This window comes from Staurois parvus, unplaced genomic scaffold (assembly GCF_062004578.1).
Source record: "Staurois parvus isolate SC_StPar_1 unplaced genomic scaffold, SC_StPar_1.0 ptg000081l, whole genome shotgun sequence".
NCBI lineage: Eukaryota > Metazoa > Chordata > Amphibia > Anura > Ranidae > Staurois > Staurois parvus.
The window spans coordinates 4,871,530-6,024,962 of record NW_028317877.1 but is presented as its reverse complement, the minus strand read 5'-3'; the positions used below and the strand labels follow the sequence as shown (position 1 = coordinate 6,024,962).

The following is a 1,153,433-nucleotide window of genomic DNA, read 5'->3' as shown; positions in this document are numbered from 1 at the left end:
TGTACGGCCTCCCATTGCTTCCACTCTGCCATGTGCCACTTTGAAATCTCCTCACACTCCTGCGGTTGTCCATTTTGTCATAGGTTGCTGGCAGATTACAGGCCTTCCATAGGTGCCACCAAGCCCCATATCGGCCATGGGCCCCCGTACCGCCTGGTCACGCTGCTGCTGGGCCCATAGTGTGACCTGGGTCCCTGTACCGCCTCCCATTGCTCCCACTCTGCCATGTGCCACTTTCAGGTCTCCTCACGCTCCTGCTGGTTTCCATTTTGTCATAGGTTGCTGTATGGCCTCCCATTGCTGCTGCCTCCACCGCCACACTGTGGCTCCAAACACTGGTTTTGGCCCCGTGACTGGCCAAAGGAGTGAAGTGTGCAGTGATTCTAAGATCGACGGCACTCATCTGCATGTCATACTGACAGACAGTATTATTTCTCTTCCCCAGCAGACTCCAAGGGCATTTAAATTAAAGGTACAGTGTTCTGCACTAATATTAAGTCTCTCTGAAGCCTAGAAACACCCTTTTTTAAGTTAAATTCACAGCGAATTTATTCGACTCGAATCGAATATTGTCCACGAATTCGCCGAATCAGTCGAATCGAATTTTTCATTTCTTCGCTCATCTCTAATTAGTAAGTTCAAACTGATGTTCATTCTTACCGAGAAAATTTGAAGGAGCAGGATAGAAAGTGTTTCTTGAACAAAACAGTGAATGTGGTTTTCACTGAGAAAATCCATTCACTCCAAAACTGAATGTTAAAAGCACATTTTGAACTACTTTTGAAAGATATTCGTAATGCCATCGAATGTACTGATGAGATGTGTAATATGAATTTTCATATGAATTTTGCACAAATGTTCATCCAAGCGTTTATTCGAATATCTACTAGTGTATGACCATTCCTAGTGAGTCATTATGCAGGTCTATTATATTGCAACACTCCTTGTACAGATAAATATTAAATAGATGAAAGCATATTCACAATATTTTAAATGGGGACTACTGTGAAACAGTAGGTGGCATACACTACAAATACTAATAGACTGCATATGCATTTGGAATCTACATGGTTAAATGCTATAATTTTACCTCTAGCTCATCAAAATTGAAGGGAAGGTTAAACCCAAGCCTGAAATGTATCCCCTAAGTGTGCTTATTTCATACCATTTGTAGACTTGCTGGAGTGGTTCTATACTTAGGCTCACAATTTGTATAGAATTAATAATTCGCCATCTGGAGATATCTCATATTCCCAATTTTGTATGATGAATGATCCAGATCTCCAAACTGTACAAGTCAACAGTATTCCTTAAGAAAGTCCAGTTTTGTGGACATATTGGAGTTTATTTATGAAAGCTGGATAGTGCAGAATCAGGCTCACATCTGCATAGAAACCAATCAGCTTCTAACCTCTGTTTGTTCAATTAAGCATTGGTGATACAACCTGGAAGATGGTTTCCAATCAGAAGAGAGCCTGATTTTGCACTCCCCAGCTTTAGTAAATAAACCCCATTGTTTTGTTATAAGTAATATAAGAGTTTAGGCTGCAGAATTAACTAATCTAAGATGTTGGATATTTATTGAGTATGGTAGGTTAGGTGCCATGTCCCATTTGCTCTTTAGTTTACAAAATCATAAATGACATAAATGATAGTCAGCCAATAGCATTAACACAGCAGTGTTTGTTTGTCTGCAGGCATGTACAATGAGAAGGTACCTTAGATATCTAATTCCCATTATGTATCAGTGACTGTTGGTCCCAATAAGTATCTCTAGACAGGCCCACCACCCAAACACATTTTATTGTAACTGCAATGCCCCCGGTCCTATTGACATGTTAGGGAATCTCAGTATCTTGAGGGACTTATCTTGGAGTTAAAGTAAAATTACATTGAAATGGACCATCTGCAACTAGATTTGCCTTGGTATATATAGACCAGGCTTTTCCACCAGGGTGCCCAAGCAACTTCAGGTGCCTTGAGGTTTCTTCAGAGTTGCCTTAGCAAAATGCCTAAAAGTTGGCCAAAATTATATACAAGCCATAGGTGGATCAGGTGGATGCCTTTTAGTTACACAAAGTTTTCATTGCGCACCATTACGACCTTCTAGTCGCTGGCATCTCAACAACCAATGACGTCATCAGTTGATAAGGAGGATGTTGGTTGTTTGCACAGCATTCTTGTTTGATCCTCTCCTGCCCCTCCCTGTCAGCACTGGGGTCACATTAGTGAAATAGAAACACTGAAATACTAGTCTGTACCAGTGTGCAAAAGTATATTTGATTTGGAAGAATAACTCACCTCTAATGTTGGGTGTTCTAGGTGTGTGGATGTTGACGCATTATCTAAAACTATTAGAATAGTTTTTGTACATTTTAGAATGGGGTGCCTCGAAGCTGTCCATAATTTTAAAGGGTGCCTTGCTTAAAAAAATGTTGAGAAACACTGATTCAGACAACCAAAAGTAAGAAGGTTAATGTAAATTAACTTATTGAATTCACAACACAAATAAATTAGTGGTGTAGCCACTATATTGACACATCATTCAAAGATAGTGTCTGACTATCTCCTACTCTGTCCACTTTGATCACTGAAAACTCATCTCTTCAGAGAGGACTATCCTGCCCCCAGCTAAAAACTGTACATGTATTTTCTCAATCAGCCCATCCCCCACAGTTAATTCCTTTGGTATCTCTTGACCCTCCCTCTTAGATTGTAAGCTCTAACAAGCCGGACCCTCTGATTCCTCCTGTATTAATTTGTATTGTAATAGTACCATCTGCCCTTATGTTGTAAAGCACTGTGTAAACTGTTGGCGCTATATAAGTCCTGTATAATAATAAACATATTAATCATTCTGCATCACTGACTGTATCAGCTGCTACAGCCATGACTTTAATTATTAGAAAAAATGCAAGAAGTCTACCAAACCAAGTGGTGGAAGAGTCTAATGTAACTCTAATAGTTCATAATACAGTCACACAGGGCAGCCAACTCCTTTTGGGTGCCAATGCTCTCCCCCTTAATCAGGGTTAAATAGATTCAGTGGGAAAAATTACCAAAAGAAATACGTGGCTTCGCATCTGCCTTTGCTCAGTGTGTGAGAGACCTCATGATAGATTGGACCCAGAAGAGCAGTGAACCTATAGGCACAGCTGCCAGCTCCAAATATCTGTGGAGCTGGCAGCAGTGCCTGTAGGCTCACTGACATTAAGACGCTCATATATTTGGGAATAAAATAGACTAAAAAATCTTAAAGAAATAATGGAACATTACCCTCAGTGATTATTTTGAAAATGCTTCTATTCTGATTTAAATTCATGATGTACAACTGGGTGAATTAAATAATTGCAAATAAATTACAGAGCATATAACATCACTAGACAGTTGTCTTGGTAGCAAAGTGAGAAGGTTTCGTCTGATAAGTCTGCAATTCTTTTAATTTAAGTGACTGCCTAGGAGAATGACCCCTGGTAAGATTCAGTTCATCTCTCTGTAAAGAGCTGAATAATGGAGGCTGTTAATTTACATTCACATATGAACAGTGTGCCAAATCCAGTGTAGGTGGTATATTTGTAACACTTTGTACCCATACAATTCTAATGTGTCTTAAATCTCCAATTTGACTTAGCGCCAAGACAAACAGCTGCTCATTGTTTTGTTCTATACATGTGAAAGCACATTTCTTAAGAATATTTTACATTTACTTTGGGAAAAAATATTTTTTTCACAGTAGTTAAAATAGAAATAAAATTATTTCCATATTGTACCTTTCTTTAAAAAAAAAAATCTAGAGATCGTATTGCACATGATGCTTTTAATAACTGGAAGCATTTTAAGGGTGCAAATTGAAAACATCAGACATCTAACTTTTGCAGCATCTCAGTAGTAAAATGTTAATTTCACTTTCTAACTCCACTCTTTATTGCTCAGCTTGCCCAAGGATTGAGAAGAGTTTATTCCATGCTCTCAACCTCCATTGTATGTTTTGTGTGTGATATGTTTAAGATTTTAAAGATAAGTCAAAAGTCATCAGAAAACTTATATAATGTCATATTATGCTCACTTGATATTTTTGTTAAGCATTTTATGGCATTTTTTTCTTAAATGAAAGTGACTGTCAAAAAACATCCCCAAAAAATTAAAAAGAAAAAAAAACATAAATAATACTTACCAGTCCCTTTATTAGTCACTCTAATCCTCAGTCTGTAGCAGAGCTAGGGTCTTTAGCACACAACACTTCCAGGGACTGTCATTTGTCTATGCTCTTGTTCTAGGTGGTTCCAAATGCTAGCTCTTACTTCACTAGCATATTCCAAAAGCTACTAAACAAGTCTTTGTGTAATAAAATTATTTTTTTTACAGACATAGAAACAGCACTAGCTTACAAAACCCACACTTCCTACCAATCTACTCAAATTTTCACACTGCTGTTGCCTGATGTTTGCACAAAGTTTAAAGTGTATCTAAACCCAAAAACAAACATTTAATATATTGCAGCATACCAATTCTTAACTGTATTAACTGCAATAATTTTCTGTTTTTATTTTTTTTCTCCTGTATTTTCACCTGGCGATCTAAACAGCAATACATTTACCATCTAAGGCAGGCCATAGATCATGTGATTTTCTTTCCTGCAACCACAGGTTGCAGGAAAGAAAATCACTAAATTCCCCAATCAACATAGTCATTGTTGATGGGGGAATCCCTCCCTTGGAGCTATTGTGTTCTGCCAGAGGGGGTGTGTGGGGAGCAGTCACTGCCAGGAAAACACAATGATTACTGCTAGCGGCTATAGCCACTGGCAATAATCACATGCTAAAAATACAACATACTGGTTGTACCTTGGGTACCATAGTGACACTGTACTACTTGTGGGGGTGATGAAGATTTTTTTTTTTTTACACTGATTGCTTTTACACCTATAAAGGCTGTAAAAGCATTCATTCTTGCAGCCATTGAGAAATACTGTGTGAGCTGTGATTGGTCACAGCTTGTCACGTGGTACAAGGCTGCTGTGAATAGCCTTGTACCATGTGACCTCTGTGATCAATCGCAGATTTCACATGTAGTAAGCAATGATGTCAGAAGTGACATCTTGCTTACCACTCTTCATGTGATCACTGACTGGCCAATCAGTGATCAGGACCTCACACAGAGGTCCAATGCAACGATTGGTGTTCCACTGTGTCTGGAGGACACAGCGGGCACCAGATCATGGTGCTGCACGCTGCCAGGGAGCCCGCACAAGCAGGGAGCGGGGAGGCTGTTTATAAACGGCCACCCGCCCTTTCATTGCTCCCGTCTGGCCGTTTATATACATGGGCCGGACGGGAAGTGGTTAAAAGCCTTTACGCTTGTAGTGATACCTCACATGCATGGTGCAATCTCTGTTTACATACTGACACAGGACTGTTGCTTTGCATTTGGCTTTGTGTATGAGCACCGGGAGGGGGGGGGGCTTTGGTTCAGGGTTGATTTTAAAAAATTATTTATTTTGCTATTTACTTATTTTTACACTGTCCCATTAATTTTTTTTTATTATCACTTTTACTGTTATCACAGGGAATGTAAATATCCTCCTGGGGTCTATTAGACTCTAGATCTCTCCTCTGCCCTTAAAGCATCTGATCACACCAAGATCAATGCGATCAGTTGCTTTCCCATTTTCCAATTTTAAAATGGCACTGTTTTTTATCCAGTGAAACAGAAATGATGAAATACTCGTTGTTTCCAGTTTCTTACACCATAGAGATGATTGGAGCCATTCCGGTCTCGGGAGACGGGAGAGCACAAGAAAGCCATGAAAGACAGCAAGAGGAGGGGGATCTTCCCTTCCTGCTGCTTGTAAAAGCATTCCAGCGGCTAAGTAGCCACTAGGATTGCTTTTACATGAAAGCTGACCACCAGCTGTAAAAACCAGCACATTACTGGTCCTTTTTGGGCATATATGTAACAGCAGAGAACATGGGCATATGATGAATTGAGTCTGTGGACCAATATGATTGCAATTCATTCTTTTTTGTAATGCCCATGTTGAGGGTAGTGTCAGAATCATACACACAGGGAGAGGTGCAGTTCTCCATTTTGCTCCAAACATCTGCATTTTGGTATTTCTTTTAAACTCCTATGCTATCACTTGAGGAGGGGAGGTGTAGCAGCTGTGGACACTAGAGCCAGGCACGGCTCTCACTGTGTTAAGTCTTAATGTTATCCCCTCATTCCCCCTCCCTCAGGAATGCAATCAGTGAATGATGCTGAGTCCCTGCCTAACAGTTCTCTGCCCAAACAAGGCTTGGCTTGTCCATTGTAGGAAGATACCAGTTGATTTTGGGTATAAAAAAGAAGCTGTTATGCTTTGTGTGTAGACAGAGAAGTGAGGACCGTCTGTGTTTTAACATCTAGCAGACAGAGAGAAAGCAAAGTCTCCTGCGATGAACCAACTAAACTAGCAGTCGAGACCAGAAATCCCTTTTAAGCTCATCAGACTTGAAACTGCTTAACCCCAGGCATCTTTCTGGGCAAGTACTTATTTACCTAAACTTCTTTCTGTTATCTGTTTGCTGTGCTGTTGTGCTCTGTATATTTATATATATATATATATATATATATATATATATATATATACAGTGGGGATCGAAAGTTTGGGCACCCCAGCTAAAAATTTGTAATAATGGGCATAAAGAAGCCAAGGAAAGATGGAAAAATCTCCAAAAGGCATCAAATTACAGATTAGACATTCTTATAATATGTCAACAAAAGTTAGATTTTATTTCCATCATTTACACTTTCAAAATAACAGAAAACAAAAAAATGGCATCTGCAAATGTTTGGGCACCCTGCAGAATTTAAAGCATGCACTGCCCCCTTTGCAAAGCTGAGACCTGCCAGTGTCATGGATTGTTCTCAATCATCATCTGGGAAGACCAGGTTATGTCAACCTCAAAGGTTTTAAATGCCCAGACTCATCTGACCTTGCCCCAACAATCAGCACCATGGGTTCTTCTAAGCAGTTGTCTAGAAAACTGAAACTGAAAATAGTTGACGCTCACAAAGCTGGAGAAGGCTATAAGAAGATAGCAAAGCGTTTTCAGATGTCAATATCCTCTGTTCGGAATGTAATTAAGAAATGGCAGTCATCAGGAACAGTGGAAGTTAAAGCAAGATCTGGAAGACCAAGAAAAATATCAGACAGAACAGCTCGCAGGATTGTGAGAAAAACAATTCAAAACTCACGTTTGACTGCACGATCCCTCCAGAAAGAACTGGCAGACACTGGAGTTGTGGTACACTATTCCACTATAAAGAGATACTTGTACAAATATGGTCTTCATGGAAGAGTCATCAGAAGAAAACCTCTTCTACGTCCTCACCACAAAAATCATCGTTTGAACTTTGCAAATGAACATATAGACAAGCCTGATGCATTTTGGAAACAAGTTCTGTGGACCGATGAGGTTAAAATTGAACTTTTTGGCCGGAATGAGCAAAGGTACGTTTGGAGAAGAAGGGGCACAGAATTTAATGAAAAGAACCTCTGTCCAACTGTTAAGCATGGGGTTGGATCAATCATGCTCTGGGGTTGTGTTGCAGCCAGTGGTACAGGGAACATCTCACGAGTAGAAGGAAAAATGGATTCAATAAAATTTCAGCACATTTTGGATGGTAACTTGATGCCATCTGTGAAAAAGCTGAGGTTAAAGAGAGGATGGCTTCTACAAATGGATAATGATCCTAAACACACCTCGAAATCCACGGGGATCACATCAAGAGGCGTAAACTGAAGGTTTTGCCATGGCCTTCACAATCTCCTGACCTCAACATAATTGAAAATCTATGGATAGACCTTAAAAGAGCAGTGCGTGACAGACAGCCCAGAAATCTCAAAGAACTGGAAGACGTTTGTAAGGAAGAATGGGCAAAGATACCTCAAACAAGAATTGAAATACTCTTGGCTGGCTACAAAAAGCGTTTACAAGCTGTGATACTTGCCAAAGGGGGCAGTACAAGATATTAACTCTGCAGGGTGCCCAAACTTTTGCAGCCACCATTTTTTTGTTTTCTGTTATTTCGAAAGTGTAAATGATGGAAATAAAATCAAACTTTTGTTGACATATTATAAGAATGTCTAATCTGTAATTTGATGCCTTTTGGAGATTTTTCTATCTTTCCTTGGCTTCTTTATGCACATTAATACAAATTTTTAGCTGGGGTGCCCAAACTTTCGATCCCCACTGTATATATATATATATATTGGTTACATCTTTTTTCTGTAAATATTTCTGCTGCACCCTTTTGACCTTTTAGTAATAAATCTTACTTTCTGAAAGTGTTGAACTGTTTCTATAGCCCTTTAATGTGACTTAAGACTCCCTGTCGCTGAAGAGGGCTACTATGAGTGTTTAACCCTCTGTATAACCTATCTGTGGAGATAGCGGAATACCAACGATTAATCAATCATCCTAGTGTATTGCTGAGTTTCCTCTTTCTCTGTAGAAAAAGGGGGTGGTGGCAGTGTGAAGGGTTAATTGCGTAATTAACCGGACCCAGTAACAAATGCTCCCAGGCTGCAGGTACACTGATTGTGGTCCAATTAGCTGGAAAATCGTTGTGCAGGGTGCAGCTGGGCGTGGCATTGTTACGCACGTTTTTTTTTAATTTGCTAGAAAATAGATTTTTTTAAAATGTTAGAAGAATTTTTCAAGTCTCAGGGATTTGAGTGAATGAGTATAAGCATATGAATATACAGTGTTTTTCTTCAATTAATAAAAAAAAGTCTTAAGCAAAAAGTGTACAAAAATCCAGTGTTTTTTTTCTTTTATTGTGGACATAGTAGGGCATGGTAAAGACCCCTGTTGGGTTTATTTTAGCTGCCCTTGTCTGAATAGTTTTACCCTGTACTCTCTGCCCCAGAGACACAACAGACGTTAAGGTAATCCCTACTTAGAAAGTTGTCATGAAATAAGTGTCTCCACTAGAAGATTTCCCCTCACCTTCTGTTCTGTAAAAATCCTAAAATTCTAAATTTCCCATTTTCTGTATCATGTCCATGGTCACCGAGTCAAACAGTGAGGGGAATTTCCCAACAGGGAAATTAGCAGCAATCTTTTTAGTGACAAGGCTCTGAATGGCTTTCTCGTTTCATTGCATTTTTCTTTCTCATTTCAGAGCAGCCTCCCCGATGACTGCTGATCTGATGACTGATGGAGGAATATTCAAAGAACAATATATAAATAAACACAAAAGATTCCAGAGCAATTATATTGGGTACATGTACCAAAAAAATCCCTGGCAAAATCCAGATACACCACATCCACCGCCCTTCCTTTATCTTGATGGCTGCTCACTTCCTCATAGAATGTTAACAGATTGGTTTGGTAAGAACAACCTTTTAAGAATCCATGCTGATTACTACTAATTATACTTTTTTCTTTAAAAAATTATTGGATATAGTCCCTTATCATCCCCTAAATTAGTTTACATACTATTGATGTTAGACTTACTGGTCTGTAGTTCCCAGATATTTGTCTCTGCTCTTTTTTGAATAGTGGTACCACACTGGCCCTTCATCAATCAGTTGGTACTATTTCTGTTAGTATGCTGTCCATAAAAATTAGGTATAGTGTTCTGGCTATAATCTGACTGAGTTCTTTGAGGACTCTTAGGTGTAAGCCATCTGGTCCTGGTGATTTATTTGTGTTGAGATTTTATAGTCTTTTTTGGACATTGTCTTCTGTTAGCCACAAGGGTGCATTCTGTGGTGTGCTACTAATGATACGGTCCTGTTTACTATACCTCTCCTTTTCCTTTGTAAAAACTGAAGAGAAGAATGTATTCAATACAGTTGACTTCTTGTCATTTTTAAACAGCTTCCCTTCATTATTCTATATGGAGACAATATTTTCAGACCTTGCTTTTTTACTATGAATATATTTTTACATTTCTTGGGATTTTTACTTTCCTTTGCTATGTGTCTCTCATGGTCTATTTTAGCCGCCCTGATTGCTCTCTTACACTTTTCATTGCATTCCTGGTAGTGTTGGAATGCTGACAATGACCTCTCTGCCTTATATTCCTTGAAGACCATTCTTTTCTCCTTGATTTGTCCTTTTACGTTAAAGTGTAGCCAGGTTTAACCTACACTCTTTTATATGTATTGCCCATTGGAATACACTGGATAATACCTTTATCTGGTATGTTCCTAATGTATTACTATTTTTCCTCAGTGTTCAATGTTTTTAGGATTTGGTCCCATTTAATCTCTTGTAGTATTGAGTGTAGTTTAGAAAAGTTGGCTCTTTTGACGTTTAGTGTGTTTGTACTACCCCTGTGCCTCCCTATCCTTTGATTTATGCTGAATGTAATTATCCTATGACCGCTGCTTTCCAAGGTGTCCTGTACTTCCACATATGTGACCAGATCTGTATTATTTATAATTAATAGATCTAGCAATGCATTCTTTCTAGTCGGGGAATCCACCAACTGGCTCATGAAGGTGTCCTATAAGACATTTAAGAAATGTCATGCCTTATATAAGTGAGCTGTTCCTTCCACCCAGTCAATATCTGGGTAGTTAAAGCCCCACATTGTGATGACATTGCCCTGCCTTGCTGCCATTTCTAACTGTGATTGGAGATCCAACTCCTCCTCATCCTTCAGGTTAGGAGGCCTGTACCAAATCCCCACTATTATTTTACTGCATGTCTCTTCCCTTTGGAGTTCCACTCACAGGGATTCCACCTCACCCTACACCCCATTTGCAATGTTGTTCTTCACGTTTACTAGATATTATTTTTTGATATACAGGCAAACCCCTCCTCCTCTTCTACCCCCTCTGTCCCTCCAATGCAATGAATACCCCTGGATAGATGCTGACCAATCATGTGAGCTATCAAACCAAGTTTATGATTTTCCTACAAAGTCAAAATCCTCCTCATGTATCAGCAGCTCCAGTTCCTCCATTTTGTTAGCTAAACGTCTAGCATTTGTGTACATCTTAATTTTGTACCAGCACAGATTATTTCCTTCTTAGTTTTTTGTGGCTGTGATTATGCTTTGCCAACCCATTCACCCCAGGTTTATGTATTATGGTTATAGCATCCTCTGACCTTCACTTGCTGATGGTTATTGCTGTCTCTGATTCCTCCCCCCCACCACCTAGTTTAAAAGCCCCTCCAATGTTTTGTCCATCATCTCCCCCAACAGAGCTGCATTCTCTCCATTGAGGTGCAGTCCATGCCTACTATAGAGCTGATATCTGACTTAAAAGTCAGCCCAGTTCTCCAGGAACCCGAAAACCCTCTTTCCTGCACCAATTCCTCAACCACTTCTTAAGTTCTCTTAGCTTAATTCTCTTAACTTACTAAAGCACTCTCTTGGTTGATAAATGTAACGTTCAAGACGTAGGGTATCAGCCAACTGAGTTACCCTTTCTTTCAGGGTGGGAAGATGAGAAGATTTCCAGTGCATTGGAATCATTTTACGTGCCTGGAAAATAGCCCTGGCTATAATTTGTTTTGGGTGTTCTTTGACCTGAATGTTGTTCAAAATACACAGGAGACATTTTTGGGATCCTCACGAATTTTAATCTGAAAGACACATTGACACTATTAAGGGTACCAATAACTCCTAGCCAATAAAGATGCAGTTTTGGACATCTCCATAAAAGGTGTATCAGATCACCATGCTCTCTACAACACCTTTGTCAATGAGGTAAATTGAACTCTAAGGAGAATATAAATTTGTGAGAGGTGCTGAGTAAAGTTGAGAGAGCACTGTTGCACCGCATGCATAGCCTGCTTCCACTGTTCCTCCTCAAAATTACATCTACATCCTTCTCCCTTCTCGCTGCTGCTTTAAATGGATAATCTTTCAAGAAAATGGTTAACTGCATAGATTAACATCTGGATAAAAATCCCTTGTAAGATGCTGTATCATATAATAAATTATACAATAAATATATAGATAAATATCTGGGTAGGGGACTGTATCAGTCCCCTGGTTGTGTCCTAATGGCATAATGCAATTGCAAGTAGTGGAAAGACATGGATTGTAGAAGGTGAAATTTAGCCTGTAGATTTGAGGAGGGACATAAAGTACCAACATGTGATTTAAATGGGTAATACCATATTGTTTCCACTTAGCATCATATTGTAGATTTTACAACGCTGATTAACTTCTATTACCCCAAATAGGACTAAATCTAGTATAGCCTGAAACTTCTTGCATTTGCCTCTCTTTATTCCATGTCTTTTGCCTACATAGGTAGGACATAGGTAAGGTAAGTTTATTGGACTTGACAAAAAACAATGCCTCTAGACCTGATGCTACATCACCCGTCCCAACCACATGTCTAAGAAGCAAAGTAGTGGGGTCAGCCCTGTTGCCCTCCTTCCTTTCCACTGGAGCCAAAGCTCTAGCTATATATTGTAGCTGAGCCGCTAGGTAGTAGGTTCAAGGACTGGGTAAAGCCAAACCGCCGGCATCTTTAGGCCTTTGCAGTTGTTCTAATTTCACCCTAGGCGCTTTAATATGCCATAAAAGGGGTCTGAAGATAGGATTGATTAGACTAAACATTTTCAGAGGGATAACCATCTGAGAGTACAATTAACATTTCTAAATGTTTCCTATAACACAGAAAAACTTCACTAATTGAGTTCAGGTGCATTTTAAGAATACAATAGTGAAGGAAAATTCTACATATTATGAGATTGGAGAATTTCTATCTATTATCGATTTGTTTATGTGAAGCTACTCATTCCCTGGAAGCACTTCCAGAGTTTAATTTGGTCTCAGAGTTCAAGATATTAATAAAACATTCCCATGTTTCAAAGAATGTTTTATTCTTTTTCTCTTTGTTCAGTGATGTTTCTATCCTATTCGTTTTAAAGATAAATTGTAGTTTTTCTGAAAACTGTTTCAGACAAGGAAGGTAGGGATGAATTGATTGTTGTAAGATCGATTTGTGCCCTACCGCTAACAGAATAAGTGCTAACTTTCTACCACCTTTTGTTACAATGGGAATTGTTGTATCACGTATACCACAAACTGCCTAGTCAGGGTTTACAGGCATGCTGTTTAAAAGTTTCCAATGGGGTGAAGAAGGCCACTTGTTGCTAGACTTGAGTTATATATTTAAATTCCCAGTAACAGTGGAGTTTGAACATATTTTGTACATTTATGGGAATCAGACTGTTTCATTTAAAATGACATTAGGAATGAAGTATAGACCCTGTGGAATCATTTAAAACCATTTTCTATCTGAAAATGAAAAATATTTGCCAGGAGCATTAATATTCTTACTTTATATCATCTGTACCTTTTGTTATAATTATTATTTTATTATATACAGAGATACTATAGAGAGGACCTGTTCCCTGAGGATGCCCAATGGGAGTCGAAAAATGTATTGGGCAGGGTTTCTGGTGACATAATTTGCGGCCTGTGGAGCGCACTCCAGAGCTGCATTTCTGGGTTTAAATGCGAACATAAGAATTTTATATGTGAGTGTGATACTGAACAATAGTTTTTTAAATTTACTATACTATGGCAGCCTTTTCCCCCTTCTTTCCTTATGATTGTCTGAGTACTGAGTTTCAAGTATAGTTGGTGGTACTGATTCATGTGGGAAGCAAGGAAGGGGCTAGGATTGCAACACCGAATGAGTACCGGAGTCCAGAGGAGATCAGGGTTACTAACCGTCAGTAAATATACGGAGCACCAGAGGTTGGGCTAGGAGGAGAAGACTCTGTCCAGTGCCTGTTTCCTCTTCTGGATCCTGCTCCAGTAGATGACGCCTGGCACCACATCCTCTATGCTGGGCCCAACCTGCAAGGACTTCCATGACTCACCAGCAAAGCCGGGGCCCCCTTTGAAACTCCCCAGGACTGCAAAGTGCGAGCAGGGGGTAGTTATGTAAGACTCACCCTATAGCATTACCAACCTGTGCATAGCAAATAAACAGGCATCTAATGTCCCTGTAAGGTGGATCAGAGACATGGACCCCCTGGGTGCAGGTGACATGCAACTATCCCCTTACTCCAAGCCCTGTCCTTGCTGAAAGTGTTCCGATCCCAGATCCTGGTCAGATCTGGGTGCTGTTATTTAATATTTGACTTGTCAGAGCCAGAGAAGCTCTACATACTTGGTAATGACATCACCAATACCCAATGTCTCTTTGTTTACAGCAAGACCAGGGAATCTCATGGCTGACATCTGAATGGCAACAGGGATAGAGCCCTCTGTGTGACAGCCTCTAAGTTTAGACATGTCCCACTCTGAGCACTGGTGCACAGAGCTGGTCTTAATTACCATCAGTTAACCAATCTGCCAACTGGCGATAATTCTTTAGGAATCTGTCCTTACCAAATTTATGTTTAAATTATGAGCAGGCAGTTTTAAAGAGAAGCAAAGACAGAAAGGTGTTGTTAATGTTCTATTGAATTCCTAGATAAAGTTTTAGTACTGCTTATTGATGACTATTTACTTCAAACCAATTTCTTTTTACATGTTTAGCTATAATCTATTTGAAAAGACTACACATTCATGTTAACTATTTACTGCAACCTAAAAGCTAATAATAGGTTACATTTAATTGTTAAAAGGTGTTATTGTCTCTCACTCTAGTATTTTGCTGTTGTAGCTCTACCTGTCAGTTTATAGCACTAATGATAGTGATACAATGTCAGGGGAAATCAGCACAGAAAAAGTGCTATCGCTGTTGAAACAGGCCAAGACAGAAATACAATGGTATTGGTGGGCAGAGAAAGAGAACGCAAATTGCATGGTGCCATTGCATTCAAAGATTAGGAAAGACTTTTGTCCTTTTCTAACCCAACTGTCTATCTATTCCAACACATACATAAATCAGAAACTCTGGGTTATTCTGTAGTAGGTGTTCTGCTGCTGTTTTCCATTGTGTGCTACAAAAGATAACACTTCCTTCCTCTTCTTCTTCTCCTATTTTGTCTTCTACAGAAACACTTTTCTATGAAGCCAAAAAATTAGAATGTCAGATATGAATAGGATATTGTATTTAATACAAACATTTCATTTCTACCACAATTGCTTTGCAATGCAGTATGGATTTTTTATTAAGAAAAGCAAATATTTAGAAACTACAGTAGATGGGCTTTTTATATTTTTTTTTCTATAGGTAATAAGATATGTTATCCACAGGTATGGGAATGTTGATTGTTTCTTCTATAGTAAAAATTTGCTTGAAAACTGCACTTCTGTTCTAGAAATCTCAGATAAGGTAGCCCTCAAAATAATTCCCTATATCAAAAATATACATTGCTAAATTTAGTCAAAGAAAAATACCCTGTATATAAATTATAGAATGCAAATAATATACAAGAAGCAATAGAGAATTTGTACTATTTGTTTTATGGTCTGTAGCGATGTGGGCAGTTAGGTGTGGCTATTCACCAATATATCTAAAGACACTTATAGATTTTTGTACAAATGATCATGCAAAAAAAACTCATCACTACATATTAAAAAATGCCATCAGAAGCTTGATGAATCTTATTCAGAAGTACTTCAAAAATGTGTTAGAATTTAACATTCCATTTTCTTGAACAAAAACCACATTCACTGTTAGAATTTTATTTTATTTTTTTTAGAATAAAGATCCATCCTACTCTGATTTTTTTTTGTCACTACAGATCATCGATGTGAACCCATCACGAGACAAAAGCAGAGGGCGCAGGTTCAGCTGTAGTATAAGAAGCTAAACAGAAGAACAGCCAAATTGCCACTCACGTGATGAGGCACTAAGTCAAGCATGTCAGCCATAACATTCCAGGAAGCCTGTCTTGTCTTGTCATCCAGATCTTACACACTGAACTGCATTGTATGCTACTGGGAAGCCAGGCTATTTTGGGGCACAGGAGCATCTGAGCCCACTCAGTGGGAATAGATTGATGTTGTTCTTGACAGACTTGAATTCCTGCTTTATCATGTGAGTGCCCCTTTGGCTGTTTTTTATTATACTAAAGAGTCTCATATATGGATAGTTTATTTGTATAGTTAGAGGTTTGCTAGAAGCCTGGGTGTGTGTCAGCCTGGGAGTGAGTCAGCAACGTTACTTCAGGTTAATGCTGGAGGGCTCTGCAGGTCAGTTCTCTGATACCTCCCCCTGCTCTAGAGACTTGGAGAAGTTTCTGGAAGTCAGTAGGTGGGGGTGAGGAGGGGCTGATCTGCAAAATTAGGGGAATCTGGCCAATCCCCCAGGCAGGAGGCCTCATATGGTGGCTAGGTCAGTCCTTAAATGTGAAAGAGCCTGGCCAGCAGGAGAGTCGGGTGCACGATGGAGTAAGGAAGTGTTGCTGGTGTGGAGTCTGGGAGGGGGCCCCAGAGGAGGAGGGTCTATCACAGGCTGGGAGCTGGAAAGAGGGACCTCCACTGCTTCACAGTCTACAAAGAAAGACAGCTTGGCAGCAGGGGAAGAAGCCAGTCCTGCGAAGGCCTGAAAGCAGCTTCACCTTAACAGCTATAGAAGCAGGACAGTGTGAGTACTTCTACAGCCCCAGAGCCTACAAGGGAGAGGGCAGTCAGGTGTAATACCCAACTCACTGGGACTGCATTCTTTCAGTGTCTCGGAATCCTTTGCCCTGGGATACTCTCATGACAGCCAGGTAGATGAGAAGATTTTCATATGGGGTCTGAAGAGATTGATTTAAGGGGACCTGGCACTCCTAATAAAGACTGTGTAATAATTTCTTCAAAAGACAAGAGCCACTAATAAAGGAATAGAGGGTTCAGTATCCATTTTTCTGTGCTTTTTGCTGGATTTTTGCCTTTTCATACATAAGACGTTGTTCTCCAAAGCTGTTCCAGTTCGATTGGGCAGTCCATATACCCCCAGACCCTATCAAAGTTGTTATCCCCTAATAAAACAACAAAAAAACAAGCTCCTGGACTGTTTACTGACTGTGGAATTAAGAGTGGAAACTGTGTGTTGCCTGGCTGTGCACATCTTAGGGGGATCCAAAAACTCTCAAAAAGCTACAAATACTACATTTGAATCTGCCCCCTCAGTTTTTGTTTCATGTGCTGTCAGTTAGAGGTTATCCCATATCTCTCAGAGGAGCTTCGGTGAAGGTGTTCTGTGAAAGATGTCAGTTTAACCCTGTTTAACCCAGACCTATGATTTTGGATATCCGCATCTTTAATTCATTTATATGGACCACAAATTATTTGCCAGTTTTTAACTTACAAATTAGAGTGATGCTAACTGATAGTGTTTTACAGTTTGTGCCATCTAGTACTTTTCTTTTGTCTGTTAATTTGACCCCATCAGCTATTAGAAAATCAAATGAATATTGCTAAATCAAATTTTTTTTAACAAAATTTTACCAGCTCAAGAATGGTACCAACTTCAAGTATTGTACAACAGCTGCAAGGGTAACAAAGAGTGATTAGGACATGCTGTTAGGTTAATTGGATCCTGTCTAAATTGGTCCTAGTATGTATATGTATGAATGTAGGTTAGGGACCCTAGATTGTACGTCCCTTGAGGGTTAGGGACTGATGTGAATGTACAATATATATATGTAAAGCACTGCGTAAATTGACGGCGCTATATAAGTACCTGAAATAAATAAAATTACACTGCAGAAAGGGGAGCACTGTCACCTAATAAAAACAATGGTTCTACTGGCTGGATCAGGTAATTACAAATGTTCAAGGAGAATACTTTCAAAAAGTCCTGCAGGTTCAAGATCCATGGCCCCTAGAAATGTAAGTGCAGATTCACAAGGGAGAGTTTTTTTTTAATCATAACGCAATGCATGAACTTTGAACTATGGCTAGTGAGTTTAGAAAGGCTTAAAAGGGGTCTTGTGGATGAGCCTCATTTTAAAAAGGAGGAGGACACAGGGCAGCCATAATGTCAGTGTGTTGGACTCTAGGGAAAGCTGACAAACTGCCTAGGGAAAAAATTAGGGTCACTTAGGAAACTGTACTTTCATTCTGATTGCTAGTGCTTTGGGCAATCAACTCCTTTGCTAATTTTTTTTATTAATATTGGTACCTTTTTGTATTTAATTTTATTTTGTGGTTTATTTGAGATCAACGGTCGCTTGCTGTCCTGTCCAAAACAAACTTTTTATCTGCTTTTATCTTTTCCTATAAAAAATAGACTTTCGTTCAAGGGGGGATTATTTTAGAGTTTTAATTTATTTAGATTTTAATCAGTATATTGTTTTTTTATTTAGGGTGGATAGGGTATTTTCAGGGTAATTTTGTTTTTTGCAAGGCCTAAGGGGCATTTGATTTAGGGGTCTTTTTTTTTGGTTTATTTTGTTTTTACGTTCATAAGGCCTGATAGGGAGAAGTAGCTGTTTGTTTTATATGCACTATATTGCCAAAAATATTTATAGTTGGGAATATACTGGAGATTTTAATAAAAGATGAGTTCTTGCTGGAAAAAAATATTTTAGGCAACAGACAGCACGGATTCATGAAAGACAGAGGTTGTCAGACAAATCTGATTTCTTTTTAAGAGGAGGTGAGCAAAACCTTGGACAGAGGGGTGGTGGTGGACATGGTATACTTTCATTTTGCAAAAGCGTATGACACAGTTCCCCACACACTGCTAATGTATAAGGTAAAGTCTACGGGCTTGGAAAAATCTGTATCTAAATGGATAGAAAACTTGTTAAAAGATCGTATTCAGAGAGTAGTGGTTAATGATTCATACTCTGAATGGTCTAGGGTTGTTAGTGGTGTACCCCAAGGTTCAGTGTTGGGACTCTTACTTTTGAATATATTTATAAACTATATAGGGTCTGGGATTACAAATCCCATTTCAGTCTTTGCAGATGACACCAAGCTGTGCAGTGGAATAACGTCCTTACAGGATGTCTCCAACTTACAAGCCGACCTTAATGCACTGTTTAATTGGGCAACTACAGTTAGGTCCATATAAATTTGGACACAGGCACAATTTTAGTTTTTTTTTCAGGTATTGACTAAAATATATTCAAGCTATAGTTATATAATGGATATGGGCTGAAAGTGCACACTTTCGGGTTTGATTTGAGGGTATGTACATCTAAATTGGAGGAAGGGTTTAGGAATTACAGCTCTTAAGAGCTGGATTGCACAGGTGGCAACTTATCACAGTACCACGCTTGAATTCACTGAGCTCTTGGGAGAGACCCATTCTTTCACAAATGTAGAAGCAGTCTGCATGTCTAGGTGCTTGATTCTATACACTTGTGGCCATGGAGGTGATTGGAACAACTGAATCTAATGATTTGGAGGGCTGTCCCAGTACTTTTGGCAGTATAGTGTGTTTTATATATATACTTATACTGAATACATACATACTGTGTTGTTAATATGTTGTTAGAAATGAAGCCACAATATATTAGGGCTGTTTTAAATGAGAGAAACAGGAGTGCAAAAACTGAATTGTTGACTATAGTTTCCAACCTTGTTTAATATTTTCTAAAATGAAATGTGAAACTTGATTAGTTTCTGTAAGCAATAATTTTGTCCTAATTTTTGCTTGTCTAGTTTAAATTTATTAGTCCCATTGTGTTTAAATCTTTTGTATATATGTTAAATGTCAAACAGAAGCCATTATGCCTCTACAAGCTTTCATTTATATTTATTATAAGCAATGGTTACAATTTCTACTGTCAGAAAGTAGAGCAAACTCAGTTCTTTCATAGAAACTGTAACATATCAGAATTTATTACATGTTACATATATCGCCATCTGGTGTTGAATTCATTGAACTGAGATTTTAGCTCATAATTTTCTTATATTATGAGCTTCAAAGGAAAGTGATTACATAACTTCCACATATTATAGTAGCAACTGTATATTGTAAACTGTTTATTAATGCTAATTAGTAAACCACAACATATCCACAGATAATTAAGTACTCAAATACACATCGTTTGAACTGCTTAACCCCTTCACGCCTAAGGGTAAAACAAATCTTAATGTCCAAGCACAATTTTGCAACGTTGACATGTGTTAGCAAAACTGTACATATCATCACAACTACTTTGTACTTTCAGGTGAATTATACTTTTTTTTTTTCAGGACAAATTGGGCTTTCATTTGGTGGTAAATGGTAATGGATTTCTCCTGATTTTTTATTTATTTTCAAAGGAAAGCTGGCCCAAAATAGTAAAAAAAAAATATTTTTTCTTAAATTTAGCTGTGTGCTTCTTGTTACTACCATAACCTACCACCAAAGAACAACCCAAAATAAAATTTTCAGCTCTTGACGATCGCAGCGATACCATATATGTGTATTTGTTGTTTGTACCCGTAGTACAGCCCAGAAACAATAGTGCGCATTTTGTTTTTGGGTTTTTTTTTTACCTAAAACACGCTGACACTAACCACTCTGGTCACATTGGGTGCAACTTGGCATGCAATTTGCATGCCATGCGACTTGCAAATCGTATGCCAAGTTGCACCATATTGTCTGCTTTTAGAGCGGTCATATCAGTGCGGTTTTGACTTAGTTGAAGCCGCACCAACTTCCAAAGTAGAGCATGCACTACTTTTGTTGCAATTTCAATCTGTTTCAGATGTCTTGCAAATCACAACTGAAATAGGCAAGTCGCCCGATTTTGAAATCGTGTGACTTCACCGTAAGAGGCACAATTTCAAAATAGGCTTTGATGTTACCGGGGCTTACTGACACTGATACAAATTTAAAAAATTCTTGACCTTTGACCTTGACCTTTGACCCTGACGTTGACCCAAACACTAATCCTGGCACTGAACTAGATCAAACCTTGATCTAGGTATTTTTTCTTTATTTTTTATTTTATTTTTTAATATTTTTTTTATTTATCTTTTTTTTAACAAACATTTTTTTTTCTCTATGCAAGGAGTTAGAGAGATACAATGTATCTCTCTCCTCCATTCACAAAGAAAAAAAACAAACAAACAAGGGGGGCAGGCCAATCAGAGGCTATCACAGCGATCATGTGACCCGGAATCCGGAGTCCCAGGTCCCAATCGTTAGAACGGGACCCGAGGCCCTCAGTGACATCCTGGTCTGTGAGGCGCCCTCCCAGCAGAAAGGCAGTGTCACATACCTGGTTGGGGAGCCTGATGTGGAGAGAGGGGGTCCTCTGACAACCCCCGCTCGGAACCCCTGGAAGTGGGAACAGGGGCGCAGAGCCAGGAGTGGCAGGAGTGCCGTGTGGATCCTGAAAACTGTTAACAGGTAGCTGGGGACCCAGGCAATCCGGACACAAGCGAGGTGTGAGTGCAGGAACATAGGTGCAGGAGCCAGCAGGTGTGGCGGCAGTCTGAGTGCGGGTTTTGAAACTGCGCAGCGGTGCGTGGATGCGGTGGCTGACAGGTATGGCGGTGATCCGGATGTAGGCCAGATGCAGAGCCGTGGGTACAGCAGCAGATGGTTATGGTAGCCGACCAGATGCAGGTCAGGTGCAGGCAGAATAATATAACGGAGTCAGGCAAGCCGGGTCAATATCAAGTGGGCAGCGAAGTACAGGAGGAGCAGACAAGAGAATGGTCAGGGATAGCCGGGGTCAGTGCAGGCAGTGCAGTATGCAGAATACAGATATCAGGATCAGAAATGTATGCAGGGACGTTGTAGACCAGAAGGCAGTGATTTTACATTGAAGCAGGTTTAAATAGCCCGCCTGACGTGGGCACTTACTGCGCATGCGCGAGCTTTCCGCGCTACCGTGCATGCACAGCTGCATGCTCCCGCGCCTGCGCACTTATACCGCCGCGACTCGAGGGGACCCGTCGCACCACTGCACGGCGACAAGATCCCTGACAGGCAGGTATGCATATATGTGGCCCCACAGGAAAATGGCCAGTTCTGTGAGGCTGCATATTTGGGTGACGTGGGTGCAAAGGGGTTACGTTCATACAATTAACCCCTTGTTGATAATTGACACATTTAAATGCTTTTAAATTAATGTATTGCAAAAAAGTTTGATTCCAGCTTACCCTTTTTTTACAGTTGGCATTATTTATGTTTGTGGAACAAGACAGTTTTCAGTAAAATAGTTTCCAGGCCTTTAGTGACAAAGCAGCTTAATTTTACTTCACAGTAAGGTTATTAGATTTTCAAAATAAAATCTGACCACAACTGACCACGCCCCTTTTAAAGAACAATCACAAAACCCTCACTTGTGAACCAATAACCAAGTTGTCACACCCTACTTATGCATGCCAAAGTCCCTATATCTTTTTACCTCTTCCTGCCAGCGCCTCCCGGCCCTTTAGGAGGATTCAGTCAGCGGGAGGTAGGGGCAGGCATTTTGGTCACGTGACCACCGTGATTGGGTGTCACAGCAGTCACATGATCGGAAAGCTCCCAGTTGCAAGTAGTAATTGGGAGCTTTCTGTTACCCACTGGTAACTGTGCCAGGAGCATGCAGGGAATGTGGTCTTGGCACAGCATCGTTTACATTTTAGTACTGTACTCATATTGGGCCTCTCGGCGTTAAGGCCAACCTGCCAAGAGTACTGCCGGCGGGAAGAGGATAATTATGCAATTCCATATTTGAGCGGGACTTTGCAGGTAGGTATTCTACATACAGGTGAAACTTGAAAAATTAGAATATCGTGCAAAAGTTAATTTATTTCAGTAATGCAACTTAAAAGGTGAAACTATTATATGAGATAGACTCTGACTTCATTTTCCAGCAGGACTTGGCACCTTCCCACACTGCCAAAAGCACCAAAATCTGGTTCAATGACCGTGGGATTACTGTGCTTGATTGGCCAGCAAACTCGCCTGACCTGAACCCCATAGAGAATCTATGGGGCATTGCCAAGGGAAAGATGAGAGACATGAGACCGAACAATGCAGAAGAGCTGAAGGCCGCTATTGAAGCATCCTGGTCTTCCATAACACCTCAGCAGTGCCACAGGCTGATAGCTTCCATGCCACATCGCATTGAGGCAGTAATTGCTGCAAAAGGGGCCCAAACCAAGTACTGAGTACATATGCATGCTTATACTTTTCAGAGGTCCGATATTGTTCTATGTACAATCCTTGTTTTATTGATTGCATGTAATATTCTAATTTCCTGAGATTGTGGATTTGGGGTTTTCATGAGCTGTAAGCCATAATCATCACCATTATGACAAATCATGGCTTGAACTATCTTGCTTTGCATGCAATGAGTCTATCTCATATATTAGTTTCACCTTTTAAGTTGCATTACTGAAATAAATGAACTTTTACACGATATTCTAATTTTTCGAGTTTCACCTGCACACACATATATCCCTGGAGAACCTTCCAGTAGGAAGGTAATTACCCGGAGCACCTTCCTGAATCACCTCATCAGGGAGGTAATTACATGGAGCATGCAGGTAATTACCCCCCTGATGACGGCATCAACCATCCACCAGGCCTCTGATAATCTGGCTATTGTTTGGAGCTAGGGGATGGTCATCATTTTGAGACTATGCATTATCCCAAGTAATGTTTATATAAAGGAGGTGGCGCGTTGGCATTGGATCCTGCTTGCACCGTGTCACTTCAGCTGGAGTCTGTACACTGCAATTGTTGTTATACGGTACCCAGTTCCCAGGGACAAATCTGAGGGTGCTTCCTGGAACAGATGCCCCAATATGAGAAACGGGGTGGAATAGTAACTTGACTTCAAGGCCTGATACATTAAAAGTATAACGAAAGGCAAACCTTTTTTTTTGGATAGAGTAGAGAGGAATTAGAACCCCTGTCAGTTTTTATTGCTGTCTTTGCCCCCATTAGGGAGATCCACTCTCTCTATTTTTCCTGTTTACCATTATCATCAAAAGTGGAAGTAAACGAAATCCCACATTTTGAGTTGTCTCTAGGAAGATAATAGGGGGAAATCTACTAATGGGGACACTAGTTCTGGTGACTTGGAGTAGCAAGTGAGTGCGCAAAGGCAAATGAGAATGTTGCATAGGCAATGGAAGCTGATGTGAGTGTGACTTATATAATGAAGGAGAACGGGAGCCCTGACAGGGAGCCAAGAAGCAAGGTATCTGAATCAGCAGGTGAAGTGCTGTTTTCCATAGCTGCTAGTTGTGTGCAGCAAGGAAGCAAGAACAGAAAACATGATTGTAAAACCAAAAGTGCTTCTGGGTCCACAAAAGCAGGGAGATAAGAACAAAGTGCAAGCTTTTGGAACCACAGGTGACAGATCAGCTCTGCAGATGATCTGTAACACGCATCCTATGTCTCCTGTTCCTAGGCACTCCTGTGCCTTGAGCCTCATAACTCTCACATGAGAAAGTACAGCTCTCATCCTTTATCAGAGACATGCACTTAATGGACAATGAAGCTTTTGTGAAGCAGGCAGGCACATTTTAGAGGAAAATGACTCCTAAGCATTATGAATGTCCCATTTACTTAGCAAACAAATGTCCCAGGCACATTCCTCTCTGGTTAGTATGATACTAGTCACTTTGCTTTGAGTTTTAAAAGGTTTATTTTACATGTGTATAAAGAGCAAGGAAGGAGAATTTAGGGAGCATTGTATACTTATATGTTTCTTCTCAAAACACTGTATCTGGTCTTCACAGTCTTTGGTCTTCTGTCTTCTCTTTTTAAATTTCTGTTTTCCATCCTGATTAGCTTAAATTGGCTGGACAATGAACCTGGTTGGCTCCTTGACACCTCAGGTTCTTTTGGTATCTCAGACTTGAGGACAGTACCGCAATGGAGCAGTTTCTATGTTACTCTCCTACTCAGAAGTCTCTCACCACCTCTGTGTGAAGAACTTTGCAGTCTGCATCCTCACTTTCTAAACAAAGGGACAGTTTGCTGCCCTTCAAACTTTAGGGGGGTCAGACTGTGGTCAGTGGAAGTAGAAAATGTCCTGGTGTCGGTGGGAGTAAACAATGCCCCATCATTGGTATCAATGGGAGGAATAGTACCCCATCATTGGCATTAGTGGGAGAAACAATGCCCTATCAATGGTATCAATTGGAGGAACCGTGTCCTATCATCCCCATTATTGGTATCAATGGAAGGAATAGTGCCCCATTATTGGTATCAATACGAGGAATAGTGCCCCATTATAGTGCCGCATCTGGCCCTCAGGCTACCGTTTAGTGACCACTGCTCTAGGCCAATGTAGCACACAACAGCAAGGAGGCCTCCCAAGAGGGAAGAGCACCGCACACCCTTAAGCCTCAAGGGCTAAACTGATGTAACAACACAAGTGGTACCCTGGAGGAGATCTTGTGTCCAGAAGTGCCTCAGATACTTAACAGATCTCCCAGCATGCACATCAGCCCCCCCCCAACCCAAGCCTGCTGGTTGGCAAGGTATCAAATATTCTTAATGAAGAATTTTACCTCTAGCACACCCTGCTGAAAAGGGCTCAACACAACATGTGACTGAGTTAATCCACTCTGTGGAATTGATTTACCAAAGGCAAATAGACTGTTCACTTTGCAAGGGAAGCTGTACCTTGTAAGGGAATTTGCACCAAAACTTGAATGAATGTTTTAAAGTTTCTCTTTGCAAAAAATAGCCAATTTTGTGCAAGGAAAATAAAGGAAACTGCATTTTGCTTGCACATGATTGAATGATGGAAGTCAGCAGAGCTTCACCCTCTCACCACTAAGCTCTGGTGCATATTCCCATACAAAGTGAAACTTCTCTTGCAAAGTTAACATCCTCTTTGCTTTTAGTAAATCAACCCCTAAACAAGAAAATGGAAAAATACCACATCCCTACATGTGCAAAAGCACCAAATTTAGTAACACATTCTTAAAAAATCTATAAGAAAACTTCCATAGGCTAACCAGGTTGGGAAACTTCACATTTACACCAATCAGCCATAACTTTATGACCACCCACATAATACTGAGTAGGTCCTCCTTTTGCTGCCAAAACAGTCCTAACCTATCAAGGCATGTACTCCACTTGACCTGTAAAGGTATGATGTGGTATCTCACACCAAACTGTCAGTTACAGATCCTTTAGGTACTGTAAGTTGGGAGGTGGGACCTTCATGGATCGGACTTGTTTTTCCAGCTCATCCCACAGATGCTTGATTGGACTGAGATCTGAAGAATTTGGAGGCCAAACCAAGCTCATTGTTGTGTTTTTCAAATAATCCTTGAATTCATCAGAACCGGCCACTTTCTTCTCTTGCTCCGTGGTCCAATTTTGATCCTCATGTGCTTTTGGCTGTGGACATGGGTCAGCAAGGACACTCTAACCAGTCTGTGGCTACATAGCCTTATAAGCAACAAGCTGTGATGCATTCTGTGTTCTGACATCTTTCTATCTGAACCAGAATTAACCATTTCAGCAATTTGAACTACAGTAAATCTTCTATTGGATCAGACTACACAGGCCAACCTTCACTTCCCAAGTGCATTATTTAACCTTGGCCACCTATGACCCTGTTACAGGTTTGCCAGTTTTCCTTCCTTGGACCACTTTTGGAAGTTCCTGACCCCTGCAGACCAGGAACATCCCTCAAGAGCTGCAGTTCTAGAGTTCTTGTAACTCACTCATCTATTCACTACTATTTGTCAAAGACGCTCAAATGCCCTTTTTTCTACTTTCAACACATCAACTTCAGAGACAACATGTTCACTTGCTGCTTAACATATTCCACCTGCTTTCAGATGCCATTGTAATGAAATAATAAATGTTATTTACTTTAATTGTCAGTGGTCATAAATTTATGGCTGATCTGTGATATATACTATAATTACTGTGTAGGAATGGGGTTGAGGGTGTGGTTGGAAAAGAGTTTTATTACATGTATGTGTGTCTTCTTACTTTTGCTACTATAAAATAAGGGATCAAAAACAAATTAGCAGCATAACTCACACCCAGCTATGAATTTGTTTTCCGTAATTGCTGATTAAACAGCAGTTTTTCAATGGATTAAGCAAATGTCACTGTGTACAGAAAATTGAAGTAGTTCAGAAGGACCTTTTGTCCCTCAAGCTTTGGAACAGAGAATGATTGAGCTGATACTACTGTAAATACTAAAACCAAATGTCTTTAACAGGTAGTGATTGGATAGGCTTATGATGTAGCAGCTGCTATGAGGGGATAGGTAAATGGGTCTCTAGCTGTAATCAGAAGAGAATATCCTTTCAATATTTTTATACAGGCAAGCACATATACTGTACCATATTTTGGCTTCATTAAAGTGACCCTGTCATCAATTTGAAAAGAAAAAACTGCAAAAGAAGACCATGTTTTACCTTCCTCTCCTGCTGTCTTGTTCACTTCCTCAGATCTTTGCTCTGTTCAAGGGCTATGGCCAGGGCCAAAACTAGGAAGGGGGCGAGGGGGGCACTTGCCCCGGGCATTGGGTACTGCTGCTTCAAGTGCCACCACCAGCCGATCAAGTCTAAAGGACAAGCAGTGACCGCTGCAAATACCAGAGAAACAAGTAGGAGGGAGACGGCACTGTGCACCAGTGATGAATCACTCCACCCGACCGCCCCATAGAAAAGAATTCTTGAGCGACGCTTCAGCTACTTTTGCTTAGCAACATAGCAACAATAGCTGAAGCATCGCTCAGGAATGCTTTGATATGGGGCGGCGGGTGGAGTGATTCAGCACTGGTACACTGAGCAGACTCCCTCCTACTTGTTACTCAGGTATTTGCAGCGGGCTCTACATGCCCTTTGGACTTATTGCAGCGGTACTCAGTTCAGGCGAGGTTGGCACACCTGTCAGCAAGAGGAGATGAGGGATTCAGCATTGTGAGGTTCCCTCCTAGTCCTGTTCAGTGCACAAACAGCCTATGCCTTTTCTGAGTGAGACAGCCAAGCTGTAGACTGCAGTAAAAATTTTCATGGGTGAGCCTGCCTCAAACTGGAAGGTTTTTATTAGGAGAAGGGGTTTGTGTACAGAAGGCCCTGGACTAGGAAGGTGGGGGGAGCAAAGAAGGAACTGGATGAGAGGGTACAGAGGATGCTCTGGCTTAGGAGTTGAGGTGCAGAGGAAGCCCTGGACTGGGAGAGGAGTGCAGTGGAGGTTCTGGTCTGAAGGGGGTGCAGAGGAGATCCTGGACTGTGGGGGAAGGGTGGTGCAGAGGAGGCCCTGGACTAGAAAAGGGGATAGTTGGTGTGGCCAAGACCCTGGCTTAGGAGTTGGGGTGCAGAGGAGGCCCTGGACTGAGAGGGGAGTGCAGAGGAGGCCATAGACTAGGAGGGAAATGCAGATGAGGCCATGGACCGAAGGGTACAGAGGAGGCCCTGGACTTGAAAAGGGTGACTGACATGGCAAAGAACCTGGATTTGGAGGCAAAGGAGGCCCTGAACCTTGGGGGGGCTGCAGAGAAAGTTGTGGACTTGAAGGGGGGTGCAGAGGAGGCCCTGAACTTGAAGGGGGGGTGCAGAGGAGTCCCTAAACTTGGGGGGGGGGGGTGAGGAGGCCTTGGACTAGGAAAAGTGGGTTGGTGTGGCAAAGGCCTTGGATTGGGGGGGACAAAGGAGACTCTGAACTAGGTGAGGGGTGTCTGGAGGTCCCAGACTAGAAAAGGGGGTGTCTGGAGGCCTAGGACAGCAGGTGTCTGGAGATCCTGGACTAGAAGAGGGGAAGCATGGAGGCCTTGAACCAGGAAATAGATCTGACAACACCCACAGTTTTGGCACAGAGCACAAAGCGCACCAATATATTACAACATGCCATTTTTTTTTTTTGGGGGGGGGGGGTTGCAAAAAGAAATGACCAACCCTGGGTGCCAGATGGACTAACTATGTCCCTGGCTATGGCCTCCAGCAGAATCTTTACATATAATATACTTTGTGTTGGGTAAAATGCTTGGTTTTCCACTGCATGCTGTAGTTCCATCCACCAGCCCTTACATCACTACAGGATAAAATGACAATGAGGCTAGCAGATAGAATGATAGTGCACAGTTAGGGATGCTTGCGTCTGATACTGCTGGAAGTGCTGGTTGTGAAGGTTCTTCCAGGTGCCATAGCTTTTGAACAGAACAAACATCTGAAGAACAAGACAGGTGCATATTTGATGAAGTCAAACAAGTAGAGTAACATTTTGAAGATTTATATTAAGAATTACTTCACAGCCTTATAATGCACACTACCACAGCATGCTACTACATGCATGCATTAGTGCGTTGGGGTGCCATTCATTCAGTGCAGGCAACTATTGCAGCTCTCTTCAACATGTGGCAATGTGCTACCAATCGTTGTGGTGTGCTGTTTGTCCTTCAAGGGTCAGGTCCCATTTAAGGTGTTCTGACAGCCTTTTTAAAATGAATGGGCTCCCTTAATTCAGCGCAAGTTAACATGCTTGCAGTAAAGCTGGCCATAGATGAATTGAACTTCGGCTGGTTCAGCAGGACTGGCCGAGATGCGATCCATGTATGGACAGGCTGGTGATACTAAAGTTGATCCATCGATCAACTTCAGTACAACCAGCCTGTTGGATTTTTTGCATGTGATTACTGCTGGTATTTATAACTATCGCTAACAGTAATAGTTGTGTTCTGCTGGCAGGGAAGGCTCCCTGCCGGCAGAACACAATAGCAGTGCAGGAGGGATTCCCTCATCAACACTGACTGTGTTGATGGGTGAATAAAGTGATTTTCTTTCCTGCAACCTGAAGTTTCAGGAAAGAAAATCAAATAATCTCTGGCTTGCTTAACACACCACAGATCACCTCAACATTTAAAAGGTGTTAAAGGGGCCATTAAACTGCATACCTGCATATTAATACTTGGTGTTAATAACTATGTGTAAACACTGCTGCCTGAGCAGTTATTGGCTGTAGACACAAATGTTTTGACCCCTGCTTCAGCCTAATGCCTAGTACACGTGATCAGAAAATTGGACAAAAATACCACTTTTAAAGTGATCGTTCGATAATCTGATCACTAATACACAGCTTTCGAGAGCTGATCATGACAGCTGATGCAAAATTATTCAAAGGGACAAATATGAAAAATTTGCTTGTTCAATACTAGAACATCCTATTTTTGTTTGATCAGTACAGTATTCATCCGAAAAAAATCATCAGACCAAGACCACGCATGCTTAGAAACGAAAGAACACATTACAATACAATACAATATATTGCATTACTTCCGAACCTGTATTCTGTCGTGTGAGAATTTTCGTAACTTCAGTAACCTCTTCATTTTCGCTACGAGACTAGCATACAAAAAAAATGGATGATCATTCGGCTGTTATTCTTACTGCGTATACGAGGCTTATGACTTGCTATAAAGTTACAATGTTGCAGTCTGATCACTGGGGGTAAGGAAAGTGAAGAAATGCTTACTACTACTTGCATCTCAGCCTAGACTTGGGTGTCCGTTTATGACACAGAGAATAGCTGTGATTCAGAGGATCGCAGCCAGGGGCGGACTGACAACTCATGGGGCCCCCGGGCAATAGGGGATCATTTGGCCTCTGTGTCCTTGCCCAAACTCAAAAAAGCCTATGAAAAAGGTACCAGGGGCATCTCATGGGGCCCCCTACTGACCCCGGGCCCTCGGGCAGTGCCCAAGTTTGCAAATGGTCAGTCCGCCCCTGATCGCAGCTATTCTCTGGTCATTCACAGTTTATGACACTCTAGAGATCACCGGAGAACATGTTCACCCTTCACTGGAGATCTGTGTTCTCCCTCCAGATTCTCGGAGGAACCAAAAACTACGCAGCGATAATTTACCTCTGCTTAATAAACTGATCTTTTACTGTAATCTCGCGAGATTATAGTAAAAGCAGCCGTTTTCCAGCGTTTGTAGACCGCTCTCCCTTCGTTCGGAGAGCTGATCTACACTGCTTCATAAACGGCATTCACAGGAGAACTGTGTTCTCCGAGAATTCCGGAGAACTGAGCAGCGATCATTTACTGCTGGTTCATAAACAGACACCATAGTCACTTTACTGGAGCTCAAGAGAGTGTTTTTTTAATGTTTTAAAAACTACAGCTTAAAAGAAAATGATACTACTACTGTAAAGCTACTGAAAGGGCCACTGTAAAAAATATTGGAGAATGCACATCAAATACTTAATACTGTACTACAGTTACTGCAGCATTTCCAGGTTGCACAATTCCTCTCAAGCATCTCCAGCAGGTAGCCTGAGATCTCCCAGCAGTTTGTGGCCATTTCCTATTATGCTCCTGAGGAGTATGAAAGGAATATATATCCCTTTGCCTGATTATATCAGTACATTTTTTAGATGATCTCATTGACCACAGAGAAATGATAACCTCCCTCTGCTGAACAGATCTCACTGGATGCTTAAACTGGTATGATACTATTTTTTTCTGATGTGGGTACTTTACCTATGCATGGGTGTAAGTTCCAATGTCAGAATGGCCAGCTGATGTCCTTCTGACATTTTCTATATGTGTATTCAAACACTTCCTTAAAGTGTTACTAAATCCATGGCCCTGCAATCACTATATCTGGTCTCCAACAGTACACAGAACATGGAAATGCAATTACTGTAGTAAATGTAAACTGCTAAATACCTTTTCTCATCAGCAGTCTTGTGACTTCTATCAGTGCCCAGATGAGCACTGGTCAAAACTTGTAGGAGGAGTTTTCATTCTGCTCTGACTGTCCCATGAGGCTGCATGACCCCTGACCCTATGTCTGGACAGTGCTGATTTGCCCTGTGCATCCTCCCAAAAGAACTGAACTGAATATACACTAAACGTAACATGTGCAGAGTGATTCCTAGGGCTCTGTACTATCAGAAGATGTATTGGGGACAGTAGAAGAAGGGGAGGATCAGAGAAGACAGGCTTTAACAGCATTTTTACACAATGCAGAGGATTAACCCCTTAGGTTCCACAGTGAGTATAACAAGCATGCTTTACTGCATATACAGACTGATTTTACTGTTGTGGGTTTTGTAACACTTTAACACTGATATTCTACTTGAAATGTTTAGCACATAACCTGAGCTATATTTCCTACAGGAAGTCATAAAATGTCTGTATAAGGAGAGATTGAGACACCCCTTACCCCATATGAAATTAAGCCTATGCTACCAGTCCTATGTTTTGGCCTGGAACCTGGATAGAGTTATATAGGCTACACTGTGTTTTCCAGGTACTGAGGCTGTGTGCCTTGTAGTTATGCTTCAGGAATATTTTTTTCTTTTTTACTATTTCTATTAACAAAATAGTCCAAAGTTTAAAACTGGTAGTGAAAAAACAAGAGAAAATTACAGTGTATACTGGTTAACCGTACATTACTAGTATATTTTAACATGGCATAGTGAAAGACATTGGGGCAAATCAGTATTGTACAGCTCCCTTCCAAAGTTAGGAGGAAAATAAGAGTAATAGGAGTAAAGCAGAGAAAAAACGTTTTCCTTGGGAAGCTGGAACCAAGTGATATGGTTGGAGTAGGGGTAGGGAGGGGTAGGGGGCACCCTGGAATTGTGGCGAGAGACCTAGGTCTCTTTGGCATAGAACATTTATGGGGTTCATAAGTCAGTTAAGCAACAATCAAAGCCACATGGCAAGAAGTGGGTTATCTATGGGTCTCAATTATATCTATACGTTTGAGCGCAATGTCCAAAAGGATTTGCTGTTAGTTTTTCATTGGAAAATATCCAGTGAGTTTGGGATTTGACTTCACCTAGTGCAAGAGTGTTAGAAAGCCATGCTTTGCTATGGCTTAGTTAGTTTCCATCAAAACTAGAGTAAATTGATGTTTTGTAAGGCCCGTGGGTTTCAAATTAAGGCGTACCTCATATGGATTCAAGACAACTGTGAGTTGCAGGAGCTTATGAAGCATTGCCCAGACCTTTTATTCCCAGGGCATTTTGGGAAAAGATTTTGGTAGTGCTCCATATTTGGGACCATGTTTTGGTCTTTTTTAGTGGTATTTAGTTCAGTTGTCCATTTTTGCATTTAGTTTTAACTGGGCAGTAAGTATGTGTGGAGTAGTTGGCTGTATAGCAAGGAGATCAAGCCTGGAGGATGAGGATCATCTGTTCAAGGGATGTGAAAGCTATTCTTGAAGTTGGGGTCTGGAAAGTGAAGGCAACAAAATGTTAGATAAATACCTAAATAGTTCCAAACTTGGTAGTTTGTAGGCTTCCCGTAAATTCTCCTAATTTTTAGGAGTATAGTGGTGGATGGCCTACAATATAAATAGGTAAAAGTCATCAATCTTACTTAATCATAGAATACTGAGAGACGGGGGGAAGGGTAGTGGTGGAGATGAATGAGGCTACGAGAAGAAAGGATAGAAAGATCAAGAAAGAACATGATTGCCCAGGAAAAAAAACACATTTTCATGGAAACAGACTATTCACAATATGTAAGTCTAGACTTCCTTGGATGAAACTTAAAAAAAATGTGTTTAGTATTATTTTAAGACCTAAACCTAAAATGTATTTCAGAGCAAACAAAACAAAACAGATTTTCAATCCATGTATGGGCAGCTTTAGAGTGATCATCACTGGGTCAGTTAACTCAACAGTTAACCCTTTACATATACAATCAACAACTACCCCCACACATTTTAATGGAAGCTTGTATGGCTCACAGTATCTGCTATAGCAAGCAGACTATTAAATGTTTGCCACATCACTGATACACCAGCCAAGGATGAAACAAGGTTCAGTGTATAGTAGCTTTCTTCAAGAGGCAAGAATTCTTTAAATTCTGAGATTAAGTTTAACGGTTTCTAAATACTGTTTACAGAAAATACGAGAAAAAAGGTGCAAGACAAATATTTACAGCAAAAAATAGACAATGGCAAAACAAAATAAATTGGATTAAAAACACAAAAGTACTTAATAAGGTTTGCATGGTTTTTGGGTTCCAGCAGGGTCCAATTCAATGCAGCGTAAATCCAATCCTCACAGAGTCATTGGCCCTCAGAATGATTCTCAACATACATCATTTCAAAGGAAAATTGAGAGCTCGTAGCTGCATGTTGCAGCAGTTTTACTGGTCTCTGAGGAGGGCATGACACAACCAATAACAGGAATTAAAAGATGGGAGGTAGAAGTGCAAAAACATGACAGTACTCTTTGCTGGTTCTCATCCTACCTATCCCACCGAACCTTCAGTGTCACACACAACTCTACTTCCTCTTCTCTTCTTCCTTCCCCTGTCAGGGTTCCCCAAGGTTCTGTTTTTGGACCTCTCCTATTCTTGACCTACACTTCCTCCCGGAGTCAGTTAATAGCTTCCCATGGCTTCCAATACCATTTCTATGCTGAAGACACTCAAATCTATCTCTCTACCCCTCAGCTCACATTAGTCTCCACATGCATTACTAACACACAGACAGATCATACTGGTTGTCACACCACTTCCTTAAACTCCTTAAACTCAGTCTACCCAAAACCAAGCTCATAATATTTCCTCCCCCATTTGCCCCTTTCCTTGACTTCTCTGTCAGGGTCAACGGCTTGCCAAGGTGCTAGGTGTAATTCTGGACTCTGAACTATCCTTTCTGCCCCACATCCAATCAATGTCCAAAGCCTATCACCTCAACCTCTGCATCTCGACCTCAACCAGCTCTAAAATACGCCTCATCCTAACTAAAGACACCAGAAATGTCCTAGTCCACTCCCTGGTCATCTCTTGCCTTGACTACTGCAACTCCCTTCTCACTGGCTTATATTTACATAGGTAATCCCCCCTCACATCAATCATGAATTATACTGCCAGACTTATCCATCTTATCAAGTTCTCAGTGTCTGCTACCCCTCTCTTCACTAGCTTCTGCTCACCCAACAAATTACATTCAAAATACCAACAATTCAAAATACTAACAACAACTTACAAAGCCATCCAACACTAAGTCCACAGCTACATCACTAAGCTAGTCTCAAAATACCAACCTAATCGTTCTCTTCGTTCCTCCCAAGACCTCCTGCTTTCTAGCTTCCTTCTCACCTCCCCCCATGCTCACCTCCATGACTTCTCCTACGCCTCTCCCATAGTCTGGAACTCTGTTCAACTATCTCCTACTATGTCCATTTTTAGACAAACCCTGAAAACCCTCCTCTTCAGACTCTTCAGAGAAGCCTATCCTGCCTCCACCTAACTGTAATTTTATTTTCTGCAGTCGCTCATCCCCCACAGTTATTACCTTTTGTATGTCTTGACCCTCCCTCTTAGACAGCAATCTCTATCCAGCAGGGCCATCTGATTTCTACTGTATTGAATTGTATTGAAATTGTACTGTCTGCCCTTATGTTGTACAGTGCTGTGTAAACTGCTGGTGCTATATACGGTAAATCCTGTATAATAATAATTTATGTTCATTTCAGCAGACCTTCCTTCCAGTCCAGATTTATAAATCATATGACCACATGTTACAGCCTGACAACATATATATTTGCATAACAAGTAATCATAGTTAGAGAAACTAAACATGCCAAAACACGGTGTACCCTTTACATGGCTTCCTCAGAAAATGTCTTATTCCCCATCAGTTCTCTGCACCCTGTGATACAGAGGTGTTTTCTATCTAATTACTAGTTATTTTCTTATACATTTGTATGAACGCTTATAATAATAAAGCTTAGACTATATATAGCTCAGATTTTGACCCTTGCAGTTCTACCTCAGGTTAAAAAAAAGAGAAAGCTGGACTCAGAGAGTGCATTGTTCTAAACTGTTCTGCTAAGGTACTTATGAAAGCTTTAGAAATGTCTTGCAATTTGGTTTCATGAACTAGGTCTTTGCCTTGGCAAAACATTATTTGACAGAAATATTGTAATGTGAAGTGGGATCGGCGTCCGTAAAAGTCTCAGGTTATCAGCGTCCACCCAGTGCTTATGTTAAGGGCCATTGTTGCAACTCTCATTAGCAGGCTTGCCTAAATGACACTGGGCTGACCAGAATATATTATAGACTGCTTTTTGTCTGAAACTGAACTTTTAACCTTACAATTTAGTTGTGGAATTATGAATCTTGATTATGGAACCATATTCCCTACTCAGTTTGGGGTCCTCAGACCTTGTTATCTTCACAGGGATTGCAAGCTTTCACATATGTGTACAGGAGGGACAATATAAATGGAGCGAAAATTATCAGAATGTTTTATTATTATTATTATACAGTATTTATAAAGCGCCGATAGTTCGCTCAGCGCTGTACATTACAAATGTATTATAGTTTAAAGTATGTGTTTTGACCTATACTAAAGAAATAAAGTATTGCACTACAATGCTTACTGTAAACATAAGAAATTAAAAATAAACTGTTGTTTTAGCAGTACCTTTGAGTTTTTGATTCTGTAATGGGTGATCATTTATGGGTGACCTCAGCATAGGTCTATGTTAAAATGCTAAGAGCACCCATGCACATTTGCCTGCTTTGATTCAACATTCTGGCCAGTGAATGCAAAGGGTAAATGCCTGCAAATATAGGAACTGGGCAGATACTTTGGCAAATCTGCTGAAAATGTGGGCTCTGTGGAACAGCTGTTCAGGCCACTGGACATGCCATTTAAATCATAGAATTTGCCAGGTCACAAAGGCAAATTTTTTGCAGGGGAGTCTTATAATATTTGACACGTTATATATATAAGAAATGTTGCTGAAAACTAGAATTTAACAATAAAAGAAGAAATCCATCTGCTGGATTTTTTAAAGGGGTGAATGTGTTGGTAAATAATGATGGTAAACATGCTATATAAATAAGCCACATATTAAGATCAATAAATGGTTTAATCTTGGATGAATATGGCATTTAACCCTTTTGAAGAACCCTATAGCCTTCCTATGCATACAACCACTCATATGGCTACAAACTTATTCTCCACAGTTATATTATATACAAAATTTAAATATATCTCAAAGTTTCTAAAAATAATCCTTGGTGTCTTCACCTTCCAGTGAATATGAAAATCTTCAAAACCCAAGAAAGTGTCCACAAAGTGAGGTTGATTTCTAACTCACCAGAGTTGTTTGACCCTACTATTATTTAACATCATATGTGCTTTTTTGGAGATAGTAATCCCTACATGTTTCTACTCCACCCCCAGCTCTGAACTGCATTACCACATCATATAATTTCTGGAAAACATATGGGGGTTCTTTTACTAAAAATGTAGAGTGCAAAACCTAGTGCAGCTGTGCATGGTAGCCAATCATCTTCTAACTTCAGCTTGTTTAATTAAGCTTTTCTTGTTTAATTAAGCTGATTGGTTTCTATGCAGAGCTGCACCAGATTTTGCTCTATCCAGTTTTAGTAAATCAACCCTATAATGTTCCCGTATAGTGTTTTATTGCTTTTAACCACTTTTTATTTAAAACCATAATTATAAGTCATTGACAAATGCACTCACATGTTATGGTGCAACAATCTGTACTGATATAACAAGACTTATTAGATGCAACTCCTCTGCTGTTGTATAATTAAGTTTACTATGTTGCTCTGAGCCTCTCTCTTACCCGCCTGGTGTATCCAACTCTGCAGCACCTACAGCCATCTCTAGTGAGTTCCTCCAATGTGGCTCTCAGAGATACCTCCAGTATGGAGGACCACACCTTCGATGCGTTTTGTCATAATGGACTTTATTCAAGGCAAGGCAACCAGGGCACGTCACATTCTTTATAGTGTTGGAGGACACAGTTTCCTTTTTCTTTAGCCCTCTGTATATTTCATGTGCTATCATCATACAATGCACCTCCACACATAACTTAAACTCTTCTACATGTAAGGTAAGCCAGTGTCCACCTACAGTATGTAAACTGGTATGATAATACATTGTCTACTCGGTTTGCTTGGTGTTCCTAATTCAATTCCATTTGTTTCTCCACCATAACCTGAACATGAATCGCAAGGGTATGATGTGGTAAACTGGAGGTGGAGCAGAATCATCTAGGGATTACTAAAATCCCCCAAAAAAGTGCACATGACCTGAAATACTAGTAGGGCCATACAACTGTGGTGGGTTTAAAATCAAGCTGAGGTGGTGGACACTTCCTTGGGTTTTGAAGATTTTCATGATCACTTGAAAGTGAAAATAACAAGGATTGTTTATGGACATTTTGGTAATTTGCATAATATTATACAAGGTTGAGATATTTATATGAATTTGTTTTCAGATATGTGAGTATTGTGCTGTCAATTTATGTATATAATATAACTTTAGACAGCTGTTGAAGCACTTTATTGGTGATCTGCAGTACAGGAATTCTCACATTTGACTAGATAGATTCCTTTTTTATACACATCATTCTCCACAGTGACAAGTAAGTTCATATTTTGAATGAAGTACATGCAGAAGTCAGCATGCTGTCTCTTTTTTTCTTGTTTGTTTAATTGGATCTGTTTGGCAATTCAAATGTAAATAGTCTGAATTGTGACTTATTTGGAAACAAAATTTCAGTTTCAGTTGTGCTATATAACACTTTAAGACCAATTTAATAGCTGATAACTGATTGTCCTTGAGGCAGTATGTAGTCATTTGCTGCTGCCATTAGTGGTGTTACTATCTACTGAAAAAAACCTTATAAACCTTCAGCAGAATGCATAGTGGGGTTGTAGTTACATACTGGTTCAGGGCTCATTTAGGGGACTGGACAGCGGTCATGCTGTCAATCAACTGTTCTCATTTATCCTTAACCAGATTGCCACAAAGATGCCGTTAAAACAATAGTCTTGCCAGAATCCACATTGGAGGTAGGGACTCCAGCAAAGTGAAATGTTTGCAAATAATTCAATAATAATACAATTAAACAATACAATGGTACAATAGCAACACTACACTTGCTATTAAGATCCAATTCACACTGCAATACATGACAAAGGAAACCATATTATCTACGGTTCCGTTTCACATCAATGCAACATGGTGCAGGATGATTTTTGAAAAGGTGCAGGTGCTTCTTTTGGTGCAGCATAGTATGATTTTGGCCAATGAGAGTGCATGAAAAGAGCATGAAAAATGCACTTGCATTCATTTATGGAAAGGTTTTGTGTTTTACAACCAGTATATAAAAATGTTCTACAAAAATGCACTGAAAAACACTTGATCATGCAGCGGCACTAGTGTAAACGTAAGTAAAGTAAAATAATAAAACTCAAATTTACCATTTCTAAAGAGGGGAAAAAACAAGGTACCAAGTCATTTTTATTTTGGGTCTTGTATTGGGTTGTAAAAGCTGTAACCACACAAGGGTACAATTAGCAGAAAGTTGGTTTTCCCCATATAGGATACTTTGTGATATTATGATGTTTTGCTAGTCAACTGCTCCCATGCTCTAAATGATATTCATTGAGTTATTCATGGTTAGCCTTGAGCTGCGCAGGTATATTGTATATCATAAATCTGTTTTATCCAGTAATAAGAGAATAGCAATGTGGAAAACCCTGAACCTGTTACCTGGTATGCAAAGCACAATGAGGCTGATTTACAAAAGGAGTTAGGAATCTGAGCTCAATAAATCCAATGAATATTCATTTAAATTATCCAATTACATAAAAAGCAAATTCCTGTTTACTTATTTTATCTGTACAAGACTTGGTATTCAAAGTGAACAGGAATTTGCTTTTCCCATCATCTGATAATTCAAGTGAATATTCACTCAATGTATTAAAGTGGTTGTAAAGGCAGAAGGTTTTTTACCTTCATGCATTAAGATTCTAAGCATGAAGGTAAAAAGCCTTTTGAGTGCAGATTCCCCCAGTCCCCTCCCCCTAATAATTACCTGAACCTGATCTCGATCCAGCCACCAGTTGGTGATGAGAGGGAGAAGTGCCTTTTTACATTATGTGTCAATGGGAAGAATGCCTGGTTTCATTATGGGGCAGTTGAAAGGACACCTCTTACATTGCAATCAGTGGTTGGAATATCCCCCTTTACAGACAACTAATAAGATCATTAGTGTCAGCGATTATACTTTGAGCATCAAAAACAGAGCCTGCACTAGTCCCACATTGTTAGCTCTGCTGCGTAAGACCTGCCCAGGAACTATTGAATGCAAGCCACTGTCATTGCTTACGAGACCCCTAGCAACCTTTGAAGAAACTCTAAGGTTCCACAGAATTTGAATTGCACTTGTTATTTTGAAAAAGCAATGAAAATATATGAAGTGGGAATAAAGGCAAAGGTGGGTTTAACTAATTATTTTTTTTTTTATTAAATCTTTGAGTACTGTGTAACAAAGACCTTGGCTGGAGTGTGTCTTTCCTTGTCTATATACTTTGTCCTCATCTCAGGAATTTAGGAATATGTACTGTATATAGTAAGATGATAAGAATGGGTGCTTTGACAACAGGCTCTTGCCCAAAGGTTTTAGGAGAGTATAGGCTGATATATTGCTGGCTTTTTAAGACTTCACAACCTTTAATGGAATGTTCCACTCTATCGAAATATAGTATAAGTAAAATAAATTGTAACATATTGCTAATATGAGTGGGGCTGGTCAGTTGATATTCTGGCTGCTGTTTGCCTAACATTAGGTGGTAGAAAGTTTTGTCTGGGTGGATTGTTTTAAGGGCATATTAGTTCCAGGTTCATTGATTTTGACACTGAGATTTGAGCGCACATTGATTTTGAGTTTATTTTAACAGATGCCCTGTAACAGTTATAGGTAATATCAAGGCAAGCATGGACTGGAAGTATTAGATTAGTTATAGAGCTTAGGTAAGGTTAGGAATAGGGCAAATAGTTACAGCTATAGGAATCCTGACGGATTGATCACTGTATAGTGCACCTGCACCCCTGAAATGCAAACCCATGCACCCATGCAAATAATGACCAAATTCCTGGTATGCTGGTGCTGATCTCCACTTTCCCTCTGACACACATACTATGAGCCCTACTATGGGCCCTGTGAGGGAGCAAGTCAAATCCAAACAGCTAATCTCCACTAGCACCTGTGATTTTAGAAGTGCAGTAATACACGGATTAACTGGATTAGCTATGGAATAAGGAGTTTAAAAATATATTCTTCATAGGCACACTACTGCATGTTTAACTTAAGATATAGGCCCCAATAACACCTAGGCTTGCACATTATGTCATTGCTGTGCAATTTGCATGCATTTTTGTTTGCATTTTTTGCTTTCAGCAGGTGTTTAATGTGTTGTTTAATGTGTTAAAAAAATGTTCACTTATTTTTTAATTACACTGCAAGTATCTGATCTGACACCATTTGAAACAATGCAACACATTCCCAAGCAATATAACTCAGAATTAATATAACACTGTGTCAAGGGGCCTCAGAGGGTTACATTAGCACCAAAATTTAATTAACTTTAAAGGGTTAGAAAAAGATTAGGATAAGGTCAAAGTGAATCTAAAGCCAAAGGTTTTTATTAGTTTTGGATGAAGTGATACAGGGCTTTCAGGTTTTTTTTCATTATCTGTGTACCCACTGGCTAGATTCTCCCTTGATATAAGTCCTGTAATTAAAAGAATGTGTTAGGACATTCAAAATGTGTCACCAGAACAAAGGTTAAGGGAGGATTCTGTTATGATAAAAAATCTTAAGTAGGCCACACATCCAGTGGGTTGAATGAAAAAAAAATGAACCAAATAATCCATCCACACGTTGAATGTGGATGGTGGAATCACTCCTGCTGAACTATTGTATTCTATGTCCCCTCCAGCAGAATACAGTGATCAATGTTGCTGGCTATAGCTGACAGCACTGATTATTTGGGAAAAACACAACAGGTGGGTTGTACACAAGTCAATCAATATATCGACCAGCTATCCCATACATGGATTAAATTTCAGCCAGTCCCTGCTGAACTGGCCCGCATTTCAATCCATGTACTGTATGGTTAACTTTAAATTGGACTTCCTTTTTTGGAGAGTTCATAGCCTGCTTCCTGTTCTGTATATGGGATGGGAAGTAAAAGTAATTTTCCCCAATGGGACACAGACAGAAAAAACTGATGGGGAAATTGTATATTTTATATTTCCTTATTAATGTTGGCCTCACAAATGTTTAAGAATGACTCCAAGCCTTGGTTAAAGAGCTATACAAGGACAAGGTCTGATTACCTTAAATAACAAAGGAATATGACTATTTGGACAGGCCAAGCCAGACCACTGCTCTTTTTTTTGTTTGCATGGGGGTGGGTTGTCGATTGCTTTTACACAAGTACAGTATATAACACACAGCTAGACTGGAAATATTTGTCTCGACCCAGGGCTTGCATTAAGCATGCATCTGTTCTGATCATTGGCCACGACATAAAATGGAGGGACCCATGGCGGAAACAGCATCTTTAGTTAAGTATTCTTGTTATATCTGCTTTTTCTTTTTTTATATCTGTCATTACTTGTAATAAATGGTTTACTTATAAGTATTTCTCTCTTTGCACATATCGAATACAACCCCAAAACCCTAACAAAACGAAAACTGACAAAGGTTTTAACCATTTCACAGTAAGAATTGTTCCTGTGTAGCAATAAATTGTGTAATGGCAAACCATCAGGGGTGTATCCATGACAGTTTGGACTCACAGAAACTGGGATTAATAACACAGGGCATCATTCAACACATACTGTATATACAGTATATATATATATATATACATATATATATATATAGAGAGAGAGAGAGACACTTGTTGTTTTATCAGAATCTTAATAAGTCCTTTTATGGGTCATAGAACCCAGAGGCTTTGTAGAGATTTAGGTGGGAATATGCCTTCTAGGCTCAAATCTTACCTGATAGGCAGACCTCGGTATTAGTCTCAGTTTTGCATTGTAATGAGTTTTGGCAAACCCCAGCTGGGGAGAATGAGGAAGTGATAGTCATTTTGCCAAAATCCAGAAGCTACAAAAGAAAAACAAATTTAAATATTATGTTCGAGGTAGACAGGCAGGGAAGGTGAGACAATTTGTACAACCCTCCAGCTCAGCTTCAGAACACATTGACACAACAGAAAAGAGGAAAATGTTAACAAGCCACAGACCAGATTGAAACACCCTTGAAAAACAACACAACAAGCTTAAAACAAATTTAACAAAAAACATTTAACAAGAGACATCATAAATCTCATTAAATCATTCCAAGCTACAAACAAAGCAGGATGCAGTAAACTTTCATTATGCCAGATTCTACTAATGGCTGTCCTAAACCTATTGTAAAAAAATAAAAATCTATGAATCTGGTTTTTGACCTGAGATTGGAATACCAGAACCAAACTGTATACATAATCCATAATTTCCACTGTGATGGAACCACATTGATAACACATGTGGTACACTAAAGTATAAGGAAATAACAAACCATTAGATATCAAACATGCCTATGGTACTGTAGCACCCTCCTAGATATGTGCTAGGATAAGTAGATTATGGTTGGTTCCTCTGCTAAACAGGAGAACTGTTAAGAAAATCTAATGGGATTAACAGAGGGCTGTGATTGACATATTTGGAAGCCAATGACAGTGTGGGTAGGGGCGTGTGCTCATCTTGCTGAGCATGCGTTGGCGTTGGGCGCCATATTTATACCCCTTATTTTCTATTGTACAGTGCATTATCTATTGGCATCACTTGAATGAACAAGGGGTTATTTTCTCTCCAAAAACGAAAGGCTTTTTTATACCAAATCAAAGCCTTCATTAAGACACCAGCTACTGTGACTATATCCATTCAAACTTGTTTATTTGATTTCACTCGTAGAATATTTTTTTGCACTTTTATACAATTTTTACCCTTTTGTCATATTGGGTGTTTTTTCTTCCTTCCCTTCTTATAGTGTACTAATTGACTTTATTGCATGAGATAATGGTTCTCATTCACAGCAGCCCACCATTCATTTTTTAGTATATTTAGACAATGATCTGTGTTTCTCAATCCTTCCCCCTATGTTCCTAGGATTTTCTCTTAGCTATTATCAAGTAATATAGGCAGTGACGATTTGTTATTTTAGTGAGGTTGTGATGAACTTAAGTTTATGTGTAAAAAATCTGTTTTTTTTTCATTGGGTATTATAATATACAAAAATATAACTTATTTTTTGAGGTGATGTCTTTGGCGTGATTAGGCCAGATTCTTCTAATGTCTATCCTAAACCTATTGTAAAAAAATAAAACTCTATGAATATGGTTTTTGACCTGAGATTGGAATACCAGAACCAAACTATATACATAATCCATAATTTCTACTGTGATGGAACCACATTGATAACACATGTGTTACACTAAAGTATAAGGAAATAACAAACCATTAGATATCAAACATGCCTATAGTACTGTAGCACCCTCCTAGATAGGTGCTAGGATAAGTAGATTATAGTTTGTTCCTCTGCTAAACAGGAGAACTGTAAGGAAAATATAATTGGCTTTCTGCTTAACAGAGAGGTGTGATTGACATCTTCAGGAGCCAATGACAGTGTGGGCAGGGCGGGCAACGCCCCCTACCAAGGAAATGCAAAATCGTGTATATTTGCGTGATTTTGCGCAGAGCGGCTGCCCTGTAGCAGTAAAATTATATGCTGCTATTGGGTGGCCGGGAAGTAGTTAATGTCACTCCAGCCAATCCGAAGGAGTGTAGCCCTGAGGAATGCTGGGAGAGGGTATTTATTCTTTGGGCATACTGAGCTCTGGGTCTTTCCTGGAGATAATTGCACTAGTCTGGAGAAAGGCACACTGTCTCCCAAGCACCTGCTGCCATGCAGCCTCAGGTGGGTGACCTGAGGGCCTGAAGTAAGAGAGAGAGTGCCCCTGATTCTTCAGAAAGCTGACTGAGGGGAACTGTCTGCTAAAGGTCTGTCTGGTATCATCGGAGGGCATAATTTGGAAGATTGGAAGGAGGCTACCATTTTGTCCTTGGGCCTTGTGGGTTCAGACACTTGGGGAATCTGTGTGCTTTGCTACCAGTCTGGTGCTGTATAGTCAGTGTGGGTCTGAAACAAGGGGATACCAGTTGGTGTCCTGAAGAGCACTGTCCATTTAACCCCTCTCTGACATTGGAACTTTGCTCAAGGCTGCAACTTAAGGAAATACTGTCCTCAACTGTAATTGGTTCTATTCCTGGAGTATCCTACTAAATTCCCCATCCCTATGCAAGTTCTCCAATAATAAATCTACAAAAAGACCTAGACTGAACATTGGAGCCAACAGGCGAAAGTGTGTGTGTACCTGGCTGTAAAACTACCTTGTGCCTGGCTATGGGGTGAAGTTAGTGAAAACCTGGACAATAACTACAGCAACTCCTATGGGGGTAGCACTACAGTACAATGTGCAGCAACTGAATTTGAACACAATACATTTCCTAAAGGATATATTCATAACATTCATATCATATTTCAATAATATGTTGGTTCTTGGACTGTAAAACATGGTCATATGGAAATTTAGATATAGATAGAATAATTGGCATTAAAATAATATCTGCTGGAGCATCATAAAACACTTCAACAACCCTTCAACACACCCATCAGACCCTTAGATTGGTTGTGTCAATTCTGTAATTGTACTCTTCGTGGACCTGATAAGAAAGCTGCAATTGGAGCTCGAAACCATGAAGCAATGCTGAGGTTCACTTTTGAGTCATTTATGAGAGTCGGTAACTCCAATGTATCATATTGTACTACGCCGTAAGTGTATTGTGCTATGCATTAAATTAAACCAAATCCCAAGGCAAACTTTGTTAATATTTTTTCACTTTGACTCATTAAGCTGATTCTCTGAATGCTCTGAATCACAGATGAAAGAATCTTTGCTTCTTTTATAGCTATCACATTTCAAAACATTGTTACAGTCCTGTCTAGGCATGGCAGCATGTATTACAGACGTTTCCTAAAGGTCAGAGTTGGTGCAACAGATGCTGTGAGCAGTGTGTGTTTCCAATAAAACACATGGTTGCTACTGTTTTGTGTTTGTTTTTAACAAGAAGTACTTTGACTAACAAGAGGTACTATTTACACCTTTCTCATTCACGTAGGGGGCCGGATAGCTTGTGGGACTCATTATCTGTGCATCAGTACGCTGTGTAACAAGAGTGTGTAAGCGGAATTCCAGATTCTGATAAGGCTCCCCACCCAATTAATGGAAACCACCAGGCTAGGATTGTAGGGATAAAACCTTTGTCCCCATCAACATGGGGGAAAGATACCCTGCTGGGGAAGAGGCTCTTGTCCTTATCAACATGGGTCAAGGGTCTTCCTTGCAAGCCCCCCCCCCCCCATGTTGAGGACATGCGACCTGGTATGGTTTGGAGGGGGGCATGCTTGTACCACTCTTTCCTGGCTTGCTGGGTTACATGCTCTCATAAGGGTCTGATATAGATTTTTCATACCTTAAGGACCTGGTATTAGTTAAGGGGTAACCCCATGCCGTTTTTGTGTGTGTGTAACATCACGTCTATGCCAAACCCTCATCTAGGATAAGGGTCTGGTGTAGATGAAGGGAATCCCTAGCCATTTCTTAACCAACATAACAAAGCCACTAGGAGCTTATCACTAATTATTAGTCTTAGCTTTTCACAGACTCCTATATATATAACCTGAATGATGCTCAGGGGATTCTCCCTTGCTGTCTCTGCTGTGGAAATCTGCTGCTGAGAGAAAAGGCTGGCTTCTGACAGAACACTAAAAAAGTATATGTGCCATCTGTTATTTGTTTGTTGCCTTATTAGAAAGAAAATGGAGAACAAACATGCTTGGACTGTTCCTGGGTGTTAATGTCTCATCAGCATATTATTATTTATTTATTACAGGTACTTATATAGTACCATCAATTTACACAGCGCTTTACATATACAGTCAGGTCCATAAATATTGGGACATGGACACAATTCTAACATTTTTGGCTCTATACACCACCACAATGGATTTGAAATGAAACGAACAAGATGTGCTTTACTGCAGACTGTCAGCTTTAATTTGAGGGTATTTACATCCAAATCAGGTGAACGGTGTAGGAATTACAACAGTTTGCATATGTGCCTCCCACTTGTTAAGGGACCAAAAGTAATGGGACAATTGGCTTCTCAGCTGTTCCATGGCCAGGTGTATGTTATTCCCTCATTATCCCAATTACAACGAGCAGATAAAAGGTCCAGAGTTCAATTCAAGTGTGCTATTTGCATTTGGAATCTGTTGCTGTCAACTCTCAAGATGAGATCCAAAGAGCTGTCACTATCAGTGAAGCAAGCCATCATTAGGCTGAAAAAACAAACCCATCAGAGAGATAGCAAAAATATTATCCGTGGCCAAAACAATTGCTTGGAACATTCTTAAAAAGAAGGAACGCACCGGTGAGCTCAGCAACACCAAAAGACCCGGAAGACCACGGAAAACAACTGTGGTGGATGACCGAAGAATTCTTTCCCTGGTGAAGAAAACGCCCTTCACAACAGTTGGCCAGATCAAGAACACTCTCCAGGAGGTAGGTGTTTGTGTGTCAAAGTCAACAATCAAGAGAAGACTTCACCAGAGTGAACACAGAGGGTTCACCACAAGATGTAAACCATTGGTGAGCCTCAAAAACAGGAAGGCCAGATTAGAGTTTGCCAAACGACATCTAAAAAAGCCTTCACAGTTCTGGAACAACATCCTATGGACAGATGAGACCAAGATCAACTTGTACCAGAGTGATGGGAAGAGAAGAGTATGGAGAAGGAAAGGAACTGCTCATGATCCTAAGCATACCACCTCATCAGTGAAGCATGGTGGTGGTAGTGTCATGGTGTGGGCATGTATGGCTGCCAATGGAACCGGTTCTCTTGTATTTATTGATGATGTGACTGCTGACAAAAGCAGCAGGATGAATTCTGAAGTGTTTCGGAAATATTATCTGCTCATATTCAGCCAAATGCTTCACAACTCATTGGACGGCGCTTCACAGTGCAGATGGACAATGACCCAAAGCATACTGCAAAAGCAACCAAAGAGTTTTTTAAGGGAAAGAAGTGGAATGTTATGCAATGGCCAAGTCAATCACCTGACCTGAATCCGATTGAGCATGCATTTCACTTGCTGAAGACAAAACTGAAGGGAAAATGCCCCAAGAACAAGCAGGAACTGAAGACAGTTGCAGTAGAGGCCTGGCAGAGCATCACCAGGGATGAAACCCAGCGTCTGGTGATGTCTATGCGTTCCAGACTTCAGGCTGTAATTGACTGCAAAGGATTTGCAACCAAGTATTAAAAAGTGAAAGTTTGATTTATGATTATTATTCTGTCCCATTACTTTTGGTCCCTTAACAAGTGGGAGACACATATGCAAACTGTTGTAATTCCTACACCGTTCACCTGATTTGGATGTAAATACCCTCAAATTAAAGCTGTCAGTCTGCAGTTAAAGCACATCTTGTTTGTTTCATTTCAAATCCATTGTGGTGGTGTATAGATCCAAAAATGTTAGAATTGTGTCGATGTCCCAATATTTATGGACCAGACTGTATATTATACATTCACATTAGTCCCTGACCCTCAAGGGGTGTACAACCTAAGGTCCCTAACTTACATTCATACATACTAGGGCCAATTTAGATAGGATCCAATTAACCTACCAGCATGTCTTTGGAGTGTGCGAGGAAACAAGTGTACCCGGAGGAAACCCACACAGGCACAGGGAGAACATGCAAACTACAGGCAGGTGGAGCCGTGGTTGGGATTCGAACCAACAACCCTAGCACTGCCAGGTGGAAATGCTAACCATTTAGCCACTGTGCTGCTCATATGGTTTATTGTTGCCACTACAATTTTTGAGCTTATATATACACATTCATCGCCCACTTTATTAGGTACACCTGTTCAATTGCTTGCTAGCACAAATTGTTAATCAGCCAATTACATGGCAGCAACTCGATGCATTTAAACATGTAGACGTGGTGAAGACAACTTGCTGAAGTTCAAACCGAGCATCAGAATGGGGAATGAGAGGGGATTTAAGTGACTTTGAATGTGGCATGGTTGTTGGTTCCAGACTGGCTAGTCTCAGTATTTTAAAATTGCTGACCTACTGGGATTTTCATGCACAACCATCTCTAGGGTTTACAGAGAATGATCCGAAAAAGAGAAAATATCCAGTGAGCAGTAGTTGTGTGGATGAAAACGCTTTGTTGATGTCAGAGGTCAGAGGAGAATGGGCAGACTGGTTGCTGAGACATTCAGAGCATGGATCCATCCTGCTTTGTATCATCTGTTCATATATATGACATCTTTATGTAAAGAATTCTCATCTCATAGTTACATAGTTAGCAAGGTTTTATTAATACAATTTTCATGTATGCCATGTCTGAAAATGGAAAAATATTCAGTTAGCAAAGTTTTATCATTTTGATTTATTATTGTATAATCTTTTTCATTTAAAATATGTTTGGAAAAGTATATTTCTCTCATCTAGAAGAATCAGGAAAACGTTTTCTTGCACTTGTAGCAGCTGTGTAGCAGATACTTGGTAAATGCTGCAGAGTAGAACTGCTTCATATCTAGTTTTGTCGCAGAAGCCAAAACATTTATTGCCATAGTGGAGACAGAGCTGCGGTTTCTGGTGCAACCTAATGCTAAGGGTTTGTTTTTAGCTACCTAGCATTTCAGAAGTGAAAGTTAACTGCTCAAGCAACTCCTAGGTCAAATTGGGAAACAGAGTATTGTCATTTTTGTATCTCACAATCCCAGACATTACCAATAGGTAGGAACAGGGGCAGACTGACCATTTGGAAACTAGGGCACTGTCCGAGGGCCCGGGGTCAGTAGGGGGCCCCATAAGATGCCCGTGGTAACTTTTTCATAGGCTTTTTTGAGTTTGGGCAAGGACACAGGGGCCCCATGATCCCCTATTGCCCGGGAGCCCCATGAGTTGTCAGTCCGCCCCTGGGTAGGAATATGCTAATTTTTACATTTACTCATGTAAAGCTATCAGTGCAAAGTGAACTGGTGGTACTGCCCCATGTCCAGATGTGAAAGAGAAAAAGCCATCAAAATACTCAGCTCCATTGCTAACCGAAACAAAATCAAATTAATTTTTTTAACACAATTGCACTACATTAGTTACAATGTTGCTTAGCTTTTGGTATTATGGGATAATGAAAAATTACATTAGAACATAAGAACACCGAGTTTGTTCTGTGCAATATGCCACCACAAAGAGGTACAGCAAATACACTATATTGCCAAAAGAATTAGGACACCCCTCCAAATCATTGGATTCAGGTGTTCCAATCATTTCCATGACCACAGGTGTATAAAATCAAGCACCTAGGCATGCAGACTGCTTCTACAAACATTGGTGAAAGAATGGGTCATTCTCAGGAGCTCAGTGAATTTCAGTGAGGTACCATGATAGGTTGTCACCTATGCAATAAGTCCATCTGCACAATTTCCTTGCTACTAAATATTCCACGGTCAACTGTTAGTGGTATTATAACAAAGTGGAAGCAACTTGGAACAACAACAACTCATTCATGAATTGGTACTCCATATAAAATGACAGAGCGGGGTCAGCGCATGCTGAAGTGCACAGTGCGCAGAAGTCGCCAACTGTCTGCAGAGTCGATAGCTAAAGCACTCAAATCTTCATGTGGCCTTCAGATTAGCACAACAGAGCGTAGAGAGCTTCATGGAATGGGTTTCCATGGCCAAGCAGCTGCATCCAAGCCTTACATCACCAAGGGAAATGCAAAGCGTCGGATGCAGTGGTGTAAAGCACACCACCACTGGACTCTTGTCTTGTACTTGTCTGACTGCATTGTGCCAAGTATAAAGTTTGGTGGAGGGGGATTATGGTGTGGGGTTGTTTTTCAGGGGTTGGGCTTGGCGCCTTAGTTCCAGTGAAGGGAACTCTTAAAGTGTCAGCAAACCCAGACATTCTGAACAATTCCCTGCTCCCAACTTTGTGGGAACAGTTTGGGGATGGCCCCTTTCTGTTCCAACATGACTGCGCACCAGTGCACAAAGGAAGGTCCATAAAGACATGGATGAGCAAGTTTGGGGTGGAGGAACTTGACTGGCCTGTACAGAGTCCTGACCTCAACCTGATAGAACACCTTTGGGATGAATTAGAGCTCAGACTGCAAGCCAGGCCTTCTTGTCTGACATCAATGCTTGACCTCACAAATGTTCTTCTGGAAGTATGGTCAAACATTCCTATGGACACATTCCTAAACCATGTGGACAGCCTTCCCAGAAGAGTTGAAGCTGTTATAGCTGCAAATGGTGGACCAACTCAATATTGAACCCTATGGACTATAACTGGGATGCCATTAAAGTTCATGTGCATGTAAAGGCAGATGTCCCAATACTTTAGGCAATATAGTGCATGATTATTCTGCATATGTATTTCATATATTCTACCTACTTTATGGAACTACAAGGTCCAGACTAGTTTCACAGGTAGAAATGATATATGCACATACTTAAATATATTAGACACCAGGAAGATGGACACAGAAAATTACGCTCAACCCTATATAAACACTAGATGCCAGTAGGACAAAAGCATAAGAAATACTAGGCTTTCCAGAAAAATTGGGACAAAAATGCTAGACATTAGGAGAATGGGCACAGAAACTTCAAGACGCCAGTGGAATGGAGGCATAAAAGCTGCTACAAACCACACCCAGGCATAACAATCACTGAACACCAGACGCCATAGGACAGTGAGTCGGATTCTCTTGCCAGTGCTCACTGGAGGTATAATGGGGAACATCTAAACTGTGTGTTGATGTTGGGATCAACTGAATTGAATAAAATGTCAAAAGTTGTCTACAGCAAGTGACACCCTAGGGATAATTTGTGTAATCTTGCAGGGGAATCATATATTAATCTGCCTAAGTATTGGTACCATGCTGTGTTGAATTATTTTTCGTTAGTAGGATCACTATTTGATGTTTTATTGTGGGTGTCAGACTTATATTATACATCTATTTCTGTATATCGTACCAGCCAGTTATACTGTAGATATAGAAAATAACTTAGCCAGAGCATGCTTCTTTAGCAGCCAGGTATGCACTTTTTTCTGTTTTAACTGGCCGGTTGTTAACTTGCTGGCCTCAATGCCCATGAACAGGGATAAGCTAAACTGAGACAAAGGTAATCACCTGGACCTGACAGGCACTTAGAAAGAAATAGCAATATTGTATCCAGAAATGGGTCATGATAATTATATAGCTTCAAATTCCCACTGGACTCTTGGGAATGGCAATAATAATAGAAACAAAGTCTACAAAGGTCCAACCATGATATTAGTTCATCAGATTAGACTTCTGCTATAAAACACAAATAAAAATCACAAAACACAATAGCATAGTGTAGTATCTTCTATGTTAGAATTGTTAGGGGCGCATTTTAAAGCCATTCCATTTTTCTTAACCTTAAGAAGGGGAATGTCCTGGAAACCAGGCATACGCAGTGGTGGGTGGAGTCATTTGACAGTTGTCATGTGAGTGACGAGCGGAGGCACATGAGAGGCGAATTTGCCAGACCCAACATTTCTACCCTGCTTGATCCCAGCAGTGGTGGTGGTGAGCAGCTTAGACAGGAGTCAGAACATCTTGCCTATATTCCCCTATGTACAAGTTTTTCCATACGTTGGTGCAATTCTGTGAGTTTTAATCTCTAAAACAGAAAATGCTGTTGAGGTGAGTCTATAAAGAAGGAAAAAAATTTTTTTAGATTTTCCTTAGGACCCATTCACAATTTTGCACTGTGGCAACACAGGCATTCCATACAAAGGCAAGATGCTGGGGGGAGCATACTAGAATTTTAAATTCTACTAAGACAGAAGGTACACCAGTGGGGTGCACTATAATGTGTAATTAAAACATGATTAGAAAGCCCAGGGTGGTCTCTGAGCTTTTTAAAGTGGTGATTTCTGAGCTTTTTAAAGCGGACCTATCTTCTAAGTTTTCCCTGTCAGTAGAACAGAATAAAGGTTATTTTGAGCAAAAACATGCCAAGAATAAAATATCGCCATTTCCAAACTTCATCATAAGACCTAAAGCCTTTAGAAGCCTCAATAAGGTTGTCTCTGGCCAGGAAAATTTGGTGTATTGCACATTTTTAGAGGATATAGATATTCTACTACTTTAAGCATGAGCTACACCACAGTTCTCAATATTTTAAAAACATTAAATTTGCTATATACCACATACTACAAAAAAAAAGAAGAAAAAACAACCTTTATGTCATCCTCTGCATTCATCTTGTATATTACACACAGCTGAATAGTCAATTTCAATACTTGCAACATATAGCAGTATGTGCAATCACCTCATCCTTTATCAGTAAATTTCCACACATGTGCAAGCTGGCAGAACCTGCTAGAGGCTGCTGAATTTCAAGGCTGCTTCTTGAAGTAGATATGCAGCCAAGCTGTAGACATTCACATATTTACTTATTCTTAAAGTGGCTCACTTAAAGCTGAAGTGTAGTATATATATCATACATTTCCTTGTACCCCCTCCCCCCCTATCAACATTCTAATAAAATGTTTCACTTAAATCACTTTGTTTTTCAAAATATACCTCTTTTGAGACTCTATGGGGTTGATTTGCTAAAGGCAAACAGACTGTGCACTTTGTTGGTGCAGTTGCTCCAGAGCTTAGTAAATGAGGTAAAGCTTTGCTGTACAAGAAATACCCAATCACATGCAAGGAAAATTAAAAAAAAACAGCATTTTTGCTTGCACATGATCGGATGATGAAAGTAGGCAGAGCTGCTGCTCATTTACCAAGCTCTGGAGCAACTGTTTTTGCAGAGTGAAAATGCACTTTGCAAAGTGAACAGTCTATTTGCCTTTAGTAAACCAACCCCAATGACATCATCACTGGGTGTTTCTGCTGCTCTTTACTTCAAGGTTAGTAGAAGGGACCGATGGGCTCCAGCAAAGTCAAAATTATTATATAAAAGAACATATTCCTGGGATCCCTTTTCATGTGCCTGCTCCTCTCTGCTGGCTATTGGCCGCAGCAGACATTAGCTGTGCATTCTGCCGATTGGTTGCTTGATCATGCACATCAAAAAATATGCCAGACATGTGTTCTTTCATATAATGATTTGATGAGCTAATTTTATGAGTGTTTCATATAAAAAATGGGAAAAAATGATCGATGCCAGGGAAAGCTAATAACTGTGAGAATGGGGAGGTGGTGAGGAAGGAACTGACTGCACAGATCAGGGGTAGAAGTAATTGATTAATGACTAAAGTCGTTCAGACAAGAGATGAAGGTGGGTACAAGATAATTGCTGCAACTTCAAAAGGCTATTTTGTAGAGATTTTGTGAATATGCCAGTTTGCAGGGAACTGGGAGTAATCCGTAGAAGACTTATTAGAAGTGTGGGTAAAAAGGCAAGACTGGAGCTCAGCTTTGAATAGAAGTGAAAATGAAAGCTTTACCTGGAAAGAACAATTCAAATACCTACCTACCTGTTTTTATTCTTCGTCCTCAACTCCATAAAGAGTGTCACTGGATTGCATCTAATAATTCTCACTAAACTAGAGTAAAGATCTGATGGAATGGCCAGGTTTTTTTCTCCTGTCCAAAGTTTGCGTCATGGAGGCTTCTAAAATGTACCTGGATTGGGAAACTCCTTTGCTGGTTAAAGGCCGAGTTCACATTAGTTCACGCAAGGAAAAGGTGCATGCACCTTTTCTGAAATGCATCCACACAGAAACTGCATGGTCTTTTTGACTATGCGATTTTGTGTGGTTCCATGATTGTGCCGCGATCACGCTGCGGGATGAGACGCATGAGAATGGCACTCGTCCCGCAAGAGAAGCACAATGCAGCTATGGGTGGTTGCAGGTGCAGGAATTGCATAAGGCCCTGTTCACACTAGTGCGGGCCGTGCATCCCGCGTTTGCATGGGCACAGCAGCCCATGCATTTGAATAAGCTGCAGTGCCCAAGTGTCATGCAAGGAAAAGGTGCATCAGGGGCGGACTGACAATTCATGGGGCCCCTGGGCAATAGGGGATCATGGGGCCCCTGTGTCCTTGCCCAAACTCAAAAAAGCCTATGAAAAAGGTACCAAGGGCATCTCATGGGGTCCCCTACTGACCCCGGACCCTCGGGCAGAGCCCGAGTTTCCAAATGGTTAGTCCGCCCCTGGGTGCATTTCTGAAATGCATCCACATGGAAACCACACGGTCTTTTTGACCATGCCATTTTGTGTGGTTCCAAATGGTCAGTCCGCCCCTGGGTGCATTTTCTGAAATGCATCCACACGGAAACCACATGGTCTTTTTGACCATGCCATTTTGTGTGGTTCCCGTGATCATGCTGTGATCTCGCTGCGGGATGAGACGCATGAGAATGGCACTCCCGCATGTCCCGCAAGAGAAGCACAATGCAGTTATGGGTTGTCCCAGGTGCCGGAATTGCATAATGCCCTATTCACACTAGTACAGGTCGTGCGTCCCACATTAGCATGGGCACAGCAGCCCATGCATTTGAATAAGCTGCTGTGCCCGAGTTTTACGGAAGGAAAGGTGCATGCACTTTTTCTGAAATACATCCACACGGAAACCACATGGTCTTTTTGACCATGTGGTGTCCGTGTGGTTACCTCACGATTGCACTGTGGGATGAGATGCGTAGCGGTGCCATTTTGGAATGAATGGCACCCCCCTGTATTTCGCAAGAGAAGCGCAATGCAGCCGTGGGTGGTTGCGGGTTTGGGAATTGCATCTAAGGCTAGGTTCACACTAGCCCGCACGCTGAGGGCTTGTTGCAGGTGTTGGAATCGATGTGATTCCTGCAACCACAACCACCGGCAGCTGCATCGCGCTTCTCTTGCGAGACACAGGGGTTGCCATTCAATATGAATGGCACCCCCACACATCTCATCCTGTATCGCGATGGCGACACAATCATGGGTGCAGAAACCACATGGTCAAAAAGACCATGCGGTTTCCATGCGAATGTGTTTCAGAAAAGGTGCATGCATGAAATGCGGACACAGATGCCCATTCAAATCAATGGGCGTGTGGCCCATGCAAACACAGAACGCATGCCCTGCACTAGTGTAAATCATTGATGGGGTGTTTGATATGTAAGCTAAATGTCATACAGGGGCACTTGATTGACTGCATTCCATTTTTTATTACATACTTTTTTCTGCTTTACTGTTACTCTGCCGTCCAGGTCTTGCTCACTACTTATCACTTTGTGCAATGTGTTTCACAAGTGTCCCATAGCCTCTTGCCCTGCTGTGCATATGCAATGCAATAACTGCCATTGTAACTAGGAACAGAAGCAATCATGCACATTGATCCTAGGTTCACACTTTTTCAGTGTGTTTTTCAGTCTGCAGAAATGCACTACAGTCAATTTAACATTTTGAGGCAGTGCATTTTTTGGAAAGGGTCAGGGACTTTCTTTCCCGCAGCAGATTGCCTTTTGCGTGTAATGGACTTCAATGGACACACACCAAAAACACAAGTGTTGCATTTTTTAATCGTTTTTACAGTGCCTTGAAAAAGTATTCATACCCCTTGAAAGTTTCCACATTTTGCCATGTTACAACCAAAAATGTAAATTTATTTTACTGGGATTTTATGTGATAGACAAACACAAAGTGGCACATAATTGTGAAGTGGAAGGAAAATGATAAATGGTTTTCAAAATTTTTTGCAAATAAATAAATAAAATTGTAGCGTGCATTTGTATTCAGCCCCCCGAGTCAGTACTTTGTAGAACCACCTATCGCTGCAATTACAGATGTAAGTCTTTTTGGGGATGTCTCTACCAGCTTTGCACATCTAGAGAGTGACATTTTTGCCCATTCTTCTTTGCAGAATAGCTCAAGCTCTGTCAGATTGGATGGAGAGTGTCTGTGAACAGCAATTTTCAAGTCTTGCCACAGATTCTCAATTGGATTTAGATCTGGAATTTGACTGGGCCATTTTAACACATGAATATGTTTTGATCTAAACCATTCCATTGTAGCTCTGGCTGTATGTTTTGGGTCGTTGTCCTGCTGGAAGGTGAACTTCCGTCTCAGTCTCAAGTCTTTGCAGACTCTAACAGGTTTTCTTCTAATATTGCCCTGTCTTTTGCTCCATCCATCTTCCCATCAACTCTGACCAGCTTCCCTGCCCTTACTGAAGAAAAGCATCCCCACAACATGATGCTGCCACCACCCTGCTTCACAGTGGGGATGGTGTGTTCAGGGTGATGTGCAGTGTTAGTTTTCCGCCACACATAGCGTTCTGCTTTTAGGCCACAAAGCTAAATTTTGGTCTCATCTGACCAGAGCACCTTCTTCCATATGTTTGCTGTGTCCCCTACATGGATTCTCAAAAACTGCAAATAAGACTTCTTATGGTTTTCTTTCAACAATGGCTTTCTTCTTGCCACTCCTCCATAAAGGCCAGATTTGTGGAATGTATGACTAATAGTTGTCCTGTGGACAGATTCTCCCACCTGAGCTGTGGATCTCTGCAGCTCCTCCAGAATTACCATGGGCCTCTTGGCTGCTTCTCTGATTAATGCTCTCCTTGCCCAGCCTGCTAGTTTAGGTGGATGGCCATGTCTTGGTAGGTTTCCAGTTGTAGTAGAGAGCAAAAAAAAAAAGAGCACCAACCATGTGCATTACCTCAGTAGGCAATTAATAATTTTATTGATAAAAATTATACTCACAAGAGTAACAGAGCAGTATAAAAGGCATATAACATCCAAAACCAAAACACTGAGTTAGGAGACACCTGCAAATCCCATCAAGAAAGGAGATATTCTCTTGGTCAAACTGCCACGTTTTGAAGAAAAGCTCAGAGCTCTGAAGAAGAAGGGACACCCCTTTGAAATGTGCCAGCTTGACCAAGAGATTATCTCCCTTCTTGATGGGATTTGCATGCGTCCCCTAACCCAGGGTTTTGGTTTTGGATGTTATATGCCTTTTATACTGCTACTCTTGTGAGTATAATTTTTATCAATAACATTATTAACTGCCTACTAAGGTAATGTGCAAGCTTGGTGCGCTTTGCTTTTTTGTTCTCTACTACAGTCTTTATCGAGCTTCCCCAGCTTCGTGTTAGAGCAGCACAACCTTTGATCAGTGTTGGATGAACATTCATTATACTGGTAGGTTTGCAGTTTTGACATACTCTTTCCATTTTTGGATGATGGATTGAACAGTCCCCCGGATGTTCAAAGCTTGGGATATTTTTTTATAACCTAACCCTGCTTTACATTTCTCCAAAATGTTATCCCTGACCTGTCTGGTGTGTTCCTTGGCCTTCATGATACTGTTTGCTCACTAATGCTCTCTAACAAACCTTCACGAAACAGATTTATTGATACTGAGATTAAATTACACACAGGTGGACTCTATTTACTAATTAGGTGACTTCTGAAGGCAATTGGTTCCACTAGATTTCAGTTAGGGGTACAAGAGTAAAGGGGGATGAATACAAATGCACACAACACTTTTTCAGATATTTATTTGCACGCCTCAATTTTATTTATTTATTTGCAAAAAATTTTGAAAACCATTTATCATTTTCCTTCCACTTCACAATTATCTGCCACTTTGTGTTGGTCTATCACATAAAATCCCAATAAAATACATTTATGTTTTTGATTGTAACATGACAAAATGTGGATAATTTCAAGGGGTATGAGTACTTTTTCAAGGCACTGTATGTGGTTTGCATGGTTTTTTGCTAAATCATGTATTGCAACTTTGATGTGACTTTGATTCTAGTTGCATCAAAGTAGTGCAGGAACCTTTATGTGTCCAAAGTCGCATTTTTTTGGCTAATAGGAAAATATGACAGTTCTGTTTATGTAGTATGACTTTGATGCGACTTTGATGCTACTTGAGTGCCAGCGTATGTAAAGTCACATCAAAGTTGCACTACGTGAACAGACCTCTCATACTTTCCAATTAGCTATAAAAAAAGCAAAACGCATCAAAAACACTTGTTCAAAGATGCAAAACGCACCACAAAACGTGGTGGAACCGGAAGCTGCACAGATGTGAAGCTAGCCTAAGTCATCAACCCAGAAATCAGTCCAGAAACTTTTTCAAAGAATTGCTTCTCTGAAGGATGGGTGGGCTGCTGCATTTGATGAATTTTCAAGAATGGGAAGACTTAGTAGAACAATCAAATAACAAAAATACTACAAACATCTTCAAAAAATAAATTCTTATCTTCCACTACATAGAAAAAAAACTAAAGAAACATTTGTAGTGGCAGAAAACAGACCAAATGTCAATCAACTTGCCAAGTTCTACTTACTAAAGAATGATGCTGTAGGAAAGGATTACTCCCCCCTTATGTGTAAATCTGCCCCTTACACCCCGTTCACACAGATCCCAACTTTGAAATTGTGCAACTTACAGTGAAGTTGCAAGATTTCAAAGTTGGATGACATGCCGATCTGAGGTGCGATTTGCAAGACATCTGACACAGATTTGGAAATGTAGTCTGTTTACCCATTTTCTGAGCACAAAGATCCTGCTACAGCATACAAGTTTAACAAGGCTTTTCTTCAGCAGAGTCTGCATAGCTGAACCGCAGAACACTGCCATCTTTTGTTAACTTAACAATCTGCAACCAGTATTAATGCAGGGTGTTACGCCCACTATTGTAGAATGTTTACATTTACTGTATTTAAAGTAAAGAAGATTAAAATGCAACAAGCAGCCTCTCTATGGTGTACTGAAAGATTAGAAGTGTGATTCAGTGTGCACAGCTAATACCTGGGGAGAAGAGTAAATGTGAATATTTGTGAAAACCTGTTTCAGGAGCTGGTCTTGATTAGGGGTAAGGAGCCACCCTCCTGACAGTGAGAATAACCCACTCATGGAACACGTGCCAGGTAACCCAGACCCTATGTTCAATGGATCCCAGGTGTTTAGTTGAACATCCAGAGCCCTAATTTGGACCATGGTAAGTCTCAGGCCAGCATGAGAGGTGCTCCGAGCATTTGGGGCTGCTATGAACTTAGATCAGAAAAATGGGTTGAGCTGGTCTCATGCCAGCATCCATGCACGTGTTGTAGACAATTAAGTCTATATGAAATTGGGGTGGTTACAAAATACAGTGTGCCCCAGATAGCCCTGTTTATCAGTGAGGCACCAGATGCAGGGTTCAGCCACATTAAACGGTGATAGAGGACTTGCATGACTAATTAATATGCCCTAAACATTGGATGACTTAACATAAAAAATGGAATACCCACCATACCTTGTGCCAAGGCTCAGCAAACCTATCAGAATAACCCATTTCAAGACTGAACCATTACATTTAATAATCCATTTGATCTGTCCAGAAGACTGGATGCTGTTGATCAAATTAAAGCAGTGCTTCCCAACCTCAGTTCTTCAGAACCCCCAACAAGTCATGTTTTCAGGATACTCTTTACCTTGCACAAGTGCTTTAAATCAGTGTCAGTGGCTTGGTACTTATTACAGCTATTTTATCTAAGGGAAATGACTTAAACATCCCCTCTTGAGAGTACTTGAGGACTGGGCTTGGGAATCACTGATCTGAAGGTTGCATATCTTATTTACTCATTTATCTGTCCTTTCACCATTTTTCTTGCTTCACAATAGGAGGCTGGCACATCCAAGTCTTGTGACTACCATTTGGCCTCTGGCAGCAATCACCTTAATTTGGCGAAAACAAGCTTTTAGTATTGCACTACCTAGATAACATCCTTTCAACGCAGGAAAAATACTCTCTTATCTCACATCCAGGGATGGCCCTGAGGACTCTAGAAGTGTTTGATTGAAAAACCATTTATAACCATAATTACAGAACAGGTAGGCTTGTGCTCAGATAAATTTATCTAGGGACTGGTTGTATGGGACTGAAGAGGTGGATCCGTACCCGTGTGTATGCTGCCAGGGCTGCTGTTAGAAACCATGGGGTCCCATACAGCCAACCTGACAAGGCCTCCCCCTCAAAAAAACAAACAAAAAAAACACAGTTTACTAAGCTTCAGTTATGAATGAACACCATGAGTGATCGGTACCACTCACTTATTGTGTTCATTCAGAAAAGGAAGGGGCTGGTAAATGTGGCATATTTAGAGTACCCTTCCCCAAGTCTCCATCCTGAAGGATCCTATTATGCACTTGCAGCTGCTGGTGGAAAGAAGGGGAGGGAAGCCGGTAGCACTGTGGGGGTGGGGGCATACAGGGGGGCCTGGGCAGCAGGGAGAAATGTATGATGCACAGGGAGGGTGATAGGTGCACCAGGCAATTACTGGAACCGGTCCCTTGTATGGCTCCAGCTACAGCAGCTGAAAGCCAGCAAGAGGGAGAGGAGAAGAAGCCAGCTTTCAGCTGCTGCAGAGGAAGCCATGCAGGGGTTGGTTCCAGTAATTGCCCCCCCCACCATGCTGATCACCTTCCCTGCCCACATCCAATTCACTCAGCTGCCTGGGCCCCCCTGCTGGCCTGGGCCCAGTACAGGAGGACTGGTGGTACCACAGCCCTGTATGTTGCTATGCAGTTTTGCCAGGAAAGGCAAATCACAGATTTGATTTTGACACATTTTTTTTATTTACATGTTGATACACTTACTTTTGCACTTAGAGGTTGTACTCACTTTATATAGAATATACTGTATATTTATTACTTTTTTTGCTTCTTTTGAGTACACCTTGTGATGTGATATACTCACTTCACCTGTGTGTCCAATAAATCACGCCTTTAATTTGGCTAACTTAACCACCTTAAGCACTGTCACACTTTGAATGACAATTACGCAGTCATGCAACACTGTACAAAAATTCATTTTATATCATTTTTTGAGACAGATAGAACTTTCTTTTTGTGGTATTAAATCACCACTGAGTTTTTTACTTAGTACTATATAAAAGAAAAAAGGTGTGTAGGCAGGTGCAGTTAAGCACCCCTGAGGCCCCCATAGTTGTCATCAGGAGAGCAGCTGTCTGATTGGATGCTGCTGCCCTGGATGAGCTTGGCAGCTATCTTTAGTGTGGGCAGTGCTAATAAATAGCACTGTCGTGCTATAGTTGGCGCTCATTTACAAAGTGGTTAGGTCAAGGATAGCACACCTCTAGATAAGGGCAGTTTGTCTAGCACAGGGAAAGATTCCAGAGGAGGAGGGATGGAGTAGGGACCGCACATCTGTGTTGTCATCCAAGAACTCTCCCACCTACTAGTGCCTTGTTGCCAGACTGCCTTCCAGCCACCTCCTTCATCAGATGTTACCAGGCACTGTAAGCTGTTTAAAGTATTTTCTCTAATACTGAGACTGTGTTTTTTACGAGACCTTCTGTGAAGTACTGTTGTATCGGGTCTGGCCGTGTTTAAAAGACCCTGTTGCCAGCTTGTTGGACCTTTTGTATTATTACACTTTGATGCATTCCTTGCTCTCAATATGCCCTCTCCCCACTTCTGGTACCAAACACCTGGTTCCATCTACAAGTGGTTAACCAACCTTTGGTAAAATTCCAAACCACTGCAAAGAAGCTATACAAGATCGGCATCACTAGGATATAAGGGATGAAAAAAAGAAAAAAGTATTTTATTAAAGAAAAAACAGAGAATTTCAATTGTTTATGATACACAGTTACATAGTCTGGCTGAAAAAAGACAAAAGTCCATCCAGTTCAACCATAGAAAAAAAAAGTTATAATCCTATACCCACAATTGATCCAGAGGAAGGCAAAAAAACCCAGCAAAGCATGATCCAATTTGCTCCTGCTGGGAAAAACATTCCTTCCTGATCCACCGAGAGGCAATCGGATATTCCCTGGATCAACTTTACCTATAAATGTTAGTATCCAGTTACCGTATATTCTGTGTATCTAAGAAACAATCCAGGCCTTTTTTGAAGCAATCCACTGAGCTGGCCAAAACCAACTCTTTAAGTAGTGATGGGAGTGTGTGCTTTGGTTTGATTCACAGGAACGTATCATAAAATTTGCTAATTGTGAACATTAATGTGAACCCCACAGAAGTCAAATCAGTTCTGGTCATTTTCAAGGATATTAGGCAGATGGTGCAAAAAAAAAAAAAGGATACGAGTAGCTGGGTATTGCCATAGGGTAAATATATCATTGCAAAAAAAAATAAAAACAGTTTGTCAGTGAGCTAGTTTTTTAATAAAAGGATACGAGTAGCTGGGCACTGCCATAGGGCAAGTGTATCAATGCAAACAAAAAGTAAAAACCCTAAAAATAAATAAATAAAAACAGTTTGTCAGTGAGCTAGTTTTTTAATAAAAGGATACGAGAAGCTGGGTACTGCCATAGGGCAAATGTATCAATGCAAAAAAAAACAACCCCTAAAAAATAAATGAATAAAAACAGTTTATCAGTGAGCTAGTTTTTTAATAAAAGGATACAAGTAGCTGGGCACTGCCATAAGGCAAATGTATCAATGCAAAAAAAAAAAACCCTAAAAAATAAATAAATAAAAACAGTTTGTCAGTGAGATAGTTTTTTAAAAAAAAGGATACAAGTAGCTGGGCACTGCCATAGGGCAAATGTATCAATGCAAAAAAAAAAGCCTAAAAAAAAAAAAACACTTTGTCAGTGAGCTAGTTTTTTAATAAGAGGATATGAGTAGCTGGGCACTACCATAGGGCAAATGTATCAATGAAAAAAAAAAACCCTAAAAAATAAGTAAATAAATACAGTTTGTCAGTGAACTAGTTTTTTTAATAACAGGATACAAGTAGCTGGGCACTGCCATAAGGCAAATGTATCAATGTAAACAAAAAAAAAAACCCTAAAAAATAAATAAATAAAAACAGTTTGTCAGTGAGCTAGTTTTTTTAATAAAAGGATACAAGTAGATGGGCACTGCCATAGGGCAAATGTATCAATGCAAAAAAAAAAAAGCCTAAAAAAAACAAACAAAAAAAAAAAACACTTTGTCAGTAAGCTAGTTTTTTAATAAAAGGATATGAGTAGCTGGGCACTGCCATAGGGCAAATGTATCAATGCAAAATAAAAACCTAAAAAAAAAAAATTTAAACAGTTTGTCAGTGAGCTAGTTTTTGAATAAAATCATAAAAGTAGCCGGGCATTGCCATAGGGCAAATGTATCAATGCAAAAAAAAAAACCCTAAAAAAAAAAATAAAATCAGTTTGTTAGTGAGCTGGTTTTTTTTAATAAAGCTTAAGATGAAAGACTAATGTAGCGCTTACCTCTGAAGATCCGCTGAAGGTTGGATCCCCTGATTCAAGATATCATCAACCTTCCTGGCAATGTCACACCTTTAGACACTTCATGGCTCAAGGGGACATATTTATTTGTGTAACCTACACAGTAAATTAATAAACAAAATGCCAAAAGTAGTGAACAAGTGCACAAAAACAGATATCAATAATGTTTCAATACTCAATAACTGTAGGACCAAATGCCTTTGCCCATAATTGCTAAAGCCAGGGACATCCTAACTAAAGGGGGCACTGGGAACTTAAAGTCTGTTCCCCAAAAGGGGGAAGCTCTGCTTGTCTCTTTTGACACCTTTTGGGGGGAAGGGGGGAAGGGAGGAGCGAATACTTGGTTTTGACAGGCACCTGCTCCCACTTCTAGTTCAGTTTGCTGCAGCACCTCCTCCTTCCCCCTGCAGGCTTCTGAAACACTTCACAGGGCCAAGAAGACTGCGGCCCATTCACGAAACACAGCGTAATTCAGGCATGCGCTGTAGGTTTCCCTTAGTCAAGATGGTGGTGCCAGCACCTGATAGCTGATTGAAGAATGTGCTCAAGTGAGGACACCGCTTAATGCCTGGACAGGTAAGTGCCCTAATATTAAAAGTCAGCAGCTACACCATTTGTTTTCTTTGGGGGGGGGGGGACTCTTCAAACCCTTCCTACATGCCAGTGTGTTGGTAATCGCTGAGGCCCAAAGTTCCAGCATTGGAGTGCTCAGAATTGAGGTGATCCCAAAATACCGGGTGTAATTTCCTAAGTTGTATCCTAAAAACACTGTAGGTGACACTACGCTTTTTGGCAGTTGACAGAAAGTTGTGAAAGTTGTTCTCACCACCGAATAATCTGTGATTTTATCTCCTCCCACTCTCTGTCGGGCCTGGGTGACTCTGTTGCCACTCAGGATTCAGCAATGGCAATCTCTCACAGAACTGGTGATGTCAGTGGTGACAGAGGACTCAATGGTAACAATCTCCCACAGCTGTGACCTCTGCTTTGAGCCTTGTCTTGCTGGAACTTGTAGTCCATTCAGTCCATGGTTTAATAGAAAAATGTCTCTGGAGCAGGGGCGTATATGCCGCAAAGCAAACAAGGCGTTCGCCTTAGGCAGCATTTTTCAGGGGGGCAGAGCCGTCCCAAGACAGACGGGACATACAATCTGATGCCCCAAAAAAAGGCCACCACAGTGCTGCTTTATTTACAGACAGTAATCAAGTATTAGTGCCCCGGCTGGCCAAGACTTATTTTCTCTTGTTCCACTACTGGCACTACTGCCCCCTGGTTGCTAGGACCGCCTGGTGTCTAGCAACCAGTGATATCACATCACGTAATGCAGAGTGAGTCCGAGGCCCCACCATTCATAGTGGAGGAGGATTTTACTTCCCTCTCCTCCGCTCTTAGTGGTTAGCTCTGCCCACTTCCTCCAGCATCTGCGGCGACATGCTCAGAGTGAAGGGAACCGCATTTGAGTCTCAACTCTGAGACTCTGAGGTGAGGCTGGGTGCCAGGGATGGAACCAATAGTGGAGCCAGGCAGAGACCTATACAAAGAGGATGGCAGATGAGATGACAGCAGAGGACAGATGACACCTTTGGAGGGATGGGAGGAGGAGGTCACATCCTTAGATCTCAGGGATTTCATGCTGGGACTTGTAGTCCTTCACTTTTGGGGGATGTGATCCCCCCAAAAGTGAAGGACTACAGGTCCCAGCATGAACCCCTCCGAGCTGAGGATATGACACCCCCCCAACTGATGAAGGACTACAAGTCCCAGCATGAACCCGTGAAATCTAAGGGGTTGCATCCTTAAATTTCAGGGGTTCATGTTGGGGCTTGTAGTCCTTCAATTTGGGGGGGTCATATTCATAGATCTCAGAGGTTCATGCTGGGACTTGTAGACTTGTAGATCCATCCCTCTGCCACTACTGGCTCCAATTTAGATGGGGGGCCTCCGATTTTAGTCTTGCCTCGGGTAACACAAAACCAAAATACACCACTGCTCTGGAGACTACATTTCCCATAATCCCTGGCAGTTCCTTTCTTCCCAGGCTGTACAGCAGCCAATCAATGTCCTTTGATGTCCTTGGAAGGTGGGCAAGCTCTCCTCCAGTGCACAGCCTTACATGTGTCTTCTCTTCTCTCTCTCCTCCTTTCTTTACTGCCAGCAAAAGAGGGAGAACAACGGCAGCACCCATGTGTGACCAGCTGTAGCACATGTAACCATGTCAGTGACAGACCGGGCAATGCGGCAACATGCTTCATTGAAGATGTACAGCTCCTATAAATAACATTCTTGAGGATGCCTTAAACCTGGCAGTGAATTGGCATACCTTTAGGACATACTAAAGAAAAAGTAAGATTTCAAAAGAAAAAAAAAGCCACCATTAATAATAATTCTGATCCCTGGCCTGCTTCTTTTGTAAGCAAAAAAAAAAAAATTGCGTAGTCTCCCTCCGCTCCCCCCAAAAATGCACACCTGACCTAAACAATCTGGTATGGATGTAAGAGAAGCCCCTTGTAAAAAAAATAAAGAAAAATGTAGCAGGGTCCCCCCAAATCCATACCAGACCCTTATCTGGCATGCAGCCACGTAGCTGGCATGTGCCCCCCCTCCTGAACCATATTGAAGCTGGGTATACACTCAGAGTTTTTTTTTTTCTTTATTCAACCAAGGTTGAATGAAAAAAAAAATCTCACACATCCCTGCATCCACACAAGCAGTGTTGATGCAGGGATCTCCCCAACTACACTATTGTATTCTGACAGCGGGGACCCTCTGAAATCAGAATACACAGATCAGCGGTGCAACAATTGGCTACAAGCACTGATGGAATGCAGTTTTTCCAGCATGATCATCAGCTGCTGTTGAACAGACAGGGCTATGCACATGCCGAATTTTGACTGGCTCCTGCTGAACCAGCCAAATTTGATATTTGTATACCCAGCTTTAAGCTGGCCATAGATGAGTCAGTTTTTTTTGTTCAACCAGTGGGTCAAATAAAACAACTGACTTGATTCTCCCTGGTGTGTTTTTGTATTCTGACAGAGGGGAGACTCCCCCTCCATCAAAATACGCAGTCTATAGCTTGCAGTGCTGATCGAGTGGAAATTTTCCAACAAGGTGGTTGAACAGAAGTCAATAAGTACTGTAGACCAACAACTGTTCACCCACAGTGACTATAAAAGGATCAAAATTTAGCTGGTTCTGGACAAATTTTGATCCATTTATGGCCACATTAAGCCACATGCTCCCCACATTAAAAGGCCATCTTGTAGGGGCAATTCAAAGGCCCCAGTGAGGCAACTTGTTCCTTGGTGGAATCAATCACCCTGACCCTTTGGTTTGTGAGGGACTGTGGGGGGATTATTGGAATCTGGAAGACCCCTTTAAAATTAGGGGCCCTCATAAATCTGGATCCCCCATATGAATGAGTAAAAGGTAGTACCCTATTCCCATAGTACATTTGCAAATGATGCAGTTGAGGTATGCAGGATATCCCCACCAAAAAAACAGGCGTTCTGGAGACATATCACCTTGAGCCACCTGTCATCTGGCTTCAAAATGTGATCCTCAGTGGACCATTTTGTGGTGCTTGTAAAAATTGGCCACCCACATGAACAAAGCCTCAATGCCTTCTCACACCAATGCATTGCGCTAATGTACGTTAAAATGCACATTATCACAATGCATGTTAATGCACTTAACTAAGCTCACTGCAGTACCATTCATGGTAAACAGAAATGAGGTTGGTTGTCCTCCAAACTCATCTCTAATCCCTTTTTCTGTATACCAGTGAGCTGCAGGCTGCGTTATTCCCTGCCCTGCAGCTCACGTGAGCTGCAGGGGAGGAAATGACCAAGCACGCAACTTACTTGTGAACAAAAAAATGGGAGCTCAGGTTAGAGATGAGTTCAGAGGATGCCCAAGCTCATCTCTAACTGTGTCTTGTGCTGTGACCAAAAAAATCATGTGTGGCTATGTTTTTTCTTGTAAAATAGAGTATCTACTGTTTGTAAGATATTTAAGGTCACCAGATTCTAATGGTATAATATCATAAAGAGAGAGAAATTAGATGGCTTTTAGAGGACTAAGACACTGGAGGCCTTATTTAAAACATTCACAGCTTAATTACAACATACAGTATATGTTAAAACAGCAAAAAAAAAAAGAAATCACAATTAACATGCAATGCCTCCCTTTACTAAATTGCCAGTGGGAACAGCATCCTCATATATTGGAAGAATACTACAATTCATGGTGGTTTATCCAGACAATTTTATACTTGCAGGGGATGTTTTCAACCGCGGGACAATATGCCTCAACACGTTTCAAGGGATACCCGCTTCTTCAGAGGGAGTCAGGGAGCACTTTAAAAACTGAAATTGAACGCAAAGCATAATTTATATATTGTACATTGAAAATACAAATTCAGCACAATAAAATCATTAGTATGAAGCTCGCCAGTCACTCTAGGGCTCCACACAACATAGGGGACAGGAGTTATTTAACACAGCATGTAATTATTTTCACAGCGAAAATTGTTATCACAGCGGAAAATGAACTATCACGCTGATAACATCACCAAAATTGTACTGAAAATCTTTTTTTTTTTTGCGCCTAAGGACAGTGCGCAAAAAAACCCTGCACCCAAATTCTACTATTATTATTATACAGCATTAATATAATACGTTGCTCAGAAAATAAAGGGACACTTTTTAATCAGAGTATAGCATCAAGTCAACTGAACTCCTGGGATATTGATCTGGTCAGTTAAATAGCAGCAGGGGTTGTTAATATATTTCATCTGCTTTGGTGTTAATGAAATTAAAAACAGGTGTAGTAGATGGGCAACAATGAGACAACTCCCAACACAGGAATGGTTTTACAGGTGGAGGCCACTGACATTTTTTTTTCCCTACTCATCTGTTTTTCACTAGTTTTGCATTTGGCTAGGGTCAGTGTCACTACGGGCAGGATGAGGTGATACCTGGACCCCACAGAGGTTGCACAGGCAGTCCAGCTCCTCCAGGATGGCACATCAATACGTGCCATTGCCAGAAGGTTTGCTGTGTCTTCAAGCACAGTCTCAAGAGCATGGAGGAAATTCCAGGGGACAGGCAGTTACTCTAGGAGAGCTGAACAGGGCTGTAGAAGGTCCTTAACCCATCAGCAGGACTTGTATCTGCTCCTTTGGTCAAGGAGAAACAGGATGAGCACTGCCACAGCCCTACAAAATGACCTCCAGCAGGCCACTGGTGTGAATGTCTCTGACCAAACAATCAGAAACAGACTTCATGAGGGTGGCCTGAGGGCCTGATGTCCTCTAGAGGGCCCTATGCTCACTGGCCGGCACTTAGAGCTTGATTGGCATTTGCCATTGAACACCAGAATTGGCAGGTCTGCCACTGGCACCCTGTGCTTTTTACAGATGAGAGCAGGTTCACCCTGAGCACATGTGACAAACGTGAAAAGATCTGGAGAAGCCTTGGAGAACATTATTCTGCCTGTAACATCGTTCAGCATGACTGTTTTGGTGGTGGATCAGTGATGGTCTGGGGAGGCACATCCATGGAGGGACACAAAGATCTCTACAGGCTAGGCAATAGCACCCTGACTGCCATTAGGTATCGGGATGAAATCCTTGGACCCATTGTCGGACCCTACGCTGATGCAGTGGGTCCTGGGTTCCTCCTGATATACAACAATGCTCTGCCTCATGTGGCAGGAGTATGCAGGTAGTTCCTGGAGGATGAAGGAATTGATACCATTGAATGGCCCCTACGCTCGCCTCACCTAAATCCAATAGAACACCTCTGGGATATCATGTTTTGGTCCATCCAACAGTTGCCCCTCAGACTGTCCAGGAGCTCAGTGATGCCCTGGTCCAGATCTGGGAGGTACAATACAAGAGGGATAGGATCGCCCTGCTAATGAAAGCTTACAATCTAACAGGGTGGGGCTAGTGACCACCAAAAGCATAGTACCAAAACTAATGATGAAACAGTTTAACCACTTGCACGTACAGCAGCAGAGCTACAGCAACAGAGCTCTTCTGGCTATGGAGCTTATGTGATCAGCATCGGTGATTGAGGGCTAGGACCCGCTGATCAATGAAGAGGAAGACAGGACAGAGCTCTGTGAATGCAAACAACACATAGCTCTGTCCTGTCAGCAGAGATGTGCCGGTTTTTGTTTGCCTGCACAGCAGGGGATAAGAACCGACACATCCTTTAGTAAAACAGCACACAGTGAATGCACCAAGCACTGTTAGGCACACAGTTAACCCTTGGATTGCCCCTTGATGTTAACCCCTTTCCAACCACTGCCATTAGTACAGTGTATATTATTAGCACTGATCACTGTATTAGTGTCACTGGTTCCCACAAAGTGTCAGAAGTGTCAGTTGGTGTCAGATTGCCCTCCATACTATCACAGTCCCGCTATAAGTCGCTGGTCACTGTCACTACTAGTATGAAAATTAATAAATATTCCAGTATATATCTCATAGTTTGTAGACACTATAATTTTCACACACAGCAATCAATATACTATACTGAAATGTATTGTAATTGTACTTTCTCCCTTATATTGTAAAGCGCTGCAACTGTTGGCGCTATATAAATCCTGTATAATAATAATAATATACACTTACTGGGATTTTTTTTTACCGAAAATATGCAGAATACATTTTGGCCTAAATTTATGGAGAAGTTTTTTTTTTTTTTAATTCGGATACGTTTTATAAAAATATTGTTTTTCCGGATGTTTTTTGTTTATATCGCAAAAAATTAAAAACCCAGTGGAGATCAAATACCACCAAAAGAAAGCTCTATTGGCGTGAAAAAAAAAAAATAGAAATTTCATGTGGGTACATGATCGCGCAATTGTCAGCTAAAGTAACGCAGTGCCACAGCAACAAATGGCCTAGTCATGAAGGGGGTAAAATCTTCTGGAGGGAAAGTGGTTAAAGTGACTGTAAACATTAAAAAAAAAAAATTTATACTCACCTGCTCTGTGTAATGATTTTACACAAAGCAGCTCTGATTCTCCTCTTCTGGGGTCCCCCGCTGGTGCTCCGGGCTTCTCCCCCTGCCAAGTGACCACCATAGCAAGTCATAGCTAGGGGGGCACTCAGGTGGGCTTGACCCAAAGCTACACTATGTGTGTCTATTAACAAAAAGAGTGAGGCTCTGCCCCGCCCTCCACCCCGCTTTCTGATCACTGACTGTGATTGACAGCAGCAGTCTCTGAGCCAATGTGGAGGGAGAGAGCGGAGAGAGCCTCTGCTCTCTGGCACAATGCTGGATCAAGATTGGGCTCAGGAAAATAAAAGTGGGGGGGGGGGCTGGAGATACACACAGAAAGTTTTTTACGTTATTGCAATAAGGTATAAAATGTTCAGGCTGCATTCACTGTTTCACGTAGTGGGAACAAGCGTTCAATTTGCACGCAATTTTGCCTGTTGCATAGAGCCAGTCCATTCACTTGGGTTTCCTATGCACACTTGTTACCTGAGAAGAAGCTTCTGTTCCTTTTTGGGGTGACAAGCTTCATACAATTTTTTAAAGGCGCAGTTAGCTGCATGTCAATCAGAAGTCTCCCCATACTATCTGTCAGATTTGTAAACAGCGCGGCCGTGCTCCGCCCATATGACCGCATCATTTATTCATGGACTTCTGTGAATTAATGAACTGCAAGTCCCGAAAGCCTTAGCGGCTGTGGGCTTGTAGTGTTCAATGAACTATCACGGCGCTATGGAGCACCGTGGTAGTTCATCAAAGCTTCCTGTCAGCATATCTGCTTGGTTGAACATCCCGTATGGAAAGCAGATATTCTGGCAGGTCTGCAGGAGACCTGCATGGTATCAGCCAGGGGTGGACTGACCATTTGGAAACTTGGGCACTGCCCGAGGGCCCAGGGCCAGTAGGGGGCCACATGAGATGCCCATGGTACCTTTTTCATAGGCTTTTTTGAGTTTGGGCAAGGACACAGGAGCCCCATGAGTTGTCAGCCCGCCTCTGGTATCAGCGATCTACTGATCACTGGTGCAATGTTTTCCAGGCTACTTGGGACAAAAATACAAAATGCACATTTTTTTACCTGCAAACTACTTTTTTTTTTTCTGCATCAAAAACGCATGGAAAGTAGGTTATATAGTTTTCAATGGCATAGTTCACACCAGTGCAGTCAGTTCCAGGGCATCCCAGTTTCAGAAAAAAAAAATAGATGTTGCGTTTTTCCTGCACTGGACTGTACTGGAACGTGGCAAGATGCTTCAAAAATACACCGGAATGTACCGAAACTCATCAAAACGCACCAGACCCTAGTACAGTGAAAAAAAGAAGACAAGCATCTAGAATGCATCTGGAAATTATTATTATTATTATACAGGATTTATATAGCGCCATCAGTTTGCGCAGCGCTTTACAAAATGAAGGTAGCCATTTCAGTTACAATACAATTTGGTACAAGAGGAAACAGAGGGCCCTGCTCGTTAGAGCTTACAATATAAGAGATGCATCAAAAACGCTTTAAAAACGCACATGCAGAAACGCATCAGGAATGGCAGAGCCATACAAAGCAGTGTGCTTACAGTGAAGCACACACACAGCCCAAGTAGTGAAACAGCACACAGTTAACCCTTTGATCACCCCAGACGTTAACCCCTTCCTGCCCAGTGCCATTAGTACAGTGTCAGTGCTTTTTATTAGCACTGATCACTGTATTGGTGTCACTGGGGATGTCAGTGACACCAAGTCAGTTCCCCCCAAGTGTCAGAATGGCCACTATAAGTCGCTAATTGCCGCCATTACTAGTAAAAAAAAAGAAAAAAATCCAGTATCTATACCGCCATTTATAGACGCTATAACTTTCATGTAAACCAATTAATTTACATGTATTGAGATTTTTTTTTAGCAAAGGCATGTAGCAGAATACATTTTGGCCTAAATTTATGATGAAATTTGATTTTTAAAATTTTTTTTGGACATATTTTATAGCAAAAAGTCAATAATATTGTTTTTTTGCTCAAAATTGTCTGTCTTTTTTTGCTTATCGCGCCAAAAAAAAAATCAAAAACGCACAGGCGATCAAATACCACTGAAAGAAAGCTCTATTTGTGGGAAAAAAATTCATATGGGTGCAGCATTGCATGACATATGAAATTTTTTCACGGGTTCTTTAGTTGTCGTAGAACAAAAAAAAAAAAAAACCTGGCAGATAGCAGTCAGTTTAACCATGTGCTCTCCAGAGGATTTACCCCCCCCCCCCCTTCCTGACCATGCCATTTTGTGCGATACGGCACAGTAATGGCCTGGTCAGGAAGAGGGGGTAAACAGAGGCGTAGCTAGGGGGGGGAATGGGGGTACATATGTACCCGGGCGCCAAGGTACAGGGGCGCCAAAATGAGGCTTACAACCAGGGGCGTATTTGCCGCGAGGCAAACAAGGCTTTTGCCTAGGGTTCCGCCGCCCCCCCCTTCCAATGGAAGGGACACTTAGTACAGGGGTGGGCAGCAGGCTGCTGTGTCTTACCTAGCTCCGTGTCCCAGTCCCACGACGATCCAGTCCAGGAGGCGCTGCTGGAGGAGGGGTAGAGAGGTACGCAGGTCCAGTGCAGGGGCGGACTGACCATTTGGAAACTCGGGCACTGCCCGAGGGCCCAGGGTCAGTAGGGGGGCCCATGAGATGCCTCTGGTACATTTCATAGGCTTTTTTGGGTGTGGTTTGAGTGTGGGCGAGGACACAGGGGCCCCATGATCCCCTATTGCCCGGGGGCCCCATGAGTTGTCAGTCCGCCCCTGGTCCAGTGTCTTCTTTTCCCTGGACGCGATGTGTGGGCGGGATGACTGTCATCTGGCCACACCCTCGGGATCACTAGACAGCCTATGGCAGCTTGTACCTCCCTGTGCAAGCTCCGCCTGCTCACCGGTGATTGGGCGCCAAACCTGTAGCTCAGGAAAGGCACAATCACCTGCGAGGAGGCGGAGCTTGGAGAGGAGGAGCCGAGCGGCAGCACGAAAATCGAGTGAGGGAGCGGCTGGAGCAAGGGAAGAAGACAGCTGACCAGTAAGTATGCCGTGCAGATGGTGCTGCTGCAACCAGGTATGCTGGCTGTGGATGGGAGAGGGAAGGAGCCTAGGCTGGAGCAGGGGTCAGCAAGGTAAGTGTCATTGGTGTCAGTCGGAGGAATAGCGCCCTATCATTGGTGTCACTGATGTGATTAAATGGGGAGGGGGGCTGGGGTGCCAATTTTATAGTTCATCCCCGGGTGCAAAATATCCTAGCCATGCCTCTGGCGGTAAATCCTCTGGAGGGCAAGTGGTTAAACTGACTGCTATCTGCCAGTTTTTTGTTCTACGACAGCTAAAGAACCCGTGTTATTTACAGCAGACTGAGAGCCCCAAGTAAAATCTCACACATCCGTAGCAGTTTACGAAATCGCACGCCATGTGTTACAGCCTTTCCAGCAGCGAGGGGTTAACATATTCATCTATTTACTACTTGCAAAGTGTTGCAAACTTGCTGGCGCTGTGCAGATCAGCGCTGATAAATAAGTGTACACTCTGCAGCCGGAGACACACGCAGCCCACTGCTGTGCTGTTGATTGCATCTCGGCTCCTCTTTTAAACCAACACAAAATAGCTTGCCAAGTCTTTTGTGGTTCCTGTTTTTCGCCTTCCTGTGTGGGGTGTGGAAGGATTGTGAACACAGCACATTTGATGAAGGTTCTGCCTGCTCTGAAAATCACTGTTTCTTCTGACAAGCCTTCCTAGCCAGCTTTTTTTTTTTTTTTTTTTCACATTGATTTTTTTTTTCCTCTCCTGTTCAAATGCTTCCTCTGCCCCCTCTACTGATCGAATTTCGGATCAGCCAGGATTTGCAACTAACCTTCAGGGCAGCTACAACTGAACCTCACTGACTCGCAAAGATCAAAAGGCTCTCATGCATTCATTAAAACCTTTTTTTTTTTTTTTGTAACAACATTGGCAGGAATTCATCGACAGATATAGCTACCCCATCACTATTTTTTTCTTTAATCAGGTTTTTTTTTTTCTGCAACTACAAAGACGTGCCTAACCCTCGGTTGGGGTTTAGTCATTAGCACTTCTTCGCAGGACGCTATCTGCATGGTGTTTGCATGTTGTCCCTCACACACTCCAAAGCCATGCTGTTGGGTTAATTCGCTCCTAAATTGTGCTCTTGAAGCAGCAACTCTTTAACCACCTAGATTGTAAGCTCCGAGGAACAGGGCCCTCCTATCCCTCTTGTATTGAACTGTATTGTTGCTTATATTGTAAAGCGCTGAGCAAACTGTTGGCGCTATATAAATCCTGTATAATAATAATAACAAGGGACAATAGAGAGGATTTATTTTTTTAAAAACCGATGACGTCAAATTGGTTAACCCCTCCTTTTCCTACATCTGACCAATTCCCTTCATTGGAAACTTTGTTTTAAAACATTTTAACTTTGCTAGAAACCAAACTGCGGCCTTTTTTTTTTTTTTGTGATGCAACAAATCAAGCGAAATTAAAGTGGAGCTTCGTAATATCCTCCTGCAAAGCTTTTTTTTTTTTTTTTTTTTTAACTGTGTGGGAAGAAAAACAAGTGGGGGGGTTGGAAAGCACTTTGAACAGCTCATCGCAGAGCAGGGAGAGGACATGCTCAAAGCACAAGAATGCTGAGCATTAGCAGAGAAGGTCACATTCACTGCAAGTAGTCCCCAGAGTTTGGGTTTCTGGAAGACTGGGTTCGCCGAGATAAAGAATTTCCCATCGACGTTCGCTCAGTGGCAACGTCCGCCGCATTTATGCGACAGCAGCGAGTTAATTTTCCCTCGGCATTTACAAATCTGACTTTGCAGTAAACTAGAGAGCGGATGGATATGCTGTGGTTGGACTTTAAATCATTGCGCTGTGCTATTGTAAGAGAAGGGAGCAGAGTGGAAATCCTGGCGTGGAGTGGCAGGGAGGAATGAAGGAGCAGGGAAGCTGAGAGCACATGAAATAAACAGCCTCTGGCATTTGCTAAAAATCTTTATGCGTGGAAAGCTGATCCATGTCCTACATTTTCTGATTAAATTACTTTAGCGGCGATAACAGCGAAGCCAGGGTTTTGTTTTTTTTTTACGGTTCAATTGGAAAGTAAGGTTTGAGGGACAATATTTTATTTGACAGTCTGCAGATTTACTGCACCATCATATTTATATTATATATTTAAAAAAATGATATATATAGGTTTTCTGAAGTATTAGCTGAGTTATCGTTTTTATCAAAACTTTATGAGAAATAAAATATCACTCATGGTAAAACAGGGATATTGTTCAATACAATACAACTTGGGGCGGCACAGTGGCTTAGTGGTTACCACAGCTGCCTTGCAGTAAATGGGTCATGGGTTCAATTCCCAACCATGGTGCCTCCTGCATGGAGTTTGCATGTTCTCCCTGTGCTTGCGTTGGTTTCCTTCGGGTACTCTGGTTTCCTCCCACACTCCAAAGACGTGCTGGTAGGTGAATTGGCTCCTGTCTAAATTGGCCCTAGTATGTGTGAATTAGGGACTTTAGATTGTACACCCCTTGAGGGTTAGGGACTGATGTGAATGTACAATATATATATATGTAAAAGCACTGTATAAATTGATGGTGCTATATAAGTACCTGAAATAAATAAATACTATAAAAAGCAAAATGATAGCTAAGGCTGGCCATACACTATTCAATTTTCTGCCCAATTTCCTTTAGATTTATCTTCAACTATGTAGTGCAAGAGCCTGCTTAATTGGATACAATTGAAAGTGTTGTTCGGTTTGACCTCCTATTATATGGTGTTTGGTAAATCTAAAGCAAAAATCTCAAGAAAATTGTATAATGTATGGCCAGCCTAAGCCTGGCCATACACTATACCATTTTCTGTCCAATACCTGTCCAATGTCCTTTAGATTTACCTTCAGCTACGTAGTGCAAGTGCCTGCCTTATTGGATACAATGGAAAGTGTTGTTAGGTTTGACCTCCTATTATATGGTTTTTGGTAAATCTAAACCAAAAATCTCAAGAAAATTGTATAATCTTTGGCCAGCCTAATTCAAAGTGGTATTAAAGTAGACGTAAACCCTAAGGCTGGCCATACATTATACACTTTTCTTGAGATTTTTGGTTTAGATTTACCAAAAACCATATAATAGGAGGTCAAAACTAACAACACTTTCAATTGTATCCAATTAGGCAGGCTCTCGCACCACATAGTTGAAGGTAAATCTAAAGTAAATTGGACAGAAAATTGTATAGTGTATGGCCAGCCTTACTGAATGACATTGAGTTTGCAAAAGCAGTATGTATTAAAAGCAATCGTCATGATTTTTAATACTGCTTGAACCCTTTTTCTCTTTTGTTGCATCTTAATGTTGCGGATCTCCTGCAGCTTCTTTGTAGCCACTTCTTGCATAAATGCATACATTACAGTGATGGATGCATGGCATCTCAAGGTGCGTTTCCTGATGGTGACAAAAGTGGACCATGCCTGTTTACAAGTACACAAAAAAGAAAAAAAAAAGGTCACACTGAATATATAAAATCTGGAAAATTTTGTAGGAAATTACTGATATACCCAAGGGCCAGTTTTTTTTTTTTTGCCAAAGTGATCACTTCTAGGCAGGCCATAGATGATGCAATTTTCTTTACTGCAACCACAGAGAGAAAGAACATCCCTCCCATGGAGCTATTGTGATTTTTTGGTGGGGGGGGGCGTAGGGAGAACCTAATGATTATTGCGGCTACAGTCTTTGGCAATACTCACATGCTGACATACTGTTTGTACCCAAGTCGATCGATGGATGGACTTGGGTACAATCAACCTACCCATACATGGACTGAATCTCAGCCGATCCCTGCTAAACCGGCCTAGATTCTAACCATCTATGGCCAGATTACCAGTGGAGAGGACAATTTTAACCACAGGGCACTTATACCCCCTTCCTGCCCAGGCCAATTTTCAGCTTTCAGCGCTGTCCCACTTTGAATGACAATTGCGCGATCATGCAACACTTTACCCATATGAAATTTTTAGCATTTTTTTGAGACAGATAGATCTTTCTTTTGGGGGTATTTAATGACCTCTGTTTTTTTTTTATTTTTTTGCTAAACAAACCAAAAACCACTGAAAATTTTGAAAAAAAAAAAGTTTTTTTTGTAAATAAGTGATTTATTTTCCTTCACTGATGTGCGCTAATGAGGCTGCAGTGATGGCCACTGATAGGCTGCACTGATGGACACTGATAGGTGGCACTGATGAGGAGGCACTGGTAGGTGGCACTGATGGGCATTGACAGGCATCACTGATGGGCACTGAAAGGCAGCACTCATATATGGCACTGATTGGCGGCACTGATAGGCAGCACTGACTGGCACTGATAGGCGGCACTGATAGGCAGCACTGATGCACACTGATAGATGGCACTGACTTGCACAGATAGGTGGCACTGACTGGCACTGATGGGCGGCACTGATTGGCATCACTGATAGGTGGCACTGACTGGCATTGATAGGTGGCACTGACTGGCATTGATAGGTACCACTGAAAGGCAGCTTAGATGGGAACTGATATGTGGCATTGATGTGCACTAGTAGGCACTGATATATAGCATTGATGAGGCACTGATGGGCACTGGCACGTGGCATTGATGTGCACTAGTAGGCACTGATATGTGGCATTGATGAGGCACTGATGGGCACTGGCACGTGGCATTGATGGGCACTGACAGCTGGCACTGAAGGACACTGACAGGTGGCACTGCTGGGGCTATACTGATCATCAGGGCACACTGATCATCAGTGCCCTGATGATCAGTGTAGATGTCCCTTCTGAGGAATGCCGATACCAGCTCTCCTCTCGAGCTGTCAGAGTGACAGCTCGGGAGGAGAGAAATGCCGATAACTGGCATTTCCCAATTTACATGTGATCAGCTGTGATTGGACAAAGCTGATCACATCTTCGGCTCTTTCCGTGGATCGGTGATCCGCTGTGTCGGAGGGACACAGCGCACCACCGATTGCCGCGCTGCGCGCCCCTGGAGCTGCGCATGCGTGGTTGGAATGGGAGGATGTCATATGACGTCCTCCCAGAACGAGAGAACCGACTTGCGCCCGTCATTACCTTATATCGCGGACGGGAGGCGGTTAATACAAACTATTAGGTGGCAATAGGTGGATGGAAATTTGGCTGGTTCAACAGGGACCGGACAAATTTCGATCCATGTGGGGCCACTGCACTTGAACAGAAGTGTATATATACGGAACCTCCCTTCATATAAAAGCCACTCAATCAGCAGTTGTAGCACTGATTTATTGTATCTGACAGCAGGGCAGTCTCCCCTCTGTCAAACTACAATTGCCCAGTGAGGAGGAATCCCCTCATCTATCTCGTATGGGTGGATAAGGGACCCAATTCCGTTTTTGTTTCTGTTTTGTTCAGCCCACTGGCTGAGCAAAAAAATTAAACCATGTGTGACTAGCTATAGCTTGCTGTAACCCTTTCATGGTCATGAGATTTACCATCACCCTTAAAAGAGAAGTTCAGGAATAAAAAAAAATAAACATTCGTACTTACCTAGATGGCTGCAGTACCGATCCCAGCAGTAGCTGTCCTCTAAGACCGAGAACTGAGTGATCAAACATTGCTGACCGATCAGCTCTCGGTCTTCAGCCCACAGAAAGCTGGTGACCATCAGTCACTGGATCTCTGCTCTGCCTCTCCAATGCTCACTGGAGCACTTGGCTGTGGAGGGCGTGGGAGTGGCTGGCTCAGGCTTTCAGTGGCTTTCTGAGAGGCTGAGCCAGCTGCCAGTCCAGGCATCTGGGCGGATCCCCACTGTGAGGGAGGGTAGGCAGGACAGAACACAAAAGGCGGATGGCAAACACACAAAGTGTCAGGGATCCCCTCGATCCCTGCCGCGATGGTCCCGGCGCAGGCGCACTGCTCCGCCCTGTACACAGGCACTAGGTCCGGGCCAGCCGCGGCATTCGAGTTCACGCATGCGCAGTAGAAGCCGCGGCCGCCCGCTGGGCACCAATGGCAGCGCAGGGCGGGATATTTAAAGGTCCCTGAGCTGTCATTTCGTTGCCTTCTGGTCTTACCTGCTTCCTGTGATTCTGTACCTGTGCCTTGTAAGTTTATTGACCCAGATTGTTCTTGACCTGCTGATTTCTCCTGCCCAGACCCTTGCTTTGCCTGACCTCTCTCCCTGGATGCCCCTCATTAGATCTGACCTACTGCTGCTGACCTGGCGTGTGACCCGACGATTCTCTGCCTGCTCCCTTGTACCTTACCGTCCTCTACGTTACCAACTCGGCCTGTCTGACTTCTCACTTGCTCAGCCATCCATCCATCCCATCGGGGTCACCCGACCTCCTCACATCTGGCTCTCCCTGGTTGGAGCCCCTGGCGAAAACCCCTACCACTGACAGGTGTGCTCAGTAGTGGCAACCTGGTCTCGGGGTACTACAAGTCCATCCCCACCATCAGGGGCCCTGGTGAACAAGTACCCTGGGGCTTAGACTCCGCGCTCTGGGCACGCCTGACCAGTGGAGTGCTAGTGGTGCTGCTCGGCGGTCCCTCACAGTACCAGAAGGCCATGACTGAGCCTCGAGGAGGACCCTCCCCGATGGAGGAGGTTTGCAGGCACCTGGCTACCCTGACGCAAGCAGTAAACTCTTTGCAGGACAGATGTTTGCAGATTGAGAATCGGTTTCAGGCCTGCACCATTCACAGGCCCCGGCTCCTGCACCTCCGGTCGCAGCAGCCCACGAGCCGGCTCCTGGGCCTTCTGCATCACTCCCTATGGCGGAACCCCGAGTACCCTTACCCGAGCGCTTCCACGGGGATCGCACACGCTTTCGGTCATTCCGTGACTCCTGTCTGCTCTACTTTGAACTGCAACCATGGACCTTTTTGACAGAATCGGTGAAAGTGGGGTTTGTTATCTCCCTGTTGCAGGGTAAACCCCAAGACTGGGCCCACCGACTAAGGGGAAATAATGATCCCCATCTGGTTACGGTTGACAACTTCTTTAACGCTATGGCCATCTTATACGATGACCAACAACGGGCGGCCTCGGCCGAGGCCACATTATACGCACTCCGACAAGGTCGGCGAGCGGCTGAGGAATACGCCTCTGACTTTAGGCGCTGGATGGGAGACACTCGCTGGAATGAGTTCGCACTTTTGCACCAGTTCCGTATGGGCCTATCTGAGGCTCTGAAAGACGAGCTCGCCCGGGTGGAGGTGCCCGAGACATTAGAGGACTTGATTGCACTCACCATTAAAATTGACCGTAGGCTACGGGAGCGCAGATTGGAGAGGTCTGGTCAGGGTCGCGGAAATACCTGGGGGTCATTCCAAGGATCCAGTCAACATACTAGGCCAAACATCCAGAACCTGCCGTCTGAAGATGCTCCCGAACCCATGCAGCTAGGCCTGGCACGGCCTAAACTACCGCCAGAGGAACGCCAGCGCAGACGCTCCCAGAATCTGTGTCTCTACTGCGGTGAAGCTGGTCACATGGTACGTTCCTGCCCGCAGAAACTGAGTAAGTTCACCTCATCTTCTTTATCTATTGGCAATATGAATCCGTCCCAATACTTAGTTGTCCCCCTCTCCTTTCAGCTTTCAGAAAGGACCGTGGAGGTGACGGCCATAGTTGATTCGGGGGCATGCAGCTGTTTTGTGGATATCAATTTTGCTCACCAGCAGGGTATCCCCCTCCGTCCAAAGGAGAAGGGGTTTCACATCTTTTTGGCTGATGGGTCCCGGATAAAGTCAGGGGTGGTTAACCAGGAGACCCCTTCCATTGTGACTTCCATTGCCGGTCAGCACCGGGAACTCCTCCGCCTGGATGCTATTGCATCACCCCTTTTCCCAGTCATTCTGGGGCTCCCATGGTTGCGGGCCCATAACCCCCAAATTGACTGGGAAACTGGGGTTGTCTCGTTCCCTTCCCCATACTGTCGGGAACTGTGCCGAACTTCGGGCCCGGAGGTCCCTCAGGTCCTCCTGTGCTCTGAAGGGGATGCCAGCCTAAAACAAGTGATTCCTGCAGCCTATCATAAGTTTTTTGATGTGTTCAGTGAACGGGGAGCAGATACTCTACCCCCCCACCGCCCATATGACTGTCCTATTGATCTGTTACCCGGTTCTGAAATTCCCTTCGGGCGAAGTTTTCCCCTTTCTGAGCTAGAATTAGGGGCCCTGAAGGCTTATATTGAGGACAGCCTCCGGAAGGGATTCATCCGTCCCTCCACTTCCCCAGCAGGTGCAGGGATCTTCTTTGTAGAAAAGAAAGACAAGACTTTGAGGCCATGTATTGACTATCGGGAGCTGAATAGGGTCACAATCAAAAATCGTTACCCATTACCACTGGTACCAGAATTATTCCAGAGCTTAAAAGCTGCAGGAGTATTTACCAAGCTGGACTTAAGGGGAGCCTACAACTTGGTTCGCATAAGGGAGGGGGATGAGTGGAAAACGGCCTTCCGCACCCGTTTCGGCCATTTCGAATACCTGGTCATGCCTTTCGGGTTGTGCAATGCGTCGGCCACCTTCCAGCACTTGGTAAACGACATCTTTAGGGACTTCCTGGACATCTTTGTCATCGTCTACTTAGATGACATTTTGATTTTCTCATCCTCCCTGGGGGAGCACAGGGTACATGTAACAAAGGTGTTGGGGCGGTTGCGGCAGCACGGGTTGTACGCTAAAGCAGAGAAATGTTGCTTTGAACAGGCTAGCGTTACATTTCTGGGTCTGATTATCTCCACCACGGGGGTCGCAATGGACCCTCAGAAGGTCTCTGTGATCCTAGATTGGCCTGAACCCACGGACAGGAAAAGCGTCCAACGTTTTATCGGGTTCGCAAACTTCTACCGGAAGTTCATCAAGAACTTCTCGGGTCTGGTCTCCCCCATCACTCAGTTAACCAAGCTTGGGACACGATTCAGATGGACGCCAGAGGCACAGGAAGCTTTTGAAGCACTAAAGAAGTTATTTACCTCGGCACCCATTTTGGGTCATCCCGACGCCTCCCTGCCCTACATCTTAGAAGTAGATGCGTCAGAAAACGCGGTTGGCTCCATCCTTTCCCAGCGGAAGGGCGCCAAGGAATTACTTCACCCAGTAGCATTCTTCTCACGGAAACTTACCCCTGCGGATAAGAACTACGACATTGGGGATCGAGAACTACTGGCTATCAAGACCGCATTAGAAGAATGGAGGTACCTGCTGGAAGGTGCCTCACATCCCATCCTGATATTCACAGACCACAAGAACCTGGAATATCTGAGGACGGCCAAACGTCTGCGCCCACGACAAGCAAGATGGGCATTGTTTTTCTCGAGGTTCCAGTTCCATATCACATACAGGCCGGGATCAAAAAACACGAAGCCAGACGCGTTGTCACGTATGTACGAGGACGCCAAGGAGATCCCAGTGCCTGACACTATTCTGCCTGCGGGGAACTTCTTGGCCCTCCAGACGAACCTTCGCTCCGAGATCCTGAGAGCGTCCACAGCGATGTCTACCTCCGATGGGGCGCCCCTCCAGAACAAGGGGGGACTCCTATGGAGGGAGGACCGGATTGTGGTGCCGGAGGATGCCCGAACCTTAGTCTTGGGACATTGCCATGACCACCCGATGGCAGGACATTTTGGCCCGGTCAAGACCCTGGAACTTCTCCGACGTTCCTTCTGGTGGCCGGACATGGCCAAGGATTGTAAAAGTTACGTGGGCTCCTGTGCCATCTGCCAGCGGAACAAGCCTTCAAGAAATAAGGCGTGGGGCCTGCTACGTCCATTACCCATCCCTGAATGGCCCTGGCAGAAAATCTCTATGGACTTCATAGTCGAGCTTCCACCTTCACTGGACCACACAGCAATTCTCGTGGTCGTGGACCGCTTATCCAAGATGGCCCATTTCATTCCTTTACGGAAGACTCCATCAGCAGCCGAGACGGCGCAAGTTTTTATTCGAGAGGTCGTTAGACTGCATGGGGTTCCCGAAGACATCGTCTCGGACCGAGGGGTGCAGTTTACCTCGAGATTTTGGAGGGCATTGTGCAAAGCCCTGGATATCAAGCTATCCCTTTCCTCGGCATTTCACCCTCAGACCAATGGTCAGACCGAAAGGACCAATCAGACCCTAGAGCAATACCTGCGATGCTACACTTCATTCTCTCAGGACGACTGGGTGCCAATTCTCCCTTTGGCGGAATTCGCGTACAACAACGCTTGCCATTCAGCAACAGGGCAGTCCCCGTTCTTCTCCAACTATGGGTTTCACCCTGTCTTCCTCCCGGATTTAGTCCCGGAATGCCCAATTCCAGCGACACAGGATGCACTAACCTTTTTCACTTCAAACAATAAAAAACTACAGGAAGCCATCCGTCAAGCCCAAGAAGACTACAGGAGGGCTTTTAATAGGAAGCGAAGAGGGGATCTGGTGTTGCGGCCCGGAGAGAAGGTTTGGCTGGCTACATCGAACTTGAGGATGCTCTGCCCGTCAAAAAAGTTGGGACCTAAATTTATAGGCTCTTTTTGCATCAAACGGATGGTCAATGAAGTGGCCTATGAACTTGTTCTCCCTGAGACACTCAAGATCCACCCTGTCTTCCACGTGTCCCTGTTGAAGCCGGTAGTCCCTGATGCCTTCCCGGATCGAGAATCCAGGCCCCCGGAGGCCATAACAGTTGAAGAGGAAGAAGAATTCGAGGTGGAGGCAATCCTGAAGTGCCGACGAAGGGGGGGCCAGACCCAATTTCTCATCAAGTGGAAGGGCTATGGCCCTGAGGACAATTCGTGGGAACCAGCCCATAATGTCCATGCACCTAGACTTGTCCGGAGGTTTCTTTGTGATCACCCGTGGTGGAGAGATCGGGTGGGCATCCGGAGGTTGCCCGTAGGGGGGGGGGGCAATGTCAGGGATCCCCTCGATCCCTGCCGCAATGGTCCCGGCGCAGGCGCACTGCTCCGCCCTGTACACGGGCACTAGGTCCGGGCCGGCCACGGCGTTCGAGTTCGCGCATGCGCAGTAGGAGCCGCGGCCGCCCGCTGGGCACCAATGGCAGCGCAGGGCGGGATATTTAAAGGTCCCTGAGCTGTCATTTCGTTGCCTTCTGGTCTTACCTGCTTCCTGTGATTCTGAACCTGTGCCTTGTAAGTTTATTGACCCGGATTGTTCTTGACCTGCTGATTTCTTTTGCCCAGACCCTTGCTTTGCCTGACCTCTCTCCCTGGATGCCCCTCATTAGATCTGACCTACTGTTGCTGACCTGGCGTGTGACCCGACGATTCTCTGCCTGCTCCCTTGTACCTTACCGTCCTCTACGTTACCAACTCGGCCTGTCTGACTTCTCACTTGCTCAGCCATCCATCCATCCCATCGGGGTCACCCGACCTCCTCACATCTGGCTCTCCCTGGTTGGAGCCCCTGGCGAACACCCCTACCACTGACAGGTGTGCTCAGTAGTGGCGACCTGGTCTCGGGGTACTACAAGTCCATCCCCACCATCAGGGGCCCTGGTGAACAAGTACCCTGGGGCTTAGACTCCGCGCTCTGGGCACGCCTGACCAGTGGAGTGCTAGTGGTGCCGCTCGGCGGTCCCTCACACAAAGCTTTATTGAGACAAATGACAGTCAATCAATAGGGAAATTGCAGGGAGTGGGACAGGACCCACTATGGAAATAGCAAGGAGAGGGCCCAAACACTTGTAGTGCAGCCCCAGGGGCAAAGTTAAAGTCTCTACAGCAGTTTGTAATCCAAACAGAGAGGGGGAGGGGGAGTACAAGAACAGTTCAGGGGAAACAGTGGGGCATACACTCATGGATCCGACAGGGCGCCCGGGTCCACAGGGAGGCAAAATAGTATGGCACAAGTACCTGGCCGGAGTCCGGAGTATGCGTGGCGTAGTCCGTGGTAGTATTCCCCCCGAGTCCTGGGTGCCTGCAATGGGCAGCTGGTGTGGTTCTCCCCCTTAGCTTGGGCTGCGCAGAGCGGCAGCTTGCGGAGGCTCTCCCCCCTTTCCTTGGGGTCTCAGGGCTTTGGCAGCTTGCGGAGGCTCTCCCCCTATCCTTGGGGGTCTCAGGGCTTTGGCAGCTTGCAGAGGCTCTCTCCCTATCCTTGGGGGTCTCAGGGCTTTGGCAGCTTGCTCCCTTTGGCAGCTTGCAGAGGCTCTCCCCCTATCCTTGGTGGTCTCAGGGCTCTGGGGCAGCTTGCTGTGCTCCCCCCCTTATCCTTGGGGTCTCAGGGCTCTGGGGCAGCTTGCTGTGCTCTCCCCCTTATCCTTGGGGTCTCAGGGCTTGCAGAGTGGGCCACAAGGGTCCCGCCGCAGGTGGGATCCCTCAGTGGCTCAGCAGCGGAAGAGAATGAATGGGAAGAGCCCAGCATCTGTCTCTTAAGACGATGCAGGACACTTCCCAGTCATCCTGGCAATGGTGGGCAGGCTGTGGGTGGCGTGCCTCATTGCTCCGCAAGCGCGGGAACTCCTCGTGCCAGCGCTGCGGATGCCGGGATCGTAAGGCGTCAGCCTGATGCTGTGGCCTGGATTGTCTCTGCAGGAGGTTCGCACCTCTCTGCAGAGAGGTGTGAACCTCGCTAGCTTGTCCCCTCCAGCCTTGCAGAGGTGGCAGAGGTGAGAGGAGCCGCGGCAGGACGAGAGACAGCAGAGGGTCATTCCAGATGTGGGCAAGCGGAGGGGGAAGAGCGCCAACTGTGACACCCAGTATAAATTTGGGATCTTTCTAGAGTCTGGACTGGCTCTCTGATGCAAGTCAACAGCAGGCTTTAGCCTGTCGGCTGAAAACAGGTCACAGGAGTGCAGAATGAAGTGCATTCCTGTGATCCATAGGAGAAATATGGCCAAAGAGCTCTGGCCATACGTCTCCTTTAACTATCTAGAATGGTTACAGCCATAACACATAGTAAACATCCTTGGCAGGATGGTAGAGATTTTTGGAAAAAATTATACTGTTGCTGAGTACCAGATTGTCCCTTGATTCACCATGCTCAGGTGCAGGAGCGGATTTCTTTAACTGGTTTTCCACAATCCCTTTGGTTCTCACAATCCCCCGGGCTTTTGGATATGCCCCAGAAATATGTTTGCCTCTTTCCTGCCCTCTGCAGCTCAGAGTGACCACACCTAATAAGGCACAGGTGGCTGGACATGTGATATGTAGCCAGATGTACTGTCCAATAGCTGCCCAATCGCTGTCATCTTCCATGGAAGATCCAACCATTGCGAGGAGGCACTGATCTAATTGCTACCAATGTACTACCAAAGTTCCAAAGTTCAAGTACTACTACTACCAAAGTTAAAGTAGGTTTATTCTGCAACTCCAACTGCCCACCTGTGCTATTAGCTCTGGGACTCCTCTAGCTACTCACCTGTGGTGCCTGTCCAGAGATCCCTCAAGCTGTTTCATGCGTACCCAGACCTATCCTGGAATTCACCATGAGAGATGCTGTCCCAGAGGACAAATAGCCATTTATGTACTTTACTGTTTGGTAAAATAGTGGTTGTTCTCTAGTATCCATGGCTACAGAGCCTTATAGAGACTGTGCAGTACTGCCTAATGACTGAATAGCAGAGACATTGCTCCTTTCAGCAACTGTTTGTACGGATTAATAATTCACCAAACAATGTTCTATATTGTATGAACACCGTTTTGTCATGTTGGGCCAGTTTGCCTTGTTAAAGCAGAGTTCCACCCAAAAGTGGAAGTTCCACTCTTCTGCCTCTTACCCCCGTCTGCTGCTACATTTGGCACCTTTTGGGACGGAGGGGGGAACAGGTACCTGGTGTTGACGGTGAACTGAGCCGGAAGTACAACCAACCCCCCCATAGCCCTCTGGGACACTTCCAAGGTCCCGGGGAACTGCGGCCCATTCACAAATCGCAGCACACTTCCCTTGGTCAAGATGGCAGCACTCAACGGCCGATTGAAGAATTGACTCAGGGTGAGAACACCGCTGGATCCCTGAACAGGTAAGTGCCCTAATATTAAAAGTCAGCAGCTACAGTATTTGTAGCTGCTGACGTTTAATTTTTTTTTGGGGGGGTGGCTGGGTGTCGGAACTCCGCTTTAATTCTCCACTGCACCTGTTTAGGTTTACGGTAAAGCTATCCTCTGTCCACAAGCATCACCAGGAGGGGGATAGGGTTGGGAGTGCACCTCCCAAAATATTTTTAACACCCCCCCATAGCATCTCCATCTTTGTCAACAGGGGGCCCTGCAAGGGTTGCCTTCGGTTTTCTACCCAGTAGCAGTATACCCCTAGTGCCCCACACCAGCAGGGCCTCTCTCACAGTTGTGCAGCTTTTCCTTGGGTGGGTAGGGCAGGGCTGTGGCTGTACTCTCACTCATGCAGAGGTGGCTGCCCTGGCTGATCTAGCAGCTGAAAATGGGAATGAAGAGGAGCAGAGATGGTAATCTGGAAGTCTTCTACCTCCAGCCATGCAGTATGTGGCTGATGGGGAGAGGTTTTCCTTTTCCCCTGCAGAAATTCCCTCTGCTTTTGGCTTCCTGCCCAGCTGCAGTATACCTTACTGTGAACCTATTCTGTGAAATAGTGGTTGTTCTCTAGCATCTGTGGCTACAAAGCCTCATAGAGACTGAGCTGCACTGCCTAATTGCAAACTGACCCCCAGTATACAGGGGGACGTATTCACCAATGTACCAGTATACCACCAGTATACAGGGGGCACCTTGATCCTCAGTATACAGCGGACACACTGACCACCAGAGGGACCACAGGGTACACAATGACTACAATAGTACAGGGGGCACACTGACCATTAATGTACAAGGTCCATACTAAATACCAGTGCTTAGCGAGCACACTGACCTCCAGGGTAAAGGGGGGCACACTGACGACCATTGTACAAAGTGACACACTGATTGTCATTGATCACCTGTATACAAGGGGCACACTGCCCACCATAGTACAAGGGGCAAATGGACCACCAGTATCCTGGGGGCAAACTTACCACCAGTATATAGAGGGAACACTGACCACCATTTTACAAAGGGCACACTAACCACCAGTGTACAGGGGGCACATTGACCACCACTGTACAGGAGGCACACTGGCACCAGTATAAAAGTGGCATATTGACCACCATTGTACAGAGGCACACTGACCACCAGTATATCACTAGTATACAAGGGGCATACTGACCACCATAGTGCAGGGGGAACACTTGCCACCACTGAACAGGGGACACACTGACCACCATGGCTTAGGGGAAACAATTTGAACTCATTGTGAAGAATAGCTGGTTATTAAGGAGCTGCTTGCCGGCTTTACATTTTTTTTTTTTTAAAAAAAAACAGCGTGCCCCCACCCTATGCCACCAGGAGTATGGACTTTGAGGGGAACCCCGTGCCAAAATTTAAAAAAAAATAAATGTGTGGGTTCCCCCCCAAAAGATTTTAAGGGGAACCCATACCAAAATTAAAAAAATGGCATGGGGTTCCCCCAAAATCCATACCCTTATCTGAGCATGCAGCCCAAGAAAATGGGGACGAGCGAGCGCAACCCATCCTGAACCATATCAGGCCTTATGCCCTCAACATGGGGGGTGCTTTGGGGCAGCGGGGCTCCCCCCCAAAGTACCTTGTCCCCACGTTGATGTGCACAAGGACCTCTTCATTACAACCCTGGGTTGTGATTGTTGGGGTCTGTGGGCAGGGGGTTTATCAGAATATGGAATCCTCCTTTAGCAAGGCGGCTCTCAGATTCTGATCCCCCTTATATGAATGAGTAAGGGGTACATAATAACCCTACTCAATAACATAAAACAGTGTCAAAACTAAATAAAAACACAATTTTGACAAGTCCTTTATTAAAAAAAATAAAATAAAAACAAAGTCCCCCAAAGTAAATCCAACATCAATCACGAGGTGCGAACATGACGCTTGCCTCCCAGTGACCGAGAGCTCTGATTCCCACCGAAAAATAAACAAAGGGTTGAAGTCATCCAATGCCAGGTGACTCTGCCCCTTTGTTTATTTACTGAAGGCACATGGAACAGGAGCTGTCAGTTGGCGGGAGGCAAGCATCATGTGCACACCTCTCTTTTTGTTTGCTTGTTTGTTTTTTGGGATTGGAGGCCAGCATTCACCGTGATTGATGCTGGATTTACTTCGTGGGAAATTGTGTTTTTTTTCAATAAAGGACTTGTCAAAACTGTCTTTGTGTTTTTAATTATTGTTGACAGTTTTTTTTGGTGAATGAGTAGGGCTACTATGTACACCATACCCATTCACGTGGGGGAAACCCTTGTTAAAGGAGGATTCCAGATTCCAATAAGTCCCCCCACCCACAGACCCCCACAACCACCACTTAGGGTTGGGGAGAAGAGGATCTTATCCCAATCAACATGGGGACAAGGTGCTTTGGGAGTTAACCTCATGACGTAAAGCACCCCCTCATGTTGAGGGCATGTGGCCTGGTATGGTTGAGCTGCATGCTCAGATAAGGGTCTGAGATGGATATAGGGGGGGACTCCACGCCATTTATTTTTTAAATTTTGGTGTGGGGTTCCCCTTAAAATCCATGCCAGACATTAGAGTCTGGAATGAATTTTGGGGGGCCCAAGCTGTTTGTTTCTTATCCTCAGCATTCATATATTCAGAATATGCTTCAAACATCTAAATTAAACAAATTAATTTTGTTGTTTCATTATAATTTATTTCAGATTTGTTGATATTTTTTACTGTTGTAAGTTGAAAATTCAGATACATTCAAATCTCTGAACAACAAAAATTTTGTCTGAATTTCCATTCAGAGCAAAATAGACCGCTCATGTCTAGTCTGAGCACCAGCTGGTTTTCACCAGAGCTCTCTAAGGTGAATTTTGCAGCATGCTGGTGATAGGTCACATTCCTCAGGTTCTTCCTGCACACAGTATGAAAAATAAGCTATGCCAGCCTGAATGGAAGTGATGCAGGAGTATTGGTGAGTCTGAGATGGACAGAAAAAGAGGCCAAGGTCAGGGTAGGCACAGACAAGTGAATCCGATAGATATAGTTTGGGTCGGTACACCAAAGATCAATCCAAGTCAGCAACAGACAGGAAAAGTAGTAGTGAAGAAAAATAAGTAAAGTTTTTGAGGGGCAAAATAACGTGTTTATGGCCACATATACTTTAATGAGAGTGTCTGAAAATGCATGAACATTTTATGAACAAATTCTATTTAAAAGTGCTCCTATTTAAAAATGGGGCCAAAAATATGAGATTCTGCTCCTGTACTACAAGTCCCATATAAAAACATGAAAACAAAGAGTATACATACAATAAGAAAAAACTCTAAATCATTTAACTACATTCAATGTAAGTGTGAATGGGGCTTGGAGTTGAGTTTTAAGCCTTTTGCAGCCAGGTCTTGCTCTCCATTTTTAACTGTAGTTGGCCAGACTGTTTTTGCCATTTTTAATTTTTTTATGTTTCCCTATTTTTAATTCACAGCTTTAAAAGTTTGCAAAACATCCCCCAAACCATACATTTTCTGAAAGCACAGGATTCGTAGAATAAAAAGATGGTGCTACACAAATATTAATCTGAGTAATATTTTCTATAAAAACACACTAATTCATTATTAGCGTACACAAACACAACATGACTTACTAAATTCCTACTGAATCTAAAAGATAAATCTGTATTGCATTAATAAATAGAAATTATATGTAAATTTTAAATTGTGGCTTTTTGTGAAACATTGAAAATTGAGAGTACACAAAGCTGTAAATAATCAACTAATGCAAGCCATACATGCCTTGAATTTTGACTGACTCCAGCTGAATCGGTTGAAATGCAAGCCATAGATGGCCTTGTTGGCGCTGCCTGGCTTGTTTATCCTCAACTGAAAAGTCAAAGGAACTGGGTGAAAAATTTGTTGAATGAACAGTGACTGTATCCAATCCTATGCAGTCACTTTTCCTGTGTTCACACAGCTGATGGCACTGCATGTGTGTTTCATGTGCATTTCAATGTACCACAGCGCACAGATTAGAACCATTGTGTAGAAAAAATGGTTCACATAATTTTTGTTCAAAAAGCAAGGTAAAGTGTCATTGTCACCTTGCCCATTCAAAGCAAAGTGTCAGGGTCTGTAAAAAGTCTCCCTTCTCTCTAGCCTACTAATACTTATCTTTCCAATGATCCTCCACTGGTCCCTAATGGCACACAAATGTAGGAAAGCAGGGGGGATCAGAGGGCACATAAGTGGCAGAGATGGCAGGTTGTTTGCAAAATATCCCCCAAACCATACATTTTCTGAAAGCACAGGACTCATAGAATAACAAGATGGTGCTACACAAATATTTATCAGAGCAATATTTTCTATAAAAAATACACTAAATTCATTATTAGTGTACACAAATACAACATGACTTATGAAATTCTTTCTAAATCTAAAAAGATAAATCTGCATTGCATTAATAAACAGAAAATATATGTACATTTTAAATTGTGGCTTTTTGGAAAGCCACAGGTTTTTCTTCTTGGGAGGGGGGGCACAGCTTCCAGAGTTCAGTTTCTCTTTAACCCCCCGATCACATCAAGCCAAACTTTGACCAGGGACGGACTGACAACTCATGGGGCTCCCTGGCAATAGGGAATCATGGGGCCCCTGTGTCCTTGCCCAAACCCAAAAAAGCCTATGAAAAAGCCAATGAAAGGTACCAGGGGCATCTCATGGGGCCCCCTACTGACCCCGGGCCCTCAGGCAGTGCCCGAGCGCTTGAATGGTCAGTCCGCCCCTGCGTGTGACTTACAGTGCAGTTGCATGATTTCAAAGTTGGGTGAGATGCTGATTTCAGGTGCGATTTGCAAGACATCTGACATAGATTTCTATGCAAATCGGACCAAAAGTAATACATGTACTACTTTAGGAATCGGTGTGGCTCCGACCAAGTCACAACCACACCAATCTGACCTCTCTAATTGTGGACAATAGGGTGTGACTTGGCATGCGATTTGCAAGTCGCATGGCATGCAAATGGCATGGCAGGTCGCACCCAATGTGACCGGGGTGTAAGCCTTGGTTCACATCAGTGAGGTTTGGAAGTTGCGCTACTTAGCGCAACTTCAAAGCTTACTATTCAGTTTGATTTCATTGCGGCTTGCTGACATTCTGTGGACTGGTCACAGTGTATATACTGTCACCAGTGGACTTGTCATCCCTGGAGGCAGTACTGGTGACAGTACTTAATTTTAAGGAAATCGTTTTAAAAAAACAAAAAACAGTACTCCCTCCTCCAACACATGCAATTCACACAACATGCAATGACTACTCTCTGGTTCTGTTTAATCATCTCTCACTGTTAGGTGCAATCTGGCCATGTCCACCATTTGCCATGCCATTTGCCATGTTGAGAAGACTTCCTCTTTTCTTCCATCCCTGGGTTCCCCTAGTCTTGCATAGTCCTACTTATTGCTCACGTTTTGTCACACTGTTTTGACATTTTCATTGTAAAGCCAGGCAGATTACTTGTTATGGGTATTTTTAATGTTTGCATATTGTTTATCTCATTTAAATATTAATTATTGTAGTTTCTAGTAGGAGTTTGTCATACATAAGGTTATCAGTAAAAAAAAATGCGCTATGCTAGAAAATTTTCCAGATTTTTCATAAAATAAAATTTGTGATGTTGGCAACCCTGGCCAGCACAAATAAAACATACAAATAAAGTTTATTTTTTGCAACACTTACCATCAATCTCATGCTGTCCTCCTACTAGATGGCAGACACCTTTTTGGATGGAATGGTAGCCAGTGTCATTCAACCTACATTCTCCAAGTCTAGAGGAGATGGGATTTATTCATATTCAGACATCGATAGTTGAAAATGCTGTGAGATAGAATGTTACAGCAAAAGCAAAACCATAGTAAAGTAATGTAAATAAAATTATATAAATACCTGTAATAATGATGTATCACCTGTCTGTAAACTTTTCTCAATAAAAACTTATTCTGCAACATAATACATTCAGTTATAAATATTAACAATATCCTATGTACAGAAGATTAGTATGTTAATAACATCTTGCATATAAAATCATATGAGGCAAAGGAAAGCAAGTGTTATGAGCAAATATCAAAACGTATTTACAGCCCATGGGATGATTACATCTGTAGGGAAATATCAATGGAATTTTCCTCAAGTGTGGTAGTTCTGGCTCTAGGTCAAATTATCATCATAAAACAGTCTTATCTCTAAACCTTGGGTTTCATAAAAGGAAAATGTAATTGGGTGAGATTCAACTGACAGAAATGAACGATAATCAATTAGCAGATAAGAGTGCTGTCAGAGCGAGACTCCCAATGCAAACAGAATAAACAGGAGCAAGCTTTGATGAGGAGTCAGTAAGATTTAGGTGACATTTTTTCATATTGGATATATTTAATTTCTCATCCATGAGTTTTATTACTTTATGTTCTTTATATACAGTATATTTACCAGTTCATTGGAGAATTAAAGCGATGGTAAACTGCAGCAAAAAATGTATACTAGTATATTGTGACAGACTTACCTGAAAACAAAGTCACCACTGTAGGCGCCTCCATCTTCACCTGGTCTTCCTTCCGAGTTCGTAGGCTTTTGCAGTATAAATGGCCGAGCCACGATGACGTCCCTCCCATGCATACGCGCGGGAATCACTCTTTACGGCACAGGGTTCTGAAGGAACGACACGGGTATGCCGTTCCTTCAGAGCGTATGCGCCAGAGAAATCACTGACTGTTTCCAGAGTAAATATCTCCTAAACGTTTACCGTACCTATAGGTAAGCCTTATTATAGGCTTACCTATAGGTAAAATTCAACCAAGGGGGCAGGGGCGGATTGACAACTCATGGGGCCCCCGGGCAATAGGGGATCATGGGGCCCCTGTGTCCTTGCCCACACTCAAAGCGCACCCAAAAAAGCCTATAAAAAAGATACCAGGGAATTTCATGGGGCCCCCTACTGACCCCGGGCCCTTGGGCAGTGGGGGCTTACTCCCACTTTAATAGGTGTTTTCTCAGAATTTGGAAAGCAATGAAAACATTTCCCAACTGTAAGATAATTTGTTGGCACACATTATTGGAAACAAGCATGTGTGCTGATTTGCATCTCTGTGCCTTGATTTGGATGCAGTGATGTTCAGCAGGTGTTGAAGCTTGTAGACAGCTGTAGTAAAAGTCTACAGACACGTTTCTGAAACATTTCACAAGTAGGTAACAAATACTTTACATGCTCTGGGAGGGTTTGAGAAGTTTGGTTTTGATTTTCTACAATTCTATAGAAATATCAGTTATCTGCTTATAGGTGTCAAAAAAAGCCTGTTGTGCACTTGCTGAACACATTGAAAATGCATGTCGATGCTTGATAAACACATGAGTCTTGGGTAGGCTGTGATAGCAGCATTGATACTAAATGCCCATGAACTAACCTTTACAAGGAGAAAAAGAATCATACTATAGATTAGATAGATAGATCTGCTAAAGTTATAGCATTTTTTTGTATATTAACAGAATATGCATTTGCTAGCGTTTAACCAAGCCAAGGTACAAGTATGTAAACAACAAACATCTGGTGGGTTATATATGACAGTATGACAACACAATGTCTTGTTAGAAGGGTTAAGTGGCACCCAGGGATCTCATTCATCCATGTTGAGGAGCTCCACATTACAGATTTGGTACAGAGCAATTTGGTTGTTCAGTGTCCTCTGGGAATAGTAAATCCTTGAATGGATTCTGAGACCTAGAGGCTTTGTAGAGACTTAGAAGGGATGAGATCTCCAATCCTTGGCTCATGTTTAGCCAGCAACCAGCATCCAATTTTGGATAGGTTTGGAAAACAATGAAAATGTTTCCCAACTGTAAGATAATTTGTTAGCATGCATTAATGTTTAAAACAAGCATTTATGCTGATTTTCATTGCTGTTCACTGATTTTAATACAGTAATGTTCAGCAGCTGTTGAAGCCTGTAGACACCTGTAATAAAAGGCTGCAGAAACAGTTCTGAAACACTTCTTAAGTGGTAACAAATACTATACAGGATTTGGGAAGTGTTTGAGAAGTTTGTTTTTGATTTTCTATAATTCTATAGAAATTACACAGCTGAAATAGCACTGGGATTCCCAAACAGCCTAGGTTCAGACCGACATTAAGCTCTTCCCTACTCTTGGCAAATAACAAAAAGCCTTTAATGCAGCCATGAAGTCATTAATTAAATGTATCTTTATAAATTCTGTATTTCAACCTCCAACAGAGGGGAACAAACAGGACAATGAACATATGACTTACAAGTAAATATATAAAAAATGAGCCATGCTAGAATAGCCTGTATAAAGTCCCAGCTGACCCCATTGAAGGATTTTTTGTGGAGATGAGAACAAAAGGAATATATTTGGTTTGAGCTAGATAGATCATGTTAAGGTGCAGGTAAGTCACTGGTCATTAAGTGGATATTGCAGCCAAAGCTTTTATGTTATTTTATCTTTTAATTGGCAATTCATTTGTATATTGTATTCCAGGCTGGGCTTTTACTTGGGGTATTTATTATTTAAGGTACTTATATAGTGCCGTCAATTTACACAGCGCTTTACACATATATATTGTACATTCACATCAGTCCCTAACCCTCAAGGGGTGTACAATCTAAGGTCCCTAACTCACATTCATACATACACATACTCGGACCCACGCAAGCACAGGGAGAACATGCAAACTCCATGCAGGAGGTGCCATGGTCAGGAATCGAACCCATGACCCATTTACTGTAAGGCAGACATGCTAACCACTAAGCCACTGTGCCTTATAAGTCCCATCCTTTTTTTTTCTAATTTTAGACATAGTATTAGCTGTTTGTGTTTCCATTAAGGGGATTTTTCTTCACTTCCCATCTCAAGACACTACAGGATGTAAGAGGAAAGCTCTGCAAAACATAAAAAATCCTCTTATTACTAATTTTCCTCACATTTAGTCCCAGTGACAACAGTCTCCAGACAATAAATCAGTGTGAATCTCCTGACTTGGGATGCCGAGAGCAAAAAAAAACCTGACAGAAGCTCCCAAAACATCATAGAAACAAGTGTATCCACTCACCTGACTTCTCCATCAAGATCAAGGGCATAACTATGAGTCCTCCCGCCATGCCAGGGTGCTAAGTGTAATTCTGAACTCTGAACTCTCCTTTCACCCCACATTCAATCACAGTCTAAATCTTGTCACTGGTACCTCTGTAACATCTCCAAAATACTCCCCTTCTTAACAGCTACTAATTCACTCCTTGGTTATCTCTCTCTCAACTATTGCAACTCCCTCCTCATTGGCTTACCTGTACATAGGCTATCCCCATTCAGCATGAATGCTGCTACTAGACTCATCTACCTTATCAACCATTTGGTGTCCTCTACGCCCTCTGCCAATCCCTCCATTGGCTTCAACTCACCCAAACAATTAAATTCAAAATACTAACAACAAATTTTAAAGCCATCCACAACTCTTTCCCCAGCCTATATCATTAACCTCATCTCAATATACCAACCAAACTGTTCTCTTTTGCTCTTCTCAAGACCTCCTGATCTCTAGCTCCCTTATCTCCTCCTCCTATGCTTGCCTCCAAGACTTCTCCTGCGCCTCACCCATCCTCTGGAACTCCTTAATCCAATATGTATGACTATCGCCGACTCAATTTATCTTTAGGTGATCCCTGAGAACCAATCTTTTCAGAGAGGCCTATTCTGCCTCTAATAAAATGTACTCTTAATTTCCCCTTAAAGCGATATTAAAGGTTCATATTTTTTTTCTAAAATAACAAACATGTTATACTTACCTGCTGTGTGCAGTGGTTTTGCACAGAGTAGTTCGGATTCTCCTCTTCTTGGGTCCCCTGCAGGCTCTCCTAGCTCCTCCTTACTGTTGGGTGCCCCCACAGCAAGCAGCTTGCTATGGGGGCACCCGCTGCTCTGTGTGTCCATTCACACACGGAGACATGGCTTGGCCCCTCCCCCTTCTCTCTCCTCATTGGCCGACTGGAAGTGATTGACAGCAGCAGGAGCCAATGGATCCTGTTTGCTGTCTCAGCCAATGAGGAGGCAGAAACCCGGGACAGCCGAGGCCATTGTGCACATCAATGGATCACGATGGGGCTCAGGTAAGTATTTTGAATATTGCCTTTTCTTTTTTTCTTCTTTCCTCAAAGGTATAGCTGGTAGCCCAAAAGATACTAAGAACCCGCACTGCTTGAAGGGACAAACCACTCTTCATATCTAAAGAGCAAGCTGGGGGAAGTCAAGTTAGTTGATAGTTGGGTGTACTCAAAGTTCACAGTTACCTTTTCTCATGCTTTAAGGAGGATGCATGGCTTATTATTTAAAAATGGAAACTAAATAATACATTACAGGCAATCTTTAGAGCTAAGCTCCTTGGACTAGTGGTCCTATGCACCTGATACAGATTAATATGATTCTCAAAAGGTTTGTTCCAATAAGGAACTAAAAATAGCACTTATTGTGGCCTCAAATTTTTATTAGGGATAATTGAAATGAAGAGTTTTTGCTTTCTGAAAATTTCTGCGAAAATTGTGTCATATGGTCACAATTTAGCTTTTTGTGCAAAAAGCATTGAAGTCAATGAGAAGGATCAGCTTTTTTTTTCATTTAATTTTTCCATTTTTTTAATTTTTATCTTATTTACAACTTTCAGGGGAAAAAAAATATTTCTAGGTGCACATCAAATGCAACCAGAAAGAAATACAGTGGCAGCTGTCAATGGCATGGCCCTTTTTGATAAACAAAGCCATATCTCTGACATGCATTTGTTTTTTAACATAGCCATGTGCTCAGTACGTCAGTGCTGACATATTTATCACGTGGTTTTGCTAATAAACAAAGCCATTCATATGTGGTAAACATCTCTTTACTGAGGAGGTGATTGCTGGAAACCATGAACAGACAATTGCTATTTGTTATAGTAGCCACACCAAGGAATTTGCTGAGAAGCCTGTTGAGTCCATGGAAGATTTTATTTATTGTCACAAAGTTTTGGAAAATGACAAAATTTTTTAACCCAAAGTTGTCACTTAAATGATATATTGCTCATGCATGAAATGGGTATATGTGGAATAACACCCCAAAACACATTCTGCTACTTCTCCTGATACCACAAGTGAGAGACTTTTTGTCAGCCTAGCTATATACAGGTCCTGAAAATCCAATGACCACCTCCAGGCTTTCAAAGGGCTTATTTCCTCATGTCACTTCCTCACTATCTAACACAGGTAGTATCACAGGCCTTAAACTGCTAGGATAGTACAAACACCCCCCCCCCTTCCTCAATGACCCCTTTTAGGAAAGTAGACAACCCAAGGAATTTGATAAGAGGCATGGTGAGTATTTTGCACATATCATTTTTGTCAGAGGGTTTTTTGAAAAAGAAAAAAAATTGTTTTGTTTTCTTTCTTTGCTTTACAAAAACTTGTAGCAACTAATTAGATCTGCAAAATACTCACCATACCCCTTAGCAAATATCTTGGAGTGTCTACTTTCCAAAAAGGGGTCATTTGTGGGGGTGTTTCTGCTATCCTGGAATTTCAGGGCCAACACTAGAAGCTTATAGCACACATCACTCACTCTTTTAACAGCTTGAAGACCAAGCATTTTCTGACACTTTTTGTTTACATGAAAAAACTTTTTTTTTGCTAGAAAATTACTTTGAACCCCCAAACATTATATATATTTTTAAAGCAGAGTTCCTATAGAATGGTGCATGTTGCATTTTTTTATGGCACACAGTATTTGTGCAGCGATTTTTCAAATTAATTTTTTTTTTTAAAAATACACTTTTTTTAATTTTATTGCACAAAAACACAATATATTGCCCAATTTTTTGATAAATTATAAAATATTTTACGCCGAGTAAATGGATAACAAACATGACATGCTTTAAGATTATACACGCCCATGCAATGGCCACAAACTACATACATTTTTAATATCCATAGGCGACGCTTTTAAAGTCTTTACAGGTTACCACATTTACACAGGAGGTCTAGTGCTAGAATTACTGCCCTCGCTCTGACCTCCGCAGTAATACCTCACATGCATGGTGCAATCTCTGTTTACATGCACACAGGACCATCGATTGCATTTGCTTTTTTGCATGAGCACAGGGATGGGGGTGAGGGTACATTTTATTTTTTTTTCACTGTAAATATCCCCTGTGATAGCAATAGGCAGTGACAGGTACTCATTTCTGAGAAATCTGGGGTATGTTAGGCTCTAGATCTCCCCTCTGCCCTTAACACGTATCTGATCACACCAAGATCAGTCTGATCAGATGCTTTTCCAATTTTAAAATGGCGTTGTTTATATCTGACGACACGGAAATGATGAAATGATCTTAGCTTTTGGTTTCTTAGACCATAGAGATGTTTGGAGGCATTCCGTTCTCCGATCAGCTCTATGGTCAGCCAACTACTCGCTGCATTCTCGGGTTGCCCTGTGGGACAGGAAAGCCCAAGAAAACCATGGAAAGCAGCAAGAGGGCGGGGGGGGGGGTGAAACGTCCCTTCCCGCTGCTTGTAAAAGCATTCCAGCAGCTAATTAGCCACTAGGAATATTTTTACATGAAAGCGGCCCACCAGCTGAAAAAAACAATACCACGATAATGCCTGTAGCTGCAGGCATAATCCTAGTATAACCACTCAAAGTCCAGTGACATACCAGTACATTGCTGGTCCTTGTTGGGCATATGCTGTATGTAACAGCAGAGAATATAGGCATATGATGAATCGGGTCTGTGGACCAATATGGCCGCAATTCATTATTTTTGTAATACCCATGTTGAGGGTCAGGCCCAAAAAATTTTTACTTTCGGAAACCGTGATAGGTTTCCATTCAAATTGTCTGGCAAGAGCTAAATTTAGGGGGGCAGCCTTGTATTGTTGTGGTGGTAAAAGAGGGAGAATGGAGGTCAGGCACAGTGGTGAGAATGGGGGTTGGTGCGTAGGTGTGATGGAAGGGAAGGATGATGGGGGTCAGTTACAATGAGGAGAAGGTGAAGAAGTTGATGTAAAGGCACAGCGGGAGATCTGGTTTAGGACTGGTGGTGAGAAAGAGGGTGCAGGCATAATGATGACAGGGTGTGCTAATGTAGTGGTTGTGAATCGGGTGGTTTCGAGTACAGTAGCAAATTTGGCCTCAGCGAGAAGCTGTCAGTTGTAGCTCTAGATGCTGGCAGCAGTCCTTCCAACGAGTAGCAGAGGGAAAGATGGTTGAAGGAGTGAGTTGCCAGGCCAAAGATTACAGTGCCTTTGTTAGCTGCAGTAAAAGCCAGGGGTGAGGTTAAGGATGTGGTGTCAGCTCACAAACCAAAAAATTAGAAGGCCATGCCCTCTGGATGTGCTTCTTAATTGATAGTGCTGGTCTACATTTAAATGTATATACCACTGCACGTACAGTACATAGTAGCAATACTATTAAATATTATTCATTTCCTGACGCTACTGCATACGCATATTTTGTTTTTTTCCTAATGATGCCACACTTCTCCAAAAGTGGAACTGGCATTTAGTGACAGTGCTGCTCCTCTATCCCTCAGTAATCTTTGCAGATACCAGCAATCACCCCCCCAGGGAGTCTCGCTTATTTGTGGTGCCTACATGTAACTTGAGGTTAGGGGAGAACAGCAGCAGTCACTAAATACCAGGCCAAGGTCCCGCCTCCTTCACACGCACACAGTAGAACCTCATAGACTCCTAGGGGGCCAAGAGACATATACCAGTCTCCTGAACCCATATAATTCTATAGGGTTTTACTGTGCACATGCAAAATGCAGTGGAGGAAGAGCAGGGTGGGTTAGATCAGCACATGGTGCACTGAAGCGTCAGTACATTGGCATCTACTGTTCTTCTGCATTGGGGAATCATTCTAAATGAATGGTACTAAAATGTTTTGCATTACCATTGTGGTAAAATATATAAACCGAATATTCACTGTGCAAGTGTGATATGAAAATATAAAAGACCTGACACCTGAAAAAGTACACAATATATCACTCACCTAAATAAATGAGTACATAAAATGTGTAAACATGTAGCTGCCCTAATAGTGAATAATCCAATAATCAGCTCATGAAATAATGACATATAAAAACAGCGCAAAAAAAAACTAGGAGGATGTTACATGTATTCATAATGGTAATTTCTGATTTTTTTTTTCTCATTCTAATTGTGATTATGCATAAATTAATACAGGACATTTTTGAACACCGCATTCCATTTGACCTTTTCCATTCCTATGTATTACTAGTATTACTTACTTTTTGGTTAAGAATTACATGTATGCCACTCATTTTGGTCACTATGAGGTATATCCACTGTACACAGGAGGCCATTTTATCCTATTTGTCTGAATGTAAAAACTACCTGCTTGTAAGCCTGTAGGGAGGTTTCTTTGGGTTCTTGATATAAAGTCAGGTGACGAGATACGTGTCAGGGTCAGGCCGCATGACGTACTCTGGAATGAGACATCCACCTTACACCCCCCGCCGGAAGTGACGTATCACTCGTGTGCAGCGAAGAGGATCGGGTGAGACGCTCGCTCCATGTGATATGCAGATACCCTTAACGGTTATTGTGGATATTTTGGCATGCTTTCATTTGTTTTATGTGAGTGCAATACTTTCTATCCAATAAATGGTTTTTAATAGATTCACTCTATGAGTTTCCTTTTACATCTTTCCCTGATTACGGAGTGTAATAGTTTGGAGGATGTCCCGCCATCATATCAGTCTCTAATTGATGAAGGGCTTGTTGATTGATGATCTGTACTGCGCTGACACTCACCACAAGCGCTATTGCCTATCAGGTTTGGATGGGCCACGATGTCTGGTGAGTTCCACTGAATTGGGGGAGGTTTTCCACGTGGTGATATCTGAGTGCACTTTATTCAATCATCGATATGTTGTTCACGTGGTGATCTCGGTGGATGAATAAGGACTTTGCACTTCATCACAATTTTCATTTTTCAGTTGGTGGACTTATGTCAAATGATTTAAATATTTGTGTATATTTTTTGAAGTGTTATATTTTGTATCATATTCCCACTTTTCTATTGTGTTTTACATCTTTTGTGCCCTGCTTTTATTTGTCATTGTCACATTGTGGTGAAATGCACATTACTGCAATGCAGTGGTCTGGAAGGCTTATAGGTTAACTATACTTTGAAATAATTTAATTTTATTGACCCATCTCCCTATGATAACTAAACCCTTAGCTTAGCATGCAATTTGATCTAGAAGAGTACACCACAGCTCAGTCAAAGAAGACTCCCTACAGCCTCCCTACAGGCTTACAAGCAGATAGTTTTTACATTCAGACAAATAAATAGGATAAAATGGCCTCCTGTGTATAGTGGATATACCTCACAGTGACTAAAATGAATGGCATACATGCAATTCTTAACCAAAAAGTAAGTAATACTAGTAATACATAGGAATGGAAAAAGGAAAGCAGTGTTCAGAAATGTCCTGTGTTATTTTATGCATAATCACAATTAGAATGAAAAAAAGAATCTGAAATTCCCATTATGATAACATGTAACATCCTCCTAGTTAGGAACTAGGATTTGCATAGTTTGGATGAGTATCGCTGTGTTTCTCTGCATAACAGAGAGACTGTTAGGAAAAACTAATTGGGCTGCTCATGATGCTCTGGTGTTGTTTGAGTTTGTTCTGCCCACCTTCAGGAAACTATGAGAGCCTTCCAGAACATGGGTAGGGGCTAGGAAAATGAACAGCATGAATATGGATACAGCCCTTGCCAATTGCAGGGGAAAGTAGCTCCATTGCATGCTGGGAGTGGTATTTATGTTCTGAGAACACATTAGTTCAGCATCTTTCTCAGAAGAGGATTGAACCAAGCCAGGCTGGAGGCAGGCTTGCCTCACCTGGCACTTGCTGCTATGCGGGCCTCAGGAGGATGACCTGAGGGCCTGAAGTTAGGAAGAGTGACCCTGGTTCTACAGTAAGCTGACTGAGGGGAGCTGTCTACCAAAGATCTATCTGGTATCAATAGAGAGAGAGTTGCTTGGAAGATTGGAAGGTGGTTGCCATTCTGTCCTTGGACTTGTGAGTGCAGACATTGAGAGATCTTGGGGGCTCTGTGTGCTGTGCTACTCCTCTGATACTTTATAGTCAGCAGGAGTCTGCGAAAATGGAACACGGGCTAGTGTTCTGAAGAGCTTGTCTAACTGTTGTTACTGCAAAGGACTTTTCTCTGTTCTATCACTTTGGACTGCCACAGTCTACCATAACAAGCCTGAGCCTGAGGAGCTCAGCCCTGCACCTACTACTACTGCAAAAGGGACTTTGCTCACTCCTAAATTACTTGTTACTACAATTTAAACAGAAGTCTGCTATCTGCTTTCAGCTAGGACTTAAAAACTGCCCAATTAAGAGATCAGCTAGATGTCCTCAGTGTGAATAGTTCTAAATTTGGAATATCCTACTGAATTCCCCATCCCTATGCCCAGTTCTACAATAAAACTCCAAAAACACACATCCCCTAGACTGGTCATTGAAGACAACGCGCAAAAGAGTGTGTGTACCTGGCTGTGGAAAATACTTAGTGCCTGGCTGAAGGGGGAAACCTGGATAAAAGTACAAGCAGCTTCTCCAGGGGTAGCCCTACATACATAAAACAGGTGACAATGTCAGAGAACCACCAGCCATTCACCTATGCTAACATCAATCAAAAAGTCTTAGGTATCAGGACCAAAATTTGAGGTGCTAATGCTATAGTAAACTGCATGTCCTGTAATTTCCTCTGCTATATCTAGCTGCTAAAGTGGGAATATGTACTCATGTGCAAACATTCGTTCAAAAATTCTCAGCACATTCAATGACTTGGTAAATGTCATACTTCAAAATTTTGTTTGCTTTTAATATTAATATTTAATTTTGGAATGAATGGACTTTATTGAAACCACATAGACTGTTAGAAATCTGTTTGTTCAAGAAAATTTTTAAATACTGCTGACTCAAGTTTCTCGTTACTGCAGTCAAAAACAAAATTCAATTTGACCCCACTGACAATTAGAAAATCAGGCCAATGTTCTTAAAAGGAAACATTTCTAAATAAATTCTACTAGTGTATGGCCAGCTTAACAGCCACAGATAAATGAAGCAATCAAACCCCAATATGCCTTTGTCAATAGCCCACTGCTGCTATTCCGCCAGACACAACTTTACAAATTATAGCTGACTCTTTGGTAGCAGGAACGCATGGAGCTCATCCTGCCACAGGTAAGAATCCAGCAGGCAGACAGCTTCTTCTCCTTGCTATCGTCAACACATTCACCTAAGCCACCAAATGGGTCACTTTCATTCATCAGGTGGGAAGCTCAGATCAGGGTGATGTCATAGATCCCAGGTAATGCCAGGATATAGGAGAATGAGACCTCGGGTCATTTCTTACGCAAGCACATTTTGTCTGCAGCTACATGGACTTTTTCAAGGTGTAACTTTCTTTACAGTGTAGAAAACATTGAGAGTCGCACTACATCTTAAATTCCCTGTAAACAAGTCCTTAGCGGTAAAATGTGTCTGGGAAGTGTGGTATGTTGAGTGAAGATAGAATGTATGCATTTACTTTGACTTTCATGGAATAAAATAATATGAAGAATTTAGGGTGGAGTGCAACTCTCAATTTTTTCTACACTTCAGTGGAAGCAGAGACAGGCTATAGGATCCAGCACCTTAACAACTCTTAGGATTCATGTACACTGCAACTGATAAACTCATGTTTAGGAGCTGTTCTCTGTTATTTTTCAGTAGCCCCTGAACTCTCCCTAATGTTTTCCTATGTGTCCATGTACACATCTTCGTTTACAGTCGTTTACAGGTATTTGAATTTACAGTCGTTTTTTTGAACGCAGAAAATTTGCGTTCATCAGTCGATTTTATCAGCGTTTCAATCGCAAAATGCTTGTAAACGCGGCTAAATGGGGCTAAACACGGCAAATCGCGTTTATAAAGCATTTACAGTTGAATTTTTTTTTTAACTCTTCCAGTTAACAAAGCTGTCCAGAGCCTTTTTTCATCATGAAAAATGCAGGCAAAGCATTTTCAAGGTACTCAAATGGACAAAACACTGAATACAGTATGTTCCTACCAAGCTTGTTACTCATTGTAATGACCAATTCACACCTCAGACCTCTCCCACCCTTGGAAACAAAAGATATGTTAATGACCATTCACACCTCAAATTCCTCAGGAAGACCTCCTGCCAGGTGACCTTAATGACTCACTCCACTAGACACCTTTCCCACTATTGGAAACAAAAGAAATGTTTATGAGCAACTCACGCCTAAGCTAATCTCAACACGTACTTCTTTCTCTGCTTCTACTCTCTGTATTCCTCTGAAACAGTCTGAAATTATTAATAATTTACCACTTTTCAGTGTATTCTCAGCATTTGGGAGGTTCTTCTGTGCTTATCTTTAAAAAAACGCTGCTAAACGCAAACACACATAAACGCGCATAAACGCTTTATGCAAACGTGGCTAAACAGATGGTTTTTAACCTACATTTTCCAGCAGTCAGTTTCCATCGTTCAGAAGTGTCCTGTGTACATGGAGCCCAATGGTGCAAAGAGGTGGTTTAGAGCAGTGCTGCAGAATTGGGTATGTGTTTACTGTAACGTCCTTTATTTCCATGTGTTCTAACAGGCCAATAGGGAGAGCAGAGGGGCTACCCATTCTTAAAAAGATAAACTTATATACAAACTTTTCTTGCTACAATGCCTTATTAGCTTCAATCATTCATCTCACCACCATAGCACATTTCTGTACATGCATGTAATAGTGCATCTAGGGTAGCCACTTATGTTCTTCATGTATTCAGAGTGGGATTTTGTGTCTTTTTTCAGTTAAATTGTGATTATGTACAAATTAAAATACTTTATCTTTGATTCAGGCTGTAGAGACCTGTCAGTCCTCCAGTCTCTAGGAGAGCTATGTACTTTATGTATATTCCCAAGGAAAGGGAAAGGAGGTGCACACTAAAGAGCAGAAGGAAGTCAAACGGTGAACCTAACCTCCATCTATATTGCTATGCAACCTTTACAATGTGGCAACCATTTCCAGAAGTTCAATATCCAAATGTATTCTTTATTTCTTTTATTTGAAATATGACACTGCTATTTATCACTCCTTTCTCCTAAAATTCTTTGATATTATTATTTTGAACATCCAGTCTCTATATCAGACTGAAATTAGGGTGTAATTAAACTCTATCTCATTTCCTGTAATTTTCGTTCACAATAAGTACAGGATAATTGTGGTTGCCATTCATATTAGGAAAATCATGCAGTCTGTTTTCTTTAAGTCCCATTATTGATTTAGCATAACAGCCTAATGTGGTAGGGAAATCCACAACTTAACCACTTCCTAACTGTAAAATATTCTTTCTTCCGTAGAAACCTAGGGCATCCTTGTCATTTGTCATTGACTTTTGTATAAAAAGTTAATTTGCTGTATCTATACATATAACTTCCTTGATGATTGTGGAATTCATTCTACCAAAACGTCAGTTTAAATAAAGCTGGAATCATTTTTATTTCCTATGCAAGTCCCGTGAGAGCTTCTTTCCTTGGTTTATACAATGACCTTGAATATCTGTTTGCATATTTAATTCATTCATTCATTAAAGGAAACCTGTCATGAGGTTGCCAGACTCTCATTCTGAAAAGGCTAGATGCTGTCATGCTGACCATTTTGCTTCAAAACCTTGAGCCAGTGTCCTGGAAGATAAGAAAGTCTAACTTTCTCTGACCTCCATGATCTGCATTCTTGTTCCAGTTCATTGACTTACCAAAGAAGTATGGTTGCCAGAGATCCAGAATAAAAGCCAGTCATGTAGAATTTTGTTGAAGGTCAGGAAAAAAATGCCCCCTAGTTCTCTCATGATGTTTGCTGCAAACCACAACTCCAGCTAAACTTTTTTGGCTAGTTTTAGAACAGAGAAAGGTTAGAGCTTCTGTCATTTGTTAATTATAGTCTGTCCTGCCTGTCAGGGCAGGAAGCATAGGGAAATCTCTTCAATAGGCACACAGATAAAACAAAAACACATCTTTATTAGAATGGGGAAGGGTTAGAGCTTCTGATAATTAATATTGTCTTTCCCACATAAGTGTCTTTCCCACTCGAATATTAACATGGCAAATATGTTCTCTCTATCCAAAAAATAAAAAACATGTTTAAAGTTAGACTTTAAGGCCTACTAAACTGAAATATGACTGCTTGTTTCAGCTGATTACTAGAAGATCTTCCAGCCAGCCATGATCCAAGATTAAAGAAAGCTCCACTAAAAAGGAGAAGTTCCGCTTTAAAGCTTTGTCTTCGTTAAGGATTTGCACCTTTGGGGAGTGGAGGGGTGGGTACCCAAATTTGACAGGTACCCGCGTCCACTTCCGGTGCGATCGCCTAAGGCGATCGGAAGCGGAGGTTGTCCTCCCCCCTCCGTCCCTGTAGTCTTCTGGGACATGTGACAGGTCCCAGAAGAGTACGAGACCATTCACAAAGCTCAGCACTACTCAAGCATGCGCACTGGGCACCCGACTGTGAAGTCGCAAGCTGTCACAGCCAGATGCCCACATTAAGGATGCCAGCACCGAGGAGAGAAGACAGCCTGTGAATCCAGCCATGGTGAGGACACCGCTGGACGGAGGGACAGGTAAGTGTCTGTATTTTAAAAGTTAGCAGGTACAGTCTTTGTAGTTGCTGACTGTTATTTTTTTTTATTCAACTGGAACTCCGCTTTAAGAACACAGGGACATGACCTCAAACTAGCAGAAGGAAAGTTCAAAACTAATCTTAGAATGTATTATTTTACCGAAAGGGCAGTTGATGCTGAGAATAGACTTCCAGCAGAGGTAGTGAGTCAGTCAACAGTAAGTGGATTCAAACATTCTTGGGACAAACATAGATCTATTAAAAAAAAGAACAAAAACAAAAAAAAGGCAGGCTCAATGGACCACTAAGTCTTATTTCTGCCATCACTTTTCTACATTTCCAGCCATTTTATCAGCTGACAAATGGAACTAAAGTGCAAAGGGGGAGGGCCAGTATGGGAAACACATGTAAGTGTGTTGGATCCTGCAGATCTCGTTGGTAGCTTGGATTTGTAAGAGAACAAAGATTCTAGGAACAGGTAGAAGAATAGGTTTCATAGTTAGTCTGGCTGAAAAAAAGACAAAAGTCCATCCAGTTTAACCATAAAAAAAAATAATCCTACATCCACAGTTGATCCAGAGGAAGGCAAAAAAAAACAGCAAAGCATGATTCAATTTGCTCCTGCAGGGGAAAAAATTCCTTTCTGACCCCCCAAGTGCCAATCGGATATTCCCTGGATCAAATTTACCTATAAATAGTAACCAGTTATATTCTGTGTATCCAAGAAATAATTCAGGCCTTGTTTAAAGCAATCCACTGAGCTGGTCAGAACCAACTCTTGAGGGGGTCTATTCCACATTTTCACAGCTCTCACTGTGAAGAAACCTTTCCGTGTTTGGAGATTAAATTTCTTTTCCTCCAGACGTAAAGAGTGCCCCATTGTCCTCTGTGATGACCTCAGGGTGAATAGCTCTACACAGAGTTCACTATATGAACCACTGATGTATTTATACATGTTGATCATATCCCCCCTTAATCTCCCCTTCTCAAGAGAGAATAAATTCAGTTCCTCTAATCTTTCCTCATAGCTGAGCTCCTCCATGCCTCTTATCAGTTTGTTTGCCCTTCTCTGTACTTTCTCCAGTTCCCCTGTGTTCTTTTATGTGAATTGGTGCCCAAACTTGAACTGCATATTCCAGATGAGGTATTTCTAATGATACCAGGTAAGTATAAAAAGTGGGCTATTTTATTCATTTTAATTATATTTAACTGATGGCAGATTCAGTTTAATTGCTCACCTTTGAACCAAAACTCATTTGTCTTTTTATAATTTTACTTTCATTTTCATGGGTGACAATATTCCCTATCTGGGAATGCATGATATGTACCTTTGAATCTTCATATAGAGCTATCCATCCAGAATTTTCAGAAAGCAAATAGGTAACTTGATATCATTACAGGCTTTTCCATTTCTTGGGTGGAGAGCATCCATGCAATTAAAAATGACACATATTCCCCATATACTTTACTACTTCTGCATCCTCCTTATTAAGGCTCTTAATATTTTGTGGAATAAATAAAGAACAGGGCTAAAATTTATCTAAGGCCCCACCAAACCCATCATTGTTTTTTCCACAAGCTACTAGGATGTGTGAGGGATTTCTACCTTCACTTAATATCATTTAGATTTGCAATCACTGCCCTGGCATTTTACATGCCACCTTGGATTTTCTATTGTCTGTGTCTTGACAGAGAGAATCTGTAATTTGGATGCTACACTCTGACATGTCTTTAAAAAATTGGTTGCTGATTGGTTGCTGTAAAGTATTTGAGCAGATTTATTTCCCATCTCCTGCTCCTCATGAAAAACCTCTATCCTGACCCCTATTTACCCTGCTTGAATGACTGTCAAGTTTTCTGATGATGGTTCTTAAAATGAGTCAAGTATGTTTTTTTCTCTTCTCATCCAGCAGAACTATGTCAATCCAGAATTTTAAGAACTCTTGGAATATTCCCAATTGGTAGCCCTTCCACTACTTGCAAATCAAACTTTATATTTATTCACTCATCCAGAATAGTACATCACCAAATGTCCAAAAGTGTTTTAAATGTCCTTGACTGGTTTAAAACACCAGTGCATGAATAAACCACATTCTGGTGGACTTGTGTACATGTTCTGTATTTCTCCAATTTTGTCTCACCAAACTCTATTTTATTTCTAGATGGCAGAAGGACCCATGAGAAATACAAGCTGGCAGAAAATCTTGGCTGCTGCAGCCAGTTCTTTTCCACTATTCCTGCATTGTAAAATATCTGAAAAAGTAATGTTTAGGTGGTAATTAACCCGTGTTCTTGTTGTAAAACATATCACATTCCACTTACCAATTAATTCATCAAAGTTTCAGTATAGATGAGAAAATGCTTTTTATCCTTGACCATTGCCTGAAGGTACAGGGAATCTGGATACAGTTATATACCTTAGTGCAGCCTTTCTCAACCAGGGTGCCCAGGCACCCTGGCGTGCCTTGAGGTTTCTTCAGGGGTGCCTTGGCAAAATGTCTAAAAATTGCCCAAAAGTTGTATACAAGCCAGCGGGTGGAACAAGCTATATATCTAGCACTTTATATATCCTTGAGATTATACAGTCATTTACGCACATCCATTTTATAAATCCATATTTTATAAATATGTATATTTATATGTTAAAATGACTGTTTTATATGTTTAAAAAAATTTGAAGAATATATTTAAAAAGAATATATTTTTAAAAATATTTTTCATACAATTTGTAATATATAAAAAATGCATTGCAACATACAGTATATATATATATATATATATATATATATGTGTGTGTGTGTATATAATATATATATATATATATATATATATATATATACATAATTTTTTTTTTTAAATATATTGAGTATGGCCAAAATTGTAGTGTTTCAAATATATGTCATAATATTTGAAAGATTATTTTAAAAATATATTTAAAATATATTTTTCTTCCATGTGGGCAGGAACGTATACTCAGATAGGAGTGTTGCTATACACATACAAGAAATGTATTACACATGAAAATTATATTATTCCAGAGTACAGTGTTGATCAGGCTACCCTGGAGCATCACTCCTCTATAATACCACATATAGCTTAAAGACATATAGCATGTAATTTAAAGAATTTGTGTTTTCCCCATATCACCCTTAAGATCACAAGAAGTGGAGGGCCCTCTGCCTCCTGAAATATATTTCTTAGGTTTGTTTTTTTCAATGGTAGATGCTCCCCCAGACAGTACCCAACCCCTTATGCCCTTTTTCTACAATCCTTTGCCTGTTAACTTTGAAAAAGGCCAAATTGAATTCTAAGATTTGTCTCCCATTGACTTCATTTGGTTCAAATTAAAGTTCTCGATTTATTGATTTTACAATGAATGGCCCACAAATCGAACCGTTTTCTCATCAGAAGACAGGAAGTCAGGGAGAGATACAGGCCATAAAAAACTTGGCAGCCCAAATATTCCCCTACTCTAGCCAAACTACCCACACCCCCAAAACAAAAAAGTTTAAAAATGTAATTGAAAATAAAATGAATAAAAAGAATAGTAGATTTTTAAATGCCTCTGTTAGCAGGAAATATAATTTCCTATTTTTGCTCCACATTAAAAAAAATATTTTTTACAGTACAATAAGACTGCCGCATTATAAAATGTTGTCAAGCATTTCAGATGTACTTTGTAATGTGGTCTAATTGTAAGAGGCTTTTTTTTGGCACAGTGTAAGAGAGCAAAGGACTGACATGAATAAACTGTCATGCAATTCTCCATTTATGTCTATGTTAGCAGGTCCGCTGTGTACTGAAACTACAGGTTGCAAGATCCAACACATTTATACAAGAAAGCCATAAAGCTTGAATTCCAAAATGTGATTTAATGTTTTATGTCCTGCATGATCACAGCAGTTTTCTCTGTACCAAGAATATTTTAAAAATGCCCACTTTAGCTAAGTGCATGGTCATACAGAGTCAACATGCTTGTACAATAAGAACAGCTTTTATAATAATTGTGTAGTTTATATGATGGAAATGACTGATGACAAGTTGGAGAAAAAATTGCAAAAGTGAAAAACTGCAATTAAAAAGTGACTACAGTGGAGGCTTTTGGAGGTCTCCAGTTAGATGTTATGAAAGGTCTATACAAGCCCTCAGTAACAAAAGGAATAAGCATTCAGTAACAAAAATATTTTTTTTTTATTTACAATAAGTTAGCTCTTCATAGCATTTTGATCAAGTACAGAGTAGAGATGAGCGAATCGAACTAGGCGAACCGGAATTCGAGTCGAATTTCAGGAAATATTCGATTCGTGTCGAAACCGAAATTTTGCCTACTTCGGGTGCGCGAATCGAACATTTCCCGATCAGCCGGCAAAAGTGTCCCTGCAGTGAGCTCCGCTATTTCTGACAGTTCTCTGACAGAAGGAACACATGTTTAGCGGTTGAAACATTGTATCTATTAGTTTACATTTAGGATACAGATGTTTCAACCACTGTACATGTGAAGAAGTTGTGAGAGAACTGTCAGAAATAGAGGAACTCTGCACATACACTTTTTGCCGGCTTGGAATTATTCTTCTTTTCATCCTACTTCTTCTTCTTCTTCATCCTCAGAAGAAGAGGATGAGGATGAGGATGAAGAAGAAGAAGAAGAAGAAGAAGAAGAAGCAGAAGTAGGATGAAAAGAAGAATAATTCCAAGCCGGCAAAAAGTGTATGTGCAGAGTTCCTCTATTTCTGACAGTTCTCTCACAGCTTCTTCACATGTACAGCGGTTGAAACATCTGTATCCTAAATGGAAACTAATAGATACAATTTGTATCTATTAGTTTCCATTTAGGATACAGATATTTCAACCGCTGTACATGTGAAGAAGCTGTGAGAGAACTGTCAGAAATAGAGGAACTCTGCACATACACTTTTTGCCGGCTTGGAATTATTCTTCTTTTCATTCTTCTTCTTCTTCCTCATCCTCATCCTCATCCTCATCCTCTTCTTCTGAGGATGAGGATGAAGAAGAAGAAGAAGAAGAAGTAGGATGAAAAGAAGAATAATTCCAAGCCGGCAAAAAGTGTATGTGCAGAGTTCCTCTATTCTGCAGATACACTTAGAGGAGCTCTGCAGATACACTTAGAGGAGCTCTGCACATACACTTTTTGCCGGCTTGGAATTAATCTTATTTTCATCCTACTTCTTCTTCTTCTTCTTCTTCTTCTTCATCCTCATCCTCAGAAGAAGAAGAGGATGAGGATGAGGATGAAGAAGAAGAAGAAGAAGTAGGATGAAAATAAGAATAATTCCAAACCGGAAAAAAGTGTATGTGCAGAGCTCCTCTAAGTGTATCTGCAGAGCTCCTCTAAGTGTATCTGCAGAATAGAGGAACTCTGCACATACACTTTTTGCCGGAAACCGCTGTATGGAGTGAATGTCCCAGAACTGTCAGAAATAGACTATTTATGACAGTTCTGGGACATTCACTGCATACAGCTGTTTTAACCGCTGTATGGAGGGAATGTCATGGAACTGTCAGAAATAGACTATTAATGACAGTTCTGGGACTGTCCTTCAATGCAGCGGTTGAAACATTGTATGTATTTGTTTCCATAAATGGATCCATTTATGGAAACAAATACATACAATGTTTCAACCGCTGTATGGAAGGACAGTCCCACAACTGTCATTAATAGTCTATTTCTGACAGTTCCATGACATTCCCTCCATACAGCGGTTAAAACAGCTGTATGGAGTGAATGTCCCAGATCTATCAGAAATAGACTATTTATGACAGTTCTGGGACATTCACTGCATACAGCTGTTTTAACCGCTGTATGGAGGGAATGTCATGGAACTGTCAGAAATAGACTATTAATGACAGTTCTGGGACTGTCCTTCCATGCAGCGGTTGAAACATTGTATGTATTTGTTTCCATAAATGGATCCATTTATGGAAACAAATACATACAATGTTTCAACCGCTGTATGGAAGGACAGTCCCACAACTGTCATTAATAGTCTATTTCTGACAGTTCCATGACATTCCCTCCATACAGCGGTTAAAACAGCTGTATGGAGTGAATGTCCCAGATCTATCAGAAATAGACTATTTATGACAGTTCTGGGACATTCACTGCATACAGCTGTTTTAACCGCTGTATGGAGGGAATGTCATGGAACTGTCAGAAATAGACTATTAATGACAGTTCTGGGACTGTCCTTCAATGCAGCGGTTGAAACATTGTATGTATTTGTTTCCATAAATGGATCCATTTATGGAAACAAATACATACAATGTTTCAACCGCTGCATGGAAGGACAGTCCCAGAACTGTCATTAATAGTCTATTTCTGACAGTTCCATGACATTCCCTCCATACAGCGGTTAAAACAGCTGTATGGAGTGAATGTCCCAGATCTATCAGAAATAGACTATTTATGACAGTTCTGGGACATTCACTGCATACAGCTGTTTTAACCGCTGTATGGAGGGAATGTCATGGAACTGTCAGAAATAGACTATTAATGACAGTTCTGGGACTGTCCTTCCATGCAGCGGTTGAAACATTGTATGTATTTGTTTCCATAAATGGATCCATTTATGGAAACAAATACATACAATGTTTCAACCGCTGTATGGAAGGACAGTCCCACAACTGTCATTAATAGTCTATTTCTGACAGTTCCATGACATTCCCTCCATACAGCGGTTAAAACAGCTGTATGGAGTGAATGTCCCAGATCTATCAGAAATAGACTATTTATGACAGTTCTGGGACATTCACTGCATACAGCTGTTTTAACCGCTGTATGGAGGGAATGTCATGGAACTGTCAGAAATAGACTATTAATGACAGTTCTGGGACTGTCCTTCAATGCAGCGGTTGAAACATTGTATGTATTTGTTTCCATAAATGGATCCATTTATGGAAACAAATACATACAATGTTTCAACCGCTGCATGGAAGGACAGTCCCAGAACTGTCATTAATAGTCTATTTCTGACAGTTCTATGACATTCCCTCCATACAGCGGTTGAAACCGCTGTATGGAGTGAATGTCCCAGAACTGTCAGAAATAGACAGAAACTGTCACAGAACTGTCCTTCTTCTCATCCTTCTCCTTCTTCTCATCCTTCTTCTCATCCTTCTTCTCATCCTTCTCCTTCTTCTCATCCTTCTCCTTCTTCTCATCCTTCTCCTTCTGCTCATCCTTCTTCTCATCCTTCTCCTTCTTCTCATCCTTCTCCTTCTCCTTCTTCTCATCCTTCTCCTTCTCCTTCTTCTCATCCTTCTCCTTCTCATCCTTCTCCTTCTCCTTCTCATCCTTCTCCTTCTTCTCATCCTTCTCCTTCTTCTCATCCTTCTCCTTCTCCTTCTTCTCATCCTTCTCCTTCTCCTTCTCATCCTTCTCCTTCTTCTCATCCTTCTCCTTCTCCTCATCCTTTTTCTTCTCATCCTTCTCCTTCTCCTTCTTCTCATCCTTCTCCTTCTTCTCATCCTTCTCCTTCTTCTCATCCTTCTCCTTCTTCTCCTTCTTCTCATCATTCTCCTTCTTCTCATCCTTCTCCTTCTTCTCATCCTTCTCATCCTTCTTCTCATCCTTCTTCTTCTCATCCTTCTCCTTCTTCTCATCCTTCTCCTTCTCCTTCTTCTCATCCTTCTCCTTCTTCTCATCCTTCTCCTTCTCATCCTTCTCCTTCTCCTTCTTCTCTTCCTTCTCCTTCTTCTCATCCTTCTCCTTCTTCTCATCCTTCTTCTTCTCATCCTTCTCCTCCTTCTTCTCATCCTTCTTCTCATCCTTCTTCTTCTCATCCTTCTCCTTCTTCTCATCCTTCTCCTTCTCCTTCTTCTCATCCTTCTCCTTCTTCTCATCCTTCTCCTTCTTCTCATCCTTCTCCTTCTTCTCATCCTTCTCCTTCTTCTCATCCTTCTCCTTCTTCTCATCCTTCTCCTTCTCCTTCTTCTCTTCCTTCTCCTTCTTATCATCCTTCTCCTTCTTCTCATCATTCTCCTTCTTCTCATCCTTCTCCTTCTTCTCATCCTTCTTCTTCTCATCCTTTTCCTTCTTCTCATCCTTCTTCTTCTCATCCTTCTTCTTCTCATCCTTCTCCTTCTCATCCTTCTCTTTCTTCTCATCCTTCTCCTTCTCCTTCTTCTCATCCTTCTCCTTCTTCTCATCCTTCTCCTTCTCCTTCTTCTCATCCTTCTCCTTATTCTCAGCCTTCTTCTTCTCATCCTTCTCCTTCTCATCCTTCTCCTTCTCATCCTTCTCCTTCTTCTCATCCTTCTCCTTCTTCTCATCCTTCTCCTTCTCCTTCTTCTCATCCTTCTCCTTCTCCTTCTTCTCATCCTTCTCCTTCTCCTTCTTCTCATCCTTCTCCTTCTTCTCATCCTTCTCCTTCTCCTTCTTCTCATCCTTCTCCTTCTCCTTCTTCTCATCCTTCTCCTTCTCCTTCTCCTTCCTCATCTCCAATGGCATTTAAATTAAAGGTACAGTGTTCTGCACTAATTTAAAGGCTCTCTGAAGCCTAGAAACCCTTTAAATAAGTCATCTTCGTAGCGGAGAAATTCGCATCGAATCGAATTTCACACTGGAATTCGCCGAATCAGCCGAATCGAATTTTTCATTTCTTCGCTCATCTCTAGTACAGAGTACTAGCACAAAAAAGGAAAACAAAAAAAAGATGTGTAGCACCATCCTAGTATTGAGCAGGCTGCTAGGAAAATTTGATTTTGCTCCCCTGTAATTAGAGGAGTGGGAAATTGATTGGTTAGGGCTGCTCAGTGTTTCAGGATTCTGTCCTTTTACTCTCTCTTGTTTTCTAGAGGATTACAAAAACATAGTGGGAGGAAGGACAGAGTAGGCAGCCTGAATATTTATGGGACTCTATCCAATCCCTGGAGAGGTGTGCCTAGAAAGTGCAAACAGAGCCCATAAATAGACTTAGGCCTGAGCAACAGAGTGCAATGTTCCAGGGTTCAGTCCTGCAGGAGGAGATCCTTTGCATGGGCTCTGACCCCTGCGGCAGGAGTGTTGGTGAAACATGTATGTATCAAGGTCCCAGCTAGGCCTAGCTTGGGGACCTATTTGCAAGTTTCTGGGGTCCTGGGGTCAAGTTAAAGCCTGCGTAAAGACATTGAGGTCCCAGCTAGGATTAGCTGGGGGGCCTAGTAGCAAGTTCAAGTGCAGGGATCCATTTGGGTCCAGAAAAGCTCACGGGAGAGCCAGGAGGAAGTTGGTGGGAAAGAGTCCAGCTGTCTTGTGGTGTCATGAGTCTACATCTCCCTTTCTAAGAAGAGCCTGAGGATATCTTCAGTAGGCACCTGATCAGCCTTTGGCTATGTGATTAGCTGGAGATAAAATGACTGTGTAGCTTTTTTTTTAACTCTGGAAGGAGTACAGATCAACTACAGCATAAAAGATCCTGTGGGACATTCAGTTGTTTGGGCAGTGCAGCCATAGGTTATTGAGGTGCAGCCAGAAGTTCTGTGAAGTGCAGCCAGAAACTGAGAAGTCCTCAACCTATCCAGTTTTACAGTTCTATGGTATCCAATGCTCCATTCACTGTATGACAGTTCACCGTTCTAAAAAAAAAAAAACACTAAAAAGAACCCCTAGACTGTTTTCTGAGCCAGTAGAAGAACAAAGAAAATGCTGTGTGCCTGACTGTGTGTGCATTAAGTGGGGAAATAGTACCAACTTTTTCAGCAGCTCTTTGGAGGGTGCATTACAGATGCAAAACTAGAAGTACTGAGTTTTATAAATGTTCAACTATTAACTGGTTAAAAGTAGGGATGAGCCCACCATTCTTTAGTGACTACTGGAAATTTTACTTTCTGATATGAAGTCCAACTTTCTTTAGCACACATGTGAGTGGTCTTGTGAACTGCCTCTTGGGATTTCTACATTACACATCGTAGGAGACAGCATGCATGATCTTACGCATGCGCAGAAATAGTGCAGGGTCTCTGTCAGTTTACTGGCAGGGCCAGTAGCATGCGTGTGCATGCGCAGGCTTGGTCCAGTGCATTTGGAGACATGCCACAAGGATCTGCCAGGTCCTGTAGACCTTGCAAAGACCGCTTCAGTGTGACTGTGCACACGCCAAATCTCAAATCAAGATGGTGGCTCCAGAGAGGGGCGGTGTGTTTCCCTACTGGCAAGACAACACTGGTCTTCATGAGTTAAGTATCTTTTTTCTTACTTTTATAAAAGAACACGTTTCAGGATTTAAAAATGTTATTTTGATAGAAAGGATGGAGTTCCTTTTTAAGGAATAAAAATATTTTATGTATATGTTCTATATCTTGTAGATTTTCTTATGAGTTTCGAAAGCAAAGTGCTGTCTTATATAGATAAAAAATTTAACTTCAGGCAGCGCTCACACTTAACACAAATTGGATAAAAGTATCAAAAAAAATAATCATAAACAATGTAACTCATGCACACTGGACATTTTTAGCATGGCTGTTGGGGGCGCCTGGCATTTTTTTTCTGCCTCACAAATGCCCCTGCATGTTAGCCTGTGTCCATGCACACATACAGTAAGTGTTTTGAGGAGTTTAGAGGCAGAAAAAAAGACCAGTCAGTGTATCTAGAAGCACAGGCATTTTATAGAAAAAACTCTTGACATGTGTAAGCGCACATTAACGCTGGGCATGCTTATTGAGTGCTAATTCATTTCAATGGCCAGAATAAATTATATTTTTGGCCAATGAAATTAATTAACGTCCAAGTGCTTGACATACCTAAACATGCCTAAAAGTATTACATGTGTTTACAATCATCAGGCGTTATTTTCTGCCAGGAGGTAGGGTGTCTAGGAGAGATTAGCAAAATGTCAAGTGTGCATCAGGCCATAAAGTGAAATAAAAACAATGATTTACACAGGTCACCGGCTTCAAAGCACCTAGATGCTGTGCTCTGTAGTCCCACAGAGCACACAGTCAGGGAAATGTAAAAAAATATAAAAATCCCCCGCCTCCTCCTCCCAGTACAAATCTTCCCTTCCAAATTCCCCCACCCAGCATAAATCTTCTCGCTTAGCACAACTCATTCCCCAGCTCCCTTCCTATCACAAATCCCCCCCCCCAAAATTACCCTTCCTAGTACATATCCTCCCTCTCATCCAAATCACCCCTCTATCACAAATCCCCCCACCCCCTTCCTAGCACTAATCTTCAACCCCTCTCCACATTTCTCCTTGTAGCACATATCCACCCCCATGCTCCCTCCCAGCACAACACCTACCCCCAGCCCAAATCCAAATCCCCCTTCCTAGCACAAATTCTCTCCCCTCCTTAAATCCCCTCTCTCAGCACAAAATTCCCCCTCTTGGCACAAATCTTCTCATCCACAAACCAATAATTGTTAGCCACCCCCCCCCCCCCCATTGTGTCCCCAGTACAATTACCTAATCCATCCCTGAAATTTACAGACCTCAGATGTTACAGCGGCAGGAACTCACTACAGGAGTAGTGAAAGCAGCAGAAGGGAGGAGGAGCCGGTAGGATGTGCTGCCTGTGCTCTCCTTCCTCCAGCTACTCCCTCCTGCCAGTGTACAGGAGTTGATATAGGACTGTGCAGGGTTTGATTACCTGTCCCACCTACATTTTCTGCTGTTGGGAGAGGAGCAGTCTGGGGAGGAGATGAGGTAATCAAACGCTGCGAGAGAAGCTGAAACACAATCTGAACCCTCTCCAGGCTTTCTCCTCTCTGCTGCTGTCACTACTCCTGTAGCTACAGTGGCAGGAGTAGACATGGGTAGTTCCTAAGGGAATTACCAACAGAAAAGTGTTCCTGGGGCTGTTTTGAATTTCCCTGAAAGTTTGCAAAGTGGCTCAACTGTGGGCAACTGTGGGCAGTGAATGTGCATTGGAATGCTAAGGAGAGGGCGTAAGAGCATTGGACCATCATTAGGGTCCTGGCTGTGGGCACGTCAGTGGATCATAGTAGAGCCGTAAGAAGAAAAAAAACGAAAGCAGCTTTTCTCCTAACCTGGTGACTTCTCCTGTAGCTTAATTCAGACACATTTTGATTGACTTCAATCTTTATCAAGGAAGGTTTCCTGATAAAGATTGGCATCCAACAGTTGAGACAAGATGCTTTGCCAGACATGGGGGCAAGGTGCATTCTTCCTGGCAAGGTACTCCCTCCATTTTTAGAACGTAGGTGTCATGCACCGCCTGGTGGTGTCTCTAGCAGCCCACAGCACGGGGTTCCTCAGGGTGTGGGGTCTAAGTCCCAATCTGCTTGTTCACCAGGGCCCCTGATGGTGGGGATGGACTTAGAGCAGACTGAGACCAGGTCGCGACCCCTGAGTATGTCCGGCAATGGTAGAGAGCGCCGTCAGGGGTGTGCGGGGAATGGATCCTGACGTGAAGAGGCTGGCAAGCCTGGTAACAGGGACAGATCCGTGCGGGATGGATGGTCAGGGTAATGTAAGGCGTAGTCAGGCAGGCCAGGTCAGCAACGTGCGGGCAGCGAGGTACCGGAGGAGCAGGCAGAGAATGGTCAGGGTCACAAGCCGGGTTCAGCAACTAACGGGCAGCGCGGTACAGAGGATCAGGCAGAAGGATGGTCAGGTAAGCCAGGGGTCAAGCAGGAGACAATCAGCAGGGTCAGGAACGATGCAGAGGTCGGCATCAGAAACTTCACAGGATCAGATAACAGGAACAGAACAATAAAGACCAAACGGCAATTGACATACCTCCTGTCCCATTTAAATAGCGCACCCTGCGCTGTCATTGGTGCCATGCGCGGCCGTCATGGTTTTCCAAGGTCCCGCTGCTCGTAGGCTAGAGTGTATAGGTGTTCTGTGCATGCGCCGCCCGGCGCATCGCGGCAGAGCCACCGATCCCTGACAGTACGGTCTGGTATGATTCAGGTGGGGGGGCACATGTTAGTTCACCCCTTCCCTGCCTGGCCAGGCTGCATACCCTGAATAGGCCTGATATGATTTTTTGCATAGGGTCCCCCTTGATATCCATACCAGACCAGTCTTAAGAATAAAAGTGGGGTATGCATTTTTAGGAGGAACCCCATTCCAATTTTTTTTTGTAGGGGGGGTCCCTAATAACATCTGTATCAGACACTCATCTAGGATAAGGGTCTAGTTAGGTGAATAGAATCCATGTCAAAACACAACAAACAAAACAGCTCACGTACCAGCCAGCCTGCAACAAACAGAATTGTCCTGTCTAACAATTCACGTTAAAACCAGGGGTTTAGTTTGCACATATTTGCAAATATATGCGTGAGCTGTAGGTCCACTTCACAGCAATCTACTGTACAGCAGTCCTAACTCTATCAATTTTGAGAGTTTCCAAAGTTGGAGCATATACAGTATAGTAACAGAGAGATTAAAGACGGGTATGCCTGGAGGGCTCCCACTCCTCCATAAAAGTATAGGGATGTACTGGACACCCAGCAATAGCACAATGGAAGCAAAGCAAGTCCAGTGTGTCCCCTAACCAATTGACCAACAGTACAAAAAAATGGAAACCACCCCAATCTATACCTGGCCTTTGCAGCAAGCAGCACATGGAATGGAATCTATGGTCTTTTATTTAGAAACAGAAGTAAAGCAGAAAAAGCTGTCATTTACAGGTAATTTCAATTGAAATGTTTTGTAAATATCGTTTTTTCTGTAATAGATTGTATACATCATACAGATACACACTTCACGGGCAGGATAAAGGCATTCCATAGGCATATTATTTAAATGCATTTTGATAATTTTGCCCCTAAAGCATTACTAAAATTGCTGCTCCCTACCAAACAGAATAAAAAAAAATGTCCTATTCTATATGTCCCGAATGTCAATATCCCCCCCCCCCATGCCATTCCCATGTTGGGAAATAGCCGTTAAGTTTTTTATCATTTGGCTCTCATTGACTCGGTAGAGTTCAGATTCTGCACCCAAATGTTAGCAATGTTCGCCAAACCTGCCTCAAACCAAACCCTTTCAGCCTCAAATCAGAGAGCTCACATTCAGTTGAAACTGTCTGCTTGCTACTCTCTCCTGCCAAAAGCAGTAATGCTGGAGGAGCATCAATAGAAGGAAGGAAAAATAGGCATTATCAAACAACACAAATTCTAACCCGCAAACAAACAGGTAGAGGATGCTTGATTACAGCATGTCAAATGACCATGATTTCCTAGTTCACAAGCCATACATCACTTTTAAGTCAAAATTGGTCCAACCCAGGTGAATAATTTGAAATTTAAGGTAGGCAAATATCTGGAAACATTAAACTAATTTCAATTGAATCTATATTCCATGAGTGATAGGTTGAATGAATCTATCCTGAGAATAGTATGAATGGTTGAATTATACAGTAAAGCAGTTTTCGCATTGCAAAACAGATGTCTGTAATTCTTGTTTCATGCAATTTTCAAATTGCCAAATCTTGTTTAAGGAAAAGTTTGATAAATCGTTTTTGAAAAAAGGAGTGAAAACTACAGTGATAAATAAAGTTAATGTGGAAAATCAAATCTTAAAATTAAAAAGGAGACTCAAGTGAAAGTTGGGTGAATCATGGACAAAACAATGGTAAATAGACCTCACAGTAAACCAGTAGAATAGTAGAATGCTTGAAATTATCATAAGTCATTTTGAGTGGCAGTAAAATAAGTATCTAAATATTTGTTTTAATTAATTAAAATAATCCAGTGAAGTAAAAGACATAGCTTTAAATACCATGGACATTGTCACAATGGCAGTTATTTACTAAAACTGGAACGTGCCAAATCTGGTACAGATCTGCATAGTGAGTGACCAATCAGCTTCTAGGTTTTATTGACAAAGCTTAATTGAACAAGCTGTAGTTAGAAGCCAATCGGCTACCATGCATGACTGCACCAGATTCTGAGTGCTCCAGTTTTAGTAAATCTACCCAGTGTTTCTGCAACACAAAGTGATAGTATCTCTACAGGGCTCCCCCACTGACATTTCTATATTCACCATACCAGCAATCCCTTGTCATTCCTTCCTTCTTCTGGCTGCCAGCTTTAAAGTGGTTGTAAAGGTAAAAGGGTTTGTTTGTTTTTTTTACCTTAATGCATTCTCTGCATTAACCACTTCCAGACCGGACACTTTTACCCCCTTCCTGACCAGGGCAATTTTCAGCTTTCATCGCTATCACACTTTGAATGACAATTGCGCGGTCATGCAACACGGTACCCAAATGAATTTTTTACTATTTTTTTGAGACAGATAAAGCTTTACTTTGGTGCTATTTATTCACCGCTGGGATTTTTATTTTTTTTGCTATGTAAATGAAAGTGTCCAACAATTTTGAAAAAAAGTGTTTTTTTAATAAAATTTTGCAAATAAATAATATTTCATCATAAATCTTGACCAAAATTTATTCTATTATCTTTTTAGTAAAAAAAAAATCCAAATTAGTTTATAACCAAAAAATATAATTTTTAAACATTTTTTTTACATTTTTATTTTTTTTTTTATATTATTATTTTTTATTTTTTTACATACTGTCACCCTAGCAGTACAGTGTCACCATAATGACACTGTACTACTTGTGGGGGGTGATGAAGCGCAGATTTTTTTTTTTTTTTTTACACTGATTGCTTTTACACCCATATAGGATGTAAAAGCAATCATTTCTCTTTCTGTCTGCATTCTTGCAGTCATTGAGAAGTACTGAGTGAGCTGTGATTGGTCACAGCTTGTCACATGGTATAAGGCTGTTGTGAATTTCCTTGTACCATGTGACCTCTGTGATCATTCACAGATTCTGCACTTTCCCTTGATAAAGCCACAAATGTGGCAAAACATGTTGGAATGGTGAGCTTTGGGAGAACAAGCACTTTAAAAGATTAGGTGGTATTCAGGAAATTTACTGATTAAGAGAGAGAACTAGTGGAATAAGGGGTGAGATTGAAAGAAGAAAAATGTCATAAGACAGATAGAAAATAAAACAGACTTGGTAAAAGCAAGAGAAATATTTGAGATAGAACATCTACTCTTGTAGACAAGTCTGTGAAATTTTCCAACTTTAAAAAAAGACATTAAAGGATGTGAAATATTTGGGCTGATATACAAATTTAGAAGGCCAGTAAATATTTGAAGAAAATAACAGATACTTTTAGGCATGGAGAAGCATGTGACTCATTTCATTTGACAGCACTGGGCTGTCACATCCTTACACAGGAGGACATCTCCTGCTCCCAGGCAGAAGCAGAGGAGCCCCAGAAAGTTAGTATGTGCCAGTGGGGAGGGGAAAGTGTTCTATTGCTCTGCATGGAGTCAGGAACAGCATGTCAGCCATCCAAGAGATTGTGCCAGCCATAAAGCCTGTGCTTATGTCAATGTACGTGTGTATAAAAGTGTACATGTATTCTTGCATGCGAGCCTAACTCATCATGCAGGAACGCCCATGGGCACAGCATGCACGTGGACACATGGGCACATTTACCACATATACTGGTGCCTAGTGTCCTATTTAAACTTGAGCCTTGTATGGGATCATTGCTGGATGGTCTTTCAGCTTGTTATCTGTTATCTTTCATCCTGAATCTGCTTGACTCTGTTAATGACTTCCTTCTAACCTGCCTCTGGATTATGCCTGCCTCTTTATGTCTTTTACCTACCTGTGTTTCCAACCTCAGCCTGGACTCTTGTCCAAGATTTTGCCTATCAATTATGTACCGCATTGCCTGCAGGATGCAAACCTCTGCTCATTTCAGACCTTGATTTTGCTCATGATTTGGTGCCTACTTGCTTGGTTGTTACCAAACTCGGCCTGTGACCAACTCTGCCCTGTACTGGTCTGGAGGAGGTCATGCTGTCATTATCATTGTGCTTCTGCTTACCTGACACTAGCACTCCCAAGTTCAAGTCTGTGGCTCTGGATTCCTGGCACCTGTGCCCTTCCATTGCCCTAGAAGTCCCTGTATCAATCTCCAGGGGTGCTTGGACAGGAATTATTCAAGACTCCATCCTCATAATATAGAGCCCCTCATACAGATATATGACACAGAGGCAAAGCATGGGTTTACTTTACAGTGGATTTAAAATGTGGGAGTAAAGTTCATTTGTTGCAAATTGTAGGCATAGTAAAAATTATTTTGTGGTTTAATGGGGTATAGTTACTGTACATATTTCAGCCTCTAAATGCTAATTACCAACATAACACTCCCTGAAATAAGCAATATAACCCTCAAAAACTGAAGTAAATAACCATATATCACAGTTCGCAATTGAGAAAATGAGTCTAAGTTACTAAAGAAGTTGAGGCTCTTCACTCAAATTGTGGGAATATTCACTTCAATTATCCAATACTTTGAAAAGCCAATTCCTGTACAGTTTGAATACCCAATCATGTCAAGATGTTTTTTATACTGTATGATTGGACAATTGAAGTGAATATTTACAGAATTTTTGGAGTAACAATTCCCAGCTTCATCAGTAAATAACCTGAGAGAACAGTTTACTGGATGAAAATGTGTAGGACTAGATAGGTATGTTGTCACTGGTGAGGTTAAATCATAATAGCTATGGTAAAACATGGAGGTGTTATCAAATATAATTTATCACTTCCAACAATGTCTACCAATGTTGTCAGTCTCATATTCGTCTGCCTTGCAGTAAATGGGTCATGGGCTCGATTCCCGACCATGGCGCCTCCTGCATGGAGTTTGCATGTTCTGCCTGTGCTTGCGTGGGTTTCCTCCGGGTTTCCTCCCACACTCCAAAGACATGCTGGTAGGTTAATTGGATCCAAATTGGCCCTAATATGTGTATGTATGAATGTAAGTTAGGGACCTTAGATTGTACACCCCTTGAGGGTTAGGGACTGATGTGAATGTTCAATATATATATATGTGTGTGTGTGTGTGTGTGTGTGTGTGTGTGTGTGTGTGTGTGTAAAGCGCTGCGTAAATTGACAGCGCTATATAGGTACCTGAAATAAATAAATAAATAATTACAGGCTAAAATCTACAAAATAATATAATTGAAAAAAACCTGCATTGCTTATATTCATTCTCAGCCCTTTTACTTACGTGAATACTGGTCTTCTTGATACAACTGACAGGTATGTATTTTTGGTAAAGGAAAAATACTTTTTGCTTTCATTTTTGTTTTAAAAGAAAACAAAAATGAAGAGATGTGATATCCTGACTCAACAAAACAGATCATGGCAGTAGAACTCAAAAGCTGACAGCAAAGCAGATTTTCTTATTATTTCAGTAATTTCATTCATCCCTAGTCTTGCTGTTCTGGCACACAGTTATGTTGCCCAGCACTTTGCACAGGGCAATAAAACACCTCTGTTCATGCACTAATAATCTTGTTTTTGTATATCAAGCAACTGTTGACATACCAGTAGAAGCACTATGATGGTTATACTCAATTAGCTTAAAATAGAACACAAATGTATTGACTTTAATTATAATAAGTAGTACACCCTGCATCCTCAGAACCCCCAAAGGGTACACTCAGACCTTTGCTGTGTGTTACTGTGAGCACATTAATATGTGTTATTGTGAACTTAAAGTATGTTGCAATAAAGCATCCACTTTAATATCTTCCAAGCCACCACAATGGACCTTTTAATGCATCTGCACATTTTGTTTTTCAGCGCATCACAACTCACAGATGGTTCACTTTTATACATTGTGGTACACTAAATCAAGTCTGTTGTGGCACATTGAGAATGTACGTTGAGTATATGTTACATTTGTGTTAACGAAATTTGAGAATCCAGCCAAACCCCTTACTGTGTAGAATAAATGACAATATACTGCAACACTAATGGATTTAAGAACAAGTTACTGTAATGCAAAAGTTTCAATTTTTTTTTTCTGTTTACAAACTGTTTATTTAGAAGGTTAATATAAGAAAAATATACATGACAATATATGGACAATTACATAACTCATACGCATTGTAGTTTACAAAAAGCATAACAAAATATCATTGTACAAAGAGGTATAATGTATATTTTGTATCACAAAATCACTGAATGCAGTTTAAGGCATTTATATTGTATATGATGTTAAACTGTTTTGGTGAATTACTGAACTACATAATAAACTTTACTCAAAACTAAATTTAAAAAAACATGAAGAAATTAACAATTTGAGATTCTAGTTTTAAACAATTTTTTTTATAGAGAGTCCCATTTTGCATTGAAAATGTGTATGGTTTCAGAGATCATATGGAAAATTATATTAGTCAACATAATACAGTCCACTCTATCCATGATATGTGAAAGGGGAACAAAAGGATTTTTCCAGTTGAAGACAATAGACCACTGTGGCCACACATATAGTATGAATTAGTTGTATTGCAAGGGGAGACAGGCCGGAATTGGTGCAAATAGTAAACATATTGATGGAGAAAGGATGATAGGGCTAGTTGCTATTTGAGAAGCAAAGGAAGATACCCTAAGCCATAATGGCTTCAATACTTCACAATCCCAAAACATATGTAGGAAAGATCCTTCCGCTGGGCAGCCTCTAAAACAAATCTCTGAAGAATCCACATACATATTATGAATTCTAGAGGGAGTATAATACCAACGAGTTATTACTTTCATAGCTATTTCCCTTACACAGGTGAAACTCTAAAAATTAGAATATCTTGCAAAAGTTCATTTATTTTAGTAATGCAACTTAAAAGGTGAAACTAATATATGAGATAGACTCATTATATGCAAAGCAAGATAGTTCAAGCCGTGATTTGTCATAATTGTGATGATTATGGCTTACAGCTCATGAAAACCCAAATCCACAATCTCAGAAAATTAGAATATTGTGAAAAGGTGCAATATTCTAGGCTCAAAGTGTCCCGCTCTAATCAGCTAATTAAGCCATAACACCTGCAAAGGGTTTCTGAGCCTTTAAATGGTCTCTCAGTCTGGTTCAGTAGGAATCACAATCATGGGAAAGACTGCTGACCTGACACCATAATTGACACCCTCCATAAGGAGGGAAAGCCTCAAAAGGTAATTGCAAAAGAAGTTGGATGTTCCCAAAGTGCTGTATCAAAGCACATTAATAGAAAGTTATGTGGAAGAATAAAGTGTGAAAGAAAAAGGTGCACAAGCAGCAGGGATGACCACAGCCTGGAGAGGATTGTTAGGAAAAGGCCATTCAAAAGTGTTGGGGACTTTCACAAGGAGTGGACTGAGGCTGGAGTCAGTACATCAAGAGCCACCACACACAGACGGATCCTGTACATGGGCTTCAAATGTCGTATTTCTCTTGTCAAGCTGCTCCTGAACAACAAACAACGTCAGAAGAGTCTTACTGGGGCTAAAGAAAAACAGACCTGGTCTGTTGCTCAGTGGTCCAAAGTCCTATTTTCTGATGAGAGTAACTTTTGCATCTCATTTGGAAACCAAGGACCCAGAGTATGGAGGAAGAATGGAGAGGAACACACGGCAAGATGCTTGAAGTCCAGTGTGAAGTTTCCACAGTCTGTGTTGATTTGGAGAACCATGTCATCTGCTGGTGTTGGTCCACTGTGTTTCATTAAGTCCAGGGTCAACGCAGCCGTCTACCAGGAGATTTTGGAGCACTTCATGCTTCCTTCCACAGATGAGCTTTATGGGGATGCTGACTTCATTTTCCAGCAGGACTTGGCACCTGCCCACACTGCCAAAAGCACCAAAACCTGGTTCAATGACCGTGGGATTACTGTGCTTGATTGGCCAGCAAACTCGCCTGACTTGAACCCGATAGAGAATCTATGGGGCATTGCCAAGAGAAAGATGAGAGACATGAGACCGAACAATGCAGAAGAGCTGAAGGCTGCTATTGAAGCATCCTGGTCTTCCATAACACCTCAGCAGTGCCACAGGCTGATAGCTTCCATGCCATGCCGCACTAAGGCAGTAATTGCTGCAAAAGGGGTCCAAACCAAGTACTGAGTACATATGCATGCTTATACTTTTCAGAGGTCCGATATTGTTCTATGTGCAATCCTTGTTTTATTGATTGCATGTAATATTCTAATTTTCTGAGATTGTGGATTTGGGGTTTTCATGAGCTGTAAGCCATAATCATCACAATTATGACAAATCACGGCTTGAACTATCTTGCTTTGCATGTAATGAGTCTATCTCATATATTAGTTTCACCTTTTAAGTTGCATTACTGAAATAAATGAACTTTTGCACGATATTCTACTTTTTCGAGTTTCAGCTGTAGATATGGAACAAGTACATTTACAGTATTCAGTAACCTGCTAGACCATTCTTCTAAAGGGTATTGGGCACCGCATTCCTGTTCCCACTTTAGCATGTATGGTAGTTTATCTGGATTAGCTGATGTCTGTATAACCTTATAGATAGTCCATATAATTCCTTACTTCTAGGAGAAGATTTGCATATCTTTTCAAAAATAGTTAAATCCTTTGAGAGTGATAGGGGATAATTTGTGGCAAAAATTTGTCTGATTTGATAATATCTATGTAGTTCTCTATAAGGGTTATTTTTAAGAGAATGAAGATTTGAAAATGAAATAAAACCTGAGCTAGCCTGCAATGAATATAATGTAGTCAATTTATTAATTTCCCACCATGTAAAATTTTTTGGTGATGAGAATGCAGTACCCAATTTAGGATCTCCCAAAAAGGGAAATCTTAGAGATCAGATTAAATTTGTTTTTATATAAGTTCCATAATTGTATGGATTGTGCAACCAGGGAGTTATATGGGGCAATCATTGTATAAGTAATACTAGATGACCAAAGTAAACCCGGGAGATAGTATGGGTAAATTGAACCTGACTCAAATTTAATCCAAGGGATCTTAGAATGGAGGATATTCCACTGTGCCAATTGAGCAAATCTGATGGCAAGATAATATGATCAAAAGTGTGGAACACCTAAATCTCTCAAGGGTTGTGAGTTATAAAGTACTGGCTTAGAAAATCTTGGACGTTTGCCTAGCCATATAAAGTTATCAATCTCCGTTTGGATACCATCTAGAAATGTTTTAGAGATTTTTATTGGAAGGGCCCTAAATAAGTATAGTAGTTTAGGGAGTATACGCATTTTAATTGCTGTCACTCTGCCCAAAAATGATACAGGGAATGTTCTCCAGAGTTCAAGAACATCTGTAATTTTAGTATGAATAGTACTATAATTGTATAGGAATAGGTCATGGAAAGAGTGGGTCAAATCAATTCCTAAATAAGGAACTGAATCTTTAAACCATTGAAATGGAAAAGAAATTTTAAGTAAATTTTAAGGGTGGAGGTGTATTAATTGGTAACGCATTAGATTTAGAAAGCTTGATTTGTAAACCTGAAAGGGAGGAGAATTTTTTAAGAATAGAGAGAAGGTTTGGTAAAGAGAGTAACGGCTTAGTGATAAATAGTAAGGCATCATCTGCATACAAACAAAGTTTAAATTCTTGGAAACCATTAGAGTATCCCGAAATGTCAGGATGCTTATTGATCGCTTTAGCAAGGGGTTTCAACGCCAATGCAAAAATTAGCGGTGATAGGGAACAGCCCTGACGAGTGCCTCTACCCACAGAAAAGAATTCCGAGTCACAGCCTGGGATTTTATTTGTTGTTTTGGGAGAGTGGTATAACGCTTGGATGCCTTGATTACATTTTCCATCTATTCCAAAGCGTTGGAGTAGAATGTTGAGATAAGACCACGTCACACTATCAAAACCTTTGTGCATGTCTAAACTTAATATAACCACCTCTTTAGATTGTAGATTGGTGTTGACCAAATCTATGGAATATGAAATATAATATTTCTCTGATATGATTTGATTAACATTAATGAGAGTTCTTTGACCAAGAGTGAAAGGTTTAACACAACAACCAAAATTTATTGGTGAATAGTAGGGAGGTCTAAACTAACATACCACAATCTATCTATTTAACAATAAGAAAAAGAGAAACAAAATGTATATGATTCACCCAATGAATTAAAGCATATACTATTCATACCCTAAACCCACAAACAGCAAGACAGACAACACATACAACAATCATGTATACATATAAGTGCCAGAGAAATGTCCTGATATTTACCAATGGTGTAGCATGGGGGCCCCCAGGATCGGTGTATCTTCTCTCCTGTCTTCCTCCAAACCTACCCTGATATACACTTATCTCCCATAGACTTGCATGGGGCCATCCTGATTGGTAGAACTATCCAATCCATCTTCCATATCTGACGCATCTCATCCAGGATTGGACAGTTTCCCCATCCTATATTGCTTACATAACTCAGCCCCATCCCAGAACCTCCCCTTTTAGTGATAAAATTACATATGCCAGGTCATGGCACCGAGGCGTCTGGATCCAGGCTTTCTCATCAAAATTCCCTCCATCCTTGAGAGTTTGGAGGGAACCTTAGGTCATAGCCTGGTAAAACTGCATTCCCCAGATAGCCATCACCATTGCATATCTAAAGAGAGGGTACTTTGAAGTGGCCCTCATATAAACAAAGAGATTTAAATGGCCTGGCCTAGATCGTTATGTGGGCCCCATAAAGTCTGAGATAAGGTAGTTAATTTAGTGGTTGCCCCCTCTCACACAATAGAACATTCCTTGTGGCATGCACCTGTTTACACACCAAACATTCCTCCAATACAATACAAAGCTATCTCTACAACTTGATCACTTGTTTCAATGTCTATGTACCACACACCGCTATCAAACCAAGCTGATATTTCCAGCTTTGTAACTTGGTTATATAGTTAGAAAAATATCTATTTACAGTTGCTGATGACGATTATACATAAACCCCTCATAAGTCAACAGATCCCCCCTTGTGGCCAGTGAGGCTAGGCCACACTCACGCTATTCAAGTAACTGTTTATGTCTAATCTCCATTAGCAATTTGAGTTTCTCCCTCTGCCATCTTAAACGTCTACTCAGATATATTACCATAACCATCATGATGAACAGTAACCCACCCTGTAACACAAGGAGACCTTTTATTCCTATCTCCACCCAGGTCCTAGTGGTAACTAAGCTAAAATCCCCATCATGTAAAAGTTCATTTAACTGTTTTCCCGTCTTTACCATATTGTTACTAATTTGTATTATATGTGTATCCTTCCTTGCAAGTAGATTGTGAAGGTTTACTGACAGTTTATCAATTTTAATATCAAAATAGGGTATGTATGGTGTAGGATCTGGGACATCGGGGGCACTATCTACAACATAATCTTTATTCAGCTGTGGTATTGGAGTTACTACGGTTTCCCCAATAATAGTGTACTCGTGTGGAACGAAGCAAAAGTTTGGATAGGGTATTGGACATGACTGACCCCCATAGAGGAATGTCTTATGATTGGTAACAACACAATACAGTCCATCCATGTTGTAGGTGACCTTTGTTCTTGGTGCTCTCCATTTCGTCAACTTCACCGGACAGTTGGCTTCCATCTCACTGGGACTAGTTTCTTGGTTGGCTTGGCGTGGGCTTTGTAAATGAGGCTCCCTGGATTCTTCTGTTGTGGGATCCTGGTCATTGCTCAGACCACAGACCGGAGTGTCGATTTCAAACACATCACAACGACATAGGTACCTATTCTCTTTGACAGTGCAGCAGGCAGTGTGAGGTGCTTTCCATCCCTCTTGGATGTGAATGAGCATTTCGGGGAGGTGCAACCTTTCTTTGTACACGTCATTCTCGAGGTACCCAAGGGAGTGTACCGACGCCATCTTGTCGAAGTAGTCATCTTGAGGATGGAACACTGGCAGCGACATGGTGAAGGATATATATAGGAGGTCACGGTAGGCACACGGTGACTGGCTCTTCAGGCAATCCAACGGACCTCTATTTGGGTGTGATGTCACTAACCCTAGATTCCTAATTGTGGAGACGGGCAAAGGTTTGCATCTATCTCCTGGATGTACATTCATTCCTCCACTAATATTAGTGTGAGTACAGTACCATTGGGTAAGATCTTTATCTCTTAAAATGTCAGGGATTTTGCCAACTTGGATGTCTCTTATAACATTGGTGACTTTCGTTAAAACAAAGTTCCCATATGCAGTACATATTACCTCTTTGCCCATATTGTTCTCCCTGGCCCTTTGATTATTTATTGTTATGATTTCATTGATTTTCTGCTGAGTCCGTTCAAACAACTGGGCAATGTCATTCATATTATAAACTGTAAACCTTTCTTCCTCTGCCAGCCCCTAATTACCGATATGTCTGCGAATCGCAGCTAAATCGGCTCGGTTCCAAATTGACATACCCGATCCAAAAAGTCGTGGGATGGACCCAATTAGACTGTCCAAGCCATTTAACTTTCTTGATCGGAAAATGCCCCTTTGGGGAGAGATATCTGGTTCTGCAAAAGGATCCTGAGTTCGGCTGGCATGGGAGGCAATCAAATCTACCAGCAAGGAAGAATAAAATAGTGACACATTTGTCCGGGCACATGAGCCGAATTCGGCCATGTTCCACTTGGACAAATTAAGCACAACGGGCACATGAATGAACTTAACATTATTAAAGAGTGTTCCGGGGATTGATGTCGCAGTTAGGCCACTAGGGGGTCCCTCTTGCAGTGATGGGCAGTCCAAGGATGTTAGTTCTGAGGAAAAAGGGATTGCAGCTGAGCTTTTTGTCAAGGTTGTAAAAGCAGGGGTTCTGGCCTTTGGGGACACATACAAGGTAACTTTTCCTGGGACATATTGAAGAGTGGATAGTTGAGTGTTGCTGGACAAAGGGACTGAAATGACAAAGGAGTATTTCCACTCTCCAGCATCACTTAACTGTGTATCTCGAATCAACAATGAACCATTAGAAAAACCCATTATCCTATCCCAGTAGTCCATAACATTCCCAGCAACGCCCTTGACTCAGATTAGGTGATTATTGATGGGACTCCACCAGGACACTTGTTTCCCCTTAGTCCCTTTAATTGCCACTGGCAGCAACACAGTTTTCCCCCTCTTGACAGTGGACTGGATTTTCGTCAACGATCACACTAATAAGTGGTCCATTCTCCTCTTCCATGGTGTGTCTGAACAGAAGGAGCATGAGAATAATCCATATCGACTTCATGGCTCTAAAAGGAAAGAAAACGCAACAATTTAGTTGATGTCCTTGACTACATGGAATAGCTTTAGTTGGTTCACATGAACCCATTTATCTCTTGTCTTTTTGCCCTCATCTATTCTGATTTTATACACTGAAGGACTTAATTTGTCAATAATGGGAAATGGCCCTTTCCATTTTTGGCTTAAGCAGTTGTCCAGCGGACGGAGTTCTAAGAACATGACTCTATCTCCTACTGCCCAAGTACATTCTCGAATCCCTTTGTCAAAATACGCCTTTGCTTTCTTTTGCATTCTTACCCATGTGTGCTGCTGCAAACACATGGGTCTCCTTTACCGCTTTTTCTAGTTTTAAGAGGTATTGATCCACAGAAAGTCTGTCTATGGTAGGGTCATGCATTTCTAGCCAAAGATGTTCTGGGAGTCTCATCTGCCTGCCCGTCAACACTTCAAAGGGTGTCAACCGGGTAGCGGATGAGGGTATTGCTTGAATGGCCATGGCCAGTAAAGGCAATAGATTATCCCAATTTTTACTGTTTATGTGGACAAATTTCTTTAGCATCGTTTTAATCTGCCAATTGGCTCTTTCGACCTGACCTGAAGATTCTGGGTGATATGGGATGTGAAATTTTTGCTCCACTCCCAACGTCTCTAGGTACGCTTTCATCACTTTTCCCATGAATTACCCCCTGGACTATCAATAAATACTTCTTGTATGGTCAAATCACATATACAATGTACCCTTTGGACCAAGTTCTTTTGATGTGTATATGTAGTATATTGTGTGCAACACACATACACATACCAACACACATACACATACACATATATATACCACACACAACACACCACACACTCCCCCACTTGAATCTGTTTTTTTTTGTTTACTCAAAAATTGATTCACAAATAGTGCACATATAATCAACTATCAGGGTTGCATTGTGATTGGAGGTATTGAATGCTTCATAATGGCTCATATAAAATTGAAACTGGTTACATCTCTCTTCGCCAGCCTCTAAAATATCTCTGTTATTTAATAATTCAATAATTTGACTGGAGTGATAACTTTCACTCAACCCTCTTATAATTTTAAAGAGAGTAATATATTACTCCTAATAAGTTATGCAATGCCAAGCCATTTTGCAGCATCTCACCTCAAGAGTTACATATATATAGATGGTTTTAAAATAATTGTCAGGTTTTAAAGGCCTCTCTCCCTGGTTTTAAAACAAAGATAATGAAACTAAGGAAAAAAAAAAAATGACATTGATAAGTCCATTAGTTTAAAGTCTTTGTAATTCGTGTAAGTTGGTATCAACACAACAGAGCTTTTCATGGCATCCTGTTCTTCACTTGCAAATGAGAACTTCCAGTGACATGTCTCCAACATCTGAAAGACAAAAACTTTTCAAAAGTTCATTAACCCAGTCCTTTAAACATTGTGTTGAAGATAAAACAAAGTCTTCTAACTTTAAAAACAAAAACATGCAGTATGTTAAACATAATAAATCTATGTTGCTACTTTGACATGATAACAATTAAAAAAAAAAATCACAAAAAAAAAACACAAGAGCAATCCCAAACACTGTATGAACCATACATACACACAATGTTGAAAAACGTTTTTTTTTTTCTTTCACATATGGATGGAGCTGCTAACAGCCTCCCTCCCTTTTCATTATCATGTCAATGGCATAGAGTTGCTAACTTGAGGGTTTACCTTGCAACTATCTTTCAGGTGGCTAAAACTATACACACCACAAAAACAATTTGGAATTTATTTCCCACCTGACTTTAAAAAAAACTAAATCATGAAGGCTTTTCCTTGGAAACACAAAAATATGCCAAGGTCCTTCATTAATGTTCCAAATACTGAGGCCAAATCTCTGAGAGCAGTAGCTAAATCTTAATGCATGCCAAAGAATTTTAATTGGAAAAACTCATACCACACGTCCAACTGTCTATGGACTATCAACAAAATGGTTGTTCATCCCAGTGTAGTATCTTTGTGTAAATGAAGACATCTCCATTTTCAGCTCTTTCAGTTGCTCCATAAACTGACGTCTTTCTTGCTTTAGCTGACTATTCTCAGATTGTAACCTTGTTATTTGGGTTTTAAAAGAGATGTGGTTTTGTCTACTATAGCCTACATGCCTGGGAGAATTGCCCCACCTTGCAGAGTAAACTTCTTTGTGTCTTGGTGCAGTTTTGGGGTACCAAGATTTCTTTTCCTTACTACTACTACCATTAAAACAATATCGTGCAATGTGCCCCAACCTTTTACAAGCAAAACATCTCAGAACTGGCTTCCCTGAATAAGCCCTTCTTTGAGCACTTGATGACTGAGACACATTACAATGGCTGGAGTCCTGAGACTTTACACTCTCATTGTCTGAGGAACATTCACCCACAACAGACTCATCTGATGTGCTCACTGCTATTGCATTACTATTATCCTCAGACCCATTCTCTATTTCCAAGCCAGAGTCAGTCTCAACAGCTGCTACAAAACAATTGTCTAAACACCCATCATAGACCTTACTTGCAGCAACAAAACTCTGCTTCTTTAGAGACATTATCTCTGCTAAACATTGAGAATGGTCAACCTTTGCACGTTCAGTACATATCTCCCGTATAGCAAACTGGGCATTCTCTAAACATTCTTTAACAAACGTAATCTCATTGCGTAATTTTGTATTTTCATTAGTAATAAGCTTACTGTCTACATTAAATACAGAAGCCTGCTGGGCAAGAAATTTCACATTTTCAATTTCAGCCTTTAAAAACTCCACCTCATCTTCCAATTTTTGCTTCTGCTGAAAAACAGATTTGTATTGCTCTGCTATCCAGCCAGCAGCAGAAATGAGTACATACTTCGCCTTATGTGCATTTAGCTTTTTTCCACAAATCTTTTCATCCACCCAATTTTGTGCCTGCAACCATGGGTCAGCAGATCCTTGTATAGCATGAACAATAGCCTCATTGTCCTTTATGTGTGCCACCTTTTTCAAAATTCCCTCCATTATTGAGATACACAAGTACTGTATACTTAGCACAAAAAGCAAGATTAATCCTACCAAACAGTGCTGTTTGTTGCACAATACACTTTAACAAGCAGTACAAAAAAAATTTATACTCTCAACAAATGTATTGACTATCCATAGAACCATTACAAAAAACAAAATACCCAACGATAATTCAAGAGAAGTAAAGCTTGGTAAGCCCAAAAGAAACAATCAAATAAAAACAATATGGTCCCATCAGTATATCCTCCCCATTAAATTGACCGGTTTTTAATGGTTCTTCTAATATACTATTTCAGTATAATTGCGGGACATTTATGAAGAGATAAAAAACATAAATTCTGTGGAGTATCCTCCCTCTTTTTAGAGTTCTTCTAATACCCACTTAAAAATGTAAAAGGTACATTTTTTTTTTTTTTTAACTAGATAGGGCTGCTGTGACCTTCCAAATTACCGGCAAACTGACTCAGTTTAAAGCCACCCCAATAACCTTAACTTGCATTACGCAAATCTCGGGGTTGTTGTATTAAATACTCTCAGTCTCGGGTCCTGCCGCAGTGGTCGCCAATTATGTTGACCAAATCTATGGAATATGAAATATAATATTTCTCTGATATGATTTGATTAACATTAATGAGAGTTCTTTGACCAAGAGTGAAAGGTTTAACACAACAACCAAAATTTATTGGTGAATAGTAGGGAGGTCTAAACTAACATACCACAATCTATCTATTTAACAATAAGAAAAAGAGAAACAAAATGTATATGATTCACCCAATGAATTAAAGCATATACTATTCATACCCTAAACCCACAAACAGCAAGACAGACAACACATACAACAATCATGTATACATATAAGTGCCAGAGAAATGTCCTGATATTTACCAATGGTGTAGCATGGGGGCCCCCAGGATCGGTGTATCTTCTCTCCTGTCTTCCTCCAAACCTACCCTGATATACACTTATCTCCCATAGACTTGCATGGGGCCATCCTGATTGGTAGAACTATCCAATCCATCTTCCATATCTGACGCATCTCATCCAGGATTGGACAGTTTCCCCATCCTATATTGCTTACATAACTCAGCCCCATCCCAGAACCTCCCCTTTTAGTGATAAAATTACATATGCCAGGTCATGGCACCGAGGCGTCTGGATCCAGGCTTTCTCATCAAAATTCCCTCCATCCTTGAGAGTTTGGAGGGAACCTTAGGTCATAGCCTGGTAAAACTGCATTCCCCAGATAGCCATCACCATTGCATATCTAAAGAGAGGGTACTTTGAAGTGGCCCTCATATAAACAAAGAGATTTAAATGGCCTGGCCTAGATCGTTATGTGGGCCCCATAAAGTCTGAGATAAGGTAGTTAATTTAGTGGTTGCCCCCTCTCACACAATAGAACATTCCTTGTGGCATGCACCTGTTTACACACCAAACATTCCTCCAATACAATACAAAGCTATCTCTACAACTTGATCACTTGTTTCAATGTCTATGTACCACACACCGCTATCAAACCAAGCTGATATTTCCAGCTTTGTAACTTGGTTATATAGTTAGAAAAATATCTATTTACAGTTGCTGATGACGATTATACATAAACCCCTCATAAGTCAACAATTGGCATCTTGTATAACATTGGTAGCGAGCTTCATATTGTCTGTAATTAACCTGTTTGGAATAAATCCTGATTGATCTGGAAAAATAATAAATGGAATAATAAAGGCTAATCTGTCAGCTAGAATTCTACTAAATATTTTTAGATCATTATTAATCACCGAAATAGGTCTGTAGTTTTGAGGGTAAAATTATCCTTTTTAGGTTTAGGTAACAATGACATGCTCGCCAATAACATTTCATCTGGGAGATGATGACCTTGGAGAATAAAATTGAAAAGAGATGACAATTTAGGGGCTAAATTTGTGGCAAAATGCTTATAATAGGCTGAGGTGTACCCATCTGGACCTGGGGCTGTAGAATGTTTTAAAGATTTAATGACTTTGAGTATTTCTACTTCTGTACAGGGTGAATTTAACATATCTTTTTGGGAATTTGTGAATGAAGGGAGGGGGATATTTTTAAACTAATCCAGTGTTGATTCTGGCATTTCATCGATAGGGGGGCAAGCAGGCCCTTATAAACCTTTTCGAAAATGTGTGAGACTTCTTTAGGTAACGAAGAGATATTTCCATATGTAGATTTAAGTTTGTATACGTGCGTTGGGCTTATTGTTTGTTTCAGTTTACGAGCAAACATAGTTGATGCTGAATTGCTGTAAAGTAAAATGTTTTTTCTATTTTTGCAGTTAAGAGGGTGTCCAATTCTTGTCTCTTAGCTGATATGGCTTGAGAAATATCATTAGTAGGAGTTTGGGCTTGTGTGTTATATATATTAGTTTGAGTTCCTTGGTAAGAGAATGGATTTTTAGCCAGTTTTCTTTATTGCGTGCTGCTGCAATACTAATTAAATGGCCTCACAGGACTACTTTATGAGCAGCCCATACAAAAGGGATAGATGATTCGGGTGTAGAGTTTAAAGTAAAATACTCTTCAAGAGCCGAAGTGATTTCAGTTTAGGAAGATCAAAAAGTAAGGAATCATTTAGACGCCATGCGTATGGAGTATCAGGCAGTCCAATATATGAAATGGCTAATAAAATCATATGGTGGTCTGACCAAGCACATGGATGTATATCACCTAAAAGAAAATTAGCCAAAATAACTTGGGTACAAAAATATATAGCCGATCCTGGCTTGAGTTTGATGAAGGTGTGAAAAGAAGGAAAATCCTTAGCACCAGTGTTGTGGGCTCTTCAAGAGTCAATTAATTGAATATTATTGAGGAATGTCACAAGAGTTTTAGGGAATGCTTTTGAATTGGTGGTTGGGTTACTTCTATCAAGGGAAGGCTGAAACACTAGATTAAAATCTCCACCTACAAACATATGAGAAGAGTGATATCCCTCTAAAATATCATAAAAGTCTCTAAAAAAACACTGTGTTGGCACTATTAGGGGCATAGACATTTGCAATAGTAGGCTCCCTACCTGCTATGGATCCTTTAATGATTAAAAATCTGCTTTCAGGATCTCAATATCAAATACCAGATAATTGTATATACAAATAGCAACACTTCTACGTTTAGAGGAGCATGTTGTATAGAACACATGAGAAAATGTTTTATGAAAATACTTTGGATGCTTATCACTTTGGAAATGTGTCTCCTGAATCACAATGCTTTTAGCACCAATTTTTTTTATATTTTATAAAAGTTTTTCTGTGTTTGGAAGGGGAATTAAACCCCTGTACATTGTGTGAAATTATTTTAATTCCCATAATGTGGAGTCTAAGAAACTATAAGACAAAATATTAATTTTGCATAAGTATAAAAGTCTTGGGATTCTGCACATATTATTCTATGATGAAACAGCAAAAGCTCTTAAATTATAGACTTGTATTTGCTTATGTTGAATTGAGAAAATACTGTACAAAATAGGGATCTTGAAGCCTAAGTTCACACTAACTTTGTTAGCAGGCATTAGACAGGCGTTTGTGAAGCATTTTTAATGCTCCTCAAATGCCTATTAAAATTCTACACATGGCAGCACACAGTGCTGTTCACATTGAAGTGTTAGCATCACAGCAAAATTGACGCCTCATGTAGAGTCAGTAGGAGTTGAAGCCTCCCATTCAAGTCTATGGTGATGCTCTTCAAACACTTGGCAGGCGTTTGTGGGGTAAAATCAAGGCAGAAAAGCGAGAGCTGAAACCAAAAAGCAGCTGATGCACCAAAAAGGTAACCAAAAACAACCTCCAAGCAAATACAATACAAATGGGTGCAGCGCTTGAGATATGCAGAAACCAAATATTCCAATGCAATATGTTCAAATAAATAGATATGTGCAAAATCAATAATCAATAATCAAATAAATATGTGAAAAATCAGTATTTCAGATATAAAGTGACAAAGTGCAAATAAAGTGCTGCAAGATCATATTCATAATAATGTGCTAGTATAGTGATGGTCATGGGCACATAAAAGTGCTATAATATCAAGTTCAATAGCATATCAATGTTCATAAAGTGCTAATAGTGGAGATCCATCCATGAATGATCTCATAATAGGTGCTTCAAATACTAAAACGGTATTTGGTGAGGTGCCAGGAACATGTTGAGATTACGCACTCACCAGATGCGTAATCATATTACGCATTTGTATATATGTTGTCAGCCGGAGGTCCCCTTAAGGATATATACAGCCAGGTCTGGTCAGAGAGATCCCCTTTCCCTGGGTTATCCGCAGCACCTCAGCTTTCCTCCAGAATGGGCTCTGTGGATTTGCTGCCTTCTCCAGCCATCCAGGAGGTGCTGTGACCGAACCTCTCGGACTATTCCTCCGCACCGTCTCTTCTTCCAGATATGGGAAGTCAACAGACAGATCTCCCATCCCCCCTACAGCCTGACACACTGACTACACAGCCTCAGCATACACAGTACACACAGGTGTTTGTGGGGTGTTTGCGCATATGTTAATACCATTAAACTTGATTATAGGTGTTTGTGGTGCGGTTTTAACACTTGCAAAATGCCTATCAAATGCCTCAAAAATGTGCATAGGGCGTTTGGGGAGCATTTCAGGAGCGTTAAAAATGCTTCCCAAATGCCTGTCTAATGCCTGTCAAACACTATAAGGGCATTTGGCAAGAGTTAGAAATTAGTAAAGTGTGAACGAACCCTAAGTCATTTACAATACCCAGAACTCTCAACAATGTGTGAATTAACTTGAAAATCTCATAAAAATAGCTAGCGTGGAACAAAAAGCTAGCAATCATAAAAAGTAACCAATAGTATACAAAAGTAATAATGGATCAGGGAGCACATCAACACCTGATAACAAACTATTACTTGTGGGACTGTTAAGTCCCAAATTCAAATTCGGCAAGACTCTGGAGAGAGAAGGTGCCGACTTTGAATAGGGTTGCATTGCGACGAAATGGATGGGCAGTGCCATGGAAAGCAAAATTGTTATATAACATATTAGTGCAATGCCTTGAATATAATCCAATACCCAGTAAAGTTAAAGAGCATAATTTTACGGAAAAAGGACATCACTAAACGTCAAGGTTTTAATCAGAAGAATTATATCTAGAGGGATAAATTGTATTCACCAGGGGCGGACTGACCATTCGAGCACTCGGGCACTGCCCGAGGGCCCGGGGACAGTAGGGGGCCCCATGAGATGCTCCTGGTACCTTTCATTGGATTTTTCATAGGCTTTTTTTGGGTGTGAGCGAGGACACAGGGGCCCCATGATCCCCTATTGCCCAGGGGCCCCATGAATTGTCAGTCTGCCCCTGGTATTCACTCATATATGGAGTGAAATAGAAAATATTGTGCAAAAGTTATTTTATTTCAGTAATGTGACTTAAAAGGTTAAACTAAGATATGAGATAGACTCATTACATGCAAAGCAAGATAGTTCAAGCCGTGATTTGTCATAATTGTGATGATTATGGCTTACAGCTCATGAAAACCCCAAATCCACAATCTCAGAAAATTAGAATATTACATGCAATCAATAAAACAAGGATTGTACATAGAACAATATCGGACCTCTGAAAAGTATAAGCATGCATATGTACTCAGTACTTGGTTTGGGCCCCTTTTGCAACAATTACTGCCTCAAGGCATGGAAGCTCTCAGCCTGTGTCACTGCTGAGGTGTTATGGAAGACCAGGATGCTTCAATAGCGGCCTTCAGCTCTTCTGCATTGTTCGGTCTCATGTCTCTCATCTTTCTCTTGCCAATGCCCCATAGATTCTGGGGTTCAGGTCAGGCAAGTTTGCTGGCCAATCAAGCACAGTAATCCCACGGTCATTGAACCAGGTTTTGGTGCTTTTGGCAGTGTGGGCAGGTGCCAAGTCCTGCTGGAAAATGAAGTCAGCATCCCCATAAAGCTCGTCTGTGGAAGGAAGCATGAAGTGCTCCAAAATCTCCTGGTAGACGGCTGCGTTGACCCTGGACTTAATGAAGCACAGTGGACCAATACCAGCAGATGACGTGGCTCCCCAAATCAACACAGACTGTGGAAACTTCACACTGGACTTCAAGCATCTTGCCGTGTGTTCCTCTCCATTCTTCCTCCATACTCGGGGTCATTGGTTTCCAAATGAGATACAAAAGTTTCTCTCATCGGAAAAGAGGACTTTGGACCACTGAGCAATAGACCAGATCTGTTTTTCTTTAGCTCAGGTAAGACGCTTCTGACGTTGTTTGTTGTTCAGGAGCGGCTTGACAAGAGGAATACGACATTTGAAGCCCATGTCCAGGATCTGTGTGTGTGGTGGCTCTTGATGCACTGACTCCAGCCTCTGTCCACTCCTTGTGAAAGTCCCCAACACTTTTGAATGGCCTTTTCCTGACAATCCTCTCCAGGCTGCAGTCATCCCTGCTGCTTGTGCACCTTTTTCTTCCACACTTTTCCCTTCCACATAACTTTCTATTAATGTGCTTTGATACAGCACTTTGGGAACATCCAACTTCTTTTGCAATTACCTTTTGAGGCTTTCCCTCCTTATGGAGGGTGTCAATGATGGTTTTCTACACAATTGTCAGGTCAGCAGTCTTTCCCATGATTGTGATTCCTACTGAACCAGACTGAGAGACCATTTAAAGGCTCAGGAACCCTTTGCAGGTGTTATGGCTTAATTAGCTGATTAGAGTGGGACACTTTGAGCCGAGAATATTGCACCTTTTCACAATATTCTAATTTTCTGAGATTGTGGATTTGGGGTTTTCATGAGCTGTAAGCCATAATCATCACAATTATGACAAATTACAGCTTGAACTATCTTGCTTTGCATGTAATGAGTCTATCTCATATATTAGTTGCACCTTTTTAGTTGCTTTACTGAAATAAATGAATGTTTGCACGATATTCTAATTTTTTGAGTTTCACCTGTATATCCTCTTTAATTAGAAAGTTCTTCGTACAAAGAACCAGATCCCCTAGGAGGTTTATCTGGTGGCAGTTTAGAGCGAAAAGCCCTGTGAATGCGATCACATGTGAAGGAAGTACTGTAGGTTCCTGTTCAGGTAATAGTGATTTGAATAATTTAATGGCAACTGGCATTAAATCTGTAACCGTTTCCGGGATCCCACAAATTCTTAGATTATTTCTCCGGTTCCCATTATCAAGATCTTCAACTTGCACTTATACTAAAGAAAAAGCCTGTGAAAGGGATTCATGTTCTCTACTGAGATCTGTATATGCCAAGTTGAGTTCATCATGCTTTTTTTTTTATATTAACAATTTTTGTTGGTTTTCAAGTAAGTATACAAACAACATGTTTGAAAAAGAAAGAAAAACATAACAGAAAGGTACATCGATGGGTTCATCATGCTTTATCTCTAGCCTGCCAGTATGGCCCCCTAAAGTCGCCAACTCCTGTGAGAGAGTGGTAGAGGTCTTATGCAGCTCTGATTGAAATGTAGCTGGTACTGTATGGTACATATTCTCTAAACTCTTGTCTAGATCGTCTTTAGTGAGAGAGTAAGAGTACTCTCAATCCTGTAGAGTGGTTGTTGTTTCATGTTATGATGTAGGCAGTATAGGTGAAGCTGAGAGATCACTGGCACCATCTTGAGCCATGTGTTATTTTTCCTTCTCCTGCAAAAGGTATTGAGTTAGGGATTTCTGGGCACTCTTGTGCTGTTTTTTCCTTGAGGCAAGCAAGCACAGGGTCTGAAAATCGAGGGGGTCGATCGATAGAAGATGTGGAGTTATCGATCTTTAGCCTCTCCATCTGAGCGAGAATCCCAGCCGGTGGGCAGAGCTGAGCCAACTAGCTGCTGCTCCATTCCATGCCACGCATGCGCCCTCACAAAAGTGTGAATTTAGCCTTATTTTTAACCACTTCAGCTCCTCCCTTCCTGACCAGGCCATTTTTTGCTATTTAGCACTGCGCTACTTTAACTGATAATTATGCGGTCATGCAACACTGTACCCAAATGAAATATAAACATTTTTTTTCACACAAATAGAGCTTTCTTTTGGTGACATTTGATCACCACTGGGGTTTTTTTTTTATTATATATGAAAACAAAATGAAATAAAAAAACAAACAAACAATATTGTTAGTTTATGCTATAAAACTTATGAAATAAAAAATGAAAAAAATACAAATTTCTTCATAAATATAGGCTGAAATGTATTTTGCTACATGTTTCTGGTAAAAAAAAATTACAATAAGGCCCCATGCACACGGGGCGTTTTGATAACGCTGGTAACGTTAGCTGTGTAAAGTGACGTTAAAAATGTGTTTTTTTTTTCAGCTTTTTTTAGCATTTATGTATTAGCATTTAGCAGCGTTTTGCCATGTTTAGCGGTGTTTTCATGTGTTTTTGTTTTTTTTAGCTGTTTTTTTCACAAAAAAATACATTTTTTTTTGGTCCAAAATAATGTCCAGAAATGCTGGTTTGCTGCGGTTTCCCACGTTTTACTGTATTTTTCAGCTTTTTTTCAGCGTTAGAGCATTTTCACAGCTACAAAACTCCTCTAGAAACCCACTAGTTCTGGGGGTTTTTTCCAGCCAAAAAACATCCCTACCAAAAAACGTTGATTACAGTCTATGTGTGCATGGACACATAGGATAACATGCTGGGAAGTTTACTGGCTGATAAAAAAAAACGTCAAAAGCCAAAAACAGCAGCTGTAAAAATGTCCAGTGTGCATGAGGACTAAGTGTATATTTATTTGTTGTTTATGAAAGTTACAGTGTCTATAGATGATGGTATATGTACTGGAATTTTATTTTTTTTTTTTTATAGCACTAATGGCGGTGATGAGTGACTTATACTGGGACTGCGATAGTGCGGAGTGCAATCTGACACTAGTTGACACTGGGTGGGAACTGACTACATGACAGACATAATCAGTGACACTAATACAGCGATCAGTGATTATACTATACACTGTCACTGCATAAATTACACTGGCTGGGAAGGGGTTAACATCTAGGGTGATCAAAGGGTTAAATGTATACCTAACAATGTGTAATGTGTGCTGTTTTTGCACATGCGCTTGCCCTAAGCCCGGAAACAGGCAACAACGTACCTGTACATCTCTGTGCCTGTATGTCCGCAGTATATTGCAGTGCGTGGTCCAGAAGTGATTAAATTACAGCCATCCTATGAAGAAAACAACCTTGCACTGAGTTTGTATGGCCAATTTATATAAATGTATTTCTACGGTGAGAAGAGACATTCACATTGAGTGCCATGGAGTTTCTTTTACTTTTACCTAAAAATAGTTTTTAAAATAATCATAATCATCAAATCACTATAATCTAAGGATTATAATTAGAGATGAGCGAAGAAATGAAAAATTCGATTCGGCTGATTCGGCGAATTCCAGTGTGAAATTCGATTCGATGCGAATTTCTCCGCTACGAAGATGACTTATTTAAAGGGTTTCTAGGCTTCAGAGAGCCTTTAAATTAGTGCAGAACACTGTACCTTTAATTTAAATGCCCTTGGAGATGAGGAAGGAGAAGGAGAAGGAGAAGGATGAGAAGAAGGAGAAGGAGAAGGATGAGAAGAAGGAGAAGGAGAAGGATGAGGAGAAGGATGAGAAGAAGGAGAAGGATGAGAAGAAGGAGAAGGAGAAGGATGAGAAGAAGGAGAAGGAGAAGGATGAGAAGAAGGAGAAGGAGAAGGATGAGAAGAAGGAGAAGGATGAGAAGAAGGAGAAGGATGAGAAGGAGAAGGATGAGAAGGAGAAGGATGAGAAGAAGAAGGCTGAGAATAAGGAGAAGGATGAGAAGAAGGAGAAGGAGAAGGATGAGAAGAAGGAGAAGGATGAGAAGAAGGAGAAGGAGAAGGATGAGAAGAAAGAGAAGGATGAGAAGGAGAAGGATGAGAAGAAGAAGGATGAGAAGAAGAAGGATGAGAAGAAGGAAAAGGATGAGAAGAAGAAGGATGAGAAGAAGGAGAAGGATGAGAAGAAGGAGAATGATGAGAAGAAGGAGAAGGATGATAAGAAGGAGAAGGAAGAGAAGAAGGAGAAGGAGAAGGATGAGAAGAAGGAGAAGGATGAGAAGAAGGAGAAGGATGAGAAGAAGGAGAAGGATGAGAAGAAGGAGAAGGATGAGAAGAAGGAGAAGGATGAGAAGAAGGAGAAGGAGAAGGATGAGAAGAAGGAGAAGGATGAGAAGAAGAAGGATGAGAAGAAGGATGAGAAGAAGGAGGAGAAGGATGAGAAGAAGGAGGAGAAGGATGAGAAGAAGAAGGATGAGAAGAAGGAGAAGGATGAGAAGAAGGAGAAGGAAGAGAAGAAGGAGAAGGAGAAGGATGAGAAGGAGAAGGATGAGAAGAAGGAGAAGGATGAGAAGAAGGAGAAGGATGAGAAGAAGGAGAAGGAGAAGGATGAGAAGAAGGAGAAGGATGAGAAGAAGAAGGATGAGAAGAAGGATGAGAAGGATGAGAAGAAGGAGAAGGATGAGAAGAAGGAGAATGATGAGAAGAAGGAGAAGAAGGAGAAGGATGAGAAGAAGGAGAAGGATGAGAAGAAGGAGAAGGATGAGAAGAAGGAGAAGGATGAGAAGAAGGAGAAGGAGAAGGATGAGAAGAAAAAGGATGAGGAGAAGGAGAAGGATGAGAAGAAGGAGAAGGATGAGAAGGAGAAGGAGAAGGATGAGAAGAAGGAGAAGGAGAAGGATGAGAAGAAGGAGAAGGATGAGAAGAAGTAGAAGGATGAGAAGGAGAAGGAGAAGGATGAGAAGGAGAAGGATGAGAAGAAGGAGAAGGAGAAGGATGAGAAGAAGGAGAAGGAGAAGGATGAGAAGAAGGAGAAGGATGAGAAGAAGGATGAGCAGAAGGAGAAGGATGAGAAGAAGGAGAAGGATGAGAAGAAGGAGAAGGATGAGAAGAAGGATGAGAAGAAGGATGAGAAGAAGGAGAAGGATGAGAAGAAGGACAGTTCTGTGACAGTTTCTGTCTATTTCTGACAGTTCTGGGACATTCACTCCATACAGCGGTTTCAACCGCTGTATGGAGGGAATGTCATAGAACTGTCAGAAATAGACTATTAATGACAGTTCTGGGACTGTCCTTCCATGCAGCGGTTGAAACATTGTATGTATTTGTTTCCATAAATGGATCCATTTATGGAAACAAATACATACAATGTTTCAACCGCTGCATGGAAGGACAGTCCCAGAACTGTCATTAATAGTCTATTTCTGACAGTTCCATGACATTCCCTCCATACAGCGGTTAAAACAGCTGTATGCAGTGAATGTCCCAGAACTGTCATAAATAGTCTATTTCTGATAGATCTGGGACATTCACTCCATACAGCTGTTTTAACCGCTGTATGGAGGGAATGTCATGGAACTGTCAGAAATAGACTATTAATGACAGTTCTGGGACTGTCCTTCCATGCAGCGGTTGAAACATTGTATGTATTTGTTTCCATAAATGGATCCATTTATGGAAACAAATACATACAATGTTTCAACCGCTGCATTGAAGGACAGTCCCAGAACTGTCATTAATAGTCTATTTCTGACAGTTCCATGACATTCCCTCCATACAGCGGTTAAAACAGCTGTATGCAGTGAATGTCCCAGAACTGTCATAAATAGTCTATTTCTGATATATCTGGGACATTCACTCCATACAGCTGTTTTAACCGCTGTATGGAGGGAATGTCATGGAACTGTCAGAAATAGACTATTAATGACAGTTCTGGGACTGTCCTTCCATGCAGCGGTTGAAACATTGTATGTATTTGTTTCCATAAATGGATCCATTTATGGAAACAAATACATACAATGTTTCAACCGCTGCATTGAAGGACAGTCCCAGAACTGTCATTAATAGTCTATTTCTGACAGTTCCATGACATTCCCTCCATACAGCGGTTAAAACAGCTGTATGCAGTGAATGTCCCAGAACTGTCATAAATAGTCTATTTCTGATAGATCTGGGACATTCACTCCATACAGCTGTTTTAACCGCTGTATGGAGGGAATGTCATGGAACTGTCAGAAATAGACTATTAATGACAGTTGTGGGACTGTCCTTCCATACAGCGGTTGAAACATTGTATGTATTTGTTTCCATAAATGGATCCATTTATGGAAACAAATACATACAATGTTTCAACCGCTGCATGGAAGGACAGTCCCAGAACTGTCATTAATAGTCTATTTCTGACAGTTCCATGACATTCCCTCCATACAGCGGTTAAAACAGCTGTATGCAGTGAATGTCCCAGAACTGTCATAAATAGTCTATTTCTGATAGATCTGGGACATTCACTCCATACAGCTGTTTTAACCGCTGTATGGAGGGAATGTCATGGAACTGTCAGAAATAGACTATTAATGACAGTTCTGGGACTGTCCTTCCATGCAGCGGTTGAAACATTGTATGTATTTGTTTCCATAAATGGATCCATTTATGGAAACAAATACATACAATGTTTCAACCGCTGCATTGAAGGACAGTCCCAGAACTGTCATTAATAGTCTATTTCTGACAGTTCCATGACATTCCCTCCATACAGCGGTTAAAACAGCTGTATGCAGTGAATGTCCCAGAACTGTCATAAATAGTCTATTTCTGATAGATCTGGGACATTCACTCCATACAGCTGTTTTAACCGCTGTATGGAGGGAATGTCATGGAACTGTCAGAAATAGACTATTAATGACAGTTGTGGGACTGTCCTTCCATACAGCGGTTGAAACATTGTATGTATTTGTTTCCATAAATGGATCCATTTATGGAAACAAATACATACAATGTTTCAACCGCTGCATGGAAGGACAGTCCCAGAACTGTCATTAATAGTCTATTTCTGACAGTTCCATGACATTCCCTCCATACAGCGGTTAAAACAGCTGTATGCAGTGAATGTCCCAGAACTGTCATAAATAGTCTATTTCTGATAGATCTGGGACATTCACTCCATACAGCTGTTTTAACCGCTGTATGGAGGGAATGTCATGGAACTGTCAGAAATAGACTATTAATGACAGTTGTGGGACTGTCCTTCCATACAGCGGTTGAAACATTGTATGTATTTGTTTCCATAAATGGATCCATTTATGGAAACAAATACATACAATGTTTCAACCGCTGCATTGAAGGACAGTCCCAGAACTGTCATTAATAGTCTATTTCTGACAGTTCCATGACATTCCCTCCATACAGCGGTTAAAACAGCTGTATGCAGTGAATGTCCCAGAACTGTCATAAATAGTCTATTTCTGACAGTTCTGGGACATTCACTCCATACAGCGGTTTCCGGCAAAAAGTGTATGTGCAGAGTTCCTCTATTCTGCAGATACACTTAGAGGAGCTCTGCAGATACACTTAGAGGAGCTCTGCACATACACTTTTTTCCGGTTTGGAATTATTCTTATTTTCATCCTACTTCTTCTTCTTCTTCTTCATCCTCATCCTCATCCTCTTCTTCTTCTGAGGATGAGGATGAAGAAGAAGAAGAAGAAGAAGTAGGATGAAAATAAGATTAATTCCAAGCCGGCAAAAAGTGTATGTGCAGAGCTCCTCTAAGTGTATCTGCAGAGCTCCTCTAAGTGTATCTGCAGAATAGAGGAACTCTGCACATACACTTTTTGCCGGCTTGGAATTATTCTTCTTTTCATCCTACTTCTTCTTCTTCTTCTTCTTCATCCTCATCCTCAGAAGAAGAGGATGAGGATGAGGATGAGGATGAGGAAGAAGAAGAAGAATGAAAAGAAGAATAATTCCAAGCCGGCAAAAAGTGTATGTGCAGAGTTCCTCTATTTCTGACAGTTCTCTCACAGCTTCTTCACATGTACAGCGGTTGAAATATCTGTATCCTAAATGGAAACTAATAGATACAAATTGTATCTATTAGTTTCCATTTAGGATACAGATGTTTCAACCGCTGTACATGTGAAGAAGCTGTGAGAGAACTGTCAGAAATAGAGGAACTCTGCACATACACTTTTTGCCGGCTTGGAATTATTCTTCTTTTCATCCTACTTCTTCTTCTTCTTCTTCTTCTTCTTCTTCTTCTTCTTCTTCTTCTTCTTCATCCTCATCCTCATCCTCTTCTTCTGAGGATGAAGAAGAAGAAGAAGTAGGATGAAAAGAAGAATAATTCCAAGCCGGCAAAAAGTGTATGTGCAGAGTTCCTCTATTTCTGACAGTTCTCTCACAACTTCTTCACATGTACAGTGGTTGAAACATCTGTATCCTAAATGTAAACTAATAGATACAATGTTTCAACCGCTAAACATGTGTTCCTTCTGTCAGAGAACTGTCAGAAATAGCGGAGCTCACTGCAGGGACACTTTTGCCGGCTGATCGGGAAATGTTCGATTCGCGCACCCGAAGTAGGCAAAATTTCGGTTTCGACACGAATCGAATATTTCCTGAAATTCGACTCGAATTCCGGTTCGCCTAGTTCGATTCGCTCATCTCTAATTATAATATTGACATAATGATAATAAAGTGCAGCTCTCCCTAGGATATTTTATTAGGTAAAATCACTATACAATATGGAAGCAAAGCTAACATTTTTTGAGCTATATAGGATCCAGACTCTACTGCCATGAAATTGAAGCCCTGTACACATCCTGTGCTTGGATACATAGTCCACCCCTGGATATTTTAAAATTGGTAAGTTACAGTGGTGCATCATTAGCCAAGAGCAGCTCTGATTGCAATCAATTCAGCCCATTACTTATAGTCCCAGAACTCAAAACCAAATAAGTAAAGGCCATAATTTATTGGGTGGGAAGGGAAGCCAGGTACCTGTAATTTACATAGCTGAAATTTACCTGTGAGTTTATAATATATACTGTATATGAAGTATTAACACAGCCCCGCCTGGCTGGTAACCTGACTTTTTGCCAAAATTTACGTTGTCAAAAAATACACAATTATGTGAACATGCTTGCATATGAGTAACCCTTTCACTGTTAGAGTTGTTCTTGCATTTTCTTTTTTGCACACAAGAAATCGTGTTAGGCCCGAAGACTAGTTAAAGCCCTCAGACATTATATATTGTCTGTAAGCACAAACCCTGGAGAATAAAATGGTTGCCTTTTGAAATATGGGCCCTAGGATTATTATTCTCATTGTTCTGACTCTGGGTGTGCACAGTGATACGTAACATATGTAGCGCATTCAACATTTTCATGCATGGTCGCTGCTCTATGTGAGCGTTTATCTTCATATGTAAGTGTCATAGGCAGTTGTTTTAAGGACCTGGGTGTGACTTTAATTTTGTACACTTTTTTCACTTAAAGTATTTGTAAAGGCTAAAGGTTTTTCACTTTAATGCATTCTATGCATGGAGGTAAAAAAAACCTTCAGTGTGTAGCATCCCCCCACAGTCCTCCTAATACTCACTCCCTCTCGATCCAGTGATGTGCACGGGAGCCTCGGCTGTCCCAGGTCTCTCTCTCCTCATTGGCTCCCACTGCTGTCAATCACAACTAGTGAGCCAATGAAGAGACAGCAGGGGTGGGGCCCGGGTCCAAGATGCAGCTCTATGTGTCTTATGGGTACAGGGAGCAAGGATGCACCAATGCCTCCATAGCAAGTGGCTTGCTATTGGGGGCATTGGTCAAGAAGGAAGAGCAAGGAGAACCAACAAGGAACCTGAGAAGAGGAGGATCCAGGCTGCTCTGTGAAAAACCTTTGCACAGAGCAGATAAGTATGACATGTTTGTTATTTATTTAAAAAAAAAAAAAAAACTTTAATGTCACTTTAATTTGAACCAAATGTGTTTTGTTTGGACAGATTTTCTGTAACCGCCTCCCACCTGCCATATAAGGAGATGATGGGCAGGCGGTGGCTCTCTCATTCTGGGAGGACGTCATGTGACGTCCTCTAACTCTAGCTGCGCATGCGCACCCCCGGTGCTCTGTATCCCTGGAACACTGCAGATCACCGATCGCAGTAAGGAGCCGATGACACAGGCTCTATCATGTGATCAGCTGTGTCCAATCACAGCTAATCACATGTAAATAGGAAATGCCGGTTATTACCTCTCCTTTCCTCATGCTGAGAGTGTGTGAGGAGAGGAGAGCTGGAATGTGGCATTCCTCAGAGGGGACATCTACACTGATAATCAGGGCACTGATCACCAGTACCCTGATTATCAGTGCAGCCCCATCAGTGCTGCCTTTCAGTGCCCAGAATTTCCACCAGTCAGTGCCTATCAATGCAACATACCAGAGCACATCAATGCCACATATCAGTGCACATCAATGCAACATATCAGTGCCCATCAGAGCTGCCTTTCAATGACAACTATCAGTGCCACCTATAAGTGCCCATCAGTGCCGCCAATCAGTGTCAGTTATCAGTGGCAGTCAGTGCTGCCTATCAGTGCCCGTAAGTGACGCCTATCAGTGCCCATCAGTGCCACCTATCAGTGCCTATAAATGCCATCTAACAGTTCCAATCAGTGCAAGTCAGTGCCACCTAATAGTGCCATATATTAGTGCTGCCTTTCAGTGCCCATCAGTGATGCCTGTCAATGCCCATCAGTGCCGCCTATCAGGGCCTGCTCATCAGGGCCATTTATCAGTGCCGATCAGTGCCACATATCAGTGCCATCATTCTGTGCTGTCTATCAGTGCCACCCTTCAGTGCCTATCAGTGCCGCCTATCAGTAATCATCAGTGCGGCCTGTCAGTGTCTATCACTGCAGCCTCATTAGTGCATATCAGTGAAGGAGAAAAGTTACTTATTTACAAAATATTCAGTCTTTTTTAGTTTGTTTAGCAAAAAATAAAAAAACCAGTGGTGATTACATTTCACCAAAAGAAAGCTTTATCTGTCTCAAAAAAATTTATAAAAATTTGTTTGGGTACAGTGTTGCATGACTGTGCGATTGTCACTCAAAGTGCTAAAGCGCTGAAAGCTGAAATTTGGCCTGGGCAGGAAGGGGGTAAAAGTGCCCGGTAGGCAAGTGGTTAATGAGCCATCAGAGGACTGTTTGACCCCTGACATCTCACCTACCTTCAACTGAATCCACTGAATAATGTCTTCTTTGTCGCAGACTATCATTACAACTTGCCTAATAAACACAATCAGGCAAATATGAATGTAAATCCAAAATTACATTTTGATAAATTTTACAATAACTTTTTTTTTTAGGAAAACTTTCTGTAATGTTTCTTGCTTGATCTTGTCCATGTGTGATCTTCCTTTACCCTAGGTTCACACCTAAGCGTTTTTTGTAGTGTTTTACAGAAACGCAGTACAGTCCATTTAACATGATTTCCTTGAGACATGTTCACATCTGCGCGTTTTCACCCACTGTGTTTTTCGGAAATGGTCAGGGACCTTTTTGAACGCAAAAAGTTGTGTTTTTGGTTCTATAGATTTCAATGGAAAAGCTGCAGAAAAGCATGTAGTGCATTTTTGCTGCGTTATTGATGCGTTTTGCATTTTAAATTTGCCTAGCAACAAGAAAAATGTAAAAAAATTAAAAACAAAATGTAAAACGTATCAGAACATGGGAAAATCGCAATGCAGAAACGGCTCAAACGCAACCTGCATAGGTGTGAACCTAGCCTAACTCAAGCGTATATTTGTATGGGATTTTTAAAAAGAGTTATGTGACATAATTACACTTTTAACAGTTTACATTACAATCTTTACATCACTAAAATATAAATTGTGATGATTCGTTATACACAGTATGTATATGTTACATATATGTATGTTATAAAAAAAAAAAAATATATATATATATATTATACAGTATATACTACAATATAATTTATATAATTTGTTTTGTAAAGTGAAATATTTGTGTAATATTTGTGCCATTAAAATTCCGTAAAAATCAGCTTCTATGAATTATTCTTTGCAAAAGTCTTTTACAGCTTGATTGTTTCATTTCAATTGTTTATTGCCCCCAAAAAATAACAATGACTGGGATATTGGTGAAACAATTTTAAGTTTAGCATGCTGGGAACAGCGAAGCAATAATGGTGTGCTATAAAAAGTTTCCTGTCAATTATTGTTAGGCCACCAGGGTGGGCTGTCCCTATGTCGATGAATGTAAATCCACCTCAAAGCTTTGTGTAAGCTGGTCAGCGTTCCTAGTCGTACGTATTGAAGGCTTTAATACACATGTTGTTGAATTACAGTCAACGTAAAACTAACAATTACTTGCTGCATGTAGATTGGTATAATTATTGCTTTTTTATGCTTTTTAGATGTCAGTGTTCTAGCATTTTGTTCACCATTTTTCCGTGCACTTTTTAAGTAAAATGCGCATTTGTTATATGAATTTAATTGATACAGGATCACGCAGGCTCATGATTGAGGCGAATGCCCCCTCCTCCACCACAAAAAAAAATGTAAAAGTCTAAGCTGTAGAAAGACTTGTACTAACAAGTTATTATAGGAGTCACATTAGGTAGAAAACCCCTTCAGAGTTTCTGCACACCGTGTGTTAAGCCTTCACTGTTACTAATATGATTTTTAGAAATTATAGCTCCTGTATGTAATTGGATGAGGTGCTTCAAAAAAAATTGTTTGCAATGAAAAACTCCTGTGTGGTTATGCTGTGATAATACCACATTTCCCATACTACATCCAGGACAGTTATGCTAAATTTGGATTCACTGACCCATAGATAATATTGTGGAACTTTAAAAGAAAAACTGCTTCCATCAGAGCTTGTTTACTCCAGTGTTTTTTTTTTTCTTTTTTATTGACAGATTTCTTTTAAAACTTGGATTTAAAACATGGCTGAGAATATGTACAGTATCCCCATCATGAGTTGACAATGATGAATACCTATTACTGCATTGGTTTACTTAAAAAGAAAAGAAAATGCTTGATGGGCGATAGGCAGAGGTTTGGATGGATACTGTACAAATATTTTTATGATCAAACAAAATAATTTCTTAATGGATCTCAGTAAAGATAAACAGCATCGATAATCAGTTCATGTTGCTTTATTTTTACCTTCAAAGTCCAATTTTGTTTTTTTTGGTTTGCTATTCTACCCAAGGGATTTAGTATAGTAAACTTCCTCTCTAGCTCCCTCATCACCTCCTCCCACGCTTGCCTCCAGGACTTCTCCAGAGCCTCTCCCATTCTCTAGAACTCCCTACCACAGTATGTCTGGTCAGTTCTCACCCTGTCTGCCTTTAGGCGATCTTTGAAAACTCACTTATTCAGGGAAGCCTACCCCACCTCCACCTAAGAACTGTACTTGAATCACCTCCACCAGATCATCCCCCGCAGCTATCACCTTTTATATCACCTCCCCCTTCCTTTAGATTGTAAGCTCCACAAGCAAGGCCCTCCTATTCCTTCTGTACTAAAATGTATTGTAATTGTACTGTCTCCCTTATATTGTAAAGCGCTGCTCAAACAGTTGGCGCTATATAAATCCTGTATAATAATAATAATTTTACATCCAGTTTCAATTTCTCTATAAATTGTAAGTCCTTTTAAAACATGTATTGTGTAATAATCATGCTTTCAATTGTTTGTCTATTCAATTGATATACTATATAGAACACAACGTCAGGGCCGGTGCTTCTACTAGGCAAACTAGGCAACCAGCTAGGGGCTCCTGGGCACAGCACAAGCTGACACTCTCTCTGTGTGACCTATGGACCTCTTGTATGAATTCTTCATTTCTCTGCAGAGTCCCCCTCGCCTCATACACAGGGAATGATGAGGGAATGATGGTGTCTTTACTCTGCACAATTGTCTCACAGCCTGTCCACACACACACATATTTATATATATATATATAGATATAAAACAGTATTCCATGTAGCAGTGAAGTGTTGACTCCCCCTAGGATGGGAAGTGATGACATTAGCCCAGGACCGGTTAGCAGTCTCTGATCAGAGGATCGGTTCGTACATCTCCACTACACACACTGGCACAAACGATCCTCCAGCTGAAACAGGGAGCCAGCTAAAGACTGAATGGGGGGTACAGCGCTGGATCTGCCTTCTTCTACACAATTTGAGCCAATCAATAGGCGGGGGTATGCTCTGGTTGTAGGGTTAACCCTATATGAGTAGGATGGTCGGGGCCCGATGTGTATGAGAGGGAAGCGGTGTAGTGCTGGGAGGCTGCCTGTCCTCACCGAGAGCTACATCCCGGACTCCAGAAGGAGCCATCAGAGGAGAGCCTAGGAGGATGGTGGGTCATGGAGGTGACAGGAGGAGGGGGACGGACAATGGACAGGGTGAGGGGAGCGGATGCTGATTGATCGTGTGGGATGTCGGCACATCGTGAATGATCCTTCAGCTGAGGGTAGTGGTGGCAGAGGGAGAGGAAGAAAGGACAGAGGAAGATGCTGGATGTCTGTGGCTAGCGTAACAGCTGAGCTGCTGCTCCTTCCAGTGTTCCTCTCAAATTCAGTCCCTTACTGCAAGCCAGCTGGTGGCTGCTGATCACTGTGGAGTTTTGTTACTCTGTCTCTCTTTTTTTTTGTTGTTTCTCTGTCTGATTGGGTAATACAGTCAATTTATATTTGGTTACTATATATTTTGTATTTAATATTGGTGCTGGTGGCCACTTATTTTTGCAAATTGAAAGAAATTTTGCAGTTTCCTGTTTTGTTGATTTAATGTTTTCTACTGTTTTTAAAAATTCTAATTAATCATTTGGGGTTTTTTTTTTTGGGGGGAGCGAGTTGCTGGTCTTGCCTAGGGCACAAAATAGTCCAGCACTGGCCCTGCACGACATGCCTGATGAACTGGTGTTTATTAAAAAGCCTTGTTGACTAGAATAAACCATTTAAAATAAATAAAATTTAGATTTAGGCCTCGTTCACACCATGGTGCAGTGATGTCAATTTTTTTGCACGCGTTCTGCAAGGGCACAAAAAAAACATTTGTTTACTATATGTCCTGTTCACACCACAACACAACACTGGTATCACGTGCAGATTTTTTTCTGTGCAGCAATCTACAACATAAAACTCGCTGAAGCTCGTATGAAAACTGATGTAAACCCATGTCTCTGCAAGTGAAATACAAATACTGTAGCTGCTGACTTTGAATAATAGGACACTCACCTGTCCAGAGATCCAGCACTGTTCTCACCTGAATGGGTTCTTCAGCGGTCTTCAGGTCCTCAGCACCACCATATGTACTGTGGGAAGCTGGCTGTGAATCCATTATTCATGAGCAAGCTGCGCTGCTCTGTATGAATGGTCCTTCAGCCTTCTGTGACCTATGATGTGTCCCAGAAGGTTTCAGGTGGGGGAATAACTTCTGGTGAGACAGCGATCCCACTGTATACCCACCTCTGTGTTCACAGTTCATAGACCCAACCAGGGGCGGACTGGCAACTCATGGGGCCCCTGGGCAATAGGAGATCATGGGGCCCCTGTGTCCTTGCCCAAACTCAAAAAAGCCCATGAAAAAGGAACCAGGGGCATCTCATGGGGCCCCCTACTGACCACGGGCCCTCAGACAGTGCCCGAGTTTCCAAATGATCAGTCCGCTCCTGGACCCAACAGTCTTTTTTAAGCTACCTTTTCTGAATGTCAACAACAACTACTGAGCGCCCTTATAGTTTTTTAGGTTCTTTTGCTTGTTTTTTTTTTGAGGCGGGGCTGTTGTTTTAAATTTTTGTATTTATTTTAATCTTTTCCTTAGCTTAAGAAAAACCTGCAAAATATAGGGTTGGAGATTGAGGTCTTAGGGTTAGAATTATTTAGTAGCTGTTGCTCACAAAACCTTTTATTAGTTCTATAGTGATTGTTATCTGCTGATTTCATCAATTATGGGGGTGTGGTCAGGTGCAGTTTAGCCTCCCTGCACAGGTGGTGCTGTTTGGCTGCCAAACTGCAGAGAGAGTGGAGGACAGGGGGAACTCATGTTCCTCTGGGCCTCTGTAGGTGTCATCTGGACAGCAGCTTTCAGATTGGACATTGCTACTGTGGGTGACCTGAGTAGCCATCTTTAGTGTAGGCAGTGCTAATAAATAGCACTACAAAAGGAGAGAGCAGCGCTAAAAAAAATATAATAATATGATTCTAATATAAAGGTGTAAAGTTCATATAATGAATAAAAACGAGTAAAAATGACATAAAAGGTATACATGGTTAGCAGTTCAAAGGTGACTTTCAGTGCTCCTAAAATTCCAGTTTCCTTGATAAGTCAGTGCTTGTGCATTTAATAACGGAAGAAATGCGCACTCACCGGACACGCAGTGTAAATGCGCATATAGGTATATATCCAAATGTCATCAAGGGATCATCAGGAACAGGTTAAGTGTAGGAGTAACTTCCCTCTAAAGGTGGATGGATCCTGGGGCTTTAAATGATGATCCAGGGACAGCTAGAGCTCCCCTTAAGGGATGGATGGGTGCAGCTCAAGGGGTGTATAGGAGGCTCCCTCTCTGGATACTGGAAACTTGGGTAGTTCTGGGCGTCTGAAAATCAATACTCCTCGAGGAAGTTTAAAACAGAGAAATGCCCATAGTGTAGTATTTTTAAAATGTAATTTATTGGGGGGTTAACGAGTAAAAGATGCATCAAAGTAATGGTGTAAAACAAGCAGAGTCTGGACTAACTGTCCACAACTAAAGATGGCCGCCAGAGCTCCACCATGCTCCGGTGGCGTGACGTCACCGTGTAATTGGCTCCTCCTTGCGCGTTTCGTGCGCACGCACATCTTCAGAGGGGATTGCCCTGAGGAGGAGTGACAGTCTAGGGACTGTTCAACAATGTCCCAGCAGGAGGTTTTCTGCAGACAGCCAACGCTGGCTCCCGGACATCTGACTGCTCTGCTGGCTTGACAGTTCTTGAATACGTAAAGGGCGGGGCCACCCAGTGACATTGTGTGTGGCCCCACCTCCTTGTGACATCATTTACCCAAGGGGCGGGGTCACACCTGTGATGTCCCCAGGTGGCCCCACCCATTACATATTTAACCTCCCTGGCAGTATGATTATTTCAGATTTTTGGTGCTGAAAGCGGTACCATTTTTTTGCATGGAAATATGTATTTTTTTAATTGTAGGCCTGTAATTTTTAGGAAAAACTCACTGAAATCTGTCCGAACAAGAGTCTAGTAAACATCCCGGGTATGATAAAATTTTAAACACAAAATCATAAATTATAATTTAATAAATAATCATAAAAATAATATAAAAATAATAAAAAATTTAATTCAATAATATAATCAAACCAAAAACACTGAAATTTGAAATATAGCGCCAAGTTCGCACATTGCTGAGCTCAGTCGCAAAATCGTTTTCAGTGTCTGATGACGAATTTCCCCCACGAATCATTATCACTCAATTCTGCAAGTAGTTCTGATTTACTATCGCTGTTCTCTAGCTGATCTAAACCGCTTTTGACCTAAAGGGACACTTTTTGGATGCCATGGACATTTCTCAGTTTCCAGGCAGAAAGAACAGACAAAATGCAGGCAGGGCGCCGGACAAAGCACTCGGGACAAAATGTATGTGAAATTGGTTGAGACAGCAATGTTTTACTATGTAAAATGTAAAAAAAAAAAAAAGACATTTTTTAAAAATTTTTAAATTTCCCGCCGGCGGCGGCGGCGGCGCCCGTACGTCCCGACGTCACAGGGACAGGACACAGAAGCCGGATGCCGGCATCAGCCGGAGGAGATGGCCGGGGACGCTGCAGGGGACACATCGCGGGAGCGCAGGGTAAGGTAAGTGAAGAACACATGCCGGAGCAGTGCCACATGGTATTCCCGAGTGTAGCTCGGGGTTACCGCTCTTGGTACTGAAATGTTACCCCGAGCTACACTCGGGAATACCGCTAAGGAGGTTAAGAACTGTGAAGTCAGCGGAACAGTCAGAGGGCAGGGAGCCAGCTTCGTCAGCGGAGCCTTTTTTTTTCTTTTTTTGGGTGCATCGTGATTGACGTTGGATTTTTTTTTTTCGGGAATGGGTAGCGGTACCATGTACCCCATACTCATTCACATGGGGGGAATGGGATCTGGGGGCCCCCTTGCTAAAGGTGTTTTCCATATTCCGATAAGCCCCCCACCCGCAGACTCCCACAACCACCAGCCAGGGTTGTGGGGAAGAGGCCCTTGATGGGGACAAGGTGCTTTGGGGGGGGAACCCCCTTCGCCCCAAAGCACCCCCCCCATGTTGAGGGCATGTGGCCTGGTGTGGTTCAGAAGGGGGTGTGCTTGCTCATCCCCCCCCCTTTCCTGAGCTGCTGGGCTGCATGCTCAGATAAGGGTCTGGTATGGATTTTGGGGGGGGACCCCCACGCCATTTTTTTAATTACTTTTTTAATTGCCAGCAATTCTTTCTTTTACATTCAGCTATCAGTGGGGAACCCCACTAACAGCTGAAACATTAACTCATGGTTTTCATTACTAAAATACTGCATAATTTGATAAAATAGCTCATGCGGTATTTTAGTAGCATTTTTTGGTGAACTCAAACTTTTTTTTAAAAAAAATGCTATGCAGTATCCTACAGCATACTTGGAATGCGGTAAGATACCGCTTAGTGAATTGTGCCCAGGGAGCCTCCCACTGGGCCCCCTACTCACCCTGGGCCCTCGGGCAATGCCCGAATGGTCAGTCCTCCCCTGTGTATGTATTAGTTTAATGAGACTAACTGATTCCAATGTAACAAACTTCAATACAATCTGCATTTTTCCCCTAATACTTGATCTATATATTTTTGGACAATGATACCAATATTGTTTATTCCATGCAACAGTGTCGGCCTTATTGGTTTATAACACACAAACATAGGTTAATGGGCACATTATATTTGTTTTCAAATACTTCAAAAGTACAGAACACAACCTCTGCAGTATTAATATGTAAGTTAAAAAATATATTTGTTCAAATGATATATATAGAATATATAAGCATTACTGTGTAACTACTGTATGTTGCCTTATACAGTACAAGGCATAATAACCAACTAAGAATATTGCTTCACCTATTCCTAGTGTTTGTTTAGTATGTTATTCAAATTGGTAAGTCTGGATTGTGTTTATAATGACAACTATACATGTTAAGTGGAATTATTGCTTCTAATCTGAATGTGCAATTTTTCTGATAATTTGAATGTTATTGAGTATATTTGGATGATGCTGGCAATAAATGAATATGGTTTATTGCAGGAATATTGTTGTACAGTACATCCAATAGTCAAATGTCAAGTACTTTACACAGAGTACAGAGCACAACTGCTTCAGTGGTACATAGTGAAAAAAAACACACATAATTTCTTCTGTAAAATGTTGCAGAGTGGGGTCATCTGGGAAAGCAGAACTGTATGGGCTGCAGTTCTTGTTCAGAAAAAAGATTGGAGCCTATACTTCTGTGTAGATTATCACAAGCTAAACACATGCACCTATCAGGATGCTTATTCAGTGCTGCCAGTGGAGGCCTTGATGGCCCTAGGACACGCATGCTACTTTTCAACATTGGTCTTAGCTAGTGGCTACTGGCCTGAAAGGGAGGAAGATTGAGCAAAAACAGCTTTTATCATTCCTCTGGGACTGTACAAGTTTAATTGAATGCCCTTTGGCCTAACTAATGCTCCTAGTACTTTCCAGAGACTCATGGAATGATGTTTGGAGGACCTTAACTTTGAGACTGTACTCATTTATCATTGTTATCTCATATATGATTAATATTGACATTATTATCTTTTACAAAACCTTCAAAGATCATATCCATCATCTTGACCAGGTCTTCACCAGGTTGACACAGTATGGGCCTAACCTGAAAAACCCAGCAAATGTTATATGATGAAAAACTGGAGGGGTGTCCCCTGATTCAACTAAGATCCAGGCACTATGGGATTGGCCAGTTCCAAAAACATTGACTGAACTGTGCTCTTTCTTGGGGCTTGTAGGGTATTAACTGTGTTTCATCCCCAAGTTCACTCAGATTGCAGCTCCTCTCACATAGCTGTTATATGAACAGTCCAGTCAACAAAATGGCAAGATGTATCCTTCCATCCAGTCTGAATTGCAAGTTGCTCAAGGGGAAGTTTGTGAGGGTGTGTGCTGCTGGAAGGCATCAAACAGGCTGCTCATCATTTGCTGGACTGTCTTGTTTAACCCTTAAGGTTCCTCCCGCTGTTCATGTTGTTGAAACCGCTCCATCTCCATGTGTGCCTTCATTTAGTAATCGAGCATCTCCCAGGGGCGGACTGACAACTCATGGGGCCCCTGGGCAATAGAGGATAATGGGGCCCCTGTATCCTTGCCCAAACTCAAAAAAGCCTATGAAAAAGGTACCAGCGGCATCTCATGGCCCCGGCTCACTGACCCCGGGCCCTCGGGCAGTGCCCAAGTTTCCAAATGGTCAGTCCGCCCCTGGCATCTCCTTTTCTTTCTGGTGATGCAGCGTGAATTCATCATGCTGCTTCTTCCATCATTCTGGTTTCTGTCTAAAAAGGATGCAATCATATCACTCCATGGTGTGACCCAGTGTGATTGGGTGATGTCATCACCATTGTGTGACTGTTCTGAAGTGCATGATGTTACTCTCAAAATAAAAGCACGATAAAATTTTAAATACAAATAGGAATACCAGCTCATCTTGATGATGATAAAAATAATCTAAACATGTGTATCGTCAGTATAACCCAGGGCTAGGCAACCTTCTAAGAGTAGTCTAGCAAATCATTTTTGTCAAAAAGTGTGCTTGCCGTACATAAAAAAAAAGTCTAATTCTCCTTTCTATAAATGTAAAGAAATACTGTATATACGCTTATTAAGGATCAGATTCTGCAATAATAACCCCCAACATTGATGTCATTGACTGCAGTAACATAGCTTGCAATTTTAGCCTTTCCTAAAAGTGGACAGCCTGGATAGCAGATCATGAAAGTAAAGGGTGAAAAGTGAGCATTGTTATAGTAAATAAAATAATTTCCATATAGGACTAGCCAAGGTTAACTTCTTGGCACAGTATATCACAGATTTTTATAAATGTCAGCTGGATGGTAACATGGACTAACATTACGTATTGCTGAGATCTGTCCAGTGTCCTCTGTAATGTTATCAGATAGAGTTGATGCCACAATGTTATCAGATGGCGTAGATGCCATAATGCTATAAGATAGTGTTGATGGTGTTCCTGAATGTAACTCCAAAACATTAGGTTTACTATTACTATTACTAAAGCTGCCAGATTAATAGAGTGCATCTGACACCTTCAGATACTGAACTTGTTATTTTTTTCAGCTTCACACAACTTTTTTTTATTATTCTTTGATATCCGCAAGTGTGCAGAGTCTCCCATTTTACCAAATATCTTAGAGTACAGCTGGACAAACACTATACAATTTTCTGTCCAATTTCTGCCCCATTTACCTTCAACTATGTAGTGCAAGGGCCTGCCTAATTGGATACAACTAGAGATGAGCGAATCGAAGTAGCCGAAGTGGAATTCGAGTCGAATATCGGAAAAATTTTGATTCGCGCCGAATCCGAAAAATAGCCTAATTCGGACGCGCGAATCGAAATTTTTCCGAAAATGGCGGCTGACATGTGCGGCGACGGAGCGGGGATGTCTGGGAAGGCGCGCAGACAAGGCGCGCTGACCCATAATGCATTCCTCAACGACATGTGATCGCATCAGCCAATCAGCAGCCAGCCAGCTAGCACTGTGTAATGGTCGAGCTATAAATAGCGGCCATTTTGGAATTCTTCATTTGCCTGCAGTCATTGAACAGAGGCAGACCGCTCTGTATTAGGGACAGGGACAGAGTTAGGGCCACAGAAACGATACTTGGGGACAGAGAAACGATACTTAGGGACAGAGAACTATTACTCAGGGACACAGAATTGTTAATTAGGGCCACAGAATCGTTACTTAGGGACAAAGAAACGCTAGTTAGGGCCACAGAATTCATACTCAGGGACAGACAGAATTGTTACTGAGTGCCAGAGAATTGTTACTTAGGGCCACAGAAACGTTATTAGGGCCACAGAATTGTTACTCAGGGACAGACAGAATTGTTACTGAGTGCCAGAGAATTGTTACTTAGGGCCACAGAAACGTTATTAGGGCCACAGAATTGTTACTCAGGGACAGACAGAATTGTTACTGAGTGCCAGAGAATTGTTACTTAGGGCCACAGAAACTTTAGTTAGGGCCACAGAATTGTTACTCAGGGACAGACACAGAATTGTTACTGAGGGCCACAGAACTGTTACTTAGGGCCACAGAATTGTTACTCGCACAGACACAGAATTGTTACTCGCACAGACACAGAATTGTTACTGAGGGCCACAGAACTGTTACTTAGGGCCACAGAATTGTTACTCGCACAGACACAGAATTGTTACACAGGGACACAGAACTGTTACTTAGGGCCACAGAATTGTTACTCGCACAGACACAGAATTGTTACTCGCACAGACACAGAATTGTTACTGAGGGCCACAGAACTGTTACTTAGGGCCACAGAATTGTTACTCGCACAGACACAGAATTGTTACACAGGGACACAGAACTGTTACTTAGGGCCACAGAATTGTTACTCGCACAGACACAGAATTGTTACTCAGGGACACAGAATTGTTACTGAGGGCCACAGAACCGTTACTTAGGGCCACAGAATTGTTACTCGCACAGACACAGAATTGTTACTCGCACAGACACAGAATTGTTACTGAGGGCCACAGAACTGTTACTTAGGGCCACAGAATTGTTACTCGCACAGACACAGAATTGTTACACAGGGACACAGAATTGTTACTGAGGGCCACAGAACCGTTACTTAGGGCCACAGAATTGTTACTCGCACAGACACAGAATTGTTACTCGCACAGACACAGAATTGTTACTGAGGGCCACAGAACTGTTACTTAGGGCCACAGAATTGTTACTCGCACAGACACAGAATTGTTACACAGGGACACAGAACTGTTACTTAGGGCCACAGAATTGTTACTCGCACAGACACAGAATTGTTACTCGCACAGACACAGAATTGTTACTGAGGGCCACAGAACTGTTACTTAGGGCCACAGAATTGTTACTCGCACAGACACAGAATTGTTACTCGCACAGACACAGAATTGTTACTGAGGGCCACAGAACTGTTACTTAGGGCCACAGAATTGTTACTCGCACAGACACAGAATTGTTACTCAGGGACACAGAATTGTTACTGAGGGCCACAGAACTGTTACTTAGGGCCACAGAATTGTTACTCGCACAGACACAGAATTGTTACTCAGGGACACAGAATTGTTACTGAGGGCCACAGAACTGTTACTTAGGGCCACAGAATTGTTACTCGCACAGACACAGAATTGTTACACAGGGACACAGAACTGTTACTTAGGGCCACAGAATTGTTACTCGCACAGACACAGAATTGTTACTCAGGGACACAGAATTGTTACTGAGGGCCACAGAACTGTTACTTAGGGCCACAGAATTGTTACTCGCACAGACACAGAATTGTTACTCGCACAGACACAGAATTGTTACTGAGGGCCACAGAAACGTTACTTAGGGCCACAGAATTGTTACTCGCACAGACACAGAATTGTTACACAGGGACACAGAATTGTTACTGAGGGCCACAGAACCGTTACTTAGGGCCACATAAACGTTAATCAGGGACACATAATTGTTACTAAGGGCCACAGAACCGTTACTTGGGGCCACAGAAACGTTAATCAGGGACACAGAATTGTTACTGAGGGCCACAGAACCGTTACTTGGGGCCACAGAAACGTTAATCAGGGACACAGAATTGTTACTGAGGGCCACAGAACTGTTACTTAGGGCCACAGAATTGTTACTCGCACAGACACAGAATTGTTACTCAGGGACACAGAACTGTTACTGAGGGCCACAGAACTGTTACTTAGGGCCACAGAATTGTTACTCGCACAGACACAGAATTGTTACTCGCACAGACACAGAATTGTTACTGAGGGCCACAGAACTGTTACTTAGGGCCACAGAATTGTTACTCGCACAGACACAGAATTGTTACACAGGGACACAGAATTGTTACTGAGGGCCACAGAACCGTTACTTAGGGCCACAGAATTGTTACTCGCACAGACACAGAATTGTTACTCGCACAGACACAGAATTGTTACTGAGGGCCACAGAACTGTTACTTAGGGCCACAGAATTGTTACTCGCACAGACACAGAATTGTTACTCAGGGACACAGAATTGTTACTGAGGGCCACAGAACCGTTACTTAGGGCCACATAAACGTTAATCAGGGACACATAATTGTTACTGAGGGCCACAGAACCGTTACTTGGGGCCACAGAAACGTTAATCAGGGACACAGAATTGTTACTGAGGGCCACAGAACTGTTACTTAGGGCCACAGAATTGTTACTCGCACAGACACAGAATTGTTACTCAGGGACACAGAACTGTTACTGAGGGCCACAGAACTGTTACTTAGGGCCACAGAATTGTTACTCACACAGACACAGAATTGTTACTCGCACAGACACAGAATTGTTACTGAGGGCCACAGAACTGTTACTTAGGGCCACAGAATTGTTACTCGCACAGACACAGAATTGTTACTCGCACAGACACAGAATTGTTACTGAGGGCCACAGAACTGTTACTTAGGGCCACAGAATTGTTACTCGCACAGACACAGAATTGTTACACAGGGACACAGAATTGTTACTGAGGGCCACAGAACCGTTACTTAGGGCCACAGAATTGTTACTGAGGGCCACAGAACTGTTACTTAGGGCCACAGAATTGTTACTCGCACAGACACAGAATTGTTACTCAGGGACACAGAACTGTTACTGAGGGCCACAGAACTGTTACTTAGGGCCACAGAATTGTTACTCGCACAGACACAGAATTGTTACTGAGGGACACAGAATTTTTACTGAGGGACACAGAATTGTTACTGAGGGACACAGAATTGTTACTCAGGGACAGACACAGAATTGTTACTCAGGGACAGACAGAATTGTTACTGAGGGCCACAGAAATGTTACTTAGGGCCACAGAAACGTTACTCAGGGACACAGAATTGTTACTCAGGGACACAGAATCGTTTAATTAAAGAGTATGTCAGACAACATGCAGAGGAGTGGCAGAGGAGGCAATGTTTTAAAAGCGAGCAGACGTGGCAGCAGAGGAAGGGGTCGAGGCAGCACTATTCGCAGCCAGAGGCTAGTGCTCCCGGTGTCATCCAGTACAGTGAGGAAGAGCTAACAGAGGGCGGTCAGGAACGGGGGGAGACATCCGCCTCTTCAGCAGCCAGGCGAAGAAGTAGTGGCGAGGAGAGTGGCTCGTTAGCCGGTCTAGAGACAGGTCTGTCTCCTGACCCACACGCAGCCGAGGGGGCTAGTAGTGAGGCGGAGACCCTAATTGATGATGATGAGGCTGATCGCACTTGGCAGCCTCGTCGTCATCAGGCTATTGCTTCCGCATCATCAGGAGAAGAGGGTGGCAGCTTGGCAGCGAGCAAAACAGTCGATGGGTTGTCTCCATCGCCACACTCTGCCATGTGCCACTTTCAGGTCTCCTCACACACTGCTGGTGTGTTGAATTTTTTGACATAGGGTGCTGGCAGATTACGGGCCTCCCATAGCTGCTGCCAGGCCCCTAATCTGCCATGGGCCCCTATATACCGCCTCCTCATGCTGCTGCCAGGTCCAGAGTCTGTCATGGGTCCCTGTACGGCCTCCCATTGCTGCTGTCTCCATCGCCACACTCTGCCATGTGCCACTTTCAGGTCTCCTCACACACTGCTGGTGTGTTGAATTTTTTGACATAGGGTGCTGGCAGATTACGGGCCTCCCATAGATGCTGCCAGGCCCCTAATCTGCCATGGGCCCCTATATACCGCCTCCTCATGCTGCTGCCAGGTCCAGAGTCTGTCATGGGTCCCTGTACGGCCTCCCATTGCTGCTGTCTCCATCGCCACACTCTGCCATGTGCCACTTTCAGGTCTCCTCACACACTGCTGGTGTGTTGAATTTTTTGACATAGGGTGCTGGCAGATTACGGGCCTCCCATAGATGCTGCCAGGCCCCTAATCTGCCATGGGCCCCTATATACCGCCTCCTCATGCTGCTGCCAGGTCCACAGTGTCTCATGCCATGTGCCACTTTCAGGTCTCCTCACACTGCTGGTGTGTTGAATTTTTTGACATAGGGTGCTGGCAGATTATGGGCCTCCTATAGCTGCTGCCAGGCCCCTAATCTGCCATGGGCCCCTATACCGCCTCCTCATGCTGCTGCCAGGTCCAGGCGAACGTAGTCACACAGGGGAGGAACTTATCAGTGTAATGAACAGAGAAATCGACAGATGGCTGTCTCCGCGCAAACTGAAAATCGGAACCATGTTGACCGACAACGGAAAGAACATGGTGTCTGCTCTGCGTCAAGTAAGGTTGTGCCATGCGCCATGCATGGCTCACGTGTTCAATCTGGTTGTCAAGCGGTTCCTAAAATCCACCATCCCACTGCAAGACATCCTTAAAATGTCACGTAAACTTTGCATGCATTTCAGCCATTCCTACACCGCAAAGCACACCCTCCTTGAGCTGCAGCGGCAGAACGGAATTCCACAGCATCGCCTGATCTGCGACGTTGCAACAAGGTGGAATTCAACCCTACACATGGTAGACCGCCTTTACGAACAGCGAAAGGCCATCACCGATTTCCTGATGTTACAAGCGGATAAAGGTACTCCCCTGTGTAACTTCGATGTCAGCCATTGGCAGCTCATGCGTGACACCTGCCGCTTGCTCAGGCCCTTTGAGGAGGCCACGCTATTCGTGAGTCGGCAGGACTATGGGATGAACGACATCATTCCTCTGTTGCACGTCCTGGAACAAATGCTGTTAACAATGGCTGGTCAGGGTGCGGTAGACGTGGCGCACCGATCTCAACGCCACATGACCCCTGTGGGGGCAGGACAGGAAGAAGAGGAGGAGGTAGAGGAGGACATTTGTGCTCAGGAATTATTGAGTGAAATGGGTGGTTTTTCCACTCAGCGGACAGGAGTGGAGGAGCAGGAGCATCTGGTAGAGGAGGAGCAGGAGGAGACAGAGGACCCAGACGCACCGTGGCAGTATGCTGTGGAGATGGAGGCAGGGAGTCCCTCGCATTCCTTGGCACAAATGGCCCATAGCATGCTCGCTTGCTTGCGTAGCGACAGCCGAATAATAACCATCAGACAGAGGGATGACTTTTGGCTGTCCACCTTGTTGGACCCTCGCTACCGTTCAAAAATGGTGGCCTTTTTCACACCTGCTGAGAGGGAGGCCAAAATAACGTACTATAAAAACCACCTATGTAGTCAGCTGGTCTCTGCCTTTCTGCGCCAACGTCCATCCTCAGACACTGTGGGCCCTGTGCGCTCGCGTTCCGCTGCCATGGCAGCAGGGGAGGGGTGGGGTGGTAGGAGCAGTGGCAGCTCCACCAGCAGCGGCTGCCTCAGTCTGCAGTCGATGATGAGTAGCTTTCTTCACCAGCGCAGTGAGGAAACTACTAACCAGCCGCAGCAGCAGCAGCATCAGGTGGACCTGGAGCAGGACCTCAAACAACAGGCTTAGGCCTACTTGGACAGCACCCTGCCAACCGAGGTAGACAATCCCCTTGACTACTGGGCAACGAAACTTGACCTTTGGCCCCAACTAGCTGAATTTGCCCTTGAAAGGCTGTCATGCCCGGCCAGTAGCGTGGCATCGGAGCGCGTGTTTAGTGCGGCAGGAGGTATTGTAACTCCGCGGAGGACACGACTGTCCACCCAAAGTGTGGAGAGACTCACGTTTGTGAAAATGAATCAGGCGTGGATTAGTCTGGATTTCAAACCACCAGTTCCTGACACAACTGACTAAATCCGCCATGAATCATGCCCCAAACATGTGCCACTTTCAGGTCTCCTCACACTGCTGGTGTGTTCCATTTTTTGTCATAGGGTGCTGGCAGATTACGGGCCTCCCATAGCTGCTGCCAGGCCCCTAATCTGCCATGGGCCCCTATACCGCCTCCTCATGCTGCTGCCAGGTCCACAGTCTCTCATGCCATGTGCCACTTTCAGGTCTCCTCACACTGCTGGTGTGTTCAATTTTTTGACATAGGGTGCTGGCAGATTACGGGCCTCCAATAGCTGCTGCCAGGCCCCTAATCTGCCATGGGCCCCTATACCGCCTCCTCATGCTGCTGCCAGGTCCAGAGTCTGTCATGGGTCCCTGTACGGCCTCCCATTGCTGCTGTCTCCATCGCCACACTCTGCCATGTGCCACTTTCAGGTCTCCTCACACTGCTGGTGTGTTACATTTTTTGTCATAGGGTGCTGGCAGATTACGGGCCTCACATAGCTGCTGCCAGGCCCCTAATCTGCCATGGGCCCCTATACCGCCTCCTCATGCTGCTGCCAAGTCCAGAGTGTGTCATGGGTCCCTGTACGGCCTCCCATTGCTGCTGTCTCCATCGCCACACTCTGCCATGTGCCACTTTCAGGTCTCCTCACACTGCTGGTGTGTAGAATTTTTTGACATAGGGTGCTGGCAGATTACGGGCCTCCTATAGCTGCTGCCAGGCCCCTAATCTGCCATAGGCCCCTATATACCGCCTCCTCATGCTGCTGCCAGGTCCAGAGTCTCTCATGGGTCCCTGTACGGCCTCCCATTGCTGCTGTCTCCATCGCCACACTCTGCCATGTGCCACTTTCAGGTCTCCTCACACACTGCTGGTGTGTTGAATTTTTTGACATAGGGTGCTGGCAGATTACGGGCCTCCCATAGCTGCTGCCAGGCCCCTAATCTGCCATGGGCCCCTATACCGCCTCCTCATGCTGCTGCCAGGTCCACAGTCTCTCATGCCATGTGCCACTTTCAGGTCTCCTCACACTGCTGGTGTGTTCAATTTTTTGACATAGGGTGCTGGCAGATCACGGGCCTCCAATAGCTGCTGCCAGGCCCCTAATCTGCCATGGGCCCCTATACCGCCTCCTCATGCTGCTGCCAGGTCCAGAGTCTGTCATGGGTCCCTGTACGGCCTCCCATTGCTGCTGTCTCCATCGCCACACTCTGCCATGTGCCACTTTCAGGTCTCCTCACACTGCTGGTGTGTTCAATTTTTTGACATAGGGTGCTGGCAGATTACGGGCCTCCCATAGCTGCTGCCAGGCCCCTAATCTGCCATGGGCCCCTATACCGCCTCCTCATGCTGCTGCCAAGTCCAGAGTGTGTCATGGGTCCCTGTACGGCCTCCCATTGCTGCTATCTCCATCGCCACACTCTGCCATGTGCCACTTTCAGGTCTCCTCACACTGCTGGTGTGTAGAATTTTTTGACATAGGGTGCTGGCAGATTACGGGCCTCCTATAGCTGCTGCCAGGCCCCTAATCTGCCATAGGCCCCTATATACCGCCTCCTCATGCTGCTGCCAGGTCCAGAGTCTCTCATGGGTCCCTGTACGGCCTCCCATTGCTGCTGTCTCCATCGCCACACTCTGCCATGTGCCACTTTCAGGTCTCCTCACACACTGCTGGTGTGTTCAATTTTTTGACATAGGGTGCTGGCAGATTACGGGCCTCCCATAGCTGCTGCCAGGCCCCTAATCTGCCATGGGCCCCTATACCGCCTCCTCATGCTGCTGCCAGGTCCACAGTCTCTCATGCCATGTGCCACTTTCAGGTCTCCTCACACTGCTGGTGTGTTCAATTTTTTGACATAGGGTGCTGGCAGATTACGGGCCTCCAATAGCTGCTGCCAGGCCCCTAATCTGCCATGGGCCCCTATACCGCCTCCTCATGCTGCTGCCAGGTCCAGAGTCTGTCATGGGTCCCTGTACGGCCTCCCATTGCTGCTGTCTCCATCGCCACACTCTGCCATGTGCCACTTTCAGGTCTCCTCACACTGCTGGTGTGTTACATTTTTTGTCATAGGGTGCTGGCAGATTACGGGCCTCACATAGCTGCTGCCAGGCCCCTAATCTGCCATGGGCCCCTATACCGCCTCCTCATGCTGCTGCCAAGTCCAGAGTGTGTCATGGGTCCCTGTACGGCCTCCCATTGCTGCTGTCTCCATCGCCACACTCTGCCATGTGCCACATTCAGGTCTCTTCACACTGCTTGTGTGTTCAATTTTTTGACATAGGGTGCTGGCAGATTACGGGCCTCCCATAGCTGCTGCCAGGCCCCTAATCTGCCATGGGCCCCTATATACCGCCTCCTCATGCTGCTGCCAGGTCCAGAGTCTCTCATGCCATGTGCCACTTTCAGGTCTCCTCACACACTGCTGGTGTGTTCAATTTTTTGTCATAGGGTGCTGGCAGATTACGGGCCTCACATAGCTGCTGCCAGGCCCCTAATCTGCCATGGGCCCCTATACCGCCTCCTCATGCTGCTGCCAGGTCCAGAGTCTCTCATGGGTCCCTGTACGGCCTCCCATTGCTGCTGTCTCCATCGCCACACTCTGCCATGTGCCACTTTCAGGTCTCCTCACACACTGCTGGTGTGTTCAATTTTTTGTCATAGGGTGCTGGCAGATTACGGGCCTCCTATAGCTGCTGCCAGGCCCCTAATCTGCCATGGGCCCCTATACCGCCTCCTCATGCTGCTGCCAGGTCCAGAGTCTCTCATGGGTCCCTGTACGGCCTCCCATTGCTGCTGTCTCCATCGCCACACTCTGCCATGTGCCACTTTCAGGTCTCCTCACACACTGCTGGTGTGTTACATTTTTTGTCATAGGGTGCTGGCAGATTACGGGCCTCCCATTGCTGCTGCCAGGCCTGTAATCTGCCATGGGCCCCCGTACCGCCTGGTCACGCTGCTGCTGGGTCCACAGTGTGACATGGGTCCTTGTACCGCCTCCCATTGCTCCCACTCTGCCATGTGCCACTTTCAGGTCTCCTCACACTCCTGCTGGTTTCCATTTTGTCATAGGTTGCTGTATGGCCTCCCATTGCTGCTGCCTCCACCGCCACACTGTGGCTCCAAACACTGGTTTTGGCCCCGTGACTGGCCAAATGAGTGAAGTGTGCGGTGATTCTAAGATCGACGGCACTCATCTGCATGTCATACTGAGTGACAGTATTATTTCTCTTCCCCAGCAGACTCCAAGGGCATTTAAATTAAAGGTACAGTGTTCTGCACTAATATTAAGTCTCTCTGAAGCCTAGAAACACCCTTTTTTAAGTTAAATTCACAGCGAATTTATTCGACTCGAATCGAATATTGTCCACGAATTCGCCGAATCAGTCGAATCGAATTTTTCATTTCTTCGCTCATCTCTAGATACAACTGAAAGTGTTGTTTAGGTTTGACCTCATATTATATGGTTTTTGATAAATCTAAAGCAAAATTCTCCAGAACATTGTATAATGTATGGCCAGCCTTATCGAGTGTTTTGTCCAGTTGTTTCTACATGCTCTCACCTGCCCAAATTTCCAGTAAACACTCTATCTCTGCCATAGACCACAGGGATCCCTTTGTTACCATGCTTTCCTACTGTGACAGTCTCATAACTGACATCATAGCTCTCGACTTCCAAACATGGACATGGTTTAGCGATCACACACATAAGCATACCATGCCTTAGTCCAAGTGAACCGTGCCACAGACCACATCTTTTACGTCGGCTAGGGCATAGTATACTTAACCATGTCCAAACATGGTATGGAGCTACCACACTAGTTAAACAATATGGGGGGGGGGTCAAATTTGTTTGGGCTTGGTACTAATGTGAGTACACCTTTGGTAATCACACATAAGCATATCATGTCTGAGTCCAAGTGAACTTTGCCCTAAATCACCTCTTTCAAGTGGGCCGGGACACAGTACACTTAATTGTGTTTGAGCACAGTACAGACTGATCACACTAGTCAAACTGAACTTCGGGGCTCAAAATGCGCAGGCACAGTGGATACACCCTGTTGTGTGTACACCCTAACTTTACAAGGGTCTTTTTTTTGGCAGATGTCTCTTTCCCAGCTTCTGGAGCAGGAGAATAAATTGGTACTCAACCATACATTCCCACTGTCTCAGTGCAGGCTGGGCAAAATTGCTGTTCACACAGCTACTCCCATTCTAGCTGGCGGTTTCTTCCCCTTTCCATGACTTTGTTGTATGTGTTGAACCAAAGTAGTGGTGACTCCTCACAACCACCAAACCCCCAAGCCACCTAAAGCCTATATAAACCCCATGCTTGCAGGAATTAGCAACACAACCCCCCTAAAGTACCTGCATCAACACGCACTATGATTGCCTGGGTACTGGAAGCTCAACAGCAGAAGGAAGAGAAGAACTTCTTGCTGTTGCAGGACAAGCAGAAATCTTTGCTTTCTTCATGCATCTCTATTAGAAAGATGGGTAGGGGTGCTGGAGGTAAGAAGGACATAGGGCAGGCTTCCAGGGGTGTGATTTGCACCAGTCAAACCCCAGAAGATATAGAAGACAACAAGATAGCTAAAGCACAGGAATTAATAAAAACAAAGTGTTGTTTATTAAACAAACAAATATTCAAACTTACATTCAAGTAAGAGAACTGCTGCTTGGACATAGAGGAAAATGACAGTATGTGTGAGAATGATGAGCCCTGTCTACAGGTCTAAAGACCAGCTACAGCTGTCATCCACAGGCCTCCGGACGCACCATGTAAGATAGGAAAGCAGCAACATCAACGGCCGTCCTCAACAAACCTGGCATACACTGGAAAATGTGAAGGGGTGTGTACAATGTGTTTCGGAGGCCCAACCTCCTTTGCCAAGTACAAAGGGCAGGAGTGTTTTTATATCGGTGGCTGAAATCCGGTAAACAGGAGGAGAAAACAAGCAGGAGATGAAAGTGAGGTGATAGCTTTCAAATGACCAGTCGGCAGGCTAATGTCAAAGAACTGAGGCTCAAAACAGAAAAAACAGCTTTATGCAAGATGCTTTCTAGAGGAAAGAGAAATGGATGTGGGAAAAGTAACACATGTACAACGTTTTAAAATGTATAAAATAATGGCAGAATGTATTCTGTCTCGGCTTCTAAAACATGTTGTAGCTGCTGTGTAGACCAGACTCATCATTCTCTCACACATACTGTCATTTCCCTCTACATCCAAGCAGCACTTCTCTTACTTGAATATAAGTTTGGATATTTGTTTATTTAATAAATGACACATTGTTTCTACTAATTCCTGCACTTTGGCTACCGTGCTTTCTTCTATATGCCATTGAAGATTCCTCCCAGATCTGATGTGCCAAGCAGCTGAATTTCATTAGAGCTCTCCATCCATCCATCCTCTCATCCATCCATCCCTGGTCTTCATTCAATATGAATCATCATTAAAGTGTTACAATACCCACAACAGTAAAATCAGTCTGTATATGCAGTAAAGCATGCTTGTTATACTCACTGTGGAACCTAAGGGGTTAATCCTCTGAATTGTGTAAAAAGGCTGCTTGATCCTTTCTTCTCTGTTTCTCCCCATTTTCAAGCGACCACCACATATCTCCAGACTGAACCGTAGGCATGCACATGCTCAGTTTGGTGTATATTGCTAGAGAGGTTTTTTTTTTTGTTCTTGGGAGAGTGCATGAGTGTCAGGGAGCGAGGAGCCAGACACACAAGGAGGTGCAATTAAAGGTAGGTTTATTTACACAGAAACAAGGCAAGAGTCTATGCAAGTCCGACAGCAACAGCGGATGACTTAGTAGGACAGAAGTTCTCCTGCCGAGGTCTTCTTCCAGGATAATCAAGTCAAGAACCAGCGGGAATCGTAGCCAAAGCCGGGGTCAGAAGCCAGGAAGATTGTCGCCAGAGCCAGGGTAAGAAGTCAGGAAGAATGGTCGCCAGAGCCAGGGTCAGAAGCCAGGAAGAATGGTCGCCAGAGCCGGGGTTAGAAGCCAGGAAGAATGGTCGCCAGAGCCGGGGTCAGAATCCAGGAAGAATGGTCGCCAGAGCCGGGGTCAGAAGCCAGGAGGAGTCTTAGCCAAAGCCAAGTCGGTATCCAGGAGAGCAAAGAGTTAACTAAACAGGAGCTTGCTGCTGTGCAACAGACAGGACACGAATGCAATGGACAGCTGCAAACAGCAGACTTAAATGTGATAAGCCGCCACCTCCTGGGAGGAGCCGCAGAGGGCTGAAAGCATAAAGGATCCCACAATGCTTTGCAGACCTAAGATGGATGCCAGCACATGGAGCAGCACAAGCCCTGAGGAAAGGTAGGACCTTGATAATGTGATCAGCACAGGCCAATAAGCACTGTCCAGGCAGAGGTCAGGGGATTTCCATCCTCCTAGAGCACAAAGGAAACTCCTCTTCAAGCTTTAGCTAGTGCTGGGCTGGACACAGAAGCACAAGACTGCTCTAACTGCTGATGGGAAAAGGTATTTAGCAGTTTATATTTACTAAAATAATTGCACTTCTATGTTCTGTGTACTGTGGGAGACCAGATATAGTGGATGCAGGGTCCTGGGTTTAGTAACACTTTAAGGCTGCTGAAAAACTGCACCCACCATCCTGAGCCAGGTCTTCGTTATATCATCAACTCTGGAGATTCTACCAATAGAAATTGGGAATATGTCGTTTTTAATTTTTATTTGACTGTTGTTCATGTACTAAGCTGAGAGCGCTGAAAGACTTTTTTTTCTTCTTAAACCTCAGGAGTTGTGCAAGCATGGAGTTAGATTGTTGAGGGCACTGTTGTTCTCAGCAACAGCAAGTATTTGAGTTCCCCTGCTGCAGGAAGTCTGAGGTGAATGGGCTCATTCATGCTGAAATGCCTGTGCAAGCACCCCAGGATGTGGACCTTGAAGACGTGGGAACATTACTGGTTGGCCACCCTTTTGGATCTCTGCTACAAAGGAAAAATGACAGATCTCATCCAAGGGGAAACTAAAAATGCACCACCTCGAAGATCTCATCCAAGGGGAAGCTAAAAATGCACCACCTCGAAGATGGTACACTTTTCCACATCTCCTTTCATGTGCAACATGCCTCTGATCCTCAGACCACTGAAGCACCAGTGACTGCCTCACTGACTCTTTTAAGTCTATTTTTAGGACATATCTGGCATGCCTGGCTGTTGGCAGCAGTCATGTGAAATAGCTACACCATATGATCTCAAATTACTTAGGGTCCAGGGCAGGTGTAGACAACCTTCGAACCAAGGACCCGATGGACTTCTGGATGTCCATGCTGGACCAGTGGCTGGAGCTAGCATAGTACATGAAGGAGTTGGTCTGCCCTGATGTCGGGGTGTTGTCAAAGAGGGCATTTAGTGCAAAAATCTACCTGTCTCCTGACATAGTTGACTAGCTCACTTTTATAGAAAAAAAAAATCAGTCCTGAAGCAGAAAGACTTACAAAACCCCATGCAGCTGATGCTGACATAACTTTTGTCTGGAATCTGGTCACAAAAAAATCTCATACTTACCATCACCAGCTCCTTCCACTGCTGCTGGCCTGCCACCATTGCCAGTTTCTTTTATCCTTGCTGGCCAGCCACCATTACCATCTACTGACACCTGGCATAAGTTGCCACATGTATTGTTCCCGCAAATTCAAGGGGTTCAAATGCAAACGTTTTAATGTTTGCTGCAGGCTAAATCTTGTTCCGTGACTCCTAGTTTGTAGCCCATTCCACTCGAATGGTGATTTATTGATTAAGACCTGTCTGGTTGCTCCCTGAGAAACTGCAGCCCAGTAAAAGTGCTTATACAATGTTTATGGAATCAGTATTTTGGATTTTTCTGTGAAAAAAACACACTCTAATGTGTATATATTGATAAGAGGCTGCCTTGTATCTGCTTTTTGTAGTTTGCTGTCTTTTTAGTGAAATAAATGTAGTCTAATATTCATTTTTGGTCTAAAAACTGGTTGTTGTCCCTCCTGCTGATAATGTAGCCACGTAAAAGTGCTCAAATACTGTGTATGCACTCACTACAATATTTTGCTGACTTTGTTTCAGTGAAATAAATGGACTATAATTTTTTTTTTCATAAAAGCTGACTATTGCCTATCCTTTACAAAATGCATCCTAATAAAAGTTCATGCAATCATTATAATATTTAGCTGTTTTTTTAAAGCAAACTTTGGTCAAAACATGACCACCAACCCCTCCTCAAACTGCGTGCATGAAAAAAGTTGTAAGTGTCCTACATAATGATTTGGTCATGCAACACTCCAGTCTTGAGTCTTATATAGTCTTTGTTCACATGAGGCATGGTTTCTTTTCAGCTGTCCATGGCACTTCATATTGGCTATCTAGATTAGCAGTCCCAGCACCCAGAAAGAAGTGATAGAGGATGTAACCACTGTTTGGTCCTTGGAAAGATGTGAAAAATTGGCTTAAGGGGTGTAACTGGGGGATTTTTAACTGAATTATAGATAACACATTTTTATTTTTTTTTATTGGTCTAAACATTTACACGTGAATTCATTGCTTGGGGAATCATACAATCCATGAATTAAAATTCTATTGATTCCTAAATTGTGCAGTCCTATGTTAATCCAACAGATGTGCATGCAAATGTTTAAAAATGTAAGTTGCTGATTCTCTTAATTTAATCACCGTTACTTATATTTTGCAATTTGATGAGGATGGCAAGGGCTGCGTGTGAAATTATGTTTTCTGAGTTACTGACCTCGAATAACTATGCATATCACAAAAGCCAGAGCAAATTCAGAAATTTTTAACTGCATGTGTTTTAGTTAGTTCAAAAAAATTATTGATGCAAGAGGGTTGCCAAGCAACTAGCAGAATGGGAAGTCTGAAATGGTAGCCTCCATGTCTTTTCAAGAAAGGTTTCCTTTACCTGGACTAACAAATTCAGAGGAGACAGTGTGGATAAGGGACTGGAATGTGTTCATTTTTGTATATGGCAATTAGCTTGTTTCAGAGTCCTAAAGCAAACCGAGAATGTTGTCCATTTGTAAAGCACATCTCTGTGAGTTTTTCTAAGCAGCAGTATGGCCCCAGTAAGGCGATGCTGCTGCTTTATACAAGGGGCGTTCAAGTCAAACTGGGATTTTGAGTTCTTGTAATAAAAGAAAACATTTTGAGGATTGGAAACTGAATTTGTTCTTCAACATACTCCCCTGCTACATTTATACACTTATCCCGGCATTTAACTAATGCCTGGAAAGCTTCGCCATAGAAAGATTTGTCAGTACGCCTGAACCATCCTAGGACAGCCTGCTTCAGTTCGTCATCATTGTGTTCAGCGTTCCCAGAGAGAGATTTGTCTCTTGTGCAAGTTCATGACAGGGTATGCATCGATTAGCCAGGATCAGGCGTTCCACATGCTGAATGTTCACAGGAATGACTGCTGTGAACTGGGAACCACCACAGCCAGGATCGTCACTGATAGACGTGCGGCCATCTTTGAAATGTTTACTCCATTCAAATATCTTACTGCGGCTGAGCGTCTCATCACTGTACTGAGCTTGAAGTCTTCTGTAGATATCTGCGGGTTTTATACCTTCTTTCACAAGAAACTTCATCACCAAACGCTGTTCCATGCACTAACACTGTTGTCTGCCATCTTGATTAACAGTCGCTGGACTAGCCCGCAACATGTGTGCCACCTATCAGCAATAAGACACACTTGCTACTTACTACTGCCTGTAGTATCGCCACGCTAGCATCCCTTTTTATACATGTAAAATTAAAAGTCCTGGTTTGACTTGAATGCCCCTCGTAAAAGGAGGGCTAAATGTTCTACCCCCACCTTGTGTCTACAGTTCTCTAGTTCAATGTGTTTTCCCTTTCACTCACTGTATGTGAATATTGCATTTGCTACCCCAATGTTGACCTATGGGTAAAGCAAGGGCCTATACTGTAATTGTGTTATTGTGTTACTTTTGCTCATTACCTTAAGGCAAGCATGTCACTCCATTGTAGCCTTCAGTGTCTTAAGAATTTAAATTACATGGGGCCCCAAGTCCTTCTTCAGCCATAAAGGCTACACATCGTAGCATTATTTTGCAGCAGAATACTCCAGGAAATGATTAATAACCCTTTTCTTTGAGATAAAGTGTTATACATAGCAAATATTACTAAAATGTTAAGTAGAAAATTGCTATATATTATTATAGAATTAAAGTAAATAAGTATCTAAAATCAAGAGCAAAAATTTAATATTTTGCAACTTAACTGTCCTTAGATGTAGTAGCTGCATTAGTTCTTTTGTTAGGCTTTCTCCGTGGTCCAGCCAGTAGCACACCTTCTGCTTTAGGGTGGCTACTGTATCTTTGGAGGACTAATAGATATAGCTGGACTTAACATAAGTGACTAACAAATTAAAACCTAACATGTTTTAAGCAGTTATAGTAATAGTTTTTTTTTTCCTTTTGGGATAAAAGTTTTAACTTTTTGAAGAAACTCTGACCATTGTGAGCACAACTGTTGGTGTGAAGTCATTTGTCTCAACCCTCTAATTGCCACTTTTCCTGTACAAACTTGATTTGTTAAAGAAAGTTGAAAAATAACAGATGTACTGGCTTGAACTGGTAATAAAATTGTGTTATGAGAGGACTCATAAAAACAAACACTGTAATGCATGTCACTTTGCAAAGTGAAATTCTATATAACTTAGTGAATAAAGTAAAGCTCACTGAAAATGTACCATGCAAAGAATACCCAACCATGTCCAAGGAAAATTACATAAAATGAATTTTGGCTTGCACGATACTGGGTCAGAGAAGTTATAAAAGTTCCACTTTCACTTTCCAAAGGAAAAATTCACTTAGAAAAGAAAACATACTCTATTCTTTTACTAAATCATCACCTATCTGTCATGAGAAAAAAATGCTGCAGGTAGAAAGGGCAGGCACACAGAAGTTGTCGCCTACAGCAACATCCAAATTGGCCTTTCTGATAGAGCTAAACTTTTGCCTGCCCCTTCCTACCTCCTGTACATTCCTATTGGTCAAAGGGACGGCATATTACAGTGATGAGCCGATTGGAATATGGTGGGGAGGACATCGTGGCAAGCTTTGGCCCTGCCTGTAAGCAGAACAGCATGAAATTTGGTTATAAATTTCTGAACGGCTGTGGGTATGTGCACACATTTTTAGGTGCCTGTACTTTATACATGCATCAGTTTTGGTTTCTTTTTTCCCCAACAACAGACTCTCTTTAATCTCAAACAATGTGAAATTTAAAACAAATGTTCATATTAAGGAAATTGAGCTCGACAGTCACAAAGGCCTATTTTATTTGAGTTATAAAAAAAACAGTACATGGTGAAGTGCAAGTTTTCCCATGGATAAGGTTCATGCTTCAACACATAGTCAAGAAGGAAATATTTAAAAAAAAAAAAGACAAAACATAAGACAGAATGTTTCATAGCACCCTATTGAATGCATTATGCAATTTATATGGACATCAAGTATTCAAGAAAAAAATAAACTTATCTGGCTTTCTTCTAATGTAAAAAGTCAATAAATGATAAGAAAAAGGCATTCAACGATATAATTCTTTGGGGACACTTTCATTGTCTGAGCGTACTGAAGAATACAATAAGAGCTGCATAAATGAATTCAGCTTAGTAAAATACTTTATGAAAGACAGGATCCTAAAGAAAGAAAGAAAGAAAGACACAGCCTAAAAATCTTTTAATATATAGATAACAAGAAGATAAACTCTGAGCATGTAAGCCCCATAAATAATGACAACATTGAGCTGGTTCCAGGGCACAAAGAGAATACAAATGTATTCAAAGTCTTTTTCTAACTTTATATACAAAGGAACATGATGCTGCTTATGTGAAGTTCAATTATACTGATACTTTTACAAAATGCACTAAAGTGGGTTTATTTGTATATAGTCCAAAATAATTCAATTAAATGAATATTAAAAAGAAGCTGGGTATACCCAAGAGTCTTCCAATAACTAAATGTAGTTATTTCTAAATCATCAATTATAATTTCTATAAACTCTTATATTGGCATAATGGTAATTACCACAAATGGGGAAAATGGGGAACAGGGACTTTAAGGTACCAAAGCACATAACAAATAAAATGTCATAAAAGTATAAAAATGGAAAATGGAAAAAAGTTAAAAAAGCCTCCAAGAGCTAGACATACCCCAACATATACATGATATATTAACACATATGAAAGAAGATGTTACATGCTGTATGCACAGTATTGGGGTCTCAAACAAGAGTTGCTTCAATATTCAAAGAAAAACTCCAACGCGTTTCAACTTCTAAGTCTTCCTCAGGGAATTATCAATTAATTCTGTGAACTGAAACCTGAAATACATACACGTATCAGAATATCACACAATGAAGCAGTGCAGACACAAATTACAATTATCCAAGAAAAATGGTATATCATTACTATCTCAATTTCCCAAAACATCTTATACATAGACCAAGAGGTAACAAATATGGTTGGATTAGCTGGATATCCTCAGGGGGCACTCCTCCAAACGTCCAGAGAAAGCACAAGGGGTAACTGAAATCCTTCAAGGAGTATATCAGATCTAATTCAAAGATACCAAGAAAAATTTAAAAAACATAAATGCACATCAAAATAAATAAATAAATAAAATGAAAAAAGTATACATAATATAATATAGAACACCTGAGTCAGCCCCAAAGCAAAAATAAAAAACAAAAGGCGTCTCCTTTTGCCTTAAATATATGTGGCATCACTCATAAAGAGTAGATGTCAGTATTGGCAAAGTGCACACCTGTCAGGGATCTCCTCGATCCCCGCCGCGATGGTCCCGGCGCAGGCGCAGTGCACCGCCCTGTGCAGGGACACGGGCACTAGGTCCGGGCCGGCCGCGGCGTTCGAGTTCGCGCATGCGCAGTAGAAGCCGCGGCCGCCCGCTGGGCACCAATGGCGGCGCAGGGCGGGATATTTAAATGGCCCTGAGCTGTCATTCAATGCCTTCTGGTCTTTCCTGCATCCTGTGATTCTGCGAACCTATACCCTGTAAGTTATTGACCTGGATTGTACCTGACCTTGCTGTTTTCTCCTATCCTGACCCTTGCTTTGCCTGACCTCTCTCCTGGATGCCCCCTATTGGATTTGACCTGCTGTTGCTGACCTGGCGTGTGACCCGACCATTCTCTGCCCGCTGCCTTGTACCTTAACATCCTCTCTGTTACCGACCCGGCCCGTCTGACCTTGCTCATCCATCCATCCACCCATCCCTCGCAGTGGGGTCTTCTGACCTCCTCATATCAGACTCTTTCCCGTGGGAGCCCTTGGCGCATACCACTACCACTGACGGACGCACCCAGTAGCCACGACCTGGTCTCGGGGGGCTCCAAGTCCATCCCCACCATCAGGGGCCCTGGTGAACAAGCACCCTGGGATTTAGACTCCGTGCGCTGGGGACGCCTATTCAGTGGAGTGCTAGTGGTCCCTTGCAACACCACTATGCATAATATCCTGGTTTCAGGATAATACGAAGGTCAGGAACAGATTCTATTTCTTATAATGGGATGCTACCACTGGTACCAATGTGGTACTAATTCTCTCCATCTGATTCACTTGAATAGTGCAAAAATTTACGGACTAAGGCTTCTTTTCTACTTTCAACATTTTGCACTCCCTTTGGACTTGTAAATGTGTGCTGATAAAAGGTGGTGGGTTAAAAAAATGCTTTCTGCTATGGTTATACTTACTTTTAGGAAAATCATCCATGTTATAATAATGTATTAGTTTTGACATTATTATGTTCTATGGTAGGCCATGCCACAGTTTAACCTCTTCTATTTAAGAACCCTTTCATGTACAGATGTTAAAATCCCTGATGTCCCCTTGCTCTTTGTTCAGTCCTTAGGATAACAAGCTTAATTTGCTTATTTCATAATTTGCCTTTGATATAGTTATGTATATTCAAGCTTAACTCTGGGATAAACAAATAATGCCTAACTACTAATGGGTACTTTGGAGGATCTGGCAACAATACCTCCTTCAGATGTTACTCTCAGAGAAATCCCTAAAATTCCCATAAGATCTCTCCCTCTCTCTCTGGAATGGGTCTGTACTTCCCATAGCTTCTGTCCAACCTGCCATACAATCCATCCAGGGATTTATTAAATAATAATCCATTCCATAAACTCTAGCAATATAATCCTTACAATTACTACGAGCCTATTAGAAATAAATGGCCGAGCAGGAGTTTTGTTATGACATCCTCTAGGTGTACACTTCTGCATACTCTAGCGGCTGTTCTGTTGCTTGATCTCTCACCTACTGTGTCCACTGGACACAGCAGATGACAGATTGTTGTACTGGGCCAGCCTAGTACCATGTGATCACTGTGACCAATCAATGTGTCAGTTGTGCACAATTCATTCATAACCGTTCATTGTGTACTATTTTGATGTTCTCTGTGATTGGTCACAGCAATCACATGGTACAGACAGGGCCAATCACAGTGCATCTGTACCATGTGATTAGATGTGAGCAATCATAGCTAACACAATAGAACACACTGGCATTAAATGGATGCCATTCATAAAAAATGATTGCTTATAACAATGAGCTTTACTGTTCTAAGTATTCATAGTGTTAAAAAAAAAATTCTGATCACCTTCTCAGAGTAGTACCATGTCACTATGGTAACACTGCACTGCTCTCGTCACAATATGTAAATTAAAAAAAAGAAATAAAAAAATTAAAAAAAAAAGATGAATTAGTTGCTTCATTTTCCAAAAAACTGTGACACAAAAATTACAACTTCAAACAACTCATCATGCCTCTTACTAAATACCTTGGACTGTCTACTTTCCAAAAGGGGTCATTTGGGGGGTATTTGTATTGTCCTGGCATTTTAGGGCCTCAAGAAATGAGAGAAGCAGTCAGTACATCAGGATTGATCAATTTTCAGATATATACTGTATACCATGTAGACTCTGTAACTTTTACAAAGACTAAATAATATACACTGATTTAGGTAATTTTTACCAAGGAAATGTAGCAGAATAAATTTCAGCTTAAATTTATGAAGAAAGATTACTTATTCGCAAAATTGTATAATAGAAACTAAGAAAACCATGTTGTTGTTTTTTTCCCCCCAAATTTTCAGCATTTTTTAGCTTATATAGCATGCAATAAAAAACACAGTGTTGATTAAATACCACCAAAAGAAAGCTCTATTTGTGTGAAAAAAATGACAAGAATTTCTTAGGGGTACAGTGTTGCATGACTGAGTAATTGTCATTCAAAGTGTGAAAGAGCTGAAATCTGAAATTGGCCTAGGAAGGAAGGGGGTAAATGTGTCCAGTATTGAGGTGGTTAAATACAAGAGGCCTTGTACTCTTACTTGAATATTGTTTGCATTCTGGTTTTTTATCATGATCTGTGCTGTAATCTAATATGAAACAGTTCCTTTTTGCAGAAACTTCACGGAACTCTGCTCTCTCTTCTTCAGAAAGGGTGTTTTGGTTATGTCTCCACCCCCTCCTGTAGTTTTCTCCAGGCAGCCTGTAGTGGGTAGACTTCTTGGACCCATCCACAGCCTAGGGCCCATTCACAGGTTTTGTACAGCACAGTGATGATGCAACTGCTACTTTTGTATAGTAATATCTGGGATTGCACAATCATTTTTTGTGCACATAAAGTGAATGTATATCCTTTGTGGCTATTAAAGTGGTAGTAAACTCTCATATTTTATGTTTACCTACAGGTAAGCTTATAATAAAGCTTACCTGTAGGTAAAATGAATATCTCCTAAATGTGCACCGTTTAGGAGATATTCTGGTGACATCACCGGTGTATACGCTCTGAAGGAACAGCATACCCATGCCATTGCTTCAGAGTTTTGTTCCACGACTGAGACTCCCACACGCGGGGGTGACGTCATCGTGGCTTGGCCACCCAAGTGGCCTCAGCCCTTTAACCCGGAAGGAAGACCGGGTGATGATGGAGTAGATGAAAGCCTCTGCAGTGGTGGAGGGCTTATTTAAGGTGGGTTCTTCATAATGTGCTAGTATGCGATGTATGCTAGCACCTAATGTCTTTGCCTTGCAGGGGAAAACTTTTTTTATAGATTTTATTACCGCTTTAAGGAATATATTTAAATTCATTTTTAATTACATCACTAGTACAGCACTTAAAGTAGAACTATAGGCAAAACTTTTTTTTTCACTTTGGAAAAAGCAAGGGAGGGTATAATCCCTGTCAGGTTTTTGCCATCTGTGTCCCATTGGGAAGAGTTGCCTTCACTTTCTGTCCCATAGCCAAAAGTGAAAGGAAATCCCTGCAAATCAAGGGAATCCTCTGAGGCTTTCCAGGTCACCAGAACTCGTGTCCCCATTGGAAGATTTCCCCTCCATTATTTTTCTGGTGATAACCAAAAATCTGAGATGTTCTTTTACTTTCACTTTGTTGATAACAGTAAACAGGACACATAGAGAGGGTAAATCTCCCTAATGGGGGCACAGACAGAAAGAAAAACCCATCAGGGGTTCTGATCCTCCTCTACTCTATCCAAAACTTTAAAATACGTTTTGCTTTTAGTTATACTTAAATAAACTTTTTTTAACCTTTTAATATAAGTGAACTCTCTCATACCCCTAATCTGGTCATCTGATCTTGTACCTCTCTAAATCATCAATATCTTTCTTAAGGCTAGGTTCAGACTGTAGTGTGTGATGTGGCTCATGTTGCCACAAGGAAAAGGTCCTTGACGCTGCATGGAAAGAACCTAAAAACGTGCCACGTTTTCTGATGCATGGGGATGTCATTAAGAATTTTTGCGTCCCCCATGCTGCCTGCAGGTGCAGGAAAGCATGTACAGTTGCAAGAAAAAGTATGTGAACCCCTTGGGATTACGTGGAGTTTTGCATGAATTGGGCATAAAATGTGCAACAAGTAATTCAACAAAACAATGGCTGCAACAGCACAGAATACGCCTTCTGGAGTGGCCCAGTCAGAATCCTGACCTCAACCCGATTGAAATGCTGTGGCATGACCTTAAGAGAGCGATTCACACCAGACATTCCAAGAATATTGCTACACTGAAACAGTTTTGTGAAGAGGAGTGGTCCAAAATTACTCCAGATCGTTGTGCAGGTCTGATCTGCAACTACAGGAAACGTTTGGTTGAGGTTATTGCTGCCAAAGGAGGGTCAACCAGTTATTAAGTCCAAAGGTTCACATACTTTTTCCTCCCTGCACTGTGAATGTTTACATGTTATGTGCAATTAAATCATGGCAACATCTAATGTTTGTGTAGTATTATGTTCAGCAGACTGTGTTCTTCTATTGTTGTGACTTAGATGACGTTCAGAGCACATTTTATGCCCAATTCATGCAAAACTCCACGTAATCCCAAGGGGTTCACATACTTTTTCTTGCAACTGTAAACCTAGGCTTAGGTAGGGTGCCATAAACTGCACTCTATATTCAAATTATGGCCATACAAGTGATATTTACAGGAACAATACTGTACTCACCTAATATACTATTATTTCCCCTTTTCATGACAAGATGTTTTGTTTTATACCTGCCATTTGGCATATGCTGGTGTTGTTTAGGTTATTGTATGACATTTCTATGTATTGCACAAGTGTATTCCATTAACCTCTTGACGCCAACCGCATGCAAATTAGCGGCCTCACAGAACTGTTTTTTTTTTCATGTGGCCGCTAATTTACGTACCTGTCTGTCTGCTGGGAGCACGCAACATGGCGCACACCCAGCACAAATACTGTGGTGTCACTGAGAGCCCCAGGTCCTGTTCTAACATGTGTATAAAAAATAAATGAATTAAATTAATTAATTAATACATAAAAATAATAAAAAAAATAAACAAAAATACCTAGATCAATGTTTGTGCTAGGTATGTACCAGAGTTAGTGTTTTGGTCAAGGTCAAGGTCAAAGGTCAAGGCCAGGGTAAGTTTTTGGGGGGTTTTTTTGGGTCATGGTTTTTTTCTTAATTTTTAAGTTAGTTTCAGTGTCAGTGGCAGAATAAAAAAAAAAAAAAGGAAATTGCGCACTATGGTTTCTGGGCTGTACTACAGGCACAAACAACAACTAACATACACACATGTGGTATCGTTGCGCTCATTAGGTGCAGAAGAAATTATTTTGGGTTGCTTTTTGGTGGTAGGTTATGGTAGTAGCTAGAAATATACAGCTAAATTTAAAAATAGGTTGTTTTTTTTTACTATTTTGGGCCAGTTTTCCTTTGGTTATAAAAAAAAATCAGGAGATATCCACTACCATTTTACCACTAAGTGAAAGCCCAATTTGTCCTGAAAAAAACAAGGTATAACCTACCTGGATGCACAATGTAGTTGTTATGATATGTGATGATATGTTAACACATGTCAAAGTTGCTAAATTGTGCTTAGGTGTTAAGATTTGTTTTACCCTTAGGCGTGAAGGGGTAAATAACTAAGGGGCTAATTCCTACAGCATTATCAACATTATATTCAATCTGCCTTTCAACTGGCTGCAGGTTAGATTGATTGGTTCGATTGATTCCCCCTGTGTTCTAGAGGATTCTAGAATCAAAGTGAGCTGGAAAGTCAAATAAGCAGTCTGAATAGTTATAGGACTCCCCAATCCTTCGGGAGGTGTGTCCAATAGGTGGCTGAAGAGCACATAAATAGTCTGGGGCCAGAAGCAGCTGGATGCTAAGTCCTGGTTCTAAGCCCTGGGTCTAGTCCTGGAGGAGCAGTCCACAGCCTGAGGGGCCCTGCACATCTAGGTAGATGTTGGAGTTTGCTGCATGATCATTGAGTTCCCAGCTGTGGCATAGCAGGGGGGCCTATATATAAAATCCTTTTCTAGAGCTAATCAAAGGATTTCACCTAAGGATCTGGTCTGGAGAGCTCCATGAAGAATGCCCGGTGGATCTGATTGTCCTGTGGCATTGTGAGTATTAACCTCTCCATCACTGTAGAGTGTCCAGTGGATACTGGATTCTGTGAAATTGTGACATTGTGAATACTTACCTGTACTCAGGGTTCTAGTGACTGTGTTCTGCTTGCCTTTTGGGTGGATAAACCAGTAGTAGATCTCTGTGGGATAGCTGTTAACAAGGGACTCAGTTCTTCCATCTGTATTTGCTCCTGCTTTGGGAAGTGGAGTGTCCTCCTGAAAATATTCAGTCATTAGGAGTATCCATATCACCCTACATCCCACCCAAGTTCTGCAGCAATAAAATTATACAAAAAACACCCCCTAATCTGTTTAATGAGCCAGAGAGAATGAACTATTGCTGTATGCCTGGTGGCTCCTTTGGGGACAGTGCTTCAATAGAAATAAACAGAACAAAACTGAAAATAACTCCTCGCCATCTAGGCACTAACTAAACAGGACAGATATCTCTCTAACAGGTGATGAGCTTCTCACAGTCACCTACCAAAGAAGGTTTTTGGAAACTTTTTTTGTTCTCTTACACAGCAGTTTCCAGATGCAGCTCTGTCAGGTGACTTTCTGAGTCCTAGGCCAGAGCGCAGTCTTGCTCCAGCCCTCCCTTCTTTATCCCACCCACTGCTGATCAAGTGAGAAGTACAGATACTACACTGCCAAGGAGGCCCAGATAATCTGGACCAAATTCCACCTTAGTTTCCTACATATGAAAGAATGTTAGGTAAAACATACACTCAGCCACCTCACCTTTCAATATGTCACACCTTGTTTTGAAAATGTTTGTTTCACCAACCCTACTATCGATCCTTCTTACAAAAATTTAATATATAACATTCATAAACAGCAGCATTTTGACCGTGTATGTACAGTATATTTTTCCCTAATCCTTGCATATGCAAATTCTGTACGAAGCTGTTATGACCAAAAGTATCAATTTTTTTTACAGGATTAAAAAATATCAACATCATTCAACATCCAGATTTGAGCTTAGAGTACCTCCACCATTAAAAAGGGGATCATGTTAGTTTAAAACTAATCAAAGAAAGTATTATTTGACTGAAAGGGTAGTCCATGCTTGGAATAGACTTCCAACAGAGATAGTGAGTCAGTCAACAATATGTGCATTCAAACGTGTCTGGGATAAACATAAATCTATACTCAGACAAAACAAGTTAACATAAGAAATATACAATAACATACATAGATTAAAAAATAATAAATAAGTTAAACACAACAGAAGTTACACTTACAGTATTTGTGAAACCATTCCCAGATCAATTTTTTTAATACTTTTAAATAATGGTATTACATGATTAACCCCTTGGCGCGGTTGCCTCATGGCCCTTTAAGAGATTTGTGACTCCGGGAGGCGGGGTTTAGGGTCACAAGCAATCACAACCCCCTGATGAAGCCACGTGACCTGTGGCGTAATGCGTAGGGGAGGGACTACGACATCACTACACATCCGTGGACGGCGAGTATACTATGTGTGCGGCCCACACAGTAATCTGCAGTTGTTTTTAAACAAAGCGGTTTCTTATCATACTTAATGTGAGTGCATTATTTTTTATTGTTTATGTTTTAATATTTATTTATTTGTCATTTATATTTGTTTGTTATGAATTTGCTCTAAATCACATATTTTGATATTTGTTCAATCACTATATTGGTAATAAGTGATAATAATTAGCGCGACATTTATTGAAAAATATGTTTTGGTATGCACACATGATATGAGGATGTGTTTTATGTCAGCGATCCTTATTTGATTACATTAAGTGGCTCACAAGTAATATTTAAATCTAAAAGGGGTTTAGGGTTATGTGACTGACATGATCGGAAAGGTCCCAATTGTAAGTAGAGATCGGGACCTTTCCATGCGGCGCCGGTAAATGTGCCGACAGTGTGCAGGGCGATTGCCCTCAGCACATGCTTGTTTACTTTGGGTACGCAAATAAGCGGCCTTTCGGTGTCAATGCCCAGCTGCCGAGAGGCCACATATTTGCGTACTGTCGGCATCAACAGGTTAAAAATTTAAATATAGAGGACTGTCAATAAATGGTCTTAGGTCTCAAGGTTGGATAATTCCTATGGTTTTGTACATTAAATTTTTTTAAATTATGTACTAGCCTTTCATTCTATTGCATGTATTACTATGCCATAAAATTTAAATATGCACTTTTCTACTGCAGATGGATCTTGATGTGCCAAGGGGATTTTTGTATATTATTTATTCTTTCCGAATCTTCTCCCTTGCACACAAGTTAATAGCTTTATTCAACACATATTAGGCTATACTGGAAAAAAAATTCTTGCAGTGTCTCAATCATAATTGCAATCTCCTGTACTAATATATGTATTAATATACCAAAAATCCAAGTGGCAAGGGACATGACAGTAAAGCAGCCTATTGATTATACATACATAATTAGTCACATAGTTAGTCTGGCTGAAAAAAGACAAAGGTCCATCCAGTTCAACAATAGAAAAAAAAGGTGGAAGGAAAGAAAATTGCTCAATTCTCCCATCAACATTGCTGTGTTCTGCCAATGGGGAGCCTTCCCTGTTGGCAGAATGCAATGATCATTGCTGGTGGCTATAACCACTGGAAGTGATTGCATGAAAAAAGTCCAACAGGCTGATTGTACTGATCGATGGATCCACTTCAGTACAACCAGCCTGCTCATAGATGGTTCTAATCCATCTATGCCTGGCCTAAGAAACAATAGTATAGTGTCTGATCATCTCATGTCATCCATTGTAGAAAGATAATAATTCACTGAAATGGTTGGTTGGTAGCAATAAATAAATAAAATAATGTGGTTGCATAGGTGTACACACCCTCTTATAATTAGGTTCAGAATTAACTAATCACATTCAAACTGATGTTAAATAGTAGTGAGTACATGTGTGAATCAGTGAAATTGACTCTTATTAAGCCTATATAAAGTTCAGCTGTTCTAGTAGAATTTTTCTGACATTCACTCAGTTGCCTCTTACAACAAAAGCCATGCTCTGCAAAGAGCTTACAAAGCATCAAAGGGATCTCATTGCTGGAGGGTATCAGCCAGGAGAAAGTACAAAAAAATTCCAAGGCATTGGATATACCATGGAACACAGTGAAGAAGGTCTTCAACAAGTGGAGAACATATCGCACAACAGTGACATTACCAAAAACTGAACGTTCCTAGAAAAATTATTAAAAAACAAAATGCAAACTGGTCCAGGAGTCTACAAAAATGTCTATGTCAACATTAAAGGAACTTCAGGAATTTTTTGTACTTTTTGTGTACTACATCTGACAACAATCTCCTGCATTCTTCAAATGTCAAGGCTGTGGGGTAGGGTGGCTGAACGAAAGCCTTTTCTTACTAAGAAAAGCATCCAAGCCTAGTATAATTTTGAAAACCTACATCAAGTCTAGCAAAAGCATGAGGGAAAATGTGATATGGTCTGATGAGACCAAGATTGTACTTTTTGACAGTAATTCTAAAAAGTGTATTTGGCACTAAACCAACATTGAACATCACCAAAAAACAGCATACCCAGAGTGAAGCATGATAGTGGGAAACATTATGCTTTGGGGCTAAATTTCTTCAGTTCGATCTGGGGTTATAGTCATGGTGGAGGGACTTATGAACAGTTTCAAATATCAGTCGATTTTGGCACAAAGCCTTCAGGCCTCTGCTAAAAAGTTGAAGATGAGGGTGAATTTTACCTTTTTAATGTTCAATAAGTTTTTATTGGAGTTTTAATTCAACATATAGAAAAAGAAAACATCATCAAAGAAATTTCATTGGAGCAAAAATTAGTAGTGTACATCATATGGTAGTATCGTAACTGTACAGTCTGTACAGGAGAAAATCATAAGGGTCATTTACTTCGCCAGCAGGGGAGGACTGACCATTTGGAAACTCGGGCACTGCCTGAGGGCCCGTGGTCAGTAGGGGGCCCCATGAGATGCCCCTGGTACCTTTTTCATAGGCTTTTTTGAGTTTGGGCAAGGACACAGGGGCCCCATGGTCCCCTATTGCCCGGGGGCCCCATGAGTTGTCAGTCCGTCCCTGTTCGCCAGTATATAAAAGGGGTAGCGTCAGTGAGGCAAAGCAGTAAAATCTGAAATGATCAAGAAGAGAAAAGGGAGGGGAGCAATGGGAGGAGGAGGGTAAACAAACAGTGAAGGGTAGAAGTAAAGGGGACATCTAGACACAATAGCAACAGTGAGAGTAAGTAGAACAAACACCTTTAATCAGTAATCACAATTTAGGGATATAGTGTATAGAAATTAAGGTATCAACCGAAACAGAATCTGAATCTAGAATTAAACCCTATAGCATAAAATTACACCTTCACCCCTGAAAGTGTATCAATATGTAAATTTAGGGATATACTAGGTCAGGAAGAGGGGACTGTGCATTGAGGATGGTTCAGACACAGTGACCATAAGACAAAAAACGTTTTAAGCTGTACATTTTTACGTGCAAGCATTTTTTTCATTTTGCATTGGTTATTCAGGTCAGTAATCGTGTTAGCCACAGAAGGTGGGTTGGGGGTGTTCCAAAGTCTTGTGATGTTTAATTTAGCTGCGAACAATAGGTGTATAAGGATTGTTCTAGAGCTGGGTGGTAGTTTCTCAAACCCTACGTGAAATAGTGCAAGGGCAGGGTTAGGTGTGACCTGCACTGCAGGAATGATAAAAATCAAGACAAAAATTGTGTGCCAATATAAGCAAAGAGTTTTACAACACCAAAGAATATGGGCAATAGATCCTTTATCACAGAATTGGTCTCCAACAGTTTGGAGAGCGGTCAGGGTACATTTTTGCTCATTTGCGAGGGGGAATTTTACCTTTTAGCATTACCTAATGAATGGCTTTACTGGAAGAAGATCAAGGTTTTGGAATGGCCCAGACAGAGCCCACACATGATACAAAATGAAAATATGTAGAGTGACCTGAAGAAGGTGATTCCCTCACAAGCTGATAGATTTGGAGCACTTTTGCAAGGAAGAGTGGGCAAAGATTGCCAAATCAATATGTTCCATGCTGATAGACTCCTACCCCTAAAGACTGAATACTGTAATAAAATAAAAAAATGCTTCAGTAAAGTATTAGTTTAAGGGTGTGCATATTTGTGCAGGCTCTTTCCACTTTCTGAAAAACTCAATTTCTGGGTCTACACTGTACGGTTTAAACATCCTCTTTTACTGCCATTCAAAATTTCCAGAGAAGATAACAAAAAGTGCACAAAAGATCACTAAACTTATTTCTGGAAAATAAATGCAGCAACCACATTTCCTAATCTATCAAACAGTGTCTATTAACAATTCCATAAATGGAGTGGTTAGTAATTCAGAGGATAGCAACTATACAGAGCTGGAGAAGGCTCTTAATAATTGGCCTGTGAAGGGCTTTTGCAAAATGGTATTAATGAATCTGCAGTCCTCATATCAGGGCTGGTCAAGTCATGCAGCAAGTTATAGGTAATGAACAGCTTTCAAACTAATATCCTTTGTCACACTGACAACAATTCAGATACTCTAGGGATAATAAAGGATACAAACAGAAAAACGATAGAATAATAGAAATAACTTCCAACTGACCTGTCCAAGGTTTTTGAGATAGTTTAGAGCAGAGAGGACGAATAAGAGAGACAGCAGGTGCTATATGAGATACAACGGTCTTTCCTAGCATGGCCCAAGGTCTTTGTATCCAAACCTTCCTTCAAGGTACAGCTACAGTCATGATAGTCCTTAGATATTACATTGTCACTCCAAAGAACACAGTTTGAATGGCAGTTTCATACAATTTTCAGATACAGAAAAATATAATAGGTTATTGACTAACTGATGTGGCAGGATTAAATAAAACTAAAAACCCTGTGCTACCTTCCACTCTTCAGTTCCCACTTGTGATAAATGCAGAGCAGATAACACTTTTGTGTACTACCACACCACAATTAAGCAAATAATATCTCTTTAAAATTGTGCAGTACTCTGTTAACCACTTCAGCTCCCTCTTCATGACCAGGCCATTTTTTGCTATTCAGCACTGCACTACTTTAACTAGCAATTGTGCAGTCATGCAACACTGTACGCAAATTAATTTTCTATCATTTGTTTTCACAAAAATAGAGCTTTGTTTTGGTGTTATTTTATATAAAGGGGAAAAAAATTCTTTCTACTTTCTGTTATAAAACATATCCAGTAAAAATAAGGATATATTAATTGGTTTGTGTGAAAGTTATAGTGTCTTCAAACCATGATATATACAGCATATTTGAAATTTGATCAGTTCTGATGTACTGACTGTCTCAATTCTTGAGGCCTTAAAACGCCAGGAAAATAAAAATGCCCCAACATTACCCCTTTTTGGAAAGTAGAAAGTATGGGGTGTTTAGAAAGAGGTATAACAAGTTTTTAAAGTTGTAATTTTTTCTGTCACCATTTTTTTTGAAAATGAAGAAATTAAATTCATTTTTTTTCCACATTTTTCTTTACATACTGCCACCAGTACAGTACAGCATCATCATATGACTGGTGTGGTGGTGATCGGGCATACTGACTGATGACAGAATGTAAAAATATAATAATAATAATTTTAATTCAGTTTTTGAAAATTTTACTATATATTTCTTTACATCCTGTCATCAGAGTAGCTCAGTGTCACCATAGTGGCACTGTTCTAATCTGGGGGGGGGGGGGGATCAGATATTTTTTTTTACACTGCTATTGGTTATACAGTGATGATCACTGTATAAGCAATAATTTTAGCTGCCATTAATGGGTTTCCCATTGATGAACAGCTTGCTTATGGTTGTGATTCAATAAATACATCACATGTAGCAAGCCACTAAAGGAGCCGCCGGTGCAATATGTCATGTAAATGCTGAGACCCCTACCACTCTGATACACCCAGTTAAATTCACACTCCTAAAGACTTGAAACCAACTCTGTCTCAAGAAACTGGTCAAACCATAGTTGGAGAGCAAATTCATATATATATATATATATATATATATATATATATATATATGTAGCACCCTCCTATTTTAGTAAGGGGGAGCTAGATCCAAATGGTTAGACAGCAGCTGAATAGCAGCTCAGGTGTAACAGCCCGAGGGGTCAAATTGTGGTCATGGTTGAGAGGTTCTGCAGGCCAGCCCCTCTGGAAATTTCTCCTGCTCTGGGGCTTATGGAGGAGGGCCTTGGAGGCAGTAGTTGGATCTGAGGAGTGGTTGGCTGCACTTTTGAGGGACCTCAGCCAATCCCCATCAGCATGCTTGGCAAGGGCTGGACTCCCTTAAAAAGTGTTGGAGCCTGCTCAGTAGGAGGAGTGTGTTGGTGGGAGAGGAGTGAGAAGCAGGAAGATGTGAGGCTGGAGGAGGAAGGCTGCCAGGAGGCCTAATGGAATAGGGCCTGCCTGCGATCCTGGAGCTGTAAAAGTGGAAAACTCAGGACTCACCAGTCCCCTGAGAGAGGACCACCTATATGGCAGGGAAAGAGAAGTCCAACTGATAGGCCTTGTAGCAGCAGCCAACCCGCAAGTGGTGCAAGAGAGGAGTTGAGTGAGTACACCTGCACACCCTGGCTGGATAGGGGAAGGAGCACCAGAGCACCATAGGTGGAAAACCAGATTAGCACCCTACTAGTGACTGATCATCTATTTAAAGGGACAGGATCCAGATCCCCTGTTCAGGAAAAGGCCTCCAGATTGCTGGGTGAAGAGGATAATTTCATCTAGGGTCTGAGGTGGTACATCGTGGAGATGCTGGCTAGCTCTCCAATAGGGACCGTGCTGCAAAGAAGCCTGTGAATAGTTTCAGGAGGTTTGTCCTAAGTTGTCGGTTCCCATTGGCATCCTATACCCCACTTACCCTATCCCAGTTCTAAATCCCCTCAATAAACAACAAAACAAAAGATCAAGGACTGATTTCTGACTTTGAATGCAAGCTTGTGTGGAGAATGCAGATTTCCTGGCTGTGCAGGGCTATAGGGGGACCCAAATCAACAGCAACCCCCAAGGGGGTAGTGCTACATATATATAAAAGTTGGAAAATTAAAGTTAAATTAAAGTTGGACCTGCACCATACATTCACCAGCAAACTAACATAGTATAAGGCAGATCAGTTGGTAAAAACAGAGTAGTATACTATTTACTATAAAGGTACAAAATCGCACATATGCAGCAACCAGAAACAATGCTAGGGCCTACTCCCTGACTATTTATGCCAGCCAGCTTAAACAATAACAGGGTCGCCAAAGGTGCATGGAGAGCAGCTTAAACAATGGATATGTCTTACCCCCTGGAGCTATTCTGTCTACTAGTGCACACGGGTGACCATGCTAGGTCAAAGTCTGCCTGCAAGACTTTCTAAGGGCCTGAAAGTACCAAAATAGATCACAGATGGCGAAATCTATACAATTTGTGGAAGATAAGATGGGCAATCTTTGGAATATTTCTTCTGCTAGTGTTCAATGGAGCCTTTTAACAGTGGTACACTAATGGTGAAGATTAGAAGTCACAACCTGCATTCAGGTGCAAGTACAACTTATTGCAGGCTTGTATTGTAGTGGTGAATTGAAGAAGAAGGCAAACAATAAGGGAAGGTGATAGAGAATCAAAAGTAAAGTCAGTTCTGAAGTGGTAGGACAATCCTCAGTAAATGGCATGATGTCAGTCTAGAATGAGTCGTGTACTGGAAATGAACCCAGTAAACATAGGGTCTATGTGAGGCAACTAGAAGGCTCAGTTCCTGCCATACAGCGTATGCAATGGGTTAGGAACTCTCTCATCTACATTTCAGTCAGGAGTGCTGATGGCGGAGGGGCTTCTCTTGGAGTGATGGCTTGAACTCCAGCAGACCCACTTAAGGAAACTCTGGAGGTGCTATGACACGCTTGCTTCCTTCAGCATATGCTAGAATCGATGAGCTATAGATGTCTCTATGGTCTCACACAGCTGGTGGGGCTATTGCACAGGCCACACTGCTAGCATAGACCCTGGTCAGCTGAGCATGCTATCCTGGATGTCTGTACTCCTCCCCGTCCTGGCACTAACCGTCCCAACCTATCTAGGCAGTGTACTATGAGTCTCTCCACTCCTCCGTTCTGCATCATAGCTTCCTGGGAATTCTAGTCTTTTTCAGCACTAGAGCAGTACCACCACATATATTGGAACTACATCTTCCACAATACTCCCCAGCGCATCTCCTTCTCCATAAACCTGATACTGCCCAATCAGTGGATTATAACACTCATAGAGATGTAACAGTTAGATATGCCGGGACCTGTTGTTCTTACATTAACAGTCTTAGATATTTTCTCTCTTAAAAGGGCCAATTGCCAGCACCTGGCTATACATATAACAGTATTTTTTACTATTATTCCCTCCACATAAGCCTTTCATTTATAACCTACTATACATATAAATATTTTATTCCCAAATAGATTTATTATTAGCGAATATTCATGAAAAATGTTTGACACGTTGCATGAGTTCAAAAGCATTAAAAGTGTTTTCCTGCTGATTTTCGTTTGTATGCAGTATCCAGGGCATCTCACTGCACTGTCCAACGATAGTCAGCCAGAATTGATAGAATACAGTTACCCTCAATATTTTGGTGAAAACTTTAATCATGTTCGTCACTGACTGCACCTAGATTTTTTTGTAGTCTTCTATGCTGTAAGATGTTCCAGCTGAATGTAGTTTGGGGCTCTGAAGACGCTAAGAAAATTAACCATATCATCCTTGAATACTTTCCAGGCAATTTTGTCTGACCTCACTAACAGATCTTCCAAACGTTTGGTATTGATGATGTATCTGATCTATGAACCAACAAAAATGGTTTCCTTAATCTCTCAGAAATGTCATGAAATTTTTTATCGGTCCAAGTTTTATGTGGGAAATGGTTAAAAAATATTTGTCAACTAATGGTTCATGTGCCACATCTTTCTGTCCTTGAACCAAATTTGTTTTGGGTGGCCTTTACTTTTTAACCACTGTTTCACCCCCTTCCAGTCCAGGCCATTTTTCAGTTTACCTTTCTCCACAGCCAGGCACATAGCCTCATTCACACGTTTCTCCAATAATCAGTCTAGGAGTGTTGTTTTTGTTGTTGTTTTTTTTGAATGGAGATAGGGATAAGGGAGATGAGTGGGATACCTCAGATTAGGAAGTATGTAAACTTAGGTTCATCAAATGTGAACTTCAGCTTTAAGCAGAAGCAACAAGTAGTAACTTTTTTAGAGCCCAGAGCAGTGTAAGTTTAAGTAGTAGTGGGCAGATGGGCAAAGCTCTTCGGAACACCAGCCAGTATTCCCTTTGCTAAACCCTCAGCTGACTTCCTAGCACCAGAGGGGGTTAACCTCTTCATGCTGGCGCCTCCCGGCCCTTTAAGGGGTTTCAGATGCCGGGAGGCAGTGTGGTTTTTAGGGTCATGTGACTGCCTTGATTTGCTGTCATGGCAGTCACATGATCGTAAATGGTCCCAATTGCAAGGGGAGATCGTGACCTTTCCATGAGACACCGACATATGTGGTGAGAGTGCGCATGATGCGCGCTCTCAGCACATATATGGTTTCAAATGGTACGCAAATATGCAGCCTGTCGGCTTCAAGGCCCAGCTGCCAAGAGGCCACATATTTGCATACGGTCCGTGTCAAGGTGTTAAACAACACAAAGTCTCTGACATACTTAGGGATGTCTGTACTCACAAGGCCCAAGAGCAGCTGCATAGCAGAGCCATTCAAAGCAGTGTGCTTACAGTTGAAAGCACAGACACAGCTTACTGTGAAACAGCACACAGTTAACCCTTTGATCACTCCACATGTTAACCCCTTCATACCCAGTGCCATTAGTACAGTTTCAGTGCTTTTTATTAGCACTGATCACTGTATTGGTGACACTGGGGATGTCAGTGACACCAAGCCAGTTCCCCCCAATGTCAGAGTGCCTTCCGCAGTCCCACAGTCCCACTATAAGTCACTGATCGTCACCATTACTAGTAAAAAAAAAAAAACGCTATATGCTACAACTTTCACGTAAACCAATTAATTTACACGTATTGGGATTTTTTTTTAGCAAAGACATTATACATTTTTTTAGCAAAGACAAATACATTTATAAGCAAAGACAAATACATTTTTGCCTAAATTTATGATGAGATTTGATCTTTTAAAAATTTTTTACTGGATATGTTTAATAGCAAAAAGTCAAAAATATTATTTTTCCTCTCAAAATTGTCAGACTTTTTTTTTATAGCGCAAAAATTAAAAAACACACAGGTAATCAAATACCACCAAAAGAAAGCTTTATTCATGGGAAAAAAGGATGTAAATTTCATTTGGGTGCAGTGTTGCATGACCGTGCAAATGTCTACTAAAGTAACGCAGCGCCGTAACGCAAAAAATGGCCTGGTTATAAAGGGGGGTAAATCCTCTGGAGTGCAAGTGGTTAATACTGCTTTAAACCATCTGCTAAAGATGCCTAAAAACAGAAGGTTTAATATCACTTTAACTTCCAAAGTGCTAAGAGACAATAGCATACAATAAAACATATTCCATCTAAAAATCCAGATAAAAGAACAGTTTAGTGAAGTCACTAGCATACCGTTATTGAATTTTAAACCTTTATATTAGTTGAGCACGATTTGTTTAGAATACATTTCTCATTGCATGTGTTAATACTAAATGACATGTATCCTTGATAGAAAGAAGCTTACCAGTGTGGAAATTGCTAGTGGATTCATTGCCCACTTGGGACTTATCCTCCTATGAATTATAGACCGCATAGTCAATAGGGGAAGTCATTCTCCACGGATCCCTTTCTGTAAGTACATTTCTCAGATCTTTCTCAGCACAGTGACCACATTTTTAATTATTTTTATATACTCATTAAGCTTTACTCATTATGGTTTCCTTTTTTTTCTTTGCTGTGATAGCCCCTTTCTGTCCCACTTTTGTAATGGATGGGGTTATTTTGCTATTAGGTTGAAGGCTAGCTTGGCATATAGAGGAAAGTTTATACTGCAGTATAGGCACATGCCCTTGGTGAGAAGCATTAATCATGAAATGGACTGGGAACTGAAGTTTTTATTGGCTGACATTATTTTTCTTGCTGTAATAACTTATAGTTATTAAAGAAAAGCATTAAAAGGGGGAAAACATAAAGTAATCCAAATTTGTATCCTTTTTTATGTTTTTTTTTATCACAGTGTTTTATCACAAGTGATTTATAAAGGTAGCATTCATCATAGTCTGCAGCTCTGCATACTGAGATTATGACTAAATGTTGTGGAAAAAAAAGTCTTGCCTAAATAAAAATACTACATATGGGTACACAATGCATGCATTGTACATTATGCTATATCTACAAATAATAAAACAAATAATTGACAAAAAAAATTGTAAAAAATTAAAAAGACGAAAATCGATGTACCTTTGTATTTATTCACACATCAATAAATGGATATTTAAGTATGTGAATTTGACCTGGTGTGAGCTGTTAAAAGCCCTGTGTAGCAGAGCTTAGACTGAAAAAGGGAGAAGCAGTTCAAGGAGCCAATCAGCTATGCTACAGAGCTCCTCTGCTAACAGAAACATGCTAATAGAAGGAGTGAGCTGAGTGCCAAACAGATGAACCAATCAGTCTATTGCTTCTATTTTTACTGCCCATATCAGGTCTTCTGCCAGCAAGGGCTTTGTGGTATGGTGGAGCTGTGTTAATCACAGAGACTAATTTATGAGTTTAGATTTTTGTCTGCAATTCAGCATGCATAACAATGTAGCATAAAAACTAAAAAGGACAAATTACATTTCAGCAGCAAACTGACCCAATTATTAAAAACGATGCTACCACTATTAACATTCAATCTCCTTCTAAGGCTGGAAATACATTATACAATTTTCTTTCCTTCAGCTAGGGGTTGAAGGAAAGAAATTGGCCAATTATACCATCAACACAGTCTGTGTTCAAGGGGAAATCCCTCCTGCTATGCTATTCTATTCTGACAACAGGAGGTTTCCCCACTTTCATGATACAATGATCATACAGCCAGCCGCAGTGATCGTATACAAAAAAGAAAAAAATCCAACAGGCTGTTTGTACTAAAGTCAATCGATAGATCAACTTCAGTGCAACAAGCCTGCCCATAGATGGTTCCTGCTAAACTGGCCAAATTTTGATCTGTCTATGGCCAACTGAAGCCTGTTGTTGATAATCTGGTAGTAACCAAAATGGTTGTGGGTCACAGACAGCACAGTAGCTTAGGGGTTAATACTTCTGTCTCACAGTCCCTGTTTGAATTCATTGCATGGAGTTGGCATGTTCTCGCAGTTGTTGGGTGGGTTCCTCTTGCTACTCTGTGTTTTCTCCCACATCTCAAAGACATGCCGGTAAGGTTAATTTTGTGAAATATTTTCAATAAATGCTGCTTGCATTGCATTAACTCTCAATGAATATTACTGGTCCATACTGTCTAACAGTATAATTGTGCTGCACACATTATATTGCTGGTTAACACTTTTCTGGTGCTTTGACCCTTTAAAATGGCCTGCACCATTTTTTTTGGGTTGTCTAACAGTATAATTGTGCTGCACACACTATATTGCTGGTTAACACTTTTCTGGTGCTTTGACCCTTTAAAATGGCCTGCACCATTTTTTTGGGGTTCCAGCCTGCGACCTGGTTGTGGTTGACATGTTTAGGAATTTCAGATTTGTATAGACCAGGCTGCAAAAGTACCTCATACCTCAAATATCATATAAAGAACCACAAAAAAAAAACAAATGGGGACTTTACTGGTACAGAAAATGGACAACCTAATTTTACTGCATAAAACATGTTTATTGAAACATATCTTCCAAAAATTTAAAATAAAAACAGTATTTTAGCTAATCAGCCCAATAATTTACAGCATTGTGTGTAATGACTTCAAAGTCCTCCAGAGGTCGACGCGTTTCGCTTATTAGTTTCCTCAGGACCCCGAAAGAGTTGGAGGCAAAGAAGTTCAATACCCTAGATGTCAACATGAGTGGCAATAAAGGGTTGTAGCAGCCACACAATGGTTACAATGGTCATAGATGAACATCCGCACACACGGCCACCTCCCCTCGTACCCCACACAGCAAGGCCACTAGGTAACTCACTGACAAAAGAGGCAGACAGCAAATCTAGCCACATGCAGATGTCAATCATATGCGATAAATCCTGTACATATTCTCCACATAGCAATCTGGTAGTCCCAACATCAAGGTAGAGATAGGAAAAGTCCACCCATGAGTAATAATTCTGCAGAATCATTAATTGCTTCTCCAGCACCTCTCCAGTGTCAATCACCAGGATCATCCATGTATGGCTCCTCCAATACACCTTGTAACGGCAGTCGTTCTGTGTGTGTGTCTTTCCCCGATGACGATTACAGAGTAACCTTGCGCTCTATGTCCTGGATAACTCCACCTGTCTTGTTATATCATTTTTTCCTCCTTTTATTTTCTTTCTTTTTCTTTATTTCTTGTCAAGGTCCAACGCTAGCTACACTTGGCCTCACCTGTGTCATATGTGGGCCCATTTTCCACCTGCTGGGCCACTGCCCATGAGTGTCCTGATTGCTCCAGACTGTCACACATGGTCTACTTGCATGGGTAGTCGACCTGGCTGGGACCAACAGAGACCTTCTTAAACTAACCTAGGTTGCAGGTCTCATATATGTACTTTTGATAATGTTTGTGCTTTTTTTTACTCATCTGTATTGTCCTAGGTTAGCTCATCATTCTTCTTGCTCTTATTTTATGATGTAGATGGTGTATGTATACCATGACTGAGTGTCAGCAGCACTGGAAGTTTTGTACTTGCCTTGAAACTCTGTAAACATTGGATGAGACATGTTCTTCTACACTATTTGTATTGTTTAAATCTCAAATAAAGGTTAAACACTGCTCCAAAAAATTAAAGGAATACTTTTTAATAAGAGTATAGCATCAAGTCAATTAAACTCCTGGGATATTGATCTGGTCAGTTAAGTAGCAGAGGGGGTTGTTAATCAGTTTCAGCTGCTTTGGTGTTAATGTAATAAATAGATGGTGCACTAGATGGGCAACAATGAGACAACCCCCAAAACAGGAAAGGTTTTACAGGTGAAGACCACTGACATTTTTTTCCCTACTCATCTTTTCTGATTGTTTTTCACTAGTTTTGCATTTAGCTAGGGTCAGTGTCACTACCGGTAGCATAAGGCGATACCTGGACCCTACAGAGGTTGCACAGGCAGTCCAACTCCTCCAGAATGGCACATCAATATGTGCCATTGCCAGAAGGTTTGCTGTGTCTCCAAGCACAGTCTCAAGAGCATGGAGGAGATTCCAGGAGACAGCTAGTTACTCCAGGAGATCTATAAAGGGCCATAGAAGGTCCTTAACCCATCAGCAGGACCGGTATCTGCTCCTTTGTGCAAGGAGGAACAGGATGAGCACTGCCAGAGCCCGACAAAATGACCTCCAGCAGGCCACTGGCATGAATGTCTCTGACCAAACAATCAGAAGCAGACTTCATGAGAGTGGCCTGAGGTTTTTACGTCCTCTGGTGGGCCCTGTGCTCACTGCCTGGCCCCATAGAGCTTGATTGGCATTTGCCATTGAACACCAGAATTGGCAGGTCCACCACTGGCCCAGGTTCACCCTGAGCACATGTAACAGACGTGAAAGGGTCTGGAGAAGCGATGGACTTTATGTTGCCTGTAACATTGTTCAGCATGACCGTTTTGGTGGTGGGTCAGTGATGGTTTGGGGAGGCATATCCATGGAGGGACGCACAGACCTCTACAAGCTAGACAATGGCACCCTGACTGCCGTTAGATATTGGGATGAAATCCTTGGACCCACTGTCAGACCCTACGTTGATACAGTGGGTCCTGAGTTCCCCCTTGGTGCACGACAATGCCTGGCCTCATGTGGCGAGAGTATGCAGGCAGTTCCTGGAGGATGAAGGAATTGATACCATTGAATGGCCCCCACGCTCACCTGATATGTAAAGTTCTGCATTGCAGTACTGTGTCTGATGAAACTAGGGGGATAAAACATACAGTGCATTATTAGTATGTTTCCACCATAAAATCAGCATCTGCTATTCCCCTTGCCATGTTAGTAATCAAAGCAAACCTTCCCATCCATGTCTCCACGCTTTACTTTGCTGAGAAATCACTTTGAAAAACACCCCCCTGGCATTCCAGACTGTGGACATCTTGAGTAAGGGCAGAGGATTAAATGAGCATTACATTTCTGGAATCCATCTGCCCTTAGCTCAGGCATGTAGGCAGAAGGGTGTGCTTAGCGAAGAAAGCCCCTCCTAAAGACTCCTGGGATGTATGACATAATTTACTTAGACCTGGAAACTAGGAAGTAACTGAAGAAATACAAAACAAAGATAAAATAAGTAAATATGGTATACTTTCCTGTCTACTTACTAATGCTAGCAGCATAATGATTAAAAAATTGTAAATTTTGATTGATAGAATGAAGTTACACCTTAAGCCAGCTAGTAAAAGCGATAATTTCAAGCGAGATGTGGGTGAACTAGTGCAGACAGGGCTGGAACCAGAAAGTACACCTCTCAATCCATGACAATGCACATCTGTCAGGAACGTACCTGTGTTCTACTCCCAATGTCTGCCTCTTTCGTTTGCTGCTGTTCCTGTCCTCCAAGGATCCTTATGCCTGCCTGTGTCATATTTGGATCACTGCATTCCAGGTCTTTTTCTTATGTTCTTATGCAAGTGTGCCTGGCCTATTTATCAATTTAGGTGGGCTGTATGCCTGCAAGAGTGAGACTAAGGGCATGTCCCCCTATTTCTCTGTACTCCCTTTAATAGGGCACTGTTATCCATGTTCCAATTCCCCATTATATCATTAAACTAGTGTGTAATCCTGCTACCTATCTGACAGCCTGTATTTTTGTCTCAGTCTCACTCTTTACTTTTGTTACCCTGCCCCTGAAATGTTCCAAGTTCCAGCACCTTTACTCTTGCCTCCCAGTTTGTTTTTACTCCTGACTCATGCCTAGTTCTAGTCTTTGTTTCCTGCCTTGCCTGTTATCCCTGAACTGCTGGACTTCCTGTATTTGACCACCTGTGCGACCTGACCATGCTAATACATCTCCTATCTTGATCTTCACTTTGTTAATGACTACATCCTTGTGTAGTGCTCTCTAGTGCAGCGTTTTTCAACCACTGTGCCGCGGCACACTAGTGTGCCGTGAGATATTGTCTGGTGTGCCGTGGGAAAAATTCCAATTTCATCTGTAACATGTGGCTTCGGCTCACAAATAGACCAATCATTAGAATCTAATGATTCAGTGGTCGGCAAGCCGCGGCTCGCGAGCCACATGCGGCTCTTTACCCAGTCTAATGCGGCTCTTCTGTGTGCCGGGCGCCTGCTCCCCTCCCTCCTCTCGGTCGGCCGCTCCCCTGCCTCCTCTCGGTTGGCAGCCCCAAAAGTCCGCGCGGACCTTTTAATCCGGCTTGCGGATGTGGCTGTCAGGATGTGTGTAGGCGGGGCAGCGTGCCGAACGTGAGGGGAGGGGAGCTAGGCTCCTCTCACAGTCCGCCCTGAAGACCCGAACGGCGCGGGAAGACAGCGAGAGGAACGCAAAAGGTAAGTGAATTGACACGGGGGACTTGGCTTACTAGAAGGGGGGGGGGGGGAATAGTACTGTGGGGGATGAAATACTATATGAGGGATGAATTACTTTATGAGGGATGAAATACTATATGGGGGGATGAAATACTATATGGGGGATGAATTACTATATCAGGGATGAATTACTATATGAGGGATGAAATACTATATGGGGGGATGAAATACTATATGGGGGGATGAAATACTATATGGGGGGATGAATTACTATATGAGGGATGAAATACTATATGGGGGGATGAAATACTATATGAGGGATGAAATACTATATGGGGGATGAATTACTATATGAGGGATGAATTACTGTATGAGGGATGAAATACTATATGGGGGGATGAAATACTATATGAGGGATGAAATACTATATGAGGGGATGAAATACTATATGGGGGGATGAAATACTATATGGGGGATGAAATACTATATGAGGGATGAAATACTATATGAGGGATGAAATACTATATGAGGGATGAATTACTATATGAGGGATGAAATACTATATGGGGGGATGAAATACTATATGGGGGGATGAAATACTATATGGGGGGATGAAATACTATATGAGGGATGAATTACTATGGGGGATGAATTACTATATGGAGGATGAATTACTATATGGGGGATTAATTACTATGCTTACTATGGGGGAATATTACTATACTTACTATGGATGACACATACACATCATTCATCTACTCTTGGTCCGGCCCCCGGGTCCAATTATAAAATACTTTATTATTTCATAATAAAGTAATTATAAAATAATTTCTTTGTGTTTGATTCCTATTCAAGAGAATTACTTTATATATAGTCAATATAGGCACAGAGGTAAATTTTTTTAACATTTTCTAATGGTGGTGTGCCTCGTGATTTTTTTCATGAAAAAAGTGTGCCTTTGCACAAAAAAGGTTGAAAAACACTGCTCTAGTGTATATAGTTTATTGAGTGTAGTTAGAGGCTTGCTAGAAACCTGGGTTTAGACAGAAGGTTACTTCAGGTTAAGCTGGAGGGCTCTAGGATCAGTCCTTTCGTACCTCCCCCTGCTCTAGAGGCTTTCAGAAGCTTCTAGAAGTCAGTAGGCGGAGGTGAGGAGGGGCTAATCTGCATATTTATGAGAGTCTGCCACACTGCTAGGCCTCCTGCCTGGGATTGGTCAGACTCCCAAAAATATGACAGAGCCTGGCCAGCAGGGGAGTCAGGTGGAAGATGGATGGCTGAGGTGTTGCTGTATAGCCTGAGAGGGGGCTCCAGAGAAGGGGGGTTCTGCCTCCAGGCTGGAAATCTGGAGGAGAGAGCTCTGCTGCTCTGATGTCCACTGGGGAAGGACAGAATGCATAGTCTGAAAAAAAAACTGCTCAAAGGAAAGCCTGAAAGCAGTTCTATCCACAGCTGCAGGACAAGGACAAGTCTGCTAGATGTAAGTTCTTGGTAAGTCTTCAGGGGACAGTTTATAGCTTACCCAATCCCTTGTCCTGGGATCAGATACCATAGTCAGGTGGGCTGGTATTTTGTTCACAAAGGGAACCCAGAGCTCTTACAAGTTGTCAATTTGCTGAAAACCAACTCACAGGGCACTGAATTCCTAAGAGGGGATTATTTTGCTAATGACTGTTGTGGTTACGGCTGGAATGCAGTAAAACGTCTGTCATTTAGCAGTATTTTAGAGAAGGAAACGGTCCTCATTTTGTTGTTCTCCAGTCAAGTTAGGTATTCCATAACCCTTTTACCCTATCCAAGTTAAATTCCCAAATAAATTCTAAAAAATCAAGCCCATGGGCTGTGTGTCTTTGTGTCCGGATACAAGTTGGAAAATGCATATTGCCTGGCTGTGCAGGAAATAAGGGGGACCCAAAACCAGCAGCTCTCAAGAAGGTAGCACTACACTCAGTTTTCAGATTTGGTTCTTGTCATGTGAAGCAATGGCCTTGGCTACCCACTTTGACTTCTCCATTCCTTATCTTACCATTACTGATGAAAGACCTTCTGTAAGGAGCTTTGATTCTGGCGCTTAAGGCAGAACTAAACACTCCTGCCCATTACAAGAAGGAAGCTGCCATCGTAGCCTCTGTTTGATCTGAAGTTGCAATTGACAACAGCCATTTGATGGCTTGACAATTTGGTCAAAAGCACAAGCAACAGCAATAGTCATCATTCATGGCATGCCTGTTTGTAAAGCAGTTAAATCTAAAGGTTTAGTTCCACCTTAAGTTCTGAGGATATCAAGTGTCATTGAACAACGACTATCAAAGGAGAAGCCTACAGCACCTATGATCAACAGGCCTCAAGAGACCCCACACTTAACACATTTCTGAAGAAGCAAGAAGCACACCCCACCATGCATCACCTTGCACTTAGCTAACCACAGTATACCCACAATACTCAAAAGACTACACTTTGGGGTTGTCATTGCTACAACTGTGTACATTTAAACTCTGCATATTTCTTGCACCAGTTGGAGCACATCATGCTGCTCACTCTAAAGCAGTGGTTCTTAACCTTGTTGGAGGTACTGAACCCCACCAGTTTCATATGCGCATTCACCGAACCCTTCTTAATTGGAAAAATAAAATATGATTTTTAAAAATCAAAACATAGGTATATATTTAGGTATATATTTATACATAGGTGCACAAAATGAACAAAACCGTTAAGAACAAAGAACAAAACCATTAAAACATGATTTTCACACAAAAACAAAAACATAATAATGAATATTTACTGCACGAATCATATGAGTCGGGTGTGGGTCTTCACCTCCGCCAAACCCGCGAGACTGACTCACCGAACCCCTGGGGTTCGATCGAACCCAGGTTAAGAACCACTGCTCTAAAGAGAAGTAAAGGGATTATGATTTGGCATTTTGGACTTTGTATTCTTGAACATTCAGTGCAGCACACTGCACTTTCCAATTCTTATATCAGATTCTAAAATATATTCAAAAAAGCTAATTTCTTCAGACAAAAAAAATGCGGCACCCTCCTAGAGTATTAGGATGATAGGTAAATTTAGTTTGGCTCCTCTGTAATCAGTGCAGGAGTGGTTGATTGCTTTAGGCTGTACAGTGATTCACAAGCTGCTGGTCTGATTATTTCCCCCTGCATGCTGGAGGGTTCCAGAATCACAGTGGGTGGAAAAGTAGATGGGTAGTCTGAATATTTAAGGGGTTTCAGCCAATCCCTGAGAAGGTGTACACAGTAGGTAGCTGAAAAGCCCTTAAATAGTCTGAGGCCTTGAGCAGTGGAGGCTTTTAGGCCCTGGGTCCAGTCCTACTGCAGAAGTCCCTAGCCTATGAGGGGCTCTGCCCCTATAGACAGATTGCTGGAATGTCACAGTGTGCTGAACAAGGTCCCAGCTTCAACTTAGCTCAGGGCTCTATTCAAAGAGTTTTGGCTGGGGATCTGGTCTAAAGAGTTTGCTGAAGAATGTCCGGTGAAATTTAGAAGGGGGTGTCCAGCTTTCCTGTGACATTGTGAGCCTTATTTCTCTCTCACTGAAGAGTGCCCAGTGGATATTGAAAGGAGGCACCTGGTGATACTGTGGCCACCCTATGGGGGTGCGGGGGGTGTTGTGTACTGCACCCAGGTGACACCTGCCAGAGAGGTGACATCAGGGCCGCCAATAGGGGGGTGCCACTGGGCCTTCTGAAGAGGGCCCAGGCACACAAGTGGGCTTGAACAGCAGGGGGATTGGTGTGGTGGGATGGGAGGACAATTACAGAACGATGAACTGTGTCTGTGTCTCTCCTTACAGCAGCTGAAAACCGGTTTCTCCCCCTCTCCTTCCCGCCAGCTTTCAGTTGTTGGAGGGAGAGACACAGTGCATTTGCCAGATTTCCACTCCCGCTGCTGCGGGTACCCAGGCAGATGGACACTGGGGAAAGGGTCTGGCAAATATGTAATTTACCGGCCACTTCCTTTTCTGAACTGGACAGTGAGTGATCAGTACCGATCACCCTTGTGTCCATTGATAAATGAGCATAGTAAACTACATTATATTGCTAAAAGTATTGGGCACCTGCCTTTACACACACATGAACTATAATGGCACTACAGTCTTAGTTTGTAGGGTTCAATATTGAGTTGGCCCACCCTTTGCACCTATAACAGCTTCAACTCTTCTGGGGAGACTGTCCACAAGATTTAGGAGTGTGTCCATGGGAATGTTTGACCAGTCTTCCAGAAGCGCATTTGCGAGGTTAGCCACTGATGTCGGACGAGAAGGCCTGGCTTTCAGTCTCTGCTCTAATTCATCCCAAAGGTGTTCTATCGTGTTGAGGTCAGGACTCTGTTCAGACCAGTCAAGTTCTTCCACTTCAAACTCGCTCCGCCATATCTTTGCGGACCTTGCATTGTGCACTGGTGTGCAGTTATGCTAGAACAGAGAGAGGCCATCCTCAAACTGTTCTCACAAAGTTGGGAGCATGAAATTGTCAAAAATGTTTTGGTTTACTGATGCCTAGGTTCTGCCTGAGTTCTCTTCACTGGAACTAATGGGCCAAGCCCAAGCCCTGAAAAACAACCCGATACCATAACTCCCCCCCCCCCACCAAACTTTAAACTTAGCACAATGCAGTCAGACAAGTTCTCCTAGCAACCGCCAAACCCAGACACGTCCATTGGATTGTCAGACAGAGAAGCGTGATTCATCACTCTAGAGAACACATCTCCACTGCTCTAGAGTCCAGTGGCAGCATGCTTTACACCACAACATCCAATAATTTGCATTGCACTTGGTTTAAGGCTTGGATGCAGCTGCTTAGCCATAGAAACCCATTCCATAAAGCTCTCTACGCACTGTTGTTATGCTAATCTGAAGGCTACATGAAGTTTGGAGGTCTTTAGCTATTGACTCTGCAGACAGTTGGTGACTTCTGCTCACTGTGCACTTCAGCATGCGCTGACCCAGCTCTGTAATTTTACGTAGCCTACCACTTCATGAGTTGCTGTTGTTCCCAGTTGCTTCCACTTTGTTATAAAACCACTAACAGTTGACTGTGGAATAGCAGTAGTAGCAAGGAAATTTCACTGAGGGACTTATTGCACAGGTGGAAATCTATCACGGTAACACTCTTGAATTCATTTAGCACCTGAGAGCGACCCATTCTTACTGCATGCCTAGGTGCCTCCCTGAATTGCAAAAATCACAATTTAAAAAATATATTTAAAAATGTCTTTTATCAATTTATTTTTTACATTTTCAAAATTATTTTGTACAATTTTTTTTACAATGTTGTTGGGGGGGTTGCTTGGATGAAATATTAGAGGTCTAAACAGACCCCTGGCATCTCACCTTTGAGACAGAGAAAGGAAATGTGAACACAGATTCTTCATATGGTGATCTTCTTTCTGTGTACATTGCAGCTGCACTGAAGATGACTCAACAGCCGGCAGAAGCTACTGTTCATTCATAAACTGAAGCATAGTAAACATAAACTATATTGCCAAAAGTATTGGGACACCTCTCCAAATCATTGGATTCAGGTGTTCCAATCACCTCCATGGCCACAGGTGTATAAAATCAAGCATTTAGGCTTGCAGACTGTTTCTATAAACATTTGTGAAAGAATGGGTCGCTCTCAGGAGCTCAGTGAATTCAAGCGTGGTACCGTGATAGGTTGCCACCTGTGCAATAAGTCCATCAGTGAAATTTCCTTGTTACTACTTCTATTCCACGGTCATAGTGGTATTATAACAAAGTGGAAGTAACTGAAAACAACAGCAACTCAGCCACGAAGTGGTAGGCTCTATAAAATGACAGAGCTGGTTCAGCGCATGCTGAAACGCACAGTGCGCAGAAGTTGCCAACTGTCTGCAGAGTCAATAGCTAAAGACCTCCAAACTTCCTGTGGCCTTCAGATTAGCACAACAGTGCATAGAGAGCTTCATGGAATTGGTTTCCATAGCTGAGCAGCTGCATTCAAGACTTACATCACCAAGTGCAATGCAAAGTGTCGGATGCAGTGGTGTGAAGCACACGGTCACTGGACTCTAGGACAGTGGAGACGTGTTCTCTGGAGTGACGAATTGTGCTTCTCAGTCTGGCAATCCGATAGATGTTTCTGGGTTTGGCAGTTGCCAGGAGAACGGTACTTGCCTGGCTCCATTGTGCCAAGTGTAATGTTGGATGGAGGGGGAAGTCAGGTGTCGGGTTGTTTTTCAGGGGTTGGGCTTGGCCCCTTAGTTCCAGTGAAGAGAATTCTTAAGGCGTTACCATACCAAGACATTTTGGACAATTTCATGCTCCAACTTTGTGGGAAAAGTTTGGGGATGGTCCCTCCCTGTTCCAATATGACTGTGCACCAATTCACATAGCAAGGTCCATAAAGACATGGATGAGCGAATTTGGGGAGGAGGAGTCCTGACCTCAACCTGATAGAACACTTTTGGGATGAATTAGAGCGGAGACTGCAAGTCAGACCTTCTCACCTGACATCAGTGCCTGACCTCACAAATGCGCTTCTGAAAGAATGGTCAAACATTCCCATAGACACACTCCTAAACCTTGTGGACCTCCTTCCCAGAAGAGATGAAGCTTTAAAAAAAAATTGCATCATTGCTGCAATATGGTATACCTTTGCTGTTATACTGCATTTCAAATGTTTACGTTTTCTTTTTGCTTTTTTGAAAGACCCATTGTCTTCCTGCCTGTTCACATCAGCAATAGAAGTGTTTTGCCTAGGCTGGTCAATGCTAGCCAGAAATTGTCATAAATTGTTTTGTTACTGTTATGAGAGGGGAATGCCCCTTACCCCTGTTTCCCATTAGTGCGGACCGTGTCATTTGAATGGGCTGCTGTACCCGCGTTTCATGCAGGGAAAAGGTGCACCTTTTCCAAAACACATCCGCAAGGAAACAGCATAGTCTTTTTGACCATGCGGTTTTCATGTGGTTCCCGCACCCACGTTCACGCCACGATCGCCCCGCGATCATGCTTCAGATTGAGATGAGTGGCGGTTCCATTCTGGATGAAACGTGTTGCAGGTGCACAGCATGCGGGCTAGTGTGAACCTAACCTAATAGTCCCTATACTTCTTCAGGCCTTTGTCCTAACCTACTACATATGGAAAAACTATAATGATATTTGCTAGCAAGGATTGAGAAATAAAAATATGGTTGATTCTGCATAAAATGGTATCCCAGTAAAATTGTGCCAGGTGTCACATTGTAACTTCAATGTAATATGTTCTATTTTCAATAAAAGAATCCCAAAAGCTTACTGACATTTAAAATCCACCCATGCGTCCCTTATATTACAACCGCTATCACAAAAAATGTTCAGTGACAATTTTTATCCCAGTACACCCATTGCCAAAAAAGTTTACATTATTCATTTTAACACTCAGTCTATTTAAAGCCTTAGGACACAAAGACCTTTATAACAGTTCACTAGACTCTGGCTAACGCTGAATAACATTTGTATTTTTCCAAGTATGAGAGAATAAGTCCAATAAAGAGACTCTTGTGAAGTCAGTCAAACAGCACTTCAAATTTTAAAACTGAAAATAAAACCTTGTGCTTGAAACAGCAATAACTTACATACTGACTGTATTCTCACCAGGGGAGTATATTAAAGCAATAAATTCAGAAATTCTCTATGGTGATCATTTGCCACAGCATCACTTGTGAAGAAGCATCATACTTGTAATACTTGAGATGTCTGTATCTTGATATTGTGTAATACTAAAAAAGATGAATGGTAATATGTGGATGTTGTTTTGTCTCAGTGGTGACATTTGTGCTGGGCTAAAACATAGAGAGTAATGAGACACATACATGCTAACATTTTACAAATGTGAATACTTTGATTTAAAGACAGTCTAAATAAATATATACTGAATTTTGAGCACAGAGATAATTGGTATTTTGCTGTTTTTGAAGATGAACTCCTGCATAGAAGCCATTAAGCATATTAAAATATGGCGTCATATACAGTAATAATTGGTACAGCTTACCTGGAAGATCACAGGATCTAAGAAGAAACAGCATGCTAAAAGCCAAATATCCTTTCAATCCAGTGTCTGTGAGTTAGGTGCCCACTCTTTGGTGAAGGGCTGATAAGCTCACCCAGCATGGTCACTGCTCTGCTCCGTTATGTAAGTTACATTTGTTGGCAGGTGCAGTTCGGCCTCCCTACACATGTACTGCTGTTTGGCAGCCGCCATGCAGAGAGAGCAGAGGAAAGGAGGAGCTCGTGTTCCTCTGAGACCTCCATAGCTGTCAACAGGAGAGCAGCGGTGTTACATACCTTGGTTGGAGGCTGAGTTGACGAGAGGGCTTCCATTTCGGCACTCTTGAATGTGGGGACAGAGGTACAAGGCTCAAGGAAACACGGGTGCTGATAGCTTGGCAGGTAGGGGACTTGGTAGGCAGGTGACTGCAACAGTCAGGGACATAATCAAAGTAAATCAAGGTCATACACAGTGAGGCAGCAGCATGGTCAGGAAGCAGGCTAGTTAGTACCAGGTTAGTACCAGGGAAGCAGGCAGAGCAAGGTCCAGTAGTAGGCCGAGGTCAGTACCAGGGAAGCAATCAGAGAATAGTCAGAGGCAAGTTGAAGTCTGTATCCAAAATCCACAGAGCAAGGTTAGGAACAAGCTGGGTAAGCAATGAAAGATCAGTCAGCAAAAGCAGGAACATACGAACATGGATCACGTGGAAGCTGAAGAACATCCAGCGATGAGCAAACACCAGGGTCTCCTTTAAATAGGCAGCTTGGTGCCAATCCCAGATGTGCATTCTGATACACATTGGCTTACATAGATGTGCCTACGTGTTAGTGCATGCTGGTTACAAGCCTTGGCTCATCTGTGTGCTGGTACATGTACATAAGTGTTAGCTGCATGGAAGTGAGCTATAGCTTTATTAGTTTCCTGACAGTGCCCTCCTCCCAATGGGCAGCCTGTTGGCAAAGTCCTGAAGTAGCTCAGAAGCATGAATATACTCTTCTGGCTCGCAGGAATTATCTTCGGGGGGTAACCCTTCCATTTAATAAGATGCTTCTGCAGTTCAGGATGGATTCAACTTCAAACTCCAATTCTTCACCTACAGTTATAGGTGGAGGGGGCAGAAAACTTCTTCCAGGCTTAAGCAATGACACCTGAAACACTGAGTGAATTTTGTAAGTACTGGGTAACACCAGCTTGTAAGCCACAAAATTGATTTTCATTTTATCATAAAGGACCCATTATATCTTGAACCCAAATTCTGTGAAGGGCATGCAAGCTTCAGGTTAGCTGCGTATAGCCAGACTTTGTCTCCTTCTTTTAGAACCAACTTCCCTCTCTACTTCCTGTCGTAGTATCTTTTACTATCTTCCTGAGCTTTCTTCATGACTTCTTGGAATAGCTGAGAGTTAGACTGAAGAAAGGCTAGCTTATGATGGACAGTGGGCAACTCTGTTTCTGGCAGGATATCTGGTAGGAAGGTAGGGTGGAACCCATATATAGTCCAAAACAGAGCCTGATTTGTGGAAGAATGGACTGCATTGTTATTTGAAAATTCTACAAGAGGCAGCAGGGCAGCCCAATCGTGCTGTGAAAAGGACAAAAAACATCTGAGATACTGCTCTAGGGTTTGATTAGTACTCTCTATCTGGCCAGTACTCTGAGGATGGTATGCGGAGGATAAGCAGATCTCAATCTTCAGGGCCTTGCAGAGAGACTTCCAAAATCTAGAAGTGAACTGCACACCCTGTCAAACACAATGTCCCTTGGTACCCCATGTAGCCACACTACTTCTTTAAAGAAGGCATGTACCGTCTCTGAAGCTGTAGGAATGCCAATTATAGGAATAAAGTGGGACATCTTGTGGTCTATGACCACAACGATGGAAGTAAACCCTTCAGAAGGAGAGAGGTCCATGAAAAAGTCCATGGCCCTACAATTTAGACTGATTCTTTATGTTGCAAATACCTCACATAATCCTTACAATCCATTCAAGTGAATGAGCAGCCCTATGAGACACGTGGAATTGCATGAAAATTGTGTTGTCCAATACATGTAATAGAAACACTCGTTCCCACTATGAGATAATGTGAATGGGGTCCTACATGTTAAAGCGGTAGTAAACTCTCCCACTCTGATGCTGCTTTTCATCTAGTCCATTATATTAGGTGATTATCAATCCATTGTAATTCAGCCCCTATCGCATATTACTTACTTTTTTACATCTTTTAAAAATCGTGCCTCCATGGATAAGCTGGCGCCATCTTATGTATGGTTTTCCGAGTCCATATTACAGAGTACATCCGTTCTTTCATGTAGCCCTTGCTGTAATCTCGCACATGCACGATCGTTTCTTAGCCAAGCCTCATTTTTGTTCCATTTTCCCTTTGGCAACCATGCTCCGTCGATCATAGCCGACCTGTTTACACCCCATGTGATGTCACACGGTCGCATGGGTAAATGAAACTGTAGTCTGGTGGTTTTTTAGTGCAGTGCCGCAGGGAGCGGAAATCACAGACACGGCATACTTCTCAATGGAGAGACGCACACAGAGCGTGCCGTGAATCAGGGAAGAGATGCGGATGCGCTGATGACGTCATTACAAAGAACAGGACAAATTACAAGAAACAGAGCAAGTAAGAGGACATCTAAATGCAGCAATCATTAATGTTTTTTATGCTGATTTAAATGTGATAAAGTTGTGGGGGAGAGTTTACTACCACTTTAAAGCTTTTAGGAGATTGTAGTGATTGGCTTTATATACAGGATACTTTAGGCCTCATGTACACCTAGTTGTTAAACTTTCCTAGCAGTAGAAAACCGCTAACCTTGGCAATAACTCATGTAAACGCAGTACCGCATTTACCCATGTTTAGTGCTTGGACATTTATTCATTTGATTGGCCAGAGTATTTTCCATTGACATGGATAAACGCCCAAGCGCTAAACTGGCTAGCACTGCAAGAATGTTCATTAACACTGTTACTTTATTGAGTATACACAAATGTGCAGCAATTAGTAAAAACATCTGCAGAGAGTGTAGTCCCCCAATGGGATGGTCCACTCTGTGCAATTACAAATCTCATAGATACATACAGTTTTAATGCATACAAATATACTGTATCTCGGTAAAGGTATAAGGAGACATAGTCTGATGTCGATGACTATAGTGACTCAACATGTTTCGCAAAGATATCACTTCTTCAGGAGTTACTTAATCCACAGGCATCATAGCAGGGGTTGGGGATGGGGGTCTGAGCCCTCACAGCCAGGGCCAGTCAACAGGGGGACCCCAATAGGCCGGAAGGACAGTCGATAGCCCCTCATAGGGCTTCCTCCATACAAATGGAGGTACAATAGCGTCACCAATTCCAGACCAGTTGGACCACATATAGAAGCATTCAGTCGTATAGAATATATCAGGGATATAATATGTAAGGAGATCCCTTCCTATATGCAAGAAAGGTGAACCGTATAGGGCGCGATTTGTCAGTATGTTGGTACTAAAGTTGTATTATTATTTATTAATTTCAGGTATTTATATAGTGCCATCAATTACGCAGCGCTTTACACATATATATTGTACATTCACATCAGTCCCTAATCCTTACGGGGTGTACAATCTAAGGTCCCTAACTCACATTCATACATACACATACTAGGGCCAATTTAGACAGGAGCCAATTCACCTACCACCATGTCTTTGGAGTGTGGGAGGAAACCGGAGTACACGGAAGAAACCCATGCAGGCACAGGGAGAACATGCAAACTCTAGGCAGGTGGTGCCATGGCTGCGATTTGAACCAACGACCCTAGTACTGCCAGGCAGATTGGCCAGAGTATTTTCCATTGACATGAATAAATGCACAACCGCTAAATATGGCTAGCGTTTACCCGCGTTTAGCGCTTGGACGTTTATTCATTTGATTGGCCAGAGTATTCTCCATAGACATGGATAAACGCCCAAGCGCTAAACATGGCTAGCGTATAGCCGTGTTTAGCGCTTGGATGTTTATTCATTTGATTGGCCAGAGTGTTTTCCATTGACATGGATAAACTCCCAAGCGCTAAACATGGCTAGCGTATAGCCGTGTTTAGCCGCATTTACCCGTGTTTAGTGCTTGGACGTTTATTCATTTGATTGGCCAGAGTATTTTCCATTGACATGGATAAACGCCCAAGCGCTAAACATGGCTAGCGTATAGCCGTGTTTAGCTGCGTTTACCCATGTTTAGCGCTTGGACAATTATTTATTTGATTGGACAGAGTATTTTCCATTGACATGGATAAATGCCCAAGTGCTAAACATGGCTAGAGTTTAGCCATGTTTAGCCGCGTGTACACAAGTTTTTGCCGTGTTTAGCTTTTTTGGCCAAAACATCCCTCTCCTGAATGTGATTATTCTGCGTTCAGAAGAGGAACATTTAACTGCCCCTGCGCTTTGCTGCTCCTAAACTCTGGTAAAAGCCTACGTGTACATGGACACATAGGCTTTTATTGAGTTGAGTTCAGGGGCTGTGGCAAAAAACCGCCAAAAGCTCCTAAACTCACATTTAGGAGCAGCAGTGTACAAGAGGCCTTTTCAAATAGAAAACTAAGTGCAAAAAATGCATCAGAAAGAAAGGTTTACACTGCATTCTACAATGTATCTGTCAGGTGTACAGGTCATGCAATCCTTTCTCTGCCATACAGGTTCATCCACAGACTATTCACTACCAAATGATAAAAGATGTGTTTATTAATCCTTTAATTATTACAAATCTCAAATCAAATGAATAGTATTATTGGATTCAAACTTTTTCTATACATTATTAGTGCACAGATCTTTCTTTTGGGTTCATAAATCATAGTGCTAATTGACTGATTTAGGTTTGTGGTCAGATAAATATTGTAAAATAAAGGCTAGAATTATAATGTGATGAACAAACCATTATGTATCCCATATATCATCGTTGCATACTAAATGTCTTTCCAACCATTGACCTGATGTATGCAAATTGATACTATGACAACAGTCTGTTCTGATTCACTGCCTGAGACTTATTTATAATCTAATGACACTCATGTCTGCAACTCTCCCTCCGGTGGCCAATCAGGGGAATTAGCACTGTTTCAACCATTTCATTTCTCGCAGTCATTGACTTGCAATCTTAAAGTGACAATTCCGTTTTGTGGATTAAACAAACAAACCTCTTCAAGTCAACTGTACACATTGCAAGGATATTAGAACATTTTTACTGCAGACTCTTGCATGTTTCTGTTCAGTGGGTACTGAGACAGCCAATTCCAGTGGGCTAAATGCTCAGAAAGCCACGGGCAGTGACAATGTTTGTTAAAAAAACAACGGGGCTCACATGGTTTAATCTAAATAACAAAACCATGTTGGTCAGTGATCAGGGGTTTTTATTTGTTACATGTGCATAGCTTCGAATCGCAACCATTTTTTGGGGGCAAGGACAAAGCCCCAAAGTGTGTATCTTTAATAAAAGTCAGCAATGGTAGCTCCCATATTTTTTGTCCTGGCAGGTTCCCATTAATAGCATTAAATAACAAGTTGCCTTATGTGTCAGTTGTATGTGTTATATGAATTAAAGTGTTACTAAACCCAGGACCCTGCATTCACAATATCCGCTCTTCCTGGACCCTGCATGCACTAAATATGGTCTCCCAGGAACCTGCATTCACTATATCCGCTCTCCCCAGACCCTGCATTCCTTATATCTGCTCTCCCTGGACCCTGCATTCACTATATCCGCTCTCCCCGGACCATGCATTCAATATATCCACTCTCCCCAGACCCTGCATCCACTATATCTGGTCTCCCAGGACCCTGCATTCACTATATCCGCTCTCCCCGGACCCTGCATTCGCTATATTCGCTCTCCCCGGACCCTGCATTCACTATATCTGGTCTCCCCACACCCTGTTTTCACTATATCCGCTCTCCCTGGACCCTGCATCCACTATATCTGGTCTCCCCGGACCCTGCATTCACAATATCTGCTTTCCCCGGACCCTGCATTCACTATTTCCGGTCTCCCAGGACCCTGCATTCACTATATCCAGTCTCCCAGGACCCTGCATTCACTATATCTGGTCTTTCACAGTACACACAACATGGAAATGCAATTATTTTAGTAAATATAAACTGCTAAATACCCTTTCTCATCAGCAGTATATAGCATTCTTGTGACTTCTATCAGTGTCCAGCTGAGCACTGGTTAATCTTGTAGGAGGAGATTTCATTCTGCTCTGACTGTCCTATGAGGCTGCATAACCCCTGACCCTATGTCTGGACAGCGTTGATTGACCCTGTTCTGATCACATGCACTCTCCATAAGAAAAGAAAAAAGCTCTCTAGCCATACACACTAAACTGAACATGTGCAGAGTGACTCCTAGAGCTCTGTACTATCAGCAGTTGGAATGGGGACAGTAGAAGAAGTGGAGGATCAGAGAAGACAGGATCAAACAACCTTTTTACACAATGCAGAGGTGTCACGGATCCAACCCACATGCCACGCCCACAGCGACTAGCTAACCGAGGCGTAAGGGGTAAGAGGGAATAAGAGAGACTTAATCTGAATATATATATACGTATATAAGACCAGCCATGATATACTTTCACAGCCCACACTACCTCTTGGCCACCACTGGAGGGAGACTCCACTAAAATCCAGCTGGCTGACCACACACACAGGTAGACACAAATCTTACATACAATCTGGTGCACTAATTAGGGTTGAGGAGCAGCCTAGCGATCGACACACCCTTCTAGGATTCCTCCAGCTATCCTGCAAGCTAAAACCCCCCTGTTAATCACTCTTCCACTGTCCACACCCCCCCCCCCCCACACCAGACATACCACAAACGGTAGCTTGCCACTACCCAACAGTTTATCCGCAGAGCGGTCTGCTGGGGCACCACACAGACACAGATCTCTGTCTGGCAGACATGTCACCCTTACAATCTGCACGCAATCTGCCAACACGCAGTGCAATTGCATACAGATTGGCAATGACCTTGACCAAGCAAATAAAGGCACTAAAATACAATACAATCTAATCTCTCCGGAGATATGAGCCCACTTAAGTACCCAGAAGTCACTTATTAATTTTATGATTTAATATCCTGAAAATGGGCAGTGCATAAAATATGTACAAAGTATAAAAAGTTACAGAAAATACAAGAAATACAAGAAGACACACAACTGACTATTCACTATAAAATAAAAGGGAATAAAAAACAGAAATAAAACTTTTACCAAGATTTATCCTGCAACTGGAGCAAGTCAGAGAATGTCTGCGATCCGTCAATCAATAGGGCGGGCTCCATACGAATCACCACGTCCATACCTCAAGTCCTCAATTTATGGGAATATGGACATGGGCTGGACATTAGTCCTTGGCCAACCAACCCTGGGGGTGTTACTGTACCAGCCCACAGGATGTTCTGGGTGCTGAAATGCACAAAGTCGATTGGACCAGGAACGGTTTGAATCACCAAGTCAGTCATGTCTCTGAATACCCATGACTGAATAATTCTTTAATAACAAGGAATGAAAATAAATTTACAATTACATATTGCTACTGATCACATCTCAGTCCAATCACTTGAATCCCACATCTACGTTACAAGAGGATTAACCCCTTAGGTTCCACAGTGAGTATAACAAGTATGCTTTACTAAATACAGACTGGTTTTATTCTTGTGGGTTTAGAATACTTTAACCACTTTCCCACCGCCCTATAGCAGAAATACTGCTACAGGGAGGCAGGGGTGCTCAAAATCACGTATACAGTATATATACATGATTGTACATTTCTGGGTAGGGGGCACGGGCAAGCCGCATGCGCGCCCTACCATTGGCGGCCTCACCTGTCAATCACTGGGTCCTGGCCTGTGATTCTCTGTCGGCACCCGGCAATCGCCGTGTATTACCGGTGGGGGAGAGACCTGTATGTAAACAATACAGATCTCTCCCCTCTCAGCTCCTGCACACAGAGCCATACAAAGCAGTGTGCTTACAGTGTAAAGCACGCACACAGCACACAGTAAAACAGCACACAGTTAACCCTTTGATCGACCCACATTAACCCCTTCCTGCCCATGTCAGTGACAGTTAGTCCTCCCCCCCCCCCCCCCCAGTGTCAGAATGCCTGCCGCAGTCCAGCTATAAGTTGCTGATCACCGTCATTACTAGTATAAAAAAAAAAAATTCCAGCATATATACCGCCATTTGTAAATGCTATAACTTTCATGTAAACCAATTAATTAAACCGTATTGGGATTTGTTTTAGCAAAGATGTAGTAGAATACATTTTGACCTAAATTTATGATGAAATTTGATTTTTAAAATATTTTTTACTGGACATGTTTAATAGCAAAAGGTCAAAAACATTGCTTGTTTCTCAAAATTGTCTGTCTTTTTTTTATAGGGCAAAAAATTTAAAATGCAGAGATGATCAAATACCACCAAAAGAAAGTTCTATTTGTGGGAAAAAAGGGACATAAATTTCATTTGGGTGCAGCGTTGCATGTCCACGCAATTGTCAGTTAAAGTAACGCAGTGCCATATCGCAAAAAATGACCTGGTCAGGAAGGGGGGTAAATCCTCTGGAGGGCAAGTGGTTAAAGGTGTATGCATAGCCATTGTTACATAGATTTGGATAGAGCAGGGAAGATTTAAAACACTTTTCAATTTATTTTATGTTTTCTGCTTTGTTGGTTCTGGTTTTCCTTTCAATGGAGACAGAACAAAAAGTGACAGAAAATCTCTTCAAAATGAGGGGAATTCCCCTCTGAGACAGCCGTTACCTGAACAGATGTCCCCATTGGACGACTTTCTCCTAATTCTTTGTTCTGGTGACAGCTGTAATATTTTTGATTTCCTGTCACTGTGTCTTGGTAACCAGACCTTCCTACTTTATTCCTTAAAAAAGAGGGTCAGCCTAAAGAAGGGATTTGGGATGCTCTGCTTGCTCTGTGGTAGAAAGTGGGTATGACTATATGGCTCTGAAAATTGCCAAACTGAGTCTACTCACAGTATGCATTATATGTGTGTCACTGGCCTTGTAGCCACACAATACTCAGATCACAGAATACGGAAGTAACCCATCGCCCCTTATATTGCCAGTGGTAGAAAAAACACCTGGCATCATGGGAAGAAAAATGTCTAGTGTTATTGGTCAGTGGGAGGAAAAATGTCTAGAGTTATTGGTAAGTGGGAGGAAAGCCCCTGGTGTTATTGGTCAGTGGGAGGAAAGTCCCTGGTGTTATTGGTCAGTGGGAGGAAAGTCCCTGGTGTTATTGGTCAGTGGGAGGAAAGTCCCTGGTGTTATTGGTCAGTGGGAGGAAAGTCCCTGGTGTTATTGGTCAGTGGGAGGAAAAATGTCCAGTGTTATTGGTCAGTGGGAGGAAAATCCCTGGTGTTATTGGTCAGTGGGAGGAAAGTCCCTGGTGTTATTGGTCAGTGGGAGGAAAAATGTCCAGTGTTATTGGTCAGTGGGAGGAAAGTCCCTGGTGTTATTAGTCAGTGGCAGGAAAGTCCCTGGTGTTATTGGTCAGTGGTAGGAAAGTCCCTGGTGTTATTGGTCAGTGGGAGGAAAGTCCCTGCTGTTAGTGGTCAGTGGGAGGAAAGTCCCTGGTGTTACTGGTCAGTGGGAGGAAAGTTCCTGGTGTTTTTGGTCAGTTGTTATTGGTCAGTGGGAGGAAAGTCCCTTGTGTTATTGGTCGGTGGGAGGAAAGACCCTGGTGTTAGTGGTCAGTGGGAGGAATAATGTCTGTGTTATTGGTCAGTGGGAGGAAAGTGCCTGGTGTTATTGGTCACTAGAAAAATTCCCAGTGTTATTGGTCAGTGAAGAAAAATACCCAGCATCATTTGTCAAAGGGAGAAAAAGCCCAGTGTTATTGGTCAGTAAAGGAAAATACCCAGCATTATTTGTCAAAGGGAGAAAAAACCCAGTGTTATTGGTCAGTGGGACAAAAATGCCCAGTGTTATTTCATCAGTGGGAGAAAATTGTACGGTGTTTGTTGGTCTATGGGAGAGAAATACCCAGTGTTATTGGTCAGTGGGAGAGAAGTGCTTGGTTTTATTAGTCACTAGTAGAAAAATGTCCAGTGTTATTGGTCAGTGGGAGGAAAAATGGCAGATGTTATTGGTCAGCAGGATAGAAATGTCTGGTGTTATTGGTTAGTCAGAAAAAAATACTCGGTGTTATTGGTTCATTTGTATCATCATTCAATAACCTTTCTAACAGCAATTCCAGTAAAGCAGTAATAATGTACTAACAATTAGCTAATGATGTCATAAGAACTTTTTAGTTCAGAATGATCTCGTAAACACATGGCTAATTTCTTTGATTTCTTTGACTGTGGTTTCTCCTGAGTGATATAATATTTCACATGTGAGTCATTGTAGGAATGAGCTGTGCTGTGTCTTAATGGGAAGCACAGCTCGCATCTGCCATAAGAAAATGTACACAAGGGGACCTGCTGATGCTATTATGTGGGGTGATGAGGATTCAGAGTGAGGTTACGGGTCCTTAACGTAGAAGAAAGGAAAGCTAGATCTTTCTGAGGGATGTTGTTTTGAGCTGCAGCTTCCTGCACTCCTGCTATTGGTGGTGTGTGATAAGAGGTGTAGTGTACATGTTCTGCACTGCTAGGTACTATGCCTTACCCCAGCACTGTCTATGCACTTCTCCCATTACTTCATTCCAGCCATTGACACTAAGCCTCATCTTAGCCACTCATCTCCAGGTTTGCATAGAATGGAAGAGTTATGTACAAGGATTATTCTCACCTAAGTAGGTGAGAGCATGTACAACCATAGGGGATATCAAAAAGTCTGGAACAATCAGTGTAGCGTGTACAAGGGGCCATATTGTGTAAACGAGGGATGCCTATGGGCAGGATGTTGCTCCTCCATTGGTTTCGGAATCAGCACAGTTGGTAGGTACAGTGTGTTGGTGGCAGTAATCACCAGGACAAATAGAAAAGACAAATCTCCACAGTGAGGGGCATGGATGGCAGTAAAATCCTACCTTAGGTTTTAATTCTTCCTTACTTTATCCAGAGCTAGAAAAAAAATTGGCAATACTTGAATGCAAAGTTTACCAGGTAACAGAAAAACATCAATGCATCATATGGTTGCTGCACATACTACTTCCCCCCTCCAAAAACACCTCAGCAAACATGCATTTTATAACTGTAGAGCAGACTACATCCCCTCCCTACATCCTACATTGCAGTGTTTTTTCTTAAGCCTGAATGGCCTATAGGGTTAGGTTTTAAAGGGGACTTCCAGATTCCAATATGTCTCCCTTCTGCTGACCCCCACATTCATCGGGCCAGAGATGTGGGGATGAGGCCCTTGTCCTCATCAATACAGGGAAAAGATGCCTTGCCAGCCTCCCTGTAGAGTGCATGCTTGCTGCCTTCCACATTTCCTGGCCAGCCAGACTGCATGCTCATATAAAGGCCAGGTATACATTTTTGGGGGCTGATCATTCTGCATAGAAACATAGAAAAATTACAGTTGAAAAAATACAGAGTGGTGAATTGGGTCTGTCCATTTTTTTTATACATGTATTTGGGTTTGTTTTTTTTTTGTTACCTTGTTTGTCTGAGTATAGATCTATGTTTGTCCCAAGCATATCTGAAGCCTTTTATTGTTGACTTGCTCACTACCTTTGCTGGAAGTTTATTGCAAACATCAACTACTCTTTCAGTAAAATAGTACTTTCTAACATTAGTTTTGAACTTTCCTCCCATTAGTTTGAGGTCATGTCCTCCATGTTCTTGATTTTGGTTTCATATTGAAAATACTGCCCTTCTTATTCACCCTCTTGATGTATTTAAAGGTTTCAATCATCTCTCCCCTTTCTCTTCATTCCTTCAGACTGTACATATTAAGTTCTGTTTTGTTTGTGTGGTGTATCCCCTTAAAATCCAATACCAATACCAATACTTAAGAGTCTGGTATGCATGTATGGGGGGTGAACCCTATGTCTTCTTTTTATGTTTTTGTTTTTTTGTATGGGGTCCCCCTGATAGCTCATATTAAATCCTTAACCTTGATAAGGTTTTGGTATAGCTGTTCCTACAGATTATCCCCCCCCCCCCCAGACTTTTCTCAACAAACAAAATTAAACAACTGGGAACTGTCATTTACCAGCAATTTTACTTTGTAAATGTCACCCTTTTTTTAGTACCTTTGCCTTAAAATTTCATCCTGCATATACTTTATTGGGGCTCTCGCTGCTGTGTTTGAGCCAATGAGAAAGCTATGCTCTCATGCACATCGTTGGATCGAGATCAGGCTCAGGTAAGCTTTGGTGGGGGAGCTGGTGGCGGTACTGCACACAGAAGGTTTTTTACTTTTATGCATAGAGTGCATGAATGTAAAAAAAAATATTTGGCCATTAGAAACACTTTAAACTTATTTTTCAGATAAAGTTGATTAGGATTAGCATAACTGTCAGGTTTCAATGGTTTTCATGGCATAGAGAACATGTACCAATGCAAAAAAAATGAAAAAAACATTCAGAGAGATTGGGCCCTCCATTTTTTAATGTGACTTTACATAGCTAACGTAACCAGCGTTATCAAAACGTCCAGTGTGCATGAGGACTTAAATCAGAACAGTAATGAGCCAGAAATAAACAGTGGAAGTAGCATTCACAAGAGACCTAAAAGCTAACAGAAGGTTTATATTAAAAAAAAAAAATAAAGCTAAAGCCTTCAACTTTTTATGAAAATGTATAAAAGGTATACCAAAAGGTTTCATAGTATAGCTTGTGATTTTTTTTTTATGGTACCACACTATATTATCTAAAAGGTTTAATAAAATATAAAAACAAAGTGCACAAAAATATTTAAAACAATCCCTCATTCCAGAGAAAGGCAGTTGTGTGCTGAAAAAAATTACAGTGCCATGTTTCAGAAACAGTAGCCAGACATACAGTATAGCCCTGTGTCTGGAAAGTAGGTAAGAAGCTTGATTAGGCTGTGGTGTAAGAGGAAGAAACAAGGAAGGTTTATTGTGAAATACAATTTACAGTATAATATATAGGTCATAAATATGTGTACACTATGTCACCTTTTTTACTAGGCTGCAATTTCAGAAACAGAGACTGGACAGGTTTTATCATGAAATGAAAACTAGAATGTATTATTCCAGAAACAACACTTTTTACACGTCAAATGCAAGAAATATTGTGCACACTGCATAGGCATTATTTCAACAATCTTTTGAAGGCCTAATTTGCTAAACCACATTTAGCTTGCAGGACAAAAATATTTAAATACTCTATTTTTCCACAATAAAATTGAAGGAATAAGGTACACACTATATAGCCATTTCAACAATTATTTCAACAATTGTATTCCTCGTTTTGTAAACCACATCTATAATTTATCTTTTGAGAACAAAAAAAATATTGTTTATATTTTATTAATTAAAATAGAAAGAATAATGTGCACACTGCATATGCAGTATTTCAGTAATTTCTTGCAGGCCTCATTTCTCAGCTTTGAAGGACAAAAAGAAATTAAAGTCTATAATTTTCACAACAGAATAAAGGAATATGGTAGACACTTCACATGCAGTAGCTCAATAATCTCTTGAATGCCTCAATGTCTAAACCACATTCCTTATTTAGCTTTGGAAAACACAATTTAAACTTTATTTTTTCACAAAAAAACTAGAAAGCATATTGTACACACTACTATTTTATTATTTCAACAATATATTTAGGCCTTATATGCTAAAACACATCCCTCATTTAGTTTTGAAGGACACAAAAATGTAAAGCTTATATTTTTCATATTAAAATAGGAGTAAATTATATAATGTATATGCAGTATTTTGTAGGCTTAATTTTCTTATCGCATCCCTAATGTAGTTTTATAGGACAAAAGAACAATTTAAAGTATAATATTTTCACATTAAGAAGTAGAAGTAATATGGTACACACAGCGTAGGCATAATTTCAACAATTTCTAGTGGGCCTCATTTGCTTAAATGAATGCCTCATGCATTTAAAAAACCTGCGTGCAGTTTTAAAACCCAAAAATAAGCAAGAAAGTGCATATATTTCACATAAAAAAGAAAGACACGTTTTAGTGATTTCATAGACAGTATTAGCTCACTCTTGTATGCTGGATTTTGAGCAGGAGAGACAACAGTCAACCTTTAATCCAAAAATCAAGTACAGTTTATTATTTATTTTTTTTAAAAAAGTACACTAAAATATTGTAGGGGTCCATGCACAGTATTTGTGCACTTGTACTTGGCTGCAAGTTAAACAGGAGAGGCAACGGCCAGTTTTTCATGTTAGAGCAAAGGATTCTACTGACTTTATACAGAGTATTGTAGCCCTTTAGAAAACGTTTTAATAGGGAAACACCAGGCAGCTTTTAAAAGAACATAACAGTAAATTGAATTTATTTCACAGAATAAAATCCAGGAAAATATTATGCTGACTCCATACACAATATTTACACAACTTTTTTTTAGTCGCATTTTGAAATGGAGGGACAGCAGTCAGCTTTTAATCTAAAAATCATCTTGAAAGTTTACTTTTTTCACAGAAAATGGAAAGCCTAATATTGTACTGACTCCATATATAGTATTTAAATATTTTCATTTGGCCACATTCTGATCAGGAAAGACACCTGGCATCTTTTAATAAAAAAATGAACATTAGAGTATAACATTTCACAGAAAAATGTCAGAAGAATATTTTGCTCACTCCATATAGAATACATAAGTGCTTTTACTAGGCCATAGTTTAACAGGGAAAACCAGACAGGTTTTAATAAAGAAGTCACAGTTAAAGTATACTATTTCAGAGACAATATCCAAAAATATTTGTGATTGTGGGAGCAGTGGAATAGGCCACAACCTAGGAGACACAGAGTATGATGGGCCCTGCAGCAAACAAATGTTGCAAATGAGGACCGGCTGCACCGTGTCACACATTGACAGTGCCTGATCACCAGAATAGCCTGCAAACTTTACCAAACAACACAGGACTGACCCTGCAGAAAAAAATATACCAATTTTTGTAGCTCGGGCCCATGTACGGAAAAAAGATGTGTAACATCTTTGCAGTACCAGAGGAATGGAATAGGGCAATAGAGGCAGAGGAAAATGGTAATGGTGGCAGGCCAGCAGCAGTTAGAGGAGATGGTAATGGTGGCAGGAAAGCAGGGGTGGAAGGAACAGGTAATAGTGGCATGACATGGTAATAGTGGGAGGCCAGCAGTATTAGCAGGAGAAGATTATGTTGTCAGGCCAGCAGCTGTAGAAGAAGCTAATAATGATGGCAGGACCTAATAGCAGGTCCACAAGTGCTAGAATTAGCTGGTAAAGGTGCCAGAGGCTGGTAATGGTGTCAGGCAAGCAGTGGTGGCAGGAGATGGTTATGAGTCAGGCCAACAGCAGGACAAGAAGCTAGTAATGGTGGCAGAAGCTGTTAATGGTGCAGGAGATGGTAATAATGGCAGGACATGGTAATGTTATAAGGTATAATAATGTTTTTGAGGCAAGACTCCAAGAAAACAAAATATTACTATCAACTGCAGGTGTTTTGTACTAATTACTGACCCAGGACTGGTTCACTTTTATAAAAGTGAGCCAGACAACTGTGTCAGGAGATAGGTGTATTCATTTAGCTGAAAATCCTCTCTGACAGTAGACTGACCACAGAACAGGCCAACAGCTCAGTTGCATACTGGGCAAGCTCTAACCAGTGGTTTAGATGCATTCTGAAGAAAAGATCTAACCACTTTATTACTGCTGTACATAAAATTAAAATCTAAAGTTTAGTTAGGATTTTTTCCTACTGCAGTCATATTACTTAACTGTAATGAAGACTATCCTATATCCATCAGGCTAAAGGTTCTTGAACAGATCTTCTGCTGTGTTGTACAAAGGCTTAACCCTATTTAACCCATAAATATCCCTTTACTTCAGATGATGGCCTGCCTGCTCCCCCCTACCCCCCACCCCTCACCTTTACAGACAAAAGTCCATTCATTGATTTCACTAAATGCAGCAGTCTGTGAATGGAGGAAAATATTCTGTCTTTTATCTATCCTCCATCACTTACATTCTGTGTTACATTAAGTAAAATGAATGAATGGAGGACAGGAGGGGGTGAGCCCCTGTCAGGAACTTCTGAAATGCATTTCAATGTTAAACCTCAATCTAGTAACCCCTGCAGAGCTGTAAGAAGGACTGAGCAACAGAGGACAGAAGATTTCTTAAGGAACCATTAGCAAGCAGGATTTTGGAAATAATTTATTACAGGTAAGTTATGAGGCAGCAGCTGTAGGGAAAAAATGTTTGACTAAACTGCAGCTTTAACAAAAGTTGAGAGGTAGACTTTTATTTCTGATGTGCTGTATAGAAACAGCACTTTGGAAAACACACACAAACAGCTCAGATCACAGACACAATAAACAGAGCTGATCAGAGTGGCTCCAATGACCAATCACAGTGATCATAAATGTAAACACTCCCTGACCTTACATCTCAGAGCCTTCCCCTTCCTGTCAACAAAGAAATGAGAGGAAGGATGATTTGTGAAAGAAGATTTATGAATTAAGGATTCATATGATTTATAATGAGGGTTCTTAATAGAGTATAGGCTCATTTTTTAACCCTTTCACTCCCTCCTCCTATTCTGAGCATCTTAACTTCATATCCCTTATCTGCACATTAACCCCCATAATCTCCATCCCCCCATGCTTTAAATAGTTTTTTTCTCAGCCTTCCTCTGGATTAACTGCATTTTTTCTCTCTTTTGTGTCTTTTTTAACTGTGTAACTAAAACCCCAAGTTATATTCTTTTTGCTTTTTATTTACTTTTTTTTACTTTCAGAAACCTAAAAAATATAAAAAATTGTGTAAGAGATGAAAATGAAAAAAAAACTACAATTAAACACTAAAAGAACACAAAGAACACTAAAAGAGGCCTCCGTAGCTTAACGACAACAGAAGCTGTTGCTGACACACAAAAGAACTGTTGTGTCTATTTGCTGTGAATGGAGAATGTGGTGAACAATAATATGTAACCCATCAGAACGCAATTCACAGCTATGCAGTACAATATGGTGGAGTAAATATGGGTGGGAGATACGCCACAAACTACAAAGCCCACACCACTGCAACTCATTGTAATGTAGTATGATGTGCAATACTTTTATAGGGACTCATTTCCAAGCCACTTGACCACAGTTCAAAGGCCAAAAATTGCATGATTAGCAATTTTGCTATGGCAGTGAATGATAACATTAGTTTCAGTTTTTCCAAACTGCGAATGGCTAGAGTTCAGGTCAAACTCATGATCAGCCCAAACCTGAAGCTCATCCCTACTGGTAAGTTTTACCTATTATCATTATAAGTCTTTCTGTCTTTTCTCAATAGTCTGCTGACTCCTTGTAAGCTGTAAATAACTTGACAAATATTAAATTTATAGCCCTTAACAGAATAATTTATGGACATGATCGAACAGTACCACAAATATTTACCTTATAAACTGACAGCACACAGATTTTGTTTTTTCCTTGGTAACAAGACATATATCAGATTACGAGACTTGCTGAACATTGGTTTAAATATGTAATATATTCACATACACATCTGTATTGTCAACTGAACTGTGCATTTCTCTGTTTTTTGTCACAGACAGCAACTATTCTACCAGGAATCCTCTTGAGTATTATAGGTTTTGCTGTGTAAGGCTCCAAGATAGCTGCCCTTCTACTTGTCTCTGTTGACAGCTGACCAAAATATAAAGCAAAATATGAAGCTGATGGAGTAGTGCATGGTTAGTAAATGAACACAGACCAGTTACTAATGTGGTAGTAAAAAAAGTCATAAGACAGGTACAGGGCTAATAACAAACAAAAAATAGAATCCAGAAGAAGATAGCCAAGGTTGGTAACCAGGAAAACAGAAGAGTTTGACATTAAAGAATTGCTTTGGCATGCCTGCACTGCAATACATTTAATTTTGTAAATTTTGAGGAAGTACTCTATACATCATGGCAATCAAGAGCATAAAACAAGCCCATGGCCGCAAAAACAGACGTTCCTCATCTTCACTGATTTTTTTTTTTTCTTAATGTACTAAATCGACTATGTTTTACGGTGTTACATGCTCAAACTTTGTCTTTTTGCTGTTAATTTATTTAAAGAATGTCATAATATTAATCGGTTTGATGGCTTTGAATTTCTTTTTGTAGCTCTTACTGTGCTCTAATTCTTAGACAAAAAGTGCCCCTCTAGATTTAAATTTTTTAATGCCTATCATTTACTAATTTTAATGCTAAAAGTAAGTTACAGAGTTTTCTATACTGAGGTATAAATATGTAATGCAATTGCATCATACAATGGACCCCAGTATCTCTGGATCTTTCAGTAACTGCTTGGGATTTCTGTGGGAGCATCACTCAGCAATGCATCAGTCATCTTTATGTGCACAACAGCAAACCCAAAGCTGCCCTTGTTAAAGAATATATAGCACAAGACCTCCATATCTTTCTGTGTCCAAATCCACTCTGCTGGGGCATTGTCGGGATTCTACTTGCTAATTTAGAAGGATGGAGGATGCATCTGACTCTAGTATGCTGCTTGGGACCAGCCTGCAACTGCTACAAAGAAGTATGATCTATGAAGTAGTTTCAGTTAAATGTGTCAACACTGTATTTGTCTAGGGATCTGTCAAAATGACTTTGCTTCTGATCAAGATCAGATTTTCCAGCCAAAGTTACAGTGAATGGTCTCTACCCAAACTCCTAGACATAATAAGCAGTCTTGCTTCTTTTTACGTCACAGGTAGTCCAGAAAGTGTATCTCCTTTTGAAAATGTAGCACCCTCCTAGGTAGTTTTCTAGAAAGGTTAGGTACATTTAGTTCTTTTGGGCTCCCCTGTAAACAGTGGAGCAGCTTGTGGGCTGTTCTGGGCTTCACTGGCTACAGGTTTGAGCATTTCCATTTGCCTCCTGGAGGATTCTAGAATGCAGTGAGCTGGAGAGAGGCAAATCAGCAGTGTGAATATTTATGTTGCCTTAGCCAATACCTGTGGGAGGGTGCCCAGTAGGCAACTGGGAAGTGCATAAATAGTTTGGGGTCTGGGGTCTGGGGCAGCCCTGTTCTGGTGCAGTGGGAAATGTTCCCATACAAAAGGGCTGCTGTCCTTCTACACAGCCCAACTAAAGTTTTACATCTGCTCATTGAGGTCCCAGCTATGCTAGAGCTGTGGCGCCTGTATTGCTGAAAATCTCTGGAACTAATTAAGGGATTTCAGTGAGGATCTGGTCTAGAGAGCTCACGGGAGAAATGTCTGTCTGATATTGGCAGGAGGAATCCAAGTAACCAGGGACATTGTGAGTACAGACCTGAGTGTAGGATCCTAGTGGCTGTTTGCTGCTACTTCCCCATGTGCATCAGTGCCAGTGCTTGCTTGGACTGGGACATTTCTTATGATGTCTAAGTGTTGTCCATTCCCTTGGCTTCTACAAGAGGAACTGTTCTAAGAAGTACTGACAAAGTGAAGAGTGTCCCCACGTTACTGTACAGTGCTAATGGAGTATCCCACACAGTGTTGCCAACCTCCTGTAGCATTTTTTACTGACAAAACATGGACAATTTACTGACTGAGGACATTTTTTACTGACAACCTGAAAAATGAGACCTGGCACCTGAAAAATGACAACTAAGACAATCAATATTTAAACAGTATAAACACAAAAAGGAAACACTGATAATAACCATACCAAGTAATTTGACTGGTTTACACTTACAAAAGCCAACACAGCATGACAAATTATCAGCCCCTGGTATTTACAGACAGTTGTAAAAATCACTGATTTTACAAACTATCTCTAAATTTACTGACGATCAACATCCCTGATCCCACAGCTCCCTGTATCCCATCCAAGTGTATTCATCAATTAATCTAAAAAAAGACAACCCCTAGACTGTTCATTGAGCCAGAAAGAGTGACTGTTGCTGTGTGTATGGCTGCCACTGCACTAACATGGGAGGGGAACTTGTGGCAAATCAGCTGGCCCTTTCGGGGGTGAGAGCTACATAGGTAGCAAGAAGAAGTTCAATTGGTCACCCACTGCTCTCCCAAAACTCCATATAATTAGGAGAATATCCTGTACTAGTACAAGGAATATGTACAACCACACCAGTGCTGGTACATAAGCCGTCTTTTACATCTGCTTCTACAGTTTAACATCCTTAGTAGCTGAATTATGATAGGCGAGAGTTGATCACACACTCTGTTTCTTTGTGGATGACACAAGTTTTTTATACCTTTTGTATCTTATATAAGAAGCACAGTTTTTGAATACGTAGGACTTTAAAAGCAAGACCCTTAATCCAAATGCAACATTATGGGAAAATTGATAAGGACCTCCTGCGCTACTTAAAATGGTCTAATGACAATTATGGGGAGGGGGCTGCTAACACCCAACCATATACCAAATGGATATTGTGTAAAATATAAAGCGAATTGGTGCAGCGCTACCCCAATACTACACTACTCCTACACTAGTTTATCCCAAAAAAATTATCAGATGAATAAACCAATAAATGATGTAACATACCAATAGACAATAAGTGGGTAAAATAGAATGCACATAAAAACTGTTTGAATCATCCAAAATGGCTCGTACCAAACTTATAAGTGACTAATGTATGCCACCAATGCAATTCAGTGAATACAACAAACCAATCACTCACAGATCATAAAGTGAACTGATCCACTAGGGTCCATAGTGAGACAAAAATAGTGAATTGATTAAGAAACGCCAGTGAAAGAAGCAAACAAGAATATAAGTCAAAAAGTCCTAATGGGACTCCAAAAATTATGAACTATAATAATCAACATAAAAGGTGAATCCCTGAAATATGGGATTAATTATCACACTGATGTGACCACAAAGGCTATAAATTAGCCAAAAATTTGTGAAAGATGGTGAAAATAGATCCGTGAATGTGGGATTAAATATATCACACAATAGTGACAAGTGCAGTGATTAGGAGACAAAAAATTATTAATAAATAAAATCAAACATTATTAAGTGATCTCACAACAAAAGTGATATTCAAAAAAACACTTATAAAGTGTTGTATAAAAAAATGTCCAGAAAAATAAAGTTTAAAGGTGCGTATAAAACACCAAATAATCCAACAACTCAGAAAGTGCAGGTGATATAGTTAAATTCGCATAACAACCAGAAGGAAATAACCCATAAATGGCTGACTTGCCTCCTCACCTCCTTGAAGTGACCCAAAGGGCCAAAACGCCTGTTAGAAAAGAAGAATCACCCACGGCCATGTCCCCCCTTCTAGCATAATATAGGTCCGTAGCGGTGATATCCCCTTCGCAGGTTAGTGGAAAAAGCAGCAGGATCCCCCTCAGGGACGATTTAGTATGATTCCATCAGCTCACATCAAAAGGTCAGGATAGAAACAGAAAGAGATCTCCCATAGTGTAAAACTTCTTGATGTCAGGTGGCCATTGTATCATACACGAGCAGAATGTGAGGATATACCCTCCAACACAACCAGCATGTGAGGAGCCACCCTCCAACACTGATCTGCTGGTTACAGGACAGCCATGAACTTAATGTGCCTAATCCAAAACCTAACAGCCTAGCTAGGAGAGTACTACATCATATAGTTGGTTAATGTGCTTAGAAATACGTTTTATTTCTCCAGGACAAACCCTTCCATTCATTTATGAATTGCTATATAAGTGCCTATATGATATACCAAACTTAGGACCGCACTATGCAGAGGGGCATTGATAAGGTAGTGTGGCCTAAACATATATCTGCAAATGTTGTGTAGCACTACCCCCTTAGGAGTCGCTAGAGATTTGGGTCCCCCTATAGTCACTCACAGCCAGGCAACACGCATTTCCATAATAACTTGCATCCAGGAGTCAGTAACCAGTCTTTGAGCTTTGTTTTGAAGTTTTATTAGGGCATTTGAGCTGGGATAGGATTAGGGGTGTACAGGATGCCCAATGAAACTGTGACACCGAGGACAACTTCCTGGAACTATATACAAGTTTTTACAGCAAAATCGTCTTCTGGAGAGCTAGCCAGCATCTCCGATTGTACCACCCCAAACCTAGATTAACCTAATCCAACAAATTCAGATGAGTCCCTGAGCAGGGGATCCAGTGCCTGTTACTTCAAAGTAAGACAGTCCTGGGTAAGTCGCTAATCTGGTTAGCGTGCTCCTTCCCCTATCTGGCCCAGGGGGTGCAGGTTGACTCACTTAGTCCTTCTGTGCTGATTGTGGGTCGGTGGCTGCTACCAGGCCTTCCAGCTGGACAGCTCCTTCCCTGCCACACAGGTGGTCCTCTCTTAGGGGGTCAGTGAAGTTCCAAGCTTTCCTCCTTCCAAGCTTCCTCCTGCCTGGAGGTGAGCCCCCTTAACAGTTGGGCCCCCTCCCAGGCGCTTGCTCTCCAGTCTCGCTTTCTCATCTTCCACCCAAACTCTCTTACAACTCTCCTGCTGCTGAGCAGGCTCATTTACTCTTAAAGGCTATTCACACCCTTTGCCAAGCCCAGTGGTGTATTTTTGTTTTGTGCCACCCTAGGCAAGAGTAGAATCGCACCCCCCCCCCATTTGGGTGGTGGGGTTGGGAGAGAAGGAAAGATAGAAAGAGAGAGAGATTAATTCCAGCACTCATCTGCCAGCCACCCTGTGAGCCATAATCAAGAAAGCTCTTCCTTCTATGCTGACCTCTGACAATGATCCGAGTCAGACACCCTCCAGCAGCCCACAGCAGCCCGCACTGCTGTGCCTCCCCTGCTCCCCATCCTCAGTCACCAGCTTCCACTTGTGTCACTTCTGCTGGGGGGTCAATGGCACCCCCTGAAAAATGCCACCTAAGGTAAATGACTTGTTTGCCTATGCGTAAATTCACCCCTGGCCAAGCCTTCTGTTGGGGATTGACCAGGATTCTCTAAGAGTACAGACCAGCCACTCCTCAGCTCCGCTTCTAGATCTTTCTTCAAAGTTCTAGAGCAGGGGGAAATCCCAGAGAGCTGGTCTGCAGAGCCTCTCAGTTCAAACCTGAATTTGACCCACCTGGCTATTACACTCCTAGCTAACTAAGAGGGTGCTACAGTTGTGCAACTAAACCTTTGTTTTTAACTCAAATTGGTAGACAGCATAATTTTTGTTCTTTCTGGTTAGCTAGTAAATGTGCTGGTAAATACATTTTTCTTTGTTTTCTCTGTGCTAAGCCCTTTCATGTATACCTTACTCTAAAAACAAGTTATAAATTGGGGTGGTTGCCATTTTTGTTTAGCTTGCAATAATATCACAGGAGTTGTAACCCTTCATCATTCTATCCAAAACATGAGGAAGAAGAGCTTAAGATGAACCTATAATATATTCCTAATTTCATCAATGACGCTTACATTTGCTGATTTGTGGTGTCGGTGTGGGTCATACTATTACAAACAACTTTTCCTATTTGCTATGATTATGAAACAGAATGAATGAATGCACTTATACCATCCCCCCCCCCCTCACAATTCAAATCAGCAATTTCACTTCAAAATCTTGTTTAGCTGGAATACTGCTGATATAATAAAGAAAACCATGCATGAGAACATGAGAATTTGGAAACAACTGAGAAACAGCATGATTGCTTAACTTCATTTAGAAATATCTTACTACAGTGTAAATGACATCAAATTTCAAATGCCAGCTGCAAGCATATTGAAGCTTGTTTCTCTTAGTTTACTGTAGAGAGAAGAAAATAAAGCTCTCTGCGTATCCTGTTTTGTGAGTATTACAGTTCTTCCAATGTTTTCTCATGGTTTATGCAATGACAGCCTCATAATTTAGTAGTCCTGGGATCAAAACTATGTTAGCTGGAAAGTTCAAGCATTAGTCAGAGAGTACAGGAAACTGATGCTATTTTAAATCTCTCATTATTTTGCTCTTAGGAGGTAAATTGCCATGATATCCATTTACTAAAGATGTGAATCAGTCACTACAGAATGAAGACAGTGGGTTATTTTTGCCATACAGATGTTAGCATGAAATACTGTATGTTAACTTAGCAATGTTATATTTTGATAAATAGTTATGGGTTAAGTGCATGCTCGATAAATTTATCCTTAGCAGTAGGTAAGATATGGTTGTCAGTGGGAGGCCTCAATGTCAAATAAAAGGGGCACCCACACACCTCCATAACATAGATTCCTTAAAGCCAACCTAAAATTTCTCTCTTGCAGTGGTGCTGCTCCTGCACTGCTAAGGTTTCATTGCTAGTTTAGATCTAGGGGGGGAGTAAAAGTACTTTTACTGGCCCAATCCTTTGCTACACCAGCATAAGGCACTCCGTCAAGCTCCAGTGGTGGATTTTCCCTTGCAGCCCTCAAGTCCAATGGAGGGCTATAGACCTTGCATAAATATTTTCTAAAATAATAAAATAAACATATTCTTTATTGAAGTCATAGTGGACGTACAATGAGTTAAGAACAATAACATCACTATAAGATGGTCAAGGCCAAGAAACACGCCGTCAAACAACGGAGCATGAAAAATACTAGGATAGCAGACATTATGCAGAAATAAACATAATTGAACAGTGGCTCACTAAAATAAATTGCAACAGATAATGTATCAATATCATACCATTCCTAGCCACTCATATAGGGGTCAAGCAGACCCTATGTAAAGCATGTAATTGCATTAGGCAGTCCGACAATTTAGAGGACACCAATTTACAATTATCCAGAACTTCCTCCCAGTCTCCATCCTCTATGCTTCCAATATCTTGCGCCCAGTGCAGTTTAAGTTGCTAGGCAAGCCTGGAAATAGGGGGCATAAGGAGGTCACTATAAAAGGTGGAAATTATCCTTTTTGGAGTCGGAACCGAACAACACCTCCAGGGTAGGAAGGATAGTCAATTATGAAGGGGGCCTTGGGAATTGACAACACAGGGCATGCCAAAATTGTAAACAGCGAAAGAACATGTGGTTTGAGAGGCAAAACGTTTGCTGAAGTACCTGAAAAGGTCTGGGACCAGTTACAGTAAGGAGCTGGTGCAAATACGATATAGTATGAGACATCCATAGGGAGCAATCAGGTATTATTAGAAGCTATGTTAATTGGGCATTACACCAGAGACGTGTGTGGGCATGGGAGGTGGAAGCTCCTTTAATATGCATAATGAGGTCCAAGATTCTCTGGTGATATTCTACCATACTATTACAATCATAAGTTTCACAGACACATAGCACTTCCAGTATAGCCCATAATGCGTGGGCAGCAAAGTGAGCTGCATGTGAACATGCTAGGGCCGAGTATCGCTGTTTGTCTGATTAACCTATGTGAAAAAAGTGGGAGAGTTGGGAAGCCAAATGATAAATACAGTAGGGCAAAAAAGTATTTAGTCAGCCACCAATTGTGCAAGTTCTCCCACTTAAAAAGATGAGAGAGGCCTGTAATTGGCATCATAGGTAGACCTCAACTATGAGAGACAAAATGAGAAAGAAAATGCAGACAATCACATTGGCTGATTTGGAAAGAATTTATTTGCAAATTATGGTGGAAAATAAGTATTTGGTCACCTACAAACAAGCAAGATTTCTGGCTCTCACAGACCTGTACCTTCTTCTTTAAGATGCTCCTCTGTCCTGCACTCATGACCTGTATCAATGGCACCTGTTTGAACTTGTCAGTATAAAAGACACCTGTCCACAACCTCAAACAGTCACACTCCAAACTCCACTATGGTGAAGACCAAAGAGCTGTCGAAGGACACCAGAAACAAAATTGTAGACCTGCACCAGGCTGGGAAGACTGAATCTGCAATAGGCAAGCAGCTTGCTGTGAACAAATCAACTGTGGGAGCAATAATTAGAAAATGGAAGACATACAAGACCACTGATAATCTCCCTCAATCTGGGGCTCCACGCAAGATCTCACCCCGTGGGGTCGAAATGATCACAAGAACAGTGAGCAAAAATCCCAGGACCACATGGGGGGACCTAGTGAATTACTTGCAGAGAGCTGGGACCAACGTAACAAAGGCTTCCATCAGTAACACACTATGACGCCAGGGACTCAGATCCTGCAGTGCCAGACGTGTCCCCCTGCTTAAGCCAGTACATGTCTGGGCCCGTCTGAAGTTTGCTAGAGAGCATTTGGATGATCCAGAAGAGGATTGGGAGAATGTCATATGGTCAGATGAAACCAAAATAGAACTGTTTGGTAGAAACACAACTCGTCGTGTTTGGAGGAGAGAGAATGCTGAGTTGCATCCAAAGAACACCATACCTACTGTGAAGCATGGGGGTGGCAACATCATGCTTTGGGGCTGTTTATCCGCAAAGGGACCAGGACGACTGATCCATGTACAGGACAGAATGAATGGGGCCATGTATTGTGAGATTTTGAGTGCAAACCTCCTTCCATCAGCAAGGGCATTGAAGATGAAACGTGGCTGGGTCTTCCAACATGAAAATGATCCCAAACATACCGCCCGGGCAACGAAGGAGTGGCTTCGTAAGAAGCATTTCACAGTCCTGGAGTGGCCTAGCCAGTCTCCAGATCTCAACCCCATAGAAAACCTTTGGAGGGAGTTGAAAGTCCGTGTTGCCCAGCGACAGCCCCAAAACATCACTGCTCTAGAGGAGATCTGCATGGAGGAATGGGCCAACATACCAGCAACAGTGTGTGCCAACCTTGTGAAGACTTACAGGAAACGTTTGACCTCTGTCATTGCCAACAAAGGATATATAACAAAGTATTGAGATGAACTTTTGATATTGACCAAATACTTATTTTCCACCAAAATTTGCAAATAAATTCTTTCCAAATCAGCCAATGTGATTGTCTGGATTTTTTTTCTCATTTTGTCTCTCATAGTTGAGATCTAACTATGATGCCAATTACAGGCCTCTCTCATCTTTTTAAGTGGGAGAAGTTGCACAATTGGTGGCTGACTAAATACTTTTTTGCCCCACTGTATCAGGCAGGGCCATACCACCCAGGATCGTGGGTTTTTTTTAAAGTCAGCCAGAGTAACTTATGATGACCCATACCCCATACATAAGTGTTAAAAGATAGAAACCATAGGTCTACCATGCATAAGTTTTGATGATGTCAGGACCTTAGACTGCTGGAGCATGTGGGAGAAGACACTGCAGGGACCCGTTCAGCAGCTGGAGAATCAGGTAAGTAGATCTATTTTTCTATGCCCCCTAGACCCAAGCAAGCAGTTAACCCTTACAGAAATTTCAAACTTCCTGGAGTTGGACTTCCTGGAGCTGTACAATCTCTGAATGAAACATTTTAAAGGCCTTCATGCTATACTGAAGCATGCACATTTAATTGCAATAGAATAAATTCAGACCATCAGAAATATAAATCCTTAGGCAGTGCCAAGTTCCTGGTTGGAGGCTAAAGTGATGAGAGGGCTTCTGTTGCAGTTCTGGTCCAAACACACCTGGAATGCACAAAGTAGTATGGGTGCCAAGGATCCAGGTGGTTGATAGTTGCCTGTGAAGTTGGTCGCAAGGATGATAATCTGACAGCAGACAGAAGTCTCAGGAATACCCAGGGAAAAAATGGTAGCTGGCAATCCATGCACTTGTGGTACTGTGATGCAAGGCAGGTCCTTAAAGGCAGATCTGGAAGGATAGAATACTTAGACTATGTATAGATAAGTAAAAGAGATGTTATTTTGAAGCCGAGTTGGGGTCATACATAGGTGGAAGAGGTGTTGTGTTCTAGAGCCAGGCCAGGGTCATATACAGGTAAGAAGCCAAGAAGAGAGGCGAAGTCTGGAGCCAAGCTGGGGTCATACAAGGAAGATCAGATGAAAATGTTGTCAATCAATAAGTCAAGGTCACAATCAGAAATCAAACAAAAAGAAGTCCAGGAACAAGTCCATTCAGCAAAGGGTATTTAAGAAGAAGGTAATCAGAAAGAACAGAACAAGGATAATGGATAGCTAAAGATCATCCAGCAATTACTAGTCACATCTCCTTTCCTTAAATATGGTTGTGACAGACCCAACCAGGACAGGAACATTTGGAGGGGACTAGGGGCTAGCGTTCTACCCACTGGGGAGAGCAGATCATTCCCTAATGATGGACAACAACATGATGAACACTGAGAGCGAAGCTTGGATTAATTGGAGTAAAGACAATACAGCTACCCTTCTGCAGTGGATGGAAAGGTGTAATATTAATCCTATACAGGTTAATGGTCAGAGGAAATATAGGGTACTCCTGCAGACTGGATTGGAGAAGCTCCTCTACTTATGACCGAAAAATTTATCAAAAATCTCCCTCAAGAAATCTATGACGATAGATGAATTCCACTTTTTCAGACAGAATATTGTATGAGATTTGTCTTATGATGGACAGATTATACAAGTGAAAGAAAACACCTAAAAGACAGCATATACTTTTGGTATTCAGGGCTGGAGGTGCCAGACTGTCTGGGGTGGGCTCCCTGGCTTGTCTGGGTGCTTAGCTGTTGATTAGCTTACTGTTAAGTCGATCACTTTTACATGTTAGTTGCTAGCTGTTGATTAGCTTTCTGTTAGTTAAATCACTGTTAGCTGTTGGCTGTACTGTTTACCGTTTGCACTGATTAGGGTATGTGATCAAGCTCATACCTAATCAGTGTGGGATGTTTATCCCAATGTGTAATATTTGTTTTTTTGTTTGTTCATGTGGGGACTTCCCCTATTTCTGAAGTGTATAAAAACCTGTATTTCTGTTGAATACAGTAGTTCCAGTTTGCATCTAAGCTAGTGTCGTCTAGTCTTGGGAGCAATGCCCAGCTATAATACCTTGGTCCTGTTTCCAGTGGCGAGGAAGCAGTTCTCTGATGAAGGCACTCAAGAAAGGTGCCATGTGGTCTGTCACAATGATGGTCGGTGCCAATTTTGAGATTGGACATGTGCAAATGTGTATCTTGATGTTCCTGCAACGTGAGTATGTACGTTGATATTCAAATGTGCATACCTATGCAGGTTAATGTCAGGAATTCTTTGCCTGCATATTTGCGCATGTGCACCTCTGTCCTTGTTAGGGTCCTGACAGTGCCCCCTCCCCCTCCCAACAGTCAACCTCCAGATGGACATATGGACCATCTATTCTGGAAATCTGTTGGCAAAATCCCAGAGTAGTTCAGGAGCATGCATGATATCTTCCGATTCCCAAGTTTTCTTCGGGGGAATACCCTTTGCATTTGATAAGGTAAGGAACAAGCAGAAACCTAGTAGATGAATTAACCAAGGTCAGTAATGAATAGTAGCTGGATGGGTTCAGATGGAAGTGTAGTCGATAAACAAGCCAAGGCTGATAACAAATGGTATGGGATATAAGACCAGCTGCAGGTATGCTGTGGATGCAAAGGGGCAAGATATAGGCTGGAGAGAGCACAATAATCTGGCAAACAGCTAGTGAAGAGACATGGCTTAAATCAGGAAGTTCATGGGAGGAGCAAAGAGCTAAAGGTTCACCAGAAACAACATACTAGGCAAAGGTCATCCAAGGGATTGGACAGGGAGCTGTCCAGCATCTTATGCGGTACAACGAGAAGGGCTACAGCCAGACATCGCATAGGTCCCAGTTTCAGATCCGAACTCAGACATCCACTGACTTACGAGTTCAAAAGTGTCCTGCTAACAGATGATCATGTAAAGTCTTGAGGGCATGTGGCCAAATACCAAACCATGAATAGATAGGCGCTTGCTCAATAAATTACTTATACTGTGACATTATGTGAAATCACAAAATTAAATATATAGTGCTCTCCCAACACCACGTGTATCAATAATATAAATACAAGGTATGATAGAGTCCATAAACTCATATATTAAGGTCCAAAAAAACTTGTAACTGAATGAGAGTCCCATAGGAGGGTAATACATGGATCCAATAAATTCTTCTCCTCTACTCGTGAGTAATAATTGAATTTTCCACTCACCCATTTTTGGTAGTCAAATCATGCTAGATAATCAAATAGTTTATGGATTCCCAACTGCAGGCTTGCATGCGATGGATCTCCATACTCCCCTTCTGTTAGTAGCTCTCAAGGAAACTCAAATAAAAATGAGTTACATAAAATTGTTCTATGTATAGTGTTTATTAATAACCATGGTTCAAATAATTAATAAATCTGTACAGCCAATATAAGAATAACAATACAACTGTAGATAGCCGGCGTGCGCTCCAATCCTCGCTTTAGCAGACCAGACGTGACGTCATATGGCACCCGGGAGTGACGGGATCACGCTTTGCAATATGTTGACCCCCTGCATGTAGGTAGGGCAAGAGCGCTTGATTAGGTGAGTTTTGAAGTCAAATGTCTTGAAGGACGAAGATCCTATTATTGTACCACCTAACACCCCCTTGCTTCTTACAGGCTGTGTTCAAGGATTCTGGGTAGAGATGAGCGAATCGAACCAGGTGAACCGGAATTCGATACGAATTTCAGGAAAAATTCGATTCGCGTCGAATCCGAATATTTGCCTACTTCGGGTGCGCGAATCGGATTTTTCCCAATCAGCCGGCAAAAGTGTCCCTGCAGAGAGCTCCGCTATTTCTGACATTTCTCTGACAGTTCCTTCACATGTACAGCGGTTGAAACATTGTATCTATTAGTTTCCATTTAGGATACAGATGTTTCAACCGCTGTACATGTGAAGAAGCTGTCAGAGAACTGTCAGAAATAGAGGAACTCTGCACATACACTTTTTGCCGGTTTGGAATTCTTATTTTCATCCTACTTCTTCTTCTTCTTCTTCATCCTCATCCTCAGAAGAAGAAGAAGAGGATGAGGATGAGGATGAAGAAGAAGAAGAAGTAGGATGAAAATAAGAAGAATTCCAAGCCGGCAAAAAGTGTATCTGCAGAGCTCCTCTATTCTGCAGATACACTTAGAGGAGCTCTGCAGATACACTTAGAGGAGCTCTGCAGATACACTTTTTGCCGGCTTGGAATTAATCTTATTTTCATCCTACTTCTTCTTCTTCTTCTTCTTCATCCTCATCCTCAGAAGAAGAAGAAGAGGATGAGGATGAAGAAGAAGAAGAAGAAGTAGGATGAAAATAAGAATAATTCCAAGCCGGCAAAAAGTGTATCTGCAGAGCTCCTCTATTCTGCAGATACACTTAGAGGAGCTCTGCAGATACACTTAGAGGAGCTCTGCAGATACACTTTTTGCCGGCTTGGAATTAATCTTATTTTCATCCTACTTCTTCTTCTTCTTCTTCATCCTCATCCTCATCCTCAGAAGAAGAAGAAGAGGATGAGGATGAAGAAGAAGAAGAAGAAGAAGAAGTAGGATGAAAATAAGAATAATTCCAAGCCGGCAAAAAGTGTATCTGCAGAGCTCCTCTATTCTGCAGATAGACTTAGAGGAGCTCTACAGATACACTTAGAGGAGCTCTGCAGATACACTTTTTGCCGGCTTGGAATTAATCTTATTTTCATCCTACTTCTTCTTCTTCTTCTTCATCCTCATCCTCATCCTCAGAAGAAGAAGAAGAGGATGAGGATGAGGATGAAGAAGAAGGAGAAGAAGTATGATGAAAATAAGAATAATTCCAAGCCGGCAAAAAGTGTATCTGCAGAGCTCCTCTAAGTGTATCTGCAGAGCTCATCTAAGTGTATCTGCAGAATAGAGGAGCTCTGCAGATACACTTTTTGCCGGCTTGGAATTCTTCTTATTTTCATCCTACTTCTTCTTCTTCTTCCTCTTCATCCTCATCCTCTTCTTCTTCTTCTGAGGATGAGGATGAAGAAGAAGAAGAAGTAGGATGAAAATAAGAATAATTCCAAGCCGGCAAGAAGTGTATCTGCAGAGCTCCTCTATTCTGCAGATACACTTAGAGGAGCTCTGCAGATACACTTAGAGGAGCTCTGCAGATACACTTTTTGCCGGCTTGGAATTAATCCTATTTTCATCCTACTTCTTCTTCTTCTTCTTCTTCTTCATCCTCATCCTCAGAAGAAGAAGAAGAGGATGAGGATGAGGATGAAGAAGAAGAAGAAGAAGTAGGATGAAAATAGGATTAATTCCAAGCCGGCAAAAAGTGTATCTGCAGAGCTCCTCTAAGTGTATCTGCAGAGCTCCTCTAAGTGTATCTGCAGAATAGAGGAGCTCTGCAGATACACTTTTTTTTAAACCGCTGTATGGAGTGAATGTCCCAGAACTGTCAGAAATAGGCTATTTCTGACAGTTCTGTGACATTCACTCCATACAGCGGTTGAAACCGCTGTATGGAGTGAATGTCCCAGAACTGTCAGAAATAGGCTATTTCTGACAGTTCTGGGACACTCACTCCATACAGCGGTTGAAACATTGTATCTATTTGTTTCCATAAATGGATCCATTTATGGAAACAAATAGATACAATGTTTCAACCGCTGTATGGAGTGAATGTCACAGAACTGTCAGAAATAGCCTATTTCTGACAGTTCTGTGACATTCACTCCATACAGCGGTTGAAACCGCTGTATGGAGTGAATGTCACAGAACTGTCAGAAATAGACAGAAACTGTCACAGAACTGTCCTTCTTCTCATCCTTCTCCTTCTTCTCATCCTTCTTCTCATCCTTCTCCTTCTTCTCATCCTTCTCCTTCTTCTCATCCTTCTCCTTCTCCTTCTTCTCATCCTTCTTCTTCTCATCCTTCTCCTTCTTCTCATCCTTCTTCTCATCCTTCTCCTTCTCCTTCTTCTCATCCTTCTCCTTCTTCTCATCCTTCTCCTTCTTCTCATCCTTCTCCTTCTCCTTCTTCTCATCCTTCTCCTTCTTCTCATCCTTCTCCTTCTCCTTCTTCTCATCCTTCTCCTTCTCCTTCTTCTCATCCTTCTCCTTCTTCTCATCCTTCTTCTCATCCTTCTCCTTCTTCTCATCCTTCTCCTTCTCCTTCTTCTCATCCTTCTCCTTCTTCTCATCCTTCTTCTCATCCTTCTTCTCATCCTTCTCCTTCTTCTCATCCTTCTCCTTCTTCTCATCCTTCTCCTTCTTCTCATCCTTCTCCTTCTCCTTCTTCTCATCCTTCTCCTTCTCCTTCTTCTCATCCTTCTCCATCTTCTCATCCTTCTCCTTCTTCTCATCCTTCTCCTTCTCCTTCTTCTCATCCTTCTCCTTCTTCTCATCCTTCTCCTTCTTCTCATCCTTCTCCTTCTCCTTCTTCTCATCCTTCTCCTTCTTCTCATCCTTCTCCTTCTCCTTCTTCTCATCCTTCTCCTTCTCCTTCTCCTTCTCCTTCCTCATCTCCAAGGGCATTTAAATTAAAGGTACAGTGTTCTGCACTAATTTAAAGGCTCTCTGAAGCCTAGAAACCCTTTTTATAAGTTAACTTCGTAGCGAATTAATTCGCATCGAATCAAATTTCTTCCTGAAATTCGGCGAATCAGCCGAATCGAATTTTTGAATAATTCGCTCATCTCTAATTCTGGGCTTGGTGCAGAGGCTTGTTGAATGGATAGCATTCGATCAGGCTTTTTCTGTAAGAAATTCTGAGAAGACCCAATGGTATTTGAGGAGGAAGATTTAGGATTATGACAGAACATGTGGGATAAGGCATTTGCTTTTTCAATGTTGGAATCTGGGTGGAAATAAAATGAATCAAGAATCTTGAAAAAAAACAAAGCCCACCTGGCAAGGTCTCAGACATTTAGTAGTCCTGAGGTAGATTTTTATGGTCAGTGAAGATTAGGACAGGATGTGCCACGGCTTCCAGTACATATCTTCATTCTCTGAATGCTGACTCAGTTGTCACCCTCATCATCATTCCTTCTAGCTTGGCTCAGTTTCCCGGGAAAAAAGGCCACAGGATGCAGTAATGCCTTTGGACCCTTACTCTGTGACAGAAAAGCTCCTGGTGCTGTTTCTGACGTGTCTACCTCAAGTACATGGGGCAAAACTGAATCAGGATGCTGCAAAACCAGGGCTGAAGTGAAGAGTCTTTATCTTATCAAAGACAGAATGGGCCTCCAGGGACCAGTGAAATGATATGTGTTGATGGGTAAGTTGCAAGATTGGGGTAATAATGGCAGAGAATCCTTTTATGAATGTGTGGTAAAAGTTAGAAAACCCCATGAATCTTTTTTTTTTAATCAGATCTTTTTTATTTGATTTTTTTTCACACAAAGAAATACAGTGACAAAGCAGCAATCAGTAAATAAGACATAAATCCCAGTATATAAGTATACGGGCAGTGCCACAATATAATTTCCAGAAACAATCATCAGTATTCCTGCCATTGCCTTTCAGTAGGCCTTGCATATAAAATATAAGGTAACTTTCCAATCAAAAATATACACCATATAAAGATATATTCTAAGACAATAAAACTACTAAGCTAGCACAAGTTGGCCTGAGTCTGTTACCTCTTCCAATAACGTCAAGCTGCATGTGTCTATCTGCATATGTGTAAAATTCAGCTGCTATAATATAGAACACCCCCACATTTATAGCAGACTACCTGCAATCATATGGAATGGAGAACCCCATAAATCTTGGAACACCCTTCCTATCAGCAGACGCTGGCCAATCAAGAATGGCTGATACCTTCTGAGGATCCATGGCAAACCCTTCCATAGAAATCACTAACCCCAGGAACTGGATGGAATGCTTCATGAACTTGCATTTCTCTGCTATTGCATAAAGTCTGTGCTCCCTGAAGGTAGTCAGTGCTCTGTTCACATGAGAAGAATGTATCTCCAGGGAAAGTGAGAAAATCAGACTGTAGTCAAGGTGCACGATTAGGAAGAGGTCTAGATATTAGAAGGTCTAGATATTACAAGGTTAAATAGGCAAATAAGAAGTCTCCTTGTCCTGTCTCTACTTAAATGCTGCCATGTGTTTACCATTACATTTTGTAGACAATCCTAAATTTGTTCTTATATGGACCATTTTCTTTTCCCATGCAGGGCAATGTAACAGGCCACTTAATTTTGCTACTCCTCAGTTGCATACATTTATATTTTCTTTGCTTTTCCGCTGCCCATTTAGCCTCCAGGTGTGAACTGAAATACCCTACAGGCATTGATGAACATGTATTCCTCTTCTGATATGCAATTGGCCAAGTGTTGTCACATGGGGAAGTGGAAGGAACCTATAGCCCTGCATATACTCCAACAAACTGGTTTGAAGCCTAAACGGACTCCCCAATCTCAGTGGCAGAAAGTGTTCAGATGCAGAAAGATAGGAATATGCTGTTGGGGGTTGGGTAGATTAAGTGATCCTTTTACTTTTCACTGCATAGGTAAAGGAAATGGTCACTTTGAAGGGTCAGTCCTTAGCTTTTTTTTTATATATATCCAACAGTATGATCCCCTGTCATAATTCTCAACTTTTTTCCTGCCCACTGCATATTTCAACATCCTTTTTGCTTCATCCAGAATATAAAATAAATAAATATAAAATCCAAATCAGAGAATGGAAATTCCTTATAATGCCCAAGTGTATATACCCAGATACTTAAACACAGGGATCACTCTCTGGAGTCCCCCAGGAGATACTACAAATTGTCAGATGTCAGATCTCTTCAGCATTCACCAAACACTAAATTGTTAGTTTTTGTGGATTAAATTTTTAAGTGCATTAAGTCTTCATTGAGTTGCATTACTTGCTGCCAAGTAGCAAATGTTTTCATCTGGAAAGGCAAAGATAAAAGGTAAATTGCAAGTCTCCAAACACCTGTGAATTAGTGGTTTAAGCAGACAGATATTCTACTGGTGGAGTAATGGAATGCTCATAATACTCTGTAGATAAGAAATTAGTTTAAATTAAACCCTTCAAAACATGTAGATTCATATTTCATAGAATTGTGATACATAATTAACACCTTCATTTTACATAAATTTCCAGAGCTTGCATGGTATCAGGTCTGTCGTTATTCTCTGGCAATTGGTAGCAAAACTTAGCTACTATGCTCTGCTATTTTAGCAGAGATAAAAAAAAAACCTAGATACTAAGCATGACTATTGTGTAAATGTGATATTTACAAACATTTTTACAGATGTTCTTCAGTATAACGGAAAATGGCCACATTTAACCAGAGACATTGTGACCATATATGGAAGAAATGTGCATGATGGTAAAAATAGTTTTATTGCATTTCAGATTCATTTGTTTATTAAATCATGTCATTTCGTTTTAACTGTTATGTTAGAATGATTCGTTTTCGGAATTTGTTTTGTATATTTGGATTCATTTTGTATATTTGTTGTTCCAATTTGATTCATATTATTCTATAGGTAATTTGGAAGATTGGCAATATTCATTTTAACATGTTAGTTCGTTATTTTGGGAGATCACGTTTGCACTGTGAATAAGCCGATTAGATGATATCGACTGGAGCATCCAAAAGAAATAATAGAACAAAATTAATTTCAGATTCATTCATTATGTTTTGATTCAGAGCTACTGATTGATCCATATCCATCCAAACCAAACACAATAAGTGAGAATCATCATCTTACTGTATTTCACTTTTATAACTTACTGTATTTATTGAACTATATTTCCATTTCATATTTAGTGAATTTTTTATAATAATGAAAAATGTAAATACAAAATAAAAACAAAATGGATCCAAAAGAATGAATGAAACTAAATTAATTTTGTATTCATTCGTTATGTCTTTTCTTTATTTTGGATGCTTCAAACAGTATCAAAAGACCCAAATTATCACATTATGTCATCCAAATGAAACAAATTAATACAAATTAATTTGTTGTTTCATTATAATTTATTTCCGATTAGCTGAAATTTATTACTATTGTGATTCGGATTTCAAAACATACTCCAAAAAACTAAAATTGTGTTCAAATTTTGATTCATAACAATATGAATGTCTAATATTTGGTCAGCAACTTCTTCTGGGATCACTGGCGCTGTGTTTAGAATATTGTAGCCTTGGGTTGAGAAAATGGCCACAATATTTCAGCAGGTTCATAAATGGTGAACAGGTTGTGTTTGCCTTGAACCAAGGTCCAACCCAAACCCTGATCTCATCTCTAGTTGTCCAATGGCATTTTTTACTTTTTGAATCACTAACTGGAATAAATCTGTGGATCAGGATTTCTGACTTCACGTTACATACTTGTTCCAGGTGATTCAGAAAGTAATGAAGCCACAGACAGTCAAGAAATTTGTTCTCTTATAAGTAGGTCAGCAATGGTAAAGTCTGTATTTTCCACAGAACAGGCTTACTTCAAGGGCATTTAACATCTTCTAAATGAGGATACCTCCATGGATGAAAAATGTATTGCTGAATGTAGGTTAGCCGCAGTGATGCATGTGTGCCCATGTTCAAGTGTTGCTTTTGGTCCCGGTTGTTGTGTGTTGAGATGACTATGTTTGATTATAAAGGATGCACTGCTAAGTAATTCATCATGACTGACAACAAGAGGAAGATTAATTCAATGTATCCTTATTAAGAGAAGTGACAGCTCTGCTGAAGGCAGCTATTTCCCCTGTCTCTCTTTGGCCCAGACCTAACTGGAAATTTCTCATTATAAATTAGAAGAGAAAAGATAGCACATAGCCAACTTATAAATGTTCTATTTTTTCTTCACCAGTGGCTAAATGCAGAGGCATTTTGATAGGATTCTGTTGGCAAACATGTGTTCATCAAAAACATGCAACCTCATTAAAAAGTAGCACAGTTTTAGCTGTGTTTTTTTTTCATTTGTCTTAGAAACAGACAGAGGAACAGGAAAATAAAATGCAGTATCATTACTGGTCCAGTTTATGTCTACTGTGGCTTCTGAAGTTTAAAATTAAACAAACAGATAGGACAACATTTTTGTTGGAAATCACTGTAAAGAAAACATGTAACTTTGGGCATGTGTACACAAAGGAAAATGCTGCTTTTACATTACTGGCCAACAATATCCCATAAACAAAGAATTAGGCATCTCAATTTGGTAAGTAAGTAAAAGCTGAGCTTTCCATTATTTTTCAGTATTTGTAATGATACTTAGACCCTGAATTCTGTATGTGCATGGTGTAGAATGGGAACAAGCCCACGGTAGGACCCAAAAAATAGGGTGGCATTTTATGCCCTAATTGGCTTGGAATTCTGAAGAAATGGCCCTGAATTTGAATATTTGTGGTTCTTTATTATAAAATCATCCCTATTTTCAATTAAGGCCCATTCACAGCTTTGCGATTTGGTGGGTTTTTTTTTTTTGCTGGATTTGTGTGATGTGTTACCATTAGAGATGAGCGAATCGAACTAGGCGAACCGGAATTCGAGTCGAATTTCAGGAAATATTCGATTCGTGTCGAAACCGAAATTTTGCCTACTTCGGGTGCGCGAATCGAACATTTCCCGATCAGCCGGCAAAAGTGTCCCTGCAGTGAGCTCCGCTATTTCTGACAGTTCTCTGACAGAAGGAACACATGTTTAGCGGTTGAAACATTGTATCTATTAGTTTACATTTAGGATACAGATGTTTCAACCACTGTACATGTGAAGAAGTTGTGAGAGAACTGTCAGAAATAGAGGAACTCTGCACATACACTTTTTGCCGGCTTGGAATTATTCTTCTTTTCATCCTACTTCTTCTTCTTCTTCATCCTCAGAAGAAGAGGATGAGGATGAGGATGAAGAAGAAGAAGAAGAAGAAGAAGAAGAAGAAGAAGAAGAAGTAGGATGAAAAGAAGAATAATTCCAAGCCGGCAAAAAGTGTATGTGCAGAGTTCCTCTATTTCTGACAGTTCTCTCACAGCTTCTTCACATGTACAGCGGTTGAAACATCTGTATCCTAAATGGAAACTAATAGATACAATTTGTATCTATTAGTTTCCATTTAGGATACAGATATTTCAACCGCTGTACATGTGAAGAAGCTGTGAGAGAACTGTCAGAAATAGAGGAACTCTGCACATACACTTTTTGCCGGCATGGAATTATTCTTCTTTTCATTATACTTCTTCTTCTTCTTCTTCTTCTTCTTCTTCTTCTTCTTCTTCTTCTTCTTCTTCTTCCTCATCCTCATCTTCTGAGGATGAGGATGAAGAAAAAGAAGAAGAAGAAGTAGGATGAAAAGAAGAATAATTCCAAGCCGGCAAAAAGTGTATGTGCAGAGTTCCTCTATTCTGCAGATACACTTAGAGGAGCTCTGCAGATACACTTAGAGGAGCTCTGCACATACACTTTTTGCCGGCTTGGAATTAATCTTATTTTCATCCTACTTCTTCTTCTTCTTCTTCTTCTTCATCCTCATCCTCATCCTCAGAAGAAGAAGAGGATGAGGATGAGGATGAAGAAGAAGAAGAAGAAGTAGGATGAAAATAAGAATAATTCCAAACCGGAAAAAAGTGTATGTGCAGAGCTCCTCTAAGTGTATCTGCAGAGCTCCTCTAAGTGTATCTGCAGAATAGAGGAACTCTGCACATACACTTTTTGCCGGAAACCGCTGTATGGAGTGAATGTCCCAGAACTGTCAGAAATAGACTATTTATGACAGTTCTGGGACATTCACTGCATACAGCTGTTTTAACCGCTGTATGGAGGGAATGTCATGGAACTGTCAGAAATAGACTATTAATGACAGTTGTGGGACTGTCCTTCCATACAGCGGTTGAAACATTGTATGTATTTGTTTCCATAAATGGATCCATTTATGGAAACAAATACATACAATGTTTCAACCGCTGCATGGAAGGACAGTCCCACAACTGTCATTAATAGTCTATTTCTGACAGTTCCATGACATTCCCTCCATACAGCGGTTAAAACAGCTGTATGGAGTGAATGTCCCAGATCTATCAGAAATAGACTATTTATGACAGTTCTGGGACATTCACTGCATACAGCTGTTTTAACCGCTGTATGGAGGGAATGTCATGGAACTGTCAGAAATAGACTATTAATGACAGTTGTGGGACTGTCCTTCCATACAGCGGTTGAAACATTGTATGTATTTGTTTCCGTATGTATTTGTTTCCATAAATGGATCCATTTATGGAAACAAATACATACAATGTTTCAACCGCTGTATGGAAGGACAGTCCCACAACTGTCATTAATAGTCTATTTCTGACAGTTCCATGACATTCCCTCCATACAGCGGTTAAAACAGCTGTATGGAGTGAATGTCCCAGATCTGTCAGAAATAGACTATTTATGACAGTTCTGGGACATTCACTGCATACAGCTGTTTTAACCGCTGTATGGAGGGAATGTCATGGAACTGTCAGAAATAGACTATTAATGACAGTTGTGGGACTGTCCTTCCATACAGCGGTTGAAACATTGTATGTATTTGTTTCCATAAATGGATCCATTTATGGAAACAAATACATACAATGTTTCAACCGCTGCATGGAAGGACAGTCCCAGAACTGTCATTAATAGTCTATTTCTGACAGTTCCATGACATTCCCTCCATACAGCGGTTAAAACAGCTGTATGGAGTGAATGTCCCAGATCTGTCAGAAATAGACTATTTATGACAGTTCTGGGACATTCACTGCATACAGCTGTTTTAACCGCTGTATGGAGGGAATGTCATGGAACTGTCAGAAATAGACTATTAATGACAGTTGTGGGACTGTCCTTCCATACAGCGGTTGAAACATTGTATGTATTTGTTTCCATAAATGGATCCATTTATGGAAACAAATACATACAATGTTTCAACCGCTGCATGGAAGGACAGTCCCACAACTGTCATTAATAGTCTATTTCTGACAGTTCCATGACATTCCCTCCATACAGCGGTTAAAACAGCTGTATGGAGTGAATGTCCCAGATCTATCAGAAATAGACTATTTATGACAGTTCTGGGACATTCACTGCATACAGCTGTTTTAACCGCTGTATGGAGGGAATGTCATGGAACTGTCAGAAATAGACTATTAATGACAGTTGTGGGACTGTCCTTCCATACAGCGGTTGAAACATTGTATGTATTTGTTTCCGTATGTATTTGTTTCCATAAATGGATCCATTTATGGAAACAAATACATACAATGTTTCAACCGCTGTATGGAAGGACAGTCCCACAACTGTCATTAATAGTCTATTTCTGACAGTTCCATGACATTCCCTCCGTACAGCGGTTAAAACAGCTGTATGGAGTGAATGTCCCAGATCTGTCAGAAATAGACTATTTATGACAGTTCTGGGACATTCACTGCATACAGCTGTTTTAACCGCTGTATGGAGGGAATGTCATGGAACTGTCAGAAATAGACTATTAATGACAGTTGTGGGACTGTCCTTCCATACAGCGGTTGAAACATTGTATGTATTTGTTTCCATAAATGGATCCATTTATGGAAACAAATACATACAATGTTTCAACCGCTGCATGGAAGGACAGTCCCAGAACTGTCATTAATAGTCTATTTCTGACAGTTCCATGACATTCCCTCCATACAGCGGTTAAAACAGCTGTATGGAGTGAATGTCCCAGATCTGTCAGAAATAGACTATTTATGACAGTTCTGGGACATTCACTGCATACAGCTGTTTTAACCGCTGTATGGAGGGAATGTCATGGAACTGTCAGAAATAGACTATTAATGACAGTTGTGGGACTGTCCTTCCATACAGCGGTTGAAACATTGTATGTATTTGTTTCCATAAATGGATCCATTTATGGAAACAAATACATACAATGTTTCAACCGCTGCATGGAAGGACAGTCCCAGAACTGTCATTAATAGTCTATTTCTGACAGTTCCATGACATTCCCTCCATACAGCGGTTAAAACAGCTGTATGGAGTGAATGTCCCAGATCTGTCAGAAATAGACTATTTATGACAGTTCTGGGACATTCACTGCATACAGCTGTTTTAACCGCTGTATGGAGGGAATGTCATGGAACTGTCAGAAATAGACTATTAATGACAGTTGTGGGACTGTCCTTCCATACAGCGGTTGAAACATTGTATGTATTTGTTTCCATAAATGGATCCATTTATGGAAACAAATACATACAATGTTTCAACCGCTGCATGGAAGGACAGTCCCAGAACTGTCATTAATAGTCTATTTCTGACAGTTCCATGACATTCCCTCCATACAGCGGTTAAAACAGCTGTATGGAGTGAATGTCCCAGATCTGTCAGAAATAGACTATTTATGACAGTTCTGGGACATTCACTGCATACAGCTGTTTTAACCGCTGTATGGAGGGAATGTCATGGAACTGTCAGAAATAGACTATTAATGACAGTTCTGGGACTGTCCTTCAATGCAGCGGTTGAAACATTGTATGTATTTGTTTCCATAAATGGATCCATTTATGGAAACAAATACATACAATGTTTCAACCGCTGTATGGAAGGACAGTCCCACAACTGTCATTAATAGTCTATTTCTGACAGTTCCATGACATTCCCTCCATACAGCGGTTAAAACAGCTGTATGGAGTGAATGTCCCAGATCTGTCAGAAATAGACTATTTATGACAGTTCTGGGACATTCACTCCATACAGCTGTTTTAACCGCTGTATGGAGGGAATGTCATGGAACTGTCAGAAATAGACTATTAATGACAGTTCTGGGACTGTCCTTCCATGCAGCGGTTGAAACATTGTATGTATTTGTTTCCATAAATGGATCCATTTATGGAAACAAATACATACAATGTTTCAACCGCTGCATGGAAGGACAGTCCCAGAACTGTCATTAATAGTCTATTTCTGACAGTTCTATGACATTCCCTCCATACAGCGGTTGAAACCGCTGTATGGAGTGAATGTCCCAGAACTGTCAGAAATAGACAGAAACTGTCACAGAACTGTCCTTCTTCTCATCCTTCTCCTTCTTCTCATCCTTCTTCTCATCCTTCTTCTCATCCTTCTCCTTCTTCTCATCCTTCTCCTTCTTCTCATCCTTCTCCTTCTGCTCATCCTTCTTCTCATCCTTCTCCTTCTTCTCATCCTTCTCCTTCTCCTTCTTCTCATCCTTCTCCTTCTCCTTCTTCTCATCCTTCTTCTTCTGCTTCTCCTTCTCCTTCTTCTCATCCTTCTCCTTCTTCTCATCCTTCTCCTTCTTCTCATCCTTCTCCTTCTCCTTCTTCTCATCCTTCTCCTTCTCCTTCTCATCCTTCTCCTTCTTCTCATCCTTCTCCTTCTCCTTCTTCTCATCCTTTTTCTTCTCATCCTTCTCCTTCTCCTTCTTCTCATCCTTCTCCTTCTTCTCATCCTTCTCCTTCTTCTCATCCTTCTCCTTCTTCTCATCCTTCTCCTTCTTCTCATCATTCTCCTTCTTCTCATCCTTCTCCTTCTTCTCATCCTTCTTCTTCTCATCCTTCTCCTCCTTCTTCTCATCCTTCTTCTCATCCTTCTTCTTCTCATCCTTCTCCTTCTTCTCATCCTTCTCCTTCTCCTTCTTCTCATCCTTCTCCTTCTTCTCATCCTTCTCCTTCTTCTCATCCTTCTCCTTCTCCTTCTTCTCTTCCTTCTCCTTCTTATCATCCTTCTCCTTCTTCTCATCATTCTCCTTCTTCTCATCCTTCTCCTTCTTCTCATCCTTCTTCTTCTCATCCTTTTCCTTCTTCTCATCCTTCTTCTTCTCATCCTTCTCCTTCTTCTCATCCTTCTTCTTCTCATCCTTCTCTTTCTTCTCATCCTTCTCCTTCTCCTTCTTCTCATCCTTCTCCTTCTCCTTCTTCTCATCCTTCTCCTTCTTCTCATCCTTCTTCTTCTCATCCTTCTCCTTCTCATCCTTCTCCTTCTTCTCATCCTTCTCCTTCTCCTTCTTCTCATCCTTCTCCTTCTCCTTCTTCTCATCCTTCTCCTTCTCCTTCTCCTTCTTCTCATCCTTCTCCTTCTTCTCATCCTTCTCCTTCTTCTCATCCTTCTCCTTCTCCTTCTTCTCATCCTTCTCCTTCTCCTTCGTCTCATCCTTCTCCTTCTCCTTCTCCTTCCTCATCTCCAAGGGCATTTAAATTAAAGGTACAGTGTTCTGCACTAATTTAAAGGCTCTCTGAAGCCTAGAAACTAGAGATGAGCGAATCGAAGTATCCGAAGTGGAATTCGAGTCGAATATCGGAAAAATTTCGATTCGTGCCGAATCCGAAAAACAGCCTAATTCGGACGCGCGAATCGAAATTTTTCCGAAAATGGCGGCTGACATGTGCGGCGACGGAGCGGGGATGTCGGGGAAGGCGCGCAGACAAGGCGCGCTGCCCCATAATGCATTCCTCAACGACATGTGATCGCATCAGCCAATCAGCAGCCAGCCAGCCAGCACTGTGTAATGGTCGAGGTATATATAGCGGCCATTTTGGAAATCTTCATTTGCCTGCAGTCATTGAACAGAGGCAGACCGCTCTGTACTAGGGACAGGGACAGAGTTAGGGCCACAGAAACGAGAATTGGGGACAGAGAGAAGTTACTTAGGGACAGAGAACCATTACTCAGGGACACAGACTTGTTAATGAGGGCCACAGAATCGTTATTTAGGGACAAAGAAACGCTAGTTAGGGCCACAGAATTCATACTCAGGGACAGACAGAATTGTTACTCAGTGCCAGAGAATTGTTACTTAGGGCCACAGAAACGTTATTAGGGCCACAGAATTTTTACTCAGGGACAGACAGAATTGTTACTGAGTGCCAGAGAATTGTTACTCAGGGACAGACAGAATTGTTACTGAGTGCCAGAGAATTCTTACTCAGGGCCACAGAATTCATTCTCAGGGACAGACAGAATTGTTACTCAGGGACAGACAGAATTGTTACTGAGTGCCAGAGAATTGTTACTCAGGGACAGACAGAATTGTTACTGAGTGCCAGAGAATTGTTACTCAGGGACAGACAGAATTGTTACTGAGTGCCAGAGAATTGTTACTCAGGGACAGACAGAATTGTTACTGAGTGCCAGAGAATTGTTACTCTCACAGACACAAAATTGTTACTTGCACAGACACAGAATTGTTACTTGCACAGACACACAATTGTTACTCAGGGCCACAGAATTCATACTCAGGGACAGACAGAATTGTTACTGAGTGCCAGAGAATTCTTACTCAGGGCCACAGAATTCATACTCAGGGACAGACAGAATTGTTACTCAGGGACAGACAGAATTGTTACTGAGTGCCAGAGAATTGTTACTCAGGGACAGACAGAATTGTTACTGAGTGCCAGAGAATTCTTACTCAGGGACAGACAGAATTGTTACTGAGTGCCAGAGAATTGTTACTCTCACAGACACAAAATTGTTACTTGCACAGACACAGAATTGTTACTCGCACAGAGACAGAATTGTTACTCAGGGCCACAGAATTCATACTCAGGGACAGACAGAATTGTTACTGAGTGCCAGAGAATTGTTACTCAGGGACAGACAGAATTGTTACTGAGTGCCAGAGAATTGTTACTCTCACAGACACAAAATTGTTACTTGCACAGACACAGAATTGTTACTTGCACAGACACACAATTGTTACTCAGGGCCACAGAATTCATACTCAGGGACAGACAGAATTGTTACTGAGTGCCAGAGAATTCTTACTCAGGGCCACAGAATTCATACTCAGGGACAGACAGAATTGTTACTCAGGGACAGACAGAATTGTTACTGAGTGCCAGAGAATTGTTACTCAGGGACAGACAGAATTGTTACTGAGTGCCAGAGAATTGTTACTCTCACAGACACAAAATTGTTACTTGCACAGACACAGAATTGTTACTTGCACAGACACACAATTGTTACTCAGGGCCACAGAATTCATACTCAGGGACAGACAGAATTGTTACTGAGTGCCAGAGAATTGTTACTCAGGGACAGACAGAATTGTTACTGAGTGCCAGAGAATTCTTACTCAGGGCCACAGAATTCATTCTCAGGGACAGACAGAATTGTTACTCAGGGACAGACAGAATTGTTACTGAGTGCCAGAGAATTGTTACTCAGGGACAGACAGAATTGTTACTGAGTGCCAGAGAATTGTTACTCAGGGACAGACAGAATTGTTACTGAGTGCCAGAGAATTGTTACTCAGGGACAGACAGAATTGTTACTGAGTGCCAGAGAATTGTTACTCTCACAGACACAAAATTGTTACTTGCACAGACACAGAATTGTTACTTGCACAGACACACAATTGTTACTCAGGGCCACAGAATTCATACTCAGGGACAGACAGAATTGTTACTGAGTGCCAGAGAATTCTTACTCAGGGCCACAGAATTCATACTCAGGGACAGACAGAATTGTTACTCAGGGACAGACAGAATTGTTACTGAGTGCCAGAGAATTGTTACTCAGGGACAGACAGAATTGTTACTGAGTGCCAGAGAATTCTTACTCAGGGACAGACAGAATTGTTACTGAGTGCCAGAGAATTGTTACTCTCACAGACACAAAATTGTTACTTGCACAGACACAGAATTGTTACTCGCACAGAGACAGAATTGTTACTCAGGGCCACAGAATTCATACTCAGGGACAGACAGAATTGTTACTGAGTGCCAGAGAATTGTTACTCAGGGACAGACAGAATTGTTACTGAGTGCCAGAGAATTGTTACTCTCACAGACACAAAATTGTTACTTGCACAGACACAGAATTGTTACTTGCACAGACACACAATTGTTACTCAGGGCCACAGAATTCATACTCAGGGACAGACAGAATTGTTACTGAGTGCCAGAGAATTCTTACTCAGGGCCACAGAATTCATACTCAGGGACAGACAGAATTGTTACTCAGGGACAGACAGAATTGTTACTGAGTGCCAGAGAATTGTTACTCAGGGACAGACAGAATTGTTACTGAGTGCCAGAGAATTGTTACTCTCACAGACACAAAATTGTTACTTGCACAGACACAGAATTGTTACTTGCACAGACACACAATTGTTACTCAGGGCCACAGAATTCATACTCAGGGACAGACAGAATTGTTACTGAGTGCCAGAGAATTGTTACTCAGGGACAGACAGAATTGTTACTGAGTGCCAGAGAATTGTTACTCTCACAGACACAAAATTGTTACTTGCACAGACACAGAATTGTTACTCGCACAGAGACAGAATTGTTACTCAGGGCCACAGAATTCATACTCAGGGACAGACAGAATTGTTACTGAGTGCCAGAGAATTGTTACTCAGGGAAGACAGAATTGTTACTGAGTGCCAGAGAATTGTTACTCAGGGACAGACAGAATTGTTACTGAGTGCCAGAGAATTGTTACTCTCACAGACACAAAATTGTTACTTGCACAGACACAGAATTGTTACTCGCACAGAGACAGAATTGTTACTCAGGGCCACAGAATTCATACTCAGGGACAGACAGAATTGTTACTGAGTGCCAGAGAATTGTTACTCAGGGACAGACAGAATTGTTACTGAGTGCCAGAGAATTGTTACTCTCACAGACACAAAATTGTTACTTGCACAGACACAGAATTGTTACTTGCACAGACACACAATTGTTACTGAGTGCCAGAGAATTGTTACTCAGGGACAGACAGAATTGTTACTGAGTGCCAGAGAATTGTTACTCAGGGACAGACAGAATTGTTACTGAGTGCCAGAGAATTGTTACTCAGGGACAGACAGAATTGTTACTGAGTGCCAGAGAATTGTTACTCGCACAGACACAAAATTGTTACTTGCACAGACACAAAATTGTTACTTGCACAGACACAGAATTGTTACTCGCGCAGACACAGAATTGTTACTCAGGGCCACAGAATTCATACTCAGGGACAGACAGAATTGTTACTGAGTGCCAGAGAATTGTTACTCAGGGACAGACAGAATTGTTACTGAGTGCCAGAGAATTGTTACTCAGGGACAGACAGAATTGTTACTGAGTGCCAGAGAATTGTTACTCAGGGACAGACAGAATTGTTACTGAGTGCCAGAGAATTGTTACTCGCACAGACACAAAATTGTTACTTGCACAGACACAGAATTGTTACTCGCACAGACACAGAATTGTTACTCGCACAGACACAGAATTGTTACTCAGGGCCACAGAATTCATACTCAGGGACAGACAGAATTGTTACTGAGTGCCAGAGAATTGTTACTCAGGGACACCTAATCGTTGAATTAAATAGTATGTCAGACAACATGCAGAGGAGTGGCAGAGGAGGCAATGTTTTAGGAGCGAGCAGACGTGGCAGCAGAGGAAGGGGTCGAGGCAGCAGTATTCGCAGCCAGAGGCCAGTGCTCCCGGTGTCATCCAGCGGTCGTGTCTCCACCGACAACCCTGCCGTCATTGATTGGTTGGCTCGGTCGTCTTCCTCTTCCCAGGTCACCTCTGACACCTACAGCCAACGGTCGGTGGGTACGTCAGACACAACCGTTAGTTGGCATGGCCCGGGACCAAGCCCACTGAAATCACGTGTCCTCTACCTGCCCCTGTCCTTTGCTGTTCCCTCACCAAGCGAAGTATCGCATGCTGTGGGCTCAGCCCCACTGTACAGTGAGGAAGAGCTAACAGAGGGCGGTCAGGAACGGGGGGAGACATCGGCCTTTTCAGCAGCCAAGCGAACAAGTACTGGCGAGGAGAGTGGCTCGGTAGCCGGTCTAGAGACAGGTCTGTCTCCTGACCCAGACGCAGCCGAGGGGGCTAGTAGTGAGGCGGAGACCCTACTTGATGATGAGGAGGTTGATCGCACTTGGCAGCCTCGTCGTCATCAGGCAATTTCTTCCGCATCATCAGGAGAAGAGGGTGGCAGCTTGGCAGCGAGCAAAACAGTCGGTGGGTTGCCCAGGAGACAGCAGCAGGGTCGCATCAGTGTCAGTGGAGCCAAACGTCCACGGAGTAGAGCACCAGCTCCACTGCAGCCTACCACCACGGCCAGTAGTGGTGCCGGTGCGCACGGAGGAAGTAGCAGTCAGCCAGTGAAGAGTAGCGGGGGCAAAGTTTCCTACTCGGTGGTGTGGCAATTTTTCCTCAAGCCGCCCGAGGAAGTAAATGTAGCCGTATGTCGACTATGTGGCCAGAAATGCAAGCGTGGCCAGGGGGCCCATGTTGGGACTACAGCGTTGCGTCAGCATATGCAGCGTCACCATTCGGTGGCCTGGGAAAACCGTGATAAACATACGGCGGTTCTGCCTGCCCCAGCCCCCGCTCCATCACCCGCTCCGTTACTTGCTCCGTCACCCGACGTCGTCAATCGCCCTCTATCAGCCAGTCAAGGCTCCAACACCTCTGCTGAGGGGAGTTGTCGCTCATTGGCATCTTCCGCTCGTTCAGATGCTCCTTCTCCTGCTACTCCTCTTCTCGGATTCCGTCAACAGTCTTTCTTGGAATCCGTATCCAAGAGACAACAGTTTGCGAGCACGCACCCGACGGTGCAAAAGCTGAACGTCCTCCTGTCCAAGTTGCTGGTGCTGCAGTCCCTCCCTTTCCAACTGGTGGACTCAGCACCTTTCCGAGAAATGATGGCTTGTGCCGCGCCGCGGTGGAGAGTGCCAAGCCGTCATTTCTTTGCCCAAAAGGCAGTGCCAGCCCTGCATTCACATGTAGAAGAGATGGTGGGCCAGTCTTTGAGCATGTCGGTCTCTGCCAAAGTGCACGGCAGCGCCGACGTGTGGAGCTGTAACTACGGTCAGGGACAGTACATGTCATTTACGGCCCACTGGGTGAACGTGGTGCCGGCACAGCCGCACCAGCAACTTGGACAGGTCACGACGCTTTTGCCTCCACGTTTGCACGTCCTTGGTCCAGCAAGCATGTCCGCCTCTACCACCTCTTTTTCCGCCGTGTCCTCAGCCGCCACCCCCGTGCCAAGTCCCATTACCCGACCGGCATATCACATGTGCAGGGCGCAACGGTGTCACGCTGTGCTGCACCTGGTATGCCTTGGCGAACGTAGTCACACAGGGGAGGAACTGCTGAGTGTAATGAACAGAGAAATCGACAGATGGCTGTCTCCGCGCAAACTAAAAATCGGAACCATGTTGACTGACAACGGAAAGAACATGGTGTCTGCTCTGCGTCAAGGAAGGTTGTGCCATGCGCCATGCATGGCTCACGTGTTCAATCTGGTTGTCAAGCGGTTCCTAAAATCCACCATCCCACTGCAAGACATCCTTAAAATGTCACGTAAACTGTGCATGCATTTCAGCCATTCCTACACCGCAAAGAACACCCTCATTGAGCTGCAGCGGCAGAACGGAATTCCACAGCATCGCCTGATCTGCGACGTTGCAACAAGGTGGAATTCAACCCTACACATGTTAGACCGCCTTTACGAGCAGCGAAAGGCCATCACCGATTTCCTGATGTTACAAGCGGATAAAGGTACTCCCCTGTGTAACTTAGATGTCAGCCATTGGCAGCTCATGCGTGACACCTGCCGCTTGCTCAGGCCCTTTGAGGAGGCCACGCTATTCGTGAGTCGGCAGGACTATGGGATGAACGACGTCATTCCTCTGTTGCACGTCCTGGAACAAATGCTGTTAACAATGGCTGGTCAGGGTGCGGTAGACGTGGCGCACAGATCTCAACGCCACATGACCCCTGTGGGGGCAGGACAGGAAGAAGAGGAGGAGGTAGAGGAGGACATTTGTGCTCAGGAATTATTGAGTGAAATGGGTGGTTTTTCCACTCAGCGGACAGGAGTGGAGGAGCAGGAGCATCTGGTAGAGGAGGAGGAGGAGGAGACAGAGGACCCAGACGCACCGTGGCAGTATGCTGTGGAGATGGAGGCAGGGAGTCCCTCGCATTCCTTGGCACAAATGGCCCATAGCATGCTCGGTTGCTTGCGTAGCGACAGCCGAATAATAACCATCAGACAGAGGGATGACTTTTGGCTGTCCACCTTGTTGGACCCTCGCTACCGGTCCAAAATGGTGGCCTTTTTCACACCTGCTGAGAGGGAGGCCAAAATTACGTACTATAAAAACCACCTATGTAGTCAGTTGGTCTCTGCCTTTGTGCGCCATCGTCCATCCTCAGACACTGTGGGCCCTGTGCGCTCGCGTTCCGCTGGCATGGCAGCAGGGGAGGGGTGGGGTGGTAGGAGCAGTGGCAGCTCCACCAGCAGCGGCTGCCTCAGTCTGCAGTCGATGATGAGTAGCTTTCTTCACCAGCGCAGTGAGGAAACTACTAACCAGCCGCAGCAGCAGCAGCAGCATCAGGTGGACCTGGAGCAGGAGCTCAAACAACAGGCTTGGGCCTACTTGGACAGCACCCTGCCAACCGAGGTAGACAATCCCCTTGACTACTGGGCAACGAAACTTGACCTTTGGCCCCAACTAGCTGAATTTGCCCTTGAAAGGCTGTCATGCCCGGCCAGTAGCGTGGCATCGGAGCGCGTGTTTAGTGCGGCAGGAGGTATTGTAACTCCGCGGAGGACACGACTGTCCACCCAAAGTGTGGAGAGACTCACGTTTGTGAAAATGAATCAGGCGTGGATTAGTCTGGATTTCAAACCACCAGTTCCTGACACAACTGACTAAATCCGCCATGAATCATGCCTCAAACATGTGCCACTTTCAGGTCTCCTCACACTGCTGGTGTGTTGAATTTTTTGACATAGGGTGCTGGCAGATTACGGGCCTCCTATAGCTGCTGCCAGGCCCCTAATCTGCCATAGGCCCCTATATACCACCTCCTCCTGCTGCTGCCAGGTCCAGAGTCTCTCATGGGTCCCTGTACGGCCTCCCATTGCTGCTGTCTCCATCGCCACACTCTGCTGCCATGTGCCACTTTCAGGTCTCTTCACACTGCTGGTGTGTTAAATTTTTTGACATAGGGTGCAGGCAGATTACGGGCCTCACATAGCTGCTGCCAGGCCCCTAATCTGCCATGGGCCCCTATATACCACCTCCTCCTGCTGCTGCCAGGTCCAGAGTCTCTCATGGGTCCCTGTACGGCCTCCCATTGCTGCTGTCTCCATCGCCACACTCTGCTGCCATGTGCCACTTTCAGGTCTCTTCACACTGCTGGTGTGTTAAATTTTTTGACATAGGGTGCTGCAAGATAACGGGCCTCACATAGCTGCTGCCAGGCCCCTAATCAGCCATGGGCCCCTATACCGCCTCCTCCTGCTGCTGCCAGGTCCAGAGTCTCTCATGCCATGTGCCACTTTCAGGTCTCTTCACACTGCTGGTGTGTTAAATTTTTTGACATAGGGTGCAGGCAGATTACGGGCCTCACATAGCTGCTGCCAGGCCCCTAATCTGCCATAGGCCCCTATATACCGCCTCCTCATGCTGCTGCCAGGTCCAGAGTCTCTCATGGGTCCCTGTACGGCCTCCCATTGCTGCTTTCTCCATCGCCACACTCTGCTGCCATGTGCCACTTTCAGGTCTCTTCACACTGCTGGTGTGTTAAATTTTTTGACATAGGGTGCAGGCAGATTACGGGCCTCACATAGCTGCTGCCAGGCCCCTAATCTGCCATGGGCCCCTATATACCGCCTCCTCATGCTGCTGCCAAGTCTAGAGTCTGTCATGGTCCCTGTACGGCCTCCCATTGCTGCTGTCTCCATCGCCACACTCTGCTGCCATGTGCCACTTTCAGGTCTCTTCACACTGCTGGTGTGTTAAATTTTTTGACATAGGGTGCAGGCAGATTACGGGCCTCACATAGCTGCTGCCAGGCCCCTAATCTGCCATGGGCCCCTATATACCGCCTCCTCATGCTGCTGCCAAGTCCAGAGTCTGTCATGGTCCCTGTACGGCCTCCCATTGCTGCTGTCTCCATCGCCACACTCTGCTGCCATGTGCCACTTTCAGGTCTCTTCACACTGCTGGTGTGTTTAATTTTTTGACATAGGGTGCAGGCAGATTACGGGCCTCACATAGCTGCTGCCAGGCCCCTAATCTGCCATGGGCCCCTATATACCGCCTCCTCATGCTGCTGCCAAGTCCAGAGTCTGTCATGGTCCCTGTACGGCCTCCCATTGCTGCTGTCTCCATCGCCACACTCTGCTGCCATGTGCCACTTTCAGGTCTCTTCACACTGCTGGTGTGTTAAATTTTTTGACATAGGGTGCAGGCAGATTACGGGCCTCACATAGCTGCTGCCAGGCCCCTAATCTGCCATGGGCCCCTATATACCGCCTCCTCATGCTGCTGCCAAGTCCAGAGTCTGTCATGGTCCCTGTACGGCCTCCCATTGCTGCTGTCTCCATCGCCACACTCTGCTGCCATGTGCCACTTTCAGGTCTCTTCACACTGCTGGTGTGTTAAATTTTTTGACATAGGGTGCAGGCAGATTACGGGCCTCACATAGCTGCTGCCAGGCCCCTAATCTGCCATGGGCCCCTATATACCGCCTCCTCATGCTGCTGCCAAGTCCAGAGTCTGTCATGGTCCCTGTACGGCCTCCCATTGCTGCTGTCTCCATCGCCACACTCTGCCATGTGCCACTTTCAGGTCTCTTCACACTGCTGGTGTGTTTAATTTTTTGACATAGGGTGCAGGCAGATTACGGGCCTCACATAGCTGCTGCCAGGCCCCTAATCTGCCATGGGCCCCTATATACCGCCTCCTCATGCTGCTGCCAAGTCCAGAGTCTGTCATGGTCCCTGTACGGCCTCCCATTGCTGCTGTCTCCATCGCCACACTCTGCTGCCATGTGCCACTTTCAGGTCTCTTCACACTGCTGGTGTGTTAAATTTTTTGACATAGGGTGCAGGCAGATTACGGGCCTCACATAGCTGCTGCCAGGCCCCTAATCTGCCATGGGCCCCTATATACCACCTCCTCCTGCTGCTGCCAGGTCCAGAGTCTCTCATGGGTCCCTGTACGGCCTCCCATTGCTGCTGTCTCCATCGCCACACTCTGCTGCCATGTGCCACTTTCAGGTCTCTTCACACTGCTGGTGTGTTAAATTTTTTGACATAGGGTGCTGCAAGATAACGGGCCTCACATAGCTGCTGCCAGGCCCCTAATCAGCCATGGGCCCCTATACCGCCTCCTCCTGCTGCTGCCAGGTCCAGAGTCTCTCATGCCATGTGCCACTTTCAGGTCTCTTCACACTGCTGGTGTGTTTAATTTTTTGACATAGGGTGCAGGCAGATTACGGGCCTCACATAGCTGCTGCCAGGCCCCTAATCTGCCATGGGCCCCTATATACCGCCTCCTCATGCTGCTGCCAAGTCCAGAGTCTGTCATGGTCCCTGTACGGCCTCCCATTGCTGCTGTCTCCATCGCCACACTCTGCTGCCATGTGCCACTTTCAGGTCTCTTCACACTGCTGGTGTGTTAAATTTTTTGACATAGGGTGCAGGCAGATTACGGGCCTCACATAGCTGCTGCCAGGCCCCTAATCTGCCATGGGCCCCTATATACCGCCTCCTCATGCTGCTGCCAAGTCCAGAGTCTGTCATGGTCCCTGTACGGCCTCCCATTGCTGCTGTCTCCATCGCCACACTCTGCTGCCATGTGCCACTTTCAGGTCTCTTCACACTGCTGGTGTGTTAAATTTTTTGACATAGGGTGCAGGCAGATTACGGGCCTCACATAGCTGCTGCCAGGCCCCTAATCTGCCATAGGCCCCTATATACCGCCTCCTCATGCTGCTGCCAAGTCCAGAGTCTGTCATGGTCCCTGTACGGCCTCCCATTGCTGCTGTCTCCATCGCCACACTCTGCTGCCATGTGCCACTTTCAGGTCTCTTCACACTGCTGGTGTGTTAAATTTTTTGACATAGGGTGCAGGCAGATTACGGGCCTCACATAGCTGCTGCCAGGCCCCTAATCTGCCATGGGCCCCTATATACCACCTCCTCCTGCTGCTGCCAGGTCCAGAGTCTCTCATGGGTCCCTGTACGGCCTCCCATTGCTGCTGTCTCCATCGCCACACTCTGCTGCCATGTGCCACTTTCAGGTCTCTTCACACTGCTGGTGTGTTAAATTTTTTGACATAGGGTGCTGCAAGATAACGGGCCTCACATAGCTGCTGCCAGGCCCCTAATCAGCCATGGGCCCCTATACCGCCTCCTCCTGCTGCTGCCAGGTCCAGAGTCTCTCATGCCATGTGCCACTTTCAGGTCTCTTCACACTGCTGGTGTGTTTAATTTTTTGACATAGGGTGCAGGCAGATTACGGGCCTCACATAGCTGCTGCCAGGCCCCTAATCTGCCATGGGCCCCTATATACCGCCTCCTCATGCTGCTGCCAAGTCCAGAGTCTGTCATGGTCCCTGTACGGCCTCCCATTGCTGCTGTCTCCATCGCCACACTCTGCTGCCATGTGCCACTTTCAGGTCTCTTCACACTGCTGGTGTGTTAAATTTTTTGACATAGGGTGCAGGCAGATTACGGGCCTCACATAGCTGCTGCCAGGCCCCTAATCTGCCATGGGCCCCTATATACCGCCTCCTCATGCTGCTGCCAAGTCCAGAGTCTGTCATGGTCCCTGTACGGCCTCCCATTGCTGCTGTCTCCATCGCCACACTCTGCTGCCATGTGCCACTTTCAGGTCTCTTCACACTGCTGGTGTGTTAAATTTTTTGACATAGGGTGCAGGCAGATTACGGGCCTCACATAGCTGCTGCCAGGCCCCTAATCTGCCATAGGCCCCTATATACCGCCTCCTCATGCTGCTGCCAAGTCCAGAGTCTGTCATGGTCCCTGTACGGCCTCCCATTGCTGCTGTCTCCATCGCCACACTCTGCTGCCATGTGCCACTTTCAGGTCTCTTCACACTGCTGGTGTGTTAAATTTTTTGACATAGGGTGCTGCAAGATAACGGGCCTCACATAGCTGCTGCCAGGCCCCTAATCAGCCATGGGCCCCTATACCGCCTCCTCCTGCTGCTGCCAGGTCCAGAGTCTCTCATGCCATGTGCCACTTTCAGGTCTCTTCACACTGCTGGTGTGTTTAATTTTTTGACATAGGGTGCAGGCAGATTACGGGCCTCACATAGCTGCTGCCAGGCCCCTAATCTGCCATGGGCCCCTATATACCGCCTCCTCATGCTGCTGCCAAGTCCAGAGTCTGTCATGGTCCCTGTACGGCCTCCCATTGCTGCTGTCTCCATCGCCACACTCTGCTGCCATGTGCCACTTTCAGGTCTCTTCACACTGCTGGTGTGTTAAATTTTTTGACATAGGGTGCAGGCAGATTACGGGCCTCACATAGCTGCTGCCAGGCCCCTAATCTGCCATGGGCCCCTATATACCGCCTCCTCATGCTGCTGCCAAGTCCAGAGTCTGTCATGGTCCCTGTACGGCCTCCCATTGCTGCTGTCTCCATCGCCACACTCTGCTGCCATGTGCCACTTTCAGGTCTCTTCACACTGCTGGTGTGTTAAATTTTTTGACATAGGGTGCAGGCAGATTACGGGCCTCACATAGCTGCTGCCAGGCCCCTAATCTGCCATAGGCCCCTATATACCGCCTCCTCATGCTGCTGCCAAGTCCAGAGTCTGTCATGGTCCCTGTACGGCCTCCCATTGCTGCTGTCTCCATCGCCACACTCTGCTGCCATGTGCCACTTTCAGGTCTCTTCACACTGCTGGTGTGTTAAATTTTTTGACATAGGGTGCAGGCAGATTACGGGCCTCACATAGCTGCTGCCAGGCCCCTAATCTGCCATGGGCCCCTATATACCACCTCCTCCTGCTGCTGCCAGGTCCAGAGTCTCTCATGGGTCCCTGTACGGCCTCCCATTGCTGCTGTCTCCATCGCCACACTCTGCTGCCATGTGCCACTTTCAGGTCTCTTCACACTGCTGGTGTGTTAAATTTTTTGACATAGGGTGCTGCAAGATAACGGGCCTCACATAGCTGCTGCCAGGCCCCTAATCAGCCATGGGCCCCTATACCGCCTCCTCCTGCTGCTGCCAGGTCCAGAGTCTCTCATGCCATGTGCCACTTTCAGGTCTCTTCACACTGCTGGTGTGTTTAATTTTTTGACATAGGGTGCAGGCAGATTACGGGCCTCACATAGCTGCTGCCAGGCCCCTAATCTGCCATGGGCCCCTATATACCGCCTCCTCATGCTGCTGCCAAGTCCAGAGTCTGTCATGGTCCCTGTACGGCCTCCCATTGCTGCTGTCTCCATCGCCACACTCTGCTGCCATGTGCCACTTTCAGGTCTCTTCACACTGCTGGTGTGTTAAATTTTTTGACATAGGGTGCAGGCAGATTACGGGCCTCACATAGCTGCTGCCAGGCCCCTAATCTGCCATGGGCCCCTATATACCGCCTCCTCATGCTGCTGCCAAGTCCAGAGTCTGTCATGGTCCCTGTACGGCCTCCCATTGCTGCTGTCTCCATCGCCACACTCTGCCATGTGCCACTTTCAGGTCTCTTCACACTGCTGGTGTGTTTAATTTTTTGACATAGGGTGCAGGCAGATTACGGGCCTCACATAGCTGCTGCCAGGCCCCTAATCTGCCATAGGCCCCTATATACCGCCTCCTCATGCTGCTGCCAGGTCCAGAGTCTCTCATGGGTCCCTGTACGGCCTCCCATTGCTGCTTTCTCCATCGCCACACTCTGCCATGTGCCACTTTCAGGTCTCCTCACACACTGCTGGTGTGTTGAATTTTTTGACATAGGGTGCTGGCAGATTACGGGCCTCCCATAGCTGCTGCCAGGCCCCTAATCTGCCATGGGCCCCTATATACCGCCTCCTCATGCTGCTGCCAAGTCCAGAGTCTGTCATGGGTCCCTGTACGGCCTCCCATTGCTGCTGTCTCCATCGCCACACTCTGCCATGTGCCACTTTCAGGTCTCCTCACACACTGCTGGTGTGTAGAATTTTTTGACATAGGGTGCTGGCAGATTACGGGCCTCCCATAGCTGCTGCCAGGCCCCTAATCTGCCATGGGCCCCTATATACCGCCTCCTCATGCTGCTGCCAAGTCCAGAGTCTGTCATGGGTCCCTGTACGGCCTCCCATTGCTGCTGTCTCCATCGCCACACTCTGCCATGTGCCACTTTCAGGTCTCCTCACACTGCTGGTGTGTTGAATTTTTTGACATAGGGTGCTGGCAGATTACGGGCCTCACATAGCTGCTGCCAGGCCCCTAATCTGCCATGGGCCCCTATATACCACCTCCTCCTGCTGCTGCCAGGTCCAGAGTCTCTCATGGGTCCCTGTACGGCCTCCCATTGCTGCTGTCTCCATCGCCACACTCTGCTGCCATGTGCCACTTTCAGGTCTCTTCACACTGCTGGTGTGTTAAATTTTTTGACATAGGGTGCTGCAAGATAACGGGCCTCACATAGCTGCTGCCAGGCCCCTAATCAGCCATGGGCCCCTATACCGCCTCCTCCTGCTGCTGCCAGGTCCAGAGTCTCTCATGCCATGTGCCACTTTCAGGTCTCTTCACACTGCTGGTGTGTTTAATTTTTTGACATAGGGTGCAGGCAGATTACGGGCCTCACATAGCTGCTGCCAGGCCCCTAATCTGCCATGGGCCCCTATATACCGCCTCCTCATGCTGCTGCCAAGTCCAGAGTCTGTCATGGTCCCTGTACGGCCTCCCATTGCTGCTGTCTCCATCGCCACACTCTGCTGCCATGTGCCACTTTCAGGTCTCTTCACACTGCTGGTGTGTTAAATTTTTTGACATAGGGTGCAGGCAGATTACGGGCCTCACATAGCTGCTGCCAGGCCCCTAATCTGCCATGGGCCCCTATATACCGCCTCCTCATGCTGCTGCCAAGTCCAGAGTCTGTCATGGTCCCTGTACGGCCTCCCATTGCTGCTGTCTCCATCGCCACACTCTGCCATGTGCCACTTTCAGGTCTCTTCACACTGCTGGTGTGTTTAATTTTTTGACATAGGGTGCAGGCAGATTACGGGCCTCACATAGCTGCTGCCAGGCCCCTAATCTGCCATAGGCCCCTATATACCGCCTCCTCATGCTGCTGCCAGGTCCAGAGTCTCTCATGGGTCCCTGTACGGCCTCCCATTGCTGCTTTCTCCATCGCCACACTCTGCCATGTGCCACTTTCAGGTCTCCTCACACACTGCTGGTGTGTTGAATTTTTTGACATAGGGTGCTGGCAGATTACGGGCCTCCCATAGCTGCTGCCAGGCCCCTAATCTGCCATGGGCCCCTATATACCGCCTCCTCATGCTGCTGCCAAGTCCCAGAGTCTGTCATGGGTCCCTGTACGGCCTCCCATTGCTGCTGTCTCCATCGCCACACTCTGCCATGTGCCACTTTTCAGGTCTCCTCACACACTGCTGGTGTGTAGAATTTTTTGACATAGGGTGCTGGCAGATTACGGGCCTCCCATAGCTGCTGCCAGGCCCCTAATCTGCCATGGGCCCCTATATACCGCCTCCTCATGCTGCTGCCAAGTCCAGAGTCTGTCATGGGTCCCTGTACGGCCTCCCATTGCTGCTGTCTCCATCGCCACACTCTGCCATGTGCCACTTTCAGGTCTCCTCACACTGCTGGTGTGTTGAATTTTTTGACATAGGGTGCTGGCAGATTACGGGCCTCCTATAGCTGCTGCCAGGCCCCTAATCTGCCATGGGCCCCTATATACCGCCTCCTCATGCTGCTGCCAAGTTCAGAGTCTGTCATGGGTCCCTGTACGGCCTCCCATTGCTGCTGTCTCCATCGCCACACTCTGCCATGTGCCACTTTCAGGTCTCCTCACACTGCTGGTGTGTTGAATTTTTTGACATAGGGTGCTGGCAGATTACGGGCCTCCTATAGCTGCTGCCAGGCCCCTAAATCTGCCATAAGCCCCTATATACCGCCTCCTCATGCTGCTGCCAAGTCCAGAGTCTGTCATGGGTCCCTGTACGGCCTCCCATTGCTGCTGTCTCCATCGCCACACTCTGCCATGTGCCACTTTCAGGTCTCCTCACACACTGCTGGTGTGTTGAATTTTTTGACATAGGGTGCTGGCAGATTACGGGCCTCCTATAGCTGCTGCCAGGCCCCTAATCTGCCGTAGGCCCCTATATACCGCCTCCTCATGCTGCTGCCAGGTCCAGAGTCTCTCATGGGTCCCTGTACGGCCTCCCATTGCTGCTGTCTCCATCGCCACACTCTGCCATGTGCCACTTTCAGGTCTCCTCACACTGCTGGTGTGTTCCATTTTTTGTCATAGGGTGCTGGCAGATTATGGGCCTCCCATAACTGCTGCCAGGCCCCTAATCTGCCATGGGCCCCTATACCGACTCCTCATGCTGTGTTGCAACAAGGTGGAATTCAACCCTACATATGTTAGACCGCCTTTACGAACAGCAAAAGGCCATCACAGATTTCCTGATGTTAAAAGCAGATAAAGGTACTCCCTGTGTAACTTAGATGTCAGCCATTGGCAGCTCATGCGTGACACCTGCGCTTGCTCAGGCCCTTTGAGGAGGCCACGCTATTCGTGAGTCGGCAGGACTATGGGATGAACGACGTCATTCCTCTGTTGCACGTCCTGGAACAAATGCTGTTAACAATGGCTGGTCAGGGTGCGGTAGACGTGGCGCACAGATCTCAACGCCACATGGCCCCTGTGGGGGCAGGACTGGAAGAAGAGGAGGAGGTAGAGGAGGACATTGGTGCTCAGGAATTATTGAGTGAAATGGGTGGTTTTTCCACTCAGCGGACAGGAGTGGAGGAGCAGGAGCATCTGGTAGAGGAGGAGGAAGAGGAGACAGAGGACCTAGACGCACCGTGGCAGTATGCTGTGGAGATGGAGGCAGGGAGTCCCTCGCATTCCTTGGCACAAATGGCCCATAGCATGCTCGGTTGCTTGCGTAGCGACAGCCGAATAATAACCATCAGACAGAGGGATGACTTTTGGCTGTCCACCTTGTTGGACCCTCGCTACCGTTCAAAAATGGTGGCCTTTTTCACACCTGCTGAGAGGGAGGCCAAAATAACGTACTATAAAAAACACCTATGTAGTCAGCTGGTCTCTGCCTGTCTGCGCCAACGTCCATCCTCAGACACTGTGGGCCCTGTGCGCTCGTGTTCCGCTGCCATGGCAGCAGGGGAGGGGTGGGGTGGTAGGAGCAGTGGCAGCTCCACCAGCAGCGGCTGCCTCAGTCTGCAGTCGATGATGAGTAGCTTTCTTCACCAGCGCAGTGAGGAAACTACTAACCAGCCGCAGCAGCAGCAGCAGCATCAGGTGGACCTGGAGCAGGACCTCAAACAACAGGCTTAGGCCTACTTGGACAGCACCCTGCCAACCGAGGTAGACAATCCCCTTGACTACTGGGCAACGAAACTTGACCTTTGGCCCCAACTAGCTGAATTTGCCCTTGAAAGGCTGTCATGCCCGGCCAGTAGCGTGGCATCGGAGCGCGTGTTTAGTGCGGCAGGAGGTATTGCAACTCCGCGGAGGACACGACTGTCCACCCAAAGTGTGGAGAGACTCACGTTTGTGAAAATGAATCAGGCGTGGATTAGTCTGGATTTCAAACCACCAGTTCCTGACACAACTGACTAAATCCGCCATGAATCATGCCCCAAACATGTGCCACTTTCAGGTCTCCTCACACTGCTGGTGTGTTCCATTTTTTGTCATAGGGTGCTGGCAGATTACGGGCCTCCCATAGCTGCTGCCAGGCCCCTAATCTGCCATGGGCCCCTATACCGCCTCCTCATGCTGCTGCCAAGTCCAGAGTCTCTCATGGGTCCCTGTACGGCCTCCCATTGCTGCTGCCTCCATCGCCACACTCTGCCATGTGCCACTTTCAGGTCTCCTCACACTGCTGGTGTGTTCCATTTTTTGTCATAGGGTGCTGGCAGATTACGGGCCTCCCATAGCTGCTGCCAGGCCCCTAATCTGCCATGGGCCCCTATACCGCCTCCTCATGCTGCTGCCAGGTCCAGAGTCTCTCATGGGTCCCTGTACGGCCTCCCATTGCTGCTGTCTCCATCGCCACACTCTGCCATGTGCCACTTTCAGGTCTCCTCACACTGCTGGTGGGTTCCATTTTTTGTCATAGGGTGCTGGCAGATTACGGGCCTCCCATAGCTGCTGCCAGGCCCGTAATCTGCCATGGGCCCCCGTACCGACTCCTCATGCTGCTGCCAGGCCCGTAATCTGTCATGGGCCACTGTTGTCGCTTGTTGGCATATTCCGCTCGTTCAGATGCTCCTTCTCCTGCTACTCCTCTTCACGGATTCCGTCAGCAGTCTTTCTTGGAATCCGTTTCCAAGAGACAACAGTTTGCGAGCACGCACCCGACGGTGCAGAAGCTGAACGTCCTCCTGTCCAAGTTGCTGCTGCCAGGCTCGTAATCTGTCATGCGCCCCTGTACCGCCTCCTCATGCTGCTGCCAGGTCCAGAGTGTGTCATGGGCCCCCGTACCGACTCCTCATGCTGCTGCCAGGCCCGTAATCTGTCATGGGCCCCTGTACCGCCTCCCCATGCTGCTGCCAGGTCCAGAGTGTGTCATGGGTCCCTGTACGGCCTCCCATTGCTGCTGCCAGGCCCGTAATCTGCCATGGGCCCCTGTACCGACTCCTCATGCTGCTGCCAGGCCCGTAATCTGTCATGGGCCCCTGTACCGCCTCCTCATGCTGCTGCCAGGTCCAGAGTGTGTCATGGGTCCCTGTACGGCCTCCCATTGCTGCTGTCTCTATCGCCACACTCTGCCATGTGCCACTTTCAGGTCTCCTCACACTGCTGGTGGTTTCCATTTTTGTCATAGGGTGCTGTATGGCCTCCCATTGCTGCTGCCTCCACCGCCACACTGTGGCTCCACACTCTGGTTTTGGCCCCGTGACTGCCCAAATGAGTGAAGTGTGCGGTGATTCTAAGATCGACGGCACTCATCTGCATGTCATACTGACTGACAGTATTATTTCTCTTCCCCAGCAGACTCCAAGGGCATTTAAATTAAAGGTACAGTGTTCTGCACTAATATTAAGTCTCTCTGAAGCCTAGAAACACCCTTTTTTAAGTTAAATTCACAGCGAATTTATTCGACTCGAATCGAATATTGTCCACGAATTCGCCGAATCAGTCGAATCGAATTTTTCATTTCTTCGCTCATCTCTACTAGAAACCCTTTAAATAAGTCATCTTCGTAGCGGAGAAATTCGCATCGAATCGAATTTCACACTGGAATTCGCCGAATCAGCCGAATCGAATTTTTCATTTCTTCGCTCATCTCTAGTTACCATACATTGAAATGCATTTTACATTGTACTTGCAACAAGCATCATAACACATGTTAACACACATAAAAATGCATGAATGCACACTGACGTGTACAATGATTGTGTACTTGTATGCATTTTCATCTATTTTAATTTAAAAAAAAAACTAATTAGGAAAAAATATGAATCCATCCAAAAACTAAATTAAAATGACGTAGACAATGACTCGTGACCTCATAAATATTATGAATATAATCTGCCATTCTGAAGTTTGATTATTTATATTTTCTTTATTTTACTTATTTTTTTATATGGCACCAGCATGTTCCACAGTAGTTTACAGAGAGCACTGAAGCAGTGACATAAATCCCAGTTCTAACTGTGCTTCCAGCCTAAAGTCCTTACTATAGTAAGGCAGGCAGACACAAAGGTATATATTTATCAAAGATCTGATAGAAAGAAACTCGCCTAGAGAACATATAACCAAAAAATTCCCCCAAAGATTCAACAAGATTTACCCAGTTTCTGACAACTTTTCTCAATTTATTGTGAAGGCAGCTAACTGGTGCATTCTATAATAACTGAATCCTGCCAAGTCAATTGTTGAAGTACAGTAGACGTATTTTGAACTATTTTGTGGAATCTTTTGGTGAATCTTCAATGACCTAGTTACAAACTAGTGTTAGCACCCAGCTTTGAAGGCCATATTCTGCAACTCCTGACTGGAAAAGGACAAAAAAAAATTAATTTCAAAAGTAATGTGGTCACTGTCTGTATTATGTACATAAAATTTTGGGAGGTTAATGTGTAAGTATTGTATCGCTACCCCCGCAGGGGCCACTTGACAATGCTTGTCCCCAGTGGTTGCCCTGATCTTGTATGCCTCCCAACACCTCTGACACTCTGAGTTCAGACATATTTCAACAGCATGAAATATTAGTGCAAGAGACACAATTCTTTAGAAAGACCTCTATATTAGGCTTGTTCAAAAGAGTAGTCCACAGCATGAAGGTTTAGGAGGTACATTCCCAGTTAATGCATAAAAGCAACATACTGATAAAATGGAAATAACCAATAGCAATGGTTAACAGATTATACAGTCACAAATGGTATATAATAAATATGTAACTGCAACACCAGCAGCAGGAGGGGGAAGAAAAGGTTTGTTGACTTATCAGCTCCCTCTGAGCCACTGGCATCACAATAGGGAATTATGTAAATATATATGTATATTTACATAATTGGAGCAGGTTACTCCTGTTATATTGCAGTCTTGCCTGTTGGAAAAATCTCATTAATGGTGGGCTGCCATGATTCCGCCAATATAGGGCATCCAAGAAAAAATGAGAACGATATCTCCAATTTGCAAAAAGTCGTTTTTACTTCACATGAATCTGCATACAAAAATTAGCATGACTGCACAGTTTCAAGCATAACATTGCTCTTCATCAAGCTACAATTGTAATGTTAACATCATGAAATCATACTATATACCTGAACACAGGATGTGACTGCAAAGGCATACCTCATCTACAACATTAGACCGATAATATCTCAATAAAGGGTCACTTCTATTTATCAAATCAAAGATCAATATAAACATCACCATCACCATAAACCAAAAAAGTAATAATATAAGTCCATCATTTCACCCTAGCCATTCCATTTCGCTTTTCATAGGTCTGGAAGAAATCATAACAATCAACATAAATACATTTATATTACAAAAATAAATATAAATCATAATCCCTGTTCAAACCTGATGGATATAAATAATTAGGGTGGTTTATCCACCATACAACCCTTTGTTTTAATTTAGGAATTCTGTCTCTGTCCCTCCTGTCCTACTTTATCTCTTCCAATACCATACATTTTAAATCGATATCTTTATGATCATGTTCCATGAAATGCTTTGGAACCGGTAAACCTGATTTTTTGCACAAATTAGAGGAACGATATTGTGATATACAATCCATGATATTTTGGGTTGTTTCCCCAACAAAAATCAAAAAGTTTGACGTGTGGAACCCCCAAATGGTGTATTTACGACCATTGCCAGAATGAGCAAAACTTTCTCACTTCTCCATCAATTTACACTGTACACAGTTGAGCCATGGGTAACACCCATTTCTCTTACTGCCCAAAAAGGTTCTGGATACCCGAGTGCCATTGGCCCCTATTACAACAGTCATAACCTGACATTGACAATTTCCAACAAGTACCTTTAAACGCTTACTGCAGAAATAAAACAATAAGGGATGACTGGTACTCTCAGATTTGCGAAAGAAAAAAGTGAAGTACCCAGAAATTGTAACATACTAATAATATGCTGGTAGATTAATTGGATCCTGTCTAAATTGGCCCTAGTATGTGTATGTATGAATATAAGTTATGGACTTTAGATTGTACGCTCCTCGAGAGTTAGGGACTGATGTAAATGTACAATATATATGTAAAGCACTGCGTAAAGTGATGGCGCTATATAAGTAGCTGTAATAAATAATAAATAGAAAATATACTAAAATACAAGAGCATTTTTTGATGTTTATATTGATCTTCGTTTTGATATATAAAAGTAACCCTTTATTGTGAAATTATTTGTCTAATGTTGTAGAAGAGATACACCAGTGCAGTCACACCCTGTGTTCAGGTATATTTATTTATTTATTTATTTATTTCAGGTACTTATATAGCGCTGTCAGTTTACGCAGCGCTTTACATATATATTGTACATTCACATCAGTCCCTAACCCTCAAGGGGTGTACAATCTAAGGTGTATAGTGTGATCCTCTGAGGTTAGCATTACAATTGGAACTTGATAAAGAGCAATGTTATGCTTGAAACTGCGGAGTTATGCTAATTTTGTATGCAGATTTAGGAGAAGATTTGTGAGGATTAGCATCAAGGGTAGAGCCTTTCAAAGCACACAGCCACTCATTTTCTTCGTTTTAAGGGCTGTTTTAGCCCAATTTTATTTAAAAGAATGTTCTATAAGTCCAAACATAAATGATTTCCCTCACAGGGGTTTTAGGCATTTCACTCTTCCAAATACCGACTTTTAGCCTGCTGGCTTATACATACAATCCTGCTCTGGCCTTCCACTTCAGGCTCACGTCTGTCTCCTGCAGACTCTTTTCTAAAAGGCTCTCTCAGGTATACAGCTAGCATCCCCTTGCTGCTGTGGCTCCCACTTCTCCTAGGTGGAGCCCTCCTGACTCCTGGGCAATGACTTCCTGCCTGCCGGGATGGGGGCCCAGAACCATGGTTAGGCCTCTACAAAAAGGCCTGCACACACCTGTGTAATCAGTGTGCTGGCTGTTTAAAAAACGTGGACCCAGGATTGGAGATTTCACCCCTCCCAAATCACTTTGAAATCTCCAGACCCCAGGTCCCATAAGAGACTTTACGAACCAACGAGGAAACTGACAAACCAGTTTCCTCTGCATTAAGCAGACCGCCTGGAGCACCTCAACCTGGTTAGTTGTGACTCCTGGGTTATAACCTTGATTTAGACCCTGCAGGATACCGCACTGCCATGATATATATATACAATATATATATGTACAGTCTATTAATAGACTGTATATATTCACATAAATGGGTATAGACATCCTAATTTGAATAACAATAGCCTAGATGCAAAGAGGTCCTTTAAGTAAAAATAGCAACTTGAGTCCTGAGATGTTTAAAGTTCCTGATGTGATAGCCATTGTCCTCTGCTAGCAATGCTGGGGCCTATGTACCGTAGTGAGTAATGGTAATTCAATGAAGATAACAGATAACGCAAGTGTCATGTTGGGTCTAAAATGGATATAGCAGACTTTGAACATTGTTCTAAAAGGTAGGGAGCCTACAGTAGAATGGAAAAGGAATGCAAATATGGGCAACACTGACTGGGGGTTGAGCGTTTGTTCTTTGCTCTATAGCTGGCCCACAAATGTTGGAGATGTATCAAGCACACTTGAGGAGTGCAGCTTGAGAAAATGTGATTGATGCACATTAATTGGATTGTATACTTTGGGTTACTTGTGATGTAAAAATGCAAAAAGAGAAGAACAAAAGCAAAGGTAACAACCCCAGTCTTCATTGCACTTACATGCTATTGATTTTGAGAGTGAGCCCAGCCATATTTATGTAATAATCGTTGTGGTAAAGTTTTTTCAACTGTGTACCTGTTTAGCGGTATCTGAGCACTGTCCGCTTCACTAGCTATATCATAAATCATAAATGCCACATCAGCTTAGCTAAGGGTTGGTTGTCTTTCTACAATGGTCAGGTTAAATGAGCAAGGAACTTTATCTTACTAATAATTTTACAAAAGGAGTCAATATGTGGAATTGCAGACTGCTATAGCATTGGTCTGGAAATGTCACGGAACATGATGTTCAGGAAGTTCAGGAAGGAAAAATTAATATAGCATTGACCAGATACTGCTTACATTACTGAGTTAGCTAGAGTTAGCTAGAAGAACTAGCTTGAATTCTCATTGAAGTACATTTCTCATTCTATATTATTATAAGGATTGTTCTGTATCGACTACTGCTTTGAAACAGAATAGAAAGCTTATTGCAAGATCTAGCCTCCATGTGACTATTTAAGAGAGAAGTGCCCGTTGTTACAGCCAATGCCTGGAGGGTGAGATGAGAGAAGTAAATGTGGGTGTAAACATCTCTGCAGAGTCTTGGAAGCTGGTGCCTGAACCTAATTTTGGGAGTGGGGGGCTAACCATAGAGGGATGGGAGGATAGGAAACTTAGGCTTCTGGCAACCAGCAGTGCACAGGACAATAACAGTTTGTCCTAAGAAAAATTAGGAGCCTTAGAACATAGGTTTTAGGGGGTGACCCAGCTGCTCATGATGACCACGTACAAGGCAGCCCAAGTACTGCCCACAATGAACCCTGGCTGATTGCCCTTTTGTAGGGAAAACACCCACCTGGCAATCCATCCCACACTCTCTCAAAGACCATATTCATTCTAACCCATGTCATGCATATTACACAGTGAAAAAACATCTCTCTTTCACAACAGACTGATGATATTAGTCTTAATTCACTAAGCTACTACAACACATGTGCAAGTTACCATAATCATTGTTATTTTCAGCCCCATGCTGTTATTTTCAGATTTCATTGACTGCCATTGCTGAAAAGAGAATATTGTGCCACATAATGATCATTATAGCTTAGTGAATTACACTTACATTCCAATAAGTGTATTTCAAAATAATGCTATAAAAATTAGTATATAAGCTGTACAATTCTGAGTAAACACTTGACTTGCACATGGTTTCTGCTGATCTATTTTCCAGTTAATGAACAAACATGCTTAGCATTAATTTCATGCCTGTACGGAATGGCCACAAATATTAATTCATCACTGTATCATATTTAAGGTGTGAGAGTCAAGATGTTAGGCAGTAAATTATAGCTCTTGGATGTCTTTTTATAATAATTCCACTATTATATAGCTGTTTATTTGGCTACAGTGCTGCATACATGAGCAGATATCGCACACTCCTTAACTACCTGGTCACTTATTAAAATTCAGTTTATTTAATCACTTGAGGGCACCATTTTATGAGTCTTTTCTGCAGCATAGGAGGAAGATAATGAACTAGCCATTAGTCTGAAAATATATGAGAAATATCTCAGCAATGCACCTTTTTTTAATGGCCTAGCTAAAGTTTCTCCTGGCAAGATATTACGAAAAAGAATCATCCTGAATTAATTTTAAGATAAACACATTGTGACACAAATATTTTTAAGCTGAAATCTTCCATTGTCATGAAAAATGTTGCTATATGCTAAGTTTTTACATTAATGGCAGCATTTGGGAAACATATATGACTGCTTCCAGTAAAATTTTAGTTATCATCCATCTCTGCCCCCAACTTTAGCAGTAGGCACTCTGTAAATTTATGAAGCAGGAACCTGAAAAATGTACTGGCTTTCGGAGCTATATGCTAGAGAGTTGCATGTCTTTATCTTCAGTATACGGTTGTTATGATGCTACATGGAATATTTGCTAGGGTCCATTCACAATGCATAGCAGTAACACATTGTAAAAGGGTGCGTTATTGCAAGGCATGAAACTCAGTGCAGTGATTTGTAGTGCAATTTGTTTTAATGGTACCCCAACACCCAGGTCCTTAGGCTTCAATCAGCCAGCCATATGCATATTTTCTGCATGGAACACAGGTTCTTGTTTGCAGAGCCAGCAAAGGATCCTGTGTAAAATACATATCTAAAATATTTGCATTTAGATGCCTACATCGTTTAGACATGTACAATTCTTCTTTCATTCGAATGAATATCTACACATTTACGTGCGCATGTGTTTAGGCGCGCACGCGCGTAAAAACCTCCAGGTCTGTGCAGCCCTGGCTGCAGAAGAGTTCTACTTTTTCCTGTACCACTAAACACAACATATATTTGCTCATGTGTGTATGGGCTCATTGACTACTATAGTGCTGTGTATATATGCATACAATGCAGCATTTTTTCTGCCCGTGGGAGTGAGCCCTAAAATATAATTTACTAGAGATAAAAAACTGCTATCGCAAAACCCGCAAAACCATTCAGAGGGTGGTGAAAACCACCGAATGAATTATTGGTATTCAACTTTCCACCTTGGAGGACATTTACAAAAAAATGCTGTGTACAAAGGGCGACGGGCATCATTAGGGATGCCTCTCACCCCATGGACTGTTCATATTCCTTCCATCGGTCAAATGATACATGTGTCTCAGAGCCCGTACAAATAGACTGAAAAATATTTTTTTCCCTGTGGCTGTTAAAGCATTGAACAGCTAATCATTAGACAATATTGCATTACTGTATATTTTATTCACCATTGCATTACTGAATATTTCATCCATTAATGCACTACTCATTGCACCAATTATGGCATTACTGTATATTCCATGCCCTGATTTTTCCTATATTGTTATGTATTGTAAATGGGCCATTTATGCACTTCTGGCTGGATACTAACTGTACTTCATTGGCTCTGTACATGTACAAAGCTGTTCCTAACACTGCCCCAAACTACATCACCGACCTGATATCCATCTACCACCCAAAACGCACTCTCCGCTCCTCACAAGACCTCCTGCTTTCTAGTTCCCTGGTCTCCCCCTCCCATGCCCATCTCCAGGACTTCTCCAGGACTTCCCCCATCCTCTGGAACTCTCTACCACAGTGGTTCTCAACCTTTCTAACGCCGCGACTCCTTAATACAGTTCCTCATGTTGTGGTGACCCCCAACTATAAAATTATTTTCGTTGCTACTTCAGAACTGTAATTTTGCAGTGGGAGGAATAGTGCCCCATCATTGGTATCAGTGGGAGGACTAGCGCCCCATCATTGGTATCAGTGGGAGGAATAGTGTCCCATCATTGGTATCAGTGGGAGGAATAGTGTCCCATCGTTGGTATCAGTGGGAGGAATAGTGCCCCATCGTTGGTGTCAGTGGGAGGAATAGTGTCCCATCGTTGGTATCAGTGGGAGGAATAGTGTCCCGCCATTGGTGTCAGTGGGAGGAATAGTGCCCCATCATTGGTATCAGTGGGAGGAATAGTGCCCCATCATTGGTATCAGTGGGAGGACTAGCGCCCCATCACTGATGTCAGTGGAAGGAATAGTGTCCCATCGTTGGTATCAGTGGGAGGAATAGTGCCCCATCGTTGGTGTCAGTGGGAGGAATAGTGCCCCATCATTGGTATCAGTGGGAGGAATAGTGCCCCATCATTGGTGTCAGTGGGAGGAATAGTGCCCCATCATTGGTGTCAGTGGGGGGAATAGTGCTCCATCATTGGTGTCAGTGGGAGGAATAGTGTCCCATCATTGGTGTCAGTGGGAGGAATAGTGCCCCATCATTGGTATCAGTGGGAGGAATAGTGTCCCATCATTGGTGTCAGTGGGAGGAATAGTGTCCCATCATTGGTGTCAGTGGGAGGAATAGTGCCCCATCATTGGTGTCAGTGGGAGGAATAGTGCCCCATCATTGGTGTCAGTGGGAGGAATAGTGCCCCATCATTGGTATCAGTGGGAGGAATAGTGCCCCATCATTGGTGTCAGTGGGAGGAATAGTGCCCCATCATTGGTATCAGTGGGAGGAATAGTGCCTCATCATTGGTATCAGTGGGAGGAATAGTGCCCCATCATTGGTGTCAGTGGGAGGAATAGTGCCTATCATTGGTGTCAGTGGGGGGAGGAATAGTGCCCCATCGTTGGTGTCAGTGGAGGGAGGAATAGTTCCCCCATCGTTGGTGTCAGTGGGGGGAGGAATAGTGCCTATCATTGGTGTCAGTGGGGGGAGGAATAGTGCCCCATCGTTGGTGTCAGTGGGGGGAGGAATAGTGCCCCATCGTTGGTGTCAGTGGGGGGAGGAATAGTGCCCCATCGTTGGTGTCAGTGGGGGGAGGAATAGTGCCCCATCGTTGGTGTCAGTGGGGGGAGGAATAGTGCCCCATCGTTGGTGTCAGTGGGGGGAGGAATAGTGCCCCATCGTTGGTGTCAGTGGGGGGAGGAATAGTGCCCCATCGTTGGTGTCAGTGGGAGGAATAGTGCCCCATCGTTGGTGTCAGTGGGGGGAGGAATAGTGCCTATCATTGGTGTCAGTGGGGGGAGGAATAGTGCCCCATCGTTGGTGTCAGTGGGGGGAGGAATAGTGCCCCATCGTTGGTATTAGTGACACAAATGATGGGGTACTATTCCTCCCACTGACACCAATGATACTTACCTTGCTGACCCCTGCTCCAGCCTGGGCTCGCTCTCTCCCTCTCCCATCTACAGCCTGCAGAAGCAAAATTTCCACTTACCTGTCAGCTGTCTTCCTTCTCTGGCCTCTCTCCTCTTCACTCGGTCCTGCAGCTCCCTCGATCTTCTTCGATCTGCGCGCTCTGCCGCTCGGCTCCTCCTCTCCAAGCTCCACCTCCTCGCCGGTGATTGGCCGCCTGTGTGCCTTTCCTGAGCTACAGTTCCGGTGGCCAATCAGCGGCGAGGAGGCGGAGCTGTTGAGTGATCCCGGAGGTGTGGCCAGGTTTCAGGGGCAGCATATCATCCCGCCCACAGATCGCGAGACAGAGCAGCGGTGTCTCGGTTCCTAAGACCATCGGAAATATGTTTTCCGATGGTCTTAGGCGACCCCTGGGAAATGGTCGTTCGACCCCCAAAGGGGTCGCGACCCCCAGGTTGAGAACCGCTGCTCTACCACAATCCATCAGACTGTCACCTTCTCTCCTCACCTTTAGGCGCACCCTGAAAACCCATCTCTTCAGAGAAGCCTACCCCGCCCTCACCTAATTGCCCATTTCCTCCGCTCTTCCCACCACTCCATCCCCCACAGCTATTTCCTCCTGTACCACTCTCCCCTCCTTCCTAGATTGTAAACTCCAAGGATCAGGGCCCTCGAACCCCTCGTGTATTGTATTGTATTGTTACTGTGCTGTCTCGTATACTGTCTCCCATTATAATGTACAGCGCTGAGCAAACTGTTGGCGCTATATAAATACTGTATAACAATAATAATAATAATACTTTGCACAATGACAATAAAGTTGAATCTAATCTAATTTAATCTAATCTATCATCAAATAGTTATATTTATTGTTTTGGACAGTTCCATTGATGTAGCGTGCTTTAGGTCCAATTAACACTATGTGCTGTGACCTCATAGCAAAATATGTCACCACAGGGACACATAGGAAACAATAGTTTCCTATGTGGCCCATTTACACTGCAACGCAGCCTAGTACTGTGCTGCAGCATGCTGTGATAAAATGCAGGCATGTTGCATTTTATTGCAGCGCACTGGCCTGAATCACACTGCAATGTCAGGCAGAGCAGCAGTGCAGTGAATTAACTGTATGTTTTGTGCACTTCAAATAAAGCTCATACAAAACAAAAAAAAGAGGGAGGAGTGTGATGTGCTGAATCATGCACCACACTGCCCCCTAGCAGCTGGCAATGCAGAGCAGTCAGAGAACTGATCCACTTCGGCTGCCCTGCAATTTAGCGGGGCAAACAGCATGAACTTGCCCTTGCTGATTAGGAGAAAGGAAGACTACAGGATAATGATAGGTGAAAACAGCAGAAATAAAAAAATAGTGACAAGAACTGGGAACCCAGAGAAATGAGTGTGTACAGGTTATAATATTTTTTGCTTTGACCCTGTTCACACTAATATGTTTTCTCCTGTGTCTGCCATTGCACTGCAAAGCACGACAATGGAAATCACATTATTCTCTATGTTGCTCACATCAGCTCAATTTTTTTAAAAAGTGTGGGTGCTTCATTTGGTGAAACATTTTGCATTGCATTTTTGGCCCTGTAGACTTCAAATAGAGAAAATAATTGGCTCCTGTCTAAATTGGCCCTAGTATGTGTATGTATGAATATGACTTAGGGACCTTAGATTGTAAGCTCCTTAAGGGCAGGGACTGATGTGAATGTATAATATATATGTAAAGTGCTGCGTAAATTGCCAGCGCTATATGAATACCTCTCAAAATAAAAAACACATGTATATACATTTTGGTAGGCTTTTGTGGTAAACAGCCAGTCTCCTCCACCTACAGCATGGTGAAAATACATTTAAAATTGCACAAAAATGTGCTGCAAAAATGCACTGAAAAACCATGATTATGCAGCAGCACTATTGGGAACCTAGGCTTGGGCACAAACTCAAGCTCTCATTTTTCGCCTTAAAGTAAACCCATGAATAACAGAGGTAGTTCAAATTAGACATATCAAGAAAAATGTCAACACAGTCAGCAGATTCACAAATGTAGGCTGCTTAAGTTAAATGCAAATCTTGATTTTGAAAATGAGCTTGCTCACCCAAATCTCTAGCGATTGTTATAAGTGAGCAAAGCCTTATCTAATATTAAAGGGATAATAAGGAACCTCAGGAAACAGAAAGGGTAAGCCAAGATCAATTTTTACAGCAATGTCACGATCTGCATGTCAAGATCTACATTTAACTCAGTTGAGCCTATCTCAAGGCCTATTAAATGTTTTGATATGCGTTTTTTTTCACATGTACTATGATTTTCTTTTTTATTATTTAAATAAATGAATGCGCTAAAACCACAAACTATTCCTAATTTAGTGTAGAAACATTAGTGCAAAAGATATATCTATTCTCAATTAATATCAAAAAATATCAAAATTATGTGCAAAACTATTTTTTAGTGCATAAGTAATTTAAATAATTAAATTTGTGAATATAAAAATTGTCCAATTCTGAATTTCTTCAAATATCCAAACAAATCCTTTTCAAATTCAGGTGCTCTCAAAGAAATTGTGCCAAAATCCACCACCAAAGTAAAGTTGGGTAACTCACCAGAGCTCCATGCTGATCAATCTCTAGATCAGCAAAAAACGCTTTTTGCTCTGGGAGCAGATGCAATAAATCAACTTCTCAGGTGTGATGATCAATAGCTACACATTCATCCATAAGGTAGGTATCCACCACTCAATATAATGGTTCCAGGAGCATTATATCACTCTCTTTTTATATCTCTCCACCGAGGTCATGTTTGGGACCTTCGCTTGCTGGATGCTGACGTCTGTGGAGAGGATTGAGTCACGAGCGCTGTAGTGAGTGTGCGGGGAACAGGAGACTGTTATACCATTTGCTGTTTTATGCTGTTATACTGGTGTCGGTGAAGACACCCTTTTTGTGAGTGTAAATCTTTATTAAATTGTTGGATACTTTTATGAAAAATCTGGCTGCACCATGATTTTCTCTTTCATTCCCAAACATGACCTCGGTGGAGAGATATAAAAAGAGAGTGATATAATGCTCCTGGAACCATTATATTGAGTGGTGGATACCTACCTTATGGATGAATGTGTAGCTATTGATCATCACACCTGAGAAGTTGATTTATTGCATCTGCTCCCAGAGCAAAAAGCGTTTTTTGCTGATCTAGAGATTGATCAGCATGGAGCTCTGGTGAGTTACCCAACTTTACTTTGGTGGTGGATTTTGGCACAATTTCTTTGAGAGCACCTGAATTTGAAAAGGATTTGTTTGGATATTTGAAGAAATTCAGAATTGGACAATTTTTATATTCACAAATTTAATTATTTAAATTACTTATGCACTAAAAAATAGTTTTGCACATAATTTTGATATTTTTTGATATTAATTGAGAATAGATATATCTTTTGCACTAATGTTTCTACACTAAATTAGGAATAGTTTGTGGTTTTAGCGCATTCCTTTATTTAAGTTATAGCACTAAGAAATTTATTTGGTTTCTTTGAGGTGGAATTGCTGCTTTAAAGTATTAAGGGTGTGGCGCTTTTATTACACTTGTGATATCTTTTTTATTATTACATGCAAATTTTGAATTGCCTAGATTTGTAACAGACTTACTTTCCCTACTGTTGCACCCTCCATGCTGATCTTCCATGCAGTAAACTAGCATCTACTGAAGCCATTTTGAATTTAGCTGCCAAACTAATTGCCTTTAGGGCTCATGTACACGGGACATTTGGAAAACACTTCTGAAGGATGGAAACTGACTGCTTGAAAACGTAGGTTAAAAACCGTCTTTTTAGCCGCGTTTGCTTACCGCGTTTAGGCGCGTTTGCGTTTAGTAGCGTTTTTTTAAAGATAACATCAAGAGACCTTCCAAAATGCCCAGAATGCACTGAAAGCAGTAAAAAAATAACTATTTCAGACATTTTAAGAGAGACAGAGAGAGCAGAAGCAGAGAGAGCAGTATGTGTTGAGATGACCTGTCTTTTCTGGTTGTATTCACTATGGATCCCATCATGAGCATAATGCGGCACGTTCTACCATTTTTTCCTTCACACAAAACCTGGAACTGACTGCGCTGGTGTACCAGGCCCATTTGAGTACATGGAAAACACTTTGCATGCATTTCTGATGATGAAATAAGGCTCTGGACAGCATTTGGATATGGAACAGTTAAAAAATGTTTCTAAACACAAATGCTTATAAACGCGGTTAGCCACGTTTACACGCGTTTACAAGCGTTTGGAATTTGAAACGCTGATAAAATCTAATCCTGAATGCAAGTTTGGTGTGTTCAAAAAAACGACTGTAAACTCAACTGCCTGTAAACGACTTTAAACGACATAGTGTACATGGAAAACATTAGGGAGAGTTCAGGGACTGCTGAAAAAAAACTGAACAGCTCCTGAACATGAATTTATCGGCTGCAGTGTACTTGAGCCCTAACTAGTTTACCTTCTAGCTGTTCTTTTTCTGTTGTTATGCTGTCTACCAAATATCCACAGAATACAATTGAAAATTAAGTATCTTTTTTAAGTGCACTTGTGCTCAGACTATTTACATATTCTTAAAGCCCAACTGATAAAGAAAAAAAAAGTACTGCGCTATAAATTAGCATGTGCCTAAAACCCAAGTAATACCCCTAATTAGAAAATAATATTAAGAGGTTAAGACAAACCAATATATAACCAATTATATTGTTCCTTTATGCTAAGCATTTTTATTGTTATTCACCTGCATGGCTTAGACTTGCTGGTCAGCCAGCTTATTTTATTGATAATACTTTGTTTGGGTAGTGCTTCTCTGCAGCCCTCCATGTGTGGCGTGGAGGGGGTATCCGGTGCGGCGTCGCGTGTTCTGTTTCCTTCTGACAGGTGACGCCTATGGACATCTCGGTGCAGAACTACTGTGGTGTCATACACGCATGCCATATTAAGGAATTCTTTATATTAAGGTTGGCCTTTGTGCTCAGGTATGGCTTGCCTCCAACCCTGGTCCCCTATGTCCACCCTCCAGACATCTATGCCAGTGACTTACCATCTCCACTAGCACTACTCTTCTTCATATTCAAGCTGCGGTCCTGAAGAAGCCAAATGCACAGGCAAAAAGAGTTATATGTATGTTGTCACTATGTGCTGATTGGTTATCCTTTACTATACATGAGGGGGGCTTTGCGCTCAACTTGATGTGCTTTGTTCTTATCTCCTCTTTTAAAGAGTATCTTTTGTAATGTTGGTCCTATTATAGACTTATGATTCTTTTATGTTAATAAATGGCTATATGTATTTTATTGTGTGATCTCTTACTGTGCCCAAAGAATCCAATGCCTTTCCGTACTTAGCAGTTCAGTCCTTTTTCTTGTTTGAGTAGTATTTTACACAGTGTTAATTATTTTTATACACTTTTACACTGATATTGTGTTTATAGCCTTTGGATGGAGGCTCTGTAGGTTTTTTATTGTTCACATGCATATATTTTATTGGTTTGTCTACACTTCTTAATATTATTTTCTAGGTTTGGGTATTATTTAGCTCTTATGCACATGCTAGGTTGTAGCGCAGCACTTTTATTTTGTTTTTTGGTTTATTGAGTGGTGGCACACTTTTTTGTGCTTGCAGCTTTTAGAGTAGGCTTTTAGGTAGCCCAACTGAACCTTCAGTTTGAAATCATTTTAGGCACGTAAAAAAATTTTTTTTTCACAAAGTCTTACAGGTTTTTGTTTTTTTTAACCAGCACAGTCTGAGTAGTAAAGACTGTCCCTTGCCAATATGCTGCAAAGTGGAACTCTTGTTCTCTGTGGGGCAGCAATGATCCCTTTGCAAAGTAACAGGCCCTATGCTGAGTCAAAGCTATCCAATCATTGGGAAGTATGGGTTTTGCTGATTGCAGAGTTGTAGATCTGACTCAGAAGGGAGTGTGTGGGACTTCTGTAGAAAGACCACTGCTTCCACACAGAGAGCAAGGGTCCCACTCTGTAGCTGTTTGCAGGTTTTTCTACTTTGTGTCTGCTTTAAAAAGGAAATGAAAGATAACAAACTGTAAGACACTGCACACATTTTATTTAGATGCGCAAGAAAAGGATTTAGCTGATTTAAACTGAAGGTTCGACTGAACTATAACAAGAAGTTAAAAAGTTAGAGGTTTAAAGCAAACCAACCCTAACCTCTCTAGTGTAGGATTAGTAAAGATTACAACAGTCAGGTTTCAGTTTCTACAACTGCTGTTGTTTTTCATTAGAAGGTTGGCAGGCTGGCAAGATTCTGCTCCACTAGAAAATAGCTTAGATTTCAGGGCCCCCTGAATTTTGAAGATGAAATTTTCCAAAATGCTAATAGCTGAAGAGGAGAATGAGGGTTTTTCTAAGTGCAAATACTTCTTGTTTAGAATAAGTAAACACTTCTTTTTCATAAACATTTTTTTTTTACTTGGAATGTACCTCTGAAATTTATACCAAATTTGACTACTTCAGGAAGAGTCAATTCCCTAGCACTGCATCTTACTACTTTGCATGCCACAGCCCTTTCCTCCTCTCCTCTTCTGAGAGTGTCTAATTACTCTCTGTGTTGCCCCAGTTCTTCCTCCCTACCTTCTCTACATACCCTTTATCAGTGTCGAGCCATGCATTTCACACCTAGGCATTCAGTGATGTCCTACCGGAGTTAATCTAGTAATTTTTAGTTTTAACCTTAAAACTTAAAGTACAGTAAAAACGGGGACATGGAAAAAGTGGGGCCTGGATTAACTGTGGTTGACAATATAAAAAAATGTAAATAAAATGCATTATAGTCACCAAAACTATTGATTATCTGTACACAAAATCCATCCTCATTTCTTTCCTCAAGGAGAGTTCAATTACTCTGTTATTCAGGTTATCTGGGTGTTTCAGTTCCAACAAAAAGTTATTTTCCATCGCCATAGAAGCTAATTCTGAAAGTCGAGTCTGCCAAGTTATATGCTTACATTTTAATATATATTTTCCATGAATGTGTATTAAATTATTCCCAAAAGCCTATTCTCTTCATTTCATAGCTTTTCTGTTAGTTGCACTGCTTCCAGTAGTGTCTGTTTATGTTAGAGCTTTTATCCAATCATAATTCAGCCATGATAGCCATCATATGTTGGCAGGGTCAAAGAAATCTGCCTCTAGGCCTTCTGGCATAAGTGTTTATACGCCTTCTAGATGGCCCCAGTGTCGCCAAGTCAAAATCTGATTCGTTAAAGCAATTGTTTCTTTGCCATTACAGGCTACAGGCTCCAGCACTGTTGATTCTGAAGGCCTCAAAGCAGTTTTTTTTCACCCTGGCAAAACATGATGGCTATCATGTTTGAAATATGATTGGATAAAAGCTCTAACATAAAGCACACACTATTGGAAGCAATGCAGGCAAGAGAAAATCTATGAAATGAAGAGAATTGACTATTGGGCATAAAGCATTTATGGGAAAAATATAATAAATGTAAGTCAATGATTCTGATAGTTTAGGCAGTGTTTAGGCCAACAGAGAAGGTCTTGCTGGCCCTTATGGCCCTCCACTGCCCTTTACGTGCCAGCTGATGGAGGAGTAAAGGGGAATGCTTATATACATAAGGAAGGCTTTTAAAGGTAAATAGCATACCTAAAATATGTAAGATGCACATATAATCTTATGGCAAGAATGTTGCTGAAATGAATAGCCTGACGGCAGAGTCTTTTCGAAGACAATTCCAAGTTTTGACTATAGACACTCTACTTTATATAAAAAAAAAACTATAACCTGCACTCATACCATCCAGAGAAGCTGCACCAACCAAGTCTGTACACAAGACCTAACACAGGAAAAAGAAAAAGGTGTGCTTATCCCTTTAAATGATACAAATAATTGGTGCATAAATCAAAAATCAATGCACATCATCATTAATAAATAACATAAAAATGACAAAAAAGTTCATGTGCCATTTAAACAGATGAATAAACAAAAAAAACTAATAGCAATAGATCCAAATCTGGAAATTTTGATTTGCACATTGGTTACATATATTTGCACAGTTCTCTGGACTGTACGCTCGATTTTGGACACTATTGATTTGAGTGTTTTAATGTATTCATCTATTTAATTGTCACATTATCTTTTTCTGTTATTTTTATGTTATTTAACAATGATGATTTATTCTGATTTAAACCATGTTGTAGGTTTCAATGAGAGACATGGTGTCTGAAAGGAACCAGCTTCTGCACTCTCTCTTTTCTTAATATATATATATATATATATATATATATATATACACACTATATATGCACTATATTGCCAACAGTATTGGGACACCCCTCCAAATCATTGGTTTCAGATGTTCCGATCACCTCCATGGCCACAGGTATAAAAAATCCAGCACCTAGGCATGCAGACAATTTCTACAGACATTTGTGAAAGAATGGGTCACTCTCAGGAGCTCAGTGAATTCAAGCATGGTACTGTGATAGGTTTCCACCTGTGCAATAGGTCCATCCATGAAATTACCTTGCAAACTAAATATTCCAGGGTCAACTGTTAGTGTTATTATAAAAAAAAAGTGGAAGCAACTGGGAACAACAGCAACTCAGCCACAATGTGGTAGGCCACGTAAAGTGACAGATCAGGGTAAGCGCATGCTGAAGGACACGCAGAAGTCGCCAACTGTCTGCAGAGTCAATAGCTAAAAACCTCCAAGCTTTGTGTGGTCTTCGTATTAGCACAACAGTGCATAGAGAGCTTCATGGAATGGGTTTCCATGGATGAGCAGCTGCATCCAAGCCTTACATCACCAAGTGCAATGCAAAGTGTCAGATGCAGTGGTGTAAAGCATGCCATCACTGGAATCTAGAGCAGTGGAGACATGCTCTTTGGAGTGACGAATCACTTCTCTCACAGTATCAATTTTCTGTCTGGCAATCCGATGGACGTGTCTAGGTTTGGCGGTTGCCAGGAGTATGGTACTTGTCTGACTGCATTGTGTCAAGAGTAATGTTTGGTGGTGGAGGGATTATGGTGTGGGTGGGTTTTCAGGGGTTGGGCTTGGCCCCTTAGTTCCAGTGAAGGGAACTCTTAAGGTGTCAGCATACCAAGACATTTTGGACTATTTCATGCTCCCAACTTTGTGGGAGCAGTTTGGGGATGGCCCCTTCCTGTTCCAACATGACTGTGCACCAGTGCAGAATGCAAGGTCCATAAAGTTTGGGGTGAAGGAACTTTACTGGCCTGCATAGAGTCCTGACCTCAACCCGATAGAACACCTTTGGGATGAATTAGAGCAGAGACTGCAAGCTAGACCTTTTCATCTGACATCAGTGCCTGACCTTACAAATGCACTTCTGGAAGAATGGTCAAACATTCCTATAGAGTCAAACTTCCCAGAAGAGTTGAAGGTGGGCCAACTCAATATTGAACCGTATGGACTAAGACTGGGATGCGTGTAAAGGCAGGAGTCCCAATACTTCTGGCAAAATAGTATATATATATTTTTTTTATACATATATTTTATGCTGTATGGCCATGCTCTCACATGTCAGTGCTGCCCTCTTACATCAATACTTGCACCACAGCTCCATTTTTTTCGTAGGCTTTAACTACGCTGCTGATTAATGTAATTCATGTAAATTGGTTATAATTTATAAATAATTATGTTGAAGCACTTTGTTCCTCACTCAGTAGCTTCAGATTGCAAGCTCCTGTGCAGTGCCTTCCACTTCTATTTTCTGCCATATTATTTTAATTCATGATATTATTAATTAGAACTATTAGCTATTATCCATTTCTTGTTCCTACAGGGCAAATAAAATGATTGTGTCAAATCAGTAAAAGGAGACACTGATGGAAGCAGAGAGAATATGAAGTTGCCAACAGTCCCACATTGCCCAAGACACTCACAAATCTTGAACAGCTGTCCAAATAAGACCTTTTCCCAGAAATTAAGGTCTGTCACTTACAGCTGTGAACTTAGTGCATTCAAATCATGGGGGAAAAGACCAGAGGTGCTGCTACAAGGGTGAGTTGCACTCAGAACAGACATCACATAATTTTGGCACACAGTGTTGTAGATACAGAAGGGATCCCTCCTATCACTCCCCCAGCAGCAGCTGAGCTGTTCAGGTGGCTTCAGTATTTGGGAATCTCACTCACTGATGTGAGGAGGTCAGGTGGAGCCTGCCTTGTAGTGATTGTGCAAGGGAGGAGTGTGGCCAACCTCAGAGGGGTGATGATTATCGTGTCAGCCTGCCTTCAGCCTTGAAGAGGTATGTTAGTGCTGCAATTTTCGCTCTCTCTGAATCTCGATCTCTGGGAGGAAGATCATGATGGCTGGGGGTCTCTCTGTGTCTCTGTGTTTTTTTGGGGGGGCGGGGAGAGAACAGCAGCCATTTGGGGTGGTCTGCATCTCATCACTGCTCAATGAATGCCCCAGCATGATACACTGCTCACTGAATGCCCCATCACTACATGCTGCTGACTGCCTTCCCAACATTACATACTGCTCATTGACTGCCGTATCACTACACACTGCTCACTGTTTGCCCTGCTGCTACACTCTGTGCACTGACTGCCCCATCATGACACACTACTCACTGACTGCCCTATCACTACATCCTGCTGACTGACTGCCACACCACGAAATACTGCTCACTGACTGCCCTATCACTACATCCTGCTGATTGACTGTCAGACCATGAAATACTGCTCACTGACTGCCCCATCACTACATCCTGCTGACTGCCAAACCACGAAATACTGCTCACTGACTGCCCCATCACTACATCCTGCTGACTGACTGCCAGACCACGAAATACTGCTCACTGACTGCCCTATCACTACACACTACTCACTGAATGCCCCATCACTACATCCTGCTGACTGACTGTCAGACCACGAAATACTGCTCACTGACTGCCCTATCACTACACATTACTCACTGAATGCCCCATCACTACATCCTGCTGACTGACTGCCAGACCACGAAATACTGCTCACTGACTGCCCTATAACTACATCCTGCTGACTGACTGCCAGACCACAAAATACTGCTCACTGACTGCCCTATCACTACATCCTGCTGACTGACTGTCAGACCACGAAATACTGCTCACTGACTGCCCTATCACTACATCCTGCTGACTGACTGTCAGACCACGAAATACTGCTCACTGACTGCCCTATCACCACATCCTGCTGACTGACTGCCAGACCACGAAATACTGCTCACTGACTGCCCTATCACTACACTCTACTCAATGAATGCCCCATCACTACATCCTGCTGACTGACTGTCAGACCACGAAATACTGCTCACTGACTGCCCTATCACTACACACTACTCACTGTTTGCCCTATTGCTGCACTCTGTTCACTGACTACCCCATCACTACATACTGCTCACTGACCACCCTGTCACTGCATTCTGCTCACTGATAGCCCTACCACTGCTTACTGCTCACTGAAGTCCCTGTCATTACGTACTTCTCACTGACCACTATGCTGCATATCATAAACTCCAGAGCTCTTCACTGCCATTTCTTACGGTCCTGTACTGTATACATTTTTGGTTACTTTTATATTTCTTTAGTTACATAACTACAGCTCTTCTATACTATATATGCTGATTTAAAATAGGCAGCACAGTGGCTAAAAGGTTAGCACTTCCGCCTGGCAATACTAGGGTCATTGGTTCAAATCCCAACCACTCCACCACCTGCCTGGCGTTTGCATATTCTCCCTGTGCCTGCGTGGGTTTCCTCCCACACTTAAAAGACATGCTGATAGGTTAATTGGCTCCTGTCTAATATGGCCCTAGTATGTGTATGTATGAATGTGAGTTAGGGATCTTAGATTGTACACCCCTTGAGGATAAGGGACTGATGTGAATGTACAATATGTATGTAAAGCGCTGTGTAAATTGTCAGCGCTATATAAGTACCTGAAATAAATAAATACATTTAACATATGGCATTAGGTTAATGATATGCCTCTTGTAAAACTAAACCCATTTTAAATGAATGCACCTCCCCTAATTAAAATATATTTTCCACCTACAATTGCTTGCTGGATGCACAGCAAGAAAAGGTGTCCCTGAAATTATTTTTAAATGTTGACAACTTTGAGAATAGTAGAAAGTGCAGTTATCTAGTAAACAAGCTAAAACAAAAATAATAGCCAGGAAATTGAACAAGAGAGGACACCCTAAAGAATGCCCACTTTAACCTTTTGAATTTATTACAGGGTCCTAGCTTATTTCATAGTGCTCAGTTTTGGAATTTGAGTGTGCTGTTTTGAATTTCAAGGACCACTGTCTTTGATTGAAACTTTTTTGTACAGTGTATATATTTCTATCAAGATGCCCAAGCCAGTGGCAAGGTCTTCAGTGAAAGAGCCTTGGTGGAGATGAAAGGTCTGCCTTCAAGTCGTAAAACAACTGTGTACAGAAAGGGCTGAGTTACAGAGACAACTCTGTTCCTGGTATTTGGGGCTCATCATTTCAGATAGAAAATGATTGGTTTATGTGCCATAGCTAGTTGTTGACTGAAAGCTTCCTAAGATTTAAAGATGTTAAGCTATGGATCAATTGTGGTCAAATATACCTGTCTGCCCAACAGAATTGTATCTTTGCAGGACCCTGTGGAATACATTTTTGGACAATGTTTTTCCAGCTATGTTTCATGCAATAAACCAAATGAAAACCTTTTATTCCTGCCTCCATGTGACTTTTAATTTTGTTAAGGTCACAGCAGAGAAGAGAAGGCTTGGAGGTCAAGGATATGGTGAGCACATTCAGCAGGGCACAACAAATACAGCACTTAGGTTACAAAGCAAATTTGGCGTTGTGGGAAACAAACAGTGAAGTTAAGTCCCAATACATTATATGTGTATTTTTTTCATTACAATAACATTTTGGAACTAAGTACACTTTAATAATTTCCACATGATTCTAGATAACATTTTAATCAGCATAATCCTTCTTTCTCTTAACAAGATAGGGTAAATGGAATACAATGATTTAGTCAGTATGGTGTGCAGTAGAAACTCATTTTTGTGGTGTGCTATGCATTCAGTTGGTCACCCCACTGGGTAGAATCAGTTATAACCTTCACCCTGAGGCACTTTTCATTAAATTCTCCTACCATTGTAAAAAAAACACATTCATTTTGCCAGGTGTGGTACACTACGAGAAGAACGCCGGTTCAATGAAGGGCGCAATCCTGGAGAATATCCTGACAATGACTGATAGATGGTGAGTGTGGTTAAAAAATATGTAAAGCCAACATTTTATATTTCTGATATATGCCTGCTGTACCATATACTTGTATGAACACATATCCTGTTCTCTTTGTATTGTTTCCTTTGTGTGAAATCCCTGGGGTTCCTGCCTCTGCTTACCTATCAAAAACTGACTGCACTAGGCAGGAGAGCACAGCATGGTCAGTTCTCTAGCTGTGCTGGGAACTCAGTCTGCTGTCCTCAAAAAATGACCACACTAGACAGGAGAGCATTGCATGGTTAGTTATCCAGCTGTGCTTGGAACTCTGGAGTCTGCTGTCCTCTAATGATCAAACTTGTGCTGACAAACACCCCCTGTGCACAGCCATTCACTGGGAAGATCAGCATGCTGGTGTTTCTCCAACTCCAGCTCTCTGAGCTCCTTATGCAGCTGAGAACAGAGGGTATGTGATCACTTATTAAAAAAAAGGAGAAAAAAATTTTTTTTTTTAATCTGTACAAAAATGTTTTACCTTTCATGTCTATTTTAAACTGAGTGGGTTGTTTTACAAGGTAAGAGTTTACATACACTTTAACAGAGCCTCTCAGTTTTATATACAAGGATTTGAATGCATTCATCCTGAATAAAGAAGAAGGAAATCAGGTAGTGGTAAATAAGAAGACTATGGCATCAAGGCAGTGAAAGAAATTATGGATAGAATCAGGTAGAGTACCAGAAGGTTCAGATAAAAGGTAAATTGACTCATACAAAAGGTAGGTAGGTATGCCTTCAGAAATTTGAGGGCAATTGGTAGGATTTTTCAACCTTCTGAGTTGATAAAAGGAACTTATGCGGTGTATGCCATTGTCATAGTGCTTGGTAATTTTGCCATATACACTATAGTGCCAAAAGTATTGGGGCACCTGCCTTTACTCACACGTGAACTTTAATGGCATACCAGTCTTAGTCTGTAGGGTTCAATATTGAGTTGGCCCAACCTTTGCAACTATAACAGTTTCAACTCTTCTGGGAAGGCTGTCCACAAGGTTGAGGAGTGTGTCTATGGGAATGTTTGACCATTCTTCCAGAAGCGCATTTGGGAGGTCAGGCACTGATGTCAGACGAGAAGACCTGGATTGCATTTTCCCTCTAATTCATCCCAAAGGTGTTCTATTGGGTTGAGGTGAGGTGCAGGTCAGTCGAGTTCCTCCACCCTAAACTTGCTCATCCAGGTCTTTATGGACCTTGCTTTGTGCACTGGTGCATAGCCTTGTTGAAACAGGAAGGGGCCATCCCCAAACTGTTCCCACAAAGTTGGGAGCATGAAATCATCCAAAATGTCTTGTTATGCTGATGCCTTAAGAGTTTCCTTTACTGGAACTAAGAGGCCAAGCCCAACCCCTGAAAAACAACCCTAAACTATAAACACAGAGAACCTCCTGCGCTGTCAATGTAGAACCAGATAACACAAACCAAAAAAAAAGGAGTGGCTGCTAGCAATGACATAAACCACAATGTGATGAATAATGAAGTGAGTGTTTCAAAATAGTGAGTGAATAAACAGATAACACAATATTGGACATATAAAACAAAATAACAAATGTACCAAAAAAGTGAACTGAAACAATAGCGCACAGTCCAAAATCAACTCAGTGTTCAATCCAAAATGTAAGTCCGTGTACATTCAATCGGTAACAGCATCCGGTGATCACTCTAACACAGCAATCCGCCACTGGCTAGCATGCACGCTCACCTCCACGCTGCAACCCTTAAGGGTCAACACACTTCAAAGTAGCACTCAGCGGAGCGATCTTAATCACATCTGTACCCTTGGCAGCAATCCAGAAACAGTTCTAATGGTGGTGGTATCCCCCTCCTAGCGATGGTCAGCCAAACAGCCCCTCATGCGATCCCCATAAAGAAGTAGAAAACAAGGACTCTCATAGTGTAGTAAACTATACCATTTATTAGGGCAATGCAAGCCAAATGCCTACTTCCAAAAACAGGGTCTGCAGACCCACAAGCATAAAAAAAGCAAGGAACACAGAAGGTGTACTTGCATGGGTGTGGCAAGATGGCATTTGCCGTCCACACCACAAATGATGTCACCATGCCTCCATCCTACGTGTTACGTCACTGGTCACGTGACTTCCTCAGGCTTCCCTGTTGCAGATTTTCCCTCACTTGCTATTTGGTAAAAAGTTGTCATCGTGGGTGGAGGCAGGTGTAGTTCCTACTCCCTCCAGTGGGTGGTGTCAGCCACTGTGTGGTTGGAGTGGAGACTCAGGGGAATGATGTTCCGTAGGTGTCACAGGGAGAGCGCCTGTCCAGTTGGGACTCTGCAATCCTCAGTGGCCTTCCACAGCCAACTTGGTTGGAGCATCCCTTCTGGGTCTGGGTGGGGACCCTTCCAGCAGATGCCATCCTGGAAAAGTAGGCTTTAGCCAGGTACACACTATGTGAAAATTGGAAGAAAAATTCCATATGAGGAACTATCGGTTGATGATCTGATCATTAGTAGAGTGCTTTCAACAGCTGATTCCAACTGTTCAGATAAAAAATAAAAACGAAGATGCAAGCTAGAATATTTTTATCATACGTGAACACAAAGTCCAAGTTTAGCTCAATGTGTACAGTAATCTTATGGAAATAATTGAATAGAAAAAAGTATGCTGTCCTACTAATGGTTAGTCAACAGCTAGCTGACAAAACTGACATAGGCAGCGTTGTGTTTCTTTCCAAATTGAATTTCTTCTGTGAATAGTTCTGTAAAACTGCAATACAATCACATAAACTGAAATTACATATATGTGGGGTAATTATGGACTTTTTAGACACATAAACACAATACCAAGGTATAAAAACAATTATTGCTTTATTCAAGTAACTCATTTCAAGTAGTATTAGTGTTTAAAAATCATACTTTCATTGCACATACACTACAGTGTTATCTCCCCAAGACATGTAAATACAATTCCCTGATGTGGATATTGAACGATGGTAAAGTCAGTCCACTTCCTTCAAAGTAAGGGGGTTCCACTGTTAAATTGCGCCCCCACACCCATCCTGGGATTGCTGTGCCATTCGGCCGTGGATTGCTTGATCTGCTGCTCTGAGAGTCTTCACAGTTTAACACACATACTATCTATATTTTCATATGCATTGCAAGCCCCTGACGAAGCGACCCTAGTCACAAAACATGTCGGGCTCAATTTAACAGTGGAACCCCCTTGTTTTGAAGGAAGTGGACTGACTTTACCATCGTTCAATATCCACATCAGGAATTTGTATTTACATGTCTTGGGGAGATAACACTGTAGTGTATGTGCAATGCAAAGTATAATTTTTAATCACTAATACTATTTTAGATGAGTTACGTGAATAAAGCAATATTTGTGTTTATACCTTGGTATTGTGTTTAAAGTCTATAATTACTCCACATATATGTTGATCTTTCAGTTGGGAAGTGACACTATTACTCCAGTCTGATGTGACCATTAGCCACCCGATGGTCGCCCAATCTTTTTAACCTAAACTGAAATATAATATGTTTGTACACGTCTATCACAAATGCACACAATAAATACATATCTTGCAAACAGCTAGCTAAAATTCACATTGGATGCATTTAAATGTGATCTAGCTATGTGTATACGTCTGACAAACACAATGAAGAACTTACAGGCATATGTGTATCAAAGGGAGAATGGAGGAATTCACTGGTGTACTTCAGGAAGTTAAATGGCTTTGCAGTGGCAGATGGGAAATCTTTATTTTAACAAACAGAGGCACTTCCTGTTCTTTATTAATAAGGGTGCAGTTGCAGTGCATGCCCAAAGGATGGCTCCCTACTCAACACAATGACATTATACAATTTACAGAACAAGAAGCAAAGTACAATCCTCAAGAAGGTGACAATGAACATAAAAATCCTACACAAGAAAGAACGTTTGCCTTTGTCCTTCGAGAATGTTCGTACCAGGTAATACCATTGTCAGTTACATTATGATATGCACCTTCATGGAAAATCAGACAATTTTTCACCCCACTTTCTCATAGTGTGTACCCCGCTTTAGCCTGTGCTGTGATTTATTGTGCCTGAAGATATAAGATAGCTGTTTTTTGGGTGCTGTGAAATTCCGGTTCTAGCCAGCTTATCTGCACTGCTTACTATTGAGAACTATGATTGTGCCTGATTCACAAAGTGAAAGTGAATTGCACCTGTTAATGCAAGAGCTACTTTGCCTTTTGCTGCAAGTTTTATATAGTGGCATCACGCCTGTTTACCGCAAGTGTTGTTATACTTGTACTGCAAGAGTCCTGCACCTGTAGACATCATTAATTATACAAGTGCTAATTACTGTGTGCTGCAAGCATTCTTGCTGCTCTTTGACCTGCATATTTCTAAATTTAATAACTGTTAATTCTTCATGGACTTTGTGAGTGTGCTGCTTACTTACATTGGATACCCTATTTTCCCATAAGTCTCCTACCCCAACTCCGCCTTCTCCAACAGCATCCTTCACCATGTAGCTGTCTCTTCTTTAGCTGCTGGATCATAAAAAAATCCCCAAATTACTCCTATTCCTAGTGTCTCAATGCTACCTTGGTAAACACTCACTTTTACAGCTGCTCACATTCCAGCTGGTGGAGATTACCCCCTTCCACAAGTTAAAGGCCTGTGCTGCACCACATTGGCAGGTATCCAGCCACACAGTTGGCATCCTTGCCCTCAACCAGCATGTGAAAGGGAATGTTTCTGTTTTGTGGGACCATGTTGTCAGTAGGAAGGGGGACACATCTCCTTCAAAGCACACGTGATACATTTTCTGACAGTTGGGAATGATGCAGGACAGGGCACCTTAGTGATGGTTTCAATGCACTCGACTTCCCCTTATGAAGATGAACTTATCTGGTGACTCCTCAAAATCACCAGCTCCTCCAAGAGCCCAAGAACCTATGCAACAGTCTTGACAAAACATTGCCATGCTATTTTATAGCTGGTATGCATGGGTTACTGAAGCCACATTGTGCCAGAAAATCTGGCAGCAATTCAGGGGCAGGCCAAGATATGGTTGACCCCACATCATCTTATGTCAGGCAAGGACGCGTGTAAAATTGGCACCAACCTGCTGGCCATTGTTCAGCAGGGAAATTCTGCACAGCTACCTTGTCTGGCACATTCCCTGAACTTGGTAGTACAGCAGTTTCTGGTTAAGCGCCCTGGCTTTACAGGATGTGCTATGGCAGGCCAGGAGAATGTTCAGCCATATTAAGCAGTCATGTACATTCGCAAGGCCATATTTTAGCGATAAAACAAGCAGCCTACCAACTGTCTGATATGCATTACACCAGGGGCTGACTGACAACTCATGGGGCCCCCGGGCAATAGGGAATCATGGGGCCCCTGTGTCCTTGCCCAAACTCAAAAAAGCCTATGAAAAAGGTACCAGGGGCATCTCATGGAGCCCCCTACTCACCCCGGGCCCTCGGGCAGTGCCCGAGTTTCCAAATGGTCCGTCCACCCCTGCATTACACCCATTCACTGCAACGCAATGTTGACCATGCTGCAGTGGCTGCACCAGCAGCAGAAAATCATTACCAGTATTTATGCATGTATGGGACAAGAACAATTTCTAGGGATCTGGGATTCTTTTAACCAAGTCAGTGGCTCCTGATTCAGGGTGTATGCAACATTTTGCTACTGTTCGAAGAGACAACCAGAATGCTGAGCTGCATCAAGAAGGAGATTAGCAATCACAATCACTCCGGTGTTCCAGCTTGAGCACACACTACATGGTGTGATAGGAAGGGCACTGAAGCCAGAGCAACAGTAGCATATTATTATTATTATTATATAGCTCCAACAGTTTGTGTAGCGCTTTACAATATAAAGGGAGACAGTACAATTACAATACATTTTAGTACAGAAAGAATAGGAGGGCCCTGTTCATGGAGCTTACAATCTAAAGGAAGGGATAGGAGAACTTTCCCTTGTATCAGAGCTAGCAGGATCCCTTGCCTACCACCCCTATTTCAGTGTCAGGAGGAGGCAGAGAAGGAGTAGGGTTGACATGCTGGAGTGAGGAGGAGAAGGAAATGGGACAGGCTTCCAGGGGAATGTTTTACCCCTCTCAAACCCTGGGAGTTATATGTGGGTGAGAACAATGATGACACTATTGTCTTAAGCAACTCCAAGGACTCAGGGTCCTCTGCTACAGTTTGTTGTATACAGACTAATTCATGATGAAATGCCTGCACAAGGTCCCAAGGTTTTCAGTCACAAAGGTGGGGGACCATTATTTAATAGCCACACTTTTGAATAACCGATACAAAGGAAATATGGGAAAATCTCTTGTTACCATCCCAGAGGGAGCAAAAAATATGCCACTTAACAGAGATGATGTGGAAGAACCTTTGACAGCATTTACAGATAGTGGCAGAAACAACTTTCCTCTGAGATGATCTAACGCTATAGATGGTTAGAATCTTGGCTAGTTCAGCAGGGCTGAGATTCGAACCATGTATGGGCAGGTGCCATGTACCCAAGTTGATTTATCGATCAAATTGGGTATAACCAGCCTACCGGATTTTACATGCGATTATTGCTAGAGACTATTATAGTCGCTAGCAGTAATCACTTGGTTCTCCTGGCAGAGATGGCCCACCCTCCCCCCACACAATGACTCAGGGGGAGGGAGTCCCCCATCAAAAGTTAGTAGTGATGGGGTACTCAACCAATTTTCTTTCCTCCAACCCATGGTTGCAGAAAAGAAAATCGCTGCATCTATGGCCGGCTTTAGGCTTCCATACTTTCTTGTTGTTGTGTTGTAGAGAGAAAGCCCAGTAATCCTACAGAAGTAGATGCAAAGTCTGAGTGAAATTTAGTTTGCTAAAGCACTGGATACTGTAAACAATTGTATTTTTTAATCCTTTGTTGCCTCTCTGTGTTGCTGATGTCCTGTTACCTCTTTGCAGACACTTCATGACTACATGAACTCCAGTGACAGCTCCACAGCATTTCTCAGAATGGGTTTTCTGATGTAATAACGGTGGACCATGCCTGTGTGATGTTTGTCAAAAAGGCCACTTGTAGTCTCCATATAACTCCAATGAACTACAGTATAAAGAAGTTGTAAGTTTTTTGGCAAATTGCCATTTTTTCTTATCATATAAAAAATAATATCATGTTATTAGAATTATAACACTGAGCAAAACATACGCTATTTCACCAAAGGCAGAACACTCTGGTCAGTGACTGACTAATCTGAACAGAGGATTATGTTACCAGAGGTAGTCTATGTCAACAAAGCCAGCCTGTGTCACTAGACCCAAACTATGTAGCCAGGCTGAAACATAAAAGCCAGCCCATGTCACTAATAAATAACAATGTGCCTAGTGTCAAAGATCACAGCTAGCCCATGTCATCTGATCATGTCAGCAGGCTCACTCTGTTTCACCAAAAGCATTTCACCATGAAAACATCGGATTAGATCATATTCACATACACCCTTTCCCAGCACACTCTTCTGCAATGTCATGGCACCTCAGCATTTTTTTTAGCAAAAATATGTCTCTTTAAGTTACAGGAGAATCAAAGCGATGGACCTGAAGAAGGCAGAACAAACATTGATCACTAATGCAGACTGACCATGGAGATAAGGATGGCTGCAATTGTGAAATGCATGGCTGATGAGGCAGTGTGGGATGTGGGACACCATTAATCATTGAGGGGGAGAGAGAGTAGCTAACATTAAAAGGAGTGGGCATGCTGGTGCTTGTCGTTCTAGACAGACAGGAGACATTGTATTTCTATAGAGAAAGTAATGACACCAGTGGGGCTTGATGGGGCTTGATGGGGCCTGCCATTGTACAGAGACAGGATAACAGGATCGATGCTAAGGGTTCATACGGTGACCTTCTATAAAGAACATAAAGAGACAAAAAGACTTTTATTCTGTTATAAAAATCATTAAATAAAACATTTAAAAAAAAAACACCAGTCCTATACAGTGGAGTCTGAGGTCAGAATTGTTTGCAAGTGCATGCAGTGAATTATTATCACTGCAGTATTGTGATAGGGCTACTACACATTCTGGTTTGTAAGTGAGATTTTCAGTCGTAGTGATAGTCCAGGAGGATTATGTGGGAGGGGCTGGCCAGTTTCCAACATTACCCAGTGGTAAACTGGCATCCTATAGTGGCCGGAGATGTGGCACACACTACGCACTGGGGTCATCCAAAATTTTCAGTAATTTTTACAATACTGTTTGGTTTCCTTAAATCAGTGTTTCCCAACATTTTTTCAGTCAAGGCACCCTTTAAAATTATGGGCAGTCCCCAGCAGGGGCAGACTGACTACTCATGGGGCCCCCGGGCAATAGGGGATCATGGGGCCCCTGTGTCCTTGCCCAAACTCAAAAAAGCCTATGAAAAAGGTATCAGGGGCATCTCATTCGGCCCCCTACTGACCCCGGGCCCTCGGGCAGTGCCCGAGTTTCCAAATGGTCAGTCCGCCCCTGGTCCCGAGGCACCCTTTAAATTTATGGACAGTCTTGAGGCACCCCATTCTAAAATGCCTCAAGACTGTCTATAATTTTAAAAGGGCACCCCATTCTAAATCATGAAAAACTATTCTAATAGCTTTATATAACGCAGCAAAATCCACACATGTAGGACACCCAACATTAGAGGGAATTTATTCTTCCACAGCAAATACACTTTTGCAAATTGGTACTGAGTAGTATTCCAGTGTTTCTCTTCTCCCTCAGATTTCTCCATCACTGAGCTAATGAGACCCCAGCACTGATGGAGAGGGGCAGGGGAGGGTCAAACAAGGATACTGTGCAGGCAGCTGACATCCTCCTTATCAACTGATGATGTCATTGGTTGTCAGGACGCCGGCAGCTAGAAAGTTGTAATGGTGCACAATGAAAACCTATGGCTTTGTGTAACTAAAAGGCAGGCTTGTTCCTCTCGCTGGCTTCTATACAAGTTTTGGTAAATTTTTAGACATTTTGCCAAGGCACCCCTGAAGAAACCTCCAAGCACCCCAGGGTGCCTGGGCACCCTGGTTGAGAAAGACTGCCTTAGATTTTGGTAGATGACACACTTTGGGGCATCTCTGGCCCTGATTTTCAAAGTAAAGACTGATGTGTAGGAAGGAAATCACCGGACACTTATCCATGCTATAAGTCACATTCAGCAGTAGCCAACACTTTCAAGAGTTTAAAGGGTCCCCCTTCATTAGAACTACAACAAAAGCAATCACAAAGATACAATATTTATAGGATCTATTTTGTCAGATAAATGACCTGAATAAACAAAAAAATACACATAAATAATAGACAAGGAAAACTGATATGTTAACTACACTATTATATAAAACATATATAATACTTCCAACAGTGCTTTATAATACTGTAGTTTATGTATAATTTGTTTTTGATCATCTTTATGTCTATTTTGGTTTATATTGTTAATTTATCTATTTTAAAAACTAGATCCCATGTTAATTATATCTTTATAAATGCTTGATCTCCCAAAATGAATTAGCTTAATCTCCTAAAACGCATTGGTGTTATTGAAACTGACCTTTAAAATTTTCTGGACTGTACAAAAAAAAGGCCTGCTGATTTCCTCCTTACACTTTGGTTTGTACCCAAGATATATGTGACAACTTATGACCATCATCATTTAGAAAACTTCCTACAATTTTTTGGACCACCACCGAGATAACAAACAAAGCAGATAATCCAGCACACCACACTTCTTCTGGAACTCTGTCTCAAACACATGGACGTTCACTGAAAGCTCCTCAAGTGTAAAATCCCCAGTGCTTTCCCATGTCCAGGGAGCTTTAGATGCTGTGTACAGCAAGTCAATGGCTATACGTACCCTTACTTGTGTAAATACTGATCACTTTTGCATTCGCCCTTACCCACACGTACACGTGTATATTCCCAAAGGACCGGGGATTTTATGCTTGAGAAGTTTTCAGCTAATGAACATCTGTGTACAAAAGGCCTTAAATTAAAGAGTCAGCCTCAGGCAAAGCAAGAAAATCTAAATAGATAAGAGGGAGATATAAAGTTTTCATAAGTAAATTTGCACACGTATAAATTAAGAGTGACTTTACGTAATTTCTTAGGAGGCATAGGAAGGGGGAGGGTGAAAGGGAAGGTACAAGAAAGAGGCAGAAGGGGAGATGAGAAAGAAAAAAATGGGAGTTGGTTGGAGTAGTAAGTTGGTGTCTGCCACCATGTTGTTGCATAGGCAACTGAGGGTTCAAAAAGCACCTGGTTTTCTCAGAGAAGGAGAATGGGACCACACTTTGCAAAAGCGTGATTCCTGTCTATTCAGTGAGACAGTAAGCTCCTCCATACGCATTATGTCATTTACTGTTCTGATTCAGTACATACAATAGGGAGGAAGGAGGTTTTTCAGTGTGTTGGAATTCAGGCCCTGGCCATGTTAAGGGGGTGTCTTACCAAGGAATAGCAGTACTTACATTTAGAGAGAGGGCTGAGGTGAAGCAAGCAGGCTGTGGGATCCTAGTCAAGAGAGAGGTCAGTGAGATACTTAATCTTTTCTGGACTTTTTCAAGTGAAGTTTGCAAGCTTTTGGTAAAAAAAACAACCACAGGGAACATGTAGCATTCAAAAAAAGGTAAGCTAATTCTGTAGCAACCACCAGCTGAAAACATCATAAACCACTGTATACACGCAACAGCCACTTTATTAATTACACCTTGCTAGTACTGGGTTGGGCACCCTTTTGCCTTCAGAACTTCCTTAATTCTTCATGGCATAGATTCAAAACGGTATTGAAAACATTCCTCAGAGATTTTGGTCCATATTGACATGAGTTATTGTTGCCTTTCTATCATTTCGAACAGTCTGCCCATTTTCATAACACAACTGCCGCTCACTGGATATTTTCTCTTTTCGGGCCATTCCCTGTGCGTGAAAATCCCAGTAGATCAGCAGTTTTTGAAATACTCAGACCAGCCTGAGTGGCACCAACAACCATGCCATGTTAAAAGTCACTTAAATCCCCTTTCTTCCTCATTCCAATGCTTGGTTTGAACTTCAGCAAGTTGTCTTCACCACATATAGATACCTAAATGCATTTAGTTGCTGCCATGTAATTAGCTTATTTGCAATTTGTGTTACCAAGCAATTGAACAGGTGTACCTAATAAAGTGGCTGGAGAGTGTATATCGCCATCACACCGCGGCTGAGCTACTGTCCCAACATTTATTCAGGTGATCACATCACATTGGTAACATGCCTATTTTGAGGGTTCAGGGTTGAATCGACTCATGCTCACTCCCAGTGGTGGGAGGTCCTCAATGATGCAGTAAGCACTGATGGGCGGAGAAATGAAATACTGTAGTGGAGAATTCCAGAGAGAAGGTGAGTATTGCAGCCAGGGGCGGACTGACAACTCAATACGGGATCATGGGGCCCCTGTGTCCTTGCCCAAACTCAAAAAAGCCTATGAAAATGGTACCAGGGGCATCTCGTGGGGCCCCCTACTGACCCCGGGCCCTCGGGCGGTGCCGGAGTTTCCAAATGGTCAGTCCGCCCCTGATTGCAGCCAAACCTGAATTTTTTTTTTGTATACTGCTGGGGAATCATTTTTTTCTAATTTTTATAGTTGGGCTTTAACCAGTTTGAAAATTTGTGCCTGAATGTCTTCAAAGCTTAGGTCAACTGAAACATTTATGTATAAAAAAAAGGGTGTTTTAAAAGTGAGCGATCCATTGTCAACATGACTGTACAAGAAACTGTCTATAATTGTACTGTTTCTAATCTGAGCACTATACCATCATTTTTAAACCTTAGCTCTTAATTCAATGCTAATTTCTAATTATCTGATGCTAATTTCCAACAACAGTACATGCCTCACAGCCTTCCATTACAAGATACTGATGAATATGTATATAATATAGACTCTAATAAACCTTTAAGGCATGAGAAAACGAAGCCTACCTTTGATTCATAGTCTGCTATATGCAGATTTAATGAATGCTTTACATTAATGCAAGATATACAGTACCTTGTTGTTATTTTACTGTATCTAAAAGAAGAGAGTTATAAAGACAAATTCGAGAGATATAAGAACATAATTGGCTCTACCACAAATATTTTTTTTTATAAATTATTTATACTGAAAGCAGGGTTATGGTAAATGAAAAGCGAACATGTTCATTTGACATATACAAAATAGTGTATTCACAATTGTACGTATAATAAGAATTATAAAGCAGTAACAGTATTTGGTAGTAAAAAAGGATGATTTTGCTGACAAAGGTGAGGCTGATTTTATAATATAGCGAGGAGTATGGGTAAAGGGTAAAAGGCTTGAGGGAGGAGTAATTACGAAGTAGGGGATTGCCCCAAAATCAGCCTCTTGGGCTAAGGTGAGGGTAATATTGTTATAAAGGCTCAGTGGGTAAAAGAGGTCCAAGGAAGAAAAGGGAAAAAAAGAAAAGGAAGAAAAGAGTGATGAAAATGTGGTCAGATGATCTTTGTGCCTACATAAGGCATTTATAGTCATCAATGGTTTTGTATTCAGTCCAATAAAACAGCCTTTCTAACCAGGGCCAGATCTAGGGGGGTGCTGGGGTGGGCTATGCCCTCCCCCCAGATTTTGGTCCTGCCCCCTAGGACCAGTGTTTCTCAAACTTTTTAACACAGAGGAAACCTTAAAATAACTTTCCGGCCCCAGGGAACCCCTGCTTACACTTATTTTGTCCACAGCTCATGGTAATTTAGTGTGCTGGTCATTAGGAATAATGTTCCTTACACTTATAGTTATTGGGAAGAATCCCCCTGAACCTGGCTATAGATGTATCCATTTTTCAGATCATTGAAAGAAAAACAACTGACCCGATGCCCCCATCCACACATTTGAGGTGGATATGGGAATCCTCCCACTGTGTCATTATATTTTGATAGCGGGGAGACTTCCCTGCCATCAGAATACACAGATCAGCATTGCAGGCTATGGACTGCAATGCTGATCAAGAGGCAATTTTCCAGCAGAGCAGTTGTACAGAAGTTGGTAGATCAACTTCTGTACAACCACAGTTCCCATACATGGATTGAAATTCGACCAGTCTCTGCTGAACCAGCCGCATTTCGATTAATCTATTTGTAGCTTTACAAATAAAAAAGATAATTGTTCTATGTGGTTTCTTATCTGAGAAACAGAGACTGCTTATTGCTCAAGGAATCCCTAGCAACCTCTGGAGAAATATTAGGCTTCCAAAGAACTCTGGTTGAGAAAGGCTGCAGCAAAATCAGATATTTCCAAATTTTATGTTACTATCTTTGAAGTAGTTGGTTGGGTCCACCATAAGTATAATATTTTTTTCTGTCAAACCAGTGCTTCAGAAGGCTTATTACAAACCTTTAGCAAAAAATAATATTGGAAAAAAGTAATTTTCCATGCTTCACATCAGGTAGTACATGGTGTTCTTTGTATAAAAATACTCACATTACCGTCTTGAAAGAATTCAACCTTTGCATGATGATAATGTTTGGCCATGTAATGGTGAGTGGGAGTGATAGATTTTGCTGCTTATTATCTGTTGATCATCCTAATGACCCAAACCTGTTTAAAATGTTGTTTATTTTAATGTGTCAAAATAAATGTTCTAATTTGGGAACTCACTCCTTTAATTTGCTAATAGCTGCAATGTGACTTTTGTGTTTGCTTTTCTTGGGAAATAGTTATTGTAGCTTACACAGGCAGCATTTTGAACTGATCACCTTATTATCTACACACAGTCTGGGAGTCTGTGGAGCCAGAGCCTTCAGCAATACAGAAAAAAAGCATAATTGTATACAAATGTACTCTAGCAAACAGTATGCATAAGCTGTTTAGTGGAAATAATTGGCTTCCACGCATTTCTCCCATATGCCTTTTTATTCTTTTATTGATAATTATTATGAGACTGTGAGGCAGAATCAGTGTCATGGATGTATTGCACTGATTATGGGTTGAAAATAAAAATGCATATTTTTCATGTACATTGTTATATCTGTTTGAAATAACTTGCTTGTTTTATACTAAAGGTAAAATTTCAATTTTTCAAACTTTCATGTGTACAGTTTATGTTCATTTGGGCTTTTTTCAGATATTTATATTTAATGGGTCCGTGTAGCCATGAATCTGAACAATGCTGATTTTTGTGTATGCTAGGTGGAATATTGTTTGCTGAATATTTCTCATCACATCGTTATTAAAACACAGGGAGCACATAGTGAGGAATGCAGCTCCATGGGGTGTTCATTTGAAGATTTGTTAATGGTTGAGGAAAATGGCAAGATTGATAGGGGAAGATTTGAACATTATGGCCTTGAAAATACAGAAAGCTCTTGTTCTGCAATATGTATTCATATCTGCTATCAAAGATTAAAATGCATACCACAAAACAAGGACTTTCTGACAGTTTGCATATTTCTATAAGCAGCTCCACTGAAGAGCACTTAACTTGCATTTGTACATGCAAACCAAAGTAGCTTTATGGTAGCCTTATACTGGATGAGTATTTGACCAACATAAAGAGTAATTCCAGGCAACAAGCGCAAGAAATCAGTAAATTTACCGCTGCTATCCAACAAACAATGTAGCAGGTAAAAGTTGCTCAATTTACCTTAAAGCTAAGTTTAGGTTTAGGACAGTGCACGGAGATGGGCCCAGAAGATCGCAGCTATCACTGTAATAGTGCTGACTAGTACAGTGATCGTCAGCTTCCTCAGTGGCCAACCATGTATGAGATATGCATACTTACATAGGTCAAAGTTGGACCAATGTAAGTGTTCTGCCACACCAATCTAAGAATTGCAAGTGTTATTTCTATAACTGATCAAGTTGTGTCAAAATAGCTGTAACTTACAGTCTAAGTAGAATTAGCAGACAGTGGCTCGATCCAAATGACATCTTGCGGATCGTACAAAGCATTAATCCAAAACCTCACAGTGAACATCACATAGGTCAAAAATTGTAGTATGACTAGCTCAGAATAGAAACAAAAGACACACTGAAAGGAGGGTGGGGCTAGCTACACAGAGTATATCCTAGCTACAAAGAGAGGAAGGGAAAAAATTAGGTAGTGATGGGATAAACATCCCCCTGTTCAGTTCACATTTGAACATTCAAACCTAATGAAAGTTCGAACTTCATGCAAGTCTGTGGGACTCGAACTTTTACATTTGCCCATTTTGAAGGCTTATATACAAGTTATTGGCCATAAAAAGGTATGGGGACTAGGGTACTGCCCTGGGGGACATGAATCAGTGAAAATGTTTTTTCAAAAAGTACAGTTTTTAAATGGGCAGCCATTTTTCATTGCTTAAAGTTAAAAAAAAATGAAAAATTCCTTCAAATATCATGCCTGGGGGCTCCCCTTAAACTACCTGCAAAGTTGCACATCTGTACAATGTATTGAACCTAATTATTTAAAAAAATTACTTTTAAAAAAAAAAGACCCTGTAGGTCTGGTAGGAGGTTAGGAGGGACCCCACAGTAAAAAATTCAAAAAAGAAAGTGCGGTGGGTTTGCCCTGCTAAAAAAGAAACAAAGAAAAAAAATTTACATAAAAAAGGTATTACAAGGGTAACAGGAAGATAACAAAGCAACAGCAAACAAGAGGGTTGAAGAGGGTTGAGAAATGAAAATACTTATCAGGTCCAATCAATGAGCAAGATGGTGCAGTGGCTCTCATAAAATTTGACAGATCTTCCTTCTTTTGACAGTACACAAGAGCTGCAACTGCAAGGTCAGTCCCTCTTTTCTTGCCCATGAGCGGGGTACTGACAGAAATGACTTGACTAGCTAAGTAGTAGTGGACCATGGGATGTCACTGTGTTTACGAATCATGCCACAGATCCAGTTTTCTATAGGTATTAATATCTCTGTATACCTACAGGTTACACTCTACTTACTTCTATATTATTATCCAGCATGCAATTACCTTTTGAATGAATATAAATATGATAGGTTTCGGATGTCTACTTTACCTAGAAGGGCTAATGTGTCCTGTTGGCTCCCTCCTATCTTCTAATATAGGGGTTTTTGGACTTAAAATGTTGCTAATTAATGGCTATAAGTAAATATGTCCTTATTCCAGCTGTACTATTATTAATTCAGAAGTTATGAAATACACTGTGGTGTTGAGTTCTTTGCTAATAACCAGTCAGACAGGAATGTGTATTCAGCCTGTCCATCAGCTGGGCTATTTACGACTGTGAAGGGGGTTGGGACCAAGATGGATATACAGTGGGGCAAAAAAGTATTTAGTCAGCCACCAATTGTGCAAGTTCTCCCACTTAAAAAGATGAGAGAGGCCTGTAATTGGCATCATAGGTAAACCTCAACTATGAGAGACAAAATGAGGAAAAAAATCCAGACAATCACATTGGCTGATTTGGAAATAATTTATTTGCAAATTATGGTGGAAAATAAGTATTTGGTCACCTACAAACAAGCAAGATTTCTGGCTCTCACAGACCTGTACCTTCTTCTTTAAGAGGCTCCTCTCTCCTGCACTCATTACCTGTATCAATGGCACCTGTTTGAACTTGTTATCAGTATAAAAGACACCTGTCCACAACCTCAAACAGTCACACTCCAAACTCAACTATGGTGAAGACCAAAGAGCTGTCGAAGGACACCAGAAACAAAATTGTAGACCTGCACCAGGCTGGGAAGACTGAATCTGCAATAGGCAAGCAGCTTGGTGTGAACAAATCAACTGTGGGAGCAATAATTAGAAAATGGAAGACATACAAGACCACTGATAATCTCCCTCGATCTGGGGCTCCACGCAAGATCTCACCCCGTGGGGTCAAAATGATCACAAGATCGGTGAGCAAAAATCCCAGGACCACACGGGGGGACCTAGTGAATGACCTGCAGAGAGCTGGGACCAACATAACAAAGGCTACCATCAGTAACACACTACGCCGCCAGGGACTCAGATCCTGCAGTGCCAGACGTGTCCCCCTGCTTAAGCCAGTACATGTCCGGACCCGTCTGAAGTTTGCTAAAGAGCATTTGGATGATCCAGAAGAGGATTGGGAGAATGTCATATGGTCAGATGAAACCAAAATAGAACTGTTTGATAGAAACACAACTCGTCGTGTTTGGAGGAGAGAGAATGCTGAGTTGCATCCAAAGAACACCATACCTACTGTGAAGCATGGGGGTGGCAACATCATGCTTTGGGGATGTTTCTCTGCAAAGGGACCAGTACAACTGATCCATGTACAGGACAGAATGAATGGGGCCATGTATCGTGAGATTTTGAGTGCAAACCTCCTTCCATCAGCAAGGGCATTGAAGATGAAATGTGGCTAGGTCTTCCAACATGACAATGATCCCAAACATACCACCCGGGCAACGAAGAAGTGGCTTCGTAAGAAGCATTTCAAGGTCCTGGAGTGGCCTAGCCAGTCTCCAAATCTCAACTCCATAGAAAACCTTTGGAGGGAGTTGAAAGTCCGTGTTGCCCAGCGACAGCCCCAAAACATCACTGCTCTAGAGGAGATCTGCATGGAGGAATTGGCCAACATACCAGCAACAGTGTGTGCCAACCTTGTGAAGACTTACAGGAAACATTTGACCTCTGTCATTGGCAACAAAGGATATATAGCAAAGTATTGAGATGAACTTTTGATATTGACCAAATACTTATTTTCCACCATAATTTGCAAATAAATTCTTTCCAAATCAGCCAATGTGATTGTCTGTATTTTTTTTTCTCCTTTTGTCTCTCATAGTTGAGGTCTACCTATGATGCCAATTACAGGCCTCTCTCATCTTTTTAAGTGGGAGAACTTGCACAATTGGTGGCTGACTAAATACTTTTTTGCCCCACTGTATGTTAAGATTCTAATTACTCAAGCTGAATTGTGTATTGGTTAATAGTTTTTAGAGGGCCTGGTGTGTCCTCCTCTCAATGGACTGAGAAGAATGTCTTGTTCCAAATTCCTTACTGGAGCATCCCATTAGTTAGTTACAGCTTGCAAATGGTTGTTTATTTATCTGTTACGTAATGGAACAGCAAAATGTTTATGGCTAAGCCTGAGTTCTTTTGAAGTGTCCAGACCTACAGCCCATTAAGAGACTGGAGATGCACTTTTGGAATTATAGCTATGTTCTGGAATGGGAAGGGGGGGGGGTCAGAGCTACTCATTCGCTTGTTTAAGACCTGTCATGGCTGACTTTTTATGGGTACTGAACATTATGGTTGCCTGTTTGAGCTGCTCAGTCTGCATTATCATCACAGTAGTGTACGAAGTATGTTATATGAAGTATGCAAGGGCAAACATTTTATTACAATAAGCAACAAGCACGGCACAATGTTAGAGTATACTACAATTCCACCTCTGAAGACAGCAAAATATTACTAATATATAGAATAAGATGAAGTGTATAAAATAGCAGCAAGATAAAATAGAAGGAGTTCTATTTAAAAAAAATGAAAGCAATTCTATAAAAAATAGTAAAAACAGTCCATAATCAGATCATAGATATCCAATGAAAATCCAAACGATTCCGCAGTTAGTAGGCTGCTCCGCCAAAGAGATAGGAATCACTCACTTGTGCTTCTTCTTTATTATAATAAACACATTCTTCTTCATTTGTATTTGTCATTGAGTGTCAAAGCATAGTCAATGCCTGGGAAAGCACAAGAAAACAAAAGACATATCATTTTATAGACCTTTGCTAGAATTGCTTTTACTATGTTGCATTGTGGTTTTCCAAGTGCATCCAAATCCACCTTCATGTGGACAACACTTCTGGATAAATACAGTATTTCCAATGGTGTCAAATGTTAGTGTTGTCTTTTGTATGTTTTCGTTTGGTCTGTATTCCTGACCACATGAATAAAAAAGTAATTTCCTTTCCATTAACAGATAATTTAATTTGAAATAGGGTATAGCCACCACATACTGATATGCTGTTTGTGGAATGCACTGACATGTCATTAGGGATGAACACATTTTATACATATTGTCACAAAAATGAAATATTTCTGCCTTTTCCATACATAAATATGTGAGGAAATAATGTATCTGAATTTATATAAATGGTTATGAGCACACACATACTGAAACCCCACTACAGCCAAAAAATTTTTCTTTATCTTACATTAAGGGTAGAGATGAGCGAATCGAACCAGGCGAAGTGGAATTCGTTTCGAATTTCAGGAAAAATTTGATTCGCGTCGAATCCGAATATTTGCATAATTCGGGTGCGCGAATCGGATTTTTCCTGATCAGCCGGCAAAAGTGTCCCTGCAGAGAGCTCCACTATTTCTGACAGTTCTCTGACAGTTCCTTCACATGTACAGCGGTTGAAACATTGTATCTATTTGTTTCCATTTAGGATACAGATGTTTTTATTCGGAAATAAATAGATACAATGTTTCAACCGCTGTCAACCGCTGGAACTGTCAGAGAACTGTCAGAAATAGCGGAGCTCTCTGCAGATACACTTTTTGCTGTACTGGAATACTTCTTCTTTTCATTCTTCTTTTCATTCTTCTCATTCTTCTTTTCATTCTTCTTTTCATTCTTCTTCTCATTCTTCTTTTCATTCTTCTTCTTCTTTTCATTCTTCTCATTCTTCTTTTCTTCTTCATGAAAAGAAGAATGAGAAGAAGAATGAAAAGAAGAATGAAAAGAAGAATGAGAAGAATGAAAAGAAGAATGAAAAGAAGAAGAAGAATGAAAAGAAGAATGAGAAGAAGAATGAAAAGAAGAATGAGAAGAAGAATGAGAAGAATGAAAAGAAGAATGAAAAGAAGAAGAATAATGAAAAGAAGAAGAAGAATGAAAAGAAGAATGAAAAGAAGAAGAAGAAGAATCTTTTCATTCTTCTCATTCTTCTTTTCATTCTTCTTCTTCTTCTTTTCATTCTTCTTCTTCTTTTCATTCTTCTTTTCATTCTTCTTCTTCTTCTTTTCATTCTTCTTCTTCTTTTCATTCTTCTTTTCATTCTTCTTCTTCTTATTCTTCTTTTCATTCTTCTTTTCATTCTTCTTCTTCTTTTCATTCTTCTTCTTCTTCTTCTTTTCATTCTTCTTTTCATTCTTCTTCTTCTTTTCATTCTTCTTCTTCTTCTTTTCATTCTTCTTTTCATTCTTCTCATTCTTCTTTTCATTCTTCTCATTCTTCTTTTCATTCTTCTTTTCATTCTTCTTCTCATTCTTCTTTTCATTCTTCTTCTTCTTCTTTTCATTCTTCTTTTCATTCTTCTCATTCTTCTTTTCTTCTTCATGAAAAGAAGAATGAGAAATAGAATGAAAAGAAGAATGAAAAGAAGAAGAAGAATGAGAAGAAGAATGAAAAGAAGAATGAAAAGAAGAATGAGAAGAATGAAAAGAAGAATGAAAAGAAGAAGAAGAAGAATGAAAAGAAGAATGAAAAGAAGAAGAAGAAGAATGAAAAGAAGAATGAAAAGAAGAAGAAGAAGAATGAATGAAAAGAAGAAGAAGAATGAAAAGAAGAAGTATTCCAGTACAGCAAAAAGTGTATCTGCAGAGAGCTCCGCTATTTCTGACAGTTCTCTGACAGTTCCTTCACATTTACAGCGGTTGAAACATTGTATCTATTTATTTCCGAATAAAAACATCTGTATCCTAAATGGAAACAAATAGATACAATGTTTCAACCGCTGTAAATGAACTGTCAGAGAACTGTCAGAAATAGCGGAGCTCTCTGCAGTGACACTTTTGCCGGCTGATCGGGAAAAATTCGATTCGTGCACCCGAAGTTTGCTAAAATTCGGATTCGATGCGAATCGAATTTTTCCTGAAATTCGAAACGAATTCCACTTCGCCAGGTTCGATTCGCTCATCTCTAGTTATTTTCTCTCCAAAAACGAAAGGCTTTTTTATACCAAATCAAAGCCTTCATTAAGACACCAGCTACTGTGACTATATCCATTCAAACTTGTTTATTTGATTTCACTCGTAGAATTTTTTTTGCACTTTTATACAATTTTTACCCTTTTGTCATATTGGGTGTTTTTTCTTCCTTCCCTTCTTATAGTGTACTAATTGACTTTATTGCATGAGATAATGGTTCTCATTCACAGCAGCCCACCATTCATTTTTTAGTATATTTAGACAATGATCTGTGTTTCTCAATCCTTCCCCCTATGTTGAAAAGAAGAAGAAGAATGAAAAGAAGAATGAGAAGAAGAATGAAAAGAAGAATGAGAAGAAGAATGAGAAGAATGAGAAGAATGAAAAGAAGAAGAAGAAGAATGAAAAGAAGAAGAAGAATGAATGAAAAGAAGAATGAAAAGAAGAAGAATGAAAAGAAGAATGAGAAGAAGAATGAAAAGAAGAATGAGAAGAATGAAAAGAAGAATGAAAAGAAGAAGAAGAATGAAAAGAAGAAGAAGAATGAAAAGAAGAATGAGAAGAAGAATGAGAAGAATGAAAAGAAGAATGAGAAGAATGAAAAGAAGAATGAAAAGAAGAAGAAGAAGAATGAAAAGAAGAAGAAGAATGAAAAGAAGAATGAAAAGAAGAAGAAGAAGAATCTTTTCATTCTTCTCATTCTTCTTTTCATTCTTCTTCTTCTTCTTCTTCTTTTCATTCTTCTTCTTCTTTTCATTCTTCTTTTCATCCTACTTCTTCTTCTTCATCCTCATCCTCATCCTCTTCTTCTTCTTCTGAGGATGAGGATGAGGATGAAGAAGAAGAAGAAGTAGAAGTAGGATGAAAATAAGAAGAATTCCAAGCCGGCAAAAAGTGTATCTGCAGAGCTCCTCTATTCTGCAGATACACTTAGAGGAGCTCTGCAGATACACTTTTTGCCGGTTTGGAATTCTTCTTATTTTCATCCTACTTCTTCTTCTTCTTCTTCATCCTCATCCTCATCCTCGGAAGAAGAAGAAGAGGATGAGGATGAGGATGAAGAAGAAGAAGAAGAAGTAGGATGAAAATAAGAAGAATTCCAAGCCGGCAAAAAGTGTATCTGCAGAGCTCCTCTAAGTGTATCTGCAGAATAGAGGAGCTCTGCAGATACACTTTTTGCCGGCTTGGAATTCTTCTTATTTTCATCCTACTTCTTCTTCTTCTTCTTCTTCTTCTTCATCCTCATCCTCATCTTCTTCTTCTGAGGATGAGGATGAGGATGAAGAAGAAGAAGAAGAAGAAGTAGGATGAAAATAAGAAGAATTCCAAGCCGGCAAAAAGTGTATCTGCAGAGCTCCGCTAAGTGTATCTGCAGAGCTCAGCGGTTGAAACATTGTTTCTATTTGTTTCCATTTATGGAAACAAATAGATACAATGTTTCAACCGCTGTATGGAGTGAATGTCAGAGAACTGTCAGAAATAGCCTATTTCTGACAGTTCTCTGACATTCACTCCATACAGCGGTTGAAACATTGTATCTATTTGTTTCAATGGAAACAAATAGATACAATGTTTCAACCGCTGTATGGAGTGAATGTCAGAGAACTGTCAGAAATAGCGGAGCTCTGCAGATACACTTAGCGGAGCTCTGCAGATACACTTTTTGACGGCTTGGAATTCTTCTTATTTTCATCCTACTTCTTCTTCTTCTTCTTCTTCATCCTCATCCTCATCCTCTTCTTCTTCTTCTGAGGATGAGGATGAAGAAGAAGAAGAAGAAGTAGGATGAAAATAAGAAGAATTCCAAGCTGGCAAAAAGTGTATCTGCAGAGCTCCTCTAAGTGTATCTGCAGAATAGAGGAGCTCTGCAGATACACTTTTTGCCGGCTTGGAATTCTTCTTATTTTCATCCTACTTCTTCTTCTTCTTCCTCTTCATCCGCATCCTCATCCTCTTCTTCTTCTTCTGGGGATGAGGATGAAGAAGAAGAAGAAGAAGTAGGATGAAAATAAGAAGAATTCCAAGCCGGCAAAAAGTGTATCTGCAGAGCTCCGCTAAGTGTATCTGCAGAGCTCCGCTAAGTGTATCTGCAGAGCTCCGCTAAGTGTATCTGCAGAGCTCCGCAGATACACTTTTTGCCGGCTTGGAATTCTCCTTCTTCTCATCCTTCTTCTTCTTCTCATCCTTCTTCTTCTTCTCATCCTTCTCCTTCTTCTCATCCTTATCCTTCTTCTCATCCTTCTTCTTCTTCTCATCCTTCTTCTTCTTCTCATCCTTCTTCTTCTCATCCTTCTCCTTCTTCTCATCCTTCTTCTTCTTCTCATCCTTCTCCTTCTTCTCATCCTTCTTCTCATCCTTCTCCTTCTTCTCATCCTTCTTCTCATCCTTCTCCTTCTTCTCATCCTTCTCCTTCTTCTCATCCTTCTCCTTCTCCTTCTTCTCATCCTTCTCCTTCTTCTCATCCTTCTCCTTCTTCTCATCCTTCTCCTTCTCCTTCTTCTCATCCTTCTCCTTCTCCTTCTTCTCATCCTTCTCCTTCTTCTCATCCTTCTCCTTCTCCTTCTCCTTCTTCTCATCCTTCTCCTTCTTCTCATCCTTCTCCTTCTCCTTCTTCTCATCCTTCTCCTTCTCCTTCTTCTCATCCTTCTCCTTCCTCATCTCCAAGGGCATTTAAATTAAAGGTACAGTGTTCTGCACTAATTTAAAGGCTCTCTGAAGCCTAGAAACCCTTTTTATAAGTTAAATTCGTAGCGAATAAATTCGCATCGAATCGAATTTCTTCCTCAAATTTGGCAAATCAGCCGAATTGAATTTTTGAATAATTCGCTCATCTCTAATTAAGGGACATAGGGAAGCAATTCATAGACTTGTGTGTTATGCTGCTGCCCTCAGGAGGTTTACTCTGAAAAACAAAATATTAAAACTGTAGTTCTTCCCACTATAACCCTACCCCTAACTGTCATGCCACAGGTTTTGTTGTATGCTAGGAGGCTGAATGCTTTCTACTCTACCCTATCTACCTTTTTTAACCAGTTACTGCCAGGCCTATAACCAAATGACGGCCAGGTGGGACCGCTCTAGATCTGGGTGGATTTCATATGATGTCCTCCCAAAATGCGCCTTGCATGGACCCCATGGGCCACCCTGCAGCAGATCAGTGTACCACCCCACTGCTGGTATCATGTGATTGCTGTGACCAATCACAGCAGATCACGTGGCAATTGTACACAATGGACGGCATTCATTCATGCCATTCATTGTGTACTATTGCATCGATCTCTGTGATTGGTCACAGTGATCACATGATATAGACAGGGCCAATCGCAGCCAATCTGTACCATGTGATTAGCTGTGGCCAATCACAGCTAATCACAATAGTACACACTGAATTAATAGATTTAATTCAGAAAAAAATATTGTTTATAATAGTGAGTATGACTGTTATAAGTGATCATAGGGTGTAACACAAAAAAAAAGGAAATCCTGATCACCTCCCTCAGAGTAGTACAGTGTTACTATGTATTGCTCTGGTCATGGTATATATAAACAAAATTGTAAAAAGGAAAAACAATTTAATAAAAAAGAAAAAAAGATGTTTTAAAATTTTTTTAAATTAGTGTTATTTTTTTTTACATACTGTCACCAGTCAGTGTCCCTGATCACGACCACACCAGTTATATGATGATGCTGTACTACAATGGTGACAGTATGTTAAAGAAAAATTGTGAAAAACAATTTTTTTAAATTTCTTTGTTTTAAAAAAAAAAGTGACAAAAAATTACTTCAAAAAACTTGCCATGCCTGTTACTAAATACCTCAGACTGTCTACTTCCCAAAAAGGGGTTATTTGGGGGATATTTGTACTATCCTGGTGTTTTTGGGCCTCAAGAAATGTGGTAAATTGGGCCATCAGTACATCAGAATTGATCGATTTCAGATATTGTGCTCAAAACATTTGTCATAGCAACTTGCTTACTGCGCTGCTTACTTGACATACGGCTGTCGCGAAGACCAATGTGGGAGTGCAGTGGAATCTGGGTCCTGGTTATGATATAGAGGTCCAGGTGGAGCTACATCTATACAGAGCCTAATAAGACCCCCTATAAGGGGTCTTCTTATCTGGTAAGCTTCCATTTTACACAAATGGTGGTGGTCTGTTCCCGTTGGTGATTTGTTGGATGAATAGAAGATCAACATTATTGATATTATATTCAAGAAACAAATGTCTTTTTTTCACAAATTGTTTGTGGAAGTTGTCACTCATGTGGACTTTGAATACTTTATTGTTCCTCACATGAAACGTATATGTTATCACTTATATGTATCACTTTACACATTTTATTGTGTATTAATAGTTGTCTACACGATTATTATGTTTGTTTAAACAGAATTTTTCTTTCACACATAGCGCAACATTTAATTTCGATTTCAGATATATACCTGTATATATACCATAGTTTGTGAACTTTCCTACAGACTAAATAATACACACAATACATGTAGTCTGACACAAGAAATGTGTCAGACTACATTTTGACCTAAATTTATGAAGAAAGATTGTTTATTTGCAAAATGTATAACATAAATGAAGATAAACATGTTTTTTTGATAAAAATTGCATTTGGGTACAGTGTTGCTTGATTGAGCAATTATCATTCAAAGTATAACATCTCTGAAAGCTGAAAATTGCCCAGGGCAGGAAGGGGGTAAAATTTCAGGTTCATTGAAATTTGATCATTGTGATTCAGAGATTGGTATACATCCAAATCTCCGAATAATGAAAAATGTGTCTGAATATCGATTTGTTAAGAAATTAATTGCATGTGTCTAGTCACATTACAGGAAAGCCCCCAGTCTTCAGTCCTTTGGGCTACAGGTACAGTCTCCAAAATACTGCCAAGGGTCAGCCAAATCGGATAGCTGCTACATGGAGACTAGCTCAAGCTGTTTATGGAAGTCTTCACTGAAGAGAAAATATATCCAAGAAGTGGTAAGAATGTTGATAGAAAAGAAAATATATTTAACCATGGCTTTTTTCTGGCAGAACTTGCTGGAACTGCGTTCTGGCACCTCCGATAGGGAGCAGAACTTTTTTTTACAGCTGGTTTAATGCTGCCACTGTCCCATAGAGTGAGCTGGGGGCCACATGAGCCGATACACCTCCTATAGTGCTTATGACACTTCACAGGCACTTGGTGTACTGGTTTGTTAGCCACATAGAGAATTTCAGGCCTCAAATCCCTAAAGACTCTCACAAGAGTAATGCCAACGAGGTGAAGCAATACTGGAATGTGACCTTCAGGCACTGGGCTCTGCTTGTGGCACTTTTCAGACATTTTCCCAGGCCAATTAGCAACAGAGCACTCTCCAGTTTTGGAGCAGTGGTCTAACTTAGAGTATAACCCAATTTTGGTTACCACCTTGTGAAAGTATATTTCAGGTAAGCTTGTGAGCACCAAGCTCTACATACGGCACTTTTCAGGCCTGTGTGTACTGTGTAGGTTAATCACAGAGTGCAAGTCAGTGCAGTGGTACTAATGTTTTTGATGCTTCCAAGATATGAATATACTGTGTCAGTTAAAAACATAGTGTTCTCCAGTTATAGCAGTGGTACTGTGTCACCCAGTCTTTATCTTTCCTGTGCCTTAGATACCCTGGGGAATAATATCTGCACTATTAGCGCTCCATAGATGCTTTCCAGACTTGGGTACTGCTCTGTTACTAGCAGTGCACTACCCATTATCCCAGTCTTTCATGTTTTCCTGAACTGATTACCCCAGGAAATCATGAAGACATATTAGGACCTTATCTTTGAATGTTGGGCTTCTCATTATGCTGAATCCTAAGCAATGGGAATGCTCTCATTAATAGGAATAAAGTTATTAGTTCAGTTTACGGAGTCTCTAATACTAAGAAATTGCCTCCGGACGTTACAATAGCTTCTCAGTAACTTACCTTTTAGCAGTGCTCCACATCACATTCAATCCTTTAGCAATATGAGTGCTGTCTAAAAGAAGCAAAGTTATTACATTTTATTATATGACTCTGGTCCCTGAATATAGTACTGTACTGTAGCCAGACGCAGAACAGTAGCTTCTCCCATAAGGATGACCCTGTTCCGTTGGTTCTTCAATGAGCAGAGTTGTGACATAGGAATTGAAAAGGATTATCTCACGACTCTGAGGCTTCATTTTAAATCTTCCCACCTTTTTTTCCCTGAAGGGATGCCATCACATGAGTCTGCTACCTTTCCTGGAGCTACCAGGCACCTAATCATCCTCTTTGACTTCATGTCAGTTTGCACACAATTAATGAAGCATTCTGCTCACAGATGTTCAGAATTTTCCCCTGCTACCTCTTTGGCAGCACATGCCCATATTGGCATAAATGTGCTTGATTCAGAGTCTTCACAGTTTGCTTCTGTGTAATCTGTTTTCAATGGGTCCATTAGTAAATCTGATGTTCTCAATCTTGTGTCCAATTTGGCTAATGCTGTTCAATTGGCCATTCCTATGGAAGTTCAATCTGTTGCCCCAGATACAGACTCATCTATGGCTTTCACTGCCAAAAACTTTTTCCCGTACCTCCCTCCTGGGAAACTTCCTGTGTGAAGATTAGGATATTTCTGTGTTATTGTGGTCTCATGTGAGCCAGTTTTTTTATTTCTTCGGCCTGAACATCTGGTTCCAACCTTTGGTGGATAGTCCAATACTTCACCTTGAAAACCATCTTATTATTCTGATAAAAAAGGTTTTCCATTTATGGACTACACTAATGCTTAGTTAGAGTCTGTCATAAAATCCCAGTTTGAGCTAGCTGGAATTACTCTAGGTCCTCTTTTGGCAGCAACTCTAGTTGGGAAAACCATGTCTGAATGGATCACTTTCCTTGGAAAGGGTCCCTTTATTCTAAGCTCTCAATCTTAGTTTTACAGCTGCTTAAATGTACATGAAGCACTACACATTAGTTATACTGGCCACTCAGAAGTCTCTAAGTTGGTGTCCTACATGACAATTACAGTATGTCTGTCCTCAGGGCACTGAGGCAATGTTTGGAACATAGACCATGCCTTTAAACAATGTCTTATTGATTTGCACTTCCAGAACTCAATTGTGGGGTGCTTAATCCACTTGATTTGAATTCTGGTCACCTGCTTCACTGTAGGGCATCTGTTAATGATGTGAAAGGATTTCAGGATACTTTTGGTACAGCTACATAACCTTGTAGGCAATGAAAACCTTTCTTCCATGGTGATTGCACATCTTCATATTGAATGACTTCTGTTTAAAACTATTCTCCCAGTTCCTAGTGGATTGAATTTTTTTCCAAGTTCCTCCTTCTCTTCTACAGTTACTGGTCTCAGTATCGCTGCACTCTGGTGTTGCTTCTGACTCTCTCGGAAGTATTTTTTACCTACATGGTTGATGCCCATCTCCTGACTTGAGCTTCTCTCGGTTCGAGTCTCTGTTATAGTTGTGTTTTATTTGGAATTTTTTGTACACTTAGAAAGCACATGCGCCAAAGAAAATTTTTACATTGTCTATTTACTGGAATTTTATACGTTTTATCTTCCCAAGGAAAAATATCCCACCCTTCACAATCATTCCTTATTAATGCCATCAGTTTCAGCAGCACCTATATTTGTGAGCAACTATTTTGAAGGATGAAGCACAGGAAGGGCAAAATTAGAACCAAAATATATGATTAGCACATTGAGAATTAAATGAGAATTACTACTACATCCATCAAACCAGATATTGATGTGTTAGTTTATCAAAAATCATGTCAAATATCACACTAGTTTTATGATGCCCTCTTTTGCTTTTATAATAAAAATATTACAGAACAATGACGTTTTATTAATCAAGTACATTATCTATATCAGTGATTGTTAACTTGTGATCTGCCCAATTTTTTCTTCTCATCAGCTATCCTTATTGTTAGTGTATTTTATGTGTGGACCAAGACAATTCCTTTTCTTCCAATGTGGCTCAAGAAAGTCAAAAGGCTGGACGCCGCTGTACTAAGAGTTCCTCTTGTTCTGTTGATTATCTTCTCTACAGAGTTTAACAATACTATACCATTTGCTTTCTATGTGATTGTGGGATTTATGGGAACATTGTTCAAATTCTTCTTACTGCTGTCCTTTTGTATTTGCACTTTCATTATCTTGAGTTACCCGCTCTCAATTCTGGAATATTCATTTTGTTAGTTTTGACATAGCAGGTCATCTTTCTATGAGGATGTAGGAGTCAAGTTTTATATTAATTCATCTTGCACTTCAATGTGCACACCCCTTTTCCAGAAGCATTTTGTGACTTTATTTATCTGATAAGTCTGTTCCGTTAGCTGAACGGCATTAACGGTTTCATAGCATCCTCATTATACTGTACTATGCAGGCATCAAACTCTTGTTTCCAGATCCCTGTTTGTATATTCCTCCTTACAATGAGAGTTACATTCTCTAATACAGATTTACACTCTGTTACCTACACAGGGTATCCTGTTTGTTTAGTGGTCCTCTTGGAACATAGGATCCTGGTTCCTTCTTTCTGTATTTTAGACTATCACATCTTTCTGCTAACAACTGGTGTACATTGGAAAAGCTCTTTTTGTCTCAGTCAGTTCTTTTTCTTGGATTTACCTTTTCATGAAATTTTTAAGTGTGCTTCAGCCTTATTTCACATATGATTTACATAGTTGACCATCTTGCTGTTGGCCCTAGTTGTTTCCATCTCTTGTTTATTGTATGTGATTGTTGAGTTGTCCTCCACTTACTGTTAATGTCTATACCCTTAAATGATAGGTCCACCCTATTTTGCTACTACTGGCCTACCTTGATACACCTGGCTGTCCTTTGGTGTCCTACCTCCTGGAAGCAGTCCCCTATTGCTACTAACCTTTTTCTCTGATCTTTTGGCAACATTTGTTTTTGGTCAAAGTGGTATAAAACCCCAAAGCAAACATTTATTCTATTGCATCTTACCAATTCTTAGATGTGGTGGCTGCATTAGTTTTCTTTTTTAGGCTTTCTTTCTTTTTTGTTTATCTGGTGATCCAGACAGTAAGTCTGTTGTTTTTCATCAGAACAATCTGTCCTACAGATGTAGCAGTTAAAGGGCTAAGGTAAGCCTATTAACACTTAAAGGGGTGCTAAAATGATTAACTTTTATTCATTTATGTAAATCCTTTATTCCAAAAGGAACACAACTGTTGCTGTAAATGCTTAAAAAGTGTTTGCTGAAGTTTGGCTTCAATTTGTAAGTGTATCTAAATCTGCTAGTACATCTAACACTCCCCTCCCCCCAGACTAATGATGTTGCAGTCCAAAGGTATATCTGTTGCTCCTTCATATAGAGCATAGGCACTCTAATACAGGAGGTGTGTTACTGCCTGGATCACCTGATGAAAATATAGAAAACCTAAAAAAGAAAACTATTGCAGTCATCACATCCAATGATTGGTAAGCTGCAACATGTTACATTTTTGGTTTTGGGTTTAATACCACTTTAATCCTACATCCTTTGTATCTCTCAGTGGTTATTGCCCATCCCTCAGCTGCATTGCTTCTGGATGTCCCATACATGTATGAATTACTTACCCATGTTCCTCCATGGACAATAAAGAAAATAATCTTTTTTGAAGTCTATTGAGGGGCACTCCCCTTTGTTAGGTATACCCCTTTTTCACAAGACTGAGGCTTGACGGATAGGGACGAAGTATGGGTGAGCCTTCAATTTTTGATTGTTTGCCAGTGTCAATCCCCTGAAGGCAGCAGCAAAACCCATACATCTGTAGTGCCCTCCTAGGTAGGTGCTAGGGATAGATAGATAGATAGATAGATAGATAGATAGATAGATAGATAGATAGATAGATAGATAGATAGAATTAGTTGTGTCTTTGATAGGTAAATTTAGTGGTCACTCTGTAGTCAGATTTAATTATTTGTTAGGTTAAAGCATAGATAGCTTTCTATGCTTGGTGAGCTGTGATCATTTAGATAGGTCTGCTCTGTGTGCTCAGGTGCTGCTAGTCTGCCTAGCTTCCTTTGTATCCAGGGAACTTGAGAAGTTCCTGGATGATAGGTGTGGAGTTATGCAGATGGAATCATGAATATTCATACAGCCTCAGGCTATCCCAGAGAGAGGGGCTCTAAGGCATGCTTGGTAATTGTATATATTCAGTGAGCACACTGAGCTCTGGGTCTTTCCCTGTCCAGGATCAGTCAAGCTTGGGAGAGGGCACATTGCCCCTCAGGCAACTACTGCTGTGTGGCCTCAGGTGGGCGACCCGAGTGCCTGAATGCTGAGACCCCAATTCTGCTATGGTGACTGATGGGCTGTCTACAGAAGATCTGGTCTTGTATCATGGAGGAAGGCATCCAGCTGCTCTTGGGACTTTTGCGTACATATATCACTAGGGGATCTTAGACATTGAGTGCTGTTTAACCCCATCTGAGCTAGGGAGTCAGCTGTGGGTCTAGCAAGGAGAGCAAAGAGCCTTGTCCACCTGAACTACTTCTTAAAGGGACATTGCTCTGGAGCTCTAAAGAAGCTACTACTACTACTACTACTAGCACCTTAAGCTGAAGTCCACTGTTTGATTCAAGCAAGGACTCCAACATAACTCATCTTGAATATTAGATAAAATCCTCAATGTCTATTTTTCCTGTTTTTGGAGTATCCCACTCATCTCCCTCATCACTATCCAAGTTCTCCAAAAATAAAAATAACAAAAACAACACCATTGGACTAGTTATTGGAGAAATGTGTGAATGAGCCTATGTGCTTGGCTGCAGGGCAAAGTATCTGGGGAAGACCTGGATAGTATTCCTGCAGCCCCTACATGAGTAGTGATACACATATATGAATTGCTTCATCTCTGTATCCCTTAATGGACTCAAAGAAAACAATTTCTAGTGAAGAAGGGTTAGAACATCTGTCACATTTTCTTATACTCCCTGTCCAGGTGAGGGATCAGGTAGAACAGGAAATAAGCAGAAGTAAATCTCCCCGCTCTTTGCAAAAATAAAAACAAAAAAAGTCTTGACTTGATTAGACTTTCACGTAAAAGGCACTGGAACATGAAATAATTTTTAGTAGAATAGGGTATCATTAGAATTTCTGTCAATTTATATATATATATATATATATATATATATTTTTTTTTTATATATATATATATATATATATATATATATACTGTATTTTTTTTCTGTCCAGGTGAAGAATATCAAGCAGAAGAGAAAATAAGCTGTCCTAAGAAAAAAAAAAGTTGTTACTTAATTTTTGGCTTGGTTAGACTTTCACGAAAACAGCGCTTGAACATGAAATAAAACCACATTTAATACACAGTAATTTTCAGAATGAGTTTTGATGTGGTGGTGGGTTTGATGTGGTGCATAAGTGTGCACAGAAGCGAGGTTGACATTTATCAGCTTGTATGTTCACCATCCTAGAAACTAAAGAATGTATATTAGTGATATTTCCAGGGCAAAATAAAGCATGCATTTATTCTAACACAGCTGTACAGTCTCCTCTCCTCTACTAAAATGGATTCCTCTGATATCACTGCACACCGTGAGCTTCTCACAGTGTGCATTAGAAGCTGCAGCAAGTCAGAGAGATCCTCTCTTAATTTACTGGCTGGAGGATGTCCAGTATCATGTAACTCTTTCCTCCCCATACGCAGAGAGAGCTTCTGGTGCCGCTGGAAGCTGGAAAGCACATTAACCCTAACACACCTGTTCACATTTCACATTAGTTTTCATCATGACCGATGATGTAGATTTTTTCTCCGGCTCCCTATGTCTTCCCCACCTCTGTGACCAAGCCGCTGTGGGTGGGGCTAAACACATCAGCGGGCATGGCCGGAGTAACAGCTGAGGCCATCTTATACACTTGACTCACTGGCTGATTAAAGTGGCGTTCGTTCATCTGTCCTTCCTCCCCAGTCCTACTGTCCCTGCATCTCCCTTTCATTCATTGGATTTCAATTCTTTCAATCATGAAGGCTCAGCTTCACACGTGGGTGTTACATAGGTAATTTCATTATCAAGTGTAGGTGAGCACTGGAATTATAAAGCAGCCAGCACCAAGGTATAGGTAAAAACTCCTTACGGATAAATATATAGAAAGTGCAGTGCTAAAATAAGTGAATGATATTATAGTGAAAATAAGTGAATGATATTATAGTGAAAATAAAGTGCAAAGTCAATCTGACATATAGCGAAAAAGAAAAAAAATGTCAGAGGAACAGTCAAGTGCAGCATATAAAAATCAAATATAAAAAATGTTCAATAAATCATTCAATAAATGTGAAACAGTAAAGTGCAGCATAAAAGTGGGAATATATAAAGTCCATAAAATATCAGTGGCGTAAGAGCTATAAATAGTTTGTAAGGATATAAGTCTGGCAATCATGGTGAAATATTGTAAAGTGATCCAATAGGAAATCCACCACCTCTGTCAGATGTACACTCACCAGACATCTACTGGTAAACAGCATGTAAGCACATCTCATCTGGGTACAGGTAACAGCAATGAAGCCTCTGCAAGGGATGCTCAGCCAAGGTCAAAAAACGGCGGAGGAACAAATCACAATTCACAATTTTTTATACAGTATATGTATGTATATATATATATATATATATATATATATAGTGAATTGTGATTTGTTCCTCCACAGCCAGTGCGTGAATCTTTGATCTTGCTGCTTATGATTGACTGAGTGTGGTGGGGTGGAGGAGACAATGGACCATTTCTTGCTTTAGTGCCCCTTCAATATAGAAATCTAAAATCGGGTGGGTGGGGAATCCCTGGGTATCCCTTTTCTTTCCTGTTTGAGTCACGTGGAGTGGTCTTACGGCGCCTTTGAAACTCACTGGGATTTTGAGACTAGTTAGCGTAGTAGTCTATTACTACACCTGGACTGCATGATGTCAGGTTTCTACTCGGAAAAATTCTTTCCCGTCGAGGTGGTGCACAACATTCTGAGTGAGGTTGGGAAGATTTGGCGTCTTGAGAAGGACAGGTGGAGGCCAGGGACCTGGACAAAGGCATGAAGGAATGTCAGGTCTGGGTAGCTGCTGTTTCTTAGCCTGAGGGTGTGTTTAGGTGGAGGTTAGGGTTTGTAGAGATACATTATAATGATAATAATAATGTTAAAATATGTTATGGTTTATATATTTAGTTCTGTTTATGAAGTTACTAGCAAAAAGCTGTTTCCTGTTTTCTATGCTAAAGTAAGCTATTTTTTGTTTTTATATATATATATATATATATATATATATATATATATATATTTATTTATTTTTTTTATTTATTCTGTATATACACTGCTCAAAAAAATTAAAGGAACACTTTGAAAACACATCAGATCTCAATGCAGAAAAATACTATCCTGGATATCTATAGTAATATGGACTGGGTAATGTGTTAGGAAAGATGCCCTTATCGTTTGATAGAAATGAAAAATATCAACTTACAGAGGACTGAATTCAAAGACCCCCCAAAAATCAAAGTGAAAAAAATTATGCAGCAGGTTAGTCAATTTTGCTGAAATTTCATTGCAGCAACTCAAAATGGTACCCAGTGTTTGTATGGTCCCATGTGCTTGTATACATGTCTGATAACATCGGGGCATGCTCCTAATGAGACGAGGAATGGTCCAGATCTGGGGTATTTCCTCCCAGATCTAGACCAGGGCATCACTGAGCTACTGGACGGTCTCAGGTGCAACCTGGCAGTATCGGATGATATCCCAGAGGTGTTCTATTGGATTTAGGTCAGGCAAGCATTGGGGCCATTCAATGGTATCAAATTCCTTCATCCTCCAGGAACTGCTTGCATACTCTCGCCACATGAGGTTGGGCATTGTTGTGCACCAGGAGGAACCCAGAACCCACTCCACCAGTGTAGGGTCTGACTATGGGTCCAAGGATTTCATCCCAATACCTAATGGCAGTCATGGTGCCATTGTCTATCCTGTAGAGTTCTGTGCGTCCCTCCATGGATATGCCTCCCAGGACTATCACTGACCCACCACCAAAATGGTCATGTTGAACGATGCTACGATGTTACAGGCAGCATACCGTTCTCCACAGCTTCTCCAGACCCTTTCACATCTGTCACATGTGCTCAGGGTGAACCTGCTCTCATCTGTGAAAAGCACAGGGCGCCAGTGGCAGACCTGCCAATTCTGGTGTTCAATGGCAAATGCCAATCAAGCTCTATGGTGCTGGGCATTGAGCACAGGGCCCACTAGAGGATGTCAGGCCCTCAGGCCACCCTCATGAAGTCTGTTTCTGATTGTTTGGTCAGAGACATTCACACCAGTGGCTTGCTGGAGGTCATTTTGTAGGGCTCTGGCAGTGCTCATCCTGTTCCTCCTTGCACAAAGGAGCAGATACCGGTCCTGCTGATGGGTTAAGGACCTTCTATGGCCCTGTCCAGCTCTCCTAAAGTAACTACCTGTCTCCTCCATGCTCTTGAGACTGTGTAGGGAGACACAGCAAACCTTATGGCAATGGCACATATTGATGTGCCATCCTGGAAGAGTTGGACTGCCTGTGCAACCTCTGTAGGGTCCAGGTAAAGCCTCTTGATAACAGTAGTGACACTGACCCTAGTCAAATGCAAACCTAGTCAGAAAAGATGAGTAGGGAAAAAAATGTCAGTGGCCTCCACCTGTAAAACCATTCCTGTTTTGGGGGTCGTATCATTGTTGCCCATCTAGTGCACCTGTTTTTAATTTCATGAACACCAAAGCAGCTGAAACTGATTAACAACGCCCTCTGCTACTTAACTGACCAGATCAATATCCCAGGAGTTTAATTGACTTGATGCTATACTCAAAAAAATAAGTGTTCCTTTAATTTTTTTTGAGCAGTGTATGTAAATATGGTTTTATTATGTTGTTTGTTTGTAAGATTTTTAGCAAACAAAAATTTACACTAACTGACTGACACTGATGTCAATAATGACACTAATACAGTGATTAGATATAATACTGTACACTGTCACTGGCTGGAAGGGGTTAACATCAAGGGGCAATCAAGGAGTTAACTGTGTGCCTAACAAGTGTAATGTGTGTAATATGTGCTGCTTTTATTAAGAGATCTGGCTGTTTTTTCTCCCTGCTTTGCATTAGGAAGATTATTAGGATATTAACCTGTATGGTTATTGCCTATCTGAATATGAGAGGCACATTTAGCTTGTGAGTGATTTTAGGTTGGGAAAGGACATGTTGGAATATGCATCTCGATCAGCGGCAGCAGCCACTGATCAGTGTATTCTGACTCCACAATGTTCTGGTGGAGGGGGGAAGGGGGTGGTTAGGATTCCTGTATCCACCTCACTTTGTGGATGAAGGCCTCTGTCAGGTTTTTTTTTTGTTGTTCAGCCAGCAGTTTCGGGCCAGCTTTAGATTGCCACAGCAGGTATCATAAACAATTTCATTTATTTTTTCACTCCAGTGATGGCTGCATGACATTTTTCAGGATGAGTTTTCTGATGGTGCCAACAGTGGACTATGCCTATGTGATGTGTGCTGAAATGACCACTCTGTCTAGTCTTTATTGGAAGCACAAAGGAAAGGATGACAATGCAGGAGCATAATTAGAAGACAAGGACAGGCAGAGCTCCTTGCACGTGGGAGCAGAGGGCCATACACCATCAGGAAAGAAATGTACTTTTGCACTTGGGAATCACGAATAGTTTATGTAGTCATGGCCAACAGCCTTTGCAAAGATAGGCTAACAGATGTCACAACTGTACATATGTGTACCCTCTTAAGAGCTGCTTGATGTTTGGGTCCTCCTTAAGCTCTGCACAGCCAGACAATACATATTTTCCACACTTTCATCCAAAGTCAGTAAAACAGTCCTTGATCTTGTTTTTTGTTTTTGTTTATTAGGAGTTAACAACTTGGATGGGGTCTAGGGGTATATGGGATGCCCAAGGAACTTTAAATTTGAGGACAACTTCTTAGCAAGCACTCAACAAAATGTGGATCAAAAATAAGCGACAGTCTCTTAAAGGATCACTGAGTCCCCTGTGGTGTACCTCCTCAGACCCCAGATTAAACTCTCCTCATCCACCCGGCTGTCCTGAGGATATCCCTGGGCAAGGGATTCCAGAATCCACTGTGAAGCAGTCCCAGATGAGGACTAGTTGGGTTTTTCACCTGACTGCCCTCTCCCTTCTGTGGACATGAGTGTAGGAGTACTCACTCTGTCCTGTCTGGTAGCTTGGTGGGTTGCAGCTGCTTTCAGGCCTTTACACTGGGCTGGCTCCTTCCCTGCTAACAGGCTGTCCTCCCAAGAAAACCATAGTGCAGTGGAGATCCTCCTGTCTGCTTCAGCCTGTTGGTAGGCCCCCTCCCTGGGGCCCCCTCCCAGGCTCCACACTCTAGCACCTTTCTTACTCCATCTTACACCCGAACACCAGCACTATTCTAGCTGCACAGGCTCTCTCATATTTAAGGGTTGCCCTTGGCCACCATGCCTGGCCTCATGCCTGGGGATTGGCCAAGTTTCCTTAAACATGCAAATCTTGGCCTCCGCCCCTCTTCTAGAAAGTTCCGCCAGTTTCTAGAAGGGTGGGAGAGCTCCAGAAACTCTGACCTGTAGAGCCTCCTGGCTTGCTCCTAGGTAACCTCACTGCCTCACTCCCAGGCTGACTCAACCCACGCTTTTAACATGCCTCTGGATATCACACAAAAACCCTATCTAATCTACAGGGCTCTACATATGTAACTACACATCTGCAACACATTGGCCTAAAAATGAGACTTGCTGCATTGTTTTCAGGCCACCGCATTGTAAAGTAGTTTGGTACCACATGCTGAAGTGCGCTGCTAGATGGGTGCATGGTGAAGGTGCATTGGGTTGCCATTTACTATGATTGGCACCGCAAGGTACCAATGCACAGAATGTGCCTTACTGCAGCATAGTGATGTAAATGGACCCTAAGGTACAACAGCATGTTAGAAGTCTAGACTCACTAAAAGCAGCTGAAAATTCCAAGTGTGTGTCTACATTTTATTGCATATTCATTATACTCCATCTAGGTTACAAAGGGTGGGAATTAAGGTATATCTACTTTGTAGTAGATGTAAAAAGACCATGGAGATTTGATACACTCACTATAGCGGTGCCTTAAATTGTATCAGTATTGGAAGGGGGCGGTAGATACACTCAATAATGTCTTCCAATCTAATATTCCACTTGATCCTAAATGCTTTATATTGGGTATCCTGGAAGAAGTGGAGTCTCATGTTTTTAGGGGGCAATCTCTAGGGCATTATTTCAAGCCTGTAAGGTAATGTTGCAGCACTGGAAGACCAGATAACCACCTTTTCAAAAAGAATGGATTTGAATCACTGGAGACATTGTGAGATTAGAACGTTTTATATACCAATATAGAGGCTGCCCAAGTACATTTGAAAAATTATGGGCTAACTGGTTAGACATACTGGAGTACTGGACTGGAGAGTGCACTGGAACTGGCGATGGTGAGGCTTATGAAATGTTCTACAGGTCAGTAGAGGTGTAATGACATTACTTGCTCTTAATTTAATATGCCATTTTGTGACCCATGAGTGGTGTGCTATAAATAAGGAGCGGATGACGCTCCTGGAGGACGTCAGATGACAAAACGCGTAAGGTGGGGCTTTGGAGGTGACGTCACCACATACAGGTGAGCTGCCTGTGTTTGTGGAGCCTGGAGCTGATCCGGTAGTCTTACACATGCTGTTACTGCTAGTGTCAGCTGTGACACTTTACTTTGTGAGTGTGGTTTATACTTTTTAACGGAATAAAATTCTTTTAATGGTTTTATGCTATGAAGCTTCCTCTTCTCTTCCTTTCACATGGTATATACATGCATGAGGATTTATCCACAGAGTTGTAGAGGCTGTCGGCATCCCTGAAGATCATTGCTCCCAGAGCCACTGCTCATTAGCTGGCTTACAATATTACCAGCATAGAGCTCTGGTGAGCTCATTTAATTTGGCTGGTGGTGGATTTGTCACAGTGTGGTCGTGTTTTGATATATTCATGAAGATAACACAAAAAAGAGATATTTTGCATATTTATTTATGGACGCTTAAATATATTGATAATATTGCATGGACACATTGTCAATCACATATAGTAGTGGTCACGGATATATGATATAGATGTGATAATATTTAAGATATTTCTTTTCACTTGTTATGAGACATAATTTTGTATGTTTATTTATATATTTTTTTGGCACATTAGGATTATGGTAAGGAGATACGGTCTGCTTTGAGATGTAATAATACTCGCATCCTGAGGAGCGCTTGTCTAAATATTTTTTACAATGTATCCTTCATACAATGTCCAGTAGTAGCCTCTACCCATCTCCTCTGTGAACCTCTTCAGGAAGAAGATCCTTTGTGAGCCCAGCTTTTTCAGGAAATTGTTCCCTTATGTCAGTTTCTTGGGCTTTCAAAACATGCTTCAACCTGAGACAAGGCTCAAGCAGTAATCCTTTAGGCCAGAGGTCTTCAAATGTTCAGTACAAGGGCTGCATTGTACATTTTACGAATAATCGCGGACAGAAAAAAATATCCCCATCAGGGTTCCCTTATGCCTGGGTCCCTATTGGAGTCCTCCCTTAAATAAGGGTCCCCATCAGTGTTCTGTCTTAAATTATAGTCCTTCCCTACATTAGGATCCCCATCAGACCCCCCCTTACTTTGGAGCCCCCCTTACATCAGAGTCCCCTTTAATTCAGAGTCTCTATTACATCTGGGTCCTTATTAGAGTCCCCCCTTGCTGAATAGCTCAAGGTCCCTATCACAGCCCTGTTTTGAATTAGAGTCCTGCTTACATCAGGATCCTCTTTGGAGTCCCCCCTTACATTAGGGTCCCTATCACAGTATACCACTGATCCCAGACGCGTATAGATACAACCTTGTAGGCAGACATCCTCCTAGGACAGACCTGGGCAAATTGTGACCCTGGGGGCATATCTGGTCTTTTGGCTGTCCCAATCCGACCCCTGGTGCGTCCACTGTCAACATGTCTCTCTGAGGTAGCTAACAGCCTCAGAGAGGCACACTGACAGATGTCTGTGCAGAGAGCTGCAAGAAGTGGAAGAGAGAGTCTGCTATGGCGAGGAAACTTGGTTCTGTCGGGAAAGCATTGTCTAGGAGACATCCCAATGCTCTTCCACCACTCTGCTCCTTGGCCAAGTTCTTCCTGTGTTAGCACCTGCACACTGCAAACCCAAGGAGACGGTCACCTGTTCTTCACTCCAGGTCAGGATCTGCAAAAATTCCTGTTGTGATGATCTCTCTCCTTCCAGTCACAGTTCTTATCAGAGGACATTTGACAGACAGTGAGGAGATATCATGTCACCTCCTCACCTCCTGATTAAACCCTGTAATGTTGCACCACCATGATGCAATTGCGTGCATTGCATGCACTTGCAGCATGACCCGAGTTTGAAAAGAAGTTTTGCTTGTCAAACTCTGTAGACTAAATTTAAAAAGTTGCAACCACGGCATATGAACGGCCCCAGCCAGGGGGGGGCTGACAACTCATGGGGCCCCCAAGCAATAGGGGATCATGGGGCCCCTGTGTCCTTGCCCAAACTCAAAAAACCCCATGAAAAAGGTACCAGGGGCTTCTCATGGGGCCCCCTACTGACCCCGGGCCCTTGGGCAGTGCCCGAGTTTCCAAATGGTCAGTCTGCCCCTGGCCCCAGCCCACTGTTAATTTAGACCTCGGGTGGACAGCTGGGGGAAATAAAACCAGGCCTCAGTCACCCATTTTTACCATCCTCCTGAATGACCCTCTGAACGATACCCATTTCATGAGCAGTTGTACCTATTATTACTAGTGCCAGGTGTTAGTTTTTATATGTTTTTGTACCTATAGACCTTCCCAGGTCCAAAATACATTTCGAGCAAAATTAAGTTGAACCCTCCATAATAAAATCTCAGTTTCCTATGTGGCTCCTTGAGAAAATGAATTGCCTACCCCTGTCCCAAAGGAAGAGACCAAAGGGAAGAGGGGGATTTTCTGGGTCAGATAAATATTCTCTAAGCCAGGGAGCTGACCCCCTTACACTGTTCACTGCAACCTCCTCCCAGTAACAGGCATAACTAACCAATTCCACCAGACTAAGGGCTAATTCACACTGTGTGCAGTTACAGATGTTTTTCTGGCATTGTAAAACACACAGGAAACAATTGCTTCACATTCACACTGCAACGCAGCATATGGCTGCTCTGCAACGTGCTGTGATAAATTGTAGACATGCAGCATTTTATCACAGCGCACAATGCAGAATCACATGGCAATGTACAGGAGCTCAGCGCATTGCGTTGCAGTACATTGTCATGAATGAAGTGTACGTTTTGTACATTTCACATAAAGTTTGTACAAAAAAAGAGCTGTGTGATGTCATTCACCACACTGCCCCCCACCGCAGCTAGCGATGTTTCAGATGCACTCCATTCCTAAGTGAATTCAGAATTAAAGCGGAGCTCCACCCAAACCTTTGGGGAGCGGGGGGGGGGAGTGGGTACCCGAATTTGACAGGTACCCGCTCCCACTTCTGCTCCGATCGGCTAGGCGATCAGAATCAGAAGTTGCCCTCCCTCTCCGTAGTCTTATGGGACACGTGACAGGTCCCAGAGGACTACGGGCCATTCACAATGCGCAGTGCCTCTCGCACATGTGCAGTGGGCACCCAGCTGTGAAGCCGCAAGCTGCCACAGCCGGGTGCCCACACTAAAGATGCCGGCGCCAGGGAGAGAAGACAGCCGGTGAAACCAGCCATGGTGAGGATACCACTGGACTGAGGGACAGATAAGTGTCTTTATTTTAAAAGTCAGCAGCTACAGTTTTTTTTTTTTTTTAGGTGGAACTCCTTTAAGGCTTTAAGGCTGCTACACTCCGGCCGAATGTCGGCCGGTATTGGCTGGTTCAACAAAAACATTCAGACACAAACATTCAGTCAGAGTGTACAGCAGCCTGTCCGACAGAAGCCGGCCTAACGTCTGGCTTCTGTCGGATGGTGTTAGAAATTCTGTGTATAGCCCTACATAACAGACAGTGCACAGGCCACATGTGCTTTTCTGCTTCAGTGCAACAAGGAAACAGGAAACATTTCTTTCAGAGAAAATACATCGAGTTTTACCATAAATGCAGCAACAAATTACGTGTGTTTTTTTTAACTATTTGGATTGCTATTTCTGGAATAAATTCATTTATTACCACCTATTACACTACGGGCACTTTTCTATGTCTCCCATGTGGAGCTATTGATTTATAGAGCCCACCCGATCCACTACAGTATCCAGAGGAGGGAGTTCCTGTCACACAGACTGCTACACCCATCCATCCCTTAAAGGGGATCTCTGGATGATTGGATCCCTTACTACCCAGGAGTACCTGACGTACCACACACCACCCAGAGGGAGGATAGTCCTTGACCTGGCTCAATCCATTTCCTTAAAGGGGACCTCTGTTGATTGATTTAATGCATAATACCATTACGCATCTGGTGAGTGCGTATTCTTACCCCACTGTTTCAAAGCACCAGCAATGAAGTATCGCTACAGTTTACAATATATGTGCACGGATTGTCACCTATGGACTATTAATATATTAATTATATTTATTAACTGTTATTATCTATACGGACATTATGTATTCTATTCAAATTTTTAAGCGCTGCACTTTTTATTTTCTAAATACCACTGAAAGAAAGCTCTATTTGTGGGAAAAAAGGACATAAATTTCATCTGGGTGCAGCGTTGCGTGACTGCGCAATTGTCAGTTAAAATAACGCAGCACCATAACACAAAAAATGGCCTGGTCAGGAAGGGGGGTAAATCCTCAGGAGGGCAAATGGTTAAGCTGGCTATAGCTAGGTCTTTTTTTTTTTTTTGTGTTCAGTCCGAGGGCTGCTGATCAACAAGTTTTTAACATTCCCATTCAAGTGAAGTTGATCTAATGATCATCTACTGTTGAACAAGGATGGCCACAAATGGGTCAAAATTCAGCTGGTCCATGTAGAACTGGCAAAATATACATCCCTCTATGGCCAGCTTTACCTTCTGGTCTTAAGATAGATAGATAGATAGATAGATAGATAGATAGATAGATAGATAGATAGATAGATAGATAAATAGATATAGATATATACTGTATATGGTCCTGAGTATAATTAATTTTTAACTTCCGCTCTTATTCTATACTACAGTATATATGTATAGATGATACACAATACCACTTGTCATGTATGCTGGGTGTTATTTTCAGAATCTGTTCTCATTCTGTGTGTATGGATGCTGCACAGTGAGACTTCTGCAGTCTAGGTGTATAGCTCAGTATCCATTCTTACTCTGTGTTTAGAGATACTACTCAGTAGCACTTCTCTTGCCCTGTATGTTGGGTGTAGTTCTCAGTATCCATTCTTATTCTCTATATATGGACACTGCAAAGTCCCACTTTTGTGGTCTTGTATGCTGGGTATAATCCTCAGTATTTGTTCTTCTTCAATATGTATTGGTGCTGCATGGCAGCCATACTATGGTTCTATATGCTGGGTGTAGTCCTCAGTATATGTTATCATGTCAGTATGGACACTGCACAGTACATTTTCTCTTGTAACTTGGAACTGATTCTTCTTGGAATCTTTTCTTTTTTACTAAGTGATCAGCATACCTTCCTAGATCTGCTCAACATTCACTTACTTACTGTCTACATTCATAAGTCCCCTTATTAGGGCACAACCCTACAATACTACAGAAATTACTGTATTTTTTGCTCCACAAGACGCACCTGACCATAAGACGCACCTAGATTTTAAAGGAGGAAAACAAGAAAAAAACATTTTTGAACCAATGGACTGCAGACATAGTACAGGAAATGACCAGAGACTGCAGACATGCTACAGGAGAACCAGAGACTGCATACATAGTACAGGAGATGACCAGAAACTGCAGACATAGTACAGGAGATGACCAGAGACTGCGGACATAGTACAGGAGATGACCAGAGACTGCAGACATAGTACAGGAGATGACCGGAGACTGCAGACACAGTACAGGAGATGACCAGAGACTGCGGACGTAGTACAGGAGAACCACAGACTGCAGGCATAGTACAGGAGATGACCAGAGACTGCAGACACAGTACAGGAGATGACCAGAGACTGCGGACGTAGTACAGGAGAACCACAGACTGCAGGCATAGTACAGGAGATGACCAGAGACTGCAGACATAGTACAGGAAATGACCAGAGACTGCAGACATACTACAGGAGAACCAGAGACTGCAGACATAGTACAGGAGATGACCAGAGACTGCAGATATACTACAGGAGATGACCAGAGACTGCAGACACAGTACAGGAGATGAACAGAGACTGCGGACATGGTACAGGAGATGACCAGAGACTGTGGACATACTACAGGAGATAACCAGAGACGGCGTAAATACTACAGGAGATGACCAGAGACTGCAGATATAGTACAGGAGATGACAAGAGACTGCAGACATAGTACAGGAGATGACCAGAGACTTCGAACATAGCACAGGAGATAACCAGAGACTGCAGACATAGCACAGGAGATGACCAAAGACTGCAGACACAGTAAGGAGATGACCAGAGACTGCAGACATAGTAAGGAGATGACCAGAGACTGCAGACATAGTAAGGAGATGACCAGAGACTGCAGACATAGTAAGGAGATGACCAGAGACTGCAGACATAGTAAGGAGATGACCAGAGACTGCAGACATAGTAAGGAGATGACCAGAGACTGCGGACACGTCACAGGTCCCACAAGACTACGGGGTCATTCACAAAGCGCAGCGCTTCTCGCGCATGCACAGTGGGCACCTGGCTGTGAAGCCACAAGCTGTCACAGCCAGGTGCACACACTGAAGATGCCGGGAGAGAAGTCGGCCGATGGAAGCAGGACACCACTGGACCGAGAAACTGGTAGGATGGAGGAGCGGGTTCTTCAGCACAGTAGAGCCGAGCGGCTGGCCCGGTATTCTAACACAGTGGCAGCAACGGGGGGGGGGGGGGGGAATACCAGGCCGGCCACTCTATATTTGCTCCATAAGATGCACAGACATTTTCCCCCATTTTTTGGGGGGAAAAAGTGCTTCTTATGGAGCGAAAAATACAGTAAGTGTTTTGATTCAGCCATGCCCCTTAAAACATTTTCCACAGAGTAACCTCGGCATGCTGTGGATGCTCCCATTGCCCCTTAGCACAGAGGTTCTGGGTATCCCAGGATTCTAGCAATCATCTTATATCACTGAGCAGATGGGCCTGATGCTGTCCATATCCTGGTGAAAAAGCACCATTAGCTGGGAGAAGCTAAATACAGGTGTACCTCGGTTTAGGAATGCATTGAAGACCAATGAATCCCTTCCGGATTAATGTCACTATAGGTCAGTGCCGGTTTTTAAATGTAATTACCGGCTTTTTTTTTTCTTCACTGTAGCTCAGAGAATCAGCTGTCACTTTCCCCCCAGTTAAAAGAAAGAAAGTTTCCTTTTAGTTTATTTCCCAGAGTTAAAAGAAACAATGTTTCCTTTTTGTTTGTTTCCCAAGATAAAAGAAACAAAGTATCCTTTAGCTTCCAGGAAAGTGACAGCTAATTCTGGGAGCTATAGTGAAGAAAAAAAAAGCTGACAATTGCATTTAAAAATCAGCACCGACATACACTTCATATTGCGAAAAAAATGTGTTAAAAATTTGTAAACCGAGGCATTATTTTCAATGGATTTTCATTCGTAAACTGAAAATTATGTTAACCGAGGCATTCGTAAACCGAGGTACACCTGTAGTATCTATTTGCTAAGAGGTGTGTTCATAGGTCTCAAGGGGCCCACAAAGATATTGCGTGGGGATCTGCTGTCCTCTACTGTCTGTATTTGTAAAAAGCTTGTGTGTACTAATTACCATATAATTAGCTGGTTGCAGAAAGATACTTCTTGTCCCTGCTAGCTGGGTCAGAAACCCCAATTGAAGAACTGTGATATTATAAAAAGGGGAGTTTCCAGGAAGTAGACACATGACCTTATACACACAAGATTTGCTGCATTTCACCCAGGTCAGAAGCAGATACTATTAGGCAAGTATTCTTATGTTCTAATAGTTTACTTGCATAGCTTCTTGAGTGTGCAACAAAATCATTGTTACAGATATATCTTTGCCCTATTGGTATTATCTCACATCGCACAGTTCCAGATAGCTAGTTTGTGCAACTGTATATGTGTAGTGTTCACCTTCCAATATATTAATAGGTGAACCTGTTTACTGCAGTAGAGTTTATATACAGCTTCAGTTATTTTAGTTCACCCTGGGATTCTAGGGCTCAATAACCATCATAGGCTAGAGCCATGCCAGGCATCCATCTGCTACTTCTGGTAGTTAGATATCCAGTTGCATGACAGATTAGAAACTTCTAGGGTTAAGATGCAGAGTAGATAGGCTGACTCTGAGTTCCAATGTCACACCATGGTTTCTGCTGGTAAGATTCTGCATTCCAGGCTGGTTGGACAATGGTTCAAGGATCTCCCCATCACTGCTGATCTTGTCTTCAGGTCTCCAACACAATGATGGACACTTCTTTGCGATCATCTTCAGGGGCCCCTGCAATTGAACTTAGCTGCAACATTCATCCAGAAGCAGGGGCGGACTGACAACTTATGGGGCCCCCGGGCAATAGGGGATCATGAGGCCCCTGTGTCCTTGCCCAAACTCAAAAAAGCCTATGAAAAAGGTACCAGGGGCATCTCATGGGGCCCCCTACTGACCCCGGGCCCTTGGGCAGTGCCTGAGTTTCCAAATGGTCAGTCCGCCCCTGCCCAGAGGTATCTTTATTAATAACCATATATGCCTAGGTTTATGTGTACAATTCCCACCAGGACTCTTTTGCTGATAATACCTGTTTCTACATTGATTGTATGCACTATTATTAATCTTTTCTTATATAAAGCTTGTATTATTTTCATAATGACGTGCATTCATATACTTATGGTTAATGTTATGTACTAGTTGCAGTAGCTCCTCTGCTCCCAATTACTTTAATTGGATTACTGGTTGATTTCCCAGGATGGGAATCCCCTCTGTTCACAAGCTCCCTATCCTGGGTGAGGCATTGCAAACTTTATTATCAAACTCACTAACCCCCCCCCAAAGAGGGCTTTCATGTCCCATTTATAAATGACCGAATGTTTCTATGCCCACAGGGGGAGTGCAGTGGAAAGAGATATGCTTTTTATTCACTTTTATAAGAGAGCCATTGTTTGCACATAAGTTTGCTATGTACTTTTACTACAAACTGGCTATCTGGCTTCCCTTGACCTCCTGCATCAAGCTTCCAAGTTTTAACACAGACCTTAGATGCAAAGTCTCACTGCCACTTTTTTGGATGTTGCTTGGCTATCTTTGCCTTCTCTTTATCTGAGACAGCCTGTTATAAATTGATGCAAGCACCAGGCATGGCAATAGAATACTATTGTTATCTGTTCACTAGCTTTGGCTATGGTCCTGGGATGGCTGTTATCCTCTATAGTTGCATGCATCAGTGGTTCATATAGTGAACTCAGTGTAGAGTTATTCACCTTGAGGTCATCACAGAGGACAAGGGGGCACTCTTTACGTCTGGAGGAAAAGAAATGTAATATCCAAATACGAAAAGGGTTCTTCACAGTAAGAGCTGTGAAAATGTGGAATAGACTCCCTCAAGAGCTGGTTCTGACCATCTCAGTGGAAAGCTTTAAAAAAGGCCTCGATTCTTTCTTGGATACACAGACTATAATTGGATACTAACATTTATAGGTAAAGTTGATCCAGGGAATATCCGATTGCCTCTCGGGAGATCAGGGAGGAATTTTTTTCCCCTGCAGGAGCAAATTGATTCATGCTTTGCTGGGTTTTTTGCCTTCCTCTGGACCAACTGTGGGTGTAGGATTATAACGTGTTCCTTGTCTGGAGAGGGTCTGGAGAGGGTCCTTGGAGGAGTTGAGCCTATTCATGGAAGAGTTGAACGATAATGTATTGAATATTAAACTTACATCTATCCATGATAAATGGCAAATCTCCTTCCTGGACCTTGTTATCAGACTTGAGAATGGTAGCTAAAGCACGGCAAAAATGCATAAAAAATAGTCCCATTTAAATCCTTTCTAAGTGTTCACATCTGTGCACTATGTTTTTATACATCCGCTGCGTTTTTATACATCCACTACGTTTTTGCAAAAAGTCTTGCTTATTGCATTTTCAGAGACATGTTTGAAAAATGCACCAAAATGCATTTTTCATTATATTTAATGGAAACGCACCAAAATGCACAACATGTTTTTGTAAGTGTTTTTTTTGTAGTCACTTGTCAATATTTCACAGGAGATCAGGGATGAACATGTATGCAAAGCGCATGTAAAAAACAACATGTGTTGTGTTGAATTTTAATGCAACGCATTAAAAATGTTATGTGACAGGCTTTTGACGCCGCTCAGAGTTGGGCAGTGTGGGATAACCCCGCCGGTACTCTGAAGATGGGAGTGGGCATCCTGACACTAATCCAGGAGTGTGAAGACACAGGGGGAAATGGACTCAGCTCAGACCGACCTGTATGGCTTCAATGTTGAATGTTCGCGTTGACCTCAGCCCTCGCTCCATCCACACCTACTGACGCATTTCGCCCCGGGGCATTGTCACAGAGGTAAAAATGTGATATACGGTTTTAAAAAAATGCATATCGCATTTTACAATGCACTGCTGTAAATGGGCCCTTATTATGTTTTGTGTTTGTTTTATGTTTACAAATGACGACTCTGTAATATTAACCCACTTGCCCTCCATAGGATTTACCTGCCTTCCTGACCAGGTAATTTTTTGTGATACTGCACTGCGTTACTTTAACTGACAATTGCGCAGTCATGCAACACTGCACCCAAATGAAATTCATGTCCTTTTTTGCCCATAAATATCGGTGTTATATGTGGTTTTTTATTTTTTGTGCTATAAACAAAAAAAGACCGACAATTTTGAAAAAAGAAATTATATTTTTGACTTTTTACTATAAAACATATCCATTAAAAAATGTTTAAAAAATCAAACTTCAGCATAAATTTAGGCCAAAATATATTCTAAGAAAAATCCCAATGCATGTAAATGAATTGGTTTATATAGTTACATAGTTAGTCTGGCTGAAAAAAGACAAATGTCCATCCAGTTCAACCATTAAAAAGAAAAAAAAGTAATAATCCGATACCCACAGATGATCCAGAGGAAGGCGAAAAAAAAGCATAGCATGATCCAATTTGCTCCTGCAGGGAAAAAAATTCCTTCCTGATCCCCTGAGAGGCAATCGGATATTCCCTGGATCAACTTTAGCTATAAATGTTAGTAACAGTTATATTCTGTGTATCTAAGAAAGAATCCAGGCCTTTTTTGAAGCAATCCACTGAGCTGGCCAGAACCAACTCTTGAGGGAGTCTATTCCACATTTTTACAGCTCTCACTGTGAAGAAACCTTTCCGTGTTTGGAGATTACATTTCTTTTCCTCCAGACGTAAAGTGTGCCCCCTTGTCCTCTGTGATGACCTCAGGGTGAATAGCTCTACACCGAGTTCACTATATGAACCACTGATGTATTTATATATGTTGATCATATCCCCCCTTAATCTCCACTTATTAAGAGAGAATACATTCAGGTCCTCTAATCTTTCCTTATAGCTGATCTCCTCCATGCCAACCAATCAGTTTGGTTGCCCTTCTCTGTACTTTCTCCAGTTCCCCAATTTTTTTTTTGTGTCCAAAACTGAACTGCATATTCCAGATGAGGTATTACTAATGATTTGTACAGGGGTAATATGATATCTCTCTCATTACAGCATCTATGAGTGGCAGTATGTATACTGGAATTCTTTTTTTATACTATTGTAGTGATGTGATAATTTTTTTGCCCATTTTACAGTGTATACTTCTGTTATGCAGTGTTTGTTTTGCCCTTTTTCAATATGGTTGCTATGCTCTCTGGGCACTGAGGATGAGGTCATCAGACAGAGCACTTGTGGAAAAGAGAGGGGTGTGAATTTCCAGCAGAGAGAGAGCTCAGACTGTAAGTGTTGCAGCCTCCCCTCACTGAGACATTCAAAAAATACTGTTAATGCTTTAATGTTCCTTTTTGGAAGATACTTTATGTTGGATGGTTCACTGAATGTGATTTCTTCAATACATGGACTTTCATATACAATGCTGTGTGGATTACTGTCTATGTGGATGATACATTTCTCAGTTGGGATTTCACTTGTTATCCACAAGCCCCAATTGAGTGGAGGCACTAGCGCTTGTTAGAGATCTTGTCCTGATCACACAGATTATACAGACTCTGCTCCTAAATACTATACAGATGGCGCCATCATACCCCAGTAGCCGCAAAGAGTGTAAAAATAGCGCTATACTAGTAATGGCGGCGATCAGTGACTTATAGCGGGACTGTGGCAGGCATTCTGACACTGGGGGGGAACTGACTACCTGCCACTGACATCCCAATGACACCAATACAGTGATCAGTGCTAATAAAAAGCACTGACACTGTACTAATGACACTGGGCAGAAAGAGGTTAACATCTGGGGCAATCAAAAGGTAACTGTGCACTGTGCTGTGTTTTACTAGGGAGACATGCTACTGTGTATTTCTCTGCTGTGCAGAGAAATGCACAGCAGCATATTACTGCTGGTAGGAGAGAGAACTGTGTTGTTTACACAGGTCTCTCCCCTGTCACTGTTCCTCGGTGTTCGCTGGCTGCCGGCGTGGAATCTTCAGTCGGGACCCGGTGATCAACATCTGTAGCTGACAATGGCGGTGCAGGTAGGGCGGCGCACGCGTGTGTGTGCGCCCCCTACCTGGAAATGAAAAATCATGTGTATATATGTGATTTTGCGCAGCCCTGCTGCCCTGTAGCAGTAATTCTGCTATAAGGCAGGGGGGAAGCAGTTAAATAAACTTGCAAATGAAAATACTAGGGTGTAAACACTGTTCACACTGGCAACAGCCGGTCTATGGGCATGATGACGTCAGCCCATTCACAAGACCACTAGTGTGCGGGGGGGCAGGAGCAGCAGGGACTGATCTTGCGCTCGGAAGATCAGTGGATTAGGTAAGTATATCTTTGCTTTCTGAGCCCCAAGACAAACACGGGCATTTAACCCATGCAGTGCGGGCACAGCCCCACTGCATGGGAAAATAATTTTGCCTGGATTCCTTCTTTAAATAAAATTGACAATACAAGAGTTTAGGCCCTGTTCACACTGGTGCTGCAAAACCACATGAAAAATAGTCCCCTTTAAATCCCATCTAACTGTTCACATCTATGGACTGCATTTTTATACAGCACGCAGCATTTTTGAAACGTCCTGCATGCTGCATCTTTAGCGCCTTGGTGAAAAAACTATGCTCCAAAACGCACCTTTTAATCATAATCAATTGTAATGCAACAAAAACGCACTACACTTTTTTTTTTTAAGGGCGTCAAATGTCAGGTGACCAGGGATAAAAACACATTGAATGTTAACGCAACACATTCAAAATTAGATATGCGTTTTAAAAAAAAACAGTATCACGTTTTGCAATGCACCAGTGTGCACGACCCCTAACCGTGCCTTGTGTTTGTTTTACGTTTAGAAATGGCGAGTCTGTATTATTAAATAAACTTGCAAATGAAAATACTAGCGTTTTGTATTTGTATTCGCAGCCAAAGCGGCTGGCTACGTGTTGCCTTGCGTCGTGGCACACAGGAGGTTAACATACTGGCACAGCTTTCCCTCCCACAAGCCTTCTCCTCTTGCAGACTGCAACCACTCCTCCTTCTGTTGTTTCACTGGGAAGGGAGGGGGTGGTGGAGAGAGAGCAGGCAGAGGAGCTGAAGGTTCACCCAAATCACATGTCCCCAGCAGCAGCTGCTTGCTGCTTGATTGTATGTTTGGAGTAGTACCAGGGGGAAATTTGTTCTGTTTCAGAAGCACCAAGGCACTCTATTTTAATAGGCACTTTTTGTGCGTTTTCAAAAAAAGACTTTTTTTTTTGCTATTCAGAAATCTTCCCTGGCTCCAAAAAGCAGGAAAAGAAGAGAATCCAGTCCAGGTTTTCCATGTGCACTTTAATCAGAAAGAAGTGGATAATGGTTGCTAGAGCCTCTCTCAAGCCATGCTGGGCCGGATAGATTCAGGCAGTCTTGTATGTACCTATATCCGGGTTAGCAAGGAAAGGAGAAACACACACACACAGGACCTCAAAAAAAGTTTCATTTTATGCTCGTCAACAAAAGCTTCAGCATGAAGTCCCACAGCAAGGAAAGACACCGACCATAAGGATCAGCAAGGCTTTTTTTTCATTCTTTCGTCTCCTGTTGTTTATTTTTAACTCCTTTTTTTCATTCTATTATTTTTTTTTGTTTATTCACGTGAAACGATTGGAGGTTTGTTTACGTCTACTGGAGTTATTGTCGTTCTTTTTTTGGGACATATTTTTTGGAATTTGCTGCTATTTTTTTTTTTTTTTTTGTGCTGTGATTTTTTTTTTTTTTTTTTTTTTTTTTTGGGGGTGGGTTATTATTGCACATTTTGGGGCCCCATTTTGCTGTCACCAGGATTGACTGAGATGTTGCAATGATCATGGCAGCGCAAGTGGTTTCAGCTGCTGCGCCGACCACCAATGCGAACAATAAGGGTAAAAACCAGGGTCTTCCTGGACTGAATCAGGACTTGAACCCTGGGGGGACAGGACCAGGCTCGGGATCTATCCCTGGATTAGGAGATGGGACTCCTAACAGCGGAATGAACAATAATGTGGATCATCTCCACCACCACAACCTTTTGCACCACCACCATCACCACCACCATCTCCTTCACCATCATCACCACCATGAAGTAAACATGGCAAATTCAAATTCGTTATCATCTTCATCTCTTTTATCCTCCACCACTAATAATACGAACAATAACAATAGCAGCAATTCGGACACAGGACTGAAGGACGGGAGAAATCCAGCAGTGTCACCCCATTTCCAGGCTATGGAGATGGGTAGTGGGATCCCCAACCACAAGTTAAAGTGTGGTAGTGTTGGGGACTATCTTGCTCATTCTCATCACCATGGCCATCTCAGCCAGCAGCATACACCCCACCATGCACCCCAGCATCTGCAGCAGCACCCTCCCCACCACCCCAACCATCCACCCCAGCAACTTAATCAGCTGCAGCCCCAACAGCAACTAGCAGGAGCAGCACAACAACCAACGCCGAATAAAAGCAGCCCTGGAGGAGGAAGCAATAGCAGCAGTGAGGCGTCAGATATGGAAAATCAGCAGCAGCAACAACAACATGCTGGTGTGGGAGAAGAAGGCTGTAATAATGCTGGTGCAGGGGAAAAAGATGTTGCTTTGGTTAATCAGGGCGACCCCCAGTCTAGGAGGACTGGCAAGGCAGGAGAAGAAGACGATCTGCAGGGAAAAATGATGGCTGGGGAGCCCATGAGCAGTCGGTATGAGCATGCAGTGCTGGGAGGAGGGCAGCAGCAAGGAAACAGCAGCAGCAGCAATAATAATAATATTAGTGGCAACGGTGGATCTTCTTCTTCATCCTCCTCTTCTTCTTCCTCTTCGTCTGAATTTAATAATTATTATGGCAGTGCATCAACAAACAGAGTAGGGCCTTGCTTTGATCAACATGGCAGACAACAAAGCACTGGTATGGGGATGATGCTTTCTGGATCTTCGGCCCCCAGCAGCAACATAGACCCCATGCAGAACTCCCATGAAGGGTACGGCAGCAATCAGTTTGACCACTACCAGGGATACAGCAGGGCCGCTGCTGCTGCAGGAGGAGGGGCGGGAAGCTATGGCAGCTCTGCCTCTGCATATGGGGTGCTGAGCTCCCCAAGGCAGAGTAGCACTGGTACCCCAGGCAGCAGCAACATGATGATAGGTGAAAGAGGTGGCAGTCATGGTAAGCCACCTAGTGCTTCCAATGCAGGGGGCTTCCAAAGGTACCAGGGACAAAACCAGCACCCATCTGGTGCCACCCCTACTCTGAACCAACTCCTAACGTCCCCTAGCCCTATGATGCGGAGTTATGGAGGAAGCTTTCCTGACTACAGCACTTCTAGTGGACCCCAGCAGCAGTCAAGCAACACACCAGGGAGTCAACAGCCTGGGGGCATAGGGATGGGCAAAGACCTAGGGTCCCAGTATGGAGCTACCAACACTGGCTGGGGAGCACAACAAAGAAACCACCCAGCTATGAGCCCTGGAAGCACAGGACAAACCATCAACAGATCCCAGGTAAAAAAAAAAACATTGCTGTTTTATTAGTAAATTACTTTTCACATGTTTGCCTTTTAATATTTGTATCGGAAGTATGAATATGCATTTTTTCCCCACAAGTCTCTAGCTTTGTTGCTGCATGTCCCATGTACTTTTTTATTTCCATATAAAGCATTGAAGCGTTTTGAAAGCCTGCTGGGGAGGTTTTGCAGTTCCATGAAACTAGATTTTCTACATCAACAGACAAAAATGAGAGCACAGGCCCAGATTGTAAGTGTTATTCCTGGTAGAGTACACACATGTATGTGAGCTGGGTATTTTGCTTCCTTGCAGTATATTATTTTGTTCCATGGTATTGTTTCCCACCCTTGTTTACTGTTCTTTAATGCAGAATAAAACGTATGCACAGACCAGTTTTGTTCTATCTAGAACAACTATCGTACTTAATTCTGTCCATTACAAATATAAGTATCATCCTATGGAAGTATCTGCAAAATAGTGTATATTTCTGAATTATGATTTGCATCTGAAGCTGCCCCCCCTCCCCTTCATATTTTGTTTTTTTTTCTAGCAATTTAAATAGCAAACCAGTATATAGAAATGTCAACATAAGCATTTATAAAGACATGTCATTTTGTTGTATTTTATACCTAAAGAAAGATGTAGTCATTTATTTATTTCGTGTTCCAGGTCCAGAGAATGGCTGCCATTCATTGTGCATAATATGGTTGCTGTGTTGTGCTGTCTTTTGTCTTCTTTTTGTTTAAATGTGAATCTACTTATCGGAGGTTTGAATCAAGTAAACAGGTTCCTTTTGCCTTGTGTAATGATCTTTTAATGGCTTTTGTTTGGGTTTTATTGGGTTGATAGTTGCAGTGGGGTAGAAACTGCATTGGATCACTTCTAGGCTTCTTGCTAGCAGCTTGAGTCTAAAGAGTGACTTGATCTCCTTTGCAAGGTTTGGAATTTGAATTGTGGAGGTAAACTGGCTGTAATAGTCTCCAGACAGCTGCCTCTGAGTTGACATCTAATCTGCCATCTGATTGGCTCCCCTCTCACCATTGGGCATTTAGCACTGCTGATGTAAATAGAATTGCTGAACAGTACAGTCACAAATATTCTCTGGCACAAATAATAGCCGGGCAGCAACATCTATTGACACACTTGCTACCTTCCCATATTATCATATGTATATTATTATTATTATTTTTTTTTTTTTTCAATTACAATATCACTGAGCACATTGCACACAAGGAAATGCGGCTTGTATCTGTACAATAGTGCCCGTGGGAATCTATTGCTTAGCCGCATCAGCAGAATTTCTTTTCATTTAAAAAATCAGGACAAATGCTGCTAATTATTTTGGTTTAATTTTTTTAAAGACTTGATTTCTGGCAGTGATATATTTCTTTTTTTTTTTTTTTTTTTCTCTCATCATCTGGTACATGAAATACTACATAGGGTGGGGTTTTCTTAGGAAAAAAAAAAGGCCTTGATTCCTCTTGTTAAATAAGATGCTGTGTACCCATTCACTTTGATTACTAGGTTCTGGTCCTATATAATATGTGGGGTGAGAACAATGGTGTTTCCCTTTTTTTATTATTTTTAATTATTATTTATTTTTTAAAAATCCTCTTGTATATTTTTTCTTATTGCATATTTTTCTTCTGTGGTCATTCGATTTACAGAATTGGGATAAAATACTAGATATTTATCTACAAAATGTTCTTTGATGCCGTGATCTATGCATATGACTAATGTTTATTGACCGGGTCTCTACATTTGCATATATGCAAATGTTTATTGACCTGGCCTTAATTTTAAGTACTGTTTTTTAAAGAGACATTGGTCAGTGTATTTTCATTTTAAAACTCTTTACTGGTACTTTGGGCATTGTATGCAGTTTTATTTGGCTTTCTGGGTTTTATTTGGAACGTAAGTCAATGGGTATGTTTGGGGATTTTCTATCATGGGGATTTCATAGGGGAGGAAATTTTGTAAGCCTTGTAACTGAGTTCTTTTGTTTGGTGAAAGCTGTCTGTTATGTCCCATTCATTACACGTATCTTGTTGGCGTGACAGTTTATATTTCACATTAGAGTTATTAGCATTATCTAGTTGACTGTATGCTATAAGATTGGTGTGCTGATGTATCTGTTTTTAACAAAAGTGCTGACTTTTAGTAGATGACAGATTAGTCATTGTCGTGTGCAAAATTGGGAATATTTTTGTATGATTTTAGTGCCATATTATATAGGTACCATCACTTTTTCAAGGTAGTTTTTGGTAAATCTGGTAAGAGCCATTACATATTCACATACACTAATGTCCTGTGATATGTTGTTCACCATTCTAATATATTAATACTGTATTAGAAAGGGACATTTCAAGATATAAACATCAGTGCTGTACACTGTATGAATCTGCACAGTGGCTCATGCATTGCCATTTCCACCCCACTCCCCCATCCTTAATTGAAAAAAAAAAAAAAATCACTATAATCTTCATTCAGTACTTTCAGACAATTGTTGACTAAGGTCATGAGGGGTTGAGGATAGACAGCTACAGGGATCCAAGTTGGCTAACCAGGCCTAGTGATGTTGCCTACATGTTTAAATTTTATACTGCAGTATCATTTCAGATCTGTCAGCCATTTTACGTTAAGGGACGAGATCCGTGTACCTAATTTTAAATAATTATGTGAGGGTACAATCTTCCCTTCAAAATAACCCCTAACTTGCTGAACATATACTGTCCTGTTTGACATCTGGGTTACAAGTGTGCAAACTATATATCGAGAGAAACTAAGGCCTTGTTTTGTGATTCTATGGCAAAACTGGTCTACGCCATTAAATAGTGATATTATTGACAGATTGTGCATTCCACAAATCACTTGTTTTCTCTGATCGCTTTAATCTGTATGGCTAAATTATTATTTGGTACAATGACATTGTAACAATTTTATTTTTTTTCCATGTGGTTTTATTTTATCTGATTTAAAAAAGAATGTCATCGTTCTCTGCAAACTGTGTTTTATCTGTCTAGTGTTGCCAAAAATGTATTTTATACGTAGTCTTGGCTATGCAGAAATTAATGGGTGTTAACTGAACAACATGACAAGCACTCTCGGCTGTCTAAAAATATGTACTGCAAAATAATAGATTTTGAATTATTCTTTTTTTTATATATAATAAAATGCTTAACTATTTCACTACTGAGCCTAAAAACATAAAAATCAAAACTTGCATGTAACCCAGCTATGAGATCAAATCGATGTATTCTTGCATACAGGGTTTTTAAAACTGGTGCCTTGTCGATAAAGTGCATCAGTGGCCTTTTGTCTGCTACGTATACAAGGGTTGGACAGTGACGTTACATTTGTTTTTCTTTCTTGTGTTCCAATCCTCTAGGGGGGTTATCTTTCATAACCTGTTTTATTTTGGTTTTCTCTGCAAATGCTGTTATTAAACACAATCTGCATGTTTTTAATAGATGGAAAATCAAATGAATTTGTTCCGAGCTGTGACTCATGATACAAGGAGCATGCCTGTGGTTATTATGGTGTTTTTTTTTTTTCTTTGCCTTTATATGTACATTGTGCCAGCCTGTTACTTTTCTAAATACAGTACATTTCTGCGAGCCTTTGCCTTGTTTATTATGGCTTGTTTATTATGGCTTGTAAACCTATTTTTATAGCTTTTGGTTTTTTTTTGTGTTTTTGTAATATTTTCCTTTTTTTATTGTGTGAATTTTCTGGGGGTTTTTGTTTGTTTGTTTTTACATTTTTAATACTTTAAGATTCACTCACCTCCTTTTTATTTTATTGCACTTTCTGTGTTGGTAGACATCAGTGTAATTGTTGTATTACCCAACCTAGGTTTACACTTTAATACATCCAGTGTTGTGATGTGTTTGTGGGTTTTGTGTGTGTATGTATGTATGTGTATATGTATGTGTGTGTGTGTGTGTGTGTGTGTGTGTGTGTATATATGTATGTATATATATATATATATATATATATATATATATATATATATATATATATATATATATATATATATATATATATATATATAGTGTGTGTGTGTGTATAATTAATTTTTGATTTTGTTTGGTTTTTTTTTTGTCTCGCATTTGTTTTCTATTTATTTGTGTCTTTACCCACTTTCTATGTCTTTATCTATGCATTATACTTTTTGTATATGTCACCATCTGCTTTGTTTTTTCCTTTCTAGTACATGTACTTGTATTAAGGTTTTCTTATGATATTTAATTTTTTTTTTTAATTTGTTTTTTTTTTATATTATGAATACCCTTTTTTTTATCTTTAGTCTGATTTTATAGTGTGTGGTGTGTTTTTTGTGTGTGGGTTTTTTTTTTTTTTTTTTTTATTTTGTCCCCTAACACTAACAATGTCTATTTGCTAATTTTTCAGCAATTCTTTTTCTTGCATTACATTTTTTTTAAGCTAGCAACCATATTGCACTGTGAGTGTTTACTACAATAAAAGACCAGTACTGGCTTGGCAATGTATCTATTTAAATATTCCTTTGTGAAAGTTGTACATTTTAAAACCTCCAAAAATATATTTTTTTGATATAATATAGGAATAAAAAAAATTATTTTGCAAGGCCTTAGTAGTTGTATTACCCAGATCTATTCCAGCTTTTCTTCAAAATATCTAGTAGTTTGTTTCTTTTGGAGAGGGAGAGAGATTTTTTTGTATGTAGTCTTGTATATGTAATATCATCTGTGTAAACGTAAGCCAAATATTGTGTTTAAACTTTACAATGTAGTTCATTTTCATGGTATATTTTTATATTGTAACACTGATAATATGAGCTCACCACCTGCTTTTTATATAGGGAGTGCTCAATAGTGTGGAGCAGGTGATGGAGTGGGAATGGTGTGGATATTCTCATAGTCTCGGGGAGTACTGGAGCAACTGCAGGCAACATTGGACTGAATTTTTGAAAACTTATTTGTAGTGTTAGTTTACTGATTTACAAAAAGACGTATACACATTGAACATATGTGAAAGTTATAACAATGGCATCAATTACATTTACAAATGAAACAATAGTCCAATAACCAGTATTCCTTGGGACATATTTATAAAGCAGTAAATGGTAAATTTACCAAGTATTTACTGCAGGTCAATCTTCCTGGTGCAAGTGTTTTAAATTTACAGAGAATTATTACCCATCTGTGAATGTTTGGTGAATGTCACATTCACTGATTTATAACTATGGCTCTTAATTTTAAGTTTTGGGTAAATTAGTAAACAAACATGGCCAACATCTGTGTATAAGATTGCTACTTTTTTTTTTTCGGACAGTAAATGTATATATTTTTATACTATACTGGTAAAATGATAAACACTGTACTAAATATATTTCAAAAATATCTGAGATAAATTTGAATCTAAAATCATAATAAATATTGGTGCCAGATCAAATCGCTAGATAGTCTGATCACACTTCAGTCGCTGACATGCTGCCACCCAAATGAAAATTACATGGAGCTTTCTCAGTTACAAAATCAAATGTGTCTGGATATTTTTTTTTTTTTTTTTTTGAGTAACTGCCAAAAGGGATTCTGACACTGATATGTGGATGCATAGTTTATGTATATTTATGAATATCATATTGGAATATATGCACGTAAATTTCCTCTTGTCAGCCCCTGAGCCAAAAAAAAAAAAAAAAAAAGCTTTATGTATTAGTTTTTGTATATTTTTATTTTTAACGGCAGCTATTCCAGTCTTAACCTCTTCCACTGGATTGCCGTGACCTTCACATATGCAGATTAGCCATGTGTCTGTTTGAATTGAAACTAGCTGCCTCAGGAAGAAGGGTTTTTTTTTTTTTTTTTTTTTTTTTTTCCTCTTTCTTTTTATTCCACTGTGAATCTGACAGCCATTCATCCCTGACCTGGGCAGAGGTAATAAAAGGAAATTGGATTCAAATGGAATGCATACAGATAATACTGGAGACAGCAAGCTTCAGGAGTAGCAGCACCCCATCTGGCTATAAACAGAAAATAAAGATATCTATTTAAACCATTAAAACAGCCTTGGTTTTTTTTTTTTTATTCTTTTCTTAAGTTAACCTCTTCAGTGCTGGAGTAGACACTATGGCTTGCAGAGTTTTTTTTTTTTGTTTTGTTTGTTTATAATAGGGATAACTATACCCATATAAATGAGATATATTGAGACATTGAAACTATTATTTTTACTATGTTTACATGATTGCTGTATGGCAAATCTTCTTGACAAGCCAATGTAGATATGAAATGCAGGTGAACAAAGAAATTGATGTAACACACGGAGCCCAATCAGATTTCAATTAATTTATTATTTTATTATTCATTAATCAATAATCAAGAGGACTTCATGGTTACAGTTAATAAGCTTACAAAATTCTAATTAGCCATTTTGGAATTTTGCAGTTGATTCCCTATTATTAGATTTAAAGTTATTCTAAAGGTTGAAATAAAAAAAAAAAACAAACAGAAACAAATATGTTATATGTACCTGCTCTGTGCAATGGTTTTGCTCTTTTTGGGTCCCCTGCTGGTGGTCCTGGCTCCCCTCCACTACTGAGCGTCCCCAATAGCAAGCCTCTGCAATGGGGGGGCACTCAATCCAGGTTCACTCACGAGCCGTGCTCCTGTGAATGGAAATTGTTTTCACATGCAGAGCACGGCTCGGTCCCACCTCCTGCTTTCTCCTCATTGGCACTCTAGTTATGATTGACAGCAGCAGGAGCCAATGGCTCCTGCTGCTGTGAGCCATTGAGAAGGCAGAGACCCGGGAGTCTCATGCACACTGCTGGATTGAGATGGTGCTCAGGTAAGTATTGGGAGGAGGGAGCTGCACCTAGAAGGTTTTTTACCTTCATGCTTAGAAGGTAAAAAGCCTTCTGCCTATTAAAAACCGGATTAACGTTGAACTTGATCGAACATATTTAGATTTGGGAAGACTGATTGCCATGTTACTATATTGGGTTTCATTCTAAAGAGTGCCAGTTACAACAAGTAAGATCTTTTGATGGCTGAATTGTTTCCTACTCACGCACAAGTTTTTAAGTGTTAAGGCTTGTTGTGGTGCAATGTGTAAGCAGCCCAATCAATCTGAATTGGCTGGAACACACCTCAACACTCAACGTAGCGCAGTCTGCAGAATTTACAATGCATTGTGTTGCAGTGGTTGGCAAAAATGAATATCGCATCAATGCACCAACACACATAATGAGTTAGCACATGTTGCGTTAGCATTTCCTTGGAGGACAAAGTACAGTAAGTTTGTAATCACGTTCCAGTGTGTGTGTGTATATATATACACACACTATGTTGCCAAAATTATTGGGACAACCCTCCAAATTATAGGATTCAGGTGTTCCAATCACCTCCATGGCTACAGGTATATAAAATCAAGCACCCAGGAATGCAGACAGCTTCTACAAACATTTGTGAAAGAATGGGTCGCTCTCAGGAGCTCAGTGAATTCAAGCGTGGTACCGTGATAGGTTGCCACCTGTGCAATTCCATCCGTGAAATTTCCTTGCTATTAAATATTCCACGGTCAACTGTTAGTGGTATTATAATAAAGTGGAAGCAACTGGGAACAGCAACTCAGCCATGAAGTGGTAGGCCACGTAAAATGACAAAGGGGGTCAGCGCTTGCTGAAGTGCTCAGTGTGCTGAAGTTGCCAACTGTCTGCAGAGTCAATAGCTAAAGACCTCCAAACTTTGTGTGGCCTTCAGAATAGCACAGCAACCGTGCATAGAGAGCTTCATGGAATGGGTTTCCATCACCAAGTGAAATGCAACACATTGAATGCAGTGGTGTAAAGCACGCCGCTACTGGACTCTAGAGCACTGGAGACGTGTTCTCTGGAGTGACGAATCACACTTCTCTGTCTGACAATCAGATGGACGTGTCTGAGTTTGGCGGTTGAAAGGAGAATGGTACTTGCCTAACTGCATTGTTCCAAGTGTAAAGTTTGGTGGAGGGGGATTATGGTGTGGAGTTGTTTTTCAGGGGTCTGGCTTGGCCCCTTAATTCCAGTGAAGGGAACTCTTAAGGCGTCAGCATACCAAAACATTTTGGGACAATTTCATGCTCCCAACTTTGCGGGAACAGTTTGGGGATGGCCCCTTCCTGCTCCAACATGACTGCGCACCAGTGCACAAAGCAAGATCCATAAAGACATGGATGAGGAGTTTAGGGTGGAAGAACTTGACTGGCCTCAACCAGATAGAACACCTTTGGGATGAATTGGAGCAGAGACTGCAAGCCAGGCTTTCTCATCCGACATCAGTGCCTGACCTCACAAATGCCATTCTGGAAGAATGGTCAAACATTCCCATAGACACACTCCTAAACCTTATGGACTGCCTTCCCAGAACAGTTGAAGCTGTTATAGTTGCAAAGGGTGGGCCAACTCAATACTGAACCCTACAGACTAATATGGAGTGTGAGTGTAAAGGCAGGCGTCCCAATAGTTTTGACAGTATAGTGTGTGTGTGTGTGTGTGTGTGTGTGTGTGTGTGTGTGTGTGTGTGTGTACATGAGATATTTAAAAGTTAATGGAAAAAATTAATCACATGCACACAATTTTACGAATAACCTTTTTATTTTTCTACATACATTCCATCCACACCAAGACACTTCTGTAAGCAATGATACCAGCCATTTATACCATTTCGAGAGAACTGCGGGTCCTGAGAATTTATAAAACAAAAAGCAGCGCTAAAAATTAATACATGGCCAGCATAAACTTAAGTGAAAAATGTGTGACCAATAAATTCACATATATAACACAGTGAGATCATAAAAAACACAAAGTGTCCATGCAAAGCATAGTCCCATAAATTCTTCCAGTTGAAATACCATATCCCCAAAGGAAATCCAATCCACAATGTAAAAGTGCCAATTGTGATTTCTGCCTCTTTAGTGCCAAGAAATGTGCCAGACAGTAATAAGGACTCCACCACAATACGAAAGGGCCTCTTACCAGACCAGATGGACCATAAGATTTTAAATGGTCATAGTGTGCTCAGCATAAATGTTGTATAGACCTAGCTCCAGCAGAGCAGATTGATAACCGCAATAACAAATGACATCAGAGGATAAAAAACAAAAGTGCATCCACGGTGAAGTGCGCTCAAACACTTCTTTATTAAAAATTAAATTCTCATCCACGTATAAAAATATACATATAAATATAAATGTGACAATCTGATGGCTCCAGCATGTAGAACGCCAAGCACGGCCAGCAATTGCACAGACCAACGTAACTATGTGATGACGATCACACATACAAGCCATGCTCAACATGTTTCGGCGGACAGACGTCTTCAGGGGATTCGGCTGTATGGCGCACATTACGTACTCTGATTTAAATACTCTTTGTCTGCCATCAATAAGACTCCATCTAGTGGTGAAGGATTTTATCATAATATACTATTTGCCACTATTGGAAATATCTCCATCTCAGGGGCGGACTGATCATTTGTAAACTCGGGCACTGCCTGAGGCCCTGGAGTCAGTAGGGGGCCCCATGAGATGCCCCTGGTACCTTTTTTCATAGGCTTTTTTGAGTTTGGGCAAGGACACAGGGGCCCCATGATCCCCTATTGCCTGGGGGCCCCATGAGTTGTCAGTCCGCCCCTGCTCCATCTTGTGCAGAAAAAACAACATGCTCATTAAATTACCTTACTTACAATATAATGATTCCAAAAGCTACCTAGAAAAAAGTTCAACAATTTTTCAGCGATCAGCTTGCCACTTAACATATTTTAAAAATAACACTTTTATATTTAAAAAATGCAAATATATTCAAATAAATTTAAAAAAATTTAAAGCAATCTCATCAGCCCTTTTACAGAGAATAAAAGGTCATTATAAAAAAAAAAAAAAAAAAATTATTTTTATTGGAAGCCTATAGAGATCAACTGTAATTAATAAAACCGTTTGTCCCAATCAATGTTCAACCCGAAGGGGTGTAGGACTTCAATTTATATATTCATCAGGTTTCCAAATGTGAAATTTCCCTCCTGACATGACTACTCCTCCAATCTTGTTTGCAGTTTCCTTACAGTCCTGATGATATTTTGCCAGCCACATGGACAAATTTAACATGTAAACTACATTTTTGGTGTTCCAAGTAATATATGAATTGATACTATAAACCTTAGATGTTTGATTAAAATTTCCCATCTTGCAATTTTTTTAGTCTTACACACAGCACATTTACGGAATGGAAAGTAGCCTTTCAGGTCATAAAAAAATTTGGTTCAATTGTGGGATTAATAAAATTAGGTGCCACCATATTCCTCATAGAAGGCACCCGTCTATATACAATATCTGGTGTTTCTGGTATAAGTGGACCCAAAATGGGGTAATTCCTCAGGACAGGCCAATGCTTTTTGATAATGCACTTTATGGCCCAATGATGATAATTGGAGAAAGACCTAATGAAAGCCCAATTTAAAAGATTACCGGTTTCGATTAGAGCTATTCTTCTTCAATAATGGCTGTCTTTTCCCTTAATCTCCACTATAATTCCCTTCATTTCTTTTGCATCATATCCCTTATCAATAAATCTTTTCCCTCAATAACTCAGACTGAAGAAAATTAATCACTAGTATTATAATTACGCCTAATACATAAAAACTGGCTTTAAGGGATAGAATTAAGCCAAGAGGGATGATGACAGCTAGTCATATCCAGATAGAAGTTTTAGTCAGTTTCTTTAAAGAAAGTGACTGATTTGAAGACCATCACCGTTTGCTCTAATCAAAAAAATATGCCTCCTGTGTACTAGCTTCACACTGTAACACAATTCCTCCTCATTCATTTTTAATTCACCAATGAACTCTTGTAATCTGCACTACCATTTAATAGTAGGAGGATGTCATCAATGAAACGACCCCAAAATAATAATTTGGGTTGATTCTGAGAATAGATGACATCCTTCTCCCATTTAGCCATAAATAAATTGGCAATACTCTGCACAAATCTAAATTTAAATTCCTGAGAATTTAACCATGTCAAAGCAACTTTTGTTTTTTCTACATTTCTGTCATTAAAATGGTTACCTTTCAAAAAAATGTTCAAGTTAGGAAATAAGTCAGAAGGTGCTAAAATCATGATTAGTTGATGTCTAATGACTTCCTACTGAAATTCTCACAATTGTTGCCCCTGATTTGATGAGGAATGGGCAAGGAAATTGTTGTGGTGGAAAATGAGACTCTGTTGATGCTCCACAGGCTTGACTTCACACTGTCATAAGTTTCAGTCTAAAACCATTAAATACTACATGTTACAACACGTACATCCAAGCCTACACTGCTATAAACCAATAGTAAAACGCTTGCTTTTAGTTTTTTGTTTTTAAATATTTTCCATGAACTTTTTGAATGCCCTTCATGTGTGTGTATATATAAACTTTTATGTATAAAATATATATTACATTTACATTCAGCCCTTGGAAAAAAGTATGTGAATCCCTGAGACGTTTTGTGAAATTTGTTAGAGAAAAGCTCCAAAAAATTTAGTTAGTAATTCTGAACTTTAAAGTAGAGCTTTCATACATACATACATACATACATACATATATATTGTCCTTGATTCACATACTCGCCCACCTAGTGATTCCCGCATTCTCCTGATGCAATCCGATCTGCTGCCTCGGACTCCTTTTTGCTATCTTGGTCCTTCAAAGTCATCGGGAGCCAGCTGTCTCTTTTGGGTTCTTGTAGCTGGCCCTTGATGACACACCAGTGGCCACTGTCTGCTGGAGCTGGACACTGAGGGAACAGGAACATGTCCATTTCTAGGAGGGAGAAGGGGTGGATCCAGCATACAAAATGTTAAAAGGTAAACAGAAAACATATGCCTTTTATTTCATATGGGGGGGGGGGGGGGTTATCCACGGAACTTAAGTTAAGGAGAGTGAAGGGCTTCTTTAATGTACTCCATTGTAAAAGCCAGTGTCTATAAGATACGCCTTTTGAGGAGTTTACATTATTTTAATTACCATTGACTTTGATACCAGTAACCCTATAGATTTCCAATCCATTCCAAGTACTTCTAGGTAAACCTAGGTCCACTATGTAGGATTTGTAATTTTTTTTAGAATTCTTTACTCACATGATGATTTTACTTAAGTTAGCAAATATACCCTTGAACTTGCCAGATATAGTGGATATAAAAAGTCTACAAACCCCTGTTAAATGTCAGGTTTCTGTGATGTAAAAAAAATGAGACAAAGATAAATCATTTTAGAACTTTTTCCACCTTTTTAACGTGACCTATAAACTGTACAACTCAATTGAAAAAGTGAAATCTTTAAGGGGGGAGAAGTAAACATTATTATTATCATACAGGATTTATATAGCGCCAACAGTTTGCTCAGCGCTTTACAATATAACGGGAGACAATACAGTTCAATAAAAGAAGGATTTGAGGGCCCTGCTCCTTGGAGCTTACAATCTAGGAGGGAGGGGATAGTGGTACAAAAGGTAGTAACTTTTGGGGGATGTACTGGTACTGGAGAAGATTCCAGTATTAGCTGAGGGCAGGATAGGCTTCCCTGAAGAGAGAGGTTTTCAGAGATCGCCTAAAAGTGGGCAGAGTAGGTGATAGTGTGATAAATTGGGGTAGAGAGTTCCAGAGGATGGGGGAAGCTCTGGAGAGGTCCTGGAGACTAACATAGGAGGAGGAGACAAGGGAGCTAGAGAGTAGGAGGTCTTGCAAGGAGCGCAGAGTACGGTTTGGGTGATATTTAGAGACAAGATCGGTAATGTAATTTGGGGCAGAGTTATAAATGGCTTTATACGTTATTGTTAGTGTTTTGAATTTTATCCATTGGGCAATGGGAAGCCAGTGGAGGGATTGGCAGAGACGGGTGGCTGATACAGAACGGTTAGTAAGGTGGATGAGTCTGGCAGCAGCATTCATGATAGACTGAAGAGGGGATAGCCTGCGATTCGGTAGGCCAATGAGGAGGGAGTTACAATAGTCAAGGCGAGATATAACAAGGGAGTGAATAAGTTGCTTAGTGGTTTCCGAGGTTAGGAACGAGCGTATCTTGGAGATGTTGCAGAGGTGAAGTCTACAAGATTTGGACAGCGATTGGATTTGGGGGTGAAAGGACAGATGGGAGTCTAGGATTACAGCTAGTACCCTGGCATGGGGGGAGGGACTGATGATTGTGTTAGTGATCTTGATGTAGAAGTCAGGGGAGGGGGCACGGGCTGGGGGGAATACTAAGAGCTCAGTTTTGGAAAGATTGAGTTTAAGGAAGTGGAGTGACATCCATGCTGATATGTCACTTGGTAGGTTAGTAATGCGAATGGAGACTGAAGGGGTGAGGTGAGGGGTAGAAAGATAGACATAAAAAGCAAAATTATGTGGTTGCATAAGTGTGCACACCCTCTTAAAACTGAGGATGTAGCTGTGTTCAGAATTGAGAAATCACATTCAAAATTATGTTAAATAGGAGTCAGTACACACCTGCCATCATTTAAAGTGCCTCTGATTAACCCCAAATAAAGTTCAGCTGTTGTTGGTCTTTCCTGACATTTTCTTAGTCGCATCCTACAGCAAAATCCATGTTCCGCAGAGAGCTTTCAAAGCATCAGAAGGATCTCATTGTTAAAAGGTATCCGTCAGAAGAAGGGTACAAAAGAATTTCTAAGGCATTAGATATACTGTGGAACACAGTGAAGACCGGCATCAAGTGAAGAAAATTTGGTGCAACGGTGACATTACCAAGAACTGGACGTCCCTCCAAAATTGATGAAAAGACGAGAAGAAAACTGGTCTGGGAGACTGCCAAGAGGCCTTAATCAACATTAAATGAGCTGCAGGAATATCTGGCAAGTACTGGCTGTGTGGTACATGTGACAACAATTTCCTGTTTTCTTCAAATGTCTGGGCTATGGGGTAGAGTGGCAAGAAGAAAAACATTTTAACAGAAGTGTGTAGACTTTTTATATCCACTGTATGTACAATCCCATACTACTGCAATTTGATAAAGGGATCCTGCATCATCCTGACTTCTGAATCGTTGATCTGTAATGAATGCCAGTTTGTATAAAAGATCTAATTTTTCTTTAAAGGAGGTAGGCTGGTAATTGAATCTTTATAAATTTCAAGTTTGATGGTGCCATCCGTGTTTTTGATTCCATTCCCAATTTGAAAATAAATGCCAAGCCAGTATAGTGTACGACTAATGCTACAGGATTATATTTAGCATTTTGGTGCAAGATCTGTTTTAAAGTGAACTTGTCTACAAAGTCTATTAAAACAAAATTAGAATAATTAAACAAATATAATTTCTGCAATCTATACATGAATTCCTCCACGTACATAAACATTAATGTAGAGGGAGTTGTTTGCTTGGTACTGTCATCATTCTCAAAAAACTTTGTATATTTTTTTCAATTACATCACCGTCCCACCTCTTCACCTTGCCCTATCAGACCCAGAAGACTGCTGCTATCACTGTATTAGCAGTGGCTTATAGAGCAATTTGCAGCTTCCACAAGGAACATTTGGGTATGAAATACCCAAGGCAAAACCTGCAAGGTCACTTTAGTGCTTTAGTGGATTGCCTTTCTGCTTATTGAACAAAGATAATAATTCTATGTCATTGTCCAGTAAGAAGGTTGGAAGCAGAGTAGTGACATAGGGAGCTGCATCACTGAACTAGAAAATGTTACCAGAAATAAACATGGACCAATGGAAAGAGCACCAGACCAAAGGATAAGAGTCTATTTATTAGTTTGCATTTAAAAGCATCCAACATGTTTCCCAAAAAAAAAAGAATCCCGCTTCATCCAGGTCTTCAATTAAAATAAGAAAATTGAATGGACTCAAAATAGGGCTTTCCTTTGTGAATCGACGTAGGGAAGCTAATTGCTGGATTTGGAGAGTTACTGGCCAGTAGTATCTGCAAGCAATCTTGTCTTGATGATGGGGAGTTTTTTTCTGACACAAATGCATTGATCTTCATTGGAGTCTAGAAAATATGTCTCTTAGCTGACTGTGCAGTATGGAAGAAGTGTGTAAATCTTAGTTGCTGAACAGAATTACAAATCTTTTCTTTGTGTGCTGCCCAAGTCCAACTTTAGACTTTTTCTACAAATGTGTAACCAGGCAAAATAGTTTGTTTTAGTTTAGGGTAGATTGGGCAAGGGTTAGAACCTGTCTGTTTTTCATGCTGTGCGCCTGCTAAATATCCCTTTCTTCTTGTCCCAGTGACCTCCTGTTTCTAGGAGAGAAAGTAAAAAATTTCCCCTCAAAAAAAGTTTGATGCAAGTATTCTGTCCCTTTTTTTTAACCCACATTGAAAGGAATGAAACGTTTAAATGATTTTTCCTTTAAATCAGTAGGAATTTTATTGTTGTGACACCCCTTCTCAAAAAATTTGACAGCAAGGCAATGATAGCTAGCTGCCTCCTGAGAATCAATCAGGCAAGTCATTTCCTAAAATGAAATGCTGATTATACAAAGCTTCAGATGTGAGGCCCAGTGATTACAATGAATTAAATAGATTGTTTCAGGTGGGACCTGACTAATAACTTGATGTAAATAAGGAGGCTTTCTACTGAAGGCAGCCTCTTAAATCTTATGAGAGCTTATCGTGACATGGACCAGCAGTGGTCCAACTTTTTATGGCCGAAGACCATGATGTGCTTTTGGTCTGTTTGTTTTTAACCATGTACTTAATGTATTGTTTATTTCTGAAAGGTGCTCTCTAAATGCATGTTAACCACTTTCCTGCCATCCCTTAGCAAATATACTGCTACAGGGTGGCAGGGGTGCGTAAAATCACGTATATATACATATGATTTTAAATTTACAGGTAGGGGGCGCGTGTCCTACCCACACCGCCATTCATGGCTGTCAATCATCGGGTCCTGGCCGGTGATTACTGCGCATCTCCATCGGGGAGGAGGGCTGTTTTGTTTACTAACAGTCGTCCTCTCTGTCAGCTCGGGCACACAGTACAGTCATCTAGAGCAGTTTGCTTACAGTGAAGCACACAGACACTGCCCCCCAGAAAAACACTCCCTGCAGTTAACCCTTTGATCGCCCCTCATGTTAACTCCTTCCTGCCCAGTGCCATTAGTACACTGTCAGTGCTTTTTTTTTTGCACTGATCACTGTATTGGTGTCACTAGGGATGTCAGTGACACCAAGTCAGTTCCTACCAGTGTCAGAATGTCCACCGCAGTCCTGCTATAAGTTGTTGATTGCCGCCATTGCTAGTTAAAAAACAAATTTCAGTATCTATACTGCCATTTGTAAACGCTATAGCTTTTTGCACGTAGTGGGGGTTTTTTTCAGCAAAGACTTGTAGCAGAATACATTTTGGCCTACATTTATTACTAAATTTGATTTAATTTTTTTTACTGGACATGTTTAATAGCAAAAAGTAAAAAAAAATGTTCTCTCAATTGTCGGTCTTTTTATAGCTTAAAAAAAAAAAAAGCACAGGCGATCAAATACCACTGAAAGAAAGCTCAATTCGTGGGGGGAAAAAAGGATGTAAATTTTATTTGAGTGCAGTGTTGCATAACCACGCAATTGTCATTTAAAGTAATGCAGTGCCGTGAATGCAAATCCTCAAGAGGGCAAGTGGTTAATTTCTGATGATTTCCTGTTTTCTTTCTATTCTGTCTTATATTCAGTTAGTTACATTCATTTTTAAAGTGTCTGAAATTAGCAATTTAATCAATTACTTCATTTATACACATTAACATTTTTTGGCAGTTATGGTAGGAGTTTGTGTCACTGAAATTGTTTCGATCTCTTACACCTTCACAGGACCTTTCTTTCACAGGTCTCCTGTGCATGAGCCCTAAAAGCAAGATCTCTTGAGCAAAAAACACTATAAATTCATTTTTTTTTTTTCAAATGATATCTCAGTCCAAGAATAAAAATGTAATAATTGCAGCTTACCATTTTTTAGAGGAGGGTGCAATATGTGCAAATGCCTAAAATATCTCTGATCCTGCAAGAAATTCAGTCCCCTTGTAAGCTCCTTTGCACTGAACTGAAATAAAAAGGCTGTCGCCATAGAACAGTAAGTGTGTTACTGGCAAAGTTACTTTCCTGACTGATTCCATGGCAGCATATATCGGGTAGCTCTGCCCTCGCTCCTACCCCATAGGACCCCACTCCCATATATTTTAAAGCTGAGCCAGGGCATGTGTTCCTTTTTTCTGTCCTCCTCATGGGACCTATCAAGTTTGAAGTTCACATACCTTCAGTTTTTTCGGATGTTCATGACCTGGTCTCTTACAGGGTCAAGTGTTCTTTTTGCAGAAAGCATCTTGTTGTGTCTGGAGAATTTCCGGTATCTGCAAGATGGCTTCAGGATGTCACCATATCCCCAGCTATCAGCTGTTCTGGCACACACGTGTGAACAAGGTGAGGAAACCGTTCAGAACCTGAAAGCCTGTCATCTACTTTACACACCTTGGGGTCCTCAGATACAGGAAGCCTTTCCAGACCTTTTTTTCCAGACCCAAATGGTCCTGATTCATACATTTAGGCTCAATCTCTAAAGAGACTTTGGTGTTTCCCAAAAAAAAGAAATCATACTTCCCACATTCAAAATAGCTCAGAACGACAAGGATCATCCACTGGATGTTGGTGAGATGTTACAGGATACTGCCTTGTTAAGTCTTGGATCGCCTATTTGGTTTCTTTTCTGGGAAAAACAGAGGAAAATTGGCTTCTTTCAGGACAGTTGCTGCATGGGTTGTGCTGGCTGTTCAGCTGGTATATCAGGCAAAGAGCTTGGCTGCTCCGGAGGTGGTGATTTGTACATTTTACCAGAAGTAGGTAAAACGTCTGGGTGGCTTCCTGTCGCATGGTGCCAGAAGTGATCCACAAGACCGCTTCATGGTTGTCCATCAATACATTCATGGCTCACTACTGTGTGGAGGTGGCATTGTTATCTTCTGTTTTAATTATAGCTTTAAAGTGTTGTCTCCTAATGGTTGAAATTAAAACCTTTTGTTTAGCACACTGATCTTTTTTGTTTTTTTCTTTTGTGGCTAGCTAGTTCCCAAACATATGCTGCCTCAAAGTCCATCAACAAAAGGGAAAATTTCCTATCAATAACTTACTGTCATTTTCCTTTCCCTATAGACCCAATGGCAGCATGGGTACCCTTCCAGTGTCATGTGTAGCATAGTTGTGGAACACAGGCTCTATCTCGGCCTCTAAATGTATGGGGTCCTATGGGGCAGGAGTGAGGGCAGAGCTACCCGAACATATTCTACTATGAGGTCGATCAGGAAAAGAAAATTGTCTTTTAATAGGAAATTTTCCTTCACTAAAAATATAGAAAAAAACAGCCTGTAAATAAGAGAACGAACATCTAAAAACTGGAAAGCTGCAGTGTGTGTGTGTGTGTGTGTGTGTGTGTGTGTGTGTGTGTGTGTGTGTGTGTGTGTGTGTGTGTGTGTGTGTGTGTGTGTGTGTTTTTTTGGGGGGGGGGGGATGAGGGATGTGCTTTAAAAAGACCTAATGCTTTGTTTCATAATTTAAAAAAATAATGTGTCATCTTGTAACTAAGGAAACAAGATGATTTTTTTTCTTTTGTTATGTCTGAAATTTAAATTCTGGCAAAGAATATACACTCTTCGGCCACTTTATTAGGTACACCTGTCCAATTACTTGGTAGCACAAATTGCTAATCAGCCAATCACATGGCAGCAACTAAATTCATTTAGGCATCTAGACATGGTGAAGACGACTTGCGGAAGTTTAAACTCGGCATCAGAATAGGGAAGAAAGGGGATTTAAGTTACTTTAAACATGGCATGGTTTTTGGTGCCAGATGGGTGGCTCTGAGTATTTCAAAAACTGCTGATCTATTGGGATTTTCTCGCACAACCATCTCTTAGGGTTTACAGAGAATGGTCCAAAAAAGAGAAAATATCCAGTGAGTGGCAGTTGTGTGGACAATAATGCCTTGTTGATGTCAGAAAGAATGGGCAGACTGGGTCGAGATGATGGGCGACAGTAATTCAAATAACCACTCATTACAACCAAGGTATGCAGAATATAATTTATCAATGGTTCAGGCTGGTGATGGTGGTGTAATGGTTTGGGGGATATTTACTTGGCATTAGCAAGGTGTACCTAATAAAGTGGCCGATGAGTGTATATTTTTGTTAGGGAAACTAGTATTTATATGTAACAATCAAAATGGGTTTATGGAAAGGTGTCTCTTGTCAGTCCAACCTATTAACATTCTATGAGGAAGTGAGCAATAACCTCGATAAATAACCTAGACATTGCAAAAGCATTTGACACTGTACCGCACAAGCGTTTAATTTATATACTTGGGTAGTTTTGGAGTGGAGGCCTCTGAGTGGGCTAAGGTTGTGAATAGGGTGCCCCAGTGTTTGGTTTTGGGACCAAAGTCATTTAACTTAGAAATAACATTGAGGTTGGAGTTAAGCATTCACTTTATGTATTTGCTGATGACACACAATTATGCAAGGAAATTACTTTATCACGGGATGTAGCAACATTATAGGAGGACCTGAATAAAATGGGGGAGGGGCAGAGACTTGGCACATGAGGTTTAATGTTGATAAATGCAAATCTGTGCTCTTGGCTAAGAACATAGCACCCAAGGCAAGATATTCATTAAGAGGGGTTATACTGAGAGAATCCGTGATAATTGGGGGTCCCAGTGGACAGCAGAATTGGCAAGGACCTGGCATTGCATGAGATTGCTATCAGAGCAAGCAGAATACATGTATTAAAAAAGGTATTTATTTGAGGGACAAACCAATATTATTAGCCCTTTACAAAATTGGTTAAACCTCATCCTGAATATGCAATACCATTTTGTTCCCCAATCAATAGAAAAGATGTCCTAGAATTAGAATCCAATGAATGGCAACAAAATAAAGGGGCTGGAGGACCTCAGTTACGGGGAACAAGAAAGTAAACTAAACTTCTTTTACCTTTTAGAGAGAAGGTGCTTTAAAAGAGAACCTGATCATGATCTGTAAATTGATCAATGGGAACTGTAAAGGCAGTAACAACTTTAATAATCTTAGATCTCTACTGCAATCATGTGGACACATTTTAAGGTTCGTGAAAGGGAGGTTTAATCTGAATTTGCAGAGAGGGTTCTTTCTAGTCAGAGCAGCAAAAATGTGCAACATGTCCGTAGGTAGTGGTATTTCCTGGAACTATTGACAAATGTTGAAAAACTTCTAGATATTCTTCCTTGATGAGAATAATATACGGGGATGTGTATATGCCGAAGCTAGTCATAGATGTATCAAAATTCAGCCAGTTTAGCAGGAACCAGCCAAAGTTTGACCAATATATTCCCGCTCAACAGAAGTTGATCCAATGATCAATTTCTGTCAAAAGGGACTGTTGGAAAACTTTCATCCAACTAGTGACTACAATTGGTCAGTGTATTCTCACGGGGAAGGAGTCCCTCTGTCAGAATGCAATAGCACAGCATGCAGAATACCTCCATCCACCTCACTTGTGTGGATGAGGGAATTGTGTGGTGTTTTTTTTTTTGTTTTTTTTTTTCAATCATCCAAAGGGCTGATCATCTATGACCAACCTCAGGATTGAAACCTTGAACTGACACACGCACACACACGTTGGGACTGGAAATGATCTGGGAGCCATGGCCCCGCTGTACATGTTAATTCCTATGGAATATTTTTATATGTGAGTGCATTTTTATTCTTAATCTATTTTACCTTACATACTGCTCTATGGGGATACCACCAATTTATGTGTGAGCATACCGCATAAATTTTGTTGACTGATTGTTACACATGTAATTATTTAAGTATCTAAAGCCTGGTCTCTGTTCTACTTCAAATGATAAGTTCACCTTTTATAAAAAAAAATTATAATAAATGCACATTTTTTTGAAGGCATAAAAATGTGCATTTTATTTTTTAATCCTAATTAAAAGGTATGCGCTAATAACAAACTTATACAAAAGTGTATATCATCATCAAAAAACATTAGTGTTTTAAATAAATAATTATAGTGTCCAAACATAAATTAGTGTCCAAAAAAAAAATATATATATATATCTCTATATCTCTCTCTATCTCTCTCTCTCTCTCTATATATATATATATCTCTTCAGTGACTTGAACCAATTGTGAAAAATCCACCACCAAAGGAGATTAAATGAACTCACCAGAGCTAATGGCTGGTCAGATTATAAACCAGCAACAGCGCTTGTGCTCTGGGAGCAATGAACCCGATGTCCAAATAGATATGGTGATGTTTCAGATACTTCCAGATAATAATAATCACAGACAAACAACTTTGCAGCCCAAGCTCTTATGATGAACTTCTCCACTCTTTCTCATACCTCCATGAGAGCATGCAGTACACTCAGGGACAAAAAAGAGAACATAATGGTGCAATACGTTTTTTCATTTATCTCTTTAATAAAAAAGGTATAAGGAAACTCACAAACAAGGTGTCCAACAGACACCAGCTTCAATCGCAAAAAAGGGTTGAGATACAGTTAACGCTCACTGCGGATCTCTCCCATACAGCGCAGAACAGCAAGGCTCTCTAACGTCCACATCGAGTAGGCTACGCCCAACCGGTTTCGTCACACCGACGTCATCAAGGGGCCCGTACCTTATGCGAGTAGGCAGTTTTACACTGAAAGGAAGAGACCATGAACTACCACAGAGCTCAACAGCGCCTTGGTTGTTCGTTGAGAACTACAAGCCGACAGCTGCAAAGTCTATCAGTACTTGTTTTCCATTCTCAGAATTTTGTGAAGGACACAGTTGGGTGGGCGGAGCCCAGCACAGGCACTTTTTAAAAAATGTTTTTTCAATTTTGACAGCTACCAGGGGTAGATGATCCTGCACTAGCTGTCCCTTAGTTCAACGGAGCAGGCAGCGGCTTCGAGAGTGGGAACATGCTACATGCTCCACCCTAAAAACGGGTGGGACATGTAACATGCTCCAAAAGGTGAACTTATTCTTTAAGGTAGATCTCCTTTTTTTTTTTTTTTTTTTTTTTTTCTCTGCATAGAGTAAAAGAGGGTTAAACCCCCTATTGTCCATGTTGTTGTTTTTGTTTTATTTTTTGGCCATCTGTGTTGTATTGGGGAGATTTTTGTCTTATAACCAACACAGGAAATGAGAGGAAATCACTCCAAAGAGAGGGAATACCTAGTTCTTACCAGGATTGATATAAATTGTGTCCCTATTGGAAGATTTCCTGTCTGTTCTTGTTTTGGTGGTAGCCCAAAATTGAGGACTTTGTACCTCAGCAAACAGGACAACTGGAGATAATTCTTCAAAAAAGGGGGCACAGACAGCAAACAAATCTGACAGGTGTTCTAATCTCTCTCCATTCTGTCCAAAACTGTTATAGTAGGTACTGTTCACTTATACTGTTTGTTAAATACCACTGCAAATAACATTTTAATAAGCAAATGTTAAGAAATCTGTTATACCTGTTTAATTTCTAGATAAAATGAATCCTTGGACAAACATTATAGTCATATAGACTATAAAGTATAACATTAAAAAAGGGGAAAAAAAGACAGTTATAAAGGACATATTTTATTGCAATAACAATGTGTAAAATCTCAACTAAGTTGGCACGTTTGTTAAATAGTTGAAACGACTTTCAATAGTGTATAAAAGTTTAGTGCCTGTCTTCCAAAATGAGGATGTATTTGTTTCCTTATGTGGTCACCCATTAATGTAATCGAAAGATCTGAATGTGAGAACTTTTTTTTTTTTTTCCTTTTTTTTTTTTTTTGATGCAATTATCTTAGTCTTAACAAAGACATTTTATAATACCAGGACTCTGCAGAACAGGGGTGTCAAACTGGCAGCCCTCCAGCTGTTGCAAAACTACAAGTCCCATCATGCCTCTGCATTTGGGAGTCATGCTTGTAACTGTCAATCTTGCAATGCCTCATGGGACTTCTAGTTTGGCAACAGCTGGGGGGCCGCCAGTTTGACATCCGTGCTGTAGAAGCTAAAGTTTAAATCATGGGTCCTCAAACTTCGGCCCGCGGGCCACATGCGGCCCGCCGAGGCCATTTATCCGGCCCACTGGCAGGGGCGTATTTTCCGCGAGGAAGGGACACTAAGTACAGGGGTGGGCAGGGGGCTGCTATACCTTACCTGGCTCCGGTCCCAGTCCCATGACGATCCAGTCCAGGAAGCGCTGCTCTTTCATTCACTGTGGCCACTCCCTCACTCCTGCCGCTCCTCACCGATGATTGGGGCGCCAGAACTGTAGCTCAGGAAAGGCACGCAGGTGGCCAATCAACTGTGAGGAGGTGGAGCCGAGCGGCCCCGCGAACATCGAGTGAGGGAGAGGCTGGAGTGAAGGAGGACAGCTGACAGGTAAGTGTGCCGTGCTGATGGTGCTGCTGCAACAAGGTATGCTGACTTCAGCAGCACCATGCTGGAGCAGAGGTCAGCAAGTTAATTGTCGGTGTCAGTGGGAGGAATAGTGCCCCATCATTGGTGTCACTGATACTAATGATGGGGCATTATTCCTCCCACTGGCACCAATGATGGGGCACTATTCCTCCCCCACTGACACCAACGATGGAACACTATTCCTTCCCCAACTGACACCAATGATGGGGTACTATTCCTCCCACTGACACCAATGTTGGGACACTATCCCCCCCCCCCCACTGACACCAATGATGGGGCACTATTCCTCCCCCCACTGACACCAACATTGGGACACTAACCCCCCCCACTGACACCAACGATGGGGTACTATTCCTCCCCCCCACTGACACCGATTGGGCACTATTCCACCCCCCACTGACACCGATTGGGCACTATTCCACCCCCCACTGACACCGATTGGGCACTATTCCACCCCCCACTGACCCCAAAGATGGGGCACTATTCCACCCCCCACTGACCCCAAAGATGGGGCACTATTCCACCCCCCACTGACCCCAAAGATGGGGCACTATTCCACCCCCCACTGACCCCAAAGATGGGGCACTATTCCACCCCCCACTGACACCAACGATGGAACACTATTCCTTCCCCCACTGACACCAACGATGGGGTACTATTCCTCCCACTGACACCAATGTTGGGACACTGTCCCCTTCCCCCACTGACACCAATGACGGAGCACTATCCCCCCCCTCCCCACACTGACACTGACGGGGCACTATTCCTCTCCCCCCCCCCCCGACATTAATGATGGGGCACTATTCCCCCCCCCCGACACCAATGATGGGGCACGATTCTTCCCACTGACACAAATGATGGGGCACTATTCCTCTCACTGACACCAATGATGGGACACTATTTCGCTCCATAAGACACAATTGGGGGGGAAATGACTGTGCGTCTTATGGAGCGGCCGGCCCAGTATTCCCACTGCCGTTGTATGTCCGCAGTCTCTGGTCATCTCCTGTACTGTGTCCGCATTTGTTCATAGTTTTTTTTTTTTTTTTTTTTTTAAACTATAGTCCGGCCCTCCAACGGTCTGAGGGACAGTGAACTGGCCCCCTGTTTAAAAAGTTTGAGGACCCCTGGTTTAAATGATTAAACCACCCACATTTTAGATTATGGGTGTTTCCAAGGCGATCAATTTCAATATCTGATTTTTTTTTTCCCAAGCAAGGAATATTGTCTGTCAAACTGGGAAGACAAAAGGTCGGAGTATTAATATATCAGTTGCATTAATATCCTCCAGAGAAAGCCAATGACTTCTGAAAGAATGAAACTCTTCCCACATTCCCACATTAAATGCCAGAAGTCCACATCCTGCTGACTGCATTTAGAGTATTGGGAATAGAAAATCTTTGTTGAGCTTCTTTTATATGTTTCTTTAAAGTATACGCTTCTCTTAATACGGAAAAAATGATCTTGCTAGCTTTAGAACCTTCAGGTTGACAATGCATGCTATCAGGACTCTGGACTACTAAGTAGATCCTTCTCCAATATTGGTTCACTTCATTTTAACCCCCTTACCCACACAGATTGTAGTGCACTATTTCAAAATGTACAAATAAGCACCTGTTGGTTCAATCTAAACCCCAGAGGTTAAAAAACAAGATGTAATTTAGTTATACAATAATTACTTTTAACCTGTTGCTCCACAAGTAGCACATATGTGCTGAGCAAAAATGGCACACCGCACATATGCGTCCCTGGATGGCATAGAGTTCAAAGACGGTTTCAGGTCTCTAGTAATAATCAGGAGTCATCAGGACCGGCTCCCAATCATATAACCACTCTGACAGCCAATCACAGTGGTCACGTGATCAGACAGACCTTTCCATCGTCCAGCATAATAGGACAACAGGGCTGGGTAGGAAGGAGTTAACATACTATTAAAGCCCCTTTCACATGGGGCGGATTCTGATTAGATCACTAGGTGATCTGTCAGCTGATCCCTTGTGGATCTGAGCAGAACAGGGGGATGAAAGGAGTGTCTGCTCCTTTTATGCAGCCTGCTCTACTCTATAGGCAGTCAGGTGTAAATTGACTCCACTGTCCATTTACACCTAATTGCCCTGCGATCCCCTTCCATTGTGTTTTTGAGGGGTTTTTAGCGAGCCAGATTGGATTGGGGGTAGGCCTATAGGAATGAACAGAGGGTCCAATCAGGTCTGCCTGAAAAATTGACAAGTGGACCTGATTGGACCCTTCACATAAAAAGGGGCTTAACAGACGTATCTGAGTCTTGTTATTAACCTCAGACCGAGAGAGAGAGAGAGAGGATCAGCACTTTCAGCCATTTAGGGCTTTATCGTATCTTTGCACAGTGCTGTCAGTCTCCCTTCTACAAGAGGGGGTTTTAGAGGGATGACTCCATTATATCTGAAGGCTAGAGTCATCTAGTAACCAAGTTGTGTTGTTTGATTGCAGTAGAAAAAGTTAAGTCACTCTGCTGACAATGCTGAAGGTAAACAAAATAAAACTGGTCTGGTCAACCATTACAGAGTCTAAAACTCCAACTAGCAGCTGAAAAAAACAATATTAATTTGCAGTTTTTCATATTTACCTGAAAAGAGTTTGCATGTATTTTTCAAATGTATTTTTAGTTCTTAACCACTTGCACTCCTGAGGATTTACCCCCCTTAATGACCAGGCCTCTTTTTGCTACTCGGCGCTGCACTAATTCAACTGATAATTGCGCGGTCATGCAATGCTGCACCCAAACGAAATTTGCGTCCTTTTTTTCACACAAATAGAGCTTTCTTTCGGTGATATTTGATCACCTGTGCGCTTTTTGTTTTTCACGCTATAAACAAAAAAAGGCCAAAAATTTTGAAGAAAAATAATTTTTTATTTTCAGCTATAAAAAATATATAGTAAACTCAGAGTTGGTTATAAATTTAGGCCAAAATGTATTCTGCTACATGTTTTTGTTAAAAAATCCCAATAAGTGTATATTGATTGCTTTGTGTGGAAGTTATAGCGTCTACAAACTATGGTATAGATACTGCAATTTACGCAATTTTTCTGCTATACAGCGCTGCGCTAGTTTAACGGACAATTGCGCGGTCATGCAATATGGTACATAAATGAAATTTACATCCTTTTTTTTTCCCCACAAATTGAGCTTTCTTTCGGTGGTATTTGATCGCCTGTGCGTTTTTTTTTTTTTTTGCGCTATAAAAAAAAAGGCTGACAGTTTTGAGGGAAAAAAAACAATATTTTGGACTTTTTGCTATAAAACATGTCCAGTAAAAAAAAAATGCAAAAATCAAATTTAGTCATAAATTTCCGCCAAAATGCATTCTGCAACATGTCTTTGCTAAAAAAAAAACCCAATACGTGTAAATTAATTGGTTTACGTGAAAGTTATAGCGTTTACAAATGGCGGGAAAGATACTGGGATTTTTAGGGGTTTTTTTTTTACTAATAATGGTGGCGATCAGCGAATTATGGCAGCGATCAGAGACTTATGGCGGGACTGCGGCGGACATTCTGACATTTGGGGGTACTTACTTGGGGTCACTGACATCCCCAAAAACACTAATACAGTGATCAGTGCAAAAAAAAAAAACTGACACTGTACTAGTGGCAATGGGGAGGAAGGGGTTAACTTTATTTTGCAGGGAAGGGTTATAGGAGTGAGGGGAGTGTTTTACTAGGGGGCGGGGGTGTGTACTGGGCGGGACAAGGCTGATCAAGAAAGAGAAACTGTTCTTTTTCGATCAGCTCATCCTCGAGCTGACAGGGAAGTGACAGACAGCACAGCTACTGCAGCTGTGCTGTCTGTCACTGTTTGCTGCCGATCGCCGGAACATAGCCGCTAAGGAGCGGCTGTGACCTGGCGACTGACATCTGCGGCGGTGATCCGCGGGACAAATAGGGCGGACAAATAATACTGTTCTGAGGACAACCCAAAATTTGAGAATTCATGTCACATTCACCTTCCCTGATAATGGTAAACAGGACAAATAGAGAGGGTCTTACAGACAGGAGAAAAAACTCTGATGTTATAATCCCTTTCCACTCCACACAAAACTAAAAAAATACTTCCTTTAGGTATGGTAACCTAATAAAGAAATTGCATGCAAATCCAATATACATTTCTTTTTTTTTCTTTTTTTTTTTACGTTTTTATATACTTTGTGTTCCAATAAGAAATATAAAAGTGAACACTGTGACATATTTGACTAAAGGGGGTTTTATGACATCGAAAAGCTTGAACTACATCTGCTTGTTCTTGCAAAGTTGAAGCAGCTGTTAGTCACAGGCCTGACTGCAAGGTTTCACAACTCAGGGCTTTGTTATCACTAGAAAACAGGTTTGTTCAATACAAAGGCAGACGTTTTGGCTTGCATTCAGACAAACACAAAAGGCTTGTTGTACCTGCTAGCCTGTGGGACTCTACACATGAATACCTGTTGCAGCTCTGAATATATGGCTTATGCCACTCAGCCGAAAGCACAAAGACAGTTGAACCGTTTGCTTTTGGGTGTGTGTTCTCATGCACAGTTCTGTATTAATGGTGTCGGAACTCAAGCAGATGTCTGCCAGAAGTATGGGTAGACTGATCCATCTAGTTTTTAGGTATTCAAATCAAGATAAACAGGACTACAGTACTCAAGCCTACAGAAGATTCTAATTTCTAGGTGTGTTCACTTGGCAGTATGTTAAACATTAAATTTCCACATAGCCATTCCCCTCTGAAAACAACTTTGTTTTAAATGAGGAATAATAGTCTATTGACTACATGATGCTGTACTGGCAAAAACTGACATTTTACTTCTGTGTTTTACAACTGAGAAAATAAAATTATAATAATTTTTACAAGTGACCTTTAGAAAAAGTCCCGTCATGCTCATACATTGTATATATGCTGTATTCAGATAATATGCCAACATTGTGCCTCCTGTATAATGGAGAACCCCAAGGACCTCTATTGTATGCTAACATTTAGTTATTAAGATTCATACTGTGTATTACCTACAATAGCCGGCTTGGCTTCTCTTGCAAAAGTTGGGTTTCAGTGTCCATGTGTCATAAGCCAGTGTATGCAAGCACTGGAAGGATTTTTAGCAGATCCTTCTACAAGTGAGTCTCCAGCTCATGGAGCAGCACAGCCTATCAAACTGTTGTAGATGGTTTCATTTATGACTTTTATAATACATACTTATATTATATGTAGCACACCCTTGGGTGATGCTTGGCTAGATATATGGGTTCAGCTCCCACCTGAATCTGGTGACACCTCCGATTATACCCAGAACACTCCGACACTCTGAGAATATTTTTTTATGGGTTTTATTGAAGAAGACAAACCCTGAAAAAGAACTAGCTAATTTAACACAGGTAATGTACATAAAACACAGATGCCACTTTGCATAACACAGTTAGTAAGAAATCACTCTTCACTCGCCAAAGACTCCAAAAACTGACTAGTATCACACTGACTAGGGTGGCACATGAGAGTGACATTGACACATGAAACAATAACTGTTAATGAGGTTAAGCAGCTTATTGACATTTGCTATAGCAGAAATGTCCTACCTAACCACTGGCCAGTGGGATGAAACTTAAAGTCTCTCAACGTTGGGGTCCTCAATGGAAGAACGCTCACCCTCTGCATGGGAGAGTATTTGTAATCCAGTGGTAGCAGGATAGTACAGTCTCCTTTAAGCAGAATGTTCCAGTGAACATTGCAATAGAAGAAAACAACACTTTAACAGTCTTTACCATACAGGTGAATCCTGATGTGTTAACACTTGCTCAGTATATTTAAAACAGCAAGCTTCTGTGGGGACTTGGAGCTAAACACACTCTTCAGCCACAGCACAAGTTTTGAGGAGACAAACCAGAAATATACAGAGACAGAGTTCTCTCATCAATCAGCAGCAGGAATAGCTAATTCTGAGCAGCTTGGGCTTTCCAAGATCTGTGTCACTCTGAGACTTAGAGAGCAGGCTTTCTCATGACCATTCTCCAGAGATGAACAGCAAATGCAGCAATATCAAAATCCCCTTTCATCAGAGTACTCACTGTTTCTGGATTGTCCTCTAGATAGCATTAGACAGCAGAAGAAATCCTCTCTCTTTCAGCAGCTCCAGACTTTGAGAGACACATGCACTTGAGTGGCTGTAATCCTGAGTGTCAGGCAGGACAATCCTTAGTTTGCACACTGTCCTCCTGCAACAATTTCTCTGCTATACACTCCCAGCCCAGTTTATGGGTTCCAGCAGCACAAAGAGTGAGACTCTGTGACTTTACACCAGGAGCCCTTGCTCCATGCGGTCCCCTGAAAATGTCTCCTTCCCCACATGTGTTTCTTCTTCCTTTTTTCCCCCCTCCTTTCCTCCACAGCCAATCATAAGTCCAGCTGCAACAGTGCTGCTATGGGTGGATCCTTCTCAGCTGTAGCAACAACCAATCAGAGCACAGTCCTGCTTTCCCTGTCTGTCACTCACAAAGAGGGAAAAGAAAAAAAAATGCTTTGCAACTGCTGTTTTAAGATTTTAAGCAACCAGCACATCTTTACATATATAATAGGCAAAATAACAAAGTAACAAGTCAAGGCCTCCTAACCGCTACCCAGGCCAGGAGTCTCCACTGTTGTAATAGCAAAATACGGATTAAAAGCTGAAATACTGAAAATCAATTTGCTGTCTAGCCTTTCACTTCCTTTGTAAGTAGTCATGGGAGACTGCTTTTTACTTTTAATTAAACTTCTGACTTTACGCAGTTTCTGTTAAATGCCTCCTTTATTTAAAGTGATTTTTAAAAAAAAAAATAACATACATGTTATACTTAACTCTCTGATTCTGACCTATTTGATCAGTTCCAGTCTGGTTCCCATGCCCTACATGACACTGACACTGCCTAGGTAAAAATCACAAATGATCCCTTCATGGCAGTTCCTCTGGTCTCATCCTCCTCAACTATCCTCTTACTCCTCGAGAATGAATATGGTCTTGATACCATTTCCTGTAACATCCTCCTTCACAAATTAGCTTCCATTGGGTTTACTGGCACACCCCTGAACTGGTTTAAAACTCCTCTCTCTGGCCATACTCAATCCATCCAACTCACATATTTCAAATCTCAACCATCTCCACTCTCTACAGGTGTGCCCTAGGGGTTTGTCCTGTGTTCCCTTCTGTTTATAATCTATCTTCTTCCTCATGGTCTTATGTCATAAATTTAATATCCACTTCCATTGCTGTGCTGATGATACGCAGCTCTACCTGTCCACCAAACCTTCTATCACCCTTCCTCACAAATCCCTTACCGATTGTTTACAGGAAATCAAATCCTGGCTCTCCAACTTTTTTTCAAATTAAACAGTAACATGAAGGTAAAAAAACCTTGGTGCAGCAGAACCCCAGCCACCCCTTATACTTAAGCCCCCTCTCGATCCAGCGATGATCCTCCATGATACTCTTCTCCCCCACATGGGAGGATGTATATTGTTTCATTTTTTCATGCTAGGTGATCTGATGTGGCTTAGTGTTGCATCTCAAGCATGGATCCTGAGGAAGCAAATGCAGCAAAATGCGACAATCCTATACGCTTATTGTTCATCACAAACTTACAAGACGTATGATGGAGTTTGACCTTAATATTCATTGTTTTTATGTAAAATGTCTATTTTAACTGGATGGATTAATACATATTTTTTTTATAGAGTTGTGTTGTATATTTATCCCATTGTGAGGTACATATAAAGTCCGTTTTTTCTGAGCGAGATAGTTCTACATTTATGCTTAAGTGTGATTACTTATGCTTGTTATTGCTAGCTATAGACTCAAGATGACACTCGGTGGCAGCCAGGACTGACTGTGCAGAAAGAGTATTGTAACTTTAAAGACATTATTATTAATATTATTTTAAACCCCCTCCAAGTTCAACAAGACAGGATGGAAATTCTTCTATTAGAAATCTTAGTCAAAGTAATATGTTTCCATTTTGTTTTGCCTACTACTGTTCTTCTTCTAGTCATCTTCTCCTAGGAGGATGCTCACATAAATTAATAATTTAATTTCTGTTTTTATAGTGTATAAATGCATTAAATTCAAGGACTTTTAAAAACCTACTTCTTTTATGAGTTTGTTACACGAGGGGTATGGAGCAATGACTCTAGCTTGTGGCACTGTGATTAAAAAAACATATTGTGTTATGTTCAATGACAGGAGCATATGAGTACAGGGGCATCAGCATGTAGTCTCAGAACTCATCCCCTTGCATATTATTAACATGGTACTCTACACATGCTTTAATCTTTTTGCTGTCAAGTGTACTCCAGGTTTTTAATTTCCCTGACATCAATCAGCCTCTGACGGCAATGCCAGGCCTAGGGTGCTATGGCATTCCACCATTACACTACTTCTTGATATAAGAAAAGGAGATTGTAGATTGAAAACTCAGGCTGGCATGGCAGCAAGAGACCAGGTATCTGGAGCCAAATGAAAATTCACCTTGTTTTACCTTCAGCAAAATGTAACTTTTGGATGAGCGAAGGTTCCCCAAGCACCTGTAATTCAGTGCACAGAGGTGACAACAACCTGTATAGAGATGGGAAAGCAAGGATTACTTTTCCATTCGCTCCTACAGAATTTCTTGCACCTCTAAGAGATGAATTCATATATACATGCCTGGTTCAAGTCCTTCATCTGCATGTTTCTGCAGAATTTGAGATTCCAGAGACCAGATGTCTTCATTTCCATTCTTCAATTTTCGTGATCACTGAAGTGTTATTTTCTGCTCTTAGCTGACTGGAGTGGTCTTTTACTGCTGTAGCCCATTTTCTTCAAATTTTGATGTACTGAGTATTCGAAGATGCCTGTCTTCATGTCACTTTTATAAAAAGTGGATAGATGAATAGTAGACTTCCTGATAACTGAAAGTAGACCTAGAATCAAATACATTTTTCATGTTAGGTGCATGCAATTTAATAATTGCAGGTATTTATTACCAATCTCAGCAATCACAGTATTTCCACTAACAATTACTTTTTATTTGTGAGCTTCTCCTGAAGGATGGAGCCGTTTTGCTCAGCCATCGTCCAGGGTCAGCATCTGCTTCCTGGACTGAGATGCTTGCCCAGAGGTGGCACAGTCCTATAAATTCTGGTGACTGTGCACTTGGCTGTGTTCTGACAAAATTAGCCCCTGCTGTAGCATTTTACTTTGAGACTTGCTGCAAGCAATGAACTGATGACATCAGGAATTTACTCTTGCAGACTTCCAGTCTGCAATTCCAGTGTAAAAGTCTGTCCTTCCCCAGTTTTTGTCCATGGAACTGATGCTGATTGAAAGTCTTTCATTTTCAGAGTTCTCTGTAAGCTCTAGAGACTGTAGTTCATGAAACTCCCAGGAGGTCAGCAGTTTCTGAGCTGCTGCAGCAATCACGTCTGGCACCCACAATTATTTCATCATTAAAGTTGCTTAGATCGAATATCTTCCATTCTAATGTTTGCTCAAACAACCATGACAATATCTGCATGCTTTTATATTGAGTTACAGCTGCGTGATTTGCTGTCTGTGTAATGAGTAAGCATACTTAATAAAGTGTCCACTTAATGTATATTGATGCAGTTGGTGTGATGCCCAGGGGAGTAGATTTTGTCTTTTTCAGTATTTAGGTAGGCTGCCATACAGAAAGAAATTGTATCAAAGTATTCAGAGACTGCTGTATTATATATAAAATCGTCATTGACACAAAATATGCTCAGTGCCGAAACATGCTTCTTTCATCCATGGTAGACATTCAAGAAAAAAAGACAATGTGGCTACAGCATTCTGTACAGTGTTTGTTCTTTGTACAGAGTTCTATAGAGCATTGGCTCAGACAGACAGACTGGGGCCTTGTGTATGAAAACTGAAGGAAGGAAAAATTAATGTTTGTAGAGGTAAAATGTATAAATGGGATTTGCTTTTTTGCTCCAGTTCCCATGACCCATCATTTTTAAAACCGGGACGTAGAAGAAATGTCTGGATTGTTGGATCTCTTAAAGCAGTAAGTGTTCTCAGTCAGACAAGCATATACAGGGAATAATTTCCCTTGGGCAGATGTCCCAGTAGTGGTGGCTAAAGGTTGGCTGTTTGCTCAAGTAGTGACTGTGCATGCAAAGAGGAAGGTGCTAAAAGTAGAAGATATACAGTCATGGCCGAAATTGTTGGCACCCTTGATATTTTTCCTGAAAATCAAGTATTTCACACAAAAAAGGTATTGCATTAACACATGTTTTGCTATACACATGTTTATTCCCTTTGTATGTATTGGAACAAATATAAAACAGAGGCAGAAAAGCAAATATGACATAATGTCACACAAAACCCCAAAAATGGGCTGGACAAAAGTATTGGCACCCTTAACTTAATATTTGGTTGCACACCCTTTGGAAAACATAACTGAAATCAGTCGCTTCCTATAACCATCAATAAGCTTCTGACACCTCTCACCCGGAATTTTGGACCACTCTTCCTTTGCAAACAGCTCCAGGTCTCTCTTATTGGAAGGACACCTTTTCCCAACAGCAATTTTAAGATCTCTCCACAGGTGTTCAATGGGATTTAGATCTGGGCTCATTGCTGGCCACTTCAGAACTCTCCAGCGCTTCTTTGCCATCCATTTCTGAGTGCTTTTTGACGTATGTTTGGGGTCATTGTCCTGCTGGAAGACCCAGGATCTTGGACGCAAACCCAGCTTTCTGACACTGGGCCCTACAGTGCGACCCAAAATCCTTTGGTAATCCTCAGATTTCATGATGCCTTGCACACAGTCAAGGCACCCAGTGCCAGAGGCAGCAAAACAACCCCAAAACATCATTGAACCTCCACCATATTTTACCGTAGGTACTGTGTTTTGTTCTTTGTAGGCCTCATTCCGTTTTCGGTAAACAGTAGAATGATGTGCTTTACCGAAAAGCTCTATCTTGGTCTCATCTGTCCACAAGACGTTTTCCCAGAAGGCTTTTGGCTTACTCAAGTACATTTTGGCAAACTGTAGTCTTGCTTTTTTATGTCTCTGTGTCAGCAGTGGGGTCCTCCTGGGTCTCCTGCCATAGCGTTTCATTTCATTTAAATGTCGACGGATAGTTCGCGCTGACACTGATGCTCCCTGAGCCTGCAGGACAGCTTGAATGTCTTTGGAACATGTTTGGGGCTGCTTATCCACCATCCGGACTATTCTGCGTTGCAATCTTTCATCAATTTTCCTCATCCGTCCACGACCAGGGAGATTAGCTACAGTGCCATGGGTTGCAAACTTCTTGATAATGTTGCGCACTGTGGACAAAGGCAAATCTAGTTCTCTGGAGATGGACTTGTAACCTTGAGATTGTTGATATTTTGCCACAATTTTGGTTCTCAGGTCCTCAGACAGTTCTCGTCTCCTCTTTCTGTTGTCCATGCTTAGTGTGGCACAGACAGACACACAATGCAAAGGTTAAGTGAACGTCTCTCCTTTTTATCTGCTTTCAGGTGTGATTTCTATATTGCCCACACCTGTTACTTGCCCCAGGTGAGTTTACAGGAGCATCACATGCTTGTAACATTCTTATTTATCCGCAGTTGTGAAAGGGTGCCAATACTTTTGTCCAGCCCATTTTTGGAGGTTTGTGTGACATTATGTCGAATTTGCTTTCTTTCCTCCCTTTTTTTGTTTTGTCCCAATACACACAAAGGGAATAAACATGTGTATAGCAAAACATGTGTTAATGCAATACGTTTCGTGAGAAATACATGATTTCCTGGAGAAATATCAAGGGTGCCAACAATTTCGGCCATGACTGTATATAGTCCACATTCAATGTTACTAGGTGTTTACTAAACTGATCGTACTAATCACCCATCAGGCACTCTTTAGTTCTATCAATCAAATTATTTGTTAAACCTGGATCGGCATGTGGAGTAATCATACAAATCACCCTTTAGGATCCCTCTAATTTAATCAGTTCGGTACATGTGTTACTGTAGAGTCTAAATTAAAGTTGAATCTGAACTATATATATTCTGCTTTTGGCACTTTCCTCCTTGCTCACCCAGTCCCTGCCCATTCTAAAATGTATACACTAAACATTTCCATCCTCCATTTACCTTTTTGCCTTTGTTTCTAAGGCTTCCTGTAGAGTCCAGATGACTGTCGACTTTGCAGGCACAATCTGATTTATTTTAGATCAAACTCTCTGCAGAATGGGGTAACTACTTAATTTTTATTCCTGTAAAATAGGTGGTGTCCACTGTAAGTTAATGCCATCATCTGAAGCAAGTTAGAAAAATATTTGATAGGTTTCTACAGGCAACACTAATGTTTTGTTTTTTCCTGACCCAAATATACATGGTGGATTTATTAATTTAGACAATAAATCCAATATTACAGAGGAAGGTTTGGAGGAAAGAGTTTGAGGAAAGATTTATGACCAATAATGGGGACCTTTTCTTCGAGAGAGAATTAGAATTAAATGATATTTTTTAAAGTAGTAACTTAGTGAGAAGCTACAGTAGGAAGCAGACTGTATTACCGGTAAGTGCAGTCCTACATTAATTATAATATTTATTTCATATAGCATCTTTTTTAAAGGTTTCTTCTCAAAGCTCTTTTACAAAAACAAGAGAAACAAAAACACAAATAAAAGTATAAAACCAAAGAAGAAAGCGACAATTATGTGAAAATTTTGTCTAAAGGAAAACCTTTTTAGATTTGATTTGGATGAGAAAAGCTATTGAAGATGACTGTCTCTTCTTTGGAAGTGGATTCCAGAGTTTTGGGGAATAGCAGGAAAAGGCTCAGTCTCCCATCATGTGTAGGTGATTAGGGGACACACAGAAGACCAAAATTTGAGGAGTAGAGGTTACAAGGGGGGAGTAACTTGATAAAAGCTCTGACCGATAATGGGGTGCCAAACCTTGAAGAGCCTTATAGGAACATCACCAAAAGTTCAGCTTAAAATCATAATCTAGAAAATGGGGACGACAATTGTTGGTAGTGTGCATCATGTCTGGTGTTCAGTATTGTCTAAGCCTCTGGGTTAGAGAATGTGCAACTCACCAGTCACTGCCTTCTATGATGCAGGTTTTACTGTGGCAGTGTTCTCCTTTTGTCCTCTGGTTGCTTCCCTCCACTGCGGAGAAGCTGTTTGTAAAAACTACAGAGGAGATCATTCACGGAGGTGATGCAGAGGAGAAGTTAACTCCACTTACTGCTAGCTAAATAACTAGGTAGAGAAAGCACAGGAACTTTGAGGCAGGAGCCATTTTGAGTGGACACCATACTACGATAACTGGGAATATATTAAACTTGTTCACTGTATCTTATACACACACCCTCCACAGCATTAAAGAAGTCTATAGTTCCAGACTATGCATGCCTGTACATCAGGTGAAGAAGCAGAGGATTGTAAGCATTGCTTTGGGGCTCAGCAGGTATAGAGAAGAGGGGTGTAATTTCTTTTTTATTATTATTATTATGAAGAGGCTTTGAAAATATCTGTTTATACTACATCCTATTTTAGGATTCTTTTGAAATTAGTGCTGCATTAAAAAATCAGTAACATATGTGTTGTCCAGCCTCTTGATGAGTAAAATGGCTGTGATTTGCAGTCTGTACTGAGATTCCTGCTATCCATTCAAGTTATGGTAGATCCTGTGTAGATGACTCCATTTCTAAGCATTCCTACATAATTTTCTAGTGTGTGTGTCAGAAAATTCCCCTCAGACGTTTATTGGGAAATTTCTCTGACGCATAAACACAAGTAAGCTACGGGAAAACTTGAAGGAGGAAATGATTGCCCTGAGAACTTTGGGTGAGGAAACAAGGGTGTAGAGATGGGCCATATTTACAACCACTCTACCTTCATTTTCCCTTTTAATTGATGTTATTGGAGTTATATTCCTCACTAGACCTTTTAAATGTACTTTGGACATATTGCCTTATTATATTTTAAAATGAAAACCAAAACTTTCATAAGGTCGTCTTGATCTATACCTTTATGGCAGCACTTATTTGATTACAGAATGGTAAAGATGGTCGTACATGTAGACATTTCTGATTGTTGTAAATACAAGCATTTGCAAACAAGGGATTCATGATGAATATTGAACCTTGCAAAACGCAGAGTATTGAATTTAAAATATGATTAAATAGTCATATATGTAAAAATAATTCTTTGATCAATCAGTATTCTGATCAGTTCTTTGGCAGACACCCAGATATTTGTTCAAGTAATCGAGAACATTGCACCGTGGCCAATCAGTGCAGCAGGATCAAAACTGATCAATAGCTTTCTGTATTGATCAAATGGTTTTTATGTGGTTTGATTAGCATAGTCCAGCCTTTTTCAACTTGTGTGCCTTCAAGTTTCTTCAGAGGTGCCTTGGTGAAATACCTAAAAATTGTCCAAAACATTGTATGCAAGCCAGCAGGTGGATTGAGCCTGCCTTTTAGTTACACAAAGCCACAGGTTTTCATTGTGCACCATTGCAACTTCCTAGCAGTGGGCGACATAACAGCCAATGATGACATCAGTTAATTAGAAGGACATTGGGCACCAGCACAGCATCCTTGCTTGCCCTTCTCCATCAGCACTGGGCTCACATTTAGTTGAGTGAGAGAGCAACTGAGGGAGAAGAGAAACACTGGAATACTAGTCAGTACAAGTGTGCAAGTGTTGTTTTGGTTTGTTTTTTTTTCTTTGGAAGAATAAATCACCTCTAATGTTGGGTGTCCTACATGTGCAGACGTTGCTGTATTTTGTAAAACTATTTTGTTTTTTTACATTTTGTAATGGGTGCTTCAAGATTGTGTGGAATTGTAAAGGCTCCCTTGACTGAAAAATGCTGAGAAACACTGGTAGTAATATTGATTGACTGGTGATATTGATACTTGTGTGGCCACCAGGACAAATGATCGTACCTGGCAACATTTTTTTTTTCTCCACGTATGAGTGTTTTAGAAGTTTGTTTGTTTGTTTTTTTTTATATATATACTTTATTTTGTAAATAGTATATAATGTCATACATTACATAAAGTGTACTTTTATTTATTTTTTCCAATGAATCTGGTATGACCGTTCTTCCACAGTTTTTTTTTTCATTTTTTTTTTTTTTAACTGAATGTTATCGAGTGTTATTGCTTGCTCGACAATGTTACTTTCACCCAAGGCTGCTTGAGTAGAATTTTGTCAGGGGCTTTAAAACTACAGCACATGTGCATCTCAATCCAAGTTATTTTGTAAAGCAGCCAGTTGACTTTGAAGTTCTGTGTACAGAATAGCCATGGAGAGAATACAAAACATTAATCAAAGTGAGGAGCACAGCAAACTAAAATGCGGCTTCCAAATCATAATTGTGTTCTGCAGCCAATAAGGGCTTTCCGTTGCACAAAATTCTGTTTATTATGCCTGCAACAAACGTACTTGCGTGGCAAATTTTGTGAGTATTGTGGCCACTTGTAGGTTTCAGATGTAGGGGCTGTTTGTACAAAATTAACCCAAAACTTTAAGATGAATATAGTTTTTTGTTTTAAATTGGCTTTTTCATCTCTGTTTACTTAGAAAACGTTTAAGTGGAGAAAAAAGATCATTAACCACTTCAGCTCCTGGAGGGTTTTACCCCCTTTATGGCCAGGTCATTTTTTGCTATTTAGCTCTACACTACCTAAACTGGTAATTGAGTGTTTCTTTTTTTTTTTCAATCATATTTCTTTCTCCTATAAAACACACATTATTAATATTATTATTATACAGTATTTATATAGTGCCAACAGTTCGCTCAGCGCTGTACATTACAATGGGGGACAATACATGAGACAGTACAATAACAACACAGTGCGATACACGAGGGGTTTGAGGGCCCTGATCCTTGGAGCTTACAATCTAGGAGGGAGGGGATAGTGGTACGGGAGGAAAAGCTGTGGGGGATGGAGTGGTAGGAAGAGTGGAGGAGATCGGCAGTTAGCAGAGGGTGGGGTAGGCTTCCCTGAAGAGGTGGGTTTTTAGGGTGCGCCTAAAAGAGAGGAGACTGGGTGATAGTCTGATGGATTGGGGTAGGGAGTTCCAGAGGATGGGTGATGCCCTGGAGAAGTCCTGGAGGTGGGCATGGAAGAAGGAGATCAGGGAACTAGAGAGAAGGAGGTCTTGTGAAGAGCGGAGAGTGCGTTTTGGGTGGTATTTGGATATTAGATCGGTGATGTAGTTTGAGGCAGAATTATGGACAGCTTTGTACGTCAGTGTTAGCAGTTTGAATTTGATCTGTTGGGCAATCGGAAGCGAGTGGAGGGATTGGCAGAGGGGGGTGATGGAAACTGAGCGGTTGGTAAGGTGGATGAGTCTGGCCGCCGTATTCAGGATCGACTGAAGTGGAGATAGCCTGTTGTGCGGCAGGCCAGTGAGGAGGGAGTTGCAGTAATCGAGTCGTGATACGATGAGGGAGTGGATGAGCTGCTTAGTAGTTTCTGGGGTTAGGAATGGGCGTATTTTGGCAATGTTGCGGAGGTGGAGTCTGCATGAGTTTGTTAGCAATTGGACTTGGGGCTGGAAGGATAGATTGGAGTCTAGTATGACACCAAGTACTCTAACTTGCGGGGTGGGCTTGATGGTGGCATGGTTGGACGTAATGCAGAAGTCAGGGGGGGGGTGCGCGGGCTGGGGGGGAAGACTAGGAGCTCGGTTTTGGAGAGATTCAGTTTAAGGAAATGGAGTGACATCCAATCTGATATGTCGTTCAGTAGGCTGGTGATTCGGGCGGAGACTGAAGGGGTGAGGCGAGGGGTCGAGAGAGAGATTTGCACACATCTAGCTATCTATCTTCTTCATGTACTTAGGTCAAAATGTTTTCTGATACATGTCTTTTGGTTTAAAAAGAAAAAATCCCAGTAAGTGTGTCTTGATTGGTTTGTATGACAGTTGTATTGTCTACAAACTATGATATATATATGGTGGAATATTTATTTGATTAATTTTTATATTACTAATGGCGATGATCAGCAACTTAGTGGGACTGTGATCGTGCAGTGGGCAATCTGATACTGACACTGGGTGGGAAATGACTAACACTGACATCACAAGGGGCACTAATACAGTGATAAATAATAATACCATACATTGTCACTGTGCTAATGACACTGGCTGGGAGATGACGTGTAAATTAAGGGGTTAAATGTGTGCCTTACAAGTGTTACTGTGTGCATTATGTGCTGCTTTTTACTAAAAATCTTTGTTCCTTCTCCCTGCTTTGCAGGAAGCAAAAAGGTTGTTCCCTCTATACTGACAATCAACACAGGGCTCTGAGCTGTGATTGGACACAGCCAATCAACAGGTCCCGGCCATTTATAATTGGCTGGGATTTGCTGACAAAATCGCGCTGCGTCTAATCACAGCAGAAGTCGGCAGGAGGGGACGCGCACATGCCCTGTACCCAGAAGAGGCCAGTGACATGCACCTTAATAGATCCCTATTGGTGTAATATGTGGGTTCATTATGAGCCAAAACAATATTTAGTGAATATATTTGTTCTTTTCACTTATTTTGAGCATTTATATATATATATATATATGGCTGTTTACAGAGCTTGTTATTTTGGATTACCCACGTTTTAAACTTCAGCATAGTTACATAGTTAGTCTGGCTGAAAAAAGGCAGAAGTCCAACCAGTTCAACCATAAAAAAAAAAGTTATAATCCTACACAGCATAACTCTGCAAAGCCTAGTAGAGTCTTCTTAAAAATAGAACACATCTGTATGTCTTTTGCCCATCAGATACCAAAAACAAAAGGTTTATTTCTCATATTAAAGTACTGAGTAGGGCTATGCTAATCATTGTGTCATATGTGGTTATGATTTGGCCCCCAAACACTACTTCATAGAAGCTATACTCTACATGACCAGAAAGCTCAAAACCGCTTTATGCAGTTTGTAATAAATGGCTTCATAATAGAATGCGTTTGTAGTATATCTGTATTGTAAATCAGGTGTTCTGGATGTACAGTGGGCCTAAGGACAAAGAGGAATGATTTGCATCACTCTGTCTCCTATTCTAAAATGGAAATAAGGCCCCTATTTTTGGCATTTGTTATGAACATGAGACATGCATATATGTTCTGTTTTAAGAAGCTCTACTGTTGTAAAAGTGGAAAATGTGGCCTTAAAGAAGGTGTGGTTTCCAACGTCCTATCTTCCTCTATGATTTGTGATGGAATAAAGCTCATGCTTAAGGAGGAGTTCCAGGCTTTCCCCAAAAAATTAAGTCAGTAGTTTCTGGTACACCTCATTTTTATTTCTTTTTTCAAACAAAAAAAAAAAAAGAAAAATGAAGTACAAACATTCAGGAAATAAGGTCCCTCACAGGGGACCAGGTGTCAGATATACAGTACAAAAAATCGACACATAATCACAGTAGCCCTCAACAAGGAGTTCCACAGATAGGGCACTATATACCTAAGTAAAACACCCAGCAGTGGTAAATCATGGTGGAGGACTATGAGGAAAGCAACAGCTGAAAGTCAAGAAGAAAAGTACAGATAGAAAAGGAGTTAGAGACAAGGGAACCTGTAGGCAAGAGCCCCCTCTTTTATTAACGGCGAGTACCCAAGCTGGATTCGGCAAGTGAGGGGTGTGTATAAGGCCACCAAGGATTTCAAATTTTCAGGAACCTAGGGTAAGAGTCATTGAGGACACTCAACATTTTCTCATGAACCATGAGGGTGGTCATAATATTCCTCACTTCCGTAATTTGAACAGTCGGCCTCTGCTAGGCCCTAGCAATGGCCCTTTTCCCCGCTATGAAAAGATAGGTAGATAGTTTCTGCTGATGGAACAGAAGGCCTGGAAGCTGGTAATGAAGGAGTGCATGACGGGGATCTCTACGGAAAGTAGAGTGAAAAAAGGGATGATAAAAGGTAGTAGACTCTGGACTATTAAGTCCGTAGCTTCAAATACTGTAGCTGCTGACTTTTAATATAAGGGCACTTATTTGTCCAGGGGCCCAGCACCATCATCACCCAGGTTAGTTCTTCTCTAGCCTCTGGGCCTTGTGGCTTTACAGCCTACTGCACATGCACAAACCATGCTGAGCCTTGTGATTGGTCTCGTAGTCCTCTGGGACCTGTGAAGTGTCCCAGAAGACTGTGGGGGGAGGGAGGGGGCCGAGGCAAACTGAGCCAGAAGTGGGAGCAGGTACCTGTCAAAACCAGATAACCACCCCCCCCCAAAAAAAAAGGTGCCTAATGTGGCAGTGGAGCAGGGGAGTGTGCAAACTAGCAGAGCTTCTTCTTTTGGGTGGAGCTCCACTTTAAATAAGTGCTGGAGACTTCCACATGTAGGCTGTGCTGTGTTTTGCAATGGTTCAGTTGGGGGCTTGTTGCCTACATCATTATGACTTGTCTGGGTAAACTGCCTTACACTGTATAAGCCCACTTACCCCAATATCAGTTGATCATGTTTGGCTTTATTGCCAAAGATTCATTGCAGAGGGAAACCATTTTTAATTGCTGATAGACTGAAAGTTCCCCTAAAAATGTCAGCTAGAATGGAAGATATTGTTGTTCTTGACTGGGTACAGTGTGTTTTGGGCACAGCAACCAATCACTTGCGGAATCGGCAACAGAAAAATTACATCTGGCTACTATGGGCAAAGTCTAAACTGTGCTGTATTTCCATTTTTATGTATAAAGCATTACCCTTCCACACTGTATTCTTAGCTTAGTCACCTGTGTCTGAAGCCTAACAAGAGTGTCTCTATTTTGGAGATTTGTCAAAAGAAAAGATTGCCTTTGGTGAGAAAAGAAACGTTCATGTTATAGTTGCAAATAAAGTAGGTTATGCCATTTTTTATTTTATTTTTTTGCAGGAACTTCTAAAGGTGTGTAAGATCTTGCAGGCGTCATATTTTTGCTGTTTGATGTTCAAGTCTTAAGAATTTTGTGGGAATAACTGCATTTATAATTCTTACACATTTTCATATTTCAAAAAAAGTGTGCAAAGTGTAAAAACAGCCATGCTTTATTAAAAATATTTCAAATAAATTGGTATGGAGATTATGATTAGACTACAGAACAGAAAAATGTTTTTTACAATACACCATAAGAACAACTAATATATTTAAAAAATATTATTAGAAAAAAATCTTCAAACAAATACATCAGTTCCATCATAAATAAAACCGTTTTTATTCGTACATTTAAAAAAATTTCATACATCTACCAGCATATATAATATTGTAGTAAGAGTTCTGTTTCACCAACAAAACATTATCTACCAATTAGGTATCATATGCCTGTGCCCATTCAGGGCCCATCAACCTATACGCACAGTTCCTTCCTTTCACATCCCCACCACTTTGTTTAGCAGCCAGGAGAAAAAAAGCTATACCTGTGTAATCTCAAAAGGATCTCTAGCCAGTTTATGCAGGGTTGAGAGGACTCACTTTGTCCCTGCCCCCCCCCCCCCCATATGTGAGAGTGCAGGGCCAGCTACCAAGCACCAAGGCTGTCACATGCTCATCCATACCTGGAAGTGCCAGGTATTTTCTTTGTTCTGTGCAGCTGAAGAGAGTGTTGAGGGGCCAAGTTTTTAGGACTTTTGCACTTATCCATTTCATTCACATAAATAATAAAATACAAAAATAAATGCATTTCAAGTAGAAATTCCATTTTTTTGTAATGGTAGTCACTTCAACATTATAAGGCCTTTTTCACACAATCGGTCTAATTGCATCCGCCTGTCAGATTTTCAGGCGGACCCAGTTGGACCTTCCATTCTCCTCTATGGAGTGGCAGATGTAAATAGACTTGTGTCTGTTTACACCTGCCTCCAAGCCAATCTGATCTGCTAAAAACAAATGGAAGGGGATCGGTCTCCCTTCATCTGGGCAGATCAGATCAGTGGGAAGTTAAGCTTAAACAGACAGCCGGTCCATTTACTTCTGACTGCCCATAGAGCAGAGTGGGCTGTGACTTGTCATCCGCATGCTGCTCTCTGCTGAGCAAAATGGAGTCTACCCACATGAAAGGTGCCTAACAGGGCACCATGCTTCAATAGGTTCCAAGTCTCTAAGCCAGCGGTTATCAACCTGTGGGTCGCGACCCCTTTGGGGGTCGAACGACCCTTTCACAGGGGTCGCCTAAGACCATCGGAAAAACATATTTCTGATGGTCCTAGGAACCGAGACACCACTCCTCTATCTCCAGGTGGGTCTGTCCCCATGCAGATACACCCACATATGAGTAAGAGAACAGTCAGCAGTGATGAGACCTGACCCCTCTGCCCCAGCCTATCATCTCCCACAACATCCACCCTGCCCATTGTCTGCACTGCTCCCCCAATCATCGATGAGCGGCGACATCATCCCCAGCTCTAAATGCAGGGCAGACTAGAACTTGACCAATCAGACGAGGTGACGTGTCAACGGGAAGCACCAGTGAAGAAGTTTTGACGTCCTAAGATTGGGAGTGGTCTCTGTCAGGGAGCCGGCTAGCTGGGGACTGGGTGGAGGAGGGGGGAGAGCGGATCCAAGATGGTGTCAGTGAGCAGGTGAGAGCGGGCCGTGTGTGAAGAGAGCTGGCAGCTCTGTGTGGTGGGGATGGGGGAGGTGTGACACCTTGTATGGCAGGAATGAGAAGAGCTGCTGCAGTTATGAAGTAGCAACGAAAATAATTTTATGGTTGGGGGTCACCACAACATGAGGAACTGTATTAAAGGGTCGTGGCATTAGGAAGGTTGAGAACCACTGCTCTAAGCCACTGCAGTTTCCTTGCAGGTGTTAAGTATTGTTGGTAAGTGCTTATATTAATTTGGAAGTTAAACTATATGGCCAAACGCTTGTGGACACCTGGCCATCACGCCTATACTCTTTGTTCAAAAGTATGTAGAAACTTTAAATGCATTGCGTAAAGTATGCTGTTAATGTTACAGCATACAAAGATATTTTAGACAATTGTCTTCTTTTAGAATTGTTCCAAAACTGGCCAATAAAGACATGGTTTGAGTTTGGTGTGCAGAAACTCAAATGGCCTGCATAAAGCACTGACCTTAGTGCTATTGAAACCTTTTTTTAGAAATTAGAATACTGGGTCTTCTTATCCAGTCATCAGTGCTTGATCTCAGGAATGCTCTTTAAATTGATTGGGCACATAGTCCCACAAATACTCTTCAAGATCTTGTGTAAAAGCTTTCCTAGAATAGACACAAAGGGGTGGGTGCCCTCAAATTATTGTCCAAGGTTTTGGAGTGGGTTGCCTAAAAAGCTCATATAGTTTTGATAACCACATGTCCAATATTTTTGTTATCTATATAGTGTATGCCCTAGGAACCAGTTTCCCAACTGAAGGATTTCATTTCAGCACAATTTACCTGCTGCTGAGATTCCGAAGGGAAACGAGCAGGTGACGTAAATTGATTTTCTAGCTCCAGCTCATACTATGCATTTAGTTGTAAAATCTGGTGCTTAAATGGACTGCGGTGTTTGTTCTGTGACCATTCATTCATGATATATGCCATTTGATATATGGTGAATCAATAACTGCTGACTACTTTCCATTCTAGTAGATCTAATTATATTTTTTAAATTCTGATAAAAAATTATTTTACCATGATGGATCTCCAGTTCCCACATGTGTATTTTTTTTTCTTTTACATTGCTTTTGTGCTGGTTTACATTTCCATATCCATGTATAAACACTGCAAAAAGTGCAAATTAAATAATCGTAACTGTGCATCATGACACCTTTCAAGGTCTGTCATTTGTGAGTGTGGTGTTTCATTAGAAAATTGTTTAGACAAATAGACAATGATGGAATTATATCTGTAGCCTTAGCATAGCTTGGCAGAGAAATTTGCACATTCTAAGAAATATTTCATATACATAAATTCTGCAAAACGTTCAGATCAGTATTCGTATAATACGTGTCTTATTTTCCCCTTCATTGCTGATGTCTACAGAGAGCTAATAAAAAAATCACAAAAATGTATACATTTTTGTATATATATTTCAAATGGACCTCATTGCATTAAGATGTTTTTGTTTTCCAGCAGGGAAGTCCAATGGATCCAGTGGTAATGAAAAGGCCTCCACTTTATGGAATAGGCAATAGTCCCTACTCTCAAACACAGCAAAGCAGCCCTTACCCTGGCCAATCATATGGACCTCCAGGACCACAAAGATATCCGATGGGAATACAGGGACGGACCCATAGTGGAATGGTAGGAATGCAGTATCCACAGCAGCAGGTTTGTGCTTTTATATTTGTTTTATCAGTCTTGTGTGGAGTGCTATGCAGTACATATTGGCTTTTTCAATAATATTGTGCAAAGGAGGGTAATGTGTGAATGCAATAAGCCCTAGCCCTCGTTATTTCAATTTACTGCAATCATTGACATATTACTCATTGCCATGGGTTTCTGCAGTTTGTGGATCATTGTTGCCTTTTGATTTACTTTAATGGAAGGAAACCCATGCTGCTGAAAGATATATGAACGCTGCCTCTGTTGACTTCTGAAAATGTTAGTTGTCTGGCTGTCTCTGGTTTTAATACTTTTGTAATTCACTGAACAAGCATTCAGAGAAAATAAAGCCATAAAGAATAACCATAAGAATAGACTCCATATCTAGCTACTTGTGGGAAGTATCAGCAATACACAGAAACATTGACCCTAGCACAACTTTGAGTGTAAAACTCTTTGGGGAAATTTGAGTACATATTCTCAAAATACTACAGAAATATTTTATAAAAACCATCACCTTTCCACATTTAAAAAAAATAGAACAAAATTCTTTGTTGGCTCAGGATAGCAGCCAGAGAAGCTTTATCATCGTAAGGAGAGGTCAGCCTTGGTAAAACTCCACAGAGTTTTCCTTGGATAGGGTAAATGGTTATGGATATGTTCTTTATCATCTGACCTTATTGGAGTACGCCTGTGGTGTTTTTTTTTTTTTTTTTTTCTACATTGAAAATTCTCAGTGTGAGGATCAGTATAGCTGGCCATCAGATTGATGGTCACCGCTGGATTAGACTGGGCCACCGCTGGATTAGACTGGGCCAACAAACAGCAGTATTAACATTTATGTTCTATAGTACCAAAAGGTCTAGGTGACCTGAGTTACTGCAAGTGCATGGCATGTTGTGTACTGCAGTCTAGTGAGATTCCATTCATTTTAAGTAGCACCCCAACATGCAACAGTGCAGCAGAGAAATGTTGTAACACAACACAGTACATAGATGTGAACAGTCTATGCATGACAATGCAACATGGACTATTTTACTTGCTTTGTGGCCTATTTAGAGTGAATGGGCTTCTTAACAAACATTCAACCTACCAATGTGAATTAGCCCTAAAGATTTTACAGGATATTGATGGGGCAGGGAACTGAAGGAAGCCCAGCTTTTAAGAGGACGTGCTGTGTTGGGTTTTTGTGCCAGAGCTGGGCATATTCATGTAGACTTAACTCAAACAAGCTCCCCCTAGATTTGCTCCTGTACTCAATCACTAATCAGTTACTGTGTTCAAATGTTTGTTTTGCCACCTCTGGGACAAAAACTCCAAATGGACACGGTCTGTCCTTGCATGTAATGCTATGTGAATGTGTTCTATGGTGCTGGCTTCTGATTGGCCATTACCATCTGCCTGAGGCTTGCCCAGCATATCAGAGTTGATTGGTGGGTTCTTGACAGCATTGAGTACTCTATCCATATAAGTGTTAGTTTGAACTGGCTTACTCCTGAATAAAAATAATTAAATGAAATAAGGCTTTGGAAACAAAATTTGTGATGTGCTTTATGGTCATTGTTTGTGGAGCCATTTCATTGGTAATTATAATCTTGTAAGCATTTTGTTGATTATTGTAGGCCTTCCAGTTTACCCTGCATCTGATGTGCTTTTGGAAATACAATGAATGTTTAAATGTTTGCGCTTACCAATTTTAGTTGCATGTTACGCTAGGAATTCTTTGGTGGACCCAGGGATCCTTAAAATAAATGGGTCACTGGGACAAGTAAAATATAGAATAGTATATTTAATTATCTTCTACTATTTTTAAATATTGAAATAGTGCATACATATGCCATTACAACTGACTGCAGTTCTCAGTATGTTGCTACCTGGAAGGCAGTCCAGACGCATACAAGAAGTCTTGAAAACATGCAGGTACCTATTGGTGTGGGATTTGCTGTGCTGATGCTAGTTTGAAAAATGAGGATGACCCAGAATTGCTTTAAAGCCACATTGTGTTACTTCAAGTGATTGTCATTAGAGTATAGGTGCTGTCACTGCTAAACCTCTTTTGAAAATGAAGGTTGCTTGGCTCTGTCTAGCTTCAACAATTTTGAGTCGCAGTGCCAGATCAAGCATGCTGTGCATGATTGTCAGAATTTCTGCGGCGTCATCAGACTGTGCATTGTGAATGACAAATCTCAGGTGGAGACACCACCCTGAAACAGTTGTCAGCAGTTGTTTGTAAGTACAGCAGAGCTGTAGTATCTGGGGAGGCTGTGAGAAGTCTTTTTTCCATGGGTTTGCAGAAGACTACCCAATAAAGGCACTTTGGATGTTAATGAGGACTGGAGATGTATGGTTAGGATGGTGCAACTGGAGGTTACTTTAAAGACTTCAACAAAGCGGCTTGAACATTGAAAAATCCTGCTGTAAATGCTAGTCTTATACATAGAATAAAAATATTGACAATTAGAGCAAACATACATTATTTTAATAGTTTGTACTTTCAGCTCCAAAATGGTGATACAATAGCAGCTATTAAGCTTCTTACACCGTTCCATTCCACAAGGTGGAGTTAAATGTAATATTTTATTACCTGGATAAAGGGAATACAGCCAAGCCATCAAACCAAATTACTTTTATTTATTATGCTTTTAATTATTATGCTTTCATCTAAATGGCAACACTTCTTCCACTTATCAATCATAGTAGTTGCCCTTACTTGGTCCAGTTTTGTGACAGATGTCAGCTGCCCAGTTTCATGTTCATACAAAGCCAAGGTGGTTATATGAGATGATTTTTGGTAAGGAGTTACAACATGTTAAGTAGATGAGTGTTGAGATTTCCTGTTCATTTGCTAATTGCTGTATAATTGAAAATTATCCATAAGCAGGCAGTGACCTGGCACAGTGATTGGCTGTTGGCCCTTATCCTTCTTTTCACAGTGCTAGCATAATTGGCTGAGCCACACTACGGTTATGATCACTAATATCCAACGAGGGAAAAAATGAATGGATAATTAGAACACCAAATTTCTTTTGAATGGCTAAAACCTTTGTCATACAGATACTGCAGCTCAGGGCTTAAAATTTCAAGTCCTGAGCTACTAGCCAGGCCTTAAGAGTTACTCGCCACCAACAAACACACACAAACAGAGACACCTGTACACACACACAGACATGTACATACACACACAGAAACATGTACGCACAGAGACACATGTACACACACACACATACAGACACATGTATACACACACAGGCACGTACAGACATGCATGCACACAGATACATGTACATACACAGAAATACACACGCACAGACACCTGTGCATACACACAGACACATGTACATACATACACACACGTGTACACACAGACACATGTATGTACGTACGTACACACATGTACATACACGCAGACACGTACAGATACACACATGTACATGCACACAGACACATGTACATGCATACACAGAAACACACACACACACGTACACACACACACACACACACACACACACACACACACACACACACACACCCCCTCCATAAAAAGTTGCCGTACTTTGTTGTTCACTCACAGAGCCGGGTACTGCACTCTAGGGGGAGGCAGAGAGCACAGCACACACTCCTTGCTTTGCTTTCACTGCGCTCAGCTATTGAGCAGTCTGATGGCTCCAAGTGCTAATGACAGATCCGGCCTGAGCTCTGAGCCTGCTCAGCAAAACGGCCCTGGGGGACACACTCGCCCCCATCATAATTTCCACTCGCCATTGGCGAGCAGGCAAATGGAAATTTCAAGCCCTACTGTAGCTTGATCCTTCTCGGGTGTAAAGCTGATGTATCTAAGGTTTCCATATGAGCATAAATGTATAATCGTTATATAGTAGTAGTCAGATGTCTGAGCATATTATAAGCTATGGTATTTTTGTTACAATTTTTTTTCTCCTTCAGTTGTCATTAAATTCAGTATAATACTGTGTGAGGTTATTTTATTTTTTAATTATCTCAGGCATCAGTGTGCATAGACACATATAGACCTATCTTTTTTGTTGTTGTTTGCAGAGGCGTTATACAGTATATGAATACAATTAAAAAAAATTGAAAAAGCAATCAATTATTAATCCACCAATAATTATTCCTTGATTTTATTGTTTTCGGACATTTTTTCATAACATTTGGTTAACTGATCAAACTGGCAACAATAAAAATTGAGAAACTTTAAAAAATAACACAGGTCTCTAAAATGAGAAGGGAACAAGGGTCCCTCTCTGCAGCCTGCTGGCAAGACCCACTTTAATACCTAAGCTGTGGCTGGTTCAAATACCACTTTCATACAAGGCAGACTTTGATTAGATTAGCAGGGGATCTGTCCACTGATCCCCTGCTGGTCAGAGCAGAGTGAGCAGATAACAGGCCTAGTGCATTACCATAAAAAATGTTTAATAAAAAATAAAGTAGGTGTTGTACTCACAAACGACAATATAGTCAAGGCACATCATAGAAGAACAGCTGGATCAACACCGCGCTGAGTAACAGTCCACAATAGGGAGTTTAGACATCCAAAAGGCTGACGCGTTTCGAGGACTTGCCTCTTCCTCAGAGCCAACTGACCAAATGTCTGCTCCCTCTTTTATATGCTCACTACTAGTTAAACCAAAGGTCACATGGGCCGTCCTGGACACTCCCCTGTGCAGGTGGAGGAGTCACAGGGGCAATCGACATAATGTAAGTAAACACGAAAGGTCTATAAAAAATACATACACATATATATATATATATATATATACACGCACAAATAAAACCATTGAAACTAGTGACAATCATAAAATCATATGAACCATAAGAAGTGTGCACAGTGGAAAATAAATAAATAAATGGAAAGTTACACATATATAAAAAATAATAAAAATCCTTCCCTGGTGATGCACTGCACTGCTCGCCTTTAAATAAATAAATGGATGGATGAGCAACGCTACGAAGCTGCCTAGTGCTCTGCTTGCCATAGACAACCATGGGACATGGATTTAATATAGAGAGTAGATCTGAAACCCAGCAGAGACACTTATTAATTCATAGAGATGCAGCCTACAGGGTGTGTGCTTATCATTCTATTTTGTTTTTTGTTCTTTCCCCATTCAGTATATTTGGATTCCCCCGGTCCATTTGAGGGCAGCAAGGTGTGCATGTTCCAGGACATTCTTAATGTGGTTGTAGCATCGAGTCCATCCCCAAGCGCAGGAGCATTTGTGTTTGCTGGTTCTTTGAGCAGATAACAGGTCTGTGTTCAATCAATTTATGCACAGGGACATGCATAGAGCCCACTCTGCTCTGTGGACGGCCAATTATAAATGGACTCTACTGTCCGTTTACATCCAGCTGCCCTATGATCGGATCTGCCTAGATGGAAGGGGATGACCAGATTGGAGGTAGGTGGGTGTAAATGGACACAAGTCCATTTACACTCGCCAATTCTCAGGGGTGAATGGAGGGTCTGATCAGGTCCACCTGAAAAACTGACAGGTGGACCTGATCAGACCCTTCATGTGAAAGGGTCCTTAATGACAACAAATGGTAAAACTTGGCAAACTTTCTATTTTGATTAAATGGAATGCCTTTAGCTAATTGAAACTGAAAGTTCAGTTGGGCTTTAGCAAGGTTTAGAATTTTCTTTCGCTGAGTTAGTATTAAGAATGCAACAGAGAGGGGCTGTAGTGAATAATGGATAATCTGCCCAGATCCCACCTTTTAGCTTGGTGCTTGATTCTAATGTAGATACAGATGAGAGCTCAAATGAAGGCCGACACCAACAGTGCAAAAGCCAGACACAGTTGTAAAATATTGTGATAGTACTAAGAGAAATATAGCACCACTGAAATCCAACTTCTGACGTTGTGATTTGCCTAGTTGCCATGCAGATCCACTGTCTTCACTATTAGGTCTCTGACCTAGACAAGCATGCAATTCAGAAAGTCAGAGAAAACTTCAGACTTCTAATCTCAAAAGTGCTGAAACCACTTATTCAGTTATGGTAACAACTAGCATTTCCAGAAGTACACAGGTCCGCATTGGCAGCTCACATAATTCTTCAGTGTAGGTTCCCTTTTGATAACGAAATATGTCCCCTGTGTCTTTGTCCCTCTGCTGAATAGCTTTCACTGTAATATAATTGGTTATATATAATAGGTATGGTAAAAGAAAGAGAGTGTTACATCCTAGATGTCACTATAGGAAGTGCTGATTCACATCTCTTCCGTGTGATGCATGTGCATTGTGGTGTGCACCAAACCTCACTTTAAGTCTCCAAAAACTAGCCATCAAAGGCAGCAGTGCCTTAGATTACACGCTTCAGATTTACAGCTATGTGGCTGTAGGCAAAGGACTGTCTAGGCACACTCGTATACCAGAAACTGCACTGCTATGTTTATAGAGAATTCATGACAAAAGGTATATTTTTCAGAGTACTGTGTAGGCATAATTGTGATTTTTATATGTTCCCTATAGCATAGTAAATATTCACTTTTTAGTTCAGCTCTCCTTAAAAGTCCATGTACAGATGTGACAAATGTACCTATTATCGGTTTTTATAGGCAGTATGTAAAATTGTTAGGAACCCTGGTGATCATTTCATGTAAAATTGCAGGAATGATGAAAAAACGGATAGTAAACACTTATACCTATTCTTTCCTGAATCCTTGTTATGTTTTAGAGAATCATTTTATTCAGTGTATTTCCACTCTTTGGGTAAAGTAGAATTTCACCTTTTTTTTTTTCTATAACATTTTTATTATTGAATAAGCTCAGATAAACCCGGTACTGCTTTAAGGAATAACTATGTAAATACTGCCTTCTAATTCAGCCTTGGTAAATGCAAGTGGCCTGTAGGAAAGCTTTTTGGCTCAGATCCTGCATAGCATTACTGCATTCTGGAAAGGGGATATTTTGGACTTAGTGGGTAGCTTTCCAACTTGGAGATCTTGGACAGTTTCCAAAGAAAGTAATTTACTGTTGGCTTGGCAGGTTATGTACACAAACTTTTGCAAAAAGGTACTATATTAATTTCAGGCTCGAGTTTCTAAAGATCTTCTAAAAGAAGGAGCTCACGTTTTTCTACAGTTCTTAATCCTGGGGACACATTTTTTAAAGCTTCATCATTTGTGCTCTTGATAGTTTCCTACTGTGATAGCAAGATATAAGTTTCCATTGAATGACATTCTAGACAGTAGTGGTTATACGTTTGCCTTACACCATGCTCTACAAATAGCTTTCGTGAATAGTTATGTGTATGTGCTCATTTGTATGATATCACATGCACTATTTTTGTAAAACAACAACAAAAAAAGCGGTTCTAAGTTTTTTTTAACTTTTAGTAATAGGTATTCCTAATTGTTGATACAGCCCAACAAAATCTATATATATTTTTTGGTGTCTTGCTTTTTAGACCTTTTTTCTTTGGGATCTTTAAGGTGCTGATTCGGAAAATTGCATTTGCTAGACTGCATTGGCTCTAAATTTTTTTTTTTTTTTTTCATATAACTATATCATTTTTAGTCAGCTTGCTGATCAATTTGTTCTTCTGTTACCTAGTTTTGTGTTTTTGCATACAAGTTAACAGAAATAGGGAGAGTGTTTATCTACTCCCAGCTGTAATTTTACATCGGAAACATTGGATTCTAAAGTGTAAGCTATTAACTGTATTATAGTTATCGCATAGGAGGTGTATGTATATTGCCAATCATGGCATTTAATTTTTGCAGACTGAGCACAGTAGAGGTTGGGACTAAACAAAACCCTACGTTAAATTATCCTGATTTTCGACAAGCAACCAGAGTGAAGAGTAGAATATGGCATTTATGCTGTATCTCAAAAACTAGAGCTGATAGGGAAAAAAATACCCAAAAATAGGTCTAACATTCGAGGTACCAAAATGTGTGTTGGCCTGTGTAATGTTATTTCTGTTCTGTAATACCTGGAAAGACTAACTATAAAAAGGTTGTACCTATGTAAGTGACTTGATCCATTTGCTATTGCTATAAATATTTCATATTGGTTAAAAATCATTGCTTGCAATGGAAAATTGCTTAAAGCGTGTCTTGATAAATTTGGGAATAACATGCTTCCTGTCTTTTTTTTTTTTTCATGCCTTTACTAGTTTTTCCATTTTATCTATGGGGAAAAGCCATGGCTGTCACACAGCCTGGACTTCAAACATAAACAAAAGGTAAAAAAAGCTGGAACTCTGTGTTCCAGAATGACCATTTACTGAAGCCCCATATCAGCAAAGGTAACAAACATAGACTTATAAACATATCTGCCTTTGCTTGTGTCCAGTACATGGTGAATTGATTGGACTAGCAGCTTAAACAAGAAAGATTAGGATGCTTGTACTTTCTTTCAAGCTTACAGAAAGTGACAATGACACTGCATTTCTGGCACCATAAACAGGTTTTTGTACTTACTGAAAATGTTCTTAGCTTGAAAAATAGAAAGGTAATGCAGCCATCATATATAAGGGCCAGCATGCTGCAATAGATCACATTTTTGTTTTTGTATTTCGCTATGCTTTGTTTGCTGAAAGGGCATGCATGTGAATTTTAGTGCATTAAGGGTCAATAGACAAATTCAAACTATCAATAACCTGGATAAGACTTTAACCTCTAAAAAAAAGTATGTTATCCCAGTTTGGCCACATAGGAACCTACATCAGGGCACTTTGTGTGTCCGTGACAACAAATGTGCAATGCTATTAATAAATTTGGTGACTAGGAGCTGTCAATTGCAACAATCACATATGCAATATGGTAACATTTTGTGGACATCTGATGATCAAATTTATACAAATTTGTTAAACCTCCCATTTCAAAATTATGATCATTAATACGGGGTGTGCCTCCACATTTTGCGAAGAGTTTTTTGAATTGTGTCTGTGTGTGGGAATTCATGCTCATTTAGACAACAGAACATTTATGAGATCAGACACTGATTGTGGTCATGAAGACATGGCTTTCATTTCAGTAGGGTTTAGGTCAATGTTCTCTGCAGGCAACTCAAGTTCCTCAGCACCAAACTGGTCAAACCATGTCTTTACAAGAATTTGCTGCCGCTAGGGGACCTTTGCTTCCATCCCCAGTGTGCCTCATACATCTCAGTCTTGCCCAGCTGGAATGTTAAATTCACAGGAAAAGGAAAGTACTTTGATACAAAATGTGTCAAGGGGTTTTAAGGACTGGCGGTGTTGATGTCTTACTATTTGAAAATAAATCTTCCAGCCTTTGGTGGTGCCACATGGAGACATTTTTGTGATCCTGACTTTTGTGCACAGAGGAACAGCCATGCTAGAGCGGAAAAGGGGCTTCTCCCAAACTATTGCAGCACAAAAAAAAGTGCACAATTGTATAAAATGTCTTATTATTATTATTATTATTATACAGGATTTATATAGCACCAACAGTTTGCTCAGCGCTTTCAATATAATGGGAGACAATACAGCAACAATACAGTTCAATACAAGAGGGAAAGGAGGTCCCTGCTCTTTGGAGCTTACAATCTAGGAGTCTTTGCTGTAGCATTACAATTACCCTTTACAGGAAATGCTTAACTCAATTTGGAGGGGTGTTCACATACCTTAGGACATATAGTATATTTGGTAGAGTTTTTTGTGAGATGCTGGTAAAAGATTTTCTTTTAGATGATCTGCATTATTTCATGTATACCAGTGATAGCCTTGTAAGCAGTTTTGTTGTCTTTATTGTCATTGTCTCATATTTCAGTCCTTAAACACTATAGAACATTTCAAACTTAAAGATTCCAATACTGACTCCATCAAAATAAGACTGAATTGTTCTACCCATTGGAAAACTCTAGGATGGTCATGGGACTGCCGTTCCGTAACACAAACACGACACATTGCTATAACACCAGGAAGAATGGATGGGGCGCAATCTTATTTGCCACTAAATAAATATATTCCAATTTGTTAAGTGTTAGTTTTTTACAGGGCAATGATTCCAGGCACAAGGCCAAAATTAAAATGTTTCAATAAGGAAGTAGATAGTGGTCCTATGATTCCTATCAAGAATCTGAGGAAATGTGTATAAATAAATTTCTTGTGCCTCCATACCATAAGTATACCCTTAGCCATAACCAGAGCAACCTGGAAAATGTTTCCTGAAAAAATGGAGCTAAATCTCTCCTGAGCAGTGTGCAAAAGTGGCAGTTGCTTAGTGCATCTTATGCAAGCAGCATAATTCAATTTGAAAAAAAATATATTTTTGTTTGCCCAAGCCCCAATACACATATGAGTTGCGGGAAACGTAGTGTATTCTGAACAATTCCTGCTCCGCAGTGAAATCGCTCTTCATTCATGCGGTTTGCCATGGGTGTCAATGTTAAATTAATGACACCCCAAAACAGGCTGCAAAATGCAGTGCATTTGCAAGAATCAGATCACATAGGAGCAGCAAACAAAAGATGCATGCACCTTTTTTGTGCTCATGCAGTGCAAATTGAGCACATTAAAAATGAATGGTTTCAAATTGCACTGCAAAGAATTGCATGTGATTTGAACATGGAATGCGGTGCGATTTCCTGCATCGCTATAGTGTGAACCCAGGCTAAAACTTTCACTCACTTCTCCCTCTCAATATATTAACACACACACAAAACACTGTTGTGAAACATCACTGCAAAATAAACCACACTATCATCCTGTTACAGGGGGTCTCAGGTAAACAAAACTGCTGTGTTAATTCAGGTTAAAGAAAAAAAATCCATTTTTATTTTTCCCATTATTGCTTTTTAAGAACAGGATTGGATTTAAGGCAATACTAAAGCTTCACATTAAAAAAAATCAACAAATATCATACAAAACAGTATGATATACACTTACCTGTTCTGTGCAATGGTTTTGCACAGAGTGGTTCCAATTCCTATTTTTTCAGGTCCCCCACCAGCGCTCCTGGCTCCTCCCTTCTGAGTGCTCCCAAAGAAAGCAGTTTGCTCTGGGGGCACTCGTGCGTGCTCACTCCCAAGCCCTCTTTTGTGTGTTTATAAGACACACATAGCGCAGCTCAGCCCTGCCCCCCTCTCCCTCCTTACTGGTTAATGACTCCCGCTGCTGGGTCTCAACCAGTAAGGAGAGAGAGACCGGGAGAGCCTCTTATTTCATGCAATGAGGGATTGAGATTGGGTTCAGGTAAGTATTGGGGGGGGTTGCATACTGAAGGTTTTTTAACTTCCTGCATAGAATACAGGAAGGTAAAAAACCTTCAGCCTTTAGAACCACTTTTAACCTGGCCATACATGGTTCATGGGCTGAACAAAAAACTGAACTGATTCCCCCATTCACACATTTGAGGTGGATGAGGGAATCCTCCCCACTGCTATTGTATTCTGACTGAGGGGGCTCCCCTTTTTTTGGAATACACAAATCAATGTACAGCCTTTGACTTGCAGATCAACCTCTGTTCAACTGCAGTGGCCATGCATGGGTCAAAATCCATCTGGAACCTGCTGAACATTCTGAATTTTGATCCATCTAGGGCCATCATTACTGGTCCATCACCCAAGACCTTTGACTTGTGAGCACTCCTAATAAGTGCACTGGTCGCTGTATTCTTCTTCCTTTTTTTCTATATTGTACTGCTTATGTAAGATATCACAAGTAAAATTATACATTCTTCTATATGCAGTTATTTTGATACAAAGTATTAATCAGTACTTGGTACTCACTTTTTATCTTCCACTTTATATTCTTCAATTAGCTGCAAAGCTCCCGGTAAATCTCCAGAATGCATAAAATGCGCTCAAATTAGAATATAATTTAGTCACCTGTGGTGTGATTTTGCTCAGTAAGAGCTACTCTATTCTAGAGAATGATCCCCTTTGTGTATAGTTAGGATGTTTTGTTTCTCTGACAAACTCTATAAGTAAATCTCTCGACCTTTAGCCTGATAGTTTATTTGCCAGCAGAGCCGTTTGATACAGTATCTTAACAGTCTGGTTTTACCCAATGGGGAGCATTTTATTCTATGTATTATTGCTGTTGTTGTTTTTATTATTATTGTTGCTATTACTGCTCCCTTTCATTATTCCTAAGTGCTACCTCGTGGAAGGTTTCATTAACTTGCTGTACTGGTACAATCTCTAAAAGGCATAGTAAAATGCGTGTGCAAGAACTTACACCTTACAGAACAAATAAGATAGCAACGTAGCTTTATTTTGGTATGTTTTTCACCACACAAATCTTTTCTTTTGGCATTTTTAGAGGGATTAAAGAACAATAGAATGGGGAAAAAATAAAACATTTCTTTCATCATTCATTTGGAAATAGTGGAATGAAAAATGCTTATGAATTCCCAGTGGAGTTCTGACATTTTAGCACTATGGTGAATACAGTGCTGAATTGTTTTGTTTTTCTGTTATATTTTGGAGTGTTTTGAAACCAAAAAACTTCTCCCTATAAATTGAGGATGCTGCAGTTTTTAATAAGATGCTATGAGTTTTGGTTATATTATGAGACCCATGAAGCAGCCATTATGATAATGTTTTACCACATCATACAGTAAATGCAAAAATTGTAATTGGTTGGCTTGTATGTAGTTCATATAGTGGGGCATGAAGTAGTATATATAAATATATTTTTTCATATGTTTCTGTGGAGCTTCGTGGAGCTGTTCGTTTTTTTTGTTTTGTTTTGTTTTTTTTTTAAAGGGAGACCTTGCGTAATCTCCCTGTCCCCCACCCAGTGTAAAAACATTGAGTGAAAGCCTTTAGGGAAAAAATTAGGAAAAAAGGTAAAAGTATTCAACTTGCACCCTTGCCTCAACATGGCTTGCCTAGGTGCGACACTGGGTTTTCCTCAGGGATTCTGGGTAAGATGAGAATGGGGAATCCCATGAGATTATTCTTCTTGAGTATGTCAGTGTGCTATTTGGGATCCTGAGTTTTTTTGTTTTTTTTTTTGACCTTCCATTTTTAAAAAATCTTTTTATATGAGGGCTACAGAAAATTGGTGCCCATCCACCATGGCATGTAATGAGCACCTCTTAGTAAAAATTGGTTTCGGCTTGGTCTCCTATGTATGGGAGAGCCCCTTTTAACATGTTTCATCCAGTAGGGGCTTAATCGTAGAGGCCTCTACAATTAAGCCACTGCTGGGTGAAACATGTAGAGGAGGTTTTCCTATGGGTAGGTGACCAAGCTGACACCATATTTTACTAAGAGGAGCTCACTACATGCTGTGGCAGTGTGTGGACAGGCACCATTTTGCTGTAGGCACTAACCTGTCTGTTGAGCCAGTATTCAACCCAAACACCACCTGCGACCACCTGCAGCCAGTCGGCTGGGATAACGGATTGAGCATTCAAGCAGTATCAATTTTATTTGTTTTTTTACATAGTTGGTTGAAAGATAAATGGAACCTCCATTTTTTTTCTCTCTCCCCTGAAGGAAAATGGCCCTGCTCATACAAGCTTATATCCCATGAGCATGCAGGCTTCTTGCTATGTTATGCATATGTCCATATGCATAAGCTCTAACATTTCTGGTGTCCATGAAAAAGGTAATCTAGAAATGCAGCAGACATGCCTCTATAGAAAATATTATTAGAACAATGTTTCTTGTTGAAGAAATAAAATTACAGTTTGGGAACTGAAGCATAGGATTCCTCCAGAATCCAGGTACTCTAATGAAGCTCTAAAATACATTCACTGTGGGACTGGACACTATAGAATAAAGGCGACGAGATTCTCGACCCTTCTTATGTCCTAAATGGAGAGCAGACCTTACATAACGTTAAGCTCATTATAAATTATTTAAACCTGAACTCTTAAAACCACATGAACCACAGATTTTCTGCTTAATTTGTCCCAATTAATGAGCAAAAATCTGATCTTAATAGTGTTGCTTTTAAGCAAAGTTTCCCTGCTTAAAAAGGCTTCCTAGTAGCATTTCAGCACTATCACTGTTTAATAGAAAGGCTGATGTAAGGGAAAGTATTAATGGTAAACACTATGGGGATGATTTACTAAAGGCAAATAGGCTGTTCACTTTGCAAAGGAAATTTTTGGTTAGTGAATGACTTGAAGCTCTGGTGACTTCCATCATCCAATCATTTGCAAGCAAAAGTGCAGTTTTTAGTATTTTCCTTGCTGGTGGTTGTTGTTTTCACCTATTTTTTACCTTAAAGGAAAGTTTAAAAGAAAATCTCTTGCAAAATCAACAGCGTATTTGCCTTCTGTAATGCCTATGTATAAACCTGTTGACCAAGTCTGCACATGTGTCCATCTCCCAACAGTCACTGAACCTACTCCTTCTTAAAAGAAAAGTAAATCAGACACAAACATGACCTTTTCTAACAAGTGTAGTTATGATGCTACTACAATCTCTGAGTCTTCTGGATGTGCTGTCAGTTAAGTACCTAGTGCTGTATTAGTGCCCATCAGTGGTATAGGAAAACTTGATAATGTCCCTACTTAGTCCAACTTTTATTCAGCGTCTCTGTATATAGAACGCCCAGTAGTGCTGATCTCTTCTTAATGAGTATTCCACAAGTGACACAAATCCTCTTTCTCCACTTAGTACCCTTGAAAAAATATAAATCGCATATAGTGCATTATCTACAACGCATGATATCCAACATAGCAAAAACGCATTTACAAATATTGTGCTAATGCATGCAAAAATCACTCCACCGTGTGTGCACCTTTTAACCAACCATCATCCTTACTCTTACCCTCTCATAAATTAGAAAAAGCTTCCACAAAATCCACCTTCCTTCATGGTTCGGCTCCTAAATCCCATCCACCTTCGCATAGGAAATATACATTCAAAGGAATAGTATATAGTGTTAAATCTTCAAAATATTTTCAATCTGCTCGTGCTCCCCTTGTAACTAACTCCCAGTGCTAGTGAACACACTGACCGCCACCTCCTATCTTGTGCACCTTACCAGACGATAAAGTCCACTCGCTTAGAAAAGGGGGCTCTTCTCACTCTAGAGATCATCCAGTTCTCAAATGGCATCATTACATGTAGCATAGTACATCTATCATAGTGTAGTAGGCATTGGTAGGGATATAGCTTCTTTAATAATCAAATTGTGCTTACAAGAAAGACAAGGTGTCTCAGCATGTGTAGAATGGCATGTGTAAAAAAAAAAAAAAAAAAAAAAAACTTCCAAAATGGCCGTTCTGTAACTTCCGGTTTACGTCTGATGTCACGTTCAGACATGTTTCGTCACTTCCAACTTCATCTGAATCTCTACTTGTTGTCCAAAGATAGAAAGGGTTGTGCTGCTAACCAGAACTATAGTGCATAGAAACCCTGTAGGAGAGTCAAGTCACCCAGCTGTAAGATATGGGGCTAAAGGTTTTTTACTCCAATGACAGGAGGCTTATGAAAAAAAAAGGAAAGTAAACAAGTAAATATGATATACTTTCCTATTCACTAATACGCAGCATATGTTTTAAAAATAGTCCATGTTCATTGAAAGAGTGAAGTTCCACTTTTATTGCGCACTGATATCAACTGCATTGGCTGCGCTTCCTGGCACTTTTACACATTTAAAGATGAGGTCCAGGAACAACCAAATCCTTAAAGTTCAATTTATAGGAAGTATAGTTAAAAATTGTGTTTCACTGTATTTACGTAAACCTTCCTTTTTTATTTTTTCAGTTACTTCCTGGTTTCCAGGTCTAGGCAAATGATGTCATACATCTCAGGAGTCTTCAGGAGGCAAGGATGGGTTTTCTCCGCCAAGCTTACCCACCTACATGCCTGAGCTTAAGGATGATGTATTCCAGGAAGTAAATGCTACATGAATCATTTGCCCTTACTCAAGATGGCCATGGATAGGAATGACGGGGGGTGTTTTTAAAATTGATTTCTCAGAAAAATAAAGCATGAAGTCATGGATGGATGGGGAAGTATACTTATTAAAAAGGAATTAAATAGATTATTTGGTTTGTGGTGCTCAGATGTAGTGTAGTTCCACTTTTCTATGCAATAAATTTGGATGTGTCAGTAGAATTCACTGGCAACAAGCTGTAACGTCTGCTTTAGAAATCCAGGTGCAATCCCCCTATATTGAAGGTAGGCAGGTTATCCACCTGATATCCCAAATATGATGGGACATACATGATCCAAAGTAAACTTTTATTCCAGCATGATGTATAAAAAAAGTTTTATAGAACAGGCTGTCCAATAGTAACCAAGACACGTTCTTTCAATACAGGCCAGGGTTACTGATTTATATCTGTTACTGTGGTAAGTAGCTTGTAGCCATTTTTTTCTGTTTTTAGCAAAGTGCATATTGCATTTAAATTAAACCAGGTCTAGAATTGAGCATAAAATAGAATAAATGCTTAGGCAGTGTTTACCTTTAGTGAAAACAGCATGCAATCAGTAGATCCAGGGGAAGCAAAAGCTAAAATTAATTCAAATCTAATTTTGGGTTAATGACCCTCCTGGTTATTTAATGTGATAAGCAACTTCATTTATTATGAAGGAGAGGTAGGAATAGGGTAGGATCAGGCTTCACTTTTACAGGAAAAGTCGAAATTTGTATATACTTAGTCTAGGGCCACATTTATTGTACGTTTTGGGTAAATGCATGAGCATAGATGTCTATTGTAATGGTTACATGCATTGCACATCATGCCAAAATGCAATTAACACACATTGTTGTGCACTAAAACACACATGCATTTGCAATGTGCAATGAGGTGTAATTAAAAATTGTTCCACAGCGCACCTAATAAAAACATGAGCACACAGATGGGAACCGGAACTTCTTGCCAGTGCTCTGGATGTACTGGTCATTGTAACATATGATTTTCAATTATGGTAACCTCTTCTCTTGTATCTTTACCTATAATAATCATAAATGTACTGTGTGTATATATTCTAATATATAACACACACACACACACACCTCAGCATAAATGAGTACACCCCTTTTGAAAAGTGAAATTTTAATCAATATCTCAATGAACACCAGAACAACTTTCAAACTTTTGCCAAAAATGAGTTTTGAAGAACATTTGTTTAGCTCATTACATGAAATTAAGGTTAATATAATTTAGATTTCAAAATCTTCAGTTTTACTCAAATTATTTGATGTTTTATTACAGGAACTTATATGGCGCCGTGAAGTTACACCGTGCTTCGTGTGTGTGTGTGTGTGTGTGTATGTATGTGTGTGTATGTATGTATATATGTATGTGTGTATATATATATATATATATATATATATATATATGTGTGTACATTCACATCTTTTAAGGTAAGTCTGTCATAATGTGCTACTATAGGATGCATACTAGCACATTATGACATCCTGCATGGGTGCGGTTTGCTACCTCTTTAAGTTTGACAGATTTGATACTGACTGCTGTATTAATCTCTATATTTTAAATACAGCATTTTAAACCTCATGATAAGCAGCACATCATGCTGTGTTCTCTAAACAGCAGTAAAATGTACAGTTTGCAGCAGCACACTTGTGACCTACAGTTGCATATTAGTATTGACTAAGAGATTGTTTTGATTTGAAAAAGGTCTCTTGGGGAATATCTTAGGCAAGAACTCCTTCATCTTGCTTAGATCCTATGATAGTTTGGTGAGCTTTGAATGCATGACAGGAATAATTCATTACCCACATTGCATTGCAAAGGCATTTTATGAAATAAGTTGAAAATTGTGGATTGGAGGATAGATCTTTAGAAATTTCATGAAGCAGGTCACTTCTGGAGGCCCTTTATTCCCCCTTCCCTGTTGGTATTATGACTTGAGGCCATTGGTGAGCATCTCTGGGATTTGGAATATACCTCCCCAATCTCTGTACATTAGTAACTTGTAAAATGATTGTTGATACCATCAATTATCTGTAAATGTGATTGTGCTGTTTTGCTGCGGTTTCCACTGCTGTTACATTGTTTCCATCTATAATGCCTACATTTAAAATAAAGCATGTGAATGTTTAGGGTTTGTTTTAGTTTTTTCAAAGCATAATTTCTTTTTGTCAGGAGATAAAATAAAACATTTAAACATTGCATGCGAATATTCCATATTTACTACAAGCAGCCAGATGGGGGAGTTTAAGGCTCTAAATCACATTTATTAGGCTTTACCTTGACTACTGTGTACAGAGCTGAATAGCTAAAGATAATATCACACCCAGCTGAGTAAGTGATCAGTCCTCCTGCTGTTGTGTTTTCTGACCTAAACCATTAGAGTTCTCATTTATTCTTCTAAATAGATTAATATTCTTTAAAGCTGGACTCCAGACAGCCAACTAAATAAATAAACTATTGAAATGCATATTCATAAATAGTTTTCTATGCCAAGGGATTTGCAATTCAGTTCAGATGGTTTTATAACCCAGGAATCCCACATAGATATGACAGCCAAATCCTGGACCTGCTTGCATGACAGAGGAATTCCAGGCTGATGCCTCTGAAAGCAGAAATCAAAAGTAGGTAGCACTATGGTTGGGTATGGTGTATATACAGTACATTGATATATTGATTGAAACAGGACCAATGTAACTATGAAAAAATATATACTATACCTAGAAATCATATTTGGACAAGAAAGTCTGTGTAGCTTCTAACTCTTCCTCTTTTTAGACAATGAAGGAGCAGTAGACCACTGATGAGGCCATCCCTCTGCTCTCCCCTTCTTTTAGCATGTTCACATTTCTAGAGCACCAGCACTGCAAAGCAGGAGGACCTTGACTAGCTGCAGATGCTCACCCTTCCTACCTTCCTATTCCAGTCTGTCTGTTGTGCAGGCTGATATCAAAACAAATTTTGGGAATTTAATTTTAGGTAACTTTTAGGTAATACATTAATATGCGACTGGTGTGAGAGTGCTGTACCCTGGGTTAGTAGGACTTAAGATTACATTGGGTTTTCACATTTGCAGAATGAGGGGTTCTGGATTATCAGTTATGAGTAGAGAAACCTGTCTTTTTTCAGTTTTCTACAGGATTGGTAATTTCCAAATTGAGTTCTGGAGTTCAGAGGCTTCAAAGAGCCTTGGGAAGGACAAAGCCTCTGACCCTGTGCCCAGGTTTTACTAGAGAACAGCAGGCTGTGTGTGCAGGGGGCTGCAAGGCGCTGTCTACAGTTCAGGGCTGCACCCGAGAGACCAGAAGTCCCAACCAGGAGGCTGAGTCCTGGGCCAGAGCAGCAGGAAGGTGCAAGCAAGTGTGAGAGAGAAAGGTGCAGAGGTTGTACATGAGCACAATGGTGCTCGATAATGGTCTGAAGAACCAGCCAAAAAGCCTTAGCTTGAGGCCTGAGCAGTGGCACTGCCAGAGCAAGTCAGGAGGCTAATGTTTGTTTTTGTGTTTGATGCAATGGCGGTATCCCCTGAGAGGGCAGCCATTTTTGTTAGAATGTTTACTTTCTCCTTTAAGTGTGCCAACAAACCCAACAACAGTATTTCCTGGCTTGACTGAATTCATTGGGAAGCACTACACCTTGAGTGAAATCCCTTGGACTATCATAATGGTTTAGTATTTTTTTAAATATCTGTCTTTAGTTCAACTTCACATGTTGGTAAGTCTAATATTCTTTTCAAGTTACGCGTAACTTAAGTGTGTGCTGACATGCTTGGTAAGCCGTTATAGTTTCTATCAGCTCATACCTCACTGGATATTTTTAAGCATGCTTAGCATTACTAAGCTATTGCTACTTCAAAGCAGTTTTGGGTCATATTGTATCATGGAAATTGAATTACCTTTTTGCTACTGCCAACATGCTGTTTGTTAGTACAACATTCTCTTTAATATATGTTCTTTCCAACGGGAATCTTCTGATGATAGGTCTGCATTCATTTTTTTATGGTGCAGATTAATCTGTTATGGAATGACAATAACTTCATAATCATTTTAATGCTTCCATAAATATCCCCCATGCTAGCAATTTTGGCATTTTCTGAAAACAGTTACTTTAAAAGCACATGTAAACCTGTTTAGTCACTCGTTATGGGGTGACAACTATCTCCCAGTTGTGCTCCTACGGTGTGATCCTGTCACATGTGCCTTGGTATAGACTACAATTGATCATGTGGATCCAGAGGAATGGTGTGCAGCCAATGCTGGAGCACGTGCATGTAGACAGTAAGTGACCGAAAAGCTGGAGGATATCCGCAATACTGAGAAACAAAGTGAAAAATCATCCAGTTAGTTTTTAGAACTACTTGAAGATCTCAGTCCCAACTCCTGGCACATACCTGCACCCAGTCTAGCCACTTCTAACTTTTAATAGTGCCTGAAAATATTCCTGAAGTAAAAGACTAGAGGCAGGCAATGAAAGAGATCACTTTATTATTTACAGGTACTTATATAGTGCCATCAATTTATGCAACACTTTACATATATATTATACATTCACATTAAGGAGCTCACAATCTAATGTCCCTAACTTACTTTCATACATACACATTAGGGCCAATTACCCTACCAGCATTTCTTTGGAGTGTGGGAGGAAACCCACACAGGCACAGGGAGAACATGCAAACTCCAGGCAGATAATATGGTGGGATTCGAACTGACGACCCTAGTGTTGCTAGGTGGAAGTGCTAACCTCTTAGACACTGTGCTTATTCAGCAGCTAAAATAGATATTTCTATAATTAAGCCGGATAAGAAATTTCAGGTACTATGAAAAATGTACCAAAGAATAAAGGTTAAAGTGGTAATAAAGGTTCAGCTTTGAGGTTCGGCAAACATGTCAGAATTACCTGCTCTGTGCAGTGGTTTTGCCAGCGCTCCTGGCCCCTCCCCCTTGACAGTACCCCTTTTAGCAAGTCGCTTGCTATTGGGGGCACTGGTGCATGTTTGCTCTTGAGCCCGACTCTATGCATCCATAAGACACACAGAGCTGCAGTTCGGCCAAGTCCTTGCTCTCTCCTCATTGGCTTCCTGGCTGTGATGTGATTGACAGCAGCGGGAGCCAATGGCTCCCACTGCTGTCTCAGTCAATGAGGAGAGGGAGTCCTGAGACAGCAAAGGCTCTCATGCAAATTGCTGGATTGAGCTTGGGCTCAGGTATCTATTAGGGGGGCTGTGGTGGGGGCTGCACACAGGTTTTTTACTTTCATGCACAGAATGCATGAAGTGTAAAAAACTTCTGCTTTTAGAACCACTTTAATATTGAACACACCAGTACTATTTAAGGAACATACATTTGTTAATCAGAAGGTAAAGGGATGGTGTCACTGTCGCAGCACTTGGCTACTTATGTAAATGGGGGCTTTTTTGCATATACAGACAGAAGCTAAATGTATTGTTTTTGTTAATACATTTTGAAAGTACACTGTATTTTCAATATGTTTGTTAATTCAGAGGTTTGTTGTGTATATAGAACACAAACTTATTAAACTTGTCCTACTGTAAAATGGATCCCGCAATCATGGTGCTTTATATTTTACATTATTGCAATGTTAGCTTACCGTACTCTCCATTATTCTTAGACTTCTGAAGAAAATGACTTCATATGGAATGTATGCTCCTGCTCACGCTTTGTCATCAAAAATAAAGTTCTACTTTTGCAGACAAAGAAAATGCTTTTGATAGGGTAAATTGAGGCTTTTTAATAACACACTTTGAAGTGGTATACTGATGGATTAATGCAATCTATTTCCCACTAGTAGCTGAAGTGAATGTAAATGAAACCATTTCCACAAAATTTCTCTAAATACAGGGCTGCTTACCATTCCTGCTAATTTTTATAATGGCGTGTGAACAGCTCCTTATGCATGTAAAAGCCAATACCAGCACTTCAGGCCTTTCAGTCCCAAATCCAATCATTGTCTGAATCTTGCTGCCTTTGCTTTCATAACATTGTCAATATCCCTCTGGAAAGCTCTACCCCAATCATTCTGGCTCTTTCCTACTCCTTCCACCTGTAGGCAATCCCTGAAAACTCATTTCTTCAGGAAAGCCTTTCTGGCCTAAGAACTGAACTTTTCTTTCTTAACTCATCCCCATACAGTTATTTTTTTTTACTAGTTGCCCCTCCTTCTAGATCGGGTGTCAGCAACCCGCGGCTCCAGAGGCGCATGCGGCTCTTTTTCACCTTTGCTGCGGCTCCGGAGCACACTGCCCACCAGGCGGCTTGCCGTAGCTCAGTGGTCGGCAAGCCGCGGCTCATGAGCCACATGCGGCCTCTTTACACATTTTAATGCGGCTCTTCTGTGTGCCGGGTGCCCGCTCCCCTCCCTCCTCTCGGGCGGCCGCCCCAAAAGTCAGGACTCTGCAGCTAGCCCAGCAATGGGCAAACTACGGCCCGGCGGACCTTTTAATCCGGCCCGCGGAGCGTGGCAAACATTGGCTGTCAGGATGTAGGCGGGGCAGTGTGACGAACTCCTCTCCTCTCACAGTCTGCCCTGAAGACCGGAACGGCGCGGGAACACGGCGAGAGGAACGCGCGGAGCAAAGGTAAGTGAATTGACACAATATGGGGGATGAATTACTATAGGGGGGATGAATTACTATAGGGGGGATGAATTACTATATGGGGGATGAATTACTATATGGGGGATGAATTACTATGGGGGATGAATTACTATATGGGGGATGAATTACTATGGGGGATGAATTACTATATGGGGGATGTATTTTCAGTTTTAAAAATGTGGCTCTCAAAATAAATTTCAATCGTGGTTTTGGCGAGATTTGGCTCAGTTGAAAAAAAAGGTTGCCCACCACTGCATTAAGGTAAGAAACAATATATGCAGTGTCGGATTTGTTTTAAATGTTGCAATGGTTTTGCGGCTCCCAGTCTTTTTTTCCCTTCGGAAACGGGTCCAAGTGGCTCTTTATGTCTTAAAGGTTGCAGACCCCTGTTCTAGATTGTAAGCTTTCATGATCAGGGTTTGCCTAACCCTCTTGTACTGTAACTGTATTGTCTCCCTTTTATGTTGTAAATCATATGTAGTCGACTGGTGTATAAATTCCTCACTTAAATATTGGGTTGCAATGGAAAAATGCCTGATATCCCACTACCTGCACTGTCGTGACTTCACATGTCAATTTCCACTACCATTAACCACCCTCTAATCAGTCTCATCCTAAGAGTGTTGGCAAAAACAAACTGCATTTCCTCATTTTGATTCCGCTCACTCCTTAAGGTGGTAGTAAACCGCAGGAAAAAAAAATTCTAAAAAATCTTCTCCCTGCAAGTTAAGAGCATAATGTGCTAGTATGCATTGCACACTAAGCATATTATGAAAGACTTGCCTGAAAACAAAGCCCTCCAATGGAGCTCTGTCACAGCTCCCCGAGGCTTCCATCTTCACCCGGTCTTCCTTTTGGGTTCACGAGCTGTGGTCATCTGATTGGCCGCGGCAATGCTCTCTCAATGAATGGCACGCTGTCTATTGAGAGCACGGTGTGCATGTGCCAGTGACATCACCGGCTCTTCTACGGTAAATATCTCCTAAACAGTGCACGTTTAGGAGATATTTACAGTACCTACACGTAAGACTTACTAAAGGCTTATCTGTAGGCAAAAGGTGCAAAATAGTTTACTTTCACTTTAATGATGACAGGAATACGTAAACCAGCCTGTCCATCAGGTATTCAAGACTAACCGCTTCAAACATTCATATATCAAAATGTCTTTAGATTACAACACTTTACTTCCCATGAAGGTTTGAAGTCCATAAGTGAAAAGCAACATATGGTCAACCTTTCTGTTCTTGGCAAGCTATGCAGCTTAGTCATCTCCTTTCCTCTCTAAAATCCCAATGGACAAACATTGTGCAGATCACCACTGCCCCTCCCCCTTTTTGCCTCATTCCATCTTGCATCTTTCATTCCCTTCCCATACCAGTCTCTGACATTGCCATCACTCCTCACTTTGCCCCATACCCACTTACTACCTGCCCCTATCCCTCCCACTTTAAATGGGAAAATTTAGGCTCCTGTGGAGCCACTGACCACACAACATCAGAGCCAGACGTGGGTGCATTGAAAACTTTGTTGTCTTTGTTCATCTTCTTATTGTTTGTCACATAAATACATAAATGTACTTGCTGTATTATGCATTTCAAACCTTTTCAAGATTCCTGCCTTGAATTTGTTCACTGTACACTAGTACAACATTTTGAATTTAATTCTCTAAAATGTGTGATCCTAAAACAAATAATTAAAAATGTTTTAAAACATATTTGCCTTTTTTCTAAGGTAAAGTGTGCAGCTATTTATATTTATTATTATTATTTTAATATTTCCATTCCTAAACTGTGAGCAAATAATTTCCATTTCAAAGGGGAGAGTACTTCTAAATGGAAATTCTTAACACATGATATACTGTACCTGGATATGTGCAGAGAAATATGGACGGATAAGTGAATATAGATGAATTTTAGTACCTGCTTCAATAAAAGGTAATACAGCCTGTTGGCAATCTCCCAAACAAAGCTGTAAGCAGAATTAGAGTTTCAAGGGCATTAGAATTAAAAGTATTAGTGACATCAAGTGGATTTAAAAAGCAGTTTCTGGACTTCAGATATTGCTGTGGCAATTGTACCCAAGAAGACCTCATAAGCCACTCAGTCTTGTGCTTCCATGCCACATAGAAGAACATTATAGAAACAGTAGCAAAATAAATAACCGGTCAGGTTGTAGAATGTTTCCAACATAAAATTATTTGAGATGAGACTTGTTTGGTTACAATTGACAGCAGGTCAATTTTTTTGATCTTTTGTTCTTCCTTTGTAGGCTTACTGGTACATGCTGTTATAGTTAAAGCCTAAATAAAATTCTCTTCCTGCCCTCGCTGAGGATGGATTGGAGAAAGGAATAGAATCTGGGTGCAAAGCAGAGGCCATTGTGTGTTTTGGGGTAATGGCTCCTAATATGAACAAGGCTCAGTGGCCCAGGGGAGCCTTACGTATATTGTAAAGCAAAAGGAGTGGTCTCTACTTCAATTTGGAGTTGCAAAACTCTTTACAAGCACAGGATAGATGAATGGTTCTTTAAAAGTTGCTGTCATTCATTGCATTTGTCTCCTGTACCATTTTAAATTTACCAAATATAGAAGAATGGCTTTACACTTTTAACATATATGAATATTAAATGACATACATGTTATGACACCCATGACTTTGTCTATCTAGAAAAATACAACATGGCTCCTGAGGAAGCAATGTTTATCGCAAAACATGTAGAGGTTTAACCTAAACAAGGTGCCCCACCAAGTATATAGCTAATCACTGGCTCAACTGTACCTTACAGGGGCCTTGAAGTATTTGGGTTGTTTGGACAAGGTTTTAGGTATGTTGTAATTTTGTCTACTGTTATTGTCTTAATTGTGAATTATAAATAAACTTGTACTTTTAATGAATATTGTGGTGCCTAAAATGTCCATGTGTTCAAAATTTTAAATGCTGCAATTGTCTGGGATGTGGCACTTTTTTTACAAGTTTCATTCACCCACAGTAGCCACCCTGTTTTGGAGTATTGCTTTTGAACTACAGAGTGAGGCACCAGCAGGCAATGAGACATGTACAGTATGAAGCTGGAGTAGTATTGCATTTTTTCCCTTGCTTTAGTTTTCTCTGGTCTAGCCATAGAGAACTAGAGAGACCGCAGGAGCAATTATTTTCTTGTTGATTTGTACTATTTAAAAATTGGAAAAATACATTTGGTGGCTAGGGACTATGTCAGTTCTTGCAAAATGATGGTTCACACAGTACTGGCAATTAGGACCTGAGAACACCAGTATTACAAGAAATCGAGCAAACTGGAAAATTTTGAGCTCCTAACATTTTATCTTTGCTGTGCTAGAGAGTGAACTGTTAGTGCCCGTGAGCAATAATGGAAGATAACCCAATTTAGAAGGGATGTGACTTGGTCAGAATATTGTGTGGTGATTTGTCTTTAAGTTATAGGTGAATGTAAAGCAGCCACCCTTAGTAAAAAGTACAACTTTTACTCATTAATAGCAACCAGAGATATTGTTTTAATGAAAATGACCGGATGTTGGTAAAACAACTGGAAGTTGCTTCAATATTGTGGCTAACTGTGGTGATAAAATAAAATAACAGCGCAAAACATAGACCTCTACATAAAATCAAAAAAGTGCAAAAAAAATTATGTAAAACAAAATACAATTTAAATGGTGCAGTCCATCAAATTCTTATATAAATAGTGAAATCCATCAAAATAAACAAAAGTTCAAAAATATTCAAAAATATATGTGCAAAAAAAGGAAAAAAGAAAGAAATCTTTTCACATTCTTCTTGTAAAGAAACTTCCACCTTCCACCCGTGAAAACCAATATCAAATGCACTCACCAGATATAGGTGAATAAAACGCCTTTTAGGAATTTTATGGGATCCTACACCCTCTTTCGTATCCACTCTATAGGAATCCTCTCCTCCAACATGGGCTCCACCATCCGACCAGGGAGAAAAAAATCTCAAATAGTGTGATATTGTAAGACACCATTTCATATGTGAAATCAAGGATTAAGGCCACTCACATTAATTTCACTTTAAAAAGGCATATTTATTAAGGCAAGCTTCTCTCCAGATGAACAGTAGATGCAAGGTAACCTCTCACAGAATCTCACATCACAGTCCCAGGTTCCAGCAGAAGCTCCACAGAGACCACACATATATAAATCCCACAAAGATGGCCGCTGGAACGCACAAAGATGGATTTTTCTCCCTGGTCGGATGGTGGAGCCCATGTTGGAGGAGAGGATTCCTATAGAGTGGATACGAAAGAGGGTGTAGGATCCCATAAAATTCCTAAAAGGCGTTTTATTCACCTATATCTGGTGAGTGCATTTGATATTGGTTTTCACGGGTGGAAGGTGGAAGTTTCTTTACAAGAAGAATGTGAAAAGATTTCTTTCTTTTTTCCTTTTTTTGCACATATATTTTTGAATATTTTTGAACTTTTGTTTATTTTGATGGATTTCACTATTTATATAAGAATTTGATGGACTGCACCATTTAAATTGTATTTTGTTTTACATAATTTTTTTTGCACTTTTTTGATTTTATGTAGAGGTCTATGTTTTGCGCTGTTATTTTATTTTTTCATATATTTGTGTTGTTCACATTGCACAGCAGCAGGATAGTACCTGTAGTAGAGTGTCTCACTAGGCGCAGGAAGATATCTTATAACTGTGGTGATGATCACTAATTTTAAAGCAACCCTTTACTTTTCTAGTGATTTACAAAAAACTACTGCCTAATATGAATTATTCTGTTCACTGTTGCATAACCGGTCAACAAAAAGTGGTCTCCACCCTCCTTCACATACTTGTTTCCATTTAATAGTATGAAGTATAGTGGCAATGGATAAGGATGGGGGACACCTCAGGCAATAAAAATCAAAGGGAAGCAGGAACGCTCATATTGTAGTATTATCTTTTGTTTAAAAGGTAAATACAATTGCTCTTACGTATGATAAAACAAACAAATCCGCTTTGAACAAGAGTTGGGTGTGGATAAGCAGCTAAATCAGTTAAGGAACATCGCTGGTCCGTGTGTGTTCCATGGACTGGATGTGAGGTCACCTGAAACCAGAAGTTCCGTCCAGCGCGTCTCACACCTCCCACTAGACACCTAGCAGAAGGGGTGAAATGTGTTGGGCAGAAATTCCATTTTATGGTGACATCATATCTGGTCTGTGGAACATATGTGGACCAGTGACATTCCTGGACTGTGATTTTAGCCTCTTATCCATACCCAACTCTTGTTCAAAGTGGACTCTTTTTTTATCATATGTAAAAGCAATTTTATTTACCTTTTTAAATAAAAGATAATACACTCTGAGGGTTCCCTCCTCCCTTTGATTTTTTTTTTATTGCCTGAGGTGTTACCCACCTTTATCCATTGCCACTATACGTCATACCAATAAATGAAAACGAGTATGTGAAGGAGAGTGGAGACCAACACAGAGTGGAACAAATAAATGAGGCATTCATCACCAGAGAGAACCCATTTGACTATTCTGCTAATAGCAGGGGGTCCATCTTTTCTGGTGAGTGTGGATAAAGGAGAGTGGGCACAGATCACGGATCACTATTTGGTTTTTCAGCACAAAGTCACTTCATGGTTTGCAGAGCACTGAGCACTTTACTGAGGAAAATTAAATGCAGAGGTGGAAGCACTGCACTGTATAATGTTATATTGGACACTGATGGACACTTTATAACTCATTATTGTTTACTTATACTGTTGAGCGCTGTGTTGTCTGTCTTTATAAACCCAACACATGCACTGAGCAAATTGTGGTGACAAATTAATACAATATAATTTAAATAATGTCCCAATTAATCCAAACATCTGTGAACAGTCCTTTTCAAAAGGGCATCTTCATATTTCCATTAGTTGTTTTCAACATGCTTCCACAATCCCTTCATCTCAAGTTGAAAACTTATTTACCCTTTTTTTACCTTTCTGTCACAGTATATATATTATCACAGAGTTATACAGTATGAATATCTCTGTGATAATAGCTTGCCGATAGGCACACTGCCTTTTTGGCAGTGAAATCTCCATTTAAGTACAGACTAGAACCAGAAATAATTCCTAAAGTATAATCCTTAATAACCATACAAAAAAAATTAAGACACATTGCAGTTCACATGTACAGAGTGCATCCAGCATTGTATTAATATTTTTTTTGATATTGTCCAAAAATCCCTTTAGCAAATTTTTCTGTTACCGTAGCTTCTCTGTTCAGACTTTGACTGCATCACTAAGCTCCTCCACTGGATATGTGACTAAGCTCCACCCCAACACGTTTGTATACAGTTTACTTCATCAAGAGTACCACCCAGGTACACACAGCTTTGTATTAGAGCATATCATCATGGCAACCCACAAACTCCATATTACCTCCCAGATACCCATCACTATTAGTAACAGGCAGGTAGTTCATAAAAACATACAAATTCATTAACACACAACCTTCTATAACATCATATAGCATTATACTGTATAGAGAGAATTGTATTTACAAAAATATATCTTTATAAATGGAAGTCCCAGAGACGTCTCTAAATACACAAAAAATAATATACAATAAAAATATACAATAAATCATGACTATCGCCAATATCTTAAATGTTCTCAATATTTACAAAATTGGATATCAGTTAAATGATGTTGGGTATCAATAAAACAATATCTATTATTTTGTTTAATCCATTAGGTTATGCACCCCTGGTGCCCAACACATGCCCTGCCAGCTACCTGCTGCTATGTCTTGGGTTGGGTCTGCCACCTGTTGGGCATATGTTGACTTTGCAGAGGTGCAGCAAGTTGCTAGGTGCTAAAATGCTGTACTTACGTGTTTATCAGGTAAGGTTACATTTCACTCCTGCACTGACCAACAATGCAAAATGGGGTGAATAAACACTATTCCAACTACCAATGCGAGAGTGGCAAAAAACATTACCACCAATGCAGGGGAACTGAAAAAAAAACAAAACCCTGCCACTGACCACCAATTGGGGGGGTTTAAAACCCTGAAACTGACCACCAATTGTGTGTGTGTGTGGGGGGGGGGGGAGGGGGTGTTACATAGCACGGACACTCAGACCAGTGCAGGGTGAAGAACAGCACTGTGACTGACCACCAACGTAGGGGAAGCAGGGAGTGGTTTAATATTGTCGCAATGGACACCAGTGCTGAGGTGGTTATTGTGGTCACTGACACCAATACAGGGAGTTATTATTGTTCCCACTGACACCAATGTTGGGGGGATTTATTACACCTCCTGATACCAATGATGACTCCAGATATCTCTTCAGTCTAATTGCAGTCCATTGCAAAAAATGCAGCAAGATCAAAGTTTTCAGGCATTGAGGCCCATTCATTTTGGGCTGCCTAACTTGACACAATGCACAAAAAGCTGTTGTGTGGTCCTCTGGAAGCACTGTGGCAGTATAAATTTTCTCATTGACTTTGATGGTGCACTAATTTGTGTGGTATTAATACTAGCATCAATAACAACTGTTGATAACTATGCCCAATGACTTAACAGTAGACTATAAAGGTACAAGTTTAAATCATTGTATTCGTAAACCCAGAGGAAAGAATATCTAGTCAGCTTGGTAAATTCAGACTATTGCAAAAATATTGCCACAGTGCAGGTGGAGCCTAAAAGTTAATTAGGACATGGCATTAAGATAACGATCTTCCATGGCATGTAATATCAGGTGGAAGAGGCATTCAGATGGAGATTCAGAATTCCACTCACTCAATATTAAGCTGCTGGCCAAAACAAAAATTGAGATTTAGTAATACAAATGTACATGGCAGAGATTTGCTCAAATAATGTTTGTGTTTGGTCCTGTATTAATATATTAGTTGTCCTTAAGACTGGCCTAAGCATGCTTAAAAAGCACCATCTGCTCTTGATGTTTATATAGGGAAGGGCACAGCTGAGCTACAGAGCTGTCGCATGTAATAACTTCACCCAAGGTTTTAAACTTCCATCAACTTCAGCAGTCTAGGGAGTTAAACCACATTTGTATATGCAACGATAACCTCTTTACAGTTATAATTTCCCTCTCAATCATAACTTGGTGCTTTTAAAGAAGATCTGCAGCCAGAATAAAGATGAGCTGTAAGCTTATATACAACTATCAGTTACGCTTTTTTTTTTATTCGCAAGTTTCAGAAAAACCTGCAATAAAGTCTAAAATCAGGTCCTCAGGGCTGTGTGATTTATGAGTATTAAGTCTAGGTTCAGACCTATGCAGGTTGCGTTTCTGCATTGCGTTGTTTTGCACTTGCGTTTTTTTGATGCGTTTTTGCTTTTTTTTTGTTTTCTTGTTGCTAGGCAGATTTTAAACACACAACGCATAAAAAATTTAATACCTGCATTTCTGCAGCGTTCCCATTAAAGTCTATAAAACCAAAAATGCTACGTTTTGTGTAAAAAAGAAAAAAAAAAAAAAAATTCGACCCTCTCCAAAAAACACAGAAAAATACAGAGATATGAACCTGTCCCATAGGAAATCATGTTAAATGAACTGTACTGCATTTCTGCAAAAGCTGCAGAAAACGCATAGGTGTGAACCTAGGGTTAGAGTACCTTCTGCAGGATCCAGCTGCATTGTGTGTAATTTTGATTTTGTGTCTTAAAACACACAAACATGTAAAAGTTAAAATTAAATATATAAATATATATATTTGCAGTTTGTTACTACCTTGAATACAGATTTTAGGTGAAATGAAAACCTTTTCTCAGGTAACATCATTTTGGGTTTTGATTCAAGTGGTAAGGAATGCCCCATATCATCAATGGCATCATCCAGGTTCTGATTTAAGCTGTGAAGAAGAGGACTCCCTATCCCACATGTCATTATCTGGGTCCTGATTCAAGTGGTGAGGGTGGCGCCAAATCATAGATGGCGACATCTAGATCCTGTTTTAAGTTATGGTTAAGGCTACTCATTGCAGATGGCAATATCTGGGTCCTGATTCAAGTAGTTAGAAAGTCCATGATATCAGTTGGTTCCTGATTCAAGTATTGAGAAGGCCCCTATCACAGATGACATCACCTGGGTCATTATTCAGGTTGTAGGTAAGGCCCCCTATCTCAGATATTAAAATCTGGGTCTTCATTCAAATGCAGGTAAGCAAAGTGTAAGGCGCTAAGTACACTCTTTGAAAACTATGGTGAAGCAAAAAGGTTTGTGCAATGCTTCCATTCTGGTTGCCTTCTGTTTCTGTAAGTGCTCATTTTTATTAATGGGATTCGTAGGGGTACCATTTAGAGCAGTGGTTCTCAACCTTCCTAATGCCGTGACCCTTTAATACAGTTCCTCATGTTGTGGTGACCCCCAACCATAAAATTATTTACCCAGTAATTATAATTCATGAGTGTCGTTTTACCTCCAATACTGCTGCTTTCAACACAGTAGCTGCTTTTAACAGAGTAGCTGCTTTCAACACAGCAGCTGCTTTCTACACAGTAGCTGCACTTTACACATCGGAAATGTGTTTTCTGATAGTCTTAGGGGACCCCTGTGAAAGGGTCGTTCGACCCCCAAAGGGGTCGCGACCCACAGGTTGAGAACCACTGATTTAGAGTGACTAATTCTATTTAGGCTAGGTTTACACTGCTGCAATCCAATTTTCATCCAACTTTCAGTGCGATTTTGTAGTGCAATTTGAATTCTACTTTTGAAGTTGTTTTCATATTCTATGGGGCAAACATTTTTCAAGGAATTGCAACACAGTAGTACAGGAACCTTTTTCAAAATTGCACCGTGCTGAGTTGCATTGACATGAACGGACCCAATTGAAAACAATGTGATTTCCGTTGTCATGTGGTTCTCTACGACTCAAGTTGCATCTGAAATAGTGTAAGTGGAGCCTTACTAAGTGTCAGAGACCGGAAGCAAGCATTATTAACACTTTGCCCTTACTCCCTGTTGTCCCTGTTATATTTACTGGAGTGCTCCTTTTTAGTGTCTTATGCAAGTGTTACTCTTTTAAAAGCTTTTTTTTTTTTCTTCTATATATTTTAAAGGTAGCAGCCATATTTGCTCATTAAACATGCATGCTCTGCTTTCTGGTTTTGCCTTGCTGATCATCTACACGACTTCCAGTCAAGGCCAGTCTGTTTGGAAACAATTATTTATTTATAAATCCCAGACTTAAACAACATAAAACACCCCACGTGCTTACCGATAGCCAAAAAGAAAAAGTGATCTAGAATGCCGAGGTTTTAGGTCACATGACGGATCTGTATTCAATTTAAGGTCAAAACGAGGTAGTTTGTTACTCAAGGTGATCTGATAATATTGACTTTGTCTTATTGATTGACATGATGTGTAAAATGTTAATGTTAGGTCCACTTTTAATGACGGACAGCAGCAGCTAGGATAAACCTCTTTCCAGACCCACAGAAACCTTTTTTGACTTTGTACATTGTAAATATGGGAAATTGTGACATGCTGACAGGTACACACCAAAATAATGGAAAACTCTTATGCCCTGCCTATTGAGAGAGACTGAAGGCAAAGTGGGGCCTTTTAAGGTCAACAACGTGGCATGTATTGATGGATGAAGCAATACAAATCATTAAAAATGTAGATTTTTATTCACAATTGCCAGTTTTTCCTGTTAGCATTAAGGGCGGTGACAACCTGAAAAACTGGTTTTTGTTTTGCATTCTAGAATTGAGGTAAAGGTTGATGTCACTGTATTGCTATATACACCTCTGAACATTATTCATACTTTATTTAATGTTTATAATAATGCTTCCTCTTATGAAAACCAATTACTTTATAACATGTCTGCCCCATTATTTACATTCATAGCGCCCTAACCATTATAACTTGTTTCTCACCACAGTTACCATTATAATCATAAAATGTTTTCTACCTAAAGTTTCAACTGTAAGGGACATGCTTGTCACTAGCGATAGATGTTGGAGTTCTGAGACTGTAGAGCTGAGAGTGGAGAGCCTCATCTATATTGCTGGCTGGGTAATCTGTTGCTGTGTTTTTAAACAAATCGTTCAAAGCACAGTGCACATATTTATGGTTTAGCAAAGTCACTCTGGAGTCCAGGCTTCAATATACACACTTCTTTATTTATGGCCTATGTTATGGATTATACTCTAGACCAAGGGTCTCCAAACTTTCAAAAGTAAACAATGCCCTAGGCTTGGTGATCAGTGGGAGTAAGAAAAAAAAAATGAAATCATTGGTGTCAGTGGGAGGAACTGTGCCCCATCATTGGTATCCCTGGAAAGTAGGAGGAATAGTACCCCATTATTGGTGGTGGGAGGTATAGTGCCTCATATCATTTGAAGGACATGTGCCCCAAGGGCCAGATAAAGGCAACCAAAGGACCACATCTGGGCTGCAGTTTGGAAACCTTGTTCTAGACACAACATTAAAGTATTACTAAACCCAAGACCCTGCATTCACTAAATCTGGTCTCCCACAGTACACAGAACATGGAAATGCAATTATTTTAGTAAATATAAACTAAATACCTTTCTCATCAGCAGATAAAGCAGTCTTGTGACTTCAGCAGAGCACTGGTTAAAGCTTGTAGGAGGATTTTGCTTTCTGCTCTAGGAGGATGCTAAACCCCTGACCTCTGTCTGGACAGTGGCGATTGGCCCTGAGGTGATAACATGCACTCTCTCAAGAAAAAAAAAAACTCTCGCAATAGACACCAAACTGAGCATGTGCAGATGGGCTACAGGTTCGATCTGTCTTATCAGCGTGGACATTTGAACAAGAAGAGGGGCAGAGAAGTCGGGATCAAACAGCCTTTTTACACAATGCAGAGGATTAACCCCTTAGGTTCCACACTGAGTATAACAAGCATGCTTTACTGCATATACAGACTGATTTTACTGTTGTGGGTTTAGTAACACTTTAATTTTGCTAGTTGGATGTTTTGAGTAAAATAGCCCCACGTATGTTAGTTTTGGTTTGATGATATAGTTTTTAAGAGGTTCTAAAGATATTTTTTATACAAATAATATGATCAGGGAGATGCCCAATTTCAATTACCTTAACCACTTTCTCTTGCACAGTGGCATTCACCTTTGCCTTCAAGGGCTGCTTTGTCTTTGCATATGAATAGCCAGTAATCTATAGATTAGTTTGCATGGGTTTTGGAAGCTGCCTCTTCTTTTTTTTTTTTTTTTTGACCCTTTCTCCAAATCTGAGATGTAGAAAAAGCCTTCAACCACCCTGATCCAACACCATCACATGTATGTATTAACCACGTTTGGAAATGGACAGCAATTCATTATCAGGTTTTTTTTGTATCTTCTTTTGTGTATATTACATGTGAGAAATAAATTATAAACAATGTATTAAAAATTAGCAGCCCAAGACTGTGATGCACGCCTCCTGATATGTAGGACCTATTCAGAATTGGGTTTGGAAAAAATATTTTATGCACTTGTGTTATATATCTGTAGGAAACAGTCAACTCAGTCTTTTAGTATGTGTTTTTTCAGTGACCCATTTAGTCCTACTTCATGTCCCGGCAAATCTGATATGTAAAATAATAAAGGGAAATAATTAAGTTAAAGTATATACTATGTACAATGTGCACAGCAGGAAGCCTGCTTTGCGTGATATAAAATTATAGGTATCATTTTACACAGTTGGGGATTTCAGGATCTTTTTCTAAAACGTAGCCAAATATGGTATTCATTACATTATATTAGGAATGGTTGACAGTTGCCTAAAATGGGTTGTCCAACAATCCATCCATAAGCTGTTATAAGGGCCAGTTATTACAGTCAATGCATCTGACTACTGCAGCTACACTAGTGCACTGGACCAGCAGGTAAACAAAGCCAGCTCACTGCGCCCATGCCAGCTGGTGGAATGGAAGGTCTGTTCTAAGGTGCATTTTTATAAATTCTAGGTGTTGGGAGGCCCTTTGCTGAAATTTGTGTTTTAGTTACAGTTAAAGTTTGACACACTGCCTGTACTTGTCACCACGGATTTTCTCTTTACCCTGAAATGCAAACTTCATGGTTGTTTGTATTAGTGAAGGGGAAAGTGAGAAGAACACCATTATCTTAGGCCAGAAGGACCCAACCTTTGGGCTTTTTCACTCTTGATGCAGAAAAGTCCAGGCTTAAAGCGATAAACCGCAAAATGTTTCTCCACTCTTTACAGATTAACTGCTGTATAATATGCTTGAGGGAAATGGCACAGCTGACTTCTTTTTACTTCTAGATAAAAAAAGGTGTATGTACACTGATCAGCTATAACGTTATGCTGACCCACCTAATTTTGTGTAGGTGCTCCCTTTTCCTCTATAACATCCCTGACCCATCGTAGCATGGAAGCCACTAGACCGCTAAAGATATGCTGTGGTATCTGGGACCAAGCGATCAGTAGCAGATCCTTTAAGTCCTCTAAGTTGCGAGGTGGGGCATGCATGGATCAGACGTGTTTTTCCAGCACATCCCTCAAATACTTGATAGATTGAGATTTGGAGAATTTGAAAGCCAAGTCAACAGCTCAAACTCGTTGTATTTCTTAACCCACATTTGCAATGTGGAAGGGTGCATTATCATGTGGAAAGAGGCCTCTGCCATTAGGAAATACCATTTAGTTGGTATGTGTCAAAGTTAAATTCACATGAATGGCTGGACCAGGGTTTCCCAGTAGAACCTTACCCAAAGCCTTATACTGCCTCTTCCAGCTTGCCTTCTTCCCATACTGCATCCTGGTGCCATCTCTTCCCCAGGTAAGCAGTATGCACACTCCCGGCCATCCATATGATGTAAACGAAAACGTGATTCATCATTCCAAGCCACCTTCTTCCATTGCTCCGTGGTCACGTTCTGATGCTCGCATAGCCATTGTAGACCGTTTTGGCTATGAACACAGGTCAGCTTGGACACTGACTGGTCTGCAGCTATGCAGCCCCATACACAACAAACTATGATTTATTTCTTTATTTATTTTACTTCAGCTAATTGTATAGCGCTGCCAATTTATGCAGCGCTTTACATATATATATTGTACATTCACATCAGCCCCTAACCCTCAAGGAGTGTACAATCTAAGGTCCCTAACTCACATTCATACATACACATACTAGGACCAATTTAGACAGGAGCCAATTAACCTACCAGAAAGTCTTTGGAATGTGGGAGGAAACCGGAGTACTTAGGTGGATCCTACGCAGACACAAGGGAGAACATGCAAACTCCAGGCAGTTGGTGCCATGGTTGGGATTCGAACCAATGTCTGTTGTACTGCCAGGCAGAATTCCTAACCATTTAGCCACTGTGCTTTTAACATGTCAATTTCATGGACAACATGTTTACCTGCAGCCTAATATATCCCACTGCCTTTCAGATGCCATTGTAATGATAACTGTAATTCACTTTAGTGATCTTAATGTTATGGCTGATCACTGTATACTATATGGTCTAGTAACTTTCCACTGCTGGTTTAATTTAGGTATGTTTTCTTCATCTATTCAGGCTTTAGCTACAATATCATGAGTAGAATCAAAAGGAAAAGGACCGTAGTAATGCTTGGAATATTCGCTTATTTGGTATCTTGCAGCAAATATTTTTCATTAGAATGATGTTATGTAAAGTTGGATAGGCCAGACTGGGCAGGTACTACATGTAGAAGTTGTGGGCTTTAAAATGCCAAGTTTAGGGCTGCTCCTAGAAGCTAAATCGTTTTATCCTATGTGTTCAGGTACACTATTTTAGGCTAGTCGCGTTTTTCAAGCTTCAGCGTTTAGGAGCAGAAACATTTTTTGTAATGTTTTTGCAGCAGAAAAAAATGCTAAATACTACTAAACACTACTAAAACACTCCTAACAGCTTTTTTTCTAGCTTGCATGTACTGTAAAAATGCTAATAAAACACTAACACTCCTAAACGCTACTAAAACACTACTAAAAATGCTATTACCATTGTTTTTTAACCAGCATTTTTTCCAGAATTTTTTTAACTTAAAAAAACGCTACTGTGCATGGAGCCTTAGGATATGTGTTTTTGTCTTTTAATTCATCCTTTGCATGTAACTGAAGTATTTATCCCAGATTAAACCCAAAGTTAGATCAAAGAACTTGGGCAAGTTGGGGATTGTACAGAATAAATTATTCTTGGGGTATAGTTGAGAAATTTTATTCTCAGAGAGGTTTCAATAATTAATGTACCAACAGCAGTTCAAAGTTAGACCTGTGAAATCAGTACTTTATCCCAAAATAACAAACGAAAAATGAATGGGCCAGTAAAAGATACAATAACACAGCCAACTTTTGCTACAGCATTCAACTTCAATCCAGTCAATTTTCATAGAAGTTTAGATGGTCAGCATTATTTAACTTGCTTCCTCTGAGCCCAGGACAACCTGTCCTGGGCCCTCTCCAGCCTATTTCGGGACAGTGAAAGTACCAATGTAATGAGCTCCTCTGTCACTCTGCTCTCTCCTTCTATCAACATGCTTTTTGTCAGCATATGAACTGCTTGGTTACTCCTACTACTGCATCCTTTCCCTCTCAAGCTCTGCAAAACAGAGGGGTTGATTTGCTAAAGTAAAATAGACTGTGCACTTTGCCATGTGCACTTTCACTCATTTACCCCAGAGCTTAGTGAATGTGGTGAAGCTCTGCTGATTTCAATCATCCAATCATGTACAAGCAAAAATGCTCTGGGGAAAACGAGTGCAACTGCACTTGCAAAGTGCACAGTCTATATGCCTTTAGTAAATCGACCCCAGAGACTGCAACTAGGTCAGATTCAGGTACATACTTTTAATTACATATAATTGATTTTTGTCTTTTATATGGTTCTGTTTAAACACTATTGCATGATGGCCCATGAGTAGCATTCTCTGGAGTAGGACATACATTTTCTCATGGGGCTATCTGCAAGTTGATATATAGAAGATCTATGAATGTACTATTAATAAACATTCAGACGTGCTAAGCCAAACTTGGAGGTGATGCTGCATATTTCTAAGGCTATCCTAGGAAGTCTGTCTCTCTAAATTATCTGATCCGGGAATTAAAGATGTTCTTTAGAATGCAGCTTGGGCATAGTGGACAGTAATTTTTGCAAAAAACAATTCTGAAGGAAGTTTTCCAAAATTGTTTGGTCAGCAAGGTTTTACTAAAGATTTCTATACACAAATATTTAAAACTTGCCAATTTCCTAAAAGGAATCTGCATGAGAGGAATAGGCGGGCTGTCATTGCGGAAGACTTTCTGACTTGAATTCTGAATGACTTACCGTATTTTCCGGCATATAAGACCCCCTACTTTTCCTGTTAAAATATAGGGTTTGGGCTATACTCGCCATATAAGACTACCCCTCTTCCAACGCATACCAAATAAAAATGAAAAAACATCAGATTTGATAGTCTCCATCAGTGTCAGTGGAGAAATAGTGCCCCATCATTGGTGTCAGTGGGAAGAATCGTGCCCCATCATTGGTGTCAGTGGGAGGAATAGTGCCCCATCATTGGTGTCAGTCAAAGGAATAGCGCCCCATCATTGGTGTCAGTGGGAGGAATAGCACCCCATCATTGGTGTCAGTGGGAGGAATAGCACCCCATCATTGGTGTCAGTGGGAGGAATAGCACCCCATCATTGGTGTCAGTGGGAGGAATAGCACCCCATCATTGGTGTCAGTGGGAGGAATCGCGCCCCATCATTGGTATTAGTGGGAGGAATCGCGCCCCATCATTGGTATCTGTGGGGGGAATAGTGTCCCATCTTTGGTGTCAGTGGGAGGACTCGTGCCCCGTCATTGGTGTCAGTGGGAGGAATAGTATCCCATCATTGGTGTCAGTGGGGGGTGGAATAGTGCCCCATCGTTGGTGTCAGTGGGGGGAGGAATAGTGCCCCATCATTGGTATCAGTGGGAGGAATAATGACCCATCATTAGTATCAGTGACACCAATGATGGGGCACTATTCCTCCCATTGACACCAATGACACTTGCTGACCCCTGTTCCAGAATGGTGCTGCTGCAGCCAGCATACGTGGTTGCAGCAGCAATATCTGCACGACACACTTACCAGCCACTCCCTCACTCGATTTTCATGGGGCCGCTCCGCCTCCTCGCCGGTTATTGGCCGCCTGTGTGCCTTTCCTGAGCTACAGTTCTGGCGACCAATAACCGGTGAGGAGGCGGAGCCGAGCGACTGCGCAAACATCGAGCGGCCGAACTGAATGAGGGAGCAGCCGCCCTCCTGAACTGGATCGTCGTGGGACTGGGACCAGAGCCAGGTAAGAAACAGCAGCCCCCTGCCCGCCCCTGTACTTCCGTTGGAAGGGGGGGCGGCAGCGGCACCACGCCGCCCCCCTAAAAAGTGCCGCCCTGACACTGGCTCGGAAGTGTCAGCATGCCGTATATCGGCGTATAAGACGACCCCCGACCTTTGAGAAGATTCTCATGGGCTAAAAAGTCGTCTTATACGCCGGAAAATACGGTATGTATGTTCTTACATGTGTTTACATACGGGTGAAACTCAAAAAATTAGAATATCGTGCAAAAGTTCATTTATTTCAGTAATGCAACTTAAAAGGTGAAACTAATATATGAAATAGACTCATTACATGCAAAGCAAGATCGTTCAAGCCGTGATTTGTCAGAATTGTGATGATTATGGCTTACAACTCGAGAAAACCCCAAATCCACAATCTCAGAAAATTAGAATATTACATGCAATCAATAAAACAAGGATTGTACATAGAACAATATGGGACCTCTGAAAAGTATAAGCATGCATATGTACTCAGTACGTGGTTTGGGCCCCTTTTGCAGCAATTACTGCCTCAATGCGGCGTGGCATGGAAGCTATCAGCCTGTGGCACTGCTGAGGTGTTATGGAAGACCAGGATGCTTCAATAGCGGCCTTCAGCTCTTCTGCATTGTTCGGTCTCATGTCTCTCATCTTTCTCTTGGCAATGCCCCATAGATTCTCTATAGGGTTCAGGTCAGGCGAGTTTGCTAGCCAATCAAGCACAGTAATCCCATGGTCATTGAACCAGGTTTTGGTGCTTTTGGCAGTGTGGGCAGGTGCCAAGTCCTGCTGGAAAATGAAGTCAGCATCCCCATAAAGCTCGTCTGTGGAAGGAAACATGAAGTGCTCCAAAATCTCCTGGTAGACGGCTGCGTTGACCCTGGACTTAAGGAAGCACAGTGGACCAACACCAGCAGATGACATGGCTCCCCAAATCAACAAAGACTGTGGAAACTTCACACTGGCCTTCAAGCATCTTGCAGTGTGTGCCTCTCCATTCTTCCTCCATACTCTGGGTCCTTGGTTTCCAAATGAGATGCAAAAGTTGCTCTCAACAGAAAAGAGGACTTTGGACCACTGAGCAACAGACCAGGTCTGTTTTTCTTTGGCCCAGGTAAGACGCTTCTGCCATTGTTTGTTGTTCAGGAGCGGCTTGACAAGAGGAATACGACATTTGAAGCCCATGTCCAGGATCCGTCTGTGTATAGTGGCTCTTGATACACTGACTCCAGCCTCAGTCCACTCCTTGTGAAAGTCCCCAACACTTTTGAATGGCCTTTTCCTGACAATCCTCTCCAGACTGCGGTCGTCCCTGCTGCTTGTGCACCTTTTTTTTCCACACTTTTCCCTTCCACATAACTTTCTATTAATGTGCTTTGATACAGCACTTTGGGAACATCCAGCTTCTTTTGCAATTACCTTTTGAGGCTTTCCCTCCTTATGGAGGGTGTCAATGATGGTTTTCTGCACAACTGACAGGTCAGCAGTGTTTCCCATGATTGTGATTCCTACTGAACCAGATTGAGAGACCATTTAAAGGCTCAGGAACCCTTTGCAGGTGTTTTGGCTTAATTAGCTGATTAGAGTGGGACACTTTGAGCCTAGAATATTGCACCTTTTCACAATATTCTAATTTTCTGAGATTGTGGATTTGGGGGTTTCATGAGCTGTAAGCCATAATCATCACAATTATGACAAATCACGTCTTGAACTATCTTGCTTTGCATGTAATGAGTCTATCTCATATATTAATTTCACCTTTTAAGTTGCATTACTGAAATAAATGAACTTTTGCACGATATTCTAATTTTTTGAGTTTCACCTGTATAGACCAGCTCAACAGAGAGAAAGCACTTGGTATATCCTCAGGGGAGGACATGCTGGACTACACTAAGAAATTATGTATTGAAGAGAAATTGTTGGTGCTCATTGCAACATTTTTGTGTACAGATCTTTTGAGTTTATATAAAAACAAAATATAGGGAAACAATCAGTGCAGACCTAATTACTGTATGCAGAACGGAATGCAAGCTGTACACTGAAGGTAATTTTCACAATACCCACAAAAAATAAGAAAATTAAGAATTATTTAAAAAAATAGTGCAGCACAAAAACAATGCAAATAAATTAAAGCACAAATAATAATTATGATGTATCATTCTGAATAGATATTTTTCTTTGTGTCAGTAGTTCAGAAACCTTGATTAGCTTGGTGGATGTTTTGAGGTTTGATATTTAAAGGTATAAATTCACCAGTGGCAAATGAAGCCATGTAAAAGATCAGTTGTGTTTATGTACATTGAATCCCTTCAGGACACTAATAAATAGCGGAGACATCTAAGTTATTGATAGGAAAAATATCTACTGTATGTGTTGCATTTTGTGTGCTTGAATTTATAGAATACAATGGTTTTTTTCAAAGGTAAAAAGTATAAAATATAATCCCTAGCTTCTAAATTATGTGCTGGATTTACTGTTGAGTTTTCTGGCATCAAATATTACTTGGATACAAAGGCGTATATTTGTAAATCAGTGAATGGGACATCCATTGCAGGTGAACCTGCTAGTGCTTGTGTTTTAAATGTGACAGTGATTGATTCACTAGAAGTGAATGTTTTGTGAATGTCACATTATTGGCTTTATAGATATGCCGCCGTTTCAACCTTTCATGAAGTGAGGGTTGATGCCTGTAAATGAACAATTTTCAAAATGTACCTCTTTTAACAAGACATATTTTCTGCATCCCCTAGGTGGAAGTAAAGCATCTTTTTTGGAACTTAGACTAAATACTTGGGATTTGTGACATTCATTGTCAGAAAAAGCTGCTTTTATTTATCAATTCAATTGCTCAATTGTTTGTTTTTTTTTCTGCTTTTCGCTAGTGAGTTGACTTTCACCCCAAAATTATACACAAGGAAGAAATGAAATGGCAGGAATTAACTAAATTTTGTTTAAATAAATTGCTCATTATGATATTGAGCATTAAAGTGTTTACATTTTGGGGGGTTTTTCGTGAGGCCTTAATGTAAAATGACTCTAAAAATGGAGTTTACAGTTCTCCTCCTTGCATGAAAGAGGAAGTGCTGAAATACAAAAGCAGATATTATCTAAAAAGGATCATGCAATAAATGCCCCTTATACTGGTTTGCAAATAATATTTATTTATTACAAGCATTTATATAGCACAGATGAATTACACCGTACTTTACATACTGTATATACACATCAGGTCTGCCCTCAAGGAGCTTAAAGTCGAAGGTCTCTAACGTATACATATATAAACACACTTACACATTAGACAGAAGCCTATTAACCTACCAGCTGGTCTTTTAAATGTGAAAAACCCATGCAAACACAGTTAGAACATGCAAACTCCATGCAGATAGCATCCTAGCTCGAATTTGAAGCGATGACTCTAGTGCTGCAAGGCAGAAGTGCTAACTACTAACCCATTGTGCTGCCCATGCTATCAGGAGATCAGCAATGTTGGCCATCTGGTGGGTTAAAATGATTTGCTCAGTCTAATGATATGACTAGAGATAACACAGCAATCCCCATTATTGCTTTACTGGAATCAGTAGCTTGCTCTGGACGTATATCCCAACCTCTGACAGATGACATATGGTCTGCCACCATGGCTGTGTGTGGATTCTGGAAGTAAGAGAGGGTCTGGGACAGCTAAGAATAAGGTTTAAGAAATGGTTTGTATTTTGTAATGGTGGGTAAGGGGAATGTAAAATTGTTTACCTTTCAAAAGGGCTTTAGGCCTCGTCTAAGGGAACTAATGGGGGATGCTAACCTCCTCCTACAAATTGTGGTTACCTGACGGCTATACTGACACCCCAGCCCAAACACTTTACTCCACTTGTACAAGACAATTTATGCATATCAGAGTAATATCAGAAGCCCTTAACTGCATTCTTGGTCTGGATCAATATATTGAAGCAAGAGGGTCAATAATAGCCAGGCAGTTGGCATTTTCAGCAATGGAATCTTTCATGTTTCTTCTGGAATTCTGTGCTCCACTCAAATAATGTATCCTGCCCCCCAGCTATGAAGAATATAATGCTTGTTTTTCCAAATTATGATTCATCACAGTTTACTTGTGTTTTTAATTACTTTACTCCAATGTTCTGTGACGACTGGTGTCCTGATACTCCTTGCTCATGGAGTGCGTGGGCCCTCTACGTCATCACATGCAGTGCAGGACCAGTGGTGGCCCATTGGTCCTGCTTGTACTGTACATGATGGAGGTGACAAGATTGGTTAGAAACTGGTAAGAAAGGCTTTGGGGGACAGATTGGACAACTGGAACCAGTACGGAGGAAGACTGCAGGACCAATGGAGTAGGGTAACTTATATTTCATTGAATCATCCCCTAGAAAAATTAGCCATATATTCGTCATTTTTGGGGGGGTGTTATTTTATGTTACATATTATACTACGTTTTATGTATTTTTTACTATGCCCAGAGATCAGCCTTCAAATCCTAGCCACAAGAAGATTGTAGATAAAGAAAAATGTGTGTGTGCGTATATGGTGTACAGTGTCGTGAACAAATGTTGCCCCTTCCCGATTCCCCCCCCCCCCCCCATATATGTCACACCTAAATAATTCAGCTCAACAAACAAATTTTAATATTGCAAAAAGATAACCCGAGTAAATACAAAATGCAGTTTTTAAAGATGATTTAATTTATTAAGGGAAAACAGCTGTCTAAAGTCGTGAATCAGTGTTCGAGTCAACAATAAGAAATAGACTGGGCAAAAATGCATCCATGGGAGAGTTTCAAGGTGAAAGCCACTGCTGACCAAAAATAACACAAAGGCTTGTCTCACATTTGCCAAAAACATCTTGATTATCTTGATGTTTGGGCAAATATTCTGTGGACTGATGAGCGAAAAGTTGAACTTTTTGGAAGGTGTGCGTCCCATTACATCTTGTGGAAAACTAACACAGCATTTCATAAAAATGTCATACCAACAGTCAAATGTGGTGGTAGAGTGATGGTCTGGGGCAGCTTTGCAGCTTCAGGACTTGGATGACTTGCCATAATTACTGGAACCATGAATTCTGCGCTATACCAGAAAATCCTGAAGCTTGTGACCTCAAGCTAAAGAGCACTTGGGTTATGCACCAGGAGGTTTAGGGGGCAATTACTTTTTCAAATAGGGCAGGCAGGTTTGGACAGCTTTTTTTCTCTTAATAAATTAAATAATCCTTTAAAAACTGCATTTTGTATTTACTCGGCTTATCTTTGTGTAATATTAAGATTTTTTTTGTTTGATCTGTATCATTTAAGTGTTACAAATATGAAAAAAAAACTGGTAGGGGGCAAATACTTTCACAGCACTGTATGTGTGTAAATATGTTTGATATACTGTATGCACATGCGTCCAAGATGGCAGCCTCACCATCAGTAAGAAGCTTTTGACTTTCCTGCTTTGAGTCCCCAGAGAGCATTACATTAAAATATAAAATATACATTATATAATTTAAATTTTTTCCTTAAGATATATTTTGTGTTTGTGAATCTCACTGTTTGGCTTAATCTGTGTCACAAAAACTATTTTGAAGACTTTCATTGCTACTCTCTGCAGCTTAATGTATTCTTTCTCTGTTGCCTGAGGTCACTTTTTAGAGAACAATATGTGGTGATTGAAGGACAGAGATTGCTTTCTGATATGCCAGGAAAACATCTAGTCAGGAGCTCTATGAGGATGTCTCTTTGCTACTTTTTACAAAGGATGCTGCCTCTGTAGGAAAGGACAAATACTGTCAAATAGATTTTACTGCTGTGAGGATGTAAAGCCTTGAAGTGTTGATAAAATCAACTAACCTGCACAGTATGTTGTACCATGTGGTTATGCATCTGTAATACACCAATAATTTCAACACATATTTGGGTTGTTAATGCTTACACATACGAGCAATACTGCTCACTGTTGTCACCATCTTAAAGTACATGTAAACCTAATTGCTAAAATGTTATATAAGCTTAAGGTCCACACAGGTATTTCACTTTTTTTTTTTTTTTTTTCTTCAGCCTGTAAATGCACCTCTGTTAGCATATCTCACCATGCACACATAGGCATTTACAGGCGTATTGGAAGAGGAGCATTTAGAGGCAGAAAAAAAAAAACGCAGCACCAGTGGGCAGGGCAGATAAACCACTGATCTCACCTAAACTTTAGGCACATTTAGCGCTTGAGCATTAATTCTAGTGGCCAGAATAAATTATTATTCTGGCAAATGGAATCAATGAATGTCTAAACATACCTGAACATGGGTTTAGGTACCCCAATGCGTATAAATTAATTGGTTTACGTGAAAGTTATAGCGTCTACAAATGGCGGTATATATACTGTAATTTTATTTATTTTTTTAAAACATGTAATGGCGGCGATCTTTTAATGAGACTGCAGTGGGCATTCTGATACTGGGTGGGAACTAACTACCACTAACATCACCAGTGACACTAATATGGTGATCAGTGCTACTAAAAAGCACTGACACTGTACTAATGACACTGGGCAGGAAGGGGTTAACATCTGGGGCGATCATAGGGTTAGCTGTGTGCTGTTTGTTTTACTGTGTGCTGTGTGTGTTTTGCTTTGGAGACCGAGTGTGCAGAGAGATACAACACAGCATGTCCATGCTGACAGGAGAGAGACCTGTGTTTGTTTACACACAGGTCTCTCCCCTGTCCGCTTTCCCTGACTATCGCCAGCCGGGACCCGGTGATTGACATCCCTAGCTGCCAATGGCGGTACACGTACACGCACCCTGCCCGGAGATGCAAATCACGTGTGTGTGTGTGTATGTACATATATGTGTGTATATATATATATATATATGTGTGTATATATATATATATATATATGTATATATATATATATATATATATATATATATATATATATATATATATATGATTTTATGTAGCCCTGCCGCCCTGTAGCAGTATTTCTGCTATAGGGTGGCGGGCAAGTGGTTAAGGTATTTTTTCCTGCCAGGAGCAAAGGTGTCCAGGAGAAAAAAAAATCCTTTGTGCATGAGGCATAATGTTAATGTACTCTTCAATATATTTGAATCTTCAGCTTTCATTGAAAAAAATATATTCTACCATGTCCTTGTTCAGGACCTTCCTGTTATCGAATGATAATGCCCTGATCCTGTTGGCCAACTGTGCTCCAGTGTTGTCACCCTATCACAGGGGCTTCTGATAAAGACTACGAGTCACCATTTCAACACACATTGCGCAGGTACGGTCAACTGATGTCAACATCGGGAAATCCATCCTAAGAAATGCCACATAGCCTGTCTCTGAAGTGCATGTAGTCAGGAAGTGCTGCTGAAGATCATTATCAATGAGAGCAAAAAAGGTAAAAAGTACAAAAGCAATTATTTATGATACACAGTGCATAGGCAAACAAGCTCATGCAGTTAGGGATTACCTCTACTTCATATACAGTATATTTTAATTGCAGAGTTTTTTTGTAAAGTTTATTTTTTAGCAAAAATACAACTAGTGAAATTACATACAGGGCTTTTTTTCAATGGGAACATGGGGAAATGCAGTTCTGGAACCTCCTACACTGAATGTATGTAATGGCAAAGGGTGCTGGGGTGTGCTGGAGGGTCTGTTATTGCTTGAAGGAATCTATTTTTGTGAAGGAGGTCTATTGTTGCTGGGGAGGACTATTGTTGCTGATGGGGAATCTATTGTTGCTAGGGGTGGATCTTATGTTTCGAGGGGGGGGCAATTGTTGCTTGGAGGGATTTACTGTTGAGGGAGGGGTATATTGTTGATTGCTGGAGGGTCTATTGATACTAGCTGCCAGTGGTCTATTGTTGCTGGAGGGGTATTTTGTTGCAGGTGATCCATTGTTGCTGTAGATATCTGTTGTTGGTGGGGGGGGGGGTATTGTTTGTAGCTCCAGGGGATCTATTTTACTGCTTTTCTTGCTATCATTAACAATTAAAATTACTTGGCACCACGAAATGATACTTGATTCTGTATTCTTTAAAAGGGCAGTACTGGGAGGTGGGTAGGGGGGTGGAACCAAGGAACCGTGCTCGGAGGTTGGTAGGAGCAGAAACCAGGGGTGACTTGGAGAGGGAGAGTTCCTTTACCTATTCTCTGAGGGAAAAAAAGCCCCGATTACATATATACATAACGTCTCAGCAGTTGTTGACATGAAATGAACAATAAGCCAAGCGAAGTACATTAATACATTTACCCAATAACATATACACACATTTGTCCATTTTTTATTTGGTGTACTTTGCTGGTACCGGACGGGACCCCCTTTTTCCATCAGAACTGCCTTTTATTCTTTGTGGTATAGATTCAACAAGATGTTGGAAACATTCCTCAGATATTTTGGTCCATATTGACATGAGTTTCTGTTGCCTTTCTATCATCTCGAACCAGTCTTCCTATTCTCCTCTGACACCAACAAGGCATTTTTGTCCAACTGCCACTCACTAGATATTTTTTCTTTTTCGAACCGTTCCCTGTAAACCCTAGAGATGGTTGTGCGTGAAAATCCCAGATCAGCAGTTTTTTAAATACTCAGACAAGCCCATCTGGGACCAACAACCATGCCATGTTCAAAGTAATTTAAATCCCCTTTCTTCCCCATTTTAATGCTCAGTTTGAACCTCAGCAAGTCATCTTCACCACATCTAGATGCCTAAATGCATTGAGTTACTGCCACATGATTGGCTGATTAGCAATTTGTGTTACCATGCAAATTGAATTGAACGGGTACCTAATAAATTGGCCGATCAGTGTATGTTATCAGATAATGAAATGGGGCACCCTCTAAAAAGTTTCTATCTCTCAAAGGATTCATAATTCTGTTCAGCCAGTCCTGCGATTCACACAGCTTTATCATGCTATATTGTCAGAAATAATATGACACTATATGGTTTAACTTTATAGCACCTGGTATTTTCTGTTCCTGAGCACTGGACAATTAATAGCAGTGTGAACCAATATTTTGTCCACTGAGCAGGCTGAGGGTGAAGAGGTGTACTGGAAGATGCAAAACTGAACTAGGAAATGATGATTTCACCTGTCTGGCTGGGGAGTGTGAGCAACAAAACTGACTAAACATAAATGTAAATCTTTGAACAAGTAATATAATTAAGATGTGTGCTTTTTGGCTCCACTACAGATGTTCTATGCTAGTGGTTCTCAATGCCAAAGCGCCTAGTAAATTCTTCCAAAACCTTTCATTAGCTGTAAAGTAAAAAAAAAAAAAAGTTTATACTCCTACAGTAGAAGTATGGGAATGCAAACTATGTTGTTAAAATGAATTACATAGGCGATAATTTTAATGAAATACACAGAATAGTTGAATGAATAGTGCCATCTCTGTATTCTTGGATTCAGCACAGTCTGACACAAAGCAATGAGTGCATAGGGACCTGGAGTCTAGTCCAAGTGTTGTCCTGCCTAACTGCACAGTGAATAAATATAGCGGGTGCATTGAAAGCCTCTCCAGTCACATGTGTAGGGGGACATTTCTGATCTAATGTCCTGTACATCAGTATAGGTACTATATGCAGCTACTATAAGGCGACAGTGCTGCCATTCCCAGCCCACATAATGAAATGCATTTACTCCTTTCATCTACAACCCAGTAAGTGACAGCAGCCAGCCTTCCCTTACCCATGCCGTTACTGTCTGTGAGAATTCATTATAAAATGCCTAGCTCCTCCTCGCTTGCAGAGTGAAGTTCTGTCTCGATCTGCTGTAACTCTTCTAGGCCTCCACACGGATCCTGCACAATGCTCTTCACTGATGGAACAGCTCTTCTCCATCCTGGGTATTGCCAACTTAGTCTTCCTGTTTGATAATTTTTAGGCCTCTCTTCTCTCTCGGATCAGTATGCAGAACACACAGCTCCAAAGCTGACAATGCATCGCCATTTAAATGGCATGTGAATGACAGCAACCCTCAATCTTTGACAGCTGTACCAAGTTGTATTGGGTAAGCATAGCTTGCATTCAGCATTACCCAAAGTACATATTCCCTCCACAAGATTAAACAAGGAAAAGGGGCAGGGTCACTTTTGCAAACTGCTCTTTGTGATTGGTCAGCTCTATTAAAGCTAGCTTAGCTATTGGCGGCCTTGGCTAGTGTATACCCCTTGTTTTTTTCAAAGTTCAACAGAGCTATTTGTCATATACATATGTGCAGTAGATTTTAAACAAATGGAAGCAGTGACTTGTTTGGAGGGAGAACCTAAGAACTGTTCGAAGCCAAGTGCCAGTGGGAAAACCGATGGCCAACCTGACGGAGAGCCCCCATTACCACTCTACACTAAGATCCTGCTAGTAATAGCATTTTCTGTTTCAGGTTGACAATGCTTATGAGTCAGCGCCTCATAATTTTGTAACCGCATTGTTAACCTTTCATACAGCTCTTTCAGTTGGCCTTTGGGCTGTCTATCTGATTGACCTGATAGGCAGTCCAATAGCCAACTGAAGGAATGCACATGAGAGACTGCAAACATTGCTAAACTCTGGGAATTAAACAAAATCTATTGTACCTTTTGCAATGCCCCTGCACATTTTAGGTGTTAAATGCTTGTTTAGTCTAAGGCTGCAGAGATAAGTTTTATTGCTTCTCCTATCCCTAAATCTGGCAGATTCTAGTGCCCAAACCACCTTCTGCTCAAAGATCCAGGCTGTGGTAGGTTCATCAGTCTTATCACACACAGTGTGTGGCTTGTCTGCAATAGCGGGCAAATGGACTGCAGAAAGGCAGCAGAGCTGAACTGGTCGCATTATTATTATACAGGATTTATATAGCACCAACAGTTTGCTCAGCGCTTTACAATATAACAGGAGATAATACAGCAACAATACAGTTCAATACAAGAGGGATAGGAGAGCCCTGCTCCTTGGAGCTTACAATCTAGGAGGCATGACAACTGGAGATGTAAATAAGGTTAAAGTATTAAACTTTATCCCTGCACCCCTAGACTAAACAAGCATTTAACCCATGCATTGTGTGGGGGACCCCAATGCAAAGATAAATGTTGTTAGCTTTGCTGTATACATTGAGCTATGATGCCAGAAATACTGGAAATTAGATTTTAGGTTTACATACACTTAAAAGTGTTTAACATGAAGAATGAACATAAATCTTGGAGTCCTAATGGAAAAATAAATACAACATAAAGTTTAAAAAAGTTCAATTGGTTTATCACAGCAAAAAATGATAAAGTGCAACCAAAGTGAGCTCTAATTCAAGCAAGGACAAAACAGTCTTATAACCAGATTCACTGCAGCTTCTATATGTTTGGCAGCCCAGTGTGTGATGCACTTCTTTCCATAGACCAGAATATCTTTCTCTAGCCTCCCACGCTGCCTGCTGGGGTTGTGTTACAGTTTATCATTGCTAGCGGTGTCACCAGGATGGGAAGCAAGATTCTATCCATGCAAGATTCCATCCCCACTCAAAAGCTAAAGAGAAAATATTTGGACTGGCTTTTGTCTTTTAATCTCTAGCTATTTACCGTATTTTAATATTTGCCTACATTACCTCTTTAATGACATAAAAGAAAAAATTAAATTTTTAATGTCTGAATTCTCTTCTCTGCCGCCTCTCAATCTAGGCTTTGATGCAGCACAAACGAGGCATAGTTTTTGAACTATGTGCCAAGTATAACATTTATTATGGACTAAACCGTATTAACTGCACTATAACTATAAAGTTTTCCCTTTGAATTTCTCATAAACAAGATTTATATGTCACACACCATTTACGTTATAAATGGCTTTTTATGGAAGATCCATATTCTTTTTGTGATAGATGTTTTGTTGTGCTTGGCTAGCTATTCAACTACGTTCGGTTAAAGGTGCAATTTCTATTGAAGCAGAACTCCAACAAATTAGTATAATACTGTACCTAATAAGTGAAGGATTTTACTTGCTGGAATATTGAAGATTTTGTTTAGCAAAGCTTGTGATTCATCTTCACTGTTGCAACATTTCAGCTTCCTGTGTCACTAATTTGTAGTGTGATGTGAACACTCAATGTCCCACTGCTGAGGTCATCTCTGTGCTACACTCCTGTAAGGTGCCTGAACACTCCCCAACTCCTAGCACTGGGCTCACAGTGCACAAGCTCTCATTCGTTTGGTGCCTGCATATATTTATTTCTGATCATTCAATGATCCAGTTGTTACAGCTTTCCAATCTGATTTTCAAAAATAATGCATGTTTACATTTTACTTTAATTTTGTTTGCTTTCCATTTGAGTTGTAGTTTGTGGCTTTTTTTAATTCAAACTAAATATTAGGTCCCTGGTGCCCAACATGCGGCCCCTTTGAACTAACTGTGCATAACTTGGGCCTCACTAGAGAGCAGTCAATCATTTCTTTGCCTAGATACAGTGAAAGAATATATTCATTTAACTTCCCTAATTTTTGTGCACTATCCATTCTTATTTTGTTTCTCTTTTTTGGTATACAGTATTTTTGCAACATTTAATGTACAGTATTTTGCTGATATCAAATATGGTGCCAGTATATGTTTCACCCCTTCATGACAAAGGTAAAGTGAGTCCTAAAGATTTATTAAGCCCCAAATCAAAAATGTTTTGCACTAGATGTGGTGGCTGCATCCATTTTCCTTTCTTTGGCTTTTTTCCTCTGTTTTTACCTGGTAATCTGGCCAAGTAATACACCGCCTGTATTAGTGAGACACCACCCTGGAGGGCTAACTACAGGGGAGACAGCACTGTTGTCAGTCTGGGTGGAGGGGAGTGTTAAATGTACTCTATATTGCCAAAAGTATTGTGACTCCTGCCTTTACACACACATGAACTTTAATGGCATCCCAGTCTTAGTCTGTAGGGTTCAATATTGAGTTGGCCCACCCTTTGCAGCTATAACAGCTTCAACTCTTCTGGAAAGGCTGTCCACAAGGTTTAGGTGTGTGTCTATGGGAGCGTTTTGACCATTCTTCCAGAAACGCTCTAATTCATCCCAAAGGTGTTCTATCAGGTTGAGTTAAACTCGCTCATCCAGGTCCTTATGGACTTTGCTTTGTGCCCTGGTGCGCAGTCATGTTGGAACAGGAAAGCGCCATCCCCAAATTGTTTCAACAAAGTTGGGAGCATGGAATTGTCCAAAATGTCTAACACCTTAAGAGTTCCCTTCACTGGAACTAAGGGGCCACGCCCAACCCCTGAAAAACAACCCCAAATAATAATCCCCCTCCACTAAACTTTACACTTGGCAAAATGCAGTCAGGCAAGTACCGTTCTCCTGGCAACCACCAAACCCAGACACGTCCATCGGATTGCTAGACAGAGAAGCATGATTTGTCACTCCAGAGCACATGTCTCCACTGGTCTAGAGTCCAGTGGCGGTGTGCTGTATACCACTGCATCCGACACTTTGCATTGCACTTGGTGATGTAAGGCTTGGATGCAGCTGCTCGGCCATGGAAATGCAGTCCAATTATTTTTGTACGCACTGTTGTGCTAATCTGAAGGCCACACAAAGTTTGGAGGTCTTTATCTATTGACTCTACAGACAGTTGGTGACTTCTGCGCACTGTGCGCTTCAGTATGCGCTGACCCCGCTCTGTCATTTTACATGGCTTACCACTTTGTGGCTGAGTTGCTGTTGTTCCCAGTTGCTTCCACTTTGTTATAATACCACGAATGACCATGGAATATCTAGTAGCAAGGAAATTTCATGGATGGACTTATTGCACAAGTGGCAACCTATAACGGTAACTCTGAATAATGGAATTCATTGAGCTCCTGAGAGTGACCCTTTCTTTCACAAATGTTTGTAGAAGCAGTCTGCATGCCTAGGTGCTTGATTTTATACATCTGTGGCCATGGAGGTGATTGGAACACCTGAATCCAATGATTTGGGGGATATCCCAATACTTTTGGCAATATAGCATAATAAAAGATGTAAACCACTAACAAATTGACGATAAACTCCAGCTCACACTTTATAATCAGTTACAGCAAACAGTTTTTTTTTTCCTTTCGGGATAAAGGTTTTGCATGAATAAATAAAAGCTGACCAATTCAATCACCCCTGCCAGTGTTAAGTGGTTTGTTTCATTCATATACACTGATAATTCTGCTGGAGAGCTGAAAAGGCTATGCTTTTGAAAAACAAACTTGCTGGCTGGTTCACCAGATAAAAATAGAAAAAAGACTAAAAGAAGTAAACTAATATATCCATCACATCTAAGAATTGGTAATCTGCAATATAATAATTGTTTGCTTTTGAGGTTTAATACTGCTTTAACACCTGAACACTGTTTTTCCAGACTCCTATGACCCCCCAGTTAAGAGTGGTCAACCAGCACTTGTGTATCAATCCAGAATATCTAGCTTTCCTCAGAACCACATGTCAATCAAAGGTACTACTGCATTATATCAGATCACTGTGCATATATCCTCAGGTGGACATAGTATCAAGAAAAAGAAACACACAGGCTCTCCATAGTGTAGTGTAATCCTGATTAAAACACCAATTTAATGTGGTAAAAGCACTTACAATGAAAAGATGACAATCGGGCACATCATATCATATAAACAACTTGTATTCCAAAAATCCAAGATGGCTGTAGCGGAATTATGTATGAGTAGTGGTGTGTGTTCCGTCTCTGCCCTACCAGTTTCGTCAAAGGTGACATCAGGAGCATGGGACACATGCTGCCACTTATCCCTTTTTATACAAAACAATCCAGAAAGGAAGACATCCTAATTAGTGCACAGTACACAGGGCGGAGATTAATCGCTAACCCTGCATACAAATTGCAGCGCCAAACACTTTCAACCATGTCTCATGAATAGTGCTATAGCAACAAAAAAGTGTTAACTTCTATAATGCACCATTTTGTGGTCAAACGTACAATTGACTGCAAAAAGTTAAAAATAAATGCAAAGAAATGTTTAATATCACCTTAAGGATGATAGGGAATTCTAAAGTGCCATACTGTGATATATGGGTACATAATCATGTATGACTGATAATTCTCTAAACTGATTAAATCTAGGGCCTGCTGCTGCCTGTCACCTTCTGCATAGCAGGAAGCGTATGGCCCAAATACGGTGACGATCCATGGCTCCTACACCTTGGTGTAGAATAAATTTTTGCTGTAAAGAAACAAACAAAAGAAGCAGATGGACAGCCAAAACACTACAGCTTCTTCTAAATTATCTTTTCTAATGGGCCTATTTATTAGAAAAAGTCACAAAAAAGATTTCCTTAGCAACTTTTAATTTAGCAAAATTTTATACCTTTTTTACCAGCTATTTTTCTCCTAATTTCTGAAACTGCAACAATGAAATAGTATGAAAAGAAGTAATAAGAAAAAGGTTCTTGAAAGCTGCATTTGTAATTTGCAGTTTTTCTTACATTAGTGGGGGAAAAAAACATTGTTCTGCATTTGTAGTGTCCTCAAAAGGGTCAGGTTTCTTTCTATGATATGCCTTTCTCTAGTTTTTATTCTCAAAAATGAATTCCAAGTATGGATATTTTATGCATGGTTACATTAATCCAGTTTGGATCAATGTTACTATAGTATATATACCATACATGGCTGATGCCCCAGTAGTTGGAAATCACTGAGGTAGACACCACTACTCGAGTGATCTCCACTAGATTATGGGTTCCGTGCCGAGTGGCTGATCTGGTGCATTCTGAATGCAGGAGGTTGGCCACTCAGCACAGGTGCCAATAAGAGAGTGCTTTGCTAGTTCTCATCCAATCAGAAAATGTTTTGCAATCCATCAGAAGAGGCAGGGTAGTGACATCACCCAGAAGCTAATGGAGATAACTGCATTAGAGGCGTCTACTTCAGTGTTTCAAGATTCCAGGGGTTTCCTCCGGGCATGGTATATACATAGTTACATTGGTTCAAGCTGGACCAATGTAACGATGTATAAAATAGCCATACCTGGAATTCCTCTTTAAAACGCATCCAAATCTAAAAACAAAAATTCAGTATATTGCAGCTTACTAGTTTTTTAGATGTGGTGGCTGCATTTTTCTTTTTTTAGGCTATTTATATAGATATGTGTGTGTGCCTATAAAAATATTCCCTAGTCACATTAATCCCCAGGTTGCAACAATGACGATGGGTCATTTGGATGACATTTGCGTTCACAAGTATCAAATGCTCATGTAAGTGAGTGCAATATCATTTGAAACCTGCTGTAGTACTCTGTACCCTTGTCAATCTGACATCCATTCTTTGTTGTGCTATCAGAAATCATTCCCCCTTCCCTGCATACATCAGAATGTGATGTCAAACGGAGAATAAAGGTCTCCTAAATTGAAATTTACCATACTGCTATGTTACTAAAAAGTTGCACTAATGTGATTTTTGCGGTAAAGTGTGCAAATTATGTAATAGTTGCGCTGGAAAAAATTACAGGAAAAAACTATTTTTTTTTCTATATGTTCCCAATAAAAAATATACCTATCCAAATGTGCTATCAGATTAAAGCCTGATCTGTCCCAAAAAATAATGATGCATAAACATTTTGAGTAGACCACAAAACCTAAAAGATAGAATATGTGGAACAGAGAATCACAAAATGAACAAAAAAAAAACCATTCTGGGTGTCCAGATGATTTAGAAAGGAAAAGGCCTAGGTACTCAGGTGGTTAAGTTACAGTAACTCATATTTTTGACAGGCGAAGCCATTTTTAATACATTTCAAATACATATTTTGCATACTTTTACTGTATGTTTAACCATTTTTCTACAGTTTTTTGAAAAATTGAACCAGGTCCTGGTCTCATGAAGGTTGAAAACCACTGATGTATATATGTAATGCACATAATCTACATTTGTGTCTATGCCAGCTTGCTCATTTCTGTGCAAGAGGTGTTTTTTTTAAAAAATTCTGCTGCTTTACACCATCTATGTTCCTCCAGTAAAATGACATTCTAAAGTGTACATGCTTGCGTGAGCACTAATTTGGTACTTTGTATGCTTCTCCGGTCTGTTTGTGGCATTTAATGTTCTAACATCTCTCTGGTTGGTTGGATCCATATGTCATTCAAATGGGAAACTAGCTTGGCATTGGCTTGACACTCATTCAGCCGTGGAACACAATGATAGAATTATAAAAACTGTGTGTCTGTTCATTAGACCATTGGGGTTTACAAGCATTTTTCCTAAATATGTCTACATCACTTTTCTTTGGCTGATTCTTTTTTTCTTTTTTTATAAGTCTTGGTCAACGACTTTCTTTTTTTTCTTTTAAATGCATGGAATCCCCAAAGCTTGTTTTTGGCTATAGTGTGGAGACATCATTTTTGCATATAGGCATTTATTGCTTTAATGCCATCTGTTAGCAACCTTTATTCTTAAGTGTACAGTCTGATATCTTGGCAAAATTATGATGCAATGCGAAAGCCACAAGTGTTATACATGATATTTTTATTGGCAGGCTGCTTTCGTAAAACAAACTGGCAATCTTTTTTTCTGTTTTGATTCCAAGTTTTTAAATGGAACTGCAAGACTTGCTGTCATGTCTTTTTAATCAATTGTTTCATGCTAGTTATTGTTTTACTTCTATTTGAAAAAATGATCTATCATTTAAGAAGGCATCATGCTATTGTTTTTACTTTGTTGTAATATGGTCCACACTTACTCTTGCTTTTTATAGGACGTTTCTGTTGATTAATACCAGGAAGGTCTTTGCTGCGTTAGTGATGTTGTCTGCCAGCTGTGCATATTTTTGCTTGTAGCAACCTTTGGCAGTCTTGGATTTTAAGTGGAAATTTAAAACAAATCTGCTTCCTTCTTCTCAATTAAAAGCTACTCTTATCTTTCCAGCCAAACAGGATTTGCCTTTTCAGTTTGCAAATGAAGTGTATATTTTAGGCTGACCTTAGAGGGGTAGAATACTCAGAGAAGTTGCCAGGACTTGTGGAGGTCATTAGTTCGGCTTGGCCAGTGTTCCGAAATGATGTGTGCTGTGAAAATCCCTTTCACTTTTCTTCATGGAAATGGGCAGGCACCTGCTTAGTGGTTTTACAACACTTTCTAAATCTGTACCACGACGACGACTGCTTCCAGTGGTTAGAAGTGTTTATTGCCCTCTAAAGAGTCCATACATGGGCAAATACTTGCATTGAGCAGAGATCTAGATTCATGGTTCACAATTTACGGTTTATATAGTTCCCCTCTGTCGTACTGCCAACAACGCTTCATTGAATTGAGGATTCAATGGATTGAGTGCAAAGCACATGCGTCGCTTCACCCGGGAAGATTTTAACAGCCGCTTGAGGTGCTGTTATGCTTTAACCATTTATTAGCTAGGGATCTTTTAGGTTCCCTTGACTGAAGAAATGTTAACTATCCACCATTTTTTCTCAATGAGTTGTGTGGCAGAGTGCTGAGTCTGATTTTTTTGCTCTGCACTTCTTTCTCTCTGTCTCTGGCAATTGATTGTGAAGTAACAGTGATAAATGGATGGCAGACAGTACATTTAGCTCCATGTGTGAAAACAGCCCAAAGCATTGGTCTCCAACCAATGGCTTGGAAACCGCTGGCATCTCTAGTTTGCTTGTAGCAAACTCTTGATGGCTACCTGCTAGCTACCTGCCTCAGCAACCACTTGGGGAACTATGGGAATCCTCAGACTTGAGTTATTCCAAATATACATTACCATTTTCCTGCACAGAAAAAAATAGGAGCATATCCCAATAAAATGGTTTCTGTGATTATACCCCAAGGGTAAGTAACATCCAGCTGTCTCTTTTCTGCATCATTCCTCCTATTAACTGATTCATAATAACGATTCAAAGGACTGACTTTTAGAGATTTATTTACTAGGTGTAAGTTCATGCAGGTGGAATAAAATTGCTCAGTTGTTTTACTTTTTTTTTTTTTCCATTTTCTGAATGGTATCAAGTAATATCAGTTGTTTTATCAGTATAGTGTACTGTACTACTTATATATACAAACGTTGTATTAAAAACGAAGTTTCTGTTGATTGTCTTCTTATTAAAGTGTTTGAAAGCCATTTTTTTTTACATATAGAACAAAGTAGGGAATGGTTAAGACCCTTATCCATTTTTTTTTTTCTGTTTATCATATCGGGAAGATTTCACTTCCTATCCCAGGTACACAACAGGAAGTAGGAGATCTCTCCAAAGCAAGGGGATATATCCTGTTAGTTGTCACCAAAACAGGTGTCCCCATTGGAAGATTTCCCCTTACTATCTGTTCCTGTCGCAACTTAACTTTTAGATGTTTTTTCACTTTGTGTCCGAGACAATGGTCATTAAGATTGATTGATACTGGGGGCACAAACAACAATAAAAATCAGGGTTCTATCTAAAATGAACAAAAAAAAAGTTTGTCTTTATGTATACTTCAATTATAAATTCATGATATGAAGGTGTTCTTATGTTGAACTAGAAAGCCCCATAGATGTTTGTACTCTACCTAACATATCACTTTTAAGCTGTATGCACCTGTTGAATGTTTTTATCTTGTAGAGTACATTTTAGACTCCTATAGTATGGATCAATATACATATAGACTCACTGGCCACTTTATTAGGTACACCTTGCTGGTACCTGGTTGGACCCCCTTTTACCTTCAGAACTGCCTTAATTCTTCATGGCATAGATTCAACAATGTGTTGGAAACATTCCCCAGAGACTTTGGTCCATTTTGACAAGATAGCATCACGCAGTTGCTGCAGATTTGTTGACTGCACATCCACTATGCAAATCTCCCATTCCAGCACATCCCAAAGGTGCTCTATTGGATTGAGATCTGGTGACTGTGGGGGACATTGGAGTACAGTGATGTCATGTTCAAGAAACCAGTTTGAGATGATTTGAGCTTTGTGAAATGGTGCATTATCTTGCTGGAAGTAGCCATCAAAAATGGATGGGCATGGTCAGCAACAATACTCAGGTAGACCGTGATGTTTAAACGATTCTCAATTGGTAGTAAGGAGCCCAAAGTGTGCCAAGAAAATATCCCCCACGTGCCAAATTCTAACACTACCATCTGAATGTTGCAACTGAAACCAGAGGACTCATCAGACCAGGCAATGTTTTTCCAGTCTTCTATTCAATTGTGTTGAACCTGTGCAAATTGTATCCTCCATTTCCTGTGATTAGCTGACAGGAGTGGCACCCAGTATAGTCTTCTGCTGCTGTAGCCCATCTGCTTCAAGGTTCGACATGTGTATTCAGGGATAGTATTCTGCATACCTTGGTTGTAACGAGTGGTTATTTCAGTTAATGTTGCCTTTCTATCATCTTGGACCAGTCTGCCCATTCTCCTCTGACATCAAAAAGGCATTTTCGTCCACACAACTGCCGCTCACTGGATATTTTCTCTTTTTCGGACCATTCTTTGTAAACCCTAGAGATGCTTGGATGAAAATCCCAGTAAATTGGCAGTTTTTGAAATAGTCAGGCCAGCCTGTCTGGCATCAACAACCATGCCACATTCAACGTAACTTAAATCCCCTTTCTTCCCTATTCTGATGCTCAGTTTGAATTTCAGCAAGTCGTCTTCATCATGCCTAGATGCCTAAATGCATTGAGTTACTGCCATGCGATTGGCTGATTAGCAATTTGTGTTACCAGGCAGTTGAACAGGTATAACTAATAAAGAGGCTGATGAGTGTATTATATACATTATATAGTCATGTTTGCATGTAGTTGGAAATCAAAGATTGGCAATCTCTCAGTTAAAGCTGCATGTTAATGCCAACATTTTTTTGTGATTTTCTAGTGGTAATATTCATCTATTGGACTTGTTAGATCAGTATTCTGTGTATGTCGTGGTGAAATATAAGGTTTACTAGACATTTTACGCAAGTAAACCTCACAGTGCTCAAGGCAGGAAATAGCCTAATATGCAGTTTCTTGGCTCCAGGTTTGAGACATATGTTAAACAAAGTGTTCGCAAACAAAATTAATAATGATGAATTGCTACTAGATGAGTTGGCACACTGCTCTAAATGCATGGGAAAAAATGAAACTACTACGATTACTGGACTGCAGAAGTCTAAGTTTCCAAAGATAAAAAAGATAATTCAAAATGACCAAAAGAAACATTTTGGCTGCTGTAATTTTGTTAGCAGGAAAGTTGCCTTGCTGCAGTATTTCTAAATATATGCCTTTGTGTGAGCATGCAGACTTCCACCAAGTTGGGTACGGGGTGGCTTTCTGCTGTAGGAATCTAGAGGAATGACAATGCTTGGACACATGGTGGCTCAAACTATTCTTCAGGCATTTTCTTTGTTTGTAACATATAATTTATATATTTTACATTTTACCTTAATGTGTTTAAAACTGTGCAAAAAAACAAAAAACAAAAAAACAAATTTAATTTAAAAAAAAATTAAAACAAAACCAAACTCATAAGTGTAAATATCGTTTAATGTAAGCAAGTAATTTCTTCTGTTTCACTGATACTTTTAATAAATGAGCCCCATTCTTTGTAAATAATTAAATGCTGATCTATTCTTTTTTTATTATGCATGTATGCACCACAGCCTTAGCTGCGAAAACATTTGCATAATGTGTATTTTGTACTAATTATTTAAAGAGTAGCTTCAATTCACAGATGGCTTAACAAAGAGCAGCGTTTTTAATTTACACATAAATATACACAGTATATATATTTTCATCTTAGACTGAATGCGTTTTTATAGCTTGATAGATTTTTTTTTTTTTTTTTCATTGTAAACCGAAAATAAAAACCCATTTCTCATTTGATGACCTACAAAAGGAAGCAACTACTGCTCTACTGCTTCCATGGTAAAGAAGACTGTGACTATTGCATGTTTCATTAGACTATACTGTAGGTCAGTGGTTCTCAACCTTCCTAATGCCGCGACCCTTTAATACAGTTCCTCATGTTGTGGTGACCCCCAACCATAAAATTATTTTCGTTGCTACTTCATAACTGTAATTTTGCAGTGGGAGGAGTAGTGCCACATCATTGGTGTCCGTGAGAGGAGTAGTGCCACATCACTGATGTCAGTGGGGGGAATAGTGTCCCATCGTTGGTATCAGTGGGAGGAATAGTGCCCCATCATTGGTGTCAGTGGGAGGAATAGTGCCTCATCATTGGTGTCAGTGAGAGGAGTAGTGCCACATCACTTATGTCAGTGGGAGAAATAGTGTCCCATCATTGGTATCAGTGGGAGGAATAGTGCCACATTGTTGGTGTCAGCGTGGGAGGAATAGTGCCCCATCATTGTTGTCAGTGGGGGGGGGGGAATAGTGCCCCATCATTGATACTAGTGTGGGGGGGTATTGTGCCCCATCATTGGTGTCAGTGGGCGGTGATAGTGCCCCATCGTTGGTGTCAGTGGGGGGAGGAATAGTGCCCCATCATTGGTGTCAGTGGGGGGAGGAAGAGTGCCCCATCGTTGGTGTGAGTGGGGGGGGAGGAATAGTTCCCCATCGTTGGTGTCAGTGGGGGGAGGAAATAGTGCCCCATCATTGGTGTCAGTGGGAGGAATAGTGTCCCATCATTGGTATTAGTGACACCAATGATGGGGCACTATTCCTCCTACTGACACCAATGATACTTACCTTGCTGACTCCTGCTCCAACCTGGGCTCGCTCCCTCCCTCCCTCTCCCATCTACAGCCAGCATACCTGGCTGCAGCAGCACCATCTGCACGCTACAGACACTTACCTGTCAGCTGTCTTCCTTCTCCGGCCGCTCCCTTGCTCGATCTTCTTTGATCTTCGTGCTGCTGCTCGGCTCCTCCTCCTCGCCAGTGATTGGCCGCCTGTGTGCCTCTCCTGAGCTACAGTTCCAGCGGCCAATCACTGACGAGGAGGCGGAGCTGTTGAGTGATCCCGGGGATGTGGCCAAATGACAGGGGGCGGCATGTCATCCCACGCGCACATCGCAGTCCAGGGAAATGTGGACGTATCTGCATGTGGGCGGACCCGCCTGGAGACTGATAGAGGAGCGGTGTCTCGGTTCCTAAGACCATCGGAAATATGTGTTTTCCGATGGTCTTAGGAGACCTCTCTGAAAGGGTTGTTCGACCCCCAAAGGGGTCGCGACCCACAGGTGATCAATATCATACTGTCATGCTACAGGAAACTACTGTGTTGTTTCACTAAATGCAAATAGACTATTCATTTTGGAAGGAAAATGTCCCTTGGCGGGGGAACATAGAAAGCCGCATTGCCTGACTCCATGCCACGGTCGCTCCGGTCCTGCAGCTCCTGACAGAGGGAGAAGCGGGAGGCTGTAGCCCATGCAGCCCACAGCTGTGCTTCTCCCCTGTCACAGTGTGCCTCTTTTATTAACCTGTCTGGGAGAGCAAGTGGGGGTATCGGCTGCACCCGATAAAACTTGGACACTATTTGTGGGCAGCGTGGGCTCAAGGGGCAGCTGCTTTGGGCCCCAGAACAATGACCGGGCCCAGGGCAGCTGCCCCTTTTGCCCTCTTGCCCTGCGTTAAAGATGGCCCTGGTTTTGGTCATAGAGAATCTTAGGTGTCTGCTTTTCCACTACAGTCCCAGGACTGACCATGGGTTTTGCAAACAACTGAAGTGAATGTGAACTTCTACATTGAGCCCATTATATCTGCAACATAGTTCTGGATATGCATTAGTGGTTATCACATATTCTTGTGACCCAAGCAGCAGCTTATAATTGCACAGTAAATGTAACACTCTCATGCATATACTAGGGCAGTCATGAATTCACGTTTCAATGTGTTGCCATGAATTGGATTGAATTGTTTTTTGTTTTAAAACCCTTCTGTGTATTCCCTGTCCATGTGTATATACATAGACTTCCCATGCCTAATGTTGCATATCATTACCATTTTACTGAAATACAGTATGTATTGTTTCTCTGAGCTGTCCTTGCATCTTAAAGCCTAAGTGCAGCCAAAATAAAAAAAAAAAAAAATCAGTGCAAGGAGATAACTTAGAGACAGCAAGATGTGTCCCTTGTGCTGATGCCTCTTCTTTTAGTTGAAATTCTCCTCTGTCCACGTCTCCCCTCCACCTCACCACCACCACCATTATTTTCAGGTGCAGTTGTGTAAGGGGCCGTCACAGGTTTTCATCAAGAGTGCCAGACCGTGCTCACCCTCTCTTCCCAACTGCTCCACAGAAGCTGGCACTACAGCTTTTATAAATGAAACAGAATCTAGAGGTGAATGGAGGTGATAATCCACCTTTACTTCATTCTTAGATCCTGTTTCATTCATAGAAGCTGTACTATGGCTTCTCTGGTTGGAGCAGCTTGGTGTAAAACACGGGCATAGACAGGCTTTTTCCTGTGACAGTTCCTTAGTTGTATTAACCACCACCACAACAGAAGATCAAGGTGGGGGGGGGCAGGTAGGATGGATGGAGGGAGCTTTCAACTAAAAGAGACATCAGTACAAGGAACACATCCTACTGACTGTAAGTTTTGTCCCTTGTGCTGATTTTTCACTTTCAGTAAATTTTTTATTGGGCAGCAGGAATGTAGCTGTCCCTTGTGCTAATTTTTTCAGTTTTTTTTTTATTTTGGCTACACTTAGGCTTTAAGTGTGGATGCTGCCAGTTCACAAAAAATCTACTTTTTGAAAAATATCTGATATTTCTTTGTGAAACTATAGGATTACCTTTGCTGACTAACTGCAAATAGGAAAAAAAAATCACAGAAAGTTATTTCAGCCTCTTGAATTTCCGTACATTTTTGTTTTCAAGTACTTTGACAAATTCTTCCTCCTTTTTTGCTTTTATTACATCTCATTATGCTGTATTTTTATTGTTTGGAAGGTCATATTTTATGTGCTTCAGAACAGAAGCTAATACAAATCTACCCTAAAGCAGAGCCAGAGACATGAAGTTTTTTTTTTTTTTTTTTAAATCGTTCAAGAAAAAAAAACTCCCTTTTGAGAAAACTAGGATTTACAGTCAATTTCACAGCAAAATATAATGCAGCGAAAATCTTGTGTATTTTCAGCTAGACTTTTTTTTTTTTATATTAAAAAGGAAAGAATAACACCATAGAAGCTGACTTTCTATCACTAAGTGGACTTGAAAAAGAAAGACGTGGGTTACAGTTTGGGATCAAATTAATCTGATGGACTATTTCTTCGATTACACCAAATGCACTGACTGGAAGAATTCTCAGTGGTCTTGAAAGCTTTCAGTGCTTCATACAGTATCTGTTTTATCTCATTCTTATTCTGTCTTGCTGATGTTAAGCAGGTTTCAAAGTCCTGAAGTGTCTCTTCACTTGGAAGGAACACTTAGTAGAGCTGTTTAAATAACTGATACTCTGCAAGAACCACTAGTGAAAGAAGATAACATATAGAAAACCTTTCTTGGCGAAGGTGATGGCTATATAATGTTTTTATGGGTTTTTTTGGTTTTTTTTTTTTTTTTTTTTTTAGGTTGCTTGCATACAAGTTGAATTTTAAAGTGCATCTACATTGTAGCTTCTGTGGCCACAAATATAATTTCTTGTGCTACTTTAAGATGTTATTCCTGGGGGTGGAGGTCTACCAGGGAGAGCAGCCCAAATGAAGGGGGTTATGGTGTAAAACATGGCCACACACAAAATTTTAGCTAAAATCTAACTAAAAAAAAATACTCAAAATATAAGAACAAGGTGCTCTGCAAAAATTTACCAGGTAGAATAACAGACATGAAAATAGTCAGCACAATGGACATGCAACCAAAAACATACGCAGTGAGGTTGATTTTAATAAAATGCAAAATCTGGTGCAGCTGTGCATAGAAACCAATCAGTTTCCTGGGCTACCCAAAGTATTGTAATAAATGTAGAATTACCTATAGCAAAAATGTAACTGTTCCCTTCAAGTGTTTAAACTAGAGCATGTTTTTTGGGAAGAATTTGGGATCAAGCAATGTATAAAAATGTAAAAGAGCCCAACAGCAAATAGAACAGTGGACAGTAAAATACAACAAAAGCAAACTAGTAATATTAAAATAGTATAACATACAGTAAATCCAAAAGATGTATATATCCAAAAGATATTACATATCTTAAGACTACAAATAAATTCCTAAGGATCTAAATTTCAAACTAATAAAACCAACCTAAACAAAACAAATGACACAAATTCCGAAACAGTGTATAGATTAAAATGAAAAAGATTTTAGAAAAGGAAAAGCATAAAGCAAGAACCCAGGGCAGTCTGTTACTTCTTGAAGGTCAAGTTCATAGCTCAAATGGAGGGAAGGACTATACAGTACCAGCAGCGCCATGATGCCACTTCTCAGGAGATGTGGGGCAAACTTTTTGTGTATGTGTTTTAAAAATAGTAGCCAAATAAATTTTGGCTCAAATGGTAAGGCAACCCAAAAATGTTGGACAACTACCTTTTAGTTGAGTGCAGATCAACTGATGTAATGGGTATATGTTTACTGGTAGATATGACAAGCAAAATCTTTTTAAGGGGAATGGCAACTAAACAAGTCAGAAAACTTTTTAATTCCCTTCAGATAAGCCAGCACCAGAGGTGTCAGCAGTGTGTCCCCGAAACTGTGCTCCAAATGTTCAAAAAGGTTTTTAAAAGTTATAAAATGTTTAAGGTTTCTGTGTGTACACAATCCTTATTTTTCAAATTAATATTGTTTACATGACAAAAGATTCCTAGAGCACCATGGGTTTTCTTAAGACAGAAAATAGCAGTAGCTTTCTGATTGGAGCCTTAGAGGGAGCTGCAAGTAGGAAGGGCTGTCAGAAGGTTAACCACTTCCAGTCCGGACACTTTTACCCCCTTCCTGTCCAGGCCAATTTTCAGCTTTCAGCGCTATCACACTTTGAATGACAATTGCGCGGTTATGCAACACTGTACCCATATGAATTTTTTAACATTTTTTTGAGACAGATAAAGCTTTATTTTAGTGGTATTTATTCACCACTGGGATTTTTATTTTTTTTTGCTATGTAAATGGAAAAGTCCAAAAAATATAAAATTTTGCAAATAAATAGTATTTCATCATAAATCTTGGCCAAAATTTATTCCGTTATCTTTTTTAGTAAAAAATAACCCAAATTAGTTTATAACCAAAGATTATAATTTTTAAACATTTTTTTTTATATTTGTGTTTTTTTTTATTTTTTTTTATTTTTACATATGGTCACCCTAGCAGTAGGGGGGTGATGATGTTTTTTTTTTTACACTGATTGCTTTTACACCCATAAAGGCTGTAAAAGCAATAATTTCTCCTTCTCTCTAGCTGCATTTTTGCAGCCATTGAGAACTACTGTGTGAGCTGTGATTGGTCACAGCTTATCACATGGTATAAGACTGTTGTAAATAGCCTTGTACCATGTGACCTCTGTGATCCTTCACAGATTTCACACGTAGTAAGCAATGATGTCAGAAGTGACATATTGCTTACTACTCTGCATGTGATCACTGATTGGCCAATCAGTTATCACATGATTGGGACCTCGCACAGAGGTCCAGTCCGGCGATCGGTGTTCCACTGTGTCCAGAGGACACAGCAGGCGTCGGATCATGGTGCTGCGCGCTCCCAGGGAGCGCACACAAGAAGGTGCGGGGAGTCCATTTACAAATGGCCACCCGACCCTGCACTGCCACCGTCCGGCCGTTTTATATACATAAACGGACGGGAAGTGGTTAAAGTGGAACTTTACACTCTCAATTGACATTGACTATTTTGAATCCTCATGAAGCCAGCATTAGTAAATAGATTGGAAAGTACAGTATATCATATTTAATTGTTCTTAAACTTTTTTTTTTTTATTTACATTTCTTAAGTTAATTCCTGGTTTCCAGGCCTAGACAAATGTTTTCCTACATCCCTCCTGCCTGCATGCCAGAGCTAAGGGCAAATGGATTCCAGGAAGTAAATGCTACATTAATCATCTGCTCTTATTCAAGATGGACACAGCCAGAAATGCCAGTGGGGTGCTTTTGAAAGTGATTTCTCAGCAAAATAAAGTATGAAAGCATGGCTGGATGAATTCGTTTGTTTTGAATATTAGAAATGATTTTTGGTTTGCAGTGCTCCACCTGGATGGTTGGATATAAGAGTCCACAATATTTAGGTATTTCATATTTATAAGATTGACAAAAAAAGAAAACTGCACTATTGTTTCATTCTGATCATAATAAAGAAAATATGTGGAAACCTCTATACATTCTCTTTAATATCTTTAGAGGTAAGAGTGTGATATTAAAATATGATTAAGAATAGTTTTTCACTACAAGCCAGATTTTTCAAGGATGTTATGAATTGTGTGTGCTTGTGCATATATATGTATAGATAATATGTCTGTGCATGCATTATATGTCGTCTATTTCTACCTATTGAATTTTGGATTATGATACACGGTTAGGATTCTTTGTCTTTTATTTATTTTTACTTAGGTGATTTACTATCTGTCTAACATTCTTCGACAACGTAATACCTTAAGGGCTGATGGAAAGATCTTTTTTAATTTTTGCAGATATGTTGTGATCAGTAGGAAATTAGTTTTCAGCAGCCTATGGGGAAATATGATCTGTGGTGATACCCTTCACATACAGTTAAGGAAACAGTTGTGAGTAGTATTTCAGATGTTCACTCTTTATGTATAACAGGGTTTTTCACTTTCAAGAATTTAGCAAACTGATGTGTTTTCAACCATCAAATTTAATTTTCCGTTAGAAGCCCCCTTTGCAACTTTCTTCTTCTTAGGATTCATTTCAGCTTTGTTAGTAGCATCTGAATGAAAATGTTGTAACGGTTTTCATCTTATTAGATTGCATATTAAAGAGCCAGCTGCTCTCCCTTTGTCCTTCCTGAAATTCACCAATAAATCTCCTTCCCGGGTAATTGGAAAATCAACTATAATATGTAGGCTGTGCTTTGCTAAAACTGACTCAGGGGCTCTTCCTTAGGGGATCTTCCATAGAATTCCAGGCAACAAGTAAAATCAGCAAACTGCTAATGCTCTTCAGCAAACATTGCAACTGCAAAGGAATTCAGAAAGTACACTTTGTTACTGTTAGTTGTATAAAATTCAAAACCATTAGATTGTAGGCATTAATATTGTGCATTTCTGGAAAACTGATTAGGCAATTTTTATTTTTGGTATAGTTGCCAATACTTGCCAATAGTTGACAATACAATAGCCCTGACTTTATATGAATTTCCATACAAGTGTAAGCATTTTGCATAATATTTATTTTTTTACGGGAAAATTCAACATTTGATAGCTTGACACGAACCTCCCATTCTCACCTTTTTTTCATAGCTTATTTCTTGTTTCCCTATGCCTGATGTTGCAGAATCCAATTATTTCTAATTTTCTCTGTTCACACTTGTATGTTCAGTTGCCCTATGTTCAAAAGAGTACATGAACTTTGTTTTCAAGTATATTCAGGCATTTTTGGCTCCATAGACTTAAATCGAAACACCTTTATAGACGCGCTTTGAGCATTTTTGCACCTGAAGAATTTCTCTCATCTTGTCGAACTGCTGTCCTCCCCAAGCCCAGCTCAAGAAACAAATTCCTTAAGCTTGAATGGACTCCCATTTCGGAAAAAATGGTTCCACATCTGGGACTTTACGGTTCATGGATCAATCAATTCTTTTTTGGAGGAAGCTAACTATATTACTAACTTAGTACCTTGGTATAGTGTATGGTCCCTCAGAAATTGCTCACTTCCATCCATTCAGTAGCCAATCAGACATTGGAAACATCCTGGTAAGCTGCTCAACCTACGACAGCTCAAGTCAAGAATTAAGTGACTTGGTATCTGAGTAATGAAAAAATGGTGGCCATGTTAGGGGAGGTGGTGAAATATTTCTCAAAAGTTTGGGAACTGTGGGTGACTAATTATCTTTTGCTCGATTTTAATTGTTGTTTATTGACTATTTACACCCTCTATATGAATTTAGCCCTGGACATTCCAGGTTTTTAGGGGGGTTTCTCTCTGTCTCAAGATATTTCCCTCCCTTTCCTCTTCTACCTCTTCCCACCCCTCATATATTCTTTTCTTTATCCCTTCCCTACCCTTCTTTCTTGTCTTGTTCTAAGATTTATATCACTTGTACCTTCTGGTGCTAACCAAGATCACAATGACTTTGTAGTTGGATCACCCCAAAAACTATGTAATGTGCTACCTAAATTTACGATCTGACCAATGTGGGCATACTGTGACTTTGAGAAAATAAAGTTTTTGGTTTGCAATCGTATTTTTGAGTGATACCAGGTCCTTGATTGTTTTGCATCATATGAAAACTTAAGACAGAAAAGAGAAGCAATTGTTTTTTTTCCTTTTTATTTTTGTTTTTTCTCTAAATATTTATATAACTTTTAACTTGTAGTAACAATAATGTGGTATAAGTCTCTCTTGCCCAAAATGAAGGAATTGAGTGCATATTGCAAATTTTAGGCGAGCTGCACTATCTTTGTGAATTAAACATGAAATTATTCATAAATTTGGAGTATATGCCATAATCAATAAACGATTCAGAATTCTTGGTGCACTGCTTAAAACACTGTTGATAAATGTGACCCATTATCTTAATATATTTTATGCTGTGTGTAAATTCTTACTTTGCAGATATCTGAATAATTCAGATATCTCAATTTGTACCCTTCAACAAATAAATGAAAAGCAAGAAAAGAGCGCTTAAAAAGACTAATATAATTATTAGTTATTGTGTGCCACTGTAGTATCATTTCACCCCATTATATATAAAATTAAATAAAGTATAATCATTTGGAAATGCATTTGTGAACTTCATATTATATTTGGTCTTGCTGGTCAAATACCTGGCTTGGAGAAGGAATACTTTTATATATTATTAGCGGTGAATTGCTAGACTTTAGTTGCAGGGCTCCAAGGAAGATGCTTATTGGTAGATGAAAGAGAAGGTAATAGTTTTTTTACCCAGCTCAGCCAAGTAATGCACATGCGCGCAGTGGCCCTATTCATTCCTACTGTTCTGTTGTGCTCCACAGTACAGGTCACCCATAGAAATGAATGGGGCTGCAGCATGTGTCCACACTACAAGAGGAGCCAGCAGGGAGGTTTTTGGGAGAAAGGTTGAGCATTGCTAAATGCCCAATTAAGATAGCTGGGATAGGGGAGGAATATAAGCATTTAACACCATGTTTGGGGTGGGGGGTTCTTTAAGGTCAAGTTCAACAATAGTAAACTTGTCCTTTAAGGTCTTTATGGCCCTCTAAATGAATGAGCAAATCAAAGTGGAGTATTAAGCTTATATTTAGTTCTACATGTCTAAATAGGGTGCAAGATGGCCATATTTAAAGGGCGTTTTCAACAATACTGAATTTTTTTTTTTTTCCCCCATCACAGCTTCTTTTTTCCAATTATCCAAGGTCATTGGTGAACGCGGATTAAAATATTTTCTTTCTTTTTTCTGTTTGTGCAGAAGCTGTCTCTTAGCTGTTCACATAATTCTCCTTCATGTAACTTGTTAGTAGTTTTTCAAAGAATCCTTCTAAGTTGCCCTCCGTGTATTTCTGCTGCTTGCTAATCACATGGTAATCACGGTTGCTTTTGCAAGTCTTCTCTCTTCCAGTCTTTCTTGTAACTCCCAAAGCTCTCTCCTTTTAATCTTGCGCTCACCACTCATGTTCAGTCATGAGGTTACAAAGCTGACATTGCTGTCTCGGTAGAGGTTATCTATTTAGGTTCCTTGAAAATTTCTCTTTGGCATTTCCAGATTGGCATATGGCTCTCCACAGGAAAATGTTAGACTATCCCTTCAACGTATCTGGCATTTAACGATTTTCAGTTGTGTCCAAGCTTTTCAAATTAATTTACTGGTGTCTATTCTTCTATTTGGTACGAAGATTCTTATTTTGGCACGTGCAATTTTTAGTAATTTCAATTGTTGTCATGCAAGGCTCACAAACACATTCAATACTTAAAAAAAATACCTTAAAAAATCCACCACAGTTAACAGACTTTCATTCCGACACTTTCTTCTTCTACTAAAAGACACAGAGTATATTGGCAAACTATCTGATCTCCTTCCAAAATCTCTAGTTGCCTGGCTTTGTGTGTCTTGAATATTTTCAATACTTTAAATCACTGACATCTGACACCATAGTGTGAGATGTTAATTCTTATACATCCATCTGGGCAATTTGTGCATCTGTATGACCTTTAGGGACCTTATCTACATGGCAGCTAGAAGAGGCTGGATTTCTGCATTCAGATGTAGCTAAACGCTGCATCAGTACGCAGCTACACTCTGAACTATGACTGCATACAACCTGGACAAATAGCTGCATCCAATGTGTGTGCAGTGAGAAACGTTGTCCCTGGACACAAGGGGGTTTATTTACTAAAGCTGGAGAGTCCAAAATCAGACTCCCTTCTGCATAGAAACCAATCAGCTTCTAACCTCAGCTTGTTCAATGAAGCTTTGGCAATGAAACCTGGAAGCTGATTGGTTTCTATGCAGAAAGGAGTCTGATTTTGGACTCTCCAGCTTTAGTAAATAAACCCTAAGCTGTCTGTGCCCAGGGCTGCTCAGAGCCTCTAATCACTGTAACCAATAGGATGAGAGGTTATATACAAACAACGGTACAGTGCACTTTAGAGAAACTTCTCCGCTGTCAGGCAAAGAGACTAGTTGGGAATGTGAATGGGCCCTAAAGGTCTATGAAAATGACATGGACACCAAACATAGGCTTATATTGGCTGTGGATCCCTTAACAAACCAGTTTAGACAAAATATTTGCATTTAGAATATTGAATAGGAGCAGTAAGCGAACCACTAAAATTGGAATATGTGCGTGTGAAGTGTCTTATCTCCTATAAAATTTGTGACTTGGGGTTATAAAGGGGAACATTTACAGTATAGATTCTCTTTTAATCTGTAGTCAAGTATGATTTTACAAAACATAAAGACATACAAAAATTAGTTACTCTCAAACCATAGCCCCTCTGGCTATTCACATGAAGGTTTAATGTCCTTGCTCATATGATTTGGCTTACTTTTTTACCCAGACATCTACACAGAATTTGTGGTACAAATTCAAGCATCCCCAGCAAGAGTTTTACATTTGCCTTTGTGAGGATTGGATCTTGGTAAGACCTAAGGTGCTACACATCTAGAAAGATGCTAAGGTTGTAGTGTTATTACCACAATAGAAGTGACCTGTAATATTAGAACATAGACCATCTCTCTCATTCATTTTCATTGAGTGCACATGACCTGTTCTATTATCTATAGAACAAAAGTAACCACCTGTGATTGTTAGCTAAAAGCCTTCATATTGCAAAACCTTGATTTTTATTTTTTTCATTTTATCTTCGGTGTTCTATGTATTGATTTCAGTGTGTCAACAAATGTCGGTTTTAAAGTGTATCTATATTTAGAACCTTTTTTTTTTTCAATAGAGTAGGTATTTGTTAGAATCCCAGTATTTTTTGCTTGTGTACCCTAGTTACCCTAGGAGATTTCACTTCCTGTCCAGTAGACAAAAGAGGAAGATAGTGAGGGGAATTCCCCTCTTAGTTGTTACTAGAGCTGATGCCTCCCAGTAAAAGATTTACCTACACCTCTTGTTCTGTAAAATTTTGGATTTTCTGTCACTTTTTGTATTGGTGACCACATTCACTAGGACAAACAGGGTGAATCTACTATTATCACCTATTAGGGGCACAAACCGTAATAAAAATGTGGTAGAGGTTTTAATACTTTACAAAACTGGGGTATCAAACCTATCTTCAACACTTCTGATGCATTTTAAAGAACACAGACCTCTCCCCATCTCCTTCCTTCTCATCTTCTCCTGCCCTCTCCCCATCTCCTTCCTTCTCATCTTCTCCTGCTCTCTCCCCATCTCCTTCCTTCTCATCTTCTCCTGCCCTCTCCCCATCTCCTTCCTTCTCCCCATCTCCTTCCTTCTCCATCTTCTCCTGCCCTTTCCCCATCTCCTTCCTTCTCCATCTTCTCCTGCCCTTTCCCCATCTCCTTCCTTCTCATCTTCTCCTGCTCTCTCCCCATCTCCTTCCTTTTCATCTTCTCCTGCTCTCTCCCCATCTCCTTCCATCTCATCTTCTCCTGCCCTCTCCCCATCTCCTTCCTTCTCCATCTTCTCCTGCCCTTTCCCCATCTCCTTCCTTCTCCATCTTCTCCTGCCCTTTCCCCATCTCCTTCCTTCTCATCTTCTCCTGCCCTCTCCCCATCTCCTTCCTTCTCATCTTCTCCTGCCCTCTCCCCACCTCCTGCCCTCTCCCCACCTCCTGCCCTCTCCCCATTGCCCTCTCCTGCCCTCTCCCCATTGCCCTCTCCTGCCCTCTCCCCATTGCCCTCTCCTGCCCTCCCCCATTGCCCTCTCCTGCCCTCCCCCCATTGTCCTCTCCTGCCCTCCCCCCATTGTCCTCTCCTGCCCTCCCCCCATTGTCCTCTCCTGCCCACTCCCCATTGTCCTCTCCTGCCCTCTCCCCATTGTCCTCTCCTGCCCTCTCCCCATTGTCCTCTCCTGCCCTCTCCCCATTGTCCTCTCCTGCCCTCTCCCCATTGTCCTCTCCTGCCCTCTCCCCATTGTCCTCTCCTGCCCTCTCCCCACCTCCTGCCCTCTCCCCACCTCCTGCCCTCTCCCCACCTCCTGCCCTCTCCCCACCTCCTGCCCTCTCCCCACCTCCTGCCCTCTCCCCATCTCCTGCCCTCTCCCCATTGTCCTCTCCTGCCCTCTCCCCATTGCCCTCTCCTGCCCTCTCCCCATTGCCCTCTCCTGCCCTCTCCCCATTGCCCTCTCCTGCCCTCTCCCCATTGCCCTCTCCTGCCCTCTCCCCATTGCCCTCTCCTGCCCTCTCCCCATTGCCCTCCCCCCATTGTCCTCTCCTGCCCTCCCCCCATTGTCCTCTCCTGCCCTCCCCCCATTGTCCTCTCCTGCCCTCTCCCCATTGTCCTCTCCTGCCCTCTCCCCATTGTCCTCTCCTGCCCTCTCCCCATTGTCCTCTCCTGCCCTCTCCCCATTGTCCTCTCCTGCCCTCTCCCCATTGTCCTCTCCTGCCCTCTCCCCATTGTCCTCTCCTGCCCTCTCCCCATCGTCCTCTCCTGCCCTCTCCCCATCGTCCTCTCCTGCCCTCTCCCCATCGTCCTCTCCTGCCCTCTCCCCATCGTCCTCTCCTGCCCTCTCCCCATCGTCCTCTCCTGCCCTCTCCTTATTTCCATTACCCCTCCTTGTGCTCAGGCAGAAAGCACAGGAAGTTACCAGCTCACAAGTTGTTTGGCAAAGTTATTGGGTATTTTTGATTTATTGAACAGATATAAGAAAAAGATTTCAATAGTGTATTTACAGACCAAAAGGAAGCAAATAAGAAAATATCATTGTTAGTGTTTACATACACTTTAATGGTCTGTCATATTCCATTGAACAGTCAATGTTTTTTCATTTACCTACAAAAATCAAAATCAAAACAGTCCTTTCTGCCAATTATATTTTCTATTAATATGTGCGTAGGTTAAACCTGTACAATTTCTTTAATATAATATGTGCATGTAGAGCGGCAGCTGACTTTAGTGTACTTTTTGGTTTTAGTATAAAATGTGAACACTTTTATAGCATGCACAATTTGCTCTGATGCTCCCACTCATATTTATTTAATATTTTCACCTCCAAGTCAACTGTACAGCGCCCTCCTTTAACATTTTAAGTAGGAAGAAAAACTACGTAATTAGGGCCTTCAACACAAGCCTACAATTAGATTTCCCCACACTAACAGTGTATACAGCGAGCTGATAGCAAAATGAGGACACCTTTTAATGTCACTGCAAGCGCCACAGTGCGGAATGTATGACAAAAATTAGCTTTAATGGAATGACCTGCAGCAAAAAGGTAAATGAGTTCCAGACCCTGAAAAGAGGAAAGGAGTGAGCACTGCAAACCAGTTATTTCTCATTGACTGTGCAATTCTGAAAGAGGGGACAAAACACACGCGTACCGTGTTAAAATGCTTTTACCATGCCTGCCCTCTCTTTCTAGTCAGGTCAAAGCCATTCAATTTATCACTTTCTTCAGTAGGGGAAAGATGGCACCTTTTTATAGATAATTTACCATTTTCTTACGCAAGTGTAAAGCAAGCTTGATGTACGAAGGGAATATAGAAAATTAAATGGCTTGTTAGTGTTGAGGGTAAAAAATGTAATAATGCTTCTGGAAACATTTTACAAAGGTCTGTTGTGAAATGACATGAGAGAATTAGATGAATCATTATAAAACAACTTTAATAGGAATATAGATGGTTCTCTTAGGATGTTAGTTAATGGCCAGTTGAGGACTGATTGGAGCTCAAAAATCTGACCACATCTGCTGTTTCATTGCATTACTAATTACAATCCCTGTTCATTTGGGTGGCGTCTGATGCAGTTTAGGATTTCATTGAAAAGTAAGGAAGGCACTCATTTGAGCAATACAGAGCGCAGACAGTGCTCAGCTTTAAAATCCTCTCCTATGACACCTTGAAATAATAACTTCCTCCTTTTTGATTATCTCTGTTGTAAATTCTTTACATTGAAGGTTTCCAAGTCTTTAGCCCAAATTTGAATTCAGAGGGCCTCTAAATGAACATATAACTTTTTTTTTTCTCACGTACCCTCTTTTCTCAACTACATAGGAACTAGGGGAAGAAAACAGCAGTACACTGGTCATCCCAGTGAATGGTTGTGCAGGATCTAATCATTGGTGGAGAGCATGCTGAGTTCCAGTACAGGCGCAGAACTGACCGCTCTGCACTCTCATGCCTAGTGTGGTCAGTTTTTAGTAGGAAAGCAGCAGGCACATACCAGGTATATGAGATGTTGGGTTTACATATTCTTTAAAATTGCCACTTGTTCAACGAACAGATGTCGAGTATATGCAACGACTCCCAACGTAAATTTTCGAATATATGGGAACCGTGGTTGCAATATGCCTTTCCCACGCTCCCTCTGGCTTGTATGGGGATATAATGGCGTTTGTCATTGGCGTTCGGTGGTGGCGCTCTTGGACCCCTGCTTTTTTTTTTTTTTTTTTTTTTTCCCTCCCTTTTTCTGTCAGTTTTTGGGTGACAGTGGACAGCTGCCTTTAGTTGTTCTAGTCAGAGTTTCATTAATGTTGTTGTAACTTATGTGCCATTGATAGCCCCTGCGTGGGCATACCTTCTGCTTTGTTGGAGTTAGAGCATTGTTTCTCTATTATGTTTTTTCTTATCAGTGCAATTGATAGCCCCGGTGGGGGCGTGTTTTGTTGCATCTGTTTTATACTGATTAAAATTAATAAAAACCATTGAAATATAAAATTGCCACTTGTTATGTATTTTGAGACAACCCTACCTAATGCAAACAGGTGCTTGTTGCCTGTTATTGACCTCACTTTCTTTGTTACAGCTGTAAGGATGTGTGGTTTCCCAGCCCCTGTTGTCTGCAAGTTTCTTTGTCATGGTGTTCTGGGCTACCTGTATTTACATATCACAATCCTGTGTCAAGGGTGTGATGCACTGGGTCGTGCCAGCTAGCCAAACCCTGGTCAGTTTGTTTCCCATGACTTGGACCAGACCTTGACAAAATGGGAGAACCGTTTTGGAAGAGTCTTTTCTTTGTTTGTCCAAGGTTTTTTGGGATAGCCCCCATCTTGGGAGAGGGAGCCTTAGAGTCCTTCCCCTGCTGGGAAAAGGGTGATTGTTTTTCTTTGGTTTTTGTCCCTAAGGCTTAAGCCAAGGTCTGGAGGGTGTCATCCTTTTGTATGCAAACAGGTTCCCTTTAGGCTATACTTGCCTACTTTTATCCCATGCTGGAGTCATCACTGAAATAGAGACACACTTTGAAAGAGGTTCTCTGGGATGCTTCTGAAGGCAGAGACCCTTAGTGACTTCTAGCCTGTCACAATCCCACCATTTTTGGGGTTTTCTATCCTACCTGCTGACATTTTTTATGATTAGACAGTTAATCTGTATTTAAGTCTGCACCTGCACTACTTCATCTCCAGAAAGTGTTAGGTCCCTTTCATGTGAACAGTCCAATCTGAAAAACGGACAGGTGGACACGATCAGACCCTCCATTGTCCTGTATAGAGCGGTGGAAGTAAACAGACTTGGGCCTGTTTACACCCGCCTACCTCCAATCCAATCAAGCAGAAACAAATGGAAGGGAATCCATATACCTCCATCTGGGTGGATCAGATCGGAGGGCAGTTGAATGTAAATGGACAGCCGGTCTGTTTTACATCTAACTGCCTATAGAGCAGAGCGGACTGTGTCCTTGTCTGCTCTGCATAAGTGGAGCAGGCATGGACCTGTCATCTGTCTGTTCCACTTAGCTCAGCAGGGAATCGGCAGACAGATCCTCTGCTGAGAAAAATTAATCTGGCCCTTGTGAAAGGGTCCTTAGTGTGATGTACCTTTGGGAAAAGGCATTCCTAGAAGTCTTCCTTATATTCATTAAGCCCAATGAATCATAATCTCAGAGACATTGGGGAGAATTAATAAAATGTCTGAGACAAGTTCTATCTCAACTGGTGCCATTGCCCATTGCAATCAATCAGCTTCTATCTTTAATTTTTTTTCCATATAGCTTAGAATAATTTGTTCATTCCGAAGCCCTTGATCTAATATTATATTTTGGCTGAAGACAGGAAAACACAATTCCCATTAATAGAATAAATCAGGAAGGGGGCCAATGCTTTTTCAAGCTCTGTATTTATTTTAAATGGTCGATTACTATCTATTGCAGCTTGTTTGTAACCATTGTACTAATTAGGTTTGGCTTGAAGGAGCTGCTTGGCATTTAGGAAAATAAAGATTAATCTAAGGCTTCATTCACATGGGCGCATTCACCCATTCAGTGTTAACAAGCTGCAGGTAGTATGTGTTCGGAACATTACATTTGTGCACTTGTGCTACTTTATTAGTGGCACATAGCTGTGTACAGCTGCTTTCACTTATTCATGTCTATAGATGGCTGTTTGCAGCTCCAGAATATCCTGGGCACCAGAAATACACAGCATGTTTGCGCTACACAGGAAAATATGCCCATGTGCATGAAGTCTTAAAAGAGAAGTATGGCCAAAGCTTTCTTGATCATACTTCTCTTTTTGGTCACAAGAGTACATTTAGTTGTGCTCTTCTGTGACCCAGAATCAGCAGACAGGGGACTAAAGCGCATTGTCAAATGATGTCACAGAGTTGCTCCAGGCTCTGGAAAGATCCCAACAAAAATGTCAGGATCTACCCAGGTGCCTAAATGGCAGGTGCTTGGTCTCTCAGCATGCCACTGAGAACCTAAGCCAGCCACTCCCACCCCTCCCCAGTGCAGTGCTCTAGTGAATGCTGGAGGGGCAGGGTTTAGAGCAGACAAAGCAGTGAGCAATCAGTGGTCATGTAATTGCATAGTTCTTGGGATGCTGCAGCAGGGAGGTTAGTATGTATGTTTGTTGTTTTGTGAACCTCCACTTAACCTTTAATCATTGCTTATGCTAGCCATGCAATCATTCGCTATCAAAGTAATTTCAGTCAAAGAATTTTTATCTTCTAGAAAACTGGTGCACTATGCAGTTGAGTCTTTGGAGAAAATTCTAGCTTGAGGTGATTGTAGCTGTATTAGTGCACTAGCGACAGAAACGATTTGAGTACTGTCCATGATCCTTTTTTTATTTGCACTAACATACAATTTTTCAGAAGAAGGGGACATACCCCAAAAGCTTGTCCTGAAAAATGTAATGTAATCCAATTGTGTGTGCCTAAAATATATATATATTCTGGGAAGGCTGTCCACAAGGTTTAGGAGTGTGTTTATGGGAATGTTTGACCATTCTTCCAGAAGTGCATTTGTGAGGTCAGGTACTGATTTTGGACAAGAAGGCCTGGCTTGCAGTCTCTGCTCTAATTCATCCCAAAGTTGTTCTATCGGGTTAAGGTCAGGCCAAGCCAGTCAAGTTCCTCCACCACAAACTTGCTCATCCATGTCTTTATGGACCTTGCTTTGTGCACTGGTTCTGATCATATTGGAACATGAAAGGACCAGCCCCAAACTGTTACAACAAAGTTGGGAGCATGAAATTGTCCAAAATGTCTTGGTATGCTGATGCCTTAAGAGTTCCCTTCAATGGAACGGAGGGGCCCAGCTCAGCCCCTGAAAAACAACCCCACACCATAATCCCCCCTCCACAAAACTTTACACTTGGCACAATCCAGTCAGGCAAGTACTGTTCTGCTGGAACCGCCAAACCCAGACACGTCCATCTGATTGCCAGACAGAGAAGCATGATTTGCCACTTTAGAGAACACGTCGCCACTGCTCTAGAGTCCAGTGGCGTGCTTTACACCACTGCATCCGATGCTTTGCATTGCACTTTGTGATGTAAGACTTGGATGCAGCTGCTCGGTCATGGAAACCCATTCCATGAAGTTCTCTATGCACGGTTGTGCTAGCATTAGCAACAGGCCAGAAAAATCTGACTTTGATGAAGGAATCAGTAGTCAAGGAGATCCCTCTTACATATGGAAGGGTATCCATAGCTGTGTGTTCGTTGGCAGATAGCCATTGATTGTGCAATGATCATCTTACATGTATCTATAGATAGACAAATGTTACATGGTCTATGTTACATGGTCTTGTATTTTATTTCTACATCAACTAGTTTTGGTGGGATTGTAATTACTCAGAGTGATCACTTATTGAGCTATCTCTGTAGAGTGATCCATAGACTAATTTTGAGAAATTTGTTATGCTTAAAGAAGTTTTCCACTTCATAGAGAAGGCAGTAGTCTTTTCACATGCCCACATACTGAATTGATCATGAGTCAGAGAGGCGGGTTGATGATGTCAAAACCTCTGACTTAGCCATTTAGAGGAAGCTTTAATGGATAGAATACATCACTTTCTGTGAATGGCTGAGTGCCGCTCAGACATACTCTCTATTGTGTTCTGGGTATGGTACATACAGTTTATACAGCACATCCAGTCACCTCACATGTTTTTGTAAAGTGTAACAAAAGTTGGAGTTCAGCTTTAAAGTTCATTCAGATTATTCATAGTAGACGAGAAATAATTTAAATACAATGTGGAAATTAATATTATGATTTGAAATGTTTACCTTACATACACTTTAAAGTTTATACGAACCTGATCCTTCATTCCACTGGAAAACGGCGCTCCCCCACGGTCCAGCAGTGGACTGTTCTGGTCTGTGGAGAATGCTCTTGGCTGGATGATGTCAGGAACAGTCCACCGCACAAGATCGCTAGACTGTGGTGGGTGGGTGGGGCAGGAGTCATAGGGACCAATCTTGTACTGTGAGGATCAGAGGATTAGGTAAGACAAAAATGAACAGTTGATCTGTGCAGTGTGGACACAGCCCCACTGCATGGGAAAAGTTTTGTTTTTTTTTCTTTTTGCCCGGAGATGGGGTTTAAGTAAAGCATTCTTCGAGCTGTGTTTCACCAGAAACTAACATATATAATGGCTGCAGCCTTACCTCTGCTTGGCAGCTTACAACTGATGTAGAGATGTATGATATATAAACAGTCTAATAAAATGCAGTCTGACAAAGTAATTGCTGCCCAATGGAACCAGTCACCATCCTACTGTCAGTTTAGCAATTCTGCTTCTAAAGAAAAACAAGAATTCTAATTGGTTGATATGTGCAAAATATATTTCTTTTATCCCACTTCATCCTGAACTTCACTATTTTCCTATGTTTGAATACCAGTGTTTATATCACATTTAAGCTTCATGCAGAGATAAATATGTTTTTAGCCGTATCATGCCAAACATTAGGGAGTGCTCTGTATATCATACATCTCTATATAGTTATATAGTGTGATGTCAACATACCCAGGCTTTGTCTCACTGCATATACTTCTAATATCACTTTTTAAGTTTACCAAATATAAAGGACCTCTGCCAAAAATGATATTAAACTAACCCTAAAGGCGGTTCTTTGCAGTTTCCAGTGATATGTCTGAAAAAAAAAGAGATGCTCTTTTCTTTTTTTTGGCAACTGTCCTTAAAGTAATTTGGGTTTATAGCATTGTTTAAACAGATGATTGGTGAGAGCTCTGTCCATAAAGCCTCCTGGGAGTATCTATAAAAGTGGGAAAATTGTCTGTAGATAGTATCATGTACAATGTATACTCGTAAACATAATAATGGTATGGAAGATTCAGTAATTTTCTAAATAACTGCACATCTCTAGAATGATGTAGTCACTGACCTAAGCAGTTTTTTTTTTCTGGATAGAAAGGCTGCCATGTAAAGAGAGAACTATTTTTCAGCTGTAGCTTAGGTGAACATGTACTCACACATCAACAACCATCCAGGAGTCTGTGTTTTTTTTAATTGATGGAATATGCACAGTGCAACTCAGTACACTGTCCTTTTGAGGTCATTTCTTAGCAGTATACTGGGCAAAACTCGCAAGTATTACAACCCAGTGCAGACAGGACTAAGAAAGCCAATCTAAACTTGGTGTCAGGATACTTATTGTGGCTTTATTTGGACCAATATGAATTATGTTGTTTTGTATCCGCCATTTTTAAAACAATTGGAAAGCCTAGGATGTAATGAACTACTTGTACCAGAATATCACTGCGTTTTCTTTTTCCTGCTGTATGCTTGCCTGTACAGAATCTTGGGATTTCTTCTTTCCTACTACAGTAAGCATCTTCATAGCCATAAATAGCTTCTTATGTTCAAATAAAAAAATTGCATGGGTATACTAGTCTCCTCAATTCACATGAGACCAATGTACAGCTACTGAAATTTTGCACTCAGATTGCTTTATATAGTGGAATTTTTATTGGACTGGCCTGTGAATATGATGGCCAAATATAGATAAACCAACCAAATTTTGATATTTCAAACCCAAAGCTTTGTTTTTTTTTTTTTTGGTTTTTTTTTGTGTGGCCAGAAGTTTGTCCAGTTCTGCAGGGACTGGCTGAATTATGATTTATGTATGGGCACTGTTATTGTGCAAAAGTTGATATACCTATCAACTTCCGTACAACTGCCTTGCTGGAAAATTTCTTCTTGATAGTCTGCAGCACTGATCTGTGCATTCTGATGGCACAGTGAGAGGATTCCCCCATCCACACATTTGATCAACCCACGGGTTGAACGAAAATAAACTGACCCGTCTATGGTCAGCTTAAGGCTGTTAAATTTTATTGCTGTCTTTGTCCTCATTGGGGTGCTTTCCCCTCACTTCCTGGGTGAGCAATCAGAGTGCAGGTATCACATGAAAAGGAGGATTCATGTGGTAATAGAAACTTGATAAATATGGCATATATGTTTTTGTTACCAGCACCTTGAAATCTCATGAAGAAGGGAAATATTCAAAACACATTGAGATGCAGTCTCTCTTTGTCCCCCACTTTCTCAGCAACATCTGAGTTGTAGTTGTTACTTTGTACAACATCTATCATGGGAATATTTAATTATTTACACATCAGTGTAGCGGGTTTGATACCCACAGCGTTTGATCTTACAATATGATCACTCTATATGGCTTTAACGCATATTGTAGCCTTTTTCATTGTATTTTTGACTGCTTTAGTTTTAGCCTATAAATTTTATAAAATATGAAATTTTTAGTATTGTACAAATTTGTGTCCATTCCTGAGGCTGTGAGCACCTTAAAAGTCCCATATTGTTTCAGCTTATCATTATGTTTCCATAATGTAGGGGATGTGGTGCTTGTTATGCCCACTTTCACCATTTTCTTTTTATAAAAAATGTGATCAGTGTTTCAGCCCTTCCCAAATTTAGTAAATAAATGTATGTCTCCGTCCCCATCTCATTATTTCTGTCCTTGTGAGGCCTTGTCATGGGACAGAAAATGAGTATATATGGAAATAGAAACTGAGCATTAAAAACAAGTTCTAACCCTTCACTATTGGGAGTTGGTCATTAAACTGCTAACACTGCTGTTTTACAGTGTCAGCATAAAAGGTAAAGTAAGTTACTGAGGACAGAAATATAGAGGGTTGCCCTTGCTGTTGTTTATATAGATGTAGACTTCAGAGTCATCCTAGTCTTAGCTTAACTGCCCAGTGAATTACTGATTTGAAACAAGAATGGAGGATGGCATATAAGACTTTTCAGCCTTCACTGACTGCTCCAGCTTGGAGAAGCACTAGGAAGTAAGGGAAAGTAGCTCTCATATTCTCACAATAAGGAATGAGATCTTTACCTAATTTTGGGCAGCTGCCGGGAAATTTGTGTGTAGCCTTAGGCTTCAGACCTGGTGGCAGGGAGCAGTATTATTCACCCTGCTGAGGTTTTCCTCCACTAGCGCATTATTTGTCCAAGGTAATAAAGGTATTGATCATTTGCTGTGTACATAGACTTGCCTATTGGATACAGTCATTCCTTAAAAAGACCATTCAGCTTTCAAATTGCTTTTTGATGTATCTGGTATATTTTAAATTAGGCCCATCATCTGCCTGCAAGGTAAGAAACTTACCAAATAATCATCCCTCAAAATCGAGACACAAAAACATACTAGTGGGACTTAAAGGTGGGTGATCTTTCAAAAAAATTTGAAAAATCACATGTACATTAAAAAACAGTTCTTTATTGTTTGAAAATAATTTATCATAGAAAAAAAAAAGGAGTTGCATCATTGCTAAAAATCAAGACACCAAGGTCTACACCATATATACGAAATACAGATTATTCTCACCTAACATCCCTTAGAAACCCTTCCACAGTAACATAATATAATGAAGATCCCAAAGGGACCAACACAAATTCCAGTAACCACCAAAAATGGAGTATACAGACCTAGTGGCAAGAAAGATACACTGTGGACCGGTTTCTTATCTCAACGTGTTTTGCTTAAATGCTTCCTCTGGAGAGAGGGGTGGTCTGTAACTGAGATATAAAGATATTAAATCTAAGCAGGCCTAATGGACCATTCTTGAACAGCAAGCATGTGATATACTGGTAACATGGGGCAACCAAAAAAGCTTTAGTATATTAAATTATAATAAGTATGACTAGACCTAGTAATCCAACTTGAAAAAGATTTATCACAAAAATATAGTATGTCCAAAAGAATTTCGGAGATGAGAACCAAACAATAGAAACAATCTAGGTGCTTCAGTAAGGGGAAGAAGAAAATAGACCGGCATACATACCACAAGCTTATGGCGAGGTATCTGCCCAGGGCACCTATAAGAACAAAATGTTTATGTATATATACTGTATGTTTGTGGGTATGTATAAAAACATATTAAAAGTTTTTAAACTTGCTTTACATAATTGAAGTAACAGAGCATGAGTAACATGAAACTTGACAGACAATCATTGACTGACCAGTCTGGTAGTAGTATGTTTGCTCCCAGTTTTTTTTTTCTGGCATATACTCCTAAAGCCATACCCCAGATTGAATACAAATGCCTATACAACAGATACATCTGCTATGATTTTAATTCTGCACACAAAAAATGTATCTATATATTATAAATCATTGAAACATGATGTGTTAAATAGCATTATTTTGAAATCTGCATAGCCATCAAAATTAATGGGTCCACGTACACCAATGGGATTGTGCGATGGGTCAATGTACTTTGTGGTACCTGTGCCCATTCATGACATCTCACGGAGTGTCCACATACCAAAAAATATATATATTATGTACCTGACCATTTTTTACCCAACAAAGCACATGTATTTTAGAGGTATGTGCTGTGGATCCTTGTTTACTGTGTGCATGTTAGGGGGCCATTAGAGATAAGCTAGACCTCCCCCAAAACACAACTACAATGTCAGAGTCCAACACACATTGCCTCACATTACAGTGCACATCATTGTGAAACTGGTTGTAAATTGCATCTAAAGCCAAGACATTCTTTTTTTTTTTATTGCTGTCTGTGTCCCTAATATGGATATTTACCTTCTCAATGTGTCCTGGTGACCATTGTCCAAAACTGTAATTGTAGATTTGTAATTGTAACCAGAACAGAAAGAGATGGGAAATGTTATATTTATTCCAGTGAGATTTCTTCTTCAGTGTGGATTGACACATGTGCGGTGCGGATTGAAACTCAGATTTCACAGATTTCACAATTGAAAGTAAGTCCTCATGCACACTGGACATTTTTACAGCTGCTGTATTTGGCTTTTGACGTTTTTTCTACAGCCAGTAAACTCCCCAGCATGTTATCCTATGTGTCCATGCACACACAGACTGTAATCAACGTTTTCTGGCAGGGACGTTTTTTAGATGGGAAAAAAAAAACAGGAGTAGTGGATTCTAGAAGAGTTCTTTTAGCTGTAAAAATGCTCTAATGCTGAAAAACGTGGAAAAATGTGGTAAATCAAATTTTTTGGTAAAAAAAAGCGAAATAAAGCTGCAAAACACTGCTAAGCGCTAATACAAAAACACAGAAAAACTCACGTTTTTTTTAACATGACTTTACACAGCTAACGTTACCAGCTTTATTACAACGCCCAGTGTGCATGGAGCCTAATTGTTCATTCGTTCAGGTCAGGTTTACACCAGGTTCAAAACAGGTTTAGATCAGGTTAAGGTCAGGATTTTATCCTGTTCCACAACTGATAACGTGCAGATAAGAAACAGTTCCCATAGAAGTCAATAGCCTGTAATCTGCACATGAACCAGACCACACTGCTCAGAAATCGCACATGACTCTTTTTCAATCCACATTGAATCCACACTGCCAGTGCACCAGACATACGTGAACAGGCAACATAGGAAGCAATGTTATTTCACATGTCATGCAGATTGGATGCATTTCAGACCGCAATGAATCCACGAACCGGCACTCATGCTTGTTATCTGAGATGGACAAAAAGTGAAGATTATTCTCACCAATAGGACAGGAATGACAAATAAAAATAACTGACGGGGTTTAGTCATTCCCTACTCAATCCAAATCTAAAAAGGTTGGCTTTAGATATACTACAAACAAATATAGTTTAATTAAGCACAGATTTGTGTTTTTATTGTGTTGCTTACCAGACATAATATTTGACCTGAGCAGATCAAATGCTTGTCGCTCAATATTTTCAGTATTGTGTATCAGATCTGAAGGTCCCACCTCCAGTGATTATTTGTATAACAAGAAGTATGGTTAGCATTCCTGCTGTACCACTACTGAGATCAATTAGAAACATCACAAAAAACATGTCCAAAGAGGCTGCTTTGTGTCAAGCCTGAGGTTCTTTAAAGGAAAAAAATAAAGTGCAATTACTAGGCAACATTGCTAAGCTGGATTTACAATGTAGGAACATGTGTAATGAGAATATATGGCTGCTTCCATGTGCGTATACAGTATATCCACAAGTTATACATAGAAGTATATTTATTTATAAAGTGCTGTAGATTTCCCTTAGGTCTAAAAAGTACTTAATGGCCCTTATTGTCTGGGTTTACCATTTTTGATCTGATAAATACCATTTTTCACTCCCACGGAGTTTAAAAAAAAAAATCAGACATAAAAAATAACTTATTCAGGCATTATTGAAATATGTTTAATGTTCTGTCAAAGTATTACAGTCTATTTAACACTGGTTTAAGTGTTATCCTAACTGCCTAAAATAATACCGCAGAGTTGCTACTGAAATAGGATATATCAAAACCAAACATATGGGCATTAGGCAGTGAATAGTGTTTCTCAAGCATATGGGTGTTCTTGCATAAATAAAATGTCTGTGGCTTTAATGGCAACAGACATTCATTAAAACCTAATAATCTATGGGAAAACACACACATACTGAAGTTTCTGCATAAATATGAAAGTTATTAGGAATTCATAAATGTCTGAATGTTGAAATGTTTACTCTAGACTTAACCTCAGAAGCAAGATTTTGTGGGTAGATAACGGTGCCCTTTCAAAAATTGTGTATGTTATGGGCTGTATAAAAAAAAAGTGCTCAAGGCAACTAAAATATACATTCACTTCTGCATATATTTAGATTTGTTTCCAAACAGCACATGGAAACTACATTTATTTACTAATAATATCATTAAAAATTATAATATTTTAAAATGGCTAAGGACCTTAGAAATAATGCCTATGGTACTACGGTATCTATTTAGAGAGTAAAGCAATTGTTCATAACTCATGGGGTGTACTGCACCCCACTAAAACTATTCCAGTGGTACCAAAGGGATACCCCAAACTGCTCAAGATGTCAGGGTGCGCCAGCTGACTTACTACATATCTTATGGTAGTGCCCTAAACTATATAGGTCTCCTAGATTGTAAGCTCCAAGGAGCAGGGCCATCCTATCCCTCTTGTATTGAACTGTATTGTTGCTGTATTGTCTCCCTTTATATTGTAAAGGGCTGAGCAAACTGTTGGCGCTATATAAATATAAATTTGGGGTCAATAGATGATGAGCGCACCTGTATCAAGACTGAAATGGATGTCTCTTATTCCCACATCTTTAAAGGATGATGTTAATACCACTATAGTGAAAAGAAAATTTTCCAACAAAGAGGTTGTCCAAATAAATTATGGGATCCATGGTTGTCTACACCTGGTTTGGCTCCTCAGGTGCTTATTACAGAGCACTCATTACTTCAAGGTAACCAAGGTTGTATTCTTGTGATGGCAAAAGAAGGAATAAATATGGCAACTGTTGTATGTTAACAGATAATTTAATAACTGATATACACACTTTTGTATTCAGATGTTGAAATTGGTAGTTGCTAGTTAGTAGGTAGTCATCCTTAGAAGAAAAGGTAGTGATACCAATACGTTTGTATGGAACCTCGGTGGACAGGACCTAATCTCCTAATCTATACAGTAAACTGTACTATAACAATTATATTGGAACATGTAACTGTCAATACACTGTAATAAGCACCGATCACTAGCAAAAATTGTGAACCTATACTATGCAAAGATGTTTATTTACAGTAAAGCAGTTGTAAAACCATGTGCTATTTCTAGATTGTGATTTTTATCGCGAAAGACCCAAGAAAAATTGATACATTAAAAAAAAATGAAAATGTTTAAATGTATCATTTATTTCAGGTACTTATATAGCGCCGTCAATTTACACAGCGCTTTACATATATATTGTACATTCATATCAGTCCCTAACCCTCAAGGGGCGTACAATCTAAGGTCCCTAACTCACATTCATACATACACATACTAGGGCCAATTTAGACAGAAGCCAATTCACCTACCAGCATGTCTTTGGAGTGTGGGAGGAAACCGGAGTATCCGGCGGAAACCCACGCAGGCACAAGGAGAACATGCAAACTCCAGGCAGGTGATGCCATGGTTGGGATTCGAACCAATGACCCTAGTACTGCCAGGCAGAAATAATGATTTCTGCATTTAAACATGATTCCGTTTAAGTTAAATTAGCGTTTTAAAGTGAGCTTACTTTACAGAAGGGAAGATAAAGAACCAGTACTTACTATGCTTGTGGTAACCTGCCACTGCCAGGACACTCAAGAAATATACCGTGCTTACAGGTATAGGGAACATAAGATTTTCCGCTGGCCTCCCCACAATTCTTAACACCTAAGCAGCTAATTGGAAGGCCCCAGTATTGTCATCTGGAAAAAGAAGTGGTGTGAACAACACTGTATGTTTTGACTTTTTGGGAAAATCAAAGCTGGCATTTAAAATCTGGGGTTCTGGTAGCAGATTGGGTTGGCAGAGGTGCAAAGGTCAACTACTGGTTGCTTTTTAGTTCCCTTCTACAAAACTAATCTAGTACGGGCAAAGTACATTTTCACTTTAAAGCATATATAGCATCTTATGTAGCCTACCTGTTGACTTCAATGCTGAGCGGGCTTGGGATCAATTCCTCCTAAAGTGTGGTCATTCCATAAACCCAAACCACTTGCATGCTTCTTAAAATTACTGCTTGTATATATTTAGGGTTCTCTGAGATCTTGAGATGACATTCAGACATCCTGTTCTGGTAAGTAGCTTCACTGCCTGCTTAGTTCTATAAAGTTCAATCCATGCAGACCCCCGCCATCAATTTTTATAGTACTGTAAACCTTGCTTGACTTATGCGTAACTGCCAATCCAGACTTTGTATTTGTGGTTTCCTTGTTGTTGTCTGGGATTCCTGGGATTATATTGTAATAACATGAGCCCAAGAGGTAAACTGAAAATAATTACTTTACAATATGTCACATAAGATGCAACGACAAAAATAGGGTGATAGTCAGTGAAGCTGCTATTTGGATCAGAGCGGATTGTTCTGTGTGGTGTGGGATTGTACAGTTTTGCAGTATGTGGCAGTTAGTTTACTGGCAAAGTTGACAAGATGAGAATTGAGAATGTACTTCACCAGTAGGAACAGACAGTAATACAAACCTGACACGTGTCCTATCCCACTTTAAAAAAATAAAAAATAAAAAAAAAGTTTGGACTGTAATTCCATGTTAAATATTTGATTTTGTAAGAGAAATGAACTAGATTTGGGAATTAGTACAAAAGAAGACTCTTCTTTGTACTGTTTATTATTTCACATGAAATGAAGTGATCCATAGCATTAAAGGATTTCATAAAGGGTACAGCAGCAAGAAAATAATCTTTATGATTGTATATATACTGTATGTTGTATACAATTTTGCTGTAGTTCATCTTGTTGTTTAATTAATTTTCTTATTATTTTATGTTTAATTTCTACTCACATTAGTCCTTCGTAGTTTGCATGACTGCATAGAAACATGTTGTGTTAATTAAATTTTAGTGCTTTATGGCTCTGGGCTGTCCCGTGTGATATTGAGAGCACAGCTATTCATCCGAGGCTATATCCTAGAGAGAATCAATGCTTTCTTGCTTCACAAGCAATGTTACATATTTATGGAGTTTCTTGCATTACAAAGAATATTTTTGGGACATAACTTTTTAACATTCCACTTCTGTTCAATGATTCCTTTGAGGAAATTTTCCTTTGTACTAATTGGTTAAAAGCTTGAATACAACATGACTCAAGTGTTCAGATTCAGTGCTTGTCAATCCGCTGTGAATCTGTTCACCCACATGGCAACGACCCAATTATATATGCTTTTTGGAATTTTAAGAAACAGGGAAAATGCAGATCGCAAATAAAAAGGCATTTTTAGTTTATGAAATTAAATGTATTTATTATTATAGATCATAATTCATATATCCCTGCCACTAAAATACCAGCTACTACTTTTTTAAAGCACTGAAGGGTTATAGCCCCTGTAACCCCTAACCCTGTTTTTTTGCTTTCTGTATTCCATTAAGGACATTTCCCTTCACTTCCCACCCCATAACCACAATAGGAAGTAAAAAAAAATCCCTTTAAAGGGAGGCAAATATCCATTTAGAGAAATGTCCCCATTGAAAGATTTCCTTTCTGTTGCTTCTCTGGTGACAACTCCAAACTTGGGATTTTCTCCCACTTTCATTTTCAAGGACATTTTCAAATATAGAAGGTGGATCTACCATACTGTGACACACAAAGCAAAAAAATATTTCTAATCTCTCTCTGTTCTAATCTCTCTCTACTCTATCCATATCTAAAAAAAATGGCTGTAGATTTACTTTAAACAGCTAAAATTCATGTATGACTAGTGCCTAGTGAGTGGAAGTATCAAGAATGAGTGAGCTCAGTGGTTTTTTTTGAGTACAGGCATAGTGTTATCAGGTGGGGAGATTTGCAGGTATTTTTTTTTCTTTTGGTGAAAGAGTTAATGGGTGTCGGGACTAAGGTGCAGTGGGATTTCATAGTATGGTGTATTTTGTGTGGGTGTCGACATGTGATCACAGTCCACAAGGGTATCCATGTAGCATCAGTCCAGACGGAATTTAAGGGCGCCAGATAGGGACTTGTGTCCATTCTATTATTTATTTATTTTTTTTAACTATAACTCTGTTAACCCCTCGACTTTTAGAATTACAGGCTAAAAAAACTGCTGCTACATGCACAAAGTGCTGTGGAAAGTAACCAGACACTTACAACACCAGATGAAAAACTTCAACGTGGCTTATATCTGTAGTAACTCCTAGTTATATATTGTGGTTGAAAACATCTTCAAGACATGATAATGGATTCAGCCCACCCCACTGACTCCTCTATACTTTGCTTGTCTCTTACAGATGCCACCTCAGTATGGTCAGCAAGGCTACTGCCAACAAGGCCAACAGCCATATTACAGCCAGCAGTCGCAGCCTCACTATTCGCAGCCACAGGGTCAGTACCTGTCACAAGCTCAACAGCGGTATCAAGCCCAGCAGGTAAGCCCAGATAGCCACCGCTTGAACAACAAGGTTTTCTAAGGGCAAGAAAAAGAACATTAACCTAAGTATATTTCTTGGGTATGTGTTTTGGCATGTTACATAGATACAGGGCCAGTTATATAACTATGGAGTCAGATAGACATTGCACAGTTTCCATTTTTATAGTCGTGTCTCCACTTTCCCATTAAAGAAGTTGCATAGGGTGTTGAAATATGACTATCTAGTCACCAGAGTTAGACCCAGTGCTCTCGGTAATCAGTACTCAGTAAGAGAACTGGTATCTGCAACTCAAATCTATTAAGAGGACACTTTTGGTGAGGGGTGTGGTTGATACTCAGCTATGCCAGTACAGAGCACTGCAGAGATGAGAAGGAGCAATACTTTCAGTGAAATAAATAGGTATATAAAACCTTTTCCAAGCAAGGATCAGTCAGAATTTCAAATGTTGGGGTACAGGAATATAAAGAGGTAAATAGGCGTGAGACTTCAGTTGATTCAATTGTGTGAATATTTAGTATGACACTTCTCTATACTCCATAATAACACATGGGGTATACGGTTTAAAAAAAGCAGTGAATGTGACATTCACCAAACATTTATTGCACGTTTATCTTCCTGTTGCCTATGGTTTGAAGTACAATTATTGATTCTCCTGCAATTAAAATTCATGAAATGTCATTCACTGATCAGCCATAATTTTATTACCACCAACCTAATATTTGGTAGGGCCCCCTTTTTGATGCCAAGCCAGCCCTGACCTATTGAGTCTTGATTTCCCCTAGACCACAGAAGGTATGCTGTGGTATGTGGCACCAAGACATCAGTAGCAGGTCCTTTAAGTTACAAGGTGTGGCCTCCATGGATAGAACTTGCTTTTCCAGCACATCCCACAGATGCTGGATTGAATTGAGATCTGGAGAATTTACAGGCCAAACTCATCGTTGTGTTCCTCAAACCATTCTTGAACCATTTTTGCAGTGTGGCAGGGCGCTGAAAGAGGCCACTGCTATCATCCCCATACTGTTTCCATGAAGGGGTGTACTTTGCAGCAACAATGTTTAGGTAGATGGTACATGTCAAGTAACATCTACATGAATGGCAGGACTCAAGGATTCCCAGGAGAACATTGCCCAAAGCACTACACTGTCTCTGCTGGCTTACCTTCTTCTAGTGCATTCTGGTGCCATCTCTTCGCCAGGTAAGAGACACACGCACCCGACCATCCACATGAAGCAAAATAAACTGTGATTGATCAGATCAGGCCACCTTCTTTCATTGCTCTGTGGTCCAGTTCTGATGCTCACGTGCCCATTGTAGGTACTTTTGGCTGTGGACACAGGTCAGCATGGGAGCCCTGACAGGGGTGTGGCTACACAGCCCCATACACAGCAAACTGCAATGCCCATTTTTAATGCTTTCAACACATCAACTTCAGGCACATTTATTTGCTGCCTAAAATATCCTATTGATTGCAAAATGCCATTGTAACAAGATAATCAATGTTATGGCTGATCGGTGTAAATATGCAACCTATCACATATAAAGGCTTTTGCAATGGTGGGGTGGTTTTGAAATAAAGGTGCTTTGCAATGGATGAAATGGGAGATGCAACAAATTCATCCCACATCCTAATTTGAATTGTCAATAGGGCAGTCCAGAACATGGCTAAATTGTGCACAGCGCACTGAGCAACTTTGCAGTTCACAGATGCCTAAAAGCAGAAAAAGATAAAAACTTGATAAAGGAGTCTTTGCTAGTCAATCCTCTATGAAATAGATAGGTATCTTCTGTCATAACACGCTCACAATTCTTAAAGAAATTTTCTTTAGCTTCCTAACACTTTGAGGTCACAGGTTATTGAAACTTAGGTGCCAAGGCCAAATTAAGCAGCGCTAGTATGTATCAGCTAACTTGGCATTACTAGTTTGCCTACCTATTACATTTTTCCATGGTTTTTAAGGACATATACAGTATAAAGCTTTTTTGGTAGCTGGTTTTAAAAATATCAAAAATAGAAAAAAAATTGTAAATTGTATTTTAATTTTGTTCATTAAACGGCACATTCTGCTTTAGATCAACTAACTGGGTATATCAGATCTGGCAAGAGATAGCATTGATCTAAAACAGAGCTGAAAGCAGAGAAAATAATTTTACATGAGTACTAAAAAATTTATTTTTTTAAAGTTGTTTTTATATATGATCGTTTTTTTTTTTTTTTTTTTTTTTTTTTTTAAACAAAGCCTCATTTGATCACAAAGATTGACTCTCATGGCTGTCAGTGATATCATGATGCCAGAACTAGGGGCATGCACTGGTGCACACTCCTAGTTTTAAAATGGTATATAGATTATTTTATCAGCAATGGTCACCATGTCTGAGGACATTAATCTACAGAATGAAGAAAGGAAGCTAAATATCTTTAGATAGCACATTTTATTCAGATTTATGCTTCTGCAATGTGAGGATGGGTCTGATTTAAAAAAAAATTCAAGCCAGACAGACTTCCTACAATGCACCTCTTTTTCCCAAGAATTCTGTTTGGTGCAGTGCAGGAGCCCGCAGCAATTTTCCGACAGCATGTCAAGCGAACGAAGACCAGATCTGTCTGGAAGAGGAGAATCTACATGGAGCTGATGTGTACAAATTGGAGAAAAGAAACCTGTCAAAAAGTAAAATAGTCTGCCCAGCAAGTATTCAGCTTTATTTCATTGGGAAAAATAAAACAATGAAATGGGTTGCTATGCGTAATTGTTCCAGATTTTTCCAGGTTTTCTTGCTCCAATTTTTATACATCATCCCCATGGTGAGTTTTTTCAAGGGCAGTTTCTCTGAGTTTATTTTCCATTAGTTTATTACAGTATTTAGGTATCTGTGTATAATTTCTCACTTATTTTAGTTCCATGTCACTTAAATATACTGTCAGGGTTATCAGCTTCCAGGTTTTATTGTCAAAGCTTAACTGAATAAGTTGAAGTTAGAATCTACTTGGCTACCATGTACAGCTACATATGATTCTGAGTGCTCCAGTTTTCGTAAAATCTCCCCCTGCATGTCTGAAATAAAACTCATTCATGTAATTCATGCTATTGCAGTAATTTTTGATTGATTTTTTCTAATGGGAATCATTTTCTAATTTGTCACTGGAAACAAATGAAGCCATGTGTGGAAGATGGGAGGGAGACAATCCAGTAAAGTTTCACTAGTCAGGGGTTTCTTTTGAAAAATTCCACCTCTTCTGAGCAAAGTAACTTATTTCACACTATGAAAAGACAAACCTTTTATTGAGAGCCCACTGGGGCGTTCCTTGATGGGATGTTCTTTATAAATAGGTGATGGTAAGTGTAGGAACCCTCATACTCCTACACAGCATCCAATAAAAAAGTAAGCAGATTTTTATACAGCAAACAGAACAGGCAGGTTCTCCTTGACAATACCGAATTTCAAGCTTTGCTACAGGTAGTAACAATAATGAGGATATTATTAGGAGAATACCTCTTCAGTTGGATGGAAAAGTAAATCTGGTTTGTTTTGCTTAGAGATAAATCTCTAGCATGGGTGAGCCTCAATTAACTCTCTTGTAATACCCCTATCATGTAATCTAGTCTGTGAAATAGAACACTTTTCAAGCAATTCCAGCTAACTTACACAGATTGCTCTTCAGGGACTGCCCTTGTGTAAAAGAACACTAGAGGGTTTCAAAACAATATTAACAATACAGTCTGTACCATATGATTTTGTAGATACCTGATGGTCATCTCTATGGCCTGTAAGAGTAACATCTAAAAAATGACAATGTATTAAATTCTAATTATTTAAATTACGGCAGTTCTGGAACTGCAAAAAAGACTGACATTTGCCTTCTCGATTCCAACAGTAGATCATAATGTAGAGAGGATACTAAAATATATGGTCTCAAAATGGAGTTTTATCTGCAGAGGTGTGGAGTTGGTCACACCAGCACCTCTAAAGGTTAGCCAGGGATAGGGAACATTTAGTCCTTATTAAACTTTGCATTTCTTCAAATAAAGCACTCAAGCTAGTGAGAATTGGTTGTATGTCAAATGATGAAATTACGCATACTGTGTGTATATAGATATGCTCTTGATTAGGGCCATGTCATATGTTAACATAAACCAGTGGTTTATGTAACTCAAGATACCAAAGTGATGAGTTTGATTTAATATGAATTGTAATGAAGTTTGAGCTCTCAGTGACATGAAGTAGCATCTTTCATTTCTTGTTCATTTCGGTTCTTGTCTGCTGTAAGTGGAAAATCCAATCAGTTAAAGCTAGACCTTCATCTTTCCTTGGTATTGCATAAAAAGGACGAATTGATTAGCTAGTATGGACTTGCAATTAAGTAATTGGATCATGAGCCTTAAGAATGATGACCTGTGCATTCCAGCACTAGTTTGTATAGTGTCAGAGGTTCAGCTCTCACTTATTTTCTTCATAATGTGTTTCTATTTTTAGCCGCTGTATTTTAAATTAGCTCCAGTACCTGAGGGCAAGAAAGCTGTTGATTGATGGAGCATGTAACAGTTTGATTTCAAGATATGTAATGTAACTCCACCTCTCCCACAGATTTGTTATTATCCGGCAGCTAGCAAAATCAGCTATTTTGTGAATAGTATTTTTAGAGTAGTTTGGTCTTTAATTCACTTACAAGTTCTGGATGTATGAGTGGTACCCAGTGTCTTATGTTCATCACATACAATTTCTTGAAGTATGAGCGGTACCTAGTGTGCTATGTTCCTTACATACAAGCTCTGGAAGTTTTAATGGTTGCTATTATGCTATGTTCAATACATACAATTTCTGGAAGAAGGATAAGTGGTACCCAGTGTGCTGTGTTCATCACATACAAGTTCTGAAAGTATGAGCAGTACTCAATGTGCTATATTCATCAAGTACAAGTAATGGAAGTATGATCCTTGCCCAGTGTGCTATGTCCATAACAACCAGGGGCGGACTGACCATTTGGAAACTCGGACACTGTCCGAGGGCCTGGGGTTAGTAGGGGGCCCCATGAGATGCCCCTGGTACCTTTTTCATAGGCTTTTTTGAGTTTGGGCAAGGACACAGGCCCCATGATCCCCTATTGCTGGGGGGCCCCATGAGTTGCCAGTCTGCCCCTGATAACATAGAGTTTCTGGAAGTATGATCAATAGTACCCACTGTGCTATGTTCATCACATACAAGATCTGGAAGTTTTAATGGTTGCTATTATGCTATGTTCAATACATACAATTTCTGGAAGAAGGATAAGTGGTACCCAGTGTGCTGTGTTCATCACATACAAGTTCTGAAAGTATGAGCAGTACTCAATGTGCTATATTCATCAAGTACAAGTAATGGAAGTATGATCCTTGCCCAGTGTGCTATGTCCATAACAACCAGGGGCGGACTGACCATTTGGAAACTCGGACACTGTCCGAGGGCCTGGGGTTAGTAGGGGGCCCCATGAGATGCCCCTGGTACCTTTTTCATAGGCTTTTTTGAGTTTGGGCAAGGACACAGGCCCCATGATCCCCTATTGCTGGGGGGCCCCATGAGTTGCCAGTCTGCCCCTGATAACATAGAGTTTCTGGAAGTATGATCAATAGTACCCACTGTGCTATGTTCATCACATACAAGATCTGGAAGTATAAGCGTTTCCCATTGAACTAAGTCCATCATGTGCAAGTTCTGGGAGTATGGACAGTGCCAAATGTGCTGTTTATTACATAGAAGTTCTGGAAGTATGAGCATTGTCCAGTAAGCTATATTCATTATGTGCAAGATCAGAAAGTATGAACGGTACCCAGTGTGCTATGCTCATCACATACAGTTTTAAAGTGCTCACATTTTGTATTTGCCTCGTGGTACTGTAGATATGAGAAATGTTGGGTCAAAAAATCATTCTGTAGATGTGTGAATAGTTTTAGCTAGGCATAGTTCCTGGATGACAGTATACCATTTCATGAGCTATTCCAAGTAGATAGTTGGGGGTTATTTAGACACAATGGATATTTGCACCGATAAAGCCAAATAATATAGGTAGTGAATAGGTAATGAATGTTATTAAAAAAATATTTATCTTTTCTTTGATTGCCATTTCTTAGTTTTATTAGTGTTGGAAGTTTAAATTCTTTTGAATTTCTCAAAGCTCTTTAGAGGTATCAGAACTTACTATAATGTCTAGAATTTATAGCCATTAGTTCACAGTGTTGACATAAACTCTGTGTTATAGGTTCCATTTACATAGTTGAGTAATTCACATGGACATTTAAAGTTTGTGTAAACCCTAAAAATATACTCCTTATTTGTTCGCTTTTGGTCTGTTAAATAATTTGAAAAGATTTTGTTATGTCTGTTCGATAAGTGTAAAAAAAAAAAAAAAACACCTCTTCAACTGCCAGAAATCCAACTTGTAAATTTCTGTATTGAGCTGATAAAGCTGCACTGAATTCTTGAGGGTTCATTATTCATTGACTTATATTTTTTATTTATACAATTAGATTTACATACACTTGAAAGTTTGTTTCATTTATTTATTCATATATTCATCTCTTTTAAGATAACAGAAGTGCTATTTTTTTTATCACCTGAAATGGTTCCTTTACCTGTTCTCCCCAATGGACACCTCACTGAAACTTTGTTAATGTCAGTCTGAAATGTGTGATATTTAAAGGCGTGAAAACCAATACAATATCCAAGTCAGTTATTTCAATAGATTTAAAAGTCCATAATCATTAAAAATAAAAATAATGTAGTTAATTAAATTGCAGACCTCTTGGTTTTCTGTGTGAAGTGAGAATGCACCAATGTTCCTTGTTTTGGCACCAATCCCAATAAATATTCTAATAACAGAGTGTTCACCGAGAAATCACTCCACAGAATGAAGCGAGCTCCCAGAAGAAAGTAGGGACTTTAATTGTGCCAAAAAAAGGAGGAAATACAGCCAGCCATATAAAAAAAATTAAAAGAAATTTTATTCAATACAGAAGAAAATAGTAAAATTACATTTTCATTAAAAGTATTCTAGATTTAAAGCAAGCCCATATTTATCAAATCTTAAACACTATAATATTGTATAAGCATAGAGGATCAACGCGTTTCACGTTCACGTAACTTGTATCTTCTGGATCCTGAAGAGGCAAGTTATGTAAAACGCATCGATCCTATATGCTTATACAATAATATAGTGTTTAAGATTTGATAAATATGGGATGGCTTTAAATCTAGAATGCTTTTAATTAAAATGTAATTTTACTATTGTGTACTGAATAAAATTTCTTTTAATTTTTTATATTATGATTGGTTGTATCTCCTCCTTTTTTGGCAAAATTAAAGTCCCTACTTTCTTCTCGGAGCTTGTTTCATTCTGTGGAGTGATTTCTCAGTGAAAAGTCTTTTGTTATTAGTTAATGAAATTACTCAATCTATTATGCTTTTGGTAACTGAGCATTATGTCTGCAAAAGAATGTTTCCGCTATCTTCAAATATCTAACCAGTTTAAAAAGATTGTTTTGGTAGTTTCCATATTTTCATAATGGCAGATTCCATTTAAAATAGAACAAATCCAAAACAAAAAGTATTATTGCATATGTAATTACCTTATTAATATTACCTTGGTTTATTTTTCCTCACAGATGACCTTCCTGTCTGCAGTCAAAATTAAAATAATCTTTAGGGGTTTTGAAAAATGCAGTACTTCAAACTTGTGTGACAGTAAGCTCGCACAGCCACTTCTTGATATTTGTCATGTCATTTGTGCTCCCCTCTGTAGTTCCAGATATCACAGAGGGAGGTGATGTCATGACGTAAGGAACAGAGATGCTGGGCAGGACTGAATGATATATATTTTCACATAATCCTGCAAAATAATGCTCACTGACCAACCTGTAAGCACTATCCTATCAATGGCTCTGCCCCTTTGCTCTTCTCAACATACCTCAGAGCTGCTAGTTGCCAGGGAGCAGAGGATGCTATGAGCATACTTAGGGGTCATTCACGCCAGCTGTAATATTAATTTTTTAATATCCAAACTTTAATTCGGTCTTTAGTAGTTTTTGAAATATATGCTGGCAGAATATATATTCCCAATTAATTGGATGTGAATGTGAGGTTTTGTATGTAAGTGGTCAGATGTGAATTATTTGTGTTTGAGTCTAGGTAATCAGTAGAGGTTTAAAGTTATGTTTTCTTTTAAAATACTCATGTAATGTATACCATACTGTGAATTCGTTTAATGAGTCTGAGAGTTTAAATTGTAGTCATAAATCATGGTTTTTGACAGTTGTATGTAATATAAGAACTTCAGAAACCTTTCTCATGGTCCATATGTCAATCATGATAATGACTTGGTGGTTTGAATGGGAACATCTGTTTCTATTCAAACTAGGAGTGATTTTGGGAGTAGTTTAGAAGCCCGCGAATTTGAAACAAAGCTTAATGGGAGGATCTAATTTCTCATGCATTTTAAGTATGCAGCTTTTCAAACTACGAGGCAGAAGCCTCTCAGATAGACGACACTTCACTTCATTCACTCACACACACAGAGACATTCTTTTCACACACTCTTACTCAAAGCACATGCTTGGACAAAGAACAAAAGAATAGCACATGGTCATTTCTTAAACTAGGCCAAGAAAACTTCTATCTAAGCTATGCAAAGGAACTACATTATTTCCTAATATCCAAGGCAATTTATTCTTTATTTTTATTTTCTTGTAAGCTACATATATCTGAATTTACTGTTTTTTATTGACTTTGTATTTTTGGTGTGTGATCAAATAAAGTCACACTGCTCATACTGACCTGGTTTTCATAAGGATTTCTTCCCACAACCATCTACAAGAACCTAGAAATATTAATAGAGTTTTTTCATAACTCTGGAAATCTAACATTATTGGCGAGTGCCAGCCATTCGATTTTTCCACGTTTTTTCAATTTCTCCTCGCTTCGTCAGCGGGGATTGCGATGAACTATTTCTATTGATTAAGCTTCGGAAAGATTGCAGAACCTGGAACGGAAAACGTTGGTTGTGGAGATCTGAGGATTCAAGTGGTGACCAGAAAAGTCTCTAAGTCAGGACAAAAGAGGAAATTTACTACATTCGGTGAGTAGAAAAATGGAATTTATTGATTCATTAGCTGATGAAAGTAAATTGGAATTTCAAGGTTTAGCTAGCCATGCTTCTGATACTGGTTTATGGAAAGCTATGTATGATCAATGTATGCAGGCTAATGTTGATATTGATAGCTCTAGATTTACGTTTAATAAGATGAAAAGAAAATTGCGTAACATTGTGAAGCTAGTTAGAGTTTTCAATTCTATGGTGTTTGAATTGCCAGAGAAAAATGTGGTTTGTGTTGTTCAGACAGATAGCAAAAATGTCTTACAGAGTACAGACATGCAGGATACTGTTGAATCCAATTGTGCAAATTGTGAAACTTTTTGTACCTATATTGAACATCTTGAGCAAGAAATTGAATCTCAAAATGTTGCAATATTAAAAAATAAGCAAATAGCTGTGGTAGCGAAGAAAAAACAATCAGAAACGGCCCAAGCTTCATTTATCCCGGACTCACCCAGGGGTGATGAGGAAGGTGGTGAGACTACTGTTCAGAGACAGAAATTACTTGCTAGAGCATCTAAGTTGAAGTTACAGATTCAGGATCAGTTAATGAAAATATTGAAGGATATACCAGCATATAACATGAGAGAAAATTCTTTCCATAATTCCGATGTTTTTGAGAATTTTTGTGATAGGTTTCAATTAACTGATGAGCAAAGAAATCGCATTTTTGGGTTGTGGATCCCCAGTTTTATGGCTCGTAGGTTAGTCAAGACTCCTTTCATGAATGAGGATGATATAGAAATTCATAGCAATGCTACTGATAGACTACGACAGTTATTACTGTTCACAACAGGAGAGGAGACACCTAGTTTGGAAATTTTAGACTCCTTAAGAGCTACTATTAATGATGATCCATATGATTTTAGGATTAGATATTCTAAGGCATACAGGATGATTTTTAATTTACAAGATGAGACCCCTGCTATGGTCAAGGATTTTGTAAAAAAATTTAAGTACCTTGATCCAGCATCTTTATTGATTGCTAATGAAAAGGATAATTTGGATGACGCTGCCTATATTATTGACAAAATTAGGAGACAATTAAAGCTAAATAATGTAAGACCAAAAATTGCTTTAATTGAGAATAATTATCCTAAGACTGACAGTCAGGATAAAGTCAAGACAGGAAATGCTGCCCCCCGCAGGAATGACAGAGTAAGACAAGGGAATCAAAGACCACTCACTTGTTACTATTGTGCAAAACCAGGGCATTTGAAATGGCAGTGTAGGAAGTTTTTGAAAGACATTCAGATGAGAAATTTGGGTAAAGAAAATGGACTTATTTCTCCTGAACCGTCAGCTCCAATTCGTTCACAGGAAGTTAAGTCATCTTCACCCTACGCTCCTCTGATCAGAGAGATTAGTGAAATGTCAATTAGTAATGGAGGAAATGTGAACAACTCACATTCATCCAGTACTTCAAGACAGCCATTATTACCTTCACCATGACTAGCAAAAGAAAAGGAAGTTGAACTCCATTGTCTGGAATATGTAGCTCCAATTTTCTTGGACAAGTGTGGCCGCCCTTATGTAAAAGCTAAAATTAATGGACAGAAATCTTCAATTTTATTGGATAGTGGAGCCCAAATAAGTGTTTTAGGCATGAAAATACCAATTCCATCTAATGCAACAGTATGCACAGTTGTAGGTTTCAATGGAAAAGGTGATGTTCAAGCTAAAAAATGTAAAAATGTGTCTTTTGAAATACCAGGATGTTCGCAAATGGAAATAGATTTTTGGTATTGTCAAGGATCAGAGAACATTATTGGTGCTGATGTTTTGTCTCAAAGAGGGTGGATACTTGATTTAGCCAATGGCATTGTTTGGCAGGGCTCTGCTAATCGTAAGCCTATGGTAATTGACCCAACAGATTATTGTGAAGTCGGTAGCATCTGTTTGACAGAAGCAATTGATGCTGATTATAAATGGCCAGATACTGGAGATAATCTGGAATTGAAACAGTTAGTACAACTACACAAAAAACTGTGGAGTCAAGGTAAAAATGAAGCTGGATTGTTCAAAAATATTGAAGTTAATATTCAAGGCAAAGACCATCCCCCATTAAAACAATACAAGTTGCCGCCAGAATCTGATGAACCTGTATCAGTAATCATACAAGAATTTTTGGAACAGGGTATCATCAGGAAAGCTAATTCAGTTACTAATAATCCTTTGTGGGTAGTGGCAAAGCGTGATGACCCTAGTGCATATAGATTATTGATAGATCTAAGAATGCTAAACAAATACACTCCAAGTTGTACACCCATTGTGGCAGAAACTCCAGACATCATGTCACAAATAAATGCCAATGCGAAAGTGTTCTCTGTTCTTGACATTGCAAATGGATTTTTTAGTATTAAATTGGCTGAGAGTTGCCAATATAAGTTTTCATTTGTCCACAAAAATGTCCAGTATTGTTTCAATCGTCTTCCTCAAGGCTTTCATTCTTCTCCATCCATATTTCATCAGGCATTAGCAAATGTTTTGTCTAAATTTTCTAGACCTGATTGTTTAATTCAATATGTAGATGATATCTTGCTTATGACGAATTCTGAAACTGAACACAGGACTCTCTTAGCAGAATTGTTTACACTTCTGCAAGATGAAGGTCTCAAGCTGAATACACGCAAAGTTCAGCTCATGAAAAATGAAGTAAAATTTCTTGGAGTTTTGATTGGTCCAGGAAAGAGACAGCCTTTACAGGAAAGAATTGAGTCTATTGCGTCACTTCCTGTACCAACAACATTCAAAGCACTGAGACAGTTTTTGGGTTTGGTAAATTTCTCTAGAGATTTTATCGAATCATTTGCAGAAAAAGCCAAACCATTGTATGATTTGTTGAAGTACAATGAGGAAAATGTATTTGGTCCCTGGACAGAAATACAGCAAAAAGCTTTTGAGATGTTGAAAAATGATTTGCAAACAGCTCCAGCTTTGGCTACTGTTGATAAGCAAGCACCATTTGCTTTGCAAGTGCATGCTTCAGAAACTGCAATCTCAGCTGTCTTGATTCAGAAACAGGGAGGAGTCTGGAGAAGTCTTGGATACTTCTCACGTCTGCTTACTCCAGTAGAGAAAGGTTTTGATGATTGTGTCAGACAACTTGTGGGAGTACATTATGCAGTAAAAGCAACAGAGCATATTGTAGGATTCAACAAAATTATTCTACAAACTCCACATAGCACTTTGAAGTTTCTTTTTGAGAAAAATGTTCCGGGAGTTTCCAACCAAAGATTTTCTCAATGGTTGTTGGCTCTATCACCTAAGCAAATACAGGTTGAACATAATGCCAAGTATGTCCTACCTCAGTTGATGGAATACAACGGGTTAGAACATGAATGTCTATGTGAAGTCCAAGAAACTTCCTCTCCTCTTTTCCGTAGAGAGGCAGAGAAAATTGATGAACCTGTATTTGTTGATGGTTCTAGATACTGTATGTCAGGTAATTATTACAGTGGATATTCAATTTGGTATCCAGAGCGTAATTATTCCATACAGCACAAATTGCCAGGACATTTTTCAGCTCAAAGGGCAGAACTTGAAGCAGTAAAAACTGTGTTGACATTAGACAAGGAAGAGAACAGAAGTCCATTAGTGATCTACAGTGACAGTTCATATGTTGTACGTTCCCTGACAGATTATTTACCAATTTGGAAACGTAGAGGTTTTGTAGATGCATCTAACAAAGTCCTAGTGCACAAAGAGACACTTGAATCAATTTTTAAGCTAGCAGAGGAAAATCCTATTGCCTATGCAATTGTAAAAATTCCATCTCACAGGAAGGACAATGATGAGATGAGTGTAGGCAATAGAACAGCTGATCTCTTAGCAAAGGAAGCAGCTTTACATGGAGTACCAGTGATGCAGTCTGAACCAGTCTCAGTTAATGTTGTTAGGAAGACAGACACACAGATTCCCTCCTTTGCAGAAGAACAGAAAAGGGATCCATCTCTTTCTGCTTCTCAGGTTGATCCAAAATTTCCCTTTGTATGTGAATACGGAATTTTGTTTCATGACTTACACGGGTTTCTGCGTCCTGTTATACCGCAGCATCTACAGGTAGAATTTACAAAGTACAATCACGAAAGCCTAGGTCACATAGGTAAACAAAGATTGCTTGAAATACTCAAGGAAAAATTTTACTGGGACAAAATGGAAGAAACAGTAGACAGTGTAGTTCAATCTTGTCTAATCTGTGCTCAAGTGAATCCTCGACCAAAGGGTCAAAAACCTCCATTACAAAGAACTCCTCCAGCAGATGGACCATGGTCCACATTACAACTAGACTATATAGGACCGTTACCTACAGGTAAAAATGGGTACAGGTATGCTTTAGTTGTAGTTGATGTTTTTTCGAAATGGATTGAAATCTTGCCTGTTCGCAAAGATGATGCATTAACAACTGCTAAAATGCTACTTAATCATGTTTTTCCAGTCTGGGGTATACCAACAAACCTCAGTAGTGACAGAGGAACCCACTTCACAGGTAAAATAATGCAGGCAATGTGTAAAATCTTGGGTATACAACAGAGATTTCATGTGCCCTATCATCCACAATCTGCAGGTATTGTGGAAAGAATGAATAGGACTGTTAAATCAAGGATTGCAAAAATGTTATTAGACAGAGGAAATACTTGGGTTGATGCTGTACCATTGGTTCTGATGAGTGTCAGAAGTACAACATCTTCTGCAACACAGTATTCTCCTTTTGAGTTAATGACAGGAAGGAAAATGCGTATTGTTTTTCCCCATGAACCGTTCTTGTCAACGCCGCAAAAAGAGGCAATAGAAAAAACAAAGTGGTTACAGATGTTGCAAGACAATCTGAACACTATTGTACCACATGCAGCTACTCGCATGCAAAAAATGGTTCCTCCACATTCTTCTAAGTTCGAAAAAGGAGGACAAGTAATGGTAAAAACTTTCAGAAAAACTGGACCATGGCAAAGCAACTGGGAAGGTCCATTTGATATTTTGGATGTTCAAGGAGTAATGGTACAAGTGCAAAGACCTCTTAATTCAGTAAAAAATGCGCGCAGACAACAAACAATGTGGATGCACAGTGACCAATGCAAATTGTTTATACCGAGATAATGATACTGCATTTCTTTTGCAGACATGGATTTCAATAATCCGGAAGAAACAAAGCATCGCAGATTTCAAAGAAAAATAAACATTACAACAAAAGAACATAAGGAACATCAAAGCAGTAAAAAGAAAAGACTTATTACAGGATCGATTTTTTTCTTAGTGACAATGACAATATTAGTAATCTACAACATAAACTTTTCCAGCAATGCAGAAGTTAACAAGACTGAAGCCCTACATAAGAAAGACACTACACTTATTAGGAACAAAAGATTTTTTCCTAAAGACAGTAACATTAATACAGCTGAAGATTTGCTAGGATATATGTGCATAGGTTATGGGAGAACTTGTTGTTCGGAATTGTATTTCGTTCATAATAATGATATTGAAGTTAGAGCTAAAATAGAGTCTAAATCAAAATTTGTTAAAATGCAAGGATCTTATAGGATCAATAACGAAACTAGTAACTTTGAATGTAATTTATCCGATATGGGATACTGGTTAATAGTTTTAAAGGGAAATGAACCTACTATTTGGTCAGGAGATATTTCCATAGACATGTTAAATACTGGAAATATAGGAAGTTCTAAAACAGATATTTGGTATCAATTACAAAGTTATTCACACTTTCTTGATCCTGAACATTTGAATATAAATGGTAATGAAAAAGAGGACATAGTGAAAATATGGGATTTCCAAGTGACAAGAGCTTTGGTTCAAACTAAAGTCAAAGTAATTGTTACTGTGGTAGATTTGATTGTCCCAGAGATAAAAATATCTCCTCAATCATTAAGACTTGTAGAAGGAAAGGATAATCTGAATTTGATGTGTAGTATACAAATACACCTACCTCAAAATTCATTATTAACTTGGAAAAGGAATGGTGAATTTTTGGGAAGTTTTCTTCATGATAAAACTGATGTTATCCATAAAAGTATTTTTGGTAATTTGAACTGGGATAATGATAACTTTGTGTATCATCAAAACACTATATCAATTAATGATACAGGTATATATGAATGCTGCATATCAATAGAAAATTATCCAAAGAAATGTGTAAATACAAATGTAATTGTACTATCCCCTAAAAGAACTCAGTGTACGGATAAGAAATTTATTCCAGCCAGTCCCTTCCAAATTAACCATTTCCAGACCAAACGTCTGTTGAGAGAAGGAAAGTTTGTTATTATAGTGTGGAACTTTAACATTTCAGAATGGAAAATCTCAACAAGGTTTCCACAATGTAAAGAACATCTGGTTAACATGGAATTAGGTATTGAAAGATGGTTTGGTACTGATATTAGGAATCCTCACAGGAATAAACGTGGTATAGATGAAGGTATTTTAGGAGGAATAGGTTCTATTGGTAGTATTACAAATAGCATGGACATTAGTACACTAAAGTCTGATCTCGAGACAGCCGGTTTAGTGGGAAGCAATAGTATTAAAGTACAAAGAAATTTGAATCAAATATTGGAAAATATGGTGATTAAAACAGCCAATATTATGGGTCCATCTATATTACACTTAGAGAATATTACTCTTAATTTAATGTCAAGTGAACAGCATTCCCATATAGCCAGAGCATGTTTAGAAATTCAGATGGAATATTCCACAAATTTTAAAATAATAGCTCAAGCTTTTCAAAGTGGAATAACTCCTATAGGTATTGTACAAAATTTACCAAGAGAGTATGTATATGCCATAAACCATACTGATCTGTGGGTAAATAAGTGGATTGGATGTTATCAGAACATATGTTATAGTTCTTCAATGATTCCTGTAGCAGGAAAAGAACAAATGTTGGTTCCAATCACTGTCTTGGGATTACCAGTTAGCAACACACAGTTACTATATTATCATCTGCAATATACAGATTTTGCATTTACTGATAATAATTTTGAGTTAGAACAATTGGATCTGTCTTCATGTTTACAATTTCAGTCTAAAGTGATTTGTCTACCTAATCAAGACAAAGGTATATTTCATTCTTGTTACCATAACCATACTCTATGTTCAGCAAGGATAGAAAAGGTTAAAACCACTTCTGAGTTAATCTCAATTGTAGATAAAAAGAAAGTTTGTTTTCAAGTTATGTCTGACTCAGAAAGGGTTCAATCCTTCTTCTCTTCTTGTACACATACAGAAAATTTAAGTCGAGGTTTGTTCTGTATAGAAGGAGATATTTCAGCAATAAGTGTTAATGGGATGAGAATGAATTTAACAAACATGCTTATGAAAAATATAAGTGCTCTTCCCATACAGTACAATATATCTCAAGTGGATGAATTCCCATGGAGAGATTGGGCAAATGTTATTCAAAAAGATGAAGGTTTACTGATAGCATTATCAGATGAACTTCAAAAAGCAGAAATATTATTTAAACATGAACAAGGGAGTTTAAAAGATATAGAACATGAATGGTCTCAATTTTCAGGTCATTCTTGGTGGTCAAAATTTAAACGTACTGTATCAATGTTGGGAAAAACTTCAATTGCATCTGCAGCAGGAAATATTTTATTACATCCTGTAATAATTATTTTTATTATTATCATATTATGTATTATATTTCAATTATGTTTGATGTGTAAAATGAACAGTTTTTATAAGCGAATTAGAAGTGAAATTAGAAAAGGAGATAATCTATTACAAGATATACTTCAGAGGAAACTACTTTCTGGTTATGCTGACTCAGTTACAAATAATGATACATTTGAGATTACTAAATCAAAACCTGAGTGTTTGTGATATAAATGATGTGTGCTTGTTATAAATTAATATGAATTTCATATTTCAGAGGGGAATGTAATATTAATTTTTTAATATCCAAACTTTAATTCGGTCTTTAGTAGTTTTTGAAATATATGCTGGCAGAATATATATTCCCAATTAATTGGATGTGAATGTGAGGTTTTGTATGTAAGTGGTCAGATGTGAATTATTTGTGTTTGAGTCTAGGTAATCAGTAGAGGTTTAAAGTTATGTTTTCTTTTAAAATACTCATGTAATGTATACCATACTGTGAATTCGTTTAATGAGTCTGAGAGTTTAAATTGTAGTCATAAATCATGGTTTTTGACAGTTGTATGTAATATAAGAACTTCAGAAACCTTTCTCATGGTCCATATGTCAATCATGATAATGACTTGGTGGTTTGAATGGGAACATCTGTTTCTATTCAAACTAGGAGTGATTTTGGGAGTAGTTTAGAAGCCCGCGAATTTGAAACAAAGCTTAATGGGAGGATCTAATTTCTCATGCATTTTAAGTATGCAGCTTTTCAAACTACGAGGCAGAAGCCTCTCAGATAGACGACACTTCACTTCATTCACTCACACACACAGAGACATTCTTTTCACACACTCTTACTCAAAGCACATGCTTGGACAAAGAACAAAAGAATAGCACATGGTCATTTCTTAAACTAGGCCAAGAAAACTTCTATCTAAGCTATGCAAAGGAACTACATTATTTCCTAATATCCAAGGCAATTTATTCTTTATTTTTATTTTCTTGTAAGCTACATATATCTGAATTTACTGTTTTTTATTGACTTTGTATTTTTGGTGTGTGATCAAATAAAGTCACACTGCTCATACTGACCTGGTTTTCATAAGGATTTCTTCCCACAACCATCTACAAGAACCTAGAAATATTAATAGAGTTTTTTCATAACTCTGGAAATCTAACACCAGCCTATGTACTAATATACATGTGTGCTGTGCTGTGTAGGGTAGGGGCAGTGAAGGGTTGTGCGATGCATTGTTACAACACATTGCACTGTTTGTTTTTCTCTTTTTTTTTAACTTTATTGAAGTGTCACAAAATGGCACTTCATTCAACTCTTTGCACCATAGTAACACGTTGCAATGGAGTTTAGAGAGGTGCATTGCATAATGTCTGACTTTTTACACAATGCACCATAACCCACATCAGTGCAGAATTATGGTGTGAATAGGGCATGTACAAAACAATTGTTTTCTATGTACCCTTGCATTGAGCCTTTGTTGCTCTATCCATAACAATGCTGCTCAATGGACATGATGTGAACTACCCCTTAGAAATATCTTCCACAGCTCTACCCCTCTGCTCAATATACCCCAGAGCTCATACACTTACCAGCCACTTTATCAGGTACACCTGTTCAATTGTTTGGTGACACAAATTGCTAATCAGCTAATCACATGGCAGCAACTCAATGCATTTAGGCATGTAGACATGGTGAAGACGACTTGCTGAAGTTGAAACCGAGCATCAGAATGGGGAAGAAAGAGGATTTAAATGTTTGTGAACGTGGCATGGTTGTTGGTGCCAGAGGGGCTGGTCTGAGTATTTAAAAAATGGCTGATCTACTGAGAATTTCACGCACAACCATCTCTAGGGTTTACAAAGAATGGTCCGAAAAAGAGAAAATATCCAGTGAGTGGCAGTTTTGTGGAGGAAAATGCCTTGTTGATGTCAGAGGAGAATGGGGGCTGTGACATTCAGATGGTACGGTCAGAATTCAGTGTAAACACCATGAAAGCATGTATCCATCCTGCCTTGTATCAACGGTTCAGGCTGTGGTGGTGGTATAATGGTGTGGGGGATATTTTCTTGTCACTAGCAAGGTGTACCTAATAAAGTGGCCAATGAGCGTAATGCCCAATGAGTTGAGGACATTACAGGTATAAAAGAAATTGGCTGGGCGTTGCTCAAAGTGGCAGAGCTGTGGACAATGTTCATAAGTTTGCTTATAGTGCCCTCAGCTCCTTGATAACTAGAAGCTCTGGGATATACTGAGCAGAAGGGCATAGACATTGTCAGGGCAGTGCTTGGGGCTCTCGTAACAGCAACGCAGGCTTAGTTATTCTGGAATGTACATATTTTTACTTCTGTCAGCAGCTTCAGCACACCACCTACTCATTTATTTATTTATTACAGGTACTTGTATAGTGCTGACAACTTATGCATCACTTTACATACTGTACATATTGTACATTCACACCAGCCCTTGCCATCAAGGAGCTTATAGTCAAAGGTCCCTAAATCACATTCATTCATACACACACTAGGATTAATTTAGACAGGAGCCAATTAACCTACCAGCATGTCTTTGGAGTGTGGAGTACCTAGAGGAAACCTATGCAGGCACAGGAAGAACATGCAAACTCCAGGCAGTGCCATGGTTGGGATTTGAACCAACAACCCTAGTGCTGCCAGGCGGAAGTGCTAAGCGATTAGCCACACTTCTGTTTATTCTTCCAAATGTCCACCCTTACACTGTTTGTGTTTAGGCTGAGGGCTATTGGAACATGTAGTTTAGCAAGGCATAGGAATGAGACACATAGTAGTTGCAGATCTCTCCTCCTAGCGCCCCAGGGAATGGTACTTTATAAACAAAAACCATGATGTCACTGGAAAGAAGATAATGAAAAATAATGCCTATGGCTGTTGTAGAAAGGTAGAGGGAGTTAGGGGAAAAAATGTAGAGCCTGGAGGTCAGTTTAAATGTTATCTTATTTAAATGTTAGTTGTTATAAGCAGGGGCGGACTGACAGCTCATGGGGCCCCCGGGCAATAGGGGATCATGGGGCCCCTGTGTCCTTGCCCACACTCAAAGCACACCCAAAAAAGCCTATAAAAGGTACCAGGGGTATTTCATGGGGCCCCCTACTGACCCCGGGCCCTCGGGCAGTGCCCGAGTGCTCAAATGGTCAGTCCGCCCCTGGTTATAAGTTTAATTTTGATATATAATATAATAAAACTCATAACTGAAATATTTTTGGTTTTGTTTGAGCCAGGATAATCTAATCTGTGCTGTTGGCATTACTGGATCATTAAACTGTGTCCATGCCTTCTTTTTTTTTTTTTCCTTTTGCAGCTGTTTTGCTCTCAACTTTTAAGTACACCTGCAAAAAGACAGCATTGCAATGTAGCACATTTTGCTAAAACAGCTATTTTTTGAAACTGGTGACATTTATATTTCCCACAGAGTGAGTTTTATGTGAATGGACCTGTTTATAGAGAAAAAAAAATCTTTGAAGTGACAACATCAACACATTTATATAAATGGTTTTAGAGGTAATGTTTGTATTTTAACCTATCGGAAAATTTTACTTCCTTTAGCCATTTTATTGTGATCTTCACGATCAGACTTTTTTTTTTTTTTTTTGCCCACATGTTAAAATCTGCATTTTTGGCTAGAAAATTACATACAACCTAGAATATTATATATTTTTGGAAAGCATAGTCTCTGTAGAATAAAAAGATGGCAGTTGCACAAGATTGGTGCAACTGTTTAATAAATCAATATTTTCAGTACAATACACTAAAATTAATTATAGTGCACACAAACACAATATAATCCGAAATTTTATTTGTACATAATAATCAATGAGGTTATATAAAAAAAAATGTATAGATAATGTAATGTATAGTGATGAATATATTGCATTGGTTATGCTTTAGGGCAGGGCTTGAAATTTCCACTCACCTGCTCGCCAATGGCGAGTGGAAATTATGGTGTGGGCGAGTGTGTCCCCCAGGGCCATCATGCTGAGCAGTCTCGGAGCTGAGGCCGGATCTGTCATTGGCACTGGGAGCCATCAGACTGCTCAATAGCTGAGCGCAGTGAAAGCAAAGGAAGGAGTGTGTGCTGTGCTCTCTGCCTCCCCCTAGAGTGCAGTACCTGGCTCTGTGCGTGAACAACGAAGTACTGCAACTTTTTATGGGGGGGAGGGGGTTGGTGTGTGTTTTGTGTGTCTCTGTGTATGCATGTACATGTGTCTGTGTGTATGTACATGTGTGTATGCATATGTACATGTGTGTATGCATGTACATGTGTCTGTGTGTATGTACATGTGTGTATGCATGTACATGTGTCTGTGTGTATGTACATGTGTGTATGCATGTACGTGTCTGTGTGTATGTACATGTGTGTATGCATGTACATGTCTGTGTGTATGTACATGTGTCTGCATGTATCTGCATGTATGTGTGTGTGTGTGTGTGTACATGTGTCTGTGCGTGTATATTTCTGTGTATGTACATGTATCATCTGTGTTTATGCGTGTCTGTACGTGCCTGTGTGTGTATACATGTGTCTGTATGTGTGTCTGTGCGTGTGTGTATATGTTTCTGTGTGTGTGTGTGTGTGTGTGTGTGTGTATGTGGCTGTGTGTATGTACATGTCTGTATGTGTATGTACAGGTGTCTCTGTTTGTGTGTGTTTGTTGGTGGCAAGTAACTCTTAAGGCCTGGCTAGTAGCTCAGGACTTGAAATTTTAAGCCCTGCTTTAGGGAATTGACCCTTTTTCCTACAAGGAGGTTTATAGTCAGCCACTACCCTACACGGTATCATGTATTTTGCGTTTGTATGTGTACCAGTGTACACTAAGGAGGGGGGTGGTCACATAGGAATAACAGAATTGCTAGAATTAGATGAAAGAGAAAGATATATCTTTATGACCCCTTCACATGACGCGCTATTGTCCTGTATTCAGTGCATTTACTTGCATTGCTGTAAGGCCACCCATTCAAAATCAAACAAGAAGACAGTTTTATATTTGTACAGTTTTTGTAATGTAGTGCAATGCAATGCCCATAACGTGTGTTGTAGTGTGCTGCAGTGTGGGTGTGCTGCAAGCTACTATACTTGCGATGAGATGCCTTTCTAATTGAATGGCAGGGTCTTTCACCACAGCATATTGCCAACAACACATAGGTGTGAAATTAGCCTTAAATTATAAGACATGCATATTTTTTTTCTTCATTCATGTTACTTTGATGACTTTTCTAGGTATCATGTATACACATAATTTGATTATTTTCCTGCATTTTGATATTTGGTTTAAAATGTTTGTTGGCATCACCTTGCTAAATGCATGTTCATTGACAGATGTATACCAACGTTAAATCAGTTGACTGTTCCAACTTGTACATGGAAGAACATTATACTACTATTAGACCACATCTAGTAATTAGCCTATTTGTAAACGCACACTCCTCGTAAATGAATGGGTCAACATGAAATCCAGAGCACAAACACTTGAGTCTCTGTCTCTCTCCTAAGATATATATTTTTTTCTTTTTAAGGTTTTTGTTTCAGCTCTGTTTCTTACTATTTAAATCACAGAAGGTTAATTAAAAGAGTGCCACACTCTGCATTTACTGAGGAATATTAACCTTGCTAGGCTCGTGTTAAATCACTGAAGTGATAGAATTGCATTTGCTTGATAACGTTTTGCTGTGAGAGCAAAGGCAGGGCCATTTATAGTTCACTGCCATTAATTGCTTAGCATTTAGATATTAGCACAGGAGTCTATTAATTAACTTGATAATAAAACTATTGGAATGTAGGCTGGTGAAATGATTTGGTTTTAGTGGACCCATGGAGCTTTCCAGCAAGAGAGAAATGGATTCGTCTTTTCCCTCTTGATCGTAAACTCCTAGAACACATATTTCTTGAAACAAGAGCTGATGGGAAGATTGTATTGGATCTATCTGACATTATCAATTCACTCTTTTTTTTTTGTTTTTCTTACTAATTTGCTACTGTGTTGTGTGTATATATAAACATTCTGTTGGACATCATGTAATTGTTTGCCACATTTATACAAGGAACACTGTCCAGGTTCTGATACAAGCTCCTTGGGGGATTTGAGCTGGAACCATTGGATGGACTCAGCTTATTGCCATGCTCTAATGCTTGGTCATGTGAGCTTGATGGGCTGTGGTGCCATTCGAATAGCACACCTGCACTGGGGCAAACTTAAACACATGGTAATGCAGTGCTGTGCTACGTAGTGTGCTGCATAGCTAAAAATAGTGAAGGAAACTTTTTAGTGTTTTTGGTGCATTAGGAAACACATTCAAATGCAACACAATGCATGTTGGCTTGCAGTGAACAGATGTATATGAGACCTAAGTGTACATCCATGGCTAACCTCAGGTACTGCTTGATTGATTGAGCTCCTGAGTTTCATATTCCAGTTTTTTTTATTGCAGAAGTGATCAAATCGATCAAAGCAACCACCCACCAGCAGTTTGCGGCCACATTGCCTTGATCCTATTGATCATTGTGTCTTTTAAAAGCTTGTTTATATGTCAAGAACATTACCTGTATGTATGGTCAGCTTAAAGACTTCACAATGGCATTATTTACTCTTAGCTTGTAGATGGTACTCTGCCTCTGTTTTACAAATAACATTCTTTCAGCATGGAATATAAATGTCTTCAGTGGGGGCAAAGAGAACAACCAAATCATCTTTTTTAAGTTGAGTTGGGAGGGGCTAGAAAAGTGTTGGTCAACTTTATATTAGAGAGGGCCTCAAGGGCGGCCCCATGCACTTAAAGAAGGCCACACAAAGAAGGCATGGTGTGATGCATGCCATTTATCCTAAATGGCACCTCAAAGGAACTTGAAAATATATAAATTGCAGCACACAACAATAGTTGTACATGTAGGCCAGTGAAATTATTTGGTTTTAGTGGACCTTTGGACTTTTTGGTACGTTGAAACACCTATGCAAATTAATGGGCTGATTTAGGTCAACTTTGCAACCTTATCTCAGAGGTCCACATTGTTTTTACATTAATCACAGTGATTGCTTAAAGGATAAGTTCACCTTTTTACCAAGAAATAATAAATGCACATATTTTTTTTTCAGGTAAAAAAATGTGCATTTATTATTTTTTGCTTCTGGAGCCTCTAAAGCATTGCACCAGTGATCAGCAGATCACTGGTGCCATGCAGGTCTCCCTCTGACCTGTCCGTGTATCTGCTTGCTTGAACATCCCAACATGAAGGCTCAATGAACTACCATGGCACTGTGGAGCGCCGTGGTAGTTCATTGAGAACTACAAGCTGACAGCCGCAAAGGCTGTCAAAACTGGTAGTTTTCCCATTCACAGAATACTGTGAATGAGCAATGCGGCTGGGAGGGCGGAGTCTCCCAGGGTCACATTTTAAAAAAATTGTGACAGCTAGGAGGGGAGGTGAAGATCCCCCGTCACAATGGGGATCGAAGGGGGGGGGGGCAGTCTGTTCATATCATGTTACTTGTTACACTCTGAATATGGGTGTAACATATTATGAAAGGTGAACTTATCCTTTAACCACTTGTGATTATCAGCCATTTACCTCTGACAGGAGAAATCAAATAGATACCTTATCCATGCTAAACAGCATGGATGGAGGAATATTTGCTGCAGGTTATTGTATTCAGGCAGCAGGGATGCCCACAGCTGCTTAGAATACTTGTACAGTGACTGCATCTGGTGCCTTCAATTTTGCAATTAAAGTTTGTCAAGATGGGTGGTGCTGACATGGCCTCCCACAGCTCAAATTCAATAGGAGTTGGAAATTTGAGATGTGTATGGCCAGATAATGATCCCTGATTGATTTTGCTCTGATTGGTTTTGCTAGCAGAATAGGACTTCATCTGCTAAGAAATTATTTCATATAAATAGCCAAAAGTCTTAAATAAATATCTCCAGGACATTTATATACCACAGGAGGTTCATTGTTGGCTAAATAAAAGGTTGAATAGGCATATGGCAATATAAACAGTCTTTGAAGTTGGGTATCAGTTTTTTTGTAGCTACAAAAAGTGAATATTACTGAAATATCTAAACTGTTGTTCAATCTGTTATCGATATTACTTTTTATTATTGTTCTAAGTGACAGGAATGCATAGAACAATTCAATGTGCTTTGATGTTGCATTTCGATTCTGACCTCAGTGTGTAAAGGTCAATGTGCCCCAAAAATCTTGGTCATCCAAAGCTACTTATTGAATCAAGTACCATAAGCAATCATTTTTAAATTAGACTCTGTGTTTTGAACTCGCAGTTACTATTTCACCCAAATTCCCAAACTCCTTTATAAATTACAAGTTAAAATGTTGGACTTCAGTAACAGCTTTATTCTACAGTTTTTACTATATTTCAGCTTCTTTTTCTATTTCAATCTTTTTTTTTTATTTATATGTTAGAAATGCTTTGGGCTGTTTCTTCTCAAGTATTATTAAATGTTAATTTTGAATGCACATAGTTTTCTGTAGCCTCTGGTCATCCATTAAAGGAATTTTTCTCTTCAGAGCTTTAAGTCCAATGAAATTAACAGAATGCTGGCCAATACCAGACGTGTGCTAATCCCATAGTATTTTGCTTCCTGAGATAATTTGAGATGATGAATGCTTGTTGAAGTGATTTCAACACATGAATTTGGCTTTGGAGAAAATAAAAAGCTGTCAGGGTGGTTAATGTGAGGGAATAGAAGCAAGAAAAGTACACATTTTTCCATACTCTTGTAAACATGACTACTATCCCTTTGGCTTTCTGCTTGTCTGCTATATAACATGTTAAACTTTTCAGATCACATGAAGAACATATACATAGCTGCCAACTGTCCCTCATTTGGAACCAAATCCCTCGATCTCTTGTTTTCTTTTTTTCTAAGGAGACCCGTTTTTTGCTTTGATGTATAAACTAAACCTTTTATCCAACCTCTAAATGATTGAATTTTGTTATTTTGAAGGGACAGTATATAAGGGCTTGTTCACACCATGTCTGTTGAGCTTTGTTTTCTGTATACCAACACACATGTATGGACTTAATAGGGCCCTGTTTAGACCATACATGTGCCATGGTGTGCAGAAAAAAGCAACACAATGGGAAAGGAGTGATCAATCCCTAGAAAAAGTAGTGGTAGAAAAAAGTATACGTGGATTTAGACAATTTTTCATTAAATTTTTTGAGCATCTTCATGTTTTTCATAAATATGAGCATGGCAGGGGTGTGTTCTTTGCCTACCCCCTTTACTTTTAAATGTGTCCCTCACTCAGGGAGTCACAACATGCCACGATACATGGTAATGCACTGCTGTGCAGCATGATAAGCTGCCAAAAACGTTGCATGCATGATTTTTGCACCATTACATTGCATTATGCATTACATTCAAATTAATGGGCTGCCTTAATGCAACCCACATTGACACATAATGCAGCATGCAATAACATGCATGTGGTGACTGCACCACAGCAGACTGGAAAATCCTCTTTTTCTCACAACTCAGCAAGATAACCCATGGCTAATTATTTTATTACCAATACATCGGTTCACTTATGGTTCTCCATAATTAAAAGCAAAAAAAAAAACTGCAATAAACGCCATTCAGAAGATGTTTGATAAGAAAAAATGTGCTAGTTATGCAGATTGTACAGCAGCACAATGGCCTTCCAGGCTTCTCCTGTTTCCTATTGGTTTCACATGGACTCTAGGGGGTGTTTGCTGTTTTAAACCAATTACATATTAGGAACCATGAGAGAGTTTCCGGCTACTCTTATCTATCAAGTCAAATGGGGGCTCAAAAATTGTTCTCTCACAGGGGACCTTTGTTGACCATGTTTACCTCTGACTGCTGTTATGAATATGGATCAGAAATGGATGGCAAATAGAAACATAATGTGACATGTCACATCTTACCTTTAAGTGTGAACAGTCATATACATAGACAGGGACAATGTGTTGAATCAGCTCCACAGGTAGCAGTGAAGGTGACATGGCATACTGGGGGAAGCAATAGAATATTTTGCTTATAGAGGTTCAAACAAGAAAAAATAAAAAAGAATAAGGGATAATAAAAGAAGAAATCTCACTTTTTCTATAAAAAATGTAATGTGTGCACACATTGAGTATTGATATTATTGCAGTTTTGCATGGACCTCAAATCTTTAGTTGCTTCTATATGTACTTGGCTGATGACCTTTTGAAAGCTGGCTAATTATAATATATAATGATCCAGTTTACAGTGTAAATATTATATAATTATATATTAAATAATATTTTCCCTGGTGAGAGTTGCAAAAGTCTGAGGCATCCTCGAGTTTTTCAGTGACTTTCTATAAATGCATAGATAGGTCTGTGAGATAAAAATGTTTGCCATGAATCCTTATTACCTTTATAATTGATTGCAGGGTTAAGCTACTAATTTTCTTCCATTCATACTTAAAAACACTGGGCAGCAGCCTTTGCCGGGCATATGCTGATGCAAGCAGGCAGACATTGGCAGACAGAGACTGAGACCTTGAGTGTTATTTTGCTGATCAAATGGTATAAAGATTTTCTGCCAATCATTCACCAAGGTTCTTCATTACACATAAAGACTGATATCCACTTTTATCTGCAGCAGGTAAACACAGTTTGTTGTACATCTTGTTGCCTAGCTGCAGATCGGTGCCCATGCTGACCTGTGTTCACAGTCAAAAGTGCCTACAATGGTTGAGCATCAGAACTGGTCCATGGGGCAATGGAAGCAGGTGGCCTGGTCTGATGAATTGTGTTTTCTTTTACATAATGTGGATGGCCAGGTGCATGTGCATCGCTCACCTGGGTTAGAGATAGCATCAGGATGCAATATGGGAAGAAGGCAAGCCGACGGAGGTTCAGGAATGATTTGAGGAACATGTTCCTGATGTTGATTGGCCTCTATATTTCCCAGATCTCCAACTGAGCATCTGTGGGATGTGTTGGAAAAACAAGTCCAATCCATGGAGGCCCCACCTTGCAATTTACAGGACTTTAAGAAACTGCTACTTCCAAGAAGGATAGTTCAGGTGGGTTCAGACTAGGATCTGAACATGCCTGAGTTCATCCCTACTTAAAAGCAGATGTTATCACCAGACATTCTTTTTTATTTGGCATTTGATTGTACAAGTCAATTCAGTGTGTAATATGTACACCCACACACAGTATGCTGATCCACTAAGTGGCTGCCTTTTTCTAAGGTGGCATGCATCCTTGGTGCTCAAATCTGGCTGCACCACCTCTAACCACAGCAGTGAAGACACTGATTATATATATTCAAATATTTTTTCAGTTTATTAGTAAGCATTTGATAGGATAACTCTTTGAAATCACAGGCCATCAAACACCAATGCTTTTTATAGTTTTTGTGCTACAGATACAAATATCCCTGTTGCAGATACTGTTGAATCCATAAAAAATATATTTACTTCATTCCTTCTTAAAAAGTGGAAAAACATTTTAAAACGTTGGGACTATATGTAAAAATATAAAATAATGCTATCCTTTAATTGGTTGTAAACTAGCAGCCTAATAAAAATGTTTTGGCATGTATAAAGGAAATCAGAGGTTAATCAAATACATTTTTAGTATGACTCCATTTTTCGCTCTGTATTTTTATGTCCTCGCCTGTTATTATTTGTTCGAATTTTCAGCCAAGTCAGGGTTTCCCTTAGTATTACATGCCAAAGTATCTTTCCTTGAAATCTTGCCAATAGCCATAGGGTGTATGGACGTAGCTTTGAGAGTAATCTCAACACGTGCTTTTAATGTCAGAAAAGAATACATCTGTGCGTTTGATTTACAGCTTCCCAAATCCTAGAGTAGGAGGAAGGTGTTATGGTTGATTTCATTGATCAAAGAGTAGGGAGTTCTACAGCTTGTGTGTTGCATACTGCAATCAATGGTTCATCTGTGATTTTATTATTATCCAGTCACAGGAGTTATTTTCATTTTTTTTTATCGTTGCATGTGTTTGCAGTCTATGCTGAGAATGAAGAGTCTTTTAAATGAAGGTGTTTTATTTTTGTGGGGTTTTTTTTCCGATAGCTGCTTGTTTCCCCTCTTTTACTTATTTATATTTGGTGCATGTGTTTGTAGTGCTTGTTCTATTGAATGTCTTGTTTATATGTCATGATACTGATTTTTTTTCCTCTAATAACATAACAATATATTGAAATGCATGTCAACAATACAGATTTAGAAAACCGGATGTTCCTTGAGTCTAAGGACCCATTTACATCAGGCTTCATTGGTTACACAAGAAATGCAAAAAACATTTATTTTAAAAAGACAACAGCATTGAAGTAATCATTCCTGCTCTACTTTTTTCTCTGCAGCGCATCATAACGCACAATGTGTGCATTATCGATGTATTGAGGTAGTGTTTGAAATGTTTATTACACTTTAAAGTAGAACTATAGGCAAAACTTGTGGGTTTTTTTTTTTACATTTTGGATAGAGTAAGGGAGAGTTATAACCCTTGCCATTTTTTTTCTGCCATCTGTGTCTCATTGGGGTGAAATACCTTCACTTCCTGTCTCATAGCCAAAACACAAAGTGAGAGGAAATCCCTGCAAATTAAGGAATCCTAGGTCGCCAGAACCAGTGTCCCCATTGAACGATTTGCAATGTATTACTTTTCTGGGGACAACCCAAACTTTGGAATTTTCATTTACTTTCACTTTCAATGATAATGGTAAACAGGACAAATAGAGAGGGTGAATCTCCCTAAAATGGAACATAGACAGCAATAAAAACCTTACAGGTGTTCTAATTCATCTCCACTCTATTCAAAACTAAAAAAAAGTTTTGCTTTGTTATACTTTGAGCTTAAAAAATGTAAACTCTATTTTATTGATGGAATATGTATAAAGAATAATATAGTAAAATGTCAGTAAAGTAAGCCGCATATTTTCATGGAAGGTCTGTGTTAATTTTGTTGCTGCTCTTTCACGCCTGTTATGCTGGGCAAACCCTCTGTAGTTTGGTGACAGTTTATTGACATTAAATCCACCTTTAACCACTGTCGTTTCCAAGTTGTTAGTAATCAAATATCAAAAATTAGGTGAAAATGCATCCAAACCATTTAATTTCCACCCAAAACCTGAAACATTTTAGGTTAATGTTAACCCTAATGTTTGATTTTGCACTTAAAGCCTTGAAAGCAACAAAGTTGTTGAGTACACTGGCCATATACTCAACATTTTTAGGCCAAATTTTAGGCAACAGTTTTGCTATAAACCAAGAAAAACATTTTTTGGGGTTGTTATCTTGATCTGTGCAGTTGATTTTTCAAATTGGGCAGGTTGAAAATTGTTCAAAGCATTTGAAAAGAAAATAATGTGCATTTGCTACAAATACCTATTTTTCCTTTGCATTTTAATATGCCGAGAAGTGTAAGTGTATTGTCAGGAAATATTGGTGAGAAAACAGAATCCTACATAGATAAATATCATTCATTTTTACTTTGATATACTACATTGTGCTCAACAGAATTGCCATGGGGTTGTGATAACAGAACATTCCTTTCCACTTTAGATGCTGCTGGTTGCATGTCATTTGTTTCTATTTAGATTGGGCCTTCTCTGCACTCTCCCGATGGTTCCTCTGTTTTTCTTACATTTGGTGGTGTTCGAGAACTGAATTTAGCGGGATTTGAGGCTGCTGACAGGGCGGTGGGCTGGATAAATATTCAGTTTAGATGTTTAGCATATTGCTTTCCTAACATAAGCACCTCTTAGCAAACTGCTGTGAGTGGATTTCATGATTTACAGAGACTTTCAAAATAAAAAAATCATAATTTATAATTCTATCAGCCAGTAATGTTTCTAAGAACAAAACAACTTAATACAGGCTTTCATTCTTATGTGATACGTGGTAAAAAAAAATGTACCACATACAGGGATTCATTCTGAAAAGCATACCTGTGAGTAATGTTTTTTTGCACCTTAATATAAATAGCAGGCAACCTGAAAACACAGCCAGCTTTTTGTGTGATAGCTCTTGCAATTGTATGCTTGTACCCATGCTTTTGCGAAGGCAGGGGTTCCTTACAGGGATTGTATGTATGATCAGGGGCGTATTTATCGCGAGGCAAACAAGGCGTTTGCCTTGGGCAGCATTTTTCATGGGGGGCACCACCCCCCAAAAGAATGGACGCTCTTTGTCCTGTGCACCCTGTGCTCTGCCTTCACCCGCCACCTCCTGTGTGGTGACCAGGAGTGGAAGCCGCTGTGTTTGAGGAGCCTTTGAAGGGCACCAGGGCTGGGTGGCAGGTGGAAGAGTGGAGTGAGGGGAGTCGGGGAAGCAGCCGTGGGACTCCGGGAAGGGAGCAGGGTGAGTGATATATTCGTAGCACTGATGGAGCAAAGGGCTGTCTGTGCGAATCAAGACATCTAAAAATGGTCTCATTCCGGAGAGCTGTGATGGTGAGTCTTTCTCTTTCTCCCCTGGAGGGAGAGAATTGTACAAATGTACAATACATTTGTACTTTCAAATGTTTTTGGACTGAAATTGTGGCCCTGTGTACAGGTTGGACACCTGATGCTCTGCCATTGATTACTAGCAGCACATGTTAAATGATCACATAGTATTTCTTACTATGAATAGCAATACAAACAAACAGAAAAAAATCACACAAGTTTGTTTTAAAACTGAACTCACAGAAAACTGCTATATAAACAGTCAAATAATGAACTTTCCTTTTTGCCGAAGAGTTATTGTATCCAGACACTGTTTTGATTTATGCGCTGCTGCAGACCGCACAGCTTGGAGGGTGACACCACATTCTCTGTTACAGTTAAGCAATATGGTGGAATCACCTTGCCAGCTGCAGCCTGATTGTTGGGCAATAAAAGAGGAGCAACACAAGTCATGACCTCTGCTCACTCTTCTCTCTCATCCTGTCTGCATGTTCCCTGTCCGCGCATGGGCATGCTTCAAAACCTAGTACTCTTTGTGGGATGATAGAAGGATGATATCTAGACAGATTCAGGTACTTACGGACGTTGTAGGTAAAATAATTTAACTATTTATAGAATTAAGTACTACTGCATTTTTCAGTATATGCCTGGAGTAAAATTTACCAAATATCTGTCAAATGTGTATGCAATATACTTGGTGTTTCAAATACGTACAATCTGCATTTTTAACACATTCTACCGAATGCTCTTAAGTCTCTTGTATCCATATTCTTTTAATGAATCGGCACATTTATACTTACATCTACATATATCCACACCACAATAACTTGATTCTTCTTGGCTGTGTAATTGTGTATTCCTGATCTACAGTATATTGGTGTGTTGGACAGAGTTGCCTTTGTTTTAGTAGATTTTTTTTGCCATAGTGTCTGAAAGAACTTCTTGTTGCTATATGTATTTATTTAGTCCATGAGCTATATTGAACCAATGCCTGCCCTTTGGAGATTGGTTACTGTTGGTAGAACAGTCCTTGAAGGTAGACCAAGATGATATGAATAGACTAGATCAGGGGTGTGCAAACTGTGGCCTGCGGGTCAAAAGTGTCCCTTTTGCTTGCCTTTATCCAGCCCTTTGGGGTACTTTTCTTCCTACTGATATGAAACACTATTCTTCCCATTGATACATGGTGCTATTCTTCCCACTGACACCAAAAATGTGATGCCATTCCTTCCACTGACCGAAAAGATGGGGAATGGGGAAATCCTCCTATTGACCACCAAACCTGAGGCATTGTTTACTTGTGTTGGGGCATTTTTTACTCCCACTAGCTACATTTGCTCCCCCTCTTCCTTCCTGAAATTCTAACGGACAGTAAACTGGCTCTTTGTTTAGAAAGTTTGACTAGATTAAATATGCTACAAAATACCTGTTCTGCAAAAAATCCAATGATCTCCTAACTTTGTGAGCGGACAACACTGCTTCTCTTGCACTGAAACCTTCTGCAGCGTTTTCAGCCCTTTCTAGTTCTTCCCTCCTGTACTACAGAACACCTGGCGGTGAATTCCAAAAAAGTTCCAATGACACTTTTCTGGTGGAATGGCCCTTAAATGGCCTAATCCAGATTCAGAAAATCTGTGCTGCTTGTTTCGGTAGCTTTACAACACATGCAGCAGATTCAGTTAGTTCCTAATAGTGCCACTTTTACAAAGTGCCACTAATACACCAAATTCAAAAAGGTAATTTTAAGGAAGAAAAAGAAAACATGGACTATGATTTTAAGGTACTATTTGAACACAAATGTTTAAAAATATCCAAAAATGTTTTTTTTTTTATTGAACATTAAATTTAAAAAATCTCCATAAAACATTTCAGCTGATCAATTTATATGGCTCTAATTGGTCCAGTGCTAAGTGTTATGTCAAGACCACCCCACATGTTACAAAATAATGGTAATCAACCTTTAACACAGTTTTGCATACGAGCTCTGACATGTTTTGAATTCAGTATGAGAAGCTAACAAAGCAACAAAAATTATCAGCCAACCATTGGGGTGTATCCATAAATCAGCAGCAACCCCCACAACATAGGAAACCAGGGAGCACAAAGGGTGCTAGGAGTTCCCCACTGGAGTCTGCCCCAATAATGAGAGAGGGTGGAGGAAGAGAAACTTTTCTCCAATTAACCCATATGGATACACAAAGTATAAGTAGGTATCATTGGCTCCACTAGAGTTAAAGGTTATCCAGGGCCAACCAGATGGAGAACAGACACCCCAGAAGAAGCAGCCCCAGAAAGGGAGTTTTTTTTCTAACTGGTACAGTTTAAAAAAAAAAAACACACACAGCCAACAGCACTTAACAAGGATGTCCAAAAGTATGGAAAGATATCTTAAATAAGCTAAAAAAAATGGAAATAAACTGCCCAAGAAAAATGGAGGAGCCCTCTTAACGCCCCTTTGATAACATGGTGCTTCTGGACATAGTCATAACAGCATTTATGACCAGTTCATAGATAACAAAACAGGAGGAAATTAGGACCAGCTGTGTAGAGTGCCTGTCTCTGTACACTGTGTAACACAGTGGCTTGTCTTCAGGCGCTCCCCACCTGTCATTGGTTGACACAGCTTCACAGCTGACAGCCTCCTAGCAATCAATAACGCTGACAGTGAGTGGATCCTAATGGGAAAACTGGGAAACACTAGTTCCCCCATCAGACCCACTCTTTCTTTGTGATAGGCAGTGGGCAGATTCCTTGGCCAGTAGAAGGCTGTCTATTTTCTATGGATCCACCCGCTGCCTGCTGTTAATTACAAGGGAAGCAGACCTTATAGGAGACTAGTGTCTTAGCTTCCCCATAAGGCTGCACCCACCCCACCCAGCCACCCACTCAGCCACAAAACTTCTTGGTGCTGCACTGTCTGTGTGACAACTACAGCAGTGGGAAGGAGCTCAGATGCAATGAGGACAGAGTTGATGGCATAAGGTTATGACGCAGAAGGAAGTGTGGAAGGTAGGGAGAGGATTCCAGAAACGTTATTGAACTGCCATGAAAACATTCTGGTATGTTTGTTAAAATTAAAAATTGGTCCATCTCTGAAGTTAGGAAATAGCCTAAAAGATGGTTTACAATTTACTAATGTTCATAACTTGTTATTTTATACACTTCTTTCTTTATCTACATTCAATTATACAGAATGTGCAGTAAAGGCACAATGTGTGCTTAGGCAGTAAGTGGCCTGTAGAAAAACAGGCTAATTGTCAACATGTGCAAGGAACAGATACTTAAGCAGTCAAAGTGAAACACCAGACTATAATATTTGATGTGAAATAAAAAAAAATTACAGCAGTATACATGTGAAGAAAGGTCCCCCATCCAGCATTTTGGGGTTCATGATACCCCATTCTTCAAAAGTCCACCAAATGTGTACTGTTCTATAGATCATATTTTTATATATATATATATATATATATATATATATATTTCAAAATTATATTCTGATACAAGAGTGAACAGTATAAATGTTTCTCAAGCCTATATAGTTGTGTGGGTGTGCTGATTAACCTTTGTTATTTATTTGTGCTATTGGGTCTGCGAGATGGGACTGCTATTAATTAAAGCACCCATTGCTTGACTTCACATCTATTGCATCTTTAACGTATAGCATAGTGTGCAGTTTCCATATATAACTAGGTGAATTAAATATCACCATGGAGTGCTGTGTGCTTGCTTATGCCACTACATGTAAATTAGCCAGCTGGTTGTTAGCTGGTGGCAGCTTATTTACTATCGTCAAACCAGAATGGCTTTACCCTTCCCCCTTAATGCAATGACAATAAGTGAGAAATCCTGCCACTCTTTTTTTGACATAACTGAATGATTCCATCTGCTTCATCTAGGCAAACAAAATTAATTGTGTATCATATTTTTATTATATTCTATAAAATGCATGTGTCTATGGATTCTATAGGGAAGTAATGGAAGGTATCAGATTTATTCATTAAAGGGTTATGTGATTGATGCTGTTCCCTTTTTCACCATCTCAGCACTTTTATGTATTAAACTTGCCTATTCTATTTTCCTTCTACAAAACTGATCTTTGTTGAAGTCTTAATGTTGACTGGTTGTATGGAGTTTGTGCTTGCTGGATAGAAGGATTCAGTTAAAAGGTGTATTTTGAGGTCTAGAGGTTTTCCCAAATTATAAGGGACCACACAGTTTTTTTTTCTTTTCTCTGCTATACATGTGATAGAGATCAGCTCTAAGCCCAGCTCCAAGCTAATTTTATTTTGTCATATAGTCCCCAGGTTGGTTTAAGAAATAAAAATGGCTCTCTTTGCAATATTCATTTTTTTTTTTATTCAATGCAGAGAAACACTTTTTCCTTTTTTTTCCATTACAAAATGTCCTAACAAAATATCCTACAGTCTTTTGGGTTGAATGACACCCAAAATTATTCAACTTAGAAGCCTGGGGAGAGTATATTGCTGCAGAGAGCAGCATTGAGGTAATCCCTACATCTTCCCTCACTGCATCATGGAGGACCACTCATCCCTGGGAGAAGACTGAAGAAGATCCAGTGTCACATGTCTGGTCTGAAGACTGTGGAGAAAGGTGAGTATATATTCTTATATGTGGCAGCTGTTTTTGTTTTCTTGCGTAATATTTACCTATTGATCCTTTGTGTCCTAATGTGGCAACACTCACTGTCAAATCGCAGAAAGCACTTTCAATCCTTTAAGGGATACTTTCACATGTTTTTAGGGTGGAGCATGTAACGTTCCTGCGTCTGCACCCCTGACCCCCCCCCCCTTCCTCTTTGTGACAGCGGTTGGGGGATCTTATCCCCAAACCGGTTGTCAAAATTTTAAATGTGAATGAATAGCCTACAAGTACCGTCAGTCATTGCAGCTGATTGCATGTAGTTCTGAATGAACTACAAGGGCTCTGCTGAGTGCTCTGGTAGTTCATTGATTCTCCCTGCTCTGTTAACTGCCTGCCTGTACGAGGTATGGGCAGACAGCTATCTTGAGTGACTACAGGAGTCTGAGATTCTACCCCCAATTCTGCTGATCGCTGGTGCTATACTCTGCAGGCTTCTTAAAAAAAAATAAAATACATGAACATTTTTTTACCTGCAAAAAAAATGTGTATTTATTATTTTTTTCAAAAGTTAAACTTATCCTTTAACAGACCAAAAGAGAGAAAATAAGAGAAGTTCATTGTCATGGTTACACATGTTTCAAAGACTTAATTACATACATACAGGTGTATTTATAAAAAAAAATTGCCTAATGAAAGTGCATGTACATGTGAATGGGGCAAAAAATGTCATTAGCCTATTTTCTGTGCTGGTTGAATGTTTTTCTTTGATTTAATGTAGAAAATATCACATTTGGTCACTAGATGGAACTGAGTATTATAGCAATTTCCTTTGTTACTTAACACCATCAAGTGGCCGAATGCTGTATTTACCTTTTTAAATCAATGAAAATAGCCTGCCATAAGTTGTTTTGTTTTATTTTGTTTGTTGCCTTATTCACACAGAACAAATGCACATGCACTTTCACAGGGTGAATTGCTATGCAGTTTTTGCTTTAAAAAAAAAAACTGTATTTAAACACCCTACAGTGTCAATAATAAATCCTATTTTCTGAAAAGGCTTTTTAGAGATTACCTAATGATGACTAATAGTAGTAAATATAAATATGGCATGCATAATTTATGTTTCACTTCTTTTGTGTGTTCAGGATGTTCCTCCAGAAAGCTATGGAAACAGAACACAACCTACTCCAATGGCTCCTGCAAAGACTAACCATGAAGAGTTGAATATAATACAAGAGAGGCCATCAAGCTTACCAGTAAGTTTTATTTCTGCTTCAGATTTGTTTTTCAGTTGCATTTTTCTTCCTAGAAGCTTTTTGATTCATAGAATGTACAGGCTCGACTTTTGTATGGTAAGAATGAAATTTGGGATTAATGCACAAAATGACATAGTATAGCACATCCAGATGACTCTGATGGTCGTTAGACGTTTTCCTGAAAGCTGATCTTGTTTAACAAAAGCCTTGGCCATTACCTTTGCAACGACTATATTAAGCAGGGTAGAAAGTCATAAATACTAAGGATGAGGCTCTATCCTGCAGAGCTCTTGCAGTATCTGCTTCTGTGCTACATATTCCATTAAATGGATTTCCATTTAACATTTACAATGTGTGTTAAAATTCTCAATATGAAAAAAAGGAACCTTCACTGTACTAGGCTTATTTATGAAGACCATGGAAATTGCAGTGATTATGTGTTGTAGCCTGTAGACAGCTTTGTCACCTTTCATGAGTTTAGCACAACGTGAACAATGAAGGTTGACCCCACAGGTCACTAATAAACGGATTAGGGGCAAACAGTAATTTTGGACAAATCCCTTTTTACTTTATTGATCCCTTCAACAGAAGGAGTTGTGATTCCAGTTACCAGTGATTTATTAAACAACAATATCTTTATTAAGGTAAATACACGCAAAAAATATACAAAATTTGGCCCATCCATTAAAAAAGTTATGGACTCCTAAACTACTAAGTTCACCGACACATTGTATATTACTCATAGGCAAATAAGCTCTGCTTACTTCCAAAATTCAATCATATGCAAGCAAAATGGCTGATTTATTTTTCCTTGCATGTGATTGGTTATTCTTTGAAAAGTGGAACTTCCCCTCATTTACTAAGCTGTGGAGCAAATTCTCTTGTCGAGTGCAACTGCTTTTAGTAAATCAACCTAAAATTATGCATTTCCTGCTTCGCTCTAACAATTTGTAAAAGTCAAAACCTTCATAAAAAGACTAAGAAGAATATAAAAATATGACTGATTATTTGAAACTAAAAGGTGTATCTTCCACTTGCTTTTCAGACACAATTATGCTTGCACTGTTTATGACCAAACTTTTCTCAGAATACAACTTCAGGGCACTGTGCTCTGTATTCCTCAGGGATAGTACTGTATAGGACAACGTTCATATGATGCTAATATGCATTATATAAATGCTCAAGATATTCCTACAGGACCAGTTGCTCCTTGCTTAGTATGAGCATTAATTCCTTGTGGAATATTTAGTGGTAATTTAGATCCACTTAGTTGGAATGTAGTGGCCGATAATACCAGCCTATTAACATCATATGAACTTTGTCATATGCTATCCATGTGGGAATATCGAGCACTGTGTTCTGAAGAAGCATAATGAGAAAATGTTAGAATATACTATCCCTTTTTATCATTTTTAAGGTTTTTACTTTTTTGGGGATTGATGCTCATCAATAAGAGGAAAGCGGGCAATAAAAAAATCTTTGAAGACCATGAGTAAACTATATAAAATGCTGTCACGCCTAAGTAGTCATAACCTTTTAATGTGTGAAATAGTGGTTTTATATGTCTGTGCATATTTGTACTGCTAAAGATAATGTTTTGCAATGGTTAGGAGAGTTGATCATTTATCACTGTTACATGGTCCCGTGCCGCCTGTCTTGTCCTCAACTGAGCTTTCTCATGGCATCTAGAGGAACCCGTCTGTAACATTACTTCCTGCTAAACATCCATTATTGGGAAACCGGCCCAATTCTAGCTGTAATGCCTCTTCCACTTTGATTGGCTAACGGCAACATTCCCCCGGCCTATGCATTGTTGCCTGGCAACAGATCCAGCTCTGGCAGCAATGCCTTCCACACATGCACTGGCCAACAGCGGCTCAGGTGCATTACCTAAACATCAACACCCTAGGGGCTCTAGACTTGTGATCGGTCACCTGCACTAGCATGTTACTTTATTACAAGGTGTCTTATTACAAGGTGTCTTATTTATTACAAGAGCATTTACATCATTGTGCTCATTACAGCCTTAAAAAAAGGATAGCTAACCCTGCTCTTTGTCCTCTGGAGGACATCTTGGCTTTTCAAAGACTTAAGACAGCATTTGTGCTGAAATTCATTCTGTCTGCTGCATCTGTATGCCTATTTTTTCTGGAAAATTTCCAGTGTGGAACTCAACTACAAAATTCAAAATTGGGAACTTTTGACTGTCAAGTGGGCCTTAGAGAAACTGAGTAATTACCTGGAAGGTGCTTGCCACCTATCTGTGCTTTATACTGACCACACGAGCTTAGAGAACAGCAAATGAATGGCTTAATTCCCAACAAGCCTGCTGATTCCTCATCTTTTTGACCCAGTTTGACATTAATAGTTATCGTTCGGGCTCTAAGAGCACAAAATCAAATGTCTTTTCATGTAGCTTCAAACCTTGTTTTATGGATTCCTCAGAAATTCACAGTATACTGCCTTCTGCTCAAATCATGACTAATTTGCCCTAACCGATCTAATTTCTATATTGGAGAAGTCAAACTTCCTGACTAATTTACCTTTAGGTAAGTAATTTGTTCTGCTGCACCTCGGTCTTAAGGTTCTATTGGAAGGGCATGACACCAAAATGACCAGACACCCAGGTATTGCCAATACACTCTTTTGGTTTCTTGAAACCTATGATGGCCTACCCTCCCTAAGGACACTCTTATGTCAAAGAGTGGAAGACCTGTGTCCACTTTAAGTCCTCTAGGTCCAGGCCTTCAGGTTTATTTCTTCCTTTACCCGTGCCTATGTGCCTAAACGTCCCTCCTATATGCTGCTGGCATCCCTGGTAAAAAAAAAAAACTACTTAATGATAAATCACCCAAAATTTGCTCTGTGGGTGGCCCTGTCGGTAACACCTACTTGAACAAGTTGATTTTTCAACTGACTTTTTTCAAAGATGCCAGGTGGAAAACTGCTGGTCAAACAGCATACACGTCTAATCAGATGCAAGAACTGTTTGGGTATTCTGACAGACGGCAGTGCTGGCTTTCAGAATACATTAGCTAGCAGCAGGATATTCATTCATCCACACTGTTAGCAGCCCACAGGTTAAACTACAGAAATCCATATGAGCATGGCCAGCTATGATATACCCCAAAACATTGTCTCGGACAGGGGAAAAAAATTTATATCAGTTTTGGACAGCAATTTGTACCTTGATTGATACCAACCTGTCCTTTCCATCTGCCTACCACCCCCAAACTAAAGGGCAGACTGAGCATAAAAAAATATATATACTGTCCTGTCATTTTGACATCAATATGTGGTGGGTACTTCATCCACCACACCCAAATATCACTGAGCCAACACACAGACCTGTGTCGCCAGCAGCAAACAGCTAGGGTAATGTCACAGGCTCTACAGACCATCTGAACCTCCTGGGAACCCAGATCACTGTCATGTGTCACATCAGTCACTATAGACAGTCCTTGCCAATGCAAAAATACATTTCTAGAGATGGCATCAGAAGTGGCTAGATCGGGGGCGGATTGACAACTCATGGGGCCCCCAGGCAATAGGGGATCATGGGGCCCCTGTGTCCTTGCCCAAACTCAAAAAAGCCTATGAAAAAGGTACCAGGGGCATCTCATGGGGCCCCTTACCCCTGGCCCTCGGGCAGTGCCTGAGTTTCCAAATGGTCAGTCCGCCCCTGGGCTAGATACAACTAAAGGATCACTGGGATAGATGAGCAGAAGAAGAGCTATCCTGTAGAGCTTGACATGTAAGATTTTGATGGCAGTGCCATTGCTAATAAGTTGGACAAGGCAGTGTAAGAGTACGTATGTTGGCCTATATGTGGGGGTGGTTTCAACATCTGCTATAATGAAATATGCACACTAGATCAATACAGATGGTGCAAGCGTGTGTCATTGTCACTTGACACGGAATTCACCATTTCTGTTACTGTATTTATGTTCTTTTCCAGAGGAGAAGCAAAAACTCCCTAGGAAAGGTAATGGCACCAGTGTTATTCTTTCACTAAGGGTTGAATAAAGAATAGACAAGTACAGTAGTTGGAATATAAAAATGTACTGTATATATATTTCCCTACCCAAGTTTCCAGTGTTTTGCCACAGTACTGTAAACTAGATGAACAATGCTGTTTTCCTTTGTTTGGGTCAGGAAATTTTAACTAAAAATTGTTACTGTGTGAAAGAAGATTATTGACTCGCCAAGCCTTCAATTTCCAGTGAATAGATTTCCCTCCCTGCAGCTTTGGGAACATGTTGTGCATGCGTTCTATTTTAGAGCAAACTGTAATTTGCAGCCGAGACAGTTAGATGCCCCACTGAACTTTGTTTAAGCCTGAAATAAAGGCAAAAATCTAAAAGCCACCACAAAGTGACTAAGCCTTCTTGAATGCTTCCCTCAGCCATTTTTAAGCGCCTGCTCTAGAGAACTGACATTAACAGTACACAAGATTTCAAGAGCTTTGACTGCTATTTTTATTATTATACTGATGACGTTCCAATTCTTTAACTGCTGATAGTTCACATCTCTGGATAATATTTCTTGTTTTTAAGCAATTTTAGCAGTTGTTTTTTTTTAAATAAAGATTCCTGCAGAGCATTTAGACTGCAGAATATATGGAGATGTGGAGAAACCATGGATTTAACAGGTTTCTTCTTTGTTTAACTTTAAATGCCAGCACTTTTACCATGAGAAGAGTCCTTGAGTGACCCTGTCTGGTTGCTTTAACTTGTATACTATGTATACTATAATTTTTTTTTTTTCATAAGTGATCACATGCCCTCCGTTCTCAGTTGCATCAGAGCTGGGGGAGGAGAACCAGCAGGACACTGATCTTCCCAGTGAATGGCTGTGGAGGGGGGGAGATGTGTCAGTACAAGTCTGATCATTGGAGGACAACTGGCTGAGTTCCCAGCATATCTAGAGAACTGACCACGCTGTATTCTCCTCCTTAGTGCGGTCCTTAGTGTGGTCAGTGTTTCAAAGGTAAGCAGAGGGACTGGCAGAAACACCAAAAATTACACACAAAGGAAGCAATAAAAAGAGAGCACAATATATTTTTATTCAAGTACATGATACAGCAGGCACATATCAGGAGTATGAAGTGTTGAATTTACATATCATATAAAGGATATGTTCACCTTTTGGAGCATGTTATACTTTACACCTATATGTAGGGTGTAGCATGCTCCAGTAGTCCCCTCTCCATGACGGCAAGTGGGGGTTCCTCTCCCCACATTCGCTGCCACTTTTTTAGAAACAGCATGGCTGTGTGGGGAAAATGATCTGTGAATGAATGAACTACAAGTCCCGTCTGCCACTGTGGAAGACTTGCAGGCTTGTAGTTCTCAGTGAAATGTGAGGGTCCTGGTGAGTGCTCTCATAGTTCATTTACTTGCTCTGTAGCTTTCAAAATGACAGCCTGTACAGATTCATGGGCTAAAGGCTGCAGGGCTTGTCTGCAGGAGCCTGACATTGTACCTGTGATCCATGGATCATGGGTGCAATGCTCTGCAGGCTCCTGTGCCAAAAAACAAAAATTCACTTTTCCTAATCTGTTTATTACACAGGAATTATATAGCGCCAACAGTTTGCTCTGCACTTTACAATATACCGGGAGACAATACAGCAACAATACAGTTCAATACAAGAGGGATGTGAGGGCCCTGCTCCTTGGAGCTTACAATCTAGGAGATGAATGTGAATTTTTGCAAAAGGTGTACTTCTTTAACAAGACCACTATGTGGATATCTTATTGTTGCTGACATCCCAGAGAAAATCTAACTTTAAATGTGGGACACAAGTAAATTATGACATTGTTCTGATTACAACAAAGTAACAGGGATGTGGAAAAGTGCCCCATGGACACCACAATGTTGGTATAGTGTACAGTGTGGTGCAGAAAAATGGAGACATAGTTCTACAGCACACTGGGTTGCATGTCACCACACTGCTGTGCAGAGATATGAATGAAGTGTCACTATTTGACACTTCAAATAAAGGTAAAGAAAAAAATAAACCGTGTGATGTGCTGAAACACTCATGGCCCCCTGGCAGACCTCAAAACAGCCACTAGAACATAGGAACTATGGTGAACAATCCCTATCTGTTTAAAACCAAAACTTTTTTTTTGCCTTTTTGAAGAAAATGGAAAGTTTTTCAAAGTGATAGGAAGTCCTTTCTAAGACAGTTGTCACCAGAACATATGCCTCTGTTAGAATATTTCCCTCTGTACATATTTTGGTGACAACTCAAAATTTTGTATTTCCAGTCGCTTGAGTGCCAGTGACATCATTCACCTGGAAAAAAAGAGAGGTAATCTCCCTAGTGGGGACACAGATGTAATAAAAACCTGTCAGAGGTTATTTCTAAACTCTACTCAAAGTAGAAAATTAGCATTTCATTACTATGAACCAAAGTTCTGAAATTCTTCATCAGGGAATCTGAAAGCGATAAAATTAGTTCAAAGGGAAGCTAAAACACATTTATGGTTTACCAGTAATCGGTTTTATTATTCTATATGTTATTACGTGTATGTTTTGGTGTGGTATAGTCTTTTGTCAAAGTACTTTTAAAAGTTTCTATATGAACTATTATTACTTTTCTTTTAATTGTTTTATACTTAAATCTTATACCCAATATTGCTTTTTCAGAACATGCTTACATAGAACATATTTCCATTTTAACTACAGCAATAGAATACCAGGGTGACCTCTTTTACTTTTGGTCATAACCTGTTTACTGATAAAATACTATACATAGAAAAAGAACTGCGTGCACCTTATATAACAAAACCAGTTTTGAACAGAAAAAGGAATTTGATCATAAAAAAACTGAAAGGTTTCTTTTTAGAGTAAAGGGCGTCCTTCACACTTACGCAATGCAGTAATGCGCGGCTAAACACACTTTCCTTTAAAGCATGCTTCTCTGTTTGGCCACCTTTTGACCCAAAGTGGTTGTAAACCTCAAACATGAAATATGAACAAAGCATATCCCTCTATAGTGTGTACTTGTCTCAATTAAGAGCACTAAGGGTCATTTCTGTCTGATGCTTCATTCCTCTGCTATCAGCATCAATTACTTCTGACAAGTTTTTCTGACGCCAAGAGAAAATAGGTGACAAGGGAGAGACCTCCAGCAAATTGATAGCCTCAGCTCTCTTCTGTATGCTGTGTGGAGGGGATGTGTCTCTTCCCTCCAATCAGCAATCAGATCTGTCCTCACTGAGCTCTGCAGAGTGTAATTCAGCTCTCACCCCCTTTTTTATTAACCCTCTAACAAGCCTTATAGATTCTGATGTAGAGAAAAGAAGACTGCAAATAAACAGGTACAACTTATATAGTAGGATTTGTTTCATCTCTGTGTATCACCTGAAGCCAGTCGCTCCACTGGTTAATGTATGTTTACTTTAAAGTCAACCTTTCCAAATAGAAATATGTGGGCTGCCATTGCTGAACTCTGTGTAAGAAAACAAGTCGCCTAGCTATTATGCTGACCTACCGTCATAAGGGCCGAATCACACCATGCCTGCATCTGAATCCAAGGAACGCGCTGTTTGTACCTGTGCAATTCACATGCGGTTCTGCGCAGTGCAATTTCAGCCTATTCATTTTGAATGGTCTGAAATCGCACTGCACCGCAGCAACAGTAGTACATGCACTACTTTTTTTAAAGTGCACTGCAACCAGATTGCACAGCACAAAAGTACCATGTGAACCAGTGCAGGCAAACACATTGCATTTGGGGTGTCAATAATATTTTATTGATTCCTGCTGCAGATCGCAAATGTAGTGCATTTCAAATGTGATTTGAAGCACACAGGAACACACAGCGCATTCAAATCACATTTGAAATGCACTACATTTACATCATTCAGATGCAGGCAGTGAACCAACCCTTTAAAACAGAACTAAAGTCATAGAAATAAAACTGTCATGCGCTTATGCAATAAAATAAAATTACCAGCTCCGTTTACTTTTCCGGCACGGTGCCAGTGTGTCCAGATGAATGACTCCTGCATGGGAGTGACATCATCCTGTGTCAGCCAATCAAGATGGCCAAAGACCAGCACCAAGAAGAAGCCAGGGAGAAGATGCCGGCACCACTGCGGGATCTCATGGGCATTGGAGTAGAGGGGATATATATTGTGTGCGGGGGCAAGATGTTAAAATATTTTCAACCTTAGGAGGTATCATTCCTTCTAAATGTATATAAAAAGGGGTGCAGGAAAATGGGGTAGACTGTGTGTGCACCTCCAAAAGTATAATATAAACAAACAATAAAATAATAAAATGCTAACACTTTTGTACCTGTATACCATATGTACGTACTGTATTAGCCATCCAAAATAGCTGTTCATATAGTTATGAGATCTACTTGACGACGCGTTTTGCAGGAAAAACACACTTCATCAGGACCTCGGATCTCAATGTAAGACTGCTGTAACTATATACATAAATTAATTGTAATTAGAAAAGTTTGAGGGGTTTTTTTACAGAATCTTAAAAATACATTACAAAGCATAAAGAACAATTCATCTTAGTCATGCCCACTCTGGATATAGGAGAGAATGAGAGAGAAAAAAAAAAAACGCTACTTTGAAGGGCTATTGCATACATATGGTTTTTAGTCCTGTTAATTGACGTGTTTGTCATATATTAACCACTTGCCCTCCAGAAGATTTCCCCCCCCCCCCTTCCTGACCAGGCCATTTTTTGCGATAGGGTGCTGCATTGCTTTAACTGACAATGGTGTGGTCAAGCAATAATGTACATAAATTAAATTTTGTCTTTTTTTTTCCCCACAAATAGAGCTTTTTTTTCGGTGGTATTTGATCACCTGTGCATTTTTAATTTTTTGGGCTATAAACAAAAAAAGACCATTTTGAAAGCCAAAACAATATTTTTAACTTTTTACTATAAAACGTATCCAATAAAAAAAAATGTCATACATTTAGGATAAAAATGTATTCTGCTACATGTCTGCTGAAAATGGCGGCAATCAGCGATTTATAATGGGATTGTGGGACAATCTGACACTGTGGGAGGAACTGACTAACTGCCACTAATGAAAAGCACTGGCACTGTACTAATGACACTGGGAAGGAAGGGGTTAAAATCCGGGGTGATCAAAGGGTTAACTGTGTGTTAGGGGGTGATTTTATTGTGTACTGTGTTGTGTTTTACTGAGCAGACCTGCTGCTTTCTATCTCTGCTGTGCAGAGAGATAGAATGCAGCACGTCCATGCTGACAGGAGAGAGATCTGTGTTGTTTATTTCAGGTACTTATGTAGCGCCGTCAATTTACGCGGCGCTTTACATATATATATTGTACATTCACATCAGTCCCTAACCCTCAAGGGGCGTACAATCTAAGGTCCCTAACTCACATTCATACATACACATACTAGGGCCAATTTAGACAGGATCCAATTAACCTATCAGCATGTCTTTGGAGTGTGGGAAGAAACTGGAGTACCCGGAGGAAACCCACGCAGGCACAGGGAAAACATGCAAACTCCAGGCAGGAGGTGCCGTGGCTGGTATTCGAACCAACGACCCTAGTACTGCCAGGCAGAAGTGCTAACCATTTAGCCACTGTGCTGCCCATATACAGGTCTCTCCCCTCTCAGCTTTGCCGATGATCACCAGATCCCGGCCAGGACTCAATGAGTGTCATGCTCAGGAGTCAATAGCAGAGCGAATATGGCGGTGCACACGCACCCTACCCGGAAATGCAAAATCACATATATTTACATGATTTTGCCCAGCGAAGCCGCCCTGTAGCAGTACATCTGCTATAGGGCGGCAGGCAAGCGGTTAAATAAAGTGTTAATATTTTATATTTTCATTGCTTTTTTATATTATACCATTTTCCTGCACCCCTTTTTATATACATGAAGTAGAGGGGAATAATCCCAAATTTTGTTCAGCTTTTTTCTGGGTCTCAAACCAGGAACAAGCATGCAGAGCAAAGTCAGAAGTACTTATCTGTGTACTTGTTCTTGGCTGAGGAAATCAAAAGATCAGCATGACAGCCAGGCAGCTAGGATTTGTATAGGAAGACTGTAGTGACAACCTCAGGAAAGGCTTCGGCTAAATACTTTAATACTTACAGACCTGAAAGAAGCATGCAACGTAAATGTATCAATGCCAATGGGTCATCATGACCAAGAAACTATTATTTTCAGAAGGAGAGATCAGCACCTTTTTACTTTTGGCACAGGTTTCCTTTAATTCCATAGTGTCCCATTTTCCTGTTTAAATTTTTTTTCTCAACAGTGTAGTTGTGTTCCATAAACACTATACGATTTCTAGACTTGACTGATGGTAAAACAGAGGGACTGCAGATGAGCCCAAGCTTGAGTCAGTGTCTAAAGTATTTTCAGGTCACAAAGAAGTGTCTGATCAGTTCCCTTGGGAGTTTGGGGAAAATGAGCTATTAGAGTCTTTAAAGTCGAGCTTTACCCTGTCTAACACTACATATGCGTTTCAATTTTGGCTTCTGCTAGCAACTGCTGAGATTACATTATGTTAACTTTATCGTGTAATTTTGATGAGATAAAAGGAGTGTGTCCTAGTTGGAAGTATGGTGTGAATCCACAGGGTATAAAGTAGACTGTGGAAAATGGAATATTTTCAACAGTTTTATTTCATTTTATGACAACGCATACAAGAGGCAAGAATATTAGAGGTTGCAAAGAAGATTATTATAGAACATCTATGGAATTTTTCTTCTGCTACAATGTTTTATTTTTTTCTGCATTTCAGCTATAAAGAACGCTTTGTTGTAATGTATGAATATGTGTGTATAGTTGTAGAGGCTTTATATTCATTTTATCTTAGATACGTTTTGTTGATTGATGTTCTATGATATGTTGTCTCTTACTATTTATGAAGAAGTGTTATCCATAATTAACTATACCAGTGCTGGGACTGTCATGAAGCCAAAATGTTTTGTTATATTTGTGGACTGTAGTTTTATGTGCATGCGTATGTTTCTTGCAGTGCCCAATTAAGAAGAGGTTTGATGGTTCCATGTTTTATTCGGCTGTAATATTTATTTGCTGTTAAAGGTTTGGTCAGCCAAGCGATTTTGACATACAGGAACGCAACTATGACAACCTATGAACATTAAACAGCCATATAATTCTTGTACCTTCTTAAATGTTTAGAAACGTGTTTGAAGTCTTTTGCTTTCCAGCAATCAGCATTGGAAACTGACCGTAATTTACCAGCATCACAATGCAACTTATGGTATCACACAGACCCCCTTGTGCTATGCCTTTGATAGCATCAGTGCACAGAGAACTTTGCAGTCACAAGAAGTGGATGGCATGGTGTGTGTGTGGGGGGAGTGACACCATGAGTTACTGTATGAGTTGCATGGTGTCGTTGGTAAATACCTGGCAGTTTCCTGTGCTGGATAACTTGACCACAGACAGAAATCAAACATGGTGCTATACAGTTATCACAGTAAATATGCAATATGACTGCTGAATGTTCATAGAGCAATTCTAGGGTGAACATTAGGTTTCTTACAACCTTGTCTACTTAAAGTGGGGGGAAAAGGTGATGGTAAAAAAACCAAAAAAATGTGAACAGGCTTTTTTTTGCAGAAATGATGTGACTGTTCGTAATTCTCTTGCGCAGCTACATTTACATTTCCAGTGAGGGCTTGGGTGTCAGACCATTGGAGAATAGATGAATATTCTTGCCCTAGTTCCCCTACAGTACCTACAACACTAAGAGGCTTTGTATGAGCATTATGTAACCAAAATAAATTCCCCGGTTTCTTCTTTTTTTTTTTTTTTTTCTTTTTTAGTGTTCTGGCCAGATACCATTTCAGACAGCATAGCATGTTTGCTGACCTCACTTTTTCTATTGTACTTAGAGTACAGTATATAAAACCAGCATTTCATATTCCTGATATATACCCGCTATACCATGCACTTGTATGATAACATATCTGGTACTCTTTGTATTGCTTCCTTTGCATGAAATCCCTGATGTTGCTGCCAGTCCCTCTTCTTTTCTATTCAAAACTTACCACACTAGGCAGGAGAGCACAGAGTGGTCAGTTTTCTGGCTGTGCTGAGAACTCAGCCTGCTCTCCAATGACCAGACTTGTTATGACACCCCACCTGCACAGCCTTTCACTGGAATGATCATTATAGAACAGAGGGAATGTGATCACTTTATAAACAAGGGAAAAAAGTGTTGTTTATATATATTTTTTTTAATACTTCTACACAAATGTGTTGCCTTTCATTTCTATTTTAACCTGTATGGGTTGTTTTACGAGGTGATGGTTTACATATACTTTAATCCATACACCTTGGTCTCTACCTAGCCTCCAGTTTGTGGTTGGACAATAATGCATAAGCAACACACTTATAGTGTGGATTCATACATGTGCAGTGTAGATTGAAGGTCCGGTTTCACAGGTAATTGACACAGTAGTTGTTCAGGTCAGGTTTAGATCAGGTTCAGAACAGGTTTAACCACTTCTCGACCGGCCGTTGCATATAAATGGCCGGACGGTGGCAGTGCAGGGTCGGGTGGCCGTTTATAAACGGCCTCTCCGCACCCTGCTTGTGCGCGCTCCCTGTGAGCATGCAGCACCGCAATCCGGTGCCCGCTGTGTCCTCCGGACACAGTGAAACACCGATCGTCGGACGGGACCTCTGTATGAGGTCCCGATCATGTGATCACTGATTGGCCAATCAGTGATCACATGCAAAGTAGTAAGCAAGATGTCACTTGTGACATCAATGCTTACTACAGAGGTTACATGGTACAAGGCTATTCACAACAGCCTTGTACCATGTGACAAGCTGTGACCAATCACAACTCACTCAGTACTTTTCAATGAGTGCAAGAATGCAGACAGAGAGAAAGAGAAATGATTGCTTTTACATCCTATATGGGTGTAAAAGCAATCAGTGTAAAAAAAAAAAAAAAAATCTTCATCACCCCCCACAAGTAGTACAGTGTCACCATGGTGACACTGTAGTGCTAGGGTGACAGTATGTAAAAAATAAAAATAAAAAAATAATATAAAAAAAAAATAAAAATGTAAAACAAAATGTTTAAAAATTATAATTTTTGGTTATAAACTAATTTGGATTTTTTTTTTTTTTTTACTAAAAAGATAACGGAACAAATTTTGGCCAAGATTTATGATGAAATATTATTTATTTGCAAAATTTTATTAAAAAAACACACTTTTTTCAAAATTTTTGGACTTTTAATTTACATAGTAAAAAAAATAAAAATTCCAGCGGTGAATAAATACCACCAAAATAAAGCTTTATCTGTCTCAAAAAAATGGTAAAAAACTAATTTGGGTACAGTGTTGCATGACCGCGCAATTGGCATTCAAAGTGTGATAGTGCTGAAAGCTGAAAATTGCCCTGGTCAGGAAGGGGGTAAAAGTGTCCGGTCTGGAAGTGGTTAAATCAGGTTCAGGTCAGGATTTTATCCTGTTCTCAACTAATGACATGTGCGGTTTGGAAACGGTTTCAATAGAAGTCTGTAATCCACCTGAACCGGACCGCACTGCTCAGAAATTGTACAGGACTCTTTTTTTCAATCTGTATTGGCAGTGCACTGGACATATGTCAACAGGCACCATAGGAAGCTGTTATTTTGCATGCCATGCGGATTGTATGCAGTTCAAACAACATCTAATCTGCTTGCATGTGAGCCGGCACTCAAGATCATATACTTTTTTCACCAAAACCTTTTGAATGCAAAATAATGATATATGCAATTTTACTTGTCTTTGTGACAACTACAAAATGTGACAAAACGATGATTTATGTGGTCATGGAAGAAGGCGCTGCTGTAGAATTATGTTCACAAATAAAAACAGCACTTTACATTGCATTCTAGCTAACGTAATGATTGCCCCAAATTACTTGCTAGTGTGTTAGCCCTACACTGCTGTGGAACAGAACACACAAGCTCAGTACAATGAATGCTCGGTCTAGACAGTGGTGATTTAATCAGAAGCAGTGTTCATAAGGTTAGGGGACTGTCTACAAATGAGTCACACACTGAGGAGAAATTGATGTCGGGCTGACTACTTACTGTGTCATTCAAATTAGAATTATTACTGTCAGCATTTGGTTGTTAGAAATCCAGTTCAGATTTATTTGGATGTAAAATCCTTCTAAAAATATCAGCATAAAAGAATACATTTTGTAGGTGGATATGCTTTTTGAATAATTGATTAAAATGACATTTACCTGATAAAGGAAGTCTTTAAAAATATCACTATTCTATATTTACTGCTTTCCTAACATGTATATAAACAGGAATTGTGTATCTACCATGTGCTGTATATTATACCGAAAGTAATATTTTTGTATTTATCTGTATTTTGTACTATATATACGGAAGACGCATATAACTTTTGAATAGAATATTTTTTTTGTTTAAAACCGCTTAATTGGACCAACCGTTTCAAAGCCCAACTTCAAGCTTGGGCTTGAAGCCCCCATGCTTGGAACCCCCTGCTGAAACCTCAGGCCCCATGCGCATGGGACCTAGGGTGCTTCTCAGGTCTGTTTCTCCTGTATCTAGATGTGCTGTATAATTATACCTAAAGTAATATACTTGTAGTTATCTTCATTTTGTACTGTTATATACAGAAGAAGCATATAACTTCTGAATAGAATATTTTTTTGTCTATAACTGCTTAATTGGACGAACTGTTTCAAAGCCCAACTTCAAGCTTGGGCTTGAGGCCCCCATCCTTGGAACCCCTTGCTGAACCCTTAGGCCCCATGCACATGTGTCCCAAGGGTGCTTCTCAGGTCCACTTCTCCTGCATCTAGATGTAGCTGTGCTTACCTGTGAAAATTCCATTTAGCTGCAAAAAAACAGGTTAACAGTCCAAGAATGCAGAATTGGCTTGCATGTATTTTGGGCTGAGGGAGTCAGAGGATCAGCATAACAGCCAGACTGAATGTATCTAGATGCTGCTAAGCATAGCATTACATGCTTCTATGAGTGTTTAGATATTGGCACCAAACACATATGGATCCATGTATTTTGCTGCCCATGTTCATGGGTAAAAAAGAAAAAAAAAATCTATATCGGTCCACTGACGTTCCATGGATCCTCCATTCTTGTTATGATGCCCCTCTCTGCAGCATTGTCCTGTAATTCCAGGGCAGGAGGGCGGAGCCTTATCACCCTGAGGTCAAATCTTTGGTTGCGTATGGAGGAGCGTCTTGTACAGAAGTTCACCTCACTTGAAGGACTTTTTGATACATTTAATTTAAGCAGGTTGTAAAGCTTAATTTTATTTTTTTTAATTATAAGCATGTTATACTTACCTGCTCTGTACAATGTTTTTGAATAGAGTGGCCTTGAACCTCCTCTTCTGGTGTCCCTTGCTAGCACTCCTGCTCTACTGAGTGCCCCATTGCAAGCCGGCTGCTATGGAGGCACTCATGCAGGTGTGCTCCTGAGCCAGGCTGTGTGCATCAATAGACACACACAGCACTACTCTGCCCCTCCCCACAGAATTTCACTGACAGCAGCAGGAGCCAATGGTGGTGGTAGTGTCATGGCATGGGCATGTATGGCTGCCAATGGAACTGGTTCTCTTGTATTTATTGATGATGTGACTGCTGACAAAAGCAGCAGGATGAATTCTGAAGTGTTTCGGGCAATATTATCTGCTCATATTCAGCCAAATGCTTCAGAACTCATTGCACGCCGCTTCACAGTGCAGATGGACAATGACCCAAAGCATACTGCAAAAGCAACCAAAGAGTTTTTTAAGGGAAAGAAGTGGAATGTTATGCAATGGCCAAGTCAATCACCTGACCTGAATCCGATTGAGCATGCATTTCACTTGCTGAAGACAAAACTGAAGGGAAAATGCCCCAAGAACAAGCAGGAACTGAAGACAGTTGCCGTAGAGGCCTGGCAGAGCATCACCAGGGATGAAACCCAGCGTCTGGTGATGTCTATGCGTTCCAGACTTCAGGCTGTAATTGACTGCAAAGGATTTGCAACCAAGTATTAAAAAGTGAAAGTTTGATTTATGATTATTATTCTGCCCCATTACTTTTGCTCCCTTAACAAGTGGGAGGCACATATGCAAACTGTTGTAATTCCTACACCGTTCACCTGATTTCGATGTAAATACCCTCCCATTAAAGCGGACAGTCTGCAGTTAAAGCACATCTTGTTCGTTTCATTTCAAATCCATTGTGGTGGTGTACAGAGACAAAATTTTTAGAATTGTGTCGATGTCCCAATATTTATGGACCTGACTGTATGTGTTAGGCCACTTTCACATGGGTGATCCAACCAGGTGTGCCTGTCAAGTTTTCAGGTTGACCTGATAAGATGTTTGATGTATCCCAATGGACTGGCAGATATAAACGGACGCAAGTTTCTACCTGCCTACTTCCAATTTGATCTGGCCCAGGATCCGTTACCCTTTGTCTAGGCCAGGGGTCTCCAAACTATGGCCCTCCAGCTGTTGAAGTACTACAAGTCCCATCATGCCTCTGCCTCTGAGTCTTGCCTGTAGATGTCAGAATCTTGCAAGGCCTCATGGGGCTTGCAGTTCCTCAACACCTGGAGAGCCATAGTATGCAGACCCCTGGTCTAGGCCCATAGAGCAGAGTGGGCTGTGTCTGTGTCGACTTTGCATGCACTGAGCAGACGCGACCTGTCATCCGTCTGCTCTGATCAACAATGGATCTGTGAGCAGATCCCTGCTGGTCCATTTGAAAGGGGCCTTATAGCCAGCAAGAGGTTATGGATTTGTTCACATGGGCCTGTGTGTTGGTGTGCGTTGTGTAGGAACAGTGGGGTGCTTTGTTACAAGGCTATTCCAATGTTTGCTTTTTTCTCTTTTTTTTTTTTTTTTCCAACTTCAAGTGTCACAAATTGACACTTCATTCAGTATTGCAATGACATACACTGCTGTATGCTGCACAGAAATGTTGCATTTTATGTCCGTGAACCACAACCCATCTCAGTACCTGGTATGGTGTGAACATGGCACAGAGAAACAATTGCATGGTGTGAAGAGCTCTAATGGTGGCCACACGCCTCAATAAATGACTGATTTTTTTTTTCTGATCAGACGGGAGCTTATAGCTCTTCAGTTGTTTGCGGATTCAATCATTTTGATTGAATGGCACGTTTATCAGATAAAATAATTAAATTGTGTTTGGCCACGATAAAAGCAATTACTTTAGTTTCCTGATATTACTGGGGCGTATGAAGACGCTGTTAAAAATGGATATTTGAAATACATGGTATTTTTGGATGTTAATACATTGGAAACTTGGATTATATGTTTGTGGTCTGTAGTTACCATAGATTTGCATATATAAATTCAGTTGAATGATTCAGATTTATAATTCTGAAACCGTACACCTTCTGCTCTTTTCTGAAGAGTTGACACACAACCCCTCCAGATGGAAGTGGTATCATCCACCCCATAACCTTCCTGGAGTATTTTTATAATTCATCATCAGCTGACATAGCCCAAGCAGTATAGTCTAACCACTCCCTCTGACTGCTGCAAAGCTGAAATTACATCTTTGTCTTTGAAGTGAGGCACACTGTTAGCGTTGCCATGGCGGCGGGGAGGGTAATGGCCTCCGCTGACAGGAGATTGGTATTTAGCGTCTGAACACAGGCTTCCACGAAGGGGTTTTTTTTTTCCCCCAGATTGATTATAAAACTATGATTCTCTATTAAATGTTTCAAAATATACATCTTTGTTTTTCTTCTGCGTCTGCAACTACAGTCTGAAATTAGGTTCCTACTTTGTAAGCAACCGTCCTTTTAATAGTACAATGAAAAACTGCATTTTATTTACCATTTCAGCTCGGTGTGAGCAAGCATTTTTGAATAGTGGATAAATGACTGTTAGTTTTTACATGGGAATGAGCCATAGGGATATATAGAATATTTATGATATTTAGTGTATGTAGCCATGTACTGATGCAGCGTCCAGAACAAAAAATGCAATCTATATATAGTTTAACTTTTTTTCTTTTTTGCTAGCAAATGCATAGGAAATAAAAATGTGATAAATTGTTATTGCAATGGACTAATGAACATCTGATTGGTTGCTTTATAATTAAAAATAAATGTGTGTGTATGTATATATATGTATATATGTATGTATGTGTATATATATATATATATATATATATATATATATATATATATATATATATATATATGTATATGTATATGTATATGTATATATGTATATGTGTATATGTATATATGTATGTATATATATATATGTATGTATATATATATATGTATGTATATATATGTATATGTGTATTATATATATGTATATGTGTATTATATATATGTATATGTGTATTATATATATGTATATGTGTATTATATATATGTATATGTATATGTGTATTATATATATATATGTATATGTGTATTATATATATATATGTATATGTGTATTATATATATGTATATATATATATATGTATATGTGTATTATATATATGTATATATATATATATGTATATGTGTATTATATATATGTATATATATATATATATATATGTGTATCATATATATGTATATATATATATATATATATATATATGTGTATCATATATATGTATATATATATATATGTGTGTGTGTATATGTACACACACGCACACGCACACACACACACACACACACTTTATTACTACTTCATACCAAGCCGCAAGCTAAGTTGAGAGATATATCAATTTTGATCATTCCGCTTGTTGCATAGTACAACCGTTTAATCATGTAACATGTTCCATGTATGCAAAATTATTCTATCCACAGACCTTGGGAAAAGTGGTGTTTAAAAAGATCCATCAGCTTTGGAAATAGGAATATAGCAAATTGTTGGAAAATATGAACTAAAAATGTGATAAATTGTTATTGCAATGGAATTATGAACATCTGATGCTTTATAATTTGATTTATAATTAAAAATAAATGTGTATGTATAATATATCATTTTATTTTATTTTTTTAAATTTACGCACCACTGTATATGTAAATTCACATCGTGTGTGTGTGTGTGTATATATATATATATATATATATATATATGTGTATGTGTATATATATATGTGTGTATATATATATGTATATATATATATATATATATATATATATATATATATATATATATATATATATATATATATATATATATATATATATATATATATATATATATATATATATACACACACAGTTTTTATTATTACTTCGTACCAAGCAGCAAGCGTAATGATCAAAGTTGAGAGGTATATCAATTTTGATCATTCCGCTTGTTGCATAGTACAACCGTTTAATCATGTAACATGTTCCATGTATGCAAAATTATTATATTTACAGACCTTGGGAAAAATGGTGTTTAAAAAGATCCATCAGCTTTGGAAATATGAAAATAGCATGTTGTTGGAAAATATGATTCTAGTTTTCCTGATACATTAGCTTTGAGAGCTAGGAAATTGCTACTGGCAGTTTTTTTTTTTTGCTCCCGCCACTGAAGGCCAACCTTACATTAACCCTCCTTTAACCTCAACCCACTCTACTGCTCTCCTTTACCCTAGGTTCACACCTGCAGAAACGTGCTACAGTCCATTTAACGTGATTTTCTATGGGACATGTTCACACCTGTGTGTTTTTTTTTACCCGGTGCGTTTTTTGGAAAGGGTCAGGGACTTTTTTTAACGGGTTTTTGGTTCTATAGACTTCAATGGAAATGTTGAAGAAAAGCATGTATTGTGTTTTTGCCACCTTTTTGATGCGTTTTGCATTTTAAATCTGCCTAACAAGAAGAAAAATGAAAAAGAAACGCATCAAAAGCGCAAGTACAGAAACGGCTCAAACGCAACCTGCATAGGTGTGAACCTAGGGTTAACCCTGTTTACTATTTCTCCCTTATGGAATCTTAGTCAGTTTCTACTTTTTTTTAATAGCACCCCCTAAGAATACAGAAAAATGCCCTCTACTGTTCCAGCATGGGTCTTTTAATCCTCCTCCCTGGTACAGTGCCAATCCGCTTCCATGCTAAATGATGCTGGGCAAGCTCAAGCTGTCATGGATGCACCACTAGCAGTTTATTGGCCAGTTGGTCTGGGCTTACAGGAGAATGCTATAGAGAATCACGCCACATCATTATGTGGACACTCTTCTCTGCTGCATTTAGGACCCACATTGGTGTCCAGAAGAGGACCCTACATGTCACATGAATGTTGTGAAGAATTCAGGATGAAAGCTATATATTAAGAAAATAGAAATAAATTAAATGTTGTGGAAAGTGGGGAGGATCACAAAGTTGGAATCAAGCTTTAACCCCTTGTGTAGCTATTCAGTTTCATGCAGCAAGGTCCTCTATCCTGGGTACCACCCTTCCTTCACCAAAACTGAGGTGCTGGCACTCGAGTTATACAGCATAAGATAGATTCAAGTCCGAGTTATGGTATTGATTTTGTATATATAATTTCCTATTTTTGGCACTTCCGAGTTTCTGGGATGCCCCTCTGAGCTTGTGGCAAGTAAAAATATTTAAAAAATGTCTGGTAAAGCCGGGGCTGCCTTTTGTCACATTCATAGCTGTAGAAGGCTTATTGTACCTTCCTTGCTCTGGATCAGGGTGGAAGTGATCAGGACCAAACCTGTGACTCAGCTTGGAGCAGCCAAAATGCTGCAGAAGAGGGATGTTGAGAATGCCATTGAGATGATTCATTATTTTTAATACAGTCCCTGTGCTCACCCATCCCCTATGCATCCCACACTCCCTCCTTCTACTGACTAGTGGGAGGATGGAATGCTTAGGGTGGGGATGAGAAGTATAGAGCGTGAACTGCACATAATGACATGGACCAGCTCAGCTTCACTTTGGAATGCCTACCTGGCAGCCAACATGTGGCCTAGGAGTCAAAGAATGGGCACAACCATAGATTGCCTTTACAGCTGAACCGGTGATATAATATACATAACATATGCAGCATATATGTGTGTGATGGCACAGAAGCCCACTGGATTGCGCATGTATATAATACAAACCTATAAACCATCCGCACCAACCCCCCTAAGGAGCTGGTAATCTATAATTTTTTCTAAGGATTTGCCTGCAGAAATCTATATGGGGACATTAGGATATGAGTTAAGGAACTGAACTCTGAACATCTTGAACTCTGCAATACTCCGCAGCACGCAGGCCTACAACATGCTATGGTACATAGACAAAATTACGCCAGCAACTCACCAGTAACGCTTTGTCCACAATTTGGTGACACCTCAGGATAAAAATCAGGCATCTTTTACTGCTTAGATGTAAATGCCACCCTTTTACAATTTGTTTGATATTTTTAATGGAAATTACTGTCCTGTTGTACAAGTTGTTCCTAAACTTGTCTCTCTTTTTTTTTTTTTATGTCCCCAAATATTAGGACTTGTCAAAAGGCTATTTTCTTCTAGAAGGACCTAAGGACACAATTCTGTATAATGCTGAAGTGGCTTTTTCTTGGAAGAAGCGTTAGTCATGTACTAATAGGTTGTGTAACAATCACAGAGTACATTGTCCTGTTACCAGATGTTAAGTGTTACCATGAAAAAAAGTGGATCTCATACAACAGAAAGCATGTTGTCTTTTATTAACTGACTGCATGACCGATTGCATTGGTGTCATTAGATCTTAATGTTGTGCTACAAGTTTTAAAGACTATCTCATGTCTCATTACATTTGTATGTTTAAACAAAGCTGGCTATATACACGTAGATTTTTTTTATTTTTTTTTGGTCAGCCTGCGGCTGAACAGAAGGAAAATCTAACAGATTCACCTATCCATGCTAAACTGCGTGGATGGACAATTCGTCCAGGACGAATCTCCCTCTTTGCCTATCCTTATTCTGACAGCTGGCATCACTGGCTGTCAAAATACCCGAGTGGTACTTGTATCTGGTTGAATGCAGGCAACGTCTGGCTGACAATGTTTTCAGTTGTCTCCTTCAATCTTTCAATCAAATACTGTCAGGCGGGAGGGTGGCATCAGGGCCACCAACGGAGCGAATTTAACAGTTGTCAGTGGTGGCTGTATTAATTTCTCCTTTTAAGGCCTTTCCTCCTCTGTTTTCACCTGTTAATTCTGCTAATAACTCAGCGTAACAAAATGCACTCCCTGTACTGTATCTATGGAGATGTGGTATTGTCACCCAAGGCTGTTCTCCTGATTTGCACTACAATCGCCTTCCCCTCTCCTATCTGCTTTACATGGAGTGGAGGTGTTTTGTAGTTCATATAAAGTAAGATAGCTGAGAAAATTGTTTTAGATTTCAGTTCAGTCCATAGGAAGTTAGCCAAGACACAAGGATTTTTGACAGGATTAATTGGTATTTTTCTGGTCTAGCAGAAGTTGTATTTGGCCATTAAAAAATAAACCATCCACTTTTCAGTTAAGTTTAGACTTGTGCCACAGTTGTGTCTAAACTGTGGCACCTCTAAAAAGTAATATGTATTCATATTGTTTTTCAGAAGGGCTTGATAGGGGGTGAGGAGGCAATACAATGCCTGCTAACCACCCGTTTTAACCCCCAAATTACTGTTCCAACACACCGCAACCATGTGCATTGCTTTGCTTTGCCATTTAGCCAACTCTGTCCAAAGCAATATTTTTTGTCGTGCTTGTGAAGCAAAGGATCGCAACCATGGCATAAAAGACACACCCATATATGCATCTTAAAGGGGGGGCACTACAAACTTCGATCAACTGTGCATTTTCAGCACCCCCCATCCTCACGTCCTAAAAGGACTATTAGGCTGCAATATATTACATTTTGTTTTTGGGTTTAGATTTACATGTCATCACCAGTGCTGCTACATCATTATTTGGTTTAGGTAGTTGTAGTGTTTGCTGCTTTAACAGCCTGGCCTATAGCAGATTGACAGCCGGGCGGGACACTCGCCGTTGTGACTGGCGTCATATGACGTCCTGTCAAAACGAGTCGCTTACGTGGCTGCAGGGCCACGCAGCGGAGCGATCTGTCACCGGCTGTTTCCACAGGACACAGACGATGACATATCACTACACCGTTGCCAGTGTCATGTGACCGCTGTGACCAGTCACAGCAGATCACATGGCAATTGTATTCAATGGATGGCTTCCTGTCATACCATCCATTGTATACAATTATGTTAGATGTGACTGGTCAAGGCAGTCACGTGATACAGACAGGGCCAATCACAGCCCATCTGTATCATGTGATCAGCTTTGCCCAATCACAGCTAATCACAACAGAAGACTGAATGAATCAGTTTCATTCAGTAACAGTGATTGCAAATATCAATGAAATAGATTGGTATTCGCAATCATAATGTGTTAAAAAAATAATCCTGATCACTTGCCCAGAGTAGTTCAATGTTACTATGGTAACATTGTATTGCTTTGGTCACAGTATGCTGAAAAATAAAATAGTAAAATATAAAATTTAATAGAAATTAAAAACAAAATAGAAACATTAAAAAAAATACAAATTCAATAATTATTATTTTTACCAAAGAAATGTAGTAGAATATATTTTGACCTAAATGTATGAAGAAATGTTATTTATTTGCAAAAGTTTGTAACCGAAATGAAGAAAAGTACATTTTGTTTTTCAAAAGTTTCAGGTGTTTTTTGTTTTTAGCAAAAAATAAAAAACTCAGCCATGATTAAATACCAGCAAAAGAAAACTCTTTGTGTGAAAAAAATTATAAAAATTTCATGTAGGTACAGTGTTTAATGACTGCGCAATTGTCATTCAAAGTATGACCGCGCTGAAAGCTGAAAATTGGCCTGGGCAGGAAGAGGGTATAAGTGCCCGGTATTGAAGTGGTTAATGCTTGGTACTCCTATAAGATACTTATTTGTTTACCTCCCTAATTGTTTTGGGGGGTTTTTCTGTACACATAGGTGTAGGAGTTTGTAAACAATGTAACAAAAATCTTTTTTTAAGCAGTGGGCATCCTTATAATAGCGGCATAAAAAAAATTGTAACTTGATTAATGTGTTACCTGAGACAGTTGGCCTCTAAAGACTGTGTAGCTGGTTGGTAAAGGCAAGGTATGAACTGGAGTTCAAGGGAAAACCAGAGTGCAATGAGTAATACTTTTTGCTCATGACAGCTCTTTGTTGATCTAAGAGAGAGAGAGCACTTAAAGAGAGCGAAGCCATTTATGTGATTATAAAGAGCACTTGGTACTCTCCTGTTCAAGATGGAAAATCATTTCTAAATAGGAGTTAACTGTCGAGATGAGTATTGTGCACTTCTGTCTTGCAGTGGGTATGCAATATATCTTCCCATCACTTATTTTGAAAGCAGCTGGCTAGAAAAATGAACCAGAGTCTGCTTGCTGTATTTTCAAAATGTTTGTAATAATGGGCCTTATAAAATCCAATAAATACTTTTTTCTGAACTACGGCTTCATTTAGATTTTTAGTCACATTTGACAGTTGCCAGCAGCAAAAGCACAAGCCATCGGACTGTACTTTTGTCTAGCTATAGTTTCTTTATCCGTTTCTGTATGCAGCAGGTAAAATGCCTATATTTTAAATTGATCTGTTGAATAATGCATTTTTACTAGTTTATTTGAAGAAAAAAAATTCTATTGGGATGTTGCCTGTCACTTCTGTCAAACAAGTGATTTTTTTTTTTTTGCACAAAGAATGTAGAAAATAATATCATGCTAATGGTTAGACACTTGATGGGAATAATTAAGGAAAGAGTACAAAGGTAAGTATGCCTGTAGCTCTCTTCTGTAGGGAGAAAATGACTGCAGAATAAATAACCTCTAGCCTTTTAGAATGTGAAACGCTGCAGTATAAGTGAGCCTTAGTTCTTATGAAGGGAAGGGCTACAGAATAAGTGAGCCCACGGCTCTTAGGAAGGAAGGGCTGCCAAAAAATGAGCCTGTTGCTCTTAGGAAGAGAGGGTTGCAGGATAAATGAGCCTGTACTACTATGGGAGGGAATGGTTGTAGAATAGATTCTCTTATGAAAGGAAGGTTGTGGGATAAGTAGGGTTGTAGGATAAGTAAGCCCGTAGCTCATCGGAAGGCTTGTAGGATAAGTAAGCCCGTCGCTCATAGGAAGGGTTGCAGGATAAGTAGGCCCTTAGCTCATAGGAAGGGTTGTAGGATAAGTAAGCCCGTAGCTCATAGGAAGGCTTGTAGGATAAGTAAGCCCGTAGCTCATAGGAAGGCTTGTAGGATAAGTAAGCTTGTAGCTCATAGGAAGGCTTGTAGGATAAGTAAGCCCGTCGCTCATAGGAAGGGTTGCAGGATAAGTAAGCCCGTCGCTCATAGGAAGGGTTGCAGGATAACTAGGCTCATAGGAAGGGTTGTAGGATAAGTAAGCCTGTAGCTCATAGGAAGGCTTGTAGGATAAGTAAGCCCGTAGCTCATAGGAAGGGTTGTAGGATAAGTAGGCCCGTAGCTCATAGGAAGGGTTGCAGGATAAGTGAGCCTGTAATTCTTAGGAAGGGAAGGGTAGCAGGTAAGGGAGCCCATGGCTGCTAGGAAGAGAAAGGTTCTAGGATAAATAAGCCCATAGATCACGTGTGTCAAACACAAGGCCCGCCAGGCCATTTCATGTGGCCCTCACACCTCTTCTGCAGCTGTGGTACCCCCTCATCTGGACATCTGCTTATTATTATGAGAATAATACAGTCCTACTCCAGACAGTACAGACTGCTCAGGTAGAACACTGTGGCAGAACCATGTTCTGTCTGAGCAATTTCCAATAAAGTTTCTTGTGGTATGATACCAGTGGTGTACAATCCTCCTTTTCAGCCTTGCATCATTTTGATACAGGAGTGTGAGTGGGCTCTGTGCCAGTCTGACCTGCCCTTTTCAAGTTAAGGCATTATTAAAACCAGTAATCAAATACAGGGGCAATTATTTAATATGATAAAGAGCAGATACATTTATATAGTCTTACAGATACATTTGACCCTTTGAGGACAACCATAATGCCGATGGGGCTTGCAATGAAATTGAGTTTTATACCCCTGCCACAGATCATAGGAAGGGCAGGGTTGCAGGAGAAGTGAGCACCCATAGCTCTTTGGATGAGAAGGGTGCAGGATAAGTGAATCAGTAACAGCAAATTGAACGTTCAACGAATAGTATAAAAAAAAAAAGTGACAGCAGGTTTACAAACTCTTATCTCCATGTCTCATTGCCACTGATTTATGTGTGGACGTAGTCATAAGGCGCCACAGCAGTCATCAGACATTTTTGAGCAAGCTACTGATGCTTAATAAAGAGGTTATCCTGGAACCCTGTAATGGAGCTCTCTGACATCTGGATAAAGATTAATACCTAAGGATATAACCATAGAGCCACTGAACCTGTAAGCAAAGGGTAATAAATCCCCTAACAGAAATGCATCCTTGGGTCACGTTCCTTCACTAGTATGGTCAATTGGTCCGGTAGGAAGTTTAGTATAGCTGTGTCACAGTGTAACATTGTACAACACAGACAGCTGCAGAGTCATGTTTACAGGGCTGAAGAGATAACGTGCATGCAATTCATTGTCATATGACATTTGAGTGTATTATTGCAGAAGAAAAGTTTGAAATCTTATGACTTTAACACAATGATATTGGTTGAAAAAAGGTTGGAGATGTCTACTGAGATTGCAGGGCTCTACTTTGTTTGTGCATTTGAAATTATTTTATAATTTGTAAGAGTATACAATACGAAAGCTACAAACTATTAGATATGAATATTTGAAGACTGTGAATAGGTGTGAAGTAACAAGGAAAGTGGGACACAGATCTTGAATATATCTGTTGATTCCTGGAGTGTAGATGTTTTTTCATCATAGGGCAAATCGCAATGAATGCAGTTAGACCATAGAGGGCACCAATATTAATTACATTCACAAGCTTTGATGACAGACTGAAATTCTGTGTAGTTGTTTGTGTTGCATCTTATTTTCCATTGCTAGAAATCTATATTTCAAGAAATGTGTATTTTTTTTTTTTTTATTAATTGTCTATTTAAGTCAGATTACATAGTTAGTCTGGTTGAAAAAAGTCTATCCAGTTCAACCCACAGTAGAAAAAACCACACACAAATAGAAAAATCTCCATATACACAATCCTATACCCATAGTTGTTCTAGAGGAAGGCAAAAAACCCAATAAGGCTCAGTTCCAACTAGTGCGGATTTGCAGGCCACTGCATGGCTGCCCATTCATTTGAATGGGCTGCCATGCCTCGCAACATGCAGGGAGAAAGTTCCTGCACCTTTCTAGAAATCGCAGTCCGCACTGGGAACTGCACTACAGTGTGGTTCCCAGTGCGGGTGGCATGCCATTAAGATTAATAGCACATGCTCGTGGGTTCTGTGTTTTGTGTGCGGGTGGTTGTAGCTACGGGATAAAGTATGGGTCTTGCAGCGACTTCCATCCGCAGTAGTGTGAACTGAGCCTAAAGCATGATTCAGTTTGCTCCAGCAGAGGGAATAAAATTCATTCCCGATCCCCCAAGAAGCAATCTGATATTCCCTGGTTCAACTTTACCTATAAATATTCGTATCCAGTTATATTTTAAATTCTCCTGTATATTGTTAAAGTGTTTCATTTTTGCACTTCACAGTCATGCAGTTATGCTCGTAAGGCGTTAGTAGCTCACTTCTGCTTTATTTTGGAACATGTAATCCTTTAAATTGCAAATATGACAAAAAACATAAAAAGTACCTTCTTCATCCAGTGATCTTAAAACTAACAGGCTACCCAAACGAAAAAAAAAAAATCCAGCAATCAGTATGGAACCGACTTTTTTTTTTTAATAGAATAGTTGGCTGATTGAAATCCTTTGCAGAAAATGTATGCTATATTTAGAGTGCTTTTATAACAAAGTGGCTGTTCTAAAATCTCAGCTCCTGGTTTGCCAAAATGCCTAACTATAAGCAGTAGGGATTCCGTCGGAGAACATGGGATTATTTCATGGAAAGCCCCTTTTTCACATCCTTAGAGTGTTCTATTTCATCTTTTCCTGTTGTAACTCGTTTAGCTGCATCTGGAATAATAATACAAAATATACATTATAGACTAATACCTTTTAACTGAACTAGCTTTCGGGTCTGGAAATGTTACTAGTATCAATGATTTTCCATGATATATGAACAAAAGTGCAATGAAAGCAGCCATCCTTATCGGTGTCATTTGTAACAGATACATTTCCTGTGTTTGTTGTAACACATATTGGCTCTTGTTTGATTTTGATGCCTTTTCTAAGACCAGTTATTAAACTTGATCTCTTCTTATTAATTTCTGAGAGAGCCTGCAGAACCTAATGCCAGTAAAGAAGGTTCTTAAATGAATAGCTTCTTACAAACACTGATGTACAATAGCTGGAAAGTGATTCAAACTGTGTAAGATGGCACTTGTCAGGTAAGGGAAGCAGCAGTCTATGTAATTGTGTAACTGTGACTAGTCTGTTTAAATTGCCAATTATTTACATTTTGTCTGGCTGCTTTTACCTGACAGAGAATCTATACTTGTATATTCAACTTTCTTTTTTTTTTTTTTTTTATATATATACGTACTGCATATATTAAATGATTATTTAGAATACGTGAAAAGTAGAAAGAAAATAATTTCCCTTATTTTGTTCCTTTCTTATTTATATACACTCACCAGTCATTTTATTAGGTACAGCTTGCTACCTGGCGTGGTCTTCTGCTGCTGTAGCCCATCTGCTTCAAGGTTCTACGTGTTGTGCGTTCCGAGATGATATTCTGCATACCTTGGTTATTTGAGTAACTGTGGTTATTTGAGTAACTGTTATCTTTCTATCATCTCGAATCAGCCTGCCCATTCTCCTCTGACATCAACAAGGCATTTTTGTCCACATAACTGCCACTCACTGGATATTTTCTCTTTTTCAGACCATTCTCTGTAAACCCTAGAGATGGTTGTGTGTGAAAATCCCAGTAGATCAGCAGTTTTTTAAATTTTCAGACCCAACCCATCTGGCACCAACAACCATGCCATGTACAAAGTTACTTTAATCTCCTTTCTTCCCCATTCTGATGCTCTGTTTGAACTTCAGCAAATCATCTTCACCACGTCTTGATACCTAAATGCATTAAGTTGCTGCCATGTGATTGGCTGATTAGAAATTTGTGTTACCGAGCAATTGAACAGGTGTACCTAATAAAGTGGCCAGTGAGTGTATCTTTTTTAGTTATCTTTTCATTTTTTTTAATTATATTTCCCTGTTGATTAGAACTGGCAGGATCTTTAAAAATGGAGCTCATAGTTTTCTGCAAGAGAACAGCTATTATACTCTCCTCTCCAGTGACTCATGTGTTCTACTGCTGCTCCATTCCAGGGTTTTTACCATTCGATATTATCAGGTGTGTCAGGTGCCTGTGTTCCCTGCTGCTCGCTGTGGCTTCATCCTCTGGGCCCCATGTCACTGCTGAGTCCTGTAAACCACAGCGTGTGGCAGAGGTCACAACCATCTGACACTCCTGGATGTGTCAAATACTGAAGAGACCGATGGAGAGTGCAGAGCTAAAATGAAGGAAAGTTAGGAGACATGAGCAGTCAGCATACTACCTCTTCCCTTGCGGGAACCTTTCAAAAAATTTTTAAAAGGATTGCTTTTAGGGAAAATGCCCTCATCCCATTTGCACCTTTAAGCCCCATTCCCTTGAGATGCATCCTTACTACTATCCGATCTGATGACTAAGACCTCCAGGGATTGTTTTACATCTTGTGCAGCAAGTCCTCTGTCTCAGAGACAGGTCTGTGCAGTAGAGGCCAAATAGAAGTCTACAGCGCTCATCTACCTTTTTCTGCAGCCAGAAGGGGAAGGCGGCATTGGTTGGATCAGCTTAAAGGGGCAGGTGGCATTGGTTAGATGAGATTGAATGCTTTCTCCTCTGTTATTTTGAAAAAAATTACTTATTAGACATCATCTGTGCTGTAAACCAGGGGTTCTAGATTCACAGTTGGCTGGGGGACATAAAGGAATGATCTGAATTGCTTTGCGCACTATTCCAAAATGAGGGATAATGCCTTATTTTGGGGATATGAGATGGAAGTGAGACATGCAGATACCTTCTGTACTTCACAATTGAGTGCATAAAAATCAGTGTAAAAAAAAATAATTAAAAAACAAAACCGACAAATTAAAGAAGTACAACCAAAGCTAGATCACAGGAGTCTAGTTCATTCTGCACTCCTGTGACCCATTTTCAGCTGACAGTGGGCTGACATCACTCAGCTGGTCCAGGCTGGGGAAAAATTTTGACTTTAAAGTTGGCATCCACCCCAGGGTCTGGAGTGGCACCCGGCTCAGCCTCTCAGTGAGCCACTGAGAGCCTGAGCCAGCCGCTCCCTCCACAGCCCAGCGCTCCAGTGAGCGCCGGGGGGGTGCAGAGCTGTTAGCAATGACTGACAGTCACCACTCTCTGCTCACAGCAGCTGTGAGAACTCCGCGATCAGCAGTCATGTGATCGCTGAGTTCTCACCCTTAGAGCTGGCAGGGAACAGATGCAGCATCGGACCAATACTGCATCCACCTAGGTAAGTGTAATTGGAGAAAAAAAAAGCCCATACTTCTCTTTTAATGTATAAATGGAAAAGAAAAACTGGATACTCAACCAAGCTTTTACAAACAGAATAATTGGATTTAAAAATAAATAGATTTGAGTGGTGAAATATTTTGAACCTTTACACCCAAAAATAAAGAAAAGCTGTAAGCTGAACCAATTAAAACAAAAGGTCCACTCACTCATGCTCTGCCTGCATTATGATTCAGATTAATTTTCAAATAATATCTTGCTCTCAATAAAGATATACACAGCGGTATTTTGTAAACCGCTTAAAAAAACAACTGCTAGAGAAAAAAAATCTTTTTTACATCAGCTCAGCGTCATGCAACTGTAACTAGGTTTATCAGGCAGATGTTCTCTTATCTAGCCAGCTTAAAAGTCAGGAGAGTGAAGTATATGTAAACCCAATTAATAAAATCTCATCAAACCTTAAATACACTAATATAATTTGAAAAGTTTTTTTTTAAATATGTTTAAACCTCTTGCTTTAATTAAAATAATAGCTGGTGATTCTGTTATTAAGGTCCTTGTTGAACCACTTCCTGTTATAGAGTGACATTGTTCTGCTAGTCTTCCAGTTGTGCTACTGCACTTTCATTCTGTTACATAGACTTCCATTGGAGACCACAAGTAGCTGTTTCAATACAGAACTTCAAGTGGGTATGGGAAAACTAAAAGTCAGCAGCTGCAAGCACTGAAGCTGCTGACTTTTAACAAACACATACTTCCGAGCACTATCTTCCTTGTATCCATTTCTCTGCAAAATTTCTAAACTTCCCCAACACCATTTGAGAGCCAGCCTTTTTAATGACTCACTGCTGGCTCTCTACTAGATCATGGACTGCTGTGGGACTGGTCCTGTAACCACCTGGGATGTGTGATGTATCCCAGGAGGCTGTTAGCAGGCCGAGAGGATGTCATCCTTGCCTATGTGAGTTTTGGGAAAGTTGAGAAGATACAATGAAAAAAGTTACATGCTTCCTGAAAAAAAAATTGTGTGTAAGAGGCTGGCTGGGAGAAGGTGGGGTGGAAGGAAGAGAATGACAAAGTGTTTAATGTTTTGGCTGAAGGTCCGCTTTAAAAGGATCTGATCCATTGTTGTCACCATCAGGAAACTTACCCTTAGAAATGCAACGTAGCCATCACTACATTATTTTATACAAAATGGCAGATGTTTATGATGGGTTTTAGCAAACTAAATGGTTAGTTAGATTTTTACATCTACAAGAAGTATTTTTTTCCTGGTAGGGCACTTTGATTTTCAAAAGAAAAGACAGCTCTTGATTGAGATAGATGAACTGCACCCGAAATACACTTCTCTTTTGGAGAGGGTCCAATCCTTGGCAGCTGACGGGGCATTTCTTCTATAATCTTTACAATTCTTGAACTAGCTGCACAGTGCAAAAGAAGGATTCTTTTTTATTCTCTTGGATATTAAGGTACCTTTGAAAATTGTCATGTGTGTCAGAAGAGATACCACAGGCTTATACAAATGTACTAGATGTTGTCATTGCCTTTAGCCTGTCATTTTAGGTTTGCTGGCAGACTGGTGAGATCAGTTGTCTACTAGTTTTCTTTAAAAGGACGAGTTTTGAGACGGCACATAGCAGGATGAGGGTCGCTTCAGTCAGAATGATGGGTGATGAAAACCCTTGGTGCGCTGCGTGAAGTCTGAATGTGACAGTCATTAAATGCACAGTTTTAGTATTCTGTGAAGCTGCCCTTCCCCTTATACTCGGATAACTTCTCATGACAGCCGTGGCACTGCCAAAGAGACCAAAATGGTTTTGTCACAGAGGAGCGAAAGTATCTCATGCTAGTTTTTTATGGTTTTGTGTACAGATGAATAAACTTTTACATTAATATTGGTCTACACATAAAAGTGCTTTACTTTGCCGCTGAAAAAGGAATGGGAATATGTGTGCTGATGCCAAGTAAACACGCCGTGTTTGTTTTAGGTTGCTGTTTTTGTATTCGTTTTTTTAATCCCACTCACAGAACTGATTACTGAATTCTAAATAACCAACTCGAATTTTGATTAAGAAAATTATTTTACTGCCATGATCATATTGCTAATATTCTTTCTTTTAAATTACCATTGCAATTAAAGGAGAAGCATAGCCAAAGCTCTTTTGGCCACATTTCTCCTGTAGGTCACAGGACTGCAGTTGGTTCAGAACTCCTGGGCCCAGATTTAGGCCACTTTTAGCTGATGTGTCAGATCCGGTCCAGGCTCTGCATTATTGTCAGGATCTACCCAGCGCGCGCTGAGAACCTGATCCATCTGCTCCCACTTCCTCCACAGCCTAGCGCTCCAGTGAGAGCTGGAGGGGCAGAGCAGAGAGAGGTGACTGACAATTACGACTCTGTGCTCAGAGCGGATCGGAGAATTGAGCAATCAATGATCTTTGATTGCTGAGTTCTCAGTATAGAACCCGTGGGGGACAACTTCATCATCTGATCGATCAGGGTGAGTATGAATGTTTGTTTTTTCTTTTTTTTTTTTCTTTTTTCTTTTTCCACAATTCTCTTTTTACTTTAGTTTTTTCAAAGTTACAGTGGTTTATGTTTATTTTACTGTCACTGTTATATCTGTATTTAGAACATTTATATAGTGTACTTACTACCAATGTGTGTATCCTAAAGTAGATTTAACTCCTAAATGAATAATTTAGTTTACTAAAGCACTGTTTATAATATATGACCTTTTATTTTTTTAATAAAATTTGTTTCACTTTTTTTTATCCTTTGTTGCATCTCTGCATTCCATTTTTTTTTTCCAACCTGTAAAAGTGCCTCTGCTTAAGCCTGTGTGTCAATGACTACATAGGCATTTACAAGTGTATTAGAAGAGGAGCATTTATGAAAGCCTGCCAAAGGCACATTCAGGAGGAGCTGAAGATCAAAAAACATACACAAGTGTAAATGATCCCTAAAAATTCTTTCAAATCCCCTGTCTCAAAGACATAACAGAAACTAAAAAGAAATCTCATCTGAATGTAAGGGAAAATCCACATGTAAACAATGGTCACCAGAATAGTTATCCCTATTAAAATAATATCCCCCCATTTCCTGTTCTTGTGACAGGTGAAAGATTGTGGAATATTCCCTGATGGTACACTGTAGGTTTTAACTGTTCCCTGCTCTATTTAAGAATTATTAGCATTAGATATTATTAGATATATTTATTAGATTTATTAGCATTATATAGAAATATTAGATATACAAGTATTAGATATACTTTAAAGACAAGTCTCCTCAGCTTTGAACAATTAAAACGTATGTATGTGTATGGCTTCATTTAGAATTATCTGCCCTTGCTTTTTCAAAGAAAAACTGAATGATTGGTGACACATAAATCCTTCTTTACTTTTTCCATTCCAACCTAGCTCCTCCCTTTCTAGAAGCCCAATTTGTGGTTGTTTCAGTTATTGAGAGATGATGTTATTACACTGGTTAGTGTTACAGTGTTGACAACAGTCCTCTACAAATGATTCTTAATTGAGAAATACTTAATTGAGAGCTCCCTTGATTCCACCCCTATGTGCTTTAAGCACACCCTTGAATTGCAGCTCTGGCATGCCCCCTCTGCTTGCTTGGGACCCTGTTAATCAGTGCTAATTATGTGTCTCATTCAAAGTAGTGTGGTCAGACAGCACTGGGGGAAAGGGGAATAAGCTAGCTGTGGTTCTACTGGACCAATTGAAATGAGACAAAGTGCTACATGTACTTCGCTGAATGGGGGAGCAGACTAAAGAGAAGGTGTGGTGAGACTTAATTTTTATGACCTGTCTGAAGCATTTGTGTGTTTGCTATAAAATGTTCCTTTTCTGTTGTGTTTGTTTTCAGACTCAGGCACCAAATAGCTTGTATACAAGGTCTACTCCCAGCCTGGGCATAGGCCTTGTATAATTAATTATTGTTAGAACTATATGTTATTTTTTTGTTTTTCTGTTTGTTATTCAGTTTAAAATCACTACAAAGACCTGCAACAGATAACAATTGAGCTATAGTAGGCTTGTGTTATGTATGATATGAATATCTTGGCAATTCCTGCCTCTCATTTAAATTTTTTTTCACAATCCATCCAGTTTAATTGTACATTTGTTGATTGTTGTGTTGATTGCTTATATTCCTACATGGTTTAGTAATGGTTTGTTTGTCTGACCATAAATTCAACGTAATTTGAAAATAATCCACTGTACAAAATGGATGTTTTTTTACCATTTGAATGCAAGGAGGGGCAGGTGTTTGATATCCTTTCAGGACTCTACTGGTAACACCAGAGGGTAAGAAAAAAAAAAAGAAGTACAGCTCTTACCGATCTAGAAACCAGTGTAGCTAATAGCTTTCTATGGTTACCGAAGCTTAAAATCCTTCTAATTCCTTCCCCTAATGAATAATTCCAGCTTTCTGTCTGTGCCTAGACTTCAGAGGGGCTAATTAAATTGATGTCAGGGAAATTAAGAATGTGCTTGTGAAAGACCATTTGCAAATGTAAAAAAATGGCAATAAAACGCTGCTTTGACGGTGTAGGATAGTTGGATTTTTTTGGTAAATTTTGGCACTTCTTTAATATTTTTATTGGAAACTCAACAGAAATTGAGGATTTGATAGGAGAGCCATTGTTTCTTAAAAAAATGTGTGTGCTTCAAATAGCTTTCCAGCTTCAGTAAAATTAGGAAAATATTTGTTGCCTGGTTGCCAGTAATCAAAATGTTTGCATCACACACCTGGTACAAGCATGCAGATGAGTCTATTCCACTTACTTGCAGGCTGGCATGAGAGCCAAGTAGCTCGCATTTTCAAGGGAAAAACTCAGCAATGGAAGTCTTCTAGTCCTCTCAGCACATGCTTCCTTTAAGAAGGGCATATGTAAAATGTATTGGTTCATTAATTGAGATAAAAACTTTTAGCGTGGACAAGTTCACAACTATTACCTTGTTTGCAGTGGTACGCCCCAGGCCAGCATGGTAAAGGATAATTGTACATTGAGTACCCTATTACTACCCTTTCCTAGCACCCCCTAAGACAGACTTTTCTTCATTGTGTCCTGTCCAGGCTCTGTTTTTTTTTTTTTTCTCAAATGCACACTTCAATTTCAATGGAAAGGCCATTTATCTTCACTGCATTGGACAGCCCTTGCACATGCACAGAAGATGCAGAATCTAGCCAAGAAACATATGGAGAGGAAGAAGGTACAATTACCCTTTAAGATGCTTAAAAAATAGGGGTGTTCTGGATGAAAGCAAGTTACCTACGAATATGATTTTTTTTCCTTGGGAGAGCCTACACATGCCATGCAGATAGATGTTCTATTGTATATGTGTGTGTACATTTATCAAGCCTTTAGTAAGTGTGTGTGAATATATATATATATATATATATATATATATATATATATATATATATATATATATATATATTAGTACAGGATGCCAGGGGTGGGTTACGGATGGGAGATATGTTTCCCCGTTATTTGGGTTATGGTCCTTCTAAGGGGGGGGGGGGTGGGGGCGGCATGAATGCAGTTTTTGAGTATATAGAGGTTTCTCACCCATGTAGGGTGATTGGTACTGGGGTAGTCCAGTTGAAGTAGAAAGGTCTGACTTACAGTGCTCTTAGGATTAGTAAGTTCGCATTTGTGACCCAGCATTTGGAGGCTCAGAGAAACTTCAGGTGGAAAAGAGCCTCCAATCCCTAAAACAGGGACTTTGGTCCGAAAAGGATCAACCCAGTGGCACGAGAGGCCTAAAGAGGAAAAGGAAGACATGTCTGTAAAGTGGAGTGTCATTGATGGACTGATTATGACTCTGCTTTATGAGGCAGGGAAATAACCCTGTTAAGAGAGAAGTTTTGTGAGTGCTGACCCAATTGTTGGATTCTTGTACGAGGAGTGTGGACTGTTTTGTGTTATGCTGCAATCAAGCTGTTTTTCTCCTTTTGACTAATAACAGACTGATTTGCTTTTTACCAACGTGGCTGGATGATGATTTTTCCAATATATACTGTGTGTGTATATGTGTGTGTGTATATGTGTGTGTGTGTGTGTGTGTGTGTATGTATATATATATATATATATATATATATATATATATATATATATATATATATATATATATATATATATATAAATAAATGGCTGCACAGTGGCTAAATGGTTAGCACTTCTGCCTGGCAGTACTAGGGTCGTTGGTTCGAATCCCAGCCACGGCACCACCTGCCTGGAGTTTGCATGTTCTCCCTGTGCTTGCGTGGGTTTCCTCCGGGTACTCCGGTTTCCTGCCACACTCCAAAGACATGCTGGTAGGTTAATTGGATCCTGTCTAAATTGGCCCTAATATGTGTATGTATGAATGTAAGTTAGGGACTGTAAGTAAGTACGCCCCTTGAGGGCTAGGGACTGATGTGAATGTACAATATATATGTGTAAAGCGCTGCATAAATTGACGGCGCTATATAAGTACCTGAAATAAATATATATATATAGATTGTGTATATGGTTTCTTTTACTACCTTTTTGCCAGATGTGTAGGTGACAGAAGAAAATGCTGTACAGTTACTGTCCTCCAGTGGTCAGAACATCCTTCCAAATGTCTGGAGACTGGCACAAACAAATTCTCACCAATTCAGTGCTACAAAATCCCAAAAATCGGAAATGGGAAGGAGTGTGTTAGTTTAGTAATATACACAAACACAAGATATATCATTATATTTCTTGCCTAGTCCTTGGGAAATACCAGTTAAAATACTAAATTGTGTGTACTGGAATGACCGCGTTTACAAGTCTTATCTAATGTCATAGTTTGTTGAATCTGGTTGTTGTGTATAGTGGATATCATTTTTCACAGTAGAAAGATGAGGCAACTCCGTTCTTGAAGAACAATGCCAATCAAACCTAATCTGCTGTAATCAAAGCTTTAATTGCTCAGTTGAAGTGGGAGGCAGTTATGGAGAGGGAGAACAATCTTGGCTATTTTTAAAACAGCAGCAAATGCAAGTGACACATCGTCCTAGATGAGGTGTCAAATAAGTTGCAATAAACACCAAAGGGAATGACATGTGTTAGTCTTCGGTTTTGTATTTATGGAAGACTGGGCTTGCATTTGAAAAACATAATTATTTTTCATGGGAATATGTAACTTTGCATGTACTAAGTCACATTTCCCTTTCCGTATTCCTGCCTTATTTTGTGATTGTTATATTGGAGGCTATCTATACATTAAACCTTAGTTTTACAATAAGTGTATTGTAGAATACTGATAAATTGTGACAATCGGGAACATTATTTTTTAAGTCTAAACACAAGGGAATTTGAAGAGATCCTGTTATCTGCCATTGTTACAAACACACAGGGTTGTCTTTATACTACACTATAGTTTTGTTTTTTCTTTGTTCTCGATCAAGACTGGATATATTATTTTAGTAGTTTTTATAGCTTAAAATTCTACAGCATCTCATAAATCATTCACATCAATCCCTGTCTCCAAATGAGCTGGATGATTATCTTTAATTTCTTATTGAATTTCAAATTGTAAAGTACAGATAAAAAAAAGAAAACAAGAATATATTTAGGTACATCTAAACTTGAACCTTGGAATGTATACAGCTTACCTTCTTAGAGCTTCAAGTATACAGTATGTGTACTGTTAGGAGTTGATTTACTTAGGACAAATAGGCTGTTCACTTTGTAAGGAAAGTTTGCATTGGAATTTTCCCCAGAACTTCGTGAATGAGGTGAAGTTTCACTAGGCAACAGTACCAAATCACGTGCAATGAAAATAAAAAAAAGCAGCTTGCACATGATTGGGTGCTGGAAGTCAGCAGTTTCTTCTCATTCATTAAGCTCTAGGGAAAATTTTTTATGTAAAAGGCAACTCCTCTTGCAAAGTGAGTCTATTTGCCTTTAGTAAATCAGCCTCTAACAGCTCACATACTGTATACTTGGAGCTCTAAGAAGGTACGCTGTATACATTCCAAGGTTCGAGTTTAGATGTACCTAAAAATGTTCTTGTTTTCTTTTTTTTTTTTTTTTTTTTACTTGTACTTTTTTTATTTGTACTTTACAATCTGAAATTCAGTGAGAAATTAAAGATAATCATCCAGTTCTTTTGGGGACAGGGATTGATGTGAATGTAGCGTACTTACCGCTAGCGGACCGTTCTGCCCAAGAATCCTTGATGAGCCAAATACTTACCTGCATTCTTTCCATGAATAATATCCCATTGTACCTGTTCAGCACCACACAGCTTCCTCTTTAAATGCTTATTGTTGGGTTCCATTTCTCTATTCATTCCAGCAGAGAAGGTCATACCCCGCTCATCTTAGCCGAACAGGCATGACAGTGAAGATGGTTTGGAAATAAGTAAGTACAGTGTGTTAGGGATGCTTTGCGAACCAAGAATAAGTTCACTTACATTTCAGGTTTTCATTCAAGAAGTATTATAGTATACCAGTACCCTTTAATGATTCCGAAGACCTTTTGCTTAGATAATTGTGATGTATTGTTTACAGAAACACTATAGGTGACTTCCCGTGTTTCACATACAAAGAAGCCTGATGTTCCAAAGTGTCAATAGTAAATTCAGCGGAGCCACAACCTCCAATCAGATTTAAATCTGCCTTGGAACAATGATGACCACCCAATGGTTCCATACATCACGATTTTGCCCTATAGTAATATAGCTACTGATGGGTGCAACCACAGTATGCAGGGGGGAACTAAGCAACTAACATCCCCATAAGCTGGTCTACCTATTGAAGGTAGCAAAGATAAGAGAGACATGAGCAGGTAACTATTATACTTTTCTTTCTATTTGCAACAGAGTTGCTTTAGGCAGGGAGAGAAGGCTGTGTTATTTACATTTTCATTTTCCAGTGATTTTTCTCAGTGCAGCATTTGTGTAAATAATGCAGCCCCAGATATTTAACCTAAAATATAATCAGCAATGCCTTCTAATGCAGAAAATTGATTTTTACACAAACATAGCATGGTAAAGCCTAAGGTCACCTTATATTCTCTTTTATGACATTACATTGTGATATATGCAGGAAAAAAAACATCTATATAATTGGTTAGCATAAGAATACTAAAGGACTCAATTCGACTCTAGATAGGAATTTTCATAGTTTTAAGATTGCAAAAATTCTAACATTGAACAGTGTTTTATTGTAAACGTAACTGACATTTATAAAATTCATTGGGATTAATAGAGAGTGTGTTTTTTTTTGTTTTTTGGGTTTTTTTTGTTTTTTTTTACTTTTTATTTATATTGAAAATGCAGACTAGCTTCTTCATGGGAGCAACAAATAACTTATAGTGATCTACACTTTGTAAGCAATAGTCCTCTGCTATAGTGCTGAATCCAATGTGACATCACAGGTATTTCCCATGTAACCACAAAGTGGTTCTTATAGGGCTCTGAGTAGCATTATCAGGATCCCTTGGGAAGACCAGTTTAGCTCCTAGGTTTAGTTCTAGACCTCGGCTTTTACTAACAGTTTGCTAGCTTCAGTATTAACATCCACCATGGAGCTTTGCAGTCTCAGTGCTGTTTAAAATGACCACTTGATCTTTAGTGGTTAAACGGTCAGTTCACTAAGCTGCATAAATTGTTATAACTGTTTATCACATAATAATTTTCTCATCAAAATATTCAACTCAAGTGCTTAGATATTGCATAACTAAAGTATTTTTGTATAAAGTGTTTACAGTAAACACGTATTCAGAAGGTAGAATTTTTTGCGACACATGAAAACCCAGATGTTTATCTTTGTGAATTTACTTTTGTACAAAATAGACAATCTACTGTGGAAATCCAGGTTATCTGTGCTATACTGTAAATCCCTTAGAAATATAAAAACCTAATTTTATTCATTAAAAAGTGAACTGACTCTTACAGATACACTCTAAAGGTTTGGGGTAATTATTTTACATTTTGTCTTGTTTTTCAGTTTATACATTTTTTTTTTTACCTGTTCTCTTTTATCATATCATATTTTTAGAATATATTTATGTATTTATTATATACACACACAATCTTTGTTTTACAAATACACCTTGAATCCATGACAACTGATTCCCAGAGCACGGTGGGTTAGCTTAAAAGAAAACTGGCTGCTTTTACTTGGTCTTTGGCTGGCACTTTGCACTAGATCATCTGGTAAAGAATGAGACATTCCTCTGATGACTCATTAAAGCAGACCTTCACCTAATAAAATAACTTATTTGCACCTGATTTTTCCCCCTCCCTCTCCCAAAATTGTTTCATTCTTTTTTTCTTTTAATGGTTTCTGACCTTTTTGTGTTCCAGGCTAGAATGACATAGTGCCCCCTGTGCCTCCTAGGATATCTGAAAAAAAAAACCTCAAATCCCAATAGCTTGTAAATGCATTTACTGTATATATCAGGTGCTAAAGGGGTGTAGCCACATATTAACACTAGAAATCCCAGAGGAACCCTCTGCACACTGCTAATTACCCTTTTCTGCAAACGTTGCAATAAAGATTAGGGATTTTTAGTTCACACATATTGCAATACATGTTTAAACTGGCCAAATGTGTCAAAGTAATCCCTCTATGGCTAGTCCTACTCTGCTCTGCCTACGCAAATGCTACTGTGGACACAGTGCCAACCTGGGGCAAACATACACATAGTGGGGGAGAGCTACTAAATTTAAGTCTGGCTACTGACCTACTATTCAACAAAAACAAGATATACCTGTGCTCAAATCCCAATAGCTTGTGCATGCATTTACCAGGTGGGATATCTGCATCACACATCCCAGAAGGCAGTTTCACTGATGGATACTTATGCACTGCAAGATTCTGTACATGCACAAATGTGCCACCAGGCTTCAGGACCCTGCAAAGACCCGTGGCACATCTAAGGTCTCCTACGCATGTGTGCAGATGCCTCTGGTCTCAAGGTCCCAGATACCAGCTCTGTGTGCCCATGTGAGGGAAACACTGTGTGTGCTCAGATGTCCCACTCAGGGTCCCAAAGACCTGGTAGATACCTCTGGCACATCTGTGCACACAAGATATTCAAAGATAGCTGTGTGAGGAGGGGAGGGTTGAAAATAAGTGACTGAAGTGCTTTAAGTGAACACCTAGCTTCACATCATAATGCATTGTACTGTGCTGGGCAGCCTTGCCCAGTGCAGCCCACCACATAGGCGTGGCAAATTGCCTTGTGTCCTATGTGTTCAGTTGACACCACCCTTTTGAAGTGGTCTGCAAAAAAAGTAGGACATGCACTACTTTTTTTTTTTTTTTTTTTCCCTGCCACATGTCAACAAGTTGGGTGCATAAAGATGAATAAAATGACAGTCCAGTGTTTTGTAACCAGCGCATCAGCAGTTTTTATTTTACTGCGCACATCAGCCTCCGCATTATAACACAGGGCCCTCTAGCATGAGGATTAAACTTTACATTTCAAATAGAGAATAGGGCTGAACCTGCTTCCTAGACAATAGCCAACATAATGTAAATAAACATTATATCATACCTGACTAAAAATATATTTTTTATTTTACTCCTGATCATAATAGGTAAAGAAAATAGGTTCAAATCAACTTTACAATCCCTTTAAGAATGTGGATCCAATCAATGTGATCATTGTCAAGGCTTTTATTCTTTTCTTGTGCTTTGCTTTTTAACTGGAATTAAATATGATGATGCATACTTCAGAAACCCCAATGTGTGTTTATTAGGTTTATATTTTGCCCTTTAAAGTTTGCTTTTTGTGTACCGAGTAGATCAGCAGTTGGGTCCATGCCTGCCATATGGAAGTGATGTCATGTGTACAGTCTGCTGTAAAGAAAGAGGGTGAGCTCAGATCTTCATGTCACCTGGCAGGCTTCAGTCCCTCATCACTGAGCTCACTACCTGCATTTCCAGTAAATGTGAGTCATTTGTGAATGCTGAGAGCAAAGGCTTTGTCTTCTGGTCATCAGATCCATTTCATAGCTATAGCAGTTGGTGTTTGCTGCTCTACAGACTCAGCTAAGCATGCTACGGAACACAAGCAGTCAGTTCTGTTATATGGAAACCTTTGGTTAAATCATTTACTCATCTGTTTCTTTTTTTTTTTTTTTGTTTTGTTTTGTTTTTAAGGGCACTTAAAAAAAAAATGCAAGGCTTCAGTTTTGACTTTTTCCAAGATGTTTGATGTGACTGTATGTGGGGGAAAACATGAAAACTCACATTACTAACCTCTTTTAAAAAATACTAGTTGAATAGCTGCCATGGTAAACTAATGAGTACTTTGACTCCCTGACCTGCAACAAATATGTAGAGAAGGTAAAGTTAGAAACTGCACATGTTAAAACTCCATGCAGAAGTAATGGATACAAAATATTGCAACTGTCTATTCACATTTTTTAATTCTGCAAGGTTCTGAATTTAACTAGGTATCAGCCTCTTACGATCCCCTGTAACAGCAGAGCTCATACTGAAAGAGAAGCAGCACAAGCAGCCAATCTGCTGCACTACAGTGCTCATGTACTTACAAGGAGCATGCTGAAAGGAGGTGAGGGCAGTGACAAAGATGAGCTCATCATTGTGCTACTTCTCCTTTCACTGTACAGTCACAGGCTGGGGGAGAGACAAGACCCATAAGTGTTACTTTACTGCAGAAGAACAAAAATCAGGTCTTTTGCCCTTCCAGAGTGGACTGGACTCTGTCTAAGCTGTGTACATATCAGGACTGGATAGGGAGAAATGCAAATCCTTAGGCTGGTTAAAGAGCTCCCTTATATGTATCTATGTTATGTCATGATATGTTTTATCCATGTGTCTAGCGGTTTTCCTAGAGTTCAGCTACACATTTAGTTTGAAGTGTTTGCAGTTGCTGGCAGGTTCACTTTCAGGCCTCATGCACACTGGACATTTTTCTATCTCTCCTAGATGCCTTTCCTCCTGGCAGTGGTGGTAGAAGAAAATGCTTGACGCTTGTAAGCACATGTAACACATTTAGGCGCGTTTACAAGCGTCAAGTGCTGGGGCATTAATTCATTTCACTGGCTAGCATAATAATTTATTCTGGCCATTGAAATGAATAAACATTCAAATGATAAAGACACAAAGTGTTAACGCTCATTTAGACGTGTTAATACGCATTTACAGCACAGGGGTTTTTTCTGCTAAAATGCCACTGTTCCTGGACACGCTAGCAATGGGTTTACTGTTTTCTACCGCTAAACACCTATGTACACATAGGCTAACATGCAGGGGCGATTTAGAGGGAAAAAAACACCAGCTGCCCCTAAAAGCAGTGTCAGAAATGTTCAGTACGCATGAGGCCAAAAAGTGAAAACCCATTTGGTCAGAGGACTTTAATAGCATTTTATTCGAGGTAATCCAGAATAATTAAACTCTGATAAATATAACATTGAAAGTGTCTTCCTATATCTGTTTATAAGGGCTCATTTACACTTTTGAAGGTGTCTAGGCAGTTAACAAGAACAAGCCTGGCACCACTCCATTCTCAAAGGTGTTGTGTGTTGTCAGCCAACAATAGGAAATTAAAAGCCAATCTCTTTTCTAGCAGATCAACAGCTATTTTTCTGTACTTGCAGGGTATTTAAAGTGATTGTCAAGGATGAAAGTTTTTTTTACCTTCAGTAAAAAACCTTCAGTGTGCTGCTCCCTCCCCACTGCCCCCCCAATACTTACCTGAGGCCGAACCTGATCCAGCAATGTGCATGGGATCCTCTGCTCTCCCAGATCTCCCTCTCCTCGTTGGATGAGGCACAGCAACAGGAGCCATTGGCTCCCACTGCTGTCAATCACAGCCAGTGAGGAGCACGCTCAGGGCGGGACTGAGCAACTCTCTATGTCTGGTAGATACAGAGGCAGCTCGGCAGCGAGCAGACACGAGTGCCCCCAGAGCAAGCTGCATTCAGCAGGGGGGAGGGACCAGGAGTGCTGGCAGGGAACCCAAGAAGGGGCAGATTGGGGCGGCTCTGTGCAAGACAACTGAACAGAGGCGGTAAGTATATTTTTATTAAAAAAAAAAAAAGCCTTTAATATCACTTTAAAAGAATAAGATGTGGTGAAATGTACATGTATTACAGAGATGTACTGAATGTATATGAATATGTTTTGTTTTTTTCATTTTGCCTTGACATTCACCGAAATTGTATGCATTATTTACGTATATGCATTGAATATTTTTGCCACCCCTAGTGCTGCTGTGTGAGCCATGCATCTTGTATTCCCTCCTCCATCTTTTTAATAAAACAATAGTTATTTTGTTGTGTTCGGCTGGATGCTGCATTAACCCGTACAAATTATTGCGTGTTTTATGTAATAGATTCCTTTTAATATAGGAATATAATAAATGATATAGCCCACCAAGTGTGCCATTAAGGATATAGGCTGTAGGAATAATACAGCAATGGGTCGTAGCAAATATTACATTATAATTGGAGAAATTCCCTGAGCATGTGTCGGATATGCCTTTCCTTGGGTTAGATCCTCTGAGGCCTTACATAAAAAGGAATAGTCTTTACTACACGTGTAGATACATATTTCTGTAACAGGAACAAAAACACTTGGAAATGCCTGAATATATAGGAAAATTACTTATCTGAGCTGACAGTGTCAAGAAAAAAAAAACCTATTTGCCTTAAGCATTCATTGAGTGATTATGCTTGATAAGTCTTGTAGCTGGAAATCAAAACAGTGATGCATTAAGGCCATGCTAAATAACAGCAAGCTTTTTTCTGCAAAAGCTTCCTTCTCATAAGATGTGACTACAGTAGGTGTTAAAAGATTTGTGAACCACTAATCCAATTTTCCTACTCCTCTGTGCTTGCAATGCTATGATTATTATTGCTGGTGTTATTTTTATCGGTATTATTAGAATTTAACGCTAAACTTATGGCACATATACAATACGTAAATTAATGCAGCACTAATCTCTTTAAAGTATGCTAGATCTGGATTGGTGCCACAGTGACGTGGTTAGCGCTTTGCATTGCATTACTGGGTAGAGTACTCTGTCTAGTTCACACAAGGGGTAGCTGTTAAAAGGCACCGCAACACACTGCAGTTGACCAGATATGCTGAAAGCATGAATTCTAATGTACAGTAAATTGCTGCAACACACAGGTCTGATTGGACACGGATAGTTTGAGAAAATTGGCACAAATAAAAGGCTTGTGCACCAGGGTGCATGATTTTATGTATTATCTTGCTAGCAGCAAGATCCTGTGTAAAATCCTGTTCATACCTTGTACACTTGTAACAACTGTGCCAAAATTACATGTGTATACTGTACAGTACAAATGTACTCTATTTGCAAGGACATAGGTGCCTTCTGCCATTTAGGGTCATTGGTTGCTAGTGCTCAGGTAGCCCTTGCCACCTAGTGTCCTTTGTTTCTGGGATGCAGGGGGCTCCTGCTGCCTAGTTTCCTAGGTTGCTAGGGCACAGGCAACCACTGGTGCCTAGTGTCATTGCTTGCTCGGATAAAAGGGGCTCATGCTGCCTAGAGTCCTTGGTTGCTAGGAAGCAGGCAGCTCCTGCTGCATAGTGTCCTTGGTTGCTATGATGCTGGGGGCTTCAGCTGCCTATTGTCCTAGGTTGCTAGGACACAGGTAGGTTTTGCCACCTAGTATCTTTGATTGCTAAGATACAGGTGGGTGCTGCCACCTGCCATCCTTCATTGCAAGGATATAGGTGGCTCCTGCTGCCCAACGTCCTAGGTTGCTAGGAAGCAGACAGTTTCTGTGCCATAGGTTGCTTGTATGCAGATGGCCATTCAGGGCCAATAGAGTACATTTTATGCTAAACGCTGTCTAAATGTAAACACTAGTATGAACAGGCATTAACCATTAAACATGGTCCATACACCAGATCATGGAAGTAGATTTTTCTATTTTTTTTTAACATCACTGAACACAACTGCAGATTCTAGAGCTGGGCCCATAGCGTAATGTACAGCTTAATTCAGATTCTTAAAAAATGTGTGTATTGTGAATCAGCGTAGTGTGGACCTGTGAGCTTGAGCGCTAAGGACTATCTACATATACAGTATATGCATTCAGCTAGACATGTTGTTGATGTTTGTGTGTCTGCTTAAGCACCTTAAAATTTTATGTAATTTTTTATTTTAAATGTATTAATCTGTTTTCTATGGATGTGAATTCATTACTTGGCAATAGAAGGAATTTGTGCTTGAAATGCAACTGAGAATGGGCCCTAAATATTTAGATTTATGCCTTGCTTGTACATTCTCTTGTCCAGTGTAGTTTTCTATATAAACATTCATTCCCTATACTTAACAAAGCCAACTAGTGGTCCTCCTCTGTTTCGTTTGTTAAACCATTATACCTAAACTGATTTTTTTTTATATATATATATATAATAATGTTTTTAATTTATGAAGTAACTGTTTGAGACACTTGATTGTTTTCCACTATTGGATAGATGTAAAGGCACATGAATACATGTGACTGCCAGACTATCAAAGCAAGGAAGAATAAACTGTAACCCGGCCTGTGTCTGGCTTTTTGCATGGTTGTATCTCCTTCCCTCTGACATACACTTGTGATATGTGTCAAGCTTTCAATAAAGCAGATTGTGTTTTAGACAGTTTATTTGGCATGCTGTCTGCATGAGTTTTGGGAGGTTTGGATTTGGCAGAATGATGGAATTGTTCTAAGGAACTAATGTCAGCAAAAGTTCAACACAGGGTAGGCATGGGGTCTGTTAGCAAACAGCTTGTCATGTAGACCTCTGGCTTATAGCCTTATGTATTGTTCTGCTCCCCCTATTCCCCATGCAAACAAAAAGCCCGCACACTCCTTGTATTTTAATGGGGGGGGGACTTGAAAAGGAGGAGTTTAAAAACTGCTGAAAGGAAGGAGAGAGGATGTCAGCCAAAAAAGAAAAAAGAAAATAAAGCATTAGGAGGTAGCTCCTGGCTAGATGTGCTGGGCCTGATATCATAGTGTTTATGTCTGTGCTCCCAGCACTCATTCAAAGCTCAGAAGCCATTCACAGAACAAAGGAGGGAGCCCTGAGCTAGCCTGGAGTGCTGTGGGATGCTGCTAATGATACAGGTAGGCGGGCCGCTGAGAAGTCTTGGGTTACCCCGGCCACAATGAATAATGAAACAGCTGGAGATCCTGTTGGCAACACATGCTTGTTTGGGTACTTGTGTGCAAAATACATTGCTGTCATGGCATAGAGGGAAGAAAAGCTCACACAGCTTTATGGAATAAGGACTTACCTGCCTGGGCCTCTGTGAGTACACTGCAGCCTACTGCTGGAAGGAGGAAATGGTAAAAGTAAGTGGTGAGGATGAACATTTGTAAGTGACTAACGGGCGCACCTTGGCTTGCTGTGTTTATTTACATCTGTAGTCATCAGTGACACCTCTAGTTTACATAAACAAGATCTTTCATTCTTTTTCTATTTTTCTTTTTTGTTATTCCCTTTTTTTTTTTTTTTTTTCTTTTAGGATCTTTTTCGCTTTTATTCTTTTTCTCTTTCTTTCTCTCTAATTTATTTATCTTTTTTTTTTTTCCTTTTTTTTATTAATCTACTCTTTTCTCTTTCTTTTGAGCTTTTATCGTTTTTTTTTTCTTTCACTCATTCGTTAATTTGTTTTTTTTTTTAATCTGTCTTTCCTTCTGTCTTTTCTTTCTCTCCCTCTTTTCTTTCTCTCCCTCTTTTTTCTTTCTCTCCCTCTTTTTTCTTTCTCTCCCTCCTTTTTTTCTTTCTCTCCCTCCTTTTTGTCTTTCTCTCCCTCTTTCTTTCTTTCTCTCCCTCTTTCTTTCTTTCTCTCCCTCTTTCTTTCTCTCTTTTCAACCTCTCGTTTTTCTTTCTCTTATCTTTTCTCCTTTTCTCTCTTTTTCTTTCTTTCTCGCTTTCTTTCTTTCTCCCACTTTCTCTCTCCCTCTCTCTTTCTCTCTCTCCCTCCCAATCTTTCTTTCTCTCCCTCCCAATCTTTCTTTCTCTCATTTTCTTTTCTTTCTCTTTCTTTCACTCTTTTTGTCTCTTTGCCTCGCTTCTTTTCTTTCTTGTTTCTTTTCTTTCTTCTTGTCTGTCAGTTCCTGTGGACACTGCTCTTGATACGCTGTGTAAATTAACTGTATTTCCCATTATAAACAAAATGTACTTATCCACTATTAGCCCCCATCCACTTGGGCATAAATATTTTTTGGACAATTTTGGAGCATCTTTTTTGGTAGGGGGGCATTTGTACACACTTTTTGGATGTTTCAGGGTTTCAGCTTTTTGGACTAGCCAATGGAAAACTAGTTGGTAGGCACAAGAAAGGCAAGGAGTCGCAAAAAAAATGTGATTTTTTTTTTTTCAGGGGCTCCAAAAATGGGTAAAAAATGCTTGAGTCAAATAAGTTCATGTACTTTTTTAAGCTTTGCGTGACAAACTTCAAGTAACATGACACTCAGGTGTGAAAGAACACCATTGAATATAATGGGAATCTTGATGTTGAGTGCTGAAGAGCTTCGGGAAACGCACTTTAAATCGCACAGATGTGAATGGGGGCTGAAAATGCAGCACACCTCAATGATTTTAAAATATCTGCTAACAGTTATACTTTAATTGATTCTGAGATTGGAAGAAACTAAACAATATATGGGTTTGTTTATGATCATCTCTGACTATATGAATCCTTGACAGCTCCCCCATGTACACTTGTGGATTCCCTGTTGTGCAGAGTTTATTGCTTCTGTGTAAATAAAATAAATGTTGATATCTGATGCATGCAGCTGAGTGATTGCTGAATATTTATTGTTTTTAAATGGTCATTTATAGATTTGTAATTCAAATTTAAGCATTTGCAAATCAACTTGGGTAAAAAAAAAAAAACTGCGGCACATGAAAGGGATGTGTGTGCCTGGCTCAGTGGCGGTATAATATTATGATATGGACAAGTGGTGCCATGGTTTGGTAAATGCCATGGTGAACATAAGGCCTGCACCAGGCATTGCTTTTTATAACAGGAGGCTTTTTAAATGGGCACCCATCTGTCAGGGCTGTTTTCTGATAAAGCTAGCAACAGCTGGCTTGGCTCTCTCCTAATCCATTCATCCTATCTACAGATCAGACAGTGGCCTGTGTCTGCTTACAGGGCCTTGGAGACTTGCCTTTCCCTCTAGACAAACAAATGTGGAAAGAGATACTGCACAAGATGCAGAGACACAACAGTTGCTTTGAGAAATACAATGCACTAAGGCGATACAAAAGACACATAAAGCGACAAAAGTGTAACCAAGACTGTGTTATTTAATGAATTTCACCATGACAAAATAGTTCCTCATTTTATCCTTCTACAATATCCTCTAATAATCCCATTGTGTATGCCAGATTTCTTTTTTTTTTCTTATGTGTAACTTGTAGTGCATTTTTCCACTTTTGCAGCCAAAATAGGATAGCATATACTTTGTATGTATATGAAAAAAATGCAAAAATATAAACTAAATATATATATATATATATATAATTAAATTTCAGTAAATAAATGCACTACAGATAATTTTAGGACACATAAAGGCAAGAATTTACCCAATTTTATGGTAAACTGTAAAACAAAACACAGTAGCTAAAGGTTAGCACTTCCATTTACCATCACTAGGGTCATCGGTTCAAATCCCAACCACAGCACTGCCTGTCTGGAGTTTGCATGTATTCCCTGTGTCTGAGTTGGTTTCCTCCCACACTCAAAATACATGCTGTTAGGTTAATTGGTTCTACATTGGCCCTAGTATGTGTATGTATGAATGTGCGTTAGGGACCTTAGATTGCAAGCTCCTTCAGGGCAGGGACTGATGTACAATATATATGTAAAGTGCTGTGTAAATTGACAGCACTATAGAAGTACCTATAATTAATAAATAAATCATAAGTCTGAGCTGGGTAAACAGATACCCAGCATGTCGCAATGAAATGGTGGCCAACTTTAGTAGCCTAAATTTTCCATGGGAACCTAGAGAGCTTAATGCAGTAATAAACCCAAAAGCAAATATTTATTATATTGCAGGTTACCAATTCTTAGATGTGATGGCTGTATTCATTTTCTTTTTTAGGATTTCTTTCATCTATTTTCCTTCGGTGATCTTGCCAGTAAGCTTGTTGTTTTTCAACAGAATAAGCTCTTCAGCAGATGTATCTGTTTACAGGGATTGAGACAAACCACTTACCACTGGCAGGGGTGCTTACAATGGTCAGCTTTTATTCATGTAAAACCTCTATCCCAAAAAGGAACAAAACTGTTTGCTGTAACCTAATTCTACAGTGTTAGCTGGAGTTTGGCTTCAATTTTTAAGTGTATCTAAATCTGCTATTACATTTCACACTCCCCTATCCCCAATCTGACTATGCTGCTGTCCTAATCTTCCCCATGCGTTCCTTTATTTGGAATGGGTGGGGGGGGGGCACTCTAGTACAGGAGATGTGTTACTGGCTAGATCACCAGGTGAAAGCAAGAGAAAAAAAAACTAAAAAAAAGAAAACTTCTATTGATTGGTAATGATTGGGTTTAATACTATTTTAATGAAATGGTAATTATACAGCAATTTTAATAAATTGACTAAAAAGACTGACAAATCAATGCAAGAGGGTGCTATTGGGCCATTTATCTTATGTAGCCCTTTCTTCTACATTAATCACACGCTCCCCTGTGGTTGATCATCACATAGGCTGGGCTCACAGTACTCCAGGACTGAATGGTGCTCACACATGATTAAAGAGGAACTTCCCCCAAATGGGTGCCGTACTGCCATACCTTGGTGTTTTTTTTTTTTTGAGGAGAGCAGGTACCTAGTTTTGAGAGGTACCCTCTCCTACTTCCGCTTTAGGCGATCAGAATGGAAGTTCACTCCTTCCTGCCTGCAACCGTCTGGTAAGCGTCACATGTCCCAGGAGGTTACGGGTTCGTTTACAAGGCACAGTGCAGTCCTAGATGTGAAGCCACAAGGAGTCACAGCTGGCTTCCCACAGTTAACATGCCAAGGGCAGGAACCCAAAGACCAGTGAAGAACTGGCTGTGTGAGGATCCCTGGACAGGTAAGGGTTGTTTGAATGAAAATCAGTAGCTATATTATTTGTAGCTGCTAACTTTTGACTTTGGAAACCTGGCTGAAGCTCCTCTTTAAAGGATAAGTTCCCTTTAGGGAACAAGATACATGTTCCCAATGCTACAGCCGCTGTCCAGTTCCTCGCTCCCATGAGTTCTGTGAATGAATGGACTACAAGTACCTACATTCTTTGCGGATGTCGCTTGTAGTTCTCAAAGAATGACCATGGCACTGTGGAGTGCCATGGTAGTTCATTGATTCTTCCTATCAGTATATCTGCTTGCCCATACATCTCACATAGGCAAGCAGATATACTGACAGGTCTGCTGGAGACCTGCTTGACACCAGTACCCTGTTGATCACTGGTGCTATGTTTTCTAGACTCCTGCAACAAAAAATAATAACTGCACATTTTTTTACCTGCACAAAAATGTGAATTTATTATTTTTTGTCAAAAGGTGAACTTATCCTTTAAGTTAGCACTGTTCAGTCAGAGAGTAGGTGAAGGGAACTCCAAAAATATTAGAGTTGTCAGGAGAGCAAGAATTGAGGGGAATCTTCCAATGGGGCAAATGTACTAGTAACAAATTTCCTTCACTTTGAAGACATTTTCTCACATTGTGTTTCCAGAACAGGAAGTAAAGGGAAATCTCCCCCAAAGAAAACATACAGGAAAAATAGCCTTCCCAAGGTTTTAACCTTTCGCTACCCTCCCCAAACCTAAAAGAAAAAGTTTTTCTTACCAGTGTTCTTTTTTGACATGCTTGCATCTTTCCAGGATTTCATTCCCAGTTGCTGGTTTGATCAAGTTGTAAATAGTGGATATGCATCCTTCTGTTAATATCTTTCCTAAACACCTTCAGCTTTTGAAAGCCATTCTTCTGGGCAAAGCTTCAATTGCACTAGTGAGGCGATCATATGTCAAAGGCTTGCAAGTTCAGCAAAGGAGCAAACATGTACAAAACTGGGTGTTCTGTTTTATATTATCGAATATAAACACGATTTTTGATGCTTGCCAAGTAGGGACAAACATGGCTAAAGTAAATAAGAAAAGAAAAGTAGCGTTGTCATGTGTATTTGCCAATGTTTCATTCTTGGAAGAGGGTCTTCTGTAAATCGTATTGCTGGCAGTTTTCCTACACCATTTTAATAAATGTCTGTGTTCCCATAATCCTCTGGCATGGTTTTGGGCTTTGATTATTTAGTCCAGATGTTTGTTTTATGTGCTGACCATATGTATTGCAAGAAAACAAATGCTTTTAAAAATCCTTTTTAAAGGATAAGTTCACTTTATCATTTATCCTTTTTTGCCACCTTTCCATGACTTCAAGTGACACTAGAACCTAAAGTTTTTCATAAAACAGATAATGATAATATAACTTATCTCTTATTCTGCCTGTGCACATACAGTTGGAGCACATAGTGGGTGCTCGTGCACAAAGGTGATTTCTATAGGAATCCATAGGTCCCAGGAGGAACACACAAAATGGGGTGGCTAGGGGACACTTTCAAATGTAAATGCAGAGGAGGACTGTTTTTTTTTTTTATTTTTTTTAGAAAATAAGACAAATTAATGCAAGTTTAATTATTATTGTTTTATAAACCAATACACTTTAATGTCACTTTAAAGTGGTTCATTGCACTGTTTGAAATAAATTAAACATCAGCAGCATCAAATACTGTAGCAGCAACACTGTAGCTGCTGACAAAATCCTTTCCAAGAATCCAGCTCTGTGCTCACCCGAAACTGTTCTTTGGTGGTCTCCAGGTACCTGGCACCAGCACGTTTACTGTGGGAAGCCCACTGTGATTCCTTGTGGCTTCATAGCTCCCCACTGCACATGCACAAGCCATGCTGCTCTTCATGAATGGTCCTGCAACCTTCTGGGACCTGTGATGTGTCCAGGATCGGGGGTGGGGAAATTCCAGTGGATCTGCTGCGGCCATCTGACCAAAAGAGGGAGTGTGTACCTATCGAAATTAGTTACCGGTCCCCCCCCCCCCTCCAAAAAAAGTGCCAAAAATAGAGGAGGAGAGCATAAAGCAGAACTTCCCCCTTAGAGCAAAGTTCCAGTTTAAATTAGCCACACTTGCCAAATGCATGCTTCCATCTGATGAATGAGAGAGACTTCTGCCTACACTATAGTCTCCCATAGACTTCTATAGGATTTTCCCTAGCCTTGGGAATCTCCTTTAGAGAAGTCTTAGGGCTTGTTCACACCAGCCTGCTTGCTAAAATGCTTGCACGCTGGTGTACATTATGTAGAGGTAGTGCAATGTGTTGTTACAAAGCATTTATATTTTCATTCACTTCATTCAATCTTATGTGCTGTGCGGTGAGGCATGCAGTATGGTGAAAAAAGTATAGTGAATCCCTCTATGCAAAAATGCCACATTGTTATGTAGCACACACCACTACACATGTATGGTGTGAACAGAGCACATAGAAAACAATTGTTTACCTTCCTTGAACCTGCGTTGATCTCTGCAGATTAGCGCAGCTCGATGAACATGTTCTCTATACAAGCCCTTAGGGTTATGAAAACTCTGAGCGGAAAAAAGACTTTTAAAAGTAAAGTTGGCTGTTATACAGTCTGTCTGCATACAATGACATCATCCCTTGTTTTACAATTGGCTGGAACTATTATTTTTATAGAAAAATAGAGAAAGGAGGGGTGAAGGAAGAAGTTAAATTTAAAGTTTATTTTTAATTCACAACAGCAATGTAGGGATGGCTAGGGAGCTGTAACATGGGATAGGGAACAAAGAAAAAGAACTCACAACAGCCTCTATGCACAGGAACTGTTAAATGGGATAGCAAGAGGAATACATCATGGGTCCCTTATGCTACATTCAGATGGTCAAGTATCAGGGGGTAGTTTGTTGTGCTCAGAGAGGACTAAACACATCTCTAGATGTAGCAAGTCTCTGTGTTATGACCGCATACAAACTGACTAATTAGCTGCAGCCAATTTGTGTGCGGTAAAATCACTGCGGAAATTCCGATCATGGACCCACACTGGCCATGTCCAGGGTTTGTCAGCTGCTTAATTGCAGCGGTCTCCAAACTGTGGCTCGGGGGACGGATGTGGCCCTTTGCTTACTTTTTATTCGGCCCTTTTCCTTCCACTGATTCAAGACACTATTCCTTTCCTCCCATCAACAATGGTGCATAATTACTTCTACTGACATCAGCAATGAGGCATTATTTTTCCCATTGACACCAGCGATAAGTTACTATTCCACCCACTGACACCAACGATGGGGCACGATTTCCCTCCCACTGACACCAACGATGGGGCACTATTTCCCTCCCACTGACACCAACGATGGGGCACTATTTCCCTCCCACTGACACCAACGATGGGGCACTATTTCCCTCCCAGTGACACCAACGATGGGGCACTTTTTCCCTCCCAGTGACACCAACGATGGGGCACTATTTCCCTCCCACTGACACCAACGATGGGGCACTATTTCCCTCCCACTGACACCAACAATAGAACACTATTCCTGCCACCGACACTAACGGTGGGGCGCTATTTCCCCCATGACATCAACAATAGGAAACTATTCCTCAAACTGACACCAATGATGGGGCGCGGTTCCTCCCACTGACACAATTGGGCACTATTCCTCCCACTTACACCAATGAAGAGGCGCAATTCCTCCCCCTAATACCAAAGATGCATTGTTTACTCCCACTGATGCTGAGACAATTTCTATTCTCAATGGTCAAAATATGGCCCCCCGAACATACTGATGGGCAGTAAACTGGCCCTATGTTTAGAAAGTTTGGAGACCCCAGCTCTATTGGCATATAATCACTCGGATGAGCTGTTACATGCTAACAATGGTGGCGCTGGCCATAGATTTGCACAGAGTAAAAATCTGAGAGATGCATCTGTTCACACACAGTGTGTGTGGGCAGCATTTGCAACCCCTGGCAAGAAGAGCCACTGCTATGCAGGCGTCTGAATGTAGCCTTAATGATTCTAAATGTATAATTTAAGGAGGCTGTTTGGGGCATCAGAAATAAGTTCTTACATATTTTAAACTGCAAGAGTTTTGAAGTCTCCTGCAGGGGCGGACTGACAACTCATGGGTCCCCCGGGCAATAGGGGATCATGGGGCCCCTGTGTCCTTGTCCACACTCAAAGCACACCCAAACAAAGCCTATAAAAGGTACCAGGGGCATTTCATGGGGCCCCCTACTGACCCCAGGCCCTCAAGCAGTGCCCGAGTGCTCGAATGGTCAGTCCGCCCCTGGTCTCCTGGTAATTCCAATAGAAATATTTCTTTGGGCCTATGATAAATGAGTGTGCTTGTACAGAAGAGGTTTACCTCTCAGACTGTGGGTTTTTATGTTCTCTTCCCTGCTCCCAAAGGAACAATTTCTGTGTGGAGTTTTGTCTGGTGAGTTCCTTTAGGTTTCAGGGGAACAGGACAAAGAAAAACCTTGTAAGCACCAAGTTCTAAGGCTTTGTTCACATGGAACTGTGGCCTGTACAGTGTGAATTAGCTGTTCATGTGACTGGAGCTGTATGCAGGCAGCTTATGGTACTGAATGCAAAAGTAGTAGCTGTATGGACAGAGCCACACATTCTAATCTGACAAGCATGCAGGGGTGACTGCAAGAATCCCAATTGCAGACAGTGCAGGTTCAGGGCTGTGCATCTGCCCCTGCCAAATGAGGACACGCAACTGTGTCTGTGCCACACTGTGACCAGAATGTAAGGATTGAAGTGCCGCTCTGAAGCACTTGTCTCTGTTCCCTTCATCCACACTGAGAAGGATGCCAGTGTGTCAAATACCCATCCAGGAAGTAGCACACATCATCAAGTGACACCATACTACCAACCACCCAGTCTAAAACAAGAGTACGAAGCAACCTCAGTCTACACTTCCCCAAAACCACGCCCGCCGATGCATTTCTCCTTGCCCCTGGGGCGTAGTCATAGAGTTGGCCATCTCTACGACTAGGCCTTAGTGGTGGGGAGAAACACTTCAGGGGACATGGTTTGGGAGAAGCGTAGACTGAGGCTGCTTTTTACTCTTCTCTCAGGAGTGTGGTGTCTCTTGATTACATGCATGTCCGTAATGCAACTGCGTCCCCATTCAGTAGCATAGGCTGCCTGCACATGGCTCTAGTCATGTAAACAAATGGCTCATTCATGAAGCCTTAGCTAGGATGCTTATTCAGTTTGCGCATTTTCAGGCATTCCCATTCACACCTGTGGGGCCAAAAATTCTCAATTCTGCCTCAGAAGTAGCTCATGTAGCTTAAAGTGTTACTGAACCCAGGACCCTGCATTCCCTATATCTGGTCTCCCACAGTACACAGAACATTGAAATGCAATTATTTTAGTAAATATAAACTGCTAATTACCTTTTCTCATCAGCAGTTAGAGCAGTCTTGTGGCTTCTATCAGTGTCCAGCTGAACACTGCTTAAAGGTTGTAGGAGGAGTTTTAATTCTCCCCTGATTGTTCTATGAGGCTGCAGGACCCCTGACCCTCTGTCTGGACAGTGCTGATTGTCCTTGTGCTGATCACATGCACCCTCCCAAAGAAAAAGAATAAACTCTTTAGCAATACACACCAAACTGAGCAATGTGCAGCTTGCTCCCAAGGCTCTGTACTATCAGGAGATGAAATGGGGACAGTAGAAGCAGGGGAGGATCAGAGAAGACAAGATCAAACAGCCTTTTTACACAATGCAGAGGATTAACCCCTTATGTTCCACAGTGAGTATAACAAGCATACATTACTCCATATGCAGACTGATTTTACTGGTGTGAGTTTAATAACACTTTGAGTGTCAGGGTTCGAGCTACAGGTGAACAATTTCCATTGAAATACATGGGATTTTAGATGTTGAATCTTGGAGTTTCAAGCTACTAAATGCTCAGATGTGACTGGGACCTCAGTGTAATAATTGTAGCCAAAATCTTTCAAGTATATGTCAAATCAATATAAAGAACTTATAAAGTACATCAATACATAATTATTTCCCAGGTTTTTTTTTAATCTTTACAAATGCTACAAGTACAGAAAAATACACGTTGATCCTGCCAGAATTCCAGTGAGCACCTGACCGCCTGTTTGTGCTGACCGAACTGAAATTAAAAACCATATTGTCTGCCCAGCTGGACCACAGAACACCTTCCCTCTCATCTATATAACATAAGGGGGTGTTTTGTAGTCCAGAAGGGAAAGTTTGGTAGGGCTGACAACATGTCTTAGGATTTAAGTGAAGCAAAGGCAGTGCTGTCAAACACAGGAGCTAAATTTAGGAGCTCACAGAAATTCTGGCAGATCATCTGTTACGTTTCTGTATTTGCAGCTATTTTTAAAAGAAAAAACATGGGAGAACTGTGCATGTATTGCAGTGAAGCACTGAAGTTTTTTTTTTTTTGTTTTTTTTTGTCCAGACATACACAGCTGGTATATAGACTCCTAGAAAAAGTCTGCATGGTCTGCTCTTTTCAGAAGTAGCAGTGCCGATTACAAAAATAGCTTCTTCATAAAAAAAAGTGCTGCTTTAAACACCAGGTATTGGCAAGAGTAAGAGACAGAAATAGAAAATAAATACATGGTATTTTTGTCCTTTCAAATTAGTTACACTTTAACCTTTTAAAACCAGGGGAAGAGTATTTTATGATGAGAACATTTTGGCAGCTTTCCCAGACATTCTTTTCCTGCTTCATAGAACTTGGTCTTGGCAGTTCCCATGGGTAGCGAGCAAAAAAAAAATGTTTTTTTTTTCTTTGTAGACATTAAAAAAATATGTGTAAATATATAACTCATTCAATGGGAAATTGTACCTGCTGTATCAGAATACAAGTCTATAGTTTATATACTTTGGTGATACTGTCTTTTCAAATATGAACAACTCCTTTTGTGATATTAAATAAAAGATATTGCAACCTACTAAGAAAAAGTAAAATGTTTAATGTGTGCATGGTGCTATATTGCATTTCTCATATTGGTATATCCATTTTAATAAAAATATGTCTAGTGATATATTAATCTGGTAGATTGTAAAACTGAACTCCATGTCATGCAGACATGCATTCAATCATAAAAAAAAAATCGGGTATATTTTTTAAAGCAGCTAGTGTGGGTACCTGAAACTGACTTAGTATCAAACCTTTGCAACTGCCTTTACATAAGAGCTCAGACTGGAAAAGGGAGAAGAAGCAAAAGTAGCCAATCAGGTGTGCTTTGCTGCCTATATGCTAACAAGGGGCATGCTAATAGTGGAAGGGAGTAGATTAATGAAGAGATGAGCATTTCAGTTGTCACTGTCCAGTCAAAACCTAGGGGAGGGACAAGACTTGTTTTGTATTACTTAAAGCATATCCCTAGCCCTGTGGTTTTTTTTTTATTAGTTTTTAAACCCTGCCTACCTTGATATGAGCTGTAACCATTTCCAATATTCCCCCACCTAGTGGATCCAGCGGTGTTCTGCATAATACTTTCAGATTTCTGGCCTGCTCGGTCCCACACTGCCATCTTCTTTTGTGACGTCATCTGCAGGCCTGCCGGCTCTCCCAGGTTTAGGTGCCAGGCCTCATGACGTGCCACAAGGCCTGCCCCTTCCTCTGTTATCACTGGAGCACTATGCCTCCTGGGATAAGTGGCATGCATATCCCAGGAGGCAAAGTAGAGACAGTGCATGTTATTCGCTTAGGCCATGGGTGCAAACTGGTGGCCCTCCGTCTGTTGCCAAACTACAAGTCCCATGAGGCATTGCAAGATTGACAGTTACAAGCATGACTCCCAAAGGCAGAGGCATGATGGGACTTGTAGTTTCACAACAGCTGGAGGGCCACCAGTTTGACTCCCTTGGCTTAGGCATTCGAGGGAGGGTGGTACTGAACTTCTTTCAGTAAAAAAAAAAAAAAGTAAACATAAAAAAGTGTGCTCCCAGTGTAAAGAAGGGGAGGAGGGAACTTGACTATGAGGGGGAAGATCTGCTTTAACCAAAGTAGATAAAAGTCAGGTCTCGCAGCTAGCTATTCTTTCTGACAAGAGCTATGTAAATCTTGACAATGAATGGAAAATTCCACGTTAAACAGCTCTGGTATATGCACTTTATTTCTGTATTTATCTGTTCCCCTGTATCCAAGGAATATAAACCTGGACCATTTAGGCCTCTTACCTGCATAAAGATGCATTAACAGACGTATAAATTACTGCACTCAAATGTAAACTTTTTCTTTTTTTTTTTTTTACAAGTATCATATGCACATATACATGTAAATGGAAACACTAGTAGGTAGAAGAGGATGAAGAAGAATTTTACATGTGTATACGCACATTAAGGCACCTGTACGCATGTACACACAAGGTGTTTATGGAACATAACTTGTGTTTTTTTACTGTCTGCCAGCAAGATCCGGCATATGATCATTAGTAAATTACTACAACTATGTGCCAGAGACCTACAGTTTATGATTAAAACATAATCATCCCCTACAGTTATCACCTTTTGTATCACTTGACCCTTCCTTTTAGATTGTGAGCTCTAACGAGCAGGGCCCTTGGATTCCCCTTGTATTGTAACTGTACTGTCTCCCTCCATTTTGTAAAGTGCTATATAAATCCTGTATAGTAATAATAATAAGCAGAGTCTACATTTAGTGAAAACTTCATGACGAAATGATCTGAAAGTTTAAAAACATGAATGTGTGTGCAGATCTAGGCCCCGATCCTCCAAGTTGGTCCTTTACCGTGGAGGGTAACCTCAGTGACCAACAGAAACAGGACTGACCATGACTTTTATGCAAAAAAAATTAAAAACTTGTGTATATATAACTTGCAGCTGTCGCCATCTCTGGACCTACTGATTGCTTTGGGGCCTTTAATGAAAGTAACTCCGACCTATGCATTCTTTTATCATTTGCTCAGTCTTCATTGCACAGGTTATCATTAACTACTTGACCTCTCGTCTTACATTTTCATTGTGCTGTCTCTTTACAAGTGTGTTGTTAATAGGACTACTCTAAAATCATTACCATAAGACTTGCCATAGACATAAGGTGGCAGTTGACCCACTGAAAGACCTTCCTCACGAAAGATCTCTTCATAAGCATGCATGATCACTTCTATAGGTATCCCTTAGCTTACTGATGACTGGGCTAAAAGGTCTGTTATTAGAATGGATAATTCATGATGATTGTTACGGTTTCTCTGAGATAAGGGGGTGCCAGGAATTGGTTGTGTGCATAAAAATGTGCATTCAGCCAAAAAGACTAGCCATGTTTATGAAAAAAAAAAAAAAATCTTATGATGGTCAGAGCTTCTCACCTTATTTGCATGGTTATCATTATACTAAAGCTAGACATTAATATTAGAGATCGTTCCCTCTAGAGCAGGGGTGTCAAACTAGCGGCGCTCCAGCTGTTGCCAAACTACAAGTCCCATGAGGCATTGCAAGACTGACAGTTACAAGCATGACTCCCAAAGGTAGAGGCATAATGGGACTTCTAGTTTGGCAACAGCTGGAGGGCCGCCAGCTTGACACCCCTGCTCTAGAGCATTGCTGTAATACAACATGCACTTCACATGCATTGTGTTGAGAAGCCCATTGACTTTGAATGGTCTGCAATGCACCAAGGTTGCTCTTTGCCACACTTCTGTTAATGCACGACTGTATATATCATTCACAGTTCTGTGCAGCTGTGCGTTGTGTTAGTACACTTGGGTGGGATTCAAAATGAATGACTGCACTGCAGTACTTGTGTTGCTGTATTCAAGGGTGAAAACAGGCTCTTGCAGAGTGGTCAGATGGCCCAGCTTTGGTCATAAATTAGAAGAATCCGATTACAGAAACATTGCTGTTTAGGCTATGGCAGGATACGTATGTTTTTCGTCTTCTGCTGATCATGTGACATCCCAGGCCCACAATGCTACAGAGACTTTATAGACATTATGAAGGAATTTGGGATGTAGCAAACAGGAGAGGACTAAGTAACAGAAAAAGTAACACTTTGTTATGACCCCAGTTTAGGAAAAAGTTTCAGATTTGATCAAATTTTATTTGATTCCAGTGGGCTTCCCATTTTGCCACATATAAGGATAATCTGACCCGATTATTATTCAGGTATGAGTAAATTTCTGAAACATGGTGCAGACTTTGTCTTGTACTTCCAACAGAATTTAGCAATAACAAATGTGAAAGTAAATGATTAATGGCATTTGGATCTTTTCTTTCATCATAGTTTGTGGCTGAATAAGATAGATATTTTGTATATACACATACACACAATCTTCCCTCCAGGTTAAGTCACAATGGCTAAATAATATCACGCAGAGCCATCTGAACAGCGATGTTTGGAACTCCTCCTGTCAAACTGGTTGAACCAGTAAAATAAAGCAGCAGTGTTGGGTTACATTACTTAGCAGTTTCATTTTGTAGACAAAAGGGCACTCTAAATATGTCTGTATCTGCTTCAAGATAGATTAAAGCATGTGCTTTCTTGCAGGATAAACGGTTTAGAAATCCCATTCACCTTGATGTGTCCTTTTCTGTCTTATTCTTTTTTTTTTTTTTCCCTCTTGCTTATGCACCCTCCTCCCGGTTTCCTGTTCTCTTTTTTTTTTTTTTTTTGCCACTCATCCTTTGAAAGTAGTTGAGAAAAGTTCAAAGCACTGAGGTTCTCCTTGCAAGCATGTGGACTGAATAAGAAATCATGACGGGAAGCTTCAATTACAGCAAAGGGGGAAAAAAATCTAAACTTCAGAAATATAAAGCTTAGAAAATTTACATTTCTCTTCTCATTCTTTGAGGGACAAAGGATTGAGAGACATTTGGTTTATACTGCTGTCTGCAGGAGGATTTGGACACTGTGACCACTCTTATATAATGCCTCAGTTTTCTAATACAGTATAGCCAAATTCTAAGAAAAGAATTTTACTGTGAATACAAAAATTCAGTTTTCTTTCTCATTGATTGAGGGACAAGGATTCAGAGACATAGGAGACTTCCAAAAGCAATCCAACTGAGAGGTGGGCAACAAAACACTAACAGGGCCACTATTTTTGTGCATCTTGTGTCCCTCAAACTTCAAGAAAAGGATTTTATGGTGAGATCAAAAATCCTATATTGTTTTTTATTCCTTGAAAGATGCAGGATTCAGAGCTGTATAAGATAACCAGAAGCAGTTCAACTGAAGGTTGGGCAATACCGCAGACAAAATGCTAACAGGCCCTCTATGCCTCCCCACCGAAATTCCTGAATCCTGTGTCCCTCAAATCCAGTTTTTCTGGCACATGCTTTTCAATTACTTTAAAGCTATTGCTGCTAAAACCAAGCTATAGTGTAGAACGGGGTCTCCAAACTTTCCAAACAAAGGGCCAGTTTACTGTTCTTAAAAATTTTAGGAGGACTGGACTGTGGCCAGTAGGAGGGGAATTGGTGCCCAATTGTTGTCAGAGGAAGGAATAGTGCCCCGTTGTTGGTGTCATTAGGAAAAATAGTGCCCCATCATTGATGCCTTATCAGTGTTGTCAGTGGGAGGAATAGTGCCCCAGGGGCCAGATGAAGGCAAGCAAAGGGCTGCATCCAGCCTGCCAGCCTCACTTTGGGGACCACTGGTATAGAACATGAGTTTTATAGTGGATATTAAACATTTTTTATTTTGATTCTTGACTGTTTAGATTCTACTTCTACAGATGTAAATGTTCCCTTTTATAATAGTGGTTTACAAAGTAACAATGGGTCAAGTTGACTAACTCAGCTCCTCATCCCAACAATGTGTATAGTATAAACTAAAAGGAGAATAATGGGATTTTAACAGAGCTGAAAACCTTCCCTCAGAAAAAACTCTTACAAAAAAACTCATAAAAATGAGATCTGAAATTACAGACACATGACCAAAAGTAAAGATCCTTATTCTTGTGCAAATCTTTATGAATTGAGCCTAAAGTATTCTAATACCTTGTATTTTGTTGTAGATAATGTCTATAAACAGTTGGTGTTGCATTCTGCTGCCTTTCACCCTCTTTTTTTTTCTAGAGTTAATAGTTCTATTGTATAAGTTTTCATTTCCCGCACTAAGCAAAACTATTCTTACAATGCTTCAATCCTACCTTTCCAAGTAGAGTGACATATGTTATTTTCTCTTATTTGTCTCTGTTTATACAGAAATTTAAATTAACTTTTCTTTCTGTCTAAATTCTAATCCCATTACCGCACTCTGCTCTCCCTAATCTGCTATAAAATTGTCAAAGTACACTGACTCTGGTGGCTGTTTGGTTCCTTATTTTGAATTTTCTGACTGGATTGGTCCACATTTATTCAGTGCTCTAAAATCAGACTCCCATCTTCATTCCTGTTAATGATTGGTCTCCATAATGATGATGCTTTCTAAAGGGCATCCAGGAAATTTTGAAACTCTAGACCAATTTTGGAACTTAACATTGAAGTTAAAGTGACTATGTTGCTAAAAAAAAAAAAAAAAAAAAAACAATATAAGGCCCTGTGCAAAGAAGATCTTGGATATGTCTCCTGTTTCACAAAATCTGATGACTCCTATCAGTCAGTAGGGCTACCCTTAACATTAAAAGACCAACTAGGAAGATGGAGGGAACTACGCTAATCTCAAATTTTAGGCCTCATGCAGAGTCAAAAACACTGATTTTAAGGGCATTTGACTTTGTTTCTTCCTCTACACACTCCTCTATTTTAGCCTGTGGGGGTAATTTACTAAAACTGGAGAGTGCAAAAACTGGGGCAGCTCTGAATAGAAACCAATCCGCTTCCAGGTTTTATTGCCAAAGTTCAGCTGACGTTAGAAGCAAATTGGATACCATGCACAGCTGCGTCAGATTCTGAGTGCACCAGATTTACTAAATCTACCCCTACACATAGGTGTTTACAGACGTTTAGAGGCAGAAAAAAAAATTGCTTGCAAATTCAGGAAAGAACCTAAAGCCTAAGCATGTTTATCGATTGAGTGTTCATTTCAATGGTCAGAATAAATTAATATTCTGGCCAATGGAATGAAAATACTCCTAAATGCTTGATGCACCTAAACACATTACAAAAATGTGGCTTTAGGCGCATTTTTTGTGTTGCTTTTCTCCTGCCAGAAGTAAAGGTGTTCAGAAGAGTTGGTCAAACTCCCAGTGTGCATTAGACCTTACAGGGAAAGTCAATATGTTCTTTTTGACTTTAGTGGACTGTATCTCAGGATCTGTGGATTATTTGTAGCAGGTATTATATGCTCAGTTTATGGCCTCATGCATACTTGGCATTTAGCCCAGTGCATGAGACTCTGGCATTCAGGTGCAGGTGGAAAGCACAGACACACCATCCAGCCCCAGAGGCTAAATCCTCCTTCAGTTGAATGAGTCTGGACAGTGCATTGAGTGGTACTGATGTTTAGGGCAGTATGTGTCCAGGGAGAAATGTTGGGAACAAAGACTGCTTGAGTTATGAGCTTTTGTCCCTGATACAATAGTATCGCTGTACAGCTGCAGCAACTTTTAGCCTTTCATAGACTTTTACAGGCTACCAGTAGTGAGTCTGGATGGTGGACCTGTGCCTTCTGCCCACACCTAAATGCCAGAGTCTCCTGCATTGGGGCTCAACGCTCCATGTGCATGAGGCTTAATTGTGACCGGTTTACCTTAATTTCCCATATATATGGGCTGTCCGGTAATAATGACAAATTATGCTAAAATATTTGTTTTTTCTGTTTTCATCTAGCACACATCTGTTTTAACCTTGGAGGTTATATTACCATAAGGTATAATACTCTGACTCTCTCTCCCAACCCCAAACCATTCGCTGATTTATATTCTTCAAATCCTAGAAAACCATGACAATTCATGGATTGGGTATATGTCTTTGGTCAAAATATCACTTGTAACTAAACTCCTATATATTACCTAGAGCATTACCTACCCTTGTTCCATCTCATGTCGTTTGTCTTCTGCAAGATAATGTGTTGTCCTTTACTTTAAGTGCATCAGATAACACAACCTGCCTTCTTACTAAAGTCTAGCACACATGATCAGAAAATCATACAAAAAATACAATTTTCGCAGCAATCGTATGATAATCTGATTGTTAGTACACAGCTTTCGTCTAACATTATTTGAAGTTAAGCAAGAAAATTTTCCTTGTATAATTCCAGATCATACAATTTTCATTTAATCAGTACAGTTTTCATCCAAAAACACAATACAAGTACATTATAATACACAACATCACATCTGAATTTTTATTCTGTCTTACGAAAATTTTCGTAACTTTAGGTACCTTTTCATTATCAATATGAGACTAGCAAGCAAAACAAAAGGGACAATCATTCATCTTCCCAGTAATTCCACACTGCTACCCAAACTGGTAGATGTACAGTAAGTGCATTGAATACACCTGAATCCATCCTTTGCCATAGCTGATTATCTTAGCCTCCTTACGTTATACACTTAAAGCGTGAGATAGCGTTAATTATATGTATCATCAAGTTAACATCCTCCATCTTCCACTAGTGAGGTTTTATTTAACCCTTTGTCCCCCAAAGGCACAACAATGATGCATCATTTTCCATTTGGACACCCAATTACTTCTTTATCTTCTTTGAAATCTCTTAAGTTCAGATGAAATACAGGTGAAAAAGTTAATTTATTTCAGTAATGCAACTTAAAAGGTGAAACTAATATATGAGATAGACTCATTACATGCAAAGCAAGATAGTTCAAGCCGTGATTTGTCATACTTGTGATGATTATGGCTTACAGCTCATGAAAACCCCAAATCCACAATCTCAGAAAATTTGAATATTACACGCAATCAATAAAACAAGGATTGTACATAGAACAATATCGGACCTCTGAAAAGTATAAGCATGCATATGTACTCAGTATTTGGTTTGGGCCCCCTTTGCAGCAATTACTGCCTCAATGTGGCGTGGCATGGAAGCTATCAGCCTGTGGCACTGCTGAGGTGTTATGGAAGACCAGGATGCTTCAATAGCGGCCTTCAGCTCTTCTGCATTGTTCGGTCTCATGTCTCTCATCTTTCATTGAACCAGGTTTTGGTGCTTTTGGCAGTGTGGGCAGGTGCCAAGTCCTGCTGGAAAATGAAGTCAGCATCCCCATAAAGCTAGTCTGTGGAAGGAAGCATGAAGTGCTCCAAAATCTCCTGGTAGATGGCTGCGTTGACCCTGGACTTAATGAAGCACAGTGGACCAACACCAGCAGATGACATGGCTCCCCAGAAACTTCACACTGGACTTCAAGCATCTTGCAGTGTGTGCTTCTCCATTCTTCCTCCATGCTCTGGGTCCTTGGTTTCCAAATGAGATGCAAAAGTTGCTCTCATCAGAAAAGAGGACTTTGGACCACTGAGCAACAGACCAGGTTTGTTTTTCTTTAGCCCAGGTAAGACGCTTCTGACGTTGTTTGTTGTTCAGGAGCTGCTTGACAAGAGGAATACGACATTTGAAGCCGATGTCCAGAATCCGTCTGTGTGTGGTGGCTCTTGATGCACTGACTCCAGCCTCAGTCCACTCCTTGTGAAAGTCCCCAACACTTTTCCTGACAATCTTCTCCAGGCTGCGGTCATCCCTGCTGCTTGTGCACCTTTTTCTTCCACACTTTCCCTTCCACATAACTTTCTATTAATGTGCTTTGATACAGCACTTTGGGAACATCCAACTTCTTTTGCAATTACCTTTTGAGGATTTCCCTCCTTATGGAGGGTGTCAATGATGGTTTTCTGCACAACTGTCAGGTCAGCAGTCATTCCCATGATTGTGATTCCTACTGAACCAGACTGAGACACCATTTAAAGGCTCAGGAACCCTTTGCAGGTGTTATGGCTTAATTAGCTGATTAGAGTGGGACACTTTGAGCCTAGAATATTGCACCTTTTCACAATATTCTAATTTTTTGAGATTGTGGATTTGGGGTTTTCATGAGCTGTAAGCCATAATCATCACAATTATGACAAATCACGGCTTGAACTATCTTGCTTTGCATGTAATGAGTCTATCTCATATATTAGTTTCACCTTTTAAGTTGCATTACTGAAATAAACAAACTTTTGCACGATATTCTAATTTTTTGAGTTTCACCTGTATATTGAATTGAAGAGCTGCAGCAACACAATAACATCCCAATATTCAAATATATTCAATTGTATAGCTTAAATACTGGATTACCTCTGTAATTAAAGAAACCTATGAGGACAGAAATATGAAAGCTGTCATTCGTTTCAGGTTTTATAAACTACAGGATGCTTTCCTGATGTTAACTTCAATACCAATGAGTTACTGATCTGGAGCAAGCATGTTGGTTAAAGGTATAGACTTTCTATACTTTATTGGCTGCAAAGGCAGCACCTTTCTAATCGTTAGCAAGAAAACTTTTATAAACGTTGTTACTTTCTTTTAATTTTCATCTTGCTTCTTTTAACCCCTTTGATGATTTTCTGACTTGGTAAGTGTTAATACGCACTATTCTCGTATATAGAAGTATAAATCTACAAACTATAAAAGAATGTACTTAATGGAGAAGTGTGAGAATCCAAAACAAAAAATTGCGTCCCTGTTGCAGCATCAGTCCCTGGCCAGCTGTATGCCCAATTGCTGAGTGATCACTTAACCACTGATCTCTCAGTTCTAAGTCCACTTTGAGCAGAGAGCGGTGACTGTCAGTCACCGCTCTCTTCTCTGCCCCTCCAGCGCTCACTGAAGTGCTGGGCTGTGGAGGTGGCAGGAGTGGTTGGCTCAGGCTATTTGCATCATGCTGAGAGGCTGAGCCAGATGCCAATCCAGAGCCTGGAGCAGCTCTGTGACATCAGCTGACAGCGGGCACTCCTATGTCCCACAGGAGAAGTATGACCAAAACAAACTATGACTTTGGCCATACTTCTCTTTTTAAAGTATGTATATGTAGTTTTCTTTTAGTTTTGGATAGGGTGGTGATCAGTTTGAACTTGTGCCAGATAGTATCTGTATCCTAGCTGAGGAGATGAACCTTTTTTATTTATCCTTTTGACCAATGTCATAGGGAGTAGTAGATGATAAAAACTCAAAAATTGTAGTTGTCACCAGAGCAGGCAGTTGAGGAGACATTTTCCACTGAAGATACGTGTTCACTGACAATGGTCAAAAAGGGAAATTCTGTCTAAGTTTGAAGCTCTCCTCATATTTGTTGTGTCATTGGGATGGAAGTGAAAGGTTATCTCCCCAATAGTGCACAGACAGAGAAAAAAACTTAAAGAGTTTTAAATGACTTTATCCAAATTAAAAAAAGTTTTGCTTAAAGGTGTTTTTTTTTTTTTTTTTTGTTATGAAAAGCTCTTGTCTGATCTTGTTTACTTGTACAACCCCTTCAAGGTAGCCATCTATAGACATTAGATGACAGACATGTCCCCATCTGGCTCAAATAGCCAGATCTGGTGACAGTCTAAAGACACATGTTGATTGTCTGGAGAAATAGGTTAGACCTAAAAATTTATCCAATTGTTGTATTTCCCTGGTTCTAGAGGTGGCTGCAGAGCAACATCCCCTGTTCTATAGAACAAAGACGATCAGTTGAATAATATGACTGTTCCGGATTATGGAGCCGTGGGAATATAAAGTCCTCTGGGGGCAATTAGATCATGTCTGCACACCCAAGTACCCTCCATTGTCTATGGCCAGCCTGTTTATAAGATCTTAACCTTATCAAAATAATTATAGTAAAAAAAGTATTTTTCTGTCAATGTTATGGTGTGTCCTTACAAAGTAGTGTTAAATAGCAGGCCATAATTATAGGGGGTTGACTCAAGCCTCGCCCTGCATTCACTGACAAATCACTGACAAACCCCTTCCAAACTTATAATGGACGTATTCTGTTTTATGGCAAACCATTCACCAAATCCAAGAAGATCTACCAACATCTAACTTGAATTATGCTGCTGGAAATGCAGCTACAGTATATGATACAAAATGAAACGCTTGCATAAATCCACATTTGCCGTTTGATGCACACTCACCTACCTGACTCCTGGCATTCACCCACTGTAGCATTGACACTTAAGCTTACATGTTTGGTGAATGTGTCTGTACATACCTAACCTCTATAATTATGCCTAAGAATATTGAATGCTCCTTAGATGTAGAATATTGAACGCTTCTTAGCAGGAGCGGACTGACCATTTGGAAACTCGGAGTTAGTAGGGGGCCCCATGAGATGCCCCTGGTACCGTTTTCATATGCTTTTTTGAGTTTGGGCAAGGACACAGGGGTCCCATAATCCCCTATTGCCCGGGGGCCCCATGAGTTGTCAGTCCGCCCCTGCTCCTTAGATGTCATAATTAAGTCAGAAAATTAACTCCTGCTATATCACTTCAGGCTGGCTCCTTTTGCAGGTATAGCTATGTAAAACATTAAAAATAAGTGCCTATACTGTTTAAAATTCAGTAACACGCTGCCTCAACTTGCTCTGCACATGCTCAGTTGCTCTCTCTTTTTCGGCACCATACCAAATATGTAGAGGCTGATCTGCTGCCAGTCTAAATATTTACTGCTGCTCAGGGGCTCTGAGCTTCAGCAAAATGGCAGCCTCCGGCAAGAAGCAGCATGGATAATGCTGGCGTGCTGGAGGCAATTTACAGCACACACTAATTTTGGTAGCACAATTATTAATGTGGCATGTGTGTTCCTTAATAAGGAATATTATTTTTTATCTGGTTGTTATCGGTAAAGTTCCGCTTTAACAGACTATCAGTATGGATTTTTCAGATGTAGCTCAAGAATAAAAATCTTTGTAATTATAACAATATAGTGAAGAAAGTACACATATACGTATCTTGCAAGACATTCCAATATATACTATATAGCACTAAGCATTAGTACTGTACTAGAAAGGAAGCACTTTTGAAAGCTTACTTGGTTTATAAAGCTGCAATTTTTTTCTCTTGCTGCAGCTTCTGAATTGTCTGACTTTAAAGAAGTGTCTGAATATCTCATTGTGAAAGTACTTGAGAACTAATAGCAGCGTTTTCGTACAATAAAAAAATGAAAACGGGACCCAACCCCTTTTAGTTAAATAGCCGTTGCTGGCACAAAGAGACCACTTTTGAAACAGTATTTCAGAGGAAGCAGACTAAAAAGTGATACTTAAGGAATGGGGCTTTGCACCTCTGTTTAAATGATAGACAGCTGCAAGACGTGGTAATGATGTGTCTTCATGTTTGATGCCTTCTTTTATCAGTGTAAGGCTTTTTCACTGAGTCAGATCTATTGATTAGCGTTAGTCTACTTCCCAGGCAGCCTGCTTTGCATTGAAATGTCACAGGCTCGGGATCCTTAAATGCATGCCAGGAAAGAGCGTGAACTCTGACGAATGCTGCCTGCTAAATTATATGTTTTCCGAACATTTAGCTAGTGTAATGGCTTTGCATCCCCGAAAATGTTAAACGGGGTCATTTTGCACCTCCTTTTTAACAAATGCTGGGAAAAATAGGGTCAAATGGAAGACTTCCAACAAAAGGCTATTTTTGTGTTTAACATTAGCTATTAGAATCAAAGTTTTAAACCTCAGCTGTACTGCATATAAAACCAAGGGATAAAGCCCACCAGTTTTACAACTTACAAACATGTATGCAGTGTATGTGTGTATATTATACAGTGTGTATGTATATATATATGTATGTATATATATGTGTGTGTGTATATATATATATATATATATATATATATTATATATGAGTGTGTGTGTATATATGTATGTATATATATATATATATATATATATATATATAGTTGTGTGTGTGTGTATATATATATATATATATATATATATATATAAATAAAACGCAGGGCTCGACAAATCCCAGGTGCTGGGTTGCCTTGGCGACTAGAAATTGTATCCTGGTGCCTGGGCTTTTGTCAGCCCATTCCCAGTTATCTAGTTGCATGCTGCAGAGTAATGATGGGCTGCATGTTCAAGCCTAATGTAAGTTCGCATCGAACATGGGCCTTTCATGTGTTCATTGAACAGCTGCCGCACCCCACAATGCACTGCACCGTGTCAGAGCTTTGAGATTGGCCAAAGCATTGCACCTGACTACAGGTCAGGTGCAATGCTTTGGCCAATCACAGGGCATGATGTCACAAGGGGGTGGGGGTGATCCCATCGCCTTGTGATGTCACCACCCTATTTAAGAACTGTCATCGTGGCACAGCTGTCAGATGGCAAGAGCCGGTATCAAGGGAAAAACTGATTTTTTTTTTTTTCCCTTTTTCGGGTCAGTGGTGGGCATCGTGTTTGACATTGGATCTACTTTGGGGGGCATTTTTTTTTATTTTTAATCAAAGACTGTCTCTTGTCTTTTTTTTACACTACACTTTTTTTTTGTTGAATGGGTAGCTGTTCCAAGCATCGCACACTCATTCACGTGTGGGGGGCAGGCATCTTGTTAAAGGGGGCTTCCCGATCCTGATAAGCCCCCCACCCGCAACATGGGGACAATGTGCTTTGGGATGGAAGACTCTAAAACTATATATTAAGCAGGGATGCTATAGAATCACAACACTGGGGCTGGTTTACCGAAAAGGTTTTCACACAATAAATGAAATAAAGATTCACTTTCCTTATGCGATCTTGTGCAAAGAAATTCCTGTTTGTTTATTACATTTGCGCATGACTGTGTATTCAGGAACACAGCTACAATTTACTGAGATAAGATGTTCTTTTCTCCTTTAGTAAATCAACCTCATAGTATCAAATCCCTCAATACTCATACAAATACACATATAAATAACTTGGTATAATAATATGCAGACAAAATGTAAATAATGTGTTATGAAATTTAAAGGAAGGAACCACATACAGTTAAAATATGCAATGTTTTTTTTTTTACTTGTGTATCTTTATTTCATTTATTTATTAATTGAATTCCCTACAAACACAATGTAGCAGATAATGCCCCTTTTGTGTGGTTTTCATGGTTCCTCTAAGAAAGCTTTATGTCTAAGGTGACCATTTAGTGATTAAATGATCCTCTGACCACTTCCAAAAGAATGATTGTCACTCTGTACTTGTAAGCCGCATGGGTCTTTCTCCACCCCCACACCAACAAAGCACTCATGTGGAAATAGAATGAGACATCAAGGGTCTAAGAGATGTCTGCAGTGTAGACTGATGTCTTCATTTGCTGCCTTTGACGTTGGAAACTAATGGTACTTTTGCATCTCTGTTTTATGAATGATAATTTTATGTGCAGTTTAAATACATTTTACACATGTTTTACAAGCGTTACCATTCATCCCCTCCGAAGGCGTGTTCTTGGATACTGCACCAAAGATTCAGCAAGTGGATTTTGTTTTTGTACCAAGTGTCACATATATGAACATTCCAGCAATCCTGGAAGGGTACTATTGAGTATATTTGGGTTACCACCCAGAGAGGCCCCTGCCCCTTTACAAGTGAGGGAACCTCTTTTCTTAAAGAGGAGTTTCAGCCAGGGTTCCGTAAATTAAGAGTCAGAAGCTACAAAAGCTGTAGCGGTTGGCTTCTACAAGCAGACACTCACCTGTTCAAGGGTCCAGCGCTGTCCTCACCTGAGCCAGTTCTTCACCAGTCTTTTGGTTCCCAGCATTGGCATGTTAGCTGTGGGAAGCCGGCTGTGACTTTTTGCAGTTTCACAGCCAGCTGCACCACTTGTACATGCACGAGCAGCGTTGCACTTTTTGAATGGTCCCGCAGCCATCTGGGACCTGTGGCGTGTCCCAGGAGGTTGCAGGCAGGGAAGGGGGCGAGGAAAACTTCTAATGGATCCACCATGGAAATAGGAGTGGGTAAATATATATTTTTGTACCAGGTCACTGATTTGAAATATTGAAGAAAGATGACTCCGCTTGACTACCATGTAACTAGTACTTTCAGAATGTTCCTCTTATGCTAGGTTTACTTGAAACCGTTTTGCCACTAAAAAATAAATTAAACCTCCTGCAAAGAAAATATGTTATACATACCTCTCCAGCAAGGAGTGAATGGAATCCTCAAGGTTTTGTAGAGCTCCAAGCCCTGCTGCTATTCAAGACTTCTGGATATGTCAGCATGTCTATTGCCGGGTACTGTGGTTCTTCCAGCCAGCCGCTCCATCACTACAGAACAAAATAGAATAGGGACTGGAACTCGTCGAGAACATGCCTTTTGCTGTTTTGTGCTTTTGTGGGTTTACTTTATTACATGTCCCTTAAATTCGGTTACTGCTAAATCTGAAATTGTTAGCCTTTGCTCAAATTTGTGATTGATGGTAACATAAACCGATATCCATGGAGTGCTTTATTACTCCCAATGCCTGTAGGTATTTTCTGGTCTGAATATCAGTGAATCCCCGATGTGGGGTACTATAATCTTTTCAGAGCTGCTGACATAAGCAAAAAAATCATAATGTCCATAGTACAAGTTTGTGGCTCAGTACTGCTTGATTTATGTTTGGATCTGTAATAGTTCATGGATAGTTTTGAAGGAGATGTCATAGCAAAAAGAAGCTGTTAGTATCCTGGCAGCTTCTTGATATATGTAGGACAAGAGGGGAAGGAAGGAAGTAGAGGCAAATATTTTGCATAGCACAAAGTGACAGGCAGCAAAATAATGGTTTAAAAGCCATTAAGCTCTCCAGAAATCGCACTCTTTTCAACAGTAATGAAATACTTAGGGATGAAAAGCATTTCTGACTAACCTTCTGCTGACAATGTCTACCTCAGGGAATGCAACATAAAAACTTCCTTTTCACTCCTTCCATGTGCAATATTTAACTAGTCTCAAAACACTTTACAGTATTAATTCTGTTTTAGTATTTTAGTTACAACAGCTAAAGGATCCAGCTGACTTGCGGGTATAGCGTACACTCGGTCCTCCACAATGCAGTGTGGTTTCACCTGCAGGCCACAATGTCCTAGTTACTAATCTTCATTTTCTTTACATTTTTTTTTTCTAAACCTTAAGATATAATTAAGTTAGAATAGTGCAGCCTTACTCCTCAGGGATAGCTGTGTGTGCTGATTTTCAGTTGTATTTTCTCCTTGTCACAACAAAAGTATCAATCCAGTGGCAGGCTGTAAGGCCCCCAAGGAGACTGTCTAAGCTCATATCTGATAATTAACACATTCTTTGTACTTCTTGAGGAAGGTAAGACTGTCACGGAATAAAGCTTTTAGTTTTCTTTCAGGTACTATTTTCATGACAATTTTTGAGTGCTTGTTATCAGCACTGAGCTCAGGGAGGAAATGGGATGACCTTCTACTCTGCCTGACATTTATACCTTTTGCTTCTGCTTTGACAAGAAGAAAATACAAGAAAATAAAAAGTACATTAAGCCCTGAGATGCAAGGCTACACTTTTATAAAAATGCAAGAGTAAAGACTTACTATTACAAATGCCCTTTGGAGACTGGTTCTCTTTAATGTTCTTCAAATGACTGATGGACTGAGGTTACAAACATTTGTTCCGTTTTGTCTTGTTTCTTTTTTTTACGTGCAACCCTGCTTGCATGCTTTGCATCTCAACTGACTACATACTATAAAGTATATGAATAATCTCAAAGAAAGTGTGTTTACTCTAAAACAGTTTCTGGAGAACCAGATATGTAAAAGAGGAACACTACCAAGTTACCTACTGAGAACCTAGTACAATAAGTCAAAGTGGTCATTGCCTTATTGGTACAAGAGTTTCCCATTTTTAAAACAAAATATTTAAAGCAGAACTCCAGGCAAACACTTCTTTACATGTACTTGTCCAGGAAGCAGTCTTGTAATTCAGCCCCACTTGCAGTGGTTGGCGGACCAAAACGCTTAGACACATTCAACATGTGTAGCCTAGTGTACCCACTCACATTCATTATATTTCTCTGTGGTTAATGGGAACCGTAGTTTCCTTTTACTGCAGAGAGAGAGGAGAGGAAATTATGTAATCTCTGTTGGTATACCTTCTCCTTGGCAGAGCAGATGCTGTTATCTTTTGAATTACAGAGATGAGGTCATGAAAATTCAATTAGACTTTTCTCCTCATTGGTAAGGATTTTCAAAATCGTATTAACTGTACAGTGTTTTGTGTAGAGTGGTGTGTTAATGGGTGATTTTTTTGCCTATCCCAGAGTTCTTCTTTAAGCTGGGGTTTTGGCTCACAGAACCACTTTTTCAATATTTAAGAAAGATGAAGCTTGAATGTTGAGTTTATTTAGGTTTTTAACATTTATTTTTTTGTTTCAAATCATTTTTTTAAATAGTTTCTTACACTGTATAACTTTTAAATGAATCCTACATTTGTGTGTCTTTTTCTTTAAGTACAAAAAACACTTGAGAATGTTAAAGGCTGGCCATACATTATAACATTTTTTTCTTGTACAATCTACTAATACCATATAATACGAGGTCAAACCTAAATTTTTTCAATTTGTTTGCTATCAGGCAGGCGCTTGCACTAAATAGGTGAAGGTAAATCTAAAGGAAATTTAATACGAAAATAGTATAATGTACAGCCAGCTTTTGATAAATCCTTTTTACCCCGACCTAAACCAACCCATCTTCCCCCGTCCACAGATGCATCGACATCTATGGGGCTGTGTCTCAAGGCTGGAGATGAAGGGAGATGGCCCCTGTAATATGCAGGCGTTACAGAAAATTTGTGTTAATTTCAATTATCCACTTGTGTGTGGAAGTAAATCATATATATATCTCAATCTTTCCAAAACTGAGCTCTTAGTATTCCCCCCAGCCCATGCCCCCTCCCGACTTCTCCATCAAGATCAATAACATTATCATCAGTCCCACCCCTCATGCCAGGGTACTAGGCGTAATCCTAGACTCCAATCTGTCCTTTCAGCCCCAGGTCCAATCGCTGACAAACTCGTGTAGACTTTACCTCTACAACATCTCCAAGATAAGACCGTTCCTAACCTCGGAAACCACTAAGCAACTCATTCACTCCCTTGTTATATCACGCCTCGACTAATGTAACTCCCTCCTCATTGGCCTATCTCGCAGGCTGTCCCCACTTCAATCTATCATGAATGCTGCTGCCAGACTCATCCACCTTACTAACCGTTCTGTATCTGCTACCCCTCTCTGCCAATCCCTCCAATGGCTTCCATTTGCCCATCGGATAAAATTCAAAACTGACGTATAATGCCGTTCATAACACTGCCCCAAATTACATCACTGATCTTGTCTCTAAATATCACTCAAACCGAACTCTCCGCTCCTCGCAAGACCTCCTACTCTCTAGCTCCCTTGTCTCCTCCTCCCATGCTCGTCTCCAGGACTTCTCCAGGGCTGCCGCCATCCTCTGGAACTCCCTACCCCAATCTATCAGACTATCGCCTACTCTGCTCACTTTTAAGTGCACTCTGAAAACCTATCTCTTTAGGGAAGCCTACCCTGCCCTCAGCTAATAATGGAATCCTCTACTCTTCCAACCACTCTATCCCCCACAGTTATTACCTTTTGTACCACTATCCCCTCCCTCCTAGATTGTAAGCTCCAAGGAGCAGGGCCCTCAAATCCCTCTTGTATTGAACTGTATTGTTACTGTATTGTCTCCCACCATAATGTAAAGCGCTGAGCAAACTGTCGGCACTATATAAATCCTGTATAATAATAATAATAAAATATATATATATATATATATATATATATATATATATATATATATATATATATATAAGGTTTGCTGCCAATGGTTGGGTATTGAAAGTGAAAACAGGTTCACTTGGCTTAGTGCAAAATGAACTGCTTCAATAAATATTCACCATCATTCTCTTTAAAAGTACATGAAGTGACTTCTTGACTGACATGATTCTTTTTCCTAATACTAGCATTGTTAAAATTATTTTTTTAGCTGATACAGCAAAGATTTAATTATCTCCTGCAAACATCTCTGCTTGAGTTACACTTTTATTTTTTTAATAAAAAAAATCTATTACATGCATTAGTTGAAAAAATAGGCTGAAACGGCAAAGACTGCCTCCCAGTTGTGACCCACTTAAAAGTTTTACAAAGTGTATTGAGTTGTGGTGTTGCTCTGTGGAATAGCAAAAAAAATACTCTTCTTATAATCAGCCCTTATAAAATTGATCGCACTGCGTCAATAATCCTGTAAGTGTAAGCCAAGCAGCAATCTGAGAACTTTGCATCCCTTACGCGGTCACTTTGAATTGTCCTAAATCTGCCTTATAGTTGGAGTTAGTCAAAACTGTTAAGGAATTTCATTTGTGTAATAAATTAGCAATACATTGTAATGTACAGCGCTGAGCGAACTATTGGCGCTTTATAAATACTGTATAATAATAATACATATAAGAAATATTTTAACTGGTTCCGCGCTGCCCTGCAGCAGAAATATTTCTACAGGGTGGCACGGGTGCACAAAATCACATATATATATGTGATTTTGCAGTTCCGCGTAGGGGGTGTGCATGGCCTCGGCTGTTAATCACCGGGTTCCGGCCAGTGATTACTAGTATCTGAGTATCTCTGACGGGGGAGAGACTTGTGTATAAACACAGATCTCTCCCCTGTCACCTCCTGCACACTACTTTGTATGGCTCTGCATAGCACAGCCATACAAAGCAGTGTGCTTACAGTGAAGCGCACACACACAGTCAACATAGTGAAATAGCACACAGTTAACCCTTTGAACGCCCCAGATGTTAACCTATTCCTTCCCAGTGCCATTAGTACAGTGTCAGTGCTTTTTATTAGCACTGATCACTGTATTGGTGTCACTGGGGATGTCAGTGACACCAAGTCAGTTCCCCCTAGTGTCAGAATGCCGGCCGCAGTCCAGCTATAAGTCGCTGATTGCCGCCGTTACTAGTAAAATAAAATTCCAGTATCTATACCACCATTTGTAAACACTATACATTTCACGTAAACCAATTAATTTACATGTATTGGGATTTTGTTTAGCAAAGACATGTAGCAGAATACATTTTGGCCTAAATTTATGACAAAATTTTATTTTATTTTTTTTTATTTTTACTGGATATGTTTAATAGCAAAAAAGTAAAAAATGTTTGTTTTTTTCAAAATTGTCGGTCTTTTTTTGTTTATAGTGCAAAAAAAATTAAAACTGCACAGGTGATCAAATACCACAGAAAGAATGCTCTATTTGTGGGGAAAAAAAGGACTTAAATTTAATTTGGGTTCAGCGTTGCATGACCGTGGAATTGTCAGTTAAAGTAACGCAATATCTAAAAAAATGGCCTATTTAGGAAGGGGGTAAATTCTCTGGAGGGCAAGTGGTTAAGGGCACTTGACTTGGCATGCCATTGTTTAATCTGCGTACGTATGTGAACACCACAACACTGAGAGGAGGTTTCCCGACTGCCACACTCACTTGGCCATGTAGTAGACAGGTAAAAGCAGCCTCAGCTCAGTCCATGCTGCCAACGCATTTCACCACACACCCGGGGCTTAATCATGGACCTCCATGATCAGACCAGTTAGGGTGAAACGCACTGGGGACATGGCCTTGATGGAGGTGTGCGGCAGTCAGAAAACCTCCTCTCATTTTGCACTGTTTCAGCATCCATTCTACTGGACAGTCTGAGCATTGAACCCCAAGCAATAATCTAGGGTTAATGTTTTAACCGCTTCAAAACCGGACCAATTCTGACAGTTCTCACATGTAAAAATCAGGATTTTTTTAATAGAAAATTAAACCCCTCAAAATTATACATTTTTTAAGTAGAGGCCCTGCAGAATAAAATGGTGGTTGTTGCAATTTGTTTTAAGTCACTCGATATTTATTAGATTTTCAGGAAAAAATACAATTTAATGAATTTTGTGGAACATAATATGATACCCAATTTTTGGTCAAATATAAAATATGGTATTATGCCGAGCAAACAGATACCTAACCTGTCATGCTTTAAAATTGCACGCCTGTGGAATGTAGACAAACTATGGTACATTATCTTATCGCTAGGCAACACTTTAAAAATCTTTACAGGTAACCAGTTTAGAGTTACGCAGGAGGTCTGGTGCTAGAATTATTGCTCTCACTCTGATGTTTGCAGTAATATCTCACATGTGTGGTCAGATCACCATTTACATTTGTGTGCGGAACCGACATGCGCGTGAGCACGGCTGGAAGGGGAGCACTTTAAAGTCTTTTGTTTTAAATTGCATTACTTATTTACTATTTCCCAAACCCCTGTATGTTGTGTTTTCTAAGATGCGCATCTAAATAGTTTTTTTAAATTGACTCACCACCAACTGTGGAAGGGAGTGCCACATCCGGGTTCATACTAATGCGGTGCGGGATACTCTGCAAATCCTGTGTGTTTCCCGCACTGCATTGCAATCGCATGGCATTCTGGTGTCCATGATAAATCGACGACACCCCAAAACAGTGCAAAACGCGATGCGAGTGGGCAGAAATTGCATCGCATGGTGAGAACACCCATGCAGTGCGATTCAGATGCGGATTATTAAAAGGGTCCTGTGCCTTTTTGGGTGCGGATGTGATGCAATTCATTTTGTATGGCTCAAATCGCACTGCACAGAAGTTGCATGCCATTCACACAGTAAAGTGGTGTGATTCCTGTGCGAATTACATGCGGTGTCCCACACCGCATTAGTATGGACCCAGTCTTAACGCTCTAACAGTAAAGAACCAAATGCAATTTAATATTAAATGGCTTCTCATCTAACTTCATGGCCGCATGTGTTCCTAAAAGACCTGAGATAAAATCGTCTTCCCTGTGATATGGCAATCCTTTTTATGTGTGTGTTTTTCTAAGCACAGGTTTTCTACAAGTATGGTAGCTCCAGAATACAATCTACACAGAAAATACAAGAGATGTAAAAACATTAATAGTTCAGCCATGTGTTTTTTCCACGCCCTCAATCGCAAGTGTAAATGAGCCCTTAGAGTAGAATAATCTTCATTAAAAAGTCAGAAAAAAAGGAAGGCCTGAATAATCGCAGCTCTTATAAGTGAAGATCCCCGGGGGCCAGTTCACTCTGCTCTGTGATTTAGCACACATTTTCTCCTTGCATTGAAAATCATTACATTACGGCGGCCCATTCATTTTGAATAGGATCATAACAAGTTTCAGTGCATTCAGTCCTTCGAGCAATACAACACATTTCCACATGTGCGCTGAAGTGCAGGTGCGTTGGTTGATCCTAAGGATCCGCGTTGGAGTGCCATTCAGAAATAAAGGCAGCGCACATGTACAGCCGGTTGTAGTGTATTGCAGTAGCGCATGGTCCCGAGCACTGAAAGAAGTGAATCCTGACTGAAAGGCCTCATCTCTCTTCCCCCGAGCCTGCCAAAATAGGACAAAAATTGTCTGGGACTTGAACGATTTTTTTTCTTCTAAAAGTAATCTATAACTTTCCAGTGAACGTTTGCCCTTTTTGTCTTTGTTTTTATTTAAATTTTTGTTTCCTGTGTATCCGCTTTATTTTAATATAGTTTCCATTTTATTTTCTTCCCTCCCCCGCAAATTGTCTCTCAGGGGAACAAAAAATCCTCCCAGCCTTACTGGGAGTTGGGGGTGGATGAAAAAAAAAAATCCGGCTCGTTTCCTCAGAAACTGCAGCTGCTGCAAGAAAAACACGTCAAGCCGGCCCTTCAACACGCACAGATGTGCCTTTGTAAAATCCATATAAATTCTAAGAAGGACCCAGTGCTAAGGGCAAATGCCCTCCCTATAAAGGAAGAGGCCAATGCAAATGGCTGCCTGGAGACCTGCTTTTCACCAGGCAGTCGCCCCCTTCCCATCGCCTGCTCTCTCTCGCCTTCTCTCCTTGTGCTGAATATTAGGAAACATTGCAGGCAATCCAACAAAACTCCAAATGTAATTACTTCCTGAATGTATGTTTTTCTTCAATTAGGACTAGAAACACTTGGCGTCGTCTGTGCGTATGTAACACTGTGACTTTAAAGGAAAAATCCTATATGTATGTAGGGGTTTGTGTGTGTATGTATGTATGTATGTATATATATATATATATATATATATATTCTTATTATTATACAGTATTTATAAAGCGCCAATAGTTCGCTCAGCGCTGTACATTACAGAGAACATGTGACAGAACAATACCAATACAATGCAAAACATGAGGGGATCGAGGGCCCTGCTATATATATATATATATATATATATATATATATATATATATATATATAATTTATTTATTTTTTGTGCAAACGTATGTGGACATTATATACGCATGTGTATGTATATATGTGTGTTTGTGTAGTCTGCGTGTATGTTGCGCATACCTAATTGTGTAACACGAAAGAAAAAAAAATCGAATTTGTATATAGACGTTTGTGTGTGTGTTTTATATTCTGCTCTGAACTGTATTGTAATTGTACCCCACCCTTTATAGTGTAACGTGCTATGCAAACTATGTAAATCGTGTAATATATATATTACATGATTTACACACACACACACATATATATATATATGAGTATTCTCTCAGTGTGTGTGTGTATGTAATATATATATATATATATATATATATATATATATATTTGTGTGTGTATACATAGAAACACGCAAATAAAATACACACACCATACATACTATTTATACACACACACATAGATTTATGTGTGAGTGTATATAGTATGTATGGTGTGTGTATTTTATTATTTGTGTGTTTATATGTATACACGTGTGTGTGTATGTATGTGTGTGTGTATGTGTATATATATATATATATATATATATATATATATATATATATATATATATATACACTCACACACACCACACTGATCAGCCATAACTTTATGACCACCCACCATAACTCACTAAGGCATGGACTCCACTAGACCTCTGACGCTATGCTGTGGTATCTGGCATCAAGCCATCAGTAGCGGATCCTTTTAAGTCCTGAAAGTTGTGAGCTGGGACCTCCTAGGATTGGACTTGTTTTTCCAGCACATCCCACAGATGCTGTATTGGATTGAGATCTGGAGAAATCGGAGGCCAAGTCAACACCTCCAACTCGTGTTCCTCAAAGCATTTTTTAATTCATCGGACCAGGCCACCACCTTGCTGTGTGGTCCAGTTCTGCTCACTTGGCCATTGTAGGCTCTTTTGGCTGTCAGCATGGGCACCCTGACAGTTTTACATCTACACAGCCCCATACATGCCATACTGCGATGTCCATTATATATATATATATATATATATATATATATATATATATATTTATTTATTTATTTATTTATTTCAGGTACTTATATAGCGCCATCAATTTACGCAGCGCTTTATATATATATATATATATATATATATATATATATATTTATACAATCTAAGGTCCCTAACTTACATTCACACATATACATACTAGGGCCAATTTAGACAAGATCCAATTAACCTACCAGCATGTCCTTGGAGTGTGGGAGGAAACCGGAGTACCCGGAGGAAACCCACGCAGGCACAGGGAGAACATGCAAACTCCAGGCAGGTGGTGCCGTATATGTGTATATATATATATATATATATATATATATATATATATATATATATATATATATATATATTAGTGTGTGTATAATGTGTGTTTATATGTGTGTATATAATGAATATGTGTGTATAGTGTGTGTGTGTGTTTATATGTGTGTATGTATGTATATATGTGTGTATGTATGTATGCTATTGTATGTGTGTGTGTGTATATATATTTATGAATAGTATGTATGTATCTCGGTGTGAGAGGGATTTTCAGTTTTTTCCATTCCCCCAGCGTCAGAGTTGTTGTGTTTTTCCTCTGACAGAACTGGATGAGTCTCAGCTCGTTCTGTGTAATTAAAATGAGGAGATGAGAGTTGAAAGGGGATGGAAAATATAAAAGGGGATGAGAGAGAAGTGGAGGGGGCCATGCTGTTAAAGGGGTGGAGCAGGGACTGAGAAGACGGAGGAGAGGGCAGGAACGTGTAGTGCTGAAGCAGACAAAACTAGGCCTGGCAGCTCTGTCTCTATGGGGGATGGTGGGAAGTGTGGCGCCTGTTATTGGCTGGTTTCTAGGCTCCGGAGCAGCTGTGGGAGCCGAGCACAGGATGGCAGTTACAGCTCAGACACTGCGCTCCCATTTATTTCCTAGCTGCTTCCAGCTGGAGCCAAACGCAGGGCTCATCCACCTCCACCAGTGGCTAAATGCAGGGACATGGGCTTTGTATCTCCTCCTCCATGTGTGCGACTAAACAAAATGCTCCTAGAAATGTACATTCTTCATTCTTCTATGTGAACACGTCTTCATGTATACACCTCCTGTACAATGCTGTCTGCAATCATTAAACCAAGTGTGTGGCACCCTTATACTGTATATTGTACAGACGGGTTTGGGATAAATATATTACAGAAAATAAATGGTGAGTGTTAATGTAACAAGTGGCATTGCTGTGACTTTTAAATGAGGTGCCAAGCTTTGCACATTGCAGTGACACGATATTCTTATTCTCCAAAAGGAATCTATACATATCCATTAGTAGTTGTAAACCCTTACATATACCCAATGAAGTGACTGGCCTCGAGTGATACACAGAGATGAAACAAATCCTCCTGCATACGTTATACCTGGTTATCTGCAGCTATCTCTTTTCTACGTTTATTCAAAGTACTGAATTTATAAAGCTTATAAAGCTTATCCTCAGATAAACAAAGTTCAGAAAAAAAGTGGGCGGACAGCTGAAATTCCACTCTGCAGAGCTCAGTGAGGAGAGCTCTAAGAGCTGATTGGAGGGAAGAGACACACCCCGTCATATAGCTTATAGAAACAGAGCGGAGGCTGCCAATCTGCTGGAGGTCCCTCCACTGTCACCATTTTTTTTTCTCTTGGTGTCAGGAAAACTCGTCAGAAGTGATTCATGCCATCAGGCAGAGGAACAAAGCAACAGACAGAAATGACACTTAGTGCTCTTAACTGAGACAAGTACACACTATAGAGGGATATGCATTGTTCATATTTCATGTCTGATGTTTACACCCACTTTAAAGTGGAACTTTAGTCTGAAAATTAAGTCCTACTAGATCACTTCAGGTTGGCCCCTTTTGCAGGTATAACTATGTAAAACATTCAAAATAAGTGCCTGTACTGTATAAAATTCAGTAATGCACGGTCTCACACCGCTCTGCACATGCTCATTTGCTCTCTATTCTCAGCACTGTGCTTAACATCAAAACCGCTAGAGGTTGATTAGCTGACAGCTTTAAGATTTATTGTTGAGACTATGCCTCAGACAACAAATTATTGTGAGAGAAAAAAAAGCAGGAGAGGTGACAGGACAAACTCTGCTGCCAGGTAGACACAGAGGCTCCATGCATACTAGCCGCTCAAAAACTGGTACAAAAAACTCTGGATAAAAACAATAATATTATGCGCTTTTGTGTGTTTAGGAGTGTTTGCAAAAAAAAGTATTTGGGAGAACAAGTGTTTTTTTAAGGAGCGGCGGCCACTGGTGTCCTGCCCTTTGTGATGTCATCAACCGGGACCTGAATAAGGGTCTGGTATGGATTTTGGGGGACCCTCATGCTGTTTCTTTTCTCAAATTTTAATTGCCAGTTCGTTTGTTTATACTCCCCTGACAGCTGATGAATTATCCGTTGCTAAGGACATTATGACTGTCTTGGCGGCCCACTCCTTATAAACCAGCTATTCACTAAGAAAAAAAAACAAACAAATGCTGGAACCAGCATTTAGGCGAGTTTTGGAACATTTAGTGTTTTTTTTTCTGCTGGCAAAACACTCCCAAACAGGAAAAAAAAAAGGCTTTTTTTCTGCTTCTAGAAGCTGAAACTTGAAAAGCCTACAATAATGGGAATGGACACATAGGATAACACTATTTGCTTCTAGAGGCGGAAAAAAACGCTCATAAGTAGCTGCTAGGAGCTTAAAAATAAGTCAGTGTGCATGGAGAGGAAGAGTTAAACTTAAAAGGAGAGTGTCTTATCTCATCCCCATGATATTATCCCCTTTCTCCCTCCTAGGCAGCCTGTGAACTTCAGCACTGTAAAGCTTCTTTCAGCCTTCCTCTCTAGCTGAGCCAGTACATCAAGGCTGGAAATGCACATATCTCATTTAAAGAAAGTGATATATAGTTTTTGGGACGAGGGGGGGAATAAGCTCTCACCATCAGCTCAGCCATCACTTGCACTGTTTAGTGACAATCTGTATTGTATAGTGTACAGGACATGGCACAACTGGCACAGTGCACAGCCGTTTGTCTTTATATATGGAGATGTAGTCACTGACCGTTTATGTAAGGCTGGCCATACACAGCTCAAACTTTGGCCGATTCCTGCTGAATCGGCTGAAATTCAAGCTCTGGGTGGCCCTGTTGGCACCACCTGGCTCAACAAAAGTAGATGTTTCAGTCAATGTTTGTTGAAGGAGCCAGGTGGAAAATTTCCAGCCAATCAGTAACAACATCCAATCAAATGCAGTTGCTGTTCAAGTGAGTGGCATATATTAGGCAGCAAGTAAACATGTTGTCTCTGAAGCTGATGTGTTGAAATCAGAAAAAATGGCCATTGCAGTTTGTTGTGTATGGGGCTGTGTAGCCACAGACCGGTCAGGGTGCCCATGCTGACCCTTGTCCACAGCCAAAAGCACCTGCAGTGGCCATCAGAACTGGACCACAGAGCAATGGAAGAAGGTGGCCTGGACCGATGGATCATGCTTTTTTTTACATCATGTGGATGGTCAGGTGCGTGAGCATTGCTTACCTTGGGAAGAGATGATGCCATGATGCAGTATGGGAAGAAGGCAACCCTTAGGAGGTAGTGTGATGCTTTGGGCAATGTTCTAATGGGAACTCTTGGCCCTGCCATTCATGTGGATGTTACTTGGCACGTACCACCTACTGAAACTGTTGCTGACAAAATACATCCCTTCATGGAAATGGTATTCCCTGATGGCAGTGGCCTCTTCCAGCAGATTAATGTGCCCTGCCACACTGCAGAAATGGTTCAAGAATGGTTTGAGGAACACAAAGAGTTCAAGGTGTTGATTTGGCCTTCAAATTCATCAGATCTCAATCCAATCAAGCATCTGTGGGACATACAGCAAAAACAAGTCTAATCCATGGAGGCCCCAGCTCACAACCTACAGGACTTAAAAGATCTGCTACTGTTGGCTTGGTGCCAGATACCACAGCATACCTTCAGAGGGTCTAGTGAAGTCCATTCTTTGATGGGTCAGGGCTGTTGTAATGGCAAAAGGGGAACCTACTTGATATTAGGTGGGTGAATACACCCTTTAAGTAATTGAAATGGCATACACATATTTTTGCAGTCTGGGCTCTGTGCTGCTATTTCTGAGACCAAGTAATCTTCTTGCGGTTTTAACTTTAAAAATGAAAACTAATGTTTTTGAAGTACACAGAGTTAGTTTTGACGTTGCTCCCTCTCACTGAATACAGCAATGAGCTATTAAGACAAACTAGATGCATTTTCTCGACCTTCTATACTGGAGTGTGTTTTCAAGCCATGTGGAAAATGAGATATTGTATCCTATGTGCTCTGTTTTCCCCTTTTCTATCTCCATTTTCTTGTTATTTTATTGTATGCAACATGCATTTGGCGTCTGACCTTCAGAGAATACTATAAACACAATGCTTTAGGGCTAGGATTTCATAAATTATTTTCGTTTATAAAGTCTTGCTTACCTTCCTCACCACTTCACATGGAGACAGTGGGTGGATTTACCAAAGGAGTAGAAACTGTTCACTTATCAAAGTGACTAAGGGGAAGCTGTGTTCACTTTGAATACAAAGTCATGTGCTAGCAAAAATCCAGCTTTTTAAAATTTTTATATTATTTCCCTTGAATGTGAATGATGATTTGACTTAAACTTGCTATATACGTGTGGATGTCCTGCAAGCTAAATGATAGATGGTCAATCAACTCCCTCCATCTAGACGAAGGACTAGTTTACTCTGAGGAGCGATCTTCTTTCGGACAGAGGGTGTAACTCCTGTGATAATTTGCTTTGTGGTCGCAACACGTGTAGGTCTCCATCCGTTGTCTCTGCAGCTAAAGGGGGAACAGTTAGGGGCAGTAAAATGCAGGTCAGCTGCGGGGTTTTACTGGCCCTCAACCACTATTGTGAAAGAGCCTTAAAGAACATGTTACCCCATTTCATATTTCTGATATGTGCCTGTTGTACAAGGTACTTGTGTTAAAATGTATCCTGTTCTTTGTATTGCTTTCTTTGAGTGAAATACCTAGTGATTCTGCCAGTCCCTCTGCTCTCCTATTTCATACTGACCATGCTAGGCAAATAAGCACATTCCTGCCAGCGTGGTCAGTTTTCTGGCTGTGTTGGGGAAACAGCCTGCAGGTCCTCCAATGGCCAAGACTTCTGCTGACGTGCCCCCCTTGTACAGCCATTCACTGGGAAGATCAGTGTACTGCTGCTTTTCCAGTCCCCGCTCTCTAAGCCCCTCATGCAGCTGAGAACAGATTATGTGATGATTTAATGACTGAAGAAGCCAAGTAGAAATAGTCGGTCTGACAGTGACTGCTTCCAATCAGATGTAATAACTGCTTGGGTATTCATGCAGTCTCAGGTGTATTAGCTGTCTAAATACAATAGCAGGCAATGGAATATTCCTCCATCCATGCTACACTAAGCATGAATAGCTAGCATTAGTAAATAAGTTGAACAAGTCATTACATTAGCCAGGGGTCTCCAAACTTTTTAAACAAGGTGCCAGGTTACTGCTCTTCATACTTTAGCGGGGACTGTGGCCAGTGTGAGTACAAAATGTTCCAGCATCAGTGGGAGTAAACAATGTCCCACCATTGGTTTTAACAGGAGGAATAGTATCCCAGTGTTGGTTTTAGCAGGAGGAATAGTGAACCATGGTTTGTAATCAGTGGGAAGCATACTGCCCCATCGATGGTGTCAGTGGGAGAAATAGTGCCCCATCATTGGTCTTAGCAAGAAGAATAATGCCCCATCAGTGGGAAGAAGAGTGCCCAATTAATGTTGCCAGTTGGAGGAATGGTTCCTCATCATTGGTATCAGAAGAATAGTGTCCCAAGGGCTGGATAGAGCCATGAAAAGGGCTGCATCTGGCCCCCGGGTCACAGTTTGGAGACCACTGCATTAGACCCTATGAAGCAAACAGGACTACCCGCAGCTTGAATTTCTGTAGATTAAGCAGTGTCCAAAATTCGAGCCCTGTATTGACAACTTAACATTTAGGGCTCATGCACACTGGACGTCAAAAAAACCCTTATGTGTGTTTTACTTCTCTTTTTTGCCTCTAAATGCCCCTCTATGTCAGCCTGTGTCCGTGCACACATAAGCATTTACAAGGGTTTAGAGAGAAAAAAAAAATCACTTGCGTGTTCAGGAGAGGAGCGTTTCGGTGGAAAAAACTAGGAAAGCATCTAAATGCTAAGTACATTTAGAGCTTCAGCATTCATTCCAATAGCCAGAATAAATGAATATTCTGTCCAATGTAATAAATGAACTTCCAAATTCTCAACATGCCAAAATGTGCCTAAGCACACCTGCAAAATGCGGCTTTAGGTGCGTTTTTCTCCCCTGGAGCAAAGAGGTACAGGGAGGAAAAAAAACATCCAGTGTGCATGAGGCCTTATTTTGCAATGTGTACTTTGCTAGGTGAACAGCCTCTACTATTTTTAGTAGAACCCCTGTGTGTGTTCGTTCAAGCTGACAATAAAAATCTTAGACCCCCTGCAAGTGAACACTCTAGCCATAAGAAGGCTTGCCATATGGGGAATAAAATAGGCAAAAAAAAGGACAGTAAACATGAATGCATGGTAAACAAAAGCTCTCCACAGCTACCAGTTAGATTTCACTGTTCTGACAGTTGCCGTTCTTGTTTAGCACACAATAACAAAAATGAACCTGAGTTGTGACATTGTAAAAACAATTTCAGCGTGACAGTAAAAAAAAACCTGCATATTTCACGCAGCTGACTAAAATTGTTTTCACGTGCAAATATCTTATTTCTTTTTTTTTTTTCTATCCTCTAAATGTTATATTTTGAGTTTCTCTGCAGAGACCCGCTCAGCTGCTTTTGACAGATGTACATTGTTATGTCTTATGAATGACACTGAGGCTATGAGTACACATGCTATTTGCACTTTCGTCTAGACGAAGGGGAGAAGAAGGTCTTCAATCTATCATTTTATGAATGGGAACACTCACACATTTCCCAGTATAATGGAGATCTCTCCTCTTTGCCCCCACCTCTCTGTGGATGAAAGCTTTTTGTATTCCTGAATATGTTTATTTGTATGCTATTGTTATTTATCAGCGGGACAGGCATGTACATTGCGGGCTACGAATTAAAAAAAAAAAAAAAAAAAAAAAAAAACATCTTCTACCTTGAAGTTTTGTTGACTAATTCACATTAAGCTCACCATACACTAGTAGAATTTCATTAGAAATTTTATATTTTAAGAACATTGACTTGATTTTCTATATCATTACTGGGGTGAATCTTTGATTGTTTTTGTCCGCAGTGACAAGAAAATTCAAAGGAGCAGTATGGAAATTTTTATCTAGAAATAACAAATTTCGAAATCCGGCCATAGATGGCATGAGTTTCTTTCGTGCAACCTGTGGTTGCAGGAAATCAATGGATTACCCCATCAACACAGTCAGTGATTGCTGCTAGTGGCTATAATAGCCATCAGCAATAACCACATGTGAAATCCGACAGGCTGGTTGGACCCAAGTTGGTCAGTTGATCAACTTTGGTGCATTCAACCTGCCCATACATGGTTCAAATCTTGTCCGGTCCCTGCTTACCTGGCCAAGATTTGAGCCATCTATAGCTGGCTTAAGGAAGGCCATATATTATACATTTTTTGTCATTTACCCAGTGAGTTGAACCAAAAAAAGTGCCAATTTTCCCATCAACACATTCAGTGCTGATGGGGGAATCTTTTCAGCAGCACTATTGTATTCTGCTGGTAGGGAGGCTTCCCCACTGGCAGAATAAATCAATGATCAGTGTTCCCGGCTATACCCAGGTGTATTGATCATTCAGGTAAAATCCGACTTGCTGGTTGTACACAAGTCAGTCGATAGGTCCATTCACACCAGCCTCTGCATTACAATGTGTGTTGCGGTGTTAGCAGTCCCGACATAGCATCGCACTTTTTATGTTTTTTTTTAACAAACTTTTCTGAAATGTCACACAGTGTTAAAACATGTTCAATCAGCTAGCATGCAGTGGCTGCTATGCGTTGGAAAAAGTACTGCATGCAGTTCTTTTATCATCCCACACCACAATGCAGTAGTGTAAACTGGCCACAGCGGAGACAAAGCCGTTTTCCTTGTCTTGAGATGGGGGTGTGGTGGGACTGAGCTGGAATAACCACCCAATGCAGTCCCACCTTACCTGGTATGAATCTACCCTAACAGTAGCAGAACGGGCCACAGTGGAGACAACGCAGTTTGCCTTGTCTTGCAGTGGGGGTGTGGTGGGACTGCATGGGAATAGCCACCGAATGCAGTCCCACTGCACCTGGTGCGAATCTACAATAACAGGAGCAAAACTGCCCACAGTGGAGACCAGGTAGTTTGCCTTATCTTGTGGTGGGACTGCGCTGGAATAGCTGCCCAATGCAGTCCCACCTTACCTGGTGTGAATCTACCCTAACAGTAGCATAACTGGTCACAGAGGAGACTTGTGGTGGGGGTGTGGTGGGACTGCGCTGAAATAGCCACCCAATGCAGTCCCACCGCATTTGGTGTGAATCTACCCTAATGGTAGCAGAACTAGCCACAGTTAAGACAAGGCCGTTTGCTTTTTCTTGCGGTGGGGGTGTGGTGGGACTGAGCTGGAATAGACGCCCAATGCAGTCCCACCGCACCTGGTGTGAATCTACCCTAATGGTAGCAGAACTGGCCACAGCGGAGACTTGCTGTGGGGGTGTGGTGGGACTGCACTGGAATAGCCACCCAATGCAGTCCCACCACATCTGGTGTGAATCTACCCTAATGGTAGCAGAACTGGCCACAGGGGAGACTTGTGGTGGGGGTGTGGTGGGACTGCACTGGAATAGCCACCCAATGCAGTCCCACCACATCTGGTGTGAATCTACCCTAATGGTAGCAAAACTGGCCACAGTGAAAACAAGGCGGTTTGCCATGTCTTGCAGTGGTTGTGTCGTGGGACTGAGCTGGAATCTACGCCCAATGCAGTTCCACTTCACCTGGTATGAATCTACCCCAACAGTAGCAGATCTGACTACAGTATAGACAAGGCAGTTTGCTTTGTCTTGCGATGGGGGTGCGGTGGGACTGCACTGGTATAGCCACCCAAAGCAGTCCCACCGTACCTGGTGTGAATCTATCCTAACAGTAGCAGGTGAAAGCAATCAACCCAAGGAAGACCTGCAGAGCCTAGAAAAAGATAAATAGCTCAGGCTGGTTACAGCCTACAAAAAACGCATCAGGCATAGAACAGGGTCCTACACACTTACAAGGAAATTCACCTTTGTTTTTGGAATTGGAAGTCCAATGCTAAAATATACTGTGCTGAAACTTGTGGACAAGATGTGTGGCATTGTTCTTACTAATAGCATGTAAATCTCCTCCATTCATAGAACTTACATATTGTTTTCAAGAATTTTCCTTTTCCTGTAAGCATGTGTTTAGCATTTATTGTTGTATATTTGCTTTATGCAATGCATCACTATAGGAGCATGCTGTGATATGTCCTATTTTCAGCAACACTTACCCATTAACTAGAGCTGCAGTATTGTAAGTAATGTCATGTGACTTACAGCAACCAGGCTAAGGCGCTGCATCCCCCTTCATGGAGCCAGAATTGTACCATGATATTATTAAACTGGCAGACCACAACATACACATGATTCTGAAAGCATTCTTAGAGCACACATGGTGACAGATGCATTTTATAGCTTTATGCTCCTGAAGAATTCTTGAATTAGGTAAAGTAGTCTGAACAAAACATGTACAGCTACATGTTAGTACAATTAAAAGAATTTAGAAGATAAGTATGCTTTACAAAAATTGTCGTGGTCAATCCCAGGGACAGTTATTCATGTTATACTGGATTTATACAGGGCCATGTAGACCAAACCAATTTTTTTAAATCACTCATTTAGCTCTTAAAGAATTACATTAACCTGAACCTCCTTACTTAAAAGAGAAACTGGGGTTTTTTTGGCTATTGGATGCAATGATCATCAGTAATGCTGCTATTTGCTGTTAGTAGAATGGATTATGGATATGAGTTTAGCAGCACTGACCCCTCAAGGTGTATTAAATATTCATTGGCTGTTCTGTACATGGGCTGAGTACTAAATAAAAAAACAGAAACTGCAGTAGACTTCCATATGTTAGATATTACAGTCAATATTAAAAGGAGAAAAAAAATAATAAACTGATAAATAAAATGTATTTTCATAGTTTTATTTCCTTAAAGGTAAAATAATTCCTGTGGCTATGTATGCAGAAATAGTACCGAGTGCTTCACCCAGAGTCCTTCTTTAGTTATAAATATTTAAAGGTGTCAACATTTGTGGAACCTTGCTGCCTTTTTAGCACAAAGGGCAAAGCAATATTCTGAAAACTTATTGCTTTTCTTTCCACAATATGCATTAACCATTAAGTAGTTAAATGTTGTGATGTGTTGTAAATCAGTTTCATGATGAACCTTGAGTAGGGTTTTATTATGTGTGCCAGTTCTTGTTACAAAGTGTTAAGGTTAAATAAAAACATAAAATTCAACGTATCCTTGGATTCTTACTGCAGATACATATTATGGGCTCTTCACATTTTCTATTATATTGTTTTTTTTCTGTGAAGCAGAGGACAAGTATTTACTCGTTGCCACATATTTATTTGCTAACTAAGGCAGATACAAGATTGTAGTGCATTCTGGGGCCATGGCAATGTATTTAAGAATGGTAAAATGCCCTGATGACTATTGTTATTGGTGAAATACCTACCTTTCTATGGCTTCACTTAGTTTCATGTTGTATTTGGTTGACCAAACCAAAAATGTATAATTTCTTTGACCAAGCCGGCCATAGGCGATGCGATTTTCTTTCCTGCAACCATAGGTTGCAGGAATGAAAATCGCTCGATTCCCCCATCAACACACAGTGAGTGTTGATGGGGGAATCCTTCCCACAGAGCTATTGCATTCTTTTGGTGTAGGGGAGCCTGTCCCTGCCAGGAAAACACAGTGATTATTGCTATCAGCTACAGCCGCTTGTAATAATCTCATGAAAAATCCAACAGGCTGGTTGTACCCAAGTCCTACAACAATCAAATTGGGTACAAGCAGCCTACGCATAGTTCAAATCTCAGCCAATCCCTGCTGAACTGGCTGAGATTCGAACCATCTATGGCCATCTTAAGAAATCGTTATTTGGTAGTAGCCATCAATATTTTACCAAAACATACAATGCAGCCTTTCTAGGATCAAAATGTGAGGTTTATGTCCAACATCATTGTACTGTCAAATGCTAGAGCCTCTACTGCCCACTAAGGCCTTGGGATTTGATAATTGAATGACTGGAGGTAGAGAGCATCAAAAGAAGAGAGGGTGTTCTCTTAATATGGAAGACGTCAAGACCGTGTGCAGTTGGGCCTAGAATGTATTGAGCACCACAGCTATACAGAGATCAAATTCAAGACTAAAACAGGTACTTGGAGCACTACAAAAGTGCCTGCAAGTCATACCTCTTACCTTTTCGTAACTTTCCAGGCCAGCTCAGGTTCACTTTCAAGTGCATATTCTGAGAAATGAAGACTAATATCACCTGATTTACTAAAAAATTTGAGTATTACCAGCCATCTTTGGTAGGTTCCAAGAATTCTTGTTACTTTTTCCATAATTAATCAAAACTCCAAAAGGAAAAGTGTGATGCAGGAAGAAGGACCTCAAAGATATGTAGTGAAGAATAGCACAGATGGTGCACAGGATAATCCCTGAAAATTTCTTTTTAGGCTTCTGTTATTGGCTTACTGATTTTCCCAGAAGTCTGCGCTAAGATACAAGTCAGATTTTTGGCATCCTCTGCAACAAAAATGTAATTTTTGGTAATGTACTCCCTAAGGGAAATCATGTTTAAAAGGATGCAGGCCATGCAATTTTCCTCATTACAACCCTGCAGGGGCAGCAGCTGATTGATAATTATAAAATCACTCCCATTAGATTCACTTTGCACATGGACACAGACAAACAAACAGCTATTTTTCTCAGAAAAGTAAAAAGTAGCAATCAGAGTTTGTTAAAATCCTTGCAATGTGCATTTTTCACCCAGAGGGGAATGTTTTTTTCTCAGCAGAAGTGGAGTTACTCTTTAAATCTGCTTTCACATTTTGGTGACACCGTCACTTCCCTTATTGTCCAACATTGTTTTGGATCCTAGCAACCATCTTGCTGCTATTTACTGGCTTTGGGCTCTTTTTACTTTCTGCTTGTTGATATGATGCACACAGAGTAGAGGAACGCATTTCATTCAACTGTAAACCTTGCCTGCACCCATAGTCATTAATTCCCCTATTCTGCCTGTTAGCATGTACAGACAGCTCTGAAGCTCAAGGACATGGATTACTGAAAACACTGTGTTCTCTTTCCCAGCATTGAAGATACATAATGAAGCCTTCAAACTCTTAGATTAAATACGCTGTAGGTGCATTGATTTAAAAGGGCTTAAAAACTCCAAAATTAAAAATGGTCATATTAACATAAATGTATGATGATGTTATTTGGCAATAGCTTGACGTTCCCTCAAGCTTTCCAAATTTTACTACAGACAGTTGAGGCGCATCCTTCATTGGAGTTGAGACAAATTGTTGAGTAACTGCTGCATTTCTATTATTTTTGTGTAGTCGCAGACCCTGACTCGGTGCTACTTTTATTATTATACAGGTTTTATACAGCGCCAACAGTTTGCACAGCACTTTACAAAATGAAGGTAGACATTACCGTTACAATACAATTTGGTACAAGAGGAAACAGAGGGCCCTGCTCCTTAGAGGTTACAATCTAGGAGACTTGCTGACTCTCTTGATTTTCTTGCAATTATAATTTTTTGGCAGGCAGAGCTGGTGTCCTAAATATTAATATATGAGATCCGGCCTGGTTTGTACTAGTCTGAGTTTAGTGTTGTCTGTAATTTCTACGTAAAAATGTTGTCCGGTACGTCGTATTTGCCAATGCCTTTCAACTTTAAAGGATGACGCATGTGACTGCTGTTTGCTTTTGGGCTATGTTCTCCTTCATTACTGTGCCGGTGTAATAACTTAATGGTGATGTTTACCAAGAATATTGAGCTCTATAGAAAATATGAGCCCGATCTCATTACTGGATTTGCCTGTAGTAAATGCATTGGAATAGATCAGACATTTGTATGTTCATTGCAGATGTATGGATTCTTGAATTTACAGTAAGGATTAATGATCATTATTGTGACATCCATCCACCATACCTACAGAAAATGGGATCACTTCAAACCGTATATATTAAAAAAAAGCACTGTAACAGAACGGCTCTTAAGTAATTTACTGTGCATGACAATGGATTAAGCACTGAGGCGTGAAACATGTTAGAAATTTTATAGGCTCTGTCATTTGCTGTAGCTCTGCACATTAAATTACTGGAGGACAGTATAGTTGAAGTGTGGTAAGTGGTTGATGGTGCATTATACTAGCAGAAGATATCCAGATATCTCCAAAGTTCCTGAATTCTACTCAGAGTTATTAGTTGGAAAACAAATACCCGATAAAGCGGAGCACAGCTTAACCACTTCAGCTTCATGACCAGGCCATTGTTTTCTATTTAGCACTGTTACTTTAACTGGCATTTACATGGCCATTCAAAGCTGTACCCTAAAGAAATTTATATATTTTTTTCACACTAATAGAGCTTTCTTTTGGTGGTATTTTTTTTTTTTTTTTATATGAACGAAAAAAGACCAACAATTATGGCTCGACAGTGATAACACTATACACTGTCACTGTTGTAATGATACTGGCTGGGAAGGGGTTATCATTTCAGGTAATCAAGTGGTTAAATGTGTGCGTAACAATGTGTATTATGTGCTGCTTTTGACTAAATATCTCTTTTGTTTCTTCTCCCTGCAAAGCAGGGAGAAGAAATAGAGAGATTGTTCCCTCTGTACAGAACCCTGTGTTGATTGTCACAGCCGATCAGCAGGTCCCGGCGATGAATACTTGGTCTGGACCTGCTGCCAAAGTCAGCCAATAGGCTGGGGTGTGTGCACCTCCTGTACCTGGAAGACGCCAGTGACGTACAGGTATGTCACTGAGCCTGTACGGGCTGCCCGTCCACAGTACATTGCAGACAAGTGCTCCGTAAATGGTTAATCAATGTCAATATTCCATGTAGTACAATCAACCAAAAATTTTAAATTGTTTCCGCTTGTAATTTAATGGTTAATTTTCAAGCTACATAGATCTATATTAAATTAAACCCAGCAAAATGAATACACTTTAGTATGAACTGTAGTCACATACACTTTATACTTTATATTAAAGTGTGCCAATCTTCCACCTTGAGGGTGTGTGGCCTGGATGCGAGCCGAGTAGGACGCAACAGAGCTTCTCTCCGAATGGAATCCTGTCTTTAATCCTGAAGGTGCTGTAAACACTTTTCCCCCACAAAACGTTTGTATTGACTTCTGGTAACCTACAGCTTGTCTCGGGACTCGCCCTATGTCGTCTGGTAGGTCCTGCTCCACCCACACTCCTGAGAGTACTCGCCGCTCTCAGCCTGCTCTCATCTTGACCACGTGGTCTCCTGTCTCCACAATGTCAACCAGGTCTTTCTGACCAACCTCCTGAACTTTCATAATTTTCCACGATGTTCGTGGTGGAGAGGGTACATCATGTTCCCCCCACTCCTGGGGGCTCCAGCACGGCCAATCTTCCGCCTTGTGTCTGGGTGAATAATTTCCAATGTGTCACCAGCTATGCTCCTTCACTAGTCACACAATCTGCTCACCTCTTCTTTTTTTTTTCCTTTTTTTGACCTTGCAGATTTACCTTTTCATGTAGAAGTTTTCCAGAAAGGTTCCATTGGCTAATGGCCCAACATTTGTCTCTTTCATTTTTTTGAGTGTTTGGATTGGGGAGTGTCGGATTTTGCCCAATATGGAGAGAAATGTCACATACTTGACATCCATGAATGTTAGGTGTAGTAGAAGAAGAAGTTCATAAACTACCTGTTTTGAGGTTGTATTTGGCATTTGCTCATATAACTTGAAAACGAGGCGTTTTTGACACCCAGGAGGCACATACAGTCCGCTACCAGCAGCCTGTCAAAATGAATGAGATGCTGAAATACACTTTGGCTGTACATGGCTGTCTACACATTTGAACATTTCTTGTGTACAAGGCCGTATGCCCCAAATACAGAATGGGTGAGCCCGAAGGCTGAACTCCAGGCAAACCACTAAATGCACAAGTAAAAACCTTTTTTGGGATCTGATTTACCTGCTAAATAATTTGTGTTTCTGTATTTATGCCTATGGGAGTTAATCAGTTCTGTTACACCATCAGCCTTTGAATGAACAGTGAAATGGGAAGCAACAGAATAATAAGCATCTCTCTGTCACTCGGTTTTCTCCTCCTATCAGCATGTCTCTTTTGAACACCAGAGCACCACTGACTGGCTGCTTTTCTCTCTCCCAGTCTTTGCTGTACTATACAGTAGGTTACAAGAGTCTAATGCTTGGTCAAATTCAGGTTTTTACGCTGCTTGCATTTAAAGATGTAATAATGAATTAATGAATGTGAATCTTTTCTATCTGGAGTTCAGCATTACAGAACATGTAAACCCAACATTTCACATTCCGAATATGTGCCTGCTGTACCATGCACTTGTATGAAGAACTATCTCTTTGTATTGCTTCCTTTGTGTGAAATCCCTGGTGTTCCCAGCAGTCCTTCTGCTTTTCTAATTAAAAACAACTGACCATACTAGGCATGAAAGCACAGCTCAGTCAGTTCTCTAGCTGTGCTGGGAACTTAGTGTGCTTTCCTTCAATGATCAGATTTGTGCTGACACCACCTCCCCCCCCACCACCCCTCACCCTGCCTGCACAGCCATTCATTTGGGAAGATTAGTATATTGCCGTTTCTCCTCCCCCAGCTTTCTGTTCTCAGCTGCATAAGGGGCTTAGAGAGTATGCATCACCTATAAAAAAGGGGGGGGGGGGATTTATAATGTTTTTATATCTATACACAAATTGTTTGCCTTACATTTCTATTTTAAACTGAACAGGTTGTTTTACAAGGTAAGAGTTTAACTCTTTGCGCTCTCCTCCAATGATCAGATTTGTGCTGACACACCTCCTCCTCCCTCCCAGCATAGCTATTCATTAGGAAGATTAGTGTAATGCTGTTTCTCTTCCCCCAGCTCTATGTTCTCAGCTGCATAAGGAGCTTACAGGCTATCTGATCACTTTTAAAACAGGGGGAAAAAAGGTATTTATAATGTTTTTAAATCTATATACAAATGTTTACCTTTCAATTCTATTATAAACTCAATGGGTTATTTTACAAGGTAAGGGTTTACATATACTTTAACATGAACAGTTCAGAAACTTAACTGTGTCCCTGAATAATCATATGTGACCACACACATGCCTGATTACATCTGGGAATTTGAGTTTGGTGAGGTGGACAGATCTGCTAGTGCATGACCACTTGTTCTTTGCTCCCCACACACACACGCACCCCAGTACAGCATTCTATACATCTCTCTTCTATCAGTTTATTGGTGGTTTTGGTTTTTTACTATTTTGGGTGTCTGAAAATGTACAGACATACACATTTGGTGATATGGTTGCTTATGTATTCAGCTTGTTCGCACAGTTGGGTGTTGGATTGCTGTGATTTTTATGTATTGGTTTAATTTATTTTTTTCTGTTCCAACATAAATATGTTGTAAACAGTGTAAATGTCATGCGGTATTGATTTCATTCACAACACCTAAATGTGTATATCATAGATTGTTTCTTTGGCAGGGATATAATCTCACTTGCGTTTAAAAATTAAAAAAAAAATTGGTTAACTTATGATTTTTTAACCTCCAGACAGATGAAACAGAAATGTAATTAGTACAATTCTCCAGCTGGTTTACTTTGCATTGCAGTGTTTTGTTTTTATTTTTCTGACATCCTGCCTGTTTTTCTCCATACATTCACTGTTAAGTCTCATCTTGTGACTGCATGTTCAACCCACACACTGGGATACTGAGTTTAGAACAAACTAATCCAATTGCATTGCAGGTATGACATATGTCTGGGGATCAGGTTTGAACATTCTGTTTTAAGAAAATAAAAATGAAACCTTGGAAAATAAAAAAGTGTAGCATTGTGCAGCAATAATCCCTCTGTATGTTGATAGTAACGGAGTGTTGGAGACTGGTGTAGCTGACACTACTAATTGGTCAGATAGGAGTTGTTCTTTACGATCTTCAATTGGAGATATAGACGTTAAAGCCCAACTCTGGGAAATTTAGAAATTAAACCCTGCAAGGGGTATTTTCTCTTTTAGGTCTAGGGGACTTGTTAAAAAAGATTTACTTACCCAATCCTCTGCACTGCTAGACTGTCCCCTTGGCATCTTTGTCCCCCACAATCCGGTGGTCTAAGGTCATGAAATCATCAAGATGTATGCAGGATCCATAGCCCTGCATTCGACCTGATGACGACTAAAGACAATTCACAGCTGGAGTCATCTGCCAGGGTAGTGTAGGATCAGGCAAATTAAAGTGGTTGTAAACCTCAGACCTGAAATATGAACAAAACATATCCCTCTGCAGTGTGTACTTGTCTCAATCCAGAGCACTAAGTGTAATTTCTGTGTAATGCTTTGTTCCTCTGCTATCACCATGAGTTACTTCTGACGTGTTTTCCTGACACCAACAGAGAAAAGGTGATGGGAGGGACCTCCAGCAGATTGGCAGCCTCAGCTCTGTTTCTGTGAGCTTTGTGGAGGGGAGTGTGTCCACTTCCCTCCAATCAGTTCTCAGAGCTCTCCTCACTGAGCTCCACAGAGTGTATTTGCAGCTCTCCACCCCCTGCTTTCTGGAAGCTTAGGCAAAATGTATAAATTCTGGACTTTGAACAGATGTAGATTCTGCTATGGAGGTTCAGGCACGTCTGTTATGGAGTGGTTATGCCCTGTTCTGTCTCCTAATTATCCTCCTGTGTAGTCCCTGTCCCATAACTTTCCAAAAAAAGACAGCAAGTGGCCATTTCACCAAACATTACACAGGAATGGTTCACTTTTGTCAACATGATAAAACCTGCCCTAAGAAATGCCAGGCAGCCATAACTGGAATATCTGCATGTAGACAGGAAGTGGCTGCAACCAGGCAGGAGATCAAGAGCAGTAATATGCAGCAATGGATTAATAAATGATTAGGTTTCCCTCTTAGTCCATTGAGAACTACAAGCCATCTGCCACAGTTTAAAATGGGACTTGTAGTTAGTTCATTCATGCGCAGATTGCTGTGAATGATGTGGCTATGTGGGTGAAGCTCCCCATAGCCACGCCTTTTTTTAAAATGTGACAGTGGGTGCGGGGAGAGGATCCTCTGCTTGCTGTCATAGTGGAGAGCGGGGTGTGGGGTAAATGGGATAAAAGCTAGAATATGTTACATGTTATGCCCTAAATATGAGTGTAAGTTTCAAAGATGAACTTGAATTACCTGTGCTGTTATGATTTTTGATACTTTACAGGGGTGATTAGATGATCCATACAAAGTGGCAGTCTCTCCAGAACACCAGGAATGAAAATATAAATATATATATATATACCGCCATTAATTTACACAGTACTTTACATATATATTGTACATTCACATCAGTCCCTAGCCCAGAGGGTTCAATATTGAGTTGGCCCGCCCCTTTGCAGATTCATCACGTCTGAAAAAACTGTCCACAAGCTTTAGGAGTGTGTCTATGGGAATGTTTGACCATTCTTCCAGAAGCGCATTTCTGAGGTCAGACACTGATGTCAGATGAGAAGGCCTGGCTCGCAGTCTCTGCTCTAATTCATCCCAAAGGTGTTCTGTTGAGTTGAGATCAGCACTCTGTGCAGGACAGTCAGGTTCCTCCACCCCAAACTCGCTCATCCATGTCTTTATGGACCTTGCTTTGTGCACAGTCATGTTGGAACAGGAAGGGGCCATCCTCAAACTGTTCCCACAAAGTTGGGAGTGTGAAATTGTCCAAAATGTCTTGGTATGCTGACTCCTTAAGAGTTCCCTTTACTGATACTAAGGGTCCAAGTCCAACCCCTGAAAAATAACCCCACCCCATAATCCCCCCTCCACCAAACTTTACACTTGGCACAATGCAGTCAGGCAAGTACTGTTCTCCTGGCAACCGCCAAACACAGACATGTCCATTGGATTGCCAGACAGAGATGCGTGATTCGTCATTTCAGAGAAGATGTCTCCACTGCTCTAGAGTCCAGTGGCGGCGTGCTTTACACCACTGCTTCCGACGCTTTGTATTGCACTTGGTGATGTAAGGCTTGGATGCAGCTGCTCGGCCATGGAAACCCATTCTATGAACCTCTCTAAGCACTGTTGTGATAATCTGAAGGCCACACAAAGTTTGGAGGTCTTTAGCTATTGACTCAGCAGACAGTTGGCGACTTCTGCGGACTGTGCGTTTTTGCATGCGCTGACCCTCCTCTGTCATTTTACGTGGCCTACCACTTCGTGGCTGAGTTTCTGTTGTTCCCAGTTGTGTCCACTTTGTTATAATACCACTAACAGTTGACCATGGAATTTAATAGCAAGGAAATTTCACAGACGGCCTTATTGCACAGGTGGCAACCTATCATGATACCACGCTTGCATTCACTGAGCTCCTGAGAGCGACCCATTCTTTCACAAATGTTTGTAGAAGCAGTCTGCATGCCTAGGTGCTTGATTGTATACACATGTGGCCATGGAGGTGATTGGAACACCTGAATCCAATGATTTGGAGGGGAGTCCCAATACTTTTGGCAATATAGTGGCCATGGAGGTGATTGGAACACCTGAATCCAATGATTTGGAGGGGTGTCCCAATACTTTTGGCAATATAGTGTATATAGTGTGTGTGTATATAAGCAGGAACGTAGGAAAGGGGGGGTTTAGGAGGGTCTGAACCCCCCCAGAACATTATGCCCAATTGCTCAATCCCTGCTGTCGCATGGAGCCGCCCTGCTCAGCCTCATCAGCGACAATCAGTTACAATACAATTCAGTACAAGAACATTATGAGCGCCCTGCTCCTGACAGTTTACAATCTAAAGGGAGGAACAAGTGATAAAAAGGTAATAACTGTGATGAAGAAAATGATGTTAATGGTTTAGTCTATGGCAAGCAAAAGTGTGCTTGACAAATATCTCCCCAGCAATTTGATATATATACAGTACCTATCCCCTTATGAATGAAGTGTTTACAGGTGGCGACCAATATATATCTCTTATGTCCGGCATTAAATGGATTCTTTTTTAACGGATACTTTTTTACATGTAGGTCGTCCTTGCTATTTTAATAGAGGAAAAAAAAACCCTGTAATGTATCCGTGTTAATTTCATTTCTAAAAAATCTTGTCCTGAAGCATGCAGCCAGCTAAGAGAAAGTTTTCCGTCTCTGCGGGGGACATTGAAAAATGCCTGGTGCTTTCCAGCTTTGAAAGTTATCTGTAACCCCGCTGTTGTGTGTGCTTGTAAGCCGCACTGTGATGCAATTGGCTTAATCATTACTATTATGTTGCATTGCATGAAGTGAATTTAGTCTTGCAATTTGTCATGAAATAAATAGCAGCGAGATTTCAAATGCCGGGTTCCATTCAGGACTAGAAAGGAAGAAAACCTTTCAAATGCATAAGTGGTATATTTATTTCTAGTCTGTGTTAGGAATTGCAAGTAATTTCTGTACTACTTAAACTGTGGTGAAAAGCCCAGGCTGTAGAGCCCATTGTTCTGTTATTAGAACGTGTTTTTCTTTCTTTTTTTGAGGTCAAACAGGATCAGAATTCACCATGGTTCACGTTTCTGTTTCCAGAAAAAGGAGAAAAACACAGTTTTTTTTTTCTGGTTTCCTTTATCTTTTTTTATCTTTTTTTTTTTTCCTTGAAACCTGATGCTACTAACAATAAAGTCACCACCAGAGATATCTTACTGTGTCAATTTAATATGCATTCTTTATTCTGGGTGGCCATTTTTAAATCACAGATAAACATACATGATATAGACTCCGTATAATCAGCATATAGAATATGTTTATCTTAATAGATATACAACGTATATGTATACAGGAGCATTTTATGCTTCTGCCATCTGCTGGCTGTCTGAAGTATCTGCACCTAATGAACATGGCTATATGAAATGTTTAGTGTGAGGCAGTGTATGTACAGTATGTGGCTGTGTGAGTATGTAGTGTGTGTGTGTGTGTATATATATATATATGTGTGTATGTGTATATATATATATATTTACACTATATTGCCAAAACGTATTGGGATGCCTGCCTTTACATGCACATGAACTTTAATGGCATCCCAGTCTTAGTCCAGAGGGTTCAAAATTGATTTCGCCCACCCTTTGCAGCTATAACAGCTTTAACTCTTCTGGGAAGGCTGTCCACAAGGTTTAGGAGTGTGTCTATGGGAATGTTTGACCATTCTTCCAGAAATGCATTTGTGAGGTCAGGCACTGATGTTGGATGAGAAGGCCTGGCTCGCAGTCTCCGCTCTAATTCATCCCAAAGGTGTTCTGTGGGGTTGAGGTCAGGACTATGTGAAGGCCAGTCAAGTTCCTCCACCCCAAACTCACTCATCCATGTCTTTATGGACCTTGCTTTGTGCACTGGTGCACAATCATGTTGGTACAGGAAGGGGTCATCCCCAAACTATTCCCAAAAATTTGGGAGCATGAAGTTGTCCTAAATGTCTTGTCCCTTCACTGGAACTAAGGGGCCAAGCTCAACCCCTGAAAAATAACCCCACACCATAATCCCCCATCCACCAAACTTTACACTTGGCACAATGCAGTCAGGCAAGTACCGTTCTCCTGGGAACTGCCAAACCCAGACATGTCCATCAGATTTCCAGACAGAGAGGCGTGTTTCGTCACTCCAGAGAACACGTCTCCACTGCTCTAGAGTCCAGTGGCGGCATGCTTTACACCACTGCATCCATTGCCTAGTATTGCCCTTGGTGATGTAAGGCAGCTATGGGAAACCAATTCTATGAAGCTCTCTACACAATTTTTTGCTATACAACGCTGCACTACTTTAACTGACAATTGCGCAGTCATGAAACACTGTACACAATGAAATGTATATAATATTTCACACAAATAGAACTTTCTTTTGGTAGTATTTGATCATCACTGTTTTTTTTTTGCGCTATAAATTAAAAAAAGACCAAATGTTAAAAAAATAAATATTTTTTACTTTTTGTTTTAAAACATATCCAATAAAACAGTTAAAAAAAATAAAATGTATTCATAAATTTAGGTCAAAATGTATTCTGCTACATGTATTTAGTAAACAAAATTCTCAATAAGTGTATATATTAATTGGTTTGCGTGAAAGTTTTAGAGTCTACTAATGGCGTTATATATAATGGAACTTTTTTTATACTAGTTATGGCATTCCGCAACTTATAACGGGACTGCGGTAGTACGGCAGGCATTCTGACACTGGGTGGGAACTGACTGACTGCCACGGACATCTCCAGTGACCGTAATACAGTGATCAGCCCTAATAAAAAGCACTAACACTGTACTAATCACACTGGGCAGGAAGAAGTTAACATCTGGGGTAATCAAAGGGTAACTGTGTGTTAGGGAGTGATTAAATGGTGTACTGTGTGCTCTTTTAGTAGGGTATGTGCTGGTTTTTATCTCCCTGCTTTGCAGAGAGATAAAAACCAGCACATCCCCACTGACAGGTGAGAGATCTGTGTTGTTTACACTCACAGATCTATCTCCTGTCAGCTTCTCTGACAATCACCGAGTCCTGGCCATGAATCGCTGGCCGGGACCCGGTGATTGACACCTACAGGAGCCAATGACAGCATGGGTAGGATGGAGCATGCCCCATACATGGAGATACAAAATACATGATTTTGTAGTGCGGCCACGCTGTAGCAGTAAAACTGCTACAGGGTGGTCGGCAAGTGGTTAAGGCTGATGCAGATTCACTGTGAAACTGTGTTCATTGTTTTTTGCAGTTGGCAGTTTTCCAACAAGGTTTTGTTATTTTGTTATACTGGACACGTCTCTGTTTTGCTGGTTGGTCTAGATGCCTATTTGTATCTTGAAACTGTCTTTCAATTTAAACTTAATTAAAAATATTGAAATATTTTTTTTTGCTTGTGACTGCACTGCAAATGCATGTAAATGCAACGTAGTAAAAAAAAATCATATCAAAGAAAATGCACTGCAAACATTACAAAAATGCCTTGAAAATGCATGTAAATACACATGCAGAACTGTACTCCTAATGTAGGGATTGTATTGTAAACAAACCCTTAGGCCCCAATCACACCAGAGCATAGCGTTTTTGTGCATTTTTTTGCATGTTGTGTGGAGCGACTTTATCCATGTTTGCGAACGTTTTCAGGCTTTTTGAGTTATGGCATTTTTGTATTGGCCAATGGAGAAAAAGTTCATCTGTGACAGCAACTGTTGCCATGCAAGAAAAATGCTCTTGGTCGTGCAACAAACCATGCTAAAGTGCGTGATTTGTGCATTTCCATGTATTTCTATGGGGTGAAAATGCTTAAAAATGCATTAATCTGCTCGAATACAGCTACAAAAGTAGCTCTAAACTTTTTTGAGCTTTTGGCTTTCTGCGTCAGGCAACTTGGAGTGGAAAACCATCTCCATACAGTAATATACATTTTTTTTTCTCCCTGAGCGTTTTGGAGCTTTGAGCTTTGTGCTTCACAACAATAAGGTATGAATGGGACCTTAAAGTATATATATATAGCCAATTGTTTCTAGTTTTTGATGGAAAGAAGGATTAGAACTCCTGTCATGTTTTACTGTTATACAGGGCTCTGTTAGAATCATTTCCCCTCACTTCTTGCTCTTGGGACATCCTTTTACCAGACAGGAAATGAGGGAAACGCTTCAACAGCAACACAGGCAAAAGAAAAGCTTGCTGTTTGTTTAGTAGGGAAGTACTAGAACTTTGGTTAGTTTTGTATTGTGGTCTGTTTCCCAATTGCACATTTTCCTACACTTCCGGTTTGATCACCAGAACAGGAAGTGAGAAGAAATTGCTCTCTGGAGTAGAACATTTTCTCTAGCAGTAAAACCTGACAGGGGTTCTAACCTTTCCCTAATCCATTCCAACTAGAAAAAACTGTTTTCCTTTATAGATTCATTTTATTTATTAAGTGAACATTCTCTATCCCTTTAGTAAATTAACACCAATGTGTCTATTTGACACGAAGCAGAAGCTTGTATGTATTAAACCGCTATTGTCAAAGCCCTAGGTCAGCCTTTCTCAACCATGGCTCCTCCAGAGGTTACCAGGGGTTCCTTGAGCACAGAAAAATTTCTGCCTCTATGATAAGTTCTCAATGAAACCAATGAACTTTTTAGCTATCTGTAAGATTGTTCCCACTGGCCCCAAATGTAGGGATCATTCTTCTCCTTGACCATCACACTTATTAATTACGGTGAACTGTAGATGCAGTCATTTAATCAGGGTTCCCTGAGACCAGAACAATATTTCAAGGCTTATTCCATATTAAAAAGGTTGAGAAAAGCTGTCCTAGGTAAATCAGTGATTTATGAAATATGACATGAGATAAAGCTCCGCAGACTAAAATAGTTGATGGATAATAAATTATAGTTTTAACATAAGCTGTGTTTTATGTCTTAGCAGCCACAGTCACTAAAAGTTGACTTTTCAAACTTTAATGCCTGGAAAGCAGCATGACTTCTCAATGAGGTGAACGCTGTGATTTGCTGTCACAGCAGTCATGTGATTGGGATCCATCCTATTAGCTCCCAATCAGAGGCTGTGACTGAGCTGTCAGTGGTAGCTCGATCAGTGTGCTGGAAGTTTGCATTGTGCGCAGCCTAAGCACACAACCAGAGTCCTATATGCAGCAGCTGGGCATTAAAGGCCACTTTTCCTGCTGCCACATATACACTATATTGCCAAAGTATTGGGATACCCCTTCAAATCATTGGATTCAGGTGATCCAATCACCTCCATGGCCACAAGTGTATAAAATCAAGCACCTAGGCATGCAGACAGCTTCTACAAACATTTGTGAAAGAATGGGTTGCTCTCAGGAGCTCAGTGAATCCAAACGTGGTACTGTGATAGGTTGCCACCTGTGCAATAAGTCCATCTGTGAAATTTCCTTGCTATTAAATATTCCACGGCCAGCTGTTAGTGGTATTATAACAAAGTGGAAGTAACTGGGAACAACAGCAACTCAGCCACAAAGTGGTAGGCCACATAAAATGACAGAGCGGGGTCAGCGCATGCTGAAGTGCGCAGAAGTCACCAACTGTCTGCAGAGTCAATAGCTAAAGACCTCCAAACTTCGTGTAGCCTTCAGATTAGCACAGCAACAGTGGTGCGCAGAGAGCTTCATGGAATGGGTTGCAGCTGCATCTAAGACTTCCATCACCAAGTGTAATGCAAAGCGTCGAATGCAGTGGTGTAAAGCACGCCACCACTGGATTCTAGAACAGTGGAGACCTGTTCTGTAGAGTGATGAATCACACTTCTCTGGCAATCCGATGGACATGTCTGGGTTTGGCGGTGCACCACGAGAACGATACTTGGCTGACTGCATTATGCCAAGTGTACAGTTTGGTGGAGGGGGGATTATGGTGTGGAGTTGTTTTTCAGGGGTGGGCTTTAGTCCCTTAGTTCCAGTGAAGAGAACTCTTAAGGCATCAGCATACCAAGACATTTTGGATGCCTTCCTGTTGCAACATGACTGTGAACCAGAGCACAAAGCAAGGTGCATAAAGACATGGATGAGCAAGTTTGGGGTGGAGGAACTTGACTGGCCTGCACAGAGTCCTGACCTCAACTCGATAGTACACCTTTGGGATGACTTAGAGCGGAGACTGCGAGCCAGGCCTTCTCATCCATGCCTGACCTCACAAATGCACTTCTGGAAGAATGCTCAAACATTTCCATAGACACACTCCTAAACCTTGTGGACAGCCTTCCCAGAAGAGTTGAAGCTGTTATAGGTGCAACGGGTGGGCCAACTCAATATTGAACCCTACGGACTAAGACTGGGATACCATTCATGTGCGTGTAAAGGCAGGTGTCCCAATACTTTTAGCAATAGAGTGTATGTGTGATTGACAAGAGGTTCATATTGATGATTCAAATACAGAATTTTTTTTACTCTAAAGTGTTACTAAACCCACAACAGTAAAATCAGTCTGTATATGCAGTAGAGCATGCTTGTTATAGTCACTGTGGAACCTAAGGGGTTATTCCTCCACATTGTGTAAAAAGTATGGTTGAGCCTGTCTTCTCTGATGCTCCCCTTCTACTGTCTCCAATCCATCTGCTGATAGAACAGAGCCTTGGGGCAAGCTGCACATGCTCAGTTTGGTATGTATTGCTAGAGAGGTTTTGTTGTTTTTTTCTTGAGAGTGCGCACATGATCAGCATAGGGCCAATCAGCACTGTCCATACAGAGGTTCAAGGGTTTTGCAGCCTCATAGGAAAATCAGGGGGCAATGAAAACACCTCCTACAAGCTTTAACCAGTGCTCTGCTGGACAATGATAGAAGTCACAAGCCTTCTCTAACTGCTGACGAGAAAAGGTAATTAGCAGTTTATATTTACTAAATTAATTGCATTTCCATGTTCTGTGTACTATGACAGACCAGATATAGTGAATACAGGGTCCTGGGTTTAGTAACACTTACTGTACATGTTTTTATTGTTTTGGATTGTCAAAATGTACAAAGTCAATTAATTAAGCTCACAATGTATTGAGGCCATTTGCCAATTATGTCCAACTCTTCAAAATGATAATACGGTTTTTTAGAGCCCAGCCCAGGAAAGATATTTAGATGTCATTTACTGTAAAGTGGTTATTTTGACACTTTGTAAATATAACCGGAAATGTTTTAAATGGTATTGCAGAGAAGTATCTGGCAGTACGAGGAGTTGGTGAAAGGACCTACTTCACTCCATATAATTTACTGTCAAAAGGTTGTCCAATGCTTCATTGTGACTTAAAACCCAGTGAATAGTGCATTTTGTTAAAGCCCAATTAGAGTCTCTCAATTTTTTTCCCTTTCATAGTTCTATTCAACCATGTCTTTTTTTTTTTCTTTTCTTAAAGCATTTCCAAGTGAAAATCTGTATGTTCACCTTTCTGACCATTTTTCATGTTACATCTAAATTTAGGGTCTGCAGTGTCCTCTATACATAATCTGGGGTCCCCCATGCAAGCTCGCCCTATTTTTTTTAATTCATTTAGCTGTTGGTGGCTCCACTTTCACAGCCACACCATTCATTCACAGAGATCTCTGACTTGGGGGGCTCATACTTTTCAATGGGGCACCATTGCGGTGATGTCACTGCACTTGTAGTCCATTGATACATCCCCTGACCCCGTAACTGAAGGCCTGTACTTTGGTACAGACCTGCGGCTGGGGGAACAGTCTGTAGGAGCTTTTGCATTGCATGTGAGAAACACTGATTGTGATTGCAATGCTTTGAGGGCTCAAATGCAAAAAATTGACTAATTTCATACTTTTGGGATGTATTCATGATGGTGTATTTTTAATATTTTTTTGCTTAATGTGGACTATGCCTTTTAAAATACCCCTTTTTCTTTGTGGAAGTACACTTCCTCCAGTGCAGTATGCTGGAATACATAGGCAACAAACATAGCCATCATCACAAGCATCCTCATGTACATTGGTAATACTGAGAAAATGTAGGGCATGTCTGACCAGGCCTGTTAGGTTATGTTGTACTGAACAGCATATTCTCACTCTGGTGCCTATTGGACTGTCGTATTTAGGGCTTATTCGCATTAGGCCTTTTGCCTTATACTATGTCCAACCACGATTGCCTCTGCACCCCTCTTCCCCTCAATCTGCACCCGCATTGTGCTGGGCCTGAGCATTCTTTCATCATTACCTGTGCCAGCCAGACCACAGTGATCCATATTTCCATATTTCATGAGTGCTCATTCATCCATAAGAGTTGTGTTTAGTGATCACAAAGATGTGTACCATACCTGAACCCAACTGGAGGGCACAGTACACTAAACCATGTCTGAACACCATGTGGAATGATCACATCAACAAACTTTGGGGTCAAACATGCTTGGACGTGGTACCAGGTGTCTAATGTGAGTACATACTTAGACACAGCACCATTTCTCTAACAGGGAGTGGAAGTAAAACTCTGAATATTATACAATGCCTGACCGAGTGAATGTGCTTGTATGACTGGGCTTTCCTTATTTTCTCCCCTCTCCTATCCCTGTGACACCAGGACAAAATTGGGAGGGTTGTCACTGGAACTGGAAGGGACAGAAAGCAATAAATGCTTTATCAGAAGTTTTAACCCTTCCCCACTCGCACTGATTGTGCTTGCAGTGTACTGCTGGCTTAAAGCTGAATTCTGGGTATGGTTATTTTTGGTTAATTACATTGGTCCAGCTTGGACCGATGTAACTATGCATGTTCTGAACCTGGAAGAATCACTGTAGCAGGCACTGCCACTACTGTTTCTGTTACCGGCTTCCAGGCCCTGTGCCAAACAGCTGTCCTACTCGCTCGGCATGGACACAATGCAGAGAACACTTTGCATAATATCAATAAATGCAAGGCATTCATTGACTGGATGAGGTGGAGAGACAGGGTCATGGAGTCACAATTTCCAACTCGTCCAATCAAAAAATGCTTTCCATTCATAGAGAAAATACAAAGTCTTCTCTGAATGAGTGCCAACCGAGCAACTTCTTGTATTCACTAAGGAGCTGGGCAGCTGCTCAGGGCAGGATCTGGAAACTAGCGGCAATTACTGTAGTGGCAGTGCCTGCTACGATGATTTCAAACTTCCAGGTATGACAAATGCATACCTACTTTGGTCCAGGCATGACCAATGCAACTATGCCTGACGTCCAGCCTTAAATACAAAAAAGTAATAATTGCACATTTGTTTTTTTATTAATGTGGGTGCATTTATTACATTTTTGCAAAAGGTGGTTTATGCCTTTAAAGTGAACATGGAGAAAGTTGACGTACAACATTTGTTTGTATTTGAATCCCTTAAATGAAAGTTCTATCGGTGGTATTCCATTACCATATCAAACTGCTTACTAAAAAATAAATAAATGCAAATATTGTTCACATAAATGGAAATCTGTATTTCCTACAAATAGTGTTTCAGATTTATTTCATACAAGACAGTCAGTATTTTGAGTGTGAAAATGTAACGCTTTTTTCCCCCACCAGTTTCCCTCTATACATGTCTATAATAAGAAAGGGGTTTGAAAGGGTCTGTAATTTATTCTATTCCTCCCTGCCGTGATACGATGTGCTGCACTCACACAGCTAACTGCATTTCCCTGTGATCAGGGGAAAAAAGCATCCCACCTTCAGCATCCTGCTCATTCAAGTACAGTTTATACAGTAGACATTGGAATGCAGGATACCTTTGAATAAAAAGGCAGTTGTTTCAAGCCTCACAGAGCATTTGAAGTGAGAATTGAAACGGCAGTCTGAAACCTCATAGAGTATCGGAACATTGTTGGATTCCGGTAATTTTTTGTGTTTATATGCTTTGGCTCCTGTTTTCCCCAAATGGAGTTTGTTGCCTAGTAGAAAGTTGGTTATGTGCACAGGTCTGCTGCATACAGATATATTTATCTGCTGTCTGTATGCAAACTATATAGGCTACATTGGATATTAGTTAATTTGACAGCTGGGAAATATCTTCTCATGTATATTTCACCATCCTCCTTGCACTTAGAACATTTTCAAAATAATTTATAGCTCCACTGCTGTGTGGTTGATAGACATTTATGTGTCTGATAAAGACTTTACATCTCTTACTTATTTATATGAAAACCATGTTGTGCCGTAAAAGCAAAAGTGACCAGGGTTTGAGTCAAACCATAACACTTCTATGGGCCATTAAGCACCTACTAGAAGTGTCATATTAGGACAGATTCCTTTAACGGATTTTCCCACCATTACCTGGGTTTGAACCAGCTGCTGTGGGGAGCCCCTCTCCAATGGATAGCAGCATACTCTATTTCCAGTAGGGTGGGCCTTTGTCCTCTTCCTTGGATCCCTCCAACTGTTTGCCTGTGTTGCCAGAACTACCCAGGAGACATTTATGTGTCTGATAAAGACTTTACATCTCATACTTATATGAAGACCATGTTGTGCCGTAAAAGTGAAAGTGACCGGGGTTTGAGTCAAACCATAACACTTCTATGGGCCATTAAGCACCTACTAGAAGGGTCATATTAGGGCAGCCCCCTTTAACTGATTTTCCCACCATTACCTGGGCCCCTGGATATGACCCAGCTGCTGTGGGGAGCCCCTCTCCAATGGATTCCAGCATATACTATTTCCAGTAGGGTGGGCCTTTGTCCTCTTCCTTGGATCCCTCCAACTGTTTGCCTGTGTTGCCAGAACTACCCAGGAGACATTTATGTGTCTGATAAAGACTTTACATCTCATACTTATATGAAGACCATGTTGTGCCGTAAAAGTGAAAGTGACCGGGGTTTGAGTCAAACCATAACACTTCTATGGGCCATTAAGCACCTACTAGAAGGGTCATATTAGGGCAGCCCCCTTTAACTGATTTTCCCACCATTACCTGGGCCCCTGGATATGACCCAGCTGCTGTGGGGAGCCCCTCTCCAATGGATTCCAGCATATACTATTTCCAGTAGGGTGGGCCTTTGTCCTCTTCCTTGGATCCCTTCAGCTGTTTGCCTGTGTTGCCAGAACTACCCTGGAATTCAAGGAGTGTGGTTTATGAAAATAAGCACAAGAAATGGTTTATGCCCTGGACTGTTTTACTGAAGTAGTGATTGTCAGCTGGACTCTGTTGCTGTAGAGCAGCCATTCCTAACTATTTCTGTGTGGAACCACATGGTTCCTCCAAAGGGTGCTGAAGCTGCAGTGGATTGACTCCCTTTAATGATGGTGCCTGACTGGTTCTGGATCTAAAGTCACTTGTAAATGCCACCAGCATGACACCAATGATTTTTTAAGTTTAACATTTATTTTATGGGGAGTTTACTGAGATATGTAAATTTTTTCAAGGGTTACTTTATGGTAAAAAGGTGGAAGAAAGCTGGTATAAAGTCTTGTATAGACTGCGCTCTGCAATCATATTTCCCTGTTTGAGCCACAGAGACATGGACTCTTCCCAGCCAGTGGGCTGAACAGCATAAATCTAATAGATTCCTCCATCTACCCTGAATGTCATAGATGAGGAAATATCACTGCTGGCTCTTTCATTTAGACAGACATAGCATACATGGTTGTCTGAATATCCGAGGATGCAATTTAATATTTAGCTGAGAATTTTTCACCTGTTTATCAATCAGGTGGTGCCAGCAAGGGCCATTCATAGATCAAATTTTTGCTGAAATTCAAGCCACTATAGCCAGCTTTAGCCATAATCTGTATATTGCAGTTGAATTGGTGCTCTAGCAGCTGTCTAGCATTTTTCTGATGTTTTTGAGATTGTCTCTGCTAAGAACAGTTAATCTTCTATAATGTGCATTTTTAAATTACTTCATCTCCACTTTATTGTTAAATATCGGAAATAATTATCTCTCTGCTACATGTATTATTTTCCATGTACTACTGCGTGATTTGTCACTAATAGATTACCTGCAAGAGCTGTGTTTCCTTTTTTCCTTTAATTTGTTTTTGTCCTAACCTTAATTTATGAAGGCAAAATGTCGATTGCACTTGAAAAAGGCCAGCAGACTCACTCACTGCGTAGACTGGAGCTAACCTAATATGACAGGCTGTAGAAATGCTTTGAAGTTTAGAGTAAATTTTAATTATCCTGATGAATCCAGCAAATAAGCCGCTGTGTGAAATGAAAGGTTATTATGTGTTTTCTTAAACAGTAGGAAGTGACATGTGAAGGGTTTTCATAACTGTAACCCTCTGCCTCCTATTATCATGAAGATTGTTTTCTTTCTCATTATTATAAGCTGTTTTGTTCCATGGCCGTTGCAGTTGATTTACATTTTGTGTGCTTTATTCCTTAAAACACTAAACTTTGCATTTTTTTTTTTTACCTTGTCCTTTTCATTTAAGCTTTTGCTTTTAATTTAGAATCCTTCTATTGCTGCCCAATTTCTTTGCAATCTCTTTATTTTTGGACTTATCTTGTGCAGTGGAGTTGACGATCTCTTTGTGTCAGCAGTTTATGTTCTGCATTTCTAATGAAGGTTGCGTTCAAGCCCTGGTCTGCCTCCTCTTACATGGACAGAATGTTGATAAATGAGCTTTGGTGCTGATGGGAGCTCTGAGTTTTGACATTGACTGCTAGGTATCTCTCAGGAGTTTGCTGTGGAAGTCAGAAAGTGTGAAGGTCCACTTTAGAATACAGCTGGAGCCCTTACCTTTTTTTTTGTAAATTACCCATAGTATGACTTTTTTGTATGACTACAGAATAATATTGGATTGGATAACACAATTGGTGTTTATATACATGTTTTAATGAAGAAAATGTGCAACTTAGAATTTAAAAGTTGCATGTACTAATTCAATTTTATTATTTTACAGCTATTGCCTTCTTGCTTGAAATGGTCTTTCAGTTTCGGTGCATTATTTGTGTAATTTAAGAATTTTACTTCTCACAATGAGCATATGTTAAAACTCAAAAACAAAAGTAAATGAAAGGCCAGCCTTTACATTTGCTGCATTGCAAATGGAAAATTGCTGCTTATATATCAATAGGAATGCATGAAGTCACACACCGGTATTGTCACAAGTGACAACAGCAAAAAAGACCAAGTGGTCCATCAAGTCTTTTTTTTGTTTTGTTTTATTTTAATTTATATATGTTTTGTATTTTTTTTCTTTGTTTCTTTTGTTGACTTTTTGTTTGAGTATAGATTTATGTTTGTCCCAAGCATGTTTGAAGCCACTTATTGCTAACTGACTCATTACCTCTGAGTCAGTCAGCCAAAAGACAAAATGGTAAGGGTCAAGTTAACTTTAAGTTAAACACAGTGGCTAAATGGTTAGCACTCCCCCTGGTAGCACTAGGGTAGTTGGTTTGAATCCCAACCACAGCACCACCTGCCTGGAGTTTGCTTGTTCTCCCTGTGCCTGCGTGGGTTTCCTCCCACACTCCAAAGACATACTGGTAGGTTAATTGGCTCCTGTCTAAGTTTGCCCTAGTATGTGTGTGTATGATTGTGAGCTAGGGACCTTAGATTGTACACTCCTTGAGGGTAAGGGACTGATGTGACTGTATGATATATATGTAAAGCACTGCGTAAATTGACAGCGCTATAAAAGTACCTGTAATAAATAATAATCCCTCAGTTTAGACAATGTATTCTGATAGCAGCTCCCACTGCTGTCAGAATATTCCAAGCAGCAGCTATAGCTGCTGTCAGAATACTCTAATCAGCGTCTCCCTCTGCTGTCAGAATACTCCAATCATTGGCTTCCTCTGCTGTCAGAATACTCCAATCATTGGCTCCCTCTGCTGTCAGGATACTCCAATCATTGGCTCCCGCTGCTGTCAGAATACTCCAATCATTGGCTTCCTCTGCTGTCAGAATACTCCAATCATTGGCTTCCGCTGCTGTCAGAATACTCCAATCATTGGCTCCCGCTGCTGTCAGAATACTCCAATCATTGGCTCCCTCTGCTGTCAGAATACTCCAATCATTGGCTCCCGCTGCTGTCAGAATACTCCAATTAGCGGCATATATGTATATACTACTCCAAGCACACTGTATATATGTAAAGCGCTGCGTAAATTGACGGCGCTACATAAGTACCTGTAATAAAATAATAAACAAAAAAAAAATGGGCAAACTCGATGGGTCACTTGGTCTTTTTCTGTCATCACATTCAACTTTATTAGACCCAGACATGGAACACTGCAGCCCTGCCCCTCTCTGTTTTACCCAGTACAGGCTTGAACACAGAAGTATACATATGTATATGTTTGTATAAGATATTCTTGAAAGACCACTCCTTGCCCACTAATACACTTGCATTCTTTACCCTCTGCTTTGTCCCTCTGTTGGAGCCCTTGAAAATATTGCAGATGGGGGATCTTCTCCACTTCCTCCTCGGATAATTGTTTGGTAAAGTGACAGATGCCCTTTAAGGTATATTATCATGTGTGCAGCACGAGAAGCGAATAAACACTTTTTATGAGTGGTTGGTATTTCTGAACTGTTGTATACAAGAATCTGTTTTACAAGAAAGTGTTTTTTGCCCTTAAAGTCTCCGTGAAACACTTGTATTTCCAATACATATATAGTACCAATGTGCAAGACCACACTATACAGAATTTGTAGTACCCATAACATTCATAGGTTGCTTCTAGATAGGCTGATATCACCCTGAAAATATGAAGCAGGTAGACTGCCATCCTTCAATACACCATTGTTACTCACATGACTTGCCAAGAAGATTAAAACAGTGCACACAGTTTATTTTTCTTTCTCCTCTGTGTTGCTGATGCCAGAAGCGCGTTCATTTACTCACAAGGTGTACCCATAGACAGCTTGGTCCTCACACAAGCATTATGTTGGACATTGAATCAGGGGCAAACGTAGATTAATAATTGCAAGTAATAAACACTAGGGCTAATATTAAAAAAAAAAACTAGTGTGTTTTTAGTTTTACAGATAATATTGTTTTAAGTGTGGGAGCTGGCATTGTTAGGATGCTAAGCAGTTAGTTACTAGCTGCCCATGTTTTATAGTACAGCAAAAAGAGCAATGATCTGTAACCCTTATAAAGGTCTGGATCCGTTTAAAGCTTTTGTGACCAAGGGATACTTTACATCCATCTATCTTTTATACAGCATTATTAAAAATATCCTTTAGAAAGTCAAAATACTGGAGAACAAGTACATTTTCTGACATGTTTTCAGCTCTATATTGGTCTAGAGCAGGGGTGTCAAACTGGCGGCCCTCTAGCTGTTGGAAAACTAGAATTCCCATCATGCTTCTGCCTTTTGGAGTCATGCTTGTAATTGTCAATCTTGCAATGTCTCATGGGACTTGTAGTTTGGCAACAGCTGGAGGGCCGCTAGTTTGACACCCGTGGTCTAGAGATTTGTCCAAGAAGGGCTTGATACAATGTTCAGATAATGAATAAACACTCACAAAAAAAGTACTACCAATAGGGTCATAACCCTTAAGCTAGGTTTCGCTATGTTGAAATATCCTTAATCCAATATAATTATTTTGGAAGTGTTTTTTTGTACAAGAGGATGGTCTATAAAGTCATAATGGTCAACCAAAGACCAATTGAATTTTTTCTTGTGTGCATGTACAGGAATTGCCACATTGGGAAATGGTATGGAGCCATTTTATTGTGTTAGTATAATGGGTATAATCCATAACATTCACCTTTGTAGGGTTCACTCATAATTAACATTTTTGATGTGATGGCAGGGCAAGAGAAGAAACCTAATCCTCTTTCCTTTAAAATTAACTCTAATTTTGATAGGTAAAAAGTAATTTGCAGGTCAACTATATATTTATATTGCAAGACTTTTAGCAAACATTATTGCCAATTGTGACCTATTTATGTTTAGAGGATGTTGTGGTCCATAACCGCAAACTTCCTCAGAATGGGCTGTATGTAAAGTTCTGCCTTTCATAATCACAAATATAGTGTAATACTATGCAAAACTGTGCATTCCTATCATCTCTGTAGATGTACAGTCCAGTATACTCTATTGTCAAAGTTTAAAGGCACATTAGAGTAAGACATAAGGATACTGTTGGAAATTACTTACATTTGCCCTCAGTCTATTAAAAAAATGCAAGAAAAGCAGTAGCCCAATGACATGAGCAGGGTGATGAGTATGCTTTTCTTGATTGAATGGGACCAAACTTGGCCAGTTTAAAATAAAAACATAGATGGGCATAGACTAAAAATGAAAGACCATAAAAAACACAGTATTGCAAAACAGCCTGCATGGACTTACTCCCAACCATCCCAAATCCTGCTGGACTGTCCTGGGACAAAATGCCAGCATCCCGTAAATCAGTCTTGGGGCCCAGTGCCAAAATGTTTAAATTCTGATAAATGACCCCTAAAGTCAGGCTTCTTTAAGTATTTCTCTTGGTACCTGGCATCATGGGTCTTTCATTAAATTCTGTTGAAAGGAGCTTGTCTTTGGGATCTTGGAATTAATTTTTTTTTTAAGCAAACTGAGTTGTACATTTTATATCAGTGAGTATTGAATATTTTCTTTGATTTCAACTGCTTCATAATAATGTTGTTCACTAAATATTTGTCTTGAAAAATAACAGTTATGTGAGCCAAGACTTTTACTCAGTGGTACAGTCATGGTAAAGTGTTGATCCTATCTCTAAAGCTTCTAAGTTTTGTGCACTGCTTTATAGCTTGTATAAATTATAAAAGGACATTCTTGTAAATTGCCTGCTATTCCTCACTCGGGAGCAGTAATATCTTTAATACTCTAAGTAAGCAGAGACAGTGTAACTTTTTCGATCCTTGAGAACAATATAGCTGAACTGCTTGTCTGAGATATCTGCTCCGTTATGTACTATACTGTGCAGGACCTATGCCAACTGTACTTTGTCAAGCTCAGGGATTTTGCAAGAAAATATAAATCAAAACAGTTTCTAGGATTTATATCACAGTTCTCAGAATCCCCTGAATAAATTAGATCTTTAGTTTGGCTGAATAAGGTTTATACGTTCGGCAGGGCCATAAAATAAAATATTTCCACGGTTTGATTACTGCGGCTATACCCTTTAGACCTGGATGTGATATGACAGTGTTCCCTGAACAGTGCAACAAATTTGGAAACAAATCAGTTCCTGGAATCAAAACACATAAAAAATACTTGTATGCCACAGAAGTCTTTCATTTATTTATGTTTTTAATTTACTTGCATTGGAGACATTCTAAAAGTAATATTAACAATGGCTTTATATCGGTGTTACGATGACCTTCATGAGGCTGATGTAAAATTTGGATTGTGATTACACTGTCTATATCATTAAAGGGTAGTCCACCCAACACTGATATTTCAGTTCTAAGTGGATAACATAGAGATAAACCAGTTGACAATTTCTTATCTCTCTAATAGAGTCTATTGATGAGATATAAAGTATATGCCATGATTGCTAAAGCCAGCCATAGAACCATGCTGAACCGGCCGAAATTCAAACCATGTATGGGCAGGCTAAATGTACCCAAGTTGATTGATCAACTTGAGTACGATCAGCCTGTTGGATTTTACATACGATTATTGCTAGTGGCTATTATAGCTGCTAGCAGTAATCATTGCATTCTCCTGGTGGGGATGGCTCCCCCCGCCTCACAATGGCCCTACGGGAGGAAACCCCCATCTGCCTGTATTGATGGGGGAATCAAGTGATTTTCTTTCCTGCAACCCATGGTTGTGGCAAAGTAAAGTATTATTAATGTCTATAGCCAGCTTTATTCTATATACTCACTGTAGACGGGTGGTCCTGCCATTAAAGTTGGATTTTTTTTTTTATTTCTTTCATGTTATAGAGCAGGAGTCTCCAAACTGTGGATCACATTGGCCAGCTACAAGATTTTTTCCAGCCCCCAGCTAGGGTCTGTTGCGTATCCTCAATGTGCACATAGGCTGCCTATGCCTGCTTCTGATGTAAGGATGCCCTGATGAGTCTCCATGCGACTTCAATGGAGATTTATTTTGACCCATCAGTATTTTAAAACTATACAATGTGGCCCTTGTACTGAAAGGTTTGGAGACCCCTGTTATAGAGAATGCAACAGGAACACCCAAATATTCCTTGCAGATAGGAATAGAGTCAGGGAGGTTTTTCAGCTGGTTCACCCAAAACAAGCCAAAAGGCTCAACTTCTAACAAAATTTGTATTTTTCGATGGACATACCCTGTTGTAAATATATATTTTTATTTACATTATATATTATAAAAATATATATTTTAAAACCTGGCTGCTCAGAGACATATCCACATTTTTATATTGGGTTTTAGAAAAAATGTGGTCATATGAAGATGGCACATGTCATCTCTTGACAACAATTTATGATTAATAAATTAATGATAATTTCGAGTAATGAAAACTCATCAATGGTTTTTGGTTGGCTGTCTATGCTTTCAGTCAGAAGTCAGTATGTGTGAGAGGAGTTCAAGAAATGGCTTGGAAAGGTTTCAAGAGATGATTAGAAGCATTTGAATTTAATACCTGGAATAAAGAAACCATGTCATTACTGTGTGCAATACACCTGTGTTGTACTTAAATCTGTATCCATTACATAGAGGGAGCTGTGTAGGAAGGCAGAGGGACTCGTAGATATCAATGAAAACAAGGGCAGTGATGTTACCACAATAGACATTCATTGATATTTCCTCCAGCCGCAGGTCTGTACCAAGGCTGCAGGAGCCTATGCCATTACACATGCAATCCACTGATCATGGTTGCAATGTTCTGCAGGCTCCAATACAAAAAAATAAATAGAAAATGGAATTAGCCTTTGCCATGCATTTTCAATGGCCTGCCAATGCATCTCAGTCTAAATTTACACATGACCCCTTCTTATAATGTAATGCACAATGCCAAACATGGCCATACGCTACAATACAGATATGTCTCGGTGCATTGGCGTGTCATTCAGAATGAATGGTATCACAATACACCAGCGAATATTACATTAAAGCAAGATACTGCTCGCATTAGGCAACACAAACTTGTGAATCCTGTGTTTAATAATTTCAATCTTTTGTTTAAGAAATATGTATTCATAAATCCATATTACAATGGAATTTGTTTCACTGCACTGTGACCTAAAAAAGTAGGTTTGCTACATGTATAAAAAAAAATTCCAATCAAATGCTTATGTATGTACATCAGATCTACCGTTCTATCTATATTTGTGCCTATATAGTGTGTGTATATTATATATATATATATATATATATATATATATATATATATATATATATATATAGTGTGTGTATATATATATATATATATATATATATATATCTGTGTGTGTATGTATGTATGTATGTGTGTATATATGTGCACACACCTATAACAAATCACAGGCGGGAGCAGCGGCCACTCTGATTGTACCCTACAAGTTTGCCTGGTTGGTGATTAGAGTGGCTTTCTCTCAATTATGCTGTGATTATTCTGCTGCACTCTAATTGACTGGGGAGATATGCTAATACCTGTCATTTGGGATGATAAAAGATGAACGGCGAATGCAATGCATTATTTAGCTGGATGTGTGATAGATGAGGGATGTGCAGAGTGCTTTAATTGCTGAGAAGAGAGGTTAAGCTGAACGAAAGAATGAATTAGGAATGAGCTTTCTTGCCTGCGAGTTTGTTAAAAAATGAAAATAATAAAAAAATATGCTTCCAAATTGCTCTTTCCAGTAAAAGGACACCAGAAACGCAGCCCTGCTTTGTTTATTTTTGAAAGTTTCAGTATAATTTGCTGTAACAGTGCTAGGAATTAGTCTACCTAGCTTTCATGTTGTTTGAACAATGCGTCTGGCTACTGTACATAAGAAATGTGCAGAGGATTTAGTTTTTAGGGCTTTTCTAAACATGTTCTTTACTTTGTGTTCAGCAGTAAAACATAAGGATAAAAAATATTGAAAGCTGAACTCCAGATGGATATAAAAAGACACAAATTCATGCAGCTATGTCTTCACTTATAAACTCTTAGATTGTAAGCTCCAAGGAGCAGGGCCCTCCTAACCCTCTTGTATGGAACTGTATTGTTGCTGTATTGTCTCCCTTTATATTGTAAAGCACTGAGCAAACTATTGGTGCTATATAAATCCTGTATACTAATAATAAATCATTAGGCCTACTTCAGACCAATGCGTTGCAGTAACACTTGTTGGGGGGCTTATGCATTACCGCATTATGCATGGTGGATTATGGTGGCATTAATTTAAATTTGCACCCTAACAAACAACTCCAGTAGTAGGCAACACATCCACCCTGCAACACATTACAGCTTACTGTGTTTCAAAAAAGTGTTTGTTTGTTTGTTTTTTTTTAACTGCTGAGTTTATCAGCAGGCTATGCTAAGTAGTTTGGCTAATTTAATGCCCTGTTCACATATCGAGTAGCGGGAACACATGTTCTCGTTCCCGCTATATGATTTTCAAGGTGAAAATATCCCGTGATTCTGTGTGTCGCATAGGACAACCCATTCAGGTGAATGGACTTGCCCCCTCGCAACATGCAGAATCATGGTGAGAATCACTCTTTAAAAATCGTGAAGTGATAGCTAAGTTCTCCTTTTTGGGCGATAAGCTTCTCATGATTTTTTAAATGCGTGTTTTGCCACGTGATCCTGTTGCGCAGCAACCATAGCAGAATCGCCCTGTGTTTGGGGTGCCATTAAAGGCTGATGGCATCCAAATGCATATCACTCATTGTGCAGTGATTGCCACACACTTTGGAATCGCGACAGTTCTGCCCACGATTCCAAATTGCGAAATGTGAATGAGGCCTAAAGCAACACATATTAATGCTGTGTTGATGTTCTTTCGGTGCTACACCCCAACGGACCACAAATCTCTGAAAGCGATCCTTTCTCCTCCCAAAACTAAAAAGTCCTGGTGCATGCACCTATGCATGCTGATATTAAAACATCCTCAATGCATTTTTAATATAAAGGATTTATTCTACTACTTTTTGTTTGATTCAATTTCTTCGTATTCCAAGACAATGATGAAGTAGCTAGTCCTCACAGCTGGTCTGCAGGAAGTCTATGACACCAGTGTCCTCCAGGAAGATCTCATCTATAAACTGAGATTTTGAGAAATCTTGAGAGATCACAGGGGGAAAGGAAGGCATAATTTTTTTACGGTAATTGTTTTTATGTTACCATGGCTTCAGGGTTCAGCAGGATAAGTGTGTCATAATGTTCAGGTTGGTAAAGCCTTGGAGATATATTAAACAATAACAAACTGTGCCCTATCTTACGGTGCAGGAGCGAGATTTGGCACAGTAGTCATTGGTGGGACGATACAGATAACACGGAAAAAATCAGCCACCAATGATGTGTACTATTGAAATGGAGACTAGGGTTTATATGAGGTGGAGCATCACAATATGGGATATACTAAGTGAGGCACAAAATGTTAATTATATTTATTTGGCAATACTCATTTCAGTAATGGTAGTGGTTTCAGATGAGGAGAATGAGGAAAGGTCTCCTTGAAGGGGATCAAAATGTACTTTTCTTTTTAAATCCATTATTGTTAGTACCTGAATTTGACTTTTTAGCCTTTTTTAATCACCTATACACCAGCAAAGGGAGTGGGAGGCACAGAACTGGGAATCATTCAGGTGTGCTGCATGCAAATGTCCTAGTAGGAGGTGAGAGCAAAGAGATGGCCTCATTAGTCACAAAGCTTGTATGTTTAACAAAGCATCTCAAATAGCTCTTCCCTCAGTATAGCAAAACACATTTCTGGAACGTTATATATTTACCAGTGTACTGGATGATTTAAAGTGGTTGAACTCAGTACAGAAGTATTTATTTCCAGCCTTCTCTTCTGTTCCACCTTCCAAAACACACATTTTACATCTCTCAGCTCTGAAAAGCAGGAGGCAGTGATCTGAAGTCTCTGAGCCCTGATTGGATTCACAGTACATAAACACGTACAGCTGTGGCTGTCAATCACAGTGCTGGAGCTTTCCTCCTACTGTCACCAATAATGGCCTCTTTCACACGAATGTTTCTGAAAAACAGGCAGGTGGAGCCTATCAGAACCTCTTCTATTCTTCTCTATGGAGCAGAGAATGTGTCCATTTGCACCTGCTGACATCCAATCCAATCCGCCAAAAGAGACGGATGGAGATCTGTTCCCCTTCCGTTTGTCAGATTGGATCGGATAGCAGTTGGATGGAAATGGACAGGTGGTCCGTTTCCATGCAACCGCCCATAGAGTGCAGTGGGCCTGTCATTCTCTTACTCAGTGGGGATCAGTAGAGACAAATCCTCCACTGAGCAAATGGATCTGCTAAGGGGTCAGCCCGTTGTGAAAGGGGCCTATCTCTTGAAACTGAAATAAGATGTCAGAAGTGACTCATGCAGATAACAGAGGAATGAGGCAGCTGAGAGAAATCACGCTCAGTGCTTTGGATAGAGACAAGTACACAATGTACTTCTGACCAGGAGCCAAAAAAAGACTTGAACCATGAACCACTCCAATATCATGAAGGTAAAAGCACCAGTAACAAAAACACAGAAGTCCATGAAAATATAGAACATGGAAAGTTTTGCCTGTGTACCTCTTTTTCACAATTGCCTGTATATACAATGCCATCATCTTTCATGCACCAATGGCTGCACCTGCATTCATCTTTTCCCAGATGATGCTTGGCTGCGAAGTATAACTCACCTATATGTACCCTTTTTATCAATAACTATAGATTTTCTATAACATAATTTCAGGGATGTTTCTTCCTAACAAGATATTACACTTATGATGTTAAAGAACCTATTATTTTATTCCAGAGTAAGACTTGTACATGAAAAACTACTCGTGCCCTGGTGCTTCTTATTTCATGTGCCCTGCTTAACCAGGAGAGTATGATATTTACCGTTCCGGACTTAGAGCAGCATCAAATTACCCTCCTGTTGACACCTACAAGAGGTGTTCAGATAAGAATATTTCAATCCGATACCACTTTATCCTCTTCAGTCATCTCCAACATAATGTTGCTGTACATCACATTAAACCACACTGTGCTCCAGACACTTATTCCTGCACTTCTGTAACAGTGAATTAGACTCAGGCAACAGGATCAACACATTTGCTCAATTATGGTCCTGCATTATTAATTCTTACCAAGCTAGCAGCTTCTCAGCATAGAGGCACACTTGTGATTTTTTTTTTTCTGATGTTATCATAGACCTGCTGTGTTGCCATTACTGTCTGCTCAAATTCCTTACTTTTACTCAAAGGTGACCTGCATTAAAAATCCAATTTTCAGCAGGTGCAGCCTTACTGCTTAAAAGTCTAAGAAAAGCAATCCCATTATACAGCCGTAGCATCTTAAACTCCTGGGTAAATGTTTATATTTGATGCCTCTTTTATGTTCTAGAAAATAGAACCAGACTGAAGGTAGTGTACAGGGTGGTTGTCATACTCAATGTTATAATTAATACTTAGAACAGGACTACAAAGATTTTCAGAGGTCAAAAAAAATGATTGCCAACCCTGTCCTTTTTCACCACCAACAGTGCATAGCTTCCAGAATTCTTAGTGGAAAGACTGTAAAACTTTGAGTATTCGTATTCAATGGAACAAAGTTTTATTTAGTGTGAAATCCAGCTGTAACATCAGGTGAACTTTTCTTCTGCAGTCGAACACACAATGCCAGTGAACCAGTTAATACACACAAATGTATATAAAAAAACACAGGGATGCATTTGCAGCACACACATTTGCACATGAATGAACACAGTCTAAACACAGACATGCTGATCTATACAGAGGTTGGACAATGCAGAGTGAAAAATGCAGCCTTGTGTATGGTAATGTTTGGCCTTCTAATTGCACATGATCTGTGACCTATGGTCATCCTGTAAAGAAAGAGTAGAGGCTCAGATAATCATGTGCCCTGCTAACGTTTTTGCAGTCCCTATGGGCCTGATATATCTATCTGATATATATATATATAGATATATATATATATATATCTATATATATAGATATAGATGTATATGTGTGTGAATTAGTTATTAGTTTAATGATTTAACTTTATTGATAATATTTATAAAAGAGCAAAAAGTTCCAGAGTGATCAGGGCATAATACACTTTGAACAGACATGATGAGCCAACAGACATGAATATCAAAGAAGAAAACCAAATGGAATAGTGTCACGCTCGCTATCGTAAATAAATCAGGCTCAGTAAAATATCAGATAATTATGCATTTAACATCAGAGAAGCAGCCTATCTACCACTAGTTCTAGAGGGCTTAGTCCCGGAGTATCTAACCACTGAGACCATATCTGCTCAAATTTCCCTGCACACCCTCTATGTTGATAAATGTACTGCTCCAACCTATGTGTCTTGCCCATATGTTTTATCCATTGAGCAAGAGTAGGGAGTTCTGTGGACTTCCATTACTCTACAGGCTTGGAACAGAGCCCTGACGATGGCCTCCCTACTCAGATCCTGGACTGAGTCACTAAGAATACATAGCAGACATTGTTTTAGGTTGTCCCTAAGATTAGCTTGAAATCTATTATTCAGAGTCCCAATAAGCACTGTCCAGTATGTATGTAGCTTAGGGCAATGCCATAGCAAATGGATCGGGTTGCCATGGTCTCTCCTATACCTATTTCAGACAGGTATATTCAATACACTCATTTTGTATAGCTTAAGGAGTATAATGAACCCTGTAGAAAATTATTAGATATTCAAATAGGGCCTACAGATATTATAGTTGAACAAATGATACATAACATTTGGATGGTGTATTCATTTTTTATGAAATTAATGAAAAGACAAATTAGCCATATCGAAAAAGTAAGTACACACCGACATTTACTATTACATTAAATCCATGTAATTGGAGTCCAATATTCCAGAGTAGGTGCCAATGATTAGAAATTCATTCAATAGTAGGCATGAGGAATCTGTCTTATTTACACCTCAGATATCTGGGGTCAGGTGTTCTCTTTGCTGTTGGCATGTGTGGTGTCATCATGCCAAGTTCAAAAGAGTGACCTGTAGCCCTCAAAAATACGTTTATTTACCTATAATTCTGGGGATTTAAAAAGATTACAATTTGAAATCAATCATTCAACTGTAATGTAAATATATTTTAAGTGGCATAGATTTCAAACAACCGCTAGTTTGTCTAGGACTGGGTGGCCCACTAAACTTAACACCAAGTTGATAATTTGAAAGAGATTTCCAAGAACTCCAAGATTTAATTGTGGGGTGTTCAGGTAATGGTTAAAACAATTGAAATTAAAGTGCATGCATCTACAATCAGGAAGAGATTGCAACAATTCAAAGTGCATGAGAGGTGTGCTAAGAAAAGCCTTTGTTGTTAAAAAAAAAAAAAAAAACATTACAACTACAGTTTGCCATTGAACATACAGGCAAAGACCAAGCTCTCTGAAACAATATGCAGTAGATTGATCAATCAAAGAGATAGTTGTATGGTAACAGTAGACATGTTTGCTGTAAAACAAAGACCGTGACGGGTGGTTGGTTTGTGGGTATAGGCTGCTTGCAGTCATCTAGTCAACTATACATTCAACGTAATATCAAAGTGTGCTTGATTTAAATGTGAAGTAATCTATCCAAAAATTGAAGTTGAAAAATGTGTTTAACACAACAAAGATCCGAAACACACTAGCAAATTCACCATGCAATGACTCAAAAAGAAGAAATCGAGGGTTATGGATTGCCATAGTCAAAGCCCTGATTTAATTTGCTTTGAAAATGTGTTGAGAAATTTTGAAATTTCATGGAAATTTCATGCAAGGACACCTATAAGCATCTTACAAATGAAGACATTTTGCATGAAGAGGTAGTCATAAGATTTATCGAGTCCATGTCAGTCAATGGGGGCAGTTCTAGAAAAATGCCTACAAGGAGGCCTCTCTCTGCTACAAATGGCAATAACAAAAAACCTGATTGTGATGCTATTGGTGTACTTTTCCACGGTACATCATTTCATCTATTGTTGAAAAGGCAATTTTTTTTCTTGTGTTCCTATTCAAGTATATTGCCTTTATTTGTAGCCAGTGTTATACAATTTTTATGGGATGTACTTAATTTTTCACATGGCTTTATGTCTGGTTCTTAGTAAGAACATGTTGATATGTTAAAGAGGAACTACACTGCATCTGAGCACCAGAAATCAAAACACTATTTAATTATTTTTTTAATTGATTTAAACTCCGCCATCCATCCATGTCTCCATGCTTTATTTGCTGAGAAATCACTTTGAAAAATACCCCCTAGCATTTTCTGTCCATGGCCATAATGAGTAAGGGAAGAGGATTCTTGTAGCATTTACTTCATGGAATCCATCTGCCCTTAACTCAGGCATGCAGGTAGGAGGGTGGGCTTAGCTAAGAAACCCTCTCATCCCCTCCTGAAGACTCCTGGGATGTACAACATACTTTTCCTAGGCCTGGAAATCAGGAAGTAGCTGAAGAAATGTAGAAAAAATGTTGAACAAGTAAATATGATCTACTTTCCTATCTATTTACTAATGATAGCAGCATTAAAATAATCAGTGTTGATTAAGAGAGTGATGTTCCATGTTAAGGCGTTAAAATGAACCTTAAGTAAGACATTTATAGGTATTTATTATTCCCATGCTTTTTGTACTCCTTTTTTTTTTTTTTTCAGAAGAATTGCACAATCTTTGTTCACCATGGTCAGCATTCTATTTCTGGACTGAGATGATGGCTCAGAGATGACACAGCCATGTATAGATATATAGTTATCAGTACTTTCATATATTATTATTATTATTATACAGTATTTATAAAGCGCCAATAGTTTGCTCAGCGCTGTACATTACAAAGGGGGACAGAACATGTGACAGAACAATACCAATACAATGCAAAACTTGAGGGGATTGAGGGCCCTGCTCTTTCGAGCTTACACTCTAGGAGGGAGGGGATGGTGGCTCAGGAAGAGATAGCTGTGGGGGATGGAGTGGTAGGAAGAGTGGAGGAGGTCGGCAAGTTAGCAGGGGTGGGGTAGGCTTCCCTGAAGAGATGGGTTTTCAGGGTGCGCCTAAAGGAGAGGAGAGTAGGTGATAATCTGATGGGTTGGGGCAGGGAGTTCCAGAGGATGGGTGTCACCCTGGAGGAGTCCTGGAGGCGGGCATGGGAGGAGGAGACCAGGGAACTAGAGAGAAGGAGATCTTGTGAGGAGCGGAGTGTGCGTTCTGGGCGGTACTTGGATATTAGGTCAGTGATGTAGTTCGGGGCAGTATGGTGGACAGCGTCGTACGTCAGCGTTAGGATTTTGAATTTGATCCGTTGCGCAATCGGAAGCCAGTGGAGGGATTGGCAGAGGGGGGTGGCGGAGATGGAGCGGTTGGAGCAGTATTTATATAGCGCCAATAGTTCGCTCAGTGCTGTACATTACAATGGGAGACAATACATGAGACAGTACAATTGCGATACACGAGGGGTTCGAGGGCCCTGCTCCTTGGAGCTTACAATCTAGGATATAATGGCATCATATACTAATGCTTAACATTTTTAAAAAATAACACAATTATTTGTATGCATTTATACTGGAATAAGGACAGTCTAATGATATTTAAAAAGCAGAGACTGATTTGCCCAAAGGAAAAACTGCAATAGGAGTATCTTAAAGTAGAACTATAGGCAAAACTTAAAAAGAAAATCAATTTGGATAGAGTAAGGGAAAGTTATAACCCGTCAGTTGATTTTTTTGCCATCAGTGTCCCATTGGGGAGATTTCCCTTCACTTCCTTTCCCATAGCCAAAGCAGGAAGTGAGAGGAAATCCCTGCAAATTAAGGGAACGCCTTGGGGACCCCCAGGTCACCAGAACTAGTTTCCCCATTGGAAGATTTCCCCTCTTAATACCTTTCTGGGGACAACCCAAAATTTGGGATATTCTTTTACTTTCACTTTCAATGATAATGGTAAACAGGACAATTAGGGAGGGTGAATCTTCCTAACGGGACCCAGACAGCAATATAAACTGATAGGCGTTCTAATCCATCACCACTCTATCCAAAATTTAAAAGAAATTTTGCCTTTAGTTGTACTTTACCGTTTGAAGTAGCCAATATGGAAAGATTCTCCTTTCATACTCAAGATTCTACTTTCATACATATTTAAATCCATAAAAAGCATACTACGGGCATATGTTATGTTATATGTACCATTGTTATGAATGGTATAAAAAAAAAAAAAAGGAATATGTTGCTCTGTTGATGTGCTGTATTTTTTTGCAGCTTGGTTTTTGTTTTTATTGTGGTATGATATGCCATGCTTTTCCACGGTGATATTTTTTTCTAACAAATTATTTCAAGAAGTTATTTTTAATGTGTTTGATATATTTCTGTATTGGAAACACTTGCAGAGAAAATGCCTTTATTGGTTTAGTACTCTCTATTTCCAACCTCCATAAACTTTACATTGCTGCCAACAACAGAGAAATGTTTCTGACCGACAAAACTAAAAATAAGTGATAAGCATCTTTAATACATCTTTCAATCATAACAGCAGTTTTATTTCTTGTGTTATTAACTCCTGAGGCTTGACTGCTGGGTTGGAGATGTAGTTTCTTGCTGTAGACTTTTCTTACTGTGCACTTGATGTATTTCCAGGGTGGGAGGTGATGCTGTATGTTTCATAACTGTTCATTAATTTATTTATTTGGCTGTGCTTCCTAATGTCATGCAGCACAAATGTGTTTTTATATAAACTGACTAGTTTTCTATTATTGTGGCATTTTTGTAAGTGTTGCTAAAGAAAGATAAATACCTTTTGCCTTTCAGTTTAGAAATTAGGATTAACGGTAGACTGGCTGTGATGGTGCGAAAAGTGACTGTCATTTGCTAGCAACATGTTAAGCCACATGAACCATCTACAGATCTAATAATATTAGCCCTGTAGAAGGTTGGTGTTTCCCTGACTGTCGCATTGATAAAGTACCTATTGATGTTTATCTATGAACTAATTGCATAAGAGATAATGATATTTTTATTAACCATTTTTATATTGCATAGCCGTACTATGTGGCATTTTACAGAGTACGTAGAACCATCCAGTCCCTGTCTCCATGGAGCGCACAATCTAATGACCTTATTACATTAGTAAGCATTAGCTAGTTTTATCTGATGCCAGACTCAGGACATAAAAATAAAAAATGCATTATGTATTTTAAAGAATCAATCAAAATAAAAAACAATTAATGACTCCATACAGAACTTTAGGTTAATCAAGCCAAAGAATAAAAAAAATAAATATCAATGGAGTTGACAGTTACTGAGACATCGGGGGATAGTTATTTAAAGGTAAGCAAATCTATGTACATTGCCTGCCTAGATTCATCTAAAACGGATGCCTAAACCAGCAATTTGCCCTACAAATTCAGGAAACATACATTTTCCAGCCAGAAAAATAAATAAATCACCACAGTCTGGGTTGCAACCACTTTATATTAGCAGGGTTACTTCTTATAGGATTTGCCCTAAAAATGCTTTATCACTCCTTGAGACATGCTACTGTTCCTGGGGGACAGGTATGTGTGCACTGTCCTCTAAAGGAAGCAATGGGAGAACATCATGGGATATAATATATAATGCACATTGTCTCTAACATTTGCCAAATTGTAATCATGGCAAATGTTAAGGAGAAGTGAGAATGGGAACTCCAGATGTCCAGCAAACTGAACCAGCCTGTCAGAATGCAAATTTGCTTCATAACTATGGTGAATGACCAGGAACAACCTGGCATGCAAATGTACAATGTATTCATTCAACGCTTTAGAAATGAACTCCATAATCTGACAACCCAAAAGCATCACTGCTTGGTACTTTTGGCATCAAATATTTTATAAAAATGTTAGAATTACACTTTCACACAAAAGAGATGTTCAGGGAAATAAGATATATTGTACAGCAAGACATCAAACCTACCTTTTTAATTTTATTTTGTTTTTCAAAAATTAAATATTACATATGAAACATTTAAAGTCTAATATTTTAGCTAAATTCTTTCATTTTTAATTTGCATTTATTTACACTATATTTATCTCTTATTAGGCAACAGTTTCTTTTTGGTATCATGAGAAGCAAAACATACATGCATTATTATTTATACTGTCTGGCAGAAGACAGAATGTGTTCTCAATATATAACACATAGATGCCTATGTAGGGCTTTTCACACAGGTACTGTCTGCTTCATCTCTACAGGAGATCCTAGACTCATGCCCTGCTGAGTTGGACCAGAACAGAGAAGGATATCTTATATGTAACATCTTTGTCCATTGTGATATTATTCTCCATCTTGTGATGGAGGAAAAACTGACCAAGGTAATTGGTATAGGTGGCCAGATGTAAGTGGACTTTCCTTCACTTATATCCTGCCACGTCCACTAAGTAAAAGTAATCTTGGATGCAAACATTTTGCATTTGGTCCAACAAACCTAAGTCAACCTGGTTATGGGTGGACATACGTGGGTGCAAGTTCTTTTACATCCAGCCGCCCATAGGGATGCATAACAGTAATTTTTTGATCCATGTAATTATGTCTCAAAGATGGACTGATAGAACACCCATGTGAAATGGTCCTTAGTTTAAATTTCTGAGACTGTTACACATCCTATACTGAAATTTATTGTTTAATGCATAGTTTTTATTAGGAGACACATTTTATATATCCTTAAATGTGTACCGACGAGCACCTGGTACAAAAGTTAATTTCACTTGAAGGACTTTTTATAAACATTTAATGGTTAAGAGCATCAAGTTCAGCCAATCAGAAGAGATAATGTGCCAGTCTATTGGATGTTCTCTTTACTTTCTGTTGGACCAAGAAAGAAAATGTTCCAAGAAGCCACTGGAGGGATAGGGGACTGGCGTATCATTAGGCTAAATGGTCTTTGGAATGTTGGTGCAACTCTCATGCATGCCACGGAAGAACACCTGTGAATAATGTCTTCTCTCTGGGGCACTACACTCATGCTTGGTGGTTTCATCCTCAGATAACTTTTTTATGCTTTTCACGTCAAATGTGTTGCAGATACTATAATTTATATGTAAAATATACTGTTATACTTTCAGTAAAACACTGCAAAGTAAAGCTTTAAATGTATCATTTGGTGCCTCTTTGTACAGCCATAAAATCAATGCCCTTTACGAATATTCATTTTTCGAGGATTTGTAACCTTTTTTTAAGCGACTTTTGGCTTTGGCTGTAATAGTGTGAAGATAATTCTAGGGATAGTCTTTTAAATTTGTTATTCTTTTATACTTTTGTAAAATTCTGAAAAAAAAAATATTGAAAAACCTACAATGTCCTCAAAGGGATCATTTGTCCTTGTATGGCAATCTAGCAAATATCAACAGCAGATACTGAGAACTGCTGTTCTCTGGTTCAAAAAAAAATAAATCCAATGATATTTACAAAAACAAGAAAGATGCAAAAGCAGCAAGTGGAGAGAAAAAAAATAGAATAAGATCATAAATCGCTTATTATCACTACTGCAGATTCCACCATTTAAAACTTGGAATTTTTTTGATGCTTTATGACTAGACACCTTGGTAGGTTTGATATTTAAAGGGGCCCTGTGACAGAGGAAGTAAAGGGGCTGACGTCCTGAAGAAAATGTTAGTTGCCTGGCTGTATTTGTTTTTTAAGTATATTTGAATTCCAGACCAAGAACACACATGTTGCAAATGAGTGTCAGGAAAGTGTTAACATTCCAGATATCTATGCCTGGTCTGGGTCAAGTGTCTCAAACCATTACAACTAAAGTCTTAGGGATTGAATTACTAGACTGTGCACATTGCAAAGTGCAGTGACACTTTGCAAGTGCAATTGCTCCCGAGCTTAGTAAATGAGCAACCGCTCTGCTGACTTCTATCATCCAATTATGTGCAAGAAAAATGCTGTTTTTTTTTTTTACCCTTGCATTTGATTTGGTATTTTTGCAAAGTGAAGCTTTACCTCATTTACTAAGCACTGGAGCTACTGCATTCGCAGAGTACAAGTGCACTTTGCAAAGTGCAGTCTACTTGCCATTTGTAAATCAGCCCCTTAGCACAACAGCCATGGAATTAGCATTTTCAAATGAGTCACTTAAATAAAAAAAAAGTCTTCCTCTTTTCTTTGGGGTGCTTATTGTTTTTACTGCATCCTTCTTTGGACTTTTAAAAATGCATTTTTCCACACAACTTCCAATTCACACAAAGTGGAATTCTTATGAAAGTGGAACTGTAAACTGTCCAATGGTACACACAAGGCGGAAAGAATGTATATTTTATATTTTTGGTTAATATACATGTATCAGTTATTTTAAACTCCTCATAGTTTCCTATTTTAATGAACTGCTTAGACATTTCTAGTTTAGTTTTACTTTGGTATGTTCTGATGCAACAGGAAGAATTGAGTAAAGTGATTTCATTTCCAGTGGAAAAAGTTTCCTGGGAAGTCCAACATAACCATCAGAGCTCCACACTAATTTATATAGAGAAGCTTCAAAATAATTATGCACTTTTGTTTTGTGTAGCCTATGTAGCTTTCACTTTTTCCATACTAATTTTTTAAGATGTACTAGAAGGAAGTTAACTTAAATGAAAGGTTGCTTTTATGGCTCATATGCTGGGGAAACGCTGTGAGGAAGTGTAAAAAGAGTAGGAAAATATTGAGTAATGCCCGGGCGCATGCTGAGTCGTCTTGGTACTGTGGGAAAAACTACTGAGTGGTATGTTCTTTCCTCCATTTGGGGAAAAACTATTTAAATTTGTGCTTAGACTAAACAACTGAACAAAAGACAAAATAGTGTATTTTCTAAAGTATCACAAATGTTAGCTGATTTCCAGACCACATACAGTATCTTATTTTTATCACTTTAGATCTCTATCAACAACATTTTTTTTAATGGTACACACTCGGAAAACAAGAAACCTGAAGTGTTAAAGAAATGAATTTCGCATTTTTAACAGATATAATTATGAAGCCTTCTTCTTGTTACACATTGTTACCATTTTTATTGATGTCAAGTGTCCCAGGATCCTGGACGCTGAGCATTAACATTCAAGTGTGGCCTGTTTGTGTTCTATATCCAGATGCTTCTTCTGTCAATGGCTGGAGAGCAGCTGCACTAAAAGGGCCATAGCAGTACTTACCAATCACTTCTGCTCTTCCTACAGCTGCTCATCAGAACTGAGTTTCTGCAGGCCCTGTAAGTGTGGTTAAATATTCTGGAGAGTCAATATACCAGGCAACCCTCACTGAATAAGACTGCTAGAAGACCACCTTCTGGTATAGGAATTTAACCCCTTGGTGCTACCATCTATTTAAGTTTCACTTGTACATAGGTTAAGTAGTAGTAAGTCAGTTTCCTCATCTGCAATTTAAATTTGAGTCTGGAAATCCATCAGCTTGCCAAAAAAAAATATATGGCAATCTGTAGGAAGAATTTCTCTGTTCGTCATAGTGAGTTGATAGCCCGTTCAAAAAGAAAGGGCTGACAAACACAACTTGCCTTAGACGTGAAAATGAGCATCTTCATTGTATGTATGCATGGGTTTTCTTTGGGCTCCATATTTTCCTTTCAAAACCCAACAGTTACTGCTAGGTTAATTGTCTTCTGACTAAATGAGTTCTAGAATGTTAATGCGTACTTGTGTGAATGTGGTAGGGATATTGGATTGGAAGGTTCCTATGGGAGCAAGGAATGAATTGATTTGGTGTATGTACTCTGCAAAACAAATCAGAATATGTTGATTCCATGTAGTTGTTGAATGTGATGTGAGAATTCCTGAATTGTCAACATTATGATATAAAAGTAGAACACCTTGTCTGTCAGCATGCTTACCAGAATAGACTTTTGAGAGGCACCTTTGCTTAGAATATATAGAAGATGTCATCCTCATCCTTGTGTCATTAAAAATTAAGTAAGCTGGAAATCTGGATGTGCATACTTTATTAACAGGTATTTATTACCTAGTGAAGGATAAGGATGACAGTTTTGGAGCTTACACCTTCAAAGACAACTTGGCAACTCCTACATTCAGATCCTTAGTGTTCCTTCCAAAATTGTATCCTATTTACTATAAAACGTGTGCTTTGTTGTTAGGAATATAAATGGACAGGCTTTTGATGAGACTCCTGCACCAGCCTTTTTTTTTCTCATGTGAAAACACATTAACTTAGCAAGAGTTTTCTACCCTTTCAAAGTGAATTAGTCCTTCACAGTAAGCCCTTCAGTTAGAAGGATATTGTTCTTGGCAGGGTGCTCAGTTTTCTAATTACTAGATTCCTGCCTTAATTGCAATTATTTGGACACCCAGGCAGGCGGACCTTTTAGGAATGGAATGTAATTAGTGGTCAGAAGGCCTTGCAGTCTGCTTTGAGAAGGTTCATGTAGCAAACCGACATTGTTCCTACCTAACAAAATTTTATTTTTCTTTGTTGAAAATATTGCATATGAGGATGTCTGTTAAAAATGGCAGTGATGTGTAATTGTTCTTTTTTGAGGAAGCTATAATGTTATGGGTATGGTAGATAAATTCAATCATCTTGTTAAAGAGAATACATGTATGTGTGTATATTTATTTTAAAAGAAAGTATAGTATGTTTTTGCTAAGCACACATTTAGAGTAATGGCAGACAAGTAATCCTCACCAGTGACAGGACTACTAAAGGACCAATTATCTTTCCAAATAGAGTTGCTCTCTCTCTCTCTCTAGCCTGACTGAAATGTTGCTGCTTCGGTGATCCCTTGTTAAAAAGTGTGATTCTACAGTATTTCAGGGACAGTTATGTACAGACTCCATAGGGTTAAGTTGTTCCCTCACCTGGCTGATACTTCGCTAGCGGCACAATTGCCTGTCTGACATCAACCTTAAGATTATTTTTTCATTGTTTACATTAATGTGATTTCTGAATTATATTTTTGCATGATTGCACTGTCATGTTTATGTTTTGATAAGGAATGAAGAGATTAGGTAACCCAATAAGTGAAGAGGAGCTCAGTCACCAAAATGCCAAACTGCGTAGCAACTGTTAAAGTGACTCTTGAGAAAGGTATGGGGACTGCCATTATAGGCCTTTTTAGTAATGCTTCATGCCTGGCTGTCTCTGACATCAGTATGTTTCAGGCACAGTCCCAAAATTAGCATGTTGTGAATGAGTGCCAGTAAAGTATCTGAGCTATTCATCCCTTTAACTCAGTCTGGGTCAGCAACTCAGACAGCACTGAAGTCAAATTTACAGCCGGGGAACTAGCATTCTAAAAGGAGAGTCCAATAAAGGTAGCCTCACTAAAGCCTGGTACACACACAAAAAAAAAAAAAAAAACTGAGCAGCAGCACAGTGGCTAAGTGGTTAGCACTTCCTCCAAGCATCACTGGGGTTGCTGGTTTGAATTCCAACTATAATACCTGCCTGGAGTTTGCATTTTCTCCCTGTGTCTGCGTGGGTTTATTCGGGGTACTCGGGTTTCCTCCCACACTCCAAAGACATGCTGGTAGGTTAATTGGATTCTGTCTAGATTGGCCCTAGTATGTGTATGTATGGATTGTACGCTCCTTTAGGGCAGGGACTGATGTGCATGTGCAATATATATGTGAAGCACTGCGTAAATTGCCAAACACTATAAAAGTACCTGTAACATTAAATAATAGCTCATGGGGAGGTCTCAGTACTAACTATTTGATGTTAGTACAGAGATCATCCCGCTGTGCTATTATGTTATGACTGCCCCCACCAGTCAGTGCTCGCAGCCATTAGCTGAGAGTGCTGATCGAATGCAGATTGGCTGCTGGTTTTCCAGCATTGCCCGTTCAACAGAAGTCGGTTGTGAGATTGGCTTCTGTCAAGCAGGACCTGTACAGACAGGCCGAATGTTGGCCAGTAATCTACTCTATCAGCTGATTTCTGCCAATATTCAGCCTCTGTGTACAGAGCTTTAATCTCTCATGACAGTGTTCCTTTAAAATATCAGCCACACAGGGAGTGCCTTGTATTCAATGTGTTAGTCAGCGATTAGACTTGCATTGGGAGAATATTTGAAAGAAAATGATGCCGCGCTCCAATGCCAGTATAATCAAATTATTCCCTCTGACATAGTTTACATATTGAATATTGTGAGAGCAGTAAGGACTTTTTTACACTTGCGGTGTGTTTTACCACCCCCTACTCAAGCTGCAAAGGCTGCTGGATGAGGTTGTACACATTTTGCGGCCATGCTGAACGCAACCCATTCAAGTTAATGCATGTGGTTGCAGCGTGTTGGTGCAGCATTCACGGGGTTAAAACAGGTGGTGAGAAGTTGATATATTGCATCTCAAACTCCTTTAACATTAAAACTACCTTAGATCAGTCTTCAGAGGGGCTGGAAGCATATGCATAAACCTTTGTATGTAAGGAAACTTAAACAAAAGTTCAGCACTCCTAATCAAAAAGACACAACTAATCTCACCACAAAATCACCATATGAGCGTTATGAACAATGACTTTCATCAGTACCATAATCCATTAAAATATGAGGAACTCCTTCTCGAGGACGCAACGTGTTAGGCAGGGTGGCCTTGGTGATGACACCGCACTACTGGGCGGAGCCATCTTAGGATTTAGTAGGGAGGAGTAAACCGTTGATATTGCTGAAGATGCCACTGAATCCATAGTGGTGTGCCTGCATATTGTTTGCCTTTTGTGAGTACAGTATTTTTTATTTGAAAAATGTTTTTTACACAGAGAGCACTAGATGCCCCCATTTATTTTATCCATAGGGAACATTGCCCTTTGTTGAAAATGGAGCATTGAGGGAAGCTGGAGGTGACAACCTGGATAATCTCAATTTAAAGTGGCACACAAGCTGGAAGTTGAAAATTTTATGGGGTTGATATATGAAAGGCAATAGTCTGTGCACTTGCTCTAGATCTGAAGGGAAGCTTTGCAATCAAGAGAAGCTCTGCTAGTTTCTATCATCCAATCATGTGCAAGCAAAAATGCTGTTTTTTTATTTTTCTTGCATGTCATTGGGTATTCTTTGTAAAGTGAAGCTTTACCTCATTTAGTAAGTTCTGGAGCAATTGCACTCGCAGTGCATGGTATACAACCCCTGGCAAAAAGTATGGAATCGCCACTCTTGGAAAATGTTCATTCAATTGTTTAATTGTGTAGAAAAAAACTAATCACAAACATGCCTCAAAACTATTTTCATTTAACATTCCAACCTTCTGGGTTTATTATTATGCAGGATTTATGTAGCTCCAACAGTTTGCGCAGTGCTTTACAATATAAGGGAGGCAGTACAATTACAATACATTTCAGTACAGAAGGAATATGAGGGCCTTGCTTATGGAGCTTACAATCTAAAGGAAGGGGTTTTAATAAACACTTAAAAAAAATAAAAAAGAAAGAAAACTAGTCCGTTGCAACAGTTTTTGCAGATCAGAGGGAAAAAAAATGGAATCATGAAAAAAACTCTACAGTGCACCAGTAGTACCTTGTTGCACCATCTCTGGCTTTCATAACAGCTTGAATTCTCTGTTGCGTGGATTAAACGATTGACAAACGGTATTTTTCATCAATCCGTCTCCACCTTTCTCTTATTGCAGTTGTCAGATCAGTTTTTCAGGTTGGAGCCTTGTCATGGACCATTTTATTTAATTTCCACCATAGATTTTCAGTTGGATTGAGGTCTGGCCCATTTGCAGACCATGCCATTGACATTATATGACTTTCTTGAAGGAAAGTTTTCACGGCTTTTGCCCTATGGCAAGATGTATCATCATCCTGAAAAATGTCATCAGCACCAAACATCCTGTCTATTGATGGAATAAGAAAAGTGTCCAAAATGTCAATATAAACTTGTGCATTTATTGAAGATTTAATGACTGTCATCTCCCCCGTACCTTTACCTGACATGCAACCCCGTATCATCAATGATTGTGGAAATGTGCATGTTTTCTTCAGGCAGTCATCTTTATACTGTTTGGAATGGCACCAAACAAAAGTTTCCCGCCAAATATAGATTTGTGATTCATCACTGAATATCACTTTCATCCAGTCATCCACAATCCATGATTGCTTTTCTTCAGCCCACTGTAACCTTGCTTTTTTTCTGTTTAGGTGTTAATGATGGTTTTCATTTGGCTTTTCTGTATGTAAATCCAATTTCCTTTAGGTGATGTCTTACAGTTTGGTCACAAACATTGACTCCAGTTTTTGCCCATTTGTTCCTCATTTGTTTTGTTGTGCATTTTCTGTTTTAGAGGCATCGCTTTAAGTTTTCTATCTTGACGCTTTGATGTCTTCCTTGGTCTACCAGTATGCTTCCCTTTTACAACATTCCCATTTGATTTGTACTTAGTTGTTCCTAGTCAATTGTGTCTAAAATCTAGGCCAACATCTTTTGCAACATTCCGTGATGGTTTACCTTCTTGAAGAAGTTTAATCACTTGCCTACCGGGCACTTATACCCCCTTCTTTACCAGGCCAATTTTCAGCTTTCAGCGTTGTCGCACTTTGATTGACAATTGCGCAGTCATGCAAGATTGTACCCATATGAAATTTTTATCATTTTTTTCCTCACAAATAGAGCTTTCTATTGGTGGTATTTAATTGCCACTGGGCACTTTACTTTTTGCGCTATAAAAAAAAAAGAGCAAAAATTAAAAAAAAAAAAAAGTTTCTTTGTTTCTATTATAAAATTTTTCAAACAGGTAATTTTTCTCCACTGATGTGCGTTGATGAGGCAGCACTGATGGGCACTAATAGGCAACACTGATAGGCAGCACTGATCGGCACTGATAGGCAGCACTGATAGCACTAATTAGGTGGCAGGGATAGGCGGCACTAATGATGTGCCACGGATAGGCGGCACTGATAGGTGGCACTGATAGACAGCACTGATAGGTGACACTGACTGGCATCACTGCTGGGCACTGACTGGTGGCACTGCTAGGCATTGACTGGTGCAACTGCTGGGCACTGGCTGGCACAACCACGTGGCACTGACTGGCAGCACTGCTGGGCTGCACTGATGGGCACTGGTGGGTGGCACTGATGGGCACTGGTGGGTGGGCACAGGTGGGTGCATTGCTGAACACAGGAGGGTGCACTGATGGGCACAGGTGGGCACACTGCTGGGCACAGGTGGGCAGAACTGGCGGGTGGCACTGCTGGGCACCGATCATCAAGGCACTGATCATCAGTGCCGATCCCTGCTCTGACAACTGCCGGTTCTCGGCAGTACTTTCTTTACGCTCTGACAGCGTGAGGAAAGTGCAGCCGAGAACCGGCAATTGCATTTCCCGGTGATCAGCGTGTCATTGCACACGGCTGATCACGTGGTAAAAGGCCGCTGTGATTGGCCTTTTACTACATCACGTGATCAGCTGTGTCTGTAGGACACAGCGATCCCGGAGTTTGCGGGGTGCGCCATATGACGCCCTCCCAGAACTGGCCGGCCGCAGTGTAGCCATCATTCGGCTATCTGCGGTTGGCAAGTAGTTAATAACCATCTCCTTTGTTTCAACTGACATCTCTATTGAAGCCATGATACATGTCAATCATCTTGGTGCAACAGCTCACCAAGGTGTGCAAGCACTTTTTTTTTTTAACTGCAGTCTAATTAGCAGATGTAATCTGATGTAATGCAGATGTTTGTTTTAGAACTGCAAAGTACATGGTGATACCATAATATTTTCCTCAGAAGTGAGTGATTCAATATTTTTTCCTATGCTTGATGTGCAAAAACTGTTGAAATTGACTACAGTTTTTTTTGTTTTTAATTTTTTTTTAAAGTGTTTCTTAAAGCCAGAAGGTTGGAATGTTCAATGAAAATAGTTTTGAGGCATGTCTGTGATTGTTTTTTTTTTCTACACAATTAAACAATTGAATAAACATTTTTCAAGAGTGGTGATTCCATACTTCTTGCCAGGTGTTGTATTTGTCTTTAGCAAATCAACCCCTATGTTTTAAATGTTTGTCTTACTGTTAGTATTCTTTTAGCAATGTATGAGTATTTTATATTAACTAAAGGTATACGTTGTGGTATTCTAGTTGTATTTTATATTGTACAAAAGTAATGTTGCGCTGCTTACTTTTAAGGGAAAAATTGTGTTTCATATACTCCAAAGGTAATGCAGAGCTAAAGTCATTTTCCAACCTAATCCAAAATTGCACATCACATCAGACTGTTCAGAGGACAGACATGGGGTGTCCCCCACTCCTGTTAGTACAAATTGGAAAAAAAATATAAATGCTGTTGTTTTTAAATAGGGGTTAAAGTTAATCTGAAGAACAGGCCGTGTGCTTTCTGTCACTTATTGACAGATTGAAAATAAGAAATGGTGAAAGATGAAAGCATTGCTTTCCTCTTTCTATTATTGACTAGTAAAGCTGCTTTGTTCTGAGCTAATCTATTTAGAAACACTTAAAACACTAAAGAAAGGACTTCCTAAAGCTCTCAGTAGTTAGATCTAAAATAAGGTTGCCAACGTTTCTCAGTGTTAGATGTTCCATGTACCCCGTGACAGCAATGAGCCCAGTGGTTTTTCTGCAGAATAGGAGAAGGTTAAAGGAAAAGTTTGGAATTCAAAAGAAAATCTGCCTGGGATTGATTTTTGGTTTTAATTGTATTTTTTGTAAATTTGTTTGCAGTATTGTTGAGATTGATATATGTGTGTGTTCTACAGAGGGGAAAAAAGATGTTTGACAATGATTGTAGCTTGATTATGTTTGTTATGAGAAGATTTAATAATTTCTGGGGTTTTTTACATATTGCATAACTTCAGTCTTCAGCTGACTTTGTAGGATAGCATATGTCCAAAGGAAAATGAGATTTACACTGATCAAATCATTATCTGGAAGACAAAGATCATCTCCTAGTTACCATGAATACTTACATTTACGCTTGTTACTGATCTTTAAACTTAAAAGTCTTGTGTATTTTAGGTTTTAAAGGTCATCTAAGCTGCAGCCATTTCAGTTAGCTTTGACATATTTCTAGTTTATATAATTCTGACAAGTGTGTTCTTGAACATCCTTCTCTGCTTTCCCTACTTTCTCTGGTTTGAGAGTCTTCAGTGGCCTTTCCTGACTCCCTTGGGAGTGGCAGGCATTCTCCGCTGTCTCTGGTATAGACTATTTTTAACATTCTGCAGCTCCTTCTTGCCATCACCTCATCCCACAGTTTTTAATTAGTTAAATTCCACGCAATAAAAGAGATATACAAATGATAAAGGATGTCATTTCAAAATGGGGAACTGTTGAAATGACCATTGAGATACAGTTAACACATATTCCAATGACTCTGATCTTCACGCACTTGGTGTCAACCATATTTATTATATTAAAGCCTAACTCCATATTTAATGTCCCTTTTAAATAGTTTGTTTGGGCCAAGCTACTATTTAAGGGGGTGTTAAACATGGTGTTATGCTTTAATAATGAATAACAATTCAAAGTATATAGCAAACTCTAAAAGGTTTCAGTAGCATCATGGGATCTGAATGTTTTTTTTCCTGGTGTCAACCGCATTTATTATATTAAAGCCTAACTCTACTTTTATTATCCCTTATAGTTTGTTTGGGGCAAGCTGGGCCAAACAAACTATTTAAAGGGAAGTTAAACATGTAGTTAGGCTTCAATAATGAATAACTTGTATATAGAAAATTCTAAAAAGTTTCAGTCTCATCAAGGGAGCTGAACTTTTTTTCCTGGCTCAGGTGTGTTCAACGACAGCATGCCATGCAGGAGTAATAATATAGGGTAGATGTTTGAATTTTTCATATTATAGTGCTAATTTAATCAGAAAGATTAATACCTTTTTTATGGAAAATAACTGCTGTAGTTCTTGAATGGCTATTGTTGTTATTGGGACATCAATATACTCTACCCATGTAATAGGAATTTTCATTTGAATATTGTCAGACATGGTTATATAAACATTTGTCAGCTATATTCTGTTCACTTGGTCAGCCAGGTTGCCTGATGGCCCTTGTGTATGTATAGGCAATTTATTTTTTTAAGTTTTGGATAGAGTAGGGTCTATTAGAACCCCTGTCAAGTTTTGTTGCTGCCTGTGTCCCACTGGGGAGATTCACTGCTATTAGCTATAGTTGCCGATATAGAAAATGGTGGGAAATCCAAAATATTGCAGTTGCCCTTAGAACAGTAATAGAGGGGGAAGTATTCCAATGGGACACTTATCCTGCCAACAACTTTCTAAAAAGAAATACTCCTTCCTTTGTAGAGATTTCTTCTTCCTATTGTATCTCTATGACAGGAAGTGAAAAACAAATCTCCCCCAAGGTACACAGACCAAACAAAAAAATAAACAGATGTTTTAACCCTTTCCTACTATGTCTACCCAAAAGTACACACACACTAATGCCTTGGTACACTTTGTCTTCCTTCTTTTAGTCTTTGAAATGATGTGAGACACATATTGACAGCAATAGTCACTTAAAGTGCACTTTCCTTTTTTTACATTTGGGAATCCTTTGTCCAAACACTACTGGTTGGTGCCCAACAGTCTACAATGAGGTGTTTCCAATAAACCCAGTGGTATCGAACTAGATTGCTAATTAATGACGCTCCGATTGATTCTGTGTCCTCTATTCAATTTGAAATACCCATTAAAATCTGGTAAGGCCTCCCCCCCCCTCCATCTCCACCTATCAATTTTTAACTGACCACTTTCCATCTTAGTGTTTAGTGTGACTCCTTTCTAGACCCTGTTCTACTAATTTACTTTTAAACCTTTTTTTTAAGAACTATATATTGTCATTTTCAACTCTTACTTTGGCCAACTGTTGCGGCCCCTGACATTGTTAAATGCATTCTCACCTAAATTAATTTTTTAAAAAGTGTACTTTCTCCAGAGATAAATAGGAGGCTGCTATTGTTGACCTGAATCTAGAAATGCTAGCTACATTGCACTTACCGTACTTCAATACCTTGAATGCATGATTTGTAACAAGTATGCATAGAAGGACTAGTTCTAGGTGTATTGTAGAAATTGTATTTTGAGCTTGTTAGTGTGGTACTGGGGCTAACCAGTCAAAGGTGCGGGTGGGGGTATAGATCTGGTCCTGGCAATCAAAACAAATGTGAGTTCAGTTTGGATTGAGTAACATGATCAGTTTTTGAATCAACCATTATGGCAGTTGGAAAATACATTTTCTCATTTCAATAATCTGTTTCAATATCTGCATTTATCTATGCAATTCTGAGACTGCCTTTGCACTTACATATATTTATTTTTAATTTTTGCCTTTAGTGCTCCTTTAAAGAGGCATCAACCATCAATGTAAGTATCACGTGATAGTCATTAGTACATTTGACAAGTATACTAGCTGTAGGCTTGTGCTTCATTTTTTCATTCGACATATTTGGCTTTTATGGAAGCATTAGAAATTGTACATTTCAGGCAGAAAGCTGTTAGCTGGTTGCTCAGTGTAAAGCGAAGCAGGCCTATTTATATTCAGTGTCAGTATCTAATTGATGACCTGTTGCTCTGCTTAATGCAACTATTGCAGAATACATCATGGGCTGTTTATGCTGACCCCAGCCATCAGTATTGTACTGGCCTTTAGCCCAGGTCTAGTAAATGAACCCTGTTGGGAAATCATTAGAGAACTGAGCACGGTCCCAAGGTCAGACTTTTTTCCCCCCCGATATCGGAAATTATTGCTAAATTGGAATTCTGTCCTTTTGCAAGTTGACCATATGTTAACATGATGGCCACCTGACTGAAAGTAAAAAAGGCAGAGGAAAAAAACTATTACTGCTATTTATTCGCAATTTTATATTTATTTAGGGAAGTGCAGACTCCAACTTCCAGTTTGTTTAATATATTGTTTACATTGATATTTTTCTTTTTTTTCTTTTTTTTTTAAGGAACACTTAAAACCAAGAACTTTCTGTTACATGTCAATAAAATCGTATTTAAATATAAGTATAACATTTGCAAATTAAAACAGGCCTGGACATTCATGAATTTGTGGAGAATTTAATGCAGTCTTTACTCACTAAGGTCTCAGTTATAAGCAGAAATAGATGCACAAATACAAAACACAGAGAACAAAAATTAGGGCTCAATGCAAACTGCATAAAATTAAATTCCAAAAGTTTTAAAATTGCCAATATCACAAGTCTTAGTGCCACTAGGTATACAACATAGATGTTGCCAAATTTGCATGGATGTGTATGAAGGTGGTGGTAGTTTGTTTTATGCGGTAAGTTCAAGTTGAGCACTAAGTTTTTCATGTTTGCTTTATGTATCTTATAATTGAGAAAAGCCTCAATTCACAAAAGCATAGCTCATAAATTTATTCATTCAAATGTTTTTTTGGTTTATTTTAATGCTTAACTTTTTTGTTTAGTTCAATAAAATGAATGCTATAAAATGGCTGCACAGAAGTGATAATTTTCCAAACAAGTTATTTTAACAATTTTGATATATATTGACAGTCAAAGTTAATTCACAAGGGATGCTGCTTGGATTTTGCTCATTTAAATACTTCTAGGTTCCAGCTGGCATAAACTCTGAGTTTCAATGAGGAGTCTGTTGCTGAGAAAAGAGAAAATGGTGGTGATAAATAATGCTTCATGACATAACATATAATAAAAATGATTTTACACCAAAGCAATAATGATTTGTGTGAATTTGCCACAATAATAACACATGGGGCTTTGTGAAATGAGGCTGTAGTGATGTCTCTGTTTTCATTTTCTTGTGTTTGGATAATGTTTCCATCCTTTACTGGCAAAGAGCTTTCTCATAATACTTGTAATGCTACTTTGGAGGGCAGTGATAGGACTTGCTAAGGAAATGTTCCTCAAATGTATTTTAAAGGGAAACTATTGTTTGTTTTTCACTGAGTACATATTTTACAATCACGTACATTTAGATGAAAGTAATTTAACTTACATCTGTAAAAAGGTGAGAAGTGAGCACTATATTATAGAGCAGCTGGGACACCAAAAAGGTGCCAAAACAACCTCCCAGAATCAGAATATAAAATAAAGGTGCAGCGCTTGTATAAATATCATTAAAATTATCCAGCAATATGAATCGTATAGTAAAATACCTTGTATATATCAATCCAATAATAATATGAACTATGATAAAAAGCTATATATAATTATAACAAATAACCAATCACTCAACAATGTGAAGATTCGTGCATAAGGTGCCAAAAGTCCACATATATTCTCATATGTGAAGTCTAATAGTGAGATATCGGATTAGAAGTGATCCCTTCCTAGATCTTCTAGGGGCAATTAAGTAATAAAATTGCGCACTCACCAGATGCGCAATTTCATTGCGCATTTGAGAACACAATATCTCAAGTGGTCAGCTGGAGGGTCTTATGGGGCCTCTATAAATTGGTATGGACTCCTCCCTGGATAGATCGTAGATGTCAGCAGCTTCCTTCTCCTTCTCAAGAGACTCTGTGGGTGGTTAGACTAATCAAGAACTAGCATTGTCATCCGAATCTTCACTACTACTGGGTAGTCTTGAACGTTTCATGGCTTGCACAGGAATACCACTGGCAACCTGCAGGCTGTTCCCAGCCACCCTGTGCGGAGTTGATGGTGCTTCTCCCCCCTCAGCGCTTTCCGATGATTGATTTGTTCCCCGGGTCCAGCCCAGCCGCTCCTGGAGCAGATTGTCTCTCCTCACACACATGCACTCTGTGACTGACATTATTTACTTGTTATGGAGGAAGGAGTCAGTGAAGAAAACTCATTTCTGGGTCACTGCTTCCACAGGGTCCAGTGCTCCCCCCTGTGGAAGCAGTGACCCAGAAATGAGTTTGATTCACCGACTCCTTCCTCCATAACAAGTAAATAACATCAGTCACAGAATGCATGTGTGTGAGGAGAGACAATCTGCTGAAGATTCAGATGACAATGCTAGCTCTTGATGAGTCTAACCACCCACAGAGTCTCTTGAGAAGGAGAGGGAAGCTGCTGACATCTATGATCTATCCAGGGAGGAGTCCATACCAGGTTATAGAGGCCCCATAAGACCCTCCAGCTGACCACTTGAGATATTGTGTTCTCAAATGCGCAATGAAATTGCGCATCTGGTGAGTGCGCAACTTCATTACTTGATTGTCACCAGAAGATCTAGGAAGGGATCACTCCTAATCCTATATCTCACTATTAGACTTCACATTTGTGAATATATGGGGACTTTTGGCACCTTATGCATGAATCTTCACTTTGTTGAGTGATTGGTTATTTGTTATAATTATATATAGCTTTTTATCATATTTCATATTATTATTGGATTGATATATACAAGATAATTTACTATATGATTCATATTGCTGGATAATTTTAATGATATTTATACAAGCGCTGCACCTTTACTTTTGTATTCTAATTTAACTTACAGATGTCTCTTCTTGCTCCTTATTTTAATTTTTATATGTAATATATAGTGTAACATTTCTCTATAGTGATGTCAGACAGGTGCAGATAGCATCTTTGTCCAAAAGCACAGCATGATAGTGACTCCCATATTCAACTGTCATCATGGAAAACAAAGAATCATATTGCAAATACATTCTAGAATGCCATATCAGAAAATATAGCTCCTCTATGAATGTATATCTTTACAAATTATACAATGTAAAACATTTTTCTTCTATAAATATCAATACACATTAATGAGATTATTTATATTCTAGAGCAATAGTCTCTAAATCATGGACTGCTAGTTGCTGTACACCAGCCTCTGCAATGAGAAAATCTTGGCTGCATATTATAAGCCACATTGTGTGCTGAAAACATTTTTTCTGACCACTGATGCAGGGTTTTTTTTTTCCCATGTTTTGCATATAGGACATTTTTTACTTTTACAGATGCAGGTGCATTTTTTTACTTCCATGGACAATGGGGTGTTACTTTTTATTATGCTTTTTTTCCAGACAAGGCACTAAAAGAAACGGGTATTGGTGGACATCTTGATGAACCCCATAGGCTCAAAAACATTATATCCACAATTTTGCATAACAGAGGCAAATATACCACTCTGTGTAAGGCATTATAAACACATCATAGCCTATACTTGTATAAAGGAGTCAATCGTATGACTATCATATTACTTGCCATGGTTGACTGCTAGGTAGGACAAATTAATTGAGCCGGTTTAGTGGGGTGTCCAATGCTTTCATATTGTGGACTCGTTTACTAAAGCGGATTCACTCAGAATCTTGTGCACTTCTGCATAGAAACCAATCAGCTTACAGGTTTTATTGCTAAAGCTTAATTGAACAAGCTGAGGTTAGAAGATGTTTGGCTACCATGCACAGGTACATGAGATTCTGAGTGAACCAGCTCTAGTAAATAATCCCCTTTGTGACTCGTGCATGTGCAGTGGGGAGCTGGCTGTGAAGCCGCGGGAAGTTGCAGCTAGCTTCCCACAAGCAAGATGGTGTCACTGTAGACCAAAAGACTTGCAAGGAACTGGCCTGGGTGGCAACAGCACTAGATCCCTGAATTGGTAAGTGTGTGTTTATTGAAAGTCAGCAGCAACAGTATTTGTAGCTGCTGACTTTTAATTTTTATACAAATCCCATAAGAGCCTCTTTATAGGTTTGCGGCTTTGTCATATTTACTTCAAAGTGGACATACAGCTCCAGACAGTCTTGCTGATGTATTTATGCCTACAAAGATGTCATACCTGACTGCAATTACCACAAACTTTTTAATACTGCCTGGTGTAGAGGATCTGGACTGTGAAGGCAGCACCCAAAAAAGGCAAGTGGAGGACAAAGGACTAGGCAACAGTAATGCCTGTAGGTTCAGTTAAGCTTGGTAGAGGCGCAGTGCTTTTCTTCCTCCTTACAGTGTTTCCCCCTGATGTCTGGTGATCTGATAACTAGTGGGGTAATATTCAAAAGGCAGCAAGAGTAGTGGAGGAAGCACAAATCCACAGAATGAATGAAGCTGAAGGAGGGAGGTGCTTGTATTGCCAGTCCTCAGGTACAGCTTGCCCTCCAGCAAGAAGAACATTGTGCAGCATAGCAGTGACATCCCTAAGGTTCGATTCACACCTATGCCTTGTATAACTTGCATTGGTGAGTTATGGTGCCACTCATTCTTAATGGCACCCAGAATTGTGACACAAGTAAGGCACATATAGTTCTATATTGGACACTCCGTCCTCAGTGCAGCTCAATAATGCTGGCCAAAAGATAAAAACACAGGCTCAACATTTCTGGGCTTCCTGACCTACCATACCACTACATCAGTCACACAGCCAGGTGAAGCAGCTGACTCTCTTCTGTGACATCTGTTAACAGTGCAGGCACAGTGCTTCCAGCCCCTGCACCTATCACGCAATTTTTTCACAGTGACACTTAGTCTTCACTTTTTAACAGCCTCTGTGTCCCTGAGCTGACTGCCGGTGTGTGGGCACACACAGAAACCTGATGGCATCCTGATGCAGCTGTGTTGCATTCCACTACTTTACAATAAAAAATAGTGCCCGCACCTTTTTTTTGTTTTGTTTTATTGCATTAGGCAGCCCATTTCAGTTCAATGCATCAGTGTGAATCCAGCATAATTCGTGCTCCAAATCATGTGGGATTTGCAGTCAGCAGCACAATGCCTTGAATGATCTTACGCTGCACATATATACAGCTAAGAGGTTTACGGCACAAGGGTGAGTAGGCACAGGAAGCTATAGTCATTTTGAGCTATCCATAGACACCATGTGGACAAGATCAGCATGTCTGCTGATGGCAGATAAACATTTTCAGTGTAAAGAGTGATGAGATAGATTGCACTGTATCCAATGGATTTCTGTAGCCTGTGCCAAGAAACACAGAAGCTGCTACTATGACATTCCTATGAATATGCTAGTTGCCTGGGTGTTATGGTGTCCCCCTGGCTTCAGCTATTGTAGTCACTAACTCCATGCAGACCAACATTTACACAAAGATCAGGCTCTCCAGACAGGTTCTGTGGCAGATTTTATTAGCAGATCATACACCAACACATGTATCTAATGTAGTCTGATTTCTATTGTGGAAATATATGTAGTTTGATTTCACAGTCCTATCTGAAGCATTTAAAATACATTATTTCATTTTCAATGTGTTTTTATATTGGTCTAAAATTTCCCTTTAATCTGGATTCTAGGCAAACGGCTAAATTTACACATTAAAAATATTAGTATATGAGAGCTGTTTTACCTGCCACTTTTTCTCTGCCCACCTAGTCCTGGCATTTACATGGCTCTTTCAAAAAGCACAGGCTAGTCTAGCAGAGGGGACTTGACCTTCCATGATCTTCCACGCTGCAGTTTTACTTTCAGATGGTGTGAATTACTATCTTGCAACCAGGGTTTGGCAGACAGTGTTGACATGGGAATCCCTCCCGCCAAGCCATTGTGTTTTCCCAGTGAGGGAAGCATGGGAATATATTGATCAATTTGAGTGGACTCAGCCTGCCCATATGTGGTTTGAACTTGAGAGCTGTTTTGCCTGCCACTTTTCTTTCTCTGTCCACCAAGTCATGGCATTTACATGACTCATTCAAACAGCACAAGGTAGCAGAGGGGACTTGATCTTCCTCTGCTGCAGTTTTACTTGCAGGCCAAAGATGGTGCAAATTTCTATCTTGCAACCATGGTTTACCAGACAGTGTTGACAGGGGAATCCTTCCTACTGAGCCATTGTGTTCTCCCAGTGGGGGGAAAGCCATGGGAATCTATAGGTCAATTTGAGTACATTCAGCCTACACATACATAGTTGGAAACCGACTGAGATTTCTATGTCTATGGCCTGCTTTACAGGTCCCCTTCCCCACTTTGATTGAACAATGAAAGGAAAAGCAGTGTACTGGTGATCTCCATGTCATCTCTGATCTCTCCTTTTTAAAGCACTTGCCCCATAGCACACGATTGGCTCCTTGTGCTGCTTTTCCCCTCTCTGAGCTTTGCTGTACAAACTGTGCAGTAGACTAAAAGAGGTGGATAAGTTCAGAATCTGGATACTTAAACTGCTTGCATTTAAAAAAAAAAAAAAAAAAAAAATTTAATGATGTAATATTAATTACAGATCTATCATTTATCTTGGCTTTAGGCACAGAAGGACAAATGCAGCCCAAATAACAAACTCTTCTAGGACGTACCCATAGTGGCACTCTGACTACCTTAATTGTGGTTCTACACAGTTTGGCACCTAGACATACATCCATTCTTTCACAGTTCTGCATGACTGTAATTGAAAGACTGAAAAATGAACTCATTCATTCAATTATTCTGATTAGGATCAAACTGCTCTCATTAGTTTCATTCCTGTAATAGACTTCTTTAAAGAATACAACCACACAGGAAGATTATATATTCAAAAAAAACAATGAGGTTGCTAACTTTATAAAATATCCTCCTGGATTTATGTACTTTTTGTACTGTTTGACCTAAATGAGCTCCATTGTAGTTTTATGTAGATCAGAGCAGAGATGTAACGTGCTAGTGGCCAAATATATTCTTCAAAATGAAGATTTGAAGAATATGCATTGAATGTACCTTTACTGACACTTAAAAGTTAGTGTGCTAAGAGTGTTTTTTTATTTGCAGTTGCTCTCAACTTTAGTTTTACGGATTGACTTGTGAACAGCATGCCTTCTGTAAATGTAAGCCGCGATATATTTGTATAAATATCCTGCACACTGGACTTGCAAAGCTAGTATACAAGGCCAGCATGTCTGTAAGTGGTGAAAGGCTGTCTGTCTTTTCTCTTTGAAAAGAAGACCCAGCAGGTGTTACCAGCAAGCATGTTACATCTGTCAAAACCATTCCTTTATGGATTTTGTTTTTGCTAAAAAAAAAATAACCTTTGGATTTATGTCTTTTTATGTGCAATCTAATGCCTTAGAAAACATTTTTAAGTATCAGTAGCCTCTAATAATGCTCTGGGGCCCAAACACCGCCAAAATAGTTAAATGACATGCCTAGGGAGGCTTCTTCCTGTGACATGCCAGCATTTCCCCTCACAAAGTCTTAAGCCACAGTAAGTCAGCAGTAAATACTGTTTGGTAATTGCAGTAATGATCACACAGCTGTGCTTTCCTGGAATTATAACGCATGTCAGGACCAGTTTAGAAGCTTTGCTTCATTTCCTGCCAGATGAAATCCTGCCCTCTACTTACAGCAAAGAAGCCTAGCAGCCTTCTTTATTAGCAGAGTCGTAGAAAAATCCCCATGCACCGTTAATGTACAAAGAATATATGGTCCTTGTGGAACTTTTTTTTTTTTTTTACTGTGAGCAGTGTAATGCATCCCTACAGACAGATTTTAGGATATATGTAAAATAAAACATTAAAAAAAAAAACAGTATATGTGTATTATATATAAAATAGAAAGCCCAAACATTGATTGTGGTACCATGTGGCTGGTGCATTGTTATTTTTTATTATTATTATACATGATTTATATAGCGCCAAAAGTTTGCTCAGCTCTTTACAATATAACGAGAGACAATACAGCAACAATACAGTTCAATACAAGAGGGAAAAGAGGGCCCTGCTCCTTGGAGCTTACAACCTAGGAGGGAGGGGCTAGTGGTACAAAAGGTATTAACTGTGGGGGATGGACTGGTTGGAAGAGTAGAAGATTCCATTATTAGCTGAGGGCAGGATAGGCTTCCCTGAAGAGATAGGTTTTCAGAGATCGCCTAAAAGTGAGCAGAGTAGGCGATAGTCTGATACATTGGGGTAGAGTGTTTCAGAGGATGGGGGAAGCTCTGGAAAATTCCTGGAGACGAGCATGGGAAGAGGAGACAAGGGAGCTAGAGAGCAGGAGGTCTTGCGAGGAGCGGAGAGTATGGTTTGGGTGATATTTAGAGACAAGATCGGTGATGTAATTTGGGGCAGAGTTATAAATGGCTTTATACGTTATTGTTAATGCTTTGACTTTTATCTGTTGGGCAATGGGAAGCCAGTGGAGGGATTAGCAGAGAGGGGTGGCAGATACAGAACATAAGTCTGGCAGCAGCATTCATGATAGACTGAAGAGGGGATAGCCTGCGATTCGGTAGGCCAATGAGAGAGGGGTGGCAGATACAGAACATTTAGTAAGGTGGATAAGTCTGGCAGCAGCATTCATGATAGACTGAAGAGGGGATAGCCTGCGATTCGGTAGGCCAATGAGGAGGGAGTTACAGTAGTCAAGGCGAGATATAACCAGGGAGTGAATAAGGTGCTTAGTGGTTTCCGAGGTTAAGAACGGCCGTATCTTGGAGATGTTGTGGAGGTGAAGTCTACAAGATTTAGACAGTGATTGGATTTAGGGGTGAAAGGACAGATGGGAGTCTAGGATTACACCTAGTTCCCTGGCATGAGGGGAGGGACTGATGATTGTGTTATTGATCTTGATGGAGAAGTCAGGGGAGGGGACACGGGCTGGGGGGAATACTAAGAGCTCAGTTTTGGAAAGACTGAGTTTGAGGAAGTGGATTGACATCCATGCCGATATATCGCTTAGTAGGTTAGTAATGCGAGAGGAGACTGAAGGGGTGAGGTGAGGGGTAGAAAGATAGATTTGTGTGTCATCAGCATAGAAATGGTACTTAAAGCCATGGGAGTTTATCAAGGGACAAAGGGAGGAGGTGTAGATGGAGAAGAGAAGGGGTCCAAGGACAGAACCTTGAGGGACCTCTACAGAAAGAGGGAGTGAAGAGGAGGAGGCAGCGTTATAGGTAATGCTGAAGGAGCGCTGCGATAGGTAGGAGGAGAACCAGGAGAGCGCAGAGTCTCTGAGACCAAGAGAGTGGAGTTTTTTTAAGAGGAGGGCATGGTCAAATGTATCAAAAGCCACAGAGCGGTCAAGTAGTAAGAGTACGGAGTAGTGGCCATTGGTTTTAGCAGTTAGTAGATCATTAGTGAGTTTTATTAGGGCAGTTACAGTGGAGTGTAGTGAGTGAAAGCCAGACTGTAAAGGGTCAAGGTTGTAGTCGGTGAGGTGGGAGCTCAGGCGATTGTAGACTAAGCGTTCTAGGAGTTTAGAGGTAAATGGCAGCAGGAAGATGGGTCTTAAGTTGTTCAGGTTGGTGGGGTCCAGGGAGGGCTTTTTAAGTATGGGAGTGATGTGCGCATGCTTTAGAGGGGAGGGGAAGGCACCAGTAGAGATCGGAATGTTGAAGATGTGAGTGAGGGAGCATAGGATGGAAGAAGAGGGTGACCGTTGTAGTTGTGAGGGGACAGGATCCCGGGGGCAGGTAGTGAGATGGGCTTCTGAGAAAACCTTAGTGACCTCTTCGGTAGTAGCAAGGTCAAAAGAGGAAAGTGTTGAGGGAGGTTTAGTATAAGGTATGCTAAGTGGGTTGGATGTCTGTGCAGTGGCGATGCCTCTACGAATTGCACCAATCTTGTTTTTGAAATGATTTGCAATCTCGTGAGCAGTGAGTGAGGTACTGGGTGGAGGTGGAGAAAGTAGAGAGTTAAAAGACAACAAGGACTGGATGACAAGGTATTAATAAGAGTGACAAAGTAGGCTTGTTTGGCAGCATGAAGAGAGGAATTGTATGTTAAGAAAGCAGATTTATATTGGGTGAATGCTTTCAGGGATTTGGTTTACGCCACAATCGCTCCAGCGCATGACTATTTTTTACAGAATTTATGCTAATGGAGAAAAACAAGAGTTGCCCCAGTCAGCATTCAGTGTTTATACTGGAATACTGGGCCATTGATTGGGCCAATGCCTCATTGGAGAGTACCAGATACCGTTTACCTAGAGCTGTCCATCACTGCTATGTAAATATGTATAAGTAGATAGAAAAGTCCAGGCAGCACTCACCCAGCCTAAATAGACTAGGTTCACATCACAAAAATCCACACAAAAGAATGCGGACTCGCGGGTGGGTGCCATTAGTTCTAATGGCATGCCGCCCGCACTGGAAAACGCAACCGTACTGAGAACTGAGGTTCCCGAGCGGGCTGCATTTTCAGAAGAAGTGGAGGGACTTCTTCCCTGCATGGCACGGGAGTTCATTCAAATGAATGGGCTCACACGCCCACGCAAAACGCGCCCGCATGGCCTCATATATGTGAACCGGGGCTAAGTGTTTGGTGTCGTTAACTCCAAACCCCTTGTGGACCTAATTGAAAAGCAATACCATTCATTGCTGCAGCATTTATTTTACATCCAATCAACAATAGTATACATACAATCCACAACAGTTTCATATCTAGCCAGATCGTTTCTCTTAGAGTCAGTAATAACTGGTATTGTGCGATGAACAGCAATATGCTGGCTTAGCCTGTTTGGTGTGCCTGCGAGCTCATAGTTTCCCACACCATCCTAAACATTAATAAAATAAATTTGCACGCTCTTTAATGGGGAAAAAATAACAGTAGAAAATGCCATACGAATGGGCCCATTTTCATCATTATTATTTTAACCTCTCTCTGCACATATACAGGTGAAACTCGAAAAATTAGAATATCGTGCAAAAGTTCATTTATTTCAGTAATGCAACTTAAAAGGTGAAACTAATATATGAGAGAGACTCATTACATGCAAAGCAAGATAGTTCAAGCCATGATTTGTCATAATTGTGATGAATATGGCTTATAGCTCATGAAAACCCAAATCCACAATCTCAGAAAATTTAGAATATTGTGAAAAGGTGCAATATTCTAGGCTCAAAGTGTCCCCCTCTAATCGGCTAATTAAGCCATAACACCTGCAAAGGGTTCCTGAGCCTTTAAATGGTCTCTCAGTCTGGTTCAGTAGAAATCACAATTATGGGAAAGACTGCTGACCTAACAGTTGTGCAGAAAGCCATCATTGACACCCTCCATAAGGAGGGAAAGCCTCAAAAGGTAATTGCAAAAGAAGTTGGATGTTCCCAAAGTGCTGTATCAAAGCACATTAATAGAGAGTTATGTGGAAGGGAAAAGTGTTGAAGAAAAAAGGTGCACAAGCAGCAGGGATGACCGCAGCCGGGATGACCGCAGCCGGGAGAGGATTGTCAGGAAAAGGCCATTTAAAAGTGTTGGGGACTTTCACAAGGAGTGGACTGAGGCTGGAGTCAGTGCATCAAGAGCCACCACACACAGACGGATCCTGGTCATGGGTTTCAAATGTCGTATTCCTCTTGTCAAGCCGCTCCTGAACAACAAAGAACGTCAGAAGCGTCTTACCAGGGCTAAAGAAAAACAGCAGAAAAAAGGAATTTGTGAAAAGGAATTCACAGAAAAGCGGCTACATTATGAACAGAATGTGATACTCAGAAAAATTTCCAAAAATTATGCTTTATTACACATAAATATTTGACATATGGGCAATCGCCCTGGTTTACCATCACCTCAGTATGAGACAATACACACAGACCTAAAACCATATAAAATGACACCAAGACCGGTCAGGATAGATGTGCAACAAGGACAATGACCGCTATAGTCTAAAGTCCTTGCCGCACTGGCACATAGGTTGACACTTCCTAAGGGAGGTGTATACAAAAATTATACCATAGGTATGCAGTGTCACATGCTATATATATATATAGACATATGTCATAACCATATAGGTTATACCCCATATGGGGGGATTTCCAAAAATTATACCAAGGGTATATCATATCACATGCATGCAGTACAGCAAGCACAGTAATCGTCAAAAGAGAGGCATAACCATAAGCCTATATTAGGCAATAGATGGATATCACATAAATAATGCAGTACAATCCTATGCCGGCACGTGTGGTTGGGGCCCATTAATCTATAATAAAGGTGACTGGTTATTAGGACTCTTAAAATGAAAAGAGCCCCGCTTGTTGCCTTGATGGAGGAATAGATGCAAGTAGCAGAACACTGCTTTAAATGGTTTCTTCACCACAACATGTGGACTGCAAACCACTTTTTGTTGGAAACAAGATAAGGCCCAAAGGATCTTCCGCCTGTTGAAATATACGTGGTATGCCTTGTTTCTATGTGAAGCACCATAATGTCCCCATCCTGTAGTAAGACAAGCAATATGAGAATAGTCACTGTAAGAGCTTTCACTCTATGGTAGACGTTATTGTCATATAAATCGCATGGGACCTTTTATCTAATGTCCTGTAACAGTCCACTCACCACCTGTGCAATGGGTAATGGGAAAGGAAAAGAAGTCCTTCATAAGTGCTGCCGTGTGGAACCAGGGAAACACCGCTTACATCAGCCGACATATCGCGGGTTCCGACCTCTCCATGGCGCCTGTACTGCCTTAGCATGACTCATGGCATGTGAAAATGGCTACCTCCTTGTAGGTCGGCGTGCGTTCCACCTAGTGCGCATGACCGGAAGTGACGTATCTGACGTATGATGTCAACGCGTTTCGCCGATGGGCGTATCTCACTCAGCTTCGTCAGGGCCCTGACGAAGCTGAGTGAGATACGCCCATCGGCGAAACGCGTTGACGTCATACGTCAGATACGTCACTTCCGGTCATGCGCACTAGGTGGAACGCACGCCGACCTACAAGGAGGTAGCCATTTTCACATGCCATGAGTCATGCTAAGGCAGTACAGGCGCCATGGAGAGGTCGGGACCCGCGATATGTCGGCTGATGTAAGCGGTGGTTCCCTGGTTCCACACGGCAGCACTTATGAAGGACTTCTTTTCCTTTCCTATTACCCATTGCACAGGTGGTGAGTGGACTGTTACAGGACATTAGATAAAAGGTCCCATGCGATTTATATGACAATAACGTCTACCATAGAGTGAAAGCTCTTACAGTGACTATTCTCATATTGCTTGTCTTACTACAGGATGGGGACATTATGGTGCTTCACATAGAAACAAGGCATACCACGTATATTTCAACAGGCGGAAGATCCTTTGGGCCTTATCTTGTTTCCAACAAAAAGTGGTTTGCAGTCCACATGTTCTGGTGAAGAAACCATTTAAAGCAGTGTTCTGCTACTTGCATCTATTCCTCCATCAAGGCAACAATCGGGGCTCTTTTCATTTTAAGAGTCCTAATAACCAGTCACCTTTATTATAGATTAATGGGCCCCAACCACATGTGCCGGCATAGGATTGTACTGCATTATTTATGTGATATCCATCTATTGCCTAATATAGGCTTATGGTTATGCCTCTCTTTTGACGATTACTGTGCTCGCTGTACTGCATGCATGTGATATGATATACCCTTGGTATAATTTTTGGAAATCCCCCCATATGGGGTATAACCTATATGGTTATGACATATGTCTATATATATAGCATGTGACACTGCATACCTATGGTATAATTTTTGTATACACCTCCCTTAGGAAGTGTCAACCTATGTGCCAGTGCGGCAAGGACTTTAGACTATAGCGGTCATTGTCCTTGTTGCACATCTATCCAGACCGGTCTGGGTGTCATTTTATATGGTTTTAGGTCTGTGTGTATTGTCTCATACTGAGGTGATGGTAAACCAGGGCGATTGCCCATATGTCAAATATTTATGTGTAATAAAGCATAATTTTTGGAAATGTTTCTGAGTATCACATTCTGTTCATAATGTAGCCGCTTTTCTGTGAATTCCTTTTCACAAATTCCTTTTTTCTGCATGCCTTTTTGGGCTACTGAATGGAAGCCATCTATTGGGTGATACGGTAATTTATTTTGCAACCTCTAAAAAAACTACCTTTATTCTAAAGAAAAACAGACCTGGTCTGTTGCTCAGTGGTCCAAAGTCCTCTTTTCTGATGAGAGCAACTTTTGCATCTCATTTGGAAACCAAGGACCCAGAGTATGGAGGAAGAATGGAGAGGCACACACTGCAAGATGCATGAAGTCCAGTATGAAGTTTCCACAGTCTGTGTTGATTTGGGGAGCCATGTCATCTGCTGGTGTTGGTCCACTGTGCTTCATTAAGTCCAGGGTCAATGCAGCCATCTACCAGGAGATTTTGGAGCACTTAATGCTTCCTTCTGCAGACGAGCTCTATGGGGATGCTGACTTCATTTTCCAGCAGGACTTGGCACCTGCCCACACTGCCAAAAGCACCAAAACCTGGTTCAATGACCATGGGATTACTGTGCTTGATTGGCCAGCAAACTCGCCTGACCTATGAGAATCTATGGGGCATTGCCAAGAGAAAGATGAGAGACATGAGACTGAACAATGCAGAGGAGCTGAAGGCTGCTATTGAAGCATCCTAGTCTTCCATAACACCTCAGCAGTGCCACAGGCTGATAGCTTCCATGCCACGCCGCATTGAGGCAGTAATTGCTGCAAAAGGGGCCCAAACCAAGTACTGAGTACATATGCATGCTTATACTTTTCAGAGGTCCGATATTGTTCTATGTACAATCCTTGTTTTACTGATTGCATGTAATCTAATTTTCTGAGATTGTGGATTTGGGGTTTTCATGAGCTGTAAACCATAATCATCACAATTATGATAAATCATGGCTTGAACTATCTTGCTTTGCATGTAATGAGTCTATCTCATATATTAGTTTCACCTTTTAAGTTGCATTACTGAAATAAATGAACTTTTGCACGATATTCTAATTTTTCGAGTTTTACCTGTATAAATAGTATCAAGAATAGGAAATATATGCCTTTTAGGGTGCCATGCAACAACTTTAAAATCTGCTATTCTATTTCACCATGGTGAGGGGAGCTAAAATAAACCAAAAGGTGCTCTTCTAAACTAGTGCAAAGCACAGTGGAACTGCCTAAAACAAAGTCTGCTGTTATGAAAGTCTCACTTTCTTAACAATTCTTATTCCTCATTTTAGTATAGAGGACAAAGACATTTTTTAATGTTCCTGGGCCAAATGTGCATCCAAAATTCCTGGTTTAATCACTTATTTATATGTATGACCAGCAATGGATTGCCTTTCTTGGGTCAAAACCTACTGTATCAGTTACAAAGATCAATGCTTCCTGGCATTCACTTTATACAAAATCCATGATCCAATCAACCACCAGATTTGTGCTGTTAATAAACATATACAGAGTGTGTGTGTATGTATGTGTATATGTGTATATATATATATATATATATATATGTGTGTATGTGTATATATATATATATGTATGTATATATATATGTGTGTATGTGTATATATATGTGTGTGTGTGTGTGTGTGTATATATATATATATATATATATATATGTGTGTGTGTGTGTGTGTGTGTCAATATTTGTATTCCACCTTAATTTACAATTATAGGTACTTGTAAAGTATACATATGAAAAATTCAGATTCCATTCATAATGCATTCATATTGCAGCTCTGAACAAGCCTCTTGACACGTATCACAGATCAAAGTCACTTTTTCAAAGGAATATATAGTGGCCATATTATATTAAAAATGTCCATCAAAGTATATTACTCTCAGGTCAAAATCCATATAATAGTCATCGCTGCTGGTTTCCTTTTTTATGAGACTCAAACATTATTGTTTTTTTTTCTCCTTGACAAAAGTAAAATTTCACTGTTACTATATCAAAGAAGCATTTTAAAAAAAAATTTTCATAAGTGTGGTGTGAAGAAGGGCATCTGACTTTTCCCTGACTGTTCTGACCTTCATAATAGTTCTTAGTCAGTGATTTAGAACGTGCTCAAACCTGAGGACCACCATAACACACAGGTGACAAGATGGGGTTTATTTACTAAAGCTGGAGAGTCCAAAATCAGACTCCCTTCTGCATAGAAACCAATCAGCTTCCAGGTTTCATTGCCAAAGCTTCATTGAACAAGCTGAGGTTAGAAGCTGATTGGTTTCTATGCAGAAGAGAGTCTGATTTTGGACTCTCTAGCTTTAGTAAATAAACCCCGAATTGTCTGAGGGAAGCAAGCAATGACAGCCTCCTGTTATAAGAGATCTAACTCTAAAAAGTGAAAATGATTGAACTTTCTTTGCCCAAACCTAATAGTGGAAAAATGTCCATGTTGACAAATGGATTTATCTTCATTATCAATAAAACAGAAATAAGTGAATTGATCCTTAATTGCCTATGTGGCAAGCCAGTTCCCTTATTTTTTTAAAGGATAACCATACTTTTAGTAAACGTATCCTTCAACTGACCTCCACACCCCCCCTAACAATTCACTTTAAAGTGTTTCTAAATCCACAACAGTAAAATCAGTCTGTATATGCAGTAAAGCATGCTTGTTATACTCACTGTGGAACCAAAGGGGTTAAGCACCCCATTGTTTAAAAAAAGGATGTTTGATCCTGTCTTCTCTGATCCTCCCCTTTTATTCACAGTCTCCAATCCATCTGCTAGAACAGAGCCTTGGGGGCAAGCTGCACATGCTCAGTTTGGTGTGTATTGCTAGAGATTTTTTTTTTTCTTGGGAGGGTGCATGTGATCAGCACAGAGCCAATCAGCACTGTCCAGACAGAGGGTCAGGGGTTAGCCAGCCTCATGGGACAACCAGCGGAGAATGAAAACTCTTCCTACAAGCTTTAACCAGTGCTTTGCTACACACTGATAGAAGTCACAAGCCTGCTCTAACAGCTGATTTGAAAAGGTATTTAGCAGTTTATATTTACTAAAATAATTGCACTTCCATGTTCTGTGTACTGAGGGAGACCAGATATAGTGAATGCAGGGTCCTGGGTTTAGTAACACTTTAATGTCCTAGCTTGGCACTGCTTGCAATGAAGCATCCAAATTAAATCCTATGCAAAGACCGTGTATTATTTCTTTGGATGGCCCTTACAAAGCAATGGATGAAGATTCTTTTGACATACATATGGAAAAAGCATAGCTCAGCCTGGAGAATTCTATTGAAAAACTGTACAGGTCCCCAGTGGGCTGCACAAAGAAAATCTCCGAGGAATGGGGGAAAGCACGTACAGTGGCCCATTCCTAATTGTGTGTTTTGGCAGTGCACGCTAAAGCACACAAGTTGATGCTCCTTGCCACAGCACAAGGCAATGCCCCTCCTCTGTGTGTGGTGCATTGAGGTGCCATTCATTGTGATGGCACCCCAAAGCATTGCACAGTAGAGTACAACACACTACAATGCACATACAATGTGTTGTGGTTAGCTGCATTGCTAAAAAAAAGGGCCATGTTTTTTCATCCATTTGTAGATTGACAGCCCATTCATAATGACAGGATTCTTGCATAAGAATGGATCCTAAGCACTTTGGGCAAGTTCTGGGGTGACAATTAAATGGTTACTGTACTGTATCCTTTGAATTTTTACAAACCTCAAACAATAAAGTAACAGTCTTTCACTAAACAACCCCACCCCTGGATGGGGATTTGTGTTTCACCACTTATTGAGTAAATTCATGCACAAGGGGGAACGTATGACTCTTAGACTTTAACTTTGTTGACAGCTTCATGGATATGGGCCCCGTTAGTAATGTGCTGGTCCTATTTGGACCAATATGTTTGGTGTGCCAGATTGGTATCATTTGACGTGAGGACCTATATCGGGATTTTTTGTATTTTTTTTCTTTTTTTACTTTGCAATGATAAAACAAAAAAGTGAAAAAAAAATCTAGTAGCAAGTTCTGCCATATATGTGGATGCAAACACAGTGAATCTTACCACTGAAGCATATCTGGTGATTATTTACTGGAGCGTACTTAAGGTTTCTCAGCTCTATCCAAGAATGTAAACCATGTTTAAACAGTTACGTATTTGAAATCTTGCAGTACTGGAGATCTTTGCTGATGACCAAGTCTTCTACTGTAGTATACCCTTTCTACAATTACTGTAGTAAGTGTTCCAGCTGTGGTTACACAGTTCTAAATTTCCTACTTCAGTAGGTGAAGATTTGCCATGGTATGGGTAAAATCATGTGTAGTTTGGACCAGGTTTCGGCTAAAATGTTTTACGCTGCTGGGAAATATGTACAAGCATATTTATGATTCCCTCAACATTTTTATGAAACCGTTTACAAAATAAACTTTTTTTATGCCTTTAAATGTTACCATATTCAGTACATTTGTTGGAAAGCATATAAAATGTAACAAAAGCACATATCTTCATGCTGTGTCAGTCCCTCTTGAGGAGCAAACATAAAGATATATGTAACTCTTTTATCTCTTGCTGTTTCTTCAAGGGTAACTCTGCTGAACTCTGCAGTTGTACAACATCTGCAGTTTCAGCTCAGCATGAAATTGTGTTCCTTTGGTTAACTCTGGTGGCTTATCTTAAAAGTAGTGACATCTTCAGTGTAGAGACAGCCTTTGCTTATTTTGTATTCTCATTTTTTTAAAGCACTTCAGTAATGTTCTTGCAGTTCTGTAGTTTTTTTGGACTCTTTTATGCTATTTTATGTTACATTATGTAAACTGAAAGACAATGCTGCTTTTATTTTCTGAAAATGGATTGTGTCCATTTTCTGGAACGTAAACTACAACTATGACAGATATATTACCGCACAAGGCAATATTTAAATGAGTTGCTGGCTACCTTGAACAGAATTTAATATTGGGTATCACAAGGGTCTTCACTCTTCAAAAATTACTAAAGATTGATTGCTAGAGGCAAAAAAGATGTGGAACGAGATATAAATATGAGCTAACAGGAATTTTATATATATATAAATATATAGTGTATAATGTTTTATTCTGTCCTCTTTAATTTGAAAAAAATTGCATATGTATGTGTTAATGTTTCAGAGGTTGCATATGTGATAAGAGTTTTAATGTTGAGATACGACTTCCACATTTGGGAAGAAAAAAAAAAAATCATACAGTGCAACAAAGTGATTGTAGGTGGTCCTCTAACTTTGGTAACATTTGCATTCAAACATCTGTCGCCAACTTGAAGGTCAGCTTTTCAGTTTTGTATTTGAATACTGTGTGTCAAAAAAGGTTTGCCGTTTCCATGAGCAGTTTCAGTGTGGTGAAAGGTTTGGTTAAGATGCATGCAGTGGCATCTTAACAAACACATCATTTAAGATGATAAAAGAAAAAAGTCTGGGAGTCCCCCTTTAATTAGCTTGTACTGACTCATTCAATTTAAGGATGTTGTCAGTACCGGACAAGGTCATCCATTGCTCAGGGCAAAGATACCAAACTGTGCCCCTGGTTTATTACATACTGTATAAGTCAAGGTTTTTCCTTTTTGCAGAATATTGCAGTGCACACTGAAGAGAAAGTTGCAGTAAAATAAGCTTCATCAAAGGTGCCGGTGACAGTAATAACCCCCAGCATTGGTGTCAGTGACCACAATCAAAACATTGGTGTTAGTGGACACAATAATAGTTAGTGATGCATCAGTATATTGGCTGCCGAAAATTATTGTCCAACAGGGTTATCAGCATTTTGCCATTAGGAAAAAAAAGGTGCTGATAATTTACTTCAATGCAAAATCGCGTCCCATTGACTTCAATGCAAACACGCTGCCAATTGACTTCAAAGCAAAATCGCGTCCCATTGACTTCAACGCAAAATCGCATCCCATTTACTTCAACGCAAAATCGTGTCCCCATGACTTCAACGCAAAATCGCGTCCCGTTGACTTCAACGCAAAATCGCGCCCCGTTGACTTCAAGGCAAAATCGCGCCCTGTTGACTTCAACGCAAAATCGTGTCATACTGACTTCAACGCAAAATCGCGTCCCTTTGACTTCAATGCGAAATCGCATCCCATCGACTTCAATGCAAAATCGCGTCCCATCAGCTTCAATGCAAAATCGCGTCCCATCAGCTTCAATGCAAAATCGCGTCCCATCGACTTCCATGCAAAATCGCGTCCCATTGACATCCATGCAAAAATGACCCCTATTGGTAGAGTGCACTGCCAAAACGCACAAGTAGGAGTGGCCCATTATATGTGTTTGTCCCCATTCCTCTGAGATTTTATATTGGTATCAGAAATCGAAATAATAGTCATCTCCAGGATCAAGGTGAGTGAGCGCAATAACCGCCAGCATTGGTGTCAGTGAGTGCAATAATAAAACCTAGCATTGGAGTCAGTGACAGTGCTCATAACCACCCTCCCTCTACTTCCTTTCATGTTTTGTATGGGGAGGGGCTGGCCTAGTTGCCACCCTCCCACCTGTCAGAACCCTATGTATTCCACTCTACCCCTTCCAACAATATAGTGTGCTGTCCATATCTATGCACGCTGAGGGTGGCAGTAGCACAGGGGTAGCTCAATTCAAGTTCTGCTTGGGAATGGGAGGGTATAGCTGCAATTAATGTCAGGACCACCAGGCATAACACAATTGTGATGTGGAGGTTGCCCCCCCCCCCCCTTCCCCATTTGAAAATATTGCTCCTGGGGCAGCTACCTCTCCTGCCCCCCCTCCTTGTCCTGGATCTGGATGTTTGCCCATAACACCAAAAGCAGATGCAAAAAATACACCACAAGTGTGTGGCTATATAAACGGTTAGTTATGGGCCAAATGCAATATAAAAGTTTATATATTGTTACAAAAGTTTTAGTGCAAGTTATAGATAGATAGTGATGGTAATCTGTATAGTATACCTCGGAGCTAAAGGTAGGTGTGTCGCCCTTTTGTCACAAGCAGACTTATGTATGTTTATAAAAGGCTAAAATCTGACATGGATCGTTTATACCAAACAGTTTCTATTTAAACCCATAACTTCGCAGAGCCTAGATTTCATCAACCATGTATCACTCTCCATGATTTGCTCTTTAGATTATTTTATATATTTGCATAAAATGCATATAAACTTTCCTTCAGCTATGAAAAAATGACATTCTTGTATATTGAAGAGAATATAAACTGCCTGTTTACTGACAACACCGGCAAAATGTTTTGCTTTTCATTGCTTCTAGTGGGGCAACTGTAATAATTATCAATTAGAAATTAAAATAAATAGGTAAACCTATATTAGAACTGAAAACTAAAAAAATGTTTTTGCTCCTTTTTTTTATATTGTGGATTTTCTTTTTTTATAAAAATGGTTATTAAATACCACCAAATGGAAGCTCTGGCTGTCTTAGAAAATTATATATAAAATGTAATACTTGTCAGTCAGACTATCTCAGCACTAAAAACTGGCCTGTAAAGGAGCTGAGGTGGTCAATGCATAGAGAAAGGCATGAAGTGGAAAAGGATCCATTATACTTTTCATGTGACACCTCTGGATGTATCGAATGCCTGTAGCTCCCTGCTGTCCATTGTGTGCAAGAGCTGCAGGGACCAGGGGCGGACTGACAACTCATGGGACCCTTGGGCAATAGGGGATCATGGGGCCCCTGTGTCCTTGCCCAAACTCAAAAAAGACTATGAAAAAGGTACCAGGGGCATCTCATAGGTCCCCCTACTGACCGCGGGCCCTCGGGCAGTGCCTGAGTTTCCAAATGGTCAGTCCGCCCCTGGCAGGGACCATAGTAGTTTTTGATGGACTATCCAACACAAGAGCTAGTTCTCAAACTTAAACTCTTTACAGTAAGGTCAGATTTAAAAAATCCTAAAATCCAGTCTTTTCTACAGAAAGCATGTGTTAATTTTTTTTTTTCTCTGAATATCTTTACAATGACAGCTAGAATACCAAGGGTATGCAAAATTGTAATTGGTCCACATACAGCCTCATTCACACTTGCCATGTCAAACCTGCTTTTACTTATGTGTGCTTTTATTAATGTGTTTGGAGACTAATACTAAATGCATTCAAGTGCAGGTACTGATTTTTTAATGGTATCATTCAGACTGGAGTTTTGGGTGCATTTAGAGCAGTTCAATATAGCTAACTGAAAAAATAGAATGCTGTGCATCCAGAATCCGATTCTAAAGCTGTAAACACGGCTCAATGTATGTAAACATAGCTAAACCTACCTTAAAGCAGGAACTTCCTAATGCAGGAAAAAGTGAACTGGAAAGCAGACAAAGTGTTTATATTTCCCAAAGAAATTTTGCGTTTAGAAAAGCTAGGAGTGCAAATGTGAATTAAGCTTTAAGCCAGCCATAGTTGGATCAAATCTTAGCAGGTTCAGCAGGGATCGGCCAAGATTCAATCCATCTATGGGCAGGCTGGTTGTACTGAAGTCGATCTATTTTATTTAGTCTGTGTCCCATTGGGGAGTTTCCCTGCACTTCCTTTCCCTAAGCGCAACACAAAGTGTGAGGAAATCCCTGCTGGTCACCAGAGCTAGTGTTCTCCTTGGAAGATTTCCCCTCTATTCCTGTCCTGTTAACCATTCACAACTTGGGATTTTCTTTCATTTTCAGTGACACCTGTCACCATGTCAAATAGAGAGGGTGATGCTCCCTGCCAGGGACACAGACAGCAATAAAAATTTAAAAACTGAAGCACCAAAGTATTAGAGTCCAAAAGGAAGGTTTCAATCCAAACATACATTGGGTGCAACAGCCAATGTTTTAAGGGGCTTTGGCTACCTCAAACCAGCTGCTGAACGTTACAAAGTTTACTTTTATATTCTATTATATTATATAATATCATTATATGTATGTGTGTGTGTGTATATATATATATATATATATATATATATATATATATATATATATATATGGGCAGCACAGTGGTTAAATGGTCAGTACTTCTGCCTGGCAGTACTAGGGTCGTTTGTTCGAATCCCATTCACGGCACCACCTGCCTGGAGTTTGCATGTTCTCCCTGTGCCTACGTGGGTTTCCTCCAGATACTCTGGTTTACTCCCATACTCTAAAGATATGCTGGTAGGTTAATTGGCTCCTGTCTAAATTGGCCCTAGTATATGTATTTATGAATGTGAGTTAGGGACCTTAGATTGTATGCCCCTTGAGAGTTAGGAACTGATGTGAATTTACAATATATATATATATATATATATGTGTAAAGCGCTGCGTAAATTGACGGTGCTATATAAGTACCTGTAATAAATAAATATATCCAAATTATAAATCACAGTCCGAGTCTATATGAACAGATCTCCTATTTCGTTAAGCCTTGATGAAGGGGGCGATGTGTAGCCCCTAAAACACATTGGATGTTGTACCCAGCAAATGTATGGATTAAAACCTTACTTTGGACTCTAATGCTTCTAATAATTCCATTTTAAGGCCTAAAGGATAAGTTCACCTTTCGTTACATGTTATACCCATATTCAGGATGTAACATGATGTGACAGGTAGCAGGGGATCTTCTCCCCCCTCTCTAGCTTTCACAATTTGAAAAAACTGTGGCCATGCGGGGCTCTGCCTGCCCAGACACGTCATTCATTCACAGCATTCTGTGAATGGTAAACTACAAGTCCCGGCAGCCTTTGCGGTTGTCGGCTTGTAGTTTTCATTGAACTACCACAGTGCTGTGGTAGTTCATTGAGCCCTCAGGTCAGTAGTATCTGTTTGCTCATACGGGATGTAGGAGCAAGCTGATATATTGACAGATCAGGGGTAGACATGCATGGCACCAGCGATCTGCTGATCGATGCTGCAATGCTTTAGAGGCTCCATAAACAAACAATAAATGTACGGTACATTTTTTTTATTTGCCAAAAAAATGTGCATGTATTATTTTTTATTAAAAAGTGAACTAATACTATAAAACCAGTCTTCACATTCCGGGGGGTTCCTGTGGGTAGTCCCTTGGTGCACAGAAGCAGCCCACATATCACCCAGATGCCCCATAGAGATACTATCAGCACAGTATTGATAATATTTTAACTACTCAGGCATCTACTTCTCAAGGTTCACGCACTATCAATTTACTATTCCAAGCAATAAAAACCTGAGAGATGTTCTAATCCCTCTCCACTGTATCTAAATTTAAAAAAAATAAATCAAATCCGGGAAAATAAAAAAAAAATGATCCCATAGCCCCTGCAGCCCCTTGCAGAAGACACATACCCAGTCTAGGTTGGAGATTCTACTCTCCCATTTTTTAATTCTTTTCTGTCTTTCTCAGGGAATGTATGTGTATTTCCTTAGAAAATGGGACTAGTGTTTTATACCATCTTTGTAATGATCTACCTTTGCTTTGTTGCCTTTTCTTCTATTTACGATGAAAAATGGCAAAGAAGACCTTTAATCCTTCTGTGTATTTTTTGGGATAGTATTTTTGCTTATTGCTAGTAAAAAGTTTAAGTGGGGGGTGTATTAAAATTATCCCTTGCATCGGGGCTGTGCCTGCACTGCAATGGTTAATAGTTTTACTGATCATCTGCTTCTCCCGGAAGATGGTGCTTCCCTACGATCCGGTGGTGGACTGTCGCTCAGCTTTCTCATCTCTATGGACTATGAACCCTGCTCTAGTCTTGATGACATCAGGACTGTAAACCAACGGAAAATGGGGGTGCAGATTCTGCCGGGGAAGGGGGGGAAGGAAGGTAGAAGGATAGGAGAAGTAAATCTCCTGTTGTTCCACAGACATAAATGACAATTTAACCATTTGCTGTGCAGCCCCACTACAAAGGAAAATTTGCCCAGAGTTGGGTTATGAATGTAGGTTTAATGAATACAAAAGTTACATGACGAAAACAGTTGTCATCAATGTCTTGATTATAATTTCTGATCTTGGGGAATACAAGTATCAGTTGCTATTAAGAACATGAAGATTTAATTTTTTTATACAGTATATGTGTGGGCGCACAGTGGCTAAGTGGTTAGCACTTCCACCTTGCAGCTATAGGATCGTCGGTTTGAATTCCAACCAGGGCACTACTTTGCATGTTCTTCCTGTGCTTGCGTGGGTTTCCTTCAGATACACCATTTTCCTCCCACACTCCAAAGACATGCTGGTAGGTTAATTGGCTCCTGTTCAAATTGACCCTAATTTATAATATATATATATATATATATATATATATATATATATATATATATATATATGAATGTGAGTTAGGGACCTTACACTGTAAGCTCCTTGAGGGCAGGGACTGATGTGAATGTACAATATATATGTGTAGTGCTATGTAAATTTATGGTGCTATATAAATACCTGCAATAAATAAATGTATGTGTCTGTATGTACACACACATTTGAATTAGAATGCATATATGCATTAAAACGCAGCATAAATAAAACCATAATGCCTATATAATGTATTTTTAGCTTGGTGTAGCTGTAATGGATTCAATGACAAAAAGAGGATCATTTGCCTTTCTTCCTGCGTCTTCTACTTTGGGAATTTCACAGATATAATCGGTCCCTGTCATATAGCGCACACTATAATTTTTACTGCTTTAAAGATGAAGAGATAAACACTTTGAAGAAAATGCATTCGCATGACACAGAATGCAAGATTAATCATTCATTCATTACATGAATTTATTAGGCCATTCATGAAGAAGCAATAGTGAAAGGGACAAAGACAGTAATAAAAGAGGTGGTTCCAGAATCCTGGTGGTTTTTCTTTGAACTGTCTTCCAGTGACTGGCGATAGCTATTAGTGCCTGTTTATTAATCTTCACAAGGCTTATCATTAGTTTCAACCTTCATTTGAAAGGACCTGTTCTCTTGACTCTGACGGTGATCTGATTCAATGCACACGCCGGATTACTCCCAGGGCAGTCGTGCATGGAAGCTGCCAAATAGCAATGTTTTTGTAATTCCCGCTATAATCTGCCAGTGAATGATCTAATGCCGTTAAACATATTCTATTTAGCATTTTTTTCTTTGCTTCAGTGCCAGACCTTTTTTTTTTTCATTTATTTTGTCACTTTACCCATTCCATTAAGGATCGGCAGGAACATTTTGCATCTGTTTGCAAATCTGTTTAGTACTTTAGCTGTGCCGTTTTTACAATAGCAAAGGCAACATTAGCCTAAACTATCAGTTGCTTCCTTTTTTATGACCCCAAGTGCAGCTTCATTTGTAGAAAACACAAGAAAGGCAAAAATCTCTAATACTTACAAGAAATAGTTATTCACACTCGAATACTTCGACACAATAGTTAGAATCTTGACTCACATTTTAAAGCTGAACTCCAGGCAAACCGCTAAATACACATATGAAAAAAAAAAACTGTATTGGTTGCAAAAGGAATTTTGTTTGTGTCTGTCTTGTCCTGAGATTCACACAGCAGAGCCAGGTGGATGACACCATTTTCTCTGTTGCAGTTAGGAACACATTGTTGTCATGTCTCCACCTCCAGCTTGCTGACTGGACAGTGAAGGAGAAACAGCAGACAGATGAGGTCATCTCTCTACTCTTCTCCAATAAGTGTGTTCCTTGTCAGCACATTTGCATGCAGTACACTTGATTGGCTTCTAGTGCTGCCTTCCCTCTTTCAATATAAATTCTACTGTTTTGAAGATGAAAAGCAGTTCATTAACCACTTCCAGACCGGACACTTTTACCCCCTTCCTGACCAGGGAATTTTCAGTTTTCAGCGCTATCACACTTTGAATGACAACTGCGCAGTCATGCAACACTGTACCCAAATTAATTTTTTACCATTTTTTTGAGACAGATAAAGCTTTATTTTGGTGGTATTTATTCACCGCTGCGATTTTTATTTTTTTTGCTATGTAAATGAAAAAGTCCAAAAATTTTGAACAAAAGTGTTTTCTTTATAACATTTTGCAAATAAATAATATTTCATCATAAATCTTTGCTAACATTTATTCCGTTATCTTTTTAGTAAAAAAAAAAAAAACGAATTAGTTTATAACCAAAAATTATAATTTTTAAACATTTTTTTTTACATTTTTATTTTATTTTTTATTATTGTTTTTTATTTTTTTTACATAATGTCACCCTAGCAGTACAGTGTCACCATAGTGACACTGTACTACTTGTGGGGGGTGATGATTTTTTTTTTTTTTTTACAATGATTGCTTTTACACCCATATAGGATGTAAAAGCAATCATTTCTCTTTCTCTCTGTGTGCATTCCTGCACTCATTGAGAAGTACTGAGTGAGCTGTGATTGATCACAGCTTGTCACATGGTACAAGGCTGTTGTGAATAGCCTTGTACCATGTGACCTCTGTGATCATTCACAGATTTCACACGTAGTAAGCAATGATGTCACAAGTGACATCTTGCTTACTACTTTGCATGTGATCACTGATTGGCCAATCAGTGATCACATGATCGGGACCTCGTACAGAGGTCCCGTCCGACGATCGGTGTTTCACTGTGTCCGGAGGACACAGTGGGCACCGGATCGCAGTGCTGCGCGCTCCCAGGGAGCGCGCACAAGCAGGGTGCGGGTGAGGCCGTTTATAAACGGCCACCCGACCCTGCACTGCCACCGTCCGGCCGTTTATATGCAACGGCCGGTCGGGAAGTGGTTAAACTATTATTGATTTAAATATTTAAAGTGGTAGGCAGAAGGTTTTTCACCTTAATGCATTCTCGGCATTAAAATGTTACTAAACCCAGGACCCTGCATTCACTATATCTGGTTTCCCACAGTACACAGAACATGGAAATGCAATTATTTTAGTAAATATACACTGCTAAATACCTTTTCTCATCTGCAGTATATAGCAGCTGTGTGACTTCTATCAGTGTCCAGCTGAGCACTGGTTAAGGCTTGTAGGAGGAGTTTTATTTCTGCTCTAGGAGGATGCAAAACCCCTGACCTCTGTCTGGACATTGCTGATTGGCCCTCTGCTGATCACATGCACTCTCCCAAGACAAAAAAAAACACCTCTCTAGCAATACACACCAAACTGAGCATGTGCAGAATGGCAGGAGTTTGCTTTTTACTCTGACTGTTCTATGAGGCTGCAGGACCCCTGACCCTCTGTCTGGAAAGTGCTGATTGGCCCTGTTCACATGCACCCTGCCAAAGAATCACATGCACCCTCCCAGTGCTGATTGCATGCACTGTCCCAAAGAAAAAAACAACTCTATAGCAATAGACACCAAACAGAGCATGTGCAGAGTGACTCATAGGGCTCTGTACTATCAGCAGATGGATTGGGGACAGTAAAAGAAGGGGAGATCAGGGAAGATAGGATCAAACTGCCATTTTACACAATGCAGAGGATTAACCCCTTAGGTTCCACAGTGAGTATAACAAGCCTGCTATACTGCATATACACACTGATTTTACTATTGTGGGTCGGTAAACACTTTAAAGTAAAAAAAACTTCTGTTTGCAGCTCCCCCCAGCACTCTTGATACTTTATCTGAGCCGGATCTCGATCCAGCTTTATTTCCAAGAGCAGCGGCTCTCTCCCTCCTCACAGAGCAGATTGATAGCAGCGGGAGCTATTGGCTCCTGCTGTTGTCAATTATAGTCTGTGCTGAGGGAGTGGGGGGGGGGACAAGCCTCACTGTCTGTGTCTATAGACACAGGCAGCGCTGCTCAGGATTGAGCCCTCAGGTGTGCCACAATAGAAAGCGGCTTCCTATGGCGTCACTGGTAGCACACCAAAAAGAGGAGTCAGGAGAAGCGACAGGGGTCCCTAGAGGTGGAAGATGCGGGGCTGCCCTGTGGAAAACCATTGCACAACAGGTAAGTATAACGTGTTTATTATTTTTTTTTAAAAAATGACTCTTTACAATCACTTGTACTCAGTTATTAACAACTTCACAGTGGCTTCATTTGTGTTTTTATATCTTCCAGATCAGCTTTATTACGTAATTCTTTCTTCTACAGTCAAAATAAAAACAGTTTCTATAGTACCTGATTTAGTCAAGTGGAATATTACAACCTGAATTACACATCTGTGCCATTTTTTTTTTTAGCAGCGCCTGGCTTTAAGGGTATATTATTTGTAATCTCCAGTGGCAGGAGGATTATGAATCTGGTGCACTGACACTACATATAATCTCTGTGTTTTGTAGCACTCTCAGCATTATTCATTGTCCCGGGGACACTAGTACAGTCAGCAACCTTTTAACCCTACTAGGAAGGCTGTGCAGATACAGCATGCCTACAGGACTGGTGGTTTCTCTAAAATGAGAGGAGTAATTGTATCTTAAAGCTGAATAATGGTTAAACGTTAGCGTCTTCTTTATACAGTAGTGCATATAGGGTAGCTATGAAGATGGCATAAACTATCAAACACTATAAATACTGATCTACATGGGTGTAAAGAGCTGAACACTGGCAGATTGCAGTGTATTTCTGTGCTTGGGGTCACCAGTGCTTGCGTACAGCTGCGACCAGCAACCTATACAAATCAATGACAGGCTGACAGATGCGACCGCTATATGCACCCCAAGTGGGCCAATACAAATGAGTGGCCCTGCATGCAGACAGTTTGCATCCAGGACTGTTCATCTTTCCCAGTGCGCAGGGATACGTTGAATTTAGTGGTTGTATGGCGCTCTGTGACTATGTGAATAAGTCCCTATAGAATCTCTTGCTGCTGATGAAGTTTTATAAGTGCTCTAGAATTTAAAAAATAAAACCAGCAGAGGGTGTGGGACCACATTCTAATAGTACATCTTCCAAATTTTTCAGATGAAGAAAAAAAACTTTTAGTATGAAGTATGTTGGCAAAAGACTCAAACCTGGCACGCCCACAGTTACACAAACCACGAAGAATTAATATGAAATGGTTTAATCCAGAAGAGCTTTTTTCTACACTACTTTTCCTTTTTACCTGCTTTTCAAACAAATGCAATATTTAGGTGTTGGATGAAAGATTTAGAACAGTTGTTTTTTTCTTTTAGTTAAAAAGTACTTTAACAGAGGTCTACACATTAGACCAAACAGGGCATCCTTTCAACCTTCTACCATGGAGGAGCATTTGAAATAATTTTTCTCGGGGAATCCCTACTAAAAGTTATTATATCAAAAGTTCATGGTATATTACAGTATGTATAGTACGGTTGTCAGTGGAATAGTGCTTCTTATAGACTGCAGGTCATTAGAAAAGGCTACTTTTACATTGGTTGTCAGTATAACACATTTTAAATTAGAAGAAAGGTTTCCCATTTACATCTTCTTGTCAGACATAGAGGCGCCCTTCTACAGTGCTGGCCAGTGGAAAGAATGCCCTGTTACACTGCTAATCAATATAGTGCCTTTCGCGAAGTGTTGTCACTACCAGAACTTTGCAAGTACCATTACATAAGAAAATCAGTCCATTCTTCTCGCTACTCAAAGAACCCCTAGCAATCTTTGAAGGAACCCAAGGGGTCCACAGAACTCTGGTTGGTTAAAAAGGATGAAATAGACTGAGGGGTGATTTAGCCCCCAGAAAAAAAGTTTCTCCAAATGAGGAGCACTTGGAAGCTATGCAATGTTCAAAGCAGGTGTACAGAGCCTAGAACTAGAAAAGGATCTCGCCTATAGAATCCCCAAGTGATATAAGAAACTGTGAGTTGGTTTCCTCTCCAGAATCTCCCAAAAAATTACTGTTTTGGATAAATTGACCCTTTAATACATGATAATGAAAGGAAATCCTGAATGGTTGCTTTGATCACTATAGACTGTGCACCTCTCTCCCATTTGTGCCTGACTTACAATGTTGGGTTTTCAGTTATTAGTAAGGCAGTTATTACAAATGTCTTTTCTTTTATATTGCTGCTTTGATTTTGTCACAATATACTTTATTTTTTCATAAAATTTTCTATACAAAATTTCACTTTGCTACAAGGTGCATTGGTCTGCATACAGCCTAGTTAGGTCTGTCTCAATTCATGAGCAAACATCATATATCTGATTGTACTTGTAAAAGAAGAATGAACTGATGCCCTGCTGACTAAATTGTCCTCCAGAGTGGTATTAGTTACTGAGTGCCTTAGTTAACTAAGCTCGATGCTTGGAATGGCACAGAACGGCTGTCATTAAGAATCTAAATGGCTGTGAACTAGGGTGTGCATGGATATAAGCCGGCATGATAATGTCTATACAATTTACATACGTAAATATTGTGAAGTAGAACCAAAATGGTATTTCTCTGTAGAGCAGGGTGAACTAGTGATGTGTATATAAATTGGGCATCCTGTACCCTCTCACAGCTTTTGTAAAATGGATGTTATAATGTTAAGGGTCACAAGGGAATCGCATGAGCATATGAAACTCACAGCTGCAGGCAGTGTGGTTTTATACAGGTCATAGAACCCCAAGGTGACCTCTAATATTTTATGTTGCGCTAGCAGAGCATCATTTTTTTCTCTCTGTTTAGTAGTTATTACATCTAGATGTGTATTACATTCACCTACAGGTATGATTTCCATCATAGAGCAAGTGACATAAAATACCTTGCTATTTTTCTGTGAGCTTACATTTTTACAGTTTTGAAATAACCAGTTGCCAAATAGAATTTATTCATTACAGATATTTATACAGCGCCAACAATTCAGGCAGTACTTTACATCCCGTACATTCACATCAGTCTCTGCCCTCAAGGAACTTACAACCTAAAGGTCCTTTCTTCCATGCATGCACACATATTAGGGCCTCCTACCAGCATGATGCATATACACCTTTTATGTGTCTATATGCAACTGAGAAAAATAGTAAAAAAACACATCACAATGTTCTAGAACGGTCCAAAAATGTCTACGGGAAGCAATAATCCGCAGTATGCACACAATAAGTGAATCTGCCAGTAAAGTTTCATCCTTAATATGAATCAAAGCCAAAAGTGTTCATTTACAGAGAATCCCACACAGATGACCGTGACTCCAGGTGACGTTTCCCATTCAACAGGACTAGGGCTTAAATTCTCAAAAGGACCTCAACTACAATACTTAAGCCAGGTCAATCATGCTTATACTCCTCAAAGGCTAATAATCGACTAAGATCTTTTTGTGTTAGAAATCTCACAGTGCCACTCAGGAAAGAAGACATTAGGTGGCACATTCCGAGAGAATAATACAGCAAGATCTTGGAGGACAAGTATATAAATAGTGATATATGAAGCAGTTGAAAGATTTCTAAAGTAATCTGTATGGCATTAGTTAGGCACAGGGGCAGACTGACCATTTAGAAACTCGGGCACTGCCCGAGGGCCGGAAGTCAGTAGGGAGCCCCATGAGATGCCCCTGGTACCTTTTTCATAGGCTTTTTTGAGTTTGGGCAAGGACACAGGGGCCCCATGATCCCCTATTGCCTGGGGGCCCCATGAGTTGTCAGTCCGCCCCTGGTTAGGCATCATTCATTGCTCAGAAGCATAAGTTTGTGCCTTTATTCAGCCCCCCAATAAATAAAGATAAATATAGCATCACAGCAGCGTTGCAGCAGACATTGGTAGGCATCCTTGCCAGGAGATGGCTGGGCTGCAGGACAAGGAGGCATTACTAAGCTGGTGGCCCTGAGTGGAGATACTTCATTATTCAGACATAGATTTGCCGTTAGTGACACATGCTGGCCATTATATAGCTACCTCATTCAGACCAACAATCAGTGTCTGGCAGAGGAAAGTCATCCAGCACCAACTTTCTTCGCAGCTCTGGAATGTCATGTTACTGAATGCCAAGAGTCACAATGAATTTGATTATATTGAAACTGCTCCTACAGGCAAGGCAATTTGGGGCTTGAGAGTTTTTCTTCGGAATATACATGGAAGGGTATAAATAGGAATTCATTGAGTAGTTGAAAGATTTCTAAAATAACGCGTGTGACATTTGTTTTTCATTGTTCTACTTTTTCAGAGGCATAACTTCATGCCTTTGTTCGACCCTCAGATAAATAAAGACCTTATTAAAATCAAGCATAGCTCAGGACTACAGCAAGCCTTGGTTAGTATCTTTCGTGGGGATGTACTAATAAGATATATTGGATTAGTGGTCTTAAGTGTAGATATTTTACCAATAGGACATCAATCTTAAATTATTAGAGCATTCTGGGCATTATATAGCTACCTCATTCAGATAGAACATCTTCTAGCACCAGCATTATCTGCTCTGAGATGTCATGTGACTGAATTCTGAGAGTCACAAAGAAAGCTCAAAAATGTAAAAAGTTATGTTTTGCCATAAACTATGGCTTTTAGGAACTACTGCCTTTCATCCTATATGCCAGTCAATGAGACACAATGGTACTTTTCCTTTAGTTTACAGAAATCTGTCCTTACCATGAAAGGGTTTTACCCTCCAGACAAAAGGATCCCAGTTCTTTGCTGGTCCTTACACCCCTCACTGTCCACTCTAGTTGTGGTTAGGTGAATGTTTATCATAGAACATTAATGCATGCTCTAGAGCAAGGGTGTCAAACTGGCGACCCTCCAGATGTTGCGAAACTACAAGTCCCATCATGCATCTGCCTTTGGGAGTTATGCTTGTAACTGTCAGTCTTGCAATACCTCATGGGACTTGTAGTTTAGCAACATCTGGAAGGCCACCAGTTTGACACCCATGCTCTAGAGTACTTGAAAATGCAACATACGTTGCATCTGATGAGCGTTGTTGCTTGTGAGTGTAAGTACAAGAACTTTAAAAAGAACCTGCCTTCAAGATATACTGACTTAGTTGCTGAGTCCTTTGCAGTCGCTTAGTTACACAAGTATGCAATGCAATTTCAATCCAGGATGGCCATAACTTGGGGTGCTGATCTAAGCCAGCTTCTTTTGCCTGGGTAAGGCAGTGGTTTGAAGGATCCAACTTGCTGTACTTGGCACCCTGAATATTTTTTGCAGACCAAAATTTGAAGTCTGATGTTTATTTCCAGTAATGTTCCCGAATATAAACTCAATTTCTACATTAACCACAGTAGAAGCTGCAAGTTATGTGACGCTTCTGTTAATCATCTTGTTTTATTTGCTTGAATGTATCGGTGTAGATTGTCCAGTCATTGGAGCATTATGAAGGCCAATTGTATGGTTTCCTGATTTACATGATTCTTTAAAGACCAGACATGCAGTTATTCATACAGAAGCAAAAAAAATATTTTTTTTTCTACCTTTAAATTGCATAATTAATAGGTAACATGTCAGTTACTTGATAAACATATTCCTGTCTGTAGATACATAGAGGTTTCAGTGACAAGCTTTTTAACACTGACACATCTGACCAACAGAAGCATCAAAATTATATGTTTGTAGGATACTGGAGTGAAAAGTCTATTGGATTAAAATTCTTTGTATGGTATAATTATGAGATAACAGGAACTAAGTGAGCATTACAGGCACTGTAAAGTGGTATTGTTAGTGTATGGAATTGTTTATCAAATTGTTTTTTCTCACATATTTCTGGGCAATTTAGTTTGCATCAGTAGAGGAAATGGCTGTCATGTCCAGGCGTGCCAATAAAAAAAAAACAGGTAAAAGCTTCCAAGCAGAGTTAAAAAAAACATTGGCAATTGCGCACATCAGCTTGTCAAAACTGTCAAATAAGCTTGCATGGATTTTTGCCCATAGCATACTATAAACATCTTTAGAGCCCCATAACTGTACTCCGTGTACTCCTGATTTGTGTTCAGTTATTACTTAGGAGTAATCACATCCTTCCCTGTCTTGTTTTTGGCAAGTCATCTTTTATTCATCCTGCGTTGTCAGGTTATTTGAGGGAGAGTGTGTTCACCATGGTAAATCTCCTTCAAGGAAATCCCCCTCTCACTGTGTGAATAATCACATTTCAAAGGTTACCCTAGGTCAAGCCATGCTGTGGAACTGGAGCCTGCCTGCCGCCTGCCCTCCTTCCCCCCTCCTCCTCTTTCCTCCCCATAATATATTTTAAGCCTTACACACTGTGGCTTCACGTGACCTCCTTTGCTTTTATGAATGAGTTACATCAGGTTTGTGAGAACAAATCCCTGGAAGGCATGAACTTAAGAAAGTGCATGAGACCTGTCACTCACTCCAACACATGTCCCCAGGGGATTAGCAGAAAGAGGATTTGTAAAGCCATCAGAATACAGCGTACTGTAACATTTTTTTTTTTTTTGCTCTAATATTCACAATACTCTAGCAGCCCCTCTTCAGTGTGTATTGTAAAACACTATGTTTTATTTCAGTTGTTCTTTAACTTTTTTTGCCATGAAACCTTGGAGAAAACAATGTTGTAGTATTGCTTGGTGCTATGACTGTATTAAACAAGGACAAAACAGATGCCTGGTGTCACTAACTAGCTTTTAAATCTTGTATAAATTTGTTACAAAAAACCCTTCTGTTATATGTGATTTATATCAGTACCATTGTTTATGATGTCAGGTACCCACAAACTGTAGCTCTTGTCAAAGATCTTCTTGCATCAGAAAGAGGTAAAGTTAAAATGTTTTTTCCCCAGGTGTCCTTCACATAGTACATAGTCTGGATGAAAAAAGACAAAAGTCCATCCAGTTCAACCAACAAAAAAAAAAGGGTATAATCTTATATCCACAATTGATCCAGAGGCAGGGTCGGACTGACCATTTGGAAACTCGGGCACTGCCCGAGGGCCCGGGGTAAGTAGGGGTCCCCATGAGATGCCCCTGGTACCTTTTTCATAGGCTTTTTTGAGTTTGGGCAAGGACACAGGGGCCCCATGATCCCCTATTGCCCGGGGGCCCCATGAGTTGTCAATCCGCCCCTGTCCAGAGGAAGGCAAAAAAAAAAATCCCCAGCAAAGTATGATGCAATTTGCTCCTGCAGGGGAAAAAAATTCCTTCCTGATCCCCTGAGAGGCAATCGGATATTCCCTGGAATAGGGACTGTACCTATAAATGTTAGCATCCAGTTATATTTTGTCTCTAGGAAACAATCCAGGCCTTTTTTAAAGCAATCCACTGAGCTGGCCAGAACCAACTCTTGAGGGAGTCTATTCACCATCATATCTTAATTCTGATCGTAAAGCACCTATTTATTTTATTCATTACAGGTACTTGTTTAGCGCTGTCAATTTACACAGTGGTTTACACACACACACATAGATAGATATTTATATATAGTACATTCACATCAGTGCCTAACCCTCACGGAGCATACGATTGAAGGTCCTTAACTCACATTAATACATACACATACTAGGGCCAGTTTAGGCAGGAGCCAATGAACCTACCAGCATGTCTTTTGGAGTGTGGGAGGAAACCAGAGTACCGGAAGGAAACCCACACAGGCACAGGGAAAACATGCAAACTCCAGGCAGGTGGTGCCGTGGTTGGGATTTGAACCAACAACCTTAGTGCTGCCAGGCGGAAGTGCTAACCATTTAGCCACTGTGATGCCCACTTAATCCTTCTTACTCAAAGCTTTAACATTAAACCTAACCCCTTAAATTCACCCTCAAACTTTACACCTCCTGTAACCTTTAACCAAACCCTTAATTTGACCTCCTAAACCCTTAACCTAACCCTTAAAAGGTGGCCTTAACGCCTAACTCTCTGAATTCTACCTCTTAAGCTATACCTCCTACCCCTGAATTTAACATTAAAGTAAGCCTAATCTATAGGGCTACAATGATCCCTTCTGAGACATGTTTACCTTATCTGGAGCTATCCAAAGTCCTCTGCCAAAATAAATGGCACTTTAAAGTAAACTCTGGCATTTTTCCTTGTTTTGGAACTTCACTATCAATAGTCAGATAAAGATGATTGCATATCTAATTTGTGCGGTTTTTAATTTTTTTCCCACACAGTCATTGTTGCATGTTGGCAGCTCAAACATGGGTATATCTAGTTGTACCTTGTATTGTCTTTGCTTTCAGCAGTTGCGTGCTGGAAACAATGACTGCTGTATATGTGGATGGACATAATGTACAAAATGTGACCAATAAGTTATAAAACATCTAGTATCACCATGGCCTGTTAATGCCATGAGAAGAATATTCCAAGTTCATCATGGGACGTCCTTGACCTGTGCTTATCAACTTGCCTAATAGCTGCTTTGATTTCAAAGCTTTTTTGTTAAGAATACTGTAAAATTATACTGCATAAATATGTTTTGTCCTTTGGGCAGCACTTTCCTTAAAATGTTACTAAACCCACAACAGTACAATCAGTCTGTATATGCAGTAAAGCATGCTTGTTATACTCACTGTGGAACCTAAGGGATTAATCCTCTGCATTGTGTAAAAAGGCCATTTGATCCTGTCTTCTCTCCTCCTCCTCTTGTTCAAATGTCCACAACTTATCTCCTGATAAGATAGACTGAATCCGTAGCCATTCTGCACATGCTCAGTTTGATGTGTATTGCTAGAAAGGTTTTTTTTTTTGTTTGTTTGTTTTTTTTCTTGGGTGAGTGCATGTGATCAGCACAGGGCCAATCAGCACTGTCCAGACAGAGGTCAGGGGTTTGCATCCTCCTAGAAAGCAGAAAGAAAACTCTTCCTACAAGCTTTAGCCAATGCTCTGCTGGGCACTGTAAGAAGTCTCAAGACTGCTCTAACTGCTGATAAGAAAAGGTATTTAGCAGTTTATATTTACTAAAATAATTGCATTTCCATGTTCTGTGTACTGTGGGAGACCAGATATTGTGAACGCAGGGTCCTGGGTTTAGTAACACTTTAAAGGAGAAGTACAGCCAAAGCTCTTTTGGCTTTACTTATCCTGTAGATCACAGGAGTGTAGTTTGTTCTGCACTCCTGTGACCCGTTTTCAGCTGACAGCAGGCTGATGTCAGTCCAGGCTAGGGAAAGATCTTGACTTTAAAGTTGGGATCCACCTCAGAGTCTGGCGTGGCACCTGGCTCAGCCTCTCAGGGTGCCGCTGAGAGCCTGAGACAGCCACTCCCTCCCCCTTCACAGCCCAGTGCTCCAGTGAGCGCTGGGGGACAGAGCAGACAGCGGTGACTGACAGTCATGGCTCTCTGCTCAGAGCAGCTGTGAGAACTGTGTGATCATGTGATCACTGAGTTCTCACACTTATAGCCGGCAGAGGACAGATGCAGCATTGGACTGATGCTACATTCACCTAGGTAAGTATAATTGGGGGAAAAAAATAAATAAATAAAAGCCCATACTTCTCTTTTAAGGTGTTATCAATCTTGCCTTGTAGCTCTGGGTCTTTGGTTTGCGTTACACATAGGACTCTGTCTAAATGGAGTAAACCGCTTTCCCTGTGCTTGTATAGGCTTCCTCTAGGTCATGAGTGTCAAACTGGCAGCCCTCCAGCTGTTGTCAAACTACAAGTCCCATGAGGCATTGCAAGACTGGCAGTTACAAGCATGACTCCCAAAGGCAGAGGCATGATGGGACTTGTAGTTTAATAACAGCTGGATGGCCGCCAGTTTGACACCCATGCTTTAGGTGATTTAGCTTCCTCCCACAATCCAAAAACTTATTACCTTCTATCCATACGGATTTTAGAATATGAAAGGGTTTAGCAGAGACTTTGAGTTGCAATGGGAAACAGGGACTAATATGAATGACTCTATGTACTAAGTAAAGTGTTATATATTGTCTCAGCATTAAATAAGTTGTGGAAATAAAATGGCACATTTACTTACACTGATTAAGTTTTTTAGATTTTTTTGACATTTAGAATCATGTACCCAAAAAAATGTCTGTAAGATTGTAAATTCATGACTTGATGTCAGCTCTGTCTAACTGTTAGTTCTTACTTGTCTCACAGGACTTATCTGGTTCTATTGATGACTTGCCAACTGGAACTGAAGCAACATTAAGTTCTGCTGTGAGTGCCTCGGGTTCTACAAGCAGCCAGGGAGAGCAAAGCAATCCTGCACAGTCACCCTTTTCTCCTCATGCATCACCACATCTACCAAGCATTCAGGGTGGTGGTCCATCACCATCACCTGTGGGCTCACCAGTTGGGAGCAACCAATCAAGATCAGGTCCAATATCACCTGCTAGTATTCCTGGTGAGTACATAAGGAAAGCTAGTATGATAGCTAACATTTTAGTAGAGGTTGAAATATTAACAAAGATCTGTGATTGGAAGATCAGGGCAACCCCAAGCATTTTGTGGGATTTGTCTCAGCATTGATGCAGTACTATCAGCACCATCCTTTCATAACTAGTTCCTGAACAGGCTACTTGCAATAGACTTGTTGGCCACCTTTCATCAGGACCAACCAACAGCCGTTTTGCAAAGAGTCAAAATGTATTCTTCAGTTAACACCTTTGAGACAAGTCTTCTGCTGTTTTCTTATATCTGTTTAGGAACCCTAGTGGTTAACTCTCACTGACAGTTCCTAGCTAAGCTTCCATCTTTTACCTCAGAGGAAGAGTCCTGCTCATCCTATTGCTTTCTTGTAAATAAATCAGGGTACATTCACACAATATGAGATGACCTGTGTTTTTCTGCAGAGGAAAAATGCAAATCACTGCTAAGGCACAAAGAACACAATTGTCATCTGTGGTGTGCTGTGCATTAGATGGCAACACGTATAAACACAGCATGCTGTTCTGAAGAGACATGAATAAAGTGTAACTATGCGACACGTTAAATAAAGTTTAAAAAGAAATTAAAAAAACGTGTTGCCTTGACAAGCATATCACACCTCCACCTACTGGACCTCACACAGACTGCATTTTACCGCGCAGGCTAGTGTGCATGAGGAAAGACAAGGTAAGGACACACTCAGGTACAGTATGTGTCTCTATAGGTTATAAAGAGTTACTAGGTGATTCAGCCTTACAAGCTTACCCATAATTCAAATGTAAATTATGGGTGGATTCTGCATTTTACAGTTAAAATCAGGGCTGATATATAAGATACAAAGTAATGCAAACCTGTATTCATTAACTGCTTTCCAACCGCACTATAGCAGAAATACTGCTACGGGTGCACAAAATCACATATATATACGTAATTTTGCATTTCTGGGTAGGGGGTGCGCGCCCTACCCATGCCACCATTCAATCCCTGAGTCCCGGCCAGTAATTACTCGCCCGGTGATTTCCAAAGATCTCCGACGGGGAGGAGAACTGTTTTGTCCACTAACAGTTCTCCTCCCTGTCAGCTCGGGCACACTGCTTTGGATGGCTGTGTGCCATCCATCCAGAGCAGTGTGATTACAATGAAGCACACAGACACCGCCCCATAGTAAAACACTCCCTGCACACAGTTATCCCTTTGATCGCCCCTCATGTTAACCCCTTCCTGCCCAGTGCCATTAGTACAGTATCAGTGCTTTTTTTTTTTTATAGCACTGATCACTGTATTGGTGTCACTGGGGATGTCATTGACACCAAGTCAGTTTCCCCCAGTGTCAGAATGTCCGCCGCAGTCCCACTATAAGTCGCTGATCGCCGCCATTAATAGTAAAGATTAACAAAAAAAGAAAAAATCCCAGTATATATACCTCCATTTGTAAACCCTATAACTTTCACGTAAACTCCTTAATTTACACGTATTGGGATTTTTTTTTTTTTGCAAAGACATGTAGCAGAATACATTTTGGCCTAAACTTATGATGAAATTTGATTTTTTTTTTTTTTAAATTTTACTGGAAATGTTTAATAGCAAAACATGTTGGTCTTTTTTTTAAAAAAAAATAAAAAATGCACAGGCGATCAAATACCACCAAAGAAAAGCTCAATTTGTGGGGAAAAAAGGACATTTAATTTGGCTGCAGCATTGCATGACGTAAAAAAGACCTGGTCAGGAAGAGGGGTAAATCCTCAGGAGGGCAAGTGGTTAATATATTAATAAATATACCGTATTTGCCGGCGTATAAGATGACTTTTTGACCCTTGAAAATCTTCTCAAAAGTCGGGGGTCATCTTATACGCCGGTACACATGTTTAGGGGGGCTGCGGCATTAAGTACAGGGGTTTGCAGGGGCTGATGTCTCTTACCTGGATCCAGTCCCACGACGATCCGGTCCAGGAAGCGCGGCGTCTCCTTCAGTTCGGCCACTGGATGTTCGTGCGGCTGCTCGGCTCCGCCTCCTCACCGGTGATTGGCCGCCAGAACTGTAGCTCAGGAAAGGCACACAGGCGGCCAATCACCGGCGAGGGGGCGGAGCCGAGCGGCCCCGCGAAATTTGAGTGCCGGAGCAGCAGGTAAGTGTTCTGTGTAGAGGTGCTGCTGCAACCACATATGCTGGCTGCAGCAGCACCATACGAGAACAGGGTCAGCAAGTCTCAGTGGGAGGAATAGTGCCCCATCATTGGTGTCACTGATACCAATGATGGGGCACTATTCCTCCCACTGACACCAACGATGGGGCACTATTCCTCCCCCCCACTGACACCAATGATGGGGCACTATTCCCCCCCCCACTGACACCAACGATGGGGCACTATTCCACCCCCCACTGACACCAATGATGGGGCACTATTCCACCCCTCACTGACACCAATGATGGGGCACTATTCCACCCCTCACTGACACCAATGATGGGACACCATTCCTCCCACTGACATCAATGATGGGTCACTATTCCTCCCACTGACACCAATGATGGGGCACTATTCCTGCCACTGATACCAATGATGGGGCACCATTCCTGCCACTGATACCAATGATGGGGCACTATTCCTCCCACTGATACCAATGATGGGGCACTATTCCTCCCACTGACACCAATGATGGGGCACTATTCCTCCCACTGACACCAATGATGGGGCACTATTCCTCCCACTGACACCAATGATGGGGCACTATTCCTGCCACTGATACCAATGATGGGGCACTATTCCTCCCACTGACACCAATGATGGGGCACTATTGCTCCCACTGACACCAATGCTGGGGCACTATTCCTCCACTGATACTAATGATAGGGCACTATTCCTGCCACTAATGCCAATGATGGGGCACTATTCCTCCCACTGACATCAATGATGGGGCACTATTCCTCCCACTGGTGTGCATTGGAAGAGGGGTAGTCTTATACGGCGAGTATAGCCCAAACACTACATTTTAGCAGGAAAAGTAGGGGGGTCGTCTTATACGCCCAGTCGTCTTATACGCCGGCAAATACGGTATGTATTTTAATTCAAGCAGTGTAAGTACCTGAATTTGACTTATTATCAGCCTTTAGCAAAGCTCAGACCTGGAAGAGGGGGAAGCAAGCAATTAGCCATTCAACTGTCCTGCAGTGCTCATATGTTAACAAGGAGTATGTTGATCGGAAGATAAAGCAGACTGACAGAGAGATGAGCTCATCAGTCTTCTGTTTGCCATTTCACTGGATGTCACTGACTAGGGGAGAGATGAAACCTGAAAACTGGCCATACACTTAGTTTTTTTTAATTCAACCAGCAGGATTCCTGTATTCACAGAAAGCAGGTAGATGGAGGGGCAACAAAGTGGTTAAATGGTTAGCACTTCTAACTGGCAGCACTAGGATCGTTGGTTTGAATCCCAACCACAGGGCCACCTGCCTGGAGTTTGCTTTCTCTGAATGAAAGCTGGCCATACACTATTAGTTTTTTCATTCAACCAGCAGGATTCCTCCATTCAAAGAAAGCAGGTGGATGGAGGCAGCACAGTGTTTAAATGGTTAGCACTTCTACTTGACAGCACTAGGGTCATTGGTTCGAATCCCAACCACGGCACCACCTGCCTGGTGTTGCATGTTATCTCTGTGCCTGCATGGGTTTCCTCCGGGTACTCCAACTTCCTCCCACACTCCAAAGACACGCTGGTAGGTTAACTAGATCCTGGCTAAATTGGCCCTAGTATGTGTATGTATGAATGTAAATTAGGGACCTTAGATTGAACGCCCCTTGAGGGTTAGGGACTGATGTGAATGTACTATATATATATATATATATATATATATATATATATATATATATATATATATATATATATATATATATATATATATATATATAGCGCTGCTTAAATTGACTGCGCTATATAAGTACCTGTAATAAATAATAATAATCCCTCAGTTTAGACAATGTATTCTGATTTCTGATGTAGCTCCCACTGCTGTCAGAATACTCCAAGCAGCAACCATTGCTGCTGACAGAATACTCCAATCATTGGCTTCCGCTGCTGTCAGAATACTCCAATCATTGGCTTCCGCTGCTGTCCGAATACGCCAAGCAGTGGCTGCTGCTGCTGTCAGAATACGCCAAGCAGTGGCTCCTGCTGCTGTCAGAATACGCCAAGCAGTGGCTCCTGCTGCTGTCAGAATACGCCAAGCAGTGGCTGCTGCTGCTGTCAGAATACGCCAAGCAGTGGCTCCTGCTGCTGTCAGAATACGCCAAGCAGTGGCTCCTGCTGCTGTCAGAATACGCCAAGCAGTGGCTCCTGCTGCTGTCAGAATACTCCAATCAGCAGCTCCCATTGCGGTCAGATTACTCCAGTGTTTCTCAACTCCAGTCCTCATGGACCCCCAACAGGTCATGTTTTCAGGATTTCCCTCAGATGAAACAGCTGTGGTAATTACTAAGGCAGTGAAACTGATCAAATCACCTGTGCAAAATAATGGAAATCCTGAAAACATGACCTGTTGGGGGTCCATGAGGACTGGAATTGAGAAACACTGGATTACTCCAATCAGTGCCTCCCGCTGCTGTCAGAATACTCCTGTGAGTAGCTCCCGCTGCTATCAGAATACTCCAATCAGCAGCCACTCATCGAAAACAAACATTTCCAGCACATCTCTTCAACATTCAACAAAAGTCGATCAAACTAGCAACGTCTATCAAGGGGGACAGCTACACCCTTCTTGTAATTTGGTTGGTCCCTGCAGAAATGGACACATTTTGATCAGTGTACAACCAGCTTAAGTGTTACTTAACTGCAGCATCAATGAGGTCATCCACTCTGCCCAGCAGGACTGTGCAAATCTCAAGGCTGGAAGGACAGAAATACAAATCCTTTGTTATGCAAATCATCCCCCTTATGTTTTTTTTTAGTGTATTTTGTTGTAGAGTACAGCTTTAATTATTTCTTTTAAAAATTAAATATTTTATGCAAATTTCTACATTGATATGAAGTATAATGAAATATTAAGTAAATGTATTACATATAAGATTCATTTTTTTGCTATTAAATAGCATTACTACACTAGGCGAGTCATAGAACATAGAGGGCATAGGGTTTAACTTTTGAGAGGTTTTAAATTCCCAACTGCAACTTTGAGGAGCACAGAAAAAAGCCTCTTCAAACATCCCACATAATGCCCTTCTTCTCTTCCATCGACCTCATGCCCCTGTTTAATATTCAATGGAAATTACATTTCTCTTACCACTTGCTAGGCAAACCGCTGACGAAAGACAACCCAACTCAGGGAAAATAAAAAAAACTGAAAGAAAACAAAAAAGAAATCTGAGCCTTGAAACCGTTTTCCTTATTTACATTTTTGCTTTGTTAGTAAACTGGTACAATTTGGCATGCGAAGCAAGACAAATGAAATTAGCATTTGCTACGTTGTCTGGCAGAAGCTGTGCATTTTGATGATGTGCTGTGTCAGCTCACACTGCTGACTTCGGTGGAATTTGTCAGAGAGAGAGAACAGAAAAGCACCATCCCATGTATAGACAATCTCATATTTTATACTGCTCTGGCACTAGTTCACTTCAAAACATATACTTGTTGTAGACAATTTAATTATTCAAAACGCCATTGTTTGATCCTTCTGGAGCAAACACAGCTAAATAAACTTAAGAATGGCCTTTTTACATTGCTACTGAATAATGCAGAGAAAATTCTGTTACTTTGACTGTATGAGAAGAACACTCATAAGACCTACCCAAGGTTAACAGAGTCTTGCACAGTCACTCAGGCTCCTCTTCTCTATTGAATCTGCTTACTTTGGTTTCACTGCACACTCTGAGCTTCTCACAATGTGCATTAGATGCAGCAGCCAGTCAGAGTCCGCCTCATTTCTGGACTGAAGGACACCCATCATCATCTAGCCTTCCTCCAAAACATGGCTGTCCCTGGTATACTCTTTAATTGAATTTTAGGTCTTTTGATAATGGAGGGTTAACATCACGTGTGGCTGTTGACTAGGTTGGTTAGCATGCATATGCATCCTGTGTAAAAATGCCCACTCCTCCAGTCTGACATCCACACATCAAAACATTTTGAGAGTTGAATAACGTCTCCCACAAGCCAGCCCACTACTTGAATCAGGGATGAAGAATATCAAGCCAGGGTGCTGTGATGTTATCAGGTGGCTATGCACACCAACCTGTAGGTTCCTCCCAGCAGTCATGACCTCCCTGCATTGCTTAGAGAAACCAGAGACCTATTATTGTCAGTGTATTCAAAATAAAGTATATCATGAAAGCAGATTTAAATTAAAAATATTAGCATGTTGAGGTAGGGGAAAGGAGGAACCAGGGATTGCAAAAATATAAGCAGATTCAAAGTGAGTTTTAATGGTAATGGATATTTTGTAGGTCATACACACCTTTCTCTCTCACTGTGTGTATATGTATCTTTTTGTTGTGGTGTGTGTGTGCATGTGTATATATAAAATATATATGTATGTATGTATATACATACATATATAGTATGTGTATGTGTGCATATATATTATATTATTATTATTATACAGGATTTATATAGCGCCAACAGTTTGCGCAGTGCTTTACAAAATTAAAGTAGACATTACAGTAACAATACAATTTGGTACAAGAGGAAACCAAGGGCCCTGCTCGTTAGAGCTTACAATATATATATATATATATATATATATATACACACACACACTCACACACACTCACACACTATGTTGCCAAAAGTTGTGGGATGCCTGCCTTTACACACACATGAACTTTAATGGCCTCCCAGTCATAGTCTGTAGGGTTCCTTATTGAGCTGGTCCACCCTTTGAAGCTATAACAGCTTCAACTCTTCTGGGAAGGCTGTCCACAAGGTTTAGGAGTGTGCCTATGGAAATTTTTGACCATTCTTCCAGAAACGCATTTGTGAGGTCAGGCACTGATGTCCGATGAGGTCTCCGCTCTAATTCATCCCAAAGGTGTTCTCTTGGGTTGAGGTCAGGACTCTGTGCAAGCCAGTCAAGTTCCTCCACCCCAAACTCGCTCATCCATGTCTTTATGCACCTTACTTTGTGCATTGGTGCGCAGTCATGTTGGAACAGGAAGGGGCAATCCATAAACTGTTCTCACAAAGCTGGGAGCATGAAATTGTCCAAAATGTCTTGGCATGCTGACACCTTAAGGGTTTCCTTCTCTGCAACTAAGGTGCCAAGCCCAACCACTGAAAAACAACCCCACACCATAATCCCCCCTCCACCAAACCTTACACTTGGCACAATGCAGTCAGACAAGTATCGTTCTACTGGCAACCATCAAACCCAGACACTTTCATTGGATTTCCAGACAGAGAAGCTTGATTTGTCACTCCAGAGAACACGTCTCCACTACTCTGCTTTACACCATTGCAGCCTACGCTTTGCACTGCACTTGGCGATGTAAGACTTGGATGCAGTTGCTCAGCCATGAAAACCAATTCTCTACGCATTATTGTGCTAATCTGAAGGCCACACAAAGTTTGGAGGTCTTTAGCTATTGACTCTGCATTCAGTTGGCGACTTCTGCGCACTAAGCGCTTTAGCATGTGCTGACCCCGGTCTGTCAGTTTACATGGCCTACCACTTTGTGGCTGAGTTGCTGTTGTTCCCAGTTGCTTCCGCTTTGTTATAATACCACTAGCAGTTGACCACAGTAGCAAGGAAATTTTGCGGATGGACTTATTACACAAGTGGCAGCCTATCATGGTACCATGCTTGAATTCACTGAGCTCCTGAGAGCGACCCATTCTTTCACATGCCTAGGTGCTTGATTTTATACACCTGTGGCCATGGCGGTGAGTGGAACACCTGAATCCAATTATTTGGAGGGGTGTCCAAATACTTTTGGCAATATAGTGTGTGTGTATGTGTATATATGTGTATATATATATATGTGTGTGTGTGTGTATATATATATATATATATATATATATATATATATGTGCGTGTACATACACACACATACACTGGGGTTGATTTACTAACGGCAAATAGTCTGTGCAGTTACTCTATATCTGAGGGGAACATGCAAGGAAAATAGAAAACAGCATTTTTGCTTGCACTTGATTGGATAATAGAAATCAGCAGAGCTTTTCCTCATTTCAGAGCTTCTCCTGAGATCTAGCATAAATGCACATGCCGAGCACTTACAGTGCACTTGCAAGTGCAATTGCAGTGCACAGCCTATTTGCCTTTAGTAAATCAACCCCAAAGTGTACATGTACAAAATAAATATAAATAAATTAATATTTATATATATATATATCGCTGCTGAACTTATGAATGCTAGGAATCCACCAATATTTTCCCAACCTGCCGAAGACTGGCCAATTGGCATCTTTGGGGAGCAGGTACCCAAAACTGACCCGCACCCACTTCCACTGCAATTGCAAACGGAAGTTGTCCTCCCACCATAGTCTTCTGGAACACGTGACAAGTTCCAAAAGACTACAGGACCATTCAGAAAGCGCAGCGCTACTCGCACATGCGCCGGGTGCACCCAGCTGTGAAGCCGCTAGCTGTCACAGCCAGGTGCCCACACTGAAGATGCCGGCACTGGGAATACTGGACGGCGGGTGAAACAGGCTGCGGTGAGGACACCATGGGATTGAGGGACAAGTGAGTGGCTGTTTTTTTAATAGTCAGCAGCTACATTTTTGTAGCTGCTGACTTTTATTTTTTATTTAGCATGGGACTGGAACTCTGGTTTAAGGCATGTCTCACCTAGCTGTATATATGTATGCAGCAGTATTATCATCCTAGACAGGACTACAGAACACCTACACTCCTTAACATAAGGGAGAGTTATTTTGTAGTCCACTGGCAAAGTGTGCAACACAGGATGCTATCAGCTGATGTTTGGCAATTTTATGTTGGCACGTATTAAGCAGATATAACCATATAGACAGCAGGCTGGATTTATGTGAACTGAGTTTTCTTCTAAGATACTCATCAAGAGCCCCCTCTTTAGAATATATGTGCCTTGACTACTTTGACTACCATACTGTCATTATGGTGACTTACTTACATTGGGTCCAAATAATTTCCCATTGGAATTTGGTCCTTCTATTTTAAGATTATGTTTAAGTAGTATTATACCTGAGAGGCAGTGGCTTCACCTTTGTGTTCCCATTTGCACCTCTATGGGCAACATGTACATGCTATGAATTCCAGTCTACCTTACTGGTAGATATTATTAAATAGTAGGAGTGGGTTTCTGCGCTACTGAAAAAGGATTTCTGAAATGTGCATGTGAACTGTAATTGGATTGTTTGCATGTTGTGAACCCCTATGTGGAGAGTAATTTTTAATGTTGTGTAATACACTTTTAATGGTACATAATAAAGCTATTTTTATGGTACTCAGTTTCTCCTCTATATGTTCACACAAAGTCCAAGACTACATATTCTGTTCATAGTTGTACATGATTTGCTGGGATGTGGACATACAGCACACACAGTCTGGGTTTGTCCCCTGTTATCAATATGGTGGCAAAGTCTTGGATGTTATCTTACATTTTGTGTTTTTACACTCCAAGCTATTTAAACAGTAGAAAAAATATAGGGGCTTGGCTAAACATAATTTTTCACATCCTCTTCAAATGCATACAGATAGTGTTTTTTGTGACTTTGTGGCACTTTATAAATGACTCCCTGCTAAGTGATTATCTTTGTAAAGTAGCTTAGTAACCAGTTTCATCACTTATTCTCCACCCGTGTTTGCACCTTTGATATCTGTGCTGCATCCTCATGATGTGATTTGTCGTTGACTAATGAAGAACAGAATTAGTTTCGGCGTGAGACAAACGGAATGCCGACATCAATCCCGAAATGCATTAATCTTTAATAATCCACATCTGCATGTTTCATAAATGGTGTAACCAGTGATTGTTAATGTTGATACTCTCCTTTCCAAAAAAAAGGAAACTGACAAGGAGCTTGTGCTAGGAAACTTCATTAAAAGCATTCAAATGAATGTTCTCACTGACCTTGCTGAGGGTTCTAAATTAATGAATGCTTTAACTTGATAATAGAGGCACAAAGACATTGAAAACAGCATAACTGTTTTTGGAACTTGACTGGGTTACTAATGCATCATTTTGGCAAAAAAGGTGAAAAAGGTAGTTAGGGCTTCCAGTGCCTCCTTTGTATAATGTCACCTGCCAATTCTAATTCTAAGCGTGAGTAAATGAAAAGTCAGCCATCCTCTTACGGAAATTCACGTGCTAAGCTATTATGCCATGGTAGTGGACCTTGTATAGTGAAGCCTGATGTTTTTAGATGTTTCTCCAGAGTACATATTATAATAATGGCAATCCAGGTGCATCTAAATTTGAGTTGTCCCTGGATCTGGGCTAGAGGGTATATCCTCCACTAGAAATTCATTTAAGAATGAATTTCCCTTGCTTTGTAGATTTCCCTTTATTTCCTATTTTGTACAAAGGACAGGAAGTGAAGGGAAATTTTCCTTCGTAGAAATGGTAGTAAAAAACAGTCTGATAGTGATTTTAACCATCTCCTACTCTATCCAAAATTTGGATTGTGTTTAGCAATGTTTATAATCCCTCTGAATTATCATAAATTATGCTGATTTTATGCTTACACCATTGGGCCCATTCCTCTACTATCAAATGGCAAAACTCAGTAATAAGTAAAACATGACTACAACAGGTTCGTTACGCACGCACGCACGCACACACACACACACACACACACACACACACACACACACACACACACGTTCCAACTGCAGAATTGGACCATATTCACTGCTTCCATATAATCAATCAAGCAATGTGGAGTGTAGATCTAGTAAATGCTCACTTTAATTGTATATCCAAGTGCATACATTTGCATATCACATTAAAGCAATGTAACCAGGTTTCAAGCCCACACTCTTTTTTTCAAGCCAAATGTGCTTGAAAAAGAGCATGAACTTGAAACCTGGTTGCATTGCTTTAATGTGAAATGTAAATTTGTGCGCTTGGATATGCAAGTAAAGTGGGGATTTACTATATCTAGACTCCACATCTCTTAATTGAAAAAAATAATATATAATGAACACTGTATGTTTTAACATCCCAATCTAATGATTATGGCCCCTAGTCAGTGATTTTGGTTATGGTTTCTCTTGTCCTGTCCTTTGGTAACCTTGTCCTGTTCCTGTGCCTTGTCCTATGTGTTTAGCTTTGGTGTCTTCCTTCTACACATTTGACTATGTGTTGTCCATGCCATGCTTAGAGCCTCTTTTCCCTTCTGGTCCCGATTTCTTCTTTTTCTCCAAACAAGTACTCTTTAGTGTTGTGTTACTTGAATTTGGATTTTATGACTTACCTTTCTAATTTTCATCTCCAGTCTTGATTGATCCCTTGCCGTAGTTCCTGATGTATGTCTAATTATCTATGTATCTTGTATCTCCCATTATGCTGCTGTCATCCATCTCTGTTATCTTACCCTAGGAGTCTCTAAGCACCCATTTGTGGACCAGCAGCCTACTGCTGTTCATTACTATGACCAGCTAAACCATGACCAGCTAGGGCTTTTGCATCTTTCACGGAAATCCAGTAGCTTTGGGTGACTGCACTTGCACATCTTAATTGCTTTTCACACTGTCCTGTTAAATAAGTCTGCATGTCTGGATTTCTAAGCAGTATCCATTTTTTTACATCCCCTTGACTCCCATCAGCTTTTGTTGATAGCAGTGCCTCAGGCATACACACATATTAAGCAGAAGTTTATTCTACTAACATGGAATTGCTGTTTGTTTACTGTTTTTTACTGTGTTTTTCTTTTTTTTCAACTGCATAGAAATGTTTGACAACATAAAGGTTTACAGTCTTAGCATGACTCCCTCCTGTTCTGCAATAGTATCATCCAAATGCTTAAACAAAATTAAACTGCTGAAATGTTATTCTTCAGATCAACACAAGTCTTCAAGATAAACAAACACTGTGCTTTACGTCAGTAGTTCCAAACCTGAGTCCTCAAGTACCCCCATCAGGTCATGTTTTTGAGATACCCTTCACTTTGCTGTGGTGCTTTTAATCAGTATCAATGAATTGGTGTTTATGACAACTATTTTATCTAAGGGATATTCATGAATTATGGCCTGTTGGGAGTTTGAGAACTGAGGTTGGGGGGAAAAAAATAAATATATATATTCAGTCATGGCCAAATATATTGGCACTTCTTGATTTCTTGATAATGTACCACTTTGCCCAGAAAATTGTTGAAATTACAAATGTGTAGACATTCTCATGTTTATTTCTTTTGTTTGTGTTGGTATGACACAAAAAAGTGGTGGAGAAACAAAAAAGCCAAATCTTACACATTCCACACAAAACCCCAAAATTGGCACTCTCCATTTAACATTTGATAGCACATTCAAAGATCCAAAGAGCAAACCTATGGTGGTAGCGAGCATATTATAATCAGTAGGGAGCAGAGTCGACCCTCACCTCCAAGTGGTGGTGTAGTTCTGTTAGTTACTCTAGTAAGAAGATCCTCCTTTTCTTGTCTCCATGTGCCCCATACATGAAATGGGAGGATTGGTTGTCACTAGGACAGCAAGCCATAGACCGCAATAAAAATGTCAAAACTTCTGACCCTTCTTCACTAAAATTCTGCATGTTAGCTAAGTACCATTTTTGGGAAAAGTGTGTTGTTGCAAGTTAAGAAGGTACTCTAGAAGCCTTATCACTGGCAAGACTTCTACCTTGTATGCCCTTTCCAAATGCGCATTGCACTCCAGGAATCTGAAACAAGAGGAATGCAATTTACAGTGAATAAAACCAAAAAAATATGGGGGCAAGAAAGCCACCTGTGTCTCCCCAAAGTCATGTGACAGTGTCTCCTCCAATGATTCTCTCAGAAGCGGTAGTAAACCACGTCTAAAAGAACTTACCTGTAGGTAAAAAGTAACAAAGTGACTTTACTACCACTTTAAGCAGAGAGAACTCTGTGGGATGTTGAAGATCGCAGTTTGAAGTAACATTGGGGTATCCAGCAACTAGCAATATAATTTCTCCACTGTGAATGGTGACCTTAGTCTCTTGTTTTATTTTTAAATAGCAGTATCTCATTTGTTGCTCTGAATTGCACTCTTTCACTGTAGAATGCGACATACAGTGAGGAACAGAAGTATTTGAACACCCTGCGATTTTGCAAGTTCTCCCACTTAGAAATCATGGAGGGGTCTGAAATTCACATTGTAGGTGCATTCCCACTCTGAGAGGCAGAATTAAAAAAAAAAAAAAATCGGGAAATCACATATGATTTTTAAAGAATTTTTGTCTTGCACTGTTGAACATAAGTATTTGAACACCTAAGAAACAGAAAAAAATTCTGGCTCTCAAAGACCTGTTACTGTGCCTTTAAAAAGTCCACCTCTACTCCACTCAATCTAACTTAGTAGCACCTGTCTGAGCTCTTTAAAGATACCTGTCCACCCCACAGTCAGTCAGACGCCAACTACTACCATGGGCAAGTCCAAAGAGCTGTCAAAAGACACCAGAGACAAAATTGTGGACCTCCACAAGGCTGGAAAGGGCTATGGGGCAATTGCCAAGCAGCTTGGTGAAAATAGATCAACTGTTGGAGCAATTGTTAGAAAATGGAAGAGGCTAAAGACGACTGTCAGTCTCCCTCGGACTGGGGCTCCATGCAAGATCTCACCTCGTATCACTGATGATAAGAAAGGTGCGGAATCAGCCCAGAACTATGAGGGAGGAGATGGTGAATGACATGAAGAGAGCTGGGACCACAGTTTCAAAGGTCACTGTCGGTAGAACACTACGCCGTCATGGTTTCAATGACCATCTGGATGATCCAGAGGAGGCATGGGAGAAAGTTATGTGGTCAGATGTGAGCAAAGTAGAACTTTTTGGTCTAAACTTCACTCGTCGTGTTTGGAGGAAAAAGGATGAGTTGCATCTCAAGAACACCATCCCTACTGTGAAGCATGGGGGTGGTAACATCATGCTTTGGGGGTGCTTTTCTGCGAAGGGGACAGGATGACTGCACTGTATTAAGGAGAGGATGAATGGGGCCATTTATTGTGAGATTTTGAGCATCAACCTCCTTCCCTCAGTCAGAGCATTGGAAAAGGGTCGTGGCTGGGTCTTCCAACATGACAACGACCCGAAGCACACAGCCAGGATAACCAAGCAGTGGCTCCGTTAGAAGCATATCAAGGTTTTGGAGTGGCCTAGCCAGTCTCCAGACCTAAATCCAATAGAACATCTTTGGAGGGAGCTGAAACTCCGTGTTGCTCAGCGACAGCCCCAAAACCTGACAGATCTAGAGGAGATCTGTGTGGAGGAGTGAGCTAAAATCCCTGTTGCAGTGTGTGCAAACCTGGTCAAGAACTACAGGAAACGTTTGACCTCTGTAATTGCAAACAAAGGCTTCTGTACCAAATATTAACACTGATTTTCTAAGGTGTTCAAATACTTATGTTCAGCAGTGCAAGACAAATAAATTCTTTAAAAATCATACAATGTGATTTCCTGAATTTTTCTTTAAATTCTGTCTCTGAGTGGGAATGCACCTACAATGTGAATTTCAGACCCCTCCATGATTTCTAAGTGGGAGAACTTGCAAAATCACAGGGTGTTCAAATACTTCTGTTCCTCACTGTACAGTACTTTCTCAGTTGGTGTAAAATATGTATAGTTCTGAGATACTAAAAAACGAATCATATAATTTATTGGACTGGCAAATGTTTATCTTCCTCCATTAAAAGCAGGGTAAATGTTATTATTGGGGTTGATTTACAAAAGACAAAGTGAATGATTACCGAGTTTAATAAATAAGGTAAATCTGTATAGACTTCAACAAACCAATAATGTTTTAACAAAAGTTCTGTTTTCAAAATGATCACATGTTCACCTTTACAAACATTCAATTTGCAAAGTGTATAGCCTCTATTCCTTTAAAATATCAGCCCATGTCTTGAACACTTTTTTTTCTTGTACTATAAAAGCTTTTGTTTTTCACTTTATAGGAACCCAAATGCCGCCACAACCAGCAGGCAGTCAGACTGAATCCAGCTCACATCCCGCACTAAGCCAGTCACCAATGCCACAGGACAGAGGTAAGAATCAGCACAAAGAATCAAACAACAAAATCATATTTATTTTTGTTCCACAAAGTTTATTGAGAAAAAGTCAGAACATACAAATGGTATAAATTGTACAACGTAATACAATGTGCCAAAGAAAAACGCGGTAAAACACAAATCGCACATGCCAGACAAAAAGAAATATGCAGGCGAACAAAATAATAAAGCCCTCTTGTGTCACCTGTAACAATAATGAAGTTGAACTTGGAAAAAAAAAAAAAAAAACACGAGAATACAGCCAAAAACAAAGAAGGCAAACACCAATCAAAATCACCACATAGCATACAAAATATCACCAAACGAGCAGGATCATTTATGTGCACCCCCAGATATCTTTTATCATCGAGGAGCAGAGTAGGGGGGAAGGGGATAAAGCTAAAGGTGCTGGGCTTCTGGTGCAAGGAAAAAGTTGCGAAAATATAGAAAGCTCGGTGTTATCCAGGAGGAGCAGCAAAGGTACCACTCAAAGGTAACCAACGCATATGAAAAAAAAACTCCGTGGAATGGGAGAGGCACATGTGCAAGTGTAATCCGGGTGTGAGATTAGGTTGCCTATGGACAGCGGAATAAACATATGTGTAGAGGAAAAAGAAAAAGGGAAAAAATGAAGTGGAGAAGATGTGAATAACAACAAAAACAGTAATGGCAGGTACAGGGCACAATGAGGAAGGAGTCGGAAGGAAAGAAAAAATAAAAAATGGTGAGAAGCTGGAAAGCCAAAGAAGAGAAAAAAAAAAAAAAAAAAAAAAAAAAAAGAGGGGAAGGGGGGTAAGGGTCAAAGGGGAGGGAGACTAAGGGGGGGGGGGGGGGGCGGTATGGATAGACATGTCATAGAGGTGGAAGCTCCAAGGACAGAGCTGGTGTGCTCATCCCCTAGGGGATAGAGACATAAAGCAGACAATCGAGCACCAGGGAAAAGGAGTGTCTCACTACCTGATCAGTGAAAGGGATATAATAGAAAAGTATTATCGACAGCCTAGCAAGGGTCGAGGAGTCAGTACAATACAGAGTGCAATATAAAGCCACAGGTCTGGCTCAGAGTCAGGTAGAAAGACCCATGAGGGATTGGTATTCGGGGGTCGTTTGGAAGTGAATCCAACACGACCAAGTATGGGAGAATTTAGTCGGGTTATCTTGGGAGGAAGCAATCAACTCCTCCATCTCTGCAACTCTTCCCAGACGAGTGAACCAAGCTTTTATTGAGGGGGGTTGAGTAGATCTCCAAAACACAGGAAGACAGAGTCTAGCAGCATTAATCATATGCATAGCTAACGATCGGAAGTATAGACGTTTGGGGAGCGGTGTATGGTGGAGGAGAAATTGGGCCGGGGAGAAATCGAGAGGTAAAGTGGACACTGACGAGGTTATACGGTGGACTTCCTGCCAGAAGGGCAGGACGATAGGACAGGACCACCAAATATGGAGAAGGGACCCATCAGGTGCTCCACATCTCCAACAATTATTGGGTAGAGAAGGGTTAAAACGATGAGTTCTAGAAGGGGTAATGTACCAACGGGAAGCTAGCTTGTATCCGTTTTCTTGGGTCGATACATTCAGCGAACATTTGTGGGAGTATGTAAAAATTTGGTCCCAATCTGAGGAGGAAAAATCTATATCAAGGTCTCTCCTCCAAGCTCGGCAAGCGGGGAGCGAGTTAGGATTCCCATCACCGGTGAGAAGGAGGTACATGGATGAGATTAGATGCCGCTGGGGTTCAGCCTTAGAACAAATTGATTCAAAGGGGGTGAGAGGACGAGTCCATTTGTGGCGGTGAACAGAGGATGTGAGAAAATGCCTGATTTGAAGGTAGGCCCAAAAGGGGAAGGTACGATCTTTCATGGTGCTCGCCAAAGAGGAGTAGGATTTCAATTGGCCGTTATGAAAAAAGTGTTCCGCTTTCACCTGGTCATACGGCCAATGTTCTGACAGGAAGGCCTTGTGCATACCCGGAGGGAAGTCCGGGTTTAAGCAAAGGGAGGTTAAAGGGTTGGGGGCATCTGAGATGGAGGCCGACTTGCACATCGAGCGGAAGATGCTCAAGGTAGGACCAATCAGTGGATGAGTGAGAAGGGCCTGGGGGGTATGTTTCGTCAAGAGCCACGGGATCGAAGCTATAGGAGAAGGAGAGAAGGAGTTTTCGAGATGCACCCAGTCTTTGGTAGTCGAATGAATATTCCAATCTATAATTCTGCAAAGATGGCAGGCCCAATGATATTGCCTGAGGTCTGGGAGCCCAATTCCACCCCTGGATTTGGGGAGAACCAATTGGCAGAAAGATATGCGCGGACGCTTGTGGTTCCAAAGGAAGAAGGAGCACATTCTCAAAATCATATTTATACCATTCACTCTTTAACATGTTCATATAATTTCAAAAGTTGTTTTCAAAAGTACTGTATTTAGAATCCAAAGCTTTAATTCAAATAATACTTGGTGATCCTGCCATGAAGGACCTTGTTCAAGCACTTCTTGTTATGGGTTGACAACTACCTTCTAATTGTACTCCTGGGTTGTCACCCTATCACATGCATTCCTGGTGAAGACCACAAGCAGCCTTGTGAAGATATATTACAGAGACCTAGTCCATTGATGTCTACATCAAGAAGTTGGACCATGATGATGTGAAGCTTACACTTGAGCAGGTGAACGTAGACAGGTAGTTGTTGGAGGGGCTGGAGGGGTTCAGCAGCACTGAAATGCAACAAACAAGGATGAAAAAGGTGGATTTGAGTTACTGATTTAGAGGAATTATGCAGATAAAGACGTTCTTTCAACTTTGATTTGCATACTTTTCCCTGGGTCAGTTATTTAAATCCTAAGTTTATTTTTTTTTAAAAGCACAAGGAACATGACTTACCATCAATCTGATGTGTCCCTTATGCTGTTGGCTCCTTGTTTAGTGGAAATCTTCCTCCTCAGAGCCCCCCAACCCTGCCGCTGTGTTTGTGTGGTGCGGCAGGGTTAATAGAGGTAAGGGACTTGTCATTTGCACTCATAAAGATTGCCAACTATACCTACCCTCTCTGGCCACCTCCTCTAATCATGGAGGACTGAGAGTGGACGTGCTGATTACCAAGCACTTCCTGGATGAGCGTGAGTGTGGCAAGTTGCCATGGAAATTATGCATTTCAGGGAGGGAGGGGGGCTTCCCTTTTTCAAGCTTACTGGCCCTTTCCCCTGTACTATATTTATAGGGATACCTTAGAGCATTCATTATTAATTACTTCAGTGACTACATTTCACACTGACATGCAATGTGATAAAGATGGCCACTGCAGGAACAACTTAGACAACTTTGAAAAATGTTGGACATGTATGCTCTGTCTGCTTAATAAACCCTAAGGTGCTTGTAAAAAAATGGCAAACAACCAAAAAGCCCATTTTTCCCCTGACAAAAAATGGGATCATTAAATGCATATATATACATGCAACTCTAATGAGCTTGTCCAAAACAGGAAATCAATATTAATGATAATGCATTGGAAATACATAACAGTAATGGTAATGGCATAATGAAAAGCCATAAGAGAAGATGATATACTAGTTCACAATTATCAAATATATAAAACCATGTAATATATAAAAACATATAGGTGTATAAACTCACATGTTAAGAAACCGATGCATAAATTAGAATTCAGTCATGTCTAAATAAGAATAAATAATAATTATATATAAATAAATAAAAACAAATATGCTAATACTGCAATGATAAATAATAAACATAAAACATGTCTATATTACCCAGGATGTCCCCAATTGGGAATCTCGACTGGGAATAATCACTATATAAAATATCTCAAAGCTGAAAGAATATGAAATGGGACTAGAGTAAATATCTGAATTATATATAGAAAAAGAAGAGGGGGGAAAAAGGAAAAAAAAAACTCATAGAACTGGACTATGCCCTCATTTAGTCCTTTTGGGGCCATACTGGGGCATAAATATCCAATAAGTCTCTCTACTGCACAATCTGTCAAATGTTTGCTTCTCTGTAAGTTTCGATCCCAAATAATTTGAGTCCCTGAGTACTATTATTGTCATGCCAAGCAAAGTGTTTAGGGAAGCTTTGCTCACAGTCACTATCCTCTACCAGCCGCCGGTGTTCCCCAAATCTAGTGCATATGGTCCTAATGGACCTGCCCATGTAAATGAGGCCACACAGACAGCTGAGCCTGTATACCCCAAACTGCATAGAGCAGGTAATGAATTGTTTCACTGTATACACTCTGCCATCTGAACTATTCTATTTTTTGCATGGATAAGTACATTTGATGTCTAAAAACTTTAATGAAGAAAGAAAAGAAATCACAGGAGCGGCACACCACATAAAACCATTATTTGAAGCAGCCTCAGCCTAGACTCTATCCAGGTCACACCCCTGACATGTTTCATCCTGAGGTATGGTTTGCCATGTGAGCGGGGAAAAAGACGTCAGGAGTGTGACCTGGAGAGATTCTAGACTGAGGCTGCTTCCACTTTTCACTTGAGGGTTTTGTTTGATGTGCTCCTGGAACTTTTCCTTCCTTATTGACTTCTATGGAGATGAGACGAGCTCTTTCCCTACATGAACCCCCAGCAGTTGTCTGCATATAAGGACCTTATAGAGTCTGAAGTAGCATCCTTAATTCCTTTGTTTGGCGTCTAAAAAAGTTGACATGTCCCTGAACTATATGGTTGCTCCTTTTATTTTACCTGGGACCACAATATTTTTTATGTATTTGGCTCTCCTGAAAACTACTGTAGGTTTATCAGGGAGAAGGGATAGGAAGAACTGACTCTCTTGGTGACACTAGGCATGGTGACCCTGGCGGCAACCAGGGATTCTCCTCATTTTAAAGGGACTTTCTCCCACTACCTGTTTGGCTATGGGACAAGAAGTGATGGAAAATCTTCCATATGAACAAAAATAGCAAAAAAAAAAATTACTATATCTAAGGTTAAAAATGTTTCTGTAGTTCTACCTCAATCCCATCATAGTTAGATATGAGGATAATCTCAACATTTGTGCCGTGGCTCTTGCTGCTACTTGACTCTAGTAGAAAACTGAGCAAAATTGATGGTATTAAGGGTCCACATGCACACAGATTCTCATCCACCTAGGCCTAAAACTGCATACATGCCTGTGAAAATCAACTCAGCACTTTGTGTGATCCAGATGGGATAGTGTTACTGCTTTAGCCTCTAAAAGAGCTGTGAGTCTGAATTTCACCTACCCTTTTCAAGCCAACTTCATGTTTGCATTTGTTTTATTATGTCAGCTACGGTTTCCTGCTGAGAGCTAGCACATACAGCAGACTATTCAGTTAGGGATTTTCCTTGTTTTTCTATAAACTGAGCACTGCAGTCATTTATCAATCTGCTGAGCTATTATGTAGAATAATGAAGCTGATGAAGTTTTTATTTACCAGACTGAACTTACAGGGTATTAGTTTTAAAAGGAGCCCACTTTGTGGCAGTTCTCCCTCTTTCATTCCTAATCCAGCATGCTGTTAGACATTGTTGTTCACATGTGAAGGCTTGTGGAAAACCATTTTATAGTGCAAGTGCCAGTATTTTAACCCGCCATGGTTTTAGTCTTAAGCTTTCCGGAGATTTCAGCAACTGGAATTTAATAATGGGAGTCTAATTTGTCCTAAGATTGATTGAAAGTCATTGTTTGAAAGAAGTCCCATGGAGAAATAATGCTTTATACTATATATCATGTTCTTGGTACACAAGAACTGCTGTCTAGTAAAACCCAACAATCTCTATACTATCAACTTATGAGTTCCTTCAAGTGCTCATTGGTCACTAAACTAATATACTGTATTATGAATCTGTTGTTTTCTGTTAAAACGTAGTCAACTCTTCTGGATTTTTACACTGAAATTCTGAGTGTTAAAACGTAAAGGGAACCTATCACCAAATCTGACATTTTAATTTAAATGCTTTTTAATCAATGGGAAATGATACATCCTTGTGTCTGTTTTTATCTGATTAGTAGGAACTTGGACAACAGCATTTTAACAACTGCAGCTCTGGAAGATTTTACCCACTTCATGTCCAGGCCATTTTTGCAGTTCAGCACTGCTCTACCTTTACCTGGTGATTGCGCGGTCTTGCAATGCCGAAACCAAATTTATATAATTTATTTTTCCACACAAATAAAGCTTTTTTTTTTTTTGGTGATGTTTGATCACCACTGGGTTTTGTTTATGATATAAATTAAAAAAGACAGAGGATTTTGAAAAAAAAAAAACACAATATTTTTTACCATAAAACATATCCAATAACAAAATGTTAAAAAAATCAAATTTCTTCATAAATTTTGGCTAAAATGTATTCTGCTACATGTCTTTGTTAAAAACAAAAATCCAAATAAGTGTATATTAATTTGGTTTGCATAAAAGTTATTGCGCCTACAAGCTATGGTGTATATATACTGGAATTTTATTTATTTATTTGTATACTACTAATGCCAATGGACAGCGACTTATAATGGGACTGTGATAGTGCGGTGGGCAATCTGAAACTAACTGATGCTGGAGGGAACTGACTAACTGTCACTGACATAACCAGTGACATTAATACAGTGATCAGTGATAATATTATACACTGTCACTGTACTAATGACACTGGCTGGGAAGGGGTTAACATATAGGGCGATCAAACATCTAAATGTGTGCCTAATTATGTGAAATATGTGCAAAATGTGCTGCTTTTACTACTATATCTCTAAGTTTCTCTTCCCTGCTTTGCAGAGGTGAGAAACTGAGAGATCGTTCTCTCTGTACGGAGCTCTGTGTTGATTGTCAACATAGGGCTCTGGGCTGTGATAGTAGACAGCTGATCAGCTTGGCTGCGACTTGCTGACAGGCTTCCACTGTGTACAATTACAGCAAGTGCCGGCCACGTGGTATGAAAAACCTTGAGCAATGAGCAATTTCTGCCCCTCAATAAGTTCCCACTGACACCATTGATCTTCATAGCTATCTGTAAGGGGGGAATTCTTCCCAATGACCAAACTGTATAGAGAATCCTTCCCACTGACCATCACACTAATGTATCACGAGTTGTAGATATAGTAATTTTTAGCAGGGGTTCCCTAAGGCAGGAAAGTTATTTCAAAGGTTCCTTAGCATTAGAAAGGTTGAGAAAGCCTGGTCTAAACTATAGATCACCTTCGCTTTATGTTATGGTGAGGGGGAGGTGTTCTATAGTAAATCGGGAGCAAGAGCCTAGCATGACCTAGGGCCAGCGTCATCACCTTAAGACGGGAAGTGTGTTAATGGCAGGATCACCATGTAAAAATAAAAGCAATGTAGTCATCTCATTTAAGGACTGGCAGAATGAACAATGTTGCATTTTAGTTCTTGGGTCCAGTTAGACTTTAAAGCCCAACTACAGAAAATTTTAAACTCCTCCTGTGTCCTGTGGACACTGCAGGGGTTAGCTGCTCTCTTAGGTCTAGGGGACGGTAAAAGCACTTTTACTTACCTGATCCTCTGCTCCCCGGCAGAAAGCCATAATCTGGTTGTGTACTGTCCCTATGGTGTCCTAACGTCCAGTGCAGGTCTGTAGACTCTGAATTGGTCTTGATGACATCAGGACCTTAGACTGCTGGAGCATGGGAAAGAAGATGCTGCGGGGACTGGTCTAGCAGTAGAAAGGAGTAGAAGATTAGATGAGTGAATCTACCTATACCTAAATGAACAGTTAATCCTTGCAGTGTGTTCATAGCCACATTCAAAGGGACAATTTCCAAGTTTCCTGCAGTTGGGCTTTAATCAGGGTCCCTTTCCATTTCATCCTGGAGCAATGGAGAAACAAAGATAAAATTCTTCTTTGCCCTGGATACAGTTAACAAGAAGTAGCCTCCTTGTAGTAGCAGAACAGGATTTTTTTCTGGATCTGTATGTATATTCAGTGTGTATTTAAGTGTGTGCATGTGTGTGTGTATGTATGTGTGTATATATATATATATATATGTATGTATATATATATGTATGTATGTATATATGTATGTGTATGTATATATATATGTATGTATGTATATATATATATATATATATATATATATGTGTGTGTATATATATATATATAAAGAAATGTAACCATCTCCTTTACTCTTTTATCAAAACTGTGATCTAGTATTTTCCTGACTCACTTTTCTGAGGCTCATAGACTTGTCTGTAAAATGCATGCTTGCATTCATCCATCTTCCTGATTTAGATGCCCTCATTTAAAGATATACTGCTGCCTCGTTCTGGATGCGAACCCCTGACTTCTGTTCCTGTTGTGTAGCACATTCTTCAAATGTGTATTTCAACAGTATTCTGTGCCAAGGATGAGGAATCAACAAGCTTTCATCATCAATCTATTTTAGTTAATGTTAATAGCCTTGCATAGCTAATCAAACAACAGGAGACTCCATTAGACTGCTTAAACAGCCCAGCTGGCTAAACTACAGGAGGTGCTACAGCCCTGATCTGTAAGATTCAGGAGAATTGCATATCTAGTAAATGGCAAACAGGTTTACGGGATTTTAAGAGTTAAAAAAGGATTACAGCAAACCAAATGTAAATTGTGAGGTTGTCTGTAAAAAAAATAAATATAAAAAAAAAATATATACTATATATATATATATATATATATATATATATATATATATATATATATATATATATATATATATATATATTGGCCCCCTTCTATTTTAAATATTTCCACAACCTTATATGAGCGAACAACCTTTGTTTTTTTGTTTTAGAAAAATGTTGACGGTTTGGAATTAAATAAAAACAAAAATCAACTCCAAACATGTTAAATAACTTTAGTTATTTAATAATGTGCTCTATCATCATTTTTAGGGAAACTTTAATGGTTTTTCAAATCTGTGGTTATGTATTACATGTTTTATAAAAGATATCTATATACACACTATATTGCCAAACGTATTGGGACACCCCTCTAAATCATTGGATTCAGGTGTTCCAATCACCTCCAGGGCCACAGGTGTATAAAATCAAGCACCTAGGCATGCAGACTGCTTCTACAAACATTTATGAAAGAATGGGTCGCTCTCAGGAGCTCAGTGAATTCAAGCGTGGTACCGTGATAGGTTGCCACCTGTGCAATAAGCCCATCCGTGAATTTTCCTTGCTACTAAATATACCACGGCCAACTGTTAGTGGTATCATAACAAAGTGGAAGCAACTGGGAACAGCAGAAACAGAATGGGGTCAGCACATGCTGAAGCACACAGTCTGCAGTCAATAGCTAAAGACCTCCAAACTTTATGTGGATTTCATATTAGCACAATAACAGTGCGTAGAGAGCTTCATGGAATGGGTTTTCATGGGCAAGCAGCCGCATCCAAGCCTTACATCAGCAAGTGCGATGCAAAGCAAAGGATGCAGTGGTGTAAAGCACGCCACCACTGGACTCTAGAGCAGTAGAGACATGTTCTCTGGAGTGGCGAATCACGCTTCTCGGTCTGGCAATCTGATGAATGTGTCGGGTTTTGCGGTTGCCAGGAGAACAGTTCTTGCCTGACTGCATTGTGCCCAGTGTAATGTTTGGTGGAGGGGGATTATGGTGTTGGGTTGTTTTTCAGGGGTTGGGCTTGGCCCCTTAATTCCATTGAAGGGAACTCTTAAGGCATCACATACCAAGACATTTGGGGCAATTTCATGGTCCCAACTTTGTGAGAACAGTTTGAGGATGGCCCCTTCCTGTCCCAGAAAGACATGGATGAGTGATTTTGGGGTGGAGGAACTTGACTGGCCTGCACAGAGTCCTGACCTCAACCCGATAGAACACCTTTGGGATGAATTAGAGTGGAAACTGCGAGCCAGGCCTTCTCATCCAACATCAGTACCTGACCTCACAAATGTGCTTCTGGAAGAATGGTCAAACATTCCCATAGACACACTCCTCAATCTTGTGGACAGCCTTCAAAGAAGAGTTGAAGCTGTTCTTCCTGCAAAAGGTGGGCCAACTCAATATTGAACCCTATGGACTAAGACTGGGATGCCATTAAAGTTCATGTAAAAGCAGGCATCCCAAAAATTTTGGCAATATAGTGTATATATTTATAGTGCTATCCCCTAAGGAGCCGTATCATACAATATATGGGCAAAGGGCAACAACCTTCATAAAGAGTCTATTTAAAATATCAGTGGATTTCCTATTCCTACTTTTTATTTTTTGGAATAAAGGGTTTATGGGCAGGGGGCTCGAACATGTATTTATTCAGATAGTTATTTTGTATGATACTTCTTATTTTTTATGTAGTGGTGAAGCTGTAGTACTGAAAGCTTTTTTTAACAGGTAGTGTTATTATATTTGTAGCCAATTTAGCATGTTTTAAATGGTGCAGCACACAATGGTACTTTCACTCCATTGCGCTGTGATCATCTGTGCATTACATGCAGCAATGTGAAATGGTGCCATTAATCCTGAATTGCACCCCAATTCACTCTGCCACTGGCTGTTCTTTGCACACCATTAAAGCACACAGTGATTTACTACCATGCATTGTAGTGCATTGCCTCACAAAAAAGTACATGCACCTTTCTTGGTGCAATAAGCAGGCTATTCAAATGAAAGGACTGCCTTAATGCAACAATCATTAATGTATATGTGTTAACACAGCACAACTGCGTGAAAGCGACCTTAAAAGGGAAGCATGGGTTTTTTTCCGCAAAATTATACTTAGGTGGATGCAGCATCAGTCTTGTGCTGCATCTGTCCCCCGGTGGCTCTAAGTGTGAGAACTCCGTGATCATTTGACTGCTGATTGCTGAGTTCTCACCGCCGCTCTCTGCACAGGAGTGCAGTTTTTTCTGCACTCCTGTGATGCAAAAGAGAAGTACAGCCCAAAAAAAGAGCTTTGGCTGTACTTTTCCTTTAAGAACGTTTCCAATACCTCGTGCCAGTAATGGTGCATCATCTATTTTTCAATCATTTTTTTTTTTTTAATTGTAGGTTATATGCCCAGTGTGCAGAGAAACCATCAGTTGCCACAATATGGACCACAGCACACTGGGCCTTCCATGTCTCCGCATCCATCTCCCGGAGGTCAGATACATCCTGGTATGGCCAGCTTTCCACAAGGAAACTCCAGCAGCACTTATGGCCCTCAGATCAACCAATATGGACCACAAGGCAAGAGATAAACCTACAGATACAGTACAGCTTAAATGTGAACATACATTAACTTGTACACCTATATTCGAGTATTCGAATGTGACAGAAATAATTCTTTCCACAAACTGATAGTCTTGTTGTATGTAAAATCAATATTACTTATGTGTATGTAAACCCTAAAAATGAACTATTTCTTTTTGCTCCTTTTTTGTCTGTTAATTATACTATTAAATTCGCTTTAACATACAGCAGTATGCAAAAGTTCTAGGCAGGTGTGAAGAAAGGCTGTAAAGTAAGAATGCTTTCAAAAATACTTATTTTAATTGTTTTTTTTTTATCAATTTACAAAAAGCAAAGAAAAATCTCAATCAAATCAATATTTGGTGTGACTACCCTTTTGGCTTCAAACCAGAATCAATTATTTTACTTGCACACTTTGTACACTTACACAAAGTAAGGGATTTTGTAGGATTACTGTCAAGTGTATGATTAACCAATTATAATAAGCAGGTGCTAATGATAAATTTCATATATAGGTTGAAGCACAGTCATTACCTAAAACAAACAGTTGCGCCAGAGGCTTAAAATTAAGTGATGAACAGCCAAACTCTGCTACTAAGGTGAGGTTATGGAAGACAGATTCATGTCACAGGTCATATACCATAGCAAGGCTGAGCACAGCAACAAGACACAAGGTAGATATACTGCATCAACAAGGTCTCTCCCAGGCAAAGATTTCAAACCAGACTGGACTTTCAAGATGTGCTGTGCTGTTTTGAAGAAGCACAAAGATCTAGGCAACGTTGAGGACCGTAGACAGTTTTGGACCAAGGAAACTTGTTGCAGCAGATGAGACACGTCATACATACATTCGATTTTGGAAGATGTCCAGCAGTGCCATCAGCACACAACTGGCAGAAGCCAGTAGGACCTAGGTACACCCATCTACAGTCTGGAGAAGTCTGGCTAGAAGTGGTCTTCATGGAAGAATTGCAGCAAAAAAGCCATACCTTTGACATGGAAACAAGGCTAAGCACCTCAACTTTGCACAAAAACATAGGAACTGGAGTGAAGAAAAATGGTAGCAGGTACTCTGGTCGATGAGTCAAAATGTGAAATATTTGGCTGTTGCAGAAGGCACTTTGTTTGCCAAAGGGCTGGAGAGTGGTGCAATAATGAGTGTCTGCAGGCAACAGTGCAGAATGATGGAGGTTCTTTCAAGTTTGGGGCTGCATTTCTACAAATGGAGTTAGAGATTTGGTCAGGTTCAATGGTATCCTCAATGCTGAGAAATACAGGCAGATACGTTTCCATCATGCCATACCATCAGGGAGGCCTGTGATTTGCTCCAAATTTATTCTGCAGCAGGACAACAACCTCATGCATTCAGCCAATGTCATTAAGAACTATCTCCAGCATAAAGAAGAACAAGGAGTCCTGGAAGTGATGGTTTGGCCCCCACAGAGCCCTAATCTCAACAGAGTTTGTCTAGGAGTACATGGAGAGACAGGATTTAAGGCAGCCTACATAAACAGAAGATCTGTGGTTAGTTCTCAAAGATGTTTGAAACAACCTACCTGCCAAGTTCATTTTAAAAACTGAGTGCAAGTGTACCTAGAAGATCGGATGCTGTTTTGAAGGCAAAGGGTGGTCACACCAAATATTGCTTCAATTTGGATTTCTCTTCTGTTCATTTACTTTCTATTTTGTTGATTTGATAAAAATAAACTATGAACACTTCCATTTCTGAAAGCATTCTTAAGTTCCAGCATTCTTTTCACACCCGCCTTAAAGTGTTACTAATCCCACAACAGTAAAATCAGTCTGTATATGCAGTAAAGCATGCTTGTTATGCTCACTGTGGAACCGTGTAAAAATGCTGCTTGATCCTGACTTCTCTGATCCTCCCCTTCTTCCAGTGCCCCTCTCTTATCTCCTGATAAGACATATTGTGTGGAAACACTCTGCACATGCTCATTTTGATGTGTATTGCTAGAGAGGTTTTTATTTTCCTGGGAGAGTGCATATGATCAGGACAGGGTCAATCAGCACTGTCGAGACAGAGGTCAGGGGTTCTGCATCCTCCTAGAGCAGAATTAAAACTCCTACAAGCTTTATCTAGTGCTCTGCTGAACACTGATAGAAGTCACAAGCAGCTCTAACTGCTGATGAGAAAAGTTATTTAGCAGTTTATTACATAAGTGTGTTAAATAAACATGTATGTGATATTTATCAACACGTATTAAATTGCGCTTAGTGTATCAAATATAGTCAACAAATATATATATTAAACAAAAAAGTGCTGCCACTTTAAACCGTAATGAATAAGTGAATAAGACAACATATTAAATGTTATAGTGGCGCTAAATTAATAGTGATGAGGTGATATAGTGAGTACCACACAATAAAATGTGAATAAATCAATAAAATGATAACAGTGAATTACTGTGAATACAACGATTATATATAATAATCCAAAGGCCATAGAACTTGTTCCTCCTTCTTTGGAATCCACCACCTCCGGATTAGTGTTCCCTGACGCCGTCGCATCACTTTCGGTTTCCAGTCACTGGAACCCCAAGTGACGCGACGGCGTCAGTGAACACTAATCCGGAGGTGGTGAGAGCACCCACGGTCTTCTGTCACTCCAGGCTTATTCAGTAATATGATACTGGGCTTTTTACTACTGTTTGCTTGTGAGTATTGTCCATTTGGATTAATAAAGGATCTTGGTTTTAATACTACACCATTGGAGCGCCTCTCTGCTTTTTGTTTTACATGGTGATCATGGGAAAGAGGAATATCATGCTTGTATGATACATAAGCATTGGAATGTATAGAATCCTTAATATTTTAACCATTATACCTTCATGATGGTTGTACCCCATTGGTTTTAATCCGCTTATATTTGGAGAATTTTGCCAACCATGAAAGTGGGAGGCAACAACTATTGGTGAGTGCACATCCGTGTGGGGGACACTTTGAGGCACCTGGTTATTATTAGACAGCACGTGGTAGATTCCAAAGAAGGAGGACTTTGGATTATTATATATAATTTTTGTATTCACAGTAATTCACTGTTATCATTTGATTGATTTATTAACATTTTATGCTAAGTATGTCTATATCACCTCATCACTATTAATTTAGCGCCACTATAACATTTTATATGTTGTCTTATTCACTTATTTAGCAGTTTATATTTACTAAAATAATTGCATGTCTATGTTCTGTGTGAGACCAGATAGAGTGAATGCAGGGTCCTGAGTTTAGTAACCCTTTAAAATATTGCACAGCAGTGTGTGTGTATATACATTATAATTTTTTTCGATAAATAGTTGTTGATCCTGCCAGAAATCGAGTGCTGTCCTTTGTCATGTGTATTCTGCTGTATTATGCCAAGCAATGTTAACCGTCCTACCCAGTTCACCTTAGTGAAAAAAAGTTCCCCAATGAGACACAGACAGAATTTTAAAAAATGCCAGGTTTTTCATCTTTCCCTGTGTCTATATGTGTGTGGGTGCCCAGGCTTGGCATTGTGACATGTCCAACTAATATGGACCAGCCCAGCAGCTGCTGGATTCATTGTCTTTAATGTCTGAGGCCATCTGTTTCCTGTCCAAGCCAGCAATTGCTAATAGATTAACAAGGCATAGGAAAATGACTGACCTTCTTTCTGGGTTTCCCTCTGTTCTCTCAAAGTGTTTACTCTTTGGAGTCTATTTATAAAAAATTTGCCTACCCACTGTATATATGTGCGTATATATGTGCAAATGTCCTGCAGACAATGAATTCTGTAAAATAGGCCTTAATTACTGCTCCACACATGACAGTCTCACAGATAAACTTAAAGTGTTATTAAAGTATTTTTCTTTCAAGCTTAAATTAAAAAAAATAATTAAATATTATACCTACTCTGTAGAAACAACAGAAAGTATCCCAGCACACTTACCAGCTAGCCTGCAATAAAACCAAAATTTCCCTGTCTAACAGTTCATGTTAAAGTTTTAGTTGCACACATTTGCAAATATATGTGAAAATTACAGTGCCTTATCTTCAATATCAAGTGTGCTATTGCATATAGGTGCACAAAAGAATTGTAATAATAACTAAACAATATAAAAAATATAATACAAACAAGTTAACCACTTGCTCTCCTGATGATTTACCCCCCCCCCCCCCCCCCTCCTGACCAGGCTATTTTTTGCGTTTCGTCGCTGCGTTACTTTACCTGACAAGTACGTGGTCATACAATGCTGCACCCAAATGAAATTTATGTCCTTTTTTTTTTCCACGAATAGAGCTATAAAAAGAAAAATGACAATTTTGAGAAACAATATTTTTGACTTTTTGCTATTAAACATGTCTAGTAAAAAAAATTAAAAAATCTAATTTTGTCATAAATGTAGGCCAAAATGTATTCTGCTACATGTCTAATCCCAATACGTGTAAATTAACTGGTTTACATGAAATTTATAGCGTTTACAAATGGCGGTATATATACTGGGATTTGTTTTTTTATTTTTACTAGTGATCAGCGTCTTATAGCAGGACTGCAGTGGGCATTCTGGCACTGGGGGAACTGACTTGGTGTCACTGGCATCCCCAGTGACACCAATACAGTGATCAGTGCTAATAAAAAGCACTGACACTGTACTAATGGCATTGGGCAGGAAGCATGTGGGGCGATCGAAGGCTTAACTGGGGTTTGTATGTTTTACTGTGGGGCTGTGTGTTTGTGCTTCACTGTAAGCACACTGTGATTTTGCCTGTCTGGGCAGAGGGTGCCACTGCCGTTCACGGCCGAGGCTGTCAATCACCGGGTCCTGGCCGGTGATTGCTGATCATCTCCGACAGGGGGGAGAACTGTTTGTAAACAATACAGATCTCTCCCGTCAGCTCCTGCACAGTGCTTTGCATGGCTGTAAATAGCACATCCATGCAAAGCACTGTGCAGGAGCTGACGGGAATGGCACCCTCTGCCCAGATAGGCAAAATCACATATATATATATATATATATATATATATATATATATATATATATATGTGATTTTGCGCACCCGTGCCGCCCTGTAGCAATACTTCTTCTATAGGGTGGAAGCAGTTAAGGAGACAAAAATATAAACACAGAAAAATTAATATCTAATTGATATTCCTTACAGTGAATAAAATATTCCAGTGAAGAAATGTCTCAAAAAGCATACACCTAATTGTAATTGTCCAATGTGAAAACTACATGATAGTCCCCTGTAGTAGGAGGGACATTCCATAACCTTCCCATTATCTTTTATTGCCACCAGTGTCACCCAACACCACCATGAAAGCAAAATGCAGGCTTCCCGGATATGCTGACCCCCGTATTCAGAGTAGTCAGTAATTGCTTTGGCTATTAAACCAAATGTAAATCTGTCACATCAATCCAGGCACTAATGACTTATACCACTCCTCAGATGTGAAAGGCAGGTGCAACGGTGTACATATGCAATGATATAAAAACAGAAAATACACCTTTCATAAAGTAGATATAAAAATACCATTTAATAGGCGTGAACCGCACTTAAAAGCGTAAAAAGACATGAGCATCTCAATATATTCACCAAACGGCATCAATGGCATCATAAAATCGTACATGATGACATCACGGGGAAAACTCCACCCAACACGTTTCGTCCTAACATGTCGCAGGAAACCGAACTTGTAATAAAGTTAAAGGTTCAAACCCGGGGCGGAGGCATCTGAGCAGGAACACTCACAGAATGTAACAGTGATGTGTAGCAGAGCAGGTCTCGGATGTACCGACAGTGTCTGTTTTGAGGGGAAAAATGCAGCCCAGCCAATCCATACCCAAATTGGGAGGCTTCTAAGAAGGATAGCGTGTCCCTACCCATATACTACTTATCTGGAACCTCTCCCTTCTGCTATTCACTGTTCCTGACAGATGGGTGATCAGTCCCTACACTACCCACACGCAGAATGAGTGCCAAGCCCGGGAGCCATGGTCTGAAATAGACTCTGCCCGACCCAAGCTGGTCAACAGAGCCACTTGGGGTGGCAGCATTCAACTTGATAGCTTCCCTAGTGACCCAGGAAACCGTAGAATAACCATGTTCCTTTTGACTTTCTCTCCATCTGCAATGCCAATGCGGTTGAGTGCCACCTGTAGCGGAGAACGCAGACTGCACCTGCCTACATGTCCTTTGAGTATACTGGACTGCAGTGTTTTAATATTCTGGAAATATTTCATTTTCTGCTCATGTATATCTTTTGAACTTCAGCTACAGTATAAATTCTTCTAATAGTTAAATAGTTAAGCTGACATACCACCTCCTCTGGGAAACCCTGTGCACAGTGACTATGATTATTTGGACAGAATGCATAGTAATTTTTGCCAGCTCTTTTGACACAAGCCTATAATAAGCAATGCTGCTCATGAAAAGATCAAGGTGCATTCTCTTCTTAAATAATAAAATAAATAAAAAGATCAGTGACAGCTTTGATTTGAAATCTGGCATGCTGCCTTAGAGGCCTTGTTAAGTTCAGTAGTAAGTTTTGAACAAAAATGTATGTAGGTTAACTTACGCCCTCAAGCTTTTTTTCCCCTCAAAAAGCTTTGTGCATTTTATTCTTCCCAAATTTTAACCTCTTCACTAAAGTGTTTGAGTTCTGGGATTGAATGATTGATGTCTCGAAATACTAGCGGAGGGTTCATGCTGCCGGCTAGAGACAGTGCGTTAGCAATAATAAATTAAAAGAAAATACCCACTTTCAGCCGCCGGGGTTTCTGAGGCTACCCTAAAACATGCTTTTGTCAAAGTTTATTTTACATTAATTTGTACAAGATTCATACAAATATTTCCAAACCATGCATTTTTTTTTTTTTTGATGGGGCACTTCATTTGAATTCAATTATTTTGCCATGCTTTTTTTAGTATTTAGAGCAGCTATATACATCTTTGGTTAAAATAAATATATATATTCTCAGAATTCTATGGTGATGTCAGTCTATGCACCTGTGATGCCATTCTCATTCTGTGAAGTACTAGGACAAGGTCACAGCTGAAGGTTTATGAAGTTGTAGGACTTCTTACAGGGGCAACTGGGCACAAAAACCATTTAATGTATGATGCCTGCATGTAGTTCATTGTGATGGAGGGTGCCTGGCTAACTTGGAAAAAAAGGCTGTTTTACAGAAAAATTAAAGCGGTCCAGGCTGAATGAGTAGTGGTAGTGTGGCTCTTCCTGCTCTCCTTGGGTTAAGTGATGGGGTAGATGTTTCCTCAAATACAGCTAATTTTTTTTTTTAGGTTGAGCTATCATACAGCAAGTAGTCACCTGTGGCCGTTTCAGGCTCAAGTTTGCTTTAAAATGTTTTTTTTTTTTTTTCATATGTACTACATCTCTGCAATGCATGTATATTTACACCTATTTTGTCCCTTTAAAGTAGAACCATAGTAATTTTTTTTTTCATGTTGGATAGAGTAAGGGAGAGTTATAACCCCTGTCATTCTTTGCCATCTGTGTCCCATTGGAGAGATTTACCTTCACTTTCTGTCCCATAGCTAAAACAGTTAGTGAGAGGAAATTCCTACAAATTAAAGAAATCCCTTGGGGGCCCCCCAGGTCACCAGAACCAGTGTCCCCATTGGATGATTACCCTCTATTACTTTTCTGGGGACAATCCAAGTTTTGGGTTTCTTTTTACTTTCAGTTTCAATGACAATGGTAAAAAGGACAAATGGAGAGAGTGAATCTCCCAAATGGGGGCACAAACAGCAATAAAAACCTGACAGGTGTTCTAATGCATCCCACCCTGTCCAAAACTTACAAAACGTTTTGTCTTTAGTTATGCTTTAGGAACACTGTGGGTACAGAAAAATACCTGTTAAATCCTGAAATCTAATGGTCTCCTTGCTGCCTCTGCTTTGTAGAATTCCTAAGCAGTATTTTCAGCCATGTTCACCTGTATCTAACTGGGCTATAAAACAGCATCCCCTTATGTTTTGATGGGAGGAGGTGTTTGGTAGTCCAGATGAATGAAATGGACAGGTCTAACAACGCTGTTTTGGATTTCAGTGCAGCAGAGTGCTGTGTTGTCAGCTCTAACGGAATGATAGAAGCATACCAAGTTTCCGCCAGGCTTAACAGGTATTTTGCTGTATTTGCAGCTTTCTTTTAAATAGCGGAAACATGGGAAAAGGCATGGATGTGTAACACCCTTCTAGTTAGCTAGGGGGAGCTCTAGTTCAATTGTTAGGAGGGCTGAGTAGCAGCCTGGGTGTGATAGCTATCAGGGTCAAATTTGAGTCAGAACTGAGAGGCTCTGCAGACCAGCATTTTGGAAATTCCCCCTGTTCTAGAACTCTGGAGAAAGATCTAGAAGCAGTAGGCAGATTTGAGGAGAGGCTGGTCTGTACTTTTATAGAATCCTAGCCAATCCCCAACAGGAGGCTTGGCAAGGGGCCAGGACAGCCTTTAAGACAAACTGAGCCTGCTCAGTTGCAGGGGAGCTGGAGAAGAGTTCGGGTGGAAGATAGGGAGGATGTGAGGCTTGAGGCAGGAGCCTGTGAGGGGGTCCAGATGGAGAGGGGCTCACCTACAGGAAGAGAACCTTGCAAGGTGGAAAACTCAGGATGTCCTCAGCTCCCTGAGAGAGAACCACCTGTGAGGCAGGGAAGGAGCAGCCCAGCTAAAAAGCCTGGTAGCAGCCACCGACCCACCAGCAACACAGGAGAAGGACTGAGTGAGTAGACCTGCAACCCCTGGGCCAGATAGGGGAAGGAGCACTCTGGTGGGAAACCAGATTAGCCACCACCCAGGACTGTCTTATTTCTTAAAATGACAGACATTGGATCTCTTGCTCAGGGATTCTACCAGGCACCCAGGTAGAGGAGCATCTGGGGTCTGGGATGGTCTTTCAGGAGATGCTGGCTAGCTCTCCAGAAAAGACTGTTGCTGTAACCACTTGTACAAAGTTCAGTAAGTTGTCCTCAGTTCTTTTGGGCATCTCGTACACCCCTTACACCATCCAAGCTCAATTCCTTAAAAAATTACAAAAACAAAGCTCAAGGACTGGTTACTGACTTCTGGATGCAAGTTTGTGAAAATGTGTGTTGCCTGGCTTTGCAGGACTATGGGGGACCCAAAACTTCAGCAACTCCTAAGGGGGTAGTGCTATAAATGTATAGCTGAGATGTACTGATTTTTTTTCTTGCCAAGACCTACACTTTTAATAACAGAAAATGCTATTGTGTTCTTGCTTGTTAAAACTGACACTGTTTTCTAGGACAATAAAGCAGTGCCTTTTAAAATCAATCGTTTTCACACAGGATAAACTATTTGCATAACTACAGTACATCATTTTTTAAAGCTTTCTAGAATGTCCAAACAAAGCATGAGCGATCACCTTAATGTGATAGATGACTATGTTTATCAGTTTAAAAATTTTGCATATGGCATTGAATCGCTTGGACTGAAAACATCAAAACTGTCATCAGGTACTGCTACCTGGAATCAATAACTATGTGCAGAATATTTAATAAGGAAAGATTAAAAATACTCATTGTACTACTGACAAAACTCTGTTTACATAAATATTATTTACATTTTACAGTTTCACAAGTTCATTGCTTTGCAACAGAAAAATAAGTTAAGGATTTGTTTATTCTGAACTGAAACTTTAATGCACAATTGAACTTTTTGAATAAATCAGCTAAATCCACTCCATGCTCATCAAAACAAGGAGGTGGGAAAGCTCTTAGCGCTCTTTCAGACAGACTGTAATGCTTAAGCTGGCCATAGATTGAGCAAAATTTGGCCAGTTCAGCAGGGACCGGAAGAAATTCAATCCATCTATAGGCGTTTTGTTCATGAGAGTTCAATCTAATGATCGACTTCTCACAAACAGGCATTTTGGAAAATGTTTGCTCTACCACCACTGAAGCCAATAGGCTGCAGTGCTGATCAATATATTCTGACAGCAGAGAAGTCCCTGCTGTCAGAATACTATAGGGCAGCTATCCACCTTTGTGTGGATGGGGGCATCCGTTCAGTTTTGTTTCGATTAGACCACTAATTGATCAATAAAAATCGATCGCTGTATGGCCAGCTTTACTGCGTAATGCTCTACTGCGTAATACTTTTTAGAGGGTGACAGCTGACATCTGTTCAGGAAGTGTTACTGCCTCCTCCTGACACCTGCGTTTTTAGTTTTTTTTTTGTTTTGTTTTTTCGTAATAATTGCCGGATGGCAATTTTACAGCTGTGATTCAAATGTTTGGCTTGTAGTTGCAGTGCAGCCCCATTGATTTCAGTTTGCCTGTCAAACTATGCAGTCTGATTTAAAATTGCTGTGGTCACAATGCATGTTATGTATATAGCCCTGTCAGGCTGTAATGTTAGAATCCAGGTGATCACCCCCTCCCCAGCTGCCAGTATAAAAGAGTCCTTAGTGTTCTTTCACAATCAGCCACATACAGAATAGAAAGGCCTGTGTCCTGTTAGCGTGTTGTAGCTAAGCACCCTTTCTCTCTGTTAAAGCAGTGGTCTCTTTACAGAAGTCTGACAAGCCCACTGACAGAGTTCTCCAATCAGCAGGGAGCATGAGCCTCGCTGATTGCAGAGCTATAACTGTGACTCAGTAGGGGTTTGTTGGACCTCTTCAGAGAGATCACTGCTTCCCCACAGAGGGCAAGATTCTTCCGCTACAGCTTGCTGAGAGAGGATTTTCTCTCTGGTTACTTTGGGCATTTGTTTAATGCACCTGGGATGTACATAGCTGAAAAAAACAAGTTATTTAGAATAGATGTATATGTCGATATGAAAATATGTGCAGTTGTTTTAATGCTGGTTTATTTCTATTAAAGGTAATTACTCTCGGCCACCATCATATTCTGGCGTACCAACCACAAATTACAATGGTCCAGGCCCCGGAATAAGTGTGAACACTAATAACCAGATACATGGACAAGGACCCAGCGGCTCGATGAACATGGGCAGAATGCCAGGTAGCACAGTACAAAGCAGACCGTATCCTGGAAACATGGCAAATATAACCCCCATTTCCCCTGGCATGCCACAGCAGGGTGCTCCAGGGATGGGACCACCCATACCTTCTGTAAACCGCAAGGCACAGGAGGCAGCAGCTGCAGTGATGCAGGCAGCGGCTAACTCTGCTCAAAACAGGTATGTGTGAATAAATTAACACTTGTTCTACACATAGTGACATGTGCATGTGCATGGGGAGTTAGCATTATTGAGTCCACGTCACTTCAGAATCTTTGCAGCAGTGATTACCAGATTATTTTTATCTTGCAGTTTGTATCTGGCAACAGAGGTGCTGCAATAACTGGCCACACAACTTATTTGTTACATGGTCTGCAGCAAAATTCTGGACTGCTGTGATGCAGACTGCTTGTTGATTGCTTCAAATGCAGAGATCCTGTCTTTTGATTTCATGTCATGCTCCCTTTAAAGAATGATTGAAGTTCCCAGAGGTACAAAATGGTTGACCAAGGTGTCACGTCAAGTGTGCATGTATGCACGTCAATGTTCAAACTCACTGCAGGTATGAATTTTGTGGAATCCCTTAGTTAAGGAAGTTGCAGTTTTTATAGACTTTCAAACATACCAGTATGGTCCAGTTTATTTTATGTGTTGAGCACATATTTTCATGTCTTATTAGAGTTTTTACCCTATAATCATTTTGATGTGACATAATTACTTTTCCATCTTTTTGGTAGAGTAGAGATTGGCTAAAGATAAGCCAATAGAGGCAGGATTCATTGATGGATCCCATCACGTTACCTCCCAGCTTGCCAATAGATGAAATAAGATATCAACAAAACGAGAGTGATTTAGTTTCAATGAGTTTGGCCAACTTATAGATTTGAATACACTTTGAGGAGAAGGAATAAAGCCCAGCCTTTTGTAGTGCCAACAATCCAGAAACAGTCTCCATATGGAATGAGTAAATGTAGAAACAATTTTGTAAAAGATTAATACCTATTGATAATATTGTTTATTTCAAGCTGATCTTTTACGTGTTTCTAAAAAAGAAAAAAAAAGGACCTTACCCACCTTTTAGCAGCATTTGCCCCTTATTCTGTCCCCCAAAGTAGACCAGTAAACATAGGAGATTCACTAAAACTTGAGCTTGCAAAATCTGATGCAACTAGTATAGGTGTATAGTGACCAATAAGCTTCAAGGTTTTATTGTCAAAGTGAAATTGAACAAGCTGAAGTGAGAAGCTGATTGGCTACCATGCACAGCTGTACCAGATTCTGAGTGCTTTAGTTTTAGTAAATCAACCCCATAATGTTAATATATCTTCAGTTCTAGACCTTTTTGTTGAGATAAATTTAATTCCATGGAAATAGGTATAATGAGCATAAAGTGCATTGTAAATGATGCACACCAATAAGGTCATAGACTTTTGGGTGATGTGACTTTTTGAGCCAGTTGTCACCCACCATGTTGTTATAATTGTATGTTTTGTAGTTAGGAACATCAACCTATATTTGTTTGCAACGCTTGTTTGGCCTTTTCAACCTCCTATCTAAAGCAATGCTAACATAGTTGCCAAATAACCTCCTCTGCATGTAAGCAGCAGAACAAGGCCAAAATAATCTGCATGAAGATGTTTATTCTGAGGCAGGAAAATTCATGTCAAAGTCCAAAAATTCTCAGCTGAGGCATTGAATCACAAGACATGTTAATGGCATTTACAATGCTAGGCTTTCTAATGGCTTATTTGAATTCATTTTTTTTTAAATGACATTATGCATACTTTTCTCATAATTTTTCATTTAGCGAAAAAAGCAGCTAACCTCATTTCCATTAATCCAGAACATGCCCTGATAGAAATTTAGTTAAACAGATAGTCAGCAAATAGTAGCTGTTGTTGGAAATTTTGGGTGTTTTCTGTCTGTAAAAAATATTGTTGTCAGCAGCAAACATGGAAAAAAATCAGATGTTGACAGTGGGAGAAAAAGGAGAACTGTTAAAGGGCCATTATCACAAAAATATTGGAGTTTAACCAGAAACCGTTTAAATGTAATTTAACCCCAAAAACCAAAAGGTTTCAGCTTATCAGTCCTTAGAGGTGGTATCTTGCATTATTTTTCATTTTTCAAGAGAGGACTGTTTTCAGCAACTACAGAAAATATCTGTTGATCCTATCAGAAATGCTGTGTCCTTGTCACTTCGTGTGACAAAGCAAAACAACCTTATCTTATGTAAACCACTAGTCTCATCAAGATGAACAAAGGCAGATGTCTTTGAAGTCCAGCCTGTGTAACAACCATGGCTGTCCACCATAGGTGTAGTGGAAGTGTAAGGCCGACCATACATGGTTTCGAATCTCGGTCGGCTCAGCAGGAATCGGCCAAGATACGAACCATGTATGGGCAGGCTGAATGTACCAAGTCGATTGATCAATCAATCAGCTTGGGTACAACCAGCCTGCTGAATTTTACATGTGACTATCGCTAGCAGCTGTTACAGACACTAGCAATAATTACTGTCTTCTCCCAGCTGGGACGACTATCCCTGTCAACACTGACCATGTTGATGGGGAAATCGATCAAATTTCTTTCCATGGTTGCAAGAAAGAAGTTTGCTCCTTGTGTGGGCTGCTTAAGTGTAGCCACCAAAATACACTTATTTTTATTTATATATCTATATATATAGATATATAGATATATATAGATATAAATATATATATATATATATATATATATATATATAGATAGATATATATATACAGTCATGGCCGAAATTGTTGGCACCCTTGATATTTTTCCTGAAAATCAAGTATTTCACACAAAAAAGGTATTGCATTAACACATGTTTTGCTATACACATGTTTATTCCCTTTGTATGTATTGGAACAAATATAAAACAGAGGCAGAAAAGCAAATATGACATAATGTCACACAAAACCCCAAAAATGGGCTGGACAAAAGTATTGGCACCCTTAACTTAATATTTGGTTGCACACCCTTTGGAAAACATAACTGAAATCAGTCGCTTCCTATAACCATCAATAAGCTTCTGACACCTCTCACCCGGAATTTTGGACCACTCTTCCTTTGCAAACAGCTCCAGGTCTCTCTTATTGGAAGGACACCTTTTCCCAACAGCAATTTTAAGATCTCTCCACAGGTGTTCAATGGGATTTAGATCTGGGCTCATTGCTGGCCACTTCAGAACTCTCCAGCGCTTCTTTGCCATCCATTTCTGAGTGCTTTTTGACGTATGTTTGGGGTCATTGTCCTGCTGGAAGACCCAGGATCTTGGACGCAAACCCAGCTTTCTGACACTGGGCCCTACAGTGCGACCCAAAATCCTTTGGTAATCCTCAGATTTCATGATGCCTTGCACACAGTCAAGGCACCCAGTGCCAGAGGCAGCAAAACAACCCCAAAACATCATTGAACCTCCACCATATTTTACCGTAGGTACTGTGTTTTGTTCTTTGTAGGCCTCATTCCGTTTTCGGTAAACAGTAGAATGATGTGCTTTACCGAAAAGCTCTATCTTGGTCTCATCTGTCCACAAGACGTTTTCCCAGAAGGCTTTTGGCTTACTCAAGTACATTTTGGCAAACTGTAGTCTTGCTTTTTTATGTCTCTGTGTCAGCAGTGGGGTCCTCCTGGGTCTCCTGCCATAGCGTTTCATTTCATTTAAATGTCGACGGATAGTTCGCGCTGACACTGATGCTCCCTGAGCCTGCAGGACAGCTTGAATGTCTTTGGAACATGTTTGGGGCTGCTTATCCACCATCCGGACTATTCTGCGTTGCAATCTTTCATCAATTTTCCTCATCCGTCCACGACCAGGGAGATTAGCTACAGTGCCATGGGTTGCAAACTTCTTGATAATGTTGCGCACTGTGGACAAAGGCAAATCTAGTTCTCTGGAGATGGACTTGTAACCTTGAGATTGTTGATATTTTGCCACAATTTTGGTTCTCAGGTCCTCAGACAGTTCTCGTCTCCTCTTTCTGTTGTCCATGCTTAGTGTGGCACAGACAGACACACAATGCAAAGGTTAAGTGAACGTCTCTCCTTTTTATCTGCTTTCAGGTGTGATTTCTATATTGCCCACACCTGTTACTTGCCCCAGGTGAGTTTACAGGAGCATCACATGCTTGTAACATTCTTATTTATCCGCAGTTGTGAAAGGGTGCCAATACTTTTGTCCAGCCCATTTTTGGAGGTTTGTGTGACATTATGTCGAATTTGCTTTCTTTCCTCCCTTTTTTTGTTTTGTCCCAATACACACAAAGGGAATAAACATGTGTATAGCAAAACATGTGTTAATGCAATACGTTTCGTGAGAAATACATGATTTCCTGGAGAAATATCAAGGGTGCCAACAATTTCGGCCATGACTGTATAAGTTCTTAGGGTGACAGTGATGGGGTTAGCAAAAACAAGAACACTGCCAGGGATGCTTTGAGGTTGAGGTTAGCATGTAAATGTGGGGAAAACATTATTTTTTAAATGCCTATGTAGAAAAAAAAAATTTATACAGAAAAAAATAGCAGCTGGATTTTTCATTGTTCATGTAGGCAATAATCTATAGTATTCTATAAATAAGAACTTTCCTGGTTCCATGGTGTTAGATCAAGATTTTACTGAATTTTTTGAGAATGTTGCAGCACAGTTGGTTCTTCTCTTTTCCATTGCTATATAAACGAAAACAAATCATTTGATAATTCTTAAAATACATAGTTTGTAGAAGAAGTATAAGTAGCCATTATCTTTTGAGAAGTTTTTTGGGGAAGCTGTACATTCAAGGTATTGGTTACTAATTTCCCCTAGGACTCCTTAACTATATTTTGTTAAGTCTTTTGTTTCTACTAGGTTTGCTTCAAAATAGTAATGTGATATTTTGTGGCCAAGCTACCCAAGTATGTGTTAAATTGTGCAAATAAAACGCGACAGATAAATGGTGGCCCTCAGCAAACAATAGAGGAAACATTAATTTTTGCGCTTAGCTATCCCCTTCCCTTACAAATTCTTTACAACAGAGGCTGGGAAATAGTTAGTCATAAACACTTATTAATGTCATTGCAAATAATATTCATTATATCTTTACCATAGAGAATACATTTATTATTACTGTCTGTTGTGGCACATAAACAGGACACTATAAATTATTTTCTCACTGGACTCTGTTCTCTCATAGATTATTATTGTTGAGGTTTTTTTTCCTGAGGGTATTGTAGCAGTCAATGTAGATTGGGTTTCCACTGCAGTTCATGCTTAAATATTTCTTTCCCCTTTATTGAAAATATAAAAAAAACAATGAGAACATAGTGAACTATAGAACTTTGTTTAGTTACTTTATTCTATCTAAACAATGCTCACATGGGCATGGCAATATTTGTATCAGCATTTCCCCATCAGAATAAGCAAAAAGGGTCCATTTCCCATTGACACTATATATATTATAAGAGAAATAGGGCTAAATGGGTAATAATCATAAAATTCTGTAAAAACTGTGGTTGAAAATAGACCATAAATAATGAATAGAAAATATAACATATATCCCTTCAAAATACATGAAATAATGGGTTTTGTATCTGAAATTTGTAGGATGCTAATTTAAGGGCACTTTCACATGTTTGCTTAGTGCAGGGATGGCTAACCTGTGGCTCTCCAGCTGTTGTGGAACTACATTTCCCATGAGGCATTGCAAAGATGGGAAGTTACTGACTTGCAGAGGCATGATGGAACTTGTAGTCCTGCAGCAGCTGGAGAGCCGCAGGTTGGCCACCCCTGGCTTAGTGGGAACCAGGGCTTTTTTTCAGCTGCAGCTTAATGGAACTCCGTTCCACCACCTCTGGCTTAGGCCTTTGCTCACCACTATCACGTGTTTCCCAACAGCTCCCACTGAGTGCAGGTTGGGGACAAGGGAGATGCAGGTGCCCAGGGTGCAGTGCGGATGCAGACACCCTTACTGGTTATTCTCCCTGCAAGTGAGAGAAGCAGAGCCACCAACAGTGTGCGAGGAGGCACTAGGCTGAACTCTGCACTCTGTGCGTAACGCACCCTTGAACCCTGCACTCTTAATGCAGTGCACCTCTGAACTCTGCACTATGTGTGAAGTGCACTAGCACACCCCTGAACTCTGCACTATATGTGTAGTGCACCACTGAACTCTGCACTGTGTGTGTAGCGCACTAGCACACCCCTGAACCCTGCACTGTGTGTGTAGCGCACTAGCACACCCCTGAACTCTGCACTGTGTGTGTAGTGCACCTCTGAACTCTGCACTATGTGTATAGCGCACCCCTGAACTCTGCACTATGTGTATAGCGCACCCCTGAACTCTGCACTGTGTGTGTAGTGCACCCCTGAATGCTGCACTCTGTGTGTAACACCCCTCCCCCGAACGCTGCACTGTGTACCTAATGCACTCCTGGTATTTATTGCCCCTTTAAGACCCTCCCACTGTTAGTGAAATTTGACTACACCCACTATTTGATGCGGTTTTTCAGGGGGGGTGTGTGGGGAAGGAAGAGGGTTTGGGGGGGTCATGGTTGAGTTCCTGCACCTATTTTCTGAGAAACAAAAGCCCTGGTGGGAACACATGCTAGAATCATGTGTTGCCAGATCTCCAACACACTATTACAGTAGGCTGCAACAAGATCATCGTGGTGCACTGCATTTAAAAAAAAGGAGTTGTGTATTGTTTTTCAGTATAAATGCGCTCCAATACAATACAACAAGAATTATTTAGAGGAACCCAGAGCAAACTTGTGGCCACAGAAAAAGGTTATCAAAATCCTGCTCTATGCATAAACAGGCACCTGGATTTTCCTGCATGTCTGTTCCAATTTCTTCTAGAGCATTCTGGACCTCCAAACAACGTTGTCCTCTAATATGGAGGCCACTTCCTTGTCGTCAGCTCTGACAGTTGCAAATCTTAGGCACCAGGACTACATCTCCTGGCATACCATTGATGTAATTGGCAGGTTGGTGGACAGGGCAGAAGCTAATTAGCCAGCGCCAACGTCTCTGTTGGCCCACCATGAGGGAACACTATGACCTAGCCCCAAAATCATGGTATCCTCCAGATGCTAAAGGCACTGACCCGTGCCACAGTAAAAAATGTTTTTTTATCAGCTGCACAGACGCTTTACTTAACTTTGCGTTTGGGGAGCAGCATTGGGTATCTGTAGATTTTGTAATCTGTTTATACATTGCCACATTTCTGAATCTGTGCTCTTGCCTGGCATTCCATGTTAAACCCTAGAGTATTAACAGTACGCATTTTGAAGGCATAAGGCCTAGCTTTAACCAAAATCTCATCTCAGATCTAAATCACCCCTGCCAAGATGTCCAAAAATCCTTTTGCTTTCTTTTAGGTATTCAAATTAATACTAGACCACTGTGCCTATCAAATTGTGTACTGTGTAAAATTGTGTTAAATGTTTTGCAAAAGCTACTCAAAGTGTTTAAGGCACAGTGGTCTAGTCTATTATAGGTATTATGTCCCAAAGAGGTAATTAGATTTATTTTTGTTTTTCAATTACTAGTTTTTTAAATGCTAGGGTTTCCTGATCATTATCTTGATATTTAGATTTAATGTTTAGGTATTTTCCATGGTGGAATTTAATTGGCTTCTTGATTTATAGTACAAAGCTTGTTCTTTTGTCCTGCTTTAGGCCACCATACATTAGGTTGCCTGCTTATCCCAGCCAGTCTGGGGCTGGTGGACGCCCCATGTTTTCCTCACAGCATCCCAACTATGGCAACTCTCAGGTTCCAATGATGCATCAACCTGATCAGTACGGGTAGGTAGCTATGGGCTTGCTTTGGGACTTTGGCCATTAATCTCTGTTGTTCTGTTTTACTTGTGTATATATTTTTTGTTACTTGTTTGTGTACTGACACTTTGCTCCTTCTATGCCTATTTGTGGCATGTGTTCCCTGTCATATAGTGTGGTTGCTAGCAGTACAAGTATTACAGCGTGCGGCTTTAAAGGTTTTAACCCTTGCAAGTTTCACCGTTACTAACCTGGATGGTGACAAATGCATGTCCTTTAAGCATTGCCACAATGTCCTGCATGGCTCATGGTCTTTATACCCCTCCTGCCTGCATTGGTGGCTCTGATGATCCTTCACAAAAATTGTGCTCCTCATTTCACCTGCTCTCTCTTGTAATTGTCATATGTTGTTGTGTGGGAAGCATTATGTGACATGTAGGATCGATTAACACAATGTGTTCTGCTTTTGTTACTTTGTGATGAGGAAAAAATGTTCTTTTGACCTTGTATTATGGAATTTAAACACAAAGTACATTGACTTGAAGAAAAAATTTTTGGTTCTAGTTGGTGTGTTGTTTAGGTATCGATCTCTAAAGACCATAAGGGTCATATTTTATTGGAGGCATTAGAGAGGAGCCATGGCAACTCTCTACAACTACTTTCATTGATATAAGCTGTTATATGTAATTCACATTTTTTAAGGCTGAACTCTAGGCAGATATAAATTACAGAAATTAATGCAACTCTATATGCATTAATATATAGTTTTTTTTAAAGGGGACCTACACCCTAAAGTTGCCCCATCCCCCCCCCTTCCCAAAGGCTCCTTTATAAGCTCAAAAAAAACTAGAAAAGACGCTGGATGAAAAATGCTGATAATAGCATTTTTGTGCCAGCTTACAGTAGCATTCTAGTAGCATTTTAGTAGTTTTTAGGAGCGATAGCATTTTATTAGCATTTTTTTACAGTACATTAAAGAAAAGAGCTGGAAAAAAGCTGTTAGCGTTTTAGTAGCGCTTAGGAGTGTTCAGTATTTTTTTCTTCTGGAAAAATGCTCAAAAAAAACTCTACAAAAACTATTTTTTTCTGATCTTGGAAGTTGAAGCTCAAAAAATGTTAACAGCCTAAATTAGTGTGCATAGACACATAAAAAAACACTATTTTTAGCTGCTAGGAGCAGAAAAAAATGCTAACAGCTTCTAGGAGCTTACACAAATGCTAGTGTGCTTTGAGCCTTACAATTAGATATAGGTTTTTTTTATTTTTGATTTTAAATTGCACTTCCACATTTCTCACCTCTTTAAGAATTATGGGTTTTTTTCCACTCACTCCCATGCTTGTATATAGATGTGTTGCAGAGCTTCTGCACACACACAGGTTTCCCCAAACGTCGAGGAAGACCACTATTAGGGAAGTTCCAAACCTTTGCCATATCTGCACATGCATATGGAATCACATGCGTGTGCGCTGATGTGCCAAAGGGTTTTTTCCTGTACCTGAAGTATGAGCAGTGGCCTTTGGCACATCTATGCACATACCATACTGGTTGTCCTGGGGGGGGAGGCATGGGTTGGAGCTACCTAAGAGAGTGACTGAAGGTCTACTTTAAATATAAACAGGATAAATACCTGAATTAGACTCTGTATCAGCCTCTTGTAGTACACAGTACAGCAGAGCTCAGATTGGGAGAGGAAGAAGCAGCACATGAAGCCAATTAGTGGTGTTGCAATGCAGGAAACCTGATGATAGGCTAGAGCTGGGGAGGAGACCTATAAGTGTTAGTCTCCATGCACACGGGGCATTTTAATAACGCTGGTAACGTTAGCTGTCTAAAGTCATGTTAAAAACGTGAGGTTTTTTAGCATTTTTGTATTAGCGTTTTGCCGCATTTGTATTTTTAAAGGTTTTTTTTTAACAAAAAAAGTCCAAAAACATTGGTTTGCCGCGGTTTACCACATTTTTCAGCATTAGAGTGTTTTTACAGCTAAAAAAAACTCCTCTAGAAACCCACTAGTTCTGGGCTTTTTTTCCAGCCAAAAAACGTCCCTGCCAAAAAATGTTGATTACAGTCTATATGTGCATGGACACATAGGCTAACATGCTGGGGGGTTTACTGGCTGTAGGAAAAAAACGTCAAAAGCCAAAAACAGCCGCTGTAAAAATGTCCAGTGTGCATGAGGACTTGCTGAACTGCACCAGAGAAAAGTTAGGTCTCCTGCCCTTACAGACTGGGCATTACTGTGTCAGAGAGCTGTGTCAAATCTCAGGATTTGAGGGACAGAAGTACAAATCCTTGGCAGATAAAACCGTTGTCATGTATACATTTCATCTGTATATTTTTCTATTTGCCTGGAGTTCAGCTTTAATATTACTTTATTTTTTAGAATGCAGTAGTAGACGAGATAGAGTATTTACACATTATGCTATTTATTACTCTTGGAGCATAATAAGTTAAGAGTTCACAATCCTCTGTTTATATAATTTATGTATTCATTGTTTTTTTTGTATGCTACCTCTTATTTGTCTTAGTTGATGAGTGGTATTTTGTACAAAATAATGAAACATATTCAGATGATTCACAGAAAAATGTGCAAGAAATAGTAAAATGATTTATTCAATAATTTCATTAATATGATTTGAGCCCACTGTCATTAAAAAAAAAACACTTGAGCGTGTCACTCTGATGTATGATTCCTCAGGCAATATTACAGCAGCTGTGTGGTCTTACAAAATTAATATCCCTTTTATCTTCACCGTGTACTGTATAGTCAGTAACAAGTTGCAGCAGATATAACACATTGTTTTGTTATCAATTGTTAAAGTGGTCCTAAAGGCTGAAGGGTTTTTGTTACCTTGATGCATGAAGGTAAAAAAAAAACTTTTAGTGTGCAGCTCCCCCCCCCCCCCCCAATACTTACCCAAGCTCGGTCTCGATCCAGCTCTGTACATGAAAGCAGCGGCTCTCCCAGGTACTGAGAGTGGGGGAGGGGCTGAGCTGCACTCTTTGTGTCTTATGGAGATCTGGTATGGGGGCATTCGGCAGAGGGGAGAAGCCAGGGGCACCAGCAGAGGACCCGAGAAGAGGTGCAAAATCTTTACACAGAGCAGGTAAGTATAACATGTTTGTTATTTTTTGTTATTTTGTTTTATTTTTTTAAAAATGCCTTTACAATCACTTTAATTAATATATATATATATATATATATATATATATAGCGAGAGAGAGAGAGAGAGACGCATTTTTAGGCCTGTAAATACATATATGCCATTCTTTTATTATTTAAAAAAAAAATCTAATTAAATATGCACCGTTGCTAAGTGGTTAGCACTACTGCCTAGCAGCACTAGGGTCATCGGTTCTAATCCCAACCATGGCACCACCCACCTGGAATTTGCATGTTCTCCCCGTGCCTGTGTGGCTTTCCTTCGGGTACTCCGGTTGCCCCCCACACTCCAAAGACATGCTGGTAGGTTCATTGACTCCTGTCTAAGTTGTCCCTAGTATGTGTATGTATGAATGTGAGTTAGGGACCTTGGATTCTAAGTTCCTTGAGGGCAGGGACTGACGTGAATGTACAATATATATTTAAAGTGCTGCATAAATTGATGGCATTATATAAGTACCTGAAATAAATAAATATAGTCAAATTGTCCCTGCTTGGTAGATTTACTCTCTCTATTTGCCCTAGTGACCATTATCACGGAAACAGAAAGTGATGGGAAATCCACAAGTTTTGAGTTGTCACCAGAACAAGAGGTGAAGGTAAATGTTCCAACAGGGACACTTGTTTGGTGACAACTCTTCAAGAGGCGAATTCATATTACCTTGTATAGGTATTAAGTGAAATTCCCAGTGGAATAGAGACAGCAAAAAATAAACTAATGGGTTTAACCCTTCCCAACTGTATTCAAATCTACATGCACTTAACATCAGATATTAACTTTAATTTAAGCCCAAGTATAGTACAGACAAAGGAAAATGGAGTGGACATAGCTGATCCACCCTTAGATGTTACCAAACTTTCTAAAGTTACCTACTGACATACAGCGCTAGCCAGGTGTGCATTGAACAAACAGTCGCTATACAAACATAAATACTGTACCTCTTCCTATTGAACAAATTATGCCTATGGAGGAATGAGGGTGGAGTTCCTGAACCCCAGCTTACGCCACTAATTGAGTTCCAGTATATCAAACCTACCCAATCATCCCAGCGTATACACTGTGTAGGTGCAGTCATATTTTCTTAGCTCTGACAGATGAATATATTTTTTAAGTATGACTTTAGGATAAGGACTTCTGTGTAGAGATGCTGGCAATTACAAAACTTTAGTAGTCTGTTAGGGCTGCTTTAAATAAAACCTGCCACATACCTGAGCTGCATAAAAAAAAAAACAACAGATGTGCATTAACAGTGAAACACGCTTATCCAGTAGATCCATTGGCATGGGCAACTGTTATGGACTCTTCATGCAACATATGAGCTTGGCAATGCCTTCTACCAAACCTCCATATTGGTCTTTATTGGTAAAATTAGAAGGTGGAAGCTGGTGAGGCCAAGCTTAAGTTTTGTTAATATTTGCCTACCACCTAAGGGAATCCGTGATTTTCCAATGCAGAGTAAAGCAACAGGTTTATTTTAAGGCAGACCCCCACAGACACATACTGTATATTAAGCTTTCTTTGACTCCATTTAGTCCCAGGGAGCAAACAGCCCTTTGTAAGTCAGTGAGGTCCTAGCTTGCACTGGGCAAAGCACTCCCTGTGTGATGGTGCTGATTAGCCCAGCCCTGTCACATGCTCCTCCAAACGTAGTTTTGGGGTTTTTTTCTTCAGGTTTGTGTGATGAATGAAACAGCAGGGAAGCAAAGAAATGGTAAGTTTTTGCTGAGAGGGGTGGGGGAATTAATGCAGACCTGTTGCTTTACCTATTTGGGGCATTTGCTTTTAACTGTGTATTTGTGGAACTACTGATTGTTTCATATGCAGTTTTCTATGGAAGCAAATTAGGCTTGTATGCAAATACAAATGTTGGTTGCATTTAACATTGCAATTACCATAGAACAATTTTATCCATAAGCATCATGTAGACCAACCTTTTTCAATCAGAGTGCCCAGGCATCCGGGGGTGCCTTCAGGTTTCTTCAGGGGTGCCTTGGCAAAATGCCTAAAAATTGCCCAAACATTGTACACAACCCTGCAGGTGGATCAAGCCTTCCTTTTAGTCACAGGTTTTCATTGTGCACCATTACAACCTTCCGACCAGGGGCGGACTGACCATTTGGAAACTTGGGCACCGCCCGAGGGCCCGCGGTCAGTAGGGGGCCCCATGAGATGCCCCTGGTACCTTTTTCATAGGCTTTTTTCAGTTTGGGCAAGGACACAGGGGCCCCATGATCCCCTATTGCCTGGGGGCCCCATGAGTTGTCAGTCCGCCCCTGCTTCCAACTGTTGACGTCCTAACATCCAGGGTCTTCATCGGTTGAAAAGGAGGGCCTTAGGCCCCTGCACAGAATTTTTGTTTGCATCTCCCCCATTCTTCTTCATCAGCACTGGGGGTCACATTAGCTAAGTGACGGAGAAAAACATTGTAATACTAGTCAGTACCAATGTGCAAAAGTGTATTTGCTTTGGAAGAATAAGTACCATTGGGTGTCCTACATGTGTGGATGTTGCTGTGTTATGTAAAACTACTTTATACTTTAGAATGGGTGCCTCGAGATGTGCAGAATTTTAAAGGGTGCCTTGATGGAAAAAAGGTTTTGAGACCCTGATGTAGACAGTGAATGTTTACTGTGTAGTTACATTGTAGCCATTTGTCTCTGTTAACTTGTATCCTTGACGTTTGCTAGTTTAACCATACTTAATACTATCTAAATTTTTATTCGAGCATGTGCATTTTTTTATTTTCACTCATTTGATTTTAGATCTTGACTGTCTTGTCGTGCGTAATCCTATCCACAGTACTTATTCTGTCTGTTGCTTCATTATATTTAGAATTAATTTGATGTTTTTCTGCCTGCAAAGCATTTTCAGACCATTTTGTTTTCAATCTCTTCATGATTGGAGAGGGAGGCAATTCGCAGTTTAAAAATGCTTTTAAGAAGCATCCTATTCTGTTAGATTCATAGACCAGCGCATATCCTAAGAAACCGTTCATTAGCCTGTTTTTGCCCTCTTTTGTCTCTTCCATAGAACGGTTGTTTCATATGAAATGCTGCATGTATATAAAAGCTTTTAACTACACAATAAGCTTAAAAGTTGATTTATTTACATTTGCTTCAAGCACTTATATTCATGTTTGCCTAACTAGAAAAAATACTGAATTCAGACCATACATTATTTCAATAAATTACTTTTCATTTCTCGAATGTTGACCAATTGTTACTGTTCAGAGAATCTATATTTTGCTACTAGTAAGCATGAAGCATGTGTATCTCATAACAGTAATCTGTCATGGACTGAACATTTAGTAGAAAGTTGGATGGAAAGTACATTTTCCAAGTGAACATTTTGCATGGAAATTCTCAATACATTCAATGACATGATGAAGGTCATACCAAAGTACTTCAAATTTGTTTGCTTTTGGAATAAATGGACTTTCCAAAACAAAAACCTCATACACTGTTACAAATTTTTCATTCAAAAAAAATTTTTCATCCTGCACCTATGAATTTTCTCATCACTGTGGTTTAAAACAAATGCCAATTTGAGCCCACTAATGATTATACAATTGAATAAACATTCTTGAAACAAAAACTTTCTAACTAAATTTATTGGTGTATAGCCAGCATTACACATAATGTTAGTGAACTGGGGCATGGGGTATAAAAAGACACTCTTCATTCTTCAGTCAAGCATTCTTTTTACAAAACCACATTGGCTGCTTCCACTGCCTTTGCTTTGATATATTGATTTTCCATGCTAAGTATTTGATGCTAGGTAGTAGTTCTTGCTGCTGGATTTGATTCCTCTTGTGGTGAATACTCAAAAGTTTTCGGATTTTCCTCACTTTCACTCCCAGCCACTGTAGTCCCCAGGACAAATAGGGAGTGACTCTCCCAGGAGGCATTAAAGACTTAACAGAAGTTCTAATCCCTCACCACTGTATCTAAAACTAACAAACATAAAGGTTTAAGCTTTAAAAAAAACTATCCCCTAAATTAACTCCATTACTTAGTCCCTAAATTAACTTCAGAACTTAGACACAAAGGGGTTTATTTACTAAAGGTGGAGAGTGCAAAATCTGGCTCACTTCTGCATAGAAACCAATCAGCTTCCGAGTTTTGAATAAGCTGAAGTTAGGAGCTGATTGGTTTCTATGCAGAAGTGAGCCTGAGTTTGCACATTCCAGCTTTAGTAAATAAACCCCTTTGTGTCTTTTACATTTACCTTGACATCAGCACTTAGTATCACCATAACATACCCCTAAATGTTAACTCTCAAGACTTAAACTATAACTAAAGGCAAAACGTTTTTCTAAAATTCAAAAGTATGGATATATATTTGGGGGAATTAGAGCTACTGTGGTGTTTTGTTGCTTTATGTGTTCTAGCTCACTCTCCAATTGCTCTGATCACCAATGTTATGAGAAATGAAAGTGAAGGTAAATCCAAAATTTTAAGTTGCCACCAGAACCGGAAGAAAGGGAAAATCTTCCAGTGCTCCTGTAACAACTGTCTTCAGCTGGCCATAGATGATGCGATTTTCTTTCATGCATCCATGGGTTAAAGGAAAGAAAATCGCTCAATTTCCCCATCAGCACAGTCGGTGTTGATGGGGGAATCCCTCCCGTGGAGCTATGGAGGTTTATTTACTAAAGGCAAATATACTGTGCACTGCAAGTACAGTTGCTCTAGATCTGAGGGGAAGCTCTGATGATTTCTATCATCCAATCGTGCAAGCAAAAATTGTTTTTTAATTTTTCTTGGATGTGACTGGGTTTTCTTTGCAAAGTGAAGCTTTACCTCATTTACTAAGCTCTGGAGCAACTGCACTTGCAATGCACAGTATATTTGCCTTTAGTAAATCAACCACATTGTGTTCTCTGGGCAGGAGGGAGCCAGGAGAACACAGTGGTTATTGCTAGTTGCTATAGCCATGAAAAATCTGACAGGCTTGTTGTACCCAAGTCATACAACAATTGAATTGGATACAATCAGCCTGCCCATAGATGGTTCAAATCTCAGCTGGTCCCTACTGAACCGGGCGAGATTTAAACTACCATCTATGGCCGGCTTAAGAGAAAATATCCTTTACACTGGAAAGATATCTTACTTCATGTTGAATCTACAGGTCAGGAAATGAGGCTAAATCTCCCTTATGAGACAAATGATAAGTTTGCTGACTTTAAATTTCAGCTAAATGTTAACATTATACCTTAATGTAGTCTAGCCCTAAGTTCAGCCTCAAATTTTAACCAAATCTCTAACCTTAGCCAATACCACTGAACTAACATTGAATTAACCTCTTTCAATCTATACTTACCTTCTCCTTACCAAAGCTACTATTTTTGCCCAAGGTACCGATGCCAAACATTACAGCTTCACCTTAGCTTGCATTCCAAATCATCTAATAGCTGTACATTCTGTTTTTTGGTTTCTGTCATATATAGGAAGTGTTGGGTGTTTCTGGGAAGATTAACATGGACAGCAAATTTAAAGAAAAAAAAAGGATATAGCGCAGTCTCTCAATGGCTTTCAATATGGTCACATTAGCTGCTATGTTTTCATGTGGTGTTGGTTTTACCTAACCATAGCTCTAGCATTTTATTGCCCTTCTCCCCACCAGCAATATCTTTATCAGCATGGTGGAGGAAAATGGCAGGCATAAATTTTCCCTTTCTTAAACCAACATTGGTCAGCTCTAGGACCCTGACATGTCTGTGTCATGAGTAATAAGCGCAGCTACCAAAAGGCAAGTAACCCACTGGAACATTTGGTACTTTTTTAATTATAGTTTAAAGTTGCTCTACCAGTAAAGTAATAGTCTGTTCTGTATTTTTATTTTATTGTTAAAATAAAGTCTGGTAAATTAACAGAATAAATGTTTTCCTTGTAACTGTTGCTTAACTATGCGTCTTTCAACTACCTATATAGTCATATGCAGGTTGCATAGTGCTGGCTCCTAGTTCTTGATGGGATTTGTCCAAGGCTGGTATAGCAGATTTGAGTTTTTAAGGCAAATTTTAGCTCTGAACATGCATTGTTTATGATGTATTGTAGAACACACTCTTACTACAACACAATATTTAGTTTCCTTTTTTAACACACCAAAACACTTCTAATCTAGAACATAGACCATCTTTTGATTTGACAATCAAACAAGCACTTGTTCTTTTTATTGGTGACCTTCTCTGGTCAGCAAAATGTCACTTGGATGTGAACCTAGCAAGACGGCCATCTGCAAGGTTTTAAGCATTCTTTTATTACGGCTAGAAATCTCATTTAATGATGTGATAAAGCTTGGTGCCTCAGTGCTATTGCTGCTATTGCATTTACCTTTTTATATTCTGCAGAGCAGGACAATCTTGTGGTTATGCAAGGACACATTTTGTAGCCATCTAAAACTCTTACGACTGTGTTGTGCCAGGTCAGGCTTTTCATTTTGCTTTTGTAGCAAAGGAATTTATATGTTTATTTTTCAACAGTTTTGTTATCCTTGCTGTGTGGATTTTGCTGGCCATGAACTAGACATTTCCTTCAACTCCCACCAGAACAGTTCCCTTGTTCTTTGTTGATCATGTATTTTAGCAAATGCTAAGTTAGTACAGTGTATGCTTTCATTTTCTGTAAATTTACTGGCAAACTTTGTAGAATCTTTGTATACAATAAGTTTTTAATGTTTGTTAATGTCACTGATATTTAGGCAGGGTTACCAAGCATCAGCAAATGTATGGATGGACAGTAACTATGCAGACTAATCTAAGGTTGCAAGGAAAGCCTATGAAATTGAATAATAACCTAATGATAGTGTATATACAGTGCATCTAAGGCCAAGATATAGCAGGATGTGAGAGTTCCATCAACTTTAAATCCTGGGAACCATGACCATCATGGCTATTGTCACCAGAACAAATAGAGAGGGGGAATCTCCTGAGCAGAGACACACAGTATTAAAGGGTTTCATGCAATTTACAATTGTATTAACCACCCCCTACTAAAAACCAATCTAATTTGGCTTTACATTAATTTTAAAATACAATACCACACAGGAGACACTGATTGCTGTGCACCTAAAGCAAAGTTTGGTCACCTAAAGAGTCTTCTGTGCGCAAGAGATTTTAAAAGAGAAGTATGGGTTATGAAAAAGAAATATTTATACTCAGGTGGGTGCAGCATAAATCTGATGCTGCATCCATCTGTACCCTGCCGGCTCTGAGACTGAGAACTGAGCGATCAAACACCACTGATCACTCCCCTTCGCTCTGAGAAGAGAGCAGTGACTGTCAGTCACCAACTCTCTGCTATGTCCCTCCAGAGCTCACTGGAGCGCTGGGCTTGGAATGGGAGGAAGCGGCTGGTTCAGTCTCCTAGTGGGGCACCTGAGAGGCTGAGCCAGCTGCTGGTCCAGGCATCTGGGTGGATCCTGACAAAGTCAGATCTTTCCCCAGCCTGGACCGTCTCTGTGACAAAACCACTGTTGGCTGAAAATGCTTCACAGGAGTGCAGAATGAACTGCACTCTTGTGATCCCCAGGAGAAGTATAGACAAAATAGCTTTGGCTATACTTCTCTTTTAATATTTCAGTTGGGACCAGAACCTGGAAAAGCTTCTATTTGCACACAACAGCTAACAATCAATTTATACCCATAGTCATAGATACAAAAATGTTGCATACTTATATTTCATCTATAGACTCATAAATATACATTTAAGCCTTTCCAGTGTTTGGTACACACATGTGATTGTGTCTTGTTATGGTAATACTCTACATCTGTAACATATTTGGGTTGGCTTTATGTGAAAAATAACTTTTTGAATTGAATATCCTAAATGCAGGCATTGAGATAGTGTAAATAATATTGGACTTGATCACTAAAGATCAGTGAGTTAGTCAGATAAATGAAAAGTCTTAAGTTTTGGACTGCATATTTAATTGTCTTCATGTGTGTTTTTTTTTTTTCTTGCATATGAATATATGGGGAATTGTACTGCCACAGTTTGAGTGGTTTTTTTTGCACTGTCCATAGTGCTGAAGCTACTATGGACAGGTGAAAAGGATTAGTATTGCATCCTGTACATTAAAGGTATTTTTTATAGTTCATTTCTACCAGGGGTTTATTATTAGGGACTGATTCAAAATATATACATTTTAATTAGGAGTTGAAAAATATAAACATGTACAGTATATATAATGTTTTCAGTCGAATACTTAAAACATTATAGTACCTTATTGTCTGTAGTGATCTCTCTATTCATTCTTTAGATTATGGTGCAATATTACCAACAACAGCTTCAAACCTCTGTTGGTTTTTTTCATGTTTTTGTTCCCTCACTAGAGAGCTATATTCTGTGTTAGTGGAAAAGAATAAAAAGTATAACTTCAGGTCAATGCAGTTAACTCCCTTGGGAGAATTTCTAAAGGCCTCCAAGAGAAGAACAATAAGTTGGGACAGTAAAGTAGGCTTTATGAATGTCTCTCTGGTTGTCATGGCACTGTAGCACTTAAATTGCAAGTTATGATTTTGATGTCTTTCTGCTTTTTGACCTCTCAAATTTTATTTATCCTTTCAAATACAATGGCTTGGATTCCTGAGACTTTGTGCTTGACTGTATCCAAATAAACCTCATGTGCTTCCATTAAAAAAAAAAAACTGGCAAGTTTTACTCTAAAACATTAAAGTTATAATAAACTTAATAATGTACAATCATTACCTTAGAATGTTAACGTTATAATTAACTTAATACTCAAACATTAGTAAAACATTAAAAGATCTAATCAGATCATCTAATAATTAGTAACCTATTTCGAATTTAGTTTTATTTGCCTTGTTTAATAACAAATTCTTCAATTCTTAAAGGTGCCTATACAGATTGGATGACAGTCTCCTGGTCTGGCAGTTTTTGCTGAAACTACAGAACAACCTAATGTCTATAAGCCACTAGGAGACACCACTGTGTAGCCATGGGTATAAGTGATCACACATATTAGAAACTTTTTTCTGATCACTTTTAGAGCAGGAATTTAGTTATGGATATTTTTGCATAGTTACATTGGTCCAGCTTGGACCAATGCATGGCTACATACCTGAATGATCCCCATGAAAGCTGGCAACCACTGTAGTAGGCGCCACTACTACAGTGATCGCCACTAGCTTTTGGGTCCTGTGTCAAGTTGCTGCCCTGCTGCATAGTGAACAAATTATTGCAAAGCGTTCTCTGATGAGACAGAAATTGCGATATCACTGCCCTGATACTCAAACTAACCTGATACTCAAACTCACCAAATCAGAAAACACTTTGTCCCTCCCCTCCACCACACACACACACTTTGTCATAATACAATGACACAGCAGGGAGGATTTGTTTAAATCTCAAATGTGTTGATGAAAGAATTAGGTCAGTTTTTTTTGTTAAAATGTGCACGGATAGGCAGCATTGATGGGCACTGATGAGGTGGCATGGATAGGCAGCACTGATGGGCACTGATAGGTGACACTGATGGGTATTGATAGGCGGCACTGACTGGTGGCACTGCTGATTGACCTAACAAAACGGACTCATTGGGCTACCTTTTAGTCTTCCAAAGCAATTTCACCTTTACACACTGGTACTGACTAGTATTCTAGCATTCTCTTCACTCATTTTTTTCTCCCTCACGCAGCTAACACAACCCCAGTACTGACAGTGAGGAGCAGTGGAGGGCAAGCAAGTGCCCAACGTCCTCCTTATCAACCTATAACATCATTGGTTGTTAGGATTCTGGTGGATGGTGCACAATGAAAACCTGCTGCTTCATGTAATTCAAAGGCAGGCTTGATCCACCTGCTGGCTTGTATATAGTTTTTTGACAATTTTTAGGCATTTTGACAAGGCACCCCTGAAGAAACTTGAAGGCACCCTTGTTGAAAAAAGGCTGTTCCAGGGCATTACTGCAAAAGCAATTACTGCCCTGGAAGTGTTTTTGATAGCAGCCCTGTGTATGCTACTCTGCATAGATGAATGCACTTATTTGTGCTGCTTTGATTAAATAGGGAATCCTCTTTGTTTTCTTGATGCTTGTCACAAAAATATACTTTATGTCCATTTAAAAAAAATGAATTTATGTCTGTTTAGCACTGAATACCAAGTGTTTAAGAATGACATAAAGACTAGTGAATTTCTTGTTGAATAAAATGATGTGTGTCCTAAAGGGATGAAACATCTTGATTGTGCATCGCTCCAAAAATACCAGTTACCCAGCACCAATGTATCTAAATATGTTTTTCTACTGCTATTGTAGGTCAACAACCTAAGATTACAAGTCTTCTATTTTTATTTTGTTGACCAAGTATTAACATAATATATGTGATTTCAACTAGTTTGTGTCTTATAAAAAAAGGGGAGGGGCTACAACTTTTGCACTGCAGGAATTTTATGCTCTTCCTTTAACCACTTGCCTACCGGGCAATTATACCCCCTTCCTGCTCAGGCCAATTTTTCAGCTTTCAGCGCTGTCACACTTTGAATGACAATTGCGCGGTCATGCAATATGGTACCATATGAAACTTTTATCTTTTTTTCACACAAATAGAGCTTTCTCTTGGTGGTATTTAATCACCTCTGGGTGTTTTTTTTTTTGCACTATAAACAAAAAATGATATTATAAAATTTTGCAAACAGGTAATTTTTCTCCTTCACTGATGTGCGTTGATGAGGCTGTACTGATAGGCACTGATGAGGTGGCATGGATAGGCTTCATTGATGGGCACTGATGAGGTGGCACGGATAGGCAACACTGATGGGCACTGATAGGCATCACTGATCATGCTGCACTGATATGCAATGATGGGCAATGATGGGCATTGATAGGCGTCACTGACTGATGGCACTGATGGGCTGCAATGATGGGGGGCACTGCTGGACACTGGTAGGTGGCATTGCTAGGCACAGGTAGGTGGCACTGATGGGAACAAGTTGGTGGCACTGCTGGGCACTGATAGCTGGCACTGCTGGGCACTGATCATCAGTGCCGATCTGTTCTCTGACAATAACTGGCAAGGAGACTGACGGACCAATCAGGAGGCACGGCGCGACTTGCGCATGCGCAGTGGGCACCAGGCTGTGAAGCCGCAAGCTTTCACAGCCTGGTGCCCACTATAGAGGTGCCAGCACCATGGAGGAGAGAAGGAGTGAAGGGACTGTGTGGGTGAGCACATCGCTGGATCTCGGGACAGGTAAGTGTGTGTGTTTTAAAAGTCAGCAGCTACAGTTTTACGATAACCGGCAACTGTATTTACCCAATGATCTGCTGTGTCATTGGACACTGCTGATAATGTGGTAAAAGGCTACTTTGATTGGCCTTTTACCACATCACGTGATCAGGTGTGGCCGTAGGACACAGCGATCATGGAGATCACCGGGTTCGCGCTGCTGGGGGTGCACGGGAGGGTGTGTTCTGGGAGGACGTCATATGACGCCCTCCCAGAACTGGACAACCGCGCTGTAGCCGTCATTTGGCTATAGCGCGGGTGCCAAGTGGTTACAGAGGTAGTAAACCACAGGAAAGAAAAAAAAAAAAAGTCCCCTGTAAGGTAATGCCATAATTTGCTAGTATGCATGGCATGCACATTATTTAAAATGTACCTTAAAACAAAGCCTTCCAGTAGCACGCTGTCACTGCTGCAAAGCCTTTCATCTTCACTCTATCTTCCTTCCGGGGGTCGCGAGCTCCTGCCGTCTGACAGGCTGGGCCACAATGACATCACTGCTGTGTATGGGAGCCCCGGTCACAGCACACAGCTCTGAAGGAACAGAATGAGTATGCCGTTCCTTCAGTGCACATGTGCCAGCTTTAGAAAAGACAGAATATCTCCTAAAAGTGCACATTTAGAAGATATTCATCTTATCTACAGGAAAATAAAATACAGGTTATTATAACCTTACCTGTAGGTAAAATGAAAAAAATTAGTTTAATAAGTTATAGAATCAAATCTGTTGGCAGATGGATTTTCCAATTAATTTGGGAAATCAATAACAGTGATCCATATAAAAAATATTTCCATTAATACAATAGGATCCAGTGATTTATTTATTTTTTTTTCTCCCCATTGAAATTGTAGGGAAAAACTATCACCTCCAAACTTTACCAGAGGAGTTAAATTGGTTTAGATGTTTCCATTCTAATGTTTGATAATCAGATGCTGCATGTTCCAAATTCATTAGTGGAATCATAGTCTGCCAAATGTCTTGGTTTTATTGGCAAGTTCCTCTTGGGTCCGCAGTTGACAGTTTTGTTGGCTTTGCATCTTGCTTGTACATTGCGTGTAAATAGAGATAAGCAAGTTATGAAAACATCATATCATTGTATTTGGTTCTCTACATTTCTCTTTTACCATTTTATATGTGCCAGTTATTCCCACATCCAAAGGGTCAGTAGCACATAGGTATACGTATCTGGTAATAGCAGCCCTTCAGCATCAGGATGGTTAAAGTAGGACCCAAAAATTACTAGTAAACAACCTGGCATCAGAATCTTCTGCATTTCTAGTGTCCCAAGAAGAGCTGTAGGAAGCTGGTCAAAGTAACAAACCAATTTTTACTGGCACATGCTTGACAAAGGACAATCTGAAACGTGTTGCAGTGCTCTGTTTTAGCTATGTGTCAGTAAAGCTAATGTTTTACTTTGCCAAGACCTAGAAGGTCTGATAATTCTTTTGCTTAAAGTGTTACTAAACCCACAACTGTAAAATCAGTCTGTATATGCAGTAAAGCATGCTTGTTATACGAACTGTAAAGTTAATCCTCTGCAGTATGTAAAAAAGGCTGTTTAATCCTGTCTTCTCTGATCCCCCTCTTCTTTTGCTGTCCCCAATCCATCTACCATAGTTAGAGCAGCAGTAGCAAGTCTGCACATGCTCTGTTTGATGTGTATTACTAGAGCATTGTTTTGGGGGGGAGGGTGCATGGGATCAGCATAGAACCAATCAGCGCTGTCCAGACAGAGGGTCAGGGGTTATGCAGCCTCACAGGACAGTCAGAGTAGAGTGGAAACTACAACAATAACCAGTGTTCGCTTGGACACTGATAGAAGTCACAAGACTACTATATACTGCTGATGAGAAAAAGCATTTAGCAGTTTATATTTGCTAAAATAATTGCATTTCTGTGTACTGTGGAAGACTGGATATAATAAATGCAGGGTCATGGGTTTAGTAACACTATAATGGTTTCAGCGTGAAAATGGCTCTGAACACCAGAGAGCAGAGATGACAGGCAAGCTTGTACATTTGTGTCAATTGAGACAAATAAGTTAGTAATTTGTGATTGAGGGGAAGGGGGATCAATTTTAATTTCATCACTGCCTTGAGTTCCCCTTCGATAATGGTGTTAGTATGCTAGCTGGTAAATGTGGCAGGAATTGTCTAAATCGCAACAATGTCTGAACAGAATTTCCAAAATGTCATGAAAAACAATTAATTCAACTGTACTTCGGCTCTTTAGTTGGGTGTTTGACTGCGGTTGCACTTTAAATCAAATATACAAGGTCTATAGCAGGAAAATGAACAACTTGGATTAGAAAGAAAAATATTCTTACATTTCTCTCATTATAAAAGCTGAAACATGAAAAAACAAATCCTTGACACAGGAACTAGTGCCCTTGTAAGATCAAAGTGAACTTATGTCAAAACTATACTCTGCATATCCATTCTACATGTCTGTTCAGATGCTCATCAAAATAACACAAAGAGATGTAAGTATAGTCAATAAGAATTCAGCTCTCAAATCAAATGTGCATTAATGTGAGCTGTAGAAAGTGTCTGCAGCCCCCCCCCCCCCCCCTCCAGATAATTATTCTCTAACAGTATATTATGTTTTGCACGTTTTATTTCTTGACTTGGCACCAATATATTTCATAAGGGGTTTCTAGAAAGCAGTGGACCATTCAGGTGCTCTCAATGTAATGCCACAGCAGTACCATACCAGGACACATCACTAGTGGGTGGATGATTGGGTGGAAATCAATTAACTGATCATAATATATGCAGCTGAATTGTAGGCAGATATTAACCACTTGCCCACTTTCACCCCCTTCCTGCCCAGGCCAATTTTCAGATTTCAGTGCTGTTGCACTTTGAATGACAATTGCACGGTGATGCAACACTGTACCCATATGACATTTTTATCATTTATTTCACACAAATAGAGCTTTCTTTTGGTGGTGTTTAATCACCACTGGGGTTTTTATTTTTTGCACTATAAATGAAAAAGAGATCAAAAACTTGTTATAAAATTTTGCAAACAAGTAATTTTTCTCCTTCACTAATGTGCGTTGAGGAGGCTGCATTGATGAGGCGGCACTAATAGGCTGCTCCAGATCCTTGCTCTTGAGTATGACATTTCGAGCTGAGGAAGTGTCAGTGGACCTCTGAGCATGGTAATTTCTACACTTGAGTCCCATTTTGAACTTTAAGTGCTGTGGTAGCTGGGACTTGTAGTTCATGAACTCATTCATTCACATCTCTGTGAATGAATGATGTGACTGTGCAGGAGGAGGATTGCTGTCAAAGGCAGTGTGGGGGGCAGTTTGGGGGTGTGGGGGTTTGTTTGCAACAATGTTACTTACATCCTATAGATGGGTGTAACATGTAACCAGATCTGAAAGGTGGAGTTAGTCTTTAATGCTTATATCTGTATATGCCATTATGTCAGTGGTAGGTGATGATTGTCAGAAGCAGGAGGTTTAAGCTGTGTAGAGAAGGCAAAACCTGGAGGTTGAGTTCAGTGAAGAGAACAGCATGACGATATTTTATTTTCAGTAACACAATTGTAGTACAGAACAGAACCATTAAAGCTGGAATACAGGCAAACCGAGAAGTGCACAGTTTAAATGCATATATAAAGGAGCTCCTTTACTTGCTAAAGGATTTATAACGGTTTCCATCTAGTCCTCAGATTTATAAATCCCTGCATATACGCACACATATTTGGCCCCTTTTGGGTGGAGAGAATTCTTGTTTCTCTTGCCATACACCGTGGTTCCTCTCACCAACTTGTATACCTTGTAGTGACATATGAATCAGCAGGAGTGACTGCTGTGCCTGGTGGGAAGTAGGCATTCCACCCACCCGGAGCTTTGAAATACCTGCAGCGTAGGTGTGCGCAGCCTTGAGCATTAGGGTGCATATATATATGTGTGTGTGTGTGTGTGTGTGTGTATATATATATATATATATATATATATATATATATATATATATATATATATATATACGTGTGTGTGTGTATATATATATATGTGTGTGTGTGTGTATATATATATCTACATATACTTATTTATTTTTCCATATATATATATATGTGTGTGAGAGAAATAAGTATATATGTGTGTATGTATGTAATGTGTTTGTGTGTATATACAGTGGGGATCAAAAGTTTGGGCACCCCAGCTAAAATGTTGTATTAATGTGCATAAAGAAGCCAAGGAAAGATGGAAGAATCTCCAAAAGGCATCAAATTACAGATTAGACATTCTTATAATATGTCAACAAAAGTTAGATTTTATTTCCATCATTTACACTTTCAAAATAACAGAAAACAAAAATATGGCGTCTGCAAAAGTTTGGGCACCCTGCAGAATTTATAGCATGCACTGCCCCCTTTGCAAAGCTGAGACCTGCCAGTGTCATGGATTGTTCTCAATCATCATCTGGGAAGACCAGGTGATGTCAATCTCAAAGGTTTTAAATGCCCAGACTCATCTGACCTTGCCCCAACAATCAGCACCATGGGTTCTTCTAAGCAGTTGTCTAGAAAACTGAAACTGAAAATAGTTGACGCTCACAAAGCTAGAGAAGGCTATAAGAAGATAGCAAAGCGTTTTCAGATGTCAATATCCTCTGTTCGGAATGTAATTAAGAAATGGTAGTCATCAGGAACAGTGGAAGTTAAAGCAAGATCTGGAAGACCAAGAAAAATATCAGACAGAACAGCTCACAGGATTGTGAGAAAAACAATTCAAAACCCACGTTTGACTGCACGATCCCTCCAGAAAGATCTGGCAGACACTGAAGTTGTGGTACACTATTCCACTATAAAGAGATACTTGTACAAATATGGTCTTCATGGAAGAGTCATCAGAAGAAAACTTCTTCTACGTCCTCACCACAAAAATCATCGTTTGAACTTTGCAAATGAACATATAGACAAGCCTGATGCATTTTGGAAACAAGTTCTGTGGACCGATGAGGTTAAAATTGAACTTTTTGGCCGGAATGAGCAAAGGTACGTTTGGAGAAGAAGGGGCACAGAATTTAATGAAAAGAACCTCTGTCCAACTGTTAAGCATGGGGTTGGATTAATCATGCTTTGGGGTTGTGTTGCAGCCAGTGGCACAGGGAACTTCTCACGAGTAGAAGGAAAAATGGATTCAAAAATGGATTTGAAAGTGTAAATGATGGAAATAAAATCTAACTTTTGTTGACATATTATAAGAATGTCTAATTTGTAATTTGATGCCTTTTGGAGATTTTTCCATCTTTCCTTGGCTTCTTTATGCACATTAATACAAATTTTTAGCTGGGGTGCCCAAACTTTCGATCCCGACTGTGTATATATATATATATATATATATATATTATATATATTAGATATATATATATATATTAGATATGTTCTGTATATACATACTTTTCCCATATATATATATAAAAGTATATATGTATGTGTGCATATATATATATATATATGTATGTATATATATATATATATGTATATATATGTATGTATATATATATATGTATGTATATATATATATATATGTATATATATGTATGTATATATATGTATGTATATATATGTATGTATATATATATATGTATATATATGTATGTATATATATATATATATATATATATATATGAGAAAAAAAAGTAGGTGTGTATGAGATATATATGTATATGTAATAAAATGTAGATATGTAAATATATGTGTGTGTGTGTGTGTGTGTGTGTATATATATATATATATATCTCTACATATCTAATTTTTTAAAATTATATATATATATATATATATATATATATATATATACACACTTGCATACATATATACGTTTTTTTTCTCATATATATGGAAAAATAAAAAAGTGTGTGTGTATATGTATGTATGCACATTATCTGCCTGCCTGCAGGTTCAGAATGAAAGAGAAATGCTTCTGCACTTCTCTTATAATCAGAAACGCTCAGTGGGAAACCTTTCCCATCACCCCACCAACACACAGAATGATGATGCTAATGCAAACAGGGTGATTAGGATGTGCTCAGGCACACCGGCACACCCTGTGTGCACGCCTATGACCTGCAGGGGCTGGTTCAACACACGCAGAGGTAAATATATGCACTTTTTTTTTTTTTTTACAATTATGATTCTATATACATGTGCCTACAAGATCACTTTAAGGCCAAACTCCAGTTAAACATAGAACATTTGTAATGCAAATATGTATTAATTTGTGAAAAAGGTTTAGCATTTTAAATGCCACTAATGGTATTATCTAAATCTATCTAGAAGACTGTTGTAATCTATTCTGTAGAAGTCAGACAAGGAGAGGGAGTTATCAAGCTTTGTGACGTGCGCGTGTGCTGAAAAAAAGCAAATGTCAGGAAGACGTCAGCAAAGTCTAATGCTGCTACTTCAATGTCCTATTACAGGGTGACCAAGCTGTACTGCTTAAAGCTGAACTCTAGGCAGGTATAATAGACACAAATGAATGCAGCTTTGTAAGCATTAATACAAATATTAGATGCATTTTTTAAATTTTCTCAATATCATCCTCTCGCAGTCCCTGCGCAGCAGGGCTACAATGTGGAGAAGAAGCAGCAGCAGAAAAAGCCAATTGGTTCATGCTGACAAGGAGCATGCTGAGAAGTGGTGGAAGCAGAATGTTATAAATATGAGCCTATCAGTGTTCTGCTTCTGCTTCCACTATCCAGAGACAGGCTGGACCTGGTTCTGGATGACCTGGGCTCACAAAAATTGTAGTAAATAACGCTAGCCATCTGATTAAGGGGATCTTTTTGTAGAAAGAAGCACTGACGTGTAAAGTGTCAAATTAAAATTAAATATTGGAAAAAAAAGCTGTTTTTTAATCTTTTATTGGGCTATTACATTTTGTCTTGATATGTTTGTCTGACATTACACTTTAACTGTGATAGAGAAAAGTAAGATCACCAATATGTGCTGTCTGGCAGTGCTGTGTAAATTCCAGGGCTGGATGAACAAAATGACACATTGCTTGACAGGTAAATTAGCTCTCATATAAACATATTCCAGCTATGTATTTAGCATTTTGCTTTTTGTTGAGCTTTAAAATGGTTCTAAAGGCAAAACATTTTTTTACCATAATGCATTCCCTAATTACTGCATTAAAGTGATTGTAAAGTCTTGTTTTCTTTAATTAAAATAATAGATTTATATTTACTTTCTCTGTGCAGTGGTACTGCACAGCCCAGCCCTGAACCTGCTCTTCTGGAGTCCTCTACCGGCGCTCTATGTGCTGCCTCTTCTGTGTCTGCCCCCCTAACAAGCCACTTGCTATGAGGCAGATGTGCCAGCCTGCTCCCTAGCTGGGCTGTGTGTGTCCATAGACACAGCGTGGCTCGGCCCCTCCTCTCACTATCTGCTCACAGGATTTGATTGACAGCAGTAGGAGCCAATGGCTTCCCACTGCTATCAACAAAGACTGTGAGACCAGGAAGAAGGGAGAGAGAACCTGCAGCCATGCACAGCGCTAAATTGTTAAGGGTCTCAAGTAAGTGTTAGAGAAGGGGAGGGGGGTAACAGGCAATGCAAAGGATTGTACCTTTATGCATAGAATGCTTTAAGGTTAAAAGCCTGTGCGCGCTCCACCGATTGCTGTACGTGACCTCTGTGTGAGGTCCCGATAATGTGATCACTGATTAGCCAATCAGTGATCACATGAATAGTAATAAGCAAGATGTCACTTCTGACATCATTGCCTACTACTAGTGAAATCTGTGAATGATCACAGAGGTCACATGGTACAAGGCCATTCTCAACAGCCTTGTACCATGTGACAAGCTGTGACCAATCACAGCTCGCGCAGTATTTCTCAATGGCTGCAAGAATGCAGCCAGAGAGTAAGAGAAATTATTGCTTTTACAGTCTTTATGGGTGTAAAAGGAATCCGTGTAAAAAAAAAAAAAAAAAAATCCTCCTCACCCCCCACAAGTAGAACAATATCACTATGGTGAAACTGTACTGCTAGGGTGACAGTATGTTTAAAATATAAAAAAACATAAATAATAATGTAAAAAAAATATATAAATGTAAAAAAAATTTAGAAAACTTATTTTTGGTTATAAACTAATTTGGGGTTTTTTTAACTAAAAAGATAGACAAATGTATTTTGGCCAATGTTTATGAAGAAAGATTATTTGCAAAATTTTATAAGAAAAACACTTTTTTTTTCTAAATTTTTGGACTTCATTTATATAGCAAAAAAAAAATAAAAATCCCAGTGAATAAATACCACCAAAATAAAGTTTTATCTGTCTCAAAAAAATGCTAAAAAATTCATATGGGTACAGTGTTGCATGACTGCGCAATTGTCATTCAAAGTGTGACAGTGCTGAAAACTCAAAATTGGCCTGGACAGGAAGAGGGTAAAAGTGTCCAGACTGGAAGTGGTTAAGGTAAAAAAAATTAGACTAGCCCCCCCCCCTTCTTCCTGCCCCAAAATGCTTACCTGCCTCCTCTCACAATGCAGCACTGTTCCCATTTGCAGCACCACTTCTCACACTCCCAGGTCTCCCATGAGACACAGGCAGCAGCAGGAACCATTGGCTTCTGCTCCTGTCAGCCAAATCCTGCAAGAAGGGAGCAGGGGATGTGGCTGAGCCAGTCTGTGTGTGTCTATGGATGCACACAGCCTGGCTCAGGAACACGCCCGCATGAGAGCCCTCATAGCACATGGTTTGCTATGGGGGAAATCGCAGGGAAGAGAGACTAGTGTTGGCAGGGGATGATATTGCACAGAGCAGGTAAGTATACATTTTTTTTTTTAATTTTAATTAAAAACGTTGCCTTTTGGAAAAATTTTAAGTAGTTTCCTCTCAGCAGTGTTCCCCTCTACCCCTCTATCCTTTATTGAATCTAAAAGGTTTATATAATGCCTTTGGTAATTGTTGCTGTCCATGTAGATAATTTAATTCATATATACTACTGCATTTCTCACATGCATTTAGCTTACATTTGGGTTTATAAAATACTGTTAACAAAACCAATATCAGTGGCTTTTTACAATGTTTTTTTACAATTAGAAGAGTTCAGTTGCGAAGGTCACAAAGAATATTATATGAGCTGCAGGAATGCTTTTACTGAGCAAAAAAAAATACTTTGTACAGTCTGTGCTCAAACTATTGCCATACTATCCAAATAAATGTTTAGAGCAGTGGAATGTAATTTTTTTCTTTGAAGTCATTATCTCTTATATCAGTCCTGAAAAGAAAGCCATTGTGCAGTTCTAGCTTCTCCTTGTCACATTGTGAAGTCTCATGTGAGGGTTGACACTTTGTACTAACTGATTAACCAGTATGAAACAATTCCTATCACTTCTAAATGGCATCATAGGACAACTATTGTGAAAAAATGTTGTATTCTGATACCCATTATAAGTTAGTGTAAAAATAATATTTAATATATAAATTCCTTTATTTTCTCAAAATTTAACAAAAGGAAACAATTCACGCAAATTTTAAAAGGCATTGTGGCTACAGTTCAATGACAACCTGAAATACCATACATGTCTCCAACTGGCGCAACTCATGTCAACCTGGGCTGTAGAAATGTGTTGGAAATGTGTTTGAATTTCCTCTACACTCTCATTTTTGTTTTTCTAAATGTGAAAGCTATAGATTGGGGGGGAGTAGAGCAAAACATTGGTAGAGTTGAAGTGAGTGGAAGATGATAGGTGTTTTGGAATTTGGTTTGGGGGTAGGTGGTGAATGAGTCTGGAAGATGAAAAGGTAGGTCTAGGGTTGCCACCTCGTCCCTTTAAAACCAAGCACATATTAACCCCTTCTCGACCACCCTATAGCAGAAATACTGCTACAGGGCGGTACGGGTGTGAAAAGTCCCCCTATATATATACGTGATTTTGCATTTCCGGGCCGCGACTGTCAATCACTGGATGCCGTCCAGTGATTACTCGCCGGCGCTCGGTGATTTCAGAGGATCTGACAGAGAGGAGAACTATTTTGTTTACGAACAGTTCTCCTCCCTGTCAGTTTGGGCACACTGCTTTGGATGGCTGTGCACAGCTATCCAAAGCAGTGTGATTACAGTGAAGCACACTGACACAGCCCCCTAGTAAAATAATCCCAGCACACAGTTAACCCTTTGATCGCCCTCATGTTAATCCCTTCCTGCCCAATGCTATTAGTACAGTGTCAGTGCTTTTTTTTTTTTAGCCCTGATCACTGTATTGTCACTGGGGATGTCAGTGACATCAAGTCCATTCCCCCCCAGTGTCCAGAATGTCCGCCGTAGTTCCGCTATAAGTCGCTGACCGCCACCGTTACTAGTAAAAATAAAAAAAAAGTCCAAGTATATATACCGCCATTTGAAAATGCTATAACTTTCATGTAAACCAATTAATTTACACATATTGGGATATTTTTTTTTTTAGAAAAGACATGTTGCAGAATACATTTGGTGTAAATGTATGACAAAATTAGATTTTTTTAAAAAATTTTACTGGACGTGTTTAATAGCAAAAAGTTAAAAATATTGTTTTTTTTCTCAAAATTGTCGGAATTTTTTTGTTATAGAGCAAAAAATAAAAAACACACAGGCGATCAAATACCACCAAAAGAAAGCTCAATTTGTGGGGAAAAAAGGATGTAAATTTAATTTGGGTGCTGTGTTGCATGACCACACAATTGTCAGTGAAAGTAATGCAGCGCCGTAGCGCTAAAAATGGCCTGGACAGGAAGGGCAAGTGGTTAATTACACAGGTTTTGAGGCTAATTTAACACCGATAAGGCACTAAGTGATTTTAATTACCACCCTAATCAGCCACAGAACCTGTGTAATTAATATGTGTTCGGTTTTAAAGGGATGAGGTGGCAACCCTTAGGTAGGTCAGGTACTGTACATAGGGAGAAATGAGGAAGGAGGAAAGGGAGGGGTGAGTTGGGTCCCACTGCCACAATCAGTTGCAATGTTACCATACCAGTGCAGCCAGTAACAGTGTCCCTGATCACTGCCACACCAGTCGCAGTTTCACTAGACCGATACATCAAGTAACAGTGTTGCTGATCACCACCACACCAGTCGCAGTTTCACTAGACTGATACATCAAGTAACAGTGTTGCTGATCACCACCACACCAGTCGCAGTTTCACTAGACCGATACATCAAGTAACCGTGTTTCTGATCACCACCACACCAGTCGCAGTTTCACTAGACCGATACATCAAGTAACAGTGTTTCTGATCACCACCACACCAGTCGCAGTTTCACTAGACCGATACATCAAGTAACAGTGTCCCTGATCACCGCCACACCAGCTGCAGTGTCACTAGACCGATACATCAAGTAACAGTGTTTCTGATCACCACCACACCAGTCGCAGTTTCACTAGACCGATACATCAAGTAACAGTGTCCCTGATCACCGCCACACCAGCTGCAGTGTCACTAGACCGATACATCAAGTAACAGTGTTTCTGATCAGCACCACACCAGTCACAGTTTCACTAGACCGATACATCAAGTAACAGTGTCCCTGATCACTGCCACACCAGTCGCAGTTTCACTAGACCGATACATCAAGTAACAGTGTTTCTGATCACCGCCACACCAGTCTCAGTTTCACTAGACTGATACATCAAGTAACAGTGTTGCTGATCACCACCACACCAGTCGCAGTTTCACTAGACCGATACATCAAGTAACCGTGTTCCTGATCACCACCACACCAGTCGCAGTTTCACTAGACCGATACATCAAGTAACAGTGTTTCTGATCACCACCACACCAGTCGCAGTTTCACTAGACCGATACATCAAGTAACAGTGTCCCTGATCACCGCCACACCAGCTGCAGTTTCACTAGACCGATACATCAAGTAACAGTGTTTCTGATCAGCACCACACCAGTCACAGTTTCACTAGACCGATACATCAAGTAACAGTGTCCCTGATCACTGCCACACCAGTCGCAGTTTCACTAGACCGATACATCAAGTAACAGTGTTTCTGATCACCGCCACACCAGTCGCAGTTTCACTAGACCGATACATCAAGTAACGGTGTTTCTGATCGCCACCACACCAGTCGCAGTTTCACTAGACCGATACATCAAGTAACAGTGTTTCTGATCAGCACCACACCAGTCACAGTTTCACAGTCACAGTTTCACTGGACCGATACATCAAGTAACAGTGTCCCTGATCACTGCCACACCAGTCGCAGTTTCACTAGACCAATACATCAAGTAACAGTGTTTCTGATCACCACCACATGATAACCATTGTAAGTAGATAAGTACAGCCAGCAAATGTATTCCTGAGACCTACCTCAACAATCTTTTTATAAGGAGAGTGCTGTCCAATATTCTTCTGAGATAGTAAATCATATCCAGGCATACCATGTGGATCTGAATTTATCATGTTTGTCCTATAACAAAACAGTTAAGTCTTTCATTAGCATTGTCTCATTTGTTTTGCAAAAATCACAGGTATACAAAGAGATCGGTGAATTCCTTTTTGCACCTAGCATGGCATGACAGTGACAGGGGTTGGCCTAAAAGATAGCACCGCCAGATCTGCTTTTTTCAGTCTCAGAACTTTTTTTTTTCTCTCCAAAGATTTTCAGACACATAGCACACGTTTACTGCATACAATGCTTGGCAGTTTGTGTGTTCCAGTGCCATTCATTTAAGATGGTTACCCATTGCACAATTACAATATCATGCTTTCACATTGTGGCTTACCTTTCATTGTGCCCTCCTCCAGCAATGCAACATCTGTGCTCCCCAAAACAGAACGTAAGAAAAATGTCTCTAATGGAGCTTTGAATAGCAGTTAAACCTTACAGGAGTTCTAATTTTTTCCTCATTCCATTGAAAGCTAAAAAGAAAGATTTGGGTATAGATATACTTTAAACATCTGAAAAAAAGATCTGTTTTCTTTTTGAAAGAGGATTACAGAATCACAGGTGTTAAAAGGTATATTATTGTGCAATTTATGTTTCAGATCATGCAAGGATCATTACCATTACTACTACTATGGCTGCTTGTGGTCTGTGATCAACTTTAAACCTAAAACCTTATTTCCACCATTGCTTTCCATTTGGCCTTATCTTTTGCCAGGTTAATGTTCTGTTTCATGTCACAACGGCCTGTAAATTCACCAAGTTCTTCTTCTCCTTTTCCTTTTCTTTACCTATGGCCAAAAATTAGCATTTTCTCTTCAATATTTCTTCCAAGATGTGGTTTGCTTTATGGACTCTTTGTAGCACCCCACATATACTGTATAACTGGACTTGTTCTTTAATGTTGAAGCTTATCCAATTCTCTTTTTCATTTCTAATAAACGGAAGAATTAAAAGAATTGGCATGGATAAGCTATGAAACATCTTACACATTATGGAACAAGCCTGTGTAAATGCGACTTACTACTGCTGTAAACTACATGGAAACATTGTCTGAGTGTTCCATTCAGTTTGGATTCATACATGTGTGATGTCAATTGAAGCTCAGTTTTCACAGCAAATTGACAAAGTAGTTGTTCAGTGGTTCAGGTCTGTTTTTGATCAGATCAGATTTAGATCAGGATCAGGTCAGGATTTTATCCTGTTCACAACTGATGATATTTGTTATTCAGAAGTGTTCCCAATGAGCCTGAATTTGCACCTGAGCCAGACTGTACTGCTCAGAAAACCGGAAGGACTCTTTTTCATTTAGCACTGAATCAGCACTTTGATTGCACATCATATATGTGAACAAGCACAACAGAAACCAATGTTATTTCACATGTCATGCAAACTGGATGCGGTTCCAAATGCATCCAATTCGCATATATGTGAACCAGCTCTCAACCATGTTATGAGTTTGCTTCTAGTTTTAATACAGTAGGCCCTTTTACCAAGAGAAGAGTACTTGGGCATGTGGCAGTACAGTAATTATATATATATATATATATATATATATATATATATATATATATATTAGATTAGATTATAAGTAACATGTTTCCATTGAATCTGTTATTGTTCATTTTTTAAGGCTGGTCATAAAAGGATCTTTTTTTTTTTTTTTATCAATCAGCCTGCAGACCGATTGATAAAAAACTAATGGAATTCCCCATCCACACAAGCAAGGTGGATGGAGGAACCCTCCTCGCTTGTGTAATTGTATTCTGACAGTAGGGACTCTCCACTGTCAGTATACACTGATGAGCACTGCAGCTGCTGATCAAATGCAAATTTTCTAACAGCCTTGACCAACAGTCTTAACAATTGACTTGTCAAGTGGGAATAGCCCTGAAAGAAGGGAAATTTAGCTTGTCCCTGCTAAATTGGTTGAACTACAGTCCATCTACGGCCAGCCTAAGGCTTGACACTTTTGTCATGTGGTAATATGCAGAAAGCCATATATTTTGTTATTTCTTTAGAATGGAATCCCCAAGCATAAGAACATTAGCTGGTAGCTGTCTTGCTCTACAATGCATCGTAATGCACATGCCATGTTTTATGGTGCACTGCGTTACACAAACAGTGCAGGTCCAATACATTCTGCATTGTGGTGTATTGACAGTTACAAAGGAATTAGTTGTCCTACAGCAAAAAATATTAATGCAAGAAATTCGGAACATGAACCTGGAAAAGTGTTTAGGGATTCTAAGGCTGGGTATACACTATACGTTTTTTTTTTTTTGTTCAACCCAGTGGTGAAATGTACATTCATCCTGTTTATCCTGGATGTGGTCTGCAGTTTCCACAAAACACTCTTACAAGCTACTAATACTATGCAGCTTTACAAAGACAGTGAATTACAGTGAACTAGTCTTCAGGACAGGGGCGGACTGACAACTCATGGGGCCCCTGGGCAATAGGGGATCATAGGGCCCCTGTGTCCTTGCCCACCCTCAAACCACACCTAAAAAAGCCTGTAAAACGTACCAGGGGCATTTCATGGGGCCCCCTACTGACCCAGGGCCCTCGGGCAGTGGCCGAGTGTTCGAATGGTCAGTCCGCCCCTGCTCCAATTAGGTGCTTGATTGTATTCCGTTCTTCCTATCTTCTGGTCTGCTTGCCTTAGGAGCTCACAAATTTTGCTTGTGCCCTAATTGAAGTTGTGGCCCCAGCCAACGTAACCCCACATGTTACAACACAATGCCTCTGCCTTGTTATCCTTGCATTGTAGGGTGCAGTGGGTAGGGTTTCCACCTCATCCCTTTAAAACTGAACACATATTAATTACACAGCTTCTGAGGCTAATTTATTGCAGATAAGGCACCAAGTGAGTTTAATTACCACTTTAATCAGCCACAGAACCTGTGTAATCAATGTGTGTTCAGGTTTAAAGGGATGAGTTGGCAACCCTAGCAGTGGGAGATCCACAGCTGATTTTTGCACATACCCTGATCGCTATTACTGCATGCTGGAGAGGGTATGTGAATAATCTACAGACACAGGCTCCTGTCAATAGAATGTGTCAAAACTCTATTTTACCACTGCCGATTACTCAGCAGCATGATTGTAAGGGTAAAAATTAATCTCTACGCTGTTTCTAGCTGCTGTACATGCTGTGATCTTGCTTCATGTGTGACAGATTCACTTTTACAATTTAATCACATAAAGCGCAACCGGCAACAGTGACTTATACAGCTAATTCGAGGATGGGTTTTCTATGTCTTGGAAGTATTGCATGTTGCTTATTAGCAGTCTTCTTTTGTAACTCTCAAGAGCCAAAGCTGTTTTTCAAAATTAACAAGAATCCAAGCAGCTTTTACCTTGATGCCTGCTAACTGTTCACGGACACGTCTTGTAAAACAGCTGATATATTGCATTACAAAGCAAACGTTTGTGTTATTTTCTTGTTTTCTAATTAACTAAGCTATATATTTCTAAACCCATTTTACTGTTTTCCATGCCGTGTTTTGACAGGCATGGCAAACACTTTTCCTTGTAGCGCCATTTGTTAAATGTTCTGTGACAGATGCTGAACTACCCAGATATGTGAAGAACACCTTCCAACAGTTTGACTCCAAGGACAGTGTTTTTGTCTTGATATATCTTTCAGTTGTGATGATTTGTGAGAGATACAACTACTATACAAAAATAACATAGATGCACAAAAGTCTAAATTCAGTTCAGGTACAGTTAATCTATAACACAAAAAAAAAAAAATATATATATATATATATATATATATATATAGGATAGCTATATACACTCAGCCAAGGTACATTTCATGTTGTAGAATGTTGTGTTTTCAAATAAATGCTAAATTTGTGCTTATCATCTTCTTGCTCAGACAAAGCGGGTTTCCTGGGATGAACCAGAGTGGCCTTATGGGATCCAACTCTCCATACAGCCAGACCTTGAATAGCAATGCTGGCATGATGACTCCGCAATCATCCCCGTACAATATGATGAACAGTTCAGCAGGTAAATTTCACGTTTGTTTTACATTAAACATATATGAGATTGGAATCTGTTTTATCTGTTTCTCATGCACATGAGATCTTAATCTGTTTTTGGTTATCTATTGCAAATGTGTTTGGAAACTGTTTTGTCTTCCCTGTGTAAAAGTATGATACGGGCATGCCTTGGTACTTCTGATGCAACGATATATTTCACTTTATTCATAATGAAAACTGTATAATAATATAAAGTTGGGGTATAGAATAACATTACAGTGCAAACACTGCAATCCCATAATCAGTTAGCCACGTATGGCTGGTTCCTTTTACTATCCTAGAAAAATTGCATTTCAGGTTATGGAACTAACAAGTAGCTTGAATCTTGAAGATGGCTAGGTAATAGAGCGCCAAATGAATGAATCAAAAAGACAATAAAGAATGGTTAAATTGTTCTTTATTTAAGGTCAATAGCCAATGTGTTTCAGGGTTAAAACAGATCTTCCCGTGGACTGAAAAAAGGAAGGTTGTTGGTGTGTCTAATGTTACATTAGAAGAAGAGGGATTTGTGCAACTTCCAAAAGACATTGGCTATTGACTGTCATTAAGGTCCTTTACCATACCTGACCATCTTTTTCATGTACAGTAAGTCCCTACTTATGAACGAGTTCCGTTCTGGGAGCTCTTTCATAAGTCCAACTTGTTCGTAAGTCCATCCAAGATCAGTGTTTATAGACAATGGCTGCAAGTGCTGATCAATGTGTTGTGGTGGGGGAGTCCCCGTCAGGCACAGTGGGAGGACCCACTGTATTGAACGACATAAAGTGTGTGACATGTGAACTAATTTTCGCATCTTTGAAAGTTCACAAATTGAACGTTCGTATGTAGGGGACTAACTGTATTCAATAGAAAATATGGCAGTATGACAAGGGCAACACTGCCTACAAAAAGTGGTTAATTGTTACAATGTGGAAACATATGGAAATCTATGATCACGTAGCTAGGAAACTTCATTGCCTTATGTGGATTCCTGCTTGCCGATAATTATCCAGATTTGAAGACGCTGAATGTTTTTCATTTTGTAATTTTATCATGATTTGTTCACCGTGTCTATGTCCAACCTCTTTATGATCCATGGGATCAAATAAAATATTTTTGTAGCTATTGAATGCAGTTACTCTGCTTGGATTTTCATATAACCACTTTTTGTAGGCAGTGTTGACCTTGTCATACTACCATATTTTCTATTATGTACTTTGGGTTTATAAATCCACATTTATACTATAAGTGAGACGGAGATATTGCTTTGACACAGATATACGTGTCATATTAGGTGTCTCTTTTCTTTTTGTTTGACTAACTGTATTCCTTTTCTCTGCATTATCTGGAATACTTTTTTATTCAAGATGGTGGTGGGTGGTCACCTATAGCAAGGAGAAACCTTATAACAATACTTCTGTTACAAGACTACAATATTAAATGCCAAAACTGTATCAGATCCAACGCCACCCCTATCACAACTGTGCATAGTTTGAATTTAGCTCTTCTGTCAAATAGATTTTTTTCTGCTTTATAACGTGATGGTTGGAGACGTGTTTGGGACAGTTATCTATACCAGTTTATGTATATGCCATAAATCTAAAGCAAAACCCAACGTAACCTATATATTTCTATATATCTATTTATCTGACATACAACTGTTAAACCTCTTAACTTTTTATGATTGTAAGTGGGTGGACCACAAAAAAGAAATGTAGTACACCGAATGAAAACTGGACGCAGACCTGGACAATTCAAGCTGTATAACAAAAACGTTCATAAACCGGGGTTACCTTTAGTCCCGGTTCACACTCTTGTGACTTCTGATGCTACTTAAATTGCACAGAATCACATGACAAGGGAAATTTCAGTTTTTACTGGCTATCCAATGCGACTCAGGAAAAGGTTCCTGCACTACTTTGGCGTGTTTTACAGTGCTTCTTGGCACCATAGAATATGCAAAGTTGCATAAAAGTCACACTGTAAATTGTATCAAACTCACATTGCAATAGTATGATACAGGCAACCAAAATGTTATGCAAATTATGACTTTCCCTATAATTGGGAAACTGGACCTATTATTCACACCCAATAAGCTCCCTATTCTCTGCAAATGAAAGGACCATTAAGGAGGCTCAGAAAGAATAGGGCCATGGTCTACTGTTTCAAAAGATGTCAAGATTTTCTTGTACCTTTAGCCATTCTTACATTTTTATGTCAGCAAACACAAATGCTCCTGTGCTTGGGGATGGACTCGATGCAGGCTACAACCACATAAGGAATGTCCTGGAACATGCACACCTTGCTGCCCTCAAATGGACCGGGGGAAATCCAAATATACTGAATGAGGAAAGAAAAAACAGAGGGCGCACAGGCCTAGTGCATTACCATAAAAAATGTTTAATAAAAAATAAAGTATGTGTTGTACTCACAAACGACAATATAGTCAAGGCACATCATAAAAGAACAGCTGGGTCAACACCACGTTGAGTAACAGTCCGTAATAGGGAGTATAGACATCCAAAAGGCTGACACGTTTTGAGGACTTGCCTCTTCCTCAGTAAATGCTTTACATTTTTATGTAATTTGAGTTGCCCAATTTTGTGACAGGTTTGGTTTAGTTGATCTGTTTAACTAACATTATTGACACTACAGTGCAGACACCAAATGCTGCCTGAGCATATTTTCAATGCTTTTCTCAGTAAGCTAGATGCAGCGAAACTCCATATTCTGTAACTAGGTTTTGACATATACTGTTAAATAGTAAGTGCTAGCTTCTTATTTTCACATTTTCTGCATGTTATTGGCAATGAGGCTACCCATCATAGTAATAGGCCAATAGTGACATGTGGGAGGAAGGGTAGGACTGGGTAAGTATTCAGCACTACTAGGACGTGTCTTAAGCTCTTGATGCCAGCCACACGCATGTATGTGGCCACTCGGTGGGTGGGCCATGATGTAGAGCAGCTGCATATATGCAGCCCTGTTAAAACTACTTATGTTCCCTACATGCTCCCAGCACAGTAGCCAGCAGTGATCGGTAAGCTTCCAATGCATACTTGCGATGGGGAGCTTTCTGATCATGTAACCACTGTGCTCGCCTGGATTTTACAGCAATGAGCAAACTGTTGGCACTATATAAATACTTTGTAATAATAATAATTTTAGAGCCCTTAAAGAGATAGAAGGCAGTCGGCACCAATGGGTTAAATTGACAGCTGCAGTCACCTGAGTTTTAACGTACCTGGCCTGCAGAAGTAAGATATGTGCAGGCACCATAGTTCTGGAGCCTGGCAGTACTGTTTTTATAGGGACAGATATACTTACAAATAAATAAATCAACAAAATGGGGCTTTCAGAAAAAAAAATCCGTAATATTCAACTAGGTGGATGTACCATAGTTCCAATGGTACATTTATCCCTCGCCACCTCTAAAACTGAGAACCAAGAGACCAAAGACCGCTAATCGCAAGGTTCTTGGTCTTCAGTGACATCCAGCGCTAAGCGCCAGGTTGTGAAAGTGTGCTGAGAGGCATAGCCAGCTGCCTGTCAGGCATCTGGGCAGATCCCGACATTATTGTTGGGATTTCTGTAGAACCTGGACCTGCTCTATGATATCAGTAGACTTTAGCCCACTACTGGTTGAAACTGTAACAAAAAATCAAAAGCACTTTGGCCATATTTCTGCTGTAAAAAGTAATGCATGTGATTTTACAAAATGTGTATGTTCCTACCTATTCAGGACGGATTTCTTCTCACATTGATTTAACCTGATACTACTTTTGTACTTTACAAATTTAATTTTATTGTGCATATTTTTTTTTTACAACCGTTATACACATTCTGTGTTTTGTTAGACACATTTTGCCCTTATTCGCTGCTACTTTAACAGATACCAGAGCATAGGGGCTATGAAGTTGATGGGGAGATAATATAATGGACAGTAGTATGTTAACATGAAGTATTCTGTTTGCTGAACTGGTGTCTAGGCAGATCTGTAAGAATTCCTCTCTTTGGAAATAAACCCAACACTGAGCCTCATTTTATTACCACTGATTTGCTACCACAGAGAATGAAAACCCACGTGTTAATTTGAAAATGATCCTTTAAACTGGAGCAACTTCTAATAACAAGCAGTGTGCATATTGACAGCCAAAGCAAAACATTAACAGCTTTTAAAATAAAGCTCTTTGATCTCTCACTGCTGCCTTTAGCCAGTGAACTGTTTTAATTGAATATGGGATTTTTTTCTGCCTGCGCTTAGTGTTGGTAAAACATGTCCTCTAGCCATGTGCTTCATTTAATAAGATACTGTGAGATACTGGTTTTAAGTTCCAATACTGTGAGAAACTTTAAAGCGAGCAAGTGAACATTGCAGGGATTATACAACAGCATGTGTTTTCAAGTGTTTACATTGAATTCAATGAAAAAAACATGTGCCTAAACATGGAAAGAATGAAGGTAGCCTTTAAAGCTCACATTTTTCATTTTGTGTTTCAATCATTTTCTTTCTTTTTTGGATAGAAGAGGGTTAAAGTTAATGTTAACATCTAAATTTCATGCAGCAAACTGTACATCCCTAGCTTTGAACACTTGTTTTACACATAAATTTATGAATGCTGAAACCAAGTTATAGGAATGTACAATGTCTTCAGTTCTTTTTTTTCTACCATAATTTTCCATATCCAGGAATTTTGTGAGATGTACTGCTGTTTAGGGTTTTCTAAGCCATGTCTCCAAGGTAAGGATTTGGGATATTGAAATAAATATATATATTAATATAACTAATGAATGATGGATCTCAGTATATGCTTAAAGCGGAATTTCATGCAAAAGGGGAAGTTCTGCTTTAAATCCCCGGCCATATTTTTTTTTTTTTTGGGGGGGGGGTACCTAGTTTTAACAAGTACCCACTCCCACTTATGTTCTGTTCGCCTAGGCAGTCTGAGTAGAAGTTCTCCTTCCCCACTGTCTTTTGGGACACGTCACAGGTCCCATAAGACTGCGGGACTATGCACAAGGTTCAACGTGGGTTGCACATGCGCAGTGGGCAGCTGGCTGTGAGGTCGAAAGCATCATAGCCGGCTGCCCAAAATTAGGATGCTGGCACCGGGAACCCAAAGGCTAGTGAAGAACTAGCCTGGGTGAGAATGGTGCTGGAACTCTGGACAGGTTAATGACCTTTTGTTAAAAGTCAGCTACAGGATTTAAAAAATGTTTTTCTCCAGAGTGAACTACCACTTTAAGATGCCTTCAGGAAGCCAAGTGAGATCTTGTTAGAACTTTTGACATGTGAACTGTGCCTTTAGGGTTTTGGTGTTATTTTTATTTATTAATATACAGGATTGATATAGTGTCAACAGTTTGCACAGTGCTTTACAATATATTGGTGATGAAATAGTATAAGCCAAATAGGTGAAATGTAGGCAGAATTGCTATAGTAGCAGAGAATCATTTTTGTATGCCCTTCTTTATTTTCCTTTCTATATTAAATACAACAGGCCTTATGTTGATTATGATTCTGTGTTTAGGCATACTTTTAGGATGTACACATTTTTAAGCTGATGTTTTATATATATTATTCAATGTTTCGCTAGAGCTGCCTCTTGCAGATTATTGCGGGAACCCCCTGTTTGGGTTCTCACATGTAATCGGACTGTGGGTGCATTTGCAGGCGAATGTACCCTTTAAAAGGAGTCTGTTTTTTTTAACTGGGTGATGGGTTCGATTCCTGACCATGGCACCTCCTGCATGGAGTTAGCATGTTCTCCCTGTGCTTGCGTGGGTTTCCTCTGGGTGCTCCGGTTTCCTCTCACACTCCAAAGACATGCTGGTAGGTTAATTGGATCCTGTCTAAATTGGCCCTAGTATGTGTATGTATGAATGTGAGGGACCTTAAATTGTACACCCCTTGAGGGTTAGGGACTGATGTGAATGTTCAATATATATATATGTGTAAAGCACTGCGTAAATTGACAGCGCTATACAAGTACCTGAAATAAATAAAACCCAGATCCAGTATAAACATACTGTGATGGGATATATGATAGGTCCCATTAGCAGATCAGTGTTATTATGTTATTGCCGCAATGTTAATGGCATTTTCTGAGCTTAAAGTGGTTGTAAAGTCTCAAAGTTTTTTTTACCTTCATGCATTCTATGCATGAAGGTAAAAAACCTTCTGAGTGCAGCAGTGCCCTTCCCCCCCCCCCCCCAAGCCCCCTCAATACTTACCTGAGCCCCATTGAGATCCAGCGATGTGCACGACAGCCCCGGCTGTCCCGGGTCTCTGCCTCCTTATTGGCTGAGACAGCAAGTGGGAACCATTGGCTCCCGCTGCTGTTAATCACAGGCAGTCAGCCAATGAGCAGAGAAGCAGGGCCAAGCCAGGGCTCCATTTGTGAATGGACACACGGAGCAGCAAGTGCCTCCATAGTAAGCTGCTTGCTGTGGGGGCACCCGACAGAAAGGAGGAGACAGGAGAGCCTGCAGGGGACCTGAGAAAACTAGGGATCCAAGCTGCTCTGTGCAAAACCACTGCAAAGAGCAGGTAAATATAACAAGTTTTATATAAAATAAAATGAACCTTTAATATTGCTTTAACAAGCTTAATTTTGAAGTGAACAATTTATTCAACTGAAAATTTGTTTTTTTGGAATAGAATTTAATGGTGGCCATACATGCTTAAATGAACAATCCTTTTATTTTCCAAACAATCTCTTCTAAAAGGTTTAATTGATCAATAGTCGACAACCTATTCAATATGTCACACACAGGGAAGTGGATTTCTATTGATAGTTAAAATACCATCATTATTTGCAATGATAAACTATCATTCATGCCAGTTTTCACCAAGTAATCTCATAACTTGATCGATTGGAAGGGACGTTATGGCTATTTGATTGTTTGCGGATTCGATCATTTTGATCAAATCACACATAGTTCTTAGATTAAGATCTAAGCACTTATGGCCACTATAAAATTTTAGTGATCCTATAGAAAAAAATTTCAATCTAGTGTTGCAGACTACTAAATTCAAACACAGTAAAGGTGCTCTATATTTCTGAGGGTGCCCAGACTTCATTACTGTCACATGTGGTCAATTTTTAAGGTAGTGTGTAAGCCGTGTACCGGGGTGGGCTCCCCAGGATACAGTGAAGTAACGAACGAGGAAAGCAACCCCAACACCAGCTTTTTCTACAACAGAATTTTACTTAGATGTGGCAAATAAGCACAACCACAAATGCTGGAAACATACATTAAATTTACATACACCCAGCCCAAAAGCTGAGACCCTTGTGCTGCACAGCACGGTGCCTTCTGATGGATGAAGGTAGAAAGTGAAGTAATTTACCTACTCGCGGGCACAACTAAGCTGCCACACCTTACCTGTTATTACCCTAAAAGAGCAGGAATCGGTGTACGGTATAGGCTAGCCTGCAGTGCACAACAGCTTACAATCTTACACAAATCTACAGTATTCCCCCTCCCATAACTGGTCCTGTAGCTTGTGCCTGAGTATGCCTTCTGAGCAAAACACCAGACTGGCTTGAGTTTCTTGGATTTTATCAGCTCTCCAATGTGAAATGTCACTTTAAGTTGTGGAGTCCTTCCAATAATCAGTAACAACACTTGTGGCCTGACACAAACAGAGACCCTAACTAACTAACTAACTATAGGCCTGGACTCAGTCTCAAGGCGCCAACACTGAAATAAGGTGCGTGCACAATCTTACCGACCCGGGTCTGCTTTTCATCCGCTGGTGACTCTGAACAGAACAAATGTTTCTCCAACAAGCATGCGGTCTTGCCGTATATGTTGCTTAGTTCCTCTGCTCTCATCAGCCTTCCTGGCAGTAATCTCATCAGCCTTCCTGGCAGTAATCTCATCAGCTTCCTGGCAGCAATTTCATCAGCATTCCTGGCAGCAATCTCTGGTTACTGAGGGGTGCTCTCACACCTGGATGTCATCAGATTCTCAGCTCACACGGCCCCCCTCATTCACCATTCTCCAGAACATGGCTGCTCTCTCCTCTGTGTGAAAACTCCACCTATTCATGAATATAGAAATAAAAATGCAATCTGAGGCTGTGTTAGAAAACCAGTGACATCTCGTCAGTCAAAACATTTAATTTACTCCACACAAGCAGTATTCAAACAATGAGAGCTGTTTACCCATCTCACAAGTGAACCTCCAAATTTGCAGGCACATCCAAACAAAGACTTGCTTAACCTAAAATATAGGTAACTCCAAACAAGCGTATGATTTTTGACATGCCCATGTCTTCAGGCTCATCCAAATTAGGTGACTTTTTTATTTTTGCTTAGGCAGTGTCTTCTGATTCTTTGCTCTCTGTATTAGATATAGCTTGGATAATTGTGGTAGAACAGTGCACTGTATGCATTGAGTGTATGCAGAGTTCGCTGTGTTTACAGTGGCACTTGGTCGACATGCTGGAAGAGAAGGATAGTTGGAGATAGAACATAGTCATAATCATTCATCATAATGACAAAGTATTCTATATAGGGCTCAAATCACATCCTTCATTTCCAACATTCCATTATGGGAAAGTATTCAAACGAATACTATGCGCATACTGTATATCTGCATCCACACAGGATGGTGTTCCCTTTCTGATGTTTTAGAACTTTCAGCAATAATACCAAGTCACTTTTTTGGTTATGCAAGATCCAAGTCTAAGTACATCTAAGTGAGGCGATACCTTGCTACTATTCATGCAGTGTGTCTTCTAAATCTTGATTTTGGTGTGGGATATGCTGTAACGCAGATAGATGTGGTAGAATAGTGTACTGTGCTTTGCATCCCTCACTCTAACAATTCATAAGAGAAAAGATTGTAAATTAATACGATGTGAGTACGTATAATGAATTTCCACATCTATGCTACCTGTGATATTTTTTTTTTTTTTGTAGGAGTTTATTATGGATAATGGCTCACAAACGTTCTACCAAATCATCCTCCTTTCCAATCTCATGACCTTTATCTAGTATTATTATACATTTCAGCTGGTTCAAAGGGAACTCTGTAAAGGTTACATGATGTACACAGCAAACCCCATAGTAATTTAACTATACCATGAATCAGAAATGGTTGGTAAGAATTAAAACAGTTTTTAACTAAAATATATACAGGAGGTATAGCCTTGGAGCCTAGAACTTCCATTTTTCCTCCAGGCTAACAACTGGAGAGGGCAAAAGCAAGTGCAGCTCTGCATAGAAACCAATCGGCTTCCAGATTTTAGTAAATCAACCCCAAGGTGTTCTCTGGTTCCTGAAGTGTGCCCGTTGTAGGTTCTTGCTGTCCTCATGCAGGAAGAGAGAAAGTGAGGTTGCACAGCACATTATTGTCACAAGACTGCAGTCCTAACTGGAACTGTATGTAAGATTATACAAAAGCAAAGCTGCACTGATTAGTGAAGATAAAATTACTCACATTTTTGACTTGAGCGCATCTGCAGTGAATCCTCGATACCATTAACTGATTTTTGGGACTAAACAATCACATAGTCATTTGTTATAACCGTCAAATAAACATGCAAGATAACTTTGCATAAACCAACAATTATGTGTAGTGGTCCAAATGACAGCCTAACAGTCTTGTATGAGAGCAGTTTTAGGATATGATATTTATCTAGGCTGGTCTTTATGGGTTTTGTTTGGCACACTGACACAAAACTGCTCCTGCACGTTTAGATTGTGGCCTGCAAATAGACACATTTATTTATTTTGCTCTTTACGTGCTAAGCTGTGACTCTTACCTGGAACAAACAGATGGCAGAATGCCCTTCCTAGGAGATTTATTTGCTCTTGTGGAAAAGCCAAATTTAAAGTCAATAGCACGTTTTTTTTTTTCTTCTTCTTTGAATTACCTGGCCATTTCCCTTCTTACTGTAAAATGTGTTTTAAAGTATTGTTTGACAGCTGCCTCTGTAAAAACACTTGCTTATTGCAGCTTCTGAATGCTATGCATATGGCCAGATTGGATTTTAAGTAACAGGTGTTTTGATCAGTCTGCTTGGCCTGCTAGGTCTGCATTTTTAAGTATATGTGTACTGTATATGTTCATATACAGTGAGGAACAGAAGTATTTGAACACCCTGCGATTTTGCAAGTTCTCTAACTTAGAAATCATGGAGAGGTCTGAAATTCACATTGTAGGTGCATTCCCACTCTGAGAGACAGAATTAAAAAAAAAATTCAGGAAATCACATCATATGATTTTTAAAGAATGTATTTGTCTTGCACTGCTGAACATAAGTATTTGAACGCCTGAGAAAATCAGTGTTAATATTTGGTACAGAAGCCTTTGTTTGCAATTACAGAGGTCAAACGTTTCCTGTAGTTCTTGACCAGGTTTGCACACACTGCAACAGGGATTTTGGCCCACTCCTCCACACAGATCTCCTCTAGATCTGTCAGGTTTCAGGGCTGTCGCTAAGCAACACGAAGTTTCAGCTCCCTCCAAAGATGTTCTATTGGATTTAGGTCTGGAGACTGGCTTAGCCACTTCAGAACCTTGATATACTTCTTATGGAGCCACTCCTTGGTTATCCTGGTTGTGTGCTTCCAGTCATTGTCATGTTGGAAGACCCAGCCACGGCCCATCTTCAATGCTCTGACTGAGGGAAGGAGGTTGTTGCTCAAAATCTCACAATAAATGGCCCAATTCATCCTCTCCTTAATACAGTGCAGTCGTCCTGTCCCCTTCGCAGAAAAGCACCCCTAAAGCATGATGTTCTTGGGATGCAACTCATCCTTCTTTTTCATCCAAACACGACGAGTGAAGTTTAGACAAAAAAGTTCTACTTTGGTCTCATCTGACCACATGACTTTCTCCCATGCCTCCTCTGGATCATCCAGATGGTCATTGGCAAACTTCAGACGGGCCTGGACATGTGATGACTTGAGCAGGGGAACCTTCCGTGCAATGCATGATTTGAAACCATGACGGTGTAGTGTTCTACAGACAGTGACCTTTGAAACTGTGGTCCCAGCTCTCTTCATGTCATTGACCAGCTCCTCCCTTGTTGTTCTGGGCTGATTCCTCACCTTTCTTATCATCAGTGATACCCCACGAGGTGAGATCTTGCATGGAGCCCCAGTCCGAGGGAGACTGACAGTCTTCTTTAGCCTCATCCATTTTATAACAATTGCTCCAACAATTGATCTATTTTCACCAAGCTGCTAGGCAATCGCCCCGTAGCCCTTTCCAGCCTTTTGGAGGTCCACAATTTTGTATCTGGTGTCTTTTGACAGCTCTTTGGTCTTGCCCATGGTAGTAGTCAGCATCTTACTGACTGTGGGGTGGACAGTTGTCTTTAAAGAGCTCAGACAGGTGCTACTAAGTTAGATTAATGAGTGGAGTAGAGGTGGACTTTTTAAAGGCACAGTAACAGGTCTTTGAGAGCCAGAATTCTTGCTGTTTCTTAGGCGTTCAAATACTTATGTTCAGCAGTGCAAGTCAAATAAATTCTTTAAAAATCATACAATGTGATTTCCTGAATTTTTTTTTTAAATTCTGGGAATGCACCTACAATGTGAATTTCAGACCTCTCCATGATTTCTAAGTGGGAGAACTTGCAAAATTGTAGGGTGTTCAAATACTTCTGTTCCTCACTGTGTGTATATGTGTGTGTGTATATGTGTGTATATATATATATATATATATATATATATATATATATATATATATATATATACACACACACACACACACAGTATATCAATCAGCCCACCATTATGACCATCTACCATAAACTGTTGAGGCATGGACTCCACTAGACCTCTGAAGGTATGCGGTTGTATCTGGCACCAAGCCATTGGTAGCGGATCCTTTAAATCCTGTAAGTTTCGGGGCAGAAGCTCTATGGATCAGACTTGTTTCTGCAGTACATCCCACAGGTGCTCAATTGGATTGAAATCTGGAGAATTTAGAGGCCAAGTCAACACCTCAAACTCATTGTTGTGTTTCTCAAACCATTCTTAAATCTATAAGACCAGGCCACCATCTGCCATTGCTCTATGGTCACGTTCTGATGCTCATTTTTTAGTTTTTTGGGGGGTTTTTAGTGGTTGAACTGGATGGACATTCGTCTTTTTTCAGCCAGACTAACTATGTAACTATGTGCCCATTGCAGGTGTTTTTGGCTGTGGATACAGGTCAGCATGGGTACCCTGACTGGTCTTCAGCTACACAACCTCATATGCAGCAAACTTCAATGCACTGTGTTCTCACACCTTTCTATCAGAACCAGCATTCATTTTTGTAGCAAATTGAGCTACAGTAGCTATTCTCTTGGATCAGACTACACGGGCCGGCCTTTGCTCCCCACAAATATTGATGAGCATTGGAGGCTGATGACTCCTACACTGCTTTGCCAGTTTTCTGGGTACAAGAGCTGCAGTTTTGGAGTTGATCTGATCCAGTCATCTATCTATTACAATTTGGTCCTTGTCAAATTCGCTAAAATCTGTACACTTGCCTGCTTTTTCTGTTTTCAACACATCAACTTCAAGTACAACAGTATATATATATATATATATATATATATATATATATATATATATTGTGTGTGCAGTGTTTGGCCCTACTGGCGCTGGTCCATTTGACAACAGTCAATTGTTCAATCAACTTTTGTCAAAGGAGCCTGTTTGAAAATTGTTGGCCAAATGGCATTTGCATCCAATCAAATGCAGGCCTTGCTTGGTTATTCTGACAGCCAGTGGAGCTATTAGAATGGAAGGAGGAATCTATTAGATTTCTTTCCTTCAGCCCAAAGATTGAACAAAAGAAGTTCACACGCATATGGCCAGCTTTACAAGCTTGCTTTTAGGCTAATTTAAACCTTTGATGGAGACATTTGATGGGAGATGAGCCACTTTTGACTCATTCTCTTGGGTGGATATATATTTTAGACTGAGCTTTGTAAATAATGGACTTTTTACAATGGTCAGGAAAGAAGTAAAGAGCTTTGCCGCCAGGAAGAAAGTCTAAAATATGTACAGTGTATGCAATATGTCATAATTATCTAACAAGAAAGAATTTTAAGCTCTAAAAAGCAGGGCCCTCTGATTCCTCTGTATTGTAACTGTAATGCCTGCCTTCATTTTGTAAAGTGCTGTGCAAACTGTTGGCACTATATAAATCCTGTATTATAATAATAATAATTTTACCCACATTCTCCATCATTCATAGCCAAATGGGAAAGAGAGTTGATTAGATCTCTTGAGGACTCAGACGGGGACAAAATACTTGCTCTTTCCTATAAAACCTCGATATCCTCAGTTGCCTAGGAACTTAATTATAAGCTACTGTCTATGGTATCATTTGACCATCTTATATAAGATAAACCCGACTGAGCCAGATACTTGTTGGCGGGGTAAGCAGGCCCCGGGTACACTATCCCATATCTGGGGCACTTGTCCACAGATAATCCCCTTCTGGGTCAAGATCTTACAGCTTTATAAAGAATTGATGGGGGATTACTAACATACCCCAAATCACTATACTGTCCTTGCATAGTTAATCTGGCTGCAAAAAGACACAAGTCTATCCAGTTCAACCAACACCCCCACTCTTATACTGTAAACAGATAAAAAAAAAATTTAGACATTTTCTTACAGCGGCTAGAGTCAGTGATAGCAAGATACTGGCACAGGACTAATCCCCCCTCCCTGGCTGAGTGGGCATGCGAGCTGAAGAATATCAACAATACGGGATGTAGGATCGCTTGGGATGAGGGTAAAATGGAAGCACATTGGCTCATGTGGACTGTGTGGTCATATTTCCGATACTTAACTGAGTTTGCATCTTTTGTGTCTTGAATTTCTGGATGGCGTAGCCTACAGTGGAAGGGGGCTCCCTTCCCCTCCTTCCCCCTTTTTTTCTCATTACCCTGTTTTGTTCCCTTTTCTCTCTTCTTCCTTTTTTCCTTTCTTCTCTGTCATCATGCTTTTTAGTCATCATCTACCTAAGTGCAGTCACTACCACATTATGCTACTACAGATTACTTTGGATATACCACTAATGTTTGTTGAACCAGTGGGGTATTCCACTTGGAACTAGAATGCCTGCACAGTTATTCTATATTACTGCACTGCTGTTTTGTAACGGGCTGTGTCAATTGTGTATGTATATTGGCCCGATTGTTCTTAACTGTTTTGTTCACTGGTTATATAATTTTGTTTTGCCCTGTACTAATGTATATGTACAACCTGTACTTAGTGCTGTCTTTCTTTCTTTCTGGTTTCCATGTACCATGTAATCTTGTGAAAATCTAACAAATTTAGATTAAAATAATTATATAACAAAAAATAAATAAATACACACACATATATATATATATATATATATATATATATATATATATATATATATTCTAAATAAACCATTTCCATCAAAAAACATATTTAACTGCTTATTTTTAATCCTGATGTGTATGACATGCTTACTTATATTACCCTTCGGCCAGTGAAAGGCCCTAACTTCTACATGACTATAAACTCATCAGTTAGCAAGAAAGTTCCTTGACACAAGGCCAGTAGTGCTACATCATTATTCATTAAATATCAGTGATAAAATGGGAGGGAGACTGAACCTTGTGGGATTGAGGGATCTCTTTCAGCTACCCCTGAATGGTTAGCAAATTTCCAGTTGGAAACAGCTGAGACTGCATTTAAAGTATTCTTCTTTTTTATTATAACTTTTACTATTACAAATCTGTAAATAACACACAATCCCAGTGTAAGAAGATCTTTTTAGATTTACTACTATGTGTGCAGCTACTTGATTACATATAAATTGAAGAAATTGTTTAAGAAGGGCTTCAAACTTTGGTATTGGTAAATCTAAAGAGTGAACAGTCATATAGCACCTTGCTTTAATTCTGTTGTTTGTCTGGAAGGTTTACATGGTTAACTGTGTTCTAGAAATAGACATTTCCAATAAGTTCAGCCTCTCACAATTATCAGTTTTGATCTCCAGGGTAACCCTACCAGAGCTTGTGTTCGATCAATAGTTTAAATATGGATGTGTCCTGGTGGCGATATCATGAGTACTTAATTTTCTGACCTTACTTGGGCAGCTGTATATAATGAACTGTGGCCAGGACGAGCTGAAAAGCATGTATCAAATCCATACAATATCTGCCTTTTGAGAGTATAATTTTGTTATCAGTGGTGTTTGTATGATTTGACATTACTTAAGAAAAAATAATGAAAGGTTTCCAGAATTATGGCGTGCCTTTTGTTGTTTCACAGAAACGTTTCCTTTACCTGTTAACCTGAGTGTGGCATTGAAGTGTACCCGTTTGTTCCTAACATCTACTGAAGTTATTTCAGGAATATAACCTAGTCACACGTATTTGTCTAATTTCTAGAACACCCCGGAACCTCAAAAACTTTTTTATTCATTCAAACTCTTGCTTCCTTATTACACAGTGAGTGGAGCTAAACGAGGAGGGCCACAGTGAAAATGAGAGGCATAGCTTCTTGCAGATTCTGCCTTTGGGATCCCAGGGTACCTCTCAAGAGGCAGAAGACACCCTTAGGTGATTTAACACGTCATCACCTGCCAAAAACTAAAATGTCTAATTTTAGATGACTGTTTAACGATGTAGCTGTGTTCACCTGGAATAGCAGAGCCAAGAATGAAAGTACGCTACAAACAATTAGTGCTGATCACTGAAAATCACTTTAGAATGGCATATTTTTTTTTTTTTCTTCTCTCCTGCAATAGGGTGACATTTTCGGCTAATAAGCAACACAAATTTTTAAATGTATTTTGCACATGGCTGGATAGGGTGTTGGCAGATTTGTGGTCATTGCAAACCTGTGGTGATGTTATGGATATTAGCAAATTAGCATGGAGGTGCTTGCCAGTTTGTTCGCCAGAGTCCTGCATAAGCTCTCTCTGCTGTGATTGTCTAATTATTTTCTAAAGCGCAATAATATGCTACTGTTTGCAATAATAATTTAGCAGACGGCAAACAGATTTTTTTTTTTATTCTTCAGTGCATTTGCCCAATTGTTCCATTTACATGAAATTTATGTTAATGCTTTCCATAATATTTTAAAGTGGAATGCAAAGTAATATGGTCATGATTGTATAGCTGTGACTGGCCTATTTAGCCTTTTAGTGGGTTTAGGTTTTCTTTGTAAATGTATGTTGAAAAATAGCATCTAGAATCAACTATCTGTTGCCTAAAATATTTCTTTGCTCTAATTATTTTGATGATGTATTTGCATTGCCATGTTAACGAGGGCATATCACGCAGTGCTAACATTGCAACCTTTAGGAAGACATCACATAACTACAGTTTGGTATATTGCTAACTTTATGGCACTCCATTACGTAAGTACGGTAGATTTCAGCAGCGTTACTCTAGCACACCACAATGCACATGCCATTAATGATGATCCACTGCATTACAAAAATGGTGTAGGGACATTTTTGACATGCATTAAAATGTGTTGGCATCCTGTTCCAAATGAATGAGTTGATGTAACACAGTGCCCTTAACACAAGCACTATATGTTAAACTATAGGTCAAGCCAGAAACATTTTTCTACTTTTTGGAAGAGTGGAATGGAGTTGAAAGTCTTGTTGGGTTTTAATTGCTATGTGGAGCACCAGTGGAGAGAGTTCCCATTGACAATGGTTTCACCAGAGCAGAAATAAGGGAAGATCTGAAGCAGAAACACAGGCAGAGATAAAAAAAATTTGATAGGGATTCTAGCCTTTCTCTACACTACTACAGAAAAGCATTTTCATTTTTGTTGCCTTCCTGACCGTTTAAATATCATCAGGAAAGAAAGAGAGGATAATCCCTCTATAGGGGCCTTGGATAGCAAAAAAACCTGACGAGTGTTCTAAACTTTCTCCACTCTATCCAAATCCAGGAAAACATGTTTGGTTGGACATACACTTTAACACACATGTAATAATGCACCACTAAAGATTTAGAAAGAGTGAACGACCCTTGTTGGAGCAGTAGAAGTGAAAGCTGAAATGCAATGTACATTTATGGTTACAAATAGCTTTCATGACATAAATGTCCTCATGTGACTTTTCAGAGCTAATCAGAGGTCTCTGGAGAACGTTGGTAAATTTCCAGAGTGTTAAGCAAGATTCTTCGAAGTACTGAATGTGACTGAATTGTGGAGGTTACAAGAAAATAACATAAAAAAAATAAATTAAATAACCAATTCTCCGTCTCCTGCTCTCCCTCCCTGAAGACATATTTTTTTATTTATCCAGAGGGTAAATGGCAGGTTCATGCATATTTGGAAAATATATAAGAAACCATAAAGCGATATAAATATTGCCTTGGCTATATGGTAGGCTGTTTCTGCGAGGTAGGCAAAAAGATTACAGTGTGTGTGTGTGTGTGTATATATATATATATATATATATATATATATATATATATACATACACACACACACTGCATATATTTAAGCAACAATGGCAGCAGTTTTACAATTTTTTTTGTGCAATCATGAAAGTGCATCCCGGCCATTTGTTGGGAACTAGTGCTATCCCTTAGGCTCAATACTCATTGCTGTACTGAAATCATAGGTAACAGTGACTTGTGGTTGTTAATGTGTCCTGTTAATGATAGACTGCCTTCGGAGGATACTTTTCCAATGCTTTTTGTTGTGAACTGGTCACACGTATAGTCTGAGGTACTGCAAGATTGCCTGGGAACTGCATCAATAATGCACTGGCGTGAAAACAGTCAGAGGCGTACCTCACTTATTAATGCTTTATTATTTTGTGGCTAACCAAGAATTCCATCTGCCAATATTCTGATGGCTATATCTGGGCATTATGTTATTTCTGCGTACAGGATTCCAGCACAGGAGGTGAATCTTTTCGCTGTCAGTTTTAGGGCTCGGAGGAGGGAATCATTCTCTATACCCCCTGTGCTAGATAACTCGTCCCTACATGACCCTTCTTCGGGAACCTGGAGTCATGAAATAAAAAACTAGCTGTCTCCAATGACCACAGTTGTACATTTTTATTTAAACTTTAAAAAAAGAAACAAATAGCAAAAAAAAAAAAAACTCCATGTTTAAAACAATGATTTGTTGTTTTCTAGGTCACTTAGGTCTTGCTGAAATGATGACTGGAGATTCTAAGCTGCCTCCTTCCCTGAAACTCGATGGTAAAGAAGATGGGCCTCCTCACCCTGAAACAAAGTCAAAGGTATTTCCTCACGCATGTGGTAGCAGTTTTGTTGGCTCGCTGCGTCGTCCATACTGTCTTCCATTATCTACTTTTTTTTCTAGTTTCTTTTTTTCTGCTGCATGTGTTCTCCATCTGTGTTGCGGGCCTGTATTTGTTTAGATGGTCTGAATCTGAAAAATACTAGTTCTAATTTCATTTTGACTTTGAGGCAAAGGAATGATCATGAGCTTGGGGATATTTTGAGCTGGTGGGGTTTGGAAGGAACTTTTTGTGCCTGGATTCTAAACTGCAGCCATTTTCCCTTCTTGCCTTCAGTTCAAGCTTCTGTTGCTGGCCGTCTAAACAGCACAATAAGTGTAACAAGTATTTTGCTCCCCCATTCCCCTTGAATGTAGGGCAAGCAGCTTTAATTTTACTTTCACCGAGGGGGCAATCCATGCTTAAGCATTTCATGTTTGCTTGAAGTAAGCATGGTGGCTTAGTAACATTAGCCAAGCATCTAAGAACTTGCCAAATATGCACTAATTGCTAGCCAATGAATTAACAGTCTTCAATTCATGCATCTTATATGCTTGTCTTTTACCCCTCCCTCTTTCCATACATGCAACATTTTTGCATTACCAGTCAACCTATTTCTTTTTTGGTAAAGTTTGCCCTTCTCTTGTCACATTTTGTTTTGTATTCTTCTACCACAGGATAGCTACAGTTCACAGGGTATATCTCAGCCCCCAACCCCAGGCAACCTGCCAGTCCCTTCCCCATTGTCCCCAAGCTCCGCTAGCATCTCCTCCTTTCATGGAGATGAAAGTGATAGCATTAACAGCCCAGGCTGGCCAAAGACTCCATCAAGCCCTGTAAGTGGCCCTGTTTTGTTATTTTATATTTGGAAATTATTCAAATTACTGTTAGCATATTTTATTTTTAAGATATATATTTTTTTCACTTTAGTATGATTGTTTGCCCTCTTTCTATTTACAGTGTTTTTTTCTGCTATTTTTCCTTTTTTTGGTAATTTGGCTAAAGTATGCTTGTACAACATAATTAATGCAGAATTTGTAACTCAGTTTGAAATATTGATAAAGATTTTAAACAATCTAAATCAAATGCCTTATGAATGCTATATATTTAGTATTTGCTGTCATTAATTGTGTTTAATGTTTAAATTAGACATAATAAATCCTTGTTATGTATTACATGTAGGAGCTGCTCTCTCTTAAGAATGTTAAAGGCTAAGTTCACCTTTTTACAAAAAATAATGACACATTTTTTTTGCAGGTAAAAAAATGTGCATGTATTACTTTTTGTTTCTGGAGCCTCTAAAGCAGATTGCTGGTGCCATGCAGGTCTCCTGCAGACCTGTCAGTATATCTGCTTGCCCATACGGGAAAGCAGATATACTGACAGGAAGAATCAATGAACTACCACAGCACTCCACAGCAAAGGCTGTCGGGACTAGTAGGTCATTCACACCATGAATGAATAATGCAGGTGGGTGGAGCCCCACACGGCCATGTTCTTTTTAAATTGTGACGGCTAGTGGGGAGGCTGTCACAACGGGGAGCGGGGGCGGTCTGTTCATAACATGTTACACCCTGAATAAGGGTGTAACATGTTATGAAAGGTGAACTTATCCTTTAAGTGTATCATGTAATGCTTTTATTTACTTTTACAATATTAAATATTTTCTCAGAATTAACAAAAAAGGGGGATTTCTGTGCATTTGTGACTGTGGCTCTTCTTAGCCAGTGTTGTCATGATCTAGAATGAAGTTGTCATGGATTGTCAGGGTGGTATACCCCTAACACTCCTTATGATTTTGTGGTCCTAAAAACTGGACAACTAAAGGTTGAAGAAATGGTTACATGTTTAAACATCTAGTGTAACCTTTGAGTTTGTACCCAGTACTTGGAAAACCTGGATCTGCTCTATAGAGTTGTTTTAAAGAGATGTAACTGGCAGATCTCGACCCAGAAGACCTCACTTGGTGAATATGGGATAGATGAATTCCTGTTGGCATGGGATCATGTAAAATGCATAACAAAACAGATTAAAAATATATATATACATGTATTTGTGCAGTTTTAATGGATAACATAGCAACCTAGTAATATATTTCAGTGGTCTACCCAGGAATAAAAGTATCTTTTGACTTTTATGTTGATCTATATTAACATTATAATCAAAATACTTTTTATGTTGCTACTCGAAAAATAAGTCAATTGTTTATCCAAAAATGTAATAAGAATATGCAGCATAAAGTTGTTTTCCATGCACTACAACTATATTTCTGGGTATTTATTTGAATTATTTTATTCTGTACATCATTTCTTTGTCTTTTATGCTGTAAAGAATACCTTGAAAGTGACACTTTTGCTACAGTTTGAGACAAAAACGCTTTTACGTTTTAGTTAGAAACTATTTCAGGTTGCTTTTGCTGTCTGGGAAGATTCACCCTCTCTATTTAGCTTGTTGACCATTTAAGGGGCAGAAAGTGATGGGAAATCTAAATTTTTGGGTTGGTTGCACACCTGTGTATTGTGGTAATGCAAATTCATTTAGAATGGCACCCCAACACAATCACAGTAGCTGCTAATGCACCTGCGCTACAGTGTACCACAACATACAATTACATCCATGATGCTCTGTACTCTGAGAAATTCTGCAGTGTGGTTTTGTTTTTGGGTGTGTGTGTTGAGGTATGCTACCATCCCAATCACTTTCAAAAACAAGTTCATTAACACATGCACAAGCATGAAGGGACCATTATGGTTCTTGCCGAAACAAGAGTTCAGAAGAAATCATTAAATCTTTCATGAAATCTTTTGAGATATTTTCCTCCGATTTCTGTTGTGTCCCTCAGACAAGAAAAAAATTAAAATCTCTCTGAGACAAAGACAGACTGAAAGGCATGCTATATTTTATCCAAAGCTAAATGTTTGTTGAAACGAAACATTTAGCTTTGAATAGAAAAAAGGAGACAATTCTACATTTAAGTAGTGTAGAGGTAATAATGTTAAATATTGCCCAAATTTAATCTAAAACTATTGGCTGAACTGGACTGTTAGCTGGTTCATTGCTTGTAATTATTCATACACAACAGCACAAAGATGTAAAATAAATATAGAAGATTCATTTTAGGAAGGGTTTACTTATACTTAAAGCAGAATCCAAAGAACAAAAGGTATACCGCTCAGGCAAACAATCCAGATCAATCCACAACAGGTGCAGGCTCTGGCTCGCCACCACACACGATGCAATAGGTAACGGATAATATTCAAAACGCTAACATTGACGTACAAAGCTGTTCATAACACTGCCCCAAACTACATCACCAACCTTGTCTCCAAATACCACCCAAAATGTACTCTTCGCTCCTCACAAGACCACTTGCTCTCTAGTTCCCTGGTCTCCTCCTCCCATGTCCGTCTCCAGGGCTTCCCCCATCCTCTGGAACTCCCTACCCCAATCCATCAGACTATCACCTACTCTCCTCCCCTTTAGGCGCACCCTGAAAACCCATCTCTTCAGGGAAGCCTACCCCGGCCTCAGCTAATTGCTGATCTCCTCCACTCTTCCTACCACTCCATCCCCCACAGCTATTTCCTCCTGTACCACTACCCCCTCCCTCCTAGATTGTAAGCTCCAAGGAGCAGGGCCCTCGAACCCCTCATGTATCGAATTGTATTGTTACTGTACTGTCTCATGTGCTGTCTCCCATTGTAATGTATAGCGCTGAGCAAACTGTTGGCGATATATAAATACTGTATAATAATAGGAAGAAGGGTCAGCTGCACACCGGAGGATAGATGAATATAGTGCGTATTTATTGATTCATAGGACACACAAAACACCAGGAGATAAATACAGGACTTGTTAACGCGTTTCACACTATCTCGTGCTTAATCATAACAAAGAAAACAACAAAAGTCAACTTTTTGTTTTCTTTGTTATGATTAAGCACGAGATCCTGTGAAACGCGTTAACAAGTCCTTTATGTCCTGGTGTTTTGTGTGTCCTATGGACCAATAAATACGCACTATATTCATCTATCCTCCGGTGTGCCGCTGACCCTTCTTCCTATTATACTTAAAGCAGAACTTCACTCAAAAGTTCCACTTTTCTGCCTCCCCCCCCCGCCAATTATTTTTGACAGGTACCCCCCTCCCACTCAGATCACCTACACAATCAGAGCAGGAGCTCGGCCCTTCTTCCTCTTTCCCTGCAGCCTTCTGGGATACGTCATAGCTCTCAGAAAGCTGAAAGACCATTCACAAAGCACAGTGTGACTCATGCATGTGCAGTAGGAAGCCGTCTTCCTATAGTAAAGATGCCGGCCTTAGGGACCTGAAGACCAGTGCAGAACCTGTTCAGTTGGGGACGGCACTGGTTTTCTGGACAGGTAAGTGTCCTTATATTTAAAGTTAGCAGCTACAGTATTTGTACCTGCTGGCTTTTAATTTTTTTTTTTTGGGGGGGGGGGGGGGGGACTGAAGAGCCTCTTTAAGACATTAAAATATCTCATGTTCAGTAAAGTTGCCTACATATTTCTAATTATTGTCTTATCTTTAAATCCTTGATGTATAGATTGGATAGTTTTATTTATTATTGTGTAAATTTATTGTCTCTAATAGTTGAGCTGCAGAATTATCCTATTACACAACTCTTTGTGTCTGTCTGGTATTTTTACTCCCGTTTGTGTTCTCCTTGCATAGCACCCCCCTACTTTTCCTATACCTGGTAAGATGATACTTGCAAATGTGCCTATTTAGCGTTAAAGACTTTTTCAATCGTAAACAACTTGTACACTAAAGGCAACTGGTTGGCAAACTTGTTTGCAGTTTTTTTTTATCCTTGACCTCTCTATTTGTCCTGACCGTTGCTATAGAGATTGTGGGAAAATCCAAAATTTTGAGCTGTCACATTGATTTGGTCCTCACTTCCTAAGGCAAACTTGTGCTACAATCTGAAAAATGTTGCTAAAAACAACTGCACTGATGGAAATCAACTAATTTGGGTTTATGTATTAAAAGATTTTCTGTATGTATTCATGTCCATGCATTATAATGAAATTCTCAGTCATATGTAGTTTTTTGTGCTACTTCCAGGTAAGGTGTCTGTATACTGTAATGAAGTACAGTTATGTTAATAAATCTTACACTCTTTCCACGCAATGCAGAAAGCCAATTCATCCACTTCTACTGGAGAAAAAATAACAAAGTTGTATGAATTGGGGAGCGAACCTGAACGCAAGATGTGGGTGGACAGATACCTGACTTTTATGGAAGAAAGAGGAACACCAGTTGCAACGTTGCCGGCTGTTGGTAGGAAGCCCCTAGACTTGGTCAGGCTTTACTTCTGTGTCAAAGAGATTGGCGGTCTGGCTCAGGTAATATGAAAATCAATATGTCATTCTGGTCAGTAATAACTCCAGTCCAAATTATTTATCTTGATCATAAAGTACAGGACACAAGCCTGATATTCATAGACCCTGGTTTATAGGCTGGTACCCTCAGCTGATTGGACAAAAAGCTTTTGACAACAGGTTGGGGAGATTAACTGTCAATTTTTGTTAAGGTAAAAAACATCAGTGGATGGGATGAAGAGATGTCTATAGCAAGGAAACAACAGAAATGAATATAAATCATATACGTTACTATAGAGGGGGAATGGTAGACTCTATCTGAGTCTATCTTTGCGGTTTCCCCTTCTGCCCCAGTTACAATGTTGTCATTGGTATAGGAATTGCACGGGAATCTCCAAATAGGTCCAAAGCTGTTCTATGTGCTGCTCAATGATCATCCGTGATTCCAAGTTGTTCATAACTCCAACAAAGATCAGCGCCTGCGAGCGCTGATCAATGTGTTCTGGCAAGGGGAGTCCTCCTGTCAGAACACAAAGGAGCAGTGGGGGAGATCGCCGCACCAACATTGCTTGTGTTGGTATGGCGACCTGTCAGTTTTTTTTTTTCTTCATTCAGCCTGCTAAGTTTAACAAAACAAAACTGAGTGTGTGTACCCAGCTTTACATGATTGCAGATGCGAACATTTGTTCACATCTTTGAAAATATGCAACTTCATATGTAGGGGACTTACTGTATAGCTGAATGAATGGTTGCTTTTCTGATTGTTTAAAGGCTAAAGCTGACAACAGATGGATCAAAATTCAGCCAGTTCAGCAGGGACCAGCCAAATTTCAATACATCTATGGCCATTCCTGTTCATGAGAAGTCGACTTCTCACAAACAGGTTTGTTGGAAAATATTTGTTTGGTTACAGCGCTGATAAGTGTATTCTGACAGTGGAGGAATCCTTGCTGTCAGAATACAATGGAGCAGCAGAGAGGATTCCTCCAGCCATTGCGATTGTGTGGAGGGGGTAACAGTGTGGATAAGGCTGATCAAAAAAGCAGAACTATGTATGCTCAGCTTAAGCCCACCCTTGTGACTGTGTTTTACGCTACGTATTTAAGGTGTAACGTGAAACACAGTTACATTCCCCAGACCCCAACCCACGTACCCAAATCGTGGTTCTTTTTCCCTGCAGAGCTCTATATTCCTTTGAATTCAGCATGGCCGTGTGTGGCTCCACCAAAAAAGTTGCTTCTTGCAGTCACAGATTCAGTCATAGGGATCTGTGAATGGAGGGCTACAAGTCCCATCTACTCATGGATCTCAATAGAGTACAAGTGTGATGCCTTCACCACACTTGTAGCCTATTAATTATTTCCTCCAGCCCTATAATGCTAGGTCCATACCTCCATGTGTCTACACAGAGACGGAGTCTACAGGAGCTAATGCATTGCACTCATAGTGCACTATGTTTGCAATGCTGTGCAGACTCCAAAGCAAAAAAATTAGCAAAAGCACCTTTTTTCTTTGTCAGTCTGGGTACATTATCTTTTTTTTCAAATAGGGGAATATGCAATCTATTGAATATAAGAAAGAGCTACAGATCACACATTTCAAAGTAAAGTCAACCCATAACAGCCATTTTTTTTATCCTGAAATTGATTTTTGACTCACCTGCTGTGATGGATTACTGTACTTTGTATGTCATCCTTGCTCTTTCTACTGTCTTATTGAATGAACCCCTGTTTTTCAGCAGCTATCCAGATTATTCTGAGTGAGTCTATTCACATTTCTATTTTTGGGTCTGCGAGGGTCCATTTACACATTAATGTTGTATTTCGCTCAGCATTCCATTTAGCATTTTAATGCTTGGGCTTTTCTGATTTCTTGCACGTTTTCCCGCTGCAGTACAGAGAATATGTTAAAAAGGCCCTCAGGAAAAGCCTCGCAGGAGAATTTTTGTTTAATTTTTTATAGGTTTTTTTTTCTGGTGTTTGCATGTGTAAAATGCTAATGAAAAATACATAGGTGTGAATGGACCTCAGCTAACTGCATCCATCCAAGATGAGCTGTTCATTCAGGATTAACTCCTTCCTTCCAGCAGACATGTCACGCTCTTTAGATTTGTAGAGAGATCAGTACTGCTTGGCACAGCTCATCCCCGTTGAAGCGTCTAGAAAATAAACATGTTTTCGTTCCACATTTAAAGCTCCCACAATTACACTAAATTGTGTAATAACACAGTTGCTGTTATTTTTATTGTTTTTTAAATGAGATGCTAGTAGCGAGTCTTTTTTTAATTGAAACGGGCTTGCGAGTACGCGCATGCTCTAGTGCATTGGCTGGATGTAAATTGCCATCCTTTTGCCGCACATCCCTTCTGAAATGAGCTGAGCATTAGGGGATGCAGCATTCAGAAGCCTCCAACGCCTTTTATGTTGCTATCAGCAGGTTCTTTAATGGTTTTATAACTGCAAATGCTGGCATTGCATTGCTGAGTGGGAGTAATGAGCATTACTTGAAAGAGGCACATAAAAAATCTAGGAAGAAAAAGCAAACAGTAAAAGTTTGTGCGTTTTTCCTCTCTGTTTTCACAGCCGACTAGAAAATAAATTGTGAAACAATGGCCTTCCTTTTGTTTTAGGTTAATAAGAATAAGAAATGGCGAGAGCTAGCGACCAATCTAAATGTTGGCACGTCTAGCAGCGCAGCAAGCTCTCTGAAAAAGCAGTATATCCAGTACCTGTTTGCCTTTGAATGCAAGATAGAGAGAGGGGAGGAGCCACCTCCTGAGATCTTCAATCCTGGCGAGTCGAAGAAACAGCCTAAGATTCAGCCGCCATCTCCTGGTAAGTGGGGATAATTACATGCCGTGATTTACGGAGAGATTGTCCTACTGAGCTCATGGTGGTAATTTAATATAGGGTACAAGTAAGCATTGAAAGAAAACTGTGAAACTATTTGTATTTATTTTTGAGTTTTTTTTTTTTTACTTTTATGTATTTTTTTTCAATCTTCCCTTCTTGAAGAATTATCATTTGCTCAGCTTTGGATTAAAACAGCCTGATGGATTTGTGCAACCACAAAAATCCAAAAAAAACCATTTATACCAGAGTGCAATGCTCCACAGCACACAAGTTTCCATGCATTGAGGGACATTGTGGCACGTTGGGTTAGGCAGCCCATTCAAAATTGTATGCTCTTTACATGTAAAAAATTGGTACTGCCCTGTTTTTTGCAGTGCATCACTGTGCTCTGTGATGCAGCTGCATTCTGGACATGCATTGGGATGCCAACCAGAAGGAATGGCCTGGAAACATTGGCAGCACAGTGACATAGTGGTTAGCACTCCTGCCTTGAAGCACTTGAGTCCTTGTTTTGAGTTGCAAACCGCATATTACTGCATGTTCTCCTTGTGCCTGCGTGGGTTTCCTCCAGGTATTCTGGTTTCCTTCCACACTCCAAAGAGATGCAGGTAAGTTAATTGGCTCCTGTCTAAATTGGCCCGTGTATGTGTGTGTATGCATGTAAAATAGGGATTGTAAGCTTCCTGATGGCAGGTTTTGTTGTGAATGTGCAATTTGTATAGCAGTGCCTAAATTGTGATTATATAAATACCTACAATAAAAAACATGCTAACGTGCATGGTTTGCCAGCCTTACTGTACAATACTGCAGTACAGTAGTATAAATGAACCCTGGAATTACAATAATCACTTTTTAAAGTAAACCTGTCATAGGAGGTTGCCATTGCTGGAAATTCTAGTTGCTTTGCTTTTAATTCTGACTTACTGGCTGCAGTATTTTCACTGAACAATGTACAGATAGGGAAATAGAGTAAAGTCCGAAACCCTTATCTGCGTGTTGGTTCCAGGTCAGTGATTCACAAATATTAAAGCAAGAGAGTCAATAGTAGCCAGGCTGTACTGCATTTCAATACGATGGCTTCAAAATCCTGTTGTGCACAGCAACTGAGCTAGTGCTGAAGTAGTAAACCATATTGTTTCAAGGTCCACTTTCATTTGGTTAAAAGGAAACTATACATTGTAATTATAAAATTATATGTAATTATGGGTTTATTTGGTAAATTGACAAGATCAGTTATGCTATACGATGTTTCATAGCAACCAATCAGATTCCAGTTTACTGAAGAAAATAAAAATCCCTTGCAGTAAGCACCCCCATCCTTGTACTGCAATGGCTAAATTTTATTTATTTATTACAGGTATGTATATAGTGCCATCAATTTACACAGTGCTTTATGTATTGTACAGTAACATCAGTCCCTGCCCAAGGAGCTTAAAATCTAAAGTCCCTAACTCACATTAATACATACACATACAAGGGCCAATTTAGACAGGAGCCAATGTTTTTGGAGTGTGGGAGGAAACCTGAGTACCCGTGCAAACCCTAGACAGGTAGTGCCGTGGTTGGGAGCTAAATGCTCATTTATGCCTAGGGTACCTGTAAAAAGGACTTGTAAGGCTAGTTAACACCTGCAACAGCCATTGCCATGCCTCATAAAAGTAGCTCCCATTTGCCGCAAGGCCCCATTCACTTGGGTCACATTTGACAGTGGTACTACTTGGGAGTATAATTTCTGCCACAGCATGTGTACAGCCCTGAGCGGTACTCTACAGTTAAGCTCATGATGGAGTGATGGTGGAATAGATTATGCACTGGATGCCTCAATAAACTTATATGCAAGGCTTTAAAAATGGAGAGCAGCTTCTCTTTTTATTTTCCTCAATGTGAAGTCTATGAAGCAGCTAGCGACCACTGGAAGCCTGCCAAAGGAGTGAGGGGTATGTGAACCTGCAGTAGAGCAATGCAGCTTGTAGCTCACTTGTGCGGTCGCAGTTCCATTTTCAGGTGGGAGGGTGGGGAAGTGGAGCTCAAACGCCTGTTTTTATGGCCGCCCGTGTAAAAGAGGCCTTACTTAAACCAACACTCGTTCAGGCTCCCTCCATGCTATAAGAGTAGTCACCGCAGCCTTTTCTCTAATGCACTCTGGCAGTCTCAGGCACTTGAACATTATCAAGCACAATGAAGGGCCAAAAGCCCTGCATTGTAAGTGCAGACTTCAAAGACCTCCCAAAATCCTGAGCATTGTGGGCAGCGGGAGAGTGGCGGCTGTCAGGAAAGCAAGGGAAAAGATAAGTAAACTTTTTCTTTTTTTTTTTTTTTTTTTAACTGTACCTGAGGCATAAATGAGCCTTTAGCCCTTGTAGTGTGGGGTAGTCCCACTACAAGGGAGGATATTTATTTTCTCTTGAGTTCAGTTTTTAAGTCTTATTATACAGGATTTATATAGCGCCAACAGTTTGCTCATTGCTTTACAATATAACAGGAGACAATACAGCAACAATACAGTTTAATACAAGAGGGTTAGGAGGGCCCTGCTCCTTGGAGCTTACAATCTAAGTCATCCAAAGATTTATACTGATTATTTATTTCAGGTACTTATATAGCGCCATCCATTTACGCGGCGCTTTACATATGTATTGTACATTCACATCAGTCCCTAACCCTCAAGGGGTGTACAATCTAAGGTCCCTAACTTTCATTCATACATACACATACTAGGACCAATTTAGACAGGAGCCAATTAACCTACCAGCATGTCTTTGGAGTACCCGGAGGAAACCCACGCAGGCACAGTGAGAACATGCAAACTCCAGGCAGCTGGTGCCGTGGTTGGGAACGCATTGTTCAGTTTGTAACAACCAGCACTTCTGTGTTTTATGTTAATTCCTGAAAATGTTTGTGGGAATTGTAAATGTTCATATAGTAGAACTACTGACAGATAAGTGATCTAACTACTGATGCACTTTTATCAAGAATTAATCTATTCGGTAAAACAGCAGAGAGAGAGAGACTGAATATATTACAAAAACATGTCCAGACTGTTAAAATTTGCTTTTTATGTAATTAGCACTTTGGTGCCAAAATTGTTTTGTTTACTTAACTTTTTGTTTATCTGTCAAATGATGCTTTTAAATATTTAACTGAAATTGGTAGAGTACCTAACGAGCATATTATCTATATGTTGTTTTTCCAAAATATAATTTATGCTGCTTTTCCTATTTTAGCTTTGTGATTTTTTTTTTTTTTTTGTGGGTTCTTGGCTTGACTTGTGCTTTTTCTGAATATATTTTTGGTTTTAAATACTTCTAGGATGCCTCTTGTTAGAGAAGGAAACGCATAGTAACCACACAGCAATATCTATCTGAAATTCGACTTAATATATGAGGGCGATTTACGGTTGACTTAGTTTGCCCTTCCAGTCCTCCAGCATATGTTTGCAGTATTGATGGTCACAGGGGCGGACTGACAACTCATGGGGCCCCCGGGCAATAGGGGATCATGGGGCCCCTGTGTCCTTGCTCACACTCAAAGCACACCCAAAAAAGCCTATAAAAGGTACCAGGGGCATTTCATGGGGCCCCCTACTGACCCTGGGCCCTCAGGCAGTGCCCGAGTACCCGAATGGTCAGTCTGCCCCTGGATGGTCATACCTACCAGGGTGAATAAAACCTCATGCACTTTCAGCATAGTTGCCATCACCCTATTACATAACTGTAGCTGTCCCTTTCTAAACAGTGCTCTAAAGCTATTGTTTTTGCTGTTTAGATTTTATTTATTTATTATAGGTACTTATATAGCGCCGTCAATTTAAGAGATACTAGTCATTATTTGAGTCATTGCTGCCAGTCCTGTTTGCTGCTGCATGGTTTTAGATGTGTGATAATAGGCTGGGACTGTTGCATTTGTGACCATAAAGACTGGTTGTATCACTTTTAGAACGTGTTAACATTTTTGCGCATGTTGCATTGCATGGCCATTTTTTCTCAGTGGCCCTTAACATGCATTATCAGACCAACAAATGCACCATAGTTAGACTTTTTCAATACATGCATCATCTTGTAGAGTTTTGAGAAAAAAAAATAATGGTCAGGTCTGCTCGTCGTCAGTCCCTGTATGCGCGATAGGGCAACATGCATATACTGAATACTATGTGCAATTGTCCATGTGATCTAAAGGACAATAGTGGTATATGGTATTTTTTGCACTGGCTGTAGGAGACTATGCTTTGCTATGGTTTAAATCAATGTATTTTAAAATCTTACATCTGATATCAAGTTCACAAAAACATTTAGTCAGTACTTTGTTAAAATCATTTTTTTGTGCTCACACGCATATTGGAATGTGTGTTTATTTCAGTCTTGGTATGAAATTGTGCCCAAGAATGTGTGATGTGTTATGGCAAAAAAGATAGAAATGGTTTGCTGTTAAATGTTTTTGAAAATGAAACTAGGTAGAGTTCATGTTGGTCAAAGTTGTCACTGTGAGCACATTTGTGTACGGTTTATAACTATACTAATTGCTCTAGCAGCCTGTCACATTGTAATGCTTGCATTTTTTTATGCCAATGGTGTATGCTTTTTAGATTAATATGTTCACTTTAAAGGATAAATGCAGACAAAGTACACTTATTATATGTGTCCCCTCACCACCCCCAAATTAGATGTGTACTTACCTGCATTCCATAGCCCATTTTTTTTAAAGTATATTTTGCGCTGACCTCACTTGTTCTTTTTTGCTCTGACCCAATTGATGTCCTTAGACGTCTGTGGGGATTTTCTGTGAGATGCTCCTGAAACTGTCCCAAGAAAATTGTCTGAACAGGCATTGCAAACACAAAGAAAAGTTTCCAAATGGTTATTAACATTGTGGTTGTCCTTGGCTGTAGGGTGGGGGTAAGTATACATTTTTGGAGTGTGGTGTAAGTTTGGTCAGGCAGGAGGATGGCACAAAGGATAAGTACACTTTGTCTGAAAGTGCACGTATCCTTTAAATTTGGAACAGCGTCAAATGTGTTGGCAGATGATAATTCATATATATATGTGCAGCGCTACACATCAATTTTAAGTGTATCAATTATGTGAATATATTAAATAAATATGGGACCAAAAGCGTGGTTAGACCAAACATCATATGATGTGAGGTCACACTGCTGGAGGTGAGCAGATATCTGGTGGAGGAATTGTGCACTATCTCTGTGTTAGCAGCACCGGTGGTCACAGGAAGAAGGATTTTTTCAGAAGAAATATATTGGGACTTTTTCTTATTTTCTTTCATATTTATTTAAGATATTCACATAATTGATTTAAAATTGATGTGTAGCGCTGTATGTATGTGTGTGTGTGTGTGTGTATATATATATATATATATATATATATATATATATATATATATATATTAGAGTTTATGAATTATCATCTGCCAACACATTTGACTGTTGTTCCAAATTTAAGGGATACGTGTACTTTCAGACATACATCATATAATGTTTGGTCTAACCGCACTTTTGGTCCCATATTTATTTAATATATTCACATAATTGATACACTTAAAATTGATGTGCAGCGCTGCACATATATATATGAATTATCATCTGCCAACACATTTGACAACAAATTTAAAGGATACGTGTACTTTCAGACTTATCCTTTGTGCCATCCTCCTGCCTGACCAAAACTTACACCACCCTCCAAAAATGTAATGTAATATATGTATATATATAATATATATTTATTCTAGCTTTATATGTTGATTTTGCCCATATGTGAGTGTTTTTTGTGCTGTAGCAGCTACTTATATCACTTTTTTGAGGGTGATATTTAATTGTCTTGTTTTAGTTTTGGATTCATAGTGGCATGTAAGGTTTTTGTCACGTTGTGTAATTCATAAATTCACTCTACTGGGTATATTTTCCAAAATGTAAAGCATAAGATGCTTTGGAGGTGCTTTAGGCTAAAACCTAACAAGTTTCACTTGGTAAAAATTGCCATTATAAATAGGTATATGGTAGATTAACTGGCTCCTTTCTAAGCTGGCAATGTTATGTATACTGTATGTTTGTGATAGGAACCTTAGATCAATGGTTGGCAACATATGAGCTAAAGGGGGCCTCAAATGTGGCCCCTGGTATCACCAAAGGGTCGTACATAACGTTCAATATATGTAGTGCATGAGAGGACTGTCAGAAACTGAAGACCTAATAGAATAAATGAAGGTCAGAGAGTTTGGATATGCTACATTTTTGGCTGGGGATATGCTGCAGAAGACAATAAGAAACTGGGAACATGTTACCTGAGGCTAGTAGAGGTCACTTCTGTTACACTAATCAGTGTTCCCACTACAGTTGTCTGATGTCCGAGGCCTGCACATCATACACCAAAGGGTCACCTGTGGCCCTCGGGCCACAGGTTGAACATCAGGGCCTTAGAATGTAAACTTTTGAGGACAGGGACTGATGTGAATGTACAGTAAAATTGTAATTGCTATATATTTGTGTATTTGAGCTGTAGGAGTCTAATTTATTTATTTATTTCAGGTACCAATATAGCGCCGTCAATTTACGCAGCGCTTTACATATATATTGTACATTCACATCAGTCCCTAACCCTCAAGGGGCGTACAATCTAAGGTCCCTAACTCACATTCATACATACTAGGGCCAATTTAGACAGGAGTCAATTCACCTACCAGCATACCACCAATGAAAAATAAAATCCTATTGAGCAAAATGGATCCTAAATTAACATGTCATGCGTTTTAAAAATCCTTCTGTGTGATGCAAAATCATTTTATTAATGTGTAGGCCGTTCACATTTCTGAGTTCTCTTGTAAAACCTGGTCCAAGCATCTATTCTGTTAGCACACGGCGTTCTCACACTAATCAGACGTCTTCACACATCCCCTGAACCTGCGCTTTGTTTGAATGCTATTAGCTTTTGCCAGCTGCATGCTGGATCAGGAAAGCACATTTCACAGAGAAGAAAGCTTAAGAGGAAAAAAAAAAAAAGACTCAATTCTAAGCACATCTGAGAAGCCCAGTCATAATTAGTAATCCTGCTGCCACAACCCCATCCATCTTTTCTGGCATGCGGCTGGCTGAATTTTCTATTATTAGCTGACAGGTGATGTCACAGAATCTGTCAAGAAGCCAACAGGGAATCCCGAGAGGAAGAGGGGAGGGGAGGTTGAATGGGCTTCCCTGGGTTTGTAAACAAAGATGTCCTCATTCTGACCTCTGTTCAGAGCTGAATCGGTGACGTCTTTAGCTCTCACTGTTTTCCTCCCACCCCACCCCATCCTTCCACCTCTGCTAGAATTAGGCCAGTAGGTTCATGCTGTGTAAATTTTCTTCCCAGCATGGTGTCTGCCTGCACAGACTGAAAAATGCATTGCGCTTAACCTATCGTAACCTTGCCACAGTTTACTTTGGATTCTGTATTGGAAAGTATGACCGGTGGATCATGGCAGGTGTTCTTGTACCTTCCAAAAGGTCAAGTATACATTCTGATGATATGAAGCAGCACAATTAAAAGAATAAAAAAGATGAGAGGTTTTAAAAGAAATTTAGGGTGTGCTCAGCTGAAGATTAGCTACACTATAGTTGGGGAAAAAATATTTGGCAATGATTAATATTTTAAATACGGTGTATGGAGTTTTTTATACTGGCATTGGTTATGTAAAGCCTGGTACATACAATCAGAAAGTTGGGCGAACGAGAATGTTTCATAGCTGTTTTAAGTTGAACCCGAGGATGGTCCTAATTGTACAAAAAGGTTGTTTTTTTTTATGCATTATAGCATAGATTATTGTTGTTTATTGTCTGTTAACGTGCAAGAATAATGTTGGAATTTGAAAAGTCTGAATCGGATGTTGAAAGTTGTGTACACGCTATATGAAAATCAATCAATTGGTCCTCGTACAACATTTTTCTTCTGATTTTCTCATAGTGGCTACCCCACTACAGGTTTTGTAAGTGTTACAGGCAGATCAGATAAAGCCACCACTTGCACGCTGCTGCACAATGTATATTAGCACAGATCACACATCACCTTTTTTCTGCATTTTTTTTTTTCAAAGGCAGGTGAGATGGGACATTTTCAGTGCTACAGATTCAACTGTCAGCTAATAACTGTACAACAACATGCATTTCTGGACACAGGCCATTGGCCCTATTAGGGCATTGCCAGACACAAATTCCCACAGAAATATTGCCAGCAAAAATGTGCAGAGATGAGCCAAGGAGACAGAGCAGTTGCTGAAAAAAAAATTTAAAACAACCAGCTTTTTCTGAAGAACAAGAGGTAGCTAGTAAGCAACGGAGGGGTCAGTGTAGAGAAGAAAAGGTACAGGTATGAGTTAGGAAGATGGACATAAGTGTTGAGGGAAGCTCAGGTGACAAAAAAGTTGGTAAAACCTTACATCTGTAGGGCAGTTATAATTAGGCCTCATTCACATAGGGCATACCACAGCTTACGCCCGTGCAAGGGCCATGTTTACCTGTACAGGTGTTCTGTGCATTCCCATGCAGGCAGTCCCATTGATGTCAACTGGGATGCTGCGGCTGCATGGACACAACCACTGCTTCCAAACTGACGCCCATGTGAGTTCAGTTGCGTGTCCTCAAACACAGACCATGTGAGTTCAGAGACACGCACCCGCACTGATATCAGATTGAGAGCAGCGGCTGTCTGCATGGCCACTGCTTCCCAATTGACATCGATGGGACTGTCTGCATGGGGATGCAGGAAACACCTGTGCAGGTAAAAATGGCCCTTGCACAGGCATACACTGCAGTGCTCTCGTGTGAATGAGGCATTAAAATCAATGGATGTGTTTATTTTAGCTTAATTATGCAATATTATTATTATACAGGATTTATATAGCGCCAACAGTTTGTGCAGCGCTTTACAATATAACAGGAGACCGTACAATTACAATACATTTTAGTACAGAAGGAATAGGAGGGCCCTGCTCGTGGAGCTTACAATCTGAAGGGAATATAATGCAGTCAATGCATACCAAAGCAAATAGCCAGGGCACACACAAGCCAAGAGCAACAATTAATAGGTAGAGATGGCACAGAAATCCCCAATTCTCTTTGGGCAAGAATTAAGCCTTAGGTACATGATGGGCCAAAATGACAAACTGGGCAACATTATTAGAGACAATGGACTCCATTCCCAAAGTTTTAACACAAGGATAAGGATATTTATTTCAAGTCTCAAAATATCTGTCACTTTAAAAAAAAAAAAGGTGTGTTACCTTTGTCTGTTCCGCTTTAAGGACTAGTCCCCTGCTCCCCGTTAAGGATTGGTACCTTTGGGGAGCGAGGGGGGTAGGTAAAAATTGACAGGTATCTGCTCCCACTTCCACTGCAATTGCCTAGACAATCAAAGTGGAAGTTGTCCTCCCCCTTCCCTCTCCGTAGTCTTCTGGGACACGTGACAGGTCCCAGATGACTATGGAACCATTCAGAAAGCGCAGCACTACTCGCTCATGTGCAGTGGGCACCTGGCTATGAAGCCGCAAGCTGTCACAGCCCGGTGCCTACACTGAAGATGCCAGCGCCAGGAACACAGGATGGCCGGTGAAACGGGCTGCAAAGAAGACACCGCGGGATCGAGGGACGGGTGATTGTCTGTTTTTTTTTTTTTAAATAGTCAGCAGCTACAGTTTTTGTAGCTGCATACTTTTATTTGTGTACATTTTCACTGGAAATCCACTTTAATGTTTTTTATTGTACATTGACAGAAGCCTGTTCAGGGTTCGTATCAACCGGTTTTAAGGGCTACTGATGCTTTTTGTAGGGCAGGATGGTTTTGCAGGTGGGTCTGAGGGTTTGCTCACACTATGGTGCAGAGATGTCAGTTTTTCTGCATGCTTTCTGCAAGGGCACAACAAAATCAATTGTTCACAACACAACTATCACGTGCAGATTTTTTTTGTGCGCGTCAGTTTCCATTAGTTTTCCTGCACGTATGGTGTGAACGAGGCCTGATAGCCACCATAACTCTGGACTTCCTGATGCATTGTTCAACACTGGAAGTTACAGCTGCAACTTCTGGAATGCTTGTAGAATGTAGTAGAGTTGTGTGACACACAGGACTGGCTGCATAGAACAACAGATTTATTGGCATAAAAAAGAAAGTCCTTCTTTAAAAAAAAAAAAAATGAGCAAGAGAAATCTAAATACTTATTCATACCAACCTACAGAAACATATAAACTGTGGTAAATTTCTAATAGAAAAAGCTTAGACATGAAAAATATGTTATAGCATTGCAACATTTTTGCAAAGCTTTGATTTTTTTCTGCAGCAACACCAACTGTCATGCTACCAGCAGAAATTGTAGCCCTTGCCTCGGCTCCTGCACCTAGTAATCTAGGTCAGTTGGATAAAGGGCTCCTTGCAGGAGCAGAAGAACATTATTAGGGATAGCTGAAGAATCTCAAGCGAGAAATGAGACCATTCAGGCTTCTACTTAGAATCTACAAAGCACTCTGGAAAACCTCAATGTAGATTTTATCAAAAACTGCAAGAAATGAATGTATAATAAAACAAACATGCAGTCTGTCCATTTGTATTGTAATCTCCTGTGGCTAAGTAAGAATCATAGTGGCTTAAAGTGATATTAAACTCTTACGTTTTTATCGATTTCACATGGTAGGGTGAAGACTTAAGCCGGCCATAGATGGACTGAATCTCGGCCAGTTCAGCAGGGACCAGCTAAGATTCTATTCATCTGTGAGCAGGCTGGTTGTACTGAAGTTGATCCATCGATCAACTTCAGTACAACCAGCCATTTGTTTTCTTTTTTCCTGCTATGCCGGTGGCAATGATCATTGTGTTCTGACGTCAGGGGAGGCTCCCCACTAGCAGAACATGATAGGGCTGAAGGAGGGATTCCCCCATCAACACCTATAGTGGAAAGAAAGAAAATTGTATAATCTATGATTTGCTTTACAATATATGTTGCTTCTTGGTTACTAAGGGCCTATTCATATTACCTTTACGCTAAAACACTCTGTTTTAGAATGCAGGTTGGTCTTCATTTTGCCGGGCAGTGAGGGGGCAGTGTGCTATGCTAATTAGCGCACTGCACAATTTACAATTTATTTCTATAATAACTGTGAGTCTTGTGAGCTGCTATGCATACCCTAATAAAATATAATGCTTATATAGTGAATCGCCCACACTATGCACACTCCCATACAAATGTGTTATAATGGAAAACCTCTCAAAAAGTGCTGTGCTTCACCCACCACGACTAAAAATTCCATAAACAGTCCAGAAAATCCAAACAATAACTTGAAAGCTTCTTCTCAAGGAATGACCTTCAATTCTGTTAACGATTATTCCAACACCTCTTGCGCTTGCAACTAAAATCCAAATGGGATATCAAATCCCCTCCACCAGATATGCGCTCACCTGGTTTATAGAACCAAACTGCTAGGTGAGGTCATATACAACTTGTGCCCTTCTATTAAGACTGGTGCTATTATCTGGCTTGGATGGGTCTGCACTCCCAAAAAATTCCACCTTTTCTCCTCCCTATCGATCCATAAACAAGGTCAGCAGTGAGACTGTCATTCCTTAAGTCTGTAATATAGTCTGTTGTCTTGTTCCCACAAAGTACTGTCCAGCTTAGTACACTTTTTTGAGAATTCTCTGCAGACTTGATGGATGAAGGATCCCTCACTAATTGTACTCCTGTGCCTGTGTGTTCACTTCACACTGACAGCTGCCTGTGCCCACTGCGCTGATAATGATGTCTGACATATGCCACCTTTCAACCTCTCGCTGATTTCCTCAGATTGCCAGGCATGATTCGTCACTCCAGAGAGTTTCCACTGCTCTAGAGTCCAGTGACGGCATGCTTTACACCATTGCATTGCACTTGGTGATGTAAAGCTTGGATGCAGCTGCTCGGCCATGGAAGCCCATTCCATGAAGCTCTCTACGCACTGTTGTTGTGCTAATCTGAAGGCCACATGAAGTTTGAAGGTCTTTAGCTATTGACTCTGCAGACAGTTGGTAACTTCTGTGCACTATGCGCTTCAGCATACGCTGACCCCGCTCTGTCATTTTACGTGACCTACCACTTCGTGGCTGAGTTGCTGTTGTTCCCAGTTGCTTCCAATTTGTTAAAATACCACTAACATTTGACCATGGAATATATAGTAGCAAGGAAATTTCACGGATGGACTTATTGCACAGGTGGCAGCCTATCACGGTACCACGCTTGAATTCACTGAGCTCCTGAGAGTGACCCATTCTTTCACAAGTGTTTGTAAAGGCAGTCTCCATGCCTGCATGGTGTTTGGTTTTATACACCTGTGGCCATGGAAAATAAAGCCCAATTTTTTTTTTTTTTTTCTTCATTTTCCAAGTAACTTTCTGAGCAACGTTACCCCTTAAAAAAAAAATCCAAGTACTACGTGGACCTGCTGTAATAGCTTCTTCCCCTCGTAGTGGAAAATGCAGAAACAATAAGCATTAAAGTGACACTAAACAATTTCCTTATTGTTGAAAAATAATCCATACACATCCACTACTTAATGGCCTTGTAATCTATTTTTCATGTTTCTTGCTGTGTTTTTCTGCCTCCATGTAACATCCTCCACGAGTTCCCTAATGTCTCCTTTCCCTCCCTTACTTCCATTTATATAGAATAAGCAGTGACACTAGTTGTGGTCATGTGCACTGCTTTATGTACATTACAGTTCTTATAGTCCTTATTCCCTCTCAAGAGTGAGCAGGAGAGGGTAGCGATGTACCTACATACAGTAGGATCATGGAGAAGGAATGTAGCCACTCTTTGATAGGAAATCTGGTCACAGCAGCAAAAAAAAAAACAATTAATTTAGAGGAGATTGAGTGCAATAGAAGGTATTATATTTAGTTACAGTGATTCTAAAGGTTAATTTTTTTTGTTGTAAAATAACAAACATGTCTATACTTACATACTGTGTGCACTGGTTTTGCATAGAGCAGCCTGCATCCTCCTTTTCTCAGTTCCCCCTGCAAGCTCTCCTGGCCCCCACAGCAAGCAGCTTGCTATGGGGGCACCTGTTGCTCCGTGTGTCCATTCACACACGGAGCAGCGGCTTTGCCCCGCCCCCTGTCTCTCCTCATTGGCTGACTGGCTTGATTGACCGCATCAGAAGCCAATGGCTCCCACTTGCTGTCTCAGCCAATGAGGAGGCAGGGACCCGAGGCTGGTATTCACATCGCTGGATCGCGATGAGGCTCAGGTGAGTGTTGAGGGGGCTTGGGGCACTGCTGCACACAGAATGTGTTTTACCTTCATGCATAGAATGCATGAATGTAAAAAACCTTCAGCCTTTACAACCATTTTAAGAATATACACTCACCAGCTACTTTATTAGGTACACCATGCTGGTACCAGATTGGACCCCCTTTTGCCTTCAGAACTGCCTTAATTCTTCATGGCATAGATTCAACAAGGTATTGGAAACATTCCTCCAGAGATTTTGGTCCATATTGACATGAGTTACTGTTGCTTTTCTATGATCTCGAACCAGTCTGCCCATTCTCCTCTGACCTCTGGAATCAACAAGGCATTTTCATCCACACAACTGCTGCTCACTGGATATTTTCTCTTTTTGTGGACCATTCTCTGTAAACCTTAGAGATGGTTGTGCATGCAAATCCCAGTAGATTAGCAGTTTTTGAAATACTCAGACCAGCCCATTTGGCACCAACAATCATGCCACATTCACTTAAATACCCTTTCTTCCTCATTCTGATGCTTGGTTTGAACTTCAGCAAGTCATCTTCACCATGTCTAGATGCCTAAATGCATTGATTTGCTGCCATGTGATTGGCTGATTAGCAATTTGTGTTTCCAAGCAATTAAACAGGTGTACCTAATAAAGTGGCCGATCAGTATATACTTTTTTTTTAATCAGAGTTTGTCACTTTACATTTAGTTTATTGCATTAGAGCTATTTGGCAATCCATCTACTTTCCAAAAAAAAAAGTTTGGGGAGGTTGAGAGATCATTTTTATGTACTGGAAATAAATCAATCCATCTAATTTGTAGAAAGCAACCTCCACCTCCTGAAAAATGAATGCATTTTATTTGGCCAACAATTACTTTAGAAACCTTCCACCGCTAAAACTAGTTCAGCTTTATCCCTCATTCATGTGCTGTCACAAGCTAAAATGGACCCGATTGCAACAACAATTTAAGATCAGACATTAGTCTGGTAATTCTGTGGATGGCTTGCCGCCTCCTCCACTGCCTCAGTGAGGAGTTAATACCAATGGCTGGAGAAACACAGATGATATGTGAACTACAACAGACAGTGACATAGAGCACATGATTCAGCTGAATGGGCAATCTGTTATGTAATAAGACAGGTTTTCATCCATACTATAAAGCAATATTTCATACCAAGGAAACAACAAAAATATTGTACCAGTTTTCCATAAAACAGGACTATTTGTAGTTATACAGTATGATCATAAAATAAGTCAGACAGGTGAATCACCCAATTTTTCCTTAGGATTAGGTGATTCACCTGACTTGCTTTTTTTTATAGATCATGGAACTACAAAGTAAAGTCCCATTTTATGGATGATTATTGCAAGACTTTTGTGTTTTCCTCAGCAAGGAACATTTCTGACACTACACACAATGGCTGGGAATTGTGGAAAAAAACAGGCAGAGCCACTGTCTCCACATAACTGTCAAGAAGGTCAATAGAGATAGATGAGGATAAACAAAGGAAAATATATAGATTAATACACGAGAATATAAGTATGAGAGAGATGGAGGTAAACTATAAGTGTTTAGCGAGATGGCACATTACACCAAAGGTTGAGTATAAGATATGCGGGGAAAATACACTAGAGTGCTGGAGGGGATGTGGAAAGTTAGGCACTCTATATCATATATGGTGGGAGTGCCCGAAGATCCAAGGTTTTTGGGAGATAATGGTTCAACTAATTGAGAATATCTCTGGGATAAAGATAGGACTGGACCCAGAAGTGTGTCTACTACATAGTACAGAGCTATCAGTAAATAAATGCAAGGACTCGGGTATATGGTGCTATTTGAATGCGGCAAAGTGTCTAATACCTAAGTTCTGGCATAGATCAGAGGTGCCGAAGATAGCGGATTTGGTGGAGAGAACGAATCAGATATGTAGGATGGAGAAATTGTATTATATGCAAGAAGACAAGATGGGGTTATTCTCTAAGAAGTGGAAAAAATGGGAAGAATTTATGGGGAATTATATGAAGTAGCAGTGTGAGAGAGATGGAAGTATTTATATATTCTAGTTGGGAAAAGAGGTAATAGAACAATGCAGAGTGGGTGGGTTTACATGGGGGGAGGGAGGTCTTATTTGGGGAGGAGGGAAAAGATAGGGGGGGGGCGGTAATGGGAATAAAGTTTAGTATGAAATGTAATTTATGATCTGGAAATGATTTTTGTATGAGAATAATGATGAAATATGTACTATATTTAAAAAATAAATATTTAAATAAAAAAAAAATAACTGTCAAGAAGGTCATAATGTACTGTATGTGCCAATGCGTTGGGATATCGTCATTACAGATTGAGATAGGACAGCTGGAGATTCTGGCCATTAAAGATCTAGTTTTCCTTCAACTCTAAAGTTATAATGCTGGTTGTTTGGTTCTCGCGAAATACTACCAAGAATCTAATGACTCTGTCCTATTAGATAAAATGATTAGTATTAGTATAATGGTCCAGATTCATTTTGACATTTCAAGTGTGGTTAAATTGGGAACCTGGAGATATCAGAAATTGGCAAATGTTTTATAAGCAGTTCTTTATTTCTTTATTTGTTTTGTTTGGTATACATGTAGCTTCCTTCATTGCTGGGTAGAGTGTTGTAGATTGCAATTGTAATGTTTTTGGGTAAAAATATCAGTTGCAGTTTAAATTTCAAGAAAATCTTTATGCTGTTTTTCATTGAATATGTAACTTGAGTTGCTGCACTAAGTTTACCTGAACATATTTTATGTGATTTTACTTATTATATTTTCTTGTTCTTCAAGCAGAGTTTTTGATTTCCTCTCTAGTGGCTGTCTGCCACAAGTGCAAATGTCATTCTTGCTGTGCATCTGCTGAAATAAAATCGTTTACAAGATAAGCAGACCAGATATGTGATTGTTTCCCAGCAGCCTCAGCAGTGGGATGATTTTTTATAGCATAAGCAATAATTCTCAAAAATGGTGCAGTGCTGAAAATATACATTTAATAAAGGAGACCTTTATCTCAATTACTACACTATGGAGGATTTCTTTCTCCCTCACTGTGAGCATGGGTGAGAATTATATTCAGCAGATTGATCCATCCTGAGAGGCCTGGAGTATTATTCAGAGGAACTACAGGTGAAATACTGCCAGCCAGGTTTGGAGTAGGATCCAAGTGTGATCCTGAAAGGGAAGTGGCCCATTGGGTCAATGAAAGGAGGTGAGGAGGCATTTTAGCCAGTGTGGATAAAGTGTGCTGACACTGTTCACGGATTATCGTCACCATTGGCACGTTGCATAATTTTCAAGATTTTGAAGCACTTATGATTTGATCATTTATGGACTTTTTTTGGAATTTATCTATTTATTTGCTGTTTTTTCACGTTTGCACCAATCAAAGTGTAGATACCCCCTGGTTTGAGGGGTTTGTGTCTAGTTACTTTATAATCCTTTTAGAGGGGTTTATTTGAGCATCTTTATTTTCACGTATTTATTGAGGTCACATTGTTTGGGCACAGTATGCACGTTTATTGAATTATCAATTCTATATTGGGGCACATTATATATTTTTAGCACTATTTTGGTATTTATTTAATATTTTCAGCACTGCACCATTTTTGAGAATTATTGTTTATCACGGTTAAGGTATCAGTTTGGGGTGTCAGCAGCGGATATCTTTAGTCATATATATCACTTCCCTTTTGTGCGCAGGAGGATTTCCTTCATATGCTTTTATAGCATAAGCAGTAAACCATAAGGCGTGTGTCACCCTGTTTATACAAAATACAGTACATGTACTGAGCAGATCTAGTTGCCCCATGTCCGTTTAATTGGAGACCATTTATTTTTTTTTCATTTTGATAAGAATCACTACAGTAAAGACATCCTGTCACAATAGTAATGTGGTATTTTCTATTGCGGACTTGTTTTAAAGATGAGGGCTTTGGACCTATTGTCTGTATCTTTCTTCCATTTATTTCCTTTTCATTTATTGGTGGGTCATTAACTTGGAGTAGGCATGTGCATATCATGTTACCAACACATCACTGGCCAAGTAAGACAGGTCTAGAGCTTGCAACTGCAATGGCAGTCCTAGATTTCTATTCTCACAGGTTCCTTTTTATGATCATTTATATATAAATCCTGGCTCCTTCAAAGTGTTCCAGAATCCACTATAAAAGGATGTTGTCGCTTTAAAGCTTTACGTTTCCCTTTTCAAAGAGGTACAGATTATCAAGGTAGTTTATCTAGTGGCTCTTTGTAAACAAAGAGAAAAGAGCTATCAATTATATTGGCTGCCTTCTGTTATAATTGAATTTGTGGATAACTGATATACGAAAAAATAAACAATTAAATGCCCCATTGAGCTTTACCAATGTATTCATAATGTATTCAAACATTTCATTATTTGTTTTTTATTTAGCAAACTCTGGATCTCTCCAAGGGCCTCATACTCCTCAGTCCACTGGCAGTAATTCCATGGCTGAGATGCCTGGTGATTTAAAGCCTCCAACTCCCGCGTCAACACCGCATGGACAGATGCAGCCAATGCCAAGTGGCAGGTACTTCCATTTAGCTGTCCAAACCACATGCTTTGTTTTTATGTTCACATTCTGTCTGTATGTGGGTAGACTTTCACATTGCTATGTGCTTTAAAAGGCTTTTCTGCATATGGGAGACCATCACTTTGTATTCATCCTCGTTACAGCTTTCTTCCCTGAATGTGAGAATTGTGCTTATGTGCATTACTTTTATTTTTTTATAGAAACAGTTCAGTGAGCGTACAGGATCCATTCTCAGATGATTCAGGGTTTCCAAAGCGTAATTCAATGACTCCAAACGCTCCTTACCAACAAGGGATGAATGTGCCAGACATGATGGGCCGGATGCCATACGAGCCCAACAAAGATCCATTTAGCAGCATGAGAAAGGGTAAAGAAGCTTAGATCTTCTTCAGTGGGCTCTAGCTTTGTTTTTGTAATGTACAGTATCTTATTTAACAGTATATACTGTATCTGTATGTTTGTAAGTACACATTTTCACGTCTCTTAGTTGTTTGGTCCTTAGCCCGGCCAAAATGGGGCTGTTGTGCCTTATTACCACAGAACTATTCCGCACATGAGTCAAGGAGTGACTACTTTTGTCAGAACCCAATCCCACAAATGTTTTGATCTAAACTGAACCGTACTTAATTGAAACTTTGGAAAAGGAAACATTCTGCATAAGTGTAGACACAACAAGATGTCTACTATTAACTTTATTGGTCAATAAAGCCCTTTAGGCTCACTTTATTAATGGAGCCTGACTTTTGACTTGTGAGTTGGAGCATCTTTGCTAGTCACTGAGGCAGTCTCCATGAACAATTGGAAGCTAGGGCTGAGCCTTCAAATAAAAAAAAAAGTCACGTCCCAGTTAAATGAAATTGCAGAAGCTTTTTGAGTAATAAAAGTAAGATCGGCAATCTTATGTTGCCTGCTAACTGAGATTTTTTTTTTACATAAAAACTTTAAACTGGAACACCGATGTTGTACAACAAAATATATGTAAGGGGAGACTAGTTAAGATGGCTGTAGATGCTATGACATGTTCTAAATTGGATGATGACTGTTCTTGTTTAGGCCTTTTAGAAGAAGGGTGGGTACGCTGTAGTACCTAAGTTGATGAGTTACTGACGTACAACTTGCTGACAGGAAAAAAGAGTAGAGTGAGAAGAGGGGTGACTTTATCTGAATATTGCTGCTCTTTTATTGTCCAGTCAGCTGGATGGGTATGTACTGTTGCTGTCTTGCAGGCCTGTCTTGATCATAAAACTGGCCACACTGAGAAAACAGTTGTCATATATGTGCTACCTTTATTTTCTGCTAGCCAAGAGTTCAGCTTTAAACTCCAGCAGTTCTTAGATTGGTTGTTTAGTAAGGTCGTGCATCTGAGTAACCACTTGAAACAGGACCTTTCAAAGAGAAGAGTAATTCAAACTGGCTGATATTAGATTAGTTTGTATCTTCACAGTCTTCACTATTTCTAGACACTTTTAAAACCGCTAGCTGTATTAAAATGGTTTGGCTCTGTATGTAGATAATATTGTTTTAGTTGAACAGGTATTAAAGTGAACCTGTACTTTCCCACACTCCATAAACATATTTCCTGTGGTGTGGGCACCATAATGTGACTGCACTTACTTTCCTTGCTCTCTCTCATTGTCTGGATCTGCATCAGAACACATCAAATTTCCAATGCAAATTTATACTGTCTGAAATTCTCAGCCTGCACAGGACTAGGCAAGCAAGTTTCCATCGCTATGGCTAGGCTGGCCATACACTATACAATTTTCTATCCAATTTCTGCTCAATTTCCTTTAGATTTACCTTCAACTATGTAGTGCAAGGGCTTACCTAATTGGATACAATTGAAAGTGTTGTTTAGGTTTGACCTCATATTATATGGTTTTTGGTAAATCTAAAGCAAAATTCTCAAGAAAATTGTATAGTGTATGGCCAGCCTTAGTGTTCAGGTCTGGCTACACACATACTCACTCAACGAGCCTTAATTCTCTATGAAACAGTGTCAGATGTTCTTCGTAAATGGAATCCCTAGGTAATTCTGTAGATGTTCTAGCTGATTGGAGAGGGAGGGTAGTGCATTGAAGGTCAGGTACAGGTTGTCTATGGTGCCTACAGTGCAGATCGAACCTGTTTCCTAATGTTGGAAAATACGCATTTCTTTAACCACTTGCTCTCCAGAGGATTTACCTCTCTTCCTGACCAGGCCATTTTTTTGTGACACGGCTCTACGTTACTTTAACTGACAATTGCGCGGTCATGCAATGCTATATATAAATTTATTTTGTCATTCTTTCTCACAAATAGAGATTTCTTTTAGTGGTATTTGAGCACCCCTGCGGCTTTTTTTATGCGCTATAATTAAAATAAGAACCACAATTTAAAAAATAAAAGAAACAAACAATATTGTTTACTTTTTGCTATAAAACATATCCAATAAACATTTTTTTAAAAATCTAATTTCTTCATAAATTTCGGCCAAAATGTATTCTGCTACATGTCTTTGCTAAAAAAAAAAATCCCAATAAGTGTAAATTAATTGGTTTACGTGAAAGTCTACAAATGGTGGTATATATAGTGGAATTTATTTTTTTTATACTAGTAATGGCAGCGATTAGCGACTTAAAGCCGGACTCCTGGGGGCATTCTAACACTGGGTGGGAACTGAATAACTGGCACTGACATCCAGAGTGACACTAATACAGTGATCAGTGCTAATAAAAAGCACTGACACTGTCCTAATGACAATGGCAGAAATGGGTTAACATCTGGGGCGATCAAAGGGTTAACTGAGTAGGCTGCGTGTGTTTTACTATGTGCTGTGTGTTTTACTAGGGAAACGTGCTGCTTTGCATTTTTCTGCTGTGCAGAGCAATACAAAACCGCATGTCTATGCTGACAGGAGAGAGACCTGTATTGTTTACACACAGGTCTCTCCCCTGTCAGCTTTCCCCAATGATCACTGAGTGCCGGCCGAGACCCAGTGATTGACATCTCTAGCCGCCAATAGTGGCCCGGGTAGGGCAGCACGTGCGCACGCCCACTACCCAAAATGCAAATCACATCATTTTGCGCCACCCTGTAATAGTATTTCTGCTATAGGGCGGAGGGCAAGTGGTATTAAAATATTCTGAACATATAGTTTGATAGTTTAAATGCTTGTTTTTTCTAAATCACACAAAATGCATGGATACATCTACTATTTCAAATTCCGCTTTTGGTATATTGATTTAACAAACACCATAGCTACCATTTGTTTTATTTTAAATCTGGAAAAAACATAGTATTTTTTCGTTATGCAAACCTCTCACATAACTGACTCATTTTAATGAATGAAATTACCTAACCTCCTTCAGTTTAAAATGCTTCTCTAATCAATGTTATAACATTTGATTAGGAAATATGAGTGTGTAATCAGCAAGTGCCGACTGAGAACACAGATTTCCTAATTTACTTGAGGTGCAACAATCAAAATTTTGCACTTCAATTGCTTAACATTTTGTCATCATGTTTTACAGCACTTGGGGGGGGGGGGGGGGGTATTCAATCTGATCATAGTGGGGTTCTCAGAATCAGCTCTCATAAAATATCTTGCCATATCCCAGCTTAAAGTTTGTAAGCAATTTCTTCATTGACCATAATGTAAGAAAAAATGAACACAATTGTAAATAATAAGCAAACATCGCACTTTTTAAACATGTTTTGTCGCTCTGTGCATGTCCCTATATTGGCTCATTTAGTCTCGTTATGCTCTAAAAAGTCTGAAAAAGACCACATGTTGCTGGATCTGTAAACTTTGTGGCCAATACTGTATGTAAACCGAGACAATGTGCACATAAAATATACATCTCTTAGTAGCAAAGGACCACTCTTTAACGTGTATGTCTGGGTACAAGAAAAAAATGCTGTACATCTCTGCAATGTGCACATTACTCTGTGTTTTATCTCTTAAAAATACTGCAGTTACAGACAAATATAGTACCCGTTAATCGTGCCAGAAATCCACTGAGCTTCTAATATTCCTCTAGTGAACTAATAATGCTGCCTCTGTTGTAATCCCAAACAGTGTTATCAGCCCTGCCTGAGGCCCCCCCCCTTCTACTTTGGCACTTTTTTTTGGGGGGGGGGGAGGAAGTGGGCACCTGGTTTTGACAGGTACCTGTTCCCACTTCCGGTCGGATAGCTGCGGATATTCTACTGGAAGTTCTCCTCTCCTCCTGCCCACAAGCTTCTGGGACACAGCACAGGTCCCAGAAGACTGAAAGGCCATTCACAAAGAACAGCAAATGTGCAGTGGGAAGCCAGTTGTGAAGCCACAAGGAATCACAGCCTTCTTCCCACAGTAAAAATGTCAGGGACCTGAAGACTATCAAAGAACCAGCCCGGGTGAGGATGGCACTGGATCCCTGGACAAGTGAGTGTCCTTTTATTAAAAGTCTGCAGTTATAGTATTTGTAGCTGCTGACTTTTAATTCTTCTCAGACTGAAGCTCCTCTTTAAGGAGATGAGGAGGGACTGGTCTGTAGTCTAGCAGGGAAGACCTCAGGCCATACTGACAACACTGCTTGGGATTTAAGGGCGTTGTCAGGTTTTTATAGGAAACTAGGAGTTTACTAGATTTCTTTTAGGATTAACATGTATATTTCTGTACTTTCAAAGTTTTCAAAGAGACAAACCATGGGGAAGTGTGCATTTATTGCAGAGATGCAGAGATGAAATGGTATGTTTTCTTTGTATTTTGTCCTGACATACACATTAATGCAAGACATACATGGGAATCTAAAAAGAATGGCTTTGCTTGTGCTAATCTGGCAACGTAGGGATTACCTAGCAAATAACTAAAGTTTTGTTATTATAGAAAGGAAACAATTCTGTCGCTGTGTGCACCACATAAAAAGCTATCAAGGTTAAAAATATCCTTGTACAATTGGTGGAAAAGCAGTTGTGCCAATAAGCAATGCTTTCATCTGCCATAATAATGAGTGATTAGGCCTACCCTGGTGTCATCTTAGCCCTTCTAGCAAATAACGGAGTTGGCAAGTAACCTTTTCACCCATGGTAACATTAATATTGTGGTACTACCATATCTTGTTGTGTTAGAGATGGGCTAGTACCCATTTGTTACTAGGAAAAAATTACTAATTTGTCTTTGTTTTATTTTCTTTTAGTGCCTGGAAGCAATGAAACTTTCATGGCCCCTGGCCAAATACCAAACAGCAGCATGCCAGAGATGTACAATCAGACTCCCTCTGGAGTGATTACCAGTATGGGTATGAGTCAGCGCCAGCAATTTCCATATGGACCTGGAAGCTATGATAGAAGGTTAGTACATTATACAGTCAGTGACAAATCAATACTTTCTGAGCTATAGTTGTTTTCAACCACACCTTTATAATGATTCCTCATAATCATCTTCCCTTACTATAGTAATTTTAATTGAAGTTTGTTGCCCAGACTAAATAACCAATACCATTTATTGGTAAGATACATTAATTAATGTTAAGCTTCTTCAAAAAATATAGACATTTAAACAGTCTTGCATGACTTTGCCCTGTGGTGACAGGGTCACTTTGTGAGGCTTCCAAAGATGGTTGAGATCACCCTCACCTGCAGTCAATGATAAATGCACAGTAAAAAAAAATTGAAAAAAATAGATGAGTATGGCTCAACTGAATAATGAAGGTATGGAGGGGATGGAAATCTGTCTATATTAATACATGGTGTGGTCAAGATGTTCTCTAATAATTAGATTTGTGCTGCTTTCACCCTTGTGCCATTTTATCATCACAGTTGTAGCTGGTAATCGATAACTCAGACAAAGGTTTCACCACTGTGAAAAACCTGTAGCTGTTCTAAATGCAATGTAAAATTGTTTATAGCATATATCATATGTAATAAATCTGACCTGTGTAATAAAAATGACAACTTTTTAATGGAACATTATTCATTAGAGCTTCGCTATGAATTTCTTTTTAAACCATGTTATATCATTAAAAGCTTATACTGAAAAGTCAAAGTTGTTTGTCGCTAGGACTTGCACAGTTAAATTGTGTTTAACCATTATGTAATTGACCTTTCTATATGAATTTAATTAAATATAATTTATATGCTTATCCTTTGATATTATGGCTGAATGTTCTTTTAGGTCAGAATATGGCATAGGTGCTGAAAGCACAATGGGACCGCCTGGTCAAAACAACATGGGGCCTTCAAATAGTGATCCAAGCATGTATTCACCAAATCGTTTTCAAGGACAACAAAGGTAGGCAAAAGGACAGCCAATAACATTTGTTGAAAACCCAAGTATTGCATGTGTCTCCTAAAGTGGAACTCTAAATTAAAAAATATTATCCCCATAGAACTGCTTGCAGTCCCTGAGTTACAAACATCCAACTTACAAATGGAGAAAGACAACAGGAAGTGAGAGGAAATCTACCCCTAGGAAGGGAAGTTCATTCCTATAAGAGTTATCATGGGAAAAAGGTGTCTCCACTGAAGCTTTATTACCAATTCTTGTTTCCGCAACAACCCAAAATTTCCAAATTCCAATTGTCACAGGGACAGAAAGTGAGGTGCCATCTTCTGAACAGGGGTGAAGACAAAACCAGCATTACAGGAGTGTTGACCCTTCTGTATGCTACCCAAAAAAATTAAAACCGTTTATTTTTTTGCTGGAGTTACACTTAAAAATGTTTCAACTTGCATACAAATTCAACGTAAGAAAAAACCTACAGGACCTATTTTGCTTGTAACCCAGGGACTGCCTGTGTGTATATACACTATATTGCCAAAAGAATTGGGACACCCCTCCAAATCATTGGATTTGGGTGTTCCAATCACCTCCATGGCCACAGGTGTATAAAATCAAGCACCTAGGCATGCAGACTGTTTCTACAGACATTTGTGAAAGAATGGGTCTCTTCCAGGAGCTCAGTGAATTCAAGCGTAATACCATGATAGGTTGCCACGTGTGCAATAAGTCCATCCGTGAAATTTCCTTGATACTAAATATTGCACGGTCAACTGTTAGCTGTACTATAACAAAGTGGAAGAAACTGGGAACAACAACAACTCAGCCACAAAGTGGTAGGCCATGTAAAATGACAGAGCGGGGTCAGTGCATGCTGAAGTGTACAGTGCGCAGAAGTTGCCAACTGTCTGCAGAGTCAACAGCTAAAGAACCTCCAAACTTCATGTGGCCTTCAGATTAGCACACAACAGTGTGCAGAGAGCTTCATGGAATGGGTTTCCATGGCTGAGCAGCTGCATCCAAGCCTTACATCACCAAGTGCAATTCAAAGCATCGGATGCAGTGGTGTAAAGCACGTTGCCACTAGACTCTAGAGCAGTGGAGATGTGTTCTCTGGAGTGACGAATCATCCTTCTCTGTCTGGCAATCCAATGGACGTGTCGGAGTTTGTCGGTTGCCAGGAGAACGTTACCTGCCTGACTGCATTGTGTCATATGTAACGTTTGGTGGAGGGGGAATTATGGTGTGTGGTTGTTTTTCAGGGGTTGGGCTTGGTCGATTTAGTTCCAGTGAAGGGAACTCTTAAGGCATCCGCATACTAAGACATTTTGGATAATTTCATGTTCCCAACTTTGTGGGAACAGTTTGGGGATGGCCTCTTCCTGTTCCAACATGACTGTGCACCAGTGTTCAAAGCAAGGTCCATAAAGACATGGATGAGGGCATTTGAGGTGGAGGAACTTGACAGGCCTGAACCTAACCTCAACCTGATGAAACACCTTTGGGATAAATTAGAGCGGAAACTGGGAGCCAGGCCTTCTCGTCCGACATCAGTGCCTGACCTCACAAATGCGCTTCCGGAAAAATGGTCAAACATTCCCATAGACACACTCCTAAACCTTGTGGACAGCCTTTCCAGAAAAGTTGAAGCTGTTATAGCTGCAAAGTGTGGGCCAACTCAATATTGAACTCTACGGACTAAGACTGGGATGCTATTAAAGTTCATGTGCATGTACATTCAGGTTTCCCAATACTTTTGGCAATGTAGTGTATGTATGTATGTGTGTATGTATATGTATATATATATATATATATATATTTATTATATTATATATATATATATATATATTATTATTAATTTATATATATATATTTTTTTTTTTTTTATATTTGTGTCTATAATCTTAAACATTAGATCTCAGGCTGGGATAGGGCATACTCCTAGCCCAGCAGACCACTCTGACAATAGCAGTGCTACCACTCTTAACACTGGGAACTTGTTGATAAGAGGAAATGGCATAATACTGACATCATCGCTGTATTGCAAATTCATTTCAAAAGAAGCAGGCCAGTGGTAGGTCGTAAACACACTGTAATCATATCATACTCCTAGCTCTGCTTTCTGTCAGGTACCTTGATCACAGTACTGGGTGAACTGCCAATCTTTTATCAGATAAAGCAATTGATAAATATGTCTCTTCAAGCCACATTTAGGATCCCCTCTCAACCAATGGACCACCCCACACTTTTTAAAACAAACCATATACATACCTTTTTCCAGTTATCTTTAGTGCAGTCTTGTGACATCACAGGTCCTCATCATCCTTGTCTTCCTGTACTGGTGATTAGATACTAAATGCTGCACACAGCCTTGCCTCTTAGGCTACGTTCACACTAGCGTTGTGTGCAGGCGGCTGAGAGACGTTTGGGAAGCGTTTTTATCGCTTCCCAAACGCCTCTGCCAATTCTGCACATTACAGCACATGGTGCTGTTCTAACGGGAGCGTTTGCGTCGCGGCAAAATGGACACCTCTGGTCGAGTCAGGAGGCGTTGAAGCCTCCTATTCTAGTCTATGGTGCCGCTCCACAAACGCCCGGCCGGCGTTTGCGGTGCGGTTGTGACGCGGTTGCGGGGCGTTTGCGGAGCGGTAACACCACTCAAACTGCATTATAGGCATTTGTGGGGAGTTAACGCTTTGCAAACGTCTAGCATCCGCCGCTAAACCGCGCATGCGTCGTTTGCGGAGCGTTTGCCGAGCGTTAAAAAAACGCTCCGCAAACGCCGGACCAACGCTTGCCAAACGCTATAGGGGCGTTTGGCAAGCGTTGGTAAAACAGCCAAGTGTGAAAAAGCCCTTAAAGATGTAGGTAAGACAGTATTTGTTATTAGACACTTGGGGCCAGTGCCTTTTGATGGTGATAGGACACCAGGAATAGTCAGGGCTGTCTAAACAGGTGTATAATCAATGGGGCACTTTGTTGAATAGTTTTTTTACTTTGCTAGGTAATACTGCATTTCATGTAGTTTAAAGAATATAAAGAGTTTTTTTTTTTTTACCTTATATACATCTACTTTGTGCTTTATTATGTAAGGATCTGATGATTCCTGAATAATGCTCTTTATTCCTGTGCAGGTAGATAGAATGTAAGTTGTTCCACATAAAACTAGAGTCTTTTTTGTAGTAAATCAAAGTAAATTGCTGACTGTCTACGAAAAAAATGCCTCTTTTATTGCATCAACAATAAGTGAAAGATGTTCTATCAATAGAGGTATCTAGACTAGCAGAATAGGAGAAAGATGTTAAATGGGTGTGAAGAATGAACATTCCAATAAAAGCGGTTCAATAGGATAGAACATATCTAAAGTGCATAGACCTTCAGCGATTTATTCATCGAGAGAAAATAAAAATGATGGAATCTTTGCCTTTAGTCTCAGGCTATAGTGGAAATAGAAGCTTTCTTTCTATCTTCTGACCTAATAAAAGGGGGATAAATAATTTCATGTGGACCAAAGGCCAATGACCTGAATTTGGTTGTAAAATGCAAAAGATAAAAAGTATTGTTAATAGTAATAGTAGTTAATGTGATTGACAGATATTCAAGCTGAACCCCAGGCATGCTGCTAAATATACAAAAAATATATATTTCTACCCATAAAGGGATTTGTTTTTCTGTCCATCTAGTCCTGTGATTTACACAGCTGTGCTGCACAACCCTGTCTGGCAGGGCAGGAGACCTGAGTTTTATCTGCTGTAATTAAAGTGGTAATAAACCCAAAAACCTAAATTTAATATAGCAAATTATCAACAATTTTTTGGTATATTGTAAATATATTTTTAAAAGGGGATGTTTTAGCTTTGTGATGAAAAATGTAGTTGCGCTTATTGGTGTCTACAGTGGTTTCCCCTCTTTAGTAATCAAGTTGCTCACATTGACAACATTTTTTGGCCCCCATTTCCAGTTTCTTCTTCAATCGGTTTCTATTAAGCTGTCACATGGAGAACAAAATAAATCATCAATTGCTTTTAAAGGCAGTCACCCCATTAAGGTCAATGGCTAAATAATTTCCCAGTAACTGTGATGGAGTGAGGGGGACTAATATGTTAGTATGTTTTGTCTAAGCAGGCCCGAACTGGCTATAAGGCACACCGGGCATTTGCCTTGTGGGCTGGGGCTGCCTGTTCTCAGTGGTAACTGCCTATCAGTACAGACAGTGTGAGGTTCCTCTCTCTCCCTCTGTATTGCCACTCCGTGAGACACTTCGGAGGAACTGTAGTTACTGCCCAGTCCCTGGCTTCTGTGACACAAGATCTGTGTGAATCGAGTTGCAGGCACACAGAGATCTTCTGGGCTGTAGGGGTGGGATCAGAAAGGAAATCTCCCCTGCTGTTCTGACTGATGAACTGATGAGACATGTGAGTTCTGTGAATTTGGCAGGTGGAGGGGACTGTGACAGACTGAATTATGGAGGGCACAGAATAGCCTGGGAGAAGGAATTAGAGGGCACAGAATAACCTGGGGGGGGGGGGGGGGTTATAGAGGGCACATGATAATGTGGGGGGAGGAATTATGGAGGACAAAGAATAACCTGGGGGGGGGGGAATTATGAATGGCACAGAATAACCTGGGGGGGGATTATAGAGGGCACAGAATAACCTGGCGGGGGAGGAATTATGGAAGGCAGAGAATAACCTGGGTTAGGAATTATAGTGGGCACAGAGTTACCTGAGGGGGAGGAATTATAGTGGTCACATAATAACCTGGGGGGAGGAATAATGGAAGGCACAGGATAACCTGGGGGGGGGGAATTATGGAGGGCACAGAATAACCTGGGGGAGGAATTATGGAGGGCACAGAATAACCTGGGGGAGGAATTATAGTGGGCACAGAGTTACCTGAGGGGGAGGAATTATAGTGGTCACATAATAACCTGGGGGGAGGAATAATGGAAGGCACAGGATAACCTGGGGGGGGGGGATTATGGAGGGCACAGAATAACCTGGGGGAGGCATTATGGAGGGCACAGAATAACCTGGGGGAGGAATTATAGTGGGCACAGAGTTACCTGAGGGGGAGGAATTATAGTGGTCACATAATAACCTGGGGGGAGGAATAATGGAAGGCACAGGATAACCTGGGGGGGGGGGATTATGCAGGGCACAGAATAACCTGGGGGAGGCATTATAGTGGGCACAGAGTTACCTGAGGGGGAGGAATTATAGTGGTCACAGAATAACCTGGGGGGAGGAATAATGGAAGGCACAGGATAACCTGGGGGGGGGGAATTATGGAGGGCACAGAATAACCTGGGGGAGGAATTATAGTGGGCACAGTGTTACCTGAGGGGGAGGAAGTATAGTGGTCACAGAATAACCTGGGGGGAGGAATAATGGAAGGCACAGGATAACCTGGGGGGGGAATTATGGAGGGCACAGAATAACCTGGGGGAGGAATTATAGTGGGCACAGAGTTACCTGAGGGAGATGAATTATAGTGGTCACAGAATAACCTGGGGGGGGGGGAATAATGGAGGGCACAGGAGAGTTACATGAGGGGGAGGAATTAGTGGTCACAGAGTTACCTGAGGGGGAGGAATTATAATGGTCACAGAGTTACCTGAGGGGGAGAAATTATAGTGGGCACAGAGTTAGCTGAGGGGGAGGAATTATAGTGGTCACATAGTTACCTGAGGGGGAGGAATTATAGTGGGCACAGAGTTACCTGAGGGAGATGAATTATAGTGGTCACAGAATAACCTGGGGGGAGGAATAATGGAGGGCACAGGAAAGTTACATGAGGGGGAGGAATTAGTGGTCACAGAGTTACCTGAGGGGGAGGAATTATAGTGGTCACATAGTTACCTGAGGGGGAGGAATTATAGTGGGCACAGTTAACTGAGGGGGAGGAATTATAATGGGCACAGAGTTAGCTGAGGTGGAGGAATTATTGTGGGCACAGAGTTACCTGAGGTGGAGGATTTATTTGGGGGACAGAGTTACCTGAGGGGGATGATTTATAGTGGGCACAGAATTACTTGACGGGGAGGAATTTTTATCAAGCAATGGTGCCCCACTAATGATCTTGTGCATGAGTCCACTGAATTCATAAAACGCTCCTGATAATCACCCTGCCCCCCCCAGTACAGATACTAACCCATTTCTGCCTGATATTGACCCCTTTCTAATTGCCCCCTTATCATTAACCCCTTACTGCCCTGATATCATTAGAAAATGGTCTGCTCAGCCTAAAAGCCTGCTCCTATTTTTTGTCCCGGTCCGGGCCTGCGTCTAAGTGTGATGAAGTATGCAGTGACAGCATCATAGAGTGCTGTTACAATTTCAGAGGGAGGTAAAGTGACAGAACAGAGAAAGGAGAACAGTTTCATAGGAAAGATGGGAAGGGGTGTTGTGGCTGACAGCATACATTGCACATCCGTATCAGTAGGACAATTTTGATGTTGGTCAAAAGTGGGTGGGCAGAAATGATTCCCCCAGGGAGCTCAAATCCTTTCTGTTTTGGGGCATGGTATAATTCAGTTTAGCTGATCATTTCTCAGTGGTCATAGTCTGATTGATCCAATTTTGAAAATTAGGTCAGCAATTTAAATTGGTTTAAGGTGACTGCCTCTGGTTTGTTATTAAGTAAAGCATTGCTCAGGTCTCTATTCAAATACTTGCCAAGGACTATAGCTATTAATTGAGCACTTCTCCTGAACAACCAACACATTGTCACCAAATATGCCAGAAGTTGTCTAGGTCTACACATCCATGAAAGTGCTGGGGGTGAGGATAGCTCTCCATGCATATAGAAAACCAGTGCAGAAGTTTCCTGTCAGAATGCATTTTAAGAGCAAGATCTAGAGGTGCTCTATATCTGTTGACATATTTTAAAAGCAGATATCTACGCCAGCTTCCCACTTTTTCACATATGGTGAGGGAATCTTGAAGGCAGAGGTTAAAAGGGGATTAGTAAAGCAGTGATATTTGTCCAAGACCCTATTTCCAATTTCAGTTTAAGGTAACATTTTAATAAAATGAACAAAACAAAATTGAAAAAGGCCATTATGGGACGTAGCACATAGGAGCCTGTTATATGCCTTTACAGTCTGTCACTCTGTGTTGGGTATTTTTCTATGTCAAGGTAACATTTTAATCTAAGTAGACAAATTATTTTTGTAATTTAGAGTGTAGAAAATAACAAAAATTTCAGTGTTGGGTATAAACAAACGCCCCTTCAGAGTTAATCACTGATTGTATCACCTCTTGCTGAATTAAAGAGATCCTGTCATCAAAAAAGTTGCAGGTATAAATGCAGGTCCCTTTAGGGTCCAGACTGTCCCTATGTGAAAAAATCAGCCTAAAGAATAAGTTCACTGTTTTGACAGTGAGCGGGAGATGTCCCCCCTCGCTGTCACAATAAAACAAAAGCTCCCCCCAGCCAGTATTCTGTCAATGAGAAAACTACAAGTACTGACAGCCTTTGCTACACAGATAGTCTGCAGGACTGTGGCATTACACCCATGCTAACAAAAATATATTAAATGCATATTTTTTTTTACCTGCATAAAATGTCCATTTATCATTTTTTTGTAAAGGTGAACTTATCCTTTAAAAGCCAATAGGAATTTGCAGGAGGCAGGAAGTGCTGAAGCTTTGCCTGTCAGAATATTCCAGCATTCAGATGTAAAAGCAGGGTATTCAAGGTTATCTTTGACCTTAATACTTTGAGTCTCTGATCTAGAACAACTATGCAGCAAGTCAGAGTGAACTCAGAATTCCTGATCTGCATACTTTTTTTTAAGTTCGTGACGTAGAATGTATTGAAATACTTTTGCTCTGTAAACAAAACTGCTAATTTTTGAGCATGAACAGCACTTGCCAGATTTCCACACAACATCTGAATTGGATTCAGTTGAGAACTTGACTAGATCGTCAACAAATTGGTAACTTCTCACAAACCCAAGTAGATAGGCCATTGCAAATGTTAGGATCCAATATTAAATTCTGGAAAAGCTGCCTGAACCGTGCACATGCTTGGAATTATTTTAATAATGTACAAGGCACTCATGCCTTCCATTTGTTTGAATCTGGGTCCCATTACCTTCAGGATGTCCCTGTCTGCCTGAAGCAAATGTTCTACCTATACTTGCATGGCATTTCTCTGGCTGCTTTCCCTTGCAGCCCAACAATCTTCTGTGTGAATAATTGCCTTTCAACCAAATTGGTCCTAGTGGGCCTGTCTAAGTTGGGAAGATTTTGTTTCAGGAGCAGATACTGATGTCAAAAGATATATGTAAAGCTGGGAAGAATGTTTCAGGGAAACCTGCCTTATGAGGGATTTACAAGCATTTTTACACAAGAAAACCTAATACAAAATAACAAAGCTGCAAAATATTTTATCCATTATTGGAACATAATAATAAACATAATTGTTGTTGCCTTGTGTTCCAGGCATGAAACCTATGGACAGCAGTATCCTGGGCAAGTTCCCTCTTCAGGACAACCACCCTATGGAGGGCACCAACCAGGAATGTACCCACAGCAGCAAGTAAGTTTATGGAATAGTTCATGTAATATTCCATTCAGTATAATAGAAAAGTTGGAAATGTATTTGTTAGACAACTGCTTGTGTGACAACTGCGGAGTTACTGTACATCCAATAAACTTAAGCGTTAAAGCATCTTTTATAAAAGATTGTTTGACACAGTGTTTAAAATTTTAGTAAACCCTCTGTCTCAGAAATTGTTGCATAGAACTCATTACAGTATATTCAAAGGTCATTGCAATAATCAGATTCATGTAGCTCAGTTTACATTTTCAAAAACTTGATGGTTAGTGCTATGTGTTTATAGATTGGGATCCTGTTTGGTGCATTCACTCTAAAATGTTATCACTGAAATGATTGACACTGGCTGTGGGGTTGATCACAAGGGACATAACTAAATTCTTTCAAATGAAGTGCTCTGTTTCCCTAAATGCTATAGATGGATCAAAATTCATGTGGTTCAGAAGGAACCAGATAAATTGTGATCCCTGTATGGCTGCCCTGGTTTGACAGAAGTCGATCTAGCGATCAACATTTGTCGAACAGGACTATTGGAAAACCTTTGTTGATTAGCCACTGCAGCCAATCAACTGTACTCGCTGATCAGTGTATTCTGACAGTGGAGGCCAGCTTAAGACCTTCCAAAGATGCTTATAAGTATTTTTTTGAACTCTACCAAGTTGTCCCAAATAAGAATACTCTTGCGCAACATATATCTCAATTTGCTTCAAAAGCTAGAGGATAGTAGGTTCATTTGCAATAAAAGAAAAATTTATGTCAAGGCATTTCCAAGCAAAAATGTCTCAAAAAGCAATAGAAAAATGGTATAAAACTTAATTTGGGTTTTAATGATATAGCTAGCTCTAGTAGAGCAGTACCAGTAGAGCAGAAATAATACATATGACGTACGTCATTCTGAATGGACCCTCTGTTTTTGTCACTACTCTTTGTATGCTCTTTCTGGATCATATCATGCGAAATTATGTATGCATACTTTTTTATGAAAAGTTATAATAGCTCTAGACTAAACACATTATATGGTGGGCAATGGTGCAAACCACATAATACTGTATAAACCTATATATGAGGTGCAGCGCTTAAAACATATGAAATATAATAATGTGTCAAAAAAAGTACAAATTAAACATACGTATATCTCAGTGCAACCAATATGGTAATAAACAAAAAGTCATTCCAGTATAAATCTGTATATCAGTGATGTGATACTAATAATCACAGCAAATTGTGTTTGATTCCACACAGTGCTCTGGGGTCCAATGTGCAATCCACCACCACTGTGCACTCACCACAGGGTTACTTGTTCGGTAGCAAATATAACAAGAGATCTGTATTATCCACTCTCTGACATCTGTTGGTCCTGTTACATCCTAAAAGGAAATGCTCACCACACGGAGCCTGGAAAACGGTGTATATAGTGTAGTATTTATTTAAAACTATGCATAAAAGCATTCCATCTGGAAAACAGTAAAACATTTAAGTATGCCACATACCAAGATGGTTGCCGTTCCAAAGCACGGACTCGGCGGCGTGATATCAGCACGTAGGCTCCATCCAACGCATTTTGTGCACACACACACGCCCTCAGAGGTATGCCCATTGCTGACGTCAGAAGCAAACACTGTTTAAATAGCCTGCAAGGTGATCCTCTAATTACCGGGCACCATTTTGTGGTAGTCTATGCCAGAAGCCATTGTTTAGAAGGAATATTTAGTAAACAAAAATGTCCTAAGAAATTACTACATTATATCAATATAGGGCACTGCGCGCCTACAAATACCTGGCACAATTTTGTTGCAGTCTATGTCAGAAGCCATTGTTTAGAAGAAACATTTAGTGAACAAAAATGTATTCAAGAAATACCACATTATATCACTGTAAGGCACTGAGCATCTTTATGTTCTTTTATATATTTAATACAATTAACGGCTGGAAGCCATTTTATCGGCAATTCATATCTAATAAATGTAAATGCATCCAAAATCTGTAAGATATATCACTATGGTGTATTATTTATCCGTACCATTCATTTGGTGATAAAAACTAGCACCATCAGGTAATTAATATATCCTTCATACATGGCAATTATCATCTGATTCACAGTGTAAAGTGATACTACATTATGAGATCAATCAGAAAATTATATATAACAAAATGTAAACAAAAGGAAGAAAAAAAATATATTAGAATGTTGCTGCCCTAAAAATTTTAAGGCATACAAACTCGCAATACTGATTAAAAAGAAGGCTATTTAGATCAGTGTAGAATATTATAGTTGTTACATTTACAGCAGAGTAAATGCATACAAAAAAATGAGAAAAGAACCTATGTCACTTCAGCTATTATATATAAAGCAGTTAATATCAATATCTACATTCAATCCTCGAGGCACCAATGTACACATCTCATGAATCCATTTGGTTTCGAGTTTGGACACTTCTCTATTCTCTCATGAGAGATGGGATGAGGGAACATTTGTACAACATAAAAAAGGGATTTAAGGAGCATTTTTTATCGAAACATTTAGAGATTGCCACTGGAGAAACCCAAATGGTATTAGGTTTACGGGAATTGATATTATACATCCTCACTGGCAGGGATGCAATAAATGCAGAGAGGTGTACAAACTTGAAACCAAATGGATTTATGAGATGTGTACATTGGTGCCTCGAGGCTTAAATGTAGATATCGATATTAACTGCTTTATAGATAATAGCTGAAGTAACATAGGTTATTTTCTCCTTTTTTGTATGCATTTACTCTGCTGTAATTGTAACAATTATAATATTCTACACTGATCTAAATAGCCTGCTTTTTAATCTGTATTGCGAGTTTGTATGCCTTTAAAATTTTAGGGCAGCAACATTCTAATATATATTTTTTTCTTCCTTCTGTATACATTTTTTATATATCGTTTTCTGATTGATCTCATATTGTAGTATCACTTTACACTGTGCGACAGATGATAATTGCCATGTATGAAGGATATATTAATTACCTGATGGTGCTGGTTTTTATCACCATATGAATGTTATGGATAATTAATACACCATAGTGACATATCTTACAGACTTCGGATGTGTTTACATTTATCAGATATGAATTGACGATAAAATGGCTTCTAGCCGGTGTTAATTGTATTATATAAAAATACATAAAGATGCTTCGTGCCTTATAGTGATAAAATGTGGTATTTCTTTAATACATTTTTGTTCAGTAAATGTGTCTCCTAAAAAAAATGGCTTCTGACTACAACAAAATGGTGCCCAGTAATTGTAGGCACGCAGTGCCCTATAGCAATATAATGTGGTAATTCCTTAGGACATTTTTGTTTGCTAAATATTCCTTTCAAATAATGGCTTCTGGCATGGATACAACAAAATGGCGCCCGGTAATTGCAGGCGAGCATCGCAGGCTATTTAAACAGTGTTAGCTTCTGACATCGGCAATGGGCAAACCCCTGAGGTCGTGAGTGTTCAAGAAACGAATTGGGTGGAGCTTACGTGCTGACGTCACGCCGCCGGGTCCATGCTTTGCAACGGTGGCCATCTTGGTATGTGGCATAGTTAATGTTTTACTGTTTTCCATGTGGAATGCTTCTGTGCATAATTTTAAATAAATACTACACTATATACACCATTTTCCGGGCTCAGTGTGGTGAGCATTTCCTTTTACGATGTAACGGGACCAACAGATGTCGGAGAGTGGATAATACAGATCTCTTGTTATATTTGCTACCAAACAAGTAGCCCTCTGGTGAGTGCACAGTGGTGGTGGATTGCACATTGGACCTCAGAGCACTGTGTGGAATCAAACATGATTTGCTGTGATTATTAGTATCACATCACTGATATACAGATTCATACTGGAAGGACTTTTTGTTTATTACCATATTGGTTGCACTGAGAGATATGTATATGTAATTTATACTTTTTTTGACACGTTATTTTATTTCATATATTTTATGCACTGCGCCTCATATATATGTTTGTTCATTGAGATCTGTTGTCACGGTCTCTGGTGCTAGCTGCTCCTACTTGTATAGCGCTCACCATTTGCATTTTGACATAATACTATATGTCAATAGTTTTGAACATAACCATGAGTTGCTGTCCTTTTTCAGTATTTAGTTTGTCATTTGTTTGTCTTGGATACTAATCGTAGAAACCTATGGTATGTGGTGGTTTACAAAAATTCTGCTTTATTTAATTTTAGAACTTCAAACGCCATATGGATAGTATGTATTGTCCTTCGTCAAAGCGCCATGAGGGAGACATGTACAGTATGCAGTATAGTAGCCAGCAGCAGGATGTGTACAATCAATATGGCAACACATACTCTGGACCTGAAAGGAGGCCAATGCAAGGACAGTATTCCTTCCCTTACAACAGAGAGAGGATGCAGGGCCCAGGACAAATGCAGCAGCATGGCTTGGGACCTCAAATGATGGGTGGACCAGTGCAGTCATCTTCAGCCGATGGTACTCAGCAGAATATGTGGCCCTCACGCAGTGACATACCCTATCAATACCAAGGAAGACCAGGCCCTGCTGGCACACAACAGCAAGGAACTTATCCAACTATGAACCGTACCGATGATATCTTGGGATCTGACCAAAGAATGAATCATGAGGGTCCTTGGCCATCTCACGGAAACCAACGGCAGCCTTCCTACATGTCCCCATCTGGATCCATGCAGCCAAACACTAGGGCTCCGCCTTCATCTTACCAGACCCCACCTTCAATGGCAAATCACATTTCAAGGGCTTCTAGCCCTGCCTCATTTCAGCGTTCTCTAGAAAACCGTATGTCACCAAGCAAATCTCCTTTCTTGCCATCTATGAAAATGCAGAAAGTTATGCCCTCAGTTGCATCATCTCAGACGTCTGGGAATTCATCATCTATCGCCAGGCGTGAAATTACTTTTCCCCCTGGCTCAGTGGAAGCAACTCCGCCAGTCTTGAAGCCAAGGAGAAAAATTACCTCAAAAGACATTGGTAAGAGCAAACAAAGTTTAATTAGGTTTATTTATTAATTTATTTTAAATTAATATTTTAAAATGTATTTATAAGCATTATATTTTTCATTGTACATGATGATTTGTCAAATTCAAAATAGTATTTAAGGTGATTTCTTAAATACATGTAAATAGGAAATTGTTATTGCTGTTTTAGGAAGCCATTTCCCATGGGACAGATATAAACAACAAGTAGGATTTCATATGAAATAACTGAATATACATTGCTTTTATTGTAAACTGATGCAGTGTTTGGTATAGGCACATACTGTCATCAGGACATTCAATAATACTTAATGAAATGTGCAATAAAAAAATATTATCTTATTAAGAGAGGTTTTTTTAAATGCACCACATATAATATACATTAAATAAAAGAAACTATATAAATATTTATCTGTAGAATGTTATCTATATATAAGTAAAGAACAGACCAGTATTGCCTGTGGTCTCCTTGTAGCTGTTCCCCATCTTTTACTGACTTACAGTGATTTCACACTGTGCCTCTGTGTGGAGGTGAACATCTTGGTAAAAGGAGCAGGGCTTTGTTTTCTCAGAGCTGCCCCCTCTGATGAATGGTAATCTGCTGCATTTTGAAGTTTAATTCAACAGTCATCAGAAGAGGTTCAGGAATCACAGATCCACACAGTGGATGAAGCACAGGCAGGCAGATTCTTCCACTGCAGGTTCTAATGTACATATTTCTCTATAGCAAGCAGTGCAGTTATGAAATCACTAAATCAAATTTCAAATCTCATGATACTAAAATTCAAAGGCAGCAGTGTGCAGTATCTTAGATGACATCACACTGTAGATATACAGCTATGAGGCTCAAGACATGGGAGAGCCTGGCAGGAGGAAGTGGACTACTATTTTTTTTGTAAGAAATTAAAGGCAAAAGGGTACATTTTACCAGTGCTGTTAAGGCACAATTCACATATTTTCATCTTCACATTTTAAGTTTGGCTCCACTTTAATGACATTTGGAGTCTAGAGTCCAATGTAATACCTTTTGAAAGTGCCACAGATTTGTTAGAGCAATTTGTTTTATGTCTGTACTTAAAATACTGAAGGTAACAATGCAGAAAATTAAATAGCACCAATAGACACCCATATGTTATCTAGAGAACTGGATAGAAACACCTAAAGAATGATGTTAAAATGTGTGGAGCAGGACTACAATAAAAGTGATCTGCAGTTATGGTATGTGATATCTTTCTTGCTTATCTATGATAGAGGAAGAGGTGGGTGCCTGCAGCCACTATTTAGGTTTGTATGCCCTAGAAAATGCTTTGAAAACCTGTAGAACATGGGATTGATTTACTATAGCATGTTTACTTTGCAAAGGGAGTTTTCACTTAGCTTATTGAATGTGGTCCAAAAAAAATCCCTTATCGTTCTTTACCTCATGTACTAAGTTAAGGGAAATTCCTTTGCAAAGTAAAAGTTCACTTTGCTAGGTAAACAGCCTTTGCCCTTAACAAATCAACCCCCATGCCTCTAAGGCTAATGACTATTTCCTGTGTTACTTTTTAAATAGCAAATCTTTTGCATCAATGTGGTGGACTGGGTTGATAAACTACTGGGAGGGGCTGGGCATGAACCAGCTGTCTTGGTTCATGTTGGAACCAATGACAGAATACATGGAAGGTGGAGGCTCCTTAAGAATCAATTTAAAGAACTAGGCTGCAAGTTGAAGGGAAGGACCTCCAAGGTGATATTCTCTGAAATATTACCTGTTCCATGTGCAACTCAGGAAAGACGGGAAGATTAGAGAACTCAATGCATGGTTGAAGACCTGGTGTAAGGACCTGGGAAGGATTTGGGTTTCTAGAGCACTGGGCTGACTTTTCATTGGGGTGCAACCTATATGCGAGAGGTGGTCTGCACTTAAATGGAAGGGGAGTCTGCTGTGCTGGGGGAGAGGTTTATGGGAAGGCTGGAGGAGTATTTAAACTAGGATTGAGGGGGGAGGGAGAATTAGATTATAAAGGGGTAGACAGATCAGACAGGGGTCAGTACTTATTGGTGGGTGGAATGGGGAAAGATGGGGGGAAGGCTATGGCAGATGATGAGAAGGTTCCCATGTTACAAACAACCAGTGGAATTGGTACCATTTGTATGAAAATAAAAAATATGCAAAATGCGTGTGAACAAGGTGTCAATCAATTAAAGTGTTTGTTCACCAATGCCAGAAGTCTGCCAAGTAAAATAGGTGAGTTGGAAGCTTTGTTGCATGAAGAGAACTATGATTTAATTGGTATTGCTGAATCTTGGCTTCATTCTTTGCATTACTGGGTCATTAATATTCCCGTCTATGTTCTCTTTCGGAGAGACAGACTAAATAGGAAAGGTGATGGTGTCTGTCTCTTGTGAGAAGTGATCTCAGAGCGAGTGTGAAAGAGGACCTTGTTGATGGAGAGTGTGATGAGGCTGAAGTATTATGGGTGGAACCGCACATGGGGGTGCATACTACAAAGGTAATCATTAGAGTTTGTTATAGGCCTTCCAGTGTTATTGAGGAGGTGGAAATTGACTGGAGTAATAGTACTGCAGGAACAGTTAAAGGGCAAACATTTTTAAACCTACTACAGGACAATTTTATGCTACAGTTCATAGAGGCCCCTACTAGGAATGATGCTCTGCTGGACCTGGTAATCCCAAACCATGTAGAGCTTATTACGAATGTCCATATAAAATAACATCTGGGTAGCAGTGACCATAACATGATTTCATTTATTTTTGGCTGTAAACAGCAAGCACATACGGGAAAAATAAAAATGCTCAATTTCAAGAGAGCTAATTTTCCAAGGCTGAGAGCTGCTCTCCAATATATAGACTGGGAGGGAATATTGGCATTGATGAACACAACACAGAAATGGGAGTTCTTCAAAAAGACTGTATGTTAACACATTGCAAAATATATTCCCATGGGCAACAAGTTTAAAAGGCTAAAAATCAAACCTATGTGGCTTACGGCCAAAGTTAAAAAGGCTATAGATAATAAGAAAAGAGCTTTTATTCAGTATAAAAATGAAGGAACGCTATCATCGTTTAGACATTACAAAGAATATAACAGGATATACAAAAAGGAAATAAAGGCCGCAAAAACTGAAATCGAATGACAGATTGCAAAAGATAGCAGGACCAACCCCAAAAAATTCTTCAAATATGTTAATAGTAAAAAGGTTCGGTCCGAGCATGTAGGCCATTTACAAAATAATCTAGAGTGGGTGACTGGGGGCAAAGAGAAAGAAAATGTATTAAATACCTTCTTCAGCTCTGTGTATACAAAGGAGCATGGGGGAGCTCTTGTCCATAATGGGCATGGTATTGACCTAGCTCCAGATGATCCACATTGGCTCACAATTGATATGATCCAAAAATATTTAGACAGTATAAAGGTGAATAAAGCACCTGGACTGGATTGCATACACCCACGGGTCCTTAAAGAATTGAGCTCTGTCATTTCAAAGCCATTGTTTCTAATTTTTAGGGACTCCTTAATGACTGGATTGGTGTAAGGCCAATGTGGTGCCAATATTTAAAAAGGGGTCAAAATCTTTACCAAGTTATTATAGACCTGTTCGTTTAACTTCTATAGTTGGGAAGATACTGGAGAGTTTATTAAAAGACCACATAGATGAGTTCTTACTGGAAAAAAATGTTTTAAGCAACAGACAGCATGGATTCATGAAAGACAGAAGTTGTCAAACAAATCTGATTTCTTTTTATGAGGGGGTGAGCAAAACTGGACAGAGGGGTGGCGGTGAACATGGTATACTTGGATTTTGCAAAAGCGTTTGACACAGTTCCCCACACACGGCTAATGTGTAAGGTAAAGTCTTCGAAAAATTTGTATGTAAATGGATAGAAAACTGGCTAAAAGATCGTATTCAGAGAGTAGTGGTTAATGATTCATACTCTGAATGGTCTGGGGTCATCAGTGGTGTACCCCAGGGTTCAGTGTTGGGACCCTTACTTTTTAATATACAGTATTTATGAACAATATAGGGTCTGAGATTAAAAATCCCATTTCAGTCTTTGCAGATGACACCAAGCTGTGCAGTGGAATAACGTCCTTACAGGATGTCTTCAACTTACAAGCTGACCTCAATGCACTGTTTAGTTGGGGAAACTATGTGGCAAATGAGGTTTAATGTTGATAAATGTAAGGTTATGCACTTGGGGGCTAAGAATATGCATGCATTATAAATACTAGGGGCAGTGGTGTATTTTGGCGCACCCCCCCCCCCCTCCCTGCAGAAAGACTTTGACCAAGAACACCCTTGCCCTCCACCCGAGCCTTAAACTACCACTGCCCCCCATACACCAGCCACCATCCCCCATGGCGAGAGAGAGACACTCACCTTCACAGCTCCGGACATCCCCAGAAACAAGAGTCGGGCTGTGCATACACTGTCATGAAACCCACAGCATCTCTTAGAACCCTCCATGTCCCCATGCCACTTGTGTCCCTTCTTCCATCCCTTCTTCCAAGGGGCAATGCTGCCCCCCCTGAAAAATGCCACCCTAGGCAAATGCTTTGTTTGTCTTGTGGTAAATACACCCCTGACTAGGGGGAGTACAACTGGGGGAATCAATGATGGAGAATGATCTGGGAGTTCTGGTAGATCACAAGCTCAGTAATGGCATGCAATGCCAAGCTGCGGTTTCTAAAGCAAGCAAAATCCTCTCTTGTATTAAGAGGTATAGACTCCAGAGAGAGAGAGATATCATATTACCCCTGTACAAATCATTCGTAAGACCTCACCTGGAATATGCAGTTCAGTTTTGGGCACCAATTCAAAAAAAGAATGCTGGGGAACTTGAGAAAGTAGAGAAGGGCAACCAAACTGATACGAGGCATGGAGGAGCTCAGCTATGAGGAAAGATTAGAGGAACTGAGTTTATTCTCTCTTGAGAAGAGGAGATTAAGGGGGGGGATATGATCAACATGTAAAAAAACATCAGTGATTCATATAGTGAACTCTGTGTAGAGCTATTCACCCTGAGATCATCACAAAGGACAAGGGGGCACTCTTTACATCTGGAGGAAAAGATATTTAATCTCCAAACACGGAAAGGTTTCTTCACGGTGAGAGCTGTGGAATAGACTCCCTCAGGAGTTGGTTCTGGCCAGCTCAGTGGATTGCTTCAGAAAAGACCTGGATTCTTTCTTAGATACACAGAATATAACTGGATACTAACATTTATAGGTAAGGTTGATCCAGGGAATATCCAATTGCCTCTCGGGGGATCAGGAAGGAATTTTTTTTCCCAGCAGGAGCAAATTGGATCGTGCTTTGCTGGGGGGTTTTTTGCCTTCCTCTGGATCAACTGTGGGTATAGAATTATAACATTTTTTTTTTTTTCTATGGTTGAACTGGATGGACTTTTGTCTTTTGTCAGCCAGACTAACTATGTAACTATGTATGTAATGTCAATACATGGATCAACTATCTGCCCTATGTAGAAGAGGACCATAAAATTGTAGTTTCAAGGTCAACTTTAGGGTTACTTGTGGTTATCATAAACCAGTATCTAATAGCAACTAGGACTGCCACCAAATAATAAGACTTGAAATTTAGGCAATGCTATTCCATCTATGTCAACTGGCAATCTAAAGCATATAAAACCATTGGAATCAGGTGCTTTGGTCATATAGAAGATGACAGATGTTTTTACATTTCTTTAAAGAGTTTGGCTGAATGGTATTTGATGTGTCTGTTTCCTCTAATAATTCACGTTTAGGTATTTAGCATTTTTGCATATAAGAAAAAGTAAAACAGAGCAAAAAGACATACAGTCTCGTCTATAACGTAATGCTATAGCATTTGTATTGTAAAAGTTTTTTCAGCACAACCAAAGAAGTTTACTTTCCTTTCAGAAATTGTGTATGACTTATTGCATGGATGTGAATTTATCTTACAATGTGCACTAAATCCTTGCAGTTCCAGGATACCAGCACTAATAGAAGAAAACTCCTTTTTATGCTCTCCCCTTTTTTTTTTTTTTGAAGGGGAAGGAGATCTATGGTCGACTCCATTTTGAATTTCCATTTGTGACTTGCACAGGTGGTATTAAATACACACAGGAGAAGAGCTTGTTCTTCTCTGCTAGGCCTGCTATGTACTGTACACATTGTTATCCTACAAAATCAGCATAGCAAAGACATTGTTCAACTTCTGTAGAACTGGAGATTGCACAGCACGCTGCTATCACAGGAACCTCTGAATTTCTTTGGATTTTTGCTTTGTTGGTATTTGCTAGCAAAAGCATTTAAATCAAAGAAAGCAAAAAAAAAAAACAAAAAAAACCCAGCACAAGTTAAAAGCTGTTGTGTATAAAATGTTTTAAACAAATGACAAATATATATTCTAAATACGTTGCAGGTTTAAATATGAGTAACCATATGGACAGTTTTACACTCGTGACTCATTCATTTAAATTAATAATTAATTTAAAGTGTGTAATTTGGAAGAAAAAGCATTTATTATGTTTTTTTCTTTTTTTCTAGTAACACCCGAAGCTTGGAGGGTAATGATGTCTTTAAAATCTGGTCTCTTGGCTGAAAGTACATGGGCTTTAGACACCATCAACATCCTACTATTTGATGACAGTACAGTGGCAGCTTTCACCCTATCTCAGGTGGGTGTATTGCAGTTAAATATTGACTTTTACTTTGTTCTTTGGCTTTGAAATATACCATCTACAGCTTGTATTTTATATAGTTTATAGTATATGAATTTATCAAGGAGATTTGCCTCTTTCAACCATATAAACTGGGTATCAATATGACTATATTAGAATATTCAATGGTGATCTGTGTAGACAGGAAGGTGGGCAGCCATGGGTTCCCTGTACAAGCTCTTTGCTGTAGGTTCTGTACTACGGACTCGGGGCTCTCCCAAGTACATCCTTCTCCCATATTTTGTAATACTTTGAGAGTGACAATATACTCTTTCTCTCCAGCTGTGTAATGTGTTGATAGAACTATGGATGTAGAAGATTTTCACACATACCTGTGTGGGATACAGTGTAACATCATATTAGATATAAAGTTTGCAAATTAATCTGCTGGGAAATTATGCATACTAGGTGGGAATGACAGACACGAGAATAATGTATTGTTTAGCATAGTTTTTATGCTTTTCCAAGGAAATGAAATATTTTATAGAACACTATAGGAACCTTATGGCAACTTGATAGTCCCATGTACCTTGTATGGTTTTCTGTCTTCAACTATACTTACAGCAGTTTGCACATCTTGTGTATTCTTCTGGACAAAAAGGTTGTCACCAGTTTTTGTGTTTTGTATATTACAAGTATAATTATGCTACAAACATCATTTTTTTTTATTTCTTTATTGCAAAGCTAAGTTAAAACATTTTATTTTCTATTTTATTTAACAGCTACCTGGCTTTTTGGAGCTATTGGTGGAATATTTTAGGAAATGCCTCATTGATATCTTTGGGATATTGAAGGAGTATGAAGTTGGGACAAATGTTTGTGATGTTCTTGAAAATGACTTAGATGATAGTCCATCTACAGAGGAAGAAGAAGCTGCTATGGATTATGAAGAGGATACAGAGGAGGATGAGGTTATTGAAGAAAATGAACCTGATCAGGATAATGACAGTGTATTAGATGAGAAAGAAAACATAAAACCAGATGAAAAAATCACCCCATGCATAAAACCTGAAATGTTAGTAAGTCAAAGTGAGAAGCCAAAACAAGCAAGTAAGTTTGATAGACTGCCAATCAAAGTTGTAAAGAAGAATGATCTATTTGTGATTGACCGATCTGACCGACTTGGACATGTTCAGGAATTCAATAGTGGGCTACTTCATTGGCAGCTCGGTGGAGGTGATACGACTGAACATATTCAGACTCACTTTGAAAGCAAAATGCAAATTCTCTTGTACAGGACACCTCAAAGACCAGTCAGTCCTCCAAACAAAAAGAAGAAAGAACAAGACGATAGATTTCTACCAGATAATGATGAAGATCAACAAGAAAAGAGTATAACTGCAACCATTGATGATGTGCTCTCTGCAAGGCCAGGCGCGCTCCCTGAAGATTCCAATAACCCTTGCTTTCAAATAGAGAGTAACAAACTTTCCTTAGGAATCCATCAAGCCAAAAGTCATAGGAATATAACATTACTGGAAGATGAACCAAGAAGCCGAGATGAAGTTCCTTTGTGTACAGTAGCTGCTTGGCAAGACTCTTTGGCCAGGCGTTGCATTTGTGTGTCAAATATTATTCGTAGTTTGTCTTTTGTGCCTGGGAACGATGCAGAGATGTCAAAACATTCAGGCTTGGTCTTGACTCTTGGGAAATTAATTCTCCTCCATCATGAGCATCCAGAGAGAAAACGAACACCACAGACTTATGAAAAAGAAGAGGATGTAGAAAAAGGTGCCAGCTGCAGCAAGGATGAGTGGTGGTGGGACTGTCTCGAGGTACTGAGGGAAAATACTTTGGTCACACTAGCCAATATCTCTGGACAGTTAGACTTGTCTGCTTACACAGAAAGTATCTGTTTGCCAATCTTGGATGGTTTACTACACTGGATGGTGTGCTCATCTGCTGAGACACAGGATCCTTTCCCAACAGTAGGGCCCAATTCTATCCTTTCCCCTCAGAGACTTGTGCTTGAAACATTATGTAAACTCAGTATACAGGACAATAATGTGGATCTTATTTTAGCCACACCTCCTTTCAGTCGCCAAGAAAAATTCTATGCGACTCTAGTTAGGTGTGTTGAGGATCGCAAAAACCCTGTGTGTCGAGAAATGTCTGTGGCGCTGCTTTCGAACCTTGCTCAGGGGGATCTAGTGGTAGCAAGGGCCATAGCTTTGCAAAAAGGAAGCATTGGAAACTTAATAAGCTTCTTGGAAGATGGTGTTACCATGGCCCAATATCAGCAGAATCAACATAACCTCATGCACATGCAGCCTCCCCATTTGGAGCCTCCTAGCGTAGACATGATGTGTAGGGCGGCTAAGGCTTTATTGGCCATGGCCAAAGTGGAAGAGAACCACTCTGAGTTTCTTTTGCACGAAAGCCGTTTATTGGATATCTCTATAACAGCTGTTCTGAACTCTACAGTTTCCTCAGTCATTTGTGATGTACTCTTTCAAATAGGACAGTTATGACATCAGTGGGAAGCCAAGCATGTGTGAGAGGAGAGTAGGAAGTCGCATATAACTGGCTATTTTTTCTGTTCTTTAGAGAAGAAGAAACATGACAAATAAAAGAAAAGCAAAGATGCTCCTCACCCAGTTATTATTTACCAATTGGAATTTCTAAGAAATGGTTAATGAGCTATGAAAATAAATATTTGCTGTTTGTGTATGTTCATTCTATTTTATTTTTTTTTCTTTACCAAAGTTGGTGATTGTTTCATTTGAAGGTCATTTTGGATCTTATTTTTTTAGTTTCCTTTTTTTGATTGTATTATTAGCCTTAGGGGACAGATAAACCCGTGTGAGCATTGTAAAAATGAAACTTTATCACTTCTTTGAAGAGAATAAGTTGTTATTATTTCAGTTTTCATATTCAGAGTATTTTTTGTACCCTTGAGTTAAAAGAAATGTTCCAAACCAGTGTGCAATAGAACCACTAGTGACATTGTTGGAGTATGTAGAAAGGGGGGCTCAGTTTAAAATCAAATCTGTTTTCATCCTTTGGATAACAGTAATACTAGAATAGAAGCAGAACGAATAGACACTTGTTGGGAAATAAAATCTGAACATTTAAACCTATTTAAGAAAAAAGTTCAAAAATTCATACCACTGTCATAATCAAGTATAGTATTTGAGATTTCATATAACAGCCTTTAGATGCTTTGTAATTTTTTTTTGTTTCTCATTATTACCCAGGGTCTGGGATGTATATAAGAAATGTACAGGCCTTCACTTTGTTTCTTTTCTTAAAAAATCATTTTTAGTATACTTTGGCTATCTCCCCATGATGTGGTTAAAGTGATAGACTTTTCTTGTCATCTTTTTTTTTTCTCCTTTGTCATGGCACTGAAAAAATCCTGGCCATATTTCCCACCATGGGGGTAATGTGCAGGTTTCTGTATGTATAAATTAATGCTCTATTTCAGTATAGCAGCTGGACACTTGCAGGTTGCAATTACAATGTGGAAAAAGTCACCTGCCAACTAAAGAAGACAATGGTTATATTATACAAACGGCAGTTATTACAACACATGAATCAACACAACTTCTGGGGTTTTTCAGTGATGAAACTCAACATATTTGTATTTCAAGAAAATGTAGTTTAAAAAAAAAAAAAGAAAAGAAAATGAAAAAACTTGTTGTAAATTCCTCCTTTTCCTCTGGCTTAACGAATATCATTTATTCAGTATAAAATCTTTATACTATATGTTCCACATGTTAAGAATAAATGTACATTAAATCTTGTTAAGCACTGTGATGGGTGTTTTTGAATAATCACTTTTTCCTCTTGTATATAGTATTTGAAGTATGTTAATGGTCTTTTACACAACTGTTTCAATATACTCTCTCTGACGTTGGAAAAGGTTTATATACTGTACTGCAAGGTTCAGCTTTTATATTGATACTCAACAGACTGTATATATTTTTGTAGAAATTAGCAATAGCTCTATTTGCTTCCCGTGGGTACCTGAGAAGTTGCATTGAGAAATAATGTTATTTTGTGTGCATAGAGTTTTGCTGTAAAAAAAACAAAAACCCAACAAAATTCTTTGAAAACCCGAATTATATAAAATGTTTTCATTTTCTGAGCAGAATGCAGACTGCTGTTTATTTTATACCACTTAGTTTGCATTACATTTGTCTTACAGTAGAATTTCTTTTGGTCTACAGCTTGCGCATTTTGAATTCAAAGACTAAAATGCCAAAATATTCTATCTTGTTCGGTTTCCAGGGAAGTGGATGTAGCCTGTGCAAAGCTGTTCTTTGTTTGATGTGAAAATATAGCTTTGTAAAATTACTTTACTAAACTTCTTAAAATGTACGTAAAAGCAAAATTTTAAAAAGTCACCTTGTAAAGTAGGAAACTCTTCACCACGAGTGAAATGTTTTCTTCTTTCTTCTTCTTTGCATTACAAAAAATATTCATGTTGCCAGTCCTATCTCAACATTGCTTCATGATGACAACATATTTGTAATATGTGAATTGAATTGCTTACAGCATTGTCAGTCACCACTGCCATGCTCAAAGGTTGTGTGCTTATACAGCCTCTGCATACAGTGTTGGCCCTCTTCCCATGTGATACTGGCTCTGCATTCACTGTTGTCCTGATCTCCCTGGCTTGGCAAGCATGACATGACTGAAAGAGAAAGTGTGTTGCTGCTACTCTCCACCCAAAACCTTTACCCAGTACACACTGCACTACCTACGCTAGCACCCAGATGATTGCAAGGAATTTTATTTAAAAAGAAAAAAAGTATGTGGAGCAATTAAAATATTTTAACAGAGTAGAATTAGGTATTTATTGAGGTCACATATTTTGTTTGTATTAGAATTTACATGTGTATTAGTGACATAAAATAAGTGGGTCAAAATGGCAGTGTAAAAAGTAAAGAGAAAAAAGTAAAAATCCCAGTAGGGGATCTGTGCAATGGACCAGCACTGCAATGTAAGGGAGCCCAAACATTATTCATTTTTCTTTTCATTCAACCAACTGGTTCAACAAAAAAATATGATCCGGTGTGAATGGGAGAATCCTTCCCACTGAGTTATTGTATTCTGACAGCAGGGAGAATACGCTGATTATTGTTGCCAGCTATATCCGCAGCACTGACTGATGAGGAAAAAAACAGGCTGGTTGTACAGAAGTCAATCAACAGATTGTCATCTGTACAACCAGTCTACAAATACATGGATTAAAAATTCAGCTGGTTCCTGGTGAACCGGACAAATTTCAATCCATGTATTGCCAGCTTAAGTATGATTGCACACATAGGCTGCCCCTGTTGCCTTGTACCTGTTTTTTTCTTTACTTTGGATAGAGTGGAAAGCGTTAAACATTTTGTCAGGTTTCTGTTTGCAACCCCAATGGAGTGGTTTCCCTAATTTCTTGTCCAGGTGTTGCCTGTACAAAAATGGAGGGTGCAGTTTGTTTTCTTTAGAAAGCAGCCACAGCCTGAGTAAAAAATGTATATCCCCTGCACACAGCTACAGAGTGGGATCATTTTTGCGGGAAAGTAGTGATTCCAATGCAGAGGTTGCCATCAGCAAAGCTCATGCTAACAACTGATTGGAGAACATTGGCTCTGTTTCATCTTAGGACATATCAGACCTTTGCAAAAGATCACTGCTTCCCCAAAATGAGTAGGGAGTCTATTGTACAGCATGATGGCATGGACAGGCTTTTCTACACTGTGGATGATCTTTCAAGAAAACAAACTGTAAGACTTTGCACACCATTTTCCTGGAATATATTTAGCTTATTTAAACTGAAGGTACAATTCACAGTAAACAAAAAGCTTTGGGGTAATACTACAACAGAGTTTTCTTTGAGAGTTACTATACTACAAATATGTTTCTCATTGCTGACAGATCCAGTGTAGCAAAAGGTTTCCTATTATAGTCTCAGAAGTCACCATACTGTCAAAATGTTGTTCATGTGTACAGAAAAATTAACCATTTACAAAATTTTGCTATGTGCACTTTTTATGGTGAACTACAGCAGCTTGTACATTGAAGGTCACAATTACAATTTTGGCCCTAGGAAGTTAATTCAACTTTCATTTAAAGTGAAATTCCAGGCCTGCTGTTAAAAACACACAGGAGGATGAAAGTGCCTAGTGCATTACCAAAAACAACTTTTAATAAAACAACCAAATGCCAAAAACATTCTCACAATTGTTAAAGTAAGCCAGCGTGATAAGTCACAATATTCTGATCTAGTTGTGGACAGGGTAAAATGAGCCAAACAGACTTGAATTGGCAGGCTAGCACTTTTCGGGGGATTCACCCCCTTCCATAGAGCTCTTTCACCCGCCTGTGTGTTTTTATATTTTGTCAAGATTCCCCAGTACGAGGAGGGCTGCATCAATGAAGCATTACAGTTCATGCAGTTGATATCTTCCAGATGTGAATGCTTTTTGAGTGCTGGAATATTCATATATACCTGTGAATTCGAATTCCAGGCACATCCTAACTTGCCCCCTCCCCACTCCTAACACCTATGCCAAATAATCTGTGTAAGAAAGATGTATATACTTAAACTATTTTCTGGACACTTCTGTCCAGTCATCTGGCTTCAATCTGTGTCAGTCAGCGTGGCTTCAGGGAAAAGGAGGGAGTGCCAACAACAAATTGGCCATAGTAGACCTATCGGTGAAGTCACCGCTATAGGCTATAATGCCCTTTGTTGGAGCATTCCCTCCTCTCCCGTCAACTGTGCTAACTGACACAGAGGTGATCATGTGACTGGATCAGAGTAGCCTGGATCAGAGCAGATCTTTCTTACACGGGTTATTCAGAATATGTGTTAGGAGGTTGGAGGGAACATTTTTAAGTTAGCTAGGCAGTGCCTGGAGCGCAACTTTAATGGTTTTGATCTGCCATTTAGTCAAGGCCGATCTCGGGCAGTCCACTAAAACACAGAATTGCATTTTGTGTATAGAGTAGCTTGTGTCCACAATAAACAGAATTTGGCATGATAAGCTTTATTTTATATAGGAAAAAAAGCATTGTTATAAATTAACTTTTCTTCCAGCTAGGCATCCAAAAGCATGAAGCTTTGAGAGATCAGTGAAGTAAAATTCACCTGCTGTTAGCATACTCACCTATTCTGCTCTAGGATCTTCTGCATTAAAGATCAACCCTATCTATGCTGACAAGTTTAAGCCCCAAAGTCCTGATGCCGAAATCGACATTGGTCTCATAAACACACAGAAAGTGGTACCAAGATATAGGTAACGGAGCAAAACTACAACTATACCACATCCTTCCTTAAAATGGTTTCTGGTCCTCCAAACAGATGCCGACATCTAGAAGGATGAAGTTTGTTTTATCTTCAAACCACTCATAGAGAGCTAACATTTTTCAGACTGTTTCTTATGAAGAGTTCATATTTTAGAGGGTTATATATAAAATGCCTTACAGTATTTACCCTAGTAGTTATGAAAAATGCAAATGTTCTGCAAATAATAGTTTCAGCTAGTGTTTTTGGCAAAAAAACATGGAAACTTGCCCAGTAATATAAGGGTTCAATGACTTTACACAAACAAAACAACTGCCGCCCTGGAGTCCGCACCATACCCAACTTTGGTGCAGGACAACTGTGTGCTGCATAAGCAAAATAGTGCACATGTTCCAACAATAGAAGGTCCACAAATGGTATATGCCAGGTTCTAAAGTGTTTATTGACCATAAAAGAGAATAATCGCACATTAAAGCTTTCCGATCATGACTTGCTGTAAATGTTTATCTGACTTTTATATTTAATAAACACTTCAGAAGCTGTCGTAGTTTGTGTGTGGATTTTCTGTTAGAATGTGCTAAATGACTTTGGTCCACTGATTTTATAGTGTAAGAACACAGATGGCCTTCATAAAGTTTTCCTGGCCCACATTTGTTCTGGGCCTGAAAACTAACACTGAGTTTAAATTAGAGATACCATTTTCACAGATTTTATTTTCATGTTAAATGCATGCATGCTCCGTAATGTGCAATTATCATTACTCACAGAAAACACATGCCTTTGTCTGCATTGTTCTCCATAGGAATGTAGCCATCTATTTTCAGGCATTCTATGGGGTCAGCAACTACTCTCTGGATTGAAATTCTTGCTCAGAGGTGACATAGTATGAATCCTGCTGCCCCTGTGGTAGTCTTTGTTCTTGGTGGTTTATATACATCTTGCATGACTCCGCACCCTACTTCATCTTCTCACTTTGTGACTTGCAGGAGAGTTGTTATTATTATACAGGATTTATATAGCGCCAACAGTTTGCTCAGCGCTTTACAATATAATGGGAGACAATACAGCAACAATACAGTTCAATACAAGAGGGATTTGAGGGCCCTGCTCCTTGGAGCTTACAATCTAGGAGATAAAATGATGCATCCAGATTGCTAGGGGAGAGGAAGCTGAGGAAATGCTTCTTCCTGGCTGCAGCAGACAGATGACATTATCTCAGCATATGCAAAGTCACAAGAATTAAGCTCAAGGATTGCTTTTTTTAATTAAAAAAGGAAGCACTTTATACTGGTTCTGTAATATTTGACATGCCATGATTTGAATTATACAGACTTATACTGAAAGGTCCAGCTTAAGGTAGACCTGTACTTAGTGCAGTATGGGTAGATGCCATTGCTGACTTTCTTCTAAAAAATACTAGTTTCCCAGCTGTGTCTGTCAGACCTGGATCTCAGAACTTCTAATCTGTATACTGGATCCAGGTCTGAATACTGGTACCATTAGATCACCATGAGCTCTAATGGCTTCAGATGATAAGGTGAACAATGACTGCTTTCCTATGTTATTATTGCAGGTTTCCTTTAACAAATCAGCTTGTTCTATTTTAAATAAAGCACTGTTAGATTGTTAAAGCCCAAACCCAGGCCCATATAAAGACACAATCATGCAGCTCTGCATTCTTTAACCACTTCCAGGCCGGACACTTTTACCTCCTTCCTGTCCAGGCCAATTTTCAGCTTTCAGTGGTATCACACTTTGAATGACAATTGCGCGGTCATGCAACACTGTACCATATGAATATTTTTGCATTTTTTTTAGACAGATAAAGCTTTAGTTTGGTGGTATGTATTCACCACTGGGATTTTATTTATTTTTTTGCTATATAAATGAAAAACTCCCAAAATTTTGAAAAAAAGTGTTTTTCTTATAAAATTTTACAAATAAATAATATTGCATAATAAATCTTGGCCAAAACGTATTCAGTTATCTTTTTAGTAAAAAAAAAATAACCCAAATTAGTTTATAACCAAAAATTATAATTTTTTAAAAATTGTTTTACATTTTTATTTTTTATATTATTTGTTTTTTTCTACATACTGTCACCCTAGTGACACTGTACTACTTGCTGGGGGTGAAGATTTTTTTTTTTACATTGATTGCTTTTACACCTATAAAGGCCATAAAAGCAATCATTTCTCCTTCTCTCTGGCTGCAGCCATGGGAACTTCTGTGTTAGCTGTGATTGGTTACAACTTGTCACATGGTACAAGGCTGTTGTGAAAAGCCTTGTATTATGTGATCTCTGTGATCATTCACAGATTTCACACGTAGTAAGCAATGATGTCAGAAGTGATATCTTGCTCACTACTCTGCATGTGATCACTGATTGGCCAATCAGTGATCACATGATCGGGACCTCGCACAGAGGTGCCGTCCAACGATCGGTGTTCCACTGTGTCTGCAGGGCATCGGATCACAGTGCTGAGCACTCCCAGGGAGCGCGCACAGTCCATAATGGTGGTTGCCATTTATGAACGGCAACCCGCCCCTGGAGTACCACCGTCCTGCCATTTATATACAGTGGCCGGACGGCAAGTGGTTAAAGTGTCACTACAAGGTCTGTATAAAACAGCCATACCAGTCCTTAAAGTGTTACTAAACCCACAACAGTAAAATCAGTCTGAATATGCAGTAAAGCATGCTTGTTATACTCACAGAGAAAACACAGGGGTTAGTCCTCTGCATTGTGTAAGGATGTTTAATCCTGTTTTCTCTGATCCTTCCCATCTTCTAATGTTCATAATCCATCTGCTGATAGAACAGAGCCTTGGGGGCAAGCTGTACATGGTGTGTATTGCTAGAGAAGTGTTTTTTTGGGAGAGTGCATGTGATCAGCACAGGGCCAATCAGTACTGTGCATATAGAGGGTCAGGGGTGCTGCATCCTCATAGGACAACCAGGGGAGAATGAAAACTCCTCTTACAAGCTTAACCAGTGCTCTGCTGGACACTGACAGAAGTCAGAAGACTGCTACACAGTGAAGGAAATAAGTATTTGATCCCCTGCTGATTTTGAAAGTTTACCCACTCACAAAGAAATTATCAGTCTAAAAATTGAATGGTAGGTGTATTGTAACACTGAGAGACAGAATAGCAACACAAAATTCAAAAGAAATGCATGTCTAACAAATTATGCACTGATATGCATGTTCCTGAGGGAAATAAGTATTTGATTCCCTTCACAAAACATGACTTACTACTTGGTGGCAAATCCCTTGTTGGCAATCACAGAGGTCAGATGTTTCCTGTAGTTGGCCACCAGGTTTGCACACATTACAGGAGGGATTTTGGCCCACTCCTCTTGGCAGATCCTCTCCAAGTCATTAAAGCTAGGTGACTGACGTTTGGCAACTCAAACTTTCAGCTCCCTCCACAGAGACTGGCTAGGCCACTCCAGGACCTTAAATCAGCAGGGGATCAAATACTTATTTCCTTTACTGTATACTGCTGATGAGAAAAGGTATTTAGCAGTTTATATTTACTAAAATAATTGCATTTCCATGTTCTGTGTACTGTGAGAGACCAGATATAGTGAAAGCGGAGTCTTGGGTTTAGTAACACTTTACCACCACCATTTCAAATTTGTCAGTTAACTTTAAGTACTTTTTCTCCTATGTGCACTGCCCACAGTGCCTGTAAGGCATCCATTTCCACCTATGGAGTTCAAGCAGTGCAAGTTGACATAAAATTAGCTTGCACTACAATTGCATGCATTTCATATTTTATTTATATACTTCATATTTTATAAGTAAATACTAAAATCTTTAGAATGAAGCATTAACTTTATGATAGAACAGTGGTGCTCCAGAGGAGCAGAGACAAGGAGAAAGAGAATAAATAGGGGGGATTGAAAGCCATGAGAGAGATCCTTTTTAAGGGTAGTATTCAGATGAACATCGTGTATCAGTGTATACTCAAATTCATAAGGTTGCTGAACACCCGTTCTAGGGTCAAGCAACCTATTTTAGCATATATGAAGAATATGACTGTCTCCACACAGAGTGTGGGTGGTCACACTTGATGCTGGTTGGGGTTTTCTGGAAATTCTTGCGCTACGCTAGGTTGAGATCAGATCCGGAGAACAATGGTAGATAAAATAAGGCCCAAAATGGAACCAGTATGTGGTCAGCATAGGTGCCCATTCTATAAAAAGGTGCTTCCAAGTGGATTCTTTAGGAAGGTTGGTATTTATTGATCATGAAAACAAGTTAAAACACCATCAATGCATTTCATGATTCTTTAGTGGCCACTTCATTAGGAAAAGGTGTAAGCCCAGAGTATACTCTGGGCTAAAGGAATGCACACAGATCCCACACACTAAAGGTATTTCATCAAGTGTAGTATACACCTTCTCCTGATGAAGTGGCCACTAAAGAGCTACAAAACATGTTGATGGTGTTTAACTTGTCTTCATGATTAATAAATACTAATCTTCATGAGGAGTCCACTTGGAAGCACCTTTTTTATTGAATGGGCGACTCTGCTGACCACACACTGGTTCCATTTTGGGGCCTTATTTTATCTACCATTAACTTTATGGCCCTGATAGTTTGGCTGCAGTAACACTAGTCCTCCATAACCTCCGTGAGTGCCATGTTTCTTTCCGAAGCTCCAAACATTCAGTCCACGTATCCTGCATTTTCTGATTTAGGGGTAAAGATGAATTGTAAACAGTGATTCCTTCTGTAATCTGTTTTACACCCATTTGTGTACTTTATCTTCACTGGAGCAGTAACTGGGGCCAGTCCTTCCCACTTTTCTTCTGAATAGGATCATTATTCGTATATTGTTAAAGAAAGTGACAGATTGGTGTTAATGTGAAAACGTTCCCCTTCCAAGTTGAATAGCAGAAGATTGTTTGCCAATGTCACCAGTGTTCTATAGCCATGAAAACACTTGAGTCTTTCACATATTATAAACATCTAAACAGCATAAGTGGAATAACAACTAGAGGGGTCACGCTTCTAAAACATTTATTTCTGTTATTCTTCTATATAGAAAATATACTAATAAAAATTCTACTGTATATAAAATATAGATACTCCATCCTTTAAATGCTATATGTAGCCATTGTGTAACGCCTTTATTTTTTTATCAGGCTTTCATTTAGATAGAATTGATAAACAAGTTTCAAGAGGGTAAAGCAAGAAAAACTAATAAGAAAATAACAAAGCAACCCAACATCCTACCCTACCCCACCCCATACCCCAGAAACACAGTTTAACCACTTGCCTACCAGGCACTTATACCCCCTTCTTTACCAGGCCAATTTTCAGCTTTCAGCACTGTCGTACTTTGACAATTGCGCGGTCATGCAAGATTGTACCCATATGAAATTTTTATCATTTTTTTCTCACAAATAGAGCTTTCTTTTGGTGGTATTTAATTGCCACTGGGCATTTTACTTTTTGCGCTATAAACAAAAAAATTACAAAAAATTTGAAAAAAAAGTTTTTGTTTCTATTATAACATTTTTCAAACAGGTAATTATTCTCCTTTGCTGATGTGCGTTGATGAGGCAGCACTGATAGGCAACACTGATGGGTGGCACTAATGAGGTGTCACTGATAGACAGAACTGATAGGTGGCACTGACTGGCATCACTGCTGGGCACTGACTGGCAGCACTGCTAGGCATTGACTGGCACAACTGCTGGGCACTGACTGGCACAACCACTCGGCACTGGTGGGCACAGGTGGGTGGGCACAGGTGGGTGGCACTTCTAGACACAGGTAGGTGGCACTTCTGGGCACAGGTGTGTGGCACTGCTGGGTGGCACAGGTGGGTGCACTGCTGGGCACAGGTGGGTGCACTGCTGGGCACAAGTGGGCGGAAGTGGTGGGTGGCACTGCTGGGCACCGATCATCAGGGCACTGATCATTAGTGCCCTGATGATCGGTGCCGATCTCTGCTCCGAATACTGCCAGTTCTCGGCAGTACTTTCCTCACGCTCTGACAGCGTAAGGAAAGTGCAGCCGAGAACCGGCAATTGCATTTCCCGGTGATCAGCGTGTCATTGGACACGGCTGATCACGTGGTAAAAGACCGCTGTGATTGGCCTTTTACCACATCACGTGATCAGTTGTGTCCGTAGGACACAGCGATCAAGGAGATTGCTGGGGGCGCGCAGGAGAGCGCGTTCTGGGAGGACGTCATATGACCCTCTCCCAGAACTGGCCGGCCGCAGTGTCGCGGTCATTCGGCTATCTGCGGTTGGCAAGTAGTTAAATTTATACAAACCACTGCCATATAGCTGGTCACTCTGTAGGTGTCTATACAGCCTATAACGCAAAACATTGATCCAAAGCACTATTATGTGAAGACCTAATAAATGAGAGTGCATTTTCTGCAAGGTATCCTAACTGAGCATCAGTCAGGAGTTTCCTGACCCTGCCATCCTGTCAGTTCCATGATTGACCTAATTAAAGAGGGACTTCTCAACATATATAATTATTTAATATCACCTAGTGTCAGCTACTGTGTGATAATCAATCTGTATTCGTAAGAACAGGGAAGGGGAGTTCCATCAATAACAGACACAATTCCCATAATTTGTCATAGGCACATAGGTTGTGTTCGCAAGTAAGCTTTTCTAATTACAGAGTGAGTTTAAAACCATGTCAACCCATTCCAGGAAGGCTGATGAATTAAGTGAAGGTGTTTCTGGCAATTAGTATTCTGGCCAGAAAAAGTAGTCTAGTATGGGCTTTATATGTTGCCCTTTCCTCACTAGACATTGGGATATGACCAAATATACAAGTCCGTGGGGTGCAGGGTATTGCTACAAAGTAAACTGTGGACATGCAATCTATCACTTCTTCCTATAGCGGAATAGCTTGGGGCATTGCCAGAGTAGGTGGATACGGTCCTGCTGCATTTTGAGCAAAAGAGTCTGTTCACATTTGCGTAGTAAAGTAGGATCTATGAAATATAAATAACAGACTTCGTTTAGAGACGGTAGAGAGGGAAGTAGTAGGGACAGCCTTCATAATTAGACTATTGAAAGCTGTTAATGGATTCTAGATGGATCAGCGTCCCATCTTGTCTTACTATTGAGAGAAAATGTTATTTGTGTAGGGGCATAGTATAGGACATGGCTACAATTCCCTTGGAAATAGTAGATGCAGTGGATAGATGTGATTCAGCCCCACGGGAAAGAATATTTCTACATGTAATGAATTTTCATGCTGCAAAATACATGAGTATTGTTGCATGAAATGGGCAATTGTAAATCGGTACTACTTTGATACCATAAGTAATCAATTACCACCATAAGTGCTTTTCACAAATTAATAGATGAAATTGAAAAAATGTTCTTAGGGAGTAAACAACTGCTAGAGACAAAGTACAGAATAGTACAACATAGCTTTTCTGTTATATGTTTTTATTTTGTATGTACTGTTGTGAAATGTTCTCTTTATTTCTGTTTGATCAGATTTTGACTTTCATTTTTTCATTTGGGAAACCGTTTCCTCTCGTAATATCTTTCTGTTTGTCATTTGTGGTTTTGTTTTCTCCTGTAGAATATTTTTAACCTACTACAGTTCACTATGTATTTTTTAGTATTTTTTTTTCTGGTATCAGATGTATAAGATGACAATCAAATCTGCTACTTCCAATGGAACTATAGGAAAATGCAGAGAAAATACTGTGAACTCTTAATCAGATTCACAGATATGATGCAGGCTCTGAGGAGAATGGGAAACTATTCACTTGTTCATCAGGTTTTGGACAAGGTTCTTCTCCTACATTCCTGTGATCTGTTAACCCAGCTGTATGACCAAGGTAGCGTCAACCTTATACTCACTGTCTTCACAGATCAGGTGGCCAGTTTTGGGAGAAGTCCAGATATTCAGAAGTCCACCCCCCCCCCCCCCACTGCAAGTCACATGTTTGCTTGATGGAACATTTTCTTGTCTTTGCTCTCTACATTTCTTAACTTTTTTTTCCTTTTTGTAATGTCCTGTTTAAACAACGTCATTCTTTCTATAATGGGCAGTAATAAAAGCCATATACTGTGGAGTTTTATGACCTTAGGGGCTGTTTCTTACACAAGATGGCCATCTGTACCTTATGATAGCTAACTTCCATGATTGCCCTGAACAACCAAAAGGTAAGAGCCCAAATACTGGAATGTAGATTATATGTACTAATAACAAAAGCTCCTATCATCCTCAAGTGTCTATCATGAAAAAAATATGCTCTGGAAGGAAATGGGTCCCTGAGAGCTCTTGTTTGTGATACCATTTGGAAAATGTATGGCGCTATTAGTAGTATGTGTACTGAAGAAAGAACTAGATACACCACAATTGTGTCTGCAAATATAATTGTGCATTAAAAAAGGCTAAGGAAGCATTTCTCCAATCTGTGTAGATAATAACAATTGTCAAACTTGTTTATCCACTTGCCCTCCAGAGGAGTTACCCCCCCTTAATGACCAGGCTACTCGGCGCTGCACTAATTCAACTGCAATGCTGTACCCAAACGAAATTTACGTCCTTTTTGTTCACATAAATAGAGCTTTCTTTTGGTGGTATTTGATCACCTGTGCGCTTTTTATTTTTCGCACTATAAACCAAAAAAGACCGAAAATTTTGAAGAAAAGCTATATTTTTTACTTTCGGCTATAAAAAATATATAGTAAACACCGTTAGTTATACATTTAGGCCAAAATGTATTCTGCTACATGTTTTTGGTAAAAAATCCTAATGTATATTGATTGCTTTGTGTGAGTGTTACAGTGTCTACAAACTATGGTATAGATACTTCCATTTTTTTGCTCTACAGCGCTGCATTAGTTTAACGGACAATTGCGCAGTCATGCAATACGGTACATAAATTAAATGTTTCCTTTTTTTTCACACAAATATAGCTTTCTTTTGGTGGTATTTAATCACCTGTGCGCTTTTTATTTTTGGCACTATAAACCAAAAAAGTTTTGAAGAAAAAAAAATGTTTTTGAACAAAACGATATTTTCTCATTTCGGTCATAAGCTGGGTTAACAGATCACATAATGCCCATGTTGAGGGTTAGGCCCCCAAAAAATGTAACTTCGGAAACTGTAATGGGTTTCCATGCGAATGGTATGGCAAGGTTTGAATTTTGGTTGGCAGCAATAAACTTTTGTGCATATAAAATGCTTTAATCCACAATCAATGCATACAATCAATGCATACAGATCTTCTGTGAAAAACCGCTCCAAAAATCAAGGGAAGTAGTTAAATTTGCTGTTTCCACCGGAATTCCGGGTTGGGCAGTGAATGGGGAAAGTACGGGTGCTGCAGAATTTGTGGGCTGCCAACCGGGATTTGAAAGAACATCCAGAAGGATACTAGGGGCTCTATTGGCCTGTGTGCGAATTCTTGGTGGCTGCGGGACAGTACTTGTGTTCGCCACCACACCAGCTTGTACTGCACTTATGGGACTCTCCACGTCACCAAGTGATACTGCAGTGCTGGTATGTGAAAGACCAGGATGTACTAGGCCACTAGTGCTTGCCAGTTCATCAAAGGTAGAGCGGCACTAGTACTGGCACTCTGCTGCATATGAGAGTCATCAAAATTTACCGGCAAGTGCTAACAAAGATCAGGCTTGATTCTGCCAACACTGCGGTTTTGTGTGCAATGTATCAAGTGACAGTGACCTACTGACACTGCACTTGCTGGGGGAGAAAGGGGGAGGGTAAGCGTAGGGGCTAAACGCAGGTGCTGGCAGGTGTCGGGGCTGATCTCGCGAACGCTGCATTTTTGGGGACGCTATACTAATCTGAACGCTGGTATAGTGCTGATCTGATAAAAGATATTGATCTGTTTAGACACTATACTAGAAATGGAGGTTTATTGTGTATGAGTGTGTTTCTGGCAAACAAGGGGTTAAATGTGAATATTGGTGTACTGGGGCAATCTGACCTTATCTGGGAGGGGCGTGAAAATCATGGGAGTGTGAATCAGGTATATATGTGTGATTTTGCATGCCCATGCCTCCCTGTAGCAGTTTTTCTGCTATAGGGCGGTCAGGAAGCGGTTACAGAAATTGTTTGTGTTATGGCGCTGCATTACTTTAACTGACAATTGCGCGGTCATGCAACGTTTCTTTTTTCCCCAAAAATTAAGCTCTCTTTTGGTGGTATTTGATCACCTGTGCATTTTATTTTTTGCGCTATAAAAAAAAGGCCGACAATTTTGAGAAAAAAAACCTATATTTTTGACTTTTTGCGATAAAACATTTCCAGTACAAAAATGTAAAAATCAAATTTCGGCATAAATTTAGGCCAGAATGTATTCTGCGTCATGTCTTTGCAAAAAAAAAAAAATCCCAATACATGTAAATTAATTGGTTTACGTGAAAGTTATAGCATTTACAAATGGCGGTACATATACTGGAATGTTTTATTTTTTATGTTAACCGCTTGCCGCCCTGCCACTGTATATATACGCGTGCAGGGCGGCAGTGGAGCGCAAAAGCACGGTTTAAAACGTGCTCCGCGCTCCCGACACATTCGCGGGTGACACGATTTGATCCAGGAGGGATCAATCATTGGATTTCAGCCAGTGATTTCTGGCTGAAATCACATGATCGGTCCCTGTCCTATCCTGCCCTGTGTTGACATTTACACAGGGCAGGATATGATGTCATTCTTCTCTGCCTGGACACATTCCTTTCCAGACAGAGAAGAAGACATAGTAAAAGTGAGTAAAACAGCACACATTTACAGTTAGAACACTCTAGGTCACATTTAACCCCCTGATCGCCCCCCCCCCCCCAGTTAACCCCTTCACTGCCCTGTCACCAGTGTCACTGATCAGTGAAGCGATTTTTACTGATCACTGTATCAGTGTCGCTGGTGACTTCCGATAGAGTTAGCGCCCCTCCCAGATAGCGCCAGTTTGCCCGCTAATACACCAGTAGTCCCGTCTAACCCCTTGATCGCCCCCCCCCCCCACCCCCAGTTAACCCCTTCACTGCCCTGTCACCAGTGTCATTGATCAGTGAACAGATTTTTACTGATCACTGTATCAGTGTCGCTGGTGACTTCCGATAGTGTTAGCGCCCCTCCCAGATAGCGCCAGATTGCCCGCCAGTACACTAGTAATCCTGTTTAACCCCTTGATCGCCCCCCCCCCAGTTAACCCCTTCACTGCCCTGTCACCAGTGTCACTGATCAGTGAACCAATTTTTACTGATCACTGTATCAGTGTCGCTGGTGACTTCCGATAGTGTTAGCGCCCCTCCCAGATAGCGCCAGATTGCCCGCTAGTACACCAGTAATCCCATTTAACCCCTTAATCCCCCCCGTTAACCCCTTCACTGCCCTGTCACCAGTGTCACTGATCAGTGAACCAATTTTTACTGATCACTGTATCAGTGTCGCTGGCGACTTCCGATAGTGTTAGCGCCCCTCCCAGATAGCGCCAGATTGCCCGCTAGTACACCAGTAATCCCGATTAACCCCTTGATCTCCCCCCCAGTTTACCCCTTCACTGCCCTGTCACCAGTGTCACTGATCAGTGAACCAATTTTTACTGATCACTGTATCAGTGTCGCTGGCGACTTCCTATAGTGTTAGCGCCCCTCCCAGATAGCGCCAGATTGCCCGCTAGTACACCAGTAATCCCAGTTAACCCCTTCACTGCCCTGTCACCAGTGTCACTGATCAGTGAACCGATTTTTACTGATCACTGTATCGGTGTCGCTGGCGACTTCCGATAGTGTTAGCGCCCCTCCCAGATAGCGCCAGATTGCCCGCTAGTACACCAGTAATACCAGTTAACCCCTTCACTGCCCTGTCACCAGTGTCACTGATCAGTGAACCGATTTTTACTGATCACTGTATCAGTGTCGCTGGCGACTTCCGATAGTGTTAGCGCCCCTTCCAGATAGCGCCAGATTGCCCGCCAGTACACCAGTAATCCTGTTTAACCCCTTGATCGCCCCCCCACCCCCAGTTAACCCCTTCACTGCCCTGTCACCAGTGTCATTGATCAGTGAACAGATTTTTACTGATCACTGTATCAGTGTCGCTGGCGACTTCCGATAGTGTTAGCGCCCCTCCCAGATAGCGCCAGATTGCCCGCCAGTACACCAGTAATCCTGTTTAACCCCTTGATCCCCCCCCATTAACCACTTCACTGCCCTGTCACCAGTGTCACTGATCAGTGAACCAATTTTTACTGATCACTGTATCAGTGTCGCTGGCGACTTCCGATAGTGTTAGCGCCCCTCCCAGATAGCACCAGATTGCCCGCTAGTACACCAGTAATCCCGATTAACCCCTTGATCTCCCCCCCAGTTAACCCCTTGATCTCCCCCCCAGTTAACCCCTTGATCTCCCCCCCAGTTAACCCCTTCACTTCCCTGTCACCAGTGTCACTGATCAGTAAACCAATTTTTACTGATCACTGTATCAGTGTCGCTGGCGACTTCCGATAGTGTTAGCGCCCCTCCCAGATAGCGCCAGATTGCCCGCTAATACACCAATAATCCCATCTAACCCCTTGATCGCCCCCCCCCCCCCCCGAGTTGACCCCTTCACTGCCCTGTCACCAGTGTCATTGATCAGTGAACAGATTTTTACTGATCACTGTATCAGTGTCGCTGGCGACTTCCGATAGTGTTAGCGCCCCTCCCAGATAGCGCCAGTTTGCCCGCTAGTGCACCAGAAATCCCATTTAACCCCTTGATCGCACCCCCCCAGTTAACCCCTTCACTGCCCTGTCACCAGTGTCATTGATTACAGTGAACAGATTTTTATACGGCCCGGCGGACATTTTAATCCGGCCCGCGGAGCGTGATAAAAAAAAAAAAACAGCCAGGGCAGGCAAACATTGGCTGTCAGGATGTGTGTAGGCGGGGCAGTGTGACGAACGTGAGGGGAGCTAGGCTCCTCTCACAGTCCGCCCTGAAGACCGGAACGGCGCGGGAACACGGCGAGAGGAACGCGCGGAGCAAAGGTAAGTAAATTGACACAGGGGGGACTTGGCTTACTACTTGGGGGGGGGGGAATAGTACTATGGGGGATGAAATACTATATGGGGGATGAATTAATATGGGGAATGAATTACTATAGGGGGGATGAATTACTATGGGGGATAAATTACTATGGGGGATTAATTACTATGCTTACTATGGGGGAATATTACTATACTTACTATGGATGGCATGGTAGTGGCTGGGCCGGCCAGCAGCTAGTGGGGGGCATAAAAGTTTTGTAAAATAACTCTTTTTATGCTTTTCTACCTTAAATTAATCTAAACATTTAATGTTACAAATTTTAATTTAATTTATATTAATTCACACATACACATCATTCATCTTCTCTTGGTCCGGCCCCCGGGTCCAATATACCAAAAACATGTAGCAGAATACATTTTGGCTTAAATGTATGATTAACTTTGAGTTTACGATATATTTTTTATAGCTGAAAGTAGAAAATATTGGTTTTTTTTCAAAATTTTCGTGTTTTTTTTTTGTTTATAGCGCAAAAAATAAAAAGCGCACAGGTGATCAAATACCAACAAAAGAAAGCTCTATTTGTGTGAAAAAAAGGACGTAAATTTTGTTTGGGTACAGCATTGCATGACCGCGCAATTATCATTTGAATTAGTGCAGCGCCAAACAGCAAAAAAAGGCCTGGTCATTAAGGGGGGTAAATCCTCTGGAGCTCAAGTGGTTAATAATCGGGGCGATCAGCAACTTATGGCAGGACTGTAGCAGACATTCTGACACGGGGGGGAACTGACTTGGGGTCACTCACATCCCCAGTGACACCAATACAGTGATCAGTGCAAAAAAAAAAAAAACAGACACTGTACTAATTGCACTGGGGAAGAAGGGGTTAACTTTTGGAGGCAATCAAAGGGTTAACTAATCGCCGGGCTCCAGCAGGTAATCACCGGCCGGGACACGGCAATTGACACCCGCGGCCCCAACGGCGGCGAGGGTAGGGTGGTCACGTGCTCCTTACCCGAAATGCAAAATCAGCAACCGGTTATTTGAAGAACCGCTCACACTATCCCCAACTTCCATAAGCAGGGAATTTATTTTTGATATTATAGTTTCTAGTATAGCATCTTGTACAATGCTTTATGATTGATAGTTCAAGTGTAAGTACCCCCCTCCAGTAGGTCCGCTGCTATACTCACTACTGTTCATGTTGGTACACATGGTACTAAGGAAAATATTACTGCTTTTCCTTTGTGCAGGGGGATCCCAGAGGATTCATATTTGCTGGAATTCCATAGATGTTAAAAACCACCCAATAGCAAAATAGTCACAGTCTTCTGAAAGGAAACATTTCAAAAACAGTTGTGAATTCTAACATTGTTTACAATAATTTTTTTGGGCAGTCGTTTAAGGCCCAACTTGGCCAGCTGAAATGTAAGTCATAAAAACTGTGCACTTCCCTTCCATGGGGGAAGCAATTCGTATATATTTTTTTGTCAAAGGAATGTATCAATTACCTGGTAGGAGACTGAATTGATGAGGTTAACCTCTGTTGTATTTCCAGCCCAGGCTCCACTGAAGATAGAACAGATGGTACAGAGGGACAGGAGGAACTCGAGTGCCGGCAGGTGATGATAGAAGAACTTGCGGCAGGAGATGCAGGCTTGACATCAAGTCAGGCAGGACATAAGACCAGGAGAGGGTGTGATGCACGCTGGACCAGCCAAGGCTAAAGGGGCACTCCACATGTACTGCAGGTTCTGGAACTGTGGCTTGTGGAAGCTCTCAGCAAGCTTTAGGCAAGAACACACTGCAATGACTGGAGAAGTTATGAAGGATAGCCGAGGCAGATACTCAGAAGTAGTATGAAGCCAAGTCGGAAGCAGGAGCAAGGTCACAGAGGTAGCCAAGGTCAGTAGTAGGTGACCAACGAGGTACAGAAGTGTAGGCAGCAACTTGGTTAGCAGTGAAGATGGGGTCAGGAACAGATAGAGGTACAGGCAGAATCCAGGGTCAGGTCAATAACAAGCTGGGTCATCAACGCAAATCAGATACAGGATACACTCAGGACACAGGAGAAACTGAGGGCCAGTCAGCACTGACAGTAAGCAAAAGCATCCCATAAATAGCCCGTCTGGTGCCAGAAACTGTGGACACGCTCCCGCGTGCATGCATTTCTGCACACATGCGCAAGCCTATGCTTGTTCCTATGAGCGATGCTATGCGCATAGCTATGTGCCAGTTGCCGTACTGGAATTCCCTTACAGAATGCTTTAACACAAACTTGCCTTAATCCAAAGTCCTGTAGCCTTCTTTCTTGCTGGTTCTGGTTGTGAAGACCAGTCCTCCAAAGCCACTCATTCTGTTCTTCTACCGAATTTGTCGCCACACCCCTCCTTCAACATCATCACATACAATGTAGGAATCCACCACTGGCCCTTTATTGTAAGTAATGATGTAGTGATTCCTGCCCACATTGGGGTGCTGGAGAAACATGGACTGGGGTGCCAGCTGTCGTGTGACCATGGAGTAAAACAAGTTTTACTCTTCTAGATGATCTTGTTGACATAAGAAATACGCCCATTTAATGAGCATACCATAAATATGTGAAATTTTATTGCATTTAATTGTACCTGTTAACCTATGCTTATGTCCTCAATGTGTGAATGAGCTCACTATGAAAACTGACAACCCCAATAATTAGCTCTCTGCATGCAAGTTATGGCTTCTTTGGAAGAAGACTATAGATGTGTAAGTTCCAGGCATTCCAAAATCTCTAGGACATGGAATGTTCGTATTAATGCTGCAGATCATATACTTGCTGTATCACGTAGTGTCTGAAGCAGAGGCTCGTGTGTATGGAGTCAAGGAATGTCAGGTTTTAGCTATTTTTGTATGACAAAGACCTACCTACAGTGACATGCAGGAGAGGAAGAGCCATACAGAAATACTGGGGTTTTTTTTTTTTAAACTTTTCTACATCTCCCTGACTGTAAAAGCCCAAATAGAGCTCTAGTTACATTTATGTGTGCTATACTTTTAATTATACTTCATCATATTTATTATTCCATTTTGATTAGTACTTCTGTTGGGAACTACTACCACACCACTAAATATGTTACATAGCCCAGGGACGCCATTTACCACAAACTTATCGCATATGTCCAGGTAATAAATTTTATAACCAGATGGGTACCAGTCTATAAACTAATGTAATTTACATTTCCAAGCAGTACAATTATGGAAACAATTATGTTTTAAAGATGAATGGCCTCTGCTTCCATTCATTGTTTACTCTGTTTGTTCCTGTGAAGTAATATTGCTCTTATGACAATATTTCTCTTAAGATTTCATATTATGAAATATTTTTTACCTTTGTCGGTCTTTTAGCTTAGAGGTCTATTTATCAATATTTACACCCAAGCTTCACACATATTAATGGTGTGATCTGATCAAAGAGATCTGCCCCAAGTAATTTTATTTTTGGCTCAATTTCAAGGTGTTCCTCAGATGTTTAAGTCTTATTTTGTTAAACGTTTATAAAAAATATCCGAGTTCAGAGTTTAAAGAGAATAAGATACATAATATGATATACATAAGTAGACTAGAATTTTGAAGAATCAGAAAATAAAAACGTTCATAAGACATCAACATTGCTTATGTCCAAAATAGGCATATTAGACAACTTAGTGAAAAGCATGACTGCGCAGCAGTAGTGAACTAAACTAAAACAGCATGCATGAAAGTGAAAAATCGCTCAACATAAGTGTAAAGAATGTGCTGCACTGATTCCTACACCAAAAAACAATGTAAAATACCAAATGAACGTAAATCATAATTGTGCTTCAATATATACAGTCATGGCCAACAATATTGGCACCCCTGCATTTCTGTCAGATAACGCACCACTTCGCTCAGAAAATTATTATTATTATTATTATACAGTATTTATAAAGCGCCAATAGTTCGCTCAGCGCTGTACATTACAAAGGGGGACAGAACATGTGACAGAACAATAACAATACAATGCAAAACATGAGGGGATTGAGGGCCCTGCTCTTTAGAGCTTAAAATCTAGGAAAAGAAAATTGTTGCAATTACAAATGTTTAGGCATTCTCATGTTCATTTCTTTTGCTTGTATCGGTATGACAAAAAAAATGGGGAAACAAAAGCCAAATCTGAAGCATGTCATGCAAAACCCCAAAAATGGACTGGACAAAATTATTGGCGCCCTCAATTTAATATTTGGTATTACAACCCTTGGAAAAACTAACTGAAATCAATTGCTTCCTGTAACCATCAATTAGTTTCTTATACCTCTCTACTGGAAATTTGGAGCACTCTTCTTTTGCCAAATGCTCCAGGTCTCTCACATTGGAAGGGTTAATTTCCCAACTGCTGTTTTGAGATCTCTCCACAGGTGTTCTATAGGATTGAGATCTGGACATATTGCTGGCCAGTTAAGTACTCTCCAGCACTTTGTCTGAAACCGTTTCTGGGTGCTCTTTGATGTGTGCTTTGGGTCATTGTCCTGTTGTAAGATGCATGACCTCTGACGGAGACCCAACTTTCTGACACTGGGCACTACATTGCACCCCTGAATTCTTTGGTAGACTTCAGATTTTATAATGCCATGCACTCAGTCCAGACATCCAGTGCCTGAAGCAGCAAAGCAACTCCAAAACATCAGTGAACTTCCACCATGCTTAACTGTAGGGACTGTATTATTTTCTTTAACCGCTTCCCGCCCGCCATATAGTAAAATGACGGATGCAAGGCGGTTCTCTCGTTCTGGGAGGACATCATATGATGTCCTCCCATTCTAACCGCGCATGCGTGCCTCCGGGAGCGTGCAGAGCGGAGATCGGCAGTACGCTGTGTCCCTCAGACACAGCGGATCACCGATCAACAGAGTCCAAGATGACAGCTCAGTCATGTGATCAGCTGTGTCTGATCACATGTAAACAGGGAAATGCCGGTTATCGGTATTTCTCTCCCCACGAGCTGTCATGCTGACAGCTTGTGAGGAGAGGAGAGCGGTAATCGGCATTCCTCGGAGGGGACATGTACACAGATCATCAGAGCACTGATTATCAGTGTGCCCTGATGATCTGTGTAGCCCCAGCAGTGCCAGCTGTCAGTGTCCATCAGTGCCAGCTCTCAGTGCTCATCCATGCCACCTGCCAGTGCCCATCAGTGCAACATTTCAGTGCCCATCGATGCCACATATCAGTGCCCACCTGTCTTTCAGTGTCACCCATCAGTGCCAGTCAGTGCTACTTATCAGTGCTGCCAATCAGTGCCGCCTATCAGTGCCCGTCAGTGCTGCCTATCAGTGTCATATATGAGTGCTGCATTTCAGTGCCCATCAGTGATGCCTGTCAATGCCCATCAGTGCCTCTTCATCAGTTCCCATCAGTGCCACCTATCAGGGTCCATCAGTGCAGCCTCATTAACGCATACCAGTGAAGGAGAAAAATCACTTATTTACAAAATTTTATAACAAAAATGAAGAAAAAACTTTTTTTTTAAATTTTTCGGTGGTTTTTGGTTCAAGAAAAAATAAAAAAACCTAGAGGTGATTAAATACCACCAAAATAAAGTTCTGTCTGTCACAAAAAAATGATAAAAATTTCATATGGGTACAGCGTTGCATGACCGCACAATTGTCATTCATAATGCAACAGCACTGAAAGCTGGAAATTGGCCTGGGCAGGAAGGGGGTATAAGTGCCCTGGGCTAGTGGTTAAAGGCCTAATTTCTTTATCTGAAACCAGTAGAATGATGGGCTTTACCAAAAATGTGTAATTTTGTTTCGTCTATCCACAGCACATTCTCCCAAAATGATATTGGCTTCCTCAGATAAGTTTTTGCAAACTCCATTCTGGCATTTTTGTGTTTCTGTGACAGCAGTGGGGTTCTCCTGGGTTTCCTACCATAGCGTCCCTTTTCATTTACATGGCAATGTATAGTGCAATGTATAGTGCGAGCTGACACAGTTGTACCCTGTGCCTAAAGGTTAACTTGAATTTGTCTGGAAGTTGATCGAGGTTCTTTATCCACCATTTGAACAATCCTTTGTTGCAATCTTTGATTAATTTTTCTCTTTCGTCCACGTCCAGGGAGATTAGCTACAGTGCCATGGGCTGTAAACTTCATGATAATGTTGTGCACAATGGACACAGGAACATTAAGATCTCTGGAGATGGACTTGTAACCTTGAAAATGTCCATGCTTTTCCACAATATTTGTTCTCAAATCCTCAGACAATTCTTTGCTGCTCTTTCTCTATTCCATGCTCCATGTGGCACACAGAGAGACACAACAGAAAGGTCGAATCGATTTTTCACCATTTTAACTGATGCCAATGTGATCTCTGTATTGACAGCACCTGGTAATTGATACAGGTGAGTTTAATTACAAATTACAGGAGCATCACAAACTTGGAATGCAATTATTTCTTACAATTTTGAGAAGGTGACAATAATTTTCTCCAGTCCATTTTTGGGGTTTCGCATGGAATGTGTCAGATTGGGCTTTTTATTTCTCTACTTTTTTTGTGCCATACCAATACAAACAAAAGAAACATAAGAATGCCTAAACATTTGTAATTGCAACAATTTTTGTGAGCGAAGTGGTGCATTGTCTGTCAGAAATGCAGGGGTGCCAATATTTTTGGGCATGACTGTATAAATGCACTGGCCACTTTATTAGGTACACCTGTTCAACTGCTTGGTAACACAAATTGCTAATCAGCCAATCACATGGCAGCAACATGCATTTAGGCATCTAGATGTGGTGGAAATGACTTGCTGAAGTTCAAACCAAGCATCAGAATGGGGAAGAAAGGGGATTTAAGTGACTTTGAACATGGCATGGTTGTTGGTGCCAGACGAGTTGGTCTGTTCATTCTCTGTAAACCCTAGAGATGGTAGTGAATGAAAATCCCAGTAGATAAGCAGTTTTTGAAATAAAAAAATAGCCAGTGAGCAGTAGTTGTATGGACGAAAATGCCTTGTTGATATCAGAGGAGAATGGGCAGACTGGTTCAAGATGATAGGCAACAGTAACTCGTCAATATGGACCAAAATCTCTGAAGAATGTTTACAACACTTTGTTAAATCTATGCCATGGAGAATGAAGGCAGTTCTGAAGGCAAAAGGGGATACAACCAGGTACTAGCAAGGTGTACCTAATAAAGTGGCCGGTGAGCATATACACTATATTGCCAAAAGAATTGGGATACCTTATACACTATATTGCCAAAAGAATTGGGATACCTGCCTTTACACGCACATGAACCTTATTGGCATCCCAGTCTTAGTCCGTAGGGTTCAATATTGAGTTGGCCCACCCTTAGCTACTATAACAGCTTCAACTCTTCCCGGAAGGCTGTTCACAAGGTTTAGGAGTGTGTCTATGGGAATGTTTGACTATTCTTCCAGAAGCGCATTTGTGAGGTCAGGCATGGATGTCGGACGAGAAGGACTGCCTCGCAGTCTCCACTCTAATTCATCCCAAAGGTGTTCTGTCGGGTTGAGGTCAGGACCTTGCTTTGTGTACAGGTGCACAGTCATATGGGAACAGGAAGGGGCCATCCCCAAACTGGTTACACAAAGCTGGGAGCATGAAATTGTCAACAATATCTTGGTATGCTGGCCCCTTAGGAATTCCCTTCACTGGAACTAAGGGGCCAAGCCCAACCCCTGAAAAACAACCCCACGCCATAATCCCCCTCTCCATGGAACTGTACATTTGGCACAATGCAGTCAGGCAAGTACCGTTCTCCTGGCAACCGCCAAACCCAGAAATGTTCATCGAATTGCCGGACAGAGAAGCGTGATTCATAACTGCAGAGAACACGTCTCCGCTGCTTTAGAGTCCAGTGGCAGCGTGCTTTACACCACTCCATCTGATGCTTTGCATTGCACTGGGTGATGTAAGGCTTGGATGCAGCTGCTTGGCCATTGAAATCCATTCCATGAAGCTCTCTATGTACTGTTGTTGTAGTAAACTGAAGGCCACATGAAGTTTGGAGGTTTTTAGCTGTTGATTCTGCAGACAGTTGGCGACTTCGGCGCACCATGGGCTTCAGCACTTGGTGGCTGAGTTGTTGCTGTTCCCAGTTGCTTTAACTTTGTTATAATGCCACTAACAGTTGACCATGCAATATTTAGTAGCAAGGAAATTCCAGGGATGGACTAATTGCTTGCAGGGCTGGAAACTTATCACGGTACCATGCTTGAATTCACTGAGCTCCTGAGAGCAACTCATTCTTTCACAAATGTTTGTAGAAGCAGCCTGCATGCCTAGGTGCTTGATTTTATATACCTGTGGCCATGGAGGTGATTGGAACACCTGAATCCAATGATTTGGAAGGCAACATAGTGTGTGTGTGTGTGTGTATATATATATATATATATATATATATATATTAGAGAGATTTATATACCGTATATACTCGAGTATAAGCCGACCCGAATATAAGCCGAGGTACCTAATTTTACCACAAAAAACTGGGAAAAACTATTGACTCGAGTATAAGCCGAGGGTGGGAAATGAGGCACCTAGTCAATGTAAAAAAAAAAAAGTGGGAGGAATAGTGCCCCATCATTGGTATCAGTGGGAGGAATAGTGCCCCATCGTTGGTATCAGTGGGAGGAATAGTGCCCCATCGTTGGTGTCAGTGGGAGGAATAGTGCCCCATCGTTGGTGTCAGTGGGAGGAATAGTGCCCCATCGTTGGTGTCAGTGGGAGGAATAGTGCCCCATCGTTGGTGTCAGTGGGAGGAATAGTGCCCCATCGTTGGTGTCAGTGGGAGGAATAGTGCCCCATCGTTGGTGTCAGTGGGAGGAATAGTGCCCCATCGTTGGTGTCACTGGGAGGAATAGTGCCCCATCGTTGGTGTCACTGGGAGGAATAGTGCCCCATCGTTGTTGTCAGTAGGAGGAATAATGCCCCATCATTAGTGTCAGTGGGAGGAATAGTGCCCCATCATTAGTATCAGTGACACCAATGATGCGGCACTATTCCTCCCACTGACACCAATGACACTTGCTGACCCCTGTTGCAGTATGGTGCTGCTGCAGCCAGCATATGTGGTTGCAGCAGCACCTCTGCACTGCACACTTACCGGCTTTTCCCTCACTCGATTTTCGCGGGTCCGCTCAAATCCGCCTCCTCGCCCGTGATTGGCCGCCTGTGTACCTTTCCTGAGCTACAGTTCTGGCGGCCAATCACCGGTGAGGAGGCGGAGCCGAGCGGCAGGAGTGAGGGAGTGGCCGGAGGGACGGAAGGAGAAGCGCTTCCTGGATGGATCATCGTGGGAGCCAGGTAAGAGACAGCAGCCCTCTGCCCACCCCTGTACGCGCCCCCCTTGACAGGGGGGCGCGCCCCACTATTTGAGAAGCACTGGCTTTAGAAGCAGTGCCCCCTGCTAGACATCTGCAGACGTTGACTCGAGTATAAGCCGAGGGGGCCGTTTTTCAGCACAAAAAATGTGCTGAAAAACTCGGCTTATACTCGAGTATATACGGTATATAGATTGTACAAAATTGTTACTTAACATGGTGTTGGACTGCTGACAAATATAAGTTTTGGATGGTGGATAATGAAATCTGATACTACTCTTCATGCGAAAACGGAGGCAGAAAACAAGCGTGAAATTCGTTCTTCAAAATTGACCATAGTGGTTCTATGATAGAGATCTGGCAACTGAGGCACCCCACGAAAGGTGCAAGACTTTATCTGCATGCTTGTCAAACAGTGATTTGAGAATACTAGCTGTGTGAATCGGATCATTATCATATTGGTAAACAATTTCTGCACCATGGGGTGTACTGTACATGGTTGGCCAAAATTTGTACATAGTCGCTGGCAGTGACTCTACCTTTCAAGGTGATGATGGGGCCTGCAGAAGATTAAGATATGGCTGCCAAACCATGATTGCACCAACACCATGCTTTACCATTGGCACAAGACAGTCCTGGTTGTAAGCTTTGGACGGTGTTCAAAACAGGTGAACACTTTCAGTGCTTGGGAACAGGGTGATACTTGGTTCATCGGACTATACAGTCTTCCATTGATCGATAGACCATGATTTATGGATGTTGCACCACTCGGTCCTCTTCTGAGCATTAATATCAGTCATTATTGGTTTGGCAATTGCAGCTCTCCCATGAATGTTTTGCTTATGGAGTTCCCACTACACAGTTTTTGTGGACATGGGCTTTGGAAAACTGAGATTGAGCTCTACAGTCACTTTTGCAGTAGTTGTTTTTTTATTCCAGGTCAAAATCCTGTGCAATGTCTTTTTGTCTCTTTTGGTCAGGTGACCATGTCAATCTCACTTATGCCGATCAGACGATGTTTTGCTGGAAACTGTATATGCCATCATGACCTTGATCCTGTATCTTGCGACACCGCAAATATATTAGCAGCTTTAGTAACAGAGGCAACAGCTAAGCAGGCAACAACAATTTGCCCTCTTTAACCTCCCTAGCGGTCTGATTATTCCAGATTTTTGGTGCTGAAAGCGGTACTATTATTTTGAATGGAAATATGTAGTTTTTTTATTGTAGGCTGTAATGTTTAGGAATAACTCACTGAAATCTGTCCGAACAAGTCTATTAAACATCCCGGGTATGATAAAATTTGAAACACGAAATCATAAATTATAATTTAATAAATAATCATAAAAAATAATAATATAATAATAATATATTTAATTCAATAATATAATCAAACCAAAAACACTGAAATTTGAAATAGAGCACCAAGTTCGCACATCACTGAGCAAAGTCGCAAAATCGTTTTCAGTGTCTGATGATGAATTTCCCCACGAATCATTATCACTCAATTCTGCAAGTGGTTCTGATTTACTATCGCTGTTCTCTAGCTGATCTAAACCTGCTTTTGACCTAAAGGGACGCTTTTTGGACGCCATGGACTTTTCTCAGTTTCCAGGCAGAAAGAACAGACAAAATGCAGGCAGGGCACAGGACAAAGCACTAGGGACAAAATGTATGTGAAATGGGTTGAAACAGCAATGTTTTACTATGTAAAATTTGTTTGGAAAAAAATGTCATTTTTTAAAATTTTCAAATTTCCCGCCGCCGCCACCGCCGGCGGCGCCTGTACGTTCCAACGTCACAGGGACCGGAGCACAGAATCCGGATGAGATGGCCGGGGACGCTGCAGAGGACACATCGCGGGAGCGCAGGACAAGGCAAGCTCTGCAGGGACTCCCTATGCAGCACCGCATGGTAAGCCCGAGTGTAGCGCGGGGTTACCACTTTTGGTACTGACATTTTATCCCGAGCTACACTCGGGAATACCGCTAAGGAGGTTAAAGCTCAGTAAACTCTGGCATGACTCTGTATTACTAGCAGCTCAAGCAGTGAATGACGAAAGTGGAGCTTCTCATGTTAGCTAGGTGTCTCATCACACAACAGAAGCAAAAGAATGTTACATCACTTGTGCTTTCACTTTGAAACATATTGTCACTTTCACACCTGCAAATAATGTATTGTTTCAATATTTTTGTCTAACCCAAGTGTATGAGTGTGTGTTTAATTCAGTGAGATCAGATTGTGTAATAGCAAACACCACCACCAAACCCATTCTGGGCACACGCTCACCTTTGGATTGACCCTCACAAAAGTCTTAATGTGCCTTCAATGAAATCAATCTGACTCCATAAACCAAACTAGACTCTCCCAGGGCTCAAGCAATCCTCCCCAAACCCTCTCGGTAAATCCTGAAGTTTGTTGAGGGCTACCCATGCTTCAAAATGTCAGACGATTGAACAGGAATTGGCTGAAAGTCAAGCCATGTATACCAGTCATATAGCAGGTGTGATGATCAAGTATCCACAAACTATTGATTATAAGTTGATTGTAGAGATGAGAATGCTTGCGTAAGGTTTTTATTTAGTTGTAGAACATATTGGCTGCCTCCCTCATAATATGGCAGAACAAGCATATGCTGCAATCTTAAAAGCACATGTATGCTTTTATCAGTATTTATCAGCAGATCTCAAATAGCTGACGACCAGTATTTAGTTCTTTCTTCTGGCAGAACACCAACTATGTAATATGAAAGCTTGCTGTATGCTGAGAAATTATATTAATCTTCCTGTCAATTAAAAATTTATAGAACTTGATGGTCCCAAGCTCTAACTCCATCAAGGTGTCAGAGCATTATCTTTGAAAGGCACCAAGGACAGCAAGAAGTGAACGATACTGTACTGTCTAGGTGATGAATGCCTCACAGGATAAGAGCCAACTTACTATTTAAGTGTCTGAAGGCTTTTATTTCCAAACTTCTTGTTCTAAAACGCTCACTCACTATACTGCACACTCCTCATTTGGACACCAGAATACCTCCTTACATACATAACATAGAGAAGAGGTGTTCTGCAGTCTAGCTCGGGAGTCGGTAGTGCTGATAACACTGTTTGAGATTTCAGTGCAGCACAGATAGAGCTAACATGAAGTCACAAGCTCACTTCATTTCTGGTGGGATCAAGAGGTAATTTTTTTTATTGAACGTAGCAAGCAGATAAAAGAAGACACTCCCAAAAGGGAGCAAATAGGAGAAGTTCATGGTTAGATTTAACATACATTTTAATTATTCTCAGCTGGTTAATTATAGCAGAGATGAGGTTTAACATCCGGCACCCCCAAATATGATCCTCTACAGTAGGTACAAAACCCTCCTATTCATCTTTCCACCTTTCTGATTACACTCACCTGACATGAGCAAAACTCTTCATTGGAATGTTGACTAAGGATGGTAATCTGAAAAGAAAGGAGATCATCACAAACCAAATGTTTTATATCTATTGGATTGGATGATATTGGAATAATGGATCATCTTGTTTTTTGGTGCTCTGGGTTTCCTTCCATTCTTCAGTGTGTCTGTTTGTTTAAGGGTTATCTAGAGCAGTCTTTCTCAACCTTTTCGAGACAGAGGAACCCCTAAGATAACTTTCAAGTGTCAGGGAACCCCTGCTAAAAATGATTATATCTACAACTCATGATACATCATGTGATGATCAGTGGGAATAATGCTCCTTATACTTGTGGTTACTGGGAATAATAACCCCCTTACAGATCACTAAATAGATAAATGGTGTCAGTGGGAACTTATCTGAGAGGCAGAAATTGCTCAAGGAACCCCTAGCAACCTCAGGAGGAACAGTGGTTGAGAAACCCTGATCTAGACAAATGTTATTTTTATTTACAGATCCTCTAGTTAAACTGTCAGACACACTCCTTTGCTGTTTGTAAAGCCTCATTCACACTTGCAGACATTAGGGGGAAAATAGATGACCAGTAGACATGTCACAGCAAAAATGACATCCCATGTCAAGATTCCCCAGGCACTGCCAAGTAAATAAGGGCCATGCTGCAACCCCCTGCTATATACGCGTTTGTGGCATTGCCCATTTACTTAATGCTGCCCGCCAAATGCAACATGGCAGATCATTTTTGGTACTGTGGTGTTTTTAATGGTTAAAAACAGGCAATGAGGAGGCAACATATTGCCTCCCAACCATCCTCTGAAGTGCAATCCACCACATATTACCTTCTAAGAGGTGCGACAAGGGCTGTCACAAGTGCAAATATTAGCACTTTTTTCCCTTTTTGAGTTTTTATTAAATTTATTTCATTATAGGTACTTTTGTAGCGCCGTCAATTTACGCAGCACTTTTCATATATGTTGTACATTCACATCAGTCCCTAACCCTCAAGGGGCATACAATCTAAGGTCCATAACTTACTTTCATACATACACATACTAGGGCCAATTTAGACAGGATCCTATTAACCTACCAACATGTCTTTGGAGTGTGAGACGAAACCTGAGGACCTAGAGGAAACTCAAGCAGGCACAGGGAGAACATGCAAACTCCAGGCAGGTGGTGCTATGGTTGGGATTTGAACCAACAACCCTAGTACTGCCAGGCAGAAGTGCTAACCATTTAGTCACTGTACTACCCACTTTGCTATTATAATCCCTTGTGGACCCAAAAACCTTTACCAATTTCAGTGTCCTAATTTGGTCAAGATATCATGTCACATTCCTTCACTAATTGTATACAAACAGTGCATTTAAAATGTTTCAATTTCTCCACACTATATAGGGAAGTATTTGAAGAACATGAGGACGTGACTAGAGATGAGCGAATCGAACCAGGTGAAGTGGAATTCGTTTCGAATATCGGGAAAAATTCGATTCGCATCGAATCCGAATTTTAGCCAACTTCGGGTGCACGAATCTAATTTTTCCCGATCAGCCGGCAAAAGTGTCACTGCAGAGAGCTCCGCTATTTCTGACAGTTCTGACAGTTCATTTACAGCGGTTGAAACATTGTATTTATTTGTTTCCATTTAGGATACAGATGTTTTTATTCGGAAATAAATAGATACAATGTTTCAACCGCTGTAAATGTGAAGGAACTGTCGGAGAACTGTCAGAAATAGCGGAGCTCTCTGCAGATACACTTTTTGCTGTACTGGAATACTTCTTCTTTTCATTCTTCTTCTTCTTTTCATTCTTCTTCTTCTTCTTCTTTTCATTCTTCTTTTCATTCTTCTTCTTCTTTTCATTCTTCTTTTCATTCTTCTTCTTCTTCTTCTTTTCATTCTTCTTTTTCTTCTTTTCATTCTTCTTTTCATTCTTCTTCTTCTTTTCATTCTTCTTTTCATTCTTCTTCTTCTTCTTCTTTTCATTCTTCTTCTTCTTTTCATTCTTCTTCTTCTTCTTTTCATTCTTCTTCTTCTTCTTCTTTTCATTCTTCTTCTTCTTTTCATTCTTCTTCTTTTCATTCTTCTTTTCATTCTTCTTCTTTTCATTCTTCTTCTTCTTTTCCTTCTTCTTCTTCTTCTTTTCATTCTTCTTTTCATTCTTCTTCTTTTCATTCTTCTTCTTTTCATTCTTCTTTTTTTCATTCTTCTTTTCATTCTTCTTCTTCTTTTCCTTCTTCTTCTTCTTCTTCTTCTTCTTCTTCTTTTCATTCTTCTTCTTCTTTTCATTCTTCTTTTCATTCTTCTTCTTTTCATTCTTCTTCTTTTCATTCTTCTTCTTTTCATTCTTCTTCTTCTTTTCATTCTTCTTCTTCTTTTCATTCTTCTTCTTCTTCTTCTTCTTCTTTTCATTCTTCTTCTTCTTTTCATTCTTCTTCTTCTTCTTCTTTTCATTCTTCTTTTCATTCTTCTTCTTCTTTTCATTCTTCTTTTCATTCTTCTTCTTCTTTTCATTCTTCTTCTTCTTTTCATTCTTCTTCTTCTTCTTTTCATTCTTCTTCTTCTTTTCATTCTTCTTCTTCTTCTTTTCATTCTGCTTCTTCTTTTCATTCTTCTTCTTCTTCTTTTCATTCTGCTTCTTCTTTTCATTCTTCTTCTTCTTCTTTTCATTCTTCTTCTTCTTCTTCTTCTTCTTTTCATTCTTCTTCTTCTTCTTTTCATTCTTCTTTTCATTCTTCTTCTTCTTTTCATTCTTCTTTTCATTCTTCTTCTTTTCATTCTTCTTTTCATTCTTCTTCTTCTTTTCATTCTTCTTCTTCTTTTCATTCTTCTTTTCATTCTTCTTTTCATTATTCTTCTTCTTTTCCATCTTCTTTTCATTCTTCTTCTTCTTCTTCTTTTCATTCTTCTACTTCTTTTCATTCTTCTTTTCATTCTTCTTCTTCTTCTTTTCATTCTTCTTTTCATTCTTCTTCTTCTTCTTTTCATTCTTCTTCTTCTTCTTCTTTTCATTCTTCTTCTTCTTCTTCTTTTCATTCTTCTTCTTCTTCTTCTTCTTTTCATTCTTCTTCTTCTTCTTCTTCTTTTCATTCTTCTTCTTCTTTTCATTCTTCTTCTTCTTCTTCTTCTTCTTTTCATTCTTCTTCTTTTCATTCTTCTTCTTCTTCTTTTCATTCTTCTTTTCATTCTTCTTCTTCTTCTTCTTCTTCTTCTTTTCATTCTTCTTCTTCTTCTTCTTTTCATTCTTCTTCTTCTTCTTTTCATTCTTCTTTTCATTCCTCTTCTTCTTCTTTTCATTCTTCTTCTTCTGGCAACTCCACCACGCAGCTCATTTTTGTTCCAGTATTACTGTATTTTGCTCCTTCAAAATCCTGAAACTTTCTTTTGGCAGGTGTACAGACTCAGGTACTCAGTGCAGGAATGGTGGGAATCCCTCACAATGGACACAGCAGGTGTACATACAGACCCAGAACCTCAGCACAGGGATGGTGGGAACCCCTAGTAATGGGCGCAGCAGGTGTGCAGACCTGGGACCTCAGCACAGGGATGGTAGAAACCCCTCATAATGGGAACAGCAGGTGTACAGACCCAGGAATTTAGCACAGGGATGGTGGGAACTCCTCCTAATGGGCAGAGCAGGTGTACAGACCCAGGAACTCAGCACAGGGATGGTGGGAACTTCTCATAATGGGCGCAGCAGGTGTGCAGACCTGGAACCTCAGCACAGGGATGGTGGGAACCCCTCATAATGGGCACAGCAGGTGTGCATACCCAGAACCTCAGCACAAGGATGGTGGGAACCCCTCATAATGGGCACAGCAGGTGTTAGGGGGTTTAACTCTCCAGCATCCATTAGAGACTGATATAGTAATATAGTTCATTCTTCTTTTCATTCTTCTTTTCATTCTTCTTCTTCTTCTTTTCATTCTTATTCTTCTTTTCATTCTTCTTTTCATTCTTCTTCTTCTTTTCATTCTTCTTCTTTTCATTCCTCTTTTCATTCTTCTCATTCTTCTTTTCATTCTTCTTTTCATTCTTCTTTTCATTCTTCTCATTCTTCTTCTCATTCTTCTTTTCATTCTTCTTCTCATTCTTCTTTTCATTCTTCTTCTCATTCTTCTTTTCATTCTTCTTCTTCTTTTCATTCTTTTCATTCTTTTCATTCTTCTTTTCATTCTTCTTCTTCTTCTTTTCATTCTTCTTCTTCTTTTCATTCTTCTCTCTTCTTTTCATTCTTCTTCTTCTTCTTTTCATTCTTCTCATTCTTCTTTTCATTCTTCTCATTCTTCTTTTCATTCTTCTCATTCTTCTTTTCATTCTTCTCATTCTTCTTCTCATTCTTCTTTTCATTCTTCTCATTCTTCTTTTCATTCTTCTTCTTCTTTTCATTCTTTTCATTCTTCTCCTTCTTCTTTTCATTCTTCTTCTTCTTCTTTTCATTCTTCTTTTCATTCTTCTTCTTCTTTTCATTCTTCTCATTCTTCTTTTCATTCTTCTTTTCATTCTTCTTCTTTTCATTCTTCTTCTTCTTTTCATTCTTCTTTTCATTCTCCTTCTTCTTCTTTTCATTCTTCTTCTTCTTCTTTTCATTCTTCTTCTTTTCATTCGTCTTCTTCTTCTTTTCATTCGTCTTCTTCTTTTCATTCTTCTTCTTTTCATTCTTCTTCTTTTCATTCTTCTTTTCATTCGTCTTCTTCTTCTTTTCATTCTTCTTTTCATTCGTCTTCTTCTTCTTTTCATTCTTCTTTTCATTCTTCTTCTTCTTCTTTTCATTCGTCTTCTTCTTCTTTTCATTCTTCTTTTCATTCGTCTTCTTCTTCTTTTCATTCGTCTTTTCATTCTTCTTTTCATTCTTCTTTTCATTCTTCTTCTTCTTCTTCTTTTCATTCTTCTTCTTTTCATTCTTCTTCTTCTTCTTCTTCTTTTCATTCTTCTTCTTTTCATTCTTCTTCTTCTTCTTCTTCTTCTTCTTTTCATTCTTCTTCTTCTTCTTCTTTTCATTCTTCTTCTTCTTCTTCTTTTCATTCTTCTTCTTCTTCTTCTTCTTCTTTTCATTCTTCTTCTTCTTCTTCTTTTCATTCTTCTTCTTCTTCTTCTTCTTTTCATTCTTCTTCTTCTTCTTCTTCTTTTCATTCTTCTTCTTTTCATTCTTTTCATTCTTCTTCTTCTTCTTCTTCTTTTCATTCTTCTTCTTCTTTTCATTCTTCTTCTTCTTCTTCTTTTCATTCTTCTTCTTCTTCTTCTTTTCATTCTTCTTCTTCTTCTTCTTTTCATTCTTCTTCTTCTTCTTCTTTTCATTCTTCTTCTTCTTCTTCTTTTCATTCTTCTTCTTCTTCTTCTTCTTCTTCTTTTCATTCTTCTTCTTCTTCTTCTTCTTCTTCTTCTTTTCATTCTTCTTCTTCTTCTTCTTCTTCTTTTCATTCTTCTTCTTCTTCTTCTTCTTCTTCTTTTCATTCTTCTTCTTCTTCTTCTTTTCATTCTTCTTCTTCTTCTTCTTCTTCTTTTCATTCTTCTTCTTCTTCTTTTCATTCTTCTTCTTCTTCTTCTTTTCATTCTTCTTCTTCTTCTTCTTCTTTTCATTCTTCTTCTTCTTCTTCTTTTCATTCTTCTTCTTCTTCTTTTCCTTCTTCTTCTTCTTTTCATTCCTCTTCTTCTTTTCATTCCTCTTCTTCTTCGTCGTGCCCCGTGACTGCCCAAATGAGTGAAGTGTGCGGTGATTCTAAGATCGACGGCACTCATCTGCATGTCATACTGACTGACAGTATTATTTCTCTTCCCCAGCAGACTCCAAGGGCATTTAAATTAAAGGTACAGTGTTCTGCACTAATATAAAGGCTCTCTGAAGCCTAGAAACCCTTTAAAAAAGTTACATTCGCGGCGAATAAATTCGCATCGAATCGAATTTCTCCCTCAAATTCGGCGAATCAGCCGAATCGAATTTTTTAATAATTCGCTCATCTCTAGACGTGACCCCAAACTATCAGGAGGAAAGTTCAAAGTTAACCCTAGAAAGTATTACTTTACAGAGGAGTTGGTGCTTGCAACAAACTTCCCTTAGAAGTCATGAGAACCCCATAGGGTCTGCTATGGGTTTAGGAGGAGGCCCAGGCAAGAACAGAAAAAAAAATGGTGTCACCCACAAAATCTATACAAGACCCTTATCCAACAATGCAGCCTGGCAAGCAAGGAAAGGTGTTGAATGTACAACCTCCTGAACCATATCTAACCACATACTCTCAACGTGAGAATACCGAGAATACCTTGCCAGCACTCCCCCCAGTAAAGCACCTTGGCCCATATTGATGAGGATAATAGCCTCTTCACAACAATCCTGGCCTGGTGTCTGTGGGTGGGGGAGCTTATTGAAACCTAGATGTGCCCTTTAAAAATAAGGGTGCCCCCAGATACCCCCCTGTGTGGATGAACAAGAGGTACATAGTCCTACTACTGATTCACAAAAAAAACTGTAAACAAACACACTGAAACTTTTATGATTCCATAGCTTACGCTCCATGAATGACAGCCACAATGGAACGTAAACAAAGGGGTAGGGTATTCTGGATGATGTCATTTACAAAATATGGACATATTTCTTATTATATGAGCACACTTTGAATAGTATAAATTATGAAACCAAATTTACTAAAATTTGTGGACCATGGAACACCTTAACTGCCAAAGGTGTTAGTGATGGGTGATACTGTAATTATTCTTAGCTCCCCTTTAACCACTTCAATACCGGGCACTTTTACCCCCGTCCTGCCCAGGCCAATTTTCAGCTTTCTGTACTGTTGCATTTTGAATGACAATTGCGTGGTCATGCAACACTGTACCCAAATGAAATTTTTTATCACTGGATTTTTTATTTTTTTGCTAAATAAACAAAAAAAAGACAGAAAATTTTGAAAAAAACTACAACTTTTTTTGTTTCTGTTATAACATTTTGCAAATAAGTAATTTTTCTTCTTTACTGATGTGTGCTGATGAGGCTGCTCTGATGGGCGCTGATAGGCTGCACTGATGGGCGCTGATAGGCAGCACTGATGAGGTGGCACTGATAAGGAGGCACTGATGAGGCTGCACTGATGGGCACTGATAGGCAGCACTGATGAGGCAACACTGATGGCCACTGATGAGGTGGCACTGATAAGGAGGCACTGATGAGGCTGCACTGATAATCAGGGCACTGATGATCAGTCCCCTGATTATAGGAGTAAATGTCGGAATGTGTATGAAAAACCCTCAGTGCAATGGACTTCCTACGAAACAAATATTGCAGCTAACGTAATGTATTCCCATATGTAAACCATAAATCTAAAAAAAAAAATACAGCCTCAAATATGATGCTAATAATATCCAATGTGCATATGTGAATAGTGAAAACAAAAATTGTGCTTAGTGACAATAATATGTGCTACATCAAATATATATCAACGCATACATAGAAATACCCCTAGAACTGCATATACCAGTGCTAAATGAATAGTGTACACAAATACCAAATGAACCATTCTAAATAGTGAACTGTCCCTTTAACACTTTAATATCTTCACATGTACTTGTGCAGTATATCTCCTGTGCATCATATACCAAATATACCATCAAGTGTCCCAATATTATAGTATCAAAATAATAGTGAACCATGCCTTTAAATCCGCTGTACTCCAGGTATATACTATTCATTTATGCACGTTATAAGTACTACGCTTTTTTTTATTTAAGGAGTAAATGTCTCCTGTCACAGGAAAGCTGGTTATTGGCTTTCTTTTCCTCAGTATGTGACAGCCTGAGGAAATGGCAATAACTGGCATTTGTTTACATGTGATCAGGTGTGACTAGAAAGAGCTGATCACATGGTAAAGAGCCAATGTTACTGGCTCTTTACCATGATCGGTGATGGGTTGTGTCCAAGGGACACAGCTCACCACTGATCACCGCGTTGTGAGTGGTAGCATGTCATATGAAGTCCTCCCAGAATGAGAGCGGTCCAGCCCTGCCATCATTGTTCAATTGCCCAGGTGGGAACCAGTTAATGATGATGATGTATGAGTTTTTTCAGCTTCATAAAGTAGATTGTTCATAGGGAAAATTGCTTGTGTGTGGCATGATAAGTATAGCTCAGAGTTTAGGTCTGAATGACTGTGATGAAACTACCAGAGAAAAAATAGCTCATACCTATTAAATGAAAAGTGTAAAGTGTCTGCAACCAAAGTCACTGGCAGGATATTAAACATCTGGGACAATCCTGGGTGTGTGGGATGACTGGTCCCTGATGATGCTGTGGTTCCATCTGCTGCCCCCCTTTCTTTACAGGACATAATATGACATAGGGGCCAGTGCAAAGAAAAAGGCATGCAAAGGGAGACCAAGCGTTCCAAGCATCCTAATTGGTCCAGCAGTCTTCTGGGACCTGTGAAAGTTCCCAGGAGACTGCGGGAGGAAGGAGGGGACTGAATTGAGCTGGAAGTGGGAGCGGGTACCTGTCAAAACCAGGTACTCGCTCCCCCCCAAAAGGTGCAAAAGGAGGGGGGAGGAGACAAACAAGCGGCGCTTCCACTTTTAGGTGGATCTCCGCTTTAACAACTGTAAGATAGGATAATGGAAGTCAGATGTGTTGATCCATGAAAGAAAATACATGAAAGGAGAAGTTGGGGTATAATGCTGATTAGCTATTGAAAGAAATCTTAAACTGAATATAGTACAATTTTATTTTATTTGATGGTCAGCATATTTAACTGCTGGTGAAAGTGCTTTTCTATGGTTTTTATTCAGGATTGTAGATGGTGGACCAATTGGGTGTGTAACTCATCATAGGGCAGAATAAGCAGAAGGTCGGTTATTGTCAGCGGATCACAACTAGCTGACTATGTAAACTAGAATATAGTGTATAAACTGGCAATATAGCTCTCCTTTTTTTATTTTTACAAATTCTTTATTTATGAAAAAAAAGGAGTTTCCAACACTGAAAGAAGACAATACAAAAGCAATACACCTGTTAACATGGAATCACCATGTGATAGAAAGGGTTGCAATGTAATAAAACAGTATGAGGACTGATACCTAGACAGATGCAATACTTCATTTACAACATGAAAAATCCAAATTGAGCCAGAGATAAATCTTGATTTATAAGAATTCCATGGAACCCATATTGGCAAACCTGGTGTATATGAAAAGTCCATTGGACAACTACCTTCGTTTTCAATATTTGATATGGAGAAAAAGGGAAAAGAAAAGGGGAGGAGAATGAGCCAAGAGGAGGAGGAGCCACCCAAGACTCCCTCAGCTGGTGGAGTTTGTGCCCAAAAGAGCCTTACCTTCTTCAGAGTAGACAAATATGTTCCACAAGGTTCAGGATTTAGTATACACCTCATCTATGCTGAGCCAAGAGAACCAGATCTTCCATAAGATTCAGTTCTTCCACTTTATTAAGCCAAAGACCAACGTCGGCGACTGAGTACATTTCCAGGTAAGGGGAATGAATAATTTAGCTGCATTGAGGAGATGGCAGAGTACAGACTTCTTCTAGGTTTTGGCAGGTTTGTCAGAGACATGAAGGAGAAAGAAAGCCTTCAGGATCTTATAATCAGCAAATTTTTGAGCAATGTTCTGGACCTCTTCCTAGTAATGTAATTTGGGGCAGGACCAAAACACGTGGCGCATCGTCCCCCACACCTCCTGACATCGCCAGGAGAAGTGATCAGAAGTGTTCGGAAACAGTTTGTGTAAAAGTGACGGTGTGTGGTACCACCTGGTCAGAATTTTAAAGTTAGTTTCCTGAATTCTCATACAATGAACTAATATCTCATATTATTAATATTTCAGGGCAAATCTTATGATGATATTAGTCTGTTGGACTGCTGTGAATGTTCTACCTAGATCTGATTCACATTTTCCAGTAGAGGGCAGATGTTGATCTTTAACCACCTTCCGCCCGCCATATAGTAGAATGACGGGCGCAAGGCGGTTCTCTCGTTCTGATAGGACGTCATATGACGTCCTTCCATTCTCACCGTGCATACGCGGCTCAGGGAGTGTGCAGCTCGGCAATCACCGGTGCGCTGTGTCCCTTCGGATACAGCAGATCACGGAAAGAGCCGGTAATTGGCTTTCCGCGGAGGGGACATGTACACTGATCATCAGGGCACTGATGATCAATGTGCCCTGATGATCAGTGTGGCCCCAGAAGTGCCACCTGTCAGTGTCCATCAGTGCCACATCAATGCCACATATCAGTGCATACTAGTGCACATCAATGCTACATATCAGTGCCCACCTGAGCTGCCTTTCAATGTCACCCATCAGTGCCAATCAGTGCCACCTATCAGTGCTGCCAATCATTGCCAGCCAGTGTCGCCTATCAGTGCGCATCAGTGCCAGTCAGTGCGGCCTAACAGTACCAGTCAGTGCTGCCTAACAGTACCACCTATCAGTGCCATATATCAGTGTCATGTATCAGTGCTGCCTTTCAGTGCCCATCAGTGATGCCTGTCAATGCCCATCAGTGCAACCTACCAGTGCCTCCTCATCAGTGCCACCTATCAGTGTCCATCACTGCAACCTCATTAGTGCACATCAGTGAAGGAGAAAAATCACTTATTTACAAAATTGTATAACACAAACTAAGAAAATAAAAATCCCAGAGGTGATTAAATACCACCAAAAGAAAGCTCTATCTGTCACAAAAAAAATGATAAAAATTTCATATGGGTACAGTGTTGCATGACCGCGCAATTGTCATTCAAAGTGTGACAGCGCTGAAAGCTGGAAATTGGCCTGTGCAGGAAGGGGGTATAAGTGCCCTGTAGGCTAGTGGTTAAAGGCTCTCACCAAAAGAGCTTAAGCCTTGGAGAGCGCATGAAGGAGGATTCCCTTTTATTTTTTATTATTTATAGTGCCAACCATGTCATGTAAGAGTTTGTAATTTTTTTGTTCAAACAGCAAACCTGCAATATTATTATATTCATCTTTCTGAAACATAAAACTATATAGAACTCCATCAAGGTAACAGATCATTATCTTTTATATTCATTCTACCTTGTAGTTCTATTACACAGATTGAGCATTGAACTTCTTGAATATGTTTTGCTAATTTAGTGTTAGTGTTTCCTATTTTCCAATCATACAAATCCTTGATAAAAAAATTCTTTATTGATTTTATTATTGAACAAACATTAATTCACAATATAGAATAGCATTTTATGTTAAAACAAAAGAGAGTGCAAAGTTCATGTCTAATATAAATCAGTTGTAATAAATGGCAATAAAAAACAATATAAAATGCACTCACAGGAACCGATAAACTGTACCTGCAGTACGCTCCCTTTGATGCTCTGGAAGTTAGTTGTACATATAATTTACTCTCTATGTTCTTGGTTGTCAAGGCAATGAATTTTGTGGGCGTGGCCATCTTTCTCAAGGATGCCATCCAGGAACACAGATGATTGATTAGGAATTGTACAAGTGGCAATGGGGACTTTAAAATGAATAAGAATAGGGTCAAACTTAAAAACTATTAGTGGCCACATATGGTCGTATGTGTTTGTGTACATACGTTTTATATATATATATATATATATAGATATATATATATATCTATATATACATACATACATACAGTACCTTTGTCCTCTCAGGCTGTACTTGGGATTGAAAAAGGAAGCAACCTCAAAAACATCTTGCCTGGTTACTACACTTGACACCCCCCTCACCTGGAAGGATCTCCAGGTGAGGTGATGTCATTGTTTACTACTGTGTGAGTTCTGTGATTGGTCACAGCAATCATATGGTACCAGCACCAATCATAACTGTACTGTACCATGTGAAAGCTGTGACCAATCAAGGCATCACAGATGCTTTATGAATGAAACCTTTGCACAGTCTGTTACCGATTGCTTATTACAATGATCATCACTGTAATAAGCAATCACAGTGTAAAAAAAAAACAAATCCTGATCACCTCCCCAGAGTAGTACAGTTTTGCTATGCTAGCACTGCTCTACTGCTGCTCTGTTGACAGTATGATATATATGATGTTTGAAAAATTATAATTTTTTTTTTTTTTTACATACTGTCACTATTCAATGTCCCTAATCAATGCCACACTAGGCACAGTTTTCCTGATCATTGTCACACCAGCCATACAGTATTGTCTCTAATTACTGCCAAGCCAGTTACAGTGTCCCTGATCACTGCCACACCAATTACAGTGTCCCTGATCACTGCAATACCAGTTACAGTGTCCCTGATCACCGACAAACCATTCCCAGTGCCCCTGATCACCGCCACACCAGTACCAGTGTCCCTGATCAACGCCACATCAGTCATAATGTCCTCTAATCAACCACCACACAAGATACAGGTTTTCTGATCATTATTAGATACATAATTTATGCCCCTAGATAGGCTGAAGGTGCTCCTTAGATTTTTGGGCCTCTCTCTGTGGCTAGGCTGTGAAAACCTCTCACACGTGGTACTCGGAAGGAGTAGAAGAATGTGTTTTGGGGTGTAATTCTAAGTATGCCTATGCTGTGTGTTAGACATCTCTTATTAATTGCCAACAAAAATGCATTTTCATTTTCTTTCCTGCATTTCTCAAAACTGTGTGGCAAATAAATTACATTTTCAAAAGACTCACTATGCCTTTCAGAAAATACCTTAGTGTTTGCTTTCCAAAATGTCATTTTGTGGGTGTTTCAACTGTCCTGAGACTCTAGCGCCTCCAAAAATGTGGCAGGCGGTCAGGAAATTAGATATACTTTTATGTCCTTAGAGCGCCCGAAGGTGGATTTTGGGCCCCTGTATGCGTCTAGGCTGTGGAAACGGCTCACACATATGGTACCCCCATTCTCAGGAGGAGTAGAAGAATGTGTTTTGGGGTGTAACCTTGTGAAAAAAAAAATATTTTCCAAAAAATTGTGATAAAAAATTGGACATTCGAAAAACTCATCATGCCTCTAATTAAATAACTTGGACTGTCTAATTTCCAAGAACAGGTCATATGGGGGGGGGGGGTATTTGTACTGTCCTGGCATTTTAGGGCTTTAAGAAATGAGACAGGCAAACATTACATCAGGATGGATCGACAATTATATATACAGTATATATCATAGTTGGTGGACTCTGTGTTTTTCACATAAACTAAATAATGTACACTGATTTGGGTTATTTTTACCAAAGAAATGAAGCAGAATTTTGGCCTAAATATATGGTTTTTTGTTTTTTTTTTTTACTTAATTGTAAAATAGAAACTGAGAAAAAAATTTCAACATTTCTGGTCTTTTTTCATTTATATAGAAAAAAAAAGTGGTGATTAAATACCACCAAAAGAAAACTGTCTGAAAAAAATTATAAAAATGTAATTTAGGTACAGTCAGGGGCGGACTGACCATTTGGAAACTTGGGCACTACCCAAGGGCCTGGGGTCAGTAGTGGGCCCCATGAGATGCCCCTGGTACCTTTTTCATAGGCTTTTTTTAGTTTGGGCAAGGACACAGGGGCCCCATGATCCCCTATTGCCCGGGGGCCCCATGAGTTGTCAGTCTACCCCTGGGTACAGTGTTGCATGACTGAGTAATTGTCATTCGTGACAGCGTGACAGTGTTGACAGCTCAAATATGGCCTGGTCTGGAAGGGAGTGAAAGTGGTTAAAAGCCTCTGGTGTAAAAGGATTTGACGTGGTATTGTCCTCTTCCCCTGTACAGCAGAGCCCAGACTGAGATTGGGAGAAGCAACATAAGGAGCCAATCAGTTTTGCTGCAGTGATGTGTTAACAAGGAACATTCTATCCAAAAAGAAGAGTGACAGATAAATACCCTCATCAGTCTGCTGCTCTTTCACTAGGGACAGGTGCAACATCTAGATGTATTACTTAACTGCAGTACAGTCAGGTCTTTAAACTGGCTGTGCTGGCTTGCACAGCTGTGTAAATCTCAGGAATGAATGACCAGAAATAACATTCCTTGTCATGTCAAACAATTCTCATAAATGTATTTCATCAGTGTATTTAGCTGTTTTCCTGGAGTTCAGCCTTAAGATTAATGTGTGTAAAACTGCCTGTGTAAACCTTTATCGTGAGCTGTCATTGTGCTTTTTATGGTTTACTACCAGTAACAGGTACAGGGAATGCCAATAGCTGATAGCTTGATGATTAAATAATCATTTTACAGTACTGCTGACCAGTGAATGCTGTACTTAGACCACTTCTAAGAACTTCTTCATAAATGGAAATAAATTCAGTTTTTAACAAATGCTGCTATCTTGAAAATAGTTGGCACATGCTGCTTTGTTCTCGAAGCAATGTTTGCATTTGATGGGAAAAATATAAATTTACAGTGTGTGTGTATATTTATATATTCAGTGTATTTTATTTTTGGCTGATCAAGTAACATAAACATAATTTTAATTGCTTCTTAATCATATACAAATAATTAATATAAATATTTACAGCAAGCAGATGTAGTTCTATCCCATGTAAACTCATGCTCTGCCTGTTTTTCCACAAATAATGAAATCTTATTCCCAACTTTCTAGCAATTGCCACCCCAAGTCAACTCCCTCTTTTGGGGGGGGGCACCTTGCCACCTATTTTTTTTTTTTTTTTTACATTTCTTAATACGTACCTTCTCATCAATGTCTTTGGTTCGGTCACATGGTGTCTGTGTCCCTTTCCTCTTCTTCCCGCAGTAGGCAGTCCTGTATACTCTAGACAACATTGTTCATATCATAAGGTGGCACCATACCATGCAGCATTCTCCATTGCGTCTATGGCAGCTTGATGACATGCCCCTATGATGAGGGTCCTTACTGGCCCTGGCTCAAAGGAAGTGGACAAGAATCAGCACTGGACCATGAGTGGGAGCTCTGAGGGCAGCACTGAAGTGTAGGAAGGGTTAGTATAGCTAGGCAAACTTTTTTTTTTTTTTTTTAAAGAAAATTTATTAGTTTTAACAATATACAACCACAGAGAAATGATGATGCAGTTATGACATCCATGTAACATCAATTCTGGCCAGGTAGACAATATCGCAGCAAATAAATAAACAGAACATGACCTCAATGCAATGTTCGCATTTAGGAAAGGGCATAGATATAATACTGAGGTATACCAGTTGTGATGAATAGTGAGGAAAAATAATATAAGGAGGTGGAATAAGGGAGGTCTGTATGTAGAATGGGGATGTAAGTAGATGTCATCAGTGTACCACCTATACCGTGTCTGAAATACTGTGTAGAGAAGAGCATCTGAGGAATCAAGTGGTGGGTGTAAGTGGTAGTAGTAAAAAGAGGTTAAAAAAGAAAAAAAGGGGGGGTGAATGAAAAAGGAGGGAAATATGTGAACAAATAAAGTGGTCAGCGCAAAAAGAGTATTGTGAAGTGATGATAAGATGTAATCGCACAGGAATAGAGAAGAATGTAGAGAAGAATGTACTCGGAGGCTTAGAAATTCTATAAAGAAATAGGAGTCAAAAAGACTGAGTTATGAAAAGGGCAAGAAGGTAAAAATCAAAGAATCGTTTTTGGAAAGGGGCAATATGAAGATGGAGAGTGGTAATAATGAATTAAGTAATTATTTACTACACATTTATTATGTTACGGGTTCCACCGTGAGTGATCTGATGAGAAGGAAGTGACACCCTCCAAAAAACAAACGTATTTTTTACACTGAAGGGGAAAGGGCTACATATAAAATATTTGTGAATTTTCAGAAAAAAAAAATTTAATCGGAGTTTGTCAAACACACATCATTTCCCTTTAATGAACGTAGGCCCTCTAGGCATGGACTTTAGGAGGGCGCCCTCAAATAGTAGCCATCTAAGGGTATACTGAGCACCAACTCTATATGTTGTAGATTGTAGTATTCAAGCCAGACACTGTGCCCATACCATAATAATACTCATCTGTAAAACCGTTATGAAAGAGAGAAATACATTTTTTAATGCAACAGTAAACCTAGGAGCATATTCAAAAATCATCACATTCATTCATAATCATTCGCTAAACATTCACTGAATTTTAGTGGTGCATGTGTTTTTAAATTACAATGATTGATTCTCCACCAGTAAATGTTTGTCCAATGTCGCATTCACTACTTTATAAATATGCCCGCTATTGTTATATAGTATATATAGCAGTGTTTCCCAACCGTTTCTTAGTTAAGGCACTCATTGACCTCTTAGCGCCGGCAGTACGCAAATATGTGGCCTCTTGGTGGGTGGGCCTTGACGCCGAGAGGCCATATCTTTGCATACCAGATGTAAACAAACATGCTGAGAGCACAGTTACCAGCGCATATTGGAAAGTGACAGCCAATCACCGCAATCACATGATCATAAACCCTGCCCTGCCTCCCAGCATCACAAACCCCTAAGTCACCAGTCACACCGCTGCGATTTAGAATCATGTGATTTGTGTGCAATTTCACGATTTCTGAAGACTTTATTGCTACTTGTGAAGATTTTCAACGAGTTCTTGCAATTTGCAGTGCGATTTCCATTATATTCTATGTATGTGAAATCGCAACAAAACTGAAGAAAAAGTAATGCAAGAACTACTTTAGAAATCGATTGATTGTTAGGATGCCAGTGGCTGACCCACACAGTTCCCAAGGTTGTAATGCTGCACAATAGAAACCTATGGCTTTATGTAACAAAAACACAGGCTTGATCCACTCGCTGACTTGTAGACAACGTTTGGGCAATTTGTGGAAATATGTATGCATTTTGATAAGCTCCCCTGAAGAATGCACTTCAGTTAAAAAAAGATTGATATATACCATAACTATCCAAAAATGACATAATATAATGACTTTGCCTTCTGAAATGTATAAATCCTACTACATAATACAGGAGCAAATCAGTAAAGAAATTTAAAGTAAACTAAATATATTGAATGAAAGTAGTAGAAAGACATATCCAAGTCAATCAATTAAAGCTGAAATCCATGAAAAAAACCACAAATATATCTATCTCAAGCTCACTCTTTGGCATTCTAGCAAAAGAAAAAAAACCCTTATTTACTTAGCTAAATGTACTCTCCTGTGACCATCTGTGGCACCCCACAAAATAGAGATGAATTGGGGTGTCCCAATACTTTTGGCAATATAGTACATTTTTAAATATGGATTTTTGTAGATAATTTAATGAGCAAGTTGTTTTTGCTACACAAGATGGAGCCATTTATTTAGTGGCAAATAGTATATATTGTAATAAATGTTTCCCCACTAGATGGAGTTAGCTTTACTGATGGCAAGCATGGAGTATTTAACCACTTGCCCTCCAGAGGATTTACCCCCCTTCCTGACCAGGCCATTTTTTGCGATACGGCGCTGCTTTACTTTAACTGACAATTGCACGGTCATGCATTGCTGCACCCAAATGAAATGTATGTCCTTTTTTTCCCACAAATAGAGTTTTCTTTCGGTGGTATTTGATCATCGTTTTTTATTTTTTGTGCTATAAGCATAAAAAGATCGACAATTTTGAAAAAAAAAACAATATTTTTTATTTTTTGCTATAAAATATATCCAATAAAAAAAATGTGAAAATCAAATTTTGTCATAAATTTAGGCCAAAATGCATTCTGCTACATGTCTTTGCTAAAAAAAAAATTCCAATACATGTAAATTAATTGGTTTACGTGAAAGTTATAGCGTCTACAAATGGCGGTATACATACCGGAATTTTTTATATACTAGTAATGGTGGCGATCAGCGACTTAGCGTAGCGGGACTGCAGCGGGTATTCTGACACTGGGGGGAACTGACAACCTTGCAATGACATCCCCAGTGACACTAATAAATTGATAAGTGCTAATAAAAAGCATTGACACTGTACTAATGACACTGGGCAGGAAGAGGTTAACATCTGGGGCAATCAAAGGGTTAACTGTGTGCTGTTTTACTATGTGTGTTGTGTGTGATTTACTGTGTGCAAAAAAGAAAAAGTGCCATAAATAGGGGTGTGTCCACCCATCAATAAGCATTTCCCAGACTCACCATAATTGAGGTGTGGATTCTAAACCAAAAAGCTTATAAGATAATGTTAGCAGCTGACAATAGCAGACCTGCCAAAAAAGACGTTATATTACGAATCCTATGCGGAGTAAAAATTCACTGTTAATAGTTGATGTAAATAATTTATTGAGATCAATTAGATCATGAAAAGGTAGACATTAGAATCATGGTGAACACATTGTCAATGATGAAAATAAAATCAATAACTAAAAACAAAAAAAAAAAGCGTTCTGCGTTTTCATTTATTATTATACAGTATTTATAAAGTGCCAACAGTTCGCTCAGCGCTGTACATTACAATGGGAGACAGAACATGTGACAGTACAATAACAATGCAATGCGATACATGAGGGGTTCGATGGCCCTGTTCCTCCTTCCTTGGAGCTTACAATCTAGGAGGGAGGGGATAGTGGTACAAGAGGAAATAGCTGTGGGGGATGGAGTGGTAGGAAGAGTGGAGGAGGTCGGGAATTAGCAGGGGGTGGGGTAGGCTTCTCTGAAGAGATGGGTTTTCAGGGTGCGCCTAAAGGAGAGGAGAGTAGTTGATAGTCTGATGGATTGGGGTAGGGAGTTCCAGAGTATGGGTGATGCCCTGGAGAAGTCCTGGAGGCGGGCATGGAAGGAGGAGACTAGGGAACTAGAGAGAAAGAGGTCTTGTGAGGAGCGGAGAGTGCGTGTAGGGTGGTACTTGGATATTAGGTCGGTGATGTAGTTTGGGACAGTATGGTGGACAGCTTTGTACATCAGTGTTAGGATTTTGAATTTGATCCGTTGGGCAATCGGAAACCACACTTAGCTGCATCTATGGCAAAAAAAGGCCAAATTGAATATTGAGCAAAGACTTCTTCTGTATTTGGTATAGAAAGTCCATATGTTGAATCCAGATATAAGTATATCTTCAGTATTACATTTCCTTAATCTTTGTTTTCTATTATTAAGATATCAAACTTTTCTTCAAATGTTCATCAAAATGTAGTGATGAAAAATAATGAAAATCCTGAAGAATAAATATATGATAAATACAAGGATCTTGGAATAGATGCTAAAGAACTATTATTATCATGCATCATCAAGCTAAACCCTAAATACAAATAACATGGCCACTAATGGAGGAATATGTCATGGTATACAATATTACCTTCTTAATTCATCATCATCACATGGATTGATAAAGACAATTTCGTTGTGTATGGCCAATTCCAATCAGCCGATATTCCTTAAATAGGATACTTTCCGTGGATGACAGTAATAATAACTCTAAAATAAACAGATGTTAATACATCAAAAAATCAATTATAGTCATGGGCGGTTCCAAGAAAGGAAATAATTACCCTGATAGAGATCATGTTTGTGTCCACTGATAAAGTATAAATCTTTATGGATCCTGAGTAAAGATGAGAGATGTATATCCTCCTAGATGCCAAAAAATTGTATAAACTGTGATAGGTATATCTTGATTGTGCAATGTTGCTCTAGACATGTATGCAAATAGCCTTCTAATGGCTCCAATAATTCCTCTTCTATGTACGAGCAAGGCAGTTTCTTTGAGAGGTTCCTAGGACCAGTCGTCCCGTTTTCCATATAATAATGCTTATCGCAAGATAAAAAAAATCAGTATTGACCTATAAAAGGCCCAAAAATTTCTCTATGAATAAGAGTGCTGGAGTTCCTTAATGAGGTTCAGAACATATAAGTCCCATGTTACTAAATAGCAAGATATGACTAAGCTCTATTCAAGGGTTACTTGCCACCGGTGGAAGTGGTATTACGCTACTTAGAATTAAATGAACTCCCAGAAGTCATCCTAAGTACTGGCGGTTTTCCGTCCTGTGTTTGTTCAAGATGGAGGCGTGTGGCGTGCTTCTTTCCCCTCAAGGACATCGCAGCATGGAAGGACGCAGAACGTGATGATGTCACTACGTTGACACGTTTCGTCCGCCAATCATCGCAGACTTCCTCAGAACTGGGAGGGAACAGCATTTCACATTCCTTTTATAGTGCAGAATTTGCATACTCTCGTCATTGTGTCGCCCTCTTGTGTTGAAATGTCATCACTACATTGTTAATCTAAATTAAATTCTAAAACTTACATGGTTGGCATTTATCATTGAAGGATGGTTATATAGCACATTAAAATTCAGATAGTGTTATTAGCTGTTAATTTTCAGCAGATGACAATAATAGAATCATATATTATTTACTTTTTCTCATTTTCAAAAAGTTTTATATCATTTGCAAAAGATAATATGACCCCAAAGTCCGCCAAATAATCAAACAGGAATTTATTTAAGGAATATTTAAAAATGTAATTCCATGTTTAATCCATGTGGTATTAAGGTCATCAACGTATAAATCCAAAATTTCTTTTTTTGTAAAAGGATTTTATCAAAATCCCCTCTTCTAGAGGAAATATTAGGGAGGAAAATACCCTTTACTTTTAAGCCATTTGTTTTGCCTTGATGTACTTCCTAAAAATGTTGAACTAGAGGATTTTCCCTTTCTTTATCATTTTTGTTTCTATATTCATTTTTAATTTCCCGTATATGTTCACTAATATGTATTTTTAAAGAGTTTTGTCTTTCCTATATAGAATTTCTTACATGGGCATTCTAGCATATACATTACTCTACTGCTAGAGCAATTTATAAAGTTATTAATTTCATAGGTTTTAGAATTATTTACGTTATGAATTTATTAGTTTTGTGTACATAAGGACAGATTTGACAGTGACCACATGGATACATACCTGTAGTCTTACCATGTTATTTGTACTTCGGGTTTAGCTTGATGATGCAAAGTAATAATAGGTCTTTAGCATCTATTCCAAGATTTTCATAATTTTTCATCACATTTGAAGAAAAGTTTGATATCTTAATAATAGAAGATAAAGATTAAAGAAATGTAATACTGAAGATATACTTACATCTGGATTCAACATATGGACTTCCTATACCAAATACAGAAGAAGTCTTTGTCCAATATTCAGTTTGGCCTTTTTTGCCATAGATGCAGCTAAGTGAAAACGCTTTTTTGTTTTTTGTTTTTATTTATTGCTTTTATTTTCATGATTGACAATGTGTTCACCATGATTCTAATGTCTATCTTTTCATGATCTAATTGAGCTCAATAAAATATTTGCATCCACTATTAATAGTAAATTTGTACTCCACATAGGATTCGTAATATAATGTCTTTTTTGGCAGGTCTGCTATTGTCAGCTGCTAACATTATCTGATTTATTGTGTAAGCATGCTGCTTTGTATTGCTCTGCTATGCAGAGCAAAACAAAGCAGCATGCTGGAGCTGACAGGGGAGAGATCTGTATTGTTTACATGCAGACCTTCCCCCTGTCAGTGTTCTTCGGCAATCGCCGTGTGCCGGCGGTGAATCTCTGGCCGGGACCCGGTGATTAACAGCCGTAGTAGCCAATGGCGGCATGGGTAGGGCGGTGCGCGTACCAAAAGGTGGTATAGAGAGAAAAACGGGGGAAGTTAAAAATAGAAATATATTGTCAGCAAAGAGACCACATTTACAGTATGTATTCGATTTCCACATGACTAGGCTTTTCTCTGACTGTAATCACTAAAGTTTCAATAGCAATAGTAAAAACCAACGAGGACAGCAGGCAATCCTGCCTAGTACCTCTGGAAATCATCACTGGCTGAGAAAAATGACCACGTAGTTTACTTTGCGCTCCTGGTTGAGAATAAAGTGCTTCAAGAACATCAGTAAATGGGGATCCAAAATTGTGAACAGATAAGGTTAGGAGACCAAAAAAAATGCTTTTTGTGAGTATTTTGACAGAAGGAACCTCTTTTGAGGAGAGCCACCATCCCAACGAGAGTGGAGAGGAAAGATAATATCGACTGCACATCTAATTTGATCAGGCCCTTGCCCTGGCATGAACCCCAGTTGGTATTTATGAATATAAGTAGTTATGAAAGAAAATATTTTGATTGATAGCTTTAGATTATTAATCAGTGAGATCAGCCTGTAGTTTTCTACTTCTCTCGGATCCCGGAGTATAAAACCAAGAGAGTGTCACCAAGCAATACTTTTCCCAACATTTCACTCTCAATTAAAAATTGGGTCAAAAGTCTCTCCAACCAAAATGTAAAAGTTCCCCCCTCCTCCCAATACAATCCCCCTTCCCCCGAGACCCCCCTTCTCAGCTTAAATTTTTGTCCCCCTCAAACTCCCCTCCCAGCACAAAACTTCATCCCCCAACAGTTCTTTTGTGCTGCAAAATGAGGGTATGAGGTGAACAATTTCCCCTCCCAACATGCATCCCTTCCCAAAATCCCACTCCCAACACAAATCCTTTCCCCCTCTCTCCTCCCCATATCCCCCTTCCCATACAAACCAGCAGATGAAGAATGCTGGGGATGTTCTTCCTCCTAGGCTCCCCCTTCTGTTGTGCCATGTGACACATCAGAACCAAGGAGAAGCCTAGGTCCTTGACTCTAAACTCTATCACTCTGACAAGTAGCTGGTGGGGAGAGATGCCATGTTGCTGCCACAGGAGGGTGATCGTGGCATCAGAGGTCCTGGAGCATCTTGCAGGAGATGCAGGGCATGCACCCTGGGTGCCTGGCAATAGCAACACCATTTGAAACTATAATGTTTTTTTCTGGTTCATTTGATTGAAGATTTTATGCTACAAATTAATATTTATTACCATGTAAATCCATGACTTCAGTTTTCAAAGAATGCTTAGCTTTCTGATAAGAAATTCCACAACAGCCTTCATAATTGTGGCAGCCTACATAGGCCATCGTCCAGTCTCTGCTGGATTAGAGGAAAGGCAAGTTTTCCTTGTCTGAATCATTCAGCAATCTATGTAATCTGATCCCGCTGTTAGAATGCTATATTTTTAGCCTATACCTGTTATAATAATTTCCGGAAAAGCTGATGCTTTTGCAGGGAACTTGCTGCCGGATGGCTAAAAGTAGTAAAGATGAAATATTAAATTGCAATAAGTCATACTTATATGAAGATGTTTTCAAATATAAACTTTAGCACTGAATAATAAAAGAAAATATGTCAAATAGAATACATTCCATTTAATAAAAATCCTAGTTTAGTTGTTTTTTTTTTTAATTAATAAGTAGTTTTGTCATTTCATGCAGTTGACCTCACCACTCTGTTGCTAGTCTAATATGATTCATGGTCTCTGCACATCAGTGCCCTTAATGAGGCTCATTAACTAATACAGGTAAGACAATACACAACTGCAGTCAAACATTGCAACCAATTAGACATTAAACCATTGCATTAATCTACATTTCATTACAAAGGCCTTATTAAAAAGGATTACTTTAATAAAACAAAGAAATGGTTACACTCTACCAATAATGTTCACACTGGTGGGCAAGAGACAGCAGAGGGACCCTGTACAAGATTAGCATTTGGTTTTCTTTTTATGGTATAACTATAATTACCTAAAAATGTGCAAAATCTTCCAAGTTGGAAATTAATATCACTGATCACTATAATAATGTCACTGGCAATGTTAGCGGCAGTTAGTCAGTTCCCCCCAGCGTCAGTTAGTGTCAGATTGCCCACCGCATTATCGCAGTCCCATTATAAGTCGCTGATCAACACCATTAGTAGTGTTAAAAATAAATAAATAAGAATTCCAGTATATATACCATAGTTTTTAGGCGTTCTAACTTTCATGCAAAGCAATATACACTTACAGGGATTTTTTTTGTCAGGCATTTATGAAAAAATTAGATTTTCCCAAATTTTTTTATTGGATGTGATTTATTGCAAAAAGTAAAAAATATTAGGGAGGGGGGTGTCTTTTTGTTTATATTGCAAAAAATCAGCCTCACCCCCTGCTTCATTCTCACTGGCTGTGATTGACAGCAGCGGGAGCCAATATCTCAGCCATCGAGAAGGCAGAGACCTGGGAGAGCTGATGCTATCTATGAAGAGCAATCTGCAGTGGACATTTCACAAAACAGTGCAGGTGCAGTGCAGTTGACAGGCATTCTGGAGGTGATACTGCTGCCTTATGAATGCCCAATTTATTTTTTTTTACAGCTGAATGGGTTGTTTGAATGGGTATTCCACACTGCAACCTTCAGCCTAGCATATGGCTTGCAGTGGCAGCACAACCCCATTCACTTCAAAATGTTGTGTTTGGTGGTGGTACAGCCCAGAGAACTCAATGAGGGACAACTTTTTGACACTATGATGCAAAGCATCATGGCCACTGCATGTGTACACCTCCATCCATCTGCTGTTGCAGCTTAATTGGCTAGTGGTAGAAACACGACTTAATTTACTATTTTAACCATTCCCCCAGTTGTTCCCTCTATGCTTTGGAGTTCCAGAACATTTCAGTGTATTAAGATACTTATGTACCATATATTTGTAAACAAACACCACAACTGTGAAAACATACATTAGCATTGTGTCTTTGTGGTTAGAATTCTAGTCTTGCAGTCGGTGTGTTCCTGAGGTCCTGGGTTCAATTCCCTCAATATCTAGATTTGTTTTCTTTGTGGTTGCATGACAACACCAGGTGCTCTGGTTTCCCCTTAACACATACTGGTAGATTAAATGACAGTGTCCTAAAATTGATACCCTAGTGTGCATTAATAGGACTGTGGTAAAGACATTAGACTAGCCTTTCCCTACCTTTTTGACCCAAAAGAACCCTTGAAATAATTAAACCCCTGGAAGGATTAGTCCATCAGGAATCAAGGAAAAATGCGCTGGACATTGGTGCTGGTCAATGAGAAGAATGCCTCCCCTACAGTGGTGGTCAGATGCCATCCTTAGAGCCCCTAGCTCTGCCAAGTGGTGTTGGACCTGGAACTATGCAAGTACCATCACATGGAAGATTAGTTAGCCATTGCTCAAGGAACCTCTAGCAGCCTCTGGATGAACCGTAGGAATCTATAGAAACCTGCTTGAGTATTACTGCATTAGATTGTAAGCTGTTTCCTAGACTTACATAAATAGTCTGTGAACTCTGTTAAAACTTAGCTTGAAAAAACATTCTCCATTTTTGGAATGCTCCTGTGTTCACCTTGGAGAGATTCTCCTACTGGGTCAATGTTATCGATACAGCACAAGCAAAAGGTATAAACATCTAAAGCAGGGTTTCTAAAACAGGGTTCTGTGGAACCCTAGTGTTCCTTCTGAGGTTGCTAGGTGTTCCTTGAGCAATGAGAAATGTCTGCCTCTCAGATAAGTTTCTATTGACACCAATGATCTTTTTAGCTATCTGTAAAGGGAGAATTCTTCCCAATGACCGCAAGTATAAGGAGCATTCATTTCACTGACCATCACACTGATGTACCACAATGTAGACATTTTAATTTGTGAGCTGTAAATCTTTGCTATGTGTGACATTCTCCTTTTCAGGTACATTACTGTGTGTGTTTTTCTGCAATATCACAATTTTCTACAGAGCGAACACATCTTCTAGATCTATATTATGTATTATACTACAATGTATGTTATACTGTATCATAATAATGTGGGAATGAAGCATTACAACAAAGACTTTTGTTAACTGCAGCTATAAATTAATTCATAACCAACAAATTGCAGGTTACGGTTGGCAGATTCTGTGTTGAACCAGTGCTCCCTGCTCCCGTCATACATTTAAGTACAAGCAATAGCTACATTATTGCATTTACAAACACACAGATGGATATTGATCAGTAATGCACCTTCTATAATAGTGATAGCATCTATTTTGGCAGTCTTCTGAATCAGATGTGCCATGGTGTTGTTTTGTGTGAACAAAGAACAAATTCAGAACAGAATAATATAAAGTGGGTCTATACCCACATGGAAGAAAAATATATTTGAAATACATTTTTAAAATATTCTCCCCAAATATATTAACATATATTTGAAATACTACAATTTTGGCCATATTCCCTCTCTCTATATATATATATCTATATATCTATATATCTATATATATATATATATATATATATATATATATATATATATATATATATATATATATATCATGTTGAAGTGTGTTTTTTATATATTACAAAATATATGAAAAATATTTTTAAAAAATATATATTTGTTAAATATATTCTTCAGATTTTTAACATATATTTGTAAATGCATTCCAAAAATGTAGATTTTTATTTTTAAAGACATGCAGTATATTTGAAAATGTATTTTTAAAAATATTTTTCATATATTTTGTAATAAAAACACATTTCAACATACAGTGTGTGTGTATGTGTATATGTGTGTGTGTATATATATTTATATATATATATATTGAATATGGCCAAAATTGTAGTTTTGCAAATATATGTCAATATACTTGGGAAGAATATTTTTAAAATATATTTGAAATATATTTTTCTTCCATGTGGGTAGATGGAATGTGTTATCGTACTTTCTTTTCCTAGCTGGTAGCAAGTGTGTTAATGCTGTATTCCAGGCAAGACTCTACAGTATATACACTGTTAACACAGATGCAGTATATGGGAGCTACTTCTCCAGCTAAAGGGTTAGTAATTCTGTTCTTTTATGATGCTCACATATCCCGAGATGATACTGTCTTTATAAACACTGTTAAACAAGTTCAAGTTGTGTTCCCTTCATGAACACAGGATGAAAAAAATTATATTAAAGCACTTCCAGCAGCTGATTTAATTACTGAGTATACAGCTTTTGTATCTTTAATCCTTGCCTATGCTCCTGTTTAACCACTTGCCTACCGGGCACTTGTACCCCCCTCCTGCCCAGGCCAATTTTCAGCTTTCAATGCTGTCGCACTTTGAATGACAATTGTGCAGTCATGCAACATTGTACCCATATGAAATGTGTATCATTTTTTTTTCACAGAAATAGAGCTTTGATTTGGTGGTATTTAATTCCCGCTGGGTGTTTTATTTTTTTGCACTATAAACAAAAACAGAGCAAAAAATTTGAAAAAAAACTTTTTTCTTTGTTTCTATTATAAAATTTTGCAAACAGGTAATTTTTCTCCTTCACTGATGTACGTTGATGAGGCTGCACTGTTAGGCAGCACTGATGGGCACTGATAAGCAGCACTGATGGGCACTGATGAGATGGCACGGATAGGCAGCACTGATGGGCACTGATAGGCTGCACTGATGAGACGGCACTAATGAGGGGGCACTGGTGGACATTGATGAGGAGGCACTGATGATGCTGCACTGATATGCAGCAATGAAGGGCACTGATAGGCAGCACTGATGGGTGGCACTGACTGACAGCACTAACTGGTGTCACTGCTGGGCAGTACTGGTGGGTGGCACTGCTGCCCTGATGATCGGTGCAGATGTCCTCTGTGTCATTTGCCAATTATCGGCAGTACTTGCCTGACACTGTGACAGCACGAGGAAAGTGCTGCAGATAACCAGCAACTGTATTTACATTGTGATCTGCTGTATCATGTGACACAGCTGATCACATGGTAAATGGCTGTTGTGATTGGACTTTTACCTCATCATGTGATCAACTGTGTCCGTAGGACACAGGCGATCACAGAGAGCACCAGGTGAGCGCCGCTGGGGGCACACAGGAGGGTCTGTTTTGGGAGGATGTCTGAAGCTGGAGCTTTAAATGGGCAGTAATACCCAGTGCTAGTAGGTGGGGCTCCCAATCCTGCCGCACTGTGATTGGCTGCACAGTGCTGATGTCCACAAGAGCCCTGTCTACTGGATCCTCATTGTCAGTAAATGTCAATGAGCTGTCAGTGACAGCTTGATAATAATTCTGTGGTCTGTTTGTCCCAAAACAGTGACACAAATATGCCAGGCTGGATGTTAAGGACAACTCGTCCTGCCAATACATATTACATTACATTACATTGAGTTTATATAGCGCCAAAGGGTTTGCTCAGCGCTGTACAATAGAGGGGGGGACAATACATGAAACATTACAGCAGCTACGAACAGCACACGAGGGGTAAGAGGGCCCTACTCTTTCGAGCTTACAATCTGGGAGGGAGGGGGTAGTGGTACAGGAGGAAGTGGCTGTGGGGGATGGAGTGGTAGGAGGAATGAAGGAGAGCAGCAGTTAGGTGAGGGTGGGGTAGGCTTCCCTGAAGAGGTGGGTTTTCAGGGAGCGCCTGAAGGTGAGGAGGGAAGGTGACAGTCTGATGGATTGGGGTAGTGAGTTCCAGAGGATGGGGGAGGACCTGGAGAAGTCTTGCAGACGTGCGTGTGAGGAGGAGACCAGGGAGCAAGATAGAAGGAGGTCCTGTGAAGAGCGAAGGGTACGGGTAGGGTGGTACTTGGGAATCAGGTCGGTGAGGTAGTTAGGGGCAGTGTTGTGAATGGCTTTGTAGGTCAGAGTGAGTAGTTTGAATTTGATGCGTTGGGCGATAGGGAGCCAGTGGAGGGAGAGGCAGAGGGGGGTGGCAGAGGTGGAGCGGCTGGTGAGGTGGATGAGTCTGGCAGCTGAGTTCAGGATGGTCTGAAGCGGGGAGAGTTTGCACTGGGGTAGGCCGGTGAGGAGGGAGTTGCAGTAGTCAAGGCGTGAGATAATCAGGGAGTGCACAAGTAGTTTAGCGGTGTCTGGGGTAAGGAAGGTGCGTATTTTGGCGATATTGCGGAGGTGGAGCCTGCATGTGTTTGTCAGTGATTTGACATGAGGTTGGAAGGAGAGGTTAGAGTCCAGAATGACCCCAAGGACTTTGGCTTGCGGGGCGGGATTGATGGTGGTGATGTTAGTAGTGATGGATAGGATGGGGGGGGGGGCGCGGGCAGGAGGGAAGACGAGAAGCTCGGTTTTGGAGAGGTTGAGTTTGAGGAAATGGAGCGACATCCAGTCAGAGATGTCGTTTAGGAGGTGAGTGATGCGGGCGGAGAAAGTGGAGGTGAGGTGAGGGGTGGAGAGGTAAATTTGAGTGTCATCAGCATAGAGATGGTAGTTGAAGCCGTGGGAGTGTATGAGTTTGCCAAGGGAGGAGGTGTAGATGGAGAAGAGAAGGGGTCCAAGGACAGAGCCCTGGGGGACCCCAACAGAGAGGGGGAGGGAAGGGGAGGTGGCACCATTGTAGGAAACGCTGAAGGAGCGTCGGGATAGGTAAGAGGAGAACCAGGAGAGAGCGGTGTCTCTGACGCCAAGGGAGAATAGTTTATTAAGGAGGAGGGGGTGGTCAACTGTGTCGAAGGCCGCGGAGAGGTCCAGGAGGAGGAGGACAGAGTAGTCGCCTTTGGCTTTGGCGGTAAGTAGGTCGTTGGTGATTTTGAGGAGGGCGGTTTCGGTGGAGTGTAGGGGACGGAAGCCGGACTGTAGTGGATCAAGGAGGTTGTTGTCAGTTAGGTGGGCGCTTAGGCGGTTGTAGACTAAGCGCTACAGGAGTTTGGAAGTGAGTGGCAGCAGGGAGATGGGTCTGAGGTTGTTTGGGTCAGAGGGGTCCAGGGAGGGCTTTTTGAGTATGGGGGTGATGTGCGCATGCTTTAGGGGGGAGGGGAATACGCCGGTAGAGAGGGAGAGATTGAAGATGTGGGTGAGGGAGCAGATGAGGGAAGAGGGGGGTGACTGGAGGAGTCGAGAGGGGATAGGGTCTAGGGGGCAGGTAGTGAGGCGGGCTTCAGAGAAGACCCTGGTGACTTCCTCAGTGGTAGCGGGGCTGAAGGAGTGCAGAGCTGGTGGGGTTACGGTAAGCGGGGTCTTGGGTGTGGAAGGGGGCAGTGCGGTTGCGAGGTCAGAGGAGGGAAGAGATGAGGGGGAGATAGGGGGGGGAGGCTAGGTGGGGAGGTAGATTGCGAGTTGACTATGTCCTGACGGATAGCATCAATTTTATTGTGGAAATGAGTGGCAATCTCGTGGGCGGTGAGTGAGGTACTGAGTGGAGGAGGGGGGGGAGAGAGCAGGGAGTTGAAGGTGGAGAAGAGTCGGCGAGGGCAGGAGGAGAGGGTGTTAATCAGGTTTACGAAGTAAGCCTGCTTGGCGGCGTGGAGGGAGGAGGTGTAAGTGAGGAAGGCAGATTTGTAGAGGGAGAATGAACACATATACGTGTTATGGTGTTGTAAATAGGTTAAGATCTCACTGTTTAACCACATCCCATAAAGCCCAAAAAGTAGAAGGGAATGTGGAACCATGCCTTGACTTTTTTGTTTTTGGATGGGGATTCATTTTAAAGTTCTCCTCAGGCAGCAAAATGAGTACTTGTAAGTACACCATGAATCAAACATTGTTACAATCTGGCACCAAGATTTATTTTCTGTTTTAGATGGATTTGATGTATTATGAGTATAATTTATAAGGAGATCGCTCGAACCCTGGCAAGCCGCTGAGTCATGTTATAATGTATCTCTCCGGGTGAAGTAATGCAGTAAGTGCTACAAATATACCAATTGGAAAAAGTGTTAATGTAATGAAATTGCCCCCAAAAACATGGCTGCCCCCTGTAGATATACAACAAAATGGCCGAGCCGAGCTATGTAAGCCGGCAATGGGAGAGTGACTATCCTATCAAAACCCCCTGATGAAGCCACGTGGCCAGTGGCGTAACGCGTAGGGGTGGGGCTGCAACGTCACTCGGAGATAGCCGGATTGTTTGACAGACGGCGGGTGCATGACTCAATGGTCGGCGGAGGATTCGTTACACACTAGATTGCCTTATATTGATTGCAGTAAATGTGAGTGTACTACTTGGAAGGAATAAAGCAGTGTTTTAAAGGATAAAACACTATGTTTGGCATTTTTTCCCTGTATGTGGAGAGACGCATGGAGAGGAGAGTATAGGGGCTTGTATCATCGTGAGGAGGGATTAATCCCAGAGGGGATAATCAGTGATAAAGGATATCCCTATTCCACAATCTAAAGAGGAGAAATCTTAATCAAGCAGGTTCCAAAGGAGGTGAACCAAAAGCGCATATAGCCTAATTGTAGGCAGATAAGGAGGTGAGCTTACATCTGCACTAATTGGAGTATTCACAAACAGTCACGGATTCACAATCAGTCACGGATTGAAGATTAAATAAAGCACAGAGTCACTATTTTTATGATTAATGGGACATTGTTTTTGCACAAAATTAATTAATTATATATGAGTATTTATTCACATTTTTTTGATATTAATTTATTATTTTCACTAATCATGATGCACAATTGGTTTAATTATAATTAATTTTATAATCACGGATATGGATTAATAATATGACTTATTGAGGATTTTTATTTTTTAAAGTATATTAAGTTATTATTATATATGAATTTTTGGTTAAAGGTATGAACCCATGTTTAAATATTTTTGCAAATTAGATCACTAGGAAATATATGATTAGTTATTTTGGGTATAAATAAGAGATTATAAGTATTTAAAGAGATATTAATTAATAAGGAGCGCAACACACTATGGTGAAATAATTTATGTACACAGTGGTAGTTATGTGTTGGTTGTTTGCGATCCTGTAATATCAAGGACATATTCTGTCCAGATTTGTGTTTTAGGGTGGTTATTCAGTAGACACAGCTTGGCTCGCAAGATATATAGATATTTCTAACTGTAAACCACCTGGACAGTATTCTTAAGTGAGTCTCTAATTTAAACAGCAGTGTGTCCGCCACAATCATTTTAAACCATTATGTTGGCTGAAGCTGGAGCTTTAAATGGGTAGTAATACCCAGTGCTAGTAGGTGGGGCTCCCAATCTTGCCGCACTGTGATTGGCTGCACAGTGCTGATGTCCACAAGAGCCCTGTCTACTGGATCCTCATTGTCAGTAAATGTCAATGAGCTGTCAGTGACAGCTTGATAATAATTCTGTGGTCTGTTTGTTCCAAAACAGTGACACAAATATGCCAGGCTGGATGTTAAGGACAACCCGTCCTGCCAATACATATACGTGTTATGGTGTTGTAAATAGGTTAAGATCTCACTGTTTAACCACATCCCATAAAGCCCAAAAAGTAGAAGGGAATGTGGAACCATGCCTTGATTTTTTTGTTTTTGGATGGGGATTCATTTTAAAGTTCTCCTCAGGCAGCAAAATGAGTAATTGTAAGTACACCATGGATCAAACATTGTTACAATCTGGCACCAAGATTTATTTTCTGTTTAGATGGATTAAAGCAGAGTTTCACCCCATTTTGCAACCACAGCCACATTTGTTGTCGATCCCTGTGCCATTATTTTTTTTTTATTTATTTATTTATTTTGTTTAGTTTTAGTACTTTTTTTGATTTAAGAAATTGCTCCACTTCCATCCTACCTCACCACAGCGAGGTACATCATTTCCTTTCTCCCATTGGCTCCTGGGATACAAGTGTCCTCAAGCTCAGGAGTTGATTGATTGACAGGTTGCTATAACAATGGGGCAGGAACTTCCTCCAACACCACCATTGCTATGGCAACCTGCAGCACACATAGTGGGCCACGCTTAGTTTCCATGGCACATGTGCGAGATCAGGAGGTGCATGCTGGGTAGCCAGGTGCACCTAATCCCAGAAGAAACTCCTAGCTGGCTTCCAATGCTCACGCTCTAAGTGGCCACTTACATGATCCAGGAGGTGCTATAAGTAATGCTGGATTTTATTTAAAAAAAAAAAGATTAAACATATACAGTATGCCTATTTAGAGTAGAGTTGGTGATTTAAAAAAAAAAAACAAGATGACTGGAGCTCCACTTTAAGTAGGGGTTAAAACACCCGTCAGTTTATTTTGTGCTGCATGTGTCTTGTTGGTGACATTTCTTGTGGTTGCAGGAAAAATGTTAAAGCTGAACTTCAAGCAGATACAAAACACACAATTTAATGCAGCCCTGTATTCATTAACACGTCCTTGCAAGCAGTGTAAGTACCTGAATTTGACCTGTTATCAGCCTCCTGCGGTCCCCTGAACAGCAGAACTCCAGCTGGGGGTGGGAAGAAACAACACAAGGAGCCAATCATATGTGCTCTGGCGAGAGATGGACTGCTTCTTCTTTCACTGTCCATTCACAGGCTTGGTGAGAGAAAAAACTGTTACTTAAAGTGGTTATAAAGCCTAATTCATTATTTGCCTTAATTCATTCCTTGCAAGGTGAAAAATGTTTCCATAGTAGTATCCCCCTCCCCCCCCTACTCCCTTTAACTTACCTGAGGCCTCATTTGATCCAACGTTGCATTTGTCTACAGCTCCTCCTTCCCTTCACTTCCTGGTCTCACAGACTTTGCTGAGGCAGCAGGAGCCATTGTCAAACAAAGCCAGTGATAAGGGGTGGTGGGGCTGAACTTCACTGTCTATAGATGCAGACAGCCAGGCTCAGGAGTGAGCCGCACAAGTGCCCCCATAGTAGCAGCTTTCTATATGAGCAATGGCCAGAGAGGAGAAGCCAGGAGTGCCTGTGGGGGACCTGAGAAGAGAAAGATCTTGGCTGCTCTATAAAATTCCATTAGTATAAACCTGTCTGTTATTTTCAGAAAAATAATGTAATTTACAATTACTTAAAAGTCCAAATCTAGAAAATCTATAAATTATCCCTTGCAGTGTGACTCTGTATGTACCACAAACGTTTGCTGTTCATTTCATCTAGAGGAAAGTAAAACTACCTTTACTTACCTGATCCTCTGCTCCTCCATGCTCCAGTGCTGGACTGTCCCTCGGCATTCTCGCATCCATTGCAGGGCTATGTAATCTGTATTGATTTGGAAAAAATCAGGACCTTAGCCCGTTGAAGCATGGGAGGGAAGATGCTTCAGGGGACCGGTCTTGCAGCGCAAAGGATCAGGTAAGTAAATCTAGTTCTCCATGCCCCCTAGACTTAAATGAGTAGTCAGCCCTTGCAGTGTGTGCACATTCTCACTGCAAAGGAGAATTTTTAAATTTCCTGGAATTTAGCTTTTACTTTGGATCTGCAACCCAGAAAAGTCAGGTCTCCTGCCCTGCCAGACAGGGTTATGCTTTGTGGCTGAGCTGTGGAAATCTCAGGACTGCATGGGCAAAAATACAGATCCTTTCACAGGTAAAACCACTATATTGTGCATCCCCTTGCGTTGTGTTTTAGGGCAGTCCAATAATTTCAATGGGCTGCCCTATGCATGTGAAATATGCTAAAAAGGTTCAAGCATGATTTTTAAAATTTTGCCGCATCACTGTGCATGTTACTGCAGATCTACATTATATTGCCAAAAGTATTGCGACACCCCTCCAATCACTGGATTCAGGTATTCCAATCACCTACATGGCCAGAGGTGTATAAAATCAAGCACCTAGTCATGAAGACTGCTTCCACAAAGCTCAGTGAATTGAAGCGTGGTACCGTGATAGGTTGCCACCTGTAGCATAAGTCCAATTAAAGTGAAATTTCCTTGCTACTAAATATTCCATGGTCAGCTGTTAATGATATTATAAAAAAAGTGAAAGCAACTCGAAACATCAGCCATGAAGTGGCAGGCCACATAAAATGACAGAGCGGGGTCAGCTAAAAACCTCCAAACTTCATGTGGCCTTCAGATTACCACAACAACAGTGCATAGAGAGCTTCATGGAATGGGTTTCCATGGCCGAGCAGCTGCATCCAAGCCTTACATCACCAAGTGCAATGCAAAGCGGTGAATGCAGTGGTGTTAAACACGCTGCCACTGGACTCTAGAGCAGTGGAGATGTGTTTTCTGGAGTGATAAATCACACCTCTATCTGACAATCTGCTGGACATGTCTTGGTTTGGTGGTTGTCAGGAGAACGGTACTTGCCTGACTGCATTGTGCCAAGTGTAAAGTTTAGTGGAGGGGGGATTTTGGTGTGGGGTTGTTTTTCGGGGGTTGGGCTTGGCCCATTAGTTCCACTGAAGGGAACTCTTAAGGCATCAGCATACCAAGACATTTTGGACAATTTCATGCTCCCAACTTTGTAGGAACATTTTGGGGATGGCCCCTTCCTGTTCCAACATGACTGAGCACCAGTGCACAAAGCAAGGTCCATAAAGACATGAGTGAGTTTGTGGTGGAGGAACTTGACTGTCCTGACCTCAACCTGATAGAACACCTTTGGGATGAATTAGAGCAGAGACTGTGAACCAGGTCTTCTCGTCCGACATCAGTGCCTGACCTCACAAATGCACTTATGGAAGAATGGTCAAACCTTCCCATAGATACACTCCTACACCTTGTGGACAGCTTTCTCAGAAGAGCTGAAGCTGTTACAGCTGCAAAGGGTGGGCCCTACGGACTAAGACTGGGATGCCATTAAAGTTCATGTGCGTGTAAAGGCAGGCGGCCCAATACTTTTGGCAATATAGTGTGTATGTTTTAGCAGACGTGAATGCAAGTACCTTTGCTAGAAGTGTTGGGATGCCATTAAGAATTAATGGTACTTGCGTCTGAAAATAGCAACACATCTTTTGAAAAGTGCAAAAAAATGCGCAATTTTGCATGCGTTCCCACACCGCACCTATTGTGAACAATCCCTCAATGTTATTACCTGAAGTCACGTAAACCTTGCAAATAAATGTAGTCACACGTGCATTAAAAAATGGGAGTTATTTGTGCTCTGGGATTCATAAAATATTGTACATGAAAATACCGTGTACAGAGCTTACTTCATCGCTAAACTAAAACTGACCTTTTCCTCTGCAGCGGCAAGAACTATTAATTGTCTTTAATTTGACATGTTTTGGCAAACCTTCAATAGATTCAATTCATCACATAATGCCTTTCTAAAGACCAGTTCATTATTTTTCATTTACCTGCATGTTAACATCAGATTGTTAACAAGCGACAAAAGAACGAGCAACTCCGCCAGCCGCTGCAAATAAGTAATTCTTGAAGGCCTCTTGTGTTTTGTGGCAGACGTTTTAAGCAAGTATTCGCTTAGAAAAGAGATGAGGGACAGTAGGTCAAATCCAATAAACCAATCTTTATAAACTAATAGTTATGTGCTATGCAGCTCAGCAGGGAGACCACTTCAGAAAAATAAGCTCAGTTAGGTTTACATTTTGCAATAGCGAGAGATGCCCATAAAAAGCATAAGCGTTAAATTACTAGCTATTGATTCCATTCATACCTTCAGGGGTGATGGTGCCCTTTTAAAGAATTGTGGACCTTTCAGAAAGAATTCCTAGGTTCTGCCTGTAAATGAAGAGGTGCATATTGTGTGTTCTCTATTTCATGAACACATACAATACAGCGGTGTGCTCTCTATGATTGCTGCCAGTATGTTTTTACTTTATAATCATTATCTACACTGCAAAGGTTACTTGTATAAAAGAAATTGTAAGGAAAGTTATTGCTCCGATGTACTGCAATGTAGCATTTCATACATTCAGAGACACTATTAAGCCATAAAATACAGTAAACCAAAGTTAAGTGTATAAGTAATTACTTTTCTTCAACCATGTTTTACCCTTTAGCAAGGTAACACACATAAAATGGAAACTGCACTGTTAGCTGTGATTACTGCTATTGACAACATCCAGCTTACCATTTTGCTTTCAATTATGTGTTTTTGAGGTTCTGGAAAAAATATCTTAGATATTGCAACACCTATACCCATGTGCCCTACAGTCGTAATATTAATGCTTTGCTCCACATGTTTGTATCTGTATTACTGCAGTAATAAATGAATTGGCAACATGTAAAAAGCAACGGCTCCATGTTAGGTGAACTTTAATCATATGCAACAAGTAGTGAAAGAATACATCCAAGAAGGGAAAAAGAAAAACTCATTCATACAGTATATCTCAAAAGTTGATGTGACTATTATGTGCGCATGATCAAAAATGACATAAATCAATAAATAATTAAAATTTTAAAATACATAAATAACTCAACCAAAATAATTAACCAATAAATAAATGCGATAATAAATAATGCGATAATAAATAATTCATAAATAAAGTTCATGAAGTAGTTCATTGAAAAAAGGGGAATGGGGACAAGCAATCCAGGAGTCCCCACTTTCAGTGTTACAGTGTGTCAAAAATCCAAAAAAAGTGAGTGACAAATCTTCAGTCCAAAGGAACAGCGCTAAGGAGACTTAGGCTTTGGGTAGTAATAACCCCACAAAGTACTCCAATAAAGGGTATAAATTAATTCCATTAAAAGAACCATATAGTCATCCAATAACAGTCGTAAAAGCCCAATGTGTGGCCGTGATGGAATATCCGCTCACCTAAGCAGCATAAGCCCCAGACCTAGAGCGGATGGTGAAGCAAGGTGATCAATAGAAGCAAGCTGACCAAACCAGGGACCGCAGAGCACCAGAACTGACATCACAGGGCCCGGGAGGAAGCGGACGTTGATCACCAAAACCAGGCTGAACTGCAAACTGAACTAGTTGCCACGACAATGCGTTTCGCACACATGCACTTTGTCAAGTCATGCACACAAAACGCAATGTCGTGGTAACTAGTTCAGTTTCCGGTTCAGCCTGGTTTCAGTGGCCGACGTCCGCTTCCTCCCGGAACCCGTGACATCAGTTCTGGTGCGCTGCGGTCCCTGGTCCGGTCAGCTTGCTTCTAGTGATCCCCTTGCTTCACCATCCACTGCAGCCTGAGGGCCTATGCTGCTTAGGGGAGCAGATATTCCATCACGGCCACACATTGTGCTTTTACGGCTGTTATTGGATGACTATATGGTTTTTTAATGGAATTAATTTGTACCCTTTATTGAAGTACTTTGTGGGGTTATTACTACCAAAAGCCTAAGTCTCCTTAGCGCTGTTCCTTTGGACTCTGTTCATCACTTCTTTAGTGTGGCATCAGCAGCTGAGGAGTAATTGGCTTCCAATAATCTGGAATTTCAGCGCTTGGATCTCTTGATGCTATTGACAAATCTTCAGTGCCAATCCTCCACCAATAGGAACTTACCAGAAACCAAAACATGTGAAGCCTAATCAGACACTGCAGCCGAAACTGGGCATCCCGTGGTGTATCTTCGCCGTGGATTGGGTCGCTGGCCAAGAATTACACCCTGCCGGAGAACTGCTCACCACACGGAGCCAGACTATATATATAGTGTAGTATTTTAGCTACTTCAGTATGTATATGAATCCTTGTGACAAACATATCTCTGTCCTATTGTCCACTGTCTACAGTGCCAGATACCTAGTTTTGTGCTACTGTACACGTTTAGTGACCACCTTCTAATATTTAAAGTAGGTAAAACATATTTATTGCAATAGAGTTTTTATGCAGCTCCTGTTATTTGAGTTAAGTATGCAACACAGTGGTGTGGGCCGGGCACACAGGAGACAAGGCATTTTGCCTTGTGTTCCAATGGGACTGTTCTGGAAAAGCTGCTCAACACAGTCCCACTGCAGCTGGTGTGAATGGATCCTTAAGGTGACTGTACACTGCACACTCTGTACAATTTTCTTTAGATCTACCATCAACTATACTATATAGTATACTATGTAAGGGCCTGCTTATTTAATTCAAATGCATTGCATTGTATAAATTTGTCTTAATATTACCATACCTCTCAACTTTTGGACTTGAGAATGAGGGACACATTAGGGAGACAGCAACCCGTGGAACACACGTAGCGCTCTGCAGCGGAAGTGGGTGTGGTTGAGTTATGCTAAATATTGAGCGTGGCCTACTAACTGCTCCTACTCCCTTTTTTCACTACTCCCCCTTTTTGTACATACTGCCCTCCTTCCTCTACTCCCTTTGGGGGTGGGGATTTCTGGGGGAGAAGTTGCATCCAAAACCCCTTTCTGCTTCCAGCTGCCATCCCACCCCTCTTCCCCTGCTAACCTGTGCACCACTACCCCTCGCCTTCTGCTAACCTCCGTTCCCTCAACCCCCTGCACTGATCTCTGCACCCTAGATACCCTCTCTGCTTACCTCTGTACATCTGTCTGATTGCCTTTACACTCAAACCCCCTTCTGTGATAAATTCTGCACACAAACTCCTCCCCCTCTGCTAATCTCTATTCCCCAGACCCCCCTCTCTGATCATTTCTGCACCCCAACCCCCCTCTTTGCTTACCTCTACACTCACCTTTGTTACCCAACCCCCTTTCTGCTCATGTCTGCATTCTATTCCCTCTTGTCATGTTTGCAGCCCAACTGCTCCATGCTGTACATCCCAGCCTTCCTCTCTTCTAAACTTTGCACATCAACTGGTTGAACTGGATGGACTTTTGTCTTTTTTCAGCTGGACTAACTAGGTAACTATGTAACTCCTCTCCCTCTGCTAACATCTGTTCCCCTCTCTGCTCACTTCTGCAACCACTCTCTCTGATACCATCTGCATCCCCCTCTCTCTACTTACCTCTGTACCCTAAACTTTCCTCTGCACCTCAGTCCCCTCTTTCTGCTCACGTCCATACCCCAAATCTCCTCTTGGCTCACATTTGCACCCACTCTCTGTGCAAACCTCTGCACCCCACCCCCTCCTTGCCGTGCTTTCCTGTTTGCTCACCAGAGTCTCATGGCAGGACTATTCTGTTTGTATAGCATCCATGGGGCTGTGGGCAGTGCTGGTAAAGGTTAGCGAATAACAGGCATCTTGGGTTACTTACAAAGATCATGCTGGCTGCTGGGTGGACCACTGTAGCGGTGAACTGTGGGTAAACCTAGGCAGAAGACAGAGGGAAGTCCAAACCCAGAGCACTCAGTAGGATACACAGCACTTGTGCAGCACTCCCCCTTGTCCTGGCTCTGCACTTCTCCTGCATCTCTTGCAGGGTGCACTGATTCTCCCCTACCAACCAGCACTGCAGGAGCCAGAATCTCCCCCTGCTAGATGCCTTCAAATTAAGTTAGTGGAACTCCTTCCAGCATTGGGTTCTGGGATGAAGCCCAGATCTGAGGGACTCGGTTGAAATTCTGGGAAGGTCCCACAGGACCTGGGACGGTTGGGAGGTATGCAAATGTGGCTCAGCTGGACGTATTTGTTGGATGGGATGTAAACAGCGCAGGAGATTAGACTGAAGGTAAGAAAGCAGATGCAGGGAGGATGTAGCTGGTGCACATGTGTTGAAGTCCCCCTCCCCACCAGGCTCGTATTCACCTATGATTTATCCAGGTAAATATTATCCAGAAAGACTGTTAAAATCTGCGTTTGACTGGTGCATAAACACTTACCATGGCCCGGTTCAGAAGGTTTTGACAAGCTGCTCTGCGGCTTTGTGGGAGGTACCATGCAGGATTTGGCACAGGTGAGTATAAGACTTGCATGGGATGCTGAAGACAGACACACTGGGGAGGACAGAGACCTCAGGATGGAGTGGAGTGGAGTGGAGTGGGGGGGGGTGTGGAGAGAGATCTCAAGATGGGAGGGGGGCAGAGAGATCTCAGGATGGGGGGGTGGAAAAAGAGACCTCATGATGGAAGGGTGGGTGGACAGAGAAACCTCAGGATGCGGGGAGGTGGGTGGACAAAGAGACCTCAGGATGTGGGGGTCAACAGAGAGACCTCAGGATGGGGGGGTGGATAGACCTCAGAATGGGGCGGGGTGGACAGGGAGACCTCAGGATGGGTGGGTGGAAAACGAGACCTCAGGATGTGAGGGAGGGTTTACTGAGAAACCTCAGGATGGGGGGAGGTGGGTGGACAGAGAGACCTCAGGATGGGGGGTCGACAGAGAGACCTTAGGATGGGGAGGGTGGATAGAGAGACCTTAGGATAGGGGGGTGGATAGAGAGCTCAGGATGGGGGGTGGACAGAAAGACCTCAGGATGGGGGGTGGACAGAGACACCTCAGCATGGGGGGGGCAGGGGAGGGTGGATAGACAGACCTCAGGATGGGGGGGTGGGCAGAGAGACCTCAGGATGGGGGGGTGGGCAGAGAGACCTCAGGATGGGTGGGAGGGGAGGGCGGACAGACATACCTCAGGATAGGGGGTAAGGGGTGGAGACAGAGCTCAGTACTAGAGACAATGCATAAACAGTGCAGCTCAGATTCAAACCACGCAGAACGTTTAGCACAACACACTCACCATATCTTCATCCTGCTGCAGAGTCCTGTACAGATGAAGAAGACGACAATGAGTGGTGCACTGAGACTGCAACCTGAGCCCATCTTCTGACTGACAATGATTCTGATCAGAACCTGAGCACAGACTTAGTCTTCACCTAAAAACTTTCTGCCATCTGCCAGGACACTGCAACAACTATTGGATACTCCAGGAACTTTTGTATCAGGCTCACTCACCAGCTCTACTCCGTTAGAAAATGCCTCCTGGGCTTCACCATAGATCAGGATCTGACCCCGCACCCACAGCACACAGAGTGAGTGGCCAGTTACAAGATGATTGCTTTGAGCTTCAGCCAATCACCATAGTGCAAAGCAGCCAGTAGGTCTATCGGGATGGTCCCGGAGGTTCAGGGACAGTTGGGAGGTATGTATTACATTGTTTTGGTAAGTCTAAAGTAGATTGTACTATCAGGTTGTATAGTGTATAGCCACCTTAAGCCCCTCTTGGGGAGAAACACACTAAAGGAGTAGGAGAGGGTCTGTTGCTACAGTCTAGTTTTGTGAGTTTGCACTGCTTGTTGGATATTAAAGCAGACTTTCACCCTAAATGTCAAGTTGTGTTGCCCTGCCTCCTCCTCCTCCTCCTCCCTCTCTTACAAATACAAATTAGTTTTTGGTGTGCAGAATATCTTGTGGAAAGTTCTATTTTTTTTTTAATTATATTTTGTCCCAGAGTTTGTGTGTCCTAAAGCGGAACTAAACTTGTTTTACACTATTGAACATTGATCTTTTGTGTCACACACAGGATTTTTGTGGACTTTTATCTTTTATCGTTTCACATATTATACTTATTATATATATCGTGACAATACAATACTATGTTATGATGGGAAATAGCAATTAGAATGTAGTTTGGCAGGCTAGATTCCATCGTAGGATTTAAAAAAGTATACGTTTCATCTAGGCTTCTCATCCATACAGGTGAGGGATTCCACGACATGTGTTGTATAGAGAGAAAACAAGCTTGTTGGTTTTTTCAATGCCAGGTAAGTCCTGGTTTTGGGTCCTGGAGTTTAGAGGCCCCATAGAGACTTGGGGGGAATGAAGGCTCCAACCCAAAGTCCAGTTTTGTGAGTCTAGCATCCTCCTAGTTAGGGGCTAGGATTTATATAGTTAGGTTTATTATAGCTTTGTTTAGCTGCTTAACAGAGGGGCTGTTAGGAAAATCTATTTGGGCTTTCTGCTTAACAGAGTTATGTGATTGATTAGTCAAGTCTGCTCATGATGCTCTGGTGCTGCGGAGTTTGCCTTGAGTTCTGCCACCTTCAGGAAGCTATGAGAGCCTTCCAGCACCTGGGAGGGAACTAGGCAAATCAGCAGCATGAATATGGATACAGCCCTGGCCAATTGCAGGGGAGGGCAGTCCTGGTACATGTTGGGAGTGGTATTTATGTTATGGGAGCATCTGTGTTCAGTGTCTTTCCCAGGAGAGAATTGAACCAAGCAAGGCTGGAGGAAGGCTTGCCTTGCCTGGCACTGACTGCCATGCGGGCCTCAGGAGGTGGACCTGAGGGCTTGAAGTTAGAGACAGTGACCCTGGTTCTATAGTAAGATGACTGAGAGGGGCTGTCTGCCAAAGCTCTATCTGGTATCACTGGAGGATTTTGCTTGGAAGATTGGAAGGAGGCAACCATTCTATCCTTGGGCCGTGTGAGTACAGAGAGTGAGGAATTTGGAACTCTGCGTGCTTGATAGTCAGCTTGGGTCTGAGAAAAGGGAACACTGGCTAGTGTTCTGAAGAGCTTGTCCAATTGTTGCTACTGCAAAGGACTTTGCTCAGCTACAATACCTTTGGGTTGTCGCAGTCTCTCGTAACTGGCTTGTACCCGGGAGCTTAGCCCTGTAATTACTACTACTGCAAAAAGGGACTTTGCTCACTCCTAAACTACTTGCTGCTGAAAATTGAAGGGAAGTCTGCTATCTGCTTCAGCCAAGACTTCAAGAGTGCTCAATTAAGAGAACAGCTAGATGTCCTCAGTGGGAATAGTTCTGATTTTGGAGTATCCTATTAAATTCCCCATCCCTGTCCCCAGTTCTACAATACAACTCCAAAAACAAACATCACCTAGACTGGTAATTGAAGACAATGAGCAGGTGTGTGTGTACCTGGCTGTGGAAAATACCTTGTGCCTAATTGTGGGGCGAAGAAGGGGGAGACCTGGGCAATAATACAAGTAGCCCTTGCGGGGGATGGACCTGCATGAGAGCCCAGTTACCCTTTCAGAAAGAATTCCTAGGCTCTGCCTGTAAATGAAAAGGTACATATTGTGTATTCTCTATTTCATGAACACATACAATAGAGTTGTGCGCTCTTTGTGATTCTTGCCAGTATGTTTCTAATTTATAAACATTATCTACACTGGAAAGGTTACTTGTATAGAAGAAGTTGTAAGGAAAGTTATTGCTCCAATGTACTGCAATGTAGCATTTCTTACATTCAGAGACACTATTAAGCCATACAATACAGAAAACCAAAGTTAAGTGTGTAAGTATTTACTTTTCTGCTACCATGTTTACCCTTTAGCATAGTAACATATATAAAATGGAAATTGCACTATTAGCTGTGATTTCAAGCTTGTTGGTTTTTTCAGGGCCAGGTAAGTCCTGATTTGGGTCCTGGAGTTTGAAAGCTTCATAAAAACTTGGGGGGGAATGAAGGCTCCAACCCAAAGTTCAGGTTTTGTGAGCTACCAGTTTCCACTAATTGTGCAGTCATGCACAATCCATTTATGTTTTGGAGTGACTATGGCTCAGGGCTCCACCCTTCCCAGGAGTCCCTGTGGCTGCAAGGAAGCAGCTTGAGGTGTATATGTGCACAATAGTGTTTGAGTATTGTTTGAGACAACAATCTAAGCCTATGGGTCAGAGCAAATCAGGAGGCTTAGTTTGTGTTTTGCAGAATGCTGTTAAAGCCTGCATGGGAAACCCATATGTTTTATGATTTATGATTTTTTTTTTTTTAATAAAGGCAAGGAAAGTCCCAAATCTTCCTACCATCGGAAGTTATTGATGTAAAGTTTTTTCTACTAAAGATGACTTGAATGGCATCTGGGAGGTCCGCTTTACCTGTCTGGTGTCTGCCAGAAACTATTTAATACATTACAGGTTCCTCTACAGGAATTATTTTACTCCAGCCAGATTTGTCAGGATATATAGGAACCAATCCTCTTGTTGGCGATGCTCTGCGTTTTACACAAATTTTATGCACATATATTTCACTACAGCCAGCTACAGGCGCTGCATTCTGTCTCCAAGAATTGTCTCTATCAAGTTCAAAGGTTGAGAAATATGCAATTAGTCTCTTAACTATCTCATGGTTTTAAAGTACTTTCTTTGTTTGCTAATTTTACAAGTTAACATTAATAAGGCCTCATGCACACTGCAACATGGCTTTTAGGGGTGTCTTGTTTTTTTACCTGCCTCTAATTGCCCCTGCATGTTAGTCTATGTGTCCATGCACACATAGGCATTTAGAAGAGTCTAGAGGCAGAAAAACCCTCCATTGCCAGCACGCCGTTACACGCGCTTGCAAGCATCTAGCATATTTTCTGCTAAAATGCTGTTGCCAGGAGGAGGGTCATCGAGGAGAGATAGCAAGGCATCCAGTGTGCATGAAACCGTAGAGTTTCAAAATGTACCCCGTTTTGCACACAGATATGCATTTGTTGATGCCCTATGTTGTGCAGATCTCTCATGTAACCTGACACACACATTAACGTGTAGTTTTTCAACTTTCCAGCCAGTAATGAATGGACTTCGCCTGTTAGAACTGAGTTGAGCAAAACAATTCTTTCGTTTCTACACAAGAAGAAAGACATTTTCTTTGAACTGAGTGAAATCATACTGTATGCTCTTGAAAAAGTACCACACTTGTGTCATCCTATGATGCTGGGATTGGGTGTGCTTTTTAATGTGTAATTTAGTAGTCGTACTAGACAAAGGATATAGTGACACAAAGGTCTTGGACTTAAGCTGGCCATAGACAATTAGTTTTTTTTACATTCAGTCAGTGGTGGATGTACATATCCCACCACTGGGACATTGTATTCTGACAGCGGCACGCTGTTCAGGGTAAAAAATGACAGAGGTGATTCTATACTTTAAGAAATAAGAAAAGTTGCCACAGCCCAGGAGTGCAGTGGTTCTTTTCTATTTCAGATTGATTTGTTGGAGTGCAAAAGAGCTGGACCAGCACCCAGTGTTTTCAAAGTGGAGCTTGTGATAAGTCAACATATACCTTTTGAGCTTCAGCAACATCATTTATTTTCTTTTTTTTTTTTAGATTTGAATAGAGAGGTGCGGGGTTAGGTCCCTGTCATATTTTTATTGCTGTCTGTGTAACCTGTTAGGAATATTTCCTGTCTCTTTTTGTCATGGTGATCATTTTGGCTAGGGTTGAAAAAGAGAGAAAATCCAAAATTTAAACTTGTGACCAGAAACAAAATAGAGGGCAAATCACTAGTTGTGACAACTGTCTAAGATGCCATTTCCCTCACTTAGGAGAAATTTTCCCCTTTTTTCTTCCTCTTGAGATTATAGCATAGAAAGTGTAGGGAACTCTGCTGAATGGATAACAGAAGTAAAAAAAAAAATGATGAGTGTTAACTAGGGATGGGTTTGCATTGACCAAATATGTCATTGTTAGAGATGAGCGAAGAAATGAAAAATTCGATTCGACTGATTCGGCGAATTCGTGGACAATATTCGATTCGAGTCGAATAAATTCGCTGTGAATTTAACTTAAAAAAGGGTGTTTCTAGGCTTCAGAGAGACTTAATATTAGTGCAGAACACTGTACCTTTAATTTAAATGCCCTTGGAGTCTGCTGGGGAAGAGAAATAATACTGTCAGTCAGTATGACATGCAGATGAGTGCCGTCGATCTTAGAATCACCGCACACTTCACTCATTTGGGCAGTCACGGGGCCAAAACCAGAGTGTGGAGCCACAGTGTGGCGGTGGAGGCAGCAGCAATGGGAGGCCATACAGCACCCTATGACAAAAATGGAAACCACCAGCAGTGTGAGGAGACCTGAAAGTGGCACATGGCAGAGTGTGGCGATAGAGACAGCAGCAATGGGAGGCCGTACAGGGACCCATGACACACTCTGGACCTGGCAGCAGCATGAGGAGGCGGTACAGGGGCCCATGACAGATTACGGGCCTGGCAGCAGCATGAGGAGTCGGTACAGGGGCCCATGGCAGATTACGGGCCTGGCAGCAGCAATGGGAGGCCGTACAGGGACCCATGACACACTCTGGACCTGGCAGCAGCATGGGGAGGCGGTACAGGGGCCCATGACAGATTACGGGCCTGGCAGCAGCATGAGGAGTCGGTACGGGGGCCCATGACACACTCTGGACCTGGCAGCAGCATGAGGAGGCGGTACAGGGGCGCATGACAGATTACGAGCCTGGCAGCAGCAACTTGGACAGGAGGACGTTCAGCTTCTGCACCGTCGGGTGCGTGCTCGCAAACTGTTGTCTCTTGGAAACGGATTCCAAGAAAGACTGCTGACGGAATCCGTGAAGAGGAGTAGCAGGAGAAGGAGCATCTGAACGAGCGGAATATGCCAACAAGCGACAACAGTGGCCCATGACAGATTACGGGCCTGGCAGCAGCATGAGGAGTCGGTACGGGGGCCCATGGCAGATTACGGGCCTGGCAGCAGCTATGGGAGGCCCGTAATCTGCCAGCACCCTATGACAAAAAATGGAACCCACCAGCAGTGTGAGGAGACCTGAAAGTGGCACATGGCAGAGTGTGGCGATGGAGACAGCAGCAATGGGAGGCCGTACAGGGACCCATGAGAGACTCTGGACCTGGCAGCAGCATGAGGAGGCGGTATAGGGGCCCATGGCAGATTAGGGGCCTGGCAGCAGCTATGGGAGGCCCGTAATCTGCCAGCACCCTATGACAAAAAATGGAACACACCAGCAGTGTGAGGAGACCTGAAAGTGGCACATGGCAGAGTGTGGCGATGGAGGCAGCAGCAATGGGAGGCCGTACAGGGACCCATGAGAGACTCTGGACTTGGCAGCAGCATGAGGAGGCGGTATAGGGGCCCATGGCAGATTAGGGGCCTGGCAGCAGCTATGGGAGGCCCGTAATCTGCCAGCACCCTATGACAAAAAATGGAACACACCAGCAGTGTGAGGAGACCTGAAAGTGGCACATGTTTGGGGCATGATTCATGGCGGATTTAGTCAGTTGTGTCAGGAACTGGTGGTTTGAAATCCAGACTAATCCACGCCTGATTCATTTTCACAAACGTGAGTCTCTCCACACTTTGGGTGGACAGTCGTGTCCTCCGCGGAGTTGCAATACCTCCTGCCGCACTAAACACGCGCTCCGATGCCACGCTACTGGCCGGGCATGACAGCCTTTCAAGGGCAAATTCAGCTAGTTGGGGCCAAAGGTCAAGTTTCGTTGCCCAGTAGTCAAGGGGATTGTCTACCTCGGTTGGCAGGGTGCTGTCCAAGTAGGCCTAAGCCTGTTGTTTGAGGTCCTGCTCCAGGTCCACCTGATGCTGCTGCTGCTGCTGCGGCTGGTTAGTAGTTTCCTCACTGCGCTGGTGAAGAAAGCTACTCATCATCGACTGCAGACTGAGGCAGCCGCTGCTGGTGGAGCTGCCACTGCTCCTACCACCCCACCCCTCCCCTGCTGCCATGGCAGCGGAACACGAGCGCACAGGGCCCACAGTGTCTGAGGATGGACGTTGGCGCAGACAGGCAGAGACCAGCTGACTACATAGGTGTTTTTTATAGTACGTTATTTTGGCCTCCCTCTCAGCAGGTGTGAAAAAGGCCACCATTTTTGAACGGTAGCGAGGGTCCAACAAGGTGGACAGCCAAAAGTCATCCCTCTGTCTGATGGTTATTATTCGGCTGTCGCTACGCAAGCAACCGAGCATGCTATGGGCCATTTGTGCCAAGGAATGCGAGGGACTCCCTGCCTCCATCTCCACAGCATACTGCCACGGTGCGTCTAGGTCCTCTGTCTCCTCTTCCTCCTCCTCTACCAGATGCTCCTGCTCCTCCACTCCTGTCCGCTGAGTGGAAAAACCACCCATTTCACTCAATAATTCCTGAGCACCAATGTCCTCCTCTACCTCCTCCTCTTCTTCCAGTCCTGCCCCCACAGGGGCCATGTGGCGTTGAGATCTGTGCGCCACGTCTACCGCACCCTGACCAGCCATTGTTAACAGCATTTGTTCCAGGACGTGCAACAGAGGAATGACGTCGTTCATCCCATAGTCCTGCCGACTCACGAATAGCGTGGCCTCCTCAAAGGGCCTGAGCAAGCGCAGGTGTCACGCATGAGCTGCCAATGGCTGACATCTAAGTTACACAGGGAGTACCTTTATCTGCTTTTAACATCAGGAAATCTGTGATGGCCTTTTGCTGTTCGTAAAGGCGGTCTAACATATGTAGGGTTGAATTCCACCTTGTTGCAACGTCACAGCATGAGGAGTCGGTATAGGGGCCCATGGCAGATTAGGGGCCTGGCAGCAGTTATGGGAGGCCCATAATCTGCCAGCACCCTATGACAAAAAATGGAACACACCAGCAGTGTGAGGAGACCTGAAAGTGGCACATGGCAGAGTGTGGCGATGGAGACAGCAGCAATGGGAGGCCGTACAGGGACCCATGAGAGACTCTGGACCTGGCAGCAGCATGAGGAGGCGGTATATAGGGGCCTACGGCAGATTAGGGGCCTGGCAGCAGCTATAGGAGGCCCGTAATCTGCCAGCACCCTATGTCAAAAAATTCAACACACCAGCAGTGTGTGAGGAGACCTGAAAGTGGCACATGGCAGAGTGTGGCGATGGAGACAGCAGCAATGGGAGGCCGTACAGGGACCCATGACAGACTCTGGACTTGGCAGCAGCATGAGGAGGCGGTATATAGGGGCTTATGGCAGATTAGGGGCCTGGCAGCAGCTATAGGAGGCCCGTAATCTGCCAGCACCCTATGTCAAAAAATTCAACACACCAGCAGTGTGAGGAGACCTGAAAGTGGCACATGGCAGAGTGTGGCGATGGAGACAGCAGCAATGGGAGGCCGTACAGGGACCCATGACAGACTCTGAACTTGGCAGCAGCATGAGGAGGCGGTATATAGGGGCCCATGGCAGATTAGGGGCCTGGCAGCAGCTATAGGAGGCCCGTAATCTGCCAGCACCCTATGTCAAAAAATTCAACACACCAGCAGTGTGAGGAGACCTGAAAGTGGCACATGGCAGAGTGTGGCGATGGAGACAGCAGCAATGGGAGGCCGTACAGGGACCCATGACAGACTCTGGACTTGGCAGCAGCATGAGGAGGCGGTATATAGGGGCCCATGGCAGATTAGGGGCCTGGCAGCAGCTATGGGAGGCCCGTAATCTGCCAGCACCCTATGTCAAAAAATTCTACACACCAGCAGTGTGTGAGGAGACCTGAAAGTGGCACATGGCAGAGTGTGGCGATGGAGACAGCAGCAATGGGAGGCCGTACAGGGACCCATGACAGACTCTGGACTTGGCAGCAGCATGAGGAGGCGGTATATAGGGGCCCATGGCAGATTAGGGGCCTGGCAGCAGCTATGGGAGGCCCGTAATCTGCCAGCACCCTATGTCAAAAAATTCAACACACCAGCAGTGTGTGAGGAGACCTGAAAGTGGCACATGGCAGAGTGTGGCGATGGAGAAAGCAGCAATGGGAGGCCGTACAGGGACCCATGAGAGACTCTGGACCTGGCAGCAGCATGAGGAGGCGGTATATAGGGGCCCATGGCAGATTAGGGGCCTGGCAGCAGCTATGTGAGGCCCGTAATCTGCCTGCACCCTATGTCAAAAAATTAAACACACCAGCAGTGTGAAGAGACCTGAAAGTGGCACATGGCATGAGAGACTCTGGACCTGGCAGCAGCAGGAGGAGGCGGTATAGGGGCCCATGGCTGATTAGGGGCCTGGCAGCAGCTATGTGAGGCCCGTTATCTTGCAGCACCCTATGTCAAAAAATTTAACACACCAGCAGTGTGAAGATACCTGAAAGTGGCACATGGCAGCAGAGTGTGGCGATGGAGACAGCAGCAATGGGAGGCCGTACAGGGACCCATGAGAGACTCTGGACCTGGCAGCAGCAGGAGGAGGTGGTATATAGGGGCCCATGGCAGATTAGGGGCCTGGCAGCAGCTATGTGAGGCCCGTAATCTGCCTGCACCCTATGTCAAAAAATTTAACACACCAGCAGTGTGAAGAGACCTGAAAGTGGCACATGGCAGCAGAGTGTGGCGATGGAGACAGCAGCAATGGGAGGCCGTACAGGGACCATGACAGACTCTGGACTTGGCAGCAGCATGAGGAGGCGGTATATAGGGGCCTATGGCAGATTAGGGGCCTGGCAGCAGCTATGTGAGGCCCGTAATCTGCCTGCACCCTATGTCAAAAAATTTAACACACCAGCAGTGTGAAGAGACCTGAAAGTGGCACATGGCAGCAGAGTGTGGCGATGGAGACAGCAGCAATGGGAGGCCGTACAGGGACCATGACAGACTCTGGACTTGGCAGCAGCATGAGGAGGCGGTATATAGGGGCCCATGGCAGATTAGGGGCCTGGCAGCAGCTATGTGAGGCCCGTAATCTGCCTGCACCCTATGTCAAAAAATTAAACACACCAGCAGTGTGAAGACACCTGAAAGTGGCACATGGCATGAGAGACTCTGGACCTGGCAGCAGCAGGAGGAGGCGGTATAGGGGCCCATGGCTGATTAGGGGCCTGGCAGCAGCTATGTGAGGCCCGTTATCTTGCAGCACCCTATGTCAAAAAATTTAACACACCAGCAGTGTGAAGAGACCTGAAAGTGGCACATGGCAGCAGAGTGTGGCGATGGAGACAGCAGCAATGGGAGGCCGTACAGGGACCCATGAGAGACTCTGGACCTGGCAGCAGCAGGAGGAGGTGGTATATAGGGGCCCATGGCAGATTAGGGGCCTGGCAGCAGCTATGTGAGGCCCGTAATCTGCCTGCACCCTATGTCAAAAAATTTAACACACCAGCAGTGTGAAGAGACCTGAAAGTGGCACATGGCAGCAGAGTGTGGCGATGGAGACAGCAGCAATGGGAGGCCGTACAGGGACCATGACAGACTCTGGACTTGGCAGCAGCATGAGGAGGCGGTATATAGGGGCCCATGGCAGATTAGGGGCCTGGCAGCAGCTATGTGAGGCCCGTAATCTGCCTGCACCCTATGTCAAAAAATTTAACACACCAGCAGTGTGAAGAGACCTGAAAGTGGCACATGGCAGCAGAGTGTGGCGATGGAGACAGCAGCAATGGGAGGCCGTACAGGGACCATGACAGACTCTGGACTTGGCAGCAGCATGAGGAGGCGGTATATAGGGGCCCATGGCAGATTAGGGGCCTGGCAGCAGCTATGTGAGGCCCGTAATCTGCCTGCACCCTATGTCAAAAAATTTAACACACCAGCAGTGTGAAGAGACCTGAAAGTGGCACATGGCAGCAGAGTGTGGCGATGGAGACAGCAGCAATGGGAGGCCGTACAGGGACCATGACAGACTCTGGACTTGGCAGCAGCATGAGGAGGCGGTATATAGGGGCCCATGGCAGATTAGGGGCCTGGCAGCAGCTATGTGAGGCCCGTAATCTGCCTGCACCCTATGTCAAAAAATTTAACACACCAGCAGTGTGAAGAGACCTGAAAGTGGCACATGGCAGCAGAGTGTGGCGATGGAGACAGCAGCAATGGGAGGCCGTACAGGGACCATGACAGACTCTGGACTTGGCAGCAGCATGAGGAGGCGGTATATAGGGGCCCATGGCAGATTAGGGGCCTGGCAGCAGCTATGTGAGGCCCGTAATCTGCCTGCACCCTATGTCAAAAAATTTAACACACCAGCAGTGTGAAGAGACCTGAAAGTGGCACATGGCAGCAGAGTGTGGCGATGGAGACAGCAGCAATGGGAGGCCGTACAGGGACCATGACAGACTATGGACTTGGCAGCAGCATGAGGAGGCGGTATATAGGGGCCCATGGCAGATTAGGGGCCTGGCAGCAGCTATGTGAGGCCCGTAATCTGCCTGCACCCTATGTCAAAAAATTTAACACACCAGCAGTGTGAAGAGACCTGAAAGTGGCACATGGCAGCAGAGTGTGGCGATGGAGACAGCAGCAATGGGAGGCCGTACAGGGACCATGACAGACTCTGGACTTGGCAGCAGCATGAGGAGGCGGTATATAGGGGCCCATGGCAGATTAGGGGCCTGGCAGCAGCTATGTGAGGCCCGTAATCTGCCTGCACCCTATGTCAAAAAATTTAACACACCAGCAGTGTGAAGAGACCTGAAAGTGGCACATGGCAGCAGAGTGTGGCGATGGAGACAGCAGCAATGGGAGGCCGTACAGGGACCATGACAGACTCTGGACTTGGCAGCAGCATGAGGAGGCGGTATATAGGGGCCCATGGCAGATTAGGGGCCTGGCAGCAGCTATGTGAGGCCCGTAATCTGCCTGCACCCTATGTCAAAAAATTTAACACACCAGCAGTGTGAAGAGACCTGAAAGTGGCACATGGCATGAGAGACTCTGGACCTGGCAGCAGCAGGAGGAGGCGGTATAGGGGCCCATGGCTGATTAGGGGCCTGGCAGCAGCTATGTGAGGCCCGTTATCTTGCAGCACCCTATGTCAAAAAATTTAACACACCAGCAGTGTGAAGAGACCTGAAAGTGGCACATGGCAGCAGAGTGTGGCGATGGAGACAGCAGCAATGGGAGGCCGTACAGGGACCCATGAGAGACTCTGGACCTGGCAGCAGCAGGAGGAGGTGGTATATAGGGGCCCATGGCAGATTAGGGGCCTGGCAGCAGCTATGTGAGGCCCGTAATCTGCCTGCACCCTATGTCAAAAAATTTAACACACCAGCAGTGTGAAGAGACCTGAAAGTGGCACATGGCAGCAGAGTGTGGCGATGGAGACAGCAGCAATGGGAGGCCGTACAGGGACCATGACAGACTATGGACTTGGCAGCAGCATGAGGAGGCGGTATATAGGGGCCCATGGCAGATTAGGGGCCTGGCAGCAGCTATGTGAGGCCCGTAATCTGCCTGCACCCTATGTCAAAAAATTTAACACACCAGCAGTGTGAAGAGACCTGAAAGTGGCACATGGCAGCAGAGTGTGGCGATGGAGACAGCAGCAATGGGAGGCCGTACAGGGACCATGACAGACTCTGGACTTGGCAGCAGCATGAGGAGGCGGTATATAGGGGCCCATGGCAGATTAGGGGCCTGGCAGCAGCTATGTGAGGCCCGTAATCTGCCTGCACCCTATGTCAAAAAATTTAACACACCAGCAGTGTGAAGAGACCTGAAAGTGGCACATGGCAGCAGAGTGTGGCGATGGAGACAGCAGCAATGGGAGGCCGTACAGGGACCATGACAGACTATGGACTTGGCAGCAGCATGAGGAGGCGGTATATAGGGGCCCATGGCAGATTAGGGGCCTGGCAGCAGCTATGTGAGGCCCGTTATCTTGCAGCACCCTATGTCAAAAAATTAAACACACCAGCAGTGTGAAGAGACCTGAAAGTGGCACATGGCAGCAGAGTGTGGCGATGGAGACAGCAGCAATGGGAGGCCGTACAGGGACCCATGAGAGACTCTGGACTTGGCAGCAGCATGAGGAGGCGGTATATAGGGGCCCATGGCAGATTAGGGGCCTGGCAGCAGCTATGTGAGGCCCGTTATCTTGCAGCACCCTATGTCAAAAAATTAAACACACCAGCAGTGTGAAGAGACCTGAAAGTGGCACATGGCAGCAGAGTGTGGCGATGGAGACAGCAGCAATGGGAGGCCGTACAGGGACCCATGAGAGACTCTAGACTTGGCAGCAGCATGAGGAGGCGGTTTATAGGGGCCCATGGCAGATTAGGGGCCTGGCAGCAGCTATGTGAGGCCCGTAATCTGCCTGCACCCTATGTCAAAAAATTTAACACACCAGCAGTGTGAAGAGACCTGAAAGTGGCACATGGCAGCAGAGTGTGGCGATGGAGACAGCAGCAATGGGAGGCCGTACAGGGACCCATGAGAGACTCTAGACTTGGCAGCAGCATGAGGAGGCGGTATATAGGGGCCCATGGCAGATTAGGGGCCTGGCAGCAGCTATGTGAGGCCCGTAATCTGCCTGCACCCTATGTCAAAAAATTTAACACACCAGCAGTGTGAAGAGACCTGAAAGTGGCACATGGCAGCAGAGTGTGGCGATGGAGACAGCAGCAATGGGAGGCCGTACAGGGACCCATGAGAGACTCTGGACTTGGCAGCAGCATGAGGAGGCGGTATATAGGGGCCCATGGCAGATTAGGGGCCTGGCAGCAGCTATGTGAGGCCCGTTATCTTGCAGCACCCTATGTCAAAAAATTAAACACACCAGCAGTGTGAAGAGACCTGAAAGTGGCACATGGCAGCAGAGTGTGGCGATGGAGACAGCAGCAATGGGAGGCCGTACAGGGACCCATGAGAGACTCTAGACTTGGCAGCAGCATGAGGAGGCGGTTTATAGGGGCCCATGGCAGATTAGGGGCCTGGCAGCAGCTATGTGAGGCCCGTAATCTGCCTGCACCCTATGTCAAAAAATTTAACACACCAGCAGTGTGAAGAGACCTGAAAGTGGCACATGGCAGCAGAGTGTGGCGATGGAGACAGCAGCAATGGGAGGCCGTACAGGGACCCATGAGAGACTCTAGACTTGGCAGCAGCATGAGGAGGCGGTATATAGGGGCCCATGGCAGATTAGGGGCCTGGCAGCAGCTATGTGAGGCCCGTAATCTGCCTGCACCCTATGTCAAAAAATTTAACACACCAGCAGTGTGAAGAGACCTGAAAGTGGCACATGGCAGCAGAGTGTGGCGATGGAGACAGCAGCAATGGGAGGCCGTACAGGGACCCATGAGAGACTCTGGACTTGGCAGCAGCATGAGGAGGCGGTATATAGGGGCCTATGGCAGATTAGGGGCCTGGCAGCAGCTATAGGAGGCCCGTAATCTGCCAGCACCCTATGTCAAAAAATTAAACACACCAGCAGTGTGAGGAGACCTGAAAGTGGCACATGTTTGAGGCATGATTCATGGCGGATTTAGTCAGTTGTGTCAGGAACTGGTGGTTTGAAATCCAGACTAATCCACGCCTGATTCATTTTCACAAACGTGAGTCTCTCCACACTTTGGGTGGACAGTCGTGTCCTCCGCGGAGTTACAATACCTCCTGCCGCACTAAACACGCGCTCCGATGCCACGCTACTGGCCGGGCATGACAGCCTTTCAAGGGCAAATTCAGCTAGTTGGGGCCAAAGGTCAAGTTTCGTTGCCCAGTAGTCAAGGGGATTGTCTACCTCGGTTGGCAGGGTGCTGTCCAAGTAGGCCCAAGCCTGTTGTTTGAGCTCCTGCTCCAGGTCCACCTGATGCTGCTGCTGCTGCTGCGGCTGGTTAGTAGTTTCCTCACTGCGCTGGTGAAGAAAGCTACTCATCATCGACTGCAGACTGAGGCAGCCACTGCTGGTGGAGCTGCCACTGCTCCTACCACCCCACCCCTCCCCTGCTGCCATGCCAGCGGAACGCGAGCGCACAGGGCCCACAGTGTCTGAGGATGGACGTTGGCGCACAAAGGCAGAGACCAACTGACTACATAGGTGGTTTTTATAGTACGTAATTTTGGCCTCCCTCTCAGCAGGTGTGAAAAAGGCCACCATTTTGGACCGGTAGCGAGGGTCCAACAAGGTGGACAGCCAAAAGTCATCCCTCTGTCTGATGGTTATTATTCGGCTGTCGCTACGCAAGCAACCGAGCATGCTATGGGCCATTTGTGCCAAGGAATGCGAGGGACTCCCTGCCTCCATCTCCACAGCATACTGCCACGGTGCGTCTGGGTCCTCTGTCTCCTCCTCCTCCTCCTCTACCAGATGCTCCTGCTCCTCCACTCCTGTCCGCTGAGTGGAAAAACCACCCATTTCACTCAATAATTCCTGAGCACAAATGTCCTCCTCTACCTCCTCCTCTTCTTCCTGTCCTGCCCCCACAGGGGTCATGTGGCGTTGAGATCTGTGCGCCACGTCTACCGCACCCTGACCAGCCATTGTTAACAGCATTTGTTCCAGGACGTGCAACAGAGGAATGACGTCGTTCATCCCATAGTCCTGCCGACTCACGAATAGCGTGGCCTCCTCAAAGGGCCTGAGCAAGCGGCAGGTGTCACGCATGAGCTGCCAATGGCTGACATCTAAGTTACACAGGGGAGTACCTTTATCCGCTTGTAACATCAGGAAATCGGTGATGGCCTTTCGCTGCTCGTAAAGGCGGTCTAACATGTGTAGGGTTGAATTCCACCTTGTTGCAACGTCGCAGATCAGGCGATGCTGTGGAATTCCGTTCTGCCGCTGCAGCTCAATGAGGGTGTTCTTTGCGGTGTAGGAATGGCTGAAATGCATGCACAGTTTACGTGACATTTTAAGGATGTCTTGCAGTGGGATGGTGGATTTTAGGAACCGCTTGACAACCAGATTGAACACGTGAGCCATGCATGGCGCATGGCACAACCTTCCTTGACGCAGAGCAGACACCATGTTCTTTCCGTTGTCAGTCAACATGGTTCCGATTTTTAGTTTGCGCGGAGACAGCCATCTGTCGATTTCTCTGTTCATTACACTCAGCAGTTCCTCCCCTGTGTGACTACGTTCGCCAAGGCATACCAGGTGCAGCACAGCGTGACACCGTTGCGCCCTGCACATGTGATATGCCGGTCGGGTAATGGGACTTGGCACGGGGGTGGCGGCTGAGGACACGGCGGAAAAAGAGGTGGTAGAGGCGGACATGCTTGCTGGACCAAGGACGTGCAAACGTGGAGGCAAAAGCGTCGTGACCTGTCCAAGTTGCTGGTGCGGCTGTGCCGGCACCACGTTCACCCAGTGGGCCGTAAATGACATGTACTGTCCCTGACCGTAGTTACAGCTCCACACGTCGGCGCTGCCGTGCACTTTGGCAGAGACCGACATGCTCAAAGACTGGCCCACCATCTCTTCTACATGTGAATGCAGGGCTGGCACTGCCTTTTGGGCAAAGAAATGACGGCTTGGCACTCTCCACCGCGGCGCGGCACAAGCCATCATTTCTCGGAAAGGTGCTGAGTCCACCAGTTGGAAAGGGAGGGACTGCAGCACCAGCAACTTGGACAGGAGGACGTTCAGCTTTTGCACCGTCGGGTGCGTGCTCGCAAACTGTTGTCTCTTGGATACGGATTCCAAGAAAGACTGTTGACGGAATCCGAGAAGAGGAGTAGCAGGAGAAGGAGCATCTGAACGAGCGGAAGATGCCAACGAGCGACAACTCCCCTCAGCAGAGGTGTTGGAGCCTTGACTGGCTGATAGAGGGCGATTGACGACGTCGGGTGACGGAGCAAGTAACGGAGCGGGTGATGGAGCGGGGGCTGGGGCAGGCAGAACCGCCGTATGTTTATCACGGTTTTCCCAGGCCACCGAATGGTGACGCTGCATATGCTGACGCAACGCTGTAGTCCCAACATGGGCCCCCTGGCCACGCTTGCATTTCTGGCCACATAGTCGACATACGGCTACGTTTACTTCCTCGGGCGGCTTGAGGAAAAATTGCCACACCACCGAGTAGGAAACTTTGCCCCCGCTACTCTTCACTGGCTGACTGCTACTTCCTCCGTGCGCACCGGCACCACTACTGGCCGTGGTGGTAGGCTGCAGTGGAGCTGGTGCTCTACTCCGTGGACGTTTGGCTCCACTGACACTGATGCGACCCTGCTGCTGTCTCCTGGGCAACCCACCGACTGTTTTGCTCGCTGCCAAGCTGCCACCCTCTTCTCCTGATGATGCGGAAGAATTGCCTGATGACGACGAGGCTGCCAAGTGCGATCAACCTCCTCATCATCAAGTAGGGTCTCCGCCTCACTACTAGCCCCCTCGGCTGCGTCTGGGTCAGGAGACAGACCTGTCTCTAGACCGGCTACCGAGCCACTCTCCTCGCCAGTACTTGTTCGCTTTGGCTGCTGAAAAGGCCGATGTCTCCCCCCGTTCCTGACCGCCCTCTGTTAGCTCTTCCTCACTGTACAGTGGGGCTGAGCCCACAGCATGCGATACTTCGCTTGGTGAGGGAACAGCAAAGGACAGGGGCAGGTAGAGGACACGTGATTTCAGTGGGCTTGGTCCCGGGCCATGCCAACTAACGGTTGTGTCTGACGTACCCACCGACCGTTGGCTGTAGGTGTCAGAGGTGACCTGGGAAGAGGAAGACGACCGAGCCAACCAATCAATGACGGCAGGGTTGTCGGTGGAGACACGACCGCTGGATGACACCGGGAGCACTGGCCTCTGGCTGCGAATACTGCTGCCTCGACCCCTTCCTCTGCTGCCACGTCTGCTCGCTCCTAAAACATTGCCTCCTCTGCCACTCCTCTGCATGTTGTCTGACATACTATTTAATTCAACGATTAGGTGTCCCTGAGTAACAATTCTCTGGCACTCAGTAACAATTCTGTCTGTCCCTGAGTATGAATTCTGTGGCCCTGAGTAACAATTCTGTGTCTGTGCGAGTAACAATTCTGTGTCTGTGCGAGTAACAATTCTGTGTCTGTGCAAGTAACAATTTTGTGTCTGTGCGAGTAACAATTCTCTGGCACTCAGTAACAATTCTGTCTGTCCCTGAGTAACAATTCTCTGGCACTCAGTAACAATTCTGTCTGTCCCTGAGTAACAATTCTCTGGCACTCAGTAACAATTCTGTCTGTCCCTGAGTAACAATTCTCTGGCACTCAGTAACAATTCTGTCTGTCCCTGAGTATGAATTCTGTGGCCCTGAGTAACAATTCTGTGTCTGCGCGAGTAACAATTCTGTGTCTGTGCAAGTAACAATTTTGTGTCTGTGCAAGTAACAATTTTGTGTCTGTGCGAGTAACAATTCTCTGGCACTCAGTAACAATTCTGTCTGTCCCTGAGTAACAATTCTCTGGCACTCAGTAACAATTCTGACTGTCCCTGAGTAACAATTCTCTGGCACTCAGTAACAATTCTGTCTGTCCCTGAGTAACAATTCTCTGGCACTCAGTAACAATTGTGTGTCTGTGCAAGTAACAATTCTGTGTCTGTGCAAGTAACAATTTTGTGTCTGTGAGAGTAACAATTCTCTGGCACTCAGTAACAATTCTGTCTGTCCCTGAGTAACAATTCTCTGGCACTCAGTAACAATTCTGTCTGTCCCTGAGTATGAATTCTGTGGCCCTGAGTAACAATTCTGTCTCTGTGCGAGTAACAATTCTGTGTCTGTGCAAGTAACAATTTTGTGTCTGTGAGAGTAACAATTCCCTGGCACTCAGTAACAATTCTGTCTGTCCCTGAGTAACAATTCTCTGGCACTCAGTAACAATTCTGTCTTCCCTGAGTAACAATTCTCTGGCACTCAGTAACAATTCTGTCTGTCCCTGAGTATGAATTCTGTGGCCCTGAGTAACAATTCTGTCTCTGTGCGAGTAACAATTCTGTGTCTGTGCAAGTAACAATTTTGTGTCTGTGAGAGTAACAATTCTCTGGCACTCAGTAACAATTCTGTCTGTCCCTGAGTAACAATTCTCTGGCACTCAGTAACAATTCTGTCTGTCCCTGAGTATGAATTCTGTGGCCCTGAGTAACAATTGTGTGTCTGTGCAAGTAACAATTCTGTGTCTGTGCAAGTAACAATTTTGTGTCTGTGAGAGTAACAATTCTCTGGCACTCAGTAACAATTCTGTCTGTCCCTGAGTAACAATTCTCTGGCACTCAGTAACAATTCTGTCTGTCCCTGAGTAACAATTCTGTCTGTCCCTGAGTATGAATTCTGTGGCCCTGAGTAAGAATTCTCTGGCACTCAGTAACAATTCTGTCTGTCCCTGAGTATGAATTCTGTGGCCCTGAGTAACAATTGTGTGTCTGTGCAAGTAACAATTCTGTGTCTGTGCAAGTAACAATTTTGTGTCTGTGAGAGTAACAATTCTCTGGCACTCAGTAACAATTCTGTCTGTCCCTGAGTAACAATTCTCTGGCACTCAGTAACAATTCTGTCTGTCCCTGAGTATGAATTCTGTGGCCCTGAGTAACAATTCTGTCTCTGTGCGAGTAACAATTCTGTCTCTGTGCGAGTAACAATTCTGTGTCTGTGCAAGTAACAATTTTGTGTCTGTGAGAGTAACAATTCTCTGGCACTCAGTAACAATTCTGTCTGTCCCTGAGTAAGAATTCTCTGGCACTCAGTAACAATTCTGTCTGTCCCTGAGTAACAATTCTCTGGCACTCAGTAACAATTCTGTCTGTCCCTGAGTAACAATTCTGTCTGTCCCTGAGTATGAATTCTGTGGCCCTGAGTAAGAATTCTCTGGCACTCAGTAACAATTCTGTCTGTCCCTGAGTATGAATTCTGTGGCCCTGAGTAACAATTGTGTGTCTGTGCAAGTAACAATTCTGTGTCTGTGCAAGTAACAATTTTGTGTCTGTGAGAGTAACAATTCTCTGGCACTCAGTAACAATTCTGTCTGTCCCTGAGTAACAATTCTCTGGCACTCAGTAACAATTCTGTCTGTCCCTGAGTAACAATTCTCTGGCACTCAGTAACAATTCTGTCTGTCCCTGAGTAACAATTCTCTGGCACTCAGTAACAATTCTGTCTGTCCCTGAGTAACAATTCTGTCTGTCCCTGAGAATGAATTCTGTGGCCCTGAGTAAGAATTCTCTGGCACTCAGTAACAATTCTGTCTGTCCCTGAGTAACAATTCTCTGGCACTCAGTAACAATTCTGTCTGTCCCTGAGTATGAATTCTGTGGCCCTGAGTAACAATTGTGTGTCTGTGCAAGTAACAATTCTGTGTCTGTGCAAGTAACAATTTTGTGTCTGTGAGAGTAACAATTCTCTGGCACTCAGTAACAATTCTGTCTGTCCCTGAGTAACAATTCTCTGGCACTCAGTAACAATTCTGTCTGTCCCTGAGTAACAATTCTGTCTGTCCCTGAGTATGAATTCTGTGGCCCTGAGTAAGAATTCTCTGGCACTCAGTAACAATTCTGTCTGTCCCTGAGTATGAATTCTGTGGCCCTGAGTAACAATTGTGTGTCTGTGCAAGTAACAATTCTGTGTCTGTGCAAGTAACAATTTTGTGTCTGTGAGAGTAACAATTCTCTGGCACTCAGTAACAATTCTGTCTGTCCCTGAGTAACAATTCTCTGGCACTCAGTAACAATTCTGTCTGTCCCTGAGTATGAATTCTGTGGCCCTGAGTAACAATTCTGTCTCTGTGCGAGTAACAATTCTGTGTCTGTGCAAGTAACAATTTTGTGTCTGTGAGAGTAACAATTCTCTGGCACTCAGTAACAATTCTGTCTGTCCCTGAGTAAGAATTCTCTGGCACTCAGTAACAATTCTGTCTGTCCCTGAGTAACAATTCTCTGGCACTCAGTAACAATTCTGTCTGTCCCTGAGTAACAATTCTGTCTGTCCCTGAGTATGAATTCTGTGGCCCTGAGTAAGAATTCTCTGGCACTCAGTAACAATTCTGTCTGTCCCTGAGTATGAATTCTGTGGCCCTGAGTAACAATTGTGTGTCTGTGCAAGTAACAATTCTGTGTCTGTGCAAGTAACAATTTTGTGTCTGTGAGAGTAACAATTCTCTGGCACTCAGTAACAATTCTGTCTGTCCCTGAGTAACAATTCTCTGGCACTCAGTAACAATTCTGTCTGTCCCTGAGTAACAATTCTCTGGCACTCAGTAACAATTCTGTCTGTCCCTGAGTAACAATTCTCTGGCACTCAGTAACAATTCTGTCTGTCCCTGAGTAACAATTCTGTCTGTCCCTGAGAATGAATTCTGTGGCCCTGAGTAAGAATTCTCTGGCACTCAGTAACAATTCTGTCTGTCCCTGAGTAACAATTCTCTGGCACTCAGTAACAATTCTGTCTGTCCCTGAGTAAAAATTCTGTGGCCCTAATAACGTTTCTGTGGCCCTAAGTAACAATTCTCTGGCACTGAGTAACAATTCTGTCTGTCCCTGAGTATGAATTCTGTGGCCCTAACTAGCGTTTCTTTGTCCCTAAATAACGATTCTGTGGCCCTCATTAACAAGTCTGTGTCCCTGAGTAATGGTTCTCTGTCCCTAAGTAACTTCTCTCTGTCCCCAATTCTCGTTTCTGTGGCCCTAACTCTGTCCCTGTCCCTAGTACAGAGCGGTCTGCCTCTGTTCAATGACTGCAGGCAAATGAAGATTTCCAAAATGGCCGCTATATATACCTCGACCATTACACAGTGCTGGCTGGCTGGCTGCTGATTGGCTGATGCGATCACATGTCGTTGAGGAATGCATTATGGGGCAGCGCGCCTTGTCTGCGCGCCTTCCCCGACATCCCCGCTCCGTCGCCGCACATGTCAGCCGCCATTTTCGGAAAAATTTCGATTCGCGCGTCCGAATTAGGCTGTTTTTCGGATTCGGCACGAATCGAAATTTTTCCGATATTCGACTCGAATTCCACTTCGGATACTTCGATTCGCTCATCTCTAGTCATTGTCCTTGACCTACTATGGCCATAACAAGTGGCCATATTAGGCCAATGATGTCACATGGATCAGGAATAAATACAGAAAGTGTAAGGAGCTAAATGGATAACAGAAGTAAAAAAAAAATTATGAGTTTTAACTAGGGATAGGCTTGCATTGACCAAATATGTCATTGTCCTTGACCTACTATGGCCATAACATGTGGCCATATTAGGCCAATGATGTCACATGGATCAGGGATGAATACAGTCTCATCCCTAGTGTTGACCCTTGCCTACACTACCCAAAATGGGGAAAACTTTTTGGTATCAAAAACCTAAATTACCTCAGTCATAACATCTTAGACAGAAATGAAGCACTTGCCTACTTTAAATGAAAAATATAAAATACAGGTTTTGAGTTAGTTTTATGGTCATTCACTTTTTATGTGTTAATTAATTTTTAAACTGATGTTTTATTGTCTATCTTTATTTTTGACTATAAATACAATTTTTTTTTACAAATACATGTATACATGATTTTCAGCACTGCATAGAATATCTACAATGAAAACAGAGTAGTAGTTATAGCCAGGGCTTTTTTTTCTTAAAGAATAAGTGCAGGAACTCAGCCGTGTCCCTCCCCTCCCCTCCCACCCCCCCACCCCACATGCACATTTGATGCTAGTGGCATCAAATAGTAGGTATGACCAAAATTCACTAACAGTGGATGGGTGTTAAAGGGGCATTAAATACTAGGAGTGCATTATGTCCACAGTGCAGAATTCAGGGGTGCATTGCACACAGAATGTAGATTTCAGGGGTGCGCTACATACAGAGTGCAGAGTTCAGTCTTCTTCCACAGCTGCTTACCTCTGCATCCCCCATTGACTTCTCACCTTAGCCCCTCTTCAGTTCTGACCTCTGCACAGAACCTCCACTGCCCTCATAGCTCCACCATCTTCCACATGTCTTACTTTTGTTGCTGTATTAAGTTGAAGCATCCAGTCAGCTCTAGTACCTTCCCACACACTGCAGATGGCTCCGCCTTTCTCAATTGCAGGAAGATCATCCAGCGGGGGCATCGCCAGGGTGCAGTCTATCATGAAACCCCTCCTGTCCATGACTACACTGTATCCTGGCACCGGCATCTCCCTTGTCCCTGCCCTGCACTCAGTAGGATCTTCTCAGGAGATCCAATCTGTGGGAGCTGCTGGGAGAGAATCTATCACTTGTAAACACAGAAGCCGGATGTCTGTGTTTACCAGTGATAATGGTGAGCAGTGAGCAGAGGGCCTGAGCCAGAGATAGCAGAACTGAGTTCCACCAAGTTCCAGATGAAACAAAGCCCTGGTGTCATGTTTCACATGACTGTCATATTCCTTTAAGTGTTCTTTGTATTTTGTCTTTGCTCCTCCCAGGGGTGAACTGAAAACACATGGGGCCCCCGGGCAATAGGGGATCATGGGGCCCCTGTGTCTTTACCCAAACTCAAATAAGCCTATGAAAAGGTACCACGGGCATCTCATGGGGCCCCCTACTGACCCCGGGCCCTCGGGCAGTGCCCGAGTTTCCGAATGGTCAGTCCGCCACTGGCTCCTCCCTTTCCTTAATTCAAGCTATATAGATAGCTCCACCCCTTTTTTCATTTCCCGGTAATGCACTTCAGTTTCCAGCCTCATGTCTTATGGAAGCAGATCACATTATGATCTTTTGAACTATCCGATGTTCATTGTTGTAAGATTCTCTCAATTTATGGAATAAACTTCACAAGATCTACAAGGTGTCGCCTGGATCGAGTCACTGCCTGTGTTATTCAACTAAGATTAGAGTTATCACTATCTCATTACAACTGTAAGTTACAGAGATCACACTTTCAATGATTAGATTGGAGAGCCAGAACACCTGGGCATAGTCTTTTAGGTATGCTAGCTCCCACCAAAACCTTGAGTAGGTGCAGAGATGTGGGGATTATTGCTATGATGCATTTGCCTGTAAATTTCAGCATGATCACTGAACCCTGTAAATAACAAGCTTTTTAAAGGGAAAGGGAAAGAGAAACTGAAAATCTATATGAAGGAACCTAAAGCACCACCAGCTATTGTAAAATAAGTAATAATTTTATAATTTAGTACTATTCAATATTTCATATTTAACTGACTATATATAACACATTCCCTTTAATATCTGCAAAAGGCCTTTGGATTTACTCTGTAAATTATTACTGTGAAATCCTGAAAATGGCCAAAACTTTTCCAGCATTTGACACACTACTGGAAGTCAAAGGAAGAGCCAAGCATCACTAAGGTTCTCAATTTCCTGTAATAAAATGTGATCCCTTCTTATTGGTATTGTGCAGGAACAGCTTACTATCTAGAGAGATTTCACAATCCTTATCTGATTAAGCTGTAAGCTATTATTTTTGTTGTTCCCCATTTCATTTTTCTTTGCCTTTTGAAAATGAAAATGGTTTTCTTGAGTCAGTGCCTTTTATGTCCCTTATAGATTCATTCTCCACATGATAAAATTGGTTCTGGAAAATCACTAAACGAGGGAACCCCAGTCACTCTGTATTATTGTTAGTAAAATATAATTTTTTATTTCTGTTGCAGTTAAAAAAACCTGAAAATTGCAAAAATGAAGTTGTAAACTACAATTAGTATTTAGCCTCTAAACTAAAACATTTCTATTGTCTGTTTGAAGGGAAACTATAGTGGATTTTATATAATAATTTTATCATATGCATAAAACTTCTGTTTCCTCTTAGTAGTTCCTGTAGATCGATGGTCTATGTGGTCCAGTCTCTACAGAAGGGGGTACATCTGTAATGCAGTTCACTGTCCTTATACAGAATTATATCCAAAATATTTCACAAACCAAAAGAACTTTGTGTATGTAGGCACACCCCATCTCTCCTTGATACGGTTCAGTTCCAAAATCTTATTTGGGTTGTAGTGCAGGCAGCCTCAGCCACAATCAGAGATGCTTAATAAGAGGAAAAAGCTTTTGTTCAACAATGGCAAGTGAACACTACAGCACAGGACACCCTTATAAGGGAGTGGATGCTGCTGCTGAAAAGTGACCGGTTCAGTACTATTCTTTTGTACACATTTTAAGTTCATAATGTGCTCAATGAATCAGTGCACCACTCTTCAACAACACTGACACCACAGTTGTACTGTCTCTTAAGCTAGTCCAAGGTGCTCTGGGAATCCTTTGACATGTTTTAAAGTTTATTAGTAAAACAAATTTTGTATATATCTATAGTATAAAACCAAATATAAAGGTAAATTTAAAAAAAATGTTAATAATGGAAGTATTTTTGAAGGAGTCAGTATGGGCAGATGTCTTATCTATTCAAGAATGTTTCTTGTTTGACTTTCTGGACAGATTCCTACTTTGGAAGGACAGCCCAATTAGGACACATAGACATTTTCGAAAAACTTGGCACTTCCAGCCTCACTCTTGTACTGAGTGTTGCTTTGGACTGTCAGGTCAGGATATGATCATAACTTTTTCAACAAAGCATTTTGACCTCTATTATGGTGTTACGGTGGAGCCAAAGCTGAGGTTGCTCAGACCAGAAATTAAAGCTTTACAAATTATTCCTTTGCAAAAAAAATATGAAAAGTGAAAGTGCAAAAGCATATTTATAAAGGATATATTCTAAAAACCAAAAAGGTGAGGCTTGTGATGTAAGAATGAAGGTGCCACATCCAAGATTACAGAAAGAAAACCCAATTGTAAAGCACCCAACAAACTTTTAAGATATCCACGAGATAATAAGTTAATAAAACTTTTATTGTTATTACACAAAAGAATAAAATTGTATACATAACAGCACATATCATATACAGTAAAACATACAAACTCCAAGTGGGCTTTCATGTATTTTGCACATGAGGAAAGGCTTCTGTCTAGCCACTCTGCCATAAAGCCCAGTTCGGTGGAGGGTTGCAATGATGGTTGTTCTTCTGGAACTTCATCCTATCTCCACACAGGATCTCTGCAGCCCAGTCAGAGTGGCCATCGGGTTCTTGGTCACCTCTCTTACTAAGGCCCTTCACCCCTGATTGCTCAGTTTTGTGCCAAACTTCTTCCATTTGAGAATTATGGAAACCACTGTGCTCTTAGGAACCTTCAGTGCAGCAGTATTTTTTTTGTAGCCTTCCCCAGATCTGTGACTTGCAATAATCCTGTCTCTGAGCTCAGCAGGCAGTTCCCTTGACCTCATGGCTTTTGTTCTGATACAGTATGCATTGTCAACTGTGAGGCCTTTTATAGAGAGGTATGTGTTTTTTCAAATCGTTTCCAATCAATTTAATTTATCATAGGTGGACTCCAATCAAGGTGTAGAGATTTTAGCAATGATCTAGAGGAATAGGAGGCACTTGAGCTTCCACCTGGCAGTACTAGGGTCGTTGCTTCGAATCCCAGCCATGGCACTACCTGCCTGGAGTTTGCATGTTCTCCCTGTGCCTGCGTGGGTTTCCTCCGGGATCTCCGGTTTCCTCCCACACTCCAAAGGCATGCTAGTAGGTTAATTGGATCCTGTTTAAATTGGCCCTAGTATGTGTATGTAAGAATGTGAGTTAGGGACCTTAGATTGTACGCCCCTAGAGGGTTAGGGACTGATGTGAATGTTCAATATATATGTAAGGTGCTGCGCAAATTGACAGCGCTTTATAAGTACCTGTAATTATAATAAGTGTTCTGAATATTTGATATTTCAGTTTTTCCTTTTTTTTTATAAATTTGCGACCATTCTAAAATGATGTTTTCACTTTATAATTATGGGGTACTGAGTGTAACATAACAAAATTGAAAAAAGTGAAGGGTGTCTGAATACTTTCTGATTGCACTGTATACATATACATTATATTGGCAGTTCATAAAGGAAATCTTCAGTATTACCCCAAATAGTTTGAGGATAGTAAAAATATTTTTATTTATAAAGGACAAAAACAATTAGTACCTTTGTGTCAGATTTTTTGAATTTCAAGTTTCAACCAATTAGTAAAAGCCTGCTCATAGTAAAGAGTTTGCTGTTAATATTACATAGCTCCACTTTTACCTTTTACTGGTTTTAACCCGTTAAGGACCTAGAACATTCCTCATGCATCTTAGAGGAGTGCTTTACTGCTGAGGCTGTCAGGGTAGCTGCCAAAATAGTAGAGAAAAAGAAGAAAACAAAGTTTAATTAAACAAAAAAGTTACCTAACTGTATTTAAATCCATAAACAAAAATATAATATATTTTAAATATAAGTATATATTTTCTTTTTTCATTCTTTTTTCCTTTATTATCACCGGTTGATTCTACTAGGAACACACTTATAGCGATAATGCTTATTTGCCATATTGTATATATGGAGGAGCAGTGTTGTCACCCTAGGATAGCAAGTGTGTTACGACTCCCCATCTCTTCATTTCTTTAGCATCGGGGGATTTGTTTTGAACTCCACAGAGAGAACTAGGAACAATACCAACTGTTAAGCACAGGCAGAGTGTACAGAACATTTTAGCCCACTGAATTCCTGGCAGGATCAGCAGATTTTTTTTTTTTACCTTTCGAATAGGGCTAACAAATACTTTCACTGATATATTTAGCAGAAATAAAAGAAATAAGAGAAGGAAACTGTTAGAGTTCACATACGCTTTAACCCTTTGTTAACCTCCCTAGTGGTCTGATTATGTCCATATTTCTGTGCTCAAAGCGGTACTTTTTTTGCATGGAAATATGTATTTTTTTTATTGTAGGCCTGTAATTTTTAGGAATAACTCACTGAAGTCTGTCCGAACAAGAGTCTAGTAAACATCCTGGGTATGATAAAATGTGAAACACGAAATCATAAATTATAATTTAATAAATAATCATAAAATATAATAATAATAAATGTAATTCAATAATATAATCAAACCAAAAACACTGAAATTTGAAATATAGCGCCAAGTTTGCACATCGCTGAGCAAAGTCGCAAAATTGCTTTCTCTGATTCACAAATTTCCCCACGAATCATTATCACTCAATTCTGCAAGTGGTTCTGATTTACTCAATATGATACAAAAATCCTCTTGCGCTCTTATGTAAGGCAATAATAGAAACAGTTATATCTGGCATACACCAAATATTCTACAGCTGATAACATCCAATCCTATACCAAGCAGATGATAATCACATACATATAAATAAATGATGTAGCGCTTAAACACAGTATAATAAAGTGATCACCAAGTGGGATAACTAAATCCTCATTCCTGGCATATGCCTTTGAATAGTGAAATAATCAGCATGTGCATGAACAAATATAAAGTCCTTTATACACACAAACACTGCAAACAGTACACACGGGAAAGTCCAGTGATCCGGGTCACATTCCTCTTAAGCATGCAAAACAAAGGAATGTGAATAGACCCACACACCCTCGAATGTGATCCAGGAATGGCTAAATTGGCCTCTCACCTCCAGCCTGCGACCCTGCAGGGCCACAGCGCTTTATATAAAATGCCACCACCCGGCCTAGGATGAGCTCCTCTCGATAATGTAACTTGAAGATGTTTCTACAGGACACAGCTTCCACCTCTCCTCTGATATCCTTGCGGGCCAGTGAGCCAGATAAATCCCAGCTCAGATCCCCATAAGACAAAAAGAGATATCCTCCATAGTGCAAACCGTTTATTAAAATATATAAAAGAAACAAAGAACACACTCACATGGGCAGAGTAACAAATAGCGTTTTCCCCATATGCGGGATAGGCAAAAAATCACCCATAAGCACACCACTAAATAGTTAATACATTTGTGAAGTTCCTTACCATTGAAGAGAAAAGTTCTAACTGAATTTTCAGGAAGTCTTCATTGTATTTCAAAAAATAACAGCATCTGCTCTGCCAGGGAGGAGGTATAACAGCAAGGATTACATCATATCCTCTCCTCTCTCTCTCTCTCTGGAGTAAAAGGAAAGTACATTTCCCATCAACCACTGGGAATTGCATTGAATGTGGGTGGGTACACTACATGTTGAATGTGTATTCGCCCACTTCAACATAAATTATGCCCCCTCATTCTCTAGCCACACTGCTCAGCACCACACAGCAGGACAGTTAGGTGACAATCTTATAAATGTAAAGCATGAATGTGCAAAATGTTTAGTTCATTCTATGTAGTCTACATTATTAAATATTTAATATTCCCTAATCTAAGTTTTTCTGTTACTGTCTGTGGCTATCCTCACATGCCATCTCTCCCCCTCCAGCCACAACAGAGGATTACCTAATCGATCAGAGACTGTAGCCATACTGCAGGAGCTGACTTGAAACATATCCCATGTGGTCACAGGAAATAACACATTTAAAGTACAGCAAGGAAGGTGTTGAACCTCTGACAATGTCTTATGGCTGTTCCTGCGCCAAGGCGAAGAATTGAGTGGACGTCTCCCTCCAGAGGGGTCACAGAAACAGGAAGTCTTTCTCCAGTGAGGTCACAGAAACAGGAAGTCTCCCTCCAGTGGGGTCAAAGGAACAGGAAGTCTCCCTCCAGTGGGGTCACAGGGACGGGAAAAGTTGGGAATTTTTTTTCCATTGGTATCACAGAAACACAAAGTAAGGGGAAGTCCCCCTCCAGTGGGGTCACAGAAACAGGAAGTCTCCCTCCAGTGGGGCCACAGAAGCAGAAAGTCTCCCTCCAGTGGGGCCACAGAAGCAGAAAGTCTCCCTCCAGCGGGTCACAAAAACAGGCAGTCTCCCTCCAGTGGGGTCAGTAAAGACCGTTCTAGGTAGTAGCAGTTGTGGTAACTAAGCATGTGTCGGCATGTATAGTGGCAATAAATTTGCAGGGTCAGCTTGACTTTTAGTTCTACAGTAGGTAGAGAGGCAACTGTTCAATGCTATTTCACTTACAAATTTTAAAGCAGGTATTGTCAACATTTTACCCCACAGCAGGACCCCCTAAAATAATTTTCAGGTCTCAGGGTAACCCTTGCATAAACCAATTCATTGGGAGTCAGTAGGAAAAATGTCCTCCTTATGTCGGTAGCTAGTAAAAGGAATGCCACCATTATGTCCGTAGTATGTGGGAAGAATGTAACCCATCTGTACACGTGTTCCATCGCTGTACCCACTCTCCACACATGTTCCATTGCTGAACACTCTCTGAACACATGTTCCATTGCTGTACTCCCTCTGCACACATGTTCCATTGCTGTACCCCCTCTGCACACATGTTCCATTGATGTACCACCTCTACACACATGTTCCATCGCTGTACACTCTCTACGCACATGTTCCATCGCTGTATCCCCTCTGCACACATGTCCCATCGCTGTACCCCCTCTGCACACATGTTCCACCGCTATACCCCCCTCTGTACACATGTTCCATCGCTATACCCCCTTCTGTACACATGTTCCATCCTTGTATATACTCTGCACACATGTTCCATCACTGTACTCTCTCTGCACACGCTCTATCCCCGTATCTCCTCTGCACACATGTTCCATCACTGTACTCTCTCTGCACACGTTCTATCCCCGTATCTCCTCTGCACACAAGTTCCATCACTACCAGGGAGGAAGTTAAGCCTGTGGCTATCAGTTAACCCCTCAACTGCCAGACAGTTAAGTTAAGAAGTGGGTGCTTTTAGTAGTACAATGTAAAAGTGTAAGACAACTGAGGGGTTAACTATTAGCCACCGGCTCAGCTCCCAGCCCAGCAGCTATGGGGTTAAACTGTTGCTAAACCCACAACAGAAAAATCAGTCTGTATATGCAGTAAAGCATGCTTGTTATACTCACTGTCAAACCTAAGGGGTTAATCCTCTGCATTATGTAAAAAGGCTATTTGTTCCTGTCTTCTCTGACCCTCCCCTTCTTCCAGTGTCCCCCTCTTATCTCCTTATAAGACAAGTTGTGTGGAGTCACTCTGCACATGCTAAGTTTGGTGTGGATTTCTAGAGTTTTTTTTGTTTCTTGGAAGAGTGCATGTGATCAGCATAGGGCCAATCAACACTGTCCAACAGAGATCAGGGGTTCTGCATCCTCCTAGAGCAAAATGAAAACTCCCCCTACAAGCTTTAAGCAGTGCTATGCTGAACACTGATAGAAGTCTCAAAACTGCTCTAACTGTTGATGAAAAAAGTATTTAGCAGTTTATATTTACTAAAATAATTGCACTTCCATGTTCTGTGTACTGTGTGAGACCAGATAGAGTGGGTGCAGGGTCCTGGGTTTAGTAACACTTTAAGTCTGTGTAGCAGCTCAGCTCCCTCCCCCCCCCCCCCCCCCTCGTCTCCTCTGCTTACAGAGTGGCCATAAAATCCCTTATCTCTCCCTGTGTATCCTTGGGATCAGCACAGTTAATAGTGATGACTGATGTCTGTCTCCCTGCTGGGCTGTCACAGTGCCTTCTGAATCCCCAGTGAAGTCCTTTACCCCAACCTCCCTGTGCTGTTGTCATATATGGAATTAAATGCTGTCAGCTCCAGGCTTGGTGAAATCTGTTACTATTGGATGGGAGGAGGGGCACACTGTGTCTGTGGGCAGTTCAGACAAAGGACCCCCTACAGCCAGCAGGAATTGCATCACTGCTGCTGACATGAGAACTACAGAGGGGATGTGCCAAGACCAGTGGCTGGGGGAATACAAGGCATAGCAGCCACCAGTCTTACAAACAGGAAGACACAGGGAATTAACCCCAGGATTTAAAAAATGCACATGTTGTTTGTCAGAAATTACAGAGACAAACAGAAGATGATCTACATATTCTATGAAGGTAGGAAAGCAGCAATAAAACTATGTAAAGAAGTTTTTGTCCAGGGTTCTGCATTACCCCTAACTTGTTACCCCTAACTTGTTATAATTAGCTCCCTACTCTTCTTAGCAATTGTTTTGCTTTATTCACATTAGTTTTTTTTCACTTTATTTTTTTATAGCAAAAATGTACACAAAATGCATATCTAACCTTTTGCCACCCAAGTAATACATATGTGTGGGAGCAAAGAGGGTAGGCTTTACTGTACACACATTGCACTTATGCCTCCATAGATAGCCAAGGTTTCTGAGCTGAGAGCGTGCTCACTGCATGTTCCAAGCACAGCTCCAAAGTTGTCAAAGACATCTCACAGTCTCTAGCAATAATCAGGAGCCAGCAGAATCAGGACCGGATCTAGCCTATCTAATTTGGGGGTGCAGTAAAAAAAAGTCAGGGGCATAATGTCAACATTGTGTGTGAGTCACTGACAGTCTGTCATACAGTGTCACGGCCTGGCAAACACTAGTATCTACTAGGCTGTTATTAGATGATGATGATTAAACAGAACCCGTGCCGCCTTACATCAGATGTCATCATCAGAGTCCTCTTTATATCAAGAGTCCTCATCAGCGTCCCCCATTACATTGGGTTCCCATCAAATTGCCCCCTTACATCAGGGTCCCCATTAGAGTGCCCCCATATATCAGGTGTCTCCATCAGAGTGCCCCCTTGCATCAAATGTCCCCATTAGAGTGCTTCCTTACATCAGGTGTCATCATCAGAATTCTCTATTACATCAGATGTCGTCATCAGATGCTCCCTTACATCAGGTGTCCCCATCAGAGTGCTCTCTTACATCAGATGTCGTCATCAGAGTGCTCTCTTATATCAGTGTCCTCATCAGAGTGGCCCCTTACATCAGGTGTCCCCATCAGAGTGCTCCCTTACATCAGGTGTCCTCATTAGAGTGCTTCCTTACATCAGATGACATCATCAGAGTGCTCCCTTACATCAGTGTCCTCATCAGAGTGCTTCCTTACATTAGGTGTCTTCATCAGAGTCCTCCAGGGGTGGACTGACAACTCATAGGGCCCCTGGGCAATAGGGGGTCATGGGGCCCCTGTGTCCTTGCCTAAACTCAAAAAAGCCTATGAAAAAGGTACCAGGGGCATCTCATGGAGCCCCCTACTGACCCCAGGCCCTCGGGCAGTGCCTGAGTTTCCAAATGGTCAGTCCGCCCCTGGAGTCCTCCCTTACATCAACTGTTTACATCAGACTGGCTCATGGACCAGTGTATGCAGTCTTGGAGACCTGGGGGGGGGGGAATCATAGTGGTCACTTGATGGGGCAAACCTTCCTGCTCCTGGGCATAATAGCCCATTTAAATGGACACTCAGGCTGGGTGGGAAGGAGTTGAAAACATACCTTATATTCACTTGTATTTAACTTTACCATACTTTTTTTTTACCAGAAACTTGTATGTGGTATCAATAAAACAGATACAATTAGCACTTGATATGTTTAGTTATACTTAAAAATTATCAGTGACAAATATCCCAAAAGAAAGCCTTGTATTCCAGGAACAGGCAATAAAGGAAAATCTCCCTGTTGACAAAGTGTTCAATCCTTCCTTTTTCCATCAAAAACAGTCAATTGTCTGGAGTTGACCATCCCAGATGGTCCTAAAGTTAATTTTATGATGATCAAATTCACACAATTTTTACCATTGTATGAAAGAAGTGTAACCCAGATCACTTCCCATTTCAGGATCAATATTACTATATTGCTGATCAATGGATGCTTTTTATTCTTTACGTTTAAACTGGCCATCTTCTATATAAAATGTTTTATTTTATAGGAGTGTATGCTATGAAAGTGATCAGGGGATATGTTGTGTAGATATTTTGAGGTGCACGGATAACTCTGATGGTACTACATTTGGCAACAGATGTGTGTATAGCTTTCAAACACTACATATCTACAGTATTTTTCAATTTTTGTTTATCTAGAAATATGGTCTGTGATATTCTACCCACCTACTGAAAGAATATTCCTTGAAAATGGACGGTTTCTATTATCAGTGATTGCAGCTGTCCACTAATGCATGAGTATATCACTTATCTTCAGCGTGGAATTGTTCTCACTTCAATGCTTTCGTTCAAAAACTTTCCCACACATTCCGACTTGCCTATGTTTTTTTCTATATACAGAATAAAACACTTTGGTATAGCACATGATGTATTCTCTATGCCTTAACGATACATCATTTTTAGATCAAATATTTGTATGCTGCCTAAACCTGTATTTTTAAACTTTCTGTTTAAGGAAAACTTTAAGGTTAAGTTTATTTTATTTAGTTTACAAGACTCTATACTGATGTTTTTGATTTTTTTTTTACCACAGGTGTACAAAGTTTATTTTTACAAATACACATTTATGGCATGACAAAGGTTTCCCAGAATACAATGGGCTAGCTAAAGAGATAGCACAGAAGAGGCAGCCTGCCTCCAGGCTGGCTTTTTCTGATTGAAACCTCAGACAACACTTTCCAATAAGGGATGAGTCACTCCTTTGTATCATTAAATTAGGGGTGTAAATTTTTGGATTAGCATTTGAACAGACATTTTATAATAATAATTATAATATTATAATAATATTCATATGCCACATTGTATTTACCTAATTAAAAAATATATATTTTTCTAGTCCTGCAAGTCATGAATAAAAAATGAGCTCTGAACCTCAATGTCGCAATTCTCAGATGCTACTCCACACTGTGCCTGCATAGAGGTACAGCCAGGGGGAGGCTGAGCTATTGACAAGCATGCAGGCAGGTGAAGTCTATTTTCCATTCTCCACTGTGGGTGGCGCTCAACCTGAGTAGTACCATAGGCTGGAGAGGAAGTCAAGGGGAAACATAGTTTTTCTATGGTTTCCTGGGTCAATGGAGCAGTCTTCCAATTGGCCACACTGCAGCCATGTGACCTGTGATCTACTGGGTTTTGGCAAGGATTTTGAGGGTGGCTAGTGTAGGGAGAGAGACTCCACTTGTTAGTGAAAATAACAAGCAGTAGTGAAAGGTTTCAGACAAGAAGGGGCAGAGTAGGGACTTGCTAACCTGTCAAGGAGCCTCCCCACTTGGGACCAGATTGGCCAGGCTGCACTTCAGCCTTTGAAACAGACGCTGTCAGCACCACCTCCCCTCAGCCACATCCTTGACTGCATTGAACTGTGAGCTGTTTCGCTAAACAGAGCTCTCCTGATAGGGTGTTAGTAACGTTGGCATTCTGCTCAATACAAGTTTTATTGCAGCTGAACCAGGGGCGATCTGATGATTTAGCCACTCGGGCACTGCCCAAGGGCCCGGGGCCCCATGAGATGCCCCTGGTACCTTTAATAGGCTTTTTTGGGTGTGGTTTGTGTGGGCAAGGACACAGGGGCCCCATGATTTCCTATTGCCCAGGGGCCCCATGAGTTGTCAGTTTGCCCCTGAGCTGGACTCTGTGTATTCACTGCTGTCGCACCACGCTGCATCTCCCCACAGGCAGAGAGGCTTGATATCAAAGAATGGGGAATAGTTGACTGCTGCGTGGCTATAATGCCATACTAATAGGCAAGCCAGAGAATGTGGAGGTGAGGTTTGTAAGTAACACTGCAAAAGATGTGTGCTTCAGGGAAATACTGTGTATTTTCTTGCACAAAAAGTATTATTTAAAAAAGGACTATTTCAGTGCCTACAACTGTACTGTTTTTCACCTGGGACAGGTACCAATCTGCATTGGGTTTTATGGGTTATGGTACACAAAGTGGTACCTGGGGTGTCAAACTGATGGCCAAGCATTATATATTACAACAAGAGAGCGGCTTTTCCCATGTATTCTGGGGGACACTGTCGTCATTTTGAGTCTCAGGTCCTGCTATGGGGACCTATTTGGGGAGCGTTTAAAGCTGCACCTCAAAGTCTGAAATCGTGGTTTATTTTCTAAAGTGTGAAGTTAAAAAAACACCTTTGAATCTGCTGATGAAATGGACATTGATACAACAAACGTGTAGAGAGTCCAGGCCCTCGCCTTACTTCCTGCACAACATTTGTGAATTTTTCTTACTTGTATAATTATACAGTTGCCAGTTATTATCAGATTATATGGAGGGAAGGCATTGATGGACCCTGACTAGGAGGTTTTAAATACCAGGTAATAATATCTACAAATGCTGGAACCAATGTCTGTTTATTGAGGTTTTAATGAATTTGTAATAAAATATTTTTTAGTTTTTAATACTGGTTATGTATGTCATGTTACTCAAGTACAGGGATATATTTTGACTATATGAAGTACCACTAAAGTGTGAAATTTCAAAAAGGTGTCTGTTTTAAACCCTGAAAATGTCTTATTTTTACCTTCATCCCTAGCATTTTTTTATAGTTCATGTGAAAGCTTTTTTGTTTTTCTCCCCCCAAAAAATGGAGTAATGTATATCCCAGCTCCCCTGTACTCCATTATAGTGATATGACATGTTGTATACAGTACTTACTCCTAGTCCCTCCGAGCCCCCCGCGGCGGTGGAGAGGGTGTCTCCTCTCAGCGGAGGAGAGCAGACCTCTCCTGCATCTGTCCCCTCAGTGGTGGTGCCACAGAAGCTGGAAACCGGAAGTTGTAAACCGGAACTCGGCTTCACAATGAGGCTTGGAGAGCAGGTGCAGTCGTTCCATGCTTCATCTGTGCTCGCCGTTCGCCACAGAGAAATTTCTCCTCGCATTTGGCGAGCGGACGAGCAGCTTTTTCAAGCCCTGCTAAGAGGAAGAGTTTGTTTAGGAAAGAGGAATCACAGCTTGCAGGCAGCAAGGTACCATCGGATATGTAGTCTTCTGAAATCAAAAGTAAACTCAAGGAATGAGCAGAGGAGAGGCTACAGGGAATTCAGAAATTTGTGGAAAAGGATGGCCAGCAGAAAGGCAGAACTTACAACATATAAGGATATTTCTCAAGTACGCTTATATTAAATTGTGAAATATAACTATTGTTTGTATTAACATTACAATACTGAGGTTATAAAATGAAAGTGCTGTGGCCATAGATTTTTCTTTAAGCAATAAAATAACTTCATATGAGTTTCTATTAAATTCAAGTGTTTATTGTATGTTGAATGAACATTATTTCAAGATGATGTTTATTTTAATAATCCATCAATGGTTTCCATAGTTACCTGATTTAATTGTTTATGTAGATGTTATATTTTTTGTTAACATTTTCCATTCCACTCCATGAAGAATAAATGTTTTCCTAAAAGTAATTTTTTTTTTTTTTAAATTTGCTATCAATTTTGCATTTATATTATCAACTTGTCTCTATTGTCTCATCCAGAAAATGTTTATTTACTTTTACGATGTTTCCGCTTCCTGAAATATGGTGACAGAGCTGTGCACAGTGAAATCAAGCAGCAGCATTGTCATGATGTGGATAGGATAGTCTTAGATCGGGGATCAGCAACCATAGATTGTGATCTACCAGTAGATCTTGGCCAGGTGGCTGGTAGATCGCGGTCTGGGCCTGGTGACCCGCCGTCCCAGAGCATCAAACAGTGGAATGCAGAGGGACTGCTTGTAAAGTTGGAGCTGCAGTAGGGAGCAAGAGTAGCATAAGCGGATGCTTCTTCTGTAGTGCCGGCTCCTACGCTCTGTCATGGTTGGTGGGTGTAGCACCTGCCAAGCTTGACCCATTAAGTGAATGAGGCTGCTCTGCAAATGCCCTGCAGTACAGCAAACAAGAGCTTAAAGCAGACAACATTGTGTTGCTTTCTCCCCACCTGTTTTAACCCCTTGGACCCCGTTTAAGCATGCAGTTACGGGGCACTTGCAGAGTGGCCCCATTTAATTGAATGGATCTCGATTGACAGGTAGCACCAACCAAAAGCAACAGGGGGTGTAATTCCTGCTGCGGCGTGTGTACACCTTTTGGCTGGTGCCTGAGCATCTAAAAGTGGTAGGGATTGGGGGCAGTAAAATTATGACTCAACTGCAGGGTTTTACCCCCACCCCAACTTTACATGTGTACGAGTTCATTCACAAGTGCACCAGGCACTGCTGCTCCTCTGCAAAGCAATATGAGTGTGTTTGACAGCCAGAGAGGAGCAGATATGTTGTCTCTTCACCACCTGATTTTAACCCATGATTGCCATGGAATGCATGCGATTGTGACACGGTACTACAGCATTTAGAGCTTTACATTGTGTTTAAGGAGGTGACACTGTGCCCAGTGATCTTCAACCTCTCCCATGTTGTTCAGGTAGATCTCCACCTCTTTAAGGTTGCCTAACCCTGTCTTAGATAGACATGTAACTTTAAATGCATTATAGGTAAAAGACAAACTAATTACAGCCTTCCTTCAGATAACACTTTTTTAAGCAATTACAGCAGCATTTTAAGCTTTTAAACAGATTAAAATGGAACAAATAAGAGAAGTTGTAAGTTGTACTTAAATACAACCTAAATGAAAGGAACAATATCTGATAAAATAATGTATTTTGTTAATGCCTATTTTGGTCACAATGTAAAATCATATATTCATTTCTTCATTGTATTTCAAATATTTCTAGGCTACATATTAGGATCTTTTTAAGTATTCTTTACCTAAAACCATGATAAAAGATTAAATTGCTGGCAAGAATATGGAATTGCCATTTAAAGTGGAAATAAAGTCTATTTTTTACATTTTACCTCCAGGTAAGCCTTTAACCACTTGGCAACTACGCTATAGCCGAATGACAGCTTTAGCGTGGTTGTCCAGTTCTGTTCCCGGCAGTGCCACCCACCTGTGCCCAGCAGTGCCTAGCAGTGCCACCTACCTGTGCCCAGCAGTGCCACTCACCAGTGCCCCATCAGTGCCACCCATCAGTTCTGCCCAGCAGTGCCGTCAGTCAGTGCCCATCAGTGCCGCCTATCAGTGCCCATCATTGCTGAATATCAGTGCCAGCTCATCAGTGTGGCCTATCAGTACCCATCAGTGTTGCCTATCCGTGCCACCTACTCAGTGCCACCTATTAGTGTCCATCAGTGCCCATCAGTGCTGCCTATCCGTGCCACCTCATCAGTGCCACCTATTAGTGTCCATCAGTGCCCATCAGTGCTGCCTATCAGTGCAGCCTCATCAATGCACATCAGTGAAGGAGAAAAATTACATGTTTGCAAAATGTTATAATAGAAACAAAGAAAAACTTTTTTTTTTTCAAATTTATCGCTTTTTTTGTTTATAGTGCAAAAAATAAAACACCCAGTGGTGATTAAATACCCCAAAAGAAAGATCTATTTGTGTGAAAAAAATTATAAAAATGTCATATGAGTACAATGTTGCATGACCACGCAATTGTCATTCAAAGTGCGCCAGCACTGAAAGCTGAAAATTGGCCTGGGCAGGAAGGGGGTATAAGTGCCAGGTAGGCAAGTGGATTTTATGGCATGTTATTCATTTACTATATGTGAGTGTATTACTACTTCTTAATAAATTTATATACTAGTACATACTGTACCATGGGAGTGTCCTTTGTTCCCTTTTAAGGATAGGAATGTATGACCTCCATCACCCTTAAAAGGACCAATCCCTGGCTCTGGTTTGAAAATCTATTGAAAGCTCAAAGGTGTCTGATTACTATCACATGGTTGTGGATTGTGAAGAATCCTTTTGTCTATTTGATATTATAAAGCGCATTTCCATGTGCTCTGAGGTGAGAGTTCTTTGAGCACTGAGGTGGCACTATATGTTATGTGCCCTGTTTCAATTGACGGTGTTTGGGATACCAGCATAAGGAGAAGAAAACACACAAATTATGGTAGAAGCTCCGTTACATAATATAAATTGATTGATTTTACATTTATGGACTTAGTATGGACGTTTTATTCAGTTATGTCACTTTTTAATTTTTTGTAGCTATTATATAGCAGCGCTACATTACTTATTTATTTTTAAAAGGCTTACCTGTAGGTACTGTAAATATCTCCTAAATGTGCACCGTTTAGGAGATATTTACTTTTGTAGAGCCAGTGATTTCACTGTCGTATGTGCACTGTGCTCCCAATGGACGGTGTGCTGTACATTGAAAGAGCCATGTGTCAGTCGAGATTCCCTGTGCATGCCGTGACTTGGCCAGTCAATTGGCCACCAACCGCAAACCCGGAAGGAAGACCAGGTGAAGTTGGAAGCCTCGGTGGAGCCTTGACAGCGATGCATACTAGCACATTATGCTCTTAACTTACATGGAGAAGATTTTTTTATTTTGTGTAGTGTACTATCGCTTTAAGAAACTATTAAAAATTTAGTCATATGGAATGCTAAAATAATGCCTAATGTTCTATACTAAATGGGGAAGACCAGCTGGTCCAGGCAGATTGTCTTGAAAAGTTTTGAACAGTTAATGTATTTCCTCTTGTCTTGATTGCTTTGTTTATTTATTACAGGTTTTTATATAGTGCTGACAATATACTCAGCACATTGCATATACAGTATATTGTACATTCACATCAGTTCCTGCCTTCAAGGAGCTTACAAATTAAGATCCATAACTCACATTCATATATACACATGAATACTTTTTCAAAGCACTGTATGTTTAGTAGAAGAGAACTTGAGAAACAAAGAGTGACGACACAAACTGAGGCTCAGGAGCGACATTCTACATTGGCAGCACTGAGCCTAGGGTCTACTTAACAGATCTCTTTAAATCTAATCACTCTAATCAGCCAAAGTAACTTTGGTGAATGGAGCCCATTGGGAAACCAAAAATTATAGGTAAAAAAAACTGATATTCACTCACACCAACTCACCTTTTAAGTTCTGATGCCTTATATCTTTTGACAATGGTCTTTGACAACTTTAGCCAAAAAGGAGAGCTCTTTATCCATTAACACAATCCCTTTGAAAGCTCAAATCTCATATTGATCAAGATTCATGTTAAGGCTGAAAAAATATAGTCGATTTTGTGTACTTCATACATTAATAATAATGGTCAATTTATTAAAACAACAAAGTTTCAAACTTTCAAAAGGTGACCCTCAATTTCTTCTACATGTTCACCTTTAAGAATGTATCCCTCAAATGTCAGAAAACAAACAGTGACAAAACATAGGTTAAAGAAGAACTCCGGGATAGGCAAACAAAATCATAAAACACTAAATAGTACTAAACATAACATTTTGAAAATCCTTAATATTAAGGAGAAAGGTCTAATTGCATTTTGATAACCTCATCTCTAATTCAAAATATAACAGCATCTGCTTTGCCAAGGATGAAGTGTAACAGCAGAGATTACATTATTTCTTCTTCTTCTCTCTGTCTCTACAGTAAAAGGAAACTACAGTTCCCATCAACCACAGGGAATTGTAGTGAATGTGGGCGAGTACACTAGGCCTGTACATGTTAAATGTTTCTATGATTCTCAGTCCTACCACCACTTCAAGTGGGGCTGAATTACATCACTGCTTCCTGGAGAAAAAACTACAGAAGGGATGTGCCAAGACCAGTAGCTGGGGGAATCGTTGGCATACCAGCCACTGGTCTTACAAACAAGAAACCAAGAGAATTAACAGCTTGATTTGAAAATGAATAGGCTATTTCAGAACAACTACTGAGTGAACCAGAGGATGGATGTCATATTCAGTGAAGGTAGGAAATTAGCAACAAGGACATTATTATTATTACTATACAGGATTTATATAGTGTCAACAATTTACACAGCGTTTTACAACATAAGGGCAGACAGAACAATTACAAACATTTTTGCCCGGATTTCTGCTTTAACATCTCCATGCTCAGGTCTACTTGGCAGTGTAACTATAGGCAAATTTAAAAATATAAATACAATATATAATGCAGACTTTTAATAGCACTAACACAGTTTTTTTCTGATTCCCCCCATAACATAGGTTTACAACCTGTTGATATTGCCAGTAGTCCTATTATTTTTCCACTAACTGTAACAGGCCAAGCTTTCCAGCAAATAGTGCAGCAAGGTTACAGGAAGTCCTCGACTCAGCTGCTAAATGGTAAGAACAGCTGTTCATCAACCAGCAGGTGAAATTGACTTCATTAGATGAAAGCACAGGGTGAATACCACTCTGAGGAATTTTGAGCCGGTGATTACCCTATTAAAAAGGTCTCACAGAAAGAGTAGAGGCTGGCAGGATCACGTATTTAAGAAATCTTATTCACGCCTGTTACATTCTCCAAAATAAAAGGGATTAAAAGTGAAAGGTACTTACAAAGTTCACCTGGTCTTTGGTTTTGTGGAGGATAAGTCCAATGTGATATGTCAAAGTCACTGGCTTTGATAAATGACCCCTAGCATTCCTTTGTAATTTCAGTGGTGAGGACTACACAGCTGCAAATGCAACCATCTTTTCTAGTCGCTAAGGAGGGGGTTTACAGACGTAACACAACCAACCAAAGAGTCTGAGCTTTGTGCTGAAGCGGTGTTAAAGCATTTTATAATGTTCAGCAGACATACCCTCAAACCCAAAGTCCACCTATTGTAAAAATGTATTAAATGTACCCACAGTACTTAAAAAAATATACTTATTAATTGTTTGTATCCCAGCCAAGAAAGCATTGCAATCACAGTAAGTGCACAGCAGTGCAATGCTCAGGCTTCTGCAAACTCTACTCCCAGACAGAAGTCCATACCAAGGTCTTGCAGGGATGAAGCAGAAGCTAGACATCATACACAGGTGAAACTCCAAAAATTAGAATATCGTGCAAAAGTTCATTTATTTCAGTAATGTAACTTAAAAGGTGAAACTAATATATGAGATAGACTCATTACATGCAAAGCAAGATAGTTCAAGCCGTGATTTGTCATAATTGTGATGATTATAGCTTACAGCTCACGAAAACCCCAAATCCACAATCTCAGAAAATTATAATATTACATGCAATCAATAAAACAAGGATTGTACATAGAACAATATCGGACCTCTGAAAAGTATAAGCATGCATATGTATTCAGTACTTGGTTTGGGCCCCTTTTGTAGCAATTACTGCCTCAATGCGGCGTGACATGGAAGCTATCAGCCTGTGGCACTACTGAGGTGTTATGGAAGACCAGGATGCTTCAATAGCGGCCTTCAGCTCTTCTGCATTGTTCGGTCTCATGTCCCTCATCTTTCTCTTGGCAATGCCCCATAGATTCTCTATGGGGTTCAGGTCAGGCGAGTTTGCTGGCCAATCAAGCACAGTAATCCCACGGTCATTGAATCAGGTTTTGGTGCTTTTGGCAGTGTGGGCAGGTGCCAAGTCCTGCTGGAAAATGAAGTCAGCATCCCCATAAAGCTTGTCTGCGGAAGGAAGCATGAAGTGCTCCACAATCTCCTGGTAGACGGCTGCGTTGACCCTGGACTTAATGAAGCACAGTGGACCAACACCAGCAGATGACATGGCTCCCCAAATCAACACAGACTGTGGAAACTTCATACTGGACTTCAAGCATCTTGCAGTGTGTGCTTCTCCATTCTTCCTCCATACTCTGGGTCCTTGGTTTCCAAATGAGATGCAAAAGTTGCTCTCATCAGAAAAGAGGACTTTGGACCACTGAGCAACAGACCAGGTGTGTTCTTCTTTAGCCCAGGTAAAGAAGAACATTGACATTGTTGTTCAGGAGTGGCTTGACAAGAGGAATACGACATTTGAAGCCCATGTCCAGGATCCGTCTGTGTGTGGTGGCTCTTGATGCACGGGCTCCAGCCTCAGTCCACTTCTTGTAAAACACTTTTGAATGGCCTTTTTTGACAATCTTCTCCAAGCTGCGGTCATCCCTGCTGCTTGTGCACCTTTTTCTTCCACACTTTTCCCTTTCACATAACTTTCTATTAATGTGCTTTGATACAGCACTTTGGGAACATCCAACTTCTTTTGCAAATACCTTTTGAGGCTTTCCCTCCTTATGGAGGGTGTCAATGATAGTTTTTTGCACAACTGTCAGGTCAGCAGTCTTTCCCATGATTGTGATTCCTACTGAACCAGACTGAGAGACCATTTAAAAGCTCAGAAACCCTTTGCAGGTGTTGTGGCTTAATTAGCTGATTAGAGTGGGACACTTTGAGCCTAGAATATTGCACCTTTTCACAATATTCTGATTTTCTGAGATTGTGGATTTGGGGTTTTCATGAGCTGTAAGCCGTAATCATCACAATTATGACAAATCACGGCTTGAAATATCTTGCTTTGCATGTAATGAGTCTATCTCATATATTAGTTTCACCTTTTAAGTTGCATTACTGAAATAAATGAACTTTTGCACGATATTCTAATTCTTTGAGTTTCACCTGTATAGTAGCATTTTTGTCCCCACTAGTATACATTAAAGCTTCCCTGGCAACCAGTGATGTCACCCAGCCTCATTTAATTACTGTCTGGGGATCCCCTGCCATGTAATACAGGAGCCTGAGATGTATGGGGGCTGCCCCATAATTCATACCAGGTCCTTTAGTTCTGGTATGAATTTTAGGGGGGACTCCATGCAAAAAAAATGATGTGAGGTCCCTCAAAATTCTATAACAAATAGTTCAGATTCGGTACAGATGGTAAAGGGTTGAACCCCAAGTAAAAATGAACAAAAAAAGGAGTTAGGTCCATTCAAAGATCAATACCAGACCCTTATCTGAGCATGCAGTCCACATGTCCTTAACATACTATGCCAGGGGGGATCCATGGAGTCCCTGTTCAAATGGCCATGGAGTGTTCATTCAAATTGATGCTAGATCCTAATTAAGGATAAGGATCTGGTACAGTATGTATTCTTAAGGGGACCGCACACCAATATAATGTTTTACATTTATTTTATCACCAGTACATCAGTTTTAGGGCCAATTCATAATACACTTTTTCACAAGAACAATGCAGGTCACTGCTATGGCACATATAAAACAATTGTTTGTGTATGCACCTCATTTACACCATAACACAGCGCTGCCGAGGGGTGTGGTACGGCCAAATGCGGATATGCTGAATTTTTTTCACATTGCATGGCAAAGCATGTCATTGCACCACAGTGCATTTCAAGATACTGCTGGGTGAACACATGAATTAAGCACAGATCCATTGTTAATCACAACAATCTGGCATGACAACCTGCTTCATGGAAATGTTGCCTCTCTGCAATACTGCAGCTAAATAACAGTCAACATATGTGCAAAGAAAAAACATTTGAGTAAATAGTTTGTTATTGTCAAGAAAAAAGCTTTGGTCATTGACAATGGCCAGGATCTGCAGCTACTCTTTTTACTAATGGAAGACAGGGATCAGTCATTTAGGGACAGTAGTTTCAATCAAGATTTATCAAGATGTCTTCGTCAGGTTTCATTCATGTAGGTACTGTAGATTAATACATGGTCAGGATTAGACAAAGTACATTTACACTCATTTGTGTTGTCATGGTGAAGCAGAAGCCATGTAAATATGAAGTATGCTTACACAATTTTTTTTTCTTTTCCAACTAAAGTATGATTCCACATGACTAAAGATGAGCTAAGATTCGGCATGAACCAGAGGGAAGCTCACATAACAGCAGGCCGCCAGCCCAATCAGCTTTGGCTATGGAAATCCTTGCCCTGCAACTGCACGTAACAAGAGGTGGTGACATCATTGTCCTAATATGCTGGTGATGTCATTGCCTGATATGACCATGTGGCTGAATTTATTTGGTATGGTCATCACATCATGCTTTGTTAGCTTATTTGATTGTCTTATTTTTGGTGTAAATGAAATAGACTTATTAGAACTATTTTTTATTTTATTTTCTATAATACAAAGCATAAATGTAAAATCCAAATAATTATACTTGGGTCAACAAGGTAAATTCTACATAGTCTACAGTCAACACAAAATTTTATTTATGTTTTAAATTATATAAATTTTACAGCATATAGAAATAAAACGTCTGGATGCTAGTTTGTGTAGTCAAACAATGCTCTTTATATTGTATGAATGAATATCCAAATGGTCTCCGTTATGTATTGCCAGAAGATATCAACATTTATAAAATATGGCTCCAAAAAGCTGGACAGCATGACAAAGATTTGGAGGCATGTTCCAACAAGGTTTTGATGGCAAAGAAATATGACACTTTCTGAATGAGTCCAAAGCATTTCACCAAAGACAACTACTAGGAAAATGAAAAGGGTAAACAAGTGCTAAAGCCTGGTGCTTTACAAACCCTCTTTCAACCTGTTCCTATTACACCAGTTGATACTGCAACAGCTTCTGGAAAGTTGAAGGCCTAGCACAGAAGAACCTCAGCAAACAGTAGAACTAAACCTGAGGGTCATAGTTCTGGAGATTTCTACATAAAATGCAGACATCCATACATTACACAAGTTTCCATAGGAGCTAGCACTACAAATGCTTCCACTGGACCTTTACCTCCTGTGTGTAATAGCCACAAAGTGATTCAAACCTCTTCTGGGAAAAATCAAGCAGTACAATGTAACCTTATTAACGTACGCACTCCTACCATGTCAGGACCCTACTGTGATACCACTTGCTTTGTCAAATGATCCAACCACAACCAGCAAGAATATTGTAAGTCGCTCAAGTGAATTACAGCCTTGACAGAAACTCCAAATTATTTTCCATCTACAAGCTTAAGTAAGATAACACCTTTATCTGCTGGCATTGATGTTGAGCAGTAGTGCCATGAAACTGTTGACCTAGTCAATCGAATCTCACAAAATGTAGTACTCTAGTGGTGAAATGCACCCTGGTGAGTTAGACAAATCTTTTCATTTTTCACAAGATGGTATTAGTGAATCTAAAAATGTTGAAGAATTTTTGGATCCTGACAACCTTAAAAGAGAATTTTATTTTTTAAATCATATTTACCTAGGTGAATGCAGCATCGATTTGAGGGTGAAAGCTGAGTGATTAGACACCGCTGATCACTCAGTTTACTCTGCTGCTCTGAGCAGAGAGCGGTGACTGTCAGTCACCGCTGTCTGCTCTGCTCTCCCAGCGGTAACTAGAACATGGGCTGTGAAGGGAGAGGGAATGGCTGGCTCATACTCCCAGCAGCTTGCTGAGAGGCTGATCCAGGTGCCAGTCCAGACTCCTGGGTGGATCCCAACCCTATGGTCGCGATCTTTCCCCTGCCTGGACAGGATGAGTGATGACAACTGACAGTGGACTTTAGTGCACAGATTTCACCAAACATGGCAGTATGGGAATTCAATACTTACATTTTACGTATAATAAAATGAATGATGCCTAACAGCCTACTCAAACACATAACAGAGGTATTTGGCAACATTATGCATTATGGCAACATTATGCAATAAAAAAGCATGTTTGTGTTGTTGGGCCTCATTCATATGAGCAGTATTGACCATTTTCGAAGTTTCTGTTGAATGTATTTGTACCTATTCTTTTATAACATCGGCAATAATGATTGATGAATGATAGTGGTACACAGTTGCTGCAATACATCACCAATGGCTGTGAACGTAACTGACAAAATGGAGCAATAACACCATTGTGAAAGGGGCCTTAGTGTTGCATGAAAACAGATTTGCTATCTTAAAGTGTATCTACGGTAGGAACAAAAAAATGTATTATATTGAAACTTAACAGTCCTTAGATGTGGTGGATGTATATTTTTTCATATTTTTTTTTTTTTTCTTTTCCATAGGAAGTGGAAGCTCAACACCGACACAATACAGCTGAACTATCTGAAACAAAAAATGTCCATAATAAAATAACTATGACAAAACAAAAAAAAACATATTTGTATATGATATACACAGAACCTACCATATAAACAAGTGGATGGAAATTTAAATGTAGACATCAGTAGTATTCCACAGGCAAAAATTGTAGTCCCATAACATCCCAAGATGGATAAGTCCCATCCTAGAAAATAATCATAATATAAAATAATAAGCCCCAGGGTGTACAAATGTCCAGATTACCTCTTCAGCACTCATACTTCCATACCAGCTGGTGAGACTGAAACCAGTCAAAATGGTTGGGTAAAAATTAATCTAATTGCCAACCTGCCCACAACGCTATCCCTAGAATCATAGGGCTGTGGCCTGGGCAAGGACATGTCACTGGCCATGCACCACCTCCCCACACAAAATGGCTGCTTAGAAATGTATCAACCTCTGAAAATGATGCCAGAATTAGCAGCACACTCCCCACACGGGAATGCAATGTCATTGCATGGGAATCCCATGTCACCAGAAGAAATGGACACCACCATCCCCACAACCAGTCAGTCATTTGGGGGGGGAGACAGGTAGCATCCCACATTTCACACACCGCTGAGATCTGCCTTGGCAGAAAAAAATAAAATGTATAAACAATGTTTCTAATATCCAAGCAGGTTGAAACATCCAAAAGGCCACCCTTGATAAAATAAACAATTGTGGAACCTCCCAGATAAAACTCTCAAACCACTGATGGATTCCACCATACTACATAAATATTTCAGTCATAACAGCAATTTACTGGGGCGTCACGCCTAAAAAGTCCCATCTTTTGCCATGCATTTATCGCTTAGGAGATTTAATGTGTTCCATTAGCCTTCTGCTCCTAATAATACAGACATGTTTGATGTCTGATTGTTATTTTTCTTATAATTAAGGTAAGTAATGGCACACAGAAGGATTAATAGTGAAGCTAGCACAATCACATTTTATCTTATAAAGATCTTATTAAAACAGAAACAACAGTTGTGTTGGAGTGATTACTATAGTCACTATAATAGTAATTCACAATAAATATGAATAAATACAATAAAGATAGCATATAACATGTACATATGGATATAAAAACATTATATGGACCTTGTGTAAATTACTATATTGTATATTCTAAAATACTTATAAAAAGATGTCTTAAGCAGAAATAAAAATTTCATAGATCATATTGGTCCGTGGTCCAATGTATGACAGACCATAAGAGTCCACTGTAGAATAAAAAAGAAACATATTCAAAGATTAAAAACAAGCACATAATGATATGTTAAACCTTATGGATTCAGAACCCACCAAAAGAAGCCAGTATGAATAAAGAATGTGTGTGTGTGGGGGGGGGGATCCTCTAGAAATATGGACCAATGCTTCCGCAAGATCCTCTCCATTTTCCTATATTGAGCATGATAGTGAGTAGTAAATCTAATGGGCTGTATAGAATTTAAAGTAGTGGGATCCCTGGAATTTCAAGGGTGATTGCCAGTATACAGTACAAAGGCTTCTTGAACAAGGGGAGCTGGATATCCCTTGTCCAAGAATTTTGTGGTTAGAATATCACCATGCTCAAGGAGATTCTCACCCCGACTATAATAGTGGCGTAGCCGTCAAAATTGGTTCTTCAGTATGTTGCACACCCAGCTCGGGTGATAACAACTTCGAAAATGGATGTAAGTATTGCCAGCTGTTGGCATATATCCGGTTGTCTTCATGGCTAAGTCCAAGAAAGCCAATTGCTCAGAACTATCTCAAATAATAACTATATTGTTAATGTAACAGCCATAGTATATAATATGTAATGCAAAAGGGTTAGTTATATATTGGGATTCCCAGTACCCCATTGCCAGATTTGCATAGCTGGGGGCAAAATGCATCCCCATAGCTGTACCATTGGTTTGTAGATAAAACGTGCCATCAAACTCAAAATAGTTGTGTTTCAAACAAAATAGGGTGGCTTAAAGAAAGAAGTTGGCCTGTCTGGGGTTGATGAGGGGATCTTTGGCCAGGAAATATTGTACTGCCCAGAGGCCCACCTCATGGGGAACTGAAGTGTATAATGAATTTACATCAAGAGAAACCCGCATGTAAGTGAGCTCCAAGGTGTAAGATTTAAGCATGTCCAGCAGATGTATGCCATCCCAGATATACAATGATAATCCTTGGGTAAGTGGCTGAAGGAACTGATTATGTACACCAAAAAAAACACTTTCCATGACCACCACTATAAGACAGCCTGGAGGATTGTGCAAATCTTCGTGGACTTTCGTTAGGTGGTAAAAATACTGTGTTTTATATAAGTCTCTCTTGAGGAAGGATGTTTTAGCTATGTGAAGCTGGTGACAGTTGGTATTTCTTACATCCATTTTGGAGTTGTCATCACCTGTGTTGGGTGCGCAACATACCGAAGAGCCAATTTTGACAGCTACGCCACTATTGTACTTGGGATGAGGATTTCCTTGAGCATGTTAGTCTTACCACAGAATTCTTGAACAAGGGATATTTTGCTCCCCTTGTTCAAGAAGCCTTTCTACTGTATTCTGGCAATCACAATTGTAATTCTATGGATCCCACCTCTTCAAATTCTATGCAGCCCTTTAGATTCACTACCCAATATTATGCCCAATATAGGAAAATGGAGAGGATCTTGCGGAAGCATTGGTCCATACTTCTAGAGGATCCTTTCCTCCAATCTTCTATAAGATCATACCCCAAGGTGTCTTATCGAAAGGCTCGGAACATCAAGAGTACAGGGGCACTTAGTAGAATAAAAAGTTCTTCAAACACCCAAGTATGCCCCACTACCCTCTTTTCCCTAAAAGGCATGTATCAATGTAAGAAGAAACTATACCTTACCTGCCCACATGTTAAACATGGTCAAAATAACTTCACGGTAAAAGAAAAAAACATACCCTATTAATGTTTTCTACAATTGCTCAAACTATTATGTGGTGCACTGCCTGTCATGCCCATGTGGCCTCTTCTATGTTAGAAGAACTAATAGAACTCTGCGCAAATGTTTTGGTGAACAAAGACGCTTAATAGAGGATTGGTATGACAAACACAATGTCCTCAGGCACTTCTTTGAACATTATCATAAGTTCTTACTGTTTGAGTCATTGAGCCTATATCCAGGGCACTCCCTATGGCAGAACGTTTTAAACTTTTATCCATATTGGATATATTCCCTAGACACCTTAGCCTCGGGTGAACTCAATAAAGAAATGGAAGTGCACTCTTTACTATATTCATTTACTGTCTCATTTTACCATTTTGCCCATCCCCCTCCCCCCAAAATCCTTCCCCCCAACATTCATTATTCATACTGTTTTCTTTTGGTGGCTTCTGAATCCATAAGGTTTAACACATCATTATGTGTTTGTTTTTTATCTAAAAATGTTTTTTTTATAGTGGACCTTTACGATCTGTCTTACATTGGACCATTGACCAATATGGTCTATGGAGGTTTTTTCTGTTTAAGACATCTTTTTGTAAGTATCATAGAACATAGAATATAGTAATTTACACAAGGTCTATATAATGTTTTTATATCCATAGATACATGTTATATGCTGCCTTTATTTTATTTATTCATATATATTGTGAATTACTATTATAAGGATCATTGAAGTTTGAGCAAAACACCTGTGATTAGTGACTATAGTAATCGCTCCAACCCAACTATTGTTTCTGTAATAATACGATTTTTAATATGGATTTTATCATATTTATTATGCATCTTTATTTATTGTGCATTTATAATTTTAGATTGTAATGCAGGTAGAGCTGCTGGTTCCTGTAGACCCTTTTGTCATGACTCTCCATAGCTCTATAAATTTCATCCCAAATAATGCACCCCCAAGCCTGTAGAAAGAGCAGCTAGCTCCAAGAGTATAGTCTATTTTCCCTTCTCTGTGTTCTGGTGACGTCACTTCTACCTGTGCATTCCACATTGGTTGTGCGCATGTGTGATCATGCATCACAGGCAATGGGTACATCAGAAGTCAGGCAGCCAGGCATCTCCCTCACGGTGGGTCATCACAGACTCCTAAGACAGGTCCAGGGGGTCCCCTTAAGGTCAGCCAGGTGCTTCAGGAAAAAACCTTCTCTCAGGATGGCAAAGTGCTTTCTCTGTGGGAGTGAAAGCTCCAGATAGGAGCCCCAGAAAACAGATGCCCAAGATAGTGTAGTATGTCCAAAAACTCAATATTTATTTATAAAAGCAACAGGGCAGTATGCATGTAGTACATCATGAAAACCATATACAGCAGTACTGACCCCAGTAATGATGGCCGCCGGGCCTCCTCGTGGCTCCGGCGGTGGAATGACGTCACGCTCTGCACAGTTCCTCCTTAGGCCTTTCGTGCTAAAGGCACATCATCAGAGGGGAGACTGTACAGAAGCGTGACCGACGTCAGTGCCAGAAATGTTACCTCTTTTTACCCCTATTTTCTATATTTACTCATTATGGGACATATATTTGATATACTTACCTTGACTGGGTCTGGCAGTATGATACCAGATATGTTATTTGCCAGATTTAATTTATTATTTTTTAATAATAATTTTTAATGTTTTAATTTTCTTGTGTTTTTATCTAAGTCTTTTATGACTTACGTTTGTGACATTTGTGCATTTGTATTCTTCATCTTGCCGTGGTCCGTTAATAAAATCATATGCCATTCACTGAGGGGATCTCTGTACCCCATAGATCATTATGCGCACTGTTACTGCTATGGTTTTTGCACTTCCACTCTATTCAGGGATATAGTGTATACAGTAAATCCCCTGGGGTCTGTGGCATAGTCAGTAACCGGTACTGGGGCTCTGTGTATTGAGACTTCTCTGTCTCCTCCTTACTATGCCTTAGATCGCGGATCCACGGCAAAATGGCGCTGCCGTGCTCGCGCATGCACAGTGCTTGCTCTCTCCGGGAAAATGGCCGCGGCTCACTGCGCATGTGCCAATTCCCCTATTTCTGGCACTGACGTCGGTCACGCTTCTGTACAGTCTCCCCTCTGATGATGTGCCTTTAGCACGAAAGGCCTAAGGAGGAACTGTGCAGAGCGTGACGTCATTCCACCGCCGGAGCCACAAGGAGGCCCGGCGGCCATCATTACTGGGGTCAGTACTGCTGTATATGGTTTTCATGATGTACTACATGCATACTGCCCTGTTGCTTTTATAAATAAATATTGAGTTTTTGGACATACTACACTATCTTGGGCATCTGTTTTCTGGGGCTCCTATCTGGAGCTTTCACTCCCACAGAGAAAGCACTTTGCCATCCTGAGAGAAGGTTTTTTCCTGAAGCACCTGGCTGACCTTAAGGGGACCCCCTGGACCTGTCTTAGGGGTCTGTGATGACCCACCGTGAGGGAGATGCCTGGCTGCCTGACTTCTGATGTACCCATTGCCTGTGATGCATGATCACACATGCGCATAACCCATGCGTTTCCGGTGAGTGCGCATTTCTGTTATTTTGACAGAGTGGAGGCCGTGGGAATCCGCATTTCTACAGTGTACTATTGTGGATACTTGATTATCACCTCATTGACTTTTCATCTTTTTAAGCGCTGCACTCTGTTGTTTTGAGATTTATTGTTTATGTTTGAGGCATTATGGTTGCCTAAAGTGTTCCAGCTGCTGACATTTATGAGAGCGCTCACTATCTTTTATATTTATTCCACGTTGGTTGTGGGTGGTTTCCTGGCCCACAGGGAATCCATGCCCCAACATCTCCATCTACTGCATGGGATTGAGGTGGTGGTTTCCATAGGACAGAGGAGAGCTGCGGACCCTTGATTTTTATGATGAGTGATTCCAGGGGCGGACTGACAACTTATAGGGCCCCCAGGCAATAGGGGATCATGGGGCTGATGTGTCCTTGCCCACACTCAAAGCACCCCAAAAAAGCCTATAAAAGTTACCAGGGGCATTTCATGGGGCCCCCTACTGACCCCGGGCCCTCGGGCAGTGCCCGAGTGCTCAACTGGTCAGTCCGCCCCTGAGCGATACATTACTTTGCTTCTTGTGAGTGTTTTTAACTCTTTGCCAATAAATCAGCAACTTAACAGCTACCCGACCGCCCTATAGCAGAATTACTGCTACAGGGTGGCAGGGCTGCACAAACTCACGTATATATACTTGACTTTGCATTCCCAGGTAGGGAAAGAGCTGTGTGTAAACAATACAGATCTCTCCCCTGTCAGCTCATTGCTGCATAGCAGAGCAATACAAAGCAGCATGCTTACACATTAAAACAGCACACAGTTAACCCTTTGATCGCCCCAGATGTTAACCCCTTTCTGCCCAGTGTCATTAGTACAGTGTCAGTGCTTTTCATTAGCACTGATCACTGTATTAGTTAGTGCCCTGCCAGTGTCAGAATGCCTGCTGCAGTTCCACTATAAGTTGCTGGTTGCCGCAATTACTTTTATGAAAAAAAAAAAAATCCAGTATATATAGCGCCAACTTTTTTTTTAGCAAAGACATGTAGCAGAATATATTTTGGCCTAAATTTATGCCGAAATGTGATTTTTAATTTTTTTTTTAACTGGATATATTTTATAGCAAAAAGTCAAAAGTATTGTTTTTTTTTTCAAAATTGTCAGTTTTTTTTGTTTATAGAGCAAAAAATAAAAACGCAGAGGTGATCAAATGCTACCAAGAGAAAGCTCCATTTGTTGGAAAAAAGGACGTACATTTCATTTGGGTGCGGCGTTGCATGACTGCACAATTGTCAGTTAAAGTAACGCAGCGCCGTAATGCAAAAATGGCCAGGTCAGGAAGGGGGGTAAATCCTCAGGAGGGCAAGTGGTTAGTACTGCACTCAGGTGGTACTTCCCCCTTTCTTTTTTTATTTTTCTTATACATTGTAAACATATTTTTATGAATGTAACTTTATTACAGTTGGAATTGTAACATATGAACCAAAATTTGGCTTTGGAAGTTGAAAAAAAAATAAACAAGAATGTGTACTGCTTTAAACTGAGGGTGCAGACTGTCTACAACATGGCAATTTTACAACAGGGTCTAATTAGAAGTCTTTTGAGGCTGGGCAGATACCAAGAATCATTATATTTCTACATTCCTTTTAGCTGATCTGCTTTGGCAATGCTTGTTCAAGCTGTACTGTATTGCGTCACATCCCATGAATGATTTAAATCTGACCAGTTTTATTACTGATTTGTGAATTTTGGAGAAATTAGGGTGTTACTTTATTCAGTATGGCTCCCCATTCCTTTCTCTCCTATTTTTTTGTTTGTCAGACCTCATTAACATCTCAACAATATAAACAACTTGCATAACTACATTTACAAATGAAAATGTGAGATATTTGCACAACTCTAGTATTTGGGTTCACTCTGAAGAAATCTGGATCTCTGACTTCAACTAACCTTTACCTTTTAAACATCGCTTCATACTATCTTGACCATAGCCTGACTAGACAGACAAAGTTTCATTGTCATTCAGCAAGTTACCTGGAGTGGCACTCATAGTGACCCCAATGTCAATTTTGTTGCAGTAAGTTGTATAAATTGTGGTACAGATGTGCCACTTCACAGGCAGGTTAAGGGCATCAAAAACAAAATATATATAGTGCATATATATACCCCAGCGCCCAAATAAACAAACTCAGTGATTATGCAGCTGTGCAACAGTGAAAAACACCAATCAATAACATCAAAATAACAGCGCAAAATCAAGATCTCCAAATAAATATATTATAAGTGCATAAATCCAAAATCAAATGTCCAAGTGAAAAAAATGTCCTTATTTTCATTGAATTTCAGTGTATAATTAATTCAACATATGCTGCCACCTTCCACCACGTGCAAAATAATATCAACCGCACTCAGCAGATGTAGGTGAGTAATGAGCCTTATAGGATATAAGGGATCCTAAGCCCTCAAGGTAAGATCAAAACTTCTTATTCACCATTAATGGGGATAAAACGCCTCCACTTTATTCCTCCATGAAATCCTCAATATTGCAGAGAAAAAAAGAAACCACATAGTGTAATATTGCCATATACTCATAAATAAAAGGATAAATTCAGGCCACTCACATGGTCAAATATAATAAAAAAGCCTTGTTTAATCGCCTGTATGGCTTAAAAGCATCCAAGTTCCACACTCAGAAAGATACGTAAGGATCTCACGCTTCAGTTGGATAGCAGAGGATGATCAGCCTTCCCCCTCTAAAGATGGCCGCTTGGAACGCACTCGGCTTGCGTTCCAAACACCGGAAGTGACGTAGACCCAAATGACGGCGGACTGGAAGTACATCAACGTGTTTCGCCCCTCTCTTGATAACGTCCTGTGGGATTATATTTGACCATGTGAGTGGCCTGAATTTATCCTTTTATTTATGAGTATATGGCAATATTACACTATGTGGTTTCTTTTTTTCTCTGCAATATTGAGGATTTCATGGAGGAATAAAGTGGAGGTGTTTTATCCCCATTAATGGTGAATAAAAAGTTTTGATCTTACCTAGAGGGCTTAGGATCCCTTATATCCTATAAGGCTCATTACTCACCTACATCTGGTGAGTGCGGTTGATATTATTTTGCACGTGGTGGAAGGTGGCAGCATATGTTGAATTAATTATACACTGAAATTCAATGAAAATAAGGACATTTTTTTCACTTGGGCATTTGATTTTAGGTTAAGGGCATCACCTACAGGGTTGGTGGGTGTTCAATCTGGGGGGGTGCATTGTGGGTTTTGGGGGGGTTTGGTGGGTGGTTGGTAGGGTGGGAGGTGGTAGGGGTTGGCTCATAGGGGTTTTATCATTGGGGTAGGTTAGACCCAGTGGAAACTTTTCTATCTTTGATGTCCCACCTGGAGGGGGTCCCCTTATCTCTGGGGGGTGGTGCCCTCTGTGATGTTGGATTGTATGTTGTATCTCCAATGTCATTTTATGTGATTGTTGTACATAAAACTTTATCTTGAGGTTAGCCTATCAGGTTTCTTTTTCTCTTTGTTTTTCGATAGTTGGCTAGGTGGCACCCTCCAGATACTCTGGTGGCTCCTCATCTATATTCTCAGTGATTTATGTGGACTCCCCAGCTTTTCCCCCTTTTTTATATTTTTTATTTTAGGTTAAGGGCATCCCCTGGGCATGTTATTAAAAGGAATTTTGCATTTTTTATGTTTCACTTTGAATGTGATTGTAAATTAAATAAATTTAAAAAATAACAAACATGTCATGCTTAACTGCTTTGTGCAATTGATTTGCACAGAGCAGCCTCAATCCTCCTCCCCCTCCCCCCGCCAGCACTCCTGGCCCATCCTCTTCTTCTTAGCTGCTTCCTATGGTAGTACATGTGTGGACTTAATCACGAGCAAGCACTGTGTGTGTCGTTTGATTTATGAGAAGAGATAAAGAGCTCTCAAATTCTTTGTATCACATATTTTTATATATCTTATTAACAAAACCTGATAAGAAAAATGCTTGTGGTTTACAAAAATAAATATCGCAAGCTGAAATTTACAAACAAAACTGAATGACTCATCTGTTGTCAGACATCTCTGTCCGAAGCTTCAATGAAACAAAGGCGGCCTCCAAGCAGGCACTGTTTATTGTTCTGTCTCTAACCTGACGGCGTGTTAAATGTTTTTTTCAGTCTTTCATTGATTTGGATGATATATGCTTATACTGCTGGCAGCTAATAGATTTATTAGTTTGTAGAATTTTGCGAGCATGGAAGTTATTCACTTAATTAGATCAGTGATATATTAAACTTCTGGACTGCCTTTCAGGTTTTTAAAGACTGAGAGGAAGCTGCTGAGTTATTGCTTTTAACACTATACGCCTCAAAAGCTTGCTGTCAGAGGTCTTTACAATGGAATAAATGCCAAAATGGCCATCAAAACTTAGTGACTTGCAGTACGAGATGATTGTAAGTTAGCCCCAGCTGACACGGATAAGGGGCAAAGACTGCAATTTAAGCAACCTACCATCTATTATCAGTTATGTGAATGTTATTTTTTTATTTCTTATTAATTGTGTTATTTTTTTTGGTACTATGTTGAGAGACTTACATTGCATATATACAGTTGTGTTCAAAATAATAGCAGTCAGACATCACTAACCTGATCAATCACTGTTTTTGGTAGAAATGATATTTCTACATGGCAAATAATTTACTAGCAGGTGTAGTAGAGTAATAGAAATCCAACAGACCCAACAGTCATGACATGCATGCTGCTGATTCTGTGTAATTAAATCACAAATCGAAAATGGCATGTTCAAAATAATAGCAGTGTGGAGTTCTATTAGTGAGGTCATTCATTCTTTGAAAAACAGGTGGCAATTATTGCCCTTATTTAAGGAAGGAAGGCAGCAAATGTTGTACATGCTGGTTACAGTGCATTTCTCTCTGAAATTCTGAGAAAAATGTATTGTTCCAGACATTGTTCAGAAAAACAGCGTACCTTGATTAAAAAGTTGATTGGAGAGGGGAAAACATATAATAAAGTGCGGAAAATGATAGGCTGCTCAGCTAAAATGATCGCAAATGCTTTAAAATGGCAACCAAAACCTGAAGGACGTGGAAGAAAGCAAAAAAGTACCATTCGAATGGATAGAAGAATAGCCAAAATGGCAAGGACTCAGCCAACAATAAGCTCCAGGAAGATCAAAGAAGGTCTAAAGTTACCTGTGAGTACTGTTACAATTAGAAGATGCCTATGTGAAGCCAAGCTATCTGCAAGAAGCCCCCGCAAAGTCCCACTGTTGAAAAAAAGACATGTGCTGAAGAGGTTACAATTTGCCAAAGAGCACATTGACTGGCCTAAAGAGAAATGGCGCAACATTTTGTGGACTGATGAAAGTAAGATTGTTCTTTTTGGGTCTAGTGGCCGGAGACAGTTTGTCAGACGACCCCCAAACACTGAATTCAAGCCACAGTACACTGTGAAGACAGTGAAGCATGGTTGCGCAAGCATCATGATATGGGGATGTTTCTCATACTATGGCGTTGGGCCTATTTATACCAGGGATCATGGATCAGTTTGAATATATCAGAATACTTGAAGAGGTCATGCTGCCTTATGCTGAAGAGGAAATGCCCTTGAAATGGGTGTTCCAACAAGACAACGACCCCAAACACACCAGTAAACGTGCAACATCTTGGTTCCAGACCAACAAGATTGACATTATGGAGTGGCCAGCCCAATCCCCGGATCTTAATCCAATAGAAAACTTGTGGGGTGACATCAAAAATGCAGTTTCTGAGGCAAAACCAAGAAATAGAGAAGAACTGTGGAATGTAGTCCAATCATCTTGGGCTAGAATACCTGTTCACAGGTGCCAGAAGTTGGTTGACTCCATGCAACACAGATGTACAGCAGTTCTCAGAAACAGTGCTTATACAACTAAATATTAATTAAGTGATTCAAAGGAAAGCAAAATCTTCAAATATTTTTCAGTTTATATAGTGAATGTTTGAGTTTGTAAAAAAGAATACAAACACTGCTATTTTTTTGAACAGTCTAATATTCAATTTTCTTCAATTTTTTTAGAGGAACAACACAAATTTGATATATTTTTCTTCATGTTTTGATTTGGAATAGAATGTGTAGTGTTCCCAATGCATTTGTGTGTATGGAAATAAAAGCTATTAGAAGGATTTTGAGCTTTATTCACTTTTTTCAACACACTGCTATTATTTTGAACACAACTGTATATTATATTACTAATATTACATTATGTTTTAATGTATATGTCTTTAAAATGGCTGTAAAGGCAGAAGGTTTTTTTACCTTCATGAATTCTATTCATAAAGGTAAAAACAACCATCTGCATGTAGCTCACCCAGCCCCCCTAATACTTACCTGAGCCAGATCTCTATCCAGCACTGTGCATGAGAGCAGCAGCTCTCCCAGCTTTCTCCCTCCTCAATGGCTCAGACACAGCATTGGAAGCCCTTGGCTCCCACTACTGTCAATCACAGCTAGTGAGGAGGGAGTGGGGGGCTGAGCTGCTCTCTGTGTGTCCTCTAGACATACAGAGTAGGCTTGGGAGTGAGCATGCATGAGTGCCCAAGAGCAAGCAGCTTGCTCTGGGAGCACTTGAAGGGGGGTGGGAGAAGCTAAGATTGGTTGGTGGGGGGCAAGAGGAGGATCTGAGATGCTCTGTGCAAACCTATTTCACAGAGAAGGTAAGTATAACGTTTGTTGTTTTTAAAAAATAAAACATTTACCTTTACAATCACTTTGAATTGATGTATACCAGCACTGTACATTTACTGGACTTCGTCAGGAGAACAGAGATCTACAGTACATGGCAAGAGATAAAGCCTAAATGTTACAGTGGTGGGATTTTTTTATTTCAGGTCATGAGATTAAGCACCAAGCACTACAGGAATGGACAGACTTCCCTTTAGATCAACTGCTTTGGTTTTTAATTTTACATTGCTTTTTAATGTATATGTCTTTAAACTGATGTTGTATACCAGTGCTTCACATCCACTGGACTTCATCAGGACCACAGAGATCTACACAGTTGTGCAAACTTTGTGTGGACTGATCAGGGGCGGACTGACCATTTGGAAACTCGGGCGCTGCCCGAGGCCCGGGGTCAGTAGGCGGCCTTTTGAGATGCCCCTGGTACCTTTTTCATAGGCTTTTTTAAGTTTGGGCAAGAACACAGGGGCCCCATGATCCCCTATTGCCCGGGGGCCCCACGAGTTGTCAGTCCGCCCCTGGGACTGATAGAACATCACCTCCACATGGATTGTTTCACTTTGGACTGATTTCTGATAAAATAGATTTATGATATAGTATGGTGTTGGGCACAGTGTGATAATATTTGTTTACACAATATTTTTTTTTAAACTTTATATACGCCATATTATTATTTGCTGTGTTATTACCTCAAGGTAGGGATTTTGATTAGGGAGCGTTGCACTCTATTTTTGTGTCTTTTACAGCACTAAACTAATTGGTCAGAGCAGCTACTGCTAATTTCATTTCTCTGTAGTAGGCAAGGCTGTTTGCTCTGTAAATCTAGCCCTGGCTTTAGTGCAATCCAAGATAATAACTGGATGTGAAGATTAGATATTATTCTAGCGATACATGGTCTGATAACTCACATCAAAAATAAATGCTAAAATCTACACAAACTGTTCCAGTGGTACCAGTGCCAGTTATTAATTATATAGTATTACATTCCCTTACAATTCTATTACATTTTAAAAATTATATACAATTATTATTACATATATATGTATATATAATGGAACTGCATAATAAATCAAATACAATCTTACTGCAAGGTTATCGCTTTTATATTCATTATTCCTTTTAGAATTGCACTCATTTCCATATTTAGAAATATAGCAATTGTCACAGTTCATAAAAAGAACTTGTCCTAGATCAGTAGGATAGAACCTATATTACAGTAATGCAACCTGTATCTATTCATTATCACCATTATTTGAAAGTATCAATTTCCAGCAAATCTTATAACCATTCATATATGAGGGTTCCTCCATGAATCAGTCTAACTGCTATAAATCACCTATCTCTACCTTCACAGCAATGCCAGCAGTTGTATAAGCAATTGGAAACTATTCACTTAATATAGTAATGCAACATATTATACAACAAAAGACTTCACTATAGCCAAGCCTCCAAATGCACAATTCTACAACAAATGTATATGCCAGGAAATCTTAGAGGGAATGCATATTACTTTTGTATGCATCTTGTGTATGTATATATATATATATATATATATATATATATATATATATATATATATTTCTTAATTTATTTTTTTAATTTATCCTGTTTAAGAGCTCTCTTAGCTCTTTTTGGAGACATAGACAATCAGTTAGCTGGCAGTGCTAGGATTTCTTAATAGAAAGTCTAATAAATTATGTAAAACAACCTTGTCATGAGCGTACTCTGTATTAAATGTTTGTAAAATAAAATAACGAAATTGTGAAACATACAAAAATACATTTAAAAACTGGTATACATTAAATATAAAATAAAATGAAAAACATTATAGCTTCTGAAAGCCACTGGAAGGGATGTCACCAGAAGTTGTGTAACCAGAAGCGACATCACTTGGACTACATCACAGGAACAGCATCCAATATCTTCATATCTCTAATCTTCTGTATAGTACTTGTAGATAATCATTTATTTGTAATATTCTTGATTTATTCGATGTATGCACCAGTGACTGGAGGGGAACCACCTGTAGATGCCTAACTTACATGAGAATTGTTTTCTGCTGGCTTCTGCTCACAAATTCATCCTTTACAAGTGATGTTTATCTATGTGATTTTTATATCCATATTAGGAGAATTTTTTATCATACTGAGGCTTTTAATGGGTTTTTTGATCCTATATGTTTAAAAGCAGAAGTGATGTAACATTATTTTGCTTACACTGTGTGATGAGACACCTAGCTAACAGGTGGGAAGCCTCACTTTTGTCATTCAGTGTAAGTAGCAGTGTGCGCTGCTAGTAATATGGAGTCATGCCAGAGCTTACTGAGCTTCCAAGAGGGCAAACTGTTGGTGCCCGCTTAACTGGTGCCTCGGTAACTGAAGTTGCCAATTTATTTGTCGTGTTTTGAGGTACAGTATCAAAGGGTATGACGTAGTTTCCAGGAAAAGATGTCTGATAAGCATAAGCGCGGTCAACATGGTCATCTGACCGAAACGCAACAAAAGGACATTGTGCAGGATTGTGCTGCAAAAGTGACTCCAAAGACAATCTTAGTCCCACGAAGACTGAGATTGAGCTCTGCAGTCACTTTTTCAGCAGTTGTTTTCTCATTCCAGGTCACAATCCTGTCATAACTTTTGATACTGTACGTCACGATACAGCAAATAAATTCCCAACTTCAATCACAGAGGCATCAGCTAAGCGGGCCCAACAATTTGCCCTCTTTAACCACTTCAATACCGGACACTTTTACCCCCTTCCTGCCCAGGCCAATTTGCAGGTTTCAGCGCTATCACACTTTGAATAACAATTGCACGGTCATGCAATACTGTACCCAATTTAATAATTTTGTTCACACAACTAGAGCTTTCTTTTGGTGATATATAATCACCACTGGGTTTTTATTTTTTGCTAAATTAACAAAAAAAGACCAAAAATTTTGAAAAAAAAACCCACGTTTCTTTGTTTCTGTGATATAAGTTTGCAAATAAATAATTGTTCTTCATAAATTTAGGCCAAGATGTATTCTGCTACATGTTTTTGGTGAAAATAACCCAAATCAGTGTTTATTATTTAGTCTGTAGGAAAGTTATGGAGTTCACAAACTATTGGATATACTGTATCTGAAAATTGATCAATCCTGAAGTACTGACGGCCAATCTAATTCTTGAGGCCCAAGAACAGTACAGATATCCCCCAAATGACCCATTTTTGCAAAGTAGACAATCCGATGTATTTCATAACAGGCATGGTGAGTTTTTTGAAGTTGTAATTTTTTTGTCATAATTATTTGGAAAATGAAGAAATTGAAAAAATTATTTTCACAAATTTTTTTTTACATACTGTTACCAGTGCAGTACAGTACAGTCACTGACTGGTGACAGTACGAAAAAAAAAATTATAATTTTTTTTTAATTTTTTATTATTTTTTAAAAATGTTTATTACATTTTTTTCTTAAGATTTTTTTTGATATTATACTATGACCAAAGTAGTATAATGTTACCATAGTAACATAGTACTACTTTGGCGAAGTGATCAGTATTTTTTTTTTTACACAATTTGATTGCTTATAGCAGAGAATTTGTTTGCTATAAGCAAGCATTTAACTGAATGAAATCGATTCATTCAGCTTTTTTAGTTGTGATTAGCTGTGATTGGCCATGGCTAATCACATGACACAGATGGGCTATGACTGGCCGAGCCTGTGCATGTGATCACTGTGACCATTTAAAGCTAGACACATTTGTATACAATGGATGGCATGAAAGGAAGCAATCCATTGTATACAACTGTCATGTGACCTGCTGTGATTGGTCACAGCAGGTCAAATGGTACCGGCAACGGGGCCGGTACACAGATCTGTCATCGGCCATGTCCGAGGTACACAGCCGGTGACAGATCTAGGCACAGCGCAGCCCTGCGGGCACACGCAATGCGCGATCCGGGAAGGATGTCATATGATGCCCACCCAGAGGGATGAGAGGTTCAGAGCTTACTGAGCTTTAACCACTTCCAGCCCGGCCTATAGTAATACGACGGTCGGGCGGAAAGTGGTTAAAGCTCAGTAAGCTCTGACACTACTACGTATTACTAGTAGCGCATGCTGCAGTGAATGACGGAAGTGAAGCTTCCCACCTATTAGCTAGGTGTCTCATCACACAGCGGAAGGAAAAGAGTGTTACATCACTTCCACATTCAACGCAAAACATGTCATCACTTTCACACCTGCAAATCATTCTATGTTTTTTATTTTTGTCCAACCCCTGTATATCCAACAGAAATCTGAAGCTCTATTGGACTTGGAGCCTACGCTATCCCTCCTAGATAGGCTGAACCAACTATTGGACTTGGAGGATGAATTATATCGTACTACAAACAGTTACATAGATCATTGAGGGCTAAATTTAAATCTTTTTAACTTCTAGTTAAGAATTTTTAAATATTTGAATGTACATTACAGTGCACAGGTACACTTTAACCACTATACAGTGATTGTATTGTATAAAAAATGGCAGAGTTGTAGAAGTCTATTTCCATAATGTCATTTAAAAATGTCACTTCAGAAATAGCTCTCGGGTGGAAAGTGCACCCGTTAATATTAGTGAACCATCTTCGGCTCCAATCGCAGGCACTGTGTACAGCACTGGTCTGAGCAGCTCTGTACCCTAGGATTACTGTAATTGGTCATAGAGACCAAACTGTGCATGTTTACATCTGTGCACCTCTCTCTTCGTCTTACAACAGAGGAAGTCAAGCAAGTGAAACGAATGAATAAGTAATTCTTTAGTTTCTGAACACAGTAGAGCTCAGTGGCAACTGCAGATGTAGGCAAAGTTTAACCCTCCCACTGCCCCTTTTCTGCTATGTATATGATCTCCAGCCTGTCTTTTCTGTGACCTGTATATTAACCCTTTAGCTCCCTTATCCGACACATCTACACACTAACCCCTCTGTGAATGACCTGTATGCTTTGTATCTAGTACACCATTACCCTCCTTCTGATATTCCATCAGCATATAGGCTTGTGACCAGCAGGCACATCTCTAGCTCTGAGGAAGGGGGTTCAGCTCCCGAAACGTGTCAGCTCATTCGCATTATTAGACACAGATGTTTTGTGACTGTCTTTGTGGACCACATACACTGCTTTTATTCACGTTGGTTTGTGAGTATATATCCTCTTTTTATGCAATAAATATGTGTTTTACCACGGTAATGCACGATGAGAGTGCGCCCTTGTTTGTTCTTTTACACCATTACCAATGTTTTAAGCCCCTCAGTATCAGCATATTTCTTCATTTTCAAAAAATGATAACAAAAAAATAGATCTTGGGGTGTGTACTTTGAAAAAAGAGGGCAGAGGGTGTCATCCTGTCTTGGTTTTTTATTGGAACAGAAAGTAAGTGAAACAGGTATTTTTTAAATATTTTGGTCCTCTTTTCTTTCTGTGGTAAAAAATAAAAAAATCAGATAATTATTAAATACCAACAGCAAATAGCTCACCTTGATATAAAAATAATTTGAGTACAGGTGTTGCAGGATGGAGTAATTGTCAGTCAAAGAATCATAGCACTGGAAACTGGGAAATGGCCTGCCAAATGAAAAGGGTATTGCAGGCTGGCGTGCACGTGGATAAAGTAACTCTATTACTGCTAAATGTAATTTCTAAAGTCCTTTAGTTTTCCATTTCTCATATCGTTCATACATAAAATGCTTTTAAGATGTTAAAGGAATGTTAAAGCATAAAATAATATAGTATGAAACCAGTTTCTTTTATATCCTCTTTACAAAGTCAGTAAAGACACGACTTCGTTAGACTGCTGGGAAAGAAAAATAAAACACTCTATCCCTTGTCCTAAGCACCTGAAATTGTGAGTAGGAATTGAATTTCAATCCCAATCAGAAGAACTGTCAGGCTAATGGATTAGCTCAGTAATGAGAAATGAGGCCATTTAGCTTCTTCAGTTGTACCAGCAGAGCTGAACTTGTGGAGCCAGACAAGGATATTCAATTAAGAGGCCTGTGTAAAATTCAGTAATGTGTATCCTGCATGTAACCCATAATGAACAGTGTCAGCTGGTTAGAAAACATATCCAATCTCCAAGATGATCAAGAAGCATCCCGGAATCCACAGCAAGCTACCAATTGACATTATCAGCCACAGGCAGGTTTAATTGCATTCTGAGAGAAGTAGGGAAGGGTTAATGTAATAACATTAGATGATTAATATGGTTAGTATGTATTTCTTGTTGCTATGTTTTCCTTTGTTTTCCTAGATGGATTCAGACGGTATAAATCCAGACACTGCTTAAATCAGATGCTTATTTTAGACAAATTTTATTCAAGAAACTCCTATAAGGGATAGATGAGTGTTATTTGTTGTAGCGTGGTTGCTGGAGCTTATTTTGCTGATCAAATATGAAAAAAATATATAAATTATAGGTAACTGGGAGAAAAGTGTTAGGATGGTATGCAATGTGATTCCATCATCAATGACCCCAGCTTCATCAGCATGTAAGTCACCCATGCGACAAAAACGTATGAAGTATAAATGAATAAATAATAAATATCTCTGTGACATGAACATAAATTTTACCTATAAATAAAAAACAATCATTGTATTACTGTAAAAAGTAAAAGAGAGGAGGGACTCCTCCAATATAATTGGCGTCACAAGTTCCTCATAGAACAGTATATTATAAATAGATAAAAATAACTAAATAATACAGTAACTATATAGCACAATCAATCAATCAATAGTGCTACAATATGTATATACTGTATGTGTCCAATCAATATAGTGTATATCCAGGTGAGAAAGTCCCAAAATGCAAGAAAAATCTCCACCTTGTCACCAGCAGTGTGCAATCCTCCTCCTCTATGCACTCACCAGACAGCCAGATACTTACTTTAGACAAATTTTATTTAAGAAACTCCTATAAGGGATAGTAGAGTGGGATTTGCTGTAGCTTTGTTGCTGGAGCTTATTTTGCTAAAAGAATTGCTGATCAAATATGAAAAAGAAAATATAAATTATAGGTAACTGGGAGAAAAGTGTTAGGATGGTATGCAATGTGATTCCATCATCAACGACCCCAGCTTTCTCAGCATGTAAGTCACCCAATGTGACAAAAATGTATGAAGTATAAATGAATAAATAATAAATAACCCTGTACCAGGGGCGGACTGACCATTTGGAAACTCGGGCACTGCCCGAGGGACCGGGGTCAGTAGGGGGCCCCATGAGATGCCCCTGGTACCTTTTTCATAGGCTTTTTTGAGTTTGGGCAAGGACACAGGGGCCCCATGATCCCCTATTGCCCGGGGACCCCATGAGTTGTCAGTCCGCCCCTGCCCTGTACTATAAACATAAAATGTACCTATATATAAAAAAGTCTCCTAGATTGTAAGCTCGAAAGAGCAGGGCCCTCGAACCCCTCGTGTAGTGTATTGTTACTGTATTGTCTCATGTTATGTCCCCCTTGCTACTGTACAGTGCTGAGCATACCCTTTGGCGCTATATAAATACTGTATAATAATAATAATAATATTAGTGCAAAAAGTGAAAGAAAGAAGGGACACCTCCAATATAATTGGTGTCACAAGTTCCTCATAAAACAGTACAGGTGAAACTCGAAAAATTAGAATATTGTGCAAAAGTTCATTTATTTCAGTAATGCCACTTCAAAGGTGAAACTAATATATGAGATAGACTCATTACATGCAAAGCAAGATAGTTCAAGCCGTGATTTGTCATAATTGTGATGATTATGGCTTACAGCTCATGAAAACCCCAAATCCACAATCTCAGAAAATTAGAATATTGTGAAAAGGTGCAATATTCTAGGCTCAAAGTGTCCCACTCTAATCAGCTAATTAAGCCATAACACCTGCAAAGGGTTCCTGAGCCTTTAAATGGTCTCTCAGTCTGGTTCAGTAGGAATCACAATCATGGGAAAGACTGCTGACCTGACAGTTGTGCAGAAAACCATCATTGACACCCTCCATAAGGAGGAAAAGCCTCAAAAGGTAATTGCAAAAGAATTTGGACGTTCCCAAAGTGCTGTATCAAAGCACATTAATAGAAAGTTATGTGGAAGGGAAAAGTGTGGAAGAAAAAGGTGCACAAGCAGCAGGGATGACCGCAGCCTGGAGAGGATGGTCAGGAAAAGGCCATTCAAAAGTGTTGGGGACTTTCACAAGGAATGGACTGAGGCTGGAGTCAGTGCATCAAGAGCCACCACACACAGACGGATCCTGGACATGAGCTTCAAATGTCATATTCCTCTTGTCAAGCCACTCCTGAACAACAAACAACGTCAGAAGCGTCTTACCTGGGCTAAAGAAAAACAGACCTGGTCTGTTGCTCAGTGGTCCAAAGTCCTCTTTTCTGATGAGAGCAACTTTTGCATCTCATTTGGAAACCAAGGACCCAGAGTATGGAGGAAGAATGGAGAAGCACACACTGCAAGATGCTTGAAGTCCAGTGTGAAGTTTCCACAGTCTGTGTTGATTTGGGGAGCCATGTCATCTGCTTGTGATGGTCCACTGTGCTTAAATCCAGGGTCAACGCAGCCGTCTACCAGGAGATTTTGGAGCACTTCATGCTTCCTTCCGCAGACGAGCTTTATGGGGATGCTGACTTCTTTTTCCAGCAGGACTTTGCACCTGCCCACACTGCCAAAAGCACCAAAACCTGGTTCAATGACCATGGGATTACTGTGCTTGATTGGCCAGCAAACTCGCCTGACCTGAACCCCATAGAGAATCTATGGGGCATTGCCAAGAGAAAGGTGAGAGACATGAGACCGAACAATGCAGAAGAGCTGAAGGCTGCTATTGAAGCATCCTGGTCTTCCATAACACCTCAGCAGTGCCACAGGCTGATAGCTTCCATGCCACGCCGCATTGAGGCAGTAATTGCTGCAAAAGGGGAATATCCAAGTAATGAGTACATATGCATGTTTATACTTTTCAGAGGTCTGATATTGTTTTATGTACAATCCTTGTTTTATTGATTGCATGTAATATTCTAATTTTCTGAGATTGTGGATTTGGGGTTTTCATGAGCTGTAAGCCATAATCATCACAATTATGACAAATCACGGCTTGAACTATCTTGCTTTGCATGTAATGAGTCTCCTAGATTGTAAGCTCGAAAGAGCAGGGCCCTCGAGCCCCTCGAGCCCCTCGAGCCCCTCGTGTATTGTTTTGTTACTGTATTGTCTCATGTTCTGTCCCCCACTATAATGTACAGTGCTGAGCAAATCTTCTGGCGCTATATAAATACTGTATAATAATAATAATATCTCATATATTAGTTTCACCTTTTAAGTTGCATTACTGAAATAAATTAACTTTTGCACGATATTCAAATTTTTCGAGTTTCACCTGTATATCATAAATAGATAAAAAATAAATAACACAATAACTATATACAACAATCAATCAATAGTGCTACAATACGTATATATTTGTCCAATCAATTTAGTGTATATCCAGATGAGAAAGTTCCAAAGTGCAAGAAAAAACTCCACCTTGTCACCAGCAGTGTGCAATCCTCCACCTCTATGCACTCATCAGACGGCCAGATGCTTATTTTAGACAAATTCTATTCAAGAAACTCCTATAAGTGATAGTTGAGTGTGATTTGTTCTAGCTTGGTTGCTGGAGCTTATTTTGCTAAAAGAATTGCTGATCAAATATGAAAAAGAAAATATAAATTATAGGTAACTGGGAGAAAAGTGTTAGAATGGTATGCAATGTGATCCCATCATCAACGACCCCAGCTTCATCAGCATGTAAGTCACCCAATGTGACAAAAATGTATGAAATATAAATGAATATATATATTTTACCTATAAATTAAAAACAATCATTGTATTAGTGCAAAAAGTGAAAGAGAAGAGGGACACCTCCAATATAGTTGATGTCACAAGTTCCTCATAGAACAGTATATTATAAATAGATACAAATAAATAAATAATGCAATAACTATATAGAACAATACGTATATATGTGCCGAATCAATATAGTGTGCTACAATACGTATATACGTGTTCAATCAATATAGTGTATATCCATAAGAGAAAGTCCCAAAGTGCAAGAAAAAAATCTCTCCACCTTGTCACCAGCAGTGTGCAATCCTCCTCCTCTATGCACTCACCAGACGGCCAGATGCTTATTTTAGACAAATTTTATTCAAGAAACTCTTGCATATAGAGCAATCAATCAATATTGCTACAATACATATATACAGTTGCAAGAAAAAGTATGTGAACCCCTTGGGATTATGTGGCGTTTTGCATGAATTGGGCATAAAATGTGCTCTGAACGTCATCTAAGTCACAACAATAGAAGAACACAGTCTGCTGAACATAATACTACACAAACATTAGATGTTGCCATGGGTTAATTGCACATAACATGTAAACATTAACAGTGCAGGGAGGAAAAAGTATGTGAGGCCCTAGCTTAATGACTTCTCCCAGAGCTAATTGGAGCCAGGAGTGAGCCAACCTTGACTCCAATCAGTGTGATGATATTGGATGTGTTGCTGACAGCTGTCCTGCCCTTAAAAAACACACACCTGTTTTGGGTTTACTGGTTTCAAGAAGCACTGTCTGATGTGAACCATGCCTCGCAGAAAAGAGCTCTCAGAAGACCTACGATCAAGAATTGTTGACTTGCATGAAGCTGGAAAGGGTTACAAAAGTATCTCCAAAAGCCTTGATGTTCATGTGTCCATGGTAAGACAGACTGTCTAGAAATAGAGAAAGTTTAGCACTGTTGCTACTCTCCCTAGGCGTGGTCGTCCTGTAAAAATGACTGCAAGAGCACAGCGCAGAATGCTGCATGAGGTAAAGAAGAATCCCAGAGTGTCAGCTAAAGACCTACAGAAATCTCTGGCACATGCTAACATTTTTGTTGACACATCTACAATAAGGAAAACATTAAACAAGAATGGAGTACATGGGAGGACACCTCGGAGGAAGCCATTACTGTCCAAAAAGAATATTGCAGCACGTTTTAAGTTTGCAAAAGAGCACCTGGATGTTCCACAGCACTACTGGCAAAATATACTGCGGACAGATGAAACCAAGATTGAGTTGTTTGGGAAGAACACACAACACTATGTGTGGAGAAAAAAAGGCACAGCACACCAACATCAAAACCTCATCCCCACTGTAAAACATGGCGGAGGGAGCATCATGGTTTGGGGCTGCTTTCCTGCCTCAGGGCCTGGACGGATTGTTGTCATTGATGGGAAAATAAATTCCAGAGTTTATCAAGACATTTTGCAGGAAAACGTACGACCATCTGTCCGCCAACTGAAGCTCCGCAGAGGATGGGTGATGCAACAGGACAATGACCCAAAACATACAAGTAATTCAACAAAACAATGGCTGCAACAGCACAGAATATGCTTTCTGGAGTGGCCCAGTCAGAGTCCTGACCTCAACCCGATTGAAATGCTGTGGCATGACCTTAAGAGAGCGATTCACACCAGACATCCCAAGAATATTGCTACACTGAAACAGTTTTGTGAAGTGGAGTGGTCCAAAATGACTCCAGATCGTTGTGCAGGTGTGATCTGCAACTACAGGAAACGTTTGGTTGAGGTTATTGCTGCCAAAGGAGGGTCAGCCAGTTATTAAGTCCAAAGGTTCACATACTTTTTCCTCCCTGCACTGTGAATGTTTACATGTTATGTGCAATTAAACCATGGCAACATCTAATGTTTGTGTAGTATTATGTTCAGCAGACTGTGTTCTTCTATTGTTGTGACTTAGATGACGTTCAGAGCACATTTTATGCCCAATTCATGCAAAACGCCACATAATCCCAAGGGGTTCACATACTTTTTCTTGCAACTGTATGTGTCCAATCAATATAGTGTATATCCAGATGAGAAAGTCCCAAAGTGCAAGAAAAAACTTCACCTTGTCACCAGCAGTGTGCAATCCTCCACCTCTATGCACTCACCAGAAGTCCAAAATACAAAGGCTTGTATTGTAGCCAATGCTGTATGTCCCAGATACTCCCCTCAGCATTCAAGCCCTTGGCCGCCAATCAGGTTTCCTGGATGGAAAAGAGCTTACACCATGGAGCTCAGATGAAGGTATTTGGTATAGTATTTTATTATAGAATAGCTAATACACAGCAATTAAAACAACCACGTGGCGATATCAGACAAACAATCGTTCCGAACTTACTAAAATGGCGACCGATCCAAGTTCTCCATATATTCTCTATATACATACCATAGTCCTGCAGTAATTCTGTTAGATAAGTTACAAATATCACTTTGAAAATAATTTGTCATTTACAGTTGCTGTGTAGCTGTAGAAGCAGTTCGCAATGTACGCATGTTGTTCATTATTAAAGCAGTGGCACTTATAAGTGCAACCATTGGAAACACTTCATGTTAGATGAGCTGGAAAACAGTTACTTGACCATTTAAACTAGCTGTAAATTCCACTTCATTTGATTACAACGTTTCGCTTTTTTTTTTCTATGCAACTTTCTCTATGGCTAGCTTTCTCTAACTGAACATCAAACACCATGAAATATATCTAATTTCCCAGTTCCTGGGGTCTATTTATTATTTCTTTGGCTCCGCTAATGACAGTCAACTAGTTCCACAAAATGAGTTTGCAGGACACTTCTATGATTAAAGCTGAAATGGGTAGTGTGTGACATTTTCATAAAATTTAAACAAAAGACAGAAGAGTGCTTACTGTGAAGTATTTACCCCCTGCCCGCAGAAGCCATTTCCAAGTACCTCCTAATAACACACATTTTCACTTCTACAAATATTTAGAATGCTCATGCGGTGATTACTAAATTTCCAATTTGGGCTTTCATATTAACCCTGCTGATCCTGCTGACTCATTAGGAGGCTTTTTTCCTCATTAATTAAATCATTTGATTATAACCTTTGACCCACATGAAATCTAAAGAGCCTGGTCTGCAGCCCTGCAGAGAACAAGCTAATCTGTTCAAAAGTGGTTTGTAGTCTAACAGACTGTCTATTGTTTGTATTTATTGTCAGAAGACAATGATAAAAAATATCCTAAATAGCTGTCCAGATATTATATTTAATTTGCCTGAAAATTGCATATAAAAAAGCTATGTAACCTAGGCTGGATTTAAACTTTCTGCCCCCCTAGGCCAATCGTCTTCTGCATCCTCCTTCCTAACCTAGTGACTGGCCAGCCACATTATAAGGATCAGATGTTATAACCACACAGGGCACACCAAGGCCAGTAAAAGAGAGGATGAAAGAGATAGTTGACTCCAATGCGCCTTAAAGAGTAGAGTAAACCAACATCCTTGTCTATTAGAAGTTTGGTTCTAAAGCTAGCTATACATGTTAAGATTCCTCTTACTCAGGAGAGAAATTACCTGATATTTGCAGGGCCAACTATTGTATTCTGACAACTGACACAGAAAATGGCTGAAATTTTATCCATTTATGGCTAACTTAATGCTCCTTTCATGAGGGGCAGATTCTGTTCCGATCAGCATTGGATCATCTCACAGATCCTGGTGATCAGAACAGAGCAGTAGAATGACCCATCCGTCTCTACTCAGTGTCTGCATTTAGGAAGGGTGCCTCCACACTCCCAGATCTATTGACAACAACATATGCCTACAGTTTGATAAGTATTGATTACTCCATCTTGGGCTCAGCTCTGACATTACGAACTGCCTTTACCTCAAGGAATTCATGCACTATCATGTTTAAAGGTACTGTTCGTTCTATTGTTATGCCCATTTGGTTGTCTTATGAGACAAATCTTGCATATGTATGAGAGAGGTTTTGTCTACCTGAACCCTCCCTGGAACGGCACCCTTACATCATTTGGTGCTAGAGGGCAGTGAAGATTTTTATCATCCATATTGTATTCAAGCACAGTCTTCTTCCTCCTCTGGACTACATTCAGCTGTTGTCCTCCACTTGGGCTTTTCAATTTTCTACCACAAGACGCATTGGGGTTTATTTACTAAAGCTGGAGAGTGCAACATCAGGCTTACTTCTGCACAGAAACCAATCAGCTTCCAGGTTTTATTGCCAAAGCTTAATTGGAGAAGCTGAGGTTAGAAGCTGATTGGTGTCTATGCAGAAGTGAGCCTGATTCTGCAGTCTCCAGCTTTTGTAAATCAACCCCATTGGGTCATTTGTACAGGGCATGAGGGAGGTTGATGCTGGTTTAATTTCCTCCTCTGGACTGCATGTCATTTGTACATATTATCTTTCCTCTTCAATATATTTCTCCTCTAAAAGGTGTAGAATTGCAACACAAGGAACATTTCTCTAACGCCGGCCTCATTTGTTCAACCTTACAATACGGAGCTTTGTTGGCCATCATGGGACTATATATATTTCAACATATGGCGTCTTATATATCCCTTAAATTATAGGGAGAACAGTATGAGGTCTGTGAAGTGTGGTGTTTTTTTGTTTTGTCATGTTTTTAAGATGTTCTCATTAAAGACGTTGTTCATAAATTTTTCGACCATCAGCCTATTTATCTATGTAGTACAACATAAACAATTAAAAACCCATGAGTCCTGGTCGAATCCATAACTAATCATTTTAGTTTGGTTCACATACAGTTTCTGCTTTGCAAACCTGCTCTGATCTATGGCCAGCCGGGTGTAAATGGACTTGTCTGTTTATACCCAACAGCCCTCCAATTCGATCCACCTAAACAGAAGAGGACAGATCCCCTCTATTTATTTTAGTGGACCAGAGCGGACTTGGAGGTAGGCGGGTGTAAACCTGTCTGTCAATTGGAATGTGTAGACCTTCCAATCAGGTTCGCCTGAAAAACTGACTGGTGGGCATAATTGGATCACCCATGTGAATGGGGCCTAACTGTACAGACTCAGGAAGCATACTAATGAGTTGTTGTTGTGTGCCATTCCTGACAACCATGCTGCCCTAGGCCCTAGGCTATGCAGAAATCTGGACCTGAATGCAATAAATTTTGCACTAATAGAAAAATAATAGAGGACAAACAGGCGTAAATATTGTTTAAATTACTATTTAGTTTTTGGACATATGACCTTGCACATACAGTTGCAAGAAAAAGTATGTGAACCCCTTGGGATTACATGGAGTTTTGCATGAATTGGGCATAAAATGTGCTCTGAACGTCATCTAAGTCACAACAATAGAAGAACACAGTCTGCTGAACATAATACTACACAAACATTAGATGTTGCCATGGTTTAATTGCACATAACATGTAAACATTCACAGTGCAGGGAGGAAAAAGTATGTGAGGCCCTAGCTTAATGACTTCTCCCAGAGCTAATTGGAGCCAGGAGTGAGCCAACCTTGACTCCAATCAGTGTGATGATATTGGATGTGTTGCTGACAGCTGTCCTACCCTTAAAAAACACACACCTGTTTTGGGTTTACTGGTTTCAAGAAGCACTGTCTGATGTGAACCATGCCTCGCAGAAAAGAGCTCTCAGAAGACCTACGATCAAGAATTGTTGACTTGCATGAAGCTGGAAAGGGTTACAAAAGTATCTCCAAAAGCCTTGATGTTCATGTGTCCACGGTAAGACAGACTGTCTACAAATGGAGAAAGTTTAGCACTGTTGCTACTCTCCCTAGGCGTGGTCGTCCTGTAAAAATGACTGCAAGAGCACAGCGCAGAATGCTACATGAGGTAAAGAAGAATCCCAGAGTGTCAGCTAAAGACCTACAGAAATCTCTGGCACATGCTAACATTTTTGTTGACACATCTACAATAAGGAAAACATTAAACAAGAATGGAGTACATGGGAGGACACCACGGAAGAAGCCATTGCTGTCCAAAAAGAAGATTGCAGCACGTTTGAAGTTTGCAAAAGAGCACCTGGATGTTCCACAGCACTACTGGCAAAATATACTGTGGACAGATGAAACCAAGATTGAGTTGTTTGGGAAGAACACACAACACTATGTGTGGAGAAAAAAAGGCACAGCACACCAACATCAAAACCTCATACCCACTGTGAAACATGGCGGAGGGAGCATCATGGTTTGGGGCTGCTTTGCTGCCTCAGGGCTGGACGGATTGTTATCATTGATGGGAAAATGAAATCCAGAGTTTATCAAGACATTTTGCAGGAAAACGTACGACCATCTGTCCGCCAACTGAAGCTCCGCAGAGGATGGGTGATGCAACAGGACAATGACCCAAAGCATACAAGTAATTCAACAAAACAATGGCTGCAACAGCACAGAATACGTCTTCTGGAGTGGCCCAGTCAGAGTCCTGACCTCAACCCGATTGAAATGCTGTGGCATGACCTTAAGAGAGCGATTCACACCAGACATCCCAAGAATATTGCTACACTGAAACAGTTTTGTGAAGAGGAGTGGTCCAAAATGACTCCAGATCGTTGTGCAGGTCTGATCTGCAACTACAGGAAACGTTTGGTTGAGGTTATTGCTGCCAAAGGAGGGTCAACCAGTTATTAAGTCCAAAGGTTCACATACTTTTTCCTCCCTGCACTGTGAATGTTTACATGTTATGTGCAATTAAACCATGGCAACATCTAATGTTTGTGTAGTATTATGTTCAGCAGACTGTGTTCTTCTATTGTTGTGACTTAGCTGATGTTCAGAGCACATTTTATGCCCAATTCATGCAAAACTCCACGTAATCCCAAGGGGTTCACATACTTTTTCTTGCAACTGTATGTACTTCTTCAATGAAAAAATATAGGATAAATGGAGAGGGCGGGGGTTAAATTAATGCAACATACAAGCATGGAGGTTGAACCAAGACCAAGGGACTAACATCACTGATAAAGGACACCACAGCTAAACCATATCTCACTCACCGATGAACTTTCAGTTAATCAATTTAAACCTAGAAAACCTATTTTGAGTTCACTTAAAGTGAACCTGTTATTTCCTAAACACATCTTAAGAAAGAACAGAGCTTAAGTGCAGGTATCATGTGGTATCTGAAATATGTAACTCTATTAATCTTTAAAGAAATCCTTGGATCTCATGCTCAGACTGTACATGGGGTGGGGATGGGGGTTGTGTCATCTTTTGTCCAAGTCAAGATTAAAATGTAACTTTACAACAAATAATAAAAATGGGCAAACAGGCAGGATTATTAATGCAGAAGAGACATTTAAGGACCGCCCTATAGCAGTTATACTGCTAGAGGGCTGCACCGGTGCGCAGGATCACGTATACTGTATATACAAACAATCTTCCTCCCTGTCAGCTCGAGCACACTGCTCAGGATGGCTGTGCACAGTACAACCATCCCGATCAGTGTGCATACAGTGAAGCACACACCCCCCCCCCACCCCCTATTAAAACACTTTCAGCACACAGTTAAGCCTTTGATCGCCCCTCACATTAACCCCATCCTGCCCAGTGTCATTGGTACAAAGTCAGTGCTTTTTTTTAGCACTGATCACTGAAATGGTGTCACTGGGGTGTCAGTGACACCAAATTAGTTCCCCCCCAGTGTCAGAATGTCCACTGCAGTCCCGCTAAAATTCACTGATTGCTGCCATTACTAGTAGAAAAAAAATCCCACTATCTATACAGCCATTTGTAAACACTATAACTTTCATGTAAACCAATTCATTTACACGTATTGAGATTTTTTTTTTAGCAAAGACATGTAGCAGAATTATTTTGGCCTAAATGTATGATGAAATTTGATTTTTTAAATTTTTTACTGGACATGTTTAATAGCAAAAAGTCCAAAATATTGTTTTTTTTTCCTCAAAATTGTCGGTCTTTTTTGTGCTTATAGCTCAAAAAATAAAAAACACACTGGTGACCAAATACCACCAAAAGAAAGCTCAATTTGTGGGGAAAAAAAAGGACGTAAATTTCATTTGGGTGCAGCGCTGCATGACTGCGCAATTTGTCAGTTAAAGTAACGCAGCGCCCTAACGCAAAAAATGGCCTGGTCAGGAAGGGGGGTAAATCCTCTGGAGGGCAAGTGGTTAAAGTTACTTATCTGCCTGTCCACCCCTGTACGGTGAGCTGCACATGCGCAGCTCATTGTACAAATTTGACAATGCTGAGTTGAGTGAACTCTCAAGCATGTGCAGGAGTGACTATTTCCTGGCCGGGCCAATGAAAGATGTCAGTTGCCTTTGGGGAGCTCTGGGATGCCACATCACTGGATTGGCAACTGCCAAATGGCTAGAACTTTATTGTCCACTGAAGTTCTGGCATTTGACAACTGAAATAACAGTAGTGGGGAACAGCATCAGGAGGGGGAAGGGCTTGTTCTCACCTTGAACAGAACTCAAGACTCCATGTACAGCCTAAGCCTAAAATGCAAGGGGCTTCACATGGGAAAAGGGGTTGATTTAAAGAATAAAACAGGTACTTGCAGTGACCACAGCATTGTTATTACCATAGAAATATTTTCGCACAAGGCAACTTCATTTTAATGACTGCAGGATGTACGGAAATGTCTCCTTTTGTTGGCTTCATAAGGAACACACAGATGCGTCTGATGTCAGACATGGATAGAATATATCTTGAATGGTGTACTGATCACTAACGACTAATGCTCACTGTTGGCTCCCAACACAGGGTAATGAATGTCAGAAAAAAAGCTGTATCATTGGGACATACCTTTCTCTCCTAGGCTGCACATGCTTCTCCTAGCCTATTTTGATTTTGTAATGCTTTTACAAATGTGGAAAAGATGGATTAAAGTTTTAGTTTGTAGTAGTAGCACATTGAAAACATGGGTTAACTAGGTGAAGACACATCCATTGTTACCACTGAACCCACCTTATGTAGGCCCATACCTATATAATGCCAACTAAGGCAGCTGACTAGGGTGGCAACAATTTGTTAGGGTGGCAGAATACCTCTTGCTGCTTTTTTTCCATAGCCCTCTGATACAATTCTTGACAAATAATAATAAATGGAAATCGCTAGAAACAACATATATGTATTTCAAGATGTACAAAACTTTGTGGCCACAAAGATGTACGAGTTTTGACAATTTAATTCCTGGAATACCCACGGTATAGCACTATGGTGGTGAGTCGCACAACCATTTGCACTCCAGCATGTTCTGACGTTCTCATTTGCACTTGTCTGGGTCGCAGACCAGTTGACTCAGTCTTTACAATGTAGTAGAAGAAATAACACGTGTGCATTGCACTGTTGGCAGAAAATTTGTGAAAGGAACAACAGATTAACATCAAATTTTGAGTGAACATTGGCAAATGTGCCAGTGAAACTTAAGTTCTATTACAACAAGCTTTTGGTGAGCACTCCATGAACAAATGTTTTTGAATGGCATAGGTGGCTTAGGGAGGGGCAGGAAGATGTCTATGATGAAGGTAGAGTGCGAACCCTCATATGTTTGGATCGAAGATTCAGTGTGCGAATGATGGCAGAAGAATTGAACATGAACAAGGAAACAGTGCAACAGATTCTAATGGAGGATTTAGGAATGAGAAAGATTTCTGAAAAGATGGTGCCTCAGATCTTGACAGAAGATCAGAAAGATGTTTGATAGGGATGTTTGAGGTGTTTGATAGGGTTATTACCAGTCCATTCTAGGAAATAAATTGTCTAGGGGGTTAATAATATGCATGCATCATACATACTAGGGGGGGTACAACTGGGGGAATCAATGGTGGAGAAGGATTTGGGGGTTCTGGTAGATCACAATCTTAATAATGGCATGCAATGCCAAGCTGCGGCTTCTAAAGCGAGAAAAATCCTCTCTTGTATTAAAAGAGGTATAGACTCCAGAGCGAGAGACATCATTTTACCCCTGTACAAATCATTAATAAGACCTCATCTGGAATATGCAGTTCAGTTTTGGGCACTAATTCACAAAAAGAACATTGGGGGAACTGGAGAAAGTACAGAGAAGGGCAACTAAACTGATACGAAGCATGGAGGAGTTCAGATATGAGGAAAGATTAGAGGAACTGAGTTTATTCTCTCTTGAGAAGAGGAGATTAAGGGGGGATATGATCAACATATATAAATACATCAGTGGTTCATATAGTGAACTCGGTGTAGAGTTATTCACCCTGAGGTCAACACAGAGGACAAGTGGGCACTCTTTACGTCTGGAGGAAAAGAAATTTAATCTCCAAACATGGAAAGGTTTCTTCACAGTGAGAGCTGTGAAAATGTGGAATAGACCCCCTCAAGAGTTGGTTCTGACCAGCTCAGTGGATTGCTTCAAAAAAGGCCTGGATTGTTTCTTAGATACACAGAATATAGCTGGATACTAACATTTATAGGTAAAGTTGATCCAGGGAATATCCAATTGCCTTTCGGGGGATCAGGAAGGAATTTGTTTTCCCAGCAGGTGCAAATTGGATCATGCTTTGTTGGGGTTTTTTGCCTTCCTCTGGATCAACTGTGGGTGTAGGATTATAAATTTTTTTTCTATGGTTGAACTGGATGGACTTTTGTCTTTTTTCAGCCAGACTAACTATGTAACTATGTAAAACCTTGTATTGTCTAAAAAACCTGCACAATAAAAGTGGCCCATGAGGCACACAACTGAAATTCAGTCCTGGGCTAAATGGGAAATGGAGAACTACAAAGTTCATTCTGCTTGATTTCTTAGATGAAACTCCTCACAGGAATGTCCACTGTTGACATAACGTGAAAACCATTGTAGCATGACATTATCTCACTCGTGTTTTTATTAAGTACGTGAATTTTAACATCGCAAAATACAAGTATTCACACATTTCACAAGCATTTAGACTCATGCCACTTCTTAAACTTTTGAATGCAAATTTTTAAATCAAACTTCTTTTGAAGCTGTCAAAGCCAAAACTGTTAACTTTTCATTTGTGGATATACTCTGGGGTATGCATGCATAGAGACTACTTTTCCTCTTGATCCTATCTGCTGACAATCTTGAAATAGTCCTTTGAAGAGCACTCAGAGAATAACGCTGCTTTGATCTACTGTAAATTTTGATTTTAGTTCACATTTCTTCGGAAGTCATCTTTTTTTTTTACCCATCTGCATGGTGCATTTGGTAGATCATGTGCTGGGACAACACCCAGACTGCTTTGCTGGGTGCACAGATGTGGACATTTGCAGGAGCTGTGTTACTTGGACAGTGTAGCACTCATTCTTGAACTTTCAACATAGCAGAACATAAAGATTTTTTTATAATGATTATGATGATGATGATGATTATTATTATTTATGCAGTGCTTTTATCCTTTTTAAAGCTGCAAAAACTAAGTGATACAAAAAAGGAAAGTAATATGTATACTACAAATAAATAAAACATTTCTAATAGTATGAAAATATAGATCAGTAGCAAAACGTACTCAGCAATAACACCCTACAGTGGAGTATTCCCTGTCCAAAGAAACATACTATCCTGAAAGACTGGCATTTGGAGTTCTAAAGGCTATCACATGAATATGGAAGCATAAGAAGGTCTAGTTCAGAGTACAGTGATACCTCGGTTCACAAACTTAATTCGTTCCACAACTCTGGTCGCAAACCAAATTGGTTGCAAACCGAGACAAATTTTCCCATATAGTTCAATGTAAATCAGATTAATCCATTCTGAGCCCTACGAACATGGTCACGAACCGAATTTTGGTCATTAACCGAATCAAATTTTTCCATAAGGTTCAATGTAAATAAGGTTAATCTGTTCAGAAATTTTTTTTCGTTTTTCAACCACAAAAATATGAAGCAAAGTACAGTTCAGTAACGTGCAGTATGAAGAGTCCCCCTCCATAAGGACATTGGGGAGATCTCCTTCAGGGGTTTCCTCTCTTCTTTGTCTCTTATCTGCAGGCTCAGTTTTGGTGAAAGATCTGTCCAATGGCACTTGTCTTTTCCTGGGCTGAATAACCCTCCAGAAAAGAGAGACCACATTATCGTTCATTAGATTCAACACTCTGTTCCTTTCAGTTATGTTGGGGTGGTGGTTCTCAAAGAAATCATAGCCCTCATTCCATTTTTCCATAATGGATTTTATGGCATCACTGCTAACCTGCTCCGTCTTCTTCTTCTTCAGTGGAATGCTCCTCAATAAGAGCCTTCTGCTGCTCACCATGGAGTTCAGAAAGTTCTTCTGTGGTCAGCTCCTCCTTATGTTCCTCAACAAGCTCCTCTATGTCTGCACCATCGACATCCAGACCCATACTCTTGCCCATGGACACAATCTCCTCCACTACCTCTGCATCAGACCCTTCAAAGTCACATTCATTACCACTCTGCACTTTGTTTTTACCCCCATACTTACTCTGCACATTCTTGTCCACTTCATTACTGCTTACACGTTCTGGTCACCTTCATTACCACTCTGCACTTTCTTTTCAACAACATGCTTGCTCTACACATTCTTGTCACCTTCATTACCGATCCACACTTTTTTCTTACCGCCATGCTTGCTCTGAATATTCTTTGGAGCCATACTGGATGTCTGGTACACTATGTGCTAAAAAGCACACAAAAAAGCTTTACAGCAAGTGTGCACAGTGATGTATAGTACAGTACAATATGTGCTAAAAAGCACATCAAAAAGCTTCTCAGTACTGTAAGTATCTTCACAGTACACTTTCGGTGTCTGTCTGTGACCACAGGAAGTTACGACCACATGTCGGAGCAGGGAAGATGGCCGCAGCTCGTGTTCATCAACCGAAGCGTAGTTCGCATACTGAAGCACATTTTTGCGAACTCTTCTTTTTGCAAACCGAGTTGTTCATGAACAGAAGTGTTCGTGAACCGAGGTATCACTGTATTGCTTTACTTGGGACAACATCTGGAAATTAGTAATAATATACTGTATATGGAGGGACAAGAATGGTGATAGCTTTGTAATTTACATGTAGATGTCACATCTCTCTGTATACTTCGAGTAACGGGCAGGTTACTCTAGTATATGATAAGTCCTTCAAGGCTGTATTAACCTGTATATTAGGTCCTGTATATTAGGTCTTCCCTATTTTTCCACTATCAAACCAGCAAAGTTATCTTGTTGACAGAGAAGCTTAAAATCTATTGCAACTTTGAGACAGATACGAATAAGTCATTATTGTTTAAGAAAACCAGCCTCAGCAACATTGTCTTGCTTTGCAGAAATGCTATCTATTGCCACTTTGACATTAATAATATTCCACTATAGTTTCAAAAAATTGTTTTGCCAAAGACATTAACTTCCTTGGTAGAAAAGTTGACTGATTTACTGAGACTTTGAGACGGGTATCAAGTCATTAATGCAGAAGAAATTTGTTGCAGGCTTTGTTATCAACATTGTCTTGCTTGGCAGGGAATCTTACAATTCATTACAATTTGAAGGCTCATAATAATAACTCACTATTGTCTAATAATACATGTTGGGCTGTTGTGCTGTGATTTTCTACTTGGGATAAAAATTGGTTATTTAATAGGAATTAGGACTATAAAGAGATATTAACCACTTCAATACTGGTCACTTTCACCCCTTTCTTGCCCAGGCCAATTTTTAGCTTTCAGCACTGTCACACTTGACTGGCAATTATGTAGCCATACAACGCTGTACCCATATGAAAGTTTTATCATTGTTTTGAGACAGATAGAGCTTTCTTTTGATGGTATTTAATCACCACTGGGTTTGTTTGTTTTTTGCCAAACAAAAAAAAATAAAAATAAAAATACAATTTTGCAAATAAGTAATTTTTCTTCTTCACTGATGTGTTCTGGTGAGGCTGCACTGGTGGGCACTGATGAGGCTGCACTGATGAGGTGCAGCTGATGGGCACTGATAAGGGGCAATTATGGGCACTGATAGGCAGCATTGATATGCGCTGGTAGGTGGTACTGACAGGCACTTATATGCTGCACTGATGGGCACTGATATGCTGCAATGATGGATACGAATATACTGCACTGATGGGCACTGATTGGTACTGATGGGGCTGCACTGATGAGGTGCAGCTGATGGGCACTGATAAGCTGCACTGATGGGCACTGATAAGGGGCAATTATGGGCACTGATAGGCAGCATTGATATGCGCTGGTAGGTGGCACTGACAGGCACTTATATGCTGCACTGATGGGCACTGATAGGCTGCAATGATGAATACGAATATACTGCACTGATGGGCACTGATTGGTACTGATGGGGCTGCATTGAAAATAAGAGCACTTATTAGTGCCCAATTATCAGTGTAAATGTGTGCTGTCAGGATTGCCGGTTATCGGCTCTCCTTTCCTCACACAATGACAGCGATGGGGAAAGGAAAGGCAGATAACAGGCATGTTTGTTTACATGCGACCAGCTGTGAATGGCCCTTTATCTTGATCTGTGGCCAGCTGTGTACAAAGGATACAGTGATCACAGAGGGCACCAATGCATGTGCACTCCCCAGCCAGGCTGTGTTCGTCCAAAGACACACACAATACCAGAAAGCACATCCCTGCTCCCTTCTTACATGAGTTTGACTGACAGCAGCAGGATCCTGTGGCTCCCGCTGCCCTCAGTGCCTCCCGTGAGACCAGGAAAAGACGGGAGTGGTGCTGCAGCAGGGACAGCGCTGGAGCGGTCAGAGGAATCCGGTAAGTGTTTAGGGATGGAGGGAGAGAGGTAGAACAGGTAGTGGGCCAGGGAATGCAACAAGGTAAAAAAACCCAAAAGGTTTGAGTTTAAAACCATTTTAACTTTAAAGTTTAGTTTAAAACCCAACTCTGGGAAACCTACACATTATCCCTTGCAGTGGGGCTGCGCCCACACTTCAAGAGTTATCTGCTTTTTTAGTCTAGGGGCAAGGAGAAGCACTTACCTGATCCCCTGGCACTCCCCACACTCCAGTTGCAGTTTTTCCCTCAGCATCATCACATCTAATGCAGGGCTATGGACCCTGCATTGGCCTTGATTATGTCAAGACCTTAGACCCCCATAGCATGGGGAAGAAGGTGCTATGGGGACCACTCCAGCAGTGCTAAGGATCGAGTAAGTAGATCTTTCTTTTTATGTCCCCTAGACCTAAACAAGCAATTAACTCTTGCATTCGGGTACAGCTCTACTGCAAGGGGTAGTTTTTACGTTTCCTCGAATTGGGCTTTAAGGGACCAAGTTTCTGTGAAAAGTATTAATGCAGGACAAATTGCTCTTGTTTGTTTTTCTGTGTACCATCAATAAAAAAAGATATTTCATGAAAAAATACCATTTACATTAATTTGCCACTACTGATCAGCAACAGCATTTTATTGATCAGCTTTTCAACATTGAAAAATTCTGATGTACCAACACTTGTTTTTTAGCCTATTAGAATCAAAATACACCACAATATCTTCCCTCAATATTAATATGGGCCCACACAGTTTATAGAAAATATGAAGATTGATATAACAACTGGTGATCTGCTGGTAGGCAGGCTTTATTACATTTCTTGTCTGACTATGTCAATGTGTATTTTTATTCAGTTTAATAAATGTACTATAGCTGTTTTTATCAATTGAGTGCCATCATTAAGTATGCTTCATGCATTTTTTTTTAGATATTTTCATATATTAATTTTTGAAAACTAGGGGTAGGGTAGAGCCCATATTCATTTTGTCTGTACATTTGGAGAGTATTGCATTTTGTGGAGGGTTCCTTTACCCGGCTGACATCGATATGAGTCAATAACAGACCTGGCAGGATCAGATAGTGATTTTTTTTATACTCAATATTAATATGTGTAATTCCTAAACTGCAATACACATATATTTGACTATAGAAAATATTGATTGTTGACTTTCCTGATGTCAATGAAAAATAACTATGGCAACCATGGACATGATGTAGAGCATTCCATTTCCCATCTGCCTAAAATACAGTTGCAAGAAAAAGTATGTGAACCCCATGGGATTACGTGGAGTTTTGCATGAATTGGGCATAAAATGTGCTCTGAACGTCATCTAAGTCACAACAATAGAAGAACACAGTCTGCTGAACATAATACTACACAAACATTAGATGTTGCCATGGTTTAATTGCACATAACATGTAAACATTCACAGTGCAGGGAGGAAAAAGTATGTGAGGCCCTAGCTTAATGACTTCTCCCAGAGCTAATTGGAGCCAGGAGTGAGCCAACCTTGACTCCAATCAGTGTGATGATATTGGATGTGTTGCTGACAGCTGTCCTGCCCTTAAAAAACACACACCTGTTTTGGGTTTACTGGTTTCAAGAAGCACTGTCTGATGTGAACCATCCCTCGCAGAAAAGAGCTCTCAGAAGACCTACGATCAAGAATTGTTGACTTGCATGAAGCTGGAAAGGGTTACAAAAGTATCTCCAAAAGCCTTGATGTTCACGTGTCCACGGTAAGACAGACTGTCTACAAATGGAGAAAGTTTAGCACTGTTGCCACTCTCCCTAGGCGTGGTTGTCCTGTAAAAATGACTGCAAGAGCACAGCGCAGAATGCTGCATGAGGTAAAGAAGAATCCCAGAGTGTCAGCTAAAGACCTACAGAAATCTCTGGCACATGCTAACATTTTTGTTTTCACATCTACAATAAGGAAAACATTAAACAAGAATAGAGTACATGGGAGGACACCACGGAGGAAGCCGTTGCTGTCCAAAAAGAATATTGCAGCACATTTGAAGTTTGCAAAAAAGTACCTGGATGTTCCACAGCACTACTGGCAAAATATACTGTGGACAGATGAAACCAAGATTGAGTTGTTTGGGAAGAACACACAACACTATGTGTGGAGAAAAAAAGGCACAGCACACCAACATCAAAACCTCATCCCCACTGTAAAACATGGCGGAGGAAGCATCATGGTTTGGGGCTGCTTTGCTGCCTCAGGGCCTGGATGGATTGTTGTCATTGATGGGAAAATGAATTCCAGAGTTTATCAAGACATTTTTCAGGAAAACGTACGACCATCTGTCCGCCAACTGAAGCTCCGCAGAGGATGGGTGATGCAACGGGACAATGACCCAAAGCATACAAGTAATTCAACAAAACAATGGCTGCAACAGCACAGAATACGCCTTCTGGAGTGCCCCAGTCAGAGTCCTGACCTCAACCCAATTGAAATGCTGTGGCATGACCTTAAGAGAGCGATTCACACCAGACATCCCAAGAATATTGCTACACTGAAACAGTTTTGTGAAGAGGAGTGGTCCAAAATTACTCCAGATCGTTGTGCAGGTCTGATCTGCAACTACAGGAACGTTTGGTTGAGGTTATTGCTGCCAAAGGAGGGTCAACCAGTTATTAAGTCCCAAGGTTCACATACTTTTTCCTCCCTGCACTGTGAATGTTTACATGTTATGTGCAATTAAACCATGGCAACATCTAATGTTTGTGTAGTATTATGTTCAGCAGACTGTGTTCTTCTATTGTTGTGACTTAGATGACGTTCAGAGTACATTTTATGCCCAATTCATGCAAAACCCCACGTAATCCCATGGGGTTCACATACTTTTTCTTGCAACTGTACATAAAGCCAGGCTGGGTGGGAGGCAAGCATTTGTTTTTAAAAAATTAGAAGCCAACAGACATGACTATTCTATTCTTTTTTCACAAACGTCCAAGAGGGCCATTTGTCCACATAAATCATGTCAGATTATAATTTCTATCTCACTTTGTGGCCTACTTGCTTTACACACCTATGTAGCAGCAGCAAGAAAGTAACACTAATACATTATCTTCTTCATATGCATAAAATAAGAATTGGGAAAGAGCACCAAATACCATAGAAAGTTCTGTACTACTGAGCACCTGGTGGAGTTGAAGGTGACAAAGAATATCAGAAAGGAGTAGGGGTTAAGTTCAGAGGACCACATTCGGGGAGCAAAGAGGATATTGTCACAATAGAGGAGGTGGGCGAAGAACTTTATTACTGCTAGTTAATGGTGACACTGACCTTAAAATAATTGGATTTGTTTGGTTAATTATGGAAAATTTTGCTGCAACCACACAGGATGGCAATAGGGAAGAGATGGAGGAAAATCCATTCCTCCATCTTTCCTGTGACGTATACATCTGGAAGGGCTCAGCACTGTCAGTTCCTGGCTGGGAGAGCCAGGTGAACAAACAAATGGCAACCGCCCCAACCTATAACTAGACTGTGCAGCAAGGAACACAAGGAAGGGCAATGCACATCAAAAAACAAACAAAAATTCCCAGTTCACTCACCAGCTAGCCTGCAACTAACAAAATTGACCCTGTCTTTCAGTTCATGTTAAAAACAAGGGGTTTGTAAAACCCCAGTGTACTGCAGTCCTAACTCTATAATTTAACAGTCTCCCAAGTAGGAGTGCCTATAGCTGTGGATAGATTAAGGGCAGGCGTACCTGGAGGGAGACCACTCTTCCTTAAAGATACAGGGACTCACGGGACACCCAGCAAGGGCACAATGACAGCTGAAGGTATCAAGTGCGTCCCTGAACCAAATCACCAACTATACAAACAAATGGCAGCCACCCCGACCTATAACTAGACTTTGCAGCTAGGAGCACAATGAAGGGCAACGCACATCAAAAACAAACACAAATTCCCAGTTCACTCACCAGCTAGCCTGCAACTAACAAAATTGACCCTGTCTAACAGTTCACGTTAAAAACAAAGGATTTTTAAAACCCCAGTGTACTGCGGTCTTTACTCTGTAATTTAGGAGTCTCCCAAGTTGGAGCATCTATAGTAATGGATAAATTAAGGGCAGGCGTACCTGGAGGGAGACCACTCCCCCTTAAAAGGTACAGGCACTCATGGGACACCCAACAAGACATAATGGCAGCTGAAGGTATCAAGTGCGTCCCTGCAACAAATCACCAACTATACAAACAAATGGCAGCAGTCCCAGCCTATAATTAGCCTTTTTAGCAAGGAGCACATGGAAAGGCAACGCATATCAAAACAAACAAAAATTCCCAGCTCACTTACCAGTTAGCCTGCCACAAACCAAACTGACCCAGTCTAACAGTGTTAACAAGGGGTTTAGTTGCACACATCTGCAAATGTTCACATTTGCGCATATATTTGCAAATGTGTGCAACTAACCCCCTTGTTTTTAATGTGAACTGTTAGTCAGGGTCAATTTGGTTTGTGGCAGGCTAGTTGGTGAGTGAGCTGGGAATTTTTGCTTGTTTTTAATGGGAGAGTCAGGTGAAACAGCAGACTGAGGATGCTGTGTCTTCAATCAGGGTTTAATGGCCCACATGGAAGAAAAACATATTTTAAAAATATTCTTCCCAAATATATTGACATATATTTGAAATACTACAATTTTGGCAATATTCATTATATTTCAAAACATATATCTATATATATTATTATTATTATTATACAGGATTTATATAGCGCCAACAGTTTGCTCAGCGCTTTACAATATAAAGGGAGACAATACAGCAACAATACAGTTCAATACAAGAGGGAATGATTAATGTGTGGATATAATTTCTGGCATCATTGAAACTAAAGCGGCTTTGAGAAGGTATGAATTATCTAACTCTGCAGAACAAGTACCGTTGGAATGTGACCAACTAGTTATGCCATGACTTGGATAACAAAGAATACACAATTAAAATCTTACAGTTATAGATCTGGTGTGACATCATGAGTTCTTTCTTCCTTCTGCAGCCAGGGGGTCCTGAAAATTGCATTGGAGAGTGAAATTAACTGAAGTGGTGCCAGTTCTTACAGTGTTCTCCTGTGAGCCCAGAGCGCCTTCATAAAGCACCCTTAAAGAGCAGGTTTTTGATGCCCTAGGCTCCAAGGAAGTGGGTAAAATGACATTGGGCAACCTTCAACCTGAGAAAGGGCTAGTGTTGGACTGCAGAGTCTGCAGGAGGCATGGGTCAAGTATGGCAAGCATATAGCCAGAGTTCTGTATTTTGATTTCTGCACAGCAATTATGTTTTATCTTTTTATATATATAAGATGTATGTTGAAATGCGTTTCTTATATATTACAAAACATATGAAAAAGCGTTTCTTATATATTACAAAACATATGAAAAATCTTTTTAAGAATATCTATTTTTTAAATATACTCTTCAGATTTTTTTTAACATATAAAAAAGTCATTTTAACACATCTTTTTACATATATTTGTAAATGCATTCCAAAAATGTAGATTAAATGTATTTTTAAAGACATACAGTATATTTGAAAATGTATTTTGAAAAATATTCTTAATATATTTTGTAACAGATAAAAAACGCATTTCAACATACAGTATATATATATAGTCTATCCTGAATTCTGCGGCCAGACTCATCCACCTTACCAACCGCTCCGTATCCGCCACCCCCCTCTGCCAATCCCTCCACTGGCTTCCAATTGCCCAACGCATAAAATGTAAAATACTAACATTGACGTTCAAAGCTGTTCATAACACTGCCCCAAACTACATCACCGATCTGATATCCATCTATCACCCAAAACGCACTCTCCGCTCCTCACAAGACCTCCTACTCTCCAGCTCCCTGGTCTCTTTCTCCCATGCCCATCTCCAGGACTTCTCCAGAGCTTCCCCCATCCTCTGGAACTCACTACCCCAATCCATCAGACTGCCACCTACCCTCCTCACCTTTAGGCGCACCCTGAAAACCCATCTCTTCAGAGAAGCCTACCCCGCCCTCACCTAACTGCTGATCTCCTCCGCTCTCCCCACCACTCCATCTCCCACAGCTATTTCCTCCTGTACCACTATCCCCTCCCTCCTGGATTCTAAGCTCCAAGGAGCAGGGCCCTCGAACCCCTCGTGTATTGTATTGTTACTGTACTGTCTCATGTATTGTCTCCCATTGTAATGTACAGCGCTGAGCAAACTGTTGGCGCTATATAAATCCTGTATAATAATAATAATATTGACTATGGCCAAAATTACTAGTATTTCACAAATATGTCAATATATTTGGGAAGAATATTTTAAAAATATATTTATCTTCCATGTGGGGAGTGCAGGGGAGGCACCTAAAAGACACCTAATTGTCTCCGTTAAGAGTACTTGTCATCCAAACAGTGCTATCAAATAGGGGGCTTAACAGACCTTGTGATAGCAATAAAGGAAAGTGAAAAAATATAAAGAGTGCATAATTAAAGATTATATTGTAAGATAAAAAAGAAAGACTTGTAAAGCTTCCACCTTCCCACATATATGTACAGGAATGTCTTGACATAATTGGTAGCCCTTTACTCCACTCTGTTTCATCTTGCATCAAACCCTACAGATTTGATTGTGTTTGTGTGCACTAAAATGATTTTGAATATATTTTTTAACAGCTACTGCCATCTCTTGATGCCTGTTTTTTTTCTTTAATATATATATATATATATATAACTTTTTCTTTTTCATTCCTGAACAGTAATTTTACATTGTGGGTCAACACTGCAACTATGTGCCAAGCATTTGGCTTATGGCTGAGATGCACCCTATTAATCTCAATGGGCAAGTCTGACAGGCAGTGCCAGCTGTCGAACTCTGCAGCTCGAGTTAAAATTGCTGTGGCAGGGAAGCAAAGCATTGCAGTTGTGGCGTGTGTACATCCCTGTCAGGCTGTGCTGTTAGAGGATACAAAGAAAAACAAACAGAGGGCGCCTAGTGCATTATCGTAAAAAATGTATCGGAAGGATAAAAAGTAAGCATCGTGCTTACAATAGGCAAACAGGTCAAATACACATCACACTAAACAGCGGTGTCCAATCCACATTGCATATAAGTCCAACAAGATGGAACCCTGGACTTCCAACAGGCTAACGCGTTTCGAGGTCTCAACCTCTTCCTTAGAGCCACCAAGCAGTGAGTCTGTACCTCTCTTATATATGTTAGCTAATACAGATTCTAGAAACACATGTGGGCCGTCCCTGGTTGCTGTTAGAATTCCAGTACGCAGCCAGGGAGCGGTAAAACTGCAACTCCGTTGCTTATTTTACCCCCTACACCCGCCACCAGTGCGCCCTAATAGTATTACAGTTGCAGTATGCTGCAGTTTTGAAAACTTTTCATGATAATAGGAAAGATAACTAACATTCTTTTTTCTTTTACATGATAGGGTTCCTTGTAAAAATTGTAGTATATATTAAGTGGTGTTAAACTTCCCTGGATAGTGAAATATATAGTTAAACATACTTTGCAATCATCATAATTAAGAGCTGGTGCTAATATCATTTATTTCTGTTACAAATCTAAGAATATTACCTTAGCTTTTCTCGCCTAGATTGATTGAATAGATTTATTCTAAGCATTCTGAAGATCTGTTGCCTAGCAACAAAGCATTTTAGTCCAACCCATTTTTACCACTTTAATAGCAAAGCTACCTTAGAAATGAGTTCTATGACAGGTTCTCTTTTTCATTTTTTTTTAAAAAAGAGTTCAATATTCTTGGTGCTCCCAGGGATCTTCTGTAAGGACTGTGATTATCATGTCATCTTGGAAACTAATTTCAAGGTTCTCTTCTATCATTATTTCCAAAATTGTATTCTATTTTCCGTCTAATGCTCATGAATGTCAATGACAGTCTCCCCATCAGTACTTTTGAGTGCACTACATGCTGATGTATAAAGTAAACGCATCTGAATTGCAAAAGAACCGCATTCCAGAATGAAACCACCTAACGACTGACCATTGAGATGGAACAACCAGTCAGGGTATCTGTTCTTCTGAGAAAATGTTTCTAAATGTCATTGTAATGCACAGACATGCCCCAGTCTTGCTCGCAATGCCTGTGGTCATTAGACTGGGCCAATCACAGGCAAAATCAAAATGGCAAAATCAGAATTGCAGATGCTGTGAACTGATCACAAGTAGTAGATGGTGGCTGTAGTCAATAGACAGTCCTAAGCAGGGGCGGACTGACCATTTGAGCACTCGGGCACTGCCCGAGGGCCCGGGGTCAGTAGGGGGCCCCATGAAATGCCCCTGGTACCTTTTATAGGCTTTTATGGGTGTGCTTTGAGTGTGGGCAAGGACACAAGGGCCCCATGATCCCCTATTGCCCGGGGGCCCCATGAGTTGTCAATCCACCCCTGGTCCTAAGCTTCCTTTCACAACGGTTCTGTCTATGTAAGAGGAATGAGGGTTGCTACTGATCACGTCTACCAACACTTATCAGTGTAGAACAGGGGTAGGCAACCTGCGGCTCTCAAGCTGTTGCACGGCTACACGTTCCATCATGCCTCTGAAAGTCAGAACTAACTATCAGTTTTGTAATGTTGCAATGCCTCATGGGAAATGTAGTTCCATAACAGCTGGAGAGCCACAGGTTGCCTACCCCTGGTCTAGAATAATGCATTCAATGTAGAACTATGCTCACTTGTTCTCCAGTGCTGCAATGTCCCAGAGCTCCACGCTGGGCGCTGACATCTTCAGCCCGGCGGCTTCCAGGTATCGATCCCCAGCCAAGTCACCACAACATTGCAACAGGAAGAAGGGTCAGCCGCGCACCGGAGGATAGATGAATATAGTTTGTATTTATTGATCCATAGGACACATAAAACACCAGGACATGAATGCAGGACCTGTTAACACGTTTCACATGATCTTGTGCTTAATCATAACCATAACATTGCCAAAATCTTTATGCTGAGCTGCGCATGCACAGCTCAGTGCACAGTGTGGATAGGCAAATAAGTAACTTTTAAACAGAAGAGTCTTTTCTGCCTTCAAAACTTCGCCTGTTCTAAGGATCCACTTTAGGTCTAAATCTATTACAACAGAAGGTAGGTGATATAGTTTTTTTTTTTCAAAAATATATTTCAAATAAAAATGTTATATTGTAAAAAGGTAGTTAGTAAATGCCCAGCTCAGTGTACAGAGTGGACAGGCAGGTAAGCAACTTTAATGCAGATGCTATGCCTCGTCTGCATTAAAAATCCTGACTGTTCACAATTTTTTTTTTTAAGGTTCCACTTTAGTTCTAAATTTATTAACACAGAAAAAAGGTAAGGGAAACTGTTTTTTTAAAATATTTAGACCTTTTTCCTTTATATTGTAAGAAATTAAAAGCACAGTAGTATTAAACAGTGACATAATAAATCTCCACCTGACAAAAAAAAATATACAATTAATTTAGGTATTGAGTTATTGTCAGTCAAACTAAGCACTAAACACTGCAAAAAGGCCTAGAGAGAAAGGGGCTGTAACATGCTACTATTGAGCTAGTTAGGGCTCATGTACTCTGCAGCTGATAAACTCACGTTCAGGAGCTTTTCTGCATTTTTTTCAGCAGCCCCTGAACTCTCCCTAATGTTTTCCTATGTGTCCATGTCCACTATGTCGTTTACAGTCATTTACAGGCAGTTAAGTTTACAGTCGTTTTTTTAAACGCACCAAACTTGCGTTCAGGAGTAAATTTTACCGGCGTTTCAAATGCCAAATGCTTGTAAACAAGGTTATCTGCGTTTATAAGCATTTGCGATTAGAAGCGTTTTTTAACTGTTCCATGTCCATATGCTGTCCAGAGCCTTTTTTCATCATCAGAAATGCATGCAAAGCGTTTTCCATGTATTCAAATGGACCTAGCACACCAGCGCAGTCAGTTCCAGGTTTCACGTGAAGGAAAAAATGGTAGAACGTGCTGCATTAAGTTCATGATGGGATCCATAGTGAATACAACCAGAAAAGACAGGTACTCTCATCACATACTGCTCTCTCTGCTTCTGCTCTCCCTATTTCTCTCATAATGTCTGAAATAGTTAATTTTTTACTATTTTTCAGTGCATTCTGTGAAATTGGGAGGGTCTCCTGAGGTTATCTTTTAAAAACACTTCTAAACACAAACGCTTATAAATGTGGTGTGCAAACGTGGCTAAACTGATGTTTTTTAACCTATGTTTTCCAACAATCAGTTTCTATCATTCAGAAGAGTTTTCCAAATGCCCCGTGTACATGAGCCCTTAAAGTGTATCTAAAGGCAGTGTGTGTTTGTTTATTGGGGTTGTTTATTGGGGTTTTGTTTTTGTTTTTTTCATTTTAGATAGTATAGGGAATGTTTAAAGCCCTTGTCAGTTTATTTTTTATTTTGTAATCTGTTGTCCTAATTAGGAGATTTCCCTTCATTTCCTGTCCTGCAATGTCAACAGCAAAAAGATATTTTCCAAAGTGAAGGAAATGTGCTCTCGGACATCCTTATTTTACCCCAACCTACAACAGAAAAAAATATCACAAAAGGCTTTTAAATGGCTGCTCCCCCTACACTCAGCCCCATTATTACTGTGGTATTTATGACCCCCCAGCCCCATCACAAATATATATGTAACACTGATCTATTGGAATTCAGAGATGGGAAATAAACGTTATCATAGCACCACCACTTTGGCTAAAATAGGACAGCTTCTGAGTGACAGACACAACCTGTGCCCTGTAGTTTCCACTTCCTATACACTCAGCTCAAAGCTGTGTATTTTTAATAACGCTCTGGCTTGCCTTCATGTAGCCACCCTGCCCTAAGTGGGAGTGTCTAGTGGTTGTAAACCCAAAAAAATCCACATTGAAATGACCAGTCTACCTCACACAGCATAATAGCAGAAGTCATTTGTCCCTAGTCTGGCCAAGAAAGGAGCAGCCAGTCATCTGAAATTCTCTCTGCTTTCCTACAGTAAAAAAACCCGACACATGGAAAAAAACAGTGTCACCACACCCCCTCTCCTGTGACTGACAGACTAATTAGGTGAGAGAGAAGGGGGCGTGTGTCCCGCAGCCATCCACACAGATCAATCCCGAAACAGCTTAGCTCGGGAATTACTCAGCGGACCGTGCTGACACTATGTGCTTATCTCTACTAAAGGAGGAGGAGGGATACATGCTTTCACAAATCATCTTTATCAGCTACGGGGGGAGGGAGTCTTACACAGATTTAACCCCAGGCCAAAGCTGAACAGGAGGATCACAGTTAACCCCTCAGTGACTGGCCACTTGAAAGTAGGGCACTACAGTAAAAGTGCCCAACCATTAGGGGGTTAATTAAGATCCTTCCACTCGAGCTGTGGGGTTACATCTGTGTGAGGTTGTTTGGCTCCCTTCCATTGATAATGATGACCTGTGAAAGCATGTACAGTATCCCCCTCCTCCCTTAGTAGAGATAAGCACATAGTGTCGGCAGGGTCCCACTGAGTAATTCCCGACAGTTGCTCAGTTCCCTCCAGCTCTCCATTAGTCTGTCAGTCACAAGTGAGGGGGTGTGGTGACACAAATTATTTTCATGTGTCAGGTTTTTTCACTCTGGGAAAGCAGAAAGGATTTCAGATGACTGGCTGCTCCTTTTTTGGCCAGACTAAGAATGGATGACTTCTGCTGTTATGCTGTTTGAGGTAAGACTGGTCATTTCAATTTTGATTTTTTTGGGTTCGCAATCACTTTAAATGTAGTGGTGCTAAGCTGCATGCAGCTTAGCTGAATTGATCGTTCAGCTTCTTTGGATTTCCCTTGGTCCCTGGTTACTGTAGGTGTCCTTCTGTTGCCAGTAGGTGGCAATACTGCCTCTGGCAATAGTATGTGAGCCACATTAACCAGAGTCATGACTATTTATCTCTCTCTGGCCAACCGGTAGGAGCTTCCAGGTTGAATACAAAATAGAGGAAATCAGGAAAGTACCACATTAGGCTTTACTTACACAGGTGGCCTGGGATCAGGGGCGGACTGACCATTTGAGCACTCGGGCACTGCCCGAGGGCCCAGGGTAAGTAGGGGGCCCCATGAGATGCCCCTGGTACCTTTCATTGGCTTTTTCATAAGCTTTTTTTGGTGTGGGCAAGGACACAGGGGCCCCATGATCCCCTAGTGCCCGGGGGCCCCATGAGTTGTCAGTCCGCCCCTGCCTGGGATGCATAATTTGCTGAACTCTATGCTATTATTATTATTATTATTATTATTATTATTATACAGGATTTATATAGCGCCAGCAGTTTGCTCAGCACTTTACCATATAACAGGAGACAATTCAGCAACAATACAGTTCAATACAAGAGGGTTAGGAGCTATGGCTACACATAAACTGGCCTATTAACTGCAGCCAGAACTCTACAGAAACGCCAACCTTTGATGCACGCTGCCTGCATCCAGGTTCAGTTGGAGGCTCTATTCGCATGTAGGTATTATTACGCGAGCGGCAGTGGCACTGGCCATTGATTAATACAGAATACAATTCTGACAGCTGCACATACAGTGTGTTCAATTAGCATTTAAAATTGCCAGCAAAAATCAACTTATTCTCAGTGATGCTCCTGTGCAGCTATGTGAATGTACCCTTACAACCACTAGATAGAGCTGCCATTCATACTAAGTATTTATTTCCTTTGAATATTAGCTCTATCTAGTGGCCATAATGTGGAATTTTCCTGATTCACTCTATTTTGTATGAATATTAACATTTGATCTGGAAAGGAAATATCCTAATAACATTCAATTTTCCCCTCTAGTTGCACAGAAAACATTTACATGCAGTTTCACAGGATGAATAGCTTTGTAAAATGTATATAAATACAGTACACCCCCAGATCTTTGTTGACCTCTTTGCCATCAATGTAATTACTGTGCAATGTGCTATGCACTCTTTCTCCTCTTCTCCTGGCAGTGACATCCCATTTCTGGCACAACAACACACACAGCTCGGCTACATCAAATACTTTATAAGGTCATCTCTGCCTCCACATCACTGTCCTATTACTACAGAGGCAACATTATCAGGACATAGTTACAAAGATACATAGTCAGGTTGAAAAAAATACACCAGTCCATCCGAAAAAAAACACACACACAAATAGACAACCTCTATATACACTATCCTAGAGCCACAGTTGATCTGGAGCAGGGCTCTCCAAATGTTCTACACAAAGGGCCGGTTTACTGTCCTTTAAACCTTAGGGGGCCGGACATTGGTGTCCGTGGAAGGAATAGTGCCCATCATTAGTGTCAGTGCAAGAAATAGTGCCGTCATTGGTGTCAGTGGGAGTAATAGTGCCCCATTGTTGGTGTCAGTGTGAGGAATAGTGCCCAATCATTGGTGTCAGTGGGAGGAATGGTGCCCAGTTATTGGTAGTGGGAAGAATAGTGCTCAATTGTCGGTGTCAGTGGGAAGAATGGTGCCCAATCATTGGTGTCAGTGGGAGGAATGGTGCCCAATTGTTGGTGTCAGTGGGAGGAATAGTGCCCCATTGTTGGTGTCAGTGGGAGGAATAGTGCCCAATCGTTGGTGTCAGCGAGAGGAATAGTGCCCAATCATTGGTGTCAGTGGGAGGAATGGTGCCCAGTTATTGTTAGTGGGAAGAATAGTGCTCAGTTGTCAGTGTCAGTGGAAAGAATGGTGCCCAATCGTTGGTGTCAGTTGGAGGAATGGTGCCCAGTTATTGGTAGTGGGAAGAATAGTGCTCAATTGTCGGTGTCAGTGGGAGGAATGGTGCCCAATCATTGGTGTCAGTGGGAGGAATGGTGCCCAATTGTTGGTGTCAGTGGGAGGAATAGTGCCCCATTGCTGGTGTCAGTGGGAGGAATAGTGCCCAATCGTTGGTGTCAGTGAGAGGAATAGTGCCCAATCATTGGTGTCAGTGGGAGGAATAGTGCCCAGTTATTGTTAGTGGGAAGAATAGTGCTCAGTTGTCGGTGTCAGTGGGAAGAATAGTGTCCAATTGTTGGTGTCAGTGGGAGGAATGGCGCCCAGTTATTTGTAGTGGGAAGAATAGTGCTCAATTGTCGGTGTCAGTGGGAGGAATAGTGCCCAATCATTGGTGTCAGTGGGAGGAATGGTGCCCAATTGTAGATGTCAGTGGGAGGAATAGTGCCCAATTGTTGGTGTCAGTGGGAGGAATAGTGCCCAATCGTTGGTGTCAGTGAGAGGAATAGTGCCCAGTCATTGGTGTCAGTGGGAGGAATGGTGCCCAGTTATTGGTAGTGGGAAGAATAGTGCTCAGTTGTCAGTGTTAGTGGGAAGAATAGTGCTCAATTGTCGGGCCACAGTTTGGAGACCACTGATCTAGAGGAATGAAAAAAAAAACAACGCATGATCCAATTCGCTTCAGGATAAAATTCCTTCCTAATCCCCTGGTTTCATTTTCCAAGGGTAGGTCAATCTGGTTTAAAATTTGGTGAACCCAAACTGAGAGGTAAATCCCAACAAAATCTATGGGATCGACAAACTACTGTAAAAAATAAGGAATGGGATGAGAAGCTGAGCCCTGCTATGGGGTATGTGTACCAATCCAAAAATATATATTTTTTTTAAATACTGTATGGAAAGGTTCTTTTTATATCGTTTAAATGCAAGATTGAAAATTGTTTAAAAAACTGTTTGGAGGATAACACAAATTGGTTCTAAAGGCTAAAGGTTTTACCTCTTAGATTGTAAGCCCTCCTAACCCTCTTGTATTGAACTGTATTGTCTCCCGTTATATTGTAAAGCGCTGAGCAAACTGTTAGCGCTATATAAATCCTGTATAATAATAATAATAATAATATTTTCTGCATTAATGTAAAAAAACCTTCTGGGTGCAGCTTCCCCCCAGCCCCCCTAATACTTACCTGAGCCCCATCCAGCAATGTGCATGAGAGAATGGGGTCTCTCTCTCCTTATTAGCTCAAACAGCAGTGGGAGCCATTGGCCAATGAGCCAATGAGGGTAGCGTGGTGGGCATACAGAACATGGCTTGGGAGCAAGCCTGCTCGAGTGCTCCATAGCAAGAGGCTTGCTATTGGGAGCACTGGGCAGAAGGGAGGAGCCAGGTCTGCCAGCAGGGGACTCAAAAAGAAGAGGATCAGCGCTGCTCTGTGCAAAACCATTGCACAGCGCAGGTAAGTATAACATGTTTGTTATTTTAAAAAAAATCTTTCCTTTAGAATCACTTTAAAGCTGTACATGGTTTTATAGAATAGTATGATTTTCATGAACCTTCAGCAATCCTAATCCACCTTGGCTGCTTCAGGAACACAGTACCAAATCTGACTGAGGATCAGGGGCGTATTTACCACAAGGCATTTGCCTAGGGCGGCATTTTTCAGGGGGGCAGTAGCACCCCCTTCCCCCAGAAAAAGGGACAGAGGAAGGGACACATGCTGCACAGGGACCAGGTGGGATCTGAGAGAGGCTGAAGGCTGCTTGATGGTGTATGCAGAGCCTGACTCTTGTTCCCAGGGATGTCCGGAGCTGTGAAGGTGAGTGTCTTGCCGGGAAGGGGTGGGGGGGTTGTATGTTAGTGGAAGGCTCTCTTGGATGGGGGGGACAGGGGTATTGTTGGTCAATGGCAGGGTCTCTCCACAGGAGGGGAGGGGGGGTGTTGGTCGGTGTCGAGCTCTCTCCCTGGAAAAAGGGGGCATCCAATTTTTTTTTTCTTTTTGCCTAGGGCAGCACAAAATCAAAATACACCACTGCTGAGGATATCGAGAATATGGGCAAAAATATCAAGGCAACCTCAGCTTTATGCCCATTATTTACTAGGTCTTTTGCTATACAACAGCTGGAAGCTACCTCTCATCATTCTTGTATTACATTGTATGTTTCATCCCAAAGGCAGTCCACCATTACCCATATTTGCAGTGACACATTTCAGCTTATAAGGTCATGGGTATTAACAACTAATAATGCATGAGTATAATGCACATGATTCCTGACAATACACCTGCCTAACGCTACATAAAAATGCACTACTTCACAAGTGCATAAATCTAAATGAGTCCTATAGATACAGTTCAGTAAAAATAAAAAATTAACAGAGAAGAGTTTGCGGCGTGCAGGTATGAATATTGGTACTTGTGTAGAGAAATGGAGCTTCAAACAGACAGTTGTGCAGTTGCTAAGCTATTTAAATGTGTAAGTCTGCTTTTGGTAAACAGGGTGGGTTGGGTATGAGAATATTTAGGGGCCCGGTGGTGGCCGGGTTTACACAAGGTGTGGTTGCAGGGGCAGAGCAGGCAAGTATTTTTGTTTCCACAGCAGGGGCGGACTGACCATTTGGAAACTCGGGCACTGTCCGAGCGCCCGGGGACAGTAGGAGGCCCCATGAGATGCCCCTGGTACCTTTTTCATAGGCTTTTTTGAGTTTGGGCAAGGACACAGGGGCCCCATGATCCTCTGTTGCCCGTTGGTCCCATGAGTTGTTAGTCCGCCCCTGTTCCACAGCTATAATGGGAAGCCCATAGATGACTTGATTCCTCCATCCACACATTCATCATCTTCTCGCTGAGCTATTGTATTTTTGACATCAGAATGAATTGATCAGCACTGCCGGCTATAGCCAGTAGCGCTGATCGAGCGGGGAAAATCAGACAGGGTGGTGGCACAGAAGTTGACACATGGATCAAAATTCAGCTGGTCCCTGCTAAACTGGCCGAAATTCGATTCAAGTATGACTGACTTAAGGCAGATGGTGTGTCAGCCTGCTGTAAATAGATCACAGCTTTCACACTTGACTGTACTCTATAGCCTACTGCCAGGGCAATGGCTTTTCTATTGGCATTGAGCCTACATTAAAAACAAAATAAAAGCAAGATATTTAAAAATTTGCATTTCAGAACAGTAAAGTGCAACATAGACAAAATATTAATGTAATAATGTCCATGGTAATACGTGAAGCAAAGTGCACTAAAAATGGCAATATTAAAATAGATATACTTGAGATTAAGATATATAAACTGATAAAATAATGTATTAATGTCTGAGATTGAATGTGCTAATAGTATAGTCAAATATCCATAAATGACATGCAAATGTCTGTAAAACCATAAAGTGCGGCAAAATAAAGGTGCAGAGTGAAACTGTGTTATTGATCACACAGGAGAATCCACCACCTCTCTCAGATGTACACTCACCAGATCAAACATAACACATCTGGGGATGGAAGGCAGCCAAGGGGTTAAAACCGGACCAATTCGTCCTGGGCACTGGTTAGGGAGTCAGCCCTTGACCTAAAGGAAATAGCTCACCACAGGAGCCAGAAGGTTACATATAGTGCGGTATTTATTTCAAATATTAAAAAGTATCCACGTGGAAACAAATAGAGTTGCAAGTATAAAAAATATTCCAAGATGGCCGCCACTCCGTCCTTCGGCAGCAGCAGCGTGACGTCAGCAAATGCAGCTCAACCTAAAACAATACAGTATTTTTGTTTGAAACTTCATTTTGGGCTTCAAAGATACTCTGTTGCCAGACCATTCATTTCAACAAAAAACTTGCCATAAGAATATACAGTGTGTACATTTACTGTAACATATTTTAATCATGTTATTTACTTGTAAAAGTCCTCCCTTTTGTAGATATCCAAAAGCCCTGACACTGTCGCCAGGTGCTGCCATCTTGGACTTGACATCAGCAACCCCCAGAAGGCTCACAGGTTTCACACAAGTGGCACCATTCATTGTGTACTATTGTATTGACCTCTGTTATTGGTCACAGTGATCACATGGTACAGGCAGAGCCACTCACAGCCCATCTGTACCATGTGATTAGCTGTGGCCAATGACAGGAAATCATAATAGTGCACACTGAATGAATGGATTTCATTTATATAAAACAATGGTTGCTTATGACTGTGATTATCACTGTTGCAAGCAATCATAGTGTGAAAAAAAATCCTGATTACCTCCCCATAGTACAGTGTTACTCTAGTACCACTGTATTGCTCTGGTCAGTATGTACAAAAGGAAAAAAATTGTATTAAAAAAATACTGAAAAAAATTATTACATTTTATTTTATATACTGTCACCAGTCCTTGATCACCACCACACCACACATATATGATGATGCTGTACTGCACTGGTTACAGGATGTAAAAAAAAATAGTGGAAAAAAAAACATTTTTAAATTTCTTCATTTTTAAAAAAGTGACAAAAAAAAACTTTACAACTTTAAAAAACTTGCCATGCCTCTTACCAAATACCTTGTACTATCTAGTTTCCAAAAAAGGGTTCATTGGGGGGCATTTTTGGGCCTCAAGCAATGAAATAGATAACCATAGTTTGTGGAACTTTCCCACAGACTAAATAATATACACTGATTTGCATTATTTTTATCAAAGAAATTTAGCAGTAAACATTTTGGCCTAAATTTATGAAGAAAGATTATTTAGTTGCATCATTTTATAACAGAAACAAAGAAAAACATGTTTTTTTTTTTTCAAAATATTCAGTCTTTTTTTAATTTATTTAGCAAAAAAAAAAAAGAGAGGTGATTAACCCCTTGACGCCGATGGCACACAAATATGCGGCCTCACAGAACTGGGCTTTTTTCCGTGGGACCGCATACTTGTGTACCTCACCACTGAGAGCCCCGGGTCCCGTTCTAACGATCGGGTCCCGGGACTCCCGATTCCGGGTCACGTGATCACTGTGATAGCCTCTGGTTGGCTATCACAGTGATCAGTCACTGTGCAGCCCGGCCCCCTTTTTTTTCTCTCTATGAATGGAGAAGAGAGATAAGTTGTATCTCTGTAACTCCTGACATAGAGAGATAAAAAAAATGTTTAAAAAAAAAAAAAGATAAATAAATATTAAAAAATTAAAAAAAAAAATAAAGAAAAATACCTAGATCAAGGTTTGATCTACTTCAGTACCAGGGTTAGTGTTTGGGTCAAGGTCATGGTTAAAGGTCAAGGTCAAAGGTCAGAATTTAAATAAAATTGGTATCAGTGTCAGTTAGCGTTAAAGTCAGTGTCAGTGTGTTTTAGGTAAAAAGACAACAACAAAATGCGCACTATTGATTCTGGGCTGTACTACGGGTACAAACAACAAATAACATACACATATATGGTATCGCTGCAATCGTCAATAGCTGGAGCATTTATTTTGGGTTGTTCTATGGAGGTAGGTTATGGTCGTAACAAGAAACACACAGCTAAATAAGAAAAACTTTTTTTTTTACTATTTTGGGCCAGTTTTCCTTTGAAAATAAAAAAAATTAGGAGCTATCCATTACCATTTACCACCAAATGAAAGCCCAATTTGTCCTGAAAAAAACAAGTTATAATCCACCTGGATGTATAAAGTAGTTGTGATGATATGTACGGTTTTACTAACACATGTCAACATTGCAGAAGGCTTAGGCGTTTAGATTTGTTTTACCCTAAGGCGTGAAGGGGTTAAATACCACCAAAAGAAAGCGCGATTTGTGTGAAAAAAATAATAAAAATGTAATTTGTGTACAGTGTTGCATGACCAAGCAGTTGCTATTCACAGTGTGACAGCGCTGAAAGCTGAAAATTAGCCTGGGCAGGAAGGGGGTGAAAGAGTCCAGTATTGAAGTGGTTGATATACTGTACATTCTACATACCCATAGTTTGTTAGAGCATTCACTAATACTTGTAATTCTTTCTCAGCTCTGCTGGATATATAACTACTGACTCTTTATCTATAATATTAATAAACTACAGATGCTATGAATCTATATCAAACTGTTATTACCAAGCAGTTTTGGCTCTGCCTTCATGCACTTACTTTAATTTTATGTACAGCATTTCTGCTTCATTTTAATGTAATACAAAACCTGCTCATCGAGTAAATTAAAAGTATACTATGTCTGTGCACATGACAAATAAAATCAAGATCATGGGCGCTGCTAAAATGAAAGCATTTTTATTGACTAACGCTTTCGAAAATTTACAGCAATATAATTAATGCACATTCCAATGCACCAGGATGAAGATAGAGTTTAATACAGAAATCCCTCATACACGCATTAAAAACCTTTACTTCTAAACATTTAAAAAGTACTATAAAATTGTTTTGTAAATTTAGATCACATGAGCCTACTGGTCCGCTCCTTATTTCAAAAGATGCAACCTAGGAGGGGAGGGATTGCTGTACAGGCGTTCATTGGTAACGTGATTTAGTCACATGACACTGGCAGGAGAATTGGTTTGTAAAACACTCAATAGTGTACACTCTGTAGTGCAGAATAGAGACAGAGAAACACAGAAGAGTATTGGAAGTAAAATACTTTGCAGTGTGCCGACCAGTGAAGGAGAGAGTCCGTCATTGTCCCATCAGTGTAGTGGCCAGCCGAGGAGGTGTCTGTGGGTATTCTGCGGTGCTTCCTGCTTGTCACTAGAGCTGTCTCTGACTATCCTCCTGTTGGCCCTGCTTTAGGCATAGCTGCACAGTGGAAGGCGAGCAGCGGCCGTGGTCTGTATAGGCACCACCCAGACTGCGGTCGCCGCTAAGTATGTAGGTGTTCTGATGGCAAAACTGACCCTGATACTAAAGAGGCAGTTTCCTGATGGAGACAGAGTGTTCCAGCAAGACCTAGCTCCATGCCACAATTCCAAGTTATCTGAGGACTTCTTTTCCCAACAAAAATTAAAAGTACTGGAATGGCCAGGAAATTCACCAGACTTAAACCTGATGGAAAACCTGTGGGCCATAAAGGCTCGCATAAGAAAAATTAAAATGATAGAAAGTGTTTTCCAAGTGTGGCTTAGGGACCCTGAAGTGAAGAATTTAGTGGAAAATTAGTGGCATCAATGCCTAAGAGGATAAATGAGTTAATTAAAAATAAGAGAGGCAATATCTATTACTGACAGACAGTAAATAAATTAATTTTGTAAACTTGAAATTGTCTCATTGTAATATCCTGTTTGTCCCAACTAATTTGCAGAGTTCTGTATATTAAATTTAGCGCTGCAGATAAAGTGTGGTAAAGCAGAGTATATAAAGTATAATGTAACATATCAATTGTGGAAGTCTAGAGTAGACATTCTTAACCAGGATTCCATGGATTCCCTTAGAGGTTGCAGGGGTCCTGAAGCTCTGGCTGATTGATGTTCCATTTGATGGTGCCTGCGTAGTTCCAGAGCCAACACCACTTCAACACCATTTGCCAGAGTCAGCTACAGGTAACCAATGATCGTTTGTCTGTAAGAGGAGCATTCTGACCACCAATGTAAGGAACATTCTTCCTAATGACCGCCAAAGTAAGGGGCATATTACTCACTGACCTCCAATTAATTGGCTTTAGCAGAGCTTCCCTGAGACTTCTCATATCTATTTGGAGGCTTCTTTTCGCATATGTTTTGTGGGACTTCCAGGTATGGAGGAGCACAGGACCTTCTCCACAGCCATCTTGACACCTATCCAGGACTTCCAGGTATGGAGAAGCACATGGCCTTCCCTGTGACAGTGATTGGGCCTAGTGGCCAACTGGAAGGCATGAGCATTGTCACATGGTGGGGGGAAGGGGAAACAACACTAACTCTAATGCAGACTGCAGAAGAGGAAGGAGTGGTGAGAGATCACTGGAAAGATGATTAAATGGGGCCAGGGTAATTTTGCCCTGCATGGTAAGTGTGAGAGTGTCTCTTTAAAGTATATGTAAACCGTCGCCTTGGAAAACAACCCATTCAGTTTAAAATAGAAATGAAAGGCGAACATGTGTGTATAGATATAAAAACATTATTAATACCCCTTTTTATAAGTGCCTCATACCCTCTGTTCTCAGCTGCATAAGGAGCTGAGAAAGATAGATAAGGAAAAACAGTGGTCTTCCCAGTGAATGGCTGTGCAGGGGGATGTCAGGACCAGCCAAATCATTGGAGGAGAGCACAGCTAGAAAACTGACCATCCTGTGCTCTCATGCCTATTATGTTCAGTTTTTAATAGGAAAGCAAAGAGACTGATAAAAACACCAGGGTTTCAACACAAAGGAAGCGATACAAAGAGAACAGGATACTTTTTCATACAAGTACATGGTACAACAGGGACACATCTGGAATAAGAAATGTTGGGTTTACATATTCTTTAAGTAGTAAAACTATGTACATTATTTTGAGAAATGCATAATGGATAAAAATGGCCTTCTGAAAATAAACCTGTAATGAAAGAAATAAATTAAAGCAAAATTGTCATTTACTAACATTTTCAGAATGAGAGTTCAGCAATGGTAGCTTCCATCTCCCTCCCCATTCTCTTTTTCTGTTTTGTATTCTGATAGATTCCTTCTAATTGCATCTGTTATATGTCACCTACCTTATAAACTGTATATTGCTGTCAGTTTGGAATATCACAAATCTAAATAACCACACAGTGCTAGAGAATTCCAGAATTATACATCATATTTAAATAATGTTCTTGGACATAAATAGAACGAGTGCAATCCTAGAACAAATGTGCTGAATAAACACCTTGGTTTCTATCTATAGAGAAGACATTTATTGCTTCATAAAACTAAATGTAAATGATCCCATTTTATATATAACTGACACTGTGGTATCCTGAGAGCTTCCAGATTGGGATATGTGGGTATCTCCGAGAAGACAGCTGACGTCTTGCCTGGCCTACCTTCTACAAATATCAACTTATACGCAGTTATTGTTAGAAAGCTCATGAACTGCAGAAATAATTCACATGGATTTTCAACTTTTAGCTGTGCGAGTGAATTTTGTCAATACAATTATTTCTTTGGGAAAATAAATGTATGATTCCTGTCTACAAAAAGCCTTTATCAGCTTTAGTGAGTATAGGGGAACAGTGACCTCTAAAAATATTCTCCTAATTTATTTTGTGGTAATAAAAAAAGTATATTAGAACACAGAAATAATTTAACAATGTAACTCACATTTGAACAGTATATATATATACTGTATATGTACATATATCCTAAACTGGTTAAATATGGTGCCACATCCCAATTTTAATGAATGAAAAGAATAGCAAAAAAAGGAAACCGGACTTTGAAGGCACCAAATAGCAAAATAAATCACTTGTGTTTATTGTAGAAAACATTAAAAATCACACAAAAACAAAAAATGCATATAGATGGATAATACAAATAATAAGGTGATTATTTATATTACTATTATAAGGTTATTATCTCTATTATCCATCTATATGCACTGTGTTTTCGTGTTTTCTACAATAAACACAAGTGAATTTTAATGCTGTTTGTTTAGCTTTCAGTGCCTTTAAAATCCCGTTTCCTTTTTTGCTGTTCTTTTCCACCTTTGAACAGTAACAACAAAGGCAAAAATTGAAACTGAGACAACACTGTGCAAAATAAGCTTTGTCAAGATAATCCACTCTAGAATTTATTAAAAACGTTTCCTTTCCAACCCTTTTTAGAAATAGCGGTCAGGTGACCTCTATTCATTTTCCATTATCTGCCGAGGCTGTAAGTCTGCAAAATTTCACCCCCTGCAGCAAAGCTGGGGCTACATTTTCCTGCATTCTTAGACCTCACTGAGCACTAATTTTCGTAAGTAGTGTGCATTTGGGAGGAGATGGGCAGTACTAGGAAAGCTGAGCAAGACCATGCATGGTCAGATTCTGATAGACAAGCTAACAGCTTGCCTATCTGGGGTGGCAATACACTTTACAGTGGTTTACACTTGAGCTCCAGCACCACCAGCCCTGTAGGCATCTTGTACTGTAGTCAGGGCACACACAGGGCAGATGCAAAAGAAATATAGACAACAAATTGTATTGTATTTTTTTCAGTTAGTACATTTTTAAACTCATAATTTATACTGTTTTCTATTTAAAAATTTTTTCTTTTACAAACTGAATTTTCTAAACACATATTATTGGATTATATGCCTCTAATTAAAATTCCACACACACATCTGAATAGAGGAGGTAGGGCAGGGTAGGCAGGCTGTAGTATTAGAAACACAGAAGAGTGATGGCAGAAAAAAGACTAAGTGGTCCATTAAGTTTACTCTATTTTTGTTTTTTACTTGTTTGTCTGTATACAGATCTATAGATCTATGTTTGTCCCAAGCATGTTTGAATACATTTACTGTTGGCTGACCCGCTACCTCTACTAGAATTCTATTCCAAGTTTTAACTACTCTGGTAAAAAAATACTTTTTAAGATTAGTTTTGAATTTTCCCCATACTAGTTTGAGGTCATGTCCCCATGTTCTTGATCTTAGCTTTATATTGAAAATCCTGCCCTCCTGAACTTTATTCACACCCATGATGTATTTAATGGTTTCAGTCATGTCTCCCCTTTCCCTTCCTTCCTCTAGACCAGCAATGGGCAAACTACGGCCCACGGGCCGTATATGGCCCGGCGGACCTTTTAATCCGGCCCGCGGAGCTAGGCTCCCGCTAGGCTCCTCTCACAGTCCGCCCTGAAGACCGGTGTAGCATGAAAATCTGTCTCCTATGAGGATCTGTCCCCCTCGACGTATCTGCGCATGTGCCGGAGATCGCCGATCGGCTGCTAATGCCTGAAACTGGCACATGCGCAGATACGTCGAGGGGGACAGATCCTCATAGGAGACAGATTTTCATGCTACACCGGAACGGCGCGGGAACACGGCGAGAGGAACGCGCAGAGCAAAGGTAAGTGAATTGACACAGGGGGGACTTGGGGACTTAATATGGGGGATGAATTAATATGGGGAATGAAATACTATAGGGGGTATGAATTACTATAGGGGGGATGAATTACTATATGGGGGATGAATTACTATGGGGGATGAATTACTATATGGGGGATGAATTACTATGGGGGATGAATTACTATATGGGGGATGAATTACTATGGGGGATGAATTACTATGGGGGATGAAATACTATATGGGGGATGAATTACTATGGGGGATGAATTACTATATGGGGGATTAATTACTATGCTTACTATGGGGGAATATTACTATACTTACTATGGATGACACATACACATCATTCATCTACTCTTGGTCCGGCCCCCCGGGTCCAATATATGAACCCATTGCGGCCCTCAAGTCAAAAAGTTTGCCCACCCCTGCTCTAGACTGTACATATTAAGTTCTTGATGTCTCTTCTGATAAGTTTTTTTGTAGCTTTGGGCTCCAGAACAGGACACAGTATTCTAAATTATGCCTTACTAACAGTCTTCCCACTGGTGACCCCTCTAGTGATACACTCTAGAATTCTTATCACTTTTCCCATTGCCTGGCCACACTCTTTGCTCATTTTGCAATCATCTGAAATAAGAACCCCCAAATCGTTTTCCTCTGTTATGCTGGTCAACACTGTACCCCCAATATTGTACTTTATCAAGGTATTATTTTTCCTTAGGTGCATTATTTTACATTTAGAAACAATGAACTGCAGTTTCTACTGTTTTTACCAATCTTCCAACAATACCAAATCATCTGCAGAAGAAATGTCAGCCTGAGATCTGAGTGAAATCTCAGCCATCGTACACCATACAAGCCCAGCGTTCAATTGGTGATAGCAGCCTCAGCCTAACTCCATCCAGTCCACGCCCTCTGACAAGTTTTGCCCAGTCCATGACACCGTAACTAAATCCCGTAGGCAGGGTAAAACATGTTGGGAGGGTGTGGACTGGATGGAGTTCTGCAGACTATATGAAATCAGGGTGGACTTCTAGCTTGACCTGCACCCTCAGTGGATTATACCAAATGGGGGACATAGATGCCGGAGCGGAGAGCCTGACGTTGGTTTAGGTTTAAAGTGAATACCAAATTATGATCCATGTTACAGACACCTCCAAGGATATCAACCCTATTGCACACCTTTGTGTCATAAGCAAAAATACAGACCAACCCTTTGTTTATATCTCTTACAAATAGAACCCAGTAAAAAGCCTTTTGGTAGGTCACTAGTGATGGGTCTCTGTTCCAAATGAAGCCCATTTATTTACAGTATGTGGTTACTCTGGCATCTATCCTTTAGCCAACTACATGTCCATTGAACCACCAAAGGGTTATTCCTAGCTTGTACAACATTTTTATTAGATCATTATGTGAAACCAAATGCTTTGCTGGAATCAGTATAGGCTATATCCACAGCACCACCCTGGTCCAAAACATTAGTGATATAGTCAAGATTAGTCTGACAGATTACAGATACTTCCCTCAGTAAAGCCATGTTGCTTTGGGTCAAGCAAGTTGTGCAGTTGTAAGTGTTCAATGATCCTTCTTTTAATTTTTCCATTAAAGCATTAAACCCATAACCAAAAATGTAATATACTATTGCAACATAAAAATCATTAGCAGCACTAGTTTTCTTTTTTTAGGCTTTTACCCACTTTTTTCTACTGGTGATCTGACCAGCAACAAACTTCCTGTATTAGAGTGACCCCACTCTGGATGAATGAGTACCAGGGATATCTTTGGACAGCAGCATTGTAAGTTTGATTGGGGAGGGGGGTGTTAGATGTACTTGCAGATTTAGATACACTAACAAATTGATGCTAAACTCCAAATCACACTTTATAATAAGTTACAGCAAATGTTTTTTTTCTTTTGGAATAAAGGTTATACATGAATAAATAAAAGCTGATCATTGTAAGCACCCCAGTCAGTGTTGAATGGTTTGTCTCATAACTGTAAACTGATACATCTGGAAGAGAGCTTCTACTTTGCTACTCTACTTGTGAAAAAGGTAAAATATTAGTTGTCTGCCAGTCATAGGGAACCTCTCCTGTTAGAAGAGATTTAAATATTATTCCTCTGACTCACTCATTGGTGAATGTAGTTATTAAGCTATGTATACAACAGACTTTTCTCAACAGAGCAGCTAAGAATAGACATGTAAACAAGCGAAAAGGAACCTAGTGCTCTGTCTGATGGCTGCAGAAAAAAATTACATATAATATAGTATCATTTTTTTTAAATTGCATGACTAAAAAAGTTAAATAAAAAGTTACTTTTTTATTTATGAATACAATAAACAAATAAAAAATAAATGTGATCTCTAAGGAATAATCACTGTAAGAACATTTGATAGTGCGCAGAAAGAAATAAAAATTTCAATTTTGTATCAGAATATTAAACCATAAAACCTATGGATTTTTCTATTTGCCTGGAGTTAAGCTATAAAGACTTTAAAGCCTAAATTATCCAATGTTCCTATAAACTTTCAAGGCAGTTTATGAGTGGTTGGCAACACTACCTTCAGATACAGTACTTGAAAAGAAACCTGTCACTTTGCCTATTCCGGGTTCTTCCAATAACACACACCCTAACACTATGATTCTATTCTTCATCATAGTCCCCTGCCACTTCATTTCTCTGTTAGAGTTTTTGGAAACATTTTGTATTGCTGGGGGTAAGGGAGCTAGTGACCAAGGGAACCAATCAAGAGAACCTGTCACTTTGCTCTGAATAGGCAACATGACAAGATCCTTTTAACTTGCAGTATCTAAATGAAAACAAGGCGACCTGAAAAATTTCATTTTAATCCTAGATAGAAGCCAGTAGTTAGAATCACTTTGAACTCTTTCACAGACTCAAAATCTCCCAGGTTATGATCTCCCTATCGTTTGATAAGGAAAATGGCTCTCATTGCTTGGCTTTACTTGTTATCTTTATTTATTTTATTGCTTGGCCTCTATGGCTACCATTGGGAACACATCTTGCAATTCTGAAAAGGTGACCTCTAGCCCTTGACATTCCAGCAGAAATGTCAAGTGCAAAGAAAGGAAAAATAAATAAAGGGGACATTCTAAATTATATTTAGGAATATAAAGTAATATTGCACATTTATCATAATTAAAGACTGAATATTTACTTTTCTGCATAAGCTCAGTCATGACCAGGTCACTTTGAGTGCTAGCTAGTTTCTGGAATTCTATGCAATTATATAGTTGGTCAGATTTAAAAAAAAGACGTGTCTTTTGAGTTCAACCAACATAAAAATAAGAATATAAATTGAAAACGTGCATCCACAAAACCCTGAACCAAAAGTTAATCTATAGCCATGTTTTTTAAGCAGTGGACTGGGCTGTGGGGCAAGTGCCCCACAGGCCTCTATAATGCCCCAATAAAACATCTGGTGCCCTGACAACATAGCTTAATAAATATTGCAGGCCGCACTAATATAAATGTAAGGACAGCAGGGACTGCAACTACAGCCTGCCTTACTATTTGTATTATTGTGGCCAGCCGGAACAGAATGAACATTGAGCAAGACCTCAGAGTTGCTTTGTCTACCACCACCCCAGACTTTGAGACACTTATCAAGAGCAAAAAGCATCCCCAGTTTTCCCATTAGTTCATACATAGTGTATGTTTCGATTACCAATTATTATATTCAATTATTGGGATTTTACCTCAACAGCACTTTCATTTTCAATAGCACTATGATTACTGCACAATCCATTTTGGAAGGAAGCTGGAATGAAATATAATATTTCGGAAATTATATTAGTATTATTGGGTCAGCACTTAATGACCAAGGACAAATGTGGGTCCTGAGGTTCCACAGGTTGAGAACCACTGATCTAGAAAAAGGCAAAAAAAACCCTTGTAAAGCATGGTCCAGGGGCAGACTGACCATTTGGAAACTCGGGCACTGCCCGAGGGCCCGGGGTCAGTAGGGGGCCCCATGAGATGCCCCTGGTATCTTTTTCATAGGCTTTTTTGAGTTTTGGCAAGGACACAGGGGCCCCATGATCCCCTATTGCCTGGGGGCCCCATGAGTTGTCAGTCTGCCCCTGGCATGGTCCAATTTGTTTCAACAGGTAAAAATGAAAGGATAAGTTAACCTTTTTAGGGGTGGAAAATGTAACAAGTTCCCACTGCTGCAGATGCTGCCCAATCCCCCCGCCCTGTGACAGCAGTATGGGGAAAAGTCCCCCATACTAGCTGTCAGTTTTTGAAACCAATGCAGCCATGGGGGGCCCCACCCACAAAGCCGTGCCATTCATTCCGAGGGCTCAGTAAATGAATAAACTACAGGTCCCAACAGCCTTTGTGGATGTCAGCTTGCAGTTCTCAAAGAACTACCAGAAAGCTGATGAGCTCTGTGGTAGTTCATTAAGTCTTCCTGTCAGACTGTATCTGTTTGTCCATACAGTTTGTAGGAGTTCTGCATGGCACCGGTAATCTGCTGATCGCTGGTTCAATGCTTTCCAAGCTCCAGAAAAAAAACAGTAAATACAGATTTTGTTTACCTGCAAAAAAAAATTAGATATTTATTTATTTTTAAAAGTGAACTTATCCTTTAATTCCTGATCACAGCACACATAACGTTCAGCAAATATGTCAGTTAACTGGTGTGTTGCAGAGCGTTCACTATAAATGGGCTGCCTTATTTCAACACGCATTGCAAGTTGTTAATTATCCTATGTGAAAAAAATAACAACTGCACACCTAGACAATATTATTGGTTGGAAAGAGAAAAATGTTTTATAAAATAGTCAATAGAGTTGAAATAACTCGGACAACTTAGTAAATTGACACTTGCTGTCTTATTGCTGTCTTAGCTATGATTGTTTTTTTTAAATAGGAGGATTTGTTAGCAAAATTACAGCTAAGCTATAGGAGATGATAACCAGTCAGGTTATAGTGAGGTGGACAAAAGGAATCAGAAAATCCTCCCCTGGAATTCTATAAAGTAAATTATTGCCTTCTGAAAACAGAAGGTATTATTTATCCTAGCTTTCATCACAAATCCAAAAAACAAGGGATTTAGTCTTGAACTAGACACTGCACAGAGCTATAAGGGAGTATGTGAACTGACAGCTCATCCAATATAGCAGTTCAACTCCCTGAAGCACTGAGAGTGCATGGTCCATGTCACTGACAAGTTAAATATTATATATGAACCAAGCCCATAAGCACATCCTGATCTCCGCTGCGTAATGCAATACCTAGGATGTTCAAGCAGAATGTGCTGCATCTGTTCTAACAAAGTTAGCATGTATGAAGAGATCAGGATATTCTGATGATCTTTGCTCACTGAGAAAAGCCCTGCAAAATTTTCTTTTATGCCCCAATGGCTTATTGATTGTACATGCACAATTGTTGTTGAGCACACATGCAGTCAAAAATTATAGAGCCAGTTCACAATGACAGGTATAAAAGATCCGTGCTCGATAACATATGTAAGTGTTCTAGATCTCTTTCTGTTCGTGCGACTGCCCTCAAGGTTCTAACCAGATGGTACTATACCCCATCAAGACTACATGTATTGTTCCCAAAAACATCCCCTTTGTGTTTCCGGGGCTGTGGCCTCACAGGTACATTGGTTCATATATTTTGGGATTGCCCGACCATATCTTTGATTTGGCGCAAGATATCGGAGGTGGCTACCTCACTGGTGAGTATCCCAGTACGATTGTCTATACAGACTTGTTTATTGGGGGCTCATATCCCGGGGATCTCTGATGCCACTATGAGACTGATACATACTACTTGTATTGCCACTTTATGGGCTATTGCCTTACATTGGAAGTCCAATGCTGTACCATTGGCCTCTGTTTTACACAGGGTTGATGCAGTGATGCTCATGGAACGTATTCATTATACCTTACTAGATAAGATGCACTTATTTGATAAAAAATGGGAATCATGGAGGGATTATAGACATTTATTGCATGATTAACAACATTTCAAGTGAAGATTGACTGGCATATACTGTTGATAGATGTATCATTCAACCTACTTTATTGTCTACATATTTCATGTACTTGCAATCTATTCTTTTCTATTTCTTCTTTTTCTTATGTTAATATACTTTTCTGTAGTGTATTTTTCAAAAGTGCCTTGTTTTTACTGTAAGTATCATTTGAAAATGTACTGTTGTTTTACAGTCTACTTTTGCAAAATAAAACTGTTTGTAAACAAAAAAAAGATCCGTGCTCCTTTGGTTAAAAGAACCTAGAGGACTTCCAACAAAAGACTGTCTTTCTAAGAAACATTACAGTTACGCAATGGGTATCTACGGCCAATGGTATCATGAGAATGGAGGAGATGTTACCCCTAGATACTGATACATTTGACAAATTTTAAATGCTTTGGTATATTTGGATGTAGTTTGCCTCTTCAGACACTCTAAAGATGATGATTTCTGCCTATTAACCCCCTCCATCATCCTGTTTCTTTGCAATTGATTGATAGCCATGCCAAGGAATCAGTCTGCTGAGTCCTATACTCCTTTGGAGTTTTACTGCTATATGCAGCCAAATCCAGTGGTTGGTCCCCCTTCCCTTGTTTTGACTTAATCTTTCCCCAGTCATTCCCTATGTCATTGTGAGGGTACTTTCCCTTTAGTTCTTTACTGTGATAATGCTACTCTGTCAAGTCATAATGTCACTTATATCCCCTGATCTGCGATCACTTTCTGTTATTTCGTACCTGATTACCATTTGTTTATATTTTTTTTCTGGAAATGAATAACTAAAGATTTGCCTATAAAAAAAAATTACTGTTATGTGATCACTAACATCACAAATAAAAAAAAAGGTGGCTTACTTCTTAAGGTTACCTAACTTAAGGTAAACTAAGCTCTGAAATGTGAAACAGATAACCTTAGAACACGACATACCTTTTAACATTTTCAGTGGCTAAGAGCTTCTAAATCGAGGGTGCTCTAATATTCCAAACACAGGTTTTGCAAACATAGGTGTCCATTTATGACACAGAGAATAGCTGTGATTCAGAGGATCGCAGCTATTCTGTTCATTCAGTTTATGACACTCAGGAGATCAGCAGAGAACTGTTCAGCTCTTCACTGGAGATCTGTGTTCTCCCTCCAGATTCTCCAGCCCAGAGCTGGAGAATCGGAGGAACCAAAAACTAAGCAGCGATAATTTACCTCTGTTTAGTAAACTGATCTTTTACTGTAATCTCGTGCGATTATAGTAAAAGCAGCCATTTTCCAGCATTTGTAGACCGTTCTCCAGTGTTTGGAGACCGTTCTCCCTTCGTTCGGAGAACTGATCTACATATGCTTCATAAATGGCATTCACAGGAGAACTGTGTTCTCCGAGAATGCCGGAGAACTGAGCAGCGATCTATTACCGCTGGTTCATAAACAGATACCATAATTAAGAGCAGGCTGGCCACCATCTGAATCTCCTTATTAGATATTGAGGACACCTATCACTTGAACATCCAACATTCCTGGCAAAACATATAAGAAAACCCCAAGATAATGAGCTCCAGGGGCACTGAACATAGTAGACACAGGTATGTTCAAGCACTTGTAGATCCTGAATCGGGTTTTAAATGTACTTTACACTGACATAGCAATGAATAACAGTTTCTTGTTTACTGTAAAGCCAGTAGGTATGAGCCCTAATGAAGACTCAGAAAGGTTGGTGACATATTGTAACATTCTAATATTCAAACGCTACTTATTTTTAAGCCCTGTACCAATGTTGAACTGACCCATAATCTATCACTGCAGTCTATGTCCACACTGACTAGCTGCCTCTTCGTGACATTATCACAAAGAATGCTGTCTTCTGGAGACTGAGAGGACCCCACAACTAGTACAGCAATAGGAAATGTTCACTTCCCAGGCAGTGACATACTGTAGATATCTGAAGAAGGATTCTCCTTTTTTGCAGTGAAGAAGATAAAAGACATGTGACCACGGATACGTGTCATGTATTTAAGCGAATGGGGCTCTTAGTTTAGAATCCTTCTTTATCCACTTGCTTACCAGGCACTTATACCCCCTTTTTTACCAGGCCAATTTTCAGCTTTCAGCGCTGTCGCACTTTGAATGCCAATTGCGCGGTCATGCAACATCATACCCATATGAAATTTTTATCATTTTTTTCTCATAAATAGAGCTTTTATTTGGTGGTATTTACTTGCTGCTGGGTGTTTTACTTTTTGCTCTATAAACAAAAAAAGCAAAAAATTTGCAAAAAAAAAAAAAAGTTTCTTTGTTTCTATTATAAAATTTTGCAAACAGGTAATTTTTCTCCTTCACTGATGTAAGTTGATGAGGCTGCACCGATAGGCAGCACTGATGGGCACTGATAGGAGGCACTGATAGGAGGCACTGATAGGTAGCAATGATGGGCACTAATAGGCAGCACTGATTGGCACGGATAGGTGGCACTGATAGGTGGCACTGATGAGCTGGCACTGATGATAGGTACTGATAGTCAGCACTGATAGGCGGCACTGACTGGCGCAACTGCTGGGCACTGACTGGCAGCACTTCTGGGTGGTACTGACTGGCAGCACTTCTGGGTGGTACTGACTGGCAGCACTGCTGGGCACAGGTGGGTGGCACTGCTGGGCACAGGTGGGCGGCACTGCTGGGCACCAGTGGGTGGAACTGGTGGATGGCACTGCTGGCACCGATCATCAGGGCACTGATCATCAGTGCCCTGATGATCGGTGCCGATCCCTACTCTGACAACTGCCGGTTCTCGGCAGTACTTTCCTCACACTCTGACAGCGTGAGGAAAGTGCAGCCGAGAACCGGCAGTTGCATTTCCTGGTGATCAGCATGTCACTGGACACGGCTGATCATGTGGTAAAAGGCTGCTGTGATTGGCCTTGTACCACATCACGTGATCAGCTGTGTCCATAGGACACAGCGATTACGGAGATCGCCGGGTGCTCGCCCCTGCGGGTGCGCAGGAGAGCGCATTCTGGGAGGATGTCATATGACGCCCTCCCAGAACTGGCCAGCCGCAGTGCAGCCATCATTTGGCTATCTGCGGTCGGCAGCTGGTTAAAACTAACTCAGCAATTAGTTTGGGATTGGGGCAAATGGTAGTGGTGGGGGTTGTTGTCTAAAGTTGCCAGCCTTAACTTTATTGGTTGCTCTGGGGTATTCAAACTACTTATTCAAATGGACTGTCCTTCCAAAAGTGATTTTTTAACTACATGTTTATACAACAAATCACCAGCGCCAAGAAAATATTTGTGAAATAATTCCCAATTAAATGCTGCTGCTCCTTAGTGACAACACTAATAAAATAACAAAAAAACATAAAAACAGCGCAAATAAACACTCAAAAAAAATATAAATAATACAAAAAAATCATACAGAAAAATATATAATTATTAAATAGTCCCACTCCAAAAAAAATATAGAATATGGTGAGTAGAATGAAATCGAAAGTCCTTATTCCAAGACCCTTGACCATTGATCATACCCGTTTGTGCTAAAATCATATGCCACACTCACCAGATATTGGTGAAAAAAATGCCTTATGTATGGGCTCAGGAATCCTAGATCCCGTCAACTCAGCCTCCAATCACCAGGTCAAGATGGAGATCCCCCAATGCAGGTAAAGATATATGCCTCAGAACTCCAAACCATAGTTTAAATCAGCCTCCAACCTTCAGGACCACCAGAGATCACTCGCCTGCAGCCACAGCCTCTGTAGCGGGGCCACAGAGGTTGTGGCCCTGGAAACGGGTTTCAGTGAAAGACGGATGTTAGCTGACATCATTTTTCACCAATATCTGGTGAGTGTGGCATATGATTTTAGCACAAACGGGTGTGAACACTGGTCAAGGGTCTTGGAATAAGGACTTTCAATTTAATTCTACTCACCATATTCTATATTTTTATTGGAGTGGGACTATTTAATATTTTTTTCTGTATGATTTTTTTGTATTATTTATATTTGTTTGAGTGTTTATTTATTGCGCTGTTTTTATGTTTTTTTGTTGTTTTAACTACATGCACATACATGTGGCTTGCCAGACTGAGTAAGCCACTGACTTCATTCATGTCTTTATATTTCAGTAGCAAAATTTCCTTGCCAAAAAACTATCGTTTCTATCCACCAGGGAGTTCTGCATTGAGTTCTCACAACTTGTCCATTTTCCAGTATCTTCATTCTGCATATTATAAAACAAACAAAGAGCTAATTCCCGCAGGGAAAATAGGACCCCTTCATAATAGCCATAGCAAGTGTGCAAATCTAGGAACTCAAGCAAATATATCTTACTAATAAAGTGCACCTATATTCATTCAAAATAAATGGGTGGTTTAACTCCCCAGGGTCTACCAAATATATTATGGGTGGAATAACCCTTTAAATAATTATATGTTGAATTCATCAAACCCTTGTTTAGTTACTTGTATTCTGGTGCATGTTTATCCTTCCACATTTAGTTGCACTAAGAAAAAACTGCTAGATGAATCCTAATGCTGTCACTAATAGGGAACCAAATACAATACACTCTACTGGGCTAATAAGTGAAATATTGAGTTATCTATCACAATGATCTAGATGAAATGTGAAACTCTCAGAACTGAAGAGCAAATTATTTTCCAACCAATAGAATGGTTGTATGTTGTAATTATATAACTACATATACAGACAAGGCTAACAGGAAATTAGGTGTTCAAAAAAAATAACAAATCTTCTTGATACAATAAATTACAACTATTGAGTTCTGATGCATACGCTAAATATATTTTAAAGTGAGAGTCCATCCAAGTCACCAACATTGTTAACATTGGCTCCCTAAGTTGCTATACACTCCCCATAAATTAATCAAACATGCAAAAGGGAAATCGAGGCTAAGGTTTTAAGGGAAGTAACAATAGTTTTGGTCAAATTTGTATTTTTTTTAAATCATTTGTATAACTTATTTATTTAAAAAAAAAACATTTGTTACGGGGTGTATCTATTTTGCATGCAAAGAACGTATTGAGGGAGTAGAGTCTCTCCTCTGAGTCCCGCTCTCTTAATCTTTAGCTGTGACATGCTTAGTACCTGCAGCCAGCAATGGCTCAATACTTTATTGCTTCACAACTGGTATATATTCAATGACAGGTATATCTACTGCAAAATAATGCTCTAACAGCTCTAGAACTAGCTAAAGTCACTTCATATGAATCACTAAAGTAATTTATTGTGGACCATTTTCAGCCCTACATGGCTTTACTCTAATTTTCAGCACCCTAAAAGTTTAAATATTCTTCTAAACACTTTATTGGATCTTTAAAATCCCTGAACATCTCCATATGGTTTTACCCTTCTTGTGAGTCACTCTTGTGGGGGGGATTATTTACTAAAGCTGGAGAGTGCAAAATCAGGCTCACTTCTGCATAGAAACCCATCAGCTTCCAGGTTTGCCAAAGCTTAATTGAACAAACTGAGGCTAGAAGCTGATTTGCTTCTATGCAGAAGCGAGCCTGATTTTGCACTCTCCAGCTTTAGTAAATAAACTCCATGGCGTCAAGTAAAATCTCAAACTGTATAACCATGGGAGAACCTTAAAAGGCTACTCACAGACACCTGATTTAAAGTCCAACTCTAGCCAAGGCTTTTTATTTCATTTTGGATACAGCAAAGTCCTTTATCAAGTTTTTAATGCCATTTGTGTTTCTATAGGAAGATATTTTCTGTTACTTGCTGTCACTTTTAGGAATTGTCCATGCTTTTATGCCTAAGGCGACAGCCACAGCCCTCATTTCTTGTAAAGGCATCACAGAAACAGAAAGTGAGGTAAAATCTCCCCAATGTGGTCACAGAGAAAAATTAAAGACTGACATGAAGTTTTAACTTCCTCCCACTCTATCCAAAAACTAGGAAAAATGGTTGGAGTTAGGCTTGAAAGCAGAACATATGGGTCACCATGGAACTCCTTCTAACACTTGAGTAATTATGTATGCATTCTTCTTATGTTTTTGGGTTTATTTTCTAAAAAAGAAATTAAAAAAGTAGCTGGTGCTACCTCCTCCTTATGTACCCACCTCTTGGCGGTGAAAGTGTTTCATTCTTTTCCCTTTGAATATAGCAAGGGCTATATAGACCTGTGCCTGGGTATATTTGACCCGCTGATTCAAAAAATGGCACCAATTTTTCACTATCAGCTCTAGTTTTTGAGATACAGCATAAATGCCACATACCACTCTTTTTTCTGGTTACACATAAAAAATCAGAATATTTTAATGTAGTGTTTCATTTAATCTCCTTGTAGCATTCCACTGGTTTAGTATATGTTTGGTTTCCTCCAAGCCATTGGTACTCATAATTTCTGGCAGGCTTCTTTTTCCATTTGTCCACTGGTCCAAATGCTTCGTACACATTTTGCATACAATAAAGTGTAAGTTATTAACTGTATAATAGTTATGATCGTATAGAAGGTGTGTATATATTGCCACTCATATAATTAAATCTTTGCAGATTGAGCACCGTAGACATTATGGCTACTTCACAATGGTGCTGCCTGAATCATTCCAATGTATTTTGCTATATTTGTGGGGAATACACCCTGAAAGCAAGTAGAAACCCTATATCTGCATATGGGAAGAGAGCATATCTTGGTTACTTTGGTGTCAAACTTGGAGATCAAGATAAGCCATGGCCTCCTTCCAATTACAGTTGGAAGTACATAAACACTCTCACTATATCTGCTAACTTGTACGCAAAAACACAAACTAGGTAATAGAAGAACAAGTTGATAAGCAAGATCTTTTCAAAAACTGACAAAAAAATTATATATGTATTTTACCATATCTAAGAAACTAGAGCTGGTGCAGTCTAGCCAATACAATGTTCTGAATCAGCACCCCAAATAACCCCAAGAACAGGTCTAAAAAGCAAGGCACCAAGAAAAAAAGATTTCTCTGTTGGGCTGTGTTATCATTACACCTGTATGTGGTAGGAAAGCCTGATACTGAGGAAGCCGAAGACCGTAGAACACATTGATATGGACGACATGAGCCCCACAGTATATTGTTTGTGTGTTTGCTATGCTGTGTGTTACTGGGCAACATTTATCTAACATTTATGTATTCAATGTATTGTATATAAATACACCACATTTTTTTAAGGATGTGTCAACAAAACTTTTAATGAGGGATCAATTAATAAAATAGTTTTTTATATAACATAATTTGTATGGTCTGTATATCCCATTATTCCACAACTTGCATTTTTATGGCATATAAATATGGGATAGTGGCACACAAGGTCAATTAAACCTCTATAGCATGTCATATTTCACTCTACCTCTTTATGCACAGCTTGGCTTTAGTTCTACTTTACTAAAAAGAAAAAAAAAGCAGTGCAAGAAATGTTTACAGAAAGGTTATTACAAAACATACATAAAGGTTTAAACGGGTAAAAATGCGTACGGTAAAAAGGTTTAAAAGTGAAAAGTACCTAAATAGAATCCACATGATCATTGCTAAAATAAAGAGTCCAAATCATTTAACGATAAACTCCCATCTGTTGTTGCAAGAGTCACCAGTCCTCATAAACTGAATATTAGTAATGGTTCGGTTGGAAAAAAAAGAGAGCCACCAGCTACCTTGCAGTCTCCTTTTCTCTGTTTCAATGTTCTTATTGAAATTTTGACTGGTTATGACTAGCCAAGTTTTGCTCACGCAGGGGTGACATCAAATAGGCTTGTAAGGTAGAGGTATATACATAAATGAGTATCAAAACAATGAACCGTTACTAGGGCCAGATATATAATTCAATATCACAAATTACACCACATCATCCAATAGAGGACAGCAGTCCTTAGTAATGCAGTCTCCTTTTCTCATTCTCTGGGGCCAGAGAGATGCAAAACCCTAAATCAAAAGGTCTGAGGAATGGTTTCAGGTGTGCTGGAGTATTTTTCAATGTCCAGCAAAAACACCCTCAATGCCAGTTATCCAGGGTAAGACAGACTATATAGTTTATAAAATATATAATAAATTCCATAGTATAAGGTTTCCCTATCTGTAAACTAGCATATCAGTTATCCAAATTAAATTATTAATTGTTATATACTAGGGATGAGCTTGGGTTCTGTCTGTACCCATGTTCGTCCAAACCCAAAAGGAAGCTGTCAGTGCCAGGTCAATCACGTGCCAGGCCTATTGGATGCAGTCAAGGCAGTTGCACATCCAAAAAAGGGGAAGGGATGGTCATATAATAATTGGCTCAATAAGGTCACATGGCAATATTAGGTCAACATAATTGTCACCACCAGAAACTGATGTTGCTTACCCCTGAAAGATCACATCAAATGGGTTTGTGATAGTCTTAAAATCAGAAATATATATATATATATATATATATATATATATATATATATATATATATATAGTAACATGCAGCTATAGGTCAGTATCCCAGCCTAACAGTTGTGTATTCCTAAACTGTACATCAGACCATTTACATTGTGATCTTTTATGGCAGTCCTTTGAAGAACCTAAGCTAATTAAGGTTTGTGAAGTCTATGAATTCTTTCCAATTTGGCTGATGCTTTTTCTAAAAGTGTTACTAAACCCAAGACCCTGCATTCACTATATCTGGTCTCCCACAGTACACAGAACATGGAAGTGCAATTATTTTAGTAAATATAAACTGCTAAATACCTTTTCTCATCAGCAGTTAGAGCAGTCTTCTTTCAGTGTTCAGGAGAGTACTGCTTAAAGCTTGTAGGATGAGTTTTCTATCTGCTCTAGGAGGATTAAAACCCCTGACCTTTGTCTGGACATTTGAACAAGAGGAGGGGCAGAGAAGACAGGATCAAACTTCCTTTTTACATAATGCAGAGGATTAACCCCTTAGGTTCCACAGTGAGTATAACAAGCATGCTTTACTGCATATACAGACTGATTTTACTGTTTTGGATTTAGTAACACTTTAAATGTACCAATTTCCATGGCTGTTTAAGCATAGACATGATATTTTTATCTTGCTTCCAACTTTTGAATTTTGGGAAAATGAGAGTGGCATGGAGATGAGTATTACCTCTCTATTTTCCCCACACAGTTTGGGGTTTGTCAGATCTCATTATTCTCAGGTTTCCAAGGAGACTGTGGCAAGGCTGCGTGATGATGTCAGCACCAGGAGTGGACTGACAACTCATGGGGCCCCCAGGCAATAGGGGATCATGGGGCCCCTGTGTCCTTGCCCAAACTCAAAAAAGCCTATGAAAAAGGTACCAGGGACATCTCATGGGGCCCTCTACTGACCCCGGGCCCTCGGGCAGTGCCCGAGTTTCCAAATGGTCAGTCCGCCCCTGGTCAGCACCTAGCTGAATGAGCTGGAGCCAGGGTCAGTCATTTTTACTATTTATTGCCAATGTTTTTCCTAGGTGTCCAACTATTTTGCATGTTTGAGGAGAGCTACTAAATAGTGGAGAGTTTTTTTTAGATCAAAAAGACCTATTAGTTGTTACCATAGAGATGGTGAAAAGTTGCAGCGCTAATTAGAACATAAAGTCCCATTCACAAAAATGACAATATAATAGATGACAGCAAAGTCCGTGTGCACTTCCCGTATACAGAAATGAAGAGCCGTGCATAGGAAAGGGGTTCCAATCAAAGAAGTGACCAGCACCATACACCTAAATAAATTTGCCTCTTACCAGAAGAGTTGACCGCCCAATGGGTCGGCCAACATGAGCAGTACAATAAATCCAGCAGGTACTGCAACCGATTCTTGTATAGGAAACACTCACAGGATCATGCAAGATATTCCTTCAAAAAGAACTTCAAATGGCAAACTCCCCATCAGGTAACCAAAGCACCACATGAAAAAAAGAATTTCTAACTCATAATGTAGTAGATTAATAGCTTAAACCGATTTATTTGAATTGCACTTACATAGCAAGCATACCATAGAGATGTATATTTTTGAAGGTACTTTAAAGTGAACGTTTGTCCAATCCAGACATTTATGATTATATCAGGGAATATTTGAAAGTTTGTATGTTCCTACACAACCCTGGACAAGATCCCCCTGGCCAAATCTGCTCTAACAATATGTTCTGCCCCAATGTTTTTCCCAGTTGATTTGTATTATTTCCCTTGAGACAGCCAACACTCACCTCCTTCCCTCCTTTATAGTCACAAACGCACACATAAGCCTGATATGAACCTTTTATCTGCTTGCCGTGTTCTCTGCACCAAGGAGTACACACCAGTGAGTGATGATTTCTAAAACCAATTAATGGCCATCATATCCTGTGAGCCAAGGATGTGAATGACTTGTGTTCTAGGTATGTGTCCTCAAGCTCCCGAGAGTTCTCTAAGAACATCTCCATGTTATTGTGTGGATTCAGAGAACACTGTATGTATATGTTATTATGTGGATCTGTTCTCTGTATTATTAATGGCCCCCACCACTGTCACAGGAAGACAAGGAAGAGGTCCAGGGAACATCATGGGAGACTTAATCAAAAACTCAAAACTGTACATGTAAAAAAATATTTTTAAAAAAGGAATGTAGGGATGGGGTCCAAATGTGTTGAGCATGGTCATTAAAGTATAACTAAAGGCAAAACTTTTTTCATTTTTAGTTTTGGATTGGTGGGAGATGGATTAGAACCAGGGGCGGACTGAACATTTGGAAACTCCGGCACTGCCCGAGGGCCCGGGGTCAGTAGGGGGCCCCATGAGATGCCCCTGGTACCTTTTTCATAGGCTTTTTTGAGTTTGGGCAAGGACACAGGGGCCCCATGATCCCCTATTGCCTGGGGGCCCCATGAGTTGTCAGTCCGCCCCTGATTAGAACACCTGTCCATTTTTATTGCCGTCTGTGTCCTTGTTAGAGATTCATTCTTTTTATTTGTCCTGTTTACAATTATCATTGAAAATGAAAGTAAAAGAAAATCCCAAATTTTGGGTTGTCCCCAAGAAAAGTAATAGAGGGGAAATCTTCCAATGTGGACACTAGCTCTGGTGATCTGGGGGTCCCCAAGAGATTCCCTTAATATGCAGATATTTCCTCTCACTTCCTGTTTGGCTGTGAGACAGGAAGTGAAGGGAAATCTTCCCAATGAGACAAATATGGCAAAAAAGACCCTTACTCTATTCAAAATGAAAAAATGTGTTGCCTATAGTTCTACTATAAAGCTATGCAATATTTATACAATACACACACAATTCACTGAATTTCCTTAAAATAGCTAATAAAAGGTCAATAAGAGCTGTTATAGAAAATTATATTGTTCCTAATTAAAACAAATGAAAACTGCTAACCAGCTTAAACCAAATCTGAGTTTCTAGATGTATAAATACATCAGTGGTTCATATAGTGAACTTGGTGTAGAGCTATTCACCCTGAGGTCATCATAGAGGACAAGGAGGCATCCTTTGCATCTGGAAGAAAAGAAATGTAATCTCCAAACACGGAAAGGTTTCTTCACAGTGAGAGCTGTGAAATGTGGAATAGACTCCCTCAAGAGTTGGTTCTGGCCAGCTCAGTGGATTGCTTTAAAAAAGGCCTGGATTCTTTCTTAGATACACAGAATATAACTGGATATAACATTTATAGGTAAAGTTGATCCAGAAAATATCCGAATGCCTCTCGGGGGATCAGGAAGGAGTTTTTTTCCCTGCAGTATCAAATTGGATCATGTTTTGCTGGGTTTTTTTTGCCTTCCTCTGGATCAACTGTGGGTATAGGATTATTTTTTTTTTTAATTTTTAATTTTTTTTAGTGGTTGAACTTGATGGACTTTTGTATTTTTCAGCCAGACTAACTATGTAACTATGTAGACATAGGGTATGGATTGTGCGCGCTCCATTAATCTTCAGGTAAGGCACTGATAACCTAGGAGTGTTGTGGTTATAGAGAAGAACCAGATCATCTAACAAATAAGTTAAACAGAAGCCTAGGACCCAGTGGATGTTTAGAGGACCCAGCTACAACCATTATGCACCGCAAGGCACAATCATCTGCCTCTTAACTGTTTAATCTGGCTCTTAGATTTAGGAGAAATCTGTAGAGCCTCGATAATTTAAAGCCATGCAAAAATTACACATTATACGCACAATGCATACAGAGTTCTTTTTCTGAATACATTTCAGGACAATAAGAACTGTTAGATAAAAGGAGGGCAATAAGAGCTGTTAGATAAAAGGAAATTGTTCTTAATGAACAAAAATAGAAATTTCTGACCAGCTGATACTAAGTCTGAGTATTTAGACATTTTGTAGCAAATTTAATAACATTAATAAGATATTCATCAGTGACTCAAATGCGTAAAAGCAAAATGTGGCAATTAGCCAAGGAAAATGAATTCTCACACATGGCGCAACATCTAATCTGATATATGAAGACTTAATGGCAAAATTGAATTATTCTAACAATATTCCAAACAAACTTTTTTTTTCTTTACTCAATTAAGATATAACCATCCCAAACAGCAGCTGCTGCTGTGCAGTACTTTGCCAATGCAAGAGCCGTAACTTGATGACCTACGTTCTGGGCACACTTGGAATATATTATTTCTGTATCTTTAGCCTTAGCAGAAAAGTACTTTGATAAAAAATCCTCTTCAGTATACAGTAAACGTCTCTGGGAGTAAACCTTTAACAACTTTATCATCTAAAAGTTGGTAAGTAGGTAAGTACAGCGGGAACCAGGGGGGGGGGGGGAGGGGTCCACCGTCAGGTCACCTTTACAACTTTTCTGTAAAGGTAAACTTACCCTTTTAAGATACAAACACACACACAAACACACAGACTTGTTCGGGTTTCTTCACCTATAACAATCCTTATTCCCGACCATTCTATAGCAGATTTACTGCTACAGGGCTGCACGGGTGTGCAAAATCACGTATATATACGTGATTTTGCCTTTCCGGGTAGGGAGTGGCGCCCCACAGACTTGTTTGAGTTTCTTCACCTATAACAATCCTTATTTCCGACCATCCTATAGCAGATCTACTGCTACAGGGCTGCACGGGTGCGCAAAATCACGTACTGTATATATACGTGATCTTGCATTTCCGAGTAGGGCGCGCGCGCCCCCCAGACTTGTTTGGGTTTCTTCACCTAAAACAATCCTTATTCCCGACCATCCTATAGCAGATATACTGATATAGGGCTGCACGGGTGTGCAAAATCACATGTATATATACGTGATTTTGCATTTCTGGGTAGGGGACGCGCACGCCCTACCCGCATCATGGCTATCAATCACTTGGTCCCGGCCAAGCATCTATGATGGCGAGGAGAACTGTATGTAAACAACACAGCACAGCCATGCAAACAGTGTGATTACAGTATAAAGCACACACACAGACACAAGTAAAACAGCACACAGTTAACCCTTTGATCGCTCCAGATGTTAACTCCTTCCTGCCCAGTGCCACGAGTACAGTGTCAGTGCTTTTTTTAACACTGATCACTGTATTGGTATCACTGGGGATGTCAGTGACACCAAGTCAGTTCCCTCCAGTGTCACAAAGCCCACTGCAGTCCCACAGTCCCGCTATAAGTCGCTGATCGCCTCCATTACTAGTAAAAATAAAAAATATTTTTAAAAAATTCCAGTATCTATACCGCATTTTGTAAACGCTATAACTTTCATGTAAATCAATTAATTTGTAGCATGTAGCAGAATACATTTTGGATTAAATTTGTGCCGAAATTTGATTATTTAATTTTTTTTACTGGACATGTTTAATAGCAAAAAATCAAAAATATTCTTTTTTCACGAAATTGTCGGTCTTTTTTTTTTATAGCTCAAAAAATAAAAACGTACAGGCAATCAAATACCACTGAAAGAAAGTTCAATTGGTGGGAAAAAAGCATGTAAATTTCATTTGGGTGCAGCGTTGTATAAACGCACAATTGTCAGTTAACCACTTCATGTCTGGACACTTTCACCCGCTTCCTGTCCAGGCCAATTTTCAGCTTTCAGCACTGCCACACTTTGAATGGCAATTGCGCGGTCATGCAACACTGTACCCGTATGAATTTTTTTTACTTTTTTTGAGACAGATAAAACTTTATTTTGGATGTATTTATTCACCACTGGGATTTTTATTTTTTTTGCTTTATAAATGAAAATGTCCAAAAATCTAAAAACGTGTTTTTCTTATAAAATTTTGCAAATAAATAATCTTTCTTCATAAATCTTGCCCAAAATTTGTTCAATCATCCTTTTAGTAAAAAAAAATAACCCAAATTAGTTTATAACCAAAAATTATAATTTTTAAAAAAAAATGTTTACATCTTTATTGTTTTTCTTATATTATTATTTATGTTTTTTTTAAACATATTGTCACCCTGATTGTTTTTACACCCATAAAGGCTGTAAAAGCAATCATTTCTATTTCTCTCTGGCTGCATTCTTGCAGCCATTGAGAAATACTGTGTGAGCTGTGATTGGTCACAGCTTGTCACATGGTACAAGGCTGTTGTGAATAGCCTTGTACCATGTGATCTCTTTGATCATTTACAGATTTCACACGTAGTAAGCAATGATGACAGAAGTGACATCTTGCTTACTACTATTCATGTGATCACTGGTTGGCCAAGCAGTGATCACATGATCATGACCTCACACAGAGGTTCCGTACAGCGATCGGTGTTCTGGAGGACACAGAGGGCACCGGATTGCGGTGCCATGCGCTCCCAGGCTAAAATGGCAGGCACCTTTTATGAACGGCAACCCGCTCCTGCACTGCTCCTGTCCGGCCGTTTATATACATGGGCCGGATGGGAAATGGTTAAAGTAACGCAAAAAATGGCCTGGTCAGGAAGGAGGGTAAATCCACAGGAGGGCAAGTGGCTAATAAATAAATAAAAGGGAGAAATGAATAAATAAATTTACATTATCGTTTTTAAGTAAATTAATAACAGTATATAAACAAGCTAATGTCTAGCAGCTCGGTTACCTGAACTAGTATAATATAAAGTGTAACTAAAGGCAAAATACAAAATGACGATAATGTTGCATTCATGACTATTGCATGATCATGCAACACTGTACCCAAATTACATTTTTATCATTTTTTTCACACAAAAGGGGCTATTTGTGGTATTTAATCACCACTGGGTTTTTTATTTTTTGGTAAATAAACAGAAACAGACCGAAAATTAAAAAAAAAAATATGTTGCAGCCCATTCCTACATCCAGGGGCAGACTGACCATCTGGAAACTCGGGCACCGCCTGAGAGCCCGAGGTCAGTAGGGGGCCCCATGAGATGCCCCTGGTACTTTTTTCATAGACTTTTTTGCGTTTGGGCAAGGACACAGGGGCCCCATGATCCCCTAGTGCCCGGGGGCCCCATGAGTTGTCAGTCCGCCCCTGCTTACAACAATTTTGTTTCCTCCTTGTAACAGGTTGATTACCTGCTGATCCTGCCAGTGCATCTTTATTTTCCAGTTTCAGTTACATAGGTGGAGACAGACCATTTAAAACTGACTGAGGTGCTTAAAATGGTCAGCCTTTTTCATATGGCTTAACCCTGTTTGCTAAAGAATGAAAACTATTGCTGCAACTGCTTAGCCACTTTCCCTCTTGCAGATTTACCCCCCTTCCTGACCAGGCCATTTTTTGCGTTACGGCGCTGCGTTACTTTAACTGACAATTGCGCAGTCATGCAACACTGCACCCAAATGAAATGTACGTCCTTTTTTTTGGTGGTATTTGATCACCTGTGCGGTTTTTATTTCTTGTGCTATAAGCAAAAAAAGGCCGACAATTTTGATAAAAAAACCCAAATATTTTTGACTTTTTGCTATTAAACATGTCCAATAAAAAAATTCTAAAAATAAAATTTCGTCATAAATTTAGGCCAAAATGTATTCTGCTACATGTCTTTGCTAAAAAAATCCCAATACGTGTAAATTAATTGGTTTACGTGAAAATTATAGTGTTTACAAATGGCGGTATTATAGCGGGCCTGTGGCGGGCATTCTGACACTGGGGGGAGAACTGACTAACTGTCACTGACACCAATACAGTGATCAGTGCTAATAAAAAGCACTGACACTGTACTAATGAATCAGTGTATAACCTCCTACACCCCAAAATTCCTCAAAAAGTCATACTTTCTCCCTAGAAAGTGCAGCAATCATATATTATAACCTCTTTGTGATAGAAAATAAAAAAACTAATATTCAAATTAATATATCATATATACTCAATAATAATAATATACTCAAAACATATAAAAAATTTTCCAAAAAATTGAAAAGAAAAAAATGGTCCAAAAAAACAGAGTCCCAATAAAAAACAGTGTCCAAAAAAAAGTCCCAAATTTTCCAACTTTATGATCCAATAGGAAGGAATCCTATTTCATCCCGTGATACCTCAAAGAAAAAATAAATAGATACTCTAGTGCATTACTTTTAAAACAATTATATTCACTCAGTGAAGAACACAAAAATTGTGCAAAAACTATATATATATATCTCGTGCACATATGAATTAACTGTGACCACTCCGTGAACACTGCAACACTGTGAATCCACCGACACCAATAGTATTACATACTATTACCCTCTGTATTTATATAATCAGCATTCAATCAGAGATCTTCTATTTCCTCTCCAAAGAAATTTTCCAAGGTCCTCAAAAGACAAGAAGGGTCTCAAAACTCATGTTCAAGGTATAGGTAAAAGATTTAATAGCAACTTACATTAAAATTCCACATATCCAGCTCCAAACATGGCTCCTATGCGAGTTCTGCCAAACAAATGCAGTAAGCCATGTGTGAACAACCAAAAAAATGGCCGCGGCGACACTTCCGGTCTGCGTACGTGCGTCGAGACGCACGTACGCAGACCGGAAGTGTCGCCGCGGCCATTTTTTTGGTTGTTCACACATGGCTTACTGCATTTGTTTGGCAGAACTCGCATAGGAGCCATGTTTGGAGCTGGATATGTGGAATTTTAATGTAAGTTGCTATTAAATCTTTTACCTATACCTTGAACATGAGTTTTGAGACCCTTCTTGTCTTTTGAGGACCTTGGAAAATTTCTTTGGAGAGGAAATAGAAGATCTCTGATTGAATGCTGATTATATAAATACAGAGGGTAATAGTATGTAATACTATTGGTGTCGGTGGATTCACAGTGTTGCACTGTACTAATGACACTGGGCAGGAAGGGGTTAACATCTGGGGCGATCAAAGGGTTAACTGTGTGCTGTTTTACTTTGTGGGCTGTGTGTGCTTTACACTGTAAGCACACTGCTTTGTATGTCTCTGCTATGCAGAGCCATGCAAAGCAGTGTGCAGGAACAGACAGGGGAGAGATCTGTATTGTTTACATACAGGTCTTCACCCTGTCAGTCATACTCAGCTGAGGCTGCGAATACCATGCGCGCCCCCTACCAGGAAATGCGAAATCATGTATACATACATGCTTTTGCGCAGCTGTGCCGCCCTGTAGCAGTATTACTGCTATGGGGCGGCATGGAAGCAGTTAAAGTGGAGCTAAACCCAGAAAAATGGTTACATTCAAGGCATGCTGTGAATCCTAAGTGTCACATTTGCTTGTACTCTCTACCGAACTGTCAAACCGTCAAAAAGTTGGTGTCGTAACTGATCACATGGGCAGCACCCTGGCAGTTGCAGATAAAACAGAGGCTAAGATGGCAGCTTCCTAGGCTAATAAGAGGGTTTAGTTCTGCTTCAAAAAGTATTAGCTGGAGTCAAGCTTCAAACTGTTTGTGTTTTACATATAGGCCAAATACATATCCATTCAGGGCTATCCTGTCCACAGGGTGACTATGCTGTTGTGTATTTTTGCTACAAAATGAACAGTGTTGTCACCCTATTAGAAGAAGTAGAAAAATAGTAGAACTATTGGCAGGATCAAGAGGCAATAAAATTATGTTACAGAGAGCTGCATCATTGATGTCAACAACCTACATTATACAATGATTATAGCGTGTCAGTGAGCACTATGGCTTACATAGTTACATAGTTAGTCCGGCTGAAAAAAGACAAAAGTCCATCCAGTTCAACCATCTTCTCAAGAGAGAATAAATTCAGTTCCTGTAATCTTTCCTTACAGCTGAGCTCCTCCATGCCTCGTATCAGTTTGGTTGCCCTTCTCTGTACTTTCTCCAGTTCCCCAATGTTCTTTTTGTGAATTGGTGCCCACAACTGAACTGCATATTCCAGGTGAGGTCTTACAAATGATTTGTACCGGGGTACAATGATATCTGTCTCTCTGGAGTCTATACGTCTTTTAATACAAGAGAGGATTTTGCTCGCTTTAGAAACCGCAGCTTGGCATTGCATGCCATTATTAAGCTTGTGATCTACCAGAACTCAAAGATCCTTCTCCACCATTGATTCCCCCAGTTGTACCCCCCCTAGTATGTATGATGCATGCATATTCTTAGCCCCCAAGTGCATAACCTTACATTTATCAACATTTAATCTCATTTGCCACATAGTTGCCCAATTAAACAGTGCATTGAGGTTGGCTTGTAAATTGAAGACATCCTGTAAGGACGTTATTCCACTGCACAGCTTGGTGTCATCTGCAAAGACTGAAATGGGATTTTTAATCTCAGACCCTATACTGTTCATAAATATATTAAAAAGTAAGGGTCCCAACACTGAACCTTGGGGTACACCACTGATGACCCCAGACCATTCAGAGTATGAATCATTAACCACTACTCTCTGAATATGATCTTTTAGCCAGTTTTCTATCCATTTACATACGGATTTTTCCAAGCCCGTAGACTTTACATTACACGTTAGCCATGTGTGGGGAATATATATATATATATATATATATTGTACATTCACATCAGTCCCTGCCCTCAAAGAGCTTACAATCTAAAGATGAGTTCAAGCCTGCCAACTGTGTTATAGCGATCCCTCTCTGACCAGTCCCTACTCTACTGTGTGAAATGTCAAATCCTTTCTTGCTTATTGCATACTCTAATGGGCATAACATGCCAATATGGGGCAGACAGACAGAGTTGGAGGAGGGCTACTGAATCAGATCTGATCACTGACCTGCACTATGCAATAGAAATGTTGAGTTGTCTGTCTTCAAATCCAAATAGCTTTCATATATTTAACAGGTGCTAAATGGGTGTCACAACATATTAATACGGAAAATTCAGAATTCAGGGACTCTTGTCTTTATGGAAAGGTTTTCTAGAAATATGTAAGAAGTGTATATCAGTATGCAGAGTAATATTTCAGAATTTCCAGTGTTAACATGTGGTCACACCCAATTAGCACCTTATATGATATATATATATATATATATATATATATATACAGTATATATATATATATATATATATATCCAAGTTATTTGGATTTTAGCACCGATATCTCTCCACTTCTATTACAAATGTGTTTAGTGCTATACAGACTAATTATTTCAGAGCCTTCATAGTTTGTATCTAAGGCCAACAGATAGTATAAAAGAGAACAAGGCAGGGATATTGGTAAGGGTGATAAGACACTCTTTTTCCTTTCATAAAGATTTTGATGCATTATTCCACAAATGAATTTAAGTGATATGAACAGTATCTTGAATTAAACTTTTCATGAAATAATATACTTTTACTGTTCTTTAATGAAAGTGAAAGAAATAAAATATTATGCATTATATTAAGGATAGACAAAGTAGATATAATGAAATATTATGCATATAAAAATAGTTGATAAAGTCTTCCACATGACTCACATGATTAGGGTTGTGAATGCTATACCAGTAAAAGGCTCAGAAGCCAATTAAAGTGATATAAAATATCTATTTTTAATGTTGTCCTACAGGTAAGTGGAAGGTAAATGTATATAGATTCTTGACTAATCATAAAAAGTAGTAAGTTAGACTGTTCCAATAATTGACACTTTTTTGAGCGCCGGACACACTGGGGGAGATTTACTGAAACGTGCGCATAGAATCTGGTGCAGCTGTGCATAGTAACCAGTTTCCAGGTTTTAGTCCTCATTCACACTGGACGTTTTTACAGCTGCTGTTTTTAGCTTTTGATGTTTTTATCTACAGCTAGTAACCCCCCAGCATGTCATTCTATGTGTCCATGCACACATAGACTGTAATCAATGTTTTTTGTCTGGAAAAAAAACCCAGAACTAGTGGGTCTCTAGTGGAGTTTTTTAGCTGTAAAAATGCGCTAATGCTGAAAAATGCGGTAAAACGCCCCAAACCGCCGTTTTTGGACTTTGACCAAAAAAAAAATTTGGGGGGAGGTAAAAAAAAGCTGGAAAAATGCCAAAAAAATGCAAATGCGGGAAGACGTGACACGACGCCGTTAACGCTAATGCAAAAATGCTAAAAAAAAGCTGAAAAACTCACATTTTTACCGTGACTTTACACAGCTAACGTTACCAGCGTTATCGAAACATCCCGTGTGCATGAGGGCTAAATATCAAAGCTTAATTAAACAAGCTGAAGTTAGAAGCTGATTGGTTACTATGCACAGCTGCACCAGATTCTGTGTGCACACGTTTTTGTAAATCTCCCCCCAGTGTATCCAGCACTCAGAAAAGTGACGTTTATTGAAACAGTCTAACTACTTTTTAAGATTTGTCACTTTTAATAAATCTCCCCCATTTTGCACACATCATATTTTCTTTCTAACAGTGATGTAAAAACAATGTTCACTACACCCTGTTCCAAATTATTATGCAAATTCTATTTAAGTGTCACAAAGATTAAATATTTTGTTTTTCAGTTTAACTCATGGATGGCATTGTGTGTCAGGGCTCTTTTGATCACTGACAACAATCTCGGACACCTGTGATAATTAGATTGGCCAGTGAACCCAATTTAAGGGAAAACTACTAAAGGAGGGTGTTCCACATTATTAAGCAGAGCACCATTTTCAAGCAATATGGGGAAGAAAAAGGATCTCTCTGCTGCCGAAAAGAGTGAAATAGTTCAATGCCTTGGACTAGGTATGAAAACATTAGATATTTCACGAAAACTTAAGCGTGATCATCGCACTATTAAGAGATTTGTGGCTGATTCAGAGCACAGACGGGTTTGTGCAGATAAAGGCACATTGAGGAAGATTTCTGCCAGATCCGTGCATTGTATCAAGAGAGCAGCTGCTAAAATACCATTACATAGCAGCAAACAGGTATTTGAAGCTGTTGGTGCCTCTGGAGTCCCACGGACATCAAGGTGTAGAGTCCTCCAGAGTCTTGCAATTGTGCATAAACTTTCTATTCGGCCACCACTAACCAATGCTCACAAGCAGAAACGGCTGCATTGGGCAGAAAAATACATGAAGACTAATTTTCAAACAGACCTGTTCACTGATGAGTGCCGTGCAACCCTGGATGGTCCAGATGGATGGAGTAGTGGATGGTTGGTGGATGGCCTCCCTGTTCCAACAAGGCTGCGACGTCAGGAAGGCGGTGGTGGAGTCATGTTTTGGGCCAGAATCATGGGAACAGAGCTTGTCGGCCCCTTTAGGGTCCCCAAGGGTGTAAAGATGACCTCTGCAAAGTATGTGGAGTTTATGACTGACCACTTTCTTCCCTGGTACAGAAGGAAGAACTATGCTTTCTGTAATAAAATCATCTTCATGCATGACAATGAACCATCTCATGCTGCAAAGAATACATCTGCATCAATGGCTGCTATGGGGATAAAAGGAGAGAAAGTCATGGTGTGGCCTCCATCCTCCCCTGACCTCAATCCTATTGAGAACCTTTGGAGCATCCTCAAGCAAAAGATCTATGAGGGTGGGAGGCAGTTTACATCCAAACAGCAGCTCTGGGAGGCTATTCTGACATCTTGCAAACAAATTCAAGCAGAAACTGTCCAAAAACTCACAAGTTTAATGGATGCAAGACTTGTGAAGCTGCTATCACGTATAGGGTCCTGTGTTACAATGTAACGTGACCTGTTAAAATGTTTAAAAAGTTAAAATGTTGTTAAAAGTTTGATTGAAATAGCTTTTGATTTCAGTAAATATGCTGCAAACACAACAAATGCCAATTTTCAGTTCTTTACAACCTATAAAGTGTTTTGAAACTTACTGTGCGTAATAATTTGAAACAGTGCATTGTAAGTGTTTTATGTTTAACAAACATACTGTTATCATTAGGAGGTTTGTTCAATAAAATTTGAATTGTACTCTTAATAGTTGATAACATGTGAATTATGCTGACTGTTATTTACATCAATTATTTAGGTAAATGAGAAAAATATAATTTGCATAATAATTTGGAACAGGGTGTATGAAGAATAACTGTCCTTGTGTTGTACATTAATATACATGATGCCCAGAAGTAGATGCATGCTCACATTACAGGATTAGAGGTTCATGAGTACTAATCTGGTTCTAAATTAATCCGAAACTCACTGTTAAATCTGATCAATAAATACACATTTAACACACCAGATGCTCTACACTTGCACTAATACTCATTTATATGTCATTTGTAACTATGTTCCCACTCCGTGAATCTGTCATAATGTTATGATGCATGACAAGTATGGATCTGATAAAAGTTTAAACCGCCATAAAACAATTTGATTATACAGTATTAGAGGTAATTTTTATAACAGCTAAATGGTTAGCACTTCCACCTCGCAGTACTAGGGTCGCTGGTTCAAATCCCAACAGCGGCACCACCTGCCTGCAGTTTGCATGTTCTCCCTGTGCCTGTGTGGGTTTCCTCCGGGTACTCCCGTTTCCTCCTACACTCCAAAGACATGCTGATAGGTGAATTGGCTCCTGTCTAAATTGGCCCTAGTATGTGTACAGTTGCAAGAAAAAGTATGTGAACCCCTTGGGATTACGTGGAGTTTTGCATGAATTGGGCATAAAATGTGCTCTGAACGTCATCTAAGTCACAACAATAGAAAAACACAGTCTGCTGAACAGAATACTACACAAACATTGGATGTTGCCATGGTTTAATTACACATAATATGTAAACATTCACAGTGCAGGGAGGAAAAAGTATGTGAACCTTTGGACTTAATAACTGGTTGACCCTCCTTTGGCAGCAATAACCTCAACCATACGTTTCCTGTAGTTGCAGATCAGACCTGCACAACGATCTGGAGTAATTTTGGACCACTCCTCTTCACAAAACTGTTTCAGTGTAGCAATATTCTTGGGATGTCTGGTGTGAATCGCTCTCTTAAGGTCATGCCACAGCATTTCAATCAGGTTGAGGTCAGGACTCTGACTGGGCCACTCCAGAAGGCGTATTCTGTGCTGTTGCAGCCATTGTTTTGTTGAATTACTTGTATGCTTTGGGTCATTGTCCTGTTGCATCACCCATCCTCTGTGGAGCTTCAGTTGGCGGACAGATGGTTGTACGTTTTCCTGCAAAATGTCTTGATAAACTCTGGAATTTATTTTCACATCAATGACAACAATCCGTCCAGGCCCTGAGGCAGCAAAGCAGCCCCAAACCATGATGCTCCCTCTTTTACAGTGGGGATGAGGTTTTGATGTTGGTGTGCTGTGCCTTTTTTTCTCCACACATAGTGTTGTGTGTTCTTCCCAAACAACTCAATCTTGGTTTCATCTGTCCACAGTATATTTTGCCAGTAGTGCTGTGGAACATCCAGGTGCTCTTTTGAAAACTTCAAACATGCTGCAATATTCTTTTTGGACAGCAATGGCTTCCTCCGTGGTGTCCTCCCATGTACTCCATTCTTGTTTAATGTTTTCCTTATTGTAGATGTGTCAACAAAAATGTTAGCATGTGCCAGAGATTTCTGTAGGTCTTTAGCTGACACTCTGGGATTCTTCTTTACCTCATGCAGCATTCTGCGCTGTGCTCTTGCAGTCATTTTTACAGGATGACCACGCCTACGGAGAGTAGCAACAGTGCTAAACTTTCTCCATTTGTAGACAGTCTGTCTTACCGTGGACTCATGAACATCAAGGCTTTTGGAGATACTTTTGTAACCCTTTCCAGCTTCATGCAAGTCAACAATTCTTGATCGTAGGTCTTCTGAGAGCTCTTTTCTGCGAGGCATGGTTCACATCAGACAGTGCTTCTTGAAACCAGTAAACCCAAAACAGGTGTGTGTTTTTTAAGGGCAGGAGAGCTGTCAGCAACACATCCAATATCATCACACTGATTGGAGTCAAGGTTGGCTCACTCCTGGCTCCAATTAGCTCTGGGAGAAGTCATTAAGGTAGGGCCTCACATACTTTTTCCTCCCTGCACTGTGAATGTTTACATGTTATGTGCAATTAAACCATGGCAACATCTAATGTTTGTGTAGTATTATGTTCAGCAGACTGTGTTCTTCTATTGTTGTGACTTAGATGACGTTCAGAGCCCAATTCATGCAAAACTCCACGTAATCCCAAGGGGTTCACATACTTTTTCTTGCAACTGTATGTATGAATGCGAGTTAGGGACCTTAGATTGTACACCCGTTGAGGGTTAGGGACTGATGTGAATGTACAATATATATGTAAAGCACTGCGTAAATTGATGGCGCTATATAAGTACCTGAAATAAAGAGCTAAAAAATATTAACATATAGTACTTGTAATTTTACACAGTCTATTGTATTTGTATTTGCCTCTGTTTCTAAATGCCTCTATTGCTGCTTTGAATTCAGAGTGGGAAATCATCACATTCATACTATTCTAATATATAATATCTAATAATTTGTTATTTGTATATGTTGATTATATCAGTATATTGTATCATGAATATTGGTAATGATGCCTTAAAATTATTCCAAACACTAAAGTATTTAGATAGCTGCGTTGTCCAACATGATAAATGCAGGGAACCTGAGTCTTCTGATAATCCTATAGGCACCTTAAAGCGGAGCTCCACCCAGAAGGTGAAGTTCTACTAAGCCTTTGTCCCCCGCTCCCCATTAAAAATTCGCACCTTTGGGGAGAGGGTACCCGAATTTGACAGGTACCCACTCCCACTTCCGCTGCGATTGCCTAGGCCAAGGGTGTCAAACTGGCAGCCCTCCAGCTGTTGCCAAACTACAAGTCCCATGAGGCATTGCAAGATTGACAGTTACAAGCAGGACTCCCAAAGACAGGGGCATGATGGGACTTGTAGTTTTGCAACAGCTGGAGGTCCGCTAGTTTGACACTCCTGGCCTAGGCCATTGGAAGCGAAGTGGTCTTCCCTCCCTCCCTGTGGTCTTCTGGGACGCGTGACAGGTCCTAGAAGACTATGGGACCATTCACAAAGTGCAGCACTGCTCGCACATGCGCAGTAGACACCCGGCTGTGAAGCCGCAAGCTGTCACAGCCGGGTGCCCACACTGAAGATGCCAGCGCCAAGGAGAAAAGACGGCCGGTAAAGCCAGCCGTGGTGAGGACACTGCTGGACCGAGGGACAGTTTTTGTAGCTGATTACTTTTTTTTTGTTCAACTGGAACTCCACTGTAACCACTTCAGGACCTTAAACATAGGAGATATGTTCTAAAAAACATCAATACAGTTTCTAGGACATGTCACAGCCGGCTCCTCTTCCCGTACTGCTGCTCCTCATGCAACTATTACCAGCAACTACTGGCTGTCAAAATGACATCTGGGAATTGCTATGGGTGGCATAGCAGGAGTAGCTGGCAAAATTCAGCCACTTCTGTGTAAATTGACATATGCAGAGTAGTTTGCAAGTGTCACTTATACAATGTAACAGTGTTATTTAGATTGTAAGCTCTTATGAGCAGGGTCCTCTTAACCCTCCTGTATTTTATTGTATTATAACTGTATTGTCTCCCTTTATATTGTAAAATACTCTGCAAACGGTGCTATATAAATCTTGTATTATAATAATAATAATAATAATAATAATAAAAAAGATAATAATAATTTACTATTTCATTCATATACAGATTGAAGGTTTTTCCTGTATTCAAATTCAACCCTCTATTAACCCTCAGTTAACCCTAATCAATCTCTCTCTTTCCTGGCCACCCAGGCTGTATACCAGGATAAGGCTCTGGGTGAAATCTTAGGGTAACCCCATGCAATCTTTACCCCTTTTCTATTATTTTATTTAAATTAAAATGCATATAATTGGGATGCTGCTGTAAGTAATTGTATTAGAAAAAAAATCTATAAAACATAAGCTACCATTACACACTGTCACTGAGATTGGCTGTGAAAATCATACAGTTCTGTCATACCACATATAGCTTTAAGCCATCCCCAAAGCATGTCATTTAAGGATATGTGTATTTTCAGTGTTTCCCTTCATGCAACATAAAAAGCCCCCCTCTCACTGTATGGTATTAGTAGCCACTTCAGCTCCATGCCTTTTTTGGCACTTTTTTGTTTATGTGTTAAAATAATTATTTGTTGCTAGAAAATGTCTTAGAACCCCCAAAAAAAATTATGTATTTTTTAAAGCAGAGGCCCTAGAGAATAAATTGGTGGATTTTGCATTCTTTTATGTCACGCGGTATTCGTGCAATGGCTCAGAAATGCAATTTTTTTTAGTGCAAAAAAACCCCAACAGATAACTCTTTTTTTCTAAAGTATAAAAGATGATGTTTTGCCGAGTAAACAGATACCAAACGTGTCGCACTTTAAAATTGCGCACGCCCGCACAACGGCAACAAACAACGTAAATTTTATATGCATAGGTGATGCTTTATCCTCCCTGGCGGTATTCCCGAGTGTAGCTCGGGGTAAAATGTCAGTACCAAAAGCATTAACCCCGAGCTACACTCGGGCTTACCATGCGACGCTGCATAGGGATTCCCTGCAGAGCTTACCTTGTCCTGCGCTGATGTCCCGTGATGTGTCCCATGCAGCGTCCCCAGCCATCTCCTCCGGCCGATGCCGGCATCCGGCTTCTGTGTTCCGGTCCCTGTGACATCGGGACTTACGGGCGGTGGCGGAAAATGTAAAAATTTTTAAAAATTTCATTTTTTTCCAAACAAATTTTACATAGTAAAACATTTCTGTTTCAACCCATTTCACATACATTTTGTCCCTACTGCTTTGTCCTGTGCCCTGCCTGCATTTTGTCTGTTCTTTCTGCCTGGAAACTGAGAAAAGTCCATGGCGTCCAAAAAGTGTCCCTTTAGATCAAAAGCAGGTTTAGATCAGCTAGAAAACAGCGATAGTAAATCAGAACCACTTGCAGAATTGAGTGATAATGATTCATGGGGAAATTCGTCATCAGACATTGAAAACAATTTTGTGACTTTGCTCAGTGATGTGCAAACTTGGCGCTCTATTTCAAATTTCAGTGTTTTTGGTTTGATTATATTATTGAATTAAATGTATTATTATTATATTATTATTTTTTATGATTATTTATTAAATTATAATTTATGATTTCGTGTTTCAAATTTTATCATACCCGGGATGTTTAATAGACTCTTGTTCGGACAGATTTCAGTGAGTTATTCCTAAAAATTACAGGCCTACAATAAAAAAAATGACATTTCCATGCAAAATAATAGTACCGCTTTCAGCACCAAAAATCTGAAATAATCATACCGCTAGGGAGGTTAAAATCCTTTACAGGTTACCACTTTAGATTTATAGAGAAGGTCTAGTGTTAGAATTACTGCCCATGAACTGATGTTCACAGGGATAACTCACATGTGAGGGATGATCGCTGTTTGCGTCGCTTTCATTCGCAAGTATGGGTGGATGGAGGCACTTAAAATTTTTCTTTTTATTATTAATTTTTTTTTTTACACTATCACTTTAAATGTTTTTAATCACTTGTATTGCTGTCTCAAGTAATATAAACGTCCCCTGTGCAACAATAGGCACATGATAGGTACTCTTAAAAGGTGCACTTAAAAGCATTCAAAACACCAAGATGCGTGTTTTTGAATGCTTTCATTTTTTAAAAAATGGCGCTGTTTACTTCTGAGTAAACCCGGAAGTGATGTCAGATCATTGCTTCTGGTTTACTATAATGGAGAGCTAACAAAGCCTATCTTGGCTTTGTTCGACTCTCCGGCCAGCTAATGAACGTGCTGGCTGGTTGCTTGGGTCTCCTAGTTGGACGGGAAATCCTGAGAGTGCGGGAGGGGGAGGGAGACGTGCCCTCCCACTGCTTGTACAAGAGAGCTAAAAAAATGGTACTGGGGTGATGCTTGCAGCTGTAGGCATCACTCTGGTATAACCACTATACGTCGCTGGTCTGAAAGTGGATAGTATATGTCCCCCACAGCAGTGCCTTTTGCCAGTGGTAGCAACTTTTTAAGGGTCAGCAAACCATATACAACATATATGGAACCTGTAAAGTTGGACTTACAGGTGATGCTATTGTTGACTTGGTTTCTGAAGGGAAATGCTCTAGGCTGTCTAATCAATCTTGGCTTCACTACCATTACGTCACTGATCTGGAACAAGTATGAGGCCAGTAAAGTCAGAAACCTTATACAGGCAGTCCCCAGGTTACGAACGCGATAGGGTATGTAGGTTTGTTTTTAAGTTGAATTTCTATGTATGTTGGAACAGGTAAATTTTTTAATAAAAAATATATTTTTAAGTTTTTTTGGATAGCGTAGGGAAGGGTTAACACCACTGTAACATTTGTTTTGCTGTCTGTGCCCCTGTTCAGAGGATTTCCCCTCACTTTCTGTCCATGTGACAATTGGATTTTGAAAATTTTGGGTTTTCATGGAAACAAGGATTGGTGATAAACCTTCAGTGGTGACACCTTTATCCCATGAGAACTCTTACAGGAGTGAATTTCCCTTCCTAGGGGTAGATTTCCTCTCACTTTTTGTTTCTCCCTCCGTTCAAAAGTACGAGTCATTTGTAAGTCGAATGTTAGTAACTTGGGGATTGCCTATATCGTGTGTGCTCGTTCCAGGTGATTGATTCACTAGTTCAGTTTCTAAACAAAGGGCCAGTTTACTGTCCTTCAGACTTTACGAGAGCTGGACTGCGGCCAGTGGGAATAGAAAAGGTCCTGACTTCAGTGGGAAAGAAATAATGCTCCATTGTTTGGTGTCAGTGGGGGGAATACTGCCCCATCATTGATGTCATTGGACCCTATCATTTGTGTCACTGGGAGGAATTGTGCCCCATTGTTGATGTAATTGGAAGGAGTTGTGCCCCCTTCATTGGTGTAAGTGGGGGGAATTATGCCCAATTGTTGGTATCAGTATCAGCTTCTAATTGGGGTGGAGTTGAATGCTCATTTGAGCATCTCCCTATAAATTCAGATCAGCTCATAGGGGGAGATCTCTGATGGGGGTGCTGCTTCTGACGGAGTGCGGCTTCGAAAGAGTGCGAAGCAGTTAAACACAGCAGTTGAACTAAAGCAGGAGAAAGACACAACAACAGCAAGAAACTCTACTGCATGCTGGACAGACTGCAAGCAAACACCCTGGGAAACATCTCTTACATGCCTGACTCCCACTCTGTGTACCTTTATATAATACATTCCTCCTCTTCATACTACTATCCTCTGTTCCCAAATCTAATTTCTTTACCCCTCTGCTCCACCCCAAAACTTGCACATCTCTCCCTCATTGCTATCATCTCCCTACTACTGCTCTCATCACCCCCCACAATGCCTCTTCTACTCCTTCTCATTTTCCTCTCCTCCATTCCCAAAATCCATTCACTATATCCCTCTGCTCCTCCTAAACATTTGTATATTGTGTCCTCACTGCTTCCTTCGCCCCTCTATGGCACCCACCACCTCCTCCTATTATTCCACTCTCCCACTGACCCGAACACCTCCACTAGGAGTTTTTCACGCTCCTGCACATCCCGCTCCCATGCCACCTTTCTCACCCTTCTCCTCCTCCTAGCCGCGGGAGACATCTCCCCGAATCCTGGCCCTCCACCACCTCCCTCACCCGCACAACACCCTCCCGCCTCCATGTCCTACCGCAACCTAGTATCTGTCCCCCTGCTCCCTAAAATCTCCCCCCCGTTTTCATGTGCACTCCTGAACGCCCGATCGGTGTGCAACAAGCTTACCGCCATCCACGACCTCTTTGTTTCCCGCTCCCTCAACCTCCTGGCGATCACGGAAACCTGGATCCAGCCCACTGACTCTACCTCCCCTGCTGCACTCTCCTATGGAGGTCTCACCTGGACCCACTCACCCAGACCTAACGGTCGTAAAGGTGGTGGGGTTGGTCTGCTCCTGTCACCGCAGAGCACCTTCCGAGTCCTCCCAAACCCCCCCTCCCTATCCTTCTCCTCCTTCGAGGCCCACTGTGTCCGACTATTCTCCCCAACCCCCCTGAAGATTGCTGTGATATACCGGCCTCCTGGATCCATACCCCGCTTCCTGGAAGACTTCTCCTCCTGGCTACCCTTCTTCCTCTCCTCTGAGCTACCCACCATCATTCTTGGGGATTTCAACATCCCTGTCAACCTTGACAACCCAGACACAGCCCGTCTCCTCCACTTAACCTCCTCCTTTGCACTTGCACAGTGCATACAATCCACCACCCACTCCGACGGGAATATCCTTGATCTTGTCTTCTCCAACCGCTGCGCTCCCCACAACCTCACTAACACCCCCTTCCCTCTCTCTGACCACAACCTGATCACCTTCTCTATCTCCTCGTCCTCCAACGCCTACCCCTCCAAATGCCACACTACTACCAGCCGTAACCTCCGCAACCTTAACCCTGCCCCCCTCCACTCTGCAGCTGATCAACTCCACGACCGCATCCTCCCCCTGTCCTGCCCCGACTTGGCTATGACTGCCTACAACAACGCGCTGTCAGCAGCCCTTGACTCACTAGCGCCTTTAACCACACACAACATCAGACTCCAACCGCTCCAGCCCTGGCAGACTGATCACACCAAAACCCTCAAACGACGCAGTCGTGCCCTGGAGCGACTATGGCGCAAAACAAAATCCCAACAAGCTTTCACCTGCTACAAATCTGCCTTCCGCACCTACACCTCCTCCCTCCACGCAGCCAAACAAGCCTACTTCCTGACCCTCATCAAGGCCCTCTCCTCCAATCCTCGCCGACTCTTCTCCACCTTCAACTCTCTACTCTCTCCACCCCCACCTCCACCCAGCACCTCACTCACCGCCCTTGAGATTGCCAATCACTTCAAAAACAAGATTGACACAATTCGCAAGGACATTGCCGCAACTCACACGCCCTCTCAACCCGTCCCCTCTCACACAGCTACCCCCTCATCCCCCCTCCCCCTCGACATTACCCGCAGGGACTTCGTCACTGCTCAAACTCCCTCCAACCCCGTTCCCCCTCACTCAGCTACCCCCTCATCACCCCTCTCCCACGGCCCCACTACTGCTCTGACCTCCACTCCCACCCCACCCTACATTCCTCATACTGAAGCTCCCCCAACACTCCACACCTTTGACCTTACTACCATCAAGGAAGTCTCCAAGATCCTCTCTGATGCCCGCCTCACCACCTGCCCCCTCGACCCTATCCCCTCACAATTCCTACAACCTCCCTCCCCCTCCATCCTACGCTCCCTCACCCACATCTTTAATCTCTCCCTCTCCTCCGGCACTTTCCCCTCCCCACTGAAGCATGCACACATCACCCCCATACTTAAAAAGCCCTCCCTGGACCCCAATGACCCGAACAACCTCAGACCCATCTCCCTGCTCCCATTTACATCTAAACTCCTCGAGCGTCTTGTCTACACCCGCCTATGCTCTCACCTCAACGACAACAACCTCCTACACTCCGCCCCCTACACTCCACCGAAACCGCCTTACTCAAACTCTCCAACGACCTTCTAACCGCCAAAGCTAATGGCCACTATTCAGTGCTCCTACTCCTTGACCTCTCTGCAGCCTTCGACACAGTTGACCACCCCCTCCTCCTCAAAATACTACACTCCCTCGGCCTCAGAGATTCTGCTCTCTCCTGGCTCTCATCCTACCTGTCACAACGCTCTTTCAGCGTTACCTATAATGCTACCACCTCCCCCTCACTCCCCCTCTCTGTTGGGGTCCCTCAAGGCTCTGTCCTTGGGCCCCTTCTCTTCTCCATCTACACCTCCTCCCTTGGCCAACTCATACACTCTCACGGCTTCAACTACCACCTCTATGCCGACGACACACAAATCTATCTCTCAACCCCCCACCTCACCCCCTCGGTCTCTGCCCAAATCACACACCTACTGAGCGACATATCAGATTGGATGTCGCTCCACTTCCTTAAAGTGAATCTCTCCAAAACCGAGCTCCTTGTCTTCCCCCCAGCCCGAACCCCACCCCCCATTGACTTCTACATCACATCCAACAACGCCAATATCAAACCCGCTCTGCAGGCCAGAGTACTTGGTGTCATTCTGGACTCCAACCTATCCTTCCAGCCCCAAGTCCAATCTTTAACAAACTCGTGCAGACTCCACCTCCGCAACATCGCCAAAATCCGCACGTTCCTAACCCCAGAAACCACTAAACAGCTCATCCACTCCCTCATCATATCACGACTCGACTACTGCAACTCCCTCCTCACTGGCCTGCCTCGCCGCTGGCTATCCCCGCTTCAGTCGATCCTGAATACGGCTGCCAGACTCATTCACCTTTCCAACCGCTCCATTTCCGCCACCCCCCTCTGCCAATCCCTCCACTGGCTTCCGATTGCGCAACGGATCAAATTTAAAATTCTAACACTGACGTACAAAGCTGTCCACCATACTGCCCCGAACTACATCACTGACCTAATATCCAAGTACCTCCCAGCACGCACACTCCGCTCCTCACAAGACCTCCTTCTCTCTAGTTCCCTGGTCTCCTCCTCCCATGCCCGCCTCCAGGACTTCTCCAGGGTGTCACCCATCCTCTGGAACTCCCTGCCCCAACCCATCAGATTATCACCTACTCTCCTCTCCTTTAGGCGCACCCTGAAAACCCATCTCTTCAGGGAAGCCTACCTCACCCCCTGCTAACCTGCTGACCTCCTCCACTCTTCCTACCACTCCATCCCCCACAGCTATCTCCTCCTGTACCACTGCCCCATCCCTTCTAGATTGTAAGCTCGAAAGAGCAGGGCCCTCGATCCCCTCATGTTTTGCATTGTATTGGTATTGTTCTGTCACATGTTCTGTCCCCCTTTGTAATGTACAGCGCTGAGTGAACTATTGGCGCTTTATAAATACTGTATAATAATAATATAATAATAATAATCAGTATATGAAATCGTGCCCCGAGGGCCAGATAAAAGCAAGCAAAGGGCCGCATCTGGCCCCAGGGCCACAGTTTGGAAACCACTGCGCTAGTTCATAAAAAAAGCCAAGATGACAGTCTTGAAAGCCTGTGTCTTAAATTGAAAGGTTAGAAATAACACCTCTTATGTTTCAGTCTCTACAGACGCCATACCATCCAACATGACCAACTAAAACTAACATGGCCCATGCCAATATGTACAAAGCCCTCTGCTCTTGATCACCTGCATACTTTTAGGTTACAATCTCCTGAGCATAGTCTATAAACTCCTGTGAAGGATTTGGGATGTAGCAGTTCATTTAGGTGCATTTTGACCATTATTTAGCAAATAGACTGGTAGGAAACAAATGCCTATTAAAAAAGCAATTTGGCCAAAAATAACTTTGAAGAGGAGGGTACTCCTTTTAACTGTGCAAGCAGTGATATGTACCCTTCCCAGAAGGTGCTGGTGGGGGGGCCAAGCACCTCTGTGTGTGTAAATGGACAATGTCTATTCACTGAAGCGTGGCTCAGGAGCAAGCCTGCTCGAGTGCCCTCATAGCAATAGGCTTACTATTGAGCGCACTCGGCAGGGGTGGAGGAGCCAGGGCTGCTGTTGAGGGAACCAAAAAGAAGAGAATCGGGGCTGCTCTGTGCTAAACCTTTGCACAGAGCAGGTAAGTATGATGTTTTTAATTTAAAAAAAATTACAACCTTTAGAACCACTTTAAAGCAAATGCGGAAATCACACCATTATGTTTTCAGTGCTCCCATTACTGGTGACTTCTGCTTTACTAAGCAGGACTACTATTTGTTTAATTATTTTGAACAGTAAGGTTAATAAACAGTAAGATTAATAAACCTCAATTCAGATTGACATACATACTGTTCTTCTTTATTATCCATTCCCCTTCCTTCCTTGAGGACACAGGAATTCATTTCCCATATACTGTAACTGTGTTTTTATGAGCTATAGCTTCTAACTGGCTAAAGCCTGATTTACTTATCCTTGAGGCCAGCAACACGGTCAACATGCCTACAATCAATAGTAAGCTGCCTTTTTGAAAGACAGCACACCTTGATAATGTCTACCATGTTCCCTGGCCAACCTATACAAGCTATTTTAGGGGTATATTGTACCTACTTTCCAGGAAAATATTATATGTTTTTGTTCTTTATAACACTTTCCCATTTTATGTGCAGTTTTTTTGAATTAAGCCCAACTTTCACTTGTATAGTAATAGATTTTCATACGGACTTCAAGTTCTATTTTATTATTACACATAGGGATTGATTTACTAAAACTGGAGAATGCAAAATCTGGTGCACATGGTAGCCAATCTGCTTCTAACTTCAGCTTGTTCAATTAAAGTGTTAATAAACCAAGGACCCTGCATTCACTATATCTGCTCTCCCACAGTACACAGAACATGGAAGTACAATTATTTTAGTAAATATAAACTGCTAAATACCTTTTCTCATCAGCAGTTAAAGCAGTCTTGTGACTTCAACCAGTGTCCACCAGAGCACTGGTTAAAGCTTGTAGGAGGAGTTTTCTTTCTGCTCTAGGAGGATAAAAAACCCCAGACCTCTGTCTGGACAGTGTGGATTGACCCTGTGCTGATCACATGCACTTTTGCAAGATAAAAAAAACCCCTCTCTAGCAATACACACTGAACTCAGCATGTGTAGAATGGCTACGGTTCAGTCTTTCTTATCAGGAGATAAGACATGAACATTTGAATAAGAGGAGGATCAGAGAATTCAGGATCAAACAGCAGTTTTATCAATGCAGAGGATTAACCCCTTAGATTCCACAGTGAGTATAACAAGCATGCTTCATTGCATATACAGACTAATTATATTGTTGTGGGTTTAGTAACACTTTAAGCTTTGACAAAAAAATGGAAGCCGATTAGTCTCTACGCAGAGCTGCGCCAGATATTGCGCTCTCCATTATAGTAAATCAACCACATATTGTCTGTATATTTTTTAAAGGATAGGCCTCTATTGAATCCTCCCACAGAGTCATACAAAATATACAGAAAAAAGGTATAATTTACAGAAGTCACACCACCCCAGAGACAAACCAGAGAACACCAATACATGACATTGCAATGGTCAAGGCAACAACACACAAAAAAAAACAAAAAACCGCCTGGTAGTGAATAAAAGAAAATAGTCTACTACTGGGGAATCCTGAAATTAGGCTGCATGGAAGGACAATAGATTTTTTTTTTTTAATGTACAGTTGTGTTCAAAATAATAGCAGTCAGACATCACTAACCTGATCAATCACTCTTTTTGGTAGAAATTATATTTTTACATGGCAAATAATTTACTAGCAGGTGTAGTAGAGTAATAGAAATCCAACAGACCCAACAGTCATGACATGCATGCTGCTGCTTCTGTGTAATTGAATCACTAATTGAAAGGGGCATGTTCAAAATAATAGCAGTGTGGAGTTCTATTAGTGAGGTCCTTCATTCTTTGAAAAACAGGTGGCAATTATTGCCCTTATTTAAGGAAGGAAGGCAGCAAATGTTGTACATGCTGGTTACAGTGCATTTCTCTCTGAAATTCTGAGGAAAATGGGTCATTCCAGACATTGTTCAGCAGAACAGCGTACCTTGATTAAAAAGTTGATTGGAGAGGGGAAAACATATAAAAAAGTGCAGAAAATGATAGGCTGCTCAGCTAAAATGATCGCAAATGCTTTAAAATGGCAACCAAAACCTGAAAGACGTAGAAGAAAGTGAAAAACTACCATTCGAATGAATGGAAGAATAGCCAAAATGGCAAGGACTCAGCCAACAATCAGCTCCAGGAAGATCAAAGAAGGTCTAAAGTTACCTGTGAGTACTGTTACAATTAGAAGACGCCTATGTGAAGCCAAGCTATCTGCAAGAAGCCCCCGCAAAGTCCTACTGTTGAAAAAAAGACATGTGCTGAAGAGGTTACAATTTGCCAAAGAGCACATTGACTGGCCTAAAGAGAAATGGCGCAACATTTTGTGAACTGATGAAAGTAAGATTTTTCTTTTTGGGTCTAGAGACAGTTTGTCAGACGACCCCCAAACACTGAATTCAAGCCACAGTACACTGTGAAGACAGTAAAGCATGGTTGCGCACGCATCATGATATGGGGATGTTTCTCATACTATGGTGTTGGGCCTATTTATCACATACCAGGGATCATGGATCAGTTTGAATACATCAGAATACTTGAAGAGGTCATGCTGCCTTATGCTGAAGAGGAAATGCCCTTGAAACGGGTGTTCCAACAAGACAACGACCCCAAACACACCAGTAAACGTGCAACATCTTGGTTCCAGACCAACAAGATTGACGTTATGGAGTGGCCAGCCCAATCCCCGGATCTTAATCCAATAGAAAACTTGTGGGGTGACATCAAAAATGCAGTTTTTGAGGCAAAACCAAGAAATAGAGAAGAACTGTGGAATGTAGTCCAATCATCCTGGGCTGGAATACCTGTTCACAGGTGCCAGAAGTTGGTTGACTCCATGCAACACAGATGTACAGCAGTTCTCAGAAACAGTGCTTATACAACTAAATATTCATTAAGTGATTCAAAGGAAAGCAAAATCTTCAAACATTTTTCAGTTTATATAGTGAATGTTTGAGTTTGTAAAGAAGAATACAAACACTGCTATTCTTTTTAACAGTCTAATATTCATTTTTCTTCCATTTTTTTAGAGGAACAACACAAATTTGATATATTTTTCTTCATGTTTTGATTTGGAATAGAATGTGTAGTGTTCCCAATGCATTTGTGTGTATGGAAATAAAAGCTATTAGAAGGATTTTGAGCTTTATTCACTTTTTTCAACACACTGCTATTATTTTGAACACAACTGTATGTGCAAAAAAGTATAAACACATTACCACAACAAAGTACAAACAAACGGGAAAAAACAAACCAACAAAGACACACAACGGGGAACAAGGGGGAAGGTGAGAGGACAGGAAGAAACAAAAAGGGGGGGACAGGGACACCCCTTAAGCAGAACCATCTGAGAGATTACCCACAATGGACTAGTTGGTTCTCTTTTAAGCCTGACAAGTAAATCTTATTGAGAGAGGTATAAGCGGTAGCCTTGGGAGAATTGGAACACATTGCATACTTTCTATATTTATATAACTGCAGTACCTTGAACACATCTACTGAATACAATTTTAACTCTTTGATTCGTCACGCAGGATTTTTAATATGCCATCAAGTAGACAAAAGGATGGTTCCACAGTGTGTGACACCAATATTCAAACATGGAGGATGGGGAGAGAGAGAGAAGAGAGAGAGCGGAGAGAGGAACATTCCTCCGGCACTCTGAAATGAAAGCAGCCTGCCATCTCTGGAGACATGGTCAGGAAACACCAGTAATGTCCTTGTGTGGGAAAGAGAGTCGGCCTCTACCCTAGGCAGGTGTGGGGGGGTGCGCGCCGCACCGGGTGACACCTATCGCACGGGGTGACACCGGACCCTCTCCACGAGCTCCACGAAAAGGAAAGTTTTGAAGCAAGCCGACGATCCCCGCAAGATGGATCGGATTTGTGGATTGAGCATAATGGATCGGAGTCTGATCCATTATGCTCCCCAATCCGCAGATCCGATCCATCTTACGGGGATTGTTGGCTTGCTTTAAAACTTTCCTCTTTGTGGAGCTCTTGGAGATCAGTTAACCCCATATAGGTTGCAAGCCGGCGATCCCCGCAGGATGGATCGGATCTGCGGATTGGGGAGCATATGGATCGGAGGGGTGACACCAAGTGTTACCGCACCGGGTGACACCAACCCTAGGAACGCCCCTGCCTCTACTTACACCCTACCTAATGGTCCGAGGGGTGACACCAAGTGTTACCGCATCAAGTGACACCAACCCTAGGGACGCCCCTGCCTCTACTTACACCCTACCTAATGGTCCGAGGGATGACACCAACTGTTAACGCACCGGGTGACACCAACCCTGGGGATGCCCCTGCCTCTACCTACACCCTACCCAATGGTCTGAGGGGTGACACCAAGTGTTACTGCACCGGGTGACACCAACCCTAGGGATGCCCCTGCCTCTACCTACACCCTACCTAATGGTCTGAGGGGTGACACCAAGTGTTACTGCACCGGGTGACACCAACCCTAGGGATGCCCCTGCCTCTACCTACACCATCCAGCAGCCCACTGCCTCTCTTGGATCCCATGGCAGAGCTCAGGCAGTGCCTCACCTGGTCCCCATCTTCTGTCACCTGCCACATGTGTTCCTTCTTCAGGGGGGGGGGGGTGATGCCGTCCCACTGAAAAATGCCACCCAAGGCAAACGCCTTGTTTGCCTTGTGGTAAATACGCTCCTGCACCCAGGCTATGTCTGATCTGACTTGGGGAAAAAAAAGAAGCTAAAAGGCTTTGGCTCATAAGATGGACAGAACAAGCACCCTGATCCTTTGGGCCTACCGCTTCTCTGAGCAAAAGTAAACCCCTTGTTCTACCATAAATGTACACTTGCCTGAATCAGACGGCCATGACCAATAGCAATTTTTTGCATCTCCAGCCAAAATCACCTCTCTGCTGGTCACACCTGTGTATTCAATTCCCACAGACTTCTATGGGATGGTCACCTGTATTTGAAGATGGCCCACTATGACTGTACAGGTATAGACAGGGGAAGATTTCAGCTGGGGTATGGAATCTAATTCTGGTAACTATGCATCTGGAAAAGGGTTTTTTTTTCTGAAAGAACTGTTATCCTTTTATCTTCATTGTTCACAGAGCCTTTAATAATATACAGTTGTCCTAAGATGTTGTACAGCAATTACTATAAATGATATCAGGGGTGATTTAACATTTCTTATAAATTCACTGTCACCTACTTTTTTGTCATTTGCTGACTCACTCTCAATTGCTAGTGTTTTAACATCCCTTTCATTTTATATTTCAAGATACTTTACTCATTGTTAAGTGTTCCTGTAATATAGTCCATTTAATCATCATTTTCTTGCAACTTATGTATTAAAAAAAAAAAAAAGAAACCTGGCGAAAAAAAATCAGACTTATAAACAATTCAATGGCTCCCTCTAATGGTGTATTTAAATGGTACAGCAGCAATGCTGATGTGTATGAACTATATTTGGTAATTTTCTAGAACAATCTATGAAAAAATACATAATTCTAATTCATTTGGGGTATATATTACATATACCTGTGCTTTAACCACTTGACCTCCAGAGGATTTACCCCCCTTAATGACCAGGCCTCTTTTTGCTATTCGGCGCTGCACTAATTCAACTGATAATTGCGCGGTCGTGCAATGCTGCACCCAAACGAAATTTACGTCCTTTCTTTCACACAAAAAGAGCTTTCTTTCGGTGGTATTTGATCACCTGTGCGCTTTTTATTTTTCACGCTATAAACCAAAAAAATGTTGAAGAAAAACAATAATTTTTACTTTCAGCTATAAAAAATATATAGTAAACTCAAAGTTGGTTATAAATTTAGGTTAAAATGTATTCTGCTACATGTTTTTGGTAAAAAAAATCCCAATAAGTGTATATTGATTGCTTTGTGTGGAAATTATAGTGTCTACAAACTATGGTATAAATACTGCAATTTACGCCATTTTTCTGCTATACAGCGCTGCGCTAGTTTAATGGACAATTGCGCGGTCATGCAATACAGTACATAAATGAAATTTACATCCTTTTTTTGGGTGTAAATTGAGCTTTCTTTTGGTGGTATTTGATTGCCTCTGCGGTTTTTATTTTTTGCGCTATAAAAAAAAGGCTGACAATTTTGAGGAACAAAAACAATATTTTGGACTTTTTGCTATAAATGTCCAGTAAAAAAAAATGTAAAAATCAAATTTAATCATAAATTTCTGCCAAAATGCATTCTGCGACATGTCTTTGCTAAAAAAAAATCCCAATACGTGTAAATTAATTGGTTTACGTGAAGGTTATAGCGTTTACAAATGGCGGGAAAGATACTGGGATTTTTAGTTTTTTTTTATACTATTAATGGCGGCGATCAGCAACTTATGGCGGCGATCAGTGACTTATGGCGGGATTGCTGGACTGCGGCGGACATTCTGACATTGGGGGTTACTGACTTGGGGTCACTGACATCCCCAGTGACACCAATACAGTGATCAGTGCAAAAAAAAAAACACTGACACTGTACTAATGGCACTGGGGAGGAAGGGGTTACGTTTATTATTCAGGGAAAGGGTTAACTGTGTGAGGGGAGTGTTTTACTAGGGGGCGGGGGTGTGTACTGCAGGGAACACCACTGATCGGGGGAGAGAAACTCTTCTGTCCCAATCAGCGTGTCCTGGATCTGTCAGGGAACTGACAGAAAGCACAGCTACTGCAGCTGTGCTCTGTCAGCGATTGCCGCCGATCGCCGGGATATAGCCAGTAACGACCGGCTGTGACCCGGCGACTGACATCCGCGGCTGTGTTCGGCGGGACAGGTAGGGCGGCGGCGCGCCTCGCGCGCGCCCCCTACCTGTTTACAAAACACACGTTTTAAAACGTGCTTTTGCCCAGCCGTGCTGCCGTATTTAAACAGTGGCTGGGCGGCATATGGTTAAACACAAAGGAAATTTAGAATGAAATATCAACATAAAAGAAATTCCTGGATGTATTTTGTCCAAAGTACATTTCAGATATAGCTAACATCAAAATTGTGTCAGTAATTTATTAGAATTTAATAGTTACACTTTGATTGCTGTAGTTTATATCTTTAATGCTAGTTATAGTGGGGCAACACAGTGACTAAATGGTTAGAACGTCCGCCTGGCAGCACTAATCAGCTCAAATCCCAACCATGGCACCACCCACCTAGAGCTTGCATGCCCTCCCTGTGTTCGCATGGGTTTCCTCCAGGGACTCCAGTTTCCTCCCACATTCCAAAGACATGCTGGTAGGTTAATTAGATCCTGTCTAAATTGGCCCTAGTATGTGTATGTATGAATGTAAGTTAGGGACTGATGTGAATTTACAGTATATATGTAAGTTATATAATTTGATGGCACTATATAAGTACGTGTCCAGCAAAACTAAAAACTCACATCAGTCTGGACTAAGGCAGGCCATACACTATACAATTTTCTGCCCAATTTCCTTTAGATTTACGTTCAACTATGTAGTGCAAGAGCTTGCCTAATTGGATTCAATTGAAAGTGTTGTTAGGTTTGACCTCCTATTATATGGTCTTTGGTAAATCTAAACAAGAAATCTCAAGAAAATTGTATAATGTATGGGCAGCCTAAGTCTAGGCTACACTCTACTGTCAGTTGAAATGCACTGAAATCAGTGTGATTCCAATTAAACAAATGACAGCATGGTTAACCACTTTACCTCCAGAATATCCCTTTATGACCAGGCCATTTTTTGCTTCTTTTTTTTTTTTTTAGCACTGCGTTACTTTATCTGACAATTGCGTGGTCATGCAATGCTGTACACAAATGAAACTGATATAATTTATTTCACACAAATAATGCTTTCTCTTGGTGGTATTTGATCACCACTGTAAAAAATAATAGTAAGTGGAGATCCTCCTGCGCTGCTAAGAGTGAAGGAATAATGATATAAGCAGCCAACACCCTATCCTATACCTAAATCAGGACAATGCAATATAATAAACAAAATTAGCGCTGCACCATTTTGTTTATTATATTTGATCACCACTGGGTTTTTATTTTTTGTACTATAAATTAAAAAAGACTGAAAATGAAAAAAATTATGTATTTTTTACTTTCTGTTATAAAACACATCTATTAAAAAAAATTTAAATTAAAAAAATCAAATTTCTTTATAAATTTTGGTCAAAATGTATGTATTTGGTCAAAATCCCAATAAGCATATATTGATTGGTTTGCACAAATGTTATAGTTTCTACAAACTATGGGATGTATACTGGAATTTATAAAAAAAAAATTTTTACACTAGTAATGGTGGCAATCAGCGACTTACAGCAGGACTACGATAGAATGGTAGGCAATTTGACACTCCATACCCAAAAGTGCCAGATCACATACTAGATACATGATCCGGCACAGGAGAGCCTCTCTGCCACCGTACTCCTATGGGAGGCTGTTGGCAAGTGGTTAGAACTGTTGTCCAGAGAGATTTTTTTAAAGTTTATATAAATGTCCTAATTTTAAAATTAAAATTAAATGCTACATTTTAATTTAAAAATCTGATTCCCCCCCCCCCCCCCTCTTCTCAATCAGTTCATCAGGAAATGATGCATTTTAAATGTTAAAGAGGCGTTTCCTTTTGGATTGACAGATTACTACAGCCAGCTATATGTGTGCTGGGGGATCCAGTCTCCTTACCACCCCACACCCCTATTTAGTTCCACTGGGTGCATCTTCTTATGTGGCTTAGCCCTGTAGACCCTTTTGTCTTCATCCTGACGTAAGAAGATCCTGAAGCTGGGAGATGTCACCAGGAGGATATTCTCCCAACAGCATAAAAATAGCTCTCCAGAGGGGTGAGAGGAAGGTTAGGGTTAAAAATTCAAAGCCTGGAGGTGGTCTTCGAAGGCTAAGTTGACCATTAGTAACATGTTACATGTTACACCTATATTTACATGTTACTAAAACACCTGTCCACACTCCAACCCGATCCCCGTTGTGATGGCGGGCAGGGAATCCTCTCCTGTCCACTGGAGCCTGCCTGCTGATCGGGGTACATAGTTATGCAGGATTCGAAGAATACAAAAAAATAACAAATGCTCATTTTTTTGCAGGTAAAAAAAAATTGTGCATTTATAGTTTTTTCTAAGGAACTTATCCTTTAAATCTCTCATTGGAGGAAAAAAAAATGATTCACCATATAGTTTAGCCCTTAAAGTGGTTGTAATAGCTCAATGTTTTTTAAAAAATGGAGACAGGGCTGCAGTATGCAGGGTGGGAATGGTAATGCTGCTGGTGAAATTTGTGGATGTTGTGAACTGGAAACATTTGGTTAGACTGTTTGATTGTATTGGATTGCTGGATACATAGAGAATTGGAGTGAGGAGCGGTTCAAGGAGGGAGATATCCCTACACCCACACAAGCTCATAGAGAAGCTGCAGAATCCCAGTTATACAACTATAGGCTGCGTGGAAAGAGAGTATATTGATATTTAATTTCTGCTGAACTTTTATTCACTATTTTTGCACAATTGCACATTGGACAAATTGATTTATTTATAAATATATTTTATTTTTTAACTAATATGATAATTGGACTTCTATTTTTACATTTATATATGGATACCGTATAAACTCGAGTATAAGCCGACCCGAATATAAGTCGAGGTACCTAATTTTACCACAAAAAACTGGGAAAAACTATTGACTCGAGTATGAGCCGAGGGTGGGAAATGAGGCACCTACTAGTCAATGTAAAAAATAAAGATAGAGACCAATAAAATCACATGAATATTTATTTAAACGAAAAACAGTAAAATAGCTCTGTAAGTGGAAATAGTGCCCCATCATTGGTATCAGTGGGAGGAATAGTGCCCCATCATTGGTGTCAGTGGGAGGAATAGTGCCCCATCATTGGTGTCAGTGGGAGGAATAGTGCCCCATCATTGGTGTCAGTGGGAGGAATAGTGCCCCATCATTGGTGTCAGTGGGAGGAATAGTGCCCCATCATTGGTGTCAGTGGGAGGAATAGTGCCCCATCATTGGTGTCAGTGGGAGGAATAGTGCCCCATCATTGGTGTCAGTGGGAGGAATAGTGCCCCATCATTGGTATCACTGGGAGGAATAGTGCCCCATCGTTGGTGTCAGTGGGAGGAATAATGCCCCATCATTAGTATCAGTGGGAGGAATAGTGTCCCATCATTGGTGTCAGTGGGAGGAATAGTGCCCCATCATTGGTGTCAGTGGGAGGAATAATGCCCCATCATTAGTATCAGTGACACCAATGATGCGGCACTATTCCTCCCACTGACACCAATGACACTTGCTGACCCCTGTTGCAGTATGGTGCTGCTGCAGCCAGCATATGTGGTTGCAGCAGCACCTCTGCACTGCACACTTACCGGCTTTTCCCTCACTTGATTTTCGCGGGTCCGCTCGGCTCCGCCTCCTCGCCCGTGATTGGCCGCCTGTGTACCTTTCCTGAGCTAGTTCTGGCGGCCAATCACCGGTGAGGAGGCGGAGCCGAGCGGCAGGAGTGAGGGAGTGGCCGGAGTGACGGAAGGAGCAGCGCTTCCTGGATGGATCATTGTGGGAGCCAGGTAAGAGACAGCAGCCCTCTGCCCACCCCTGTACGCGCCCCCCTTGACGGAGCCAGGGGGGGCGCGCCCCACTATTTGAGAAGCACTGGCTTTAGAAGCAGCGCCCCCTGCTAGACATCTGCAGACGTTGACTCGAGTATAAGCCGAGGGGGCCGTTTTTCAGCACAAAAAATGTGCTGAAAAACTCGGCTTATACTTGAGTATATACGGTATTTTATTTTTGGTCTTTTTCTGTGTGATCATTATTTGACTTGTAATGGTGATGTAATTTACAGGTTAATTTATAAGTTGACACCAATATTTTTATTGAGTTGGTATACTTAATATGCACTTTATAGTATGAATTAATACAATTGGATTATTAGTATTAGAGCACAGCAACTATATATTTTTAATTTTTTATCTTCCATTTAGCACACATTATATGAGGGTGAGCAAGGGAGCCTGCGATCTAATACAATAATTGATTAAATTGTTGACTCCAGTGGCCCACAAGTTAATTCATTTATCAATGTTTTTTACCTTCATGCATGATGGTAAAACACCTTCTGTGTGCAGCAGTCCCCCCAAAAACCCCTAATACTGACCTGAGCCCTATCACGATCTAGCGATGTGCACGAGAACCTTGGCTGTCCCAGTCTCTGCCTCCTCGTTGGCTGAGACAGCAGCGGGAGCCCCATATATGGATATCAAATGCAAATGCTTTAAAGGGATAATAAAAGACCTGGAAATTTTATGGGTTCGTAACTTCAGGTGATTGGACACTGGCAAAGCTTTTGAGGACACGCCCCCTGGGCACCTCCCCTGTAATCCTAACCTACTCTGAGAGTCCTCAGTTTTGAAAAGGTATGAACAGAGGACCAGGTGGAGGTCTTACAAAGCTGGGCTACAGAATGTCCAGAAAAGAGTGGGTGCGTGAAAGCACAGGGGGAGTTTTGTCCTTTAGAGTGTAAGCTTAAGCAATGAGTTGTCCTATCCATTGAGTAATGGTGGATTTGGAAGCAGGATGCCCCTTGCTAGGTCCTGAGGATAGGATGAATATGGAGTCCATCTTCCTCATAGAAACTTTTGCTTTCAGGCAGACACTAATGCTTTGACTATGTCCAGGCAATCATGAGCAATTTCATTTGGGTTCTTTGCAGCAGGACACAGAGCTGGAAGGACTAAGTCTTCAGTGAAGTGGAAGATTGATACCACCTTAGGAAAAAAAAGATGGTCTTGGGCATAAGACTATCCTGTCTTTGTGAAGAATGGCTCCGTAAAAGAGAGAGCCACCAGCTATGAGACACGTCTGACAGACATGACAGAAACCAAAAAGGCCACTTTACAGAAGAGGTCCTCTTAAGGGATACCCCCTTATGGGTTCAAAGGGTGTTTTTTTATGCAGTGCAGAGAGAAGCTGGGGGCCTAGAAAGCACAGAGTGGTATACTTTGGGGCCTGATCTGAGAAACACCTTGTTATATCACTGCTAAGTGATAATTCACGTTTGGGGTCATATTCAAAGGCGCAAAGAGAGATCACACAAATATTTAAAAGTATAACATTTAATTGCGTAATGATAGAAATAGTGACAGAAATACAAATGCAACAGTACCAAATGAATATATAAAAAGACTTAGCTGCAGATAGAATATAGATGCTCTTCCAAAAGGTTTTGGCAGACGATCTGAACAGACACGTGCTTCTCGAGGTTCTGTTAGAGGACTAGCCTATTCCAGTTTGGGCTGTGGTAGATATAGGCTAGTATGTAAGTTGATGACCAAAGTTGTCTGGACAGTACTATCCCCTTTTAAGGGGGACAATGGGCTTGGTCACCCTGCATTCCTCAAGCAGATAAGGTAAAATCATACATGTTCTTATGTGGCTCTTTGACCAGATCTTAGAGGAGGCTTTCCTTTACATTAGTGAGCCATAGGTAATGAAAATGAGTTATCTCCAACACACCTTTACCAAAATTTTGACAAGGGAGAGCAAGGCCGGAGGTTTATGAAAAGTAATTGACAGGGCTGAAACCTGTCCTTTCTAGTGTTTATGACCAAGTTTTGTTCAAGTCCTGATTGGAGGAAGGTCATAATGTAATGCATGAGTAAATGCTGCTGGGATTGAGGTATCTCTGATCATAAAGGATTTCCAGGTATAACAACAGATCTTTCTGGAAGTGGCTTTTCTTGCTTTTAGCAAGCCAGGAATGACAGAGTCAGAACCCTTTTTGTCCCTTAAGACCTAAGCCATATCATTAAATCTAGTAACTAAGAAGCAGAATGGAATAGAAGGCCTTGAGACAGCAGGTCTGGCCTGTGGGGGAGAAGCTAGGAGTTATCTTCTAGTAGTATGTGCACCAAGTTCTTCTGAGCCACTTTGGTTCAATGAGAATCAACGGCTTTTTCTCTTGCTCTATTTTGTTGAGTAGATGAGGTAGAATTCGCACTGAAGGGAAGTATTGTAAAGTTTTCTCAGGTATTACAGAAAACTATACCACATTTTGATGGAGCTGATGATACAGGCATTCATCTGTTAAAAAAATGGCAGTGCCATTTCATTCAGCTTGCATTAATACTTCTGACATTCGTGCAATAAATATTTTATAAATAGACCCCTTACATTTCCACACCATGCACCAAAGTGTAGCCCCAGTTAAACTTGATTTAATAATCCAGTAATCCTCAATTTAGATACAGAAAAAAAACAAAATTATTCATAGGGTAATATTTTTATTATGAAATCAGAAAAAAATATGTAAATTCACATTTTCATAGTGTATTGAGAAACTATCAACATAACGTTCAAATGTAAATGGCCATATGAGGTGTACACTGCTACTGCACTGTGTGTGTCAATTCTGGTTCAAGGTCACGTAACTGACTTTACCCTACACTTTTCATCCAGTACTTCTTCAGGGAACCTGAAACGTGTAGGTCAACTACGTGACTTTAATTTGGAAGTGAGACACACAGTGTTGTGGCAGTGTACAGCTAATATGGACATCACTGATCTGTTTTGGTTTCCCGACAATGGTGAAACATGCATGTGCAAGGCGTGTCAACATGACTGCTTGTAGTCTCAACCAGGGGTGCCTATGACAAGGTTACAACACAAGAACACAGTTATGAGAAGTGTTCAACAGCAAGTAACCTTCATAGCAGGATCACCAATTTTTTTTTAATTGAATGAAAGCTGCAGATCTAAAAAAAAAAAGAATTGAAACTTTTGAAAATGATGTTACAATGTTGCAGCTTATATGAAATTTTAGAGATCGGGTTTAGATCTACTTTGATAAATCCCTCTCACTGTATTTATAGGAGGTTGAGTGTAGGGAAGTTTGGTTCCTGGTTTCCAGTAATGGCAATCACCAGAGTTTTCCCTTTAACCCTTTCGCTGTCAGGTCTGTACATCGTACGGACCTGACAGTGAGGCGTTCTACACACAATACAGTGGCTGCTGCCACCAGGATTGTGTCTAAAACTGACAGGCAATGGAGAGAAATGTCACGTCACACCAAGGATCTCCAATGTGGGTCCGAAACGTTGATTCTGCTCAGTTCCAGCCAATGGTGCGCTCATGAAATGGCAACAAACTTCAGTACCCTATATTTTCTATAGGTTGACAATTTTAAAGCTCCTTATAGCTCATCAGTTTAGCGTTACGGAGGAGGTCTGCTGCTAGAATTATTGCTCTCATTCTGGTATGCGCGGCGATATGTGTATCGCAATCGTTTTCATGCGTAGGTGCCCCAGCGTGTGCTTTTATGTTTGTACAAGCGTATATATGCGGGGGGCCTCAATTTTTTTGAGGGGGGATGGTATGTGCTTGGGTGTAACTTTAATTTTTTTACAATAAAAAAATTTTTTTTGGTTGATTTTTGGATTAGTTTTTGGTGATAGGTTCTCTTTATTGAGGCATCCAGGGTCTAAAAGACACTGCATGTCTCCCCTGTGCTCCACTGAATGTAATGCGGTGCACATCGCACAGCACTACATTCTTTCCCGGCTTCCATGGCCGGGTATCTCTCAATGGGGACCCGGAAGTGACATCATAATGTCACTTCCGGGTCAGGACAAGAAGGGGAGGGGAGCGGACGTTGGCACTGTGTGGAAGCAATCGGGTGGCAGCACTGCCACCCAAATGCTTCCACCTGACAGGTGAGCCCACCCCGCTTGCCCGCAGCAGGGCTAAAGGCAGAAAAAAACTACCTGCCCGACACCCGAAACTACATGTCCCGGGCATCAAGCGATAGGAAATGAACATCCCTGGACCTGTAGGAGCTTGTGAAGCATCGCCTATAGAAAATATAGGGTAATAAAGTTTGTCGGCATTTCATAGGTGCACACAAATTTAAAGTTTGACATGTTGGGTATCTATTTACTCTGTGCAACCTCTTAAATTTTACCAAAAATTTGGGTAATTTATTGTGTTTGTTTGTCCTAAAAGTCACTTGGATTTACCACTATTTTATTCTCTAGGGTGTTTACTTTCTGAAAATATATATTGTTTGGGGGTTTTGTGTAATCTTCAGACCAAATGATTTTTTAAACGCGTGCAAAAAAATGCAAAAACGGCTCTGGCAGCGAAAGGGTTAAGGGAGAAGCAGAACAGCTTCTGGTACTGTAGGTCTTACAATTATTTATACTGTAGGGCCTTCCTAAAAGGTAAATGAGTAACTTCCATTTGCTGACCGTAAACCGCAGCGCCTTTATCTGACACAGAAAATCTACACATCTGTGATCACCAAAGACAGGTGAAGGACCAGCAGGTCACTAACAGCAATACACAGAGGGAATCCTGAACCGCTGATTTTTACTACACTCTCATGTCAGTAGGGATAATTTTTTTCTTTTGTTTGTGAAGTCATTTACTCGGTGATGTCTGACTTTGTGAATGCATTTTAGACACTCAGAAGTCACTAACTTAACCCACTGTTTACATTTAAATCTGTTTTACAGTTTTTAAATTAATCCTTTTATAACAACCTTCTAAAAGAAGCAGTAGTACATTTCCATGTGGAAACAAATATGCAGAGAAGAATATCTGCAAGGGTCCAGAAGTCCTTTTGCATATAATAAATGCACATCCACCATTCATAATAGAACCTCTTGCAATACAGGGTGTAGCCAAGTAACTCCAGAAGCTGCTCGGATAACCAGACTATGACGTTGATACCAGCAGACATGTGCTTGTACATCACTTAGATTTCAGGAGGCTTTCCAGGCTGAATGGCTCAGAAGTCTGCTCTTGGGTTCTAGGCACAGCTGGAAATATAGACTGCATTTTCTCCCGGAATTCTTTAAGCTGCAGAAAGCAAAAGACATGACATAAGTGTAAAGCAAGTGATCGAAATTGTGCTCATTCTGTTTTTGTGTCATTCTTATCATATCTGTACTGCTTGGACCAAGAAGTGACAGACCTCAAAACTTTGTCCTGAAATGTGAACTTTTTTTGCAAAAAAAAAGTTAGGTCCTGTGTCAACAGGCTTTGGGCTAGTTTTGATGGGAAAAGCAACCAGCTTTAACATCAGTCTGAGACACTTCTGAGTCCATTCCGAATTTATTAATCTAACCTGATTCAAGCTTATTTTGCTTTCCCATGGACTTGTATGGGGCAAAAAACAGTTCTTACACAAACAAAAGCCTGCTGACAAAGGTTTTAACAATCACGCAATAAAAAAAAAAAAAAGTAAGGTTTGTCTGTGGCTACATTTGGGCATCACTATTCAATCAAAGCATAGCGAAAATAATTGTTTATATGATGCAGCTTCTGGGGATCCTGCTAGCAACACATTTTCTGCCCCAGGGTGTCAACGCTCACTCCCTTGTCCTGTGTTTATGTAGAAGCTGCGTTATCACCCTAGGACAAGGAAAAACTTAGGACTGCAGAACACCTCCCCCTTTCAAATATCCATAACATGGGTTACAGGGTGCTCTGTAAGTCACAGAAATAGCTGCCAACTGATAAGAAAGCAGCACAAGCAGAGAGCACAGAAAGTTATCAACTTACATTTCTGGCAAAACATTTTTTGTCTCTTTTGCACTTATAAAGCAGATATAACATAATAGATTATAACATATGATTAAGCGCTGAGGTTACAGAACCTTTTTTCCCCCCACTGGCATACAGTATGGTGTTTTTAAGCTGTTTTTCTATACAATTAAGTGGATATGTGCTATAGTGCGGCCTCCCGGACTTTCCTTTGATCTATAGCACAGGCGTGCCAACTGTGCCAGCATACACGTTGAAGAATTGAGTGTGGGAGTGGTGGGCTTACTTGGAGCAACTTTACCTTCTTTCTCCGAAATCACAATGTTTTCAATGGTATGTTTAACAGACCAAAATGGAAAAAAAAAACCATATAAGAGAGGTTCATTGTTAGGGCTTACTTTAATAAAACTGCGTGCTCTTTGAACAGCCTTTTGTTTTCTTTGATATGTTTCATACATTGTATACAAAACAGGAAAATCTGACAAAAGTTTCAGTTAGAATAAAAATAGTTTGAATGTGTTGCATAGAATACAATGGCTCCTGGATTCAGCGTACAATGTGTCGCCATTTAGTTTTCTTTTACTGTAGTATCAGGACATTTTTGCTATAAAACATTAAAAAAAAAAAGCTGTCAGGAGAGAACCACCTCTTGCAGCAGTTCCTGATTCTCCTCCAATAATGTATGTTCTTAGGCTGTAATGGTGACCCTTCAGCTCCTCTACTTAGTAGATACTGGGGTTCATTCTAATGCACATTCTTATATCAGGTCAATGAACCACTAAGCAGTAAACCTGCAAGATCAGAATTAAAGCCGGGGCGGGTAGCTTTTTTGGAAGAGGATCAGAAAATAAATTACAGATATTTTTCTCATAGCAAATGTAGAGTCAAAACACAAAAGTGAGGAAGGGTTAGAATATCGGCCAAAGTTTGTATTGCTTTCTGTGCCTTCTGTCCCGCTGTCTGTGACTTCCTGTCCCGGTGACAACTGCTTATCTACTTTTTGTGTAGATATCACAGGTGAGTACAAATCTTCTCAATGGGGCCACATATAGAAATACAAGCCCTAGTGAATTTTTTTCCACTTCTCCACTCTATATACAAAACTTTAAAAAATAATTGGCTGGAGTTAAAATTCATAAACACATTTTAAAGATGGACAATCCTTTAAAAATGTATATAAAGTCTTTCTTTTAGAAAGACTAGGGAAAGGTTAGAATCCGTTAATTTTTTTTTGCCGTGTCACTATTAGGGAGATTTGTCCTTTTTTTTTATTCCCCCTGACAATAATTTCCTCAGCTCACAGATCTCCTGCTGATCGGAGCAGAGCAGGCAGATGACCTGTTTTGCTCTGTGGTCTGCTGGGAGTAAATGGACTCTGCTGCCTGTTTACACCTGACTACCTTCCGATCTAATCCGCCTAAATGTAAGAGGACACATTCCCTTCTGTTATTTTTTTTTTGGGGGGGGGGGTTGTTTTTTTTTTTTATCAGACCCAGAGGTAGGCAAGTGTAAACAGACACAAGTCTGCTTACACCCACAGGTCCATAAGGATGAATGGACCTTCTGATCACATCCCGATCAGATCGCCTGTGTGAAAGAGGCCTAAGAAAGAAAATTTAGGAAAACCATCTCAGTGGGACACACCAGGAACAAAATCTGCAGGGATTTAAACCATTCTTTACTCTAAGACAAAAAAAAGTTTTGACTTTTGATAAACTTTATCAGAAAAACTACAGGTAATAAATCTTACAGTGTCACTGAACCCACATCATAAAAACGATCAATAAATGCTGTATTACATGCTGTTCATACTCACTCATCCACTATGGGATTTGTTTTCTGTATTCTGCAAAAAACCTGGTTGATCCTGCTGTTCTCTATCTCCCCTTTCTGTCTATGTCCCCAATGCAGTTGGGGATTTTGCAGAGCAGTTGGCAGCTACTGCACATGCTCAGTTTTCAGTGCGGTTCTATGCTGTGCATTTCCCTCCCTATAGCATCTGAGCAGCCTATATGACTAGAGTCACACATATGGGTTTGTACACAGTGGTAAATGACAACCCATTCCCTCCCTCCCTCCTCCTCCATGCCCTCTAACCAGCTAAACACAATGGGAGTGAGACATTACATTTTGATTGATGGAGGCTTTGCCTTCCTGTTATTCTGAGACATAGGCTGGAGGGGTGTGACACAGCCAGTGACTAGCAGAAATCCACCCACACCATGTTATTGCAAAAAATTATTGATTTCAAACATATATTTGTATTAGGATTTAAAACAGTTTATAGGTATTATTTATTTGGTTTACTCTGTATCCGAAAGGCTGTTTTTTTTTTTAACATGAGACCAGCAAAAGACTAGAAGCTCCTCCTGTTTATGTTTCCCTGTATATGAATTAAGTAAGAGGTTAAAATAATTACAGTGTCATCATCCACAAACAGAAAGAGAATGGATCATGTAAATTAAACGGTGTGTGTTTAGTATCACTTTAAGTAGATGTAGCATGTGACATAAAGACAAAAGTAAAGGTAATCAAAGATTAAGGAAAGCCAGGTCAGGTCCATTAACATTTTGTTTGGTAAGAAAAAAAACGAATGCTAAAAAAAATTAATGGGTTTTCTCAAGGTCTTTGGTACTGCCCTTCATAATATCCTAGTATTAAAAAAATAGTTTACAAATACTAGGAAAAAAATGTATTTTTAAATACTTATATGGTGCAATCATTCAATTTTACAAAGCACTTTTACAAAAATAAAAATCCAACTAAAAGACAGAAAACAAATGGTTAGTGATATACTATAATTACCAGTGTTGGGTACAACAATTTTTCATCTTTTTATTAATAGCTTAACAGATGGAAGGACGAGTAATGCTGCCGTTTTCTGCTGATGATACAAAACTATGCAAAAGACTAAATTTGATCAGGATAGTGGCATATTACAAAACAATCTCAACAACTAGCAACATGGGCAGTTGAATGGCAAATACAATGAAATGTTGATAAGAAAAAGTAAGATTATTCACCTTGACTGTGGTGATAGCTTTGCCTCTGCTCATTGAAGTTGAACTAAATTCTCATAAAAGAATACTTAGGTTTGTAGGTGCTGTAATTAAAACTGGATCACTTTTTTGTTATAAAAAACAAATATTCCTCCCTTACTTTGTTCATGTTTGTTTTCCTGCTCTGTGCACATCTTGTAAAATCTTTTTAAGAACTTCTATAGCTCTGGCCAAAAGTTTTGAGAATGACACAAATATTAATTTTCACAAAATCTGCTCCCTCAGTTTCTATGTTGGCAATTTGTACATACTGTACTCCAGAATGTTATGAAGAGTGATCAGATAAATTGCAATTGATTACAAAGTCCCTCTTGAAATGGAAATTAACTTAATCCTCAAAAAAACATTTCCACTGCATTTCAGCCCTGCCACAAAAGGACTAGCTGACATCATGTCAGTGATTCTCTTTGGAAGCTTTAAAAGGAGGGTGGTACTTGAAATCATTGTTCTTCCTCTGTTAACCATGGTTACATGCAAGGAAATAAGTGCAGTCATCATGGCTTTGCACAAAAAGGGATTTGTAGACAAGGATATAGCTGCTACTAAGATTGCACCTAAATCAACCATTTATCAGATCATCAAGAACTTTGAGAAAAAGTCAAATGTTGTGAAGAAGGCTTCAGGGTGCCCAAAAAAGTCCAGCAAGCACCAGGACTGTCTCCTAAAGTTGATTCAGCTTAGGATCGGGGTACCACCAGTGCAGAGTTTGTTCAGGAATAGCAGCAGGCAGGTGTAAGTGCATCTGCAGGCACAGGGAGGCAAAGACGTTTGGAGGATGGCCTGGTGTCAAAAAGGCAGCAAAGAAGCCACTTTTCTCCAGGAAAAACATCAGGGACAAACTGATATTCTTCAATGGGTCCTGTGTCATGCCAACAGTAAAGCATCCTGAGACCATTCATGTGTAAGGTTGCTGCTCAGCCAAGGGAGTGGACTCACTCACAATTTTGCCTAAGAACACAGCCATGAATTAAGAATGGTACAAAAACCTACTCCGAGAGCAACTTCTCCCAACCATCCAAGAACAGTTTGGTAATGAACAATGCATTTTCCAGTCATGATGTGGCCCCGAGGTTGACAGCATGCCAGGGTGAATTGCAGAAGTCTTGAAAAAGAAGGGTCAACACTGCAAATACTGACTCTTTGCATAAACTTAATGTAATTGACAACAAAAGCCTTTCATACTTAGGAAATGCTTTTAATTATACTTCAGTATACCATAGTAACAAAAAGATCTAAAACACCGAAGCAGCAGACTTTGTGAAAATTAATATCGGTGTCATTCTCAAAACTTTTGGCCACAGCTGTAGTAAATGTGTGTAATTCAGAAGAGGCAGAATTACTGCAGTGGTGGGATGTGCCAGCACATTATACATTGACACAACCTATAACTACTCATTATCCAATTGGGAAAATATGACAATGTCACAGCTGAACTCAGTATGCTATACGTCTTCTTTTTTTTTTTTTTTTTGTTTTAAAAGTAGAGTTTGTATTCAAAGCAAGAATAAATACACAGAATTATTCTCTTTGATATTAGAGGAACCAATGGAATATTTTTTATTTAAATCCCAACAGAAATTTTAGTTTAAGTTAGCATCTTATATTTAAGCTGCATTAACACAAACGGGGTTCAATGTTCTACAGTTATACTGTCATTAAACCCAAACCATTATAAACTGTCAATACATGCTATATTACATTTTGTACACTTTGCCACTAGAGCATTCATTTACTGTAGCTTGCAATAAACCCTGGCGGATCCTGCTGTTCACTGTCCCTCCCTCCTTGTCTGTGTCCTCGCTGCAGCTACAGTGTGTCAGCTACTGTGAATGTTCTAGTTTTAGTTCCATTCTAAGCTGTTCATTTTCTGCTTTTTCTTATCTGAGCAGCCCGTGTGGCTATAAAGTCACACATGAGCATATACACAGTGGTAAATGACAGTCCCCTCCCTCCCCCCTACTCCATGTCCTCCTATTGCTAAAAATTATGGGGGCAGGATATGTTGAATGATCAAGGCTTCACTTCCCTGTTAGTCCCAGCACATACATATCACAGACACAGACTGGAGTGATGTGACAAAGCAGAACCTCCTCCAGATATTTTTACAGTGTGCACAAAGTGAAAGCTATTGTCAGTCAACTTAAACTTTGCCTACACCATGTTATTGCATAAAAAGTAATAAATATTTGCTTTGATATATACATTTTTAATAAGCTTTGAAATATTTTGTTGCAATTATTTATTTGTATTCTCTATTCTGAAAACTTCTTATTTTTTGTCTACCACAGCACCAAGCAACACTGTGCAGACACAGATTCATAGTCCAAACCTCTTCTGCTATAAAGCATACATCAGCAAAAAACTAGAAACTCACATGATCACAATGTCAACAAAGCTGTTATGAATTATTTAAATTCATAACAGCTTTGCTTCCTTAGCGCTGTGATTGGCCCACAGCTATCACATAGTATCTAGACCAATCACAGCCCCCTGTACCATGTGATTAGCTGTATCCAATCACAGATCACTAGTAATCTCAACTGTCATGATTGTAACACAGTCATAACCATTCAAAACATTGCTGTTACGATGGCTTTCATTGTACCAGCAATCAAGGTGAAAAAAAAAGTCCCCGATCACCCCCCTAGAGTAGTACAGTGTTACTATGGTGACATCGAAATACTCTAATGAAAGTATGTTAAAAAATAAACAAATAGCAAGAAATCTTTTTAGTATATAGTCATCAGTGTCATCTGTGTACTTTCCAAATGGGGTAATTTGGGGGGGGGGGGTACATGTACTGCTCTGGTATTTATAGGGCCTCAAAAAAAGCTGCCAGTACATCAGGACTGATCAATTTTTAATTAATTAAATATATATATATATATCTCAATCATAGTTTGTAGATGCTATACCTTTCACACAAACCATCTAATATAAACTTATTGGGATTTGTTTCTTTCTACCAAAGCCATGTAACAGAATACATGTTGGCCCAAGGTTATAAAGAAATTAGATTTTTTTCTTGGATATGTTTTATAACAGAAAATATTGTTTTTTTTTCTTTTTTCATTTATGTAATAAAATATAAAAACCCCATTGGTGATCAAATACCATTAAAAAAAAAAAGCTCCATTTGTGTGAAAAAATGATATAACCTTCATTTGCGTACAGTGTTGCATGGACACGCAATTGCCAGTTCAAGAAGTGCAGTGCCGATTAGCAAAGAATGGCCTGAAGAGGGTAAAACCTTCTGGAGTTTAAGTGGTTAAATAAGCTACTCAGATGATTTTTTTATATTAAATGAAATACAGCGGTATGAGCTTTATACATGAATAGAAGGGACAATGTCAATTAAGCATTGTATGTTTACTGTCACTTTAATTTTCTTTCTAAAACAGCCACAGCCTTTGCAGAAAAGCCTGTCCACTGCCAGCATGTTGCAGAGTGGGTCTCTTGATCTCTGTAAAAGTAGCAGTCTCTTTGCAAAGATCCAACATGACCCCTGCTGAGCCACAGCAAGAGCTTTCCAATCAACGAGGGGTATGTGCTTAGTAGGGAGCATAGAAGACTTCTGTAATAAGACCACTGCTTCCCCATAGACAGCATAGATCCCACTCTACAATTGCTGGCAAGAGACAATCTTCTGAAACTGTAACTGTTTTAGAAGTAAATCAAACTGTGAGACATTGAACAACTTTTTTTTTATTTAACCCTTTTGCTGCCAGGTCCTGCGCTCCCCTTTTAAACTGCGGTGGACAGACTATATTTAAATTTTTCCATTTTTTTTATATTTCACTTACAACTTTTAGAGAATGTTAAACCCCCCACCCCAAACCATACATTTTCTGAAGGCTTAAGACCCGTAGAATAAAAAGAAGGTGCTACTGATTTTTTAGGACCCCTGATATTTGCACAAATGTTTATCAAAATGATATTTTCGCTACAAGTACACTAAAATCATTATTGAACAAAATCACAGCAAAGCTTACAAAATTAAAATAGCTAAATTCCCACTATATATAAAAGCTGGAGCTGTACCTTCCGGGTACTCCGGTTTCCTCCCACACTCCAAAGACATGCTGGTAGGTTAATTGGATCCTGTCTAAATTGACCCTTGTATATGAATGTGAGTTGGGGACCTTAGATTGTACACCCCTTGAGGGTTAGGGACTGATGTGAATGTACAATATATATGTAAAGTGCTGCGTAAATTGACGGCGCTATATAAGTACCTGAAATAATAATAAATAATACTGGGTTACTATATATAAAAAAAAATTTGCCTCTTTTTGCAAAACAATGAAAATCAAAGTTATGCAAAACAATCTGGAGGTTATATTTTTTGCTTACAGCTTTCAGAGTTTGTAAAAGACCCCAAGAACCATTCATTTTCTGAAATCACATGCACTGTAGAATAAAAACAAAATGTGCTACTGATTTTTAGACCCCGCAATAGTTTATTAAATCACTATTTTCACTATAAATACACTACATTCATTATCGTTTAAAGATTTGAAAAAGAGGCCCTGCCTTGAAACGCGTTGTCTGGCAGACCGTTCTGATGCTCCTCTCCATCCTGAAACACCTGTTATGTGAAGCGGTGACATCACTTCCGATGTTGTCAGTTCCGCCTTCCTGTTTGCTCTCCGCTGGACCGGAGTAAGTTGCACTGTAGTGGCTTACAGTGCCTTGCTCCATTGGGCTGTGTTTCCACCACTCCCCTGGCTTTAGTGGCGACAAGCATAGGGGAACCTTCAGCCTAACATCATAGCACAGTTCTGCTGACCCAGGATGGGGAGAGAGCTTACAAGTACGTGAGTGTCTGACTATATTTATTTATTACAGGTACTTATATAGCGCCATCAATATATACAGCACTTTACATATATATTGTACATTCACATCAGTCCCTAACCCTCAAGGGGCATACAATCTAAAGTCCCTAACTCACATTCATACATACACATACTAGGCATACTAGGGCCAATTTAGACCGGAGCAAATTAACCTACCAGCATATATTTGGAGTGTAGGAGGAAACCGGAGTACCCAGAGGAAACCCACGCAGGCACAGGGAGAACATGCAAACTCCAGGCAGGTGGTGCCGTGGTTGGGATTCGAACCGACAACCCGAGTACTGACAGGTAGAAGTGCTAACCATTTAGCCACTGTGCTGATCTATTTTATTTCAATAAAGTACATACACTCATCAGCCACTTTATTAGGTACACCTGTTCAATTGCTTGGTAACACAATCTTCAAATCAGCCAATCACATTGCAGCAGCTCAATGCATTTAAGCATCTAGACGTGGTGAAGACGACTTGCTGAAGTTCACACCAAGCATCAGAATGGAGAAGAAAGGGGATTTAAGTGACTTTGAACGTGCAGGGTTGTTGGTGCTAGACGGGCTGGTCTGAGTATTTAAAAACTGCTGATCTGGGATTTTCACGCACAACCATCTCTAGGGTTTACAGAGAATGGTCCGAAAAAGACAAAAATATCCAGTGAGCGGCAGTTGTGTGGACAAAAATGCCTTGTTGATATCAGAGGTCAGAGGATAATGGTCCAAGAAGAGAGAAATGCAACAGTAACTCATGTCAATATGGACCAAAATTTCTGAGGAATGTTTCCAGCACCTTGTTGAATCTATGCCATGAAGAATTAAGGCAGTTCTGAAGGCAAAATGGGGTCCAAACCCGGTACTAACAAGGTGTACCTAATAAAGTGGCCAGTGAGTGTATATTTTTTCCTATTGGCTGTTCGGGGTTTGACTCTCCAATAGTGTTCAATGCCTTTGATTTTCTCTCTGGATGAATACATGACTGCTTGACTGGGAATTTAACATTATTAATAACATTGGAACACGTATTCCCAGTCTGCTATAATCCACATATCTTTGCAATGCTGTGTGCTGTTTCCACTTGATAGATGTTTTGTTCTCAAACTATGCTGGCAGCAACTAAGTTGGCAGTAGTGGATAACCATGCTATCCACAGTCTGAGATGTCAGTGCCTTGACACAGGTTGACATGAATTTTATGACTGAACACAAGGCTTGGGTGAGGTGGAGAGCGTGACATTATCTGCCTGCCTCTCCTCCTGAGATAATCAGAGGAAGCCTTAAATTCATTCATAATACAACTGAAGGGTAGGCAACACAGCAAACAATGACAACAAGTCCAACACAAACCAGAAGCTGGCTTGAACAGAGGCCTGAACACCCACCTTGTAAACTATCACAAACCTGTGAACAGAGGACCAGATAGTGGCTTTGCAAACCTGAGAAACAGATGCCTGGGGCTGAAAAGCTTAAGAGGCATCAACTGAACGAGATGAGTAGGCAGTAACAGGGAAAGGAACATTGCTATCCTCCAAGGTGTAAGAGATGTTAGAATGAGAAGCAGGACACAAAGATGTTAGATCAAGAAGCAGGACAGTCCTTGCGATAGTCTTCAGGCAGGACAAAAATTCAAGGTTTGTATGGGAGCAATGGGTGAGAGGTAAACATGCCCTGCACATAGACAATCTCAGCAATGCAAACAGATCTCTTTGGGGTGCTTTAAAGGCAAAGAGAAGGCAAAACAATGTCCTGAAAGAGGTGGAAGCTGGAAACCACCATAGGGAGAAATGAGTCCCAAGGCCTCAAAACCACCTTGTCTTATTGAAGAACAAGGAAGGGTTCCTTACAGAGTAAAGCTGCCAGTTTTAAGAGTCATCTTGCTAACGTGATAGCCACGAGGAAAAAAAGCTGGCCAAGAGAAGTTGAGAATTCAAGGTGACACGGGTGTACGAACAGGGGAAGTGATGAGAGCCATCCCCTGAACAAAGACTTTTATCAGAGAATGAGATGCCAGCAGTCTGTAAGAAAGAATGGCTTATGCAGAGACTTGCTCTTTCAGGGATCGTAAGGTCAAATGTTGCTCTAACTCAGATTTCAGAAAGAACAGTAAACATCCCACAGAGTATCGTCTTACGCAAAACTTCCATGCCTCACACCATGCCAAGTAAGCCTTCAAGGTGCAAAGACAAATATTGCGAGAGGTCAACTTCCTAGTTTTAGGCATGGTACGAATAACAGAGTCAAATAGACCTTGCCCTCTCAACAGCCAAGCCATTAAAGTTAGCAACCATGAATCGGGATGGTAGACTGGAACCTGAGATAGCAGGTCTGGCCAGTCATGGAGTGTCTTTCCTGGGGTCTTAGAATATCTAAGTACCAAGTCACTCTGGGCCAATCTGGTGCCACCAAGATCACCTTTATGTTCCCCATATCAATCCTGCAGTCAAAGTAGAATACATAGCAGAAGGAATGTGATAACAAATCAGAACTTATCTCACGGGGTCACCAGGGTGTCCACTGCAAAGACCTTTTGATCCTTGAACCTGGCTACAAATCTGTTCAGGGACTACCCGGAGGCTGGGAGCAACTGGGTGTGAGAGGAAGAAGGGGTGAAGGGGATCTCTCATGGGAAGGGGCAAAGCTCTGGACTCACTATATCAGAGTACTGGCACCTTTGCAGGAGATTGACCAATAGGTGGAAATTCCCCACTTTGCCTAGTTAGGAAGAGTATATCCTCTCCTCCATGGACAGCGTCTTCAAGTACTGGAACTACTGGGATTCCGATCACCACTGCATTGGACCTGTAGAGCACTCTGCAGCTAACTACATTGAATTGCAGTTCTGTACTGAAGGTGAGCGCCACAGACAGAGTCCATTACAAGAACTAACGTTACAGGCCATCCCCGCAGCTTCCATGTGGCAGGGTCAAGGACACTAGCAAAAAACTGAGGATTGCTGGGAATGGGAGGGGTTACATGGGCTGTTCTAACAACTTTGTTTACCAGTATCCTAACCTGAAGGTAACAGCATATAACCTCTGGTCAAGACTTAAGGTAGCCTGTGTCCTGTACTATACCATTAAGAAACATACGTTACTTTAAGACCCTTCAAGAACCCATAATGCAGGAGGCATTACATGGGTCTCTTGATCATGTGATCACTGTGATTGGCTGCCACAGTGATTACGTGTTTAGGAGTTTATCCTACCACCTCCCAACCATTGCTATGTGACAGGGAGCTTCTGTGACAGCATAGTCCAGTGGTCGGCAAGCCGCGGCTCGCGAGCCACATGCGGCTCTTTACCCAGTCTAATGCGGCTCTTCTGTGTGCCGGGCGCCTGCTCCCCTCCCTCCTCTCGGTCGGCCGCTCCCCTGCCTCCTCTCGGTTGGCAGCCCCAAAAGTCCGCGCGGACCTTTTAATCCGGCTTGCGGATGTGGCTGTCAGGATGTGTGTAGGCGGGGCAGCGTGCCGAACGTGAGGGGAGGGGAGCTAGGCTCCTCTCACAGTCCGCCCTGAAGACCCGAACGGCGCGGGAAGACAGCGAGAGGAACGCAAAAGGTAAGTGAATTGACACGGGGGACTTGGCTTACTAGAAGGGGGGGGGGGGAATAGTACTGTGGGGGATGAAATACTATATGAGGGATGAATTACTTTATGAGGGATGAAATACTATATGGGGGGATGAAATACTATATGGGGGATGAATTACTATATCAGGGATGAATTACTATATGAGGGATGAAATACTATATGGGGGGATGAAATACTATATGGGGGGATGAAATACTATATGGGGGGATGAATTACTATATGAGGGATGAAATACTATATGGGGGGATGAAATACTATATGAGGGATGAAATACTATATGGGGGATGAATTACTATATGAGGGATGAATTACTGTATGAGGGATGAAATACTATATGGGGGGATGAAATACTATATGAGGGATGAAATACTATATGAGGGGATGAAATACTATATGGGGGGATGAAATACTATATGGGGGATGAAATACTATATGAGGGATGAAATACTATATGAGGGATGAAATACTATATGAGGGATGAATTACTATATGAGGGATGAAATACTATATGGGGGGATGAAATACTATATGGGGGGATGAAATACTATATGGGGGGATGAAATACTATATGAGGGATGAATTACTATATGAGGGATGAAATACTATATGGGGGGATGAAATACTATATGGGGGGATGAAATACTATATGAGGGATGAATTACTATATGGGGGGATGAAATACTATATGAGGGATGAATTACTATATGAGGGATGAAATACTATATGAGGGATGAAATACTATATGGGGGGATGAAATACTATATGAGGGATGAAATACTATATGGGGGGATGAAATACTATATGAGGGATGAAATACTATATGAGGGATGAATTACTATATGGGGGATGAAATACTATATGAGGGATGAAATACTATATGGGGGATGAAATACTATATGGGGGATGAAATACTATACGGGGGATGAAATACTATACGGGGGATGAAATACTATACGAGGGATGAAATACTATACGGGGGATGAATTGCTATGGGGGATGAATTACTATATGGGGGATGAATTACTATGGGGGATGAATTACTATATGGAGGATGAATTACTATATGGGGGATGAATTACTATATGGGGGATGAATTACTATGGGGGATGAATTACTATGGGGGATGAATTACACTATGGGGGATGAATTACACTATGGGGGATGAATTACTATATGGGGGATGAATTACTATGGGGGATGAATTACTATATGGGAGATGTATTTTCAGTTTTAAAAATGTGGCTCTCAAAATAAATTTCAATCATGGTTTTGGCGAGATTTGGCTCAGTTGAAAAAAAAGGTTGCCCACCACTGGCATAGTCAAACAGCTGGGGGCCTGCAATTGAGTGCACTCCCAGCACAAGACAGTGACACATATGCGTGACAGCAAGGAATAAAGTCTACATCTGTTCTGAGACATATGCAACTGACGATCAGAAATGGGGTTAGAAAAACACTTTAGTTAGTTGCAACTCAATGTTGCTGATGGCAGTCAAAATATTACTTCCCAAGATACATTTAATAAAAGAAAGTAATTATTCGTTTTTTTCTTTTATTATTTTATATATATCTGTATAGAGTTGGGCCCCTTCTGTCAGGAGGCCCAAGGCAGTTGCCCCTTTTGCACCCTTTTAAGTCCAGCACTGATAACCCTCCCTTAGCCTTGGTTCACATCTGTGTGGGTGGTACCGCTGCGAGACCCTCACAAATACCTGACCACCCATACAGTGGTGCTACTAATTCTAATGGTACGCCGCCCGCACTGAAAATCACAACCGTACTGGGAACCTCTACTTTTCCAAGTAGTGCAGGGACTTGTTCCCTGCCTGTCCCGGGGCACGGGAGTCCATTCAAATGAATGGGCTCTCAGGCCCACGCAAATTGTGTCCCACACGGCCAAACATATGTGAACCAGAGCTTACTCTATAAAATTTAAAATATATATATTTTTTGCCCATAGTTCTACTTTAATACACTGTAACAATAATGTACAATGTATTATTTTGATTAGTACATGCATGTGCAGAGAATAGTATCCCCTTTGATCTGCACATTAAATAAGGTTTTATCAATCTTGTACATCATTTTTTTTTTTTAAATATTGATATGTTTAGCTTTATTAACCCTTAGTTAGCGTTCTGAGCCTAAATAAACGTATTTCTCTCTTTTTCCCACTAGTGATTATTTTCTTTTAATATTTACTGTTTATGTAAATTTTTGTTTGTTTTGTAGAGTTACATTGAAGATATTCAAATTACAAATAAACTGTATTTCATTTCTGAATAACTTTGCAAGGCTTTGCATCAGAAATTTAATTTTTGTGTCATTATAAACATGACAGATTACTGAATAAAATTAGCATTTTTTATCTACAGTTTCTGTAAATCTGTTTACTGAATATACTTTATACACGGGGCAGAAACTTCTGTAAGGCAATAGGAAGGAGGAATGCTTGTTTTTCATGTTGCTGGACAACCATCAAATGACCAGGATCATATGACAAGATGGATTTCTCATTGATAATAACAGATACTTTATGACTAATTCTATAATGCCAAATTAATTACGTAACAAAAGGATACAATGGGGTCAATTTACTAAGTTAAATACTGGCTGAAAAAATGCTGTAAAACAACACATACGTTAAATTTTTTTTGCAAATGTGCAATTTACTAAGAATTTTGCGGTAAAGAACTCTTGCGGTAAAATATCTGTATTGCGGTAATTACCACGTATTTTCATGAGGTAATTTATCGCACGATAGCTGGTTGTTAAGGAAGCAAGACGCAGTGTCCTTAACAATGGATAATTCATCAGCTGTCAGCGGGTGTCCCACTGACAGCTGAATGAAAACAAAAACATGCCAGCAATTACAAATGATGAAAAAACTGTGTGGGGCTCCCCCCCATCATGTTACCTTGGACATCTTGTTACCAAATGCAATCATTTATGCAAATGAGTCATGCGACAGTGTTATTGCATACGGTAACCTTTAGTAAATTGACCCCAAAGTGTCTTACAAAGAAAATGATTATAGATATGCATTACTTTTGTTTCATCTGTATTTAATATAGACAGCAAAATAGTTTTTTTGCTTTTTTTAATAACTTAATCAACTCGAGTTTAAATACAAATAAAGTAGTAGTGAAAAAGCCTTGTCATTTCTTGTGTCTTCAGGCAGAACAGCAGTACAGATGACCCGACGAGGTCCCACCTCTCCTTCCTCCTCCTCCATTCAATGTTGTTTAATTGATTGCATGATATGTAATATTGATCTGTGAATGGGGAATAGAGACCTGTGACTGATCAGACTCTCCCATATTCACAGATTGTGTTACAAGCAGTGTAATAAATGAAATAACTTTTCTCAATTGAGGAGGAGGAAGGAGGGGCTGTTAACCACAGCAGTAAAAGTTTAGACACAGCAGAAAGTTTAGAGACAGGAAGAGGACAGGCATCTCTGTAGATGAGATTTCTTCAGGATCCAGCTACCTGCAGAAGGTGAGACATACTTCATTACAGGTAGGTGATGTGACTAAAGCTGCAGGGATTTTTTTTGTAGTTAAAGCTTTAGTTTTATTTATTTTTTATCGTAATAGTTCACTTGCTCCCTTTGAGATACTGTACTGCACTCTGTTCTCTGTAGGTGTCCCTGTAGCTCAAAGTACTTAATCCTTTACAGTGTATTTTCTTTATATATTATCAACTTTCTAGAAGTGGTTCTTTATACAAGTGATTTGCACTTCAGACGCTGCTCTACCTGAATGTCTCATCTGAACATTTATGTCCCTCCACAGGTATGTTGCTGCCTACATCCACCCAGAACTGAACACTGATTGTTTTTCACTGTGTCTTTGTGCATTTTGGTATGTGATGCCTTCACCATCTGTTGCCCTTTCTGCATCATTACATTTATGTTGCTCTGTAAGTGTTTTACCTAAGTTATGGCTGGTTTTATCTTTACAACTCTCTCTGCCCTCTTGCAAGCATGGCTTGCTTTGCTAGTCAGCCATCCTTATATTAGCTCATGATTAATTAACAACCAACCACCCCCACCCTTAATAGTATAAATCTAGAGCACCTTTATAGGGAAGCACTTTGCTGGATTTCTTTCCTTTAGTGATTCTTTATACAAGTGATTTGCACTTCAGCGGTTGAACGAAGAGAGTATATATAGCAAACTGATCTGAAAAGCACCAAACAGGCTGCAGGTGACCCTCTCTCTCTTCTCCTCTCCTTCTACTCTGTAGCATGAGCTTTCTACCACTCCTTCTGACAGTTGTGTCTGCTCTCCTTTCTTATTTCCTTCATCCCTCTTCTCTACCCCACAGCTTATATACATCACCATCCCTTCTGTCTTCTCCCTATTACTACACTCACCAACTCCTAATTCTAAATCCACATGCTCATAAATCCTCCACAACGCTGAGGCCTGTCCCCTCATATAAATCGCACTTCTGTATTACCTCCCTCACCCTTCTGCTTCTCCTAACCTCTGGATAAATATCCCCAAACCCTGGACCTCCATCATGTAAGTGTGCCCAACACTCCTATCACCCTGCACCCTCTGGCAGCAGCCACAATCCACAGAACGTAATCTCCATTTCTCTTCTTCCCAAAGCAAGCCTCCCCTTTTCCTGTGCCTTCTGGAACGCCCGCTCTGTCTGTAACAAACTCACCTCCCTCCATGACCTCTTTATCACAAATTCCTATAACCTGCTTGACATTACCAAAACCTGGATTCATGATTCTGACATGGCTTCCCTTTCCCATGGTGGCCTTCTCTGGACTCACTCCCCCAGACCCAGTGGACGGAAGGGAGGTGGAGTAGGAATCCCCCTTGCCCCACAGAGCACCTATCAGGTACTTCACCCACCTCCCTTTCTGACACTCTCCTCTTATGAGGCACATTGTATACGTCTATTCTCTCCTGTTCCTCTAAGAACTGCTGTGATCTACTGGCCCCCTGGCCTGGTGTCTACCTTCCTTGAGAACGTTTCTGCCTTGCTACCATTCTCTCTCTTCTGAAATCCCCACAATCATTCTCGGTGACTTCAACATCCCTTTTAGTGCTAACACTTCTGCTACTTCTAAACTTCTTAATGTAGCCTCCTTGTTTGGCCTGAAGCAATGGATACAGGCTTCTACTCACTCCAATGGCAATACCCTTGACCTCGTATTCTCCTATCTATGCACTCCGTGCAACCTCTCCAACAACCCTCTCCCACTCTCTGATCACCATCTTATTACTCTTCACTCTCTCCCTGTCTCCCACCTCCTCTCCCTCCAATCACCTAACCGTTACTCGTAGAAACATTCACCACCTCAACCCTTCTCTTCTCTGTTACTGACCACCTCTATGACAAAATATCATCCCTGTCATGCCCGGATCTAGCCACTTCTGTCTAAAACAGTTCACTGTCATCCTCCCTAGACAAGCTCGCGCCCATCTCTATATACAGTCAGGCCCGACCCCTACAACCTTGACAAACAGATGACACCAGAGGTCTCAAAAAACATTGCTGCACTCTTGAGCGTCTGTGGCGTAAGACTAAGTCTCAGAAAGACTTCAACCAATATAATCTGCCCTCCAGAAATACTATTCCTGCCTTCACACTGCCAAGCAGACTTATTTCATTACTCTTATTAAGACCTTCTCATCGAATCCCTGTCAATTCTTCTCTACCTTCAACTCTTTTCTTCATCCTCCACCGCCACATCCACAGGGACAATCACTACTTCCAGCTTTCAACCTCATTACTATAGACGAGGTTGCTAAACCTTTTTCTAACGTCCACCTAACCACGTGCCCCTTGGACTCTGTTCTGCCACAAATGCTAAGGTCAACCCTCTGGCTCTATCCGACACTCTCTAACTCACATCTTCAATATCTCCCTCTTTTCCAGCATCTTCCCCAATTCTCTAAAACGTGCACTAGGCACCCCCATACCTAAAAAGCCCTCACTAGACCCCACCAATCTTAATAACCTATGACCCATCTACTTACTCCCCTTTTCCTCCAAACTCCTTGAACGCCTGGTCTACAACCAGCTGAGCAACCACCTCACTGAGAATAACCTTCTTGACCCCCTCAATCTGGATTTGCTCTGCTCTCAGCACTCCACGGAAACTGCTCTCCTCAAACTTATAAACGATTTACTAATGGCTAAAACCAATGGACACTATTTTGTACTCCTACTTCTGGACCTCTCTGTTACCTTTGACACAGTGGACCACTCCCTCCTCCTCAAAAAAACTCTACTCTTTTGGTCTCCCTGACGGTGCTCTTCATTGGTTCTCATCCTTCCTATCCCACCGCACCTTCAGTGACACTTACTATTCTATTTCCTCTTCGTTTCTCTGTTGGGGTTCCCCAAGGTTCTGTTCTGGGACCCCTCCTATTCTCAATCTACACCTCCTCTCTGGGTCAACTGATTGCTTCCCATGGCTTTCAATACCATTTCTATGCTGATTACACTCAAATCTATCTCTCTACCCCTCAGCTCACTCCATCAGTCTCCTTATGCATCATTAATCTCTTAACAGACATATCATGCTCAGTGTCACACCACTTCCTGAAAAATAATCTATCCAAAACTGAGCTCATAATATTTCCTCCTCTACGTGCTCCTTCCACTGACTTCTCTGTCAAAATCAATGGCTCAACCATCAACCCATCCCCACATGCCAGGGTGATAGGTGTAATACTGGACTCTGAACTATCATTTTGGTCCCACATCCAATCGCTGTCCAAAGCTTGCCGCCTCAACCTCCACAACATCTCCAAGATATGCCCCTTTCTAACCAATGACACCACAAAGCTTTAAACTCACTCCCTGGTCATCCCCTGTCTTGACTACTGCAACTCCCTCCTCACTGGCTTACCTTTGCATAGGCTATCCCCCCTCACGTCCATCATGAATGATGCTGCCAGACTCATCCACCTTACCAAATGTTCAGTGTCTGCCACCCCTCTTTGCCAGTATCTCTACTGGCTCCCGCTCACCCAATGAATAAAATTAAAAATACTTACAACAAATTATAAACCCATCCACAACTCAGCCCCTAGTTACATCACTAATCTGGTCTCAAAATACCAACCAAATCGTTCTCTTCGTTCCTCCCCAGACCTCCTGCTCTCTAGCTCCCTTGTCACCTCCTCCCATGCTTGTCTCCAGGATTTCTCCAGAGCCGCTCCTATCCTCTGGAACTCCCTTCCTCAATGTGCCCGACTATCTCCATCTCTGCCACTTTTAGACGATCCCTGAAAACTCATCTCTTCAGAGAGGCCTATCCTGCCCCATCTAACAACTGTACATGTATTTTTTGTCCATCAGCCCATCCCCCACATCTGTTGTATCTCTTGACCCTCCCTCTTAAATTGTAAGCTCTAATGAGCAGGGCCCTCTGAATCCTCTTGTATTAATTTGATTTGTAACTGTACTGTCTGCCCTTATGTAGTAAAGCACTGCATAACCTGTTGGTGCTATATAAATCCTGTATAATAATAACTGCAGAATCCATTCAAAGCTTTCACCATACCCACTTATACCTGCTGTGAAAATGCCAAATGGTCGTGTTTCCCTCTCAGATCAAAAAGTTCCCATCCCCCCCTCCCCCCTTACAAATATTATAAAAGTTATTCAGAAATGAAAATTTGCTTGAAGTTCCTGGAATGTTTCTGCATATAAAGCATACCTTCAGAAGCCCAGTGAACAAAACTCCCATGCCAGTGCCGCCAAGATGCCACGTTGAACTACACGCAGCATATGAAACCAGGGTTTTGATGAGGAATATATGTTAAATATACAATCATATTTAGTCTGGTTATCCTAGCAGAGCATTGGAACTGAAAGCAGACTAAAGATAGCCATACACTAGTAGACTTCGAATGAACATTTACATGAAAATTCATCAGTAGATTCAATATTTAGTTTGCGTTCAAAGCGGATCTTTACCCTGTTTTCAAAGTTCCTGTCATTGTGATTATCTACCCCCTCCTGTAACATAACTAGAAAGAACTTTTTTTTTTAACTGAAAATACCTTAATTGTTCAGTGTTTTCCTTTACTAACTCCTTTGATCACCTAGGTGAATGATGTAGCTTTAGTCCCGATGACTGCTTGGATATCATCATCACATATCCCAGGAGTCTTCAGGCAGTGAGACAGACTGATGTGTCATCAAAAATGGGCGTGTCTGCACAGGAGGTGATGAGTGGAAGAGTGAGCCGGCTTCACTGTATGTAGCGGTGGCTAGTGCAGGGGGGGTAAGGAGCAGTTCACTGTATGTATCAGGTGCTGGGGGGCCAAGAGGAGCAGTTTATTGTATGTAGCGGCAGCTGGTGAAGGGGGGGGGGGTTGGAGGTGCAGTTCACTTTATGTAGCAGTGGCTGGTGCTGAGGGTGGAGGAGTAGTTTACTATGTATGAGAGCGTGTGTGTCTGTTCCAGGAAGAGCCCGCCCAGTAGCTTCACATGCAAATGGCCGCCATCACAATATAGCTTAGCACTGCCAAAATAACATTTTCACTTGTAAATACAGAATATGTTCAAATATTGGGCCCCTTATTTCTAATTAACATATACTTGACTGCTACAGATTTGTTTTTTTTATTACATTTTGACTGAAATTACCCTTTAATATTCTATTTTGGAATGAGTGCAACTTCTGGAATGAGAACTACTCCAATCCTCTTTCCATTCTGATCCTACATATTGTCTCATCACTGTAGTCAAAAACAAACATGGGTTTGTCCCCACTAATGATTTGAAAGTCAAACATTTATAAAATGAAAGTTTTGAAATGAAATTCTTCTACTGTTTGGCCAGCTAAAGCAATTCAGCCATGACTTCCTTTGCTAGTCTTCAAAGAGTGGATTCACGTTTAGTTGCCAACACATCAACCTTGAATGAAAAGCTGAACAATTTCTATAGCCATATCAAGTATGAAAGGATCCCTGCTCACAACAAATAAATATATAGAACAAACTAATACCTTAGTCAAAGCAGTAGTAAAATGCAGCATTTAAATAAAAATAAAAAATAAATCCCCTACAAGGCAATGGCACAATGTGCTGTGAATACTAGCACTTTATGAAAGGCTTATCTTTGAACGAATCCCTCCAGCGGTGCACTATCACCACTGACAGAGCTTCCTCCATCTTCCCCGGGTCTTCCTTCCAGGATCACTGGCTCCAGTCCTTAGAATGGCTGAGCCATGACGACGTCACTCCAGCTCATGCACATGGGAGTCACAGTTTATGGCATAGAGTTCTGAAGAAACAGCGCGGTATGCAGTCCCTTCAGAGTGCATGCACTAGTGATGACATCCAGTGTCAATATTTCCTAAACAACACAGGTAAGGCTTACTATAGGCATACCGGTAGGTGCAAATTTAGAAAAGGAGTTTACTACCTATTTAAAATTTAAATATGCTTACAAAAGTTAATAAAAAAAAGAGGAAAGCATGCTAAAGATAGAATAAAAATGTATCTTGTAACACCTGTCTGAGTAACAGAAACTAATGACACCTGCGGAAATACAAGCATTTTTAGGTACGTTAGATTGCTTTTTAAAATATATTTTTTTTCTTTTTTTGACAGAAATGGAAAAAAAAATTATTCCAGCCCAAGATTCCATTAGCTTGCTATTTTTGTCTTGTAACTGGTGGAAATGCTTTCACGCTGTTCATGTGGGAACTAGTGATTATGTCTTTGAAGTAGAATACTGAGTGGCATCAGCGTCATGAGGGCCAATGGGGATTCGTCTCTAACTTGGCCATGTCTTTCATGTATGACTGCAGGGAATAGGATGCTGACTCGCTGGTAATGAATTACATGGATTAGCTGTGGAACGAGGCGATCAGAAACAGGCATGTTCCTGTTTTTCTTCTGCATCTCTTAGGGCTCGCTGGGACAAAAATAGCTCAGGAAACAAATACACACCGTTTCCTTTGGCTTGTTTGTAAAGCGATTATCCAAATGTTGTAGCACATGTACACTTGATATGAGCCGTCCTCTCCAAGGCACATGTGGCAAATGATGTTTAGCATGGTACACTGAATGTACAATGGTTCTGATCCAGGGGGAGAATTTGTAATTCTTAAAGTATAAATCCTTGTTCTATTTAAGTTATTATTTCCTGCATATTTTCCACTTCTCATTATATATGTAAAGATCAACACATTTCCCATTGGGTTTGCTAAAAAAATCTTGCTGCTCTGCTAGTTTTGGTTGAGTAGAATTTTCTAATACAGTTTTTTTTCCAGGTTTTTAAATTAGAAAAACAGCTTTCCAAAATAAAAGACTTGTGTTTAAACAGAGTAAAAAATGTTACACCCTGCATAATACTTCCACCAATAAAAAAAAAGGAAGAAATCCCAAAGTATAATCTTAATGCAAAACTAAAGGTAACACTTTTTTTTTCATTTCGGTTAGAGTAAGGGAGGGTATAACCCCTGTTAATTTCAGCCATCTGTTTTCCTTGTTTTGATGTATATCTATATACACACACACACTGTAGGTGCACTTTTCATAATTCCTAATGCTGATGCAGTCATGGCCAAAAATCTTGGCACTCCTGCATTTCTGTCAGATAACGCAATACTTCGCACGGAAAATTGTTCAAATTACAAATGTTTAGGCATTCTCATGTTTATTTGTTTTGTTTGTATTGGTATGACACAAGCAAGTGGAGAAACAAAAAGCCAAATGAGACACATATCACGCAAAACCCCAAAACTGGGCAACATTATCGGCACCCTCAATTTAATATTTGGCAGCACATCCCTTGGAAAAAAATAACTGAAATCAACTGCTTTCTGTAACCATCAATGAGTTTCTTACACCTCTCTACTGGAATTTCAGATCATTCATTCTGTCACCAGCTGCTCCAGTTCTCTCAGATTGGAAGGGTTCCTTTTCCCAACTGCTGTTTTGAGATCTCTCCACAGGTGCTCTATGGGATTGAGATCTGGACTCATTGCTGGCCAGTTAAGAACTTTCCAGTGCTGTGTTTGAAACCATTTCTGGGTGCTTTTTGAGGTGTGCTTTGGGTCAAGATCAGCTTGTTACATGGGGTCTCCAAAGTATGCTTCCTCCTTCTGAACGTCTTAGTGTCATCCGTATTCCTCATTAAAAAGAACTCAACATAGTGCTTTATCCTTTTGAAAACTTTATTAACAAAACATAGGAAATGCACTCACGTTCTGGAAGTGCATATCTGCACCACCTATGATGAACATCCGGCAATATATTGATTAAGCACAAGATGGCAGTATCATCTGAACAGCAGAGTCCTGTATAAGCTCGGAAAACTGTCACCATACAGAATGAAATGCAAGGCAAACTACGGGCCCTTCTCTGTAAATGCAATTGCCTGCTAAAATTCCATTCTTGGAGTGGTTTCATAAATACTACAACCGCTGTCCCAATGAATGGGAACATCGTGACATCATCCGTACGCTCCTTCCAATGTGTTTTTCCATTTTTCCTTTCATCCTTCCTTCAATGACATGACGTTTGCCAGTAGCGCATGCTTAACAACAGCCCCACACCATGATGTTCACACCTTCAAACTTCACTGTTGGTTCGGTGTTTCGAGGTGATGTGCAGTGCCATTTGACCTTCAAACAAGGTGTTTATTATGGCATCCAAAGAGTTCAACTTTTGTCTCATCTGACCAGACTATATTTTACCAGGCTTGTCTAAATGTTGTGTAGCAAACTTTAAACGAGCTTCAGCATACTTTTTCTTCAGCAATGGAGTCTTGCATGGTGAGCGTGCATACAGGGCATGGTGGTTGAGTGCATTACTTATTGTTTTCTTTGAAATAATTTTACCTGCTAATTCCAAGACTTTCTGAAGCTCTCCACAAGTGCTCCTTGACTCTTGGACAACTCTTCTGACAATTCTTTTCACTCCTTTGTCAAAAGTATTGCGAGGAGCACCTGGTCATGGCCAGTTTATGGTGAAATGATGTTCTTTCCACTTCTGGATTATGGCCCAAAATTAGTGCTCACTGGAACATTCAGAAGTTTAGAAATCCTTCTGTAACCAATGCCATCAGTATTTTTTGCAACAAGAAGGTTGCAAAGTTCTTCAGAGAGCTCTTTGCTTTTACCCATCATGAGATGTTTCTTGTCTGACACCTTGGTAATGAGACACCTTTTTATAGGCCATAAGTTGAGACTGAACCAGCTGATATTAATTTCCACTGACAAGGGGCAGGATTGCTTTCTAGTTACTGATAGATTTTAGCTGGTGGCTTGGCTTTTCATGCCTTTTTGTGCCTCCCTTTCTCCATGTGTTCAATACTTTTTCACTGTGCCATTCCATTTTATTAAACATAACTTAATTTCTGAACTTATTTGTTTTAGTTTCTTTGTATGTATGTGGTGAAATTTTCATGTCAATAGCACCTTTACAAATATATTTACCTAGAAAAATGGTGACGTGTTCAATACTTATTTTACCAGCTGTATATTGTACATCCACCTTTTGGGGGAGAAAGTACCAGATTTTGACACTTCCACAAGGCTTCACTGCCAGTTCCCCTTAGTCAAGATGGCGGAGCCAGCACCCGACTGAAGAATCGGCTCTGGATCCCTGGGCAGGTAAGTGCCCTAATAATAAAAGTCAACAGCTATTTGTAGCTGCTTATTTTTTTGAGAGGGGTGCCAGAGCTCCTCTTTATCTTCTTCCCGCCAACCTGGCACATATATGTGGCCTCTCAGAGGGTAGGCTTTAAAGCCAAGAGGCTGCATCTATGTGGCCCTAGGTAAACACTTTACTGTGCTGAGAGTGCACTGCAAGCACAGCAAACGAATGGGTACCAGAAAGCTCCTGATTCATACTTGTGATCGGTCACAGCGGTCACATAATCAGAATGCCTGCCTCCACCTCCTGGCATTTAGATTCTCTTAACCTCCCTAGCGGTCTGATTATGTCAGTATTTCTGTGCTCAAAGTGGTACTTTTTTTGCATAGAAATATGTTGTTTTTTTATTGTAGGCCATATCCACATATGCCATAAATATCGATTATATATAAAGAAGAGAACATTCAGTAAAGTGACCAGTGATAAGGTGCTCATATATCAACAAAATAAAGTGACTTAGTGATAACGTACAACTCTGTCACTGTGTAGTGACCAACAGTGCTTGATGAAGTGCTGAAAAACTGATTATAATGTCCAAAGGTGAATGTGTGGAAGATCTGATAGTGATCCTCAATTGTTGGTGATCTATCACTCTCAGTAGATCAACTGGAAGCCGTCATTCCGGGTTGTTGGTGGGCGCCGGAGAGGTGAGGGACAGGGGTTCTCAGTATAAGGGACGGCAACATGTCGCATCATACCAGGAAGAGAGCTGCATGAGGAGTGGTAGAGCCATTGCTGACAGCAGAGGAAGCAGTGAGGGAACATCAGACCAGACCATACTCACCTTTAAAGGAGCCTCCAGTTGATCTACTGAGAGTGTTATCTCTAAATGCGCTAATTGATTACGCATCTGGTGAGTGTGCAGTCTTTACACCATTGGTCACATCACCATATTACCGGATAGATCACCAACAATTGAGGATCACTATCATATCTTCCACACATTCATCTTTGGACATTATAATCAGTTTTTCAGCACTTTATCAAGCATTGTTGGTCACTACACGGTGACAGAGTTGTACGTTATCACTAAGTCACTTTATTTTGTTGATATATGAGTACCTCATCACTAGTCACTTTACTGAATGTTCTCTTCTTTATATATAATCGATATTTATTGCATATGTGGATATGGAATTTTGACACTTGACAATTTTAGGTTTTTAGCTCTGTACCCATTTTATATTGATGCTTTGGAGGTTTTTTGGTACCTTTTGGTGTTTCAGCAGCTTGTTTGACTTCAGCGCTCACTTATCTCTCTATGCTTTCTAATTCTTAGGAATAACTTACTGAAATCTGTTCGCACAAGAGTCTAGTAAACATCCCGGGTATGATAAAATTTGAAACACAAAATCATAAATTATAATATAATAAATAATCATAAAAAATAATATAATCAAAATTTATTTCAATAATGTAATCAAACCAAAAACACTGAAATTTGAAATAGAGCGCCAAGTTCGCACATCACTGTTGCAAAATCGTTTTCAATGTCTGATGACGAATTTCCCCACGAATCATTATCACTCAATTCTGCAAGTGGTTCTAATTTACTATCGCTGTTCTCTAGCTGGTCTAAAACCTCTTTTGACCTAAAGGGACGCTTTTTGGACGCCATGGACATTTCTCAGTTTTCAGGCAGAACGAACAGTAAAAATGCAGGCAGGGCACAGGACAAAGCACTAGGAACAAAAAGTAAGGGAAATGGTTTGATACAGTAATGTTATACTATGAGATTTTAGTGTATTGAGTGAATGTCACATTTGAAAATTTTTTAAATTTCCCGCCAGTTCCATCCCCCGTACATCCCGACGCTCGCAGGGAATGGAACCCGGAAGACGGATGCCGGCATCGGCCGCAGGAGATGGCCGGGGATGCTGCAGGGGAGACATTGCAGGAGCGCAGGACAAGGTAAGTGCTGGTGGAAATCCCTGAGCAACGCTGCAGTGTAATCCTGAGTGTAGCTCGGGGTTGCTGCTTCTGGTACTGAAAATTAACCCGAGCTACACTCGGGAATACCGCCAGGGGAGTTAAAGAGCTGGGAGGAAGCGGTAGGAAGGGATTAAAGCACAACTTAGCTCACCTAAACAATGTCTTACTTCCTCTTCCACAATTACTAAAAAATTGTCTTCTATATTTTACCATTTTGTGTTAAAGTCAGCATTTCTGGCCTAGGCTGGCCCTCTACTGCCTCCAGGAATTGCTATGGCACAGTTAGCCTAGAAGGCAATGTATTACGAAGTCACCAGGCAGTACAGTGCCCATCCACCAGGAGCTGGAGGCATTTTTGTGCACATATGCAGCAGTCTCTGCCAGCTACGCATTCACCGTTTTTTTTTTGCTTTTGTTTTTAAATGGAAGCATGGAACGGGGCAGAGGGGAGGTCATTTAGGAGCGGTTTAAATAATTGTAAACCCTCTCCTTGTAAAACAACCCACTCAGTTTAAAATGGAAATGAAAGGCAAAACATTTGTGTAGAGATATAAAAAAAATTACAAATACTTTTTTTCCCCTTTCTTTTAACAAGTGATCATAAATAAATCTCTTTGTTAGTGGGGATCTCTCATAAATGGCGTTTCCTAATCCAGAGGAAGTGATGTGTCCGGAACTGGAAGTGCATCACAATCGGACCAAAACGTGTCAACACGTGTACTGAGACGCCTGGGATCACACAATTGTTGCCAATCAAGTGCCATATTGGAGAAAACATATGGTATAAATATCTTTGAAGACAAACACATTGTGACATTGCCCTGTCTGCAGATAAGAACTGAGCAGGTGGAAAGGACCCTGGGGGAGTATAACCAGATATCGTAAATATCATTTTTGCTACATTTTGGTAGTTTCTATTCTTTGAACTTTTTGGCCTCTTAGGCATATACTAGATGGCATGTATGGGTTTGAATGCTTTGTCCTGAAAGTGCAATCAGTATAAGGGGGGCCTTTTTAGCCACTTGCTATATATAAGGAATTTCATTTTTCTACCTAGGATGACTCTGCATGATGTTTCTCTGTGGTCCTATTGTATGGTGGGGGATCCAAGCGGGTGGACTAGAAGTCTACTAGGTGAAATATCTATTATTTTTGATACATAATTTTGGCATGCTCTATTTTTAGATTTATTGTTTGCAACCCTAGCCATAAACTAAATGCCCTGTATGGGTTTAAACCCTTTTTATGAAAGTTAGGTATGGGGGGCTTTTTCTAGCCATTTGCTATATATAAGAAATTCTACTCTATTTAGGATAACCCTGCATGATGTTTCTCTGTGGTCCCGCTGCATGATGGGGGATCCAGGCGGGTGGACTGGGGGTCTACTAGGTGACCCCCTGGGGTGTTGCAATAGGCTGTTACAATTTATCAATCTGTAAATGGATCCTGTACACATTGATGATAAAAGATGTAATATAAATAATTGGGTAAAATGATATGTTTTTGCTTACAATGTTTTGTTATGCTTTTTTATAGTGTGGTACACCTTCCCTGACAAAGAAAATGTTAGATTTTTAATTCAAAATGCATAGGATATTTCAAGTACATAGACTGACTATGGAATTCCAATAGTACAGTGGAATCATGACTGGTTGTACCTCCTTTTCGTTCAAAAATGGTTCTGCAATATAAAAAGTGAATTACAAGCTGCCTAAATGTGTGATTTTAAAGATTTTTTGTTACTTACGAAACTCTCTTTTATATAATCCATATGTTTGTGTTTACTTATGGTTGCCATCAAAATCCCACAAAAGAAAAATGTGTAGTAAAAGTGATCACATACCCTCTGTCCTCAGCTGCATAAGAGCTAGGGGAAGAGAGACATCAGCACAATGATCTTACCAATGAAAGGCTGTGCAGGGGGAGCATGTCAGGACAAGTCTGATGATTGGAAGAGAGCAGGCCGAGTTCCCAGCATAGCTAGAGAGCTGACCATGGTGTACTCTCCTGCTTAGTGTGGTCAGTTTTAATAGGAAAGCAGGGGGACTGGCAGGAACATCAGAGACTTCACACAAAAGAAAGCAATACAAAGAGAACAGCGTATTTTTTCATACAAATACATGGTACAGCAGGTACATACCAGGAATATGACATTTTGGGTTAACATATTCTTTAAATTCCACTTTAAATAATTGAGCTCTGCAAACAGATTTTTTAAAATTTAACAAAGAAGGTAAGGTTAAACAGGTAAACATATAAACAAAATCTAAAATGCCATCTGCTGGCAGAAACTAAGAAAATAATGTATTTATATGCAAATATTTTTTTCCTAAATGTTTTGACCTGACTATATATATATATATATATATATATACACACACACATACACATACATACACACACACACACATACATACATACATACACACATATATACAGTGCTCAACATAAATGAGTACGCCCCTTTTGAAAAGTAAGATTTTAATCAATAGCTCAATGAACAAAGAACAATTTCCAAAATTTTGACAAAACTTAGTTTTATAGAACATTTGTTTAGCTCATTACATAAAAGTAAGGTTAAAATTATAGTGTCTTGAAAAAGTATTTATACACCTTGAAATTTTCCACATTTTGTCATGTTACAACCAAAAACGTAAATGTATTTTATTGGGATTTTATATGATAGACCAACACAAAGTGGCACATAATTGTGAGGTAGAAGGAAAATGATAATAAGATTGCCCTGTATTTGGCTCCATCCAACTACCCATCAAGTCTGACCAGCTTCCCTGTTCCTGCTGAAAAAAAGCATCCCCACAACATGATGCTGCCACCACATTTCAGGGTGGGGATGGTGACATGCATTTCTTTTGAATTTTGTGTTGCTATGCTGTCTCTCAGTGTTACAATACACCTACCATTCGATTTTTAGACTGATCATTTCTTTGTGAGTGGACAAACATTCAAAATCAGCAGGGGATCAAATACTTATTTCCCTCATGAACGTGCAAATCAGTGCATAATTTGTTAGACATGCATTTCTTTTGAATTTTGTGTTGCTATGCTAACAAATTATGCACTGATTTGCATGTTCATGAGGGAAATAAGTATTTGATCCCCTTCACAAAACATGACTTAGTACTTGGGGGCAAATCCCTTGTTGGCAATCACAGAGGTCAGACATGTCCAGTAGTTGGCCACCAGGTTTGCACACATCTCAGGAGGGATTTTGGCCCACTCCTCTTGGCAGATCCTCTCCAAGTTAATAAGGTTTGGTGGCTGACATTTGGCAACTCGAACTTTCACCTCCCTCCACAGATTTTCAATCGGATTAAGATCTGGAGACTGGTTAGGCCACTCCAGAACCTTAATGTGCTTCTTCTTGAGCCACTCCTTTGTTGCCTTGGCCGTGTGTTTTGGGTCATTGTCATGCTGGAACACCCATCCACGACCCACTATCAATGCCCTGGCTGAGGGAAGAAGGTTCTCACCCAAGATTTGACGGTACATTGCCCCATCCATCGTCCCTTTGATGCGGTGCAGTTGTCCTGTCTCCTTAGCAGAAACACCCCCCCAAAGCAGAATGTTTCCACCACCATGTTTGACAGTTGGGATGGTGTTCTTGGGGTCATAGGCAGCATTCCTCCTCCTCCAAACACGGCGAGTTGAGTTGATGCCAAAGAGCTCGATTTTGGCCTCATCTGACCACAACACTTTCAACCAGTCCTCCTCTGCATCATTCAGATGTTCAGTGGTAAATTTCAGACTGGCCTGGACATGTGCTTTCTTGAGCAGAGGGACATTGTGGGCACTGCAGGATTTCAATCCTTGTCAGTGTAGTGTGTTACCAATTGTTTTATTGGTGACTGTGGTCCCAGCTGCCTGGAGATCATTGACAAGATCCTCACGTGTAGTTCTGGGATGATTCCTCACTGTTTTCATGATCATTGACACTCCACGAGGTGAGATCTTGCATGGTGCACCAGACCTAGGGAGACTGACAGTTGTTTTGTGTTTCTTCCATTTGTGAATGATTGCACCAACTGTGGTCACCTTCTCACCAAGCTGCTTGGCAATAGTTTGGTAGCCCAGTCCAGCCTAGTGTAGGTCTATAATCTTGTCCCTGACATCCTTGGACAGCTCTTTGGTATTTGCCATGGTGGAGCGTTTGGAATCTGATTGTTTGATTGCTCCTATGAACAGGTGTCTTTTAAACAGGTAACAAAATGAGATTAGCAGCACTCCTTTTAAGAGACTGCTTCTAATCTCAGTTTGTTACCTGTATGAAAGACATCTGGTAGCCAGAAATCCTGCTGAATGATAGGGATCAAATACTTATTTCCCACATGAACATGCAAATCAGTGCATCATTTGTTAGACATGCATTTCTTTTGAATTTTTTGTTGTTATTCTGTCTCTCAGTGTTACAATACACCTACCATTCGATTTTTAGACTGATCATGTCTTTGTGAGTGGGCAAACATTCAAAATCAGCAGGGGATCAAATACTTATTTCCTTCAGTGTGTATATACATATATTATATATATATATATATATATATATATATATATATATATATACATACACACACATACATACACACATACATACACATATACACACACACAAGCAATATAAACCCATTCTCTATTTTTTGTAAATATTCCAGGTAAATAACTACAAATAAAATGTTATTTATTCCATTTTGTTCCTAGAAGTAACCATGACATCAATATAAATAGTTCTGCCTGGAACCTTTCATATACACAGTTCTCTCGGGACATTTGTTTTCATGCCTCGAGTACTCTGTAATGAGATATTTTCAGCTGCAATATCATACACCCAGGCTAAATAGGACAAAGGGAGGAGACGGCCTTAATGTTAGTCCTGGAGAAAGCTCTCTGCTACAGCATAATAAAAATGTTTCCTGGCCTCCAGATGTAGCCAGTATGAAAATATATCTTCCAGGCTTTTCAAAGTGTTCCTAGGTAATTTATGTCCGTGAAGGCTAGATGACTCACCTTATGACATTCTAAACACAACTTTTAGACTGAAAGCTTTATTTTACCACTGAGGAAAACATGTGTGGTCTATTTTAGCAATATGATATACAAGTATATTAAGAGATTCTGATATTGCTGAGAAGTGGAACAAATAAATACGACTGTTAGGCCAATGCTTTCCATTCTGTCTATACAGAAATCATGCTCCTGACCCAGCCATATAAATTAAGCCAAACACCAAGCAAATCGTTTTTTCTAGTTTTGGACAGAGTGGAGAAGGATTAGATCTTCTGTCAGGTTTTTATGACTATCTGATGCTCCATTAAAGAGATTTACCTTCACTTCCTGTTCTGCTCACAACAATTTCACTAGACAGGAAGTGAGGGAAAATCTGATACAAGGATATAGCAATAAAAAATTGACAGGGGTTCTATCATTCCTCTACAATAATAAAAGGAAGACATTTTTATTTCTGTTACTGTTGGTTAGTTTCCTTTCATCTTCCTTGGTACAACAGGATGTAAGCATAAATCTCTAACAAATAGGTTCCAAGGTGTGCTGGAGACATATTTTTTCTATCTTCTTCCCACTTCAGTCCAGTGAATCAAGGGTGACTTCACCCTTGGTCACATCCCCTTCTGATGGTCTGATGCTGAGCGTGTAGTGGCAGATATGATGAGGGGGAGCAGGTCTGCTCTGCCTAGTTGATCATGGCACTGCCAGCCAACCTTATCAACTTAGACTGCTCCATCTTGGACAAGGACTGCTAGTGGCCAACCACATGAAGATCTGGGGGTGCAGGTACCAGTTTGGAGTATTAGAGCACAGACTGCTCAGGGGTGACTGGCGAACCAATCACCTGCACATAAGAACATTAAACTTCTAAATTAACACAGAAAACACATACCTGCTGCATGTAGGTGGGTATAGAATTCCCAGTAAAATCTTGTCTGCATGATACTGTTATTATGGCATCTTCGGCACTGTGAGCAGTACATTTATAAGCAAAGTATGTTTACTCTGCTGATAGGAATCTGACACTGGAAAATCTCCCAGCATGTACAAGTTCCCGAATAAAAAAAGGAAACCACACCCTCTCTATATTTGGTTTTTTGCTCCAAGGTTCACATAGGAATTTTGACAAGTATCACAATCTGCATCACATAACAGAAAGCAGTACTTGGTAGTGATAACAAAAAGTCACATCAGACAGGACTATTTCCCAGGACTGCAACTCTAAAAGAAAAAACAGACTACAGCAAGAGAGGGACAACCTTCTAAGAAGAAATACTCAGGAAACACTGAACCAACTAGGGTTCAGAATCCCCAGATGGAGAGTCCTCCATACTTTACTCCTCTATCACAAAAGAGAAGACAAGAAAGAGAACATGTCTGCACTTCTTTCTGGCTTGCCCCATGAAAGCAAACATCCTGCTGAGTTTATTCTCTTTAACTCATTAAAGTGCCCTTCCCAGCTGTGCTCCCACCTCTCTGATCTTTTGGAAGACATTAAGCTTGCTGAACAAAATTGACAGGACCTGTGCCTGGACGAGTCAGTCCCAATCGGCTGAGAGGATATTTGTGAAATAACAGACAAGGTGTGCAGTTACTCAAAGGGGACTCACTTGGCTGCCAGTGCCCTTCCAACAGATGTATTCATATGACCCAAGTGCTACAGAGCCTGCCCTGCACCCCAATGATGGTGGTCACCGAAAACAGTGTCCTGCATTGCTGCTTAAAGTGCTGCCTGCTGAGACGCTGCTACTTCCGCCCGTATTTGCTACTGTATGCCGGCTTCATGCAGAATACCCAACCAATATAGCTGCTGACTCCACCCCATGTGCACGCCCTTGCCAACATGACCATGAACATGAACATGAACACCCGCCTGCCATTTAATGTAATTGAGCAGAAGGCATGATAAAATCCAAATAGCAGTCCCTGCAGAAGGTATAGTGAACATCCAGCTCAAGCAAAGCAATGGCTCAGGCATATCTCAGCCCTTGGTATACCCCCCCCCCCCCATGTGGGGGAACAAGAAAGGACATTCTAAACATAACAGGTAGCATAAAACAAGGTGACAGCACCACCAGGCTACAAAGGGACACTCAACAATCTCGCTGAAGGATCCTCCCATGAACGGTCAAGGATCCAATCTTCACCCATCATAGTGGTCCATGTCACTCAGGACTTTCAGGGACCCAATTTCCCTTTTTTAGTTTCCACTGCTCTGCACCTATATAGCACCCTATAGGAAAAACTTTAGTCAGGTATTACTGCGCAGGTTTCTGTGTAGGTCCAGTGCCAAACGGTCGCATTACAGGCAATCCCTTCATGTCATACTGTTCCATCGCAGCAGGGCCTGGGTACCATTCATCTGAGCATTACAGCTGTCGGAATGAATCCGCATAGCACAAATTTCCTGATCCCTACTGGAATCGTGTGCTAATCTGGCAATATCAGTGACCTATACCTTCAGACACAGGCGAAAAAACTGAGGCACTTCCTGTATGGGAGGGGATATATAGGGGAGGACTTCCTGTCTTTTTTTTTGCGAGTGTCCAATCACCTGTAGGTGACACATAACCTAGGAATAAAGAATAATATGGTAGCTTAGTGTCCCATGAATAACAATAGAGAAATAGCTTGTCACTGGGTAGGCAGAGCCTGCTGGGGAACTGAAAGACTAGCTCTCCATCAGATCCACTTTACTTTTGTTCGACAGCGCATAGAAGTGTGCAAATTCAAAAGCCGCTAATGGAGTTAATAGCAGCTATGAATCCGCCCTCTGCTGTGAACTGTAAATCAACAGATAGGCAAACCTAATGGGGAACTAGTCTCTCAATTCCATAAAAGGCTCCATCCAGCTCCAGTGTGACAGGCGTAGTGACTGGGAAGGGAGCATAATGAGTATGGCACTGATAAATTCATGTACCTATCTCTGACAGGTACATGAATGAAGCAAAGCTCCAATATTTTTGGTGCTGTGCCCCAGCAGAATTCTTACAGTAGTCTACCACATTATGAATTCCTCAGATCGAGTGGAATTCTCTTTTTTTTCCTTTTACAAACTAGTACACAATAGAAAAATGAAGAGAGGAGAAATGAACAGGTATAAGGAAAGATGAAGGTGGACCGGAGGAGAGAGAGGGCATACACTGCATGGGACCAGCGAGGTGGTCATTGGTTATACACTTAAAAGGGCTGGTAATGTATAAATAAATTAAATACATCATGATTTATGACTTTTATATAGTTGTGTACTACCAAACACGATTTTTAACAATGAAAGTTGAATCTGGCGTTAGGCAGGTGTTGAATCTGGTACCATTAAAGTCTCGATCTATGGGGTTTTTTTAGGGGGGGACTTCGTATTAGAAAAAAAATGCTAATAAATTTCTGTTCAACAGCCAAACTTAAGTATAGGTCCTCTTCCATACTCTAGCAAGACATAAAGGATATGTAAACAAACTAAGCAGGCTCATTAACCCCTGTATGGCCACCCAAAGCATATTTGCGGTGGCAAAATCATGGACTTTAACCCCCACACGCCACATATATGCTTTTCTGAGCGGCTAATGTTTATGTGCCGAGAGCGCACTCACTGTGCGCCCTCAGCGCAAAGACCAAGCTTTCACAAACATCTCTAGGTTTGGACTAAAGGTCAATAGCTGGAGGGACTGACTTCCGATCATTTGACCACTGTAACAGGGGTCACGTGACTACCAATCCTTCCCGCCCCTGGGTGTTCAGAACAGTTTAAAGGGACACCAAGGTAGGCAGAAAAGGGTTAAACCAGTGAAAGCATTTTGTTGTATCTGTTGAACTTATCAGAAATCAGCTGTTGAGTTTACATGATCTCTGTTTCTGCTGAGTATTATCAATTGCTATTGTTCCCAGCTCTGAGGACTATAAAAGACTGTCCTTTTTTACTGAGACGCAGAAACGGGGAGATTACTGTAGTCCTGTTTTCATTGTCCTGATATAGTAGGGTGAGTGAGTGTTGTCATCCTAGGACAGGAAGGGTGTTACTGACAGGACGGAAGAATCACCAGGTAAAAATGAAGGTTAAAAACCCTTGGATAAAGAAAACGAATGCAGCCACCACATCAAAGAATGGGTAAGCTTCCATTTTTGTTCAACATTTAGATACACTTACAAAAAACAATGTAAATATTTTAAACCATTACCAACAAAGGAAAGCCATCCGTGAATATTCGGTAAATGTTGAAGGATACCGTAGGTAACCCTTGTTAAATACTTACACTGTGTACTCCAAGTACTTTCCACACAGTAAAACTGAGAAGTCCCACTCCACACCAGGCATACAGCGAACCCCAACCTAAAGCTCTCAAGGCAAGAGATGCACCACTTTCTGGCAAGGAAGCTGTGGCAGTGGCACCCTAAAAAACAAACACATTAACCCAAACCATTAATATATATAATATTGAACTTTCGTTCACATGTAAAGATAAGCCCAATCCTAGGCAAATATTTGTAAGCTGAGTTAGATTGGACATTTAAAGAAAGTCTGTTTCCTTCCCTATGTAGTCACCAGTATTACTGCATACAGTACATTCTTGTGATCTACCCAATTACCATAAAGTGACCAGTTTGACCGTGAAAGGGTTCTATTGCCTGTGGGGCATTAAAGCTTCTAAAACAGAAAAAGCAGGACCAGATAAAGAAGGGTGGTGCGGTGGCACAGGAGCCAGACGTCATGAGCAGCTATCAACATTCAGACGCACTTAGCACTACTGTACAATCCAAGGGCATATGGCAGGTTCACTTGAAAGGATAATCTACTTACTAAAGTATCTATTCTGAGCATTTATGTAATGAACGATACTTCACTAAAATGCAGCTCTCCAGAGATCATCATTGTACATCTGTTATACAGTTTTTGTATGATATTGCCATTGTGTATCTGTTTTTCTGGTTTTATTTCTCAGGGTATTTGTTTAATTATTTTTGTTCATGTTACAATCTGTTGCATTCATTGTCATTTTAACTGAATATGTCCAATCAGTCTGCGCTCAATAGTTTTCAGAACGCTGGTTCGATTTTCACATTGATGTTTGTTTTCTACCATAGGTAGTCTAAACAGGAGCAGAATGAAAACATTTTCTCAATAGAACAAAATTCTAACTTCAAATGTGGTTTTTGTTCAGGAAAAATTGTACATATTGTATTAAAATCTGATCAATATGTCTGGGATTACATCCAAATAGCAGATCTGGATGACATTTTAAAGTGATTATAAAGCCTTAACATTTTTTATCTTAATGCATTCCTTGCGTTAAAGTAAAAAGAATTTTAGGTAGTAGTATCTTCCCTCACCGCCCCCCCTTCCTTACACTTACCTGAGCACTCATTCAATCCAGTGCTGTCCCTACCTGCAGCGACTCTCTACCCCTTACTTCCTGGTCCCACTGGCTTTGCAGAGGCTGCGGTAGACAATAACTCCCGCTGCTGTCAACCTAAGCCAGTGACAAGTGACCAGGGAATCCAGCAGTCAGTCTCTATAGACGCAGGCAGCAGGGCTAGAAAGCTAGTCCACACAAGTGGCCCCATAAGAAGCAGCTTCCTGTGGGGGGCACTCACCGGAGGGACATTCTGTACAATTTCATTGCACAGAGGAGGCAAGTATAAACCTGTTTGTAAATACAATTTTTGTTTTTTTATCTCTAATGTTTCACCCTCTTCATGACCAGGCCAGTTTTCGCTATACGTTGCTGCACTACTTTAACTGGCAATTGTGCAGCATGCAACACTGTACCCAAATTAATTTTATATTTTTTTTCCACACAAATAGAGCTTTCTTTTGGTGGTATTTGATATACAAATGAAAAAATTCTGAAAATTGTGAAAAAAAATATTTTTTACTTTCTGCTATAAAATGGGTGCAATTAAAAAAAAATGAATTAAATTTGTTCATAAATCTAGGCCAAATATATATTCTGCTACATGTCTTTGGTAAAAAAAAAAAAAAAAAACAACGTGTATATTCATTGGATAGCATAATCATTATAGCTTCTACAGACGATGGTATATATACTGTACTTTTTATTTATTTTTTATGCTAGTAATGGTGGCAATTAGCCACTTATAGTGGGACTGTTATAGTGCGGAGGGCAATCTGACACTAACTGACGCTAAGTGGGAACGGACAAAATGACACTGACATCTCCAGTGACACTAATGCAGTGATCTGTGCTAATAATATACACTGTCATTGTACTAATGACACTGGCTAGTAACATTTAGGGGCAATCAAAAGGTTAAATGTGCGTCTGTTTACTTTGTGTACTGTGTGTTGTTTATACTAAGCAATGTGCCAGTTTTTACTCCCTGCTTTGCAGGGAGAAAAAAAACGCACATCGCTGCTGTATGTAGGGAGCTCTGTGCTTACCAACACAGGGCTCTCTTCTGTTATTTGCTCTGCTGATCAGTGGGTTCTGGCCATATATCATTGGCCTGAGACACACTGACCGGCATGTCCTGTGGGAAATGATAGCACAGCGTGGGTGGTGGGCGTGCATGCACTACCTGGAAAAGAGCCAGATCACATAAAGGTAAATGATCCCGGACAGAGGGACAGGAGGTCAAGAACTGGTTAAAAAACAATCACCTAAGGGTATTCGAACAAAATTAGTTGACAAATGGGGGTTTATTTACTAAAGCTGGAGAGTCCAAAATCAGACTCCCTTCTGCATAGAAACCAATCAGCTTCCAGGTTTCATTGCCAAAGCTTCATTGAACAAGCTGAGGTTAGAAGCTGATTGGTTTCTATGCAGAAGGGAGTCTGATTTTGGACTCTCCAGCTTTAGTAAATAAACCCCTCGATGTCAAGAGAGAATATACTGACAAGAATTTTCGTATGATCATTCGTAGGAAATTCTGCTGGTGTATGGTCAGCTTTAATGTCCAACTCCTATAAGCAAATCAGTCAGGTTTTTACAGCATTGCATTGTAAAGTTTTAATTTATTTTTCCCAAAGACAGCTATCTTTAAACAAATTCTCAGAAAAAGAAAATCACTGAATCCCATGAAACCATAGTTTATCTGGAGATGCATAAAAAAAATCCTTAGAAAAGAAAATTCCTGTCTGGACCCTAGAGGCAAATTACTGCCATAAACAACATTTTACTGTATTTCTAGAATTGAATGCATTCCTTTACATGCTGTTCTTTTAGGAGATCATCCAACCATTTTTGTAAGAATCTACCGTATCAGCTACAATCAGTTCCTGGCTGCGACCCATTTTCACAGCTGTTACTTTAAAGAAAACTCGCAGCTTGAAGATCAAAACCTCTTTTTTCCAGTAGCAAGGGAGCCATTTGTATTTCGTGGCTTTAGGGTCTGTTCAAGTAACAGGTTTGTGGCACATTGTGCTGCATTTTTCAGTGGAGGCAAAATACATCAACATTAGAAATCTATTGTTTTTGGAAGGATCAGTCTGCGCATTCTAATTTTTTGTGCATTGATCTGAATTTTTCCAGGCATATCAAATAGGGAAAATTATGTCTCTCTCGCACGCATTCTCAAATCTATGCCTCTTAAAGGGTTATTTCACCTTTCCAGATATTATGTAACACTGTACACCCTCCCCACTCTATCCCATCCCCAATTTCTGCTGGACTTACTACTGTAGGTGTTGAGCTGTCAGTACCCATGCAGCCAGTGCAGCGGTCAGGGTATTTAACTGGTTCCTGTCTGGCCTATTGTACAATGACTGCCGGGCAGGACCTCTCTCGTTCTGGGAAGACGTCATATGAAGTCCTCCCATTCTTGGCACACAGCACAGTGGGACACAGCACATCATTGATCAGGGTAAAGAGCCAATGATGTTGGCTCTTTACCATGTGATCAGCTGTGTCCAATCACAGCTGATCACATGTAAACAAATGTGAGTTATCGGCATTTGTTTTCCTCAGCACTGTCACTGTCTAAGGAAAGGAATGCTGATAACTGGCTTTCCTGTGACAGGGGACATTTGCATTGATAATCAGGGCACTGATGATCAGTGCCCCGATTATCAGTGCAACATATTAGCACCCATCAGTGCAGCATATCAGTGCCCATCAGTGCAGCCCCATCAATGCAGCATATCAGTGTAGCCTCGTCAGCGCGCAGCAGTCCAGCCTCGTCAGCGCGCAGCAGTCCAGCCTCGTCAGCGCGCAGCAGTCCAGCCTCGTCAGCGCGCAGCAGTCCAGCCTCGTCAGCGCGCAGCAGTCCAGCCTCGTCAGCGCGCAGCAGTCCAGCCTCGTCAGCGCGCAGCAGTCCAGCCTCGTCAGCGCGCAGCAGTCCAGCCTCGTCAGCGCGCAGCAGTCCAGCCTCGTCAGCACGCAGCAGTCCAGCCTCGTCAGCACGCAGCAGTCCAGCCTCGTCAGCACGCAGCAGTCCAGCCTCGTCAGCACGCAGCAGTCCAGCCTCGTCAGCGCACATCAGTGAAGAAGAAAAATTAATAGAAACAAGAAAAAGGTGGGGGGGGTGTTTTCAAAATTATCTATGTTTATTTAGCAAAAAAATAAACACTCCAGTGGTGATTAAATACCACCAAAAGAAAGCTCTATTGGTCTCAAAAAATTATAAAAATTTAATTTGGGTACAGTGTTGCATGACCGAGCAACTGTCTTTCAAATCATGACAGCACTGAAAACTGGCCTAGGCAGGAAAGGGGTGAGAGTGATTAAAGTGGTTGTAAAGCTCAGACATGAAATATGAACAAAGCGTATCCCTCTATAGTGTGTACTTGTCTCAGCCCATAGCTTTAAGTGTAATTTCTGTCTGCTGCATCATTCCTCTTCTATCAGCATGAATTACTTCTAACAAGTTTTCCTGACACCAAGAGAAAAAAAAATGGTGACAGGGGAGGGACCTCCAGCAGATTGAGAAGGGAAGACTGCATATAGACAGGTACAACTTATGCAAGAGGATTTGTTTACAGCACTGACTGATCAGAATTGCTCTGATCCGTCTCAGAAGCTCTGCAGAAAGAAGGTGCTTTCAGGGGGGGCGGTAGGGGTGGAGAGGATGTACAGTGTTAGTTTACCTTTCCATTTTTTCTTTGGTGAACTAACCCTTTAATACAAGAAAGTGTCTTGCTAGCTTTAACCACTTCCTGTCCGGACACTTTTACCCCCTTCCTGTCCAGGCCAATTTTCAGCTTACAACACTGTATCTAAATGAAATTATTATAATTTTTTTCAAAGAAATAGAGCTTTAATTTGGTGGTATTTAATCATCACTGGGGTTTTTATTTTTTGCTAGAAAAATGAAAAAAGACTGAAAATTTTGAAAAAAAACATGTTTTTCTTAGTATTTGATACTAAATTTTGCAAATAAATATACTTTCTTCATAAATTTAGGCCAAAATCCATTGTGCTACATTTTGTTGGTAGACATAACCCAAATCAGTGTGTATTATTTAGTCTTTGTGAAAGTTATAGAGTCCACAGACCACGGTATATATATTTGATATATTTGAAAATGTATCAATCCTGATGCACGGACTACCTATATAATTTCTTGGGGCCCTAAAATGCCAGGACAGTACAAATACCCCCCAAACGACCCCTTTTTGGAAAGTAGACAGTCTGAGGTATTTAATGAGAGGCATGGGGAGTTTTTTGAAGTTGTCATTTTTTGCCAATTTTTTAAGGAAATGATGAAAGTAAAAAAAATTATTTTTTTTTTCCCACAAAGTTGTCATTTAACAAGTTCTTTCTCTCACACGGCATAGGCATACTTGCAATTACACCCCAAAACACATTCTGCTACTCATCCTGAGTATGGCGATACCACATGTGTAAAACTTTTTCACAGCCTAACCACATAGAAGGGCCCCACATCCAATAAGCACCCTTAGGCGTTCTAGGGGCAAAAATTACACATCTAATTTCTTGACTGTCTATCACAGTTTTGGAGGTCCTGGAGCACCAGGACAATTGAATTACCCACAAAATGACCCCATTTTCGAAAGAAAACACCTCAAGGTATGTTTTAAGAGGCATGGGGAGTCCTCTGAAGACTTCATTTTTTGCCACATGTTTTTGGAAAATGTGAAAAGAAAATGAAAATGTATTTTTTTTTACGCAAAGTTGTCAATCTATGAGATATTTCTATTACACAGCATAGGCATACTTAAAATGATACCTCAAAACGCATTCTTTAACTCCTGCTGAATATGGCAATACCAAATGTGTGAGACTTTTTCACAGTCTGGCCACATAGAGGGGTTCCACATCCAATAAGCACCTGTTAGCGTTCTAAGGGCAAAAATTACACATCTAATTTCTTGACTACCTATTGCCGTTTTGGAGGTCCTGGAGCATCAGGGCAATGGAATTATCCACAAAATGACCCCATTTTGGAAAACAAACACCCCAAGGTATGTTTTAAGAGGCATGCAGAGTCTTCTGAAGACTTCATTTTTTGCCACAAGTTTTTGGAAAATGCGAAAAGAAAATGAAAATGTATTTTTTTCTACACAAAGTTGTCAATCTATGAGATATTTCTAATACACTGCATAGGCATACTTAAAATTACACCCCAAAACACATTCTCTAACTCTTCCTGAATATGGTGATACCAAATGTGTGAGACTTTTTCACAGTCTGGCTACATAGAGGGGTTCCACATCCAATAAGCACCTGTTAGCGTTCTAAGGGCAAAGATCGCACATCTAATTTCTTAACTACCTATTGCTGTTTTGGAGGTCCTGGAGCATCAGGACAATGGAATTATCCATAAAAAGATTTTGGAAAGCAAACACCCCAAGGTATGTTTTAAGTTCTCCGTCACTCTCATCTGTCATACTCAGAATTTGAAATGCCTCCTCGCTTGTATATGATTTTTTGGCCATATTTTTGACACTGATCAGGACCCACTGGTATGGCAGTGATCAGGCTGGTGTTGCAGTGAGGGACAGATATCTGGCTGCAGTTGGTTCACACTAGTCACTATTGGGCAAAAATCAGAGATACAGTGAGGTGGCTGGCAATGTTTTGTGAGTGTGTGTAAACTCTGTGCAAAGGCTGAAAATTACTCACAGTTAGCTGTACTGGATCTCTCTCCTCACAGACGATGGCAGTGAACAGGATCCACTGGTGTGGCAGAGATCAGGGACACTTTATGAACAGGCACACTGTAAGGTGATCAGGGACACTGATTGGGCCACTGTATGGTGATCAGGGACACTGCTGGGCCACTGCGGTGATCAGGGACACTGCTGGGCCACTTGTGTGGCGATCAGGGACACTGTGGCAATCAGGGACACTGTGGCGATCAGGGACACTGCTGGACCACTTGTGCGGCGACCATGGACACTGCTGGGCCACTGCGATGATCAGGACACTGCTGGGCCACTTGTGTGGCGATCAGAAACACTGCTGGGCAACTGCGGTGATCAGGGACACTGCGGTGATCAGGGGCACTGCTGGACCACTTGTCCGGCGATCAGGGACACTGCTGGCCACTTGTGTGGTGATCAGGGACACTGCTGGGCCACTTGTGTGGTGATCTGGGCCACTGCAGCAATCAGGGACACTGCGGTGATCAGGGACACTGCTGGACCACTTGTGCAGCAATCGGGGACACTGCGGTGATCTGGGACACTGCGGCGATCAGGGACACTGTTGGACCACTTCTGCGGCGATCAGGGACACTGCTGGGCCACTGCGATGATCAGGACACTGCTGGGCCACTTGTGTGGCAATCAGAAACACTGCTGGACTACTGCGGTGATCAGGGACACTTCGGTGATCAGGGGCACTGCTGGACCACTTATCCGGCGATCAGGGACACTGCTGGGCCACTTGTGTGGTGATCAGGAACACTGCTGGGCCAATGTGGGGATCAGGGACACTGCTGGGCCAATTGTGTGGTGATCAGGAACACTGCTGGGCCAATGCGGTGATCAGGGACACTGCTGGGCCACTTGTGTGGTGATCAGGAACACTGCTGGGCCAATGCGGTGATCAGGGACACTGCTGGGCCACTTGTGTGGTGGTCAGGGACACTGCTGGGCCACTGCGGCAATCAGGGCCACTGCGGCGATCAGGGACACTGCTGGGCCACTTGTGTGGTGATCAGGAACACTGCTGGGCCAATGTGGGGATCAGGGACACTGCGTGGGGGCGATCAGGGACACTTGTTGGCGATCAGGACCACTTGTGGGCGATCAGGGCCACTTGGGGCAATCAGGGCCACTTGGGGCAATCAGGGCCACTTGGGGCAATCAGGGCCACTTGGGGCAATCAGGGCCACTTGGGGCAATCAGGGACACTTGTGGGGGCAATCAGGGACACTTGTGGGGGCGATCAGGGACACTTGTTGGGGCGATCAGGGACACTTATTGGGGTGATCAGGGACACGTGGGGCAATCAGGGCCACTTTAGGGGCGATCAGGGCCACTTTAGGGGCGATCAGGTGTCACTGAGGTGGAGGGCAGTTAGCTACAACCCTCTTCTTCGCTGTTTCTCCTCTCACAGACAACTCCGAGAGAGGAGAAGGAGGCGGAAGCCGCACCATGCGGCTTTTGTTTACACTTAAGCTGTGTCCTTATTGGACACAGCTGATCACATGGTATGGGACCGATTTCATTGGTCCCATACCATGTCACGTAATCCACCGTGTCCGTCGGACTCGGCGATCATCGGGCTCGCGGGTGCGCGCTCTAGGAGCCGCGCACGAGCCTCAGATACAAGGTGCCGTTTAGAGACGGCAACCCGCTCCTGTAGGTGTCCCGTCCTGCCGTTTATAAACAGCGGCCGGACGGGAAGTGGTTAATAAGTGAGTCAAAAATTGAAGTGCCACACCATGACACTGTAGTCCAGATAAAAATTAATGCTAGCGTAAAATCAGATAAAAAAGTGCATACAGAGCCAACATGTTTCGGGGGCTAAGCCTTGCTCTCTTCATCTGGGTTTGAAACATGGTGAATGGTGTGACTTGGTAGTGGTTACTTAGTTAAAAAGTTCACCTCTGAAAGAAAATTGCCTAAGCAGTCAAGGGGGCCCAGTAAAGACAAGCTCTGCAGCTTTCAAAAATGTTGTATAATATAATTTCCACACCTGTGGACCATATGCGTAACCCCACAGAAACCTGGCTGAAAAACTCCTATAGATAGCTTTGCCCTGTCCTGTCACTAAGATGCTGCAACTGATAGATGCTCACACTCAGCATCACAGCAGCGAGCGTTTTTCTTGGTATAAAGAGAGCTGCAACTACCTTGCAGTTGATATGAACAGTTATGTCTCTATCTCTACAGCCTCAGCTGCACAAAATGAATAGACAGGAACAGCTATGTAAAGAGCTTCCCATTCACTCACAAACTGAAGCATAGTAAACACAGTTTATAAATGAGTTAGTGATCCAAACCAATCACTAACGCTGTCCATTCAGAAAAGGAAGGGCCAGTAAATACCGTTTACCAGTCCCTTCTCTGCTCTCCATCCTGAAAGCATCCCTTGCAGCAGCTGACAAGAGAGGGGAAGCCGGCAGAGCTGCAGGGGACAAGGAGGGGCCAAGAGAGTACACAGGGGCCCAGGAGCAGCAGGACCTGGATAAAAGGGGCGGTGGGGTAGGACACGGATAAAAGGGGAGGTGGGGGCAGCATATAGAGGAACTGATCCCCTCCATTTTCCACCTGCAGCCACTGAATCCCTGCAGGAGGGAGAGAAGAAGAAGCAGGCTTTCAGTGCCTTCAGGAGGGAAATGAAGGGCATTGGTTCTATATGCCAAACCCACCTCCCCTCCTATCCAGGTGTAAAGGGGAGCTGCATGGGGCCAGGTTGCAATTGCGCCCACTGTAGCTATACCCCTGATCACAGTGGGGGATGGGGGGGGGGTGTAACATGTCTGTATTCAAGTGGTTGTCTTATAAAATGTTGGTGTTACAGGGTATCCTGCATGCGTGCACCAATACATACCTTACTGAACCAGTGAGGGCTTTTCTTCTTTGCAAGGGAGAGTGTTGTACCAAAACCTGCGAGCATTCCTGCTGTTGCAACAGTGCCAAGAAAAATTCCTCCTGTTATAAAAAAAATAAAAACTGGATATAATATACTATATGAAATTATGCTTCAGAATCATTTGTATTTCCAGCAAATTTCAAGTCAGACTAGGTTTCGGCCTTTGTCTGTATAGCTGCTGCATTTCCATTGAGTAAAACCAGCCACAGATGGATCGAATCTCAACCAGTTTAATCCATCTACGGGCAGGCTGGTTGTACTGAAGTCAATTCATCAATCGACTTCAGTACAACCAGCCTGTCAGATTTATTTTCCATGCGATCACTGCTGGCAGCTATAGCCACCAGCAGTGATCATTGTTTTCTGCCAGCAGGGAAGACTCCCTGTCAGCAGAACACAATACCACTGCGGGAGAGATTCCCCCCATCAACACTGACTGTGATTTTCTTTCCTTCCACCCGTGCAGTATGTTATTCCCACTGGAAAACAACATTTCCTGTCACATAATTTTAACCCCAATCCGAAGCAATACCAGCATTTAGGGACGGATATGTACCTCTGGACACAGAAAGGGTAACTTAAGAAAAGTGGAGCAGTTGTGCATGGCAACCAATCAGCTTCCATCTTCACCTTGTTTAGTTAAGCTTTAAAAATTAAAGATAGAAGCTGATTGGTTGCCATGCACTGCTGCTCCAGATTATGTCTGCTCGAGTTTTCATAAATTCCCATGCAGACTGTTGTCTGCAGTCCAGGGGTGCGTATCTGTCTCTAACCGCAGATAAGCATTCCATGTGACTGATCGGAAACACCTGGCCGTACTTATCGCAAAAATACACTGAAATGGGTGGTGTAAGACTCTAAACAGCTGTGTACATGAGCCCTTATGCAGGCCATACATGGATCGAATTCCAAACAAATTTTCTTTAGAAAATCTGAATTTTCGTACATTTTGTAATCCAATGGTGCCACCACTGATTTCAAAATTCGACCAACCAAGCCTTCAATTTCACCTCGTGTTGCTACAGAAAAGAATTTTCGTGGCCAAGAATTTTTTTTTTCCAGGTCACAGCTCATGCTCATTTCTTTGTTGCTTATATTTCCCGCACGATTCTCTCATCATTGATTCGAAATTTGTTCGTTTTTCAAAAAATTTGCAGCATGCCCAATCACTCATATTTGATGGTCACATGAAAATTGGCCATTTATGTGACCCACTAATAGTGCGAAATTCAAATGAAAATTCTTAGAAAAGATTTTCCACAGAAAATTCTTTCAGAATTCGACCCATGTATGGCCGGCTTTAGGCTAGGGTCACAACTCACGTGTTAAAGCTGAACTTAACTCTCTCAATCAACATTGACTATTTTCACCCTTATAGAAGCGGTAATCGAGTGCTGGGAACAATATATAAGCTGCTAGCATAAAATGCAACCTCTAAAACCCAATATAAGAAACATAAATATGTAAATATGCAGCGCTAATAATTAGAATAAAATCAAATAAATAAAAGATTGCACAATATCATATTACAGTAGCTGAGTCCATTAGTAGTGGTACAGTAAAGTGTGTATGTGCAAACATTCATAAATCTGCAATAGAGGAAAATCTGTGACTTTTGTGCTCGTGAAGATGGACAAACATTGCACTAACCAGATAGCGCAATTAATGCCCATGGAGCAAATAAGACCTGCTCCTGGTACTCTGGACATGTAATACCATAAGGATAGGTGTCATCAGCGTGTAGGCCACTAGGTGTCATCCATCTAGGTATACCCTCTAGTCTTCAAATATGCCAATCACAGCCACCAGGGGGAGGATCACACACCAATCCAGGTCACAGAGAACCTTCAAAAACGGGCTCCCAAGGAAATGACGAGCCCAGAGAAAGCTTCCAATAGTGCAGTAGGTCTTTAATTCACAAAAATCCAGCATATACAGATTAAAACACGAACTTACATCCGAATCCAATATGGCCGCCGGGTGTCATTCAGGATGGCCTTGCGGTGTATGCACAGTAGTCAGGGGCACCTCCTAACGCGTTTCGTGTCCTTACACTTCCTCAGAGGGGCTCTCAATCAACATGGACTATTTTCACCCTTATTCTGCTAGCATTAGTAAATAGTTAGGAAAGTATATTATATTTACATGTCTTAAACTTTTTTTTTTTTAATTTCTTCAGATACATCCTGGTGTCCAGGCCTAAGCAAATTATATCATACGTCCCAGGAGTCTGCAGGAGGGGTTCTCTCAGCTAAGCACATCCTCCTGCCTGCATGCCTGAGCTAAGGGCAGATGGATTTGAAGAAGTAAATGCTCCATGAATCATTTGCCCTTACTCAAGATGGCCACTGCCAGAAATGCTAAGGGTGCTTTTCAAAGTGATTTATCAGCAAAAGAAAGCATGGAGACATGAATGGATAGGCGAGTTTGCTTTGAATATTAAAAATGTATTAGATAGTGTAGTTCTGCTTCAATGTGTATATATTCATATGAACAAGCTGCCTAGTGCCGCATAATGCACTAAAAAGGTGTGTGTACTTTTTTACAGAATGCAGCGTTCCACAATGTATGGTAGTGCGTTAGGGCTCAATCACACGGGTGCTCAGCTCTGTACAGTGTGAGCAGCCTTTTGTTTATTTCTCTATCCTAGCTGAGCTGTGTGCAGGCCACCCATCTTAGTGAATGGACACAGCGATCACAGAGCATGTCCAATGTGCGCCAAGGGGCACACAGCAGGCGGGTTTCTGGGAGGATGTCCTCCCAGAACTGAAGGACCGTGCTGTAGCTGTCTTTCAGGTATAGCATGGTTGGGAGGTGGGTTAACAGCACTGCAAGCGCAACGCACGTTTGTAGCGCATTTCTGTAACACATGGAAAAAATGCTAATTTTATGTGCTCTTTTTTTTGCACATTTCAGAAACACTAAGTGTGAATGGAGCCTTAGGGCCGGTTCAGACATGAAGCGCACAGGAACACAGTCTGCACGCCTGTGCAGCGCGACTTTCAGCCCATTCACTTGAATAGGTTAAAATTGCACTGTGTCGCACCAAAAGTAGCACATGCACTACTTATTAAAAATGCACTGCTCCAAATCGGTACTATGTGATCTGGTGCAGGCAAACGCACTGCATTTGCCATCAGCATTTGGGGTGTTAAAGGAGAAGTACAGTCAAAGCTCATTTGCAGTTTGTTCTGATAAAGTCCGCTGTTGGCTGATGCCACTCAGCCGGTCCAGGCTGGAAAAAGAGCCCAACCGCATAGTCGGGATCAACCCAGGAGCCTGGTTCGGCACCTGGCTCAGCGATCCGCCGAGAGCCCGAGCCAGCTGCTCCTGCCCCCTCCACAGCCCAGTGAGTGCAGGAGATGCAGAGTAGAGATTAGGAGACTGACATTCCTGGCTCTCTGTTCAGAGCGGCGGGGGGGGGGGGGGGGGGGGGGGGGGGGAGATCTGAGCGATCAATGGTGTCTAAACGCTCTGTTCTCGCACTCAGAGCCGGCAGGGGACAGATCCAGCATCCACCTAGGTGACTATAATTGAAAAAAAGAAAACCCATACTTCTCTTTTAACCTCTTGGCGTCGAGCGTATGCAAATTAGCGGCCCCACTGGACTGGGCTTTATTCCGTGGGGCCGCTAACTTGCGTACCTGTCTTTGTGCACATGGCGTGCTCCCAGCACAAAGACCAGGGTGTCAGTGAGAGCCCTGAGTCCCGTTCTAATGATCGGGTCCTCGAACTCCCGATTCCGGGTCACATGATCGCTGTGAAAGCCTCTGATTCAATATCACAGTGATCTGTCACTGTTGCCCCCCTTGTTTTCTCCCCCTGAATGGAGGAGAGAGATACATTGTATCACTCTGTCCTTTCAGTGAGAAAAAAAGTGTTTGTAAAAATAAATACATAAATAAAAATAATAATAAAAAAATTTATAAAAATACCTAGATCAAGGTTTGATCTAAGTCAGTGCCAGGGTTAGTGTTTGGGACAAGGTCAGGATTTTTTAAAATGATTTTTAAATTAGTATCAGTGTCAGTTAATAGCTGGATAATAAAAAATAAAAAAAAATGCTTACTATTGTTTCTGGGTGGTGCTACGGGTACAAACAACACTTAACAGACACATATGTGGTATCGCTGCGATCGTCAGAAGCAGGAGGAATTATTTTGGGTTGATTTGGGTGGTTGGTTATGGTAGTAGCAAGAAATATACAGCTTCAAAAAAAAAAAAAGTTTCTTTTAGTATTTTGGGTCAGTTTTCCTTTGATAACAAAACAAAATCAGGAGCTATCCATTACCATTTACCACCAAATGAAAGCCCAATTTGTCCTTAGGCGTGAAGGAGTTAATATAGACACCCGCAGCAGATCGCACGGCTGTGTTGTGAGCAGTGTGGGAAACGTTCATGGCACATGCCTTTCTCACGATGCATTCTGCTATGAACCGGCTCGTATATACTGAACTCAGCGGCTAGACCAGGGGTGGGCAAACTTTTTGACTTGAGGGCCGCAATGGGTTCATATATTGGACCCGGGGGCCGGACCAAGAGTAGATGAATGATGTGTAGTACTATTCCCCCCCAAGTAGTAAGCCAAGTCCCCCGTGTCAATTTACTTACCTTTGCTCCGCACGTTCCTCTCGCCGTGTTCCCGCGCCGTTCCGGTCTTCAGGGCGGACTGTGAGAGGAGCCTAGCTCCCCTACACACATCCTGACAGCCAATCACTGGCTATCAAGATGTGAGTGGCAGCGAGACTGGCCAATCATTGCATTTGAGCGCGCTGAATGATGCAAATGTTTGCCTGCCCTGGCTGGTTTTTTTTTGTATCACGCTCCGCGGGCCGGATTAAAAGGTCCGCTGGGCCGTAGTTTGCCCATTGCTGGGCTAGACTCATCCACCTCACCACCCGCTCCACCTCTGCCACCCCCCTCTGCCTCTCCCTCCACTGGCTCCCGATTGCCCAACGCATCAAATTTAAACTTCTAACCCTGACCTACAAAGCCGTTTACAACACTGCCCCTGACTACCTCACCAACCTGATCCCCAAGTACCGCCCTACCCGTACCCTTCGCTCCTCACTGGACCTCCTTCTATCCTGCTCCCTGGTCTCCTCCTCCCATGCATGACTGCAAGACTTCTCCAGGTCCTCCCCCATCCTCTGGAACTCACTGCCCCAATCCATCAGACTGTCGCCTTCCCTCCCCACATTCAGGCGCTCCCTCAAAACCCATCTCTTCAGGGAAGCCTACCCCACCCTCACCTAACGGCCATTCTCCCTCTTTCCTCCCACCCCTCAGCCACTTCCTACTGTACTATTACCCCCTCCCTCCTAGATTGTAAGCTCAGAAGAGTAGGGCCCTCGTACGTTGTTTGTTATTGTTGTACTGTGCCATGTATTGCCCCCCCCCCTATTGTACAGCGCTGAGCAAACCCTTTGGCGCTATATAAACTCAATGTAATAATAATAATATACTAATCTAAGGCCCCAATCAGACCACCAGGTCTCCTGACCAAATGTTTATTATTTTTTTTTTTGTGCGCAGCACACAATAGGCAGGCTATTCTTTTTAACGGGCTGCCCTCTGCGCCACAAAAAAAACACCTGCACCTTCATGCGTTTTTTGCTGCAGACGAAAACGCACATTTTACGGCTGTATCTGACGTTCGGACAGCACAGTGGCTAAATGGTTAGCACTTCCGCCTGGCAGTACTAGGGTCGCTGGTTCGAATCCCAACCATGGCACCTCCTGCCTGGAGTTTGCATGTTCTCCCTGTGCCTGCGTGGGTTTCCTCCGGGTACTCTGATTTCCTCCCACACTCCAAAGACATGCTGGTAGGTGAATTGGATCCTGTCTAAATTGGCCCTAGTATAAGAATGTGAGTTAGGGACCTTAGATTGTACACCCCTTGAGGGTTAGGGACTGATGTGAATGTACAATATATATGTAAAGTGCTGCGTAAATTGACAGCTATATAAGTACCTGAAATAAAATAATTAGAATGAAATTGCAAGCGCAAGGAGTGATTTTTATACGTTCAATGAATGCACAGATGTGAATGGAGCCTTAGACCTTCTATTCTGTGACAGTATACAATCCAGCCGAGGACTCCGGAAATCGCCTATTTATTCTACCAACCAGAGGCTGCCTAGGAGGACTGGCATCAGACTGCAATCTCTGTATATCAGGGTTACGGACGGAGAAAGCTCAGCACCTTTTATGAGAAGCAGCTTGTCCCCCGGGGTCACCTGTGCTCCGTATTCCCCCTCCGTGTCCTGTACAGGCGCCGGTTCCTCCATGACATCCCGGAGAGGTGACAGAACACGGCATGTACGGGGACACGCTCAGCATAACCCCGCCCCTTCCTCTACCAAGCACTTCCGGTTCACTGACGCCTAGGCCAGGACTGTGTAGAGGACTTGACAGTCAGCTGTGCTACATAACTCCTCCATTTGTGTCATCTCTTAGTTCTAGTCCCTGTAATAACACACTATAATACACACATGTGGGTTTTTGACTATTACTCATTGTGTTGGTATAGAAATGAAAGTAGAGGAATAAAAATAGAAATAAAATGTAAATATTGTAGCTGTATAAGTCCAGGGATCACGTGTTCACAAAGTGCGCCCAAAAAAAAAAACCGCATCTTTTTGCAGATACACTTATACTGCGATGCTATTGTTAAAGCGGAG

At 40.8% G+C, this 1,153,433-nt stretch overlaps 3 protein-coding genes across 16 annotated transcripts; 2 read left to right on the top strand and 1 right to left on the bottom strand.

Annotated features, from left to right (window-relative positions):
* The first annotated feature begins 353,666 nt into the window (after positions 1–353,666).
* On the top strand, positions 353,667–867,100 carry ARID1B (AT-rich interaction domain 1B). 14 transcript variants are annotated; one of them, XM_089669745.1, is made up of 23 exons: positions 353,667–355,431; positions 401,935–402,129; positions 493,938–494,075; positions 531,028–531,138; positions 677,072–677,101; positions 716,033–716,279; positions 731,379–731,468; positions 742,464–742,643; positions 753,489–753,807; positions 761,304–761,432; positions 792,109–792,242; positions 810,375–810,481; positions 811,159–811,317; positions 815,640–815,849; positions 818,455–818,659; positions 836,348–836,486; positions 836,690–836,856; positions 841,652–841,805; positions 842,629–842,745; positions 851,184–851,280; positions 855,511–856,291; positions 862,832–862,962; positions 863,727–867,100. In XM_089669745.1, exons 1-23 carry the CDS (start codon positions 353,761–353,763, stop codon positions 865,473–865,475), a joined length of 7,260 nt encoding a protein of 2,419 aa, XP_089525871.1. In that variant the 5' UTR covers positions 353,667–353,760; the 3' UTR covers positions 865,476–867,100. The 14 variants fall into 14 exon arrangements, with proteins under 14 accessions (XP_089525871.1, XP_089525870.1, XP_089525873.1 ...); XM_089669744.1 differs by having other exon boundaries at positions 401,932–402,129; XM_089669747.1 differs by lacking the exon at positions 677,072–677,101.
* On the top strand, positions 502,089–511,892 carry LOC149468666 (uncharacterized). Its single transcript, XM_089669759.1, has 2 exons — positions 502,089–503,181; positions 508,319–511,892. The coding sequence occupies exon 2, from the start codon at positions 508,321–508,323 to the stop codon at positions 511,036–511,038; it is 2,718 nt and encodes a 905-aa protein (XP_089525885.1). The 5' UTR covers positions 502,089–503,181; positions 508,319–508,320; the 3' UTR covers positions 511,039–511,892.
* Positions 867,101–1,098,406: 231,306 nt separating the features above from the next.
* On the bottom strand, positions 1,098,407–1,153,112 carry TMEM242 (transmembrane protein 242). The gene is made up of 4 exons (XM_089669743.1): positions 1,152,956–1,153,112; positions 1,146,709–1,146,809; positions 1,137,040–1,137,177; positions 1,098,407–1,101,001 (listed from the first exon to the last, which is right to left on the bottom strand). Exons 1-4 carry the CDS (start codon positions 1,153,038–1,153,040, stop codon positions 1,100,894–1,100,896), a joined length of 432 nt encoding a protein of 143 aa, XP_089525869.1. The 5' UTR covers positions 1,153,041–1,153,112; the 3' UTR covers positions 1,098,407–1,100,893.
* Between the last annotated feature and the right edge of the window lie 321 nt (positions 1,153,113–1,153,433).

Coding starts and splice junctions, on each gene's coding strand:
- ARID1B (XM_089669744.1), top strand. CDS start 353,761: ATGATCATGGCAGCGCAAGTGGTTTCAGCTGCTGCGCCGACCACCAAT. Junction 742,644..753,488: donor CAACCAATATGGACCACAAG/GCAAGAGATAAA, acceptor TTTCTATTAAAG/GTAATTACTCTCGGCCACCA. Junction 851,281..855,510: donor GAATGTACCCACAGCAGCAA/GTAAGTTTATGG, acceptor ATTTAATTTTAG/AACTTCAAACGCCATATGGA.
- LOC149468666 (XM_089669759.1), top strand. CDS start 508,321: ATGGATTTCAATAATCCGGAAGAAACAAAGCATCGCAGATTTCAAAGA.
- TMEM242 (XM_089669743.1), bottom strand. CDS start 1,153,040: ATGGAGGAACCGGCGCCTGTACAGGACACGGAGGGGGAATACGGAGCA. Junction 1,137,178..1,146,708: donor GCCCTCACTGGTTCAGTAAG/GTATGTATTGGT, acceptor TTTGTTTTTTAG/GGTGCCACTGCCACAGCTTC. Junction 1,101,002..1,137,039: donor AAGTACTTGGAGTACACAGT/GTAAGTATTTAA, acceptor TGCTTTCTGCAG/CTTAAAGAATTCCGGGAGAA.